At 37.2% G+C, this 1,153,433-nt stretch overlaps 28 protein-coding genes, 1 long non-coding RNA gene and 2 pseudogenes across 89 annotated transcripts in view; 18 read left to right on the top strand and 13 right to left on the bottom strand.

Moving 5' to 3' along the window:
- Positions 1-99,078, top strand: part of megf6b (multiple EGF-like-domains 6b) — a 161,057-nt gene extending 61,979 nt beyond the window's left edge. For all 4 annotated transcript variants that reach the window (XM_067431036.1, XM_067431034.1, XM_067431035.1 and 1 more), the window contains 28 exons: positions 1,695-1,832; positions 1,915-2,037; positions 2,980-3,102; positions 4,934-5,098; positions 5,194-5,325; positions 75,721-75,849; positions 75,920-76,048; positions 76,146-76,280; positions 77,093-77,227; positions 77,335-77,460; positions 78,624-78,755; positions 78,826-78,954; positions 79,050-79,181; positions 80,287-80,415; positions 80,523-80,651; positions 80,891-81,019; positions 82,546-82,674; positions 85,811-85,939; positions 87,331-87,459; positions 88,171-88,299; positions 88,544-88,675; positions 90,335-90,463; positions 90,930-91,241; positions 94,617-94,745; positions 94,826-94,954; positions 96,556-96,684; positions 96,762-96,890; positions 97,631-99,078. In XM_067431036.1, coding sequence (XP_067287137.1) covers positions 1,695-1,832; positions 1,915-2,037; positions 2,980-3,102; positions 4,934-5,098; positions 5,194-5,325; positions 75,721-75,849; positions 75,920-76,048; positions 76,146-76,280; positions 77,093-77,227; positions 77,335-77,460; positions 78,624-78,755; positions 78,826-78,954; positions 79,050-79,181; positions 80,287-80,415; positions 80,523-80,651; positions 80,891-81,019; positions 82,546-82,674; positions 85,811-85,939; positions 87,331-87,459; positions 88,171-88,299; positions 88,544-88,675; positions 90,335-90,463; positions 90,930-91,241; positions 94,617-94,745; positions 94,826-94,954; positions 96,556-96,684; positions 96,762-96,890; positions 97,631-97,695 — 3,785 coding nt within the window. In that variant the 3' untranslated portion in view covers positions 97,696-99,078. The remainder of the gene's footprint in view (positions 1-1,694; positions 1,833-1,914; positions 2,038-2,979; positions 3,103-4,933; positions 5,099-5,193; positions 5,326-75,720; positions 75,850-75,919; positions 76,049-76,145; positions 76,281-77,092; positions 77,228-77,334; positions 77,461-78,623; positions 78,756-78,825; positions 78,955-79,049; positions 79,182-80,286; positions 80,416-80,522; positions 80,652-80,890; positions 81,020-82,545; positions 82,675-85,810; positions 85,940-87,330; positions 87,460-88,170; positions 88,300-88,543; positions 88,676-90,334; positions 90,464-90,929; positions 91,242-94,616; positions 94,746-94,825; positions 94,955-96,555; positions 96,685-96,761; positions 96,891-97,630) is intronic.
- Positions 99,079-108,258: 9,180 nt separating this feature from the next.
- On the bottom strand, positions 108,259-229,961 carry kcnab2a (potassium voltage-gated channel subfamily A regulatory beta subunit 2a). Of its 6 annotated transcripts, none has more exons than XM_067430907.1 (17): positions 229,803-229,961; positions 214,477-214,640; positions 177,856-178,025; positions 174,974-175,015; positions 128,137-128,180; positions 127,789-127,826; positions 126,214-126,293; positions 121,981-122,025; positions 120,678-120,722; positions 120,132-120,175; positions 119,954-120,040; positions 118,892-118,977; positions 117,091-117,211; positions 116,904-116,998; positions 114,684-114,804; positions 111,080-111,168; positions 108,259-108,527 (listed from the first exon to the last, which is right to left on the bottom strand). In XM_067430907.1, the coding sequence occupies exons 3-17, from the start codon at positions 177,930-177,932 to the stop codon at positions 108,438-108,440; spliced, it is 1,104 nt and encodes a 367-aa protein (XP_067287008.1). In that variant the 5' UTR covers positions 177,933-178,025; positions 214,477-214,640; positions 229,803-229,961; the 3' UTR covers positions 108,259-108,437. The 6 variants fall into 6 exon arrangements, with proteins under 6 accessions (XP_067287008.1, XP_067287010.1, XP_067287011.1 ...); XM_067430909.1 differs by having other exon boundaries at positions 214,545-214,640; XM_067430910.1 differs by lacking the exon at positions 214,477-214,640 and having other exon boundaries at positions 229,803-229,954.
- Positions 229,962-230,837: 876 nt separating this feature from the next.
- On the bottom strand, positions 230,838-237,985 carry park7 (parkinson protein 7). Its single transcript, XM_067430977.1, has 6 exons — positions 237,803-237,985; positions 234,752-234,853; positions 234,328-234,387; positions 234,012-234,081; positions 231,765-231,851; positions 230,838-231,279 (listed from the first exon to the last, which is right to left on the bottom strand). The coding sequence occupies exons 1-6, from the start codon at positions 237,890-237,892 to the stop codon at positions 231,119-231,121; spliced, it is 570 nt and encodes a 189-aa protein (XP_067287078.1). The 5' UTR covers positions 237,893-237,985; the 3' UTR covers positions 230,838-231,118.
- A 53,213-nt stretch (positions 237,986-291,198) lies between these two features.
- On the bottom strand, positions 291,199-366,981 carry pax7a (paired box 7a). Of its 5 annotated transcripts, none has more exons than XM_067431280.1 (9): positions 366,508-366,979; positions 365,252-365,547; positions 364,946-365,075; positions 364,581-364,709; positions 341,456-341,655; positions 329,304-329,469; positions 325,872-326,068; positions 296,573-296,822; positions 291,199-293,792 (listed from the first exon to the last, which is right to left on the bottom strand). In XM_067431280.1, the coding sequence occupies exons 1-9, from the start codon at positions 366,590-366,592 to the stop codon at positions 293,677-293,679; spliced, it is 1,569 nt and encodes a 522-aa protein (XP_067287381.1). In that variant the 5' UTR covers positions 366,593-366,979; the 3' UTR covers positions 291,199-293,676. The 5 variants fall into 5 exon arrangements, with proteins under 5 accessions (XP_067287381.1, XP_067287380.1, XP_067287383.1 ...); XM_067431279.1 differs by having other exon boundaries at positions 364,931-365,075; positions 366,508-366,977; XM_067431282.1 differs by having other exon boundaries at positions 365,252-365,487; positions 366,508-366,975.
- Positions 366,982-378,292: 11,311 nt separating this feature from the next.
- mrps16 (mitochondrial ribosomal protein S16) lies at positions 378,293-380,124 on the top strand. Its single transcript, XM_067431061.1, has 4 exons — positions 378,293-378,464; positions 378,621-378,645; positions 379,158-379,418; positions 379,537-380,124. The coding sequence occupies exons 2-4, from the start codon at positions 378,633-378,635 to the stop codon at positions 379,650-379,652; spliced, it is 390 nt and encodes a 129-aa protein (XP_067287162.1). The 5' UTR covers positions 378,293-378,464; positions 378,621-378,632; the 3' UTR covers positions 379,653-380,124.
- A 59,833-nt stretch (positions 380,125-439,957) lies between these two features.
- Positions 439,958-451,993, top strand: LOC137058407 (uncharacterized). The gene is made up of 9 exons (XM_067431662.1): positions 439,958-442,134; positions 447,162-447,283; positions 447,624-447,688; positions 447,776-447,975; positions 448,141-448,300; positions 450,664-450,822; positions 450,910-450,971; positions 451,082-451,175; positions 451,325-451,993. Coding segments are annotated over exons 1-9 (2,895 nt in total). The 5' UTR covers positions 439,958-440,102; the 3' UTR covers positions 451,326-451,993.
- Positions 451,994-456,138: 4,145 nt separating this feature from the next.
- errfi1a (ERBB receptor feedback inhibitor 1a) lies at positions 456,139-463,963 on the bottom strand. 2 transcript variants are annotated; one of them, XM_067430938.1, is made up of 4 exons: positions 463,807-463,963; positions 459,930-460,128; positions 459,673-459,755; positions 456,139-458,998 (listed from the first exon to the last, which is right to left on the bottom strand). In XM_067430938.1, exons 2-4 carry the CDS (start codon positions 460,076-460,078, stop codon positions 457,884-457,886), a joined length of 1,347 nt encoding a protein of 448 aa, XP_067287039.1. In that variant the 5' UTR covers positions 460,079-460,128; positions 463,807-463,963; the 3' UTR covers positions 456,139-457,883. The 2 variants fall into 2 exon arrangements, with proteins under 2 accessions (XP_067287039.1, XP_067287040.1); XM_067430939.1 differs by having other exon boundaries at positions 459,673-459,728.
- Positions 463,964-475,851: 11,888 nt separating this feature from the next.
- On the bottom strand, positions 475,852-549,325 carry LOC137058515 (uncharacterized). Of its 2 annotated transcripts, none has more exons than XR_010900713.1 (3): positions 549,185-549,325; positions 548,814-548,960; positions 475,852-476,058 (listed from the first exon to the last, which is right to left on the bottom strand). It is a non-coding gene; the product is annotated as an uncharacterized lncRNA (long non-coding RNA). The 2 variants fall into 2 exon arrangements; XR_010900714.1 differs by lacking the exon at positions 475,852-476,058 and adding an exon at positions 485,273-485,436.
- On the top strand, positions 540,177-549,788 carry tas1r3 (taste receptor, type 1, member 3). Its single transcript, XM_067431805.1, has 8 exons — positions 540,177-540,376; positions 540,466-540,766; positions 542,060-542,416; positions 545,032-545,448; positions 545,548-545,748; positions 546,573-546,693; positions 548,585-548,955; positions 549,188-549,788. Exons 1-8 carry the CDS (start codon positions 540,177-540,179, stop codon positions 549,779-549,781), a joined length of 2,562 nt encoding a protein of 853 aa, XP_067287906.1. The 3' UTR covers positions 549,782-549,788.
- A 1,466-nt stretch (positions 549,789-551,254) lies between these two features.
- Positions 551,255-563,801, top strand: odad1 (outer dynein arm docking complex subunit 1). Of its 3 annotated transcripts, none has more exons than XM_067431465.1 (15): positions 551,255-551,358; positions 552,984-553,089; positions 553,176-553,275; positions 553,570-553,750; positions 553,831-553,956; positions 554,656-554,769; positions 554,860-554,927; positions 555,627-555,814; positions 559,462-559,590; positions 559,682-559,764; positions 560,215-560,383; positions 560,533-560,696; positions 562,749-562,852; positions 562,954-563,044; positions 563,139-563,801. In XM_067431465.1, the coding sequence occupies exons 2-15, from the start codon at positions 553,023-553,025 to the stop codon at positions 563,214-563,216; spliced, it is 1,662 nt and encodes a 553-aa protein (XP_067287566.1). In that variant the 5' UTR covers positions 551,255-551,358; positions 552,984-553,022; the 3' UTR covers positions 563,217-563,801. The 3 variants fall into 3 exon arrangements, with proteins under 3 accessions (XP_067287566.1, XP_067287565.1, XP_067287564.1); XM_067431464.1 differs by having other exon boundaries at positions 551,294-551,358; positions 553,000-553,089; XM_067431463.1 differs by having other exon boundaries at positions 551,308-551,358; positions 552,979-553,089.
- Positions 563,802-579,285: 15,484 nt separating this feature from the next.
- Positions 579,286-582,120, top strand: si:ch211-222l21.1 (prothymosin alpha). 2 transcript variants are annotated; one of them, XM_067431691.1, is made up of 5 exons: positions 579,286-579,478; positions 580,559-580,651; positions 580,931-581,000; positions 581,088-581,167; positions 581,244-582,120. In XM_067431691.1, the coding sequence occupies exons 1-5, from the start codon at positions 579,428-579,430 to the stop codon at positions 581,313-581,315; spliced, it is 366 nt and encodes a 121-aa protein (XP_067287792.1). In that variant the 5' UTR covers positions 579,286-579,427; the 3' UTR covers positions 581,316-582,120. The 2 variants fall into 2 exon arrangements, with proteins under 2 accessions (XP_067287792.1, XP_067287791.1); XM_067431690.1 differs by having other exon boundaries at positions 579,288-579,478; positions 581,085-581,167.
- A 2,485-nt stretch (positions 582,121-584,605) lies between these two features.
- On the bottom strand, positions 584,606-603,164 carry slc45a1 (solute carrier family 45 member 1). 2 transcript variants are annotated; one of them, XM_067431560.1, is made up of 10 exons: positions 602,927-603,164; positions 601,930-602,363; positions 600,276-600,368; positions 599,899-600,123; positions 596,937-597,817; positions 595,208-595,361; positions 592,835-593,011; positions 592,536-592,741; positions 587,900-588,125; positions 584,606-585,237 (listed from the first exon to the last, which is right to left on the bottom strand). In XM_067431560.1, exons 2-10 carry the CDS (start codon positions 602,351-602,353, stop codon positions 585,209-585,211), a joined length of 2,415 nt encoding a protein of 804 aa, XP_067287661.1. In that variant the 5' UTR covers positions 602,354-602,363; positions 602,927-603,164; the 3' UTR covers positions 584,606-585,208. The 2 variants fall into 2 exon arrangements, with proteins under 2 accessions (XP_067287661.1, XP_067287660.1); XM_067431559.1 differs by lacking the exon at positions 584,606-585,237 and having other exon boundaries at positions 587,086-588,125.
- A 2,587-nt stretch (positions 603,165-605,751) lies between these two features.
- Positions 605,752-621,684, top strand: prxl2b (peroxiredoxin like 2B). The gene is made up of 7 exons (XM_067431272.1): positions 605,752-605,942; positions 607,469-607,673; positions 610,075-610,126; positions 610,517-610,580; positions 610,794-610,869; positions 611,410-611,528; positions 621,223-621,684. The coding sequence occupies exons 1-7, from the start codon at positions 605,880-605,882 to the stop codon at positions 621,247-621,249; spliced, it is 606 nt and encodes a 201-aa protein (XP_067287373.1). The 5' UTR covers positions 605,752-605,879; the 3' UTR covers positions 621,250-621,684.
- Positions 621,685-626,828: 5,144 nt separating this feature from the next.
- On the bottom strand, positions 626,829-660,329 carry mmel1 (membrane metallo-endopeptidase-like 1). The gene is made up of 24 exons (XM_067431387.1): positions 660,179-660,329; positions 658,136-658,300; positions 657,418-657,447; positions 656,972-657,034; positions 656,719-656,880; positions 656,554-656,634; positions 651,733-651,828; positions 648,710-648,828; positions 646,687-646,752; positions 646,460-646,594; positions 646,288-646,377; positions 643,530-643,666; positions 641,217-641,310; positions 639,119-639,247; positions 637,477-637,575; positions 636,779-636,862; positions 636,553-636,656; positions 636,383-636,441; positions 632,582-632,701; positions 632,223-632,356; positions 630,963-631,028; positions 630,664-630,759; positions 629,218-629,294; positions 626,829-628,376 (listed from the first exon to the last, which is right to left on the bottom strand). The coding sequence occupies exons 2-24, from the start codon at positions 658,290-658,292 to the stop codon at positions 628,277-628,279; spliced, it is 2,298 nt and encodes a 765-aa protein (XP_067287488.1). The 5' UTR covers positions 658,293-658,300; positions 660,179-660,329; the 3' UTR covers positions 626,829-628,276.
- Positions 649,885-650,001, top strand: LOC137059037 (5S ribosomal RNA; annotated as a pseudogene).
- Positions 660,330-676,652: 16,323 nt separating the features above from the next.
- Positions 676,653-683,635, top strand: miip (migration and invasion inhibitory protein). 2 transcript variants are annotated; one of them, XM_067431150.1, is made up of 10 exons: positions 676,653-677,018; positions 677,540-677,730; positions 679,676-679,763; positions 679,863-679,974; positions 680,198-680,274; positions 680,373-680,499; positions 681,209-681,305; positions 682,171-682,290; positions 682,977-683,057; positions 683,311-683,635. In XM_067431150.1, exons 1-10 carry the CDS (start codon positions 676,784-676,786, stop codon positions 683,434-683,436), a joined length of 1,254 nt encoding a protein of 417 aa, XP_067287251.1. In that variant the 5' UTR covers positions 676,653-676,783; the 3' UTR covers positions 683,437-683,635. The 2 variants fall into 2 exon arrangements, with proteins under 2 accessions (XP_067287251.1, XP_067287252.1); XM_067431151.1 differs by lacking the exon at positions 682,977-683,057.
- Positions 683,636-684,331: 696 nt separating this feature from the next.
- si:dkeyp-61b2.1 (tumor necrosis factor receptor superfamily member 8) lies at positions 684,332-705,367 on the top strand. 3 transcript variants are annotated; one of them, XM_067431105.1, is made up of 11 exons: positions 684,332-684,442; positions 686,169-686,211; positions 688,219-688,314; positions 693,842-694,031; positions 694,774-694,919; positions 695,015-695,152; positions 695,343-695,459; positions 696,633-696,779; positions 697,238-697,257; positions 698,403-698,625; positions 704,263-705,367. In XM_067431105.1, exons 1-11 carry the CDS (start codon positions 684,392-684,394, stop codon positions 704,481-704,483), a joined length of 1,392 nt encoding a protein of 463 aa, XP_067287206.1. In that variant the 5' UTR covers positions 684,332-684,391; the 3' UTR covers positions 704,484-705,367. The 3 variants fall into 3 exon arrangements, with proteins under 3 accessions (XP_067287206.1, XP_067287205.1, XP_067287207.1); XM_067431104.1 differs by having other exon boundaries at positions 696,630-696,779; XM_067431106.1 differs by lacking the exons at positions 697,238-697,257; positions 698,403-698,625 and having other exon boundaries at positions 696,630-696,779.
- Positions 705,368-707,582: 2,215 nt separating this feature from the next.
- On the top strand, positions 707,583-725,786 carry tnfrsf1b (tumor necrosis factor receptor superfamily, member 1B). The gene is made up of 9 exons (XM_067431189.1): positions 707,583-707,747; positions 715,479-715,578; positions 715,678-715,803; positions 716,121-716,279; positions 718,061-718,151; positions 718,230-718,495; positions 721,519-721,587; positions 721,745-721,782; positions 723,398-725,786. Exons 1-9 carry the CDS (start codon positions 707,685-707,687, stop codon positions 723,773-723,775), a joined length of 1,290 nt encoding a protein of 429 aa, XP_067287290.1. The 5' UTR covers positions 707,583-707,684; the 3' UTR covers positions 723,776-725,786.
- Positions 714,200-714,316, top strand: LOC137058920 (5S ribosomal RNA; annotated as a pseudogene).
- A 5,887-nt stretch (positions 725,787-731,673) lies between the features above and the next one.
- LOC137058402 (E3 ubiquitin-protein ligase TRIM62-like) lies at positions 731,674-788,488 on the top strand. Of its 2 annotated transcripts, XM_067431656.1 has the most exons (7): positions 731,674-731,835; positions 733,161-733,708; positions 768,447-768,542; positions 781,399-781,655; positions 781,779-781,823; positions 782,290-782,405; positions 786,191-788,488. In XM_067431656.1, the coding sequence occupies exons 2-7, from the start codon at positions 733,301-733,303 to the stop codon at positions 786,739-786,741; spliced, it is 1,473 nt and encodes a 490-aa protein (XP_067287757.1). In that variant the 5' UTR covers positions 731,674-731,835; positions 733,161-733,300; the 3' UTR covers positions 786,742-788,488. The 2 variants fall into 2 exon arrangements, with proteins under 2 accessions (XP_067287757.1, XP_067287758.1); XM_067431657.1 differs by lacking the exon at positions 781,779-781,823 and having other exon boundaries at positions 731,676-731,835.
- Positions 788,489-791,290: 2,802 nt separating this feature from the next.
- Positions 791,291-796,682, bottom strand: LOC137058134 (uncharacterized). Of its 3 annotated transcripts, none has more exons than XM_067431320.1 (4): positions 794,994-796,682; positions 794,710-794,825; positions 794,001-794,158; positions 791,291-793,277 (listed from the first exon to the last, which is right to left on the bottom strand). In XM_067431320.1, the coding sequence occupies exons 1-4, from the start codon at positions 795,130-795,132 to the stop codon at positions 793,064-793,066; spliced, it is 627 nt and encodes a 208-aa protein (XP_067287421.1). In that variant the 5' UTR covers positions 795,133-796,682; the 3' UTR covers positions 791,291-793,063. The 3 variants fall into 3 exon arrangements, with proteins under 3 accessions (XP_067287421.1, XP_067287422.1, XP_067287420.1); XM_067431321.1 differs by having other exon boundaries at positions 794,710-794,813; XM_067431319.1 differs by having other exon boundaries at positions 794,710-796,682.
- A 3,153-nt stretch (positions 796,683-799,835) lies between these two features.
- Positions 799,836-817,712, top strand: znf362a (zinc finger protein 362a). Of its 5 annotated transcripts, none has more exons than XM_067431640.1 (10): positions 799,979-800,088; positions 802,180-802,258; positions 803,589-803,652; positions 805,714-805,960; positions 806,039-806,164; positions 808,546-808,891; positions 809,820-810,044; positions 810,172-810,250; positions 812,864-813,022; positions 814,506-817,712. In XM_067431640.1, the coding sequence occupies exons 2-10, from the start codon at positions 802,233-802,235 to the stop codon at positions 814,620-814,622; spliced, it is 1,389 nt and encodes a 462-aa protein (XP_067287741.1). In that variant the 5' UTR covers positions 799,979-800,088; positions 802,180-802,232; the 3' UTR covers positions 814,623-817,712. The 5 variants fall into 5 exon arrangements, with proteins under 5 accessions (XP_067287739.1, XP_067287741.1, XP_067287740.1 ...); XM_067431641.1 differs by lacking the exon at positions 799,979-800,088 and adding an exon at positions 800,778-800,795; XM_067431638.1 differs by lacking the exon at positions 802,180-802,258 and having other exon boundaries at positions 799,836-800,088.
- Positions 817,713-818,690: 978 nt separating this feature from the next.
- si:dkey-264d12.5 (coiled-coil domain-containing protein 30) lies at positions 818,691-828,831 on the bottom strand. 3 transcript variants are annotated; one of them, XM_067431376.1, is made up of 18 exons: positions 828,590-828,831; positions 827,977-828,159; positions 826,564-826,684; positions 826,273-826,487; positions 825,834-825,917; positions 824,725-824,893; positions 824,564-824,635; positions 824,332-824,447; positions 823,790-823,860; positions 823,331-823,565; positions 823,175-823,252; positions 822,982-823,056; positions 822,122-822,292; positions 821,560-821,672; positions 820,018-820,159; positions 819,808-819,944; positions 818,912-819,014; positions 818,691-818,829 (listed from the first exon to the last, which is right to left on the bottom strand). In XM_067431376.1, exons 1-18 carry the CDS (start codon positions 828,602-828,604, stop codon positions 818,770-818,772), a joined length of 2,160 nt encoding a protein of 719 aa, XP_067287477.1. In that variant the 5' UTR covers positions 828,605-828,831; the 3' UTR covers positions 818,691-818,769. The 3 variants fall into 3 exon arrangements, with proteins under 3 accessions (XP_067287477.1, XP_067287475.1, XP_067287476.1); XM_067431374.1 differs by having other exon boundaries at positions 822,982-823,104; positions 828,590-828,830; XM_067431375.1 differs by having other exon boundaries at positions 822,982-823,104; positions 824,725-824,890; positions 828,590-828,830.
- Positions 828,832-830,069: 1,238 nt separating this feature from the next.
- On the top strand, positions 830,070-879,566 carry emp3a (epithelial membrane protein 3a (MAM blood group)). Its single transcript, XM_067431556.1, has 5 exons — positions 830,070-830,385; positions 832,967-833,055; positions 833,644-833,746; positions 878,501-878,641; positions 878,762-879,566. The coding sequence occupies exons 2-5, from the start codon at positions 832,978-832,980 to the stop codon at positions 878,935-878,937; spliced, it is 498 nt and encodes a 165-aa protein (XP_067287657.1). The 5' UTR covers positions 830,070-830,385; positions 832,967-832,977; the 3' UTR covers positions 878,938-879,566.
- Positions 879,567-879,943: 377 nt separating this feature from the next.
- On the top strand, positions 879,944-894,764 carry fam83e (family with sequence similarity 83 member E). 2 transcript variants are annotated; one of them, XM_067431868.1, is made up of 10 exons: positions 879,944-880,794; positions 881,575-882,311; positions 884,924-885,070; positions 885,584-885,708; positions 887,273-887,695; positions 889,239-889,292; positions 889,406-889,453; positions 889,551-889,761; positions 891,597-891,773; positions 893,992-894,764. In XM_067431868.1, the coding sequence occupies exons 2-10, from the start codon at positions 881,844-881,846 to the stop codon at positions 894,151-894,153; spliced, it is 1,815 nt and encodes a 604-aa protein (XP_067287969.1). In that variant the 5' UTR covers positions 879,944-880,794; positions 881,575-881,843; the 3' UTR covers positions 894,154-894,764. The 2 variants fall into 2 exon arrangements, with proteins under 2 accessions (XP_067287969.1, XP_067287970.1); XM_067431869.1 differs by having other exon boundaries at positions 881,435-882,311.
- A 442-nt stretch (positions 894,765-895,206) lies between these two features.
- tnfrsf9b (tumor necrosis factor receptor superfamily, member 9b) lies at positions 895,207-905,413 on the top strand. Of its 7 annotated transcripts, none has more exons than XM_067431873.1 (9): positions 895,207-895,396; positions 895,683-895,777; positions 898,039-898,192; positions 902,597-902,743; positions 903,594-903,731; positions 903,820-903,889; positions 904,004-904,116; positions 904,459-904,575; positions 904,668-905,413. In XM_067431873.1, exons 3-9 carry the CDS (start codon positions 898,057-898,059, stop codon positions 904,814-904,816), a joined length of 870 nt encoding a protein of 289 aa, XP_067287974.1. In that variant the 5' UTR covers positions 895,207-895,396; positions 895,683-895,777; positions 898,039-898,056; the 3' UTR covers positions 904,817-905,413. The 7 variants fall into 7 exon arrangements, with proteins under 7 accessions (XP_067287974.1, XP_067287973.1, XP_067287972.1 ...); XM_067431872.1 differs by having other exon boundaries at positions 898,008-898,192; XM_067431871.1 differs by having other exon boundaries at positions 895,676-895,777.
- A 3,389-nt stretch (positions 905,414-908,802) lies between these two features.
- ccdc50b (coiled-coil domain containing 50b) lies at positions 908,803-931,805 on the bottom strand. 6 transcript variants are annotated; one of them, XM_067431264.1, is made up of 13 exons: positions 931,558-931,805; positions 930,524-930,618; positions 925,356-925,418; positions 925,136-925,259; positions 924,129-924,219; positions 916,195-916,297; positions 914,407-914,492; positions 914,002-914,037; positions 912,975-913,034; positions 912,699-912,818; positions 911,619-911,728; positions 911,423-911,517; positions 908,803-911,342 (listed from the first exon to the last, which is right to left on the bottom strand). In XM_067431264.1, the coding sequence occupies exons 2-13, from the start codon at positions 930,570-930,572 to the stop codon at positions 911,194-911,196; spliced, it is 1,086 nt and encodes a 361-aa protein (XP_067287365.1). In that variant the 5' UTR covers positions 930,573-930,618; positions 931,558-931,805; the 3' UTR covers positions 908,803-911,193. The 6 variants fall into 6 exon arrangements, with proteins under 6 accessions (XP_067287365.1, XP_067287367.1, XP_067287368.1 ...); XM_067431266.1 differs by lacking the exon at positions 914,002-914,037 and having other exon boundaries at positions 931,558-931,776; XM_067431267.1 differs by lacking the exon at positions 914,002-914,037 and having other exon boundaries at positions 908,803-911,339; positions 931,558-931,774.
- Positions 931,806-933,011: 1,206 nt separating this feature from the next.
- Positions 933,012-936,603, top strand: uts2b (urotensin 2, beta). 3 transcript variants are annotated; one of them, XM_067431270.1, is made up of 4 exons: positions 933,012-933,776; positions 934,664-934,789; positions 936,220-936,263; positions 936,361-936,603. In XM_067431270.1, exons 1-4 carry the CDS (start codon positions 933,671-933,673, stop codon positions 936,469-936,471), a joined length of 387 nt encoding a protein of 128 aa, XP_067287371.1. In that variant the 5' UTR covers positions 933,012-933,670; the 3' UTR covers positions 936,472-936,603. The 3 variants fall into 3 exon arrangements, with proteins under 3 accessions (XP_067287371.1, XP_067287370.1, XP_067287369.1); XM_067431269.1 differs by having other exon boundaries at positions 933,027-933,776; positions 934,652-934,789; XM_067431268.1 differs by lacking the exon at positions 933,012-933,776 and having other exon boundaries at positions 934,428-934,789.
- A 194-nt stretch (positions 936,604-936,797) lies between these two features.
- per3 (period circadian clock 3) lies at positions 936,798-967,847 on the bottom strand. 6 transcript variants are annotated; one of them, XM_067432086.1, is made up of 24 exons: positions 967,624-967,829; positions 967,169-967,221; positions 961,222-961,646; positions 960,098-960,160; positions 959,018-959,175; positions 956,172-956,290; positions 954,288-954,489; positions 953,812-953,863; positions 953,102-953,241; positions 952,909-952,987; positions 951,450-951,556; positions 947,937-948,093; positions 947,739-947,847; positions 946,581-946,709; positions 946,399-946,498; positions 946,018-946,156; positions 944,852-944,988; positions 944,595-944,780; positions 944,218-944,478; positions 942,542-943,251; positions 941,379-941,571; positions 940,586-940,772; positions 940,014-940,164; positions 936,798-938,682 (listed from the first exon to the last, which is right to left on the bottom strand). In XM_067432086.1, the coding sequence occupies exons 3-24, from the start codon at positions 961,491-961,493 to the stop codon at positions 938,563-938,565; spliced, it is 3,771 nt and encodes a 1,256-aa protein (XP_067288187.1). In that variant the 5' UTR covers positions 961,494-961,646; positions 967,169-967,221; positions 967,624-967,829; the 3' UTR covers positions 936,798-938,562. The 6 variants fall into 6 exon arrangements, with proteins under 6 accessions (XP_067288187.1, XP_067288188.1, XP_067288190.1 ...); XM_067432087.1 differs by lacking the exon at positions 967,169-967,221 and having other exon boundaries at positions 967,756-967,847; XM_067432089.1 differs by lacking the exon at positions 967,169-967,221 and having other exon boundaries at positions 944,218-944,475; positions 967,624-967,830.
- A 1,421-nt stretch (positions 967,848-969,268) lies between these two features.
- vamp3 (vesicle-associated membrane protein 3 (cellubrevin)) lies at positions 969,269-981,474 on the bottom strand. Its single transcript, XM_067431808.1, has 5 exons — positions 981,371-981,474; positions 976,070-976,148; positions 971,975-972,133; positions 970,446-970,497; positions 969,269-970,271 (listed from the first exon to the last, which is right to left on the bottom strand). Coding segments are annotated over exons 1-5 (312 nt in total). The 5' UTR covers positions 981,373-981,474; the 3' UTR covers positions 969,269-970,251.
- A 1,615-nt stretch (positions 981,475-983,089) lies between these two features.
- camta1b (calmodulin binding transcription activator 1b) overlaps positions 983,090-1,153,433 on the bottom strand; it is a 391,981-nt gene continuing 221,637 nt past the window's right edge. For 5 of the 12 annotated variants that reach the window (XM_067431861.1, XM_067431859.1, XM_067431856.1 and 2 more), the window contains 20 exons: positions 1,133,928-1,134,063; positions 1,060,333-1,060,404; positions 1,032,671-1,032,824; positions 1,025,583-1,025,723; positions 1,021,441-1,023,677; positions 1,018,130-1,018,256; positions 1,008,106-1,008,240; positions 996,440-996,609; positions 996,133-996,347; positions 995,961-996,039; positions 995,528-995,855; positions 994,895-995,319; positions 993,568-993,722; positions 993,229-993,475; positions 992,575-992,646; positions 992,453-992,473; positions 991,029-991,228; positions 990,332-990,406; positions 989,985-990,015; positions 983,090-988,492 (listed from right to left, as the gene is read on the bottom strand). In XM_067431861.1, the coding sequence (XP_067287962.1) occupies positions 988,460-988,492; positions 989,985-990,015; positions 990,332-990,406; positions 991,029-991,228; positions 992,453-992,473; positions 992,575-992,646; positions 993,229-993,475; positions 993,568-993,722; positions 994,895-995,319; positions 995,528-995,855; positions 995,961-996,039; positions 996,133-996,347; positions 996,440-996,609; positions 1,008,106-1,008,240; positions 1,018,130-1,018,256; positions 1,021,441-1,023,677; positions 1,025,583-1,025,723; positions 1,032,671-1,032,824; positions 1,060,333-1,060,404; positions 1,133,928-1,134,047 (5,037 nt within the window). In that variant the 5' untranslated portion in view covers positions 1,134,048-1,134,063 and the 3' untranslated portion in view covers positions 983,090-988,459. The remainder of the gene's footprint in view (positions 988,493-989,984; positions 990,016-990,331; positions 990,407-991,028; positions 991,229-992,452; positions 992,474-992,574; positions 992,647-993,228; positions 993,476-993,567; positions 993,723-994,894; positions 995,320-995,527; positions 995,856-995,960; positions 996,040-996,132; positions 996,348-996,439; positions 996,610-1,008,105; positions 1,008,241-1,018,129; positions 1,018,257-1,021,440; positions 1,023,678-1,025,582; positions 1,025,724-1,032,670; positions 1,032,825-1,060,332; positions 1,060,405-1,133,927; positions 1,134,064-1,153,433) is intronic. The other 7 variants (XM_067431854.1, XM_067431853.1, XM_067431855.1 and 4 more) reach the window with 7 other exon arrangements.

The following is a 1,153,433-nucleotide window of genomic DNA, read 5'->3' as shown; positions in this document are numbered from 1 at the left end:
ACTGGTGGTCAAAATTGTTGGCACCCCTGGCAAATATGGCTGTAAAAAATAAAATAAATATATAATATATAAACACATTTTCAGAAGAATACAGCCTTTCATTGAAGTAAAAGAATTGAAAGTGTGGGGTAAATCACATTAAGAAATAAATGCTTTTCTCCAAAACACGTTGGCCACAATTGTTGGCACCCTTTTATTAAATACACACACACACACACACACACACACACACACACACACACACACACACACACACACACACACACACACACACACACACACACACACACACACACACACACAGAACAGAATTCGTCAGTAAAATGAAACCAAGTCTTTCTTGAACCTGGTGTTCAGTCTAGTGTTCAGATTTCTATGCTGGAAATGTATGCATATTTAATTAGATAATACCTCATTATTTAACCATAACATTTAAAAAAAAATTGTTATATAAAAAAATATGTGAAATTCTTGATGTAATTTTTTCTAATGAAGATTTGCAACATGTGAGGTGAGAACAGAATAAAATAGAATTAAAAATGAACATCAAATAAAATTATGAAACAAAAAGAAAATAATAATCCTGAAATAAAAAAATTAAATAGAATGACTCAACAATTCCCAAAGAATAGAATGGGTATGAAATATATGTAATAGGATACAATTAAATAACAATCCTCAAACAAACAAACAAACAAACAAACAAACAAACAAATAAATAAATACAATAACAATTCAATTTAAAAATAAAATAGAATGGCTCAAAAATGCATCAAGAATAGAATGGGTATGAAATATATGTATTAATATAAAACTTTTTTTAAATAATAAAATAAAATGATAAAAGTAAAATAAAATGATGAAATAAAATAATGAACCTAAAATATATATTTAAAATAAAATAAAATAGAATGACTCAATAACGCATATAGAATAGAATGGGTATGAAATATATGAAATAGGGTAAAAAAAAATAAAAAATAAATATAATAAAATAATGAACATAAAATAAAATAATAAACCTAAAATAAAATAAAATAAAATAGAATGACTCAAAAATTAATAGAGAATGGAATGTTTATGAAATATATGTAATAGGATTTAAAAACAAAAAATAGAATGGCTCAAAAATGCATAGAGAATAAATGGGTATAAAATACTGTAAAATAGAATGGTATAATGTTCCTGTAGCTAACTATACATTTACATATTTACTGTATATATATGTAAATTTAAATGTGTACATTTGTAATAGGAAAGAAAAAAAAAAATACTACACTACAGTGGGGCAAAAAAGTATTTAGTCAGCCACCAATTGTGCAAGTTCTCCCTCTTAAAAAGATAAGAGAGGCCTGTATTTCTCATCATAAGTACACTTCAACTATGAAATCCAGAAACTATGAAATTCAACTAAAAATCCAGCAAATCACATTGCCTGATTTTAAAGAATTTATTTGCATATGATGGTGGAAAATAAGTATTTGGCCACCTACAAAAAGACAACTTCTTCAAGAGGCTCCTCTGTCCTCCACTCGTTACCTGTATTAATGACACCTGTTCAAACTCGTTATCAGTATAAAACTCACCTGTCCAGAACTATATATTAAGTACATTTTAGGTTATATATTTAATCATTTTAACTGTCACATGAGATGGGGCTGGGGCACTTTTCAACATGTTTTTTTCTCTCTTAGGTATTGAGATGGAGATCATAAACAGCTGTGATCATAATAACGGCGGTTGTTCTCATCACTGTGAACATTCAACCAATGGACCCGTGTGCATCTGTAACCAAGGATACCAGCTGGACGACGACCACAAGACCTGTATCGGTACAGGAAGCTAGATATGACCATTTCCTGTTTTACAAGCATGGTAGCAGTGTAAGGTAAAGGTGTGTGTTCTGTGTATCAGATATAAACGAGTGTTCGGACGGCAGCTCGTGTTGTGAGCATGACTGCACAAACTATCCTGGAGGTTACGAGTGTTACTGTACAGCCGGATATCGTCTGAGCGCTGATGGATGCAGCTGTGACGGTAGGACGCTTCCAGAGGTTTCAGTCAGAGGTGGACAAAGTACACAACTTCATTACTTGAGTAAAAGTACTACTGGTCAAATATTACTCCGTTACAAATGAAAGTTGTAAAAACAGATTTTTACCTAAGTAAAAGTACAGAAGTATTTGTTTTCAAAAGTACTTAAGTATCAAAAGTAAATTTCCTTTTTAATGTCAACGCATTATTTTATTATTGTTGTATAAATGCAAACTATGCCATCATGATTATTTAAGCCAGTCAGTGATGCTCCATCACACATGCTAGCATACGACTAACTTAAACTCATTTAAATACTTGTATAAAAGTTACAAAGCTCTTTATAAAGCTGCTGTCACTTTAAGGCCGAATGCACGGATCCAATACACTGATACACATCTGATATTCTCACACTTTTCACCTTCACTTAAGACATAATCAACTTTGTTTATGTGAATACTCAACAAAATGAGCATTTTGACATCCGTCGTCTTCAATTTTGCTATAAACTATAAATCATTGTTCAAAAAATGCTGGGAAATCACTGAACTTCACGTGACTTTACAAGAGTGATTCCTGATTGGCTTTCTGCAAAAACCCAAACACCTTTTAAAGAAGAAAAAAAATAATCATCCGCTGACTTTCAAAGCTGCTACAGAAACGACTTTCGACTTTGAGGACCTTGCTAGAATAGTAGTGGAGTAAAAAGTATGATATTTGTCTTTTAAATGTAGTGAAGTTAAAGTCATAAGTTTCCTGAAAAAATAATACTCAAGAAAAGTACAGATACTGAAAAAGTGTACTTAAGTACGGTACTCAAGTAAATGTACTTAGTTACTGTCCACCTCTGGTTTCAGTTTGTATAAACATACTTTACACACATCTGCTGGAGTGCCTAAAGTGTGTAAATATGAGAAATATGCTCAGTGAAGTGTCTGATCACAGATATAGATGAGTGTTTGGCGGCCAGCGGAGGATGTGATCACACGTGTCAGAACAGCGCTGGCTCCTTCCAGTGCTCCTGTAGACGCGGGTATCGCCTCCATGAAGACAGACACTCCTGTATATGTGAGTTTTCAGTGTCCTTTTCATAATCATTTCCAATACAGAACCATAAATGAATGCTGAGGTAATTGACCAAAACATAACCTACTGCACAGATAACTGGGCTACAATTATTTGTAATACTTTTATTTTAAAGCTCCACTGTGTGATATTTTCCCCCATCTAGCGGTGTAAAGGTATATGACCATCCAGTGAATAAATAGTTTCTGTTCCTCTCAATTCCGATTTCGTTGGGAATTGGGAAACTCCTACGGTGGCCGCTTTAGTCCAAGATTAACATTGATTCCAGTTCGACCTCATTCATGAGAGCCATCAAGTGTTAAAACGCGAAAAGCGAAGCTTGAATTTACGGGTATGTCCCTCTTTGGCTAATGTACTTTCAAGATGGAGGGGCAACATGGCGACCGGCATTCGAACCCCTCACCCGTATGTATTTTCAATGGCATATTATAAACTTACTTGAAAGAAGTAAATATACATTATTGAGCACATATATTTTTGAAAGAACAAAGTGTTTTTAGCTAAGAATAAACTAAAAAAGTTACACAGTGTAGCTTTAGGGGTTCAGTTATTAACTATTAACTAGTTGCTTATTAGCATGCATATTACTAGGATATTGGCTGTTTATTAGTACTTATAAAGCACATATCAATGCCTTATTCTGGATGACCTTATTCTACATCCCTTAATCCGACCCAACACCTAAACTTAAATGCTAAAAAAACTACCTTACTAACTATTAATAAGCAGTAAATTAGGAGTTTATTGAGGCAAAAGTTGTAGTTAATAGTGAATATGTGTTCGCCATACTAAAGTGTTACCGAATTATTTTAAAGAATTCATTCTAGTTTTAAAAGACAATTAATTATTTATTATTTTATAGATTTATATTTCTCAGAACCCATATTATAGGATCTGTACTATTACTATGACTCCTAATTACTGCTTAATAATAGTTAGTAAGGTAGTTGTTAAGTTTAGGTATTGGGTCAGATTAAGGGATGTAGAATAAGGTCATGCAGAATAAGGCATTAATATGTGCGTAATATGTACTAATACACAGCCAATATCCTAGTAATATGCATGCTAATAAGTAAATAGTTAATAGTATTAGAAAAAGGGCTGTCGATATTGCAATTTAATTTGGTGCAATTATTATGTAAAAAATAATGCGTTAAAATTAATAAAGGCCCAGACCTGTACGCCATATATATTATATTGTATTATATTATATTATATTATATTATATTATATTATATTATATTATATTATATTATATTATATTATATTATATTATATTATATTATATTATATTATATTATATTATATTAATTATATTATATTACTAATATAATTAATATATTTTATATGAATTATATTATACTTATTGTAGACTTATTTTTAAATAGTTTTGCATTACTTTTACCCGATTCATTTAGTGTGTTTCTAAAAAATCCTTTCTAACTTCTTTAGTATGTTTAGTAAAGGTGTGTCCCAGTAATGTGTAAACCGACTCATTGTGTTACTGATTTCATGTAAAAACATAATTTAGTGCAATCAAGAATATTCTGTGATGGTTATGGCATGTTGCAGTGACTTAAAGGTTGATCAAGGCCATGATGAGATCTTTATTCCTGGACATCTGTTAGGCATTTCAACATAGATGACAGTTTGATGGCAATATTCAGGATTTTAAGTCAAAAATTTAAATTTTCCACCAAGTATAGTTTATGCAATGCAATGTATGATAATGTAATTTAGGTCCATGGAGCATTTAATTGATTTAATGTTTAATTAAACTAAGTGTGTGTTTGTGTGTGTGTGTGTGTGTCAGTACTGAAGGAGTCGGTGGAGGCGTTGAGCAGCGGTCAGAAGGTGGAGAAACCTCGACCTCAGCTCACCATCCTGCAGGACTATGAGCCGATCCTGGAGCGATACGACGACTATGAGGACGACACCGGAGAACTGCGCGCAGAGAGCACCCTAACTGAGAAATTTAGTGAGAAACCTCCTGACTGGGTTCTGTACCACTGCTGGGGTTTTACATAGTGTTGGATAATATTTATCATAATGCAATATTCCTTTTTGATGCAGTATGTCTGAACGGCTCGTTCGGCTTGGACTGCAGTCTGTCGTGTGAGGACTGTGCAAACGGAGGAGTGTGTAACAAACACACCAACGGATGTGACTGTCCTGACGGATGGACGGGAATCGTTTGTAATGAGAGTGAGTTTCTCCGAAAGAGCCACAACTTGCGCCGATAGTGTTGCCGGTAGTCAGACTCCACAGTGGTAACATCACTTGCCCACCACCCCACTGTCCATTAGATTTTTTTTTTTTTTTTTTATAATTTAGGAACAGACACTACATATAAAAACTGAACGTGTCTGCTTAATAAAGCATGATCCGCAGCAGGAGTCGGATCTCATTCATCAGAGAGTGAGGAGCTGACTGAGGTGATTGCAGAAGATTTGGAAATGTAATGTAAAAGCGCCTTTTTAAGTGAGTTTGTCGTTGTACTGTGTTGTTGTTGTGTTTTTCATCTTAGTGTGTGCAAGTTAGATTGATAGAGAGATAGAGAGATAGAGAGATAGAGAGATAGAGAGATAGATAGATAGATAGATAGATAGATAGATAGATAGATAGATAGATAGATAGATAGATAGATAGATAGATAGATAGATAGATAGATAGATAGATAGATAGATAGAATGTAATTTTGTGGCAAAAACATGGAAATTAGTCATTTTTATCATGTTGTTTACTATATTGATTAGTTTGTTCAGTGTGGTTTAGGGCTGTACTAGAATAATCGAATATTCGAATATTCGTTCGGTGAGGTGGCATTCGATTTTCAGTTTTGAGATTCGAATATTCTTTTTTTTTTTTTTTTACACGTGACTTCCGTCGCGGACTCATTCTCACTCATGCTTGAACCACCCGTTGAAAAACGTAGTGATTTATTTCATCTCATACTGAATAGGTACAAAATGCCCAAGACCTCAGCTGTTTGGGAGCACTTTAAATTAAGTGAGGATGACAAGACAAAGGTAGTGTGTCAAATATGCGATTTGAAACTGGCCTACCACAAGTTTGAAAAATCACCTGAGTTCTGTAAGTAGCACGCGGCAAAAAAAAAAAAAAAACTGCTTTTATGCGCTTAATTTGCTATGATAAATAGGCTAATTGCAAATACGACACTATTTAAAAACATACAGCAGCACAGGCTAATAATAATTTGTTTATAGGTACATCCACCGGTATCGCAGCCATCAACATGCTCAACAAAACCCAAACCTTCACAGCAGATTCTGGAATTCCGAAAACCGTTAACAGAGAAAAGAAAGAGAGAGATAACAGATGCCATAGTAGAGTTTGTCGCTATGGATATGAGGCCCGTTAATGTAGTTGAAGGCGAAGGCTTCAGAAAATTAATGAAGATAATGGAGCCAGACTACTACACTGTGTTTTGTATCACTTGTGCACTGTCCGTTTTCGGAGCATAAACCTGCCCGTGTAATGCGTACCGGAAACTGTTCTATTTAAAAGATTATTAAAATTTAAAGAATGTGTGCCACCTGATCATATTGCACCAAATGCAACACTGCACTCCACTGGGTCTGCCGCAACACATTTACGATGCCGAAGAGTGAAACGTGAAGTCGTGAAAGATGATACAAATGCAAACCGACACTATTATTATATATTTAGCCCCACCCACCGAAGCTTCGAATATTCGATATTGATTGCCACCTAAGCTTTGAAGCTCAAAAAATGGCATTCGAAACAGCCCTAGTGTGGTTGTACGTTTGGCTCTTCTGCTGTTGTCAGCTAGCCTGACAAGCCAGACCCACATAAAGATGTTTGGTCTGGAAACTCACCATTGACAGCTCAATCCGAGGGGCGGATAAACGGTTGTCTTTCAAATTCCCTCTGCACGCGATAGGATAGCGCTACAACCAACCAGAGCAACGAAGGTGAAGCAGAGCTTGTTGAAAGATTAAACATTCACCGTATCCGGTCGGCTAAACTCCGAACACATCTTCCCTTTTTAAGAATGACTTCAGTGCCGTTCTTTTCTCAGAGAAAAGCTTAATCAATCAATCAATCAATCAATCAATCAACTTTATTTATATAGCGCTTTTACAATCACGATTGTGTCAAAGCAGCTTCACAGTGTCAAACAGGATAATATTGTGACAAAATTAGATTTGGCTGTACAGTCGTACTGGAGAAAACAGTGATGTTATCAGCTTATTTTAATTTATCATATAGCGACAATGTTGGCAGATCAGTATTATAGTTTATAGAATTAAATAAGACCTAATTCATACATTTTATTTGTATAATAAGTTGAATAACTTAGATCATAATTTTAGTGTCCCCAACTGAGCAAGCCAAGCCAAAGGCGACAGTGGCAAGGAACCAAAACTCCATCGGGGCATGATGGAGAAAAATAAACCTTGGGAGAAACCAGACTCAGTCGGGGTGCCAGTTCTCCTCTGGCCTATTAACACACCGTGTAAGATTATTATTCTGGCAACCTTACAGGTCGGAAATCATATTACATTGGAATATATTACATTGGAATATTCAAAATTTCATGGTATCACGGAAGAGACAGATTTATTTAGGATGGGGCGTCGATTACACAAGAGTATGAATACATGAAAGATCGGAATTATAGCGCCGAAGACGGGTTTTGAGCATGTCGTGCCAGTGAGGAAAATTCGGAGGAGACACCATTTGACACGGCTCAGCAGACACTCCAGTATGCGTTGGTCATGTCCAGGCAGGTCCACCATCCGATCCGGACAGGGCCCAGATCCGGGATAAACCTCGGGATAAAAAGAGAGACTAACATTAGCGTAGATGCCACTCTTTTTATGATGTAACGAGTACATCAGGTGTTATGGGAAGTGTTCCCGGTTCCGGCTGACCTAGTTAATGCAGCCTAACAATCAGTCAATTGATCTGAATAATGAAAGGTAAAAATGTTCTATGTGTATGCCATAGTAAAGAGATGTGTTTTTAGTCTAGATTTAAACTGACAGAGTGTGTCTGCTTCCCGAACAATGCTAGGAAGACTATTCCAGAGTTTAGGAGCTAAATAGGAAAAAGATCGACCGCCTGCAGTTGATTTAGATATTCTAAGTATTATCAACTGGCCAGAGTTTTGAGACCGCAATAGACGATAACTCCAAGTCTTCCAGAGTCGCGGTCAGAGCTGATTCGAAAGACCGCCGTTCGCCAGTTTCTGTGTTTACTAGAAGCACGCAAACGCAACTCGGCTGTCGTCATTATGGCCCCACCCACCGACTCTATACACGATGTGATTGGCCCGTCCAGAGTGAGGCGATTACAGCTCAGAAGGGTATTGAGAGTTCCTAGACGACACTTGCAGGCAGATTAAATTTGCTGCCGCTAGGGTGCGTCTAGATTTCTAGGCTAGTTGCTGACAGTGTATACTATGACATAAAAGTGCAAATTATTCAATTATCACATGAAGTCAAAATGGACAAAAATTCAAAATTACGACAGTGTATACTATGACATAAAAGTGCAAATTATTCAATTATCACATGAAGTCAAAATGGACAAAAATTCAAAATTACGACAGTGTATACTGACACAAAAGTGCAAATTATTCAATTATCACATGAAGTCAAAATGGACAAAAATTCAAAATTACGACAGTGTTTATTTTGACACAAAAGTGCAAATTATTCAATTATCACATGAAGTCAAAATGGACAAAAATTCAAAATTACAACAGTGTTTACTATGACACAAAAGTGCAAATTATTCAATTATCACATGAAGTCAAAATGGACAAAAATTCAAAATTACAACAGTGTTTACTATGACACAAAAGTGCAAATTATTCAATTATCACATGCATTCAAAATGGACAAAAATTCAAAATTACGACAGTGTATACTATGACACAAAAGTGCAATTTATTAAATTATCACGAAGTCAAAATGGACAAAAAATTCAAAATTACGACAGTGTATACTATGACATAAAAGTGCAACTTATTCAATTATCACATGAAGTCAAAATGGACAAAAAATTCAAAATTACGACAGTGTATACTATGACACAAAAGTGCAAATTATTCAATAATCACATGAAGTCAAAATGGACAAAAAATTCAAAGTTACCACAGTGTATACTATGACACAAAAGTGCAAATTATTCAATTATCACATGAAGTCAAAATGGACAAAAATTCAAAATTACGACAGTGTATACTATGACACAAAAGTGCAAATTATTCAATTATCACATGAAGTCAAAATGGACAAAAATTCAAAATTACGACAGTGTATACTATGACACAAAAGTGCAAATTATTCAATTATCACATGAAGTCAAAATGGACAAAAATTCAAAATTACGACAGTGTATACTATGACACAAAAGTGCAAATTATTCAATTATCACATGAAGTCAAAATGGACAAAAATTCAAAATTACGACAGTGTATACTATGACACAAAAGTGCAAATTATTCAATTATCACAAAGTCAAAATGGACAAAAATTCAAAATTACGACAGTGTATACTATGACACAAAAGTGCAAATTATTCAATTATCATATGAAGTCAAAATGGACAAAAATTCAAAATTACAACAGTGTTTACTATGACACTAAAGTGCAAATTATTCAATTATCACATGAATTCAAAAGGGACAAAAATTCTAAATGAATTTTTCTTTGAACTCTTTGAACTGTCACCTTATCGTGGTGGAGGGGTTTGAGTACCTGAATGATCCTAGGAGCTATGTTGTCCGGGGCTTTATGCCCCTGGTAGGGCCTCCCAAGGCAAACAGGTCCTTGGTGACGGGTCAGACTAAGAGCAGTTCAGCCCATTATGGTATTATAGGTTAAAAACAAGGGCCGAGACGTCGCCCGGCATGGCGCAGCCGGGGCCCCACTCTGGAGCCAGGCCTGGGGTTGGGGCTCGTATGCGAGCGCTTGGTGGCCGGGCCTTCCCCCATGGGGCCCGGCCGGGCTCAGCCCGAAAGAGCGACGTGGGGCCGCCCTCCTGTGGGCTCACCACCTGCAGGAGGGATCATAAGGGGCCGGTGCATAGTGGATCGGGCGACAGTCGAAGGCGAGGCCCCCGACGACCCGATCTCTGGACACGGAAACTGGCTCTAGGGACGTGGAATGTCACCTCATTGGCGGGGAAGGAACGTACTGTGAGGGTCTGTTGGGAACGTTTGGCTGAACCCCCCGTCAGAGAGATCTTCAACTCCCACCTCCGGCAGAGCTTCGACCAGATCCCGAGGGAGTCTGGAGATATTGAGTCCGAATGGACCATGTTCTCCACCTCCATTGTCGACACGGCAGCTCGGAGCTGTGGCCGTACGGTCTCCGGTGCCTGTCGAGGCGGTAATCCCCGAACCCGGTGGTGGACACCGGAAGTAAGGAATGCCGTCAAGCTGAAGAAGGAGTCCTATCAGGCCTGGCTGGCTTGTGGGGCTCCTGAGGCAGCGGACAGGTACCGGCAGGCCAAGCGGACAGCAGCCCGGGTTGTGGTGGAGGCAAAAACTCGGGCCTGGGAGGAGTTCGGTGAGGCCATGGAGAAAGACTATCGGTTGGCCTCGAAGAGATTCTGGCAAACCGTTCGACGCCTCAGGAGGGGGAAGCGGTGCCCTACCAACACTGTCTACAGTGGAGATGGGCAGCTGCTGACCTCAACTGGGGATATTGTTGGACGGTGGAAGGAATACTTCGAGGATCTCCTCAATCCCACCGACACGTCTTCTTTTGAGGAAGCAGAGGCTGAGGGCTCGGAGGGGGACTCGTCCATCACCCGGGCTGAAGTCATCGAGGTAGTAAATAAGCTCCTTGGTGGCAAGGTGCCGGGGGTGGATGAGATTCGCCCTGAGTACCTTAAGTCTCTGGATGTTGTGGGGCTGTCTTGGCTGACGCGCCTCTGCAGCATCGCGTGGCGGTTGGGGACAGTGCCTATGGACTGGCAGACCGGGGTGGTGGTCCCTCTTTTCAAGAAGGGGGACCGGAGAGTGTGTTCCAACTACAGGGCGATCACACTTCTCAGCCTCCCTGGGAAAGTCTATGCCAGGGTACTGGAGAGGAGAATTCGGCCGATAGTGGAACCTCGGATTCAAGAGGAGCAGTGTGGTTTTCGTCCCGGTCGTGGAACGCTGGACCAGCTCTATATCCTTCACAGGGTGCTGGAGGGTTCATGGGAGTTTGCCCAACCAGTCCACATGTGCTTTGTGGATTTGGAGAAGGCTTTCGACCGTGTTCCTCGTGGCACCCTGTGGGGGGTGCTCTGGGAGTATGGGGTCCAGGGCCCCTTGTTTAGGGCAGTACGGTCCCTTTACCACCAGAGCAGGAGCTTGGTTCGCATTGCCGGCAGTAGGTCAAATTTGTTCCCGGTGCATGTTGGTCTCCGGCAGGGCTGCCCTTTGTCACCGGTTCTGTTCATAATTTTTATGGACAGAATTTCTAGACGCAGCCAAGGGCCGGAGAGTGTCCGGTTTGGGGACCACGCGATTTCATCACTGCTCTTTGCAGATGATGTTGTCGTGTTGGCAACCTCAGACCGGGACCTTCAACATGCACTGGGACGGTTTGCAGCCGAGTGTGAAGCGGCTGGGATGAGAATCAGCACCTCCAAGTCCGAGGCCATGGTTCTCAGTCGGAAAAGGGTAGCTTGCTCACTTCAGGTTGGTGGAGAGTTCTTGCCTCAAGTGGAGGAGTTTAAGTATCTTGGGGTCTTGTTCACGAGTGAGGGAAGGATGGAACGGGAGATTGACAGATGGATCGGTGCAGCATCTGCAGTAATGCGGGCGTTGAACCGGTCTGTCGTGGTGAAGAAGGAGCTGAGCCGTAAGGCGAAGCTCTCGATTTCCCGGTCAATCTACGTTCCTACTCTCACCTATGGTCATGAGCTGTGGGTCATGACCGAAAGGACAAGATCCCGGATACAGGCGGCTGAAATGAGCTTTCTCCACAGGGTGGCTGGGCGCTCCCTTAGAGATAGGGTGAGAAGCTCGGTCACTCGGGCAGAGCTCAGAGTAGAGCCATTGTTCCTTCACATCGAGAGGAGCCAGCTGAGGTGGCTCGGGCATCTATTTCGGATGCCACCTGGACGCCTTCCCAGGGAGGTGTTCTGGGCATGTCCCACCGGGAGGAGGCCCCGGGGAAGACCCAGGACACGCTGGAGGGATTATGTCTCCAGGCTGGCCTGGGAACGCCTCGGGGTACCCCCGGAGGAGCTGGAGGAAGTGGCCAGAGAGAAGGAAGTCTGGGCGTCTCTGCTTAGACTGTTGCCCCCGCGACCCGGCCCCGGATAAGCGGAAGATGATGGATGGATGGAATTCAAAATTACGACAGTGTATACTATGACACAAAAGTGCAAATTATTCAATTATCACAAAGTCAAAATGGACAAAAATTCAAAATTATGACAGTGTATACTATGACACAAAAGTGCAAATTATTCAATTATCACATGAAGTCAAAATGGACAAATTCAAAATTACGACAGTGTATACTATGACACAAAAGTGCAATTTATTCAATTATCACATGAAGTCAAAATGGACAAAAATTCAAAATAACAACAGTGTATACTATGACACAAAAGTGCAAATTATTCAATTTTCACATGAAGTCAAAATGGACAAAAAATTCAAAATTACGACAGTGTATACTATGACATAAAAGTGCAAATTATTCAATTATCACATGAAGTCAAAATGGACAAAAATTCAAAATTACGACAGTGTATACTATGACACAAAAGTGCAAATTATTAAATTATCACATGAAGTCAAAATGGACAAAAAATTCAAAATTACGACAGTGTATACTATGACACAAAAGTGCAAATTATTCAATTATCACAAAGTCAAAATGGACAAAAAATTCAAAATTACGACAGTGTATACTATGACACAAAAGTGCAAATTATTAAATTATCACATGAAGTCAAAATGGACAAAAAATTCAAAATTACGACAGTGTATACTATGACACAAAAGTGCAAATTATTCAATTATCACAAAGTCAAAATGGACAAAAATTCAAAATAACGACAGTGTATACTATGACACAAAAGTGCAAATTATTAAATTATCACATGAAGTCAAAATGGACAAAAAATTCAAAATTACGACAGTGTATACTATGACACAAAAGTGCAAATTATTCAATTATCACGAAGTGAAAATGGACAAAAAATTCAAAATTACGACAGTGTATACTATGACACAAAAGTGCAAAGTATTCAATTATCACGAAGTCAAAATGGACAAAAATTCAAAATTACGACAGTGTATACTATGACACAAAAGTGCAAATTATTCAATTATCACATGAAGTCAAAATGGACAAATTCAAAATTACGACAGTGTATACTATGACACAAAAGTGCAATTTATTCAATTATCACATGAAGTCAAAATGGACAAAAATTCAAAATTACGACAGTGTACACTGACACAAAAGTGCAATTTATTAAATTATCACATGGAATTAAAATGGACAAAAATTCAAAATTACGACAGTGTATACTATGACATAAAAGTGCAAATTATTTAATTATCACATGAAGGCAAAATGGACAAAAATTCAAAATTACGACAGTGTATACTATGACATAAAAGTGCAAATTATTCAATTATCACATGAAGTCAAAATGGACAAAAATTCAAAATAACAACAGTGTATACTATGACACAAAAGTGCAAATTATTCAATTTTCACATGAAGTCAAAATGGACAAAAATTCTAAATTACGACAGTGTATACTATGACACAAAAGTGCAAATTATTAAATTATCACATGAAGTCAAAATGGACAAATTCAAAATTACGACAGTGTATACTATGACACAAAAGTGCAAATTATTAAATTATCACATGAAGTCAAAATGGACAAATTCAAAATTACGACAGTGTATACTATGACACAAAAGTGCAATTTATTCAATTATCACATGAAGTCAAAATGGACAAAAATTCAAAATAACGACAGTGTATACTATGACATAAAAGTGCAAATTATTCAATTATCACGAAGTCAAAATGGACAAAAATTCAAAATTACGACAGTGTATACTATGACACAAAAGTGCAATTTATTCACTTATCACATGAAGTCAAAATGGACAAAAATTCAAAATAACGGTAGTGTACACTGACACAAAAGTGCAGTTTATTAAATTATCACATGGAGTCAAAATGGACAAAAATTCAAAATTACGACAGTGACACAAAAGTGCAATTTATTCAATTATCACATGAAGTCAAAATGGACAAAAATTCAAAATTACGACAGTGTATACTATGACAAAAATGCAAATTATTCAATTATCACATGAAGTCAAAATGGACAAAAATTCAAAATTACGACAGTGTATACTATGACACAAAAGTGCAAATTATTCAATTATCACGAAGTCAAAATGGACAAAAATTCAAAATTACGACAGTGTATACTATGACACAAAAGTGCAATTTATTCAATTATCACATGAAGTCAAAATGGACAAAAATTCAAAATTACGACAGTGTATACTATGACACAAAAGTGCAAATTATTCAATTATCACGAAGTCAAAATGGACAAAAATTCAAAATTACGACAGTGTATACTATGACACAAAAGTGCAATTTATTCAATTATCACATGAAGTCAAAATGGACAAAAATTCAAAATAACGGCAGTGTACACTGACACAAAAGTTCAATTTATTAAATTATCACATGGAGTCAAAATGGACAAAAATTCAAAATTACGACAGTGACACAAAAGTGCAAATTATTCAATTATCACATGAAGTCAAAATGGACAAAAATTCAAAATTACGACAGTGTATACTATGACACAAAAGTGCAATTTATTCAATTATCACAAAGTCAAAATGGACAAAAAATTCAAAATTACGACAGTGTATACTATGACACAAAAGTGCAAATTATTCAATTATCACGAAGTCAAAATGGACAAAAATTCAAAATTATGACAGCGTATACTATGAAACAAAAGTGCAAATTATTCAATTATCACATGAAGTCAAAATGGACAAAAATTCAAAATTATGACAGCGTATACTATGAAACAAAAGTGCAAATTATTCAATTATCACATGAAGTCAAAATTGACAAAAATTCAAAATTATGACAGCGTATACTATGAAACAAAAGTGCAAATTATTCAATTATCACGAAGTCAAAATGGACAAAAATTCAAATTTACGACAGTGTATACTATGACACAAAAGTCCAAATTATTCAGTTATCACGAAGTCAAAATGGACAAAAAATTCAAAATTACGACAGTGTTTACTATGACACAAAAGTGCAAATTATTCAATTATCACGAAGTCAAAATGGACAAATTCAAAATTACGACAGTGTATACTATGACACAAAAGTGTAATTTATTCAATTATCACATGAAGTCAAAATGGACAAAAATTCAAAATAACGACAGTGTATACTATGACACAAAAGTGCAAATTATTCAATTTTCACATGAAGTCAAAATGGACAAAAAATTCAAAATTACGACAGTGTATACTATGACATAAAAGTGCAAATTATTCAATTATCACATGAAGTCAAAATGGACAAAAATTCAAAATTACGACAGTGTATACAATGACATAAAAGTGCAAATTATTCAATTATCACATGAAGTCAAAATGGACAAAAATTCAAAATTACGACAATGTATACTATGACACAAAAGTGCAAATTATTCAATTATCACGATGTCAAAATGGACAAAAATTCAAAATTATGACAGCGTATACTATGAAACAAAAGTGCAAATTATTCAATTATCACATGAAGTCAAAATGGACAAAAATTCAAAATTATGACAGCGTATACTATGAAACAAAAGTGCAAATTATTCAATTATCACAAAGTCAAAATGGACAAAAATTCAAAATTATGACAGCGTATACTATGAAACAAAAGTCCAAATTATTCAGTTATCACGAAGTCAAAATGGACAAAAAATTCAAAATTACGACAGTGTTTACTATGACACAAAAGTGCAAATTATTCAATTATCACGAAGTCAAAATGGACAAAAAATTCAAAATTACGACAGTGTATACTATGACATAAAAGTGCAAATTATTCAATTATCACATGAAGTCAAAATGGACAAAAATTCAAAATTACGACAGTGTATACTATGACATAAAAGTGCAAATTATTCAATTATCACATGAAATCAAAATGGACAAAAATTCTAAATTACGACAGTGTATACTATGACACAAAAGTGCAAATTATTCAATTATCACATGAAGTCAAAATGGACAAATTCAAAATTACGACAGTGTATACTATGACACAAAAGTGCAAATTATTCAATTATCACATGAAGTCAAAATGGACAAATTCAAAATTACGACAGTGTATACTATGACACAAAAGTGCAATTTATTCAATTATCACATGAAGTCAAAATGGACAAAAATTCAAAATAACAACAGTGTATACTATGACACAAAAGTGCAAATTATTCAATTTTCACATGAAGTCAAAATGGACAAAAAATTCAAAATTACGACAGTGTATACTATGACATAAAAGTGCAAATTATTCAATTATCACATGAAGTCAAAATGGACAAAAATTCAAAATTACGACAGTGTATACTATGACACAAAAGTGCAAATTATTCAATTATCACATGAAGTCAAAATGGACAAATTCAAAATTACGACAGTGTATACTATGACACAAAAGTGCAAATTATTCAATTATCACAAAGTCAAAATGGACAAAAAATTCAAAATTACGACAGTGTATACTATGACACAAAAGTGCAAATTATTCAATTATCACAAAGTCAAAATGGACAAATATTCAAAATAACGACAGTGTATACTATGACACAAAAGTGCAAATTATTAAATTATCACATGAAGTCAAAATGGACAAAAAATTCAAAATTACGACAGTGTATACTATGACACAAAAGTGCAAATTATTCAATTATCACGATGTCAAAATGGACAAAAATTCAAAATTATGACAGCGTATACTATGAAACAAAAGTGCAAATTGTTCAATTATCACATGAAGTCAAAATGGACAAAAATTCAAAATTATGACAGCGTATACTATGAAACAAAAGTGCAAATTATTCAATTATCACAAAGTCAAAATGGACAAAAATTCAAAATTATGACAGCGTATACTATGAAACAAAAGTCCAAATTATTCAGTTATCACGAAGTCAAAATGGACAAAAAATTCAAAATTACGACAGTGTTTACTATGACACAAAAGTGCAAATTATTCAATTATCACGAAGTCAAAATGGACAAAAAATTCAAAATTACGACAGTGTATACTATGACATAAAAGTGCAAATTATTCAATTATCACATGAAGTCAAAATGGACAAAAATTCAAAATTACGACAGTGTATACTATGACATAAAAGTGCAAATTATTCAATTATCACATGAAGTCAAAATGGACAAAAATTCTAAATTACGACAGTGTATACTATGACACAAAAGTGCAAATTATTCAATTATCACATGAAGTCAAAATGGACAAATTCAAAATTACGACAGTGTATACTATGACACAAAAGTGCAAATTATTCAATTATCACATGAAGTCAAAATGGACAAATTCAAAATTACGACAGTGTATACTATGACACAAAAGTGCAATTTATTCAATTATCACATGAAGTCAAAATGGACAAAAATTCAAAATAACAACAGTGTATACTATGACACAAAAGTGCAAATTATTCAATTTTCACATGAAGTCAAAATGGACAAAAAATTCAAAATTACGACAGTGTATACTATGACATAAAAGTGCAAATTATTCAATTATCACATGAAGTCAAAATGGACAAAAATTCAAAATTACGACAGTGTATACTATGACACAAAAGTGCAAATTATTCAATTATCACATGAAGTCAAAATGGACAAATTCAAAATTACGACAGTGTATACTATGACACAAAAGTGCAAATTATTCAATTATCACAAAGTCAAAATGGACAAAAAATTCAAAATTACGACAGTGTATACTATGACACAAAAGTGCAAATTATTCAATTATCACAAAGTCAAAATGGACAAATATTCAAAATAACGACAGTGTATACTATGACACAAAAGTGCAAATTATTCAATTATCACATGAAGTCAAAATGGACAAAAAATTCAAAATTACGACAGTGTATACTATGACATAAAAGTGCAAATTATTCAATTATCACATGAAGTCAAAATGGACAAAAATTCTAAATTACGACAGTGTATACTATGACACAAAATTGCAAATTATTCAATTATCACATGAAGTCAAAATGGACAAAAATTCAAAATTACGACAGTGTATAGTATGACACAAAAGTGCAAATTATTCAATTATCACATGAAGTCAAAATGGACAAAAATTCAAAATTCCGACAGTGTATACTATGACACAAAAGTGCAAATTATTCAATTATCACATGAAGTCAAAATGGACAAAAATTCAAAATAACGACAGTGTATACCATGACACAAAAGTGCAATTTATTCAATTATCACATGAAGTCAAAATGGACAAAAATTCAAAATAACGACAGTGTATACTATGACACAAAAGTGCAATTTATTCAATTATCACATGAAGTCAAAATGGACAAAAATTCAAAATAACGACAGTGTATACTATGACACAAAAGTGCAAATTATTCAATTATCACATGAAGTCAAAATGGACAAAAATTCAAAATTACGACAGTGTATACTATGACACAAAAGTGCAAATTATTCAATTATCACATGAAGTCAAAATGGACAAAAATTCAAAATTACGACAGTGTATACTATGACACAAAAGTGCAAATTATTCAATTATCACATGAAGTCAAAATGGAAAAAAATTCAAAATTACGACAGTGTATACTATGACACAAAAGTGCAAATTATTCAATTATCACATGAAGTCAAAATGGACAAAAATTCAAAATTACGACAGTGTATACTATGACACAAAAGTGCAAATTATTCAATTATCACGAAGTCAAAATGGACAAAAATTCAAAATTATGACAGCGTATACTATGACACAAAAGTGCAAATTATTCAATTATCACGAAGTCAAAATGGACAAAAAATTCAAAATTACGACAGTGTTTACTATGACACAAAAGTGCAAATTATTCAATTATCACATGAAGTCAAAATGGACAAAAAATTCAAAATTACGACAGTGTATACTATGACATAAATGTGCAAATTATTCAATTATCACATGAAGTCAAAATGGACAAATTCAAAATTACGACAGTGTATAGTATGACATAAAAGTGCAAATTATTCAATTATCACATGAAGTCAAAATGGACAAAAATTCAAAATTACGACAGTGTATACTATGACACAAAAGTGCAAATTATTGAATTATCACATGAAGTCAAAATGGACAAAAAATTCAAAATTACGAAAGTGTATACTATGACATAAAAGTGCAAATTATTCAATTATCACATGAAGTCAAAATGGACAAAAATTCAAAATTACGACAATTGAATAATTTGCACTTTTGTGTCATAGTATACACTGTCGTAATTTTGAATTTTTGTCCATTTTGACTTCATGTGATAATTGAATAATTTGCACTTTTATGTCATAGTATACACTGTCGTAATTTTGAATTTGTCCATTTTGACTTCATGTGATAATTGAATAATTTGCACTTTTGTGTCATAGTATACACTGTTGTAATTTTGAATTTTTGTCCATTTTGACTTCATGTGATAATTGAATAAATTGCACTTTTGTGTCATAGTATACACTGTCGTAATTTTGAATTTTTGTCCATTTTGACTTCGTGATAATTGAATAATTTGCACTTTTGTGTCATAGTATACACTATCACATGAAGTCAAAATGGACAAAAATTCAAAATTACAACAGTGTATACTATGACACAAAAGTGCAATTTATTCAATTATCACATGAAGTCAAAATGGACAAAAAATTCAAAATTACGACAGTGTATACTATGACATAAAAGTGCAAATTATTCAATTATCACATGAAGTCAAAATGGACAAAAATTCAAAATTAAGACAGTGTATACTATGACACAAAAGTGCAAATTATTCAATTATCACATGAAGTCAAAATGGACAAATTCAAAATTACGACAGTGTATACTATGACACAAAAGTGCAAATTATTCAATTATCACATGAAGACAAAATGGACAAATTCAAAATTACGACAGTGTATACTATGACACAAAAGTGCAAATTATTCAATTATCACATGAAGTCAAAATGGACAATTTCAAAATTACGACAGTGTATACTATGACATAAAAGTGCAATTTATTCAATTATCACGAAGTCAAAATGGACAAAAATTCAAAATTACGACAGTGTATACTATGACACAAAAGTGCAAATTATTCAATTATCACATGAAGTCAAAATGGACAAAAATTCAAAATTACAACAGTGTATACTATGACACAAAAGTGCAATTTATTCAATTATCACATGAAGTCAAAATGGACAAAAAATTCAAAATTACGACAGTGTATACTATGACATAAAAGTGCAAATTATTCAATTATCACATGAAGTCAAAATGGACAAAAATTCAAAATTACGACAGTGTATACTATGACACAAAAGTCAAATTATTCAATTATCACATGAAGTCAAAATGGACAAATTCAAAATTACGACAGTGTATACTATGACACAAAAGTGCAAATTATTCAATTATCACATGAAGACAAAATGGACAAATTCAAAATTACGACAGTGTATACTATGACACAAAAGTGCAAATTATTCAATTATCACATGAAGTCAAAATGGACAAATTCAAAATTACGACAGTGTATACTATGACATAAAAGTGCAATTTATTCAATTATCACAAAGTCAAAATGGACAAAAATTCAAAATTACGACAGTGTATACTATGACACAAAAGTGCAAATTATTCAATTATCACGAAGTCAAAATGGACAAAAAATTCAAAATTACAACAGTGTATACTATGACATAAAAGTGCAAATTATTCAATTATCACGAAGTCAAAATGGACAAAAATTCAAAATTACGACAGTGTATACTATGACACAAAAGTGCAAATTATTCAATTATCACATGAAGTCAAAATGGACAAATTCAAAATTACGACAGTGTATACTATGACACAAAAGTGCAATTTATTCAATTATCACATGAAGTCAAAATGGACAAAAATTCAAAATTACGACAGTGTATACTATGACACAAAAGTGCAAATTATTCAATTATCACATGAAGTCAAAATGGACAAAAATTCAAAATTACGACAGTGTATACTATGACACAAAAGTGCAAATTATTCAATTATCACATGAAGTCAAAATGGACAAAAATTCAAAATTACAACAGTGTATACTATGACACAAAAGTGCAAATTATTCAATTATCACATGAAGTCAAAATGGACAAATTCAAAATTACGACAGTGTATACTATGACACAAAAGTGCAAATTATTCAATTATCACATGAAGTCAAAATGGACAAATTCAAAATTACGACAGTGTATACTATGACACAAAAGTGCAAATTATTCAATTATCACAAAGTCAAAATGGACAAAAAATTCAAAATTACGACAGTGTATACTATGACACAAAAGTGCAAATTATTCAATTATCACAAAGTCAAAATGGACAAATATTCAAAATAACGACAGTGTATACTATGACACAAAAGTGCAAATTATTCAATTATCACATGAAGTCAAAATGGACAAAAAATTCAAAATTACGACAGTGTATACTATGACATAAAAGTGCAAATTATTCAATTATCACATGAAGTCAAAATGGACAAAAATTCTAAATTACGACAGTGTATACTATGACACAAAATTGCAAATTATTCAATTATCACATGAAGTCAAAATGGACAAAAATTCAAAATTACGACAGTGTATAGTATGACACAAAAGTGCAAATTATTCAATTATCACATGAAGTCAAAATGGACAAAAATTCAAAATTCCGACAGTGTATACTATGACACAAAAGTGCATATTATTAAATTATCACATGAAGTCAAAATGGACAAAAATTCAAAATAACGACAGTGTATACCATGACACAAAAGTGCAATTTATTCAATTATCACATGAAGTCAAAATGGACAAAAATTCAAAATAACGACAGTGTATACTATGACACAAAAGTGCAATTTATTCAATTATCACATGAAGTCAAAATGGACAAAAATTCAAAATAACGACAGTGTATACTATGACACAAAAGTGCAAATTATTCAATTATCACATGAAGTCAAAATGGACAAAAATTCAAAATTACGACAGTGTATACTATGACACAAAAGTGCAAATTATTCAATTATCACATGAAGTCAAAATGGACAAAAATTCAAAATTACGACAGTGTATACTATGACACAAAAGTGCAAATTATTCAATTATCACATGAAGTCAAAATGGAAAAAAATTCAAAATTACGACAGTGTATACTATGACACAAAAGTGCAAATTATTCAATTATCACATGAAGTCAAAATGGACAAAAATTCAAAATTACGACAGTGTACACTATGACACAAAAGTGCAAATTATTCAATTATCACATGAAGTCAAAATGGACAAAAATTCAAAATTATGACAGCGTATACTATGACACAAAAGTGCAAATTATTCAATTATCACGAAGTCAAAATGGACAAAAAATTCAAAATTACGACAGTGTTTACTATGACACAAAAGTGCAAATTATTCAATTATCACATGAAGTCAAAATGGACAAAAAATTCAAAATTACGACAGTGTATACTATGACATAAATGTGCAAATTATTCAATTATCACATGAAGTCAAAATGGACAAATTCAAAATTACGACAGTGTATAGTATGACATAAAAGTGCAAATTATTCAATTATCACATGAAGTCAAAATGGACAAAAATTCAAAATTACGACAGTGTATACTATGACACAAAAGTGCAAATTATTGAATTATCACATGAAGTCAAAATGGACAAAAAATTCAAAATTACGAAAGTGTATACTATGACATAAAAGTGCAAATTATTCAATTATCACATGAAGTCAAAATGGACAAAAATTCAAAATTACGACAGTGTATACTATGACACAAAAGTGCAAATTATTCAATTATCACATGAAGACAAAATGGACAAATTCAAAATTACGACAGTGTATACTATGACACAAAAGTGCAAATTATTCAATTATCAAATGAAGTCAAAATGGACAATTTCAAAATTACGACAGTGTATACTATGACATAAAAGTGCAATTTATTCAATTATCACGAAGTCAAAATGGACAAAAATTCAAAATTACGACAGTGTATACTATGACACAAAAGTGCAAATTATTCAATTATCACATGAAGTCAAAATGGACAAATTCAAAATTACGACAGTGTATACTATGACACAAAAGTGCAAATTATTCAATTATCACATGAAGTCAAAATGGACAAATTCAAAATTACGACAGTGTATACTATGACATAAAAGTGCAATTTATTCAATTATCACAAAGTCAAAATGGACAAAAATTCAAAATTACGACAGTGTATACTATGACACAAAAGTGCAAATTATTCAATTATCACATGAAGTCAAAATGGACAAATTCAAAATTACGACAGTGTATACTATGACACAAAAGTGCAAATTATTCAATTATCACATGAAGTCAAAATGGACAAATTCAAAATTACGACAGTGTATACTATGACACAAAAGTGCAATTTATTCAATTATCACATGAAGTCAAAATGGACAAAAATTCAAAATAACAACAGTGTATACTATGACACAAAAGTGCAAATTATTCAATTTTCACATGAAGTCAAAATGGACAAAAAATTCAAAATTACGACAGTGTATACTATGACATAAAAGTGCAAATTATTCAATTATCACATGAAGTCAAAATGGACAAAAATTCAAAATTACGACAGTGTATACTATGACACAAAAGTGCAAATTATTCAATTATCACATGAAGTCAAAATGGACAAATTCAAAATTACGACAGTGTATACTATGACACAAAAGTGCAAATTATTCAATTATCACAAAGTCAAAATGGACAAAAAATTCAAAATTACGACAGTGTATACTATGACACAAAAGTGCAAATTATTCAATTATCACAAAGTCAAAATGGACAAATATTCAAAATAACGACAGTGTATACTATGACACAAAAGTGCAAATTATTCAATTATCACATGAAGTCAAAATGGACAAAAAATTCAAAATTACGACAGTGTATACTATGACATAAAAGTGCAAATTATTCAATTATCACATGAAGTCAAAATGGACAAAAATTCTAAATTACGACAGTGTATACTATGACACAAAATTGCAAATTATTCAATTATCACATGAAGTCAAAATGGACAAAAATTCAAAATTACGACAGTGTATAGTATGACACAAAAGTGCAAATTATTCAATTATCACATGAAGTCAAAATGGACAAAAATTCAAAATTCCGACAGTGTATACTATGACACAAAAGTGCAAATTATTCAATTATCACATGAAGTCAAAATGGACAAAAATTCAAAATAACGACAGTGTATACCATGACACAAAAGTGCAATTTATTCAATTATCACATGAAGTCAAAATGGACAAAAATTCAAAATTACGACAGTGTATACTATGACACAAAAGTGCAAATTATTCAATTATCACATGAAGTCAAAATGGAAAAAAATTCAAAATTACGACAGTGTATACTATGACACAAAAGTGCAAATTATTCAATTATCACATGAAGTCAAAATGGACAAAAATTCAAAATTACGACAGTGTATACTATGACACAAAAGTGCAAATTATTCAATTATCACATGAAGTCAAAATGGACAAAAATTCAAAATTATGACAGCGTATACTATGACACAAAAGTGCAAATTATTCAATTATCACGAAGTCAAAATGGACAAAAAATTCAAAATTACGACAGTGTTTACTATGACACAAAAGTGCAAATTATTCAATTATCACATGAAGTCAAAATGGACAAAAAATTCAAAATTACGACAGTGTATACTATGACATAAATGTGCAAATTATTCAATTATCACATGAAGTCAAAATGGACAAATTCAAAATTACGACAGTGTATAGTATGACATAAAAGTGCAAATTATTCAATTATCACATGAAGTCAAAATGGACAAAAATTCAAAATTACGACAGTGTATACTATGACACAAAAGTGCAAATTATTGAATTATCACATGAAGTCAAAATGGACAAAAAATTCAAAATTACGAAAGTGTATACTATGACATAAAAGTGCAAATTATTCAATTATCACATGAAGTCAAAATGGACAAAAATTCAAAATTACGACAATTGAATAATTTGCACTTTTGTGTCATAGTATACACTGTCGTAATTTTGAATTTTTGTCCATTTTGACTTCATGTGATAATTGAATAATTTGCACTTTTATGTCATAGTATACACTGTCGTAATTTTGAATTTGTCCATTTTGACTTCATGTGATAATTGAATAATTTGCACTTTTGTGTCATAGTATACACTGTTGTAATTTTGAATTTTTGTCCATTTTGACTTCATGTGATAATTGAATAAATTGCACTTTTGTGTCATAGTATACACTGTCGTAATTTTGAATTTTTGTCCATTTTGACTTCATGTGATAATTGAATAATTTGCACTTTTGTGTCATAGTATACACTATCACATGAAGTCAAAATGGACAAAAATTCAAAATTACAACAGTGTATACTATGACACAAAAGTGCAATTTATTCAATTATCACATGAAGTCAAAATGGACAAAAAATTCAAAATTACGACAGTGTATACTATGACATAAAAGTGCAAATTATTCAATTATCACATGAAGTCAAAATGGACAAAAATTCAAAATTAAGACAGTGTATACTATGACACAAAAGTGCAAATTATTCAATTATCACATGAAGTCAAAATGGACAAATTCAAAATTACGACAGTGTATACTATGACACAAAAGTGCAAATTATTCAATTATCACATGAAGACAAAATGGACAAATTCAAAATTACGACAGTGTATACTATGACACAAAAGTGCAAATTATTCAATTATCACATGAAGTCAAAATGGACAATTTCAAAATTACGACAGTGTATACTATGACATAAAAGTGCAATTTATTCAATTATCACGAAGTCAAAATGGACAAAAATTCAAAATTACGACAGTGTATACTATGACACAAAAGTGCAAATTATTCAATTATCACATGAAGTCAAAATGGACAAAAATTCAAAATTACAACAGTGTATACTATGACACAAAAGTGCAATTTATTCAATTATCACATGAAGTCAAAATGGACAAAAAATTCAAAATTACGACAGTGTATACTATGACATAAAAGTGCAATTTATTCAATTATCACAAAGTCAAAATGGACAAAAATTCAAAATTACGACAGTGTATACTATGACACAAAAGTGCAAATTATTCAATTATCACGAAGTCAAAATGGACAAAAAATTCAAAATTACAACAGTGTATACTATGACATAAAAGTGCAAATTATTCAATTATCACGAAGTCAAAATGGACAAAAATTCAAAATTACGACAGTGTATACTATGACACAAAAGTGCAAATTATTCAATTATCACATGAAGTCAAAATGGACAAATTCAAAATTACGACAGTGTATACTATGACACAAAAGTGCAATTTATTCAATTATCACATGAAGTCAAAATGGACAAAAATTCAAAATTACGACAGTGTATACTATGACACAAAAGTGCAAATTATTCAATTATCACATGAAGTCAAAATGGACAAAAATTCAAAATTACGACAGTGTATACTATGACACAAAAGTGCAAATTATTCAATTATCACATGAAGTCAAAATGGACAAAAATTCAAAATTACAACAGTGTATACTATGACACAAAAGTGCAAATTATTCAATTATCACATGAAGTCAAAATGGACAAATTCAAAATTACGACAGTGTATACTATGACACAAAAGTGCAAATTATTCAATTATCACAAAGTCAAAATGGACAAAAAATTCAAAATTACGACAGTGTATACTATGACACAAAAGTGCAAATTATTCAATTATCACAAAGTCAAAATGGACAAATATTCAAAATAACGACAGTGTATACTATGACACAAAAGTGCAAATTATTCAATTATCACATGAAGTCAAAATGGACAAAAAATTCAAAATTACGACAGTGTATACTATGACATAAAAGTGCAAATTATTCAATTATCACATGAAGTCAAAATGGACAAAAATTCTAAATTACGACAGTGTATACTATGACACAAAATTGCAAATTATTCAATTATCACATGAAGTCAAAATGGACAAAAATTCAAAATTACGACAGTGTATAGTATGACACAAAAGTGCAAATTATTCAATTATCACATGAAGTCAAAATGGACAAAAATTCAAAATTCCGACAGTGTATACTATGACACAAAAGTGCAAATTATTCAATTATCACATGAAGTCAAAATGGACAAAAATTCAAAATAACGACAGTGTATACCATGACACAAAAGTGCAATTTATTCAATTATCACATGAAGTCAAAATGGACAAAAATTCAAAATAACGACAGTGTATACTATGACACAAAAGTGCAATTTATTCAATTATCACATGAAGTCAAAATGGACAAAAATTCAAAATAACGACAGTGTATACTATGACACAAAAGTGCAAATTATTCAATTATCACATGAAGTCAAAATGGACAAAAATTCAAAATTACGACAGTGTATACTATGACACAAAAGTGCAAATTATTCAATTATCACATGAAGTCAAAATGGACAAAAATTCAAAATTACGACAGTGTATACTATGACACAAAAGTGCAAATTATTCAATTATCACATGAAGTCAAAATGGAAAAAAATTCAAAATTACGACAGTGTATACTATGACACAAAAGTGCAAATTATTCAATTATCACATGAAGTCAAAATGGACAAAAATTCAAAATTACGACAGTGTACACTATGACACAAAAGGGCAAATTATTCAATTATCACATGAAGTCAAAATGGACAAAAATTCAAAATTATGACAGCGTATACTATGACACAAAAGTGCAAATTATTCAATTATCACGAAGTCAAAATGGACAAAAAATTCAAAATTACGACAGTGTTTACTATGACACAAAAGTGCAAATTATTCAATTATCACATGAAGTCAAAATGGACAAAAAATTCAAAATTACGACAGTGTATACTATGACATAAATGTGCAAATTATTCAATTATCACATGAAGTCAAAATGGACAAATTCAAAATTACGACAGTGTATAGTATGACATAAAAGTGCAAGTTATTCAATTATCACATGAAGTCAAAATGGACAAAAATTCAAAATTACGACAGTGTATACTATGACACAAAAGTGCAAATTATTGAATTATCACATGAAGTCAAAATGGACAAAAAATTCAAAATTACGAAAGTGTATACTATGACATAAAAGTGCAAATTATTCAATTATCACATGAAGTCAAAATGGACAAAAATTCAAAATTACGACAGTATACTATGACACAAAAGTGCAAATTATTCAATTATCACATGAAGACAAAATGGACAAATTCAAAATTACGACAGTGTATACTATGACACAAAAGTGCAAATTATTCAATTATCACATGAAGTCAAAATGGACAATTTCAAAATTACGACAGTGTATACTATGACATAAAAGTGCAAATTATTCAATTATCACATGAAGTCAAAATGGACAAAAATTCTAAATTACGACAGTGTATACTATGACACAAAATTGCAAATTATTCAATTATCACATGAAGTCAAAATGGACAAAAATTCAAAATTACGACAGTGTATAGTATGACACAAAAGTGCAAATTATTCAATTATCACATGAAGTCAAAATGGACAAAAATTCAAAATTCCGACAGTGTATACTATGACACAAAAGTGCAAATTATTCAATTATCACATGAAGTCAAAATGGACAAAAATTCAAAATAACGACAGTGTATACCATGACACAAAAGTGCAATTTATTCAATTATCACATGAAGTCAAAATGGACAAAAATTCAAAATAACGACAGTGTATACTATGACACAAAAGTGCAATTTATTCAATTATCACATGAAGTCAAAATGGACAAAAATTCAAAATAACGACAGTGTATACTATGACACAAAAGTGCAAATTATTCAATTATCACATGAAGTCAAAATGGACAAAAATTCAAAATTACGACAGTGTATACTATGACACAAAAGTGCAAATTATTCAATTATCACATGAAGTCAAAATGGACAAAAATTCAAAATTACGACAGTGTATACTATGACACAAAAGTGCAAATTATTCAATTATCACATGAAGTCAAAATGGAAAAAAATTCAAAATTACGACAGTGTATACTATGACACAAAAGTGCAAATTATTCAATTATCACATGAAGTCAAAATGGACAAAAATTCAAAATTACGACAGTGTATACTATGACACAAAAGTGCAAATTATTCAATTATCACATGAAGTCAAAATGGACAAAAATTCAAAATTATGACAGCGTATACTATGACACAAAAGTGCAAATTATTCAATTATCACGAAGTCAAAATGGACAAAAAATTCAAAATTACGACAGTGTTTACTATGACACAAAAGTGCAAATTATTCAATTATCACATGAAGTCAAAATGGACAAAAAATTCAAAATTACGACAGTGTATACTATGACATAAATGTGCAAATTATTCAATTATCACATGAAGTCAAAATGGACAAATTCAAAATTACGACAGTGTATAGTATGACATAAAAGTGCAAATTATTCAATTATCACATGAAGTCAAAATGGACAAAAATTCAAAATTACGACAGTGTATACTATGACACAAAAGTGCAAATTATTGAATTATCACATGAAGTCAAAATGGACAAAAAATTCAAAATTACGAAAGTGTATACTATGACATAAAAGTGCAAATTATTCAATTATCACATGAAGTCAAAATGGACAAAAATTCAAAATTACGACAATTGAATAATTTGCACTTTTGTGTCATAGTATACACTGTCGTAATTTTGAATTTTTGTCCATTTTGACTTCATGTGATAATTGAATAATTTGCACTTTTATGTCATAGTATACACTGTCGTAATTTTGAATTTGTCCATTTTGACTTCATGTGATAATTGAATAATTTGCACTTTTGTGTCATAGTATACACTGTTGTAATTTTGAATTTTTGTCCATTTTGACTTCATGTGATAATTGAATAAATTGCACTTTTGTGTCATAGTATACACTGTCGTAATTTTGAATTTTTGTCCATTTTGACTTCATGTGATAATTGAATAATTTGCACTTTTGTGTCATAGTATACACTATCACATGAAGTCAAAATGGACAAAAATTCAAAATTACAACAGTGTATACTATGACACAAAAGTGCAATTTATTCAATTATCACATGAAGTCAAAATGGACAAAAAATTCAAAATTACGACAGTGTATACTATGACATAAAAGTGCAAATTATTCAATTATCACATGAAGTCAAAATGGACAAAAATTCAAAATTAAGACAGTGTATACTATGACACAAAAGTGCAAATTATTCAATTATCACATGAAGTCAAAATGGACAAATTCAAAATTACGACAGTGTATACTATGACACAAAAGTGCAAATTATTCAATTATCACATGAAGACAAAATGGACAAATTCAAAATTACGACAGTGTATACTATGACACAAAAGTGCAAATTATTCAATTATCACATGAAGTCAAAATGGACAATTTCAAAATTACGACAGTGTATACTATGACATAAAAGTGCAATTTATTCAATTATCACGAAGTCAAAATGGACAAAAATTCAAAATTACGACAGTGTATACTATGACACAAAAGTGCAAATTATTCAATTATCACATGAAGTCAAAATGGACAAAAATTCAAAATTACAACAGTGTATACTATGACACAAAAGTGCAATTTATTCAATTATCACATGAAGTCAAAATGGACAAAAAATTCAAAATTACGACAGTGTATACTATGACATAAAAGTGCAAATTATTCGATTATCACATGAAGTCAAAATGGACAAAAATTCAAAATTACGACAGTGTATACTATGACACAAAAGTGCAAATTATTCAATTATCACATGAAGTCAAAATGGACAAATTCAAAATTACGACAGTGTATACTATGACACAAAAGTGCAAATTATTCAATTATCACATGAAGACAAAATGGACAAATTCAAAATTACGACAGTGTATACTATGACACAAAAGTGCAAATTATTCAATTATCACATGAAGTCAAAATGGACAATTTCAAAATTACGACAGTGTATACTATGACATAAAAGTGCAATTTATTCAATTATCACGAAGTCAAAATGGACAAAAATTCAAAATTACGACAGTGTATACTATGACACAAAAGTGCAAATTATTCAATTATCACATGAAGTCAAAATGGACAAAAATTCAAAATTACAACAGTGTATACTATGACACAAAAGTGCAATTTATTCAATTATCACATGAAGTCAAAATGGACAAAAAATTCAAAATTACGACAGTGTATACTATGACATAAAAGTGCAAATTATTCAATTATCACATGAAGTCAAAATGGACAAAAATTCAAAATTACGACAGTGTATACTATGACACAAAAGTCAAATTATTCAATTATCACATGAAGTCAAAATGGACAAATTCAAAATTACGACAGTGTATACTATGACACAAAAGTGCAAATTATTCAATTATCACATGAAGACAAAATGGACAAATTCAAAATTACGACAGTGTATACTATGACACAAAAGTGCAAATTATTCAATTATCACATGAAGTCAAAATGGACAAATTCAAAATTACGACAGTGTATACTATGACATAAAAGTGCAATTTATTCAATTATCACAAAGTCAAAATGGACAAAAATTCAAAATTACGACAGTGTATACTATGACACAAAAGTGCAAATTATTCAATTATCACGAAGTCAAAATGGACAAAAAATTCAAAATTACAACAGTGTATACTATGACATAAAAGTGCAAATTATTCAATTATCACGAAGTCAAAATGGACAAAAATTCAAAATTACGACAGTGTATACTATGACACAAAAGTGCAAATTATTCAATTATCACATGAAGTCAAAATGGACAAATTCAAAATTACGACAGTGTATACTATGACACAAAAGTGCAATTTATTCAATTATCACATGAAGTCAAAATGGACAAAAATTCAAAATTACGACAGTGTATACTATGACACAAAAGTGCAAATTATTCAATTATCACATGAAGTCAAAATGGACAAAAATTCAAAATTACGACAGTGTATACTATGACACAAAAGTGCAAATTATTCAATTATCACATGAAGTCAAAATGGACAAAAATTCAAAATTACAACAGTGTATACTATGACACAAAAGTGCAAATTATTCAATTATCACATGAAGTCAAAATGGACAAATTCAAAATTACGACAGTGTATACTATGACACAAAAGTGCAAATTATTCAATTATCACAAAGTCAAAATGGACAAAAAATTCAAAATTACGACAGTGTATACTATGACACAAAAGTGCAAATTATTCAATTATCACAAAGTCAAAATGGACAAATATTCAAAATAACGACAGTGTATACTATGACACAAAAGTGCAAATTATTCAATTATCACATGAAGTCAAAATGGACAAAAAATTCAAAATTACGACAGTGTATACTATGACATAAAAGTGCAAATTATTCAATTATCACATGAAGTCAAAATGGACAAAAATTCTAAATTACGACAGTGTATACTATGACACAAAATTGCAAATTATTCAATTATCACATGAAGTCAAAATGGACAAAAATTCAAAATTACGACAGTGTATAGTATGACACAAAAGTGCAAATTATTCAATTATCACATGAAGTCAAAATGGACAAAAATTCAAAATTCCGACAGTGTATACTATGACACAAAAGTGCAAATTATTCAATTATCACATGAAGTCAAAATGGACAAAAATTCAAAATAACGACAGTGTATACCATGACACAAAAGTGCAATTTATTCAATTATCACATGAAGTCAAAATGGACAAAAATTCAAAATAACGACAGTGTATACTATGACACAAAAGTGCAATTTATTCAATTATCACATGAAGTCAAAATGGACAAAAATTCAAAATAACGACAGTGTATACTATGACACAAAAGTGCAAATTATTCAATTATCACATGAAGTCAAAATGGACAAAAATTCAAAATTACGACAGTGTATACTATGACACAAAAGTGCAAATTATTCAATTATCACATGAAGTCAAAATGGACAAAAATTCAAAATTACGACAGTGTATACTATGACACAAAAGTGCAAATTATTCAATTATCACATGAAGTCAAAATGGAAAAAAATTCAAAATTACGACAGTGTATACTATGACACAAAAGTGCAAATTATTCAATTATCACATGAAGTCAAAATGGACAAAAATTCAAAATTACGACAGTGTACACTATGACACAAAAGTGCAAATTATTCAATTATCACATGAAGTCAAAATGGACAAAAATTCAAAATTATGACAGCGTATACTATGACACAAAAGTGCAAATTATTCAATTATCACGAAGTCAAAATGGACAAAAAATTCAAAATTACGACAGTGTTTACTATGACACAAAAGTGCAAATTATTCAATTATCACATGAAGTCAAAATGGACAAAAAATTCAAAATTACGACAGTGTATACTATGACATAAATGTGCAAATTATTCAATTATCACATGAAGTCAAAATGGACAAATTCAAAATTACGACAGTGTATAGTATGACATAAAAGTGCAAATTATTCAATTATCACATGAAGTCAAAATGGACAAAAATTCAAAATTACGACAGTGTATACTATGACACAAAAGTGCAAATTATTGAATTATCACATGAAGTCAAAATGGACAAAAAATTCAAAATTACGAAAGTGTATACTATGACATAAAAGTGCAAATTATTCAATTATCACATGAAGTCAAAATGGACAAAAATTCAAAATTACGACAGTGTATACTATGACACAAAAGTGCAAATTATTCAATTATCACATGAAGACAAAATGGACAAATTCAAAATTACGACAGTGTATACTATGACACAAAAGTGCAAATTATTCAATTATCACATGAAGTCAAAATGGACAATTTCAAAATTACGACAGTGTATACTATGACATAAAAGTGCAATTTATTCAATTATCACGAAGTCAAAATGGACAAAAATTCAAAATTACGACAGTGTATACTATGACACAAAAGTGCAAATTATTCAATTATCACATGAAGTCAAAATGGACAAAAATTCAAAATTACAACAGTGTATACTATGACACAAAAGTGCAATTTATTCAATTATCACATGAAGTCAAAATGGACAAAAAATTCAAAATTACGACAGTGTATACTATGACATAAAAGTGCAAATTATTCAATTATCACATGAAGTCAAAATGGACAAAAATTCAAAATTACGACAGTGTATACTATGACACAAAAGTGCAAATTATTCAATTATCACATGAAGTCAAAATGGAAAAAAATTCAAAATTACGACAGTGTATACTATGACACAAAAGTGCAAATTATTCAATTATCACATGAAGTCAAAATGGACAAAAATTCAAAATTACGACAGTGTATACTATGACACAAAAGTGCAAATTATTCAATTATCACATGAAGTCAAAATGGACAAAAATTCAAAATTATGACAGCGTATACTATGACACAAAAGTGCAAATTATTCAATTATCACGAAGTCAAAATGGACAAAAAATTCAAAATTACGACAGTGTTTACTATGACACAAAAGTGCAAATTATTCAATTATCACATGAAGTCAAAATGGACAAAAAATTCAAAATTACGACAGTGTATACTATGACATAAATGTGCAAATTATTCAATTATCACATGAAGTCAAAATGGACAAATTCAAAATTACGACAGTGTATAGTATGACATAAAAGTGCAAATTATTCAATTATCACATGAAGTCAAAATGGACAAATATTCAAAATTACGACAGTGTATACTATGACACAAAAGTGCAAATTATTCAATTATCACATGAAGTCAAAATGGACAAAAATTCAAAATTATGACAGCGTATACTATGACACAAAAGTGCAAATTATTCAATTATCACGAAGTCAAAATGGACAAAAAATTCAAAATTACGACAGTGTTTACTATGACACAAAAGTGCAAATTATTCAATTATCACATGAAGTCAAAATGGACAAAAAATTCAAAATTACGACAGTGTATACTATGACATAAATGTGCAAATTATTCAATTATCACATGAAGTCAAAATGGACAAATTCAAAATTACGACAGTGTATAGTATGACATAAAAGTGCAAATTATTCAATTATCACATGAAGTCAAAATGGACAAAAATTCAAAATTACGACAGTGTATACTATGACACAAAAGTGCAAATTATTGAATTATCACATGAAGTCAAAATGGACAAAAAATTCAAAATTACGAAAGTGTATACTATGACATAAAAGTGCAAATTATTCAATTATCACATGAAGTCAAAATGGACAAAAATTCAAAATTACGACAGTGTATACTATGACACAAAAGTGCAAATTATTCAATTATCACATGAAGTCAAAATGGACAAAAATTCAAAATTACAACAGTGTATACTATGACACAAAAGTGCAATTTATTCAATTATCACATGAAGTCAAAATGGACAAAAAATTCAAAATTACGACAGTGTATACTATGACATAAAAGTGCAAATTATTCAATTATCACATGAAGTCAAAATGGACAAAAATTCAAAATTAAGACAGTGTATACTATGACACAAAAGTGCAAATTATTCAATTATCACATGAAGTCAAAATGGACAAATTCAAAATTACGACAGTGTATACTATGACACAAAAGTGCAAATTATTCAATTATCACATGAAGACAAAATGGACAAATTCAAAATTACGACAGTGTATACTATGACACAAAAGTGCAAATTATTCAATTATCACATGAAGTCAAAATGGACAATTTCAAAATTACGACAGTGTATACTATGACATAAAAGTGCAATTTATTCAATTATCACGAAGTCAAAATGGACAAAAATTCAAAATTACGACAGTGTATACTATGACACAAAAGTGCAAATTATTCAATTATCACATGAAGTCAAAATGGACAAAAATTCAAAATTACAACAGTGTATACTATGACACAAAAGTGCAATTTATTCAATTATCACATGAAGTCAAAATGGACAAAAAATTCAAAATTACGACAGTGTATACTATGACATAAAAGTGCAAATTATTCAATTATCACATGAAGTCAAAATGGACAAAAATTCAAAATTACGACAGTGTATACTATGACACAAAAGTCAAATTATTCAATTATCACATGAAGTCAAAATGGACAAATTCAAAATTACGACAGTGTATACTATGACACAAAAGTGCAAATTATTCAATTATCACATGAAGACAAAATGGACAAATTCAAAATTACGACAGTGTATACTATGACACAAAAGTGCAAATTATTCAATTATCACATGAAGTCAAAATGGACAAATTCAAAATTACGACAGTGTATACTATGACATAAAAGTGCAATTTATTCAATTATCACAAAGTCAAAATGGACAAAAATTCAAAATTACGACAGTGTATACTATGACACAAAAGTGCAAATTATTCAATTATCACGAAGTCAAAATGGACAAAAAATTCAAAATTACAACAGTGTATACTATGACATAAAAGTGCAAATTATTCAATTATCACGAAGTCAAAATGGACAAAAATTCAAAATTACGACAGTGTATACTATGACACAAAAGTGCAAATTATTCAATTATCACATGAAGTCAAAATGGACAAATTCAAAATTACGACAGTGTATACTATGACACAAAAGTGCAATTTATTCAATTATCACATGAAGTCAAAATGGACAAAAATTCAAAATTACGACAGTGTATACTATGACACAAAAGTGCAAATTATTCAATTATCACATGAAGTCAAAATGGACAAAAATTCAAAATTACGACAGTGTATACTATGACACAAAAGTGCAAATTATTCAATTATCACATGAAGTCAAAATGGACAAAAATTCAAAATTACAACAGTGTATACTATGACACAAAAGTGCAATTTATTCAATATCACATGAAGTCAAAATGGACAAAAAATTCAAAATTACGACAGTGTATTCTATGACATAAAAGTGCAAATTATTCAATTATCACATGAAGTCAAAATGGACAAAAATTCTAAATTACGACAGTGTATACTATGACACAAAAGTGCAAACTTTTCAATTATCACATGAAGTCAAAATGGACAAATTCAAAATTACGACAGTGTATACTATGACACAAAAGTGCAAATTATTCAATTATCACATGAAGTCAAAATGGACAAATTCAAAATTACAACAGTGTATACTATGACACAAAAGTGCAATTTATTCAATTATCACATGAAGTCAAAATGGACAAAAATTCAAAATTACAACAGTGTATACTATGACACAAAAGTGCAATTTATTCAATTATCACATGAAGTCAAAATGGACAAAAAATTCAAAATTACGACAGTGTATACTATGACATAAAAGTGCAAATTATTCAATTATCACATGAAGTCAAAATGGACAAAAAATTCAAAATTACGACAGTGTATACTATGACACAAAAGTGCAAATTATTCAATTATCACATGAAGTCAAAATGGACAAAAAATTCAAAATTACAACAGTGTATACTATGACACAAAAGTGCAATTTATTCAATTATCACATGAAGTCAAAATGGACAAAAATTCAAAATTACGACAGTGTATACTATGACACAAAAGTGCAAATTATTGAATTATCACATGAAGTCAAAATGGACAAAAAATTCAAAATTACGAAAGTGTATACTATGACATAAAAGTGCAAATTATTCAATTATCACATGAAGTCAAAATGGACAAAAATTCAAAATTACGACAGTGTATACCAGGGCTATTCAAATCTTACCCTGGAGGGCCAATGCAGTGCAGAGTTTAGCACCAACCTTAATCAAGCACACCTGAACATGCTAATCAATGTCTCCAGGATCATTAGAAAATCACAGGTGGGTGTGTTTGATCAGGGTTGGAGCTAAATTCTGCAGTGCATTGGCCCTCCAGGGTAAGATTTGAATAGCCCTGGTGTATACTATGACACAAAAGTGCAATTTATTCAATTATCACATGAAGTCAAAATGGACAAAAAATTCAAAATTACGACAGTGTATACTATGACATAAAAGTGCAAATTATTCAAGTATCACATGAAGTCAAAATGGACAAAAATTCAAAATTACGACAGTGTATACTATGACACAAAAGTGCAAATTATTCAATTATCACATGAAGTCAAAATGGACAAATTCAAAATTACGACAGTGTATACTATGACACAAAAGTGCAAATTATTCAATTATCACATGAAGACAAAATGGACAAATTCAAAATTACGACAGTGTATACTATGACACAAAAGTGCAATTTATTCAATTATCACGAAGTCAAAATGGACAATTTCAAAATTACGACAGTGTATACTATGACATAAAAGTGCAATTTATTCAATTATCACGAAGTCAAAATGGACAAAAATTCAAAATTACGACAGTGTATACTATGACACAAAAGTGCAAATTATTCAATTATCACATGAAGTCAAAATGGACAAAAATTCAAAATTACAACAGTGTATACTATGACACAAAAGTGCAATTTATTCAATTATCACATGAAGTCAAAATGGACAAAAAATTCAAAATTACGACAGTGTATACTATGACATAAAAGTGCAAATTATTCAATTATCACATGAAGTCAAAATGGACAAAAATTCAAAATTACGACAGTGTATACTATGACACAAAAGTGCAAACTATTCAATTATCACATGAAGTCAAAATGGACAAATTCAAAATTACGACAGTGTATACTATGACACAAAAGTGCAAATTATTCAATTATCACATGAAGTCAAAATGGACAAATTCAAAATTACGACAGTGTATACTATGACACAAAAGTGCAATTTATTCAATTATCACATGAAGTCAAAATGGACAAAAATTCAAAATTACGACAGTGTATACTATGACACAAAAGTGCAAATTATTCAATTATCACATGAAGTCAAAATGGACAAAAATTCAAAATTACAACAGTGTATACTATGACACAAAAGTGCAATTTATTCAATTATCACATGAAGTCAAAATGGACAAAAAATTCAAAATTACGACAGTGTATACTATGACATAAAAGTGCAAATTATTCAATTATCACATGAAGTCAAAATGGACAAAAATTCAAAATAACGACAGTGTATACTATGATACAAAAGTGCAAATTATTCAATTATCACATGAAGTCAAAATGGACAAAAAATTCAAAATTACGACAGTGTATACTATGACATAAAAGTGCAAATTATTCAATTATCACATGAAGTCAAAATGGACAAATTCAAAATTACGACAGTGTATACTATGACATAAAAGTGCAAATTATTCAATTATCACGAAGTCAAAATGGACAAAAATTCAAAATTACGACAATGTATACTATGACACAAAAGTGCAAATTATTCAATTATCACATGAAGTCAAAATGGAAAAAAATTCAAAATTACGACAGTGTATACTATGACACAAAAGTGCAAATTATTCAATTTTCACATGAAGTCAAAATGGACAAAAATTCAAAATGACGACAGTGTATACTATGACACAAAAGTGCAAATTATTCAATTATCACATGAAGTCAAAATGGACAAATTCAAAATTACGACAGTGTATACTATGACATAAAAGTGCAAATTATTCAATTATCACGAAGTCAAAATGGACAAAAATTCAAAATTACGACAATGTATACTATGACACAAAAGTGCAAATTATTCAATTATCACATGAAGTCAAAATGGACAAAAATTCAAAATTACAACAGTGTATACTATGACACAAAAGTGCAATTTATTCAATTATCACATGAAGTCAAAATGGACAAAAAATTCAAAATTACGACAGTGTATACTATGACACAAAAGTGCAAATTATTCAATTATCACATGAAGTCAAAATGGACAAAAATTCAAAATTACGACAGTGTATACTATGACACAAAAGTGCAAATTATTCAATTATCACATGAAGTCAAAATGGACAAAAATTCAAAATTATGACAGCGTATACTATGACACAAAAGTGCAAATTATTCAATTATCACGAAGTCAAAATGGACAAAAAATTCAAAATTACGACAGTGTTTACTATGACACAAAAGTGCAAATTATTCAATTATCACATGAAGTCAAAATGGACAAAAAATTCAAAATTACGACAGTGTATACTATGACATAAATGTGCAAATTATTCAATTATCACATGAAGTCAAAATGGACAAATTCAAAATTACGACAGTGTATAGTATGACATAAAAGTGCAAATTATTCAATTATCACATGAAGTCAAAATGGACAAAAATTCAAAATTACGACAGTGTATACTATGACACAAAAGTGCAAATTATTGAATTATCACATGAAGTCAAAATGGACAAAAAATTCAAAATTACGAAAGTGTATACTATGACATAAAAGTGCAAATTATTCAATTATCACATGAAGTCAAAATGGACAAAAATTCAAAATTACGACAATTGAATAATTTGCACTTTTGTGTCATAGTATACACTGTCGTAATTTTGAATTTTTGTCCATTTTGACTTCATGTGATAATTGAATAATTTGCACTTTTATGTCATAGTATACACTGTCGTAATTTTGAATTTGTCCATTTTGACTTCATGTGATAATTGAATAATTTGCACTTTTGTGTCATAGTATACACTGTTGTAATTTTGAATTTTTGTCCATTTTGACTTCATGTGATAATTGAATAAATTGCACTTTTGTGTCATAGTATACACTGTCGTAATTTTGAATTTTTGTCCATTTTGACTTCATGTGATAATTGAATAATTTGCACTTTTGTGTCATAGTATACACTATCACATGAAGTCAAAATGGACAAAAATTCAAAATTACAACAGTGTATACTATGACACAAAAGTGCAATTTATTCAATTATCACATGAAGTCAAAATGGACAAAAAATTCAAAATTACGACAGTGTATACTATGACATAAAAGTGCAAATTATTCAATTATCACATGAAGTCAAAATGGACAAAAATTCAAAATTAAGACAGTGTATACTATGACACAAAAGTGCAAATTATTCAATTATCACATGAAGTCAAAATGGACAAATTCAAAATTACGACAGTGTATACTATGACACAAAAGTGCAAATTATTCAATTATCACATGAAGACAAAATGGACAAATTCAAAATTACGACAGTGTATACTATGACACAAAAGTGCAAATTATTCAATTATCACATGAAGTCAAAATGGACAATTTCAAAATTACGACAGTGTATACTATGACATAAAAGTGCAATTTATTCAATTATCACGAAGTCAAAATGGACAAAAATTCAAAATTACGACAGTGTATACTATGACACAAAAGTGCAAATTATTCAATTATCACATGAAGTCAAAATGGACAAAAATTCAAAATTACAACAGTGTATACTATGACACAAAAGTGCAATTTATTCAATTATCACATGAAGTCAAAATGGACAAAAAATTCAAAATTACGACAGTGTATACTATGACATAAAAGTGCAAATTATTCAGTTATCACATGAAGTCAAAATGGACAAAAATTCAAAATTACGACAGTGTATACTATGACACAAAAGTCAAATTATTCAATTATCACATGAAGTCAAAATGGACAAATTCAAAATTACGACAGTGTATACTATGACACAAAAGTGCAAATTATTCAATTATCACATGAAGACAAAATGGACAAATTCAAAATTACGACAGTGTATACTATGACACAAAAGTGCAAATTATTCAATTATCACATGAAGTCAAAATGGACAAATTCAAAATTACGACAGTGTATACTATGACATAAAAGTGCAATTTATTCAATTATCACAAAGTCAAAATGGACAAAAATTCAAAATTACGACAGTGTATACTATGACACAAAAGTGCAAATTATTCAATTATCACGAAGTCAAAATGGACAAAAAATTCAAAATTACAACAGTGTATACTATGACATAAAAGTGCAAATTATTCAATTATCACGAAGTCAAAATGGACAAAAATTCAAAATTACGACAGTGTATACTATGACACAAAAGTGCAAATTATTCAATTATCACATGAAGTCAAAATGGACAAATTCAAAATTACGACAGTGTATACTATGACACAAAAGTGCAATTTATTCAATTATCACATGAAGTCAAAATGGACAAAAATTCAAAATTACGACAGTGTATACTATGACACAAAAGTGCAAATTATTCAATTATCACATGAAGTCAAAATGGACAAAAATTCAAAATTACGACAGTGTATACTATGACACAAAAGTGCAAATTATTCAATTATCACATGAAGTCAAAATGGACAAAAATTCAAAATTACAACAGTGTATACTATGACACAAAAGTGCAAATTATTCAATTATCACATGAAGTCAAAATGGACAAATTCAAAATTACGACAGTGTATACTATGACACAAAAGTGCAAATTATTCAATTATCACAAAGTCAAAATGGACAAAAAATTCAAAATTACGACAGTGTATACTATGACACAAAAGTGCAAATTATTCAATTATCACAAAGTCAAAATGGACAAATATTCAATATAACGACAGTGTATACTATGACACAAAAGTGCAAATTATTCAATTATCACATGAAGTCAAAATGGACAAAAAATTCAAAATTACGACAGTGTATACTATGACATAAAAGTGCAAATTATTCAATTATCACATGAAGTCAAAATGGACAAAAATTCTAAATTACGACAGTGTATACTATGACACAAAATTGCAAATTATTCAATTATCACATGAAGTCAAAATGGACAAAAATTCAAAATTACGACAGTGTATAGTATGACACAAAAGTGCAAATTATTCAATTATCACATGAAGTCAAAATGGACAAAAATTCAAAATTCCGACAGTGTATACTATGACACAAAAGTGCAAATTATTCAATTATCACATGAAGTCAAAATGGACAAAAATTCAAAATAACGACAGTGTATACCATGACACAAAAGTGCAATTTATTCAATTATCACATGAAGTCAAAATGGACAAAAATTCAAAATAACGACAGTGTATACTATGACACAAAAGTGCAATTTATTCAATTATCACATGAAGTCAAAATGGACAAAAATTCAAAATAACGACAGTGTATACTATGACACAAAAGTGCAAATTATTCAATTATCACATGAAGTCAAAATGGACAAAAATTCAAAATTACGACAGTGTATACTATGACACAAAAGTGCAAATTATTCAATTATCACATGAAGTCAAAATGGACAAAAATTCAAAATTACGACAGTGTATACTATGACACAAAAGTGCAAATTATTCAATTATCACATGAAGTCAAAATGGAAAAAAATTCAAAATTACGACAGTGTATACTATGACACAAAAGTGCAAATTATTCAATTATCACATGAAGTCAAAATGGACAAAAATTCAAAATTACGACAGTGTATACTATGACACAAAAGTGCAAATTATTCAATTATCACATGAAGTCAAAATGGACAAAAATTCAAAATTATGACAGCGTATACTATGACACAAAAGTGCAAATTATTCAATTATCACGAAGTCAAAATGGACAAAAAATTCAAAATTACGACAGTGTTTACTATGACACAAAAGTGCAAATTATTCAATTATCACATGAAGTCAAAATGGACAAAAAATTCAAAATTACGACAGTGTATACTATGACATAAATGTGCAAATTATTCAATTATCACATGAAGTCAAAATGGACAAATTCAAAATTACGACAGTGTATAGTATGACATAAAAGTGCAAATTATTCAATTATCACATGAAGTCAAAATGGACAAAAATTCAAAATTACGACAGTGTATACTATGACACAAAAGTGCAAATTATTGAATTATCACATGAAGTCAAAATGGACAAAAAATTCAAAATTACGAAAGTGTATACTATGACATAAAAGTGCAAATTATTCAATTATCACATGAAGTCAAAATGGACAAAAATTCAAAATTACGACAGTGTATACTATGACACAAAAGTGCAAATTATTCAATTATCACATGAAGTCAAAATGGACAAAAATTCAAAATTACAACAGTGTATACTATGACACAAAAGTGCAATTTATTCAATTATCACATGAAGTCAAAATGGACAAAAAATTCAAAATTACGACAGTGTATACTATGACATAAAAGTGCAAATTATTCAATTATCACATGAAGTCAAAATGGACAAAAATTCAAAATTAAGACAGTGTATACTATGACACAAAAGTGCAAATTATTCAATTATCACATGAAGTCAAAATGGACAAATTCAAAATTACGACAGTGTATACTATGACACAAAAGTGCAAATTATTCAATTATCACATGAAGACAAAATGGACAAATTCAAAATTACGACAGTGTATACTATGACACAAAAGTGCAAATTATTCAATTATCACATGAAGTCAAAATGGACAATTTCAAAATTACGACAGTGTATACTATGACATAAAAGTGCAATTTATTCAATTATCACGAAGTCAAAATGGACAAAAATTCAAAATTACGACAGTGTATACTATGACACAAAAGTGCAAATTATTCAATTATCACATGAAGTCAAAATGGACAAAAATTCAAAATTACAACAGTGTATACTATGACACAAAAGTGCAATTTATTCAATTATCACATGAAGTCAAAATGGACAAAAAATTCAAAATTACGACAGTGTATACTATGACATAAAAGTGCAAATTATTCAATTATCACATGAAGTCAAAATGGACAAAAATTCAAAATAACGACAGTGTATACTATGATACAAAAGTGCAAATTATTCAATTATCACATGAAGTCAAAATGGACAAAAAATTCAAAATTACGACAGTGTATACTATGACATAAAAGTGCAAATTATTCAATTATCACATGAAGTCAAAATGGACAAATTCAAAATTACGACAGTGTATACTATGACATAAAAGTGCAAATTATTCAATTATCACGAAGTCAAAATGGACAAAAATTCAAAATTACGACAATGTATACTATGACACAAAAGTGCAAATTATTCAATTATCACATGAAGTCAAAATGGACAAAAATTCAAAATTACGACAGTGTATACTATGACACAAAAGTGCAAATTATTCAATTATCACATGAAGTCAAAATGGACAAAAAATTCAAAATTACAACAGTGTATACTATGACACAAAAGTGCAATTTATTCAATTATCACATGAAGTCAAAATGGACAAAAATTCAAAATTACGACAGTGTATACTATGACACAAAAGTGCAAATTATTGAATTATCACATGAAGTCAAAATGGACAAAAAATTCAAAATTACGAAAGTGTATACTATGACATAAAAGTGCAAATTATTCAATTATCACATGAAGTCAAAATGGACAAAAATTCAAAATTACGACAGTGTATACCAGGGCTATTCAAATCTTACCCTGGAGGGCCAATGCAGTGCAGAGTTTAGCACCAACCTTAATCAAGCACACCTGAACATGCTAATCAATGTCTCCAGGATCATTAGAAAATCACAGGTGGGTGTGTTTGATCAGGGTTGGAGCTAAATTCTGCAGTGCATTGGCCCTCCAGGGTAAGATTTGAATAGCCCTGGTGTATACTATGACACAAAAGTGCAATTTATTCAATTATCACATGAAGTCAAAATGGACAAAAAATTCAAAATTACGACAGTGTATACTATGACATAAAAGTGCAAATTATTCAATTATCACATGAAGTCAAAATGGACAAAAATTCAAAATTACGACAGTGTATACTATGACACAAAAGTGCAAATTATTCAATTATCACATGAAGTCAAAATGGACAAATTCAAAATTACGACAGTGTATACTATGACACAAAAGTGCAAATTATTCAATTATCACATGAAGACAAAATGGACAAATTCAAAATTACGACAGTGTATACTATGACACAAAAGTGCAAATTATTCAATTATCACATGAAGTCAAAATGGACAATTTCAAAATTACGACAGTGTATACTATGACATAAAAGTGCAATTTATTCAATTATCACGAAGTCAAAATGGACAAAAATTCAAAATTACGACAGTGTATACTATGACACAAAAGTGCAAATTATTCAATTATCACATGAAGTCAAAATGGACAAAAATTCAAAATTACAACAGTGTATACTATGACACAAAAGTGCAATTTATTCAATTATCACATGAAGTCAAAATGGACAAAAAATTCAAAATTACGACAGTGTATACTATGACATAAAAGTGCAAATTATTCAATTATCACATGAAGTCAAAATGGACAAAAATTCAAAATTACGACAGTGTATACTATGACACAAAAGTGCAAACTATTCAATTATCACATGAAGTCAAAATGGACAAATTCAAAATTACGACAGTGTATACTATGACACAAAAGTGCAAATTATTCAATTATCACATGAAGTCAAAATGGACAAATTCAAAATTACGACAGTGTATACTATGACACAAAAGTGCAATTTATTCAATTATCACATGAAGTCAAAGTGGACAAAAATTCAAAATTACGACAGTGTATACTATGACACAAAAGTGCAAATTATTCAATTATCACATGAAGTCAAAATGGACAAAAATTCAAAATTACAACAGTGTATACTATGACACAAAAGTGCAATTTATTCAATTATCACATGAAGTCAAAATGGACAAAAAATTCAAAATTACGACAGTGTATACTATGACATAAAAGTGCAAATTATTCAATTATCACATGAAGTCAAAATGGACAAAAATTCAAAATAACGACAGTGTATACTATGATACAAAAGTGCAAATTATTCAATTATCACATGAAGTCAAAATGGACAAAAAATTCAAAATTACGACAGTGTATACTATGACATAAAAGTGCAAATTATTCAATTATCACATGAAGTCAAAATGGACAAATTCAAAATTACGACAGTGTATACTATGACATAAAAGTGCAAATTATTCAATTATCACGAAGTCAAAATGGACAAAAATTCAAAATTACGACAATGTATACTATGACACAAAAGTGCAAATTATTCAATTATCACATGAAGTCAAAATGGAAAAAAATTCAAAATTACGACAGTGTATACTATGACACAAAAGTGCAAATTATTCAATTTTCACATGAAGTCAAAATGGACAAAAATTCAAAATGACGACAGTGTATACTATGACACAAAAGTGCAAATTATTCAATTATCACATGAAGTCAAAATGGACAAATTCAAAATTACGACAGTGTATACTATGACATAAAAGTGCAAATTATTCAATTATCACGAAGTCAAAATGGACAAAAATTCAAAATTACGACAATGTATACTATGACACAAAAGTGCAAATTATTCAATTATCACATGAAGTCAAAATGGACAAAAATTCAAAATTACAACAGTGTATACTATGACACAAAAGTGCAATTTATTCAATTATAACATGAAGTCAAAATGGACAAAAAATTCAAAATTACGACAGTGTATACTATGACATAAAAGTGCAAATTATTCAATTATCACATGAAGTCAAAATGGACAAAAATTCAAAATTACGACAGTGTATACTATGACACAAAAGTGCAAACTATTCAATTATCACATGAAGTCAAAATGGACAAATTCAAAATTATGACAGTGTATACTATGACACAAAAGTGCAAATTATTCAATTATCACATGAAGTCAAAATGGACAAAAATTCAAAATTACGACAGTGTATACTATGACACAAAAGTGCAAATTATTCAATTATCACATGAAGTCAAAATGGACAAAAAATTCAAAATTACGACAGTGTATACTATGACATAAAAGTGCAAATTATTCAATTATCACATGAAGTCAAAATGGACAAAAAATTCAAAATTACGACAGTGTATACTATGACATAAAAGTGCAAATTATTCAATTATCACATGAAGTCAAAATGGACAAAAATTCAAAATTACGACAGTGTATACTATGACACAAAAGTGCAAATTATTCAATTATCACATGAAGTCAAAATGGACAAATTCAAAATTACGACAGTGTATACTATGACACAAAAGTGCAAATTATTCAATTATCACATGAAGACAAAATGGACAAATTCAAAATTACGACAGTGTATACTATGACACAAAAGTGCAAATTATTCAATTATCACATGAAGTCAAAATGGACAAATTCAAAATTACGACAGTGTATACTATGACGTAAAAGTGCAAATTATTCAATTATCACGAAGTCAAAATGGACAAAAATTCAAAATTACGACAATGTATACTATGACATAAATGTGCAAATTATTCAATTATCACATGAAGTCAAAATGGACAAATTCAAAATTACGACAGTGTATAGTATGACATAAAAGTGCAAATTATTCAATTATCACATGAAGTCAAAATGGACAAAAATTCAAAATTACGACAGTGTATACTATGACACAAAAGTGCAAATTATTGAATTATCACATGAAGTCAAAATGGACAAAAAATTCAAAATTACGAAAGTGTATACTATGACATAAAAGTGCAAATTATTCAATTATCACATGAAGTCAAAATGGACAAAAATTCAAAATTACGACAGTGTATACTATGACACAAAAGTGCAAATTATTCAATTATCACATGAAGTCAAAATGGACAAAAATTCAAAATTACAACAGTGTATACTATGACACAAAAGTGCAATTTATTCAATTATCACATGAAGTCAAAATGGACAAAAAATTCAAAATTACGACAGTGTATACTATGACATAAAAGTGCAAATTATTCAATTATCACATGAAGTCAAAATGGACAAAAATTCAAAATTAAGACAGTGTATACTATGACACAAAAGTGCAAATTATTCAATTATCACATGAAGTCAAAATGGACAAATTCAAAATTACGACAGTGTATACTATGACACAAAAGTGCAAATTATTCAATTATCACATGAAGTCAAAATGGACAATTTCAAAATTACGACAGTGTATACTATGACATAAAAGTGCAATTTATTCAATTATCACGAAGTCAAAATGGACAAAAATTCAAAATTACGACAGTGTATACTATGACACAAAAGTGCAAATTATTCAATTATCACATGAAGTCAAAATGGACAAAAATTCAAAATTACAACAGTGTATACTATGACACAAAAGTGCAATTTATTCAATTATCACATGAAGTCAAAATGGACAAAAAATTCAAAATTACGACAGTGTATACTATGACATAAAAGTGCAAATTATTCAATTATCACATGAAGTCAAAATGGACAAAAATTCAAAATTACGACAGTGTATACTATGACACAAAAGTGCAAATTATTCAATTATCACATGAAGACAAAATGGACAAATTCAAAATTACGACAGTGTATACTATGACACAAAAGTGCAAATTATTCAATTATCACATGAAGTCAAAATGGACAAAAAAATCAAAATTACGACAGTGTATACTATGACATAAAAGTGCAAATTATTCAATTATCACATGAAGTCAAAATGGACAAAAATTCAAAATTACGACAGTGTATACTATGACACAAAAGTGCAAATTATTCAATTATCACATGAAGACAAAATGGACAAATTCAAAATTACGACAGTGTATACTATGACACAAAAGTGCAAATTATTCAATTATCACATGAAGTCAAAATGGACAAATTCAAAATTACGACAGTGTATACTATGACATAAAAGTGCAATTTATTCAATTATCACAAAGTCAAAATGGACAAAAATTCAAAATTACGACAGTGTATACTATGACACAAAAGTGCAAATTATTCAATTATCAAGAAGTCAAAATGGACAAAAAATTCAAAATTACAACAGTGTATACTATGACATAAAAGTGCAAATTATTCAATTATCACGAAGTCAAAATGGACAAAAATTCAAAATTACGACAGTGTATACTATGACACAAAAGTGCAAATTATTCAATTATCACATGAAGTCAAAATGGACAAATTCAAAATTACGACAGTGTATACTATGACACAAAAGTGCAATTTATTCAATTATCACGAAGTCAAAATGGACAAAAATTCAAAATTACGACAGTGTATACTATGACACAAAAGTGCAAATTATTCAATTATCACATGAAGTCAAAATGGACAAAAATTCAAAATTACGACAGTGTATACTATGACACAAAAGTGCAAATTATTCAATTATCACATGAAGTCAAAATGGACAAAAATTCAAAATTACAACAGTGTATACTATGACACAAAAGTGCAATTTATTCAATATCACATGAAGTCAAAATGGACAAAAAATTCAAAATTACGACAGTGTATTCTATGACATAAAAGTGCAAATTATTCAATTATCACATGAAGTCAAAATGGACAAAAATTCTAAATTACGACAGTGTATACTATGACACAAAAGTGCAAACTTTTCAATTATCACATGAAGTCAAAATGGACAAATTCAAAATTACGACAGTGTATACTATGACACAAAAGTGCAAATTATTCAATTATCACATGAAGTCAAAATGGACAAATTCAAAATTACAACAGTGTATACTATGACACAAAAGTGCAATTTATTCAATTATCACATGAAGTCAAAATGGACAAAAATTCAAAATTACAACAGTGTATACTATGACACAAAAGTGCAATTTATTCAATTATCACATGAAGTCAAAATGGACAAAAAATTCAAAATTACGACAGTGTATACTATGACATAAAAGTGCAAATTATTCAATTATCACATGAAGTCAAAATGGACAAAAAATTCAAAATTACGACAGTGTATACTATGACACAAAAGTGCAAATTATTCAATTATCACATGAAGTCAAAATGGACAAAAAATTCAAAATTACAACAGTGTATACTATGACACAAAAGTGCAATTTATTCAATTATCACATGAAGTCAAAATGGACAAAAATTCAAAATTACGACAGTGTATACTATGACACAAAAGTGCAAATTATTGAATTATCACATGAAGTCAAAATGGACAAAAAATTCAAAATTACGAAAGTGTATACTATGACATAAAAGTGCAAATTATTCAATTATCACATGAAGTCAAAATGGACAAAAATTCAAAATTACGACAGTGTATACCAGGGCTATTCAAATCTTACCCTGGAGGGCCAATGCAGTGCAGAGTTTAGCACCAACCTTAATCAAGCACACCTGAACATGCTAATCAATGTCTCCAGGATCATTAGAAAATCACAGGTGGGTGTGTTTGATCAGGGTTGGAGCTAAATTCTGCAGTGCATTGGCCCTCCAGGGTAAGATTTGAATAGCCCTGGTGTATACTATGACACAAAAGTGCAATTTATTCAATTATCACATGAAGTCAAAATGGACAAAAAATTCAAAATTACGACAGTGTATACTATGACATAAAAGTGCAAATTATTCAATTATCACATGAAGTCAAAATGGACAAAAATTCAAAATTACGACAGTGTATACTATGACACAAAAGTGCAAATTATTCAATTATCACATGAAGTCAAAATGGACAAATTCAAAATTACGACAGTGTATACTATGACACAAAAGTGCAAATTATTCAATTATCACATGAAGACAAAATGGACAAATTCAAAATTACGACAGTGTATACTATGACACAAAAGTGCAAATTATTCAATTATCACATGAAGTCAAAATGGACAATTTCAAAATTACGACAGTGTATACTATGACATAAAAGTGCAATTTATTCAATTATCACGAAGTCAAAATGGACAAAAATTCAAAATTACGACAGTGTATACTATGACACAAAAGTGCAAATTATTCAATTATCACATGAAGTCAAAATGGACAAAAATTCAAAATTACAACAGTGTATACTATGACACAAAAGTGCAATTTATTCAATTATCACATGAAGTCAAAATGGACAAAAAATTCAAAATTACGACAGTGTATACTATGACATAAAAGTGCAAATTATTCAATTATCACATGAAGTCAAAATGGACAAAAATTCAAAATTACGACAGTGTATACTATGACACAAAAGTGCAAACTATTCAATTATCACATGAAGTCAAAATGGACAAATTCAAAATTACGACAGTGTATACTATGACACAAAAGTGCAAATTATTCAATTATCACATGAAGTCAAAATGGACAAATTCAAAATTACGACAGTGTATACTATGACACAAAAGTGCAATTTATTCAATTATCACATGAAGTCAAAATGGACAAAAATTCAAAATTACGACAGTGTATACTATGACACAAAAGTGCAAATTATTCAATTATCACATGAAGTCAAAATGGACAAAAATTCAAAATTACAACAGTGTATACTATGACACAAAAGTGCAATTTATTCAATTATCACATGAAGTCAAAATGGACAAAAAATTCAAAATTACGACAGTGTATACTATGACATAAAAGTGCAAATTATTCAATTATCACATGAAGTCAAAATGGACAAAAATTCAAAATAACGACAGTGTATACTATGATACAAAAGTGCAAATTATTCAATTATCACATGAAGTCAAAATGGACAAAAAATTCAAAATTACGACAGTGTATACTATGACATAAAAGTGCAAATTATTCAATTATCACATGAAGTCAAAATGGACAAATTCAAAATTACGACAGTGTATACTATGACATAAAAGTGCAAATTATTCAATTATCACGAAGTCAAAATGGACAAAAATTCAAAATTACGACAATGTATACTATGACACAAAAGTGCAAATTATTCAATTATCACATGAAGTCAAAATGGAAAAAAATTCAAAATTACGACAGTGTATACTATGACACAAAAGTGCAAATTATTCAATTTTCACATGAAGTCAAAATGGACAAAAATTCAAAATGACGACAGTGTATACTATGACACAAAAGTGCAAATTATTCAATTATCACATGAAGTCAAAATGGACAAATTCAAAATTACGACAGTGTATACTATGACATAAAAGTGCAAATTATTCAATTATCACGAAGTCAAAATGGACAAAAATTCAAAATTACGACAATGTATACTATGACACAAAAGTGCAAATTATTCAATTATCACATGAAGTCAAAATGGACAAAAATTCAAAATTACAACAGTGTATACTATGACACAAAAGTGCAATTTATTCAATTATCACATGAAGTCAAAATGGACAAAAAATTCAAAATTACGACAGTGTATACTATGACATAAAAGTGCAAATTATTCAATTATCACATGAAGTCAAAATGGACAAAAATTCAAAATTACGACAGTGTATACTATGACACAAAAGTGCAAACTATTCAATTATCACATGAAGTCAAAATGGACAAATTCAAAATTATGACAGTGTATACTATGACACAAAAGTGCAAATTATTCAATTATCACATGAAGTCAAAATGGACAAAAATTCAAAATTACGACAGTGTATACTATGACACAAAAGTGCAAATTATTCAATTATCACATGAAGTCAAAATGGACAAAAAATTCAAAATTACGACAGTGTATACTATGACATAAAAGTGCAAATTATTCAATTATCACATGAAGTCAAAATGGACAAAAAATTCAAAATTACGACAGTGTATACTATGACATAAAAGTGCAAATTATTCAATTATCACATGAAGTCAAAATGGACAAAAATTCAAAATTACGACAGTGTATACTATGACACAAAAGTGCAAATTATTCAATTATCACATGAAGTCAAAATGGACAAATTCAAAATTACGACAGTGTATACTATGACACAAAAGTGCAAATTATTCAATTATCACATGAAGTCAAAATGGACAAATTCAAAATTACGACAGTGTATACTATGACACAAAAGTGCAAATTATTCAATTATCACATGAAGTCAAAATGGACAAATTCAAAATTACGACAGTGTATACTATGACACAAAAGTGCAATTTATTCAATTATCACATGAAGTCAAAATGGACAAAAATTCAAAATTACGACAGTGTATACTATGACACAAAAGTGCAAATTATTCAATTATCACATGAAGTCAAAATGGACAAAAATTCAAAATTACAACAGTGTATACTATGACACAAAAGTGCAATTTATTCAATTATCACATGAAGTCAAAATGGACAAAAAATTCAAAATTACGACAGTGTATACTATGACATAAAAGTGCAAATTATTCAATTATCACATGAAGTCAAAATGGACAAAAATTCAAAATAACGACAGTGTATACTATGATACAAAAGTGCAAATTATTCAATTATCACATGAAGTCAAAATGGACAAAAAATTCAAAATTACGACAGTGTATACTATGACATAAAAGTGCAAATTATTCAATTATCACATGAAGTCAAAATGGACAAATTCAAAATTACGACAGTGTATACTATGACATAAAAGTGCAAATTATTCAATTATCACGAAGTCAAAATGGACAAAAATTCAAAATTACGACAATGTATACTATGACACAAAAGTGCAAATTATTCAATTATCACATGAAGTCAAAATGGAAAAAAATTCAAAATTACGACAGTGTATACTATGACACAAAAGTGCAAATTATTCAATTTTCACATGAAGTCAAAATGGACAAAAATTCAAAATGACGACAGTGTATACTATGACACAAAAGTGCAAATTATTCAATTATCACATGAAGTCAAAATGGACAAATTCAAAATTACGACAGTGTATACTATGACATAAAAGTGCAAATTATTCAATTATCACGAAGTCAAAATGGACAAAAATTCAAAATTACGACAATGTATACTATGACACAAAAGTGCAAATTATTCAATTATCACATGAAGTCAAAATGGACAAAAATTCAAAATTACAACAGTGTATACTATGACACAAAAGTGCAATTTATTCAATTATAACATGAAGTCAAAATGGACAAAAAATTCAAAATTACGACAGTGTATACTATGACATAAAAGTGCAAATTATTCAATTATCACATGAAGTCAAAATGGACAAAAATTCAAAATTACGACAGTGTATACTATGACACAAAAGTGCAAACTATTCAATTATCACATGAAGTCAAAATGGACAAATTCAAAATTATGACAGTGTATACTATGACACAAAAGTGCAAATTATTCAATTATCACATGAAGTCAAAATGGACAAAAATTCAAAATTACGACAGTGTATACTATGACACAAAAGTGCAAATTATTCAATTATCACATGAAGTCAAAATGGACAAAAAATTCAAAATTACGACAGTGTATACTATGACATAAAAGTGCAAATTATTCAATTATCACATGAAGTCAAAATGGACAAAAAATTCAAAATTACGACAGTGTATACTATGACATAAAAGTGCAAATTATTCAATTATCACATGAAGTCAAAATGGACAAAAATTCAAAATTACGACAGTGTATACTATGACACAAAAGTGCAAATTATTCAATTATCACATGAAGTCAAAATGGACAAATTCAAAATTACGACAGTGTATACTATGACACAAAAGTGCAAATTATTCAATTATCACATGAAGTCAAAATGGACAAATTCAAAATTACGACAGTGTATACTATGACACAAAAGTGCAAATTATTCAATTATCACATGAAGTCAAAATGGACAAATTCAAAATTACGACAGTGTATACTATGACGTAAAAGTGCAAATTATTCAATTATCACGAAGTCAAAATGGACAAAAATTCAAAATTACGACAATGTATACTATGACATAAATGTGCAAATTATTCAATTATCACATGAAGTCAAAATGGACAAATTCAAAATTACGACAGTGTATAGTATGACATAAAAGTGCAAATTATTCAATTATCACATGAAGTCAAAATGGACAAAAATTCAAAATTACGACAGTGTATACTATGACATAAAAGTGCAAATTATTCAATTATCACATGAAGTCAAAATGGACAAATTCAAAATTACGACAGTGTATACTATGACATAAAAGTGCAAATTATTCAATTATCACGAAGTCAAAATGGACAAAAATTCAAAATTACGACAATGTATACTATGACACAAAAGTGCAAATTATTCAATTATCACATGAAGTCAAAATGGAAAAAAATTCAAAATTACGACAGTGTATACTATGACACAAAAGTGCAAATTATTCAATTTTCACATGAAGTCAAAATGGACAAAAATTCAAAATGACGACAGTGTATACTATGACACAAAAGTGCAAATTATTCAATTATCACATGAAGTCAAAATGGACAAATTCAAAATTACGACAGTGTATACTATGACATAAAAGTGCAAATTATTCAATTATCACGAAGTCAAAATGGACAAAAATTCAAAATTACGACAATGTATACTATGACACAAAAGTGCAAATTATTCAATTATCACATGAAGTCAAAATGGACAAAAATTCAAAATTACAACAGTGTATACTATGACACAAAAGTGCAATTTATTCAATTATCACATGAAGTCAAAATGGACAAAAAATTCAAAATTACGACAGTGTATACTATGACATAAAAGTGCAAATTATTCAATTATCACATGAAGTCAAAATGGACAAAAATTCAAAATTACGACAGTGTATACTATGACACAAAAGTGCAAACTATTCAATTATCACATGAAGTCAAAATGGACAAATTCAAAATTATGACAGTGTATACTATGACACAAAAGTGCAAATTATTCAATTATCACATGAAGTCAAAATGGACAAAAATTCAAAATTACGACAGTGTATACTATGACACAAAAGTGCAAATTATTCAATTATCACATGAAGTCAAAATGGACAAAAAATTCAAAATTACGACAGTGTATACTATGACATAAAAGTGCAAATTATTCAATTATCACATGAAGTCAAAATGGACAAAAAATTCAAAATTACGACAGTGTATACTATGACATAAAAGTGCAAATTATTCAATTATCACATGAAGTCAAAATGGACAAAAATTCAAAATTACGACAGTGTATACTATGACACAAAAGTGCAAATTATTCAATTATCACATGAAGTCAAAATGGACAAATTCAAAATTACGACAGTGTATACTATGACACAAAAGTGCAAATTATTCAATTATCACATGAAGACAAAATGGACAAATTCAAAATTACGACAGTGTATACTATGACACAAAAGTGCAAATTATTCAATTATCACATGAAGTCAAAATGGACAATTTCAAAATTACGACTGTATACTATGACATAAAAGTGCAATTTATTCAATTATCACGAAGTCAAAATGGACAAAAATTCAAAATTACGACAGTGTATACTATGACACAAAAGTGCAAATTATTCAATTATCACATGAAGTCAAAATGGACAAAAATTCAAAATTACAACAGTGTATACTATGACACAAAAGTGCAATTTATTCAATTATCACATGAAGTCAAAATGGACAAAAAATTCAAAATTACGACAGTGTATACTATGACATAAAAGTGCAAATTATTCAATTATCACATGAAGTCAAAATGGACAAAAATTCAAAATTACGACAGTGTATACTATGACACAAAAGTGCAAACTATTCAATTATCACATGAAGTCAAAATGGACAAATTCAAAATTACGACAGTGTATACTATGACACAAAAGTGCAAATTATTCAATTATCACATGAAGTCAAAATGGACAAATTCAAAATTACGACAGTGTATACTATGACACAAAAGTGCAATTTATTCAATTATCACATGAAGTCAAAATGGACAAAAATTCAAAATTACGACAGTGTATACTATGACACAAAAGTGCAAATTATTCAATTATCACATGAAGTCAAAATGGACAAAAATTCAAAATTACAACAGTGTATACTATGACACAAAAGTGCAATTTATTCAATTATCACATGAAGTCAAAATGGACAAAAAATTCAAAATTACGACAGTGTATACTATGACATAAAAGTGCAAATTATTCAATTATCACATGAAGTCAAAATGGACAAAAATTCAAAATAACGACAGTGTATACTATGATACAAAAGTGCAAATTATTCAATTATCACATGAAGTCAAAATGGACAAAAAATTCAAAATTACGACAGTGTATACTATGACATAAAAGTGCAAATTATTCAATTATCACATGAAGTCAAAATGGACAAATTCAAAATTACGACAGTGTATACTATGACATAAAAGTGCAAATTATTCAATTATCACGAAGTCAAAATGGACAAAAATTCAAAATTACGACAGTGTATACTATGACACAAAAGTGCAAATTATTCAATTATCACATGAAGTCAAAATGGACAAAAATTCAAAATTACAACAGTGTATACTATGACACAAAAGTGCAATTTATTCAATTATCACATGAAGTCAAAATGGACAAAAAATTCAAAATTACGACAGTGTATACTATGACATAAAAGTGCAAATTATTCAATTATCACATGAAGTCAAAATGGACAAAAATTCAAAATTACGACAGTGTATACTATGACACAAAAGTGCAAATTATTCAATTATCACATGAAGACAAAATGGACAAATTCAAAATTACGACAGTGTATACTATGACACAAAAGTGCAAATTATTCAATTATCACATGAAGTCAAAATGGACAAAAAATTCAAAATTACGACAGTGTATACTATGACATAAAAGTGCAAATTATTCAATTATCACATGAAGTCAAAATGGACAAAAAATTCAAAATTACAACAGTGTATACTATGACATAAAAGTGCAAATTATTCAATTATCACGAAGTCAAAATGGACAAAAATTCAAAATTACGACAGTGTATACTATGACACAAAAGTGCAAATTATTCAATTATCACATGAAGTCAAAATGGACAAATTCAAAATTACGACAGTGTATACTATGACACAAAAGTGCAATTTATTCAATTATCACATGAAGTCAAAATGGACAAAAATTCAAAATTACGACAGTGTATACTATGACACAAAAGTGCAAATTATTCAATTATCACATGAAGTCAAAATGGACAAAAATTCAAAATTACGACAGTGTATACTATGACACAAAAGTGCAAATTATTCAATTATCACATGAAGTCAAAATGGACAAAAATTCAAAATTACAACAGTGTATACTATGACACAAAAGTGCAATTTATTCAATATCACATGAAGTCAAAATGGACAAAAAATTCAAAATTATGACAGTGTATTCTATGACATAAAAGTGCAAATTATTCAATTATCACATGAAGTCAAAATGGACAAAAATTCTAAATTACGACAGTGTATACTATGACACAAAAGTGCAAACTTTTCAATTATCACATGAAGTCAAAATGGACAAATTCAAAATTACGACAGTGTATACTATGACACAAAAGTGCAAATTATTCAATTATCACATGAAGTCAAAATGGACAAATTCAAAATTACAACAGTGTATACTATGACACAAAAGTGCAATTTATTCAATTATCACATGAAGTCAAAATGGACAAAAATTCAAAATTACAACAGTGTATACTATGACACAAAAGTGCAATTTATTCAATTATCACATGAAGTCAAAATGGACAAAAAATTCAAAATTACGACAGTGTATACTATGACATAAAAGTGCAAATTATTCAATTATCACATGAAGTCAAAATGGACAAAAAATTCAAAATTACGACAGTGTATACTATGACACAAAAGTGCAAATTATTCAATTATCACATGAAGTCAAAATGGACAAAAAATTCAAAATTACAACAGTGTATACTATGACACAAAAGTGCAATTTATTCAATTATCACATGAAGTCAAAATGGACAAAAATTCAAAATTACGACAGTGTATACTATGACACAAAAGTGCAAATTATTGAATTATCACATGAAGTCAAAATGGACAAAAAATTCAAAATTACGAAAGTGTATACTATGACATAAAAGTGCAAATTATTCAATTATCACATGAAGTCAAAATGGACAAAAATTCAAAATTACGACAGTGTATACCAGGGCTATTCAAATCTTACCCTGGAGGGCCAATGCAGTGCAGAGTTTAGCACCAACCTTAATCAAGCACACCTGAACATGCTAATCAATGTCTCCAGGATCATTAGAAAATCACAGGTGGGTGTGTTTGATCAGGGTTGGAGCTAAATTCTGCAGTGCATTGGCCCTCCAGGGTAAGATTTGAATAGCCCTGGTGTATACTATGACACAAAAGTGCAATTTATTCAATTATCACATGAAGTCAAAATGGACAAAAAATTCAAAATTACGACAGTGTATACTATGACATAAAAGTGCAAATTATTCAATTATCACATGAAGTCAAAATGGACAAAAATTCAAAATAACGACAGTGTATACTATGATACAAAAGTGCAAATTATTCAATTATCACATGAAGTCAAAATGGACAAAAAATTCAAAATTACGACAGTGTATACTATGACATAAAAGTGCAAATTATTCAATTATCACATGAAGTCAAAATGGACAAATTCAAAATTACGACAGTGTATACTATGACATAAAAGTGCAAATTATTCAATTATCACGAAGTCAAAATGGACAAAAATTCAAAATTACGACAATGTATACTATGACACAAAAGTGCAAATTATTCAATTATCACATGAAGTCAAAATGGAAAAAAATTCAAAATTACGACAGTGTATACTATGACACAAAAGTGCAAATTATTCAATTTTCACATGAAGTCAAAATGGACAAAAATTCAAAATGACGACAGTGTATACTATGACACAAAAGTGCAAATTATTCAATTATCACATGAAGTCAAAATGGACAAATTCAAAATTACGACAGTGTATACTATGACATAAAAGTGCAAATTATTCAATTATCACGAAGTCAAAATGGACAAAAATTCAAAATTACGACAATGTATACTATGACACAAAAGTGCAAATTATTCAATTATCACATGAAGTCAAAATGGACAAAAATTCAAAATTACAACAGTGTATACTATGACACAAAAGTGCAATTTATTCAATTATCACATGAAGTCAAAATGGACAAAAAATTCAAAATTACGACAGTGTATACTATGACATAAAAGTGCAAATTATTCAATTATCACATGAAGTCAAAATGGACAAAAATTCAAAATTACGACAGTGTATACTATGACACAAAAGTGCAAACTATTCAATTATCACATGAAGTCAAAATGGACAAATTCAAAATTATGACAGTGTATACTATGACACAAAAGTGCAAATTATTCAATTATCACATGAAGTCAAAATGGACAAAAATTCAAAATTACGACAGTGTATACTATGACACAAAAGTGCAAATTATTCAATTATCACATGAAGTCAAAATGGACAAAAAATTCAAAATTACGACAGTGTATACTATGACATAAAAGTGCAAATTATTCAATTATCACATGAAGTCAAAATGGACAAAAAATTCAAAATTACGACAGTGTATACTATGACATAAAAGTGCAAATTATTCAATTATCACATGAAGTCAAAATGGACAAAAATTCAAAATTACGACAGTGTATACTATGACACAAAAGTGCAAATTATTCAATTATCACATGAAGTCAAAATGGACAAATTCAAAATTACGACAGTGTATACTATGACACAAAAGTGCAAATTATTCAATTATCACATGAAGTCAAAATGGACAAATTCAAAATTACGACAGTGTATACTATGACACAAAAGTGCAAATTATTCAATTATCACATGAAGTCAAAATGGACAAATTCAAAATTACGACAGTGTATACTATGACGTAAAAGTGCAAATTATTCAATTATCACGAAGTCAAAATGGACAAAAATTCAAAATTACGACAATGTATACTATGACACAAAAGTGCAAATTATTCAATTATCACATGAAGTCAAAATGGACAAAAATTCAAAATTACAACAGTGTATACTATGACACAAAAGTGCAATTTATTCAATTATCACATGAAGTCAAAATGGACAAAAAAATCAAAATTACGACAGTGTATACTATGATACAAAAGTGCAAATTATTCAATTATCACATGAAGTCAAAATGGACAAATTCAAAATTACGACAGTGTATACTATGACACAAAAGTGCAATTTATTCAATTATCACATGAAGTCAAAATGGACAAAAAATTCAAAATTACGACAGTGTATACTATGACATAAAAGTGCAAATTATTCAATTATCACGAAGTCAAAATGGACAAAAATTCTAAATAACGACAGTGTATACTATGACACAAAAGTGCAAATTATTCAATTATCACATGAAGTCAAAATGGACAAAAATTCAAAATTACGACAGTGTATACTATGACACAAAAGTCCAAATTATTCAATTATGACAAAATCTAAATTGACAAAAATTCAAAATTACGACAGTGTATACTATGACACAAAAGTGCAAATTATTCAATTATCACATGAAGTCAAAATGGACAAAAATTCAAAATTACGACAGTGTATACTATGACACAAAAGTGCAAATTATTCAATTATCACAAAGTCAAAATGGACAAAAATTCAAAATTACCACCGTGTATACTATGACACAAAAGTGCAAATTATTCAATTACCACAAAGTCAAAATGGACAAAAATTCAAAATTACCACCATGTATACTATGACACAAAAGTGCAAATTATTCAATTATCACATGAAGTCAAAATGGACAAAAAATTCAAAATTACGACAGTGTATACTATGACACAAAAGTGCAAATTATTCAATTACCACGAAGTCAAAATGGACAAAAAATTCAAAATTACGACAGTGTATACTATGACACAAAAGTGCAAATTAATCAATTATCACATGAAGTCAAAATGGACAAAAATTCAAAATTACGACAGTGTATACTATGACACAAAAGTGCAAATTAATCAATTATCACATGAAGTCAAAATGGACAAAAATTCAAAATTACGACAGTGTATACTATGACACAAAAGTGCAAATTATTCAATTATCACATGAAGTAAAAATGGACAAAAAATTCAAAATTACGACAGTGTATACTATGACATAAATGTGCAAATTATTCAATTATCACATGAAGTCAAAATGGACAAAAATTCAAAATTACGACAGTGTATACTATGACACAAAAGTGCAAATTATTCAATTATCACATGAAGTAAAAATGGACAAAAAATTCAAAATTACGACAGTGTATACTATGACATAAAAGTGCAAATTATTCAATTATCACATGAAGTCAAAATGGACAAAAAATTCAAAATTACGACAGTGTATACTATGACACAAAAGTGCAAATTATTCAATTATCACATGAAGTCAAAATGGACAAAAATTCAAAATTACGACAGTGTATACTATGACACAAAAGTGCAAATTATTCAATTATCACATGAAGTCAAAATGGACAAAAAATTCAAAATTACGACAGTGTATACTATGACATAAAAGTGCAAATTATTCAATTATCACATGAAGTCAAAATGGACAAATTCAAAATTACGACAGTGTATACTATGACATAAAAGTGCAAATTATTCAATTATCACATGAAGTCAAAATGGACAAAAATTCAAAATTACGACAGTGTATACTATGACACAAAAGTGCAAATTATTCAATTATCACATGAAGTCAAAATGGACAAATTCAAAATTACGACAGTGTATACTATGACACAAAAGTGCAAATTATTCAATTATCACATGAAGTCAAAATGGACAAATTCAAAACTACGACAGTGTATACTATGACACAAAAGTGCAAATTATTCAATTATCACATGAAGTCAAAATGGACAAATTCAAAATTACGACAGTGTATACTATGACATAAAAGTGCAAATTATTCAATTATCACGAAGTCAAAATGGACAAAAATTCAAAATTACGACAATGTATACTATGACACAAAAGTGCAAATTATTCAATTATCACATGAAGTCAAAATGGACAAAAATTCAAAATTACAACAGTGTATACTATGACACAAAAGTGCAATTTATTCAATTATCACATGAAGTCAAAATGGACAAAAAATTCAAAATTACGACAGTGTATACTATGACATAAAAGTGCAAATTATTCAATTATCACATGAAGTCAAAATGGACAAAAATTCAAAATTACGACAGTGTATACTATGACACAAAAGTGCAAACTATTCAATTATCACATGAAGTCAAAATGGACAAATTCAAAATTATGACAGTGTATACTATGACACAAAAGTGCAAATTATTCAATTATCACATGAAGTCAAAATGGACAAAAATTCAAAATTACGACAGTGTATACTATGACACAAAAGTGCAAATTATTCAATTATCACATGAAGTCAAAATGGACAAAAAATTCAAAATTACGACAGTGTATACTATGACATAAAAGTGCAAATTATTCAATTATCACATGAAGTCAAAATGGACAAAAAATTCAAAATTACGACAGTGTATACTATGACATAAAAGTGCAAATTATTCAATTATCACATGAAGTCAAAATGGACAAAAATTCAAAATTACGACAGTGTATACTATGACACAAAAGTGCAAATTATTCAATTATCACATGAAGTCAAAATGGACAAATTCAAAATTACGACAGTGTATACTATGACACAAAAGTGCAAATTATTCAATTATCACATGAAGTCAAAATGGACAAATTCAAAATTACGACAGTGTATACTATGACACAAAAGTGCAAATTATTCAATTATCACATGAAGTCAAAATGGACAAATTCAAAATTACGACAGTGTATACTATGACACAAAAGTGCAAATTATTCAATTATCACATGAAGTCAAAATGGACAAAAATTCAAAATTACGACAGTGTATACTATGACACAAAAGTGCAAATTATTCAATTATCACATGAAGTCAAAATGGACAAATTCAAAATTACGACAGTGTATACTATGACACAAAAGTGCAATTTATTCAATTATCACATGAAGTCAAAATGGACAAAAATTCAAAATTACAACAGTGTATACTATGACACAAAAGTGCAATTTATTCAATTATCACATGAAGTCAAAATGGACAAAAATTCAAAATTACGACAGTGTATACTATGATACAAAAGTGCAAATTATTCAATTATCACATGAAGTCAAAATGGACAAATTCAAAATTACGACAGTGTATACTATGACACAAAAGTGCAATTTATTCAATTATCACATGAAGTCAAAATGGACAAAAAATTCAAAATTACGACAGTGTATACTATGACATAAAAGTGCAAATTATTCAATTATCACATGAAGTCAAAATGGACAAAAATTCTAAATAACGACAGTGTATACTATGACACAAAAGTGCAAATTATTCAATTATCACATGAAGTCAAAATGGACAAAAATTCAAAATTACGACAGTGTATACTATGACACAAAAGTGCAAATTATTCAATTATCACAAAGTCAAAATGGACAAAAATTCAAAATTACCACCGTGTATACTATGACACAAAAGTGCAAATTATTCAATTACCACAAAGTCAAAATGGACAAAAATTCAAAATTACCACCATGTATACTATGACACAAAAGTGCAAATTATTCAATTATCACATGAAGTCAAAATGGACAAAAAATTCAAAATTACGACAGTGTATACTATGACACAAAAGTGCAAATTATTCAATTACCACGAAGTCAAAATGGACAAAAAATTCAAAATTACGACAGTGTATACTATGACACAAAAGTGCAAATTAATCAATTATCACATGAAGTCAAAATGGACAAAAATTCAAAATTACGACAGTGTATACTATGACACAAAAGTGCAAATTAATCAATTACACATGAAGTCAAAATGGACAAAAATTCAAAATTACGACAGTGTATACTATGACACAAAAGTGCAAATTATTCAATTATCACATGAAGTAAAAATGGACAAAAAATTCAAAATTACGACAGTGTATACTATGACATAAATGTGCAAATTATTCAATTATCACATGAAGTCAAAATGGACAAAAATTCAAAATTACGACAGTGTATACTATGACACAAAAGTGCAAATTATTCAATTATCACATGAAGTAAAAATGGACAAAAAATTCAAAATTACGACAGTGTATACTATGACACAAAAGTGCAAATTATTCAATTATCACATGAAGTCAAAATGGACAAAAATTCAAAATTACAACAGTGTATACTATGACACAAAAGTGCAATTTATTCAATTATCACATGAAGTCAAAATGGACAAAAAAATCAAAATTACGACAGTGTATACTATGATACAAAAGTGCAAATTATTCAATTATCACATGAAGTCAAAATGGACAAATTCAAAATTACGACAGTGTATACTATGACACAAAAGTGCAATTTATTCAATTATCACATGAAGTCAAAATGGACAAAAAATTCAAAATTACGACAGTGTATACTATGACATAAAAGTGCAAATTATTCAATTATCACGAAGTCAAAATGGACAAAAATTCTAAATAACGACAGTGTATACTATGACACAAAAGTGCAAATTATTCAATTATCACATGAAGTCAAAATGGACAAAAATTCAAAATTACGACAGTGTATACTATGACACAAAAGTCCAAATTATTCAATTATGACAAAATCTAAATTGACAAAAATTCAAAATTACGACAGTGTATACTATGACACAAAAGTGCAAATTATTCAATTATCACATGAAGTCAAAATGGACAAAAATTCAAAATTACGACAGTGTATACTATGACACAAAAGTGCAAATTGTTCAATTATCACAAAGTCAAAATGGACAAAAATTCAAAATTACCACCGTGTATACTATGACACAAAAGTGCAAATTATTCAATTACCACAAAGTCAAAATGGACAAAAATTCAAAATTACCACCATGTATACTATGACACAAAAGTGCAAATTATTCAATTATCACATGAAGTCAAAATGGACAAAAAATTCAAAATTACGACAGTGTATACTATGACACAAAAGTGCAAATTATTCAATTACCACGAAGTCAAAATGGACAAAAAATTCAAAATTACGACAGTGTATACTATGACACAAAAGTGCAAATTAATCAATTATCACATGAAGTCAAAATGGACAAAAATTCAAAATTACGACAGTGTATACTATGACACAAAAGTGCAAATTAATCAATTACACATGAAGTCAAAATGGACAAAAATTCAAAATTACGACAGTGTATACTATGACACAAAAGTGCAAATTATTCAATTATCACATGAAGTAAAAATGGACAAAAAATTCAAAATTACGACAGTGTATACTATGACATAAATGTGCAAATTATTCAATTATCACATGAAGTCAAAATGGACAAAAATTCAAAATTACGACAGTGTATACTATGACACAAAAGTGCAAATTATTCAATTATCACATGAAGTAAAAATGGACAAAAAATTCAAAATTACGACAGTGTATACTATGACACAAAAGTGCAAATTATTCAATTATCACATGAAGTCAAAATGGACAAAAATTCAAAATTACAACAGTGTATACTATGACACAAAAGTGCAATTTATTCAATTATCACATGAAGTCAAAATGGACAAAAAAATCAAAATTACGACAGTGTATACTATGATACAAAAGTGCAAATTATTCAATTATCACATGAAGTCAAAATGGACAAATTCAAAATTACGACAGTGTATACTATGACACAAAAGTGCAATTTATTCAATTATCACATGAAGTCAAAATGGACAAAAAATTCAAAATTACGACAGTGTATACTATGACATAAAAGTGCAAATTATTCAATTATCACGAAGTCAAAATGGACAAAAATTCTAAATAACGACAGTGTATACTATGACACAAAAGTGCAAATTATTCAATTATCACATGAAGTCAAAATGGACAAAAATTCAAAATTACGACAGTGTATACTATGACACAAAAGTCCAAATTATTCAATTATGACAAAATCTAAATTGACAAAAATTCAAAATTACCACCGTGTATACTATGACACAAAAGTGCAAATTATTCAATTACCACAAAGTCAAAATGGACAAAAATTCAAAATTACCACCATGTATACTATGACACAAAAGTGCAAATTATTCAATTATCACATGAAGTCAAAATGGACAAAAAATTCAAAATTACGACAGTGTATACTATGACACAAAAGTGCAAATTATTCAATTACCACGAAGTCAAAATGGACAAAAAATTCAAAATTACGACAGTGTATACTATGACACAAAAGTGCAAATTAATCAATTATCACATGAAGTCAAAATGGACAAAAATTCAAAATTACGACAGTGTATACTATGACACAAAAGTGCAAATTAATCAATTATCACATGAAGTCAAAATGGACAAAAATTCAAAATTACGACAGTGTATACTATGACACAAAAGTGCAAATTATTCAATTATCACATGAAGTAAAAATGGACAAAAAATTCAAAATTACGACAGTGTATACTATGACATAAATGTGCAAATTATTCAATTATCACATGAAGTCAAAATGGACAAAAATTCAAAATTACGACAGTGTATACTATGACACAAAAGTGCAAATTATTCAATTATCACATGAAGTAAAAATGGACAAAAAATTCAAAATTACGACAGTGTATACTATGACATAAAAGTGCAAATTATTCAATTATCACATGAAGTCAAAATGGACAAAAATTCAAAATTGCGACAGTGTATACTATGACACAAAAGTGCAAATTATTCAATTATCACATGAAGTCAAAATGGACAAAAAATTCAAAATTACGACAGTGTATACTATGACACAAAAGTGCAAATTATTCAATTATCACATGAAGTCAAAATGGGCAAAAAATTCAAAATTACGACAGTGTATACTATGACATAAAAGTGCAAATTATTCAATTATCACATGAAGTCAAAATGGACAAAAAATTCAAAATTACGACAGTGTATACTATGACATAAAAGTGCAAATTATTCAATTATCACATGAAGTCAAAATGGACAAAAATTCAAAATTACGACAGTGTATACTATGACACAAAAGTGCAAATTATTCAATTATCACATGAAGTCAAAATGGACAAATTCAAAATTACGACAGTGTATACTATGACACAAAAGTGCAAATTATTCAATTATCACATGAAGTCAAAATGGACAAATTCAAAACTACGACAGTGTATACTATGACACAAAAGTGCAAATTATTCAATTATCACATGAAGTCAAAATGGACAAATTCAAAATTACGACAGTGTATACTATGACATAAAAGTGCAAATTATTCAATTATCACGAAGTCAAAATGGACAAAAATTCAAAATTACGACAATGTATACTATGACACAAAAGTGCAAATTATTCAATTATCACATGAAGTCAAAATGGACAAAAATTCAAAATTACAACAGTGTATACTATGACACAAAAGTGCAATTTATTCAATTATCACATGAAGTCAAAATGGACAAAAAATTCAAAATTACGACAGTGTATACTATGACATAAAAGTGCAAATTATTCAATTATCACATGAAGTCAAAATGGACAAAAATTCAAAATTACGACAGTGTATACTATGACACAAAAGTGCAAACTATTCAATTATCACATGAAGTCAAAATGGACAAATTCAAAATTATGACAGTGTATACTATGACACAAAAGTGCAAATTATTCAATTATCACATGAAGTCAAAATGGACAAAAATTCAAAATTACGACAGTGTATACTATGACACAAAAGTGCAAATTATTCAATTATCACATGAAGTCAAAATGGACAAAAAATTCAAAATTACGACAGTGTATACTATGACATAAAAGTGCAAATTATTCAATTATCACATGAAGTCAAAATGGACAAAAAATTCAAAATTACGACAGTGTATACTATGACATAAAAGTGCAAATTATTCAATTATCACATGAAGTCAAAATGGACAAAAATTCAAAATTACGACAGTGTATACTATGACACAAAAGTGCAAATTATTCAATTATCACATGAAGTCAAAATGGACAAATTCAAAATTACGACAGTGTATACTATGACACAAAAGTGCAAATTATTCAATTATCACATGAAGTCAAAATGGACAAATTCAAAATTACGACAGTGTATACTATGACACAAAAGTGCAAATTATTCAATTATCACATGAAGTCAAAATGGACAAATTCAAAATTACGACAGTGTATACTATGACACAAAAGTGCAAATTATTCAATTATCACATGAAGTCAAAATGGACAAAAATTCAAAATTACGACAGTGTATACTATGACACAAAAGTGCAAATTATTCAATTATCACATGAAGTCAAAATGGACAAATTCAAAATTACGACAGTGTATACTATGACACAAAAGTGCAATTTATTCAATTATCACATGAAGTCAAAATGGACAAAAATTCAAAATTACGACAGTGTATACTATGACACAAAAGTGCAAATTATTCAATTATCACATGAAGTCAAAATGGACAAAAATTCAAAATTACAACAGTGTATACTATGACACAAAAGTGCAATTTATTCAATTATCACATGAAGTCAAAATGGACAAAAATTCAAAATTACGACAGTGTATACTATGATACAAAAGTGCAAATTATTCAATTATCACATGAAGTCAAAATGGACAAATTCAAAATTACGACAGTGTATACTATGACACAAAAGTGCAATTTATTCAATTATCACATGAAGTCAAAATGGACAAAAAATTCAAAATTACGACAGTGTATACTATGACATAAAAGTGCAAATTATTCAATTATCACATGAAGTCAAAATGGACAAAAATTCTAAATAACGACAGTGTATACTATGACACAAAAGTGCAAATTATTCAATTATCACATGAAGTCAAAATGGACAAAAATTCAAAATTACGACAGTGTATACTATGACACAAAAGTGCAAATTATTCAATTATCACAAAGTCAAAATGGACAAAAATTCAAAATTACCACCGTGTATACTATGACACAAAAGTGCAAATTATTCAATTACCACAAAGTCAAAATGGACAAAAATTCAAAATTACCACCATGTATACTATGACACAAAAGTGCAAATTATTCAATTATCACATGAAGTCAAAATGGACAAAAAATTCAAAATTACGACAGTGTATACTATGACACAAAAGTGCAAATTATTCAATTACCACGAAGTCAAAATGGACAAAAAATTCAAAATTACGACAGTGTATACTATGACACAAAAGTGCAAATTAATCAATTATCACATGAAGTCAAAATGGACAAAAATTCAAAATTACGACAGTGTATACTATGACACAAAAGTGCAAATTAATCAATTATCACATGAAGTCAAAATGGACAAAAATTCAAAATTACGACAGTGTATACTATGACACAAAAGTGCAAATTATTCAATTATCACATGAAGTAAAAATGGACAAAAAATTCAAAATTACGACAGTGTATACTATGACATAAATGTGCAAATTATTCAATTATCACATGAAGTCAAAATGGACAAAAATTCAAAATTACGACAGTGTATACTATGACACAAAAGTGCAAATTATTCAATTATCACATGAAGTAAAAATGGACAAAAAATTCAAAATTACGACAGTGTATACTATGACATAAAAGTGCAAATTATTCAATTATCACATGAAGTCAAAATGGACAAAAATTCAAAATTGCGACAGTGTATACTATGACACAAAAGTGCAAATTATTCAATTATCACATGAAGTCAAAATGGGCAAAAAATTCAAAATTACGACAGTGTATACTATGACATAAAAGTGCAAATTATTCAATTATCACATGAAGTCAAAATGGACAAAAAATTCAAAATTACGACAGTGTATACTATGACATAAAAGTGCAAATTATTCAATTATCACATGAAGTCAAAATGGACAAAAATTCAAAATTACGACAGTGTATACTATGACACAAAAGTGCAAATTATTCAATTATCACATGAAGTCAAAATGGACAAATTCAAAATTACGACAGTGTATACTATGACACAAAAGTGCAAATTATTCAATTATCACATGAAGTCAAAATGGACAAATTCAAAACTACGACAGTGTATACTATGACACAAAAGTGCAAATTATTCAATTATCACATGAAGTCAAAATGGACAAATTCAAAATTACGACAGTGTATACTATGACATAAAAGTGCAAATTATTCAATTATCACGAAGTCAAAATGGACAAAAATTCAAAATTACGACAATGTATACTATGACACAAAAGTGCAAATTATTCAATTATCACATGAAGTCAAAATGGACAAAAATTCAAAATTACAACAGTGTATACTATGACACAAAAGTGCAATTTATTCAATTATCACATGAAGTCAAAATGGACAAAAAATTCAAAATTACGACAGTGTATACTATGACATAAAAGTGCAAATTATTCAATTATCACATGAAGTCAAAATGGACAAAAATTCAAAATTACGACAGTGTATACTATGACACAAAAGTGCAAACTATTCAATTATCACATGAAGTCAAAATGGACAAATTCAAAATTATGACAGTGTATACTATGACACAAAAGTGCAAATTATTCAATTATCACATGAAGTCAAAATGGACAAAAATTCAAAATTACGACAGTGTATACTATGACACAAAAGTGCAAATTATTCAATTATCACATGAAGTCAAAATGGACAAAAAATTCAAAATTACGACAGTGTATACTATGACATAAAAGTGCAAATTATTCAATTATCACATGAAGTCAAAATGGACAAAAAATTCAAAATTACGACAGTGTATACTATGACATAAAAGTGCAAATTATTCAATTATCACATGAAGTCAAAATGGACAAAAATTCAAAATTACGACAGTGTATACTATGACACAAAAGTGCAAATTATTCAATTATCACATGAAGTCAAAATGGACAAATTCAAAATTACGACAGTGTATACTATGACACAAAAGTGCAAATTATTCAATTATCACATGAAGTCAAAATGGACAAATTCAAAATTACGACAGTGTATACTATGACACAAAAGTGCAAATTATTCAATTATCACATGAAGTCAAAATGGACAAATTCAAAATTACGACAGTGTATACTATGACATAAAAGTGCAAATTATTCAATTATCACATGAAGTCAAAATGGACAAAAATTCAAAATTACGACAGTGTATACTATGACACAAAAGTGCAAACTATTCAATTATCACATGAAGTCAAAATGGACAAATTCAAAATTATGACAGTGCATACTATGACACAAAAGTGCAAATTATTCAATTATCACATGAAGTCAAAATGGACAAATTCAAAATTACGACAGTGTATACTATGACACAAAAGTGCAATTTATTCAATTATCACATGAAGTCAAAATGGACAAAAATTCAAAATTACGACAGTGTATACTATGACACAAAAGTGCAAATTATTCAATTATCACATGAAGTCAAAATGGACAAAAATTCAAAATTACAACAGTGTATACTATGACACAAAAGTGCAATTTATTCAATTATCACATGAAGTCAAAATGGACAAAAAATTCAAAATTACGACAGTGTATACTATGATACAAAAGTGCAAATTATTCAATTATCACATGAAGTCAAAATGGACAAATTCAAAATTACGACAGTGTATACTATGACACAAAAGTGCAATTTATTCAATTATCACATGAAGTCAAAATGGACAAAAAATTCAAAATTACGACAGTGTATACTATGACATAAAAGTGCAAATTATTCAATTATCACATGAAGTCAAAATGGACAAAAATTCTAAATAACGACAGTGTATACTATGACACAAAAGTGCAAATTATTCAATTATCACATGAAGTCAAAATGGACAAAAATTCAAAATTACGACAGTGTATACTATGACACAAAAGTGCAAATTATTCAATTATCACAAAGTCAAAATGGACAAAAATTCAAAATTACCACCGTGTATACTATGACACAAAAGTGCAAATTATTCAATTACCACAAAGTCAAAATGGACAAAAATTCAAAATTACCACCATGTATACTATGACACAAAAGTGCAAATTATTCAATTATCACATGAAGTCAAAATGGACAAAAAATTCAAAATTACGACAGTGTATACTATGACACAAAAGTGCAAATTATTCAATTACCACAAAGTCAAAATGGACAAAAAATTCAAAATTACGACAGTGTATACTATGACACAAAAGTGCAAATTAATCAATTATCACATGAAGTCAAAATGGACAAAAATTCAAAATTACGACAGTGTATACTATGACACAAAAGTGCAAATTATTCAATTATCAAGAAATCAGCTGTAAAGACCTTTGAAATAACTGAAATCATCTGGTGAAGTGATGTGGACGTAATGCGGTCAAAACCTGCCTGGAACTACTTTAGTCCACTAAATTGCACACTTTAGAGCGTTCGTCAGCCAATCAGATTCAAGCATTTAACAGCCCTGTATTATAAACATGATATATCTAGAATTTAATGCTTAATTTAATGCTAGATGTTTTTCAGAGGATGCTTCACACTAGTAAGATTATTTGCCTCAAAATTGCAGTTTTGTTTTTGTTATTACAGTATTTATAAAGCTAGAGTAACGGCAGAAATACAACAAAAGGGAAGATACATTTATATAAATGTAAATAAATACAGTAAATAATAATTGAGGGAAAATTAAAAGGAACAATCAAACAAACCATGGCAGCAAATGATCATATAAAATTTCACTTGTAATTATTTTAAAGCTCTGGCTATATCTCTCCGATAGGTAACGATATCTGTATTCATCACGGTTTTGATTTTGCATGTTTCCAGTTGTACTCTCAACATAAACTGCTCTATTACTGTTGCTGAAGCATGTCTATCACAAAACAGAGACCTTGTTTTTGATGCTAAATAAAACACATATGAGCTAAATGGAAACTTCCATGGATTTAATGTGGGCTTTAACAGAAAAGCCGTTTCACAAGCACATATTTTTATCAGATGATGAAAACAGATTGAGACATGAAACATTGATTAAAAGCATTTTAATTCCATGTTCTGCACATCTTTAAAAGCTCATGACCTCTGTCTTTGTGTGTGTGTGTGTGTGTGTGTGTGTGTGTGTGTGTGTGTGTGTGTGTGTGTGTGTGTGTGTGTGTGTGTGTGTGTGTGTGTGTGTGTGTGTGTGTGTGTGTGTGTGTGTGTGTGTGTGTGTGTGTGTGTGTGTTGTCCAGCATGTCCGGAGGGCTGGTTCGGCAGGAACTGTTCGTTGAGCTGTAAGTGTAAGAACGGCGGTGTGTGTGATCCAGTCGCTGGGAGCTGCCGTTGTCCACCAGGGGTCAGTGGAGAGCTGTGTCAGGACGGTCAGTTCACTCCTTCACTGGATGGAGAGATTTATCAAATACAGCAGAATTTAACATTGTTTAATTGCAGGTTGTCCTAAGGGTCTCTATGGGAAGTTCTGTAACAAGAAGTGTAACTGTGCGAATAACGGACGGTGCCATCGCGTTTATGGGGCGTGTCTGTGTGATCCGGGACTGTACGGAAGGTTCTGCCACCTGTGTGAGTCCTAACTTACCGTTTTACCAAGACTTTGCTTTTCAAACCTCTTTCATCGTTATAAGAACTTGTGCTGTTTGTTTCTTCCGTGTCGATGCAGCGTGTCCAAAGTGGATGTTCGGTCCAGGCTGTTCTGAAGAGTGTCAGTGTGTCCAGCAGAACACTGTCGAGTGTAACCGTCGCCATGGCGCCTGCGTCTGCAAGCCCGGTTACCAGGGCGACAGATGCGAAGACGGTCCGTCTCACGAGCATCTGAAGTGTTGATGATGCAAGATTGCATTGCATTGAAAAATTTGCATCTAAATGCTTTAATGAATTACCAGGAAAATAACTACAAAACATGCAAAAAACTAAGTTAAATACAATTCAATACAAATAAATAAATATATATTTCAAGGAATTATTTTCCTTTTATTTTTTTACGCTTTGAAGCATTTCAATGCAAATGAAAAAAAAGAAGGAAAAAATATATACTGTATATATTTATTTTCTCCCTTTTTTATTTGCATTGAAATGCTTTAAAGCGTAAAAAAGGAAAAGAATTGGAAAACATGCAATCCAAAAAAAAAAATGTTTATGTTAAAACATAAAGCATAAAGCATTTATATATTTTTTATTATATATATATATATATATATATATATATATATATATATATATATATATATATATATATATATATATATATATATATATATATATATATATATATATAATTTTTGCATTAAAATGCATTATAGAAATGCAAGGAAAAAATTGGAAAACAATCCAAAGAAAAGAAAATTAATATTTTAAGATAGAATTAAATGTTTAATTAGGATTGAAATAATATAGAGACTTGGAAAACTTGCTATTCAAAAATATAATTAAAAATAATAGATATGTTAATTTTAAAACATAGTATTTTAATATTTATTATATTTTAATTTGCATTTGAAAGGCTTTAATGAAATGAAAGCAAAAGAAATGGAAAAATAATCAAATGATGTATAGTTGAAGATGTCTGTATGAAATGCTCTGATCATCATTGATTGCTTTTCCCTGTAGAGTGTGAGTCCGGCTTCTCTGGCTCGGGCTGTGAGAGGAAGTGCTCCTGTCCGGATGGAGTGACCTGTGATCATGTGACTGGAGCCTGTCGACCGCAGTGTCCAGCTGGAAAGAGAGGAGACCGATGTGACCAAGGTATTATTATAGCTATAGAATATAAATGTCTGTAAGGTGTTAAATCATACACTGCAGTTAAACTGCATCTGGAAAGACTTTTTATTAGTGTGTCATTTCTGCAATAGACTGCGTTGATGGAAGATTTGGGATTGGCTGCTCTCAGTCATGTGACTGTTCAGGGGCACCATGTGACCGAATCACTGGCCAATGCATGTGTCCCGCTGGAACGTTTGGAAAGCGCTGTGAAAAAGGTGAAATTGTCATTCTGACGTGCTTATACTGAGCCTTTAAGCCATAAGCCTTTAGCTTATGATAAAAATGAACACACTATTTAAAAACACAAATGAGACAACAGTGATCCTTTAAGAAAACGGCATGTCCACATGATATTGTTTAGCTCTTGTATTGTAAAATTCTGGGTAACTGTACGATGATGGTTTCAGTACGATAACCAAAAATCACGAAAACGGTAAACATTAATTAATTAACATAACTCACACGATACCAAAAAGTAAACATGAGAATATATGATTTTTAAAACTATACTTCACAATTATTGTTTGTTTTTTGCACAAAATGTGAATATTATAAATTGTATTTAATTTTTTTGTGTATGTATTTTATTTTAAATATAATATTATGATTTTTAATTTATTTTTAAATGGGTTATATTTAAATAATATTTAAATGTAGTAATTTTTATTTTTTTTAAGCTCAAACATTAATGCATGGCTCCGGTGACCCCAGGATCACGAGCTCGACTCCGTTAATAATGAACTGATGAACACAACACCATCAGTGTATTAGGATACAAACGTCTGCCAAAAGGAAATCAATCGGAAAACGTGCAATCCAAAAATAAAATCATTATTTACATTTTTTAATTTGCATTGAAATGCGTTAAAGGAATACAAGGTTAACAACTGGAAAAAACTCCAAAAGAAAAAGGAAAGAAAGAGGAAAAAGATTAGAAAAAAAAATGAAATGTTATTTATGTTAAAACATAACTAAAAAATATATATATTAAAATGCTTCAATGAAAAAAAATAAAAAGAATGGGAAACCATGCAATTCAAAAATAATTCATTTAATAATTTTATTTTATAAACATATATAATGTATGCAAAGTATAATCAATATTTAGATTAATAATATTTAAATATATTATATTTATAATACTTTCCTAAAGCTCAAACCGTAATGAAATTACATCCACACATCCCACAACCGCTCACACTGCAGGCCTGTCATGAGCCTCAGTGAGAAACGATTTCAGGATTCAACATTATTACCGATAACTCTGATAAATGTGCAGAGGGTCAAACTGACCACATAACATAAGGCTCAAATGATATCATTCTCTTCATTCTGAATGAATATGTTCATGAATATAGACACTGTGCTTGTGCATCAGAGTGTGTGGAGGGTCGCTGGGGTGTGGAGTGTGTGGAAAAGTGTCCGGTGTGTGAGAACGGAGGCAGCTGTGACCGCAGTAATGGCTCGTGTGTTTGCGCTCCCGGATTCATCGGCCGATTGTGCCAGAATAGTGAGTAAAGCCATCAGTGATCCCTGCGCTTCCTCCCGTATCCCGTGTTTCTGAAGCTGTGTGTGTTTAGTGTGTCCCGCGGGCCGCTTCGGTGTGGGCTGTCAGCTCAGATGTGTGTGTGAGAATGGAGGACGCTGTCATCCTGTAACCGGACGCTGCTCGTGTCCTCCCGGCTGGACCGGCCACAGCTGCAGGAGGGGTTCGTGTTATGCTTCTGTATTATGTGATTCTAAAAGAATACATAAGATGGTTATTTGTCATTATTTTGATGGTGAGATAATGTGTGTGTTGTAGTCTGTGACACAGGCCGCTGGGGTCTGGACTGTGCGAGTGTGTGTGACTGTCAAAACGGTGACGGAGGGTGTGACGCTCGGACCGGACGCTGTCAGTGTGAGGCGGGTTTCACTGGAGCGCGATGTGACCAGAGTCAGTGACACACACACACAGTGTGCTAAAGAAATGTGTGATCATTTGTGGATGCAGTTTACAATGTCTTATCACTATAATATTATTGCATTATATTGTGTATTTATTATTTGATTATGGTTTAACGTTGAATATGTGGTCGTTTCTTGTTTTATTTTAGATTTAACAGTCCCCTTATATTTCATGTTACCTAATATCTGTTATAAATGTTACAATGCATGCAATTTAAAAATAAATAAGTAAATATTGTAATATTTATTATTTAATTAAAGTATTTAGATTTAACAGTCCTTTTATATTCCAAGTATACCTAATAGCTGTTATAATAAGGCATTAATTGGAAAAAATGCACTGTAAATATAAAATAAAAAATAAATAATTACACAAATAAATTAAATATTACATTTTCATCAACATAATTTTAGGTTAAAATAATAGATTTAACAGTCCTTTTTTATATTCCATGTGTACCTAATAGTTGTTATAATAGAAACATCTAAACATCTAAAAAAATAATAATAAAAATATTATTATTTTTTTAAATATTATTTTTAAATCTTCGGAAAACATACAATCTAGAAATAAGTAAATAAATAAATATTTTAATATTTATTATTTAATTTTAAATTTAGATTTAACATAAAGTCCTTTTATATATCCAAGTCTACCCAATGTTATAATAATAAAAAAAAAAATTGAAAATCATGCAATCTAAATATATATATATATATATATATATATATATATATATATATATATATATATATATATATATATTTTTTTTTTTATATTATATATTTTTTTATCAACATCATTTTAGGTTCAAATATAAGTTCTTGTAACTGTAACATTTTTAAAACCTTTTTTGACCACATTTTTTATCGTTATGCATTTTGACAAATTAATTTATAAATGTACAGTATGTGAATTCCATGCAGTCATCATGTAAATAGATGAGATATGATATATAGGATGATAATTATGAATTATTTATCTTTGTAGAGTGGAACTAGATTTGACAGTCCTTCTATATTCCATGGTCATCTATATCTGTAATAAATGTTACAGTATTTATCATGTGATCTATGTTGTAAATCTGTCCCAGAATGCCCTGCTGGTTCATTTGGACCGGGCTGTAAGCGTCGCTGCCAGTGTGAAAACCAGGCATCATGTGACCATGTGGGCGGAGCTTGTACCTGTAAGATTGGCTGGACCGGGACGTACTGTGAAAAACGTACAGTATGATTGTTCCACTTCTCATATATTAACATCAGTCATATTATCGGACACTGATGAGCAGGTTTTTTGACTGTATGCTTGTGTGTGTGTGTGTGTGTTCAGCTTGTCCGCAGGGTTTCTATGGTCTGGATTGTCAACAGAAGTGTGTGTGTATGAACGGAGGTCTCTGTGATCATGTCGATGGTGAATGTTCCTGTCAGCCTGGCTGGATCGGTCCCCACTGTAACCAAAGTGAGCTTTAACAAAAACAACAAAAACGTGTTGTAGCATTTTATCATCACTTCTATCTTCATGCGTTGCTACTGTACCTTTAAGACTTCTGTGTGTAAAAGATGTGTGATGATTGGCTGCCTTTATATTTTGCTCATCTGTGCAAAACCTTGCATCCATTTTTTCTTTGATGAGCACATCTGTCTGTCTGTCTGTCCTAGTTTTCCCGTGAGTAATGTTTGTGTCGGTGTCGTCCGTAGCGTGTCCTGCTGGATTGTATGGAGCGAGCTGTTCTCAGACCTGTGTTTGTCACAGTAACAGCAGCTGTGATGCTGTTAGCGGTCAGTGCGAGTGCAGCGCCGGCTGGACGGGAGACTCCTGCTCACAGCGTAAGACTCGGACCCTTCAGTCATTAAACAGCTCTGCCAGCTGACTTTACACATGCACAATGCTGAAATATATATAGTTCATTCATGAAACACTTCCAAGCAGCTGATTGGTTCTCTTAAAGGGATACTCTACCGCTTTTTCATATTAAACTGTTATTCCCTTAACTAAGATGAGTTGACACACACCTCTCTCATCTGAGTGCGTGGACTTAATCGCTCTGATACGCGGTGACGATCTGATAGCATTAGCTTAGCTCCACTTATCATTCACTATGGTACCAAACAGAGATCAAGTTAGAAGCGACCAAACACCTCCACGTTTCCCCTTTTTAAATACAGTTACACGAAGAGTTGAACGATCAAGTATGGTGACATAAAATAAAACGTGGCGCTTTTCTAAGCGGATTAAAAAGGGGAACTATAATGTATGTTGGAATAGCACTTCTGAGAGTACTTCGACTCGGCGCAGTAAAAAGTCCCGCCTGAAAAATCCACTTTTTACTGCGCCGAGTCAAAGTACTCTCAGAAGTGCTATTCCGCCATACATTATAGTTCCCCTTTTAATTTTATGTCACCATACTTGATCGTTCAACTCTTCGTGTAACTGTATTTAAATAGTGGAAACGTGGAGGTGTTTGGTACTTCTAACTTGATCTCTGTTTGGTACCATAGTGAATGATAAGTGGGCTAAGCTAATGCTATCAGATCGTCACCGTGCGCCAGAGATTAAGAGCACACACTCAGAAGAGAGAGGTGTGTATCAACTTGTCTTAGTTAAGGGAATAACAGTTTAATATGAAGGCATGGTGGATCCCTTTAAAGCCGAATTTTCCTTGCCCACCAACTTCTCCAGCATGAATTCTGTTTACCGTATTCATATGCATGTGCATGTCCTTCATTCATGCATCAGTGTAGCAGATCTAGTCTATTACTAAACAGGGCAAATTAGCATGAGAGCGAAACCCCCAAAAAATCACCGATGGGAGTGGAAAGTTCTGTGCGTGATCTACTGACAACACTCAACTGAATGAACACAGGCGCAGCCGGATCATTTCCAACACTACCAAGAGCAGCGCAAATTAGCGTCTGGTTTAAGATCTGCTTTTATCGGGGCGATAAATAATGGAGCAAACTCCAGAATATTGACAAGCGCAAACCTTGCGTGCTTCATCTTAATACTCTCCTGCCATAAATGCTGCGTCTGAAAGGGAAACTCCTACAGATGCATATGCAGTAAGGTCAGCCGCAAAAATAACTCCATGCCCTTTCAGCGTTAATTTTTCACTGTGTCTAGTAAATCCTGACGGTATTTTTTTAACGCCAAAAGAGGGTTTGTGCTTTGCATTGCTTCTCATAAAACATTTATTATTAAAAAAACATACAAGGCCAAGGTACTTGAGAATTTAGAAAAAAATAAATATACAAAACACTTTATTCAAGGCTATAATATTTTTAAAACATTCACGTTTTAAATGTTGTGTATGCAATGATGTGTGTGAATTATGGGATGGTGGTGTGTTTTTCAGGATGTCCTCCAGGTTTGTTCGGGCTGGGCTGTGCTCAGAGCTGTGTGTGTGAGAACGGGGGCCGGTGTGACCCTGTGAGCGGCCGCTGCTTCTGTCCCGACGGCTGGACCGGATCGGCCTGTCAGCAGGGTGAGCGGCTGCCATCTTTACATCTTATTTCTTTATTGACTTCGAGCGAAACACTTGGAGTATTGAGCCGGTCTGTGATTTAATATCCTCTATGTCAGGGGTTTTCACACTGTGGTCCGGGGACCCCCAGGGGTCCTCCAGAAGGTTCTAAGGGGTCCCCAGTAAATTTCAGAGAAAAAAGACCTATTCGGACGGGATTAGATTAGATTGGGGACGTGGCGGTAAAGTAATTTTACCTCAGGACGTCTGTAATATTAATGGCCAATTAGCACGGGATAAGACATCTCAGTAAAACTAGCAGACGTGAGGAGTAACTCGCTTTACGCACCACGGTATCCTCCGTGTCGTCGTGTGTATGACGTTGCCGTTATCATGTAGGCAAACACAACATGAGCGCCAGTCTGAACTCCATCTCCTATATAATATGTGTGTTTTAATAAACTGTTAGGTCCAGTCTAACGATTCTGATTGGATTGTGTTGGTAATAGACACTTTCCTAGAGCTAAAATAAGTGCTTTTGATCTTCTTTTTGCTTTAAATGATATGCGGAAAATACTGGACGTTTGCTACAGATTTGTACCTACAACGCAACCGAATGCTTCAAGCACCTCCATGCTCGCAAAATGCGCTTTTAAAAAAAAAACAAACAAGAAAGGACAGAATTTTACCATACATTTTTTACAGCGGGTCTATTCGAACAGGATTAGTATTACCCGAGGTCATTTTTACGGACCTTTTTACAGAAGGTAAAAGTCTCTGTAATTTTTACTGACATTGTCCGTAATGATAACCGAGATGGCACATTCGGTCGGGACTAAAATCACAGAGAACCTCTGGTAATGATTACTTTACCCCCATGTCCCCATGTTAATCTAATCCAGTCCAAATAGGGCTTCAAAAGACTAAGCAAAAATGGATAAAGTCTACCGAATATTCAAATTGTTTCATTTTTTCTAAATGTTTCTCTCCTTTCTTGCCATATAAATTCCAGAATTGTATATGTTTGCTTTGTCTTTAGTCAGTTTTTCTCACTATAATCCCCTTTCTCACTGGGGTTGTAAGGCAGTTTTCGTTGCTTGCATACATTTATTGTGAAAGGTGTTTAAAAATAATTTTAATACAAAAATTTCTTCTTCAGTTTTATACGTCCAACATTAATAGCTAATTTAAGATGGGAAACAATATATTGTATTTATAATGTCACACCTGCTATTTATCTAACGTGTAAATGTTTTTTCGTACATAAAAATAGATGGATTTTAAGAAGGGGGTCCCTCATAAAGGTTCATCATATTTGGGGTCCTTGGCATCATAAAGTTTGAAAACCCCTGCTCTATGCAATATGTAATGAACTTTACTGTAACTGAAGGAAGTGCTGACCGCAGGATACAGAAACCTTTCTCGCCAGCGTGGAAACTCTGGGTTTGTTTTTATGGCGTTGAGAAAGAGGACTGGACATGTCACACTCCAGATCTCTGCGACAGCACTAAAGCTCGACCTGTCGAAGGATCGTTGTAGTTGATGTGTAAAATGTTTTTGCCATTGAGTTTTGATCAATTGAGCAGCTCTGAGATGTTCAGCTCCAGGAATGGACAGCACTGGTCAGTGTAAGTCGAAAAGGAAAAGAGCTGCCGATTTCCAGGCATTACATCATGTGTTTAGTGTCGTGTTAACTGACGTCACCACAGACACGTTCGTCACGTCTCGTGGAAGATCTTGGTTTCTTCTCCTCGCACCTCATCATAATTCTGGCATGAGTTTCAGGAGAGCAAATGAACACAGTGAACTCTTCTAGACGTGACAAATTACATTCAGGTTCATGAAGCCTCAACGCTAATGTTCAGAATAAAGCAAAACCTTCAAATCTTTTACCACAAGTCAAAAAAAAGCATCAATAGCAATATATATAAAAAAATGTTTAATAAAATATACCGGTATACAGTACTGGTCAAAAGATTAGAAGCATTACTATATTTAATGTTTTTCAAAGAAGTCTCAATCGTCTTCAAAGAATTTATTTAATCAAAAATACAGAAAAAAATTAAATATTGTGAAATATTACAATTTAAAATAATGCTTTTTTACTTTAAAGGTCCGTTCTTCGCGTGTTTTCGAAGCTTTGATTATGTTCACAGTGTGCAATATAACATGAGTTCATGTTTCGCGTGTAAAAAAACACAGTATTTTTCACACAATTGACTTATCTGTACAGCGCTGTTTCCTCTGTCCTAAAAACGGCCTGATGATTTCCTTGTTCTATGAAGTCCCTCCTTCAGAAACACGTAACGAGTTCTGATTGGGCCAGCGCTTCCCGTGTTGTGATTGGACAGCAGCTTAGCGCACTTTGCCCGGAAAGGTCGCGCCTCTTACCATAACGGGCGATGCAAGCGCTGAATGTGTGCTCTTCTCCACGTGGGAGAGCAACAAGATCACGCATTGAACTTTGAGCTTTATCATTTTACAGGTATTATTTATGCTCTAACAGCAACATTACACACTAACTAAAGTTTGAAAGATGGAATCGCGAAGAACGGGACCTTTAATATATTGTTTAGTACACAGTTACCATCGCACACCTGTTGCTAATAGATCGGTGCGTTGGACGAAGGATACCCAGATCCAAAAATCTCAATGAACAAACAATATTCACGCACACAATCAATACTATATATAGTGTGTGGGATTCCCTTTTGTTTGTTTATTGTGACTTTAATATATTGTAAAATATAATTTATTCCTGTGATCAAAGCTGAATTTCCAGCATCCCTCCAGTCTTCAGTGTCACGTGATCCTTCAGAAATCATTCTCATATGATTTATTATCATTAACCAATATTTATTACATCACCTCTTCTTAATTTGATGCATCCTTGCTGAATAAAATTATTAATTTATATTTGTGATGAAATAAATGCAGGTTTGATGAGCATAAGACTTCTTTCAAATACATAAAAAATCGTAATGTTTCCCAACCCTATATGGAAAACATCATATATACTGTTATTACTTGAATACAGTTATTTTACTTGAATATGAATTTACTTGAATTTGAATATAGATTATCTAATCAGATTTTAGAGCCAGTCAGTATGTGTTCTATATATATGTTTCATGTGTGTGTGTGTTTGTGGTCTCAGAGTGCCCAGCGGGTCGCTTCGGGTCTGACTGTCAGGACAGATGTGTGTGTCAGAACGGCGGTCAGTGTGACGGACAGACGGGGCGATGTGTGTGTCAGCCGGGCTGGACGGGAGAGCGCTGTGAGAATGGTAAGGTCATCTACAGCTCTGCTGAAATCTGTGTGAGAACACCAAACGTGATTGGACAGTTAGCCCTTCAGTGTGTCCCATATAAACTCACTGATCCAATAGGAAATACATCAACACAGGACAGGACCTGAGCTTGTCCAGACACACTGGCCATCAAATGTTTCAAATAATTACTTCTCTTAAGGGGAAATTCGCATGCGAAATTTTTGCACGTCAAAAAATAAATTCAACCTCACGTCAATTACGCTCGCACACTGCCTCAAACTTTTCTCCGTCTAAAAAAAATTCGGAACAGGTTTGATTTTCTGCGTTTTCGCCTCCGTAAAAACACATTTTGAGAGACATTTTGATAACTCAGAGCCACCATACATATTATTGTATCAAAAATAATACAAATATTATAATGCAGCTATAATTATATCACCCAAAGTCCTCGTAAAACGCATGTGTGTATCCATACCTTACTGCCAGTTTTTGTTCAGGATCAATTAATTCACAGAAATTGGTGGTCTTCTTTTTAATATGTGGCTCCAGTATCGTTAGCAAAGCATCAAACTGAGCCACTGACACTAAAGTCACCTTTGGATCGGTCTGGATAATCCCGCTGGATAATGAGGCTGAAATCTCTCTTCTCTACACGATCGCAGGAGTGCATGGACCCTATATTTCCTTTTTTTTTCTTTTCGTTTTTTAGAAGTGAGAGGACAAAAAAATCATCCTCACTATGTCATTTTGTATTGTTTTGCGTTCGTAACGCATTCATCAATACGCATCAGACTCAGTGTGCATGACGAAGATGCATTAAAAACAGTCCTATTGTGAGAAATCCTTCAGAAATCACTGATAATAGAGCAGCAGATCATCATGGGAGAATGATTTCTGAAGGATCATGTGACTGGAGTAATGAGGATATATCAGCTTTGATCACAGGAATAAATTACATTTTACAATATATTCATATAGAAAATGGTTATTCTAAATTGTAATATTTTACTATTTGTTAATATTTTAGCCTTGTTGAGCAGAAGAGTCTCTAAAATACATTAAAAATATTATTCCAAACTTTTGTACTGTAGTACACAGAGGGTTTGGATATAAATGTTTTCTGATGGATTTAAATAAAGACTGACTGTCAGGATATTAGAGTATAATCCTGACCTGAATTAAAGAGTCATATTCACACTGAGAGAATGACTGCACATGCCTATAAAGCCAGCCTGTGTGTGTGTGTGTGTGTGTGTGTTTTGTATTTGTCTATCCATGCGGGCCCCAAATGTCCTTTTAAAAATCCTGAATAAAGGACCTAAATAATGTCTTATTTCACAAGAGCAGAAGGTGTAAGGACGGAAAAGGTTGTAATGATCACGTGTGTGTGTGTGTGTGTGTGTCAGCGTGTGTGTCCGGGCGGTTTGGGGTCGGCTGTGAGGGCCGCTGTCAGTGTGACCACAGCGCCCCCTGTCATCATGTGAGCGGTCAGTGCATCTGTCCTGCAGGCTGGAGAGGAAGACGCTGTGAGAGAGGTCAGTTCATCTTCACTTCATGTTCATCCATGAATTACACTTCACACCTCAGACTGAACACGTTACACACGTGTTTTTGTAGTTTACACGGAGATGATACTGGTATTGGTTTCTAAAATTTTGGCTTTTAAACCGTTTTCAAGAGTTTGTGTTTTTATCCCGCTGACGTGTGAACAGCCAAACACAGAACACCGCTCTCAACTAAAAACATAATTATTACTTATTAAATGTTTATTTAATAATGATTGATTATTTAGTACTTATTAATGTAATATATATATATATTAATTTGATAATTATTAAATCATATATTACATATATTACTATTTAATATTATTTATTTAAAGAAATGTTTATCTAATAATTTTATAATTGTTAAACGATTATTCAATATAAAATTATTAATTTATTATTATAATAAAATAATGTTATCTAATGGTTTAATTAACATGAACAATACTTCTACAGCATTTATTAATCTAAGAACATTCTGTGTTAACATTAGTTTATGGACTGTGTGAACTAACTGTGAACAATTACATTTTTATTTCCTAACATTAACACAGAAGTATGAATACAATCACGAACTGCTCACTGTTAGTTAATGCATAACTAATGTTCACAAATGAGACATTACTGTAAAGTGTTACCATTACATATGTAATGTATATGAAACCGTAGCTTGCTCTGAAGTGTGTGTGTGTGTGTCAGCGTGTCTGCCGGGCTCTTATGGTCAGGACTGTCTCCAGCGCTGCTCCTGTCCAGTGGGATCGTCCTGTCATCATGTGACTGGAGACTGCGGCTGTCCTCCAGGACACACAGGCAACGGCTGCGAGAACAGTGAGTCGGACCCCAAAATCATTTCTTTAAAAGCATAAAAAATCCTACCCACCCCAACCGACCTTTTTGAACAGTGGTAGTGTATACATAAAAAAAAAGCTCACAACATGCATTGAGAAAATGAACGGGGTCTAGCGTCTCTGCTAATTGATTGAGGGCTGCGTTTTGATCCGAGTATCACGTGATGTTTTTCTGATGAATAATGTACATCATCATCATCATCAATCGGTGTGTGTCCCAACAGTCTGTCTGCCCGGCACCTTCGGCATCAACTGTAACCAGGTGTGTCAGTGTTCGGAGAGAAACCAGCTGTGCCACCCGGTGTCTGGAGTGTGTTACTGCGCCCCCGGATTCACCGGACACAAGTGTGAACTGAGTGAGTGATGCATTAACGCACGGGCGCACGTTAATATAATAGATAATTAATATAATCATAAACATTAAACATATACAATCGTATAATTTAAAATAATTTTAGAAATATACACATTTAAAAATATTTTTATGTTCAAAAGATTTTATGATTAACCATGTTAGTGCTTCATTTTTTAAAAGTGCATTTTAATTTGAAACTATGATTTTATAAATGTTTAGTGTTTTAATTTTTATTTAAAAACATTTATTTAAATTGTATATGTTTATTAAATTATGTTTTATATTATATAAAGTGTTTTAGATGTTTAGAGTATGTATTCATTTTAAATTACATTTGATGATTTTTATCAATAACATGAAATGCTTAGTTAAATCAATTAATATTTTTTGAGGAAAAAAAAAATCTAAAATAATTAATTTATACATGAAGTAAAAGATTTGGTTTTAGGGTTAGGGGTTCAATTTGGTTTTTATTTTTGTCATTTTGATGTCTAAAAATGTTAGTGTATTAAAATTATGATTTTAATTAATTTTCATTAAATACAAATGAGGTAATAACAAAAAAATAAAATTTAAATTATTTAAGATTTTTTCCAAGATATTTATTAACTTTACTGATCAATCTCATCAAATGTAAACAACAACAATTTACATAACACATAATAAACATACAATTTAAATAAATTAAAATACACTAACATTGTTTTGTTTCACATTGCTCAAAATGTATTTATTTAAATTGTATGATTATAATATTATAAATTCTAAATAAGTTTAAGATTATTTTAAATTATGTACATGTTAGCTTTATTTTTTAAATATTTGTTGTTAAAATGTACAGACATTTTAAAACGTGTATTAAAATTATAATACATTTTAAAATAAAAACTAAAATTATAACACTTAGAAAATTGAAAAATAAATCAGTAAATTTTAGAATTTAACCATTTTTTACAGTTTTAATTTAAAGTTTTAATAATAGCTTATTCATAAAGTTTTTATTAATTTGAAGTTTTAGTACTAAGAGTAGCTAAATGAAAAGAGAAATATTGTCTTATCAAGAAGTGTGTATGTGTGTGTGTATATATATATATATATATATATATATATATATACAGGCTAAAAGTTTGGACATATTACTATTTGTAATGTTTTTGAAAAAGTTTCTTCTGCTCATCAAGCCTGCATTTATTTGATCAAAAATAACGATTTTTTGATATTTTACAATTAAAAATTATTGGTTTTTAATTTATTATACTTTAAATGATAATTTATTGCTGTGATAAAAGCTGAATGTTCAGGATCATTCCTCCAGTCTTCAGTGATCATGATCCTTCAGAAATCATTCTCATATGAGGATTTAATATGAGTGTTGGAAACAGTTCTGCTGCCTAATATATTTGATGAATAAAAGGTTCATAAAAACATTTATGTGAAGTATGGTTATTGTAGTTATTATAAAAAAAATATAAATATATATATTTTTTATTTATTTATAATAGCTACAATAACCATACTTCACATAAATATTTGAGGTATAAGGGTTTTGTGAGTCTGCTCCACTGTATATGAAAGGTTATTCCACTATAACAGGCAAGGCCGAGCTCTTTGTATTGCGATGACAATGTAAAGTTTTAATCGTGCGTGTCTGCTGTTGTAGCGTGTGCTGATGGACTGTACGGCCCCGGCTGTGAGCGTCAGTGTGAGTGTCTGAACGCTGCCGTTTGTCTGACCGTCTCCGGCACCTGCGAGTGTTCGGCCGGATTCATCGGGGCTCGCTGCAACCTCAGTGAGTCTCTGCACAGCAAACACCAGAGGTGGACAAACTACACACAACTTCATTACTTGAGTAAAAGTAAAAGTACTACTGATCAAATATTACTCCGTTACAAGTGAAAGTTGTAAAAACTAATTTTTACAGAAGTATTTGTTTTCAAAAGTACATGTCCTTTTTTATGTCAATGCATTATCTTATTATTGTTGTATAAATACAAACTATGCCATCATGGTTTAAGCCAGTCAGTGATGCTCCATCACACATGCTAGCATATGACTAACATTTAAACTAAACTCATTTAAATACATAGCCCCTTTAAGGACAAATGCATGGATCCTACTGTTTATGTAAATATTCGCCAAAATGAACAAATAAAGGTCAAAGTTTCCAGACCAAAAATAATACTCAAGTAAAGTGTCCACCTCACCTCACAAAGGGGCAAACACACCATCTCACAGCTCAGTCCTCTCCTCTTCAGCGTGTCCCGCCGGACGCTACGGCCTGGACTGTGTCCACGTGGCCGTCTGCGGAAAGGGGGCGAGAAACGACCCAATCACAGGCAGATGTGTGGGAGATGAGCGTGAACGAGGTGAGCTGGGGTTTGGTCTAATGTGTGTCATGTTTGAGGGTTTCTCTGATGGGTGTGTGTGTGTGTGTGTAGTCTGTCCTGCAGGCTGGTTTGGATCCGGTTGTTCCCGGCGCTGTGACTGCAGGAACAGAGGACTGTGTGACGCCGTCTCTGGAAACTGCTCATGTGGCCTCGGCTGGACCGGCTCACACTGTGAGAAAGGTGACGTGTGTGTGTGTGTGTGTGTTTATTAGGGCTGTGCAATATATCAAAATTTCGCAAATGTACATATTGCAATATGCACATCGCAACAGCACACAATATCTGAACGATTTTAATAGAGTACTTTAACATTGTGAAAAGTGTACGTTTTAGGTCGGCATATAGAAGAGGATAGACTGGGCATACGACTGTTACTTATGTGACTTGCTTGATGTTAAAAAGTTATATGTAATAACTTGCAAAAAACATCTTGCAGTCTCGTGCTGTCTGACACACCAAAGCGTATCCACAAGCCACCGCACAATATTGCATTATTTAACAAGGTATTGCATATCGCATTTTTCTTCAATATCGCACAGCCCTAGTGTTTATCATTCTCTGTTAGGGTTGCAACTTAAAGGGTCACCACTTTTTCATATTAAACTGTTATTCCCTTAACTAAAACGAGTTGATACATACCTCTCTCGTCTCAGTGCGTGCACTTAATCTCTCTGACGCGCGGTGACGATCTGATAGCATTTAGCTTAGCTCCCTAAGCTCAGTTCATTCACTATGGAACCAAACAGAGATCAAGTCAAGGGGGTCGCACACCGGACGCGGAGCTCGGCGGTGCGCCGCGCAGCGTCTCAGGTATCGCACACCAGACGCGCACATTTTAAAAGGCTACGTTTATTATACATTTCCCCAAAATATGTTTAGACTTTATTCAAGCTGTTGAACTCAGAATGTAAAACAAATGTGTCTTGTAGCAAAGGTTGAAATCAGTATACCTTAACGATAATATACTTTTAATATAAAGCCTTGAAATGGCGCTCTGTGGCGCGGCAGGATTAAGAACAACTTCCTGAGTCGCCGCGGACAGGCGCCGAATGCAGCCACCGGTTTGCGTACACTCATTGAAAACAATGTGTTCGAATTTTAAAGACGTGGCGCGCCGCCGAGCTCCGCGTCCACTGTGCGACCCCCTTTAGAAGTACCAAACACCTCCATCTTTTCCCTATTTAAATACAGTTACACGAATAGTTAAACGATCAAGTACTTGATCGTTTAACTATTCGTGTAACTGTATTTAAATAGGGAAAAGATGGAGGTGTTTGGTACTTCTAACTTGATCTCTGTTTGGTTCCATAGTGAATGAACTGGGCTTAGGGAGCTAAGCTAAATGCTATCAGATCGTCACCGCGTGTCAGAGAGATTAAGTGCACGCACTGAGACGAGGGAGGTATGTATCAACTTGTTTAAGTTAAGGGAATAACATAGTTTAATATGAAAAGGCAGTGAAGTATCCCTTTAATAGTTGATGATAAGAGGCTTGGTCGACCAAATGTGAATTCGTTGGTTAATTGCTGAAAAACAAACTTCACAGGAAGCGGGAAAGTCACGCAGTCTGTGATGGACAGATTAACACAACTTCATGTTGATGAATTTGGACATCTGTCATTACATTTAACCGTTATTTACACATCATTTCAGTAATCATTAATTAATAACTTGGTGCGTTCACACTTATGTTTGGTTGGATTAAAATGAACCCTCGTGCGATTGCTCTGTTAGTGAGGTTCATTTGAGTAAGTGAACGCTGCCATCTGAACCCTCACGCACACTAAACAACTGAACCGAGACCACTGAAAAGATGTCTCGATTCGCTTCCAAACAAACCCTGGTGCGGTTTGATTGATATATGAACGCAACACGGACCATAGACATGTAAACTAACCAAAAACAGGACGTGATGCGACGCTAAAGGTCAGCTGATTTGGCGACGTGGAAAGATCAATCGGTATATCCAAAATGAGTAGAGGGCAAACGTGGAGGTAAGTGCCTCATCAATATGTGGTCCGATGAACAGGTTTAGAAAATGCTAGAAAAAAAAAACAAAAATTATCCCTAGTTCTTCTCATCAAAGGACCTGTGTTCCCATTAGTTAGTACAGACGACGGAACTGCCGTCTCTCTCGCTGCAGATCTTCTACAACAGAGGCAATCCTACAGCTGTTTTGAATATTTTATGAGCTTGCATAAAATTATTGCGTTTAATCCAGCACACAGCATTGTTTTAAATGTTCGGTAAGGACGCTCCGCCACGAAATATACGTCATAAAAGCCGACCAATCAGGTTGTTCCGTTTCCTATCCCTTTAGTTTGTTAACTTTAGGTTTGCTGTTAAAAATGCCAGTGTGAACGCCAAGCGGATCAGGACTGTGTTTAGGATTTTGGTCCAGACCAAACGAACCGAACTACAAGTCTGAACACACCCTTGAGACAGCCCATGGAGACAGCTATTCATGCATTTATAACATCTCGCTTGGATTACTGTAATTCATTGTACTGTGGTATCTCAAAGTCCCAGCTTGTTCATCTACAATTGGTCCAAAATGCTGCGGCCAAATGTGTAAAAAAAAAGACGAAAAATTGACCATGTCACTCCCCTCCTACAAGCTCTCCATTGGCTACCAGTCAAATTTAGAATTGACTATAAAATTATCTTCGTCGTTTACAAATGTCTTCATCATCTTGCTCCAAGTTACCTGACTGAACTTCTACATTCCTATAATCTTAGGTCGCGGGTTGGATTATAGGAATGTAGAAGTTCAGTCAGGTAACTTGGAGCAAGATGATGAAGACATTTGTAAACGACTTGAGATCTAGAAATCTAATTTTACTCACGGTTGCTTGTGCTAGGCTCAAACGTCGAGGCGACAGAGCTTTTCCGTGGTGGGGCCTAGATTGTGGAACAGCTTGCCGATACAAATTACAGCAGCTTCCTCTTTGGCAGTTTTTAAATCACTGCCGAAAACCCATTTGTTTTCCTAAGTTTTTAATGTGTGCTAATGTCTCCGCCCTGTATGTTGTAAACACTTATTTTTTATTTATTTTGACTCTTTTGTTTAGTATTTCTTCTTAAATTAGTGCTTGTAGACAGTGAGGTGCTGATGTAGCTTGTACAGCACTTTGGTCAGTCTGGTGACTGTTTTTAAATGTGCTTTATAAATAAATAAACTGAAACTTAACTTTACTTAAATTATTTTCAGTTTTCATTTTGATTTGAGTTTGTTTAATTTTTTTTTTTTGTTTGCTTTAAAAAATTATTGGATTATTTTGTAAAATTTTATTTAGCTTCAATTTATGTTTAATTAAATTTAGTCATTTTAGTTTATCAACTTACTTTAAATCATGTTATTTGTTTTTTTCATCTAATATTGATATTTTATTTCAGTTAATAGATTTAGTTTTTAATTAATAAAGATGATCATGATGTGTCGAGACTTTCGAGATGTGTCGTCAGATTTCTGTTACCGTTGGCAACATCATCTCTACGTGTGGCTGTGTTTAAGTGGTGTAACCGCCTGTAATCGGTGTGTGTGTGTGATGACAGAATGTCCCGAGGGTCGGTATGGTCCTGATTGTGCGCTTCAGTGTTTGTGTCTGAACAACAGCACGTGTGACCGAGTGACAGGAACCTGCCAGTGTGAAGCAGGATATTACGGACATCTGTGTGAACATGGTGAGACCCAGAAAAACACACTCTCGCTTAAAGCTTTTACAGCACAGGTGGAATGCTTTCTGACAGTGAGTGTATTTCAGTGTGTCCTGCTGGTCTGTACGGGTCTCGCTGTCAGCAGCAGTGTGACTGTATGAACGGGGCGTCCTGCCATCCGAAAACCGGACAGTGTCTCTGTCCCGCGGGATCTACCGGCTCTCGATGCCAGAGAGGTGAGACATTCATCCTGTACATCAGTCAGATTATTCAGCAGGAGTACGCCCATCTAATCTTCTAATTAAAGGAACACTCCACTTTTTTTTGAAAATAGGCTTATTTTACAACTCTCCTAGAGTAAATTGAGTTTTACCGTTTTCTAATCCATTCAGCCGATCTCTTAGCCTAGAAATCTAGACGCACCCTAGCGGCAGCAAATTTAATCTGCCCGCAAGTGTCGTCTAGGAACTCTCAATACCCTTCTGAGCTGTATTCTTCTCACTCTGGACGGGCCAATCACATCGTGTATAGAGTCGGTGGGCGGGGCCATAATGACAACAGCCGAGTTGCGTTTGCGTGCTTCAGGTAAACACAGAAACTGGCGAACGGCGGTCTTTCGAATCAGCTTTGACCGTGACTCTGGAAGATTTGGAGTTAAGCTTTTCTCTGAGAAAAGAACAAAGAACGGCACTGAAGTCATTCTTAAAAAGGGAAGATGTGTTCAGGGTTTTGCTGAATGTTTAATCTATCAACAAGCTCTGTTTCACCTTCGTTGCTCTGGTTGGTTGTAGCGCTATCCTATCGCGTGCAGAGGGAGTTTGAAAGACAACCGTTTATCCGCCCCTCGGCTTGAGCTGTCAATGGTGAGTTTCCAAACATTTTGATGTGGGTCTGGCTTGTCAGGCTAGTGATCTCTGGATCTAGCGTTACACTTTTAGCATAGATCATTAAATCTTATTAGACCGTTAGCATCTCACAAAAAAAAAAAAAAAAAGACCAAAGACTTTTGATATTCTTAAAACTCGACTCTTCTGTAGTGGGGCTAAGACCGACAGAAAATGAAAAGTAGTGATTTTCTAGACCGATATGGCTAGGAACTATACTGTCATTCCTGCGTAATAATCCAGAAACTTTGGTGCCATACCATTGGTGCAGAGGTGCAATGATTTTACGCAGTGCCTTAAAATAGTCACCAGCTTCCAATGAGACCGCCACTAAGTTTGTGTAATTGCAGAGTTGCTGGTATCTGCACCAAAGTAAATATTCTGAATCGTCTCTCTCGAATGTATGCATTGTTACAAGGCACGCTCTCTGTGCAGATAGTGTCATTGGTTATGTTGATGTAACTACAGAAAAGTCAAGTTTTAAATAGGAAGAATATTGTAAGTCTTGGGTTATTTGAGCGAGATGCTAAAGGTCTAATCAGATTCAATGATCTATGCTACGCTATGCCAAAAGTGTTACCTGGAGATCGGCTTAATGGAAACAGTAAAACTCAATTTAACTCTAGGGGAGTTTAAAAAATGAGCTTATTTAAAAAAAAAAAAAAAAAGTTAAATATATTAACTCTTTCCAGACCATTGATGGAGTTTTCCAGCTTTGTGTTTTCACCGTTTTTATGGTAGGGGGTGCTATTACGCAACTTCTGAATGAGTGCAAAAGCTTCAGATAAAAACGTAGGGGAAAAAAAGGAACACAAACAAGAGATGAAAGCATTGCTTATGCATGTTGTAGAAAGAGTTATTAGAAAAACTATTAAAACTTTAAATGAAAACAGAAATATGAACAAAAACTATAATGGCATGTCATTGATACTAAAACTAATTTTTTTCCTCAGAATGCGAGCAGGGCACGTTTGGTCTGAACTGCTCTCAGTCATGTGACTGTGCTGAGGGGACAGCATGTGACCCGGTGAGCGGCAGGTGTATCTGTCCCTCAGGAAAGACAGGAGTCAGGTGTGACAGCGGTGAGTCTGTGAAACTGCACTATGATTATTATACTGTATATGAATATGCTTTGATATTATGTACTGTGTTGAAACAGACTGCAGTATGAACCGGTACGGGCCTGACTGTGCGCTCACCTGCGAGTGTGAAAACGGCGCTCAGTGCGACAGCAGAAACGGACGCTGCATGTGTCTAAACGGCTGGATTGGTCTCACATGTTCAGAACGTAAAGTAGTGTTTATTTTTGCTGCAGTACATAGGATACTATTATATAATGTGACCCAAAACCAGTCCTGCGTCTCATGTATATTTGTGGCAATAGCCAACAGTTCATTGTATAGGTCAAAATTATCCATTTTTCTTTTATGCCAAAAATCATTAGGATATTAAGTAAATATGTTCCATGAAGATATTTTGTACATTTCATACTGTAAATGTATCAAATGTATTAGTAGTTGCTAAGGAATTTGAACCAATTTAAAAGGTGATTTTTCTCTATTTAGACTTTTTTTTACACCCTTAGATTCCAGATTTTCATTGTTGCATCTCAGCCAAATATTGTCCCATCCTAACATACCATACATCAAGCATATTTATTCAGCTTTCAGATGTTTAAATCTCAATTTAAAAAAAATGTTCCCTTATAACTGGTTTTGTGGTCCAAGGTCACACACATAATCAGGGTTTAATATGAGCTTTTTTACTCACAAGTCAATTTAGCTGCTACATTTTTAAGTTTCTGGTTACTGAGAATAAAAGAAAAACTAAGTTTTTGTTTTTTTGTTTTGGCTAGTAGTTCTATTTAATTAAATTAAATATATATAAAGTTTTTGGTATTTTAATTAACGTTTACTTTATTTCAAGTAAGAATAAGTTGTTTTATAAGTTGTAGTTAACTATAATAACCCTGATATAATATACTAAGTAATGCAATATCTTTGAATGGTTGTAATTGTGTTTTTGTAGGTGACGCTCCACAGCTCAACTCCAGAAGTGTAGAAGAGAGTCAGTCTCAACTCAACTCATCATAGCACTAAGACACACACACAATAAAGACTACATAGAAAACGCAGGAGTGTGTTTAAGAACTGTGTGAGCAAACAGCGCAGGAGGACGTGTTGGCCATTTTGTTTTCACAAGAGCTGTGGACCGACTGCTTGATGTCACGAGCAGCAATCATGTTCAAACATACAGATGCACTTTATTCACCGCAAGCACGTTCATACTTGAGCGTTCATCATTCGTTCAGGGTATTTTAATATTATCTGAGTTGAAGTACTGTTATATAGGATTCACATTGAACAGTAATTGGGAGACAAGTGCCTTTTTGATTTAGATCGTAGCCATTGCATTTTCCAAAACAGTCCCGTATTATGGCACTCGTTTACTGTAACATTTGAGTAAAAAAACCATCTGTGTGGATGTCAAGATATTGAACTGTACATGAAGTGACGTTTCATTATGATAGAACTGGTGCTATGATGGCCCTTTAATAAAGGAGGGCCTGTATGTGAAACATGTTTATATTAGAAAACATCGGGATTTGTTTCATTGCTTCATTATTTTGTATAAAGTTTTGAGTTATTTATATATTTTGTACAATATACCATTGTAAATGTTATGCAAACTTTTTAATGTGTGACCCTCAAAGTTTTTGATCCTGCCCAAAAAGTTAATTCTGGAATTTTGTTTTTTTTAAAGAAACGTGTATTAATTGTTTCAAAGAGTTATGCACTCTATTTTTAATTCAGCAAGTGGACTTTTTTAATCCATTGCCAGACTTGTGAAACATTTTTCAGAATAAAACTTTTCTACTTTTATTTGATCTTTTTTAAAGAACAATAAAGGACGTGCCAAATATACTTGACTTAACATTCTCATGAAAATTTGATAAGACAAAAATCAAACAATTTTCCACTCCAAGATTGCTTGTAAATTTCACAAATAATTGCAAAGAAACAGCAAGTAAAGGGTGGCTGTGTACAGTTAAAACACGGTAATAACGTAAAATTTTTCTTCGCACATGGATGGTAGTGTCCGCTTTAATTGGGAAAAGTTGAAAGGTTGTACGGTTGCAAGATATCGAACAAAGTCTATATTTAGGCGTAAAATCTTTACCACCGCTCGTCAACATACACTGTCCTTTTATCACCGTAAACTGAACGTTGATGTTTGTGTTCGGACTGTCTATATTTCATAAAATGGTGCTGTTTGGTGTTATTTAAGAAATGTTTTTAGTGTGTTACAGATGAAACACTCATGGAATTTTCTGGCTTTTCATGATTTAATTGTTATACAATAGGGGGCGCTATTACACATCTGAAAGAGTAAAGACTGTCCTGATCAAAACATAGGCGAAGAAGCAGCAGAAACGAGCGATATCATATCTAAGCATATGTAAAAACACGATCATCAACATTAATAATAATAATAATAATTTTATTTGTAAAGCCCTTTTCATAGTTAAAAACAATCCCAAAGTGCTAAGTATTAAGTAGCATATCAAAACGCCCTAATGTTAATGAATGGAATGTCGACCCGGGACAATCTACAGGAGTGTGAAGCTTTGAGAGTGTTGGACTCGACCTACTCCATCTGTTTTTGATCATCGTTCTGAAACACAAAAACGTTCTGAAAAACACTTTCTCAGCTTTTAGCTCAATTTTAATTCTTTCAACCCACATTCAAATGTTGATTAAAAAACGAACTAGAATAAAATGTTTTTTTTTGTTGTTAAAATGCTGAGGCTGTGTTCTTTCTTTTGACATATAGCATGTTCAAATATTCATACAACACAATTTTCTGGGGGACATACATTTTTTGGGAAAATGATCAAAAGTTAAGTGTCAAGTTAAGAGCTAGACATTTGGGATCTGAAAGCATCATTAGTTTCTGAATAAGAGTAAATTGATTAAAGGGTATGCGAGTGAGTTACTTCCTTACTGTGAGGTAGGGGTTGGTTGTGCAGTTGTACAAGCGTTTTTTCAATTTTTCAATTTTCTTGTTATTTAAAGGTGCACTATGCAACTTTCCGTCCACTAGAGGGCGCCTATTTAAAACAAATACGTAGTTTGATGACACAAAGTTTGAGCGTAGTATTTTGAGATGTGGTCTTCTCATCACAGCCGGTGGAAAATAGGACTTGGGCAGAAATCACGTTCATGCATGCGTTTATTAACATTACTGTAGTGTAAAGCAGAGCAGGAGCGAGTGTTGTGGAGCTGAGCACAGCCGCTGGAGCGATTGTTAAACAAACACCACGTTTTTGAGATGAACTATTCCTAACTTTAACTAATTGTTCAGTGATTTACTGATGAACATTTTCCCAGTTTCACAGAAAGGGCCTACACTAAGTTGCATTTAAGACATTTAAGTAGCTTTTATAAACATGTCTTAGAAAAAACATTACTGGTTCTCTGTGACATTTTTTGTACGTTTACAGTATCATAAGAAAAATATAAGAAATTAAATTGTATAGCCAATATGTTATTGTAAAGCCAACATTTTAAATGCGTTATCCCAGTCACTTTTTATAAGGGAAATTTAAAGTGATTATTATACTAGGCATATAACAGGATCGGTCGGGTCAGGAAGAAAATCCTTCTAAACAGTAAGTGGGTGAACACAGAATAGAACCTTGAACTCTACCACGGAGCAATGGAAGAAGAATAACGTTTTCTTTTTTACATCACTTGGATGGCCTGGTGCGTGTGTATCGCTTACCTGGGGAACACATGGCACCAGGATGCACTATGGGATGAGACAGGTCGGTGCAGGCAGGATTAGCATTAATGGTATGTATCTTGAGACAAAACAATGGCACATTTTAAGATGTCTCAGTGTAAGATTCTTTCAGTTTAAACAGCTCAAACATGCATTTTAGTCTGAGACTACCTTAAAGGGCTAGTTCACCAGAAAAAAAAAAAATCTGCCATCATTTACTCACCCCTAAGTTGTTCCAAACCTGTATGAGTTTCTTTGTTCTGCTGAACACAGGAAGATCTTTGGATGGATGTTTGTAACCAAGCAGATCCAAGCAACCATTGACTACCATAGTAGGGTCCAGCTCGTCCTGGGTCAACATTTCACTCTGTAACTTTAGGCAGTTTTGATTTATATGCTGTTTAATAGAATTAAACAATACAATTCTGTAAACTATTTATAGCCTATAGGCTACATTAGCCAACTATAATATTGAAGGTTACAATTGAATGATTTGTATACAAAATCATACAAAATGTATTTTGTTTACTTTTTTTGATATAATATTAACTTTACAATAACAATCATATTTCTACTCCAATTCATTTTTTTAAATATAAATATTTAAATGCTGTCTGTCATAAAAACTTGCCAGATTTATGCATTACATGCTTAACATGCATTAAACAGAAAAACAGAGTTTTTTTTTTTAAATAATGAATATGTAATATGGAGCCTATATTTAGGAAAACGCTCCTCTATAGAGTAAATTTTTCTACGAGTTTATGAACACTGGAATTTTTTTTTCTGAGGTAAATGTGACGTTACAATCTGTCTTTCCGTGATTCGAACACAGAGTGAAAATTTCCTTGTCAATAGCAGGGAAAGAGTAACAGACTTTTTTGTAAGGCACCAGTTTTATAAACCGTTAGCTTTTGGCAGTAATATTTTCTCATTTAACAGAAGCCTTCCACACCAAGAAGACAAATACACAAACAGGCTGTTTTTCATCGTCATCATTTTATAGTTGTCATTTCATAGATACTGGCGCTGTACATGTCTAAATTCAGATTCAAGCACAATGCAGTCAGCAAATGCCTTTCGATGAAAATAAAAGAACCAAAGGCTGGAGTGATCAGGACCATGAATACTCTTATGTATATATATGTACAAAGGTCAAACTATATACAGATATCTGACTCGACATACAGTATTTTCTCCACAAAGCGTGGAAATGTAGCTTGCCATTGTATACATTTCACAGAATTCTCCAAAATGCATATTCAGTGCAAATAATTGCTCTTTGTATTCTCTGTCATCATCATCATTGTCGTTGTCATCTTCAGGTCAGTACCACCGAAGGGCAACAAAGAATGGTAAAAAAATAAAATCATATTTTTGTCTTTATCTTAAATCTTAAATATTAAACATGAAAAATAATTTCCTTGGGAACTAAAGTGTGGTATTTGAAAATAATACTTCTACACACATATCCATCACCTCTGGCCTGTAAAATAGGGAGTGTAGATGTGGGTTCACCCATATGGCTGGACTGATAATTACAGATTTAGTAGCAATTACACTTTCCCCTTGCTTTTCCAACCACTCCACTCTTAAACTTAAAATGTCTCTAGTAAAAATTCTGCCAGTTTCACAAACTACTTGGAGGCATGGAAACAATTCTGTCAATGACATTTACGCCTTCTTGATGAAATCACCAGATGCTATCAGACGGCAAACAACATAAGTGCCTTTAAAGTCAGTTAACAAACAACACTGCTCGGCACATTAGAGCAGAAACAGCCAGACATGGTACAACACTGAGAAACCGAAAACATCAGACACAAGCCTTCAGTCTCACAAAACATGACGAGTCCATTCAAAGCCACTGTGATTCTGGCCACCGTTACGCCAGCTCTAGCATCTAAAACACGGTGATGAATCTTATTAATGAGAACACATCAACAACAAACATGTCTGAAACTAAACTAACAACCAACTGCCTTTATTCACAAATCTACTGCTCATTAGATAAGCCTCTCACACACACTTTAAGTGATGGAATTCAATTTTGATATTTCAGTGTACTAATATTTTAGTGACAATACACAATGAAATCTAAAGGAATGTTTCAGGTTCAGTGCAACTGATGCTCCAGGGACAGAGTCTGCGGCATTACAAACAGAAACATTGGTTTCACTTTATTTTGATGGTCCCTTTAACATATGTTGACTGTAAGTAACATTGCACCTACATGCCAACTTATTCTCACCCTATTAGGCGACTAATACTTGTCTATTAACTCTCATTAGTGTGTTAGTAGACAAGTATTAGTAGACTGATAGGGTTAGAAGAAGCTGATTGTACTTGCAAAGTTACTTATAGGCAATATAATGTTCAAAAAGGACCATCAAAAAAAAAAATTAAATAAAAAAATAAGAAGTGTTGCCGAAAAATTACATTTGCACTTGTTCCTTAGTTTGGAAAAATGGTATTGACAGTAATGAGCTTGCAATGAAAGTCTGAGGAAAGAAAACATTAAAATACACCATATCACTTGCTTAACATGTCAATCAATTATAACCATTTGGCTACACTATTATATTAGTACTTAATTTCTATTTGACCCAAAAATGTATTATATTTCGCAAAAAAAGATGCCTACTTTGGGATGATTTATGGAGTGACAGTATATCCATGAAAATTAATTTTCTCCCTAAATCCTTATTACTTTAATGCAAAAAAGACATAAAATACTCGGTTTGTAAAACGTCACCATAAGACCTCAACATTACACTAGCATGATAAGTGACAAAACTGCTTACAATCATGTCTGTGTCCCTTATTTATAAGCATTAGGCTACCACCGCCCCATTTTGCAAATTTTGTTTTTTAAATTATCAATTAATTTATTTTATTTATTTGCCTTAGTCTGTGAATTTAACTGAAAAATAAATAAAAATAAATCCAGATAATCTTTGACCCTAAAATCAATCATATTTTTAGGATGCTTAAAGGCAATTTTCATGGATTGATGGGATTTGTCGTCTTCCCCTCCACAGCCCGTGTAAAGTAATCCGACGGACTCGGTCAGAAATCATGTTCATATATGAGCTAATGTATTGAAGTTTTATTAACGCTACTATGGTACGAAGCACCCTGTGGGAGTGGAACGAGTCCACCAGAGCTTTTATTATGCTTATGTTGCAGTCCCCACTTCCGCTCTTTTCGTTGCGCATACGGGGTAACCTGGTGCTGTTGAAAGTTAAAGCTGTGCATTCGCTCGTCAGAGACTTAGTAATCTAGATCGATATTCCATAATTAATAAAAACAGGATGACTTGTATTGCTAAATGACATGCAATTATTTTTAAAAATATATTGTATGATGAAGAAAGCTCTCTCTGATTATGCTATATTAGCCACTGGACAAAAGTGTCGTCTCGGAGGCATGGTAAAAGCATGATAAATCAAGTAAACATGTGATTTAAACAATAAGACTAAACATGTTGGGCTCTATAACAATGATTAGCTTTGTGTCAAAAAACGTGTTGTGTTTTTTTGCTCACCTGTCAAATAAAACAAAATATATTAAAGTGTATTTGGCGTTTGTATGGTTAAAACTGAAAATCGAGGGTAACGCAGATATGACGACATTGACAAGCAACGAAATTACCTGATTTAAACATTGCTAGAAACGTTTGAATAATAAGTACACAAGTCAACAAAACATATAACATTGTTCTAGTGGGTTTTGGCTATTTTAATCTAAAACTTAGTACACAGTGTGCCTTTAATTGTGACATTATTCCATGAAAATTAAGCACATTTTCTTCCCATATTCTCATTACTGTAAACTATAAATTTCACCCAATATGCACCAGGAAACCTACAGAAAAATCTACCTACAGAAATAAACACAACTGCCCATTTTAAACACAATACTGTAAAAATAGTTGTTTGTTTGAAATGATCATCTGTGGTAATCGACATGATCCACGCATCAGCTGAACTTCTGAAACATTCCTTTAAAGGGGTAAAAGACAGACATTAACACTATAAATGTAAACCATCTCCAATTAAAATAAGTGCCTAAGGAATAAAGTGCAAATCTTAGGAATAACTGCACTGTTATTATCACACAGTAAGTGTACGTGGCTCCAAGCGCTCAGTTTAATATTCTTCAGAGACACACGCAAACGCACAGATGAGATGGACGAACACCAACTTCAACATTCAATTGTTTTTAAAGCTGATCTAAGTCATGAATGGAGCTTTTAATCAATCTGATACATGAAGACACATTTAATTCCCATAAGCACACAGCCCACAAGTTTTAAAATTTGATTCTGATTTTAAAGTAGTTTAATCACTATCATGAAGAACAGCAAGCTCATATTTTCAGATTTGCACAAATAAAAAATTATCACATTATTTCCAATACTATCTGTGCAAATGGGATATGAAAGTAGCACTAAAATAGCAGCGAGCGCATCGATTCGGGGATACGGCATGCTTTCCAAATGAACCTCATGCATTTCCCTTGTGCTTGATCAGGGACAGTTTGATTAAACGCTGCACGCGGAGAAGGCTCGAATTCTGTAATATATTATTGATCAATGTTTGGTGACCAACCTCCATAAAAAAAAGGTCTAAAGACTGCTTATTCATACTGTGTGCACTATGTATACTTGCACTAAGTATGTATATATGTACTTATATTTATAGAGCGCTGCTAAGAGTGAATACAAAGTGAAGATTAAAGACCAGATACATGCTGCTAAATGACCGATCATCTCTCCGTCGGAAAGAGGACACGGGAGTCAAGTTACTGACGGGATGTGGGATTAATCTTTGGCTTCAGCCACATGTATCATCACCGGTACATACAAGAAATGCCCAGTGTCCAGAAATGAGATGAAGAAACAGTGACTTCTGCTTCTATCCAATGTAAGATGATGTAAATCTCTCTCACACACACACACACACACACACACACACACACACACACACACACACACACACACACTCTACTGCAGTCCCTGAGCTGCTGACACAAACAGGCCTTTGCTCTATTGGGCAGGTGAGATAATGCAATTTAAACAGTCTGCTTTTCTATTGGCTAAAAACATCTGCCAAATCACTGTGCTGTGGAAAGCCACAAGTGACCCCAGCTAAATATTATCAAATTGCTTTTTTTTTTTTTTGTTGGTGCTAATTAGAGACGTCCAATTGCAGGGATGGTAAAGCAGAACCGAGTTTTAACTTTATATAGGATTGAACCTGCAACTTGTGTTAACAGTCCATTTTTTATAACCGTTAGGCCTCCACCACCCCAAGTTTCTGCTTGTTTTGAATTTGCCTTACAAATGTCATGAAAATTTCCATATTTCACCCTAAAATCAATGTATTATATTTTTAGGATTTTACCTTATTTTGTGACATTATTTACATGACAATTGAGCACATTTCCTTTTTAAATAGGGTGTGTCATGGTAGGGACGTCACGGTTTGGTGCATACAGTCAGACTACGAATACAGACAGTTCCCAAGCGCATTAATGCAACGCTGTTTGCAAGTCGCCGCAACAGGAAAAAGAGCAGAAAAACATTTGAGCGATTGAAAACATCCTCCAAGATGTGCACGTGTCAAATGCGTCTTTCTGCGCTTACGGAAAAAGGAGTAAACTTTGAAAGGCTCGCAGAACGCAGAAAATTAAGTATAGGAGGGTTGGGCTTAAGCTCTGAATAATTTAAGTGGAGAAAATTGTAACACTAGTAATGCACAAACTTTAATTTTCAATCTATTTATTTTGTACTTTTATTCCATTAGATGCTTTTCAGTTTTGTAGCTGATTGTGACCAAATACCTTTTGTTTTTTATTAACCCTGCAACAAAATATGACCTATCCATAAGTGCTTTCTGTTTAATACATATATTATATAAGGCCGTAGTGTACTAACTAAATGCGACTAAATGCCGCTAGGTGGAACAAACTTTGATTTGCATACTGTGTTCAAAAGAAAAGAAAAGAAACCTAGCATTGGAGATTTATTGCTTTTTCTGGTAACATTTCAGTTTAGGGTCCAACTCTCACTATTAACTAGTTGCTTATTAGCATGCATATTATTAGGATATTGGCTGTTTATTAATACCTATAAAGGACATATTAATGCCTTCTGCATGATCATATTCTACATTACTCGATCTACCCAATACCTAAACTTAACAACTACCTTACCAACTAATAAGCAGCGATTAGGGGGTTATTGGAGCAAAAGTAATCATCAAAAACAGTGAGAATTGAAGCCTAAACTAAAGTGTGACTATTTTTCCTATTGTACCGAACTCATATTAAACCATGACGCAGAAACCAAGGTACGTACTGAAACGTGACTTCTGTGTACCGTTACACCCCTAAAATAAATATATGTGGCCCTTGAGCACACAACCAGTCAAAAGTCTCAAGTATATTTGTGTCAATAGCCAACAATACATTGTATGGGTCAAAATGATCGATGAAGATATTCTGTAGATTTTCTACCATAAATATATATATATATAGTTGCTATATATATATATATATATAATTTTGACAACTTTAAAAGGAGATTTTTCTCAATATTTAGACTAGATTAGAATATTTATCTTAATTTTTTGCACCCTCAGATTCCAGATTTTTCAAATAGTTGCATCTCTGCCAAATATTGCCTTATCCTAATAAGCAATACATCAATGGAAAGCTTATTTATAAATTTATTTATATTGCCTTATGACTGTTTTGTGGTCCTGGGTCTCACACACATACACACTTATGAAAAAAAGTAACAATTTGCAGGGGAAATGTGTATAGTTGTCATAAAAATGGTCACAAAGCAAGAAATTAATTTGTAATGGTTCTAAATTAATAAGTAAAAAAATTGTCATATCTTATATTGACATTGATTCTGAGGTGAAATATGACCAAAACATATTCTTGACATGTTTCCTAACATTCACTCTCAGTAATCACATTAAATATTTTTGAAGCATGCTTATCCCATTAGTACTTCAGATCATTCAATCTACACTTAAAATCTAATAAATCAGAAATTGTAATATCAGTACACTAAAGGTGTGTGCTAGGAGCAGGTTACTGTGGAAGGAAGACCTCCGAGGCTCATCGCTGTCAGTTTCCAGCGCTCTTCAACAACCAAACAGACAGCTGCCCTCCAAAAGCACATCTGATGGAGTGATCTGACATCAGAAGGTCTCTTGCAGAACTGTTAGCAAAGAAATGACATATGAGAAGCCAGGGCCGCGTTTTGAGGCTAAACAGAGAAGAGTGGCCACTGAGACGATACAATGCCCTGTGCAGAATACGGAAAAGCGATTGATTTTTGCCCCATTTCACACTAGAGAGGAGTCGCGTTTAAATCAGTTTTCACAAAGCCACTCCCTCTGATGTTCCCTTAAAGTGCTTATTGGTTTGCCTGCGAAGGGGTGGGGGGCGTGTGCATACGTAACGCAGACGACACAGTGATGAGTTCAGGGCAGAGACACCTCAATGATGTGAACGACGTGCGCAAACCCAAATGGATCACATGAGTGGCTATGGGTCATGTGCAACTGATTACCTATTTCAGCTTGAGCTCCATTTTTGTTATGCATTCAATAAAAATAAATAAAAAAACAAACAGAAAAAATTGAATATTTCCAGCAACCAAGCAAGCATGTTATTTTTTAAATGTTTTAAGCATATCTTTTTTTAAATTTTGTTCTTAATTACCCTAGTGATCTCATTTTAAAGTACCTTTTCTGTAGAGTAACACGGATAAATCTGCAAGCACATATCTTCAATGCATCGCTCTCTATCCTGCATTTCAACCCCTCTGTCAGTGAATGTGTCCTGTTTTTGTTTGTTTTGTGTATTTTTCACGTGTTTCTTGCCATTGTGTTCTAAAAGTCTTGCTCTCCAGGGTTTGTGGGTGCTTGCCCGTCTCATGCGGCCGGTACTCATTCAGTAAAAGCTGAAGCTAACGGAGGATCAGGCAAAGGTGGGTGCGGAGCATCCGGTCCCGTCTGGTTCCACACTAGGAGCGGTAGTCCTTTTTACTGTAGGGTTTATTTCCCAGGATACTGTCCACCTCGTGCACGATGGAGGAGGATAGCTTTGGAAGAACCTGCAAAAAAGAACTGCAAAATGAGTCTGGTTTCCATGTATATATGAAGAGTGAGGTCAAAAAATTATTAATCCTTTGGCTGACAGACATACATACATATACTGAAAAAAAAGCTTTTCTTACTTAGTATTTTTGTCTTTTTTCTAGTCCAAACATCTAAAACATTGTTAAAACAAGAAGTGTTTACTAGACAAGCAAAAGCAATAGTCTTGTTTTGGGAAAAAATAACTAAATTGAGTTTTTGCTTAAAATAAGCAAAATAATCTGCCAACGGGGTAAGCAAAATAATGTTAATTTAAACAGAAAACAAGAAATATTTTGCTTACCCCATTATTTTAAGCAAAAACTTAATTTTGGAGTTATTTTTCCCAAAAAACAAAACTATAATGTTTCTTAATGTAAGCATTTTTAGATATTTTGACCAGAAACAAGACAAAAATACTAAGTAAGAAAAGCATTTTTTGCAGTGTGTGTATATATATATATACACACACACACACACACACATATACATATATATATATATATATACACATATATATACACACATATATATATATATACATACATGCATACATACATACATACATAGACATATCAGACATACAGACAAACAAGCCAAAACGAATAATCAAATCTAACATAAAAGTGTGTATTTATATAGTGTGTGTATGTTCATTTAGGATTTTTAAAAATCATTTTATTGAGAACTGGTCCTTTAAAAAGACCATTTTTTTCTCTCCAGGTTTTCCATAAATGTGAGAACCCTGATTATTTGAGTTTACAGAAATAACATTTCATAACCAGCAACTCAGTCGTTGCTAAGCTCCGCCCACCCAGATTCCAGTTGCTCGCATTCGTTTTACAGAGTGTCCCATAGGAATGAACCGGAGATTTCTGTGAGCAGCATGATTTGCTGTAAAATGGGCTCATAAAGTGATTAAAATCGAACTGATTATTCTTATGTGATTGGAAAGCACTCTGTTATATTATTAAATTGCACAGTAACATGAATACAATTGCAGAGTTTGAATCAGAATGGATGCAAAAGCTTCTCACATCCAAATGAAAAGAGAAAAGTGCTTTTCCAATGTTTTATGAATACAAAACACAGAAGTTTAAATGTAATCAGCAGATGTAAAAAGCTAAATGTAGGCTGTGAATGAACTATAAACTATTGCATTTTTTTGCAATAACTAAAAATATCTAATAACCGAGTGCTGCAGGGATGATGCAGTTTTGTAGGCCAAAACCCAGAAACAAGTTAACATTTTATCACTTGGGCTCCATCGTCCTGAAGTCAGTGGGTTTTTGAATGTGGTTTTTGATTAAATGCCTGAAATAATGTGTGTGGTTAACACAGAACCAAGATATTTTTATGTTTTATTCTACAAGAAAATACGTCAGTAATACCCCCTTTTGACTTTTTAAAAAGTTATTTGTCTTGAAAAAGGTGATTGCTAACAAGTGTCTAAAAGGGACTACAGGTTGTCATTAAACGTCATCATCCAAACAGGAAAACTCATCTACTCGCTACATCCTCATTGTGTTTAGGATCACTTGTGAAAACTATTCCTGCACAAACTTTCAGCTGAATTGAAAAAAGAAAGAAAGAAAGAAAGAAAATGTTTTCAAAATCTAAGGCCCTGTTTACACATTTTGGACGACACTAAATACAGGTGTATTTTGGACAAGCTTGTCCACGTTTGACCACTTCCAGAGGTAGTGGAAAACATTTGACCGAATTGCTTTCATAATGTAAATGCTCATGTGGTCGAATGTGTTTAAACAGCCACAAGAGCCCCTTTCTCTTCACTGATCTTACTGACCTAATGCGCAAACATTATGGAAAGTGCGCAAACCAGACGGATTTAAACTTTGTCGGCTGAAGATAAAACGCACTAAGCACAATGTTCTCAAAAGTTCTGAAAAAGCCCATCCATTACCCGCCCATAGGCCCTCTCCTTGAAGAAATCAGGATAGAAGTGGTTTAAAGTGGACAAAAAGAGATGGATTAAAACACAGGAATGTCTCCAACATCTACTTATGATGCGATTGACCAAAACCCATCTTAATACAAGTATAAACAGGGCCTACATTTTGGTGACATTGAAGTCATGTGACCATGTTGTAGTTCGTTTATAGCATATAGTTTATACATTTAGCTTTTTACATATACAGACTGTATTTACGCTTCAAAACTGATAAAAGTTAATTTGTGAATTATTATGATAAACAAAACTCTTTTATTGTAATGGCAATTTTGGCATTTTTCTCTCATCTGACCAAGGTCTCAATCTTCTGGGAAAGTAACAGAAATGATATTGTGGATTTGCTATTGAGGCAAAGGGAACGCAAAATAATTTGTCAACGCTTCCATACAGCACAATAAATGTTTGGCTAACTATGACGAATTCTGGTTCTGGGAACCCGAGAAATATGAATAGTCCACATGGCTGCAAGTTGCAGGAAACTAAAATTGGTCAATAATGCTTTTGAGGCGGAGCTTAGCATTTGATTGACACGTGCCACACACAAATTTCCATTCTCACCTGTATTGCTCCTATATTCTCCATGAGCTGGTCCGTGTTGGAGGCTCCGAGGAGCACAGAGCTTACTCCTTCATTTCTCAGGCACCACGCTGGAGATGAGCAGCAAATATGTTGAACATATAGCATAAATAATATCATTCACAACATATGACACACATACCCCACCCTTAAAGCAAAACCTACCCATCACGAAGAGATAAATGTTATATTTAAAAGAAAACATGAATATATATATACACATGTATACACAAATTAAGCCATTTCCAAAATTAAAGCAGCTACTTCTCCCACTCCTACACACATTGAAGCATCTCACAAAACACACAGCAGTTGCCAGACCACTCTGTTACCATGGCTCCCAGCACCAGGACACACTGAGCGCTCAAAATCAGAGCTGCGTGATCTTTTTTTCCCAGGAAGAGGAGTGATATCTGCAGGAGCGCAGAGGAGGTGAAGAGGAGCCATGCTGACCGCTGCCGTTCCCTAAACACAGTCCATGCAACACCGCCGCCACACACAGACAGGAAGGAAACTCTGTGGGGATTTTAAACCCTCCTGGGAGTTTATTTGTGTGTGTGTGTATGAGTGTGTGCCATCTGTTGCACTGGCATTCTGTGTGTTGGCACTGCAGTGTGTGTGTGTGTGTGTGTGTGTGTGTGTGTGTGTGTGTGTGTGTGTGTGTGTGTCTGTGTGTGTAACAACAGCCATTTGGAAGCGCGGTCTTATTTTTCAAGGCTACACTGTGTCAGCTCTGATGTGTCGGGTAAATCAAACTAAAGTGGATTTTAATGCATTTTAGCACTTTAGCCTTACCAGATTGCTTTGTCTACACACACACACACACACACACACACACAAACACACTACACTACAATACAATAACGCTGACACTGTATTAATTGCATAAACTTGGGGATTATTTAACTAAACGCGTTTAACTAAAACAGTTTTTTTATGTTTGTATGTTATTATAGTGGTGTAATCTGACAAAATACTACAGCTGCTTTTTGAGTGTCAAAATGCATAGTAGTGAGCTGAGGAAAGCAGTTTTGGGAAATATGATTAATTTCAGTGAATCAATTTGTTCAGATGGTAAATTTTTAAGGAACTTGCTTTCAATTCAATTCAATCAATCAATTCATAACAAAATTGACCCCGTGCATAATTTTCACTGGCACTTTATTACAACAAAATAATGTAACTTTATAGTAGTAGTAGTAGTAGTAGTAGTAGTAGTAGTAGTGTGTGTAAACTATGAAAAGTTCATAAAAAATAAATAAAATAACAACGTCATGTTTAAAACTAACTCACGGCTGTCAGTTAATTTTTCTCCACATATAGCACATTCTGAACCCTAAACACATTTTGTCACAAAAGCCTGTATTGTTGACTGTCAAGGCATTACAAGTTCACGTTTTACTGCAGAAACTGAAAAGCACCCTTGCTGTTTGTGAACACAAGCCGATAAGTCAATTTTAGCGAACCAGCATGTAGTATTAAAATCAGGTGACAAGGCTGCTAGTCACTTAGAAAAGATGCGCTAGCTGAGGTGAGTATTGTCTAAGCTAACCAAAAGTGGTCAAGAATTTATAATTTGCTTATTTATAAAGACCTAATGCCAAAACTAAACGCAACATTTATGTATGTGAGTGCGCTTGCATCTATGTGCACATCTGTGCGTGCGTCAATTTTTTAAAATCACTGCGTGTTTTAAATGCAATTACAAAGCAATTACAAAACACACACACACATATATATATATAGTTACTGTTAATTTTGTTACTGTTTTTTAGTTTAATCAAAACAACTCAACTGTAGTTTGATTGATATTACTTGGAATGCATAATGTATATAGTGCAATAACGTTCATTGATGTTTGCTACTTTAACTTTATCTAACAACTTTATCAAAAGGGGAAATGTAGTTCACTGTAGTTTAGCTACTTTAGCTTCTTAAGCTACAAGCTATTCATGATTTACAGTCTAAAATCTGCCTCCTTAACATTGTCAATAACAGACCATGATATCATCCCTCAAAATCATCTGCCCATTTATATCCCTGTGCAGTTCATTAACCCTCACAGCAGATCTGACCCGCAGCACTATTTTTAAATACACTGGAGGTTGTTTAAATGAGCAGCGGTGACTGTAAACCGGCTGTGAATCGATTGGACACGCTTGTGCGGGGGAGAGGAATCTGCAGTGTTTGGGAGGGGCTGGCAATCCAGTAATGAGGTGCGAAATGTAATGTACGACTGCATTAAAGGCCAGGTGAGAGAAGGGGGACATGATTCTATCGGCCGCTGCTTTAGGGATTGAGGTCCTGTCAAGATTTTTATTCCCCTGCGTCCCGCAGTCGATGAATCATGGAGGGTGTGCTGTCACACACCAGTGCCAATTTACAACTTTTGTGAGGACGGGAAGATGAGGGACTTCCTGAAACTTTATGGATTTGAGTTATGAAGGGTATCAGACCAGGGTAGGCGGTATGACGGAGGTATGGACGTATGACGATAGAAATGCGTTTTGCTAAACCATTTATACTGCATAAGATATCTTGGTGGAAACACAAGTAATGTGAAAAAAATAGGATGAGTGGGACGTGGGAGAATTTGAACCAGGAGTATAATACAAGTTTTACTGCTTTATAATGTGAAGCAGTTTTTGCACTTATGGCAGACGACTATGTTATAAATAATTATGTTGATGAAATAATTACTATATAAAATAACTAATTAAAAATAAAATATGAAATGCTTTTTTTAAACATTTGTTATATTATTCTGATAAAATATTTACTAATAAAACTAAAATATTTACGATTAAAATTTAATACAATAAGAAATATTAAAAATAAAATGTATTTAAAATAAAAGTAAATGAGATGAAGTACCTGACATTTCAAATAATTACTAAATTCACTAAATTGACTTATTGTGAGTTATTTGATATATGAATGATAGTTTTTGTTTAATTTCCACCAACAAGAACTAATATATTGTGTTACATACCGTTACAGTGATATAAAATTGCTTCGTGATAAGATTTCTGTCCTACCGCCCACCCCTAGTATCGGCACACACATTTTGAGTGGTTGAATCTGATGGTTTTGCCTTCAACTGGACTATGTGCAGCAGACCGTGATCACAAGCTCTCAAGATTAGATTACTGTACTTTGAGAGGAGGTACTTAAATCAAACCGTCGCAGTCCTTATAAAAGCCTTCGTTCTAGATCCTACAGCAGATATTTCTTCAAAACGTTACACTCTATCCTCTCTTTAAAGCATTACACAACACTTTCCATCTCAGATACCATACTGAACATCATAAAACACTATACTTAATCGATTTGAAACTATTATATTTATCACAACACTTAAGCAAGAATACCATGCTGTGAGTAACAATCTTCCATTAACAGTTCCCTAAAAGCCACAAACTAATCGCATTTGCTTATGAACTTGTCCGCAGACAGACAGACGCTTCCGCTCCGGTGGTCTGAGGAAGGGGAGGATGAGAGGGGGAAAGGATGAGCGAGGTACAGGACGGACGGACAGACAGACAGAAAGAGAGAGAGCGGCAGTGTGTCTTTGGGTTAGGCGTACCGATGGCTAGCTGTGGCAGCGTGCAGCCCAGCCGCTCAGCGATTGCCTGCAGCTCTTTCAGCTTCGCCTGCTGGCGTCGGCCCTCCTCGCTCAAGATCTTGTCCTTCAACCACTGGTAGCCCTGTTAACAACACAGCACACCTGCTCAAAAACAGGGGCCCACGCCTACAGCGGTGCACTGACATACACACACAACTAGGGCTGTGCAATATATCGAAATTGTCAAGCTATTGCAAATGTACATATCGCAATATGCATATCGCAAGGGCAGGCAATATCTGAATGATTTTAATAGGCTACTTAGGCTGATGCATAGAGGAGAGAATAGACTGGACAAACGACTGTGACTTATGATACTTGCTTGACGTTAAAAAGAGTTATTAAATGCAATAATTTGCAAAAACTTGCAGTCTCGTGCTATCTGACACACACGAAACGTGAACGATTTGTGACAAATGTTTGCTAAAAAACTGCTGGTCACTTTCAGAAGTTGTAGCGATGCTTTCTTTTCCCAGAAAGAATGTGAAACAAATTGTTTCATTCTCAGTTTTTAAATAAGAATTTTTTTTATATAATTTAAATATATTTTATACATTAATAGCAATATTGTATCGCATATCGAATATCGCATTATTTAACAAGATATTGCATATCGCACTTTTCTTCAATATCGCACAGCCCTACACACAAAACATAAACACATACGCTCTCGGAGACGTAACACCAGCACCTGTGTGGGCGAGGGCCTGTTTTTAAACACGTGACTCTGTAAACCCAAAAGCTCAAACGAGCAGAGATGAACTTGCTCAGAGAACTTTCGGGGGTAAAGAGATCTTACACACACACACAAACATAACATAACATTTTAGAAAGTGTTTTTTTTTTTTTTATAGCTTGTATAAATGATTTTGAGGTTTATAATATATCAAAACTCTTCTACAAATCTGACTTAATTTGGCATACATAAAAACATTTCTATAAATTTAAAGTCAACATGAAACATTTGCAACGCATTGAATTTGGAAATATGGTATATTTCTAAGTGATTTAATATGAATATTAAACATGAATGAATTATTTGCTATTTTTGTTGTATCTTCATTGAATTAGTGTGCATTAAATTGCAATGTTTAGTCGTTAAATGCCGTTAAGAGACAAACATACCAGTGTTGTTATTGTTAACTATAACGATTAAAAATGTTTTTGTTCATTGAAAAAAAGCTTAAATAAAACTAAATGTAAATATTAGATGAAAAACTTTGTTGCAGTACCTCATAAAGAAAATTAAATACAAATTAAAAACAATAAAAGCTCATTCAAAATAAATATTAAAGAATGTACATAAATACTATTATATTAAATAATGCTAAAATGACACTGAAAAATACTAAATAGCTATTTATTAACCAATAGTCCATCTGGACTAGGTTATGTCAGCCATATAGGAATGTTATTTTAGAGACAAAGCAAGTTCCTGGTGATACAAAAAACAATGTAAATGTCTAAAACTAGTAAATTTCCCCTTCATGTTGACTTTAAAATACTAATTAGAGGATCATTTATACCGAATAACAAAAAGCGAATGTTTGTGCGTGTGCTAGACCAGGATAAATAATCCAGTTTCAGGTCCATCATTAGTAAATATTAATTAACAGTGGAAAAGGACCAGTGTGGTCTAGTGATCTAAACACTCATGGGTCTCTGAATCAAACGGACCCATCACTGTTCAGACCACCAGCACGGTTCTGTTATAGTCAAGTGTCAATCCACATGTACGTTACACAGAGGTAACAATAAATCAGGGATGATTAACAGTGTGACACAAGACTACAGGAGGAAGATGATGGGTCACAAAAACACCAAAACATGCGACTACGCCAACATACAGCTCGGGAAACGGGTGCTTTTAGTGTGCACTTGTGTGTGTGGTTTAGTGCGCTTGAAAGCGATGGATACACGGATAAAACAAGTGACAATCCTCCTCAGAGTTACCATAGAAACTCATTCACATAAAGAAAAATATGTTGAAGATCAGGCGTGTGGAATCATGCCATCAACAACAAACACATCTACAGGAAAACACCCAACTACAGAACCTGGAAGACACGGAACACATCCACATTAGAACACCAAACACAAAGGAATCACATATGAGGTCACTAATGTTTCCAGACGACCAGGAAGAGGAGACGACAGAGAGACTCATGGGATATGAAGTACCTTCAGTGAGGCACGGGAGTATGCTGGTACCCCGCTGTCGTATTTCCCTGAGATTATCCCACAGGCCAGTGGAGACCATGTCATCGCACCCACACCTGAGAAGACAGGTGGAAACCGATTGAAACGATACATTTGTTGAGGTCTGTGCGCGGTTTCTCTGGGCTTCACATACAGTAGCATCACTCACCAATCTTATGGAAGAGTTCAGGGAGCTGCACCTCCACTTTCTCCCTCTGGAACATGTGATATTCTGACTGTTCGCAGATTGGTGGAATCTGGTTGAACTGTCGGGCCACAGAATACGCTTCCTACAAAACATCAAGAGTCAAATGCTAAGGTTCGTTTTTTTGAAAGTACGAATGTAGAGCAACTAACCTGAGAAACGTCAATTTCAAAAAGGTCATATAACCGAAAAATAAAATAGGGCCCTAAGGCTCTCAAAAATCTAAGGACCTGAGCAAATGTTCTGAGGCGCATGGCGCAGGTGCACTTAGGGCATGTCCGAATCCACTTTTGCTAGTTTAACGACAGGAAAAAAAAAAAAAAAACGTCTGCGCGCCATTTTTTATATTTAAAAATGTTTGTTGCTGCTGCACATCCCTGTGTGTGTAATAAGCAGTGTAGACGCATTATGTACCCGCCTAGACCCATTTGGAGCAAACGCCAGTTACATCAATTTCAGCTGTTCGTGCATAGTGGCTGCACATATTAGCGTAAGTAGAGGAAAATGGACACAAAGACACAACAAAAAATTATCTTATTTTGCGGATTTTATGTCAAAATCAGAATGCAAAAAATAAAGCCTTCAATTTTATAGAATTCTGTCACTGAAGACACAGTTTGAAGCTAAACGCAGACGTTTATGTTGCAAGTCACAGACTGGACTGATGAATCCTGCAAGGATTAGTCTACTATTAAAGCATGGATTTAATAAAAACAGCAAGTCTACATAAATATCAGTTACAGCATGAAATGATATTTAAACCTATAGCATTTTACATAGATAACTTTTAAACATAGCCTTTAACATTTTTCTCTCACAATTCTGGACTATTTTTCTTGCATTTGCATGTTTATATCACAATTCTGAGGGGAAAGAGTCAGAATTGCGGGATATAACCTCTGAGAAACTGAATAATGTGTATCTCTCACAATTCAGTTTATCCTTCTGAAAATGTATATTTATTAGAGAAATAATACCTAGACAACAAATAGACATGTATTTAGTCTGATTCACAAACAACTGACTCTTAATGGGAATTATATGAACCTCATTTAAAGTGATAGTTTATTCAAAAATGAAAATGTGATGTTTATCTGCCCAGTGCGTCCAACATGTAGGTGTGTTTATTCTTCAGTAGAACACAAATGAAGATTTTTAACTACAACCGTTGCGGTGTGCCAGTCATATAATGGTGTGAATGGGTAACAATTCTAAGAGAGCAAAAAAAAACATGCTAAGACACCATGCACAAAGAGCCCTGAGGCTCATGACGACTGTGCATGGTGTCTTAGCATGTTTCTTTTGTGCTCTCATAGAATTGTTACCCATTCACACCATTATATGACTGGCACTCCGCAACGGTTGGAGTTAAAAATCTTCATTTGTGTTCTACTGAAGAATAAAGACACCTACATGTTGGACGCATTGGGCAGATAAACATAACATTTTCATTTTTGGGTGAACTATCCCGTTAAGCAAAAATGACTTTCTTTACTTCTAATCACTATTAGCATCCTCTTGTGTCACTGGCTTTTGTCAGGCGTCCCTGAACATTCAGTCACTGTGAAACTGTCTGTCTGACTCCATGCAGTGCTGTTTTAAGTCTCCGGTCCACCCTGTATGCAAGTTTAGACTACCTCACTGACAGCACCTATTTAAACAGAAGCATCTTTAGATTCTTCAAGAGATCTTGAAAGGCTCTCGAGGAACAAAAGCAGTCGGTGGTGATGTTGATTACAGGGGTGTGAACAGGGGTGTGACTCACCATGATTTCCATTGGACTCCAGCGTGACGTGCCCCAGTACATCGCCATTCCCTGATTGATCACATGGGTCATCGCCCTCACCGTTTCTGCCAATCAGACAGCAGATTCTCAGAGATTTACAACACAATACATCATATCGTGTCATTAGAATGTGCCACTTTGGATGAACGTGTGAAATATTAACAAGAAAAAGAAAAGAAACTCGATTAATGCGAGGGAGGGGAGTTTAAATGATGAATCGCTTTCTGGATTGAGCCTGGAGAATTGAATCAATATATGTGAGGCAAAATAAACAACTCGTGTTTCAGGTCAATATGAATCTCGGCTCAAAGAAACAAAGCTTCAGATGAGGGCTGGGTACCTGATAACACACACCAGCAATGTTAAAACATCAGTCTTATGAGCTCGAGAGTCATTTACTGCTCTCACTTGACTATATGAGATCTGTCTAAAAAGCAAGCGAGAAACTGACTACTGAAGTGTCAAGCTCTTTAATGACAGGAAGAGCAGATGTCTGCAGACCCCCGAGCTGTTTGTGTTTCAACAATTGAACCGCGTGAACTTTCTAAAGGGCAGCTAGGCTAATAAAAGAAGATCAAATAACATCTTCGTCTTGGTTTTTAAAGAGCAGCAACCTCTTCACCTGAAAGCATTGGTTGAGATTTAATTCAGGCTGGCGACTTGCAAAAGGACAACAGGGCAATTTGAAAAGATCCTCTTACTTGCATTTTAAAAGTAAATACCACAAAGCAACATCTAATTTTGTATAAACTAGCTAACAAAGTTAAAAATAAAGGTTCCAAAAGGGTTTTTTTCACAGACACAGAAGAACCATTTTTTAGTTTGCCAAAGTGTTTCAGTGAACAGTTTTGTGGAATGTAAAGGTTTCATGGATGTTGGTGGTTCTCAATGGAACCATAGATGTCAATAAATAAACCTTTATTTTGAATAGTGTAATCACCTCTTCTCAAAAAGACACAATTTGAGGAATAAACTATATCTGGAGCACAAACATAATGGGATGAGTTACAGTAGAATAAATTAATTGAGATCGAGATGTACCTTCCATGGGTGTGTTGGGATCTGGTCTGTTTGCAAACACTACATCCACATATTCTAATTGCAATCTCTCCAATGATGCCTTTAAACCTACAGAGGAACAACAAATCAATTCAGCACACAGCTAAACCAGTTCTGTCAACTACTGCTCTATAATGTGTATGATTTGTGGTCTACTCACCTTCTATAATGTGTTTTCTTGACAGTCCTCTCTCCGTCTCTGCTCTAGAAAACGACAGGATTTGTACTGTTATGCAATTTTCATTTGGGCCATCTTTAGTAAATTATATTGCAAAGACATTACTTGGCTTGATACTAAAATTGAGGCCGTGATATTTTATTCAATGCAAAATATAGCACTTTATTGCAAAGATTAAGACCCATTTAATCTTAATTCTTAAGTGACACTTATACCTCCTGAACTTCAAAGTTTCAAAAGTATTATTTGTATAATACTAGAGCTGCACGATTAATAATTGAAAAGATCTTGATTCAAACACCCACTGATTACTGTGAAAGCGATCAGAGCAAATTCCCCTTTGAAAGTAACCTGAATCTGGTAAATTACATGTTACTTTGCTTGGTTGTGTATAGTATCGTAATTTCTATTTGAAAAAAATAAAAATAATTCTTCATTCTATTTTAACCTGAATTGTGCAGTTCTATATCATACCATTATTCATTTTATAATACATAAAACAATATATATATATATATATATACATACTTTCCACCCCAAAATATTTTGGTTGTAATGACTAAACTGGAGCGCCTGCAAAAAAGAAAAGGAAAATCATTTAAAATTAGGTCAGACTTTTTGAAAGGCTTTTAGAAAGTAAGAAGTTGCAAATAATTACAACAGCTGAACAGCTTGAGGTAACCATTTTAATTTCAAAGGAATGCATGTACACACACACACACACACACACACACACACACACACACACACACACGTTTACTTGGCTGTCTAAATGAGGATATACAAGACACATCTACTGGGTTTATGTAAAGCTGCATTAATTTATGCAAATGGACAGTCTAACTGGTCTCCGGCTATGCCGCCCCATACGTAACCAACTGAGATGCTCTGTGTATTCTGACACCTTTCTATCAGAACCAGCATTAACTTCTTGAGCAGTTTGAGCTCCAGTAGCTCGTCTGTTTGATCGGACCACATGGGCCAGCCTTCGCTCCACACGTGCATCAATGAGCCTTGGCCGCCCATTACCCTTTGGCCGGTTCTCCACTGTTCCTTCCTTGGAGCACTTTTGATAGATACTGACCACCACAGACCGGGAACAGCCCACAAGAGCTGCAGTTTTGGAGATGCTCTGACCGTCACTCTGATGCTCTTTGTCATCTAGCCATCACAATTTGGCCCTTGTCAAACTTGGTCAAATCCGTACACTTGCCCATTTTTCCTGCTTCTAACAGATCAACTTGTCAACAACAGGACAAAATGTTCATATAAATATATAAGTAAATAAATAAATATCACCCATATACACACACAGGACATAAATAAGCTATGTCTCTGCAGAGGTGAGGGGTTGTGTGCCCTGATATTGATGCGCACTGACTAGCAGGATGACTAAGCAGCACAACCACACACACACACACACACACACACACACACACACACACACACACACACACACACACACGTGCAGATCCTGTCCAGCAGGGAGCTCAGTTATGCTTTATCTCATTATGCAGAAACAGTGAGAGCCCACCCTGCTTTAAATTATAATATCTTAACAAGGGCTTTTATTAACCATGAACTTCCTTTAACCTGTGTTACATTACCCAAACATATATCAGGACATCAACTGCACAACAAACACACACAACCTCTCTATAATTCAATATCTAGATGGGACATCTACGTGGTTAGCGGGGCTTTAATAATTTATATTTTTGCCTGTCTTGGGTTGCGGTGGCACAATCTCTGAGGCACTGGGCCGAGTTATCAGCACAAGATAAGAGACGGCCTAAGGAAATGAAAAGCTGTATGCTGTTAATGAACATACCTCCATCCTTTCTTCTTTATGATGTTGCCCAGCACCATCTCCGCCCTGCAACAGAAAACCAGATGGTTATCGGACTAATCCGTCATCTTATTGACATCTACAGACAACAAAACAGGCCACTGAAGGGATATCGCAAAGTGTAGTAAATCACCTCTTTTAAAGACAGCAATATGAACAATACATTCATATAAATAAAAAAAACACAAATGACCGGCAAAAGACTGCAATACTTTTTATGAAAACATACCAAGTGTATTTTAATATTCAGGACGGTTTCATATAAAAGCAATAAAAACTAGGGTTGGGTATTGACACAAATTTCATAATTGAATTATATTCTATATTGGATTCATTTGGATATATATCATGTACAGTACATGTACATGTTTTAAGCATCTCTTTCAACTAATGCACCTCTCTAGAGATTTTTTTTTAGCTATCCTGATGCAAACAGCTGTATATTAAATGTCTAATATATTCCACCTGGCTTTGATTGGTCATGTCATGCAGCAGTTTGCATTCAGCATGGACATTACAATGCTCCTGCTTAGGATACGCTGTAAACCTCAGAAAGAACATTCATGGATTATTCATGGACTATGATCATTATCACGAAACCCCCCCCCCATAAACTGCACCCCATAAACTGCATGTTTTTTTTTTTAAACCAAGGGTTTTTTTAATACAGCAAGTGTGGCTGGCTTTACACAATTTCTGAAATTCTGGATGCTCAAAGACTTTTGGTTCCTTTGTAACATGCGTTAGTTAAAACTGGGGCTACACAAGACTAACATCTCCAGTAACAGTTGGAGTGTGTGCAAACATTTAAAGAGATGTGAATGAGTAATTAACAAAGGCTGGGTGCTAAAAGCATCTTTAACTCCCTGAAAAGTGTGCCTCCTTTATATATTCGCAGACAGGGAGGAGTGTCGGTAACAGCCTGGAGACTAAAAGGCTCTCTGGCAGCCATTAGTGCTGCTGAAGGTGCTAATTGGGCCCAATGAGGATACAGTTCGGGCTGTGATTTTCCCAGTGATTGAGATCTCCCCCAGGCCGTACACCAGTCAATTCAATGAACCGTTGTGCTTTAATTCAGTCGACACTCCTGGACACCACAAATCCCACCCCTGCTTTACCATTAATCTCTCTTAAAAATCCTTCTGGAATCTTTATTCTTTCATATGTGGCATGTTATGGGAAGACAGGGAATATTAAAGAACTGTTTACTAAGAAAATCCAGCAATTTTGCACCACCTCTTTAGTGCCGTATTTAGTTTGCCGTATATAGTGAAAGTGAATGAAGTAAGATGCTGCCACACTTCAAAAACAACAAATGCTACAACATCTATGCTCATTCACTTTCATCAAATGGAAAAGAGCAGTTTGAAAGTCCTTTGTATTTGCACAAAATATATTTTTTATTTATTTGGATAATAAATAATTCAGTTAATTTTCCTTGTTGGGTGAACAACTGACCCTTAAACTGAAGTTAGTGGGAAATGTTTTCATTAATAAATCTGAAGTAAAATAAAATGAATGTCAAATGAAAAACTATTTAAATTACCTTGGCAACTAATTAAATAAAGGTTAAAGTACTAAAATGAATAAAACTGAAATAGAACTAAAACAAAAAAACAATTTTACAAACATACTAAATAATAATAAACTAATATCCATCCGGTGAACCAACATTTCCATTTATTTTCTTATGGAGGAACAGGTCCAAATGTAAATATATAATATGCAAGTTTTTCATAGCACTCAAGGAATGATCATCATTATGATCAAATAAACCCAAGCAAATCCAACAAAGCAAACCTGCTCACTGTTAATAATCTGTCTTCTACTGTATATGTATGGCTGTGTGCATATAATGAAATTATGCAATATTATAAAAATATTTGATTTCAGAAAAGATGTGATTGACCAGTCAGAAACAAGTATTCCAGCGTTGTGTAATCAATCGCTCAAAAAGAAGGATGAACAATGATAGTGTTATTTAAAACTGATCCAGGCTTTACAAGAAAACAGAAAGCTGTTGTGCTTTGATTTGGTAGTTATTAGCTGAAAAGAGTGGTTCATTAATCCACATGAATGTACGGCCCAGTGCTACACCGCACTTTCTAAAAAAACTTCAAACGAGATTCCATGAGATGGGAGTTGTTCATCTTCATGAGGATATCTGAATATGCATGCTAGTGTGCTTGTGTTAGCATGCCGAACCGAGACGGAGATGGACACAGATGTGCGAGGGGGCGGCTCAGCCTGTGTTTTTGTTTGCTTGTGTGAGGGAGAGAAAGGTGACATAAGCTGATGTGCACATGCAAGGGCAGATGCACGAGTGTATGTGCCAGCACATATGTGTGTGTATTTGCTGATGCAAGCATTTTGTTGATATATATTTAAGCAGATGTGTTTGTACCGTTACGGCACGTGGTTTAAACACACTGCATTGACCGCAGCTGTATGGTAAATGCTGCCAGATCAGGGTTTATTCCAAACGGGTAAATAAAACAGACCTTCCCACTCTCATGTCTTCCCACTCCTCTCCCCCATCAGCGCCGCCCACGCCCAGTGCCTATCTAATGACAGAGCTTGCTATCCTCAGCTAATTTACACAGTTTATTTAGGAAACATCATGTGTCAACTTTCCTTGTTTAGAGGAAGGAAAACGTGTCTAATATGGATTCACAGCACTGTAGGGAATAACAGCTGAAAATAACCCATCGATTTACATGCACGTTACTGTCAGGATACAAATTGCTCAAATTGAAAATACACTGCATCTCAGCAGCAGGGTCAAAAATTAAGACAAACATGACCTTAAGATGTTTACCTAGGATCCCTAACATACTTATATCAGTATTTGATATATAGTAGATTTAATAAAAAATAATATTACAATGTAATATTATTCTGTTCAATATAATTCAAATATATTATATTTATGAGATTGCACATTTTGCTAGACCTACACAAAAATGAAAAATAAATGGTATTTTTGGGTCACTACAACTGTTATTTCCTCGTTCTCGATTGAAACATGGACATATATGATGCTCATGGCATCAGTTTATGTCAAGTAATTATATTCATTAAGAGCGTATATTCCTTATTGCACGCACCTGCAATGCGATTATAACGGGATTTTGGCAATATTGAGATTATTGTCGGTTCTACACAGATGCCTTATGTTGTTCACACACAACTTCATGAATGAACTAGTTAATAGATTAACTAATGTTAACTAATGAGCATTATTCTAAAAGTGTTACCTGTGAACTTATTCTGAAGTGGTCTCTTATCCAAATCCCTTAACTCTGTCAACATAACTCCGCGCAGTCTCCGCTCCATATCTTCATCCAGACAATGTGAAGAACAGCGCCAAATATCCAGCAAATCCAAAAACTGATTGCCGAGCTTCATCTTGCTCAAAGCTGATAAACCTCACTTGTTTGAAACATTAAGAGATCCTATAATTTCCAGATTCAACTATAAGTAATATTCAGTCAGTCTGAAAACTGTGATATTTGGCATAAAAGTTAATGCACATGACAGTTTAGAGCTCTTTTTTTGATCTGGCAGCTTTGCACTGAGTCTTTATGACAAGTTCAACACAAACTCCCACGCAAGACACAGACGAGGAACACCATTTCCAATGAAGCCCTGGGTCAGCTGCCATTTAAATGTGCATTCACCTTTTGAAATGACCCATAGTTTTAAAGAAAACTTGAGGAAAGTTAATGCTAAAAGAATCAAATGAACTTGAAAACTGACAACTAGATTTGACATTTTATAAAGAGAATCACCAGCACCAAAATGCTACAGTGCTGTGAATAGTTGCTTTTTTTGTGCCTAGGTTACTAGGGTGTTCCTGATAGTTACTAGGGTGTTCCTGAAAGTTACTAGGGTGTTGTTAGGGTGATTTTTATTGCCTAAAGTGGTACGGCTTGAAGTATCATTCATGTCTGTAGCAAAAACATTTCAAGTTTAATAGTTATTTGAGTAAACCCCTGACACAAACTAATACTAATATGAACAAACGTTACCAATATCTGAAATAAAAATAACACAAAAGTGGTCTGTAAATGTGTATCCTATGTACCCTTCTTCAAATATTAAATTACATTACTTAACTATACAAGATAAACAAAAGAACATATTTCAGCACATGGCAATACTGCAGTCTTTATTTTGATGGGGTGAGCTGTGTGTTCATTTTGGCGCACTCACTTTCCAGCAGCGTAGACCTCTGCCGTGTCGAACAGATTTATCCCGTTCTCATACGCCAGAGTCATCAGCTGCTCTGCCATCTGTCAGGAGGATGGAAGGGAGAGGAGGGAATCCAGCATTCAAGGTGTTGCAGTCTATTCAATTATTAAAAGCTGTTTTCTGCATTGTGCCATTCTAAGTCATCTTTAATGTGTTAAAGTACATTTATAGTGCATGCTGGTAATGAAACACTACTGCATGCTAAATAGTGCATAAGCAGACAAGAATTACATCCATCTTTGAATATTTAATATCAAAACACACAAAAAAAAACAGTGATACATCCACCAAAGAGTGGTGTTAAAAACTATGTTCAGTTGAACTGTGGTTCATGGAAGAATACCATATAATCACATTGGTTTTTCTTAGTAAATTTACACTGAAAAACACAGATTCTAGGAATATACACCAAGAAATTGTACATTAAATAACGTTTTTTGTAAAACTGTGTTTTTAAAGAAATCTGAGGATTTTTTTTTCAGCCTTCAATTTAAAAAAGTAAATTTAGGATGTTTTATACATTTTAAGGATCCACAGACACAGTTTAAGCAAGGATTAATTTACCCGAAAAAGAAAATATTTTCATAATTTTACCAACCATCATTATTTCTGATTCTAAACCAGTTTTCTTTCATGATATTTAATTCAAAACATTCATGTGTTTTGCTGCAGCTGAGAGAGCATTTACTGTTGACATCACTTGGGTGCACAGCGCCTTGGGGTGCCACAGGTTTGAATGACCACGAGTAAATGAGACTTAAAAGCTGATTTTCACTGAAAGTCACACTGTATAAAATTGTCATTTTAATTGTAAAAGACTGTAAACACTTGACAGTAAAAACCTGTTAATAGATTAACAGTAAATTCCCGTACAGTATAATGGAAAAAACTATATTACTTCTAACCTTACAATTTGTAATTTTACAGTAAAATAATGTTAAAAGTACTATTTTTGGAAGTTAAAAGAACAAATCATCTTGTAATTTACAGTGGAAAATGGTAAACTGACAGTCTCAGTATTCCCTGTATGATACTTCACATTTGATGGGTTTTAATTTGAACTCTTTCCCCACAAACATTTTTTTTAAAAGTTATCCCGCCAGTGTTTTCGGCCATTTTCTCAAAAATGTGATTTCCCCCAGAATAATATCTGAATATGCTATATATATATATATATATATATATATATATATATATATATATATATATATATATATATATATATATATATATATATATATATTTTATATACTTTGTTTTATTCTAGCTTCATGCATTCAAAATTTTGAGACTGTCAAAGACAAGAGTAAAATCTCATCAATGGCAGGGAAGCTTTTTCCCATTATAGACAAAATAGCGCGCCAATGGCGAGGAAAGAGGTAAATAATTGATTTCGCGTATCAGTTTTGTAAATCAGTTTTAGTTACATCTAGTCATTAAAATGAATGTTTTTTTTGCATTATTTTAGTTTGTTACAATAATAGTGTTGTCTGTAAGTGCTCACAAGAATTTCAAATTTCACATCAGGACTCATACCTCATCTGTGATCTGTCCTCCAAACGTCACCCATGTTCCTGTAAAGAGATCTAGAATCAGTCACTGCTTTTCACAAGATAAACCAGGTTTAAATGATGATCAGTGATCCACCAATGACACTAAAGAGTAAAGCCGTAAGATGAAGCTACAGATAAAATAGATAATCTTTAATGCCCTGCTGAAGAGAAAAGAACAACACTGACAGGATGGTGGTGACTTCAGTGTCTAGCACTAATAGCATCTGGTAGTTTGAGGAATAATCATCTTGTGAAAACGAAACTACAAAAGCTTGTATTGTTTGCTACAGTTCTTTGTCTACTTTATAACAGACCTTGATCAAGAACTCACCTAATCCAAGACATGAGACTCTCAGACCAGACTTCCCCAAGTTTCTGGAAAAAAGGAAATAAAGACAATGTTTAACGGGTTTTGCCCTGCTTTCTTTATCATTTTGTTCAATCTAGAAGTCAGCGTGAGATCATTGCATTACAAAATTAGATTTTTCAGCTTCGGCTATCCCAACCTAATTTCTCAGCAAAAAAAAAAAAAAAAAAAAATCTGTTCCAAAACCTAGCGATATGCTTATCTTGACTGCATTTTAATGGGAAAAGTTTTGTTCCCAAAGCCAGACTTTTAAGAAATCGTCTTTTGTACAAAATCAAATTAAGCAATTCATATTATTAATTATAAATATATTTATAATTTAATTAATTAATTATAAATATTAAATAATTGGTTTAAAAAATATAAACAATTTGATAAATATATTTATATTAAATCCATTATGAAATAAGTTATGTATAAATTAAAATAACAAAAATAGGCTAAATAGTTTACAATATTTAACGCCAAATTTGAGCTCAGATTTTCACACCAATAGCTTAGCAACATTATAAACTCAAACGATGGTTGAGATTGCAAGGCAGCTCACTGGGTTTGAGAACAGAGCTACAGTCTTCATCACACCAGAAAAGCAATGAGAAGGATTTCAGTTCCTCTATGGCCACAGCCTGAGCCCTGTAGATGCCACTGGGGCAGCTAGAGGTGCATGTGGAGTTTGTAAGTCATCCTGCTGATTGGTACATCATGGGGAAAATGACACTTAGCAGTGCCTGAGGGCAGATTACTGACCCCCAGGGGCTTCTGGGAGCGAGGAAGAGTGTGGAGCGAGCAGCTATAATGAAGAGAACCAGCACAGAGTCACATGAGAGAGGTTTACCATCCTCTGAAAGAGAGCACACAGCATCTCAGAGGACAGAAGTGCTCACACTGCAGGAATTTCAACCCAACTTTCTTTTGTTTACTTTTTATTTAAGCCTTCATTTTTTTCATTTTAATGCCAAGAAAACTGGTGCGCAAGTTTTGGTAAGATGAGCACAAAATTTGTAAACGTTCACAGTTAAAAAAAACTAAAGATTAGAACATATAAACAATGGATGTGTGCCACAGATTTTTCAAATGACAAAAACAGCAGAACGGCATTAACTTTTCTCCATGTTTGTGCGTATTAGGGCTAGAGGATTTCAAAAAAAATTTTTTTTTTAAACATTCAAAGTTCTTCTTTAGTGCCTTAAAATGTTCACTGTCTCCATGTGGCATTACAGACAAGAAAACTTGGCTATGGAATGTTAATTTGATGCATTACTATATTACTATATTCAACAATATGAAAAATATTTGTGTACTGAAATACACTTATAAATATTTATTGGAAAAAGTATTGAAATATTTTGAATGTACCGTACTTGGCAACAAATGGCAAATTGAGAGATACAACCCAGCCCTAGTTTATGGTGTGTGCATACTCAAGCATGTACATGAATAAAGAAGTGTAACTGGGATTAGGGATGATATATGAAGCTGTCTGTGTGTGTAGGAGTGCAAGGCATGTATGTGCGTGTTTCTGCAAGAGTGTGTAGGTTTGTGTGTGTGTGTGTGTTTGTGTAGGGGTGTCTATGTTGGTTTAGAAACTTGTAGGTGTCCTGTGGCAGAATGCAATGAAAGACAGACCACAGTGCGCCACACACTGCATTGGATCAAAAAAGTAACCTGCAGAACGGACATTTCATGAGATCCTATTGATAGAAGCATTTGCTGGGAAGTTTAATACGGCTAGCAAATTTCCAGGCACCTCAGCACAAAGGTTCAAACAGAAATGTTTAGTGAATTTTTAACCACGGTCTCCTGTAGACATTTGGGATTCTTAAAGTTAATAAGCAAATGTCTTTATCTGCCAGGCATAATTCACAAGGGGGGAAAGAATGCGCATCTGCTCAAATTTATTTTGCAATTAACAGTAAAAAAGTGAAGAGCATGTGGTTAATCAACAATGGGCAGGTCCGTGTCAAAAAGTTAGTAACTCTTTAATTAGACCTCGCAGTGAGACAGATAATATGCAATACGGTTCAGTTAATTCAGTGTGAATATTTAATTTTGCCACAGTATAGCACAGTCAAACCATCTTAAATATGAAGCGTGTAATTTCTGCACCATACAGTTATCAGATTATGTTGCCCCCAAACCTGGTTGAGCCAATGTTGCTGCGTGATGTTAGGATGCTCAGAAAAATCATGTTTCATGAACATTATGAAATGAAATCATGTTTTGGAGGCAAAAAAAAATCTCAGGTGTGCTAATAATTTTGGCCACCACTACTGTATATACGCATGTGTTGTACATGACAGAAGGGAATGTTAGAATACATTATATTTATTTCCAAGAACTTTATAAGCTGGAAAATTGCTAACTTTATGGGATTTGAAATCAAGATTAAATCACAGGATGTACTCCATAATAAAAAAAAGGCCCTCAAAAGTTATTAAAAATGCAAAAGCAAATGTATGGCATTTATTTGTGCACTGAAATACAGACACTAAATGTTTTGTGTGCATTTGTGTAATGCACAGTAAGCAAATAAAATGTGCAATTACACATTGCAGAGGGATTTCGTAAACATCTGATACATTGTTAACACCTTTATAGCTAAAATAAAACTGAACCGATCATAGTTGTTTTCTCTCCACAGCTTTCAAATCATTCACGAGAAATAAAATTGCCATGAAATCTTACAAGACTTTTTGTATGTAATAACAAAGTGAAGCATAATAACAGTAATTTAACAGTACAACATAATAGTATTTTTTGTCAGTGCACTGTATTGTTCAATACTGATCTTAATGGAAATGACTCTGTTGCTATGGTTACCTTCTAAAGCGAACTAGACTTCAGGTCGAGAACATCTATTGGTAAATATATGCATTTTGACTAACTTGTAATCAAACCTTTGGGGTTTACAAAAAAACGCAGCTGAAACTGACATTGAAAACTGATTTGAATATACAAATATGCACATTTTAAGACCCTCCAAACTTTAACTTTCTTCCAAACTCCCTATAATTCACACCCTGTAGAGGTTTTAGCCCACACTAAGAAAACAAAAAACTAAAACCACTGTGTTTTTGCATGATAGCCATTCAATACAGTATTACACTGTTCGGCGTGACATCGTTCACATGTCAAAGCAGTCTCATCTCAGGCTGCCAATAATGAGTCTGAAGAGTTTATTCTCCTCATTATATGCAGCAATTACCACCCCGTAGGAAACAAACAATACGCCACTGATAAATTCCAAGGCTGTTTATGATTCATTCATTGGTTGTGCCTTTGCTGATAATATGTACAGTGAATAAGATCTGAGATATGGAGATCAGATGAGGGCTCCTTTCGTGGTTTGATGTTTGTGACATCAAAAAGTATCCCTAACATGATTAGTACAGATTAAACCGGAACTCTACTGCTGCCTACACCAATAAACGCATGACTGAAGCTGTGTAACTGTGTCACGGCAGCTCATATAATAACCCGATCCAGTTAAAAGAGTGCTGGACTGAAGGTACGAGTAAATTAAAAGACAATTTGGTGGAACATTTTCAGGGCCAGTAAACTTTGGAATATGCTACAGTGTTACTGCTTCCTTGTTGTCAGTGTTGTGTTGAATATTTCACAGGCTGGATCTGAATACTGCATGATGGACGGTGGCCCAGTCACAACTCGAGCCAGGTGCAGCACTGGAGATTGGGTTTGCCAGGAGTCAGCAGAGATCAAGCCAGAGGTCAATAAATGTTACCTTTGCCTTTTAGTCGGGTTAACGATATGCAGAGAACACGGACGGTCAGGTTTGTTTACGAAGCAAAAGGAGTTCAACTTTTCAGAGTTCGGATGACTTCGGTCTCTGTAGGATTGTGCCTGCCACCACCTGCTTCAGTCAGTTTCTGAACTCAAAAGATCAGGACATCTCACTCTAAAAGTAGAACATTATTGGTCAAAATACACATTTGTAAAGAAAACCAATTCCTGCAGTACATTTGAGTACATCTTTCCACTTCAAAAATTTCACATTTTTGTAATTATTTGTAAACTTCCTGAAGGAAAATGGGTTCTACACCAATTTTTCTTCTCAGCACACATTTGTTAGGCATTAAAGGAATAGTTCACCCCAAAATGTCAATTCTGTCATCATTTACTCATATCTTTCTAAATGGTAGATCTTCTACACAATAGGGTTTTACATAAATGACATCAAATGCTATTGGTTCCAATGCTATAATTTGCCATATTTGAAGTAAATACAAAGACATTGCATGACTTCAAGAGACTTGGAATATAGTGAACAAGTCAAATTCCCTGCTTTTTGATGCTTAAGGGTGAATAAATGATGACAAAATGTCAATTTTTAGGTGAACTACTCCTTTAAGTCAAATGCATCTTACATGACCAAATGGTAACCAACTGGCCCCTTTGAAATAGTGTACAAGCCTTGCTGTTACTGTATGAGTTATTATTGGCAGGTTAAAAGGTCATGGAAGACTATTTTTTTAAGGAATCTGCAGAGGGTAATGTGATGAATTATATGTACAACATTCTTTCATCCGTGCACAATACTCTGATGGCTGCCTCGTGCAGATTTGTTCTATGAAATTTGTGTTTATGTAAGAGCAATTCAGACTGTGAGCATGCCTCCTACACCCTGTTCTAAAAGCAGTTGCTCTACCTGAGAACGGCTTCAGCTCGAGTCAAAAATAAGTTCCATCTCAAATCCCACATCTTTTCCTCTTCTCCACCAACACCACCCCTTTTCCCACAGCCTCCACACACACTTTGTGAATAAGAGGTCATGTTACCATTATCAGGGTTATGAAGCGGCCCACACAGAACCTGCACATGCACAATTTCACTGAAAGCTCCCTAGATCTTAAGAACTGGAACGCCCATGGTTCAAAGTTCAACAATTCCCTCCAATTCAGGATAAACAGGATGGATACACCCATATATTTAAAAAAGGCTTTATGTATGTTGCTGCCTTGACATTAACAACTCTCACAAATGTGATTCATTTATTTAATGTAACGACAATGTTCAAAATTTTGAGGTCAGTAAGATTTTTTTATATTTTTTTAGTCTTGTGTTCCCAAAGGCTCCATTTAGTAGGTTAGGTAGGTTATAGTAGGTTTATATGTATAGTACATGATATTTACTGGTAGTAGTGTATGTATATAGAGTATATAATACTCTCTGAAATTAGCTTTCAGAAAAAACACTGAAATAAAGAACATAACATTTAGGAGCTGTATGTTGTGCTTTAATGGGTAACTAAACCCTAAACCAACTTTTTTTAGTTAATGGTCTGCAAGACTGGGGCTTTATTAATGCTGTTTATTGATTCGAGTAAATGTTTTGGCATTTGGGTATAAAGTGTTTTAATTCTATAATATATGGTGTAAAAACGTCTTAGTGCTGCCCTCTTAAGGTTGAACGGTGGCTACTGCAGGCGAATTTTCCTATTGGACGTTGTGGTGCTTCGTGACGTAGGATGGTACTTCCAACGGCTCACTACCACGCCCCTGGCACGAGCTCACCACGCCCTAAGAAATGTTTTCCGTGATCACATGATGAGAACGGCTTCAGTCCAGTATGAGCGCTCATGTTACATGAAGTAAAAACATTATGAATGAAACTCTCGTCACTTGCTTTCAACATCCTAATGAAGAAAATACAGATAAATAATGCAGTTGTAAGTACATGTTAAGCTTTTCTTCTGATATTTTTGCCACCCGTCATGTCTACAGATAATTTTCATACTCAGACGCTTTCAGACAAACCCTGACACGCAAATGGTTGCCGTGGTAACGAACAACAAATCCGTAACGTGCTAGACTGCTGGCGTATGTAGTCTAACTTTTATTTGAGGAAATCTGTTGTAATAGGCTATTAGGTTTGAACTTATTGGTCCTGCGCTTTTTTAGTGACATTCAGTATAAGGATATGACTGTTCAGTGTTCATAGATTAGTTAGTGATCTCATTCTCTCTTGCGCTGCTGCTTTGCTGGCATGAATGAATGAATGGAGGAGCATCGTCAGCATCGGGAGTTAACGCAGTTTGAGCCAGCGGCTCGATTGATAAGGCTCTGTGTCTACAGACATTTCGCCCTCCTCCACTTCAGGTGAAGGTGGTGGAGAAAAGTCCTCTACTTAGTTCACCGCTCTGTTGCAAAGCTACTGTCCTCACTCCAGTCACTTTGCATCTTTGCGAGTCTGACATCTGTCAAACAAGTTGTCACTACGGGTCTCAGGTGCACGCCCCCCCGCTCAGCCCCGCCCTAGTCTCGTCCCCGCTGGGCTTTGCCCAATTTTGCAGCATTTTTCAAATATTGCCAGTGGGCGGAGTTAGGCTGTGAACAGTTTATATACCCTTGTCTATTTAACATACCCTTGTATGTTTAATATACCCTTGTCATATTAAAGGGTAACATGGTTACCCTTTAATTTGACAAGGGTATATTAAGTTCATTTTAAGGAACAACACCCTTTATGGAGGCTTTAAATAACACCCACAAAAGGTCATAAATAGTCATTCAGTCGAACAGTATCATTTTTAACAGTTAATCTCAGTAGCTTCTTGCATGCAAAATGCCCAACACAGATAACAGAGCCACCATGAATCTGTTTGCAGTCCATTGTACTTCTGTAATGTGAAGTATTGATTAATCCCTGTCTGCAACACTGCTGGAACCCACTGACTGAAACTCAAGCTCCTGTCGTGACGTCAGCTAAAACCCAAATCATTTCAGCAGAGTTTTGATGAGAGATTATGAAAACTTTTAGAAATGTGTGAGAACTAATGAATTGTGTTCAATAACACCAGAAACGTGGATTAAATAGAGCCAATTTTGACTGCACGGTATTCAAATTATTCAGATTTTGTTCTCTGAACAGGAGCATTACTCAACGAAAAGTACACAATTAAATGGTTCAATCTTTTTTGAAGGCAAAAACGTAGTCCACCACATCAACCCAACAAATTAGCAGGGAGATGAATAAAAGCGTTATTTCTGGTAGAGCCCTGTCGGGATTAATAAATCTATTCCTAGAACGCGATGATAACGACAAAGACATTGTGCCGCCAGTGAAAATCAACACGTTCTTAAAGCGCAAACATGCAAACCTTAATTAAAAGCTATCAGCACTGCACAGAGAGCAGAACATACAGCCATCCATCCTTAGTTCAGAGGCATTACAAAGCATCCGCTATCAGATTGAAGGATTACACATACACACTCCTCAAGCCTTAAATAGAAATGCACATGTGAGACGTTTATAGCATTTATAGTGGTATTGTGTGGCTTTGTAAAAGCAAATGCTGTGGTTTGTTCCTCACAAACATTCATCAGGTATTATTTCATGTGGGAGTGAGTCTGAACTAAAGGTAGTATCAGTTAAAGTGAAATCCAGAAGTGCAATAAAATCTCTACACACGCCTACTCTTTAACGCCTTAACACTCTAACACTCAATGCGCCGTCTTATATTTCTCAACACTTCATCTCAGAACCTCCAATTATGCTTTGCACATGCTATCATGCTATTTAAGTGTGTTAGGTGCATCTCAGTTATACAAGTCATCTTATAAACACTGAAGACATTGAATGTTTCCACAGGAAACCTTTTACATTAATTATTATGAATAATAATAATATATAAAAAAAGCATATGATCACGGTCTCATTGTTAGAATTAGCTTAGAAATTATACAGTAGACTGAATGAAAATATTTTGTTTGTACAGTATATGACCTTCTATGGGACCATAAGTATAAATATTTATTTAATACATTTGGGGTCTGTAAGACATACATATATACTTTTATTTATTTTTATTAACTAAATACTTTATTCAGCAACAATGCATTCAATTGTGTTGAAATCTATTTGCATTAAATCAAGAGACACTAAAAATTATGTGTTCATTTTTTTTTAACAAATACACAAGTGTTTTTTTTTAGGTGAACACACGGTTGAGTGTGTGGTGTGGCTGGCTCAAACACTTTCCTTTAGCTGAAGTACTTGACACAGAGTTCAATCAGAATCAAAGAAACCAGTTCAGTTCAAAGTTCAGATAAATCCCAAAAAGAGTTCAGAGTCCAATTTGTTATAATCCCAGCAGTATATTCAAACAACCATTAGAAAAACAAATCAATTCAAACGTGATAATATAATATTCCCCACTTTCAGATGATACATTTTCGGGGTTCAAGCCCCACGTTGGGCGCCATTGAGAAAAAAAAAACACTCCCCAGACCAATTGTATTTCCTTTTCTGGAAAATAAAATTAACATTAAAAATAACATTGTAGTTTCTTCAATTTCTGGGGCACCAAAAAAAACTAACTACAATGAGGTTACAATTTCATTTTCCAGAAAAGGAAATACAATTGGTCTGGGGAGTGTTTTTTTTTCTCAATGGCGCCCAACGTGGGGCTTGAACCCCGAAAATGTATCATCTGAAAGTGGGGAATATTATATTAATATAATATTAGTTTGTAAACCTTCTATTCAAAGAATCCTGAAATGCTTTTCACAGATTCCACAAAAAAGCTGGACAAACGTTATCAACAAACATTAACAATTCATTTTTATAAAAATAGTATGTACAATATATCCAGTATGTTGTACTAGCCAAAAAAATCTTCAAATTTAAGAGAGAAATCTTTGAAATCAAGCTGCACCCAGTCAGTTAAAACCAAATGTAATAAAGCATGATTCATCAGTGAACATTATTTCATTTTAATAAATAGTTTTTCTTTGCAATATTTAAATAAAAATATAGCTTGCTTCACCTCCTTTTCATCTGATGTTACCAAGGCTACATTTTATATCCTGTTTTATTCATGGAAGTAAACTTGGTTGAAAAACACATTGTGTTGAATTAAATCCATTCATATGTTTCATGTAAACAGATCCATTTAGCAGAATATAAATAAAGAGGTTTGCAGCCTATTCTGCAACAACTAGCGTAATAGGATCTCCTCCACAAAATCATAAGCCTGTTTAACCTAAATCATTAATTGAATCCTGACCGGAGTCATTTAATTAGTTAATTCATCTAAACTGAAGCATCTCCATTCTCCACACAGAGCGAGGATAAGAGAACGCAGCCATGTCAAGCTACTTCAATCTACAATATGGCAGCTTTCCCACTTCTACACCCACCTGTACAATGCCTTTGTCTAACCAACGGTGGAGAGAGACCAGAGTAATACTGCACGAGCTGGATGGGGGAAAGATGCTGGTTAATTGAAAGCCCCCGTCCACTCTTCTCTCTTTACAATGGCCCTGTCTGATTCAATTCATCTGGGCAGAATGAGATTGTGATTGGAACTGACTAAAGAAAATTACACTAGGTGAGACAAAGGTGCCGGTCTGACAGAGTGAATCCCGGAAAACAGAAGTGGAAGGACTTTTATCCCTTTGAGAGTACAGAGTTAAAAGCTAATCATACTGAAACACATTTATTTTCCAGAGTCTCTATTTACACCGAGTGCAGAAAGCCTGTGATGTTGGCAAAGTCTATTTACACAAACTCCGCCCACTAATGTCTTGTAGACACTGGATTTGTCAACAGTAACGATAGTGTAGGGGTACAGCGCATGGCAGAAAGTTTTGCTGCAAATCAACCCGTGTTGGAATCCGCGTTTTGCCGAACTCTGTCTGCCCATTACATATCAAGTCGGAAGTGCTTTTATCGGAAATGTATACTGCTATTATTATTTAAATCTCTAACAACACTGAAGTACTAATAGTATTTGCCATTATTTATAAGTATCAAACTATCATCCTCGGTCCTGACTCTGCGGTCATTAAAAATCCCAGGATGTCCTTCAGAAAAAGAGTAGGGGTGTAACCCCGGCATCCTGGCCAAATTTGGCAATTGGCCTCTGTCCATCATGGCCTCCTAAACATAACCCTGTCCTGATTGGCTTGATCCCTCTGTCTCCTCTCCACCAATCAGCTGGTGTGTGGTGAGCGTTCTGGCACAATATGGCTGCCGTCGCATCATCCAGGTGATGCTGCACATTAGTGGTGGTTGAGGAGATTCCCCCCCTTCACGTAAAGTGCTTTGAGGACCTAGCCTGACGTGGTCATACTCAATTCTCGTCAGAATACGAGTCTGATACCGCTCCATTGGGCTGTGATTATGGGGCGCGTTTCAACCGAACCAGGAAAGACCCCAATTGGACAGACCTACAACCAATCAGAGCAACGAAGCGACGTCAACAGAGCTCAACTGCACTGTTTTGCCAAGTCTGCGTTTTTTTTACCCCGCAAATTGTTTTCTATGTCTGCGGGTTGAAGCGACTAATATGTGATATATAGACCCATGAGTGCGAATTTTAGCAGGCAACCTTGCCAAAATAACACACATTTTACCCCCAAACACCAATTTTTTTCCGGAGAACCCCCCGAGAAGCTATTGTTTAGAGCTAGCAGTTGGAGGATTTTTTTGTAAAAACTTGGCAACCCTGACTGAACGCGCGCTGAAATAAATGATCTTTGCCGGTGTTGTAAAAAATTAGAAGAATTTAATGATACACAGAGTACTTACCCAACATGATCATCATTTCTGAGAGAAATTGTGAAGGTGAATGCATATACAAACAAGCTCTCCATTTAAGATTTGAACAAATATAATCCAAGCCCCTTTGATGACGTGCATGATTACGTTACTGTTTATCATCTGTCCGTCATCGTCTAAAGCCCGCCCTGATGATCTCATTGGTCAGAACAGTTTCTGTTTGGGGATAATTACTCCTCTATGGAGCAATGCCAGAACGAACTGCCCGACCTAAAAATGTTGTGGGTGGGGCTAAGTTCGGGTGGCATCCAGGCTATTGAGGACCCAGAAAAGCGCTTTATAAATGTAACAAATTATTATTATTACTATTTAGACTATGTAAAAACAGCATTATTTTTATTTGCAATGAGTAAATAGAATCTATTGCAATTTAAACTTAGTGTAAATGGCGTCAATCGCCAAAAATTGAATTGAATTGAACAGAAATCACGCCATTTCCAAGGAATGCGGCATGAACATCCTTTACCTGTAGTTCTAGTAGTGGGCAGCTTGTTTTCCCTACATAGCACATTCATTATATCGCATTAAAAGCGGTCTGTGATGTAACTTCCTGTGCTTAAGTTTCAGAATCTAGAACTTGTGCAATGGCCCACTTCTGCTACCGACAGCTCTAGGGACTTAATATGGCACGTCATTGAAACTCACCCTGACAAGAGAGCAGTGTGTCCCGGGCTTTCTTCATCTGGGCATTTGGGCACAGTTCTCAAGCACATAAACAAACACTCAAAGAAACTCCAAGGCACTGCTCACAGTGTTTTATCGCATATACATGTACTCACAAAGAACATGTTCACAGTAGCGTCTGGCATGGCTCAATTCGGTCGCTCTGAGCTTCATTACAGAAGATCGGCTCAAAGCGATGCTCTAGTTTATCCACCGACACACATCCTCTGGCAGAAGATCAGATGCTGACCTTGCAGTCAATATGGGGGGCTTCTAAGAGCCGGAAGGATCTTTGACTCTTGGCATCGGGGGAATCACTCTGTGATCTTAATCTCAAGACAACAGAAGGCGCTGGAAACAAATAATACTTGCCACAGAGAATGTAGAACAATAAAATGCAAGCAAGAGAAGTCACCTCACACTTAAAAGGCATAGCTCACCCCCAAATATTTTTTTTTCTTAAATCATTCCAAACCTGTAGGTTGTACATAGATATTTTACAAGAATTGTGGTATCCACTTCCATATACAAAGACTATCAGAGGACTATCAATGAACGACAACTTGAATTTCAAATGATCCTCAAAGAGAGTTACTGTATCCCTGTAGAACACCTATGCGTCCTATATACAACTTGTGAGATATTTATTCTATTTACAATATTTTTATGGTGTTTATTTACTTTTTTTGGAGTGTGCAAGATGTGGCCACTGTTGTTGTGCAAAGAGCTTACTTTATTTTTAATGCGTTCCATAGAAAACCGTCATATGGGTTTTCAAACAACAAGAGGATTTATTTAAAAAGGGAAGATGAAGCTTCAAGACAGTGACATTGCATGAAGTAACTCATAATGAATGCATAAATGAATAAATGAAACTAACAAGGTCTAGCTAACTCTCTCGCTTTACAGGAGAGAATATTAAGCCTGACATAAATTGGAGCCTCTGACAACAAAATGGCTTTGCAATCCTGATTTAAAATAGGATGGAAAGATCACACGCCTTCTATTAAGAGCTGTTATTAGGATTCTTTTTTTTTTGGTGCAAATGAACATGACAGCTGAAAGCAATCTGGCAGTTTTTCTAGCAGTCATTATGTAAATTAACAAATACTTGCAGGTTTGTAGCTAATGAATGTAGAAAACGTTTAATTTCAATTTGCTTTGCATTTCATGAAACGGAAGGATGAACTCATGGAAAAACACAAATTATATAATGAAATTATATAATACTATTATATATAATTAACACCTAATATAATGTTTATAACACACATATGTGAGCAGTTGTGCAGTAAATCTATGAGGACAAAAAGCTCTGGAAATGTAATGGAAAAGCTGATAGCAGCAATGCAGATATGAATCTATTTGGCCAAAGGCTCAATTGGGTTAAAATGACTTGAGAAAAATAGTAGCCATTATTCTCCAACAGTTAAAGCTGCATTTGCAGAATGATTTGAAGAGTAATAGACCAATTAAAGGGGCTGATTTCATTATATGCAATTAAAGTACTTATTTATACAGGTACCAGCATAAGCCAATTATTACGCTACTGAACCTGATAGACCCATTCAGCATTTTCTTTTAACTAAATATTCTGTCAAAAGGATGCAAATGTTTTTATTTTTTATTTTAACTTCATTGTGTACATACATAATATTTGCATTTAATTGTATTACATAAAATAATATTTAAAAATCATAACATTTTCTGCAAATTGCATCATTGGACAGGCACAGTTACAACACAGGCTCTTTCAATATTTTAGTTTTCCTACCTATATTTCATGCCAGTTCTCATGCTCTGGTCACTTGAGGAGGGCACGCTCTGGACGGACAGCTGCCCAAGACTCCTGGCCACCATGGCCACAGCTTTGAACTTGCTTCGGGTACCACTGCTCGGACTGTTAGCATTTTGTCGATTGAGCCTGTCATCCGTGCTACGGCTCATAGACCGGTGGTCCGTGCAAACAAATGACACCTGCATCCCGTCTCAGAGGATGCACGGTTATCACAGAGAAAATTCAATGGGAGAGTCTCCAAAAAATAGAGAGAAGTCAGCCAGATTCAGATCCTCTGGAGAGCAAACTTAAAAGTTTCTCAGTGTGTATGACTCCTGCTTGGAGACCTGACTATAACAGCAGAGCTGATCCAACTGACGCCTGACTTGCACAACTAGGCTGGCAAAGACCTGATAAAGCCGTCTTCAGTGATGCCCGCAAATCCCATTTCACTGCTTCCCCGACCGGCACATAAACTTCCCAGCGCGATTATCAAATGGGCTGCAGCTCAAGACGATCTGCACGGCTCCCATGTCACATACAGTCTCACATAAGAGGCTTTAATAGAGTACTATGTCCACAGTCCTAGACTTAATTTCCTTTTTCAGTTTCAACGTTTTTTCTTTGCATTCAAATCCTGGTTTCAGCCCTGATCAAAGACAGCGCATATCCAAACTCACAATCTGGTTTCATTGTAATCTCAGCTCAGATCACTTGGCATTGGCAGCACACACACAAAAAATGGCCAAACAGACATCAAATATAAAGCAACAAATTGATGTATCAATGGATGAGATGTCTTCTCATGCCTCCCCCTGTGAGCACTGTATCTGTCAGCTACTGAGATACCGAACATGCATTGGTGCTCCTCCTCCTCAGCGGAGATTAAACTTACAAGTGCATTCAGAGCACAAGACACAAAGAGGCAGAGCATGAGAGAACGAGTACGAGAGGGTGGGAGGAGCAAACGGGGAGCTGAAAGAGTACAGAAACACAGAATGTGACAGAGAAAGAGAGAAGGTGGGAGGGTTTGCTCTACACTGATATTTTTGTTCATTTTTGTACTAATATTTGCACTAATATTTGCTCTACTTTCAACATTATTTTAATTAATTTTTTATTTTGCACTATTTTTATTGCATGTGGCTAGGTTGCAAATGCTTTGCAACAGAAGTTTTACTTTCAAAGTAAAAAAAAAAAAAACATTAACCAATAACGTACACTACATTTCAAAAGTTTGTCGTCGGCAAAGTCATTTTGTTTTTGTAAGAATGCTCACCTACAAAAAATACAGTAAAAGTAGCAATATTGTAAAATATTTTAAAATAGTCGTTTCCTACAATGACCCTTTTTACAAGATGTCCCCAGAGTGTGAAGTTTTAGCTCGAAATACTCTATCGATAATTTGTTATAGCATGTTAAAATGGCCACTTTTTGAGGGCGAGCAAAAACACGCCTTTTTGTGCCCCTTTAAATGTAAATGAGCTGCTGCTCCCAGCCCCCTTTCTGGAAGAGGGCGGAGCTTCAAGAGCTCGTGTTAGCAGCTCTGTTCACCTCACGCAAACACACACTGAAAATGTCCCGAAACTGTTCAGCCTTTTATGTGCAAACGTGAGTTAGATAATGATGGAGACACTCAAGAAGTGACAATTTGGTGAAAGAGACAGGACATTTCTGAATGGTTAGTTGATGAATTTATGTAGTTGATGTGGAGTGGAACTACCTTCAAGTCATCGAATAGCATATTCTGTCATAATAATCTATAAACGCTGGTGTGGGAACTGTTGTAAGATGCACAGAGCCAGAGAATATCTGGAATATCTGCTGCATGAAGAGAGAACAAGCAAAGTTAAGTTTAATTACAGTCATAACTTTTGTCATCTTGCTTTTATGACATGCTATTGCATTTGAGTTACATAGTGTAATAAATGTGAAAAGATTCCCTACCAGTCGTTTAAAGGTCCTTAAATAGTGATTTATTTTCTTTATTGATTTGGTTTGAATATTATAACTTTGCAGATGTTGTTTATGCTCAAACAGCAACATTACACACTAAGTAAAAAAAATGAAATCAAGGACCTCTTTAAGAATGCCAATTATAGTTATATATACTCTATATAAATGTAGTTTGTCATGTCAACCGACCTCACTAAATTGAAACTGAAAAAAAAATGAACTGTAGAAAGATAAGAGAATAAGATTGAAAGCAAGAACATCAGGTTTGTTTGCACAGTGTGCAGCTGATGCCACCGTAGAGGCGCGAGTGTTATTAGGTGTCCACTCTGACTTCAAGCTGTTGACAATTAACAAGAGAATAAAGGAGCAGAGTCCTGGTGAAGGCAAAAACAATTTCGCCCTGTGCACAGCAGGATCTTTCATACATGCATGCAGTGCAGGCATGTGTAAAATATTCATTATGCAACTTGATCTGTCTGAATGTGTATCAAAGCCAAGGGAAGCTGGAGCACATTATAGTGCAACCGCTAAATCATTATAGTTTACCTGCCTGCCTTCCTGTCAGACGTTTGATTCACACTATTACCTTCAAATCAGGACAGCTATCTTAACCCTTTAAAATGTGGGGAAAATTTAATGCATCTCGAAACTTTTAAAAGTGTGGTTTAGTTGTCCAATTACGCCAGTATCAGCCGAGTATGTGATGTGGTAAAGACAGGAAGGACACAACAGCAACCAATTAGCTGTGTTATGGAAATCAATGTGTACAGGAACGACACAGGATGCTGGAAAATAATATTGGCAGAGCAAGGAAATTTAGTGGTAATTGTGAGTAGGCACAGGAATGGATAAAGTGTATGCTGATAGTGCACACTTTTATAGTAATAAAATAATTAAGCATATCCAGCGAAGAAGAACTACTAAGTCTGCCAGACCTGCCAAAAGTGACTGAATTGAGAAAAATTACCAAACATAAATAGTTCTAAACCACCATGAAAATGTATTTTGCATTATGTTTATACAAATATGTGTCATTAAAATGTAGTATTTTTTTTTTAAATCACGTATGTATGAAAACCAGGTAGTTTTGTAAATATGAGATGATTCAGTATGGCCTTACAGTAAAACTCTATCAAAAACACACTGTTCCACATATTTCCATTTTGGTGGCTTAATGCCAGGAATTGTGTACCACCATATGGAGGGATAGTTCACCCAAAAAGAAAAATCTGCCATCATTTACCCTCATGTGGTTCCAAATATGTAGAACACAAACAGATATTCTGAAGGATGATTTGCTCATATAAGTGAAGGTCATGTGGTCAAAAAAAGGGTTGAACAAGCACAGATATTTTGACATCAAATCGATATCAAAATGCGAATTCTAATATATTACATTTAATCATTTAGCAGACGCTTTTATCCAAAGCGACTTACAAAAAAGGGGAGAGCAATAGAAGCAACGAAACAGATAAGGCCAACAACCTGTAAGAGCTGTAAGAAGTCTCAGTTAATTAAGCACAGTACACAAACATTTTTTTTAATAGAAAAAAAATCGTCAATATTAGAAATCATTTGCATGACTCATTTAAAAGGAAAGTTATCCCAAAACTGAAAATTGTGTCATTTATTTACCCCTATATATCTACTAACTGTAAGACTTACTTTCTTCGGTAAAGCATAAGATATTTTGAGAAATGTTTTCTTGACCATACACTGGACATCAATGGGCGATGATGATGATTGGTTCCCAATGTTTTTTGAAATATTTAAATTCTCTCAACACATAAATATACTGTTTTGGAAGAGCAAACGATGACAATTGTCATTGTTGGATGAAATATCCCTTTAATTCTCAGATCTTTCTTACAATTTGACACAATCGAGTAATGCTGCAGATCCCCAAAAAAGTTCAGCCAACTGGAGAGTACTTCCTATTCAGCCAATTTATCTCACTTCTTAGCGAATGGACTTATTAATGGAATTTTAATTATAATCAAGTACATATGTAGATAGGCAAGTGGTGGTAGACATGTGTCTATCAGTAGACCACCAAACTGTCCATCTTTGTGTAATACAACTATTCCAGGTTCTTGAATAAAAACAAAAGGGAAAAAGTGGCTAATGCAAACATCTAGATCGTTAGGAGGAGTCTTTTTAAATATTGCTCTGTATCCATGGCTCCAGTTAAACGGTGATGGATTGGGGCAAGCGGGCAGTGGGAGGCAAACATGCCACACTTGCTCAAACTCAGCCGGCAATTTTGTCACCCGTATGCAACCCTGGACGATGCAGAACTCGTCAAGTGGAGCGAGAGGCTGTGTCTATGTCAGCTCATCTCACAATCAAACAGCAGGGTCAACAAACTTTGTACGAAACATTTGTATCCGCAAGCACATGCACAGTGATTTTATAACATAGTATACCATTTATTTACAAGGGTTGATGATTTAAAAAGTGGCTTACATCCAGAATACACACACACGTGACCGTGTTAGAAAGCCGATGTCTGCTTCGGCACGTCAGGAGCTGTGACAATATGACACGAAGCATAACAGGTCGAACGAACCCAAGGGCCTGGTTTAATCATATTGTGTATCTGCACGTAGAGTATCAAAGTGAAACCCACACCACTGTCACACAACCCTCCGCAGATTAGCGGAGCCATCTGGGAAGCGGCTCGCTTTAAGTACTTGTATTTTGACCTGTGTGTGGGTTCTAGTTGCCAAGTAACAAACGATTCATAACTATCATGCCTCAGTAAGCACATCGATTCATCGGGCTGGCTGATATTGGTTCATGATTTGGTAAAATGTGATGATGGGAGATCGATAAAAGGCTGTGACGTGCAAGACGCCAATGAAATGAGGCAGAGAGCTTGATCAATACAACATGGAAATGATGTATAGTGCCATTTTGCTGATTTAGAAACCTATAAGTCTTCTTCCCACACTGACTGGTCACAGTCCTTGTGAATTTGAGAAGGCGGATGTGCAATCTCTATGGCAACTGAAGTTTTTTATCCACACAATGTCCAAGGATGACTTTCTGGGCCAAATTCAATGGATATTTTCAAACTAGGTGTGTGAAAAGGCCATAACTCAAACACAACAATTTGGTCGTGCTGCAAGTTTAGCTTGTTTTCCAGAATAAATATCTTCACATCCTTAAAACAAGATACATTTATTGAGATAAAGAATATTATGCTGTTTGAGATAAATACGAACCTGACTATTCTTCAAAAATGGACTTCTTTCAAAAACTTAAAGGGGGGGGTGAAATGCTGTTTCATGCATACTGAGCTTTTTACACTGTTAAAGACTTGGATTCCCATCAGAAACAGACAAAGTTTCAAAAACTAATGTTGGACGTTTGGAGTATTTCTGTGTTAAAAATACTCCTTCCGGTTTCTCACAAGTTTGGGAGAGTTTTTTTCGAGTATGGGTCGGCTTGACGTTAATAGAGCGGAAGGTCCTTGTATGGGCCGTACGGGCTCTTCTCCCGGGGTAAGGTGCGCGCGCGTGACTAGAGGGAGAGAGAGGAAATGCACGCCCATAAACACTTGCTCAGGTGCAGATCCACTCGTCGTTATAGTCCGCGCCGCGCTCCACTTTATTCCTATGAGTGACATCAAGCGACTTCAACGCTTCAGCACAGCATTCTGGGAAGGCAGCGCCGCATTTGAACCGATTTGAACGAAGAAATGAAGGGAAGCTTCACAACATCGCTTCAGTCGCGACGCAAAGTGGATCTCCACCGTTCACTGCTGTCAGGACTTTACCAAATCATACCAAAGAAGTGCATTTTTGAAGGAGCGGTCCCAGCGATAAAGGTTCGGTCCTGCTTTGGAAGCAGCCGGTGAGTAAAACTGCTTCAAATGTCTGAGCTGTTGGCTATCGTCGCGTGGGTAAACATCAGTAAACCGACATGATCGCGTGCTTCGTCATTCAAATATGCTAATGGTTACTCCATTGCTGTTCTATGTATAACGTTACACTAAGGTTTAGTCGCATACAATAGTCCATAAACCGAATCATGTCCTCATAAACTGCGAGTAAAGACACACAAATGTTGACAGGCCACTAAACACAGAGACGGACGTCCTGATGTTGCTGTTTCTCCTGTTACATTTTTTTCAGCCTCTGAATGATTCTGGATCATATATCTATTAGCTGAGGTTTCTCGCGCTTGAGGACGTCATCGCTTTGCGCGCTCGTCATTCTTTAGCTCCGCCCACACGATACGCCTCCAGCCGCTCGTTTTTTTCCGGAAAGACTCGGTACAGCCTATATTTCTTTTATAAATATAATAAAACTAAAGACTTTTCGGAGATATGAAGGATGCAATACTACTCTATAGGTCCTCAAGATTGACATGAGATTGACTGAAACTGAGTGTTTCACCCCCCCCCCCCCTAAAAAAAACCATTTGAATGGCAGTGTATTTTAAAATGTAATTTTTGCTGTAAATTTTCTGAAACATGTTTTACAAATCTCATAATAAAAATGTTATGTAATATGATGTATATATGAAACACTCACTTAAAAAACAAAAGACTCTAGTTCTGACTAGATTTTGGAAGGGTGAACCACAATGTTATTTAATGTCTGGCAAATGCATAAATTTCCCATCCACACCAAGTGGCAACCTCCTGCGGTCTCTCTTGAAGCCAATACGGAAGTAATGTAAACTGTAATTCCTCAACTGGCCACTAGAGACAGGCTCCAGAAGGGAGCAGAATCTCATTAAGCACCATGTTAAAATTCCCAACTTTACAGCAGAAAAAAAAAACATGTTTACAGCCTGGTACAAATTGTGGTTTTGGTTTATATGGCTAATTTTGCCCTTCATGACAACTGTGAGGGGGGTGATTTTTTTTAAATAACTCGTTTGTTTACATTATATAAAGCCTTACAGTTCTACATAATTCAGGGCGTGGCCACTGAGTGACAGGTGGATTCTCAGATATGCTCAATTGAGTGACGCACTGACACGCTAGCAAGATGGCAACGGCTAGCACGTCACTACTTTACGCTTCAGAACGGCTTATTGGAATCCTATGGGTGACGTCACAGACAATACGTCCATATTTTTTTTTACAGACTATGATCCAGACCAACTGCCAATCAATCCTTTCAATATTACCCCTTCTTGGACCAATCGGTATATGCGAGCTGAGGATAAACATTAAAGCACAAAGACATCAAACATGCAATTAACGTTGTGAAGATGAGCAGGTACAATATACTGTTTATGCTGCTTTATATGGAAGCAAAAATGACACTGAAGGTTTTCCATCATTATTCCACGGCTAAACAGTCTCCTGTGGAATGCAGAATTGCTTTCTGATTAGGGCTGAACCAAAGCAGCTGAGTAAAAGAGAAATTTCAAGAAAAACCACAAAGCCCATTAAAAAAAAAAATGTTGAAATCAAGGATCTATGTGTCATTTTGTTGAACCTTGCAGTAATTGGATGCTTTGGTGTGACACTGAAGTATTCCCTGATGGCGTATTCCAATATCCAACAAACACTTGATTCTCCAGAGAGACCTGGAGATGGAGGCTTGCCAGTTGTTGGCAAGCAAAACCACATATCAAAACACACTAACGAACACACACGCTGACTCTTGTGAAGTGAAAACGCCATTATGCAAATCATGCTAATCATGCTTAACTAACCGCTGCTGCATGCACAGCTGTGCTACACACCCCTGTGATGGAGAGAACACATTAAAGCAGCTTATCTGAGCAAAGAAAGACCAAGGCTCAAAAATAAGGATAGCAACCCATGTGTGGTTTGTTTCAGCCCAGTTGACAGAACAGCGTTACAGATGAAGATCATATGCCTTAAAATCATCATGTAAACCAAAACATTTGGATTTCTGTCATATTACTGAACACTGCTGCTATGAATTCGGCTCATGTCACCATGGTAACATTATCGAGCTGTTAACAGGTAATGATTTATCTTCTCAGTTAGAAGTTAAAAACTATTTTGATATTGTATCATTTTTATATATTTTTCCCAGCAAAAGTGAATTTACATATTAAATTATATATTAGATTATAACAATCTGCAAATATTTTTTCTAATAAAAACACTAATTAATTATATACATTTTTCTATATGAAAAATATTAAATATTTATTTAAATCCATTAAAAAATCCTTATTGTTGAGTTCTGGAGAAAAGACTGAGGTCAGGGTATATACAGCAATCCTTAAGTTAAATTTACTACTTTTTAATACCTTTTTTACTACCTTCATAATATTTTTTAAAACCATCACGACACTGAATTGCAAGTGTTAATCAGCGACCTTTCTATTATTTACACAGATTTTGACATATATAACATACAAAAAAAAGAATAGATTTAGAATCGACGAAGTGAATGTCAGATACAGATCGGAAATCTGTTATAAGTTATCATTCAGACACAGTAAAATACATCTCAACATTCACAAAGGTTGGTTAAGGAGAAGCATTACTGCATACACATTTGATTTCAATTAATAATTGGTAATGTAACATTATTTAGTGTTTTTTAAAATTATTAAAATTATTTTTTTGTCCAACAACAAAACCTGAGCCAAATATTACAATTATATAGCTGTGATAAGTTGTTGAATTTAACAAAATACTAAAAACTAGTGTTGTCAATTGATTAAAAACGTTAACTAGATTAATCACACATTTTTTCTGTGATTAATTGCAATAAAAAAAAGAAATGTTTTTGTACGTTTTTAATATATTTTTTAATATAATAATTTCACAGTTAATCAAATTAATGTAGAAACAACATAAAGACCGTATATTTTAAATACTTGTTTAAATGGCATCTTTTTATGAATGAAGGCCAGTATTACTGATATTAATACAGCTACTGATTTATTTATTTTTACATTTATTATTGGGCTTCAAAAATATAAGTTTGTAATTTAAGTAAACTTAAAACAATGCTAACATAAACCCATAATAAATGTCATGTTTACTCCTGCCCTTCCTGTCTTAACAGTTAGGAAATATACAGAAATGTAATAAAGTTATCAAAGTTATATGCAGTCTGCACTGCATAAACTATAAATTAAATAGTTAATCCTTATTAAAGCTACAAAAGTTATTTAGTCAAGAGCAGCGAGTCATTTTCTGTTCCCTTTGTTCTTTAACTTTACTGACAGGAAGCTTTATTGGCTGCTGTCCCTTTAAGAGCAGACAGACACGCGGATCTCACTGTCTATGGATCGGGCCTCATTCTCTCACAACTCTTTTTGTTCATTTTAGACTTTATATAAATCATTTAAGATTGCTCTTATGAGGATAGATGTTGAAGATATGCCTTGAAGCAAGTCTAAAATAAAACGTAAGCCAGCCCCTTCTGTTGAGCGCGCAGTGTTCGGAGATGATGCCGAACGGCCGCTGAATATGACGTCAGCATCAAACATGCGTTGAGCCGGAGACGAAAGATCTTTGATTATGTGCCCCGATATGCTAAAGCCCATATCTAAACGAACTAACGCGAACGCAGGTAGAATTTCAATCAGAATAGGACACCTTATAGTCTGAAAAAATAATACCTAATTTGGAAAAAAATAATACCTCTGAGACCACATTTAACACTTTTAATGGCCTTAAATTTGACAATTTTGATTTATCACTTTTTAAATATTTTTTAAAACCCCGCGGACACCCTGGAGGTGTATGACAAAAAAGGGACATTATATATGCATAAGTTTACTGTGGTGGACAAACAGATCACTGGATTGGGAACAGGGAATATTAAATGGTTGGAAGACCATTAAGAAGTGGACTAAGCTACAAAATTAAAATAACTTAAACTGGACATTTTCTTCAACGGCTTCTTGTGCTGGACTCAATAAACCCAACAGTGATATAAGGCAACAATAAAACACTTTTGACATAAAAAAGACTGTCCATTGAATTCTTGGGCACATGAAATAAAAGGCACTGCTGAAGATCAACCAAATGCTATACTTACACACCCCACCTCCCTTCACAAACTCAGGTACAGAGTGCAGTTTAGGTCAGACGCAAACACACTTAACATGACAACTGTCACTTCAGATTCACTTCCATGTCTGTGCTTCACTCAAGAAAACACTTTGACATGCATCTGTTACTGTCATGACCTCTATATAACCCTATATATAATTTCAGGCTTCCTAAAAATAACCAGCTGACACTCAAACTCAAGCAACTCATTCTTTTTCAGAGACGTTTTAAACAGGCGAAGACTGAGATTTACACTACATACTATGGTTGTCAAGTTTTACACTACTATCATTTTTGAGCATGTTTTGTGCATATTTTCTGTATGCAAATAATACCTGGAAGATCTACTACTTTCTCATATTCAAGCAAGAGATACAGTGTTTGATTATGCAGTGAGTGCATCAAATCAAGTTGATGGTCAACTGTGATTTTTGACATTTTTCTTAACTAGATTTTCATATATTTTCTAAAAAATATATATTCAAAATTCATGAATTAAAAAGGTTTTATTTTCAAAACGATAACAGGGTTTTCTTAGTAATACCGTTTTTATTCATATATTAAATTAGACTTATTTATACATTTTAATATTAGTTAAAGTTTGGTCACACTTTAGTTCAGTAAAGTGTACTGAACTAAACTATTAACAATGACTTTTGCCTAATTACTGTGTATTAATAGTTAGAAAGGTAGTTGTTAAGTTAAGGTGTTGAGTAGATTAAGGGATGTAAAATATATTCATGCAGAATAAGGCATTAATATGTACGTAATAAGTAATAATAAACAGCCAATATCCTAGTAATAGTGATAATCAACTATTTAATAGTGAGAATTGGACCCTAAACCAAAGTGTTACCTACCTTTAATTTTTTATATGTCTATATATGTTTTGGTTTTATATATAGGTTTAATGACAATAACCATGCTAGGAATGCACGTATATTACAACTAGGTTACACAGTTTACTGCTATGCAAAATACCACGCAACTGCAATAAACTTTTGAAACTGCACTATGCTACAGTGTTGTCAGATGCACTTTTTATATTGCATGTTAATTGCAGGGAGTGGCATTCAGATTCCTAATATAGATGACAGTCTTCCTGGTTACAGAAAAGCCCTACTCCCTCTTCTCTTTAATTTGATAAAATTGCAAACTCTTGTCTCAGCGGTTTTTTGCTTTAATTAAGAGCTCAGCTCCATCTTATCCTAAAAATCTACGGAGCTTCCTCAAACACTTTGCTGACAACACAATATCCTGGCGAGAAAGAGACCATTACGGTTATTATTGCTGGTGAAAATCACATCCTAAGAGCTCACATTCAGTGATCAAGATGATATGACTCCAAACTCGCACTTGAGCAGTGAAGACGTGATTAACAACCTCACATAAGAAACTACAGGGACAGGCATTAACATCCACAAATTAAGTGACAATTTCACAGGTGGCCCATAATGGCTCACTGACAGACCTGATCCATCATTATTAAACCCACTGACATTGTTAGACTGACATGTCCAGGATGTGTATATGATGATTGAAAGATGGCAATGAAGAGCTGCCTCACCTGCACAACACTATTTGTGTTTCTCTGGAGAGGCAGAGTTTCACAATTTTGCCCGAAGGCTTCACTAAATCACACAAAAACACATGCTATCACCTAACAGGAGGAGAGCCTGACAGCAGCCAGTCGAATCCTGCCCACATTTCTGGACTCTTCAACTCTAAAAATGACACCCAAAAATCTGTGCTCAGCAAAAGCTGCCTGAAAAAAAAAACACACCTCAAAACTGATGATGCATCTATAATATAGTTTGTTGAAAATAATATGTGAAACCGACAGAAACATACATTAGCCTGACTCTGTCTATGTATACACACTGACTTCCCAATACATTACAACAGCGATGATCAAAATGCGTGGACAAAACTGTCACTTGTATGCGAGTGACGTCTGACATGACCCTGTCATTTTCTCCGTCCTCACCAGGTGTCGATAGCGAGAGAGCGTAGGTGAGACCTGAACACCACACGTTGATATTTGTGTTTAAAGGGTAACTAAACCCTAAAACAATTTTTGTTAAGGATCTGCAAGACTGGGGCGGTTCATTGATTTGAGTAAATGTTTTGCCATTTGGGTATAAAGTGTTTTAATTCTACAATATATGGTGTAAAAACATCTGAGTGCGGCCCTCTTAACGCTGAAAGGTGGCTATTGCAGTTGAATGTTTCTATTGGAGGTTGTTTGCCATTGTAACGTATGCAGGCTCTTCCAACGGTTCACGACCAACGCATGAGCTCACCACACCCTTGGCATATAGGCACAGCCCCTGGTATAAAAACATCTTGTTCTGTCAGAACCACTGTAGCGAGTCGGGAGTTCCCAGATTGCAAGCACAGCTGGGCTGATTCCTGAAACGCACCACTACTGGCTCACTGTCGGCATCGTTGAAAATATAAATGGGCCAGATCCATGCCGAGTCTGCTTAACACATCTGGCTGACTGATGTTTTTCTGTAGGGGTCAGCATCGGCTAAACGCAGTTGTCAGGTCCATACTCTGTGTAGTAGTGTTTACCATAGGCCCAAGTTCATTTTGTCACAGACGGGACGCTGCTGAAACTCTGCTAAATGAAATAGTGGTTAAATTTTAGTGGTTAAATCCTGTAAGTTATGTCTTAAGTAAACCGTAAACAGTCGAGAAAGACAAGTGTTCGTGTGTAACAGTATGTACTGAATCTGAGCATTGTGCCTTAAAGGGAAAGAAGCCTTTTCCTGCTGTCTGTATTTTTAATGTTAATCAAACAAATGACAAAGAAATCACTCACTGCTCTTGACTGTAACTTAAATAATGATCAGTGAATATTCAATTTCTGTACCTGTAAAACCCAAAAAGCACTGTTTATTTGATGTGCATCTTTGCTCTATTGTATGTATTTGTGCTGTTGCTTGTAGTTTGAGTATTTCTTCTCATTTTTATTTGACAGTTGTCCTAATTTCCCTGATCATAGCGCATACCAAACCGTGACCATAAAAACCAAACCATGAGTAATTTGAACCATTGCATCCCTAACATGGTGCGCGCTCTCACACACACAAAAAATCTCATACTTTTATTCTATTTAAATGGAGAATTGAGCGCTTTGCAAATCGATTGTTTTTGTGTATTATAACAAGGCACAGAGGGATCACCGCAGCGAGCAATGCTGCGAAGAGACAATCAGTGCTCAATCTCAAGATCTACTAAAGCACGCATGAGGAAAATTGGAGATCAGAAGTATAGTTAGACTGAATTCCCTCTGGGTTTGTTAGAGAATGCTTAGCCACTGAAACAGTGTTACATCATTGGGCTTGTTTTATTCAGTACAATGGTTTCTCAAAATCTGAAAACATTAAATCTTAGGAAGGGAAATCACTACTAGCTTTTCATCACTACTACTATCATCCATACACAAGGTTTAGGATCCAAAGACACCCTTAAACCCCGGGTTAAAGGGATAATTCACTCATTTTGAACAATTGTTAGAAAATTGTTCAGTGACATGGAATCTGACTCGGGTTAACACTGAAGTGCCAGGTTGCTAAAAGTATAAACCTACTGTAAGACAGTCTAGACAAGAAAGCATCTGCTAAATGAAGGATATAACGTAATCAGATAAATTACAAGAATATGAGCAATGTATCAGTCCCTCTGGGCCCCAGTGAGCTCTTCGGTAGAACTCAAAACCTGTCTACTGATGTTCCCCTTGATAAGCAAGATGTCAGGTTATCTCAGGATCATAATAGTGATAAAAGATCTGGGGGAAGCCCTCTTACGTAATGCTGGCATATTCACGTGGACCGAGGAAGTGACTTGAAGAGCCCTGACACGGACTGCTGTCCTCACAGGCTGTGTAGAAGCGGTGTTATTTCTCTCAGTAACAACTTCTATTGCTAATCTAATGTCTTGAGAGGGAGGAAAACAAAAAAAGGAGTGAACAGTTTTAAGAAATATCTTTGCTGGCCACGCTACATAATTTATATTGTCAATTAATATTACATATATTATATTGCCAGTGGCGATCTCGGGAAAAACATAACTCGCAAATGAATAATTTTGACGGCCGTTTTAGTCGCAGTCTGGAGCCCTGTATAGGCTGGGAATTCAGTGCAACACAATCTCTATCATTTATTTTTTATGAAGTGAGGTTCTTCAAAGAATAGAAGCCCTGGCAGCTATTGCATTTAACATTGAAATTTAAAGAAAACTGAGAAAACAGCCCTTATCTACTGAAAACAGTCAATTGGGCTCATTGAGCAATGTTTAGAAGAGAAACACAAGCAAATGGAGCCATTTCCACAGACTGAAGAAAGCTACACTAATGAGGTACACAGAATAAGGCACAATTCAGGGCTCATTAATTACGGTTTGATTATTTTGCTGGCTCAGATATTACAGATTAATTCATTTCTCAGTAAGTAAAAAACAGCTTGTGTGCATAATGATCAATAAAGCTACTAACCACCATCACAAACTGCAAATATAGCATTTCTGACTAATATCCACACAGCAACTGCAGAAAAATACAATTATATAAATCTGAACACATGTGGTCCTCACACAGCTGTTCCCAAACCTGATTTTAAGACAATTTGTGAGTCCTGTACACACACCACCACCTGCTGGCTGACAAAAGAAATGCACAACACACCACAAAACTATTTTTAATTTATAGCATTTTACGCAGTTGATAAACTACAAGCTGTTCCAATAAACCATATGCATCCCTGGAATTACAGGGCTACTAAAGAGCATGTGATAGATTGATTTATGTAATTTATCAAAACACTACATCAGAATTCAATTGTTCTTTTTGTTTGTATTTTTTTTATTTTTTTTTTATTCATCACACTGAGAAATTTGACCTGCTCTCCTTCACAGACGTCACACTAACATCAAATGGCATGCATCAATGTCTTGAACTGATGGGTGGGAGAAAGCTGATCTTTGTCTGAGTCTGACATCATGCCTTCACAGAACTGGAACTCCACCTAGTGTTCAAATCTGGTAAGAACCATCCAATGCTACAGTGCTGTCAAATCAAAGCTCATTTCATTTAGTAAATGATTTCAGAAGGTCATCACTTGGGGTCATAATGGAAAAGTGAATGGCTGGGAAACCATTAAGCACTGACCACAAGACTGTATCTGGCTATGTCCAGTTATTCACTATGATCAATGTGGAACTGAAACTTAGAAAATACCAATATGAGCATAGGAATGGTGTTACGTTGCACAAATTGGATATTGCCATGTTGAAATGTCAATTAGATACTCATTTCGTGAAGGAAACCTGACCTGACACCTGACGAGTAAAAGAACAGTGCTTGGGTAATTAAGTGTCCTATGATAACATCTTTCCAGTGCAAATGTTTAAACAGAAGCAACAAAGAAAAGACCAATTACAATTCAGCATGCAATTATTACAATAGCGTTATTAATATTCTAGTAATGCAACGTTTTCGTAATGCAAATCAAAATTGCTCATCTAAGCGGAAAATTATCTTGGAGAAAAAAAGAAAAAGAGACATTTTTTTAAATGAAGATTTAAAAGAATAAGTAATAAAAGGAAATTAAAAAAAAAATTGGAGCTTGAAATGCAACAGCCGATGGTTGATGCTTTTTAGCAGGTGTAAGGAAATCGTGTTTGTGGTCAAAGGTAATTCTAGCGAGTGCATGTCATGGAGAGGAGCGTGTGCACTACGTATCACCTTAAACATTCAGGTTGCATAGCTTCAACTCCAACACCACAACAAGTACTGTAGGAAAACAAAGCTAAAAGTACTTGCTTAGAATTGACAAAATAGAGAAGAAAGGGTGATTTTCAATAAGCATGTGACCCTCATTATCATGTCATTAGTCGCACGGATATATCTGTGGCAGTGTATGGGTCAAAATTATCAATTTTGCTTTCATGGCAAAAATCATTAGGACATTAAGTAAATATGTTCCTTGAAGATATTTTATAAATTTCCTATCATACATATATATATATATATATAAATTTATTATTAGTCAAAATATGCATTGCTAAGGACCTCATTTGGACAACTTTAAAGGCAATTTTCTGATTATCTTCACCCTTAAATATCCAGGGCCCTCATTTATCAAGGGTGCGTACGCACAGTTCTGTGCGTAGAGTGCATAAGAACAGTTTCACGCAAAGTGTGGGATTTACCAACTTGTACTTATACGTAGAAATGTGTGTAAATATAAGCACACCTCTGAGCATGCTTACGAAGAGAAACTAGTGGTAGAACAGCGATACTATACATAAAACAGCATGTAAAGGGTTACTTCAGCAATTAACATATGGCTTTGTATCAGTAGAAACCTGGGAGTATATTCGAATGATCGTGCTAAATTTATTTGACACTAAATGTATATATAACATTATGCATTGTCTTTAAAATTACTATATATCTATCTATAGATGGATGGATGGATGGATATATAGATATAAAGTCATTTTAAACACAATGCGTAATTGGTTTCTAACCCTAAAAAAAGACCGTTGTGACAAATGTAAATGTTGGATGCAATTATTTACTTGGACCCAACCCACAGTTCCCTTACTGAAATCCTCAACAAGCCAAAATAAAATGGGGCTTGCATGCTATCGCCAGATTTCCAAACAGAATTGGAGCCACAGACTGCACCCACATCGCCATAAAAGCACCATCATAAACCAACAAATGTAATTATTTAAATAGAAAAGTGTCTCATTTCGTTCTCTGCTAGACAAATAATCATATGTGTTGCAAATTTGTTGTTGTTGTTAAACATCAGTCGTCATTATCATTGCCGTCAACGTCAAAATGATTGACTCATTTAGTGTGTGTAAAGTACTCTTTTTGCCATAATTGCGGTAACAGAAAAAAAAAACAATCTTGTGATTTTTAAAGGGGTTTGGTTGTCACCATATATGGTTCTTTAGAGGCGTTTCTGAATGCTAATGACTGTGAACGTGAACGAGCATGGCACTTAAGCACGTGGGATTTATCAACAACGATTGCTTACTCATGTGCGTAAGAACTGTGTACGCACGTTTGATAAATACGGATTTTCTTGTACTTAGACACATTCTAAATTTCAGTCATACGACGAAATATAGAACATGTTCTACGCACTGTTGATTAATGAGGGCCCAGATTTTCAAATAGTTGCATCTCAGCCAAATATTGTCCAATCATAACTAACCATACATCAATGGAAAGCTTATTTCAATATTTAAAAAACAACAACAACCGGTAGTGGTGGATGATATGACCAAAATCTTATATTCCACAAAAAAGATATACATCACTAGCGATAATTTTGCTTTAAATGAGGTTATGATACAAAACATTTATGCCATTGGAATTTCATAATTTGTCACCATTTTAAATATCACAAACTACTAGCCGACTTTCAAGCTTACTGGAAACAAAAAAACTAATAACAAGCATGTAGGAAAACAAACTACAACAGTACGGATGAAGCTATGAAATAGACCTAACCTGAAAAACGTAAAGCCCTAGATTGTATAATGTTCAACTCAAATGTATAAAAAAACAGTGAGCAGTGAAATTGAGAATTTTGTCTCTTGTTGTTTGATTAACATTAATGACAGACAGCAGCAGGTTTATTTGGCTGCTGTCACTTTAAGACAGACTACATGTATCAACTGTTTACATTAACTTGAGACATAAATTGCTGTTTACGAGGATACTAGCGAAACTGGCATTTTGTGTAGTGCGTGTATTTAACCGTTTAAGCCCAATTAGGCTGCAAAAAGAACTGTTTAGTATCCGTGCGCTCTACGAGCAGCGGCTTCATGTGCGAAATGAGTTCTTTTTCGCTGCTTACTGTGCTTCAACCCTTTAAAATCAATTGTTTTTAAACAGTAATGCTTAAAAATGGATGCAAATGTTAAGATGGCTAATACACACACTGAATCAGTCTTTTGTTTTACAGAGTGTCTATTACCACAGTGCAAATAGTGTGCCTCTGGTTTTGGCAAGTCCAATTCACACTAGCTCTGCCTAACAATGCCTGGTTGGGCTAAACGATTAAACAAGAAGCATGAATTTCATTATCATCAGTGGCGTATTAGCCATCTTAGCAGTAAGTAGAGCGCAAGGCTCGTGGTGGTTAAGGTTTTGACATGATCGACCCAGGTTCGAATCTGCCTTTTGCCAAGCTTGATATTCTCCCTTTTCCCATCACATATCACATCAGAAAAGCATTTACTTTCAATGAAAATTTAAGTAATTTGAAATTACTTAAAAGAAGTTACGGACAGCAGCTTTAGTGTTCAAGATATACAAAAATTATATAATGAGAATGTACAACATGAATCCATTTTCCAAACCGTGTTTTTGTCTGACCCTGAATCATCATGGTACATTTATAATAAGTATTTATATTGGGACTATTTCAGGCCAGACTGGTAGGTACCGCTGCGGAGGAGCACAGTCCCTGCGTGATCCGCCATAGACATAAACAGAGAGAAGTTGCTCCGGCTCCAATGTTCTTCCGCAAGATGCACACAGTTCTGTTTATTAACCACTAGTGCAAAAAGTTAGGGACAAAAAGTTATTGAAGCAAATGTTCTAAAAGCGGAAATAAATTGCCTAACAAAATGTTTAATAAAAATCGCCTCAATGTTCAAACTGGCATGCCCTAAAACAAATACAATTGTAAAAAAAAACTGTATAAACTGTATAGACTGTATAAACAAAGATAACTACTCCTGAATCTTTCCGTGCACCTGCAAACTGCGCTTGATGTGACTGACAGGCAGAGTCACGTGACTAAAGCCTAAATAACTGTCATGGGAAAATTATGTCAGTTAGAGGTTCTGAATCTCGGCTTCGATTACTTTTCGATTCATCGTCCAGCCCTAATTTACACCATGTTATTATTGCATCCTGTAGTGTTGTCAAAAATATCGATATTTCGATATGTATCGATACTGGAATATCTGAAACGATAAGATTCTCAGTTTTTACAGTATCGATATCAGCTGCGCTCTCCTCTCTGACCGTCAGCGAGTTGACACACACCGGCATATTCTCACTCAGCCCGGTTAACCTCTGAGCACGGCGAACGCGCGTTCTGCTGGACTTTTTCCTCATGACAGTGTGTTAGTGTTAGTGTGTGATCGGTCTGGATTTCGCGCGGGATTGCACATAAATTAATTCTACTAAGCCCCGCAGATTTCGTGCTCACATCTGAAGCGCACACACACATAGCCTACCGTAATAAAGCCGCCTCTGACATGATACAAGTGCAAACATTTGCTTCCTTTTCCAGCTTATTATTGGTCAAATACACTCAAAGAATTATCAGTGCACATCTGGAAGAGTATTAACGTAAACACAGTCGCAAACAGTTCAGGAAGAACGAGTAACAGGAACAGAGTTTAGGATCCATGCGTCTGTTAGTCTTAAAGGGACCGCAGTCATGCTATTCAAACTACAAAAAGACAAACGATCTACTGCTCTTGACTGATCAACTTGTGTAACTTTAAAAGTTTCATCTGTACGCTATTGATTTTTTTACAAAGAACATTATCCAATGTTGTTTTAAATGTAATTACTATGCATTTTTTTATTCAGTTTCTTATCTGAATGTTAGACCTACCTGAAAAAATAAAGCAGTCTATTTAATTTGTATCTTCTATTCTATTGCATTTATTTGTGCTATTGTTTGTAATCTGTTTATTTGTTCTTATTTTATTACTGTTTACTCGTCTTTTTAAATTCAATTTACTATTCGAAATCAAGCTTCCTTGTGCTGTGTGTAAGCTATTGCAACAATTACCCCATTGTAAAAAAATACATTGAGATAGCAAAAATTTGTGAGATAATTTTAATAGTAATTGATCACTTGATCAATAATTGTTAAAATCAAAATGATGCCCAACCCTAAGGAACACGCTGGCCACATGAATTTGTAGTAAAAAATAACAATGAATAATAACAAGTTCTGTTGTCATATTAAGCATCTTATCTTTTTTTTTTTACTGTGGTATCGATTTAGTATCGATATATCGATATTTTAGTCTGGCATCGTATCGAAGTCATAATTTTTGTATCGTGACAACACTAGCATCCTGTTAGTGTAAAACATTACTGAGGTGCAAATATCTGTCAAAATAAAGTATAAATAGCATCTAAATACTATTTACATACCGGTATATTCCAAAGAACTGCTACTATTATATGGTGTAAAAAGAATATATCACTATTTCACTTAGTATGCTATTTCACTTAGTAAAGAGCATCTACAGCTATTTTCACTTAGTGTAAAAATAATCTAATTGCTATTTAAACTTAGTGGAAATAGACACTGATTTTGTTTTAAGGCAAATAAATAAAGCAGATTTGGCATGCATGGGAAACTAACTCTAACCCTACTGTCAAACTTAAGTGCGCTGCAATCAAAGCCCAATCTTGTGCACACTGATAAGAGATCTGCCCGTGTTAACCTAGTAAGTACTAATGTTACACAAGTACCATATTGTCTGGCTTAAGGAGACACACAGTAAGGCATGAGAGGCATTCTCTTTCGCAGCTTCAGTGTCTATGTATCCCTCCATCCTTGAATTAGTGATGAGTGTGATCGGAAATGCATGTTTCTGCCTGATCCGGATGCAGCTTGTATTGAAGAAACAAGGGAATATGGAAGATATAGGTTATAGCAACAACAGGGCATCTACTAAAATCATTTAAATCTTGGGTTTCTTAAAGGACAACATGGATTTAAGAGAAGATTTGCAAATCCTGACTTGTCAGTCAATTAAGCCACTAGTGTTAGGCGATCCTCAATCAAACTGTCCTATCGGCAGCCTGTGAGTTCACCAATACATTATATATTTTCTTCAGGGTAAGGGATGTTGACGGATTGCTGCAGCATTACAAATTGAATATATAATTGTAGTTTCAGCCTTATCAATGCAAATATTCAAGGGCTGAAATTCGTTATACGTGCCATGTTGAAATTTAAACATCTGAATGAGTTAAAAATCTGAACGCCGCGTCTCAGACAGCCCATGAAGTTGAGCTCTCTTCACAAAATTCACTCAGAATTATCTCTGTGAGTCCTAGTAAACGTGGTCGGTAACACTTTAGTATGAGGAACACAGTCACAATTAACTACGACTTAACTCAATAAACTCCTAATTTACTGCTTATTAATAGTTAGTAAGCTAGTTTTTGTAGCATTTAAGTTTAGGTACTGGGTATGATTAAGGGATGTAGAATAAGGTCATGCAGAATAAGGCATTAATATGTGCTTTATAAGTACTAATAAACAGCCAATATCCTAGTAATATGCATACTAATAAGCAACTAGTTAATAGTTAATAACTGAACCCTAAAATAAAGTGTTACCACATGATCGGTTATGTCTCCAGTGAACGCAAACACAAAACGATCTGTGCGTGCAATCGGTCTTAAAGTGATTGCATCCTAATAATCCTGCTACTTTCTGCTTTTTTAATGTTAATCAAACAACAAAGGAGAAAGAAAAAACTTTAAAAATTATATTTAGACTATGCAGTGTTATTTATTTAAATAACCTAATTTATTAAATTTCAATACATGAAAACTATTAGACCTGCACTACTCATTTAATTTGTATCTTTGCTGCACTGTATTTATTGTGCTATTCTTGTTCTTATTTTATTACTGACTGTTTACTCGTCTTTAAAAATGTAGGCTTTTAAATTTATATTAGTTCCTGTACATTCACATCACCGCCAGCCAGTGTGTCAAAATCAGCCCTGACTGCCCTGCCAATGACGCTGTAGAAAGATTTGTGAAAATGCTGACCACAAGTTAACCTCATGAAATAATCTAAATGTAAAAACAACACACAAAAAACTGATTGATTGAAATAACTTTTCTGCTAATAAAACAAACCAATTAAAGCCATTTGTGTGGTGTGGCTTTTGTGTTCATGGTTAAGTACTAATCTAATTTCAACATGCAGTTTATAGGAGACGTTCACTAGTCTTGGTCTTTAATTAAAACGAACATTTAATCGTGTGCCATTACATTAACGTCCTGGTTGAGGTGCAGCATTAATGCATTTGGTCAAATCGCTGTTCTTTTGAGGAAATGTATTGCATTCCCACTGACAAACAAGCATTGAGTAAAAATGTTGCCTATAAATTGTTGCACGTCTTATTAAACCCGCCAAAGTAATGATCAACCTCTCCTCCATTTTGCTTGGGAACTATGTGGTCGTAAAGTTTACAGGACTGCGTTCTCTGGGAGCACCTCTATATTCCGATTGGTTGCCACCAAACCGCGTCATTGCTCATTACCAAAAAGTTGACCTGATTTCAACTCTCAGCCGCCGGCTACCATTGAAAACGAATGACTTCTGGCCAATTCAAAGCTCTCTCGGGCAGCTATGTGAATGCAGGTAAGCTAATAGTTTTAGCTTTGGTATCAAAATTAAAAGATGATTGTGAATTTCACTATCTAAAATGTTGGTGTTTTGGTGTCATGGCTGTTGAAAAAAACGAAAAGGTACAGCAAAAGGTTAGTTTTAGGCCTTGCTTACGCATTTTTGCACATTTACTGGATCATTAATTTACTTGTTTATTTATTCATGTGTGTGCTCTCTAGAAAAAGGCGTTTAGAAAACAGCTAGAAAGTGTGCAGGTACTACTTAATACTTTAAAATCACTTGAAAGAAATTGACACAATCACATATACCCATAGGTGTGTCATACATTTAGTAATGTGGCAACACTGGCCAATTAGGTGAAAGTTGTGTCGCAGCATGCAGCTCGCTTGTACAGACGATGTGAAGCCATGTGTCCATTGAGAGACAAGGTAGAGCTGTTTGTGAAATTTCATCCCGTATAAAGATTTTAAATAGCAGATTTGATCTAATAATCTGTGTGGATTAATGTGCCAAAACAACCAACAAGCCAATTGTGAAAATGTTTGCAGGAATTTCCCACCTTTTAAGTGTGAAACCTGTGGGAATGAGTAAAGTTATGCACTGAAAATCCGGCCCAGCAGCCAAAAATTTCAGCCAAAAGGCACTGAGGTGCAATAAAGATAATAGTGAATTTTATCAATGGCACTAATTTTCATCATGTATAGGTGCTCTATGATCCATTGTTTTTAATATGATTGGAGAACCACCATATGCCTTGTAATGCGAGCCCCGCTCTCAGAACTGACACCAGATCAGTTGTTAACGGTCGGCTGAGCGAGCGTTACAGTAAAGCACAATAGACACGCTGACCGACTGCTGTCCCTGATACACAACACCTGACAGCTAAACACCAGCACATGAAAACACTATCCATTGCAAAACAACTCAAGATATCATGCCAAAAACACACACACTTCAAACAGGTCTGTTTTTGCCTGATGCACACCGCATTTGATCACACAATGAGTTTTTCATGAGTAAAAACTTGAAACCCCAAATTTTTTCTGCAACAGGGAGCTGACACAGATCCATATAAATTTCCTAACCCGGAGCAAGGATGCTGAGAATCCATCAATCCCGTAATACGGAAGACATTCTTGCCATATGCTGAGATGCTCTCTTTGGGCACTATTTCCTCCACCTCGCCTTAGAGATTGATATGCCCTTCCCTCATTGTTGGGCAAATATGCCAGCGACCTAGTTGATGAAAATAAACCATGGCTGCTCACATGGAGGTGAGCAAATGGACCACAGTCACCAAAGTCACACTGCTGCTGATTTCTGCTTTGGACTTATTGAACGCTTGGACAATTTGGACAGTGAAGTATTAGGCAGTATGGACAAAATCTACTAAGTAACTGTATACATATATGATAACTATATCAATTTAGCCAAAAAAAAAAAAATATATATATATATTAGAAAGTTAATTAGACGAAAATGTTCTGACCCATTTTCAAGCAGCTATAAAATCCCAAATATACCTGTGACCACACTTCAAACTTTTTCATGAAAAAACCTAACTGAAATAAGTTTGTTGAAGTACTAGAATTATTAAAAGCAAAACAAGTTATAATAAGTTAAACTAAAATAAGCTAAATAGAAAATTATGTTTTATATGTAAAACCTTTATTAGAAACAAAAACTCCACAATTGTAATGCATTACAAATATGTTCCAAACCATTTTAAGGCTGTTGTAAGCTTGTGAATGTACCTGTGACCACACATATATACTGTACCAAGTTACAAAGTTGCTGGGCAACCATAAACAACCTACAGCTTACACCGGACACAAGCATCACAACTTCCTGAAAACTAAATCGAGTCAAGTGCCAGACAAACTGAATCAGAAATATAGCTCGATATGAAACTACGCTGTCCGAATGACCACAAAACCACATCGAGTGGACTCAACCACTTGCATCTTTTCTTTCTTACCTGTACTTCATGCCTGTCTGGTACGATACACATTCCTCCAGCGCCAGGCCATTCATCTTGAGGAAGTCTTCCATGTTCTTGATCTGGGCAGCGACCCTTTGCTCCCTGAGCCGCTGGAGTTCGGCATGGTCAGTCTGCCTCGGTGGCTGGTTCAGACCTTGGTCCGAGTGGTAGCGGCTTATGCCGCTCCGTATACTCTCGCTGTAGGACATGGACAGCATTTTGCCTCCGCTGCTGCAACTACTGCTCTTACGCACGCCGCTCACCCCAGCCGGTTTGGGGATCTGCAGGTTTTCGGAGGGGAGAGTGGATTTCCGGCGCCCAACGGTCCCCCCCGCATACCCACCCGCAAACATGATTATGCCCCGTCCCCCACCACCCCGCTCTCACACACTTTTCACAGACGCTCTCGCACCTGTCTGATTCCGGAACGAGTCATATACACTCATGCACACACGCACCAAGCACAAGCAGGCTTGGGAAACTGGGACCAGGACTGGGTTGAGGCATCGCCTTAAATAGCACAGGTGAGGAGGGAACAAAACAGGTCTCTGCTATCAGTGGCAGAGAACTCTGGCCATGCGTCTTGTAATCAGAGACGGTCCCGCCTCCTTCCTGACCGATACAATGGCACAGGAGCAAGACTCAGGTGGGTTCAGGCAGGTGCTATGAGCCTCAGGTAAGAAACACCAGAGGGCATACAAAACACACACACACACACACACACACACACACACACACACACACACATGCAAGATACCAATCAGTCTAGACTGCACATGCAATGTACAGACATGCATTGCAGGTCATCTGGGAGGAAACTGACACCAATCATGTTTCCAGGGAAAGTGCTTCACTTAAAATCCGTTACACTGCCAGGATACAACAGCTTATAATTATGTTTTATTGTTCTATATTTTCAAGACTAGATCAATTATTCAAAGCAACTGTTTGTTTATACGTCTAACAATTAATAATAATAATAAAATTGTAATAAAAATAGTTTCAAGCTTTTGTTGCTGTTTCGATTTATACATTTGTACTGACAGCACTTTGAAGGCATCATGAGCAGCAAAGTTGCATTAAGTTACAGTAAGTAAGTAAGAAATTTATGCAAATTAATATGCAGCAACTACTAATAGGAGTAAAGACAGGGACGCTCATGTGACCAATCACCTGATTAGGTGTTGTTACTCTTAAAACTTAAACTATTAAAAAACTTTTCTGTTCATTGAAATAAAGGTGAAATAAAATTAAATATAAATATTAGATGAAAAACTGAATGAACATTAGCAATGTTGCCTCAATAAAACAAAAATAAAAACACATTTAAACCAAAAAGGAATATAAAAAACACAAATCATAAAATTACTAAAACTTAAACTTTTTTTAAAATTAAAATGATTACTGAAAAATACACAAAAAACTAATTAAAATGTAATTAATCAAAAATGTATATTATAATATCAAGAAAAATAACACCTACTACAGGTCAAAAGTACAGCTACTTAAAAAAAAGCTGTAAAATCCAGAGATTTAATTGCTGTCAGTGTGAACACAACTTGAGCTGGGATATGAAATAATTCACAAACTATAATAAATAAATAAAATAATGCATTACAGTTGAAATATAAAACTAATTCATAACGTAATATAAAGTATATAAGTCAGAACTCAGCTTTGCCCCTTTGCAAACTGTCTGCAACCAAAAACCTGCTAACATCTCTATAGCACCCTGTACAGGAGGTTCTTTATCATAAGCCTGTATTGATCCCATCAATCTTGACTGAATGATGTACAGTACTGCAAAAACCACTCAACTACTGCAGAGTACCGATCCTCCATACGCAAACTCAAACAAACTGCAACTAAAAAAAACATCCCCTAAAAGACTACATCTCAAAAGTACAACTATTGCATTTACAACTTGTAGTGCTACAATAACAGGTGTAGCCGTTTGAAGCATAATGCAAAAGAAGGTAAGGGACGAAAATTAAAGTGGCATACCCATGCAGTCCCAGTTATTATACATGACACCATGCAGAATAACACCTTAAAACAAACGGACACATGCACACAGGTGAGCAGTCGCACCAGACACACAGTCAGCGCAAAAACTTACCCGTGGTCCTGGAGGTCGGCTCATGTACAAGACTTATGAATGTCATCTCCCCTTATAAACTCAGCTGCCAGCAATCCACCCAAACTGGGAGTGTCTTACATGCCAGCATCTAAACCAATTAGTGAAGAAGAGAGCATCGCCCTCATCCTCCAACCCCCCATCCCGCCTTCAACTCCAACCATCGGCTCGACTCCATGAAGGAAATCCATTTATGTCATTCGAGGGGGGAGCAATTTGTTTCTGCTAACCGCAGCAAATAATATCTCGTCTAAATTATTCACCGAAGCTTTTGCACTAAAAGCTTTTGATTGTTGTTCCACACGAGATAATAGATAAAGGCATTTTAGTGCACTAATAAGGCTTGTGTAAGCTTGCGGATCTCCAGAAAAACACAGAGACCGCTGTATCAGTGTCAAAATCAACACATTTGGGCAAAAACAAATATGCCAAGTATAAATATTCAACATTACATTTTCCAGAAAAAAAAACGAATATAAGGGTGTAACGGTGCACGTATTCGTGCCGAACCGTTTTTTAAGTACAGGACTTCTGGTACAGTCGGCTTGTTTTACGTGTGGAAAATCCTTCAAATTAGCATTCCCACACAAACATCGAGTATTCTGTCGAAATGCAAACGATAAATGCAGTTTTGACACTCTTTAATGTGACTTGACTAATCCCTGTATAGGCATCAGTTCAAGTAAGTGAATGCAATTATCTCTCCCCAAGTCAAAGAATAAACATGAATTAATATCTGAAGGTATGATGAGGATACATTACAACCTACTGAAATGTGTCATATGTTGTGCTCAATCAGTGTTTCAATGGTGGAAAGACGTCAATAAAACTAGGGTTGCACCGAAATTTCACCGGCTGATAATGTTTGGCCGAAAATGGCATTATCGGTTACGGGCCGAACAACAAATAAACCAGCCGAAAACGTAAACCGAGAATGTCACCCCGGCCCTCCCGTCCGTACACAAGCACTTAGGTTTCACTTACGGTCGAGCTGTTATCATGCGACTGCTTATCAAAGATTAAAAGCATGTCAGTGGTATGGAAGTATTTTATATACAAAGCTAAATTATGTCACTATAATGTTTATAGATATATACGTCTTTAAAAGAAGCCATTCTCTGCTTCAGCTTTCGCCCAAGTGCATCCGAAATTTTCAGTTTCGGCCCAGAATTATAATTTTGGTTCATCACTAACAAAAACGGCTTGTAAACAATGTCACGTAGCATCACATTTACCTCAGAAGTCATTCAGTGTCCACAGCCCTTATTTCACTAGAGAAACTTTTTCACTAAATATATGCGCTATATTAGCCGATATATTCATTATATTGTATTTAACCTGGTAGTGTCGTCTTGATTAATGTATGTTTAAATAAATCTGTCTGACAATAATAGACACTGTGTTTAAATGATCATATTTCAACAACAAATTGGAGTAAAACTATTGTATCATTAGATTTAGAAGTTCTGCAAAAACTGCCTAATGTGAAGTTTACATGTTTGCATACAATGTGTTATTTGAGTGTAGATTATTATATCTAAAAATAAATAGCAACTGAATTTAGGCTAATAGTTTGGGCTCTGTTGTTAACCTTTAATATTACAGTAATGTGCAAGTAAAGGCTCCCTATAAAGTTTACAACATTAGCAGAGCTATTTTTAGTTAGTATATAACTTTTAGTTATAATTGAATTCATTTAAGGACAAACGATTTGTTCAGTAAATTGCTCAATGTTTAATTTAAAAAAAGCAATTTTATATCTAGTTTCATCTCCCTTGCTGTGCCCGTGACTCAAGGTACGTACCGAACCGTCAGTTTTGTGTACCATTACACCCCTATAATAAACATAAAAAACATCAATGTCTAAATGGCTCTCCAGTGACTCATTTGAAAGATGAAATTGATGTCAAAAATAGTGTCAAGATACCCAATCTCTTAAGTTTAACACACAGTAGCACAATAGCAGACAAATAAAAATTGTTCTACAAAAAGTAAAACAACCATCAAACCACACATATGAAAGCCTTTAGACACTTAAACTCTGACCCCTACACATGAAACGATACTTGCACATCCATCTTTAATGGCCTAAATGAAAGTAAAGGAGAAGTTCAACAACCAATGTTAAAAAATTCATCCTGAAAATCAATGACGCTCCCTTACCGGAAATCACCGGATTCAATACTCATAAAGAGCTAGAATATCGACTCTTCCACATTATACGCAGATATATGCCAACGTACATCTTTTACTAGAAATGCAGCATTGTCTTTGCATTGGCTTACATGTACTTTATGTTTTGGTTTCTCTCAATGTTTCCAGAGATGTAGAGCTCTCTAAAAAAAGAACTCTTTAAAATAAAAAGGTTTTAAAGGCCTTGTAGAAAGTTTATATATGTTAACATAACATTTAGCTAACTAAAAACAAATACTGTTTAGTTAGTTTGGACATTAATTAGGACTGTCAAGTGATTAAAATGTTTAATTATATAATGTGGAGATTAATCTAATTAAATTGCAAGTTAATCACATCAAATTTGGCTGAGAATGTACTCAAAAGATTATTTTAAGTCATTATTGTGTAAAAACAAAAAACAAATAGACATTACAAAAAGCTTCAGAAAGAAATACTTTTGGGTAAACTATACCTTTAATGTTAGTTTTTATTAATATGCATCACTGGCCTCACTGTTTTAATTGTTCCAGCTATCCAGCCACTAAACACTTCCACAATAAACTCCATGAAGGTGCATTTTATGAAGTTTAATCATGACAAGTACCCATGTGGAGTTGATCACAACATGATCAATAACAACAGTGAGGCCAGTGACAATATAAAATATTTTTTTCAGTCATTCATTCATTCGATTCGTTCGTTCAAGAGTGAAATAAATGGTTCTCTTTATGAAAATGGTAAATGTAGCCTAAATGGCTCTCTTTATGGTCCACTGAATCATTGGTTCACCCAATTCGTTCAAAACCTGGATTCAGAAATGAAACTGTGTTTATTGCTTGGAATCAGAGATGAACAGTTCTGTTTTGTCTTTATATTTTCTTGGAAACAAAGACTAAAACCAACACAATGTCATCTATAACAACACAAATATGAACTTTATTTATTAAAAAGTATTGCATTATTAAGATCAGTATCGCATTTGCACTGGTCATGCTATTCTGGAGAGAAAAACAAAACAGAAAACAGAACTAAATGTGATATTGCTTATAGGCCTACTGTATATCATGGTGTAAATGTGAGGGCGTTTTCATACTTGGAGGTTGGTTTGAAATGGGGCAACCGTTCACATGAAAAAAATTGATAATGTGAAAGCTGTCATGTGGACCCAGGTGAGTAGCCTGACGTGGTCATACTCAATTCTAGTCAGAATATGAGTCTGATGCTCCATTGGGCTGTGATTATGGGGTGTTTCAACCGAACCAGGAAAGACATCAATTGGATAGACCTACAACCAATCAGAGCAACGAAGCGACGCATTGTCAAATGTCAACATAGTTCAACTGCACTGTGTTGCCAAGTTCGGTTTTTTTCCCCGCGGGTTGTTTTCTATGTTCGCGGGTTGAAGTGACTAATATGTGATATATAGACCCATGAGTGCGAATTTTAGCAGGCAACCTTGCCAAAATAACACACATTTTACCCCCAAACACCATTTTTCCCGGAGAACCCCCTGAGAAGCTATTGTTTAGGGCTAGTAGTTGGCGGGTTTTGTTCTAAAAACTTGGCAACCCTGTCTGCACGCGCGCTGAACTCATGCTGGAATAAACGATCTTTGCCGGTGTTGTAAAAAATAAAATAATTTAATGATACACAGAGTACTTACCCAACATGATGATCATTTTTGAGAGAAATTGTGAAGGTGAATGCAGATACAAACAAGCTTTTCGTTTAGGATTAGAACAAATATAATCCAAGCCCCTTTGATGACGTGCATGATAACGTTACTGTTTATTATCTGTCCGTCATCGTCTAAAGCCCGCCCTGATGATTTCATTGGTCCGAACAGTTTCTGTTCCGACCTAAAAAAAATGTGGGCGGGGCTAAGTTCAGCTGGCATCCAGGCTACCAGGTGAGCCGAGCGGGTTACTGAATTCGAGATTGCCTGAAGGAGGTGGTATGAGTTCGGTTGCGCAACTTGCACTCAAAATGTGCCACTATTCACGTGAACGTGAAAGCAACAGACTCATCGCGCAAGCATCTTATTAGATGACGATGCATTTTGTTCCATAAAACACATGTAAGGGATAATAGTGTAGATGATTTACCTGGGATACGAGTGAGAATGAGTCTGCAGTGTATTCACGCATAGCACCAGTGGGAACGATCACACTCTGACGCGGACCACAACAACTGTCACAAGTGTAAAAACAGCCTGAGACTAAACTCAAACAGGGGCATTTTGCCTCATATCTTGAATATTATGGACATCCTAACGGCATTCTATAGGCTTCATCACACAGTGACTGGTTGCACCACATCATTCTTCATCAATCAACTGTGTGAAATCTCAGATGAGCAAAGCAGGTCTGGGGCGGGGCATGTGCGTTAAATGCCTTAATTTGAACGTGCTATTTTTCATCGTAACTATATTAATCTGTTTAAGGTGTTAAATCGACACCCCTAACATTAAATGTACGTTTTAACATTTCAAGGTATATAAATGAACATCAACTAATAATGAATTATAATTAAAAATTAACATAAACCTAGATTAATAAATGCTGTTAGAAATTGCTCCTTAGTTTAAGATCCCTCATATGTAGTGTACCTTTAAAGTGGTATATGTCAGACCTCAAAACACTGCATTGAAGTCACTGCATTATTCCAGTGTGTGCTGCAATGAGGGGTGTGCCATTTAAAAGGGAGGACTGCAGTAAATCCCACAGAGCACTCGGTTACAGCCAGTTTACTTACTGAATCTGTTATGCAATCTCAGTTCTCAGATAAGAACTGAAACGTAAGATCACAACACAATTAAAACCTACAAACAAATAACCATTAACACACTACAATAATGATTAAAATGAGGTAATCTTCCTTTACCATCTGTGTGTTAGGGTGAAACATGGTGATCGATTCCTGTCAAGCGCATCTGGGAGATGCGACGTTAAAAGACTTTGCGCTAAAAGGACAAAAATGTGCTGTGAAATCAAAATTCAATAGAGTGCTCATTAGCCTTAGAGCTACAGAGTCAGGGGTTTTAAGAACCCATCAGCATCAACTCCTTTTTTCAACCAATAAAAATATGATCCCTCACTAAAACAGGAAGAAAAGTGCACTGCAGATGAGGGTAAAAGGGATGCGTTCAATCTGACAGCTAAAGCAGCTGCTGCATAAAACCGTTGCTTTCAAGTGAGCTTGTGCCATCAGCAGGGAGGATGTTGCATATCCAACAATAATTTTTTTTTATATTCAACTCCATTGTCGTGATCATACAGCATGTTCAGATGTCAAAGGCTTTGACAGTATGTATGCATGCTCCTACCTATGTGGTTTTGCAATCATTTGCTTTTCTAGCATCCAAACTAATTTAGTGAATTAGTGTAAAATGAATGAGGAAGCAACAAATTATAGACAGGACAAGTATTATAGTATAAAAGGCTCCAATATATAGCTGTGCAAAGAGTATGCGCATCCAGGTTTATTGAGTTTATTAAATGTTCTCTACTCCAGTGTTGTGATCTAACAGACACCCATTAGAAAGTAACATGATTTATAAGCAGCAATAAACTCTAGCAAAGTCCTTTTATGCAAAATCATAGACCTTTATCTATTGAAGCCCAAAAATTAAGTTAAAAGACTCAGTTCAGTGGCCTCTTTGTGCACAGCCTACAATGGGGCAATCTGTGTGTGTGGGCGCTTCTCTTTAGCGTTATATTTGCAAGCCTTTAAATACGAGCAACTGATAATGATCCAGCACCCAAACAGACGGTGACAGCAGTGACTGCTACTGTCCCGACTCCAGAGCGAGAATCCATCTGTGAGAATTACTAGGAAGAATTCATTAAAATTGGTTGGAGTGCATGGCCCCAATTTATATTAGGTGGCCTTAAGTACTATGTACTTACATCAAAAAATGAGTACAATGTACTTACTGTGTTCAAATTGTATTGCAAATCACCTTTCGCTGATATTGAGGTGAGATACGGGTAGAGTTAGGGTCAGGTGTGGTGGTGTGGGTCAGTTTAAGGGTAGAGTTAGGTATATTTTTAAATGTAAGTACAATGTAAAAATATGTATGTGTACACAATAAGTGCGTTGTATCAAATGATTAATTACAATGTTAGTACATAGTAGTTAAGGCCACCTAATATAAAGTGAATCCAAGTGCATGAATTAATAGCCTTTATGGAAAGCTGAATGATTTCCAGCTGTTATTTTATAATAATAATAATAATAATAATAATAATAATAATAAATATAAACTAATAATTATTTATTTTAACCAGTTTTCTTTTTTTGTGCAAAAAAAGAGAACATTTTTAATGTTATTATCAATATAATTCACAGAACAAAAAAAATCTTATTTTTGCACCTAAGAATTGATTAACCAAATAACACTCCCTGTGATGTGCACAGAATAAATTACTATTTTTTTTAAGATTTAAAAACACGCACCAGCATAAATATCCAACCAAGTGTGAATTTGGGAAGAAATACGATTCCTCATATGAGATTACTGAACATTCACTGCGCATGCTTCTCTGGGCTCATGTTTGTCATGCTTTGAGTTTCAGAAGTGTTCCCCAGCCAAGGAAACCTGAACTCCATGACTTACCTGCAACACTGTTTTAATTCTACATGGAGTGAAATGAAATCTAAGAGCTTAGTGTAAGGGACTATTCTGACACACACCACTGTACTGTAGACCGGTATACAACATGCACAGATTACAAGTGAGATTAGATGTTCCCAGTGTTGTAAACTAGCCCTTTTTACAAGTTATACAACAACATTAAGCACCAGTTAATCTCAATTCATCTCATTGTAATTCTACAATACATGTTGCATTTATTATTTATCCGCTGTTAACCAATACAAGCAAATAACATCGTAATCACGTGTACTATGAATATAATATTCCTTTACGCTTTCAGAAATATAATGACAATCACACCAGCATCAGAAGCAGCTAAACTAAGAATGAACCCATGACTTGAAAGTGCTTTCCAAAACAGATGAAAACGAATGCAGTATCAGATGGCCATGGCTAATTAATCAGCAAACAAAGAGGTACCTGTAAAACTGCAGCTGCCGTTTTGGGCTCCCATATCTCGCACTGAGGGCAGCATGAAAGAGAGAGAGAGAGAGAGATAGACAAGACCGAAAAGAAAGCTTAGTCTTACAGGCAAAAGGGGAAAGAACAGTGAGAGGCCATTAAACAAACACACGCACGTGCACATCTACGCAAGTGCAGTATCAGCTTTAGCAGTGACCTATGAACATGAGCTCAGAAAAATGGATTCAACACTGAGGACTGAAGTGAATAACGAAAGAAATAATAGAGAAGAACAGTCAAAGAAAACAATAAAATGAAAGAACTACAAGACCAGACATCAAAATAAGAACACCACAACATTAAAACAATGCTATTTTTTTGTAATTTAGCAAAAAGCGGACATAAATCCATTATTGAATTTCCCCCCAAATTTAAGAATAAAAAGTAAAAAAAAATTTAGTCTGAAATTTAGGGGGAAATTCAATAATCTATTGGTGCAACATGAGTAATAAATATATTCCCTCCATTTTCAAAAAGTGGATTGTATGATTATGAGTATGTTTGCATACAGATGGCCTTGAAGTTAACACATACACAAACATCCTATTTCTGTTTCTGAATTATCACGTTTAACATGTTCACAAATCATATAGATGTGTTTTTATGCCTTGGAAATGTAAGCATTTCTTGTAAGCATGCAACACATTCTGCAGATTTTACAATATTTTTTTTTAAAGCTAGTAAACATTAGGTTTGTGACATTTCTAAGACTTATTGAGAATAATTATTTAAAACTGGAAAGTTGAATGATCATTGCAAAGTAAAAACTATTAAAACTGCTAAACCGTTAAAAAGACTGCAGCTTTAAAGTTTAATGAATGCTTGAAATTACACTTGAGGTGGAAATAAACTTGCAGCGCCACCTGCTGTTCAAAACCAGAACAGCAGGCAAAACCTGAGGGGAATGAAAACACTATAAAGTCACAGAAGATCAGAGCAAATTCATCAGGAACGTTCCAGCAAAAGTGAAATTAAGTCAGGGCTCTGATTAAGTGGGCTGCTGGGCATTATGCAAAGCACTTGACCACTCTCGCCCTTTCTCTTGGGAAGCTCAACAGAACTGCAGCCTAAATCACTCAGTATGCTAGACGAACATAATTAATTGCATATACACAGACCCTGCAGCAGGGATAAAGCAGATTTTGAATGGTGAAAATGCAACTTTCTTAAGAATTATCACTGTGATACAACTAATGTGGCTGGTGACGCAAGATTATCAGTACAGCGGCAACATAAGAAGTGACTTGGTAGTTAACATGATAATTGTTAAAGGGATACTTCACCCAAAATTGAAAATTATCCAATGATTTACTCACCCCCAAGTCATCCTAGGTGTATATGACATTCTTCTTCCAGATAAATATGTCCTAGCTCATCCAAGCTTTTTAATGGCAGTTAATGGCGGTGTCTGTTTTGAAGTCCATAAAAGTGCATCCATCCATTATAAACGTAATTCACACGGTTCCGGGGGGTTAATAAAAACCTTCTAAAGTGATTGTGTAAGAAAAATTTCCCGTTCATACGCTGGAATGCCAGTCTCTCGTGAACGCAGTAGTTAGAGATTACAGTTTGTTAAGTTTTAAATATGGAATTATCTCACACAAATGCATGGTTTCACTTCAGAAGGCCTTTATTAACCCCCAGAGCCATATGGAGCCCCTTAATGATGGATAGATACACAAGAAGAATGTCTTGTACACCTAGGATGACTTGAGGAAATGTAAATCATGAGCTAATTTTCATTTTTGGGTGAACTTTCCCTTAAAACCTGTTATTTAAAATTAGTGGTGATTTTGCATTGTGGCTCTTTTAGACTCTCACTCTCTGCTCTCTAAAACATAGAGCAGAGTGTCACATTTATGCATGTGTGAGTCTACATTGTGTATATCTGTGACACTTCTTGTAGAGCATCCTACACAGTTACAATACACAGTTTGCTACAGGAAGTTTGTTAAATATCATCTAAAACAGGGATACTTATTAGGCTAATTTAAGACAACTCCAACTGTCCTGCTTTACAGCCATGAAATTTACATTGTTCAAAAGTATGGGGTCAGAAAGATTTTTTTGTTATAAAAAGAAAATGCTTTTATTCAGTAAAGACGCACACGATTTCTTAAAAGTGACAGTAAAGAAATGTATAATGTCACAGATCATTTTAATTTCAAACAAATGCTGTTGTTTCGAACTTTCTATTTACTATCTTAAATGATTTTAAAAATATATATTAAACAGCAACTGTTTTCAACATTGATAAAAAATAAATGTTTCTTGAGCAGCAAATCTGAATATTTCTGAAGGCTCATGTGACATTGAAGACTGGAGTAATGATGCTGAAAATTCAGCTTTGATCACAGGAATAAATTACAATAAAAAATATATTAAAATAAAAATAAGTTTTTATTTATATTACACAATATTTTTACTGCATTTACAATCAAATAAATGCAGCATTGGTGAGCACAAGAGACATCTTTTAAAAAAAATTTTTTTAAATCATACCAACCCCAAACCTTTGAACAGTGGTGTAATTTAACAAAATATTGTTGGTGTAATTTAACAAAATATTGTTGTTGAAAAAATATAAAAAGTGCTAATATACTTTCATTCATCAAACAGTTTTTGCACATTTTCCAGACCTTGAGTTTATGACTTATGCAGCGAGGATGGAGTAAAAAAACAAACAAAAAAACCTCAATTGATGCAGCAGCAACGTCTGAGGTTCATAACATTACTTCAGAGCAGCAGCTGTTTAGGTGTGAATGCGTGTGTGTGTGTGTGTGTGTGTGAGAGAATGCGTGTGTGTGTGTGTGTGAGTGAGAGAGAGAGAGCATACACACCTGTAGACCATGCCCGGGGAGCCTGTCTGTCTGAGAGAGAGGCGGGCAGGAGAGTCTGTGGTCGATTCTGGATACATGGGGAGCGGGAGAGTGGGGGGTGTGGCCAGGCTGCCAAGGGGTCTCTCTCTCTCCTGTCAACCGACACGTCTGTCTCTCACCTTACAGGACCTCTGAAAAACACAGACACAATAACATAAGTCTCAGCAAATTCTAGATTAATATACAACACAAATCTAAGCACTGCAGTGCAATTGCACTGTAAGAATGCATTAACACCACTAGAGGGCCATTCTGCACAACGGTAAATGATGATGAAGAGAAGAACGTGGGCAATACACCAAAACAGATTGTAACAAAGAAATTGGTTTGTGCAGCTGATCAATAATATAAAGAAAAGACAGTGTCACACAATGCTGAGCAGCTGAATTTACTGCGCCAGAGCATATAAATAATTCTGAGGTTGAAGTCTGTATTAATTGTAATGAGGGGAAAGTAAACTTTCTATTGTGTATCACACACACACACTTTTTTTTAAGTGGTGTCAAAAAGATTAATGAACTCCCAAGTTATCAATTTGAATCATTCTAACAAATCTGTCACTGAATCCACTAAATCGGTTATTGAATTAACAACCGCCTCAGATATGTTCAATAGAGAGAAATGTTTATCAAGCATGGTCACCTTGTCTGCAGAACATGCAAAAATAAAGTCAAATCTGCTGAGGTGTCTTTGTGACCATCACCTACTGTTGTATAGCAAACACAAGGGAAGTTAACTTCGTCTTTGACCTCAATACCAAAACTACGTCTGGGAAATAATCGGACTCAAAATGTTGTTTTGATTTGAATATTTGATCTCGCTCACTTGAAATTAATGTGAAGTTTCCACAAAGAAAAGTTCACAGCAAGCCAAAGACGAACAAACAACAAGTTCAAAGACATATTAAGGGTGAGATTTAAAGGATAATAATGTCTACTCATTGTATACAGGTTCTTTTAAAAAAAATCAGCATATTGTGATAAAGTTCATTATTTTCCATAATGTAATGATACAAATTAAACTTTTATATATTTTAGATTCATTGCACACCAACTGAAATATTTCAGGTCTTTTATTGTTTTAATACTGATGATTTTGGCACACAGCTCATGAAAACCCAAAATTCCTCTCTCAAAAAATTAGCATATTTAACCCGACCAATAAAAGAAAAGTGTTTTTAATACAAAAAAAGTCAACCTTCAAATAATTATGTTCAGTTATGCACTCAATACTTTGTGGGGAATCCTTTTGCAGAAATGACTGCTTCAATGTGGCGTGGCATGGAGGCGATCAGCCTGTGGCACTGCTGAGGTGTTCTGGAGGCCCAGGATGCTTCGATAGCGGCCTTAAGCTCATCCAGAGTGTTGGGTCTTGCGTCTCTCAACTTTCTCTTCACAATATCCCACAGATTCTCTATGGGGTTCAGGTCAGGAGAGTTGGCAGGCCAATTGAGCACAGTAGTACCATGGTCAGTAAACCATTGACCAGTGGTTTTGGCACTGTGAGCAGGTGCCAGGTCGTGCTGAAAAACCAAATCTTCATCTCCATAAAGCTTTTCAGCAGATGGAAGCATGAAGTGCTCCAAAATCTCCTGATAGCGAGCTGCATTGACCCTGCCCTTGATAAAACACAGTGGACCAACACCAGCAGCTGACATGGCACCCCAGACCATCACTGAATGTGGGTACCTGACACTGGACTTCAGGCATTTTAGCATTTCCTTCTCCCCAGTCTTCCTCCAAACTCTGGCACCTTGATTTCCAAATGACATGCAACATTTGCTTTCATCCGAAAAAATTACTTTGGACCACTGAGCAACAGTCCAGTGCTGCTTCTCTGTAGCCCAAAAGTGTCTTGACCTGGGGAGTGCGGCACCTGTAGCCCATTTCCTGCACACACCTGTGCACGGTGGCTCTGGATGTTTCTACTCCAGACTCAGTCCACAGCTTCCGCAGGTCCCCCAAGGTCTGGAATCGGCCCTTCTCCACAATCTTCCTCAGGGTCCGCTCACCTCTTCTCGTTGTGCAGTGTTTTTTGCCACACTTTTTCCTTCCCACTGAGGTGCCTTGATACAGCACTCTGGGAACAGCCTATTTGTTCAGAAGTTTCTTTCTGTGTCTTACCCTCTCGCTTGAGGGTGTCAATGATGGCCTTCTGGACAGCAGTCAGGTCGGCAGTCTTACCCACAATTGCAGTTGAGTAATGAACCAGGCTGGGAGTTTTTCAAAAGCCTCAGGAATCTTTTGCCGGTGTTTAGAGTTAATTAGTTGATTCAGATTATTAGGTTAATAGCAAAATAGGAATTTTGTGTTTTCATGAGCTGTATGCCAAAATCATCAGCATTAAAACAATAAAAGACCTGAAATATTTCAGTTGCTGTGCAATGAATTAAAATATATGAAAGTTTAATATTTATCATTACATTATGGAAAAAAATGAACTTTATCACAATATGCTAATTTTTTGAGAAGGACCTGTACTTATTACACACATTTTCTTTTACAACATAAATAATTACAGGGCACTTTGAATTGTGATTAATGTTTATAAATCCATTGTACAGCATCAAGTGTACAGCAAAATGTTGCAAAACATTCATCCAGACAAGATCACAAAAATATTGTGGTATTAATAGCAAAGTCCTCTAATTTCATTTTCAATACAATCAAAAACAGAGACGCAAGACAGCAAGTTGCATTTGAATGAAACGAGAGAGTGCGTCTGTTATGATGCATGGATGCGCACTGTTATAACGCATTGCTATTGACAACGGTCATTTTAAGGAAGGAAATGCCACAGAATAGAATATTGGTTACAAAAAAGTGCAGAGCTGCTTGTTTTATTTGTTGTTTGTCAAATATAAAACGTGAAGGTCTTGAAATGTTTTCAGTGTGTGCATCAGCTCTATTTAAACATCTCATTTTAACAAAACTGTTCATATTGATAATCGTGATAATTTTGGTAATTATAATCATTATATGAATTTTTCATACCGTCCCATCCCTAATTAACAGACACACGAGACACACACACAGAGCGTACAGAAAGTGTGAAAGACAGGCTGTTTTCTGTCCTGCCCTTTCTAGGGCGCATTTAAAAGGCACTGTGTACCTATTGCATTATACAAGAGTATGTACCCATAGTGCAAGGCAGAAAGAGAGAGGGGAAGAAAGGAAGATAATGGTTTTAAGTAGTAGGGTTGGTACCGGTCACATTTTAACCAGCGCTGGTACCATAATTCTGTGCATTTTTCTGTACTTTAGGAATGTTTACCTCAATAACTAAAGAAACTAAGTCATTTATAGAAGAGTTACAGACATTAGCCAGAGTTGCCTTGGTCGCTGTCTGCCATTGTCTGTGATGTTTGTGCTGTAATATTGTTAGTATTATTATTACATTGAGACTAGGGATGCTCATGATGATCGTTTTACCATTAACCGATGGTAAGAATTTTGACCGATTAATTCGACTGATTTTGACCGATTAATCAGTTGAATGGTTAACTGTTTTTTTTTTTTACGCTTTTGTTTGTTTGTTTGCTGCATGGTTAAATAGAAATATGCTGTATTTGTTAACTCACGTGCCAACACGGACAGATTTTGCTAAATAAATTTATGGGAAAGAAGAAGCCTTCTTAGTACATATAGTAATAGTACAAGCTCTTGACTGTTGGAAAGCTAATGAAAGGCATTTCCCGAGGCTGGCCGCTCTAGCAAGGCGTTATTGTTTAGGCCCAGTTTAAGATGTTTCATAGTGTGGTTTTGATCAACTTTTGGTTTTGTGTGGTTTTGATCGACTGTCACGTATGTTCTTCTCGCCACTGTTTCTTGATGGTTTATAGAACAATTACTCCGAGTAGCCCTCTGTCATTTCAATCAACAGCACAACGGCGAGCGTGTCGAGTATTAACACTCCCAACAGCCATCAGAGGCTAGCGCTGTGGAGACAGACGAATGTATAAACAAGGCTTTCTGCCGCGGGTCTAACAGTCAACAGGCTGTGCTCCAGACTAACCCACATAATGTAGACATGTTACTTTTTACTAAATAAATACCAGTCAAGATGTGGATTGAGGTAGGCCATCTATTTTTATTTGACAAAAAAACTATTCTGGTTGTTCAAAGCTTAAAAACGGATTCAGTGTATTTTCGCTTTGTCATTTTAATTGGATAATTATTTAAGTAGAAATATTTAATGTAGGCATATTAATTTTATGCTTTTTATTTAAATGATTTTATTCCGTTTTTCTCTGTTGTCAGAAACGCTGCAGGTGCGTGATTATTTGATAATGTGAATTGAGGTTTTGTTGGAGATCATGTTCTGCTGTTTGCACAGTAAAATAAACCTGTGAAAAAAGTATTTTTAACGGGTCAGACACTCGTCAATCATATTTTTATTTAATGTTAATTCATTATAAAAATCTTATCAGTTAACCGTTAATAAAGGATTAATGAGCATCGGTTGTCGGTCGGGAAAATTAACTGAAATGAGCATCCCTAATTGAGTCATATCTAAATTCTACGGTACAACAGTATAATACATATATTTGTCAAGTTAAGCCAAACTTTTATTTTGAGGGGTTGCTGTGAAGATTTTTTTAGTGTCTGTTTTTATATGATTTTAGTTTTTCCTCAAATGTTGAAGTGACTATCAGAGCAGCTCTGGATATGACGTTCATGCATTAATGTCTTCATACGAGATGAAAACACTCAGTTCATTGTGTGTGAGGTAAATACCATGCGTCTGCGCCATTCATTCACAGAGACATGCAGGATTTATGTTTAAATGGTCTTTTTGTGGATTAATATTTAGAGACACTAATGTGGTAACCAGATGTGGTTCTCAGGAAAATCAGCACTGATTGATTTAAACATGATTCTGTACTGACGTAATTCAGTCGGTGCCCTAAAAAGTTCGGTACCCAACTCTGGTTATAAGATAGAGACAGAAAGGGAACAAGGGCTGTATAAGGTCAGACGAGAAAAGGGAAAGTAATACAGGGGGAAAAAAGAGAGCTGACATTTATGTCAGAAGAGCAACTGTTTAGTAAATATTCAGTCTCCTACAATTATTATTATTTGTATTAATAAAAGACGAGGCATAAATAAAAATACGCAGTCGTATGAAGTACACCCCATGTAAACATACACATAGTACTGTGATTCAAAAATCTCTAACACACTTGCAATACGATCTAGTGTTGCACGATATACCGGAACTAGAAAAGCATTGCGATATCCTGCGATTAAAAACTACAATATTGTTTACATGCAGTGTAAAAAAAAAAATAGCACAAAAAAAAAAAAATAGCACCTTTCTCAATTTATAGCCTACTTTATTGAAATATTAATACACAGCAAATACTTTTGGTTTTATAGAGCAGTCATATGCAAAGTTTGTACTTCGCTCATGTTTCCACTGACCATTTCAGTGCATCAAGCAGCTTCCTCCGCACAGGGCCAGGCAGGTAGGAGGGTGAAACACAGTTTCCAAACTGGAGGAGTTTATAGGCCCTCATGAGGTTCTAACAAACACCTTTGCATTGAACACACACAGCCACATATCCGCATTCTTTACGGCCACGTCTCATTTCAGCACTCATTACTCTCACACGAGTGCTGCTAAAGGACACGGTAAAGAACACATTACTGTGTGCTTCTGTACTGCTTATCAAGGTGACTGTCCCTCCCATCGATCACCACATACCAGCGGTCTGACACTGGGAATAAGGTCTTTCCATTTCCCAAAGACTCATTTTACGCTGTCTGCCCCCCTCTTTCCATCATGTTAAGTGAGAAACGCTGGATGGATGTCCCGTGAGAGAAGGGCACTGTACGCAGTGTGGTAAAGAGAAGGCGAGGTCACACATCAGTGGAGTAACTGCGAGGACGGGTCATCAGGAGAAGCACAAGGTGACCGTAAATGTTAGTCCTCATTAGCCCAGGTTGCCAAAGTGCTCATGTTGCAAATAATGTCGTTCTGATGGGCTATAAATAGACCACCTTCAATGTAATACTAGCTTTGGCGGAAGGCGCAGTGAAAGAAACAGTGGGTGTGCAGTTTATTAACATGGGTTGGTCCAGGTAAAGAAGGCAGGGTGCCCTCTCTGGTCGGCGGTGCAGGGACGGTGCCTTCTCCAGTGGATCAATCTCAGCCTGGTGGTTGTGACATTTGTATCATGTATCCCATGCACTGGCATACGGGTCCGGAGACTCATAGGGCCCTATGATTTCCGCAATGCTAAAAACGTGGATGGAACCGCAGAATCGAGTCATTAAAACGGAATTTACTATACAAGATGGAATGTGACGGGATTGGTCATTTCATCATGAATAAATTGTACACTTAAATGAAAATCACAATATAGACGTGTCTTTGAATATTAAACCACAAAAATACTAATTATGAATCCTGCATGTTTGCGTGAATGAATGGCGCAGTAAAGCGGTTCCACTTACCACCACCACACATACACACTGCAGCAGACTTGTGGTTTTTCTCTCTCTCTCTCTCTCACACACACACACACACACACACACACTGTATTTTCAGCCGCTGTAGCCTTACTATTAAGACATGAACTTCATCTTCAAGCCACTTCATGAGCATTTCACTGTTTCATTTGAGAAAACGTAAAATCCGTCAAAAAAGTTTAAAATAACTTGACAGACATATTGTCGCTGTCCAATGAAAACCACGTATGTCCTTTTTGCTGATTTTGAGATTTTTCGACGGATTGAATGTCTAGGTTCATTTCCATATACAGTATGCTTCACATATCTAAATGACCAATGAGAAGTTGTGAAATCATGTCATCTGATTTTCACGTATCTCCATTTGGTGTCAAAGCTGTCAATCACGCCGCATATCTCCCACTCTGTGGAAGCATCTCGCCGGTCTCGTGAAGTTTCAACGTATTGTATAGATGTTAACACACGGATTTCTGAAGTGAAGTGAAAATGTTGACTGTAGGGCTGCCCCCGACTAAAGATATTCCTAGTCGACTAACACTCCTGCATTTTAGCGATTAGTCGAATAATCATTCATTTATGATATTATAAAAACTTGCATATATACAAGGAAAGGCATAGTCCAAGTTTAAGTTTAACACTTCCTTATGACAGAAAATGCTAAAGCATGATATTAGCGTGCTCAAAATAAAAATGAAGTGCTTAAAACAGAATAGTAAAGCGTTTAAAGTATAGCCTACAGCGCTTACGGACACAAAAATCAGTGGCCGGAACGTTATAGGCTAAAAATAACATTAAAAACAGCAATCAGACTGCCTGTGCATTTTAATAATTTATTATCAAAAATGCAAACTGTAACAGTTACATTTCCAAAAAAAAAAAAAAAAAAATATGAAACGCGACTTGGCCATTCTAATTAATGATCGGAAGAACGCGTATCGACTACCGTTACTATAAAATATGCACGCATGTCCATTTAAACTCAATTTTGGTCAAATGTGGATTATATCATTACACTGGCAAGAATATGGTTACATGTAAAGATGCCGTACCAAGTATGACAACACTACATTCAACTGCTTTTGAAATACGGTGGGTTTTTTTACTTCCTGAAAAGTAACCGTTTTGGACATACGCAAGTTTCATCGGGCAGCGACAATATATTACTGTTGTACAATAGAATTTAGACAAGTTTCGATGTAATAATAATACTAACACTAATAGTAATAAAATGCTTTCAAAACTTGTTTCTAATTTCATGATTAAAAGTTAAATTAAATTAATATTGCATGTCTGAATTTGATTACCAGAAATACACAACACAGAATTTGTGGGGAATTATTGTTTACTTTATGGAGTTTATTTATTATAAATTCCATAAAAACTTAATTCAGAAAATGTAAAACACAAAACACAATTTCATAAAAATAAAACTGATTGGATGGGGGACAAATTTCAAACAAAATTTCATTGGGCCCTAAAGATGTAATTTTTGTTAAACATTTGATATATTTTTTTTAATTGTATAAGTCTCATTATTTTAATTAATTAGACATGCTTTTTGATAACTAAAAAGTTTATATAACCATTAAAATGGAGTCAAAAAAAAAAAAAAGTAATCCAGAAAAATTAAAATGGAAAAAATGGAATTAAGAAAAAAATAAAATGGAATTTGGAAAAAAATTATACGGATTTTGTAGGGCCCTAGACTAGCACGGGAATCCCTACCCGGTCGAGCTAGGACACCAGCATCCATGCACAGGGAAAAGAGAAAAGCCCTGGTCACTCTCTCTCACACCCACTCCTGACGAATGAGGTGCCTTGAAACAAACAGCATTATTCAATGTACTGACATCATTTCCACTGAAACAAAGACAGGTTGGGACATATCGATCAGCTCCTCCCCTTTTTTAAAACAGCCGTTGAGCTTGGTAAAGACCTCCTCTAACCATTTCTATATCATCTCCTCCATATCGCTTTAAAATACAGCATTCTGTGCAGAATTCAAACGGGTCCAATACATTTTTTCTGGTCCTGGCCGACTCGCATGATGCGCTCTGTACTATCGTGTCTCTGGTTCACATGACACGAACGTTTAACCAGACTTCATTCACCCCAATGGAAAGCATATTAACACTGTCGGAATCGTTCCCTATCCCCTATACAGTGCACTGTGCCATTCACCATGTAGAAAATAGTACATCTGTGAACAAGTGACTGACTTCAGCCACAGCTTCAGATTCATAAAGTAGGGGGCAGGGCTTTAGATTCTAGAGAGCGTTTGATTAGACAGAAAATCTAATGTGAAGCTGAAGTGCAGAGCGATGTCATCAAAATCATTTATCCATATTGCCAGCGGTGAGAGACTAAGTTTTGAACACTAAATGTAAACTGTCATTGTTTTGGAGCACACCATCTTTAGATAAGAGTAAGACCAACATATTCATACTAAAAGCCCAAAAAACGTCATGACTTAAAGACTAGGGACTTTAAGTGACGGGGTAAGGCCAAGAAATTTAATTTCAGTGCATCCCTCATATTTAATCACTCATAAAAGCAGCTTAAAGTGGCAAAAAGCTTTACATTTAAAGTGAAAATGCAACATTTATTTTAAAGTGAAAAAAAAAAAATGCTGCTTTATGGCACCCCGTGGATTATGCAAGTAATTTATGTGAAATACGAGCGCAAACTAGGTGACATACAATAGCCTGTCTCCCAATATCAAAGATGGGCTGTGTAGTCAAAATGTGTCAAAAATGAACTATTCGAACATCTGGGCGCGCATTTTGTCCATGCATTACGTCAATAATAGGACAAATTAATACAAAGAGACATTAACTACTTGTATAGTTTGTCTATTTAAGTGTATACATATTAGACAACGTATTACTTACACAAAAACAAGTAGGTTGTTATTATAAATTATATAATTATGTAGGGCTGTGTTGAAAAACTGTTGTGTTGAAAATTCACCAATTCTGAATCGATTTTCATATTAATTTCTAAAGATCGATCCGTAACTCAGAGGATCGATTTAATAATAGGCCTACATTGAATTTTAATTTGCCGCGTCATTGAATTCACATTGAGGTGGAAGGATATTAACACAACGAACATGGCAGCTTTGAAAACTCCAGAAACGCCGCTGACAGAGAATACTGGCGGGCGTTTTCAATTGTTTTCAATGAGAGCGCCGGTTTTTAGAACGCCTGGAGCGCACCGAGGCGCTGAGCGAGTATTTCACGATCACGCGCTGAGCGCTCAGCGTTTTTTACTGGTCCCCGAGAGTTGAAGCATGTTCAACTTTGAGTAAAACGCAGCGCTCATTACTGTCACTTTTCACCCAGCCGTCCAATCACAGTGGAGGAGGGGCGGGACAAATACAACACAGACCAACTTCCACATTCTGCGTGTCGTCATCAGATGACAACAAGCAAAAATAACGATACAAAATGATTCGAAACAAATGCCAGAGCAAATACTTTACATTGTATCTGCAATTTTATATAGAATCAATACAGGAACAAACTACCTGTGAAATTAGAAAGACCTCCGCGGATTTTCCGTATCATAACAACAAGCAAGTCTCAACTGAGGAGAAAAAACGCTGCCTGCCAAAACGCTCTCAAGCGCTCACAGCGAGGAGTTTTCAGCTGGCTAAAAACGCTTTGGTGGACACACGGCCTAACGTTATACCGCCGTCACCGTGCTGAAGAACACAGCCGTTCTCACTGCAGCGCGCTCTTACTGCCAAGGAAGTTGTAATGGCTGCGTTGTCATGACGGCGAGCAACAGCACAGCTCCACAGTGCGCGTTCGCTGACTAGAACAGGCTGGAAGGGGGATTGTTCTTTACAACCATATATACTCCATTAATTTGCAGTTGAATGTCTATAATAATAATAGTATCAATATGTTGCATAACTACAGTCCTGTAATTCAGGTAACAGCTGGAAAAAAAATGCTTTTCAAAAACACTTATCTAAATCTTGAAGATCGGATCGGATCAAATGAAATAATGATAATCGATTCAAGATCTTGAGAATCGGAAACGAATCGATTCTTGAAATTTGAATCGAAACCCAGCTCTATAATTATATATAAATTAACTAATGGCCAAGATCGCAGATCTCTCTCTCGCTCATTATCACTACAGATAATGGTTTAAATGAACAAACTTTAAGTGCTGTTCATTAGTTGTGCAAGCAATTTAAGGTCACGAGACTCGCGACTTCTCCCAAATATAGCAGGATTCATTCAGCGATTGAAACAAATATTATTAATATTAACTGAAGTTTTACAGCATATTGAGCGCTCCGAGCGAGCTGTGCTAAACATGGAGCTTTTCCTTGACATGGTAAATAATCAAACCAGTGAAAGCAGTGCATTTATCCTTTATAAATGCAATATCTCTTCAGTCAGTACAGTAGCCTACATTTTAGTAATGTTTCTGTTTAACGTTAAATAAAATGAGGCATGGTATGCTCACTTTATCTTACATAGCTTGCATATAACTCTCGCGGCTCAACAATTTTACCTCCTACCGACCAAAATCCAACGTACTTCCAGACATGGCTTTTTAGATTCTGGAGTTAAAATCTCTCTCTGCTGTGGTCGAGTTGGGCTCTGCACTTTCTGCCATCTTCCCTGAAAGACGCGTCCACTTTCAGCAGTGCCAGTGCGACTCCTGTGACCTGTCCCTGAACCCTAATGTGCACGCTCACTCGCACAGCAGACAACCACGCCTCTACTACCACGGCGTGGGATTTTTTTCAACTTTTTTTTTTTTAATATTAATTTTCACCTTCGAAATTCTTTTTTTTTTAAACTATTCAAATATATATTCGAATTTAAAATATTCGTTGACAGCCCTACTCTGATCTCCGTTTGCACTTTGAATATTGAGAGAGTAATCGCATTATGGTTGAACTTTTTGTTTGCACCAAAGAATTGTTTTTATTTTTGTTATAGATACTGCTTTTATTTCTATGTTCAACTTGTAGAAAGGAGTTCAATTAGGAGGTCACAGTCTCATTTAGAAGTTCTGGAAGCTCCTAATTCAGGTACAGGAAGGTCTGAAGAGACTCATAGAGGAGAGAAGCAGTCAGTTGAGTTTGTGGCAAACCCTGCATTAGATTATTCGTTACAGGAAAAAAGTAGTCAGATTAGAGTAACGCGTTACTGTCATCACTGGTTAAAACATTTCAAAATGCACCTACAGACTATTTTCCAGTGATGAATTTTTTTTATCCTTGATTTCCTTAAAAATACTGAAAATTAGAACATTTTTGTCTTGTGAACCCAATCTCGTGTCTCGTCTGGTCTCGTGAGCCAAGCATCTCATCACACCCCTACAAACTATGCTCTGATATTTCATGTCTTATAATCCAGAATTGCATTTTACAAAAACAAAAAAAATCTTACTATAAAGCATTACTTCTAACATATTTTGTTCTTTGAATCAATACAGTGTTGAAGCCCTGATCAAACCTTTTATGTAAGAATGCGAAAAAAATGCTAGCTACTGTTGGCCGCTCATATTGCTAAAGTGATACAGTAAGCTGGCTGCTGCTATCGTGAGAGCTGGAATACTGCAGTGCTGCGGAAAGAGAGCAGACTCAGGCTTTGAAAGTTGCAGCAAGGCTTGTGTTCAGATTTACTGTTCTAATGGCCAAACCAAAGCAAGGTGCACTCAGCAGATTACAGCAACTGTGAGTTTTACACAGGGGCAACACAAAGTGACAGAAAGACAGAGAGAATGAGAGAAATGTTTGGAAGTTATTTAGTGCAAGGGAAGTAAAGTACTTGACAGAGAACAGGGGTACAATAAGGACATGCTAAATTCTGAGAATGAAGGACACTTTTGACTATGGATGAGGTATTTGGTGCTCTTGACCTAGTGAAATGGACATTAATGTTCGTTTGATTAGATTTTGGACACATGTTGCTCAAAGTCAATAGAGTGCTGAAGTAGTGTTTTCTGCATTAAACAGAACCAGCACAGCACATGAGTGTAAAGGTCAGCTGACTCAGCATGCCTGATTGCTGTTCTCCATGTTGAGAAACACAAAGGGTGTGCCAGACGAAAGAAAGGTCACCAGCAGAACTCCTGCCTTGATGGAGAAGTGGTCCCAGCTGTATGGATGACACAATCACCAAAGGGACTCGTTCCGTATTTACAGGGAAAAGGAATTGTTTGAGCATAACAGTGTGACGGTTGTCACCATAGAAGTGCCAAACAAACCGAGTACTGGTGTCACCTACACAACTTCCCTGCGAGGTCTGGGAAAATGTCCAAAAATGTCATTCTACCATGTAGACACTACAGGGGAAAATGTTTATAAAAAGAAATAGAAAAATTATTTTAACATAAAAAGTAAACAAATAAAGAAAATCCAGAACCAAAACCGCCAAAATCCTTACGAGTCCCATTACTATGTAAATTAATGAATACATAGAAAATGGAGTAAAAAAAATGGAACAGGAACAACTTGGGCTGTGCAATTCAACATGTTTTTGTTGGAAGTTATTAAAAGCATGAAAACGGTACACTGTTTGGCTTTGTGTGCGCACTCAGAGACATAGCTAAATAAATGGGATTACAATATTGACCAAAATAATTGTGATTATGATTTGTTTTATAATCGAGCAGGCCTAGGAAGAAGTAGTGTTGTCACGATACAAAAATTATGACTTCGATACGATACCAGACTAAAAATACCTCGATACCACAGGCAAAAAACCCAGTAAAAGTAATTTAATAATATGACAGAACTTTATTCATCATTTTATTTTTCAACGATTAATATGTCCTGCACCCCACTTTATTTTATGCGCTTATCTGTTGCTTTCTTTGTCATGCGCTGCGCGTATATATTTAGGGCCCTATAATTTCCGCGATCACGGAATCGCGGACGGAATCGCGGAATTGGCATATTAACGCGGAATCTGGAATTTTACCTATTTGTAATGAAATTCTGTGTCTTGTGGATGGAGAACGCATGTCTGAGGAAAGTGCAGTCCGGGGGAAGCAAATCTTCGCGACAACCCCTCCCGTCATTTCAGCTCGCCCTTCAAAACAATGAAAGCATGGCGAAGTTGGTCTCCACGGCTCTGCTTTCGGCAGCGAAAAAGTTAAGAAACTCGACGCTAACGGCGGTTTCACACTGCACGCGCAGGCGGCGCGGAAGCTTTGCGTATGGAGAGCGGGAGCCGCGCGCTCGTTGTGCTCAGGCAGCATTGGTCGCGCGCGCACCAGAACCGCGGCTTGTGTATTGCACATACGGACAATGTTTGTCCATTCTGTCAGATTTTCCGGTGTTCTGCTCGACCCCTGTCATCTCGTGCTTTGATTTATAATGGGCACATTAGGCAGCAATGCATATCTGCTGCATATGCGACCGTTTTCCCCTCTGTTCCAAACATATGCATTTAACATGCTGTATATGGGTATTTTACATGACTGAAGTAACCTTAAAGTTAAGATAAGCATCTTGTTTTAATAATTTAAAGGGGCATTTGAAGTTGGGGGACTTCTGGCAGTGTTGTGTTTTCGTGTATTTTTTTCTTTTCTTTCACAGCTCTGGATATCATAATGGTGATTGTTAAACACACAGAACATTTCACTACATGATTTCATGGTGAAATGTTATTTTTTTCATGTTAATTTTCAGCTTTAAATGTTTTACTTAATAGTACTGTATGTAAAAGATGATTCTTATGATTTTTAGTTCTTTTTTTTTTTTAAATTTACTTGAAAGAAAAAGCTAATGGAGCACTTTCATTTTAACTTATATAAACTAGCCTACTATAATGTATTTTACCAGAAAGTTTAAAGCTAATAACCATTAATATTTGAAGTACTTGAAGTGCAGTGTTATGTTGCATCATATTTTTTCTAAAAAGTAAATGTGATGTTTGTTACCTCAAAAATTTAAGGTCATTCCTATTTTTTGTTTTATGTTCTATTATATTAACATTAAAAGCACACTTTTTTCACCAAAATAACAGTAAAGGGTAAAAAAAAAAAAATTGAATTGCCAAACATTTTAACGGAAAAAAAGGAATCTGCAAAAATTAAAACGGAAAAAACGGAATTTGGAAAAAATAAAACGGAATTTGGGAAAAAATAAAACGGATTTTATAGGGCCCTATATATTCAACTCTTCTACTTCCAATGTTTAGTGAATGGAGGAAGCAGAGCTCTGCACACACATCGACGCAAATAAATACAGCTCTTATTAACGTGCTGTCCTCCTTAAAGTACTGGTACTAATACAATTCCATATTTTACCGTTTGTAATAGCAGGAAATACTTTTCTAGTACCGGTATATCAACACTAGGAAGAAGTAAATCTACAGAAACAGAGACTGCTTACATGATTTACATTACACTTATGCAGGGCTCGCCTTATGAATTGCCACACGCCACATCTGGCCAGTGCTGCATCATCAATCAATCAATCAACTTTATTTATATAGCGCTTTTACAATCACGATTGTGTCAAAGCAGCTTCACAATGTCAAACAGGATAATATTGCAACAAAATTAAATTTGGCTGTACAGTCGTACTGGAGAAAACAGTGATGTTATCAGCTTATTTTAATTTATCATATAGCGACAATGTTGGCATATCAGTATTATAGTTTATAGAATTAAATAAAACCTAATTCATAAATTTTATTTGTATAATTAGCTGAATAACTTTAATCATATTTTTAGTGTCCCCCAACTGAGCAAGCCAAGCCAAAGGCGACAGTGGCAAGGAACCAAAACTCCCATCAGGGCGTGATGGAGAAAAATAAACCTTGGGAGAAACCAGACTCAGTCGGGGTGTCAGTTCTCCTCTGGCCTATTAACACACTGTGTAAGATTACTATTCTGGCAACCTTACAGGTCAGAGATCATATTAGATTGGAATATTCAAAATTTCAGGGTATGACGTAAGAGACGGATTGATTTAGGATGGGGCGTCGATTACACAAGAGTATGAATACATGAAAGATCGCAATTATTGCGCCGGAGACAGGTTTTGAGCATGTCGTGCATCGTCACGAAAGTTTATCACTTGCACATGCTTTTACTATGGTCAATTTAAACATTCAAGTGATTTTTAACCATTCAGGTTCAAGCACAAGAAAATGTGAAAGAACTCTCTCTTACACAGACACACGCGTCTGTGAGACCACTTGCACGTAGAAAACAGCTTGCGAGGACTGAACTAAGTTCTCTTCTTGCACTTGAACAGAAAAATACACACAACAAAGCATGTCAAAATGCCCGTCTTGGTGAGTATTCACGTAAACTCTGTTGATTATATTAGAATACAATGTTACACTAGTCACTAGCGATTATTCAGTCCTTGTCTGTGTACACCTCCCACACACAATACAAAAAAGAAAAACAGGATAAAGTCAAGCACGGGCATCTGGAGCCCTTGATGATAGGAACAGCACAGGTCTGCAGCACTGCAGCACAGACAAATACCTGGGAAGGACAACACTCAGAAACATTTAGGCATATATAAATGGAAAGACGCTACAAAATATAACTGTTCGTTCTTTTGAACACTATAGCCTTCATATATACACATATCAGAAGATGCATTTATGCATTAGCCTACTCTAACAGAATTGCCCATAATCACTGTAAAGTTATATCTAATCTATTTCATTGGGTAAAGTGCATCTACCTAGAACAGTAGCTCAAATGACACTATTGTAGGGAATTGTATGTGCTTCACTAGAAATACAAACTTCACATTTCTGCTTTGAAATTCTCAGAAATGCCTTGGATCATAGACTTCCACTGTAAATGCATTACGGTAAACATTTTTTTTTTTTACAAACGGAAGGACGAGTCACAATTCTGTTCTACGTTAACTGACACAGAAAACACATTTAATAAAGTGTACTTTTACGTCCTTGAACATAAACCATTGTTAATGCATTCTTCGACTCAAGACATGTCCCATAGTGCCCTTGAATCACTTCAATGAAAGGACTGTGTGACAAACATCTAATCTATGTTGATTCCATCCTGCAGCAGACACAGTGACGGCTGGCCTCCAAACAGATGTCCAGATACTGGTCCCTAAAGGCGATGCCGTATAAAGCTCTCCTAATCCATAAATAGCCCTTTTTATGGTCTCAGTCTATCTTATCTGACTCTGCTGAAGACAGAGGTGACCTCGCAATTGGCTCTGACTTCCATCTTGGGACAGTGATACGAGCAAGTTAGCATCTTCCAATGAGCAAGGTTGGTAACTAAGAATCAGTTTTATTTGTTATAAAAAGAACAGTTTTTGATCATCATCATTCCTCTGCAAATATAAATGATTGTGATGATGGAGAAAAACTGGGAACAAAACACCACATCTCTCTATTACATTGTCCCTGCAGATTACATACAACTAGGCATGTGCCAATATCAATTTTTCATGCTGCGATTAATTGATGACATTTTATCACGATATTTAAATAAGTTGCAAAAAAAAAAAGTGTTGCCATAGCATAACAGCTTTAAGAACTATTTTTGTAAGAACAAAAATAACTGAATGTTTAAATACAATAATGCACCAAAAATATATACAGCTCTGGAAAAAATTAAGAGACCCCTCATTGAGAAATCAATGTTATGTGGTCTCTTGATTTTTTTTCAGAGCTGTAAAAGTAAAATTTTCAAACAGATTAAAGTGTAAAAGAATTAGGCTATAAAGAATAACAGGTAGGCTTAGAAATTACAATAAGGTCTCATTAGTTAATGCATTAACTAAGATTGAGCAATAGCTACATTTGGTACAGAAAGTATAATGTTTTTGTTAATGTTAGTTAAGAAATACTGATCATTGTTAGTTTTATCTTAGGTCCATTAAAAGTTATTTTGATTTTGATTTTAATGTTATTAAAAAGTAACTAAGAAATTAACATAGAATGATTAATTCTTTATAAGTATTTTTCATTGTCAGTTTGGTAATAATGAATTAACATGTTAACTAATGAAGTCGTATCTCAAAGTTATACTGAACAATAACAAATAATTAGAACAGTTCTAATTATTAGGGTTGTAGTCCAGATTAAAACATAAAAATGTTTAAATTTGAAAATAAATAGCCTATTAAGTCTTTAAGTATTAAGTATTTGGTGCTGTGATGAACATTGAGATTACAAAAACGAATGGCTGTTTTAAAAACTACACGAGTTTTTTTGTTTGTTTGCGGGGTTTCCGGGGTAACCGGCTGCATTCTGCAGTTCATCAGCGCCCTCTGCTGTCACTGAGCGGCACTTCAGCAGCGCGTCTCCTTCACCGGTTCAGTCATGTGCAAACGCACGTTGGGCTTGTTTATATCTGAGCGCGTGTCCCTTTGACGCAGAATACAGCGGTGTTGAGCATTTATACGGTTGATGGGCAAAGTATTCTTGAGTGCATTATAAAAAAAATATAAATTGTTAATAAATTATTATTTACAATATTTTAAAGTGCCCACGATAACAATATTGTGCATATTCATTATCGTGATAAATCGTATTATCGAAAATCGGCACATGTCTACATACAACACACATAAAGCCTGTAGTACCAACTTGCAAACAAATGATAGTTATGAACCAATTTTTGTAGTAATCAAATCTGCCTCAAACTCATTGATTCAAACTGACAATTAGTCTAATGTCTCACTCTTGACTTATTCACTGGTCTGCAAATGATTATTTTCAGGTGAAACAAACTGTTAATGCTTTAGGTTACATTTGAAAGACAAACTCAAATAACTGACCAGTTCATTCACACGTCATAACTGGTTATCATAATAAATGACAGTTTATGTATATGATTCAATCCTTTTACATTTCAACCACAGAAATTCAATCTCTAAGTTCCCATTACTACAAATGGATGAATAAATAGATGATTGAGTAAAAAATGGATATAGAATTGAAACTTCAACTGCTTGCTCAATTTACACAATTATTTACATACATTAAAAATGTTCTTGGAGCACATTTGCTTCTCACATCTTAATGTACAAATAATATGAAGATGGCAAAGAGCTGATTATCGATCAAAACTACTCTGAAAATACTCTACTCGGCTTAGACTACAATATGTTTTCTATTCAGTAATGTGGAGCTGCGGCAGTAAGGTTGGGGAAGCCCGCTCTGGCTCTCACCCTGGTTTTTATTTCCATCTCACCAAAAACACTCGTACTGTGCCAGCTTTACTCCCCTGCATTTGGCACAGCCGACGTCAGAGCTGTGCTCTTGTAAACCCGCTGGCCTTGCAGAGAGCCATAGTGCTAACGGCACTGCTGCAAAGGTGAGCTATTCAGATGAATCTAGGCTACACCATGACAGCTACTTCACAAAGTTGACTGCCTTCCTTTGTTGGTTATCTAGGAGATGGTTGAAATCAGCCCAGCATGATGTATTGTGTCAGGCTGATTGTCCACTTGAGCGTGTAGCTCTCTGAAAGGTCACAGATCTTCAATGTGCTTTGCGGTGCTTCATGAAGGGTGAAGGGAAATGCAGATATGCGGGGATCACTGATACAAAGGGAAGGCGGGGATTAGGTTCCGCATAGGTGTGCATTTGAAGAGGCGGGGAAAGATTAAAAATAACTCTGTGCAGTGTGGCACACTCAATGATGTAAAGAATAGCCCTGAGATCAATATCTTTCTGTCTGGAGAGGAGAAAGGCATGAGAAGTCAGGTCTATGAAGGACAGTTAAGCAAGTTGCAATCAGAGGCCTAGTAGCCAACTAATATGTATTGTCAAAACTCAAAATATTCTTTACTTGCAATTATCACACACACACTCATTATGTAACATTACACACAATAAACATGCACAAATGATATTAAACTTTAGTTGATATTATATATCGGTATCAGCCAATATATGCTCATTTTAATGCTATCATTATCGACACTGACGAGCAGGATAAGTGAGAGCCGTGAGTGATTTGATTATGAGCGCCAGACACGTCACACCGGTCTCGGATCGCTCACGGAGAAGAGACGACAGTGAAGGATGAGAAAACCTACAATCCAGGTCCTATGATTTGCTAACGTTTTATTACGTGTCAGCACGGCAGCCGTCCGTGAGGGGCCGCCTGCATTTTACTTTCAGTTTATTTTGGATTAAAGTCTTTTAAATGTTCGCCAGTTGCCGCCTCCTTCTTTCCTGAACTAAGAACTGTGTTACAGACACGTTAAGAAAATTAGACCGATATATTAAAGCTGATAAATAAAGGATTAATTCCTCCAGGTATGACACTTTAGCTGTTCACGCACGCTGTTTCGCCGTGATAGTTTTGAATTGCTTGAAATATAACTGGAATCAATACAGGTAAGTCCAATATGTGCAGCGCAAATATGTCGAATAGGTTACATAAATTGTAATAATGATCACTACTGTAAAAGAATGTTTTGACCTCTTTGAACACAGATTTCGATGCCTCATTTTGGTGCCTGAGCTGTCGAATGCAATATTCAGTGAAACACGTGATCAACTGCTAAATTCAAATGTGATTGTGCCGAGTCATATATATAACAACTATTCAGTGTTTTCAACCACAAAGTTTATTTTAGGTTTCAGAAATTTAAATGTACGTAAGTATAAGCAAAAACTACATAGCAGGGCTTTTCCTAGTCCTACATTTACATTTTTTTGGGCGGCCGACAAAAATTTGTCCCACCAAAGCCTTATTTGATGATTTGTTGTGATTTATAAATTGATGCAAATGACTAACGCGCGTATCGGTCTTCAAAACCATCACCATCTGAGCTAGCTCTTTCTCACTCGCACATATCAAGAAAAATCAACTGAACTGACACAATGGTTAAAGATCGGAAGACCGAATCCATGTTCCACGTGGCATGGTCGCACAATATTTTCCCTGAATTACTGCTGGATGTGAATTGTGCTCAAAAAACACCCCTTTTTTGACAGACGTTTTGCACACGCAGCTGACAAACCATACTTTTAAATAAACGGAAAAATATCCTTATGAAGTGTTTTCTGTGATGACAAATCTGGCCCTGCGTCCCAATTCGCATACTATCCATTCTAAATAGCTTTTGAAAATAGAATTAGTATGTCCCTAATGTGTGTGTGTGTGTGTGTGTGTGGATGACCATGTCTGGTCAGCCACCACCGAAGACCATTTCTGACCCAGGAGAAACCCTGGCTAGTTTTTCAAATACACACTGATGTCTATGGAAGCGGCAATAATAATCATTTTGAGGACTAATTATTTTGAAGACATTTTGTTTATACAAGATACACATTGTATAGTACACAAACTATAGTTTACTCTATTTTTCTCCCAGTTTACTGGTCACTCACTTTCATGAATTTCGGGAGACTAAGATGAATTTATTTGATGTAAATACAACAAATGCGCTTCGGACTTAAATTGCGACTAACATGGCAGTGCCCATCACGCATTAAAATATAACATGACAACTAACTGGATCATTATAAAGGGTTTTAAATGACAAAACGCGTTCATTTACACACATTTGAAAATCGGAATTCAGATTATTTATGACGTGAATATTTTGAATAAAAAAGGAAAAACTACAGAACTATTGTGGCTGCGGTTTAGGTTTTATTAAGTATACTTCAAAGTTTTAATAAAAATGTTCAACTTGAAGATTTTTTTCCCCCTAATAAAAATCTATTCTTTAAATGATCCCCAACAAATACAGTACAGTAACTGACGTAAATCCTAACTGGTGAGAGAAAAGTCACCTGTTCTGATGGGGAAAGGCCAGTGTGTCAGTATAAATGTGTGTGTAAGAGAGAACTCATCACTGCTTTGTGCATCTGCACACCTGAAAACACCTGCGGCTATGTCAAAACAACACGGGCTGTCCAAACATTTAGGTCGTCATATCACCAGGAGGCTTTACATTGGTGCAGCTAAACTGCTGAGTCTCTCTTAGAGCACCCACTGACAAATCAGCAGTCATCCAAACAACCTCTACATGATAATGCACTTATAAACAGAAACATGGAGTGAAGCCAGATAAGTGTAGTGATGTCAAGTAACCTTGGTGAAGGGCTGGTGGAGAAAGTCAGGGTGTATTAAAGCCTATTTGTACAATTACATGTCAGTCTCTCTCAAATGCAGCACTGCTAAATAATTCAGAATTGCCCAGTCATGTTTTGTTTTGGTGTTCTTTTGGTTGTTCCAGTTGGTAGCTGTAGTGTGAGCAGGAACTGACTGAATCTTCCCCTCAGGATGCTGAAATACCATTCTGACGAATGCCACTGCTAACTGAGGGGGAAAATGCTGCGAGAATGGTCCAGAATTACTAATGAAACGTGGTGCAAATGCAGCACGCCATGCTGAGTGCTGTAAGCAGACTGAAAAACACGCCCCCAGAAAAAGGCTGCCTGCAGCAGCTGTCCTGCACACGCACACACACACACTGAGGAAGAAGAGGGAAGAAAACTGCAGTTGAAGAGAGATTAGAGGAAAGAGCTGACTAGGCACAGCAATTCAAACAATGATGAAGGTAGAAGAGACGTGAGGCAGCTTTCTCCACAGCTGGAGAGCAATAGAGAAATGCATGCCACTGGGACGGCACCTACAAAGACACTAAACTAGCTCATCATTAGGAGTAAAAACAAAAACAAAAAAACACTTATGCATCTCTCAATGCAATCATCATTATACATCACCAGACATTCATTGCACTTAGGTTTATTTTGCAATACACCAAGCATTCTGACATAATTAATGTGCTTTATATGATTGCATAAACATGTTTGTTACGTCACCTGAGAACTGCCTAAGAGCTTGCGCTTTCCTTTAGGGCAGTAAAGTCTAATGCAAACGATAAATTCAAAGTTCATGGGACCGTAGCTCCATAAGCTTTAAAAGCAATGCATTTGGAAATGAACATTCATAAATAATATTCAGCTCATTTGTATATATATTTAGTTCAATATGACGAGATGTTGAGAACACTTAGAAACTTTAGATCTAGAAGATCTAGAATTCTTTACTATTGTTAACCCTTTATCTGTCTGAGGGTTTAGCAAATTTTTAACCAATGAAACGTCTTTTTTTTTTTTGAGCACGTGATCGCCATTAGAACATTGTGAATGAAGTGCCGCATGCAGTTCAGACTGTCTCTCCTTGTTTGCAATACAAGGGCAAATAAAAAAAACTGGTTGAATAAGCACAACTGTTTTCTTGTTTTACTCAAACACTATGGTTCCTCCATTTTACATTATTCTGCAATCGCTGAATACAACACAAAAAAAAAATCAACTAAATGTTTTTTTTCTAGCCTAGAAATCTAGACACACCCTAGCGGCAGCAAATTTAATTTGCCCGCAAGTGTCGTCTAGGCACTCTCAATACCCTTCTGAGCTGTATTCCTCAGAATCTGGACGGCCCAATCACATCGTGTATAGAGTCGGCGGACGGGGCCATAATGACGACGGCAGAGTTGCGTTTGCGTGCTTCTAGTAAACACAGAAACTGGCGAATGGCGGCGGTCTTTCGAATCAGCTCTGACCGCGACTCTGGAAGACTTGGAGTTAAGCTTTTCTCTGAGAAAAGAACAAAGAACGGCACTGAAGTAATTCTTAAAAAGGGAAGATGTGTTCGGAGTTTAGCCGACTGGATACGGCGAATGTTTAATCAGTCAGTGAGCTCTGCTTCACCTTCATTGCTATGGTTGGTGTAGCGCTATCCTATCGCGTGCAGAGGGAGTCTGAAAGACAACCGTTTATCCGCCCCTCGGATTGAGCTCTGTCTATGGTGAGTTTCCAGACCAAACATCTTGATGTGGGTCTGGCTTGTCAGGCTAGCATAATTCACCATTTTACCGCAAAATAAAAAGGTCTTACACTTAATACATTTGAATTATTTAACTGAATTAGCTCTAATTTAATTTAAGTTGTAATGTGTCATTTTCACGAGGATAGAGGTCACGCAATTTATTTGGTCTGTTTAAAACAAAATGAAAGCAAACATTTTTCACCTGCCGTAAGTGGCAAGGACCAGGCGAGGCTTCGGTGGTAATCAAGAAAAATGTACGAATGACCAAAATAAAAAGTATAATAAGCTTGACAGAACTTAAAAGGGTTATTAAAAAGTGCTGTATACTACAAAAGTGAACTTAATTCGATACTGACATCATGAACAATGTCAGACTGGTTGCGGATTTCTATGTGCGTTTTGGATCCACATACATACCTGAAAAACAAAAAATGGTTTATTTAATTTGCACCTTTGTTATATTGTATTTGCCTATGCTTGCAGGTTGTTTATTATTTTCTATGCAGATGCACTCGCCACAAAAATCACCCCAATAATTCTAGAATGATTCGTTCTTTTCAAATAGAGCTATTCAAGTAATTTGGTGAATATTTTTTACATAAATCACAGAAAACCTAAATATAGAAAATGTCTAACATAATGCAGGCCTATTATCATCTAAAAGGTTCCCCTTAACAAACCTGGAAACATCTGCTACTAAGACACTGAACAGTCAGTTAGAAATAGGCTAACAAAACAAAACTAAATTATACATTATAAACACGTTAAAAAATTTACACTCAACCCTAACCAAAGCGTCAAAATGTGTTGGCCTCTTCGCCTGAAGGACCCTCCCTACATCTATATATAACATCCATAAACACATGAACAAAAACACGGCTCATCTGTCTAATTACATACATGTCCACACATGTGACTCAGATCCGTGCTGTTTTCAATGCATTTGCCCGAAGGACATTAGTCTCCTGACTGCTCTTTAAAAAAAAAAAAAAAAAGGCCAATCTTTACACTTAATCAGCATCTTGCAATATGCTTCATAAAAAATAAATAAATATAAAACAATGTACAAGCATTACAGTATACAGTGGTGGTCAAAATTGTTGGTACCCCTAGTAAATATGATCAAATATGGCTGTAAAAAATAAATCTGCATTGATTATCCTTTTGATCTTTTATTAAAAAATTCACAAAAATCTAACCTTTCATTGAAGTAAAATAATTGAAAGTGTGGGGTAAATCACATTATGAAATAAATGCTTTTCTCCAAAACACGTTGGCCACAATTGTTGGTACCCTTTTATTAAATACTTTTTGAAACCTTTTCCCAAGATAACTTCTTCTATAATGCCTGATGAGTTTGGAGAACACCTGACCAGAGATCAGAGACCGTTCCTCCATTCAGAATCTCTCCAGATCCTTCAGATTCCCAGATCATCTCTTCAGTTCAGCCACACATCTTCAATAGGGTTCAGGGACGGTCAAGCAGAAGCTTCATTTTGTGCTCAGTGACACATTTCTGTGTTGATTTTGCTGTTTGTTTTGGATCGTTGTCCTGATGGGAGATCCAACCACTGCACATTATAAGATTTCTAGCAGAATCCATCAGGTTTTGATTTTTCATCTTTTGGTATTTGCTAGAATCCATGATACCATGTATCTGAACAAGATGTCCAGGACCTCCAGCAAAAAAATAGGCCCACAACATTAAAGATCCAGTGGTATTTTTAGCCGTGGGCATGGGGTACTTGCCAGATTTCTGTTTGCACCAAACCCATCTGGTAGATTTGCTGCCAAAAAGCTATTTTACAGTTTCATCTGTCCACAGAACCAGGTCCCTTTTGACTTTCCAGTCGTGTCTGACAACTGAATATGCTGGAGTTTACTTCTGGATGAGTGAGGAGGATTTTTCTTGAAACCCTCCCAAACAACATGTGGTGATGTAGGGGTTGTTTGATTATTATTTTTTTACGCTTTCTGACCCCAAGACTCAACTAATCTCTGCAATTCTCCATCTGTGATCCTTGACGAGTGTGCACTCAAACGTTCCTCCTCACCGTGCATTAGGACGATTTACAAACACGTCCTCTTTCAGGCAGATTTGTATCATCTTTAGTTAAATGAAGCTTCTTAATTATTGCCCTGATGGTGGAAATGGGGATTTTCAATGCTTTAGCTATTTTCCTACATTTTTCCTACTCATTTAAAAGTCCCGTTCTTCGCGATTCCATCTTTCAAACTTTAGTGTGAAATGTTGCTGTTGGAGCATAGAAAATACCTGTAAAATTATAAAGCTCAAAGTTCAATGCCAAGAGAGATATTTTAATTAACAGAAGTTCCCTTTCAAAGCCTACAGCAAACGGCCGGTTTGGACTACAGCAGGAAGTGCAGGGATGTAATGACGTCACTAGAACCGTTTGTTGACTAACCCTCCGCCCAAAAGAACACGCAAAATAGGGGGCGTGGTCTTGTTGCTCTCCCACGTCGAGAAGAGCGCGCATTCAGCGCTTGCATCTCCCCGTTATGGTAAGAGGCGGGACCTTTCCGGACAAAGTGCACCAAGCTGCTGTCCAATCACAACACGGGAAGCGCTGGCCCAATCAGAACTCATTACGTGTTTCTGAAGGAGGGACTTCAAAGAACAAGGAAATCATCAGGCCGTTTTTAGGACAGAGGAAACAGCGCTGTACAGATAAGTAAATTGTGTGTTTTTTTACACGCGAAACGAACTCATGTTATATTGCACACTGTAAACATAATCAATGCTTCGAAGGAACGGGACCTTTAAAATTCTAGGAGGAGTACCAACAATTGTGGCCAACGTGTTTTAGAGAAAATTTATTTCATAATGTGATTTACCTGCCATTTTCAATTATTTTACTTAAATGAAAGGTTGGATTTTTGTGATTTTTTTTAATAAAAGATCAAAAGGATAATCAATGCAGAATATTTTTTTACAGCCATATTTGATCATATTTACCAGAAGTACCAACAATTTTGACCATGACTGTAGATATGAAACCAGCACAGAACAGGAGCTTCAGGTTCAGGAGCAATAAGCAACAACAACAACAAAAAGTTATGTTCCAGTATACAGTTCAGCGAATTAACACGAGGACTTCGTGTTTTAGGTTTGCTGTGTATGCTGAGGTTTTGTACAGACACCTATGAATGAATGTGCTAGCCTTTGTAACGGACGTCAGCTGCAGTTGCACATATGGCAGCAGTGCCGATAGTGTGGGCTGAAGCAAACTAATGAAAAGCTCTGCACGGCATGTGTGCATACTAATGCCACAACAAAATAATGCAATTCTTATTTGTGCCATTAAAAAGTGTGCACTTATGGTTTAACAAGTTTTTTCAATGATCAATATCTAGAAAGCAGGGTGGCTGATTGCCATTTTAATGCAGATACTATAATTTAATAAATGCACGAGATAACGGCAGAAATGTACTTAATATTTACACTTTTAAAAGTGTAATCAGTCAAGCAAGGCACAGCTGTTTGCCAATTCTTATATGATTAGCATCAGATACATCAGCTCATCACTAGCATGCATTCATTTAAAAAAAAATCTGAAAGAGGTGCAATTTTTTGCTCACATGGCACAATTCTCTAGTGTGAATCAGCATTCTGTCGAAAATTATCCCAGTCTAATATTTCTGTCAATAGACTGCAGTGTTTCAGTGTGAGTTTTGATTGAGTAAAAGTGCCTCATCATAAACTGCTATGGCAAAACCATGAAAAGCATTACTGATAACAATTTTTGCTCACCTCCTTTACAGGATATACTGGAGCAAAGGTGCCAGCACACACACACACAGAACATAAACAGATGCTGATCCAATTGGTGAGTTCAGTCACGCAGCAAAGCTGCGATTGGTTAGAGACCGACTGCATAGCAGAGAAGCAGCTTTACTCAGCAATAGTCATCCAGACTTGTGCCTCTCCAGTGCTCCCTTCTGAATAACATTCTTCTCAGTCCTTATGTGTATGCGTCCTATTCTCTTTTCTCTACCTCCTGCATTCTCACTCTTTCCCTTTCCCGCCTCAGGCTCACCCTGCAGCACACACACATGTGATTGTCCAACGAGAGACCTGACTGATGGAATGTGGCCTCTTCATCTTTGACTGAAACAGATACAGGACAACATTTAGTCACGGCATAGGCCCACTGGACAGCCTCTGGTAAGAGATTCATTAAAAATATGATGAATATATATGACAAATTCAAATACACGTGGTAGTAAAACACTGTAGCATCTGTACATTAAACCACAAAGTAAAAAAAAAAAAAAAAACATTTTAGAAAGGTGCACATGAAGATGAATTAACCTCAATGGACGCTGCAGACAACGATCGTTGTCCCTATAATTTAGGTGATGCTCTTCATACTCTTCGCATATGCATCTAAACAAAACATCCAATGATGCCGTAATGCATGTACACTACCATTCAAGTTATATGTTCAAAAATACAATAAAAACTGTAATATTGTTTGTGTTGTCCCAATGCATCAGTGCAGTAGCTTAAGACAATGATACACATCCGACAGTCTTAGGGTGCATTCACACTTGTAGTTCGGTTAGTTTGGTTCGGACCAAAAAACAAAAACAAAACGTATAGTCCTGGTCCTTTAGCGTTCACACTGGCATTTTTAACAGCGAACCTAAAGTTACCGAACCAAAGGCATAGGGAGACGCTCACAACCTGATTGGTCGGGCTTATATGATGTAGGAGCTTACCGAACATTCAAAACAATGCTGCGTGCTGGATTACACGCGGCCATTTTATGCGTATACATATGGCATTATTTTTACCAGCTGAGAACTGGTGAAATGTTCAAAACATTCAAAACAACGCTGTGTGCTGGATTAAACGTGATCATTTTATGCGTGTACATATGGCATTATTTTTACCCGCTGAGAACTCATAAAGAGCTCATGAAATGTTCAAAACAGCAGCATTTCCTCCCGTTGTGCAGAAGAGACGGCCGTTCTGTCGTCTGTACCTGCCCATTATTAGCAACACGGGTCCTTTGATGAGAAGAACCAGGTATGCTTTTTGTGTGTTTTTTCTAGCATTTTCGAAACATGCTCGTCTGACCAAATATTGATTAGGCACTTCCTCGTTGCTCCACGTTTGCCCTCTAACGTTAAAGTTACTCATTTTGGATACACCGATCTTTCAGCGTCGTCAAATCAGCTGACTATGCGTCGCATCTTGTGACATTACGTCCTGTTTTTGGTCCGTTTACATGTCTTTGGTCCGTGTTGCGTTCATATATCAAACGAACCGCACCAGAGTTCGTTTGGAAGCGGACCGAGACTCATCTTTTTAGCGCTCTCGGTCCGCTTGTTTGGTGCGCACCAGAGTTCAGATGGCAGCGTTCACATATGTTCAAATTAACCGCACTAAACGAGCAATCGCACCAGGGTTTGTTTTAATCGAACCAAACATGACAAGTGTGAACGCACCCTAAAATAGCTTGAATCTTAAAACACATACAAATGACAAAGATTACTGAAGAGAAAGTGATCTGGCTTCAGGGCTCACCCGTTGTCAGTCACGATGTAGATCGGCTCTGTATCTGAAAACTGAACAGCCATGTTTTCTATATAGATGTTATCAAAAGGTTTAAAAATCACTTGAAATGTTCAAACTGGCAAGCCTTTAAACATACAACTGACAGACTTTAGTAAGGACGCTGTCTGCGTGTGTTGACTGTGTTTGAGTTTGCCTCCGTGCTCCTTCCATGTCCCTGAATGGACAGGGATACCGCGCACGGTAGTCTGTTTAAAAGGGGAAAGTATTAGCATTAAAAACAAAATTTTGGTTAAATGGAAAAATTACATCAGTTAGAGGTTCTGAAATTACGAGATTACTTGTCTAGCCCTTCGTCAGGTGCTAAACATAAACCAGAGTAAACATTAGAGCAGGATTTTGCCCACATCACTCCATATAACAGACTCACAAAGAGTAAATCATTTAATCTCATTCATCACAACTTATCGTTACTGTTACTTATCGTTCATCACAACTTATTATTGGATGAATCAGCTTTTGTGTATAAATCTTTTAAATGAATGTACTTATAAAGAAATATACGTACCTATTAATTGATTGAACTTCCACAAAATGTACTAAATCGTGATATATATTGTTATCGGGATAGGAGATTTTGGTCATATATTTTATTTTGGCTGGGCAATATTTTTTTAAAGATTATTTTGAAAGTCTTAACCATCACTTTTGATCCAATTTAATGCATCTTTGCTAAATAAAAGTATAATGACCCCAAACTTTTGAACAGGAGTCCATATTATAGGTTTGTAATCATGTAATGCTACAGATTAGACCATCTGTTTTACAGTAAGCTATTTATAACATTTCAAAAACATTTTTAAATCCCATTATCCTAATACCTCACAATACCTAATGTCAGACTGGTGATTTTCTGAATTTCCCAAGTGACTTATAACACTAATCCAAAACATGTTGTCATGGAAAATGCTACAAGTAATATAAACATCAGAACTATTTTTGTCCATTAGTTTTGCAATCTCTGACTAAGAAATTTCAACACTGTCCTCATAACATTAATCACCCGGCCAACCCACACTTCACCCGGCTGCCTTCTGGTAAGCGCTTCCGTAGCCTGATGGCCAAAACTGAGAGACTCAGCCATCAGACTCCTGAACGCTGTCACTTAACAACATGTGACTTCACCTCACTTCACCACGTATTAACAAACTCACATACTGATATTGCACTGCACTTTATTCTTGTGTTCATGTAACTACTCATTATAATGCTGTTTGCACATTACACTCCTGCACTTCTGTTATCCACGTATTTATTTTTATAGTCTCCAGTTTACTTTATCTCACTTATTTTATTCCACATCTCATTTCTTTTACTTGATTTATCCATAATTCTACATATGTATATATATAGCACCTTATCCTATCCTATTCCTATTTTATAATTTATTGTGCTTTTTTGTTAATTGTTATTTGCTGTCCATGGAGCGGACCTGTTTACATTTCACTGCCGGTTGTATTCTGTATAACTGTGTATGTGACAAATAAAACTCTTGAACTTGAACTAACTCCTTCACTGATTACATAAATTACGTAACATTTTACGATAAAGCTTTTGCAATTGAGTTTGAAGGAAAGCAAAATTAGAAACAGCCAGAATCCCCATCAGTTCTTGCAAAATCGATTTTACTTATTATATAACGCATTAAATTCACGCTTATGTTTCAAGAAAATGCTTCAATGAAATGACCTTGATTCACGAGGAAAAATGTCCTACAAAATACTTGACTTATGAAGGCACCAGAACAGGGAGAAAAGGGACAACTCAGCCATCTAACAAAAATCTGTTCATGAAATAGAACCAATTTAGTGCTTTATCAGAACCAGCACTTCCATTATTGAAAGGTCACTCTTAGAGGCACACAATATATATTGGCAACGATGATACAGTGCTGATTAGTGAAAAAAAAAAAAACACCTGATAGCGATGCTTGGCTTCAACAGCACAATCGAGATGGTCAAGATGTTTGCCTCGACAGTAAGAAAAGGGCAAACGGTTGTGCTCTGGTTAAACAATAATGAGGAGAGAAACGAGTCGTGCCTAATTAGTATATTCAGCTGTTTGCATGATTGTCTTTTTTGGCAATTAGGCATTGTAGAAACAATCAAGTCAACTGAAGTTAGCCATCTGCAAGCTTTGGTTGTAATAAGACAAGTTATCATTTCCTTTTTTAAATTAGATGTTAACTCTACTGTGATTTCTGCTGAAACATTGCTCTAGGCAAATGAGGCTGGACATAATTAACGTGCTAGTTAGGATGGAAATAAACATCCAAATGTAGGTCAGTGAAAAATTTACAAGATCTCAAACTCTAATGCATCTGTTCATATGCTTTAATGAATTGCAAATGGTTCAGTGTTTATCAGTCGATGCTAAAAGTACTGCTATAGTCCTTAATATAACCAGGGAACAGGTGGAGGGACGGTCTGCATCCTGTACCCCTGGAGAGAAAGGTCTGTCTCACACTCACTCCATTAGGCCTTAACACGGAGCACATAGTCCCAGGGTCCAAAATTCACCCAAACAAAAGTAGTTGAAATTGAGAAAATGTACAGACCATGAACGTTTTTGCATGATTTCAAACAGTTTTGGAAAATAGTTCAGAAGACAGGAACTCCTACCTTAACACTCATGTCATTGATTGAGCCAATGTTACGTCAACAATTTTATAAATTATATAAAGTAATTACTTTAAGTACATTTTGCAACCAACTAGTATTAGAAAGTATAAAATCATTAAAAGAAATGGACAACAGTCAGACAAACCCCTTGAGTTCATAAATAATTAGTGATCATTGGTTTTTATTATAACCTAAATTATACAACTTCTTATCTTAAGGGGTTTGTTGTAACCAGTCCTTCAATATGTCCTGCCTGAACTTCCTGTTTAGTTAGAAAAGACATGTTATCAGAAATAAGGTGCCACAATTTAAAACAAACATTCTGGCTTCCTAAATGATTTAAAGACATGCATCAGTGACTGTTTTTAAGGCAGCCTGTTTTTTTTTTGTGTGTGTTCATATTAGGGCTGCACAATATTGGAAAAACTGACAATGCAATATATATATTTTTTCTGCAATATATATATATAGGCCTCTGTATATTGCGATATGACAATTTCACCAGATGACTTGAATAGTCCCATTTGTAAAGAACAATGTTGGGAACGTTACTTTAAAAAAGTAATTCGTTATAGTTACTCACTAGTTGTTCCAAAAAGTAACTGAGTTAGTAACTGAATTACTCTATAATAAAAGTAACTCGTTACAAGGGAAAGTAACTATTTGCGTTACTGCAAAAAAAAAAACAAAGTTGCTATAAGTCATATAATTTTGATTTTTTTTTTAAAGGGATAGTTCACTTTAAAATGAAAATTCTGTCATCCTTTACTCACCCTCAAGTTGTTTCAAACCTGTATGAATTTCTATCTTCAGCGGAACACAAGGGAAGATATTTTGAAGAATGTCAGTAACCAAACAGACCAAAAGGAAAAAAAAAAAAAATACTATGGAAGTCAATGGCTCCAGTTAACTGTTTGGTTACTGAAATTCTTCAAAATATCTTCCCTTGTGTTCAGCTGAAGAAAGAAATTCATGTATTGTATGGCGGGCTTATCCATTTTCTCGCGAGAAAAACCTAGTTTTGGTTGATTTAATGTCGTGGGTCTGTAGTGGAGCTCACGTTATCAATTGCGTTCACCGACGTGGAGAGAGACTTCCGGGGCAAGATGCACATTACATAAACATTCTTACCTTTCACCTCAACGAGGGAAAAGTAGCGCTTATACTTCCAGTGTGCGAAAGCTACCTTAGAAGTAATTGGACATGACGTCGCTCTGCCTCTGACTCCTGATCACTGTTCGCATGCACGCGTGCGTGTCTCTCACACACACACACACACACACACACACTCCGCTGACAGAGCGTGCCTGTTTGGATGAAAACTGCTTCAGTGAGCTCAATTATAGTAACACCGCATTTTATTCTCAGTAACAGTAACGGCACTGTAACGGGGGAAACAGTGCATTAGTGTCAATAAATACTTCAATATAGAGCGATACATCAATTAAATGTGTAACTATGATGTAGATACCATTTATAAATTTAAGATCTCTGCATTTTCACACAATGCATATTCATGCATTATTGCCAATGTATGCAGTCTCGTTTAAACTACCTTTCAGAGCTCATGAAAGACACTCAGGGAGTCGGCAGAGTTGTTCTCACTGTCCAATTGGGTCGTCATTTAAGTTTCAGTTACTCGTATCTAAAGCCTTGCAAAAATAACACGAAAGAAGCGCGCATGCTAAATATGCTCAAATATGTCAATGAACTATTTAAAACTGTAAAAGGGAAAGGCTAAATGAACGGTTGCATAGATATAATACACCACGCATCAATATCTTTTCCCTTTGTGTTTTGAACTTTCCAACGAGAAGCACAACGGCACGTGCTGTGACCCCATGTTGTTCAAACGCATCAATATTGATGCTAAAATGATAAATCGTGCAGCCCTAGATCACATTCAGTCAAAAAAAAATGCAGTGTTCTGTTTTGCCATTTCTAAAAAAACATTATTGTCACCTGGCCAAGTTTTTTACTCACATTTGGCACTATAGCGAGTTTATTTTTTAATCTATACTTACAAATGCTTTGAAAACATGACTGGGTGGTCTAAATGAGAAAGAAAAAAAAAGCACACACAGACCCACACATATTAGCACACACCTGCGATCAAGACAGGTGTGATAAATGCCGTAGGTTACACAGATCTGCAAGTGCACACCTTCTCCCTGGTGGGACTCCCAAACATGACTAATGCAGCAAGACAGCAGCTCTGCGTCTGCACCACAGGATGATTAGAGAGAACTGTTTAAGGCGTTCTCTCCGAGGAGAACCTTGAATCTACATGCAGAGCTTCCTTCATGTTAGCTTCAAAAACAGTCCGGCAACTATTAAAGGGTCAGTTCACCCAAAAATGAAAATTATTTAATTAATTACACACCCTCATGTCGTTGGACACCTGTAACACCTTCGTTTATCTTCAGAACACAAATGAAGATCATTTTGTTGAAAGCTGATGGCTGAGAAAGGCTTCAGAAAGGCCTCCATTGGCATTCAGTACATTTCAACTGACCCACTCACAAGACCCATAAAAGGCACTAAAGACGTCGTTACAAAGTCCATCTCACTACAGTGGCTGTACAATAATTTTACCAAGAGACGAGAATAGTTTGTGCGGAAAAAAAAAGAAGGACTTAATCCGCCAAGATATTGTCTTCAGTGTAGGTCTCGGACGTGAACTCACGCGATAGCGGCGCTCCTCCTCTTCCGGGTCATGTATTGAACGGCGGATCTGCGACATTCTCGCGCATGCGTCGAGTTCACGTCAATATCTTAGTAGATAAAGTCATTAATTTGATTTTTTTTTGCGCACAAACTTCTCGTCGCTTGGTAAAATTATTGTACAGCCACTGTAGTGAGATGGACTTTGTAACGACGTCTTTAGTGCCTTTTATGGGTCTTGTGAGTGGGTCAGTCGAAATGTACTGAATGCCAATGGAGGCCTTTCTGAAGCCTTTCTCAGCCATCAGCTTTCAACAAAATGATCTTCATTTGTTTTCCGAAGATGAACAAAGGTGTTACGGGTGTCCAACGACATGAGGGTGGGATTGATGAAATAATTTTCATTTTTGGGTGAACTAACCCTTTAAGACAAATCTGCTGAAAAACAACGCCATGAAATGAATTAATGATTTATATCATATGACTAGGTAGCATTTCTCAGCCACATCCATCTTTGGACAGTATCTCAGGATCAAACAAAATACCTCCATCCTGTATATTTTTCAATTATTCTCAATGCTGTGGGTCATATTAAGTAGCAAAGAGAATGACAAAAACTTTTTAAGGCATTGTAATGGTGTTGTAGTCTGAAGAATAGCACTTCCTTCACTTCTTAAATGCATTATAGTGATTATGTGCCTACAAATTTTGTATTGCATCTTTTGAAGTAGTGAAATTCTAAACTCCATACAGTTAGTAAATATTTTATGCATAAATCATTATGATATTACATTTTTAGGAATGTGAATCATAAGGAACGGAATGATTTTAACACTTCGACTAAGAATTTTATATTCCAATAAAAAAAGAACTTGTTCATGGGAGTTATTTCGTTCAGGAATTTCATTAATCGTTAAAAGAACGCAATCTCATTTCTATTAAATGACATCGACTATTAAACCTTTTGGGGGGAAAAATCCCACCGGAACATTCAAATCTGTGTCCTCGGTGCAGCAGACCCAGAGAGAGCAGTTATTATCATAAGTAGTTATGAAACAGCTTAACAAACAAGCAAACAAAGTCTTTTCAGCCACACTGTATCGTTATTTCTGTGTTACAAATATTCATATCCAAGTAGTACTGGAATAAAAGTTCATAGTTCGTATAAAAATGGTAGCAGTCGAAATGGAGCAAATCACCTTTTAAAAAAGTAACATGGCGCTTTAAATACTGATTAAAACAATTCCATCTTTACACCACCAGTTGGTGACATGTGGCTGTATGTATTTGTCATTGAATCATTAATTTAAGATAATTATTTAAAAATGTTGATTCATCCAGTAATGAAAGTATTTATGAGTCATTTAATCAATTAAACAGTTTTTTATAAATAATTCAGATTAATAAATATTGGAAATAGACTGCAGCAATTAAAACGGTGTCAGAACTTCCAGGGGAATTACATTATTTTGTTTAGAATCGTGGGAGAATTGTGATCTCGGACCAATTTATCATGCAGCTGTACTGCATAAATGAATATAAGACAAGCATACTTGCAATATGCACCATTATACGACTGCAGTTCATTTTGCTTATTACCAAAGAAATAACAGCCCATGCTTTATGAAAATGATGAGCTATCTGTGCATTATACAGTTCAATCACTGATGCAGGTTAACACAGCAAAGTTCCAAAAATATCATATCCCTTTTGACCAGAAAGGTCTTGTAAACATTGTTCACTTGGCCAAAAATCATTTGCCCCCCCAAAAAGGCAAAAAAGCAAGCTCCAAACGAGAGACCTGGCACCTTTTTTCTTTAATGATGTAGCTGCTGTTGAAAACTTACTGCACCAAATTCCTGCGACTCACTCCTTCCTCACATTTACCAGTATCGGCCCTGTGCCCAAAAGCAGAGCGACACCATCTACACACAGCCTAACAGGAAAAGCCACTTCCTCTCCAGCAGACGGTACTCGTTATGTCATGACATCTCAGAAACCATAACACATCTTTGCGATATTATCTAGCACCAATTATAATTGAAGCCGCAACAAACCCGTATTATCAATGTCGGACTGCGTAGCGTAAAGCCAGCGATTGTGGGCAACAGATGGGTACTGCAGCAGGTGAGAGCATGATGCTCATATTCAGCCATCAAACAATTACTCTTCAATGCATTTCACAGATATCTCACTCCTTTCAAAACAATTTTTGAATGTCATGATGCCTAATGGTCATTTAAGCAGAGACAGCATGCAGTAATCATTGAGCACAATGGGAAAAAGACAGACGGAATAACTCCGTGCAATATGGTCATGCCTCTCAAACGCAGCAAGCAGATGCAGAGACAAGGAGACGAAAAGACAGGATTCCCTTTCGCCCGCACAGTACATGCACACACACACACACACACACACATAGACTCACGCTTAGGTGGGGAGCAGGAGGAGATGGAGAGGAAAGCAGAGAGCTCGTCTTGTTGCTTGACTACCCACCTCTGCCGATGCCTGATGCAGTGTTTCCTGCTCGGCGAGGCTGAAGAAGTGTTGGGTGGGTGCAGCCAGATTGCCTCCGCCGAGCGTCAGGAACGGCTGCGAGAGAGAGAGGGAGGGAGGGGGAGATGAGACGGGAATGGTGAGTGGGTTTATCCTCCACGCTACCCTGTCAATGTGTGTGCCTGTATGCCTGAGTGCATGAGTGTGCGCGTGAGAGGGGGCGGATGGGAAGGAGAGAGAGCAGCGTGTATGTGTGAGCGAGTCTCCCGAGACAATGCCAGTGAATAGAGACCGAGGAACTCAGTAGATGCGTTAAATGCAGGGTCCCTCCCTCTTACATCACACTAACACAGCACTCTGCACAGTCAGCGCAACATCTAAACATATGGAGGAACAACGGGTGCAAGGAGGAACAGAGAGAGAAAGGCACAAGAAAGGAGACAAACATATTTAGCATGTTTATAATGTCTTCATAAAAAAATTAAAAAACACTGCAAAAATGCTTTAGGACATTAATAAATGGCTCTACACTCATTTCTTCAGCATTATGTTGGACTTGATATATTTGCTGAGTCGAAGGACACATCACAGGTGTGTGGTGAAACACACCAGGCCTCTCTCACAGGATATACTTTCAAAGATAACATTACGCAGCATTTACAATGCGTGTAGAAATGTATCGTAGTTTAGTGGGAGCAAAAAATCAAAGTGGGACATCAGGATTTGATTAGCTTATTAGCCTGTTATATTATTGGTTAATATTGATTATAGGTTATAATCTATTCCCACTCACGCAGCTAGTTATGAGCAAAAAATGTTGTTTAAGAGCCATTTTAATATTATTGTTTACTGCATATATTTGCAATATGGAATATAAAAAGTGCACAAAATGTACTAGTTGGTCAGTTAAGAAAAAAGGAGAGAAAGTTTTTAAACCATCCAATGGTAATGCCTTTCTTTTATTTCAGTTTCTGCACTATAGATCATCTCATTTTTCACACAGATTGTATTAGCACATGCTTTAGTACGAGATGCTAGCCTGGAGCTTTGGGGACTGCAGCAAACCTAGCATTGCATAGTGTCGTTAGTCCTTGGCTCATGTCCAGTCCAGCCACACTACAGTAGATCTCTTTGCCACCTTTCTAATCCCATCTTTGCAGCATGGAGACCATAAGAAAAAGACCTTTAGATTTAGCCTAAGCACAATGAGTGTTGCATAGGATACAGAACAGTGTAAGAATAGATGCATTCTTGAAGACCACAGTAGTCTATTAAACAGTCACAAATGTTTTTTATCAAACACAGGCGAAGAAGAAAGCTGAAACGAGCGATCTCATAAGCAGATGCATTTGAAAAATAATACAATCAACATTTAACAGTAGTAAAATCAAAATGGCTGGTGTTACAGAATGAAAAGTTGACAAACGAACAAGCTATAGGACTATGAAGCTTTGGGGATGTTGATGGAATCGATCTACAACATCTGTGTTCTGATCATCATCGTTCTGAATCTGATCTGGATGTAGTCTTTTTTTCTCAGCTTTCTTCCTCAAAATGTTGCTTTTACTCATGAAACTTACATTCATGTGTGAATAAAAAACAAAAAAAAACACACGAAGCCAAAATAAAACATATCTCTTTTGACACATTGCATGTTATTTACACAAGATATTCATGTGGGCCATGAAACTTGTGAAAATGACTAAAAACACTGGCGGTGACTAACAAATTTCATGTTTACGTTCCTCTAAGACATGAACAAATAGATTTACGATGATACTCGACAAGACAGGCATTTTAACATCCTTTTGTATGTATATTTACACGAGGCGAGACACGTGGCCGTCCTTGGATGCGTGTTGCTGTGCCGTGCGAGTACCGCACTGAGAGATGCAGGCACCTTCTCATCCATTTGCGCTTGAATATTAAAATTTTCAAGGTTTACAAATGCACATATTAACTTACAAAAATAAGCAGCAGTGGCCCATCAACTGGACCAAGTGTCTTTCACGCTGGCCCTGAGCCATTTGGCAGTCCTTATTGTCAAGCCCTGCTGTCCCTAGATATTTATATTCTTTAATATTTATATATTTACTACTTCAATGCACACTCACACACACACACACACACACACACACACCTACAAATAACTGTCAATGGTGAATCTCTTGTTCTGAAGTTTTCCTGGTGTTTAACTGAAGAAAACTGGATTGGGATGCTGTCTGGAAAATTCTCTACTGAATCTATAAATTAATTTGAAGGTAGGCAAATGCAGCAGTGGTTGACGGGCAATTAATAACAATCAAATCAAGTCTCCCTTTAAATTTGAATCTACAGGTGTACAAATAAAGCAGATCAAGAGGTTGTCTTCAAATAATTAAATTTTTTGTTTAACATTTTCCAGAGAAAATTTTAAAACAGGGTTCCCTGAAACCTATATCTGTTAAACCTGTGATGGAAACTTCCTTTGCCAAAAATTACAACGCAGGACAAGAACAAAGCTCACACATGAAAAGGCCCTGGAGCATTTGTCAATACATTTCTCATACAATAGCACGTTCAATAACACTGTTCTTTCCATGACTCTAAGATTAAAGAGCACTTAGGAAAGACAATACATTTTCACAGCACCAAGCAACATCCACAGCCTTCTCACTGGGATGTGCATTGGCATTTTCATGAAAACAGAGGGGTTTTTCGATTCCTGCCGGACTGCGTCCTTTTCTCAGCTGGAAAACAACAGTTTGAGAAAGGAATGGAGTAGGTGAGCTCATTTTTAGCAAACTGATCAAATTGTAAGAAAGATATAACAGCTTTGACCTTGAAAAGATACAATAGTAAAAGCACACGCTGGGAAGGACCAAGTAATTTTTGCCCATTATGGCTAGAGTGTTTCACATCCCTCTAGCAATGGAAATTTAGGAATTACATTTGCAAAGCTAATTACATAACCACAAGGATAAAGTAACTATGATGATCATCGTACCATCTGACAGGTTTCTAATTAACCCCTGCAATTGAAAATGTCACGGAGATAAAATATGACAAATTACAGCAATCAACCATCCATAATATTTCAGAAAATCACATCAATCCAGTAAGCTCTAAGGACGTTAAGGGCATCCCAAGGACAGGTGAGAGACTCTCAATGTCCCTTACTCTAAAAAAAAAAATTCTCTTTTGCTCATGGTTGGCAGTCAAATAACCATTAAACTGGATAAGTGTGTCTTAATTACCATTTCATTTCTGAAAAGAGAGTTTTATTTTTCTGAGACAGAACAGTCAAACTATTAAACCTGTAATATAAACCTATGCTGAAACCTAAAGTTTTCCTTCCATTCAGAATTCTAAAAGGCCCATTCACAACAAAAACGATAACTATGGGTGCGTTCACACTTGTAGTTCGGTTAGTTTGGTTAATTTGGTCCGGACCAAAAAACAAAAACAAAACATATAGTCCTGGTCCTTTAGCGTTCACATTGGCATTTTTAACAGCGAACCTAAAGTTACCGAACCAAAGGCATAGGGAGACGCTCACAGCCTGATTGGTCGGCTTATATGACGTAGGAGCTTACCGAACATTCAAAACAACGCTGTGTGCTGGATTAAACGCCATTTTATGCGTCTACATATGGCATTATTTTTACCAGCTGAGAACTCATGAAGAGCTCATGAAATGTTCAAAACATTCAAAACAGCAGCAGGATTTCCTCCATTGTATGCAGAAAAGAGACGGGCGTCTCTAATGCAAAAGAGACGGCCGTTCTGTCGTCTGTACCTGCTAATAATGGGCAACACGGGTCCTTTGATGAGAAGAACCAGGTATGCTTTTTGTGCGTTTTTCTAGTATTTTCGAAACATGCTCGTCTGACCAAATATTGATGAGGCACCTCCTCGTTGCTCCACATTTGCCCTCTAACGTTAACGTTATTCATTTTGTATACACCGATCTTTCCGCGTCGTATCTTGTGACATTACGCCCGGTTTTTGGTCCGTGTTGCGTTCATATATCAATCGAACCGCACCAGAATTCGTTTGGAAGCGGACCGAGACCCTTTTAGATCTTTTTAGCGCTCTCGGTCCGCTTGTTTGGTGCGCACCAGGGTTCGGATGGCAGTGTTCACATAGGTTCAAATGAACCGCACTAAACGAGCAATCACACCAGGATTCGTTTTAATCGAACCAAACATGACAAGTGTGAACGCACCCTATAAGAATAAGTATAACAATAATTATGAAAGCATCATCCATACAGCGTTGGAGTTTTGTCATCCACCGTTTTAAATGCTAAAGCTCTTTAATGTTTAGTAACTAATTGGCTGTCAGTGTTTTTATCGTTCATCAGGTGAAAAAAAAAATCTTTTGAAAGTGATTTCAATGTTATTTTTTATCTGTAGTGTGTTGTTAACGTGTGAAAATATATTTAAACTTCTCATAATAACATAATAACAATAACAAAGGTCTTTAATGTAGTGTTGCATTTGGGAACGTAGTAGGCACCAGTTACACATTACACCTGCATAGTTGACGATTATGCGTTTTACTAGATTTGAAATGAGACGTGTTTGTAAACAAGTTTACCGTCAAAATAAAAGCTCATGTTTATCTGTTTCAAGTATAGAAATTAGGACAAAACTAATTATGAAAGTTTCATTTATTTTTCAGTGCATTTATTTTACAATATATGGCCATCACTGTCATAATGATAATAATAGTTATAATATTGATCCTATGTAGTGTAATGTAGAATAAGACACTACGGGTGCGTTCACACTTATCATGTTTGGTTAGATTAAAACGAACCCTGGTGCGATTGCTCGGTTAGTGCGGTTCATTTGAACATATGTGAACACTGCCATCCGAACCCTGGTGCGCAGCAAAAAAGCGGACCGAGAGCGCTAAAAAGATCTAAAAGGGGTCTCGGTCCGCTTCCAAACGAATTCTGGTGCGGTTCGATTGATATATGAACGCAAGACGGACCAAAGACATGTAAACGGACCAAAAACAGGACGTAATGTCACAAGATGCGACACTAAAGGTCAGCTGATTTGACGACGCGGAAAGATCGATCGGTGTATCCAAAATGAGAAACGTTAGCCTGACAAGCCAGACCCACATAGAGATGTTTGGTCTGGAAACTCACCATTGACAGCTCAATCCGAGGGGCGGGATAAACGGTTGCCTTTCAAACCCCCTCTGCACGGCTTGCCCACAATTGGATAGCGCTACAACCAACCAGAGCAACGAAGGTGAAGCAGAGCTTGTTGACAGATTAAACTTTCGCCGTATCCGGTCAGCAAAACTCCGAACACATCTTCCCTTCTTAAGAATGACTTCAGTGCCGTTCTTTGTTCTTTTCTCAGAGAAAAGCTTAACTCCAGGTTAGGGATGTCAACGATTAATCGATGATCGATTAATTGTCGATAAGACTTATCGATCATCGATTAAGCAGGGTCATGCACATGCACGGCTCAAACGCGAAACGGGAGGGGAAATGAAGCGAGCGTGCCCGAGTACTATTTGGGACCATTTTACAGCAGGAGTTACACCTTCATCATCATGACTGCAAGTTTGCATGTGCATTCGCAGCCTTTTGTTTTGTGCAAATGCAAGTTGTAATATTGTGTTTATCTTGTGCAGGCCTATCTTTAGCTGATTTATCTCATAAAGGATGCATTTGGTAAATAATTAACGTTAGAGGCGAGCGGTAGTAAAACCGTGGCGGTGATCAGCTTCAGCGTGCAGCTCCAACAGCGATGCACAACTAATAATGATTATGATTGGGACTGTCATATTACACAACATTAATGAGAACTAGGGCTGGGCGATATGACGAAATATATCGTCTGGACGATAGAAAATGTCTATCGTTTTATATAAGGCTCTATCGCTTACGCCACGATAAGGCGTTTACGGCAGAACTTTACGTCAAGATGCTCCTCACGCCACGGCATGCCCATGCACGCTGCAATACATAAACAAACATGGAGAAAGACGGTAACGTTAGGTTCAGACCAGGGTAATTCTCAGAGTAATTATGCCAGAGTGGTGGCATAGTGCTCAAAACAAACTTCAGACACAGACGCTGCAACGGGCTTTTACGCGTGGCACACCATAGCCATATATTGAAATATTTTAATGGCAGGTGTAGGGATGGCGAATTTGAAATAACAGCCGCGAGCCGCACTCCAGCTCTCTCTCTATCTCTCTCTCTCTCACACACACACATACACACGCACTGTCCTCCTAGCGCTCCCGTCCACTCACGTCACTTTTTTAAAATCCCCCACAGCGCGAAACACGAGTCCCGCAAACGCTTTTCCGAGGAGCCGTTTGTAATCTGAGGACAATGGCTCCTTAGTTTCGAAATGGTTTGGTCAAGGTGATGGCGTTTGAAAATAAAGGCGTTTGTCTAACTTAAGAAGCTCATTTGAAACAATGCCGCAGCTCATTTAAGAAAATGACAGCTCCGAAGAGACGTCGCGGCTTTAGTTCGAGGTAGTGCTAACAATAATAAAAAAAAAGACGATCAACACCTTATGTATTACCACTGAAATGTAGATATTTCCAAATGTAAGCCCATCTTAAGCGAAATGCACGCTTCATACTGTCGTCTGCTTTGGCTCTAACCTCGAGTGTTTAGTTTACTTTTTGCAAACCTTGTGAGCGCACAAACCCAAACGCTGTGACCTCGCGTCAAATGTTTTTATTGGTTTATTAAGTACAAACAGGCGAGTTATGGAAAATTGAGTGTGAGGAATATGTTCACTTCACACAAAAAGATTTTGGAATGAGATGGCTAGTAGCGTTTAGTCCACTGTATAATAGCCTAATTTAGAGATCACTTTTATTTTATTTTAACCGACAAATTTGATCGATTAACGTTGATACGGTCAACCATCGGTCAAACGGTCATCGGTTAACATCACTAGGCAGGTGTTAACTTTACCAACTGTCTTGCTTGAAAAAAAAGGATCTAAATAAAATAAAAATGTAGTCCATACTACCTTTATTTGTTTTGTATATCATTTCAAACTGCATTTCCACATTGCAATTTTGTATAGACTATTCATAAACTGAATAAACAGAAAAATTGCTATATCGTTATGTATATCGTTATCGGGATATCAAATGAGCTATATCGGGATATGAATTTTTGGCCATATCGCCCAGCCCTAATGAGAACACTATTGTAATAAAACATTGTGATTGTTAATTATTTGGGTTTATTTGCCGTGTTTCATTGCGTTGATCCAGGAGGAGCGCATGCACAACATGAGTCACACACTCTGACTCGCGCATGTAACTTAGTTCAAGTGCACTTGTGCATTCGCATCAGATTGTGCTGAAGTAATTTGTAATATTACATTTATTTTGTAACGTTATATATGTGATCAATCATATAGGATGCGTTTCTTTTAGCGAAATAAAACGCACTAGCAAATGGCTTCAGTCAGTGATGGCTACCGGTTTTTATTCAGTGCTTCGGCTTTAGTGCATACAGAGCAATGCATAATAACGATGATTGGGACTGTCATATTATACAACAGAAATGAGAACACTATTTTAATAATTGTTGTAAAGTCATTGGGTTTAGGTGCCGTGTTCAGAGCGTTGTTCCAGGAAGAGCGCGTCTCCCATTCTGAATAGGGGTGTAAGAAAATATCAACACACGTGAATATCGCGATATTATGTTTGCCGATACTGTATCGATTCTCAAAAACGCTGTATCGATATTTATATATTTATTTATTTACATCCAAGATTCGTGGCTTTGTGTTCGGTTTAAACCACAGACTGTATAACACCCAACCGCTAGATGGCAATGTTATCTCAGAACGTATAACTGACGCGGAGCCGGAGAAGCGCAGGGTAAAAGTGCGTGCATCACTAGTTTACATTAGCAAACCCAGCTCTCAAGACGATAGAATTATTCCGCTCTTGCAGTATACAGAGCTGAAGTGTGGACTCATGTTGGCTTCATCTAAAAAGAAGCCACTAAGGAAATCGACAAGAATCATTTTGTTTGCAAAATAGGCCAAGTTATAATCTAATACTCGGTAAACACATTGAAACAGAGAGCTCGCTTACCATCCTGACGTCACCCGCGCTGCTGAGAAGCATTTCGATAGAATGTACTGCACGTTTTCCTCTCAGTAACAAAATAAACACACTCCAAAACTGACAGCGGTGGCAGGAGAACGAAAGATAATTGCAATGTGGATATGGATGCACCAGCTTTGCAGTTCAGTAACGTTACTTGAAATAGCCCTTTATACAATAGACTGCTTTATAGAAAACAGCTTTAGGCCCCGATCACACAGAACACGTTTTTCAGGTTCGAAAACGCGAGGCGCACTGCACTCCCTTTTTTGGTCGGCGTTTTCTCATTCAAAAATGAGCAGTGCGCTTTAATGTTTCTAGGCAACCCCCGAATCACCTGTACTGTCAGTCAAATCAATGTAACGGTCAACACAACGGAAGGCCCGCCGCTTCATTCATTCGATTGGACAACAGAACATAAGCGCGATGATGTTGCATGCTTTTCCGCTCAGAGCTGACTTTTTTTCAACTTCATGCGCTCGGAGCGCTCCTTCAAAAACGCGAGGTGCAGCAATCGGTTTAAACGCGAGGCGCCCAGGGCGCATAACGCTCTCTGCCAAACGAATCCATTCAAAAAAGGCGCCTCTCGCTGCAAAAACGCGTTCTGTGTGATCGGAGCGGCTGTGTTAAATATAAAACAAACAGTCATTCAGTCATGGAATGGACTGCACTTTCTGTTGTTAAATAGCCACTGCTATACTGTGAACCTTTAAAACATTTACACATAAAAAAATACTGAACTTTCACACATGGGCTGAAAAGGGTATCACTCATATTAACCATATTTTCAAATCCAACACATTAACAACATTTCCGCATTTGGCCCAGGAGTTTGGCATCAGGAGCAATGAATTTTTAAAATACCTGCAACTCAAATCTTCTGTTCTGGCAAAAATAAACATCCGAGCCACAAATTTAGAACTTCCACCAGCAATATCAGACTTGGTTAACATTTCATCTCCAAAGAAACTTCTCTCCAAAATATACAAAATCATTTCAAATCAATTTCAGACCATATACTTACCAACAATAAAATGGGAAAACGATCTCTCAATAGCTCCTGATGCCAACTTCTGGACCCAAATCTGTAAAAACATCTATTTCATGTCCAAAAATGCTAATCTTCAATTGATACAATACAAAACACTTCACAGAACACACTACACGGCCAATAGATTAGCTAAAATGGGTTTCACATCAGAAATTTGCACACATTGCAGTCAGAAATCTACAGATACATACATCCATGCAACCTGGCACTGCACTCCAATCAAACACTTCTGGGAAGAGGTCACACAGTCACTATCCACTATAGTGGGCTGCCACATCCCACTATCGCCCTCTCTTTGCTTGCTTGGGGACCTCACAATAATTACAGATAAAACTATAAACTTTAAAACTCTCCTCATAGCCCTAACCATTGCCAAGAAAACTATCCTCATGAACTGGAAAACTCGTAACAAAATACACATTAACCACTGGAAAAATCTTCTCACCGACTTTATTACAATGGAATACACATCTCTCCCCTATAATCCCTCATCTGAAAGCGACCTCTGCCATCCAACACTTTCTGACCTCTTACAACTCTGAATCCTCTCTCTCTCCGTAACTCCGTCTCCTCCCATCTCTTAATCAATCCACAGGCATTACTGCATAATTCCAATTATTGTCAATATTGTTTCATTGTTTCATTATTGTTATTGTTATGATTGCTATTATTTATTATTATTATTTTTATTATTGTTGCTGTTTCCATTGTTGTCTTTGCTTTCATCATTGTCGTCATCATCATCATCATCATCATCATTATCATCATTATCATCAACTATTATTATTGCTGTTTTGGAATTTCAAACCTGGTTTTCATTGTCACCACTACTACTATAGTAAAATCGATTGATTATTTCTAATTTTCCCCCTAATCTTTTCATGTGTTTTTAATGCACCACAATGTAGAAGAGAAATGTGTGTTTGTATGTATATTTAAATTGGAAAACCTCATAAACACTAAGGCAGGTAGGACAGGCGAGAAATGGTTTCTCTAGGACAGCATCTCTGTCCTAAGTTGAGACACTCGCACAATGTCCCCCTTCTTTTAATGCACCTTAGACACTACACACAACATAAAAATAAAACAAAAAATAAAATAAAAAGTATAGGGACTGAAAAGATGTGGGGGGAGGATTATCTTATATTATTATTATACTATGTGAAACTTATTGACCCATTGAAAGTGGTGACAATGATAAATATTACATAGGAAAATAAAAAATAAAATAAAAAAGGGACACTGATTATTACAATGATGATGATGATGGTATGATGATGATAAGTGGTAGTGATAATATAATAAATAATAAATGTGTAATTTTGCTTTTGAATACACACCCACACCTACACTCACCCACACACACCTTATACATTAACACACTTTTATTTCACTTCTAGAATTATGTAATTACTTGATTGTCAATTACTGCACTATTGTGGTTTGTATGTCTGTATGTCAATAAAAAAAAATAAATAAAAAAAAAACATTTACACAAAGAATCCTGCAGTAACTTTACATTTCCCTCAACTTAGATTGCACATTGCATATGATTAGTGATACAAATTATACTGTATTAATCAAAGAAAATACTTTGTCTCGTGTTTTAGGCTTATGGTTGTGTTCTTTATTCTTTTAAATTATAAAAAACAAAAACACAAAAAAGAAATATCCCAATATATTGCCTCTCTTACAATATCGCAATATATCGTATCGTAACCCCTGTATCGTGATACGTATTGTTTCGCCAGAGTCTTGGCAATACACAGCCCTAATTCTGAATATGAATATCAGCAACTCAATTCAAGTTCACTTGTGCATTCGCATCATTTTGTGAAGATATATAATTTGTAATATTTTGTTAACTTTATATAAATCTGATTAATCTCATATAGGAAGCTTTTTGTTGTTAAATAATGCGCTAGCAAAGAGCTTCAGTATAGTGTTGATTCAGCGCATCCGCTTCAGCTCGCGCAGTGCAAACAGCAACGCATGACTAATAATAACTATGATTGGGACGGCCACATTACATAACGTTGATGAAAACAATATTTTAAAAATCGTTTTGAATTAATTGGGTTACGGTGACGTTTCAGCACGTTGTTCTTGGAAGAGCGTCCACACATTCTGAATAACAGATCTGAGGCGACATTCGTGTTGTTTTACAGGTTATTTGGTTATTAAATAAGTCATTTAATTAAATTATAAACAACATCGACTTATTTTACAATCCCTTAGCTCTTTGTTTAGATAAAAAAAAAAATCTCTCTCATTCATTTGGTACATAGAACATAGCGTTTTGAGCAGCATTGCACATCCTGTCGGCTATAAGCCACTGCTGTAGACGCATATTTCAGTATTATGGTTAACGATTAATCGATTAATTGATCGTTAATTTAAACGACGATCGATCATGGGAATTTGTGAAAATTGACACCCCTACTCCAAGTCTTCAAGAGTCGCGGTCAAAGCTGATTTTTAAAGACCGCCATTCGGTTCGCCAGTTTCTGTGTTTTCTAGAAGCACGCAAGTGCAACTCAGCCGTCATTATGTTAAGCCCCGCCCACCGACTCTATACACGATGTGATTGGCCCGACCAGAGTTTGCCGTTTACAGCTCAGAAGTGTATTGAGAGTTGCTAGACGACACTCGCAGCAGATTTGATTTGCTGCCGCTAGGGTGCGTCTAGATTTCTAGGCTAGAGTAACGTTAATGCTAAAGGGCAAACGTGGAGCAACAAGGAGGTAAGTGCCTCATCAATATTTGGTCGAACAAGCATGTTTCAAAAATGCTAGAAAAAAACCTCACAAAAAGCAAACCTGGTTCTTCTCATCAAAGGACCTGAGTTGCCCATTAGTCGGTACAGACGACAGAACTGCCGTCTCTTTTGCATCAGTTTCTGCATACAACAGAGGAAATCCTGGTGCTGTTTTCAATGTTTTGAACATTTTATGAGCTCTTCATAAGCTCTCAGCTGTTAAAAATAATGCCATATGTACACGCATAAAATGATTGCGTTTAAAAAAAAAAAAAAATCAATTAACTGCAATTCAACAGTAGTGTGTAATAGGGAGGATAAATTTAGGATAAATCCAGTTGGACTCAGGCCGAGAATTTTGATAAGCCGGACACGGGCCGGGCCGGAGTGTCTCGGGCATGGGCCTAGATTTGAGGCCTGTGCAGGGCTTTCATAAGAAGGTTGAGTCCCCTTTAAAGGTCAGGTACAAGTTAATGCACAGACTTTTTTCTTTGTTCAATTTGCACACTGAATATGGGTTGGAGGAGAGCTCTCCATTTTTTAACTCTCAAAGTGCACCAGATTGATGAATTTAACATTAAAATGCACAACATTTTGTGTGTGTGTGTGTGTGTGGGGGGGGGGGGGTTCTTTGGGTGAACTATGCCTTTAAGTGCTGGCCTCATCCTAACCAACAGATATGGTTAAGAGGGAAGAACCAATCAGGGAAGTCAGTGAAGAGTCCCATAATTGCATCATTGAACCAATGAATGACTCAGTCTGGCTAATAGCGCCACTCTTTGCCAGAGTCTAGCCGCCAGCTTTCTACTGTACAGCTACTCAAGCAGGAAAATGTGCCGCAAAATATGCTAATATTCCAGAAATATCTTTGAGGAAGAGAGGAGGAATTCAGTCACTTTTCTAGATGAATTCATATTATTACAATATCTCCAAGTTGTGTGTTCTCTTAGGGGTATCCTCAACTATGCAGACTATTATATATCACAAGCACTGTACCAGCAATACTCTTTGTGCTGCATTTGTGTGCAGTGTTACTCTTTTGTTTGGATGACTCCTGGCAGCACTCTAGTCCCAAATGCAGCTTGTTAAAAGATGAGTAAGACAGCGGTTTCTATTTATACACTGGTTTGCAGCGCTGCAGCGGAATGGAGCAAAGGCCAGCAAAAAAAGAAAGAAAAAAGATGCACTTGCATGCAGGCTGTGAGGAGAACTCTTGCGTCTTTACTTCACCTTCCTGTCCCTGCACTTGAGTTGAGAAAAGCACATTCACATGTGGCTTGAGGGGCGGTCTCAAAAAACTGCAGCCCAGCTGAAGTGTGAAAGCAGGGGAAGCCAGTTTTAAATATTTCTTGACAAAGCAAGTCCATTTCTCCGAATGCCAACAGACTGATTGCTGTATACATTTGCCCACTAAAAAAAAACCTGAAAATATTCTACCTTTACACAGCATTCTGTCACCTAGTGTAGCAACTAAAAAAAGGTTAAATTATCAATTATATTCATCCACCCAGTGTAAAGACCATTTTCACACTACACTGTCATTCAGATCACATTATGGATTGCAGACAGGATGTAGCCATATCCGAAAAGTATTTTTAATGCAAAATGCAAACTGATGCAGCAACAACTACCAATGTAAGAAGACATCCTTGCGGTGGGTCATTGTTTGCACTCCCATTGATAGTCACCACATTATTTCGCTGCATATTTGCATAAAGTTTAGAGCTGCTGTCCATAACATTTTTTGTTTAAAAATTATCCAAAATCAATTTGAGCAAGTACATATCCAACCAGTGTTCAAAACCATCTCATTACCTTAGCCCGATTCACAACGGTAAGCTTGTAATAACGTATTATAATTTGAATGGCTGGTGGATTTCCACAGGAAATATGAGCATGTCTTTGTGTCATTACATCACGTCTGTCTGTGTACATAAAGGAGGGGTCCGGCTAGTTAATTAAATTAAAATTTTATTACATTTATAATTTTGATGGCGGATTGTAATCCAGAAAGATCCAAACGACAATCATCAGTAACAACAGGAGATTCACCCATAATCAAAAGCAAAAGATTAGCATACAGAAATTGAGATGTAATGCAAATACAAAGACAATAATAATAATAATAATTTGTTGTGCTATGAGCCAAGCAATCGTTAGATGTAATCACCGTTGGTAGCACGATTTTGTCTTACTATTACCAGACCAAGCTCAATTTATAATTGAACATTGGTCTGGGGAGTCCGCTAAGCTTTATTTACTGCACAAGAGGCGTGATAAACAAGCATTGTTCAAGTGACTCAGTACAGAATTGCATAGATGTCGACAACGAGAAAAACAAAACAAAAAAAACTTACAGACTGCAGCTTTAACTTATTATGTCTCCAGAACCCCTAATGCAAATGTTTTATTTTTACTGAAAATGATTGATGTCAACTCTGCTGTGGCAACAATCAGTCAGTGTTCATCCCTCTTCAGAAGTATTTCAGAGAGATTCATTCAAGTCAAAAATACATATCACGTCAGCAAATGTGCAAAACTCTCAATATCCTTAAAATGCATTCCTATAGTAAAAACAATAGACACAAGGTCATGGGCTCGATTCCCAGGGAAGACATGGACAGCCTTGAATGTACTCTAAACCACTTTGTATAGAAGCTGGAAAATGTATAAAAGTAATGTAAATGAATAATTTGTCCCACATTTGTTTTCTAAAGCAGTTCCCTCACACACACACACACACACGCACACACGCACACACAATGTACAACACTACCATGATTGATAACCATAATTTTTTCCACCAAAACACCATACCACAGTTTATTTTAATTAAACTTAATTGGTATTAGGTATTAGCTAATGTCATCAAACATACAAACAAACACACAAAAATAAATAAGTAAGCTTTATCGTGTTTTGTTGTAGTAAAACAGGTGTTTTGGTGTAAACTATAGAAACTCTGGTAAATACTATAAACCATTTAAAAGATAGTGAACAAAAAGCTGCCATGTTTTTAGCATTATTATTATTATTATATGGGAGCAGCTGCTGTTCATCCAGAAATTAGTTCAAGTTCACATCAAAACTCAAAATCAAACATCAGAGACGACAAACTAGCTAACACAGAAGGCGAATACAGAAATTAGTTGATTAATTCCGGACTTTATAAGCTGTAGCCTGACATGAAGTCCTCATATACGGAGATAACGGCAGTTCAACCTCACTAGCTTAACTTAACTTGTATGAAATACTGCAGCGATTTCAATCAGCAAAATAAGTCTCTAGTCGTGATTGATTTCTTGCATAACCGTAGTTAAACAGCGATATAACATCTTATTCTTACCTTGCAGAGAGATAGGAGTTCTTTAAATATCACGTTCGTCGATTTTCACCTTTAAAAACTGTTAATTGTGTGAAGTCGCGCGCTCGTTCAGTCAGAGCGACGTTGGTCAAGCTGCAAGCTGAGCGAATGACTTTTTTGCCGCTTTCAGAATCTCGCCACGCGCTACAAAAGACATACACGCGCTGCGTAGGGACACTCCTATTGGTTTGTTGAGAAGCACCGCGACAACACAGTGGCGGGTGATTGGTTGGCCTTGCAGTACGTCACTGGAAATATGTTACAAGCGACCAATAGGTATGGAGGCCTTTTCAATACACTATCCTCAAACCAGAGCCATAGAGACCCTTTCTCTATGTCTCTGCCTCAAACTATGCGCTGCATTAAAGATGATTTGATTAAATATTTATTAAATGTAAATAAATAATAAATAAGTTTATATAGGCCTATATATAAACCTAAACGTATTTATACACCTTAATTTTCTCACATTGTCATAGTTTATTCGCTATAGTTTAGAAAATGGTAATACAATATGACAAGTACTCAGAGTTTAACTGTCAGAACAAATTAATCTTGATAAAGTCAGATAATTGTGATAAAAAGGGATGTAATGGATAACAATCAGCTGTTAAATTTAAGTACACAATTATAATAACCAATGCTTCATTTTGTTCAGTCTGTGGTGTCAAAGGTCACATTAGCCATTAAAGAAAAAACACTTGAGCAAAACATGCTCAGGTCAAAGTGTCTGAATCATTTTGGTCCTACATTTTGATCAATTTTACTGGAAGTCACTGTACGAATATTTTTTTTAAATATATCACAGTTTACTTTTTGCGCTCCTAACTTACATAAATTAACTATAGTGTCCGGCACACACTAGTGAAAAAATACATCTGGTGTCTGAATAATTTTTGGACATATATATTGATCCTCCTTGCTGTTGTCGTGGCATTAAAGTCCTTAAGATTTGATTTGAACAAGCAACACAGACATTTATCTGTTAATGTTAAATACAGAAGTTAGGAGACTTCATGAGTTTAATGCACTGTATTTTTATTCTGGTACAGAAGTTTCTTAAGTGCAAAGGAAGAAAACTATGAATCTGACAGAAAGCTGTAAAAGGCTATTCAACGTTTATTGCCATTTAGATCATCTATGGCCAGTCTGCATTACTCTCTTCAAAGTAATTAAATATTCACATTTCTACACATCAGAAAATCACAGGCCAATTAAATGAATAAACTCCCTTTCATATTGGCAGAGCATTACAAGCGCCACTTTAAACAGTGCAGATCTTCTCAGTGTGATGATGATTAGTCTTTCAGGACGAGTGGGGCTTTGACTTGGGCAGCGACTTCTGCACCCATGAGCTCCTCCACTATAGTCAAGGCAAACTCAAAGCTGGTTCCTGGCCCTCTGCTGGTGATCACGTTACCATCCTTCTGAACTCGAGCCTCTGAATATTTATAATGATCTAGAAGAAGAATACAAAATAATTCATATGGCTAAATATATCACCAGTCTACAAGTACAAAAACTTTGTTCTCCTGCTGCCAAATGAATATAAACCCAAAGTAAAACACTTGACAACATTGTGTTCAGAATACCACACTATTTATGTAAACTGTGCGCTGTTTTAAGTATGCACAGAAATCCCAGATGACCTACAACATTTTTAGATACATGCAGTAGCCTACATAATAGCTCTCACACTGCAATTAACCGTTTTCCCTTACATAAGAACAGAGAATAGCATGCATTATGACGTATGGTATAGATTCCTGTCCAAACATTGGCATTGCTACATGACTTATTAATTTCCCAACACTTGTCACTGTGCTGTAACCTACAGCACCCTCTGTTGGATTTTTGTCGTGTGTTCTTTTCCATGACAAGCAAGTTTCCATCATCAACATCAGTGCTTGTGAGAAAACGACTAGGTATACATAGAGACATTACCACCAGCCATCATCTTGTCCTTGGCACCTGGATGGGTGGTAACTGTGCTGCCAAATGCAATACCGTGGGCCAAAAGTGCCGTCGGACCTGCAACAGGTCAGAAAATGATATAAAGTTAGACAACCTGTTAAAAGTAGGAAATAATGAGGAAAATAATTACGGCATTATTATTTGTGGAGTTGCTGAAGTCTGAAACTCGCTGAAGTCTAAGTGTTCAGTGCCCAAAGTGACTTCAACATGATGTACGTCATATCACTGTCAGCTAAACGTCAATATATTGTCATCCAAAATAAACCAGGTATAAAATTTCCATCTAATTCTGCAATCCACGTTGGGAGAACGAACGGAAGGAAGTAAAAGTAGGGTCTAAAAATAACAGGCGATTTCACTGCATTATCATTGGCAGTGCCCTGGCGGTGCACTAAGCTCATCTGAACATTAATGAAAAGAGAGCTCTTAACTATTGATCGTGCACTTTGGCAGACGTCCAGTGCGGTCTAGTGATTACACTTTCTCTGGCAGGACGTCTGCGGACCGATCTGATCCTTGCATCTAATGTTACGCGTCTTGCTTGTGAGAAGCTCAGTTCACAAAGGGAAATAAAAGACAGGCAGGTATAATGGACCTTTATGTCCCAATCACAGTCTCAAAGCCTTGCTACATGTAACATACTGTATTTGAAGAGTCAAGCTCGCACAATATCACGACCAGGCGCATTCAGGGTTATTATCATTAACTATAACCATTAACTAAAACAAAATTCAATAAATTAAAAATTATTTTAATTCAGCTAGGTATCAATATATTTAGGCAATATACAGAACTTGAAGTAGCTACTACAATATACTTAAAAATTAAAACTTAGAATAACCATATAAAAAAAATAAAAAAAAATAAAAAAAACATAAAATGATAAATCACCAAAACTTTAAATGTAAAATTAAATCAGATTTTTTTTAAATAAACAAAAAAATTATGTTTATTAACAATATTAAAATAACACAGGGCATATAATGGCATTGCAACAATCAATATTTTCTGTTCTTAGAACATATAACAATTTATATTGATTTTATGTATACTGTAAATAGGGCTGTCAAATTATTAATTGCATCAAAAAAATTAAAAATAAAAGTTTGTGTTTACATATATGTGTGTGCTGTGTATAATTATGTATATTTGAACACACATGCATACATTTAAGAAAAATGTGTTAGATTTATATATAAAATATTAATATTTTTATGTGATAAAAATAATAGAAATATAATATATATATATATATATATATATATATATATATATATATATATATATATATATATATATATATATACAGTAAATACATGCTTTTTTAATCAAATATATACACATGTATGTGTATTAAAATATATATATAGACAGCACACATCTATATTTAACATATATATTGAATTTACATATATATTTATATATGTAAATTCAAACTTTTATTTTAGATTTTGATTAATAGCGAATAATCAAGTGATAACACAATTATATATATATATATATCCGACACAGATTGAAGCTAAAACTTGGATGCAGATCTGCAGATTTCAGATTAGGCAGTGTAGTAACCAGAAATTGTGTCTGCTAATTTCTTCTTGACTATGTAATCATGTGTTCTGGATTCACAGATACGGACTCAGTTTTAAAGGTATTCCACGGCACTAAAAGAAGCCGTTTCCCGTTCAGCACAGATCCCTGTGGGGACATCTGCCGTTTTCTGGGACGCCTTCCTCTGCTCTCTACGACCACATGGGCTCACTGTCCTCATTCACCACGTCCTTCATGAGCCCTTGAACGGCAAAGCTGATAGCACACATCTCAGTGTTCAATACGCTTCCAAATGAAGATGGACGTGCTTAATATTGGCAATTATTACAACTCATTATCTTCATAATTTGTATTTGAGATTTTTAGTTTTACAGTTCGGCAGTCATAATTATAATCCACTGAGCTGTGAGCATCATATTGACATAGATATGTGGCACAGAAATCTTCCAGAAATTATCCACACGGTTCAGGTGTACAACGGGGGCAAAGACCCTATGGGAAAAAAATTACCAAAGGCCCTCCGGGAAATTCATACTGGAGGAAAAAGGTAATATAGGACTTCTCTTGCTGACATTTTGCATAATGGAGCAGCACTGAAACAGTTGAAATAAATTATGTTTATTCAGAGAAAGGTTAATGTGTGCACGGAGGTCACGATATGAAGATTACCTGCACAGATTGCAGCGATCAGACCCTTCCTGCCCTCCTGGTCCTTCAACACCTCTTTCACAGCGGGAGACTATAACACACACACATATAATATGCATTACTGAAATCACTGGCACAAAACCTCTTAAATTTACATAATTATGCAATGTTTGCATTTCACAATACAACCGCATTTCTAACCTCAGCAGATGACTCAAAGATGTTTTCTATTTATTTGAGGGACACGGCATAATGTTATGCAAGATGTGCATGGCGTGAAACTCTCCTATGGAATCCGTTCAACTGTTAAACACGCCTAATTAAAATGTATTTGTACCTCAGAAAGGTTTTGAGCTCCAAGCAAACCTCCAGGCAGAAGCACGACATCATATGGACCCTGTCCGAAAAATGACACGCATCTGCGATAAGCAGCAAACCAGGAATGTTTTCATTATCAAGATTACTTCTTTACTATAGCTGATGTGGATATGTACATATGAACGGTAAACTGAATATATTTAAAGTTTACTTATAGCAATTTTAAATGAATTTGAAAGGTAACCAATGGTGTGGTTTTATTGGCAATGCATAATGTAGGCAGTAGATGGAGACAACACTCCATTCACCTTCATCTTCATTCAGCCCAAATCAGTTCGCAGAAGAACTGAGATTCAGCCTGATATTGAATTCAGAAGAACAGCAGCTACTTATGACGATCTCTAGTCAACTTTGAACTTATGGGGACCGAGTTAAAGCCAAACCTGTTTGCGGGCGTCCTCCAGACTGGAGTCTGGGCAGATCATGACGTCACGGCTGCATTGCACTGGCTCTTTACCCGCCAGGCCAGCCACAGTAACAGCGATCTGTGAGAGAGAGGAACAGGAAAGAAATATCTGTGTAATACTTTTTGTTGCAATTTTAACAAACAAGATATAACCACACACAAACAATCTTTTAGACAATAAACAAATTACAGCTCGAGGGAAATTATATAAAAGAAGTCCAGTCCAAAAAGAAAAGGAAAAGGGGGAGGACAGGACACAAAATAAATAAATCATATTACAAAAGAATATTACACACATAGTGCAAATTCTGCATGTTTTACAGCCTTCTTATTTACAGACAATGAAATTGTATTTAGGCAGATTGCACACGCATTTAATTATTTGGCAGGATTTAATAGGGTTGTAACTCGTGGCGAGAGAATCCCTAAAAACTGTGCATGCAGTAAAAAAAAAAAAAGTTTACTTCTCAAGGCTGTGTGTTTAACTGTGCACATACACTCCCATAACATGCATACTTTCGGCTTTACACCATGTCCAGCATCATACGTCACGCTTTTTGACACAAGTTTAATACGGAAGGATATTTGATTTTATTACATGTTAAATATGGATATTTTTCTTATAAAACCCATTGATTTACTTCAGGCCTTTATTAACCCCCAGAGCCGTGTGGAGTACGTTTATAATGGATGGATGCACTTTTTCTGGCTTCAAACTTATGAGCTCCATTCGCTGCCATTATAAAGCTTAGAAACATCAGGATATTTATTAATATAACTCCAAATGTGTTCATCAGAAAGAAGAAAGTCGTGTAAATTCATGGAATAATTTTCATTTTAAAGTGAACTTATCTTTAAAGTACAAATTCAGTTATTGTTTAAAGATGTTAAAGCAGGGTTTAATTGTTTGTATATTTACATTTATGGATATAAAACTTTCCAATAAATAAAAGGATGTTTATACAAAAACTTGCTTTGATTAGATTCTTATCATTAATATAAACCCCAAAAATAATGTGTCTATAAGATAATGAGAAAAATTACAATATACATGGACAATCAATGCATTAACACTCCTCCAAAAAGGGCACTCCCAAAACAGATGGCCGACAGTTTCAGAAGAACAGTATGGATCAATGTTGCCTTTACATTCTACAGAAAAAGAATAAAATCTATAAATTATTTTGTAAGATACTTCTTTGTCTTTATTTAGAAGTGGCCAGAAAAAAACCCAATCACTTAATATTAAACACTGTTCCAATAAGAGATGATGGACGGAAATGAGGTAACAGATTTTGCAACTGGACTTATGTCAAGAGAAACTGATAACACCAATGACAGTGGATTCAGGGCTGAGGGAACAGAAATCACTGAGCCACTGTTAATTCTGAAGAGCATACACATCTTCAAAGAGATGGCCATAAAAACTAGATTACATTTTTTCCTACACTGTAAAAACATTTTTTTGGTTTTTGTTGATTTTACTTTAAAAAGTAAGTAACCTGGTTGCCTTAAAATTTTGAGTTTATTGAAATTAAAAATTTGAGTTGATACAATGAAGGAAATTTGTTTAATAAATAGAAACTCAAAATATTATTGTATCTGAACCACATAAAACATTTGATAAATCATGAAAATAGCACTATTTGGCATGTTTCACTGCGTCATCAGAAATAAAACACACAATTACCCAATATGCTTACAAAATCATTTAATAATATTTTAATAAAGGTTGTCGAATCTCCAAAAATTAACGCAAAATTAGGGCAACCATGTAACTTTTTTTCTAAATATTTTTTTTACAGTATAGATACTGAAAATTAGTATTTCGAAATAAAGTCAGAGTCTGTGTAATAGTTGTAATTTGATAAAATTATACATTTAAAGCCAAATCTAATTGTATGGAAGCTTGTTTCCACCACAGAATAAAACATTTTAAAAGATAATTGAGACTTTTCCTCACAATTCTGAGTTTACATCTCGCAACTCTGACTTCCTTTCTCAGAATTATGAGATATAAACTTGCAATATTGAGTTATAAAGTCAGAATTGTGAGTTATAAAGTCCAACTCTGAGGAGAAAAAAAAGACAATTCTGACTTTATATCTTGCAGTTGCACATTTATATCATACAATTCTGACTTTATAACTCGATATTGTGAGTTATTACAATTTTGACTTTATATCAGGCAAAAGTCTGATTTGTGAAATAATTACCTTTTTATTTTTTATTCTGTGGTGGAAACAAGCTTCCATATAACTGAGATATTCTTTTAAGATTGAATGATATATAAATAAGAGATTTTATGATCGTAATCAGTATATTTTTGTAGATTTCAAACTAATGTGAAACTTTCTTTTTTTCACTTCATTTTAGAAGCTATAGGCCTATTATTAATATATTTACATGCACATGCATATATAATATGTAATAATGTTTAAAATATAAAAGCTGAATTTTCATCATCATTACTCCAGTCTTCAGTGTCACATGATCCTTCAGAAATCATTCTCATATGATGATTTGCTTCAAAAAAAAAAAAAAAAACTTCTTTATGAATAGTTTAGTCAAAAGAACAGCATTTCTTAGAAAATATAAATCTTTTCTGACATTATAAATGTCTTTACAGTCACTTTTAATCAATGCAATGCATCCTTGCTGAATAAAAGTATCACTTTCTTCCAAAATGTACTTACAAAATCTGATTATGTAATAATGTCACAGTCCAGTTTACTCTAGCAAACTTTGGCATTTATACACACTGGCAGCTCAGAGTCTGGCAGCAGTTTGTGACCATACACAGCTGTAGCACATGACATGAGCAATATCTATGCAAAAGAAACGCCTAATCGCTGCATGCACTTAACAAAGAACACTGCAAAAATAATGAGCATGCATAATAGATAACTAGTTGGCTACGGACATGCATGCATCGTGACACTCAATATAACGGTGTGTGTGTGTGTGTGTGTGTGTGTGTGTGTGTGTGTGTGTGTGTGTGTGTGTGTGTGTGTGTGTGTGTACAGACCCCCGCTCTGCGCATGACATCCACCGGGATCACCGTCTCCATCTCCTCCGCTCCCTTCGCCAGAATCACTAGAGCTCTTTTACCGGCCATAACTGTGAGTCCGAGGGCCTGTGTCTGTCTGCAGTGCAATATAACCCCTCTCACGGACGACACATTTATTATAAAAAGTTCCGGGTCTAGCTACTGTTGGGAACTACTACCAGGCAAAATAAAAGTCTTCTTCTATACTTCTTAAAAGTGCATTCATTTATTATATTCTTATGGGTTATCCTGTAATTTGTTTTATTGTCAAAATATAATAATGCGTATTAAATCACAAATATTTTTTTTAATTTTACAATAAAATATATTATTTTACAAATAAATAATCATTACAATAATTTTACATACTTTATCACTATCAGAGGTGTGAATGTTTTTTTGTTGTTGTTGTTGAAAAAGACACCATAAACTCTTTTGATGATGCTCAGTGACTGATATCCTTTTAATTTTTGGTCTATAAAATGTCCTCGTTTTTTATTTACTCAGATATGCCCCGTTTATTATTATTTCTATTTTGTTATAATTGTATATGCATATGTATGTACATGCATATCTAGGGATTGTAAGCTCTAATTTGTCTTTATTATTTTGCCTTTTTTTGTTTGTTTGTTTTTTTGTTTATTTGGTTATTTTTAAATAATCAATTTAAAAGGCAATGAAGAGATGAATGAAAATGTAGGCCTATTCACCTGAAAATCTTCTAATGCATGACTACTACAGATTAATAAAATAAGACCTGAACAAAAGGGTTCTATATCTCATTCTTTTTGAAAAGAGAAAATATGTATCTGTTTTGATCTCCTGGAAAAAAAATATAGAGTTTGATATTCTTAGCTTTTAAACAACAAAGGACTAGATCCACATTATTAATAATGTTACATTTGAAAGGGATAGTTTACTCAAAAATACCAAATCTGTCATTAATTACTCACCCTCAAGTTTTTCCAAACCTGTGTGTTTCTCTCTTCAGTTGAACACAAAAGATGATATTTTAAAGAATGTTGGTAACCAGAGAGCTGACGATAGTAATTGACATCCATAGAGGGAAAAAATACAATGGAAGTCAATGGGTGCCATCAACTGGTCTGGTTACCAATATTCTTTAAAAACAGTAATATTTAACACTTAAAATAATCTATAAGTAAATGCTATTTTGCTTTTAAAATGGTTCAACATCACTGTAAAAAGCAAGTGCAGTGCATCTCTTGAGCCACTAGAGGACGCTATAGAACATTGAATTGCAGATTCAGGCAAAGTCTTTGTAACTGGCTTGTTGGTGGGCCTAAAACAGCATTCAGTCTCATCACCTATAAGCAACAGAAATGCAAATTTCCAATAAGAATTGCATCATGAAAGTGTTGATTTTGATGATATGTAGGCTAGATGAAAGTTGGACTGATTTGATCCACCACCCAGTGCAAAATAATCTAAATCCTGCACCCTAAAAAAGACCTGAAGGAAGTACAAGTCTTAAGCAGTTACAGAAAAAGCATCTGGAGTGTATATATTTGGACACTTCTCCCAGGTTTGCAATGAGACCCTGATATATAATGCATCAGTCAGGATGTAATGCAGCAGCGGACGACACAATGCAGGGTCCTGGCCTGTTTGTAAATATACTCGTACTCTCAGAAAAAAGGTACAGTGCTGTCACTGGGGCGGTACCCTAAGGTACAAAAGTGTAAAGGTACATCTTTGTACCTTTCTCACCACTAAATGGTACATATTAGTACCTTAAAAGGTACGTATCAGTACTTTAAGAGTGCAAATTAGTACCTTAAAGGTACATATTACACCTTTTCAGTTTTGTACCTTATACCGCCCCAGTGACAGCAATGTACCTTTTTTCTAACAGTGTAGGCCTATGAGTGGACTATTCAAACTCTTCTAACTGGCGTGTTTGTTGCGTGCCTGTGTGCAAATCCAGCTGGCAGAGGTGATTACCAGCATATGCAGCAGGGATCAACTGAGCTCATAGTAGCACTAGCTTCTTTTTCCCTAAGCAAGACTATTTATATAATTATTTCCTCAACTCTTTACCCAGGAATCTTAGTGCCTGTGCTGTAAATACAAAATGGCAATTAAAGTTGTGTGTAAAACAGGTGACCCTGGTAAGATTGAGGGATTAGGCTTTGAAACACTGGCGATGTGGAGTTGCCGCTGAACCATCTGTGCACAAAATCCTCAACATACTCGCGGTTGGCAGTCACTCGCGCTGGTTAAGATGCACTGACACATTCTCAAGACAAAGGAAAACATCATCCCTGAGTTTGGACTCAACACAGCTTTTTCCGTCGCCTTGTAAAACAGGCCGACAAGTTATGTGTGCTTATGCTGGGTTTGTCCTCTGGAGTTTTTGTATTCTCCTTGAAATGAAGGTTTATTGCACCAAATCAGTTGTAATTTTGGATTTATATATCAGAACTTTTGTTTTTATTCTCCTCAGAGATCACTGTGAGATCCAGCTGTTACTCTAAAAAAACGGTGCTATAGTACTAAAAGTGGTTATTTGGCTTGTAATCATAGGGGGAACCACTTTAAGTGCTATATAGCACCAAATCTTGGTGATTCAGTGGTTCTTCAGCGGTTCTTCACCAGTTCTTTGGGATGACTGAAGTGCTATATAGCACCGTTACCATATACAGAACCTGTTAAGCCCCTGTATGGTTCTTCAGCGGTTCTTTGGGGTGATAAAGGGGATATATAGCACCACTGCCGTACAAAGAACCTTTCAAGCCCCTTTAAAGGTTCTTTACACACCAAAGAGCTCCTTTTGGTGCCGTTTAGCACCATTATTGAGGAAGAAATAAAATGCGATATGGCACCTCTTAAGGGTTCTACATAGCACCATTTTGACAAAGGTACTATAGAGCACCTTTAAAGATATGGTGCTATTTGGCACCAGAAGTGGTTCCCCAATGATTACAAGCCAAGAACCACTTTTTTTTTGAGTGTACATGTCCTGAAACCTTGCTTGAAAATAAAAGGAGACAGGTCTTTTTCAGTCTATGCACCAAAACTTTGGAACACACTACCTTAACAGAATAGAGCTTCTCCTACATTAAGCATCTTTAAAGCATCAATTAAAACCTACCTTTTTTTCTCAGGTGTTCTCGTAACTCATCTCGTACCAGGCTCTGATTATTTTTGGGGAAAAATAAATAAATGGAATCCAACTTTTTGGATTGAATACTTGTCATGTTCTTTTTTACTATGTGTGTATTTTGCTCTGCGTGTGAAACACTTTGATCAACATTCGTGTTGTTTTAAAACTTTGACCTTGACTTTGACCTTGACAATAAAATACAATTAGCATCAATTAAACATCTAATCTGCATACTTTGCTCTAGCCTGACAAGCCAGAGCCACATCAAGATGTTTGGTCTGGAAACTCACCATTGACAGCTCAATCTGAGGGGCGGGATAAACGGTTGTCTTTCAAACTCCCTCTGCACGCGATAGGATAGCGCTACACCAACCAGAGCAACGAAGGTGAAGCAGAGCTCGTTGATAGATTAAACATTCACCGTATCCGGTCGGCTAAACTCCGAACACATCTTCCCTTTTTAAGAATGACTTCAGTGCCGTTCTTTGTTCTTTTCTCAGAGAAAAGCTTAACTCCAAGTCTTCCAGAGTCGCGGCCAAAGCTGATTCGAAAGACCGCCGCCGTTCGCCAGTTTCTGTGTTTACTAGAAGCACGCAAACGCAACTCGGCCGTCGTCATTATGGCCCCGCCCACCGACTCTATACACGATGTGATTGGTCCGTCCAGAGTTAGGGGAATACAGCTCAGAAGGGAGTGTTAAGAGTTGCTAGACGACACCCGCGGGCAGTTTAAATTTGCTGCTGCTAGGGTCCGTCTAGATTTCTAGGCTAACTTTGCTCTTCATTTGGTGGCACTGATGGTGAAAAACCTTGGTGTTGGGCAGCAAGTGAAAAAGAATGAACCAAATGTAAAATTACCCAGGAGAGAGGTCATGGTGACGTGGGCAGAAAAGGAAAGTTGCTTCCGTTTTTCCATGGCATAACATGCACATGTGAATTATGCACAGTAACTATAAGAATGCAAATGGGGCCAGTTTCATGTTGACTAGTTTACCGCCACTAATCAGTTAAAACAACTCTGCATTTCTCTGATTTACAACTCAACCAGCATGACATCAGGGCTGCAAAGAGACGCAACTTTTCACTTGAGGTTCAGTCATTGAGCGAAAAGGAAATGTGAGCAGATTGAAACTTCCACGTACAGTCTGTTTCCAGTTAACCGTGTGTGTGGACTTCAGGAAGAAGTCGAGGAAGCTCAAAATGGTGGGTCGCTGGCACTCTCGGAGCAAATTAGGAGGCCTCCCAGAGTCCTGTCCCACAAACACAGAGCTTAAGAGGAGTAATGCAAAGCAGATTTACTGCTGAAAATCTGCACAGAACAAATGTAGAACAAGGCTTGAGAACAAGTGTACCGGGCCTTTCATCTGGGTTTGGCAGCAAATGCTGCTCTCCTTTCTGACATTCCTTATTTCTTACTGATTTAGCGGCCTCATATGTTCAGACTCATCTGCGATGTGATCGTCTGACTAATGCAGGAGCATTAGAGCCCTTAGTGCAATTAAAGGAACATGTTTTATTATCTGCCGCCCTCCACCGCATGCAGCCGCGCCGCTGCCAGACCCTCTGCAGACTGCAGCTTTATCTAACGCTGCGCAGAGGTTCCCTCTCAAACCTCAGGGGCTTCTGGAATGTTACCACTGGGGATTCTTTAATACTGAGGATTTTTTCTTCCTTTAAAGAAGGCAACCAACAGATGCAAGAAGTCAGGGAATTCCACAAATTCTTGTTTGTCACTGAGTAATCCTGTTACCAGCCCTGTGAATATGAAACGGTGTAAACATGAAAATAAACACTTTCTTTTAACTTGCTTTCTTATTTATTTATTTTTTCCAGAGGGGTGAGCATGCACAAGAAGGCCGTGCTTTTGGGAGACAGACCTGTTGTGACATCTGCATCAGATAGCGGAGGAATCTCCACAATGCTTGCTTTACAACATCGGATTTGAATGTTGTACTGCTTCTCAGGCTGCGAAAGTACACAAGATAAGAACATATTTCACATTTACAGGTCAAAATAGTCCACTCATATGACATTTTCAGATTTTATTTTACCCTTATGTTTGGAGATTTCAATGCACATTCTAAATAGTTGCTAGGGTGTTCTGGCTGGTTGCTAGGGTGGTTACGTAGTGGCCCAGGTTAGAATAGTCCACTCATACACTCTCAGAAAAAAGGTACAGTGCTGTCACTGGTGTGGTACCCAAAGGTACAAAACTGAAAACGTACTAACATGTACCTTTAAGGTACTAATTTGCACTCTTAAAGTACTGATATTTACCATTTAGGTAGCATTTACAAAGATGTACCTATTCACTTTTGTACCTTAGGGTACCGCCCTAGTGACAGCACTGTACCTTTTTTTCTGAGTACGAGTACATATTTATATTTTCTAAACGTTTTTACTCGTTGCTACCATAAGGATTGGGTGGTCAGGGTGGTTACCATAGGCATTTTTATGTATATTAAAAATGGTTATTATTACTATGAATATTTAGTAGCCAAGGTCAAAATAGCCCAATCATATAAGTACATATTTACATTTTTGTACATTTACTCATTGCAACCATGTGATTGTGTGTACTGGGTGCTTACCAGGGTATTTCTATGCTCAAATGGTTGCTAGGGTGTTCTGGCTTGTTGCTAGGGTGCTTACTTAAAGGGATAGTAAAAATCTTAATTTGTGTTCTACTGAAGAAACAAGCACACCTACATCTTGGATGTCCTGGGGGTAAGCAGATAAACATCAAATTTTCATTTATCCCTTTAATAGTACAGTTCAGAATGGTCCACTCACTCATTTTCTGAACATATTCTCATTGCCCCAATAATGCTAGAGTGTTCTTGGTGGTTACTAGGGCATTTCTATGCACATTCTATGGTTGCTAGGGTGTTCTGGATGTGAGGTTGCTAGGGTGTTCTAGAATTAGTGGCCTAGGCCAAAATAGTCCAATCATAAGTACATATTTATGTTTGTGGTGTGGCAAGCAGCGGGGCGAGGGACCGCGAGAGCGGGCCGGTGACGAGGGGGATCGCGCTGCCCGAGCTCCTCAGCACCGCGATCCCCCTCAGCAGCGAGGGCTCTCCGACAGCGCGTCCCTCCTTCCTCCCGGGTTTCGGCACCAATGTAATAAAGTTCGTAGACGGGAACCGGCGAACGTTTAACAACTTTTAACAACTTTTCAAAATAAACAAAACGAAAGTAAACCGCGGGCCGCCCCTCACGGACGACTGCCCACACAAACATAACTAAACATTAACAAAACTCAACATAAAGTCCAGGCCTGGTCCTCTTTCGTCTTCCGCTGCCTTCGCTCCTCCTTTTATGCTCCCGTCCCTTGGCCTCGAGACGAGACCGGTGTGTCACGCAGCTGGTTATCACGGATTTCTATGCACAAATGGTTGCTAGGGTGTTCTTGCTCGTTGCTAGGTCAAAATAGCCCACTCTCAGGTTCTATTTAAGGAATCATTCATATTCATAACACAAATGCTTCAGGATAAGTTACAGACCAAAGTTTAATACTCAGAATAATAACCAATATCAATCCTATAGGCTTTTTCATTGAAGGATGTTGAGGTCTGCACAGACACCAGACAGTAAAAAGTGCTTTTGTAACATAATTCATGTAACATTTTTGTAAGTACATTACTACTTAAGGGTGCTTGATTGAATTTTTTTTATCAGTGATGATGAATTTTTTTTATCAGTGATGATTGACTTACAAACACTGCTAACTATATTACCAACATGTCTGTCATATCTAGTGTGATTTGCAGTACATTGATCATAACAGACAATCCAGATGTTGTCAGTCTAAAAGCACCTGTAGTAACTCACAATAATTTGTGGCACTATGACATTCATTGCTTTGAGGACGGGCATTTTTCTTTATAGTAGTCAAAATCGGCTCAGATTAAGTGCATTGCCTTAAAATATGGTATTGCACTTTTCTGTCCTTCCCATGCATATGTTAATATGCCTTTTGAACACACACACACACACAACACACACACACACACACACACACACACACACACACACACACACACACACACACACACACACACACACACACACACACACACACACACACACACACACACACACACACACACACACACACACACACACACACACACACGACATGATTTCAAATGCATGTGCTGCTCACAGGCCATTTGTGTGCGCGGAGATACGTGCGCGGCCTGTAGACTGTAATACTCCCGGTGGGATTTGAAGGTTCCACTCTCCTTTTGCTTTCATTAGATCATAATAACACACAGGGCCTATCTTCAAACACAGCATGCTGATGACATGCAGACCTGAAGCAGGGCCCTATGGGGGCCAGCGCTCCGAGGTGGGTGTAACAAATACGGGCGGATTATTAGAGTGTAGTGCGGCTGACGCTGGGGCCCACCAGCTGGGCCGATCCTCTCGGCTTATCTTCAGAAACGTGGCCCCTCCGGTTCAGCCAGCTTGAGGTGGAGAATATGCCAGGGCTTCTGCTTGAGCACCTATTTAACTCTTTAATGATTTTCTATTGATTTTTAGGGGCAAGAGAGAGTGGGATAATCCACAGCTACAGGGAGAACATGTCACTAATTGCACATATCTATAAGTTGCCAGGAACATTTATGTGATTTGTCACTTTAAAAAAAAAAAATATTGAAAAAATCACTGAAGAAGGAAATGCAAATGAGATCTCTTTAATATCGTAATCGTTTCTCTTGTGAAATTAAATAAGAGTAAAGATGGAGAATGTGGCTTGAGTTTCCTGCTTCTCAGGTGTTTCTCCTGTGAAAAACATCTCACATCACCTCTGGAGTCTCAAAAAGTGCTCAACATGAAAAGAGATCTCTATACAAACTCAAGGCATTTCTCAGCAAGTTCTTGATAACTAAATCATCTGAGCTTTTCTAACCACATCTATCAGTTGTGTTTGCTAATAAAATGTGCATCGCCGTTTCTCACACTCTAGAGTATTGTTGAGCATCATATTTGATAAATGAGGTTTTTGTGGATCATATAGTATGATGAAGCTCAAACTCGAGGAGGGAAAATCAGTTTTATTCAGAGGCCTAAACTGAGCAAAAGTATGTAATTTGGTGCAGTTGTTATTTATATTCATATGGCCAAAAAGTAAGATAAAATTCTGATTTAAAGCAGTATAACAGACTACTAACATAAAATGCATATTATAAAAGCAGGTATTACATTTCCCCCTGGTTTCACAGACATGGTTTAAGTCTCGTCCCAGACTAAAATGCATGTTTGAGCTGTTTTAAGAGGTCATTTACACTGCATATTTTTTTGTAATTCCTACAATAAATACATTTATCATATATTTTTCAGATATGTCAAAGTTGCTTTGGGGTCTGTAATTTGTATTGTGGGGGTAAAATATAGAATGCGATTCAAAACCATGATAATTAAGTTCACTTGGTATTAAGATGTGTTTTGGTCGATCAGATAGAAGTATATGTTGGAGACACATTCCTGTCCTGTCTCTTTTGTCCAATTTCAACCACTTCTGTCCTGATTTCTTCGAGGGGAGGGTCTATGGGAGGGTAAATGAATGGGCCTTTTCATATCTTTCGATGAAATTGACAAAAAAAAAGCTCACGCACCGACAGGGGCGTCAGACTGAGGGGATAAAGGGTACCGAGTACCCAGGGCAGGGGGGGGCCCTTAGAAGTCAGTTTTCTATACATACACATTAATCAGAGTATGGCTTATTTTGTTTAAGTTTTAAGTGTTTATTATGATACAAATGCAATACCCCACCCATTGGTATCACTATGGTATTTGGTACGGGGGCCCAGCAAGATGATTTGTACCCAGGGCCCAAAATTTGCCGCTGCGCACCGAAGATGGAGTGAAAACACTCAGAGAGCAGCAGCGTTTGTTTCTGCTCTGATATCCGTGAGAACACATCAAACGCTGTGAGTGTGTGTTAGAAATCAGGAACATTGAGCTTGATATGTTTTCCATCTTTAAACCAAACTTTGGGTCTCCATATAGTACGTTTCCACTACGAAAGTAATCCGGTCGAATGCGTTCTCCACTACCTCTGCACTGTAAAAATATATTCAGGCCCCAATTGAAGATTTTTCTAGTGACTGATCACATCTTACTTTTTTAGTTGGCCAAATTGAATTTATGTGATTTAAATTGCATAAATTTACAGATATTCAATTTGGCCATCAGTCATATTCAACTGATCAGTCACTAGAAAATGTTCAATTGGGGCCTGAATTTTTTTTGCAGTATGGTCGAAAGTGGACAGGATCAAAATGTTTTAGACCCCGTTTACACCCGTATGTAGCCTCGTCCGTGATCTGATCGACCAAAATGCATCTTAATACCAGGTGTAAACATGGCCTCAAAGCAAAAAGACCTGAACGGGGACATTTTTACAGTTATATACCAAAAGGCCTCTTTCTGCCGTGTCATGTTGTGCTGTGGTGCTCATGTGGGAGATGCAGGTTCGAGTCTGGTGTGCGCTGTTTTCCGATCCGGAATTTCCTGATCGTTTCTTCCCACCGATCCATTCTCTGAACAATAAAACTGGCATAAGGTCAAAAATAAACAGGGCCGACTTTGATGTGCCGTCTGAGACAGCTGTGTACGGGATGTGGCAGGTGAGGCGAGCAGCTGCCGCCCCCATTGTCCTGAAACGAAGTGTGTGACGGATCATGACATCAGCCTCCCACACACAGACGCCCATCACACAGGAGCTGTCTTCAGCCATGTAACGCGCTGGCTCCTCTTGCTTTATGTTGTGCTAAGACTAATATAATTTGCTGTAAAACTCCCAACTTAAACACATATGGTGTGTATCAGCGGCCGCCCTCAACATGGCACTTCTTTCAGACTAAAATCTCTTGCTGTTTTCTTTCAGTCATGCTATGCTGATCTGATGGAGCGAGAGACGAGAGGATGGACAGAAATCTTTTTGTTAATACTTGGCTACATTTACATGTTCATTCACAGCTGATGATCCACTTGGTTATATTAAAATATAACCGTTGCTCTGGTTTAAGGCCTTTATGTACAGTCAAGTACAAATAAATTGAATATGTAAAATAGGTTAAAAAAAAAACTTTATTTCTAGATCAATTGTTCTCATTCTTTTTGACTCAAAGGCCACTCTTCATATCTCTCCAGTATTTCTGCTATAATTATGACAAAGCTGCTTGTTTTCAAACTTGCTTGTTGATATACCGAATTGATTAGAAGTTATTTTTCGTATTCCAGAACTGTATGTTCTTCAATAAAAACAGCATTTTAATAAATAACTTTTTTAATATTTATTTTTTTAGAAATTAAATTATTAATGTAAGAATTTAAATGGACGATTTAAATTCTAAAAATATTCATATTATATTCACACACACACACACACACACACACACACACACACACACAAACACACACACACACACACACACACACACACACACACACACACACACACACACACACACACACACACACACACACACACACACACACACACACACACACACACGTTGGTCTATGTGGTTTACAGGGACTCTCCATAGGCGTAATGGTTTTTATACTGTACAAACCGTATTTTCTATCCCCTTACACTGCCCCTGCCCCTAAACCTACCCATCACAGGAAACATTCTGCATTTTTACTTTCTCCAAAAAACATCATTTAGTATGCTTTTAAAGCTATTTGAATTATGAGAACATTTGATATGTCCTCATAAACCACATTTATAGTGTAATACCAGTGTACTACCCATGTAGTTATATATACAAATTTGTGTCCTCATAAACCACATAAACAGGCTCACACACACACACACACACACACACACACACACACACACACACACACACACACACACACACACACACACACACACACACACTTTATTAAATTATTTATTTAAACAGTGGAGGCCCACTTTAACAAAATCTTTTTTTTGATCACCATAGTTTTCTTGTCATTTAAAAGTCATGGTATAAATAGTACTTTTTTGTTAAGTTAAAAATTTCAATTCAGTGCAAGAAGATACACTATATTTCTACCAAAAAGGCCATATGCACAGATTCTAAAATCCTCATCTATTATCTTCTAATTCTGTAACGTGTGTAAGTCCATAATTAACACTTATGGGGTAAAAAAAAACCTAACTTTAGGCCTGGGGTATTAAATATTCCCTCGATCACATACATATGCACACACAATATTGCTGATATCTTAATTATGTCTTCAAAAAGTCAAGAAGTAGAAAGAAAAACGACTCTATATTTGGATTTCCACTTTAAAGACGTGGACGATACAAGTCTCCGATTGGAAATGTTCAATGCGGTGACAGAAGCGGCTCACTGTCTTGAGCAGATAAGAGCCAAACCGTCAGAACTGAGAAAAATAAACTCAGATGATCAGTGTCCTCCTCAAGCACACAGTGGGAGTGGATCAGAAACAAATGGAAGTCTTTGAATCCGGCTCTCTTTAATATCTCCCGCTCTGTAACATCAGTAAGGTGACATTTCAGCGGCGCCATCAAGATCCAACAACGGCCTCGGCGCTTCAGCAATCAATTTTCCATGCATAATAGCCTGCTAGTGTGTACGACATGAATCAGGCCAGACCAGCCACTTCTCCACCCTCCTTTAAAAAAAGGAGGACATCATTTATTCTGAAAAAAGGAAAGGTCTGATAAGGCAGAAAGGAGGGAACTTAGAGGACAGATATCAAGCCTCTTACTATCACAGACAAACATACTACTCAAAATCTTGGTCATGAAGATTCGTGTTTGTTTAAAGAAATTAACAGTTATTCATCAAGGATTCATTAAATTGTTCAAAAATACATTAACAAATACATTTATAATGTTACAAAATATTTCAATAATTGCTGGTAATAATCAGAAATATCTCTTGAGCAGCAAATCAGCATTAATGATTTCAGAAGGATCACGGGACACTGGAGTAATGATGCTGAAATAGTTTTTCTATGTAAATAGTTTTTGTGTTACTAGTGACTAGTGTTTGGGTAGTTTTAGTGTTACCCAGATCCTGGGTCAGGCGTAATAACCCAGTGTTTGGGTAGTTTTAGTGTTACCCAGATCCTGGGTCAGGCGTAATAACCCAGTGTTTGGGTAGTTTTTGTGTTACCCAGATCCTGGGTCAGGCGTAATAGCCCAGTGTTTGGGTAGTTTTTGTGTTACCCAGATCCTGGGTCAGGCGTAATAACCCAGTGTTTGGGTAGTTTTTGTGTTACCCAGATCCTGGGTCAGGCGTAATAGCCCAGTGTTTGGGTAGTTTTTGTGTTACCCAGATCCTGGGTCAGGCGTAATAGCCCAGTGTTTGGGTAGTTTTTGTGTTACCCAGATCCTGGGTCAGGCGTAATAGCCCAGTGTTTGGGTAGTTTTTGTGTTACCCAGATCCTGGGTCAGACGTAATAACCCAGTGTTTGGGTAGTTTTAGTGTTACCCAGATCCCGGGTCATGCGTAATAACCCAGTGTTTGGGTAGTTTTTGTGTTACCCAGATACCGGGACATGCGTAATAACCCAGTGTTTGGGTAGTTTTTGTGTTACCCAGATCCTGGGTCATGCGTAATAACCCAGTGTTTGGGTAGTTTTTGTGTTACCCAGATCCTGGGTCAGGCGTAATAACCCAGGTGTTGAGTTATTCATCTCAGGCCTTTTGTGACCTCTTCAGGAGAGATCAGTGCAGCTCCTTCAGATTAGTGCATGTCTTAATTAAAATACAGATTTGTGTACATTTTATTTCATCTATAAATGCGTTATTGATCTGTATATTGTTTAATTCTATGCAGAGCAACATTCAGTGAGTCACCTAAACAAATGCTGTGTCTGTCTTTTCACGTGATGGGAACGCCTGTTGCTTTTGATTTACTTAAATGCTTAATTTTTACTTCAAATTTTTGTTAAACAAGCTTAAATGCTAACAATATGAATTAATAAAGGAATTATCAAGAGGATTAAAGTTAATCCGTAGACATTAATTCATGTACAGTATTGTTCAAAATAATAGCAGTACAATGTGACTAACCAGAATAATCAAGGTTTTTAGTATATTTTTTATTGCTACGTGGCAAACAAGTTACCAGTAGGTTCAGTAGATTGTCAGAAAACAAACGAGACCCAGCATTCATGATATGCACGCTCTTAAGGCTGTGCAATTGGGCAATTAGTTGAAAGGGGTGTGTTCAAAAAAATAGCAGTGTCTACCTTTGACTGTACAAACTCAAAACTATTTTGTACAAACATTTTTTTCTTCTGGGATTTAGCAATCCTGTGTATCACTAAACTAATATTTAGTTGTATGACCACAGTTTTTTAAAACTGCTTGACATCTGTGTGGCATGGAGTCAACCAACTTGTGGCACCTCTCAGCTGTTATTCCACTCCATGATTCTTTAACAACATTCCACAATTCATTCACATTTCTTGGTTTTGCTTCAGAAACAGAATTTTTGATATCACCCCACAAGTTCTCAATTGGATTAAGGTCTGGAGATTGGGCTGGCCACTCCATAACATTAATTTTGTTGGTTTGGAACCAAGACTTTGCCCGTTTACTAGTGTGTTTTGGGTCATTGTCTTGTTGAAACAACCGTTTCAAGGGCATGTCCTCTTCAGCATAGGGCAACATGACCTCTTCAAGTATTTTAACATATGCAAACTGATCCATGATCCCTGGTATGCGATAAATAGGCCCAACACCATAGTAGGAGAAACATGCCCATATCATGATGCTTGCACCTCCATGCTTCACTGTCTTCACTGTGTACTGTGGCTTGAATTCAGAGTTTGGGGGTCGTCTCACAAACTGCCTGTGGCCCTTGGACCCAAAAAGAACAATTTTACTCTCATCAGTCCACAAAATGTTCCTCCATTTCTCTTTAGGCCAGTTGATGTGTTCTTTGGCAAATTGTAACCTCTTCTGCACATGCCTTTTTTTTAACAGAGGGACTTTGCGGGGGATTCTTGAAAATAGATTAGCTTCACACAGACGTCTTCTCACTGTCACAGTACTTACAGGTAACTCCAGACTGTCTTTGATCATCCTGGAGGTGATCATTGGCTGAGCCTTTGCCATTCTGGTTATTCTTCTATCCATTTTGATGGTTGTCTTCCGTTTTCTTCCACGTCTCTCTGGTTTTGCTCTCCATTTTAAGGCATTGGAGATAATTTTAGCTGAACAGCCTATCATTTTTTGCACCTCTTTATAGGTTTTCCCCTCTCTAATCAACTTTTTAATCAAAGTACGCTGTTCTTCTGAACAATGTCTTGAACGACCCATTTTCCTCAGCTTTCAAATGCATGTTCAACAAGTGTTGGCTTCATCCTTAAATAGGGGCCACCTGATTCACACCTGTTTCTTCACAAAATTGATGACCTCAGTGATTGAATGCCACACTGCTATTTTTTTGAACACACCCCTTTCAACTAATTCAACTAATTGCCCAATTGCACAGCCTTAAGAGCGTGCATATCATGAATGCTGGGTCTCATTTGTTTTCTGACAATCTACTGAACCTACTGGTAACTTGTTGAAAAACCTTGATTATTCTGGTTATTCACATTGTACTGCTATTATTTTGAACAATACTGTATGAAGTAAAAAGAAAAAAGTTAGTAGTATGAATGTATGCTAGGCTAAATCAACCCATTATGCTGGGTAAAACTATTCCAACATGTGTTCTGTCCTGTTTACCCAGCCCTAAACCCAATGCTTATAACTATGGTATATAGATCTAATTGCGGAACAGGACAAATTATCAGTTTATTTTGATCAGCCACTTTTAGACATCCTAGTAACTTTTCAACTACATGTCAATTTATTATATTCCCAATAACCAGAGATCTACTACTCTAAGTTAGTTAGAGTTAGTTGACATTGTGAAATTACTCATAGTTAGTAGAATGTCTAAAGTGACCATCAAAATAAAGCGGAACCAAAGTTTTTCATCAATATTTGATCAGATCCTTAAACTGTGCTTTCTAAATGCGTTCTCATTCGTCATATGTTTGGATTTTTACACGCTTGACCTGCTGGTCAGGTGAATTATGTCAAGGAGCGACGAATACCAACCATCTATCAGCGGCATGTTTAACAAACAGAGCCACTCTTTCTCCTTATTTCCATCTGTATACTATCACAGGGCTGTCAGCACACGGATTGGCCTGCGGTTCAGCGGATGAAAGGGGAAAGATCCTGTTGAGTGAATAATCTCAGCAGTTTACAGTGAGAGGAGCTGGTGTCAGCTTGACAGAGTCTGGGTTGCACACAGGTTTGAGGATTCACACACAATCCCGTCGTCTCTTTAAGTTTGGACGGGTGAATGTGAAATCAATGGTACATCCATGTCAGAGATTGTTTGTGTGGGACTCACTGGCTCAGAAATGGAATAAAACTCACATTTTTCGCCCTGAAGAAAACAGAATGTGAAAAAGAAGGATTGAACTTGCTTTTTTTAGTACAAAACTGCATGGATCTCTGTATCGATTTGACATTTCTGAAGTTTAACAGCTCCTGGTGTCAAAGAACGGAAGGTTTACTAAAGGAATACAGTGAAGAATGCAAAACAACACATTAATAGTATTTTAGGTGAATTTTCAACACTTTTCAGAAAACATTTAGTTTTTGGAAATCAGATAATTTTAAAATATATGAATCTAAAGTCTTAAATCAAATTCCTACCTGCAAGTATAAGTAACATCATTATTAGACAAACTAATTAGAGTGAGATTCATTGATTGACCTGCAGGTGGCACTATAACAAAACGTCACATTTAAAACTTATCACAGTAATCTTAGGTAAGAGAGAATTACGGGGGTAACATTTTAAGATGGCATTTGTGCTAACTAACACTTCAAGACAACAATTAAAAACACGTTTTGTTAAGCTAACAAAATACACAGCATTATGGCAAGCCATTTTGACTTTTATTCATTCCCATATGAGTTCTTGATAACAATAACTACATTTTCACTAGTTAAAATGCTAACTCTTAATATCAGGAATAACTAGTCAAAATGGGAATTTCTTATATCAACAATTCAATTTCAACCAGTAAAAACTCTAATTCTTGATATCAGTAATTTGTACTTTTACTAGTGAAATGTCACCATAGGCTGCCATTCAAATTATATTGTTGATATCAGGAATTGAATTGCTACTAGTCAAAATTTTCATTTTTGATGTCAACAATTCAAGACAATATTAATTTCTGATATCATGAATGTGATTGTTATTAGTAAGAAAGCCATTTTAGATTTCTGAAACAATTAAATTATTGATATCAGAAATGATAATTGTTGATATCAATAATTGAATTTCAATGGAAGCCTATGGTGACATTTCACTAGTAAGAGTACAAATGACTGATATCAAGAATATGATTAAAGTTATTCAACTTATTATACAAATAAAATGTATGAATTAGGTCTTATTTAATTCTATAAACTTAAATACTGATCTGTCAACATTGTTGCTATATGATAAATTAAACTAAGCTGATAACATCACTGTTTTCTCCAGTACGACTGTACAGCCAAATCTAATTTTGTCGCAATATTATCCTGTTTAACACTGTGAAGCTGCTTTGACATAATCGTGATTGTAAAAGCGCTATATAAATAAAGTTGATTGATTGATTGATTGAAGAATTAGAGTTTTTACTTGAAATTGAATTGTTGATATCAAAAATTTATATCCCGTGAATTAATAAAAGTCAAAACATCTTGCCATACCAGTGACAATTTAATTATTAATATGAAAATGACCATATATGGCACAGTAATTTGTACTTTAATCATAAAAGTACAGTAATTTGTACTTTTACTAGTGAAATGTCACCATAGGCTGCCATTCAAATTCAATTATTGATATCCACAATTAGCATTTCTGATATCAATAATTTAATTGTTTCCGAAATCTAAAATGGCTTTCTTACTAATTATAATCACATTCATGATATCAGAAATTTATATTGTCTTGAATTGTTGACATCAAAAATGAAAATGTTAACTAGTAGCAATTCAATTCCTGATATCAACAATAGTAAGTACAATAGAAAGAATTGGATTTTTGATATTGGATTTTTTATCAAGTAAGAAATAAATTTTTTGATATCAAATTGAATTTGAATGGCAGCCTATGGTGACATTTTACTAGTAAAAATACAATTACAGATATCAATAATTACAGCTTTTACTAGTTGAAATAGAAATTTCAACATTTTAATGAGTGAAAACATAATTGCTGATATCAAGAATTCATATTGTGCAAATGGCTTGCCATACATTTGCGCTAGTAGCTATAATTATTGATATCAAAAAATAGTTTTTTTTACTAGTAAGAATTGTATTTCTGCACGTAAATGTTTCTGAATAAAAAGGTTTTCTAACAATAGCTATCATAAAAATTACAGTCCAAGGGAATGTTTTGTTGATATCAAGAATAGAGTGCGGATCGGGCTGCATTTTTCTGTCCGAGCCCGACCCGCGTCCGACAGAGCAGTAACCGAACCCGACCCGAGCCCGACAGTTAAAATCAATTTTTTCCCCTCATATACTAATGACACGTACGTTTGTTTGTGTGGAAACCCCGCTTTTATTAAGCAACTGTAGGAAGGCATTCTGAAATGTTTGACGAGCGCATCAGCGCGCACACGGGGCATTAAACGTTACACAGAGCCCTATCAAATAGCCAACTGAAATTAAATGAACAAAGCTCTGCTAAAAATGGCCCAAGCTAACAGAACAAAACATTAACGTAACACAATTGAAATGCTTATTGAAATGTAAGTCATCTTACCAATTTTCTCAAACTGTATGGTTCCTAAACTGCAACATGGGATCTATTTACATAATCTATCCATCAAAGTTTAGGCTAATCAAGGTTTTATGCAGAAAAAGGATTGCATCAACTGCGGATGGCTTCAAGGCTGTCCTGCCGCCAGCAGCGCTGAAGTTGCGCTCACTGGAATGACGAGGATGCCGCGGGCAATATGCACGCACGTGTTGCGCGTTGTTGTCACGGCGACATAAACAAATTTCCGCATGCAGGAAGACGGATGTTACGGTAATATTTTACATGTATTTTAATCACAAAAACAAACCATTGCATTAAGTCAAACAGGCCCATTGGCTACTTGCATAATAAGCCGTTTTAAATTTAAAAGGTTCAATGCCCATCGCGCTGACGTGACCGAGCCCGAACGTCATTTCTAAATATCTGTCCGAACCCGGCCCGACCCGTCGGGTACAGTCGGAACCCGTCGGGCTCGGGTCGGGTATCCATCCTCTAATCAAGAATTCATATCCTGCGAAAGTAAAAGTAAAAACGGCTTGCCATACTGCACCCACAAACATTGTCCATTTTAGTTAGACTAAATAAATATGAATACAATTTTAAAATATAAATAAATGACATTAGATCGATTATTTTAAGAATTATTCCTAAAAACCTGTAGCAGCACCACCTCAAACGTCCTCTATTTAGCTATAATGAAACTTCTGAGTTAGACACGCCTGTCACAGTATTGCACAATGGTCTCGCCAGCGTTTTGCTGCGTGTTGTAAGTCTATTGACACCCTGGTGTGTGAAAGCAAACTTCTAGAAGAGCTCAGAGCATCTCCCTCTCTCTCAGTAGGATAGCAGTTTAAGCTTGGCTTCTCTCTAGCCTGCCTCCACTTCATATGCAAAGGAGAGAGAAAAGCGCTACAGTCTTTGGCTAAAGCACTTTCCTCTTCAAATAACCTAAAGTGACAACAGCGGCAGGATCATGGCCAAGTGCGTGGTGCCACTCGGTGATGTATAATGCATTTAGCCTCCTCTGTGGCCTTGATTGTGCGCATTACGCAGGGAATCGAACAGGCGGCAAAACAAATGTTACTTTTCATTCTGTTTTACATAGTGGGAAAACACAAGTCTTTTAAGTTCTCTCTCTCTCTCTCTCTCTCTCTCTCTCTCTCTCTCTCTCTCTCTCTCTCTCTCTCTCTCTCTCTCTCTCTGGGTGTCTGTCTATCTGTTCACAGAGAGGTGAATGAGAGGAGATTAAAACCTGGTAAACATAGACAAACTGAGCTGAATATAGTGGCCCCAAATTGTGAACTAAGCTAAAAAAACGCACACTTTAGACAGTCTAAAGGCACGGTCATGCTTTAGATTAGGGTCCAATTCTCACTATTAACTACCACTTATGCCACAATAAACTCTTAATTACTATTTATTAGTAGTTAGTAAGGTAGTTGTTAAGTTTAGGTGTTGGGTTAAAGGAATAGTTTACCCAAAAATGAATATTATCCCATGATTTACTCACCATCAAGCTATCCTGGGTGTATATGACATTCTTCTTTCAGACGAATACAATCATAGTTATATTAATAAATATATCCTGGCTAATCTAAACATTTTAATGGCAGCCCAAAATCTGAAGCCTAGAAAAGTGCATCCGTCCATTATAAATGTGCTCCACACGGCTCTGGGGGTTAATAAAGGCCTTCTGAAGCGATTCTATGGGGTTTTGTAAGAAAAAATATCCACATTTAATACGTTATAAAGTAAAATATCTAGCTTCCGGCAGACCGCCTTTCGTATTATGGAAAAAAAAAGTATGACTGGGCGACGTATGATGTCAGACACAGCGTAAGCGTTTAGAGGCATTACACTTTCTTTATAAGTCGAATACGGAAGACAGTCCGCCAGAAGCTAGATATTTTATTTTATCATGTGTTAAATGTGGATATTTTTTTACAAAAACCCATCGATTCGCTTCATTAACCTCCAAATCATGAAGCTTCTGAAATGAGGAGAAATGTGGGGCGGGGCTTGATTTCGTCCTTGGGGAATTGATTGGATGGTCGGTGTCTACTATTGGTGGATCTGGTATGAGTGACAGGTTGCCCCACCCTCATGCCAGTAAATGCAGAAGAGAAGAGAAGAGAAGAGAAGAGAAGAGAAGAGAAGAGAAGAGAAGAGAAGAGAAGAGAAGAGAAGAGAAGAGAAGAGAAGAGAAGAGAAGAATGAAGGGAAGTTCTTTTGATTAAAGATTATGAGGGCACATATAAAAAAGATAAATCATTTATAATAAATTTTGAACTGATTCTACACTGTAAATGTGCCCCCCCCCCCCCCGTTATTTTATTTGTGGTTTTAGCATTATGCAAGTTCAAATTTATGGTTGTGATTTTCTCTCTTATGTGTATTGTATGGTCTGTTGTGTGAATTGGATTGGAAAACTTTATTAATCCCGTTAGGGAAACTGATTTGCCACAAACTTTGACAATACAACCATCAAACTCAACACACAGTTAACACATACAAAATAAGAAATTATTAATACCTAATTAAGATGACATGATACAATATCACAATTCAAAAGTAAAAAAAAAAAAATATATATATATATATATACACAATAAAAAAATCTATACACATATATACATACATTAATGGTGTTCATTGAAATATCTAACAGCTGCAGGGACAAAAGACCTTCTCATTCGTTCACTTGAGCACCGAGGCATTAGAAGTTCGTTCAGTGAATGACTGGTAAGGCATTTAAATATATTGTGGAGTGGATGGCCTTCAAAAAGCAAAACTATTTTTAGTTTTGACCTTATCCTCTTCTCCACGGTGACCTCCAGAAAGTCTGGACTAAGACCACTAATCTAACTAGCCCATTAGGGCATTTGAAAGTGCTCAATAAATAAATAAACAAACTAACAATATTCCATAAAAACATAAAGACATTTGATTTGCTTTTTTTATTTTTATTTAATGCAATGAAAATCAGATAATTTTAGGTCTGACTTAAATGGCAAAATACCATTTGGGCCACTATATACTGTATGTACAGTATCTTTGAACTAATGTGATGAATCATTCCTCATATTAACCCCTCTCCAGGGGTATTCTGCATGAAGTGTCCCGCCCTCGGCAGTGTCTCTTATTAAATAAGCGGCGCTGAAGGCCTGCAGGTAGCTCCCAGGACCACAGCAATTTAGGGACTGTTTGGTTTGAGTCTTTTTTATTAGAGTGGATCGAGACTTAAGCTCCATAACGGTGCCGCAGTGATTGTCCCAGACAGAGGCCCCTCTCCCCTGCAGGAAGAGCCCATATCAAAACACTGGCCCCTTTCAGTCCTACAGCAAGACCGCTCTGTCTTTATCACACTACGCTGTAAAAAAAAAAATCATTTCTTCAATTAAAATTTTCTAGTGACTGATCACATCTAAATTTTTCAGTTGGCCAAATTGAATTTCTGTGAATTGATGCAATTCAATTCCAATAAATTACATTTGGCCAACTGAAAAATGTAGATGTGATCAGTCACTAGAAAATGTTCAGTTGGGGTCTGAATATTTTTTTTATAGTGTATAGGAATAAAATATCATGGTCATTTCCTTTATTAATAAGTGCGTTTAGCCCTTTTCATGACTGATGAACCAATAGATATGTATTTTCTGAATTAAATGTGTGTGTTTGCCTAAAGGTTGTTGGGTGGTTTCAAGATGCTTATTATATTCCCTCCTGTATATGCACGTTTTTTTCACACTTTTGTTATTTGTGGGAGAAAAACAACTTTTCATCATTCATTTAGTCTAAGTTTAGGGTTGGTAAGATTGATTATTGTTTATGAAAGAAGTCTTTTCTGCTTACAATAAGAAATGTTTCTTGAGCAGCAAATCATCATATCAGAATGATTTCTGAAGGATCATACGACACAAAAAAATCTTATCAAATTTTGTTGCAATATTGTCCTGTTTAACACTGTGAAGCTGCTTATAAATAAGCTATATAAGCTATAAAGTTGATTGATTGATTGACTAAAGACTGTAGTAATGATGCTGAAAATTCAGGAATAAATTATATTTTAAAATATATCCAAATAGAAATAAAGATTCACAATATTGCTTTATTTATGATCAAATAAAAGCCTTCACTGTAAAAAAAAAAATGGTTGGTTTTTGTTGGTTTAACTTAAAAGAGTAAGTAACCTGGTTGCCTTAACATTTTAAGTTTATTGAAATTAAAAATTTGAGTTGATACAATGAAGGAAATTTGTTTGATAAATAGAAACTCAAAATATTATTGTATCTGAACAACATAAAAATGTTGATAAATCATAAAAATAGCACTATTTGGCATGTTTCACTGCGTCATCAGAACAATTACCCAATATGCTTACAAAATCTTTTAATAATATTTTAATAAAGGTTGTCGAAGCTCAAAAAAATGTTCATTGTATTAACTAAAAATTTTAATTTCAATGAACTCAAAATTACGCCAACCAGGAAACTTTTTTTAAAAATATTTTTTTTTTTACAGTGTAGCAAATTGAACAGTCTGTAGCACAAACTCTCTCACAAAAATAAATAAATAAATAGCTCATCTATTTATGAGAAATAATAACAGTGATGCTTGATTTAACACTAATAATTATTACTCTACACACACATGCACGCATGTACGCACACACACACACACACCTGTTTCACTATCTTTGTGGGGACTCTCCACAGACGTAATGGTTTTTATACTGTACAAACTGATTTTCTATCCCCTACACTGCCCCTGCCCCTAAACCTACCCATCACACACACACTGCCCCTAAACCTACCCATCACACACACACACACTGCCCCTAAACCTACCCATCACAGGAAACATTCTGCATTTTTACTTTCTCAAAAAAACTCATCCTGTATGATTTATAAGCCTTTTGAAAAGTGGGGACCGCTGGCTGGTGATCTCAGGTTTTACTATCCTTATGGGGACATTTGGTCCCCACAATGTAATATAAACAACACACACACACACACACACACACACACACACACACCTATGATTCGGGCCATGGGAGCTCATTGGGAACGGGCGGCGTTCCAGAAAGATCTTTTGTGGCCGCCCACTTCTTACATCACCGTGCCATTCTTATCACACTCACTAATGCTCTCAGCTGCCCCTCTGACATCATTTCCTGCCCCAGCTGGGGCTGTATGGTGACATAAACCTACAGCAAAACTTCCCCTCTCTCGTATAGCTCTGGATCAGGCTTTTATTGCAGAAATGGCGGACATGCACAAGGGTTGTGGGAAAACACAACATGCTGGCATTGGAGAAAGTAGAAAACTGAAGGATCCAGCTGTTCGATTTAAAACATCATGGGGAAATGCTGGTTCTCTCCGCCTCTCATGCCAATGTAATTTTACAGATTGCGAACAAAAATAAATTTCAGATTAATATCATTAGTTCCTGTTTCTTTATCATGAGCTGGGGAGTCAAAAGTTCACATACTCCAAAACATATAGGGCATTGGTAACAAATCAACAATATCATATTTTTATGATGTTTATGCATCTAAAATGTACTTTGCTGCACAGAATTTTCCCGAGATTTTTTAAATGTTTTTGAAAGGCTTAATTTATTTGATGAAAAATACTTTTTTAATTTGTTTTAAAAAGTAACTCATCCCTGATGCAGAAACGGAAATCTTATGAAACTTTAAAAATGTCTTTACTGTCACTTTTGATCAATTGAATGCATCCTTGGTGAATAAAAGTATTAATTTCATACCCCATAACTGAACAGCCAAATCTTGACCCTTGATGTTTCTGATACAAAGAGACTTTAGGATTACATTTCATGAAGGGAATCATATAGTCTCCCCTTTCCTTTCAAAACTAATATTTATCTTTTGAATTTAAGTCACTTTAATTTGAGACCCAGCTATAACACACTCTCATCTCAAGCGTGTTATGCAGCTCAGATAAACTAGTTGCCTCTTGATAGAACACAATTACCATCCAAGACAGACAAGTCGGCCACTTCACCCGAAGTTAGTAAACTTCACAATTTCCTTATTGTTCCACGGCATGAAAATAACTCTCTAACAGCCATACGTTTTCATTCTCCTGCCTCTGCAGAGGACTCGAAAATGAGACTTTATGTTTCATACACGCCGCATCTCAGTGGCTTCAATAATCCTGCAAATGAAATCGATTCTCCCTCTCCCTCTCACCAATTCAGATCCCAGCTGGGTTTCCCATATGTGGCCGTAATGAGGAACGGCAAAGTCAATCCCTTATATCGGCATACCTGCTAAAGCTCGGCCTCAGCAGAACATCCAATCCTTCTGTAATTACCCATAATGCAAACAGACGCACTGTGTCAGCCCCATATATTTTTTTCTTGAATAATGTCGTCTGTATTTCCATAAATATTGACGCATGGATTTAATGCAGTTCATTACATGCTTCTCAGAGGTGTGCGGTGTTATTCTGAGAAGAGAAGAAGAAAGTAGTGAATCCAAACAGTGTAGAAAGTAAACGAATAAACATGCGCAAATGATTTGTTTCATCTCAAAATTCTAAGTGTAAATCTCAAGATATAGTCAATAATGATTTTCCCAGAATGCCAACGACATTTCAAATTGTTAATGGTGGTCTGTGAATTGGAAAAGAAACTGATTTTCTTCTCAATTATGTGCGAGGTGTGCTGTGCTTTCCCCAGAAAGGGCTCGTTTCATGTGTGTTCTGCCAGCTGTGAACAACTGTGTCATATCTTTGGCTGCTCCGGCCACCTGGCCAACCCACACTATATCATCTACACAGGTTTACAGATATCTGCATGAAAAGCCCTTCCCACTCCTTCATGTTCTCAGTTCCTGTGCCTTCAGCAGGTGGAAGAAGTGGTCAAACTCTCAAACACGACTGCTGTCTTTTGTTTATATAGATCTGATCATCAGTATTTAGTGTAATAATGTGACTATTACCCTGAAAAGTGTATTATGTGTTGCTGATGATTAAAATATCATCTTAAAAGACAAAATCACCTCATTTAATTTTTAAATTTTCGTTTGAGCTTCCTCAAGAACCAATGAGGTTCATTCTCATGTTACGCAACACGTTTGAGCTCTTTAAGATCCAATGAGGTTCATGAACTTCAGCGAGAACCAATGAGGTTAATTCTTGTTACACAACACGTTTGAGCTTCAGTAAGAACCAATGAGGTTCATTCTCATGTTACGCAACATGTTTGAGCTTCAGCAAGAACCAATGAGGTTCATGAACTTCAGCAAGAACCAATGAGGTTCATGAACTTCAGCGAGAACCAATGAGGTTAATTCTCATGTTACGCAACATGTTTGAGCTTCAGCAAGAACCAATGAGGTTCATGAACTTCAGCAAGAACCAATGAGGTTCATGAACTTCAGCAAGAACCAATGAGGTTCATGAACTTCAGCAAGAACCAATGAGGTTCATGAACTTCAGCGAGAACCAATGAGGTTAATTCTTGTGTTAACCAACACATTTGAGCTCTTTTAGAACCAATGAGGTTCATGAACTTCACAACATTTTTACTAAACCACTCAATTCATATAGATTAGTTTTACAATCTCTTTATGTTCTGGAAATGTATGCAAATGAGTGCATGTTTAATCAGATAATGCAACTTTTGCATATTCAAACCAAAGATATCAGAAAACTTGTAATACAAAACACTTAAAGTCTTAACGTGCTTTTTTTAATTTAGTGGGTGGTATTTAAGGTAAAAATGTACTCTATTCACCTGTAGTGTCTTGCCTTTTCAATTCCTTGTATCGTTTTTAATGAAAGCTGAGCTCTTTAGTAAAAATGCATGGAAGGTGTGTGTGTGTGTGTGTGGGGGCATGTTTTTGTGAAATATGTGTATAATGACATGGGTATGACAGGTATTACAAGGAGAGGCTGAAATATGAGGACATTACCCATGACCCCACTTTTCAAAATGCTTAAATCACACAGGATTAGTTTTTTTTTTTGTGAAAGTAAAAATGCAGAATGTTTCCTGTCATGGGTAGGTTTAGCGGCAGGGGCAGTGTGTGTGTGTGTGTGTGTGATGGGTAGGTTTAGGGGCAGTGTAGGGGGATAGACAATACGGTTTGTAAAGTATAAAAAACATTACGTCTATGGAATGTCCCCACATTTCACAAAAACAATGTGTGTGTGTGTGTGTGTGTGTGTGTGTGTCAGTCACCTCAGGTGTTTGTTAGCTCTGTGATCGTCCTCCACTCATCTGGTGCTGGGTTCGCTTAACGGCCCGGTGCTGGATTCTGCTTTGAGAGGGCAAATCGATTATTCGACCCCCTGTACATGTCACAGCACATTTCAAACATGATCGGGTCAATTAAAGCCTGCCAGTGAAGAACACACTCTTTCCCACGATGACCGGCATCGTACTGCAACACTAACTGGCACTTTTTCCCTTTCCAGCGCTAAAGACGCTGCTAATGTGTTTCTCGGTGACAGGGTGAAGATTCCCTGTCCACTGCAGCCGGCGTCCTGACAGCACGGATGTGACAGCCCTAATGGAAGCTGATTACCGGGAGGCATCTATTAATTTACCCCTAATCACAACAAAGAGAGAGGCAGCACTTAACAGCTGTGAAATGGCAGCCGCTGTTCGGAAATGAAGCCCGGGGAAAAGGCAGAGGACAGGGGTTAGCACTGGTGCCGTTATTACCTGCTGCTATTGTGCTGATCGCCAGCCCGGCTTAGCCGCCGGTAACTCTATAGGTTACGTTTGCCATCCACTTTAACAGGGAGCTCTCTCTAAGCTCAGGGACGGTGGGAAAAAAGAACATAAAGGCGATTGGTTTGCACGCGGAGTGCCGAAGAGATTGTGATCCAGGTGAAAAGCTGACAGTAACAGGTTTAAGCTCTCCGGCTTTATTTGTGGAGGAGAAGGGATTGTCGCTCTGACCCGATTGCGAGTGGTCGACTTCCTATCCGTTTTGTTTGAGAACAAAGTATCCAGATGACCTTTGCCTTGCGAGGATGAAGACAAGAAAATACTTTTAACAAGCACATGCCAAGCCACCTCTTTACATGACCAACTTAAAGTTCACCTGCAAATTAACATTCTGTCCTCATGTTGTTTAAAACGACACTTCTTCCGTTTTTTGTTGCTCTTTAGTTACACGAATGCAGTGATGGAAAAGAACAACAAAACACAATAAATCTTCAGTACTGCATACAACTTGTGATCAATTTCCAAATCTTCAAATGATAGCTTTGCACATGGAAACAGTTTGAAATTTAAGTCGGTTTACAAATATCATTACACGTACATTTTAAATACTGTTGCCGTTGCCAAGATGCATTGCACGTCTTACATCAATACTGGATAATGATGGTTAATTATTATGACTACACTCTCAGAAAAAAGGTACAGTGCTGTCACTGGGGCACACGAAACATGAACTCATGTTATATTGCACACTGTAAACATAATCAAAGCTTCGAAAACACGCGAAGAACGGGACCTTTAAAGAAATAGTTCATTCAAACACGACAATTTTGTTCATTTCAGAATTCAAAATACACAGTCAGAAAAATAAGTACATTTCTGTCACTGGGGCGGTACCCTAAGGTACAAAAGTGAAAAGGTACATCTTTGTACCTTACTCACCCCTAAATGGTACACTTTAGTACATTCAAAGGTACACATAAGTACTTTAAGAGTGCACATTAGTACCTTAAAGGCACATATTACCTTTTCGGTTTTGTACCTTAGGGTACCGCCCCAGTGACAGAAATGTACTTATTTTTCTGACTGTGTATTTTGAATTCTGAAATGAACAAAATTGTCGTGTTTGAATGAACTATTTCTTTAAAGGTCCCGTTCTTCGCGTGTTTTCGAAGCTTTGATTATGTTTACAGTGTTCAATATAACATGAGTTCATGTTTCGTGTGTAAAAAAAACAGTATTTTTCACACAATTGACTTATCTGTACAGCGCTGTTTCCTCTGTCCTAAAAACGGCCTGATGATTTCCTTGTTCTATGAAGTCCCTCCTTCAGAAACACGTAATGAGTTCTGATTGGGCCAGCGCTTCCCGTGTTGTGATTGGACAGCAGCTTAGCGCACTTTGCCCGGAAAGGTCCCGCCTCTTACCATAACGGGGCGATGCAAGCGCTGAATGCGCGCTCTTCTCCACGTGGGAGAGCAACAAGACCACGCCCCCTATTTTGCGTGTTCTTGTGGGCGGAGGGTTAGTCAACAAACGGTTCTAGTGACGTCATTACATCCTGCACTTCCTGCTGTAGTCCAAACCGGCCGTTCGCTGTAGGCTTTGAAAGGGAACTTCTGTTAAATAAAATATCTCGCTTGGCATTGAACTTTGAGCTTTATAATTTGACAGGTATTATTTATGCTCTAACAGCAACATTACACACTAACTAAAGTTTAAAAGATGGAATCGCGAAGAACCTTTAAATTCCAAGATTATGGATCCATTCAAAAGTTTTTGAAACGTTCTTGAAGTCTCACCAAGGCTGGATTTATTTGGTCAAAAATACAGTAAGATCAGTAATATTGTGAAATATTATCACAATTCAAAATAACTGTTTTCTATGTCAATATATTTAAAAATGTAATTTATTCCTGTGATCAAAGCTGAATATTCAGCATCATTACTCCAGTCTTCAGTGTCACATGATCCTTCAGAAATTATTCTAATATGATTTACTGCTCAAGAAACATTTATGATTATTATCAGCATGTTTTAAAATGATTATAAATGTCTATACTGTGTAACATTTTTGTAGAAACCATTATTGTTTTTCAAGATTCTTCGATGAACAGAATACTGCAACTTTCAATAAATTGAATGCGTCCTTATAGAAATATTTTCTTTCAAACTTTTGGACAGTACTGACCAGCGAAAACCAGAATGGAAGCTTATTAAATAACTAGCAATATCATGTTATTTAATAGTTTGTTTGAGTCTCACACACTAAAATAAAGCTTCCAAAGAGGTTATTTTTCAGCGATATACCATAGAAAGAATGTTTTTCTTAGTGTGAACACTTTATTTAAATGTTTTTTTTTTATTTGATTAACCTTTTGTGGTGTGGAAAGGTTCCATGGATGTTATCAAACCATCGATGCTAATAAATAAACTTTATGAGGAGAATCGAGCCAAGGTTGAGGTTATTAGCATGGTGCGACGTTTGTAACCACTGTCGTCTGTACTCCAGCCCTTCCTAAAGGACATTTACACAATTACGGATCACAGGACATCTCCACCGCTGTGTTTGTAGCATGCTGACTCTGTTATACAGTGGCTAATAGGTTTTATGGGGCCTTTGGGAACCCTCTTGTGCCAGCTATTGTGGAAGTCATGACTTGTATGATCTTACAATTATAAAAATACACTAAACCAGCACAAGGCGGATTTCCCTTTCTCCTAATTATCTTCCTATTGTGTGTCGCTTGGCCAAGGAGGGGCACTGATGCCATAAGCTGGAGAAAGAGAGAGAGAGAGAGACAGAGAGAGAGAGAGACATCCATAGCCAGATTTGGCTGGTTGGCAGCGGCTTCCAGCCAGAGCACAGTTACCTTTTATTACAGTCATAATTAGAAACTCACGCTGCCAGCATCATGAAAAGAGGCTTTTGAAGTCATGTGCTCGCAGGGTGTCGGCTGGAACCAACCGGAGGCCCACAAAGTGTTCAATTACAGAGAGAGCCAGAGCTCTGGCAGCAATAATATGACAAACAAGCCAGAACATTCCGTTTGGCGTCATATGAATTAATCAGTCAAACAGCGGTGGACATGTGGGCTTACAGACGTTTGATTCATTCCTGGGGACTGATGAGGCTCGTGATTAAATTAGGGAGCTCCTAAGCAGCCCGTCTGAGGGGGCAACAGAGAGGTGTTTATAAGAGTTCAATACAGGCTGACAGGCAGATCGACTGGAAGGGTTCAGACCCCACTCAGCACCAAACTAATTACCTAATTACTGACACACAGAACAGCTGCATCTGCTTGACCACACACACACACACACGCACTCGCGCACACACACACGCATGCAAGCACACACACACACACGCACACATACACACTCACGTGCACATTATAATACAACTAATATAAATATTAGATGAAAACTAAATGAAAAATGAAATAAGTTTAAGTTGAAGCACTAAAATTACTAATAGGAAATAAATACAACTGAATTAATCTAAAACTGATGTATAAAAACCTTTGTATTATTATATGATATGATATGTTTTCTTCATATTTTTATTCTAAGAATTTTTTATTACCGTGTTGTATTGTATTGTTTATGTGCACTGGAAGCTTCAGCACCAAAAAAATTCCTTGTGTGTGAAAGCACACTTGGCAATAAAGCTCTTTCTGATTCTGATTCTGATGATATGATTGATATGATATGATATGATATGATATGATATGATATGATATGATATGATATGATATGATATGATATGATTGATATGATATGATTGATATGATATGATATGATATGATATGATATGATATGATATGATTGATATGATATGATTGATATGATATGATATGATATGATATGATATGATATGATTGATATGATATGATATGATATGATATGATATGATATATGATATGATATGATATTATATTATAATCCTAAATAGTACTATTTTACAATAACAAAAATAAATAAAGTAATAAAAACACATAATAAAAATATAAAAAAATGTAACGAAATTAATGAAAAAAGCTAATAAAAGAGTTAATTAAAAACAAAAGAATACTAAAATAACGTTGTGTGATTCTAGGGGGAAAGCCTGTGAATGATCTGAAGATCCCTTGGGAACTCCTCCCTCCTGAAAATCACTGACCCTGATGTAAATGCCAGTAATATATTTCGTTACCCAACATAAATCAATAAATGAGGAAAAGTGATCTTGGTTTATATATCAGCTCCTCTCAGTCCAAAGGGCAAGTTCATTATTCAGCTCATTTGTATGAATTATGCCGGTTTCATTCATGGGCTCAATTATGATTTAAAACATCATTAGTGTCATTTTGGAATAATTTCACCTGACCATATCTAATTTCCAACATCTGAGATCAATATTAACCAAAAAGATGAATTTCAATTATTAACAATATGGAATGTGTCAGTAGATTTACTGTATATTTCTAATGCATGATTTGTCCCAATGCTTTATTAATTTGTCTCAGTATGTCATTAAAAAGTGACTAAGATCAAATACCAGTATGATCCAAAATGAAATTACAGACCTTATAATACCTTTAGAAATGACTTTTAATATATTATGGACTGTTTATTTCAGCCCTTAATCTGCATATATTCACAATGTAAATATTTATATTAATATTTAGATATGACGTAATAATGGAGTACAATGGACTAAACGTCTGGTGTAGTAAATCTTGTGTACACACTATCTATTTACAATGCCATTCTTGCAGATCCTGCATGCAAACACACTTTTGCCATCTATAATTGAACACAGGCAAATTTAAATAATAATTAATGTGACGATTTTTTGCAGTTCGATGGTCTTTTGCTACCACACACACACACACACACACACACAAACACACACACACACACACACACACACACACACACACACACACACACACACACACACACACACACACACACACACACATGTTGGTCTATGTGGTTTACAGGGACTCTCCATAGGCGTAATGGTTTATACTGTACAAACCGTATTTTCTATCCCCTTACACTGCCCCCACACACACACACACACACACACACACACACACACACACACACACACACACACACACACACACAGTGATTTATCTTCATGTGATGCTCCAAGCTCACTTGAGCAACCAATAAGCCACTTAAGCCTGGTTTCCATGGCAACCGCACACAGGCTTTTAACAGGCTGTTGCTTCACCATCCGTGTCTACTGTATTAATGAGATAATTACACGAGCATACATCCCGACTGCTGTTTAGAAACACTGGAAAACGATGCCTATTTACATAAGTTAATTACGACAAACTGAGAAGTCAATGACTCAGTTAGTTTGTGCCTTTGTGAAGCGCTCAACCTGAGTGAAGCCGAGAGTCTTGAATATTGATGCATTTTAATGCACCTCTGATAAAGGAGTGTTAAGCATCTAAATGGGAAATTTGCCCTTTAGAATCGTCATTTAAATGTTGCTTTTTTTAGAATGATAAAAGTGTTCCAGCTCTAAACTCTGATTGGACGAAGCACGTTTAAAGGTGTTTTAAAACAACAAATAAATATAGCCTACATACACTCGGGATCAGTCATGAAAAAACATTCCACAGACGTTCACTACTGGTCAAAAGTTTGGATTTATTAACATATTGAATATTTAGTCAAATGTAATTTATTCCTTTGATGCAAAGCTGCGTTTTCAGCATTACTCCAGTCTTTAGTGTCACGTGATCCTTCAGAAATCATTCTCATATGAGGATTTCAATCACATCAGACTGGGCCATCTGACCAACCAGAGCAGAACATTATTATCAATGTGGAAAATTGTGCTGCTTCATATTTTTGTTGATAGATTTGGGGGTAATTAATCACTCACAATTAATCAAATGATTGATATAAAAGCAATAAGCTGCTGTGTAGCTTAGCTTTCTGTGTGTTAATGCATTATTAGGTTGTGCTTTTCTAAATGCAGATTTAAAAAAATAAAAACATTACAATCCAATCAAAAAAGAAGGGATCTATACCTTCTATATCAGAAACAGGCACCTCTCCAGAGCAGGGGGTCGAGGAACCTTCCCATGATGCCCCATGCTGAGCACCCAAGCACTGCATCTACAGCGGGGAGAGGCGCTCCCCCGCTACGTTTGAAAAGACCAATTTTCGGCTAATATGGAGGTCGTGACAGCGGCATAAAGGGCCTGGTAGGACATTATAGCGGCGGAATTGTAAATATTGGTTAGAGACAGACACAAATGGAAGAGCAGGCTGGGAAATTTCCATAAAGCACCACTGGTGGCCCACCGCGGCGGAATAGATTTTCCATTCTAGTGTGTCACATTAGATTTTCGGAGGTGCTGGGTGGCAGGTACATATCATTAGTAACACTTTAGCGTGGTAATGAACCTTTTTATTTATCCTCCACTCTCCTCATGAATGCATAAGGAGTCTCTCTGCTGCTGCCCCCCAGAGAGAGAGAGAGAGAGAGAGAGAGAGAGAGAGAGAGAGAGAGAGAGAGAGAGAGAGAGAGAGAGAGAGAGAGAGAGAGAGAGAGAGAGAGAGAGAGAGAGAGAGAGAGAGAGAGAGAGACTCATGGCCTTTTGAATGACTTCTTATAGTGAGCCAGTTTGGAAAACACTGCTAAAACTAATATACATGCCATCACACGCATCTCGGCCTTTATGCATATAGCACAAACACTGCACGATGACGATTTACACACAAAATTTTAAGTGCCCCAATTATGCTTTTTCGAATATTACCTTTTCTGCAGTGTGTTATTCAGCTGTTTGTGAATGTAAAAGGTCTGAAAAAGTTTAAAGATCAAAGCGCAATATAAATAAAGTTATTGTCTCCTAAAAGAAAGAACCAAACGATACATATGTGACAATGTAACATTTTCATAATGTACTTCATTGGCTCCCCGCGAATGATGTCAACTTAGTACTTTGAGCAAGCGGCAACCTCGCCCAGTTTCTGTTGAAGCCAATATGGAAGTGACTTAAACTGCAATTCCTCGACTGGCCACTAGAGGCAGGCTCCAGAAGGGAGTAGAATCTCACTGAGCTCCATGTTAAAATGGCCAACTTTATAGCAGAAAAAAAAACATGATTACAGCCTGTTACAAATTGTGGTTTTGGTCTAAACAGCTAATTTTGCCCTTCATGACGACTGTGAGGGGGGTGAATTTTTTTTATAACTCATTCGTTTACATTATATAAAGCCTTAAAGTTCTGCAGAAAAAATATTACCACTTACATTTACATTTTACATTTATGCATTTGGCAGACGCTATCCAAAGCGACTTACATTGCATTCTAGGTACACATTTTTACATTATTGTCAGTTCTTGCTTTCCCTGGGAATCAAACCCATGACCTTGGCGTTGCTAGCGCCATGCTCTACTGGTTGAGCTACAGGAAAGCACACTTAGCGCCTCCGGTGGATGTTTCACCCAAAAAGTGCAGGTAAACGTACCTGGAGGTACATAATTAGGGTGTTGCAAAAATGTAGGCAGAGTCACGTATTTCCAATGAGCCTGGGTTGCATTAATGACTCACCCTAATGTCGTTCCACACCCATAAGACCTCCGTTCATCTTCAGAACACAGTTTAAGATATTTTATATTTTGTCCCAGAGGATATACAGTCTATGCACACTTTACTGTCCATGTCCAGAAAAGGAATAAAAACATTATCAAAGTAGTCCATATGAGACATCAGTTAGTTCATTAGAATCTCTTGAAGCATCGAAAATACATTTTGGTCCAAAAATAACAATCACGACGACTTTATTCAGCATTTTCTTCTTTTCCGCGTTCCTACAAAAAGATTCAAACGGTTCATAAATCAGTGAATCGATCAATGATTCGGGTCGCCAATGTCACGTGATTTCAGCAGTTTGGCAGTTTGACGCAATCCGAACTGCTGAAATCACGTGACATTGGCGATCCCGAATCATTGATCATTGAAATATAAAATATCTTAAACTGTGTTCTGATGATGAACGGAGGTCTTACGGGTGAGGAACAACATTAGGGGGAGTCATTAATGACATCAATTTTATTTTTGGGTGAACTAACCCTTTAAGGGCGATAGCCATTTATCCACTGTCTGGTAGTCATTGAGTCACCTAAGCTCCGCCCACGTCCCGCCTCTTTTCCCATTTTCTGTTATCTGAGCGTGACGCACAATAACACAGCGTCCAGCTCGTCTCTACTTTACGCTTCAGAACAGCTCTTCAGAATCCTATGGGTGACTTCACGTCACACTACGTCCAATTTTTTTTTTTTACAGTCTATGACTTCGACCTATAAACACTGTAGCTGTAGCTTTGGCCTGGAAGAGTTTGGTTTGTGTTGTCAACAAATTGAGAAGACGCTTTTTTCAGCACTGTGTATCCACATTGCATGCATTTCAAAAGGATGATGACTTGCACAGGAGTTGATACGGAAAGAGTGACGCAATAGTTACCTCACTGTGGTTGACCAATCACAACAGACTGGGCCCTCTGACCAATCAGAGCAGAGTACACCAATCACTACAGACTGGGCCCTCTGACCAATCAGAGCAGAGTACACCAATCACTACAGACTGGGCCCTCTGACCAATCAGAGCAGAGTAGGCTTGTGGAAACAGGTTTAGAGAGACTGAATCTTTGAACGACTCTTTGAGAAATGGGATGATGTGCAACATATATTATTAAAAAAATTAATGTGTTTTTTGACCTTGAATACTTATAACCCTATTGTATGAGACTCCACAAAATTAAGAACCTATAAAATAGCATAACAGGAGCACTTTAATAATTATAATGCAAATAAAGGATTTTTTTAAGGAAATGTTTTACAAGTAAATAGCAATTTTGAAGCAATGCAATAGAAGAACAATTATGGGTCTCAAAAAGATCCTTCCAGTCAACAGTTCTTAAAAGAACCATTGCTTTTATTTTGTAAATAACATTTTAATAATCTAAAGAACTGATTTGCACTATAAAGAATATTTTGTATAATGAAAAGTTTCCATGAATGTTAAAGTTTCTGCATGAAACCATAGATTAAAAATATTGTTCATTATTGGCCTCTATGGTTCCATGAATAAACTTGAACTTTTACACTTCACAAAAGATTTTAACACCTTTATCTTTAATAGTGTAGGGTCATTTTTGATTTCTGATTTTTGTTCTGATGTGGACTTAAGAGTTCCTTGGTAAGCTATAATTGTAAAGTAGCTCCTCAACACTGTTAACAACCACTGAAGCAATTTCACAAGCTTCAGATCCAGTAAAAATACCCCAAAACAACCCAGCCACAAGCAATCAACTGACCTCATTGTTGTGGGCAGATCACTGGCTAAATGCCCCCTGACAGCACTCAGGAGGGCTGATGACCCCCTCCGTGTGAGTTTAAACGGGTGAGTAGATCCCCTGCCTCAGCATCTCTGGAGAATCAGGCATATCACAGCCGTTACATGAGAGTCTGTCGGCCAGCATCCACACACACACACACACACACACACACACACACACACACACACACACACACACACACACACACACACACACACACACACACACACACACACACACACACACACACGCACACACACACACGCACACACACACACGCAAATTTTAAGGTCATTTAAAAAAATATGTATTATAAAATTTGTAACAAGAAAGGATATATCCATAATTTAAGTGCATTTCTGTTTTGGTCAGAACAAGATCATATAATCTTAAAATAAAATAAAAATGAGGAGGGGGGGGTCTTCATAATCTACATGATATATACTACAGAGACAATCTACTAATCTAGTAGTTCGTTTTATAATCTAGTAGTTAGTTTTTATAGTAGTATTTATAAAGTAGTTTCTGCTTTATAAATTATAATTTATAGTGTTTAGGCAACTGGATTGAAGGCATAGTGATAAACACTCGTTTGTTCATTGTTAATTTGTTTTTATTTATGGGACTATGCGTGGAAAACCTGCATGGTCATCCATATTTGTCAGATTGTGCAGTAGATAAACAAAGCTCCCTGATGAGATGCTGTATCCCACAATGCTATGCAGCAGTCAACTTTTCATTTCTAGTGTTAATTACAAATGAACTAGAAATACTGTAATATCAGCAGTTTTATTTCTCTTGAACTGCTAAGCACATATGTAATCAAAACTTTCATATCATTTAAGTCTTAACTATGAAAACTTGGCTAAAACTAACAACTGACAGCATGCAATGCAAACGTTATTAGAAATCCAGTCAAAGTGATATCTGTCATTTTATCAAGCAGATACAAACTAACTAGTGCTACAAAACAGAAACAAAATACATCATATCTAATGCTGATACTTACTGATTTTTTGTGTTAATGTGTTCCTCCAATATGATGTCACTTCCTGGATAATGATGTCATTAAGGGACGATCTTTTGTTAAAGAAAGACTACCAAAAACTAAAAGGATGACAGTTGATACTGAAAATATATCTTATTTCAGGAATTTTATATTATATGAAATACATTTATAAGCAATTTAATATTTTATGTTTTAAATAATTTGAAGAAACACCTGAAATACAGTATTTCTTAAAGGGACACTATGTAACTTTTTTTCTCCAATACTTACACCAACACTTGTTTTTGTCTTACTCGGATTCACTACGGTAAGCCAATTATAAGTGTTTATATTTGAGAGCTGTTGGGATGGTTTTGGCAGGAAATTGCTTACATGAATCACTCGCCAGTGTGTGTCTCGTCATTTCTGTAAGGATAAAGTTGCTCCGGCTCTGACATGTGTCTGGTGTGTGAGGGTGTAAGAGGTTAGTTGAGTGTGTGTGTGTGTGTGTGCAGGTGTGTGTGCAGGTGTGTGTCTGGTGTGAGAGTAGTAAAGGTTAATGAATGTGTGTGTGTGTGTGTGTGTGTGTGTGTGTGTGTGTGTGTGTGTGTGTGTGTGTGTGTGTGTTTGTATCTGGTGTGTGAGTGGCAAAGTTTAGTTTAGTTGAGTGTGTGTGTGTGTGTGTGTGTGTGTCTGGTGTGTGAGAGTGGCAGAGGTTAGTTGAATGTGAGTGTGTGTGTGTGTGTGTGTGTGTGTGTGTGTGTGTGGTGTGTGAGAGTGGCAGAGGTTAGTTGAATGTGTGTGTGTGTGTGTGTGCAAGGGCGTAGGTTTGGTCTCAGCTTTGGTGGGGACATCCCACTAGGTTTGCCCAGATTATATAGTCTATTATTTATTACTGAGTATGGAAATGCAACATAGTTTAGGAATGAATACGATTATTAATTTATGAGGCTTTTCGGCCCAATCCAGTACCATAATAATAATGAAAGACAAAATACTCTTTAATTGTCAAGTTCATAAATGATTTTCAAAACTGATTTGGAAAAAAACACAACATGCACACAAAATTACTTATTTTCAATATAAAAAAAATGATTGTGGACTGGATTTATTATCACATCTTATCAGATTATTGAGCATGTCAAAGATTAGTAACAACTTTAGATTTGATGCATTGTTAGTTTTTGTACAGGATCAGTTTTTGTTTCTCCCTCATTTACTGTTCGTGGCTGTTTTTGCCCCATTGACTTCCATTATAACCACATCTTTTGATTTTAAAGCCATAATGCTACATAATAATGCACAATCACTTTTTATATTGAAAATAAGTTATTTTGTTTGTACGTTTTTTTTTTCCAAACCAGTTTTGAATCAGTTTTTGAAAATCATTTATGAACTTGGCATTTAAAGAGTGATAGTAGTGATAAGAGTGACAATTAATCAAGGACAACAGCTCAACAATAAACATGGGCTCAAGTAGGATTACGCAAGCTTGCAACAGAACACATTTTATATTATTTTACATTTGATTATTTTATTTATTTCTAAAGAACTCTTTAGTAGCCTATATTGGTGCACTTTAAAGGGATAGCTCACCCAAAAATAAAAATGCTGTCATCATTTACTCTCCATCATGATGTCCCAAACCTGTACGAGTTTCTTTGTTCTGCTGAACACAAAAGAAGATATTTTGAAGAAATTGTGTAACCAGGCTGCTTTGGGGGCACCATTTCCTTCCATGGTAGGAATTCAACATAACAGAAATGGACATACAGGTTTGGAACAACTTGAGGGTGAGGAAAATGACAGATTTTTAGTTTTTTGGTGCACTGTCTCTTTAAGCAGTCATTTTGAACCAGTAACCACTTTACTGACAAAAATGTTCTGAAATTCAAAAATTAAATTACATTTTCTTTATTAATTTACCCTTATGACTATATTATTATGCAATTATTTGTCACATTTTTATCTAAATATTTTTTAAATGTCAAACTTTATATGACAGGATTATTTATTATTAATATAGCCTATAGCTAAATGATAAATTAATAACATTAATTAGGCTATAATCTATTAATTAACCGGTCTAATGTCTAGAAAAATAAGCCTGCCAAGCTTTGATAATGTATGGAATATTATATTAATATATTATCCATTAAATGGCCTACCTAGAAGCACGGATGTGTCCGTCATCAGTCAGACAGTCTGAGACACTGAAATGCTTCTCTGCAGAGGGGACAGGCCCACTGGTACCTTTTCTTCTATTCAGCCCTATATCTGGAAATCCTCTTGCGTCTAAACGTTGGACGCGAGCTCGACATGTTTTTAAAAAAGCGCGCAAGTTTACAGCGCATGTTCTCGAGACTCCGTCGCTATGGCAGCAAAGCCGCTAAAACCCAATCTTGTGCATCGCGTCCCGTATTGGTTTGATACGGCGAGACGCGTCATTTTGCTTGTAAATACGATCGATCCATATCAGCCAGCAGCACGAAGGAGTTTGCTAAAATATGGGTGGGGACAATTTTGCCATCTTAAAATATTGATTGGGACTAGTACCTAGCGTCCCCCCCTAAACCTACGCCCATGTGTGTGTGTGTGTGTGTGTGTGTGTGTGTGTGGCTGGTGTGTGAGAGTGGCAGAGGTTAGTTGAATGTGTGTGTGTGTGTGTGTGTGTGTGTGTGTGTGTGTGTGTGTGTGTGTGTGTGTGTGTGTGTGTGTGTGTGTGTGTGTGTGTGTGTGTGTGTGAGAGAGAGAGAGAGAGAGAGAGAGTGGCAGAGGTTGGTTGAATGTATGTGTGTGTGTGTGTGTCTGGTGTGTGAGAGTGGCAGAGGTTAGTTGAGTGTGTGTGTGTGTGTGTGTGTGTGTGTGTGTGTGTGTGTGTGTGTGTGTGTGAGTCGAAGTACTCTCAGAAGTGCTATTCCACCATACATTATAGTTCTCCTTTTTAATTTTTAATTTTATGTCACCATACTTGATCGTTCAACTCTTCGTGTAACTGTATTTAAATAGGGGAAACGTGGAGGTGTTTGGTCGCTTCTAACTTGATCTCTGTTTGGTACCATAGTGAATGATAATTGGGCTAAGCTAATGCTATCAGATCGTCAGCGTGCGCCAGAGATTAAGAGCACGCACTCAGACGAGAGAGGTGTGTATCAATTCATCTTAGTTAAGGGAATAATAATATGAAAAAGCGGTAGAGTATCCCTTTAAGCCTAGCAGTTAATGTTTTATGAGCAGTATGATAATCATATTCATCTGCAGTCACGTTGAACCACACGACCAAAACAGTGTTCTTCTGTTAAATGCGTGCAGTTTTGTTTTTTTAACCTCTAGGGTGCAGCACTTGGTAACATGACAACATTTACAAACCAATCATATAAAAGATGCCAATTCACCTTTACGTTCACATCATTGTGATATTATTTTATTTTTTATTTTTTACATTTGAAAGAGTTTACCCAATGTATTAAGGCACATGACTTGGACTTGAAAATGCACTTAGTTACTCCGCACCACAGGTTGTTTCCAGTTTCAGTTCAGCAGTCACGCTCTTTCTCTGCACACTGAGGTTTGTTCCCCTGCTGTGGTACTCAAAGGGCTATCAGTTGCTCTGTCCTGTCCTGAGGTCAGCACCCCTCGCCCCTCCGTCCTCAGCTCTGAGTGCACTGGAGCGGCTCGGACTGCACTTCTCCGCCCGGTCAGGGCCTCTCCCTCACCCCGCCGTCCTGCCTGTTCATTTCCCTTTCATCTTCAGTGTGAAATTGCTGCCGGTGCGGCGCTGACCCCGGGCATTAAGAGGTCAGCCATTAAAATCTGATGTTCACCTCTGGACGACAGAATCTCCTTCATGAGGAGAGGAGAAGAGGGAGGGAGCAGAGCGGGATTTAATGGGCCCACTGTCCACATCACTGTCGGAGATTTAGTCCACTTTGTCCAAGCATGTGATAAAGGAAGAGGGGGAGACGGAAACTCAGGAATAACTGAGCAATCTACTTCAATGGTTTACTTCTGCATTTAAAAAAATATAAAAATCTATAAAATCACTAAAGAATATTATAATCTTATTCACAGCCGTATTGTTTCAAACTGGAGGAACACAAAGATGATTTTGGGTAGAATGTTTTATACCACAGAAAATACAAAAAGAGGTGTGTCATTTGTATTTAAATACAATCATTACAATCATTTGTATTTCTGCATTGTTGAACGTGTGACGTGATTAGTTAGAAGTCCTGAGAGCTCAAGGGTCAAGGTTCGGCTGGTTCGCCCCAGCTGGTAGATTCTTGAAACTACATCATCTGGCTGTGCATTCAAAAATATCTGACTATTTATTTTTGTAGTCATATTTCAGTACTCATCATAATTTCTTATATAATGTAAGAGGTCACTTTTATTTTTATTTTATTTTATTTTATTTTATTTTATTTTATTTTATATTTTATTTTATTTTATTTTATTTTATTTTATTTTATTTTATTTTATTTTATTTTATTTTATTTTATTTTATGCATATTGCAATATAGTGCACATGGGTGTTTCTATAATTGCAGGTTCATTGGTGTCCAAAGTCATTTTTTTCTGCTTTTTTCAAATGGTTATAATTTGTATTATTTTAATAATTTATTACTCATTGTCATGGGTCACAAGGTGTTACAGGCCAAAAAAATATATTATTTTCAGAAAGTGTCATGTAGATTAAAATCATGATTTCTTGCTAGTCAGTATTTTTCCCCATCATGTATCGTTGTGTAATCCAAATATTTTATTTTACTTTTGTTAATATATTATTAAATTTTATTTTAAAAAGCCCTAAATAGTAATTGTCCTTATTCTACCATAAATTGTTTAAAAATAACTTTCATAAAAACTCATAAAAATGTGTCCATAAATCCGGCATCCATTCTTTTACCACACACTTTGCCTTTCAATCGATGGAATTATCTCCCACAACTTTTCCTCACTGATAAGATCTGAAGCACTGAAAGGTGTGTGTGCTCTCTCTGAGAAAATATTTGAATCTAAAAAGTTCTTACACCCACAGTTATATTGTAAAACGTCAAAATTATTACCACAATACCAAAAGGAGAATTTATCACTGCAACACTTTTTAGTTAACTTTACTTAGTGTCTTAACGTAACTGTAAAAGTCTAGTCATCTGTACTATTCACATAGCCTACTATCCCTCAGAAAACCCAAGTTAAGATGAATTGATTGGTTTAAGTGCCATTTTGTCAAGAACATTTATATTATTATATAACTTATGTTCCTATTAATGCAGCGATGCAACAATCAATCAGTTATTTGGTCTCAAAGGAAGAGAAGTAACAAATAGGTTGCTTTGAAAAGTTGACATAGCTTCGTAATGAATAATTACCTATAGTTAACTAACTAAGCGCGTTTGTTAGCACAACATACTATTCCTACTTGACTTGTTTTTTTTTTAGGAAATCAGATTGCATGCTTTTTCAAGCACGTCTAACTAATTCGATTTTACAGTGTGATCACGGAGTAGGTTGTCTTTTAATCATTATTTCATTAGTGCCATGTGCTCTTAACATTTATTTAGCAAGTGGAGTTTTTGGCTAAAAAGTTTAAAATGGTCAATTATGTTATACAGTCAAACTCTGTTATCAAAGTAGATTATAGAATCACTCATACTTTTATTACGTTTTTGTTGTTGTCACGATTAACTTTATATGGACAAGAGCAACTTGAACATTCTTTCTAACTAAAAACCTCATGGGTTTGAAATGACATGAGGGTTAATAAATGATGACAAAATGTTTTTGAGTAACTCTATAAACCAGGATGATGATGATGATGATGATGATGAGGAGGAGGAGGAGGAGGAGAAGGATGATGATGATGAGGAGGAGGAGGAGGAGGAGAAGGATGATGATGAAGATGAGGAGGAGAAGGGTGATGATGATGATGATGATGATGAGGAGGAGGAGGAGGAGGAGGAGGAGGAGGAGGATGATGATGAAGATGAGGAGGAGAAGGATGATGATGATGATGATGATGAGGAGGAGGAGAAGGATGATGATGATGATGATGAGGAGGAGGAGGAGGAGGAGGAGGAGAAGGATGATGATGAAGATGAGGAGGAGAAGGATGATGATGAAGATGAGGAGGAGAAGGATGATGATGATGATGATGAGGAGGAGGGGGAGGAGGAGGAGAAGGATGATGATGAAGATGAGGAGGAGAAGGATGATGATGATGATGATGATGATGAGGAGGAGAAGGATGATGATGAAGATGAGGAGGAGAAGGATGATGATGATGATGAGGAGGAGGAGAAGGATGATGATGAAGATGAGGAGGAGAAGGATGACGATGATGATGATGAGGAGGAGGAGGAGGAGAAGGATGATGATGAAGATGAGGAGGAGAAGGATGATGATGAAGATGAGGAGGAGAAGGATGATGATGATGATGAGGAGGAGGGGGAGGAGGAGGAGAAGGATGATGATGAAGATGAGGAGGAGAAGGATGATGATGATGATGAGGAGGAGGAGAAGGATGATGATGAAGATGAGGAGGAGAAGGATGATGATGATGAGGAGGAGGAGAAGGAGAAGGATGATGATGATGAGGAGGAGGAGGAGGATGATGATGATGATGATGATGAGGATGTGTGCCTTCCTGTATACGGTTCTCTACACAATTTCATAAAACATGTTTGAAATTCTGAAAGGGGTTAAAAAATGAACCGAAGATTTTAGATAGTGAATAAACATGAAGCACACACTAACAAATAAAAGAAAATGAGAGAAAGAAAACGAGGCAGCAAGAAAGACTGGAGATCTTGCGATTTTGGCCCTGTTACAGATCCGCCTGGAGCGTACAGAAACTTATCTGCCGTCATCTGAAAGAACCTCTAAAGTTCAAAATCCAGAGAAAAGTCTGTCTCTCCTCCACAATTATTTATTTTCCAAAGGCTGCCCCTAATCACAAATAAATAAGTGCTGAGACAGAAACGTTGAGAGAGAATGAGATATCGGGAGGAGAGGGTGTCTATCATAGCGGCAGATAACTGCTAGATATGATTGCCTTGATAAGAAACCATAATTTGGCTTTTAGAGATAGCCACAGGGGTTGTGTGTGTGTGTGTGTGTGTGTGTGTGTTTGCCTTCCGCCACTTCTACACATTTTATCTTCCCCGTTGAAGAGCTTTTTATCTCTGATGATTTTCTCTCCTTTTTTATGTGTTTTTTTTCTCCGCCAGAAGGTAAGATCACATACCCACAGAAGCCAAGAGTGGCATGTTTTAAAGCGATGGACAAAATACAAATATTTGAAAATGTATTTCATGGCAATTATGTCAAGTTTCATGGCCCTGGCGCTGCACTGAGCCACAGCCTGGATGCCTTAATTTGTATAGAAATTGTAATCATTTGTTCATTTCAAGGTGAAAATTGCATTTTTTAATTTAAATTGTATCCTGCGTGATAGGCTATTATCTAGAAAAATTGTCTCTGTGTATTGCGCTCTATGCCCAGGCGTTACGGCTGTTAGCAGCCCTCTTACGTTCAGAAGAGGCTTATGTGTGAATCCCCAACAAAACCCTGGTTTGTTCTTCCGTAAGGGCCTCCTCTGTCTGCGCTCATTTGCATTTTAGTTATTAATATTAATTAGTCTGCGAGCCAAGCTCACAGATTTTTATATGTAAATCGAAACGCCGCTGTGAAGCCAGGTATCTCAGAGAACCATCTCTCAGATTGCCAACTTCAGTGGCCCTTTATTCTGGCGCTAACCGCTTATCTACAGAGGAGAGAGGTGTGTGAGCGCGTGTGCTCGTGTGATGCCGTCCGTCTGAAGAACAGAATGGGAAAAACAAACAATTCCGACGTGCATATGCGATACGTTTCGTGTTGAACTCGAGGTGAGAGAAGTGGAGAACTTCTTCAAGCTCTGCTTTAGAAGTTGAAGATGCACTCGAGGGGACAAAGTAAGACAGCGGCTGGTCTCCTGAAGACTTATCCCAATCCGGCCCGAGATGACAATGACACATTCAAAACGAATCGACTTGAAATATCTTAATTCGACTTGCTTTTGCAAATTTAAGGCCTTACTTAAAAAGGCAATATTGGAAGATGTTCTCTCCGAGATCTCCCGCTGCCAAAGATGAGACTGAAATCCCAGCTTACAGAGGCCTCTGTCTGCGCAAAGCTGGAGTCAAAGTAGGACGTCAGAGAGGCCGCGGCGCAGGTACATTATGTATCGCGGAATAATTACGGGATTTAGAGAATTACGGGTCTCCGTAAGTGCTTTCACTGTGACAGCCATGACAGTCGGAAACAGCGCAGCTCTCTTAAGACACATAAGCCTCAGAGAAGAACACCTTCAGTGTAATCTGACTGGATCAGCTCCTCTGTGGCTCTTTAAACCCTCATTTTCTTACATATATATGTAGATATAAAGAAGGCTCTCAGCCAAGATGTGTTCAAATGAAATCATGCTGATTTGTTGTTTTGTTTGCATCCATAGGCCTAGGTTAAAAAAATCACATGAGATCTATTTAGTATCCTAATTGTTTCAGTGGTAATGAGATTAAATGCACAGCATATGAGAGTTTCAGAAAAGATCTCCACAAGGTCTCAAAGGCCGTATTTACACTGCAGGTTTTGGTGGCAATTTGTTGACTATCCAATTTCTTTTTAAAATGACCCATATTTATACAAGGAAGAATAACACAAAGACATACTGACCTTGAAAATCGTTAGACGAAATGTAAAAATGTAAAATGACGTGATTTCCTGTGGACTAGGGTGAAAAGATATTACAAGGGTTTGCTTTCTTTATCTTTAAAGGTCAGACGAGAAGAGTCCATGTTTCAGCCTGGGTCAATGGGTGAATGTCCATGTGCTTTTGTTCTTTTTCTTATTTACATGTTTGTGGGTCATTTCCGATCTGTGCTGGGAGGAAAAACTCATAATTGGTCACTTGAACCATGGAGTGTAAATGCGACCTTAACTGTGCTGAGATTTGACCAGATACTGACCTGAACTATGACTTGCAATTTGTTTGGCCAGTTTTACTTTACCTGTTTTTGACATGCTTCTTTAAGTAAAGCAACCACAACTTACCATTTAAACACTCCAAATACTCAAAAACTCAATTGAACAAGCTCCAATTAATGTGTCAAAAAACAGTTAGAGTTACAGTAAAATTTTGACTGCACTAAACAAATCAAACCACAACACACTCTAAAACATATTGGGTTATTTTTTTCTACCCAAATGCTCAGTTGAGCCTTGTTTGAATTTTATGCAAAGCAACATACAGGGCAGGGGCGCGATCACGACGTGAGTCACCTAAACGAGTGTCGCGTCAGTCTTTTCGTGTGATAGAAACGGCAGATGACTTGCATACATTTTTATGATTACAGGTTATGGAGTCAGTCACTGCATATTTTGGCTTAGAAGTTCCCCCGCTGAACATGATACAAGCTCCGGCATGAGATCCAACACCGTTACGTTACGTTACAACTATTCGATTACATTTGAATTACTTCAAAATGAGAAATTTTTCCTTCTAATATTTGTTAAACGAGCTTAAATGTAGGCAATATGAAAAAAAAAATAATACTCAAAGTGGGTTGTTTTTAACCCAGTGTTTTTTTTTTAGAGTGCAGATGTAATACTTCCACAACTATTGCTCATCAAATATTATGCCATGCAAATTACTACCTGTCCTCAATCTAAGCAGAAGCTCAACTCTTCAACTTAGCTGTCACCCGAAAACTCCAACAAACTCTTCAAACTCCAACTTAACTGTGAAAAGAAAAAAGTTCATACTTAAATTATATGTAAAGATAAATCAAGTCATCGTGACATTTTGGAAAATCTGTAATCAAAAGTCAGAGATTTTATTAAGAACTCAAATTTATCAAATTCTTCCGAGACTAACAGTTTTTATATTAATCTGAGAGAAATTTACTTAAATGAAAGTCTATGAGCTACATGAGCAACCTTTGAAATGTTTCGCTGTTGTTTGGCTCGTTCTTCTCCAGAACTCTGAAAGTGGGGCAATAATGGCTTCATTAAACTGTCCTTCACTCAGTTTGTTGGCTCTCGCCGGGCCAGGTCCATCAACCTCCTCATTCTCCATGCCTGTCCAGTCCAGCTTTCCTGAGCCCTCGCTCTCTTAAATGAGATCCGAATCTATCAGCCCTCCTCTGGAGCGTCCAGCTCAGTCTATGCAGATGCCTCTCGCTGTGGGGCCTGCGTCCTGGGAGATAGGAGTCCACCGGCATCCTCCTCTCCGCGGCTCAAGAGTTTCATTTCCATCCCTCTGATCTAAACAAGCCCATTACCGGCAGGACACAAGCCCAGGCCCCTGGAGAAAGCTTGCGGCTAAGCCACCGTAGCTCATAGCCACCTTCAATGGCCATACGTCTGGTGTAGGGACCACATATACGGGCCGGCACTTTATCAGAACCTCTCCAGAGAAGCGAGGGGAATTGGCTCTTGTGGGTCTCGTTGAATCCTCCTCCTGTAGTCAATCAATTACAGGATCAAAAGGGGAGAGAGGAAAGGGTAACAAAGACGAGGACTGGGCGGTGCCTCGTGGAGGAAGAGAATCGAAGAAAGAGCAGCGACGGAAGGGCCTGAGCTGACGCGACAGCCAGAACACATGCTTTAGCTTAATCCAGAGGAGACTTGAAACATCTCACACATGCATCCGAGGGAGGATGACGACCAAAACACAAAGGATGTAGGATAAAGAGCACAATCATATGTGGCTGTCAAGAGGTTAAAACACCAGCTCAACCTATAGATTTATGCTCTGCAAGGCCATTGAAAGGAATCATGGCACTAGCGACGAAAAGGTCATAGGTTGGATTAGGCCTGAACTGATCAAATATGCATAAAATGTCAAATAAAGCACAGAGGTATGATGTTCTAGAAGGTACTTTGGAGATTAATATGGCAATAAATACTGTAAATATGGGTTTGCAACAAGGATAGCAAGTACAGGTTTTGCGCAGTTAATTATTGGTTGCACTTTTTTTATAGAATGCACTTCCCTAAGAATGTACTGGGTTATATTAAGGTTAGGTTTAGGGGTAGGTTCAGGGTTAGTTAGTTATTACCCAGTTATTGTAATTACTACAATAAGTACATAGCATGTGGAACAGGATTGTAAAATAAAGCGCTAACGAATCGGTTACCAAGAATATGAAACTATCAAAATGCCTCGTCATATGTCATGTTAATACGTTTTCTATGTTGTTTTGCCTACACTCTAAAAAATGCTGGGTTAAAAACAACCCAAGTTGGGTTGAAAATGGACAAACCCAGAAATTAATTGTTTGAACCCAGTGAATGGACCTATTCAAACAACCCAATTTCTTGGTTTGTCCATTTTTAAACCAGTTTATGCATTATAATACTAATATATCTTGAAAATGATTTATTTTGACATTTTGTTTTGATTTTGTCTGATTTATATTTAAATAAAAAACCTCATCATTGTGCACAAGCATCATCTGTCTACACTGAATTTTTTTTTACCAGTAATTTTTTTTAACCAGTAATCACAAAGAAATACTGAATTAAACATGACATTTTGAAATAGAAAGGCTGAAATAGCCTTTCTATTTCCCATAGCCAAAATAGCCAAATAGCCAAAAACAAATAGTCTTTGTTTTTGACATTTTTTATTTACAGTGTATTTGCCAACTTTGTATGTTTACAGAGAAAAACTTGTGCTCAGTTTTTCTGATGCCCATACACTAAACATCTGAGAATCACACACTACCAGACTTTTCAAGTCGTTCCGAAAACAACAAACTCATCCATAAACTTGCGCCTTGCTACTAGAGGATGCATGAAAATAAAATAAAAATCTTCTAAAATCAGTTCAAAATATCAAGCATGTTTGACATCCTCTGACGGGATGGAATCATAGTCTGAAGCAAAACATTGAATTCTGTGCCCATACACTGGTATTAACGGTGAAAAAGCTGACTGCCTATAAATCCTCAGACTGGTTTGAACTTTCTGCAATGACGACTTGTCCTGGAGTGCATTTCCCAAAGGCATCGCTTTAGCTGACTCTGCTAGCGAGTTCCGTTGAATTGTGTTTGTAATGACGGAACTTGTGACCATAGTTAGCTTTGGGAAACCACCAGAATCGGGTCAAAAATCTGTGCAGAAGTCATGAAGTGTATTTGAGCTCTTACTTGGAAAGGACCAAGTTTGGCTTCAGCTTAACGGTTTGAGTGGAATGCATACTTGCATTTTGTTAAATACTAAAAATATATATATATTTTAAATAAACGATTATATACAATATTTGGGAATGCAATACATTTTATGCATTTTTTTTTTTTGCTAACATAACAGCAAACATCGCTGGAATCAACTATGAGCACTTGAGTCTCGTGTAGACCACAAAAGGAGAATTTGTGCTTTTGTTGAGTATTATGAATCTGTCACTTATGAATACATTTATTGTAGATATTTCCAGATATTTCAGATATGATACTGCCCTTGAAATTATCAGCTTGTCAAAGTTTTGGAAATGAGCTTTATGCTTTAAATGTGCACTATGTAGTATTTTTGCAGCAAAATATCCAAAAACCACTGGCCAGTGTTATATATTTTGTTCAGTTGAGTACCTACAATATCCCAAATGTTTCCAACTATTTGTAAATTGTGAGAAAATTGCTATTTTAACTAAGGACCGGGACGTTTCATCATAGCGGTTGAGCGAGTCGCCTGTCAATCGCGTCATATCTGCGTTACCCTCGGTTTCGGCTTTTATTTGGCAGGAGCGCTTTACTCTTAGCAGTGTGAACAAGTGAACGCACGGAGGAACGTCATAACATCGTTTTAAACACACTTAAATGTATCTAATATGATAAACAAAACTGCATTACCTCATAATCATAACCGGAAGAGCGGAAATAGTGCAGGCAGTGGCACCCGGCGAGTGTGTCCCGTCCCTTCATAATAAAAGTCCCAGTGTTCGCGAGCCGTGTGTTTGAATCGCTCCAGCGGCCGTGCTCAGGTCAACAACACCAACAACAACAACACTCGCTCCAACAACCCAAGTTGGGTTGGAAATGGACAAAACCAGAAATTGGGTTGTTTGAATGGGTATATTTACTCGGGTTCAAACAACCCAATTTCTGGGTTTGTCCATTTCCAACCCAACTTGGGTTGTTTTTAACGGTCTTTAAAAATGACTGACATTGACCAAATGATCACGTTTAAAAAATATGTTTTAGAAATTATATCTATATGAAATATGAGATATTCTTATAAAAATGTTGTCATTGTCAGAGGTGGAAAGAGTAACAAAATATTCTACTCAAGTAAAAGTACTGTTACTTCAATGAAATTTTACTTAAGTACAAGTAAAATTACTGGTCTAAAAATTTACTCAAGTAAAAGTAAAAAGTAGCTCATTTAAAATGTACTCAGAGTAAAAGTTACTTAGTTACTTTTTTTACAGAGGGGGTGGGGGACTGTCCCCTGTAGGGTTGTGATAGGATGAGATTTTCACGATATGACAACTATCTCAGAAAACATCAATTAAACATTTACTGTACCTATTATTAAATGATGGTTATTATAACTAGTTAAAATTATGTTAAATGAATGAAGAAGATTGGTCTTTTTTTATTTGGTTGAACAAATGCTTTATTATAACAAACTTAAAACCATTTGTTTATTTTGTTTATCAAAATTTCAATAAAACATGTCTAATAAACTAAATTCAATAAATTATTATGAATTAGATTAACAACTTTTTATCATTAATTCGTTAATGTTTAAGAATAACAGAGTCCATATGTAGTAGACGGAGCAGCTCATTCACAAGCAGAGAGAGAACAAGCAGATCATATATTCATTTAGCATTCAATGTGTAACGAGCAGAAATATAGTGTGGCCCCTTTAAGAGCTGCGCGCGCTCCCTGAAAACGAGTTCTGCATCTTGTGTGTGTGCGCACTGAGTTTTGAACTCCCATGTGTGGGGATTATTCTCTGTATTTTCTGTTGCTAACAGTCAGTTATTTTGTTTTATTAAGTAATGCTGTGGACGGAAATGGAGTTTGTGATCAGAGTTCAGCGGGAAATAAAGCGCGATCTGTTTGACGTCAATCGCCTCCGTGTTTGCATCCACTCCAGATAAGTGAGCTATCCGCATTTTTCACCCGGACACAAGCGTTACAAATGTTGTGCTTTAATGTTCACAGACCATGTCGCGATTTGATTTATTTCTACATTCGAGTTTTTCGTTCATCCACCAGTTTGCGTGTATTACACCAAATCTACGTTATAATGTAAAGTTAATGTTCATGACTGGATTCCGGGATTCCCTCTGCGTCACAGAAATCAATCGGCCTAAGTTATAAACATAACGTTACCTTTATTTGCACAAAGGGATGTGTGCCCGAACATGTTCTATGTGTTTCTTCATTTGCATCCACCTTTTGTGCAAATTTGATATCCTCCAGGAAAACACCATGTTATTTTTTTTCTATATCCAAAGTATTTCCACACTAGCCAGGAGTTCACGACGGCGTTTTGCTTTCACCTGAGTCTGCGTCACTGACGTCTGTCTTGTTCGTCTCCATCTGATATTTGCGCGCATGTTCTCTCCCGCGTCCCGCGCCCTCTATTCAATAGTCATTTCCGGATCGCGGTCTTTTTCCTCCTCTCTTTGCATTAATGATTTATTTTTACTCAGTAACGGATGTGGTTTAAAATGTAGCGAAGTACAATACTTTAATCAAAATGTACTTAAGTAAAAGTAAAATTACAGATTTTTAAAACTACTTAAAAAAGTAGAAGTACACAGAAAAACTACTCAATTACAGTAACGCGAGTAAATGTAATTCGTTACTTTCCACCTCTGGTCATTGTTACTGTGTAATTATATATTTAAGTAGTGTCTGTGTAATATTAATTAACAACATGAACTTATAGGGTTTGGTTAAGAGTTGCATGTCATTAATGTACTGTTATTACTATGGTAAGTACATGTAACAGGGTCACTGTAAAATAAAGTGTTAACAAATGGTATTGCACTTCTTTTTTCATTAGATTGCCTCAAGAGCACATTAATATGCGAATGTAAAATATTTCAACTGTTCGTGCTGCCTTAAAATGTTAAATATAATCAAATTAAAAAGTGGATGAACAACTTGGATATTTAAGTTGACTAAACTTAGCATTTTAATGCAGCACGAATTATTTATTTAAAAAAAAAAAGTAGAAACCATTTTTTATAGGACTACCCATGTATGCCCATGTTTATACACATATTGTATAAAATAAAATTGTACATCATATAATTTTGTTATATCTTTCATAACATAGTAGAGAATCATCTTCATAAGTAGCCTACAACCTGAAAAACTGACTGGTGAATGAAAAGAAAATGTTTTTTTCCTATACATGTCTTTTTATTTTTTTTAATAACTGACTTTTAGTGACTGAAATACAGAAGCAGGTGAATCGCAATTACCACTAACTAGAAAGTACAATTCCTGAAGAAATTGTGAGTGGTGCTTGCCGTGGCAAAACTCAGGGCCCGGTGGCTACCACGAGGCAAAAAAGCCAAGCAACATGTCTGTACGATGTTATGGAGCTGAGATATGGCTTATTAATGTGTCTGTACGGTTGCTAGGGTGGTCTAATTGGTTGCTAGGGTGTGGCCATACAGTTTAAGGGGTGATATTCATAGAGTAGTTGTCAGTCTGAGTCAAAAGAGCCCAACTCTGTATGTGTACAATGGTCTGGTACTGAGATATGGCTTATTAATGTTGAAATACGGTTGCTAGGGTGGTTAAAATGGTTGCTAGGGAGTGGCTATGAAGTTGTGATGTCACTACTGATTGTCTGCTTGATAGGCCGAGTCAAAAGAGCCCACCCTCAAGTCTCTATGACCTTCTGAGGTGACCAAATCGACCGACTTATTGAGGAGAGGTGTGCTATGTCTTTTCTAAGAGATCGGGCGAACGATGTTCGTTTTGCCAGGGGAAAAAAACGTCTGAAAAAAGTCCCATAGACTAGATGAATCAAAAGTGCCCAAAAGGTGCATTTTTTTTTTTTTTTTTTAGATGAATATTCTCTTAAATATTCCTGGCTTGAAACGGGTGGAAATGGAGTCATGTGACTAAAAACTATGATTACTTCCTATCTCGGTATCAAAGTTGATCATTATTACATTCATACCTGGATAAAACGAAGAACCTTAGCATATAAATACACAATGTTTAAAGTTACATTGTGCATAGACAATTTCAAAGGCAAAATATAATCTCAAAATATAATTTAGCACACTTTCATAATCAAAATGTTGTACTTTGAAATAAAAGAAACTCTGGAAAGGGAATGTTTGATCCTTATGTCAGTTTTAGATCTTTAATTGATAACATTTACGCCAGTGTTACAGTAAAGACACCAACAGGCTGAAGGTAGTAAATACCAAATACAAGGTTCCCACTAAAGCTACTACTTCATACAGCAGAATAAATTATACCATGGTAACGTACACACATGCTGAAAGGAAATGGGAGGAAAGCATAAACACAAATGCTAACGAAAGCAGGTCCCCAGTTTGACGTCCCAGAGGGGCATGATGGATCATAGTTTTAATATCCAAATGTTGATTAACGAAGGTGTTAGCCGTGGATGCTCTACACTAGAAGTCATTTCATTTTCATTGCTCATTTGATGAAGATATCGACAGCTGGACGTGAAGGGGGCGGGTTTGGGTCAGGTGGTTTCATTGAGAGTTCTGGTTGGCTCATTGAGGGATTCATTGAGTCAGTTAGCACCAAACACTGCTGTGTTTCCCACAGTCTGTTAAACGAGCCATCAGTCACTTCCATTGCAAACTTTCAGCTTCCAAACGGTTCATTGTCAATATTTCATCTTCACTATGGATCCACAAATGTGCTCAAATCTGAAGCAGAGAAGCAATACGATTTCCGTTCCATTCAGGTTTAAGCGTGAATGTCTTTTATCGAGAGCTTCTCACATACACTTTGAATCCTAAGAAAAATGATACATAATAACTATAGAAAGCAAAGAAAAAAAGCAGTAAATATAAACACAAAATTACAATATAAGACGTACAGATATCCCCTGCTTCATCTACCACACAACACCTTTTCTGTTTTAGTATAAAACATATTCTTTATAAACAAACAATAAACGATCTGCTTCATCTACTGTACAATTCCATTTATGTGTCAAAATGTCACCTGCGAGTGCTACACAAATGTCGAAAATTTCACAACTTTTTTTTGTACAAACTTGTGAATGCAAGAGATCTTAATAACAGGAGCCCTGGTGTGTTTTTGTGCCAGTTTGTAATGTAAAAAAAGAGAAATAGAGAAAGAGGTGGAGGAATGTTGTCAATATTACACACTACCAATCAGAGCTTTGGGGACAGTTAGATTGATTTCTTGTTTTTTGGAAGATATATTTTTATTCAGCAAAGATGCACTAACTGATCAAAAGTGACATTTATAATGTTACAATTTTTTTTATGAGCTTTCTGTTCATCAAAGAATCCTGAAAACAAAATGTATAATGGTTTCCATAAAAATATTAAGTAGCAAAAACGGTTTTCAACAGTGATATAATGATAAATCATCATATTAGAATGATTTCTGAAGGATCATGTGACACTGAAGACTGGAGTAATGATGCTGAAAATTCAGCTTTACATCATGGGAATAAATACAAATTTAAAATATATTCAAATAGAAAACAGATTTGAGATTGTAATAATATTTACTGTATTTTTGATCACATAAATGCATCTTTGGTGAGCAGAAGAGCCCAGAAGAAGAAGAACTTTTGAACGGTAGTGTACTTGGTCTAAAAACCACTTCACTATTTTTCATAGTTAATAAAAAGTTTGCATTGCTTAACTCAAACCAAGACAGCAACAGTGTCGGCCCGGATATGGCCCACATCTGGTGTGTGTGGAATCCACGTGTGCCAGATGTGGGCCGGATCTGGGCCGATGCTTTGTTGCTGTCTAGGAAATTATAATATGTGTGTTTGATACAGTGTCTCTTGCATTGATTTTTTTGTCTTCTGTAGTTCGAGGGCAAAGTGTTGCTTCTCTCTAGAAAATTACAAAATAAAATTCACAACTGTATTCCCAAACAATGCTGTTTTCTCCCCCGTAGATGATCGCTAAATGGACAAAACGGGCATTTGAGTGAAAGAAAAACGCCTGGTCCTCTGAAAAAACACTGCTATTTCCCAGCGGAATGCCTAAAGTCAGACTTCCCACAGAGTGGCCAGGTTTGCATGGAATGTCAAGTGAAAAATAAAGGCGGAGAAGGTCAAACCGCTCGGGAACGTTACGGCTCTTGGGGTGATGGGAACCTGGAAAGCGGAAAACCAGCAGTCACACTTTCAACACACACACACTAGCCCACTGCTAGGTTCAAATTAGTAAAAAATGCTACGTGTGGATCTTGAAACAACGAAACGAAACAATAGTTACAATAATCATAATTACACCAACTGTAAGGGCAATCGTAATAACAATACCGATAGAAAACAAGCGAGATTATCCGTTGTAATGACACTGAGATTCATACACGACTATGCACAGCAAGGTGAAAGTACGTTTTGGAAATGGCTCGGAATGCGTTCTTGCTGTCCGCGGCGTCCGTCGACGTGGTCCTCTTGTCCGATTAGAGGTTCATGACGAGCCCAGAAATGGAATGGCAAGAGTTTTGTCTTGAAAATCAGAGGAAAGCCTCTCGCACGCTTGTGCCGGCCGATGCTGTAAAGAGCTCCACCTGGTCGAAGGAGGTGTGTGTGTGCATCTGAGAGCATGGGAAGGTGTGTTTGACTCAGTAGGCCTGTCCCGTCTCCACCTGCAGAAGTCCCAGCACCGCCGAATGATCGCCCAGCTTCATCCTTCTCTGAGTTGACAGACTCACATTCTTGGCCAGATAGTCCACAGCGGCTGTAGGAAACAGAACACAGACACACTCGCATGAGCAGGAAGTTCACCATAAAAGCAATCTCACACCAATTTACGCATTAGGAAAACACCAGAGCATACGGAAGGCCTTCATTCTGGATTGTTTAAATGGTTTGCTTCAATGAACCGGTCAAAAAAATGATTCAAATGTCCATAGTAAAACAATATGTACTGTTGTTTCATAAAATGGACAGACAAAAATCACACAAACGTATTAAAAAATCACAATGATTTCATTTTTTTGTTATATATTGGTTGTTGTTTTGTTTTGTTTTTTTACCGTAAAAAGCTAATTATGCTCTTAAAATGAATCAATGTTTTAATCCTAAACAGACATTTTTCCCATTATTTTTTTACTATTATAGCTTTTATTTTTATATTTTAGTTTAAATTTTAGTAATTTTGTCATGCATTGTTTTTTTTATTTCTATTTAGCTTTATTTTTATTTGTTTTAGTTTTACTTATTTTAATTAGTCAAAGTGCATGTTTTTTTAAGTTTAAGTTTTTCATTTAATATGTAAATTTAATTTTATTTTGTTTCAGCTTTTTTCCATAATTTTTAATAGTTTTAGTTAATAGCAAGAAGTTCAACTGACTCATTCAAAAGAATCGATTCACTGTATGAATGAATCTTCTGTGATTCAAACATCATCACCGACACAGTCCACTACATATGTAGTACAACATTACATGTTTAATACATTCACCGGCAGGGTTGCCAGGTTTTCAAAACAAAACCCACCAAACTGCTACTCAAAACTAGCCCAAAACAAGTCCAGTCGTGTTCAGAGGGGTAAAATCTGCATTTTTTGGCTGGGATTTTCCTGTTAAAATTTGCATTCCAGAGGCTAAATATCACATTATTGGGGTCGCTTCAACCTGCGGACATGAAAAACAGCCTGCAGCAAAAGTGTTAAAGTTGACCAATTCCACTGGAAAATTGCAGACTTGGCAACACTTGGTCACTTTTTTAAACTACTGACCAGAGAGAGTGTTTACGCCAAAAATAGTACTGAAAGATAGTACTGCCAGAGAGACAGAGAACGCCTGGTGTCATTCATTCAGCTGTCTCTCTCTCTCTCTCTGTGTGTGTGTGTGTGTGTGTGTGTGTGTGTCAGTCTTTATTACACTAAGCGTTTGAGATTTCATGCTTCATACTCGCCTCATTTTCAGCAGCTCTCTCGTCTAACTCATTAAACAGATCAGTCCTCTCAATCTCACTCATAATTAACCTGACATTCGCTCGTCAGATCTCTTCAATCAAGCCTCCTGCACCTTCTGACGGACCTGACACTACTTCACACACCCACACGTTTACGCACTGCAGGCAAACATCTCTATTGTTTGTATATAAAGCTCATTGACTACAGACTAACCCAAACTAGCAAACTACACCTAAAAACATTATGAACCATTTTTTTATCCTCAAATAGTTTTTTGTTAGATTTAGATAACCTCCAGACTACCATTGAAAAGTTTTTGCTCGAGTTTAAGTTAGACATAAACTTAACGAAACACACTACCACACATGGCGGTAGATAAAGCCAGTGACTTCTGTGACAACATCAGCCTCTGATTATGTTAATTTAATCAATCAATTCTTTCCTGTCCTGAAGCTTGTGTGTGTGTGTGTGTGTGTGTGTGTGTGTGTGTGTGTGTGTGTGTGTGTGTGTGTGTGTGTGTGTGTGTGTGTGTGTGTGTGTGTGTGTGTGTGTGTATGAGGTGACTAAAAGGACATTAAGACCCTAGGGGTGTAAAGTGGACTTTGAAGTGGCCGTTTCCCAGTCAAGGGAAGAGCACTGTGACTAACAGAGGAGCCCGGGGCCGAATCTGGGGTCTTTATCAGGAGCATATGTGTGCCCCGCTCTGATGGGCAGAGGGGTCAGAGTGTCCTGAGATGGTCAGCGACGGGCACTGTAAACCCTCAGCGGAAGAGAGGAAATGGACTTCAACTCAGATGGGCAATAATGGCTTCCCTTCTTAAAAATATCAGCATGTGATGTGCTCCAAAATAAACAGTAATACTGTAAGATTTAATTACCTGTTTTCTATATGAATATATTGTAAAATATAATTTATTCCTGTGATCAAAGCTGAATTTCCAGCATCATTACTCCAGTCTTGTGTCACATGATCCTTCAGAAATCATTCTAATATGATGATTTGCTGTTAAAGTAATGATGCTGAAAATTCAGCTTTAATCACAGAAATAAATTACAGTACATTTTAAAATTCAGAATAGATGACAATGGGAGCTTGTTTCTCCCACGGAACAAAACAAATATAAAGGGTAATTGCAACTTTATATCTTGCAATTGCAAAAAAGTTGCATTTACCCTTTTCCTTTTTTTATTCAGTAGAGGAAGCACGCTTCCATCGAAGACGGTTGATTTAAATGTTAATAATATTTCACAACATTACTGTGTTTTTGATCAAATAAATGCAGCCTTAGTGAGCAGAAGAGACATTTAAAAAAAAAAAAAACATATCCTTTCAGTCCTACACTCTTAGAAGAAAAGGTTCTATATAGAACCTTAAAAGGGTTTTATCAGGCGCTACACATTTGGAACCCCTAAAAGGTTCTATATAGATCCCTTTTTAAGTGCCAAAAGGGTTCTTTCTTGTAAATAAATGTTTCTCATCTAAATAAAAGGTTCTTTAGAGTTAAGTAAATAACTCTATGGTTCTATATAGATCCCCAATTAACTCTTTTTTTCTAAGAGTGCATGTAGAGAGTGTTTGATGGCGGGACAGTACGTACTCTGGCCGTACTGGCTGTACTGGTATCCTGCGGTGACGGGGTCCACGCTGTAGCTGGTGGCGCTGTATGTGGGGGGACAGTAGGACTGAGAGGACGCCAGGCTGTCCACACTCTTGATGGGGTCTGAACGCTGGCTACAGCTCGCTGAGATGGGGTTAGACGCCTCCAGACTGCCGTGGAGAGGAGAGATGGAGAAATCGTGCTGAGGCTGGGACGGGACAGCACTGGGGTTACTCAAAATACTCATCACCTAAAGAGACACAGAGACAGAGGCAGGTGTTCAGAGACGGAGCCACAGGTTTGGTCCACTTTGCATTCTGCCCAACATTGTCATTGATGGTTCCATTAGATTATTAATATTCTGTTGGGCCATTTACATGTATTCATTTAGCAGACACTTTTATCCACAGCACCTTACAACTGAGGAATACAGGAAGTGATCCATCATGAAGAGATGAAATACTAAGTCAGGGATCCCCAATCTTGGTCCTGGAGGGCCGCTGTCCTGCAGAGTTTAGCTCCAACCAAAGCCCTATAACATTGATTAGCTGGTTCAGGTGTGTTTGATTTGGGTTGGAGCTAAACTCTGCAGGACAGCGGCCCTCCAGGACCCCTGTACTAAGTTATGGACAATACTTAGAGTAGCATAGGGAGAAAATATAATTTTGCCATTTTTTTAAGATATGTATATATATATTTTTTTAAATTTACCATTACCCTGGTTGCATTCAAAATTTACCATTACCCTGGTAAGGCTGCCGATAGCTACGTCATTTAAGCAAAACATTCAATCACATCAATGTCGTGGCATCTAACGCTGTTTTCCATGTTTGTTGAGTTAGTTTGTGAAGTAAGTATTTGTAAACTGTCTTTACACATTTTTTTTTAAAATGGCGGGTGCCAGTGTTTCGGCGAATCAACGCAGACTTAGGTCCCTGGTTAGACTCTAAGAGCTAATGTAGTCCCCCAAAAGGTGCCAAAGAGCGGGTCCATCTTTCAGTAGTCACGGGAGCTTTAAAAACGTTCCCCCTCATGTAAAATGACCAAATAAACCGCAGTTAGCTTTTCTGCAAACATTATTGGACACCAGAATAAAAATGCAGCGGAGGGAAGGGACAGAGAATGAACTCGTGCCAAGCACAGAGCACAGCCAGCGTCCCATAGTGATTCGAAACGGCCAGAGAGAGTGATACAGCAAAAGAAAGGGGCAGAGGAGCGAGGCCAGACCCATCAGACTCCACCGGCAGTGCCAAACAGACCCCTGTACTGAGGCCTCCAGCACAACAAGCACTGAGGGAGGAGATAATCCCGCCCCCAGGCTCCAGAAACACCCCCACGCTCATGAATAATAATGAGCAGCGGCCTGAACAGAGCCAAGTACGTGATCTCCCATCCCAACACACAGGCCCGGGCCCGTAAACTAACATTAATGTGAGCTCAAGTCGCTTGTTTATTTGTGAATTGAAAAAAACAATACATATACATTCACAGTTAGACTCTGATGGGTTGTTTTAAACCATGTTTGGGTCAAATATGGATAAACCAAACTATTCGTTTAAATTTTTTTAATTCAATTTTAAACCCAACAGTTAGGTTTGTCCACGTTTGACCCAAACATGGATTGAAAAAACCCAAGTGTATTATTCATTGGCAAACACTAGTTTGAATGCTACCATACTACTTAAATACATTGCACAATCTGCTAATTTTCAGTATGCACTGGAAGACTTACTAAACTCATCAAAATGTTCAATCAGTTTCAATCTTCCATAAACCCATTGGTGAATAACTTGCTGCATTAAACATAACTTAACGATTTACACAGGAATGATTTTATGACCAATTATCACATAACATTATATATAATTTGTTTTATATTTTAGGTTTTTATGAATAATTATCAAATAATATCCATTTAAAATAACTATAATATATATTTAAAAGAATGTTATAATATATACACACCCTGTTTTTAATAAGATTACAAAATTATATATATATATATATATATATATATATATATATACACACACACACACACACACACACACACACACACACACACACACACACACACACACACACACACACACACACACACACACACACACACACACACACACACACACACACACATTTCAATTACATACAATATACACACTCTAAAAAATGCTGGGTTAAAAACAACCCAAGTTGGGTTAAAAATGGACAAACCCAGAAATTCGGTTGTTTGACCCCAGTGAATGGATCCATTTAAACAACCTAATTTCTGGGTTTGTCCATTTTCAACCCAACTTGGGTTGTTTTTAACCTAACATTTTTTTAGAGTGGAGTAAACTAGTATTCCATTGCAGAGCGGTCAGTTTTGTCAACTATATTCCAGCTATGTTGCTCCACAACATAGAGAAAAAAACTGGTCAAAAGGTCATGCAAGAAAATGTATCATGAAAAAAAAAAAAAAGGCATGAGAGAAAGATAAAATAGTGTTTGGGGCTGGAGAAGTGTTTTCCAGGAAGCCCCACACATGGTCTTCCCTCTCAGGCGACAGAAAGCATCCTTCCCAGCATCAGGTTCACGTTGCGTCTCGATACGCTACGCTGCCCTTTGACTCCCTTTGGCTGCTAAACCAATTAGACCATCACGGAGCTGGTTAAACACACACAGACACGACACACACAAACCCATACCCGTGTGAGTTTAAACGCAGTTCACATAAGCACACCACAAAAAAAAATCAACCTGCAGAACAACGACTTGTGCTCGGTGACGACGCGGCGCAAGCCAGCGAACGGGCAAAATTAATCATATTATGATAAACGTCCCCTAAACGTCTCGCAGGAAATATGGAACACTTGAGGCACATCGGACGCATAACTCTGGTTAGTGGTTTCCTCATGCTAATTCTATCAGTATGGAAGCCCCTTCCACGCACATGTGACATGCATCCACATAAGTGGGAGATTCATTGCCGTGTCTTTATAAGAGACACATGAGATGCGGCCATATGGCTGGAAGATTCATACGTTTCCTGATTATAGCAGATTAGTGAATGGAAAGCACAAGTAGCCCTTGTTGGTGGCCACACGAGGGGGCCGTGACGGCAGCTGCAGGGGTGGGAGAGATTTAGTCATCGGTTAATTGAAGCTTGATTACACTGCTTCCTTCTTTATATGCACATTAAATTAAAGCGGCAGACAATCAGGACTGACTCCTCTATCAGCGCTTCTAATTATAAAGCACGAAATTCCAGCAGCGCTTCCTCAACAGAGCCGCATTGACCTCCTTTGGAGAGGGAATGAAGGGAAATCTCCAGACCTTTGCTGGAAAGATAGAGCTGTTATTTTTATCACATTTTGCAGTGTTACACTCCTCATTTTCTTGAAATAAAATAATGGCATAGTGCTTCATTCACATCACGTTGCAGAAACCATCCTAAATGGCTCATCATATAATGAGGGATGCATTTCACATCTACAAAAGTATGCTTTCTCAATTACATTAGGCCTACAATTGGTTTCAGATTATATATTTGTAGAAACCGTTTGCCACCACACACTCTGATTAAGCTGTGTATCAGTCATCAATTTCACCATTTTGAAGTGTGCTTAGTTGTATTGAAAGCGCACCTGCAGTGTACAAATCTATGTATATGTTTTTTTAAAAATCTAGAGTTTAAATATTAGTCCAACGGCAACATCATGTCCCTGGCCAAAAATAATAGTGGGGTGGCATAAATGTAAAAATATGTAACACAGAACATTTCCAACTTTCATTTTGAAACATTTTTTCAACCATAACAGGATGTGTCGGAAGGACATCTTTTCAACAGTCATTAAACATCCAAATGTTTGCTGGGTAATATTAATGAAATAAAAGGCCATTAAGAGAGCACATCATGACTTAAGAACACTTATAGTTTACAATAATACTGCTTGTCAGTACATACTTGAACCATATTTCAAAGAGAATAGAAGGATTGAGACTGTTAGTAACGTAGTTGACAACTTTTAGAGTTATAGGGACAGATTTACTAACAGCTTGCACCAGCAAAAACCCTCTATTGAAATTAAAAAACTACTGTTGTTTCAGTTTTTTTTTTGTCTGATACTGCTCCATTGGGCTGTGATTATGGGGTGTTTCAACCGAATCAGTAGAAGACATCAGGTGGATAGACCTACAACCATCAGAGCGACGCATTGCGCTAGTTGTCAAATGTCAACAGAGCTCAACTGCACCGTGTTACCAAGTCCGCGTTTTTTCCCCCGCGGGTTGAAGCGACTATTATGTGATATATAGACCCATGAGTGCGAATTTTATCAGGCAACCTTGCCAAAATAACACTTTTGTAAAAACTTGGCAACCCTGTCTGCATGCGAACTGGAATACACGATCTTAGCCGGTGTTGTAAAAAAATAAAAGACTTGAATGATACACAGAGTACTTACCCAACATGATCATCATTTCTGAGAGAAATAGTGAAGGTGAATGCAGTTACAAACAAGCTTTTCGTTTAGGATTTGAACAAATATAATCCAAGCCCCTATGATGACGTGATGATTACGTTACTGTTGATCATCTGTCCGTCATCGTCTAAAGCCCGCCCTGATGATCTCATTGGTCCGAACAGTTTCTGTTCAGAGATAATCACTCCTCTATGAATCGAGTCCAGACCGAACTGCCCGACCTAAAAATGTTGTTCATGTAGTTCGGCTGGCATCCAGGTTAAGTATTTATGGCAGGAGAGTATTAAAATCAAGCATGCAAGGTTTGCGCTTGTCAATATTCTGGGGTTTGCTCCATTTTTTTCCGCCCCAATAAAAGCACATCTTAAACCAGACGCTAATTTGCGCTGCTCTTGGTAGTGTTGGAAATGATCCGGCTGTGCCTGTGTTCATTCAGTTGAGTGTTGTCAGTAGGTCACGTGCAGAACTTTCCACTCCCATCGGTGATTTTTTGGGGGTTCGCTCTCGTGCTAATTTGTCCTGTTTAGTAAATCTGGCCCCTACAGTCTACAATTGTAGAATGACTCAATTACAAGTAAACTGAACTTATTTTCTACGTTTGGAATGTTACACAGAAACATTGTGCAAAAGGCAAGCTACACAAAATACTACACTATAAAAAATATTTGTTGGTTTTTGTTGGTTTAACTTAAAAAAGTAAGTAACCTGGTTGCCTTAAAATTTTGAGTTTATTGAAATTAAAAATTTGAGTTGATACAATGAAGGAAATTTGCTTAATAAATAGAAACTCAAAATATTATTGTATCTGAACCACATAAAAAATGTGATAAATCATAAAAATAGCACTATTTGGCATGCTTCACTGCGTCTTCAGAAATAAAACACACACAATTACCCAATATGCTTACAAAATCTTTGAATAATATTTGAATAAAGATTGTCGAATCTCAAAAAATGTTCATTGTATTAACTCAAAATTTTAATTTCAACGAACTCAAAATCTTAAAGCAACCAGGTAACTTTTTTTCTAAATATTTTTTTACAGTGTAGAAAAATGGCTTAGCATATAATTAGCATATTGCTAATCTAACAGCACAATACTTTGAATTGATCAATATCTTAGAAGGCAGAATAGCATGACTATACTTAACTTTTAGAATAGTCTTCTCAACTATAATGACTGACAATGCCATCTAGGTTTAGGACTGTCTAGCTGTCTATCATTTTGTTATGACATGTTATACTAAAAACTGCAAAAAGTAACATTTTGGTAGGCCTATTACCTTTACACATAGGCTGTGTGTTTATTGCACTTAGAGCCTTCAATGGCAAAACATTTAGTATAACAATGAAATATAACAGTTTATATTTAGATACTTTTGAGTGGACATCAATGAGGAAAGGCCTAGTTATGGCATCTACACCGGGACCAAACCTTGACCTCTATGGGATTCATACAAGGGCCAGTTAAGGCACATTGGATGCATTTATTAACTGTCCAATAACATTTCCGCAGCTTTTCTAACTGTTATAGCTACACATGACCTTGACGCACCTTGACCAGAAGAGGCGTAACCGCTGAACTTCGCTGCAGGGGGAAGATTAAGCTCAGCTGAGATTGTATTACAAATCTACTCAACCCAGAACATTAACGCAGCTAAATAAACAAAAATCAATATCATTCAGACTATTAATCTGATACGGGAGTGTGTGACATATCAGACTCCATGGCAAAACAAGCACCTCCGGCAAACGCAGCCTGTAGTTCACCAACTAAATAAACCCTCCCCTCACTCAAGCAGACTATACATTTCTTTCCTTTGTTTCGACTATATCTTGCGCTGTGCTTTTCTTGCTTGTTGTGCGTGGTGTGTGCAGTAGATAATGGAAGTCAGGGCTCCAGTGTTTAAAGGACACAGCCCACAGGCAATGCCTTCCTCTTTCCAAATAGATTACTCCATAAATAATAATAAAAAACTAATTAATTCTCCAACTTCTGAGACCCTCCAGCCTGAGGCGGCGCAAACCCAGAATTGTAAATTGATACAATGTGCATCCTTTCAGATAAACAAATAGTGCATGTGCAACACACTAAAAGGGATTCTTTCATACCACTCTAATTTCCTTAACAGTCAAATTATACTTTTTTTTTTGTCTGCTTAAATGTACGACGAGCCCTTTCGTGTTTAGTCAAGCTCTGGAGAAATGGCTCGACAACTGCGGAGCTAAAAGGAATCTGTCTGGTGCAGATGACAATGTTTCAAGAGGCAATTTTCCCAAAAGCCAAACATTAAGCCGGCGCTACAACTGCACATGCACTCAATTTTACGTGTTCGCCAGAAGAAAAGAAATAGTACTGGAAACAAATTTGTATTGGAAAACGTGACTCTTACTTCCTCTATATTAAGTATGAAAAATAACAGAAGCTTTTTGGCACGAAGTGTTCTTTAAAACTCTAGTCTAGAACCCTACACACATTTGCACTTCCACATCCAACAATAACTCAAAGAATTTGTCATGTTTAAAATATAACGTATGGTTAAGCATCTCGTTCCGACCTCTGTTGAGTCATTTAAAGTTATTCTTTATTACAAATATGCTCTTTCAAGAGCTGTATGAATGAAAAGGTATAGTATATTTAATGCATTTTAAATGTTGGGTTAAATATGGACTAACCCAGCGATTGGGTTGTTTTAATCCTGTGGTTGGGCTAAATATTTGCTTAAGACAACCCAATCGCTGGGTTAATACCACCCAATTGCTGGGTTAGTCCATATTTGACCCAACATTGGGTTGTTTTTTACACAGAATTTTTTAGAGTGTGGTACGTATTTTTCACCTGGGGTCAAATGAAATATGACGTCTGAACACGGAGCTAAAAACAGATACGAGATTTCAAAATAAAACATACTAAACATACTAAAGATCAATGAAGCAGCAGATCCAAAGAGAGAAATGCAGGGATGGCAGACAGACAGACAGACAGACAGACAGACAGACAGAGAGGATTTGAGGAGGGGGTTCGGGTGCAGAGAGTGCGAGAGACAGGGGTTTTTAAGAGTACAAAGACTCCAGTAGGACTGAGTTTGCCTTAGGGCCAGCCTGCCAACAGAGCAGATAGCACAGGCCTCTGCACCCTCGCCAGGCTCTCGGCCAACACACACACACACACACACACACACACACTACTCTTAATCTAGCCCAGAGTGGATTAGAGAGTTCCTCTCACCACTAACTTCCCCCCTACCCTAATGCCCTCCAGAGGTACCTTCAAGTTTAGTGCAGGTCAGGAGGGCAGACGGAGGGGAATAAGCCCACTCAGTGTGTGTAAGTTATCTGAGACTGACAGAATATCATCTCATCCCTTCACAGATCTGTGCGCCTGATAGTCGCCTGCACTGGAAATTGTGAGCGGTTTTTCACACTCCTGCTGTCGATTGTTTGTCTGTGTTTCAAAGGACAGTCCTGGGGCCAAGATTATGGCAAATAACGCTTTCTGCAATTTATCAACCCCTCGACTGACACCCATTCAGGATTACTGCAGCGCAATGTAAAATAGAGACTCATGGGAAATAATTCAGCAATCAATTTAGTACAATTATGAAAAATATTTCAGGGACACCAAATGTCAATATTTAGTTTAATACAGCAATTGTTTTAGACCTGTTCATTGACCAATATTTGGCATTTTGGATATTTCAGTCATTGGCCATTTAACAGAAATGTTCATTCTTAATCGTGTCAAATTCACCAAGAGCTGTATCAAATAATATTTAAAACATTTTTTTAAATATTTTTGAGATGCTTAAATAAAAATTGAGTAATAAATATATATTTTTACATCCTACATTTTATATTTTAATATTATTTTTGATGTATGTTTTTATATTTAATATTTTATTATTGTAAATAAATACTGATAAACATGTATTTAAAATAATAAATACTGAGAAATAAATAATACTTTTATTGAATTAAAAGACAGTACCATGTTTAAATAAATAATATATATATATATATATATATATATATATATATATATATATATATATATATATATATATATATATATATATATATATATATATATATATATTCTAAATATTAAATGTTAAATTTTTTAAATATTTACCAAATTATTATTATTACCTTATTATTATAATTAACTATTGAGTTACATGTATTTAAAATAATAAATAGTGAGAAATAAATAATACTTTTATTGAGTAAAAATACATTAAAATGTTTAAATAAATATTGAGTAATAGTTATTGCCAATAAATATATATTTTAATATTCTAAATATTACATTTTTATATTATTTTTTATTATTTTGTATATGTAATACTTTATTATAGTACATATTTAATACTTTATTATTGTAAATAAATATTGAGAAACATGTATTAAAAATAATAAATACTGAGAAATAAATAATACTTAATTATATTAATAATTAATTAATAATACTTAGTTAAAAGACATAAAAAATGGCTAACAATGTTAACAAAACATTTGTTAATATAAAATGAAAAATTACTTTTTTATTAAATATTTTTATTGGCCAGTCTGCTAAACACATTCCACATTGACCATTTTTAACCCAATTAAAGTCATATAAATTATTTGGGGGAAAATATATATAATCCACACGGATTGGCTGGTATAATCAGATGCTTTTCAAACAAGACTATGGCTTAACCGCTTTCCTACACTTCCCATAGTGGCGCTCATCTGAGACAAAATGACTATTTAAAAATAACAGTGGTTGCATAAATTCAATTAGAGGCTTTTGGTCACGGTGGAAGGGGAGCGAGGGCCAATTAACCAGCCTGGGAGCCCTGAGCCAGCCTGACTGCTGACACAGAACAGATGACGGGGCCGCTCGCTGTGTCACAGCCCTAATTGGCCAAAGCACATTAATCAAAACTGAAAAGAGGCTTCCGCATAGAGAAGAGAAGGAGAGAGACGAGGAAGAGAAAGGGATGACAGAAATGGGGGAGTGGGGGTGGAAGTGAAATGAGGAAGATGGACAGAGAGAGGTGAGAAAATGAAGGAGTAGAATACAGACATGCAATATGACATAACTACGCTCCTGTTACAAGCATTCTGGGTTTTGCATCGGAAACACAACTCTGTTACAAAATATAGCAGTCGCCTAAATAATCAGTAGCCTCTGAAATGGAACATAAGTGACTGATTAGGAAACACCCTAAAATTGGTTTTCAATGGAGTTATAAGCTAATGGATGGATAGATTGTAGAAAAACAGCAAGAAGGTCCCTGGTTTGAGTCCCGACTGAGCCAGTTCACTTCCGGGTGCTCCGATTTCCCCCACAATCCAAAAACATGCAGTCTAGGTGAAGTTTAGACAATAAATTGTCCATTGGTGTGAATGTGTGTGTGTGTGTGTGTGTGTGTGTGTGTGTGTGTGTGTGTGTGTGTGTGTGTGTGTGTGTGTCTCTGAGTGGGCATGTTTTTGTGAAATATGAGGACACAAATGTGTATAATGACATGGGTATGACATGGGTATTACAAGGAGAGGGTGAAATATGAGGACATCGGACATGTCCCCCCTTTTCAAAAGGCTTATAAATCATACAGGATGAGTAAAAAAAAAAAAAAAAAAAATTGCCGAATTTTTCCTGTGATGGGTAGGTTTAGGGGCAGAGGCAGTGTAAGGGGATAGAAAATATGGTTTGTACAGTATAAAAACTATTACACCTATGGAATGTCCCCACATTTCACATGTGTGTGTGTGTGTTTGTGTGTGTGTGAGTCCCAAGCCATTTAATGGGGAGGGGTGGGGAAACACCTGGCAACCTACCCCAAAAAAATCATTTCCAGGAATATTCATGGATGGCTCAGAATCGGATGCGACTGAAATGGTTAATGAATGATGATGAATATGATACCACTTTGGATGACTGTTTCAATACTGCATCCTGGGATCGCTGCCGTTGAATCTTTAGGAAGTTAGTGTGCTCATAATTCCTTCAAATGCTGTCTAGGTAGGCATCTCACCAGGTTGGAACAGAGCTGGTTTGTGAAGCAGGGCTGGAGGTGCTCTGGAGGAGAAGGGAGCGTGTGATAATCGTGCTCAATTAGATTCTGATTGACACTGACAGAATCTGGGCACTGACATACAGGACACAGATGAAAGCCATTATCAGCCGCTGAAACAAGCTGTCACTCCTCAGAGGATGTTTACTGTACTAAATGGTGTGCATATGCTCCCTACCTCTCTCCTCTGGTCAGTCACACCTCCCGTCAGCAAACACACTGACAGCCGCAGACAAACGCTTCTCAAAACGGCATCTAATGTAGGCATGATGTTCTGGAGATCACATCATATCGGCCAGGATTAGGCTTTTAAAATTAGCACTTGATTAGGCCGACATTCGAAGCACACAAAATCAGGAATTATTTCAATATTATTTTCAATATATTTCTCTGCATTTTATCCACATGCAAGAGATATATAAGAATAAGAGATGTTTTACACATATATCACCCAGTCTGTTTTTTATATTGGGGAGCTTTTGATCACAATAATAACTGATAGAAGGTCATATTGGGACACATTCTGTCTGTTTGCTGGCGAAGTTCACATTAGCGATTACTTTATCCTTTTAAATATTCCCACAGATCACGGCTGCAGTCTGAAGGTTAATATGCTTTCTGTTTGGTTGCACTGCAACACGTGGAGTCACAATCGTCTTCTCCACTGATCTGCTTGAGTGAGTATGGGATGGATTCAGCCACCAGGAGCAAGCAAAACCACACTCGCGCACGCACGCACGCACACACACACACACACACAGGATCACGCACCAAAGCTCCTCTCACTTTGCACTGTGCCTCAACTGAGAGAGAGAGCGAGAGCGAGAGAGAGAGAGAGAGAGAGAGAGAGAGAGAGAGAGAGAGAGAGAGAGAGAGAGAGAGAGAGAGAGAGAGAGAGAGAGAGAGTGGAGGTTTGTTTGCTAAAATCAGCAGGGGATCAGCACAGTGAAAAATGTCAGGTCAAATTGTTCTTGACAGTGTTAATATCTGCACCTCACAGCAATAATTACATGTAAATAAATAGCGAAATAGTGCTCAGCTGGAGTCTAAGAGGAAAGAACTGCTCGTGTGAGATAGCCAGCTGAGACTGCGACCGCTTACACAGGCTCATCTTACAGCAGTGAACGAACAGCAGAGGAAAGATAGACAAACTCAACTCAACTTGGTGTTTGCTAAGACAGGCATGACTTTAATTAATTAATCTGAACAAACCCTAAATATGAAATATTAACCCTATAAAGCTCATGTGTGATTTCTAATTTCGGAGGCCTCTAATTTATCAACGGTGATCAAAATATTGCAAAACCTGTTGCACACAATCTTCTGTATGCCTTCTGATATACATTTTTTGCAAGTAAAGGCCTTTAATTGTAAAAAACACAGGCCTTCGGTTTGTGGTTCATGTGTCTTGTTCATACTTGGAATACACGATCTTTGCCGGTGTTGTAAAAAAATAAAAGACTTGAATGATACACAGAGTACTTACCCAACATGATCATCATTTCTGAGAGAAATAGTGAAGGTGAATGCATATACAAACAAGCTCTTCGTTTAGGATTTGAACAAATATAATCCAAGCCCCTTTGATGACGTGATGATTACGTTACTGTTGATCATCTGTCCGTCATCGTCTAAAGCCCGCCCTGATGATCTCATTGGTCAGAACAGTTTCTGTTCAGAGATAATCACTCCTCTATGGAGCGAGGCCAGACCGAACTGCCCGACCTAAAAATGTTGTGGGTGGGGCTGAGTTCAGCTGGCATCCAGGCTAATATTTACATGCATTTTTTTTAAGTTTGTTGTAAAGATCTCACTGATTAACAATACAAATTTCATCTTACTTTTTGGCCTTAAAAATAGCAATATCTGCACCAAATTTCATATGGTATTTCTGCCATATTTTCCTCCCCCACTATTAATCTCAATATTCTCACTATCACTCTAAAAAGTAGGAATATGTTAAAAGAACTTAAATAAATTAATTCTAATGAATTGTTTTAAACCTTTTAAGTTGCAAACATTATTTTGTAGAGTTCTGTTGACATAATAATGTTGATCATTACATAAACTTCTAATTGGCTTTTTTTAAAATGAGTTTGTAGTAAATTGAAGTAACTAGAGTAATCAACTTAAAAACTTGTGTTTATGCGACAAATTATTAAGTTCCTCTAACTCAATGTACCTTGTAAGCTGAACATAAATTCACTCAGTTATCATAACTAAAAAAATAAATAATGCAAACTGTTGCGTTACATTTTTTTGTTGAGCCAACACATTTTTTTAGACTGAAAAGTATTATGTATCAAACATGATTGGCAACATATGCAAACTTTTTTTTTTTTTAATAATTCAATAAACTGTTCAATTAAAAAAACAATCACTATTATTTCACGTTTTTAGAGGGGTAAACTTTGTGCGTAACTGTTTGTTCTATACACACATGATTATAGTTCACTTTAAACGATCACACACACCCCTCATCAAGCGGATGATAAAATGGATGAAAAACAACTTGCACTGAATGAGTGGGAGCAGAAGCACATGAGATGAAGACGACAGCTGTCCCATGATGCTGCACGTATCCAGCTCGGCCAGCGAGGGTCAGTTCGAAGGCAACCCGAGACCTCAGACAGCAGGCTGCCGGTGTTTGGGTGTTGGCATGGCGGGGTGGATGGGGTTTGAGCTGGGTAAAGTTAGAGCAGCACTGCTCATTGGAGTATTAATCACATCGGCGCACCTGTCAGAGCGGCATGTGGAACTAACAGGACGCACATTTCACAAAGACGACATCCAAAAAGCCAAGGGATACCGAGGGAGGCTTATCTATGTCTGTTTAACCCCACGGTGACCCTGCAAAACCTCTCCGGGCAAAGGTTACCTGGCAAAAAACACCTTCACCTGCTAATAGGTGTTAAAATCCACTTTTACAACCATGGCAATAAATTGTAGCGGCAGCATCCAAAAAGATACCGATCATGCCTCTGAACTCGATACGCCTATGCATCGTTAATCGTCTTTTACTTGTATCTACAAAACTTTTTGGACACTTAAGTCACACTTAAATAGGCAAGCTTGTTTCTGCCACAGAATAAAACATTTTAAAACATATTTGCGACTTTTTATCTCACAAATGTGAGTTAACATCTCGCAATTCTTACTTTTTTTCTCAGAATTGCATGATATAAAGTCAGAATTGAGAGATATAAAGTCAGAATTGAGAGATATAAAGTCAGAATTGTGAGATATAAAGTCAGAATTGAGAGATATAAAGTCAGAATTGAGAGATATAAAGTCAGAATTGAGAGATATAAAGTCAGAATTGTGAGATATAAAGTCAGAATTGAGAGATATAAAGTCAGAATTGTGTGATATAAAGTCAGAATTGAGAGATATAAAGTCAGAATTGAGAGATATAAAGTCAGAATTGAGAGATATAAAGTCAGAATTGAGAGATATAAAGTCAGAATTGAGAGATATAAAGTCAGAATTGTGAGATATAAAGTCAGAATTGAGAGATATAAAGTCAGAATTGTGAGATATAAAGTCAGAATTGAGAGATATAAAGTCAGAATTGTGTGATATAAAGTCAGAATTGTGTGATATAAAGTCAGAATTGAGAGATATAAAGTCAGAATTTATTTATTTATTTATTTATGCATTCTCTTTTTCATGGTAATGCAACATGAAATGCCACAACAACAATCCTCAAAAACAACAAAAATGCATTCCATGACAAAAAGAACAGAGAGATTATATTGAGAGATATAAAGTCAGAATTGAGAGATATAAAGTCAGAATTGAGAGATATAAAGTCAGAATTGAGTGATATAAAGTCAGAATTGAGAGATATAGTCAGAATTGAGAGATATAAAGTCAGAATTGAGAGATATAAAGTCAGAATTGAGAGATATAGTCAGAATTGAGAGATATAAAGTCAGAATTGAGTGATATAAAGTCAGAATTGAGAGATATAGTCAGAATTGAGAGATATAAAGTCAGAATTGAGTGATATAAAGTCAGAATTGAGAGATATAGTCAGAATTGAGAGATATAAAGTCAGAATTGAGAGATATAAAGTCAGAATTGAGAGATATAGTCAGAATTGAGAGATATAAAGTCAGAATTGAGAGATATAGTCAGAATTGAGAGATATAAAGTCAGAATTGAGAGATATAAAGTCAGAATTGAGAGATATAGTCAGAATTGAGAGATATAAAGTCAGAATTGAGAGATATAAAGTCAGAATTGAGAGATATAAAGTCAGAATTGTGTGATATAAAGTCAGAATTGAGAGATATAGTCAGAATTGAGAGATATAAAGTCAGAATTGAGAGATATAAAGTCAGAATTGCATGATATAAAGTCAGAATTGTGAGATATAAAGTCAGAATTGAGAGATATAAAGTCAGAATTGAGAGATATAAAGTCAGAATTGTGAGATATAAAGTCAGAATTGAGAGATATAAAGTCAGAATTGAGAGATATAAAGTCAGAATTGTGAGATATAAAGTCAGAATTGAGAGATATAAAGTCAGAATTGTGAGATATAAAGTCAGAATTGAGAGATATAAAGTCAGAATTGAGAGATATAAAGTCAGAATTGAGAGATATAAAGTCAGAATTGAGAGATATAAAGTCAGAATTGAGAAGATATAAAGTCAGAATTGTGAGATATAAAGTCAGAATTGAGAGATATAAAGTCAGAATTGAGAGATATAAAGTCAGAATTGAGAGATATAAAGTCAGAATTGAGAAGATATAAAGTCAGAATTGTGAGATATAAAGTCAGAATTGAGAGATATAAAGTCAGAATTGAGAGATAAAAAAGTCAGAATTGAGAGATATAAAGTCAGAATTGAGAGATATAAAGTCAGAATTGTGTGATATAAAGTCAGAATTGTGTGATATAAAGTCAGAATTGAGAGATATAGTCAGAATTGAGAGATATAAAGTCAGAATTGAGAGATATAAAGTCAGAATTGCATGATATAAAGTCAGAATTGTGAGATATAAAGTCAGAATTGAGAGATATAAAGTCAGAATTGTGAGATATAAAGTCAGAATTGAGAGATATAAAGTCAGAATTGTGAGATATAAAGTCAGAATTGAGAGATATAAAGTCAGAATTGTGAGATATAAAGTCAGAATTGTGAGATATAAAGTCAGAATCGAGAGATATAAAGTCAGAATTGAGAGATATAAAGTCAGAATTGTGAGATATAAAGTCAGAATTGAGAGATATAAAGTCAGAATTGTGAGATATAAAGTCAGAACTGAGAGATATAAAGTCAGAATTGAGAGATATAAAGTCAGAATTGTGAGATATAAAGTCAGAATCGAGAGATATAAAGTCAGAATTGAGAGATATAAAGTCAGAATTGTGTGATATAAAGTCAGAATTGAGAGATATAAAGTCAGAATTGTGAGATATAAAGTCAGAATTGTGTGATATAAAGTCAGAATTGTGAGATATAAAGTCAGAATTGAGAGATATAAAGTCAGAATTGTGAGATATAAAGTCAGAATTGAGAGATATAAAGTCAGAATTGAGAGATAAAAAAGTCAGAATTGAGAGATATAAAGTCAGAATCGAGAGATATAAAGTCAGAATTGAGAGATATAAAGTCAGAATTGTGTGATATAAAGTCAGAATTGAGAGATATAAAGTCAGAATTGTGTGATATAAAGTCAGAATTGTGAGATATAAAGTCAGAATTGAGAGATATAAAGTCAGAATCGAGAGATATAAAGTCAGAATTGTGAGATATAAAGTCAGAATTGAGAGATATAAAGTCAGAATTGTGAGATATAAAGTCAGAATTGAGAGATATAAAGTCAGAATTGTGTGATATAAAGTCAGAATTGTGAGATATAAAGTCAGAATTGTGAGATATAAAGTCAGAATTGAGAGATATAAAGTCAGAATTGAGAGATATAAAGTCAGAATTGAGAGATATAAAGTCAGAATTGAGAGATATAAAGTCAGAATTGTGTGATATAAAGTCAGAATTGAGAGATATAAAGTCAGAATTGTGAGATATAAAGTCAGAATTGAGAGATATAAAGTCAGAATTGAGAGATATAAAGTCAGAATTGTGTGATATAAAGTCAGAATTGAGAGATATAAAGTCAGAATTGAGAGATATAAAGTCAGAATTGTGAGATATAAAGTCAGAATTGTGAGATATAAAGTCAGAATTGAGAGATATAAAGTCAGAATTGAGAGATATAAAGTCAGAATTGTGAGATATAAAGTCAGAATTGTGAGATATAAAGTCAGAATTGAGAGATATAAAGTCAGAATTGAGAGATATAAAGTCAGAATTGAGAGATATAAAGTCAGAATTGAGAGATATAAAGTCAGAATTGAGAGATATAAAGTCAGAATTGAGAGATATAAAGTCAGAATTGTGAGATATAAAGTCAGAATTGTGAGATATAAAGTCAGAATTGAGAGATATAAAGTCAGAATTGTGAGATATAAAGTCAGAATTGTGAGATATAAAGTCAGAATTGTGAGATATAAAGTCAGAATTGAGAGATATAAAGTCAGAATTGAGAGATATAAAGTCAGAATTGTGAGATATAAAGTCAGAATTGAGAGATATAAAGTCAGAATTGTGAGATATAAAGTCAGAATTGAGAGATATAAAGTCAGAATTGAGAGATATAAAGTCAGAATTGAGAGATATAAAGTCAGAATTGTGAGATATAAAGTCAGAATTGAGAGATATAAAGTCAGAATTGTGAGATATAAAGTCAGAATTGAGAGATATAAAGTCAGAATTGAGAGATATAAAGTCAGAATCGAGAGATATAAAGTCAGAATTGTGAGATATAAAGTCAGAATTGAGAGATATAAAGTCAGAATTGAGAGATATAAAGTCAGAATTGAGAGATATAAAGTCAGAATTGTGAGATATAAAGTCAGAATTGAGAGATATAAAGTCAGAATTGTGTGATATAAAGTCAGAATTGAGAGATATAAAGTCAGAATTGAGAGATATAAAGTCAGAATTGAGAGATATAAAGTCAGAATCGAGAGATATAAAGTCAGAATTGTGAGATATAAAGTCAGAATTGTGAGATATAAAGTCAGAATTGAGAGATATAAAGTCAGAATTGAGAGATATAAAGTCAGAATTGAGAGATATAAAGTCAGAATTGAGAGATATAAAGTCAGAATTGTGAGATATAAAGTCAGAATTGAGAGATATAAAGTCAGAATTGAGAGATATAAAGTCAGAATTGTGAGATATAAAGTCAGAATTGAGAGGAAACAAGCTTCCATATTTAAAAAGGTCTGAATGTCATTCCATAATGTCTGAATCATCTGGAGTTTTGATGATTTTTAGTGCTTGTATGCAGTCAGTTCTCCTCAAGTTCATCACAATATGATCCACTAACCAACACAATACTGACCGTCTTCATTTTCAACACTACATCGACTGTTTTAGCATTTCAGATCAAGACCATTTTAAAATAAACGGCTTGCTCCCGGTTCCACAGACAAGGCTTAATTCTATAGTCCCAGATTAAAATGCATGCTTAAATGAAAGCAACTTTCTTAAAATGTCAGTGCCATTTTGTCTCAAGATGCACACCAGTAATGTTTTTTTCTTCCCAAATGCATATTGATAAAAGCTACTTAAATGTCCAAATTAAACTAAGGCCTAATCCTGACTTAATCTAAGCCCTGTCTGAGAAACCAAGCCTTGATATTTGATGTAATGCAATGACATTCACACACTGACAGAGTGATTTAGGTGTTCAAAAGCTACAACTAACAAATCTGTTTAAATAGAAAACTTCAATTACGCTATATGAAATATAACAGATTTGGCCTGCGCTAAAACAATAAGCCGTTCAGCATGTTGTGGTCTCTAAGTAATTGACATATAAGATCCGATCGGTGTGTGTGTATGTGTGTGTGTGTGAGAGTATATGTGGCTATACGCTCTCCATTCTTCATATTATGGGCATTTCCAGTTGCGTGGGACACACGGCATATGAATTGGTCTCAGTCGTTCCCTCCTTTAAATCCCTATCTCCTAGGATTTGCTGAAATTTATATTGGCTGCCTCTGCAAGATAAATGTAAATCGCATTCCCTTATATTTGCTATTTATCAGGATGCGGCAGCTCACTTTCGGCAGGGGAAAATATCTCTCACCCGCATACAAACAGCCTTGCATTTAAATAGCATTTTTATTGTCCGCCGTAGCCTTTCATCTGAACGGCGGGAAAAGCATCTTCCTCTCCAGGGGAAGGAGAGGGAGGGAAAAAGAGAGACCAACACAGAGTCATCCTGAGCAGCCTTAAAGGAAGCGGTCGGGGAGGAAAAAGTGCAGCAAAATAAATAAATAAATAAATAAAGCGCAGCGCTCTTTTTCTTTGAGATGAGAGAGCGTGTCAGTATTGGACTGCTGGGAAGCCAAAGATGGAGGTTAAAGAACACAGACAGGCGTGGAGCATCATGACCTGAACTCATGAGAATGAGCACCTCAGAAAACACCTGACAGTCTCTGGTGTGTGTTACATCATACAAAGCCATATTTTCTCAACTAGAATCTTGAATTAGACATCTAAACCTTTATACTCTTTTTTTGCAGTAAATGTTGCATTCTATATTTAGTAAAGAGTTTTTTGGGCGGATTTCTTTCTGGTCCAACTCAAAAGTCAATCCTCGAGTCTCTGTGACATTCAGGTCCATCCTTCAATGTGAATCTAATGGGGTTTATATCATCCACCAAGCAGAAATTGTACGCCTGAATGATTTGAGCATCTTTTATATTCAAAGGTTTGGGATGGGTAAGAATGTTTTATGTTTTATGTTTTGTTTTTTAATGCTCACCAAAGCTGCATTTATTTGATCAAAAATACAGTAAAAACTGTGAAATGTTTTTGTATAATTTAACATAACTGTTTTCTATTTGAATAGAATTTAAACAATAATTTATTCCTGTGATCAAAGCAGAATTTATCATTATTACTCCAGTCTTCAGTGTCACATAATCCTTCAGAAATCATTCTAATATGACGATTTGCTGCTTAAGAAACATTTATGATTATTGTCAGTGATGAAACCAGTTGTTAATTTCTTTAAATATATAAATAACTGGTAACACATTTGTTTAGCTTATTACGTTGCAGGTTACGATATTGGCTGATAACGCACAAATTAATGCCTTATTCTGCATTATCATATCTACATCCATTAATCCGACCCAATACCTAAACTTAACGATTAATAAGCAGTAATTAGGAGTTTATTGAGGCAAAAGTCGTTGTTAATAGTGAGAATTGGACCTGTGACCCAAACCTTTGATAGTGCTAAAGTTTAATACTTAGAATTATTGATCTGAACAAATCAGTGCTAAGTTTGAGAAACAGAAAGTTATCCTAATCGTAGAAAAGAACGCTTAAAATTCCATTTGGAACCTAAACTCCACTGAAGAACCTTTGTAGATTCCACAAAGAACTTTTGGTTTCAAGTTATTTTAAGGTGTCTGTGTTACAGTGTAATTATATATTTAGGCACTAATTAACTACACGTACTTACTACAGGTTTAGTATTAGGAATAGGGTTTGGTTGAGGGTTAGTAATTATGGTTACACTTTATTTTACGGTGTCATTGTTACAGTGTAATTACATATTGAAGTACTTAGTAATATTAATGAACTACATGAACTTACTATAGGGTTTGGTTAAGGGTAAGTTGCATGTAATTATGCATAATTTTTTGTTATTACTATGGTAAGTCCATGTAACATATGTAACAAGGACAGTGTAAAATTAAGTGTTACCGTTATTACTACAGTAACTACATGTAACGTGTAACAAGGACACTGTAAAAAAGTGCTACCAAACTTGTTAGTACTTTATAGAGAACAATATACAGGTGCTTTGAAGAACCCATAAACCATCAGTCCTACCTGAAGAACTTACAGTATAATAAAACATTCATTTTTTTATTACTAAAGAAACATAGGTGTAAGTGCCCTCAAACTAGTGTCCAAGAAAAGCTTTAGAACAGAAATTAGGCTTCAATCAGGTAGTGACATTGGCACAATCACTTTCATTGTCATCAGGCCGAAGACTATACTTACACACTCACTGAACCCATGAGCTTTACAACCAAAAATACAGTTGTTGGGTTTTTTTTTTTTATTGCCCATGGCGACGATTTTGGCTGTCTGATGTTCTTGGCAGCTGCCAAACATGTCTTGTTTTTTTTGGAAAGCCTCTTATAGGTCTTTTCCATTACTGCCAAATATAAACAGTATCTGTTTTAATATGGTTTCTAATTATTAAGTATCAATTCCCCCCTCTCGCAGCGAGCGCGCGCGGGGTGCGGATGAATGCCGCGCGCTCATCCGCTTTGATTCGTTCGTCGGGAGAGCGTGCCAGCTGACACGGTGCCCAGTCTGCGGCTTAATGCACAAGTTTTTAATAATGTGTGGGACTACATGCGTCTCCGCGGCTCATTGATATTCACGTGCCTAATGTCTTGTCAAAACCGCGAGGCGAGGGAGACGGCAAGAGAAGCGAGCACTTTAAATTTCTGAGGTAGGTTTCCTTTCCTTTTTAGTCAACGCCAGCACAGGGTTCTTAAACGTAATTCATCCCCTTTTTTCCGAGAAGGACTAATGGAAGAGGGAGAGGGTTGAAGCTTCTCCGCGCTTATCTCTGTCTGACAGTCGCGAGCAGCGGTTGGCGAGGGCTGGTGTTAGTGCGCGATGCTGTGCGGTACGGTGCAGGCGAGCAGGCCCGGGGACAGGGATCAAAGGGAGGCTCGGGTGAGCGCCGTTTTTCTCTCTGATCCCTCCGGTGGCGAGACTCAACCCCGCTCGTGCGCTGCCGTACGCACTCACTCACTCACTCACTCACCCACCCATCCGTCCGTCCGTGAGCAGAACCTCATTCCACAGCACAAACACACTCCCACGGCTCTCATTCACACACACACACACACACACACACACACACACACACACACACACACACACACACACACACACACACACATACACACACACACACACACACACACACACACACACACACACACACACACACACACACACACACACACACACACACGTTGGGTTTTCCTACCCAAAAAATGTCCCAACAAGGACAAGGATTCTTGATATTGCCATGAATCTCTCTCTCTCTCTCTCTCTCTCTCTCTCTCTCTCTCTCTCTCTCTCTCACACACACACACACACACACACACACACACACACACACACACACACACACACACACACACACACACACACACACACACACACACACAGTCCCTCTATACACTAAACCTACCCATCAAAAAAAAAAAAAAAAGGTTTCTTAAGCCATTTGACTTACACGAAAACAGGAAGTGTCCTCATAAACCATGTTTACATTGTAATACCCATGTCATTAAACACATTTCTGTCCTCATGAACCACATATAAACATATATAAGCGGTTTTCCTCACGGGGACCAAAACAAATTCCCCACAAGGACAAGGATTCTGGATGTTGCTATCATTGTGGGGATTTTTTTTCTCATAACATAGGGTATAAAATCATTCACACACACATACACACTCCTTCTTAAGTATGTGGTTTACGGGAACCATATATCTATCCCTCTACACTAACCCTACCCATCACACAAAATTATGCCATTTTTTAATAATAATAAAAAAAGTTTTTTAAGCAATTTGGTTTCACAGAAAGTGTCCTCATAAACTATAAAACCCATTTCATTATACATATTTTGTTTTGAAACACACACCCACACCCACACCCACACACACACACACACACACACACACACACACACACACACACACACACACACACACACACACACACACACACACACACACACACACACACACACACTTTATGGAGAAGTAATGATTTTATACTGTACAAACTATATTTTCTCTACACTAACCCTACCCATCACAGAAAACCTTTTTTACATTTTCAAAATACTACATTAAGTATGATTTATAAGCTGCTTTCCTCATAGGGACCAAAAAACACACACACAACACACACACCTCTGCTTTCTACTGTTGATACACACACCAAAAAATATTATACTTATGATTTGCTCGCATTCTCTTTAAACACAATGCACTTCTAAAAGTAATACCATTTATTTTGAACTAGTATTATGATAATGCCATGGTGTTTTATTGGATATGAATACCATTCTATGAATATTGTTATTCTGTAATTCTGGGTGAAATTTACCATGGCACATTTTTATTTTGTAAGCTTATCTTAGCTTAGGCTTTCTTTGAAATAAGGCTGCTCCTTTACTCCTTTGCAAAATAATAACAAGACAGCAAAGTGGTGTTAGATCCATCACCCATTCAGTGTCAAAAGGCAATCGCAGCAGTCCGTTCCGTAGACCATTGTTTGCCTAAACTGCCTTTCAGTAAAAGGAACAAAATTAGAGAATTCTCTGCCAGACCGCTTAAAACGTATGCCAACATTACCATAAAAAAAAAAAAAAAAAAAAAAAAAATTATATATATATATTGTGGTTACTTCAAAAACAATACTGTGCCCGTGTAGTTTATATAACTAAATAAAACAAAATTCAATATATATATATATTGTATTTAGTTTTATTTAACTAAATACAATACTTTTTAATTATATATACACATTAATTATATATACACTCAAAAAAATTCTGGGTAGAAATCAACTCAATGTTGGGTCAAATATGGACTAACCCACCAATTGGGTTGTTTTAACCCATCTATTGGGTTGTTTTAACCCATTGATTGGGTTATCTTTAGCAAATATTTAACCCAACCGCAGGATTAAAACAACCCAATCGCTGGGTTAAAACAACCCAACTGCTGGGTTAGTCCATATTTGACCCACCATTTTTTAGAGTGTGTATGTATATATATATATATATATATATATATATATATATATATATATATATATATATATATATATATATATATATATATATATATATATATATATATATATATATATATATATATATATATATATTGTATTTAGTGTTATTTTTTTTTAGCTCTTTTTAATTATGTTAGTCTATATTTTTTTTTATACTCTGCATACAGCAGAGGAATGTTCACGTTAATCAATGTTTTTTGTATCTGTCCCTATCCAAATAAACTTAAATAATCTTAGCAAACCCAAAGAAATATCGAAATTCAATGTAATTTTCATAGGGAAACAATTACTTCCCAGCTGGTCTGCAGGGCTGTTTTCCTCTCTCTCCCAACAGGTGTCCCTGTCAGGCAGAGCAGTGCAATCCACCTCAAACCTCTCTGCCAAGGAACACAATTCCCAGGACCGCACTTAAAAACCCATTTAGAGAGGCATTATAGCCAGCGTGAGCACCTGACATGACGTCCAGCTCGAGGCCGATCTCTGGCGCTACTGTTCTCTGTTTATTCCCGGTCTGCAGAGAAACAGGAAACTCCTGCCTTATTTTCTCCAGATAACATCAATTAGAGATTTTCTGCTTGGTTATGGGACAATTGAGGCATATTAGCTACATCACTATGGATATGGAAGGGTCATCGGGACAAAATATAAAATTATTAAATTTGTTTGTAAAATAAACACAGCTGGAGATTTCTTTTCCCAAGCATCTTCACATACTCCAAAGGAAGAACAGGTAAAAGAGTGTGTTCATGTACCCAGAGTACATGTTCTTATCCATCGCCTGCTGTGCGACAAAATGAAATGGAGCGATACGGCTCACCTCAACCCAAAAGCCTACCTGTGGACCAGCCAACTAATGCCTAATAGACCCCGTCTGACACCACATCACTCCCAGAGCAGCCTAAACTTCTAATCAAGGACTACGACAACAACAACCGCTGGTGGATGGCTTTTCCACTGGCCTGTAATGGGAAAATGTGCGCTGTCTGGATGGGTTACACCAAGACCTGTGCTGAGATCAGCAGGGGTCCATTACCGGCCGCCACTTGGCCACCACAACCCATTTACAGCCAATCGCTACATTTTGGTCAATCTGTACTAGCAACCAGTAGCCCATCAAAAGCAGACGTTAGGAGAAATGGGTCTTTGGTCTGAGCACATGCGCCTATCTCCGCCAGACAGGTGTTGTCTGCAAACTTCCAATATAAGGGAGTTATCTTTCATCGAAAAAATAAATGCGTTGACATTGTCACAGGAGGCAAGGTGACATCTGATGTCTTGGAAAGGGAAAAGGTTACCGGGAGTAACAGATCCACTTTCTTTTTATTGAAAAAACAGCTTTATTTTACAAAAACAACTACTGACATTCAACCTCAAGTGCCTTAGTGCTTTAAAAACGGGTTGGCAAGAACTATATATACAGTCGAACCAAAAAGGATTCAGACACCAGATATTATTTTTTTACTAGTGTGTGCAGGACACTATAATTCATTTATGTAAGTGAGGAGAACAAAATAAAGTAGACTGTGATATATTATTATACCCAAGAATTCTTCATACAGTGACTACCGGTAAAATTGATCAAAATGAAGGTCCAAAAGGATTCAGACACTTTGACCTAAGCATGTTTTGCTGAAGTGTGACCTTTGACACCACAGACTGAACAGAATGAGAGATCGCTTGCTCATTGGTTGACCGGAATCGCTATTATCTAATTGTGTACTTCAGCTGAACAGCTGACTGGTTGTTTGTAATCCATTATCTATCAAAGTTATCTGATATTATCGAGGTAAATTGGTTCTGACGCAGTTTAACTCTAAGTTCTCGACATATTATCACCATTTTCTAAACTATAGCGAATGAACTGTGATGATTTGAGAAAATGTTGAAGGTGTCTAATTTGGTTTGACTGTATTGATATCACTTCATACATATCAAATGTATTGCTTATTGTTAGTTATTGCATTAACCAGTGTTAACTAATGGGACCTTATAAAGTGTTCCCTATAATCCGAAGTGAGAATGAATGAAGGTTAGGGTGAGGTTAAGTGATGTCTGATATGACCACAGCAGATGCTCCTGCCCCTTGTGAAACAGAGATGAGGGTTTTCCATGTGAAAGCTGCCATGACGGTTTGAGTTGTGCCTGAACTCTGTCTCTCCTGTCAGAAACTGCATTTATCTCCTCACAATGAGAGCCTGATGACTCTCCCATATGGACGAAAGACACACACACAGAGAAAGAGGGGTGCTCGATCAGAAAAATTATGAAATTTAAAGTGAATAATTAAATAAAAAAATAGTTAAAATTCACTTTGTTTTGTCAATGATTCAAATACTTGATAAGAATGAGGACCACTGACATCTACGAATGAGGCATCCTTAAAAATATTATGATATACACTACTATTAAAAAAATTGAAGTTTGAACACATCAACTAATTCATTTTACATTAAAATAATGAAAATTATATTAAAACAACATTATTGTTATTCTTATTAATAAAAATAATTATAACAATATAGCTATAATACATTTACAAAATCTCATTATTAATAAATATAATAATAGTTAGTAAAACTAAGAAAGCTAACTGGCTGTAGAAATATAAATTGCACCTATATCAGATTTTTTTTGTTTTAAAAATGTAAAAATTCATGAAGGGCATCTTTAAAAATATTGCAATATACACTACTATTCAAGCGTTTAAAGTTAACACATCAAATCATTCTTAATTATTTTACATAAAAAATGGGAATAATATTAAAAACATTATTATTATTATTAACAATATATAATATATCTACAAAATATCATTATTATTAGATAAAATAATATGTATTAAAACTAAGAAAGCTAATTGGTATAAATATAAATTGCACTATATGATTTTTTTTTTTTTTCGTTTTAAAAAGAATTTATGAAGGGCATCCTTAAAAATACACTACTATTCAAACTTTTGTTTGAACACATTAACTATTTTTGTATTATTTTACATTAATATAAGGGAAATTATATAAAACAAACATTATTATTATTATTATTAATAATAATAATATATTTACAAAATGGCATTATTATTAGTAGTATATCAAATTATATAAAACAACTAAGAAAGCTATATATATATATATATATATATATATATATATATATATATATATATATATATATATATATTGCACATATATATGATTTTTTTTGTGTGAAAATGTATGAATTTTAATAGATCGTAATGGTCTCCTTATGAATCCTATATAGGTCCAATTTATATGAATCTATAAAACTATCAGTAACACTTTACAATAAGGTCTAACTGTTTAACATTAGTTAATGCATTAACCAATTAGCAATATATTTTTTTACAGCATTTACTAATGTTAGATAATAAAAAGGTTCTTGTTCATGTTAGTTCACAGTTCACATTAAGTAACAGATCCTAGATTAACATTAGCTAAGATCAGTAAATGTTGTAGAAGTATTATTCATGTTTACTAGTGTTAATAAAAGAAACCTTAATGAGAAGTGTTACCAAACTATCAAACTTTTGAGTGTAAGCATACAGAAATATAGTGTTAAAAATTCAAAACATGGCCATTGTAGAAAATTGAAATCATTTTTTTCCTCCATTTAAATCCTGCCGCCCCGGTCCCCAGCATTAGACAAGAAACATTTACTATTTAGGGCAAGTGTTAAAGCGCAGCTGAGAAGGAAGAGAGGCAAGCGTCTGTGTTAAACGCTCCCATTAATAGAAAAAGACCTCCATGTCTGCTGGTATTTACGGAGGTTTGGAGCGAAGGCATTAGTGCTCAAAGCCCCAGTGCCACGATTAACAATCTCTCTCACTGTAAGACGCCCATGTTATCCTTCCGACGTTGTAGTTACGAGGGGAAAAGCTCTTTTTTGTCACCAAATCCTTAATTCTTTCTTCTCTGGAAAAAAGAGGGTAATACAGAGAATGTTTCTCAATCTGCTTTGAGAGAGCAGGGAAGAGAAAAGGAAACCCCCAATAAAACATGTGTGAATGAAAGGGTAATTGTGGACAAATGCAGCATTGAAATTCATTTTCAACTCTTTACACACCATTTCAATCTTATTTTATGCTTGTTAGCCACATCTTGTTGGTGAGGGTCGGCAAGACTGCCCAGTATTGATGGGTAATTGTGTATAATTCACTTCTTACATGCGATTTGCATCAATACGCATTATTTTTTTAATGCTGGATATTTAAAGCAGAACCATTTGTGGAAAAAAAGTCACCCAAAATGCTCGCTAATGGGAACCAAAGAGGATAAAACTAGGAAATTCTTACAAAAACCACAATCCAGACATGACACAACAAGAGATCCGCAAAACCACAAAAACACACTCATATTCTCCAATGCTTTACAGGAAGAACAACAGCTGTGACATTAATGCATTTCACCCAGAAAACATCTTTAGATTTAAATACACACAGTCGATCTCAGGGGTTTGCAAACCTAATGGTGCCAAGGACCCATGACAAACCCTTTATGAGGGACCCCCTTCCCAAAATCAACCTATATATTTTTATGAATGAAAAAACATTTAAACTTTTAGATAAATAGTGTGACATTATAAATACGATATATTGTTTCCAAACTTAAATTGGCTATACTTATGGGTTTATTGGCTGTATAAACCTTAAGAAGAACATTTTCAATGAAAATCATTTGTATAAATCCTCTTAACTTGCCTCTCTATTTTTGGGAATTTTCTGAAAATGACATACCTAAATAAAAATGCCTGCAGCTGTTAAACCTTATGGTATATTCATAAATCGGGTCTTATTTTAAACAGGATACTTGAAATGTTGTTACCCAAGAGTCATAGTAACTCAAAAACAAGGTAAAATATACATGTAAGTGATTTTTTATTGAAATTCACTTAGGGAAAAAAAAAATGATGAGACGTTAAATGTTAAGGGCTTAAAATGACCTAAATATAAAGCTGAACGTCTGATCATGTTTAGATTCAAATTTGAGTATGATACGCTCAAAAATGAAGCTTTTGTAAGCTTTTATGTCAAGAAAAGTCTAGGCGTCCTTTCAAAAAGACAGTTTATTTCAGAACATTTGTAATTGTAAAGAGTAGTTAAACTTTTTCACAATAAATGTATGTAAGCAGCTTACGGACTGTGTTAAGAATACTGCCTTAAAACCCCAGAGAGCCAGATAAAGGGGACTATAGTGAGGAAAACTCACTAGAAAGACACAAAGCAAACATATGCAAATCTAGAAAGTATGTACGGCAAGAAAGGAGAGAAACTTTTAGAGAAGAAAACAGAATGTTTGGTAGATTTGAACCATTTTTTGCTTTGTCTTTTGATTCTCTTCTGGAGGACCCCAGGTGGTCCCCGGAGCCCAGTTTGAAAAGCCCTGATCTTAAAGTCAACATGGACATGACTGTATTTACTTGCTTTTTCTCACATAAGCAGCACAGGGATAAAAGTGCTATTTAGACATTGTTTAGGCACACTTTTGATGATTCCCATCACCCATAACGAAAGTAAAAAGTCATTTCATGCTGACTTTGAAGACTGATATAAAGATTTGGGAATGATTATAATAACGTTTTCATGCATGAAGCAGGTGCGCTCTATTTAAAAGCTGACTTTAAACTCAATTAAGTTTAAGTGCCTGAGAGAGAAACTAAGCATGCTTTCGTTTCTCCCTATCAGTGCAAAAAAGGATCAGTTTCCACAAGAAGCTGACGCTAGTTTAATTCTACAAGGTTCTTGATCATTCTGTGAACCGTGCTAGTGTGCCTTTCATCATTCTCACACAGGACAGAGGCGTCTGCACTAACCTGTGGCGAAAGGCCGTTGCTCACGGGATTCATGTGGTTGCTTGAAGCTGACGGACTCATGAACGTTTCTGAGTAGCTGGAGAAGGTGTGGCGGTTGGATGAGAGGCCGTAGGCTGAGCTGGTGTCGGCCGAGAGCCCGCCCTGATGCATGGAGGAGGGCGGCAGAGGCTGCGGCCGGTGCAACGTACTGCTGCCATCTGACACACACACACACACACACACACACACACACACACACACACACAATGAGGCAGGAATAGCTATTTGAGTTGCACTATATTTAACGGAACATGTACTAAGTGTGTAGCTACTTACCTGAGAAAGTACAGGGTAATATAAGGTTACCTCCTGAGTTAAGGTTAGGTGGTTACACTTTATTTGGATCCACTTTATATTAGGTGGCCTTAACTACTATGTACTAACATTGCAATTAATCATTTGATGCATGCATCAAATTGTGTACATACATATTTTTACATTTTTCATTGTACTTACATTTTTAAAAATAACTGCATGTAATTACGTCTGTAATTAATTTCTGTAGTTACATTTGTAATTACACAGTTGGCACTTCCCTTACACCTAACCCTACCCTTAAACTGACCCACACCACCACACCTGACCCTAACCCTATCCTTAAACTGACCCACACCACCACACCTGACCCTAACTTTACCCTTAAACTGACCCACACCACCACACCTGACCTTAACTCTACCCTTAAACTGACCCACACCACCACACCTGACCCTAACTCTACCCTTAAACTGACCCACACCACCACACCTGACCCTAACTCTACCCTTAAACTGACCCACACCACCACACCTGACCCTAACTCTACCCTTAAACTGACCCACACCACCACACCTGACCCTAACTCTACCCTTAAACTGACCCACACCACCACCCCTGTCCCTAACTCTACCCTTAAACTGACCCACACCACCACACCTGACCCTAACTCTACCCTTAAACTGACCCACACCACCACACCTGACCCTAACTCTACCCTTAAACTGACCCACACCACCACACCTGACCCTAACTCTACCCTTAAACTGACCCACACCACCACCCCTGTCCCTAACTCTACCCTTAAACTGACCCACACCTGACCCTAAATCTACCCTTAAACTGACCCACACCTGACCCTAACTCTACCCTTAAACTGACCCACACCACCACACCTGACCCTAACTCTACCCTTAAACTGACCCACACCACCACACCTGACCCTAACTCTACCCTTAAACTGACCCACACCATCTCCCCTGTCCTTAACTCTACCCTTAAACTGACCCACACCACCACACCTGTCCCTAACTCTACCCTTAAACTGACCCACACCACCACACCTGTCCCTAACTCTACCCTTAAACTGACCCACACCACCACACCTGACCCTAACTTTACCCTTAAACTGACCCACACCACCACACCTGACCCTAACTCTACCCTTAAACAGACCCTCACCACCACACCTGTCCCTAACTCTACTCTTAAACTGACCCACACCACCACACCTGACCCTAACTCTACCCTTAAACTGACCCTCACCACCACACCTGTCCCTAACTCTACTCTTAAACTGACCCTCACCACCACACCTGACCCTAACTCTACCCTTAAACAGACCCTCACCACCACACCTGTCCCTAACTCTACTCTTAAACTGACCCACACCACCACACCTGACCCTAACTCTACCCTTAAACTGACCCACACCACTACACCTGTCCCTAACCCTACCCTTAAACTGACCCACACCACCACACCTGTCTCTAACTCTACCCTTAAACTGACCCACACCACCACACCTGACCCTAACCCTATCCTTAAACTGACCCACACCACCACACCTGACCCTAACTTTACCCTTAAACTGACCCACACCACCACACCTGACCCTAACTCTACCCTTAAACTGACCCACACCACCACACCTGTCCCTAACTCTACCCTTAAACTGACCCACACCACCACACCTGTCCCTAACCCTACCCTTAAACTGACCCACACCACCACACCTGACCTTAACTCTACCCTTAAACTGACCCACACCACCACACCTGACCCTAACCCTATCCTTAAACTGACCCACACCACCACACCTGACCCTAACCCTACCCTTAAACTGACCCACACCACCACACCTGACCTTAACTCTACCCTTAAACTGACCCACACCACCACACCTGACCCTAACCCTATCCTTAAACTGACCCACACCACCACACCTGACCCTAACCCTACCCTTAAACTGACCCACACCACCACACCTGACCTTAACTCTACCCTTAAACTGACCCACACCACCACACCTGACCCTAACCCTACCCTTAAACTGACCCACACCACCACACCTGTCCCTAACTCTACCCTTAAACTGACCCACACCACCACACCTGACCCTAACCCTACCCTTAAACTGACCCACACCACCACACCTGACCTTAACTCTACCCTTAAACTGACCCACACCACCACACCTGACCCTAACCCTATCCTTAAACTGACCCACACCACCACACCTGACCCTAACCCTACCCTTAAACTGAACCACACCACCACACCACACCTGACCCTAACCCTACCCTTAAACTGACCCACACCACCACACCTGACCCTAACCCTATCCTTAAACTGACCCACACCACCACACCTGACCCTAACTTTACCCTTAAACTGACCCACACCACCACACCTGACCCTAACTCTACCCTTAAACTGACCCACACCACCACACCTGACCCTAACTCTACCCTTAAACTGACCCACACCACCACACCTGACCCTAACTCTACCCTTAAACTGACCCACACCACCACACCTGACCCTAACTCTACCCTTAAACTGACCCACACCACCACACCTGTCCCTAACTCTACCCTTAAACTGACCCACACCACCACACCACACCTGACCCTAACCCTACCCTTAAACTGACCCACACCACCACACCTGACCTTAACTCTACCCTTAAACTGACCCACACCACCACACCTGACCCTAACTGTAATTTTAACATTTAGTAATACATTATTAAAATCAAAAGTTTAAAATGGGTAAAGGCAAAGATTAATTAATACCGTTATATTTATTATATTATATTATATAATGCCATCATTACTGCAGTCTACAGTGTCACATGATCCATCAGAAATCATTCTAATACAAGGTTTTGCTGCTCAAGAAACATTTTTCAATATGTGGAAACAATGATACATTATTTTTAGGATTTACTGCTGATTTGAAAGTTTAAAAAAAACAGGACTAATTGGAATACAAAATATTTTTGGAACAATTTCTTTGCTCTCACTTTTTGATCAATTGAATGCATCTTTGTAGAAAATAGCCGATAAATACAAATCTTACAGATGTTTTGAACGGTGGTGTCTCTCTATAGCAGTTATGATTATTGTGTATTACCTTGCGAGAGAGCGGTGCCGGTATACGATGACTCTGGAAGCTGATAGGTGGGTAAGGTTGGCATGCCAGTCGGCGGAAACCCTCCGGGCAACAAGTGGTTAAACGCTGCCAGCTGATTTGCTCCTGCTTGTTTGCGCCACCTTGCTCTTCGGTTACTAAACCAGACCTAATAAAAGAAAATGGAAGCAAATTTTAGAAAAATAAATAAGGTGGATAACTGGGCAAAGACAAATACTCATTTAAACTAGATTTCATCCAGTCTTTCAGACAGGTTGATGGGCGTGTGTGTGGCAGAGAGCGCGTCCTCATGGGAAACCGTCTCTTAGCTCATGGCGAGGTCCCTGTTGTTCTAGTTAAGTGGCTAAAGCTGTGATCTGTATAAACAGGCCGCTCTGAGCTGCCATCAGAGACGAGAGGTCGTAAACGGGTCAGAGGTAGCCCACACATCTCCTCCACAGACATCTTGAGTGTGTTTATCTACCTGTCGGACACTTTAAAGTCTTTTCTAGCAGCACACACACACACACACATACACACACACACACACACACACGCACACACACACACACACACACACACACACACACACACACACACACACACACACACACACACACACACACACACACACACACACACACACACACGTCTGTTTCACTATCTTTGTGGGCACTCTCCATAGGCGTAATGGTTTTTATACTGTACAAACCGTATTTTCTATCCCCCTTACACTGCCCCTGCCCCTAAACCTACCCATCACACACACACACACACACACATACACACACACACACACACACACACACACACTGCCCCTAAACCTACCCATCACAGGAAACATTCTGCATTTTTACTTTCTCAAAAAAACTCATCCTGTATGATTTATAAGCCTTTTGAAAAGGGGGGACCGCTGGCTGGTGATCTCAGGTTTTACCATCCTTATGGGGACATTTGGTCCCCACAATATAATATAAACAAGGGCACACACACACACACACACACACACACACACACACACACACACACACACACACACACACACACACTTACCAAGTACTGCTTTTGGCTTTACTGAATTAATGTAGATAAAGTAAATGAACAACTGATAAAAATCAAGTGGTTTTGAGCTTCCCTAAAACACATTTTATGGACAAACTTCCTATTGTGTTTGGGGTCCATTTGACCCTTACCAAAACAGGTTCAACTATTTATTTGGCGTTGAAAGGATGAGACTTTCAACACCAAAGTTTCGACACATCAGTGTGTTTTGGAAAAGCCCATTTTCTGCCTATGATGGCGTCAAATTGGTTTCCGTGAAATTTGCAAAAAATCAACACTTCATAAAGTTGGATATATTATATCTATAGTATATTAACTATATATATCATCCAGCTCTTTATGGATATGTAAATATGTCTAACTTTATCATACGTACACTATATTTGTGATAGGTAGGCTATATACAATATTGCATATCTCAACTGCTTGATTGCTTGTGTTATCAGCCAGATTTGTCACTAAATCAGATTTTATAAACATTAACATAATGATTTTCCATAAAGCTTTGAAACAATGTGTATTGTGAAAAGCGATATATAAATTAGGGGACTACCAATGAAAAATAGCTTCTGGGCTAATTCTGGCTTTTTTACTCATGTTTGTTCATGTGTTTTTATAAAATTGCATTGTCCCCTTACAAATAAATTAATCTAATTTGACTTGATTAACGTGACTTTATTACAGCTTGTCAAATATGAAATCTATATTTTATCATTTGCATTCAATTTGAACACAAACGTAGGATATATTTTATGCCCAGAGGCCATTCAGAAGAAAATGTGAGTGGTGCTACTGGATTTGCTGATCCAAACAAATGTTTCTAAAGCACCAGGAGTCACAGTGTTTCAGGAAGTCAGCCTTCAAATGGTTTACTACAATATATTATTTTAACATTGAAAATATGGCACACATTACCATCAAGCCAGACCAAAATAAACATCCATTCAAACCAGACTGACTTCAGACAGTTGTCTTGAAACAAGGACAATTTGCACATTTTAAAGAGCTTCTCCTCCATCAAAACATGAATATAATTAGCGTCTCTGAAAGCAGCCCGCTCTATTTCACAGGAACAAGACCGCGGCCCTGCGTATGTGAAAGGTTGGAGGACATTGATCTACGCCATGCACTGGCAATTCATCCGCGTTTAATACACTGTCAGGGCAGTTCATCTACCGTTGTGTTTAAAACCGGCCGGTCCATTGTGCGTCCAGATGAAAGGTGGGGACAAAGGCCTCTCAATACACCAGGCTGAAAAGTGTGCACAAAGAGTGGGCGTCCCTTTTTAAACGTGCCTTTAAGAGCTCCACTTTCATGGTACGCACACAAGGACACACTCTATTCTGATGCAACGACACTGTAGACACACTCTACAAAACACACTGGCTCTTTCTTACAAAGCGTTGCTTACATTGTCCATGTGCAAAACTGTCAGGCCAGTAACAGCTAGCATCTCATTCAGATGACTTCAATGGCTCGCCAACGTTTGATGCGACTAAAGATGACTCTTACCCATCTGTCATGCGTCGGATTCGAATCTTTCTTTTTTACGCTCTCAGAAAGTGAAACCCCCACCCGACTGTCATCCTCTCAAAGGGTTTAGGAGGAGACTCTTTACCCCCGTCTGTCTGTCCTGAGCCTAAACCTGGTGTTCCAGACAGATAAAGTACGGGCGAGTCCTGAAGAAATTTGGGAAATGCATGTGCTGGGATTCGAACGGCTCTTCTACTGGGTTTACGAAGAATGGAAGAAGGCCGTGTCCTTCCCCCACAAGTGTCCCGCTCGGCTGTGCCTCCTGACCCATGACCTCTGAACCCCACACTCCAGCCCTCCGTCCTTCTTTCTTCAGCCGCAAAGTGCAGACACTTTCTTTTTTGACTTCAGCGAGGAACATTTTATTGTGTTTTTTTCACGCGCTAGTCAATTTTAGGCTATCAGACTAGAGGAACGAAAATATCCAAATGTACATTTTATGGGTTTACTTTATTACACTATCTATTTGCATTCGTAGATTAAAATTATATAACATTATATATCTTTCAAGGCTGTTTTCTCAAAATGAGCCACTTTTTTACAGACTGATTTATACAAGACATTTTATTCCTATAAAAACATGATTTTTCTAGCAAGAATTACTATCCAATGATCAGATTTCTGTTCTGGAAAGGTATGAAAATTCAATAATGCCTCATTTGTACATATTTAAACGTTCCATTTAAATAAATAAAAACGTGTATTATATATTTTTTAATATAAACTTAAACTCAGTCACACTTTAGAATAGGGCCCTGTTCTCAATATTAACTAAGTATTCACTACAAATTTCCTCAATAAACTCCTAATTACTGCTTATTAATATTTAGTAAGGTAGTTGTTTAAGTGTTCACTGTAAAAAAAAAAAGAGAGAACAAAAAGTACAATCAACTTGGATGTTTAAGTCATTTCAACTTAAATTACATTAAACTGACTGATTTGAATCTCGTATATGTTAAAACAATGTGAAAACATATGTTGTCAAAACTTATTGATCATATCATTTTTTACAATGTAGGATTAAGGGATTTTGAATGTGATCATGCAGAATAAATGCTTTATAAATAAAAATCTGCAAATATCGTAGTAATATGCATGCTAATAAGCAACTAGTTAATAGTGAAAAGTGGACCCCTAAACTACAGTTGTTACCAAAATCTCATATTTAACCATGAAAAAGGTTTGGCTGTTTTGCCTTGAATCTTTCTTAAGCAGATTTTCATGAATCCAGCCTTAGGAACATCGACACTACCAAGACAGTCAATTCAATCATGTTGACTTTGAGCAAAAGGTCATTTAATCTCATCAAAGTCTGAGAGGTTTTGTTTTCTGCAGGGATATCTAAAAGCAAACTTAAATAGTGGCTTGCTTCTTTCTCAGGCTTTATGTTCATCCTCACACATAAACTAATCTCTGCACATGCAAGACCACACAATCTGTAAGATGCATAATGCTTTGACAATTCATAACAAGATTTGTGACGCGAGCTGCCTGCATCCCAGTGGTCAGCCAGCAGATCTTGTGGCTTTACCATGTGCTCGTCAAAGACTCCCGTCTGCCTTAATCACACCAGCAGCCTGTCAAGCATATCCGTCTAAGTGAATTTGCTGCTTTAGAAAGCAACGTGGCGTCACAGAGGTACACAAGTTATCTCTTATCAAGTTAAACACTGAGCCAAATATGCCTAAATAAATACAGTTCTGTTTTATAGCCCGGAGAGATGCGTCACCATGCATCGTGCCTGACCCGAGATTATGTGCGAGTGTGTTTTCTGGGTCGCTCCAGTTGTACCCTCTGAGCTGGATTTGGAACCCAATCACAAAGTCACCTTGAACAGTCCCAGATTCCCCCTCTCGCTGTCTGCAATCCAGCCTAATTCCTCCACTGAGACGGTTCTCATCCAGCCCACACCAAAACCACATGAGGAAGAACTTCAGCCGCGTCCACCGACAGAGATTCTTAGCATGTGATGAAGGGTGAGAGAGGGGGCTGATACAGGATAAACCGTTTAAAGAAACGATAAATAAATGAACAAGTTTGGTTTGTGCAGGGTAGATCTGATTTAAAAGGATAATTCACCAAAAATGCTCTTTTATTCATACTTATTTAATTCTAATGAATAGTGACTTTTTTTCTGTGAACATAAAAGAATATTTGGAAATAATGCCTCATATTTATATAGCGCTTTATACAATACAGATCATTTCAAATCAGCTTCATGTGAATAAACAGGAAAATAATGTAGTAAAATTCACCAATAAACAAATTCAATTTCAGCTGTAAAGCAGCTCAATATTCTCAATATTCTGCTCAATTTAGGAAGTGTTGTTTCAGTTCAATAACAGTATCCGTGTTGCAAAGTTTGTTAATTATGAAACAAGTTCAATTCAGTATGTTCATTAGTTACAGAAAATATGAAACAAATTCAATTTCAGCTCAAGTCAGTTCAATGTTGATTCAGTTCAGTTATTAACTATTATCAAAGTTATTGTCATTATCCAGTTCAATCCAGTTTTGTTCTCATCTAAAAGCATTAATGCAGTTATAATATTACTGTATATTAAGGGCCAGACTTACTAACAGTTTGCAGAAGCGCAAACCCTCTTTTGGCATTAAAAACTACTGTCAGGAAGGATTTACTAAAGACAGATATTTTTTCGGCTGAACTTATTGCATATGGATTTGTAGGGTTTCCCTTTCAGACGCAGTATTTATCAGAGGAGAGTATTTAAATGAATTTACTAAGGTCTGTGCTCGTCAATTTATTGGTATTTGTGCCATTACATACCACCCAAAAGATCATGTCATAAACCAGATGCTAATTGGTAGATTGTGCTGGTCATTATTGAAATAATCTCGCTGCGTCTGTGTTCTTTTAAGGGTTAGTTTACCCAAAAATGCATCCAACATGTAGGCGTGTTTGTTTCTTCAGTCGAACACAAATGAAGATTTTTAACTCCAGCCGTTGCTGTGTGTCAGTCATATAATGGGGTGAATAGGTAACAGTTCTTTGAGAGGAAAACATACAAACAAAAATACATGCTTAGGCAGCGTGCACAAAAACCCTGCTGCTCCTCACGACACATTGATGTGTTAAGACACGAACCGATCGGTTTCTGTGATAAACACAACAGTATTTATTTTATTTTTTTACCTCATATCCCGACGAGTCTCATCAAGTTTTCCCATCGTAAGTAACTTCCGTCTGATGAGGTCAAACGGACGCGATCATAGAAATATACCATACAGATTCCTCATTCGATCGATCTGCACAGGCACAACTTAGGATACATATATCTATGATCGCGTCCGTTTGACCTCATCAGACAGAAGTTACTCCAGATGGAAAAACTTGATGAGACTCGTCGGGATATGAGGTAAAAAAAACATAAATACTGTTCGGTTTCCCACAGAAACGATCGGTTCAAGTCTTAACACATCAATGTGTCGTCAGGAGCAGCAGGGTTTTTGTGCACGCTGCCTAAGCGTGTTTTTTTGTTTGTATGTTTTCCTCTCATAGAATTGTTACCTATTCACCCCATTATATTTACATTTACATGTATGCATTTGGCAGACGCTTTTATCCAAAGCGACTTTCATTGCATTTTTTAAGGTACACATTTTTTGTCAATTCTTGCTTTCCCTGGGAATCGAACCCATGACCTTGGCGTTGCTAGCGCCACACTCTACTGGTTGAGCTACAGGAAAGCTACATTATATGACTGGCAACAGTTGGAGTTAAAAATCTTCATTTGTGTTCGACTGAAGAAACAAACACATGTTGGATGCCCTGGGGGTAAGCAGATAAACATCTAATTTTAATTTTTGGGTGAACTAACCCTTTAATTCGTTCGTTGTCAGTAGATCACGCTCAGAACTTTCCACTCCCATCTGCACTTTTTTGAAATTGCTCTCTAATGCTTATTTGCCCTGTTTAGTAAATCTGGCCCTAACTGTCATTTAAACCCCATGTCAATGAAAGTCAATATCAGCAAGTAAGTAATAAAGGTTTGAAATGACGTGTGTGAGACAGAATTTATATTTTTGAGTGCACTACCCCTTTAATCAGTCAATCCACCTCAAATCGTGAAGTGTGTGAGAAGCTAAAGTATGTGTCTGGCTGATCATGCGTACATTTGTTTCAATCATTCCAGTCTATAAACCCAAAGACAGAGCAGCGTCTGGGCTCAACACGGTCCCTGTGTCCAATGAGGGTGTCTGTGGAGATTTGTGTTTACTGCACACACCTGTCACGGATAAACGGGATCAACCTGTGTGCACACGCACAATGTTTCTTATTCCTGTCTTTTACAGGATGTTTCCCTTGTTTGTCCACCAAAACACACAAACACCTGTGCGTTCAATAAGTCACTGCAAACAGTCGCCCGTAAATCCAGGACAGACTTGGAAACAACAACAGTCTCCTCTGAAATTTCTTCTTTATAGGAAAATGTTGTTAAGAGATACTTTCAAAAGGTTTCAGGCCGCTCACCTCGTGTTTCAAAGGAAGAAACATTAAACAAGGGCGACATCTGTTTTTATACCAACAAATGCGATTGAGTCTAACAAGCAATGTGTTGACTACATCAAACAATCACTTTTTTTATCTTTCTTCTGTGGCCTGTTTGAATTCTCTCACTCTCTTTCTCTCTGTCTGGCGCTATGCTAATTAACATTACTGGGAACGAGAATTGCAAAAAGGAGACTGGGATTACTTAGATAAGAATCAACGAACACAAAGCGGCTATAAGAAAGTCATTTAAATTCTAATAATGCGAAACTGTTAGAACATTCTTATTGATGCATTGCAACAATTTTCCTCTCTACAGTCTTCATAAATCCTATTTATTCTTTTATGGTGCACAAGCTAAGACTCTCAGGAACAGAGTTGCCTGTTGGGCGGGATGGGATTTTATTGCTCGCTTATTCCTGGTCTTAGGGTGCAAGGAATTGCTGGAATAACATATGGAATATTGCCACAAGTTGCATGCAGTATGTATAAAAAAATGCCTTTACAAACTGTATTAATCCCCATCTTTTTATTTTTGATAAATTCATTCTATGCACTTTACTATGCTATATCCAACACAGCCTTCTAGCAGTTAGCATTAAAACACTAGCATAAAAATCGACAACTCCCAGCTAGAGAACGGCTAACTTCCTGCCAAATTGATTTCTACGCTTCATAAAAGGAATGCTTACACCTTATTAGATTCTACTAACTATAATGGCTGGATGGAAAATGTGCACTGCTTGTGAAAGGGGATCTATGTCAGAAAGCAGGAGCCAGCAGCGCGGCTCTATTATGACTGCTAACTCTTAAAAACTTCAGACTGAATTAGAAAAGAATGCAATTCACTTAATCGTAGATGATTTATCAGAATCTTTCTGCCTCTTTTCCCTTTGTTTTTATTGATGGTTGAAAATTCTCCCTTTGTTTCTGCCTATACTCTCAGATAAAAGGTACAGTGCTGTCACTGAGGCGGTACCCTTAGGTACAAAACCAAAAAGGTACATCTTTGTACCTTACTCACCCCTAAATGGTACCTTAAATTAGTACCTTAAAAGGTACATATCAGTACTTTAAGAGTGCATATTAGTACCTTAAAGGTACATGTTAGTACCTTTTTGGTTTTGTACCTTAGGGTACCGCCCCAGTGACAGCACTTCACCTTTTATCTGAGAGTATAGACAGAAACAAAGGGAGAATTTTCAACCATCAATAAAAACAAAGGGAAGAGAGGCAGAAAGATTCTGATAAATCATCTATGATTAAGTTTTTCTGATAGTGTAGCTTAGAATGGCCTGACAAAAAATAGTCTCCTTCTGCTAATGGGCAATGGGCTTAAGCAGTGGCTTGGCTTCCTCAGATGTCACATGGCATTTATGTGGTGTTCATTCACCTCATGGGAAGTAAAGCAGCAGGAATGAGAAGCCACAGGGAGAAAAACTCTGCTCGGCTACATAACCCTGTCACAACCCTTTAACATCCCCACACACAACTGAAACGGACCCGGGTGAGATATGGTTTGGTTGACCAGATTTGTCAGATAAAACCACAGATGATCTAAGGAAGGTTTGGGTAGCTAAGGTCTTGATGAAGACGGACAGGGTGGAGATGTTCTAATATCCCAGAGTTAACTATCTGATTATTTATTGTCTGCTTTTTAGAACAATTTAAGAATAACATCATAACATTCACCAATACAACAAACACGTTAGCTAAAACTAAACAGATGAACAAACATGATCAATTTATATACTTTATTCTCTTTAAAGAGTTAACAAGCTTTAAAAAGCAAAATTGGGAACTGAAGAATTGGCTTCCTTTAAATTCATGAGTGTGCATTTGAATTAAATTGGGCACATCCCACAGGAAGTTGGAATGACAAACTTTAAGGGATTTTAACCTTTTTCAAAACTTTCAAATCACGGCTTTGCAAAGCAAATGTTTAAAGTCTAGTTACTTCCTTACATTCAAATTTAAATAGGAGTTTTGCATCCTGTTTGCTGCCTAAAATTCAAATTTAACAAAAACTTTGGAATTTAAAAGCATGCTTAAGGCCTGTTAACACCAACAATAATAACTATAAAGACAACTGAAAGACGCAAACTATATTAGCATCCACACAGCGGATTATATCGTTTGTTTAATCTAAGCGTATGCTTGTCTGCTGCTTCATTACAGCAGGGTGGATTTATGTTTTTATCATTCATCAGCTGGATAAAATTGTTCTGAAAGTGATTCCAACGATATTTTTCACTAAATCGTTATTATTAGCTGTGGTGTTAACTCTGCTATTCAATAATATTGAGAACGATTTTTAGAATTATATCTTAATTGTTATCGTTATATTTTTTGTCCTTGGTGTGAACGGCATTGAGTTCATTCTGAATGGTAGACAAACTCTAAAAATGCTAGGTTGTTTCAACCCATGTTTGGGTCAACCGGTTTAAAAATGTAATTCAAAAATTAAACCAACAGTTGGGTTTGTCCATATTTAAGCCAAATATGGGTTGAAACAACCAAGCAACCAAGCCCTTCATGGCCCCACTTTATATTACGTGGCCTTAAGTACTATATACTTACATCAAAAATAAGTGCAGTGTACTTACTGTGTTCACATTGTAATGCAAAACACCTTTGCTGATATTGAGGAGGGATATGGGTAGGGTTAGGGACAGGTGTGGCAGTATGGTTAAGTTTAAGGGTAGGGTTTGGTGTAAATTACATGCAGGTATTTTTAAAATATAAGTACAATGTAAAAACATGTATGTACACAATAAGTGCATTGTATCAAAAGATTAATTAAAATGTTAGTACATAGTAGTTAAGGCCGCCATGCATATCGTTGCCCCAAGACTGCAGAAGGAGGGCTTTCTGACACGCTGTGGAGTTGATGATCCAGGGGTGGAGAGGCCCCTCTTTTGGCCCCTGTCTCACCCCAGTGCCCTCTTCTCCACTCCCCACTACACTGACATCTGCCGGATGGGTCTGCACAGCTGTGGCGGAGCAGGTCACCAGCCGGGCCAAAGGTCTGATCTCGCTTTGGCCTGGGAGGAATCTCTACACAGAAACCTGCCGACATATCCGAAGCCAAAACAGTGGGAACTTCTGTGAAACGCCCCTAATGGTAACTGCATGAAGAAGACTGCATTCTTACTATGAAATAGCATGTAATATTTTATAAGAACACTTGAAAAAGTATCTGCCAATGCAGCTGCCATAACTTGGCATGTACGATTCGTGGAATGTCTTGTTGGGTCTCGTGCCAAACTCGCACACCTCGCTGAATTAGTGTTTTGGGTGGGTTAAACGCATCAAGCGCCCTTCAATGTCAGTCCAATGGGAGGTCAAAGTGAGCAATGATGAACTGCACATTTATGAGTAAATCTACATGAGTACTCCACCAGACTGTCTAACAGATAAACGTCAATGGCAAAACCACATGAAATCCTCATTTGGGACAGATTTGGGGAGGGGGGAGAACTTTCACAATAGACTCCACAGAAAAATGGCACAATCCCCCCTCAACACTGGACCAAGCACTGCACAACATTGAAGACCTATGGCCTTTATTTACTGTGCTTAACCAGAGTCACTTTCTTAGGGTGACCTTTTTGGAAGATTCAGTTTGAGTTGACCTTTGGAGATTTTCAAAGTGTTCCAGAATTAGATTATGAGAAAAATTGCATTAACAAATTATATCCATGACTGGAATACCTCAGCTTTTCACATGATATCCCTTTAGCCCTATTATGTGAGAGGGAGGAGATGTGTCCTTTTCGTTATTTGGTCTTGTTCAAGGTTTTCTTCTGGTCCTATCTCGTCATCTACATCAGTTACCATAAATACACCAAGCACCCCCAGGGATTTTTGCGGGCCAAGAAATGCACAATTGACCTACAAATATGGCTCATTCTTTGCCATAACATGCTGGAACAGAAGATGCCTGTCTTTGACAACCATGTGGCTTTTCATTGACCAATTAGAGGTGTTTTTTCACACTGTTAATCTTACACTCATTTTCAATCATTGATAATATGGATCGACCAAGAGTTCTAGTTTTTTAACTCGGGACTTTCCCTTTCAGCCTTTCAAAATCCCCAAGACGCAAATATCTTTTGCAATGCTGTTTAAGTAATAATGAATGCTTTTACATACACCAGAGCTTAGCAGACATAAACCTACAATCAATGCAAATCGCTCCTCTAAATACATCATGTGTGAAATACTGCAAGAAAACAGGCATAGCATAAATCTTTCAACATTCTCCCAAGAGTGTGGAAGCAACCATTTAGACACATATGTCTCCTTCCTTGAATGCGAAGAGACAGACAAAGACATATGTTGAATCAGTTAACCAGCCTATGTGTACATTCTGGTGAGGAACCTAAGTATAGATTGTCGAGATCTACGGAGGACGACATGAGGACGAGAGTTTGGAGAAACCTAGACTCCCTCCCCCCACCTTGCCGAGTCTTTTACAAGTGCTTGATTGATTAATGTTGTTGTCAGGGAACAGAGTCCCCAGAGAGAACAAGAGGGATCCTTTCTGATATGTAGAGGGATTTACAAGTAGCGGCCAGCTTTCAAGTGCTGGGAAGCGATCGCCAGCCAAGGGAAGAGATGAGAAATCCATCAGGAATGCATTTTGTCTGTTCTTCTTTCTTCCCTTCTCTTTTTCCCCCATCCCTCTTTTTGTCTCCCACTAGCTCAGAGTGCAGCTGCTGCTATAATTCTACTGTATTTGCTTTGCGATGTTACATAAAACTGCAGGGTTCAGAAACTGTCAGGAAGCGTCCCAAAGCATTGGGGTGAAAGTAATAGGGCTCCAACTGACATCTGACCAAGAGTGATGTACTCCCGGAGGTTAAACAATTAGTCTCTGCTGAATAAATAAATATAACAAACACCGGCAATAAACAGAGGCGTCTGGATGACAAGAGAAGAAACGACTCCAACAGGAGGTCAATCAGATGTGTACTCAAACATTCAAGGTCAAGTGCAAAACCGTCCAGGGGAAATACAACTATCTGTGGAAGTGGACTCATCTCACCTGTACGCGAGCCTCGGTCAGTTTGGTCCTCTGTGCGAGCTCCTCTCTGGTGTAGATGTCTGGGTAGTGTGTCCTCTCGAAGGCCTTTTCGAGCTCCTCCAGCTGCTCCGCTGTGAAGGTGGTACGGCTGCGTCTCTGTTTCCTCTTCAGGGGCAGGTCTGGCTCCGACTCCACATCTGAACCTTCATCCGTACGGTTACCTGCATGCACAGATTGGAAATAAGTCTTTGAGTGGCTTCGAACATCAGCACCCAGTTTCAGAGGGTTTTAAAAAAAATATATCACGTTTTAAAAAATACATTTGATACATACAGCAATTGAAAATCTCAGCTGTCATCGTTAAGCGGCAGTATAGCGGCATACCCCAAATTTGTCAACGGAAAACGTTCCTGAAAGCTGAAGACCAGCTATCGCGACGATATTAATGCTTCCGTTATCTCGACGTGTCAATGGAGTGCTAGATACCGTTTTATTGGGTCTTATTCATATGTGAGAAGTCTTCAGACACATAATCCTGCCACTGAGCCCTGGAGAGGCCTGGGGGACGTAACTGTGAGGGTTAGGGTAATCTACACCAGACACCTTGCTCTTGCACGTCCGCCTTATTCTCTCTGTAGCGGCCTGGGGCTAGCTCCTAAGAGCAAGTGTTTGAAATAAGAATGTATGAGACTTCTGGCCCATTGAATCCCTCCCTTTGTGTTTCAAGCTAGTGTTCAAAATATATTACAACATATTTTACATTACTTTTTTTCCAGGCATGCAGTCAAAGACAAGTGCAGATCGCAGTTGGCAGTTTGCATTTTAGCCAGAGGAGTATTTCCCCGGCACAAAGACGAACACTACTACGACCGAGCCAAGAGAAGCGTTTGTAAGGAGAGATATGGAGTGTGTTAAGATATATTACTGAAATACATTACCATGATAATTGATTCTAAAATTGCATCATACTTTATTTGTGAGCCACCTCTGTATATCTATTCACGGCAGCAGAAAGCTTGTGAAAGGTCCTGTCACAAAAATCACACTTCTACATTTGCTTTCTTAAAAGGCATGAGTGCTAACAAGCAGCGTAGCGTGAGTCTTGCTCCAGGCCCTTTGGTCTTGCATCATCCACGGGGGAAAAACAGAAAGAAGGGCTCCGAGCTCCTTCCCCCGCAACGCCACAGCTGCCACGGCGGAGACAAATCTCCTTTGAGCCATCGTGCGCGCTCTCTGCCCACTGCTGATCAGCAGGTTCCTGCACCCTGGACCACTTCACACGAGTTCTCCTGCATCTCCGTTTCCTTCTGCCAGACCAGAGCCTGATCATCTCTCTCAAACCCCCATCTGCCAGGCCTCTCTATGGCTGATAGGCTGCCAGAAAAAGAGGTTACAAAAAGGCCTGTGGGAGTGCGAAAGTGTGTGTATATTAGTATGTGCATGGGCGTGCGAGTGTGTCCGTGCGTATCGACGAATGCATTCTTCTCGGTGCATGTGCAAGTATTGGGTGCACTTGAAACTGACAATAGAGGAAAAACAACCCCCTAATGCAATGCAACATAACAATAAAAAGAACCAAACTACAGGCGTACGACCCATTCTGTGCATGCTTGCGCATCCATGCATTCTTTTTGGTGCATGCCAGTCTCCACTCTAAAAAAATGCTGGGTTAAAAACAACCAAAGTTGGGTTGAAAATGGACAAAATGGACAGCAGTTGGGTTGTTTTGACCCAGTGAGTGGGTTGTTTTTACCCATCAGTTGGGTTAAATGTTTGCTTAAGACAGCCTATTTGCTGGGTTAAAACAACCCAACTGCTGGATCAAAAAAACAAACAATTGCTGGGTTTGTCCATATTCAACCCAACTTGGGTAGTTTTTAACCTAGCATTTTAGAGTGTAGGTACACCAAATACTTGCACAATAGAAGAACCAGTACTGTATGTTAGTGCATACTTGTGTATCAAGAAATGCATTCTTCCTGGTACATGTGGATGTACATGGAAATTATAAATATAAAAAGTTTAAAAACACAAAACTAACTAGGATTTTGTGTATTTACACATGCATTATTCTTGGTGCATGTGCAAGTATTTGGTGCACTTGAACCTGAAAGTAGAGGCAATGCAACCATGACAATAAAAAGAACCAAACTGCAGGCGTACAAGTAATTCTGTGCATGCTTGCGTATTGGTCCTGGTACATGTACGTTTAGGTACACCAAATACTTGCAGAGCAAAATAGCTAATTATCAATGTCAATGAATATTATAAATATAAAAGTCAAAACAAACTAGGGTTTTGTGTATTTACACATGCATTCTTCTTGGTGCATGTGCAAGTATTTGGTGCAGCTACACTAACAATAGAAGAAAAAAAACCTTCCGCAATACAACCGGCTTCAAGACGAACCAAACTGCTGCAGTCTCCAGACCGGCTCTGGAGTTTAATTAAACAAGGAATTAGCGGATTATATGGAGACTATCATTACAGACCACTCGAGCAGTCTTCACAGAATGTCTTTTTGTCTCCCCAAGCTCTGGCTCAATGATTCTCAATGGATTACATGCGACCGCAGGACATGAGTCCGCATTCATTAAATCAATTCCTCCATCTTCCCCCATTTAATAAAGATTGATTTTTTACAACGCTGCCTGGCACTCCAGCGCATAAAAAAAAAAAAAAAAATCTTGAATATACAAAGTTGGATATGTACATATCCTGGATATCCCTTTGTTGGTTTTCATGAGGATGCGCCAGAGCGATTTGTTGCTAACACACCATGACAACACTTGAGACTGGCGCAGTGGTCTACGGATCACTTTCCAAAGTCACCTCGGCATCCTGAGGGGGAGGGAGAGACGTGCCGCTGTGATTTTTGTTTCATTGCAGAGTTTCGCCACATGATTCATGAGGCAAGATTCTGTCAGCGCACCCTGCCCTCGCGTCTCTTTGTTTTCTTTCTGTCCACACGTTGGACACATCAAAGACTTTTTGCTTTTCCTCACAAACATACTGTAACCGTATCAAATCCCACCGCACGTCTTTTGTACTGAAATGTTTTTGCAAAACACATGTAATCAATGGGCAAAACTCTGAAACAAAACTCAGGTTGTTGTTGCCGTCTCACAAGCTCCAGCTCAGCCGTCTTACGAGCCCAAGACTGAAGGTCAACAGGCCCCCTGACAACAGCAAAGGATTATGGTAATGAAACAGATGCTGGCAGAGATAGAGCAGTAAGAGGGGCATGATACAGGCCTCATCTCTGTCCCGAAGAGATCCACTGATTGGGATGCTAGCTTTTATCAAGGGAACAGAAGCCCCAAATGAGTTCAGATAGGTTATGGCAGTCATGTAATGTACTACAAGCATATGGTCGGTGCTAGCTGCTCATGTGAATGTGGAGGCTGACTTGATTTTAAAAGGAGATGGCTGAGAGTATATGAAAGTTAACTAAATTATCGCCATTAATTCATAATATATATATACATACGTCTTCATTCCTTTAAAATGCACTACATTTAACCACCGTAATCTGGGGACAAAAAAAAGCAGCAGTTAATTTGCACTTTAAACACAATTAAGCCCAAGAAGATGTGAGGTCAATTCACAAGAACTCTTCCCTGTTTTAAAACAATAAGGTACATCCTGACTAATCCGCCACACAATAACCGAGCTGTAATTCTATTTGAGGGTTCTGGGGATATTGATAAAGTCCTCTGCTCATTTATCAGCCAATTAAAGCCTAATTATGCTCCATTCATTCTGTGCTACAGCCTGAATGTTTTTCCTCCAGGGCCCAACGTGATCTTTAACGAAATGTTGACTTTGTGCCGAGTATTTAATTTGCAACAAAATCAGGTGCGTACAGATTGCTCTGGTGAATTTTAGATCATATTTCATTTAAAAACCAACCCCTTATGGAGCAGAGGGCTAGAAGCAGATAAACCGTTACGAGAAGGTTCTCTGCCTCTTGGATAGATGACTCACTAAAGCCAAATCTTATCCATTTAGGGCCCATTATCTGCAACAGTTAAGCCAACATACACATTTAGCTCAATCGTTTACGTTAGCTTGCATTGGCTTAAAGGGATAGTTCACCCAAAAAAGAAAATACAGTCATTTACTAAACCCTCATGTTCCACTTCTTTCTTCTGAGGAATGCAGAATATATTTGAAAGAATATTGGGTTTTAAACAAGATTTGACCTTTCATTGTATTGGAAAAACAGAAATGTGGAAAAGTCACAAAAGTCCTGTTTATTTAACTGTTGAATTACAGACTACTCTATGAAACTGTCTTGTGAAACCTCAAGTGTAATAAGAGGAAAAGATCTGGGATAGTGGATGAGGAGACTCCTCAACGTTTGTTTATTTATTCATTTATTTGTAATTTTTAATAATTATTTTGTTACTCCCTCCATAAACCCTTAGACGAAGGTTGGGACGTAACAATTATTTTTCCCATTAAAAAAATAAACTGCAAAAGTCATCAATGCATTAAAAGAACCATTTTGGGTTCCTCAAATAATCTTTCAGTGATCAGTTCTAAAAGAAACCTTTTCCAACCCGTTTTTGTGGAAAGCTTTCATGAATATTAAAGGTTCATCATGGAACCATCGATGCCAATAAAGAAGCTCAGTGTTAAATAGCCATAAGACACTCCTTCTCTCATAAGGGCTTTTAAAGAAGGGATCAGTGAGTTAAAGGGGTAGTACACAAGATATTTTAAGGAATGTTGGTAATCAAACCGTTGACAGTAGCCATTGACTTAAATACACTCAAAAAGATGCTGGGTTAAAATTGGACAAATCTAGCCACTGGGTTGTTTTAACCCAGTGAATGTTTTTTTTAACCAGCGATTGGATTGTTTTAACCCAGTGAACGGGTTGTTTTAACCCAGCAATTGGGTTGTTTTAAGCAAACATTTAACTTAAACGTTGGGTTAAAACAGGACAATCATTGGGTTAAAACAACCCAATTTCTGGGTTTGTCCATTTTCAACCCAACTTGGGTTGTTTTTAACCCAGCATTTTTTTAAAGTGCAGTAAAGGATTAAAAATACTATGGAGGTCAAGGGCGCCAATTAACTGTTCAATTACCAACATTCTTTTAAATTTTCTTATTTTAGTGTTCAAAGAAACTCATACAGGTTTGGAACAATATAAGGTAAATTAACCTTTATAAGGTAAAGGTGAGTAAATTACGACAAAATTCAAATTTTTGGGTGAACTATCCCTTTAATAGAGACCTGACCAACAGTGAGGTTGCAAAGAGAAAACAGTTCATATGGTCAAATGGCTACAAAAATATATTTGTCCTAATAAAAAGAGACTAACAAAAAAGCCCCATGTCAAGCATGGTCCGATACATCGCCACAGTACTTTTGGTACTGCGAAACACATTCATGGATAACTAAGTCTCAGCTAAAAACAGTCTCTTTGTCCTCATGATCTATCTATATCGTTTTAATTATATCACCCAACAGCATCAAAAGTGATTTGCGCAGCTCATCTGAAAATAGAGTACGATATATCATTACCAAACCTAAGATCCTAAAAGGATGTCAAAGATCCTTATAGGGGAAAAAAAAGACAATTGAAAAGCACGAATGAGCCCGAATTCAAAGTGCAGCTTTTGACATCATCAGAATCCCAGGAATTAGTCAGGGATGGCGGATAATAAAAAGCCTCCATGACACAGTGAGAAGGAGGTAGAGGCGTCTCCAACCTCATCTGCTAAGATTGCCTTTGAATCAGTATTAGCTCAACATTACGGCAAATTTCTATGCAGCATTTTTTTTTTTATACCGTAACCAATGTCCTCAATATCAGCTGTACCTTGCAAACTACCCAAGACAGAGTGACAAAAACAGACAGGGCTTTTTGCAGTGCGGCATTAGCTCATAATGGCTCATTTTGAAAAGCATATTAGTTCCAGCATAATTACAATCAAGTCTTACGCTTGCTATTTTACAGGCATTCAATAGGACCAGCCTCGGAGCTGCAAATGACACCAGTTGAGTGTAACTGACAACACATCTTCCCCCCTTTTTTCCTTCAGCATCTTCCTAAACCCCCCACATTCCCACAGGACAAAAATAACAGCGTCCCAGCTTAATTTTTTGTTTACATGTTTATTTTGTACATGCCTTTGTGAGAGCCACTGGAGCAATTATACTTTTGTCACTCCAGGAGGAGGAGAGGGGAGTCGTAACGCCGAGCAGCACGTAATGAGCCGAGTTTTCGCCGTGCGATCTGATTTGATATCTCTGACATCCATCTGCCTCTCTTTGCAATCTCTCTGGCTGGCGGGCTGAATATAAAACTCTGCGTGTTTCCTCAGGTCTGTTTAGGGATTGAACCTTTGATACTGGTGTGCCTACGGTGGGAGAGGGAGGTGGAGAAGCAGCCAGATCAAATAACTGACAGAAAAATTTGCATTGTTGAAGACGGAGCTTGAACGTACTTTTCCGGTCCTGCCCCCACAGGGTTAAGGGAATCTGACGAAATGTTCAAACGGCAAGATTTTCAAAAAAGTCCATGAAAAGATTAACAAATACATATCCTTTTACAATATGATGCAATATCGCATGCTCACAATAAAAAGAGAATCCCTAAAGGAAGGTTGCTCATTCTTAGTTCAGTTATCAATCACCTCAAGTTTCTCCCAAAATGCATGTCTCAAAAAAAATCTATGCATATAAGAGAATTGTTGAGATGCATTGAGAGTAAATGTGGATAGCAGCTCAGAGGATCATTCGGCCTTGGAAAAATGAATGAAAAATGCTCATATTGAGCTCTCTGACCTTGACTGCAGGCTTTGCATCTTGTAAAATTCAAACAGCATTTTTGAGATTTCTTCTAAAACGGCAATTACAAGAGACTTTTCTCCGGGAGAACTGTCTACATTTGCATCTTTTCAACAATTCAGATACTAAAGACATATGTGAGTTTGCTTTCCTACAGACGATACTGGAAAGAAACCATGCCAGTGTCATCAAGGGTGTTTACATGCATATTTAGTTGGAATAAAACAATAAAGTATTTTAAAATGTCATGATTGACTGACCTGGATAATGTTGGTATACTTGCACATTGTGCACTTGCTTTTAACATATAACTTTGACTACTCAAAAAAAGTGCAATATACTGAGTTGCTCTATTGCATTATTAAGCCAAATAAATATAAGCCTGCAACCCAAATTCTCTTTTTAACAATCCCATTTTTAGTTACGCACCCTGTTCTGAAGACTAAAGTCAATTTAAACTTTTTCAGGCAGTCGAAAGTTGCATCAAACTTCTGCAATCACAGTTAAAAGTTCATATTTATGCAAGGTACAGCCTATGAAAGTCAAAGATTCCACTTTGAGCTTTAGCTGAACAGTGTCTTGTGTCTCATTGCCATTGTCAAAAGCGGTCTCACAGGAACGTTCCTCTTTTGCTTCCCTTTTCACAACATTCGGGATAAAAATCACATCCTTTAGAAATGACGAGAGCGGCGGAGAGAAAGACGAGTCCAAAGAAAAAGAGCAAAAGGAGGGGAGGGTCTATAATCTTTGGCTCCCACAACAAACAATTAGACCTTTTTTTCTTTCAGAGAGGTTGAAAAAAGAGGTTTAAGAGAGGCGCAGAAGAAGCAGCTAAGGCGTTGGTCTTTTATAGCAATTGTCATGTGGGTGAAGGCGCAGGGCGGCCATAGGAACACACGCCTAACGTCCAACAACAGGCTGGGCCCCGGGCCCCTTTGCGCTTTCAGCCTGCATAGACGCTGCACCTCAGGGGGCCATTAGAGACTGAATAGGGCCCTGACAACCCCGCGTAGCTCAGCGGGGTATCGATAAATGCTGACATATTGACTCCCTATGCCCCAGTGCCAGGGGACAGGCGTGCCGAAATATGAGCGTGAAGGACTTGAATGGTGGGATTTTATACATAAACATGGATACAAATATACAGTGGGGTCCGAAAGTACGTTTTTACACTGCAACATCAGCATAATGATTTCAGTGTGGAGTCACATCATCTGTTTTACGAATGAACTTTGACTATTTGATTAGTGACTTGGGTTTAAGCAATGATTAGTAGAGTATTTTTTTACAATGAAATAAGTCTTTCTAATCTTAAAAATGTCACATTTAAAGCAACGGCAGTTTCTTTGTAATTATTTGTGAAAATGACTAACAATTTCTAAAGTTTCAAAGCTCATCCTACACCATTATTTGTTCACTGTAGTGCAGAATTTCTTCTTTGAAACAACTTTTCTTAGTTTTAGAAACGTTCCTAAAACTACCTAAATACTTTTGGTAAGTATTTAGGTAGTTTTGTAGTATATAGGGTAGTATATATTAGGTAGTATATATTTTTTCCCCTATTGAAAAAAAGTGATAGTTTATAGCGGTTGACGTCGTAATCACATTTTGATTCACTTTAACTGTGGGGAGAAAAATTCAATGCCATTTCTCATTTAAAGAAAACAACTAGATATTTTCCCATAGAATTCCCCTAAATGTTGTCCCAGATAGGCAAACTAAAGATTAAGTTAAATCAAATGTTAAGAGTTTGTGAGATCCCGGCATTCTTCGCAGCATGAATAAATATATTAGTTATGAATAATTTAAGATTATTGTTTTGCTGACTTTTAAAAAATGTAATCTGTATTCTCCTTGATGAATGTACTGGCTGAATGAGGCATTTTTGCATTTAGCGAATGAACAAAATACTTTACTTCGAACAATGTTTTAAGACAATAGTCGAGAGAACCCAATAATCCGAGGCTGCATAGAATTTTTAGGGTTTCTGGACCAATCCTTTTTCTTAGTGCACATGCACAGTCCGAGCAGGAATATTTCCTTTTGAATTCCCGTCACCACAGGGAGCGAGAGAAATGAGAAATGGAGGATGCTTTGCCGAGCCGCTTTTCTTGAGGGTCACCCTACCTACCTCTGTTCCGAGGGAGCGAGGCTTAGTTTTCTCTACATCCTTCCTTTTTGCCAAAATGGGATTTTGTTTCCTGGGGTTAGGTCCCTGCTAATTAAGGTCACAGCTAAAGTAATGAAATTAAGAAGGACCACAAAGCGAAAAAGGGAACCCAAGGGGTGCGTGCCAATAGACCAGAAGCCCCTTCAGAGGGCTGTGAAAGGAAAAAGCAATGCAGGAAATCAAATACTAACTCTGAGCTCTGAGAAGCGCCTGTTTATTTTATCCAGAATGTAAAAGGATGGAGTTTATAGGAGACAGAATGCACTCAAGGACTGAGATATGTGCCTGAAGGACGGCTTCGGAGTCAAGGCATATAATTCTTTCATCATAAAGTGGTTATATAGTACAGTCAAAACTCAGTGTGAGTTCACTCTGGAGGAGGATATCGCCATACTTCTCCCCCCAAGAGATATTATGAAAAAAAAAAACTAATTTCCAAACCAATTGTTAATCTATCCTTATCAAAAAATGCTATTCCTGGAAGGTACAAAACTGGCATGGATGACCCATAGGTTGCTCTTTGAAAGCTCAAGAGATATACTGGAGATCTCTGTTACGCATGCTAAAATGTTAACTATATTTTTCAAAAATAAAATGGGTCACACTTTTGATTAGGGTCCAATTCTTACTATTAGACATTAACTTTTGTCCCAATAAACTCCTAAATACTGCGTATACATACTTAGTAAGGTAGTTGTTAAATGTGGGTCAGATTAAGGGATGTAGAATATGATCATAAAGAATAAGGCATTAATATGTGCTTTACAAGTATTAATAAACAGCCAATGTAATATGCATGCTAATAAGCAACTAGTTAATAATGAGATTTGGGCCCTAAACTAAAATGTTACCATAACAGCGTTACATGAACCAATCACTTCAGAATGTAGATAGGGATAAAACTAAGGTTTGGTGCTTGTAAATTGAAGTGGAGGTTTCTGAAGCCTTTACAGATATGTTTTGTATTTTAAATCTACTGACACAAATAAACACTTAAAGGGATAGTGCACCCAAAATGTACTCACCCTCAAGTTGTATGAACCCCAAACCTATGAGTTTCAGTTGATGGACCCCCAATTTTAAGTTGTTTGGGTGAACTATCGCTTTAAGTGTTTATTTTGGATGTTTTCTTTCCAGCAGCCTGAAATAAGACGTGTTATGGAAGCCTAAAATCTTAAATTTGACCAGTGCATGAAAAAAAACAGTAATTTTGCCTGTGGTGTCTCGTGCATAGCAGACGAATGTAATGAGAAATGTTCATATTGAGATCTTTCGCATTTGATTTCATACTTAAAACATCTGAGAAGCAGGAGACTACAGCAAAGGTCTCACATTTTTCTCACTCCTGTCCAATACTAATGATGAAAAACTTTGGGGGGGGGGGGGGGGGGAAGAAAGATATGGAATATGCCTTCAAACATCAATCCCTCGCTATAAAGTTATTTTTCCGCTTTGATTCAGCGGATATACTACATGAAATTCCCAAGACATTCTTCAGGACATAAGGAGGTCTTTAATGTTTCCTGTTTTTTGAGTTTACATCAGCGAGAAGTCGCAGCAGCTGATGGTAAAGTCAGAGATCAGCGCTCCATATTGTGTCTTTAGACGGTAAGGGCATTTCAAAATGAGAGTGTACATTCCCCTAGGGAGGGTCCGACAGGGGACGCCTTAAATAAACCCATTAGTTAAAAATGGAAGGCTTGGCTTTTTCCTTTGAAGTTACAGGGATTGCTCCTCTTCGCCGCTCTCCGTCTCTAAGCTCACAGGTCGACGCTTGCGTATTTTTTAACTTGGTGGAAAGAAGAAACACATTTCTGATTTGCAACACTCTAGGAACGTGTTTATTGTCTTTCTGCACAGCCTTAAAAACGAGCGGCCACACGTTACAGGAAAATAATGAAGGATCCATTTGCAAAGCAGGTCAAAAGCATAAAATGGGCGATGTTATGGCCATAAGTAGCATGGGCTAATGGTGATTTTAAAGCAGTCGAGCATGGTGTGAATGGCTCTAATTCATCAGCTCTGCGACTGGGCACACGGCTCCAAACTTAATTAGTGTTGCACATTATGTGGGGCATTTTCTCCATTGTAATAAAATTAGAGAGAATGCTTGCTGTACTTTCTAACACGCCTTGCTGTAACGGGGGATGACAATAATCCGCCGGTGTCCGTGCCAACTGTCAAAAACTTTGACATCTATGGCAGACGTGGAGAAACACGGGGGGGGGGGGGGGGGGGATTTAGACATTTTTTTAGACATTTAGCTATTATGATCCTGTGTTTTCTTCTAACATGGGTAGTGAAGAAAACAGAAACTCTTTAACACAGAATGCCCCCACCCAATGTTATGTCTGTCACTGAACATGGCATGCATTTCAAGCCAATCCCCTCCGATATATCAGTCAAAAAAAACAACGTGCCGAGTGTTTTCACAAGCAGTGGTTGAATATAAATATACCACAAATATAATAGACCACACAGATCTTAAGAGACACCAGATCCAATCAAAACAAAGCCAAATATTTAAATACGCTGCTGTGTTTATAAGGTTAAAAACGATCTGACGTTAACAGATGGAGGATGGGTGAAAAGATCTTTAGATGCTCTAGTTTCATAGGACAGTGATAATAACACTGATACCTTTATATTTTATTAACAACTCTAATTCTGCTATTTACCATGAGTAAAATGGACCACTGGTTTTAACAACACACCAAAACTCAAGACTTTTAGTGCACTGAATCTTTAAAGTATAAGGTCTATAATGTGCATGAAGTCTAGTTTTGAAAATGAAGCAAAATTACAAAAAAGATCTGTGTTATCTGTGTTGTGATGAATATTTATACGGCAGCTCTCCGTTCAGTATCATTATATCCAACAAGAAGCATTTTTTAAGCCAGACAATTCGATCAAAATCCTAACGTTGTGCTTCACATAAAACCCTGGAGAAAACAAGAGACACTTTTCCTTTCTATTTGTTTTTGGAGAGCTATCCTGACAAGAAAGGAGTCTAAAACAACCAATTAAAGCAAAATTGCCTTCTCTCTAGGAATAACACTGAGTGAAAACCCCATGGGAACTACTGTAGAGCGCTGAGCACTCTTGTCCTTTCCAATGGCACGGTCAAGATCGACCAGACGAGCACGGATAGATAGAAAGATAGATAAATGGCTTTTGGAAACCTTGTCAACACAAGCACTTACATGAGAATGCAACCCTGATGTCAACTCATTCCTGTACCAATATCTCCTCTCGCCTTTGAGTAAAACCTCGGTAAAATGAAAGAACACTTTCTTGACACCGACCGAGACCGATTACCTCTGTGATTACAGAATTTGTACAACCTTAAAGTTTTCAAAAAGTCCTGCACTGTACAAAAAGCCATCGCAGTGGGTGAATACACGATAGGAATAAGAAAAAATATATGAGATCTCTTTTAATATGTCAGTTGTTTTTCACACTTGTGATTAGGGTCCATATCTCACTATTAACTATGATTTTTGGCTCAATAAACTCATAATTACTGCTTATCAATTAGGAAGGTAGTTGTTAAGTTTTTAAATATGAATAATGCATTAATATGTGCTTTATAAGTGCTAATAAATAGCCAATATCCTAGTCATATGCTAATGAGCAACGATTTGGACCCTAAACTAAAGTGCTACCAAAATTTCAGCATGAACTAATTTCTCTTCATGTTTTTTCTCAAGAATGATTTACATTTATTTTATAGCTCTCTTACTCTATGTCAACAATGAACTTCTTTGTGTATATTTAAAGGAAACAAAGTTTCTGAGCTATGAAAGAGCAAAATCTAAAAAATACATGTATTCGGCCTACAAGCGTCAATCAGCTGAATATATCAAATATGATTTGTGCCCAAATTGGATTGCCGATATATATAATAACGGCAAGAACAGCATCTCTTAAAAAGAATGAAAAAATAATATTAATATTAATAAAAGAGAAAAATGGGTACTTGAGATCTATAATGGCTTAGCCTAGAAAACTAACACACTATTGATCTTTTCTCGGGTTTCTTTCTCTCCGCTGTTTGTTTAGAAAAGCCTCATCCCCACTAATAGCTGTCTCGAAGCATAATCTCCCTCCTCCCCTCCGTAACCTCTTCACGGTCCTCTTTTCATGGCATCTCACACAGTTAAAGTTAGCCGCCTCTCTGCGGTGAGGCTCCGAGAGCCAATTGTGTTGCTAATGTTGACACCTGCCAGAGCGGAGCCGAGCGAGGGCCGTTTGTGCTTCACTGCAGCCTGATGCAGATCATCTCTAAACTGGGGTCTCTTCTGGAAGATTACCACTGCCTCATGGTCAACAACCACACACTTTAGTTTACAGTCGGGGAGAGAAAGAAGACAGGGGATGAAAAGTTGGATGGACTATCAGATTGCGGGCAAACCTGACGATATCACTAAACGTGACTAAAAAGTTATTTGACATCAATATATAGATTTAAACCTGGAAATGCAGGGAGGATTTTGAGGGGGGTGACCTGAAAAAGTACATTTAACATCATGCGCTATTTATATGTCTTTAATCAAGCATATGAGACTGTATACGGTCACATTTTCTTGGTTCTAATAAAGCACAACACACTCTTGGGAACATCTCTCAACTGTAAAAAATATATATATGATCAATAAGTTGACAACCTCTTTTTTTAAATTGCTTTAACTCATCAAAATAAGTTAAGTAATTTTCATTTTCAGTCAGTTTAATGTAATTTAATTTGAAATTACTTGTGATTGTACTTAAAATTTTAAGGCAGCAACTTTTTGTTTACAGATCGGAGAACATGATCACCGGGGTTTCTAAAGCTGTGAATGCTGTCATGGAAAATATTAATTATAACTTGAAAAAATAGTGTGCATGTTAATAGTCTCAGACGTTTGTAACCCACCTCATATATGGATAACTTTCTTTGTATTGTCATCATGACATAAACATTTATGCATCATAAGACTGTAAACACTAACGCTTCAAATAATTCAGTGGTTTGAGTAGAGCCAACTCAAATTAAACAAGTTAGTTCAGTCAACTTAACTTTTAGGAGTATTTAGAACTTTCTTTTTCTCAAAACTGACACATTTTAAGTAATCTGATTTGTTTCATTGTTTTTAATTTTATGAACTTCTTTCTTTTAATTTGGACAAACTTAAATTGAACTGAAACTGGGCTGGGATTTCTATTTCCCAGCATGCTTTGCCATGACAATCAAAAGGGAGTGTAAATGCTAGAATTAAGTGTTAAATAAAGTTTTTGCTGCTAGATGAATGTTAAATGAGAGATTTGGTCTCGTTTAATGGTTTTTATGCTAGTTTAGAGGAGTTTCTGTTCACTGTAAACCCTAATGCTCAAAATAATTAATTTGTTTGAGTAGAGCCAACTCAAAATAAACAAATTAGTTCCATCAACTTAAGTTTTGTGAGTATTTAGAAATTTATTTCTCTTTTGAGTTCACAAAACTGACACATTTTAAGTAATCTGAACTGTCATTGTTTCACCTTTTATGAACTTGTTTCATTTAATTTCGAAAAACCTTACATATAACTGAAACTGGGCAGGGATTTCTATTTCCCAGCATGCTTTGCCACGACACTCAAAAGGGAGAATAAAGCTAAAATTAAGTGTCAAATCAAGTTTTTGGTGGGCGTTAATGTTATTGGGAGATTAAGTTTGTTATGCTATAGTTTAGAAGAGTTTCTGTTAGGGTTTCCATCATGGTGATGAGTGAACAATGAGTGAGATTTAAGGTAGCATTTACTGAATTAGCTAAAGCAAGCCAAAATACTCAAATCAAGGTTACGTGGTAATTTTAAGTTAAATATATGAATTAGCTTACTCAAATAATTAAGAGCAATTAAAATGCATTAGTACAAAATGCAACTTCTGTAACTTATTACCTCAATTTTTTGTTTGTTTGCCAACTTATTTGGGTTTACGGTGATTGTTCATTTAAAAAATTGAACTTGAACCAAAATTGATCAGTACAACAAATGTAAGAAAACATCTCACACTGAAATAATCTTCACATGCAGCAAAACATTGAAAAACAGCTCTTCCATCATCTCCATCTCCGCGTGTTGGAGCAGGGATTCACCCCCAGTCCCTACAGATGTACATTAATGCAGACAACACACTGAGCCCGTCTCTTCCACAAGCCCTCTTCTCCAAACAGGCTGCTGTCCAGCCCCATCGTGTCAGTTTGAAGCCTCCATTCAAAAGTATTCATGCATCTGCCTTCGAGGCACAATGGCCGCTAGTTTATAAACTGTCTGCCCGCGAGCCCAAAAGCTTTAGTCCGCATTGTTTTCATACCCTTAATAAACTTTTTGAAGGAGTTCATCAACTGGCCTGAATAGCCTGTGCACTGAATCTCAAGACCGAAAATAACAGAGATCTTTTTTCTTCTGCTCTTTTCTTTCTTTCTTTCCTTTTTAGGAGCAGTTTCTCTGACAATGGAGAGAGAAGGCTGTTAGACTTCAGAGGAGTCTTAGGCCCAACACAAGGAAAAAAAGGCAGCATTCAATTAAAAGAACAAAATGCTTTCCATAAAGGGGAAGGAGACAATTGATTTCTCCTCCATTCAAAAGTGAGAGGATGATCCGAGCATCACTTCATATCTTATTCCAAAGGAGAAAAACACACATTCAAATGCACACAAAGTGTGAGAATACAAACAGAGAGTAGGCCTAAGTATGTTCACAATGCACAAAAAAAGAGATCATTTCAAATTTCATTATGCTATAAAAAATATATAAAAAGGATGCATAAACCATCACCTGTTTGATTTCATTCTACGCTTGAGGAATCTGTATTTATTTGTTCATTTTTATAAGTGCTTCCTCTGACACCCGTTAGACAGGCAGGACAAATTTCAAAGAGGCAATAAATTTCAGTATTGGCTATAAGCCATTAATCCATTCTCATACCTTTAAAATGTGTGGAAAACTTAAAGGTCTTAAATGGGTGTCTTCTCTAATGAATTTCATCCCCAATTAGAACGGATCGCCAGAGTCCAAGTTGCGTCTCGCCTTTTCGCCTGTGGGGTCCGGAACGACTCCAAAAAATTCACAAACTTGCTAAATGAACAGGGCGCACACCCATGAAATATGAGGCACATCGCCTGCCGTGCTCCGGTAGTAAAATAAGCGATTATATTTATTCATAATTAATATTCATATAAAATATACAAATACTAAAAATGTATATGATATAAATAAATTATATTAGTATTAAAAATGTATATTTTTTTTATAAAATGCCGTTAAAGTAGTATAACAATAAATAATTATAATACATAAACAATAATTATAATAATAATAATAATAATAATAATAATAATAATAATAATAATAATAATAATAATAATAATAATGCAGGATAGAAAAAAAAAATACTCATTCATAATCGTTCGTGTGTGTTTGTGAAGGAAGCGTTTAATCCGATTGGACAAGTTCAACGCGTTTGTCTCGGTCTCTGAAAGCCTGGTCAAGTTTTGAGTTCCGAGTCAAACAGAGTGCCGACCTCAGTTTATCAAATAATAATAACAATAGCCTAATAATAATAACAACTCAATATATTAATAATGAACATGAAAAAAATTCTATGCAATCAATAAAATAATTTCATTGCAATAGTTACAATTAATCATAGCTAATCTTCCTATTTTATTATTGTGTTTTTTTTTCTGTTTACTTTATTTTCGTTTGATTAATATTTCTTATTTGGGTGTATATGTTGCCGCGGCTTCATTTAAAGCTAGCTGTTATTCAATAATCGTTCTGCAATATTAATCTGTATCAGTCGAGCGCATCACTTGTTGCTGAGATGACTTTCTCAGAGGTGATTCTGATCTCTATGAGCTGCGCGCACTCAAGCGCGATGAGCTGCCCAAGTGTGAGAGAGGTTACCGGTCACTGCCATTTACCGCATCCCGGGATCCTCTATTGTTCCTAAAAGCCACTTGAACGGATCTCTAGAACACCGACCAACGGGACTGAAACGCTCCATTAGTTAAATCCACACGCGCGCGCTGGAAAAGAGTGCGTAAATGATTGCTAAAACAAATGCGTAAAACACAATCCTGCCGTATTGACTATTAATCCAGACTACTGAACAATTATCGCGCTATTGTATATTCTCGAATGCATACACACAAATATAATAAATGTGTTGATGATAATCCTAAAACTAACATATATTTTATCAATGTGGGCATTATATTATAAAAAAAATTTTTTATCACATAATTAAGATTTTTTACACTGCACATATAAGAATGTTGCGCTCTGACTCTGGAACACAAAACTATTGTGTGATCCGCAGCACGATCCATATAATATCCACGTGCTTTTGACTACAATGCAAATATATCTGTGAAATATTTGAGTTAAAAATCTTAATGGTTCTTTTGTTCAAAACGACAGCAAAATTACCAGGATTGCGCGCTATGTGTTTTGGATGAATTTTCAGACCCCCTGCTCAAATACACACACTTACACACACACACTTACACACACACACTTACACACACACACACACACACACACACACACACACACACACACACACACACACACACACACACACACACACACACACACACACACACACACACACACACACACACACACTTTAATGAGGCCTGTGCTCATCCGTATCGCAGCTTGTGTGTGTCAAGTGTGACCCGCCCTCGCAAATCAAATGGCTAAAACGGAAATGACAATTTACATGTCAGAATCAATTGTGTATTTAAGCCCCCATTACAAACATTAACCAGATACGAACGCACCAAATACAATATCCATTAGAATTGCTCGAACGGAGAGGGAATTACGCACAAAGACCCAAGCAGATAAATAGTTTTATGTGTGATTCATGTAGACCTATTACATTTGGGGTTCAAAGCACTTCCAAAGTTGAAAAATGAAATCCTCTCTGGTTATTAGCACGAGCAGATAATGCGCGTAAAAGTCTTCTGCGCGCTCCAGAACTGTGTGAAAACCGCACCATTACAAGAATTCTCTCAGATATAAGAGAGTGATATTCTCCATAACATCTGTGCAGAGATTTGCACCGTCCCAGATGGCAACCCGCTTTTAATGAAGAGTCAGGCAGACTTGTCAAGCACTAATATGAAGTCGCTTTGTACTGCGGTAGTCTCAAGTGTTTCTGATAAGCAAAAGACATCCACGGATCAAAGATCATAAGCTCCTCAATTTCCCTTAACCGCCTGAGCCCTCTTCACATCATCTTTACCCCTTTTGGTTAATTTTAAACATCTCTCCAACACATCAAAACTCACAGTTGAACAAATTCAAGCCCTGTCTGGAGTTCACAGGTCACCGGCAGCCATTGTTAACTGGACTATAATCCCCGTAGAGAGTCAATAAAATCATCATTAAATACCAGGCATGTTTGCGATTTATCCATTCAACAGAAGGCTGGATCACTAACGGGAATTATTAAGTATTGAATATTGTTAATTTCCTCACATATCTTTACATTTATAGTCGTGCCATGGAGTGATAATGTCATTGTTCTGATTGGGCTTGTAAATGTTCCCAAATACTGTCCAAATCAAGCCAAAGCGTCACGTTTCAAATAAAAATCAATTATACTACAAATAATAGGAACACTTTATTTTAGAGTGTCCTTGTAATATATGTTACATGAACTTAGTAATAACAGTAAATGATGCATAATTACATGCAACTAACCATCAACCAAACCCTAAACATATAAATAACCATATAGTAAGTACATGTAGTTAAACAAATTTTGTAACAATGGCACCTTAAAATAAATAATATATTAAGAAATAATAGGCTATACAATAATCATATTATTTACCAGAATATTTATTATTATTATTATTATTATTATTATTATTATTATTATTATTTTTTTTTTTTATTATTATCATCATCATCAGTAATAGTAGTAGTAGTGGTCATTAAACATCTAATGCCCTTGAGAAAACACCTTATAGCAAGTTGTTCTGGCTTTTTTTGTTTAATGTCACCATCACCAATGTTTGAATCCAAATCATGGTCAATTGCATCTGGTTCGGTAAATTTGATTGGTTCTAGGAATTAGAACAGCCTTTATCTGGGTTTTTAGTAATGAGCACTGTAACGGCGAAACGGACTCAAGCGTCGATAATCAGGAACTGTAGTGTAATATTATTATGAGCTTATATCTGTTCTTATTAATACGCCTGTGAACAAAAAAAGGACTAATAGTAACAGGGAGGAAAAAAAGACAAAACATACACACATACACACATACATACATACTTACATACTTACATACATACGTACATACATACATGCATAAATACATACATACATATACATATACATATAAAGTACACACACACACACATACACACACACACACACACACACACACACACACACACACACACACACACACACACAGTGCTACTTTATACACACTAAAGAAAATCCCTCGCCAGTCAAATTGTAGAGCTGTGTTGAGACAGGGTGACGGGAGAGAAGAGGTTAATCCGTGTTTAATGCAGTGATGGTCCACACTCTGATGGTTATGTTATCTCTGCCCAACATTTGGGTCTCCTACAATTTCAGCCCAGCCAAAATAGCTGCAAGAAAGTGCAGATGGAGTCACCCTCGACGCCCGAGGAGAAAAATATATTAATAGCTAAATAACTTCCCCTTACTTTCACTTAATCTTCCTCTCTCTCTCTGTGTCGCGGTAACATATTCTATTCCAGATGGATTTGTTTAAAATGTCTCCCTATGCTTCTCTTTCAGTGCGGCTTTAGGCTCGAAAGCATCTCCTTTATTTTCATATAAATGTGAAGCTAGAGTGAAAATGCCCTGCTGGTGCGCGTCTAGGGCGCACGAATGAATCCGCTATTTTCCAGAATATTCTCTTCGTGCTATATCATAGGAAAATATTGCATTTAAAAAATATGTATTTCTGTTTTCTTCTAAATATCGCTGAGTTCGCGAACACTGCCGCGCAACACTCGCAGCCATCTCGCCTACAGGTTTTGATCACCATTATCCCATAACAACACTCCTAAACCCCTGACTGAAGTCTGTTTGATTAGTCTGAAAACCTCAGGTAATCCACAGATTTGCTGAAGTGTCCAGTGCCACTCTCACGAATGGACGCGCGCTCGCGTTGAACTGACGCTCCTCCAGACAAAAAGAGCACCAGGTGACTGTCAGACGCGGGGCTGGAACCCATTAAAGACTAATTAAGCTTGGCAGGTTTGTGCTAACTCTGCTGTCGCTCATCATATTTTTTTATTTCCGTAACGAGGATGGCAGGTGCACAAGATTATTATTATTGTAATGGCCACTAAACCAAATGTGGAAGTCATAGTTAAGGCTATTAAGGTTAGGCACTTGGAGATCTGCTCAAGGTGGAGGCGATATAGACAACGTGTATGTAGTTTGTTTGTTTGTTTTAAAAAAGGTTTATGTCGCGTGCCAATTTTAACTAGCCTATGCTGACTAAATATATATATATATATATATATATATATATATATATATATATATATATATATATATATATATTTATATATATATATATATAAAAAGTGAGATCTGTTTTTTTTTAATTAACTAGATTGTCCAATGTGTAATTAATTTAAGACCTTATAAACACATGAAATACAAAATAATATTGTACATTGTATACACCAACACGTTTTACGAGATTCCATCAATGTAATAAATAAATAATGTTTGCATGTATTTGTATTCTGCATGTGAAAAATGTCAAAACATGTAATAAATGTATAGGAATAATTTAGTCTACTGTGTAATCAATTGAACACATTATGCAATAAATAAATAAATAAATAAATAAATAAATAAATAAATAAATAAATAAATAAATAAATAAATAAATAAATAAATAAATAAATAAATAGATAAATAAATGTTGTATACCCAAACTTGTTTACAAGAACCTATCAATGTAAACATGAAATTAAACATACATTTAAAAAAATTGTTTTGCATGTATTTTGTAAAAATAAAAAAAGTGAGGTCTATCTTTTTTATTTAGACTATGTAATCAATTTAACATCTTATAAACACATGCAATAAATACATAAATAAATAGTGCATTTTATACACCCCAAAAGTTAACAAGAATCTACCAATGTAAACATAAATAAATAAAATAAACAAACAAATAAATAAATAAATGTTTGCATGTATTTTGTATGCCAAAAATGTCAACACATATTAAAAAGGTGAGGTCTGACTTTTTTATTTAGTCTGCCACCTTATAAGCACATGCAATAAATAAATTATGTATTCTGTATACCCAAAAAAGTATAAATAAATCAAAAAATATATAAATAACATATAAAATAAACACCAAATCTCATGAATTTACGCCCTGGGCGAGTCACTGTGAGCCGTTTAGAGATGAAAGTGAAAAGAAATAAAGGGGCTCAGTTTAATCAGGGCTTAAAAGCTCTTCTACATTAGGTTTGTGCGCGAAGAGCTGCTGGAGGATCAGTGTGTTTCTCACCGCTGCCTCCGAGCTGTTACACTCCTCGGCGACACAGACGCCCATTCAACACACCGCAGCTCTAATAAGTCTTAACATTATTAAATGTTATCCGGATGGTAAACTTAAAGAATCCCTTCAAAGAATTTAACAGTGAATTCAGTGTTTGTGCCGAAGATGAAACACAGAAAATGACAGATTTATGGAATCATTAACCCAGAGGTGACGCACTTATAACATTCCCAACAAATTAACAACCACAACCAGTGGACAGCAACAGAAAGATCGGAGTTCGTTTCCATGCATTTGTTTGATAACTTATATCACTTTTGCCCCGCGTATACATGCATATTTATTTATGAATGAGGTAATCTTCGCGTAACTGTGGCAATTCAGGACAAGCAATTAAGAGAAAACAGAAATAATAGGCTACTACAGATATTTTATTTAACGATTTAATTAATGTATCAATATCATTTTATAGCAATTAAAGAAACTCAATCCGTCAGAGATGCGCAAACGCAGACGCTTTACTTTGTCTTAAACCAACTGCGCAGTTACGCGCAACTAAACCCGCACAAAAGACGCCGTTTTGCACCATGAAATGTTGAGCTTACAATTCTAAACGCTCCTTCATATTACAAAACTATCTAGCAGCAGGGAGCACTGAATAATTTATCTGCCTTTCTTTTCTTACTGCCCTTTGTACAAAGTTTTCCCCTCTTTGAATGGGGGGTCACCGGTCCAGTTACTCTTTTTGCTGCCCGGCTCCAGTGCTTTTTCTCTTTTTGTATCTCAGTCTAAAGGTTACAAAGGCTTAAAACGAGATTGTTCATAACCACATTTAGAAAAAAAAGGCAAACACGTATTGTGACCTGTTATAAATATAAAATAAAACGAATTATAATATTAGATTTCGAATTAAAATAGTAGGCTTAAAATGGGTACATAATACATATATTAAATATGTGACCTAAAAATTAAACATAAATATAAATGTAATAAATTAAAAATTTGCCTTAATATATAAAGCCTTTTTTCAGGTTGCTATTGTTCCGCAATTCAATTAAAATATTTTTAAATAATGATTTTAATTCATAATGAAATATAATAGTCTACGTATACATGCAAAATATTGCCAAAACAAGTGAGTCCACCGGGTCCACATGCCTCGCGTAATGTAGTTGCTTAAACTGACATCGATTCTCAAATGGGTCAAACTGTCAGTTGTCGTTTAGGGGGTCGTTAAAACGCGAGGGAAATGGAATGTGCCACACAAATTAATTTACCAGGCTAAATACCTGACGTCAGGGCTCACATAAATAATTGAGTAAGTACCGAACAGCTAGCAGCATGAATAATGAGAGCTATTTGTGCCATTTTTTTCCAAGGGGGCGCACAGATTCCCCCCGGCGAGAATGAAGGACTGCAGCATCTGTCCTTTTCAAATAACTACTTAATGAAATATCAATTGCAACAACAGCAGCAATTATAGCACCAGTCCATCATGATCTGTCAGCACAACTGACCCACACCTCAAGAAGCAGTTAGAGTTTTAACACACAACTTTTACGCACCACGTTTCCTCGCATCTGTTCGCACACAATGAGAAATTTAAAGGCCTCTGACCTTTGTCCCCGAGAATCCCATCGATGCTGTGCTTGGTTTTCTTTTCTCCGTCTTCATCTTTTTTATCACAGTCGTCATCGTCATCTTTCTTGCCAAAACGAGCTCTCAAAACCCGACTAATGGAGCTAACTATAAAGAGAGATAATAATCACTGTAACGCCCAGCAACAATCAGAACACTAATAATGTGATTGTGAATCAGAGATTTTTCATGTATATAAATCAAAGCGCACTAAAATTCGAAATCCAAAATTCCAAATGCAATTAGAACCGAGAATGTTCCATTTTTTTAAAAAACAGATGCAGTGCAGAACGTCTTCTTAATGTCAGTAAGAAAGAAATGCTGCTTACCGGAAGAGGCCTCACCTGAAGGAACCGTGCCTCTGTCACACACCCCGTCCTTCAGCAGCTTATCCCGGATCTCCCAGCTGAACATCCCGGGATTCTCGCGTTTGTATTCCTCGATTCTCTTTTCAACGTCGGGTGTTGCAACTTGCTTTAGTATAGAACAAAAAATGGAGGGGGGAGAAAACACAGGGGAAAGAAAGAAACGCGCATTTTGTTTAATATAAAACATTCAAATTCCAAACAAATGTAAGAACTTTTTAAAACACTCTTCTCATTGCGAAGTGTTCGAGAGACGCGTGTGTTTTGGTGAAATCGTTCACTCACCCGGGGTTTGCTTCCACCTATTGCTCCCGGGCGAATGGAACCGGTCTCCTGGTACCGGCAGAGGATTTTGGACACGCAGCCGTGCGAGACCCGCAGCTGTCTGGAGATCACGCAGGGGCGGATGCCGTGATGGGCCATTTCTACTATTTTGTGTCGGATATGATTTGGCAGTGGCCTTCCGTTGATGAAAACTCCACCGAGCTGGTTCACGCGACCTTGACCCAGAGGCGTCGAGACTGCGGGAAAACATTCAGGCCCAAAAAAAGGAGATTGAAAAAAGGAAGCAACATCATACTCTGCAAGATAAAGAAAGTGACACTTTAAAATAATCATGTCAACTGTGCAATTCAATTTGTGATATTAATGACCTAAATATACATTTCGTTGAACAGCTTGCAATTACGCGCTAGTTGTGCAATAGCACTTTACTTTTATTTATCTGAGTTTTGAGGGGTATATTCTGTGAGTCCTCCAGGCACAGAAATTATCACAAAAATATCTACATGCTGTCATTCTGATTAATCATATCATATCAGCTAATATCATTTATCACGTATGCATGCCTTGTGTATATTGGAAGATGCGAATAATGATAAATCAAAGCCTGCAGGATCAACCCCCCAAAAAAACGATTTTTTTTTCTTTCCTGAAAGAATCCTTCTATACTATCCGCCTATCTGGTGTGTTGGAAGAGGATGTAACACTTGAGGACACTAATTGCCATTCAAGAGGCACTAAAGATGCGCCACTTTAAACCTCGATTATTCCCAGTCATGCAACACAAATATTAGTGTGATGCTTTGAGCCAATTTTATTTCCCTTCACTGCTGCGAGATACTTCTGCAAATCCCATAGATTGCAGGAATCGTGGGTTGGAAGGCTTTCGTCAAATTGCTCTTAAGCACGAATTCACTCGATCAAGGAAGACGTTCCCGTCACACGCGAGCCGCGTATGGAAATAATACGTCAGACGGAAACAGTTTAGGCTACTCATAATGCTGCCAAAAAACTCTTTGGTGTCAATTATTAAATCACTGATTTTATTACTATGAGCTGTGCTTTTTTAAAATTATTATTACTAATTGAATTCGATTTAAGTCGAGAATTTCGTTCTTTTCTAACTATCGCGTAAAAGAGTGTTTGACTAATGACTTGACTTAATTAACTTATAAATACAAACTCAGTATTTTAAAATTGCAATTACAAATATGTGATTTAAAAATAATGTTTGTAATAATAATAAAAAGTTTTCGTACCTTCTAAAGGGAATCCGGTTCTAGGGTAATTCTGGCCTGGAGCTGGCCGCATCATTCGAGGAACTGTTCCTGGTAAAGTAGCCATTCCAGCTACTCCCAAACTATTAAAACTCTCACTAATAAATGAAAGAAATCAATCACACAGAAAGCTCCAGTGTTGTTTGCGCCGTGGAAACTGTAACGGATCCAAAGAATTCAAAAAGAATTCCAAACACACACTCTCTCGCACACACACACCAGTGGACAATGCCCAGTGTGCAGAAGAAAAAGTCAGATTTGCTCTTACAGTGAATACCCAAAAACAAGAGCAGAGCAAAGCATGAAATGTGCTCTGAAGCAACTGTGAGTAAATATTAGTGAGAGGATCTGCTAGTTTTGATTACAGCTGCTGTTTGCTGCCTGAGAGGAGTTTAAGTGGCCAACTTTGGCGCACATAGTGGGAGGAGGAAGCGCGCGCTGCGATAGGCTCTTCAGCACTCTTTTATTCAGCATGGAGAGGAAGGGTAATGCCCAAGACATGCCGTCCAATCGGGAGGAACTTTGCAGAAAACACACACACACACACACACACACACACACACACACACACACACACACACACACACACACACACACACACACACACACACACACACACACACACACACACACACACACACACACACACACACACACACACAACCCTCCCACTCTCTCTAAATCAACACAGGAAATGTTACAATGAGTTTTCATTCATCTCTCATTTGAACTGAAACGTCGGTTTAATGCGGTGGGCTCTCTGCGCGCACGCGCACGCACACACACACGTTATATAGACAAGGCTACTCTAGAAATAAAAAAAACAACAGATGTGTATGCCATCGTTGGGAAAATCTGTGTGAAAACGATTGCAATTGTGTATATTTCTGCATATATCATAACATACATATTTTTTTATTAATAATGTAGCAATGTGACGTTTATTATCATTATTAAATAAGAGAAAGTAATTTTGAGTAGGCCTATAGAAACACGACGGATATTCATAAATTTGTAGTTTTGCATGAAGAATCTGCTATTTTTCAGTAAATAAATAGCAGACAAATAAATAAAAGTGCATTGAAAACTTCAGCATCCTTACCTGAGGTGATGATGATGCTCAAGAACTGATGGAGATAAAGAGGCTTGACATATTTAATATAGATAATGGAACAATTAATAATAATAATGCATCTGATAAACAAGGTTTTTGAATTTTTAAAACATGTAACAGTTATAACTTTTACCTGGATCGACTAGAAATGTTCATTATTATGACTCTAGCTGAAACTTCATTTTAAGAGTGTAAGTCGCTCCACCTGTTTTCCCGCGAGATCTGGGAGTCGTATAACGGCACATATGATGAAAATCCTGCAGAATCTTTAGGTTGAATGGCTGTACGCGTGTTCAGCTCTGTGGGACCGCCGCGCGCTGAGATTGTGTGGAAATTGCCGTGGCGAACACTCCTGGTGGAAAGCAATTTCACAAATAATTTTTACAACAATTAGGGAGTGTGGCGGGGTGAAATGGCGATTTCACATGCAGATGTTCCGGTAGGGAAGGACCTGGTGCCCGGCAGCGGAGCTCTAACCCTCATTGTCCGGGGCTGTGAGCTGCGCGTGAGGGGTCAGAGACGCACCGGTGATTAGGTGCAGCATATCGATAACTATTAAAACAGAACTTTAGGATTTACTCAGAAAATATAGCAATTTTTACAAAACCACACAACTACACACCATATAGCTCCCTGCATCATTTTGTTACAACATTATAGGACACTTGACTCTCCAAAGTGCACGTCTTGTTTTGACATCATATAAGGATATATGATCATGAAATAATTATTATTGTGTGTGTTCTCAAATTTTGCTTTACGCTTTAGATCTTTAGTTCGTTCTGCAATCCAGTTAGAATAAGTAAAAGCAACGAAATGCAGGTTCAAGATTTCTTTCCAGAGACATTCAAAAGTGATGTCATGGATAATGTTATAAAAACATGAAACTTTAAAGTTAATATCCGGTTGACTCGAGCGTGGATAATTTATAGGTTACATATATTTATAGAGAATACATTTCAGCTTTATATGTGTGTTTTTATTTAAACATATTTGTCTATCAACCATCCTGGAATATTGTCAAAAATTGTTCGGTTAAAAATGTGCTAAAAATATTTTTGTCTCGTTATGGAAAGAGTGTATAAACTGGCTTAACATGATTAAAAATATTATTAAAACTGGAAACATCATTGCAGATAAGTCCAAAGAATCTTAATGTAGCCTAATAAAAAAAAAAAAAAAAAAAACAATGCATGAAAAATGAAATAATATCCAACACATCTCCTTAATCGCATGGAGAGTATCGCCACTAGAACTAAGCCTAAAGAATATGGATTATTTGTGCATTAATTATTTAAGTATTCAAAAACACCTGGACAATATTCTTACCGCCTTTGACAATATTGGACTGAAGTCACTTCATGATGTGTAAATGAATGTGTGTCCACTAGCAGGCGATATAGGTTAAATATGTCACATAAGATGTTGCACATGTTTTTTTTTTTAACTCATTCTTGCAATGGAAACATTTGATAAGAACAACACTATACTATCTGTTCACCGGTTACTGGGGTATTAGATGTTCCTTGACCATGAAGCATCTTTCTAAAGGGATAGTTCACCCAAAAATGTTTTGTCATCATTTACTCTCCCTCATGTTGTTCCAAACAAACTATTACAGGTTTGAAAGGACTTGAGGATGAGTACGTAAAGTGTCAAAATTGTCATCTTTGGATGAACTATCCCTTTGAAGGCAAAAGCAATGGGGGGAAGAAATGCGTCCTCCTACTTGATATTTATTTTCTTCCACTTGCATGTCTGAGTCCTAAAATCAAACCAGAACATTTCTTTACTTCGGGTGTAAAATGTTTTGTGGTCAGTTTCTCAATTCCAAGAATCTTTGGTTTTAAAGTTGGGTAACCTGTGCTGGATCTGTTGTGTGTGTGTGTGTGTGTGTAGCCACTGGACGAGCTCCAGACGTTGCTGGCAGGTTTGAGAAACGCTGGGGAACCCAGTACACAAACCGCAGCCTGGTAGGCCTCTTCCTCTCTCCTTCACGCTGTCCACACTCCCCACGGACTCTTGTTAACTTGCTAAGGCATGCTCACATCTGCTGAGAATTATCACAATGTGTTATTGCTTCCCAAGCAGAATTATTTTATCAGACGAAGAGAGTGAAAGTGTGTTGAGTTGTGTGTGAACAGGGTCCCCGATGTCTCTCCCTATGAGAAATGACACGTGACATGCACAGAGATCACACACAAGGAAATATTCAAAACTTACAGAGAAAACTATATAAAAAAAACTAAATTTAAATTCAACTTTTGATAGCCACCCAACTCAAATGATTCAAAAACAGCTATTTCTACTGGTTATACCTTAGATTTAATTGGGTAACACTTTAGTTTGGGGTCCAATTCTTACAATTAACTATAGTTGCATGCAGGAGTAGTCTACTTTAGAAAGCACATATTAATGCCTTATTCATATTTCACATCCTTTAACCCGACCCAATAACAGCTTAACAACTACCTTACCTAATAAGCAGTAAATATGAGTTTATTGAGGCAAAAGGTCTAGTTTTTGTTAATAGTGATAACCCTAATCTAAAGTGTGACCCAATGGTGATTTAAAAAAAAAAAAAAAACTCAGAGAGTGGACCAAAAAGTTGTTCCAACCACAATTTAAACACTAAACGTTTGCTTTAGTTGATGAGTAATGAGTAGATTAATGAGTAGGTTTTTCAAAATACAATTTAATTTTCTGTAAAAACGAGTGCTTGTCAATGCAAGACCATGTTAATTTATGGCCGAGTCCGAAATCACATATTCAATCAATTTATGTGTCCGAAATCACATATTCTCTTGAGTTTGCGCTTATTTTGAATAAGTAATTACTTCACTGCTAAAAAAGTGTGTTTGATATGAATGTGTGTTAGTATTATTGTAATCTGGAGCCTTGCCATGTGACTCTTCCGGCGTCACTTCACTGGCTGCGTCCAAAATTGCATACATTGGGTTTTTATGTGGCTACTTATTTTTGAATGAGTCATTACTTCATGACCACTATAAAATATGTTTTATATAGTATGAATGTGTGTATGAATGTAATCTGGACGTACTGGTGCCCTAGCAGTGTCCCATCGCTTCACCTCCATTAACAAATCCTCTCCGTGTCCTCATGGGACACTTCAGAATCTCACCAGAAGTAGTAGGTCATTCAGGTGCTTTTATCCTGCTCTTTAATGAGAACTGTGAATTTGGACAAACTCTTGTCACATACTGTTTTTCGCCTACTATATACTAGTATATATGCGATTTCGAGTGCAGCCACTGCTTTAAACCCTCTCCCGTGGCCTCATGGGATAGTAAAGTGTCCATTGTATGCCCATTCAGAATCTTTCCAGAAGTCGTAGGTCATCCGGCTACTTTTTGCCTATACTGTACTTTTATGAGTTTTGTGAATCGGACATACTCTTGACACACTTTTTTTTGCCAAATAGGGAAGTATGCAGTATTTCGGATGCAGCCATTGTCTCTTGATAAGTCCCTCCTTCAATGTATGTCAATCAGATTTTTTATGTTTTCATCCACCATAAGTTTATAAAAAAACAAAACCGAAAAAAGCAAAGCCATTTGTGTTGCAACATGCATTAAGCACCCCATCTCATGTTCACATCGTTTTGGAGTTTCACTTTTCCCCAAGTGCAGGTTTGGAAAGTAGATGTTGCAATTTCTAAGCAAACCGAGTTTATATGGCAGGCACTAGTATATACTCACATGCCTGGAAGCACATGCGGCTCGCTGGAGACTCCCCCCTCTGACAGGCTTTAGAGAGGCGCAGTAGGAGGCCTGCTGGATCGGAGAGATGGATTGGAGTAGAGGAGAAGAACCCCTCGTGTTTGAGGGGACTCCTTAAGGAACACAGGAATGTGGGGGCCGATCAAGGCGAGCTGCAGACGTCTTACACACTTATTGGTAAACAGCAGTTGAAAAGATAGTCCTCTGCATTGCCAAAACGCCTTATCATCTGAAAGCAGACGCGTCACCTGTCTTTGTCATTTAAATACAAAGATATTTCAAACGAATCTTGCTTTAATATGTATACATCTGAATTGAATGTCAGGGTGTTTCTTTAGACCATGATTAGAGTGAGCAATGAAAAAGTAGCATATATTTAACTAAAAGTGATTGTAGCAATTCACCCACAGAATCCAATATAGCTTTAAAAAGTCAATGCCCTGCACTAATAATCCTCAAAATGTGCAGACATGAAGCGCAGATATTGACCTATTGGCCCATGGCAACATTAAACACTATTAAAAGCAACTTGCATTACCAGAAGTGCCCAACAGAAGAACAATTTAGCTTTGTTTGGTAGCTTCTTTTCGTTTTTAGTAATATCTTTCATCAGGTTTTTTTTTTTTAAAGTAATGTTTATTCCAATTAAAATGACCTGAGATCACTCCAAGTACATGTTTCCATTTCAACATGCTCATGAATATTTTAATTACATTTTATCTTGCAAATGAAGTGCCAATTATGAATTCTATCAAACACATGCAACAATATGAGAAGCATTAAACATTTGGTTCAGTTTTATTCATTAATTAACTCTTTCAGTTGCATCCGACTCTATAGGCCGTCCATGATTTTCTGGGTGGCGACTTTTCCTGACTCTCTCCATTACTTGGGACTCACACACACGCATTCATATATACGGACAATTTAGCATCTCCAATTCACCTATATAGCGTGTCTTTGGACCGGAGGAGACCCATGCCGAGACAGGGAGAATATGCAAACTTCACACAGAAAGGGCTCCTGGCTCAGCCGGGACTCGAACCCGGGTCCTTCTTGCAGTGAGGCAAGTTGATGCAAATTGTCTCTGAATACAGCAATCGAAATCTATCCAAAGTTGGTCTTTAGGGTTGCAAAATATCGTCACCCCCCTAAAGTAATTGCCCAAGTCTTTTGACTTGTCAAAAGTATCATATATAAGTCATTTGAGATATTTTAGGAAGGTGACGATATATACCATATTGCAGCAGACAAATCCTCTGAAAAGGAGTCGTTCCTCTGCCCAGAACACCATGGAAATTAAACTGATATCAAGATCTATTGACCCAAATTAAGACCCTGCTGTGTTCCTGATTACCCCTTTTGACATCCTTGTGGTGGGATAAAATTGCAATTTTCTTAAAAATGAACCCATTCTATTCAGTTTCTATCTTTTTTAACAAACAAACAAAACAAAAAAAGTCTGATAAGAACACCATTGTGTCAGATATATAAAAACCTAAGATTCAAAATCTAATGTAACAATTAGGTTTTATGATCTATAAATAAAACTGTTATAGTATTAAAATTAAATAAGTAAGGAATTTTGAAAGAAAAAAACATAATGTATTTCTAAGTTACTAATAAACAAAGAAGAAAAATATAAGCATTTTCACAAGCAGAATGAGACTTCTGAATAAATACCCGTATACACTCTCAAAAATAAAGGTTATCAATTTTGATAGTTCATCTTTTTGGATTTTTGGAATTTTAGAACCATTTTTGGTTCCTCAAAGAACAGTTCTAAAAATCTAAAGAGTCTTTTGTGGAATGGAAAGGTTCCATGGATGTTGAAGGTTCATCAATGGCGATAAAGAACCTTTTTTTTAAGAGATGCTCTTTTCAGCTTTTTATCATGGCCGTTTATTTGTCATTTAAATGTGAAGAATGCCTCAGATGTATTTCACTCCATTCGCCAGATTTATGTATGTTTTTGAAGAATACGACCTTGGTTTTCTACAAAACTGTCTTTGTGGTCTCATGGAAACTTCAGACGAACAGACAGGCTATAGGGCCATAAGTCTGACCTCTTGAACTTGCGCTCACAAACAGGGTCTGGACACTCCAGAGTGTGATCAGGTCGCGACCCAGCAGGGAGGTCACAGTGAGTTAAGTATCCTTCTTAAACGTATGGGTGAGAGCTCTTATCTTTAATGAAGTGTGACTATCCTGTGCTGCCACTGTCTGGCCTGACCGCCCCCTCAGCTAAAGGCACGTTATGAAGAGGAGTGGAGAGCTCATCCAATCTGCCTAACAAAAAAAAAAAAAAAAGGCTTTTACATCCATAGTCAATGGGAATTATTTGTTTCCATCATCCTTCAGGACAAATCTACGGATATAAGGCCACTCAGACGGATCTGATAGTCGTCTCTGAGATCGTTTTCTTCTTTTTTCATAATTGTAACATTTACTGATGTCACATTCACATGCAAATTGCTTGATATAGGCCATTTGCTAAATTTTATATTAAGATAAATATAAGATTACATTAAAAAAAATGGTTGCAATGCGACTCTTGTTGCCATTATTATGATTGAATGATTTTAGATTAACCTAGATTATAGAATTAGAGTAACCCAATGTTTTACTTAAAATTGTAATAAATGTATTAAATGGTTTGTTAAATAAACTTGCCATGCTTTAAAATGTAATATCGTGAGCATGGTTTGGTCGATGCCAATGATTTACATGCATTTAGGGTTCAGTTATTAACTATTAACTAGTTGCTTATTAGCATGCATATTACTAGGATATTGGCTGTTTATTAGTACTTATAAAGCACATATCAATGCCTTATTCTGCATGACCTTATTCTACATCCCTTAATCCTGCCCAATACCTAAACTTAAATGCTGCAAAAACCACCTTACTAACTATTAATAAGCAGTAAATTATGAGTTTGTTTGAGGCAAAAGTCGTAGTTAATAGTGAATATGTGTTCGCCATACTAAAGTGTTACCATGCATTTTTAATCTTTACTTACCCAATAAGAGTTATTTCCAGTGTGAAAAATTCTGTTTCTGTTTGCACCTGATAAAGAACAAAAAGAAAAAGGTTATAAACATTAAATGTATTTGCTTGTGTTTTGCTCTCAAACAAAAGAGTCATGAGACTCTCACAAACCTTAATAACATGTGATAAACATACCGACATGTCTCAATCAGTTAAGACATCCCTCTTTTCAGCAGAATAAAGGAAACTCTCTGTTTGCCCATGATGAAAGTGGCAGGATCCATTTTGCATGCAGTCTGAATTAGTTTCAGTGAATCCGTCCACAAGCCCATGACAGATAAAACAGATCATTTGATCCATGACACGTGAATCCAAACTCTCTTCACCCAATAAGATAACAAATCACATGTTCACACACTTAAAACAGATGAATCAGTAAAACAGACAGTGAATGCAGGTATAGAATATCAGTTATATTTCCGAGGAGTGCCACAAAAGTTCCCATAACTGGATATTATTATTCCAGGTTTGAATCGTCAAAGCAAAGGTTTAAAGAGGCCCTCAAAAGAAGCGACACTATCAAGCTACTGAACATGTTGCTCCGTTTGTGACAACTTGCCCCAATGAAATCTTGTGTAGAATCCACATTAAATCAGAACACAATTATGAAACATGAAAACAAAAAGAAAAGAAAAAAACAATCCATTGTTTTGGACAACAGATTGACAACCTATTGTATAACATTACAAGAAAAACACGTGACAATTTACAACCTGACCTTTTTAGTTGAATCATGTTTATATACTGTTATATACAGTTCATTGATTTAATGTACATCACTGTGGATTTACTAAATTCACTTGCTTAACTAAACTATAACATGGTTATACTAGTTTAAAACAGTTTTGAACTAGGTTTTTGAATCCAACACACAAAACCACTACTAAAACAACAAAACATTTGTGCATTTAGACGCTTGAGTTACCAAAATATAATCCATAACCCGCTTCTGTCTCCACTACACTGTAAAATAATAACTTAAAAAAGTAAGTTACCTGGTTGCCTTAAAATGTTGAGTTTATTGAAATTAAAAATTTGAGTTGATACAATGAAGGAAATTTGTTTAATAAATAGAAACTCAAAATATTATTGTATCTGAACCACATAAAACATTTGATAAAACTATTTGGCATGTTTCAACGCGTCATCAGAAATAAAACACACATAATTACCCAATATGCTTACAAAATCTTTTAATAATATTTTAATAAAGGTTGTCGAATCTCAAAAAAAATGTTCATTGTATTAACTCAAAATTTTAATTTCAATGAACTCAAAATTAAGGCAACCAGGTAACTTTTTTCTAAATCATTTTTAACAGTGTACGCCATAATATTAGAAAAGCAGATTAAAATCATTAAGGTAAAATTGTGGCATAAAATAAGTCAATCTTCTTCAGTTTGGATTGTATTAGTGATGATGGGTCTAATAAATTAGGTGGATTTGGGCATCATTCTTTAATATTTAAAATCTTAAATAAATCTTAAATTGACATTTGGTACAGAAACAGTGGATTCAAATTGTAGTTCTAAGTTGACTTGAAAACTAAAACTGATTTATTCATTCAATATCAGCCGATAGGGTCTTTATATCTCTGATAGGGTCTCACCATCCAATACCTAAGAATATGATCTTAAACAAATCATTGCAAAACATCTAAATGATTTGACACTGGCTCAACCACTTATACCCATGCCATGAATAAACACACTAGAGTAGTAGAGGGAATATCAAAATCTTGTTTCCTGCTTGTTGTTTTAAACAGACCTTGTCCTTAAGTGAGGAATCCTCTTTTTCCTGGTGCGTTATCTGGTCATCCGAACAAGCTAGAAAGGACAGTCACGGATGATTACGGCCTTAAAAGCTCGTCTTATGGTCCACAGGAGCATGAGATCTTCACAAGAGCATCAGCCACAAGTGAAAAGAATGAGAGTTTTCAGCTCAACTTTCTCTGCTGATCCACCATAGAAGATGCATTTGGTTTGCCCTGCATCTGAATCTGTTCATTCATTATAAATATACTCATTTAAATACTTGCTTCAACTTCCCTGGGAAAGTTTAATAATGATAAACTTTACAAAACAGTGGTGTGCAGGACTTCATTAATCCTTTATGGTGTGGAGTTGCCATTTAGCAATAATTAATTTCTACTTCTCCTTGTTATTCTGAAAAATATACAATAACTGTGGGAATTAAAAGAGCAGGCCTTAAGGTAGCCAATGATGTGCTGATTCTAAGTCAAATGACATTTGAATGTCCCTCTAAAACTCTCGTTCCCACTGTCACACACAGAAGACACCTGTTGAAGTGCTCCAGGAATTGCTCTAAACTCATTTCTAAACATATCACCTCGAGGGGGATTTTTGCAGCATCTTGGCACTATATATAAAAAAAATTTAAAAGTTGAGAAAACTTAAACGTTTAAGTCAACCAGCTGCGCTCACCACACACCAGCGATAGGTGGAGAGGAGAGAGGGTGATAGAGCCAATTCAGTGGATGGGGATTATTAGGAGGCCATGATTGGTAAGGGCCAATCAAGGGAATTTGGCCAGGACACCGGGGTTACACCCCTACTCTTTTACGAGAAGTGCCATGGGATTTTTAATGACCACAGAGAGTCAAGACCTCGGTTTAACGTCTCATCCGAAAGACGGTGCTCTTTGTCAGTATAGTGTCCCCATCACTATACTGGGGCGTTATGACCCACACAGACCACAGGGTGAGCGCCCCCTGCTGGCCTCACTAACACCTCTACCAGCAGCTCCTGATTTTCCCAGTTGGTCTCCCATCCAGAAAGTAAATTAGCTAATTGTATTCACAAATCAACTTTGACAATAACATATTTTGGTAACACTTTAGAATAATGGTCAATATGGTTAATGTATTAACATGAACTAACCATGAGCAGTACATTTGTCATCTTTGTTAACAATACAAATCCCGCTGTATGTTAGTTCACAGTGCATTAACTAATATTAACAAGATGCATTGGTAAATGTTGAAATTAGCATTACCAAAGATAAATAAATGCTTTGATAAAGTGCAGTTCATTATAGTTCATGTTAAATAATGTAGTTAACTAATTTTAACTAATGACAATTATTGTAAAGTGTTACTCATATTTTACTGTAAATTGAGAAAATATCAATGTTTCCATAAGGCAATGCTGTACCAAAATAAGTGTTGCCATGTGGGAATGCTGTACCACAGGAAAGGTAGTACTGTATTTCCCCATTGGGATTTTTTTTTTTTTTTAATGGATTGTAGCATCAATAATATTATTGCAGTTATTTATTTATTTGAAGTTTTTTGTAATATGTAGTTATGTATAAATAACCATCTTCTTTTCAGAAAATGTAGCTAATATGTAAAGGGCAATAGGAAGAATGCATCGTTAGCTCTTCCATGTGATGAGAGTGAGGATTGGTTGGACATTTTGAAGGTTAAATGATAGGGATTTTTGTTTTTGTTAGCATGAGTTCCAAGTATATAAATCCATCAATTTCTGAACAGAGCTTGTGTATTTAAACAGAGGATAAAATCATAATTATATAGAAAAACCACAACTTTTTTCAGCATTTTCCATTGTGGTACAGGCTGTACAGCATATAGGCTAACTACATTTTCCTAAGTAGCCTAAATAGTCTGAATAAGTAAACTATTTGTTAATTCGTGTTTTCAAAAAGCAAAACAGGTCTTCGTAGAACAAAACTGCCACCTAGTGTTAGAACTTATGATATTACACCTGCGAGGCGTGGGAACATGAATATTAATCACGTTACGCTGCGGTTGCGTTACATCCCTAAACGTACTGACGTAACGTCCTTAATATTCATGAGCAGCAAACCCTTCGCCATAGTAGGTTCGAAAAACACGCTTCCGGTCCGGTAGAAAAACATGTCGGCGCCCTTGCGAATGTCATGTTGTTGACTGTCTGTATATAATATGCGTGTTCGAGCGATATCACAAACACTTTAAGCTTATATTTCATAATATTACAGACGTTCCTGCATGTAGTTAGCGGATTTATAAGGTATGTGGTTTTTACGCAAAATTAGTTCATATAACGTACACTCTCAATTATTGTAATGCAAGACCTTATTTTGTATGGCAAGTGTGTCCTGTCTGGTATTATACAGCGCTTTATAAGTATATTCTGTTTACTTACTAGCTTTTTTTTTGTCTACAGAATCTAACAACCATGGTCCATTTATGTAAGTACTCTTAATGCTATGGCTCTCTGACTATTTTGGTCCTGGAGACTAAAAGTAATGCTCATAAATCGGGACGTTTCCCTGATCTAACACACAAGATTTAACTCATCTGAAGCTGACACTCCATATTATGAAATGTGTGTCAAATAAAAAAGATGCATTAAAGGTGGCTTCCAGGAGTCATACTGCTCTATTTAAAGGGATATTTCATCCAAAAATGAAAATTGTCATTTACTCACACTCAAGTCATCCCAAACTTGTACACATTTTTTGTTCTGTTGAACACAAAAGATTATATTTTTAAGAAAGTTGTTTAGTTCCCAATATTATACAAAATATATTCTGTGTTCAGCAGAAGAAAGAAATTCATACACAGTTGGAATGACTTGAGGGTGAGTAAATGATGCAGAATTTGTATTTTTGGGTGAACTACCACTTTAAGAATCAAAGCCTCATGTTTGTGAAATAAAACACTGCCCACAGTATGTTCATGCGTTATGTCTTTGTCATAGCATCTTTCCTGCTCAAGAAATATCACGGTGGGCATGTGGTCATCAGACTTGCATTAGGAGGCGTCACCAACAGACCCTTCTACCGCATTGTGGCTGCTTATAATAAACGAGCGAGAGATGGTAAATATATCGAGCAGCTGGGCTCATATGACCCTCTCCCGAACATTCACAATGAAAAACTTGTCGCCTTCAATTATGAAAGAATCAAGTACTGGATTGGATGTGGCGCTCATACGACACAACCAGTTGCCAAACTTCTAGGTAAGGTGAATTCTTACTCATTTCATTTAAAACAATGCTTAGTGTTCACAGCAAAATTCAAGTCACCTGTTAATCACATTCCTTACTTTCACTGAATTTTTTTTCCTCCTCTGAGTAGGATTGGCTGGATTTTTCCCACTGCATCCAATGACAATAACAGAAGCAGAGCGGAGACGGAAAGCCGCTTCAACAGAAGAAGTTAAAACAGACAGTCAAGACCTCGTGGAGCAGTAAAACCAAAAGAGGCAGTGAAAAGGCAAAATAACATGTTAATGATTTGTTTGCATCTTGATATGATATCTTGCACTGAGCTTGTTTCATATTTTAAGTTTTTGACAGCAAGCTTCAGTACAGGTTTAAGCTCCAGACAAGATTTAAACATTGTTATCTAATAAAATACAAAACCGTTTGGGAGATAAGATGGACTGAAAGTGAATTCTGTAATCATTAAACTATTGTAAACTCTCTCTCGTCACTGAGAACTAATGATCAGCTAACAAAAGAAATAAGTGAATGATCCGGCCTGGGAAACCTACACTGAAAGCTGAAAGTAACATTCTTCCTTGTTTAATTTCAGATCGACTGATTTCAACCTAGAAATGTCTACACCCATATTGTGTAACTCCTTTATAGCAAAGCAGTGTATTGATGCATCTTACTGCATACACCCATGTACTGGTAATAAATCATTTTTATAATTTGTCAATAGGGTCAAATTCTTTCTGAGGTCAGCAAATATGCATTGTAAGTGTTTTTAAACAAGTCATCTGAAGTGGCAAGCTAAGCTTATTTTGTCATACTGTGTTGGTGAAAATGATTGATTTGGCTTGTCTCTGAAGTTGCTGCTGCTGTATTTATAAATGGCATTCCACTGACTTTAAATATGTAAATGTTTTAGGAGAACATACCGTTGAAACTATGACGTTTCAATGTAGTGAATCTGATAGCAGTTGCAATAACGTTTGAGTATGCAAGCATTGTGAAATCTTTTATGATGGTTGTAAAGTGGATGTATAGCCTAATTCAATTTGCCAATGGTGTGCCAGGGGTTTTATTGGTGTGCCAATGGCTGTATTCTGGCTTTCCAGCATGAGTAGATCAGATGAAATAAAATAGTGTTTCATAGAGTCTGAAATACAATAGCTTTATATAAGACTATAAAACACTATTGTTTCAGCTGCTCTACTCGTGATGGCAAACCAGAAAAAGCCAGAATACACGCATATGTAACACAAGTAAATCAGAATGTTCTCTTTACAAAATCATAATTTTAAATACAAAGCAAAAATATATACACTTTAATAGTATACAAGTCATTTTAAAACAACCCTGGTATTGGCCAATCATGCAAAGTGATGAGAACCCCATTAAAGCTATACTTGAGAGCTGGGGCCTGTTCTTCGTACGTCGCTAACTCAGTTAGCTGGATTTGGTTGTTGACGGTTTGGCTTGATCTCGGATTGTTTGGTTCTTCGAAGCTCATCCTGGACTTGCTGTCATAGCAACAGGTCCGTCAGCTTAAACCTGCTCGAGATCTTATTTCATGTAAACAGGATTAGATCGCATCTTGAGGTGATACTTAAAATCTGTCCCAGCCACTGCTACTTTATTACAAGACTTCTTTACTGAACCAGGGGCAATAATAATTTAAAATAATAATAAATATAAAAGTTTATTTGAAAATAATATTTTAATGTTGTGTAAAATTTGTGTTTAATACTATAGACACAGTCACTTGATTGAGAAATGTATTTGTGAATTGTGATGGAGTAATTACTTTATAGATGTATTGGAGGTTTACACACATTGTGCAGTTAATCTTTGTTTTTTTGTTTTTTTCTTGCCAGAAAAAAAACATGTAAAATACAGCAAAGAAAATATATTAATACACATATACAACAAAATAAAATACAAATAAATAAAAAAACGAACAATGATACAAAAAAAATAAATAATCCAGAGTATACAAACCTTGATAAATTAATTAAAAAAATATATTCTTTAAGAATATTACAAGTCTTTCTTGCTTTTTTATTCATAATATTCTTTAAACTGGTGCAATAGTCCTAAGTCTCTTGAAGAAAATGAATAAAATGTGGCTTGGATCCTGATCAGTTCTTCTTGTGTATATGACATTTTCCCAAAATAATAAAAAGTTGTATAATAAAGGTGAAATTATTATTATGTTCAATGGAATAATATATACATGTATCAAAATTATTTAATTTAAATATAACATTTGTTTTTCTTCTAATGACAATGTCCACCCAAAAAATCGTTGTGTATATACAATCACAAAATAGATGAATAATAGATTATTTTTCTATTGAACAAAAATCACATGAATAATCAATATCTAAATTAAACCTCTCTAATACATTTTTAACTGGATATATACCATATAACATTTTAAATGTAACTTCTTTTACTTTATTATTTAAGCAGTATGCTTCACAAATACACCAAGCTTTATTCCAGTTTATATTCCTAAATACACCGTTCCACAATAAACTTTTATGAGTATAGCCATTTGACCTGTTATAATATCCCTAATATGTTTATTAGTACAACTGTGTTTCAGAATGTCAATGTCTCCTAATAACATGCTGTCTTGAACTTATACTGCCTCAGAAGACTCACTTCCACACGCTCTTCCAAACTGTGTAACTTGTTGAGGTACGGCACCAAATACAACATCATACTCTTTTGGTGTAACTGGAAACTCAAATGTATCAAAAAATTATCTATAAGATAATAAAAAACAGTTTGAATTTAAAAGTTGTTTAACACAATGTTGTTTTCATACCAATTATTATAGAAGAGAGATCTGTTTTTATATTGAATGCATCTATTATTCCAAATGTGCAGTTAATCTCCATCGTGCATTAATGTGAGTGATGACGGATATTATGGGATGGCTTAATGCAGCACAAAAGATGCAGATAATTTGATCTTGACTGTTGAAACTTTAATTAATATTCTCACATAACAAATCTGCTTCAAATTGAATTAAAAATGAAATTACAACATTAAAATAAAAATGTGTGTACAAATATTATAAAATCGTGAATATAAATAATTAGGAATCATGTTAATCAAAACAGTGCACATTTAATTTATCTAACTTTTATATTGGTTAGTTCGTTTGTCTGTTTCCTTATGAAGGTCCTTATAAAGGTTCTTTTTTTTTCTTTGACAAGTTTTTTGCCAGGTGGTTTTTTTAAATTATATGATGTCATTACGTTGTCTTGATGCCAGCCAATCGCTGCATTGCTGATCGTGGTTTCGATGCATCTGCCCTCTTCAGGGAACACAGGCACGAGCAGTGATCTCAGATAATTTAATCCAGATATATTCATCCACTCCGCAAATTCGTTTGAAGAACCAAATTAGCCAGAGATCAGATATCAGGATTAAAAGATCTGGGATCTGTCAAATCATCTCGGATGTAATAATTATTTTACATTATTATTATTTTAATTATGTAATAAAAATTTTCTGCAACTTAATTCAGATAAAACTGAATTTTTAATTATTGGACAGAAAAGCTCCACAAGTAGTAACCGAGAATACTGTCTAACACTCGATGACTGCTCTGTCAAGCCCTCGTCGTCAGTGAGGAACCTGGGTGTGCTCTTTGATACCAATCTTTCATTTGAAAGCCACGTTTCTAGCATCTGTAAAACCGCATTCTATCATCTTAAAAATATATCTAAATTACGGCACATGCTTTCAATGCAAAATGCTGAACAGTTAGTACATGCGTTCATGAGCTCAAGGCTAGATTATTGTAATGCTCTACTGGGTGGTTGCCCTGCTCGCTTAATAAACAAACTCCAGCTAGTCCAAAATGCAGCAGCTAGAGTTCTTACTAGAACCAGGAAGTATGATCATATTAGTCCAGTTCTGTCAACACTGCACTGGCTCCCTATTAAACATCGCATACATTTTAAAATCTTGCTTATTACTTACAAAGCACTAAATAGTTTAGCTCCCCGGTACTTAAGCGACCTGCCTGGACATGACCAACGCATCCTGGAGTGTCTGCTGAGCCGTGTCAAATGGTGTCTCCTCCGAATTTGCCTCACTGGCATGACATGCTCAAAACCCGTCTTCGGCGCAATAATTCCGATCTTTCATGTATTCATACTCTTCTGTAATTGACGCCCCATCCTAAATAAATCTGTCTCTTCCGTGATACCCTGAAATTTTGAATAATCCGATCTAATATGATTTCCGACCTGTAAGGTTTCCAGAATAATAATCTTACACAGTGTGTTAATAGGCCAGAGGAGAACTGACACCCCGACTGAGTCTGGTTTCTCCCAAGGTTTATTTTTCTCCATCACGCCCTGATGGAGTTTTGGTTCCTTGCCACTGTCGCCTTTGGCTTGGCTTGCTCAGTTGGGGACACTAAAAATATGATTAAAGTTATTCAACTTATTATACAAATAAAATATATGAATTAGGTCTTATTTAATTCTATAAACTATAATACTAATCTGCCAACATTGTCGCTATATGATAAATTAAAATAAGCTGATAACATCACTGTTTTCTCCAGTACGACTGTACAGCCAAATCTAACTTTGTCGCAATATTATCCTGTTTGACACTGTGAAGCTGCTTTGACACAATCGTTATTGTAAAAGCGCGATATTAATAAAGTTGATTGATTGATTGATTGATGTAATAAGCGAGGTACAAAGAACAGGCCCCTGGTCTTCAAAAAGAAAGAAACATTAAGGTCAATCCACACCCTACACTAGACCACACAACATATCTTCATGGAACGAGGAAACATGAGTCAGATTTACCTATGACAACTTGCTGTTTTTTTGCAGCTCTTGATGTCAGCTTGTATTGCTCAATATTTTTACACAATTTGTCACTTATTGCTGCAGACTTAAATATAAATCTCGTAAATGACACTTGAAAGTCATAACAGTTCTCTGTCAGCGACACAGAAAAATTTAATTAATTGCACTACAAAAAAAACCTAAAAACTTAAGAAAAATATGTTTGGGAATTATTGGAAGATAAAGTCTAAGCAAGAGTAATACAATACTAATACTTAATACTAGTGTATCAAACTATTAATTTGTATAATCATTAACTAGAGGTAAAACGAGGAAACCTATGCTGTGTTCGAAATCACCTCCTATGCCCTCATTCACTATTCGACTAATAAAGTCCACTTGAAGGAGTGAATGGAAACAAGAGACCCTTTTCACAGGCTGGTGACGCATTTTCTGTGGCTGTGACACAGGCTGTGACGTCTTTTTTTATGTCACCAAGAAACCTTAAACCAAGCATTAGCTAGTTTCTCAGACTGGTCTGTTGGCAGGTTATACTGGGAACAAGTTAAATGCTCAGCTAAACACCAGTAAACACCAGTTTAGCTGAGGAGAACATCTTAAGAGGGGTCCTATTATGGCCCTTATTCCAAGTTGTAAAATAAGTCTGATGTCCCCAGAGTGTGTACGTGAAGTTTAAGCTCAAAATACCCCACCAATATTTTTTTTAGCATTTTAAAATGGTCCCTTTTTGAGGGTGAGCCAAAACGAGCTGTTTTTGTGTGTCCCTTTAAATTCAAATTAACTTCTGCTCCCAGGAAGAGGGCGGAGCTTCAAGAGCTTGTGTTAGCAGCTCTGATTACCTCACACAGACACACACTGAAAATGTCAGAAACTGTTCAGCCATTTATGATTAAACCAGACAATGACACACTGTAAAAAAAATCCAGGTCTCTAATTGAAAATTTTGTAGTGACTGATCACATCTGGCCAAATTGAATTTCTGAGAAATAAACTGCATCAATAGAAAGAAATTAAATTTGTCCAACTGAAAAATGTAGATGTGATCAGTCACTAGAAAAATTTCAATTGGAGGCCTGAATATTTGTTTTTATTTTTTACAGCGCAGCAAGACTCATGGGGCCGGTTCTTCGTACCTCGCTTAATACATCTGAGATAATTTGACAGATCCCAGATCTTTTAATCCTGATAACTGATCTCTGGCTAATTTGGTTCTTCAAACGAATTTGCGGAGTGGATGAATATATCTGGATTAAATTATCTGAGATCACTGCTCGTGCCTGTGTTCCCTGAAGAGGACAGATGCATCGATACTCGAAACCACGATCAGCAATGCAGCGATTGGCTGGCGTCAAGACAACGTAATGACATCATATAATTTAAAAAAACCACCTGGCAAAAAACTTGTCAAAGAAAAAAAAAGAACCTTTATAAGGACCTTCATAAGGAAACAGACAAACAAACTAACCAATATAAAAGTTAGATAAATTAAATGTGCACTGTTTTGATTAACATGATTCCTAATTATTTATATTCACGATTTTATAATATTTGCACACTTTACATTTTTATTTTAATGTTTTAATTTCAGTTTTAATTCAATTTGAAGCAGATTTGTTATGTGAGAATATTAATTAAAGTTTCTCAACAGTCAAGATTATCAAATTATCTGCATCTCTTGTACTGCATTAAGCCATCCCATAATATCCGTCATCACTCACATTAATGCACGATGGAGATTAACTGCACATTTGGAATAATAGATGCATTCAATATAAAAACAGATCTCTCTTCTATAATAATTGGTATGAAAACAACATTGTGTTAAACAACTTTTAAATTCAAACTGTTTTTTATTATCTTATAGTGAATTTTTGGATACATTTGAGTTTCCAGTTACACCAAAAGAGTATGATGTTGTATTTGGTGCCGTACCTCAACAAGTTACACAGTTTGGAAGAGCGTGTGGAAGTGATTCTTCTGAGGCAGTATAAGTTCAAGACAGCATGTTATTAGGAGACATTGACATTCTGAAACACAGTTGTACTAATAAACATATTAGGGATATTATAACAGGTCAAACGGCTACTCATAAAAGTTTATTGTGGAACGGTGTATTTAGGAATATAAACTGGAATAAAGCTTGGTGTATTTGTGAAGCATACTGCTTAAATAATAAAGTAAAAGAAGTTACATTTAAAATGTTATATGGTATATATCCAGCTAAAAATGTATTAGAAAGGTTTAATTTAGATATTGATTATTCATGTGATTTTTGTTCAATAGAAAAATAATCTATTATTCATCTCTTTTATGATTTATATACACAACGATTTTTTTGGGGTGGACATTGTCATTAGAAGAAAAACAAATGTTATATTTAAATTAAATAATTTTGATACACATTATTCCAATGAACGTGATATTATTTTCACCTTTATTATACAACTTTTTATTATTTTTGGAAAGTGTCATATACACAAGAAGAACTGATCAGGATCCAAGCCACATTTTATTCATTTTCTTCCGGAGACTTAGGACTATTGCACCAGTTTAAAGAATATTATGAATAAAAAAGCAAGAAATATTCTTAAAGAATATAATTTTTTTGATTAGTTTACCAAGGTTTGTACTCTTTTTGTTTTTATTTGTACATTTTTTTGTTTCATTGTTCTTTTTTTATGTATTTTATTTTTGTTGTATATGTGTATTAATATATTTTCTTTGCTGTATTTTACATGTTTTTTTCTGGCAATAAAAAAACACGAAAAAACAAGATTAACTGCACAATGTGTGTAAACCTCCAATACATCTATAAAGTAATCTTTCCATCACAATTAACAAATAAATCTCTCAATCAAGTGACTGTGTCTATAGTATTAAACACAAATTTTACACAACATTAAAATATTATTTTCAAATAAACTTTTATATTTATTATTATTTTAAATTATTATTGCCCCTGGTTCAGTAAAGAAGTCTTGTAATAAAGTAGCAGTGGCTGGGACAGATTTTAAGTATCACCTCAAGATGCGATCTAATCCTGTTTACATGAAATAAGATCTCGAGCAGGTTTAAGCTGACGGACCTGTTGCTATGACAGCAAGTCCAGGATGAGCCTCGAAGAACCAAAAAAACCGAGATCAAGCCAAATCGTCAACAACCAAATCCAGCTAACTGAGTTAGCGACGTACGAAGAACAGGCCCATGTAGAATGCAACAGGATGTTTCTAAATGGTTAGTTGATACATTTATGTAGCTGATGTGGAGTTAACTTTCTTCTTGTCATCGATTAACATATTCTGTCATGATAAATGCTGGCCAAAAAGTTGTTTTTTCTTTTCCTTGTCGTTAGTGGCATTTACAGCATGTCATTAACATGCTCATGCTTTATGGTTTTGCAAACCATAAAATACTGATCATATTAATATATCATCCTCCTAAGTCTATGTCAGATTTCTTCTCGTAACTGAATTAACTAAATCACTCTGGTCTATGTTGTATCCTCTAATGTTATGTTGCTTGGTGATTTCAATATCCATTCGGCACTCTCTGTTCTAATACCGGCGATTTTAGTCTTGTACAACATGTTGATTTTCCTACTCACTGCATTGGTCACGCACTTGATCTTGTTTGCACATCAGGAATTAATAACTGCTCTGCCTCTTGATCACAAACTGGTATCTCATATGTCATAAACTGATAACAGTTATATTTGACTTTCCATTTCCTGAACCTTGTCTCAAAACTACTGTTAATTATCGCAATGTTAAATCTGATGATCCTCTGTCATTCTCAGACTCCATTAATGCATTGTCTCTTCTTACTCTGATTTCTCTTGTCCTTCTGCTCTTCCCTCTACCAACAACTCTTCTATCTCTGAAGCCTTGGACAATCACGCCCCTATAATAACTAAGCTGGTACCTTCGTCTCATGTGTACCTTGGCAGACATCTTGAGCGGCGATATAAGAAAAGTGGCCTGGAGGTGCATTATCAAGATTTCTGTGCTAACCAGCTGGGGCCGTATTCACAAAACATCTTTAGGCTAAAAGTAGCTCCTGACTTGCCGATTAGGAGAAACTCTTAAAAATAATGGGTGTGTCAGTCCTAATTTTAGGACTCCTAATTTTTTGCTCTAAGAGTATTTCACAAAGCATTTTAGCACTAAAACTAGCTCCTAAATCCATGAAACGCTCGGAGTAGTCAAGAGCAGAGGTCCCCAAACCCTAGTCCTGGAGGGCTACTGTCCTGCAGAGTTTAGCTCCAACCCCAATCAAACACACCTGAGCCAGCTAATCAATGTCTCACTAGTGCTGCATCCCAATTCGCCTACTTATACTACGTCCTAAAAGTATGTACTCTTTTTGAGAAGAAAAGATATATACTTTTGAGTGTGTAGCAGAAAAGTATGCAAGCTTCGGGACATACTACTTTGCCATCTTTAACGGACTCTGTTGCTTAGTTACGTGCATTCCCTCACTGCTTATCTGCCCTGTCAATCATCGTCAGATTCGCCAGAGTTCAAATCCTCCACATTCAGTTTAATGTCCTACCGTATCGGAGAGAAATGTAGCCACTCGTTGATCTGCCATGTGTGGGTCAGAGACTCTCCTCATGTGTTTGCAGTTTAAATATAATAATGCATTTAAAAGTTAATGGCCAAACGTGTCATTAAAAAAGTTCACAATTCTGCTGCAGGTGTCATATAATGTGGACACCACTGAATAAATATTGATAGTTGGTCACTCAAACTCCTTTATCTAAACTTCTCTATTTAACCGTCTGACTCGCACATCCATCATGTTTGTAGTTTTTTAACGCTTTTTATCTGCGTTTGTAGTTCTAATCGAATCCTCGTCCTACTCGCAATGGGTTGTGGGCAATATCAGCTGTTACAGTGCCCATCGATCCATACTGCGAATTCGGACCGGAAATAGTAAACTATCCGGGAATCTTTGGAATACTCTTTTCAACATACTACGATTTGGGACATACTAATTCTATTTTCGAATACTATTTAGGATGGATAGTATGCGAATTGGGACGCAGGGTAGGTCCTATAAAGGCATTGATTAGCTGTTTCAGGTGTGTTTGATTGGGGTTGGAGCTAAACTCTGCAGGACAGCGGCCCTCCAGGACTGAGTTTAGGGACTCCTAAGTTATTAAGGCCAAATCACAAACAATCCTAATGGCTGTTGCTGCAATCCGACCAAAGACACTATACAACACAGAGGCAATTGTGATAAATAATCTTTAATAAATAAAAAATATTTTCAGATTACCTGGTAGTTGTTTTTACGAGTTCACACTTACAAATGATTGAATAAAGTAAAACAATATAAGCGTATTAGACATGCTATCCGAAGCGATCGAGGGCTCTGAGCTGGGAATTTAGCCCAAACCCAGAGTTCTGCCCCGTATCGCAGACCGAGAGTGAGGAAAGGGGTGGTGGAGGGATGCAGAAAACGTTAGGTGAGTCGGCTTTCAGCTGTGTATATACCTCCTCTTGTGCTGATTAGATAGACAGTTTGAACGTGCTCCTTACAAACTTTGGTTATACATTTTTTTTTTTGCTTGAATTCTGCAATCTCTCGAGATGCAGACGTAAGCGACAGACAATTAGCTGAACGTATACTAGTTGAATTAGTGACACTTGGCCGAATATAGCAACATGAACACAAAATACTTCTTTAGATGTTTATATAACTATATTTAAATCGCTGACAGACAGGGTATCTGCAGGTTTCACCAAGTCAAATTTAAGACTTTTTAAGACCTTTTTAAGACCATTATGAATAAAATTTAAGACCTATATCACGCAATAAAAAAAAAAACATACATAGGAAATGCAGAATCACTCAATTATGCTACTTAAACTTATGTTATTTAATTTATTTAAATTGAACCAAGTATTAGTAAACTTATTATTCATAGCACAATCCCACCACGATTAGCATATATATATAGGATGCAACATTAACCATATTAGATGCACAATAGTCACACATGGCAATAAAACTGACAAAATGCATGAATCTTGTTTGGTATTACAAAAAAAAAAAAAAAAAAAAAGGCTGGTTCAGTGGTGTGCTATCTATCTTTCATAACACGATCGCTTGGGGTGGGAAATATGACCAACATCTTAAAAGTAAACCTCAGCAATCATTGCTTAATATAAGTAAAAAGTTTTCAAAGTAATTACGTAATCAAGTAATCGGTCAGTAATAAAATGTATACTTATAAACAAATGACAATAGGACAAATAAATATAACATAAAGATGCATATCTACAAAGAGGAACACCCACCCGTTTTTAGAAATAGGGCTTATTCAACTTCTTTAGACATTTAGATATGTGGGCAAATGCATTTGTCTCAGTGCATGCATTGTTTTAGTTTGGCAGGGTCGCCGCTAGCTTAATTAGTTTCGTTTCACTTTGAGAACTTACTAATAAACAGATCCAGTGCTTACTGACACGTCCCAAACTTTTTAACTCAAATCAGGATATAGACATATGCATAATGTGTATATTTGATCGTTCAAGAGTAACGTTAAGCTAATGAGCCTAGAAATAACACATCCAATACACTCGCGCGAGCACTGACAGGCAGCAAACACACCCAGCCTGACATCGGAGTTCGGAGTTTACATCACTGTTATTAAATATTTTAGTGCAATCGGGTATATTATACTTTTATTTGGTCATCAAGCAAGATGGTGAGAAAGATTCGCCTTCGCGTTCACGGAACTGCAAGAACCGTCAGACTCAGCTGAAGAATAAAATCCGTTTTATGCGTCTGTGGGGTACGATCAGAAAGATCTCGTGCCAATAACACGAAAGCTGATTGGCTGCAATATAAGTGGTATGCTTGTCTAATTTGTAGTTGTAATAGAGCGAACAAAAGTTGGTCTAGCGAAAGAAAGAACAACAAACACAACGGAACATACACACACACATGCTCGCGTGCTGCGCGAGGCGAGAGCGTTTCAATGAGGTAGCATTACGGACGTAGGAAAATTAAGACCTGTTTAACATTATATATGACCTAGAACGCAATGCTTCCGCGAATTTAAGACTTTTTAAGGCCTTATATTTTGATTTTGAAATTTAATACTTTTAAGACTTTTTAAGACTCCGCGGGGACCCTGGACAGAGAGAGCCCTCCCCTATCAGCCAATCACTGTGTTCATAGTTAGTAAGCGTAATGACATCTTCAATAGCAATGAGGTCAACCCTGCCCTTACTCTTAGCTTCAGACTTCCCTTTATTCCTTAGTAAAAGTTGCTCTCAGCAGCTTAGTGAATAGGTTATTTATTAATAAAATTATTTATTAATAGGCCATTTAGGAGAACTCTCAGTGGTGAGATAAAATGTTTTGTGAGTATGGCCCCTAAAATACAAGTCAGCTCTTAATGCCACATGTACAGAATATTACTCCAACATAATTAACTCTGTTAAAAGACAACCTAAGACATTATTTTCAACTGTTAACAACCTTTTAACCTATGAATCATCGCAACTTCTTACTGGCTCAGCTGACCTCTGCAACTCCTTCCTCCATTTTTTTGTAAATAAGATAAAATATATCACTTAAACCTTTTCCTCAAACTCATCAGGTGTCATCTAAAGCCGAGTTCACACTGCCCGATTTTAGCCCCGATTTTGACTCGCCGACAAATGCCCGAGATCATAGGCAAATCGGAGTGACAATCGCGCAGTGTGAATGATCAAAGATGCGATCAGACAGAATTGCAGATGAGTCGCCGACGGCCATGAGATATTTGGCAGCTAAATACCTGAAGCTGTCTACGATTCAAACTCCTGCTGTGTGAAATGTGTTCTGACTGAAAATCACATCAGCGATGACCAACAGCCAATGAGAGTGTGAGATATAGGGGAGCGGGAGGTTCAGAGAGGAGATATAGACAGAATGTCAGTATTTTAATAGATATATTTACAATTCTATCAAACAGAAACAAAGCCAGAACATTTGCACGTCCAACCGCGGCAGCAGCACATTAAAAAAATATTTATTTACCTCAAACTGTCTTTGCAGAACACAATCCTGGCTCCCTCTGTCTCTCCAACAATTTTCTCCACAGTATATTTTTTTCTTTTTCTCCACAAATCAGCACACAGACAATTTGGAGCAAACTTTGTGCAGTTTATTTATTTTTAATAGCAATTCCAAGTCTCGCGTGAGAACTCCGGTCTGACGCACGTGATATTGCGTTGTTTACTTGTCACATCGCACGTGTGTTTTGTTGGGAATGTTGGGAAATGTAGTTTGCGCACTGGAGAGAGAGAGTTGTCGGTGATTCTTCCTCTTGTATATATATATATGCAGTGTGAACCTCTTTGTTATCGATCCATTGTGCAGTGTGAACACAGCAGTGGCTGAAAGCTGACCCAGATAGTCATGCAGTGTGAAAAGAGCAGTGACCCGACGAGTTAAAAAAATCATGCAGTCTGAACTAGGCTTAACTGGTCCTCACCTCAGCCCATAAAATACACCCTCTCTAACTTTACTCCCACCAGTCCATCGTCTGTTAACGACCCAACTAACTCATCTACTTGTCAGTTAGATCCAGTGCCTATCTCACTTCTTAAAAACTGCCTATCTGTAATCTTATCTCCTATGGATTGTCCTGCTATCATTAAAAACAGCGGCAGTTACTCCTATTTTAAAGAAACCTCGGCTGAATTCTTCAGTTATAAATAATTTCAGACCTATCCTTTCAAATTGGCTTCCGGTGAGGCCACAGCACTGAAACAGTGTTGGTAAAAAAGGACTAATGACCTGGGGTAATGTCTGCTGATTGTGGTTGTCTTACTTTTCTCATCATGCTTGACTTAACAGTTGCCTTTGACACTGCCTTTGATTCCCTATCGGAAATCAGTTGTCGACATCACGACGAGTGCGTTATCTTGGTTTATATCATATCTCACTGATAAACTTTTTTATTACTAATCATAACTTTACATCTTCTCCATGTTCCTTCTCCCAGGGTGTTCCACAAGGCTCTGTTATTGGACCACTTTTGTTCAATATTTATCTGTTACCTCTTGTTCACATTATCCGTAGTCATGGTCTCAACTATTTTCATGACTTATGCAAATGTACATATCAGCCCGCTCAGTCTCTGCTCTTCCCCTGCTCATTGAATACCTCTATTGCTGACATCAAAATCTGGTTACATAGAAACTTCCTTAAATTTAATAATAATAAAACTGAGGTTAATGGGGTTTTTGGTCCACCATCCCTTTTAAAAAAGTCTGAATTGAGTCTACCTACTGATGGGGCCACATTAATTCCATCTCACACTGTTAAAAATCTGGGTGTAACATTTGACTCTTCACTTACATTTCATGCTCATATAAGTTCTATTACCAAGACTGCATTCTACCACCTTTGTAATATTGCCTGACTGCGACCTACTCTCAGCACTAAAGAAAGAGACAGAAACTCTAACTAATGCTTTAATAATCTCTCGTCTCTGTAATTCACTTCTTATTGGGCTTCCCGTTAGAACAATCACTAGACTTCAATATGTACAAAAATCTGCTGCCAGAGTCATCAATCAATTTCACATTACCCCTTTGCTTTTTAATCTACATTGGCTACCAATTTCTGTCCGCATCTATTGTTAACTTTTAAAGGTCTTCATGGACTTGCTCCCCATTATTTATCTGAACTTCTGCATTGTTATTCTTCGTCTCTCATCAATGGGTGGTAGATCATTCAGTGCTGCGGTCTTCGAAACTCTGGAATTCTCTCCCTCTTACTCGGCATGACACTGCAACACTCTCAGAAAAAAAGGTACAGTGCTGTCATCTTTGTACCTTACTCACCCCTAAATGGTACATATTAGTACCTTAAAAGATACATATCAGTACTTTACGAGTGCAAATTAGTACCTTAAAGGTACATAGCAATACCTTAAAGGTACATATTAGTACCTTTTCAGTTGTACATTAGGGTACCGCCCCAGTGACATAAATGTACCTTTTATACTATATCCTCATTCAAATCTCAAAAAAAAACAAAACTTTTCTTACAGTATTTCCAACCCTCCTTTGTTTAGTGTTCTGCTGTTTGTTTGTTTTTGCTCTCAATGTATATATTTGTATATCTATGTTCTATATTGATGCTTTGTATGTGTTATTTTCTTTTATAATTCTGGCAATGTCTGTTTGTTCGTCGGCCAGATGAGAACTGGCACCTCGACTGAGCCTGGTTTCTCCCAAAGTTTTTTCTCCATTCTGGCCCTGAAGGAGTTGTGGTTCCTTATCATGGTTGCCTTTGGCTTTTGGCCTGCTCAATTGGGGACACCTACATTTATATATACAACTATATATTACCAATCTGCCTGCATTGACACTATATGATAATTGAAATTGGCCGGATAACAACATCGTTTTCACCAGAGCGGCTGTACAGCCGAATTGTTATGGACATTTTAATGCATGCCTTAACATTCATTTCAGTAACCAATGTCTTATTAAGTAAAGCTTCAAAAAAATAAAAAAAATAAAGTTCTGCTTGGTTTGACGCATTATTAAAATAAGTTTCAGAGAATATTGAGTTCTACTTGATTTCGCCGTTTATGTGTTTATGATACGTGAATTTTGTAAATCCCCTGTGTACAGGCTGCAAAAGCCAATAAAGAGGAAGTTAAGGGCGGCAGCTTGTGCGTGCGAGAGTGAGGGTATAAAATATTTAGACACAGAGTTATGAACGCCTTTCTTGGAAGAAATAAACAATTGTTAAACCTTTTAATACTTCTCTGACACCTAATTACTTTGATATAAAATAATTTCCACGCCAGAATCAAATTCTGTTGCATTATCTTCCTGTTAACACTGTGAAGCTGCTTTGAAGCAATTGGATTTGTAAAAAGTGCTATATAAATAAAGGGGATTTGATTTGATTTGTACAGCAACTTCAAGCTTGGGAAAGCCGCTATATAAATATTTTTTTATTATTATTATAATCTATAAATCACTTTTGTGGGAACTATTGTAATATGCCTAAAGAGCCAGAGAATATCTGATGCATGAAAAGAGAACAGGTATAGGCACAAATTTTAGGGTTCATGATGTAACCAACCCGTGAAGAAGCTTGTTGTAGTCCCTACAAGCCTTTTCTTAAAGAAGTGATTTCTGTAAACCTGAATATCTCCCTTTGCACTGAACTTTGCAGATGTTGTTCATGCTCAAACAGAAACATTACATGCTAAATAAAGTTAAAAAAGTGAAATCAAATCAAGGACATCTTTAAACCGGTCCAGCAATCCAGCTTAGACTGGTATGTTCTTAAAAATGTTTAATGTTAAAATTGACTGAGAATAGAGGGTTTTGATCCATTGTTTGAGCTCACCTCCCGTGTGATGTACAAACAATGCAATCTTTAAAACCGCAATTACACAACCCAACAATTAAAGGCGTTTCCCCCACTGTCTATGCTTGAGATTTCAGAGGTAATGCCCTTTGGTTTTATGCAGTACATATCACTAAGGATGTTCTCCATGACTCAAAAACATTTTAGATAGCAAATAGGTGTGGAAGACATGAGCATAGGTCAAGAACATACACCTCCTGTAGAGTCATTGTTTTCCTGCATGTGGTTGCCATATGAAATTGATTAACACAAAGTGAATGTTGCTATTTATAGAATGTCACAAGGAAGAAGCAACCAATGTTACTAACATCAAGTATTGCATTTCACACATAACCCGTCCTTGATTTCTGGTGTAATAAATATGATATCACACCAAAATATAGATAATGATATCTCAATTCATGTGGCTGTTGAGGATAGATGTTACCGTTTTATGACTTTTGTTTCTCTCCTGGCCGACAATAAAACGGGTGAAAAAAACTAGCCCTACACTTGAAGGTGTGACGCAAGTCATATTTTTTACATAGCCTAGCAACCCCATAATCAACCTCAACTTCACAAGTTAACTGTTGAACTGAAGAGTTTCCGAAGAGTGTAACATGATAGTGTCAAAGTGTCATTTAACACTCTGTCGCCTATTAGACTATAACAAAAATTGTTGAAATGTAAAACAAAGCATCAACTGAAAACAAAGCTTCCAGTCCACTATATCTCCTGTCTGTTTAGTTTTGCGAAAAACACGTTATTTTGGATCTAAGAAGGTCGATGTTTCAGGTAATCTTTGACTTTTTTTAGAGTGATAAACTACATATTATATTCACTTTATTATTATTTATTTATTAATCTCCTCCTAAAAGGATTTATCATGACAGACAAAATATTAAACAAAGTTTTTATTTATTTATTAAATTGCAATGAATAGCTAATGAACTTGAAACTATAACTATACTTCATCTTACCATCTTATGGCTGCATTAATACTATTTCTGAATTCAAATCCCAAATTTATTTTCTGAAAGTTACCATTCTTTTGTTTGTACATGATTCTTTGCTGCTGTGTGCTAATGCCCTCTTGTATTATCTTCTATTTTGTAAATATTTTTTTGTACTATCGTCTGTCATTATTATCAATTGTCTGTTATCTTTTTCTTATTGTATCTACTTTGTAAAGCATACTTGGATCAATGAAAAGGCACTATATAAATAAAATGTATTATTATTATTATTATTATTATTATTATTATTATTATTATTATTACAACCAGATATCTGTTTTAATAGTTTCCCTTGTATTTAAATACCTAATAAAAGGGAAAAAAATAAAATTTAGAACAAAACATAATATGTAAAAAGATACACAAATGAAAAGGAGTAAGTTTCGTTTTTCCTCTCTTAGTTTTATTGCAATAAGTCTTACTGAGAATTTCTTGGAAAGGGATTACCAGGCGAAGGTCATATGGCTCTTCGTGCATTTCAAAAGCACACGTGTTCCCAATCAGTGCGGTTTACATAAGGCGTGAACTTACCTTTTTTAACACAAAAGTGCCCATACCTGATGACATTTATTGCTTACAGGAAACACGCACACATGATCTTCATCAGATTGATGTTGAACTTTAACTGAAGAGACTGATGGCAGGTGCATCCAGCTGACTATTTACACATGAATTTTGCTGGATAAAGCAAACCTCAAAGCAGAGATTTTATAAATATTTATTCATTTTAAACAAACAACCATCTCAACATGTATTTCTGGAAAAAAAACTTCTTTATTGCCCCAATCCTGCTGATGTTTTTGATCCTTGGAACAACACCAGGTATGTTTCAAAAGCCTCTCTCATCATCATCATTATTTATTTATTTATTTATTTATTTATTTAATTTGTGTACTAAATTGATTAATTAAAACCAAAATGTTGTCATTTTAGTGGGGAAAAAAATAATAGTCAATAGATGGTGGAAAACTTTTAGGTTTTTTATTTAGCAATTCTGACGTTATATCCCAACATTCTGCATATCCCAGTTTATATCATTCATTCTTAAAAAAGTCAGAATTGTGTGTGATTTTTAATTTTTTTATTCAGAGGCAGAAACAAACTTCCATAAAGCTTCCATTGTTGATTCAATAACAATTATCTTGTGAATTTGTATTATATACAATTAACAAAAATACAGTTTTTAGAAGTAGTAGTTCACAACAAATTCCCCCATGTCTCCAAATGAACACCGTAAAAACAATTATATGATCAATAAGACATGACAACATTAGTCAACTTGTTTTGTTTGTTCCAAAAGAAAAAAAGAAAAAACAAGATTATACAAGATATACAAGATTCAACTTTTTAAGTCAGTTTAATATAAAAAGAAAAATGAAGGCAGCAGGCTGATGTTGGGTCATTCTCACAAAACCATTAAAACGCCACAGCACTAATGATTTCAAATATTAAACATTTGGTGATATAAGAAAAACATCATAATGAAGACTAAAGTGTTCTCTACATTGAAAAAATTGTAATTCCAATTACTAGAAATTAATTAATTTTATATTTAACTGCAAATTCTCATTACCGCAATGCGTCCAGGAATGTAAAACTCTAGAATACCTTGTTGTTTTCTTTTGTGTGTGTGTAAAAATGTACTTAATTAATGTCCAATTATGTACAGTGAGTAAAAAATTGGCTAAATCATTAAGGCTTTTCTATTGTTTGCAAAATATGCCAAGGTACCTCTTCCTCTGCAATATCATTCTCATTACCGCTACAATTTAAGGTCAGTTGCGGAGAGAACTTCTGTTTCGGTAGAAAGAGAATTTAATCATACAGGTTATTTTTAAATATATATTATGAGTTATTCAAATAAATATTTATTAACTGTTGGAAAGCTTTAACAAAAGCTAGGAGGACAAATTTCAGAGAAAGGTTTTTTCTTAACTTAAAAGTGTTGGGAAATCAACACAAATGTGGATGCTCATGCACACACACCCGTTGACACATCTATCATTATGAATACTTTCATAGGCATCATTTTTTATACTGAGCTAATATTTTCTGTCCACTTTTTATGGAAAAATATTTGGTTGTAAAAGCGGCAAGTGTTGCTCTAATGCGAAAAATCAGTCAAAATGAAATAAAAATGTTAATTTAAAAATATACAGTGGTTACGGAAAGAATTCAGACCCCTTTAAATTTTTCACACTTTGTTGTATTGCAGCCATTTGCTAAAATCATTTAAGTTATTTTTTTTCATTAATGTACACACAGCACCCCATACTGAACGAAAAACACAGAATTGTTGACATTTTTGCAGATTTATTAAAAAAGAAAGTATTCAGCCCCTTTGCTGTGACTCATATATTTAACTCAGGTGCGGTCTATTTCTTCTGATCATCCTTGAGATGGCTCCTTCATTTGAGTCCAGCTGTGTTTGATTATACTGATTGGACTTGATTGGGAAAGCCACACACCTGTCTATATAAGACCTTACGGCTCACAGTGCATGTCAGAGCAAATGAGAATCATGAGCTCAAAGGAACTGCCTGAAGAGCTCAGAGACAGAATTGTGGCAAGGCACAGATCGGGCCAAGGTTATAAAAACATTTCTGCTGCACTAAAGATTCCAAAGAGCACAGTGGCCTCCATAATTATTAAAGGGAAGATTTTTGGACGACCAGAACACTTTCTAGAGCTGGCCATCCGGGCAAACTGAGCTATCGGGGGAGAAGAGCCTTGGTGAGAGAGGTAAAGAAGAACCCAAAGATCACTGTGGATGAGCTCCAGAGATGCAGTCAGGAGATGGGAGAAAGTTGTAGAAAGTCAACATTCACTGAAGCCCTACGCCAGTCGGGGCTTTATGGCAAAGTGGCCAGACGGAAGCCTCTTTTCAGTGCAAGACACATGAAAGTTTGCTAAATAAACACATGAAGGACTCCAATATGGTGAGAAATAAGATTCTCTGGTCTGATAAGGCTAGGATATAACTTTTTGTCCTTAATTCAGGAGAAAAATATCTCCTGTCCAATACAGTCCCAACAGTGAAGCATGGTGGTGGCAGCATCATGCTGTGGGGGTGTTTTTCAGCTGCAGGGACAGGATGACTGGTTGCAATCGAGGGAAAGATGAATGCGGCCAAGGACAGGGATATCCTGGATGAAAACCTTCTCCAGAGTGCTCAAGACCTCAGAGTCGGCCAAAGGTTCACCTTCCAACAAGACAATGACCCTAAACACACAGCTAAAATAATGAAGGAGTGGCTTCACAACAACTCCGTAACTGTTCTTGAATGGTCCAGCCAGAACCCTGACTTAAACCCAATTGAGCATCTCTGTAGAGAGCTAGAGACCTAAAAAAGGGCTGTCCACCAACGTTTACCATCCAACCTGACAGAACTGGAGATGATCTGCAAGGAGGAATGGCAGAGGATCCCTAAATCCAGCTGTGAAAAACTTGTTGCAGCTTTCATAAAAGAACTCATGGCTGTATAAGATCAAAAGGGTGCTTCTACTAAATACTGAGCAAAGGGTCTGAATACTTAGGACCATGTGACATTTTAATTTTTCTTTTTTAATAAATCTGCAAAAATGTTAACAATTCTGTATTTTTCTGTCAATATGGGTTGCTGTGTGTACATTAATGAGAATAAAATTAACTTTGATTGATTTTGAATGATTATAGCAAATTTCTGCAATATAACGGAGTGAAAAATATAAGGGGGTCTGAATACTTTCCGTACCCTATATTATAATAGTAACTGTGCAGGACTGCTAATAATCAATGTTTAAAAATGTGAAAATCTATTAGCTTACCTATTGGTATTGATATTTTCAGACTGTTGCGGTAATAAGATTGGTATGGACTTTTCTTGGTAAATATGTTCAAAAAGGTGTGAAACTGACAGTGAACCCTTTAAAAGGAAAAGGCAATTTGTTGATTCAACTTAAAAAAAAAATTTTTCTCATGTTTGAAATCTTGAAATCTTTGAAACTAAGATTATATGAGAATCACCTTGTTAATGTATATTCATAGCACACATGCAATATTCTAACAGTGGAATGTAAAGAATGTATTCATTGACAAAGCTCTATAATGTGAATTTAATAGTGCTAGGGAAAAAATATTTGTGATTAATTGCATCGAAAATAAAAGTTTGCGTTTACATAATATGTGTGTACTATTTACTATTAGTATGTATATATTTAAGAAAAATATGTTATATAAAAAATAGATATTTATATAGGCCTATAAGATTAATCATGATTCAATTTTCCCCAGCACTAGAATTCATTTTAAAAGCATATTATGGTAATGTTCGGATATTACAAAAAAACATCTTGAAACACTAAGATTATAAAAGTCAATAGTTACAAACTATGAATACTGAATTGAAATATTAAAAGACCCCTTAAAATATTAACATTTAAATGCACTTACTATCTAATTCCCATTTTAGTATTTATATTACAAATAGGCATGTGCCGATATTAATTTTTCATGTTGTGATTATTTGCTGAAGTTTTATCACGATATACGATATTATCACGATATTGAAATAAGATGCAAAAAAAAGTGTTGCCATGGCATAACAGCTTTAATAACTATTTTTGCAATAACAAAAATAACTGAATGTTTAAATACAATAATGCACCAAAAATATATACAGCTCTGGAAAAAAAATTAAGAGAATACTTAACATTGAGAAATCAATGAGAAATCAATCTTAAGTGGTCTCTGAAAATAAAATTTTCAAACAGATTAAAGTGCAAAAGAATTAGGCTATAAAGAACAAAAGGTAGGCTTACAAATTACAATAAAGTGTCATTATTTAATGCATTAACTAAGATTGAGCAATAGCTACATTTGGTACAGAAAGTATAATGTTTTTGTTAATCTTAGTAGAAATACTGATCATTGTTAGTTTTATCTTAGGTCCGATAAAAAAGTTATTTTGAGTTTGATTTTAATGTTATTAAAAAGTAACTAAAGAAATTAACATTACTTAGAATAATTCATTCTTTATAAGTTTTTTTCATTGTCAGTTTGGTAATAATGAATTAACATGTTAACTAATGAAGTCGTATGTCTCAAAGTTTACTGAACAATAACAAATAATTAGAACAGTTCTAATCATTAGGGCATGTTGTAGTCCAGATTAAAACATAATAATGTTTAAGTTTGAAAATAAATAGCCTATTAAGTCTTTAAGTATTAAGAATTTAGTGCTGTAATGAACAACATTGAGATTACAAAAAATGAATGGCTGTTTTAAAAACTACAGAAGGTTTCTTTTGTTTGCGGGGTTTCCGGGGTAGACGCAGCATTCTGCAGGTCATCAGCGCCCTCTGCTGTCATTGAGCGGCACTTCAGCAGCGCGTCTCCTTCATGTGCTTCTCAATTACACCTGAGCGCGTGTCCCTTTGATGCAGAATACAGCGGTGTTGAGCATTTATACGGTTGATGGGCAAAGTATTCTTGAGTGCATTATAATTTTTTTTATTAATTGTTAATAAATTATTATTTACGATATTTTAAAGTGCCCACGATAACAATATTGTGCATATTCATTATCGTGATAAATCGCATTATCGAAAATCGGCACATGTCTAATTACAAATAACAAATTAAAGATTATATATATATTTTTATGAATGCAGCCTTCATACAACTACTTTCAACTAAAAGCTGTTTAAAGTCTAGTTCAAATAAAATCCCAATAATTATCTTGAATACATGTTTTCTACAATTTTACATTAAAAAAATGCATTCATTCTACAATGACAGAAATATAATTCACAACAGGTACCTCTCCAACTTCATCATTTACTACAATAGAGAGCATATCAGAATTGACTTCACCTATAACAGAACTATCTTCAGCTACTGTAGAACAAACAAACCAACAGTCAGCTCAATCAACAGTTACAACAGATATGTCCCCTATGAGCACGACCACATTAGAAACCTCTACAAGTGAAAGAGTTTCAACAATGGAAACTACTTTATTTACAACAGGTACATTTCCATCTTCATCCTTTTCTACGATAGAAAGTACATCAGAAGTGACTTTGCCAACAACAGATGTCTCTTCAACAAGTGTAGAACAAACAACAAGCCAGCAAACACAAACCACTCCAGTTCCTTCTAGCACCGAACCAGAATCTACAATGACAGCTCACTCAACATTTACATCAGCTATGTCCCCTATGAGCACAAGCACATTAGAATCATCTACAAGTGAAAGTGGTTCAACACTGGAAACTACAATATTCACAACAGGAAACTCTCCTTCTTCATCGTTTACTACGATAAAGAGTACATCAGAATTTACTTCACCAACAACAGAACAAACAAGCCAGCAGTCAGCTCAATCAACAGTTACAACAGATAGATCTTCTATGAGCACAACCACAACTGAATCATCTACAAGTGAAAGTGGTTCAACAATGGAGACTACATTATTCACAACAGGTACCTCTCCAACTGCATCACTGTCTACGATAGAGAGCACATCAGAATTGACTTTGCCAACAACAGATGTCTCTTCAACAAGTGTAGAACAAACAACAAGCAAGCAAACACAAACCACTCCAGTTACGTCTAGCACAGAAACAGAATCAACAATGACAGCTCACTCAACATTTACATCAGCTATGTCTCCTATGAGCACAACCACATTAGAATCATCTACAAGTGAAAGTGGTTCAACAAGAGAAACTACATTATTCACAACAGGTACCTCTCCAACTGCATCATTGTCTACAATAGAGAGCACAGCAGAATTGACTTCACCTACAACAGAACTGTCTTCAGCTACCGTAGAACAGAGAAGCCAGCAGTCAGCTCAATCGACAGTTACAACAGATATGTCCCCTATGAGCACAACCACATTAGAATCATCTACAAGTGAAAGTGGTTCAACTCTGGAAACTACATTATTCACAACAGGTACCTCTCCAACTGCATCATTTTCTACGATAGAGAGTACATCAGGAATGACTTCACCTACAACAGAACAATCATCAGCTACCGTAGAACAGACAACAAGCCAGCAAACACAAACCACTCCAGTTACTTCTAGCACAGAAACAGAATCTACATTGACAGCTCACTCAACATTTACATCAGCTATGTCCCCTATGAGCACGGCCACAACTGAATCATCTACAAGTGAAAGTGGTTCAACACTGGAAACTACATTATTCACAAAAGGTATCTCTTCAACGGCATCATTTTCTACGATAGAGAGCACATCAGAATTGACTTCACCTACAACAGAACTATCTACAGCTACCGTAGAACAGACAAGCCAGCAGTCAGCTCAATCGACACTTACAACAGATATGTCCCCTATGAGCACGGCCACATTAGAATCATCTACAAGTGAAAGTGGTTCAACACTGGAAACTACACTATTCACAACAGGTACCTCTCAAACTGCATCATTTTCTACGATAGAGAGTACACCAGAAATGACTTCACCTACAACAGAACTATCTTCAGCTACCGTAGAACAGACAAGCCAGCAGTCAGCTCAATCGACAGTTACAACAAATATGTCTCCTATGAGCACGACCACAATTGAATCATCTACAAGTGAAAGTGGTTCAACTCTGGAAACTACATTATTCACAACAGGTACCTCTCCAACTGCATCATTTTCTACGATAGAGAGCACATCAGAATTGACTTCACCTACAACAGAACTATCTTCAGCTACCGTAGAACAAACAAGCCAGCAGTCAGCTCAATCGACAGTTACAACAGATATGTCCCCTATGAGCACGACCACAATTGAATCATCTACAAGTGAAAGTGGTTCAACACTGGAAACTACATTATTTACAACAGGTACCTCTCCAACTGCATCATTTTCTACGATAGAGAGCACATCAGAATTGACTTCACCTACAACAGAACTATCTTCAGCTACCGTAGAACAGACAACAAGCCAGCAAACACAAACCACTCCAGTTACTTCTAGCACAGAAACAGAATTTACAATGACAGCTCACTCAACATTTACATCAGCTATGTCCCCTATGAGCACGACCACAATCGAATCATCTACAAGTGAAAGTGGTTCAACACTGGAAACTACATTATTCACAACAGGTACCTCTCCAACTGCATCATTTTCTACGATAGAGAGTACATCAGAAATGACTTCACCTACAACAGAACTATCTTCAGCTACCGTAGAACAGACAAGCCAGCAGTCAGCTCAATCGACAGTTACAACAGATATGTCCCCAATGAGCACGGCCACAATTGAATCATCTACAAGTGAAAGTGGTTCAACATTGGAAACTACATTATTCACAACAGGTATCTCTCCAACTGCATCATTTTCTACGATAGAGAGCACATCAGAATTGACTTCACCTAACACAGAACTATCTTCAGCTACCGTAGAACAGACAAGCCAGCAGTCAGCTCAATCGACAGTTACAACAGATATGTCCCCTATGAGCACGGCCACATTAGAATCATCTACAAGTGAAAGTGGTTCAACACTGGAAACTACACTATTCACAACAGGTACCTCTCAAACTGCATCATTTTCTACGATAGAGAGTACATCAGAAATGACTTCACCTACAACAGAACTATCTTCAGCTACCGTAGAACAGACAAGCCAGCAGTCAGCTCAATCGACAGTTACAACAGATATGTCCCCTATGAGCACGGCCACATTAGAATCATCTACAAGTGAAAGTGGTTCAACACTGGAAACTACACTATTCACAACAGGTACCTCTCCAACTGCATCATTTTCTACGATAGAGAGCACATCAGAATTGACTTCACCTACAACAGAACTATCTTCAGCTACCATAGAACAAACAAGCCAGCAGTCAGCTCAATCAACAGTTACAACAGATATGTCCCCTATGAGCACGGCCACAATTGAATCATCTACAAGTGAAAGTGGTTCAACACTGGAAACTACATTATTCACAACAGGTACCTCTCCAACTGCATCATTTTCTACGAAAGAGAGCACATCAGAATTGACTTCACCTACAACAGAACTATCTTCAGCTACCGTAGAACAAACAAGCCAGCAGTCAGCTCAATCAACAGTTACAACAGATATGTCCCCTATGAGCACGACCGCAATTGAATCATCTACAAGTGAAAGTGGTTCAACACTGGAAACTACATTATTCAAAACAGGTACCTCTCCAATTGCATCATTTTCTACAATAGAGAGTACATCAGAAATGACTTCACCTACAACAGAACTATCTTCAGCTACCGTAGAACAAACAAGCCAGCAGTCCGCTCAATCAACAGTTACAACAGATATGTCTCCTATGAGCACGACCACAACTGAATCATCTACAAGTGAAAGTGGTTCAACACTGGAAACTACACTATTCAAAACAGGTACCTCTCAAACTGCATCATTTTCTACAATAGAGAGTACATCAGAAATTACTTCACCTACAACAGAACTACCTTCAGCTACCGTAGAACAAACAAGCCAGCAGTCAGCTCAATCGACACTTACAACAGATATGTCCCCTATGAGCACGGCCACATTAGAATCATCTACAAGTGAAAGTGGTTCAACACTGGAAACTACACTATTCACAACAGGTACCTCTCAAACTGCATCATTTTCTACGATAGAGAGTACATCAGAAATGACTTCACCTACAACAGAACTATCTTCAGCTACCGTAGAACAGACAAGCCAGCAGTCAGCTCAATCGACAGTTACAACAGATATGTCCCCTATGAGCACGGCCACAATTGAATCATCTACAAGTGAAAGTGGTTCAACTCTGGAAACTACATTATTTACAACAGGTACCTCTCCAACTGCATCATTTTCTACGATAGAGAGTACATCAGAAATTACTTCACCTACAACAGAACTATCTTCAGCTACCGTAGAACAGACAAGCCAGCAGTCAGCTCAATCGACAGTTACAACAGATATGTCCCCTATGAGCACGGCCACATTAGAATCATCTACAAGTGAAAGTGGTTCAACACTGGAAACTACATTATTCACAACAGGTACCTCTCCAACTGCATCATTTTCTACGATAGAGAGCACATCAGAATTGACTTCACCTACAACAGAACTATCTTCAGCTACCGTAGAACAGACAAGCCAGCAGTCAGCTCAATCGACACTTACAACAGATATAACCCCTATGAGCACGGCCACATTAGAATCATCTACAAGTGAAAGTGTTTCAACACTGGAAACTACACTATTCACAACAGGTACTTCTCAAACTGCATCATTTTCTACGATAGAGAGTACATCAGAAATGACTTCACCTACAACAGAACTATCTTCAGCTACCGTAGAACAGACAAGCCAGCAGTCAGCTCAATCGACAGTTACAACAGATATGTCCCCTATGAGCACGGCCACAATTGAATCATCTACAAGTGAAAGTGGTTCAACTCTGGAAACTACATTATTCACAACAGGTACCTCTCCAACTGCATCATTTTCTACGATAGAGAGCACATCTGAATTGACTTCACCTACAACAGAACTATCTTCAGCTACCGTAGAACAAACAAGCCAGCAGTCAGCTCAATCAACAGTTACAACAAATATATCCCCTATGAGCACGACCACAACTGAATCATCTACAAGTGAAAGTGGTTCAACACTGGAAACTACATTATTCACAACAGGTACCTCTCCAACTGCATCATTTTCTACGATAGAGGGCACATCAGAATTGACTTCACCTACAACAGAAGTCTCTTCAACAAGTGTAGAACAAACAACAAGCCAGCAAACACAAACCACTCCAGTTACTTCTAGCACAGAAACAGAATCTACAATGACAGCTCACTCAACATTTACATCAGCTATGTCCCCTATGAGCATGAGCACATTAGAATCATCTACAAGTGAAAGTGGTTCAACACTGGAAACTACATTATTCACTACAGGTACCTTTCCAACTGCATCATTTTCTACGATAGAGAGCACATCAGAATTGACTTCACCTACAACAGAATTATCTTCAGCTACCATAGAACAAACAAGCCAGCAGTCAGCTCAATCAACAGTTACAACAGATATGTCCCCTATGAGCACGACCACAATTGAATCATCTACAAGTGAAAGTGGTTCAACACTGGAAACTACATTATTCACAACAGGTACCTCTCCAACTGCATCATTTTCTACGATAGAGAGCACATCAGAATTGACTTCACCTACAAAAGAACTATCTTCCGCTACCGTAGAACAAACAAGCCAGCAGTCAGCTCAATCAACAGTTACAACAGATATGTCCCCTATGAGCACGACCACAATTGAATCATCTACAAGTGAAAGTGGTTCAACACTGGAAACTACATTATTCACAACAGGTACCTCTCCAACTGCATCCTTTTCTACGATAGAGAGCACATCAGAATTGACTTCACCTACAACAGAACAATCTTCAGCTACCGTAGAACAGACAAGCCAGCAGTCAGCTCAATCGACAGTTACAACAGATATGTCCCCTATGAGCACGGCCACAATTGAATCATCTACAAGTGAAAGTGGTTCAACTCTGGGAACTACATTATTAACAACAGGTACCTCTCCAACTGCATCATTTTCTACGAAAGAGAGCACATCAGAATTGACTTCACCTACAATAGAACTATCTTCAGCTACCATAGAACAGACAAGCCAGCAGTCAGCTCAATCGACACTTACAACAGATATGTCCCCTATGAGCACGGCCACATTAGAATCATCTACAAGTGAAAGTGGTTCAACACTGGAAACTACACTATTCACAACAGGTACCTCTCAAACTGCATCATTTTCTACGATAGAGAGTACATCAGAAATGACTTCACCTACAACAGAACTATCTTCAGCTACCGTAGAACAAACAAGCCAGCAGTCAGCTCAATCAACAGTTACAACAGATATGTCCCCTATGAGCACGACCACATTTGAATCATCTACAAGTGAAATTGGTTCAACACTGGAAACTACATTATTTACAACAGGCACCTCTCCAACTGCATCATTCTCTACAATAGAAATTACATCAGAATTGACTTTGCCAACAACAGAAGTCTCTTCAACAAGTGTAGAACAAACAACAAGCCAGCAAACACAAACCACTCCAGTTACTTCTAGCACAGAAACAGAATCTACAATGACAGCTCACTCAACATTTACATCAGCTATGTCCCCTATGAGCATGACCACATTAGAATCATCTGCAATTGAAAGTGGTTCAACACTGGAAACTACATTATTCACAACAGGTACCTCTCCAACTGCATCATTTTCTACGATAGAGAGTACATCAGAAATGACTTCACCTACAACAGAACTATCTTCAGCTACCGTAGAACAAACAAGCCAGCAGTCAGCTCAATCAACAGTTACAACAGATATGTCCCCTATGAGCACGACCACAACTGAATCATCTACAAGTGAAAGTGGTTCAACACTGGAAACTACACTATTCACAACAGGTACCTCTCCAACTGCATCATTTTCTACGATAGAGAGCACATCAGAATTGACTTCACCTACAACAGAACTATCTTCAGCTACCGTAGAACAGACAAGCAAGCAGTCAGCTCAATCGACAGTTACAACAGATATGTCCCCTATGACAACAACCACATTTGAATCATCTACAAGTGAAAGTGGTTCAACACTGGAAACTACATTATTTACAACAGGCACCTCTCCAACTGCATCATTCTCTACAATAGAAATTACATCAGAATTGACTTTGCCAACAACAGAAGTCTCTTCAACAAGTGTAGAACAAACAACAAGCCAGCAAACACAAACCACTCCAGTTACTTCTAGCACAGAAACAGAATCTACAATGACAGCTCACTCAACATTTACATCAGCTATGTCCCCTATGAGCATGACCACATTAGAATCATCTGCAATTGAAAGTGGTTCAACACTGGAAACTACATTATTCACAACAGGTACCTCTCCAACTGCATCATTTTCTACGATAGAGAGTACATCAGAAATGACTTCACCTACAACAGAACTATCTTCAGCTACCGTAGAACAGACAAGCCAGCAGTCAGCTCAATCGACAGTTACAACAGATATGTCCCCTATGAGCACGGCCACAATTGCATCATCTACAAGTGAAAGTGGTTCAACACTGGAAACTACATTATTCACAACAGGTACCTCTCCAACTGCATCATTTTCTACGATAGAGAGCACATCAGAATTGACTTCACCTACAACAGAACTATCTTCAGCTACCGTAGAACAGACAAGCCAGCAGTCAGCTCAATCGACACTTACAACAGATATGTCCCCTATGAGCACGGCCACATTAGAATCATCTACAAGTGAAATTGGTTCAACACTGGAAACTACACTATTCACAACAGGTACCTCTCAAACTGCATCATTTTCTACGATAGAGAGTACATCAGAAATGACTTCACCTACAACAGAACTATCTTCAGCTACCGTAGAACAGACAAGCCAGCAGTCAGCTCAATCGACAGTTACAACAGATATGTCCCCTATGAGCACGGCCACGATTGAATCATCTACAAGTGAAAGTGGTTCAACTCTGGAAACTACATTATTCACAACAGGTACCTCTCCAACTGCATCATTTTCTACGATAGAGAGTAAATCAGAAATTACTTCACCTACAACTGAACTATCTTCAGCTACCGTAGAACAGACAAGCCAGCAGTCAGCTCAATCGACAGTTACAACAGATATGTCCCCTATGAGCACGGCCACATTAGAATCATCTACAAGTGAAAGTGGTTCAACACTGGAAACTACATTATTCACAACAGGTACCTCTCCAACTGCATCATTTTCTACGATAGAGAGCACATCAGAATTGACTTCACCTACAACAGAACTATCTTCAGCTACCGTAGAACAGACAAGCCAGCAGTCAGCTCAATCGACACTTACAACAGATATGTCCCCTATGAGCACGGCCACATTAGAATCATCTACAAGTGAAAGTGTTTCAACACTGGAAACTACACTATTCACAACCGGTACCTCTCAAACTGCATCATTTTCTACTATAGAGAGTACATCAGAAATGACTTCACCTACAACAGAACTATCTTCAGCTACCGTAGAACAGACAAGCCAGCAGTCAGCTCAATCAACAGTTACAACAGATATGTCCCCTATGAGCACGGCCACAATTGAATCATCTACAAGTGAAAGTGGTTCAACTCTGGAAACTACATTATTCACAACAGGTACCTCTCCAACTGCATCATTTTCTACGATAGAGAGTACATCAGAAATTACTTCACCTACAACAGAACTATCTTCAGCTACCGTAGAACAGACAAGCCAGCAGTCAGCTCAATCGACAGTTACAACAGATATGTCCCCTATGAGCACGGCCACATTAGAATCATCTACAAGTGAAAGTGGTTCAACACTGGAAACTACATTATTCACAACAGGTACCTCTCCAACTGCATCATTTTCTACGATAGAGAGCACATCAGAATTGACTTCACCTACAACAGAACTATCTTCAGCTACCGTAGAACAGACAAGCCAGCAGTCAGCTCAATCGACACTTACAACAGATATGTCCCCTATGAGCACGGCCACATTAGAATCATCTACAAGTGGAAGTGTTTCAACACTGGAAACTACACTATTCACAACAGGTACCTCTCCAACTGCATCATTTTCTACGATAGAGAGTACATCAGAAATTACTTCACCTACAACAGAACTATCTTCAGCTACCGTAGAACAGACAAGCCAGCAGTCAGCTCAATCGACACTTACAACAGATATAACCCCTATGAGCACGGCCACATTAGAATCATCTACAAGTGAAAGTGTTTCAACACTGGAAACTACACTATTCACAACAGGTACTTCTCAAACTGCATCATTTTCTACGATAGAGAGTACATCAGAAATGACTTCACCTACAACAGAACTATCTTCAGCTACCGTAGAACAGACAAGCCAGCAGTCAGCTCAATCGACAGTTACAACAGATATGTCCCCTATGAGCACGGCCACAATTGAATCATCTACAAGTGAAAGTGGTTCAACTCTGGAAACTACATTATTCACAACAGGTACCTCTCCAACTGCATCATTTTCTACGATAGAGAGCACATCTGAATTGACTTCACCTACAACAGAACTATCTTCAGCTACCGTAGAACAAACAAGCCAGCAGTCAGCTCAATCAACAGTTACAACAAATATATCCCCTATGAGCACGACCACAACTGAATCATCTACAAGTGAAAGTGGTTCAACACTGGAAACTACATTATTCACAACAGGTACCTCTCCAACTGCATCATTTTCTACGATAGAGGGCACATCAGAATTGACTTCACCTACAACAGAAGTCTCTTCAACAAGTGTAGAACAAACAACAAGCCAGCAAACACAAACCACTCCAGTTACTTCTAGCACAGAAACAGAATCTACAATGACAGCTCACTCAACATTTACATCAGCTATGTCCCCTATGAGCATGAGCACATTAGAATCATCTACAAGTGAAAGTGGTTCAACACTGGAAACTACATTATTCACTACAGGTACCTTTCCAACTGCATCATTTTCTACGATAGAGAGCACATCAGAATTGACTTCACCTACAACAGAATTATCTTCAGCTACCATAGAACAAACAAGCCAGCAGTCAGCTCAATCAACAGTTACAACAGATATGTCCCCTATGAGCACGACCACAATTGAATCATCTACAAGTGAAAGTGGTTCAACACTGGAAACTACATTATTCACAACAGGTACCTCTCCAACTGCATCATTTTCTACGATAGAGAGCACATCAGAATTGACTTCACCTACAACAGAACTATCTTCAGCTACCGTAGAACAGACAAGCAAGCAGTCAGCTCAATCGACAGTTACAACAGATATGTCCCCTATGACAACAACCACATTTGAATCATCTACAAGTGAAAGTGGTTCAACACTGGAAACTACATTATTTACAACAGGCACCTCTCCAACTGCATCATTCTCTACAATAGAAATTACATCAGAATTGACTTTGCCAACAACAGAAGTCTCTTCAACAAGTGTAGAACAAACAACAAGCCAGCAAACACAAACCACTCCAGTTACTTCTAGCACAGAAACAGAATCTACAATGACAGCTCACTCAACATTTACATCAGCTATGTCCCCTATGAGCATGACCACATTAGAATCATCTGCAATTGAAAGTGGTTCAACACTGGAAACTACATTATTCACAACAGGTACCTCTCCAACTGCATCATTTTCTACGATAGAGAGTACATCAGAAATGACTTCACCTACAACAGAACTATCTTCAGCTACCGTAGAACAGACAAGCCAGCAGTCAGCTCAATCGACAGTTACAACAGATATGTCCCCTATGAGCACGGCCACAATTGCATCATCTACAAGTGAAAGTGGTTCAACACTGGAAACTACATTATTCACAACAGGTACCTCTCCAACTGCATCATTTTCTACGATAGAGAGCACATCAGAATTGACTTCACCTACAACAGAACTATCTTCAGCTACCGTAGAACAGACAAGCCAGCAGTCAGCTCAATCGACACTTACAACAGATATGTCCCCTATGAGCACGGCCACATTAGAATCATCTACAAGTGAAATTGGTTCAACACTGGAAACTACACTATTCACAACAGGTACCTCTCAAACTGCATCATTTTCTACGATAGAGAGTACATCAGAAATGACTTCACCTACAACAGAACTATCTTCAGCTACCGTAGAACAGACAAGCCAGCAGTCAGCTCAATCGACAGTTACAACAGATATGTCCCCTATGAGCACGGCCACGATTGAATCATCTACAAGTGAAAGTGGTTCAACTCTGGAAACTACATTATTCACAACAGGTACCTCTCCAACTGCATCATTTTCTACGATAGAGAGTAAATCAGAAATTACTTCACCTACAACTGAACTATCTTCAGCTACCGTAGAACAGACAAGCCAGCAGTCAGCTCAATCGACAGTTACAACAGATATGTCCCCTATGAGCACGGCCACATTAGAATCATCTACAAGTGAAAGTGGTTCAACACTGGAAACTACATTATTCACAACAGGTACCTCTCCAACTGCATCATTTTCTACGATAGAGAGCACATCAGAATTGACTTCACCTACAACAGAACTATCTTCAGCTACCGTAGAACAGACAAGCCAGCAGTCAGCTCAATCGACACTTACAACAGATATGTCCCCTATGAGCACGGCCACATTAGAATCATCTACAAGTGAAAGTGTTTCAACACTGGAAACTACACTATTCACAACCGGTACCTCTCAAACTGCATCATTTTCTACTATAGAGAGTACATCAGAAATGACTTCACCTACAACAGAACTATCTTCAGCTACCGTAGAACAGACAAGCCAGCAGTCAGCTCAATCGACAGTTACAACAGATATGTCCCCTATGAGCACGGCCACAATTGAATCATCTACAAGTGAAAGTGGTTCAACTCTGGAAACTACATTATTCACAACAGGTACCTCTCCAACTGCATCATTTTCTACGATAGAGAGTACATCAGAAATTACTTCACCTACAACAGAACTATCTTCAGCTACCGTAGAACAGACAAGCCAGCAGTCAGCTCAATCGACAGTTACAACAGATATGTCCCCTATGAGCACGGCCACATTAGAATCATCTACAAGTGAAAGTGGTTCAACACTGGAAACTACACTATTCACAACAGGTACCTCTCAAACTGCATCATTTTCTACGATAGAGAGTACATCAGAAATGACTTCACCTACAACAGAACTATCTTCAGCTACCGTAGAACAGACCAGCCAGCAGTCAGCTCAATCGACAGTTACAACAGATATGTCCCCTATGAGCACGGCCACGATTGAATCATCTACAAGTGAAAGTGGTTCAACACTGGAAACTACATTATTCACAACCGGTACCTCTCCAACTGCATCATTTTCTACGATAGAGAGTACATCAGAAATTACTTCACCTACAACAGAACTATCTTCAGCTACCGTAGAACAGACAAGCCAGCAGTCAGCTCAATCGACAGTTACAACAGATATGTCCCCTATGAGCACGGCCACATTAGAATCATCTACAAGTGAAAGTGGTTCAACACTGGAAACTACATTATTCACAACCGGTACCTCTCAAACTGCATCATTTTCTACTATAGAGAGTACATCAGAAATGACTTCACCTACAACAGAACTATCTTCAGCTACCGTAGAACAGACAAGCCAGCAGTCAGCTCAATCGACAGTTACAACAGATATGTCCCCTATGAGCACGGCCACAATTGAATCATCTACAAGTGAAAGTGGTTCAACTCTGGAAACTACATTATTCACAACAGGTACCTCTCCAACTGCATCATTTTCTACGATAGAGAGTACATCAGAAATTACTTCACCTACAACAGAACTATCTTCAGCTACCGTAGAACAGACAAGCCAGCAGTCAGCTCAATCGACAGTTACAACAGATATTTCCCCTATGAGCATGGCCACAATTGAATCATCTACAAGTGAAAGTGGTTCAACTCTGGAAACTACACTATTCACAACAGGTACCTCTCCAACTGCATCATTTTCTACGATAGAGAGCACATCAGAATTGACTTCACCTACAACAGAACTATCTTCAGCTACCGTAGAACAGACAAGCAAGCAGTCAGCTCAATCGACAGTTACAACAGATATGTCCCCTATGAGCACGGCCACATTAGAATCATCTACAAGTGGAAGTGTTTCAACACTGGAAACTACACTATTCACAACCGGTACCTCTCAAACTGCATCATTTTCTACGATAGAGAGTACATCAGAAATTACTTCACCTACAACAGAACTATCTTCAGCTACCGTAGAACAGACAAGCCAGCAGTCAGCTCAATCGACAGTTACAACAGATATGTCCCCTATGAGCACGGCCACCATTGAATCATCTACAAGTGAAAGTGGTTCAACTCTGGAAACTACATTATTCACAACAGGTACCTCTCCAACTGCATCATTTTCTACGATAGAGAGTACATCAGAAATTACTTCACCTACAACAGAACTATCTTCAGCTACCGTAGAACAGACAAGCCAGCAGTCAGCTCAATCGACAGTTACAACAGATATGTCCCCTATGAGCACGGCCACAATTGAATCATCTACAAGTGAAAGTGGTTCAACTCTGGAAACTACATTATTCACAACAGGTACCTCTCCAACTGCATCATTTTCTACGATAGAGAGCACATCTGAATTGACTTCACCTACAACAGAACTATCTTCAGCTACCGTAGAACAAACAAGCCAGCAGTCAGCTCAATCAACAGTTACAACAGATATGCCCCCTATGAGCACAACCACAACTGAATCATCTACAAGTGAAAGTGGTTCAACACTGGAAACTACACTATTCACAACAGGTACCTCTCCAACTGCATCATTTTCTACGATAGAGAGCACATCAGAATTGACTTCACCTACAACAGAACTATCTTCAGCTACCGTAGAACAGACAAGCAAGCAGTCAGCTCAATCGACAGTTACAACAGATATGTCCCCTATGAGCACGGCCACATTAGAATCATCTACAAGTGGAAGTGTTTCAACACTGGAAACTACACTATTCACAACCGGTACCTCTCAAACTGCATCATTTTCTACGATAGAGAGTACATCAGAAATTACTTCACCTACAACAGAACTATCTTCAGCTACCGTAGAACAGACAAGCCAGCAGTCAGCTCAATCGACAGTTACAACAGATATGTCCCCTATGAGCACGGCCACCATTGAATCATCTACAAGTGAAAGTGGTTCAACTCTGGAAACTACATTATTCACAACAGGTACCTCTCCAACTGCATCATTTTCTACGATAGAGAGTACATCAGAAATTACTTCACCTACAACAGAACTATCTTCAGCTACCGTAGAACAGACAAGCCAGCAGTCAGCTCAATCGACAGTTACAACAGATATGTCCCCTATGAGCACGGCCACAATTGAATCATCTACAAGTGAAAGTGGTTCAACTCTGGAAACTACATTATTCACAACAGGTACCTCTCCAACTGCATCATTTTCTACGATAGAGAGCACATCTGAATTGACTTCACCTACAACAGAACTATCTTCAGCTACCGTAGAACAAACAAGCCAGCAGTCAGCTCAATCAACAGTTACAACAGATATGCCCCCTATGAGCAAAACCACAACTGAATCATCTACAAGTGAAAGTGGTTCAACACTGGAAACTACACTATTCACAACAGGTACCTCTCCAACTGCATCATTTTCTACGATAGAGAGCACATCAGAATTGACTTCACCTACAACAGAACTATCTTCAGCTACCGTAGAACAGACAAGCAAGCAGTCAGCTCAATCGACAGTTACAACAGATATGTCCCCTATGACAACAACCACATTTGAATCATCTACAAGTGAAAGTGGTTCAACACTGGAAACTACACTATTCACAACCGGTACCCCTCAAACTGCATCATTTTCTACGATAGAGAGTACATCAGAAATTACTTCACCTACAACAGAACTATCTTCAGCTACCGTAGAACAGACAAGCCAGCAGTCAGCTCAATCGACAGTTACAACAGATATGTCCCCTATGAGCACGGCCACATTAGAATCATCTACAAGTGAAAGTGGTTCAACACTGGAAACTACATTATTCACAACAGGTACCTCTCCAACTGCATCATTTTCTACGATAGAGAGCACATCAGAATTGACTTCACCTACAACAGAACTATCTTCAGCTACCGTAGAACAGACAAGCCAGCAGTCAGCTCAATCGACACTTACAACAGATATGTCCCCTATGAGCACGGCCACATTAGAATCATCTACAAGTGAAAGTGGTTCAACACTGGAAACTACACTATTCACAACAGGTACCTCTCAAACTGCATCATTTTCTACGATAGAGAGTACATCAGAAATGACTTCACCTACAACAGAACTATCTTCAGCTACCGTAGAACAGACAAGCCAGCAGTCAGCTCAATCGACACTTACAACAGATATGTCCCCTATGAGCACGGCCACAATTGAATCATCTACAAGTGAAAGTGGTTCAACTCTGGAAACTACATTATTCACAACAGGTACCTCTCCAACTGCATCATTTTCTACGATAGAGAGTACATCAGAAATTACTTCACCTACAACAGAACTATCTTCAGCTACCGTAGAACAGACAAGCCAGCAGTCAGCTCAATCGACAGTTACAACAGATATTTCCCCTATGAGCATGGCCACAATTGAATCATCTACAAGTGAAAGTGGTTCAACTCTGGAAACTACATTATTCACAACAGGTACCTCTCCAACTGCATCATTTTCTACGATAGAGAGCACATCTGAATTGACGTCACCTACAACAGAACTATCTTCAGCTACCGTAGAACAAACAAGCCAGCAGTCAGCTCAATCAACAGTTACAACAGATATGTCCCCTATGAGCACGACCACAACTGAATCATCTACAAGTGAAAGTGGTTCAACACTGGAAACTACACTATTCACAACAGGTACCTCTCCAACTGCATCATTTTCTACGATAGAGAGCACATCAGAATTGACTTCACCTACAACAGAACTATCTTCAGCTACCGTAGAACAGACAAGCAAGCAGTCAGCTCAATCGACAGTTACAACAGATATGTCCCCTATGAGCACGGCCACATTAGAATCATCTACAAGTGGAAGTGTTTCAACACTGGAAACTACACTATTCACAACCGGTACCTCTCAAACTGCATCATTTTCTACGATAGAGAGTACATCAGAAATTACTTCACCTACAACAGAACTATCTTCAGCTACCGTAGAACAGACAAGCCAGCAGTCAGCTCAATCGACAGTTACAACAGATATGTCCCCTATGAGCACGGCCACCATTGAATCATCTACAAGTGAAAGTGGTTCAACTCTGGAAACTACATTATTCACAACAGGTACCTCTCCAACTGCATCATTTTCTACGATAGAGAGTACATCAGAAATTACTTCACCTACAACAGAACTATCTTCAGCTACCGTAGAACAGACAAGCCAGCAGTCAGCTCAATCGACAGTTACAACAGATATGTCCCCTATGAGCACGGCCACAATTGAATCATCTACAAGTGAAAGTGGTTCAACTCTGGAAACTACATTATTCACAACAGGTACCTCTCCAACTGCATCATTTTCTACGATAGAGAGCACATCTGAATTGACTTCACCTACAACAGAACTATCTTCAGCTACCGTAGAACAAACAAGCCAGCAGTCAGCTCAATCAACAGTTACAACAGATATGCCCCCTATGAGCACAACCACAACTGAATCATCTACAAGTGAAAGTGGTTCAACACTGGAAACTACACTATTCACAACAGGTACCTCTCCAACTGCATCATTTTCTACGATAGAGAGCACATCAGAATTGACTTCACCTACAACAGAACTATCTTCAGCTACCGTAGAACAGACAAGCAAGCAGTCAGCTCAATCGACAGTTACAACAGATATGTCCCCTATGACAACAACCACATTTGAATCATCTACAAGTGAAAGTGGTTCAACACTGGAAACTACACTATTCACAACCGGTACCCCTCAAACTGCATCATTTTCTACGATAAAGAGTACATCAGAAATTACTTCACCTACAACAGAACTATCTTCAGCTACCGTAGAACAGACAAGCCAGCAGTCAGCTCAATCGACAGTTACAACAGATATGTCCCCTATGAGCACGGCCACATTAGAATCATCTACAAGTGAAAGTGGTTCAACACTGGAAACTACATTATTCACAACAGGTACCTCTCCAACTGCATCATTTTCTACGATAGAGAGCACATCAGAATTGACTTCACCTACAACAGAACTATCTTCAGCTACCGTAGAACAGACAAGCCAGCAGTCAGCTCAATCGACACTTACAACAGATATGTCCCCTATGAGCACGGCCACATTAGAATCATCTACAAGTGAAAGTGGTTCAACACTGGAAACTACACTATTCACAACAGGTACCTCTCAAACTGCATCATTTTCTACTATAGAGAGTACATCAGAAATGACTTCACCTACAACAGAACTATCTTCAGCTACCGTAGAACAGACAAGCCAGCAGTCAGCTCAATCGACAGTTACAACAGATATGTCCCCTATGAGCACGGCCACAATTGAATCATCTACAAGTGAAAGTGGTTCAACTCTGGAAACTACATTATTCACAACAGGTACCTCTCCAACTGCATCATTTTCTACGATAGAGAGTACATCAGAAATTACTTCACCTACAACAGAACTATCTTCAGCTACCGTAGAACAGACAAGCCAGCAGTCAGCTCAATCGACAGTTACAACAGATATTTCCCCTATGAGCATGGCCACAATTGAATCATCTACAAGTGAAAGTGGTTCAACTCTGGAAACTACATTATTCACAACAGGTACCTCTCCAACTGCATCATTTTCTACGATAGAGAGCACATCTGAATTGACTTCACCTACAACAGAACTATCTTCAGCTACCGTAGAACAAACAAGCCAGCAGTCAGCTCAATCAACAGTTACAACAGATATGTCCCCTATGAGCACGACCACAACTGAATCATCTACAAGTGAAAGTGGTTCAACACTGGAAACTACACTATTCACAACAGGTACCTCTCCAACTGCATCATTTTCTACGATAGAGAGCACATCAGAATTGACTTCACCTACAACAGAACTATCTTCAGCTACCGTAGAACAGACAAGCAAGCAGTCAGCTCAATCGACAGTTACAGCAGATATGTCCCCTATGACAACAACCACATTTGAATCATCTACAAGTGAAAGTGGTTCAACACTGGAAACTACACTATTCTCAACCGGTACCCCTCAAACTGCATCATTTTCTACGAAAGAGAGTACATCAGAAATTACCTCACCCACAACAGAACTATCTTCAGCTACGGTAGAACAGACAAGCCAGCAGTCAGCTCAATCGACAGTTACAACAGATATGTCCCCTATGAGCATGGCCACATTAGAATCATCTACAAGTGAAAGTGGTTCAACACTGGAAACTACATTATTCACAACAGGTACCTCTCCAACTGCATCATTTTCTACGATAGAGAGCACATCAGAATTGACTTCACCTACAATAGAACTATCTTCAGCTACCGTAGAACAGACAAGCCAGCAGTCAGCTCAATCGACACTTACAACAGATATGTCCCCTATGAGCACGGCCACATTAGAATCATCTACAAGTGAAAGTGGTTCAACACTGGAAACTACACTATTCACAACAGGTACCTCTCAAACTGCATCATTTTCTACGATAGAGAGTACATCAGAAATTACTTCACCTACAACAGAACTATCTTCAGCTACCGTAGAACAGACAAGCCAGCAGTCAGCTCAATCAACAGTTACAACAGATATGTCCCCTATGAGCACGGCCACAATTGAATCATCTACAAGTGAAAGTGGTTCAACTCTGGAAACTACATTATTCACAACAGGTACCTCTCCAACTGCATCATTTTCTACGATAGAGAGTACATCAGAAATTACTTCACCTACAACAGAACTATCTTTAGCTACCGTAGAACAGACAAGCCAGCAGTCAGCTCAATCGACAGTTACAACAGATATGTCCCCTATGAGCACGGCCACAATTGAATCATCTACAAGTGAAAGTGGTTCAACTCTGGAAACTACATTATTCACAACAGGTACCTCTCCAACTGCATCATTTTCTACGATAGAGAGCACATCTGAATTGACTTCACCTACAACAGAACTATCTTCAGCTACCGTAGAACAAACAAGCCAGCAGTCAGCTCAATCAACAGTTACAACAGATATGTCCCCTATGAGCACGACCACAACTGAATCATCTACAAGTGAAAGTGGTTCAACACTGGAAACTACACTATTCACAACAGGTACCCCTCCAACTGCATCATTTTCTACGATAGAGAGCACATCAGAATTGACTTCACCTACAACAGAACTATCTTCAGCTACCGTAGAACAGACAAGCCAGCAGTCAGCTCAATCGACACTTACAACAGATATGTCCCCTATGAGCACGGCCACATTAGAATCATCTACAAGTGAAAGTGTTTCAACACTGGAAACTACATTATTTACAACAGGCACCTCTCCAACTGCATCATTCTCTACAATAGAAATTACATCAGAATTGACTTTGCCAACAACAGAAGTCTCTTCAACAAGTGTAGAACAAACAACAAGCCAGCAAACACAAACCACTCCAGTTACTTCTAGCACAGAAACAGAATCTACAATGACAGCTCACTCAACATTTACATCAGCTATGTCCCCTATGAGCATGACCACATTAGAATCATCTGCAATTGAAAGTGGTTCAACACTGGAAACTACATTATTTACAACAGGTACCTCTCCAACTGCATCATTTTCTACGATAGAGAGCACATCTGAATTGACTTCACCTACAACAGAACTATCTTCAGCTACCGTAGAACAAACAAGCCAGCAGTCAGCTCAATCAACAGTTACAACAGATATGCCCCCTATGAGCACAACCACAACTGAATCATCTACAAGTGAAAGTGGTTCAACACTGGAAACTACACTATTCACAACAGGTACCTCTCCAACTGCATCATTTTCTACGATAGAGAGCACATCAGAATTGACTTCACCTACAACAGAACTATCTTCAGCTACCGTAGAACAGACAAGCAAGCAGTCAGCTCAATCGACAGTTACAACAGATATGTCCCCTATGACAACAACCACATTTGAATCATCTACAAGTGAAAGTGGTTCAACACTGGAAACTACACTATTCACAACCGGTACCCCTCAAACTGCATCATTTTCTACGATAAAGAGTACATCAGAAATTACTTCACCTACAACAGAACTATCTTCAGCTACCGTAGAACAGACAAGCCAGCAGTCAGCTCAATCGACAGTTACAACAGATATGTCCCCTATGAGCACGGCCACATTAGAATCATCTACAAGTGAAAGTGGTTCAACACTGGAAACTACATTATTCACAACAGGTACCTCTCCAACTGCATCATTTTCTACGATAGAGAGCACATCAGAATTGACTTCACCTACAACAGAACTATCTTCAGCTACCGTAGAACAGACAAGCCAGCAGTCAGCTCAATCGACACTTACAACAGATATGTCCCCTATGAGCACGGCCACATTAGAATCATCTACAAGTGAAAGTGGTTCAACACTGGAAACTACACTATTCACAACAGGTACCTCTCAAACTGCATCATTTTCTACTATAGAGAGTACATCAGAAATGACTTCACCTACAACAGAACTATCTTCAGCTACCGTAGAACAGACAAGCCAGCAGTCAGCTCAATCGACAGTTACAACAGATATGTCCCCTATGAGCACGGCCACAATTGAATCATCTACAAGTGAAAGTGGTTCAACTCTGGAAACTACATTATTCACAACAGGTACCTCTCCAACTGCATCATTTTCTACGATAGAGAGTACATCAGAAATTACTTCACCTACAACAGAACTATCTTCAGCTACCGTAGAACAGACAAGCCAGCAGTCAGCTCAATCGACAGTTACAACAGATATTTCCCCTATGAGCATGGCCACAATTGAATCATCTACAAGTGAAAGTGGTTCAACTCTGGAAACTACATTATTCACAACAGGTACCTCTCCAACTGCATCATTTTCTACGATAGAGAGCACATCTGAATTGACTTCACCTACAACAGAACTATCTTCAGCTACCGTAGAACAAACAAGCCAGCAGTCAGCTCAATCAACAGTTACAACAGATATGTCCCCTATGAGCACGACCACAACTGAATCATCTACAAGTGAAAGTGGTTCAACACTGGAAACTACACTATTCACAACAGGTACCTCTCCAACTGCATCATTTTCTACGATAGAGAGCACATCAGAATTGACTTCACCTACAACAGAACTATCTTCAGCTACCGTAGAACAGACAAGCAAGCAGTCAGCTCAATCGACAGTTACAGCAGATATGTCCCCTATGACAACAACCACATTTGAATCATCTACAAGTGAAAGTGGTTCAACACTGGAAACTACACTATTCTCAACCGGTACCCCTCAAACTGCATCATTTTCTACGAAAGAGAGTACATCAGAAATTACCTCACCCACAACAGAACTATCTTCAGCTACGGTAGAACAGACAAGCCAGCAGTCAGCTCAATCGACAGTTACAACAGATATGTCCCCTATGAGCATGGCCACATTAGAATCATCTACAAGTGAAAGTGGTTCAACACTGGAAACTACATTATTCACAACAGGTACCTCTCCAACTGCATCATTTTCTACGATAGAGAGCACATCAGAATTGACTTCACCTACAATAGAACTATCTTCAGCTACCGTAGAACAGACAAGCCAGCAGTCAGCTCAATCGACACTTACAACAGATATGTCCCCTATGAGCACGGCCACATTAGAATCATCTACAAGTGAAAGTGGTTCAACACTGGAAACTACACTATTCACAACAGGTACCTCTCAAACTGCATCATTTTCTACGATAGAGAGTACATCAGAAATTACTTCACCTACAACAGAACTATCTTCAGCTACCGTAGAACAGACAAGCCAGCAGTCAGCTCAATCAACAGTTACAACAGATATGTCCCCTATGAGCACGGCCACAATTGAATCATCTACAAGTGAAAGTGGTTCAACTCTGGAAACTACATTATTCACAACAGGTACCTCTCCAACTGCATCATTTTCTACGATAGAGAGTACATCAGAAATTACTTCACCTACAACAGAACTATCTTTAGCTACCGTAGAACAGACAAGCCAGCAGTCAGCTCAATCGACAGTTACAACAGATATGTCCCCTATGAGCACGGCCACAATTGAATCATCTACAAGTGAAAGTGGTTCAACTCTGGAAACTACATTATTCACAACAGGTACCTCTCCAACTGCATCATTTTCTACGATAGAGAGCACATCTGAATTGACTTCACCTACAACAGAACTATCTTCAGCTACCGTAGAACAAACAAGCCAGCAGTCAGCTCAATCAACAGTTACAACAGATATGTCCCCTATGAGCACGACCACAACTGAATCATCTACAAGTGAAAGTGGTTCAACACTGGAAACTACACTATTCACAACAGGTACCTCTCCAACTGCATCATTTTCTACGATAGAGAGCACATCAGAATTGACTTCACCTACAACAGAACTATCTTCAGCTACCGTAGAACAGACAAGCCAGCAGTCAGCTCAATCGACACTTACAACAGATATGTCCCCTATGAGCACGGCCACATTAGAATCATCTACAAGTGAAAGTGTTTCAACACTGGAAACTACATTATTTACAACAGGCACCTCTCCAACTGCATCATTCTCTACAATAGAAATTACATCAGAATTGACTTTGCCAACAACAGAAGTCTCTTCAACAAGTGTAGAACAAACAACAAGCCAGCAAACACAAACCACTCCAGTTACTTCTAGCACAGAAACAGAATCTACAATGACAGCTCACTCAACATTTACATCAGCTATGTCCCCTATGAGCATGACCACATTAGAATCATCTGCAATTGAAAGTGGTTCAACACTGGAAACTACATTATTCACAACAGGTACCTCTCCAACTGCATCATTTTCTACGATAGAGAGCACATCAGAATTGACTTCACCTAAAACAGAACTATCTTCATCTACCGTAGAACAGACAAGCAAGCAGTCAGCTCAATCGACACTTACAACAGATATGTCCCCTATGAGCACGGCCACATTAGAATCATCTACAAGTGAAAGTGGTTCAACACTGGAAACTACACTATTCACAACAGGTACCTCTCAAACGGCATCATATTCTACGATAGAGAGTACATCAGAAATGACTTCACCTACAACAGAACTATCTTCAGCTACCGTAGAACAGACAAGCCAGCAGTCAGCTCAATCGACAGTTACAACAGATATGTCCCCTATGAGCACGGCCACGATTGAATCATCTACAAGTGAAAGTGGTTCAACTCTGGAAACTACATTATTCACAACAGGTACCTCTCCAACTGCATCATTTTCTACGATAGAGAGAACATCAGAAATTACTTCACCTACAACAGAACTATCTTCAGCTACCGTAGAACAGACAAGCAAGCAGTCAGCTCAATCGACACTTACAACAGATATGTCCCCTATGAGCACGGCCACATTAGAATCATCTACAAGTGAAAGTGGTTCAACACTGGAAACTACACTATTCACAACAGGTACCTCTCAAACGGCATCATTTTCTACGATAGAGAGTACATCAGAAATGACTTCACCTACAACAGAACTATCTTCAGCTACCGTAGAACAGACAAGCCAGCAGTCAGCTCAATCGACAGTTACAACAGATATGTCCCCTATGAGCACGGCCACGATTGAATCATCTACAAGTGAAAGTGGTTCAACTCTGGAAACTACATTATTCACAACAGGTACCTCTCCAACTGCATCATTTTCTACGATAGAGAGAACATCAGAAATTACTTCACCTACAACAGAACTATCTTCAGCTACCGTAGAACAGACAAGCCAGCAGTCAGCTCAATCGACACTTACAACAGATATGTCCCCTATGAGCACGGCCACATTAGAATCATCTACAAGTGAAAGTGGTTCAACACTGGAAACTACATTATTCACAACAGGTACCTCTCCAACTGCATCATTTTCTACGATAGAGAGCACATCAGAAATGACTTCACCTACAACAGAACTATCTTCAGCTACCGTAGAACAGACAAGCCAGCAGTCAGCTCAATCGACACTTACAACAGATATGTCCCCTATGAGCACGGCCACGATTGAATCATCTACAAGTGAAAGTGGTTCAACTCTGAAAACTACATTATTCACAACAGGTACCTCTCCAACTGCATCATTTTCTACGATAGAGAGCACATCAGAAATTACTTCACCTACAACAGAACTATCTTCAGCTACCATAGAACAGACAAGCCAGCAGTCAGCTCAATCGACACTTACAACAGATATGTCCCCTATGAGCACGGCCACATTAGAATCATCTACAAGTGAAAGTGGTTCAACTCTGGAAACTACATTATTCACAACAGGTACCTCTCCAACTGCATCATTTTCTACGATAGAGAGAACATCAGAAATTACTTCACCTACAACAGAACTATCTTCAGCTACCGTAGAACAGACAAGCCAGCAGTCAGCTCAATCGACACTTACAACAGACATGTCCCCTATGAGCACGGCCACATTAGAATCATCTACAAGTGAAAGTGGTTCAACACTGGAAACTACATTATTCACAACAGGTACCTCTCCAACTGCATCATTTTCTACGATAGAGAGCACATCAGAAATGACTTCACCTACAACAGAACTATCTTCAGCTACCGTAGAACAGACAAGCCAGCAGTCAGCTCAATCGACACTTACAACAGATATGTCCCTTATGAGCACGGCCACATTAGAATCATCTACAAGTGAAAGTGGTTCAACTCTGAAAACTACATTATTCACAACAGGTACCTCTCCAACTGCATCATTTTCTACGATAGAGAGCACATCTGAATTGACTTCACCTACAACAGAACTATCTTCAGCTACCGTAGAACAAACAAGCCAGCAGTCAGCTCAATCAACAGTTACAACAGATATGTCCCCTATGAGCACGACCACAATTGAATCATCTACAAGTGAAAGTGGTTCAACTCTGGAAACTACATTATTCACAACAGGTACCTCTCCAACTGCATCATTTTCTACGATAGAGAGCACATCTGAATTGACTTCACCTACAACAGAACTATCTTCAGCTACCGTAGAACAAACAAGCCAGCAGTCAGCTCAATCAACAGTTACAACAGATATGTCCCCTATGAGCACGACCACAACTGAATCATCTACAAGTGAAAGTGGTTCAACACTGGAAACTACACTATTCACAACAGGTACCTCTCCAACTGCATCATTTTCTACGATAGAGAGCACATCAGAATTGACTTCACCTACAACAGAACTATCTTCAGCTACCGTAGAACAGACAAGCCAGCAGTCAGCTCAATCGACACTTACAACAGATATGTCCCCTATGAGCACGGCCACATTAGAATCATCTACAAGTGAAAGTGTTTCAACACTGGAAACTACATTATTTACAACAGGCACCTCTCCAACTGCATCATTCTCTACAATAGAAATTACATCAGAATTGACTTTGCCAACAACAGAAGTCTCTTCAACAAGTGTAGAACAAACAACAAGCCAGCAAACACAAACCACTCCAGTTACTTCTAGCACAGAAACAGAATCCACAATGACAGCTCACTCAACATTTACATCAGCTATGTCCCCTATGAGCATGACCACATTAGAATCATCTGCAATTGAAAGTGGTTCAACACTGGAAACTACATTATTCACAACAGGTACCTCTCCAACTGCATCATTTTCTACGATAGAGAGCACATCAGAATTGACTTCACCTAAAACAGAACTATCTTCAGCTACCGTAGAACAGACAAGCAAGCAGTCAGCTCAATCGACACTTACAACAGATATGTCCCCTATGAGCACGGCCACATTAGAATCATCTACAAGTGAAAGTGGTTCAACACTGGAAACTACACTATTCACAACAGGTACCTCTCAAACGGCATCATTTTCTACGATAGAGAGTACATCAGAAATGACTTCACCTACAACAGAACTATCTTCAGCTACCGTAGAACAGACAAGCCAGCAGTCAGCTCAATCGACAGTTACAACAGATATGTCCCCTATGAGCACGGCCACGATTGAATCATCTACAAGTGAAAGTGGTTCAACTCTGGAAACTACATTATTCACAACAGGTACCTCTCCAACTGCATCATTTTCTACGATAGAGAGAACATCAGAAATTACTTCACCTACAACAGAACTATCTTCAGCTACCGTAGAACAGACAAGCCAGCAGTCAGCTCAATCGACACTTACAACAGATATGTCCCCTATGAGCACGGCCACATTAGAATCATCTACAAGTGAAAGTGGTTCAACTCTGGAAACTACATTATTCACAACAGGTACCTCTCCAACTGCATCATTTTCTACGATAGAGAGAACATCAGAAATTACTTCACCTACAACAGAACTATCTTCAGCTACCGTAGAACAGACAAGCCAGCAGTCAGCTCAATCGACACTTACAACAGATATGTCCCCTATGAGCACGGCCACATTAGAATCATCTACAAGTGAAAGTGGTTCAACACTGGAAACTACATTATTCACAACAGGTACCTCTCCAACTGCATCATTTTCTACGATACAGAGCACATCAGAAATGACTTCACCTACAACAGAACTATCATCAGCTACCGTAGAACAGACAAGCCAGCAGTCAGCTCAATCGACACTTACAACAGATATGTCCCTTATGAGCACGGCCACATTAGAATCATCTACAAGTGAAAGTGTTTCAACACTGGAAACTACACTATTCACAACCGGTACCTCTCAAACTGCATCATTTTCTACGATAGAGAGTACATCAGAAATGACTTCACCTACAACAGAACTATCTTCAGCTACCGTAGAACAGACAAGCCAGCAGTCAGCTCAATCGACAGTTACAACAGATATGTCCCCTATGAGCACGGCCACAATTGAATCATCTACAAGTGAAAGTGGTTCAACTCTGGAAACTACATTATTCACAACAGGTACCTCTCCAACTCCATCATTTTCTACGATAGAGAGTACATCAGAAATTACTTCACCTACAACAGAACTATCTTCAGCTACCGTAGAACAGACAAGCCAGCAGTCAGCTCAACCTACACTTACAACAGATATGTCCCCTATGAGCACGGCCACATTAGAATCATCTACAAGTGAAAGTGGTTCAACTCTGGAAACTACATTATTCACAACAGGTACCTCTCCAACTGCATCATTTTCTACGATAGAGAGTACATCAGAAATGACTTCACCTACAACAGAACTATCTTCAGCTACCGTAGAACAGACAAGCCAGCAGTCAGCTCAATCGACAGTTACAACAGATATGTCCCCTATGAGCACGGCCACGATTGAATCATCTACAAGTGAAAGTGGTTCAACTCTGGAAACTACATTATTCACAACAGGTACCTCTCCAACTGCATCATTTTCTACGATAGAGAGAACATCAGAAATTACTTCACCTACAACAGAACTATCTTCAGCTACCGTAGAACAGACAAGCCAGCAGTCAGCTCAATCGACACTTACAACAGATATGTCCCCTATGAGCACGGCCACATTAGAATCATCTACAAGTGAAAGTGGTTCAACACTGGAAACTACATTATTCACAACAGGTACCTCTCCAACTGCATCATTTTCTACGATACAGAGCACATCAGAAATGACTTCACCTACAACAGAACTATCTTCAGCTACCGTAGAACAGACAAGCCAGCAGTCAGCTCAATCGACACTTACAACAGATATGTCCCTTATGAGCACGGCCACATTAGAATCATCTACAAGTGAAAGTGTTTCAACACTGGAAACTACACTATTCACAACCGGTACCTCTCAAACTGCATCATTTTCTACGATAGAGAGTACATCAGAAATGACTTCACCTACAACAGAACTATCTTCAGCTACCGTAGAACAGACAAGCCAGCAGTCAGCTCAATCGACAGTTACAACAGATATGTCCCCTATGAGCACGGCCACAATTGAATCATCTACAAGTGAAAGTGGTTCAACTCTGGAAACTACATTATTCACAACAGGTACCTCTCCAACTGCATCATTTTCTACGATAGAGAGTACATCAGAAATTACTTCACCTACAACAGAACTATCTTCAGCTACCGTAGAACAGACAAGCCAGCAATCAGCTCAATCGACAGTTACAACAGATATGTCCCCTATGAGCACGGCCACGATTGAATCATCTACAAGTGAAAGTGGTTCAACACTGGAAACTACATTATTCACAACAGGTACCTCTCCAACTGTATCATTTTCTACGATAGAGAGCACATCAGAATTGACTTCACCTACAACAGAACTATCTTCAGCTACCGTAGAACAGACAAGCCAGCAGTCAGCTCAATCGACACTTACAACAGATATGTCCCCTATGAGCACGGCCACATTAGAATCATCTACAAGTGAAAGTGTTTCAACACTGGAAACTACACTATTCACAACCGGTACCTCTCAAACTGCATCATTTTCTACGATAGAGAGTACATCAGAAATTACTTCACCTACAACAGAACTATCTTCAGCTACCATAGAACAGACAAGCCAGCAGTCAGCTCAATCGACAGTTACAACAGATATGTCCCCTATGAGCACGGCCACAATTGAATCATCTACAAGTGAAAGTGGTTCAACTCTGGAAACTACATTATTCACAACAGGTACCTCTCCAACTGCATCATTTTCTACGATAGAGAGTACATCAGAAATTACTTCACCTACAACAGAACTATCTTCAGCTACCGTAGAACAGACAAGCCAGCAATCAGCTCAATCGACAGTTACAACAGATATGTCCCCTATGAGCACGGCCACGATTGAATCATCTACAAGTGAAAGTGGTTCAACACTGGAAACTACATTATTCACAACAGGTACCTCTCCAACTGCATCATTTTCTACGATAGAGAGCACATCAGAATTGACTTCACCTACAACAGAACTATCTTCAGCTACCGTAGAACAGACAAGCCAGCAGTCAGCTCAATCGACACTTACAACAGATATGTCCCCTATGAGCACGGCCACATTAGAATCATCTACAAGTGAAAGTGTTTCAACACTGGAAACTACACTATTCACAACCGGTACCTCTCAAACTGCATCATTTTCTACGATAGAGAGTACATCAGAAATTACTTCACCTACAACAGAACTATCTTCAGCTACCATAGAACAGACAAGCCAGCAGTCAGCTCAATCGACAGTTACAACAGATATGTCCCCTATGAGCACGGCCACAATTGAATCATCTACAAGTGAAAGTGGTTCAACTCTGGAAACTACATTATTCACAACAGGTACCTCTCCAACTGCATCATTTTCTACGATAGAGAGTACATCAGAAATTACTTCACCTACAACAGAACTATCTTCAGCTACCGTAGAACAGACAAGCCAGCAGTCAGCTCAATCGACAGTTACAACAGATATGTCCCCTATGAGCACGGCCACATTAGAATCATCTACAAGTGAAAGTGGTTCAACACTGGAAACTACATTATTCACAACAGGTACCTCTCCAACTGCATCATTTTCTACGATAGAGAGCACATCAGAATTGACTTCACCTACAACAGAACTATCTTCAGCTACCGTAGAACAGACAAGCAAGCAGTCAGCTCAATCGACACTTACAACAGATATGTCCCCTATGAGCATGGCCACATTAGAATCATCTACAAGTGAAAGTGGTTCAACACTGGAAACTACACTATTCACAACAGGTACCTCTCAAACTGCATCATTTTCTACGATAGAGAGTACATCAGAAATGACTTCACCTACAACAGAACTATCTTCAGCTACCGTAGAACAGACAAGCCAGCAGTCAGCTCAATCGACAGTTACAACAGATATGTCCCCTATGAGCACGGCCACGATTGAATCATCTACAAGTGAAAGTGGTTCAACTCTGGAAACTACATTATTCACAACAGGTACCTCTCCAACTGCATCATTTTCTACGATAGAGAGTACATCAGAAATTACTTCACCTACAACAGAACTATCTTCAGCTACCGTAGAACAGACAAGCCAGCAGTCAGCTCAATCGACAGTTACAACAGATATGTCCCCTATGAGCACGGCCACATTAGAATCATCTACAAGTGAAAGTGGTTCAACACTGGAAACTACATTATTCACAACTGGTACCTCTCCAACTGCATCATTTTCTACGATAGAGAGTACATCAGAATTGACTTCACCTACAACAGAACTATCTTCAGCTACCGTAGAACAGACAAGCCAGCAGTCAGCTCAATCGACACTTACAACAGATATGTCCCTTATGAGCACGGCCACATTAGAATCATCTACAAGTGAAAGTGTTTCAACACTGGAAACTACACTATTCACAACCGGTACCTCTCAAACTGCATCATTTTCTACGATAGAGAGTACATCAGAAATGACTTCACCTACAACAGAACTATCTTCAGCTACCGTAGAACAGACAAGCCAGCAGTCAGCTCAATCGACAGTTACAACAGATATGTCCCCTATGAGCACGGCCACAATTGAATCATCTACAAGTGAAAGTGGTTCAACTCTGGAAACTACATTATTCACAACAGGTACCTCTCCAACTCCATCATTTTCTACGATAGAGAGTACATCAGAATTGACTTCACCTACAACAGAACTATCTTCAGCTACCGTAGAACAGACAAGCAAGCAGTCAGCTCAATCGACAGTTACAACAGATATGTCCCCTATGACAACAACCACATTTGAATCATCTACAAGTGAAAGTGGTTCAACACTGGAAACTACATTATTTACAACAGGCACCTCTCCAACTGCATCATTCTCTACAGTAGAAATTACATCAGAATTTACTTTGCCAACAACAGAAGTCTCTTCAACAAGTGTAGAACAAACAACAAGCCAGCAAACACAAACCACTCCAGTTACTTCTAGCACAGAAACAGAATCTACAATGACAGCTCACTCAACATTTACATCAGCTATGTCCCCTATGAGCATGACCACATTAGAATCATCTGCAATTGAAAGTGGTTCAACACTGGAAACTACATTATTCACAACAGGTACCTCTCCAACTGCATCATTTTCTACGATAGAGAGTACATCAGAAATGACTTCACCTACAACAGAACTATCTTCAGCTACCGTAGAACAGACAAGCCAGCAGTCAGCTCAATCGACAGTTACAACAGATATGTCCCCTATGAGCACGGCCACAATTGCATCATCTACAAGTGAAAGTGGTTCAACTCTGGAAACTACATTATTCACAACAGGTACCTCTCCAACTGCATCATTTTCTACGATAGAGAGCACATCAGAAATTACTTCACCTACAACAGAACTATCTTCAGCTACCGTAGAACAGACAAGCCAGCAGTCAGCTCAATCGACAGTTACAACAGATATGTCCCCTATGAGCACGGCCACATTAGAATCATCTACAAGTGAAAGTGGTTCAACACTGGAAACTACATTATTCACAACAGGTACCTCTCCAACTGCATCATTTTCTACGATAGAGAGCACATCAGAATTGACTTCACCTACAACAGAACTATCTTCAGCTACCGTAGAACAGACAAGCAAGCAGTCAGCTCAATCGACACTTACAACAGATATGTCCCCTATGAGCACGGCCACATTAGAATCATCTACAAGTGAACGTGGTTCAACACTGGAAACTACACTATTCACAACAGGTACCTCTCAAACTGCATCATTTTCTACGATAGAGAATACATCAGAAATGACTTCACCTACAACAGAACTATCTTCAGCTACCGTAGAACAGACAAGCCAGCAGTCAGCTCAATCGACAGTTACAACAGATATGTCCCCTATGAGCACGGCCACGATTGAATCATCTACAAGTGAAAGTGGTTCAACTCTGGAAACTACATTATTCACAACAGGTACCTCTCCAACTGCATCATTTTCTACGATAGAGAGTACATCAGAAATTACTTCACCTACAACAGAACTATCTTCAGCTACCGTAGAACAGACAAGCCAGCAGTCAGCTCAATCGACAGTTACAACAGATATGTCCCCTATGAGCACGGCCACATTAGAATCATCTACAAGTGAAAGTGGTTCAACACTGGAAACTACATTATTCACAACTGGTACCTCTCCAACTGCATCATTTTCTACGATAGAGAGTACATCAGAATTGACTTCACCTACAACAGAACTATCTTCAGCTACCGTAGAACAGACAAGCCAGCAGTCAGCTCAATCAACACTTACAACAGATATGTCCCTTATGAGCACGGCCACATTAGAATCATCTACAAGTGAAAGTGTTTCAACACTGGTAACTACACTATTCACAACCGGTACCTCTCAAACTGCATCATTTTCTACGATAGAGAGTACATCAGAAATGACTTCACCTACAACAGAACTATCTTCAGCTACCGTAGCACAGACAAGCCAGCAGTCAGCTCAATCGACAGTTACAACAGATATGTCCCCTATGAGCACGGCCACAATTGAATCATCTACAAGTGAAAGTGGTTCAACTCTGGAAACTACATTATTCACAACAGGTACCTCTCCAACTCCATCATTTTCTACGATAGAGAGTACATCAGAATTGACTTCACCTACAACAGAACTATCTTCAGCTACCGTAGAACAGACAAGCAAGCAGTCAGCTCAATCGACAGTTACAACAGATATGTCCCCTATGACAACAACCACATTTGAATCATCTACAAGTGAAAGTGGTTCAACACTGGAAACTACTTTATTTACAACAGGCACCTCTCCAACTGCATCATTCTCTACAATAGAAATTACATCAGAATTGACTTTGCCAACAACAGAAGTCTCTTCAACAAGTGTAGAACAAACAACAAGCCAGCAAACACAAACCACTCCAGTTACTTCTAGCACAGAAACAGAATCTACAATGACAGCTCACTCAACATTTACATCAGCTATGTCCCCTATGAGCATGACCACATTAGAATCATCTGCAATTGAAAGTGGTTCAACACTGGAAACTACATTATTCACAACAGGTACCTCTCCAACTGCATCATTTTCTACGATAGAGAGTACATCAGAAATGACTTCACCTACAACAGAACTATCTTCAGCTACCGTAGAACAGACAAGCCAGCAGTCAGCTCAATCGACAGTTACAACAGATATGTCCCCTATGAGCACGGCCACATTAGAATCATCTACAAGTGAAAGTGGTTCAACACTGGAAACTACATTATTCACAACAGGTACCTCTCCAACTGCATCATTTTCTACGATAGAGAGCACATCAGAATTGACTTCACCTACAACAGAACTATCTTCAGCTACCGTAGAACAGACAAGCCAGCAGTCAGCTCAATCGACACTTACAACAGATATGTCCCCTATGAGCACGGCCACATTAGAATCATCTACAAGTGAAAGTGGTTCAACACTGGAAACTACACTATTCACAACAGGTACCTCTCAAACTGCATCATTTTCTACGATAGAGAGTACATCAGAAATGACTTCACCTACAACAGAACTATCTTCAGCTACCGTAGAACAGACAAGCCAGCAGTCAGCTCAATCGACACTTACAACAGATATGTCCCCTATGAGCACGGCCACAATTGAATCATCTACAAGTGAAAGTGGTTCAACTCTGGAAACTACATTATTCACAACAGGTACCTCTCCAACTGCATCATTTTCTACGATAGAGAGTACATCAGAAATGACTTCACCTACAACAGAACTATCTTCAGCTACCGTAGAACAGACAAGCCAGCAGTCAGCTCAATCGACAGTTACAACAGATATGTCCCCTATGAGCACGGCCACAATTGAATCATCTACAAGTGAAAGTGGTTCAACTCTGGAAACTACATTATTCACAACAGGTACCTCTCCAACTGCATCATTTTCTACGATAGAGAGCACATCTGAATTGACTTCACCTACAACAGAACTATCTTCAGCTACCGTAGAACAAACAAGCCAGCAGTCAGCTCAATCAACAGTTACAACAGATATGTCCCCTATGAGCACGGCCACAATTGAATCATCTACAAGTGAAAGTGGTTCAACTCTGGGAACTACATTATTCACAACAGGTACCTCTCCAACTGCATCATTTTCTACGATAGAGAGTACATTAGAAATGACTTCACCTACAACAGAACTATCTTCAGCTACCGTAGAAAAGACAAGCCAGCAGTCAGCTCAATCGACAGTTACAACAGATATGTCCCCTATGAGCACGGCCACAATTGAATCATCTACAAGTGAAAGTGGTTCAACTCTGGAAATTACATTATTCACAACAGGTACCTCTCCAACTGCATCATTTTCTACGATAGAGAGCACATCTGAATTGACTTCACCTACAACAGAACTATCTTCAGCTACCGTAGAACAAACAAGCCAGCAGTCAGCTCAATCAACAGTTACAACAGATATGTCCCCTATGAGCACGACCACACCTGAATCATCTACAAGTGAAAGTGGTTCAACAATGGAAACTACATTATTCACAACAGGTACCTCTCCAACTGCATCATTTTCTACGATAGAGAGCACATCAGAATTGACTTCACCTACAACAGAACTATCTTCAGCTACCGTAGAACAGACAAGCAAGCAGTCAGCTCAATCAACAGTTACAACAGATATGTCCCCTATTAGCACGACCACAATTGAATCATCTACAAGTGAAAGTGGTTCAACACTGGAAACTACTTTATTCACAACAAGTACCTCTCCAACTGCATCATTTTCTACGATCGAAAGTACATCAGAATTGACTTCACCAACAACAGAAGTCTCTTCAACAAGTGGAGAACAAACAACAAGCCAGCAAACACAAACCACTCCAATTACTTTTAGCACAGAAACAGAATCTACAATGACAGCTCACTCAACATTTACATCAGCTATGTCCCCTATGAGCACAACCACATTAGAATCATCTCCAAGTGAAAGTGGTTCAACACTGGAAACTACATTATTCACTACAGGTACCGCTCCAACTGCATCATTTTCTACGATAGAGAGTACGTCAGAATTGACTTCCCCTACAACAGAACTATCTTCAGCTACCGTAGAACAGACAAGCCAGCAGTCAGCTCAATCGACAGTTACAACAGATATGTCGCCTATGAGCACGACCACAATTGAATCATCTACAAGTGAAAGTGGTTCAACACTGGAAACTACTTTATTCACAATAGGTACCTCTCCATCTTCATCCTTTTCTACGATAGAAAGTACATCAAAATTGACTTTGCCAACAACAGATGTCTCTTCAACGAGTGTAGAACAAACAACAAGCCAGCAAACACAAACCACTCCAGTTACTTCTAGCACAGAAACAGAATCTACAATGACAGCTCACTCAACATTTACAACAGATATGTCCCCTATGAGCACGACCACAATTGAATCATCTACAAGTGAAAGTGGTTCAACACTGGAAACTACTTTATTCACAACAGGTACCTCTCCAACTGCATCATTTTCTACGATAGAAAGTACATCAGAATTGACTTTGCCAACAACAGATGTCTCTTCAACGAGTGTAGAACAAACACCAAGCCAGCAAACACAAACCACTCCAGTTACATCTAGCACAGAAACAGAATCTACAATGACAGCTCACTCAACAGTTACAACAGATATGTCCTCTATGAGCACGACCACAATTGAATCATCTACAAGTGAAAGTGGTTCAACACTGGAAACTACATTATTCACAACAAGTACCTCTCCAACTGCATCATTTTCTACGATAGAAAGTACATCAGAATTGACTTTGCCAACAACAGAAGTCTCTTCAACAAGTGGAGAACAAACAACAAGCCAGCAAACACAAACCACTCCAATTACTTCTAGCACAGAAACAGAATCTACAATGACAGCTCACTCAACATTTACATCAGCTATGTCCCCTATGAGCACAACCACATTAGAATCATCTCCAAGTGAAAGTGGTTCAACACTGGAAACTACATTATTCACTACAGGTACCGCTCCAACTGCATCATTTTCTACGATAGAGAGTACGTCAGAATTGACTTCCCCTACAACAGAACTATCTTCAGCTACCGTAGAACAGACAAGCCAGCAGTCAGCTCAATCAACAGTTACAACAGATATGTCCCCTATGAGCACAACCACATTAGAATCCTCTACAAGTGAAAGTGTTTCATCACTGGAAACTACACTATTCACAACAGGTACCTCTCCAACTGCATCATTTTCTACGATAGAGAGCACATCAGAAATGACTTCACCTACAACAGAACTATCTTCAGCTACCGTAGAACAGACAAGCCAGCAGTCAGCTCAATCGACAGTTACAACAGATATGTCCCCTATGAGCACGACCACAATTGAATCATCTACAAATGAAAGTGGTTCAACACTGGAAACTACTTTATTCACAACAGGTACCTCTCCATCTTCATCCTTTTCTACGATAGAAAGTACATCAGAATTGACTTTGCCAACAACAGATGTCTCTTCAATGAGTGTAGAACAAACAACAAGCCAGCAAACACAAACCACTCCAGTTACTTCTACCACAGAAATAGATTCTACAATGACAGCTCACTCAACATTTACATCAGCTATGTCCCCTATGAGCACAACCACATTAGAATCATCTACAAGTGAAAGTGGTTCAACACTGGAAACTACATTATTCACAACAGGTACCTCTCCTTCTTCATCCTTTTCTACGATAGAAAGTACATCAGAAGTGACTTTGCCAAAAACAGAAGTCTCTTCGACAAGTGTAGAACAAACAACAAGCCAGCAAACACAAACCACTCCACTTACATCTAGCACAGAAACAGAATCTACAATGACAGCTCACTCAACAGTTACAACAGATATGCCCCCTATGAGCACGACCACAATTGAATCATCTACAAGTGAAAGTGGTTCAACACTGGAAACTACATTATTCACAACAAGTACCTCTCCAACTGCATCATTTTCTACGATAGAAAGTACATCAGAATTGACTTTGCCAACAACAGAAGTCTCTTCAACAAGTGGAGAACAAACAACAAACCAGCAAACACAAACCACTCCAGTTACTTCTACCACAGAAATAGATTCTACAATGACAGCTCACTCAACATTTACATCAGCTATGTCCCCTATGAGCACAACCACATTAGAATCATCTACAAGTGAAAGTGGTTCAACACTGGAAACTACTTTATTCACAACAGGTACCTCTCCACCTTCATCATTTTCTACGATCGAAAGTACATCAGAATTGACTTTACCAACAACAGACATCTCTTCAACAAGTGTAGAACAAACAACAAGCCAGCAAACACAAACCACTCCAGTTACTTCTAGCACAGAAACAGAATCTACAATGACAGCTCACTCAACATTTACATCAGCTATGTCCCCTATGAGCACGGCCACAACTGAATCATCTACAAGTGAAAGTGGTTCAACACTGGAAACTACATTATTCACAACAGGTACCTCTCCAACCGCATCTTTTTCTACGATAGAGAGTACATCAGAATTAACTTCACCTACAACAGAACTATTTTCAGCTCCCGTAGAACAAACAAGCCAGCAAACACAAACCATTCCAGTTACTTCTAGCAAAGAAACAGAATCTACAATGACAGCTCACTCAACATTTACATCAGCTATCTCCCTTATGAGCACAACCACATTAGAATCATCTGCAATTGAAAGTGGTTCAACACTGGAAACTACATTATTCACAACAGGTACTTCTCCACCTTCATCATTTTCTACGATAGAAAGTACATCAGAATTGACGTTGCCAACAACAGAAGTTTCTTCAACAAGTGTAGAACAAACAGCAAGCCAGCAAACACAAACCACTCCAGTTACGTCTAGCACAGAAACAGAATCGACAATGACAGCTCAATCAACATTTACATCAGCTATCTCCCCTATGAGCACAACCACATTAGAATCATCTACAAGTGAAAGTGGTTCAACACTGGAAACTACATTATTTACAACAGGTACCTCTCCAACTGCATCATTTTCTACGATAGAGAGTACATCAGAATTGACTTCACCTACAACAGAACTATCGTCAGCGACTGTAGAACAAACAATAAGCTTGCAAACACAAACCACTCTAGTTACTTCTAGCAAAGAAACAGGATCTACAATGACAGCTTATTCAAAATTTACATCATCAATGTCCCCTATGAGCACAACAACATTAGAATCATCTACAAGTGAAAGTGGTTCAACAATGGAAACTACATTATTCACAACAGGTACCTCTCCATCTTCACAATTTTCTACAAAAGATAGTACATCAGAATGGACTAATTCTACAACAAAAATGTCTTCAGCTGGTATACAAGAATCAGAATCTACAGCATCAATTCAATCAACAAATATGTCTCCTACGAGCACGACTGTATTAGAATCATCTACAAATGAAAGTGGTTCAACACTGGAAACTACATTATCAATCACAGGTACCTCTCCATCTTCTCCATCTTTCAAGACAGAAGGACAGAGTACTTCAGAATTCACTTTCTCTACAACAGAACTATCTTCCACTAGTGTCGAACAAACAAGCAAGCAGACACAAACCACTCCAGTTACATCTACCACAGATTCACAATCTACAACATCAATTCAATCTGCATTTACAACAGATATGTCCCCTATCAGCACGACCATATTAGAATCATCTACAAATGAAAATGTCTCAACAATGGAAACATTATTCACGACAGGTCCCTCTCCATCTTCACCATCCTCTACAACAGAAGTCGCTTTAACAAGTGTAGAACAAACAATAAGCCAGCAAACACAAACTTCTCCAGTTTCTTTTAGCACGGAAACAGGATCTAAAATGACAACTCACTCAACATTTACATCAGCTATGTCCCCTATGAGCATGACCACATTGGAGTCATCTACAAGTGAAATTGGTTCAACAATGGAAACTACATTATTTTCAACTGAAAATGGCCCAATAGTGACAAATATGATATCAAGTACATTTACCTCTCCATCTTTCACATCTTCTTCCACAGAAGGTCTGAGTGCTTCAGTATTCACCCTGCCAATTCAATCTTCAAGCACTGCAGAAGAAACAAGCCACCAGTCACAAACCACTATTTTAACTTCAAGCACAGAAATACATTCAACGGTTACAGCCCAAACGTTTAGTATTTCTACCTCATCTCAGTCAAGCCCAACACTTGAAACGCTTTCCTCTGCTCAAACGAGTACCCAGAAAACTTCAACATCAACAAAACCTTCTTCATCCACAACAAATTTTAGTTCAGCTTCAACAAAACCTCCTTCATCCACAACAAATTTTACTTCAGCTTCAACAAAACCTCCTTCATCCACAACACATTTTAGTTCAGCTTCAACAAAACCTCCTTCATCCACAACTAATTTTACTTCAGCTTCAACAAAACCTCCTTCATCCACAACACATTTTAGTTCAGCTTCAACAAAACCTCCTTCATCATCCTCAACAACTTTAAGTTCAGCTCCAACAACTCCAAGCTGTCTGCCATGTGATTGTAATGGATCCCCATGCTTCTTCAGTACAACACTTGGGAAATGTCAATGTCAATGTATTCCTCCCACTTCTGGAGATACTTGCAATCGCTTACCTGACTCTTCCAAAGTTAATTTGAGTAAGTATTCATCATGTTATCTTTATAGGCTATGATAATTATTACACTTGGTGTTGTTTAATTCCTTTCTTATTCTCCACATTTGTAATCTATATAAAATCAGCCCCTACTTGTAGTCAATAAGTATTGACAGTAAAGTTAGTTCCTGCATACATTTTTAGAGCTAAAATGTCCACAACCCACAGGCATACTTGATGTCCTGAAAGTTCTTTTACTACAAAAGACTTAGCACAAACAGAGCCCTGCATTTCAGCCCGAGCCCGATGGGCACCGACTTCTTTACGCCTCCTAGAGCCAGGCTTTGAGCCAATTTTCACGTCATAACTCACGCGAGGGCCGGGCTTCAGGCCTCTTTTAGGCTTCTCCTTTGTTTTATATTTTAGACATTCATTAATTGAAATAAATTAATTCATGAGATGTGCTGCGCTTTTGGAAACAACACGAGACAATGTTCCCGCAACTCTCGAGACATGCCAGCAGCTGTGAATGCTCCTTCAGCACAGCTGCAAGAGTTATGGCCTTTTTACAACAGGTCACTTGTGAATTACATTTTTTTTCTCTGATCAGATATCCATTAAATTGTGAAGAGACCAGGGCCTTAATTAATCAACGGTGCGTCTGCACAGATGTGCTTTCCTGTAGCTCAACCAGTAGAGCGTGGCGCTAGCAACGCCACGGTCATGGGTTTGATTCCCAGGGAAAGCAAGAACTGATAATAATGTAAAATGTGTACCTTGAATGCAATGTAAGTCGCTTAGGATAAAAGCGTCTGCTAAATGCGTAAATGTAATGAGTGTATTAGAAAAGTTTCACGCAACTTGCACTTTTACGTAGAAATGTAAATATACACAGTGATAGAATAGCGACACACACATAAAAAGCATTTAAGACAGTATTGCATTAAAGGTCCCATGGCATTGATTTTTTATTTTATTTTTTAATGTTTCCTGAGGTGTACTTATATTATTTGTATGATTTTTACTTAAAAAAATGTCATAATTTAGAAATAAAAGGCATTTTTTCTATAGTGATATTAGCTCTCTGACTTGAATGCTCTGTTTTCTGCTGCTGTGAGACTTCAGTGAAAACACCCACTGTTGTGATTGGCTGACATCTTTGCATTTGAAATGAGATTATGTGGTGGAGGGGGCGTGTTTAACTCAGGCACAAGCAGCAGTTGCAGCGTTGCCAGTTGAGAAAGACGGGGAAAGATTGCTGAGAAACTATTAGTGTACCGAGTTGTTGCGAACGCAAGTTTATTTTGTTTGTATCTGAGAGCTCTGAATAAACACAAGTGAACTTTGCAACGTTACTTCTCTCACAAAATGCTTTCACCACAACTAACAATAAACACGACATCGACATGAATACAGTAAGAGCTTCTGTTGTGAAGCTTAACGGCGTCATTCATTTAACGGCAGTTTGTGCACTGCAGATATAAGTGTAATTAACAAATCCGAACATTATAAAGAGTCTTTTTTGATCACTGTCTGTAGTTTAATCATTGAAATAACATTTGTTTCATGCTAGTAACAGAAATGACGTGAAGTTGATGGTTTTAGTGACTGGCTTGATTCACTGATGCATCAAGACGGCAAGCAGCAGGACTGACAGTATTAAATGATTAAGAAAGAAAGTCTGTGTGAACTTGAATGATTAGCTACACTTCACTGATCCCAGATCAGGCATTAATGAACACTGTTTCCATGAACTCACTGTTTGTGTCCGTGCTGTTGAATCCGTATGGTAAAGCCTGTGCTGACATTGCAACTGATAAACTGAATCTATTCTCTACTATTTCTCTGGGTGGGCAGAGCAGAGGAAGGGGAGGTAACCTTTCCTGTGGACGTCATAACAGGAGAATTCAAGATCAGCTTGTCTGGGCTCTCATTTTCTCAAAGGCAGAGAAAGACAGACAGAACTCTGTTTACACTGATCAAAATTTCTAGCCACTTGGGGACAATAATCAGGCTAGGGGAACACATTATTGTTGAAAAACCTCATAAAATGAAAATGTCATGCCATGGGACCTTTAAAATCATGTCTTTTATTAGCCTGACAAGCCAGACCCACATCAAGATGTTTGGTCTGGAAACTCAACATTGACAGGGCCCAATCCGAGGGGCGGGATAAACGGTTGTCTTTCAAATTCCCTCTGCACGTGATTGGATAGCGCTACAACCAACCAGAGCAATGTGAAGCAGAGCTAGTTAACAGATTAAATATTTCGCCGTATCCGGTTGGCAAAACTCTGAACACATCTTCCCCTTTTAAGAATGCCTTCAGTGCCGGTCTTTGTTTTTTTTCTTTTTAGAGAAAAGCTTAACTCCAAGTCTTCCAGAGTTGCGGTCAAAGCCGATTCGAAAGACCGCCGTTCGCCAGCTTCTGTGTCTACTAGTGGCACGCAAGCGCAACTCGGGCGTCATTATGTTAAGCCCCGCCCATCGACACTGTACACGATGTGATTGGCCTGACCAGAGTTTAGTTTTTCCAGCTCAGAACTATATTGAGAGTTGCTAGACAATACTCACGGCAGATTAGGTTTGCTGCCGCTAGGGTGCGTCTAGATTTCTAGGCTAGTCTTTCATAGGGTTTGACACCAATTACGCATCGTGTTTAACACTACAAAAATTTAAAATGTAGTGGTTTATAATGAAAGGAAACACAGACCATACATTATGTTGATTGCCATGACATGTCAAGTGTTGATTTCAGTGGCTAAATTGGTTAACTCACTGTCAGCAGCTGGCCACTTGGTCATCAATTTAAAAAAACAAAAACTCTAATTTAATTTAAAGGACAACGGTAAAAAACGAACCTAGGAATAATTAACAGATGGTTACTGAGTAAATCGTTCTGTGGGATGCGTTTTCATGAAAATCGAATGTAAATAGTTTTATCCCTTAAAACAGATTAGCTTGTAAAGCTAGTAATGGGGCATGAAATAAGTGAAATTAAATCGCTAGTTAATACCACTAACAAGGCTCAAAATAGCCTCACACTAACACGGTAGCATAATGAGGGTCCCTACATGCAAACCGAAGTATTGAGAACTTTGTAAGAGTACAAACATTTTAATAAGAAGATACTTTATAAAGATGCGTATACCGATAGCAGCCATCTTGGAAATAGTCTCGACAAGTCCAGCCACGAATGCTGTCCTAAGTGTGCTGGTCGATAGGAATTAAGTTTGTGAAATCTAATAACATGGACATGCATGACTTATATCTGTTTATTAAATATATATGGTTGACTAACTACAAGGGAAGAATGTGTTCCATATGAGATTCCAAGCCACAGTTCATCACTTAGCAAATCGTTCGTGGCTCGACTTGTCGAGACTGTTTTCCAAGAACTTTTTTAATAGCTGCAACATTAGTGTGTAATAGGGAGGATTAAAAAAAAGGGCTTGTCGGACACGGGCCGGGCTAGGCCCTGAGCATCTCGGGCCAGGGCCAGGCTATAGGGCTTAGATTTAAGGCTTGTGCAGGGCTTTCATAACAATTTGCAGCTCACTCATGTCTCTTAAAGGGGGGGTGAAATGCTGTTTCATGCATACTGATCTTTTTACACTGTTAAAGACTTGGAGTCCCATACTAAACATAGACAAAGTTTCAAAAGTTAAGGTGGACGTTTGATGGGAGTATTTCTTTGTCAAAAATACTACTTCCGGTTAGTCATAAGTTTCGGCAAGTTTTTTGAGATCATGCGTCCCCTTTGACGTTAATGGGGGCGGAATTTCCTTGTATGGGCCTTACGGACAATTCTACCGGAAGCGCGTGAGAGAGAGAGAGGGAGAGAGCGAAAGTAACAGGCTATGCCCATCAAAGCGCTGGCTTGTAGGATGCTGGACAGGTGATGTGCACATAACAATGTCACCAAAAAAGTGCGTTTTTGGTTGCCAGACCAAGACAGTCCTGCACAGATTCCCCCAAAACCCCGCGTTAAGGCAACAGTGGATGTAATTTGCTTTTCCGGATCAGCAACTGAGTTGCGCGAATGTTTATTTCTGTTCGCTGCATTTCGGTGCCGACTGTTTCATAAACAAGGCCCAGCTCGACACAGGATTTTCCGATCGCCTAATGCTGAAGGATGGAGCAGTCCCAACGTTAGAACCGCAGGCTGTGAGTGAGACTGCTTCAAATGTCTGTGTTTTTGTCTGTGTTAGCCCAAACATGATCACGTATAGTTAATTGATCAATGGAGCATGCGATGTGTAGTGCGTGTACATTTGTTTAGCTGGCCACTATATGTGTAACTTTATGTTTGTGTATTGTAAAAGCACTCCAAACAACAATACACAAAGAGTGGGGAAATATGTTGAACTAAAAAAGCGCGCTTCTTCATTCAAATGCGCTACTATTCCGTGTCTTTCTATGTAAACACTAACTTAACCTGCCGTGCAAAACCAGTCCGCTTACTGTCTACACAAACCACGCGTAAACACACAAACACACGTGCACAACTGCACTTCCCACATGTACACCTTCAAAGACAAAAATACGACGATATAATTCAAGTATAAATATGTAAATAACACAAGCCGCTAAGCATATTATATAGTTAGTGTATAACTTGTACCACATAGAGACGTCCTGCTCTAGTCGTTTTTGCTGCTGCTCCTGTTCAACTGCAGCCTCTGGGTCTGATTCCGGATCATAGATGTATGGCTGTATCTGATTAAAAGCCATATATTTATTTTGAATAAAGTTTTTTTCCCGCTGTTAGGGATGACAGCTTTACGACGCACTCGACTCAACACACAGCGCGCTGCTGCACACGTCATTATTTAGCTCCGCTCACACGATACGCCCCCACCCACTCGGCTTTTTTCGGAAAGACTCGGAACAGCGCATCTTTCTTATATAATTATTTAAAAAATAAAGACTTTTCGGAGATATGCAGGATGCAATGCTACTCTATAGGTACTCAAGATTGACATGACACTGACTGAAACTGAGTGTTTCACCCCCCCCTTTAAATATTTAAGTCTTTCTTATCTTTCTCAATCTATTATTTTTTTGCAGCTGGAACAATACCCACAAGGAAGGCAAACATCCCTCTTAGAATTATGAGGGACTTTGTTGAAGAGTATAAAGATTTGAACTCTTCCGAATCAAAAATTCTCATTTCCATCTTAAGACGTGAGGTACATCTTCTAGTTCCTTTTCCTTGAAGTACTTTAAAGCGCACAAATTTTGCTCAGAGTTGTTTCACACTGTGTATACTTTGGACCTAAAAGTATTGAGACTCTTAAGCCAAACTTTAAAAAAAAAAAATATATATATATATAAATATTTTATTTATTTGCATTAGAATTTTTCATTTTTTTATTTAACGGGTCTAAAATCAAATGAGATAAATGTATTTTTTTTCTCTTTTTTTGCAATACTGCAATACATTGTCAACAATTTAATTTAATTGCAAAAAGTTATTATTTACATATATGCAAAATATTTATTTTTATTGTTATTTTGTTTTATTGACAGCTTGTAAGCCTTTGTATGAGAGCAGATGCACAAAACTTCAAAGATGTAAACATTCTTAGGCTAAGGTAAGTTGATTTATGTTGAATTTCATACATTTACAAATATTTGCTAAGAAAACTCATATTAATATGTGACGTACTTCTTCCATCTAGAAATGGAAGTGTCATTGCTGACAGTCTTGCAGAATATAACTATCCCAACAACGAATCACAAATAACGTTTCTAAATGAGCACCTGGAAGACGAACTGAAAACTATTTTTAATAGCACAGATTCATTGAAAGATCTCAGCACAGCTCTTAATGCTTCCATCGAAGTTATCCCAATTACCATGGAGAAAATTGAAGTAGCGAGTAAGTAACTTTTTTATTTTGAAAACAGTTATATATATATATAAAAGTATGCATAATTTAAGAGACATGGATTACTGTTCTTTCGGTATGGTTCCAAATGTCCCTTTCATCACTGCTTGCAGCTTTAATTTAAAGTTCACATTTTTTAATTTTTGTCATGTGTAGATATTTCACAACTACAACCATATGTGGACTGCTCTTTGAATTTTGCAAACTTCACGGAGGAAATTGAAAATGGATCATGGGTATGTGTGGGACCATGCAAAAAAATCTCCTGCAATCAGCACGGTGAATGCGAAAATTTGTTAACTGGACCAAAGTGCAAGTAAGTACAAACTGCTTTCTCTTCAGTTAATCAAAGGATTTACCCGTTTTTGTCTTGAATCACTACAATATGCCTATAATAAGTGTTTATATCCAGACAATTTTAAAACCGATACCAGTACCTGCGTGACATAAACAGAGAGAAGTACCTCCCGTTACAGTGTTCTTCCACAAGACGCATGCAGTTTTGTTTAACTGCAAAGTTTAAAATTTTTTTTTTAAAATATTAGTAGTCCTGAGATTAAATATAAAAGTACATATTATTTTTAATATGCAATAAGCAATATATATAAAAATCTTACACATTTGAATTTGATGGGCAAAAAAAAAAAGTCTACAAAAGACAATGTCTTCAGGAACTATTTTTTATGTGATTTGACCTTTCTTTTACACGATAACAGCGTTTGCGGAGCCTGACAACGCAAACTTTTGAAGTACGTTTCAAATTGCAGTTTTTTTGAAAACAATACCATTATAGTTTCTGTGTAAACTACAAAAATGTGGATGTGTGAAAACAGTGAGGTCATGCGAATGCACGTTATGTGTTCAGCCTATAGGCGCATAGTGTTTCTTTACGAAGTAACATCGCCAACTACTGGCCTGCTAACAGAATACAGTGCTTTTAGTTGTTTCCGCGGATCCAACGTTGTCGTCTGTATGCAAAACTTTTCAAAAACACAAAGGTGAAATTTGTCCATTTTAGAGTACGTTTACACATGTACTTAGAAATGGAAATGTTTTTTAAAACTGCATATAGACGACAAAGTTTTCAAAACAATCCCTGTTCACATGGAAATGCGAAAATAACTAAAAATGCTGTATCCTGCATGCCAAGGCCAGCAGCGAATGAGGTTGGAATAAAAATCAATTGGCGATGTTATAATTTGTCGTATTTAAATAATGTGTCTCCATTTGTTTTGGTAATGGGGCAGTAAATCTACATTGGAGAAGCGTTAATAAACTTTATCAAGTACTTGCTTACAGTTATAGACTGGGCATGTAATACACCTGCACATGATGCCACTGTCACGAAATTACATTTTTATACTTCACACAGAGATTTAAAATAAATGGGGTTGTTTTCAAAAACATGCACTTTGAAACCCATTATCAAAAGTTAGCATTTTCAGGTTCCCAAAACACCATTGTTGTGTAAATGAATGGCCATGGAGTATTTTTTTGTTTTTAGCTGAAAAGGTGTTTTTGTGTGTGTGTCATGCCCCCCAAGTTCACCACTGTTGTGTAAACATACCTTAAGGGGCCGTTTACTAGACACCATTTCCAACTAGAAATAGAACAGTTTTAAAGTGCAAGTCTTTGAAAAATAAACAAAAACACAAATTTGTGTAAATGGCAACGTTGTGCATGTGTGTTCAGTCTATAGGCCTGCGTGTATTTTACAAAGTAATATCGCCAACTGCTGGCCTGGCATGAATAATACAGCCTTTTGTCATTTTCACAGTTCCGTGTGAATGTTGTTGTCTGTTTTAAGTCAAGTCCAGTCAACTTTATTTATATAGCACTTTTTACAATGCCAATTGTTTCAAAGCAGCTTCACAGTGTTAAAGGGATAGTTCACTTTAAAATGAAAATTCTGTCATCCTTTACTCACCCTCAAGTTGTTTCAAACCTGAATTAATTTCTTTCTTCAGCTGAACACAAGGGAAGATATTCAGAAGAATGTCAGTAACCAAAAAGTTAACTGGAGCCATTGACTTCCATAGTAGGGAAAAAAAATACTATGGAAGTCAATGGCTCCAGTTAACTGTTTGGAAGATAGAAATTCATACAGGTTTGAAACAACTTGAGGGTGAGTAAAGGATGACAGAATTTTTATTTTAAAGTGAACTATCCCTTTAACAGGAAAATAATGCAACAGAATTTGATTCGGCTGTAGAGTCGTTCTGGAGAAAACGGGGAGGTCATCCATCTCATTTCAATTATCATATAGCGACAATGTAGGCAGATCAGTAATATAGTTGATATAGTTCAATTAGTTTAGTAATTCAATTTATTTGGATATTTAGTTGTAATTTTAGGTGTCCCCAACTGAGCAAGCCAAGCCAAAGTGACAAGGGACAATAACTCCATCAGGGCATAATGGAGAAAAAATAACTGGGAATTTTGGCTTAGGCTTAGTCGGGGTGCCAGTTCTCCTCTGACCTATTAACAAACAGTGTATGATTATTATTCTGGCAACCTTACAGGTCAGAAATCATATTAGATCTGAATATTTGAAAGATTGGAGGAATCACGCCGGAGACGGGTTTATTGATTGTATTATTTTAGTACATCGTTGTCATGTAAACACACCCTGAGAAATCATTTCTTAATGACTCTCCTACTCATTTTGCTTATTTCCAGTTGTTACCGCTCTTCCTTTGAGGAGTACTATGGAGAACAGTGTGAGCTTTACAGAAGAGGGGCTGGTTTCTACGGCGTTCTCTTCGGCAGTTTAGCAGCTTTTGCTCTACTCATCGTTGTTTCAGCTGTGATGGGTGTGGTGCTCTACAGGGCCAAAAGGTCTGTATAAGTGGTTCTGTGACTTAACATTTAATATCGAGAATCGAATAAATCCAAACAAATAACTCAATGATCTAATTTCAACAGAACATCAAGAAAAAAGAGGTTATCGTTATTTGATGATGTCTTCTTTGACTTTACATCAAGTGGTATGTCAAGTTGTTGCTATATCCACATACTCCAGAAGAAGTACAACGTCTCAAGTGTTATAAATGATGCGACAATATGATAATTGAACATATTAACTATATTATTGCAGAGTCCATGGAGAGATATGGACATCAAAACTTTGCAGCCACAGAAGACTCCGACTCAGGGTCTTTCGGACTGAACAATGATAATTCATCTGCATGGTAGGATGAGCAATTGTGCAATCTATAAATATAGAAACAGCAAATCCTAAAATCAGCTGTCAGAATGGACTAGGACATGATAAGATCATTAGTTAGTTAGATTGATTATTTAATCACAATATTCTAATATTTTTTCCTTTCTCCAACAGATAAAGATCAGAGCGACTGAAGTGATGGATGTCTGATTAAAAGAGATGACAGATATAGTTTTTTTTATATGGCACAAGAACAATTTACAGCACCTTTTGTCAAACGCATGGGCACATAAACACTTTGTATGGCATATGCCTAAATCAACAAATGAAACTGGCGGTGGTGGTTTGTAAAATGTAGTTCATATTTGACAACAGTGGTACGCGGACACGCCACATGTACGCTAACACAATCAATCAAATGACATGGCCAATCAGAACAACCCTCTCTGTTTGCTCAAAAAAAGTAAGCACACATACCTTGTATGTTTATATGACTTCTGGGATGCTTCACTAGAGGGCATGCTTTTTATGCTTTGTATGGTTTGTCATGTAGTATATCCTTTTGCAAACTGTACGCATCCACTCTCCACATTTGGTCATTAATATGCATTAGGATCTGCACATCGGTCCAATGAGCTGTGATGTGGGCGGGACTTCCTGCTCAAATTTCATACAAACTAAATTGCTCGTCGATTGTTGCTGATGTTTAAACAGTATACTATATTTATGCTCTTTTATCCAAAGGAATAATTAAAACGTAGATTAGAAAACGAGTGAGAGCTGAGAAAAGCAGAGGAGAAGAAAAAAATCTTCCAGGTATGAGAGGGTGAATAAAAAAAATACTACTACTACTACTAATAATAATCATCATGGATAAACATTATCCTAATCATAGTTGGATGTAATGCATTACTGTAATTTAATTACTTTTACCATGAAAAATTATTTAAGGGATTATTATTTTTTATTTTTATTTTTACTCATGTTTTCTGTACTTCTGATGTAATTCCATTAAATACTGTATAGACTATAGAATAGTACTGTATAAAACGTCTATTGGTTGAGCTGATAGTGGATTTAAAATGTTGCCTATTATATTTTTTTATGTAACCTTCTTCTCTCTTTAAATACATTAGTAAGCTCATTAATATTTTATAAAATTTTATATTATTTATTTAAAACAGTTAAACGTGTATTTTCATATCTATAATTGTATTGTTTACCTGGTCGAGGCTGATATAGGCTTTAGAAACTACTTAGTAATAATAAGTAATGCAATACTTTTTAGAGTAGTACATTGTGTAATCAGTAGCTAGTAATATTAATTAGTTATGTCGATGTTTTTTAATGATTGTTTTTGTTGTATATTTACATATATAACTATGCACTTTGACATGAAAGCACTAATATTGCTTATGTTTACATTGAGAAGCACATTAATAGATTGTTAAATTAATATTTTGAAAGAAAATAACTGTGTTGAATACATGTTTGAAACAGAAAATCTTAAAATAAAGTATATTTGCAACATTAAACGTGGTCCTTTATGTTAACTTTTGGACATTGTAGAAAAATGAAAAGTTATTGCAATATCGTCTAAAGGCCGCTAGGAGGCGCTGCAGTCTTAATCACACGGCAGCTAGTCGTTTGGCTGCTGCTGCTCATCAAAAGCGTCTTTTTCTTGTAATACTTTAATTTAGCCCATTCGCTTAAACCTAAATAATCAATGTTCCTCATTATGCTTACAGTCCCGGTGTACTGTCTGGATTTTATCCAAAGTTACTCTTATTTCAGGGACAACCGCCTTGGTGAGGTGTGTTTTTCCAGGAAACAATGGTGGTAGTTCATAGATTTTGCTGTTTGAGCCTTCAACCTTTCAGTGGCTAGCCCAGATATTTAACCACTTGGCCGTGTCACCTCTGTAGGCTGCATGCAAATGGACAATTCATTGTCAGTAGGCCACACCTGCATGATTACAGAAGACAATAAAGACATGAATGAAAGTACTGTATATGACATCATGCTCAGAGCACTCTAAAAAAATCTTGAGTGATTTTGTCTACCCAAATCCAAAGCCTTTTGGGTTATTTTTTCAGTATTTGGGTAGTTTTTGTGTTACAAAGCTCCTGGGTCAGATGACACAACCCAGTGTTTGGGTAGTTTTAGTGTTACCCAGATCCTGGGTCAGGCGTAATAACCCAGTGTTTGCGTAGTTTTTGTTTAACTCATATCCTGGGTCAGATGTAATAACCCAGTGTTTGGGTAGTTTTTGTGTTACCCAGATCCTGGGTCAGATGTAATAACCCAGTGTTTGGGTAGTTTTAGTGTTACCCAGATCCTGGGTCAGGCGTAATAACCCAGTGTTTGGGTAGTTTTTGTTTAACTCATATCCTGGGTCAGATGTAATAACCCAGTGTTTGGGTAGTTTTTGTGTTACCCAGATCCTGGGTCAGATGTAATAACCCAGTGTTTGGGTAGTTTTAGTGTTACCCAGATCCTGGGTCAGGCGTAATAACCCAGTGTTTGGGTAGTTTTAGTGTTACCCAGATCCTGGGTCAGACGTAATAACCCAGTGTTTGGGTAGTTTTTGTTTAACTCATATCCTGGGTCAGATGTAATAACCCAGTGTTTGGGTAGTTTTTGTGTTACCCAGATCCTGGGTCAGATGTAATAACCCAGTGTTTGGGTAGTTTTAGTGTTACCCAGATCCTGGGTCAGGCGTAATAACCCAGTGTTTGGGTAGTTTTAGTGTTACCCAGATCCTGGGTCAGATGTAATAACCCAGTGTTTGGGTAGTTTTAGTGTTACCCAGATCCTGGGTCAGATGTAATAACCCAGTGTTTGGGTAGTTTTTGTTTAACTCATATCCTGGGTCAGATGTAATAACCCAGTGTTTGGGTAGTTTTTGTTTAACTCATATCCTGGGTCAGATGTAATAACCCAGTGTTTGGGTAGTTTTTGTTTAACTCATATCCTGGGTCAGATGTAATAACCCAGTGTTTGGGTAGTTTTTGTTTAACTCATATCCTGAGTCAGATGTAATAAGCCAGTGTTTGGGTAGTTTTAGTGTTACCCAGATCCTGGGTCAGGCGTAATAACCCAGTGTTTGGGTAGTTTTAGTGTTAGCCAGATCCTGGGTCAGATGTAATAACCCAGTGTTTGGGTAGTTTTTGTTTAACTCATATCCTGGGTCAGATGTAATAACCCAGTGTTTGGGTAGTTTTTGTGTAACCCAAACCCAGTTTAGAGGATTCATGTTAACCCATACACATTAATTCATAAATGAATTAAAAAAAGAAGAAGTTAGTATTATAGTCAAATTAAATAAACTATGCTGGGTTAAATAAACAACCTAATTTGCTGGTTAAAATTAACCCAACATGTGTTCTGTCCTATATTTACCCAGCCCTTGGGTTGAAAACAACCCAAATTGGGTTGTTTTTAACCCTGTGTCTTTTAGAGTGAAATTAAAAGAATTCACATTTAGTCCATTTGTTTTTCTCAGCACTGACCAGGAAGTTAATCATTCTTGCAAAACCAAACATTAACTTTGTGATGATTACCCCAATCAATTATTTCAATAACAAGCACAACTTATATAAACTATAATCTCAAGAGTTTGAGCGTCCGGGTCACTGGCTATAGATTTGTAAGGTGTGCTCTGTTAAAAATGGGTGTAACTGATCATCAATTACATTTTTTAACCGCAGGAAGGAAGTTTCACATTTTGTTTTACCTAGAAAGGAAATGCATCGGTTTATATGACAAGTAAATGTGTTTCTAAATTCTAAAAATGTAAACCATTTTCTTTTAGGGACAGGTTAAGGGTGTGGGCTTGGGTTAGTCTTTAATAATTATAATTATCTTTATATAAAACAATAGAAGTCTATGGTATGTCCTCCTTTAGATAGCCATGTAACCATGCATGTTTCTGTGTGTAAGTGTGTGTGAGTAAGTGAATGTTTTATAGGGTTGACAGATAATGGATTTGAGCCACCAGGCCATCCAAACTAGTTGGTTGCTTTTTTTTTTTTGGACCTTAATGTATGTGGTTCAACCATCTTCAGTTCCTCCCTCTTGTCTGCTTTTGATCAGGCTGTGATTAATCAGGAAGCTTATCTTTCTTTAAGAGTTGAATTACTGGTTTGCAGTCATTTCCATTTCACATGTAAGGTGAATCAACATCACTGAAGTGGCTATTCTGTGTCATCACTTTTTTTAGGGCATATTTCATAAATGTCACAAGACAAAGTGTAAATTAGAAAAAACACATCCTATTCATTGTTAGTTATATAATTTTGTAAAGCCAAGAAAGATTTCACACTGTCCAATATTCCTCAGAAGTCCTCAAAAGTGTAAAAGAAACAACATTTGGTTAGAAATAAGATATTTTACCTTGAAAACTAACTGAAATAAGTTCATTAAAACTACTAAAGATACTACAATTATAACTAATAAAATACTAAAAATGACAAGAGCACGATACAATTTCTAAAACTTGAACATTGAAATAAAAAAGGGTAAATGCAGCAGAAGGAGAAAAGCATGACTTCATTTCCTGTTATCCAAGCCAAATTTGTCCATTTGTTAAATGGGTTGGTATTGGACATGCATTGAAATGCAGCTGCTTATCATTTCATCCAAGGCTTTTACGCCAAAAAAAGACCAGCGAAACAGCATTTTCTCCAATCAGCAAGGCAGAAAATACCAGTCTACGTGAGTAATTCCCACGTTTGCTAGATAGTGCCCTGTAAAGCAGCTCCAACACACGCATCCCTTCAAACCAAACCGAACTGATCCGAGATCATTTTTAAAGTGCAAAAGTGCAGTTCACCTTCCTCCTGTCTGGAGCCAGGCCAGTAGTAATGAGGCAGAGCGCAGGGGCGTGGATGTGATAAAACAGGCAAAACGGCTATATCTCTGTGTTCCTCAAAGATACGACATAATTCAGAGAAAGAAATACAACAGAATATCAGATAAAGACCAACTTGATTCATAAATAAGTATTTATTTCTATTACTTTAAAGGATACAATACACTAAGAACTATTCAGTTTGGGTAAGAGGACAATGTTAAATACTTTTACACATCACAACATACTGTTTTATCAGTGCACTTTGCTTTATATATATTTATATATATATATATATATACACACACACATACACACACAACACAGCAGAGATGTCTATTTCTTCTTGAACTTGCCTTCATTTTAAGGTAAGACTGGAAAGGAAAATAAAACAATGTAAACATTTTTTGATACACAAACTGGTAAAATAAAGTGTAAAAAACAAAAGCATCAAATGAGTTCAAATCCCTTTGCGAGGTGGAAAGCTGTACTTGACCTCAGAGCTTCCACACACAATGTTTTTATAGTCTTCCTTTCCTCGTTTTTTTTTTTTCCAAATTGCATGGCACTTGCTACATTTACTGAGTTATCAGGATGGTTCTGGAAACAATATAGAATAATAAAACATCTCATTCACCAGCTGCCAGCAGCCAAAGTCTCTGGTGCCCACACCCATTGTAATCACGTCTAACAGGAATGCACGTACAGTAACAGGAAGATCAGTATGTGTGAGCTCGGCCAAACGCAACACGTATGGACTTTAACTCCACATAGCTCTTAAAAATTGGTCGAAGATGCGTTTTCATTGAGGAAGTGTTAATGACTGACTGTTTCGAATGGGTAAAACATGAAGCAGCGCAGATCCGGGGCAATTGTTTCCTCGTAGACTTGCGTGCGTCAAGAGAGTTTGTGTTCGTAATCCGTAGTTGGGTATTTAAGAACTAAAACTATAATGGGAGGTAGTACTTGAGAAAATCCTATTCCAGACAATGGCTCACAGCTTCACGTGGAGACAGCACTTTAAAAGAGAAGATAAACACATTCACAGGTTTTACAAGTATTGCTTTTTGTGCAACAAAAGAACACACTATGCCTTAGCGAGAAGCCAGGGATCGGAAATACTCCGTTCATTCAGAGGGCAACATTTCAGCTGCCGTTTTAAGCAGCTTATAAAAAGCAGTGCCAAAATTGGGCAAATGTAACACATTCAGCTCTCGTATCACTCACACACTCAACTCACAACAGAAAAGCAATACTTAGCCTGCACCTATGTAACACACACTCAAGAAAGACTACAAGTTGCACAGACAGGCCACATAAAAACAGCACACAAAAGAGTGTCCTGACAAAGGCTAAGAGCAATAGTCCAACAGAAGAACTGCGAAAATAGTGTGCATGTGTCATGCAGTATGCAATGCAAAAAGATGGAATAACCTTCATTTAAAATGTCGGCCGCAAAAAGGCGGGCCGTTTTTATACTTCATACACCTTACACAAACGTACAGAAGCGTTACTGACCCTATGTCCCTACGATCAGATCGTGCTCAATGTTCCAAGACATAAAGATAATCATTAATGCAATATAAAATGAGACTACGAAAATTTACAACACTGAAGTATGGAGGTACCAGACCGGCTAGTACCAAACAACTGCACCATGTTATCATTTCAACACTTACATTTCACATGACAATGAAATAAAAATAAAAAAACATAATTTCCGAGCTCGCTCTAAGAGAACTGTTAGAACGGTTTCCAGGTTGAGAGCAAAACAAGAGAAATCCCAGTAACTGCAATTCATACGTAACTCGCTCGAATTTACGAGCACTACAGCAAAACTGCAACAAAGCAGCGAAAAAGTCAAGTGAGAGCTCGCTCATTTCATACCAAGTCTATTTGGTGCGTCGTTTTCCTTTTGCTTTGACAGTCCCAGTCCGAACTCGAATCGGAGGCATCCGAGCCTCGACTCGCCGTGCTGTCCGTTAAATACTTCTCATGTTTGTCCAGGTATGACGGGCGTTGTGGCAAAAGGAAGTAGTGCGTGTTGCTGGCTTTCCTTCCGTTCTCCATGACGGGCAGAATGCATGGGGAACCTTCGCTATTCTGGCGTTGCAGACCGCGACTGACGTATTTGGGATCTGGGGCGAAGCTCTGCGTAGGGGGCATGATCCCGTTGAGGTACATTGGGAGGCTCTTTGGGCTCGGGGTGCGGGAACTACTGGCGGATAAAGGTTCTCTAGGAGGTACTTTCGGAGGTCGGTCATCGTCGCTGTTGGCTCCCGATGAGACTTCGGCTGACCAGCGGCGGTAGTCTTCCGTTTTGATTGGTCGTGGGGGGATCGGAACTCTCGGAGGAACTTCCGGTTTATCCAGGCCTTGTGTATTCCAGTGGTGACTGGACAATCGGAAGGATGTGGGTTTATTGAAGCATCCAGCAGGGCCAGAATGCGAGCGCCGCAGCTTCCTTTGCGTACGTTCCTGCTGTCTGAGACAGTTCTGCTGCTGTTGTTGGTGGTGGTCGCGGAGCTCCTGTTCCCTCTGCTGGGTTTCCCGCTCCTGCCTCAGCTTCTGTGGCTGTGGCTGCTGCTTCTGCTGGGATGCTGGACCTTCAAAGTAGGCATAGTTTATCTGTCCACAGCCCCTGAAACTCCTCCTACTGGGCATCCCGTAGCGGAAAGGAGTGTGTTTGGAAGGTTCGGAAACCAGGCAGCGATTGTCATCTCCGTTGAAGAACTCTACTTCACTGTCCACAGCCTGATCTGGGGAAAGCTCAGCTGAACCGGGAATTGGGGGAAGGGGTTTAGTGACCCGGCTGGGCGTCTGGGGAGGACTGACGCGGTCAGATACGGTTAGACGTTGAAAGCAGGGAACCACTTGGTCGTCTTTGGCAGGGCTAGAAGAGTCTGTGTGCAAGGTGAGCTGGGAAGGTTTGGGCTTCTTGGGGGGCAAGGGCTGGCCTCCTGGGCTTTTTGGTGATTGAAGATGAGTACGCTGTTCTGTTTGAAAGGGAAGATGGCAGAGAATGAGAATATAGCCATTTGAAATTAAGTTGTTCTTTTATGAAAACTGCAAGATGTTAACAGTGTTAAAAATGTAGCTGCAAGTGGAACAAGAACTACACTCCCCATAAAGTTTATGATTTTCTCCAACCATATTACATTTTTAAATTATTTTATATTTGGCAGAATTTCCCTGGGACTCAAACCCATGAACTTGGTGTTGCTAGCATACTCTAGTCCACAAGTTTAATTAATAGATCACCAAAAAAATTCAAATACAACCATTATTTGCTTCAAGTCGTTGCAAACCCATAAGCTAAAGGATAATTTTGAAGCCCCCACTTATGTCCATCTCCAAAAAAGACAAAATTTGACAAAGAAGCATAAAAGTGCCATACCTTTTTGAAGATCATATAATAGCTTTATGCAAGTAACAGACTTATTAAATTAATTTGTTGTTCATTCATTCTTATATCAAATATGGCTCCTTAGATTATAGTGCAATATAGTCTACTTTTAAAGTGTTTTTGGTGCTTTAGTTCTTCTTGGAGCTTGACATAATTGGTTATTATCAATTGTCATTTCATGTATTAAAAAAAAGTTGGATGAAATACACCATACAGGTTTGAGGGAGAGTAATGTTTAATAATGATGAGACTTATGTTACTTACTGTCCGCTCCTGAAAATGACTGAAGCACCTGTTGCTGGGATTGATGGTTATAATCCCTAGAAGAATCAATGGTGAAGCATAAGCTGCAAATTGAGAACAGGGAAGCTAATCAGATAGATGCACAAATCCAAGGTTCATTACCATCGTGTAAACCAGACCGTTTCCTGTTTTTCTGTTCAGTCATGCAGTGCATGTCCAGGGTCTCATAAAACTAATCCATTTTCAAATCTGAAAACATGTGAAAAATTTGCACTCACTTGTGTAGATCATGGTATTTCCAAGAGTGCTTAGCTCCGGCCATGCTATGCCAATGGCTGCCCCGCAGGAAAAGGCTTTGCGCGGGTAAACAGATCTCCTGGGCAGTCAAGCCTGCAGTGGACATGCTCCAGCTGCAGTCGGTTCGCATTCAGGCCAGGAAATGTTCCTCCTGCCAAGCTGGCAGCTGCTGGCCTGTACCTGAAACACAGCCATGAGAGGACAAGAGCATGAATCTCTGGAATACCTCAAGTGTTTCTCCAACACAGGAAGAACATTAAATGTCTGATTTTCTTTCTTGCAGAGAAAAGGGCCAACATTTTAATGCATCTTATCTAGAGTTTCACAAGAGATCTTACACTGAGCTCAAGATTCAAATAGGACAAAACTCAAATGAGATATTTCTAAATTCTCGATTGTTTCTCCTACACAGCAATGAGCTTTAATGGAGATAAAATCGAGACTTTCTGGAGGAGAAAATGTCACACGTTGAGATTTCTTCTGAAACTCTTGAGGAGACACGATGGTTTAAACTCTGGTGGTCTGCAAATCAAAAGATCTCAATATTTACTCAAACATTTCTAAATCAAACTAATCCACATTAATTATATAACTATCTACTCTTACTGTATATCAGCTATTCCGTCTATTTTCATCTCATAAGAGAATCATCCAAGATTTACATTTACAATAATGCATTTGACAGACACTTGAAAAAAGGTAGACATTTTGCACAAGTTCTTGATTTCCCTGGGAATCGAACCCATGACCTTAATGTTGCTAGTGCCTTGCTCTACTGATTTAGTTTCAAAAAGATACTTTAAAAAGAACATACATCCAAGATCTCCCATTCAGTCACCCAAGCTATGAAAGAAGAAGTGAAGCACGACTTTTGTCTCAAACTCCTAATTAATGCTTATTAATAGTTAGTAAGGTAGTTGTTAAGTTTAGGTATTGGAAGGATTAAGGGATATAGAATATGATCATGCAGAATAAGGCATTAATATGTGCTTTATAAGTACTAATAAACAGCCAATATCCCAGTAATATGCACGCTAATAAGTAACTAGTTAATCGTGAGAACTGGACCCTAAACTAAAGTATTACTGAATATTTTAACCTAACTGAGATCACCTCAGGATCATTGTAATGTTTTTATTTTTGTTGTGGAAGAACTGACACATTTTGTCTAGTTGTTGATGGAGCCCAGGGCTATCGGCACACCATTCAATGCACCTCCTCCTCTCTTTGCAATGCAGTCAGCCATGTGCACGGGACTCCAGTCGCGCTCTTTCAGAAAAGAACATTGAGCAACATTCTGCTGAGCTTCACAGCCTGTGGTATGAGCACTAAACGGCATGTATGCCCCAAAAGCCTTGGGGATAGTGGCACAGTGAATGCTCTCTTAGATGTCACACACACAAAAAGCACAAATTTCACTGTAAGACTTGTGCATGATGCACTGCCAGTGGACAATTTATCACTTTGCTGTGTTAGATGAATTTTTTTTTTTCTGCAAGCACAATGACATTCCTCACAGAGGAAGTCTAATATCAAATTATATATGCAAATAAGTCTCATATTTCCTGCCTTGGGAACACATCTTATGTTTAGAGGACATTGCATCTACTGTCACTATTTAGTGTAACACTAGAGATGGTCTAAAGCAGTTGCTTCTAGAGTAGAATCCAATAAAACATTTTTCACTCTTTGAGAAACCAGCTTTACACCCTTGAGAACGTGAAGAGTGATGGACCTGGAGGCAAGGTTCATCCTGGTTTTAGCTTACAAACACATATCACGCTCACTCACAAGCTATCAAATCACCAACATTACGACAGCCTTCCAGAGATAAAACAACTCATGTACCCTATTACAGAGCAATTAGCATTTTTATAGAACAATTTATTGTAGGGCTGTTTTACAAGGCAATGGTGCAATGCATTTGTGCAGAAATTAATGTGACGTGCAACAGGTGCATTAACAGAATCTTGCGATTTAATCAAGATTACACATTTCAAGAATAACAATACAGATTTGCACATGATGCATAGAGTAACAGCTATGAATAGTCAAAGAAAGCAAAGCAATGTCGTGATTTCACAAACGGGGTCAGTTGGTTTAACAGGGACGTGCATTTCTGTTGACCGTCCCTGATCCGCTGCATAAATGGCAAGCAGTTATGCATCCTGAAAGTTTTGGACCTTGGATACGGTCACTATGAGCACACAATGCAACCTGATCCTTGATAAAGAAACCCACGGGACAAGCGCTTCCTCTCACAACAGGTGCAAGACGGACAGACTTCCTAGTGTCCGGCACAGACATTTCTCAATGCTTCTGGGAAGACAATGCCAATGTGTTGCAAGTAAACAAAGCGTGCCAAATGTGTTCACTGTGGTGTAAGCCCACTGAAACTTCCTTCAGACCACTTAAAGACACTCATTTACTAATTATTCCCTCTGTTGCATTTAAATCTTAGATTATGGAGACATTTGCTAAAAAAACTGCAATAGCATTACACTCATAAAAACAGACAACCGCTTATTTTAGTGCTACTTAGATATTTAAAATAAAATGTAGCACATTTTTAATGATTTTTTTTATTAAATCAGCATTTGGGCTAGATACATCATTTACTGCTGCAATGATGAAATAAATATTTATTGCATTTTTTTATTGCAGTATACATTAAAGAGAATAAGATGTTTTTGCATTTGAATGACTTGATTATTGTGAAAATCATGTCAGAATGAAAATAAAACACACCATTTGTTAACATGAACTAACAATGAATAATCGCTTTGCAATTGTTTGTTAATTCCAAGATTTGCAACAACATTAAAATCAAAACTTGTATCTGTTCTTACAAGAATATAAATGAACGGCTGTATTTTTTTATTAACTTACAGTAATGATTAAATACTTTGCACATTGTTAGTCACTATAACATTTACTAATGAGACCTTACTAAAAGTGTTAGTTCTCAAAACAGGCTTCATTCCCGTCGTGCAATTTATAATTTCATATTTTGCAGTGAAATGTGGTCTTGTTCTTGACAGACTACACAATGGATCTGATGGAAATACCTGAAATACTGCTTATGAAAACACGGCACTTCAAAAGTGGCTCTAATGCATAACTACTGTAATGTGTGCGTTTTCAGAATACAAACACCCACTCGGTCCACTAACAATGACAGAAAATATTTCAAAGAGACGTCCATTAATAAAGTGTTAAGTCAATGTACATGGCCACAAATTACGAAATAGGCTATCTGCGTCCGGACGAGCCACTTATAAGACATTGTAAGAAAAAGAGACAGTCGTGCGCGCGTTCACACCCCGCCGCGGTTTCCAGGCAACCATACTCGATCTACCTGTCCGCTTCCGCGAACTGGCGGGATGAGTCACTTAAACTCTATCACACCTGACGAAACACACCTCATACATTTCTTTTAGAAAAAAAGTCTGATGTTCCACGAGATGAAGCAACATATATGTCAACGTCACATATTATGATACTGTCATGCCTATTTTGTCAGCTGATAATCACCAGTAGTGTTGTTGTTTTTCTAACAACAGCCTAAATATCATTCAAAAATAGCAAATTGATGCATTAAATTGTGTTTTGGAACTATTTGTGGGCTTCCATCCTAATTGAACACACACACACACACACACACACACACACACACACACACACACACACACACACACACACACACACACACACACACACACACCTTATCGGATGTCCTGTCACAGAATCTGATAATATCGCTACACACGTCACTGTCGTCATCAGCACGCACGCACACACATAGCAAGACAGACAGACCACAAACAGAGACAATGTGACAAACACATAAAAATTCACCTTAATCTCCTGATAGATTCTAGGGGTCCGGTGTTAAAAGCTCATTATGCCGTAATGATCCCGTTCGGTCCGTTTGAAAGCGTTCCTGCTTCGCTATAGATGCGCGAGGACACTCATTACAGCGGTCGAGAGGTTCGTTAAACGGGTCCTCAGTGTGCGCGTTGCTTTAAATGCTTAGTGCAGTCAGAGAACACGCAAGCCCCGCCCCTTCAGACAGGATTTAAAGACACAGTGCGCACTGTTGTTATACATGAAAATGTCTCTGCATTATTGTTACCCTTTCTGTTAAGTATATGATATCTCTAAATGTTGAATATGTAAACGGATATGACATTTGAATTGAAAAAAAAGAAAAGAAATCACACAAAGACAAATGTTTTCACTATGTGCTCTTTTTATGGGACACAATGTTTTTTTTTTTTTTTTTACATTAACTTTCCTTAACCCTAACCCTAGACCACCCTGCTGATTTCAGTATATTGATCATTAGTGAGGAGAACTCAAAATGCCAGTTTCACGATATTTCAAGGACATTCTCTTAAAATGAAACATTTGGCCCTCATGAAAATACTAATAAAATATCCCATCATGTTTGCATTTTAATGTGGAATTGTCCTCCAGACGCAGCAAATAAGATTTTCAAATGGCAAAAAAATAATAATAATAATAACAATAAATAACTCCTATGTGTGATGATTTATTGCATATATTATTTTGTACGCATTGCAAAAAAAAGTATGATAAATTCTTATATATACAGTAGGATATTTATAATATTACAATAGCTTCATATATATATATATATATATATATATATATATATATATATATATATATATATATATATATATATATATATATATATAGCTTTTGTGACATTGTAAATGTCTATACTGTCACTTTTGATCAAAATAATGCATCCTTGGAAAATAAAAGTATTATTTTCTTAAAAAAAATTTTTTTAATTCAGATAAATGATGTTCTTTTAAACTGTCTATATTTATCAAAGAATCCTAAAAAGGTACATAACTATTTGATTACATTAAATATTGATTATATTAAAATGTTTCTTGAGCTGCAAATATATAACAATAGGCTATGTTTATATATTATGTGTATTATCATATATGAGAATATATAGTACATATACAGTATCATTGACATACATTATATTTTAGTATAGTAGATAATACAATATGCTAAATAAATGCATTAAAATATTGAAATTATTTTTGTTTTTTTCAATAAACAGCAGACATCCACTAATGCGCGATTAACAAAAATGCATTTCCATGAAGCTCTAGAGTTTAGTTTATTAGCCCCAACAAATTCTGTTTTTCCCTAAATAGAACTGAAATCCCCCTTTTCCTTTTTATTAAAACAGTCCAAAAACTGATTATTATTTAGAGTTTGTTTTAGAGTTATAGTTTAAACAAACCTTTACAAAGCTTCTGCATCTGAAATATTAAAATTTGAAAAGTATTAAAAATGTGTCTTTGAGGCAGACATGACAGCAAATAAACATTAGATACCTGAAGCCAGACAGACTGCTAACTTGACATGACAGTCCAGAGTCCGTAGAGTCAAGAAGACTTATTTGAACAGACCATACAAGGCTAAATAACCTCAGCGAGACGTGCAAAGAGAGACATTTAATGCCCAGAATGAAGAAAATAAGGGATCATGGACCCGGTGAATCCACACAGACAATGAGACAGACATAAAGGTGGCTCCATTCCTGATAAGAAAGCAAACACAGCAAACACTGAGATGTTTTACTGCAACATTATATTTACCTGCCTGTCGAAATGGAGCCTGTATTGTCTGCAGGCTAGATGCATATTGGTGATGTCTCTTCATTATGGGCTGTGGTGTAGATAAAAGCTGCTGTATATCATCTGATTCAGTCTTACTCTTATCCAGATGCCCATGTGGACGTGAGATGAATAGATCTCATCCCAGTGTTTATGTATGTTTACAGAGGACTTCAGTCAGGTCACAGGTCTGTTGTGCATAGTAGGAAGCTAAATGCAAATAATAAAATGCAACTAACTAATCATAAAATCATGGATAATTATGATAAAACATCTTTACAGTCTTCTCAACTTAAACAAAACAGTTCTAATGCCCTTTGTTGTTGATGTCAAAGGCTGTGTGCAATAAAAGAAAAAACTTAGTTTGGTGCAAATCAGTCTTATATTCTTATATTACTTTTGTTATATATATATATATATATATATATATATATATATATATATATATATATATATATATATATATATATATATATATATATATATATATATATATATATTGCTATTTATTATTTCCCACAGTTAGATTTAATCTAAAAGTTTTTCCTTTGCGTTTTTCGTGTACAGAAGATAACGTTATCCTGAGATTAACGTTAAAACAAACTGTATTCTGCTATGCCAGTTGGTATGGAAGCTTGTTTCTAAGAAACAATCCAATTGTGAGTTTACATCTTGCAATTCTGACTGTTTAAGAAATAGCAAAACTGTGTGATATAAAGTCAGAATTGAGAGATATAAAGTCAGAATTGAGAGATATAAAGTCAGAATTGTGAGATATAAAGTCAGAATTGTGAGATATAAAGTCAGAATTGTGAGATATAAAGTCAGAATTGAGAGATATAAAGTCAGAATTGAGAGATATAAAGTCAGAATTGAGAGATATAAAGTCAGAATTGAGAGATATAAAGTCAGAATTGAGAGATATAAAGTCAGAATTGAGTGATATAAAGTCAGAATTGAGTGATATAAAGTCAGAATTGAGAGATATAAAGTCAGAATTGAGAGATATAAAGTCAGAATTGTGAGATATAAAGTCAGAATTGAGTGATATAAAGTCAGAATTGAGAGATATAAAGTCAGAATTGAGAGATATAAAGTCAGAATTGAGAGATATAAAGTCAGAATTGAGAGATATAAAGTCAGAATTGAGAGATATAAAGTCAGAATTGAGAGATAAAAAGTCAGAATTGAGTGATATAAAGTCAGAATTGAGAGATATAAAGTCAGAATTGAGAGATATAAAGTCAGAATTGAGAGATATAAAGTCAGAATTGAGTGATATAAAGTCAGAATTGAGAGATATAAAGTCAGAATTGAGAGATATAAAGTCAGAATTGAGAGATATAAAGTCAGAATTGTGAGATATAAAGTCAGAATTGTGTGATATAAAGTCAGAATTGTGAGATATAAAGTCAGAATTGAGAGATATAAAGTCAGAATTGTGAGATATAAAGTCAGAATTGAGAGATATAAAGTCAGAATTGTGAGATATAAAGTCAGAATTGTGTGATATAAAGTCAGAATTGTGTGATGTAAAGTCAGAATTGTGAGATATAAAGTCAGAATTGAGAGATATAAAGTCAGAATTGTGAGATATAAAGTCAGAATTGTGAGATATAAAGTCAGAATTGTGTGATATAAAGTCAGAATTGTGTGATGTAAAGTCAGAATTGTGAGATATAAAGTCAGAATTGTGAGATATAAAGTCAGAATTGTGAGATATAAACTCAGAATTGAGAGATATAAAGTCAGAATTGAGAGATATAAAGTCAGAATTGTGAGATATAAAGTCAGAATTGTGAGATATAAAGTCAGAATTGAGAGATATAAAGTCAGAATTGAGTGATATAAAGTCAGAATTGTGAGATATAAAGTCAGAATTGTGAGATATAAAGTCAGAATTGAGAGATATAAAGTCAGAATTGAGAGATATAAAGTCAGAATTGTCTGATGTAAAGTCAGAATTGTGAGATTTGTAAAGAAGTCAATGTGAGGAAAGACACTTTTTATCTCACAAATCTGACTTTACAGTGCATCCGGAAAGTATTTACAGCACTTCACTTTTTCCACATTTTGTTATTTTACAGCCTTATTCCTAAATGGATTAAATTCACATTTTTCCCTTCAACTCTACAAACAATACCCCCTAATGACAACATGAAAGAAATTTGTTTGAAATCTTTGCAAATTTATAAAAAAATTAAAAAAATTAGAAGAATCATATGTACATAAGTATTCACAGCCTTTGCCATGCCACTCAAAAATGAGCTCAGGTTCTTCCTGTTTCCACTGATCATGCTTGAGATGTTTCTACAACTTGATTGGAGGCCACCTGTGGTAAATTCAGTTGATTGGACATGATTTGGAGAGGCACACACATGTCTATATAAGGTCCTACTGTTGGAGCATGTCAAAGCACAGACCAAACCATGAAGTCCAAGCAATTGTGGAGACAGGATTGTATCAAAACACAGATCTGGGGAAGGGTACAGAAACATTTATGCAGTCATTTATACATTTAGAAATCTCTGGTCTGATGAAACAAAGATTGAACTCTTTAGCCTAAATGGTAAGCGTCATGTCTGGAGGAAACCAGACACCACTCCTCACCTGGCCAATAACATCACTACAGTAAAGCATGGGGGTGGCAGCATCATGCTGTGGGGATGTTTTTCACTGGCAGGAACTGGGCGACTAGTCAGGATCGCGGGAAAGATGAATGCAGCAATGTACAGAGAAATCCTTGAAGAAAACCTGCTCCAGAGTGCTCTGGACCTCAGACTGGGGCGAAGGTTCATCTTCCAACTGGTCAACGACCCTAAGCACACAGCCAAGATAACAAAGGAGTGGCTATGGGACATGAATGTGACTTTCCTTGAGTGGCCCAGCCAGAGCCCAGATTTGAACCCAATTGAACATCTCTGGAGAGATCTGAAAATGGCTGTGCACCGATGCTCCCCATCCAGCCTGATGGAGCTTGAGAGGTCCTGCAAAGAAGAATGGGAGAAACTGCCCAAAAATAGGTGTGCCAACCTTGTAGCATCAAACTCGAAAAGACTCAACGCTGTAATTGGTGCCAAAGGTGCTTCAACAAAGTATCAAGCAAAGGCTGTGAATACTGTAATATGTAAATTTCAAACAAACTTCTTTCACATTGTCATTAGGGGGTATTGTTTGTAGAATTTAGGGAAAAAATATGAATTTAATCCATTTTGGAATAAGGTTGTAACAACAAAATGAGGAAAAAGTGAAGTGCTGTGAATACTTTCTGGATGCACTGTATATCTACACTGTAAAAAATGTAGGTTGTTTTTTTGTTGGTTTAACTTAAAAAAGTAAGTAACCTGGTTGCCTTAAAATTTTGAGTTTATTGAAATTAAAAATTTGAGTTGATACAAAGAAGGAAATTTGTTTAATAAATAAAATCTCAAAATATTTTTGTATCTGAACCACATAAAAAATTGATAAATCATGAAAATAGCACTATTTGGCATGTTTCACTGCGTCATCAGAAATAAAACACACACAATTACCCAATATGGTTACAAAATCTTTTAATGATATTTTAATAAAGGTTGTCGAATCTCAAAAAATGTTCATTGTATTAACTCAAAATTTCAATTTCAATGAACTCAAAATTTTAAGGCAACCAGGCAACTTTTTTCTAAATATTTTTTTATAGTGTAGCAATTGTGAGAAAGAGAAAAAAAAAAGTCAGAATTGTGAGATAAAAAGTCGCAGTTAACGTTTTTATTTTTTTTATTCTGAGGCGGAAACAAGCTTCCATAAGTTGGTGATGCCAAAGAATCACAGTTTTTACAAAATGCCATGTAACTGAACAAATGTAAAAATTCCAAAACCAGTGGGGATTAGCGGTGTAACGATTCATCTATTACATCGATTTATCGATATATCGTTACTCAGTCTGCCTATATGTGACGTCAGCCACACGCACCAGCAGCAGCAAGCTAAAAGAAAAGAAAGCATAGGACAGGATTTGCCAACGAGCGAGAAATAATCAAGCAGCATTGTGGTCCAGTGTGTGAAAACACTTTAGTAAAGACAGAGATGTTCTAAATAAGTCACTCGCTGTTTGTAGTAGTAGCAGGTTTAGCTACTGCTCATTCAACCTGAAATGTTGGTTGCACTTTATTTTTGATTAATATTATATTTTTATTATTTTTATTTTGAAAAACAAAAGCAAAAGTAGTAGGTAAACCTACTGTTAATTAAACCTGAAGAGATGTTAGTTTCACTTTATTTTTGATATTAATTTTGTAATATTTTTATTTTGAAAAACAAGCAGAAGTAGCAGTAATAGTTGATGAACCAATATCGTCCTTGAATCGTATCGACAACCTCAAATCGTGATACGAATCGAATCGTTGTTAAAACGAATCGTTACACTCCTAGTGGGGATGTATGATATTGCGGCCACCATATCGGTATCTACAGATATATGTTCATTTTTAATGTTAGCGTTATTGGTTCGATAAGAAAATTGGGCTGATATATTAAAGCTGATAAATAATGGATTATTTCAATCAGCTGAGACACTGTAGATGCGCACTGTTCGCCATGATGGTTTTGAATTGCTTGAAATACGATTGGAATCACTTCAGAAAAGGAAAATAGGCTACATAATATTATAAGAACATTTTAATTGTGTGCTTGGGATGTGGCTTTTAATGATGAGACTTTTTTGTATTCAAGCTCTCAAAAATTATATAAAAATTTGGGAATTTAGGTTTATCAGCCAACATATCAGTTATCAGTTATTCGGCTTTTTTAAATATAAAGAATTATCGGTATTGGCCAAAATTTTCATATCGGCGCATCCCTAGAAAACAGTCAAGTAAACGGCCCCTTAGTTATAGTTATTTTTTTTCCAGTTAGTAATTTTAGTGGTTAAATTTATTTCAGTTTATTGCCAATGCAATGTTATACTTATTTTCATTTAGCTTAAGTTTATTTCAGCCTAATTTGAACTAACAGGAATGTTTTGAATAGTTTTATTTAACGATAATAAACCTGGTACAAGTTAAAATAGACAGGCCGACTTGGACAAGTTGAGTGGCATTCCCTTATCTTCAAAACAATGAAGAAAACTTCTTGAGATAAAAGAGCATGCAATCCAGACTACATTAAATACAAGCTAAAAAATGAGGGCAATCATGGTTTATGTAAAACGTTTATGTTTTTAATGTTATTTCCTTCTTTTGTCCAATAAGCTGCATTGGTTTAGTCGTATGACACCACTGAATATTTTGTTCAGTGTTAAATAAAATCTGGCAGCTCACTCCATGCCACGCAAGGCTACTTTAACTTCCATACTAAGAGTGAAGCTTTACATACGGTCAAACACAATGCCACACAAAAAACCTCAAAGTGCTAAACAAACAGAGCCGAGAGGCAGGAATGCAGCAGGAACAAAATGTGCTTGTGTTACAGTGTTGCAAATCTCCGTGTCTGGCCTTGGCCCCCCAAACCCAACAGGCTTATCATCCGATATTTGGCCGTGGATGAGCCGACTCGCTTTAATCCCCTTATAATTTCAAGAACATTCCACACATTCCAGCGGACCAGTTGTGGCCAGCAGGAGAGTGAATAAACTGTCGATTTTTGACATTGTGCTAGTGGTGTTTCGCAGAAAGGTGCATGCATGTGCTATGCACTTGTGCACAATGGCTGTGCACTTGTGAAGTTCGTGATTGTTCAGTTGAGCATTTGTGTAAATGTGCATTCAATGCAAATGTTCATGCGACAGCATGCATATATGCATTTGTAAAAGATTAGAAGCTGTTCAAGTACTATTTGCATTTGTCTATACATTAACCCAGCTAAGTTGTAGTTTCTCCATCTGAAATAACTTTCTTACAGGATGCATCGTCTCTCAAATAAAAGTCTAACTTTTCTGTGACACACAATGCACCTCACTTTGCGATCAGGTGTGGAGACAGAACTGAGAACTGATCTGAGCGCAGATTGCCTCGTGTTGATAGAAACACGGCCATGAACTTTCCTCTGTTGCCAGATCCCTCCCAACTCATGCTTCTCGTACCCACACACACACACACACACACACACACACACACACACACACACACACACACACACACACACACACACACACACACACACACACACACACACACACACACCACTGTTGATATGATGTCATCGTATGCACACATAGGAAGTGCCTTATAAAGTCAGGCAGTTATGCACCTTTGGAGCAGAAAGGGTCAGTTAACCAGGCTTGAAGGAACACCTGCTTGAAATGTTTAAACAATAACAACCAGAGTAAGGTTGGCTATCAGATGCATACAAAATACTGATCTGGATTAAAAGTGATTTATAAATGCAAACATGGCTTTAATGTAACTTTAAATGGATAAAGCCTGATTTAATTTTAAAGGCTGTTTTCATCTTAAACGTACACTATTTAACTTTTTTTTTTTTTTCATGCCAAAACATGTTTTAGGCTTGCACTGATTAACTATGTTAAACCTATTAGAAGTGTTTATATTTTAGGCCGGTCAGAGTGGTTTGTGCAGGAAACTATCCAGATGAATGCCTGGTGTGTGAGAGTGCCATAGTTTAGTTCTCACAACAAGCAAGAAAGGTTGACATGGACTCACTGAATCTCCAACCTCCAGAAAATAACCTGTGTAAACAAACGTCGAACAGAGGAGAGTCTGCTGGAGAAAAGACAACACGACAGTTCATAATAAAACAAGAATCAACATCGGCTTGGCTTTTTAGAGATGGAGAGAACTGAGGGATTTGAAATGGTGTAAAAGCAACACGGAGGTGATGGTGTTTTTTTTTTATTACTAAACAAGGTAGATTTTATTGAAAAGATAAATAAGAGTTAATTGTAAAGCATTATCTATTGTAAAGGCTCATATTCATCCGCACAGTCATGCAGAGCCAAAGCACAACCAAAACAATGTTCTTCTGCTGAAACAAGGTTAAGCTGAACTCTACTCCAGCCTTCGATGGAAAATTTCATTATAATAACATTTCAAGTTATTTGGTAGGGGCAGGGGCGTAGCCATCTTTTCAGAAGTGAGGGGGACAGAAATGTCGTAATACCCCCCCCCCCCCCCCTTTTTTTTTGGACCAATATAATTTATCACATCTCTTGCTTTTAATTGGGCAAGATATCAAATACACTGCTGAACAATAACCACTAATTAATATCTATAATATTATTCTCCTATTTTTTATGCCAATTTTATGATTGGTTTATATACTACAAACAATTGTGCATTAAGATTCCATAGATTTTATGCAATGTAAAAAAATATAGATATATTCTGATGTAAACCATGCTGTTCTCCATGTGAAGATATAGTAAAGTGTCATTTATTCCTGTGATCAAAGCTGAATTTATCATCATTACTCCAGTCTTCAGTGTCACATGATCCTTCACTAATCATTCTCAGATGAGGATCTGATGATCAACACACATTTATGATTATTATCAGTTTTGCTGCTCAAGGTGCTGCTTAATTTTTGTGGAAACCATCTAAACATTTGTGGTAAAATTAAAAAAGAGAGAAATTAATACTTTTATTGATCAGGCATGCATTAAATTGATCACAAGTGATATTTTTAATATTAAAAAAGATAATGTATTTAATAAATGCAAATAAATGCTGTCCATTGAACTTTCTATTCATTAAAGAATCCTGAAAAATAACATGTAGGCTATCGTGGTTTCCACAACATTTTTAAGCAGCACAATGTTTTCAACACAGATAATAATTATAAATGTTTCTTGATTATAAAATTATTTTTTATATCTTATATCTTGATTATATCTTGATTATTATATCTTGATTATAACGATTAGTGAAGGATCTTGTGACACTGAAGACTGGAGTAATGATTATAAATTCAGCTTTGATCAAAGAAATAAATTACTATATATATTCACATAGAAAAAAAGCTGTTTTAATTTGTAATAATATTTCAAAATTGTACTGTTTTAACTATTTTTGATTACATAAATGCAGCCCTGGTGAGCAGAAGATACTAAACATTAAAAGCTGCATTATTCATATAGCCTACTTTATTGTCAATAAATAGCCTACATTGAGATGACTTGAAAAACACACATAAAGCATATATTGTCGCAATCGTCTGATTGTCGTCGTCACATTTCATCACTCATAACGATTGTTTTCCTTCAGCTCAGCTACAGCTCCAGAGGTATTACCTCTACGAATCCGCTTTTGGACTTTCTGTGAGAACGCCCTCCTCATATTTAGATTCGAATAAAATTACAGGTCCTGCATAGATAATTTTTTGTCTCTGAATTTAAATCTTGATGTATTCACTTTGGTTTCTATGTAAATACATTTGCCCGTGACCTCAAGAAGCGCGCTCTCAACCGAGATTAGAGAAAGCTGTTTTTTAGCGTCCCTGTTAACTTGCCCGCCCTCGCGCAGGTTCGAATCCCGCTCGAAGCGGGTCGACTAGGATCGGTGAGACCCAGTAAAAGTGCGGGGGACGAAAATACATTTTATTAAAAGTGAGGGGGACACGTCCCCCGCGTAATCTACGCCCATGGGTAGGGGGCTATTAAACATCTTCTGAAAGAGAACTAAATCTCCTGATCAAAACACAGGAGAAGAAAAAGCACAAACAAACAATATCATAGTAAGCAGATGCATATGTAAAATATTGTGTGATCATCAACATTAAACAACATATAAACCGTAACTGCCTTATGTTACTAAGTGAAATGTTGACCCAGGATGAGCTATAGGACTGTGAAGCTTTGGGGGAGTTGATGGACTGTTGATGGACATCTACCTTTTGATCATCCTTCTATATCTGATCTAGACTTAGTCTAAAATGTGAATTTCTCAGATGTTTGCTCAAAATGTTTTTTATGAAACTTACCCAGATTCAAGTGTTGTTGTTTTTTAAAAGCAAAGGCTGTGGGCCATGAAACCTTTGTGAAAATGATAAAAAAATGTTGGCAAGGAAAGAGTTGAAAACAAAATTTTTTTGCTCTCATAATGCAACCGATTGCTGAGCGAAACAGAATAGATTTTGAAAAAAATATGCAAGGAAGTTGGAATTGGAGCAGCAGAGAAAACCATTACATTCTGACAAAAGATAACAATCGTGGTTTTCTTGCGAATAACATGCAATGACAAAGACTCACAAAAAGATTAGAAGAGTGTGTTAATAAAGTAAAGAGAGTCGATGCCATGCTGTGGTTTGATGCTATAAGCTTCTGTTTGATGTTTTTTTGGCTTTTAGTATGAATATGTTAGCATTACTGTTAGCTATAAGTTAGTGTTGCTCCAAAACAATGACAAAATTCATATTTAGAAGATATAAGCGTAATGCTCTCTAGAATCTGAAGCCCCTACATTATAAAACAGGCATTGAAGCTGCATCTGAAGTCAGTCACTTGTTCACAAGACTTTCTACATGGTGAATGGCACAGTGCACATAGTAGGGATAGGGAATGATTCACACAGTGTAAATATGCTTTCCATTGGGGTAAATGAAGTCTGGTTTTACGTCAGTCTCACATGAACCGCTGCAACTCCAGTCCAGACAGAGATACAATAGCACAGAGCGAATCGAGACGGCGCAGACCACCAAAAAATCAGATTTGAATTCTGCACAGAATGCTGTATTTTTAATGGAGGAGGAGGAGGATTTAATTAGGAGGAAAAAAGAAACTGCAGGCTTAACTCGACTCTGTCCGAGCTGTGATATAAACTAAACGCTATTGGCTATTTTTGAAAAGGGGAGGAGCTGATCGATATGTCCCGCCCTGTCTTCCTGTTTCAGTGGAAATCATGTCAACACATTGAATAATGTTGCATGTTTCAAGGCACTTCAGTGGAACTTCAAAGAAAAATCACAAATTAGATCTCTTTAAAATTCTTGACAGCAATGAGCTAAAAATGGAGAGCAGATTTCTCACATTTTTTTAATCTCAAGTGTCGCCTCTAGAGTTTCGAAAGAGATCAATGTGTCAAAGTCTTCTCAGATTTAACAAGTCTTAAATCGAAGTCAGAGATCTCAATTTTGCTCTCATGAAACAATCTGAGATGTTATCCATGTTAATTTTATAGCTCTTTCCTCTTACTGTTTGACTTAAATAAATGGTTTAAAGAGAATCCAATTCTCTTGAGATTTGAAAAAGCAACACATTCATCTCCACATCTACAAAAGAATTTCACACCTGTTGATTAAATCCAGCGGAGATGGGCCCTCTTTACAAAACCGCATGTGTGACATGCTGGCATATTGTCATGGAGTTCCACAGGGAAAGGGTGTGCCGCCTCCGGTTATTAGGGAAAGGGGTGAATCATCATTCCTGAGGTTACCAGGTTAAGGACCTGCACCTGTTGATGTAATCTCACTTTGCACATTCCTAAAGACAGGATCAAAGTTCAACCTGGAGATAAGGAGAGAAACCAAAGAATTGAGCTCCTCATGTGAGATGGATACAAATCTTGCCATCTGTTTTAGAGGTTAATATACAAAAAATAATAATAATAATAATTCAGGTCAGTGACCTTTAACAGCTCCAGCGACCCTAAGTATTAAACGTTTGTTACATGTATGCTACACACGTGAATGCTACTTCAAATCATGTGGGCAGGATGAGGTGAGATAAGTAATCAGACTTACGATTTTCAGCTGCTGGATGATAAAATAATTCCATATACTAACGCCAAATGAGGACTTGAGCTAGTTTCTGGATGTTTAATGGCAAACAACACCTAGTAACCACCCAGAACACGCTACAATTAAATGACTGTCATTTTAATGGTAAAAGACTGTAAAAATACTATGGTAAAAACCTGTTAATTGGTCAACGTAAACTCCCATATACGGTCTACATCTAAAGGCATCTAATTCTACAGTTAAATGCACAGTTTTTGAGAGTACCTCTATTTGTCACATGCCTGTCCTGTCTTGTGTGCACATGTGGGTTTTGTGATGTCCAGCATGTGCTCCTGTCATTGTCTGATCCCTCCCCCTTGTTATCTGATTAGTGTTGATTTCTCCCACCTGTTCCCTCTTGATTTCTTCCCCTTATAAGCTCCTTGTGTTTGTCAGTCTGTGTTGGATCCTTGTGTAATGTCTGCGTCTTCCGTTTCACCGCTGGTATGTTTTTGAGTTAATGTTTTGATTATGTATTTTTGCCCCCTTGTGGGGTTTGTTTTGTATTTATGTTTCTTTTTATAATAAATTATCTAGTGATGGCGAAGTGAAGCTTTCTGAACCAGTGAAGCTTTCAGCACAGTTGTGTCAGAAAAAGGTTCATTACTCGAAGCTTTTCAAGTCAGAGCTCAACGAGGACCTCTGCCAGTGAAAGTGAGGGAAAGCGTTGTGTTGCAAAATGTTTTGCAACCGACGCATTATCTAGAAGCAAAAAGTGAATTAATGGATTGATAAATAAATTAATCAATATATTATATATGACATTATATGACACAATCTGTTCCATTGCATACTCCTAGTAACTTAAACCAATAAAGATATGGTTTTGTATTGTGAATGTGAAAATTTTTCCTGTTTGTATACAAATAAAACTCACGAATAAAGGAAGTATGCTAAATAAATGCATGCACACAAGGAAAAACACACACACGTTCACATGATTATAGAAGAATAAGCCTATACTTGTCTCTAATGTATGAAGTCATAGGCTAGTGCGGATTAAATAAATAAATAAATAAATAAATATATGCGGCAGAACAAAAGCCAAATAAATGATCAACCTTATTGGGCGAAATCAAATGAAAGTGTTCCCACATTTCAGAACGCCCTCTCTTTGCAACAGGGTCCATAACAAACTCGCGCAATACAAAAAACCCGCTCAATGCAACGCAATACACCTCACAGGCACGCCCTGTGTCGCGCATTTTTAAACCTTTCTGAATCAGTCACGTGGGTGTTTGTGAAACGAAGCTTCGGATGTCATTGGTCACGTGGTTTTGATAGAACGAATCAAGCATCGATACAAAGCTTCACAGAAAATAGTTTCATTTTTTTGACACACGCTTCGGAGCTTTGGTGTCACTGTTAACATCACTAAAATTATCACTTCCTCACACCATTTTCCCTTGTCTGTGACGTGACACTATTATGATATTTTTATGGTTCCTAATTTTGTTTTGGAGTCTCCTACAACAGGTTTACATGTTCTCGTAATACATTGCACATCACCACAGTGTTCAATGAACCGGTCTCTCTAAATACCTCCTTTCCGCAAGTTACTCTCATCTGATTGGCCAGACAGCGCAAGCTAATGTGATTGGTCGACTGCTTACAGCGCACATCAGAAACAAATGCCCATCACAGCACTGTTCTTCAGCAACGGAAGCTTCCAAAATCTCAGTGATTGTACACACTGTAAAGACAGTAACAATGACGTCGATATAACCATATCAATCCGAGTCCGAACCAGTTATTCAACCTGAACCTCCATCACTAAGGACAACTTGAGCAGGACGTTTCTCAGTGATGTGCTACTCAGTTTGAGGTGCATTATGAGATGTTGCAGCTGTAATTCCTTACCATCAGCATTAACAAATGTACGGCCATCAACAAACCCTTGTGATTATTTCTCATTTATTGTGGTGCACATGCAGGAACTGTACCAATAACAGCACATATGTTAGCCATGCACAAACGTAAGTGAGGAAATTTGCAAATAAAATCTTGCTCCATCTTTTAACATCCATTAGACTATATGTCTATCTAATAATAGTGGCTCTATTAACAGTAAGACAGTTATAACGTGAGTTAGCCAGAAACACAAAAGAACGTATTTTGAACCGCCTCAGAGATTTGAGAAGCAGTTGTCAGTAAAATTACGTGTTTGAGGACAGGTAGGAGGGCATAATGCAAATGTCATTTCTAGTGGCATAGAACCGTCACGCAATGGGATTCGACTCCCCATACAGACGACTCGTATAGGCGCTCAGAGTCGATTGTTTATTTTGGGAGACAATGGGCCCTATCATACACCCGGCACAAATGACGTCAAGTATTTTTACTAGTTTCAGCCTTATGCAGCCTTATATCAGCCTTATGCATTTTCACATCCAAAGTCACGTTGTTTAAATAGCAAATGCACTTGCCCCCATCTGTTTGCCCATGGCCTTGCTTGTCTAAAAACCAGGTGTGTTCAGGCGCATTGTTGGTGTGTTACTATTTGAGAAACAAGAAAACAAATTATTTTTTGTGTTATTTAAAGGGTGTGTTAGTAAAATGCACCTATATGCAGTGCACAACGCGTGTACACTCTGCTTATTACACACACACGCAGCAGCACACAAACATCTTTAAATATTAAAAATAAAAGGATTCCTTTCTTGAGAAGCGTTTAGTCTTTCCAATCACATGTAATTAACGAATCCGCCATGGTGCGAGCCCAACTGGCTTTTAAAAGGAATGAGACTCTGATTGGTTCAATGCATGTTACGCCCAAAACACACCGATGACTCAATAGGAGACTAGGGACAACATTTTTGGACCATGTGCCTGGCACGCCGACCGTTTTCTTTCCGTTGTTAAACTAGCAAAAATGGATCCAGACATGCCCTAAGTGCACCTGCGCCATGTGCTCCAGACCATTAAAATAGGGCCCAGTAACTTTATTTATCATGCACCTTTGACTTTACATTCACAAACAGCTGTATTACACACTGCATGAAAGGGAATATTTACAAATATATATATATATATAGAGAGAGAGAGAGACAGAGAGAGATGGAGCATAAACCATAATGTACCTAACTGATTAACTTTTAGATTAAATATATATATATATTTATATTACACACTGCATGAAAGGGAATATTTACAAATATATATATATATATATATATATATTAGGGCCGGGACTCGATTAAAAAAATTAATCTAATTAATTAGAGGCTTTGTAATTAATTAATCGAAATTAATCGCATTTTAATCGCATATAAATATTTTACCTGAGAACAATGAGAAGTAATTTTTTACATGTATTTTTAGTATACCATTGAATAATGACTGAATACATAAGCTTAATCAACAAAATATTGTTTATTTATTTCAGTCCAGCAGACCAGTGCAATGTTTGCCATTAAGTGTAGCAAAAGCATATTTGTGATATTTGAGGCTCGATGTGCTGCGGTGATACGCTAATTCCTTGTTGTATAGCAGGGGTGTCCAATCCTGCTCCTGGAGGGCCACTGTTCTGCTGAGTTTAGCTCTAACCCCAATTAAACACACCTGTACTAGCTCATTAAGGTCTTATTAGGCATACTAGAAACTTTAGCAGTGTATTGAGGCAAGCTGGAGCTAAAATCTGCAGGACGTCAGTGGCCCTCCAGGACCGACTTTGGATACCCCTGTTGTATAGCTTGCACACAACCATGCTCTTGTCGACGCTTCCATCATTTCGTTTTTTAAAACTAAATTTCCCATCCACGGGGCCAAGCAAAGCGGTCTCATCAGCTTCTTCAGAGCCGGCCCTAGACCTTTGGGGGCCCTAAGCAAAATTTGGTTGGAGGCCCTTGACCGATTTAAGTAAGGCCTAAAGAAAAGCAATGACTACCTTATAACTATACTGTACATATATCTACTATGTTACTTTAAAATGTTGTAGTCTATTAAATTATGTTTTAATTATTCTATGTAGCCTACTGTATGATAATTATCTTTTTTTACGCTGCTGGTCCTGAGTACGTATTTCGTTCTTATGTGGCAACATAAGATACAGAACGTCAATAAAAGACCTTGAGTTCTTGAGTTGAGTTCCATGTTTGATGTCTAACAGGAAAATTATGATACCACTGAGCTGAATGGCAGTGCAGTGCAATGAACACACACGGATGAACTTGCTGAATAAAGACTGATAAAGTGATTTTCACTGACCATCAAAGAAACATTTTTAATTGACACCAGAGTTTAAAAGGCAAAAACAGCACACGATAACAAAGTTTGCTGGACAAGAAATTGGTCAAGAAATTATTGCGATAAATGATAAGATTTTTCGTTCATTTTCATCTAAAAGAATGATAATGGCATAATAATGCAGGTACACCTTTTTTAAAGATCAATAAACTTTTATCTCTAAAGACTCTGATACGGAAAATTTTTTAAATATCCACAATAAATTAACAAAACAACCAAAAACAAGAAAAGCAATGGACTCTCAGTCTGTTAACAAAAAATACACTTGAATAAATACCAAAAGCAATAAATAAAATTGATGAAAACTGCTTTAGGTACACATTAGGGGTGGCACGGTTCACAAAAGCCACGGTTCGGTTCGTATCACGGATTTAGGGTCACGGTTTTTAAGTTCTGTACGGTTGTTGTTGTTGTTTTTGCTTTTACTTGTTAAGACTCCAGAAATTTACTTCAGCATAATATGATATATAGCTTACTTATCCACAATTCAGGATACAGTATTAACACAATTGTTAGATCATGTAATCATGCACAAACTGAACTTGACCATCTCTGAGGAAAGCTAGGTGAGATTTTGATACAGCAAGAGAAAGACATTGATGACATGCTTTCATTTATTTGGCACAAAAAAAAGGACAATGTGTATTGCTATCTCTACAGGAACTTATGTGCCTTTTTTAGACACAAATATTGAACTGAAGAATTAACTTGCATTTATCACACGGCCAACTTCAGTGTAGCTTTAAGCCTTGTTTATACTTGACGCGTCCGCACGAGCGCGGCAAAAATTGCGTCAACGAGGAGTGCGCGAGACCCAATTTCGCTTGGCGGTGTGCACGTCAAATTTTGTAACTTTGCGTGCGGCTCCGCAACCGAAGAAGCTCGAGGCGAATCTGGCCGAGCATGACGTCTCATCACGCCTGCACCCAGTCTGCGCTTCGAGTATAATAAACCAAGGGCGTAGGTTTGGTCTCAGCTTTGGTGGGAACATCCCACCAGGTTTGCCCAGATTATATAGTCTATTATTTATTACTGAGTATGGAAATGCACCATAGTTTGGTAATGAACGATTATTAATTTATGAGGCTTTTCAGCCCAATCCAGTACCATAATAATAATAAAAGACAAAATACTCTTTAATTGTCAAGTTCATAAATGATTTTCAAAACTGATTTGGAAAAAAAAACACAACATGCACACAAAATTACTTATTTTCAATATAAAAAATGATTTTGGACTGGATTTTTTTTTTTTTTTTTACCTCTTATCACATTATTGAGCATGTCAAAGATTAGTAACAACTTTAGATTTGATGCATTGTTAGTTTTTGTACAGGATCAGTTTTTGTTTCTCCCTCATTTACTGTTCGTGGCTGTTTTTGCCCCATTGACTTCCATTATAACCACATTTTTTGATTTTAAAGCCATAATGCTATATAATCATGCACAATCACTTTTTATATTGAAAATAATAAGTTATTTTGTTTGTAAGTTTTTTTTTTTCCAAACCAGTTTTGAATCAGTTTTTGAAAATCATTTATGAACTTGGCATTTAAAGAGTGATAGTAGTGATAAGAGTGACAATTAATCAAGTACAACAGCTCAACAATAAACATGGAATCAAGTATGCAAACTTGCAGCAGAACACATTTTATATTATTTTACATTTGATTATTTTATTTATTTCTAAAGAACTCTTTAATAGCCTATATTGGTGCACTTTAAAGGGATGGCTCACCCAAGAATAAAAATCCTGTCATCATTTACTCGCCCTCATGATGTTCCAAACCTGTATGAGTTTATTTGTTCTGCTGAACACAAAAGAAGATTTTAAAGGAAGTTTGTAACCAGGCTGCTTTGGGGGCACCATTGACTTCCATGGTAGGAATTCAACATAACAAAGAAATTTATACAGGTTTAAAAAGGAAATTGACAGATTTTTCATTTTTGGGTGCACTGTCTCTTTAAGCAGTCATTTTGAACCAGTAACCACTTTACTGAAAAAAATGTTCTGAAATTCAAACATTAAATTACATTTTCTTTATTAATTTACTATTATGACTATATTATTATGCAATTATTTGTCACATTTTTATCTAAATATTTTTTAAATGTCAAACTTTATATGACAGGATTATTTATTATTAATATAGCCTATAGCTAAATTATAAATTAATAACATTAATTAGGCTATAATCTATTAATTAACCGGTCTAATGTCTAGAAAAATAAGTCTGCCAAGCTTTGATAATGTATGGAATATTATATTAATATATTATCCATTAAATGGCCTACCTAGAAGCACGGATGTGTCCGTCATCGCTGCTGCTTTCAGTCAGACAGTCTGAGACACTGAAATGCTTCTCTGCAAAGGCTGCAGTTTGTCTTGGGGTCATCGTAAGTTACTGGACAGACTCACTGATACCTTTGTTTCTATTCAGCCCTATATCTGGAAATCCTCTTGCGTTTAAACGGTGGACGCGAGCTCGACATGTTTTTAAAAAAGCGCGCAAGTTTACAGCGCATGTTCTCGAGACTCCGTCGCTATGGCAGCAGCAAAGCTGCTAAAACCCAATCTTGTGTATCGCGTCCCGTATTGGTTTGATACGGCGGGACGCGTCATTTTGCTTGTAAATACGGGAAGATACGGAATCGATCCATATAGCAGCACGAAGGAGTTTGCTAAAATATTGGTGGGGACAATTTAGCCATCTTAAAATATTGATTGGGACTAGTACCTAGCGTCCCCCCCTAAACCTACGCCCATGTAATAAACACCTCCCCAAACAGATGAGGCGAGGTGCGTGCGCTCTCTAGGGGGCCCTCTGCAGGCCACGGGGCCCTTTGCAATTGCAAAGGTCGCTTAGTGGCTGGGCCGGCTCTGAGCTTCTTCGTTCATGTTCACTATGGTTTGTTGTTTTCATGGTTGTTGTCGTAACTCATGAGCGCTAGTTGGTGTTCCAGTATAATCGGTCCGTCAAAACTCATTCATTGAAAAACGTTCCGCGGGGCAAAAATAAGTGCGATTAATTTTTTTTTTTTTTTTTTTTTGCGTAATTAATTAACGCGTTAAAGTCCCGTAGTTAATTAATCTTAATTAACGCGTTAAAGTCCCGGCCCTAATATATATATGAATGAGATGGAGCATAAACCATAATGTACCTAACTGATTAACTTTTAGATTAAATATATATATATATATATATTTATATTTAATCTAAAAGTTAATCAGTTAGGTACATTATGGTTTATGCTCCATCTCATGTTGTCAAATGTATGTTTATTTCATTATTTTACCGTGGTGTGTTACCATGATGGTGTTTTGTATTTGTGTGTACTACACATTTTATACATTAGTTACCTCAGCTTGTGAAAAAATTACTTGATTTATCATGTGGCTTTCTCTTCACCACCAGTGTTTTTAAGGAGGTTCTCAGTATAAAGAAGAACTGATTTGGGTGATTGAGTATATTTATAATTATTTCAGTTAATGAAATAGACACTTTTTACAGTAAATTTAAGGTCAATCCATAAACGTACAATGTTGCGTGTTTTTTTTTTTACAGTGCAGTTCAGTCAACCACAGTTATCAGATTTAAAGATAAACTCCACTAATTTATTTTACAGTGTAGCAACCATAGAGTAACATAGTAAATATCACTCAGAACACCTTAGCAAGAATTAGCAATTATCTGGCAACCAAAAACACCAGCCTACTATAGGGACAATGAGTTTCACACAAGCATACACCACTTTTCAGGAGCATTTTCTCTAAAAAATGACAAAAAATGAAGTATTTTCCCTAACACTGACTAAAAGCTAGAACTAACTGAAGCTGGAAAACTTTGTTTTATGTGAGTCAGAGCAAACATCTGATATGTGTAAATGAATGCATAAACTTAACATGTTGGACAAGCTCTGCCTCTAACATGTGGCTTGGTTTACACTAGTATAACAAATGTTTGATTACGATGATGAGGATAGCGCCAGGCGGTCTGATTCAAATTTGTTTAGTCAAAATATTGTAAGGACGTTAGCCTGGCAGACATGCTTTTGCACAACTCACACACACTCAAGTGCCTCTCTATTTTCATATTACAATACCGACAATGATTACAGCAACCTTACTCAACCTTTTCTTCCACCCACGGGAAAAATTAATAATTTTCTCACATGCAGTTAATAGGGTCGCTTCCTGGAAATGATCTTTAAGACACATCAATGTCTAGTGGTAAAGCGTGGGAGTTTTGTTTAATTCCGTCTGTTTGCTTTTTCTTTTAAGACGAGTGCTGCACTCGTTCAAGCAAAGGTCAGGAATCAAAAGTAAATGGGCGGGGCTGTGATTGTTCATGCGAGGGTGTGTTTGGTCAGTTCAGAAAATACTGCTTTCTGACTTGCTGGCAGCAGCATCATGTGTTATGACATAAAGAGAGACTCGCAGACTCATTTATCTTACTCTTTTTCTTTCTTTGCTCTAGCTCTGTCACTTTGACAGGCTTTTACTGATCGTGTGCATCATGTTGGCAACTTACAAGTAGTTTTACATTAGTTGAAGAACATCTAAGGGGTGCAAAACTCATCTAGGGTGGATGCTAGGCATCTTTAGTGAGTCTGTGGCAATGTTAAAAACCTAAAGACGTTCTTCATGTTAATGACACACTGGCAGGATCATCTGTCTCGCATGTGGCTCACCTCCCACGTCTCCTCACATCTCTTCTTCTGTCTGTCTCTCTTAGACGGTTTGTAGGATGGAAATGCCTGTTGGCGTCTCCACATCAGACAGTCATAGAGAAGAAGACTATAAAATCCAGTCCCTGCGGTCTGATCAGGAATGTCCCGACACAAGTCATCCTCCTTTATCCCTGTTTTATGGTCAAATAAAAGCAAAGAAAAAACACTATTAAGCTTTTAATTAGTGATGCTTGCTAAGACGAAATTTAATTCTGAGAATGCAGTTTTCGGATGGTGGATCGAGGGCTTAAATCCCATTGTTACATATTTCTATATTTAATTCAGGTCTAAATATATTTTATAAACTATCATTGTGCTTTTATGCTCACAAAGGCTGTATTTATTCAATTAAAAACATTATACTGTTAAATATTATCACAATATAACATTTTTCATTTTAATCTATTTTAAGATTTTCAGCATCATTACTGCAGTCTTCAGTGTCACATGATCCTTCAGAAATCATTTTAATATAATGATTTGCTGTTCAAGAAACAGCATATATATGAAAACAGTTGTGCTGCTTCATATTTATGTGCAAACCGTAATCCCCACCCGATAAACAGAAAGTTCAAAATAACAGCATTTACTTGAAGTGTAAATCTTTTGTAAGATTATAAATGTCTTTACAATCACTTTTGATCAATTTAATCAATAAAATACAAATATTAATTTCTTTAAAAATAAATCTTATTGACCATAACATTTTTAATTGTACACATAAATCACACACACACACACACACACACACACACACACACACACACACACACACACACACACACACACACACACACACACACACACACACACACACACACACACACACACACACACACACACACACACACACGTTGGTCTATGTGGTTTACAGGGACTCTCCATAGGCGTAATGGTTTTTATACTGTATAAACCGTATTTTCTATCCCCTTACATTGCCCCTGCCCCTAAACCTACCCATCACAGGAAACATTCTGCATTTTTACATTCTCAAAAAAACATAATTTAGTATGTTTTTAAGGCCATTTGAATAATGAGGACATTTGATATGTCCTCATAAACCACATTTATAGTGTAATACCAGTGTAATACCCATGTAGTTATACAAATTTGTGTCCTCATAAACCACATAAACAGGCTCACACACACACACACACACACACACACACACACACACACACACATCGATACTGAAATATAATTTTCTGCATAATAGATAGATGATACCATCTGCGCTTTCTCATCTCTCCGAAAGCAAGTGATGAATATTGTTGGTGTTACCGGGCTTGAATTTCAGTGTGGGATTGTGCATATTGGGCATAATTTTGTGCTCACACTCAAAGTGTTTGCATAAAAAGCCACCTCTCAGTACTAAATTAATTTCTTTTTCGTTGCTTATTGCACTTAGGGTGTACTCACACTAGCCAGTTTGAACCGTGCCCGAGTGCGTTTGACTACCAAAGCGCGGTTCGTTTGACTAGTGTGAGTGCTCTGAACCGTGCCCGGCTCGATTAGCCGGCCCTGGCCCGCTTGGAAGAGGTGGGCCAGAGCACGGTTCAGTTGGACTCGGGCGCGGTTCACATGCAGTGTGAGCGCTAACCGTGCTGGAGTCCGTAATCAAAGCTGCAAAGTCCTTGCTGCACTTCAGCTGGTACCTTGCAAACCTCATAATACGAGCAGCACGATTACGTGAACATTTTCGCGCCACCAAGGCGACAAATCTGTTTAACAACAGGCTGTGAGAGTTATCCACAAAGAAAACAGAGCGATGGACTCCATTGTGTTCAGAGAGCGCCGCTCTTCCTGTTTATCCCGAAACCGTCGCACCATAATGACGTAAGCATGCTCCGACACGAATGCTGAAACCCGAAACCGTCGCACCATAATGACGTAAGCGTGCTCCGACACGAATGCTGAAACCCGAAACCGTCGCACAATAATGACGTAAGTGTGCTCCGGCACGAATGCTGAAACCCGAAACCGTCGCACCATAATGGCGTAAGCGTGCTCCGGCACGAATGCTGAAACCCTCCTATGTGAGTGCAGGCCAGCGGGGGAGTGGGGAGGGGGGACAATCGTACTCGGGCCCGGTTCATGGCAACCGTGCCTAGTGTGAGTACACCCTTAAACAGTCAAATACACAAAAATAATGTAAAAATGCCATTATTGGCAAAGAAAAAGAAAGAAAGAAAACGCATGCGTAATGGATCTGTGCGTCAGGTCTTAAAGTGACAGCAGCCTAATGTACCTGCTGCCAAATTATGAGATAATATTGGTATCAATATCAAAATTGTGGCCAGTGAAAATGAGTGACAAGTAACTTTGGAAAACCACTAGCCACAGTGGCTGGTGAGCAACAAAAAAAAAGTCAATGTGTCAGAACATGAGTCCGAATACTGGAGAGATTTTGCTTTCATTTATCTGAAAACCACAGGCTCGTGTTGAAACGGTTAACATCCAGCATCCTGGCATGGGGGCGATGAAGATTCCAGGTTTTTGCTGTGTTTCCGGCAGTCGTCTTTAGAAGTCAAGGTCACGCTTCATTAATCCAGCAATCAGTTTGAGTAACGTGAGAGTTGACAGATGAGGGAGTCACTCCTGCTCTCCTGGTTTCCTGTTCCGGAGGGCCTCAGGGATACACTGGAGAAACATAAAGACCCATACATACCGGCTGCTAATAAAGATTTCAGATGTGTTGCCCAGAGGGAAATGACCGGGGTTTGGTTGTGTACTAACTACTATGAAATGCGAGGCGAGTTTTCACAATAAGGGCACCTACGGCTGTGATTCACTGGGTGTACATCATAACACCATTGTACCATTGACAGCTCTTGGAAATGTGTCTCCTGAAATGTAACCTTATAAGGAATTCGGCAAATACACAAAATACAGGTGTGACTTGGTGATGCAATCATCTTTCACAAAAGTGAAACTCACCGATATAGCATCATTGTGAACATTTAAAAGGGTTCAAGAGAATTTAATAAACTCACTGGCTGATTCATGAGGAATGGACACCATGGAAGTGCACTGCAAACATTTTTTTTCGATAAATAAAATCAAGAAAAATTCTTAAATCGAGAAAGGTTTGACGAAAAATACTTAAGCTATTAAGGGCCACATTTACTAACAGCGCAAACCCTCTTTTGGTGTTAAAAAACTACTTGATTTACTAAAGATGCTGAAAAGGTGTCAACTGCTATTTTTGCTGACCATGCAAATGCAATTGTAAGAGTTTCCCTTTCGGACAAAACATTTATGGAAGGAGAGTATATAAAGCAGCAGTCTGTACGTTTTCCCTCTTTGTCGCCATCTCTGTTTGAAACCTGCAATTGCAGTTATTTACAGAATTCGGTAACACTTTATTTTAAGGTTCAGTTATTAACTGTTGCTTATTAGCATGCATATTACTAGGATATTGGCTGTTTATTATTACTAATAAAGCACATATTAATGCCTTATTCTGCATGATCTTATTCTACATCCCTTAATCCTGCCCAATACCTAAACTTATAGGCTAAAGAAATACTTTACTAAGCAGTAAATTATGAGTTTATTAAGGCAAAAGTCGTAGTTAATAGTGAATGTGTTCCCCATAAGTGTTACCCAGAATTCTTTTCTACTTGGGTTGTGCATTGCCAATTGTCTGGCTATCACCAGACCAAGCTTAATTTAAAATTGAATATTAGTCTGGGGAGTCTGCTCTGTATTTTCTACTGCACACGAGGGATGATCAACGGACATTATTTGAATGACTCTGTGTGCAATTGGATAGTCCTTTAACCAATCAGACCACAAGAGGCGTGATCAACGGGTAACGACCCATCACTTCTCTATCCGTCATCGTGTTAAACCCGCCAATAGCACACCAGGTGGATAAGCCAGTCAGAGATTGGTTCCCACAAAAGTGTAACAGAAGCAGTAGAAATGAAGGTACAGGTTTCCAGACTGAGTTGCCAGGCGAAATTAAATCGCCGGCAGATCAGGCTGGGTTTACCCAGTCTACATCGGCACGGCTCCTCAGCGCGGATAAATCTAATATTTTGAGGAGTTTTTGTGACTGTCATTTATTCACCGCACCGGTGTGGATAATGTACTTAAGAATTCTACATCTTTTTTGAAGTGTGACCAAAATAAAAATTCTCACTGGAAAATGTCATCTGAACAAGCAAGTAACTGACACTTTTGTTCTGACCAACTGAGAAATAAAGCATTACAATAAATCATGATACCAACTGTGATTAAATCTAACGATTGCTTAGCTCATATCACATCAAACCGTGCAAATTATTATTATACTCTCTTCTGAAACTGTTAGTTAACAACATCAGCATGGTGTGATTATGTGTATATTTAGTGTATACGGGTTACCCGGATCTTTCTGGATTTTCAATCTGCCATCAAAATGATACGTTTAATTATTCCAGCTGCTGTGAGAAAAGGCTATAAATGATCCACCACCTGCAGCATCCTCACATGCGATAGCCTACTTTATGTATATAGATGTGACATAATGACAGACAAATGAAGACATGCTCGATTTTCCCACGGAAAGCGACCAATACCACTCAAATTATAATACGTTATTACAAGTTTACCGTTGTGAATCGAGCTAAGATAATGAGATGGTTTTGAACACTGGTTGGTTATGTCCTTGCTCAAATTGATTGATTTGTAGTCCATTGATTATGGACTACAACTTTAAATAAATCATGCAAAGTTGCGCTGCTCTTGATAGATTGTGTTGGTTATTATGAAAATGATCTGACTGCGTCTGTGTTTATTCATTTGTGTGTCGTAAGTAGATCACACGCAGAACTTTTCACACTGCACTTTTTTGGAATTAAGCTAATTAATGCTTCAAATTCAAAGTCAAAATTAAGTGAGTTTATGCTTAAAACAAGAAAAATATGTGCCAACAGGGTAAGAATTATTTAGATTTCTCCTCAAAATAAGTTCATTTTTTCTGACCCCACTGGCAAATAATTGTTCTCGTATTAAGCATAATTTTTTCACAAAAAAAACAAGACTTAAAGAGACTCATGATGTTTCAAACCTGTATGAGTTCATAAATCAAGATGTTCCCCCAAAAATGAGATATTTCAAAGAATATAGGTAATCAGACAGTCAACGGCAAATGACTTCCATAGCAGAACAAAAAATACTAAGGAAGTCAATGGTGCCCATAAACTTTTTGGTTACCAACATTCTTCGAAATATCTTCTAATTTTTGGGTGAACATCTTGATTTAAGAATATTAATATATTTGTAATAGAAACAAGAAAAAAAGAAAAGAAAATACTTTTTTTTTTGCTGTGTGGTAACTGTTTCTTCAACCTAATAGTCATAAAACCCCATCTCTTACAAAACCATAGCCAGCAACATACATTAATTTCTGACAACACAGCCACCCACACATGAGCACAGGACCATTTAATGAGGCCCTGTACCAGCCCTCAGGGCTCACAGACATCACTTTTTCCATCTTCCAACACAAAGTGTCCATGTGAACGCATCTGATCTGGGCTAAATTATATGCATATAGGGGAGTTTAAATGCACAGTCTCGAATGAAGCCTTATCATGAGGACAAATTGAACTAAAAGTCAAACTAAATGTACTGAACAAGCAGCCACAATAGAGTTTGCGTTTATTTAGTTTAAAGTATGCTTGAGTCATCACACCCAACTTCAGAAGATTAGTCAAAAACAGCAGTTTGAGCTTGGCTTCAGTAAAATGCAAAGATTAAAAAAAGAAAATGTTTGTAAAACTGCATTTTTAAATACTTCTAAGAAAGCATGTATGCTAACGCCTATTGCCATTCATAGTTAATGACATGATAGAATGGTCTTGCAAAAATACAATGCAGTTCTTTTGACTCAAAAGAGAAACTGAAGCAATGCAGCAACTATTTAAGCAACTCATTAAAAAGCTATGGTGTAGTGAATGCATTCTGGGTTAGAGGGGAAAACAGTCTATAGTCCTAAATCGGTCATATTCTGGTATTATGTAACACTGACCTTAATGAGATGTGTTATAAAAGAGCATACAGAACTACCAAATGCCTGCATCAAAAAAATGGTACTCTTACCAAACAAAGTCTGACTGGTGAGTCATTTGAATTTAATTGTTTAATGCACTAGCTAAGCAACGCTGATTGTGATAATGTATGTTTTGCTGCTAAGCAGAGATAATGGTGTCATAAAAGTGTGCTGTCACTGAGGATGGATGTTTTACTGGCTCTTGCAGGACTAATAAATTACAGAGAGACCTGAGAGGGTCTTCTATGCATGCTTTCCAGCCTCCTGCACACCAGGGAGGCTTTAGCCTCCAAAGGGCCGGTAGTCCGAAGCAGGACGTAAAGGTCAGGAATGGAGCTCATATAATGGGCTTTGGGTGTTCGAAGGTGTGTTTAAATGCTTACATGCTAAAGCTCATCTAACCAACACACACACACGCACACACTTTACAGCCTTGCCACGTGGCACAAAATGACTAGGAGCTGCTTTTGTAAATACATGCTGTGATGTTTTTCCATCAAAAGGTGCATCAAATTTTGGTCAAGATCTTCTATTGACAATGCAAGAGTCCAGCACTGTGTAAAATCTCCTCCAGCATATCCCAAAGACTTTCGGGATATTAAGTTTAAAAGTACGATTAAAAACGATACAGACCCCATCAAGCTAAGGCAGACGTGTCATTCAACCTATTGTAAGTCGATGTATCATCACAAGAGTCTTGAAAATATATTATGAAGATTGAAAAGTTACCTAGTGCTGTTTTAAGAACGTGCATGTAAACGCAATTACTGCTATTTGTGTTTAAATTAAACTCATTAAGGCCTTGCCAGTTTAAACATTAAAGAGCAAGATGGGAAAGAGAATTCGTGCACGCTGATTGAAGATTTGTGTGTCACTCATCTGAAGCACACATGCTAATATTAGAGTTTCCTACTGTCTGTGTTTTCAATTTTAATCAAACAAATGACAAAGAAATCACTCACTGCTCTTGACTGTAAGCTTTCTAAATTATAACAATAATGATCATTTCATTTATACAGTGAAGATTTAATTTCTGTACCTGTAAAACCTGAAAAGCACTGTTTATTTGATATGCATCTTTGCTCTATTGTATGTATTTGTGCTGTTGCTTGTAGCTTGATTATTTGTTCAAATTTTCATTAATTTTATTTGACAGTTGTCCTAATTTCCCTGGTCATAAGACATACCGAACAGTACTGAAACCGTGACCCTAAAACCATGATACAAACTGAACCGTGAGCAATTTGAACCTTTACACATCTGCTTCCTACATGGTTGTCTAAGAAATTAAATCAATTAGAGTTAAAAGAACTGTTGCCAAACATGCTAGAAACATAATTCAATCATAGACTGTTTAAACAACCCGATCACACATAAATGCGTATAAATAGTACGAGTGTGCAATGTCGTGGAATGTATACGCCAAAACTCATTTTGGCGTGCATATGATACGCTGTTTTTCGCGTGCATATGATACGCTCTTTATGGCGTATATATGACACGCTCTTGGGTAGGTTTAGGGTGGTGGGGTGGGGGGTTCGTATGTATAATACGCCATAAAATGCGTATCATATGCACGCGAAAAACAGCATGCCATAGACACGCCAAAATGAGTTTTGGCGTATACATTCCACGACATTGCACACTCGTACTATTTATACGCATTTTTGTGAGAATACCCTGGTTTAAACATACAAATAATATTTACACTTACAATACCTTAATAAGTGTAGTAATAGTACACTTGTCTTCGTCATCCACAGGTTGCAGACAACTAATTCTATGTTTTCTGAATAAAATGAGCGATTATCCATGTTATGCATGTTACTATGCAGTTCCATCCTCCATACTGTATCTCTATAATATTCTGGTATCTCACTTGATATGACTCAAGTTTCTTTCCTTCAATGTAAGTTTAATGGTTCCTGGCTGATGGGTTAGAAAAGAAACAGCATGCTTCGACGAGAGAGACAACATGAAGAATCATTCACGTCTGCAGGGCACATGGTGCAGGATGTGTTACATTCGCTTTAAAAAACATATGGTCGGGGTATGTTAGGCAAACATGAGCAATAGTAAGAGTCAGACATGACTTAGCAGACAACACTTATTAGAAACACACAAACATATACACTACCATTAAAAAGTTTGGGGGCAACTTATTCAGAAAATAATGCATTAAATTGATCATAAGTGATAGTCACACTTATAGAAGTCCAAAGATTAAGAAGTCAAAAGATTCTGATATGAGGGTATTTAATAATAAATCAAACTCAGATAATCAAGAAGGCATGGCAGAGTGCACGTAACACAAACAAAAACCGACAATGGAACTTACGGTAAGTATACAATGATAACGAACTCAAACAGGAACAGCTGTGATGATTAAATGAATATCCGTGGAAACAAACAAGTGGCGGGAAACAACAGGAAACAATGACAAGCAGACCAAAAGTCCATGAAAATGAACACTAAACTGGATTTGTGACAGAGAGTAAAAGACAATTATAATATGACAAAATAGTTTTATTTTAAATAAATGCTGTTCTTTTCAGCTTTCTAAAAAATATAACGGTTTCCACAAAAATATTAATCAGCATGGAACAGAAATGAGCAGAAAATGTTGGAATGATTTCTGAAGGATCATGTGTTTACTGTATTTTTTGATCAAATAAATGCAGACTGAGCAGAAAATATTTTATTTGTATCTATAATAAAAAATTAAAAAAATCTACAGACTTCAAACTATCATATTTAGTCTACTATCTGTGGAGAAATTACAAAATAATGCTAACATCATCAAGCCCTGATACCAGAAGCCTCCAGCTATAGTTGTGTTCATCCACCTTAAACAGGAGGAGGCCGCTCTGACCTCACACTTTCCATTGATTTGGCAGAGCAAACCATGAGCATGCAGCAGTGATTTCATGGGATGGTGGCATTAGTGCATGTACACACTCCACATGCAGCACACACACTGACCTCTAACTCACATTCCCCACTGCACACATTTATTTATCAAATGACTGCATATCATAGACTTCTACTGTTTATATATAAAGCTAATTATAAATACAGCAGACTAAACCACTTACAAAAAGACATTTTTGCATCTCATACCTCATGATTTACTCACCCTCAAGGCATCCAAGGTGTATTTGACTTTCTTCTTTCTGATGAACACAATTGGAGTTATATTAATAAATATTGCAAAGTTTTCAAGCTTTATAATGGCAGTGAATGGGGCTCATGAGTTTGAAGCTCAAAAACCTGCATCCATGCATTTTAAAAATACTCTACATGGCTCTGAGGGCGTTAATAAAGGGCTTCTGAAGCAGATCGATGGGGTTTTGTAAGTAAAATACATCGCTTCCACCAGACCATCGTCTGTATTCAACTTACGAAGAAAAGTATTTCAAACACTTTTTCCGTAAGTTGAATACAGAAGGCAGTCTGGGAAAAGCTAGATATTTTACTTTATAAAGTTTTAAATATGGATATTTTTCTAACATAAACCCAAGGATTTGCTTCAGAAGCCTTTTATTAACCCTTTGGAGCTGTGTGGAGTATTTTTATTATGGATTGATGCACTTTTCTGAGCTTGAGCCCCATTCACTGCCATTATAATTCTTGGAAACATCGGGATATTTATTAATACAATTCTAGGTGTGTTCATCAGAAAGAAGAAAGTCATATACACCTATTGCTTGAGGGTGATTAAATCATGGGATAATTTTCATTTTGAATGTAAACTAATCCTTTAAATACGTTATTTCTATTCTTGTAACCTATTTTTTTTTTTTTATTATTTAAGGGATCGGTCACCCAAAAATGAACATTTACTCACCTCAATGCCGTTCAAAACCTGTTTGACTTTTTATTTTCTGTGGAACACTAAAGTGTTGAGATCTAAACCGTATTGGACCTATTGACTTCTAAGTCAAGTTACTCTTATTTATATAGCAGTTTATACAATACAGATATTGAAATTCTGCTGTAAAGCAGCTCTAAAAAGACAATCGTGTCATTATTCAGCTAAGTGCTGATTCAGTTCAGTTCAATAAGTTCAGCCATCATGAAACCAGTTCACTTCAGCTATAAGCAGCTCTGCAGAAGACAATAGTGTCATTATTCAACTTGAGTCAGTTCAGTTTTGATTCAATTCAGTTCAATAATGGTGTTGATGTTGCAAAATTTATAAATTATGAAAAATTAAATACATTCAACTTTCAGTGAATAAACAAACTAAAAAAAACTCAAGACATTTGTATAGTTGTAAGTATAAATGATTGCATTTTTATGTATGGTGAACTATCCCTTTAAGGACATCCCCTCAGATTTATCTTGCTTATAGAAACAATTCTCCCCCAAACTATATAAGAAAACCCACACACACCACCCTCCGGATATCTTAAAGTTATTAAGGTGCAGCTTCTGAACTCTGTGCCCTGGAGACTTTAAGCTACATAATGACTTATCCATCCAAGGCATATTTCATTTTAAGTTAAATGTCACTATATGCTTTTTCAAGACTGCGTTTGCGATTTTGCATCACCTCTTATATAGCTTATTTCTCTTGTCGGCTGGTGTATTTTTAAGATTAAACACAACAGCCTCTGGAAAAACATTTGCTTCGAATGCTGTCTGAACTCCGAGACAAACTCTGCATGCTAATTACCTCTCCACCTAATTATGGACAGGGCAATGTCTGATAAAGCGTACTAGAGCGAATGAATATCTGAGGATATTCACACAGAGAGACATATGTGTTCTTGCTGTTAAAATTATGTATGTGTGTAAATGTGCGAGGACACACGTCTAAAGACATAAATGTCTTTGACACTTGGAGTGGGTGGATTGTGGGTTGTGAGAGCCCATGTGGCAAAGTCCCAATGCACAAGTTAAAAGTGCCATGTGTGCCTCCTTGACATTGACATTTCAACATAAACACTGACACCTCATCAATCCAAATAACAGAGGGCCGGATGTGAGCACCAGAACATGTGTGCATGAGTCACAGCCTTACGAACCCTCCCTGGACCCACATATGGACATCAAGCATCTGTCTGACGCTTCATTTTGGGACAGAAAATAAGCTAGCGTAGAACTGGCCGGTATAACAGTGCTCCCTGAAAGTTTGTGAATCCCTTGCATTTTGTCTGTAAAAATGTGAATTATTGTTAACAAAATAAGAGAGATCATACAAAATGCATGTTATTTTTTACGTAGTGCTGTCCTGAATAAGATATTTTACATAAAAGACATCCACAAGCTGAATTTATAAAAATTACCAGTTCAAAGGTTTGTGAACCCTTGATTCTTAATACTGTGTCATTATGATCCACAGCTGTTTTTATAGTTTTTCCCTTGTTTGTCCTGAGCAGTTAAACTGCCCAATGTTTTACAGAAAAATCTTCTAGATCCCGAAAAATCTTCAGTTTTCCACAATCTTTTGCATATTTGAACCCTCTCTAGCAGTGAATGTGTGATTTTCCAGCATCTTTTGCATATTTGGACCCTTTTCAGCAGTCAGTTTATGAATTTGAGATCCATCTTTTCACACTGAGAACGACTGAGGGACTCAAACATAACAATTAAAAAAGTTTTAACTGATGCTCCAGAAGAAAACACGATGCATTTAGAGCCGGGGGTGAAAATGTTTCAAATGAATGAAGATCAAGGTAAACTGTACTTAATTTGTCTTCCACGAAACATGTACGTACCTTCTGTTGCTTCCCAAGGGCAATACTAAACGTACAAAATAAGAAAAATCTTCATCCTGTTCAAAAGTTTTGAATTAAAGTACTTCAATCGTCCTCAGTGTGAAAAGAAGAATTTGCAGGTCCTTGAGGATTTTTCTGAAGAACATTGGGCAGGGGTCATTTTTATAAATTCAGCAATATTGCCAAAAGTATTGGGACACCCATCCAAATAATTGAGTTCAAGTGTTCACAGGTGTATAAATCAAGCACTAGGCATGCAGACGCTTCTACACACATTAGTGAAAGAATGGGTCGCTCTCAGCAGCTCAGTGAACTCAAGCGTGGGGCCGTGATAGGTTGCCACCTGTGCAATAAGTGCATTTGGGAAATTTCCTTGCTCCTAAATATTTCTGTTAGTGGGATTAAAACAAATTGGAAGCAATTGGAAACAACAGCAACTCATTGTGGCCACGTAAAATGACAGAGCGGGGTCAGCGCATGCTAAGGCACACACAGAAGTCACCAACTTTCTGCAGAGTCAATAGCTACAGACCTCCAAACTTCTGTGGCCTTCAGATTAGCTCAAGAACAGTGTAGAGAGCTTCATGGAATGGGTTTACATGGCCGAGCAGCTCATCCAAGCCTTACATCACCAAGTGCACAGAGTCCTGAGCTCAACCCGATAGATCACCTTTGGGATGAATAAGAGTGGAGACTGAGAGCCAGGCCTTCTCGTCCACCATCAGTGCCTGACCTGAAAAATGCCCTTCTAGAAGAAAGGTCAAAAATTCCCATTAACACACTCCTAAACCATGTGGAAAGCCTTCCCAGAAGAGTTGAAGCTGTTATAAGCTGCAAAGGGTGGGTCAACTCCATATTAAACCCTATGGATTAAATATGGGATGTCATTAAAGTTCATGCGCATGTAGAGACAGGCATCCCAAAACCTTTGGCAATATAGTGTATATGTATATTAACAATATCATGATACTTTTTTGTAAGTGACAGAAGCATCAGTAGTCACCAGTATAAGACCACAGACTTGTTCCCCACACAAAGTCAAACATTTTTTCCAAAAGACCAATCTCAATTTTATCCCATTAAGAGCGCCAATGTTGCTTCAGGTCTCTGCTGTCATACGTATACAAAATGACGCTTTGTTTATAGCAAGACTGCAAATCATGATAAAAACATCTGTGTTTTACCTCACTTAACAAGAACAAGAGCAGTCCTATTTATCAGAAATAAGCAGGGGGGCCGGACTGACAGAGGAAGTGGCCGACACTGTTTACATTTCTGTCTCTCTGAGACACAGAGCCAAAGTTTCCCACGCACCAGAGACATCTTTCACCAACATACATTACGATCCTAAACTTATCTTAATTAAAGGTATAGAATGTAAAACTGCAAGTGAAAACAAGCTTCTCTTCAATCAAAATGATAAAACTGAGATTTTAATACTATTATTTGCCCAACACCATTTGCAAGACCTTTTAAACAGCATTGATTATTTGACTTTTTCTGATCACAATTCTTAAACTAAACGTGCTATTCTGAGGGCACTAATATTTCTCCTCAGTAAACTTTGAAATAAGCAGGCAGACTGTGTGTTTCATTATATGTCAGTCTATGGTTCACCAAAGGAGTGACTATGTGGCCAAGAACAACATGTGTGGGAAGCCATGTATGAAAGTATAAAAAGAGATGATTTCAGGCAGAGCGTCTAGACATTGTGAGGGAGGAGAACACTAGTGATACTAAAAGTAGACGTACGCACGAGTAATAATTAAATTGTCCTAAGTCCTACAAACCCTCTTGGCTTCCACTGTTTTGTTCCTATTCTCTTTCCATCACAGTTCAATGAGTTCTTCCCATTTGAATCACCTTGTGGGTACAGATCGTCCTAGTAGAACATGGCACAAAAGACTCACAATTTTTTTTTAAAGGAATCCTAGGCCATTATGTCCTGCAAATACGCTGGGACAACTTAAAGGACAAAGATCTAATAAGGCAAAGAGAAAATGCACAAGATTAAAATGCACAAACCCGTCCGAGTGGCAAATGAGATAAGAAAACTATAACAATAAGGGCAATTTCACACTATAGTTGTTGTGTAAATCTAAAATGCTCATCCAGCAAGCAAAGACTGATTCATTTAAAATAAGGAGAAAGGGAGCTTGATTAATATGTGTCATAATTTCTGTTTAATCAATTTATATTGCAACCTTATTGTGTTTTGTGTCAATATTATCAGCTGTGTGTACTCTTAATGAGTTGCTCTTAAATTTGATGGTAGCCTACTTTTGCGAGTTGTGTAAGCAGGAGGGCCATCGGTTGAAGATTTTTTGAAGAATATTGGTAACCAAACAGTTTCTGTTCCCCATTAACTTCCATAGTATTTTTCCTGGTAATAACACTTAATTTGACACACACCAAGTCAAAACCAAATATCTATAGGAAAATATATATTAAAATTTATTTCCCATGATACGACAATTGTTTGATTAATGAAACAGACTATATATATACTGTATTTACATCTAATGTGCCGCACAGATATAATATAATGTTACACATCTGATGTTTTTCCCCAACAGTTAACCAAACATTCCCTTAAGACATAACAGATAATGTTTGCATGACTACTTGCCATGACAGATATTTAGATATACTATAATTCTGTGTATATCAGGATTGCGCTGTCTGAACCGTCTTTGTGCGCATGCTTCGGATCTGTCAGTCGGTGCGAATGAGATCGTTTTCATGGACAAAGGAAAGGTACTCCTTTCAGAAAACGTACACATAAAGATATTTTTAGATGTTTAATGGCTATTTGGAGCACTGGGATCGCAAGAGTAGGGCTTTTAACTCATTTTTGTGAAATTGACTCGAGTGAATGTGAGTTTTGAGTGTAGCTCGAAATTATCCTGCTCACATTCTGACTCATTTTGCCAGAACGGGTCACAAATTCTTCAAAATATCTTCTTTTGTGTTCAACAGAAGAAAGAAAGTCATACAGGTTTGGAATGACTTGAGGGCGAGTAAAGGATGACAGAATATTATTTTTTGGTGAACTATCCCTTGAACTGTTGACCAGTGTTGCCAAGACTACTTTAAATTTGTTTCCACGGGTATTTTCCACCTCCGTGCATATGATTTCAGCACTTCAACACTCCCAAAACACCCATTCCCAATGGGGTTCCCAGTTTCGTTTCACACATTCTGCTGTATCCCAGCGGACACATTCCAAACACTGGCCAGATAAGATTGAGAGTCAGTGCCAGAACTGCCCATTACCTAAACTATCCCGCCCAGTGTAGAGCAATCCTTACAGGGCTATCGTCCCAGTTCCTGAATCAGCACAGGAAGCACCCTACAAGATGGCCCTTCAGTTCCCAGGATGCCCGGAAATCTGGTGACAGCAAATGCGTCAAAGGGAAGAGAGAGGACCTCTGCTTCATATTAGGTCAATGTGCGTGAGAAAATGAGAGATTGGTGAGAAAGGGAGGAATGGAAAGAGATATACAGAGAAAGTAGATCTCGTGAGTGTTGATGGACATGGACAGTCAATCTAAGAGCATTGTTTTTATAGTGACTTACAAGCATGTGACGTTGAACAGGTTTTGAACGTTTTGCCAGTTCATCAGCCATCGTGCACAGCTTCAACTTATTGAGCAATCAAGTTAACCCTGACCACAGTCAAGCATGTAAAGCGCAACAGTCAGGTTCAGGAAGAAATAAATTCAATCTCCTTACAGAAATGATTTTGATAGATACTATATAAACATTCAAGACAGTTCAGTGTGATTTCAACTCTATTATAAAGGTTTATTAGCCAAATTTCCAGTAAGGAAACAAATCTTGAGAACAGTTCAACCAATCAGAGAAGTCACCATTACTCCAAAGCAGTCTCATACACTTAAAATATATTGTATTTAAGATTCAAAAATAAACTATGAGACATAGCTATTAAACAATGCTTCTTATTCAATTACATAATTTGCAATGCTTTATTTTCCCTGAATGAGAAAAATACTCACTTTTGCACTCTTACATCTAATTGCTTTAAACATATAAAAAAACAGGTATGCTATCAGTGTCAAATAATCATCTGTTGCACATTAAAAGTCTTTGACAGTATTTACAGACTTATGTTTATTCTTTTGAAAAAGTGGCGCCATCTACATTGGTGATTCACACGGGACAGTCTAGTGTGAAGGGAACCCACGGTTGCTGTAGAGACAGAGGGTAAAGAGACACCTACACTGACCACGGCACAGTCAGTGAGTCATGAGAATGAGGCTAGTTCACAGGAAACGCATCCCACACAAGTCCTGTGGGCTGAGCGCTTTGGGTCAATCAGCTGTGCCAACATGAATGAAGTAGGCACATCATTAGACATGTTGGCTCTAGGTGGGAAATAAAAGGAATGGACATTTTGTGTTTGTTCAATTTTCTGTAACACGCATGTTTGTATAAAGTCAGTTTTAATAATCTAAATGTCACTCATGCAGTGTGACGTAATATGTGCAACTGGGCGTTTTGACGACATGCTGTCAACCCCCCAAAATGACCTAACTGTGTTTATGTTATACCTGGGAGAACTCTAATTTGCACACTCGGTTAGAAATGCACAACTTTTTCAGAATTGGTCAATGGAAGTGGGAAAGTCTTAACATTTACACTGTAGAAACTTCAACATTGGCAATTAAGGCCTAGTCCACACGTACACGGGTATTTTTATTACCGGAGTTTTCCTCCTCCGTTTTAAAAAACAATCGCGTCCATGCGAGCACGGTTTTAAAAAAAATATCTGTCCACATGAGAACGCAAAACTATGCTATGATTGGCTGCCTGATTTCCACATGGGTCCCATCCAAGGCACCGATGCACATTGCACTGACTGAGGGATGCCATGAGCTCAAGTGAAACCCTTCTACAAGTTCCTTTACTTTGGACTTAGTGACAGGTAACTGTATATACACAGGTGCAGGGCCGAAGTGGACTGTAATAGCTTCACACACTTGCTTTACTATTTTGTATTTTTGCATTCTGGCGACTTTTTTCTGCAATACAATTAAATAACTGTATCTGTAGGCTATAGCTACATGTGATAAGCACTGTTAGAATCCACCGCATAGACTCGACACACGTAAATCAAAAGGAGATAATGTGGAAAATCTGACGTCAAACATAGGAGAGAACGGGGCGCACTTCGACTTCAAAAGCCAAAATCTTCGGTTTCACCATCTACACGACAACGCTGTAACCGGAGTTTCTAAAAATCTTCACCCTGGCCGGAGTTTTCAAAAAAGTCCGGTTTCAGTAACCGGATACAGTGTTTGCGTGTGGCAGCCAAACCGCGTAGAAAAATCTGCGGTTTTGAAAATACCCGTGTTCGTGTGGACAGGGCCTAAATCTAACTCTTTTCCAGCCATCACTGTTATACAGATTGGACTATTGAATTGCTCTTCTAGCTGGCCTTTCAGCATGCACTATCACACAAATGCAACTGATCCAGAATCCAGCGGCGAGAGTGGTCTCTAAAGTCCCTGTAAAGTCAAAATTAAGTATGTGTTCTGAGTTTGTCACACCACAGACAAATATTTTAGTAACCACCCGACCAAATTTGAATGATCAAAAAAGTCGCCACGTAAATAAAATAAGAGATCAAAATCTTGCAAAAATGAGCAGTATTCTCTGCTCTCAAACGCTGGGGGCGTGTTCGCTGGCTGCGATGAAACCTGAGATCTGTTTTGTAAGTGATCACATCCAGGTAACATGCATTTCCACGACAAAGGCATAGCTAGCTGGTAAAATGTAGACTGTAGGCTGTAGTAAGGGAGGGGTGGGGGAGGGCGGGGCGCGCAGGGCGGGGCAGGGCGGGGCATGGCGGGGCGGGCAGGGCGGGGCAGGGCGGGGCAGGGCGGGGCAGGGCGGGGCGGGCAGGGCGGGCAGGGCGGGGCAGGGCGGGGCAGGGCGGGGCAGGGCAGGGCGGGGCAGGGCGGGGCGGGGCGGAGCGGGGCTCAGAGGCTCCAGTGCTCCCCGCCTAGAAAATCCAAAGAGCACAGCAATGGTGAAAAACTGTTTAACGGTCTAACTCCACAATTTAGTACTACACAGTTCACAGTCTTTGCAATGTGTTTTAGCAATACATTTCTAACATTTATAATGTGTTTAGAATTTTTTTTAGAGTTGCCTTTACAGGGTCTTTAACAAGCCGAAGAGAGCACACGTCACGTCAATCAGTCTGCACTGGCTGCCAATAGCCGCTCTCATTAAATTCAAGGCACTGGTGCTCGCCTACAAAACAACCATCAGCTGTGCACCAATAAATCTAAACTTGCTTGTTCAGACTTACATACCCTCCACATACTTGCGTTCTGCAAGTGAATGTTGTCTCGTGGTGCCATCCCAAAGAGACATTAATTTACTCTCATGGGCCTTTTCCTGGGCCGTTCACACCTGGTGGAATGACCTGCCTATATCCATTCGAGCAGCCGAGTCTGTAGCCATTTTCAAAAAACAATCAAAAAAACAACCATCTTTTCCAGCAGCACCTGACCAGTAAAGACTAGCATTTAACTATCCAATTCAAATTTCTGTTTGTTTGTTTACTGTATATAAAATTTTAAAAAATTATAATAAAAAGTGTATGTGTACTGCGCTCGAATAACTGAGACTTGTTACAGCACTTGCAGGCTGTTTGCCTTGTTTGTTTAGTTGCTTCTATTGCTCTCCTTATTTGTAAGTCGCTTTGAATAAAAGTGTCTGCTAAATAATCAAATGTAAATGTATACGGTAGGGGGTGGTATTACACATCTTTTGAAAGAGTACAGAATCTCCTGATCAAAACAGAAGAAGCAGAAACAAGTGATATCACATGCTAGCAGATGCATATGTAAAATGAACCAAATGCTATCTTAGGACATTCCTCAGCCAACCAACATCCTGGGATGTTTTAAACAATATTGAAGAGGTTCACCTTTACATGTAATTTCAAGTATCTAAGCAAAAGCATTTAGATCATTTAGATTATTACAACATAAATTTAATCACTCATAGCTAGACTTTTGACTGGCAGTGTGAAATTTAACAGAGACATCCCATGGACATTTAACTTGAAGGCAAAGGTCCTGTTGTTAACTTTTTCACCGTTTTGCAGCCATACAGTAGCTCTGTTTAGGACTGGCTGATAAACTAGTGTGTCATACACTGAACTGAGCGAGTGGGATTTGAACAATGGCCGTATTATTGGCAGTGTCCTGGGTTATATGCTGGCAGGCTTAACAGCATCTGACACAATGTGCGTTTGTTACGAAGGTTCCGTCTCATGCACCACTCATATTATATAACAGTCTGTTCGGTTCTCAGAAAGATGCAAACAGTATGTGCACCCTGGATTCAGTTAATTCAGCTTCGCATCTTCCTGAAATCTTTTCTGTAACATTCTTTGACCAGGTACATGTGGTAATGGGTTTAAAGCAAAAGTCCTTCCTTTCTCAAGTCTTTGTCTTTGAGGTCCAAGTCAAGTCAAGTTTCAAGCCTTTGAGGTCCAAGTCCAAGTCATGTCTCAAGTCTTTGAGGTCCAAGTCAAGTCAAGTCTCAAGTCTTTGAGGTCCAAGTCTAGTCAAGTTTCAAGCCTTTGAGGTCCAAGTCAAGTCATGTCTCAAGTCTTTGAGGTCCAAGTCCAAGTCATGTCTCAAGTCTCTGAGGTCCAAGTCAAGGCAAGTCTCAAGTCTTTGAGGTCCAAGTTAAGTCATGTCTCAAGTCTTTGAGGTCCAAGTAAAGGCAAGTCTCAAGTCTTTGAGGTCCAAGTCAAGTCATGTCTCAAGTCTTTGAGGTCCAAGTCAAGGCAAGTCTCAAATCTTTGAGGTCCAAGTCAAGGTAAGTCTCAAGTCTTTGAGGTCCAAGTCCAAGTCATGTCTCAAGTCTTTGAGGTCCAAGTCAAGGCATTTCTCAAGTCTTTGAGGTCCAAGTCAAGTCAAGTTTCAAGCCTTTGAGGTCCAAGTCCAAGTCATGTCTCAAGTTTTTGAGGTCCAAGTCAAGTCATGTCTCAAGTCTTTGAGGTCCAAGTCAAGTCAAGTTTCAAGCCTTTGAGGTCCAAGTCCAAGTCATGTCTCAAGTCTCTGAGGTCCAAGTCAAGGCAAGTCTCAAGTCTTTGAGGTCCAAGTCAAGTCATGTCTCAAGTCTTTGAGGTCCAAGTCAAGGCAAGTCTCAAGTCTTTGAGGTCCAAGTCAAGTCATGTCTCAAGTCTTTGAGGTCCAAGTAAAGGCAAGTCTCAAGTCTTTGAGGTCCAAGTCAAGTCATGTCTCAAGTCTTTGAGGTCCAAGTAAAGGCAAGTCTCAAGTCTTTGAGGTCCAAGTAAAGGCAAGTCTCAAGTCTTTGAGGTCCAAGTCAAGTCATGTCTCAAGTCTTTGAGGTCCAAGTCAAGGCAAGTCTCAAGTCTTTGAGGTCCAAGTCAAGGCAAGTCTCAAGTCTTTGAGGTCCAAGTCAAGTCATGTCTCAAGTCTTTGAGGTCCAAGTCAAGGCAAGTCTCAAGTCTTTGAGGTCCAAGTCCAAGTCATGTCTCAAGTTTTTGAGGTCCAAGTCAAGGCAAGTCTCAAGTCTTTAGGGTCAAAGTCAAGTCTCAAGTCAAGTCTTTGTTCTATTTTTAGCAATATTTTTTGTTGTTATAATTTATATACTTTATTTTTTTATTTAGTGTATTGAACTATCAAAACAGATTACCTTTACTTTAAAATGGCCTAATAAAGCACACAAAATACTACATAGATAATTACTATTACTTTCCAACTTTGTACAAAATGATACAATTCAGAACCACCCCTTGAGAGGAAAAAGTGCTGTGTATTTTGAGCTGTTTAAGTTGCCATAGTTTGCTGTATATCTCAAGCAATGCTGGATAATGTAGTCTTCCAGTTTGCACCGGCAGTAACAAAACCTGTGTATAGAAGCGTTACAGTAAAGACACAAAGAACAACATTTCCATCTGCGTGTCTCGTTTGTGGAAATTAGTTGGACAGGGTCATAGATTGCGTATTAAAGTGTTCGTGCAATCCAGATGCAAGCAAATAGCCTACTTTGGGGGAAAAAACATGAAAAGGACATAGAAATATGTACTTCTTAAAAATGGGCCACAAGCAAGCTTCTGCTGCTGTGAACACCATAGCTTTCCTTCAGATTAATTGTTTGCTTTTCAAATTAAATGACAAAGTTTTCTAAGGTAAGGCTTGACTATATTGCTACTATGTGTTGCTAATTTATTTAACAGCAGTTTTCTAATGGGTGATGAATTTGTGTTCCTTCAGATACATCATGCGCTCGCTGGCTTGGTGTGTTTAGAAATGTGTTTTGTGATATTTGGGAATTAATGAATAGTAAAAGGTGGTGTTTCCTGCTGTCATGTGGGGTAGTAAACAGATGGACAAAGACTTGCATTTTTTTCCACAAGTCTCATTCTTCAAGTCAAAGTATAAGTCTCAGGTAAGTTGTTTGCAAGTCCAAGTCAAGTCGCAAGTAATTTTTTTTGCAATTTAATTGCGAATCGAGTCCAAGCTGCAGACTCGAGTTTCCGTCAAATATATAAACTAACTACAAATTTCTGATATTTGCACATCATTTTCTCAGACTATAAGACCTAAAAAAGGTTTAGTCAAGCCAACATTCAACATTTTGTCATGACAAATTGCAGCTTTTCTATTTAAAACTTACATAAACATTTTTTTAAATTAATATTTGTATTTAAAATAATGTCTTTACTTGGAAAGTATTTCACATTCTTCAGGGTTCTCATGTATGTAGAGTCTGACTGGTGAATGCGAGTTAATCAAGTAGTGCTGCATGATATCAAGTTCCTCCTCTCCGCCTGTCTTATGAACATGTACTATTTTTTCTTTTTTTTAACAGAATCTGTTTTTCCTTACTATCCCGGTTGTGTTTACCTTTCTCCCTGGTGCTGAGTGTTCCCAGGACATCCATGTTAGCTTCCCTCTACCTACACCTCTGATAAAACCCAGTGTTATGCACACTGAGATAAGGCTCACTACCCAAATATCCTCTTTAGACGAAAACATTCTCCATATCTTTACACAATAAAATCTTCTGTTTTGGAATGGAATGGATATGGGAGTAACTGAAGTAATAGTGAATGAATGAATGAGGCATTTATAAAAAAAAATTGTGTAGTGACACTACTAACTTTTTTAGTAAGTGTTGTTAAGATAAAATAGTTAATTCGATTAATTTATTCATTCAGTTTGGAAGGTAGTTTCAAAGCATTCCTCTAGCTCACACCCAAGGACATGGGTTTGAGTCCTTAAAATCTGATCAAATGTATACTTAAATGCAATGCATGTCACTTTGGATAAAAGAGTGTGCCAAATGCATAAAATCTAAAGTCTTTTCCCAAACACTGCTGCATTAATACAAATGCTTGCACACACGCGTCTGTTTTTCTGTTTGCCGGAGGGTCAGCCGTGCACTGCTTGACCGAGCTAACAGACAAATAACAGGCGCACTTCTATGAATGATAGTGAACTGCTTATTGTGATGATGAGGGGAGTTTCTCCAGAAAACCACTGCTAATTGGTTGGGCTGTCAGATGTGGAATTTGTCAAACATTGCGGTTGGTCTAGCCTGCAGCCAAAAAAGTGACTGGTGTCCCTCTAAGGAAACCAAACATTTGATTTAATTGAAAAATGGCTTGCCAAATGAGACATTTGTGCCTCATGTTGAATGTGTAGGGTCAAAAAAACACACACATTCATAAGCATTAATGTCATAGCGTGGCAGTGAATACATCTGTCTGCCTATAGATTAATGTCTACAAACAAGTGATTTATTCAGCTGCAAATGATCTATTGACATTCATTATGTAAACGTTTCAAAAAATTGTTTCTTTGGAATTGGAGCAGCCATTGCCAAACAACAATACCTGCAAATTTCCTAAAAGATTACTGGTTTTGTTTAGACGTGTGCTATCCGTTCTTAAGGAAGCTGCTATTTTGATCAACCCAACTGTGAATGGCAAATGTGGGTCTACTGTTTCATCTACATGCAAAACCCACGCACTGTTTGTTTTACTCGTTTCCATAGTGATGTTGTCATCCATTAGAAGCTGAACTCAATAGCTCAGGCTGAGCTAAGATAATAGTCCTGGAAGTGTTTGTGTCTGTCAGATTCCTCGCATCGTTTACATTGTTCAGCCACTCGATGAGACCAGTGTTACTCACTGACCCCTTTTCTGGTGTATTAGAGGAAACGGCATGACTCAGATGGTTTGCCTAACACCCCTCCCGCCCGATTCGCCCAGCTTGGTCAGGGAAATACAGCTGCATGCAATGTGCAGATGTTGCTTATTTTCAGCTGCTTTCAAGGAAACGTCTCTTGAAAAGTGATATATCTGGTCAAATATTGCCTTAGGAGAGACATCCTAATAATGCTTTTCTTGTGCATTTAGAAAGTACTTGACTTGTCAACTTCAGAAGTTTTATTTTAGTCTGGTGGGATAAGATCCATCAGACTACAACAAGTAAGTATAACCGTAAATACAAGTAGCTGTTAGCATATATTTGCCAACATGAGCTACCATGTAAATCTAGCACATCAAAAGGGGGACATGTCCCAGCCATAACCCATATCTAAACTATTGTAAATATTTTATCCTATCAGAAAGATATGTTTTATGGCTCATTGGCACTTGCCTGTCTGTCCCAGATACAATCATTACCTGTAGCTTTAATCTGCAAATCTCACCACAGGAGATAATCCTGGCCACATGGGTCAAGTATTTTCTCCTTTCTGCAAACTTAAACATTTCAAACTTCATGGAATTGAGCACTCAACGTCAAGTTTTTCATATAAAACAGCGCAATAGGCTGAACTCCCGTCAAGCCAGCTGTGATTTGAAAATAGTGGCCCGCACTTATTAAGATCATTACAGTAATATTATTTCATTACACTTTCTGAGCATTTCTGCAGGTTGGCCAGTAAATGTTCACATAATGACAAAACATGATGCCTTATAATTTAACATGAATGTGCAAGATGGAGGGGCAAACAGCAAGATGCAATACAAGGGTAAAAAGATGTCTGTGATGCATGTCTGACCTTTTTTCTTCTGAATCTAAATTTGAGAAGAAAGTTCTAAAATGCTTATTTCTAAACAAAAATAAAGAGACAATTCTGACTTTATCTCTCAATTCTGACTTTATCTCTCTATTCTGACTTTATATCTCTCAATTCTTATTGTTTATTGTTTATTGACTTTATCAGCTTCATTACAGGTACCCAAAGACGTTTGTCGTAGGGGAACACTGAATTATTTTGCTGTTACAGTGAATTGTCAAAGCATATTTACTCAAGTTAAAATACAAGATTAAAAGAAAAAGGAGAATAAAATACTTAATAAAAGTATGCGAAGTCCATTTAAAATCCATAATCATTTAAAAGACGAAATCATTTGAAAGCGAAAAGCTTTCTATTATCTGAGGACAACATGTGGTCCACTTGTCCGTCCCATTTTAAGTCACTCTGAATGGTTACTCCTAAGATCTTAACAGAGTCACAGATGTTTAGGATATTCTGATCTATAGAAAGTTGTGGCCAAGTTGGCAAGTGTTTCATACGGGAGACATGTAAAACATGACATTTTTTTGTTTCATTTTATGGTCCTCAACCCAAATGCCAAGGTTATTTAATGTAAGCTGGAGAGTACAGGGCTGTTGAACTGTCCACCTTTGGGCCATAGTCATGTCATCCACGTATTTCCAGTGATTTATTTGATCTTGAAGAGCATTGTTAATCAGTGCTAGGAAGATTATGGGTCCCAATATGGTTCCTTGGGCAACTCCACATGAAGGATACTCCCAATCAGATAAATATCCATGGTAACGCACTCTTTGACGGCGATTAGACATAAAATTACTGATCCATGGTATTAGACTAGGTCTTGCTCCTAGATCCAGGAGGCACTTTATTGCTACTGTGTGATCGACAGCATCAAAAGCTTTTGCAAAATCTGTTGTAACTAATGTGCACACTGAACCTGGTTCATCACAAGCTTTATACACAAAGTCCATCAGGCTAACTAAATGATGTGTTGTGGAATGATTATGTCGACTACCGAACTGCCAGGGATCTAGGTTTGGTGTGATATCATTCACGATCCATTGCTCAATACATTTTTCACAGAATTTTGACAATTGGGATGTCAGTAAGATCGGTCTTAGTTCCTCAATATTCGGGGGAGAAGATTTTGGTATGGGAACGACAATGGCCTCTTTCCATTATATGGGACCTACGCCTTCTACAAGGGAGCTGTTAATAATGTCACAAATAGGATTGCTGATTTCACATGCAAACTCCTTCAATATTCTTGGGGGAATCATGTCAGGGCCAGGGGATTTGTGACAATTTAGGGAAGATAATTTTCTGTACACTTCCCATTCTGGAATGGTGGGCAATGGAGGAGCTGGAAGATAAGACGGTAGGTCTGCATACTTGAGAGGCGGGAGGGATTGAGACACCTTGACCAACTTTGTGTTAATCACAATTCTGACTTTATATCTCACAATTCTGACTTTATATCTCACAATTCTGACTTTATATCTCACAATTCTGACATTATATTAATGTAAACTCACAATTGTGAGATAAAAATGTGCAATTATCTTTTAAAATGTTTTATTACTTATGCAAGCAGATGCATAATGTGCAAAGAAAAGTCGAACTGTAGCACATTTATCATCTGCATGACAAGTACATGTAGACTTGCTTATGCTACTCGGCAGGAATGTTGTCCACAAAAAGCTGCACTTTTAACATGTTCATGTACATGCAACACACACACTCTGCTGTACACACATAGAGCATATCCCCGTGGAAGAATGCTAAGAGCTTCCAGGAATGTGACCTCTTGACCTTTGAAGCCTGTCTGGAGACGTCCACACTGAGGCCGGACAGTAGGGAGACGAGACGTATAATAGTGCATGGCATGGCAACAGGAAACTTTTAATAATAGTTATATAATATACTGTTACCTTCTTGAAGAGTGACACAAATTTTAGTTTTAGGTTGCAGGAAGCGTACATCTTGTACGTCTCTCATCAGATCCTTGCAGTCGCACATTTTTTTCTTGCTTTCATAAATCCTGACTTTCCAGTTTGACCATTTCTTTTTGTTATTTTTTTCCCTCTGTCTCTCTCTCTTTCTTTCTATCTATCCATCCATCTATCTCTCACTCTCTTTTAGCAGCACTTAAGCACAATCGCATGACCTTGATTCTGACATATGGAGAGGAATGATCTGGATAAGAAGGGATTAATCCATTCAAATAAGAGTGGATTATAGCATATAAACACATACACACATTTGCAGTCACAAACAATGATACAAGCTGCCTCTTAAATTCGTAAACCTACAACAAACATATACAGCACAGAAGACATGCAAACACAACCAACCAAGGGGACACACATGTACACAAATACACTGAACATGTTTGGAGGTTAACACACTTTTCAGAAAAGAGTAAGCACTTGCAAGGTGTAGCTGGGTACATGCAAAGCTAAATATTAACTGCTCCACAAATATTACAGGGAGAAAACTCATTGAAGCACAGACTTAATCAGGAACATTAAGTTTTTACGCCAATAAACTTGGTGATGAATTAGCCACGATCAGAGCATGATGATTTATGTATATTACAGACAGTTTTGTCATGAATGTACGGTACTGAAGATATGGGCTGCATTTGGAAAGTCTGAAGGGTCACAGAGATGGTATTAGCTATGTAAAGCAACCATGGTACTTGAATTATAATTGATGGCAATCTGGCTGTGAAAAACCATTTTTCAGCAACAACAGCCAAGGTTCATTCAAACCTCACCCACAGCGACAAGGGAAAGGACACTGACATATCCGACAGAGCTGGTTTTGCAAGTGCACAAGGACAGGCCTCTAGAATTGCCCTTAGCCTCCGAGGCTTAAGATTTACGCACCTTTTTACTGTGCGGTTGGATTTCCAAGGAACACATTTATTGCAGAAGTGCAACATCCTGTACTTTTTAGCAATTTTGTCACCATGTTAGGATCAGTAGATTATGCAAGCTTGTTTCTGCCACAGAATTGTGTGATATAAAGTCAGAATTGAGAGATATAAAGTCAGAATTGAGAGATATAAAGTCAGAATTGTGTGATGTCAAGTCAGAATTGTGAGATATAAAGTCAGAATTGAGAGATATAAAGTCAGAATTGAGAGATATAAAGTCAGAATTGAGAGATATAAAGTCAGAATTGTGACTGTTTTCCACCGCTTCTCTAATGTTTATGTTTGAATTTCTGCGGTTGGTTCTGGTTTGAAGGACATTTGATGTTTCTCGCCACGACTGCTCACTGGGGGTCTCCTTTGGGCTTAAGCTGCATGGTGGCTGAAGTTTGCACCGGGCTAGCGTCATCCGGGCCATCGTCATCGGCGTCCGGCATGATGTTGGGATGTTCCGCTTTTCGGCTGCGCCGCTGTTCCGTCCTGCATTGCGGCCGTGGAGCCGTGGAACGGCTTGGACTTCTGCGCCGACCCCGGTGTGTCCACAAAAGTGCCCGGAAAAATGTTCTGCCTCCTGCATGGTGCTGCGGCGATCCCCACCGTCTGAATCGTCATGAAGACCCATCATCTGGTCTTCAGCTGTCATTCCTCGACGACATCATCAGGACACACTGCCGCTGGGAGAAATTTAAAACATGGAGTGGACCACAGTGTGCTGCGGAGCTAACAGAGACTTCCACCATCAGCTCTGTTTCTGTTCCCTATCTCGAGGGAACTTCGAGCTGCGTCGAAACGCTAGGGGACGCCTCTGCGTGCCATGTCATGAAGCACTTGTGTAATCAGTCCAATAGCGGGACGATACGTCACGGGCGGGTGACGTCATCGACCAGGAAGCTATAAAGCATGCCCAGACCAAACAGTCACTAGCTTCTGTGTCTTCACAAGCGCTCTGTGTGAATTGTATGTCCATTTATTGTGTGTGTGTTCAAAAAAGAAAGAAAGAAAGAAATATGGCAAGTCAGTATAGGTGTTGTGTTCCTCCCTGTGGGGATACACACGTCCTAATGTGTGATGTGTTTGGGGCTCGAGCATGCCCAGTCAGCTCTCGAGGGGGTCGGCTGCGAGCATTGCGAGAGACTCCCAATGCGCATATTAAGATCACGCCGGGCACTCTTCGAGGAGAGTGCTTTGGCTCGCGGTCCTCAGGGCTCGGGTCCCGCTGTTGCCGAGGCGCAGCGAAGGCTCGCGTCCTGGGGATCGCAGTTGGATCTAGTGGCGGGGTTAGAGACGGGTGATCCCCTATCTCTGCCTTTACCCGCTGGATCTCATGCCTCAGTTAGCGAGCTGGAAGCACGCTCTGCGGTTTTCTTCCGCTCGCGCTGAGGCACAAGCGCAGCAGCACTCCAGCTCCGAGGAACTGGATGTTGTTAGCGCTGATGATGATCTGCCAAAAGAAAACGACACACACACACTCATAAAAAGAGGTGCTATTGGTGTAACTCGCGCTGTGTCCAGGTTAAGTTTAGACTGGCCGGCCGAGTGTCAAGAAGTTCGCCAAAAAATAAATAAATATATAAATAAAATAAGAAAGAGAAAGAACAATATAATGGCGAGCAGACAGTATGTTTGAGATTACGAGGGGCTGAATCTAGTGGCTCGGATCTCGCGTTTGCCGAGGCAGCGTGTAGATCACGGGTCTACAATATAGATTCTATGACTCGATCGCGGATCTCGCGCTTGCCGAGGCAGCGTGTAGATTACGGGGTTGAGTTTAGTGGCTCAGATCGCGTGTTTGCCGAGGCATCGCGTATTATGGGTCTGCATCTATCATTCAGAAAGGGCGACGATGTCTCGCGGGGAAGAGACGCTTGCGAGCTATCTCTCCCCCGAGTCCACATCGTCACACAGCCCCACAGCTGCCCACAACAAGCCGGTAAAAAAAAAAAAAAAAAAAAAAAAAAAAAAAAAAAAGTCGGCTTTGGGGGTAGGGCATATTCGGCAGCAGATCAGGCGGCCGCCGGTTTGTATACGGCGGTTGCCCTGCAAGCATATAAAACAAGCAGACCTGCTGGGGGATATTGATATTGAGATGTGAAATATAAAAATATATATATATAATAAATAAATAAATAAATCAAAATGTCCCTCTGGGGCTGTCGGGCGGGGCAGCCTCAGCCGAGTACATCCTTTCTCAAACCTACACCGAGCAAAACAAAGAGAGAGCGTGGCCGCTCGGGCCCCCCCCCCCCCGCAGAGGGATCGGGGATCCGGGCGACGCGCTCAGCCGGGACCTTCCCGTGGTAGGGCGGATCTGAGGGCCGTCCTTACTGCTAGGAAGGCCTCGGCTAAGAAGTCCTGACGTCAGAGGCGCAGGACTTCCGATGGCAGTCCCCTCCGGGAGAGTGCGGCTCGCCGAGGCGCCCGCTCTTTCCCGGTGCCATCGGGGGGGGCCGGTCTGCCAACCCTGCCACCGTTGGTGCTTCAGGGCGCGGCGGTCCCCGGCGAACATATATCTCCTTGTCCGCCCGGAAACGTAGCGGCTTGGGGATGTTCGCGCCCTCTTGTGAGGGCCCCGGGGCGGTCAGTTCGGTTGCTACCTGCCGGTTATCCGTTACAGGACACCGGGCTGACCACCCAGGAAAATCCAGAGACCAGCCTTGAGAGGCTGGTTCCCTTAGTAGATTTTCTGGCAGCGTGGAAACTTCTGCCGAATATCTCAGAATGGGTCCTGCTCACATTATAAAAAGGGTTCGGGTCACACCCACCCGTGTTCAGCAGGGTTACTCCTACGGTAGTAACCCCCGAGCAGCCTCTGGTCATGGAACGAGAGGTACAGACTCTTCTGCGAAAAGAGGCTATACACGGGTCCCTCCCCTCTGCAGAGAGTCGGGCTTTTACAGCCGGTACTTCATAGTTCCAAAGAAGGATGGAGGGTTAAGGCCTATTTTTAGATCTGCATCAGCTAAACAAAATGCTCACGATAAAACAGATCGTGTGTCACGTCAGGTCCGAGGACTGGTGTGTCACAATAGACCTAAAAAATGTATACTTCCACATCTCCATCCTTCCGCAGCACAGACAGGTCTTCAGGTTTGCTTTTGGGGGCGAAGCTTACCAGTATTGAGTGCTGCCATTCGGCCTAGCTTAATCACCCCACACTTTCACCAAGTGCGTGAATGCAGCTCTGGCTCAGGTGCGACTCCAGGGCATTCGCGTGCTCAACTATATCGACGATTGGCTGATGTTAGCATAGTCGAAACAGTGGGCGTTCAGCATTGAGATGCTGTTCTCGCCCATATGAGAGTGTTGGGGCTAAGGTTGAACGGAAAGAAATGTGTGCTGGCACCTATAAGCTGCAGAGTACTACTTTTCTGGCGGTAGTCTGGGACACGAAAATAATGTTGGCTCGGCTATCCCCTCCCAGGATAAAAACGATCCTGGATACCGTGAACCAGATAAAGCTAGGTCAGTCACTCACTGTGAAACACTTTCAGAGAGTGTTAGGGCTGATGACAGCAGCGTCCAACGGGGTACCTTTTGGCCTGCGGTACATGAGACCCTTACAGTGGTGGCTCAGGACCAAGGGGTTCTCCCTGAGGGGAAACCCTTTTTCGCTTGATCAAGGTCACGCGGCGCTGCCTACGTGCCTTAGTGAAGTGAAAAGATCCTTGGTTCCTGTCCCAAGGTCCAGTTCTGGGGGCTCCTTGTCGTCGCGTAACGCTAACGACGGATGCCTCCCTAACTGGCTGGGGAGCGGTCATGAGTGGCCGCTCGGCCCAAGGTCTGAGCGGCCGTCAGCTCTCCTGGCACATAAACCAGCTGGAGCTGATGGCTGTGTTTCAATCATATAAAATCAAACACTTCCTCTCAGACCTGCGGGGCCGCCATGTGTTAGTTCGGTCAGACAACACTTCGGTGGTCTCGTATATAAATCACCAGGGGGGGGTTGAGATTGCGTCGGGTGTGGAAGCTGACGCGTCATATGCTAACATGGGCCCACGGCAAGATGCTCTCGCTCAGGGCGATGTACATCCCGGGGGTCCTGTATGTAGCGGGAGACTCCCTGTCGAGGCAGGGAGTGATGCCGGGAGAATGGAGACTCCACCCGAGGTGGTGGAGGAGCTGTGGATCCGCTTTGGGCGAGCCCAGGTGGATCTGTTTGCGTCTCGAGAGACGACACACTGTCCAGCATATTTCTCCCTCACGCATCCAGCCCTGCTGGGGCTGGACGCAATGGTACAGACGTGGCCGAGGCTGCGTCTGTACGCCTTCCCCCCTCTGGCATTGCTCCCAGGAGTGCTGGAGAGCGTCCGCCGGGACGGGGTTCAGCTTTTATTGGTAGCCCCGCTCTGGCCGGGCCAAGTATGGCTCGCCGACATTATGTCTCTCCTAGAAGGTCCTCCCTGGAAAATCCCAGTCAGGAGAGATCTTCTTTCGCAGGCCGGGGGGGTCAGTACTGCACCCGCGCCCGGAACTGTGGAAACGGTGGGCTTGGCCCCTGAGGGGGCCCAGTTCATAAACACGGGTCTATCTACTGAGGTGATAGAGACCATGTTGCACTCCAGAGCACCATCCACAAGGAGACTTTACGCACTCAAATGGAGAGTTTTTGTCGCCTGGTGTACGCACCAGGCTTTGGACCCTGTTAACTGCCCGTTCGGTTCAGTTCTTGAGTTCCTACAAGAAAAATTCTCCGCAGGGTTATCTCCGTCAACACTGAAAGTATATGTGTCGGCGATATCTGCTTATCATATTCCATTAGATAATGCATCATTGGGGAAACACCCTTGGGTCATGCGTTTCCTTCGTGGTACTTTGAGGCGCAGACCTGCGGCACGCTCGAGGGTGCCTACTTAGGCAGTGGCACCCTCTTGTCTGGAGTTTGCACCAGGAATGGTAAAAGCATTTCTCTTCCCGAGGGAAGGATATGCTCCCAAGGTCCCGACTAATGTGCCGGGACCACTAATGCTGCAGGCTTTCTGTCCGCCTCCGTTCACTAGTCAAGACCAAGAGAAGCTAAATCTGCTATGTCCGGTCAGGGCCCTAGATGCATATGTCCACAGGGCTGCCCTGTGGCGAAACTCAGAACAGTTGTTTGTGTGTTTTTGGGTCCCCGAGCAAGGGAAAACCGGCTTCAAAGCAGATGCTTAGCAAGTGAATAGTCGAGGCTATTTCGCTCGCTTATGAGTCGGCCGGACATCCTTCACCAATGAGGGTCCGCGCCCACTCCACTAGGAGTATGGCTGCCTCTATGGCTCTTATTTCGGGAGTTTCATTGTCAGAGGTATGTGATGCGGCTGGGTGGTCCTCTCCGCATACATTTGTGAGGTTTTACAATCTAGATGTAGCCTCTACACCGGGGTCCCGGGTGTTTCTGGGTTGATTCACACATACAGACATTTGGGACTCTGGCGGCGTGGGTATTGAGGTCCCCTAGCGTTTCGACGCAGCTCGAAGTTCCCTCGAGATAGGGAACGTCTCAGGTTACGTATGTAACCATGGTTCCCTGAGAGGGAACGAGACGCTGCGTCGAGATGCCATACTCCCGGCATGCCTGTGATCGATTTGTTCGACTTTTCCAGAAGCTAGTGACTGTTTGGTCTGGGCATGCTTTATAGCTTCCTGGTCGATGACGTCACCCGCCCGTGACGTATCGTCCCGCTATTGGACTGATTACACAAGTGCTTCATGACATGGCACGCAGAGGCGTCCCCTAGCGTTTCGACGCAGCGTCTCGTTCCCTCTCAGGGAACCATGGTTACATACGTAACCTGAGACGTTCACCATCAGCTCTGTTTCTGTTCACCATCAGCTCTGTTTCTGTTCACCATCAGCTCTGTTTCTGTTCTGTTTTCTGTGTTGGTTAATTGTTTGGGACATGTAAATTGGGACAGTTTGTAGTATTCTATATTTTTACTTGTTATTCTTTTTTTGTTGTTGTTATCCAAACCCCTGTTGCACTTTGAGATTCTTCGGAATGAAAAGTGCATTATAAATAAAATCTATTATATATATATATATATATATATATATATATATATATATATATATATATATATATATATATATTATAGTCACAAACAAAAAGGGACGATTTATCTGCCCAATTAAATCACATTTTAAATGAGCATGGTGACTATAGCCTGACAAGCCACATCAACATGTCTGCAAACTCACCATTGGTAGGCCCTCAATCCAAGGGGCAGGATAAATGGTTGTCTTTTAAACTGCCTCTGCATGCAATAGAATAGCGCTTCAACCAACCAGAGCAACAAAAAAGGTGAAGCGGAGCTAGTTGATAGATTAAACTTTTGCCGTACCCGTTCGGCAAAACTCAGAACACATCTTCCTTTTTAAAGAAATATTTCAGTGCCTTTCTTTTCTCAAAGAAAAGCTTAACTCCAAGTCTTCCAGAGTCGCAGCCAAAGCCGATTTGAAAGTCATTATGTTAAGCCCGCCCACCGACTCTATACACGATGTGATTGGCCTGACCAGAGTTTGGTTTTTTTCCAGCTTGCAAGCCAACGGAGAGTTGCTAGACTTTTTATATTTGTAATTATAAATTGTATTTGCTGCTGATAGGGTGCTTCTAGATATCTAGGCTACATTCTGACATCATTGATTAAGCATTGACGTATGGATTTCCAGTATTTGCTCTGTCATTCTGACGTCCACAAATAACCGTATAGATCAATATGTTTGTATTAGTCATATCTTTGCCATTTATCACTAAGGTGTAACCCTGCCGGGGTGGCTCCATCATATTTTTCAGCAGTGCAATCACGACTTACAATGTGAGAAGGATGAGCTCCCTAATGGATCTGATGCAGAGGACATGACGAAGGGTTTGTCAAAGTTTGCGAAAGTCAAAAGCCCCGGCCAGCCAGGAGGGAGAAGGCCGACTGTCAGTGCTTTTGTGCACGGCTGTTTGTTTTGACAGCACGCTAAGAGACAAGAGGCCTGGCTAGCCCAGGTAATCCACACACAAACACATGCAAGAACACACGATACGAGCACGCTTGCAAGTGCTATGGATGCCGCTTTAGACACGCAAGGGTGTGGTGCTTTAGTACAGCTTGTCTCTCGCTCGCTCTCTTTGAATGGGCCACTTGGGCACTGCTTATGTCATCATTTCCAGCCTTTGCCACCCTAGAACACAAAATAAACAATGACAAGAAAAGACGGCTCATTTTAAGATAAACATGATGGGGAGGGTGCAAGACCTTACATACTACTTCCTCGCAATGACTCAATGTTTAGACTGATGCTCTAATTTAGTGTTTGGCGGCACTAAACAGGACACTGTTGAGAAATCTCAAAACAGTTACCGGAAATCTGACATCAGACAATAAGTGACCCCTATTAAGAGGAGGAGTGTGTGTGTTAATCTACACATACTGACAGACACTTTGAACCAGCAGTCACATTCCACTGGAGTCAAGCAGCAATTTAGCCCACTATCCTGAAACATACACTCTTGACTATTAGTGCTGTTTGATAGAGCAAGCATCACTATTACTGTTAGTCATACTTAGGGTTCTGAACAAAACCCCTCCACATATTAAACGAGCGTATATATCGGTCTTAAATCCTTTTAAGGAGAGTGTGCTTTTCACTCAAACTTGGGAGTTCTATCAGCCAAAATATCTCAAATTGAATGTATTTAAAGGGGGGGGGGGGTGAAATGCTGTTTCATGCATACTGAGCTTTGTACACTGTTAAAGACTTGGATTCCAATCCTAAACATAGTCAAAGTTTCAAAAACTAATGTTGGACGTTTGAGGGAGTATTTCTGTGTTAAAAATACTCCTTCCGGTTTCTCACAAGCTTCGGAGAGATTTTTCAAGTATGGGTCGGCTTGACGTCGATAGAGCAGAAGGTCCTTGTATGGGCCGTACGGGCTCTTCTCCCGGTAGGGTGCGCGCGCGCGTGACTAGAGCGAGAGAGGAAATGCACGCCCATAAACACTCTCAGCTGCAGATCCAGTCGTCCGTGAACACTTATGTCGTTATAGTCCGCGCCGCGCTCCACTTTATTCCTATGGGTGACATCAAGCGACTTCAACGCTTCAGCACAGCATTCCGGGAAGGCAGCGCTGCATTTGAACCGATTTGAACGCAGAAATGACGGGAAGCTTCACAACATCGCTTCAGTCGCGTCTCAAAGTGGATTTACACGCCACTGCTGTCACAGGACTTCACCAAATCATACCAAAGAAGTGTGTTTTTGACGGAGCGGTCCCAGCGATAAAGGTTCGGTCCTGCTTTGGAAGCAGCCGGTGAGTAAAACGGCTTCAAATGTCTCTGCTATTGGCTATCGTCGCGTGAGTAAACATCAGTAAACGACACGATCGCGTGCTTCGTCATTCAAATGCACTAATGGACTCCATTATTGTTCTATGTATAACCTTACACTGACGTGCAAAACCGTTTTGCTTGCTACTGCTAAGGTTTAGTCGCATACAATAGTCCATAAACCGAATCATGTCCTCATAAACTGTGAGTAAAGACACACAAATGTTGACAGGCCACTAAATACAGTCCATACCACAGAGACGGACGTCCTGCTGTTGCTGTTTCTCCTGTTCAATTTATTTCAGCCTGATTCTGGATCATGTATTAGCTGAATCCGATCGATACCCATGGGTTTCTCCACGCTTGAGGACGTCACCGCTTTGCGATCGTCATTCTTTAGCTCCGCCCACTCGATACGCCTCCAGGCGCTCGGTTTTTTCCGGAAAGACTCGGTACAGCCCATATTTCTTTTATAAATATAATAAAACTAAAGACTTTTTGGAGATATGAAGGATGCAATACTACTCTATAGGTACTCAAGATTGACATGAGACTGACTGAAACTGAGTGTTTCACCCCCCCCCCCCCTTAATTTATTTAAGTATGGGGAACACATATTCACTATTAACTACGACTTTTGCCTCAATGAACTCCTGATTTACTGTTTATTAAAAGTTATTATGGTAGTTTTTGTAGTAATTAAGTTTAGGTATTGGGTATGATTAAGGGATTTAGAATAAGGTCATGCAGAATAAGGCATTAATATGTGCTTTATAAATACTAATAAACTAGTAATATGCATGCTAATAAGCAACTAGTTAATAATTAATAACTGAACCTTAAAATAAAGTGTTACCATACATTTTTGATCAATTCATAAAATGTCCCAAAAATCAAGTCTAGGGGAAAATAAAATAAAAAGAAAACCTTATGTTAGAGCAATTAGCATTGGCCTTCTTCGGTTCTGTTAAAGCCACAATATGTAATTTTTCACCACTAGAGTTCACTTATTCAAAACAAAGCCGTAGCCTGATGACGCTTTGAATTGCCTGAGCTTTTATTCTGCCCCAGACGAGCGCTTCGGCTTCTTCTGCTCATGTGTATGTGTGGTAACGCTGCGCTGTTTTATCATATTAGATACATCTGAGTGTGTTGAAAGTTATGTTATAATGCTAATCTGTGCGTTCGCTTGGTGGCGACTATGAGACGCAGTAAGCTAGATTATATTAGGCATGGTAAAACATGGTACTCGCTGTAAATCAAGAAAACCAGATTTAAACAAGACTAACTGTTGAGCTGTATAACAATGATTAGTTTCTGTCGATGAATGTATCCAAATAGTTGCTCACCTGTCTAATAAAACATATAATATATTAAACTGTCTTTGGTGTTTCCATGGTTTCTACAAAATAAAATCGAGGGTGACGTCATTGATAGGCGACACATGGCCAATGCCCTGCTTATTTCTCTGGATTAAAAAATTCTTGGAAACATTTGGCATAATGTAAGAACACAAGAAAACAAAATATATAACATTGTTCTGGTGTTATTTTTATATTGTAATGCCTTTAAAAGGTTAGTTCACCAAAAAAAGAAAATTGTCATAATTTACTCACCCTCATGACATTTTCACTGTATGGTAATTTTGTCAAAATATCTTCTTTTTTTTTCAAAGAAAAATGCCATAGAGGTTTGGAACGGCATGAGAGTGAGTAAATAATGACAGAATATAATTTTTTGGGAGCGAACTATCCCTTCAGAGTTGCCAAATCCATATCATTGCCACTGTCTCAGAGGAAGTGTACGTAACCAACACGGCACATCATAATTTCTGCTAGGAAAGCCCACCATTGGGACTGTCTCATCCAACCACCTTCAAGCCCAGATTAGGGGGAGCCAATGGTTGCACACTAAAGCCAATGGAATCCACATGAGTCATATCCAGAGTCAGGATGTGTGAGAAGTGACGTATAAAATGGAGGAATACTATTGCTAATGTGCAACAGAAAAGAGGTCTGAAGTGCATCTCGGGACAAGTGGTTTCCTGTAAGTTTTCCACCATGATTACTATCAACAGAGAAGGTGGCTGAATACCAAGGGCCGTAATTTTAAACATATGTGCCCAGAAACATGTTTCTAATTCCGTTTAGCAGCATCGTTAAAATAAAATCTGCTTTCAAACTGATGGAGATGAACGTTTCATCGCTCAGAGTCTGCTTTTTCATAGCTCAAGAGACTGGTGGAGCTCTCAGTTATGTTTGGGTGAAGTATCAACATGTTTTTCCCAATGTTTCTCCCAAAAAATAAAAGAAGAAACGGCAACACTTTATTTTAAGGTTCAGTTATTAACTATTAACTAGTTGCTTATTAGCATAGATATTAATAGGATGTTGGCTATTTTATTAGTACTTACACTCTAAAAAATGCTGGGTTAAAAACAACCCAAGTTGGGTTGAAAATGCACCAACCCAACAATTGGGTTGTTTTTACCCAATGGTTGAGTTGTTCTTACCCAGCAATTGGGTTGTCTTAAGCAACATTTAACCCAACCACTGGGTTAAAACAACTCAACCACTGGGTTAAAACAACTCAACCATTGGGTTAAAACAACTCAATTGTTGGGTTGGTGCATTTTCAACCCAACTTGGGTTGTTTTTAACCCAGCATTTTTTAGAGTGTATAAAGCACATATTAATGCCTTATTCTGCATGACCTTATTCTACATCACTTAATCATACCCAATACCTAAACTTAAATGCTACAAAAACTACCTTACTAACTATTAATAAACAGTAAATTATGAGTTTATTGAGGCAAAAGTCGTAGTTAATAGTGAATGTGTGTTCCCCACACTAAAGTGTTACCGAAGAAACAAAATCACAAATGAGAGTATAGAGCTAATGGATAGCAGTCTGGATCATTTATAGATTTTTATAGATGACAAGCTTTCTGGGCATGCAATGAATCAGACTGTCCCTTTGCAACACATTTCAAAGACACAAACTGTGGATTCATTGACTCCGAGATGTAATATTACCTAGAAAGGTTTCTCCAGGATAGTTTTGTCATGTCGAGTTCAGAGATTCAGGCAGTTTAACAAACTGGGTTTATTAATCACAAATGCATGCCGAAATATTGGCACACACTACAGTCTAAAACTAATTCAACAGACTGGATCTTAATTAGATCTGTGTTGAACCTTAAGTGACCTTATTGTGATTTCTCGCTAACCCTTTCTCTTCAGGATTACATATTTCAAGGATTACATTTCCTGTCTTCTACAAACATAACTCATTTTCCTTTTTGTGTGCCCTCTGCATGTATGTGTGTGCGTTTGAAGTCTGTCTCCTGTCTCCTTGTAGTTGCTCGGAGCGGTGGGCGTGGCTTTGGCAGAGGTGTGATTAACTCTGACTGACTCAGGTACAGGTGTTTTGAAAGTAGAGGGACGCACCTGTAACATCCTCCTGCTTATTTTAGTTTCAGACTGACAGTCAGCTCAGTCCTTCACACGCAAACCTCTGCTATGACCTAAACACACACACATGCACAAATTGGTGCCATGACCAAACATCACGGCATTAATAATATTACATTACGGTAACAATAAATAATACAATTTAGTTGTTCGGCTGGAAATGCAACTAAAAATATGGTTTATATATTAATATTTAATATTCACAAATGCAAACCAAAAGATCAGGTTGTTCTTAAAAATAAAAAATGTAACAGAAATTCTGCCATCAAATTATGCAATACGAGTTTAAAAAAAAAAAGCCTCCAAAAATAAATATATTAAAAAACAGATGGTACCACTCTAAATACTGCATTTTGATTGGACGAGCCTCTTCTCAGCCTATTCTCACATACCTCTGAGATTTGTAACTGCACGAGTTGTATATTGTGTCATGAATGTTCTTCCTTGTCATACTTTGAGACACGTTATGCTTTGTATTTTCGCACTAGTCCATGTTTCTTTTTTGCTCATGCATAAATAACATGAAAAAGTCCTGCCCACTGCCATATAAAGGGTAAAATGTACCAAAACCTTGGTTCTTTCTTTTCTAACCTTGCATGATATACACAAGTTCGAATACACATACACATCTGCTCTGATACTGTTCATCAACATAAGTGCAGCTGCTGGGAAATCTTAGCTTTCACGGTTCAAACTGAGGCTACAGCCATTGATTCTTTGCCTTATAAGACCAAATGACACTTGTATCGTTTTGGCACAATCCATCTGTGAAGTGACATTGAGTGCTATTGTGATCAGCACTCAAGTCATGTGGAATTTCCTGTAAGATGGCCATTGTGACGTAAACCACCTCGAGAGTCAAAAGAACTGATTGAGTCATCAAGCACTACAAAGTGAAGGGAGGTATACTAGAGATGGACTATTGTTTGAGAAGCGTGCACAGCTAGTTTGTGTGAAATGTTAGATGATATCATCCCCACCTGACATTAACCTGATCATTCATTCTAATTTTTACATATAAGCACTCGTGTGCTATAGATTTACCAATACAGGAAAACAGACCAGTTACAATTTGATAAAGATCTTGCATGACCGCAGGCAAATCTGATTCTTGTCACCACCTCCACCTTTTCAAATGACAGTATTTCATGTTATAATGCCAAAAGGCATCAGGCTACAAAGCCCATTCTGGAACTGTTTTTCTTGTCATATTCTCAAGCTACTCTTGCATGCTTCTTTCACCTTCTGTGTCCTTTCCTTGACTGCTCTGAGCTGGTCCTAAAAATAATTAAAAGCAAGGGGAGATGTCCCTCCTGCTGCCATTAGGCTCTTATAATGGGGTAAAGGGTGAATTAAAGTGATCTAGGTGTTCTTTACCTCTGTCTGACTACAGTGTGACTGGGAACTTTTAAAGGGGACCTATTCTGCAAAATTCACTTTTTTGAACACAGATGTGTAAACAACCAGCCTATAATGGTAAAAATCAAGCCAATACTCTCAAAAATCACATCAATCTCTCATAACACGGTGTTTCATATTTCCCCCTACTCCTACGTAAGAATAAGGAAACCCCACCATGACTGTTCATGATCTGCCCTTATGGCATAGATGTACCCCTGAGTGAGAAGCACAGAGACCACCATTTCTGTTTACTCACTGTATCAGCTAATGTCTGCGCCACAAACATTACAAATGTTCTGCACACATTACAAACCAACGCACACATGAGTCTCCATAGACTCTCTGCATCCGAGCCACTGAGGACACTGTGGATGAATTTAATTTGTTAAGCAAATGTACCGAAGAATGCCTGTAAAATGTTATATATTTGCGCATATATTTTATTTTACACATATATTTGACTGCTTCACCAACGAGGATCAGTACAACGCAGTACAAAAAGTTGTTTCTGAAGGATGGGTAAATACGCTTCATGCTCTACCTTCATATCCAGAACAAGTTAGGATGGCACTTTATATTTTGTGAATGTTTTGGAAATTTCCTTTCTGAATGAGCTATTTAGAAAGCTATATGGCTAATATGGCTAGAGTTACCGTAGTGTTTTAATGTAGTCACAAAGACTACAGCTATGTTTTATCCCGAAAACATTCACCGTCTGTGTAATTCATAAATGCACATTTATTATGCATTTTATAGTCAGGTGACAGACTTTTTTCCCCTGACACAAGAGCAGCTATACAAAAGTTTATAGATTAGAATGACGTTACATGCTAGTCGATGAGTTGAAACAATGTAACTCCACAACAACTAACGTTACATAAATGTATCCACTAACCAGAATAAAAGTTGCAACCTCTTCCTGAGTCTCTCCATCAGTGTCCGACTATGGTTCAAACATGCAAAGTTGCATTCCACAACTGGGTATTTCTGACATTTTGGCTGAGTGAGATTCGCCCGTTTTGTTGTTGTTCAGATTGATTTCATGAAATGGCGTATGTATGACACGCCAATTCGTATGCCATTTTGGCGTGCTATCAAGATGCATAATTGCTTTTTAGCGTCTTTATCAACGCCGTTTCATTCTACCCCCTACACTGCCCCTACCTCTAAACCTACCCATCACACACACACACACACACAGCCCCTAAACCTACCCATCACACACACACAGCCCCTAAACCTACCCATCACACACACACAGCCCCTAAACCTACCCATCCCAAGAAACATTCTGCATTTTTACATTTTCAAAAAAACATAATTTAGTATGTTTATAAATCCATTTACCTTGTGGACACACACACACACACATGTTGGTCTATGTGGTTTACAGGGACTCTCCATAGGCGTAATGGTTTTTATACTGTACAAACCGTATTTTCTATCCCCTTACACTGCCCCTGCCCCTAAACCTACCCATCACAGGAAACATTCTGCATTTTTACTTTCTCAAAAAAAACTTTACTTTCTTAGTATGTTTTTAAGGCCATTTGAATTATTTGACATTTGAATTATTTGACACACACACACACACACACACACACACACACACACACACACACACACACACATATATATTCAGACACATTTTGAACGCGTAACTCAATCCCTTCCCTAAACCTACCCATTTGTGTATGATAAAAAACAGGATATAACAGGCAGATACGACTGCAGGCACAATTTATTCAGAAAGTACAAATATCCCAAGTGTTCTGAGGCCAAACGATTGATTTGTGTGAAGAAAATCCCCGAAAGCGATCAGAACGTCGAGTCCATCCGCCAAAGATTATTACATTTCAAATATTGCCGCCGGAAGAAACGTCAGGTCAGGTTTGACAGCATTGGCTGTCGTATGTCTCGTGAGCAGTTGCGTCATTACGTCAGCTTTGATTGTAAAATGCCATTGGCTCTCTTGTGTCATGTGACCGATCGCGTCATTCAACTTCTGTGTATGTGCATTCTGTTCACAAAGGGGCGCGATCATCATTTCAACGACTAAAACATTAAGAACTCTGTTCTTCACATAAAGATATCGTATGACTCCAGAAGACTTGGAAAGCAACATGAGTTAATACTTTTATGCAGTTTTTTTGGTCCGTTTTTGCAATAAATACATGTGACTGTAGATTTATTTGCCTGTTACATGTTTATATTGTTGAGAGTGGGTAGGTTTATGGTAGGAGTGGAGTTAGTTGCTCCAAAATATAAAATTAGGCTATAAATATTAATTGTGTGAGATCAGGTTGGCGGAATCACATGATGGTTCGTTTAGGCGTAGACATACACGCGGAATCACACGGCATACACATACAGTCCCTGACAAAAGTCTTGTCGCTTATCTATTTTCTAGAAATACCTGATATTAACCTGATTTTTTATTAATTAATTGGTGTTAGAAATAGCTCATATGAAAAGCTAAAACCCTCCCAAATGATGTTTAATGCACTGAAATAAATAATTTTCACAGAAAAAAATATTTATCATTTAATCAAGACAGAAAGGTCAAATTTTGGCAAGACAAAAGTTTTGTCGCCTATACAGAAATGGAACAAATTTACTGCAAATACAAAAATATGTCAGCAAATTAAGTTGTGGTGCTGTGAGATCCAAATGTAATATCTTGTATGACTTCCATGAGCTTGAAGGACTGCATCCATGCGGTTTGGCAAGGATTCATACAATTTATTGATGAAGTCATCAGGAATCGCTAAGAAAGCAGTCTTGCATGCCTCCCAGGGTTCATCAATATTCTTTGGTTTCGTCTTCCATGCGTCCTCTTTCATCCTACCCCACATATGCTCAATGATGTTCATGTCTGGTGACTGGGCTGGCCAATCCTGGAGCATCTTGATCTTCTTCGCCTTGAGGAACTTTGATGTGGAGATGGAAGTATGCGATGGAGCACCGTCCTGCTGCAGAATTTGGCCTCTTTTATGGTTGGGAATAAGAGGTAGCTAAGATTTCTTGGTATTTTAGACTATTGATGTTGCCTTCCACCCTGCAGATCTCTCGCACACCCCCATACTGGATGTAACCCCAGACCATGAATTTTCCGCCACCAAACTTCACTGTTTTCTGGGTGAATCTCGGATCCATTCTGGCTCCAGTAGGTCTCCTACAATATTTGCGGTGACTGTGGTGTAATTCAACAGAAATTCATCTGAAAAATCCACCTTCTGCCACTTTTCCAGTGTCCATCCTTTTAGCAGGCTGTGGGCCTTGGCAAATGCCACACGGTTTTTCAATTGTCTTTTGTTTAGTGCTGGCTTCTGGGCACTGATTCGACCATGGAGGCCATTTCGAGACAGAATCCGACAAACTGTTCTGGTTGACACAGGGACTTCAGGTGACCAGGTCTCGTGGAGCTCTGCTGCAGTGGAAAATGAGCTGGCCTTGGATTTTCGAGCCAACAAACGGTCCTCTCGAGCAGTTGTCTTGCGGGGTCTGCCTGACCTGGGCTTGTCAAAAACGTCTCCAGTCTCTTCAAATCTTTTTTTATCCTCTGTACTTGACGCTGAGACACATTGAAGGTGTCTGCCACATCAGCAGTGGATCTGGTCTTCAGCCTCTTGATAATCAAAACTTTAGTCTCAGGGTGAATCTTAGGCATGCTTGCAGAGGTCTAGTTGCAGTTGATGTGAAGGTCTAGCGTACTGGGGTTCTTTTTATACACACTTGAGACCTAATTGATCCATTATTAGTCACAGGTGAAGCTCATATGACAAGGTGACAACACTTATGTCTTTGCAAAAATTGACTCAATGGGCTTTACCAAGCTGTGAATATTAGAATACTTTTTGAAAGTTTATTTTTTCACTGAAACATTATCACAAAAGCTGGTGGGATTAAAATGAGCCATTTCTTGTAAAAATATCTTGATTAGAAATATATTTCAGCTGCACTTTAGGTCAATTTGTACACAAGCGACAAGACTTTTGTCAGGGACTGTACACGCGGATGTAGCTCAAAATGTGTACAGATAACACACCACTAGGCTTTAGAAAGTGGCGTGTATGTTTACGCAAAGTCATGATTTCATGTTGTGTTGTTGGAGTATCCGAAGCTCATGTAAAGGATCCAACCTCTACTAGAAGGGGGCGGGAAGCAACAGCTAATTTGCATTTAAAGGGACACGGCCTACAGCCAAATGAGGCAAATTTGAAAAGCTATAATAAATGACCTAAGGAGTATTTTGATCTGAAACTTCACAAACACATTTTGGGGACACCTGAGACTTATATGACATCTTGTTAAAAGGGGCATAATACAGTATGTCCCCTTTAATGGCAGCCCAGAGGAAGATGCTCAATTGCTCAGTTCTTGCTCAGTTCTTAGTGGTTTCATTGAAGTATCAATTTGTTCTTCTAAACTAACTTATGGCGAATGAAAATAGACACAAACGAGACAGTTGTTGATGCACAGCTCATATACTGAAATCTTGACAAATCTGATTATAGTTTGTGGGGGTTGTTCTGAAACTTTTGAAGATTGCTTCTGTAAAATGTATTTTTCATAAGAGAAAATCTGAGAAACAATAAACTTCATTTAGTCATTGCTGTCTAACAATTACAACTGATGTATTAAAAACATCGCATTGGGTATTTAGCTTATTATAAGGGGGTATATGTAAAATCCCCAAAATTAAGTGTATTTAAAGGAATAGTCCAAGCAAAACATTTCATTATAAATCTGTTTACATTTTTTCTTTTGTAAAACAGAAAAGATGATATTTTAAACAATGTTAGAAACCAAACAACATAGGAGCCTGTAGATTTCCATGGTATGGACAACAAAAATAGTATGATCTTTTATTTTCCACAGAAGAAAGAATGTCATACAGGTTTGGAAACTACATTGGGGTGAGTAAATTATGACAAATTTTCATTTCTAGATGAACTAATCATTTAAGTGTACACACTATACATTGTTCATCCTTCTTCTAACATTCTTCCTCCATTATAATTTCCACCCCAGGCTATCTCTGCACTCAAATTAGCCCTGTAATAAAATCACACATCTAATGAATGTTCTGTTTCTAAATTGGCATAGCGTGATCTCATGGCAGGAGATTTAGAGTCTCATAAAGTCAGACGGTAGCACAAAACGCCCACTCTTGTGCTACAATTATGTTTTTCTTTTAAAAATGAGAATATTATTCTCCGATCTGTCATACAGGATGCGCCTACACATCTGACAGATGACTAACTGCTCACCTGGAGTATAATTAAAATCCCTGCTTCTATTGAAGGCTTGTGAGAATGTATGAGGCATAGAGGGTCTTGTGACTCACAACCAGTCAGGTAATATCAGCCTGCCTTGAATGAACAGGACAGTGGCGAAATTAAACCAGATCTGTGCCAAGAAGCTAAAAAAGCCTGGGGGGAATAGAGCAACTAAAAAAAGCATATCATTTCCAGACTGCAGGTGTGGAACCGGGAAAAGTGGTTACATGAGTCACAGGGGGTCGAGAATGAGTCCCAACAGGTGGGATTTTCGAAATTGGGATTATTCAATACGTAGAAAGATGAAAAGAGGATGGAAAAACATGAAGAACGTGTTATATATTGTGTAACTGTGCGGTGAAGCAACCAAAAATAGCTGCACCGAAGGCCACATCGCATTATTTTAAATTATGAGTCCCTTGTAGACTGAAAAGATCCCCAACACTCACCAAATTAAATCTATGCTTTAATGTCCCGTATGGACCACTGATCTAGAAAAGGACAGAGAAACACTTGCATGCCTGACTGCTCCTGGGCCACTTTTACTCTTACATAAGACTGATAATTGCACTTACACATGCACACACATGCTCCTTTTGGCTTCAGCCTTTGGCTACAACACAGGGGTTCGTACAGTTCTCAATTAACCTAGAATATTTTCACCCCTGTTTACCCATAGGCTGCTCCAGATTAGCTGTGCTTTAAATGACAGGGTTTTGTGCTACAAATTTCCAAGAATAACTACCTGTGGAGGTCTATGCAATTATGTTGAACACTAACCATGCAGAGGCCATTCTTACTGCTTGTTTTTACTGGGTTTTGGGAACTCCTTTGAACTAGTGATTTGATTGCACAAGTTTTAAAGGGATAGCTCACCTAAAAATGAAATTTAGCCCATTATTTACTCACCCTCAAGCCATTCTAGCTGTATACGACATTCTTATTTCAGACGAATACAGTCAGAGTTATATAAAAAATGTCCTAGCTAGTCCAAGCTTCATAATGGCAGCTCAAAATTTGAAGCCCAATAAAGTGCATCCATCCATTATAAAAGTACTCCACACAGCTCCTGAGGGTTAATAAAGGCCTTCTAAAGTGAAGTGATGCATTTGTGTAAGAAAAATATCCATATTTAAAACTTTAAAATAAAGTAAAATCTGTGTAAGTTGAATATGAAAGACTAAATCTAGATATTTTTCTTTATAAAGTTTTAAATATGGATATATTTCTTACACAAACACATTGAAGACCTTTATTAACCCCCCAGAATCGTGTGGAGCACTTTTATAATGGATTGATGCACTTTTTGGGCTTCAAATTTTGGGCTGCCTTTCACTGCCATTATAAAGCTGGCAGAGCCAGGACATTTATTAATATAACTCCTATTGTATTCGCCTGAAAGAAGTCATATACATCTGGAATGGCTTGAGGGCGAGTAAATCATGGTGTAATTTTCATTTTTGGGTGAGCTAACCCTTTAAACACGTGGTGTGAAATCTTTCTGTGGGTTTTGGTTGCTTTCACTAAAGACATTTAATTGCAAGTATCCCTTTTATTATTATTGTAGTAAACTCTTAAACCCAAACATTGGTTGAGCTACAGACATGAAACAAACCACCTCAACTCTTGTTAAGGCGAGGTGAGCAATTACTATTGTAAGAGACTGGATTTATGATGATTGCATGGCAGATGTTAAAACAAATGGGGGAAAAAAATTATTTACACTGAAGGAAGGAGCCAAGCCATATCTGGAGACCAAAACATCATAAGGGATGGACCATTTGGGTCACTAAATAATAACCTAGAAACCACCAATCAACGTCTTAGAAACCCACCAGAATTCCTAGCAACCACATATCAACATCCTGACAACCATCCACAAAACTCGTCATCATGATGCAAAACGTTAGCCTGACAAGCCAGACCCACATCAAGATGTTTGGTCTGGAAACTCACCATTGACAGCTCGATCCGAGGGGCGGATAAACAGTTGTCTTTCAAACTCCCTCTGCACGCGATAGGATAGCGCTACACCAACCAGAACAACGAAGGTGAAGCAGAGCTCGTTGACAGATTAAACATTCACCGTATCCAGTCGGCTAAACTCCGAACACATCTTCCCTTTTTAAGAATGACTTCAGTGCCGCTCTTTGTTCTTTTCTCAGAGAAAAGCTTAACTCCAAGTCTTCCAGAGTCGCGGTCAAAGCTGATTCGAAAGACCGCCGCCGTTTGCCAGTTTCTGTGTTTACTAGAAGCACGCAACCGCAACTCGGCCGTCGTCATTATGGCCCCGCCCACCGACTCTATACATGATGTGATTGGCCCGTCCATATAGTGAGGAATACAGCTCAGAAGGGTATTGAGAGTTTCTAGACGACACTTGCGGGCAGATTAAATTTGCTGCCGTTAGGGTGCGTCTAGATTTCTAGGCTAGCAAAACTACTCTTTTTAACTAGAAGGGTTAGTAACTAGCAGCCTCAGTAACTAGCAGCAAAACACTTACATTTGCGTTTGGCAAACACTTTTATCCAAAAACGACATTGCATTTAATTTGATCAGTTCTTCTGATGCGAGCACCTAGGCTGGATGCCAGCAGAACTTACCTCGCCTAAAACATTTGAGGTTGGGAAGTTCGGTCTGGCCTTGATTCGTCGTGGAAAAACTATGCTTGGACCAATCAAATTGTCAGAGCGGGCTTTATACAATGATGGACAGATGATCAACAGTAACGTAATCGTTTACGTCACCAAAGAGCGCTTGGGTCGAATTTTTTCTAATCCTAAATGGAGTCGTATATGCATTCAACCTTTAGAATTTCTCTTAAAAATTATGATCGTGTTGTTAGGTACGCCATGTAGCCTGAAATTCTTTTAACAACACCGGCAAAGATCGTTTACTCTCATCTTCTTCTTCTGCTTCTTCCAGCATGTGTGTTGACAACTATGCATCGCTCAAGTCAACATCCGTCACTTACTCCGTTGCTCTGATTGGTTGTAGGTCTATCCAACTGAGTACAGAGGCATTTTCTTTCCTGGTTCGGTTGAAACTTAACATGCCCCATAATCACAGCCGAATGGAGCAGTATTAGACATTATTAGGCTACCATGTCTACTGTTTGAGCTACAGGAATGCCCAAAGATTGGCACTTTTTGGAAAAACTGCTCTTAAACTTTTGCTATACACAAGCACAAGATTAAAGGCAGCTCCTTCAATATAAACAGCTACAGAAATCACAGATTCAAATATAATTCAAGAGCAATACCTGCAGAAGATTGCAGTCTGTAACTATAATGGAGGTTGCTGGAGCTCCCTAATGGTCGTGGAGGAGCCTAATGATTTACTATTTTACAGTAGGGAGCAGTTGAATTACATTACGACAGCTCATAATTTATGCTTCATTACATCTAAAAAACTAAATTAAATGAGCAGTGCTGAATGCATTCAAGTGTGCGTGCCAAACGGGAAGCTTAGAGCATATTATATGTGTGACGTAAGAAGCACCTATTCTTGTAGCAGGGTTAAAATGCTCATCGCAGCTTCTATATTTGTAGGTGAAAATTGGGAGCTCATCTCGAAGTATAATTATAACAGAGCGGGAACACGGTTCAGTCCTCTGGCTCTCTCTCTCTCTCTCTCTCTCTCTCTCTCTCTCTCTCTCTCTCTCTCTCTCTCTCTCTCTCTCTTCAAAAACACTTTATAAGTAAAAACTGTGGTTACTTTTGAAGATACACTCCTCTAACAGACAACATAGCACACTTAACACTCTCGTTAGCACATTTCCAACACACTTATCTCTAAATCAACTTAATGTATGCTATTTCGAACCCATATTGCATGTCAAATTGCATTACTAAAAGATTTGTGTAATGTTGGAGTACACAGATTTGTGTGGTGCAATACGCAACCAAAAAAATGACTGTATAAGATATGTATAAGTGTTCCTATCTGATAGATATCAGTGAAATCGGTGTCCTGAGAAATCTGTGACAGCGTTAGACTCTGTAAACACTCATTCTGTTTGCAACTCTGTTTGGTCTGATGAAGAAATTGTTTCTTATCTTGAACAGGTAGGAAGGTTGACCATGGTGTGGAAGGAGCCGCTCACAATTGACCAACCTGGAAGTTACAAATTTACATACAAATCCAGTATACAATTTTTTTTTCCTGCACTTTGGGTTTATGATGTACATTTTTAGGCCTTTATTAACCCCCCAGAGCCGTGTGGATATCTTATATGATGGATAGATGCACTTTTATAGACTTTAAAACAGATCAGCGCAGATTATAAAACCATTATAAAGTTTAGAAGAGACGTGACATTTTTTAATATAACTCTATAAAGTATTTGTCTGAAATACAAATGTCATATACATCTAGGATGACTTGAGGGTGAGTAAACCATGGGCTAATTTTAATTTTTGTGTGAACTAGCCCTTTAAGTGTGTTAATGTTTAGTTATGTTTTTGCCCATGACTGTGCACGTGTGTGTGCGTGTGTGTGCGTGTGTGTGTGTGTGTGTGTGTGTGTGTGTGTGTGTGTGTGTGTGTGTGTGTAAAGTGCATACAGTAACACACAGCCCATGTGAACCAGAAGAACAGGTCAAACAACTGTAGATAAAGGGGGTCAACAGGAAACAAGGATGAGTCTTATGTGTTTAACTACGGGTGGTAGACTTAGCCAACACACAAAACCATCACTAAAACACTTATTTTTATTTTATTACAGGTTAGAATACCAAATGTCCTGATGCATACATAATAAGTGTCTTTAGATAAAATCAGACTTGCATAAAAACAGACATCATTCAATTTCATATAAAACAAAGTAGCAGGCCAACTAGTACAATTTAGACGGTCAAAATAAACCTTATCATCTGAATAAACTAGCATTTCTTTCATGCTACTAAACAGTCCTAGAATCAGGTTAACACTATGTTCTTATTTGCACTGTGCAATCTTATCTGAAACACTGCAGGTGATGCAATTTCTGCAGTTGCAATCATGCTGGTACTTTTCCTTAAAGGCGTTGTGTGGAAATTTCACTAAATCGTAAATACTACTGTATTATCAAACATAAAACATACTCATTCTACTCATGCTAAAGCACTTATGTGCATGCAAACATTTTACAAGGCATTCTTTTTGTCCTATAAGACATATATGAAGACAAATGAACATGATGAAGGATTTTCAGAGCAAGTGAGAAAAAGAGCAAAGTAAGGATTAAGTGAGGCAGAGAACGAGAGTCTAGTTAATAATTTGTCAGCGACTGTGGTGGATCTAGCCAGCGTTTTGACAACGGGCCCAGTGTTCTCAATGTCCGCTGATGGAGATTAGAGCTGGACTCATCCAACCATTCACGGAGGGGGGAGAGAAAGAGAGAGCAAGACGAACATGAGGGGTCTAGTGGGAGCAGGGGGGGTTTGGATGCAACACAAATGGAAGTTCAACAGAACAAGGCAGTGAGTCCACAGAGAATCAGGCTAGAACAGCATTCTGGGAGATCTCAGCACTATCTTTCAACACTCCCCGAAACACTCACACACTCTATACCGCTTCCAAATGCAACTATTTCTAACGCTGGTAAACTGATGCTTTTTGGAACAGTTTCATCATGCATCCGTTGTTTACTGAAAATACAATCCTTCACAACACATCAAGCAGTAAACCTGAGCAATAGCAGCAGCAGAGCATTCTTACGCAAGCTGTAAAATCTCAGAGGTAAAACTAGACACCAGGGAACAAACCAAACACACATATTGTTGACAGAGTAATCATCTGATAGGACAAGCAGACTCATAACCGGTCACATCTCCGTTCTCTGAAAGCAGGTACATTCAACCCATGATATCAGCTGTCCAAACACGCTCTGGCTACAGAGTGTACCCTTGTACGGCCCCGAGGCCTTCGCCGTCCACCCACACATGTCTTTTTTGCCCTCTCTAGATTCACATGCCTCAATCACTCCTTAATCAGATTAGATGGGTATATTCAGCTGATAAATGTGCATTAACCTTCTTTACCTTGTGTATATGTGTTTGTGTCGCAACAAACAGTAACAGCATGCAGTTGATAACCCCTTCTATAATGAGCAGTACTCTTGAATATTGTGCAAACAGGGCACATCAGGACGCATGCTAAGATGCATCCTCAACCCATGTTCACTGCATGCTGTTTGCACTGTTCTGCCACCTAGTGGCTTCCTGTGGTGAAAAAAGTGTGTGGCACCAGATTATACGTGAAAGTATGACTGTGTTAAAAGATTTTTATGCAAAATAGACATAATCTTTCAAAGAACATACACTGTAAAAAATTATTGTTGTTTTTTGTTGGTTTAACTTAAAAAAGTAAGTAACCTGGTTGCCTTCAAATTTTGAGTTTATTGAAATAAAAAATTTGAGTTGATAACATGAAGGAAATTTGTTGAATAAATAGAAACTCAAAATATTTTTGTATCTGAACCACATGAAAAATTTGATAAATCATGAAAATAGCACTATTTGGCATGTTTCACTGCGTCATCAGAAATAAAACACACACAATTCCCCAATATGCTTACAAAATCTTTTGATAATATTTTAATAAAGGTTGTTGAATCTAAAAAAAAAATCATTGTATTAACTCAAAATTTTAATTTCAATGAACTCAATTTTTTAAGTTTTTTTACAGTGTACTAAAGTAAATGCTAAAGCTAATGGATGTAATAAAGTCTGCCTAAAGTGAGTGTAAGAGTATTTACAACAATAAGTGTTTAGAAACTTGGTGTGTGCAATGCAGCCTATAGTTATTAAGGACCTGGGTTGATAACTAAAAGTTTATGTGTAAATCCTACAAAGGGTTATACCATTATGCTGTTGAGAAAGCCACTGGCAAATATTTTGACTAACTAAATTTACTTTCCTACTGTAAGTCAACACTTCCTTTTGAAAAACATTCTGGGGCCAGAGACATGTTTTATCTACCCCTAAATGAAGCAATTTCTAGTATTAGAATGCACATTTTAGTTGTATATAGGGTACAAAAGTACCTTTCAAATTACTACCACAGTAACAATCTGTTGTAACACAAATGGTACGATTTTTGCTGAGAGTGTGATGGACACTACCTACGGGTACAATAAAAGTAACCTTACCTAACCTAACTATCCAATTTACAGTATGCTACACTGTGGGGGAAAAAGTCTGTAAAAATAGGGCACAATTTACTGTATAAATATGAGGGAATTTTCCATATTGTATATATGTGTGTGTGTGTGTGTGTGTGTGTGTGTGTGTGTGTGTGTGTGTGTGTGTGTGTGTGTGTGTGTGTGTGTGTGTGTGTGTGTGTGTGTGTGTGTGTGTGTATATATATGTACTGGCAGAAACCAGTACAGTACCAGTACAATTTCAGGTTTTTTTTGTTGTTGTTTTTTATAGTGTATAAGTCCAATATGGTGTAGCAACTGTAGATGCCAATATACTGTGCTGTTTGAGTATGTAGCTTGTAAAGGGGAAAAAAGAAATGTATCTGCCAGTTTTAAAGACTCAACTATAAACCTCCATGTTTAATGCAGCCTCAGAGCATAAAAAAGACTGCAAATGTGCAGCTTCATAACAACTCACCCAAACCCCCACCTACGCACACACCAGCTCATCAACACCTACGCATGCAGGAAGGGGGAAGGTGGAAGATCCACCTACACACGTTTAAAACACACCCAAGGAAAGCCGTCCAAACACGCAGCTTCCTACAACTGGGCTACATACAAATACCCCTATATGCTGACATCTACATCTGAACATCAAACACATCTGAGCATGTTTTATATCACGTCTCAGTCAGCATCCTTCTTTTCTTTAAAAAAGAAAGCATATATATCCAAACTAAGAGAGAAAGCAAAAGTAAAGGATCAAAGGTAGCAAAAAGCTTTGAAGCAGATTAAAAAAGGGATAGATGTCTGTGTTCCTTCATTGGTTGATGTCAAGATCGCCAGGGAGATGAATACGTTTTTTTCCACTTAGAGATTACCTTGATTACTTATCTTCATTTAAAACTGCTGGTTAGTGACATAAATGATATAATGATTAAAGTCGGCAGAAGAGAGATACTAGAAATCTATTTTACCTACATATTTTAAAAGAAATATGTCTCTATCAAAGGATCTTTCAAATGTGTCCCATTCACAGTGAGCTATTCATACTTGACAGATGAACTCCTCCTCGTGTATTTACACTGGGCCAATAATAAAGATTAATCTGTTCATCCTCTGGATTCAATCTATTCAACTACAGTAATCCTGTGTGAGATTAAAAAATAAGATATAAACAATGAGTAACACCAATGAAAATGTAAGAGAAAAATGCTACGCGCCCCACTTCAAATGTATGCAAAGCACTTGTAAACATGTGGCTGAGACTGGAATTCAATGTAAGTTCATTTTAACAACAGTCAAAATTGCATGCAAATATCTGACCAATAGTTTTGACAATATACGTCTGATGTTACACTTATGCAAACAAATTTAATGCCCACAGTATTCAGTGGAGTATTTACGTGACTTCACATAAGTTACAAATACAATTCCACCTGACCAAGTGTCAAGGTGTCCATGAGCAAGACACCTAACCCTAAACTGCTCCTGACGAGCTGGATGGCGCCTTGCATGGCAGACACCGCCGTCGGTGTATGAATGAGTTTATTGATGGGTGAATGAGAGGCAACATGTAAAGCGCTTTGGATGGCCATGGGGTCTGTTGAAAGCGCTATATAAAAAGCAGTCCATTTACCATTTACCATTTACAATAGAGACATAATAGAAATCCGTATTGTAATATTTAATAATATCCTGATGAGTTTAAGGTCACAAAAGAATTTCTATCAAATCACTGATAGGTATGTTTAAATTAAATCTTAAAAAATTAAGTTATTTTAAATATTATATAAATACTTCCTTAGTTCTTGCTGTCTTTCAATGTGTCTTCTGTATTCTGTCGCTGTTTCTGTACACACAAGTACTGCGACTGGGAAATTACACCCCGTTTGATAACCAAAAAATCTACTTCATTTTAAGTACACAAACGATAACTTTCTGCCCAATGCATAAGAAACTCCTCTGACCTTTAAAAGTAGCTTTAGTAGCTTTTGCACTAAAAAGCAGCAAGACAGCAAACAAAACAAAAACAAGGGGTTTTCTTTTAAGTTCAACTTGATGGCGATAGCGTCTTTAAAATCACAGTTCTGAAAAAACAAAACAATGAGATGACATTTAACTGGAAAGGACCAGCTACTAACAAAAGACGTCAAAGCTTTATTCTGTGAATTATCAATGTCATTTAAAACGTGCTTGAACGTTGAGGTGAGACCAGAACATTTCCATGTCAAGCCGGAATGAAACTTGATGTAGACCCTTAATTTACATGCCGATCACAGAAGTATGGGGTGGGGCATATTACTCACATACTCACGGATGTTTTGTCGGTTGACCATCTAACCATCATAATCACTCGCTACTGAGAGGATCACAACACATCAAAACAAGAAGAGCCTTGGCAATACTTCCACTGAGGTCAGTCCAGCTATTTCACTTTCATTCATTAATTTCCATGATATGGGGCGCTTCTTCTTCATGCTTCCTGGATTGTTTACCCTCTAGAATGGCCAAGGAGTGGACACTTTTGGTGCTCTGTGGCATTCTGGGGTCTGGACTCAGCCAGAATCCATGGTGGTTTGAGAACATCACAACAGATATTTTCAAATCCCCTGGAGATATTCTGATAGGGGGACTTTTCCCTATTAACGAACTCACCAGTGTACTGAGCGAACGGGTGAAGCCTGACGATCTTGAGTGCAACAGGTAAAATCTTTGAGGAAGCCATTTTGACCACCATAATTTCTAAAAGCTTCTACTCCCTGAAATCACCTCTAATTCTTCTGTTTTGGCAGAATAAACACATATGGTCTGTCTCTCTCATTGGTGATGAAGTTTTCTGTGGATGAGATTAACTCTAAAAAGGATCTTCTACCTGGAATCGTACTAGGATTTGAGACTTACGACACCTGCATGCAACCAGCCGTTGTCATGAAGCCCGTCCTCCAGTTTCTCACAAAGGAATCAACAGAGGAGTTGTATGTTAACTGTAACTACACCAACTACAAGGCTCGTGTTATAGCTATCGTAGGCCCAAACAACTCTGAGTTGGTCCCAGTCATTGGGAAGCTGATCGGGTTTTTTCTGATGCCACTGGTGAGTTGCCATTAAAAGCGTTAGAGAATAAAACATAACATTTCATAAAAGTGCAAAAAATTGTTTAAATAGAAAAGGTATCACTTGACAAAAAGGTTTCATTTGTTAACATTAGTTAACATGAACTAACAATTGACATTACTTCTACCACATTTATTCATTTTAGTCAATAAATATTTCAACATTCACTAATTTATTTTTTAAATCCAAAGTTGTATTTGTTAACAATACTTGATGCACTGTGAACTAACATGAATAAACAATGAACAATTAAATTCATATTAACATTAACAAAATGAATAAATTATTTAAAATATATATTGCTATAGCTAATGCATTTAAGGGTTAGTTCACCCAAAAATTTTAATTAGACCATGATTTAGTCATCCTAGGTGTATATGACATTCTTATATTAAATAAAGAGTTATAGAGTTATATTTAAAAAGTCCTGGCTCTTCCAAGCTTTATAATGGCAGTGACTTGTTGAGTCATTTTTGGAGTCCATAAAAGTGCACCTATCCATCATATAACTGCTCCACGCGGCTCCGGGGGGCATGTTTGTGTAAAAAAAATATTCATATTTCAAATAGGGCTGGGCAACAAACACAAGCCCCTCTTCTCTTATATCGAAATCCTCCAACATTTCTCTTTAAAAATTCTCGATTAGAATTTATGACCAGTGTTTTGTTTTGCTTTATCCTCTGTGCTTCTGCGTTCATCAATACGCATGCGGTCATGGGTTACTCTTTCGCCGTAAGTCGACTAGCGTACTGCGGACCGCCGGAAGCTAGTTATGTCTATAAAGTTTTAAATATAGATATTTTTCTTACACAAACGTGCCCCCCGGAGCCGTGTGGAGCAGTTATATGATGGATATATGCACTTTCATGGACTTCAAAAATGAGCTAACAAGTCACTGTCATTACAAAGCTTGGAAGAGCCAGGACTTTTTTAATATAGCTCTGATTTTATTCGTCTGAAAGAAGAATGTCATATACACTTAGGATGACTTGAGGGTGAGAGAATCATGGTCTAATTTTCATTTTTGGGTAAACCATCCCTTTAACTAATGTTAACAAACGAGACCTTGTTGTAAAGCGTTATCGCAAAAAATAATTTTGGAAGAAAAAAAATATAAGTAACAAATATAATGCATGTACTTTTACCTAATATATTGTTGGAATTGTTTTTGTAAGTAGAATACTTTAAATTTGAAATCATAATTAGCAATATCACAATTAATCTGGGATGCTCTTCCTGTTTTTGAATTTATCTCTAATTGCCCAATCTTAGATAAGCTATGGTGCCACCAGCGACATGTTCAGTGACAAAGAAACCTTCCCGTCCTTCATGCGCACAGTTCCCAGTGATCGCTGGCAGGTTATAGCCATACTGCAGCTTCTGAAAGAGTTTGGGTGGAACTGGGTGTCAGTAGTAGGTAGTGACGATGAATACGGACAGAAAGGTCAGCAGCAGTTTTCCAGCATGGCCAATGAGGCGTCCATCTGTGTGGCATATCAGGGTTTGATTCCTGTATACAGTGATCCAGAGCCAACGATAAAAGAGATGCTCAATCGGATTGTGGACGCCAAAGTGGGAGTGGTGGTGGTCTTTTCTGTACCCAAGGCAGCCAGAGACTTCTTCATACAGGTGAACAACGTTTTGCAACTTTAAATGAGCCATAGTGTGAAAAAAATATTAAGAGTTTGCAATAAAATTAAACTGTAGGTTAGGGATAGCTAACCCCTACAATTTAATAGAGGTTTTTCATTGTTATCCCGTCACAAATAAGCACAAAGCTGCTATTCCTCTTTGGTAAAACAAGCTTCCATCCTCACATCACAACTAACTTTCAAGACGAATCATAACAGCTAAAGACACCGCTTACCAAATCTACAACCATAAACAATGCACTGTAAAAATTTTGTTTGTTTTTTGTTGGTTTAACTTAAAAAAGTAAGTAACTTGGTTGCCATAAAATAGAGTTTATTGAAATTAAACATTTGAGTTGATACAATGAAGGAAATTTGTTTAATAAATAGAAACTTAAAATATTATTGTATCTGAACCACATAAAAAATGTGATAAATCATGAAAATAGCACTATTTGGCTATTTGGTTTCACTGCGTCATCACAAATAAAACACACACAATTACCCAATATGCTTACAAAATATTTTAATAATCTTTTAATAAAGGTTGTCGAATCTCAAAAAATGTTCATTGTATTAACTCAAAATGTTAATTTCAATGAACTCAAAATTTTAAGGCAACCAGGTAACTTTTTTTCTAAATAATCTTTTACAGTGTGGCTCTTACTTTAAAAATGGCACTTTGTACTACAAATGTTGTTCACTTATTACAAATTGCTTATGTTCCTCATTTGTAAGTCCTTTAGCATAAAAGCATCTGCTAAATGAATAAATGTATATTAAAGGGTTAGTTCACCCAAAAATGAAAATTACACCATGATTTGCTCACCCTCAAGTTATCATGGGTGTATATGACTTTCTTCTTTCAGACAAATATAATCAGCATTATATTAAAACATGCCCAGGCTAATCAAAGCTTTATAATGGCAGTGAATGGCAGCCCAAAATTTGAAGCCCAAAAAAGTGCATTCATCCATTATAAAAGTGCTCCACATGTTGACTACAGAAGGTGGTCTGGCAGAAGCTAGATAATTCACTTATAAAGTTATAAATATGGATATTTTTCTTACACAACGCATCACTGCGCTTCAGAAGGCCTTAATAAACCCCATTTTCTTCTGTGCCAGTGTCCTACGCAATTTACTTAAGCACCACAATGCATGCATGTGATCATGGGATCGTCCTTGGCCAATAGCGAGCCGGCGTTTTGCCGTAAAACCTGGAAGCGCTGTATTTTGTGAATAGCTGTTTGTTTGTTCTTGTCTACAAAAGTATTTTCGTCACTTCATAACATTAAGGTTGAACGACTGGAGTCACATGGACTATTTTAACGATGTCTTTACTACCTTTCTGGGACTTGGGAAAAGTTGAAATTAGTCTATGCAGGGGTGGGAGCTCTCGGATTTCATCAAAAATATCCTTGAGTACCGAAGATGAAAGAAGGTCTTATGGGTTTGGAACAACATAAGTGTGAGTAAATTATGACAGAATGCAGAATTACATTTTTGAGAGAACTAAACCTTTAAAGTCAAAGTAGCAAAAACAGCCTGTTTAAATTCAGGGCGATCTCACGGAAAATGCGTATAAATAGTACGAGTTTGCAATGTCGTGGAATGTATACGCCAAAACTCATTTGGCGTGCATATGATACGCTGTTTTTTGCATGCATATGATACGCATTTTATGGCGTATTACACATACGAACCCCCAACCCCACTACCCTAAACCTACCCAAGAGAGCGTGTCATATATACGCCATAAAGTGCATATCATATGCACGTGAAAAACAGCGTATCATATGCACGCCAAAATGAGTTTTGCTCATTGCACACTCGTACTATTTATACATATTTATCAAGCGGCAACCTCCCGCGATCTCTCTTGAAGCCAATACGGAAGTAATGTAAACTGTAATTCCTTAACTGGCCACTAGAGGCAGGCTCCAGAAGGGAGCAGAATCTCATTGAGCCCCATGTTAAAATTCTCAACTTTAAAGCAGAAAAAAACATGTTTACAGCCTGGTAATTTACATGGTAAATTGTGGTTTTGGCTTATAAGGCTAATTTTGATCTTCATGACAACTCTGAGGGGGGTGAATTTTTTTATAACTCATTCGTTTCCGTTATATTAAGCCTTAAGTTTCTGCATAATTAAGGGCGTGGTTACAAGTGGATAGCCATTTATCCGCCGTCTATAGTTATTGCGTCACCTCAGCTCCGCGCACATCCCGCCTTTTTGCCCATTTTCTGTTATCCGGGAGTGACACGCGGTGACTCGCTCACAAGATGGCGACGCCCAGCTCGCCCCTACTTTAAGCTTCAGAACGGCTTATCAGAATCCTATGGGTGACGTCACGGACACTACAGCCATATTTTTTTACAGTCTATGGTATTTATGTGTGATCGGGTTGTTAAATTCAAGGCTCAAAAAGTTAGTATAAAATGGTCACAAAACAAATTATATGAAACTATATTAGTGCAGGAAATATGTAGGCTTTAAACTAAAATATTAATATGCAAATCTTGTCCTCTTGATCATTCATTTCTTAATATTCTTAATAAGTCTACAGGTTTTTGTGATTTCTAAACGTTCTTGTCATCTCTACCTGACCAGGTAATCAAACGAAACATGACAGCTGTTTGGGTGGCAACCACAGCATGGGCTCTGAATGATGGCGTATCTACTTTGCCCGGCATCAATACAGTTGGCACAATACTGGCGTTTGCAGACACCACCAGACCTCTTGAACTACTCACTCCCTATATCCGTGAGCTCTTCAAAAGAATGGAGGTGGCTCAAATCCCTCAGCAGTCTGCCACAAAAATCTCCCCTCTGGACAACCCTTGCCCAAGCTGCAGCTTCCTAAGCCAAGCCAACATGAGCATGATAGAGTTAAAACTTGTGCAGTGGTCAGCTTTCAGAGTGTATACTGCCGTCTACTGTGTTGCATCCGCACTGCATGACTTGCTTGGATGCAATACCACCAAATGTCTTCTAAATCCCAAGACTCACAACATCTATCCATGGCAGGTAATCACACACAAACATTTCTTTCTGTAAATCTGCTTGTTTAACCTACAAGATTAAGACTGGACTAAGAGAACACTAATAGTATGATCTTTCCTACAGCTTTTACAGAAAATACAAAAGGTTTCTGTAGATCTAGAGGGAATCAAGTTTAAGTTCGATAAAGAGGGTAATCCAAACTTTGGCTACGAAGTTATGCAATGGACCTTAAATGACACAGTTGTGGGCTATAACGGAATTGGATACTTTTTTCAGAACCTCACAATAAATAAAGACATAAAATGGCACACGGAAAACAAAAAGGTACAAATGGGACAAATGTCATATCACTTGTTTAACTGCCAGCCAAAAGTAGACACATTTTCTCATAATCATAAAAAAGCCTTTTAAGGGATAGTTCACCCAAAAATGAAAATTTGATGTTTATCTGCTTAACCCCAGGGCATCCAATGTATGGCTGTCTTTGTTTTTTCAGTAGAACACAAATGAAGATTTTTAACTCCAACCGTTGCAGTCTATCAGTCGTATAATCATGTGAATGGTAAAAAAAACATGCACAAACAAATCCATATTAAACCCTGCGGCTTGTGACGACACAACTATGTCTTAAGACACGAAACAATCGATTTGTGCATAAACCAAACAGTATTTATGTATTTTTTTATTATATAATTTGTAATTTTCTCGCACAAACCGATCGTTTCCTGTCTTAAGACATCAATGTGTTGTCACGAGCCACAGGGTTTAATATGGATTTGTTTGTGCATGTTTTTTTTTACCATTCACATCACATGCATTATACGACTGATAGACTGCAACGTATGGAGTTAAAAATCTTCATTTGTGTTCGACTGAAGAAACAAAGAGCCCTGGGGGTAAGCAGATAAACATCAACATTTCATTGTTGGGTGAACTATCCCTTTAATTTAAAGGCTTACAATTACTTCTGTAGATTAATCATATAATGCTTATATATGAATTTCTTTAAAATGTTTTACTGTTGTTTAAACAATTATTCTAAAATATGTAAAATTGTAATAGAGGATGAGTTGTTGTGTTCAAACTTGTGACTGGTTCTAGTGTACGTCACAGAGCCTGCACCTCTTGACAAATTATCTCTGTAACAGGTGCCATTGTCCACTTGCTCCTCAAACTGTGGGATAGGACAAGTGCGCAGAGTTAAAGGCTTCCACTCCTGCTGTTTCGACTGCATTGACTGCAAGGAGGGAACATACCTAAACAGCACAGGTGCGCGACTACTAGGGTCTGAAACAGAATTTCGTTTTTATAGGAGGAACACTTTTTTATGATCTGAGAAACAGACATTCACCAACATCCCATATTTAGCCTAAAATAACCGGAAGGAAATATATATATATATATAAAACAACACCAAAAAAATCTGATCATAGTATAAACAATACCATGAGGATATGTGCTTCTCCTTTTTGATTCCTTTGAAATAGTTTCAAGTTACGTGTCACCACACAACATCAAAACATCCTAGCATAAATGATAGATATTAGTTTATTGTTATTAAAGAGTCTAATAGAGTCACAAACCACAGTTAATTTTAACAGAAAAGCTAAAAATAAACCTGATGCATAATGAATCTCTTACATAAATGTTTATTATAACAAAAGGATTTTGCGAGCGTGTAAATCCGCTTAAAACACAGGAGTTCACCAATATTCTTTAACTATGGAAAAAACTGATCCTACGCCAGCAAGTTTTGGACAGCTTTTCCCTCTTAAGGCAATCAGAAGCATATGAAAGCTTGTTCCGGCCACGGAATAAAAAATATAAAAGATAATTGATATAAAATGTAATAAACTTTTTTTCTCAGAAATGTGAGTTTATCTCACAATTCTGAAAATTCTGACTTTAAAATGCCTTTGCAACTATATCACGCAATTCTGACTTTATAGCTCACAATTTTGAGTTTATATCACGAAATTCAGACTTTATAGCTCGCAATTGTGAGTTTATATCACGCAATACTGAGAAACAAAGTCAATTACCTTTATTCAGGGGTGGAAAAAAGCTTTCATAGTAGCATGCAACTGAATGAGAAAATTCAACACTATAAATCCATGCCCAGTGGAAGTTAAGCCTTGGCCAGCCTTACACGCACTCTGACTAATTTATGAATAATATGTATATATATATTTTATATTTATATTTATATATTTATATTTATATTTATATATATTTATATTTATATATATTTATATTTTATATATATATATATATATATATATATATATATATATATATATATATATATATATATATATTTATTTATTTTTATTTATTTTTTAATAACACCACACAACTACTTTACAAAGTGAGAGACAAGGCACATAAATTTACACATAGTTTGGGGGAGAAAAATAAATAAATAAATAAATAAATAGATAGATAGATAGATAGATAGATAGATAGATAGATAGATAGATAGATAGATAGATAGATAGATAGATAGATAGATAGATAGATAGATAGATAGATAGATAGATAGATAGATAGATAGATAGATAGATAGATAGATAAATAAATAAATAAATAAATAAATAAATAAATAAATAAATAAATATTGTATATACATATAAGTTTAGGCAGTAGGTAAATGATTCATATTTCTGAAGATAATGTGTTATTTAAAGTTACCGTTGTAGAGATTGGTGTTCCTGTGAGCTAAGTGCTGCTGAAGATGTTTTGCACGATTAGGGGCGACGGGCCTGGTCTCAAATTTACTTTTCCATCGATTTCCAAGAAACGTTTTAAGAATGTCTAATGATGCTTTATTCTGTTCAAAGGTGGAATAATTCCACAATGTTATAATTATTACGACATTATTAGTGCAATTTTAAATATCCTACATAAAGTAAACAAATTATTCAATTAAAAATCAGGAATTAAATGTAATTCTCTAAATGCATTTTTGTCCCAAGGCCATACACCAACCAAGATTTTCAAGTCATTCTAAACCATCCTAATAGGGATTAATATTAATATTTGCTCTGAACATACTTGCCTCATCTAATATGCTTATAGCAAATAGAAAATGCATGCATTTATGAGCTCTTTGCTATTTGATGTTGATTGATTATAATCTGCTTCCTCTTTTGATTGGAAGATGACATCCAGTGTAGCTCATGTCCCACTGGCCAGTGGTCCACCCCACGAAGCACAAGCTGTGTCTATCCCATCTATACTTACCTGTACTGGAGCAGCTATGAGTCAATCGGACTCATTCTGGGAGGACTTTTGGTTCTAGCTTCACATGTATTGGTAGGGGCTCTATTTTTCAAGCACAGAGGAACTCCACTGGTGAAAACTGCAGGTGGACCGTTGAGTGGCCTTACCTTGTTGTGTCTAGCTGGAGAATGCATAAGCCTGGTGCTGTTCCTGGGTCAGCCGGGAGACATCGTGTGCCGTCTGCAGGAGCCACTAAGCGCCTTTTTTCCAACTGTGGCCCTCTCTGTGATTCTGACCATTTCTCTCCAGGTGAGCTTTAAAAAAAGAAAATGCATCAATGCATATTAAAAGGCATTTTAATTTGATAAATAAAAAAATAAAAATGCAATCAAATTTAATTGCATTTTAAATCTACTTGATTATTCACAATAAACTATTTTGGTAATGTGATGAGTCGCCACTTGAGGTTAAGTGTAAATAAAACCAACCACTGTATTAAAGCAAAAAATAAAACTATGTACTGCCATCTTTTACTTACCAGATTGTGAGCATCACAGAGTTTCCTGAAAAGTCTCCCGATCACCTGGAGCACCTACAAGGACGAGTAGGCTGGTTTGTGGTCCTGGGATGTTGCGGGCTCCAAGCGGGACTGTGCGGTTGGTTCGCCCGTGAAGGTCCCTCCCTGACACAATATGTGGCCAGTCTGGAGGTGAACTATGTGAAAACTTTTCTGCGTTGCCCAGTGGAGCCCATATTAAACTTAGGCTTGATGCTCGGTTTCAATGTTCTTCTGGCACTGGTATCATTCATGTCCACCTTCATGGCTCTAAAGCCACCTGGACAGTACAACCTGGCCAGAGATATCACCATCTCCACCTTGATTTACTGTGTAAGCTGGGTGATGTTCATCCCCATCTACACAAGTCTAGATGATAAAGATAAGTCTATTGCTCAAGTAGGAGTTAGTTTACTTAGTAACATGGGGCTAGTGGCGGCTTATTTCTTCCCTAAATGCCACCTGTTGGTCAAACAACCTGAACTCAACACAGATGATCATTTTCGTACATTTTTAGAAGGGGTCCCACCACCACCACCACCTGAAGAAGAAACAAACACCACAACAAACACCACCTGAAGAAGAAACAAACACCACAACAAACACCACCTGAAGCTAGAAACAATTGGTGAATTATTTCACCATTATAATTGTTATTATAAGGCTCTTTGGTATACCTGATTGCGATTGGTCAATCGATGTAGTTTGTGGTCAAATATTTTCATATAATGATCCCTTTCTTTCTAGTTCTAACATTAAACATTTCGATGTCAAACGATTTTTTAATTTATCTGGTAAGCAGTACGCAGCCATCTGCTATAATAATAGCATTATGTATATATATATATATATATATATATATATATATATATATATATATATATATATATATATATATATATATATATAGTTGGTACACTTGCAGAATCTGTGAAAATTAGAATAATTTTAACAAAATAAGAGAGATCATACATAATGCATATTATTTTTATTTAGTGCTGTCCTGAATAAGATATCTAACATAAATGTTTACATATAGACCACAAGCCAAAAAAAAAAAAAACCTGAATTTATTAAAATTACCCTGTTCAAATGTTTACCTACTGTTGATTCTTAATACGGATGACCCAAGGCTGCGTTTTTTTGTTTTTGTTCTCAAGTCCCTTGTCTGTCCTGATCAGTTAAACTGCCCAACGTTCCTCAGAAAAATCCTCCAGGTCCTGCACATTCTTCAGTTTCCCCACATCTTTTGCATATTGGATATTTGACTGTATGATTTTGAGATCATCTTTCCACTCAGAGGACGATTGAGGGACTCAAACACAACTATTACAAAGGTTCAAACATTCACTGATGCTCCAGAAGGAAACACGATGCATCAAGAGAACGATGCAAATTTTTAATTTCAAGATCAAGGTAAATTGTGCTTAATTTGTCTTCTGGGAAACATGTAAGTATTTTCTGTTGCTTCCAAAGTGCAGTAATACATTTTTTTAATTATTATTATTTAAACAAAATAAGAAAAAATTGGACATCTTCTTCCTGTTCTAAAGTTTTCCATCCCGGCTCTTAATGCATCGTGTTTTCTTCTGGAGCATCAGTGAATGTTTGAACCTTTTTAATAGTTTTGTTTGAGTCCCTAAAGCGTCCTCAGTGTGAAAAGATGATCTGAAAATCATACAGTCACTGCTTGAGAGGGTTCAAATAAGCAAACGTAAAATATCTTATTCAGGACAGGACTATAAAAAAACACATTTTGTATGATCTCTCTTATTTAGTTTATATATATATATATATATATATATATATATATATATATATATATATATATATATATATATATATATATATATATATATATATATATATATTAGTAGGTTAGTTATATAAAAGATATGGACATTACTTAATAATTATTGAAATAATTTTTGTCAGATAGTTCAGATTATTTGTGAATTATTGTATGATTACTGATTAAATGTTTAATTTTAAATAAAATTAAAAAAAAATAATAATCCGAAAGTCTCTTCCTTTCACTGGTCTCGTGTTTGTGAGAAACAGCGCCCGCTGTAGATCGTTTATTTTCCTTAGAGACAGTTGCTAACAACTGTCCAAGAGGAAGACACATGAAATAAACAACCTGAAGAGTGATAACAGTAAGATATGAAAGTCTTTATTTACCTCAAAATAGGTTAATGTTTTCAGAGGAAGCGATCATTGATACAATAAAGCTCTATGTTAAAACTATGTAACGTGAACTTACGTTAGCGTCATTTAAAAATTATTTTTGATCATAGCTTGACTATGCAACGTTCACGTTTTGATTATATAGCATTGTCATTGTGTTAAATTAATATAACGTTAGGTGTAATTCATAAACATTTTTGTTATGGCGCGCGAAACATTTTATGGTCTCTTTAGAAAAATATAGTAAATAATATAATGTTGTGATACTACCATGGTTTAGGGAACGTAGCCTAAATAATTGAGATAACATGTCACTTGAATATATAACGTTACATTCTGGAACTTTCTGGAATTTATCTGCTAACTTAACGTTACTCCAAAATAAGTAATTGGTAAGTTACCGTGGCGTAGGCCACAACTACAAGCCCAAAAAGATGGTGATACCATGGTAATTTCAGTTAGTGAACACAACACAGTATAAATAAAGTATTACTTTATACACGTATAACTTTTATACGTTACAATATTTATACTGCTTCTGTGTGTTGTATTAGAAACGATGCATTTTAGTCACAAGTCTTGAGGGGAAATCTGACGTCGAATATTTAAGTTACCTTCTTCCTTCTACCTTCTTGCTTCATCTTTGTTCAGATATTCATCCATAAACTCTAAATTAAAATAGTTACTTTATCATATTTCCATAATTAATTTCCTGAAAGCATTCTGGATTTTTGTATTTGAGGAATCGATTGCTACCATAGACTGTAAAAATAATAATATTGCGATTGCCATTGCGCCGTAGAGGCAGTGCGCATGTCCTGATTCTCAATTAATCAAATGTTTAATTTACCATACTTGATGATAAATCTTTTACTTGTTCTTTTAACATATAATGTGCATATTATTTTATATTCGCTGCATAATAAATAATTATATACATCGAATTATTTTCTATTTAAACAATGATTTCTATGCACCCACTGTTATACATATTATATACTGTTATTTAGCTCAACACAGTTAGTCTTATTATTCAAATCTTGTTTTCAGTCGGTGGCTACTAAGACACTTGTTGCACACTGCAGCGAGCTCGATCGCTATTAGGCATGTTATAACATGGTACTATAATGGTCTATAACATGGTTATAACATGGTAACCATGACCATGTTATAACATACCTAATGTTGCAACAAATGTCATAGTAGCCACCGACTGAACACACAGAGTAGCATTTTGACATGACTTTAAACACACTCAAATAATGTGTCAAATATGATAAAACAGCGGTATATTACCCTACATCCGCATGAGCAAAAGAAGCAAAAGCGCTCGTCTGTGGCATAATATAAGCTCAGCGAAATCAAATCGTTATCAATCTACACCGTTTTTTTTGAATAGGCAAAAAATTACAGATTGTGGTTTTTAAGAGTTTTGGAGAGTTTTAGTTGCTGGCCAAAAATAAATCAGTCTTTTTTTCTTTTCTTTTTCAAATCATCTAAGAAATCGATGACCTTTGAGTTTTTGCTACTTATAATATTCTTTATTATTTATAATTTAAAGCTTTGTTTTTGTGTGCACCTGTTGTTAGACCAGTCTTTTGTGATTATAGTCATCATCTTCATCATTAGCATAATGCCTCGTGGAAGATCAGCCGCCAGCGTCCTCTCTGACAGCAGTGACTTGGACTTTGAAGGAACTGGTATGCAAATGAAACATTGTAACTGATAAATAAGAATGATTATCATGCAAATTAATGTTCTAATGCAACCAGCTGTTTGTGTCCAGCTGAGACAGAGTTGGAAAAACTGCAGAGACAATTTCGTATATTGGAGGGGGATCGGCAGGCCTACAGCATCCAGTCACAGGAAAAAATTCGCAAACAGCGGTCAGTCCCACCATCAATGCCATAAAAGGAGTTTTTTGTTTCTAAAGTCTATTGGGTTAATTGAAAATGACAAAACTGAACATATATAAAATAAATATATTTATTCTAAAAATGCTTTTAGCATTAGGATTAGGGTTAGAATTTATATATAAATATAAAAATATATAAATATATAATTATAAAAATCCTCATAATGTTTTGCACAGAAATGTTGCATTATGTACATGTTGCATTGTGTCTTGTACGGAATATGTGTGTTTGAGCATATTTTGTTTGGTGTGTGTGTGTCTGCAGGCAGGAGATTTCTAAGCTGCGCGAGGAACAGGAGGAGTTGCAGCGTGTGCTCGCGTGCCATTCACATAGCAAGAATGACAATCAGGACACTGAGAGTATCCAAACTCTACTGGAGCAACGAAACATGTTGGATGATCAACTAGAGAATGAGAGACAGACCCAAACACAGCTGGAACAGGAGGTACATATGTGCCTAATTACTTTGTCACATAACACACTGTTGGTGCTACGGATGTTTATTTGCATGCATTCTGTTAACAGATTATAAATATGGAGAAAAAGCTGGTGGAAGCGAGAAGAGGAGAGATCACGGCTTCCCAGAGTCACACGTCTCAGGCCCGCCACACTCAGAAGGCCATACGCACCCTGGAGAACAAACTGGACCGGGTAAAAAAAATTAAACAAACATTTCACAGCATGCAGTTTTACTGACCACATAATTGTGGGCACTTTGCATCTAAGTCAGTGTAGATTTAAGTTGCTGTTTTTTGGCCAAAATATACTACAGACTGGACCCGACTATGGCAAAACATTTGGCAATACAAACCTAAATGTTGAACTGGGTAGATAATATTTATGTTTATATAAACCCAGATAATACCTTAGTAACAGGATTGATAACTCGAACTGAAAAGCATTAAATTAAATTAATCACCTCACTCGATGCATTTAAAATTTCAGTTGGATTGGAAGGGGTGGTGAAGACCTGAAATAATGAGTTCATGTTGACAACATTGCACGACATGAATGAAGAAATAAAGACATTTTTAGAGAAAAAAGTCAAATATGTTTTGCATTTGACCTAAGTAGATTAAAACAGTATGGTTTTAATACTGTATGTATAAAAATATCACCTTGTATGGTTAATTTAAATACTCTCCTTCCATACAGTTTGGATCTGAAAGGGAAACTCAAATGCAATATATGTAATAAGATCAGCCGCAAAAATAACTGCCCATGCCTTTTCAGCACTAATATTTCACTGCGTGTCTTTAGTAAATCCTAAAAGTAGTTAGTAGTCTTGGCACAAGCTGTTAGTAAATCTGACCATTAGTTTGTGCATGAACATAATTTTTTCCCCTGCAGGCTCTTATTCGCTTTAACGAACAGATGGCGAAGAACAGCCAGCTTAGAGAAGAGATCGAGACACTCCGCATTCAACGCGTCCGATTCCAGCAGCTCCATCACAAACTGGATAAGGTTGGGAATTCTGAGCAGCTCCGGGGTTTATAACGAGTTTGAGGGATGCCGTGATCACATTTAAAACAAGTGCTGTTGTCTTTCTCTCAGGTATTGCAAGATGTTCATAAGGATATTGGTGAAGTTATCAACATGTCAACCACAGCTTATGATGCCAGGTGAGAAAGATACTTTGAGATATTAAGTTGATTCGCTTCAAAATCATGAAAACCCTGAAAAGGAATAAAATCTGATGAAGTCATGGAAATTCCTATAATAAATGAATTTTTTTTTTTAGCTCAGTGCTAATATATATCATTAGCTGATTTTTTATTTTTAAACATCTGTAAATTATATTTTGGACAACATTACATTTAACTTCCATGCACTTCCGTGTTATTCTACTATTGTTTATATACTCTAATAGTTTTTATAAATACTTTAAATTCATATTTGATTTTAGTTAGTAGCCAAGAAGACATTTCTAATTATTTCAGCATTAAAAAATATTTTTTTAATAGTTTTCGTTTTCAATCAACAATAATAACCTTGCCTCCAATATAAGCATAAAGTCTTCAATGAAATATTATTGATTAATATTATTCTCCCCCTTCCACGTCAGTCTTGATTAAATTGAATGGGTATAATTTCAATTCAACTGAATGCACAATGGCTGCACATCTAGCATCACCAATCTGGAATGCAAAAGGTTTCCCAACCACTTTTAACTTTTTTTGCACACCTCACTTTTAATAGAGCATTCTCGTTTCGTATGGGTTTTTTTCAAAGATTTTTTTTAATGGACATATTGCTCCACCCTAATAAGTGTTTTAGACATTTGTAGCCGTTTCTGATTATAGCTTATGTGTGTATTTAAGAGAGGAGGCTCAGACTAAAATGACCATTATGAAGGAGAAGGCGATAAAGGATTTTGCGCAGTACTCAGCTGAGATGAAGGAGCTGGAGAGAGTCATCGCTCATGAGCGCCGACTCAAAGAGTTCATGACCACCAAGAGTAACGAGAGAACCGCCATGGATGATGGACAGGAAATAAGACGCAGACAAGGTCAGAGAGCAATAATTGTAACCAAGAATTGCTGTTGGTTAAATTGTGTGCACTACTGTTCAGAAGTTTGGGATCAGTAAGATCAAAAATAAATACAAAGTTCTGTCATGAAACTCAGCGCAAGCTGATAGGTCCTTAACTCAATTTACTTAAAATCACATCATTCTCCATAGGGCACAGTTTATTCCTGTTCCTGCTGTATCAGTAGCCAATAAGCTCGGTGGTCAACCTTCAAATACTTGGTCAGCATCAGAAACCCTCCACCTTCCACAGCTCCACCTGTATAGATCTGCTATGGCTAATTAATATATATGGTATTGCACAGCAGTGTAATACCATACATAGTAGCTCTGTAACGCTGGCAGGGTAAAATTTTAATACAATATAGTGCAATATAGTAACTGAGCATAGACTATTCAAATCAATTTATGCAGCTAAACACAGGTATATGTTAATTTGTACTCTTTCCTCTATAATTATATACACAAAGAATATTTTGTGTGTTTGGTCACTTAACATTACCTGTGTCGGCAGTGTGCAGTAGACACACCCATATCAATGATTTCAATATATGACCTATCCTCTCTGAAAAGACCATAAACATTACAGATAACATCTGAAGTAAATATTAATTTCCATACATATATCGTAAAACTAATCTTGTGGGACTAAGACTCTGCAAATCGAGTGATTTTAGGTCAACGTTTTGGCTGCAAGTCAATGATGCCCTCCTTTGGTGGGGAATAGTGAGATGGCTGCTTGAACACTACATTAACACTACATGGCAATAATCGCAGCAGCAGTAGCAGTACCAGCAGCATTAATAACAGCAGCAGCATTAATAACAGCAGCATTAATAACAGCAGCAGCAGCAGTACCAGCAGCATTAATAACAGCATTGGCAATAACAGCAGCAGTACCAGCAGCATTAATAACAGCATTAGCAATAACAGCAGCAGTACCAGCAGCATTAATAACAGCAGCAGCAATAACAGCAGCGGTACCAGCAGCATTAATAACAGCAGCAGTACCAGCAGCATTAATAACAGCATCAGCAATAACAGCAGCAGTACCAGCAGCATTAATAACAGCAGCAGTACCAGCAGCATTAATAACAGCAGCAGCAATAACAGCAGCAGTACCAGCAGCATTAATAACAGCATCAGCAATAACAGCAGCAGTACCAGCAGCATTAATAACAGCAGCAGCAATAACAGCAGCAGTACCAGCAGCATTAATAACAGCAGCAGCAATAACAGCAGCAGTACCAGCAGCATTAATAACAGCAGCAGCAATAACAGCAGCAGTACCAGCAGCATTAATAACAGCATCAGCAATAACAGCAGCAGTACCAGCAGCATTAATAACAGCAGCAGCAATAACAGCAGCAGTACCAGCAGCATTAATAACAGCAGCAGCAATAACAGCAGCAGTACCAGCAGCATTAATAACAGCAGCAGCAATAACAGCAGCAGTACCAGCAGCATTAATAACAGCATCAGCAATAACAGCAGCAGTACCAGCAGCATTAATAACAGCAGCAGCAATAACAGCAGCATTAATAACAACAGCAGCAGCGGTACCAACAGCACTAATAACAGCAGCAGCAGCAGTACCAGCAGCATTAATAACAGCAGCAGCAGCGGTACCAGCAGCATTAATAACAGCAGCAGCAGCAGTACCAGCAGCATTAATAACAGCATCATTAATAACAGCAGCAGCAGCGGTACCAGCAGCATTAATAACAGCAGCAGCAGCAGTACCAACAGCATTAATAACAGCATCATTAATAACAGCAGCAGCAGCGGTACCAGCAGCATTTTACACACAATAACAATTCTGTAACTATTGTTAATTTTTGCTTAAAAAATGAAATGATAAAGTGTGTGTGTGAAATAAATAAATAAACAATAAACAAACAATAAAACAACAATTAATAACAGCATCATTAATAACAGCAGCAGGAGCAGTACCAGCAGCATTAATAACAGCATCATTAATAACAGCAGCAGCAGCAGTACCAGCAGCATTAATAACAGCATCATTAATAACAGCAGCAGCAGCGGTACCAGCAGCATTAATAACAGCAGCAGCAGCAGTACCAGCAGCATTAATAACAGCAGCAGCAGCAGTACCAGCAGCATTAATAACAGCATCATTAATAACAGCAGCAGCAGCAGTACCAGCAGCATTAATAACAGCATCATTAATAACAGCAGCAGCAGCGGTACCAGCAGCATAAATAATAGCAGCAGCAGCAGTACCAGCAGCATTAATAACAGCAGCAGCAGCAGTACCAGCAGCATTAATAACAGCAGCAGCAGCGGTACCAGCAGCATTAATAACAGCAGCAGCAGTACCAGCAGCATTAATAACAGCATCATTAATAACAGCAGCAGCAGCGGTACCAGCAGCATTAATAATAGCAGCAGCAGCGGTACCAGCAGCATTAATAACAGCAGCAGCAGCAGTACCAGCAGCATTAATAACAGCAGCAGTACCAGCAGCATTAATAACAGCAGCAGCAGCAGTACCAGCAGCATTAATAACAGCAGCAGTACCAGCAGCATTAATAACAGCAGCAGCAGCAGCAGCAGCAGCAGCAGCAGCGGTACCAGCAGCATTAATAACAGCAGCAGCAGCAGTACCAGCAGCATTAATATAAGCAGCAGTACCAGCAGCATTAATAACAGCAGCAGCAGCAGCGGTACCAGCAGCATTAATAACAGCAGCAGTACCAGCAGCATTAATAACAGCATCAGCAATAACAGCAGCATTAATAACAGCAGCAGTACCAGCAGCATTAATAACAGCAGCAGTACCAGCTACATTAATAACAGCAGCAGCAGCAGTACCAGCAGCATTAATAACAGCAGCAGTACCAGCAGCATTAATAACAGCAGCAGTACCAGCAGCATTAATAACAGTAGCAGTAACAGCAACATTAATAACAGCAGCAGCAGCAGTACCAGCAGCATTAATAACAGCAGCATTAATAACAGCAGCAGATCTACTCCGCCAAGACCAAATATCCGCTTGTTAAGTCGTGACGTAAGGAACGCTGTTTCCGGGTCCAAGCCTCAACTCGTTTCACTTGAGAATGCCATTGACGCCCGTTTATGAGCGCGATTTATTCATATTAAACATCAAACGTTTAAAAAAGGATAACATTTTAAATACTTACAGTCTACACAACAGTCTCTGTGCTCACAGCATCACATACATTAATATTTTAACGATTTAAAAAAGATGAATCACTGTCTGGCCATCTAGAATTTTGGTATGGAGAAAAAGGTTATGATTATAGCTTTTTTTGTAGTATTACACCACATTGTGTGTGTATATTAGCACCGTTTGTAGTTTTTCTTGTGGTATATAAATAGAGCGTTTGGACCCGGAAGCGCTGCCGCGTGACGTCAGCCTTAACAACCGGATAGCAACACTGTCATATCCTTTTTCATGCCAAACACTCTTGAGAGTTGTCGTGACAGAATTTAATTGAATGCATCTTTGCTGCAAAACATTAATTAGCCTTTAAAAAGTCTCACTGAGTCTAAACTTTGGTATATTTGAATAGACTGATTGATAGATTAATTGATTACAAACCCAACTATTTTACGGTTGTTGACAATGTGTGCTGATGGCAGAGATGAAGGAGCAGAGGAGGGCAGAAGCCGGAGAGGAGACGTTTGACACTCTGGAGGAGGTTTTCCAGCGGATCAAGACATTGACTGGAGAAGATAATTTGGAGATTTTGGTTACAAAATTCATTGAGGGTGAGCTTTGGGTTTTCTGTTTTGTGCTATCAAGTTGCGATTGCAATGTGTTACGCTGTTATAAGTCTATAACTCTTTGTTTTTTAAACAGTGGAGGACAGGAACTTTGCTCTTTTTAACTTTGTGAATGAACAGAACATAGAAGCTGAGAAACTAAGAGAGGAAATCCATCAGGTCAGTGTGTGAATCACAGAACGAATAAAATAAAGACCCTAACATACACATTTATTGCAAGTTTGCATGATAATTTAATATAAATACATGATGAGGAAGGACAGTTTGTCCCCCTCCACTTTTTGTAAGGTAATGATTTAAGTTTCATAAGGTTTCTTTCTCTAAGCAGCAATGCAGAAATAGGTAGTTTTGTAACATTACTTTTATTTTTGTATTTATTTTCTCTTATAGTATTTGTACATTTTTTGGTCTAATATTTATTTAAATTGCAGCGTATTTAACTTAACGAAAACAATTTTAGTAGTTTTAGTTAATAAGAACAACACTGAAAGCAAAGGTCTGTGCCAGCATTGGCTAAATGAACATGCAACATGCATAGTGTTATTCATATTCCCATTTCAATACAGACACATCAGCAAAAAAAACTTTTATGTGTTAATTTTGTTCCAGATTGGAGAAGAGATAAAGCAGTTGAACATAAAAGGTGTCCAAAAGGAACAGGAAAATCAGGTGGCGTTAAAAGAAGTGATGGATCAACTGCAAGAGTGTAAGACACAAACTCAACAGTATGAAGCCCAGGCTGAAGACATCAGCAAAATCCTTGATCAGATCAAAACAGGTACTAGTAAAATCACCCAAACATGCATTAACATAACCACATGCATAAATACAAGAAGAATCAAGAGGATAACATCGTCACAATATCATCTTAGAAGAAGATGAATACTTAACATTTTTATACAAAAGCATATTTGGATGTCATTCTAGGGATAGAGAGTGTGTTCACTAAGATTGACTGTGACCCAACACTGGTGCTAGACATGCTGGGCTCTTCCTCTGGGATCACAAACAGTAACTTAATGACGTACATCAGCCTAGTGGAGCAGAGGACCAGTGAAATGCTCACCATTCAAGCCTTCATTAAATCTAAGGTACACAAAAGATGGGACACATGTACAAGTACAGTAGGTACCGACTGGTTATTTCATAGGCTGTGTCTGAAATCGTCCCCCTATACAGGCACTATTTGAGGGGACAGCCATTTGCAGTGGTGTGCGAAACCATAATGGACGTTATCGAGTGCACTCATTTAATAGTTTGCTAAGTTTCAAATGATTATTAAACAGCAAGAACAAACTATGTAAAGCGATTAACTCGCCTGTTTTCATTCACTCCTTCAAGTAAACTATATTAGAGGACTAATGAGGGGAATGGTGTTTTCGTACACAGCCATAGTGTTGTTAAAGCAATTTTTCAATTTTCAAAAAACAACTCGATTACCACCACAAAAATTGACTTGTACCTGAGTTTGTTAAAATAGTGGAAACATTTTAGAATACTGTTCCATCATTAATGAATAACTAGACAGGAAAAAAATTAGTAATGGAGTATTAAAACTCATATTAACTAACAAGAAGCTCTGATTAAGTCGAATGTGGTAGTACACTATTAGCTAATCAAAAACTAAAAATGTTTCACACCTCACAGAGGACTACTAAGAGCTATATAGGTTCATAATTAATGTGAATAATGCATAATGTATAATTATTTCTAAAATGAAGGTCATAGTAATCCACTAGTAATGACTAAAGTGTTACTACATCCTTCAGAAGGAATCTACCGTAATTATTTGGATCAGTATTATAAAGTGAAAAGCATGATAACTCTAGTAATTACTGAAGTCATTGTAATGTTATGAAGTTTTTGTAAAGTTTTGGATAGTATTGACTCAGATGTTACTACATACTTCTATAGAAATTACTAGTTATTTGGGTCAGTATTCTAAAGTGATTACCATGATAGCTGTCACAATTCACCAGTGTGAGTTCCCGTGATCACCACCAGAGGGCACTCCACCCCGGACTCCACCCGGGCACTCACACTGGTGAATTGTGACAATAACCCACTAGTAATTACCTAAGTGTTACTATCCACACCCTAAAGAAAAACAAAAGCTTACAATGATTTCAGTCATTACTACAGAGTTATGTTTTTCACTTTACTGCTCCAAATAATTAGTAATTCCTTCTGAAGGATGTAGTAACACTTGAGTAATTACTAGTGGGTTACCATTACCTTCACTTTAGAATTAATTATATAGTATGCATTGTTCACAATAATTATGAACCTGTATATATAGTCCTTAGTAGTCTTCTGGGAGGTGCAAAATACATAGTAGTTATTGATTAGCCACATTCAACTGAGCACAGTTGCTTACTTAATTTGTTAATCAGAGTTTATGTTTAGTTAATAGTAGTTACTAGAGTCTTAATAATGGGTTACTCATTTGTTCCAGTGTAGTAATTCATTAATTGAATTTGAAAAGAATTTAAACTCTTAACTTGTATTTATCCCAGAGTGTTATTATCAGTCATTATTGGTGCTTAAAAGCTATTAATACTGGTTCTTATTATTATTATTATTATTATTATTATTATTATTATAAATAATCGTTTTTGATAAATGGTAGAAACCATGATACATGGATTATTTGATTAATAGAAGGATCATTGAACAGCATTAATTTGAGTTTGAATCTTTTGTAAAATTATAAATCTATTTACTGTCGCTTTTGATCAATTTAATGCATCCTTGCGGAATAGAAGTATTAATTAAAAAAAATATTACTTAAGCACAAAACTTTGAATGGTAGTAATCATGGTTTCCACAAAAATATTAAGCAATAAAAACATTGTCAACTTTGATAACGATCAGAAATTAGTTTTTGAGCATTAAAACAGCAAATTAGAATGATTTCTGAAGGATCATGTGACACTGAAGTCTGGGGTAATGATGCTGAAAAATCAGCTTTGATCACCGGAATAAATTAAATGTAAAAAATGCATTAAAATAGAAAACAGTGCTTTTAAATTGTAATAATATTTCACTACTTTTACTGTATTTTTGATCAAATAAATGCAGTCTGATGAGTATATTACTTGTTCCGAACTGTTGACCAGTAGTGTAACTAATGTGAATAACAGGACCTGGAGAAGAGTTACGACCTGAAAGAGGTCACTCAGTTCCTGCTGGGTCAGAAACCAGACCTGCAGAGACACGACGTGATCGTTCAGCCCCCCATTACCAAGTGAGAGCAGCTTCTCATGTTGAGACATATATGCAGTCTATGGAGATGAAACAACTTTACATAATATGTGGAAAAAATGGCTCCTATTTTGCTCGATTCAGGCCTGATTATGAGGCGGAGGACTCTTCTGTCACAGATGAGGAGGATCGACCTTTGACCCACAAAGAACTTCGTCAACGCATTATGAGCAGTGTAAGGAACACAGAATTGCTCTGTCCCATTCTGATTTATTCATTAACTAATGTTGCATTACAGTTATTGGGTGTTTGTTGGTTATCTGTCACAGGTTGTAAGTAAAGACGAGTCTCTGCGTACAGGAGGAAGCAAAGATGTGAAAACCCCTAAGAGCAAACATCATGTCTAGCAGCAGACAGCGTTCACTGGAGTCTTAACACACACTCTGGTCTTCTAATGAAAAAGTTGAATATGATACGTGGGCTATAATTCTTTTTCAGCTCAGTTCACCTCGCCTGCCTAGGTAGTTTATTCTGTCATTTACTCATCTATGCTGTTCTATGGAACAAATGTTACAAGTTTGGGATGACATGAAGGTGAGTAAATAATGACAGAATTGTCATTTGATGAACAGTTCCCATCAACAAACAGAAGAGGGCAGAATTTAGCCATGTTAGCGAGTCAGTCAGATCAGACTTGAACTCCCACAATGCCCTCATGTCTGTCATGTTTATAGTATGTCTGATAAATCAAAAAAGAAAAATCCCAGTTCCCAGCTTTGTTTTGTTAAATAAAGGGGTCACATGCTTTTGTGTTTCCTAAGTTTCTATTTAGGACAGTTATGCTTCACAGTGACGGCAATAAAAGTTTGGCAAAGCAACCATTTCCAGGTATTGTGTTTTAAACTTTTATCACACATCAGATCATTTTAGCAAATCTATTTTGGAGACTATTTATCTCAATTAGTATATTTTGACAGAAGGGGCACTTTAGCAATTAGGCACTTGAGGTCATGTTATATTATAAATATAGCCAAGTTTGTAACCCTTTACATTTTTAAACCATACGTTTATATTGTATATAAGCTATACGTGCTGAAAGTAATGCTACTGACCAATCAGCATCAAACAATATCAGATTTATAGTGTTTAATTAAATGTGAATTATTCTAATTCTTTCATTTTAATCGTTATTTTTAGAAGCACATAATACTGCAGGGTATAATGATTTCCCTGGCCACCTACACACTCTCATATTATTTTATTATGCATATGTTTCTGCTCATTCTCTACCAAACATTATGTTTGTAGTAGTAATTCGATGGGGGAATAAAATGAAATCTTAAAGTAGGCCTATGTTTTGATGCCAGTGTGTCGTTACATACGCTTTCTCTCCTTCATTCAGTGAAAACAAACTCGCACAGATAGTGCTTCAGACGCATCTCAAGATGGAAGTTTAGAGGCTTTGAAATTCGACCCCTTTTTAACCCCCTCCATTTGCTGCAAAATGTTTTGTGCGCACGGCCCACCGGGTTACCATGGCAACGCAGCCAAGGCTCGTTTCCTCATACTCTCGCCCACTCACAAGCACCGCCCACACGGCAAAACAAGCAGCCAATCAGAGATCACGCCGACACAAAGGGAAACTGACTACTACAGAGGTTGCCAAGTTCTCTGTTTTCCCACGAATTTGAGCTACTTACAAACTGTCCAAAGGTTTCTTGACTGAAATGTTTATATTTAAATATTTTATATCAATAATAAAACTGTGCCAGATGTTAAGACAATAGAAAGCATCTGTATTCATGTATTGGGATGGCCTATTTTGATATTTGAGATGTGATCATTGGGCTGTTTTTGATTGACATTTGAGCTAATTTTGTTTTTTAACGAAGACCTGGCAACCCTGGCTACTACAACTTTTACTATCACTTCTTATCTCATCCTTCCTCTGCTTTTTTTTTCTCTTCACATGATGCATTCAAGTTCCTTCATGTCTATCTTCGGTTTTGTTTTTTGAACTAGTATCTTGGCTTCATTTATTATTATTTTTAATCCATTAGTAATAGTTAATAGTTTTTCTATTAAACTTTGTTAACTGGTCCCACAATGCTTGTTTTACAGACATAAATTCTCAAATTGAGGCTTTCTGAGGAAAGATTTCCTAGGTAATCAGACTAGAGATGGGAAACATAAATTGTAGTTTAAACAGCATGTATATGTTTTGAACGTTCATATGTGATTTCTGACAGTGAATTTTCTTATTGGCTTATTGCTTTCAAACTTTGTGCACTTTTATGGACATACAAAAAGTTGCACTCAATCACATTCATTCCCCGTTATCTTCTACACCACCCAAACCTGCCCATATCCTGTTCATTTTTCTTTGTCTATCTTGACTCTCCAGCCCTCGTAAACACATCCTGTTTAGTCATTCACACGCTCCTTTTTTATCAAGTTTTTCATTCTTTTCTGTCTCTGGTTTTTGATATCTGCACATGTGTTTTCTACCAAACAACTAGAGTTGTTTGAAAGGTGGTGGCTAGTGCTTTGTGTGCTGTTGCTATGGTGTTGCTATGCTGATAAGTTGTTTTTAGTGCTAAGCCACTGCTAGGGGGTTCTATGTGGTTGCTAGGGTGTTTCTATGCATATTTCAAGCTCTTTTCAGTGGTTTCTATTCCGTTCTAAGTGGCTAACAGTGTATTGCTAACCAGATTCTATGTTTTTCTGAGTTGTTTTTAGTGCTAAGCCATTGCTCTGGGGTTCTAGGTGGTTGCTATGGTGTTTCTATGCATATGCCAATCTCTTCTGAGGGGTTTTTATTCTGTTCCAAGTGGCTAATAGTGTATTGCTAAGTGGATTCTATATTTTTCTGAGTTGTTTTTTGTGCTAAGCCACTGCTAGGGTGTTCTATGTGGTTGCTAGGGTGTTTCTATGCATATGCCAAGCTCTTCTCAGTGGTTTTTATTCCATTCTAAGTGGCTAATAGTGTATTGCTAAGCAGATTCAATTTTTTTCTGTGTTGTTTTTAGTGCTAAGCCATTGGTATGTGGTTCTAGGTGGTTGCTAGGGTGTTTCTATGAAGATGCTAAGCTCTTCTGAGTGGCTTTTAATTTCTATGCCATTGCTATGTGTTGCTATGCAAATGCCAATTGGTTTTAAGTGTGTTGCTATTCTGTTGTTAGTAGGTTCTAAATGGTTTCTCATGTGTTGTTATACAGATGCTGAGCTCTTCTGGGTGGTTTTTAGTATGTTGCTTTGTTGTTGCTAGGGGGTTGCTATGTAGTTGCTAATCTCTTCCAAGTGGTTTTTGTCTCGCTGCTATGTTATTGTCTCCTAAGTGGTTACTAGTGTATTGCTAAGTTCTTCGGAATGTTTTTAGTGCTAAGCCATTGCTAGGTGGTTCTTGAGTGGTTGCTAGGGTGTTGTTATGCACATGCCAAGTTCTGCTGAGAGGTTTTTAATGCTAAATAATTGCTAGGGGGGTTCTAGGTGGATTCTCGAGTGTTGCGGATGCAGATGCGATAAGTTCTTCTGGGTTTTTTTTAGCATGTTGCTATGTTGTTGCTAGGGGAGTTGCTGTGTAGTTGCTAATCTCTTCCAAGTGGTTTTTATTGCGTTGCTATGCTATTGTGTTCTAAGTGGTTACTAGTGTATTGCTAAGTTCGTCTAAATGTTTTTTTTATTTTTTATTGGTAAGCCATTGTTAGGGGGGGTTCTTGTGTGGTTGCTAGGGTGTTGCTATGCAGATGTTAATCTCTTCTGGGTGTTTTTAGTTACTCTGCTATTGCTATGCATATGTTAAGCTCTTCTGAGATTTTGTATTGCATTGCTATGCCGTTGCTAGGGAATATTGAGTGGTTGCTATGATGTTGCTATGCATATTCAAAGTGATTTTAATGCATTGCTTTATTGTTGCTAGGGAGTTTTGAGTGGTTGCTAAGGCGTTGTTTTGCAGAAGAAAAGTTGTTTACTGGCCCAAAGGGGAAAAAATCAACCTGCAAGTTTTCAAACTATGTTCACTTTTATGGACATAAAGAAAAATGTTTGAATAAAGTTTAACATTTGAAATCTAGATATGAATAATAATACTGATAATTAATTATTAAACACCACAAGACCCCAGGTTTCTAAAACTGAAACAATATTGACTGCATACACTAAAGTTTTTATGAGGGTTTAATAATTATAGGTTACTTCCTTGTGGTATGTTCCTGAAGGCTGCCTTCTTTGCCGCCAGATCTTATGACTGATAATGTACTGTACACTCTTCACACCTTTATAAGGTCTCCCCTCTCTCTCTCTCTCTCTCTCTCTCTCTCTCTCTCTCTCTCTCTCTCTCTCTCTCTCTCTCTCTCTCTCTCTCTCTCTCTCTCTCTCTCTCCTTGTTTATTTTTCTTGGCAGAATTCCAAGTATTTTCTTCCTTCTCTATCCACAAAATGTGTTCCCAGAGGCCCTCCCCCGATTCTGATTGTGTTGTTAGGCAACCTGAGATCTTGCGCTGGCCTGACCAATCAGGAGCTTTGTTTATTTTTAAATGTGAGTGTTTTTTTTAAATTCTAGTTCTAAAAAACGTTTGCCTTTGCACCTATTTTTAGAACCTTTAGAACTGTGATGAAACATCACATGCCCTCTTACAATGTGATTAAGGCAGTGCTGTGAATATGTTAATGTGGTTATTCTCATAATTAGAGTAAATATAATCACAGTATCGCATTTTACACGCATAGATAAGGTGTAATCACATTTTTCCCACTCTGACCAAAGTACACTAATGATGGATGACATGTTACAGGTTTGAAAACATGGAACAGACGAAGTCTCACAAATCTAATTTTTGTTGCCTGTTTGAACAAAACCTAATGGGTTCCAGCTGTCACCATACATGAATGTTCTGTTGTTAGCTTTATTTGCATGATCCCATATGTATGTACGGTCCTATAAAGTGAAACATGCACTGAACGGTTCCTTTAAGTTCTCAAGGAACATTTGTTTAGTTGTGAATGTGCCTCTAGTTTATTCTCAATCAAATCACATCCATGTGATGACAGTGAAGAGTGTGGCCAGAATGAAGGCTGCTGTTGCTAGGTGATCCATCTGTACCTGTTTCATGGCTCTTCATATCCGTTAATCTAGTAAATCACCACTATTATTCGACAGTAATATTTGTACTAAGCTTTTGTGCTAGTTTATATTATTTAAGTGTCTAGCTGTGATATGATTCCAAGACGTATAAAGTACAGCAGCATGTATTTTATATGATTATCCATGTTATGTCTTATATACATTTTTGGCTAAAACACAAATAAGCTAAAACCGACAAGGACTTAAAATCAAGAAAATTACTAATACACAAAGAAATTATGGGTTGTTTCAACCCATATTTGGGTTGAAAATGGAGAAACCCAACCCTTGGGTTTAAAATTTTAATAAAAAAAACGTAAACAAAATGTAAAACAATGGTTGGGTTTGTCCATTTTTGATGCAAATATTTACATTAACGTATTTGGCACACTTTTATCCAAAGCGACTTGCATTCAAGGTACACATTTTTACATCTTGCTCTCCCTGGGAAACGAACCCATAACCTTTGCGTTGCTAGCGCAATGCTCTACTGTTTGAGCTATAGGACAGCTTATATGGGTTGAAACAACCCAGAGTATTTATTTATATATTTATTTTTAATCAATGGCGGTAAAATATTTATAAGTTATTTTAGGATCACTTATTTTTGTGACAATTAAAGACATTCTCTCATAGCTATATAATTAGTCAAATCAATGTGTTAATGGTGAGAATCCACTAAAACTTATGTGAAAGCTTTACAATAATGAAAATTATCGAACAAAAATTATTTTATGAATCATAAAAATAGGCTTAATTTTCTTTATAAAGCATAAATCCTCTTGAAATAAAGTTTTGAAGTTCTGGCCTCTTTCTTTCTGTTAAAATGGCATCAATTGTTGTTTAGACCTTTAAAACAGATAACAGCATGCATCTCGACTTCTCACTCTTCTGCTTTGCATTGCAAATCTATATACAGGAGCAGTTGTTAAAGGTTTTATAGGTACAGTTACAAGCTTGTGAGCTTCTCAGATTTTGGAGGATCCTGCATGTCTGCAAAACTGGTCGTGAAATGGTTAACCCGAACCCAGCCCCCGAGAGCCCTAATTACTTTCATCCAGCCCTGTAAGGAAGTATGTTTGCGAAAGATTACAGGAGTCCTTCTTGACCGTGCATGTGCAGGTTTTGTTCTGCGCCCTCACTCGAGAAGTTGGGTTATCCATCACCATGAAATCCACGTTCTCTGCAGAAGCTGCCCACCGATCCTGTTCCTCACTTTCTCATCTGTCTTTGTTCTGCTTCGTCCATGTTTCTACATCTTTTTCGAGCTGCTGTCCCTCCCCCAGTCAGTCCTCCATGTTTCCGTCTCTTGTCTCAGCTCCGCTTGCCATGCAGATGGTTCTTTGTTGAAGCCTCACAAAGGGGCTGAGGTCAGTGTGGCCTAAAACAGACGCATAAACCCCATCACATCAACTTTAGCGGGCTATGGCTCTCTTCTTACATTTGATGTTTGCTAAAGCAAGCATCAGGTTTAAGCAACCCCATAACTAAACTTTGATGTAGCTCTAGCGTTTGTGAGGTGTTCAAAATGCCCTATCAACCCATAAAGCCTCCAAACGATTGTCATAATCAAAACTTTGCTGAATTGTGCACAATCTACATGCCTTCTGTCAACTGATTGATAGTTTTTACTTTTTAAGCAAGTGAAAAGCCTTTATGATTTCACAAAACGATGTGAAATCTTTATTGATTTTTTGTAAACGTAATAATAGCTGTTTGTAAGATTTCAAGATTGCTATAGATTTACTTGATTATCAATACTTTCTTGGAAAAATTAGATTATGAGTATCAATGTGATCCGTCAGGTTTTTGAGGCACGTTTATTTGTTCATCGTTATATTGCACTGCATTATATGTTTTTTGGTTTTCAAAACAATGAAAACTCAGTTTTGAGAATGGCACAAGCATTAAGGTTTCAACTCAAATATGAGGGTCAAATATGGAAAAACCCAACCGTTTGGTTTCAAAAATGTAATTTAAACATTTAAACCACATTGCATGTGTCCATATTTGACCCGACCATGTATTTTTCAGATTGAAGTTTTAAGTTCATCTGTCCCTATAGGCACATTTATATGATTTACATAAGACTTAAAACGGTTCTTACATTCAAACTCTGATTGAAAGAGTACTATGGGGGGAGACTGACTATATTTAACTCAATACGCTTTCTTAAAAACAGTGTTTATTGCTGGAAGCTCAAAAAACAATGATGTCCGACGAAATTTAAAAGAGGATTTTATAACATTATACCAACAATGGCACAACTGACTGTGGTAAGAACAGGCAAAAATGTAAACATCTGTGTAACTGTTAACCTTGCACCTTGTCTTGTAGAATAGATTGATGAAATTATTTGATATTGTATGTGAGGGTTGCACACTGGGCAATAACTTCTGAGCAGCTCTGGCTGTGTATAAAGACGTCTTTGTCCTCTAAAAACGAATGTGTACATGGCAGCTCTTGCAGGTTGCATTTAGGATTAGCTCAACACTGCATCTGCCAGTGTTTCTCTGGAAAACTGCATGTCTCAATGAGCAAATCTTGCAGTTTGCAGATAATTTAATGGGTAAAGTATGACTAAGTCTTTGTGTTTTTGAACTTGCATCCGTCCCAAATCAAATCCAATGGGAAAAATGTCAGCTGCAGCTTGAAGAAGGAAATGCTAATTTGCCATCTGGATTACTGGGCATTTGTTTAATTCCCATGTGCAAGATCATCTGCTGCAAACAAACCAGATCTGCAAGGATGAAACCTCTCAAACTGTTCAAATGACACTGAAGGATGCGAAAACTGGATAACTGTACCACACTAAGCGTTTAACATACACGGAACATGGTCTCAGACCGCCTTCATTTTGACTGCGACCTGCTAAGACCTGCAGAACGTAGAAAAACTGTCTACCGAGGAGTGGCTTCGCTGGTGAGATCATCCTCCTGAATGTGGGTGAAGCACAGCATCTAGAGATCATCACAGGTAAGGAGGAATTAGATGGGAGGGAACTGCTTAGAAGACCCTCCCTGTGGTGAAAGAATGGAAATTTCCACTAGAAACTCGAGTAATTAAGTCTCTTAGACCATACACTCTTAGAAGAAAAGGTTCTGTATACAACCTTGAAAGGTTCTATCAGAGCTATGTATTTGGAACCTTCTATTTAGAACCCTTTTTAAGTGCCAAAAGGTTTCTTTTCTTTTTTGTCATTATAAACTTTTTAGCATAAAAGGTTCTTTGGAGTTGACTCCTAAAGTTTTTTTTTTACATTTTGACGCAACTCCAAAGAACCTTTTATGCTAAAAAGGTTCTATAGTGACAAGAAAGAACCCCTTTGGCACTTAAAAATGGTTCTCTATAACTATAAACTATAAATGGTTCTGTAACCCTTTAGGGGTTCCAAATACGTAGCGCTGATAGAACCTTTTATGGTTCTATATAGAACCTTTTCTTCTAAGAGTGTTGATGATGTTATTTCCAGCAGCATTGGTAAAAATGCATCTTTATATTTCCTTCAGGTAGAGCTTTGGTCTACTGAAAAGCAATTATACTATTGGGCAAAAGTTTGGAATAATGTTAATGTTTTTGAAATAATTCTATTTTGCTCACTAACATTTAGTTGATTAATAATACAGTAAAAACAGAAATATTGTGAAATATTATTACCATTTAAAATAACTGTTTTCTATTTGAATTGCTTTTCAAATGTAATTTATTTCTGAGATGCAAAGTTGAATTTTCAGCATCATTCCTTCAGTCTTTAGTGTCTCGTGATCCTTCACAAATCATACAAATATGCGGCTCAAAAAAACGTTTCTGATTATTTTGCTGCTTCATATTTTTGTAGAAACCATGATACTTTTTTTTTTAGGATTCTTTGACGACTAGAAAGTTTAAAAGCATTCATTTGAAATTGAAATTATTATATTTTATCTTTTTATTATATATTTTTATTGTATTTTTATAATGCTTTTGAGGCATTATAAATGTCTTTAGTGTCACTGCATTCTTGTTAAATAATCTTTCGTATACCCCAGATCAAAGTTTGCACAAAAATATTGAGCAGAAAAAAATTCATTAGTAAATTTGAACAGCAAATCATCATATTAGAATGATTTCTGAAAGATCATTTGACTGATGTTAGAAATTCAGTTTTGATCACAGAGATAAATTTCATTTTAAAATATATTATTTTTTGAGTTACTTGTGCTATTGTATTTTTGATCAAATGCATCCTTGATGAGTGGAAGAGTCTTCTTTCATAAACATCAGAAATGTAATGTATCCAATTTGAATGTAATCTGAACAACACCAAACCCAAAATATTAAACTTTAACATAACTCATATTGTGCACTGGACATGAATGAGTCTATGTAGGTTGTTGAGGAGAGGTGTGCTATTATATTCATGATTTTTGCACATGAGGCAATAAAATGTGCACACACAAAAACCCCATTACTTGAACAGCCCTTGCTCTGTAATTCATTCATCTACATCTTGTAGTCTTTGTTATGTTAACTGCCAGTCCAGTGGACACACTTACTGGAGTACCCAGCATGCCTCATTGAGCGTCACCATTCAGGATGGGGGGCAAATTGGCCACATTCCACAGAATCATGCCCTATTAGAAAGTCAGTGCTTGGTTAGAGGACACAAAGGACTGACCCTGGAGTTTTACAGTGTGCACACAGTGGCTGAACGAGAGACGCAGATAAAATGTGATGGGGCAAAAGTGCAGGTTATGTGACCATGCTGATTGTAATTGACTTTTGCAGATTATTTGATCCATACACTCTAAAAAAAAGGTTGTTTTAACCCAGTTTTGGGTTTAAACTCAACTGTTGGGTTAAAAAATAATTAACCCGACTGGGTTTGTCCCAAATTTGGGTTTAAAAAACCCACAGTGTATATGTAAACTAAAAATTAATGTTTCAATGTTTAAATGTCCATACATATTTAAAAAATGTTGTTTTATATGAATAGGCATTTGGGGTTTGCTGATTGTCACCAGGTACACACTCAGCCATGAAAAAGCATTTCAGAGTGTTAAGGGTTTCTGCTGTTCAAGACAAAAGCGCACAGTTGGACCACGAGCCCTCCCTCTGATTTGTCCAATTACGGTGACCTTTTCTTCCCTAATCCTGACCCCTGATCTTTGACAAACCCCTCCTCAAACTTCCCCACAGCCCTGAAATTCCAAGGGTCAGGTTGCAGCCTTTTGTCTCAAAAATGCAGGTACATCTGCAAACTACTTCCCTCACTGGCCAAGGGGGAAGTCACAGGCTCAGCTTTTAAAGACAGGAAGCACAGACAGATATGGGGTTTTCTGAGGTTTCTGTGTTTGATCATGTGCAACTGTCATTTCTGACTCGATAAAAATGTATGATTTGCAGCTACTTAAAGGAGAGTAAGCGATTTCTGAGAAATGCTGTTGATATTTGAAATCACCAAAACAAACACATCTACCCAAAGGGTCACACCTCTCTTGATAGCTCCGCCCCCAAATGCACGCTACACTTTCAGAAAAAAAGGTACAAAAGCTGTCACTGGGAAACATTTTCCAGCGTATTGATTCATGATTCGGATCGCCAATGTCAGCAGTTTGACACACGATCCTAATCATGAATCAATCCGCTGATTAATAACCAATCGAATGTTTGTTTGTGGATTGAAAACAAACCTGGAAGAGAAGACAATGCTGAATAAAGTCGTAGTTTTTGTTACTTTTGGACCAAAATGTATTTTCGATGCTTCAAGAGATTCTAATGAACTAACTGATGTCTCATATGGACTACTCTGATGATGCTTTTATTACCTTTCTTGACATGGACAGTATACACTTTAAAAATGCTGGGTTTTTTTAACCCAATGTTGGGTCAAATATGGACTAACCCAGCAATTGGGTTGTTTTAACCCAGCGATTGGGTTGTCTTAAGCAATTTTTGGCGTATACATTTCACGACATTGCACACTCGCACTATTGATACGCATTCTCATGTGATCGTTAAATACGGGGTCTTTATATCGCAGCTCTTTCCTGCACAGACTTGGGTCCCACATTTACTTTTGCGCAGGCACATGGGTCCCAAATCAGCGCCAGATGTCAGCGCCATATTCGGACACTGGCGGATTCACTTTTCTTCAGTGGAAGTATTTCACTATACATTTTTGGTAACACTTTGGAATAATGGTCATTAGTTAACTACATTAGTTAACATGAACTAATAATGAACTGCACTTATAAAGCATTTATTAATCTTTGTTAATGTTAATTTTAACATTTACTAATGCATTATTAAAATCTTGTTAACATTAGTTAATGCACTGTGAACTAACATGAACAAACCATGAACAGCTGGATTTTTATGAACTAATGTTAGGAAGATGAACTAATAACAAATGTACTGCTCATGGTTAGTTTATGTTAGTTAATGCATTAACTAATGTTAACTAATAACCATTATTCTAAAGTGTTGCCCTTTTTTAACGCTCTATGGTACCAGTATGCACCTTTTAGGTACAAAAGTGTACCTTTTGAAAAGAGAGACTTTCTGAGAGTGTCCACCACACAAGCACCTCCCCCATCATGAGTGGACACGCCCCTTACTGCTGATTGGCTACAAGTGTGTTTTGGTGCTCGGTCTGATCCACTCTCAATAGTGTTTCTCAGAATTCACTTACAGCACCTTTAAGAAACAGCTTTGAATATTAGAGAATAGTAGTGCATCAGCTGTAATAAAATACCATTTGCAAATCATTTTATTTTTATAATCTGACATAAAGAAAATATATTTTGTGGGCGGGGCTTGATAATACTCATCAGGAATTAATTGTGAGGTGAAAAGTGGGCTATGCTAGCCTGACAAGCCAGACCCACATCAAGATGTTTGGTCTGGAAACTGAGGGGCGGGATAAATGATTGTCTTTCAAACTCCCTCTGCACGCGATTGGATAGCGCTACAACCAACCAGAGCAAAGAAGGTGAAGCAAAGCTCTTTGACAGATTAAACATTCGCTGTATCCGGTTGGCAAATCTTTGAACACATCTTACCTTTTTAAGAATGACTTCAGTGCCGTTCTTTTTTCACAGAAAAGTTTTGTGTCTTCCAGAGTGGCGGTCAAAGCTAATTCGAAAGACCGCCGGCGTTCGCCAGTTTCTGTGTTTACTAGAAGCACACAAACGCAACTCGGCCGTCGTCATTACGGTCCCGCCCACCGACTCTATACACGATGTGATTGGCCCAGCAAGAGTTTGGCGTTTACAGCTCAGAAGGGTATTAAGAGTTGCTAGACGACACTTGCGGACAGATTAGATTTGCTGCCGATAGGGTGCGTCTAGATTTCTAAGGCTAGGGCTATGGCAGAGCGTTTCAGTTGAGATGTAGGAGAGATTTGTGATGTAATCTAAAGGAAGAGGCGGACCAAAGTTATTTTGTTTTTATATGGAATGACAAACACTGATAAAATGTGCACAATAAGATCAGAAACATGCATTAAGATACTAGATTTTGAGAAAGAAAGAAAGAAAGAAAGAAAGAAAGAAAGAAAGAAAGAAAGAAAGAAAGAAAGAAAGAAAGAAAGAAAGAGTAACTATTCACACTGCATGAAAGAAAATGGGAGGATTAGAGGAACATGTTGGCTCTTTTCTTCTTCTTCCTATCTCTGGTTATTCCGAGGCTTTCCTTCATCAAAGAGCGCACTAAAAACCAGCAGGCAATCATTGGAATTGTTCCAGTATCCATGGAAACAAATCTAGCTCGTGGGTAGGCTGTGGGTATACTAGAAGGGCGGGGGGGGGGGGGGGGGGGGGGGACTACAGGAAATGACCTAACAAAGACTCTCTCCTCTCCGATTGCTCCCATTTTCCAGTTGCAGGGAATGAGTAATGCTTGGACGAGAAGTGTTTTCTTTTTCTTTCTTTTTTTTTTTTGTTGCAGTCGTCTGTAACTTGTCTGGATTTGTACGGCAGACACATCGTGGGTTTCCAGCAGCAGACGGCTGTTTTGGTGTGTGCTATACATATGGTCTTCATTTCCCCAATGAAAGAGCCTCTATGTGCATGTGTTCCACTGAGTTTACGTCCAAGCGCAAACAAGGGCTTTATGAGATTGAATTAATTTTCTGTCCGTCTTACAAATCTCCACCCACTCTGACAAACTGCCAAACTCCATGTCAATCCAAACACAAGCCCTTAAGACCTCTTCAGATTAAGAAGGCATATAACACTTTCATCTCTTGGATTAATTACATCCACCTTTCAATGTGAAGACTTTGGATGCTTGTGTTTTTCTTTCTTTGAGCACTGATTTGACAGGACACATTTTCTGAGCAGCATTGCGGTTATTATAAAAATGTTCATTACATCTATGCATGCAGATGGGATTATGATCTGGGATTAGTGCTTGGATACAGATGGATGTGTACATTTATTTAATGTAATGTTTTCTTCTTGTTAAAAAATGCAACATGGTACGACATTCCAATCAACCAATCGGATTTAGGGGACTCTTGTCCCTTAAATCTGATTGATTGATTGCAATGTTGCATGTTCCATCAGTTTTTAATAACATGTTGTTACAAGTTTATGTAAATTTTAGGCATACAACCATGGTTATAGGTGCTTCCACGTCAGTGTAATTCACCATTTCCCTTTGATTTTAGATTATGTTTAGGGGTATAGGGAAGGTTAATGTTGTTCTGGGATCAACAAAGTTCAAAATACGTGATATGCTGCGATATATCTGGCTCGCCCATATCTAAATATGTGCGCACAGTTATCAGTACTCAACAAAAATGAGAAAACAGCAAGTATTTTTTTGTAAAGCAAAAGAAAAGCATCTGATTATGATAAAATGTGGATGTTTGGACAAGTTCTGCAGTTCGGCTCTCTAGTAAAGTCACATTTATTTATATCACTTTATACAATAGATAGCTTAAAATCAAGCAGTTTTACCGTATTAAACATGAAAAACAGTGTCAGTGTATCGTTTTATCAGAATTACAACTTTTTCTACTATAAGGCAGCTCTCGAGTGTGTTCATGTTTTACCTCATGGATGTCTGACCTCAACCGACTGAACAGGGAAAAATTAAGCGAAAAAGATTTTCACGTGAAAGAAGGCGTGAAACCTATATTACGCAATCGTCACGGACCAATGGGACTACACGTTTACCACATGCAGAGTGAAAGTTCACTTTGGCAATCTGTTTCAAACTCCCAAAACAAACTGGACATGAAGTTCGTTTGGCATTATTTTGTTCGAAATGACATCACATCAGTTCATTCTTCAATTTCACTTGAAGTATATCAGGGCAAAATCATGGTGACAGTGGTTTCAGAACATTGCTTTGCTTGCACCAACATCTTCTCAAACAATGGCATGAGTTTGTGGCAGGACTATCAGTTTTTCTGACCAGGGAGAGTAGTGAATTAAAAGAGTGATTGCAAAAAGGCCTAAATTTATGCAGTCAGAAGATCTGCACACAACATAAAAATAAGTGTTAAACAAAGGTCAACATAAATTAGACGTAGCATATGTTATATCAGCAAAATGTTATAGGTTAGATTGCAAATACTCTAATCAAATCTAACCCATAACAGTAAAAAAGTAAGTTACCTTAGCCTTAAAATTTTGAGTTAAGACACCAAACTCAAAAAAATGGTGTTATCTGAAATGTTTTATAGTGTGAAAAGCAGTGTGCTTTGTCTCATATTTTGTTTTCGCCAAAGTTGTACAAAAAATGACACTTTCGGATAAAAGTAAAATCACAAAGTACTTCTGCAAAAACAAATTTTGTCCCACTTTATATTACTTAACTACTATGAACAAACATTTATATGATACAATGCACTTATTGTGTCCATGCATGTTTTTACATTGTACTTATATTTTTAAAAATACCTGCATGTTATTACATCTGTAATTACTTTCTATTATGACCCTTCCCTTACCCCTTAACCCAACCTTAAACCTACACCACCAAATATGTCCCTAACCTTACATTCCAAACCCAATACAATACGAACAAAATGAGTACATTGTATTTATTTGTTGATGTAAGTGCAGAGTAGTTAAAGACACCTAATATAACCTCACAGTCTCCAATTAAATCACTGTTTTCAGTTTCCAATTTACACTGGAGCCAAAGCTAAGGTTTAACTCAATGATCTAGTACTGCACAATACTCCATCTGATAAAACAAAGACTACATGCTGACCCCTCACACACACACACACACACACACACCATAGGCTCGCACCATCTGTGACCACCAAGTGGGCTTTGTTACCACAGTACGGCAGATCTGATGAGATTCAAACGGGAGGGGGTATTCATCTCGGTGCGTTCAAGAGAAAACCCAGAGAAAAGTTCCACCTCTATGAACATTTTCAACTCAAATTGTCTGGAGAACTAAGATGTGTTGTTTACTGAGAGTATACTTGCAGATGAATTACAGATGTGAGGCTTGTTTGACCCCTTGAAAGGGGAACGTTACTGACCACAACCGTAATCTGTTCCTCGTGCAACAGGTACTTAAGCCAGATGTCTGTGTGTCTTATCTTTTAACATCAGTTGGTTATCAATGCCGAGATGTTTTATGGTGTGGAATAGTCATGTTAGCATCTTAGTGTGACTTCTCATTATGAATGAAACAGCTGCCTGGTGCGTCTCCATCTGGGACACAATGGCCTCTGAATACGACATGCTAATGAAACTGTGGCTGTAAACAAAGCCCCCAAAGAAGCTTGAATTCATCTGGAGGCAGGTTCCAACCACACAAAACCACTATCAAGAAGAGATGACGTCAAAAGGTCAAGGAAAATAGATTTGCAAAGAGAATAGGAAATAATGACAACCAACACAAAATATAGCATAATACTACACCAGTTCTTTCTCAAAAACAAAATATAGCATAATACTACACCAGTTCTTTCTCAAAAACAAAATATAGCATAATACTACACCAGTTCTTTCTCAAAAACAAAATATAGTTACCTTATAAATGTATCAGGCCTATATTATTGATAAACTTTTTCAGTTTTTTATTTGGTACTGCAAGAACAGTTTGGACTCTGTTCAAATTTACATAGAAAAGGAGGAACCAAAACAACGAATGGTGCCAAAAATTTCGATTGGCGTCACCATGGCTTGAATTGATCACTCAAAACAGTATTTTTAAAAGACCGGCTAAAGGGTAAAATTAAATATTCCACCAATAAGACAAGACGGGAGCATTACGAGACGAACGAGCGAAGGGGCGGGACTTTACGAAACAATTGACAGTGGCTTCTCCAATCAAATCGAAGAAAGGATGTACGTTGCTACGCTTCTGTCCAATCAGCTGTCAGTGAGGTTGCCGCTGAGCTCGACGCGCCTTTCAGTTCTCAGGTTCAGGCAGTTTTGATTCACTCTTCCTCCTCACGTCCGACCGTCTCCTACCTCATCCCACCACTTCTAAAGCTTTTTTCGGACATTTTTCTTTAAAACACCTCTATAAACCACCATGGCTGATACCGCAGTTGACACGACCACCACCCCCGAGGTCACCGCAAAGGTAAGTTCGCTTCAAAATGATGTATTTGAGGAAAATGGGTTGGTGTGGAAAACAAAACGGAGAAAATACTTAAATCTGGAGGCTTTTTGTCTGAGGTTAAATGTTATTCTAAAGTATAAAAGGGTTTAGTTAGTATTCTTCGAACATAAGCATCATAGTTTCCGTTAATTCGTGTGACGCGCGGAGTCGTTTTTAAATTAACGGTTGAAAGAAGAACCATAACGGACATTTCATTGAAGAATAAGCCGTTGGAAAATAAGGCAGAGGACAGAATTCGACACATATTCCCATATGTAATCATATCCAATTAACGTTAAGTATGGGGTGTCGGTGGGGGGGAGTGAATTGGTGAACCATCTGCCAGATTTTTTTTCCTTTCTTTGAAATGTGTGTGTGTGTGTGTGTGTTTGTACAAAGTCAAGGCTCTTGATCTCTGCCGCTCGAATAGGCGGGAATATCGCCGCCGCGTGCTGTAAATCGTTCGCGCCTCCCGCCCCCAGTCTCTCGAGCACGTTGTCTAGGCGCGCGCTCTGCCTCCTTTTGTTTCCAGCTCGGCGCGTGTGCGCGCATGCGCGTGCACGATCCCTACCGGTGAATAAAAGGGGCAATGGGTAAGCCGCCGCCGCGAAATAACCTCATGTGACCTCGACATGTGTGTCCGAACAATAGATGCAATTCACGAAGGCGTGAATTTAAAGTGATCGTCTGTATAATAGATCTATTGTGGTGCCGTTTTCAGAGGAAAAACCCGTAACATAAAAAATATATATTTTCCCACGTTCAGTAGTTCCCTTAGTTAATTTATATATATGACGCCATAGTTTCTAAAAGTGTTTTTCAACCTGAGGTGGTTTTCATGACCCTGGTGTCGGTTTGCCATTTAATGTTTTTTAACAGGCAGCTGGTGTGTGTGTGTGTGTGTGGCTCATCTGTGTGTGTGTGTGTGTGTGTGTGTGGGTGGGGAAGTAACTCACAGAAACAAACTTTCCCCTTTACTACCATGAAATAAGCACAAGCTGCATTGTTTATATAGTCTAAGTTGGGGTTATTTATTAACGATAAACTTCTGCTTTATTTCAGGACCTGAAAGAAAAGAAAGAGGTGGTTGAAGAGGCGGCGGAGGCTGTGAAGGAAAACGGCAGCGAAGACGCACCTGCCAATGGAAATGGAACAGTAAGCGTTGAGTATTTCCCAGCAGGCCTTGTGGCTTTTGTCCCCGCTCGCCGTGCAGGTGTTGGAGGGCCCCCTCCCCCTCCTCCATCACACTGCTCTTTGTTTAGGGTTTGAGAACTGATGCATCTCATGACAAGACAGCTTTAAGGCTGTGCACATAGTTTCTCTGACCTTCCCACAAACTTATCGTAATGATACTTAATCGCTGACTTTTCATAAATCCCCTGTGGTGACAACAGACTCAGTATCGGTTTCACTCATGGTGTTTTCTCTTTTTAGACTACCAATGGTGCCAAACATGAAAAAGAGGAAACCAATGAGGAAGAAGAGGGTGGGGATGATGAGGAGGGTGAGTTTGACTGTGTCTCATAAACCTTTTTTTTCCCACCGTTACTAGTGCAAGAACTGATTAATGACACTTGCTTGTCAACAGCAGGAGAGGCAGAGGAGGAGGAGGAGAACGGTGCTGGAGAAGAGGCAGATGGACATCCCGTGAAACGTCCGGCTGAAGAGGAGGTGAGTTCGGGTTTTAGTCTCCACATGGACACGAATCCTAATGTTTCCAGCACGACTAATCATGTCTGCTTTTTAGGAGGCGGTGGAAACAAAGAAACAGAAGACGGAGGAGAATGGCGACTCCACAGAGGCTGAAGTCAAAGCTTGAAGTCCTTCGGTAGCTCTGTCTGTATGGTCAGTTGGACCTAGTAGAGTTTGTGCTTTTCTGTATATTTCACAGACATTCCTTTTGCCGCTACAAGATCTTTTTTTTTTTATTGCACTGAGGCCCATAACATCATCATGACCCTGTCCCCTTTTGTAAGACCTTATTTATTGGTGTAGGACCAACATTAGGACCTGTATTAAACGAACCGTTTATTTTAGCACTCGTTTAACAAGCACACATTCTACTCTGTTATTTGACCAGCGGATGCACGCGCAAGCAACTGAAAGCCTGAGGTTCTGTCATTTTCATGGATGACATCTTTCTGATCCACTAAAGACCAAAGATGAGTTTTAAGCAGGGGCTAATAGACAATGTTTAACCTGGTTGTGCTGCTAGAAGTTAATCCCTCGCTTTGGCAGATCAGTTAACATAACAGATGGCTCATATGAATGAGAGGGTTTCCTTAGTCATCGCATCGCCCGCCCCCTTTTCTGAACGGCCTCTAACATGTTAATTAACCCCTTTTTAAAATCTTGAAGGTCTTTTGTTCCATATGCATTTAAAAGGATTATATCTTTCTATCCTTATGTACAGTTTTGGGGTTTTTTTGTTTTATCATTGTGTTTTATATGGGAAGTGCAGAATGAAAACAATCTATAACAGAACTGTATGCTGGTACTGGTGTTCTTTCAGTCCTTCAAGCGAAACCTTTTTTTATTGTGTTTTGGTTGCTTTTTGACCACTGCTTTGTATAGTTTGGTTCAGGATTATAAATAAAAAAAACAACAGTCTTGTCTTTTTAAAACGAGTGCCTCTTGGGTCTTTTTTTAACGTTGCGTTGGGGGGTTGCAAAACATTTCGCGAGCCGTTTAAAACAAGATTGAACATGCGGCAAGAATTTGACTTGTAACTGGTGCTGAAATGGACTCTTGCTACATTTAGTAGCTTCTCTACTAGTTCATAGGACTATCTTTGGTTAATAGGGCCAGTTTAAACGCCATTTGTGATCCTACTGCGCCCCCTGCTGGTTAAAAGGATAGTTCACACACACACACACAAAAAAAGATTCTGTCATCTATTAATGTCATCTATACTATTCTGTCTACTATTCATCTATACTAAGATTCTGTCATCTATACTAACATCTATTATTTTTGCAAACCAGTATGAGTTTTTTCTTCTGTTGACAGTAGCCATTGACTTCTATAGTAGGGAAGAAAAAAAAAGGAAGTCAATGGCTACCATCAACTGGTTACCAATATTGTTTAACAGAGAGACACTCAGGGTGAATTCAGGAAGTCGTCTCAATGGCAAAAAGTGTCCCCCTGAATTCACCCACAGCATGAGGGAGGGTAAATAATGACATTTTTATTTTTAGGTGAACTATCCCTTTCTCATTCTCTCGCTATCTGTAACTAATCATTCCCTTGTGGGTCAAAATGACTAAACCCCTAAATAAAAAACTTTTTTTTTCGGTCTAGAAAGATATTAAGTTAGTTTCTCTCTTCCGTTTGCATTCAGATTCACATGTAGACATTATAAAATCATTATTTTAGTAAAGTTTTAGCGTTTTTAGTTTTAATTTTGAGCATTTTGTAGGTTTACTATGTGTATTGAAGCATTCCAATAATTTTGACTCTTTTTTTTTTTTTGTCATAATTTTGACTTGTCAATTTAGATTTTTTTATCATGGTTTAGTATGACAATTTAGAATTATTTGATCATTTTAATGTAATGATTTCGATTGTCATTATTTTGACTTTTTAAGTATGTCAATTTCGACTTCTCTTTTTTTGTCATTATTTTAACTGTCAATTTCAAATTTGTTTCTCATAATTATGACAATTCTTCTGGTTTCACAGACAGGGCTTCGATTAAGCGAGGATTAGGCCTTAGTTCATTTAGGGCATTTAAGTCGTTTTTATAAACATTCCTTAGATAAAAAAAAATAAGAAAAACCTTACTGCTTGCATCATGAGACAAAATGGCACTGACATATTTTAAGATTTGTCTGTGCAAGTTGCGTTCTTGTTAAAACAACTCAGACATGCAGTTTTTGGGACTAGCTTAAGCCCTGTCTGTGAAACATAATTTTGATTTTTCCATCTCATTTCATTGTCACAATTTAAATTTAGTATGTCATTTTTTCGACTTGGTATGTCATAATTTAGATTTTTCACCTCATAGTTATGACCTAGTGTGTCATAATTTCGTGGGTGTGACCAGAAAGCTTATATTATTTAATTTTTAATATTTTTTATTACTTTTAATGCATTTTTTTTTGGATATTTTTTTAAAATTTTATTTATCTTTAAATTACTAGATATTATCAAACACATTTAAGCACATGCTTTCAAATTAAATAAAAATCTCTGGTCTCTGCTGACCTCTTGTGGGGAAAAAAATATGGCACAGCACTTGATGGCCTTATAGCTCCTGTATATATATATATATATATATATATATATATATATATATATATATATATATATATATATATATATATATAGTGCTAAAGAGCTGTTCTGCTGGGTCCTAAAGTCAGTTATTGCTTCAGTATGCATTCAGATCATAGACTGTAAACAAATACACATGTACACAAAGTATAAAATAATTATTTTGGTAGTTTTAGATTTATTCGTTTTAATTTTGTAGGTTTTACTGTGTACTGAAGCATTTCATAATATAAGTCGTAATTTCGACCCATATTTGTTACTTTTTGTCATAATTTTTATCTGATAATTATGATTTAGTATGTCATAAATTTTATTAAACATAAATTTTTTAGACCAGAATTATTTGATAATTTTGATTATTTTAATGTAATAATTTTAATAAAACTTATTACATCATAATTATGATTTACCAGAGCATAACTTTAAATCCATATGATATAAACAGCACCAGATGATCATGTTTTTCAGAATGATTTGAAAATGGCATAATTTACTGTAATACAATTACCGCATTTATTTACATCTAGACATCAGAAATGTCTTCTACGGGTTATTTTTACATTGAAACATTTTTTTCATGTAAATATTAAACAGAAAGTTTAATATTTAAGATTTGTATTTAATATTTAAGATAGCTATATATGTGCATGTTTATGAAAAAAAATGTCTGAAATAAAAACATTCAACGTGGTTAAAGACCCTAATGTAATTTTTGGCAAAGATTTAGCTTTTTTATTTTGTAGGTTTTGCGGCATCCTTCATTCCCAAGGGGGTCACATTGACCCGTGAGGGAAGGATTTATTACTTTTTTTATTTCTCCATGAACTCCTAGAATCCAGTCCATTTTATGTGTGTGTATTCGTGGTTCAAGTGTGACAGAAGTCCTAAGGTCTTGGACCACTCCAATGAACACTCAATTTTTAATTGAGTTAGAAAATGAGTCTCGGGTCAAAATGACCCGAGGGAAGGATGAGGGTCTTAAAGTCTTAAACATGGGTTCACTAGAAACTACACCAGTCAATCAGAACGACAAAACTTTCGTCCTGTGACAGCCGTTTAATTCTCAGAGCATTTACCGGTACAATGCCACGTATTTACATCATTCTCCTCAGTGGAAGATACCATATCTGTACATACTTGTGAAGATTAGGCAAAGAATGTGATGAGTTTAGTCTCATTCAGTTCTTTATTCGTCGCTTCTTGATTTGCTTGTTACTTGGTGAACATGAGTGTTTTTTTTTTTAAGTAGGCTATGAAGTGTCGCATGTATTGCAAAGCAAAACAGACAAAACAAGAAAAGATGCTTCGCAATACAGGCGCACGATTTCCGAGCGCTCTGGTGGAGAGTCCATATTTGTTGTCCAGATTTGTTGTCGTCACCAAACAATACATTTGGCTTGTTCTTCCGCACAGGGCCCGTTTCCGTATTGCGGTCACTCACGCCCCAGCCTCAACGTCCGCTCTGCCTGATAATGACAAGAACGACGGTCATTACAACGATCACGCCAGACCACAGGAAAGCAGGCTTGAGAGCGTGCGTTCCATGACATGGCTCAGTAGGGAACCATAAATACGTCATTTATGTTTTTCTTATGAATATGTCATTGGAGCGTCCACCAGTGTCAAGCTACGAGCCATGTTACAGTATGGCAAACATGCGAAATTCATAAAACGTGTGTAAGGAATGAGTGTACTAGGCATCTAGTATTCGTGTAAATCTTTTTAAAATCGTATATGCAAACCGAAGAACCAATAGACACACACACATTCTCTGTTTTACTGTGGTGCAGTTTGAAACAGAGGCCTACAGTAAGGCATCAATGCGGCTTTACATGCAAACAAACCGACAGGTGACATCTTCAAACAGTTCAGTTGACAGGATACATTTGCTTTGGACATGTGAGAGGGGTTTACTTTTATTAATTAGCTGACCAAAAACAATATAAAGAGAGCTATAAACAAAGTTTTGGCTTCCTCTTCTACGAGGAATTGACGGTAAAAAAAACATTTGACATACAGTCTGTAGAAGCCAGAAGTAGTCAGGCATCACATGTTCACAAACACGCTTTCTCTCTCTCTTACACACACACACACACTACACAAGCTCGCCGTCATGCAGTCACTGTTGCAGCATGCTTACGTTAAGAGATCTGAGTGAGATGCATAGTGTTTTACCCTCTCTCACATCTCCAGCGCTGCGTTCGTGTGGCGTAACGCGAGGAAGGTGAATCTGAAGCAAGCGCTAAGAGTCTGAGCGGTTTGTTTGTGTGGACGGGGTCCAAAATTAACCCGGCACCATTTCTGCACAATTTATATACAACAGTGGGTCCAAAAGTCTGGGTTAGTTTTGCACTCTTTATTAATGTAAAACAACTAGCTAAATTTGAGAGATTTATTTGACTTGGAAGTATTTGGTTTGTCTGTTTGCATGACAACAGCACAAGATTATTTTATGGAAGCTCATTTCTGCCACTTGAGAAAAAAAAAAAAAAAATCATGCTTTGGTAAATCATAACAATGAGGAAAAGTCGAAATTATGATTTAAAATATAAAAATTTGACTTTTTAAGTTTAAGTTTTAAGTAATTTTTGACAATTAGTTGGCTTTTTTTTCTCATAATTATGACTTTTAAGTACTTTTTGTTAGAATTTTGACTTTTCATCTCATAATTTTGACTGTCATAATTTAAACTATTAATATGTTACATTTGACATACATTTAAATCATAATTTCGACTCTTGATTTGTCATAATTTTGGCAGTAAATTTCGACTTTATCTCATAATTATGACTTATTTAATAATTTCAAAATTGAATGTCATAATTTCAACTATTAGTACGTTACATTTTCAACCTTTCGTCATTATTTTGATTGTCATAATCTCGAATTAGTATGTCAGATTTTAAATTTATTGTCATAATTTCAACTGTTTGTCAATTTCGAATTTAAGTCATAATTCCGACTGTCAAAAATGTTAAACTTTTTGTCATAATTTTGACAATTTATTTTACTTTTTATCACATAATTATGACAAGTCATAATTTCGACTGTCATTTTTAAAAACTTTTTTAAATAGTTTTGTCTTTTTAACTGTCAATTTCAGTTTATCTCATAATTACGACTTAGTATGTCATAATTTCCTATTTATTTTTATCATTTTGATTAAGTATGTCATAATTTCTGACTTTATGTCCTAATTTCGATTTAGTATTTTCAAATTTGTCATTATTTAGATTTTTTTAAGTCCTAATTTAAATTTAGTATGTCAAATAAAAAATAAAAATGTCATAATTTCGACGTTTTATTTCATAATTTTTGTCATCCCATAATTATAAGTGTCATAATTTTGACTACTAATGTCATAATTATGATTTACCAGAGCATGACTTTTTTCTTCTTATGTGGCAGAAATGGTCTTTCGATATGATATAAACAGCACCAGATGATCATGTTTTACAGAATGATTTGAAAATTGCATAATTTACTTTAATACAATAACCTCATTTATTTAGACCTAGAAATCAGAAATATTCACAAAACATTTTTTTTTTACATTGAAACAGATTTTTTTCCATGTAGATATTAAACAAAGTTATTCTGTACATATGTTTGTGTGCCCTAAAAACTAAAACTGTTTATTAAAAAAGTCAGCGTGGTCTCAGACTTGAGGACCCTAATGTATGTATATTTTTTGTACGTTTGAAAAAAATCACTTTACCCCTTACATAATTGTGTCATATAGGAAAACGGTTACAAAAACATCATGGTTGTGTTCCTCAGCATTTATTTAGGTGAAATGTGTCAGTAGTTTTGTCTATTGTGTACTGAAGTAATAATAAAATAACACATTCGGCTTCCTATAAACAAAAGTTTTCCTAAAGTGGTTTGAAGATGCACAACAGTCATTGATTTTAGACTGTTGTAATTTCTTAGCTTTGATTCTTTGGATATCAAAGAGCGATCTCTCGTTATGATTTACCTAATGTTGTAAATTAAAGAAAGCCACCAAACAGCTGTCTGGCAACGGATGCTGATGGTGCTGATGGAGTGTTAATTTTGGACCCGGTGTGAGAGAACAGATCTAAATGTGCACCAGAAGTGGCTGGGTCTCACTCTGGGCAGGCTCACCCTCGGGTGGTGGCAGATGGTACACCACACACAGTGAGGAGTACAGGCACCCCACAAATGACATCAGACTCGCAAAATACATCACGCCCTGTGCCCCGCCCACCAGTGATGTCAGCGGGCCCATCGCCACGGAAACCAGGATTTGTGCCAGGAAGTACTGGCAGCTGAGCAGGGAGATGTCCACTCCCATCCCTCGCCTCGTCCCATCCTCTGACGAGCCGCAGAACTGCAACAACATTCATCAAACAGATGAAAACATGCAGTAATGCAGCTTTGAGAAGTTCATCATCAGCATGCTGTCGATTACCATCGGCTCCCTCGAATGCATGTTCTTTATTGTACTTACAATGCAGTCTATGGGGCAAAATACTACACAGGGTTATATATACTGTTGTTAAAGCACATACAGTAATCCTTCCATGAACTGTAAAGTTGTATACAACCATATCTATTAGTGCAAATGTTATAGGTAACGCTTTAGTATGGGGAACACATTTTCACTATTAACTACGACTTTTGCCTCAATAAACTCCTAATTTACTGCTTATTAATAGTCAGTGAGGTCGTTTTAGTAGCATTTAACTTTAGGGATTGGGTATGATTAAAGGGGGTTGCACACCGGACGCGGAGCTCGGCGGCGCGCCGCGCAGCATCTCAGGTATCGCACACCAGACGCGCACATTTTAAAAGGCTACGTTTATTATACATTTCCCCAAAATATGTTTAGACTTTATTCACGCTGTTGAACTCAGAATGTAAAACAAATGTGTCTTGTAGCAAAGGTTGAAATCAGTATACCTTAACGATAATATATTTTTATAGGGCTGTAACGATACACCAAACCCACGATTCGGTTCGTATCACGATTTTTGACCCAGGGTACGATACAAACCTCGATATGGGGGGGACAAAACAGTTTTATTCTGTACAGTATTCTGTAGCCTATTTTGCCGGCAATACCATATATCTGTGTGGTCAATAGGCTACTGCCGACGTTTTCTTTGCTGTACCAATAGGCAATATATATTTAACATGAAGTATAGGGCCTCCTGTACATCAATACCAGCAGAAGCGCCGCGTCAGACACGCTTCTGGTGTGCAAAGAAAGAGAAAACGCCACGCACCCGCCCCGCGGATGACACGCAACAGAAGCGCCACGCTCACACCACGTTGCCAGCCGGTTGGGGAAGCTTCTTGAAACACTTACGGCAAATTGTGTGGGTCTTGTCAACTACACGATTGCCATCCTTGTTCTCCACCGGGTAGCTGAAATGTTGCCATACTGCTGACTTAAAAGTTGGACCTGGACAGGAAGGATAATTCTGGGAGTTGGAAGGGGTGTGTCGCGATTCTGCCTCCTCACATCGCAATACAGGTTCGTGGACCTGCGTATTGCGATTTCGATTTCATATCGCATATCGTTACAGCCCTATATTTTTAATATAAAGCCTTGAAATGGCGCTCTGTGGCACGGCAGGATTTAGAACAACTTCCTGAGTCGTCGCGGACAGGCGCCGAATGCCGCCACCGGTGTGCGTACACTCATTGAAAACAATGTGTTGGAATTTTAAAGACATGGCGCGCCGCCGAGCGCCGCGTCCGGTGTGCGACCCCCTTAAGGGATGTAGAATAAGGTCATGCAGAATAAGGCATTAATATGTGCTTTATAAGTACTAATAAACAGCCAATATTCTTGTAATATGCAAGCTAATAAGCAACTAGTTAATAGTTAATAACTGAACCTTAAAATAGAGTGTTACCATGTTAGATTGCTATTTTCTCTATTATATCCCTATCTAGAATCCACCTTTAGTTATCAGGAATTTAAATATTCTATAAAATTTTGCACTAAGTAAGCAATTTTGTCACAAATAATGTTTCATTCATGCTATACTTTTGAAATAGTGTGTATTTTGACATCGATACTGATATAATGCTTTCTTCCATGTGTGGTTTGTCTTGTAAAAATTGGAAAAAAGTTAATTATATCCCTATTTTCACTATTATATCCCTATTTTTTCCACTATTATATCCCTATCTGGTATCCTAAAAGTTACAGACAGATTATTGATTATTTTATGGAAGTCCATTTCCGCCACTTAAAAAAAAAGGTCATGCTTTGGTGAATTATAACAATGAGATGAAAAGTCCAAATTATGACATACTAAATGATAAAAAGTTGAAATTGACATACTTGCTAGAAATTATGACATAAAAAGTCAAAATTGTGGCATGTAATAATTTCGATTTTCAAAATGTTACATTTTTTGTCATAGTTTCGACGATCACAATTTGAACTTTTTAAGTCAATTTTGAGTAAATATGTGAGTTTCAACTTTTTATCATGCCATCATTTCGACTCAATTTCGACTTTTAATCTCCTAATTGACTTTTAAAGACATCATTTTGATTTGGTATGTAATTTTTGACTTTTTTTGTATATAATTTTCACTATTATTTCCCTATTTGGTATCCTTGTACATATTGTCTAAAAGTTATAGACAGATTATTGATGACTATATGGCAGTCCATTTCTTTGGTGAATCATAATTATGAGATGAAAAGTCACAATTGTGGCATGTAATAATGCCATAATTGTCATCATTTTGACTTTTTATCACATTTTAAATGTTTATTTTGTCATTATATAAGTGTCATTTTCGACTTTTTATCATAATGTCAGGATTTTGTCTGTCGATTTTGATAATTATGACTTTTTAAGCCAAAATTTCGACTTGGTATGTCATTTTTTACTATTATCTCCTATTTGTTATCCTTGTGCGTATTGTCTTAAAGTTAAAGTTCACTATAGTTATGAAAGGAATGTAAAGATTCTATACTTTCTCAATGCTATACTTTTATATTTTACTGATAAGGCACTAATGTTTCTTATATCTGCAGTTTGAGCAGTAACGTATCATTGTATAAAATTTTCCTTTTATATGTTGCCAAAATATTATTGCAAATAGTTAGGTTATATCCCTATTTTCCATATTATATCCCTATTTGGTGTCCCTGTGCGTATTATCTAAAAGTTATTGTTCACTGTAATCGTGAAAGAAATGTAAAGATTCTGTATAATTTTGCACAGACAGCAATTTTGTCACTAGCCTCATGAACATGCTTAATGTTAATGCTATAGTTTCAAAATAATGTGTATTTCAAAATTAAACTGATAGTGCTCCTTAGACTTCAATAGCAAATGCTTAAACACAATTTTGCCCAGTTTCACAAACAAGGCTTAAATGAACACTTCACCGTTTTTAGAAATAGGGCTTATTCAACTTCTTTCCTATATTTAGATATGTGGACAAATGCATTTTTGTCTCAGTGCATGCATTGTTTTAGTTTAGCAGGGTCGCTTAGCATAATGAATGGAATCCTATGTTGCCAGCTAGCATGTATTCACAACGAGCGAATACATGCTAGCGCTAGCTTAGCTTAGCATAATGAATGGAATCCTATGTTGCCAGCTAGCATGTATTCACAACGAGTCCAAATAGCGATGCAGATTTAAACTAGGCGATTTCCTAGGCAGATATTGACTATTATGGGGAAGCACATGCGAAGCAGAGATATCACGGCTCTCATCCTCACGTCCTCCGGCTGTTGAGCGATCGCAATGTGTTGTGATATCTCTGCGCCCAAGTTGCAGTGCTTCGCCTGTGCTTCCCCTTAATATAGTCCCATGTCAATATCTGCCTAGGAAATCGCCTAGTCTTAATCTGCATCGCTATTTGTACTCGTTGTGAATACGCAGCCCACAAGAAGTAATTAGGTGGGGGTTTTATTTTTGGATCACTTTTACTTGGGACATGCTAGCTGGCAACATAGGATTCCATTCATTATGCTAAGCTAAGCTAGCGGCGACCCTGACAAACTAAAACAATGCATTCACTGAGACAAAAATGCATTTGTCCACATATCTAAATGTAGGAAAGAAATTGAATAAGCCCAGAGTTCCTTTAAAGCTACACTGTGTAACTTTTTTAGTTTATTCTTAGCTAAAAACACTTTATATATGTGCTCGCTCATTAATGTATATTTACTTATTTTAAGTTATAAAGTATTCTCGTAAGTTTATAATATGCCATTGAAAATACATACGGGTGAGGGGTTCGGATGCCGGTCGCCATGTTGCCCCTCCATCTTGAAAGTACATTAGCCAAAGAGGGACATACCCGTAAATTCAAGCTTCGCCTTTCACGTTTTAACACTCGATGGCACTGTGTCGAATGTGAAGAGGGGGATTGCCATGTTAATCTTGGAATAAATAGGCCACCGTAGGAGTTAAAACTAAATCAGAATTGAGAGGAACAGAAACTATTATTCACTGGATGGTCATATACCTTTACACCGCTAGATGGGGGAAAATATCACACTGTGTAGCTTTAAGCCCAGACTAAAATGCATGTTTGAGCAGTTTTTACTGAAAGCATGGACAGATCTTGAAATATGTCAGTGCGAAAGTTTTTTTACAAGATGCACAAAAGAAAGGCACCTGTATAAAAGCTACTCAAATGCCCTAACTGAACTAAGGCCAAATCCAGGTTTAATCTAAACCCTGTCTGTGAAACCAGGCCTTTGTGTTTTTAACTATAGTCTGTTTCTGTTCTGCAGATGATCTTCCTCTCACCTGCGGGCTCTGGTAATATTCACAGAGCAGAGAGTACGGCAGCGTACAGAGGGAGGAGAAGAGGACTCCGTAGGTGACGCAGAGAGACAGCAGCACATACAGGTTGGTGGAGAGAGTGGCCAGCCCTGTGCCCAACCCAAAGGCCAGATAGGCAAAAAAATACAGAGAACGCAACGAGAAGCGCTCCTCCAGCTTCTCAAGAATGGCTGCCGGAGTAAGAGACAAGAGAAAGAAACGCTAACACACAATAGTCTTTGTGCACGCTCATGTTGTACAGCATGACTTACACTTTCACCAACCTGAATAAAAAGCAGCACTGAATGCATAGATGCACATCCCCCAGCAGCCCATGGTGACGCCGGAGTTGTAGCGCTTGTACTCCTCCGAATCGTGGTGAGCCTTCGGGTCTCCTCCAAACACAACCTCGCCCATGAAGTCAGTGTAGAAGAGCAGCATGCCCTCAAACGACAGCCAACCTGAGGATCACGGTTTAATCAACACCGGTCATGGAAGATCTAATAGTCGGACATAAACACTTAAAAACACTCAAAAAAATTACATTTAGAGAGAATTTTAGAGTAGCAAAAAAACCTCATGCTTATCATTCACAAAGTTGTAAACACCCGGGGGCCTTTTATTGGTAAAAAAAAAAGAAAGAAAAGTTTTTTACCAATAAATGAATTGCAGTCCCTGATCCATTTAATGCATCAGGGGCCGTATTCACAAAACATTTGAACAGCAAAAGCTTTCTCTTAAAACCTTTTCCCAAAGCTGCGGAGAGCAACTTTTACTAAGGAACAGAGAGACGTCTTAAAGGGGTGGTTGGATGTGATTTGACTTTTTTAAACTTTAGTTAGTGTGTAATGTCGCTGCTTGAGCATAAACAGTATCTGCAAAGTTACAGCGCTGAAAGCTCAATGCAAACGGAGATTTTGTCTTTTAAAGTTACGGCAGTTTATCGCCTACAAAAACGGCCGGTTTGGACTACAACCAGCTTCTTCCTGGGTTGGTGACATCATAAACCCTCGCTAGTCTCTGCAGATGGGACTTCTGCCCGTAATGGGAAGGGGCGTGGCGTTTCCAGACAACCTGTGCTTGGCACTTCAGCCAATAAAAATACAGGAAACTGCATTTGGCCATCTAACCAATCGAAGACCATTGCGTTTTTCGGAGGGATGGGCTTCATAGAAGCAGGAAGCAGATGAGCCGTTCAAAGGGCAGTGGAGACAGCGGTGTGGAATAAAGGGAGAATAGAAGAAAAATACGGCTAAAAAAAAAAAAAGACATGTTATACTGCGCCCCATAAACACAACCAAGCCTAGAAAAAAAACACAGAACCACCCCTTTAAACTAACAACAAGGGAAGGGTTAAATTCTGAGCTCCAAGCACTCGATCCCTTGGACAGCAAGCCTATTTTACTCTTTTACTCTATCCAATCATTTCTAAGTGTGAACTTGTAACAACTGCCACAGGTAATCCGACACTATTTCCTTTTTTTGTTTATTTTATTTATTATTTGGGGACACTAAAATTATGATCCAAGTTATTCAACTAAATACACAAATAAAATTAACTTATTAGGTCTTATTTAATTCTATAATACTGATCTGCCAACATTGTCGCTATATGATAAATTAAAATAAGCTGATAACATCACTGTTTTCTCCAGAACGACTGTACAGCCAAATCTAATTTTGTTGCAATATTGTCCTGTTTAGCACTGTGAAGCTGCTTTGAAACAATCGGCATTGGAAAGGCGCTTGATAAATAAAGTTGATAGATTGAATGATTGATTGATTGATTATTAATTAAATAAATAGTATTATTAATTATTATTATTAATATTTTTTAATATTTTGTTTTATATTTCATCTTTTTATTATGATAGGACAGTGAGTAGACAGGAAGCGATGTGGAAGAGAGAAAGGGGAGAAAGGTCAGCAGCAGCCATCAGGATTGTTAATGATTTGGTCTTAGTAACTACTCCGAGCGTTTCACAGATTTAGGAGCTAAAGTGCTTTGTGAAATACTCTTAGAGCAAAAATTTAGGAGTCCTAAAATTATGACTGACATGCCCATTATTTTAAAGAGTTTCCCCTTAAGATATTTTGGGAATACGGCCCCTGATCTCACCATATTTAAATACATTCCAGTGTTATTTTAGTATAATTTATCCACTATAATAATATTGATTAATATTTTGATTAATATTGATTAATATTTGTATCATTATAAACATATTTATATAGTTATAATTTATTTTAAATTTATTGAATTAATTAATTTATTTATTTATTTATTATTACTCCATTTTGTTAGTTTTTTGTTTAAATATTTCTATTTGACTTTAATACATTTTTACTTCAGTTTGAGAACTTTCACTTAAACTTGTTTTTTTCAGTTAGTTGTCAAGGAAATATTGCTAATTTGTTAGTTTTAGTTTAGTTTTTCCTCTAATATTTAAATTTTATTTTATTTTATTTCAGCTTTATTTCAATAAACTTTGATTGAACAATAACTAAACAAAATGCCAAATTCAGCAGATTTTCCTTGCTATTTTTTTATATTTGCTAATACTTCCATATTTTATTCATTTGCAGTTAAGAAATTTAATAAAACAAGAGCCTCAGACATTTTGTAAATGGCTAATGAAATTCAAAACCTTTATTACCCAGGAAATGGTTGGTGCACAGGCTTCGTAAACATGGAGGCATCCTGCAGATGGCGGTACAGAGCAGCAGGATTGACATCTGAGAGTCTGCTCCTTCATGGCTGCCACTGAGGTCACTGTCATAGCGCATACCATTCAGCAATATATTTGCCACCTTGGGAAAAGATAATGACGCTAAAGTTCAGTGCCAAGTTGTATACATACCAGGGCCATAACCACCATAAACACTGAGGGGGACAAGTCAGAAAGTTATAAATGGCCAAACTGTCCCCCCAATGTTTGAAATTCTTGCACTGCCCTGCTGCACTTTATTACACAGTGCTATATGATGTTGTTAGGATGACAAAAAAGGTTTAAAAGTCCATTTTTTTCTGGTCTGCCAGATGACCAAATCCAATCAAATTAGGTGGAGTTTAACGGTCACAAAAGCAGAGCGTCAGTTTAACATTGAAAGAAAGTGAGGTTATCAGTTTTGACTTTTATTCATAATGTCATAATTTCGACTGTCAAATTCAACATTTTATCTCATAATTATGATTTTTTTTAAGCCATACTTGGTATGATTTGGTAAGTCATTTCCACTATTATATCCCAATTTGGTATCATTGTGTGTATTATACAAGTGAACTGCTTTGCGACAGAAGCATTAAACGACTGACAGTAACATCCAGTGATGTAAACTACTGGACTTTTTTTCTCAAATACGGCCACTTTTTATTGAAAATATGCAAATATTCAAGTCATTCCTGAGTGTGAAGAGACCAAAAAAACTTTCATGTTTTTGATATTTTAAGCATTAAAAAAAAAGTAAATATGTGGATATTTTAATGCAAATTAATACAAATATTATTTGCAAATAGTTCAAAATGATTATTTCCCAACTAGAATTAGACCAATAATTTCCTTCACTGTTCTGTTTTTATAGGCTTTATAAAAAAATTGGTCCCCCCAATGTTCAAGACACGGTAATGGCCTTGATACATACAATGTACATGGTTAACCTACAGCAGGGGTCCCCAAACTCGGTCCTAGAGAGCCGCTGTCCTGCAGAGTTCAGCTCCAACCCCAATCAAACACACCTGAAACAGCTAATCAATGCCTTTATAGGACCTAGTAAGACATTGGCTGCGTCCGAAAACCTCGGCCGCTGACCCATTTGCCTCACTGCCTTATCAGGCAATGGCTTGTAAGGCAGTGTTTGTGCACGAAGGCACCTCACAAAACTCATTTCGGACAGACTTCTAAGCCAGTGTAACAGTTTAATGATCTACAGCTAAATATAGAGAGCTTTGGTGAGAACTAAACACATATTTAATTAGTCATTTCTCGCTAGAAATGACATCAGAAGTGGAAAATAGTTACACACAAACTGACCAACAAACGCTACTATCGGATGTTATTTTTTTCCCCCACCTCAACTCTCACAGGATGAAAAGCACAGGATTGTGGGATATCAAAGGCAGCGAAGGACACATGTATGCTGCCTTCAAAAATCGATCAGATGAAGGTATCTCAGGAGACAGGAAGTGAAGCTAACTTTTGATTCGGATGCTGCTTGATGCCTTTCTGCCTTCAAATGTGTACTCCGAAGGCAGCATTTTACAGGTTTCGGACGCAGCCGTTGATTAGCTGGTTCAGGTGTGTTTGATTGGGGTTGTAGCTAAACTCTGCAGGACAGTGGCCCTCCAGGACCGAGTCTGGGGACCCCTGACCTACAGTGTGCACTGACCTGTTGACTGAAAGTGACTGTGCGTCTACGACCATTGTCCAAGCCACCGCTTGGAGTGATTAGAGGATCCTCCATTAAGGCCAGACTCTGGGGGCGCTTCAGTATCCCTGAGGTACTGCCTCGATGTGACCCCGCCGCGGCCTCATTAGGCTGGTCGGCGGGTACAATGGCTTGCTTTTGCTCATTAGCTTGCAACGCTTCAGTCGCCAGCAGCTCTCCGTTAGGCTGCGAGAGTTTATTTTGCTGTGCAACTTCATTGGCACCAGGCGTTTCACTTTGCCCTTGAGGAGGGGGCGTGTCTCCTGGTGGTGGAGGCGGAGCCACAGCCTCCGGTTCTAATGGCTGAGGAGTCTGCTGTCCGGTGTAGCATTCAATCAATACTCTGTCTATGTAAGAGGTGCCTAAGGAGGAAGCAAACTCATTAATGCCCGTGAGCGAGTTATCTCGACTGATGAAGCTGCCGTATTTGGGCGTCAAAGGACTGAGAGGGGAGATGGGGCTGGTGAGGCCCGCGTAGAGACGTGCGTTGGCGCTGCTCGAGCGGCCCAGTGGATCCTGGTAGCGGCAATTGGAGAACTGGCTGTTGTATAAGGCTTCCTCATCGTCCTCATCGTCCTGGTCCGCAGCAGCTCCAGGAGGCGGCGGTGGGGAGGGCGGCAGAGGGAGATTGGGGCTCTTGAGGTTTTGGCCGCTTCTGGTTTGAGGCTGGGATTGGGGAAGAGTTCGCTCAGGAATACTGGTGAGGGTCATGGCCGTGGTGGCGGCGAGAGTGATGCTGGTGAACAGGTATATGACCCGGAGCTGGCCACCCATTGACCTTCCGAACTCAGTTTTGTCCCAGTTTATGCCACCCACAATGTAACCAAACCCACCTCCAAGGCCTGAGTTAAACAAAAGATGCAATAGTTAAATGAAAGAATAGAAATTAAATGAAAGGTGCAATTGTAATTTGACTTCAGAATTATTATTGTTAAATTGTTGAGTTCATTGAAATTAAAATTTTTAGTTAATACAATGAACATTTTTGAGAATTGACATCACCCTTTATTCAAATAGTATTAAAAGATTTTGTAAGCATATTGTGTAATTGTGTTTTATTTATAATAATGCAGTGAAACATGGCAAAAAAAATTGTTTTTTTTAAATGTATCTGGTTCAGATAAAATAATATTTTTAGTTTCTATTTATTAAAGGTGCACTATGTAGTATTTTTGCAGTAAAATATCCAAAAACCACTAGGCCAGTGTTATATATTTTGTTCAGTTGAGTTCTTACAATATCCCAAATGTGTCCAACTATTTGTAAATTGTGAGAAAATTGCTATTTTAACTAAGGACCGGAACGTTTCAGCATAGCGTTTGAGCGAGTCGCCTGTCAATCGCGTCATATCTGCGCTACCCTCGGTTTTATTCTGCAGAAGCGATTTACTCTTAGCAGTGTGAACATGTCACAGCAGCACCGAGCGAACACACAGAGTAACGTCATAACATCATTTTAAACACACTTAAATGTATCTAATATGATAAACATAGCTGCTTTACCTTATAATCATGACCGGAAGAGCTGAAATACTGCAGGCGCCCGGCGACTGTGTCCCATCATAACAAACGTGTGTTTGTGTATCAATCGCTCCAGCGGCCATGCTCAGGTCAACAACACTCGGTCCTGCTCTGCTTTACACTACAGTAACGTTAATAACCGCATCCATGAACGTGATTTCTGCCCGAGTCCTATTTTCCACCGGCTGTGAGGTGAAGACCACATGTCCCAAGATACTGCGCTCACACTTGGTCGTCATCAAACTACGCATTTGTTTTGAATAGGCGCCCTCCAGTGGACGGAAAGTTGCATAGTGCACCTTTAACCCAATTTCCTTTTTTGTATTAACTCAAATTTTTTATTTCAATGAACTCAACATTTTAAGGCAACCAGGTTACTTACTCTTTAAGTTAAACCAAACAATATATTTTTTACAGTGTAAATAAAATAAAAATTAAATAAAACATATATGTTTAATATTAGAAGAAACACTTTAACTTAAAAAAAACTTAAACACAAATTAGAAATGTTCCCTTCACAACTGAAATAAGTCCTAAAATTACTACAACAAGCTTAAATAAAAATACATTTAAGCTAAATGGAAATATTAAAATACAATGATAAAAGCACATAACAAAATTACAACTTAAACTCAATTTTTTAAAATATAAAAATTAAAACTAATCCACAATATTAATAAATACTATAATAGTATATACTGTAAATAATACTAAAATAACAGATTTTTCAATTAATGAATTTAAATATGGTCAATTAAAATGTGTTAAATGGGTCTAGGAGCAAAATACTTTTATAAGTAACTGAAAAAATTGTAAAATTAGCCAAAATAATTTGAAGTTTTCCTTCACAACTAACTGAAATAAATAAGTTAATAAAGGAATTTAAGTTCTAAAAACTAAAATTGACATAAAAAATAAATTACAGCTAAATAGAAGTATTTAGAAAAACTAATAAAAGCACATAAAATGTCTAAAAATTAAAAATAAAAGCTAAAAATACGATTTTAATATAAACATAATATTACAAAAACACATTTTCAATAAAGTTATTTAAATATGGGACAGTGTGGACTTGGGAGTATAATAGTTTTATAGGTGAAAACGTAAATAATTAATAATAATAAAAACTTTGTTAAAAATGGCAAAGATCACATAATATTGTTTCTTCAGTAGAACACAAATGAAGATTTTTAACTCCAACCGTTGCTCGTATTATGCATGTCAATGAGGCATGATTAGAATTAGACCCCATTGACATGCATTATACGAGCAACGGTTGGAGTTAAAAATCTTCATGAAGAAACAAACACACCTACATCTTGGATGCCCTGGAGGTCAGCAGATAAACATCACATTTTCATTTTTGGGTGAACTATCCCTTTAATCTTAAATTTGACTCTGACCTGCCAGAAGAGCATGTATATTCAGGCCTCGGTCTTGGTCCTCTGGGCTACACACATCCATCATGTACGCGTGGCTGGGGTTGTCAGCTGAGTCCGCGCTGAAGTCCATCAGAACCACGCCGCACACCGTCAGCACGATGCCCCACTTGTGATCGAGGGTTGTGTCTGCCAGAGCTGAGCCAATGTCCCGTCCATTCAGCACCAGAGTTAGACCCAGAAGAGCCCCTACAAACACAAACACAGTACAACATCACGGCCAGTTTCTCAAAATAAGAATACTAAAACTGAAGTTTCAATGTCACATTAAACAGCAAAGAGTAAGCAGAAAAATTAAGCTATTAGTGAAGTTTGCAGTAACTGAATTCAGTACTGCTTACCTATCGCCAGAGCAAAAATAAAAGGTCTCCTGCGGCCAAAGCGAGACGTGCATCGGTCACTCCACGCCCCAAGAATTGGTTGCAATAGGAATCCTGACAATCATAAAAGAAGAGATCAAAATGTAATTGCAGGCACTCTCACTGGTGAACCGTGACGGTTAGACTTCTTTTCAGTTAAAAAAAATGCTGGGTTAAAAACAACCCAAGTTGGGTTGAAAATGGACAAGCCCAGCGGTCAGGTTAAATGTTTGCCCAACGTGCTGTGCAGGGCAGTTTTATTTAACCCAACATTTGTTTAAAAATTACTATATGGCCGGCTTAAAATGAACCAAACCCTAAAATGGGTTGGAAATTAAAAATCTGACACATAATTATAGAGGCAACAATAATAATCAAAAAAATGAATAAGCACCTTTTGATTATAAGGTGCTAAGCAAAAGATAGTAAGCAACTTAATAAATGTTTATTGTTTTATTATTCATTAACTATAACTAATGTTCATTTATTAAACATATTAATTCATTTTAATTTCCGACATACTCTGGGTTTAAGCAAGCAATAGAGTACTTTTTATATAATAGTTTAGTTAAAATAAACCTACCTACCCACCAGGGCGGGCAAACATTTAACCCAACCGCTTGATTTAAACAATCAAATTGCTGGGTTTGTCCATTTTCAACCCTACTTGGGTTGTTTTTAACCCAACATTTTTTTCGAGTGTGAATTTATGCAATTAGCAGATGCCTTTTCATCCAAAGCAAATTACATTACATTTAAAGTGACTCATTTATGCATTTATGGGAATCGAACCCATGACCCTGTTGATGTTGAACCATGATCTACTGTTTGATCAACACAAACATTTATCATTTGCCTCATTTTTCAAGCTTTACAGTCGAAAGTCCTAATTCACTTTACATACAGGATAGGGTTGGGGTTAGCAGGACATCTCCCTACACTCTAAAAATGCCCAATGTTGGGTCAAATATGGACTAACCCAGCAACTGGGTTGTTTTAACCCTGTAGTTGGGTTAAATATTTGCTTAAGACAACCCAATCGCTGGGTTAAATCAACCCAATTGCTGGGTTAGTCCATATTTGACCCAACATTGAGTTGTTTTTTACCCAGAATTTTTTAGAGTGTACTTATGATCTAAGTTGTTCAACTAAATATACAAATAAAAGAAATTAATTAGGTCTTATTTAATTCTATAAACTATAAAACTGATCTGCCAACATTGTCGCTATATGACAAATTAAAACGAGCTGATAACAATCACCTTGTTTCTGCAGAACGACTATACACACTCTAAAAAATACTGGGTTAAAAACAACCCAAGTTGGGTTGAAAATGCACCGACCCAACAATTGGGTTGTTTTAACCCAGTGGTTGGGTTAAATGTTGCTTAGGACAACCCAATTGCTGGGTAAGAACAACTCAACCATTGGGTTAAAACAACCCAAATGTTGGGTCGGTGCATTTTCAACCCAACTTGGGTTGTTTTTAACCCAGCCTTTTTTAGAGTGCAGCCAAATCTAATTTTGTATCAATATTGTGAAGCTGCTTTGAAACAATCGTCATTGTAAAAGCGCTATATAAATAAAGTTTATTGATTGATTGATTGATTGATTGATTGATTGATAGGCTACTTGCCTAAAATGGGACTGATGAACCACACCAGACTGTAGAACTGGTCGGGCAGCCCCATCTGAAGTAACACAGGAGTAACGTACGCCGTTTCCATCGCGTAGCTGAACTCGATGCCAAACAGAATGCAGCCATTGAAGAGAAGCTCTGGGAAAGTGCGTCTCGGTGGAAGTTCGCTCAGGTCGAGCTGCTCCAGGGGACAGGGAGTGTTCGGCGGCGGCGGCGGGGACGGTCGGATCAGTTTCCGTCGCTTCGGGTGCCTCTGGAAGTTGTTGGCTCTGTGACTGAGGTGTCGTGTGGTGGACGCTGGGAAACTGGACGTCTTGGACAGAGTGGGTCTCCAAGCGGCATCCTGGGCAGTCCCGAACTTCCCCCCGACAGGACTGGACAACAGGGGGTCGCTCGAGGTGCCCATTCCAGGAGATGACATTCTGCTCACACTGCAAGGGGGAAAAAACTGTTGATGCTAATTTCATAAGACATGGAAAAGCAATCTGTCCCATTGTCAGCTGCACAGAGCGCTCTTAGGTCAGGGTGACATTGAGGTAGGACAAGATAAACAATGCAATTGCATAAAGCCATGGCGCAAAGCACCACAACGGGGTTTGTGCTTAAAATTAGCAGAAAAGTATCGTGATGAAGCACCATTGCTTCAAGGAGGTCAGTGATGACACTTCCCTCGTGCACACGACGCACTGCAACCAATGCGCAGCTCTAGAGTCAAGATGCGCAGTGCACATGTGGTCTCATAGCTGAGGAAGCATAATGCATAAACGTGCCTCGTTCCGGCACACTTCCGAGAAATGCGTAAATAAAACGCGCACATGATCTTTGCTTCGTATATTTTTTTAATAGGCTAATGGATGACAGGATGCTTAAACAGCTGGACCAAACCAGCGGTGTGATAATCACGCCAATCATTTACTTTCAAGGTAGAGATTAGGCTAAACAATCGACTCCACACGCTTGCTCTTTGTGAGAGGCGTGTGGATGGAAATATTACCTTTATCCGGGATGCTCTTCATGCATTACTGGGTTGTAAACAGCTGACGGAATGGCACATCATGTTGACGCTGCTGTTTAACGTTTCGTCCTTTTTCGTCCTTTCTGGCGCAGTCATTTCTCAGCCTTTATCGTGCTCCTCCGGTCTTCCCCTGTTCTCTCATCTCTCCTCGGTTGTCCCTCGTGACGTCACGGCCTCGCCCCTCCCGCCCCGATCTGCAGCATCAGCATCAATTGAAAACTGACACTTGTCTAAAAGACTTCAAAAGACCTTCAAGATGTCAACATTGACATCATAATCACAGTTGGGTGAACTTCTATAGCCGTGAATAAGAGACTATTTATCTGTATGTCTATCTATCTATCTATCTATCTATCTATCTATCTATCTATCTATCTATCTATCTATCTATCTATCTATCTATCTATCTATCTATCTATCTATCTATCTATCTATCTATCTATCTATCTATCTATCTGTCTGTCTGTCTGTCTGTCTGTCTGTCTGTCTGTCAGGGTGAGGGTGTTAAAGTCATTAGATTTCCAACACTAGTGTTCCCACTTGCTCAAATAGCAAAATAACTGTTTTCACAACTTTCTAAAAGAGGGGAAAAGTATCAGCAGCGTTAAAGGTGCGATATGTATGATTGACAGCTAGTGGTCGAAATAGGTACTGCAGTCCAAATTCAAAATAAAGCCCTCTGTGTTACGCAATATCATTTCAATGAGGGAAAAAATATGTTTTCCTGCTTAATAAAGGACACTATATATATATGTATAAAGGCCGTATTTATTTATTTATTTATTTATTTATTTATTTAGGTTTGTTGCCTCAAGGCATCATTGTACATTGTAAAAAAAAAAAAATCAGGTTTTCAATTGAATATTTTCTAGTGACTGATCACATCTAAATTTTTTAGTTGTCCAAACTGAATTTCTGTGAATTAGATTGCATCAATTAACAGAAATTAAATTTGGCCAACTGAAAAGTTTAGATGTGATCAGTCACTAGAACATTATCAATTGGAGAGGCTGAATTGTTTTTTTACAGTGTACCACAACAGACAAATTGAAACATTTACATGAAGAAAAAAGCAATCGAACTCTGGTTCAGTCCAGGCAATCGAACCAAGTGTGAAAGCACCCATAAACACCTGTGATTGGCCATTGCGTTCAACAAATCAACAAACATGTCTGTGAGTGGCTACATTTCTCACCAAAGTGGAAAAAATTGATTTTGGAAATTGAATCGTTTGACGAGTGCAAATACAAATACGCACTGGATTTTTTGCCAACTCCTTCTTGCTAATAATATACTATCATTACAAAGAAAACTTATCCTAGACCAGTAGTTATGGGCAGCTTTTCCCTCTAAAAGCAATCAGCAGCAGAAGCAGCAGCGCCAGTGGTTTGAATGAGAAAGTTACACACGATTGTCAAGTCCTTATCTCTCGATCCGGAGTGGGGCAACAGGGATGTCCATGGGGTCCATGGTCGAGCTACTCAGCACTCAGTGGGCGAAACCGGACTCACTCTGGTATACGTGAGTTGCCAACTTGAGATCATGCAACAGCAGCAAGTGCAATTGACAATAAAATAGGTAATTTATCCACGTTTTAATAGGTTTTTCTAGATGGATGCAGAAGCTTTTTAGGTTGGGTAGAATCTGCGATCTCCGACCCAGTTTGCTGGCTTCCATGGCTGCTGTGTTTACTTGTAACTTGTAACCTGTGGTGGTGAAATTTGGGTAAACTGGCAGCATGCCTTATATCACAGACCAAAACAAAAACAGACTTTCTGACACAGAATGCACATTTCAGAGTGAAATAACTGGCTGTAGCATTGTTTTTCAGAGAAATAAGTAGGTGATTTTAGTATGTTTCCTAAATATCTGCAAGTATTTTTATGCTTTTGTAAACTGAAAAACGTGCTTTCTGCATAAAGGGATAGTTCCCTAAATTATCCATATTTTTTTTCCAAATTTTGGGCTGCAATTCACTGCCGTTATAAAGCTTGGAAGAGCCATGACAAAACTCTGATTGTATTCGTCAGAAAGAAGAATGTAATTTACACCTAGGATTGTTTGTGTACTGCGCTCGATTAACTGAGACTTCTTACAGCTCTTACAGGTTGTTGGCCTTGTTTGTTTCGTTGCTTCTTTTGCTCTTCCCTTTTTGTAAGTCGCTTTGGATAAAAGCGTCTGCTAAATGATTAGATGTAAATGTAATGGCTTGGGAGTGAGTAAATCATGGGTTAATTTTCATTTTTGTGCCTTTCTTAAGTTAATTATTTATACACCGACATAGAGTACAACATGTATTTTTCTCTTGGTCTGTATTAATTACTGAATGTAAATCATTACAACATTCAAACTGAGGGAGACGGACTGAAATTACTGACCTTTGATGTACTTAACCACACCCTTATCACCCTGATCCCACCTTATAGAATATGTTAACCTTGATCTTGGGCTCAAAACACACACACACACACACACACACACACACACACACACACACACACACACACACACACACACACACACACACACATATTAAGCGTGGTCTTAAAACCCACCTTTTTAGCAGAGCTTTTATTTGACTTGTAACTTATATATATATATATATATATATATACTATAGGCTAGAGTGATTTATAACATCCATTTACAAATAAATGAATACATTTTTTTTTCGGGAAGTTGATTAAATAACTATCATATAATAGTTGCTATTGTCATATTTATGTAATATGGCCCGCCCCTCGACCGCATGGTTTGAATTCCCGAAGCTGTGATTGGCCGACACGCGTGTCACTCACGTCATGTCTTACACAAGTGGGCGTGTGTATATAACAGCGGCGCGTTTGTTTGTGTCTGCTTGTGTAAAGTGTAAAGAACCGCTGTTGGAACAGGGGCGAGTTTCACACCTGAAAGCGACAAATAAACTACGAAAATGTCATCCGTGAATTTGACCACCCTAGGAGCCAACCTACTAAAAAACACTACGTCTGGAGAGGTAATAATTCAACTATGTTACAATGTTAGTTAGCCTATTACTAGCAGACTACAGTGATGTTCAGATGCAAACTGAATCATTTCAAAAGCTTGAATGAGTAACGTTAAGGTTATTAAAGAAACCTGGTTATTGAAATCAAGTAATACTATCACCTAATGAAATCATTTAAAGTAAAATTTCAAAGTGTTGTCATGAATTGAAAATCACTTCCTGTTCGGATTTTTCACGTAACAACTCATTCATTGCTTGCATGTGTCAAATGAAAACACATTATTTCATAACATAGTCTTTTTATACTGTAATGCAACAAAACAAAACTGCTTCTAACTGGCTGTATTTCTAGGTACCTGTACTGCAGTGTCAAAATAACTTTTTTAAAATTTTATTTTTATATTATAGATGTAGTTATTTGCCTCCTAAGTTATATATTCAATTTTTATTGTTTTTGTTTTGTTTTACAGTTTAAAGGCAAATGTTTCAAACCATATAAACGTGCATGTGGCTCAATTTATTGTAGATACTTAAAGGCACAATATTTGGATTCATATATCCGAAAACCACTAGAACAGTGTTATATGTTTTGTTGTCTTGTGTACTTTACATTATCCAAATGTTTCCAAGAACGCTTAAATCCAGAGAAATAAGCAATTTTGACCAGGAAACAGACCGTGTCACCTATCAATGACTTTATACCCGTGTTACCCCTTAGTTTCTGATTTTATAGAACCATGAAAACATCAAGACACTTTAATATATGATGTGTTTTATTAGACAGGTGAGCAACTGTTTGGAAACGTTCATGGACAGAAAACTTGTAATTGTCATACAACTCAACACAGTTAGTCTTATTGTTTAAGTCTTGTTTTCTTGATTTACTGCGAGTTTTAATGTCGATCTAGCTCACTGCAGTGCGTCTCATAGTAGCCACCGAGTAACATTATAACAACTATCACATGACTATAACAACTATGACACAAACAACGTCCATGAGCATGAGTTCTTTTCAGAATCAGAAATTCAGGTTTTTGTGAAAATGTTAAATACGGTATGTAGTCTCAATTCTGAGCTCATAAAAAACGGCATGCGTAATAATTTTAAATTAATAATAAAATGAATGTTATAACTTCATATGTAATCAACTACCCCAAAATGTAAATAAAGTTGTATTCATCCATATGCGTGTTATTCTATATGATCTGGAACTAATGAATGAAACCCTAATCAGAGATTTGCTTTGAATGCAATCTACATTTACATTTTGCATTTAATCATTTAGCAGACGCTTTTATCCAAAGCGACTTACAAAAAAGGGGAGAGTAATAGAAGCAACGGAACAGACAAGGCCAAAAACCTGTAAGAGCTGTAAGAAATCTCAATTAATTAGCACAATACACAACAATTTTTTTTTTTTTTTTTTTTTTTTTTTTTTTTAAGACAGACATCTACAACAAAAACTCACGCCCGCAAAGTGCCGAACACTGGATTTTGATAGCTATGATAATCTATCTGTTCATCTTGTTTATTAGATGGTGGAGGTTGGTTCTCTGTGGCGGGAGCAGGCGGTCGTCCTCTTCTTCTTGCGGAGGTTTGGTTGTCAGGTGTGCCGGTGGATGGCAGGGGAGGTCAGTAAACTGGACAAAGACCTGAAAGCAAACGGTGTCGCTCTGATTGGCATCGGACCTGAAGAAGTAGGAGTGAAGGAGTTCAAAGATGGGGGATTCTTCAAGGGCGGTGAGGATTTGGCACTTGTAGCTTGGCTTTATATTGTTCAATAATGTTCCTAATTACTTAGTTTTACACTTATGTTCCCATAGTGAAAGATCTTGTAGTTACCGTATAAAGGTCTCTTCAGACAAAAGACAATAACTATACCTATAACGATGAAGAGTCGTTTTTAAAAATCATTCTAAATAAAGAAGAATAGCAGAGTCCGCACCACTACTGTAACAATAATGGCACAGAGAAATTATATCATTGGAATCACTTTTAGGGCCAGATTTACTAAACAGGGCAAATTAACGTGAGAGCGCAATTCCAAGCAAGCATCAATGTGGGAGTGGAAAGTTCAGCGTGTGATCTACTGACGAGACGCAAATGAGAGAACACAGACTTAGCCGGGTCACGTCCAAAATGACCAACGCAATTTACCAATTAGCATCTGGTTGATGGTAAATAATGGAGCAAATACCAGTAAATTGACTAGTGCAAACCTAGGTAAATCCCCTTGCATGATTCATTGTAATACTCTCCTCCCATACACTTTGCGCCTTAAAAGGAAACTACTAAAAATGCATGCAATAAGATCAGCCACTAAAATGACTGTCCATGTCCTTTTAGTGCTAATTTGTCACTACGTGTCTTTAGTAAATCCAGTAGTTAAGTAGTAGGTTTGTGCAGTTAGTAAATCTGGCCCTTGGAATGATTTTTTCCCAGCTGATGAATAATAAAAACACTGAGTGCGAATCAGACTCCATCCTTTAAAGGTGAACTATGTAGTATTTTTGCAGTAAAATATCCAAAAACCACTAGGCCGGTGTTATATATTTTGTTCAGTTGAGTACCTAGAATATCCCAGAAGTTTCCAACTATTTGTAAATTGTGAGAAAATTGCTATTTTAACTAAGGACAGGGACGTTTCAGCATAGCGGTTGAGCGAGTCGCCTGTCAATTGCGTCATATCTGCGTTACCCTCGGTTTCGGCTTTTATTTGGCAGGAGCGCTTTACTCTTAGCAGTGTGAACAAGTGAACGCACGGAATAAAGTCATAACATCGTTTTAAACACACTTAAATGTATCTAATATTATAAACAGAGCTGCATTACCTCAAAATCATAACCGGAAGAGCGGATATGTGCAGGCGCCCGGCGAATGTGTCCCGTCCAGTCATAATAAAAGTCCCGGTATTTGCGAGGCGGGTATTTGTTTAACAATCGCTCCAGCAGCCGTGCTCAGCTCCACAACACTCGGTCCTGCTCTGCTTTAGACTACAGTAACGTTAATAACCGCATGCATGAACGTGATTTCTGCCCGAGTCCTATTTTCCACCGGCTGTGATGAGAAGACCACATCTCCCAAGATGCTGCGATCACACTTTGCGTCATCAAACTACGATTTGTTTTGAATAGGCGCCCTCCAGGGGACGAAAGCTGCATAGTGCACCTTTAAAGAGTTGAGCATTTAAAGCAACAGACTGCAGAACTGCAGCGCACGCTTATAATAAACGGAACAAAATCCTCCGTTGGTTTGGACGCTAGTATTGTTCTTGGTGTGAAGGGCGCTGTAGTTTTATCATCTTTGCTTTATATGCTCAAGCTTTTAAAAACGGGATGGATTCTGATTGGCTGTCAATGTTTTGTTTATCAGCTGGGGGGGGGGGGGGAAATCATTCTGAAAGTGATTCCAATGATCTTGTTTTTCTGTGCTGTTACAGTTACAGCTTACAGTGTGGTGTGGACTGCTATTCTTTCATATTTCATTTTTATGTTATTTTATGATATCTTTATCATTATAGTTATCGTCCTTGGTGTGAACGTGCCTTTTGAATAAACAGAATGATATTGTCCATTGGTGTGGGCGCTAATAGTTATTGTTATCTTTACAGTTATCTTTCTTGGTGTGAATGGGCCTCAATAAAAATGCATCGTTTTTAGTATGGGAACCAAACCTAGGAAATGAGTCAAGACTATGAAAAACATATTTATTTTTAGTTTTAAGAAAAATAAATATTTAAACCTGAAAAATAACGCATAACATAAAACACAAAGTGTCTAATTAAATTCATGTAACTGAGTGACATTGATTAATTTCTTGCTTCCATTAAAGCACAAGATGCTCAAATTCAGGTTTTGTTTGAGTGTCTCAAAAGCAGGAAATACAAAAATGCATTTCACAAGTGCACTTGGACCCCAAGAATGATTTCAATACTGCATTTCTTCTGAAATAAGTGATAACCTCAGGTTAAGCTCATTGTGTGGGTTTCAGTTTGGTTTAGTGATTGAATTCCTGTCTTTTACTGTGATTTGTACATGTTACTATGCTTGCCATGCCTGTGTTTACCTTGGGTTTGTCACTGATAAAAGGAGAATAAGCATCTTCCTGATCCTGTTAATATTTAACTTTTTCTTTGTTTTAGACATCTACATTGACGAGAAGAAACAGTGTTACAAAGATTTAGGATTTAAAAGGTATGAGGCATGCTTCAACCTAAGCATATTCATGAGTATTTTTACTTGTGGTACTGAATTCTTCATTTTAAAAGGCTTAAAGGGATAGTTCAGCTGAAAAAACAAAAAAAATCTCTCAACATTTCCTCTCCCTCAAGTTGAAGAATATGGTTAACCATACATTGACTTCTATACTATGAAAAAATAAATAAAAATACAATACAAGTCAATGGGGTTTGTGTACCAACAATATCCAGAATATGATCTTTTGTGCTCAACAAAGAAACTCGTACAGGTTTCGAACCTCTTGAGGGTGGGTAAATGATGGCACAATTTTTATTTTTGGGTGAACGTATGCATGATGTTGGACCTTAACACAAGCATAATTAACAAATATCTTTTCAAACTCAGGTACAATGCTGTGAATGTGGTTCCTGCTGCCATGGGAAAGCAAGTGCGAGAAATTGCCTCTAAGGTATTTATAATGCATTACACATTACCTTTAATAGTTGTTTTCGAATGCAAATTATAACTGTGGTCCAATGATAATTAGTGATTAAATGACTAATATGACGTCTTATTTCTAAACAGTATTTATAATGACCAAATTTAAGGTGTTAAATTAATAATAGCTTATTTCCCTTTTAGATAAAGCTTTTGATTAATAATTTTTCACCCTGTCTTAAAGGCGAGTGCAGAAGGAATTCATGGGAACTTTAGTGGAGATCTTCTGCAGAGTGGAGGCCTACTCATCGTCGCAAAAGGTAAAAAAAAGTTTGAGTTTTCATAATTTTCTCAAGGAAAATAAATTGGTCTGAATTAGACTGAAAATAAAGCAGTCTGCATTATTTTCACTAGAGGGCAGCATGACTTCACATGTAAAAATTGTTGCCCATGAAAATCTGTTCTGTGCTCAACCATGAGAAATAATGTGAAGAAATCTGCCTGAAGCAGAGATTAACATTTTAGAATAATAACTCGATGTGTGTGGATTTGATGAGTCTGTGAACTGCTTCTGGGTATGGCTGGCATTAATTTAGCAACACAACTAAACATGTTTTCCCACAATTACTCATTACTTAAATGCAGTTGGATGTTGAGGTTTGTTTGTAATTCTCATTAATCTCATGATGATTCTCATTACTATAACAGAGTTATGAGAACATTTGTCCAGACGCAATTGTTTTTCTAATTAAAATAGATTAATTTAATATTTAAACCATGCATGTGTCATGAAATGTGTTAAATATGTTTAGCTGTCATGAAAACAATATCACAATGCAAGAATGTGTCCCTCTGTTCAGGTGGAGAGAAGGTTTTGCTGCATTTTGTCCAGAAAACACCTGGAGACAACGCGTCTCTTGAGGACATCACCAAAGCCCTCGGGATCTCTGCGAACGTCCAGTCTGGTGAAAAGCCACAGGTAAAACAGGAAGCATTTGTAAAGTCAAACATTTCTGTTCACACCTGGAATTAAGATGCATTTTGATTGATCGGATCACAAGTGGATGAGGGAGACACATTCCCGTTTATACCTGGTGTTTTAATCCTGGTGTTTTAATCCACTATTAACCACTTCCTGATTTCTTCAAGGAGAGGGTCTATGGGTGGGTAAATGTATGGATTTTTTCAGATCTTTCCATCTAAAGGTCGAAATAAGCTTGCTCAATTTAAATATGAATGCAACCAGAGACAGAGGAAAAACACATGAAGAGGAGCAGCTTTTGTGTCGGCTCTTACAGCCTCAAGACCAGCCAACTCCTGTGAGTGTGTTAGATATCAGGAATAGTGAGAGAACATTGAGCTTGGTATGTTTTTCATCTTCAAACTAAACTTGGGTCTTAATGCCGACCAAATTTAAATCCCATCTGGCAAGTGCGCTTCCCATAATGTTTGCACATTAGGTCTGTAGGGTGGAGCGAAGACAGTCTTTTGTGGCTATTTGAACACATTCGACCACATGAGCGTCTACACAACGAACGCAATCCGGTCAAATGCGTTTTTCACTGCCTCTGGAAGTGGTCGAAAGTGGACAAGCTCAAAACATTTTAGACCCGGTTTACATCTGTATTTAGCATTGTCCACTGAGATCCCATTGACCAAAACGCATCTTAATGCCAGGTGTAAGCAGGGCCTTTTATACTGGAGTATTAGTCAAATTACGGATGAAAAGTTAGTGGTTGTGGACCAGTCTGGAGTTCTTCCTCTAAGTTGTTTCTGGGTATTTTATAGTAGCAAAATTGCAATAAATAAGGAAATCCATTAGGACTGGATATAAATGCATCAAGTCAAGTCAAGATGACTTAAAACTATTTAAAAATGACACAAAACAAGCAATAAAATTGGTTAAAACAAACAAAAATCCCTATTTCTTATTTTATTCACTCCCCTCATCAACAGGTTTTTTTTTTTTTTGAAGAACAACCAAGGTTCCCAAAACTTGGATATATAATAAGCCTAATTTTCAAAGTGTTTTAAGGTTTTTGAGGAAAACTTTCCAGGATTTTTCTCATAATAGTGGACTTCAATGGGGTCCCAATGTCCAAATTGCAGTTTCAATGCAGCATCAAAGGGCTCCACACAATCCCAGGCGAGGAATAAGGGTCTTATATAGCGAAGCAATCTGTCATTTTCTAAATAAAAAAATTATTAAATAAACTCTGTATATACTTTTTAACCTCAAACGCTTGTCTTGAACTAGCATCCATGACTTTACATTAATTAATTGTGGCATTACAGAGTTCATCAAGTAATGAAACAAGTAAAGTCTTTATGAGTGAGTCATTAAATCATTCATTCAAAATTATAAATAGAAAAAACATTTATTAATTCAAATTACATTAAAAAAATTACATGAACTGCAGCAATTAACATTTTTTATCTGAACCACATGTTGTCTATTCATAATTGTGATCTCTATCTCTAAACAAAACTCTTTTTTTTAATAATTTGTCCAGAATCATGCAGCTCTAATGTGTGCATATATTATCTTAAAACAACTTTAAATGCAACTAATACAGAATAATAGGCATTAACATACTGTGTGTTTTTATAAAAATCCATTTTATAATTGATTTTTGTTTTAGAGATCTTTTTAGGAAAATTAATTTCTTATGATATTAGTCATATAAATTACATTTGGTACAAATTAACCTGATGTTTTTTAACAAGTGGTTTGATGCATGATATTATATTACTTCTGAACAAATGATTCTTCTCCACAAACTGTCTAACATTACCCAGTATTATATGTTTACTTTAACTGACTCAAAAATGTGACCACACTATTACATTAAGGTATTTTTGAGGCCAGTCTAAATAATGTACAAGGAGCGTATCACTGTGGTTTTTACTGCAGTAAAGAGTTTATAGAGTGCAAGATTTTGGGTTGCATTGATCCATGCAACCACACAAGAACGTTTAATTACATCCATGGTGAAACCAGGACACCATTAGACAACCTTACCTTGTTTTGCTCAATTTCGCTGGAATAATATCTTGCTTCTCAGCGGCTTAAATAGACCAGAATATGAGGAAAAGCACGATTACACCCTTCAAGGCCTCCACAAGACATGCTAAAAAATCTGTGTTCTGCCGCAGCGTGAACTAATTCATGTCAACGAGCAGCTTCACCAATCGCTGTTTTATAAAGAAAGGCATGAATCTGTCTGATGTTGGCGCACAGATGCTTTGGCTTATGTAAGTGGATGTTGGAACAAGTGAAGTGATTGTGGGTTAGAACAGAGTCTTGTTGTGAGACCGATCTCCTGGTTTAGTGTGATCTTAACCGCCCCGAGGGCCCATGATGCACCTGGGTGTGAGATTACTCTGGAGCTCATCTAACAACAAAACCCACAAAAATGAGCAGATGCCATTTTTTTCCCCCCTGGTGGTTATTAAAGGGGGTTTTAACATAGACGTGCAACTCCTAACGTCACACATGGTCTGAATTAAGAGCTTTACCGTGGTATCCTGCAGGAAATGGCACTTTTGGCCTCTCTTTTCCTTGTCAAGCTCAAGATGAGGTGAAGTAGACAAAATGACCATGTTCAAATGGTGGACACAGTTCATCTGGTTACATTTTCGTAAATTTCATCAGGTTTCCCTGGGCAAATTAAAGTCACACACCTTATTTTTAGAATGTAAGATTGTGGTCTCATTTATCATTTTTCATGCGGAAGTCAAAAGTCTAGCCACACTAGAAGGATCCATTGTCGTACCACACCCTTAGATCTACCAGAAGAACTTTAGTCCATCCGATGAATAAACATGGTGTCATTCAGCAGCATATCTCAGAGCAGATCGGCCCCAAAGGTCTTCTCAGGAAGGAAAGGGCCCAACAGACAGTCAAGAGCTCAAACCCAGTGTCGTCAATGGATCACATGGGAGAGTCTCAAGGGAAATCAGATGGACCATTAAATTGATGTAACTGATCGGTCAAGGGCATTATGGTTTTGATAGCGCCTCACAAAAGACTTTAATAACCTTCACATAACTTTCTCACAATCCAGTTTGTTGTCTTCAACCATTAGATGAAGCTCTGAATGAACATTTAAAGGGATAGTTCACCTAAAAAACTAGACGTTCCAAACCTGTACGACATTCGTTCATCTTCTGAACACAAATAAAGATCTTTTTGATGAAATCTGAGTGATTTCTGTCCATTTGTTGACAGTCTAAGCAACTACCTCTTTGATGCTTCAAAAAGTTCATAAAGAAATCGTAAAACTAATCCATTGTGCGCTTTAGTCAAAATTTTCTGAAGAGACTCGATCACTTTATATGATGAACAGATTAAATTTAGGCTTTTATTCACATAAACATTGATCAATGAACATAAACAGAAGCTCAACCAAACCTGCTTAATGTTCAAGGACAAACCAAATGTGCCTCGTAACATGAAAATGAACCTCATTGGTTCTCGCTGAAGCTCAAACGTGCTCCGTAACACGAGAATGAACCTCATTGGTTCTCGCTGAAGCTCAAACTTGCTCCGTAACACGAGAATTAACCCCATTGGTTCTCGCTGAAGCTCAAACGTGCTGCGTAACACGAGAATGAACCCCATTGGTTCTCGCTGAAGCTCAAACTTGCTCCGTAACACGAGAATGAACCTCATTGGTTCTTGCTGAAGCTCAAACGTGCTGCGTAACACGAGAATGAACCCCATTGGTTCTTGCTGAAGCTCAAACGTGCTGCGTAACACGAGAATGAACCCCATTGGTTCTTGCTGAAGCTCAAACGTGCTGCGTAACACGAGAATGAACCCCATTGGTTCTCGCTGAAGCTCAAACGTGATGCGTAACACGAGAATGAACCCCATTGGTTCTCGCTGAGTCTCAAACGTGCTGCGTAACACGAGAATGAACCCCATTGGTTCTTGCTGAAGCTCAAACGTGCTGCGTAACACGAGAATGAACCTCACTGGTTCTCGCTGAGTCTCAAACTTGCTCCGTAACACGAGAATGAACCCCATTGGTTCTTGCTGAAGCTCAAACGTGCTGCGTAACACGAGAATGAACCCCATTGGTTCTTGCTGAAGCTCAAATGTGCTGCGTAACACGAGAATGAACCCCATTGGTTCTTGCTGAAGCTCAAACGTGCTGCGTAACACGAGAATGAACCCCATTGGTTCTCGCTGAAGCTCAAACTTGCTCCGTAACACGAGAATGAACCCCATTGGTTCTCGCTGAGTCTCAAACGTGCTGCGTAACACGAGAATGAACCCCATTGGTTCTTGCTGAAGCTCAAACGTGCTGCGTAACACGAGAATGAACCCCATTGGTTCTCGCTGAAGCTCAAACTTGCTCCGTAACACGAGAATGAACCTCATTGGTTCTCGCTGAAGCTCAAACTTGCTGCGTAACACGAGAATGAACCTCATTGGTTCTCGCTGAGTCTCAAACGTGATGCGTAACACGAGAATGAACCCCATTGGTTCTCGCTGAAGCTCAAACTTGCTCCGTAACACGAGAATGAACCTCATTGGTTCTCGCTGAAGCTCAAACTTGCTCCGTAACACGAGAATGAACCCCATTGGTTCTTGCTGAAGCTCAAACGTGCTGCGTAACACGAGAATGAACCCCATTGGTTCTCGCTGAAGCTCAAACGTGATGCGTAACACGAGAATGAACCCCATTGGTTCTCGCTGAAGCTCAAACTTGCTGCGTAACACGAGAATGAACCCCATTGGTTCTCGCTGAGTCTCAAACGTGCTGCGTAACACGACAATGAACCCCATTGGTTCTCGCTGAGTCTCAAACGTGCTGCGTAACACGAGAATGAACCCCATTGGTTCTCGCTGAAGCTCAAACTTGCTCCGTAACACGAGAATGAACCTCATTGGTTCTCGCTGAGTCTCAAACGTGCTGCGTAACACGAGAATGAACCTCATTGGTTCTCGCTGAGTCTCAAACGTGATGCGTAACACGAGAATGAACCCCATTGGTTCTCGCTGAGTCTCAAACTTGCTGCGTAACACGAGAATGAACCCCATTGGTTCTCGCTGAAGCTCAAATGTGCTCCGTAACACGAGAATGAACCTCATTGGTTCTCGCTGAAGCTCAAACGTGCTGCGTAACACGAGAATGAACCTCATTGGTTCTCGCTGAAGCTCAAACTTGCTCCGTAACACGAGAATGAACCTCATTGGTTCTCGCTGAGTCTCAAACTTGCTCCGTAACACGAGAATGAACCTCATTGGTTCTCGCTGAGTCTCAAACGTGCTGCGTAACACGAGAATGAACCTCATTGGTTCTCGCTGAAGCTCAAACTTGCTGCGTAACACGAGAATGAACCTCATTGGTTCTCGCTGAGTCTCAAACGTGCTGCGTAACACGAGAATGAACCCCATTGGTTCTCGCTGAGTCTCAAACGTGCTGCGTAACACGAGAATGAACCTCATTGGTTCTCGCTGAGTCTCAAACGTGATGCGTAACACGAGAATGAACCCCATTGGTTCTCGCTGAGTCTCAAACTTGCTGCGTAACACGAGAATGAACCCCATTGGTTCTCGCTGAAGCTCAAATGTGCTGCGTAACACGAGAATGAACCCCATTGGTTCTCGCTGAAGCTCAAATGTGCTCCGTAACACGAGAATGAACCTCATTGGTTCTCGCTGAAGCTCAAATGTGCTGCGTAACACGAGAATGAACCTCATTGGTTCTCGCTGAAGCTCAAACTTGCTGCGTAACACGAGAATGAACCTCATTGGTTCTCGCTGAGTCTCAAACGTGCTGCGTAACACGAGAATGAACCTCATTGGTTCTCGCTGAGTCTCAAATGTGCTGCGTAACACGAGAATGAACCTCATTGGTTCTCGCTGAGTCTCAAACATGCTGCGTAACACGAGAATGAAACCCATTGGTTCTCGCTGGAGCTCAAACGTGATGCGTAACACGAGAATGAACCTCATTGGTTCTCGCAGAAGCTCAAACGTGCTGCGTAACACGAGAATGAACCTCATTGGTTCTCGCTGAGTCTCAAACGTGCTGCGTAACACGAGAATGAACCTCATTGGTTCTCGCTGAGTCTCAAACGTGCTGCGTAACATGAGAATGAACCTCATTGGTTCTCGCTGAAGCTCAAACGTGCTGCGTAACACGAGAATGAACCTCATTGGTTCTCGCTGAGTCTCAAACGTGATGCGTAACACGAGAATGAACCTCATTGGTTCTCGCAGAAGCTCAAACGTGCTGCGTAACACGAGAATGAACCTCATTGGTTCGCGCTGAGTCTCAAACGTGCTGCGTAACACGAGAATGAACCTCATTGGTTCTCGCTGAGTCTCAAACGTGCTGCATAACACGAGAATGAACCTCATTGGTTCTCGCTGGAGCTCAAACGTGCTGCATAACACGAGAATGAACCTCATTGGTTCTCGCTGAAGCTCAAGCCTGCTGCGTAACACGAGAAGAACCTCATTTTTATATTTGGGTGAACTAATCCTTTATCACTGATATGCATGAGCTGGACCTGCATGCACAGTGGCGACTGTGAAATATTTCTATTAATATAACTACGCACCACAGCTGCTCTATATTAAAACGGTTACTTTTGGAATAGCCTGCGTTGCTTTGAAGTTCAATAACAGGACGTGTCGCAGGTCTTGTTTACCCATTAAAGACTACCGGCGTCTGTTTTGTTGTTATTGAGCCACCAATGCCATTTCCTCTGGGAGTGTGTGGTGCAATGGTTACTTTCACACGGCCGTAAACGCAATGCCAGACTGACCTCTGCATCCCAGTTCACCTTTGATTGTAGCTTGAAAGATTTCCTTTATTACAATGATAGTTCACCCTAAAAAATTCTATTCTGTTTAATGTTTAATGTATGTTTACTTAATTTTAAAGTGTCATTGTTACAATTTAATTACATATTTAAGTACTGATTAATATTAGGGAACCCTATAGTAACCCTAATATGTGATGACACTTTAAAATAAAGTAAACATTCTTTAAAGTAAACAGAATTGATTTTTTTTTTTAGGGTGAACTATCATTGTAATAAAGGAAATATTTTAAAGGGTTAGTTCACCCATAAATGAAATGTATGTCATTATCTCCTCACCCTAATGTCGTTCCACACCCGTAAGACCTCCGTTCATCTTCAGAACACAGTTTAAGATATTTTATATTTAGTCTGAGAGCGTATCTAAGTGTATGCACACTATACTGTCCATGTCCAGAAAGGGAATAAAAACATAATCAGAGTAGTCCATATGAGACATCAGTTAGTTCATTAGAATCTCTTGAAGCATCCAAAATACATTTTGGGCCAAAAATAACAAAAACTACGACTTTATTCAGCATTGTCTTCTCTTCCGGTTTTGTTTTCAAGCCTCAAATAAAGATCAAACGGTTATGAATCAGCGTATTGATTCATGATTCGGATCGCGTGTCAAACTGCTGAAATCACATGACACTGGTGATCCATGAATCAATCCGCTGATTCATAACCGTTTGAATATTTATTTGAGGCTTGAAAACAAACGCGGAAGAGAAGACAATGCTGAATAGAGCCCTGCACGGGCCTCAAATCTAGGCCCTAGCCCGGCCCTGGCCCGAGACGCTGAGGCCCTAGCCCGGCCCGTGTCCGACAGCTTATCAAAAATCTCGGCCCGAGTCCGACTGGAGCCCGTTTTTATTTTATTTTTTTATTTATTTATTTTTTTACATTGTTGCAGCCATTAAAATAGTTCGGTTTTGTTTTTAATGTCAAAGTAGTTATTTTTCGTTTCGTTCCTTTATTATGTTAATTTAGAAAAATGTTTAGAGCATTTTTTTGTTTGTTAAATTAAAGTTTTAATTTTTTTAAGTGACGACCAAAAGCGGCCAGCGGCCGACAGTGAGTTAACCGCATATTTAATTAATTTAGTCTCTCAAATCAACTCTTGACTTGTCTTGCCTATAATAAAATCCATAAAACACTTCAAGCATCACAATGTTAGTTAATTTCGCCAACTATTACCACCAGTAGCCTAAAAGGCATTTTTGACGAACTGAGGCAGGCTGATTCTGCTCGCGGCTCTCGCAAACGGAGCTAAACAAATAAAATAAAAAAAGCACATGCAGGTTGTCTTATAGCCTACCTTACACCTACGCAAATGAATATAAATCCCATCTTCAATTCCCGGGGTATATGCTCATTTAACGGAGTTTACAGCAACGGAAGCAAAAGATTAAGATGCATTTTATTCAGCAGCTTATTTCAGATTCAAATACCACATAAGAGAGCGCGACGCACTGGTAAGATAATGATCTCATTCATCTCATTCATTTTTATTGAAGATGATGGTGTTTTTGACTATCTTAGACTTATTTTAAGTTTCATTTACGGCCATTTGCGTTGGCTTGCATTAGTCATTTGCGGCGATGCGTGTTGCAGCCCCATCATATCTATCTGACTACAACATATAGCCCATAACACATTGTGACACATAATGACATTTTCATGTTTGAAAGTCTGTAGGTTAACATAAATGCAGATAGGCCTAATTGTAATAATAAAAAACAACATAGCCTAATTATCGATTTTGAAATATTAAACCAGTCAATACAGAACGAATTATTCTTTTGCCGTCAAAACCATGGATATGGCATGGGCCGGCTACTGCCGAAGTTGTCTTTGCTGTATCAATAGGCAATATATTTATATTTAACATGAAGTATAGGGCTTCCCTGTACATTAATAGCACCAGACGCCCCGCAGATGACACGCAACAGAAACGCCACGCTCACACCACGCTTGCAGTGTGTCTCCGCGCTGAAGAAACGCAAGCTGCTGCTGCTGGCGCAGACTCTGAACCTATGCTCTGAACACTGTGCGAGCCATCTTGACAGTCGCGTTAGCTATTATGGTCTCGTGTTGTTTCCACCAGCGCACTGAGCGCAGAACTCATTGTTCCTTTTAATTGATAAAATAAATATAAAACGAAGGAGAAGCCTATAAAAAGGCCCGAAGCCCGGCCCGCGTTTTAGGTATGACGTGAAAATTGGCCCGAAGCCCGGCCCGAGGGGCGTAAAAAAGTCGGGGCCCGTCGGGCTCGGGCATAAATGCAGGGCTTTAATGCTGAATAAAGTCGTAGTTTTTGTTATTTTTGGCCCAAAATGTATTTTCGATGCTTCAAGAGATTCTAATGAACTAACTGATGTCTCATATGGACTACTGTGATGATGTTTTTATTCCCTTTCTGGACATGGACAGTATAGTGTGCATACACTTAGATACGCTCTCGGACTAAATATAAAATATCTTAAACTGTGTGTGAACGGAGGTCTTACGGGTGAGGAACGACATTAGGGGGAGTCATTAACGACATCAGTTTCATTTTTGGGTGAATTAACCCTTTAAGGATTAGGGTTTGTTTGAGGGTTAGGTGCATGTAATTATGCAACATTTACTGTGATTATTATGGTGAGTACATGGACATTGTGTATCAAGGACACTGAAATAGTGCTACCGTCATTTGTCTTTTACTCACCTTCATGTTGTTCCAAACCTGTATCAAACTCAAAGATGTATAAAAAATGTGTACGTGTTCAAAGTATGCCCAAATTTTAATTAATAATTTTCACACAATCAATCAAATTATTTTTTTATTTGTGTGTCTTTTACAGTGCAATGAAGATGTTTGCACAAGATAGAGGCTTCGATGTTCTTCAGGGATGAATGGACCGTGTGATTCCTGGTTATCCAGTGTTAAATTCCCCCTAATCTGCCTCAAATCCTCTTTTACATGTGTGTGTGATACTTTGGTTTAGATGCTCAAATATGCAATGATCATACAATCACAATAAGCATTTTCTTATGCATTATCCTGTTTCTTTTGTTGAAGAGTAATTACGCTCTCACAGTAAACGTGGTCTTAAACACTAATGCTGCATTAATCCTCAAATCCTCAAAGTTTGAATTTTGTCGAAAGCGTTGTACTAGAGAAGATAATTCTTTTAATGAGATTCTTTTATAAACATGCGTTGATCCATTGATGGGTAAAACACATCTGACCAAATGTGACTTGTTAATTTAAGAATGTGAATGACATTTTTTAAGATGTACATATTAAAACTCTTACCAAAGAATGTGTTTTTTTATGCATAAATGTGAAAACAAAAAAAGATGCATAAAATATATTTGTTGCTTTATATAAGTTTATTTTGATGCTTACATATTTTCTCTTGTATATCATACAATATCTAAATAAGTTTAAGGTAGCTAAATAACATTTTTAAGCCATATTTTTTTGCTTGAACAGTCAATATAGGCAGAAGAACAATATAATTACAAAGCATTCACTTGGAAAGTTGTTAAAACATATATGGTCTCAATTAAACATGGACCCTCATATAATATCAAGAGCATTTCTGTCAGTAAATATAAGCTTGAGATCTTTCACTGAACAAGACCAGCCCCAGAGACATATTCATATAGCAGCATCTGTGGTCATGTGGCATATCTCAACATGAGGGTGAATCTCACAAAACCTGCTAATATGATGTCCAGGTCATATTTCAACTATATATATATATATATATATATATATATATATATATATATATATATATACACACACACACAATTATGGGTTGTTTCAAATATGGGCATAAAATGGTTGGGTTTGTCCATATTTGACCCAACCATAGATGGGAACAATCCAAAATGTATATATATATATATATATATATACACATTTTGGGTTGTTCCCATCTATGGTTATATTTATATAAATAATGGAAAGGGAACTATTTTTATCACATGCCTAATGTCATAAAAATCTTTAAACTATATTTATGAAATAACGTGTGTGTATACAATTCGATATGTATGTATATACATATACATATAATGGTTGTTTTAAATGCAATCTAAAAATGCTGGGTTGTTTTAAACCCAAATGTGGTGAAACAACCCAGAACATGGTATGCTGTGTTTGGGACAGGTTTTCATGAGATTCATCTGTGAACTGATTCATACAGGGAGCGCAGAATTATTAGACAAATTAGTATTTTGACCACATCATCCTCGTTATGCATGTTGTCTTACTCCAAGCTGTATAGGCTGGAAAGCCTACTACCAATTAAGCATATTAGGTGATGTGCATCTCTGTAATGAGAAGGGGTGTGGTCTAATGACATCAGCACCCTATATCAGGTGTGCATAATTATTAGGCAACTTCCTTTCCTTTGGCAAAATGGGTCAAAAGAAGGACTTGACAGGCTCAGAAAAGTCAAAAATAGTGAGATATATCGCAGAGGGATGCAGCAGTTTTAAAATAGCCAAGCTTCTGAAGCGTGATCATCGAACAATCAAGCGTTTCATTCAAAATAGTCAACAGGGTCGCAAGAAGCGTGTGGAAAAACCAAGGCGCAAAATAACTGCCCGTGAACTGAGAAAAGTCAAGCGTGCAGCTGCCAAGATGCCACTTTCCACCAGTTTGGCTATATTTCAGAGCTGCAACATCACTGGAGTGCCCAAAAGCACAAGGTGTGCAATACTCAGAGACATGGCCAAGGTAAGAAAGGCAGAAAGTCGACCACCACTGAACAAGACACACAAGCTGAAACGTCAAGACTGGGCCAAGAAATATCTCAAGACTGATTTTTCTAAGGTTTTATGGACTGATGAAATGAGAGTGAGTCTTGATGGGCCAGATGGATGGGCCCGTGGCTGGATTGGTAAAGGGCAGAGAGCTCCAGTCCGACTCAGACGCCAGCAAGGTGGAGGTGGAGTACTGGTTTGGGCTGATATCATCAAAGATGAGCTTGTGGGGCCTTTTCGGGTTGAGGATGGAGTCAAGCTCAACTCCCAGTCCTACTGCCAGTTTCTGGAAGACACCTTCTTCAAGCAGTGGTACAGGAAGAAGTCTGCATCCTTCAAGAAAAACATGATTTTCATGCAGGGCAATGCTCCATCACACGCGTCCAAATACTCCACAGCGTGGCTGGCAAGAAAGGGTATAAAAGAAGAAAATCTAATGATATGGCCTCCTTGTTCACCTGATCTGAACCCCATTGAGAACCTGTGGTCCATCATCAAATGTGCGATTTACAAGGAGGGAAAACAGTACACCTCTCTGAACAGTGTCTGGGAGGCTGTGGCTGCTGCTGCACGCAATGTTGATGGTGAACAGATCAAAACACTGACAGAATCCATGGATGGCAGGCTTTTGAGTGTCCTTGCAAAGAAAGGTGGCTATATTGGTCACTGATTTGTTTTTGAATGTCAGAAATGTATATTTGTGAATGTTGAGATGTTATATTGGTTTCACTGGTAAAAATAAATAATTGAAATGGGTATAAATTAGTTTTTTGTTAAGTTGCCTAATAATTATGCACCGTAATAGTCACCTGCACACACAGATATCCCCCTAAAATAGCTAAAACTTCCAAAAATATTCCAAAAAGAGTTTTTTGTGTTCATTGAGAACATGGTTGTTGTTCAATAATAAAATTAATCCTCAAAAATACAACTTGCCTAATAATTCTGCACTCCCTGTATATGTTTGTATGTATATAAACCAACATAATCTGTTTTAAAGGAATTGTGAATCATTCTTGTGTTTGACAAGTTCGTGGCATTGTCCCCATATAATGCATCGGGGAAAAAAGAACAGAACATTTCCTGACTTTATATTTAATCATCAAAAGCTTAATTAAACACCTCCAGAACTAACGACACTGAAGACACTAAAATGCACACAAATGATATTTTACAATGCACACTTGGCAAGTATTTTATAGATAATATGTAGTTATATTTCCCTCAGTTCAGATTTCTTCAAGGCAGTCGTATAAACAATCACAGAGGGTGATTTTTGTATTTCACAAGATACAAAATAGCTATTATTTTAAAATGCGATTTTCTCAAAAGCACATCAGCAATCCTTGGCACAGAGATGTCGCTGTTTAATGCGGTATAAAGAACAGGTAGTTCACATCACACCTCATTTGATTTGTTCTCAATAGCCATAATATTAAAAGCCTCAAGGCCAGAACAAAAAAAATGCACAAATAGGCATCTGGGAATATGGAAATACGCGTAGGCTACTATTAGGGAATTGGTAATGTTGTGAATATATGCCTATGTAACATATTTTGCCATAATGCACATTGAAAGCATTGACGTGATTGGCAGTCAACCCAAACATTGTTAAATACTGTAGGCTACATTTACAAATATGCACATTTTCTTCCCTGACCATATTAAAACAATCCTGCACATTTCTCTTTGTACTTTATATAGATATAGTGTATGTGCATAATTGTTTCTAAACCACATCGGATTCTGTCCAGCACTTCTAAAATCCCATTTCGATGTTGTATTAAAATATTAAAAGGCAGAGAGCTGCATTTCTTTTCTGTCAGGTCTTGCATTGGAAAATGCATGCACTAATAATTCAGGGATTATGTTTTATTTGGCATTTCATCACTGTAAAACTCTTTCCACCACTAACAGAATCCGAAGTTTTAACATTTAATTAGTTGTAAAGTTGCTTGCGTTCAATATATCGCTCGTCTCCCGTGCATCAAACAGTACATGCCATTACAGTGGTGTCGAGGTTTAGATTGGCTAGCAATGAAGGCAGATATGAACATTCAAATGATCAAAGTCTCTGTCATGAGAGATAACAGTCATAATCAATAACCCAAAGCAACCCAATATCGACTCCGCTAAGCTTGACAATATTTCCTTCTGACGTCCGTTTGATCTTTTCCATTCTATCATTTTCCCTGCGTCCCGTTCGGCTCTTTAGTTCTGCTGTCATTACGGCTTAATCAAGACGGAAAATAACAGTCACCGGCCTTGACCCGATCTGTAATGAGAGGCCGCCTCCCGAAAGTGTCCATTTGAGAGACGACTGCTGCTTCACTCCAGCTAACACACGAACCCCTTAGCCTACGTCTCAGATCAATGTGTGAAATCAAGAGACATAACTTTGCCTACTTCCTTAAAATCACAAACCCACTAGCTTACAGAGTGAGACTTTTGCTTAACGATTCCTCCTGTCTGTTAACGGTGAACTGCTTGGTGTTGCATGGCACATTTTATGTATTCCCTGCTGGAAAAATCAAGGTTTATGAGATTTTATACTTTAGTTTAGATGCTTCATCTTCCAGAATCTGACCTTGAGCCAGTTGCATAAACATAGCCATTACAGTAAGACTGTCATACAAACAACTAGCAGTTAGTTAGGGGTAATCTCTTACTTTTCAGTCTCAAATTAGATGTTTTTATGTAACTGGTTTAGGGGTAATGGACTGAGAATTCAATTTTCATTGATCTTTTGACAGTTAAAGGAATAGTACACCCCAAAATAAAAATTAGCCCATAATTTGCTCACCCTCAAGTCATCCAAGACATTCTTCTTTCAGACAAATACAATCTGAGTTAGATTGGAGTTAAATGCCCTGGCTAATCTAAGCTTTATAATGGCAGTGAATCCCGTTTATGAAGTCCATAAAAGTGCATCTTTCCATCATATAACTGCTCCGGGGGGTTAATAAAGCCCTTCTGAAGTGGAGCGTTTGTGTAATATATCCATATTTAAAACTTTATAGACTAAAATAACTAATTTCCAGCGGATTACTAGGTGCATATTACTATTACATATTACTGCATATTATGCGCCCTTTAAAAAACACAAAAAATACTGCACTATTGACTTTAGAGCAGGTTTGTGTTGGTCAATGGCTCAGTTGTTTACACTTCCTCAAAATAGGAACATGCCAACAATGGGCCTGAACACGCATGGTTTTCAGACCAGCACGCCCATGGGCGAACAGATGGACGCGAGTGCATTTGGCTATTTAAACAATGTGGCACTGGACATGAAAAATGATTACTGCGTCGAGCTGAAACTAGCAACAACAAAAAAACATGCCTGGCGTTGAATTGTGCCGGGTGTATGATAGGGCCCTATAAGTGCACCCCAGGAAACCAGTCCAATTCATGGCCTTTTTAAAAAAGCCTTAAAGAAAAAAAATAATGATTGACTTGTAGGACTAGTCTTAGCAGTTTATGCAACTGACCCCTGGTAGACCAAGCTGGTTAGAGTTGGTCAACCAGCAACTAACCAGCTGCACTGTTAAAAATATATTTCAATGTTGTAAATAAAACAAACATTATTAGCGTATATGCTCTATTTCTATACTATTTCAATCTTTTTACTTTAAAATGTAATGTTTAATTTAATGTGTTTCTTGCTGTTTCTTGAAACATATCACGGTTTCCACAACAACATTAAAAAATGAAAGTTGATAATCAGAAATGTTTCTCGAGCAGCAAATCACCATATTACAATGATTTCTGAAGGATCATGTGACTCTGAAAACCGGAGGAATTTGATCACAGGAATAACTTTACTAGGAATTTCAAACTACATTTTTGTCATGTGGCATGAACATCTCCACCAAAGATAAAATGCTTGTAAAGTATTGAAACTAAACTAATTCATGATCAAAGTATTGGTTGCAAAATATGCAGCTTAAGTAAATAATCTTGATTTCTCTGTTTATTTGCAGAAGTTAATGCAGCGAAGATGATTTTACCAAGAAAACCGAATGAAACCCACACAGGAGGACTGAACTGTTGAAGACCCCTCAACACAGATCTGATTCTCATCCTTAAACATGCCAAGACATCCATAGGTATGTGTTAACACTAGCGACGTACAGAAGCGCTCCCTGGCAGAACAAACAGCTTGTATGATACAAATATCCAGTCTGAGTTCTCGTTGACCTGCTGTAACTATTTTGTTCCCGTATTGCAGTGGCTTCCTGCCATTATCTGCTGCCTTTAACAGAAGTCTGTAGCGTAATTGCAAGGCAAGGCCATGAATAGGATCTATTTATGGACAAAAACACACGAAGCTTGAAGCGATATGGTTTTAACAGTCTTAAGGTTGTCAGGTAATTGTCAACACGGGCCCCGTTTACGTAACACTAAGCCCTCGCTTTCAAAGAAATACATATTCTTCTGTGAAACGTACATTACATTAGGATTTTTGGGGAAAACAGAGCTGCCTCTTACCACTGCATGCTTTAGAAAAAAGATGTCTTATACCATATTCAAAATATTTCAAGGCTGCTTATTATGAGACAAAACATGATGCCTTCACTGGGTTCTATTCAAACCGCAATCTCGTCCGGCTTCCAAGCCTCCAGTTGTTGGCTGATTTTGGGATCGCTCAAGCACAAACGGATATCTTCTTGGAGAGCCGACAGAATCGAAAGCCAAGTGAGGGATTTATCCGTTTACATAATCTGGAAAAATAATCTGATGTCAATAAACCCTATCGTTACAATGAAACTATTTCGTTTACATGTATTTTCCGGTGCCAAAACTAATAGTGTCAAAAGAAACAGGCAAACAGACAAAATCTTGCTTAGAAGTCAATGAAAAAGCATGCCTCTTTTTCAGAAAAACAACACCCTCACTGTGCACGTTCACGACGCCTGCACTTGTTGGTTATATGTGCGCTTTTGAAAGTTCACAGTAGACATCTATGCAGTCACACATGTAGGTGTCTAACACCTTGGTCGTGTCTGTCGGATCAGACTAACAGATAGGCAGCTGCCACTGCAGAATAACAGCACAACATAATATTCTCCAAGATCTCCTAACCGCTGCCTTGTTCGTAAAATATACACAGACTCCAGTAACTCCGACGGCAGGTTACCACACTCGGCATTTCTCCTCGGGGTTCATGGGAGTTCCTCGTGCACAATGAAAGGCTTCGGAAAAAGCCTCGAAGTTCTGAAGGGAACCTAGAACCCTGTTAAAAACAAAAAAATACTTTCTAAAACACTTACAGTGTCCCGATAAAAAATATTTCATTCACACTTAAAAATGTCTGAATGCTGTTGTATTAAACAACAAAATACAAATACAAGTTCACACAGGACCTTCTTTATTATTTACATATCTATAATATAGCAAACTGAGGTAAGGAATAATAAAATTGTGTCATATATATATATATATAATATACACTACTATTGAAAAAATGTGGGGTCAGTAAGATTTTTTATAAAACTTTTATTCAGCAAAGACACATTCAAATTATAAGAAGAAGAACTGGACATTCATTATGTCACAAAAGATTTCCATTTATAATACATGCTGTTCTTTTATTTATTTAAAGAATACTGAACATTTTTATCATGGTTTTCACAGGAATAATTATGGATAATAATAATAATAAATGTTTCTTGAGCAGCAAATCATCATATTATAATGATTTTAAAAATGATCATGTGACAGTGAAGACTGGAGTACTTAAATAAATAAAATGCATTTTATATACATGTTCAAATAGAAAACAGTTATTTTAAATTGTAATAATATTTTACAATATTACTTTAAATATAAAGCATAAGAAACTTATTTCAAAAACATCTTACCGACGCCGAACTTTTGAACGGAAGTGTATAATGTTTGTAAAAACTTTGATTGTTAAGAGCCATTCAAATTTACCAAGAATTCTTGCCAACAAATGTTTGCTTATTCTTTTTGCTTGTGTTTATTAGCCTGTGCCTATCTGTAACCTAACCAAATTACATTTTTAATTGTGATGTTTTTATTTTTGATTCAAAAATCTTGGAGAAAGATCTTACCTGTATTCCAGAGGGCTGTGTGGGTCTGTTTTGATCGACTGAATGGCGTACTCAGGGCGACAGGCACCACACCAGACCTACAGAAAGAACGAGAGAAAAGACTGGTATCAAAGAGCACGTCCTTACTGACGACAAAAAAATCAGTTTTAATTAAAATCCGTTTTTTCAGGATTAAGTAATATGAAATTACAAAAAAATATGGAGGCGAGTATCATCAGTGTAACAGTGAAAAGTAACCACATGCTGTAATGATATCTCCCAAGGGTAGCATGTACAGGGCAAAAAGCAATGGTCCTAGTACTGAGCCTTGAGGTACTTCATACTGTACTTATCATCAATATATGACACCTCTTCATTTACTGCTACAACCTGGTAACTGATTAGTATGATTTAAACCATGCCAATGCAATGGCATGCTAATGCATGGTTATAATTTTCTCTGTAATAGCATCAATCTATTAAAAAGAAATTCACAAAGTCACTACTGCTATGCTGTTTGGAAGCATAGAAGTTACAGCTTTATTTATTTTTAATTTAGCCACTGTATCAAATAAATTCCTAGGGTTGTGTTTTGTCTCTTCTAAAAGAGTCAAAAAGTAAGCAGATCTAGCAGTTTTCAAGACCCTTCTGTATGCAATAATACTTCCCTTCCAGGAAATGCGAAATACCGTTTTTCAGGCTGCTCTCTTGAGGGCAGAGTGTGCTTGTTATACCATGGGTCAGACTATTTTCTTTAATCTTTTCAAATCCCATTCCTTTAAAGCAGTACTTATCCCATTGGATGACATGATTCAGCCATTGATTTCATGCCTTAAACGAACAGTTAACCCAAACAATTTACTCACCCTAAAGACATCCTAGGTGTATATGACTTTCTTCTTTCAGCTGAACACAGTTAAATAATATCCAGGCTCTGGGTTAGCAGCTATGTAATGCATTGAATAGAGTTTTTGAAGCTTCAAAAAGCGCATCCATCCATCATAAATGTAATCCATACGAGTGGGTTTGTAAATTCCTTCTGAAGCAATGTTTTTTGTAAGAAAAATATCCATATTTAAAACTTTATAAACGATAATCAATGGCTGTACGCGCTTTTATGAGCTTTTTTTTAGAGTCAAGTTCATGTGGAATGGTGACCTCTGACCTGACGCATGCTGGGAAGAGCCAGGATCATTTTTAATATAACTCAGATTGTGTTTGAAATGCATACACACCTCGGATGGCGTGAGGGTGAGTAAAATATAGGATGATTTTCATTTTTGGTTGAACTATTCCTTTAAACACATATTAGACAGCCTATAGTCATTTATTTTCTAGAGGTTAAGCAGCACCTGTACCTTTTAAATAATGTCAGTTTAATTTGATGCAGTCACCTTGCATGACCTTGCATGGGCATCAAGGTGAACACAAGGCGTTTTAAAGTGTATGTAATTCATGGTCACATACCTGGGCAAAGTTCAGAAAGAAGAGTTGTTTGTGGTCCATATCCAATCCGGGAAGATGGGGCTCCTCGCCCTCCCTCTCCACCCACTTTATATACGCCTAATATCACACACAAAGATAAACACAAAGAAATTGTGAATAGTGCTTCCCATGATGCGAAAGTGTGTTTACATGTACTCATTTAGCAGATGCTTTTCTCCAAAGCCACTTACAAACAAGGAATACAACTGTGTGTGCTAAGGTGCTGAGAGGTTTTTATCAGGTTACTAATTGGTTGTTAAAAGGGAATGAATTATACAAACCTTGTATGCTTGGCGAACACCACCATTATCAGCAATATTCTCTCCTAATGTTGTGATGCCACTGACCTAAGACAACATGAATGTAACATTGTTTAGTGTTATTTAATAATTACATGTGCTATTGTTGTAATTATTAACATTTTGAATTAGTTTTTACTTTTACAATTCTGGTGTTTTGGTGTACTTTTTTATGTACTTTTGTAATTTTTATTAGTTTTTTATATTTAAATGTAGCTTATTTTATTTCAATAGTAATTTGCAACATTATTTTTTTTTAAGTTGAAGTGTTTCATCTAGTATATATATTTTCTTTTATGTCAGCTTTGTTTGGATTATTTGATTGTTTTGATCTCATTCCTAAATGACAATTATTCGGTTGTGTCTATTAAACCTTTGAAAAATACAATCAGACAAGGATCTGGCGGTAGCACATTTAGCATAGATCACTGAATCTGATTAAACGTTGGCGTCTTGCTCAAAAATTACCAAAGAGCTTCAATATTTTTTGTTTTCTATTTAAAACTTGACTTTTGATTAAAAAATTAGCCTGTTTTCAAAAATAGTGGTGTGTTCCTTTAAATAGACTGCATCAGTTAACATTTGATCAAAACCTGTAATCTCAAATCTTTTCAAATCTTTTCTGTAGTTTCAAATCTTTTTTTGAAATTGAAAATATAGAAATGTATTTTCTCAGTTTATTCAGAAGTGTCCAGCTCTAATGGTTGGCATCTTCTGAAAGAGTCAGACAATATTTAAAATAAGTCTTAAAAGAATCAAAATGTCCTTTTGGTAGACTTGTTTTCAGAGGATGCACTGAATACAGTGTCTTATGTATCTTACTGTAAATAAAATCTTGCAAATGAATGCCCCTCTTAAAACAAAACTCAAATAAAAATGGTAAAAATGCAAATGGGATAACCAAAAACGACTTGGTAACCGTAAACAAGTACACTAAATCTTCATTAGACATTTTCAATGTCTGTAAAAAGTTATTTTTTAAGTACTTATTTCCGTCTAGTTTTATGATCTTTTCATTTTTAGTGGCTTGATATTTATTTCACTTGCCTAACCGGCAGATTTTTTTCTATATTTAAGTGTGTAGACATTTTTACGTCACCAAAAGTTGTATTTTCTCTGCATATAATTTTATTGCTGCCTTGGGCAGTGGAAATGCCTCAAAGCAAGCACATTCTACAAGTACTGTAACACATAGTTTTATTTGTTTTCTGAAGTTCATATGCAGATTCTTTCCATACTTACATTTTGGCCTCCTGCAAGTTTCCAGCTGAATTTGCCGTATTGTTCCACCATGCATTTAGATTGATCCTCAAACTGCTCGGCGGAGTAGTTGCTCCACCAGTTGTTCATGTTCCCGTCCTTGTCGAAATTCCGGCCTATGAAAATAAATATTTAATTTTCTGGAACACAGCCGTATTTTAAACAGACAAGCGTTGTAGTTGCTCTTTCAAGTGCTGGTTTGGTCCAATGGAGAACAATTTATCTGTGATATTTAAAACCCTTACACTAGCACAGAGTTTGATAAACAACAAATCCATATAGTTTATTCATCCACAGCTAACTGATAATTAGTACAATCCATCAGATGAGACCCATATTACCGTGATCATCAAATCCATGAGTGATTTCATGTCCTATAACCATCCCGATTCCACCGAAGTTTAGAGCTTGCAGCTGTTTTTCACTGAAGAACGGAGGCTGGAGGATGCCAGCAGGAAACACTGAAGGAAAGAAAGATGAATGCATAAGAGATAGAATTCAGCATAATGCATGGATAATTGACCAGGAAATGTGTTTTTGAGATACTAATTGAGCCACATGAGAAAACAACTCATTTTAATAGTAGTAGAGTGTTAACTTTGGACACTTTTATGTCCCAGAGGTTGATTTTTTTTCAGTAAAACTAATAGATTTCAGCTTCTTTCTAAACCTTTTTTTTTTTAAAGTCAAATTAAAACACTAGTTTTATTGACAAAATATTTGATATTTAAAAAATGTAACTATATGTACATTTCATGTTCTAAAGTATACTAATTTCGCATATTTATATTATTTTTAAAATAAGATATTTGAGGACAGCTTGAGTACATTCTGAAAGTCATTAAACATCTAAACATTTTAAATGCCTTAAAAGAAGCAAAATGTCCATCATTTAGACTTATTTTTAGAGAATACATTGAAAATAATATCTTATTTCATGTCAAATGTATCTTTTAAACTAAGTATGATAATCTAATATGATATATTAGAATTATTTATTATACTTAATCTTTGATATATTTATATGTTGTATATACATATTTCAATATTAAATGTGTACAAATTATTTATATGATGCCACAGTGCTTAGTTGTTACATTAATCAACAATCTTCTTGGTAATACTTTACAATAAGGTTGTATTAGTTAACATTAGTTAATGTATAAACTAACATGAACTAACCATGAGCAGTACATTTGTTACTGTATTTGTTCATCTTTGTTAGTTAATAAAAATCCAGCTGTTCATGGTTTGTTCATGTTAGTTCACAGTGCATTAACTAATGTTAACAAGATTTTAATAATGCATTAGTAAATGTTGAAATTAACATTAACAACGATTAATAAATGCTTTATAAGTGCAGTTCATTATTAGTTAACTAATGTTAGCTAATGAACCGTATTGTAAAGTGTTATCATTTTCCCTATAATAATATATGTTCAAATGTAAAATGTTAGCATTTATATTTACCCGAGAAAACAACGTCTGTGAAATATGAGGCATGTAATGTTTAAAGAAAATCAAGGTACATGTCACTAAATATGTTTATTGTTGTAACGCTGTGGATGTAGTGATGCACACGACCCGAAAACAAACTAGGGAACGCAGACAAACTCAGGTAGACGGGAACAGAGAAAAAAGAAACAAAACATTAATTTCCAATCAAGCTGTGTAATTGTTCAGTCCTATTATGCAAAGCATGTTGTAATATCATATAATTGTGTGCATTTAAGATGCATTTTAGCAATGAAATTAGCCTTAACAAGACAAAGGAGTCCATTATTCCACAAATGTTTAAAATGTCATTTCCATCACAGCGTGCATGGGGTGCAATTTGACATTTGTTGGTTCAGAAGAAATGTCAAAAGTTGGAGGACATCGTGTTAGTGGACAAATTAGATAAATGGGAGCGTGGAAAGTGCTTTTTAAGAGACTCTAAAAGTGCTCATATTGAAAGAATGTGATGTTAACGGTATACACTGGATAGCAGAAACAATATCAGAAGGACAGACAGATCTCCGCAGTGCATTGTCCTCCAGCTATAGAATATAGGGCTCGAAATGCCAGTTACAGCTGCCGCTCTTGTCTCTCAAAATGGCAATTCAGCTTGAAGTGTTTCCCAGATTGTCCAGGAACATTAAAATGTGCAATCTAAGAGTAATTATGTGGAAATTTCTCCTGCTGAAAATCTGCATAATCACTTGGCTTTTGTAATCTCTGTATTAACGCAGCGCTTGGCGTCCGCAGCCCATCTCTGGAAGCACAAGCTTTGTGGGCACTGGAGCCTGAAACTAGCTTTGTTTAATCTACAAGAGAAAAGCACTACAGGCATTAGGGCCATTATGACAATGGGCTGAGAAAGCATTTATATTGAGAGCCCTCAGCAGCTTAGCAGAAATCTGACCAGAACATATACTTCACAAACGTTTGGACAATGCTGCTTTTTTTAGTTTGTGGTCTTAGCATTCTAGTGGGAAGATCTGGGGTGCCTCATGTTTACCTCATGTAAACGCAATACTACAACCAAATTGATGCAATTGAGCTCATAATCATAGTTACCATAATCAGAGTAAAACGTGACGTAAGGTGATTTTAATCACAATAAACGGGCATGTTAACATTTTAATCATATCTATTCAACTGCTTAAATCCGTTATGATAGCATTAAAGAACATAAATGTTGTGTGACATGAATATAATGCAGTGGTCAAAAACAGAAATTAAGATATTTTAGATGATAACAGAAAAAAATCCAATACATCCGTTGAAATGTGTTTTGCATTTGACTCAAGCAGATTGAGTCTTCTCTGATTGCTCAGACGGCCCAGTCTGTAGTGATTGGTCTACTCTGCTCTGATTGGTACCGGTAGTGCCGACTCCTGAGTATATTCGGTACTCGAATGTCAGTCGCTTCCGTGTTTATCTACGCGCAGGGCTCCAGACTGTAGCCGAATATATACTAGTGTCTAAGAATATTAAACTGCAAAATACAATTTCAATATTACTCCAGCATGTTCTGCGTCTCTATGTGAATGATGCACAAATGCGCAGTTACGTTTGCAGCTCACACACACAAACACACACACACACACACACACACACACACACACACACGTTGGTCTATGTGGTTTACAGGGACACTCCATAGGCGTAATGGTTTTTATACTGTACAAACCGTATTTTCTATCCCCTTACACTGCCCCTGCCCCTAAACCTACCCATCACAGGAAACATTCTGCATTTTTACTTTCTCAAAAAAACATAATTTAGTATGTTTTTAAGGCCATTTGAATTATGGGGACATTTGATATGTCCTCATAAACCACATTTATAGGGTAATACCAGTGTAATACCCATGTAGTTATACAAATTTGTGTCCTCATAAACCACATAAACAGGCTCACACACACACACACACACACACACACACACACACACACACACACACACACACACACACACACACACACACACACACACACACAGATAGATATATGCCCACACATGCGGGACACTCACTGTCTTTTAGCCTCTGCTGTGTCACTTTATAATGAGGATATGAACGCATAAACCGTCACTTCATGAGAATTTACCATTTAATTTGAGAAAACATGATATTGTCATACCATGCAACGGCAACCCGTCAAAATAAAAGTTTGGTTTAATTTAAAGAAACGGACAGAAATATATTAGGCTTCTGTTGTACAGTAGATTTAGCTACATCTCTATGTAATAATAATAGGCTACTACTGATATTAAAAATAATTATGCCTTGCTTATTTTTTGCTTGATCTTTTTTATAAATAATGTTCACTTTTGAACAGCATGCACCCTTTAAATGCTTATGTATTTTTTACGTAAAATGATTATCATTATAAATAATAAACTTATTGAATTATATATTTTTTTAAATAGTTAAATACAATTTTTAATAAAAAAACATTTAGCCGTGGTACCAAAAATACCACCCTAAAATTTGTATGGTATCAGTACTGACTAATAATAAATGCTGTAGAAATATTATTTCTTGTTAGGTCATGTTAAATAATACAGTTAACTAATATTAACTTATATTATAGAACATAGGATATAATAATATACTGTATATAATATTCTCTATATTTCTAACTACATGAATTTACCAATCTGGTTTCTGTTGTGCGAGTAGAATGCGTTGACCAAAGCTGCACCAATAATCCACCTACAACATTCATAGAGACAAAGAGAAAAAAAGCAATGACTTTTTTAAATGAAAGTAATGGGTCAAGAAAATATAAAACATGTCTTTCAAGCATATATTGATGTTTCCTACATGTCAGGATCCACGGGCTCCCTCAGCTTTTTATGGCCTTTCTGGGCTGATGCTGCCAGGTTTTCCAGAATGTTCTCAAAGTAGTTCTCCTCACTGAAATTAAGCTGTGAGCAGAAACATAACACCACATATCATAGATGTATTTCTGTCACCATTCTTGTAATTATGTGAATGAGATACAAGCTTGGTTTGAATGGTAATTTATTTCGAGCTCAAGGTTCCATACATGTGTGTATTCCTCGTCCAGTTTTTTATTTTCCTCCTCAAGGATGTGGTCGGGATAACCAATCTGTTCCGATATCGCCATGGCCTGCAAAACAGGAGGTTGGAAAGAGATAATAACTCAGACTGTAGGGTAGTAAGAGTATATATTATGATAAAACCTTATTTGCAGCACATTTACATACAAGAAGTGCAGCTCAAAGTGTTTTACTCTTATTAAAAAAGCATTATAGTACACACCAAAAGCAAATAAAAATACCATACTTAATATACCATAAGATTAAAGTTCAGATTATAACAGAAATTAAAGTTAATATACATAAAATGCATAACAAAAATTTAAATTAAAACCAAATAATGTTGATATACAGGAAATTGTGCTTAAAAATTAGTTGGAATATGTCATTAATTTGATTAAAATGTTAAATTTATTAACAAAGCTAATTGTGTACCATAGAATAAAGCAGGGTTGAAACTACAAAGGGTTTGTAAGTTAATGAAAAGCTAATAATTAATTAAATCATAAAAATATAACATTTAAATAATTAATAAATCAATCAATCAATAAAATTCAATGCGTTTACCTGCATGTCATGTGACCATTAACTGACATCAGAGAACCGTAAACATGTGAATATGTAAATATTTTAGCTCAAAGCGGTTTTGCTGACAAAAAAACTGTGGTCATTAAAACCATCTTACCTTCTCTCTGGCCTTCTCCTTGGATTGTTCATCCATCCAGCTCAATTCTTCCAATGTTTCCACATAAGCTTCCTGGATCTTTTTGATCAGTTCACCCACCTGAACAACAGCGGGGAGACACATTTTTTAAAGGGGGGGTCTAATGCTATTTCATGGATTCTGACTTATTTACACTGATAAAGAGTATGATTCTCATGCTAAACAACGGGTGATGGAATATTTCTATGCCAAATACACTCCTTCCATGTTCTAACAAGTTTCTAATATATTTATGTATGACGTCACGAAGAACGAAATCCAGGATGAGTGCGTGCGCACATCCTCCAGAGCGAGAGCAAGAGCGCGTCCATCCCCCAACGAACTTCGTTTGGGTTGCAGGAGGCGTCGGCAGCGCTGTCATTTAGTTTTGTTCCATGAAATCAACAATGTCACTAAAGAAGTGTGTTTCTGGTTGTGAGGGAAAGATAACCTTGTTCAGCTTCCCAAAGAACTCAGCGTTAAGGAAACCGTAGATGCAGTTTGTTTTTCTCGAGTCCTGCAAGTGTGTGTGTTTGTTTGTTCCCGGTCATGTGTGGAAACCACAGGCGATGAGTAAAACTGCATATAATGTCTGTTTTGTTGGCAATTGGCGTGTAAGCGCATATAATGTCAACGACACTAATGTAAAGTGAATTGAAAGTTATCCAGGGAAAGTGTGTGTGTGTGTGTGTGTGTGTGTGTGTGTGTGTGTGTGTTTGTGTGTGTGTGTGTGTGTGTGTGTGTGTGTGTGTGTGTGTGTGTGTGTGTGTGTGTGTGTGTGTGTGTGTGTGTGTGTGTGTGTGTGTGTGTGAGACCTGGTAATCCCTACGTTATGGGGACAAAATGTCCCCACAAAGATGGCAATATCCAAAATCCTTGTCCTTGTGGGGACATTTTTAGGTCCCCATGAGGAAAACATCTTATAAATCACACAGAAGGAGTTTTTTTGAGAAAGTAAAAACGCAGAATGTTTCCTGTGATGGGTAGGTTTAGGGGCAGTGTGTGTGTGTGTGATGGGTAGGTTTAGGGGCAGGGGCAGTGTAGGGGGATAGGATGTACGGTTTGTACAGTATGAAATCCATTACGCATATGGAAAGTCCCCATAAAACATGGAAACACGACATGTGTGTGTGTGTGTGTGTGTGTGTGTCTGTGTGGGTGCATGTAACTTTAGCTCCGCCCACTGCACACCTGCACAAGGTTTACCATTTTCAGAAAGAATCGGTACAGCGAATCTGTCTTTTATAAATATGATAAAACAAAATACTATTCAGATATATGAAGAATTCAATGCTACTCTATAGGTATTCGAGATTAACATGAGATTGGCAGGAACTGTGTGTATGTACCCTTTAAGTAAACTTGAGATGGCCCTTTTTTAAATAGCTCAACTGTCCTAGAAATACTATATAAAGCCACATACATCTCTGTATTCAATGCAGATTTGCATAAAATCATCCAAGATTAAAAAATCAACTGAGATGGCTTACAGTCAAATCACTGAAATCATTTTCAGAACAGTCTAAACAATCCATGTCAATCTGATTGCGTAATGCATTGAAGGAGGATGTTCCTGTTATGTCTAGCGGGTGTTTTTAGGGCTAAGTTGGTGTTTTGTTCTTACCATACGTTTGCTGTTTCCAGAGAAGGTTTCCCGGACGTATAGTGCCCCGACGGCGTTCTCCATGTTGCCCTGAACGTAACGGACACAGTCTCTCCACCTCGCCTCCTCTACTGTAGTGCCATGCAAAGCCTGAGTGAGTGAACACACACACACACACACGCATTATGCAATGAAGAACAATGGGACAAAAACAATGTTGAGAACACCCTGTGTTAAAGGGTTAGATCACCCAAAAATGAAATTAATGTCATTAACTCCTCTCCCTAATGTCGTTCCTCACCCATAAGACCTCCGTTCATCTTCACACACATTTTAAGATATTTTATATTTAGTCTGAGAGCGTATCTAAGTGTATGCAAACTATACTGTCCATGACCAGAAAAAGAATAAAAACATCATCAAAGTAGTCCATATGAGACATCAGTTAGTTCATTAGAATCTCTTGAAGCATCGAAAATATATTTTGGTCCAAAAATAACAAAAACTACGACTTTATTCAGCATTGTCTTCTCTTCCGGGTTTGTTTTCAAACCTCAAATAAAGATTCAAACGGGGCTGTTCCACTGTGAGGAATTTGTCACGTCAGGCTGCTGGCGTCTGGTGTGCACGTGGTGTAAGTAAATAACTGGACACAAAAACTTGACTCTTCTGTAGTTACATCGTGTAACAAGACCGATGGAAAATTAAAAGTTGTGATTTTCTAGACCGATATGGATAGAAACTATTCTCTCATTCCTGCGTAATAATCCTGAAACGAGAGAATAGTTCCTAGCCATATCGGTCTAGAAAATCGCAACTTTTAATTTTCCATCAGTCTTGGTACACGATGTAACTACAGAAGAGTCAAGTTTTAGATTTTTGTTGAAATATTTAATCAGCTCACTAAATGCAATGCTTCCGTGAAGAAAACCATTGCTAGCAGGTGGTATTCAAACCAAGACGACTGAACAAGTTCAGACCAGATGAACATTTAAAGTATAAAGTACACTGTCATACCACTTATTACACAGCTTAACCACATACATAATTATGGGGACAAGATATATTGATTTGAGATCAAATATTATAATCCATTGCAGTGTACAAAACAACCCTCAAAATAATTAATTGGGTTGAGTAGAGTAAACTTTTAAAATAAAACCAATTAGTTCACAATCAAATTAACTTTAATAAGTATTTAGCACCTTCTTTTTCTTTTATGTTCACAAAACTGACACATTTTAAGTAGTCCGAATTGTTTCATTGTTTTAATTTATATGAACTTCTTTTAATTTAGACTAATTTAATTTAACTGGGCTTGGATTTCTATTTCCCAGCATGCTTTGCTCACACCTCGGAATGTTGTGACTGACCAATCATAATCCATAAGTATTCCACAGAGCCGTGCAAAACCCAAAAAACCCTATTGGACTGGAACAAGAAATGCAGCTCACTGTGTTTTGCAATAAAAAAGTATTATCGTATAGCCTGACAAGCCAGACCCACATCAAGATGTTTGGTCTGGAAACTCACCATTGACAGCTCAATCTGAGGGGCGGGATAAACGGTTGTCTTTCAAACTCCCTCTGCACGGCGTGCACGCAATTGGATATCGCTACAACCAACCAGAGCTAGTTGAAGGATTAAACTTTCGCAGTATCCGGTCGGCAAAACTCAGAACACATCTTCCCTTTTTAAGCTTGATTTCTTTTCTCAGAGAAAGGCTTAACTCTTCCTTAAGTCTTCCGGAGTCACGATCAAAGCTGATTCGAAAGACCGCCGTTCGCCAGTTTTTGTGTTTACTAGAAGCTTATGTTAAGCCCCGCCCACCGACTCTATACACGATGTGATTGGCCCGACCAGAGTTAGGCAATTACAGCTCAGAAGTGTATTGAGAGTTGCTAGACGACACTCGTGGCAGATTAGATTTGCTGCCGCTAGGGTGTGTCTAGATTTCTAGGCTAATTATAGTAAACATCAAAAGCAAATAAAATTTATATAATAGAAGATAATAACAGAAGATACAGTAGCGCATATCACCAAAACTGAGTTTTAAAGGCAGGCAGAGTTAAATGCCATGAGAGCTCTCTTCTGTTTGTTTGTTCAGAGTGCGACTGACCTTTCTGTAGTGCGCTCTCACGTCTTTGAAGCGGCGGCTCATACTGCTGACCCTCTCCATGATGAGCATCCATGCCAGATAGTTCTGCAGAGTCCTGCGGAGATCACAAATGTGCAGATCATTTAATGCCGTGCAGCACAACTTGAATTCTATGCTATCCACAATCATGACTCTCATCGGGCCTCATTCATGAAACGCGAGCAGAATTTTTTTCTCTCTTTCGAAAAAAAGTGTTTTGATGAACATTTTGGGATTCATGAGTGTTAGCTGATACTAAAAAAATGTACACCTGCTCCCTACCACGTGTAAATGGTGCCTAAAACATTTGAACGGTCTGTCATAATTTAGGCAAACATGACATTGCATTTTGATGCACTATGTACCATATTTCACGAGTTGAATGCCCAGTTTTTTTTTTTTTTTTTACTTCAACTTTGTGTAATAGCAATAGTCACTCACTTTTTACCCAGCCGTCCAATCACAATTGAGGAGGGGCGGGACAAATACAATACCGACCAATCATCCTACTTGTGCAACGACTGAACAACAAAAGAGAAGTTAAAGAGAATACTCCACTTTTTTTTTTTTAAATAGAATCATTTTCCAACTCCCCTAGAATTAAACATTTGAGTTTTTACCATTTTAGAATCCATTCAGCTAATCTCCAGATCTGGCGGTAGAACTTTTAGCATAGATTAGCATAGATCATTGAATCTGATTAGACCGTTAGCTTCTGATATTACGCAGCGCCTGGAATTAGGCTAACCGTCAACATAACCAACGTGACAATCTGCTTGCACAGAGAGTGAGCTGGGGACTATTTTCAGGCGCTGCGTAATATAATTGTGCCGCTGCACCCATGGTACGGCAGCAAAGTTCCTGAATTATAATGCAGGAATGAGAGTATAGTTCCTAGCCATATCAGCCAAGAAAATCGCAAGTTTTCATTTTCTTGGTACGGTCTTGGTACATGATGTAACTCTTTAGCATATATGCAGTATACTGGAGACAAACCTGAGAAGGAGGTCCAGATCATTCCACAGCATTCCTCCTGGGCACGTAGCCTAATTTGTGTAGTTCTAACTCATGGGCGGGGATTATGCTAATTATGAATGAGCACGTATGCGCACAATATTTACGAATGCTTGGAATTCATTAACTTGTTCCACACGTTTAACTACTGAACCCGTGGTAGCTTATACAAAGTGTTTGTGAATCCAGAGAAGAGTTTTCGTTAAGGTCCATTTTACGTGCAAATTACTCAGAATTTGCTCATATATTTACGAAAGATTCATGAATGAGGCCCATTGTGTGACAATGATTGTCTCATTTTATTTCTTCTTTTTAGAAGAAGCACGGGTGACAACGTTGATACTTCAGTGAAAAACAACTTTCACCTTTAAAGTTTTCTCATCTCCGAAACCACTGAACCTCTGAGCAATATTTATTTCTTCTAGATGACCACATTAACTCACTTTTGTCAGTACCACTATCGTCAAAGATGACTGAGAGTTAGCATACAGTTTAGATTGGCGGTATGGTTCTGTTCTGGGCAAGATCTTCCAGGAATAGAAACAGAACAGACCAATCTCCAAGACCGATGTCCAGAAATCAATTTAATGGGTCATTTATTAATATAGACCTCATGTTTAATTTATGCATCTAAACCGAATATCATCAGTGGTTCTATATCTATATCAAGAGCAGGGACAGTTTTTGTGCATTTTGTTTCGTGATTTCACCGGAACAAATAGACAGTCTCTGCAACGGCGTTAAGCGATGGATTAAACCGCTCGTCTGTGTGAGGACTGCACGAGCAAGCAACAAGCGAAATCCGCACCACTGATATTGGCGGCAACAAGCCCCAGATCGTCTCTTATTTAACAAAGGAATGAAATAATGCTCTTTCAGTTAACCAGAGATGTTTTGTTTGTATTAGTTAGGTTCATCTGTGCATCAAAAAGTGGTGGGGACATGTCCCACCCGCAAACTACGCCAATGATTGCAGATATCATTAATGTCGATATTAAATGTACAAAATTGAAAAAAAAGTATTTTTTAGTCGGATTCAAGGGGAATCAGAATACCAAAACCAAACTGGACGAGAGGAGGAGCTGGGGATGGAGGAGGGTAAATGAGCTCTGGAGAACGCGATAGCTCCTGATAGTAGAGCTTATATATGTATGCTGTGATGTGATAGACGTCGTGTCCCTATAGGGAGATGTGATGCAAGCTTGACTAACACAACCTGCCAGAACTGACGCTACACTTAATGTTTTTCATGTGTCAGACAGCTGCACCTACAAACATCACCTGGGACTGTGCTTGGAAAGAACATCACGCAGCTTCTCCAGGTAAGGTGAGCAGTACACAACAATGGGCTCTTCTGGTTGCACCGAAACTGACACGCTGGACATGATACCCTGGATGTAGCGCGTCCAGTTAAATCCCTGACATTTCATAAAGAGAAACAAGAGAAGCATGTGTCCTCTATTGAGAAAACACTTATATCAACAATCAGTGAGCATCATTTGGAGATATGGATGTGTTCCTGGATCAGGGGTTAGTGAATTTGACATTATTACATTTATATTCTGGCTTCTAAATGATGACATTAAAGGCTTGGTTCACCCAAAGTCATTAATTACTCCAAACCCGTAAGACTTTCGTTCATCTTTGGATCACAAATGAAGATATTTTTAATGCAATCTGAGAGCTTTCTGTCCCTCTATTGACAGCTATGACACTTAGACTTTCAGGCCCCAGAACGGTAGTAAAGACATCATTAAAGTAATCCCTGTGACTCCAGGGGTTTAACATCAATTTTATGAAGTGGTAAAGTGTGTTTTTTTGCACAAACAAAGCACTTGTATCACCTCATAAAATTTAGTTTAAACCACTGGAGTCACAGGGATTACTTTAATGATGTAATTACTACCTTTCTGGGCTTGAAAGTGTCAGGTGCGTAGCTGTCAATAGAGGGACAGAAAGCTCTCAGATTGCATTAAATATATCTTCATTTGTGTTACAAAGATGAACAAAAGTCTTAAAGTTTGGAACAACAGGGTGAGGAATTAATGACAGAATATACATTTCTGGGTGAACAATCCCTTTCATCACAAAACCATTTTCTCTTCAAGTTTATACTTTTTAAAAGTTTAGGGTCATTACGATTTTTTTTCATAATATTTTTTTTTATTGCATCAAATTAATCTCAAGTGAAGACATTTATATAATGATAAAAGTACAAAATGATTTAGGCAGCAAAGCAGGATATTAGAATGATTTCTGAAGGATCATGTGACACGCTGAGAGAAGATTTGTGTGTTTTTGTTTGTGTGTGCGTGTGTGTGCGTGCGTGTGTGTGCACTCATGTGAAGATAAATATTGATAAATAGCGCGAAAATATTGAGCTCTGTTTCAAGTCTTGTGCTTAAACGGACAAATTCACACAAAAATTATGTCAATGCGACAAACATAGTAAGTTATGTCTTAAAGCTACACTGTGTAACTTTTTTAGTTTATTCTTAGCTAAAAACACTTAGTTCCTTCAAGAATATATGTGCTCATTAATGTATATTTACTTCTTTCACATAATAAAGTATTCTCGTAAGTTTATAATATGCCATTGAAAATCCATACGGGTGAGGGGTTTGAATGCCCGTCGCCATGTTGCTCCTCCATCTTGAAAGTACATTAGCCAAAGAGGGACATACTCGTAAATTCAAGCTTCGCTTTTCGCGGTTTAACACTCGATGGCACCGTGTCGAATGTGAAGAGGGGGATTGCCATGTTAATCTTGGACTAAATCAGCCACCGTAGGAGTTAAAACTAAATCAGAATTTAGAGGAACAGAAACTATTATTCACTGGATGGTGATATACCTTTACACCGCTAGATGGGGGAAAATATCACACAGTGTAGCTTTAAGTAAACCGTAAACAGTCGAGAAAGACACGTGTTCATGTGTAACAGTATGTACTGAATCTGAGCATTATGCCTTAAAGGGAAAGAAGCCTTTTTTCTGCTGTCTGTGTTTTTAATGTTAACTAAACAAATGACAAAGAACACTCTAAAAAATGCTGGGTTAAAAGCAACCCAAGTTGGGTTGGAAATGGACAAACCCAGAAATTGGTTTGTTTGAATGGTTCCTTTCACTGGGTTCAAACAACCCAATTCCTGGGTTTGTCCATTTCCAACCCAACTTGGGTTGTTTTTAACCCAGCATTTTTTAGAGTGAAATCACTCACTGCTCTTGACTGTAAGCTTTAATAATGATCATTTAATTTATACAGTGAAGATTATAATATGCAGCATTATTTTATATTTGATTACTTTATTAAATGTCTGTACCTAAAAAGCACCTTTATTTGATATGCTTACATAGTTATGCTTACATGTTACATAGTTATCATAACTATCAAGATCCAGGGTTCTGTATTTTGCGTACGTGAGTTTTTGTTGTAGATGGCTATTGCTGCGCGTTTAGCTAGAATGCCATACAAAACCAACCCATTGGGCCACTGAATCTGCATTAACGACAACAGCTGGGGCAACAGCCTTAGTCCTAATGGGTTGTTATCATAGCTATCAAAATCCAGAGTTCTGTATTTTGCGTACGTGAGTTTTTGTTGTAGATGTGTACTGTGCTAATTAATTGAGATTTCTTACAGCTCTTACAGGTTGTTGGCCTTGTCTGTTTCTTTGCTTCTATTACTCTCCCCTTTTTTGTAAGTCGCTTTGGATAAAAGCGTCTGCTAAATGATTAAATGTAAATGTAAATATGCATCTTTGCTCTATTGTATGTGTTTGTGCTGTTGCTTGTAGTTTGATTTTTTGTTATTTTCTTTCAATAATATAATTCTATTTGACAAATGTCCTAATTACCCTGAACATAGCACACACTGAACCGTACCGAAACCGTGATAAAAACCAAACCGTGAATAATTTGACCCGTTCCATCCCTCATATATTTGAACTGCAGATTTCATTGAATACACTAAACGACCTGAGGAGAACCAGGTGTAAAAGTCCCCTTCCATTACAAAAACCCATGCTTGTCTGCACTTACATTGAGGTTGAACGCTTGTTGCACTTCTCTCAGTGTCATTTTGTTGTAAAGCACGGTGATGTCATTGCGCTCTTCTGCAGGTGAGGTAGCCTGTTGAAGCACAGGGCAGAATTCACAGTTATTTTGCATGTTATTTTTTTGGTTGATTTGTTTTAACATCAGTTAAACTCACGTTAGCGATGTCTGTCTCCAGCTCCAACACTTGAGTCATGTCCTCCCACACGCGCTCTTCATCTTGGGTCAAGTTCCTGTCTTCTCGTGCGATCCTCGCCACAGAAACCATGAACTCCAGGTAGGACTCACGCACCTAGATATATGCGACGGGGGAGCTGCTGATTCATGTAATTATAACAAAAGCATTGAGGGAGAGAATGCCTCTCACAAAATGACACAACGTACCTTCTTATAATTCCCATCGCTGAGGTAATAATCTCTTGAAGGCATTCCTAGTGCAGGCTGGTCAACCTGTGGAATCAGAAAGATGTAGTTAAATGATAAAATCGCTTGTTATGGAAAACAATCTTCTATTCGTTATCTGCATCGCTCTTGCAGGGTGCGGTGTGCATGATAACACCAAATAGTGCCCTGTTCATAATTAAACCAACATAAAATCACTCATGCTTCAGGGGGTATTATGTTAAAATAAATTGCAATTAGCCACAGTGTGTTTTCAAAGGTGATAACTAAAACAAACTCCATGGCCTCATATAGCAATACCATGCTACTTTGATATACACCATGATGCTGGATGCTTACCATATTATATATCAGTGGTTTTCAAACCTGCCCTGGAGGCAGCCCAGCACTGCACATCTTGTGTGTCTACATCATTTATTACACCTGATTCAACTTATCATAGAGACTGCAAGAATTAAATTGCGTGTCTGATAAGGGAGATGTCCAAAATGTGCAGGGCTGTGGTACCTCCAGGACAGGTTTGAAAACCACTGGTATATACTACTCTTTAAATATGTCCAAAATCATGGTATTGCATATAGGTACTTATTCAGAAAAACTATAGAAGCACCATCATACATGTCCAAAAGACTGTGGTAGTACCATGATAAACATGGTATTTTTGTACACACATCCAAAAATATATGGTATTACCATATACACAGGGCCACACCTGCCAATGGCCGATGACAGACAAATACAATATAGCGAGGACTTAAATAAAACAAACAGTGATTTTCAGGTTTTTCAGTAGTTTTCAGGTTCAGAAAGGTAATAAGGTAAGCTATCGAATTTACATAAGGTAAGCAAATGCAAATTGCAAAATAAAATTGCACTGTTGTCACTGTTAAAAGTAAGCATCCTTATTTATTAATTCTTATTAAAGTTACACATTTTATCCAGTTAAGAGCAGAGAGTGATATTTTCTTCATTCTTGTGTGATTAACATTAAAGACACAGACAGCAGCAGGAATATTAGTTTGCTGTCACTTTAAGAGCGAATGCACGGATCCGACTATGTTTACTAGGATGCTCACTTTTTTTTAACATCATTTTTGTGTGAATTTGTCCACTCAAGTGCAAGAAGACGTGAAAGAGAGCTCAGTTTATTATTTGCGCTCTTTCTGAGATGTGACTTTCTGAGTGCGCACTTTGCAAATAACAAACTGAGCTCCCTTTCGCTAGCCTAGAAATCTAGACGCACCCTAGCGGCAGCAAATTTAATTTGCCCGCAAGTGTGGTCTAGCAACTCTCAATTCCTATCTGAGCTGTATTCCTCAGAATCTGGACGGCCCAATCACATCGTGTAGGTAGGCTAAAGAGTCGGCGGGCGGGGCCATAATGACGACGGCCGAGTTGCGTTTGCGTGCTTCTAGTAACAATTACAAACTACAAAGTCTTCTAGTAAACACAGAAACTGGCGAACGGCGGCGGTCTTTCGAATCAGCTCTGCCCGCGCCTCCGGAAGACTTGGAGTTAAGCTTTCCTCTGAGAAAAGAACAAAGAGCGGCACTGAAGTCATTCTTAAAAAGGGAAGATGTGTTCGGAGTTTAGCCGACCGGATACGGCGAATGTTTAATCAGTCAGAGAGCTCCCCTTCACCGTCGTTGCTCCGGTTGGTGTACCGCTATCCTATCGCGTGCAGAGGGAGTTTGAAAGACAACCGTTTATCCCGCCCCTCGGATTGAGCCCTGTCTATGGTGAGTTTCCAGACCAAACATCTTGATGTGGGTCTGGCTTGTCAGGCTACCCTTTCGCATCTTCCTGTCGAGACTTACACTTTCGTGACTGTGACCATATACATGTCTGAAATCTGTATTACTTTAAGGAATACAACGGTACTACCATCGTACCATGTCTAGAAAATATGGACGTACCATCATGCATGTCCAAAACCATGGTAGTAGTCCTATGGTATTTTTGCTAGTCATACATAAATGTAAACACAGTATGTTCAAAACCTTACATGGATAATGTAGCGGCTGGAGTCGCGATCATCTGGCCACACAAACATCTCAAGCACGGCCTTCTTATTGTAACGAGCGTTCAGAACAGCCAGTGTGTCCTCCAGGCTCCACGCTTGCTCTGTAAGATCAAAGTTTGGTGGCTTTTAGTCCATGTCTGTTTGCTTTGAAGCAATCTATATGCTTTACAACACTGCTGGGTTAAAAACAACCCAAGTTGGGTTGAAAATGGACAAACCCAGAAATTGGGTTGTTTGAACCCAGTGAATGGACCCATTCAAACAACCCAATTTCTGGGTTTGTCCATTTTCAACCCAACTTGGATTGTTCTTAACCCAGCGGTTTTTAGAGTGAACTACATAAGCGTGCCCCCAAAATAAATTTTGCTCAGATACACGTTTATTATGTTTAGTTCCTACTCTATTATCGGCGGTTTTCAAAATGTGAGAACGGTGCTGTGTTTGTGACATTTCAGAAATATGGAAAAATATAGGTTCTCAAATGCAATCAACAAGTTCATTGGTGCGCATAACTTGTATTTGATATTTTTGTGCATTGCAGTTCATGCACAGCTTTGTTTTGCACAGCGTTCTGATCCAGATTTTCCCGCACCTCATTGAATCTGCTACCTGATTGTTTGCATTCCTTTAGACCACACCCACCTCCACAACCTAAGATTATAATGGGGAATTCAGTGTAAAAGCTAGTGCTGGCAAACATACAGCATAATCTGCGTTCACAATGTGTCCGATTTGATTCAACGAGTCGATTCTTATGAATCATCCAAAAACAGTTGTTGCCAGTCCTAAATCCGTCAATATAGCAACTGGATCAAGAAATGACTCACTTGTCAATGCATTATTACTTCAATATAGTTGAATGCATTTTGAACTTTATTGCTTTTTAATAGTTTTTTTTCCTCCTACATGTACAGTATAAGCACTAGAGCTGCATCTCAAAGCTTGTCCAGAGTATCGCACATAAACACTGAATTTCAAGAGGCATGTCAAGTTAAAAAAGCCCATTCTTTTCCATGCTGCATTGTTTTATATTAAATTTATAGCCTCATAAGTCTTTTGATAATGCAGTGAAATTAATTGTTGATGTAATACTTGGACAAGCAAAATAAATGCTAAGATCAAATGCATATTTGTCTAAAAAACATAACATAAACATAACCAGCAGCCATATCACCCTGCAGCCCAAGACTGGTTTCCCACTGAAGCTAAGCAGGGCTGAGCCTGGCCAGTACCTGGATGGGAGACCAACTGGGAAAACCAGGTAGCTGCTGGTAGAGGTGTTAGTGAGGCCAGCAGGGGGCGCTCACCCTGTGGTCTGTGTGGGTCCTAACACCCCAGTATAGTGATGGGGACACTATACTGACAAAGAGCACCGTCTTTCGGATGAGACGTTAAACTGAGGTCCTGACTCTCTGTCGTCATAAAAAATCCCAGGATATCTTTCGGAAAAAGAGTAGGGGTGTAACCCCGGCATCCTGATCAAATTTGCCCATTGGCCCCTGTCCATCATGGCCTCCTAATAATCCCCATATCCTGATTGGCTTAATCACGCGGTCTCCTCTCCACCATAAGCTGGTGTGTGGTGAGCGTTCTGGTGCAATATGGCTGCCGTCGCATCATCCAGGTGGATGCGGCACATTGGTGGTGGTTGAGGAGATTCCCCCTTCTATGTAAAGCGCTTTGAGTGCCTTGAAAAGCGCTATATAAATCGAACGCATTATTATTATCATTATTAAAAAGAACAATCCACTCGATATGTCCTGCCTCGAATTTCGTTTTCAGTAGGAAATAAATCAAAACAGGAAACAAAACTGCATTTGTAAAAGCATTTTAAGGGACCTTGCAACATGAAATCATATTTCTAAAAACATGTTTCTTGCATGTGCTTGATCAGTGCATGTTTTCCAGAAGAAAAAAACTGGTTACTAGTATAGGGTTCAATTCTCACTATTAACTAGTTACTTATTAGCATGCATATGACTAGGATATTGGCGATTATAAAGAACATATTTATACTTTATACTGCATGATCATATTCTACATCCCTTAAACGACCCAATACCTAAACTTAACAACTACCTTACTAACTATTAATAAGCAGTAAATAGCAGTTAATTGAGGCAAAAAGTCATAGTTAATAATAGTTTGTTAATAGTGAGAATTGGACCCTAATCTAAAATGTTACCAAAAATTAATTTTACTCTGAAATGACGTTACTTTTCAGCCAGCTTTCTCATTTGTGACTCCATTCTCCATTTCACAATCCACTTTATTCCCAATCAGGTCCTATATATTTTTTTGTTTCACCTAGAAATGCATCACAAAATTCAAGTAAAAATAGGTTGCGAAAGCTGTTCCAATGACATTAACCACAAATGATACTCTATGGGTGCATCGCACATCATCACTGGTCAATTTCTGTTCTATTCACAATTCTAGGAAGAAACTATTTTAAAAATGACCCATAAAACCCAGTGTACCAAATTGCCCTTTATTTGCACAATCAGACGCATACTAGTAGATGCAATAAAACATAATTACAGGCTGGTTTTCCAAAGGCCAGTTATGGTTAAATGTCTCCAATGGCATTAAAACTAGCATTAATTACCTGCCCGTTGCTTTAAAGACACATAATAAATCTGTCAGAATAGGCCAGAGTGTGTGTTTGGGTTGATGTCTGCATATGTCGATTCTATTCCAGCGATTTTCTTCTATTACGTTTAATTATTCTGCCCTCTCTCAAGGTCAGTAATGAGCCTGAGTGCCAATCATCACGACGGGTCACTGTCTCATCCTCTCACCTCTTCATCTCTCACTACACACGACAGATGAGCAGGATGGACACTGCTCTGTGAAACCACTGGACTTTTCCATCAGTCTAGCTCCTTATCAACACCCAGCGACAGGACTGCTAGAGTGGTTGCATTTATCCCATTTAGATAAGCCCAAGATGCTGGCATTCTCTGCGAGAGTGAATTAGAGACAGCCTGCGCTATCTCCAGTACCTGATGTGCCGTTCCAGACCTCGGAGGCCACGGGCCAGTCGCCAATACTGTCAATGAGCCTGAGAAGAGGCTGCGAGTCGCGCTGCTCTATCAGAACTGCAGGGGGAAGCAGAGAGATGAGACAAACTTGGTTAAGATTTATATTTTATTCCAACTTTATTTCAATCAGTGGCGTAACTTTGTTTTAAAAAGTGGGTGGGACATAAATTGCGTATCATATGCATGCGAAAAACTGCGTATGCACGCCAAAGCTCATTTTGACGTATGAGGGGCGCACGTCAAAATGAGCTTTGGCGTGCATACGCAGTTTTTCGCGTGCATATGATATGCACCATATGGCGTATTAAGGAGGGTTGCATTGCTGATACAATGTTATATCAGATGTAAAATATGTACAATAACAATTGCAGAAAAATTTGTATTAAGATGTCCGGAAATCAATTAAATTGTTCATTTATTGATATAGATCTCGTTTAATTATTGCATCTAAACAATAAGGTTCATCCGTGAAGCGAGATGTTTTAAAAAAAGGGGTGGGGACATGTCCCACCCGTCCCACCCGTAAATTACACCTATGATTTCAATTAACAAAAAATAATATTATAGTAGTTGTACTATAATAACCCTGAGAGTAACCAGCTTTGAGATCAAATATAACATTACAATGATTCATACAAAGCCATTTGAACTGAACATAAAGCTGTGTTTCTCAACTGGGTCAAAGAAACAAAATCAAGCGCAGTTGACCCTTTTCACATTTCCGGGTTCACAAGTCGTCATAGTTGGGTAAACTTTTATAGCGGTGAAGTAGAGAGACTACATAAAGAAAGTCAAAAGTGCGTGTTCAAATTTGCTCAAATAGCACAAAATTAAATTCCACAACTTTCAAAAAGAGGAAAAAAAGAGAGAGATTGATAACAGCAGTGAGAAGATGTAATTTTTACCATCACTCCAATAGATGATATTAGAAACATATGGAAGCTTGTTTCCACCACAGAATGAAAACATTTTAAAATATTGACTTTTTATCTCACAATTGTGTTTAAATCTTTACATTGCGAGATATAAACATACAATTGCTAGTTATGAAATCAGACTTGCATGATATAAAGTCAGAATAAAAGTCAGAGATAAAAATTCGCTATTTCCTTTTTGAAAATAAGCTTCCATAGAAACACCCTCACAGCAACATTGAAGAGATAGTTCAACCAAAAGTGTACCCCATGATTTACTCGCCCTCAAGTCATTCCAGGTGTATGTGACTTATTAAAAATTTAAAAATGTCCTGGCCCTTCCAAGCTTTATAATGGCAGTGAATTGTTGTCTCATTTATGAAGTCCATAAAAGTGCATCTATCTATCATATAACTGCTCCACACGGCTCCGGGGTTTAATAAAGGCCTTCTGAAGCGAAGTGGCACATTTGTGTAAAAAAATATATCCATATTTAAAACTTTATGGACTAAAATAACTAACTTCTAGCGGATTGCTTTACGCAAGTAACCCTTGACCAGAGGTGGACAAAGTACACAACTCTATTACTTGAGTAAAAGTACTACTGGTCAAATATTACTCCGTTACAAGTGAAAGTTGTAAAAACAGATTTTTACTCAAGTAAAAGTACAGAAGTATTTGTTTTCAAAAGTACTTAAGTATCAAAAGTAAATATCCTTTTTTATGCCAATGCATTATTTTATTATTGTTGTATAAATTCACACTGTCATCATGGTTTAAGCCATTCAGTGATGCTCCATCCGACATACTAGCATACGACTAACTTAAACTCATTTAAATACTTGTATATAAGTTACAAAGCTCTTTACAAAGCTGCTGTCACTTTAAGGCCGAATGCACGGATCCAATACACTGATACACATCTGATATTCTCCCAACTCTTCTCTTTCTCCCAGATGTTTATATTGTTAATATTTTATAAGACATTTACCAAGTGTATGCCAATTAAACTAATCTTGATTTTTTTAAAAAACTGAAACATACTTTCAAAGCATGGCTATGGGTGCACACACTTGTGCCTAAGAACCGTCTTCTTCCATTTTGCTATGAACTGATCAGTGTTCAAAAAAAGTTGGGAAAATGTATATGACCCTATAAGAGTGATTCCTGACAGACTGTCTGAAACAACAACAACAAAAAACCTTTTAAAGAAGGAAAAAATCATCCTCCTGCTACAGAAACGACTTTCGACCTAGATAGAAAAGTAGTGGAGTAAAAAGTACGATATTTGTCTTTCAAATGTAGTGAAGTAAAAGTCATAAGTTTCCAGAAAAAATTATACTCCAGTAAAGTACAGATACTCAAAAAGTGTACTTAAGTACAGTACTCAAGTAAATGTACTTAGTTACTGTCCACCTCTGCCCTTGACCACTTGACACATGCGTATTGACGAACGTGATTAATCGATTGCCCAGCACTAGAAATTACCAAATGTGTTAAAAGTGATTTTATAATTCTTACGCCTGTTTCACACCGCAAGCGTGAGCGGCGCGTGAGCAGCGCGTATTTTTTTCGGCGCCCATGTTAATCAATGAGTGCATTCACACCGGGAGCAGGAGCAGCGCGTGAGCGTCAAGCAGGAGCGTCGCGTGAGCAGCAGTGAAGCGGGGGTTTCGGCTGCGAGCCTATTTTTGCTGCGCTGCTGACGCTCCTGACGCTCAATTAAAGTGAAAGCACACTTTTAAAGGAGAAAATAAATGTGATTTCACACAAAAAGTGCCTAAAATGCACACAGGAAGCACGTGTAGTGTATTTGAACAATAACCGGAGTATGTCAGAGAAGAAAACGAAGAATAAAAAATATCTGTGGAAGATTTTAGCAATTTAAACTTGTTTTGATCATTCAGTTTGGGTGAAAGTATGGTTATGATTATAAAAAATACAGTAAACTAGCCAGAAAATATAACACACTTTCGTTTAGTTTAGTATTTAGCCTAATATTCAGACAGGTAAAGGCTCTCGGTCTGCAGCTGCAGTCACGGTGTAAAGCGAAAGCACACTTCTGATGGACAAAATAAATATAATATCACAAAAGCGCTCAAAATGCACACAAGAAGCACATGTGGTGTGTTTTAACAATAACTGGAGTACGTCATTAAAGAAAACGAAGAATAAAAATCATCTGTAGAAGATTTACCCATTTAAACTTGTTTTAATTATTCAGTTTGGGTGAAAGTATTATAAAAAGTAAAGTAAACTAGCCAGAAAATATAATAATTTATTTTAGTTTAGTATTTAATACTCAGACAGGAATAGGCTCTATCATTGTGGGAGCCGCTGCTGTGACGCTTCCAGTGTGAATACTCTCGCGCGTCTGCAGCTGCAGTCACGGTGTAGTTACGCTGAAGTGCTGCTCACGCGCTGCTCACGCTTGTGGTGTGAAACAGGCGTAATCTGTGTGTTGGCTCGGTGGCTGCTATGAGACACTTGTTGCACTGTAGTGAGCTCGATCCTATTAGGCATGGTACTCGATACTCGCGGTAAATCAAGAAAACCAGGTTAAACAACAAGACTAACTGTGTTGAGTTGTAGAACAATGATTCGTTTCTGTCGATGAATGATCCAAACAGTTGCTCGCCGTCTAATAAAACACATCGTATATTAAAGCGTCTTTGGTGTTTCATTGGTTTCTACTAAATAAAAAAATATAAAATCAAGGATAAAGCAGGTATGATGTCATTGATAGGCGACACACAGACACTGCTGGTTAAAATAGCTTATTTCTCTGGATTGAAACATTCTTGGAGTACACACGTCAATAAAATATATAACATTGTTCTCATGTTTTTTGGAATATTTTAATTCAAAAATCGTACATATTGTGCCTTTAACAAGTCATGTTAGTGTTGTGTTTTTACCGTTTATGGTAACTTGTTTCCGTAAGTTTTTTTGGACGTTGTGTTATTTTGTATATTTTTAAATGACTGCGTTGGCTCATTAACCGACTAACTTTATTGTATAACAAAAACTAGTTTGGGACTGCTATTTATACTTATAATTATGCCTTTATACCATTTATTCATCAGTATTAGTCAATTTATTTGCATGTTTAGTGAAGTAGGACGGTACACATGTCATTTTTATGAAATAAATTTGATTCGTTTTTTTATAAACACATTTATTATAATTTTCGGTAACACTTTTGTTTAGGGTCCAATTCTCAATATTAAGTTGCTTATTAGCGTGCATATTAATATGATTTATAATTATCACTAATAAAGCACATATGAATGCCTTATTCTGCAGGATTATATTCTACATCCATTAATCCTACCCAATACCTAAACTTAACAACTACCTTACTAACTATTAATAAGCAGTTAATTGAGGCAAAATTTGTAGTTAATAGTGAGAATTAGACCCTAATCTAAAGTGTGACCATATTTTTTATGGCTATATATATATGAATTAGGTCAGATTCCTAAAAAATTGGGTCACAGCTTAATGACCATGGAAAAATGTGGTTTTTTGCCAAACCAGTAGAAAACCTCTGACATGAAGCATTGCTAAAAGTGTAGAAGGATCAAAACTGGCAATGCAATGTAAAGGACATTGATTTAAAGTATAAAATAAGATCATTAAGTTTATTGGAAAATATACAAACGCATACAAATGAGAATGTCGTGAAACTCCATTGTGTCATTTGCAATGCTTTATGCGATTGCATGCATGTAAAAATGAGTTTATTGGAGCATGTTTTGTGTTGCACTTCATTTCTCAATGATTATTTGTGAAATCCTATTTTTATGTGCAGTGGTAAATCATATAGAGTATGCGCGGATCATGTGTTTTAATGTTGTGTACTCACTCTCGTTCATGCATGAGCTGTAGAGCGTTTTGGCTTTCTTGAAGGCCTCTCTGTCATCCTTACTCTCCATCTCCAGAACTCCTGTGAGATAATGAAGACGAAACTGTTTAAAAGAAATCTACGCGCACCTGTAACACTCATGGTGGTTGTGTGAAGTTGACAGACCCTTGAGCACAATCTCCAGCTCGTCTCTCAGGATGTTAAATACGCTGTGGAGAGTGCTGGTCTCAGGAATGACGTGCCGCTCGATCCAGCCTCCGCATGCGTACTGATAGAAGTTCTGGCACGGCTCCACGCTGGGGTCCATGTTCTGGAGCAGTCGGGCCGCTGTATCATAGACATGAGCCAAGAAATCATATCAGATCTAGAATATATACGTTTGGAGATGGTATGCAAAGGGAGAGCTTTCAGACATTACCGGCCGTGACACACTGTGGGGTTGTACAGACTTTGCTGTCAGCTTTTGATCGGTATTTCAGCCCTGTTGTGTTGGGATTTGACAAACAACACGATTGAGGTTAATGTCTGACTGAGAACACATAACATAATCCACTCAAAAGTCCAGCTTATTACTGAATGCTTAAGCTTAACACTGCATGCTAGGAATAATATAATGCAATTTATTGAAATAAATCTATCGTTCGCTCACTAACCAAAAGTTTGCCATGAGAAATACATTTTGTAAACCTGACACTGTGCATATGTGTAGTATATACACCATAGCATGTATACTATGTGCAATAATATTATAAGGAGTGATTATACAGATTTTATGGCAGGGCAAAACTAAAATTAATACTGTAACGGTATGGATAAAATCTGCCAAACTGTAATATTTATGATAAACTTAACAGCATACTTTACCTTTTGAAGACTCATTTATGTTAAAACGCTCTGAAATATAAAAAGAAAATGCAAGATCTTATTTTGAGACTTTAGCAAGAAAATGTATGAGACATCCTTATAAGACAACACTATAGACTTTATATTATTTGTTATCTATTATTATATATTTATATTAAAGTTCAAATTGTTTTAATAAATTCATATATAATGTTATTTTATTTATTATTATTTGTATATATTTTATTTAATATTATTTGTATGTTTATACAATTTAATGCTGTCAAGCGATTAATCCTGATTAATTGCATCCAAAATAAAAGTGTGTATGTATATATATATATATATACATGCATAGTTGTGCATTTAAATATACATTATAATTATATACAGTACACACATATTTTATGTAAATACTTTTATTTTGAAAGCGATTAATCGTTTGACTAATTTTCATTGTGGTCATTGTAACATGTTATAAAATAAGTAAAATAAGTTATATTTGTTTTAATAAACGTGTATATTTTGTGTAAAATATAAATATTCATTAATATTAATTTTCAACTTTCAATTTTCATTGTGGTTTTCTAGAAAGTTCTTCAAAATAAAGGTTGCAGAGTTGCTCCACGTGGGCTAAAAATAAACGGATGCGGGATATATCTAACTATATTACAAAGACCGTGAACATGTTTGCTGTCTTTCTCGGGTGTTTTGAGTAGCATTATTAAATGTTTCCCACCTCTCAGAGCTGAAGTGTAGAGCACTATGAGTCCGGCCAGAGCGCAGCTCATCAGAAGAACAATGACAGACAGCCCGATCTCCACCACAGTCCAGCGATGTTTCCTCGGTTTAGTGCTTTTCTCCATGATATCCATTTGGCTCTCTGATTTTCCCATTCTTGGAGCTGTGGAATAGAGCATTGAAGTGTCTGTGGAGAGGGCCGAGTGCGCGCGTAATTGCGCATGAACGCGCGTCTGAGCGCAGAGAGGGACAGCCACAGGTGGAGCATCAGTGCATCCTGTTTTCGACTTTTTCCTCCAAAGAAACAACGATTTTAATGTGGAAGCTGTGTAGCTACTGAATAAGAGGCTCACTGAGAATTAGGACTACATGGGATTTATAAACAATGAACAGAAATACACATTTTGACCCATGAATTTCAATGATTTTTCCAGTCTTTCTTATCACGATTACATGCATTTACACGATACATTCAGTACAAAGATTGTGAGGCGGTTGATTTAATGCATCGATTGATTAGATTGTGAAAAGTGTGCCTTACACATCAGAATGATGCAATTATGAATGCGCGCGCATTTGCCACAACAGATGTTCTGCGCGCACTGACATCAGCTAAAACAGAGGTGCATGTTTTTTCTTTTCTTTTAAATAACCTGCAGTCATACTCGTCAGCAAGAGGACCAAGAATGCATATTAAGAAAGTAAATTGACTTGAAGACATTAGGCAAGCAAAACACAGGCAGTTAATGTAGCTGATAAAAAGTTAATGTAGTTGATCTATTAATCGTTATATAATTGTCATAATGCACTCAGAAAGAGCAACAGCTTTGTTCATGGTTAATTTTTAATGATGGCTAGATCCAAACTAGGGTAAATGTGAACCGTTCCTGGGGTGTCTTCAACCCCATCATAAAATGTATGTTTTTAGAAATGAGTTTTTGCTTCATGTCAGCGTCAGCACTTATTCAGTGTCTTGGAAGCTGGAAAGTGCTGATAAATTTCCTACAAAAATTTTAATTTCCTGACTCATTTTGATGTCTGAAGGCGAAGCAACAATCATAGAAAACTGTCTCATTGCTTTTCTATTGTGTTTTAAAGCTCTCAGCTAGTATGCACAAAGCAAACATGGTATGTGTGCTTTTGAATTTTTAATAATCCATACTGATAAATGCACATATACATATCTCCTGACAGTGTGTGTATGTACACACTATAGAAACTATTTGCATGAAACTACTATATGTGATAAATAATTAGAATTCAAATTTTTTTGTTCATTTTTTGCATATTTTTGATGTATATATTTATATAATATTACACTTTGTGTATATTGCCTTTCCTAAACATCTGCCCATATCAATAAATTGGGTTGCCTACATATGCCAAACAATAGCTTTTCTGCAGGTCAAAGGTCAAGTGACTTTGTTACATATGTACTAACCATAATAATAACAGTAAATATGTGTAATTACATGCAACTAACCCTCAACCAAACCCTATATTAAGAACATGTTCTTAAATATATATTTACACTGTAACAATGACACCTTAAAATAAAGAGTAACCATTTTTAAAGTGCAAATATTCCATTCCAAAATTAAAACTGAAAAACTGAAAATGTAGTATAGATACACTCGGTCTAAAATAGTTTTAAATGAAGTATAGCATGTCACACTTACTTCCTTTTAACTGTCATGCATGCAATTTGCATTTTTCATGGGAAGCACTTGTGAGTGCAGCTCATCTTAGGAAAATGAGCTGTGTGAGTAAAGGATTGGCTTAGCAATGGAGTCACATGCAGCAATGCCTTTAATCAAACAATCTAGTCAAGAAAAAACGGAAAGAAGCACAGAAAAGAAAAGAATCTGCGTTACTCTAAACAATGACTCAATTATTGATATGCTAAATCAGTGAAGCATTAATAAAGTCCTTTTACAAACAGCATCATCTCGGCACATATCTCCACCTGTAAACTACAGAAAAACTCTTCCGTTCAGTTCCAACACAAAACACCCTCATGTAGAATGTGAAGCGTCCGTACCTCTCTGATGATGGAGTCCTTGTTGGCCCTGTTAGGACGCCTTTCAATTTCCCAAACACCCCTTCTGAGTTTGCACCCAGAGCTGGTGTGTGGTGAAATGAAGCAGCGTCCGACAGCTGGGTGTCGGAGAAGCTGTCTGTTCTGATGTTCCTCTGACTGAGTGACTGAGTAAGTGAGGAAAACGCAGAACAGAGGAAGAGAGAGGGAGGGATGTAAAGGAGGAGGGGCGATCCAGAGACTCTATTTCTTTCTATATGATGGTGTTTTTTAGAAGAAATCAAGAGGAGCTTTTAGAGGTGGGGCATTTAGATGGTATGAGTAGAAATATATATTTTTTAAATTATATATATATATATATATATATATATATAATAGCTCTCAAATCAATTAATCATGATTAATCGCATCTAACATAAAAGTTTGTGTTTACATAATATAAAACATAACATATTACATATATATTGTAATTATGTCTATATATTGTATCACAGCACCTGTTAGTGGGTGGCATATATTTGGCAGAGAACATTTTGTCCTCAAAGTTGATGTGTCAGAAGGAGGAAAAATGGGCAAGTGATTTGAGTGAGTTTGACAAGGATCAAATTGTTCCCGGTCTGCAGTGGTCAATATCTTTTAAAAGTGCTCTAAGGAAGGAACAGTGGAGAACCGGCCACAGGGTCATGAGCGGCCAAGGCTCATTGATGCACGTGTGGAGCGAAGGCTGGCCCGTGTGATCCGATCAAACAGACGAGCTACTGGAGCTCAAACTGCTCAAGAAGTTAATGCTGGTTCTGATAGAAAGGTGTCAAAATACACAGTCACGTGTAACAACAGTTGCAGGTGAGCATCAGAACTGGACCACGGAGCAATGGAAGAAGGTGGCCTGGTCTGATGAATCACGTTTTCTTTTACATCACGTGGATGGCCAGGTGCGTGTGCGTTGCTTACTTGGAGAATACATGGCACCAGGATGCACTATGGGAAGAAGGAAAGCCGGCGGAGGCAGTGTGATGCTTTGGGCAATGTTCTGATGGGAAACCTTGGGTCCTCCATCCATGTGGATGTTACTTTGACACGTACCACCTACCTAAGCATTGTTATAGACCATGTAGACTCTTTAATGGAAACAATATTCCCTGTCGGCTGTGGCTCTTCCAGCAGGATAATATCCCCTGGCACAAAGCAAAAATGGTCCAGGAATGGTTTGAGGAGCACAACAATGAGTTTGAGGTGTTGACTTGGCCTCCAAATTCTCCAGATCTCAATCCAATCAAGCATCTGTGGGATTGTAACCTACCTTGCAACTTACAGGACTTAAGTGATCTGCTGCTAACATCTTGGTGCCAGATACCACAGTACACCTTCAGGGGTCTAGTGGAGTCCATGCCTCGATGGGTCAAAGCTGTTTTGGCAGCAAAAGGGGGACCAACACAATATTAGGTCATAATGTTATGCCTGATCGGTGTATTTAGTTTAGTGCCACCAGCTTAAGTGGATATAGCTTGAGGTTAGCAATATGAACAAACCCCAAAACTAATAAAAGCAATAAAAATGATGCTTGCCTGTGTCATTTGCATTTCAGGACAGAAATATGGTGCAGAATTTACACAATTTGTTTCTACATACGCCTAAACCTGAGTCGAGAGTAGAGATGCAGAAGTTCATCATCTTTAATGGACGGCTGTAATTAGCAGCTATTCACCCATGTTCCCTATTGTGAGCTAAAGGTTGTTCTCATTCTATTCTGGTCTCTAGCATTTATCCCTCGACTTGTGTTATGATGGGCTAACTGATATGGACAGCTGGGCAGTTCTGCACCAGTGCTGATCGCCGCCACCGGTGGCTCTCGCTTTCTCTAATATCAGCTAATTACAGTGGTTAATCAGGCTGGTAATGAGTATGGGCACCATGCCATTTCAATCTGACACCGGTGGGAGTGAAGCTCACTTCCCTGCCAAGCTGATGTCAGTTCCTGCCAGCTCCCCGACTGCGCTGCGATCTTCAGTCCACCTGGCCCATGAATAATGAGAGGCCAGCGGACATTAACCTGCGTGCTGCTCTTCCAGATTTGGACTACCTCTGTTTAACAGGCGCTGTGAGGTGAAATAAAGACTGCTGATAAATAAGAGCCTTGGGGGTGTTTTTATATTCTGCTTTACCTCATCTCTCCCCAGCAACCTGTAACAAATCCTTCCCTTATCGGGTCAAAATGACCCGAAGCACTAAAATCATACTTTTTTTGGTCTAGAAAGCTTATACAATTTAAATTAATAGGTTACACTTTTATTTTTCTGTGTCCATGCTACACTGTATTTATGCATTTAAGTACTGAGTAATAATAATTACCAAATGTATTATAGAGTAACTTACAATATAGGGTTAGGATTTGGGGTTTTGTTATGGGTTAGTTACACACATGTTACATGTTATGCATCATTTATAGTTATTTCTGCAGTAACTATATGTAATGTTTAACAATGACACTTTAAAATAAAGTTTTAACAAATTATGTTTCATGACTCTTGCCATTACATGGCCTTATAGCTCTAACTACAGCAAATGAGTTGTTCCGCTGGGTCCTAAAGTTTATCTCAGTAATTTTTTGGTAAAGTTTTAGCGTTTTTAGTTTTAATTTTCGAGCATTTGTTAGGTTTTCTATCTTTGCTAAAACATTTTTTGCATTCCAATCATTCATAATTGGGTCAAATTGACCCACAAGGGAAGGATCTGTCATTTTTGTTTTTATTTTTTTGTTACAACCACATAAACTCCTCGAATCCAGTCTATTTGTGTGTGTGTGTATTCAGGGTTCAAGTGCAACATAAATCCTAGGTCTTGGACCACTCCAATGAACACTCAATTTAAATGTAAAAGTTCAGTTATGGTAATGGTTCTGTTTCTGACACACACTATACGTGGTAGACCAATCACAACAGATTAGGTCGTCTGGCCAATCAGAGCAAAGAAGCTTGCGGAAAGGAGGATTTAAGGGTATGTTTACATGACAACTATATTCTTAAAACGAATACGTTTTCCGCATACAGACCACACCGTTATCAAAAAGGTCCCCATTCACAAGGATTCTGCTAGCCTGGATGCCAGCCGAACTTAGCCCCGCCCACAAAATGTTTAGGTCGGGCAGTTCGGTCTGGCCTTGCTCCATAGAGGAGTGATTATCTCTGAACAGAAACTGTTCGGACCAATGAAATCATCAGGGCGGGCTTTAGACGATGACGGACAGATGATCAACAGTAACGTAATCATCACGTCATCAAAGGATATATTGGATTATATTTGTTCAAATCCTAAACGGAGAGCTTGTTTGTATCTGCATTCACCTTCACTATTTCTCTCAGAAATGATGATCATGTTGGGTAAGTACTCCGTGTATCATTAAATTATGTTTTTTTTTTTTTACAACACCAGCAAAGAATTTATTCTAGCGCGCGTGCAGACAGGGTTGCCAAGTTTTTACAACAAAACCCGCCAACTACTAGCCCTAAACAATAGCTTCTCGGGGGGTTCTCCAAGGAAAAAAAGGCGTTTGGGGGGTAAAATGTGTGTTATTTTGTCAAGGTTGCCTGATAATATTCGCACTCATGGGACTATATATCACATAATAGTCACTTCAACACGCGGAAAAAACGCGGACTTGGCAACACAGTGCAGTTGAGCTCTGTCTGTTGATATTTGACAATGCGTCGCTTCGTTGCTCTGATTGGTTGTAGGTCTATCCAATTGATGTCTTTCCTGGTTCGGTTGAAACACCCCATAATCACAGCCCAATGGAGCATCAGACTCATATTCTGACTAGAATTGAGTATGACCACATCAGGCTAGGATTCTGCAAAAATGACTATAAAACTGTATTCTTCTGCCAGGCCAGTAGATGACGATGAAACACTATAGACTGAACATGTAATGCACATGTGCAGGACGTCATCATTTTCATAGATTAGTGTTTTTGTTCTTTACATGGAGAACATTTTTACATCCTTGCTCTTTGAAACAAAGCGGCAACCTCCCCCAGTTTCTCTTGAAGCCAATACGGAAGTGACTAAAACTGCAATTCATTGACTGGCCACTAGAGACAGGCTCCAGAAGTGAGTCAATCATGGACCACAGAGCCGTTAAAAATGCTTCAAAGTATGGCATATATGATCCTGTACAGTATTGAAAAGCGTCAGTATTTCAACATGATTTAACAGTATATTTGAACAATAATCCACAAGATTAAAGGTGTGCATCACAGGGTTTGATAATGTAAGTAATTCCTATCAAATGCTATTGAAGTTAGAAATGTGTATACCAATGTCGTATGTAGCTTTAGAGACGATCCCTAAAATTGCGAATATCGAATGTCCAATGTCAAACCAACTTGATGCCAGTGAAACACTGACTAGGGCTTCGGTTTAAAAACGTTTTTTAAAAGTTTGCGTTTTCAGGCACCCAAAACGGCATTGTTATGTAATTGAATGGGCAAAACGCATAAAAAGTTTTTACATTTTTAGTTGAAAACGGTGTTGTGTGAACATCCCCTCGAGAGACTGAATCGTCTGACGAGTCGTTTGAGAATCATTCAAAAAAATGTGGCGATGTGCAATGTATATTATGAGAAAATGTAAGTGGTTTTTGACCTTTTATACATGTAAACCTGTTGTTAGGAGACTTCGCAAACAAAATGTGGAACCTTAAAAATAGCATAATAGGGGCAATTTAAACTTATTTCCAGGGAAAATTACACATTTAATTGGAAAAACACAATGTGGGGCGGGATTTTATGCATCGATTGATTGGATTGATTGAAAAGTGGGCATTATATAGCAGAATCGTGAATCTGAACACAAGTTTGCTACAATAACTCCTTAAAAGACATAAAACCCATCAAATTATAAATTTTTAAACAATTCAAATCAATGTCACAGTAAAAAAAAAGGTAACACTTTAGAATAATGGTCATTAGTTAACATTAGTTAATTTATTAACTAACATGAACTAACCATGAGCAGTTCATTTGTTACTGTATTTGTTCATCTTTCTTATGTTAGTTAAGGAATATCCAGCTGCTCATGGTTTGTTCATGTTAGTTCACAGTGCATTAACTAATGTTAACAAGATTATAATAATTAGGGATGTCCCGATCACGTGATTTAAGACTCGATCGGAATCGGACGTTACATCCCGATCAGGACTCGGATATAATGTATATTCTGGGGTGAGCTGAGCATGATGACGCATCAATAATATGGGTTGTAACTTGAAAATAATGCTTTATGTATGTTTCTGTAGATGGATACACGTGCTGGCTCCTCGGTGATACATTACAACAGCGCTAATATCACCCGTGTATATTCGCCAGAAGACGCGAATGAGAGCGCGCGCGCTGATCTGTCTCTGTGCATCATCCGAAAGCGCGCACTCGTCTCACAGCGCGCAAATATTGAGTTCTCTTTCAAGACTTGCGCTTAAACGGACCGACTCACACAAGAAGTATGTCAGCATGTCCATCTTGATGAGTATCCAAGCAGACATAGTCTGAATAAGCCTTAAGAGGACTTTATACAGTCGAGAAAGACGACGCAGAGCCTTCCATTAGGTCTTAAAGGGGCAGTAACCTTTACTGCTGTCTGTTTAATGTCAAACAAAAGATAAGGAATCACTCACTGCTCTTGATTAAATAGCTTTTGTAAGGATTATTCTTTAATTTAAACAGTTAAATATGCAGCTATTTTACATTTCATTAGGCTACTTTATTAAATTTCTCTACCTAAAAACTAATGTTAGACCTATAAAAACCTGAAAAGCATTGTTAATTACACTTCAGTCAAATTACACCTCAAATATTTTTTCCCCAAAGTTGATTTATGTCATTGTAGGCAGTTATCATCACAATGATTTCATTTAAAGTGTTTGTTTTTTAAATAAGTTTAGTTTTAGTTAGTTATTTGATGCTATAAAAACGGCTGTGTGATGTCATGATTGAAAGCTGAGATCGACGTCTTCTCTGACTGAAGTTGTCACTGAGGCACTAACAGATTTTTTCAGGATTTTTGGGAGCAGATTATTTAATTTAATTTAATTTCCATAACTGTTTATTTCACACCAACATAATTAATTGTTCTGCATCTATGAGAGTATGGGTGTGCTTTTGATATCGCCGTTGTACTTCCTGCTCTGCGCAACTCCGGTCCCGGACTTTTTTATATTTACTGTAGCACTAAAATCCAAAAGTGAAGAATTTGTTATTTATTACTTGATTGTTCAATCTACCTCACAGAAGTGCTCTGTTTGTTAGAGTTGTTGAATGTTAAAATAAGGTGAATAAAATAAAAAATAAGGAAACTCCTGGTTCGTTTTTTCGCTCTTCTTTATTCTTTTTTTATGTATTATAGAAGTATCAGATCGGGACTCGGTATCGGCAGATACTCAAAATCAAATGACTCGGACTCGAGGGCAAAAAAACCTGATCGGGACATCCCTAATAATAATGCATTAGTAAATGTTGAAATCAACATTAACAAAGATAAATAAAATATTTATAAGTGCAGTTCATTATTAGTTCATGTTAATGTAGTTAACTAATGACCATTATTCTAAAGTGTTACAAAAAACTTTTATATGTAGGCCCATTATTGTAATATTTAACAACAAGACTCATAAAAGAACAAGTATTATTCAGAGAACCAAATATCATTGCAATAAATATTAGTTCATCAGCAGAAACCTCATTTAAATAATGAGCTTTTAGCAAATATCAGCTAAGCTGCTCTTTTAAGATACGAGTTCCGCCTTAACAGCTTAATTAAAAAGCTTTCAAAGCTTGTTTTTCACTGTCTTCCTAATCATTGAGACAGTGAAGTATTTACCTGAGCGAACTCAATCCCCGGTCTTACACAGCATGGCAAATAAATCTCTAATGACTGAATTTGTTCTCGCTGCACTGGTACACAATTAGACACGTTTTGCCAAGAAGAGCCGAGTCCTCAGTCTGCCTCCATGCAGGTGCCCGAGCATTCAAATGAATGCTCGACGCCGTGAAGCCAGTAATAAGTGCAAGCCGACATCTGAGACCAGGAGCATTCATCTTTGCTTCGTGTCACATTAGAGGCCGCAGGTTCACGATTCAGCGAGAACTCGGAGGTAGAAGCACGACTTCACATTAAAGCCTGTATGCAGGAGAGCTTTTATTTCAATAGGAGAGTTCTACATAAGATTAAAGTGCAAAGGCGGAAAAAAAACTCTTTGAAATCTACATTTAATAAGCATGCATCTTGATTCCAGGAAATCAGTGTTGTGCCGCAGCATGTAATGTCAACACTCAGGGAAATGCTCTTTAAATGGCGACAATCAAACTGAATTTTAACATTTTTCAGAGAAACTGTGAGTCGTGTGTGCTTGTAAAACTCATGAGCATCTAGAATATTACGGGTGGTTCATTGCTATGTGGTTGCTAGGGTGTTGTGGAGGGTTGCTAGGTGATTATGTATGATGGTTTCACTTTAACTTCAAGGAGTTTTCTTGAATTTGTAGTGTCCACCAGATGAAAAAAAAAGTATCATTGCTTAGAAAAGGAAACGTACGGCTCTTGTCATGACTTGAGATATCATTCATGTGGCACAAATGATGCATGGCGAGTTATGCAAGTTTAATAGGTTAGTGAGTCGATCATACTAGCACACAACTTGTCTGAATGAATGTTATATCAAACCGTTTGCCTGTAATTTTGCACATTATGGTATTTTAACTCAACAAACCTTGAGTTTGTGTGTGCATGCGTGTGTGCGTGCGTGCGTGTGTGTGTGTGTGTGTGTGTGTGTGTATGTGTGTGTGTCCTTGTTTATATTACATTGTGGGGACCAAATGTCCCCATAAGGATAGTAAAACCTGAGATTACCTATATTGTGTGGACCAGCCAGCGGTCCCCACTTTTCAAAAGGCTTATAAATCATACAGGATGAGTTTTCTAGAGAAAGTAACAATGCAGAATGTTTCCTGTGATGGGTAGGTTTAGGGGCAGGGGCAGTGTAGGGGGATAGAAAATACGGTTTGTACAGTATGAAATCCATTACATCTATGGAAAGTCCCCATAAAACATGGAAACATGCGTGTGTGTGTGCGTGTGTGAGTTCTTTCTTCTGTTGAACACAAACTATGATATTTTAAAGAATTTTGGTAACCAGACAGTTGACCATTGCCTTCCAGTTGACTTCCATAGTAGGAATAAAATTTTCATTTTTGGGTGAAATATCCCTTTAAGAAAATGTAATGGCCATAAATATTTTTTACCAGCTATGAAACATAAATAAATCCTAATTAAAGTTCCAAAAGTTATTCAGTCCAGAGCAGTGAATATTTTTTCTTCTGTCTTTTGTTGTTTGATTAATATAAAAAAAAAAAAAAGAATATTATTATTATTATTACAATACAATGCAGGCTGCTGTCCATTTAAAGGTCCTGTTCTTCGCAATTCCATCTTTCAAACTTTAGTTAGTGTGTAATATTGCTGTTGGATCATAAATAATATCTGTAAAATTATAAAGCTCAAAGTTCAATGTCAAGCGAGATATTTTATTTAACAGAAGTTCCCTTTCAGAGCCTACAGCGAACGGCCGGTTTGGACTACAGCAGGAAGTGCAGGGATGTAATGACGTCACTAGAACCGTTTGTTGACTAAAGCTCCGCCCACAAGAACACGCAAAATAGGGGGCGTGGTCTTGTTGCTCTCCCACGTGGAGAAGAGCGCGCATTCAGCGCTTGCATCTCCCCGTTATGGTAAGAGGCAGGACCTTTCCGGGCAAAGTGCGCTAAGCTGCTGTCCAATCACAACACGGGAAGCGCTGGCCCAATCAGAACTCGTTACGTGTTTCTGAAGGAGGGACTTCATAGAACAAGGAAATCATCAGGCCGTTTTTAGGACAGAGGAAACAGCGCTGTACAGATAAGTCAATTGTGTGAAAAATACTGTTTTTTTACACGCGAAACATGAACTCATGTTATATTGCACGCTGTAAACATAATCAAAGCTTCGAAAACACGCGAAAAATGGGACCTTTAAGACATAATGCACGCATCCAATACATTGAGGATATTTGTTTGAATATGTCTGTTCAAGAAGATATGAAAGAGAATTCAATTCAGTATTCGCATGCTGTCTGCGATGCAGATTTCTGGCCGTTCACTTCAGATGTTTGCTTACAGAAAACCCCACACAGTGCACAAGTTATTGAGTTTTCACGTCTTCTTGCACTTAAACTTTCATGGCGATGTAACACTGGCCCATCAATTGTCCCGAGCGTTGATCACGTTTGTTCATGTTCATGTTCATGTTCTTACAATATTGCATTGTTAGGAGAGTACCTAATACAGCTAAGTGCAAATTGCCCACCTTGTTGGCAAAGGCTATTAACACTGACTCCACCCACTGACGTCTATTGGGCCAGACAAAACTACGGAAGATGCTGGGTTTTTAACAGTAGCAATAGTGTAGGGTTATGGTGCATGGCAAAAAGATGACGCAAATCGAGTTAGAATCCACCTTTGCCGAATCGCTCTACTCCCTCAAATATCAGATTGAAAAGATATTTATTTTAAATAAAAATTAAGAAAATATTCAAAAAGTGTTAATTAGATGTCTAATGTGTTTTTAATAATAACATTTTTAATAATAGTGTTTATTGGTTAGGGTAATGCTAATGCTATTTAAACTCACTATTTGTAAATAATGTAAATGGCATCTATCACTAAGAAAATATGCTCTTAAAGGGATAGTTCACTTTGAAATGCGTTGTACACCACAGGAAACACCAACGAGTTAAAATACTCAACAGATGTTTACTTCATCCCAATTACAAGCTATATAAACAGCATATATCGTTAATATTTTCTCTTTACCTTTGTTAGATCACATTTAAGAATTGCAACCTCGTGTGGGAACGGAAGGGGTAGAAACAAAACTCACTCTTGTAGCTACTCTCTCACTTACACACAATCTCTCTCTCTCTCACACACACACACACTCATGCGCACACATACACATACACACAACCATAACACACACACACACACACACACGCACGCAACCCCCCCACCACACACACACACACACACACATGCATGCACACTTGGATATGCGGTGTATGGTTACTCTCCATAGGCATACTGGTTTTTCTAATGTGCAAACTGTATAATCTATCCCCCTACTAACCATACCCATAAAACTGCCCATCACAGAAAACATTTGACACTTTTTGAATTTCAAAAACAACCATTTAGTATGTTTTAGTGTGAGGACACAGATGTCGTCATATACCATGTTTACGTTGTAATATCCATGTCATTACACATATTTGTGTCCTCATAAACCATATACATGAACACACACAGACTAGCCGCAGGCCCTGACAGGAGGAGGACAGAGTAAAGGTACACAGGACCTACAATTCCCACACTTTTATTAGCCCCGGGTCCAGTGGACCCGAACATCCTGTGTGTAATATAAATGTGTAGGGGGGGTGTACAGTGTGTGGTCATCGAAAATATGTTCTGATATATATTCCTCACAGAAAATGAGCCAAGGCCAATGAGTCTCAGTTTGAAAAAATAATTATTCTTTCGATAAAAAATGAAAACGGGTCCAACAGACCCGAACACCATACAAGGGTTAATGTGGACTTCTCTGTGTATGCTCTTTGAGGTGGTGACCATAGACCTGCATTATGTGAGGCACAGACAAGAACGGTTTGACCTAAAATTATCAAAATTGAAACTACTGGGGAAACAAATACTCCTACATCTCGGATGCCCACGAGGTAAGCTAAAACATATCAAAATTTAACTTCAAAGTGAACTATCCCTTTAAATAAAAATGAATACATGTAGGCTACTGATAAATATACATTGGCAAACAAATTAGCAATAAAACAGAAAGAAACCATAAACTGGATTTACAAAAATTGTTATGAAAAGGTGCAAAATTTCACACAGCAAATCTTGAGTTTGCTTGCACTTAAACGTATTGACATATTACACTATATAGGCTACTACATGAATTGCTTCAAATTTATGTTCAAATGAGCCAGTTTCACATAACCAAATGCATGTCTATATTAGCTGAATATATGCACAAAATTGTCAAATTAACATAAATCAATGCGACTTACTATGATGGCTTGAGTTAAAGAAAAGGGATTGCATGCTGGAGGTGAACAACACGAATGCTGAAGACGTCCATCTTTTGTGCAAGCAGCTCTTGGCAGATTCATGAGCCTTGGTCATGGTGTGGTGACCTGCCCTCCATCACACACTCTTTCCAATCCTGATTGACTGCTGTGTTCCCTTCAGGAGATTTACAGCTCGAATTTAACCCATCAGACAAGGTGCAAAAGGAGACGGCGAGAGGCCATCAGTCACCGTACACCCTAATCACTGTTCGGACAATAAGCTCATGAATAACCTAATCCTACATCTAATTCTATTGGTTAAACTCTGTAAGCTAAGAGGTCAAAATACCGTGAAGAACAAGAATCAAATCAAATGGACCTTTACTTTCCTTAATATTCTTGGTCAGGTTGTAAATATTTTTAGTAGACCTAGTGCAAATAATTTAAGTGAAAAATTGTTGTGTTTTTTTTTTTGGCTGACATCAAACCCTCTTATTTTTCAGCCCGTTCAACCACCTGTTATATAAAAACAATCAAAATAAACGAATTAATTCATTATTACGTTTACTGCTGTCGCTTATAGAACATTTTAGGGATTCATTTTATGGGTTTAGTTTTGATTTTTAATTTACTTTAATTTTAATTCAATTTTATGAATTAAACAGCATAGCCTACTTTATCCGTGGAATTTTTTTATAGCTTGTTAAACGTGAAATTATTACTAATGCTGTCAAAATTAGCACATTAAGGCAAGTGATAAATTTAAGTTTAACGTGTTAAAAATATTTCTATACATATTTAAATATTCCAAAATATTTCAGCATCCTGGCAGCGGCAGATCTTATTCATGCAAATGTCCTGACACACACACACACACACACACACACACACACAGAGACGGTGCTCAAAAAGAGCAAGTTCTCTTTTGTGCTTGAACAAATTGCACACACAGCCATGCCAAAATGCCCATTTTGTCGAGTATCCCCATAAGAGCAGTCTTAAATTAGTTAAATAACACCTTAAATTACCTTAAAGAGTTGTGAGAAAACGAGATGTGCGTAACAGATCTTAAAGGGGCAGTAGCCTAATAAACCATACTGTGTCTGTCACTACAGTTATTTAAAGAATAAAGGTAACAGAAAAAAAGTTTCAATAAGGATTAATTTCATCTTTAATTGATTATTTATGCAGTGCAGACTGTTTGATAACTTTATTCAATTTATTTGCCTGTTAGAAAGGTAGGAAGGCCACAAGTAAATAACAAAAAAAGCCTAATACATTTTTTAAATGAAATTGATAGCTTTCAATATTGTAATGTTGAATATCTATAATATTTCTTTTAAATCAATTTCATAGAGACATCAGTACCAGTATTAATATCAGTAATACTGGCCTCCACTCATAATATTATATATATATATATATATATATATATATATATATATATATATATATATATATATATATATATATATATATATATATATATATATATATATACTTGCTTTAAGTTGGGAGAGTTACTGTGAAATTATTAATTATAAAAATATTAAGAACTATGTTTTTAATTACGATTAATTACATAATAAGTGTGAAATAATTAAAAAAAAATTATTGACTGACATCACTTAGCAATCATTTAAAGGTGCAGTGTGTAGTGTGAGTTTGAGCAGCATCTAGAGGTGAGGTTGTCAACCAGCCACTGCTCACCCCTCCCTATCGAAGCACATTGAGAAGCTACGGTGGCTGACACAGGACAAAGATGTCGTCTGAGACAGCAGAGAGTGACTAGCGCTCTGTAGAGAAGTTTGTCCGTTAAGGGCCGTATGTATAATATGCCATAAAGTGCGTATCATATCCACGCGAAAAACAGCGTGGCATAGACACGCCAAAATGAGTTTTGGCGTGTATGCCACGACATTGCACACTCTATTTCACGCATTTTCTGAATACAGTTATGCATATTAAATTGCATTTCTGGAAATAGATCCTCATAAATATTACACACTGCACCTTTAAGACATTTCTCCTAATATAAAACCTTTATGGCATAAATGGTTCGTTAAATCAAGAATCATAGGGTTCTATATATAACTTTTTGTTGCACAGAAAATTCCTCTCAGAAGTTATAGTGACTCTGATTCTCCCAGTACAACAAAGTGCTTTGCTCAAGGTCTCAGGGTCTAAACCCTCAACACTCGGGTTATTAGCCAAGATCTTTAACCACTAAGCTGCACTTCCCAAAAGTGCCTTGCAGTTGCACTTTTAATCACATGCACAACAAAATAATTATGCTGTACTTCAGGCGTCCGCTAACCTGTTATTACTGCCCATGTTTCCAAGGCAATGCGAGGAAGTGCATGAATTCCCTTGTGTAGAGGTTGACCCCTCTTCAGAAAATGCACATTGTGGGTATTTTTTTAGAATCATTACAGCCACTTTATTGTTGTTTTATACTGCAGTGAAATGATTTTGATAATGCCAAAACAGCGGTTCAGAAAGTGAACCGTTAGACCTTGTTGCCCTGTTCTGTTCTTGGTATATTCAACAGCACTTGGCTCGAGTCTTTTCATCTACCCGACTAATCCGTCTTATCTTAATAACATCCACCCTCTATCTGACACATTGCAGAAACAATCGACCCAAAAGTGCTCTTTTATCAGAGCATTCACAGCCTGTTCAATATCAGGATACCTGTTCTATACAGCAACCGCCTCTGCTGATCTTATCGGATTGACTCACTTTTCACTATGACAAGTCCACATTTTCATAATCTTATTCTGATAAAATGCCTTTAAATTCACACACATATATATATATATATATATATATATATATATATATATATATATATATATATATATATATATATATATATATATATATGTGTGTATATATATATATATATATATATATATATATATATATATATATATATATATATATATATATATATATATATATATATATATATATAAGCATGCACTATACAACATAAATAAATAAATAAATAAATAAATTGAAAAATAAATAAATGTGGAAAAATACAATTATACATAAATAAGGAAATAAACGTATAAATATACAAAGAAAGGTAAATAAATAAATGAGTATTTATACTGTATACAAAGAAATGTAGAAATAAATAAATGTGAAAATAAATAAATGCAGACATAATAATAATAATAATGTTTAATTTATATAGCACCTTTCCCAGGCTCAAGGACACTTTACAAGCAGCAACATAAATAACATAAATACATACGTACAAAAATAAATGTGAGAATAAATAAATGCAGACATAAATACATATTTACACAAATAAATGTGAAAATAAATAAATGAAATAAATAAATAAATGTTAAAAAATACAATTATACATAATTTACATTTACATGAATGCATTTAGCAGACGCTTTTGTCCAAAGTGCATCACAACTGAGGAGTACAGGAAACTTAATAAACACAATAATAAACTTAATATTAAAACACACACACACACACACACACACATATATATATATATATATATATATATATATATATATATATATATATATATATATATATATATATATATATATATATATATATATATATATATATATATATATATATATATATATATATATATATATATATATATATATATATATATTATACTTTGTATATTTAGTTATCCATTTTATGTATTTATTTATTATTTTGGCAGCTTTGGAATTCCACAGATTTCAGCCTGTCATGCACACACGATATAGGCCTACAGAAATCCATGACATTTACTTCCTTGTTGTCTAATTTGCCAAATACTGCCCTCTGTTGGAATATCTCAAATACACATGCAAATAACGTGAATCTAATTAGTTTAACTGATGTTTTCTTAGGCCCAAAATGCTCTGTTCGTCACTGCATGCAACCTATTTTGTACTATCCCTTTATTTCCATCCACATGTTTGTTTTTCTTCCTGTAGCCGTGATGAATGATCCCTCATTAATGAGCTATGAAGTATTCAAGCAGCATGCATTCAATGTCCACAGCACAAACTGTGAAGAGAGGAATTATAGGGATGGTTAGAGGTGAGCTGACTCCATGACCAGCACAGTTTAGAGTTAATGGGATGCAACACAACAGTGCAGTGGTCAGTCTAATGACATTGCACTTGCCTGGACACATTAGATACGTGCTCTGAATATGGAGAGCTAATGCGCCTACACTGCAGTCCATATCATTACTGCCCTCACTCGCTGTCACACGCTGTGCTTTGATTACGGCCATTATATCTGAACAGCACGAAGAGCGAAGCTGAACACTTAAGAACAAAACACAAGACCGATGAACTAATGTACAAATAAATATGAAGTAATATATGAGAGATTTTAACCTTACTGGGCAAAAATTTGTGTATTGCCAATGTTGTGGTGTGTAGACTCAAAAAAAAAAAAAAAATTCATAGCGGCGTATAAAATACATTTGTATTTGAATTCATCTTAATATAACACCATGTACTGTCTAATGTTGAAATTTCCCCCCAACATGCATTGCTTTGGTTTTTGAAAACAGATAGTAGTTAAAAAATAATTGAATATGTATATACTTTTGTATTTCTTCTCTGTTTTCTTTCTGTGGCACTTACAAAATAACATGAGCAGGAAATAATGTTACACATTTTGTTGTTACATTTTAATATATTTTTTAGACAGATATAGACGGATGGGTAAATGGACAGACGGACAGATGGATGGACGCATGGATGGATGGATGGATGGATGGATGGACAAATGGATGGATGGATGGATGGATGGATGGATGGATGGATGGATGGATGGATGGACGGACGGACGCATGGATGGTTGGACAGACGGATAGACAGATGGATGGACAGACAGATGGAGAGATAAACAGATGGATGGATGGATGGATGGATAGACTGGTGGATGGATAGACAGACAGACAGACAGATGGATAAATGGATATACATACAGACAGACGGATAGATGATGGACAGACGGATGGATGGATAAATGGATGGATGGATGTACGAATAGATAGACAGACAGACAGACGGACAGATGGACAGATAGATAGATAGATAGATAGATAGATAGATAGATAGATAGATAGATAGATAGATAGATAGATAGATAGATAGATATGCTTGTCCCTTTAAATAAGCCCAGTGGTCACACAGATGCATTGTGGGATATGTCCGGAGCCAATCACTGTTGTTCACCATTTACTGTTTGAGTTTGACCGTTTTATGGTTTTACGTTTGTTGTCGCGGAAGTTTGGAATCTCTTCTTTTATGTAAGCATATTTCACACAACATGTTAAAATAAACTAACATTGAGCTACCAATGACTTACAGTACCCGATGTTGTGTGTTTAATTTGTTCCACGTCTGATTCGCGTCCTGGTTTTTTTTTAACTCGTTGCTATGGAGACGGAATGGCCGCGGTCGAGCAAATCGACTCTTTGCGAAAGCGGAACAAAGATTTACTGAGAAAACTCAAGAAACAAACTGAAAAACTGCACCAGTTGACTCTCTCATGGCCGAAAGATGAGTATGAAGCGTTTACCGCCGGGAGCCTCCCGCCTCGATCGCCTTTAACGGAGATTAACGGAGCGCGTGCGACGCGAGCTTTACCTTCACCAATAGCAGAGCAAACCATCAAAACATCCGGTCAGAATACTAAACTTATCAAGTTGAACAATGAGGTCTTTAAGTGTTCAACACACGGCGAGGTGTTGTTTACAATTTATGGGCTCAGTTTAAAGTGTGCATCTGTCAATATTATATAAATTTAAATAATTTGGCAATATTTTCAATTTACCATGAACGTTAGTCTTTACATATATCATGTTCATGTCTTTTAAATATTGTATTGTTTATTTATTATATATATCCTGATCCTAACTATTGTTTTTGATGTTTTAAAGTCTCCTATGCTCATCAAGCCTGCATTTATTAGATCAAAAGTACAGACGAAAACTATAATTTTGTGAAAATTATTGCAATTTGGTTTGATGGTTTTCTATTTTAATATACTTTAATATATAATTTATTTCTGCGATGCAAAGCTGAATTTTTAGCATCATTACTTCAGTCAGAAATCATTGTAATATGCTGATTTATTGTGTTTGTGTGTGTGTGTGTGTGTGTGTGTGTGTGTTACTGCTGATAAAATGTCTTTGTATCTTTAGATAAACAACTTTCTGACCATTGTGAAGACAACGCACCGGACCAACATAAACCCAAACACAAGCAAAGTTCAGAAGTGACCACATACAGCACACTTCTGCAGGACACGGACAACAGTCGCTGGAAGGGAAAGAGTAGATCTGTGAGACTGATGCTGCCCAAATCTGCACCTCCCACAGCGGATAGTCAACAGGTTTGTGTCGACAACATTGATACTGCTGGGCTACACAATATGGCAAGGGTGTAGGTTTGATTTTTGCCCACAATTTTGTTATCATCATCTTATAAATATGGTAGGTAAGCCAACTGACTCATAACTAATAACATAATTTTGATTGTTACCCAACAACATTAACTATAGTTTTGTGTACTTAACAATATATCTAAACAGTTAAAGTCCCACTGAAGTGCCTTGAAACGCTCAACATTATTCAGTGTGTTGACATAATTTCCACTCAAACAGGAAGACAGGGCAGGACATATTAAGTAGCTCCTCCCATTTTTTAAATAGTTAATAGCGTTTAGTTTATATCACAGCTCGGCCAGAGCCGTTGAGCTCGGTAAAGCCACATTTCCTCCTAATCTGTAACCGTTTCCCCTCCTAATCTCCTCCGTATAGCTTTAAAATACAGCATTCTGTCCAGATCGCAAACAGGTCCGATACGTTTTGTGGCCTGCGCGACTCGATCACATGATCGGCTCTGTGCTATCAGCAGTTCAAGTGACACTGACGTGAAACCAGACTTCATTCCCCACAAAGGAAAGCATATTTACACTGTCCCCCTATAGAGTGCACTATGTGCCATTCACCATGTAGAAAATAGTAATGTGTGAAGCCATTTCAGCCGCAGCTTCAGCGTCTATTTATAATGTAGAGGGCGGGGCTTCAGATTCCAGAGGGCTTTTGATTGGACAGAAAATCTGATGAGACGCTGAAATGCTGAGTAATGTTACCCAAATCATTGATCCATATTGGCAGAAGTGTGTCATACAAAAAATGTAGATAAAGGTACTGACAATAATAAGAATAAGTTTATCAGAACTTTAACTGCACATTTTCTCTGTCCAAAGTGCAGTTTGCGGTTGTCAACATCTCTCATCAGCATCAGAGTACATATACATTATTTATATTGAGCACTTACTAAAAATTACATTACATTTTTTGGGTCAGAGTGATCTTGTACATTTGCTGTTTTAATAGCACAAATGATCTGAATTACTGTTGCTGAACACAGCTTTCTCACACATGTGATAAACCGCATGCTCTTATTTCAGTGGTGTTTTTTTTTTTTTTTTTACTTCTGCTTATATTTCAGAGAGCAGTTTGCTTTGTACATTCAAAACTATATTAAAGGGATAGTTCACCAAAAGATGAAAGCGCTGTCATCATTTACTCACCCTCATGTTGTTCCAAACCTGTATGAGTTTCTTTCTTCTGTTGAACACAAAAGTAGACATTTTGAAGAATCTTGGTAACCAGACAGTGGACAGTAGCCATTCACTTCCATAGCAGGAAAAAAATACCATGCAAGTGTTATTGAGGTAAAAATCCTCCATAGGATCTAGAAAAAAACCTGATCATTATTAAACAAGAGAATCTTAAAATAAATGAACAAAAACATTCTCTATAATGAGGTCTCCTTAACATTAAGTCGCACACACCTAAAGCAGATACTGTAAGTGAAATGATCACAGATAATAGCTTTGATGTACTCTGTCTGACTGAATCCTGGCTTAAACCTAATGATTATTTCAGTCTAAATGAGTGTACTCCACCAGGCTACTGTTATACGCACAAGCCCCATCTGACTGGTCGTGGTGGGTGTTGCAACTATCTAAAGAGAGATTATTACTATTACTGGCTGGATATTGGCAGGGACATGTCTCCTGACTTAATTCTACACCCTTTAAACGTGGTCAGCTGATGAAGCCCAGGACATGCTAGATGGCGCCAGGTAACCAGCCTACAGCAGAGAGGAAAAAACGCTGTACGTAATCTAATCTGGTGGTTTTATGATTTCTAGTGAAAAAGCACCTAGAAAGAAAAGAAATCCCCACCTGCGACAGCTTGGAGTGTTTTCATTTCAAGAGTAACATATGTGTATTTTCTCTTTCCTTTCCTTTTTTTGGGACCGTAGCGAGAGAATGTCAGCGCAACGACCGCTGGGCTGGATACTGTATCTGAGAGACACATACAGCCTTTACTGGGCTATGATTGGATAGCAGGTAAGTTATTTGAATAACGTATTAATAATTGGTTTCAGTTTTCCGTGCAGGTGCTGTATGGAAACCAGTGAAAGTAATAACCGTTTCACTTGTTTGCAGGCCTGCTGGACGCTGAGAGCTCTCTTGTCGATCGCTCTGAGCAGTTCTTCAGCGAGCTCCGCAGCTTCCGTCAGGTCAACCGTGATGAGTGTGTCCACAACTTGCTATCAGGGTCTGTCTCTCTCTATGAAACTTTAGATTCGGTCATCTGTTAGACAATGAAACCTAACAGTGATTTATTGTATAATCCAAAGAAAGTTAGAAGTCTAGAACCCCCTTAACAATGGTTAAAAATGACTGTAGCACAGGCGTTTGTTTCATAATTCTGAGACATCACAAGTCCTCCATGTCAAAAAAGATGTTTTGATCATGTAAATGCATTTTTTTTTCTTCAGACTTCCATCTGTTGCTGATCTTGCATCTTCCACACTTGATGGGGAGGAGCCGCAGCCGCCTGCAGATACGCATCAGTGTAAGAAATTGGCTGATTTTGTTTGCATAACATCACTTTGGGACGTCATGAAGGTACCAGAAAATTGATATTTCCATTTGGCCTTCGGTCCATCACAGGCACGTTCTGCTACAGAATAAACAGTCGACTGTTTGCGGCTCCGCTGGATGATCAGGCCGCCTGTCCAGTGTGCAAGATGCCCAAATCTGAACACCCTCATACTGAAACAGAGCCTGCTTTAATCAGGTGAACACAGCAAAGTTCTTGTTATGCAGAAAAAAATTACACACATAAACTTATTCATACACTGTCGTTAAACAGTTTGGGGTCAGTAGCAAGGATGCTGATCAAAAGTGACAGTAAAGACGCTCATAATGTTACAAAAGATTTCAACAACAGATAAATGCTGTCCTTTTGAACTTACAAGTCATCAAATAATCCGGTTTCCACAAAAATGTGACAACAGAACTGTTTTCAACATTGATAATCATCAGAAACATTTCTTGAGCAGCAAAATCATCATATTAGAATGATTTCTGATGGTTCATGTGACACTGAAGACTGGAGTAATTATGCTTTGCATCACAGAAATAAATTAGATTTTTTTTAAAAATCAAATTGCTGATAATATTTCGCAATATCATTGTTTTTTCGATCACATAAATGCAACCGTAGTGATATAAGAGACTTCTTTCAAATGGATAAATGCATCTTCTTTCCAAACCAAATGTTTACTTTAGTGATTAAAATTTGAATGTTTTTTTTTCCTTTTTTCAAATTATTGAATCTGAATTCAAGACAAAGACAAAGACCCCCCCCCATTAAAAAACACACACAAAAAAAGATGATAGACATAATTTAATGTGCAGTTGAATATAAAAGTTGAATATATGAATATTCATATTACTCTGTGAATGAGTATCAGTGTCTGACTGTCTCTCTGCGTTTGTTTCAGGGTCAGTATTCCTCGCTCAACTCTGCTGCCAGCACACCAATACAAAGCCCATCGCCGCTGCAGTTTTGATTCCTCTGACAGTCTGAGTTTGCCCTCGGTGAGTTTTATTTTGGGAAATCGGCATTAACTGATTGGGAAATAGTATTAAAAGTTAAAAGAACTGTTTTCTATATTGTAAAATGTAATTTATTTTTGTGATCAAAGCTGAATTTTCAGCATCATTACTCCAGTCTTTAGTAACATGGTCCTTTAGAAATCATTCTAATATGACGATTTGCTGCTCAAGAAACCTTTTTTGATTTTTATTATCAATGTAGGAAACAGTTGTGCTGTGTCATATTTATTTGGAAATGGTAATATATTTTTCAGGATTCTTTGAATAGAAAGTTCAATAAATAGTATAGCATGTTACATTTATTTATTATATTTATTAAAGCATATATATAAAATAAATCTTTTGAAAAATGTTATGCAGCAAAAACTTGTTTTCAACATTGATAATAATAGTAATCAGAAATGTTTCTTGAGCATCAAATCAGCATATTAAAATGATTCCTGAAGGATCATGTGACTAAAGACTGGAGTAATAATGATGCTGAAAATTTACAGGAATAAATTACATTTGTCAATGTATTAAAATAGCTAACGATTTTAAACTGTAATTATATTTTTTACAATATTTCTGTTTTTATTGTATTTTTGTTTAAATAAATTCAGCCTTGGTGAGCAGAAGAGACTTCTTTCAAAAACATAAAATGTGTAATTTTTCCAAACTTTCGCCAGTTAGATACCGACCAAAGCTATTTTATGGTTGATATTTGGTTGATATAATGTACCCTTCAGCTTTGGTAATGGATAATTCATATTTTTTTAGTGTTTGATCATTTTTGTATCCCAATGACTAAATCGTGATGATGATTATGAATATCTGAAATTTATTCTCTTGCACATGAATTTTACAGCACTGTTTGTCCGGCTGGTCCAATCCCACCCTTAACTCTGGCTCTCAGATGAACAGTCTGGATCTTCGGGACTCAATGGCAAAACCAGCGGCCACGAGAGACTGGTTTGACAATAAACTGGTGAGACATTATAGGGGAGGAGCGCAGTCCAGATGTTGAACTGTTAAGCAACCATTGTGACCACATATTTATAGTAGTGAAATTGTTAATTGTGTTGATAATATATCTTCCTTTTAATGTCTGTTTCATAATGCAGTGGCTTTAAAGGGGACCTATTATGCCCTTTTTCACAAGATGTAGTATAATCTAGTACAAGATGTAGTATACTGTGTCTGTTAAGTTTCAGCCTAAAATACCCCACAGATCATTTATTATAGCTTATAAAATTTGCACTTTTGGGTGTGTGCATGCCTTTTTGTGTGTGTGTCCCTTTAAATGCAAATTATCTGCTGCTCCGGGCCCCCTTTCCAGAAGAGGGCGGAGCTTCAAGAGCTTGCGCTTCATATACTCTGACGCAGTCAAAATGTCTGTAGCGTCTGTAAAAAATGTTTTACACATTTCTTTTGCACATTTCTTTCAAAAATTAAATTCAGCTACGGTGTCCTCAGTGGCTCAGATACAGAGAGTCTATGGAGACTCATGTTATTTACACACCGTCGACACGCATCTGTGTTCAAACACCTTATTAATGTGAATTTTGCATAATAGGTCCCCTGTAATGGCTACAACTGTTTTTTATCAATCTGCAATTTTCATGTTTCAGGCATTATGCAAATCAGATAATCTATAAAAGGTTTACTTTACAGTCAGTCAACAAAGAGAAAAGCAAATGCCATTTCCTGGGAAACCCTGAAAGAAAGAAAAAACCCATCTCATCTTATTTAGAAGTCAGTTTTTCTTTGAATGTCCAGTGACTAAAATGTTTGTGCAAAAACGTGTGGTCACATTTGTTTTGCAAATACATCGGAAATTTAGTATGTCAAATCTGTAATGTTTGTTTTCTTACAAACTTTTAATATCACATCCTCGTACACATACTAGTGTAAAACGAACTGGAAGCAAGTTATTTGTAGATTAAGAATATATAAGGATAATTTGTGTCAGCTTAATATTTTTGACAACTTTTAATCATTTTTTTAGGATTCATCCCCGCCCAACGCATCAAGACACTGGCTTCAAAATGTGTCTCGTTTGCCACGGTATACCTTTCAGCATTTAGACACAAAGAGGCCAGAACCCCACAGCCGCTCTTACACACTTCACTGACATCCCTGCCGAAGGGATGGAGCAACCCATGGATGTGTCTGCGTCCAGTGGATTTGCTGAGATGAGTGCTTGTGTAAAAGTTGATTTTTTTGTATGTGTAATAATGAACAAACTTGAATAATTTGTGTGAATCACTTCTAACATGGTGATGAAGTTTGCTTGCTTTGTTATACATTTCAAATAAAGAAATGAACTGGAACGTGTCAGTAAGTTCTGTTTTTACCTGTAGCTTAAAGCATGGGTTTCACTTTGTGTAAGCAAGACTGGTGGGGCTCGGAATAAGTTGGCATGTAGTCGCAAAGTTACTTATATTCAACAGAGTGTTCAAAGAAGACCTTAAAAATAAAGTGGTACCAAAGCATCATCTGGCGACGCTTTTTAATGTTCTCTGAACAGTAAAACTTCAACTTAAGTCCTTTATGTGCTCTTGTAAGCTATAAATAATGTTGTAAATACTTGCAAATGTGTTATGGTCAGTTATGCACATATGTTTCATTCATTCACTTTATATTCATTAAACTGCACATTTCCCAAAGCAACAATATTTGCTAAATGTGGCTATTGTGCAGAATTTGACTGCATGTATTACATTTAATGTGTATACAATTAATGCAGTTAATGCAATAATATAAGATATTAAGGTTGCACTTTATTTTAAAGTGCATGCACCACGTTACTTTCCTAAAAAAAGAAAAGAAAAAAGCACTGGGTTAAGCTTAGGGGTAGGTTCAGGGTTAGTGCCTAGTTATAACCCAGTTATTGCAATTACTATAATAAATTATAGGTATACACATAATCAAATAATTGTAAGATGTGTAAATGCTGACTTACTATGCTTAGGCATACAAGAGGTGTGACACCTCCTCTGATCACCCCACGCGCTCACTCATCATCTCCACTATAAAGGCACTAGACTGAATGACAGTCCTGCTGCGTTCAGACACTGCTTTTGATCATGACGCTATCTACCTCAAACAGAAGCACGTTTATTCTGCTGTTTTATCTGGTGAGTTTGGCTTTCTTTTCGATTTTCGACTAGTCGTTTTTTAATAATATTAGTTTATTATAGTTGGGACTTTTATTACCGTTTTAGAATCCTCTGTAAGACGTGAGCTTCAAAATAAAGGTTCCAATTAGCGCCAAAATGTTACAATTCGATTCCACTTCTCTTTTTTTTTTTAAATTCCACGGAGTTCTTAATTCTTTAGTTCTTCGGAAAACAACTTTTTATAACTTTAAACAAACAGTCTTTATGGTTCCTGCTAAGACGAGGGAGTTTTATAGTCCTGATAAAATGCCATCTGTAAATGCAGCTCACTAGGTTTCAAGACAGACAATCTTGGTCTGTTATGACATTTGATAATTACTTCAAAGTTTTGTATTAATAAATATTCAGACTAAATATGCATGAATGTTTAATTAGTCAACATAATGAAAGAGCTGAAACACTGCTTCTCAGTTTCAGCACGCTGACCCTTTGGGAGGACTTAACCACTTAACATTTTAGTCACAAAAGAATTTCCAGTCATTCTAGTAAGAGGACAACAAAACATGTCAATTACTGGCAATCTTCATCTGTATAGGCTACCTACTCATTTAACACTTTGAGTTGAGGTAGTTCTACCACGATATGATACGATAAAATAACCAATCTGTATGAGGATCTTTCAGAACAGATCAGTAATGAACCCTGGGTAGAATGGGCATTCGGTTTGTTTTGTTTGATGATACTCAGGGATCCCCAATGCAGAACCAACCCACTCACAGCTGGCGGGAATTGAACTGTCTTTTGTTGCCCTGTACATTTTATGTGGTTTTCCGTGTAGTGACCAGGTCACACAAACCTGATAAGAATATCTCTGTGGGTGTTTCTCAGGTTGAGAAATTTCCATTTTGTGACCTGTCCCTTATCTGTTTGTTCTCAGGCAGTTTGATAAAAACATTACGTCTATTTGTGAATTTGTAAGTTCTTCTGGTGTGTGAGTGGCATGAAAAACATCCATCGATTGTCCTTGAGTGACATTTTCCCATGAACCAGTGGCATTTTCCTAGAATTTTCCTAGAACAACAGGTGGACTGCTCACACAATTTTAGTTTGTTTTCAATTTGATTAAATCATCAATCTCCACTTCCACAGATCATTTGCTTTCATCTGATGATAGGTTTTAACTTTAAAACACTCTAAAGCATCCAAAGGTTGTCAGGTCGGCAAACCTCCAAAACAAACAGTTTGTCATATTACTCTTTAAAACTGCACATCCTTCCTAGTAAACAAAATAGTTCATTCACTTTTTTCTTTTGGGGTCAAACTTACTATGATGTTACCTGTTTTTGAACTGATTGTGCAAGCCTAAAACTAGTCGAAACAAAACAACCCTCTGTTGGTTGCAACAAATGTTTTAAAGGTGTTTTTTTAACCTTTACTTTTTAAAAATGACATTTAGATTAAGAGCTTGTCATTCACCATGTATGCAGTGCTAATGCGTATCTAAGGGTGTGTTTTTTTTGTGCTTTTTTTGTCTGATGTGTTCATAGAGGCTTGTTTGTTGTCATCAATTCCTTGGAAACAACTGCACATTTACACTCAAGTTTAAGCCCTGTAGTAAGCCTAGTTTACTACATCTAAAGGACAAAGAACTGCAGATTTGGGACACCTGATAAAAGTACACAATATTTATGATTAGCATTCATTATCCATGTATAAATCAGTTTTATTTGTTTTTCTTTTACAGCTTTTTCCATGTATACACGGCAGCTGTCCTAAATGTGACAAAAGTAAGTTTATACCACTCCCTGCTAAGCATCTTTCATGTGCCACACACTCAGTGTCGAATTTCTGAAGTACGATCCACAATCTGTCATAGTATGCTCATAGTATTCTATGTAACTTGGACCATTATCACACCAATGACTAATCTCAGTCCATTACTCACTCTTGATATATCTTTAGGCTAATATCCTGAAATAACTGCAAGACAAAAAGCCATGATAAAGAGTGTGGGAAACAAAAGTACACGGTCTTTGAAGGATGAGACTGATGTAAATAACATTTAAACAGATCGTATGTTTTTTTAAATCAAGATTGACGAAGTTCGAGTCTTAAAAGAGCTTCGTTTTTTGTTGTTTTTGGCTTTTAGTATGAATGTGTTAGCCTTACTGTTATCTATAAGCTAGTGTGCTCCAAAACAATGACAACATTTGCATTTAGGAGATATAAGCACTCACAGTCTTTCACTTTCACCAATACGGATCAATGGTTTTGATGACATCACTCTGCACTTCAGCTTCTTATCAGATTTTTGGTCCAATCAAACGCTCCCTAGAATCTGAAGCCCCGCCCTCTACATTATAAATAGACGCTGAAGCTGCGGCTGAAATGGCTTCACACATTACTATTTTCTACATGGCAAATGGCACATAGTGCACTCTATAGGGGACAGTGTAAATATGCTTTCCTTTGTGGCGAATGAAGTCTGGTTTCACGTCAGTGTGACTTGAACCGCTGATAGCACAGAGCAGATCATGTGATCGAGTCGCGCAGGCCACAAAACGTATCGGACCTGTTTGCGATCTGGACAGAATGCTGTATTTTAAAGCGATACGGAGGAGATTAGGAGGAGAAACGGTTACAGATTAGGAAGAAATTTGGTTTTACCGAGCTCAATGGCTCTGGCCGAGCTGTGATATAAACGAAATGCTATTGGCTATCTTAAAAGGGGGAGGAGCTATTTTATATGTCCCGCCCTGTCTTCCATGTTTGATTGGAAGTTACATCAACGCATTGAATAATGCTGCCTGTTTCAAGGCACTTCAGTGGGACTTTAAAAGAATAATACTCTGACTATTACCTTCGAAAGGGATTTTCAAGGTTCTTCACCATCAATGCCAGGAAATAACCTTTATTTTAAAGAGTGTATGAACAACTTTTTAATGATTAACATACTAACTAGTAGCCAGTGAGCTATATGAGCTATATATCTCGCCTCAAAATTAGTACCACACCTTTCTATAACCATTACCTTTAATGTGTAATGTCTAAAGAAAACTACACTCTAGACAACATCCATATAGCAAAAATATCTCCTTTATAGTGAGAACCGTGGTTACTTGCTCGTCGTTTCCATTTAGCTTCATGTCATTTTGTATTGCATAAGTCTAATGCTAGAGGTAGTGGCATATTTGGCATGCATAACTAGAGGAGAAGTGTGCTCTTAATTTAAGTGGCCAGACATTTTTTTTGCGTGCCTACTGCATACTAAAGACTAGAATATATATATATATATATAGCCAACTCTTGACTCTTTTGACTTGGGTAGTAAAATCTAGTAACTATTCCCAACACCTTAGAAATAACTATTTGAACAGTCAAAACTTGTGTTTCCTTGTGAAATTGAAAAATCTAGTGTCATGCAGTAGGTTTAAAGTAATAGATGTGTGGTTTAAAACTGTCCCTTACTGGCATTAAAAAGCATCAGCAGATCATCTCCCATGTTTTTTGATTGGCCAGAAGCTTGCACTCTCTGTCACAATAAACATGTGTGAATTGACTATAGGGAGTTTACTCAGCCTTGAACTGAATGCTTTTTCCCTTAAGTTTCAGAATGTCTCTAACTGTAATTTGTGTATGAGTGTGTGCTTAGAAACTCGCCGCAAGTCACTTCAAAACTCTTGTAGGCTAATCATGCTGCATAATGTGCTTTTACTCTTGCACTTCCAGCAGAGTTGTATCACATCAAGATTACTTTTGATGTCTGTGTTGTTTGTGTTCTGTTTCTTATGTAGGTTCTAACAAACACCAATGTGACTGTGAAAGTAATTGTTACTGGAATCCCAAACAGGGAATACCGACATGTGAACGGTGCACTACAATTTGTTCTGGTTAGTGATTTCATGACATCTCCCAGCATTTAAATGCTAAGCTTTAATATGATTAACAAAGGGCCATTTGTCCTTTATCCTTTATTTACTCGCGTCATACATGTCCCTGCGTGTTATTACATAGGAAAAGGTAATCTTTCAGCAATGTGTAATAACTTCCTCTGCATCACATTTTATTTTGGATGATGTCCCTAAGGAAGTTTTTAGGAGGGGATTAGTCTGGATTTTAGAATGAATGAAAGCTTGTTTATGCCACAGAATTAAACAGAATTGTGAGATATAAGGTCAGAATAGCAAGATTTGAAGACAGATTTTGAGAGATTGAGAGATATAAAGTCAGAATTGTGGGATATAAAGTCAGAATTGTGATATAAAGTCAGAATTGAGTGATATAAAGTCAGAATTGTGATATAAAGTCAGAATTGTGAAATATAAAGTCAGAATTGCGAGATATAAAGTCAGAATTGTGAGATATAAAGTCAGAATTGTGGGATATAAAGTCAGAATTGTGATATAAAGTCAGAATTGTGATATAAAGTCAGAATTGAGTGATATAAAGTCAGAATTGTGATATAAAGTCAGAATTGTGAGATATAAAGTCAGAATTGTGAGATATAAAGTCAGAATTGTGATATAAAGTCAGAATTGTGAGATATAAAGTCAGAATTGTGAGATATAAAGTCAGAATTGTGAGATATAAAGTCAGAATTGAGAGATATAAAGTCAGAATTGAGTGATATAAAGTCAGAATTGTGAGATATAAAGTCAGAATTGTGAGATATAAAGTCAGAATTGTGAGATATAAAGTCAGAATTGTGATATAAAGTCAGAATTGTGAGATATAAAGTCAGAATTGAGAGAAATAAAGTCAGAATTGAGTGATATAAAGTCAGAATTGTGAGATATAAAGTCAGAATTGTGAGATATAAAGTCAGAATTGAGAGATATAAAGTCAGAATTGTGAGATATAAAGTCAGAATTGAGAGATATAAAGTCAGAATTGAGTGATATAAAGTCAGAATTGAGAGATATAAAGTCAGAATTGTGAGATATAAAGTCAGAATTGTGAGATATAAAGTCAGAATTGAGAGATATAAAGTCAGAATTGTGAGATATAAAGTCAGAATTGTGAGATATAAAGTCAGAATTGAGAGATATAAAGTCAGAATTGTGAGATATAAAGTCAGAATTGTGAGATATAAAGTCAGAATTGAGTGATATAAAGTCAGAATTGAGAGATATAAAGTCAGAATTGAGAGATATAAAGTCAGAATTGAGAGATATAAAGTCAGAATTGTGAGATATAAAGTCAGAATTGAGTGATATAAAGTCAGAATTGAGAGATATAAAGTCAGAATTGTGAGATATAAAGTCAGAATTGTGAGATATAAAGTCAGAATTGAGAGATATAAAGTCAGAATTGAGTGATATAAAGTCAGAATTGAGAGATATAAAGTCAGAATTGAGAGATATAAAGTCAGAATTGTGAGATATAAAGTCAGAATTGAGTGATATAAAGTCAGAATTGTGAGATATAAAGTCAGAATTGTGAGATATAAAGTCAGAATTGTGAGATATAAAGTCAGAATTGAGAGATATAAAGTCAGAATTGTGAGATATAAAGTCAGAATTGTGAGATATAAAGTCAGAATTGTGAGATATAAAGTCAGAATTGAGAGATATAAAGTCAGAATTGAGTGATATAAAGTCAGAATTGTGAGATATAAAGTCAGAATTGTGAGATATAAAGTCAGAATTGTGAGATATAAAGTCAGAATTGTGAGATATAAAGTCAGAATTGTGAGATATAAAGTCAGAATTGAGAGATATAAAGTCAGAATTGAGAGATATAAAGTCAGAATTGTGAGATATAAAGTCAGAATTGTGAGATATAAAGTCAGAATTGTGAGATATAAAGTCAGAATTGAGAGATATAAAGTCAGAATTGAGAGATATAAAGTCAGAATTGAGAGATATAAAGTCAGAATTGAGTGATATAAAGTCAGAATTGTGAGATATAAAGTCAGAATTGTGAGATATAAAGTCAGAATTGTGAGATATAAAGTCAGAATTGAGTGATATAAAGTCAGAATTGTGAGATATAAAGTCAGAATTGAGAGATATAAAGTCAGAATTGTGAGATATAAAGTCAGAATTGTGAGATATAAAGTCAGAATTGTGAGATATAAAGTCAGAATTGTGAGATATAAAGTCAGAATTGAGTGATATAAAGTCAGAATTGTGAGATATAAAGTCAGAATTGAGAGATATAAAGTCAGAATTGTGTGATATAAAGTCAGAATTGTGAGATATAAAGTCAGAATTGTGAGATATAAAGTCAGAATTGTGAGATATTAAGTCAGAATTGAGAGATATAAAGTCAGAATTGAGAGATATAAAGTCAGAATTGAGTGATATAAAGTCAGAATTGTGAGATATAATGTCAGAATTGTGAGATATAAAGTCAGAATTGAGTGATATAAAGTCAGAATTGTGTGATATAAAGTCAGAATTGAGAGATATAAAGTCAGAATTGTGTGATATAAAGTCAGAATTGTGAGATATAAAGTCAGAATTGTGAGATATAAAGTCAGAATTGAGTGATATAAAGTCAGAATTGCGTGATATTAAGTCAGAATTGAGAGATATAAAGTCAGAATTGAGTGATATAAAGTCAGAATTGTGAGATATAAAGTCAGAATTGTGAGATATAAAGTCAGAATTGTGAGATATAAAGTCAGAATTGTGAGATATAAAGTCAGAATTGAGTGATATAAAGTCAGAATTGTGAGATATAAAGTCAGAATTGTGAGATATAAAGTCAGAATTGTGAGATATAAAGTCAGAATTGTGAGATATAAAGTCAGAATTGTGAGATATAAAGTCAGAATTGAGTGATATAAAGTCAGAATTGTGAGATATAAAGTCAGAATTGAGAGATATAAAGTCAGAATTGTGAGATATAAAGTCAGAATTGAGAGATATAAAGTCAGAATTGTGAGATATAAAGTCAGAATTGAGAGATATAAAGTCAGAATTGTGAGATATAAAGTCAGAATTGTGAGATATAAAGTCAGAATTGTGAGATATAAAGTCAGAATTGAGAGATATAAAGTCAGAATTGAGATATAAAGTCAGAATTGAGTGATATAAAGTCAGAATTGAGAGATATAAAGTCAGAATTGAGAGATATAAAGTCAGAATTGTGTGATATAAAGTCAGAATTGAGAGATATAAAGTCAGAATTGTGTGATATAAAGTCAGAATTGAGAGATATAAAGTCAGAATTGTGTGATATAAAGTCAGAATTGTGTGATATTAAGTCAGAATTGAGAGATATAAAGTCAGAATTGTGAGATATAAAGTCAGAATTGAGAGATATAAAGTCAGAATTGAGAGATATAAAGTCAGAATTGAGAGATATAAAGTCAGAATTGTGAGATATAAAGTCGGAATTGTGAGATATAAAGTCAGAATTGAGAGATATAAAGTCAGAATTGAGAGATATAAAGTCAGAATTGAGAGATATAAAGTCAGAATTGAGAGATATAAAGTCAGAATTGAGAGATATAAAGTCAGAATTGAGAGATATAAAGTCAGAATTGAGAGATATAAAGTCAGAATTGAGAGATATAAAGTCAGAATTGAGAGATATAAAGTCAGAATTGAGAGATATAAAGTCAGAATTGAGAGATATAAAGTCAGAATTGTGTGATATAAAGTCAGAATTGAGAGATATAAAGTCAGAATTGTGTGATATAAAGTCAGAATTGTGTGATATTAAGTCAGAATTGAGAGATATAAAGTCAGAATTGTGTGATATAAAGTCAGAATTGAGAGATATAAAGTCAGAATTGTGTGATATAAAGTCAGAATTGTGTGATATTAAGTCAGAATTGAGAGATATAAAGTCAGAATTGTGAGATATAAAGTCAGAATTGAGAGATATAAAGTCAGAATTGTGAGATATAAAGTCAGAATTGAGAGATATAAAGTCAGAATTGTGTGATATAAAGTCAGAATTGTGTGATATAAAGTCAGAATTGAGAGATATAAAGTCAGAATTGTGTGATATAAAGTCAGAATTGTGTGATATAAAGTCAGAATTGTGTGATATAAAGTCAGAATTGAGAGATATAAAGTCAGAATTGTGTGATATAAAGTCAGAATTGTGTGATATTAAGTCAGAATTGAGAGATATAAAGTCAGAATTGTGAGATATAAAGTCAGAATTGAGAGATATAAAGTCAGAATTGTGAGATATAAAGTCAGAATTGAGAGATATAAAGTCAGAATTGAGAGATATAAAGTCAGAATTGAGAGATATAAAGTCAGAATTGTGAGATATAAAGTCAGAATTGAGAGATATAAAGTCAGAATTGAGAGATATAAAGTCAGAATTGAGAGATATAAAGTCAGAATTGTGAGATATAAAGTCAGAATTGTGAGATATAAAGTCAGAATTGAGAGATATAAAGTCAGAATTGAGAGATATAAAGTCAGAATTGAGAAATATAAAGTCAGAATTGTGAGATATAAAGTCAGAATTGAGAAATATAAAGTCAGAATCGTGAGATATAAAGTCAGAATTGTGAGATATAAAGTCAGAATTGTGAGATATAAAGTCAGAATTGAGAGATATAAAGTCAGAATTGAGAGATATAAAGTCAGAATTGAGAAATATAAAGTCAGAATTGTGAGATATAAAGTCAGAATTGTGATATAAAGTCAGAATTGTGAGATATAAAGTCAGAATTGAGAGATATAAAGTCAGAATTGAGAGATATAAAGTCAGAATTGAGAGATATAAAGTCAGAATTGAGAGATATTGTGTGTATTTTGTACAATTTTAGCATTATATTATTTTAAAAAATGATGTGGGGTATTTTGAGCTAAAACTTCACACACTCTGGGGACATCAGAAACTTATTTCACACACACAGACACACTGAAAATGTCAGAAACTGTTCAGCCTTTTATGTTCAAACCTGAGTCAGACAATGATGGAGAGACTCAAGGAAAAGTGACAACATGTAGAAAGAGACAGGAGATTTCTGAATGGTTAGTTGATGAATTTGTGTAGCTGATGTGGAGTTAACCATCTTCAAGTCATTGATTAGCATATTCTATCATGATAATCTATAATTTCTGGTGTGGGAACTGTTGTAAAATGCACTGAACCAGGGAATATCTGCGGCATGAAGAGAGAACAGATATAGTTTAGTTTAATTACAGTTACAGTTATGTTTTCATCTTGCTTTTATTGTGTTCGTACTGTATTGCAATAAATGTTTGAACGCAGGAATATGTCTATGCATGTTTGCCACGATGATGCACGTTTACATAGAAAAACATTAGAAAAGCAGGACAAAAGTGCTTTCTGTGTGAATTGTCCCCAGCCTGGGTCAAGTGTAATGTGAGAAGTACAAAGATTGTCATAGCTACTAATTTAATTTAAAAAAAGATGTTTGTATGTTTTAGTAAAATTATTGTCTCTGTATGTCTTTGTATATTTGGTTGGAAACAGAATATAAAAATCAGGTGGAAGTTACTCCATGCACTCAGGAAAGCAATCGGGTGTGCCACTGCAAACCAGGTTTCTACTGTAAGAAAGGCAACAATTATAACACACACTGCCATAAAAAATGTCTTCCCTGTGAGACGGGCACATTCTCCAGCAAACCCTCTCTGGACCCATCCTGCAAGCCTCATAAAGAGTGAGTAATACTCATACATATCAGAACATTCATGTGGTGTCATCCATATAGGGGCCAAAATATCCTGGTGATGGACCTTCATTAAACTAGCACAGTGACGAGTATTTTAGAGGACCGAAACACTCAAACAGTTTAATAGGCATGCTTTGTAAAAATGTGTGATTGGACTATTTGAAGAGAATGAACGCAGCAAAAAGTCATTTGAAAGTAAGATGTCACCTAGTTTCACTCTCTTTCAGTTTTCTTTCTATCTATCTATGTCTCTGTTTTTTTTCTCACTCACTTTCTCTCACACATCTCTCTCACACATTTGATATCTTTGAGGTTTCTGTTTTGCTTAAACTTCTTTTCACAATGCAACTTCAGCATTCGGTCTGTCATACTACAGTGCATTTTAACTGTAAAGTACCCCATGAGAAAAGTGTACAGACAGCTGTAAATGGATAATGTGTATGCAAGGACGATAAGACCAATCACAATTCAGTATGCAAATTACAGTGATATCAGCTCTGGTTACATTTAGAATTATGGAATACGTGTTTTGAATGTGGTTCCATTTTGAATTCTGAACATTCCATCTGTGAAGGTTAAGGTTAACAAAAGCACGCACTTATTTGCATTATATTTACTGGATATCTGGGATGTTAAACCAGTGGTGCCTTACAAGCACACAGTATTAAATCAACATGAAAAGACTGACTTGCTCTTGTCTCATGCATTCTCTCTGTGCCCTTTTCCACAGTTGTGCTCAGCTGGGAATGATAACACTCATAGAGGGCACAGCGACACAGGACAGAAAGTGTGTGTATGCCACAACAAGCATGTCCGCATCATCTACACCCTCCATTACTACCATCGCTTACAGGACAGATCCCACCCAGAAGAGAGGTACTACTAGGATGTGTTTACCTTATTTAGATATACAATCATGTCTTTTTGGAATGGAATGTATAATATATTTAATCTTGAATTGAAAAAAATAGTACCTCGAGAGACCTTGGTCAAAGAGGGCACAGTGACACAGGACGGAGAGTCTGTGAATGCCACAACAAGCATGTCCGCATCATCTACACCCTCCATTACTACCATCTCTTACAGGACAGCTCCCACCCAGAACACAGGTACTACTAGGATGTGTTTTAACTTGTTTAGATATACATTCATGTCTTTTTGGAATATATATATATATATATATATATATATATATATATATATATATATATATATATATATATATATATATATATATATATATATATATATACATGTAAACATATGTAATGTATAATATATTATATACCTTGGTCAAAGAGGGCACAGAGACAGAGGACAGAGAGTCTGTGAATGCCAAAACAAAGATGGCAGCATCGTCTACCTCCTCCAGTTTCATTACCATCTCTTCCAGTTCATCTCCCCCCCTGAGGACAGGTACTGTTGGGATCTGTTGTTTGGATATACAATCATGTTTTTTTGCAATGTAATGTATAACATAATTAATCTTAAATTGAAAAAAAAAAAATAGTAAACCGTAGGAGCTTAGTCAAAGAGGTATGGATATATCGGCCACCATATCGGTATCAGCCGATATATGCTCATTCATTTTTAATGTTATCATTATAGGCCTGAAAATGTTGGTATCGGCCAAAATTTTCATATTAGTGAATCCCTATGATATATTATATTTATTAGATATTAACTCGCAAATTGCAATGACCTTTTTATTTATTTATTTTTTTTTTTTCAATCTAGTAACCAGAATTATTTCAAGAAACCTGTAAAGAATATAGCAGAGTCATACGTATATCTAAAATTTAAAATCAATCATCAATTTTGCATTACGGAAATAAAGCCTATTTTAGGACCATTACGTTTTTTGTAGCATTATTTTCATTAAAATTATGCAAATTTTCCCTTCAAACTGTAATAGCATCCCTTCCTAATGGAAAAAAAGTTTATTTTGTATGCATAATATGGTAGTATTTTTGTGCTTATTTAAAATAATAATAAAAAATCTTTATATCACAGTAATGAAAATCAACATGATAATCATGGACTCAACGATAAAAAAGAAATGATGATCCTTGTGGGGATAAGTGTACTTAACTGTGTTTAAAATAATGTCAAAATAAAAAAGACAATTTAAAAAAAGCTAAACCTTTTTTTTCTTTTAAGTTTAGGGTAAAATGTGACATTTTTTTGTGAAAATTTAGGATTAAAAAGTCATTACATTCTGTTAGAATAACCATAAAACGAATCAAGTCAAGTTACCTTATATAGTGCTTTATACAATACTGACACAGATATTTCAAAGCAGCTTTACAGTAATAACAGGAAAATGATAAAATGATGGAAACAGTATTTCGGCTATCCAGTAACTCTGAAAGAAAATAGTTTTGTTGTTCAGTGTTAATTCAGTTCCTTGTAAAGATCAACAGTAGTTAAATGAATTCATTTCATCCTAAAGCAGTTCTGCAGAAAAACAGTGATGCCATTGTCCAGCTCATTTCAGTTCTCATCCACCAGTGTCAGTGCAGTCAGATCAATAATGCTGTTGAAGATAATACATAGTGTTGACATTGTTTTACTCTTTGTCATCAGCAGAGGTCGCTCCACAACAAGACGGCAAGCCAGAAGAGAACCAGTCCCTTTGGATGCTGACATTAATCTTCATGTTGATGTTCTTGTTCATGGCTGGAGTTTGTATGCTGATGAAATGCAACGCCCCGAAAACCCTTTCAAAATGCTTCGGTATGGTATGAAGATATAATGCATTGCATCTTATGAATACTTCAGCATGCAGTAGACTGCAAAGCAATACAAATAACACAACCCTGCTATGATACTTTATTTATCAGCAGTAATTATTTAGGGAATTTTCTAATTTAAACCTGAGAAACTTTTTGGCCATTCTATTGTCATGTCTAAAGTGCAGTATTGTGGCTATAAGTGGCCTGGAATCCACCCAGATCACTTCTTACTGTAAAGCGAATTGCTTTGCGTCTCACGTGCTTTAATTCCCATAAGGTCAAACTCAACATAAACATTCACAGTGTTTCAGAATGACGTGCGTTTAACACATCCGTGGCAACCTGAGAAACCACAGAACGCCTATATGCACGAAACATACATTTCATATCGTGCACCGACTCACTGTCTGACTGTCTGACATATGCAGCATATTTACTTATTTCTTGTTTTCATTTTAGGTTTAATAAATGGAAAATATGTAAGTACTTTTTGAGATTGCATATCACAATGAATTAAATTAACTTGGTTTTGTTCAAGAGGACCTATTATGCCTTTTTGTCTTGATTTTGTTTTAGAACAGGTTTTTAGTAGCCTAGAAATCTAGACGCACCCTAGCGGCAGCAAATTTAATCTGCCCGCAAGTGTCGTCTAGAAACTCTCAATACCCTTCTGAGCTGTATTCCCCTAACTCTTGCTGGACCAACCACATCGTGTATAGAGTGGGTGGGCGGGGCCATAATGACGACGGCCGAGTTGCGCTTGCGTGCTTCTAGTAAACACAGAAACTGGCGAACGGCGGTCTTTCGAATCAGCTTTGACCGTGACTCTGGAAGACTCGGAGTTAAGCTTTTCTCTGAGAAAAGAACAAAGAACTGAAGTCATTCTTAAAAAGGGAAGATGTGTTCAGAGTTTAACCGACTGGATACGGCGAATGTTTAATCTGTCAACAAGCTCTGCTTCACCTTCGTTGCTCTGGTTGGTGTAGCGCTATCCTATCGCGTGCAGAGGGAGTTTGAAAGACAACCGTTTATCCACCCCTCGGATTGAGCTGTCAATGGTGAGTTTCCAGACCAAACATCTAGATGTGTGTCTGGCTTGTAAGGCTAGGTTTTTAGGCTTGAATGTTCATTATATTCCCCATATTCTTCATTGTTGCAGCTCGTCTCTTCCCAGTCTGTCAGTAACGCTCTGTTTAGTTCCTGTCTCTATGAAGCCCCTCCTTCTGAAAAGCGCATTTTGTGCTGATTGGTCGGCTGGACCAGTGTGTTGTGATTGGTCAAGCGCCTTGAGTGTGTTTGGGAAATAACCTTGACTTTCAACACACTAACTAACTCAACCAGGCCCACCCCTTTATTTTGCATATGCATCCAGCGGTAATTATTCAAATGAGGAGGGTTGAGATGTGTTCATTCCCAAAAGAAAACTCAAGACTATGGAGGCATTTCAGGGAATTCAGAAACCGTGACACTGATATAGAAAATAACTGCCTTTGGAGGGTAACTTTGCAGACCTCAAACAGTAACATTACACACTGAAGAAAGTTAAATATGTAAAAAGAAAAGGCATAAAAGGTCCTCTTTAAAGTGAATATTCCCCTTTAATTTTGTTTTATGGCCACTGTAGGAAGTGCAGCAGCACTGGAGACAGGTATCAGGTGACACCCAAATTTTGTCCAATGCCCAATCCAACGCCTCAACAAATCACAACATGGAGACTGAGATACCGCTTGGCAGTGATGTCAGAGGGGTCAAAGGTCAAAGTATGGGGATGACACCTCAATCTGGGGGTGTGCAGCAGGTCACAGTGGAGCATAATGGGAAGGGTGAGAACGTCAGCAATACTGTAGGTGAGTCTTGGAAGCCTTCCTTGAGCTCAGATATACTCGTGGCTCTATAAACCGATCAGGCATAACATAATGACCACTGACAGGTTAAGTGAATATCACTGATTATCTCTTCATCACGGCACCTGTTGGTGGGTGGGATATGTTAGGCAGCGAGTGAACATTTTGTCCTTAAAGTTGATGTGTTAGAAGCAGGAAAAATGGGCAAGTGTAAGGATATGAGCAAGTTTGACAAAGGCCAAATTGTGATGGCTAGACGACTGGGTCAGAGCATCTCCAAAACTGCAGCTCTTGTGGGCTGTTCCCGGTCTGCAGTGGTCAGTATCTATCAAAAGTGCTCCAAGGAAGGAACAGTGGAGAACCGGCCACAGGGTCATGGGCGGCCAAGGCTCATTGATGCACGTGGGGAGCGAAGGCTGGCCCGTGTGATCTGATCAAATAGACGAGCTACTGGAGCTCAAATTACTCAAGAAGTTAATGCTGGTTCTGACAGAAAGGTGTCAGAATACACAGTGCATCGCAGTTTGTTGTGTATGGGGCTGCATATCCGCAGAAAAGTCAGGATGCCCATGCTGACCCCTGACCCCGCCGAAAGTGCAAACAGTGGCACGTGAGCATCAGAACTGGACCACGGAGCAATGGAAGAAGGTGGCCTGGTCTGAGGAATCATGTTTTCTTTTAGATCACGTGGATGGCCGGGTGTGCGTGCGTTGCTTACCTGGGAAACACATGGCCCCAGGATGCACTATGGGAAGAAGGCAAGCCGGCGGAGGCAGTGTGATGCTTTGGGCAATGTTCTGATTGGAAACCTTGGGTCCTCCATCCATGTGGATGTTACTTTGACACGTACCACCTACCTAAGCATTGTTGCAGACCATGTACACTCTTTCATGGGAATGGTATTCCCTGTCGGCTGGGAATGGAGTCTTAGTGGAGTCCATGCCTTGATATGTCAGGGCTGTTTTGGCAGCAAAAGGGGGACAAACATACTATTATAAAGGGGATCATAATGTTATGCCTGATTGCTGTATATACAGGTCTGAAAAAAATTAAGAGACCACTGCAGAAATATCAGTTTCTTTGGTTTTACTATTTATAGATATGTGTTTGGGTAAAATTTTAAATAAAAAATGATTCTATAAACTACTGACAAAATTTTTCCCAAATTCCAAATAAAATAATGTGGAGCATTTATTTGCCGAAAGCAACTGGTCAAAATAACAAAAAAGATGCAGTGTTGTCAGACCTCGAATAATGGAAAGAAGATAAGTTCATATTCATTTTTAAACAACACAATACTAATGTTTTAACTTAATCAGTATTTGGTGGAATAACCCTGATTTTGAATCACAGCTTTCATGCTTCTTGGCATGCTCTCCACTAGTCTTTCACATTGATGTTAGGTGACTTTATGCCACTCTTGGTGCAAAAATTCATGCAGCTCGGATTTGTTTGATGGCTCGTGACCATCCATCTTCCTCTTCCACATTCCAGAGGTTTTCAATGGGGTTCAGGTTTGGAGATTGGGCTGGCCATGACAGAGTCTTGATCTGGTGGTCCTCCATCCACACCTTGATCGACCTGGCTGTGTGGCATGGAGCATTGTCCTGCTGGAAAAACCAGTCCTCGGAGTTGGGGAACATTGTCAGAGCAGAATGAAGCAAGTTTTCCTTCAGGACAACCTTGTACTTGGTTTGATTCATGCGTCCTTCACAAAGACAAATCTGCCCGATTCCAGCCTGGCTGAAGCACCCCCAGATCATCACCGATCCTCCACCAAATTTCACAGTGGGTGCGAGACAATGTGGCTTGTAGGCCTCTCCCGGTCTCCGTCTAACCATTAGACGACCAGGTGTCGGACAAAGCTGAAAATTGGACTCATCAGAGAAGATGACCTTACTCCAGTCCTCTACAGTCCAATCCTTATGGTCTCTTCCAACCCTCAGCCTGGCTCTTCTTTGCTTCTCATTGGGTGCATTTACATCATAGACTGTAAAAAAATAGGTTTACATGCATGTACTTACACCGATTATGCCCAATAAGCCGACAATGAACATGGTCATGTAAACGTGGTTACCCGTTTTCTTTTATCGGAGTAAGATCATAAACAGTGTAAGCATAAACCGGTCGGCACAGGTAGTTTTTTGCCTCTTACCTCGATTACAGTCTATGATGTAAACGCATTAACCTGCTTTCTGTCGACCTACTGAAGTGCTCATGTGCGATAGGTGACAAAACTGCAAATTTAGAGCAGATTTAAATGCATCCAGGCAGAGCGAGCTAGCGTTAAACAGGACATATATCACAAACGCAGACTTTTAAGACCTAGAAAGATGTGTTCTCTTCTCATACAGCAGAAGTAGAAAGAGGTTCAGTCAAAACGCTGCATCTGTAACTTCATGAGGGATAATATGAGCCGTAATCTCGGTGCATGCTTTATTTAACATCACAACTGACGTAACATTTGAAAAACTCAAGTCAGAGTCAGATACGGACATTATTATTTTTGACGTCACTACATGGAAATAACCCGGTTTATTAATAAAGTCAAGTAAACGCGGTTTACTTGAGTTGTCAGTTCACTGGTTTGCATGTAAACGGGGAAAACTGATTATTTCAATAAGCTGATTTTTTGAGTTATCAGGTTACTGGTGTGCATGTAAACGCACCCATTGGCGAAGGGCTTTCTTCTAGCTTTGCACGACTTCAGCCCTGCCCCTCAAACACAAACACATAATACTGTATGTATTTATATACATATAGTATTATGTGTTTGTGATTGTGTAAACAAATACACATACAGCTCTTCGAAACCGGCTCCTAGGGGCAGGGCTGAAGTTATATACACACACACACAACTGTGTGTATATATATATTATATAAACACAACTTTTATGTTAGATGTGATTAATTGCGATTCATCTATTTGACAGCACTAATATATTTAAAACAGGAAAAAAGTATCTGCCAGTGTGGTGAAAAAAATAAACTTTTGGATGATGTTTATTGTTCTGAGCCCACTGGCCATGTTTTTAGAAAGGTATGAGCGAGACGCTGCAAAAGATGCACGCGCAACAGTTAAAGACGCCTGTCTTACACATTAACATAGAAAAAGAATGGAAAGAAGCGCAGTAGAATAGATTATCACTTTTGCTGTGTTCTTCTTTCATGGTGCTTTTTGTCTGACAGTATAAAACACCACCCTTTTTTGTTATTGGCAAAAGAGCATCTATTGTGTTTTATAAGTGATGAGACAATGTCTGAGGAAGAAATAATGACAAATCACTTTTGAGGAACTACTTATGAGCCAGAAATGCCAAAGAGTATTTCTTTTTTTGTTAGAACTGGAAAGTCACTTAAGCAGGTTGGAGCTTGAATGTTTTTTAGCTGCTTACGTGACGGAAATGTGTGATTAACTTATTCTGTCATTTAACCTCTAGGGCAGACACACCTTGTGTTTCCTTGCACTTTATCTTCAAGTTCACTATTGTCTAAATGCCCCTTTTTGCTTCCTGTTATGTGGGGGCTTTTTTCTTTTACATCATAGTTGTTTCTGGTCTCTTTTGCTTGTTTTGGATTTCCTTTTAATGTAAGTTTCCAGGACTAACAGTCTGTAATAACAAAAACGGCCCAAAATGGATGTAAGCTACAGCAAAATGAACCAGAAAAAAAAAGGGGAAAAAAATCCAAGAGGCTTTGAAAAACAAGCTGTGCAAAGTTTGTTTTTTATTGCCTTATCTTTCCCTTTTCATGCCATACGTAAATGCTGTATACATACATACACACACACACACACACACACACACACACACACACACACACACACACACACACACACACACACACACACACACACACACACACACACACACATACATACATACATACACATACATACACGCACACACGCACACATGCATACATACACAAAAAGACACACACACACACACACACATGCATTCCATACACACAAACACACACAAATGCATACATATACATACATACATACATACATACATACACATAAAAACACACATACATACAAAACCAATTCCAAAAAAGTTGGGACACTGTACAAATTGTGAATAAAAAAAGAATGTAATAATTTACAAATCTCATAAACTTATATTTTATGCACAATAGAATATAGATAACATATCAAATGTTGAACATAAGACATTTTAAAATGTCATGCCAAATAAGGGCTAATTTTTTATTTCATGAGAGCTACACATTCCCAAAAAAGTTGGGACAAGTAAATGTACATATAAGGAATAACTGGAGGACCAATTTGCAACTTATTAGGTCAACATGATTGGGTATAAAAATCTCTATGGGTCAAGGCCGGAAAACCCTACTGGATGCCTGTGATCTTCAGCCCTTAGACGGCACTGCAGCACATACAGGAATACTACTGTAATGGAAATCACAACATGGGCTCAGGAAAACTTCCAGAACACATTGTCGGTAAACACAATCCACCATGCCATTCGCCGTTGCCAGCTAAACCTCTATAGGTAAAATAAGAAGGCATAACTAAACATGATCCAGAAGCGCAGGCGTTTTCTCTGGGCCAAGGCTAATTTAAAATGGACTGTGGCAAAGTGGAAAACTGTTCTGTGGTCAGACGAATCAAAATTTGAAGTTCTTTTTGGAAAACTGGGACGCCATGTCATCCGGACTAAAGAGGAAAAGGACAACCCAAGTTGTTATCAGCGCTCAGTTCAGAAGCTGCATCTCTGATGGGATGGGGTTGCATGAGTGTGTGTGGCATGGGCAGCTTACACATCTGGAAAGGCACCATCAGTGCTGAAAGGCTTTTCCCAGTTCAACATATGCTTCCATCTAGACATCGTCTCTTTCAGGGAAGACCTTGCATTTTTCAACATGACAATGACAGACCAAATACTGCATCAATTACAACATCATGGCTGCGTAGAAGAAGGATCCGGGCCCTGAAATGGCCAGCCTGCAGTCCAGATCTTTCACCTATAGAAAACATTTGGCACATCATAAAGAGGAAGATGCGACAAAGAAGACCTAAGACAGTTGAGCAACTAGAAGCCTGTTTTAGACAAGAATGGTAAAACATTCCTATTCCTAAACTTGAGCAACTCGTCTCCTCAGTCCCCAGACGTTTGCAGACTGTTATAAAAAGAAGAGGGGATGCCACAGTGGTAAACATGGCCTTGTCCCAACTTTTTTGAGATGTGTTGATGCCATGAAATTTAAAATCAACTTATTTTTCCCTTAAACTTATACATTTACTCAGTTTAAATATTTGGTATGTCATCTATGTTATATTCTGAATAAAATATTGAAATTTGTGTCCCAACTTTTTTGGAATCGGGTTTGTACATATTACACAAACATATTTACATACACACATACATGCATACATACACACTCACACACACACACCCACACACAAAGAAACAAACACACATCCATACATACACACACATATATCCATGCACACACATAAACACACATACATACACATGCACACACATAAACACACATACATACATATTTATGATGATACCTTAGATGTGGGCTACAGAATGGTTTGGCCAATAGAAGTTTGCTGCATAATTTTTGCATTGAGAGGGCATTAATTAAGCCTGTTTTCTGTTTTAGGGTCCATCTACATCTACTCTCCTGGAATGGTGATTTTAGGCTCCAACTCAAGCGATAAAAAGGAAGAGGCGGGAGTTTGCGAAGAAGCCCATCCCCTCATCGGCTCACCACAGCAAGAGTCAAATCCACCCTCACAGGAGGTCAGAATACGAATGAGTGCACAGGAAGAGGCCGAGAAGGAACTGAGCTTGAGTTTTCCTGTGCCAGCAACTGGAAAGTGAGAACTTGAACATGTGGTTTGTTGCATGAACTTCAGAACAGCCTTACACAAGGCCCCGAGTTGAATCACATGGCTGAAAATCACAAACGGCTAGATGTGTGATTCCCAGTTGATCGTGGCATGATTTTGAATGACAAGGTCATGGTTTCGCTTCCCGAGGAACACACATGCTGACATGATGTATAGGTTAAGTTACCTTGAATGAACTGTGAGTCGAATACCGTATGCAAGTGTTCCAGATGGAAGAGCGTCAAGTGATGAGTTTTGCTTTTTTGCACATGAAAATGATTTATGCTTAATTTACATTGCACATCTGAATTGCTGTTTTTTTCTTTTCTTAAAATGTGCTTTTCCTCGTAGAGACACTGCACAGGAGGTTAAGACAGAAGGCTGAGAAAACGCCTTCAAAGGTGTCTTGAGTTTCCACAATGTGGATCCTATAAGACAGAGCAGATGATCCTAAAAAGCAGATGATGTGCATGAATTGTTTTATTGCTTAAGTGAATGGTAGAGAACCAAGAGACTTAGTCTGTATATTTCAGGCTTTTGTTCTATCATGTGGGTGTTTAATATGCATGTCTAAAAATACCCGACCTCACCTTTGGAAAGAAGGTGTCTGATTTGACTTCTGTAGGAGGTCTAAGCAGACTGCGCTTACACGGCAAACTTTAAATGACAACCTCAAAAATGTCCTCTCTAGCACGGCAATAGAGTGCCTTAAGAAGACGCTTCACACACCTCACATCCTCTCTTTACTTCAGCTTGTGTGTTTGTCTTGTTCATCTTTATTTTGATTTGTTTTGTTGGCTGTGTACATAAGAGATTCTGTAAATGAATGTGTTCTGATTTTTTAATATAAAGTAATAAAGTATATTTCTTCAACAATTACAGAAATAATTTATTTTCTCTTTATCTATCTATCTATCTATCTATCTATCTATCTATCTATCTATCTATCTATCTATCTATCTATCTATCTATCTATCTATCTATCTATCTATCTATCTATCTATCTATCTATCTATCTATCTATCTATCTATCCATCCAGCTTATATCCATCCAATTAACTTTCTCCATCCATCCACCTATCCATCCATCAAATTAACTGTCTGTCTATCCAACTGTCTGTCCATCCAACTAACTGTCTGTCTGTCTATCCATCCATCCAACTTTCTGACTGTCTATCCACCTGTCTGTCTGTCTGTCTGTCTGTCTATCAAACTGTCTGTCTATTCAAATGTCTGTCCATCCGCAACTAACTGTCTGTCTGTCTGTCTGTCTATCCAACTGTCTGTCTGTCTTTCTATCCAACTGTCTGTCTATCCAATTGTCTGTCTGTCTGTCTATACAACTGTCTGTCTGTCTGTCTATCCAATTGTCTGTCTGTCCGTCTATCCACCTGTCTGTCTGTCTGTCTATCCAATTGTCTGTCTGTCCGTCTATCCACCTGTCTGTCTGTCTGTCTATCCAACTGTCTGTCTGTCTATTCAAATGTCTGTCCATCCAACTAACTGTGTCTGTCTATCTATCCATCCAACTTTCTGTCTGTCTATCCACCTGTCTGTCTGTCTGTCCGTCTATCCACCTGTCTGTCTGTCTGTCTGTCTGTCTGTCTATCCAACTGTCTGTCTGTCTATTCAAATGTCTGTCCATCCAACTAACTGTGTCTGTCTATCTATCCATCCAACTTTCTGTCTGTCTATCCACCTGTCTGTCTGTCTGTCTGTCTATCCATCTATCTGTCTGTCTGTCTATTCAAATGTCTGTCCATCCAACTAACTGTCTGTCTGTCTATCTATCCATCCAACTTTCTGTCTTTCTATCCAACTGTCTGTCCGTCTATCCAAATGTCTGTCTGTCTGTCTAGCTAACTATCTATCCATCCATACAACTGTCTGTCTGTCTATCCAACTGTCTGTCTGTCTATCCAACTGTCTGTTTATCTGTCTGTCTAGCCAATTGTCTGTCTGTCTGCCTATCTAACTGTCTGTCTGTCTATCCAACTGTGTCTGTCTGTCCAACTGTCTGTCTGTCTGTCTATCCAACTGTCTGTCTCTGTCTGTCTATCCAACTGTCTGTCTGTCTGTCTGTCTGTCTGTCTATCCAACTGTCTGTCTGTCTTTCTATCCAACTGTCTGTCTATCCAATTGTCTGTCTGTCTATCCAACTGTCTGTCTGTCTGTCTATCCAATTGTCTGTCTGTCCGTCTATCCACTGGTCTGTCTGTCTGTCTATCCACCTGTCTGTCTGTCTGTCTGTCTGTCTGTCTATGCACCTGTCTGTCTGTCTGTTTGTCCAACTGTCTGTCTGTCTGTTTATCCAATTGTCTGTCTGTCTATCCAACTGTCTTTCTGTCTATGCAACTGTCTGTCTGTCTGTCTATCCACCTGTCTGTCTGTCTTTCTATCCAGCTGTCTGTCTGTCTATCCAGCGATATGTCTGTCTATCCAATTGTCTGTCTGTCTATCCACCTGTCTGTCTGTCTGTCCACCTGTCTCTCTGTCTGTCTGTCCAACTGTCTGTCTGTCTGTTTATCTAATTGTCTGTCTGTCTATCCACCTGTCTGTCTGTCTTTCTATCCAACTGTCTGTCTGTCTATCCACCTGTCTGTCTGTCCACCTGTTTGTCTGTCTGTTTATCCACCTGTCTGTCTGTCCACCTGTTTGTCTGTCTGTTTATCCACCTGTCTGTCTGTCTGTCTATCCAACTGTCTGTCTATCGGTCCATCAATCTAGTTTAAACAGTACACCTGAGGGATTTGTACACTACAGAAATGTTCATGAGGCTAGTACAATGTTTTTTCTGTAGCGTTTGTCTAATTTAATATAAAACATTTAAGTGGAAAAAATCATTTTAATTTTTTTTTGCAATTAACAAATTTGCTTAGTGACTTAAATATTGCTCTGAAGCGGCTGTTGTTTATTTCCTCTTCATTTACGTATATATTTTTTCTTCAACTCCTTATTTGCAGGTTTAAACATGTTTTGACTGTAGAGTTCAGGAGGAGCTCATGTGTAGCCTATGCGGGGACTTCAGACAGAGAGGTCTGTGTTTGTGTGTCACACACACACACACACACACACACACACACACACATGCCGTCGCTTCCTGCAGGGGTTTGTCGTGCAACATTTCCGGTACGCAGAGCGCGTGAGTGATGGTCAGTAGTCGGCATTGAGTCGCGCGGGTCGCTGAAGGATCATGTTGATTCTCCTCGCACGGTTATTATTTATGACGGCGGTGTGGCGCGTGGCGGAGGGGAAGGTAACGAGCAGATTTATTTGTGGCTAACACACAATGTAATGATTCATTCTTATAGTTACTTTCATAAGTCTGTTTTGATGAAAAGATACCGCTGGAAAACACTAAGCAAAAGCTATTCTCGGATTCTAAATGTGTATCGTAAATGAAGTATATATTTAATTTCAGTTATGTTTTAAGTGTTTAAAACAGAGATTAAGTGTTTGGTTATGTCTCTAATGGTGAGCTGGCTACTGTTTTGGCTATCACGTGCATTGCATAACGTTAGCTGTCTACCTGGGCTGCATATGGACATACGCAAAATACTGTGCGACCTACCTACGTAAACAACTGTGTGGGTGTCATAGTGAGCTACATGAGCATCATAGGCATCCAAAACGTTGTGTTCTGCCTATTTAGACAACATTTTGGGAATCTTGGGCAGCAATCTATTTAGACTGTATTTTTTGGTCATCATAAAAGCCCAGTAAGCTGCTTACATAGGTGTGTGTGTAAGTGTGAAAGATGGACATGAGAAAGAACCCTACCTACCTAGATAGCACATGTTGGTGTCATAAAGTATAATATACTGCCTACATAGACTGCATTGGGTGGGAGTGTCTTTGGGCAAAACAAAGTGACCTGTACATCAAAAGTTACTCACATGTGTGCCAAGAAAGCATTGGCAAAGCTAGTGAACTACCTAGCCAAACTGCATAGGTATCTGAAATACATAGTGTGCTGCCTATTTAGACTGAATTTTTGGTTATTATAATGGGCATACTCAAGACTCAAGCTACTAAGATTGATGGTATTTTTTGAAAACGATGGTCATGGGAAAAACCTAGTGATCTGCCTACATAGATGACTCATTTGAGCATAATAAAACATAATGTACTGTCTGCGTAGATTGCAATTTTGGGTGTCTTTGCCAAAACAAACTGCTGAGCATCTCAACTAGTTTTTTGGGGTATAAAACCGGTTAACCAGAGGTGGACAGCAACTAATTACTTGAGTACTGTACTTTAGTACACTTTTTGAGTATCTGTACTTTACTTGAGTATTATTGGAAACTTTGACTTTGACTTCACTACATTTGAAAGACAAATATCATACTTTTTACTCCACTACTTTTCTATCAAGGTCCTCAAAGTCAAAAGTCGTTTGTAGCCACTTTGAAAGTCAGTGGATGATTTTTTTCTTCTTCTTTAAAAGGTGTTTGGGTTTTTCCAGAAAGCCAATCAAGAATCACTCTTGTACAGTTACACGAAGTTCAATGATTTCACAGCATTTTTTGAACACTGATTTATAGTTTATTGCAAAATGGAAGAATGTCAAAATGTTCATTTTGGCGAATATTTACATAAACAGTGTATAGGATCCATGCATTTGTCCTTAAATGAGCTTTGTAACTTTTATACAAGTATTTAAATGAGTTAAGTTTAGTTTAAATGTAGTTAGTCGTATGCTATTATGTCGGATGGAGCATCACTGAATGGCTTAAACCATGATGACAGTGTGCATTTATACAACAATAATAAAGTAATGCATTGGCATAAAAAAGGAAATTTACTTTTGATACTTAAGTACTTTTGAAAACAAATACTTTTGTACTTTTACTTGAGTAAAAATCAGTTTTTACAACTTTCACTTGTAACGGAGTAATATTTGACCAGTAGTACTTTTACTCAAGTAATGAAGTTGTGTACTTTGTCCACCTCTGTGGTGAACTACCTGAAGTACTTTCTTGAGCACCATAATTATCTAAAATATTTTGTGCATCATAGGCATAGGCGAAACAGTATTTTTAAACATGACAAATGAGAGAACCCTAATGAAGAACTAGGAAAAATAAAAGTGTGAACAGCAGTTTTATACATTATAAGTATCTCAAAGCCTAGGTGCAGCATTTTGGGCATCACCGGATGGTAAGCTGCCTACCGCAAGTGCTGTCTAGATAGGCAGTGCGTCAGATTGCAAGATACAGACATTCAGTGCAATGTCAAATAGTTCTCGCCCTTGTGGTCTAGATTGAGAGGGTGGGGGAGTTCACGTATACATCGCACTTTAACTAGAACACATCCGCGTACTTTACCATGTAACAAGACAAGTGAGCATGCTAATGAAGTTAATCAGCCTTTGTGTCTCTAACACTCAAGGCAACCTTTAAAAAAAGCTGCATTACAGGTTCTGCTTGCTGTATTTGTTGTAATTCCACTTACAGGATCACTAGTTCATGGAAAATAAAGTGCTTTGAGAAATGTGCCCTGGCCAAAGAGCATGCTTAAAAAAATAAACAGAGATAATGATTTGTGAATGATGTTACATACACAATTTTAGCCTTTTTAACAAACAAAAAATGTGTGTGCTTAGCTGATAACCGCGGTCACAGATTTGTAAACATGGCATGCAATGTGTTAATCTGTGACCGCTGTATCAGCTAAGAGAACAGCTTTTGCTTTTTTGGCTGACTGTTCAATCAAGGACATTGATAGCGTAAAGATAAGCGCTCATCTCAGGCCTGTTCTTCAGTTCAGCTCGGAGGAAGCTGCTGGTCTGTATATGTGGGTCGTTTCCCAGTAACACACCTCAGCAATTTCCTCTCAACGTCTTGAACGTTTGTCTTTTGCTTGAGAGGACGTCAGCAGTTTTGGAGATGATGCAGTCATTTTTCGTAATGTCTAATCTGCATGGTTATCTCAGAATGTGCATTTCCTGCTAAAAGCTTGAGTTTTCATTTAGAAGTTGACCTTAATTGGTAGAACTTTCATCTCAGATAGTTTCTTGGGCCAGTTTTTTTGTTTTGTTATAAATGAGTCATTGAAGCCACCACATGAATAGTGTAATGCTCGATTGCTAAAAACTCTGAGATCATTCTGTGCATTTCGGTCTGTGGCAGAAAGCAACTTCCTTTTTTAGGTGCACAAATCAGCAACAGTGCCGATAAAGTCTGTACAAATGTGGTCAGGGTTGTATTTTCAGATATGAGGGATTGTGCAGAATGCACCTTTAACTGGGAAATACCTTGACCTTTGAATGTGAAATGTGTGTTGTAATGAATTCATGTCAAACTTGTTCCTTGTTCCTATAGGACAGGGGAATCCAGTGTCCAAACTTGCTCCTTCCTGGAAGTTTCTAGTATGCCTAGATGCCTAATAAGACCTTTGCTGCATCCTCGTTTGCTTACTTTTAATATGCCCTAAAAGTATGTATTCACTTTGTGAAGAAAAAGTACAAACTTTTGAGCGGAAGAGGATGCAGCTTTTTTGGGATAGCTCTATCTTTATCGGATAGCTCTATCGCTTATTTACGTGCATCCTGTTCATCATCTGCATTCATTTCCTACCGAATCAGAGAAAAATGCAGCAACACATTGATCTGCCAGTCGTTGGTCTTCATATGTTTTTGCATAATGATGCATGTAAACGTTATTGACCACACGTATCTTTATAAAAGTTCACAATGCTGTTGCAGATAAAATATTATGTGGATAACATTGAGTGTTATTTGTGGGATAACATTGAGTGATATTTTTGTTATGTTAGATACAGATCATTAATCACCTTTTTATCTAAACCTCTACTTAACTGTTGGTCTCGCACATCCGCCATATCTGACCCTCGAGGAGCCGGATTGGACACCCCTGCTATATGAGCTCAATGCAAACATATTTACTCTTGACTGGTGCATCATTTTCTTTAGGCATAAAATAATAATGAAAAAAAATATATAGTGGTTCAAGCATGTAGCGCTGAAACCTTGTTGTAATTGTTAAAATTTCCAAGGATCAGCATTCTTCCTTAAAAGTGATCGGACAGACTAAACCGTACGTCTTAGACTTGAAATTTTGAGGGATGGTAGCTATAAAATGGGGGGAGGGGGGTGGGCTATAGTTATTGCCTGTAACTATGCAACCCTAAGTCCATTTGACTTGAAAATCGGCATTTGGTGTCTTTGTCCAAGGTGTAGCTAAGACTGCCTTTGAGGACATTTGCGTATCTCGAAAAACATGGCCGACGACCAATGAAGTTTGAGCAGGTATCAGACAAGGTTAACGACGGCCGATTGCAATGAAACTTGCTGGGCCAACATCCCTTGAGTCCTATGAGAAATTCAAAAGGAATCGGCCACCCGAGGGGCGACTTGGTGTTTTTCACATGCGTAAAGGATTGTATAACCCCACATTTTTCCGCACACATCCACGGCCTTCATTCCACATGCTAGAGCTCCTCATTCTGAGAAACTTTGCCTCTAGGAAAGCTGATGTCAATCAAATCATTTGTTAAATATTGGAGAATATTTCAAACAAATTTCACGACTAATCCTTGGTTTTTGGCTCAGCCTCAATAAAATTTATGTGTGGCGGCACAATTCTCAGGACAATAATTATAAAAAAAATTAACTTTGGTCTTTAGATAGATTTAGATGGGTCCTTTTGAAAACAGGTGTGGCCAAGTCTACCTAAAAACCTATCATTCCTAAGCAAAAACTTGATTCACTAGATGAGCACATGCAGCACTTAATTCTAAAGAAGCATAAATGGAGCTATAACTTTTAAAAAGCTTTAAAACCATATGTTTTTATAGTAATGTGGCTGTAAACCGTCTTTTCCATCTATGATAAAGTGGTTAAATACTTGCTAAATAAAACATAATATCTTTGTGCACATGTGCTTAAAGGTCTGGACCCCATTATTGCTGCTTGCAGCTATATTTTACAATTATATGCTGTGTAATATTCATCCTTGTGGATATCAAGAAATATTCTACATTTCATTTAATATTATAAATCACCTCTTGGAATATGTTATGTGTGGTGGGTTTTGAAAACACAAATTCAAGCTTGACTATTAAATCAGTCAAAAAATCCCAGATGATTTACAAAAGTCCCTTGCTTTTTTCCTCTGAATAGTTTATTTGGTTTCCCGATCTGAGTTTCCCGGTCATTATTGTTTATCTCTTGCTAATTTGCATATGATTCTTTAGCTAGTTCACAGTCATTTCCCTCTGATTTCACTTCTACTTTTGTTCTCCTCTTCAATCCCGTCATCAATGTTTATCGTGTATGTTCATTTTGGAAACCGCTGGAGATTCTGTAATGCATGCAAAGCTCTCAGGATATCAATCAATTGGTCAGAAGATTGTTAGAGGACAGAAAACGGCAAGTTCTTTATCACTGTCCATTGCCCTTGGCCCAAATTGTCCATTCACCTTTTCACTGCGCAGGTGAAGGGAGAGTAGTGTGTGTGTGTGTGTGTGTGTGTGTGTATACAGTCATGCTCAAAAGTTTACATAGTATACACCTGCAGAATCTTCAAAATGTTAATTATTTGAACAAAATAAGAGGTATCATACAAAAGCATGTTATTTTTTATTTAGTGCTGTCTTCAATAAGATATTTTACATACAAAATGTTTACCTATAGTCCACAAGACAAAAAAAGCCCCGTCAAATGAACCCTTGATTCTTATACTGTGTGTCGTTCCCTGGATGACCCAAAGCTGTTTTGTTTTGGGATGGTTTTTCATGAGTCCCTTGTTTGTCCTGAGCAGTTAAACTGACCAACGTTCTTCAGAAAAATCTTCAGGTTTCCAGCATCTTTTGCATATTTTAACCCTCTAAAGCAGTGACTGTATGTTTGGCGGCAGTAGCTCAGTGTAGGTTGGCCACAAACCGGAAGGTTGTTCCCTGGTTCCACCTGACCAAATGTCGAGGTGTCCATGAGCGAGACACCAAACCCCATCTGCTCCAGGCGAGCTGGATGAGGATGCCTTGAATGGCTGACACTCCTGTCAGTGTATGAATGAGTGAATGAATGAGTGAATGTGAGGCAAGATGTAAAGTGCTTTGGTGGTCATGGGTCTGTTGAAATATAAATGCAGTCCATCCATTTATCAGTTGTATGATTTTGAGATCATCTTTTCACACTGAGGGACGCAAACATAATTAAAAAGGTCCGAACATTCACTGATGCTCCAGAAGGAAACAATGCATTAGGACTTTTGCACAGGATGAAGTTGTCCAACTGTTTATTTTTGTGCATAAATGTATAGATCTTTTTCACATTTTGTACTACCCTTCGCAAGCAACAGAAGATAGTTACGTGTTTCCTGGAAGACAAATTAAGTACAATTTACCTTGATCTTCGAAATTCAAAAAGTTTTCACCCCCAGCTGTTAATGCATCGTGTTTCCTTCTGCAGCATCAGTGAATGTTTAAAGCTTTTTAATAGTTGTGTTTGAGTCCCTCAATTGTTCTGGACAAACAAGGGATTCAACAACAAACATCACAAAACAAAAAAATTATCCAGTTAACGAGAGAGTATTAGGAATCAAGGGTATGTAAACTTTTAAACTGGTCATTTTTATGAATTCAGCTTTTTTTTTTTTTTGTCTTGTGGACTGCATATAAACATATTTTATGTAAAATATCTTATTCATGACCATACTAAATTAAAAGTAACATTAATTTTATATAGCCAGCAGCCATATCACCCTGTAGCCCAAGACTGGTTTCCCACTGAAGCTAAGCAGGGCTGAGCCTGGTCAGTACCTGGATGGGAGACCAACTGGGAAAACCAGGTAGCTGCTGGTAGAGGTGTTAGTGAGGCCAGCAGGGGTGTTAGCAGAGGCCAGACCAAAGGGTGAGGGGGGACTCACCCTTTGGTCTGTGTGGGTCCTAACACCCCAGTATAGTGATGGGGACACTATACTGTCACAAGAGCACCGTCTTTCAGATGAGACGTTAAAACGAGGTCTGGACTCTGTTCGTTAAAAATCTCAGGATGTCCTTCAGAAAAAGAGTAGGGGTGTAACCCCGGCATCCTGATCAAATTTGCCCACTGGCCCCTGTCCATCATGGCCTCCTAATAATCCCCCTCTCCTGATTGGCTTCATCACTCGGTCTCCTCTCCACCAATCAGCTGGTGTGTGGTGGGCGTTCTGGCGCAATATGGCTGCCGTCGCATCATCCAGGTAGGTGCTGCACATTGGTGGTGGTTGAGGAGATTCCCCCTTCTATGTAAAGTGCTTTGAGTACCTAAAAAAACACTTTATAAATGTAACAAATTATTATTATTATTTTGTATAATCCTCTTATTTTGTTAAAATAATGAACATTTTTGCAGATTCTGCAATGGGAATATAAACTTGTGAGCATTACTGTAGATCCCTTTTACTTTCAATAAATGGTATTGTATTTATCATATTTACATATTGGCAACCAGCCGCACTGAAAAACTATCAAAACATCTAGATAGTAGATTTATGTGTGCCAGATTAGTGGTTGACCATGTGAGTTTGTTTAATAAAAATGTTAAAAATTAAATTAACAAATTAATATTTTAGCTCAAATAAAACAATTTTTCATTCATCAATGGATTTGTCAATATTGGTAGACTAAATATGAGCTAGTGAATTGGCTCGGCTATTTCTTAAACACTTTTTTTTGTAGTTTTTGACTAGCTTTATAACTGAAAAGTGCAGATTTGAGACCATCATATCAGCATTGTCAGTATCCGTCCATTTAAAGTGACCGTTTTCAACATGTCATGTCAGTGAACCAGTACAAAAGTTACTGTCCTAAATACACTTGAAGCAGAATTGGCGTCATTAAGAAAAGACTCAAAGATTTATATTGTTACCATGAGGAAACAATACTAGCATAAACTGCATGACATGTCTAAGTATCAGTTCCTGATAATCCAAGGAAAATGTCACTGACTGATATTTTTGGCTATGTCACTTTGTGTTCATAGGCATCACTTCCATATAGCCCAATTGGACAGACATGTGACAACTCAACCTCTGAATATTACCTCAAAAATCTGAAAATATGCTGCAGTAAATGCAAACCAGGTAGGTTGTAAAATAAGATTACAAATTTTTCTATGTTTTTACAGTATTAGTTTTGTTCAGAAACGACTGCAAGTTCTGACATATTTCTATTTATTCTAGGAACCCATCTGGAAGTGCAGTGCAATGAGAATGCAGACACCATCTGTGCACCCTGTGAAGACGGACAGTACTCAGATCTCTTCACCTATTTTCAGAATTGTTTCTCCTGTCCCAGTTGTAAAGAGGGTGAGTCGACTATTTTAATAAAACATTACACAATCAAAACAGAGGGCTTGTTTTGGTATTGATTGGAATATGACTTAGAAATAGTTAATCATAAAATTATTCTATCATAATTTTCTCACCCTCTTGTCTTTCCATATCCATACCTTTATGCATGTTTCATATGGATTACATAATATGAGAATGTTTTCCAATTGAATTGGTCCATTTAAAAGTAGACATTTCCTGTTTGCATTGATCGTATCTGTATGACTGTATGACCATTGATTATTTTCACTGAATTTCTTACTGAATTGTTGCTGTTCAATTCTTCTTGTTAGATAGAGGACTGATTTATGGGAAGAAGTGCTCCGCTGATACCAAACCTGTTTGTGTTTGCAAGCCTGGAATGTTCTGTTATAACTATGATTTCTCTAATGAATGTGAGAGATGTAGAAAATATAAGTCCTGCAAACCTGGTGAACACATCACCAGTAGAGGTAAGAGGCAAACATAATCTATCTACTGTACATAAACACTAATAAGAGCCTGGGAAGCCAGAATTGGAGATTTGCAGCATTTAATCCAGGTCTGTTGACCAAATACATTTTCATCTAAAGGTTACAAGTTTTCTTTTGGGAAAAGTCATTCAGCTTTTATCAAATAAAATGCTCTCTAGATTATGAATGCTTCTCCACGTAAAGAGGTATTTCACCCAAATATGAAATTCTGTAATTAATTACTCAACCTCATGTCATTTCATCTTTCGTTCATCTTCAGAACTGATTAAATTCGTCCCTCCATAGACAGCTACGCAACTAACACTTTGATGCTTCAAAAAGTTCATAAAGAGATCATAAAACTATTCCCTATGAATTGAGAGGTTTAGTCCAGATTTTCTGAAGAGACTATCGCTTTATGTGTTACACGTTACACGTATCAGATCAGTTAATAAAAGCCTAAATTCAATCTGTTCATCATATAAAGCTATTGAGTCTCTTCAGAAAATCTGGAATAAACTGCTCAATTCGTAGGGAATAGTTTTATGATCTCTTTATGCAGGGCCGGCGTTTGCTAAACATAATGTTTATTAAACATGATCATCATAGGGCGCCCCCTCAGCCACACGTTTAATTACTTATCAACCTGATTATTAGATTGAATTGATGTTGATTATTGATTATTAGTTTAGGCGTTAGGTCAGGCAAGTGCTCATCTTGCGCGTTCATCAAAAATGAGGCGTCTAAACCAGCGGATGCACAGGGACGGAAAAAGGAAGAAAATCGAAAGAAAGTCCAATATAGAGGTTAGTCTTCTTATCTCAACCAATATGTTGTCAAACAAAATAAAATTACTTAGTATTATCAATCTTATCAACTAATATTTATTTTATAAATACATTTAAACATCAAAAGGCCATTTCGCTATAAATATGGATAACTTTTGCATGTTATTTATGAAAAGTACAAACGCTCTCTGCGTGGACGTCGGAAGGAAATAAATACGGCCTCTCGTTTTTTTTGTTGTTTTTTTTTACTGGAGTAACGATAGATGCCATATTATTTACATTAAACACAAATATGCTGTGTTCACCATATTCCTTACAGCTAGTGGCTGTGGTGTAGTGGTAAGACGCATGGCATCAAGATTTGATGCAAATCAATCAGAGGTTCGATCTCGCCTTTTGCCACACTCGCTCTATTCCCTTTTCCCATCACATACCAGATCGGAAAGGCATTTATTTTCAATAAAAAGTGAGAAAATGTTTGAAACGTGGAAATAAAGTGTCGAACGTGTTTAATAATAAGTGCTTCTCGGTTAGGGGTAGGCCTAGGAAAACAGACATGCTGAATTAGAATAGAGACGATAAAAGTGAGTGGGTGGGGTGAAGGGGTGGGGGGCGCAAAACTCCATCTCGCCTAGGGCAACCAAAGAGCTAGAGCCGGCCCTGTCTTTATGAACTTTTTGAAGCGTCAAAGTGTAATTGTATAGCTGTCTATGGAGGGACAGAAGTCTCAGATTTCATCAAAAGGATCTTCACTTCTTAGTTTGTAGCGACACAAGGGCGAGTATTTAATTACAGAATTAATGTCAGAACTAACTCTTTAGTATCTATAACCACTAAAACTTGTAGCAAACGATTGCTGGTTACTTGCTATGTAAAAGCTGTCTTTTTCAATGTGAAGTACATAATTTGCCATAAAGTCTTTTGATGCAGATGTGAATATTTGTTTGATTAGGTCAGTTATATGTGGCATCATCATTGTGTTTGTACATGTAGGATCACCTAAAGCTGATGTCAAGTGTGAACCGTGTCCGTCTGGAACATTTTCAAACCACATTAATGCTGAGTCCTGCCAACCACACACAAAGTAAGATGTCAATGGAAAGAAACACTCACTTATAAATGCACACAAATGCTTACGGCTCTTTTTTTTTCTCTATGTAAGATGCGGTTCAGTTTTAAGACTCGGCAACTCTACAGCTGATACGCAGTGTGATAGGACGGCACTCCCATCAATAACAACAGAGGTTTCTCTACAAGTTTCATCCAGGCATCCTCAGCCAAGCAATATTAATAGTTTACAGAGACAGACGGAGGAAGTGAACGTGGCCACCACAACATCTCTGCTTCCATCGAGCAGCGTAAGCACAGCAGCGAGTCGAGCCACAACCAGCTCTAACCCAGATACCCTGACTCTAATCTCCTGCACTGGTAAATATGACGCCATTTCAGTAGAAAATGCTGTAAATGTAACATGTTGTTATCATGGTATCAGAATGCAATGCAGGAAATTGGTTGCCTGGTACAACAAAACAGTTGTGCAGTCATTATGCAAAAATGTTTGACTGCAGAATGCTGCGATCGATCAGAATCAAGTATTCCAGAGCGCCACTAATTGTGCTTTTGTTGCAAAAGCTTTTTTCCGATTTATTTTTCACATGGGGATTTAGATGTTTTTGTTTAAAGACTTATAAGCCATAAACCAAACCGGCCCGCTACATGGGGATTCATAGCAACAACAACAAAAATAAAAATCAGACAAGACACACTGTTGAAAAGTATGAGGGAAAGAACTACAATCCCATGAAGCATTGCGCATTAAATGAACAATGGATAAATATAAAACGAACGATTTCTGTATACACAGATCAGGGATAACATCATGACCACTGACATGCAGTGTTGGGAATATTGGCGTTATAGATAAATGACGTTACTAACAGCGTTAATTTTTTCAGCAATGAGTATTTAAACGAATTACTGTTTCCCCCGTTACAACGCCGTTACCGTTACTGAGAATAAAATGTGGCGTTACTATAACTCAGCTCGCTGAAGCGTATTCATCTGAACAGGCGCGCTCTTTGTCAGTGGACCTGCAGCTGTGTGTGTGTGTGCGTGCATGCATGTTGGGAGGTGGGTGTTGTACACATAACTAACTACGATAGGTGGGTGGGAGACAACAACATGATAATTCATTATTGGCTTAGGTAGTCACACACGCACAGTTCTAAACAATCTATTTTGTTCTATTGTTCCACTATATTACTAGCCTGACGTGCTCATACTCAATTCTAGTCAGAATATGAGTCTGAAACTGCTCCATTGGGCTGTGATTATGGGGCGTTTCAACCGAACCAGGAAAGACATCAATTGGATAGACCTACAACCAATCAGAGCAACGAAGGGATGCATTGTCAAATGTTAACAGACAGAGCTCAACTGCACTGTGTTACCAAGTCCGCATTTTTTTCCGCGGGTTGTTTTCTATGTCCGCGGGTTGAAGCGACTATTATGTGATATATAGACCAATGAATGCGAATTTTAGCAGGCAACCATGCCAAAATAACACACATTTGACCCCCCAAACGCCATTTTTCCCCCGGAGAACCCCCCAAGAAGCTATTGTTTAGGGCTAGTAGTTGGCAGGTTTTGTTATAAAAACTTGGCAACCCTGTCTGCACGCGCTGGAATACAACAATCTTTGCCGGTGTTGTAAAAAATTAATATAATTTAATGATACACAGAGTACTGACCCAACATGATCATCATTTAAGAGAGAAATTGTGAAGGTGAATGCATACAAACAAGCTCTCTGTTTCGGATTTGAACAAATATAATCCAAGCCACTTTGATGACGTGATGATTACGTTACTGTTGGTCATCTGTCCGTCATCGTCTAAAGCCCGCCCTGATGATTTCATTGGTCCGAACAGTTTCTGTTCGGGGATAATTACTCCTCTATGGATCGAGGCCAGACCGAACTTCCCGACCTAAAAAAATTGTGGGCGGGGCTAAGTTCGGCTGGCATCCAGGCTACTATATTACTAGTATTTACAATAATGTATTGAATTTGATAGGTGTCTCACATTATCCCACAGCAACATTAAAATAGTGTAGATTAGTGTACAATGTTTTATAATAATAATTTATTCTATTTAGTGTCCATTTAACATTTAATATTGGGAGCATCTAAGTTATATTTACAAATAGTTACTTTCCCTGGTAACGAGTTACTTTTATTATGGAGTAATTCAGTTTCTGACTCAGTTACTTTTTGGAACAAGTAGAGAGTAGCCATAACTTATTACTTTTTTAAAGTAACGTTCCCAACACTGCTGACAAGTCTAGTGAACAACACTGATTATCTCTTCATCACGGCACCTGTTAGTGGGTGGGATATCAGCTATCAAAAGTGTTCCAAGAAAGGAACAGTTGTGAACCGGCGACAGGGTCATGGGCGGCCAAGGCTCATTGATGCACGTGGGGAGCGAAGGCTTGCAACTGTGGTTCGATCAAACAGACGAGCTACTGGTGCTCAAATTGCTCAAAAAGTTAATGCTGGTTTTGATTGAAAGGTGTCAGAATACACAAATCATCGCTGTTTGTTGCGTATGAGCCTGAATAGCCCCAGACCAGTCAGGGTGCCCATGCTGACCCCTGTCCACCACCGAAAACACCAACGTGAGCATCAGAACTGGACCACGGAGCAATGGAAGAAGGTGGCCTGGTCTAATGAATCAAGATTTCTTTTACATCACGTGGATGGCCGGGTGCGTGTGCATGGAGGCCCTACCTTGCAATTTACAGGAATTAAATTATCTGCTGCTAACATCTTGGTGCCAGATACCACAGCACACCTTCAGGGGTCTAGTGGAGTCCATGCCCCGACGGGTCAGGGCTGCAAAAGGGGGACCAACACAATGTTAGGTCATAATGTTATTTCTGATCAGTGTATATAAACAATACATTTTATATGCAAATATGCATTGTTTGAAAGAGTTATTTTGACGTGATTTGCATATCACGATTCGCTGAATGGTGTAGACTTCTTTGCAGATTTATGGGTAATGTCGTTTTTCACCTGGAATGGCACAGTTTGGGCTGATGGCTTTAACAGAAGCATATACCATCAATTAACAACTTCATTAGAGCATTTATTAAGTTATTTTTTTAAAATCAATTCCCCTGTTGAGCAAATAAATGGAATTCATTTTACTTCCAGAACCTAACCCTTATCTGCCATGATATTAATGTGTTGTAAGAATAATCGAGGATTACCATTCAAACATATTTGTTAAAACCTGGTACTTTTTGTAAGTGAACAGTTAATGAACTTGTGTTTACACTAGCCTCGCTTGTGACAATGATTTTTTCATTCTCCCTCTGTCATGTATTTCCTTCCTGACCTTTCATTGTTTCTGTGGTCTGTCTTTATCTCTCTCTGTACTCTCCAGTCATTCTTTGTGTTCTGGTTTTACTGACGGCAGTGATGGTGATTACTTGCAAGTTGCGAAAGAGAAAAGGTATAGTGGGTTTTTTCATATGAATTATGACGAGATCAGAGAAGCGATTTAAATGTTATCAGCTTATGCAGATTCTGTACTTTTTAAAATGTTTTAATCATGATCAGCTATTGTTTTTAGTTTTGGTGACATCTTTTTTTTAATTAACTTTCTCCAGCAGGTTTACAAAAGGTTCCGATCACAGGGGCCAACAAGGTACGTTTTTAAGTGCATACCGCACAGTATGTACTATATGTACAGCATACTTAAAAAAAGAAAAAAAGAAAAAAGAAAATTATTTTGGTAAAGCTTTACCCTCAAAAAAAGTAGTAAAACACGTAAACTTCCAGCACAATAATAATTTAAAGTTTAAGTTCTCTAATCAGCAAGCATAAATTAGGAATAGCATTCCATCATAATGCTATTTTTCTAATGTTATTTCTTACATATAAAAGATAATTATACTTACTATTCCTGCCAATTAGATATATAATAAGGCTGTGAATTCACCCATGTACCTTTAAATAGGGCACTATTTGCCGTGGTGTCAGAAACCATAGTGGATGTTATCGAGTGCACTCATTTAATCCCACAATGCACCGCAATGAGTCCACGACTGCAAAAGCAGCAGCACTTCCACATGAGGAGACACAGCCTAAGACTCTGTGTGTGTGTGTGTGTATATATATATATACTATAAATATGTGTATGTATGTATGTATGTATGTGTATATATGTGTTTATATTATATATACACATACATACATAGACAGACACACATATATATACACACACACACACATACATACACATATTTATAGTGTATATATATACACACACACACACACACACATATATATATATATATATATATATATATATATATATATATGTGTGTGTGTGTGTGTGTATATATATATATATATATATATATATACATATACATACATACATACATACATATATATATATATATATATATATATATATATATATATATATATATATATATATATATACAGTGAGGAAAATAAGACTTTATTTTCACACGTTTTGTGGAATTATGACCAAAAAGTTCTATTTTGGTCTCATCTGGCACATGACTTTCTCCCATGACTCCTCTGGATCATCCAAATGGTCACTGGCAAACTTAAGACGGGCCTGGACATGTGCTGGTTTAAGCAGGGGAACCTTCCATGCCATGCATGATTTCAAACCATGACATCTTAGTGTATTACCAACAGTAACCTTGGAGACGGTGGTCCCAGTGGTCCAGCAGTAACCTTGGAAACGGTGGTTTACACACACACACGTATGTATATGTGTGTGTGTGTATTGCAGTTTATATAAATTAAATGACTGCACTCGATAACATCCACTATGGTTTCTGGCACCACTGCAAATAGCTGTCCCCTCAAATAGTGCCCTATTTAAAGGTATAATGGTGATTTCACAGTCGTATTATATCTAATTATAATTGGCAGGATACTCTCACATACTGTTTTCTGTGGCAGAGGTTCATGTAGGTTGTACACAAACTGGAAGGTTGGTGGTTCAATCCCTGGTTCTGCCTGACCAATTGTCGAGGTGTCCATGAGCGAGACACCAAACCCCATTTGCTCCCGACGAGCTGGATGATGACGCCTTGATTGGCTGACACCGCCGTCGGTGTATGAATGAGTGAATGAATGAGTGAATGTGAGGCAAGATGTAAAGCGCTTTGTTGGCCATGGGTCTGTTGAAAGGGCTATATAAATGCAGTCCATTTACCATTTTACTATATAGTAGGAAAGTATGCAAATTCCTCATTTCACTTTTCTAATCTCTTCAGCTAGAGCAGGTTACTTCAGAGAGCGGCATAGCTGAATGTCAGCATCTATTACCCACGGACAAATTGCAGAAGGAGCCCTCCATGACTTCATCGGACAGCCAGAGTCAGCCAGACTCCAGCCAGAGTCACAGCAGCGGCGACTGGCTGGAGCGCACCAGCCAGGAGGAGTCCCTACCAGAGCTGCCATCCGTCTCCAGCCCGTTGGTCAATCTCAACATCACGGCCACCTTCAAATGCCAGCTGAACTCATCTGCACTGACTCCTCATGTTGAAGCTCCACTGCCGCTCTCTCAAGAGGAGGTGTGCATATCCTGCCAGCAAGAGGACGGCAAGGAAGCTCTGCAGTCAGTGCAGGAGAGCGGCCTGTGTGCCTTCTGATCAGACGAACTCATAAAATGTATATGTTTAGATAAATCTATTTGCCAAACGCCCGAGTGCAATGTAATGTTAAACAGAGATTTAAAAAATTATATTATTTAAAAAAGGTTCAAATATAAGGCTGATATGCAGGCGACTGTTACGTAAGCGTGCTAATTAGGGATTTCATTATATCTATGCATACGATTCTCATATCTAGGGTGATTTAATTTCACAGTTTGATGATAAATGACATGCATATACTGATAAAATGTGTGTTTAGAAAAATGCACTTTGCAATGGATAAAAAAAACACATAAGTTGATTAATAAGCTCACATTACTACTTTAGCACTAATTAGTGTTTTTCAGTGATATCTGAAGAGCAGGGTGGCTGAACGCTGATTTAATTTCACATAATTTGATGATAGCAACTTGCACATAAACATAATGGCTGGCCCAGTTAGAAAAAATTGCATCATACTTCCTGCCACCAAAACTCTATCTGTCAAAACTAATTCACCAAACGGATAAAGTCGACCAATGATCATTTAAAATGCCAAATATTGGCCTTGCTGACATATTGGCTGACCTCTGTGGTGCAGATTCTTTACATCCATGATGTTTCGTTGCTTTAAAGCTTTATGATGACTTATTTAGTAATTGTCTTTAACTCATAAAATACTCCCTATATTGAGGCTTAAAGGGACAGTCCACCCAAAAATGTATATTCTGCCATCATTTGTTCACCGTCAAGTTTCTTTGTTCTGTGGAAATTAAGTGTCAAATCATCAAACCTTTTTTAGTTTTTTTAGGATTATACTGATCCCAGCAGAACAAAAATGTCATTTAACTTTAAAACTGGTCAGAATGCAACATTTGTATCATGTAATATATACACACACGTTTGTATTTTTCTCTTGATTAGTTAATAAATTAAAAGTAGAAATGATTAGGCTACCTAATACTTTTGGTAGCCTACAATAAAGCAAACAGATTTCAGCACTATTAAATAATCCCCAAACAAGTATCAAATATTGTTAATATCAAACAAAAGTATTATATTTACTTATAAGTGTTTTTGCTTTAACTGTTTGTAAACTATACAATAAGAGATGAACCAGTTAAAAGTGAACGCAGTTTTTTGCTATGCAAAACTTTTCTAAGAGATTGTAAAAGCATTGAGATGTTTTTTTTCCCATCTCATATTTTGTCCATGTCCCTTTAGGGCAGGGGTGTCCAATCCTGATTCTGGAGGGCCACTGTCCTGCAAAGATGAACTCCAACCCCAATTAAACACAGCTGAACCAGCTAATCTAAGTCTTACTTAGGAAACTTGAAACTTCCAGGAAGATGTGTTGAGGCAAGTTGGAGCTAAACTCTTCAGGACAGTGACCCTCTGAGTTTGGACACTCCTGCTTTAGGGGCTCCGTAAAGCGCTTGTTATCCAGATTTGAATCTGGATCAGGGTGATCCAATCCAATTTGGCTTTGAAAAACATGCTCAAATGTAAGATGGATTACCTGGCCCTAGGTGGAAAAACATAGGATTTCCAAAACCAGATCATTCTAAGATTAAACTGGTCCCTATAGTATTTTCTTTCAGACTATGGAAGTCAGTGGGGACCAGCAACAGTTTGAACTCACATTGATATTGATCAAATACTCACATTCTTCAAAATATCTTCTTTTCTGTTCAGAAAAACTTGAGGTTCAGTAAAAGATAAGAGTTTTTACTTTTGGGTGAACTATCCCTTTAATGAGTAATAAATTAAGCAATACAATTTTTGCAAAATGAAGCCAGCGCCACCCAGTGGTTATTTTCTCTACTTCCTTTGCAAAGTGTTTTACTGTTACACCACAGGTTGTCCAAAATGTTGTATAAGTCAACATACTGTAAATATATTGCACTTCCAAGTATATTGCCAAAGATGACAGATATGTATATAATTGTTTTTACATGCTTTTTAAACTTTGTAAATGATTTTGTCTTTGTAAAAATTTTGTATATACTTTTATAAAACACGGTATTGTTCAAAATTGTTTCTCTATATTATTTTTTCTATTAGGTAAGCTGTTTCTTTTGCTTAGTTACACATGACGTACCTCGTAGACAATAAATCAGTGATACATTTTTTGTATTTGAGCGATCTAGCAATGCCTTGGTAATATGCCATGGAGTTTTGCACAGGAGTTTATCTACCACAAGTCTAAAGCCTGGTGATATTTTATTCAGTGTGAATTGCTTTGATTAAGATATTTCATCATAGCCCAACAACTGTGGAAAGTACAGTGTAGTCAAGACCAAACTGTGGAAACTCCTCACCAGAACATCCATTATATAGACGCTACTGGAAGACCACCAGCACAAAAAGCGGTTTAAGATGAGGCCGGAGGACAGCCTCCAGCGGTGGATCAATGCAGCTGTTAACAGACTTGAGGAATCCCGGAGAAGTATCTCTTTAGGAGCTGATTAAATATTGATCATGGTTTGATGGTAGCTGTACTCCCACGTCGATTGAGCTGCTTGCTCTTTCTGAGCGTGGAACAAAGTCTTCAGTTTAAGCCACAGCGTGTTTGTTGTGGGACTGCTTCAGGAAATCTGGTTTTCATTTGTAGCTCATTTTGTGAATCACTTCTTCAGAACTGGAGCAGATGATGTAAGTATTTTACACGTGCTCTTTTGGACACAAACCATTAAAATCCTGTTGGGGAACATTGGGGTGTGAACACTTATGACAGATAGACTTTTATTATGGTCATCGAATGATTTCAATGTTTGATTCCTGTAGCTAAAAAAATAACCATTTATTTGTATTATATATATCCTCTCCACCAATCAGCTGGTGTGTGGTGAGCGTTCTGGCGCAATATGGCTGCCGTCGCATCATCCAGGTGGTGCTGCACATTGGTGGTGGTTGAGGAGATTCCCTCCTTCAATGTACAGCGCTTTGAGTGCCTTGAAAAGCGCTATATAAATCAAACAAATTATCTATATATATATTTTAAAAATATATATTTCCCCTTTGATTTTATTTTTTTCATTTCTTTCTGTTTTATTTTCAAATTAATAGATTTTGTTTTACCCACAGACTCAGACTTTCAATATGAAAATCCATCATTAAATAAAGTGAAAGGTAGAAGTCAAATAATTATCCAATAAAAAATACAAACAAAAATATAATCATCTATAAAAAATAATTTCACGATAATTTAATATAACACAATAATTTAATATAATAAAATAAGATAATATATAATTTATTTTCATGATATATATTTACAAACATTTGCCATTTATTTTCTTTAAAAAAAAATTCACCAACATCTTTATTTAGGAATAATAATATTTCTTAAATCAAGTTTAAATAATTATCCAATAATTAATTTTTTTAATTTATATGAATGATTTTATATATATATATATATATATATATATATATATAATTTTACATTTGTTTTTTTTTAAAGTATTTTTATGTATAGATTTTGTTTTACCCTCATCACAGACCCAGACTTTTTTTTTACTTTTTTGCAATATGAAAATGGAAAGTCCATCATTAAATATATGAATATATATAATTATTTTAATATTTTTTATAATTACTATACCTCTTTAAAAAAAAAATCCTTTTATTTTCTTTTTCATTTATTTATTTTTTTATTTTCAACGTCTTTTTTAGGTATAGATTTTGTTTTACCCTTGTCAAAGAACCAGACTGAAAAGACATAAAATATTATTTTTAAATAACATTAAAATAAGTAGGCTATACAAAAATGAAATGGTCATAAATATTAACTATTTAAATATTTATTGTGATTCGGTAGTTAAAAAAGTAACTTAAAATGTATTTTATATATATATATATATATATATATATATATATATATATATATATATATATATATATATATATATATATATATATATATATAAAATTATGCATAGTTTTACATTTTTATACATCTTGTTTTACCATTCATCACAAACCCAGACTTACAGTTTTGCACAATGAAAATGAGCTTCTGCTGAGAACTGCAAGGGTTCCATTCCCAGGCAATGCATGCTCAAATCAATTTAAATCTATAACTAAAGCAATGTATGTCACTTTCAATAAATTTTGTACAAATTTACATTTATTTTGTGTAGACTAAATCCATTTTTACACAGATTACATGTCTCAGTTTAAGGCATCAGTTCTATCACAGAATAATGGAAATTAAATGATATCATGGTTTCAGAAGCAAAAAAAAAAAAAAGTGTGATAGACGAATGGCCACTGTTGGACAAATGAAATAGTGCGCAAGTTTGTTTTCTAAAAGTTGACATTCAGAAAGCCCGGGTGCTTGAGGTGAGTCATTTTAGCAAACTGTTCTCCATTCTAATCCATCCCTGTGGTCAAACCACAGCAATGTGTTAAAGGCACAGGTGTTATGATTATGAGTAAGCAGACAACAGACAAATCGCTCAGTTTGTGGGAAATGGCTTGTTTACGCTGTACACTGTGACAGGAAATCCTGACATCAACTTGAGGCAGGGAAGCAAACGGATGACCTGCCCATTAACAGCACGCCGTTTCTCCAATGCAAAGTATGCAAGCTATGAATGAATTCTGATAGTATCTTGTTGCACACTTTCATAATGAACACACAGTATGTTGCACTGCAGATAGGGATTGCGCTGCAGGTTGCAAACAATGAATGTAAACCACAGGACCTCATATTTTCACACCGAAACTACAGAGATAAACAATGTTAGCAGTGAGGTCTGACACCTTCATAAACTGCTGATTCATATATTTCTATGCTCTTCTTGTAAAGTGGGGACAGGTGAGGAAGGCATCCTTATTTTTTAGTGATACAGTAAGTGTTGTCACTGTTATTAAAAGTGGCACAAGTCAAACCACGAGCACCAGAATAACTCAGCGAGAGTGTTGGTGCTCAGAGGTCAGCGTCTGAAGTGAGACGAGAGGCCAGTGTCGGGAAATGTGGGTGCATGAAGTAAAGGTGAAAAAAACACTGTGTGCTAATTACATGGGCATTTTTTGGAAAGAGCTTTGACAATAATTCAGTCAGGCAGTTGACCTGTAGTTCTGCGGCCTACAATAATGTTATACAACATGTTGGACCAGCTAACAACATTGACTTCTGTAATAAAAAAACCCTCCATATTTGGAAGTAAATCGGGCCCATAAACTCTTTGGTAACCTGTATTCCTCAAAATATCTTCTTTTGTGTTCATCCGAAGAAAGAAATTCTATGAATTCTGTGCCTTGATACAGGTTTGAAACAACATTAGCGAGTAAATGATGACTGAATTTAAATGTTGGGGTGAACTATCTCTTTAAATGCTTGAGCTCTTTAGAGTAGGATGGATTCTGATTGGATGTTTTTATCCATCATCAGCTGAAAAAAATCATTTATGTTGTTTCTCCGTGCCGTTGTCATAATAGTTTGACTAGACGACTGGGTCAGAGCATCTACAAAACTGCAGCTCTTGTGGGCGTTTCCCAGTCTGCAGTGGTCAGTATCTATCAAAAGTGCTCCAAGGACAGTTGTGAACCGGCCACAGGGTCATGGGCGGCCAAGGCTCATTGATGCACGTGGGGGGTGAAAGCTGGGGCTGGCCTGTGTGGTCCGATCAAACAGACGAGTTACTGGAGCTCAGATCGCTCAAGAAGTTAATGCTGGTTCTGACAGAAAGATGTCAGAATACACAGAGCATCTCAGTTTGTTGTGTATGGGGCTGCACAGCCACAGATCACTCAGCGTACCCATGCTGACCCCTGTCCACCACCAAAATAAATCGCCAACAATGACGTGAGCATCAGAACTGGACCACGGAGCAATGGAAGAAATGTGGCTTGGTCTGATGAATCATAATTTCTTTTACATCACATGGATGGCGGGGTGCGTGTGCTTCGCTTACCTGGGGAACACATGGCACCAGGATGTACTATGGGAAGAAGGCAAGCTGGCCGAAGCAGTGTGATGCTGTGGGAAATGTTCTGCTTTGACACGTACCACTAAACATTGTTGCCGACCATGTACACCCTTCATGGAAACGGTATTCCCTGGTGGCTGTGGCCTTAAATGAGGCCTTCAGGACTTAAAGGATATGCTACTAACATCTTAGTGCCAGATACACTGCACACCTACAGCGGTCTAGTGGAGTCCACGCTTCAACGCACTAGAGATAGACAAATAAAAATATATAGATACATATAATAATATTTTTATCCTGTACATGTTTAAACAGGCTTCATGAGGATATAATGCACTTTTACCAAGTTGCACTGAGGTCTATGGCAATTTCCACTGGAGATTAAAAAATAATGAACTAAGCTTGCATTAATACTGATCATTTTTGATGACATAAAATGTTCATTTAATACATTTAAATAACTGAATATTAATGAATCTAAATCATGTCTCTCTCATGTATATACAGGTCCTTCTCAAAAAATTTGCATATTGTGATACAGTTAATTATTTTTCATAATGTAATGATACAAATTAAACTTTCATATATTTTAGATTCATTGCACACCAACTGAAATATTTCAGGTCTTTTATTGTTTTAATACTGATGATTTGGGCATACCCTGCCGTTGATAAAACACAGTGGACCAACACCAGCAGCTGACATGGCACCCCAGACCATCACTGACTGTGGGTACCTGACACTGGACTTCAGGCATTTTGGCATTTCCTTCTCCCCAGTCTTCCTCCAGACTCTGGCACCTTGATTTCCGAATGACATGCAAAATTTGCTTCCATCCAAAAAAAGTACTTTGGAGTGTCTTGACCTGGGGAATGCGGCAGCTGTAGCCCATTTCCTGCACACGCCTGTGCACGGTGGCTCTGGATGTTTCTACTCCAGACTCAGTCCACAGCTTCCGCAGGTCCCCCAAGGTCTGGAATCGGTCCTTCTCCACAATCTTCCTCAGCGTCCGCTCACCTCTTCTCGTTGTGCAGCATTTTTTTGCCTAACTTTTTCCTTCCCACAGACTTCCCACTGAGGTGCCTTGATACAGCACTCTGGGAACAGCCTATTCGTTCAGAAATGTCTTTCTGTGTCTTAACCTCTCGCTTGAGGGTGCCAATGATGGCCTTCTGGACAGCAGTCAGGTCGGTAGTCTTACCCAGGATTGCGGTTTTGAGTAATGAACCAGGCTGAGAGTTTTTAAAAGCCTCAGGAATCTTTTGCAGGTGTTTAGAGTTAATTAGTTGATTCAGATGATCAGGTTAATAGCTCGTTTAGAGAACCTTTTCATGATATGCTAATTTTTTCAGAGGGTTTTCATGAGCTGTATGCCAAAATCAGTATTAAAACAATAAAAGACCTGAAATATTTTAGTTGGTGTGCAATAAATCTAAAATATATAAAAGTTAAATTTTTATCATTACATTATGGAAAAATAATGAACTTTATCACAATATGCTAATTTTTGAGAAGGACCTGTATATATATATATATATATATATATATATATATATATATATATATATATATATATATATATATATATATATATATATATATATATATATATATATATATATATATATATATATATATAAACATTTGTGTTTGTGTTTTGTGTCGACCTACTATACAAATACACGCCAGCAGAGTGCGAGCAATCACCCTCATATTATCATATGCCTGTGATGAGGAAGCCGGAGCTGTACCATCACAGCAGCGGGAGGGATTCACCGTTCATTCATGTAGAAATGTCTTATATTACTCACGAATCCAGTCCAGATGATGAACACAAAATAAAATTACATACTGTACTTAATTTCCTTATAGCACGAATAAAAGTCCTGAGAGAGCTTTATAAGCTTGTCATCTATTTGCGTGTCCCCCACTGTGAGGACTTGGTTTGTTCCGTTGCTGTGCGCCTCTGGATCGAGTTTAGAGCAGTGGGATTGTGAGGAGCTGAGCGTGCGGTCGGTCGGTCGCTTCAGCTTTGATGAATCTGATGGGATGAAAATGTCTTTTTAAAACAACGACCCGCTCTTCCAATAATGTGACAGTCGTCTGTTTCCAGTGTATAACGCGTCAGGACCGTTTAGGGTAAGTGAATGGAGTGATAATGTCATTTTTTTCAGAGGATTGAATACATGGGAAACCTGTTTACACATCCTGCTAGCTGGCTAATTATTTAGCAGCCGGCTTTGATAAACAACAAGAAGAAAATTATGGAAAAGCAGAGGAGAAATGGTTTAAAAAGCTGTTCTTTGAAACAAAGCAGTGATGCTCGTAACTTTTGTGCAATTGTCATGGTATACAAGAGCTTTCTGATTTGTAAACCGCTGATTTAAATGGACGTGAAAAGATCCAATTAACTTCAGGTCAAGTCTATGGTGGCTGTATAAGTTAACCTGAATAACCTTATGAAGATAAGCAGATAAAAATGTATTTTGATCGTGTCAGATGTCGATATATTACATTCTATAAAGTGATTTGAAAAGATCTTATTGAAAAGTCTCATTTTATACATGTACTTTAAGCACAATTTTTTTTTATATAATGTTTGTTTTTATTAAATTGTATTAATGAAATGTTGTTAAATGTTTAAAATGTATCTGCCATAATTACCAGTGACGCTTATATGGCAATACACTTATATACTACTACTACTATTACATATTAAAAAGTGTTTGAGTGACAGCTTGTATAAAACAACTCCTGTTTTATTTATTAATTAATGTCTTTAATTAGCCTATAGCAATATCTTTTTTAATAATTTTAAAATTTGGAATGCAATATTCGTAAATATTTTATATGTTCTTTAAATGCATTTGACAATATTATGGAATAATAACCTGTGGGAATAAAAATAAATACATATAATGATAATAATAGGGAAATAAATAAAAAGAATAACAGTAAAGGTAAATTAAATGTGTAGTAAAATAAAGCTAATTAAATACAGATAATAGTAAAGAAAAAAGTCAAGCAGTTTATTGCTTCATTTTCTTTTTATTCACTTGGTTATTAATTTTATTTTATTTAAAATTTCTGCAGGTTTGGGCCTCATGCAAGATTCCTTTAAATCCTGAAGTGACACTCTGCAAAAAATGAATGAATGCCTTTAATTAGCCAGGGAATATCGTTTCCAATTATTAAATGAAAATGCAATTATGTTTTTAATGGTCGTGATAAGGCCCTATTGAATCCTGCAGAATGAGGGTAGTAAATAATCAGATTTTCACACACATCTCCTTTAATTAAGAAATATCAAGATTGTTTTGTCTGCTTTCAGATTTATCTGCATTCGCTCCTCAATACATGACAATTTGGGGGAAAGTCCATGTCTAAAGCATTTATAACCTTAGTGTACCTGTTGCAGTGCCATCTTGCTTATCCTCTCTTTTGCATGCTTTCCCTTTTTTTAGAACATTTCATCTAATTCAGGAGAGGACCGCGTTTTCAAGACTCACAAAGCACATTTGGGAAGCCCAGCTGGTTAAGAGACTCAGGGTTTGTGCATCCTGCCGCCTTGCACAGTGCATGACCGACCCCTCCGTAGATTCAAATGGCTTGCTGTCTGAAGGACGAGCTCTTGTGTTCCATTTGTCTGAGCATTTATCAAGACCCGGTCAGTTTCGGCTGCGAGCACTACTTCTGCCGTAAGTGCATCACTGAGCACTGGAGCAGACAGGAGCATCACGGCACGCGAGACTGCCCGGAGTGCAGGAGGACCTTCGCCGATCCCCTTTTATCCCCGAGCCTGAAGCTCTCCAACATCGTGGAGAGGTACGCCGCTTTCCCTCTGGATGCCATCCTCAATGCCCAGAGGAACTCGTACCCATGCAAGGACCATGAAAAGGTCAAGCTCTTCTGCTTAAGTGACAAGAGCTTGGTGTGTTTCTTCTGCGATGAGCCCGCCTTACATGAACAGCACCAAGTCACCACCGTCGACGAGGCCTATGAGGAAATACAGGTCTGTTTTATACAGGTTTTGCATGCCTCCTTTGCATCATATATCCCAAATGCATTAGAGTATGTTTTTTAGTACAATACAAATATACTATAATACATTTAGTATGTCTTTTTCACCCGGGATGTCATCATAAAAGCTCTTCTTGTTTCCATTGGTGTATTATGTGACGATGATCCTACGTGTTTTCTTACAGGTTGTAAAGAGTCAATTAAAATGTTATAAAATAAACAAGGTGCCATGCCTTGAGGAAGGTCAGTTCTTAGGCTAATTACATTAGCATCATTGCCAGACAAATCATCTATTTATTCTTTTGACAGTTAGGCGGTAACAGTATTTATCACTTCACAAGCTGAAGGTGACATCATTTGAAGTGCTTAGGATCTGAAATCTTGTTGTCATTGGGAGGGTTTGTGAGTACTGTGATCAAGAATGAGGTGTGGAATTAGTGTCCAAACCCCACATTGCATTTCTTTAAGATTGTCGTAGCTCTTTGGTACGTCAGTGATTAAGTCTTTTGTCTATGAGTCTCGTAAATAGTTTCTAAACCTTCGAAATTCCAGCGGTAAACATTGTTTCCTTTTTTATCCGAACAGTTGGTGTATGTTCAGAGCATATGTAGTTTCTCTTTCTCCATCTTTGTTTGAAGATGAAAAGGAAAATTAGTGCAGAACGATGTGTGCAAGAGATCTTAATTATAGATCTGTTTAGGTGATAAATTTAACTTTTATTATTACCATTTGAATAGAAGCCAGTGATATCTGTTTGTTTAATCCAAACAGCTGTTCCGGAGCGATATTAATGAAGCATGTCCCATTTATTTACTCAGCGAGCTTTTGAAAATGTTCTTTTCCTCCTCACTGTACCACGTTTGTGCTAAATGAACTAATGATTCAGTTTTAGTTTGAGGTTGTTTCTAGTCTCGAATGCATTTCATATTACTTTGGCCGACGGAGACCTCTTTGTTCTCTTTATACTTCCTGGTCTTTACAACCAATCATCGCCTCCATGTATATTGTAAACACTGCTCTCTAAAGTACCATGCCTTTGAAAGACTGCAATATCTTTCCTATAGTTTTTCCTTTTGTGTGCATATGCATGCTCAGCCCCTTTGGAGCTTTTGTTCACAAATGTGCGTTTTTGTTTATTCTTGTGTATACTGTGCCAAAGCTGGACATTTTAATTTAATAAGTCAATATTACACGAGCATCATGAGCTGTGCCTCTCATTGAGGAGATTTGCTCAATGCATTGCATGACCTTTTTCTATTTGTGAGTATTTTTCATGGTCATTTTAGTCTGCATGCTGAATTATTAGTCTGAATTTAAGTACCAAGAATAATTTTATGTACTTGAGTTTATTAACTGGCTGTTAATATGTTGTATCGGTAAAGCTGGACATTTGCCTTTTGTTGTATTCAGTGTTTTTTTTTTTCCTTTCTTTTTTCTTTTTTATCGATCTGAGCACATGATCTGAAGCACACGACGCAGCTGCACTTAGGGCCCGTCCAATATCCACTTTTGCTAATTTAACGACGGAAAAAACGTTCAGTGTGCCAGACACATGGTCCAAAAGGGTTGTACCTCTTCATGAGTCATCATGAGTGTGTTTTGGGTGTAATGTGCAATTAACCAATAAGAGTCTCATCTCCCATTCCCTTTAAAAGCCAGTTGTGCTTGCACCATGGCGGATTCGCTGTTTACATGTGAGCAGATTTTGTGAGCAGAAAGACCAGAGAGGATCCTTTTATATTTTTTTATATTTAAGTATGTGTGTGTTCTGCTGCGCGCCCATGTGTGTGTGTGTGTGTGTGTGTGTGTGTAATAAGTATTGCACATTTTGCACCACCTATAGGTGCATATTACTAACACGCCCTTTAAATAACAAAAAAAATACTGTGCTATTTGACTTTAGAGCAGGTTTTTGTTGGTCAGTGGCACAGTCGTTTTCAATTCCTCAAAACAGCAACACATCAACAATGTGCCTGAACGCACCTGGTTTCCATGGGTGAACAGAGTGCGAGTTTGGTATTTAAACAACATGGAGAAGGGCGTGAAAATGATAACTGCGTCAGACTGAAACTAACAAAAAAACACTCGCGTCGCGCCTGGGGCCTGTACCATTATGGTAGTTTAACAAACTCAGGGTTAAAGGATTAGTTTCGAGTTGACAAAACCAAACCATTGTATTCGGGCTTTGTTGGTCCCATGATGCTGATCATCAGCTTTCTTTGTCAACTCAGGCTTTGATCCTGAGTTCAGGAGTTTAGCTGTGACATCAGCAGTGAACAGCCAATCACACGCTGTGGAACTGAGATTCACTTCTTGCGAGACAATCAGTGAGATTAATTTCTCTCTTCTGCAGAATATTGCATGATTGAAAAATATTAAGAATTAAAAATAAAAAAAATACACTGCAAGAAGAAAAGCTGTCTATGAAAGAGGACAACTTAAAGAAAAAATAGTATATGTCAATGCAAGTAAAAGTTATGAAGTTAGTTTAGTTGATATAGAGAACATTGAACATTTAAGCTCAGTAAGCTTCTTTTTTTAATAGACTAGTTTTATTTATTGATTTTAAAGCTTATTCATATGACTTCATGCAGGTGATGTTATTTATATGACCGATTGATTAACTAAAATGATAAATGTGTAATTGATTAAAGGTATAATAATTACATATATTATATCTAAATCATTCAAAATTATTATTTTTTATAAATAAGCATTTTTAAAAGCGAGACGCTTTAGTCTTTAAAAACCATTTGCTATGCAGTGACCTTTAATTTGGAGTAGAAACAGGGGGAGTGGCTTTATTGCATCCGAGGTGTGTCACTTTACTCACAGCTGATTGGTCCAATTTCAGATTGAAATCTCTAATCCAGAACAGGTTAGCTGTGGAGCGTAAGTTACTATGGCGATGAACACAGCTAAAAGCCAAAACACTTTAATGGTACCTAAAACCCAGGATTGGCACAAACTAAGCTTAAACAAATCTGACTAGCCAGCTAAACCAGCTTCATGGTTCCTGGTGTCACATTGTGCTGGGTGTTTTTTGTTTTAGTTTTTTGGGTATGATTAGGTGTATCATTTTATATTGATAATTATTGAAAGGTCCTAATTCACATTACTGTGAGCTGCTTTACTGTGAGTTAGTAATTGCAGTGCTTGTTGCCTGACAAAAATAGACCGGCTCTTTATCTCAACTCCCTCTATAGTTTTTGACGTATTGGTCATTCAACACTTACTCCTATGGTCTGATAAACACACATCAGAGGTGGCTCAAAGTGACACTTGCTTGTAGTGCAACTAGGCCTTATCTGTATAGGACTGTTTTATTGTCTGAAAGTGAGAAAGCACTTGAGAAACAGATAGTTTTGATGATAATGTATAGACTCTTTTAGTCCAAAATATTGCCATTGGCTGAACTCTTTGGCTAATGACATCATTATTACATTGTATGATGATATGTATAGATCTTGTTTGATTTTCTTGCTCTCGCCCCCTTTATACTTCCCCCATACTTCATCAGTCTCCCTCTCTCTCATTGTCTTGGCCTATCTTTTGCACTGGTTTTTTTTTTGTGCTCTTCTTATTCATGCCCAATCTCTTCTGTTGTAATGACACCTTTAGAGTTCAAGCACCTGTGTTTCAGCCAGAGATTGAATGGAGGCTGAGGGAAATAGGCTGCTGGGTTGGGAAATAAAAATTCTGTGCGGGTGTTCCATCAGCTCCACGGACCCGTGCCAGACAAGGAACGGTTATTTAGGAGGAATGACCGTGCAGGTTTTTCGTTTTATGTCATGCAATTTTGCATTGATGCACGATGCTGCTTCTCATTGCATGTTAACTTAGCGTTAACACAGGTATAGGAAGACTTTACAATTAGGTCCCATTTGTTGTTGTTGTTGTTGTTGTTATTATTATTATTATTATTATTATTATGGATGAATGGATGGATGAATTAATTAATGAATGAATGAATGAATGGATGGATGGATGGCTGGATGGATGGCTGGATGGATGGATGGATGGATGGACGGATAGACAGACAGACAGACAGACAGTTGGATAGACAGACAGACAGACAGACAGACAGACAGTTGGACAGACAGACAGTTGGACAGACAGACAGTTGGATAGACAGACAGACAGACAGACAGACAGTTGGACAGACAGAGTTGGATAGACAGACAGACAGACAGTTGGATAGACAGACAGACAGACAGACAGTTGGACATACACAGTTGGATAGACAGACAGACAGACAGTTGGATAGACAGACAGACAGACAGTTGGATAGACAGACAGACAGACAGAGTTGGATAGACAGACAGACAGACAGTTGGATAGACAGACAGACAGACAGACAGACAGTTGGACAGACAGAGTTGGATAGACAGACAGACAGTTGGATAGACAGACAGACAGACAGACAGTTGGACATACACAGTTGGATAGACAGACAGACAGACAGTTGGATAGACAGACAGACAGACAGTTGGACAGACACAGTTGGATAGACAGACAGACAGACAGACAGTTGGATAGACAGACAGACAGACAGTTGGATAGACGGACAGACAGACAGTTAGATAGACAGACAATTGGCTAGACAGACAGACAGTTGGATGGATGGATGGATAGACAGTTATCTAGACAGACAGACAGACATTTGGATAGACGGACAGACCGTTGGATAGACAGTCAGAAAGTTGGATGGATGGATGGATGGATAGACAGACAGACAGTTAGTTGGATGGACAGACAGTTGGATAGACAGAAAGACAGTTGGGTAGACAGACAGTTAATTTGATGAATGGATAGGCGGATGGATGGAGAGAGTTAATTGGATGGATGGATGGATGGATGTAGGGTGGGCAATTTCATTGAGGCTTGCAATAGCAAGCTAGCTTTGAAATCATAAGATCCCACCCTCCCTTCAGATCGTTCTCTCTCTCTAAAGCTACGCCTCCTCCAAAAGACATGACAAGTCAAAGACTGCAAATAACATTACAATAATAATAAACTTGAACAACTTACAGCGTTAATGCGTTGTCGGGGTGTAATGATGCACTCATGTCATGACAATTCGATAGTAATATTTGTTATGCTGATCTGAAGAGGTTTTATTATTATTAAAATAATATTGTTATTAGTTATTATCAGGACCTACAAAAAGTCCCCTATTGTACTATTATACATTATATATAGTCGTTTAATGTGGTAATGTCACTGAAACTCATGCATTACTGGTGCTTTTAATACATGCAGCATTCTCTCCCGGTGCTCGCTACGTCATGCCTCTCCCTCTATTAATGCACTATACATCTGTGAATAAACCATCTAAAATGCTTTAAATGATCATGCAACTAAAGCTAAATGTGATCTGGTAATTTTAAATATCTCTGGTTTCATAAAGAATATCTTCATTTGTGTTAGGAAGTTAAACGAAACAACATGAGGGTGAGTACATGATGACAGATTTTACACTTTTGGGTGAATTATATCCAAAATGTATAAATACAGCAGAAAGGGGGCTGGGAGCCGTAGCTCATTTGCATTTAAAGGGACACACAAAAATTGTGTTTTTGCTCAACTTCAAAAAGTTGACAATTTTAACAAGCTATGAAAATTATTTTTGGGGTATTTTGAGCTAAAACATCACATACACATTCTGGGGACATTAGAGACTTATTTTACATCTTGTAAAAAGGTGCATTATAGGACCCCTATAAACTAGCACAAATCATTTTGCTTCCATTAACGCCTCTAAATGATGGTGAAAATGATGGCCATGGTGAAATAATTATCTTGTAAAACTTTTGCATTCCCCCAAGAAACTCGTTCTTTGCAAGCAAACGCAAACCTTTTGCAAGGGAATGCAAAAGCATAAATATTTTTTGTTCCCATATCATATTTTTCCTTTACCACGTACCGTAAAGGGCAGCACACTGTACTGAAAATACTGTACTAAAATTTGTTGCTTCCCTGCTTCTGAATCTACAGAAAGTTTTAGCTGAGTTTAGCTAAATATAGATTTATTTATCTACAGCGGATGAGAACGTTTTAGCTGATTTGTAAGTGAAGTTGAGAAATATTAAACTGAAAAAAGATAATAATTAGACAACTTCTAACTATTGCAATGTGCTCGTTTGTTGTAGGCAGTGTTCATAAAGTGTGACCCGTCCAGGCTGACTCATGAACAAATGGTTAAATCAAGTGCAAAATAAAAAAAAGGAGTTAGAATTGTTAGTGGAATCATTAAATAACTGGAACAGCTATGTTAAATTGTTTATGATTTCCATCCTTGTTTCTCCTCATTTGTAGTACATGCAGTCTCAACAGATTTATTCATGCTGCTTACGTGATGTTTTTATGCCAGTGAGCTTTCCAGAAAGTACGTAATCAAGGATTCTGATGCAGGCAGGTCTAATTGGAGCGGTTTTTAGCTGCCCGGCAAGCTCGTGTTGAGCGATAAACATATGTCGGCTCTCTCTGCTGGGCCACACAACGCTGTGAGATTTAGATTTTGCCTGTTGCAGTATATGCTTGCCGTAGACCGTTTGTGTAATCTACTTAACTTAGCATGTCTCACCCGTTTGACCCATCAGACACAGCAACAGCATCTGCTGATGGACGTTAGCTCAAGCCACTCTTCTCCATCCTTTCATCTCCCTTCCAGGTGCTAATATTACATTGCTAATGCACTTGAACATTGACCATCCCCACAGCATGTAGGCATGCACTCTCTTCAACGTGCTCTGTGTGTTTTAATGTAGATGTTGTATAGAGGATAGGAATGGATTTGTTTAGAGCTCTAGTGTTTGCCTCAGGGGGAAGTGGCATTTCACTGCAAACTAATGCACTCTTAACCCTGAGGGACAAGGCTTTTCTTAATGTCCTTGATGCGGGCTGCCAAACAATCGCCAGCACTTGCATTCTCTCGTTTGTTTTGTGCCTTTTCCTTTTTACTGGTGAAAGCTTAGATAATAGAGTTTTGACCATTGCAAATGTTTTAAAGGTGTCATGAACTGGCTTTAAAAAAATGTATACTGTTGTCTGAGGTCAACTAATCACATTCGTGCGGTTTTTACATTCAAAAACATCATAACTAATAAGTAATAGTCTATTTTCTACACTGGTTTTGAGGCTCTCTCCGGTACGCTGGGTTTTGATGGGCGTGTCACTGGAGACTTGGAAGTTAACGCCCACGGCTAGGATTGGGTAAGATTTGCATATTTAATGAGCTTAAGCTCCGCTGTCGTTCAGTTCACATGAGGGAGGAGAGATTGAAGGAGAAGCGGCAACCGGAATGATTTTCTCGATCACAGGGCTCGTAAATGTCTTTTATCAAACAAACACAATGATTTATATGTTTTTCATCCACCCGCGATTAATTGGACTGTTATTTTTATATTACACATAACCCGCAAGAACGGACGATATAAGCGCGAAACCGCGCGCACGCACATATACGTGACCGTGAGCGCTGCCCTTCAGATGTCAGAGAGAGAGAGAGAGAGAGAGAGAGAGAGAGAGAGAATAGCAGATCAAGAACAGAATATAATGAGATTGATCGGTCTGCCGGGCTTTACGAGTCCTGGTCCATACGTGTCTGCGTCCAGCGTGCTAAAGGTATGCTCTGTTAGACACGCACACATAAGCAAAACGATCTAACAATGCAATACGATTACATATAAAAACACGTTTTACTCACTAAGTGTGTTCCACCAATCCTGTCGAATCCAAATCCAGCATCGACTGGAGATTTGTTGACAAACGATCCCGCAGTGAACTGAAGTGAACATGTCTGTGAGCTGGAACTTCATTAAAAATAAAGTTCAGCCACTCATTCCTAATATTAGGATCCGAAGGAAGCTTATGCAGCGACTGTGCTCTTCCACAACCAGGAATAGCTCAATATCTTAATCTTCCTCAGCATGTTTATTGTTGTTGACCAGCTAGCACGAGCCCTCCATGAGTCGGTGGGCGGGGCTACTAGATTAGAGGCTGGAGAGGGGGCGTTTTGTCGCGCAGTGAAAAAAAGCGATATTATGAAATATTATTATAATTAAAAAATGTTATCCTGTAAGGGCGATGCTGAATTTTCAAAGAGGAATTATACGCACATTCAAAAAACTTTTGGCTGGTGCTTAATCAATTAAAGTGCTTAACTAACAAGAATCGGCACAGTGTCACTGCTGCTCCCAATAATGTATTCAAATGAACATCGTTTCGACCCAATGGATCTTCATCAGGCAAACAAGCACAGAAAGGTACAATTTACACCAGTGTGAACCATCACATCTGACCTCATTAGTGAACTAATTACCCAATCATCCAATGCATAAACTTCAAAATACATCACAGATGTATACACAGAGTATCAATAAACAGAAAAATAAACAACAACAAAATGGTGACCAATATTACAAATAAGAAGGATTTCTACAAAATGTTATGTTTTGTTTTAATTTTAAAATATGGAGTTTGATTTAGAAAACTTTTTTGTGGAAAAAAACAACAATTGTAATTTCATTTGTTAGTTCGTGCAAATTTATTTATATTTTTTCCCCCCCATTTCATTAATATTGGTTACTTTTTTTGTAGTTCACTTTTCTGTTTATTGATCATTTGTGTATACATTTGTGATTTATTTTGAAGTTTATGGATTTGGATTATTGGGTAATTAGTTCACTAATGAGGTCAGATGTGATGGTTCACACTGATATAAATTGTACCTTTCTGTGCTGGTTTGCCTGACGAAGACCCTTTTTGAATTTTCAGCATCATTACTCCAGTATTCAGTGTCACATGATCTTTCAGAAATCATTCTAATATAGCTGCTCAAGATACATTTCTGATTATTATCAATGTTGAAAGCGGATTAATTTTGGTGGAAACCATTTTCTTTCATGATTCTCTGATGAATAGAATGTTCAAAGCATTTATATGGTGTAGAATACTTTTGTAGCATTATAAATGCCTTTACTGTCACTTTTGATTTGTTTAAAGCTACACTGTGTGATATTTTCTCCCATCTAGTGGTGAAAAGGTATATGACCATCCAGTGATTAATAGTTTCTGCTCCTCTCAATTTCGATTTCGTTTCAACTCCTACGGTGGCCGATTTAGTCATGGCTTTCAGTTCGACCTCTTCGGTGAGTGTTGCTTCAACTCAAGTGATGAGGTAATTTTTGAAAACTATTATAATTTGCAGTTATTTAATTTACCAAATGATCTATGATCAAATTAATCTATGTAAAATGAATAATAGTTTTACATTTTCGTTATTTTTAACCAGTTCATTGCTAACATCAGCTATCAGGTTCCCAGACGAATGCAAGCTCTTAGTAAAGGAACTTTTATCAGTGCTATCGTTATTCTGTATATTGTACGACATCACTAGCGTAAGGCAAACAAATTATAATGCAATTAAAATATTAATCTCATGTTATCCGTCATAGAACACAGATTTATGTTATAAGGTAAACAATACTTTTTCATCATTGACGCGAGGAAAACTATCCTAGACGTCGTTCTAGTGTTATGCACAGCACACCATGATATAATTAGCCAAGCAACAATAAAACTTCCAATATACACAAATAGGCTGAATTAATATTACCTGTCGAGAAGAAAGCAGGAAACGTCGGCGTTCTTTTTAAAATCGTTGCTCCTCATGAGCTCTTTCCATCTTGGAAAGGCCACTCCAGTATTTACTTTTGTCTTGTTGATTTGCCCGTTGCGTTGCCGTCTTAATTCTCTTTTCCGCTTCCTTGGCGACTCTGATACATATTCCGCAATGTTACTAGGTCCCCGACCCGGGTTCAATTCGATAATCAATGCCGGGATGTGGTTGCTTTTACACAGAAGGCGACCCGGCAATGTTCCGGGAATATTGCGGGTCTGACGTGCAGTGTGAAAGGGGCTTAAGAGTGATCCTCCATCATCATATAGCAGCCTCAAGCAATCCTCCTCTTCACATTCGACACGGTGCCATCGAGTGTAAAAACGCGAAAAGCGAAGCTTGAATTTACGGGTATGTCCCTCTTTGGCAAATGTACTTTCAAGATGGAGGAGCAACATGGCGACCGCCATCCGAACCCCTAACACTTATGAATTTTCAATGGTATATTATAAAATTACAAGAATGCATTATTACTTGAAAGAAGTAAATATACATTAATGAGCACATATATTTTTGAAAGAACTAAGTGATTTTAGCTAAGAATAAACTAAAAAAGTTACACAGTGTAGCTTTAATGTGTCCCTGTACATTATGATTTAGTGAATTCAGTGAACAGGCAAAACTACATATCAAAGTAACTGGCATATATTCTAAATAAGTCTTCTAAATTGTCCGTTTGAGGTGAGGCTGTAGTGTTGAATTTCTGTAGACACAAGTCATTGTTTTGCTGATGGTTATGCCGTGTTTCCTGCACCGCTATTCTAAAAACAGAATTCTGTAGAACACACCGATGTCACATAACTGTCACTTCCTGCTATCCTCAGGCTGACACCATACGGATATAACCTAACTTTTATAGCTGGTCTCAACATGAATTGAAAAATTAAATTTTTATTGTCACACTCTAAAAAATTCTGAGTATTAAACAACCCAATGTTGGGTCAAATATGGACTAACCCAGCAGTTGGGTTGTTTTAACCCAGCGATTGGGTTGTATTAAGCAAATATTTAACCCAACCGCAGGATAAAAACAACCCAACATTGGGTTAAAACAACCCAGCATTTTTTAGAGTGTATGTATTTGAAATACAAATACTGGTTATACACATACTATGGGCTCTAGACTATCCAAAATGGTTGCAAACGCGATCATTTTTTGATAATGTGCGAGTTAAAAATTTCACTTGGTGCGAGTTCATAATGTGGAGGTTGTTTTTGGTCCCTGCTAAACTGCTAAATTCAAATGTGCTTTCACGCTTTGGCTGGCACTGACCCAGAGACGGATGCGCTCGGCGCTTCACTTTGGACAACTATTCAGTATTTTCAACCACATATTGTTTATTTTAGGTTTCAGACATTTAAATACACATAAGTACTAACAAAACAATAGATTTATAGTTTGTAAAATGCACAGTGATGTCTATGGAAGCAGCAATAGCAATCCATTCAAATATAAATTGACTAGGTGTTTTATTCATATCAGATACACATTGTTTAAGTAATTATAAAGTTTACTCTATTCTTCTCCCACTTCACCGGACACCTACTTTAATCTATTTCAGGAGATGTGGATGAACTGACGTGTTGTAATCCGATTCTAACTAACTGCAAACTAACATGGAGCCGCCCATCACACATTATAGATCAAATAATATGATCATTATCAGGAAGTTGATGACATAGTCAACAAGTTTGTGAATATTTTGAATAAAAAAGGAACAACTCAATAAAAGCAACACATCTGCCATACATCTGGCAGATCTGCTATTTGGCTGCGGTGTGTCACACGTCACTCACGTGACAAATAATACTTTAATAAAATAACACCCATGGCAATAATACTTCTTTGACCCTGAGGATGTTTCGCTGAAGTGTTTTTTCTTTAATCGCTTGTGACCGTTGACACCACAGACTGAACAAAATGAAGCATTGCTTGCTCATTGGTTGACATAAATTGGTATTATCTAATTGTGTACTTAAAATGAACAGCTGATTGGTTGATTGCAATCCATTACACCGCTTTCTTTCAAAGTTATCTGACATTAAGATTATTTTGTTCTGACAGAGTTTAACTCTGAGTTCTTGTCATATTTTATTACCACTTTCTAATCTATAGCTTATAAACTGTGATAATGTGAGAAGGTGTTGAAGATGTCTGAATAAATTTTGGTATGACTATATAGATTAGATATTTCCATGCATATTTTTTTTGCACAAAAAAAACAAATGTTTTGGTGGTAATTGATTTTGGTTAATATTATTATTCTGAATAGTCATTTGTCATACAGGCCCCTAAAGAACAGCTTTTTGAATGCTTCATTTTCTTTTTTCTGCATTGGATGATCTAGTCTTTAATTGTGATCTAAGCTTTGAAATGTGTGGGTTGAAACCGTTGTAAGGGAGCTGACTGCCTTACAAAGTTGGCTTTTACTTGTTCCTAAGGGCTTAATAAGTGAACCCTAGAGAGCCTGTTGGGGGTGGGTTAATTTGAGATGCCTATGGCAGGTCTGTTTGTTCTTTGTTTTCTTCAACCCTGAGGTCCTTTTTACTTGATACACTGTGTGATTTGTAGGTGTGTGCGTGGTGCTAGCAGGCGAATGAGTCTTAAAGGAGTAATAGTGAGTCATCTTATGGAAATTGGCTTGAAACGTCAGCTTGAGGCAGTTAGTTTGTAATCAAAATATGCTGTCAACAAGCACTAAATTCAGGAATTTTAGATATTCTGATCGATTTTCACATGCCCCTGTCCAAAAAAAGGCTTTGTTGTCATACCTAAGTTGTGTGCTGGAAGGGCTAGATCATTTTGAACATTCACCACCATAATAGGCTATGTTGGTCAATTTTTACTTCTTGCGTTATACATTTTGTATCAGTTTGACAATAATGGCTGCCGTGCAGTTTTAAGATAACCTGTAATCAACTTCCAATACCTTTGCTTTTTTACTCTCATCACCATTTTTTCTCTGCTTCAATGCTATCTCTTAACTTCCTTTTGAGAAATACCAGCTCTTTTAGTTGGTTAGGGATTTTTAGGGGCTTTTGAGATTACCAGGTGATTTATTTCCCCTCAGGTATGCTAACAAATGAAAAGGCAGCGGGTGGTCGGTGAGGAGTTGTCACACTCACACAGAATCACAGCCATAGGAAATGGCAGAACGGTCATGTTGCATTAGACGCATTACAGGCTTTACATGTTTGGCAGAAGGGCTAATACACAGTGACAAAGCATACAGCATAACATTCTCTCACGCTGGCTGCTTTGCACGACGACAGTAGGAGAGATTGTGACCTGATGCAACCTTGAACAAAGAACATGCTGGTTAGTATTTAGTTATACATTTTGCCAATATTATTGGATATAACCACAATGGCCCTCTATTAAAGTAAAACTTCACCTAAAAAATATCTCATCAATTCAAACCCATATTACACTGTGAAAAAATGCTGGATTAAAAACAATTATTTCTGGGTTATTTGGCAACCCAACGCTGGGTAAATATTTGGAGGAACACATGCTGGGTTATTTTTACCCAGCTTGTTGGGTTTTATACATTAACTCATTTGTTGGGTTGTTTTAAAAAATATATATATTTTAAATAATGTACTCTAAAATCACTGTTGTAAGGACGGGAACCATTCATAATACAATATTTTTTATTCAATGCCAAGTCAGTCTTTTTACAGTCATTAAATGCTCAAAAACATCTGGTAAATGTTTCAGGACATAACAGACGCAGCAACATCAGCCAATGGGAATTTGTGGGAAGAAAACTGGTATCAGCAGGCTGTTCCAGTTCATTAAATGACTCTTTTATATATATATATATATATATATATATATATATATATATATATATATATATATATATATATATATATATTCATTTTTTGAAAAGTTACATCAAAACAACTTTACTTTGTGCCATCTCATCTGTCAGGCACCCACAGCCTCGACGCTAGCACACTAGATCAACGGCGGACCTATTAAAGGGATAGTTTACCCAAAAATGAAAATTCTGTCATCATTTACTCACCCTCAAGTTGTTCCAAACCTGTATGAGTTTCTTTGTTCTGCTGAACAAAAAATAATATATTTTGAAGAATGTTTGTAAGTAGATAAAGCAACCATTGACAACCATAGTAGGAAAAACAATACTATGGTAGTCAATGGTTTGTTACAAACATTCTTCATAAAATCTTCTTTTTTTTTCAGCAGAACAAAGAAACACATACAGGTTTGAAACAACTTGAGGGTGAGTAAATGATGACAGAATTTTGATTTTTGGGTGAACTATCTCTTTAAATTCAGTGAAACGATGTCGCGTTGGGTTTCAGCCCTGGTTGCCAATTCGTTTGGCAAGAGGTGAAACTTCTTAATGCAGTTTGGCTGTCGTTCCCAGCAGATGTTTGCTGTGACCGTACATGTAAACGAAAAAAGTAAAATGTGAGACTACAATAATTTTTTTGTACAGTAATAATTTGGTAGGAAAACAATGTAATACAAACCTTCATTTCATTCAGGAATTTCCCCTCAGAAAGTTTTCTCTCCGAACAGAACACATAAAATGATCGTTGACAAATGTATGCACTTTTAACCAGATTGGCACAGACTACACTAACTGGATTACACTGACCCAGCACAGAGTAGGTGCTGGGTCAGTGATGGGGGTGGCTGACTATGGGTGATGACCCAGCAGCTGAGTTACAGAAAAACTACCCAGCACTGGGTAAAAATATTAAAAAAATAACCCAATAATATTACCCAACAGGCTGAACCCAGCATTTGGGTTATAAAAGAAACCCAGCATTTTTTTGATTGTAGGAATGATGTGACATGAGGATGAATAATTCCCCTTTATCTAATATTTGACTTTTACCTTTTAATTTACTCATAATTATTGGGTATTTATTGATCTATTTGACTACCTTTACTGTTTTGTATTTGCTTAAAGATGGTCCCCTACTATACCTTTACCTTCGTTCTGCATTGCGCCATCTTACATTACATCATATTTGTATGCTAATAAAATTGATAAATGATTGAATGTTTAAAGTCAAGTGCATGCTTTTATTTGAGCTTCATGTTCACTAACCGCCTGTTCTGGTTTAGGAAATGTCTTTGTTTGGAGATTCCCTTCCTACGTTTCCTGAAAGTAGCGGATTTGTATGTCATCTGAGAGAAGTGGAAGTGAAAGTGGCCCGCTAAACCTTTAAACCTTCTGAAGTCTTTAAACACGTTCTTATGCTGATCCTCAGATATGGGATTGGTTCATGAGGAAAACGATTACAACCTGCCACTAGTTCAGCTCAGATAAGACCTGGATGTTGTCACACTTTTCACATAGTAATCTTTTTGTAGGTTTGTCAGAATTAATGTTATCTCTTAATGTAAAAATGATCTGCCTACATAAGAAATGTACTGTCTTTTACCTGCAAATTGAATAAGTGCCCTTTAACTAGAATACAGTCTGATGCTTGTGCAGTTTGTGCCCTCCATTTTATTATAAATTTTTATTATTATTACATTTTTGAAATGGCCAGTTTGGCACAGAAACTCAGGTTTTTACATGCTCTGTAAACCATTTCTTTCCTTTTAGAAACACATTTTAACAACCTATTCTTAAAAAGCAAATTTTTTTAATTTGGTATGTATTCTGTTCATTTTCTCTTTTAATTTTTTTTTTTTTAGGTGTTTCATTTGCTATAATGGCTGTTAATTATATAAACTTGCAACTTTTTATTGTGTATGGTTATTTATCCTCTTTTTTGTCATTATATTTATCCTTTTTGATCGCCGCCAACTCAGATTTTTACATGTTTTTCCTGCACATGGAGTTCTGGCCGTTGTTTATGACAGACAGACGCAGGCCCGCTCCTAAACCCGGATCTGTCGAGCTCCTCGCCCCTGATTGGGTTTGGGAATTAGCAGGGATTACTGACCATTGTTCCGAGGCCAGTGCTAGACTAGGATGTAATCTCTTCTAATTCCTGCCCGTGATTAGCTCCAAATGACTCAATTAGATGGCCTGGTGATGGACGTTCATTAGCACTGTACATCAGAGCATCTCCGTGCAGCCATATGTCTATCTTTCCTGGACTCTTCCAGGCAGATGGTCCTGGAATGAAGCGATGTGCTTTGCCCTCAGTAAAGGACCCCTCTTACTTTGCTGTTTGGGTTCGGTGAAGTGTTTTCCGGCCATGGGGAAATCATGCCAGACCGCCTGCGGCAAGCTACAGGCTCTGGTTCACTTCTGTGTGTTTCATCTGTGCCCCAGCTGCCCCCTTCATCGCTCCGCACTGTGCTTTGGCATCTATTTGGTCCATGAGGAGCCAGAGCTTGTTTTCAACTTAAGATTGAGGTGTTCTGTTCAATAGCTGAAAGTACCCCGCTGAGTCTCTAGAGAAATATGTCCCACCATTCAAAAAGCATGACCCTAGTAGGAGGAAAAGGGTTGAATCACACACCTTGCGCTTTTTGCAGATGTTTACAGCATATGAGAATCTTTTCTTCTTTTGATAAGATGGTATTGTCGAATGCTAATCTAAGATATCTAAAGGTTTTCATGCTCATTTTCAGGGGTCGAATTCATGAAAGAAGGTCGGTAGAAAGCAATTATTGAGAAATTACTCTTAAGAAGTTCTTTTATTAAAATATGACCGGTTTTGATGTTATCTGATGCAATGGGTGTTCTTGCCGAAGACTTGCTTAATAACTCGACCAAAGATGCCTCAAAGGCTGTTTTATTGTGCTCTCTGGAGATTTCTGTAATAATCATTACACACTGTTATACACTCATTGTGAATAACTTGATGGGAGTTCAGCTTTGCATTTTTTTAAAGGGGGGGATATCATGGTATTTCAGGCATTCTGAGGTTTTTGTACACTGAGTTAGATTCCCATGCAAGATTTAGATTCCCATGCTAAACATGGCCAAAAAAAAAAGGAAAAAGAAAAAAGTTTGACGTATGACCAAGTATATCTGCACCAAAAATACTCCTTAAGCAAGGCATGTTGGATTTGCAGATCATTGCCGTGGTGAGTATAATGCATCAAATGTCTGGGTTTTGTTCTTCACGCAAGTGCATACATTGTAAACAACATGAACACTGAATCAAAAGTTATCCATGCATAGTGGCGTAACTTTGTTTTAAAAAGTGGGTGAGTGGGGGAAGCCATGAGAAGCCATGTTTAATGTAATGTTTCATGCCTAACGTTACATCTTCTAACTGTAGCATAATACAATTGTCAGTCCCGGGATTTTACAGATAGATTCGCGATGAACATGTCTGAGGTTCACTGCTGGGTTCGAATCCATCATCATATAGTTTTTTTTCTTATTAGTAATTCTGTATCAAGAGCTGGGACACGCTTTTTTAAAGGGGGGGGTGAAATGCTGTTTCATGCATACTGATCTTTTTACACTGTTAAAGACATGGAATCCCATACTAAACATGGACAAAGTTTCAAAAGTTAAGGTGGACGTTTGATGAGAGTATTTCTTTGTCAAAAATACTACTTCCGGTTAGTCATAAGTTTCGGCAAGTTTTTTGCGATCATGCGTCCCCTTTGACGTTAATGGGGGCGGAATTTCCTTGTATGGGCCTTACGGACAATTCTACCAGAAGAGCGTGAGAGAGAGAGAGAGAGAGGGAGAGAGAGAGAGAGAGAGAGCGAAAGCAACAGGCTACGCCCATCAAAGCGCTCGTAGGCTGCGCTGCACAGGTAATGTGCACAATTAACAATGACATCAAAAAGTGCGTTTTTGGTTGCCAGACCAAGACAGTCCTGCACAGATTCCCCCAAAACCCCGCGTTAAGGCAACAGTGGATGTAATTTGCTTTTCCGGATCAGCAACTGAGTTGCGCGAATGTTTATATCTGTTCGCTGCATTTCGGTGCCGACTGTTTCATAAACAAGGCCCAGCTCGACGCCGGATTTTCCAATCGCCTAATGCTGAAGGATGGAGCAGTCCCAACGATAAAGGTCCCAACGTTAGAACCGCGGGCGGTGAGTTAGACTGCTTCAAATGTCTGTGTCTATGCTCATCAAGTAGCCCAAACATGATCACGTATAGTTACTATATATATTACTATATATAGAAATTGATCAATGGAGCATGCGATGTGTAGTGCGTGTACATTTGTTTAGCTGGCCACTATATGTGTAACTTTATGTTTGTGTATTGTAAAAGCACTCAACAATACACAAAGAGGGGGGAAATATGTTGAACTAAATAAGCGCACTTCTTCATTCAAATGCGCTACTATTCCGTGTCTTTCTATGTAAACACTAACTTAACCTGTCTACACAAACCACGCGTAAACACACAAACACACGTGCACAACTGCACTTCCCACATGTACACCTTCAAAGACAAAAATACGACGATATAATTCAAGTATAAATATGTAAATAACACAAGCCGCTAAGCATATTATATAGTTAGTGTATAACTTGTACCACATAGAGACGTCCTGCTCTAGTCGTTTTTGCTGCTGCTCCTGTTCAACTGCAGCCTCTGGGTCTGATTCCGGATCATAGATGTATGGCTGTATCTGATTAAAAGCCATATTTTTATTTTGAATAAAGTTTTTTTCCCGCTGTTAGGGATGACACAGCTTTACGACGCACTCGACTCAACACAATAGCAGCGCGCTGCTGCACACGTCATTATTTAGCTCCGCTCACACGACACGCCCCCACCAGCTCAGCTTTTTTCGGAAAGACTCGGAACAGCGCATCTTTCTTATATAATTATAAAAAAAATAAAGACTTTTCGGAGATATGCAGGATGCAATGCTACTCTATAGGTACTCAAGATTGACATGACACTGACTGAAACTGAGTGTTTCACCCCCCCTTTAAACATTTTATCTTGCGATTTCAACTGAACGAATAGAGTCTGATGCGATGACGTGTTGTTTGTGTTTGTGCACTCATGAATCTTTAGCTCGGCACGCCTCCTGGAGCTCGCCTTTTTTCGGAAAGAGTCGGTACAGCGTATCTGTCTTTTATTAATCTAGACTTTTTTGAGATGATAAGGATGCAATGCTACTAAAAATTAACATGAGATTGGCAGTAAATGTGTTACGCCTCCTTTAAATGTGTCGTATTAAATTTTGTATTCCCAAAAAACATTTAAAATGTTCCTACATGTTTTAATAAGTAAATTTAACTGTTTAAAACCACTTTTAAAAAAACATTTAAACCTTAATTAGTAGGGTAGAACAGAAGAAAAAAGCATTTACATTTTTTTTATTTTTAAGTATGTTTTGTGAATCTGACCCAGAGTTGATCACAGCAGATATTTCTCTCTATATTCTTGGTTTGTCAAGTATGTAAAGCTTTTGTCTTAGTTCACTTTCTTCCCTTATAGATTTGTATCAAAACTGAAGTATTTTTGATGTGGTGTCTTGATACGTGATTCTCCACGTTTTCAGCTCAACATCCGATGTGGGACAGATAAAACCCAATGATCACAAAGGCTATGTGAACACCAAGTTTTGCTGGGAATTAGGCTTGCCACAGTTTTTGGTGTTAAACAGAGTTTGGTCGTACACCGATTACATTACTTGCCCACCGCGGCTCATTGTGGCACTTACCCATCATTTAGCTTTTTTTTTATTGGAATAAAACCCATTTAGTTCAGTTATTTTCACTTATAATCTGAAGAAGATAACGAGAGATGATCAGATCCTGAGCATCATTAGCTGTTTCCATCCAAAGTTGCGAGTTGCGCAAAATTGGAATATTATATAAAATATTTGCAAATAAAGCACCGTTTCCATCCAGTGAGCCAAGGAGAACAAAATCAAGACTTGATAAACTGGTGTTAAATATGACTATATATAATAATTTCATATACTAAAATACTTGTGCCTGAGAGCACGCAGACAAAACACAATAAAGTTATCTTGCTTTCTGAGGCAGATACCTCTTGTTTGGGGACGCAGTTGTGTAAAACAGTTCTGGAAGGTAATATATTGAACTTGTCTAGCTCAATCTTTTAAGACTGACCATTGGTCTGGGGAGTCTGCTCTGTATTTTCTCCTGCACAAGAGGCATGATCAACCGGCATAGTTTAAATGACTCTGTATGCAATTGTATAGTCTTTCATCTAGTGTTGTCAAAAGTACTGACCGTGATATCAAATTGGTACTGAAATTAAAAAATGTAAAAATGTAACTCTTCGAGCGCTATTGAGCTGTAATCGTAAACACCTCTGACTGGCCATTGTGCTCATGCGCTCATCGGATGTGCCTGTGATTGGCTACTATGATCAACACACAGGAGCGTTTGAATGCACACGGAAGTGTTTGAAAGTGTTTTCGAAAGCACGAGCAGGTGCCAGCCAGTGGACGGGTAGGCTGTTAGACCCCTGCATTTAAACGCTCTGTTTGTGTCTGTAAGCGCTCTGTGAAAAGCGTCATTGATGTATATTTTCACCATGTTTGTGAAGCGCTGATCGTTGTAGCCAATCACAGATATATTTGATGAGCGTGTGAGCACAGTGGCCAGTCAGAGGTGTTTACGATTCTGCTCAACAGTGCTCAAAGCGTCACATTTTTAAAATTTCAGTACCGATTTGGTATCACGGTCAGAACTTTTAACAACACTACCTTCAACCAATCAGACCAACGATCCATCGCTTCTCTAGCCGTCATTGTGTTAAACCCGGCAATAGCTTGCCAGGTGATTAAGTTGGTTTGTGATTGGTTCCCGCAAATTTGTAACAGAAGCAGGATAAAACTATATACAGGCTTCCAGCCTGAGCTGCAGGGAGAAATCAAATCACTGGCAGATCGGGCTGGGTTTACCCAGTCTAATACTGAACCACTTTGACAAGAGACTTTGCCTCATGCATTTCAGAATGACCAAAATAGCATCTCAGATGCTCGAGATCGGTCCACTAGCTGGTCCTCTTACGTCGCAAAGTTTTTGATGTGAATCAATGAATTTTTTCCGTAAATATGTTTCCATTGTAGTTTATGCATGTTTTCTTATCCGATAAAACTTTTTCCAAGTCAACTGAGTGCATACTTTTTCATGCTCATTTTTAAAAATGTAAGCACATTTTGGCATTTCCATCCCGTATTTTCCCAAAATGTGCAAAAATGAGTGGTTGGAAATGGCTATTGACAAATATCTTGTAAATTGTGTTGTCCGTACCACCGCTCCCTATACACAGAGAAGTGAAAAACGAACGTGCATTCAAAAGTGATGTCAATAGTACACCACATAAAGCGGCTGATGCCTGCAAATTATATATATAACTTTCCCACCCCGGTGTCATCGTAATACCAGTGTTGACGCAAGTTTATTTACCGGTTTGAGAATTTCCTCACCATGGCACCCCTACTGGGAAATGGAATCGCAGCTAAAACATTTCAAAGGCTGTTTTGATTTCAACACAGCGTGATGTTAATCCATGATGCTTGACGTTAATAACTGTCCTCAAGGGTGAAGGATGTCATTTTGTTTGGTGCCGCTACTGGTGAAATTACATGGTTCACCTTGAAGAGCCAATTTAGGGATTTTCTTCATTCTACAACCAGCCTTAGATGGAGCTGTTAGTGACCGCTGCAAGGCTCATTGGACACATTAGACTCTTTCAGCGGCTCAGTAAATGGAAGCTGCTCGTCCATTTTGATGTTTGTGTTTGAGTGCTGTGTTCAGCTCTGTTCAAGCACCTTTGACATCCAATGCCTGAAGCCATTTATTTTCAAACAGTTGTCGCTTTGTCCACTGTAGGACCAGAATGAGATGACCCCGCTGGGAGCTGGAAGGAGGACACTTGAAAACAGAGGCCATTTAAGATTGTTGAATCATTGGGTTTATATGTTAATGGGTCTGGTTCTACTTATAGCCATGATTTAATGCTTTCTAAATGCAAAAAGTTAGATTTAGAGGGTCAAAGTGTTTGTCAAGTACGAAAGGGCTCTTGAAGTAAAAATCCAGCTCACTTTCTCCATAGTTAATCTGATCATAATCAACTGTTGACAACAATGGGCAAAATGTTCTCTTATTACATCAGAAATGAGTCGCTAATCATCTATCTTGAAGAATATTGGCAGTACTAAATTTATACATGCCATAAAGTTCAAGTCAGTGTGTTTTCATATTTATTTAAAAATAAATGGTCATAAAATGACCAGCCAATCTGCAAAATGGAAATAGGAACTGTCCAAAGAGCTCAGCGGTGACTGCCCAATCCCATGAAGCATTGCAAATTGCACCATCAAATGTTTTGCAATAAACGTAAAACATATATTACATTGTACACTAATAAATAACAATAACTGTAAGTCGTTTTTTTGTGTGTAAAATTAAAACATTTCATGCGATTACATCATTTGCAATACTTGATGGGATGCTTAGTTCAGTGCCTCATTAAAGACATTAAGAACCATCTTGAACTATTTGTGTTTTGTCTAATTTAAGTACATATAAATTAATATCATTGCATTGCTGCTTTTTAAATAAGCAACAAGCCGAATACCAGAGGTTTTATTTAATCCTAAGAAGCTTTTTTAAGATGACATGGTTATATATTGGGCTTTGCTATAATCTCCCCAGTAAAAGATATTTTTAGTTTCAGTTTCATGCCGGCCTGTGTTGCTTTAAAACAAATTACTAGAGAGACAATCTAATGTATTTTGGCTAAAGTTCCATCAGTCTGAGCCAAAATAAAGAAAATCTTCTTTTTCTAAGCAAATACTTGTAGACCGTTCACATCCTCCTCAGCCAGTGTTTTCCAATTCATCTCATCAGGTGACCTCCCCCCTCTATCCTTACACTTCCTGCCAACTGGATTGTGATGGAAGCCTCCCTGTCTCTGGTGTGCTGGGATGCATCTGTCGTAGAGAGGGCATGTTTGAGCAGACTACTCTAGATGATCTAATATAGATGGTATCTAATCTCGATGGCTTGAACACTGTTTGACATCAAACCATGCAAGGCTGCTTTAGGATGGTACATGTCGTCATGTGGGTTCTTCCAAACCCCTATTGCTTTTGAATGAAGTGCCCGACTGATGTGTCAGTTCTGCCTAATTTTCTGTTTTATTCCTTGTTCCCTGCACAGCAAGTTCAAGCCGCGTGGAGCTCTGTCTTTTTCTCACTCTTAAAGGCCTTCATGGCTTCAACAAGTCCTTTTGGCAGCTTTCAGCAGAAGCAGCAGGCAATACACGCAGAGCCTGCCAGGAACCAGGATTCTGACTAATGTGGCAAATCAACAAGACTCCCCTCATTCCCACCATATTCAGTACTTTTTATTATTGATGGATAAATGCGGGTGGCGTGGCTTTTTTATAGGAATGGTATGCGTTATAGTTTTTTTTGGCAGGAAATTCAACCTTAAAATGTTTTCTATATATTGCATAACATTTTAGTGACTTGATTAATATTTCTTAAATAAAAAAAATAAAGAAAATCTTTAAAATAACTATATTGTGGTATATACACAATAAAGTTATTGTTTGACAGGAAATTCAACCTTAAAATGTTTTCTATATTGTAATGCATAGCATTTTAGTGACTTGATAATATTCTTTAAAAAAGCGTAATTATTACTTAATATTTTTTATTAAATTTTATACGTTGTATATCATTTTTTATAAAACATTTAAAATATTATACACTAGCCATCTACTATTTACATTATTGATATTTATTAAAACATTTAAAAACATTTTAATATATGTTTTAATTAGTGCCGGGAATTGATAAAAAAAATTAATCTAATTAATTAGAGGCTTTGTAATTAATGAATCTAAATTAATCGCATTTTAATTGCATATAAATATTTGACCTGAGAACAGTGAGAAGTAATTCTTCACATGGATTTTAGTATACCATTGAATAATGACTGAATACATAAGCTTAATCAACAAAATATTGTTTATTTATTTCAGTCCAGCAGACCAGCGCAATGTTTGCCATTAAGTGTAGCAAAAGCATATTTGTGATATTTGAGGCTCGATGTGCTGCGGTGATACGCAAATTCCTTGTTGTATAGCTTGCACACAACCATGCTCTTGTCGACGCCTCCATCCTTTCGTTTTTTAAAACTAAATTTCCCATCCACGGGGCCAAGCAAAGCGGTCTCATCAGCTTCTTAGTTCATGTTCACTATGGTTTGTTGTTGTCGTGACTTGTGAACGCTAGTTCGCGTTCCAGTATAATCGGTCCGTCGAAACTCATTCATTGAAAAACGTTCCGCGGTTCAAAAATGTGTGTGGTTAAAATTATTTATTTTTTGCGTAATTAATCTTAATTAAAGCGTTAAAGTCCCGTAATTAATTAATCTTAATTAACGCGTTAAAGTCCCGGCCCTAGTTTTAATTTACATTTTATGTACATTAAAATGATTATACACCAGCTATATACATATTCAAATTAATACTTTTTATATAATGACACAATTTTTTATTCTTTCTAAATAGTATTTATTTTTTATCCATTGCTATCGACATATTACTACATATTTTTTTTCAAATAATTACATTTTATATAGTAAATATATTTTATTTAGTATAGTTTTTAAAAATGTTTATTTATTTATTATACATTGCCCATCTCAGTTTTGTATCATGCACTGGTGCAATTTAAAATATACAGGATAATGCAGAAAAAGCCACTGGAAGAGTCCATCGGTGAAAGTTTGACGGGCAGACTATAATGTTCTCCTTTAGCCGATATGACCACAAAGCGATTAAATAATTGCCAAGTCTTAAATCCAGGTCTCAGTCCTGCAAGGGCAAATCTCTGAAGGGCTACCTTGATCCTGGAATGCTATTGCATATCCATTTTTTCATCGACCAGATGGAGGGAGGGAGAGGGTTTGCAATCACTGTGTTTAAATCTATGTCCTGCTAGAAGAGCATTCATCATTTACACGACTTGTCCTACATTCTCTAACCTCTAGAGGAAACTCTACTCGATACAACCCACTTCCCTCATTTGCAATTACCTAAGCGTCATATTTTGCTGAAGCCGGTTTCTTCAACGCAGTTCATTCTCAACTATCATGACAGGATTCTTTTTTAAAGCCCACGGTTTACTCAACTCTGAGTCACTCGATAACCCGCAAGGGAAATTTATGAGGTAAATCTAAAACAGCTTTCGGTGAGCCAGCCTCCATCGAGGTGACAGTGACAGCTTGCCGATTTCTTCTGCACTGCCTGACTTTCTTCACGATTATGTTTGGTCCCAATTCAACTGATTTATTCCAATTATTGTGCAATTTCTGCACCGTTTTTTAGAGGCAAAGCAATAATCCAAAACCACTTTGTGCTGTCAAATTTTCCTGGTGGCCACTTCTTTGATCCACAGAGCTGACATCCATCAAACCTGCAGGCATTCATTTTCCTCAATGCACTGGACTGAATGGGAGGGCTGGATCAGCAGGAAAAAGGTCAGATTTGTCAGTTGTAAGCTGTAGCTTTGTTTGTTATCGGCATCTAACGTGTTGCACAAACCTTCTCAGGCTGGAAGTCATGACAGTGATAGACACCGTACTGTCAACGGTTTGTGCGATTGCTGCTTGTTTGTTTACGAAGTCAGCCTTTGTGCTTCACTGTATTTGTTGGCGCTTTTGCATTGACGTTATAACACAAAAGCATTTGGGGCAAGTCTTTTCATGGCAGCACCAGGTGCAACCACACAGCCTGTACTTGCAATTGGTGGCTTCAACGCTGTTTTGAGAAACCAGTTGAATGCATGCAAATCACACAGACACATTTATTTGTGTCCAGACCTGAGTTATCGCCCTGTTTTCTGTATGAAAGATACGATGCATCCACTATTTCTGCGTTTCAGCTGCATTGTCATGCTGCTGCAAGCTGTGTCAGTGTGCTGTGGCAAAGATGACGTGCTTAGACTGCAGGGTGCCGGCCCTCCCTCCCCTCACACAGGCTGTAACCGGGAGAAAAGCAGTCATAAGCATTTGTGGCACAGTTTGAGCACATTTTCATATGTAGAAAAGAGGATGAGAAGCTGAGAGATCTCTTTGGCTTGACTCTTCATATCTGCTTTTTTCTTCATATTTCCTTTTTTTTAATGTAGGTTGTGTTTAATAAATAATATACAAGGGTACTCGTATCCGCTGGTCCATTTTATTCCCCAGGTGAGCACAGCAGGGATGATCTTCCCACCATTACCGCAGTAATGAACAGCATAGAGGGCAAGTGCAGCTGAATCACCCGCTAGCTGCATAAAAAACGCAACTTAGTTTGCAAAATGATACAGCAGTTTTACAAACAACAGAATAATTTATTGAAGTGCCTCCTCGAGTATCTCAGTTATGAGTCAGAATCCTCTAAAATGCATCAGAAAGAATAATTATGGATCCTTTTCATAGACCAATGATGCTTTTCCTGTTTAATTAAAGCACAATATGTAAGATTTTTGGATTCAAATATTCAAAAACCACTAGGACAGTGTTATATATTGTTGACTTGTATACTTGCATTATCCCAAATGTTTCCAAGAAGGTTGCAATTTTAACCAGGACACAGACCGTTTTTTATTTTGTAGAAACCATGGAAACACAAAAGACACTTTAATATATGATGTGTTTTATTAGACGGTGAGCAACTGTTTGGAAACGTTCATGGACAGGAAACTAATAATTGTTATACAGCTCAACACAGTTAGTCTTGTTGTTTAAATCTGGTTTTCTTGATTTACCGTGAGTACCATGATTTACGTATATGGTGCATGGTATGCTTACTGTGCAGGGCCGGCTCTAGCTCTTTGGTTGCCCTAAGCGAGATGGAGTTTTGCGCCCCCCACCCCTCCACCCCACTTACTTTTATCGTCTCTATTCTAATTCAGCATGTCTGTTTTCCTAGGCCTACCCCTAACCGAGAAGCACTTATTATTAAACACGTTCGACGCTTTATTTCCACTTTTCAAACATTTTCTCACTTTTTATTGAAAATAAATGCCTTTCCGATCTGGTATGTGATGGGAAAAGGGAATAGAGCGAGTGTGGCAAAAGACGAGATCGAACCTCCTCTGATTGATTTGCATCAAATCTTGATGCCATGCGTCTTACCACTACACCACAGCCACTAGCTGTAAGGAATATGGTGAACACAGCATATTTGTGTTTAATGTAAATAATATGGCATCTATCGGTACTCTCCAGTAAAAAAAACAAAAAAATTATTTATTTATGGCATCATTTATTTACTTCCGAAGCCCACGCAGAGAGCGTTTGTACTTTTCATAAATAACATGCATATGTTATCCATATTTATAACGAACTGGACTTTTGATATTTAAATGACATCCACTACAGGTTATTGTAGATTATTGTCAGTGAAGTTATGTTTGCAATACGTATAGTAATATGTAGAAAACTAGCAAGTGATAGCTTAGTGACAATATTAATAATATTTATAAAATAAATATTAGTTGATAAGATTGATAATACTACGTAATTTTATTTTGTTTGACAACTTCTTGGCTGAGATAAGAAGACTAGCCTCTATACTGGACTTTCTTTTGATTTTCTTCCTTTCTTTTTTTCTCTTTTTCCGTCCCTATGCATCCGCGGGTTTAGACGCCTCATTTTTGATGAACAAGCAAGATGAGCACTTGCCTGACCTAACGCCTAAACTAATAATCAATAATCACCATCAATTCAACCTAATAATCAGGTTGATAAGTAATAAAACGTGTGGCTGAGGGGGCGCCCTATGATGATCATGTTTAATAAACATTATGTTGTATTTCGCTTGTTCCGATTCTAAGCTTAATGGGAAGTAATGGGCGGCACTAGAGCGCGCTCGCGCCCCCAGCACAATTGTCGCCCTAGGCAACCGCCTAGCTCACCTATAGCAAACGCCGGCCCTGTTACTGTGTCTCATAGTCGCCACAGAGCGAACGCACAGAGTAGCATTATAACATAACTTTCAACACACTCAGATGTATCTAATATGATAAAACAGCGCAGCGTTACCCCACATACACATGAGCAGAAGAAGCAGAAGCACTCGTCTGCTGCAGAATAAAAGCTCTGCCAAATCAAGCAGTCGTCAAGCTATGCTTTTGTTTTGAATATGTGAGATCTAGAAAAATATAAAACACATTGTGGCTTTAACATTGTAAATCTAGCAGTTTTTTTTTAAATGTACATTTAATAAGACTGTATGTTATGCTATATTACCTTGGCATTACATTTCAGAAAACAAGTTAATGAGTGTTTCTAACACAAGGCTAAGGAAGCAAGAAATTTGAAATCTTTTTTTGTTTTGACCACTGCAATCAAGCTCTCAGCATTTTTCCCTTATTTGGGAAGACATAGAAGCACTATTATAAATGTTATCTTTTTGCTATTGGATCAAATGTGAACGCAAAAACTATATTTGTTTTCAATTCACTATAGAAGTTTACCCAACTCTGAAGACTTCTGCTGAGAACTCTGGAAAAGTTGTTCTTCCTCTCTTTTCTTTTTATATTTGAATGGTTTTATTTGGATAGAACATGATCTAAAGATTGTGTTTGGCTTTTGAGCTCATTGGTTTGGATCTTAAAGCCACTTACAGACGGTTTCATTGGATGCACTGGTGTTGCCTCAGTTCTCTCTGTGTTTATTTGTCGGTCTGGCTAATGGATAGTATGGTGCACCTCTCAGTAGAATCTTTTTTTTTTCACGTACTATTCTCGGATAACATGATATAAATATTAATCATCAAGCAGAGAGAATATGACATCAATGTAAAAACAGTATGTGTGACTCACCAAAAAGCCTTGAATGCTTCATAAATATCCATTTATACGAGAGCTTCTTCTGTCTAATGTAATTAATATTAATAAATTACTTTTGTAAAGTTGATAATCTACTTTAGAGGATCTTCTGGCTTACACTTGGTTATGTTACAGTGCAAGCACCTACATCTGTTATAAGAACACGTTTTAAGTAGTATAAGATTTCATGTTGATAGGTGTTTTTCAGATATCTTATGTTTACATCAGAAACAACTCGTAGTGATGTCTAGCAAACAAGACATGTTTTGTCCTTGCAAGTGATTCATGGCGATGGCCAAATGACTCACATGTGGCCACTATCCTTATGATTCATGTTTGTTGTATGTGGTTGAGTTGGTTTGATTGGACCCTGTTAAAGAAGGAGTGCAGATGACACATTTGCTGTCCTCTTCAGATGTGATTTACACAAGAGTCATAAAGAGGGATGGCAGAACCGGCCTTGTGCACCCAGGCTGTTTATTACTTCAGATTCTGCTGCCTTGCAGAATTATGACACCGGCACATACAAGGTTATGTCAAAAGTGTCCTTGATTGTCTACCCTTCGGGCTGATGAGTACTGTGTTGTTGGATTATTTGGTGAGTGACTGAGTGAGTGATTGAGCAAGTGAGTAAGCGATAGAGTGAGTAATCGATCGACAGAGAGAGCGTGTGAGAGATAGAATGAGCAAGTGAGTGAGCGAGTGTGTAAATGATTGAGCGAGAGTTTGTGAACAATAGAGTGAGAGAGTGAGAGAATGAATGATTTGAGCGAGAGAGTGTGTGAGCGAGAGAGTGAGCGATAGAGTGAGTGATCGGGCGAGCGAGAGACCGTGTGAGTGATTGAGCGAGAGTTTGTGAACGATACAGTGAGAGAGAGAGAGAGAGAGAGATTTAGTGAGTGTGAATGAGTGAGTGAGCGAGAGACCGTGTGAGCGAGAGCGTGTGTGAGTGAGGGTTTGAGAGGGCGTGCGAGCGATTTAGCATGTGACTGAGTGAGTGATCGAGAGACTGTGTGTGCAATTGAGCATGTGAGTGTGTGAGTGAGTGAACGAGTGAGTGAAGAGACCGTATGCGGATTGAGCGAGAGAGTTTGTGAACGATAGAGTGAGAGAGTGAGAGAATAAACGATTTAGTGAGTGTGACTGAGTGTGTGAGCGAGAGAGTGAGTGAGCGATAGAGTGAGTGTGTGAGCGATTGAGCGAGTGAGTGTGTGAGCGATAAAGTGAACAAATAAGTGTGACTAAGTGAGTGAGCGAGAAACCGTTTGAGTGTGTGAGCGAGTGAGTGTGCGAGCGAGTGAGTGTGCGAGCGAGAGAGTGTGCGAGCGAGAGAGTGTGCGAGCGAGAGAGTGTGCGAGCGAGAGAGTGTGCGAGCGAGAGAGTGTGCGAGCGAGAGAGTGTGAGAGCGAGAGAGCGTGTAAGCGATTGAGCGAGAGTTTATGAACGATAGAGTGAGAGAGTGAGAGAATAAACGATTTAGTGTGTGTGACTGAGTGAGCGAGAAACCGTGTGAGCGATTGAGCGAGAGAGCGTGTGAGCGATCGAGCATGTGACTGAGTGATCGAGAGACCGTGTGTGATTGAGCGAGTGTGTGTTAGCGATAGAGTGAACGAGTGAGTGTGACTGTGAGTGTGTGACTGTGAGTGTGTGAGCGAGTGAGTGAGACTGAGCGAGTATGCGATTGTTTTTGCATTTTGTGTGATCTGAGTGATAGAGGTTTTTCAGGAATTAAAAAATGCTCATATCTGACGATTCTTTGAAAGTTTCCTGGTTTGGACTCAATAATGACGTCAAACTGCTCCTCTTAGAATGCATTTGTTCTCTGGGTTTGAATGGGTCGGTGAAGTATCTTGAGCACGCCTGGTGCTTTTCATTATTTATGCACCCTTGATTATCTCCTTCACTCTCATCAGTGGCAGCAGTTAGAACGGATCTTTAGCTCATAGGCAGGTGGTGGCTTAATGAACCTTCGAGGAAGTTTATAGAATGTACAATGGAGCTCAACAGTTCTTGAAGCAAAAACGCAATTCAAATCTACATTGAGAAAGTTTCTTAGCAATAACAGCTAAACTTTAGAAGATATAGCTACTATTATATACTGCCACAAAAGTCTGTTTGTTTGCTTGCCAGATTTCCAGTGCAGAACTACAAGATACTGACGCAAAAACCACCAGTCAGAGAGGGTGCTGTTGCGCTTACAATAGAAATCAGAAGCTTTGCTATTAGGTTTGTGGTGAGTTTTTGCAGGGTAACGTAGACTGGCTACTAGATAACATAGTCGGATTTAGGGGATGAGTAGTTAATTTATTCTTTCTGGGACAGAACATCCAAAAATCATAGTGGATAGGAACCAACAACAGTCATGGTTAGTGGTCACCTTTCATTACATTGAAAAGAGCAGCGTGATCATTTTCTGTTCCAAGCCATAAAGGTCTGGAACAACATGAGAGCAAGTGAATGATAGGAAATTAATCGTTGCATCGCGACGTGGGCGATTGTGCATCGATGCAGTAATAGACCATAATCGATTATAGCCTACTGATGTTTTTTTCTAACTTCATTTCGCAAATGCACTTCTCGTGCTAAAATAGCGGTAGCCTGGATGCCAGCCGAACTCAGCTCCGCCCACAACATTTGAGGACGGGCAGTTCGGTCTGGACTAAATCCATAAAGGAGTGCTTATGCCCAAACAGAAAGTGTTCGGACCAATGAAATCATCAGGGCGGGCTTTAGACGATGAAGGACAGATGATCAACAGTAACGTAATCATCACGTCATCAAAAGGGGCTGGATTATATTTGTTCAAATCCTAAACGGAGAGCTTGTTTGTATATGCATCACCTTCACAATTTCTCTCAGAAATGATGATCATGTTGGGTAAGTAACTGTGTATCCTTAAATACTTTTCTTTTTTTACAACACCGGCAAAGATCGTTTATTTCAGCGCGCGTGCAGACAGAGTTGCGAAGTTTTACAACAAAACTCGCCAACTACTAGCCCAAAACAATAGCTTCTCGGGGGGTTCTCCGGGAAAAGGGGCATTTGGGGGGTAAAATGTGTGTTATTTTGGCATGTTTGCCTGCTAAAATTCGCATTCATGCATCTTTATATCACATAATTGAGGTCGCTTCAATCCGCGGAACTTGGCAACACAGTGCAGTTGAGTTCTGTTGACATTTGACAACTAACGTAATGCATCGCTTCGTTGCTCTGATTGGTTGTAGGTCTGTCCAAATGATGTCTTTCCTAGTTCGGTTGAAACGCGTCCCATAATCAGACTCATATTCTACTATAATTAAGTATGACCACATCAGGCAAAAATAGCAGAGGAATTTATCTATTATTTTAACATTAATAGTAGTGTGCAAGCATGTGTGTGCCTATTAGGATTTGGTACCTTTTTAAAGGTTTTTTTTTTTTTAGTCTTGTTCTGAATTTCAAATATTTGGCTTTGAATCATATGTAATCAATTCAGAGTTGTTGGATTGGTGTGTCTGTATATGTTGCTTAAATGCAAACTCAAAGATGAGTAAAGCCAGAGTGAAATAAGTTTAAGTCTTGCAGTTTGCCTTCAATGACCTTCTTCTCTGCTGTGTGGGATCCTGGGGAAATGTCATGTCAGACTTCCTCTCGCCAGCTTAGATTGATATAAACGTGGGCCGCCTCTGACCTCCAGTGCTCTGTGCTCTCCATGCAGCCAAAACCAGCACACTCGATCCTTTGTTCAGACATTTCGAGCGTGCTAACTTGATTTGCTACAAAAAATATTAATTTCCAGACTCTGTGCTGAAACATTACAGGCACATTTTGGTGTTAAGAAGTTGCTAGTTCTCTGAATAAACTTTTGAAAGGCAGAGGTAAATGGCACATAGAAAATGTATGGCCTATAATGATCCAATAACCATTTGCGTTTTATTCCCGAAGTGCACCGGCTGGTTATGTTGCTTTAAATTGACACATTAAAGACGGCTCTCATCTATCAGGTATGCATACTGAAACCAGGCGGTTTGGATGCCGGGAAGGGCATTTAGATACTAGTAGAGCGCAGGCAGTATTTCCCTGAAGTAATGAGCTTTATTAAGAAAGTAATTGTTTCTCTGCTCCTTGCCCTGGATACAATAGAGAACTATGTTCCCATGTATTTGAGTCTCATAGCTGTCAGATAATACAGCTGGAAATATTGTGTTTCACTTTTTAAGTGTTAGTAAACCGGGTCGTTAAAAATGGATTCCAACCGCATTTCATAGTCATTTTCAATGAATCACCTCTATCAAAACGACATGATGCTGAAATGTCAGAAGAATATGTTTTTCAGGATAATCTTGTTTCATAAAATATGTGACCTGTTCTCATTGGTGTTCATTTCCATCTGGAACAAAAAGAGCATGAGTTAGTGTTTCCTGAGGCTAGCGTCAAGTATTGCTCACACACTTCAGCATTAGAGGTTTAAGTATTAAACTTAATTGCGTAACTCATCCCTCGCTATTTGTGCTACAGCCATGAATGAAACCTGACAACATGCTGTTTGGTCTTGAGAAGTGTGCTGTTATTTAGATTGCACATAAGACATTTTTATAACGAATTGAAAACACAATTCTTTCAACAGTTGTTAGAGTTAAATGTATTTCTTTATTTTCTAGCTAACTAATGAGTTTATGGACAATTTGAATGGCTTTCTTGAGATAAATGTAATATTAAGTGACATTTTATATCCTACAAGCTGTTTTATTGATGTCTTTCCCTGGTTGAAACAGTGATTGAGTGATTACATGAGACAGGATACATTTTTTTAGGAAGCTGTAATGTATATTTCAACATACGTTCTGGAACCCATATTTATTTAACTAGTATTAAAGATGTGCTTTTGATCTGCACTGCCACTTGAACTTTTATTGTTTGAAGTTCGTAAGAAAACTGACAGAATTTTGCTATTACACGCTTCTCCAAAGAGGAATCCTTTTATTTATAATATTAAAAAAAATTGGTGTGCTGCTGCACGTCTGTGTGTGTGTGTATTAAGCAGAGTGTACGCTCGTTGTTATTAATGCGCCTTTTTAATACTACACTATTGCCTTTTTAGAGCAGGTTTGTGTTGGTCAATGGCGCAGTCGTTTTCAGTTCCCCAAAATAGCAACACGCCAACAATGCTCCTGAACACGCATGGTTTTCAGACCAGGCAGCCAATGGGAGAACAATGGGCGCGAGTGCATTTGCTATTTAAACAACGTGGAGCAGGACGTGAAAATGATAACTGCGTCTGAATAAAACTAGCAAAAAATGGCCCCTAGTGTCCACACACTGACATGTTTAACTATTGTGTACGAAGCAGACTCTGAACACAGTCAAAACATGCCATTAGAAAATGTGTGTTTTGGCCTTCCAAAACCATTTCGGCTTGAAACAGAAAAAAAGCTTCATTTTTTTTTTGCAGATAATATTTGGTAGCTGAAATATCAGTGCATCCCTAATTATTATTGTTTTATAGCCATATTGGCTATATAATCACAACTTTTAGGCCAAATTATGCAGCCCTACAAACAAGCTTAGCAAACTTGAATTTTCTTTTAAAAATTGTATTTTAAATATGATTTTCCCCTCAGATTGTGCAGCCCTTTATGATATATTAATATGTATATTATACAACTGAGCTCTGGTGCATTGTAAAGGGTCTGGTGGTTTTTGGCTGTTCTTATTCTGCCTCCAGGCGAGCAAACGTGGCCCCGTCGTCCCAATTCTGCCATGTCCACTGCAGCAGAGACCCACTTTCCCTGACACAGACCTCTCTGGAGACTCACTGTTTATTTATTAATTTCTGTTTTTTTTCCTGTAGTCATAAAGCCACCATTCTCTGTACCTTTCTTACAATTTAAAACGTTCAATCTAGATCAAAACCATGCATGAAATGATTGAATTATAGTAATATAGACCATTTCAGTTATACACTTTTTCTTCTTCAGATATCAGCATTTGAGGAGCTACTTGAAGTTAAAGACATAGTCAAAGTTAAAGCAAGTCATTGTCATTGTTAAGGTCTTAATGGGGTTATTTCCATTCTGACACACCAGTTTTGCCCTGTGTATGGAAGATAAGGACCCCAGTGCATAAGAAAAGTGTAATCATGCAGCGAAGGATTGTGTGTCATGTCAGTAGTATCACATTCATTGCTCTCAGAGTTGTGGTATCTCGCTTAGGAAGGCTTTGGAAGTGGTTCAGACTAATTACTTTGGGTTAGAGGTTACCAGATTAATGGGCAATAAATGACGTGATGTGTTGCGCTGTGGTTTTCTTTCAGAGGGAGATGAAGGAGCAGCTGGTGACTCTACAAGACAGTGAGAAGGGTCATACAGAGGCTTTACAGCTACTGCAGAGGCAGCTCACCGAAACCAAGGTAAACTTCTACACATTCTGCCATTCATCAGTGTATATTATTCTGAAAACATGAATGTGATTGATCCTGGAGCTCCATTAATCAGTTTTCCCTTGGACTTCCTTTAAAAGAGGCATCCCAAGCCATATAAAACGATTAAATTAGCTGCTGTCACTTTGAATGCTCCTCCACTCCCTTGTGATCAGACACACATTATGATGTGTTAGTTATAGAAGTATTTATTGCTGAATGTTTTAAGCTGGAGGGTCAATCCTAGATTGATGGACCAACAGTGATTTATCGGGAAGGCATCCACACATTTTCCACACATCCACACGTTTGGCAGCTTGATTTAAATCACCATATTGATGTTTCACCTCTGATGGGACTGTATTAAAACCACATCTGGAAACAAGGCCGCATAAAAATAGAAATGTCACTGACAAACAGCTCATACAGCCCACCGTGCCCGTTACGGATTCATGACTGGCCTCTCACTCTGTCCATTGCTCATTTCTCTCTCATTTCTTCTCTCATTTTCTTTCTCGTTCTCTCTGTCACTCTCTCTTTCTCTCTTTCTGTTTCTCTTTATTTATTCTGTTGACCAGAGGTGCTAGAGTGCACCCTCACCCTCAAACGTAAGCAAAAGCACCCTCAGATTTGGCAGATTTTTGTTCCGCTCTGGAGAGTCAAATGCATCTATTTACAGCGTGTTTTTGCAGCAGTGAGTAATGCAGCCAATCACAGATATCGTTGTGATCTCTCAAACTCGATGTCCAATCAGAGGTGTTTAAATTAGTCAGAATTAGTCAGGTATTTAAATTAGTTTACCGCTCAGTTTTTATTCAGTGCCGAGTTGATGCAGGCTTGCAAAACCTCTCATTAACAAACAAGTGTAGACACGATGTAAGTAAGGGATGTATTGTGCATTGTTGACAGCTCCTCTGTGGAGGACATTATATTTTAGCAAATTTCTCTGACAACTTACACCGTTTTAAGTCTGGATATTCTTATTAAATATGAACTTGGTGAAATATCCCCTTTTTTACTCCCATTATTACATCACAAAATGCAATATGGTTAAGTCTTTTTACATTACATATTGTCCCAAAAACACATTAATATGCATTACATTACAGCCTATAGTTGGATTCATAGGCATAATTTGCGGGAGGGACAGGTGGGACATGTCCTCACCACTTTTTTAAAACATATTGCTTCACGGATGAACCTAACTAATACAAACAAAACATCTCTAGTTAACTAGAAGAGTATCATTTTGTTCGTTTGTTAAATAAGAGGCGATCTGGCGCTCGTTGCCGCTGTTATCAGTGCTGCAGATTTCTCTCGCGGCTCCTGCAGTCTCCACACAGACGAGCGCTTTAATTGAACGCTTAATGCCGTTGCAGAGACTTTCTATTTGTTTTGGTCAGATCACGAAACAAAATGCACAAAAACTGTCCCTGCTCTTGATGTACAACCACTGATGATATTCGGTTTTGATGAGAGAAAATAGGCTACGAGGGCAGATTAGAATCGAGAACTTCTGAAAAGTTTAACAGACTAGACCAGGGATTATAAGCAAAGTGTGCAAATCTATATGCCTTTATTCACGTGAAAAATCTTGACACAACGCTATATTGTGTTTAGATGCAATAATTAAACAAGATCTATATCAATAAATGAACTCTTTAATTGATTTCCGGACATCTTAATACAAAATTTTCTGCAAGTGTTATTGTACATATTTTACATCTGATATAACATTGTATCAGCAACGCAACCCTCCTTAATACGCCATATGGTGCATATCATTTGCACGTGAAAAACTGCGTACCATATGCCCCTCATACGTCAAAATGAGCTTTGGCGTGCATATGATACGCAGTTTTTCACATGCATATGATATGCAATTTATGTCCCACCCACTTTTTAAAACAAAGTTACGCCACTGGTTGGATTGCATAAAATGGGAATGGTATTTATGACCATGTTAACACACAATGCATGGTAAAGTGGTATATCAAATTATTCTGTTATATCTTTCATAACATATTTGTGAATCAAAAGAATCATCAAATTATCCAATTGTTTTTGCCAATGGGTTCTGGTGTCCTCTTAATAGCAGAGGATATATCAATTTGTCAAACAATGTATAAATGTATTGTATTGCCAGAAGCCATATCACCCTGCAGCCCAAGACTGGTTTCCCACTGAAGCTAAGCAGGGCTGAGCCTGGTCAGTATCTGGATGGGAGACCAAATGGGAAAACCAGGTAGCTGCTGGTAGAGGTGTTAGTGAGGCCAGCAGGGGGCGCTCACCCTGTGGTGTGTGTGGGTCATAATGCCCCAGTATAGTGATGGGGACACTGTACTGTCAAAGAGCACCGTCCTTCGGATGAGACGTTAAACCAAGGTCCCAACTCTCTGTGGTCGTTAAAAATCCCAGGATGTCCTTCGATAAAGAGTAAGGGTGTAACCCCGGCATCCTGGCCAAATTTGCCCATTGGCCTCTGTCCATCATGGCCTCCTAATAATCCCCATATCCTGATTGGCTTCATCACTCTGTCTCCTCTCCACCAGTCAGCTGGTGTGCGGTGAGCGTTCTGGCGCAAAATGCCGTCGCATCATCCAGGTGGGTGCTGCACATTGGTGGTGGTTGAGGAGATTCCCCCCTTCTATATGTAAAGCGCTTTGGGTGTCTAGAAAAGCGCTATATAAATGTAATGAATTATTATTTTTATTATTATTATAAAAAATAAATAAAAATAAATATTTTTAAAAATGTAAAAAAAAAGTTTGTTCTGGTTCTCAGGAAGATTACGTAATGCAATAAAGGCGGACTAATAGACTATTAGACAAACATTTGTAGTGAAATTTTTTGAAAGTACAATTATTGGTAAAGTGATGACTAAATAATGTGCACTTTACTTAAAGCACCCTTAGTCATTTCAGAAGCACCCTCAGTGATTTGATTCTGGAACTGGGCCTGCTGTTGACATTGAATTCCCAACAAGCAAATTGGTTTATTGAGCAGCTCTTTAATCTTGACAGCTTGTTTTAATCAGCGGAGAGAGACTCCACAGTCAATAATGCAACTTTGTCCATCTCCTTGCGTTCTTCACCTCCTTTTTTAATTATCCCTGTGTTTGGGCTTGGGGGCTATTGTAGAGGAAGAGCTTCGTGACACTGTGTGGATCTCTGGTGTCTGTCTTATTTTATTTGCGAAGTTAATCTTCAGCATACATTATATATGTGTGTGTTTGTGTGTTTGGTCACATTAGTTGGCAGATAACAAGGACATGAATATGAAATGTATATTATGCTATTTTTGTAATGGTTTTTGTTTTATTTGTGGTTATACTAATTAGTATTTTTTATTGTAGTTATGTTTTATTTATTCAGCTTATTGTTATATTATATTGCTCATCAGTATACTATTCCAGAGAGAAAAATAAGTTTGTAATCTTTCATCAAAATGTAAAAACTTGCTTCATGTTTGAAAGTACTGATGTCTTTATTTTATTTTGTTATTATTGTATTGTAATTTTTTAATATTATTTGTATTTCTTTCAACTACTCCTCTTGTCTGATTGTATAGACCTAGGGCCCTATTTTAAGGATCTGCACACATGGTTTGAAGCCCATGGCCCAGGTGCTATGTGTGGTGTTCATATTTTTGTTACTCAGCCAGTGTTCGTGGGTCTGGTGGACCCGCTGCATTTTGGGTTTTTTAATTCAACTCAATCAAAAATGTTATGTTAAAATACTCAACAGATGTTTACTTCATCCCAATTACAGAAAGAATTGCAACCTTGTGTGGGAACGGCAGGGGTAGAAACAAAACTCACTCTTGTAGCTACTCTCTCACACTTACACACAATCTCTCTCCTACACGCACACACACACACACACACACACACACACACACACACACACACACACACACACACACACACACCCATAACACACGCACACTTGGATATGTGGTGTATGGTTACTCTCCAGGCATACTGTTTTTTCTAATGTGCAAACTGTATAATCTATCACGCTACACTAACCATACCCATAAACCTGCCCATCACAGAAAACATTTGACACTTTTTGAATTTCAAAAAACACCATTTAGTATGTTTTAGTGTGAGGACACAGATATCGTCATAAACCATGTTTACGTTGTAATATCCACACATTTGTGTCCTCATAAACCATACACATGAACACACACAGACTAACAGCAGGCCCTGACAGGAGGAGGACAGAGTAAAGGTACACAGGACCTACAATTCCCACACTTTTATTAGCCCCGGGTCCAGTGGACCCGAACATCCTATGTGTAACATAAATGTGTAGGGGGGGTGTACAGTGTGTGGTCATTAAAAAAGTGTTCTGATATATATTCCTCACAGAAAATGAGCCAAGGCCAATGAGTCTCAGTTTGAAAAAATAATTAATCGTATCATTTTCTTTTGATAAAAAATGAAAACGGGTCCAACAGACCCGAACACCATACAAGGGTTAAACCGTGGCGCTGGACGTGAAAATTATAACTTCGTAGGGGTGAAACTAGCAAGAAAAACTTGCTTCGCGTCACATTGTGCCGTGTGTATGATAGGGCCCCTACTCTTCATAGTCTACTCTATTCCTAATGCACAAAAATCAAGTATTGTTTCTGTTGAATATCCTGTTTCAGCGGATTTGTATTACAAAGTTCAAATGGATTGCAGACCCTGTTACATGCTGAATTTTCAAAGAACAAATTCCTTGAAGTTGATTTAAATTACTTGTATCCCCGTGATTGCATTTTTTGGAAGCAGACCATGTTTTTGTCTCATTGATCTTACAGATTGAATATTTATCTTGAAAGCATCTTTCAGTTCTTTCCCAGGAAAATGTAAATATTAAATTGACCAGCCAGTGGTATCCTGTCAGGATTTACTGATGCAGTGATTCATGATGCTTACAAAGAGCCAGACGCTTGACATTGACATTCAGGACCATCAATGCAAGATGCCTCCTGCAGCCCAGACTCTCCTGTAGAGATAAGAAGACGGCAGGTTATTTAACATTCACTGTCTCCAGAGAGCTGCCACAGCACAACCTTTTGAGAAGTAGATTTATGTAGTAAACTGAATACAGTAATAAAGTGGTCTCATGGCTTCTAAATGATAATAAACTGGCCTTACGTTTAACTCCTAAACACCTGGCTAGTTCCATGCTGAGTTAGATCTAGTTTTACAAGTATCTTTATCATATCATTGGTACTAAGGCAAGCATCACTATTATTATAATTCTTGCTCATACACTACTGGTCAAACATTTGAGGTTGAGGCTAACCAAGTCTATTATTTGATCAAAAATACTTTAAAAGCAGTACTTTTGTGAAATATAACAATTTAAAATAACCATTTTCTATGTCAATATATTTCAAATTATATTACCTGTGATGAAAGCTGAATTTTCAGCATCCATGATCCTTCAAAAATGATCAATGTTAAACAAATATTTTTGGGGAACCGCGTTTATTTGATTTTTTTTTTTTAAATACCATTATAAATGTCTTTACTGTCACCTTTTGATCAATTGACAGGGGTCATGAACTGAGAAATCACATTTTCCTTTTGACAATAAGAGGTCATCATACTATAAGAATATCCTGTAAGTTTCATAACTGAAACTTCCTTGTTAGTCCAAAAACAGCTTTTATTGTAACCAAGCCCAGATAATGACTTGTTGTGGAATGTGCCTATTTATGATACCATAGATCGGTGAAAGACCGCCTCTGCAGAAAGAAACCAACACCTGCTTCATCATTGCAACTTTGGGCCCGCACGCTGGCATTAGTGAGATGACGAGGAGAAGAGCGATAGGGGTTCACTGAACTAAAATTACCTTACCATCTAAAGGATTCTAATGCTAGTAATGTGCTTATTTATCTTCAACAATGTGAATGTCTCAGTTGAGTATTATTTAGGCTTTGCAAAGACTTACGATATGGACTCGACAATAATGTGACAAAATGCAAGTAACCGTGTTAATTCTGATGTCTGATCTGGGAACAGTGATTTCTGATATGATTCATTTATAGTCAGATGTTCTTTGTCTATGTGTCAGTAAATCAAACCAGTGACTAAACACTCAACTTTACATTGTTTCTCTCAGTACGATGACAATAATCTGTTATTTAAACTGATTAAATTATATATAGAAAGTGATCTGTCAATCAAAGAATGCAAGTTTATCAGTGACGCCATAATTCCTGTTATTACAATGTTCCTTTTGTCTTTGGTTATAATCAACAAATCTCTTATTTACATCGTGTTTGCACTGTTAGTTATGATGAAAGCATTCGTTAGTGTGCCAAAATCGAGTTGCAGTGACGATCGCTGCATTCATACGCTCAGCATGTCTGTGATTGGCTACAATGCTTATCACGGCAACCTTTCATGCCACGATCTAAATATAATGCTATAATCAACACTTATCATTATTAGTTAACCTTAAGAGCTGTAATAGTAAAAATGTGCTAAAAGTTTTCGAGAGAGTTCCACATATAATACTCAGCTGTTTCAAATGGAAAGATATCAGCCAGTCACAGCAGTGGGCGTTTACACTGAAGTCTCACAGCAGCCAATCACAGCAGTGGGCGTTTACACTGAAGTCTCACAGCAGCCGATCACAGCAGTGGGCGTTTACACTGAATTCTCACAGCAGCCGATCACAGCAGTGGGCGTTTACACTGAAGTCTCACAGCAGCCGATCACAGCAGTGGGCGTTTACACTGAAGTCTCACAGCAGCCGATCACAGCAGTGGGCGTTTACACTGAAGTCTCACAGCAGCCGATCACAGCAGTGGGCGTTTACACTGAAGTCTCACAGCAGCCGATCACAGCAGTGGGCGTTTACACTGAAGTCTCACAGCAGCCGATCACAGCAGTGGGCGTTTACACTGAAGTCTCACAGCAGTGGGCGTTTACACTGAAGTCTCACAGCAGCCGATCACAGCAGTGGGCGTTTACACTGAAGTCTCACAGCAGTGGGCGTTTACACTGAAGTCTCACAGCAGCCGATCACAGCAGTGGGCGTTTACACTGAAGTCTCACAGCAGCCGATCACAGCAGTGGGCGTTTACACTGAAGTCTCACAGCAGCCGATCACAGCAGTGGGCGTTTACACTAAAGTCTCACAGCAGCCAATCACAGCAGTGGGCGTTTACACTGAAGTCTCACAGCAGCCAATCACAGCAGTGGGCGTTTACACTGAAGTCTCACAGCAGCCAATCACAGCAGTGGGCGTTTACACTGAAGTCTCACAGCAGCCGACCACAGCAGTGGGCGTTTACACTGAAGTCTCACAGCAGTGGGCGTTTACACTGAAGTCTCACAGCAGCCGATCACAGCAGTGGGCGTTTACACTGAAGTCTCACAGCAGTGGGCGTTTACACTGAAGTCTCACAGCAGCCAATCACAGCAGTGGGCGTTTACACTGAAGTCTCACAGCAGCCGATCACAGCAGTGGGCGTTAACACTGAAGTCTCACAGCAGCCAACCACAGCAGTGGGCGTTTACACTGAAGTCTCACAGCAGCCGATCACAGCAGTGGGCGTTTACACTGAATTCTCACAGCAGCCGATCACAGCAGTGGGCGTTTACACTGAAGTCTCACAGCAGCCAATCACAGCAGTGGGCGTTTACACTGAAGTCTCACAGCAGCCGATCACAGCAGTGGGCGTTTACACTGAAGTCTCACAGCAGTGGGCGTTTACACTGAAGTCTCACAGCAGCCAATCACAGCAGTGGGCGTTTACACTGAAGTCTCACAGCAGCCGATCACAGCAGTGGGCGTTTACACTGAAGTCTCACAGCAGCCGATCACAGCAGTGGGCATTTACACTGAAGTCTCACAGCAGCCGACCACAGCAGTGGGCATTTACACTGAAGTCTCACAGCAGCCAATCACAGCAGTGGGCGTTTACACTGAAGTCTCACAGCAGCCAATCACAGCAGTGGGCGTTTACACTGAAGTCTCACAGCAGTGGGCGTTTACACTGAAGTCTCACAGCAGCCGATCACAGCAGTGGGCGTTTACACTGAAATCTCACAGCAGCCGATCACAGCAGTGGGCGTTTACACTGAAGTCTCACAGCAGTGGGCGTTTACACTGAAGTCTCACAGCAGCCGATCACAGCAGTGGGCGTTTACACTGAAATCTCACAGCAGCCGATCACAGCAGTGGGCGTTTACACTGAAGTCTCACAGCAGTGGGCGTTTACACTGAAGTCTCACAGCAGCCGATCACAGCAGTGGGCGTTTACACTGAAGTCTCACAGCAGCCGATCACAGCAGTAGACGTTTACACTGAAGTCTCACAGCAGCCGATCACAGCAGTAGACGTTTACACTGAAGTCTCACAGCAGCCGATCACAGCAGTGGGCGTTTACACTGAAGTCTCACAGCAGCCGATCACAGCAGTGGGCGTTTACACTGAAGTCTCACAGCAGCCGATCACAGCAGTGGGCGTTTACACTGAAGTCTCACAGCAGCCGATCACAGCAGTAGACGTTTACACTGAAGTCTCACAGCAGCCGATCACAGCAGTGGGCGTTTACACTGAAGTCTCACAGCAGCCGATCACAGCAGTGGGCGTTTACACTGAAGTCTCACAGCAGACACGCCCCTTCAAACCGAGTGTTCAGAATGCCTTTTATTTCTAAATTATGCAAATGTTTTGATGTTAAAATCATACTAACAAAAGTGCACCACAGGAAACGTTATAAAACAACTAAACAATGCAGTTCCTGACCCCTTGCTTAATAAAAGCATTCATTTCTTACAAAAAAAATCTTACTGGCCCTAAACTTTTGAACATTCAAACCTCTTACCCTAAAAATGTAACTGCAGCATACTCGTGTCAGTGATACCTCCTAGTTCGTTTTTAACTTGTTGCCACCTCCCCGCTAGCATGCTCTAGATTTATCTTAGCAGCAGGCTTGCTGACAGACCCTCTTGTCTGAAGTGGCGATGTTGAATCTGAATGGAAGACCCGAAGGAAAGATGTGTCTGATTACCAGATGTCGTAGCGAGCAGGCTGCTCGGAGGCCGAGGCGCGCTAGGCTCAAGGGACATGTTTACTGGCTTTAAATAGAGCCCATCCGAGACAGCGCAGCCCATGGGGAGAAGGGTTTCAAGAGACCAACACCACTTCAGCATCACTAAGTCCCATCATCCATCAGGCGACACCAGGTGGGCTGACTCAGCCGATGCAAATGACGCCAGAGCCAGACGTGATCCTAATAGGATTTCATCTTCCCATTGGCAAGGAAATCACATTTCCCTTTGGAAAAACATAAATGGAACAAGTCTTTTATTTTATTTGTTAGTAGGAGTAATCTTGTAATCGGTAAAGTCAGTTTTTTTTCCCGTTCTTATTATAGGTGAAGAAAGAAATGGAAATATAGTACGTTTCAGAGCTTACCTTGTTTGTATGGACGGGCATCAGGGGAACAGCTTCTGTCCTGCATCGATTCGACCTTGAGGTTTTAGATCTTTGATTCCTCAACAGTACCTTATGTTCTTTACGCCTTAATGGAGATGACCGGCATTCCTCAAAAATATCTCCCCCTCGTTTTATCTCTTTTTGACTTTTTTTCCTTCTCCACAGTCAATGACAAGGTTTATTACCTAATTTTACAATTCTCTTTTACGTTGTGCATCGACCCTTCTGTTTTTAGATCCTTGCTCGTCTAAAAGTGTAATCATGTAGGCTGTCCTACAATAACCCTGGAGATTGAAGAGCAACCTAATGCCATTTCCAGTGACTATTAGACCGTGTGCCCTCTCTAGTAATGCAATCTTATTAGGCAGTTTCCACTTTCTTTATAATCTATTACGTCTCACTGAGCCTCTGAAGAAATAGTGATTATGATAATATATAAAAATATAGCTGCAAGCAGCAATTTATGGGGGCAAACACAAAGCAGCAAACAAGCAAGCTAGCAGCAGACCAACTGCACAAATTACATTTGGAGAAAATTTTAAGTGAAAAGGTCGAAACTCATCATTAATACATTGAGATGTATAGAGCCAATTTTATATTTTGTTTAATTATAGCGCCACCAAGTGGCGTAGTTCCACCATTTTTTTAATGTGTGTGTTCTCAGAGTGCTCCCATACACAAGCGTGTGAAATTTGGTGAAAATATCTAATTTCGTAAAGTAGTTATAGACATTTATATTTATGAACCTACATCTGACTTTGATTGCATTTTTTTGCCACTTACAATCAAAATTTGGACATTTGGCCCATGACATCATGTCAATCTGCTATCATTCCAATTTTCCTATGGTGGTTTCGTCTCGATCAGACTAACAGTTTTAAAGATATTCACAAAAGTTGTTTAAGCGCTATATTACAACGTTTCACATATATAAAACATAAAGCGAAACCTAGCGTGTTTGTTTGGACTCGACAAGGATTCCAAAGTTATAAGCTTGTAAAAAAAAAAATCATATTAATTCACCACTAGGGGACGCTGGTAAGAAACTTCTCATACTCTTTCAGGGCATCGTGCCAATGATCCCATACCAAGTTTTGCTACGATACGTTCATGTGTTCATAAAATATACCTTTTTTTAAACAAAATTCTAAAAGGCAGACGGCCATTTATTCGAAAGCTCTTTGATGAATCGACTTGAATTCCATAACTTTCCGTTGACATTATCTGAAGATGATCTGGTTACATTTTTGTGCAAATCGGATAAACCGTCTTTTTAACCCTTACGGTTCAAAAGTTATTAGCATAAACTTGCGTGCATCTTTGGACAGTTGGTGGCGCTAGAGGGATTGCGTTAGAGACTCCAAATTTAATAATAATAATAATAATAATTCATTACATTTATATAGCGCTTTTCTAGACACGCAAAGCGCTTTACACATAAGTGCAGCATCACCACCACCAAAGTGCAGCATCTACCTGGATGATTCGACGGCAGCCATATTGCGCCAGAACGCTCACCACACACCAGCTGATTGGTGGAGAGGAGACCGAGTGATGAAGCCAATCAGGAGAGGGGGATTATTAGGAGGCCATGATGGACAGGGGCCAGTGGGCAAATTTGGCCAGAATGCCGGGGTTACACCCCTACTCTTTTTCGAAGGACATCCTGGGATTTTTAACGACCACAGAGAGTCGGGACCTCGGTTTAACGTCTCATCCGAAAGACTAAGTCGAATAATTACAACAATAATACTAAGTCGAAGGATTACAACAGGTGCCTACGCACCTTAGGTGCGTGGCCCCTAATAAATACATGAATAAATGATCAAATAATTTCAATATAATATTGTCCATTTTATTTTTGTATACAAATAAAAAGTATATAGATTTATTATGAATAGTGGGACATTATATACAAGTATGGTTATTGAAACAACATGCTTTTTGCTGTGTTCTAACCAGAAAAGTCTCTTACATCTCTTCTGTGTTTTTATCTTAACTTCGACATTTTTTTCAGGTCACTACATTTTCTTTTTCCTCGTCAGTTCTGTAGTTTCAGTTCCCACTCGAGATTAAACATCAGATAGGTTGTTTGTCTGTGGTTTTGTCACTTTTATTTCTAGACACAAAATAATGGATGCTTGAAAATTGTCATGTCATGCCTTGTGTTTATTTTTACTTTTTTTAAAGCATCTTTTCCTAGTGTAGGTTGTCATTAGACCCGTTTCCACCGAAATTACCCAGAACAGTTTGTCCCAGGAACTTTTTTTCCCCATCTGTTGCTGTCTGCTTTTCCATCATGGTCTAAAGTACCTTTACTTTATATTTAACTTGATGCAATTTACTTCATCTAGACACATTACTAAATAAATGATTAAAAATATTTGCCTTTAATGCTTGCATGAAGTTGCTTAAAATGATTTAATAAAAGCAGATAACTCCGAATGTACACTACTGTAGGTAAGTTAACTGTCAGCTTGTTTCAGTTTTGTAAATATTTTTTTGTAATCATGATTGAGCAGAGAAACACTGTTGTATTCTGTCAGTTAAAAGTTTGTGGTCAGTAAGATTTTTTTTTGAAGTATAGATATGGATACTTTAATTCACCAAGGATGAATTTATTTGATCAAAAATATCAAACTTATAGGGTAAATTCAGAGTGATTGGGACTCTTTTTTCCAAGTCATCTCATCGGCAAAAAGTGTCCTAATCAACCTGAATTCACCCTAATATATTGATGAATGTCAATGATATATTGATGAATGTCAATGATATATTGATGAATGTCAATGTTTTTATAAGGATTCTTTGATGAACAGAAAGTTCAAAGGAACAAAAATAATGTTTTTGGAACATTATAAATGTCTTGACCGTCACTTTTGAGTAATCTCATGCATCCTTGCTAAATAAAATTACTAATTTCTTTAAAACTTTTTCGAACAGTAATGTATATATCTTCAGGTAAATTTATGAGAGAAACTTTTGGCCATTTATAAGGATTTTCAGTTACACTTTATTTAAGGTGACATTGTTACAGTGAGTAATATTAATACTAAGTAATATTAATTAACATCATGTACGTATACTATAGGGTTAGGGTAGGATTAGGATTTGGTAAGTTGCATGTAATTATGCATAATTTACTGTTAATACTATGGTAAATACATGTAACATATGTAACCAGGACAGTGTAAAATAACGTCTTACTGGATTTTCTTATGTACACATTTGCCCTAGAGTAAAGACTTGTTTAAAACAAACATGCTTGATTGACATCTCAATTGGTGTCTGCACAGTGGGTAGTGAAGGGTTGTTATTTGAGACTGTGTGTACTATTTAACTGAACAAAGTCTTCCCTAACAAAAGTGTTCTCTACTTTATAGTCATCAGCGAAGAGCCTTCGAGCCACAATCGGAGATGCGTTTGAGCGACTGCATCGCTTCCTACGCGAGCGGCAGAAGAGCATGCTGGAGGAACTGGAGGCGGATACGGCACGCACACTCTCTGATATCGAGCACAAGATCCAACGCTACAGCCAGCAGCTCCGTGACGTCAAGGAAGGGATCCAGATCCTTCAGGAGAGACTCAGCGAGACCAGCCGGCACGAATTCTTGGAAGGAATAGCCCTGACGTCAGACAGGTACTAAGGATGCGGTGTGACTCGGAGATGAGTGGATGAGCGCATGTTGAGGGTGTTTTATATGGTAGTTTGCGATTCTCTGGTCTAAAACGTTTTGTCTTTTTTCTTGTAACCGCTGGTCAGGGAGCAAGTGATTCGTGGAGGGTATTGCTGGTGGAAGCTACCAAGGCAAGTCAGGTTATTTGACTTATGTATGTGACCATTGCCCTTTGCTGTATGTCACAGAAGAGAGACTAGTCTGCAGAACAGACTAGGTAACGGTTAGTTAGGGTGTTTAGAGATAATCGAATATACGCAAGCCATTCTGAGAGAAGCGCATTTATAAATGGGTGTGTAGCAGTTGTTGTTCATGGTAATGAGTTAGCCATATGGGAAAGGAATAGGATGATTAATGTTGGGGTTGAACTAATGAAAGTGATCTGCAGTGTTGCCCAGATTGACCTCATTCCCAACGGAAAATCTGAGCTGTTTGACTTTGCAGGGGTGGCACAGCTATGTAGAAAACACGGTACGATTGGAAAATGAGTGTTTGGAAACAGGATCTAGCCATTGAGGAAGAATCGGTTTCTTGGGTTTTGGTGGGTTGCCAGTGTTGAATTTGAGTAATGCAGTTTGTTGTCCTGTGTCTCCACAGAATAAAGGGAAAGATCCATGAAACGAACCTCACCTATGAAGACTTTCCGACATCCAAATACATGGGGCCCCTGCAATATACAATCTGGAAGTCTCTTTTTCTGGATATATCACCAGGTAATACTCCATAACTAAAGTTTTAAATGGTAGTATTGTACATAATACATGTCATTATTGACTGTAAATTCAGTAAATACAATTTTTCACTGTTCTGAATGCTTATACCTGGAATTTAAACACATGAGCATTCAATAATCTGCACCATAATACCAGATCAAGGTTAACCAAACAGGGTTTATGAAGGACCTCACAGGGGTTTATGAGATTCCCTTGTGAATCCTGTTTGGTAAACCTTGATCTAGTATGTTTGTTTGTGTGTAGCAAATTCTTCCCAGCATCTCAAGCTGAATGCTAACATTATCAAGTGCTTATATTTCCATTTTGCGGCATTTGCCTAAGGCCTGCGTCACCATTCCTGTAACGTATTCGAGGTTCAGCCAAGCGCACACTACAGGACTGCAGCGGTGCCCTTTCTATTGAGTTCAGACACTAATTTCAATCTTATTTGCTGTCATGTTGGAGCTCATTTTACATCACTAATTGTAGACTATGGGTCAAGATTATCGCTTGATTTCATACAAGAAACTTTTCAATTTACACAGGGCAATTAGCTTCTGTCTTGAATGCACTAATTTAAACAAACCCAGCACTGTTTGTGCTACAGACATGATGAATAACTGTGTAGCTTATCAAAGAGAGGTTTATTAGATCAGACCAGTGTTATATTTATATACTATTTATTATAGTTTTTTTTAAAGTATTTTGAATTAACTTTTATATTTTCAACTTTAATTTGATTTTGTGATTTTTAGTTGTTTTTCTTATTATTTAAAATGTTTTATTTTATATTAATTCTTTCATTTTATTCGCTTAGTTTTTATTTCTAGTTAGTAATATCTGTGATTCAACTATTTGCCAAAGCAAAATTTCTATTTTTCCATTTAATATTTATATTTAATTTTATATACACACACATATATATATATATACATATAATATGTGGGTTTTTTTTTTTTTTGGCCTGATGGCACAGACAGATCAAAAAAATCCCTTCGACATGCATTGCAGGAAGAGTCTGAATCTCGTGACCAGAAAATCATTGAAACTTTTGACCAGAGATTGAAGTAACCACCTAGGATCTACCAATAAACACTTTAGCAACCTAATAGCAACAACCTAGCATATTGTCCGTGAGTGTCAAGCACTCCTCTCATTTTGTTTACAATGAAATTGCATCCAATTATCATCGAATAGTCTGTTGTTATTTGTGCATCTATCGTACATTAATATAGTAATCATGTCCAATGATCTAATACTTATCATTGTGTATTTGTTAGTGCATCCAATTAGAGATGATCTAATCAACATAAACACAACCTGCATGTTTACAGCCCTGTGAATGAGATAATGTGCATTTGATTGAGCTCCGTACGAGTGGCCCATTTTAATATCTGCGATGAGAAGCGCTGAAGGCCTCCTCCATCTGGATTCCCCTTCAGTACCCACCTGAGGCAGAGCATTATTTAAAATAACACAGCAGGGAATATCTCGCTCTCTCAATCAACTGTCCAACGTCTTTTACACCGACAGAAATAGGCAAGGGCCGACGCTCAACCTGTCACATGAAACAAATTCAGATCCTTCCTTCCACACTGCTACACTCGCCGCCTTTTAATCTGTACTGGCGTGCCGTTTTTACATTTTCCAATATCCTTATTTGTTTTCCCTCCACACTTGAACGGCAATATTTTGCCCCTTTCTGAATCCGAAGCCTGTTACTGGTGCTTGTTTTGTTTGCGTGACTCAGAGATAGAGTGAGAGAGGCAGAGACGGATCGAAAGCAAGGCGACAGAGGTTAAATTATTTATAGGTTACCTGAAGCGCAAACTGCCAATGTCAAAGAGTGGAAAGTCGACATTCTATCCTCTGGACTGGCTTCTGGCTCTGCCGTTTGTGGTGAAGGTTTTAAATAGCCAAGATGAAAATATTTAGCAAATTTTACTCTTCCTCTCTGGCAGGCATGCCTATCTATGGACCGGAGGAAAACAAGCCAGCAGAAGTTTCCAACTTAATTTCATATCAATCCTAAAATGAGTCTTTTCAGTGGTGTGTGCAATGCAGAAGAATGCACAACATGCCTGATAAGTGATTGCTTCAGATAAACATTCTTTACCCAAGATTCTCAGCTTATTTTTCTCCCCATTTTTCATTATTATGTTTTATAATCTTGATGTATAGTTCATCATAGCGTGACTTTCCAGAATTATATCTTGGAGAGTCCCGCATATCGTAATGTGTTGCAACCGCTTGGCTCGGGTTTCTTGTTCAGGTCCAAGTTAGTTTGGACTCTTTTCACTAAGTGGCATGTGTCCATTGTTTTTGTTTGTATGCAGGAAGCTTGTTCTTTTTCCAGGGTTTGCTCTTCTCTCAGTCCATTCCATTGGCACACTTGCCCGCCATTGAACCCACAGCAAGTTGGCACCATAATGGGCACTGCAGACTGTCTGCTGCAGGCATTACTTGCCAGGCAGCGGTTGATGGATGGCGGTTTATTTATCCTTCTTCAACAAAGTACTCAGTGTCTGGCAGAAGCGCTAAAACAATGGCCAGTACTGCAAAACTCTCGTTTTGCTCCTGCCCTGTACGCTTATTCTGATTGCTGGATGTATCGGAAAGTGTTTGCACACAAAGGAGCGTACACTTGAAATGGCCTGACCATAATGAATTAGAGGGAGTGTGTTTGTGTTTCAGATGAGTATTATTCCACCAGCTCAGGTAGTGATTGTGTCAGCGCTTTTTTATTGACAAGAATGACCTCCCATATCACCCATAACCAGCTGCTCATTTAGCCTTTTTAAACCTCTTTGATAAGTGTGGAAGAGAGAGAAAAAAAAGGTTGACAGGATGCTTGAGTAACAGCACACAAAGTGTGACGTGAGCACATGCGCAAACGAATGGATGCCCAAAGGCAAAGTCTTGCACATCTTTCTGGACTCCTAGGAAAGCCTCTTTAGGAAAACGGTACAATACATAAAAGACAAAGAACACAGTGATTTGATATGTTAAGGAACAATGGATGACTTTATGATGACTGTTGAATTACTGAAAACTTCATTCACACTCAAACTAGGCATGATAGTGGAGCGCATCCTTTCCGTATGTATTAAAGGCATATAAATATATAATATTGACATCTAATATGAAAAGTGTGTGCATGCGTGCCTATATATATATATATATATATATATATATATATATATATATATATATACATATATTTATTATTATTATTATATAATATATTATTATTATTATTATTATATAATATATTTATTTATGTGCTATTTGTTTGTTTTTAATTTTATTGATTTTTATTTTTTATTTACTTTTTCCTTTTTTGATGGATTTATCCTTTATATTTTCTATTCATTCATTCATTCATTTATTTATTTAATCATTCATTTATTTATATATTTTTATCTTTTATTTATTTTTATGGCTAACACTACAATAATGGTCATTAGTTAACATTAGTTAATGTATTAACTAACATGAACTAACCATGAGCAGTTCATTTGTTACTGTATTGTTCATGTTAGTTCACAGTGCATTAACTAATGTTAACAAGATTATAACAATGCATTAGTAAATGTTGAAGTTAACATTAACAAAGATTAATAAACGATTTATAAGTGTAGTTAATTATTAGTTCATGTTAACTAATGATCATTATTCTAAAAAACCTTTTGCCTTTTATTGATTTACTTTGATGCATATTTATTTTTATATTTACAAGCTATTGTATGCAGTGATTTTCATTTCCTCTATCCTTATGTTTACAGTGCCTGCTGCTTTAACGATGGACCCCATCACTGCTCACCAGCGGCTCATATTATCGGACGACTGCACCATCGTCGCATACGGGAATCTGCACCCACAGCCCCTTCAGGATTCACCGCGCCGCTTTGACGTGGAGGTGTCAGTCTTGGGCGCAGAGGGCTTTTCAGGGGGTGTCCATTATTGGGAAGTGATGGTGTCTGAGAAAACCCAGTGGATGATCGGTGTGGCCAATGAGACGGTGAACCGCAAGGGCAGCATTCAGATCCAACCCAGCCGAGGCTTCTACTGCATCGTCATGCATGACGGTAACCAATACAGCGCTTGCACCGAGCCCTGGACGCGCCTCAACGTTAAGAGCAAACTCGAGAAAGTGGGCGTCTACTTGGACTACCCCAAAGGTTTGCTGGTTTTCTACAACGCCGACGACATGTCCTGGCTCTACACCTACCGAGAGAAGTTTCTCGCCAAACTTTTTCCATACTTCAGCCCCGGTCAAAGTCACGCTAATGGAAAAAATGTGCAGCCCTTGCGAATTAACACAGTGCGTTTATAGATACTGAGTCAGCAGAGAAGTTTTTTGGGATAGAAAGAAGAAACTGAAAAAAAAAACTAGTGTGTATTTAAAAAAAAAAGTCTTTCTTTCTTTCAGCTTACCTTAGGGCACTCGGTGGGTAGCCGACATGTACTGTACTGAATGAAGCGATCTGACTGATGGATTGTGATGTAAGGCTCTGTGAACGCCTCGAGTTGGTAAATAAATGGAGAGCCTTGCACTTTTCTGAGAGGTGCCTATGGGCGCTTTTTTGTACATTTTACTGTTGCTGGTCATTTGTAATCTTGCCGTGGCCGGCCTGCTTGCCCAAGATTTCCCAGCTGCTCGTTCACAATACCCTGACTTATGTTCCCACAGCCCCTGCAGGGTCCAAACGCTCCTTTCATGGCTCTAGTCTGGAAAAAAGAGCTTACCTGTTGTGCAGACAGAAATAAGAAATGTGTTGCCTGTTTCGTTTTGTGCAATTGGCTTTGGCGTGTTTGTGGAGTGTGTCCAGCGTCAGACACTGAGGTAGTGCTGTACGAACGTCTGTCTTTGTTTTTAATTTTTTTTTCAATAACTGCATGAACGGTGATTGGAATATCGTGAGGTCATGCTTATTGACGACGGTGATGGTGTTTGACCCCCAGCCGTGTCCTGTATGCGTGAATGATTGTGTATGTGTTCTTATTCCCTTTGAGTGGAGATTCAGGGCAGAGGAGCTCAAATGACGCTAACGCATCTGCTGCTATCAAAAAAAGGGACTTTGCGCATTTGTACATATCGCAGGACAGCTTTAGCTTTGCTATATCAGTGAAAAGTGCGTCCCCTGCGCCTTCCTTTTCCCTTTGGCTTGCATTGCTTTTATTTATTCATCCTGTGCTTACTTTCTAGAACATTCCAGTGTTTGGTGTCCCAGGACGTCTCGTTAGGATGGCCGGAGTGTGCTAAAGAGGACGCTGGGTCATCTGTCAGGTTTATCACATCAGATCAGATGATAATCATGCGAGATGGTGAAAGACATTTATGTTTTCCGTTGATCTTTAGAAAAGTGTTGAGTCTAATGTATGTGTCTAAATGTATTTTTCCTAATGAGTCAATGGCTTTTTAAAGTGTATATATATATACACATACATACAGCATTTTTACAGTGCATATATAAGTTTAAATGGAAACACTAAACCCTCTCAGAATGCGCTCGTTATTTTCCTTGATCGTTCAGATGTTGCCACTGTTACAGTTTGGTGCATTGATGTTCTCCGAGGCTCGGTTTTATATTCTGATCCCTGAGGTTTAATACTCAGTAATTATAGCTTGTTTCTCCATGAATTCTTGCCAATGGAGCAACAGGTTGAAATAAATTCCTCCGATTCTTCCGGGAATGCCGGACAGGTTCGGAATCCATTCCGTGTTTTATTCTGTACTTCTGTTTGGTTATGATGTCGCCTGTGTGTTGTTATTTTTGCTGTTAAAGGATGAAGACGTTGGACATTTATGAACGAGACCTCGATGGGGTCAGTGTTACGCAAGGTTGTTGCTTGTGTCATATGAGGCAGTCTGATGATTATTATTATTATTAGGTGATGGGTATCTTTAGATATATAGTTCTATATTGCTGAGGATTGTTGGTGTTGATGATGATTTGTGTGTTTGGATGAAAGCTGCTTTACACCCATCATTGTCTAAATGCACTCTGCTGTGCTCTTGAAGCTGGAGGCTCATGGAAAAATGTTTTAATGTTCAATTAAAAAAAATGGTAAAACCAAAAGCATTTCTGACTCTTCATTATGTTTGAATGACTTCATTAATAATAGTCCAACACAGGGTCCAAAACGAACACTCGACAGGTGCCAAATGAGACTATCGGGAGATCCAGTGTCGTATCAATGACTTATCAATCAATTAAATGAATCAATGAATTATTTAGCCTTCAGCGTTTAACCAGTAGGGAACTATTCTTTTTTTTTCTTTTTTCTTTTTAGTTTTGTGTTGTTTAGTTTGTTAGTCTGTCCTATTCTATTCTATATGGAGACACATTTTGGCTGTAAAACCACACAGACATAAATATGTGAACTGGAGCAGGGTTATTTTTAGTGTGTGTGTGTGTGTGTGTGTGTGTGTGTGTGTGTGTGTGTGTGTGTGTGTGTGTGTGTGTATATATATATATAATGCTGTATTAATATTTAAAATACTTTTTTATATTTGTTGTTTTGTTAAGTGTCATTTTTATTAGTTTTTTATGTTTCTATTTAGTTTTAATTTATTAATATTTATCATTTATTTAATCTATAATTTATCATATTAATTAGCACATATATGTGTGTATATGTATGTATTTGTCTGTGTACATGTATGTATGTATGTATGTATGTATGTGTGTGTATGTGTGTGTATATATATATATATATATAGTTTTAGTTAACAGTAACAGCTATGGAGGGCCAAATTACTCCAAATTAAATCATGAAATAAATGTTGCAATATTTAAATAAATGAACAGCACCAATGTGGAGCAAAATGGTTGATTTGAATGATGTTTCACAGAAATACTGTCTAGTGTATCGAATGTCATTTACCATTGGCAAGTAAGTTGATCCAATAATGGCCAGTATTGAAATGATTTGCATTATGACTGTTGAGTTTTTTTTAGTTCAAGTAACAAAATGTTTTTATGGTTTTTGTTTCAGTTAACTTTACAACTCAATGTAATACTGTGAAATTCTCAAAACTTCCCAACTTCCTGTTCCTACACATTCTTCTCTTTTCCAAACAGCTGCTGAAGATGCATCCCAATAAATCGCTCATGCCGTCTGTAAACGATGTATTGCAATTTGGCACAGCAGAAAAATGGCTTGTGTGCGAGGAGAATTGATTTTTCTTGCATTTTTAATGAAATCATTGCATCAACCTGTGTCTAACAAGACACATTGAAACTCTGGAGACTTGGGACATTGTTTATGGATCTTACATTGCACAAGCTTTTTGTGTTATTACAGGATAGCTGCTATTACACAGTCGCCTGCATCGCTGCTGGATTCCAAGCAAAGAGTGTAATTGTGTAAGTATCCCTCAGGACAAGTGTCCTGTCAAACCTATAGACTTCTTATTCAATGCATCAAGACAAGAATAGATGCCGTCATACCAATATAACTAGGTGTGGGCGGTGTAAGGTTTCAGATGGGATACAAGCTTTAAAATGAGACAAAAGTCTGAAAGAATGCTGTCACACTGTCTTCAAGACACCTCGCCATCGTTTTAATGAAACGTTCACTTTCTCACACACTTGATACGTGAGAGGATATCACTGCAATGCTTCCGCTTCAGGGAAGTCATTACACTTTGTGGCTGTGACTCAAAACCTAGTGACCTACCTAGATAGCATCTTTGGACTCATGCTGGCTTAAATCATACCTAGATTTGATGGGTTAAAGTGTTCGAAAATAAATACTTAAATTTAATACTCAAGTTTTGTATAAATGAGCAGCTTAATATAGTTCTGTATCTGATTATCTGAGTTGCTCTTGCTCGCTGTCCTTGACATTCAATCTTTTTTTTGATCACATGACCAATGCAAACTCATAATGAATTGTTCATCCTATCCCCACACAGCTATTGTGAACCTGTGTTATTTAGTGTAAATGAGATTCTGTTATACCTTTTATTAATATTTTGAATTAGTTCAAATTTGTCATTTTTATTTAAAAAGCTTAGTACTTTAGGTTAGTTTGCTTGTCGTTTTTCAAGTTTAGTTTGTCATATTAGCACATAATTAAACCAAATAAATATAAGAAATGCCATCTTGGCAACTAGCTGAAATAAGTTATGGGCAACACTTTAGAATAATGGTGATTAGTTAACTTTAGTTAGTGTATTAACTAACATTAACTAACCATGAGCAGTTCATTTGTTACTGTATTTGTTCATCTTTCTTAACATTAGTTCATAAAAATCCAGCTGTTCATGGTTTTTTCATGTTAGTTCACAGTGCATTAACTAATGCTAACAAGATTTTAATAATGCATTAGTTTGAAATTAACATTAACAAAGATTAATAAACGCTTTATAAGTGCAGTTCATTATTAGTTAACTAATGTTAGCTAATGAGCATTATTCTAAAGTGTTACCAAGTTGGGTTATATTATATTAGTTCAGCATCTAGCTCAAGTAAAAGCTTTTTTTAAATGTAGTTATAGACATTTTTGTTACTTGAAATAAACATTAACATAAGAAATGCTGCCTTGGCAACTAGGAAAATTAAAACATAATTATAATGTAAGAAATAATAAGTGTTTTATGATGTTTTTTTCCCAGTTAGTTTATTTAAAGTTTAAAAAAAAAAGTTTAATGTATATATTTTATTTTGTAATATTTTTATATTATATTTATATTATTTTGGCATTATTTTATAGCTTGTTTCAGTTAGCTATAATAACCCCCTAATGCTAACCATTGTTTTTATTAATAACTAAAAGTAATAAAAAATATTTTTTTAACTAAAGCTGAAATAAAATATTAGATGTTAATATTAGAACAAAAGTAAAATTATTAATTTTGTTCAAAATGTGTCCTTGGCAACATGTTTACATACTAAAAAATTAAAATTAAAGCTAAATGGGAATATTAAAAATCAACAAAAGCACAAAGTTACTAAAAGAAACTAAATTGAAATCTGAAAATACTGGATTCAAATACTACTACAATAACACCGTTTCTAATGCATTTATTGTCACCCAGCCAGCACTGATGTTGAAGGTCTGATCAGAGTTGTTTGCTCTCCTGTGTTTGCAGAGATTCACCTTCATGTGTCTGTGCAAGTGTAAGCGCTTCGGCAGGAGGCGTTCATGTGCCGTCAGATGGAGCGTTTGCCCTCTGGTGCTTTTCCAAAGAGCTCAACTAGAGCTACAGAAGGGCAAAAGAGGAAGATGGGCCGATTTTTTTTAAAAAAGCTTCTTCGGTTTCAGCATACGGTTTCAAACGCAGATTTCCTCAAGACAGTGCAGGGAGACCTCTGGTGTTGAAATGTATACTTCACAAGCTGCAAGCCCATCCAAGAGGTTTGCTTTTCCCTTGAACAGTTCTTATTTTTACTTGTTTGTCATGAAAGTGCCCGATTCAAACTCTAAGACAAGTTTGTGGGGAACTTCAGAGCTTGATGAATGTGCTCTTGACAAATTACCAGTGCCTCCAAGCACGTCTCTACACATAAATACTTTATTGCACATTTTGATTTTTTTTTATGTTAACTCTAAATGCCACTGCTCATATGTCACTATTGTTCTGTGAAGCACAGCACCCCTCGGGCCCGATTCCTTTTTTAGGGAACCGTAAACTGGTTTTGGGTTTAAAAATAACGTAACTATCTCACATGAAACCAGCTGGTGCTCTCAAAATAAACAGTTTATTTACTTTGCCATGAAAATGCACCTCATAAACTCATGAAATCCTGTTTCTGCAGCCTTAATTTAATTTGCTGTGCATAGACGATCCATCAAATGCACTTGCAAGGACATTGACAGGTCGGCCATTTCCTTTTGCAGTTTTCAGCTTCACAAATCTCATCTTTTGGAGAGTTCATGCATTTGCGATCACATTTTTTACACCGTCACTTACAGATCTGGGAGTCTGTGGACTGAATGAGATAAGTTTTAAGCTGTTCGCCACCAAGTTCTCCAGGTTAAAGATTAGGAGGATATTACCGCTGACGACTGTGGGGAAAACGCAAACTAGAACCATGCATACCAACCCAGTGAACGTTTCTCGCCACAAGCAGGGACTTTCCCTTTCAGTAAGCCAACCGCGTTTGTCTGGAGACCTGTTAAAATCACATTGCTCTGATGTGACCTCCAGCTGAAGAACGGTTGGTGCAAATGTTGATTGCTTTTGTTTCTGGACATAATTGTCTGCCAAACCGGTTTGGTGAGAGCACAGGACATCGTTCCCAGGACAGGACCATCGTTGCTCACTGTAAACACACCCAGTCCTGTGAACGCCACAGCTGTTGGGTGTTTTTTCTGAGTCAGTCAGACTTCGTGACATATGCAATTGCCCGAGGAAAGCATAGTCCTTTTTCTCACCCATCTGTGTGTTTTCATATGAGTCAGTTTGACTCCGGGACCTGAGCCGACCCAAACTCCCTGTCAAACTCAACAGGACCACCATTGCAGGAACAACCCAAGATAGCTCATCCATGTTGGGAATGCATGTAACAAGGCACCCGCCTCTATTCAAACAGGCTTCGACTGAGAACCGCTCCAGCGTCCAGTCATGGCTGCAGTAGATTCCGCCCACAAACCACACTAGAAGACATCCAAAACAGCCGATTGTCCTAGAGAGACAGTCAGATTCAGTCACATTTTGCTCCGAGTGTCCCTTGGTCCGCCTGTCTTGAGGACGCAGCAGATGTACCAAAAACTCCACCGCAATCAGAGGCGGCGTCAGCAGCAGCACAACTCCATAGGCCTGGCAAAGAAAGAGCAGGAATCGAAGAGCGATGACATCCGAAGAGACGTAAAAAGGAGTCAACCAGGAGTCCATGAGCCAGACGTAGAGCAGAAACACTGGAGGAACAGAAAAGAAGCGTTAAACTATGGAAGCTTGTTTCCGCCACAGAATAGAAAAAATAAAGGTAATTGCTAATTACCCGCATAATTTTTTCCCTCAGAATTTGCAATATAAAATGAGAATTGTGAGATATATAGTCAGAATTCTGACTCTCGCAATTCTGACTTTTTTCCCCTCAGAACTGCATGTTTCTTAGCCTGACAAGCCAGACCCACATCAAGATGTTTGGTCTGGAAACTCACCATTGACAGCTCAATCTGAGGGGCGGGATAAACGGTTGTCTTTCAAACTCCCTCTGCACGCGATAGGATAGCGTTACAACCAACCAGAGCAACGAAGGTGAAGCGGAGCTCGTTGAAAGATAAAACTTTCGCTGCTTCCGGTCGGCTAAACTCAGAACACACCCCGCCCACCGACTCTATACACAATGTGATTGGCCCGACCAGAGTTTGCCGTTTACTGCTCAGAAGGGTATTGAGAGTTGCTAGACGACACTCACGGCAGATTGGCGGATTTGCTGCCGCTAGGGTGCGTCTAGATTTCTAGGCTACATTTCTCAAAATTTTGAGAAAAGAAAGGAATTGCGAGATACAATGTCAGAATTGTGAGAGAGAAAAATTATGCAATTATCTTTTAAAATGTTTTCATCAGTGGCGGAAACAAACTTTCAAATTAAACTGATGAATTAAAGAAAAATGACAATGTTTGGTCCGACTTACGGGTGACGGCGAGGTCTGTGAAGAACAGCAGACAACAGCAGCAAAGACTGACCACAGTGATGGTGTGTGTGACTACACACGGACACAACAGCATGCCACTCATCAGTCTGCACACACACAGGCGGAGCACAGCATCCAGAACGCCCTTCATCTTTACACTTAATGACAGACATTAAACATACAGTGTCAGTCAATATAAAATCAAATTAGTTTTCCTGATACATGACGGTACTGGACTGGTCTTATTATGGAGCATTCAGAACAGCATCTTATCATCCCCCCCCCCCCCACCCCCATATATATAGATCCCATGTGTTTTTGTACATATGGTTTACACTCATCGTAAACCAAATGGCTAAAAAAACATTCTATGGTGTGTGTGTGTGCACTCGTACTTTATCTTTGTGAGGGCTGGTTTAAACATTTTTATACATGCATACATATGTGTATGTATGTGTAATGTTGTATATAGCCCTGGAAAAATAAAGAGACCACTTAACATTCATTTTTTCAGTGTATATATATATATATATATATATATATATATATATATATATATATATATAAAATAGTGAGAGAGAGAGAAAGAGAAAGGAACTGTATAAAAACATGCATATCTGAATAATGAAGTAAAATCAACAGCATTTAGTTAAGTGCATGCCGCAATGTCATAATTACAGGCCCATTCCAGGCTGATTGCCTCACTTACCAGAAGCCAGAGATGAAAAATTATGCAGCAAAGTCTCTGACATCTGAGGTGCTTGAAGTGATGCAGGGCTGAAAGCTGCAGGTCCACACACTCACAGAGAAGCTCTAGGAAAGAAGCTGGCTGAACATTAGTCAAGGCCGTTAGGAGATACTGATCCCTACCTGAACACTTCAGCAGTCAGTCATTCTTTGTGTGGTTTTCAAAGTGTGTGTGTGCGCGCATTTATCTCTACCCTCCCCCCAGTGGGACGTGTCTAAACATTGGAGCTCTTTTTCTGCTCTCACCTGGACTCAAACGCACGTGTCCGTGCAGAGGGAGTGTCAATGTTTGGCTAGGTCTCACAGAAACCAGTCCATCTGCTTCCTCTTTAAACACAAGTGTGCAGATGTTTGCATGTCTCTGACAGCACACTTCACGGTTCATTGAGCTGGATGACTGACAGCGGGACTAACTCATCATTGAAGGATGTTTGTGGATCCATACACTCGACCCGTTTAAAAAAACCTTGAATCCTGGACCGAGCAGACTGTGCGCGTGCTGCCATCTCTTGTTCAGTTAAGAGAATTACAACCAAATAAGAGGCTGCTAAAGAAAGGGAATTATCAGAAAAAATGTTACATTTAAAATGTGAATGTTGCCAGATGTGTGAAAAGTATTCGCATTCATTACTCAAGTAGAAGTATAGATACTAGGGTTTAAAAAATACTTCCGTAGAAGTTGAAGTATCAACTCAAGCTTTTTACAAAAAGTAAAAGTGTAAAAGGACTGGTTTCAAAACTACTTAAAGTATAAAAGTAAAAGTAATGTAAGGAAAAAATGCCAAGAGACAAGCTTAGGCCACACCACAGGGGTCTATAGTGCACTACCCCATCTCCTCAAAAAACATTTTTCTAAAGGCCATAATGACTATAATGTTATATTAAAATGTTAATGTTGAAAAATTTGGGACGCACTGGCTACCTGCTTCAGCTGCATATATACCCATTGAAAATGAATGCATTTTAGTACAATGGAAATATACCATATGTGTACTGCTGAGCATTAACATGTTTCCTGAAGCGGAAGATATGATGACTAGTTGCCTATTGAATTTTTGTACCATTAATGGTACAAAAATTCAAACTTCAGAGGCATGTTATCAATAACCTTTATTGGAATGTAAATGTAGGCTACATGTGTGATCAGTGTTGCCAGATTGGGTAGACGATTTAGATCCCTACATTTCAGGCCGAACCCGACGGACCCTGACTTTTTTACGCCCCTAGGGCCCATTTTCACCTCATACCCATTGTCGGCCGCTGACTGCTTGATTGTCACTTTAAAAAAATAAAAACTTTAATTTAAAAAACAAAACAAAAATTATCCAAACGTTTTTCTAAATTAACTTATTAAAGAAACTAAACGAAATATAACTACTTGGACTGTACATTAAAAACATGACTGTAAATTAATGTCCAAGTAGTTATACCCATAATATAAGAGATCAGAAAAAGCACATAATTAACAGGCATTTCACACGTTAATAACACACCACTGCCAAAATGCGTAATTCATTGATACTGTACAATAATCCGCCAACAAAAAAATAACAACAATGCACTTAGCTTTGCTCTGACAAAACTACAGTACCCTTGTGAAGTTCATAGAACATGCACTTAGCCCAGTCAAAACTGATTCATCATTGATTCAAACCTCTTTCAGCAGCTGTTGGGGTTGCAAGTTGCAGATGTCCTGAGTGTGTATATTTTGATGGACAGGAATCATGATTATATTTATAAAGAGTCTTCGAGTCACAGGTGTAATCCACGTTTGAGAGTTTGTTCACTCTACCACTCCTTACTGTAGAAGCGGCTTGTATATACTGTATGTATGCCACTTTAGCATAGTGATCACTTGAATATACAGCTACGAGTTATCTTATCACGCTAAAAACCTGGCTCTCATGAAAGGGCGCGTCTGCCTGCTGATCGCTGACTGACTGAAAGTGCGTGCTCGTGCGCTGGAACCCGCCCAATCTGGCAACACCGTGTGTGATTTGTGCTTTGACTCATGTGCAAGCGCGACGGATCGTCTAGTAACCAATAGGGTGTTGGAATGGAATATGTTTACACTTCTCATCCAACCATAATCAAATTCACACTATCCGGATGACGCGATTTATCTGCATTTTTTTAAACAAGATTAAATAAAAGAGGAGTAACGAGGCTTTTTTTTTAAAAGTAAGGAGTAGAAAGCACAGATAATTACGTGAAAATGTAAGGAGTAGAAGTATAAAGTAGGCTGAAAAATAATTACCCCAGTAACGTATAGATACCAAAATTTCTACTTAAGTAAGGTAACGAAGTATTTGTACTTCGTTACTTGACACCTCTGAATATTGCACATAATAAAAAAAAAAACGTTTAATTCAATGCCTTGTGCTTCTTAAATGCTAGAAATGTGTTTTGTATATGATTACAGATTGAGGTCACTCTAAACAGCATATTTTTTAAATGGATGAGTTGGAACAGATGAACATAAGAGGATGTATATACCCATCCTTGGTGTAAATTACTTTTTTGATTCGGTTGCTCCCTTTTAAAGTAACTAATTTGTTAGTTTGTAACCCAAAATGTTACTTTGTTACTTTTTAAGAAAATGTATGCGTTGTGTTACTTTTGCATCACTTTTTCTCACCAGGGTCCTATTGCACAAAACTAGGATAAGGGATTAAGCCGGGATATCTTGGTGATCTTGTTATCTGTATGCAAAATGTAGCTGTCGTGTAAACCTACCAATCAATCAATCAATCAATCAATCAATCAATCAATCAATCAATCAACTTTATTTATATTGCGCTTTTACAATGACGATTGTTTCAAAGCAGCTTCACAGTGTTAAACAGGACAACATTGCAACTAAATTTGATTTGTCTAGTTTAATTTGGATAGTTTATAGAATGAAATATGACCAAATGAATACATTTTATTTGTATATTTAGTTGAATAACTTGGATCATAATTTTAGTGTCCCCAACTGAGCAAGCCAAGCCAAAGGCGACAGTGTGCAATAACTGTATATTAGTGGATAAATTGAGCCAGGATCACCAAGATATCCCGGCTTAATCCCTTATCCTAGTTTTGTGCAACAGGCCCCTGCCCTGGTTGGGTTTGTTTGCCTGTTTTTAATTACAAAAAACATATTTTCATCGAAAGTCAGCAGCAAGTAAATTGGTCAATAAAGTAAGTTAAATGCATTCAAATATTTGTTTTATTCAACACATTCAATTATTGGAGGTTTGCCTAGTCTGATTTTGCATTTCACAGATTTTATTAATTTTGAAGAATGTGAGTGAAATAAGGAAATGCACGCGCACATTTAGTCTAGACCTACAATAACCATCATGTTTACACACATGCCTCTGCACTTCCTTTTTTTCCTCAATTGGGAGAACAAAGTAACTTGTGTTACTTATTTGAAAAAAAGCAACTGTAACTTGTACATTTTAGAAGTAATGCATTACTTCACTAGTTACTTGAAAAAAGTCGTCTGATTACGTAACTCAACATTTCTCTTTAAAAATTCTCATTTTAGACTTCTGATTCATGACCAGTGTTTTACTCATGCGTCTGGTCAGAGGTCACTCTTCTGCCGGATCTAGACTCACGAACGGCCGTTACCGGAAGCCAGTGATTATAGTTTAGAAATGTATAAATATGGATACACAAATGCATGGCTTCACTTCCAAAGGCCTTTATTAACCCATTAGAGGCATATGAATTACTTTTATGATGGATGGATATGACTTTTTTTGGCTTCAAAATTTAAGGTACCATTCACTGCCATAGAAGAAAAGGTTCTATCGGCGCTACGTAGTTGGAACCCCTAAAAAGTTCACTGCAAAAAATGCTTTTCTTACTTAGTATTTTTGTCTTGTTTCAAACATCTAAACATTCTTAAAACAAGAAGTCTTTTCTGAACAAGCAAAAGTAATTGTCTTATTTTGGGAACAAATAACTCAAAATTAAGAGTTTTTGCTAAGATAAGAAATGCAGTTGCAGAAGAAATTGCAGTGTTTTATATAGAACCATTTTTAAGTGCCAAATGGGTTCTTTCTTGTCATTATAGAACCTTTTAGCATAAAAGGGTCTTTGGAGTATACTCAACTATGCTTCTATATCTATATCTATCTATATATCTATCTATATATCTATTTCTATCTATATCTATATCTATATCTATCTATATCTCTCTCTCTCTCTCTCTCTCTCTCTCTCTCTCTCTCTCTCTCTCTCTCTCTCTCTATATATATATATATATATATATATATATATATATATATATATATATATATATATATATATATATATATATATATATATATATATATATATATTAAAGTTTAAGGGTTCCAAATACGTATAGCGCCGATAGAACCCTTTCTTCTAAGAGTATATATAGTAGAGCTTGGAAGAAACCAGGATTTTTTTTTTTAAATATAATTGATTGTGTGTGGCTGGAAGAAGAAAGCCATATACATGGCTTGAGGGTGAGTAAATTATGGGATATTTTTCATTTTTGGGTGAACTAACCCTTTAAGATAGACCAGAAATAGGTTACTGCATAATTCTCGTAATTCCATTTGTGTTATTTCATAGTTTTGATGACTTTATTTACAATGTTGAAAATTGTAGCCTAAATAATAACTAGTAGATGTGTTCAAACTTTCAGCTGTTAGTGTAAGTGTATATTGTGTTTTTTGTACATCACATCACATCACTTTTATTCTATTCTATTCTATTCCAACCTAAATATGGGGTTATGTTTGCGCATCATATCTCTATTCTATTCCAAAATTATGGAGTTGTTTATATTTTCACATCATATCTCTATTATATTCTAACCTAAATACTGTGTTGTTTATGTTTGCACATCGTATCTCTTTTCTAATCTGTTCTGTTCTATTCTATTCCAACCTAAGTCTACTGTGTTTGCATTCTGTGAGACAGATGTATAAATGGATGCAATTCATCAATGTTGCTACAAAAACAGTTTTTCATAGAGTATTAATAGAAATGCATATTAGGCTATATGTTGGTCGTGACTGGCTGTGATCTGTTAGTGGGTCCATATCTCACTGTCTTCTTTTTCACTAGTTAGCCTGCCAATCCCTTCCCTGAGCTCTCAGAGGAATTAAAGTAATACTAAATGGAGCGAGTCATGATTTTGAATGATTTTATGTTTGATCATATATGGTTTCGCTATTCTAGCTCTGTGCCTGCAGCACCCAGAAGTGAACGGCAGGCGACCCGGAAGGTCTGAACTCCCTCTGAAGGCAAAGCCGAAAGAACATCTCAACCTTTCATTAAATCTAATAAATCCGCCGTCGAGGTCTGTAAGGTATGTCTGTCGCTCTCTTTACACCTTCACGAATGCATATCATTTTTTTGACATGTGCACGATGCAGTGAAACGATGCTAGTTATCATAGTCGTTCGAGTGAGCAAAAAAGTTCAAATAAAAGAAAAAAAAATCAAAAACAGACGCGTGTTGCAACAACATTCCATCTGCACTCTTGTGCATAATTGCGTCATGATAGAAATGTTACATTTTCGCGGGAGGGATGCGCGTCTGTTTCCATTTGCGTGGTTTGTTCGCATCGCATGATTGTTGTAGGAAGTCTCTCGTTTTTTTTTCTCCTCTCTTTTTTTTCCTCCACCAGCCGGGCTATTCAAACCTGCAGATCTAAGTAAACAATCATCCGCGCCGTTAATGCAAATAATGCGGCGTTTTACACGTCTCTCCTTTGATCTGAATTCACGCGCTTTATTTTTGTCGCTAAAAAATCGGGATCTGCAGAATATGGCGCCCTGTCCTTATAAAAATAAGACAGGCTGCCATTTTTGTTTTCCTTTTGTCTGAAATTTTTAATAAAACTGTCTGAGAATGTGGGAGAGGCAGACACCGGGGACCTGCACTTTCTGAAGACACGACCCGCGTCCGGTCGCGCGATTTTCCGACTCTTTTTAATTTGATGTTTGATCAAAGACGACGCGCTTTAATTGGGGATGATTTCAAGAATGCCAATAGAATAAAAGAAAAAGTTGAGTAAGTTTTATCTCAGTTTATATCTAACACTCAGAGACGTGTCATTCCTCTCCAAAATGTTTATTTGATATTTACATGTTGTTTAAAGGTGCTTATTTGCGTATTAAATTGTTTAAAATCTTATAGGCAGCATGTGACTTCTTCACCTCAGCGTCATTTAAATGGGAAGATTCTCAGGGATATAGGTAGACGTCTTTGTATGCAAGATTTGATTCTAAAATGAATCTTTAGACTTTATATTTGTAATGCACCTCCGATTAATGTCAGTCTTGAGTACACTTACATGTGCTTCCATGTTTTTTAGTTTTTTTTGAGGAACATTTACATGGCAGTACCATGATATTCTTGGAAATACTTTCCAAATACTACCAGTTTACATGAATTTCAGTGCCACATTAGTAGAGCCCCTGCAGTGTTTACGTTTAGCAGACATTTTGTGTCTGTAAGGTTTTGCAAAACAATGAGTTTTAATTGTCTTCACACTAGTATTCATAGAACTAAACAATCCAGAATTATATATATATATATATATATATATAATATAGCCTATGTGTGTGTTGAAGTTGTTGCATTGAACAATGGCACTCATCCTTCCGCCTTCTGATCTTTACCTGCTTGGTTTTGCCCATTGGGAACTCTAGACCTTTAGAAATGTTTCCATACGGTGTGATTGCTTTAGGCGTATAATTTTCATACATTATGTCTATGACACCGTGCTATGAATGTTTTGGCAGTGCTTATGGGTCTTGAGAGTGTTTGACTAAGGGGCCTTTCGGAGAAATTCATTTACCGGAGCCAAAAATAATAAAGGCGATATGTCCAAATATATGAGGCCAGACCCTGCTGAATATTTCCTTAATGATGCTGAAAGAGTGTCTGTTTCACTTCCTGCTAAAACTGAGGGGTAGAGTTTGCACTTTTCCAATGGAATCTGACTCTTTAACATACGCTGCTGACATTTATAGGTTTTAACATTCAAACACTCAAATATTGTCATTTCTTTTTCTCTTTGTGATTTTGCAGTTGATGTCGTTTTCAGATTGTGCTTTCTGTTTATAAGCTTTCACTTAAAAAAGAAGATATGATCAATATGTTAAGGCAACATGTTTTTACATTAACAGAAACCCTTCTGAAGAATTAAAAAACAAAAACAAATATAGTTTTGGAGTTGTTAGCAAAAATAAATTGGCAAACCCTGATATAGTATTTAGGGATGCACCAATATTACAATTTTGGCCGATACCGATAAATAATTCTTTATATTTGAAAGCTGATAATCAATAGGTGTTTTAAAGGTGCTGTATGTAAGAATTACAGCTAGAGGTTGAAATGGGTACTGCAGTCCAAATTCAAAATATTGTTTGCCCCGCCCCCTCCTCCTCAGACTCAACGCTTTGCCAGTTTGAGGACACACAACAGGAACGATCACAATTGAAAATGGAAGGCGAGGAGATTTACACACTGTAAGTTGATTTTTCCGTGTTTTAATGTGCTTCCGTTCATAGAGATGTTTAGATGGATGCCGAGGCTTTTTAGTTCGGGTAGAATCTGCGTCTCTGACCCAGTTTGATTACTGGCAGCAATAGGCTGTGATTTTTCCACCATCTGGCAACCTGTGGTGTTGAAATACTATTGGGTAAACTGGCAACGTGTGTTATCACAGACAACAACAAAAACAGACATTCCGACCCGTAACTAAAATAACTGGCTGTAGCACTGTTTTTCAGAGAGACGAGTATGTGAACCCATCATGTTTCCTAAATATCTCTAAACATGTTAGGGCATTTTACAGTCAAAAACGTACATACAGCACCTTTAGTATATAATAATACAAATTGTCTTATCTGCCCGATAACGATAACATTAAAAATGAACAAATACCGTCAGATACTGATATGGTGGCCGATTTTAAGCAATTTACTTATGCTTAACTTAAACTTGATTTCTAGATCAGTTTAATATTATTAAACTTAAAATGACTTGTACAGCCTTTTTGATTACTTAAACATTTAAGGCAGTAAAAGATCTTAAGGTTTTAATATGGCTTTTTTAAATAGCTTTTTATATAATTATTAGAAGGAAAAAAAATCGCATTGGGATGATAACGATATAACGTTAAAAAATGATCATACATCGGCTGATACCGATATGGTGGGCGATATATTGTGCATCCCTAGTTTTTAAGTTGAAATAATTGTTGTGATAAAACCAACATAATCTGAAGAAGTTTGCACCATCACAGCATAGCATATTTACTAAAAAATGTTTAATGCATTTGCATTTTGCCACAGCAATGCAGCGTGCAATACTCAGTGTCTCGCATTAGAAGTTATTTGTTTGATTTTCCCAACGGGCGTCATCTGATCATAATCTGCTGTAGGTGTGTGAACTGTGTGATCAAACAGTGTGAGGGCTCGAAATACTTGTTCTGTGTTGTAGCATATTCATACCACTGTGTCATGACTCATGACTAATACAGTTTAATGTGCCAATGCATTTAAAGGCACAGTCCGCAATTAATAAGTATTAGTGCAAGTCTTAAGCCAACATCAAAATCTTCCGAACAATGGCAGTGATTCCCTGTCACTGTGATGAAGCTTTACTGTAACTGTACCTGAAGCCAGATCCCAGTGTTTGAGCCGTTTGATTAAATCAGAATTACACCCTTTAAAGTGGAAATGAATTATCCATTTGTTTGGTTATCATTCTAGGACTGGCCAAGTAATAGTCACTAAACAGTGAATGACCTGAAAATAAAGCATCATTAATCAAGCATGACTGTGTGTGTTTCAGAATGGCAGAGCCTAGATTTAATAATCCATACTTCTGGCCTCCTCCACCTTCTATTCCTGGTCAGGTAAGGAAAGTGAATGTGCATCAATGGACAGACATAATTACCCCTTGTGTTTTGTTTAAAAATAATCTTTATAGTAACATAATCATTTTCTTTAGTTCTAGACGACCAGTCTTCAAAATCATTGTTTACTAGTTGTCTTAAGTAACAGATAAGGGCTCAAATACTCTAAAGATTAGAGTTTATCAAACAGATCTCACTCTCTCTCTAAGAATCTGAAAAAAATAAAAGTCTGAAAAAAAATCGAATTGTTTAGATTTTTTTGTAACAGAATGGTTTATTGAATCATATAGCAAAATGTAATTTTTTTTTGTTGTTGAGTATCATACTTAATATGTGTTTTATTTCTCATTTAGTATAATATAGGAGAACATGTAGTTCATAGGAGGAAAACACCTAAATTTGATTAAAAAGGGCCCGAAAAAATGCAATTGCAGCTATTTATATATCCAAAAAGAAAGATATTACAGATTACGTATTTAAAATGAATATAAATACTCTATATCTCCCAATAGTCTGTCCTCAGTAAGATTTGGTCTATTCTGGTTTGATTTAGTTTATTCACACAAATATAAAATATATATACAATTAAAACATGAAAATACAATCCAAATACTGTGCAGGGAGAGGCAGAAAATCCAAAAGAGCTTATTTAAAACAACACAGGAAAAAAAGACACTATGAAATGAAAAAAAGAGCTAAATTACAATAACAAATATATAAATGTATATGACTGAGTCGAGTTAATTATAACATTATCAAAAAAACACAAAATAATGTACTCTAGAATCAAACATTTAATGCAAGGCAATACAATAATGATTAAGAGGTGCACATAAACTCACATTGACTCAAAATTCACATGAATTTTCAAAACAATGATCTGCTGAAAGTCAACTAAACCTAAGCTGCTTGAGTCCAGAGGTGGACAAAGTACACAACTCTATTACTTGAGTAAAAGTAAAAGTACTACTGGTCAAATATTACTCCGTTACAAGTGAAAGTTGTAAAAATAGATTTTTACTCAAGTAAAAGTACAGAAGTATTTGTATCAAAGTAAATTTCCTTTTTTATGCCAATGCATTATTTTATTATTGTTGTATAAATGCACACTGTCATCATGGTTTAAGCCAGTCAGTGATGCTCCATCCGACATACTAGTATACGACTAACTTAAACTCATTTAAATACTTGTATAAAAGTTACAAAGCTCTTTACAAAGCTGCTGTCACTTTAAGGCCGAATGCACGGATCCAATACACTGATACACATCTGATATTCTCCCAACTCTTCTCTTTCTCCCAGATGTTTATATTGTTAATATTTTATAAGACATGTACCAAGTGTATGCCAATTAAACTAATCTTGATTTTTTTTAAAAACTGAAACATACTTTCAAAGCATGGCTATGGGTGCACACACTTGTGCCTAAGAACCGTCTTCTTCCATTTTGCTATGAACTGATCAGTGTTCAAAAAAAGTTGGGAAAATGTATATGACCCTATAAGAGTGATTCCTGACAGACTGTTTGAAACAACAACACCAAAAAAACTTTTAAAGATGGAAAAATTCATCCTCCGACTTTCAGAGCTGCAACAGAAACGACTTTCGACCTAGGTAGAAATGTAGTGGAGTAAAAAGTACGATATTTGTCTTTCAAATGTAGTGAAGTAAAAGTATCCAGAAAAAATTATACTCCAGTAAAGTACAGATACTCAAAAAGTGTACTTAAGTACAGTACTCAAGTAAATGTACTTAGTTACTGTCCACCTCTGCTTGAGTCCAGTAAGTGTTCATCTTGAAATATTACTAACAGTATAAAAGTCATTTTTATGTTCACTTCATTAAAAATCTGTACATATTTCACAGAAAACCCTTTTAGAATGAGACCGAAAGGTGTTGAAAAAGTCAATTAGACGAGTGAAGGCATGTAGTAGATTTTTCAGCAAAATTTTAATCCTGTTGATAATTTAAAGGCTTTAACTTGCGTATCAAACATAATGCATAGACTTTATAGGGTTAAACACGAGTTCTGCTCATCTGATTGATCTCACTTTTCTCCAGTTGGATAACCTCGTGCTGATCAACAAGATCAAAGAGCAGCTCATGGCGGAGAAAATCCGACCTCCACATCTGCCGCCGACTTCTGTCCCTTCCCAGCAGCCCTTGCTGGTTCCGCCCACATCCACAGAAGGCGGGCAGCACAATATATCGACGCCCAAGCTGCAGCAGATGCCGGGGCTTCACGTACACAGCGCCTCCCAGCCCGACATTGCCCTACACGCCCGACCCGCCTCCAGCACCGTCGCAGGTAAATCCTCCGCTGCATGGAACAAATCTGCTCACTGAGACACATTCAGGCTGTTAACTGTGCACATTACTCGGGCAGGTCGTATTCTGGGTGATGTGAACTTAAATCTGGACGATAAGACTGCCATTAAGGCAAGGGGATTGTGGGAAGACTGGCATCTGCGGCAAATCATAGACCAGCCATCCAGAGCGAATCATCTGTCAGGTATGTGCATGTAAATTGTTATTGTATAATGCAATTATGTTTTTGCCATGATATGCTTCTGTACATGTTTAACTTCCTTTAGTGTGTTATGTTGTTGTTTGACGTCGCCCCAAAGGCAGTTATTCTCTATATCATCTGTTTCTGAACTCCCTGAAACGCCTCTTGAGTTTTCTTTCAGGAATGAACACGTCACAATATTCCTCATTTAAATAATTCCTGCTGAGGCATATGCAAAATAAAGGGGTGTGGTCTGGTTGAGTTAGTTAGTAGCAGTGTGTTGAAACTTAAGGTTATAGTAAGGTAAGGTGACCATATTTTGATTACCGAAAAACAGGACACTTTGCCCGGAAATAAGATACTCAAATGATACTCGAAGTTTACTCAAAGATTCCTTATTCATTTCAATACATTTAAAGTATGCCTCCTTTGTATGGATAGAAAATTGTTATATTAGGACAAGCACATGACTTGAAAACAGGACATGTCCTGGGAAAAAGGTCACCCTACTTGGGTCACCTTAAGTAAGGGGCGGCACATTTCCCAAACATGCTCAGTCGTTGATCAATCACAACACTTGTTCAGCTGACCAATCAAAGCACACTGGCCCTCATTTATCAAAAGTGCGTACACCAAATTTCCAGCGTACACCTTGCGTACACCCAAACCCACGGTGACTTTGAGATTTATCAATATGGACGTTGGCGTACGGCACGCTCAAATCCTACGCCAGCTCCGGAGGTGGTGTACGCACGTTTGAGTTAGTGGGAAAATGCGCAGAAAAGCAATTCCTAACACCACAAAACGCACTGACAAGATATGCTATATGACCCACTGTTAAAAACCACAACAACAACATTTAGTGTTTATTTTTGTGCAACATGAACGTCAATGTTTAATTTGTGTGACTTTACCAAAGCGTTTGATTTGTAGGCATATGTATTCCTCCAGTCGCGAGCCTGTGCGCTTTACCGGCCCGCCTGGCCCGGCAGCTGCGCACGGACTGGGACTAAAATAATTCAGACTGACAAAATAATAAAAATGACCTTCTTCTTTTAAATAATAATAAAATCAATAAAAACAACATTCTTCTTCTAAATAACAAGTGTCATTAAGAATAATAATAAGAAGAAGAAGAAGAAGAAGAATCTTACAAATTGTCATGTAATTATTAATGTGAATGAATGGTACTCCACATCACATCATCATCATCACTGTCGTACACCCCAATACACATGCCGTGATACGAAATTAAATGCTAATTGTTTCAAAACGTGCTGTGAAATAATGCAGTGATGGTAATTTATCATCCAAACAGCTTTAAACTGCTGGAGTGCGCTTCTCAACCCCCACACTATTAACAGTACTCGTAATTTGGGTCCATATTTTGTTTTTGTAGGTGCCTTTATTCCCACTCTTTATACTCTTAAATAAAACAATTTCGTTTTTTTTTTCCACTTCCCTGGTGATGGTCTCGATGGTGCGCGTCTCAATCATCTCATTAGTTCAGTAGTCAGGGCACTGATCAGGGAGTCAGCCCATTGACTTATGCCCTAATCAGTGCCCTGACTAGTGGACTAGTGAGATGATTGAGCGCGCCCGATCTCCACGTCGGAGAAGTTTCGCTTCTTTGCCGTCTTCCGTGTGTCCATGGCGTAAAATGAGGGCGTGCGGGAGGCGGAGACTTGAATATATAGGGGCGTGTTATTCTAATGACGATCGTTTTCAGCCGCCGCATTTATCAAGGGCAGGTATTGCGTACACCTGGATTGCAGAGGTGCGCACAGTTTCATAAATCAGGCGGTGAGAGAAGTGTAAGCATAATCTTACGCCAACATATACACCCGTTTCTACGCAAGATTGATAAATGAGGGCCAATGTGCTTTTCAAAAGGAGGGGCTTCATAGAGACAGGGATTAAACAGAGCGTTACTTTTTTTTGAATTTATTTTTATTGACATACAGACATACAAACCACAATAGTGCAGTAATTGACAATAGAGTAATTACATAATTCTAGAAGTGAAATAAAAGTGGGTGAGTGTGGGTGTGTGTGTGTGTATTCACAAGCAAAATTGCCCATTTACTATTTATTATATTATCACTACCATCACTTCTTCTTACCATCATACCGTCATCATTGTAATAATCAGTGTCCCTTTTTCCCCCCCTATGTAATATTGATCATTGTCACCACTTTCAATGGATCAATTAATTTCACATAGTATGATAATAATATAAGATAACCCTCCAGAGCGTTACTGACAGACTGGGAAAGAGACGAGCTGCAACAATGAAGAATATGGGAAAATAATGAACATCCAAGCATGAAAACCTGCCCAAATAGTGCATAATATGGCTTCTTTAATTAAGGTATATTTTCAGGACTGTCACTGACGTCTTCTCGAACTGCCAACCATAACACGTCTGAAAGTGTGACGCCGACCACCCCGACCACTCCAACCACCAGCAGTCAGACGCGTCAGGGCGGAGCTCCTTCCCCAAACCTCATCTCAGGACTGGCCGGCGGGCCGGGGATGGAGGCTTTCAAAAACAGCGGAGGGCTGGCAGGACTGCTGGGTCCCCCTCCCAAGAGCATAGGACGAGGGCGCAAAAAGATCAAAGCTGAAAACCCCTCTGGGCCGCTCTTAGTCGTTCCCTACCCAATCCTGGCCTCTGGAGCCGACCAATCATCTGTCAGCATCACTGCCAAAGAGGGCAAAACATACAGGTAGGAGTTCCAAAAAATGATATGTTTAAAGGAACACTTCGTCCCAAAATTAATTATTCTCTTCTAGTATTGATCTCATATTTCAGGACTATTATTGCATGCATATCATTTGCATGCAAATATGGTGCGTCATGACAGTAGAGGTGCAACGTCATGGGTTTGATTCCCAGGGAATGCATGAACTGATCAATTGTATACTTTGAATAAGATAAAATAAAACATAAAGGCATTTGCCACATGCATTGTTTTCTACTAAAATAACAATTTAAAATGTCTTTTTGCACGAATCTGCTCAATTTTTGGTCATATATTAATTTGATAATATTAATAATAATAATAATTATTTTTCTTTTTAATATAAATTTTAACAAAGTAAGAAATATTAATGGTAACTGTAAATAAAAAATGGACTATTTTATAATAATAATTCTATTGCACTATACAACTGTAAAATTACAGATCTAATTTGAAATGGCTGTCTTAATATATTTATTTTCAAAAGTTAATCCGTCAAGCTTTTATCTTGGCAGAACAACATTAAAGCTTCTCTTTTGTTGAGAACGGTTGTTTTGTAAGTGATTCTCATTACAAGCTTGGGAAAGATAAGCATTTACTGTGAACACGCAAGCATATATTTATCTGATTTGATAATCAGCCATGACGTGGTTTTCGTTTGAATCGTACAGCCCTAGATGTAAATATTGCAACATCAAACACCACCGGTTTTCTTGCGTCTCATCTTGGTTTGCTCTCCAAATTGAATTCCTTCCCCTGCTGTCTTTTCACTGTTATATTTGGCTCCAAACTGCATTATATGTCACCTGTAGAGGTTCGCTTCCATAAATCGCTTTTATACCACTTACAAACAGTACTAACCACATAAACCATATCCAGAGTCCCAACCCCTAAGATTTTTTTCATTTTGCAGATGTAAAGTGTGTCCGCTGACATTCTTCTCCAAGTCGGACATGCAGATACACTCCAAGTCCCACACGGAAGCAAAGCCACACAAGTGCCCTCACTGCACCAAGTCCTTCGCCAACGCGTCCTACCTGTCGCAGCACCTGCGCATTCACCTGGGAGTGAAGCCGTATCACTGCTCCTACTGCGAGAAATCCTTCCGCCAGCTCTCCCACTTACAGCAGCACACCAGGTACTCCTTCAGCCTCAGTTTTCATTTTAAGAGCTCATGTTGGCGATGGCGTGGTGTTACCAGAATGAACTAGGATATTTTGAGATTTTGAGATTTTCTATCACCTTTCGTTTTTCGCATTCTACAGAATCCACACAGGTGACCGGCCGTATAAATGTCTCCATCCAAGCTGTGAAAAGGCCTTCACACAGCTCTCCAATCTGCAGGTTAGACCCAAATAACTCTTCTTTTGTAATCGTTCATATGCTTCACTAATGGGATAGTTTACCCAAACATTTTTATTCTGTCATTAATTACTCACCCTCATGTTCCAAACCCATAAGACCTTTGTTCATTTTTGGAACACAAATGAAGATCTTTTTGATGAAATCTGATAATGATGTAAAGGGTGTCTTTGTGCCTCTTAACAGACACAAAATGCAATTAAAATGTCTGTCCAACATGAACAGGTCCCTTACATGACAACGAGATTATTTTAAATTACTGCACATCTTTCCTCAAGCCGAGTGTGCCCAAATGGAAGGATAAATAAAGTTGACATTACCTCCACAGTGGCTGCACCCGTCTTTAACCACAGAATGGCATTTTTCTTCAACCGGCCCAGCTGTGTTGTGTCTGTGTAAGTTAGTCAAATACTAACTTCAAGTGTTCGCTGCAAATTTATACAATTCGGAAAGGCACAAACGCGAACAATTTCTTCTTCACTCGTGAGCCCGATCGGATCATTACTCTAGTGATGTCCGGTCACGAACGAATCGTTCTTTTAAACCGGTTCTTTTTAGTGAACCGGGCGAACCAGTTCACCAAATCGGACTGAATCGTTCTAAACGGTTCGCATCTCAAATCAGCGCTGATCGCACATGTTACTTTAGTTAATAATAATAAATAATAATAAATTTTATTTGTAAAGCCCTTTTCATAGTTAACAATCCCAAAGTGCTACACATAAAAAAAAAAAAAAAAAAATGAATTAGCAAAAAGTAAAAAATGCTTGTTTAAAAAGAAAGGTTTTTAGTTCTTTCTTAAAAGAGTCTATGGCTTGAGGAGCCCTTAGGTTTTCTGGAAGTGAATTCCAAAGACGCGGTGCGGCTGAGCAGAAGGCTCGATCCCCCATAGTGCGGAGCTTAGTTGTGGATGGTTGAAGAAGGGCTTTATTTCCAGAACGGAGGTTGCGTGAAGAGTTTTGTGTTGCGACCAGTAATTCCTTTAAGTAGGGGGGTGCGTTTCCGTGGATGCATTGATGGGTAAGTAAGATGATTTTATAATTAATCCTGTATGAAACAGGGAGCCAGTGGAGCGAGTGAAGGATGGGTGTGATATGGTCAAATTTTCTTATCCTCATTAGGATCCTGGCAGCACTGTTCTGAATGTATTGTAATATTTGTAGACTTTTGCCAGGAATCCCAAAAAAGAGAGCGTTGCTGTAGTCCAGCCTGGATGAAATAAAAGCATGGACAAGTTTTTCAGCATCTGACAGACCAAGTGTGGGACGGAGTTTAGCAATGTTCCTGAGATGATAGAAGGAGATCTTACACAGATGTTGTATGTGGGCTTCAAATGTGAGTTACTCACTTTCTGACATGAGCGACAGTCCCTGAATTATATTTTGTAACTCCAACCGTTCACTGAACTGAGTCATGTTTTGCTGAGAGATCTGATGAGCTCACGGGCCGCTGATACTGAGCATGCGTGAGTGACTGAACGAGCAGCGGTCCTCATGATCAGCAGTACAGAATCGAAAACTGTTTCTCTCGGACACGTTCAATTCTGAGAACTGTCGAGCCGATGAGCAGAGCCTCTTCATACACACGATACTCCTCCCCACTGGACTGTTTTTCCGGCTACCGCAGGACTTCAGGGCGAGACACAGCTAGCCGCCTAAAACAGGTGAATTTAAACAATGGCTAAGTGGCTAAACGCATCTCATTGTCGTGTGAGGGACCTGTTCATGTTGGACAGACATTTTAATTGCATTTTGTGTCTGTTAAGAGGCACAAAGACACCCTTTACGTGCATGCCCCCAAAGCTGCTGTTTTAGCTAAGGGGGGCTATGGGCATTAACTGTAATATCTCTGTGTTGCAAGCACCAATCCAGTGCGTTTTTTTTTCTATAGACTGTACTCACAAAGATATAACGATCAAGATAAACTAAAAAATTCGCCAGAGTTGTCCTTTAAAAATTGTCATAAAGAGATCATAAACTAATGCATATGAATTGAGCGGTGTAGTCCAAATTTTCTGAAGAGACTTGATCACTTTAAATGATGAACAGATTTCATTTAGGCTTTTAGTCACATATAAACATTCATTAATCCACACATCTGTTGTGGTAAATGGACGCTCAAGCATGTTCACTTGGCAAGAACCAATGAGGTTTTCTTGTCACGCATTACATTTGAGCTTCAGCTTGTGTTGGGCATCACATTTGAGTTCCCTCAAGAACCAATGAGGTTCACTCTCATGTTATGCAGAACGTTTGAGCTTCAGCATAATCCAACAAGGTTCATTCTCGTGTCACACAGCAGGTTTGAGAGTTTGGAGCAACATGAGTGTGAGTAATTTATGACAGAATTATATTTTTAGGTGAACTTACCTTTTAACTCTTGGTTTTAGTTCTAGTGAACTATAATAACCCTGATCTCAATCCACCTGGGTGCCATTTGAATATTTCTAACATAATTAGGTCCAGGCTTCATCAGGTCACCTCGTCTGTGAACTGTACTTTATTAGAGTCATGATAAAGCAGTCAGTCAGTGGTGCTGTCATCTGTCTGAGGTGAGTGTGTGTTGGTGTATAATGAGAGCTTTGTGTTTCTGCAGTCTCACCAGAGATCACATAATAAAGACAAGCCTTATAAGTGCTCCAACTGTTACCGCGCTTACTCTGACTCCGCCTCCCTCCAAATCCACTTGTCGGCTCACGCAATCAAAAACGCCAAGGCGTACTGCTGCAGCATGTGCGGTCGAGCCTACACTTCTGTAAGTACCAGAGCTTTCATCTTCATGCAGTGGAATATGGTGGCAGTTCTCAAAGGGGTGGTTGCATGTGATTTGATTTTTTTAACTTTAGTTAGTGTGTAATGTCGCTGCTTGAGCATAAACAGTATCTGCGAAGTTACAGCGCTGAACGTTCAATGCAAACGGAGATTTTGTCTTTTAAAGTTACGGCAGTTTATTGCCTACAAAAATGGCCGGTTTGGACTACAACGAGCTTCTTCCTGGGTTGGTGACATCATAAACCCTCGCTAGTCTCCGCAGATGGGACTTCTGCCCCTAATGGGAAGGGGCGTGGCGTTTCCATGACAACCTGTGCTTGGCACTTCAGCCAATAAAAATATAGGAAACTACATTTGGCCATCTAACCAATCGAAGACCATTGTGATTTCCGGAGGGATGGGCTTCATAGAAGCAGGAAGCAATTGAGCCGTTTAGAAAAAAAACACAGAACCACCCCTTTAAACGTTCAGACCAAGAATGAGGTGTGACAGAGTATGCATAAGTATTTTTTAACCATTGTAAAATAGATCCATAATTAGAAATGTCAAAAAATGTAACTGTCTAAATTTAATTTGACACTTGGTATTTTAAAGTCCCCCTGTGTTTTTAATGTTGTCTATATGTCTATGTGCTGTTTTTAATATGCTTTAAGACAAACCATGTACAAATGTAAAAAAGTCAAAACCATTAAGTATATTCTCCTTAAAACTGCAGTGAACCAAAGACACGGTTTGAAATCGCTTTGTTTCTGACATCACAAACTACCTTTTAACCAATCACATCAACGTGTGGGCGGGCTTTAGCATATCATTAACTAATCTCTGAAGCTGTTTTAAGAGAAGCCAGGTTGTCCCACTATATTTTTATATGACAAGTTACATTTGAATTATGTATATGATGTATATTATGACGTTGTGTTGTCCCTTTCTCCACTGAAGTTCTGAGTTGTTCAAACGTTTCTAAGGTTGCCGATTTTTAGGCGGCAGATTGAGATGGCGAATGAGAATATTGTTTGTGGAGCATTAGCAACAAATTATTAGCTGTTTGATAAACTAGCCAAGCAAAAGGCTAATTATATAAATCACCGTCATTTGCGTCTGAAGTTGTTAATAGCGATACCATTGTGCAGTGTTTATTGCTTGATCTCTGAGCGGAGGCGTGGCTCATTTGCATATTCATGTCTCCACGTATACTAATTAAGGAAGGGTGTAGAGTTACATTCAAGCTATTTGGAGGCATCAAGAAATTTTTATCACAGAAAAAATCATTAATAAATATGCCAAGGATTAAATAATTGACTAGAGGGGGACTTTAAATATCAAAATGTACATTTGCCACAGTTTGAGAACCAATGAGATGTGACATTTCCAATTAAATGTTCCAACTGTTTTAGGAATCAGTATAGTCTTTTAGCAATATATGCAATCATGGTTTTTCATGAATATCTTTAATCTTGTCATCCCAGGAGACCTACCTTATGAAGCACATGTCTAAGCACACGGTGGTAGAACATCTGGTGAGTCAACACTCGCCGCAAAGGACCGATTCCCCCAACGTCCCCGTTCGCATTTCCCTCATCTGAGCACCCGGTCCCGCGGTCAGTCTTTCCCAATCTTGGCAAACGAAATCGCCTGTTCTTGGTGGTTTGACATTATTATTTTGTGTGTGTGTGAGTGTGAGTGTTTGTTAGTTTGCTTTATTTTTGAGAACATTCCAGAAGGTATTAGACTGTGTGAATAGAGGCTCAAAACACAGCCGTGATTTCGGAAGGTTCTGTTACACGCGTTCCTCCTCTTGAACTCTTGTTGAGTTGAGAAGGGATAATCGGGAAATCCAAAGATGGTTTCACAGCACTTTCAGGCCACACAGGTTTGGCTTTAAACGTTTCTGGTCTGTTATGACAATAAAGGCATTGCTCTTGGCAGCTAAACGTTTGGGACTGTAGGTATTATGCATTATGAAATCAGAAGACATACGTTGTATGTATTACGCTTGGACCAAGTCCAGTACCTCCTCTCATATTTTTCTATGCTGTCTGGGAAAAATCCCCTTCCTTTGGGCAACTCAAAGTTGGTTTGGAGACCAATGGTCTTGTGTTTTGATGATGTCAATCGTAAAATGTTTTCATTTCCTTGCTTCTAGGGAAATTATACTACAAATAGCTTTAGCATTAAAGTCAACTTCTCAAGAGGACTGTTATAAATCTGCAGAGGACTAATCAGCACATTTAGATGTTTTTGGTGCTTTACCAATTAGTTTTGTGGTCTGGTGCCAAAAATGGAATATGAAAATGGCAGAAGATTCAGAATGTGCAGCGTTTAGAATTTACACTTTAAAAAAGTGTAAACCTGCGAAGACTCAAACGTTGTGTTACGGATGTCAGCATGCATTTGACATTCTAAATGGGTGAAAAAAAACTCTCAAGAAATGTCCACAATCTTATATTTTGCATTAAGCAAATACAGGTAAAAGCCGTTATTTTACATCTGTAAGTATAATAGAATTTGACCTCATTTGTTGTAATGGTAACACAATAAGCTCTCATTGGTTAACATATATTAACTGACTTCAACTAACAGTGAGCAATGCATTTCTTACATCATCTAATAATCTTTGAACATGTCACAGCAGCACCGAGCGAACGCACAGAGTAACGTCATAACATCATTTTAAACGCACTTAAATGTATCTAATATGATAAACAGAGCTGCTTTACCTTATAATCATGACCGGAAAAAGCGGAAGTGCGCGACTGTGTCCCGTCCCGTCATAATAAAAGTCCCGGTGCTCGCGAGCCGTGTGTTTGTATAACAATCACTCCAGCGGCCGTGCTCAGCTCCACAACACTCGGTCCTGCTGTGCTTTACACTACAGTAACGTAAATAACCGCATCCATGAACGTGATCTGCCGAGTCCTATTTTCCACCGGCTGTGAGGTGAAGACCACATGTCCCAAGATACTGCGCTCACACTTGGCCTCATCAAACTACGCCTTTGTTTTGAATAGACGCCCTCCAGTGGACGGAAAGTTGCATAGTGCACCTTTAAAGAGCATATTGCAGGTAAAACATTTTTTGAGATCAATACATAATTTATAATTTTTTCACAAAAACGAATCAAAAAACCTTATTAGTGTATTTACAAGTATATTTTAAAGAAAATCTAGGTCCTACATTATTTTTCCATACACTGACTCACTGGAGTCTCTAACCTGCAAAATGCTCTTGAAGCGAGGAGAATTCTTGTGCGCAAAAACAAAACGAAAACGACGACTTTTTCAACATTTTCTTGTCTTTGTCAGATAAAACAGCTCAGCGATTCTGGCGAGTGACGGTTGATTTCGAATCACTGCTTCATGAAGCTCAATCTTTTCAGTCGAATCAGTGGTTCGGACTGTGTATTAAACTGCCAAAGTCACGCGATTTCATTAAACGAGGCTTCATTACTTCATAACTGTTTCAAAATTTCAATGGTTCACCGTTAGGGGCGATTTCTGGGAATCCTCTCTGGAGATTGCCCCTTTAGTGACCAACCATTATAGGTTTATAGATGCTCTCTGATCAGTTTTATACATTTGCAGACATTATATTGAGATATTTGCCCATTTATTTTCGGTTATCTGTGGCCAAGATGGTGACAGCCAGCCCACTTTTGGCTTCAAAAATGCTCTTCGGAAACCTACGGGTGACGTCACTGACACTACGTCCATTATTATAGACTGGTACAATTGATTCGAAGCTTTGATAAGCTTTGGTTTTTCCCATCGGTCCTTCCGGATTCTGTCAGAGCGCCGGCGTTAATAATGAGCCGGCGTTAAAACCCTTATATACAACTTTTGCTAACATTAGCGCAGATTATTAAATGCTCTAGAAGTGTTATTCATTGTTAGTTTGTGTAGTGTACTAATGTTAACAAATGAAATCTTATTGTAAAGTGTTACCATTATACTAAATTATTTTATGCTTTTATTTTAAAATTAAATATTAATATTGGAGATAAAAAATGATGTTCAGACAGATTTTATTACTCTATTACAGTAAATAGATTTTATTTTCACTTTTTTTTTCTTGTTTGGATATTCTTAATTGTCATAAAAATGAATAAAATCCCAACGTTCCTACTTTGTTTTGATTTCGGGATAAAATATAATGTGGACATGTTCTTGAAATTCAGTGCCATTCTAAATTTCAACATTAGGTGGAAAAAGAGCTGGATTACAATGTGGAGTTGCCCATGAGATTTGTGTAGCCGTATCGATGTCTAGAATACCTCCTTGGCTTATTATACATGTTTATACTTATTATCATCTTTAAATATTAACAACTAACATGTTAATTTTACACATTTTAAGCCTTAACCATTGTATCATTAGTTGTTTACCATCACATTTTATATATTTTATACCATATTGGTGTTTACTTGTGTATTCAGTACTTTTATGTAATTTTATTTCCCTAGCATGAACATGCTGTAAATAAACTATACAGTTACTTAAGTGTTAACCCGTTTATATAAAATGACTACATGTCTAGTTATTATAAAATATACCTTTTTAATTGTCTTGAATTGTGGTACTCTATAAGATTTGCCTTGGCTGCTACATGCAAAGTCAAGACACAGCGAGGGAACGGACTTTGTAAAAGTAAGCAAATAAATATATGAGAGAATTCTGTATCGGTGTGTGTCTATGCATGCTAGGTTATCACAAATACATTAAGCTTTTGGTTATTAAGTAAATGCACTGATGTTGTTGAGACTTGCAAATAGTTTTTCTGCTGAAAACAAGTGGACAGGATGTCAATGTTGAAAATGTAACTTTGGATAAGGCCATCTTCATTATGACAAACAGGCAAAGAGGAGAAGCTTCAGTCCACACTTCCTGTTTGTGAAACACTGCTGACATACTCTCAGGTAAGCCAAGAACTGATTTTCCCCCTTTTTGTTTAAAAGTGACTAATAATATAAGTAATAATTTTTAATGAATTATAGTTACACATTTGTGTTGGTTTCAGTGAAAGGGAATTTAAAACATAGACAAAGTTTGAGACCCTTTCACACAAAAGACGATAGCTACTATGAAAAAGACTTTTTTTTTCAGATGATAAACACAGAAATACATTGACAGCCAATCAGAAACCATCCTGCTTTAAAGTGCTCGAGCATGGTATTGTTAATTTGTGAGTCACACTTGGGTGTGTGTGTGTGTGTGAGTGGGTGTGTCTGTTTTGCACTATTGATGTTTTAGAGTGTAAGCCTTTCCTTGCTGTCCATTTTTTGACTGCATTGTGGCTGAATTATTGGTTTTATTTCATGCATTTGCAAAAACTTGCTTTGTGTTAAAGTCACGCCAGTTCATGTGTGAGGGGTGGAGTCTTACCACAAAAGTCACCCAAAAAAAACCTTTCTGGCCTAAAATGACCAAACAACCCTAGGGGGTTAAAGCGGCAGACGACATAACACGACAGCGTGCGTTTAGAATAAACAGAAGAAAATAAACGAATACAGTTATCATTCTTAATGTGAACGGGCCTTAAAGGAGCAGATATTGGAGCATTTTCAGACTTCTTATTGGCTCGCTGCCCTGTCATTGTCAATTATGTTCTCACATGAGGGAAAGGGAAGGTTTTTTTGAGATAATAAAGAACTAAAAGTTGTTGAGATCTTTATTTAAAAATATGTATGTTTAAAAAAATAATTTGAACAATTTATACTGTAAAGAAAAGTGAAGTTTATGTAGGAAGAGTGGTTTGGTCCTCGCCCTCTATGACACGACTCTCAGCAGTGACTTCCTGCAGTACAATATGAACAGATCGATTGTTACTTTATAAACTTTTAATTAGATTGAAATGAATGTATTTCGAATGTACTCACATCGCAATTTGTCTCAGCCAGTATCGTCAGGCATTCGATGTGCTCGGACATTTGTGCTGTAGTCTGGTGTAGCTGACCGTTTTCTTCTTCAAGCAAATTTATCCTAAAGAAGTTAAACAAGATATGATGGATGGATGCATAGATGTGTGGGTGGATTGGTGGATGGATGGAGAGATAGATGATGGATGGATGCATAGATGTGTGGGTGGGGTTGATGGATGGATGGATGGATGGATGCATAGATGTGTGGGTTGATGGTTGGATGGATGGATAGATAGATGATGATGATAGATGGATGGATGGATGTATAGATGTGTGGGTGGGGTGGATAGATGGATGGATGGATGGATGGATAGATAGATGATGGATGGATGCATAGATGTGTGTGTGGGTGGATAGATGGATGGATGCATGGATGGATGCATAGATGTGTGGGTGGGTGGATGGATGGATGGATGGATGGATAGATAGATGATGGATGGATGCATAGATGTGTGTGTGGGTGGATAGATGGATGGATGGATGGATGCATAGATGTGTGGGTGGGTGGATAGATGGATGGATGCATGGATGGATGGATGGATGGATGGATGCATAGATGTGTGGGTGGGTGGATGGATGGATGGATGGATGGATGGATGGGAAAAATTGAACTACGCTACCCTTCAAAAGTTTAAGGTTGGTAAGATTTTTTTGGAAAGAAGTCTCTTATTCTCACCAAGGCTGCATTTACTCAGAAATACAGTAAAACAGTAATATTTTAAAATGTTATTAAAATGTAAAATAACTGATTTTTTTCAGAAAGGTGTTTTATTTGTGATATTTTAAATGTCTGTACTGTCACTTTAATTTCTTGACCCCAAACTTTCGAGCAGTAGTGTACACATTAAAAGTACCTCATTTGCATGGAGGAAACCGTATCCTGGGCATTTTTCTGTGCCTCTTGGAAGTCGTGCAGCTGTAACAGAAGCTCTCTCTTCTTCTGAAGCAGACTCTCGTTTTCAGACGTCACCATCGTCATCATGTGTGACGTCTGATGAGGAGCAGATATCGTCATTTAAAATTCACTCACAATATCTGAATATTTGATCATTCTGCCATGTTACCTTTTCCTCGTGTTTCCTCAGAATGAAAATCTCTTTCTCCAGCTCTTTTATTTTTTCGTCACGCCACCCCGTCTCTCTCAGGTAAAGCCCTCTGGCCCGGCTCAGCTTGTTCTTGTAGTGGATTCGCTTGTCGTTGTATTTACTGGAAATATAAAGCAAATAATAAAATCTCTTAGAAATGCTTTACTTTAAGTCACTCAACAAAAAAGCATTTTATAATAATCTTTAATGTTTGGAGCTTTTGAGATTTTTTATTAATATATAAATTTCTGAGTTTTTTTATTCATATATATATTTTTGTGTTAAAATTGTAGTAATTTTGCTGGGTTTTCCCCCGTTTTTTTTCTTCCATTTTTAGTGAACATGAACATTTTTATCAAGTTAAACTAAATGAAAATGACAAATCTTTCATTAGTAACTACCTAAAATAAAATAAGTCGTTTTTTATTTTATTTCAGTTCATTTTTTTTTTTTCAAGTAACTTTTTTTTAAAAATGGTTTTCATATTACTTGGTCACCATGAAATCTAAATGGAACATTCTTGTTTGATTTTTTTGGAATGCAGTATTTATTGTAAATGATTTATCTGAGCACATCATTATTTATATGTGCCCTCATAATCTTTAAACAAAGTAAGTTCCCCTCTTTTAGCATCTCTTCTCTGATGACGTGTTTACTGGCACGAGGGCGGAGCAACCTGTCACTCTCTAAGGGTGGATCGCATACAGTGGTTGCAACTCACACCAATGACGGAAATAAGCGCAGTTACAATAGCAAAATATGTGGGAGAGCGTTGCTTTAATGTGACTATATTGAATTGCAATAGGGAGCACTTCAAAGTCAATACCAGGTCAAAACTAGTTAGTGAATAATTTATAATTGAAAGAATTTAATGACAAAATCCGGTTATGGTTGCACTTAAAATAGTTACAAAATCGATGAATGGGATGATAAAAACGTATACCATTAATCGTACCCAGCATGTATAGAATGTTACCTGAGAGATAGGGAGAGATAGAAAGAGAGAGAAAAAGAGAGAGCAAAGAGAAGAGCCAAAGAAGGCCCCTAGCAGCTACAGCCAGAGCAAAAGAGAGACCGTCCGAGACAAAGCCCCCAGCAACAGTTGCAATCTTCTTTTATCTATCCCTTGACCATGTGACTGAAACCCTGAGACATTCAAACTGACCAATCAGACCAAACTTCCCCCACTGTACTACAGGTGTGGTACCCATTTGGCCTACAGGCCCTCAACATCTCTTTGTCTTTAGGAATCCCAAATGGCCCCACTGATCAGAGAGAGGGGGGTGGAAAACAGTAAAACAAATGTCTTTATATCTTTGATTATTTTGGATTCTTACAATCACTAGATCCACCAATAGCAAACCAGAACCATCCAATCCATTCCCCATAAGCAAAATCAAGTCCCGCCCTAAATGTGTTCTCGTTCGAGAGGCTGTTTCTCTCGTATATACGTCACAAAAGGGAAGACTATCGCGTCTTCTGTTTCATGTTAACTGTCACTATAACCCTAGCTCTCTGTACCTCCTCTCAGCGTCCAGGGTGACTAGAGCTAGCTGAAGTTCGGTCCTCAGAGAGTCCGTCTCCTGTTGACGGCTGGTTAGTCTGTTCCTCAAGTCGTTGATGTCTTGCTGGAGCTGCTCGTACAGCAAACAAAATGATTTAGTACACAAGTTAATATTAGTGTATATATTGCTTAAACCATTGTAATCTAGTGACTAAAGCACATTTAAAGGGATAGTTCACCCCAAAATTTAAATTCTATTAATGACTCGCCCTCATGTCGTACGTGGAGATTCATATTTTGTTAATAAAGGGGTAACATTTTTTTTGCACAAACAAATTACTTACTTTGCATCCTAAATTTGAGGTTAAACCACTGGAGACACATGGATTACTTTAATGATGTCTTAACAAGCTTTCTGGGGCTTGAAAGTGTCACCTGTCAATGAGCTTAAAAAATATGAACTAAAGTCCTCCAGGTTTGGAACGACATGAGGGTGAGTAATTAATGACTTTTTTATTTTTGGGTGAACTATCCCTTTAAGATTCCTCAGCAACACAAATGTCAGATCTGATCAGGTACCCTGAGGTTTTCCTGCCCCGCGTCACTGATGCTGTTTTGGAGTTGTGTGTTGTTTCTCCTCTGGGACAGCAGCTCTTGTTTGGTGGTGCTGAGGATGTTCTGGATGCACTGGAGCTCCTTTAACATACTCTTCTGCTCCTCTGCATCCTGCTGAAGCTGGACTTCCTGTGACTGATGTTAAAGTGTGAAGACCTGAAGTGTGTGTTCAGTGTCACTTATGAGGTCATAACAGACCAAACTTTCTTTTTTTTTATCAGTGTATCTCATAAAATGTTTACTTGAAGTACTTCCTTAGAGTTTAAGTTGATATTTAAATAATTTAGCAACATATTCACGGTAGGTTAATGGTCAAATGACATTATATATATAAAAATGTATACATATATGTATACATTTTATACATATATATATATATATATATATATATATATATATATATATATATATATATATATATAAAACAAATCTAAAATAAAAACTATTTTATGTTTACCTTCATGTCATTTGACCATGTATATAGCAATTATTTTGTCATGTATAGTGATTTTAACAATATGACATTTCATCTCCTATTGCTGATACTGAAACCAACTAAGCCCTCTTCCAGAGTCTTTATTATAATAAATAATAGCTATTAAATTTAACAAAAATTATAAAAAAAGAAAACATAAATATATTACTATTGTAAACTACAACAAATTCAAATACAACATGTGATTCACCTCGTTGCTGCTAGGCTTGGTTCATGGCTGAATGCTTAAAGACTTGAACAAAGAAAAATGAATGGAAAAAACACTTCCAGGACCAGCGCTGCTGACAAAGTGGACGGGTACTGATGGACTCTATAGGGGTTCCTTTACCTGGACCAAAGCTCTGGCCTGATCGATTTCCATCTGCGTGGTCTTTGTCAGCTGCCTGGTCTTCTGCTGCTCCTCCTGCAGGACAAACTTCAGCCGGTGAACTTCAGCATCCAGAGATGACAACTAAAAAAGTCAGTGATTTAGTCCCTTAGCATAACTAGCATCCATATCAAAGTCAAATCGCTCTGGTTACCTGCTTCAGGTGTTTGTCACACTGTCTTTCCACATCCTGCACCCCTAGCTCTTGTACTTTAGACACTAAATCTGTGATCTGTGAATGCACAAAACACAGGCGTGAATGCATTTGCTGTATTAAACTCGAGTATTTAATTTCCTTCTCAGTCCTCACCTCCACCTGAAGGCTGCCGACGGTGGTCCTGTAATCTTCTGCCTGCTTCTCGCAGAGGTTCTGGAAGTCTCGCGCTAACTGCTCTGCCTCCGTCCTCTTCCTCTTCTGCTCTTCACATTCGTCCACCGCCCTCCTCCGCAGGTCCGCCTCCATCTCAAACTCCATCCGTAGCTTCAGTGTGACCTGCGTCAGATCTTGCAGCATGATCAACCTCTCCTGCATCTCATCAAGACACCTGTAAAAACACGAGACTTCTCCTTTCACAACATGAGCTTTCCAGAGCTTTGATGGCCAGGTGCACAACAACTGTCTTCATCGTCATATATATATATATATATATATATATATATATATATATATATATATATATATATATATATATATATATATATATATATATAAGGTCCTTCCATTAGCATGAGTAAGTTTATCGAATATATAGTCAAACCGTGGCCGAACCGTTTATGAATATCCTCTTCCTGCGGCTTCTTTTCTTTTAATGGAGCAAAAGTGCTGTCAGGTGCTTCTGCCTGTTAAGTAAAATAAGATGAATGGTGTTTTGATCATTTTTATGGCGGGATGAAGTAATATGTGTGTGTGTGCAAACGTTTTATTACTCTATATATAATGTTTTTACTCTCTCTATATATATATAGTTATATTAACAATATTATTGTATATATTAATTGTTTTTGATTCTGATTCTCACCAAGAATGCGTTTATTTGATCAAAAATACAGTCAAAAGTTATTATATTTTTATGTGAATATATTGTAAAATGCAGTTCAAAACAACAGTGTTTATTTGAAATCTAATCTTTTGTAACATAAATGTTATTACTGTCACTTTTGATCAATTTAATGCATCCTCTCTTAACAGTTTCTTTCAATTTCTTAAAATTGAACCCCCAATTTTTGAACAGTAATATATATTAATGTGTGTGTTATGTATATGTTTCTGGAAGGTTTCTCGAAGTATCTTTAAATAGATGATTATCTTACCATTTCATGCAAATTCACACGCTCTTCCTGTAGTCTTTTCACAGTCACTCTAAGGTGACACAACTCTTCTTCCTGTTTCTCATTTATCTCTTTTATTTTTCGCAGTTCAGCAACTTCTAAAAAGACACAAAAAATACTCTTGACTAAAAGAAAGTCAGACTATAGGTGAGTTCAGCTGAGAGGCTGATACTAGTAAGATCCACAAGAAAGACAAATGGGGCATAAATTATACCACAGCGTTTCACTTTCTCCACTTCATGTCGGAGGTGCTCAACTTCCATTTGTGCTTCTTGCAGCTCTGGTTCTGAAACAAACACATTGTTTTCATTGTAAAACAAATTTTAATGTTCATGAGTGTTTACCTTCTAGTGTGAGACCAGTGAAGTTATTTACCATAAGCCTTCTGTGTCAAGTGAGCAGACTCGAGCTCATCCGTGAGTCTTCGGATCTCCTTGTGGGCCATGGCGAGCCGGGCAGATGCCTCTTCTACATCTCGCTCCAGTTCTTGCAACGTCCGTCCCTCCAGCTTGTCATCCCCACTGCACTGCAGGTCAACCGCCTGCTACAAACACTCACATATGACCATTGCAGCAGTGGGCATGTTGTGTATTTCATTATCCAATGCATGCTTTGTAGGCCCTGAGTACGACAGGAGCTAAGATGCTGCTTCAAGAAATCCTCAACTCGCATGCTTGGGGGGAAAAAACATTCACAAGAAAATGAATCAAAGGTTAGTAAAAGTGGTGTTTGTGTGAATTAAAAACATAGTATACTGTAAAGGTTAGAAAAAGCGTACAGTAAAAGTGTCAAGTAAATTGTAAAGATTAAAAAGTGTAATGTAAAAGAAACCAGAAGTCAGTAAATGTGGTCCTTGTGTAAATTAAACACATTATACTGTAAAGGTTAGTAAACCTTTGTAAAGTCAAAGTGTAAAGTAAGTATCAAGTTACTTTAAATACTCCATTGGTCAGTAATCATGTTAAGTAAAGTGTTAAGATAGTAAAAGTGAAATTAAAAGGAATCAAAGGTTAGTAAAAGTGTAAAGTAATTGTCAAGTTAGTAAAACTGTAAAGCAAATTGTAAATTTTGTCAAAGAAATCAAAGGTTAGTAAAAATATAAAGTAAAAGTGTAAAGTAAACTGTAAAGATGGTAAAAGTGTAAAAAAAACAACGGTTAGTAAAAATATAAAGAAAAAGTGCAAAGTAAACGGAGTAAAGTTAAATGTACAGATGGTAAAAGTAAAAGGAATCAACAGTCTGATTGTAAAGGTAACAAGTGTAAGTAAAAAGAAAGTGTAAAGTAAATTTCAACGTTAGTAAAAGTGTAAAGAAAGTAAGTGTCAAGGTAGTAAAAGTGGTCCTTGTGTAAATTAAACACAGTATACTGTAAGGTTTGTTGATTCCACCTGAAAACAAGAATATTATAGCCTCTAAAATCTCCCCTCTAGTTTTTTTGTTGTGCATTTCAATTACATGCATCAGGTTAATTGTTATAAACATACAGGCATTAATTTCTGTTTACTCTGAGCTGCCTTTCTGAGTCCTAGGAGCCGCTTCCAGGGGCTCTGAACGTGTAGTGCTGACACCTTGTGGAAAGACGAGGAGGTTTATTTATTAAGTCTCTAATCAGACATTTAACACTTTCATAAAAAACAGAAAACAAAAATTAGGTCAGGAACATGATGTTGTATTGTTGGAAAATGTAAACTATATTAAACAGTATACTCACATGAAGCAATATATACCAATATCAAATCTTAACTGCTCGATTGGTTGTATCATTGCAAAATGTAAACTATTATCGTCCAGCTCTTCTAAATATGACTATAAGGATATTATACTATAATATTATTATAAACACTAACATGAATTTCTGTAAAGCTGCTTTAGAAAAACGTATGAATACATTTGACCTGACAACCTGAGAAATGATTCTCTTACTTTGACCACATTGTCTTCACGACGCTGCGACGTTTGCTCCTTATGGGCATCAGGAACACATTCAGTCTTCACATCCACATCCTGGCTTTGTATTTTTTCCAGAAGGGAGGCTCTGTCTGCGAGGAGGTAGGCCACCTGTTCGCTCAAGTTGATGGGAATAATATCAGCAAGACCTTCCTGAAGTAACATCTCGGAGACCTCGCTCTTCTGTGCCTCTGTACATATAGATTCAAATGTCATATGAGTGGAGGAGAGCGAGCCTGATGGAGGAGAAAACGGACGGAAACGCACCTTGCTGCAGGTGGATGTCATCCAGAGTAGCACGGAGCGTTATGTTTTCTTGCTCGAGATGTAAAGCCACAGAGTCTCGGGTCTTAGTGAGACTCTTAATGTGATTGATGTATTGCTGAACCTGGGAAAGCACACATTATTTATTGTTTTCTCTCTACTTAAATGTTTCATTTTGTGTTCCACAGACACTCTTATGGACCTGAAACAAAATACAAGTTGAGGGGGGGTAAGATGAGCCATTTTTTACTTAAGTGGTCTTTAGGATAAGAGAAAATTAGGCAGAAGTACAATGTTTCCCATCAGGTTAAAGGGATAGGTCACCCAAAATATATATTTTTTGTCATCTTTTACCTCAAGTTGCTCCAAACCTGTATGAGTTTCTTTGTTCTGCTGAACACAAAAGAAGATATTTTGAATAATTTTTGTAACAAAGCAGATAGAGCAACCATTGACTACCATAGTATTTTTTACCTACTATCATGGTCTATGGTTGCTCTCTCTGCTTGGTTACAAACATTCTTCAAAATATCTTCTTTTGTGTTCAGCAGAACAAAGAAACACATACAGGTTTGGAACAACCTGAGGGTGAGTAAATGATGACAGAATTTAATTTTTTGGGTGAACTATCTCTCTAAATTATAAAAAAAAAATATATATATATGGCTTCTTATAAAACAAAGTGTTCCTGTGGCTCAATTTACCCCAGGTTAGGGGTAAGTTGATCCGAGTCAGTGGGTAAGTTGCACCATCTGGGTTTAAACTGACCATCTAACTGAATCTGAGTCAAACCCATGTGAAATTTTAAAGATAATTTACCTCTTTTAAAAAACTACTTTGATAATGAAATTTCCTTTCATAATAGTCATATTTCTTTTCTTAAAACTATATGTTGAACACCAAAGTTGTAACCTTCTTACAGAAGTTTGTTGACTAAAATTAAATTAAAAAAAAAAATCAAAAAAAGTCACTGAAACTATTCAGAAATATTTTAGTCAAAAGGTTCTTGGCATGGTAGTTTTCTGCAATGTTAATTATAGGCTGATATTTTGCTAAACTAATTGCATGGTTTTATACATTGTTAAATAACCAATATGTATCATAAATAATTTTAGACCTGGACAAATTTTCCTAGGTGTAACAGCTTGTTTTGCTTAAATTTTACTTTAACAAGTCAAAAACAATTTTTAGAGTAAATGGGTGCCTTCCACTCCTCCCATGTGTTTCTCATTTCCACAGTCTTGGCAGAAATTATGGTTGGCTCCAAAATATATCTTCGGATGACAATAAAACTGTAAAAAAAATATTTAAGGTTGCCAAGAAAAATGGGACGGGTCAACTTACCCACTGGCTTATCTTACCCCACTCTCCCCCACGATGCGCCTCCAGGATTTTCTTTTCTTTAGCCCAACTCACCTTTTCAATCTCAGCGACACGTTCCTTCTGAAGATCTTGTATCTGTTGGTTGAGGGACTTCACAGTACTTTCACTGCTCTTGTAAAGCTGCCACAGCAGAGACAGGCGCTCATTAATGGAGGCCGAGGGGTCCAAACCTTCCTCCTCCAGTCGCTGCACCATGTCCTGCAACATCTTTCCATCCTAAACAGACATAGAGATGCATGTTATGTCTGTCTTTCTATGTATCTAACTATGTATCGATCTTTGATCTAACCATAAACTGATTCAAGATCAGTATTTAATGTGTACATCAAACACATGATCTGCTCATGTTGTTTAAACATCCTTTGACAGCTGTTGTTGCAGAGCGGAGGCAGCGCGCATGCGCACAAAAGTTTTTTCTTTCAGACGACTTTGCGGTTTTCTAGCATGAAAACGTTAATACTTTCAGTTATATTTGTTTTTATGCGAAAAGAATGAAGCGAAAGCACCAGATAGTACGAGTTATACTTATAAAACTTACAACAAACTGATATTTACAATTACAACAAAGCCAGATGGTGTTGCCCTTTAAAAAAAATCTGTAAAATGAGCGATTCTCCACGGAAAGGTTTATCAAAACAGAGCTTACCTGTGCTGTGCACATCTTCTCCCGTTATTCAAAACCATTTAAGTTATTGTTAAAAGTGATATAACCCGCGAAACACGCACACGTCTCAAGTAAACACTGCCTCAGTCACTGAACTGCTTTTCTTTATGTAACTGTTGCGGTTCTAACACAACTAATTAAAAACGTTCACGGTCGCCTAGAAACGGATGTTAATGTATTACCTTTTTCAGGATTTACTTGGAATGTTCGTTCATCATATTCAGCAGTGTGTGTGTGTGTGTGTGTGTGTGTGTGTGTGTGTGTGTGTGTGTGTGTGTGTGTGTGTGTGTGTGTGTGTGTGTGTGTGTGTGGGACGTCCTGCAAAAGAACCCCACAAACTCCGTAGTAAGAAACGCGGTTCCCAAACAAGTATATGGTTCACTCGCGATACATGGTGCCTTTTCCACTTCAAATGGGCAATTTAAATAATATATTCTATGGGTTGTTGAGGTGATACAAGATAAAAATGTATATAATTAGTATTGTCATCATTTAAAATACAGTAAATTGTTAAACATTTCTTTCTTTACGTGGACCTAATCATATAAAAAATAGATTTAGGTTTTTTGTTGTTGTTGTTCTTTTGTTTTTTAGCCAAATCATCAAATTTTAAGTCTTGTGGTGTCACTGTCTCAAGCATGGTTCAATAAATTACAACTTTAAGAAATGAAAAAGAAAAGCAGTTTAATTTGGTAAAGGACCACATTCAAAGTCATGTAACTGAAGCCAAATGTGAAGCTCATGACATGATGTGCACATGGTAAAATTGTGTCTCAGAATTTTTCAAATATTTAACCACTATTAAAGTGTTAATTTCTGTTGTCACCCATATTTTCGTAATAATTTATGTCACACCATATGACACATTTCAGTAAAATTGATTAAAAAAAATAATAATGAAAAAACACAGTGAAAGACTTCACACTTGGAAGGATTTGTCAACTACCAACATCAGTTTTTCATTGTTTTTAAAATATTCATTTTTTTATTAGGGATGCAAAATGACAAACAAAAACCCATCATTTTAATGGAATGACCCAGATATTAAGAGTGACAGTATTGGATTAAGTTTCCTTTCCTCAAGTAGACAATTTAGCCTATTTATACCAACTCCAAATAAAACCATGCAGGAGAACTAGATAAAAATAGTCCTTTTGGTTGAGCGGAAAGATTGAAACACTTCACAGGGGATTTATGAGTGTGAACTGATGTCTCTCTGGGTGGTCTGTGTTTCCTCCAACAGGAAATAATTGTCCAGATTGCTTTTTAATTGCTTTGTAAACAGCACATGACCATCAATGAATTGAACAAGGCGTGATAATCATTAATAATCATATTATACATTGCATCACATTTATATAGCTGAATCTATACCATATCAGAGCATCACTGGGCTGATTGTTGTGTAATTATGTAACAGACTCTCTCTGGGTTTGGGCGGACACAAACTCATTTTTAGGTTGCAGAAACGAACCGGGGTTTTTTCTGGAGCTGTGAAGGAAACTCCTCCTCTAACCGAGCCTGCATTCCTTCTTGGACCGTTTTTCTCAAACGTGGGAGGCTGTGGAGAGAGTGAGTGTGTGTGTGTGCGTGTGTGTGCGTGTGTGTGTGTGTGTGTGTGTGTGTGTGTGTGTGTGTGTGTGTGTGTGTGTGTGTGTGTGGAGGAGATGAGAGGGGAGGAGAGCAACCAAGAAACAACACAGGACTTCTTGGGGCGAAAGCTTTCAGACGATTTGTTGGTACGAGCACACCAGGCAAGCTGAATTTCTTCAACAACAGTAAGTATTTCCACTCTTAAAAATAATACTTCCAGACTTTTTAGAGACTGATGTTCTATGCATGTTTTGGTGCATAAACAACCTAGAAGATCATCACGTTTAGGCTACTTTAATGCATGACAACCAGTACGCTCACCTTAAGAGCTAAATGTCGCATCAAGAACATTTCAGAAGAACCCTGAAAAACAGTTGTCCAGAACATAGTACCTGCTGAAGATCCTAAGAGTTAAACTATTCGTTCTCTGAGACATTCTTCTGTTTGTTTGTTCGTATATAGAACAATTCTTACAAATCTTAATGTAGAAATAAGATGCAACCAAATGCACTAGATGTTTATGTAATTATTCGTACAAAACAATCCAATATTTGTCCGTTCTGGTTTGTCGGAGCGTCCTGTGTGATGTTTTCATGATTGTAGTTAATGAGCATCTTAGTAAAGTCTTTCATGGCAGACAGAGCGACTAAAGAGAAGAAACTATCCAAATCTTTGGCAGGAACGTATAACGAGCAGCTCCTGGATGTAAACATGGAGAGGTGGGGGCTGGTTTAATGAAAACCATGAGTTAGTTAGAGAATGTTGACTAAATACGTAATCTTACGGCCGCCACAAAGGGCCTCTTGGTCTCTGTTTTTTTGGAAAGTTATTTTCACTGCACAGTGACATAGAAAGTGTGGAATCTTGGGATCTGTTTATGTCGTTCCCAGTCTTCCTAAGCCATCCCAATCCGTCACACAGTCCTTAGTTATGAATGGAAGTTTTGTTCCTCTTATGGATGGAAAAGTCATGGACCGTTTGTGGTATAGCCATGTTTTGCGTCTTGGAAACATTATGATGCAAAAGCGTCTAGCAGTGAGGTGAAAGTTCATTTATAGGTATGATGCTGTCATTACAGCGCATGAATCAAAGTTCACACGCAAGTCCTACATTTTCCCCTGGAAAGATGCTGTCAGCAAATGGCTTCATTTTGATCAAGTAAACTTCCTCATAGCCTCTCCATGAGCCAAGATGAGCTTTCCAGAGAGCCTCTATTTGGCATCATACACAATACCCTTCGAAATATAGCAGTAAGATTTGTTTTTAACATCAATACTGAATGCTCTTCTTTTGAACTTTCTATTCATCAAAGAATTTGGGAAAACCAAATGGTCCCAAACCGATGATAATCAGAAATGCTTCTTGAGCAGCAAATCGTCATATTAGAATGATTTCTGAAGGATTATGTGACACTGAAGACTGGAGTAATGATGATAAATTCAGCTTTGATCACCGGTTGTTTCGCCACAGAATAAAACAATTTAAAAGATAATTGCGACTTTGTATCTTATAATTCTGACCTTTTTTTTCTCGCAATTCAGACTTTATAACATGGAATTGCGACTATATATGCAATTCCAACTTTTTAACTTGCAATTACGATTATATATATATATATATATATATATATATCATATATCACAATTGATTCTGACTTCATAACTCCCAATTGCAAACAAATATTATGCAATTATAATTTTATAACTTGCAAATGCAACTATCTTACAATTCTGACTTAACAACTCACAATTGCAACTGTATGTCTTTTATTTCTGACTTTATATCTTGCAAATGCGATTATAAATCTTTTAATTCTGACTTTATAAATTGCAATTGCGACTATATATTTTGCAATAACTTTATAACTTGCAAATGCAACTATACATCTTGCAATTCCAACTTTATATATAAACTTTGCGACTATATATCTTTTAATTCTGACTTTATAACTTGTAATTGCCACTATATATTATGCAATTATAACTTTACAACTCACAAATGCAACTATATCTCACAAATCTGACTTTATATCTCGCAATTGCAACTATATATCTTTTAATTCTGACTTTATATATCGCAAATGTGATTATCTTTTAATTCTGACTATATCTCGCAATTTCGACTATATCTCACAATTCTGACTTTATAACTCACAATTGCGTCTATATATTATGCAATTATAACTTTATAACTTGCAAATGCAACTATATATCTCACAATTCCAACTTTATAACTCGTAATTGTGACTATATTATGCAATTATAATTGTACTTATTGCAAATGCAACTATATATCTCACAAATCTGACTTTATAACTTGCAATTGCAACTACATATCTTTTAATTCTTACGTTATAACTGGTAATTGTGACTATATATTACGCAATTTTAACTTTATAACTTGAAAATGCAACTACATATCTTGCAATTCCAACTTTTCTAATTTTGTAATTCAGTGGTGTAAACAAGCTTCCATAGAAAACAGTTATTTTCATTAGTAATATTTTTACACAGTGTTACTAACTTTTGCACATGGGATGCATATTCACATCAGATAGAACAGGAGAAAATGCATCTTTCCGTTTTGTTTAATCACATTTAAAGCTGGAGATCAGACACAGACTGTGTTTACATAGAGCTGTCGGCCACATCAGAGGCCTTTTAGACACACTGATAAACGCCCAAATGATTCCTCATTTTCCTTTGTGAGTAAATGAGACTGAGATGGAAGTTCTCAAACAGAACTTTTTTTCCCTTCTACCAACAGGATCCACCAAAATGGCTTTCCTGTTGATGTTTGTGACCGTCCTGCATTTGGTCACCCTGGCCATGCTTTTCATTGCCACCATGGAGAAGGTTAGTCAGAATTCACTTTGACAAACGTTAATACTGCCATAAAGAAACACATCTGCCCTACTGTATGAGCAAATGCATAGTTCAGAGGCCATGTGTGTACTGTTTGTCTTTTTAAATTGTAGTCTGAAGTCTTCTGATGCATATTTGAATGTATATATTATAATGTAAATAATTGGAGATCAAGTGAAGCTCGTTTCCCTAAGGTTATGAAATATTTTAACAAATAAAATTTGAGAAATGCTCATTTTTAAATTGCATCTTCACCTCATTACATCTTTTCAAAAATCAGAATTCTGAGATAAAAAGTAGCAATTATTATTTTTATTTTTTAATTTGTGGTGGAAACAGGCTTCCATATGTTTTTTGACGTCTATGCACACAAAAAACCCTAAATGTTATTTAACATGCAATTTTTAAATATAATTTACTAAATTAAATATACACTTGTATTATTGTCTTGTGTGTTTTATTGTTGTTTTTAGACTTTCTTTCGCATTGTTATTATACTAACCTTTTGTATACCTATACAAATAAAATGTAGTTCTTGTTTTTATTTTTTATTTTTATTTATGTATTATTCTTTTTTAGTCCTGGTGGTCTTGGGGAGACATCGAGAACACGGATCTCTGGTATAAGTGCACTTATGACAACGCCTCAGAAACCTGGTTATGTGCATCTGTCAGCGAGAACGGTGGGTAACTAACACTCATACATGCTGCATGCTCATAATTGAATTAGCTCTTTATATATATATATATACAGTCCCTGACAAAAGTCTTGTCGCAAAAAAAAAAAGTGACAAAAGTGGCAGAAGGTGAATTTTTCAGATGAATCTTCTGTTGAATTACACCACAGTCGCCGCAAATATTGCAGGAGACCTACTGGTGCCCGAATGGATCTGAGATTCACCCAGAAAACAGTGAAGTTTGGTGGCGGAAAAATCATGGTCTGGGGTTACATCCAGTATGGGGGTGTGCGAGAGATCTGCAGGGTGGAAGGCAACATCAATAGTCTAAAATACCAAGAAATCTTAGCTACCTCTTATATTCCCAACCATAAAAGAGGCCAAATTCTGCAGCAGGACGGTGCTCCATCGCATACTTCCATCTCCACATCAAAGTTCCTCAAGGCGAAGAAGATCAAGATGCTCTAGGATTGGCCAGCCCAGTCACCAGACATGAACATCATTGAGCATATGTGGGGTAGGATGAAAGAGGACGCATGGAAGACGAAACCAAAGAATACTGATGAACTCTGGGAGGCATGCAAGACTGCTTTCTTAGCTATTCCTGATGACTTCATCAATAAATTGTATGAATCCTTGCCAAACCGCATGGATGCAGTCCTTCAAGCTCATGGAAGTCATACAAGATATTACATTTGGATCTCACAGCACCACAACTTAATTTGCTGACATATTTTTGTATTTGCAGTAAATTTGTTCAATTTCTGTATAGGCGACAAAACTTTTGTCTTGCCAAAATTTGACCTTTCTGTCTTGATTAAATGATAAATATTTTTTCTGTGAAAACTATTTATTTCAGTGCATTAAACATCATTTGGGAGGGTTTTAGCTTTTCATATGAGCTATTTCTAACACCAATGAATTAATTAAAAGTCAGGTTAATATCAGGTATTTCTAGAAAATAGATAAGCGACAAGACTTTTGTCAGGGACTGTATATATATATATATATATATATATATGTGTGTGTGTGTGTGTATGTGTGTGTGTGTGTGTGTGTGTGTGTGTGTGTGTGTGTGTGTGTGTGTGTGTGTGTGTGTGTGTGTGTGTGTGTGTGTGTGTGTGTGTGTGTGTGTGTGTGTGTGTGTGTGTGTGTGTGTGTGTATGTATGTATGTATGTATGTATATATACACAAAAATGCAAATTATTCAATTATCACAAAGTCAAAATGGACAAAAATTCAAAATTACGACAGTGTTTACTATGACACAAAAGTGCAAATTATTCAATTATCATATGAAGTCAAAATGGACAAAAATTCAAAATTACGACAGTGTATACCAGGGGTCTCTAACCTTTTTTCATTTGAGAGCTACTTTTTAAAAAATGAAAGTCGCCAAGAGCTACTCATGTACTACAATACTTAAAACTCTTAAATAATGCATCATAATTCTCATATTAACAACAATCCAACTGTTTTACAACTGAAAGAGTGTAGTAGATGTTCCAGTAGTCGGTACCAATACCATAAACATTTTACAGTAGTCAGTACCAATTTTGGTACCACAGCAAAATGTTTTTTTTTTTCTTCTTCTTTTTTTTACTATTTAAAAAAAATCAATAAAATTTTAAATGTTTATTATTTATGATGATAATTATTATAAGTAAATCATACATTTAAAGGCCGTATGCTATTTAAAAAGTGATAATTGTTTATGCATAAAATATCAAGTGAAAAATAAGGAACCATCTAGGCATAATTATTATTATTAGTAGAGACGTATTATTATTACGGTCACAATTCACCAGTGTGAGTGCCCGTGATCACCACCAGAGGGCACTCCACCCCGGACTGTCACTCCATCACAAACTACATTACCCATAATCCTTGGAATCATTAGCACTCACTGTTTACACCTGTGTCTCATCACCTCATTACCTCTGCCTATATATACCTTGTTCACTCTGTCATTCATTGTGAAGACTTGTCATGGAGGAGGATCGTGACATTTCCACTGCACCTGCCGTGCCTGTGTCCTCAGGCAAGATGGCCGCCGAGCCAGTGTCCTCTGACAAAATGGCCACCGAACCTGTATCTTTGGACAGGATGGCTGCTGAGCCAGTGTCCTCTGACAACATGGCCGCCGAGCCAGTGTCCTCTGACAAAATGGCAGCCGAAGCTGTGTCTTTGGACAAGATGGAAACCACTCCAGAACCTTCAGCCATCATGAACATCAATGCAGAGTTCCGGGTTGTCATAAACGGCACACATGAGTGCGTCCAAGTGGCATCCCTAGATCAGCGCCATCCATCCCACAGGCCTCTGCGCTCTCAGACCTTCCAGAGCCTGGTGTCTTCTCAGCAGACCTTCCAGAGCCTGGTGTCGTCTCAGCAGACCTTCCAGAGCCTGGTGTCGTCTCAGCGGACCTTCCAGAGCCTGGTGTCGTCTCAGAGGACCTTCCAGAGCCTGGTGTCGTCTCAGCGGACCTTCCAGAGCCTGGTGTCGTCTCAGCGGACCTTCCAGAGCCTGGTGTCGTCTCAGAGGACCTTTCAGAGCCTGGTGTCGTCTCAGCGGACCTTTCAGAGCCTGGTGTCGTCTCAGCAGACCTTCCAGAGCCTCGTTTCATCTCAGCAGAACCTCCAGCCACTGATCAAAGGCCAGAGAGGGCTCCGGCCCGTGTCCCGAGTCCAGAGAGGGCTCCGCCTCCTGCCCCGAGTCCAGAGAGGGCTCCGCCTCCTGCTCCGAGTCCAGAGGGGACTCTGGCTGGACCACCTGCTCTGCCTGCCCCGCCGTGGGGGTCCTCAACCTCACCTGCGCTGCTGTGGTGGTCATCTGCTCCACCGTGGGGGTCTTCAAGACCGTCTGCCTTGCTGTGGTGGTAGTCTGCTCCACCGTGGGGGGTCTTCAAGACCGCCGGCTCCGTTCCGGTCGCCTGCACCACCCTGGTTATCTGTGTGGTCTGCGCCACCCTGGTCATCTGCCCGGTCTGCGCCACCCTGGTCATCTCCCCGGCCAGCTCCATTCTGGCCTCCTGCTCTGCCTGAATCTCCAGGCTGTCTTCCACTACATGGGCCTGGCCCTCCATCCCGCACCCGGGTCCGCCTCCACTCCACCTCCCTCCTGGACAATTTTAGGAGCGTCTGGAAGCCGCTCTTTTGAGGGGGGGCTATGTCACAATTCACCAGTGTGAGTGCCCGTGATCACCACCAGAGGGCACTCCACCCCGGACTGTCACTCCATCACAAACTAAAAAAATTACCCATAATCCTTGGATTCATTAGCAGCACACACTGTTTACACCTGTGTCTCATCACCTCATTACCTCTGCCTATATATACCTTGTTCACTCTGTCATTCATTGCGACGTCTTGTTTAGTGTCACAACTGCATTTCTGAGCGTTTCCCTGGTTTCATGTATCTTGGTCTTTGATTTCTTGCCTTCTCCGTGGATTACCCTTTTGCCTGTTCCTTCTGTTTTGTTTGCCTTTTCGGACTGATTTCCTGTTATGACCTTTTGCCTGTTCTATGGACTACGACTTTGGATTACCCTTTAACAGAGGTGGTAAAAGTACTCAAAAGTTATACTCGAGTGAAAGTATACCTAAATAAAAAAATACTCCAGTAAAAGTAGAAAGTCCTACTTTTTACAAAAGTGCAAATTATTCAATTATCACGAAGTCAAAATGGACAAAAATTCAAAATTACGACAGTGTATACTATGACACAAAAGTGCAAATTATTCAATTATCACATTAAGTCAAAATGGAAAAAAATTCAAAATTACGACAGTGTATACTATGACACAAAAGTGCAAATTATTCAATTATCACGAAGTCAAAATGGACAAAAATTCAAAATTACAACAGTGTATACTATGACATAAAAGTGCAAATTATTCAATTATCACATGAAGTCAAAATGGACAAAAATTCAAAATTACGACAGTGTATACTATGACATAAAAGTGCACATTATTCAATTATCACATGAAGTCAAAATGGACAAAAATTCAAAATTACGACAGTGTATACTATGACATAAAAGTGCAAATTATTCAATTATTACATGAAGTCAAAATGGACAAAAATTCAAAATTACGACAGTGTATACTATAACACTAAAGTGCAAATTTATTCAATTATCACATGAAGTCAAAATGGACAAAAATTCAAAATTACAACAGTGTATACTATGACACAAAAGTGCAAATTATTCAATTATCACATGAAGTCAAAATGGACAAAAATTCTAAATGACGACAGTGTATACTATGACATAAAAGTGCAAATTTATTCAATTATCACATGAAGTCAAAATGGACAAAAATTCAAAATTACGACAGTGTATACTATGACACTAAAGTGCAAATTTATTCAATTATCACATGAAGTCAAAATGGACAAAAATTCAAAATGACAACAGTGTATACTATGACATAAAAGTGCAAATTATTCAATTATCACATGAAGTCAAAATGGACAAAAATTCAAAATTACGACAGTGTATACTATGACATAAAAGTGCAAATTATTCAATTATCACATGAAGTCAAAATGGACAAAAATTCAAAATTACGACAGTGTATACTATGACACAAAAGTGCAAATTTATTCAATTATCACATGAAGTCAAAATGGACAAAAATTCAAAATTACAACAGTGTTTACTATGACACAAAAGTGCAAATTATTCAATTATCACATGAAGTCAAAATGGACAAAAATTCAAAATTACAACAGTGTATACTATGACATAAAAGTGCAAATTATTCAATTATCACATGAAGTCAAAATGGACAAAAATTCAAAATTACGACAGTGTATACTATGACACAAAAGTGCAAATTATTCAATTATCACATGAAGTCAAAATGGACAAAAATTCAAAATTACAACAGTATATACTATGACACAAAAGTGCAAATTATTCAATTATCACATGAAGTCAAAATGGACAAAAATTCAAAATTACGACAGTGTATACTATGACACAAAAGTGCAAATTATTTAATTATCACATGAAGTCAAAATGGACAAAAATTCAAAATTACGACAGTGTATACTATGACACAAAAGTGCAAATTTATTCAATTATCACATGAAGTCAAAATGGACAAAAATTCAAAATTACGACAGTGTATACTATGACACAAAAGTGCAAATTTATTCAATTATCACATGAAGTCAAAATGGACAAAAATTCAAAATTACGACAGTGTATACTATGACATAAGTGCAAATTATTCAATTATCACATGAAGTCAAAATGGACAAAAATTCAAAATTACGACAGTGTATACTATGCCATAAAAGTGCAAATTATTCAATTATCACATGAAGTCAAAATGGACAAAAATTCAAAATGACGACAGTGTATACTATGACACAAAAGTGCAAATTTATTCAATTATCACATGAAGTCAAAATGGACAAAAATTCAAAATGACGACAGTGTATACTATGACACAAAAGTGCAAATTATTCAATTATCACATGAAGTCAAAATGGACAAAAATTCAAAATGACGACAGTGTATACTATGCCATAAAAGTGCAAATTATTCAATTATCACATGAAGTCAAAATGGACAAAAATTCAAAATGACGACAGTGTATACTATGACACAAAAGTGCAAATTTATTCAATTATCACATGAAGTCAAAATGGACAAAAATTCAAAATGACGACAGTGTATACTATGACACAAAAGTGCAAATTATTCAATTATCACATGAAGTCAAAATGGACAAAAATTCAAAATTACGACAGTGTATACTATGACACAAAAGTGCAAATTATTCAATTATCACATGAAGTCAAAATGGACAAAAATTCAAAATGACGACTGTATACTATGACACAAAAGTGCAAATTTATTCAATTATCACATGAAGTCAAAATGGACAAAAATTCAAAATTACGACAGTGTATACTATGACACAAAAGTGCAAATTTATTCAATTATCACATGAAGTCAAAATGGACAAAAATTCAAAATGACGACTGTATACTATGACACAAAAGTGCAAATTTATTCAATTATCACATGAAGTCAAAATGGACAAAAATTCAAAATGACGACAGTGTATACTATGACACAAAAGTGCAAATTATTCAATTATCACATGAAGTCAAAATGGACAAAAATTCAAAATTACGACAGTGTATACTATGACACAAAAGTGCAAATTATTCAATTATCACATGAAGTCAAAATGGACAAAAATTCAAAATGACGACTGTATACTATGACACAAAAGTGCAAATTTATTCAATTATCACATGAAGTAAAAATGGACAAAAATTCAAAATTACGACAGTGTATACTATGACACAAAAGTGCAAATTTATTCAATTATCACATGAAGTCAAAATGGACAAAAATTCAAAATTACGACAGTGTATACTATGACACAAAAGTGCAAATTTATTCAATTATCACATGAAGTCAAAATGGACAAAAATTCAAAATTACGACAGTGTATACTATGACATAAAAGTGCACATTATTCAATTATCACATGAAGTCAAAATGGACAAAAATTCAAAATTACAACAGTGTATACTATGACACAAAAGTGCAAATTATTCAATTATCACATGAAGTCAAAATGGACAAAAATTCAAAATTACAACAGTGTATACTATGACATAAAAGTGCAAATTATTCAATTATCACATGAAGTCAAAATGGACAAAAATTCTAAATTACAACAGTGTATACTATGACACAAAAGTGCAAATTATTTAATTATCACATGAAGTCAAAATGGACAAAAATTCAAAATTACGACAGTGTATACTTTGACACAAAAGTGCAAATTATTTAATTATCACATGAAGTCAAAATGGACAAAAATTCAAAATTACGACAGTGTATACTATGACACAAAAGTGCAAATTTATTCAATTATCACATGAAGTCAAAATGGACAAAAATTCAAAATTACGACAGTGTATACTATGACATAAAAGTGCACATTATTCAATTATCACATGAAGTCAAAATGGACAAAAATTCAAAATTACAACAGTGTATACTATGACACAAAAGTGCAAATTATTCAATTATCACATGAAGTCAAAATGGACAAAAATTCAAAATTACGACAGTGTATACTATGACATAAAAGTGCAAATTATTCAATTATCACATGAAGTCAAAATGGACAAAAATTCAAAATTACAACAGTGTATACTATGACACAAAAGTGCAAATTATTCAATTATCACATGAAGTCAAAATGGACAAAAATTCAAAATTACGACAGTGTATACTATGACATAAAAGTGCAAATTATTCAATTATCACATGAAGTCACAATGGACAAAAATTCAAAATTACGACAGTGTATACTATGACATAAGTGCAAATTATTCAATTATCACATGAAGTCAAAATGGACAAAAATTCAAAATTACGACAGTGTATACTATGACATAAAAGTGCAAATTATTCAATTATCACATGAAGTCAAAATGGACAAAAATTCAAAATTACAACAGTGTATACTATGACACAAAAGTGCAAATTTATTCAATTATCACATGAAGTCAAAATGGACAAAAATTCAAAATTACAACAGTGTACACTATGACACAAAAGTGCAAATTATTCAATTATCACGAAGTCAAAATGGACAAAAATTCAAAATTACAACAGTGTATACTATGACACAAAAGTGCAAATTATTCAATTATCACGAAGTCAAAATGGACAAAAATTCAAAATTACGACAGTGTATACTATGACATAAAAGTGCAAATTATTCAATTATCACGAAGTCAAAATGGACAAAAATTCAAAATTACGACAGTGTATACTATGACATAAAAGTGCAAATTATTCAATTATCACATGAAGTCAAAATGGACAAAAATTCAAAATTACAACAGTGTATACTATGACACAAAAGTGCAAATTATTCAATTATCACATGAAGTCAAAAAGGACAAAAATTCAAAATTACAACAGTGTATACTATGACATAAAAGTGCAAATTATTCAATTATCACATGAAGTCAAAATGGATAAAAATTCAAAATTACAACAGTGTATACTATGACATAAAAGTGCAAATTATTCAATTATCACATGAAGTCAAAATGGACAAAAATTCAAAATTACGACAGTGTATACTATGACATAAAAGTGCACATTATTCAATTATCACATGAAGTCAAAATGGACAAAAATTCAAAATTACAACAGTGTATACTATGACACAAAAGTGCAAATTATTCAATTATCACATGAAGTCAAAATGGACAAAAATTCAAAATTACGACAGTGTATACTATGACATAAAAGTGCAAATTATTCAATTATCACATGAAGTCAAAATGGACAAATTCAAAATGACGACAGTGTATACTATGACATAAGTGCAAATTATTCAATTATCACATGAAGTCAAAATGGACAAAAATTCAAAATTACGACAGTGTATACTATGACATAAAAGTGCAAATTATTCAATTATCACATGAAGTCAAAATGGACAAAAATTCAAAATGACGACAGTGTATACTATGACACAAAAGTGCAAATTTATTCAATTATCACATGAAGTCAAAATGGACAAAAATTCAAAATGACGACAGTGTATACTATGACACAAAAGTGCAAATTATTCAATTATCACATGAAGTCAAAATGGACAAAAATTCAAAATTACGACAGTGTATACTATGACACAAAAGTGCAAATTATTCAATTATCACATGAAGTCAAAATGGACAAAAATTCAAAATGACGACAGTGTATACTATGACACAAAAGTGCAAATTTATTCAATTATCACATGAAGTCAAAATGGACAAAAATTCAAAATTACGACAGTGTATACTATGACACAAAAGTGCAAATTATTCAATTATCACATGAAGTCAAAATGGACAAAAATTCAAAATTATGACAGTGTATACTATGACACAAAAGTGCAAATTTATTCAATTATCACATGAAGTCAAAATGGACAAAAATTCAAAATTACAACAGTGTATACTATGACACAAAAGTGCAAATTATTCAATTATCACGAAGTCAAAATGGACAAAAATTCAAAATTACGACAGTGTATACTATGACATAAAAGTGCAAATTATTAAATTATCACGAAGTCAAAATGGACAAAAATTCAAAATTACGACAGTGTATACTATGACATAAAAGTGCAAATTATTCAATTATCACATGAAGTCAAAATGGACAAAAATTCAAAATTACGACAGTGTATACTATGACATAAAAGTGCAAATTATTCAATTATCACATGAAGTCAAAATGGACAAAAATTCAAAATTACGAAAGTGTATACTATGACACAAAAGTGCAAATTTATTCAATTATCACATGAAGTCAAAATGGACAAAAATTCAAAATTACAACAGTGTATACTATGACACAAAAGTGCAAATTATTCAATTATCACATGAAGTCAAAATGGACAAAAATTCAAAATTACGACAGTGTATACTATGACACAAAATGTGCAAATTTATTCAATTATCACATGAAGTCAAAATGGACAAAAATTCAAAATTACAACAGTGTATACTATGACACAAAAGTGCAAATTATTCAACTATCACATGAAGTCAAAATGGACAAAAATTCAAAATGACGACAGTGTATACTATGACATAAAAGTGCAAATTATTCAATTATCACATGAAGTCAAAATGGACAAAAATTCAAAATTACGACAGTGTATACTATGACACAAAAGTGCAAATTTATTCAATTATCACATGAAGTCAAAATGGACAAAAATTCAAAATTACGACAGTGTATACTATGACACAAAAGTGCAAATTATTCAATTATCACGAAGTCAAAATGGACAAAAATTCAAAATTACGACAGTGTATACTATGACATAAGTGCAAATTATTCAATTATCACATGAAGTCAAAATGGACAAAAATTCAAAAGTACGACAGTGTATACTATGACATAAAAGTGCAAATTATTCAATTATCACATGAAGTCAAAATGGACAAAAATTCAAAATGACGACAGTGTATACTATGACACAAAAGTGCAAATTATTCAATTATCACATGAAGTCAAAATGGACAAAAATTCAAAATGACGACAGTGTATACTATGCCATAAAAGTGCAAATTATTCAATTATCACATGAAGTCAAAATGGACAAAAATTCAAAATGACGACAGTGTATACTATGACACAAAAGTGCAAATTTATTCAATTATCACATGAAGTCAAAATGGACAAAAATTCAAAATGACGACAGTGTATACTATGACACAAAAGTGCAAATTATTCAATTATCACATGAAGTCAAAATGGACAAAAATTCAAAATTACGACAGTGTATACTATGACACAAAAGTGCAAATTATTCAATTATCACATGAAGTCAAAATGGACAAAAATTCAAAATGACGACTGTATACTATGACACAAAAGTGCAAATTTATTCAATTATCACATGAAGTCAAAATGGACAAAAATTCAAAATTACGACAGTGTATACTATGACACAAAAGTGCAAATTTATTCAATTATCACATGAAGTCAAAATGGACAAAAATTCAAAATTACGACAGTGTATACTATGACACAAAAGTGCAAATTTATTCAATTATCACATGAAGTCAAAATGGACAAAAATTCAAAATGACGACAGTGTATACTATGACACAAAAGTGCAAATTATTCAATTATCACATGAAGTCAAAATGGACAAAAATTCAAAATTACGACAGTGTATACTATGACACAAAAGTGCAAATTATTCAATTATCACATGAAGTCAAAATGGACAAAAATTCAAAATGACGACTGTATACTATGACACAAAAGTGCAAATTTATTCAATTATCACATGAAGTAAAAATGGACAAAAATTCAAAATTACGACAGTGTATACTATGACACAAAAGTGCAAATTTATTCAATTATCACATGAAGTCAAAATGGACAAAAATTCAAAATTACGACAGTGTATACTATGACACAAAAGTGCAAATTTATTCAATTATCACATGAAGTCAAAATGGACAAAAATTCAAAATTACGACAGTGTATACTATGACATAAAAGTGCACATTATTCAATTATCACATGAAGTCAAAATGGACAAAAATTCAAAATTACAACAGTGTATACTATGACACAAAAGTGCAAATTATTCAATTATCACATGAAGTCAAAATGGACAAAAATTCAAAATTACAACAGTGTATACTATGACACAAAAGTGCAAATTATTTAATTATCACATGAAGTCAAAATGGACAAAAATTCAAAATTACGACAGTGTATACTTTGACACAAAAGTGCAAATTATTTAATTATCACATGAAGTCAAAATGGACAAAAATTCAAAATTACGACAGTGTATACTATGACACAAAAGTGCAAATTTATTCAATTATCACATGAAGTCAAAATGGACAAAAATTCAAAATTACGACAGTGTATACTATGACATAAAAGTGCACATTATTCAATTATCACATGAAGTCAAAATGGACAAAAATTCAAAATTACAACAGTGTATACTATGACACAAAAGTGCAAATTATTCAATTATCACATGAAGTCAAAATGGACAAAAATTCAAAATTACGACAGTGTATACTATGACATAAAAGTGCAAATTATTCAATTATCACATGAAGTCAAAATGGACAAAAATTCAAAATTACAACAGTGTATACTATGACACAAAAGTGCAAATTATTCAATTATCACATGAAGTCAAAATGGACAAAAATTCAAAATTACGACAGTGTATACTATGACATAAAAGTGCAAATTATTCAATTATCACATGAAGTCACAATGGACAAAAATTCAAAATTACGACAGTGTATACTATGACATAAGTGCAAATTATTCAATTATCACATGAAGTCAAAATGGACAAAAATTCAAAATTACGACAGTGTATACTATGACATAAAAGTGCAAATTATTCAATTATCACATGAAGTCAAAATGGACAAAAATTCAAAATTACAACAGTGTATACTATGACACAAAAGTGCAAATTTATTCAATTATCACATGAAGTCAAAATGGACAAAAATTCAAAATTACAACAGTGTACACTATGACACAAAAGTGCAAATTATTCAATTATCACGAAGTCAAAATGGACAAAAATTCAAAATTACAACAGTGTATACTATGACACAAAAGTGCAAATTATTCAATTATCACGAAGTCAAAATGGACAAAAATTCAAAATTACGACAGTGTATACTATGACATAAAAGTGCAAATTATTCAATTATCACGAAGTCAAAATGGACAAAAATTCAAAATTACGACAGTGTATACTATGACATAAAAGTGCAAATTATTCAATTATCACATGAAGTCAAAATGGACAAAAATTCAAAATTACAACAGTGTATACTATGACACAAAAGTGCAAATTATTCAATTATCACATGAAGTCAAAAAGGACAAAAATTCAAAATTACAACAGTGTATACTATGACATAAAAGTGCAAATTATTCAATTATCACATGAAGTCAAAATGGATAAAAATTCAAAATTACAACAGTGTATACTATGACATAAAAGTGCAAATTATTCAATTATCACATGAAGTCAAAATGGACAAAAATTCAAAATTACGACAGTGTATACTATGACATAAAAGTGCACATTATTCAATTATCACATGAAGTCAAAATGGACAAAAAATCAAAATTACAACAGTGTATACTATGACACAAAAGTGCAAATTATTCAATTATCACATGAAGTCAAAATGGACAAAAATTCAAAATTACGACAGTGTATACTATGACATAAAAGTGCAAATTATTCAATTATCACATGAAGTCAAAATGGACAAATTCAAAATGACGACAGTGTATACTATGACATAAGTGCAAATTATTCAATTATCACATGAAGTCAAAATGGACAAAAATTCAAAATTACGACAGTGTATACTATGACATAAAAGTGCAAATTATTCAATTATCACATGAAGTCAAAATGGACAAAAATTCAAAATGACGACAGTGTATACTATGACATAAAAGTGCACATTATTCAATTATCACATGAAGTCAAAATGGACAAAAATTCAAAATTACAACAGTGTATACTATGACACAAAAGTGCAAATTATTCAATTATCACATGAAGTCAAAATGGACAAAAATTCAAAATTACGACAGTGTATACTATGACATAAAAGTGCAAATTATTCAATTATCACATGAAGTCAAAATGGACAAATTCAAAATGACGACAGTGTATACTATGACATAAGTGCAAATTATTCAATTATCACATGAAGTCAAAATGGACAAAAATTCAAAATTACGACAGTGTATACTATGACATAAAAGTGCAAATTATTCAATTATCACATGAAGTCAAAATGGACAAAAATTCAAAATGACGACAGTGTATACTATGACACAAAAGTGCAAATTTATTCAATTATCACATGAAGTCAAAATGGACAAAAATTCAAAATTACGACAGTGTATACTATGACATAAAAGTGCAAATTATTCAATTATCACATGAAGTCAAAATGGACAAAAATTCAAAATTACAACAGTGTATACTATGACACAAAAGTGCAAATTTATTCAATTATCACATGAAGTCAAAATGGACAAAAATTCAAAATTACAACAGTGTACACTATGACACAAAAGTGCAAATTATTCAATTATCACGAAGTCAAAATGGACAAAAATTCAAAATTACAACAGTGTATACTATGACACAAAAGTGCAAATTATTCAATTATCACGAAGTCAAAATGGACAAAAATTCAAAATTACGACAGTGTATACTATGACATAAAAGTGCAAATTATTCAATTATCACGAAGTCAAAATGGACAAAAATTCAAAATTACGACAGTGTATACTATGACATAAAAGTGCAAATTATTCAATTATCACATGAAGTCAAAATGGACAAAAATTCAAAATTACAACAGTGTATACTATGACACAAAAGTGCAAATTATTCAATTATCACATGAAGTCAAAATGGACAAAAATTCAAAATTACAACAGTGTATACTATGACACAAAAGTGCAAATTATTCAATTATCACATGAAGTCAAAAAGGACAAAAATTCAAAATTACAACAGTGTATACTATGACATAAAAGTGCAAATTATTCAATTATCACATGAAGTCAAAATGGATAAAAATTCAAAATTACAACAGTGTATACTATGACATAAAAGTGCAAATTATTCAATTATCACATGAAGTCAAAATGGACAAAAATTCAAAATTACGACAGTGTATACTATGACATAAAAGTGCACATTATTCAATTATCACATGAAGTCAAAATGGACAAAAATTCAAAATTACAACAGTGTATACTATGACACAAAAGTGCAAATTATTCAATTATCACATGAAGTCAAAATGGACAAAAATTCAAAATTACGACAGTGTATACTATGACATAAAAGTGCAAATTATTCAATTATCACATGAAGTCAAAATGGACAAATTCAAAATGACGACAGTGTATACTATGACATAAGTGCAAATTATTCAATTATCACATGAAGTCAAAATGGACAAAAATTCAAAATTACGACAGTGTATACTATGACATAAAAGTGCAAATTATTCAATTATCACATGAAGTCAAAATGGACAAAAATTCAAAATGACGACAGTGTATACTATGACACAAAAGTGCAAATTTATTCAATTATCACATGAAGTCAAAATGGACAAAAATTCAAAATGACGACAGTGTATACTATGACACAAAAGTGCAAATTATTCAATTATCACATGAAGTCAAAATGGACAAAAATTCAAAATTACGACAGTGTATACTATGACACAAAAGTGCAAATTATTCAATTATCACATGAAGTCAAAATGGACAAAAATTCAAAATGACGACAGTGTATACTATGACACAAAAGTGCAAATTTATTCAATTATCACATGAAGTCAAAATGGACAAAAATTCAAAATTACGACAGTGTATACTATGACACAAAAGTGCAAATTATTCAATTATCACATGAAGTCAAAATGGACAAAAATTCAAAATTATGACAGTGTATACTATGACACAAAAGTGCAAATTTATTCAATTATCACATGAAGTCAAAATGGACAAAAATTCAAAATTACAACAGTGTATACTATGACACAAAAGTGCAAATTATTCAATTATCACGAAGTCAAAATGGACAAAAATTCAAAATTACGACAGTGTATACTATGACATAAAAGTGCAAATTATTCAATTATCACATGAAGTCAAAATGGACAAAAATTCAAAATTACGAAAGTGTATACTATGACACAAAAGTGCAAATTTATTCAATTATCACATGAAGTCAAAATGGACAAAAATTCAAAATTACAACAGTGTATACTATGACACAAAAGTGCAAATTATTCAATTATCACATGAAGTCAAAATGGACAAAAATTCAAAATTACGACAGTGTATACTATGACACAAAATGTGCAAATTTATTCAATTATCACATGAAGTCAAAATGGACAAAAATTCAAAATTACAACAGTGTATACTATGACACAAAAGTGCAAATTATTCAACTATCACATGAAGTCAAAATGGACAAAAATTCAAAATTACGACAGTGTATACTATGACATAAAAGTGCAAATTATTCAATTATCACATGAAGTCAAAATGGACAAAAATTCAAAATTACGAAAGTGTATACTATGACACAAAAGTGCAAATTTATTCAATTATCACATGAAGTCAAAATGGACAAAAATTCAAAATTACAACAGTGTATACTATGACACAAAAGTGCAAATTATTCAATTATCACATGAAGTCAAAATGGACAAAAATTCAAAATTACGACAGTGTATACTATGACACAAAATGTGCAAATTTATTCAATTATCACATGAAGTCAAAATGGACAAAAATTCAAAATTACAACAGTGTATACTATGACACAAAAGTGCAAATTATTCAACTATCACATGAAGTCAAAATGGACAAAAATTCAAAATTACGACAGTGTATACTATGACATAAAAGTGCAAATTATTCAATTATCACATGAAGTCAAAATGGACAAAAATTCAAAATTACGACAGTGTATACTATGACACAAAAGTGCAAATTTATTCAATTATCACATGAAGTCAAAATGGACAAAAATTCAAAATTACGACAGTGTATACTATGACACAAAAGTGCAAATTATTCAATTATCACGAAGTCAAAATGGACAAAAATTCAAAATTACGACAGTGTATACTATGACATAAGTGCAAATTATTCAATTATCACATGAAGTCAAAATGGACAAAAATTCAAAAGTACGACAGTGTATACTATGACATAAAAGTGCAAATTATTCAATTATCACATGAAGTCAAAATGGACAAAAATTCAAAATTACGACAGTGTATACTATGACATAAAAGTGCAAATTATTCAATTATCACATGAAGTCAAAATGGACAAAAATTCAAAATTACGACAGTGTATACTATGACATAAAAGTGCAAATTATTCAATTATCACATGAAGTCAAAATGGACAAAAATTCAAAATTACGACAGTGTATACTATGACACAAAAGTGCAAATTATTCAATTATCACATGAAGTCAAAATGGACAAAAATTCAAAATTACGACAGTGTATACTATGACATAAAAGTGCAAATTATTCAATTATCACATGAAGTCAAAATGGACAAAAATTCAAAATGACGACAGTGTATACTATGACACAAAAGTGCAAATTTATTCAATTATCACATGAAGTCAAAATGGACAAAAATTCAAAATTACGACAGTGTATACTATGACATAAAAGTGCAAATTATTCAATTATCACATGAAGTCAAAATGGACAAAAATTCAAAATTACGACAGTGTATACTATGACATAAAAGTGCAAATTATTCAATTATCACATGAAGTCAAAATGGACAAAAATTCAAAATTACGACAGTGTATACTATGACATAAGTGCAAATTATTCAATTATCACATGAAGTCACAATGGACAGAAATTCAAAATTACGACAGTGTATACTATGACATAAAAGTGCAAATTTATTCAATTATCACATGAAGTCAAAATGGACAAAAATTCAAAATTACGACAGTGTATACTATGACACAAAAGTGCAAATTTATTCAATTATCACATGAAGTCAAAATGGACAAAAATTCAAAATTACGACAGTGTATACTATGACACAAAAGTGCAAATTATTCAATTATCACATGAAGTCAAAATGGACAAAAATTCAAAATTACAACAGTGTATACTATGACACAAAAGTGCAAATTATTCAATTATCACATGAAGTCAAAATGGACAAAAATTCAAAATTACAACAGTGTATACTATGACACAAAAGTGCAAATTATTCAATTATCACATGAAGTCAAAATGGACAAAAATTCAAAATTACGACAGTGTATACTATGACATAAGTGCAAATTATTCAATTATCACATGAAGTCAAAATGGACAAAAATTCAAAATTACGACAGTGTATACTATGACATAAAAGTGCAAATTATTCAATTATCACATGAAGTCAAAATGGACAAAAATTCAAAATTACGACAGTGTATACTATGACACAAAAGTGCAAATTATTCAATTATCACATGAAGTCAAAATGGACAAAAATTCAAAATTACGACAGTGTATACTATGACACAAAAGTGCAAATTATTCAATTATCACATGAAGTCAAAATGGACAAAAATTCAAAATGACGACAGTGTATACTATGACACAAAAGTGCAAATTTATTCAATTATCACATGAAGTCAAAATGGACAAAAATTCAAAATGACGACAGTGTATACTATGACACAAAAGTGCAAATTATTCAATTATCACATGAAGTCAAAATGGACAAAAATTCAAAATTACGACAGTGTATACTATGACACAAAAGTGCAAATTATTCAATTATCACATGAAGTCAAAATGGACAAAAATTCAAAATTACGACAGTGTATACTATGACATAAAAGTGCAAATTATTCAATTATCACATGAAGTCAAAATGGACAAAAATTCAAAATTACGACAGTGTATACTATGACATAAAAGTGCAAATTATTCAATTATCACACGAAGTCAAAATGGACAAAAATTCAAAATGACGACAGTTTATACTATGACACAAAAGTGCAAATTTATTCAATTATCACACGAAGTCAAAATGGACAAAAATTCAAAATGACGACAGTGTATACTATGACACAAAAGTGCAAATTATTCAATTATCACATGAAGTCAAAATGGACAAAAATTCAAAATTACGACAGTGTATACTATGACATAAAAGTGCAAATTATTCAATTATCACATGAAGTCAAAATGGACAAAAATTCAAAATGACGACAGTGTATACTATGACACAAAAGTGCAAATTTATTCAATTATCACATGAAGTCAAAATGGACAAAAATTCAAAATTACGACAGTGTATACTATGACATAAAAGTGCAAATTATTCAATCATCACATGAAGTCAAAATGGACAAAAATTCAAAATTACGACAGTGTATACTATGACATAAAAGTGCAAATTATTCAATTATCACATGAAGTCAAAATGGACAAAAATTCAAAATTACGACAGTGTATACTATGACATAAGTGCAAATTATTCAATTATCACATGAAGTCACAATGGACAGAAATTCAAAATTACGACAGTGTATACTATGACATAAAAGTGCAAATTTATTCAATTATCACATGAAGTCAAAATGGACAAAAATTCAAAATTACGACAGTGTATACTATGACACAAAAGTGCAAATTTATTCAATTATCACATGAAGTCAAAATGGACAAAAATTCAAAATTACGACAGTGTATACTATGACACAAAAGTGCAAATTATTCAATTATCACATGAAGTCAAAATGGACAAAAATTCAAAATTACAACAGTGTATACTATGACACAAAAGTGCAAATTATTCAATTATCACATGAAGTCAAAATGGACAAAAATTCAAAATTACAACAGTGTATACTATGACACAAAAGTGCAAATTATTCAATTATCACATGAAGTCAAAATGGACAAAAATTCAAAATTACGACAGTGTATACTATGACATAAGTGCAAATTATTCAATTATCACATGAAGTCAAAATGGACAAAAATTCAAAATTACGACAGTGTATACTATGACATAAAAGTGCAAATTATTCAATTATCACATGAAGTCAAAATGGACAAAAATTCAAAATTACGACAGTGTATACTATGACACAAAAGTGCAAATTATTCAATTATCACATGAAGTCAAAATGGACAAAAATTCAAAATTACGACAGTGTATACTATGACACAAAAGTGCAAATTATTCAATTATCACATGAAGTCAAAATGGACAAAAATTCAAAATGACGACAGTGTATACTATGACACAAAAGTGCAAATTATTCAATTATCACATGAAGTCAAAATGGACAAAAATTCAAAATTACGACAGTGTATACTATGACACAAAAGTGCAAATTATTCAATTATCACATGAAGTCAAAATGGACAAAAATTCAAAATGACGACTGTATACTATGACACAAAAGTGCAAATTTATTCAATTATCACATGAAGTCAAAATGGACAAAAATTCAAAATTACGACAGTGTATACTATGACACAAAAGTGCAAATTTATTCAATTATCACATGAAGTCAAAATGGACAAAAATTCAAAATTACGACAGTGTATACTATGACACAAAAGTGCAAATTTATTCAATTATCACATGAAGTCAAAATGGACAAAAATTCAAAATGACGACAGTGTATACTATGACACAAAAGTGCAAATTATTCAATTATCACATGAAGTCAAAATGGACAAAAATTCAAAATTACGACAGTGTATACTATGACACAAAAGTGCAAATTATTCAATTATCACATGAAGTCAAAATGGACAAAAATTCAAAATGACGACTGTATACTATGACACAAAAGTGCAAATTTATTCAATTATCACATGAAGTAAAAATGGACAAAAATTCAAAATTACGACAGTGTATACTATGACACAAAAGTGCAAATTTATTCAATAAATTTATTCAATTATCACATGAAGTCAAAATGGACAAAAATTCAAAATTACGACAGTGTATACTATGACACAAAAGTGCAAATTTATTCAATTATCACATGAAGTCAAAATGGACAAAAATTCAAAATTACGACAGTGTATACTATGACATAAAAGTGCACATTATTCAATTATCACATGAAGTCAAAATGGACAAAAATTCAAAATTACAACAGTGTATACTATGACACAAAAGTGCAAATTATTCAATTATCACATGAAGTCAAAATGGACAAAAATTCAAAATTACGACAGTGTATACTATGACATAAAAGTGCAAATTATTCAATTATCACATGAAGTCAAAATGGACAAAAATTCAAAATTACAACAGTGTATACTATGACACAAAAGTGCAAATTATTCAATTATCACATGAAGTCAAAATGGACAAAAATTCAAAATTACGACAGTGTATACTATGACATAAAAGTGCAAATTATTCAATTATCACATGAAGTCACAATGGACAAAAATTCAAAATTACGACAGTGTATACTATGACATAAGTGCAAATTATTCAATTATCACATGAAGTCAAAATGGACAAAAATTCAAAATTACGACAGTGTATACTATGACATAAGTGCAAATTATTCAATTATCACATGAAGTCAAAATGGACAAAAATTCAAAATTACGACAGTGTATACTATGACATAAAAGTGCAAATTATTCAATTATCACATGAAGTCAAAATGGACAAAAATTCAAAATTACAACAGTGTATACTATGACACAAAAGTGCAAATTTATTCAATTATCACATGAAGTCAAAATGGACAAAAATTCAAAATTACAACAGTGTACACTATGACACAAAAGTGCAAATTATTCAATTATCACGAAGTCAAAATGGACAAAAATTCAAAATTACAACAGTGTATACTATGACACAAAAGTGCAAATTATTCAATTATCACATGAAGTCAAAATGGACAAAAATTCAAAATTACGACAGTGTATACTATGACATAAAAGTGCAAATTATTCAATTATCACATGAAGTCAAAATGGACAAAAATTCAAAATTACGACAGTGTATACTATGACATAAAAGTGCAAATTATTCAATTATCACACGAAGTCAAAATGGACAAAAATTCAAAATGACGACAGTTTATACTATGACACAAAAGTGCAAATTTATTCAATTATCACACGAAGTCAAAATGGACAAAAATTCAAAATGACGACAGTGTATACTATGACACAAAAGTGCAAATTATTCAATTATCACATGAAGTCAAAATGGACAAAAATTCAAAATGGCGACAGTGTATACTATGACACAAAAGTGCAAATTATTCAATTATCACATGAAGTCAAAATGGACAAAAATTCAAAATTACGACAGTGTATACTATGACATAAGTGCAAATTATTCAATTATCACATGAAGTCAAAATGGACAAAAATTCAAAATTACGACAGTGTATACTATGACATAAAAGTGCAAATTATTCAATTATCACATGAAGTCCAAATGGACAAAAATTCAAAATTACGACAGTGTATACTATGACACAAAAGTGCAAATTATTCAATTATCACATGATGTCAAAATGGACAAAAATTCAAAATTACGACAGTGTATACTATGACACAAAAGTGCAAATTATTCAATTATCACATGAAGTCAAAATGGACAAAAATTCTAAATTACGACAGTGTATACTATGACATAAAAGTGCAAATTATTCAATTATCACATGAAGTCAAAATGGACAAAAATTCAAAATTACGACAGTGTATACTATGACACAAAAGTGCAAATTATTCAATTATCACATGAAGTCAAAATGGACAAAAATTCAAAATGACGACAGTGTATACTATGACACAAAAGTGCAAATTTATTCAATTATCACATGAAGTCAAAATGGACAAAAATTCAAAATGACGACAGTGTATACTATGACACAAAAGTGCAAATTATTCAATTATCACATGAAGTCAAAATGGACAAAAATTCAAAATTACGACAGTGTATACTATGACATAAGTGCAAATTATTCAATTATCACATGAAGTCAAAATGGACAAAAATTCAAAATTACGACAGTGTATACTATGACATAAAAGGGCAAATTATTCAATTATCACATGAAGTCCAAATGGACAAAAATTCAAAATTACGACAGTGTATACTATGACACAAAAGTGCAAATTATTCAATTATCACATGATGTCAAAATGGACAAAAATTCAAAATTACGACAGTGTATACTATGACACAAAAGTGCAAATTATTCAATTATCACATGAAGTCAAAATGGACAAAAATTCTAAATTACGACAGTGTATACTATGACATAAAAGTGCAAATTATTCAATTATCACGAAGTCAAAATGGACAAAAATTCAAAATTACGACAGTGTATACTATGACACAAAAGTTCAAATTATTCAATTATCACATGAAGTCAAAATGGACAAAAATTCAAAATGACGACAGTGTATACTATGACACAAAAGTGCAAATTTATTCAATTATCACATGAAGTCAAAATGGACAAAAATTCAAAATGACGACAGTGTATACTATGACACAAAAGTGCAAATTATTAAATTATCACATGAAGTCAAAATGGACAAAAATTCAAAATTACGACAGTGTATACTATGACACAAAAGTGCAAATTATTCAATTATCACATGAATTCAAAATGGACAAAAATTCAAAATGACGACAGTGTATACTATGACATAAAAGTGCAAATGTATTCAATTATCACATGAAGTCACAATGGACAAAAATTCTAAATTACGACAGTGTATACTATGACACAAAAGTGCAAATTTATTCAATTATCACATGAAGTCAAAATGGACAAAAATTCTAAATTACGACAGTGTATACTATGACACAAAAGTGCAAATTATTCAATTATCACATGAAGTCAAAATGGACAAAAATTCAAAATTACGACAGTGTATACTATGACAGAAAAGTGCAAATTATTCAATTATCACATGAAGTCAAAATGGACAAAAATTCAAAATGACGACAGTGTATACTATGACATAAAAGTGCAAATGTATTCAATTATCACGAAGTCAAAATGGACAAAAATTCAAAATTACGACAGTGTATACTATGACACAAAAGTGCAAATTATTCAATTATCACATGAAGTCAAAATGGACAAAAATTCTAAATTACAACAGTGTATACTATGACATAAAAGTGCAAATTATTCAATTATCACATGAAGTCAAAATGGACAAAAATTCAAAATTACGACAGTGTATACTATGACACAAAAGTGCAAATTTATTCAATTATCACATGAAGTCAAAATGGACAAAAATTCAAAATTACGACAGTGTATACTATGACACAAAAGTGCAAATTATTCAATTATCACATGAAGTCAAAATGGACAAAAATTCAAAATTACAACAGTGTATACTATGACACAAAAGTGCAAATTATTCAATTATCACATGAAGTCAAAATGGACAAAAATTCAAAATTACAACAGTGTATACTATGACACAAAAGTGCAAATTATTCAATTATCACATGAAGTCAAAATGGACAAAAATTCAAAATTACGACAGTGTATACTATGACATAAGTGCAAATTATTCAATTATCACATGAAGTCAAAATGGACAAAAATTCAAAATTACGACAGTGTATACTATGACATAAAAGTGCAAATTATTCAATTATCACATGAAGTCAAAATGGACAAAAATTCAAAATTACGACAGTGTATACTATGACACAAAAGTGCAAATTATTCAATTATCACATGAAGTCAAAATGGACAAAAATTCAAAATTACGACAGTGTATACTATGACACAAAAGTGCAAATTATTCAATTATCACATGAAGTCAAAATGGACAAAAATTCAAAATGACGACAGTGTATACTATGACACAAAAGTGCAAATTTATTCAATTATCACATGAAGTCAAAATGGACAAAAATTCAAAATGACGACAGTGTATACTATGACACAAAAGTGCAAATTATTCAATTATCACATGAAGTCAAAATGGACAAAAATTCAAAATTACGACAGTGTATACTATGACACAAAAGTGCAAATTATTCAATTATCACATGAAGTCAAAATGGACAAAAATTCAAAATTACGACAGTGTATACTATGACATAAAAGTGCAAATTATTCAATTATCACATGAAGTCAAAATGGACAAAAATTCAAAATTACGACAGTGTATACTATGACATAAAAGTGCAAATTATTCAATTATCACACGAAGTCAAAATGGACAAAAATTCAAAATGACGACAGTTTATACTATGACACAAAAGTGCAAATTTATTCAATTATCACACGAAGTCAAAATGGACAAAAATTCAAAATGACGACAGTGTATACTATGACACAAAAGTGCAAATTATTCAATTATCACATGAAGTCAAAATGGACAAAAATTCAAAATGGCGACAGTGTATACTATGACACAAAAGTGCAAATTATTCAATTATCACATGAAGTCAAAATGGACAAAAATTCAAAATTACGACAGTGTATACTATGACATAAGTGCAAATTATTCAATTATCACATGAAGTCAAAATGGACAAAAATTCAAAATTACGACAGTGTATACTATGACATAAAAGTGCAAATTATTCAATTATCACATGAAGTCCAAATGGACAAAAATTCAAAATTACGACAGTGTATACTATGACACAAAAGTGCAAATTATTCAATTATCACATGATGTCAAAATGGACAAAAATTCAAAATTACGACAGTGTATACTATGACACAAAAGTGCAAATTATTCAATTATCACATGAAGTCAAAATGGACAAAAATTCTAAATTACGACAGTGTATACTATGACACAAAAGTGCAAATTATTCAATTATCACATGAAGTCAAAATGGACAAAAATTCTAAATTACGACAGTGTATACTATGACATAAAAGTGCAAATTATTCAATTATCACGAAGTCAAAATGGACAAAAATTCAAAATTACGACAGTGTATACTATGACATAAGTGCAAATTATTCAATTATCACATGAAGTCAAAATGGACAAAAATTCAAAATGACGACAGTGTATACTATGACACAAAAGTGCAAATTTATTCAATTATCACATGAAGTCAAAATGGACAAAAATTCAAAATGACGACAGTGTATACTATGACACAAAAGTGCAAATTATTAAATTATCACATGAAGTCAAAATGGACAAAAATTCAAAATTACGACAGTGTATACTATGACACAAAAGTGCAAATTATTCAATTATCACATGAATTCAAAATGGACAAAAATTCAAAATGACGACAGTGTATACTATGACATAAAAGTGCAAATGTATTCAATTATCACATGAAGTCACAATGGACAAAAATTCTAAATTACGACAGTGTATACTATGACACAAAAGTGCAAATTTATTCAATTATCACATGAAGTCAAAATGGACAAAAATTCTAAATTACGACAGTGTATACTATGACACAAAAGTGCAAATTATTCAATTATCACATGAAGTCAAAATGGACAAAAATTCAAAATTACGACAGTGTATACTATGACAGAAAAGTGCAAATTATTCAATTATCACATGAAGTCAAAATGGACAAAAATTCAAAATGACGACAGTGTATACTATGACATAAAAGTGCAAATGTATTCAATTATCACGAAGTCAAAATGGACAAAAATTCAAAATTACGACAGTGTATACTATGACACAAAAGTGCAAATTATTCAATTATCACATGAAGTCAAAATGGACAAAAATTCAAAATTACAACAGTGTATACTATGACATAAAAGTGCAAATTTATTCAATTATCACATGAAGTCAAAATGGACAAAAATTCAAAATTACGACAGTGTATACTATGACACAAAAGTGCAAATTTATTCAATTATCACATGAAGTCAAAATGGACAAAAATTCAAAATTACGACAGTGTATACTATGACACAAAAGTGCAAATTATTCAATTATCACATGAAGTCAAAATGGACAAAAATTCTAAATTACAACAGTGTATACTATGACATAAAAGTGCAAATTATTCAATTATCACATGAAGTCAAAATGGACAAAAATTCAAAATTACGACAGTGTATACTATGACACAAAAGTGCAAATTATTCAATTATCACATGAAGTCAAAATGGACAAAAATTCAAAATTACGACAGTGTATACTATGACATAAGTGCAAATTATTCAATTATCACATGAAGTCAAAATGGACAAAAATTCAAAATTACGACAGTGTATACTATGACATAAAAGTGCAAATTATTCAATTATCACATGAAGTCAAAATGGACAAAAATTCAAAATTACGACAGTGTATACTATGACAGAAAAGTGCAAATTATTCAATTATCACATGAAGTCAAAATGGACAAAAATTCAAAATTACGACAGTGTATACTATGACATAAGTGCAAATTATTCAATTATCACATGAAGTCAAAATGGACAAAAATTCAAAATTACGACAGTGTATACTATGACATAAAAGTGCAAATTATTCAATTATCACATGAAGTCCAAATGGACAAAAATTCAAAATTACGACAGTGTATACTATGACATAAAAGTGCAAATTATTCAATTATCACATGAAGTCAAAATGGACAAAAAATTCAAAATTACGACAGTGTATACTATGACACAAAAGTGCAAATTATTCAATTATCACATGAAGTCAAAATGGACAAAAATTCAAAATTACGACAGTGTATACTATGACATAAAAGTGCAAATTATTCAATTATCACATGAAGTCAAAATGGACAAAAATTCAAAATTACGACAGTGTATACTATGACATAAAAGTGCACATTATTCAATTATCACATGAAGTCAAAATGGACAAAAATTCAAAATTACGACAGTGTATACTATGACACAAAAGTGCAAATTTATTCAATTATCACATGAAGTCAAAATGGACAAAAATTCAAAATTACAACAGTGTTTACTATGACACAAAAGTGCAAATTATTCAATTATCACATGAAGTCAAAATGGACAAAAATTCAAAATTACAACAGTGTATACTATGACATAAAAGTGCAAATTATTCAATTATCACATGAAGTCAAAATGGACAAAAATTCAAAATTTCGACAGTGTATACTATGACATAAAAGTGCAAATTATTCAATTATCACATGAAGTCAAAATGGACAAAAATTCAAAATTACGACAGTGTATACTATGACATAAGTGCAAATTATTCAATTATCACATGAAGTCACAATGGACAAAAATTCAAAATTACGACAGTGTATACTATGACATAAAAGTGCAAATTATTCAATTATCACATGAAGTCAAAATGGACAAAAGTTCAAAATTACGACAGTGTATACTATGACATAAGTGCAAATTATTCAATTATCACATGAAGTCACAATGGACAAAAATTCAAAATTACGACAGTGTATACTATGACACAAAAGTGCAAATTATTCAATTATCACATGAAGTCAAAATGGACAAAAATTCAAAATGACGACAGTGTATACTATGACATAAAAGTGCAAATTATTCAATTATCACATGAAGTCAAAATGGAAAAAAATTCAAAATTACGACAGTGTATACTATGACACAAAAGTGCAAATTATTCAATTATCACATGAAGTCAAAATGGACAAAAATTCAAAATGACGACAGTGTATACTATGACACAAAAGTGCAAATTTATTCAATTATCACATGAAGTCAAAATGGACAAAAATTTAAAATGACGACAGTGTATACTATGACACAAAAGTGCAAATTATTCAATTATCAAATGAAGTCAAAATGGACAAAAATTCAAAATTACGACAGTGTATACTATGACACAAAAGTGCAAATTATTCAATTATCACATGAAGTCAAAATGGACAAAAATTCAAAATTACGACAGTGTATACTATGACACAAAAGTGCAAATTATTCAATTATCACATGAAGTCAAAATGGACAAAAATTCAAAATGACGACAGTGTATACTATGACATAAAAGTGCAAATTATTCAATTATCACATGAAGTCAAAATGGACAAAAATTCTAAATTACGACAGTGTATACTATGACACAAAAGTGCAAATTTATTCAATTATCACATGAAGTCAAAATGGACAAAAATTCTAAATTACGACAGTGTATACTATGACACAAAAGTGCAAATTATTCAATTATCACATGAAGTCAAAATGGACAAAAATTCTAAATTACGACAGTGTATACTATGACATAAAAGTGCAAATTATTCAATTATCACATGAAGTCAAAATGGACAAAAATTCAAAATTACGACAGTGTATACTATGACATAAGTGCAAATTATTCAATTATCACATGAAGTCAAAATGGACAAAAATTCAAAATTACGATAGTGTATACTATGACATAAAAGTGCAAATTATTCAATTATCACATGAAGTCAAAATGGACAAATTCAAAATTACGACAGTGTATACTATGACACAAAAGTGCAAATTATTCAATTATCACATGAAGTCAAAATGGACAAAATTCAAAATTACGACAGTGTATACTATGACAGAAAAGTGCAAATTATTCAATTATCACATGAAGTCAAAATGGACAAAAATTCAAAATGACGACAGTGTATACTATGACATAAAAGTGCAAATGTATTCAATTATCACGAAGTCAAAATGGACAAAAATTCAAAATTACGACAGTGTATACTATGACACAAAAGTGCAAATTATTCAATTATCACATGAAGTCAAAATGGACAAAAATTCAAAATTACAACAGTGTATACTATGACACAAAAGTGCAAATTATTCAATTATCACATGAAGTCAAAATGGACAAAAATTCAAAATGACGACAGTGTATACTATGACATAAAAGTGCAAATTTATTCAATTATCACATGAAGTCAAAATGGACAAAAATTCAAAATTACGACAGTGTATACTATGACACAAAAGTGCAAATTTATTCAATTATCACATGAAGTCAAAATGGACAAAAATTCAAAATTACGACAGTGTATACTATGACACAAAAGTGCAAATTATTCAATTATCACATGAAGTCAAAATGGACAAAAATTCTAAATTACAACAGTGTATACTATGACATAAAAGTGCAAATTATTCAATTATCACATGAAGTCAAAATGGACAAAAATTCAAAATTACGACAGTGTATACTATGACACAAAAGTGCAAATTATTCAATTATCACATGAAGTCAAAATGGACAAAAATTCAAAATTACGACAGTGTATACTATGACATAAGTGCAAATTATTCAATTATCACATGAAGTCAAAATGGACAAAAATTCAAAATTACGACAGTGTATACTATGACATAAAAGTGCAAATTATTCAATTATCACATGAAGTCCAAATGGACAAAAATTCAAAATTACGACAGTGTATACTATGACATAAAAGTGCAAATTATTCAATTATCACATGAAGTCAAAATGGACAAAAAATTCAAAATTACGACAGTGTATACTATGACACAAAAGTGCAAATTATTCAATTATCACATGAAGTCAAAATGGACAAAAATTCAAAATTACGACAGTGTATACTATGACATAAAAGTGCAAATTATTCAATTATCACATGAAGTCAAAATGGACAAAAATTCAAAATTACGACAGTGTATACTATGACACAAAAGTGCAAATTATTCAATTATCACATGAAGTCAAAATGGACAAAAATTCAAAATTACAACAGTGTATACTATGACACAAAAGTGCAAATTATTCAATTATCACATGAAGTCAAAATGGACAAAAATTCAAAATGACGACAGTGTATACTATGACATAAAAGTGCAAATTTATTCAATTATCACATGAAGTCAAAATGGACAAAAATTCTAAATTACGACAGTGTATACTATGACACAAAAGTGCAAATTTATTCAATTATCCCATGAAGTCAAAATGGACAAAAATTCTAAATTACGACAGTGTATACTATGACACAAAAGTGCAAATTATTCAATTATCACATGAAGTCAAAATGGACAAAAATTCTAAATTACGACAGTGTATACTATGACATAAAAGTGCAAATTATTCAATTATCACATGAAGTCAAAATGGACAAAAATTCAAAATTACGACAGTGTATACTATGACATAAGTGCAAATTATTCAATTATCACATGAAGTCAAAATGGACAAAAATTCAAAATTACGATAGTGTATACTATGACATAAAAGTGCAAATTATTCAATTATCACATGAAGTCAAAATGGACAAATTCAAAATTACGACAGTGTATACTATGACACAAAAGTGCAAATTATTCAATTATCACATGAAGTCAAAATGGACAAAAATTCAAAATTACGACAGTGTATACTATGACAGAAAAGTGCAAATTATTCAATTATCACATGAAGTCAAAATGGACAAAAATTCTAAATGACGACAGTGTATACTATGACATAAAAGTGCAAATGTATTCAATTATCACGAAGTCAAAATGGACAAAAATTCAAAATTACGACAGTGTATACTATGACACAAAAGTGCAAATGTATTCAATTATCACGAAGTCAAAATGGACAAAAATTCAAAATTACGACAGTGTATACTATGACACAAAAGTGCAAATTATTCAATTATCACATGAAGTCAAAATGGACAAAAATTCAAAATTACAACAGTGTATACTATGACACAAAAGTGCAAATTATTCAATTATCACATGAAGTCAAAATGGACAAAAATTCAAAATGACGACAGTGTATACTATGACATAAAAGTGCAAATTTATTCAATTATCACATGAAGTCAAAATGGACAAAAATTCAAAATTACGACAGTGTATACTATGACACAAAAGTGCAAATTTATTCAATTATCACATGAAGTCAAAATGGACAAAAATTCAAAATTACGACAGTGTATACTATGACATAAAAGTGCAAATTATTCAATTATCACATGAAGTCAAAATGGACAAAAATTCTAAATTACGACAGTGTATACTATGACATAAAAGTGCAAATGTATTCAATTATCACGAAGTCAAAATGGACAAAAATTCAAAATTACGACAGTGTATACTATGACACAAAAGTGCAAATTATTCAATTATCACATGAAGTCAAAATGGACAAATTCAAAATTACGACAGTGTATACTATGACACAAAAGTGCAAATTATTCAATTATCACATGAAGTCAAAATGGACAAAAATTCAAAATTACGACAGTGTATACTATGACAGAAAAGTGCAAATTATTCAATTTTCACATGAAGTCAAAATGGACAAAAATTCAAAATGACGACAGTGTATACTATGACATAAAAGTGCAAATGTATTCAATTATCACGAAGTCAAAATGGACAAAAATTCAAAATTACGACAGTGTATACTATGACACAAAAGTGCAAATTATTCAATTATCACATGAAGTCAAAATGGACAAAAATTCAAAATTACGACAGTGTATACTATGACACAAAAGTGCAAATTATTCAATTATCACATGAAGTCAAAATGGACAAAAATTCAAAATGACGACAGTGTATACTATCACAAAAGTGCAAATTTATTCAATTATCACATGAAGTCAAAATGGACAAAAATTCAAAATTACGACAGTGTATACTATGACACAAAAGTGCAAATTTATTCAATTATCACATGAAGTCAAAATGGACAAAAATTCAAAATGACGACAGTGTTTACTATGACACAAAAGTGCAAATTATTCAATTATCACATGAAGTCAAAATGGACAAAAATTCAAAATTACGACAGTGTATACTATGACATAAGTGCAAATTATTCAATTATCACATGAAGTCAAAATGGACAAAAATTCAAAATTACGACAGTGTATACTATGACATAAAAGTGCAAATTATTCAATTATCACATGAAGTCAAAATGGACAAAAATTCAAAATTACGACAGTGTATACTATGACACAAAAGTGCAAATTATTCAATTATCACATGAAGTCAAAATGGACAAACATTCAAAATTACGACAGTGTATACTATGACACAAAAGTGCAAATTATTCAATTATCACATGAAGTCAAAATGGACAAAAATTCAAAATGATGACAGTGTATACTATGACACAAAAGTGCAAATTTATTCAATTATCACATGAAGTCAAAATGGACAAAAATTCAAAATGACGACAGTGTATACTATGACACAAAAGTGCAAATTATTCAATTATCACATGAAGTCAAAATGGACAAAAATTCAAAATGACGACAGTGTATACTATGACACAAAAGTGCAAATTATTCAATAATCACATGAAGTCAAAATGGACAAAAATTCAAAATTACAACAGTGTTTACTATGACACAAAAGTGCAAATTATTCAATTATCACATGAAGTCAAAATGGACAAAAATTCTAAATTACGACAGTGTATACTATGACATAAAAGTGCAAATTATTCAATTATCACATGAAGTCAAAATGGACAAAAATTCAAAATTACGACAGTGTATACTATGACATAAGTGCAAATTATTCAATTATCACATGAAGTCAAAATGGACAAAAATTCAAAATTACGATAGTGTATACTATGACATAAAAGTGCAAATTATTCAATTATCACATGAAGTCAAAATGGACAAATTCAAAATTACGACAGTGTATACTATGACACAAAAGTGCAAATTATTCAATTATCACATGAAGTCAAAATGGACAAAAATTCAAAATTACGACAGTGTATACTATGACAGAAAAGTGCAAATTATTCAATTATCACGAAGTCAAAATGGACAAAAATTCTAAATTACGACAGTGTATACTATGACATAAAAGTGCAAATTATTCAATTATCACATGAAGTCAAAATGGACAAAAATTCAAAATTACGACAGTGTATACTATGACATAAGTGCAAATTATTCAATTATCACATGAAGTCAAAATGGACAAAAATTCAAAATTACGATAGTGTATACTATGACATAAAAGTGCAAATTATTCAATTATCACATGAAGTCAAAATGGACAAATTCAAAATTACGACAGTGTATACTATGACACAAAAGTGCAAATTATTCAATTATCACATGAAGTCAAAATGGACAAAAATTCAAAATTACGACAGTGTATACTATGACAGAAAAGTGCAAATTATTCAATTATCACGAAGTCAAAATGGACAAAAATTCTAAATGACGACAGTGTATACTATGACATAAAAGTGCAAATGTATTCAATTATCACGAAGTCAAAATGGACAAAAATTCAAAATTACGACAGTGTATACTATGACACAAAAGTGCAAATTATTCAATTATCACATGAAGTCAAAATGGACAAAAATTCAAAATGACGACAGTGTATACTATCACAAAAGTGCAAATTTATTCAATTATCACATGAAGTCAAAATGGACAAAAATTCAAAATTACGACAGTGTATACTATGACACAAAAGTGCAAATTTATTCAATTATCACATGAAGTCAAAATGGACAAAAATTCAAAATGACGACAGTGTTTACTATGACACAAAAGTGCAAATTATTCAATTATCACATGAAGTCAAAATGGACAAAAATTCAAAATTACGACAGTGTATACTATGACATAAGTGCAAATTATTCAATTATCACATGAAGTCAAAATGGACAAAAATTCAAAATTACGACAGTGTATACTATGACATAAAAGTGCAAATTATTCAATTATCACATGAAGTCAAAATGGACAAAAATTCAAAATTACGACAGTGTATACTATGACACAAAAGTGCAAATTATTCAGTTATCACATGAAGTCAAAATGGACAAACATTCAAAATTACGACAGTGTATACTATGACACAAAAGTGCAAATTATTCAATTATCACATGAAGTCAAAATGGACAAAAATTCAAAATGATGACAGTGTATACTATGACACAAAAGTGCAAATTTATTCAATTATCACATGAAGTCAAAATGGACAAAAATTCAAAATGACGACAGTGTATACTATGACACAAAAGTGCAAATTATTCAATTATCACATGAAGTCAAAATGGACAAAAATTCAAAATTACGACAGTGTATACTATGACACAAAAGTGCAAATTATTCAATAATCACATGAAGTCAAAATGGACAAAAATTCAAAATTACAACAGTGTTTACTATGACACAAAAGTGCAAATTATTCAATTATCACATGAAGTCAAAATGGACAAAAATTCTAAATTACGACAGTGTATACTATGACATAAAAGTGCAAATTATTCAATTATCACATGAAGTCAAAATGGACAAAAATTCAAAATTACGACAGTGTATACTATGACATAAGTGCAAATTATTCAATTATCACATGAAGTCAAAATGGACAAAAATTCAAAATTACGATAGTGTATACTATGACATAAAAGTGCAAATTATTCAATTATCACATGAAGTCAAAATGGACAAATTCAAAATTACGACAGTGTATACTATGACACAAAAGTGCAAATTATTCAATTATCACATGAAGTCAAAATGGACAAAAATTCAAAATTACGACAGTGTATACTATGACAGAAAAGTGCAAATTATTCAATTATCACGAAGTCAAAATGGACAAAAATTCTAAATGACGACAGTGTATACTATGACATAAAAGTGCAAATGTATTCAATTATCACGAAGTCAAAATGGACAAAAATTCAAAATTACGACAGTGTATACTATGACACAAAAGTGCAAATTATTCAATTATCACATGAAGTCAAAATGGACAAAAATTCAAAATTACAACAGTGTATACTATGACACAAAAGTGCAAATTATTCAATTATCACATGAAGTCAAAATGGACAAAAATTCAAAATGACGACAGTGTATACTATGACATAAAAGTGCAAATTTATTCAATTATCACATGAAGTCAAAATGGACAAAAATTCAAAATTACGACAGTGTATACTATGACACAAAAGTGCAAATTTATTCAATTATCACATGAAGTCAAAATGGACAAAAATTCAAAATTACGACAGTGTATACTATGACACAAAAGTGCAAATTATTCAATTATCACATGAAGTCAAAATGGACAAAAATTCTAAATTACGACAGTGTATACTATGACATAAAAGTGCAAATGTATTCAATTATCACGAAGTCAAAATGGACAAAAATTCAAAATTACGACAGTGTATACTATGACACAAAAGTGCAAATTATTCAATTATCACATGAAGTCAAAATGGACAAAAATTCAAAATTACGACAGTGTATACTATGACATAAGTGCAAATTATTCAATTATCACATGAAGTCAAAATGGACAAAAATTCAAAATTACGACAGTGTATACTATGACATAAGTGCAAATTATTCAATTATCACATGAAGTCAAAATGGACAAAAATTCAAAATTACGACAGTGTATACTATGACATAAAAGTGCAAATTATTCAATTATCACATGAAGTCAAAATGGACAAAAATTCAAAATTACGACAGTGTATACTATGACTCAAAAGTGCAAATTATTCAATTATCACATGAAGTCAAAATGGACAAAAATTCAAAATTACGACAGTGTATACTATGACACAAAAGTGCAAATTATTCAATTATCACATGAAGTCAAAATGGACAAAAATTCAAAATTACGACAGTGTATACTATGACATAAAAGTGCAAATTATTCAATTATCACATGAAGTCAAAATGGACAAAAATTCAAAATTACGACAGTGTATACTATGACATAAGTGCAAATTATTCAATTATCACATGAAGTCAAAATGGACAAAAATTCAAAATTACGACAGTGTATACTATGACATAAAAGTGCAAATTATTCAATTATCACATGAAGTCAAAATGGACAAATTCAAAATTACGACAGTGTATACTATGACACAAAAGTGCAAATTATTCAATTATCACATGAAGTCAAAATGGACAAAAATTCAAAATTACGACAGTGTATACTATGACAGAAAAGTGCAAATTATTCAATTATCACATGAAGTCAAAATGGACAAAAATTCAAAATGACGACAGTGTATACTATGACATAAAAGTGCAAATGTATTCAATTATCACGAAGTCAAAATGGACAAAAATTCAAAATTACGACAGTGTATACTATGACACAAAAGTGCAAATTATTCAATTATCACATGAAGTCAAAATGGACAAAAATTCAAAATTACGACAGTGTATACTATGACACAAAAGTGCAAATTATTCAATTATCACATGAAGTCAAAATGGACAAAAATTCAAAATGACGACAGTGTATACTATCACAAAAGTGCAAATTTATTCAATTATCACATGAAGTCAAAATGGACAAAAATTCAAAATTACGACAGTGTATACTATGACACAAAAGTGCAAATTTATTCAATTATCACATGAAGTCAAAATGGACAAAAATTCAAAATGACGACAGTGTTTACTATGACACAAAAGTGCAAATTATTCAATTATCACATGAAGTCAAAATGGACAAAAATTCAAAATTACGACAGTGTATACTATGACATAAGTGCAAATTATTCAATTATCACATGAAGTCAAAATGGACAAAAATTCAAAATTACGACAGTGTATACTATGACATAAAAGTGCAAATTATTCAATTATCACATGAAGTCAAAATGGACAAAAATTCAAAATTACGACAGTGTATACTATGACACAAAAGTGCAAATTATTCAATTATCACATGAAGTCAAAATGGACAAACATTCAAAATTACGACAGTGTATACTATGACACAAAAGTGCAAATTATTCAATTATCACATGAAGTCAAAATGGACAAAAATTCAAAATGATGACAGTGTATACTATGACACAAAAGTGCAAATTTATTCAATTATCACATGAAGTCAAAATGGACAAAAATTCAAAATGACGACAGTGTATACTATGACACAAAAGTGCAAATTATTCAATTATCACATGAAGTCAAAATGGACAAAAATTCAAAATTACGACAGTGTATACTATGACACAAAAGTGCAAATTATTCAATAATCACATGAAGTCAAAATGGACAAAAATTCAAAATTACAACAGTGTTTACTATGACACAAAAGTGCAAATTATTCAATTATCACATGAAGTCAAAATGGACAAAAATTCAAAATTACAACAGTGTATACTATGACATAAAAGTGCAAATTATTCAATTATCACATGAAGTCAAAAAGTATACACTGTCGTCATTTTGAATTTTTGTCCATTTTGACTTCATGTGATAATTGAATAATTTGCACTTTTATGTCATAGTATACACTGTCGTCATTTTGAATTTTTGTCCAATGACATAAAAGTGCAAATTATTCAATTATCACATGAAGTCAAAATGGACAAAAATTCAAAATTACGACAGTGTATACTATGACACAAAAGTGCAAATTTATTCAATTATCACATGAAGTCAAAATGGACAAAAATTCAAAATTACGACAGTGTATACTATGACATAAAAGTGCAAATTATTCAATTATCACATGAAGTCAAAATGGACAAAAATTCAAAATGACGACAGTGTATACTATGACACAAAAGTGCAAATTTATTCAATTATCACATGAAGTCAAAATGGACAAAAATTCAAAATTACGACAGTGTATACTATGACACAAAAGTGCAAATTTATTCAATTATCACATGAAGTCAAAATGGACAAAAATTCAAAATTACGACAGTGTATACTATGACACAAAAGTGCAAATTATTCAATTATCACATGAAGTCAAAATGGACAAAAATTCTAAATTACGACAGTGTATACTATGACATAAAAGTGCAAATGTATTCAATTATCACGAAGTCAAAATGGACAAAAATTCAAAATTACGACAGTGTATACTATGACACAAAAGTGCAAATTATTCAATTATCACATGAAGTCAAAATGGACAAAAATTCTAAATTACGACAGTGTATACTATGACATAAAAGTGCAAATGTATTCAATTATCACGAAGTCAAAATGGACAAAAATTCAAAATTACGACAGTGTATACTATGACACAAAAGTGCAAATTATTCAATTATCACATGAAGTCAAAATGGACAAAAATTCAAAATTACGACAGTGTATACTATGACATAAGTGCAAATTATTCAATTATCACATGAAGTCAAAATGGACAAAAATTCAAAATTACGACAGTGTATACTATGACATAAGTGCAAATTATTCAATTATCACATGAAGTCAAAATGGACAAAAATTCAAAATTACGACAGTGTATACTATGACAAAAAAGTGCAAATTATTCAATTATCACATGAAGTCAAAATGGACAAAAATTCAAAATTACGACAGTGTATACTATGACTCAAAAGTGCAAATTATTCAATTATCACATGAAGTCAAAATGGACAAAAATTCAAAATTACGACAGTGTATACTATGACACAAAAGTGCAAATTATTCAATTATCACATGAAGTCAAAATGGACAAAAATTCAAAATTACGACAGTGTATACTATGACATAAAAGTGCAAATTATTCAATTATCACATGAAGTCAAAATGGACAAAAATTCAAAATTACGACAGTGTATACTATGACATAAGTGCAAATTATTCAATTATCACATGAAGTCAAAATGGACAAAAATTCAAAATTACGACAGTGTATACTATGACATAAAAGTGCAAATTATTCAATTATCACATGAAGTCAAAATGGACAAATTCAAAATTACGACAGTGTATACTATGACACAAAAGTGCAAATTATTCAATTATCACATGAAGTCAAAATGGACAAAAATTCAAAATTACGACAGTGTATACTATGACAGAAAAGTGCAAATTATTCAATTATCACATGAAGTCAAAATGGACAAAAATTCAAAATGACGACAGTGTATACTATGACATAAAAGTGCAAATGTATTCAATTATCACGAAGTCAAAATGGACAAAAATTCAAAATTACGACAGTGTATACTATGACACAAAAGTGCAAATTATTCAATTATCACATGAAGTCAAAATGGACAAAAATTCAAAATTACGACAGTGTATACTATGACACAAAAGTGCAAATTATTCAATTATCACATGAAGTCAAAATGGACAAAAATTCAAAATGACGACAGTGTATACTATCACAAAAGTGCAAATTTATTCAATTATCACATGAAGTCAAAATGGACAAAAATTCAAAATTACGACAGTGTATACTATGACACAAAAGTGCAAATTTATTCAATTATCACATGAAGTCAAAATGGACAAAAATTCAAAATGACGACAGTGTTTACTATGACACAAAAGTGCAAATTATTCAATTATCACATGAAGTCAAAATGGACAAAAATTCAAAATTACGACAGTGTATACTATGACATAAGTGCAAATTATTCAATTATCACATGAAGTCAAAATGGACAAAAATTCAAAATTACGACAGTGTATACTATGACATAAAAGTGCAAATTATTCAATTATCACATGAAGTCAAAATGGACAAAAATTCAAAATTACGACAGTGTATACTATGACACAAAAGTGCAAATTATTCAATTATCACATGAAGTCAAAATGGACAAACATTCAAAATTACGACAGTGTATACTATGACACAAAAGTGCAAATTATTCAATTATCACATGAAGTCAAAATGGACAAAAATTCAAAATGATGACAGTGTATACTATGACACAAAAGTGCAAATTTATTCAATTATCACATGAAGTCAAAATGGACAAAAATTCAAAATGACGACAGTGTATACTATGACACAAAAGTGCAAATTATTCAATTATCACATGAAGTCAAAATGGACAAAAATTCAAAATTACGACAGTGTATACTATGACACAAAAGTGCAAATTATTCAATAATCACATGAAGTCAAAATGGACAAAAATTCAAAATTACAACAGTGTTTACTATGACACAAAAGTGCAAATTATTCAATTATCACATGAAGTCAAAATGGACAAAAATTCAAAATTACAACAGTGTATACTATGACATAAAAGTGCAAATTATTCAATTATCACATGAAGTCAAAAAGTATACACTGTCGTCATTTTGAATTTTTGTCCATTTTGTCTTCATGTGATAATTGAATAATTTGCACTTTTATGTCATAGTATACACTGTCGTCATTTTGAATTTTTGTCCAATGACATAAAAGTGCAAATTATTCAATTATCACATGAAGTCAAAATGGACAAAAATTCAAAATTACGACAGTGTATACTATGACACAAAAGTGCAAATTTATTCAATTATCACATGAAGTCAAAATGGACAAAAATTCAAAATTACGACAGTGTATACTATGACATAAAAGTGCAAATTATTCAATTATCACATGAAGTCAAAATGGACAAAAATTCAAAATGACGACAGTGTATACTATGACACAAAAGTGCAAATTTATTCAATTATCACATGAAGTCAAAATGGACAAAAATTCAAAATTACGACAGTGTATACTATGACATAAAAGTGCAAATTATTCAATTATCACATGAAGTCAAAATGGACAAAAATTCAAAATTACGACAGTGTATACTATGACATAAGTGCAAATTATTCAATTATCACATGAAGTCAAAATGGACAAAAATTCAAAATTACGACAGTGTATACTATGACACAAAAGTGCAAATTATTCAATTATCACATGAAGTCAAAATGGACAAAAATTCAAAATTACGACAGTGTATACTATGACACAAAAGTGCAAATTATTCAATAATCACATGAAGTCAAAATGGACAAAAATTCAAAATTACAACAGTGTTTACTATGACACAAAAGTGCAAATTATTCAATTATCACATGAAGTCAAAATGGACAAAAATTCAAAATTACAACAGTGTATACTATGACATAAAAGTGCAAATTATTCAATTATCACATGAAGTCAAAAAGTATACACTGTCGTCATTTTGAATTTTTGTCCATTTTGACTTCATGTGATAATTGAATAATTTGCACTTTTATGTCATAGTATACACTGTCGTCATTTTGAATTTTTGTCCAATGACATAAAAGTGCAAATTATTCAATTATCACATGAAGTCAAAATGGACAAAAATTCAAAATTACGACAGTGTATACTATGACACAAAAGTGCAAATTTATTCAATTATCACATGAAGTCAAAATGGACAAAAATTCAAAATTACGACAGTGTATACTATGACATAAAAGTGCAAATTATTCAATTATCACATGAAGTCAAAATGGACAAAAATTCAAAATGACGACAGTGTATACTATGACACAAAAGTGCAAATTTATTCAATTATCACATGAAGTCAAAATGGACAAAAATTCAAAATTACGACAGTGTATACTATGACATAAAAGTGCAAATTATTCAATTATCACATGAAGTCAAAATGGACAAAAATTCAAAATTACGACAGTGTATACTATGACATAAGTGCAAATTATTCAATTATCACATGAAGTCAAAATGGACAAAAATTCAAAATTACGACAGTGTATACTATGACACAAAAGTGCAAATTATTCAATTATCACATGAAGTCAAAATGGACAAAAATTCAAAATTACGACAGTGTATACTATGACACAAAAGTGCAAATTATTCAATTATCACATGAAGTCAAAATGGACAAAAATTCAAAATTACGACAGTGTATACTATGACACAAAAGTGCAAATTATTCAATTATCACATGAAGTCAAAATGGACAAAAATTCAAAATTACGACAGTGTATACTATGACATAAAAGTGCAAATTTATTCAATTATCACATGAAGTCAAAATGGACAAATTCAAAATTACGACAGTGTATACTATGACATAAAAGTGCAAATTATTCAATTATCACATGAAGTCAAAAAGTATACACTGTCGTCATTTTGAATTTTTGTCCATTTTGACTTCATGTGATAATTGAATAATTTGCACTTTTATGTCATAGTATACACTGTCGTCATTTTGAATTTTTGTCTAATGACATAAAAGTGCAAATTATTCAATTATCACATGAAGTCAAAATGGACAAAAATTCAAAATTACGACAGTGTATACTATGACACAAAAGTGCAAATTTATTCAATTATCACATGAAGTCAAAATGGACAAAAATTCAAAATTACGACAGTGTATACTATGATACAAAAGTGCAAATTATTCAATTATCACATGAAGTCAAAATTGACAAAAAATCAAAATTACGACAGTGTATACTATGACACAAAACTGCAAATTATTCAATTATCACATGAAGTCAAAATGCACAAAAATTCAAAATTACGACAGTGTATACTATGACACAAAAGTGCAAATTATTCAATTATCACGAAGTCAAAATGGACAAAAATTCAAAATTACGACAGTGTTTACTATGACAAAAAATTGCAAATTATTCAATTATCACATGAAATCAAAATGGACAACAATTCAAAATGACAGTGTATACCAAGGGTCTCCTACCAGTAGCTTGTGGCCTGATTGGAGGTAGCTCGCCAAGACGTAGGCTACTTTGCATCTAATCAGAGTGAGCTAATTTAGACTGACTTAGAATTTTTTAGTCATGAACAAATGTCAATGTAAACATGCAAATGTAGGGTTGTCACAGGTACAGGTAGGCTACTTTAGTACGATGTTGGTAGTGAAATTTAAAAAAGAAAATGATGATACCAGCATTTCTGTATTACCGGTACGGACCCTCGAGTATATTCGGTACACGCAGCTTTCGTGTTAATCCAAGCGCAGGGCTCCAAAATGTAGCCGAATATATACTAGTGTCTGTGAATATTAAACTGCAAATTACTATTTAAATATTACTCCTGCAAATTCTGCGTCTCTGCGTGAATTACAGGCGCGGATGCGAGGGCGCGGCAGCGCGCGCCAGAACGTGCACACACACACACTCGCGTGTCTCTGCGGTGTGCCACTATGAGGACACACGGACGCATAAACTGTCACTTCATGAGAATTTAACGTTTCATTAAGTAAGCTGTCATATGAACACAGACACTCAAAGGTCTTCACGGCAACCCATCATAATAAAAGTTTGGTTTAACGTTGATAAATTGACAGACTATATTTGGCTATACTGTTGCAGCCTATACAGTAGATGTAACTACATCTTTATGTAATTGTTACGAACTGCTCTGAGACAGAAGGGTTGGAGATCCAAACGCAGTATTTATTAAAGGGCAGGGGTGGTAAGTAATCAAGTAAAAATACTTTGATACTTAAGTATTTTTTTCAGGGATCTGTACTTTACTTGAGTATATTTTATTTGCATCTACTTTTACTCTTACTCCACTACAATATTAAAGGCAAAGTTTACTTTTTACTCCAATACATTTCCCCATGCCCGCTCCAAGTATTAATTTTACACTTGATTTCCAAACCGGTGTGGTTATGGATGATCCAGTCGGGTATAGACATGGAAAAGCTGACAAGTCAGGTTTGCCACACTAACGTTAGCTCAGGGTTTCCCCAGCTTTTTTATTTTGCAGCACACAATTTACTATGAAAACCTCAGTAACATTTTACAATACGGGTGCACTATTATAATTCATGCCTAACTAATGCACAGATAATCATGAGTTAATGTATTACTAATGAAGAACTAAACCATATTAATGATTTCTGCATCAGCAACTAATGAACATTCTCTATGATTAATAGATTAAGTAATATATGAATTGCTATTAATTAAATATGACCTCATTAATTCCCTAATAACATATTACATGAACTAATAATGTACATTCATGTATTCAAAGCCATGCCTTCGGACTCAGTTGTCTGTTTAATTAATCATTAATCATAACAATTGGCAAAATTATATTATGACTTTACTTGTTGAGGCACATGACTGTTAACTAATTGTTACGTAATATGTCATTGTGGTTATGGCTTTTGAATTAATTTTGAATTAGTTAATAGTATCTTGCTCCTCATCTGTTTTATGGAGCTAATGTTATGGAACATGTCTATTTTAAGTTTAACCCCTATACTGCGTTAAGGTGCTTCATTGTCTCCTATTAATTGCAAATCTAACAAATTCTTAAATGCAGTATCTAATCTTATCATTTGTTCAATTAAAGCATTGCATATCAGTCCCAAAAGATTTTATCTGCTTAATTATTGATATTTAAAGTTAATTTGAATATTTACTTTTTACTTTCGGTACTTGAGTACGTTTTAAATCTGGTACTTTTGTACTTTTCCTCAAGTGATGTTTGAATGGAGGATTTCTACTTTTTCTACTTTTACTGGAGGATTTTTTTATTTAGGTATATATACTTTCACTCGAGTATAACTTTTGAGTACTTTTACCACCTCTGCGTGTAATAAGCGGGATAATACACCCAGCCGGTTGTTATCGCAGAATAAACCCCTTCAGAGTGATGCTTCGCTTCGCGTCGGGGTCCTGATCACTCTGTCGGGGTTTAACCGGCTGGGTGTACATTATCCCTTACTTAAGTACCCCTAGGGAAATTTTTTCACTAGAGTTGTCCTTTAATGACAGAATTAATGACACATGCATGTCTTTCAAAATAAAAGTCTCCCATCAGAAAAACATTTAGAATCATGTTTTTTTGTTGTTTCTTTGACTGTACACTCACCAGTTGAGAAACACTGCTCTACTGAGGTTAACTAAAAATCGTTTTAAATAAATGTCTATTTGTGACTATTTTTCTCTCTCAGAATGGCTGCAGTCAGTCCAGGCCCTCATGATATTATCTGTAGTGCTCTCGTCCATCTCCTTCATGGTGTTCCTCGGACAGCTCTTTACCATGTCCAAAGGAGGGCTATTCTACTTCACTGGTCTGTGCCAGATTTTTGCAGGTAAGCAGACTTCAATTAAGTCGTAGGTAGGCAGAACATTGATGTCAAGATAGGACCATATGTGCTGCCCCCTTGTGGCCACTCCCTATTCTCACTCCATTCACCCCTCCACACTCACAGGTTTTGCAGCTTTTGCAGCTGTTCTTATCTACACCTTTCAAAGGAGCGAGATTCTTCAAGATGTTCGGGAACTGAAAATGGGTCATTTCGGCTACTGTTATATTGTAGCCTGGGTCTGTGTGCCACTTTTACTTATTAGCGGTGCACTTTATGTGCATCTGCGCAAACGGGCCTGATTTTCTGTTGAAAGGGATAGTTCACCCCTTACACCATAATTTACTCACCCTCATGTTGTTCCAAACCTGTATGAGTTTCTTTGTTCTGTTGAACACAAAAGGAGATATTTTGAAGAATGTTGGTAACCAGACAGTTGACACCAGCAATTGATTTCCATAGTATTTTTTTTCCTATGGAAGTCAATGGGTGCCATCAACTGTCTGGTTACCAACATTCTTCCTTTCAATCCCTTTAATATCATGCATGTACAGTTTAGTCTGCTATGAGGTGATATATGCTCATGGCTGTTTTTTAGGTGAACCAGTTTATGATACATGGCTTTATGATTGTTATTTGTAATTTATTACTAGTTTGAAGGACCAAACTCCCAACACCTACTTTGCTGCTTTTACGAAGTTGCATCAAAATGTTCTGTATTTTCCCATAGTGAGAAAAAAAGCTTTAATGCGGATAGTGGGATTTAAATACCAATGCTTTTTATAATCATGCGTTAAGAAAACTGGAGTCATTCAGATCAGTTAGCTGGAAACGCAAAATGTCAACTGGAAACCTTGCTTTTTTCCCCGAACACTGAATATGTGTCTTTGCATTATGTTTTTATGTATGTAAACTTTATAAATAAAATATTTTTAAAAAATCTCAACAGTAGTTGTTCACTGTAAAAAAAAAAAAGAAGGTTAAATGCTGCCTTTAATTTTTTGGTACAATCAGCTTGGATGTTTAAGTCTTTTCAACTTACTGACTTTAAAAAATGAGTTGAATCTTGTATAACAAGAAAGTTGAAAACTGCTTAACTTATTTTGAAAACCATGTTGTCAACTGGTTAGATAGGACCAGTTTTCATCATATCATTATTTACAGTGTAGGTTGGTGTAAACAACACTTAGTGTTGTTAAAATATTCAGCACAAATAAACAGAAAAGAAGAGCAGTGCCACAAAAAGGCTGCATTTCATGTAGGATCAACAAATGTCAAACAGAAACTTGAGTCACAATACTGTGGTTTACATGAGCTTAAATCAATCTGCACTGCTAATTTAAACACTGAAATATTCCATTCGAGCTGCTCTAATAAATGAATGTCATTGTATTTGGTTGTTGTGTACATGACTGATCAGCATGTCACATACCATCGTACCACATTCTCTGCTTTTGAAAGATGAACTGTTGATTCTGTCTAAGGGACAAAATAAACACTGGCATTAGACGTGACACCTACGGAGAGAAAAGATTAAAGAGGAATGTGTGCATTAATGAGTTGCATGGAATTCATGCAGAGCCCACAGGTGAGCAAAGGTGAGGATCATTAGATTTAAGCACATGTAGCTTCTCCGCTTGTTTTCAAGCATCGAGCATACAGATGCTTGAAGTGCATGATGTGAAAAGAGACCACTCGGCAGGTGTTGAGTTCCAGCCTCGCCCCCTTTTGACTGTAGCTGGGAGGGAGGGAAGGTCTCAATCTCTGCTCCCTGGAGAAGACTTGCTCGGCTGGTAAAACCAGTCACAATAGCGGGCCGGCGACAGAGAGGCACTCTATGTGTTTACTAAAGACACAGCAAAGACAGAAATCAGGCTTACGAGAGAGGACGAGGGCTGAAGGGTGACCAGAGTGTTTTTCAGAACATGCTTTGGGGATGGTAGATGATTTGCTGACTCAAGACATGGATATGCACGAAAGCTAAAAATGGGCAGATCGCAGTGATGACTTGTTGCTCGCATTGGCTGGTGACGGGGAGTAATTTAACACCAGACAGAGAGAGGCCATTTAGAATGGGAGGAGATAGCAGAGATATGTCAGAACTTGACGGAAAGAGTCGATGGACTGAGGGTGTGTGTGAGTGAAACAGGCACAGACGGGTAAGTCTCGACTTTTAGTATATAATTTGTTATTGTGAAGTATAACCATAAAATAGATACGTGGAAATGCATAGCCCTTGTGAAAAAGAATTACACTTTAGAATACTTTATAAAGAAAGCGAGCTGAACGTAATGTTTTCTGACACTTAATTGCATTTTAATTGTGATTGCAAAAAAATTTTATGGTTTAAATTTATATTAAAACCATTTAGCTGAACTTAAGGGTGACTTTTTGACCTTATTTATTTGTAAGTACATCTTTATATGTAATTTCATAACTACTTCTATAATGCTTAAAGTGTACTGCCGTATGTCAAGCATTTATGGTAAACTAAAATGTACTAATTTCTATTGAAAATTGTATGTCATACATTTAATTATACATTTTGTAGTGATGGTGTTGCAGTTTATTTTAAATGTACTGTTACACACCACAGTTACTGTAAAAGTATAATCATGTACTTTACAAAAGCTTTAGTATGTTAGTCAACACATCAAAATAAGTGTGCTTTAAAACATGTTAAAAATGATTTTAATAATGTCGATCATTAACATGATTGACATTATTACAAAAAGTGTTTTTTAAAGCTCTCTTTAAGTACACTCAAGTGTCCTTTTATTTATGTATTTGTTTATTAAGATTTGATGAACACTACAAGTGCACATTCAATACAATGAAGTGCACTTCTTTTACACAAGAGTGCTCCTCAGACCAAACTGAAGCGGTCTGGAAAAAGCTGTGAATGTTCTTAAACTCTGATGTTCCTATTCTCCCTCAAGACTGTGTCTTCCAGGACACTCTTTAAGTTCTCCAAAAGCTTCCAGGAACAACAGCAACGATTCCCCCATGGAGTATCCTACTTTTCTCTTGACTTTTGGTGGCTAAAAAGAGTTAAAAAATTTCAACGCATGAAGACGAACCTCAACTATTTGAATAATTCACCAAGTAACTTGTAGCAGCTGCTAGTTATTCTCTCCACATCAGCATGCCGTCTTCCACAGTCATTTTATTGTAGAGGGATATCTCCATTCATCACCGGGTTCCAATCATGTCAAACTCTCAAGAGCAGAGCCTCAATGAGAACGTCGTCTTCGCTCCATTGACGCAGTCCAATCCGGACTTCTTGCACTGCGAGGAGGAACGCTATTGTGTGGAAAGTCTGGTGAGCTCCGGTCCTGAGGATTTCTACACCAAACTCAACCAAGAACAAATCGGATCGTTCTTGTCCACGGGCGAGGTGAACCAGATCTCCGGCTGGGTTGAGGACTGTCACCAAAGCGATGCGGTCCTGGAGGATGGGAACGGCGAGGTGGAGGTCAATTCTGAGGGGGACGACCTCTCCGGACATTATTTTCCCACAGAGTCTGACACTCCGGCACCATGCTTGGAACTAGGATGGCCAGAAAGGTACTCCTGGATGGACATGGGACGAGTTGAAGTGTTCACCAATCCTCCTGTAGAACAGGAGCCCTCCATACGGGCAGTGCTCAGGAGACTCTTACAAGGAGCCAATAAGGTCAGCTTTATTTCTATAGCACTTTTATTTCTACAGCTTCACAGCAATAAACGGGAAAATTAAAATGCATACTTAATAAATTATATATTTGACAAATTCTGCTCTAAAGCAGTTCTGAAAAGACCAGAGTGACTGTCTGTTGATTCAGATCAGTTCAATAACTGTAAAGTTCAGCAGTTCTGAAAAGACCAGAGTGACTGTCTGTTGATTCAGATCAGTTCAATAACTGTAAAGTTCAGCAATTCTGAAATGGTTTCAACCTCTACACAAGCCAATTTTAGATCGAGTGTTCAATGTTGATTCAGTTCAGTTCAATAAATGTGTAGATGTTGCAAAAAGCATCAATTATGAAACGATGTCGATTCAGCAATAAAAGGGCTCTAAAGGAGACAGTAGTTAAGCCTAGGGGCCTCATCTATAAAAACACATCTTACATCAAAAGGGCAGAATCGCATTTAGTCTATAAGTGCAGACACATGCTGTGAAGATGTTATGCATGCATCAACATGCATCACCTTTGGCCTCTCATACCAAACATTTCAACATTGGTTATGAAAACACATCACAATATGCATGAATATAATTAATTATAATGTTTTAACTGTTTTTTAATAATTGCATCACTGAAATGAATTGATTTATTTGACTTATTTCCTGAAATTAATAATAACATTAACATAACCGGGCCATGTGCTCATTCGTTTTCTGATCTCCTTGCCTAATGATGATGAATGCCGCACTTATCATAAAGAGATATTTGTAGGTGTTGATGCGCTTGATTTTAAAGTCAGAAGTTGAGGTCCATATTTTGGTGTATCTCCGAATGTAATTGCTTTTCAAACAAGAAAAAATGTAGGGCGAGGCTTGATTTTTTTCCATGGAAATTTAATTGTATAGTTGTGGTATTGGTGGATCTCATGTGAGTGACAGGTAGGGGTTGAACATAACTTATTTTTATCAGTTCTTTTGTCTTTGGGTCATTATATTTCTCACAGGTTTCTGCTTGTTCTAAATTATATACGGATAAAGTAGCACAGTCAAGATTGCATTCATATGAATGCATTAGTGAGAGCAATTGCGTGTGAATTAACTCCATCTGGCAGCGTCTCTTTACTAAATGAAAATTAGTCCACGATTTACTCACCCTCAAGCCATCCTAAGGGTGAGTTTCTTCTTTTAGACGAATGCAATAGGAGTTATATTACAAAATGTCCTGGCTCTTCCAAGCTTTATAATGGTTCAATAACTGTAAAGTTCAGCGGTTCTGAAATAGGTTCAACTGCTACACAAGCAGATGACAATAATTGTAGCTTGAGTCAGTCAATATTGAATCAGTTGATTCAGGGGTGGAGATTTTGAAGGCCAAAACAGGGCATCTATCCATTATAAAAGTAATCCACGCAGCTCTGGGGGGTTAATAATGGCCCTCTATGGGTTTGTGTAAGAAACAAAGTGTATGATGTAGGACCATGGGTGTCAGAACATTGTATGTGGGCTGGACAAGACCCACCCACTATTTAAGACCAATGATATTGGACTCACTCACTTTTACCGTCTCTAAATCAGCGCATATCTGTTCCCCTACCTCTAAACGATAAAAAACATTATTAGTATACACACGTTAGATGCTTTATTTCCACGTCCCCCAAATTTTTACCTCCTTTTTATTGAAAGTAAATGCCTTTCCGATCTGATGTGTGATGGGAAAAAGGAGTAGAGCGATTTCGGCAGAAGGTTGTTCCGAATGTTTGGTTGATTTGCATCAACGTTCTACACTAAGACGTGTGTCTTACCCCTACACTATAACTAGTGTAAATAATTTGTCTTCCATAATTTTGTCTGGCCCAACCAGACGTTTAGTAAACAAGGCAGGCTTAATGTAAATAGCATCTACTCCAGTAAAATTTTACTGGGGGAGGACCCACCCACAAAAAGGCATTGCTTTGCTTCAGAAGGCTTTTATTAACTCCCCGGAGCCTTGTGGAGCAATTTTATAATGGATGGATGAACTTTTTTTGGCCTTCAAAATCTCCACCCATGTCAACTCAGATTGAATTCGTAACAAGAATGTCATATACACTTGGGATGGTTTGAGGGTGAGTAAATCATAGTAATATTTATTTTGGGTAAAATAACCCTTTAAAGCATCATGGCAGAGCATTAAAGTCGATATTAAAGTCTGTACAACCTCTGTGACAGGATGTCCTGTCCTTGTGCCAGTAAACGTCATCGGAGAAAAAAAGAGATGTGATTAAAGATTATGAAGACACATGAATGAAAAAAATCATGTGCACAAATAAATCATTTAGAATAAATCCTGCAATATTCCATTTGTGGCTCCAGGATGAGCTGTGGTTTATAAAGAGAGATGTGTTTAAGAACATTTTTGTGCATACGGAGGTATTATACAACTTTTGAAAAATAAAGTTGGAAACTGTGATGTGTTTACATTTGGGTTAGGGTTAGGGGATCTTAGGGTTAAAGGATCTTTATAAATGAGGCCCCAGATCATTAAAGCTAAAAAAAAAAAAACCTTAGTTGGTTAAATGCACAAAAAAAAAAAAACTATCTGGAGGAAGTCCACTAGATTTTTTTGGATTTGTTTTGGGCAGGTGATCGCCGTGGTCACAGATAAATTGTCGGACAATGCGGTGATTGGTGACCTCCGAAACGCTGCGTCCCGGGGGGTTCCGGTGTACATCATCCTCAACAGAAGATCCGCGGAGGAGAACTGCTCCATGCACCAGCTTCAACATCCGGTGAGTGGATGGAATGGATAAAGAGATCAATGACTAAAGCATGAGTTTGTCCTGGATTTCATTATAAAATGCAGTTGTTCTGTTGAGTAAGTTGTGTAACCTTTAAGCCACAAAACCTCCATGCACGCCTTAACAGACTGAACTTTAGGCTGTTCTTCTAAACAAAAGACCTAGACACACCTTAGTGGATAACTCTGTGATGAAGAGTAACATTTGCTGAAAGATGCAGAGTTTCCCTTTCTGTCTCTCTAAGCATGAATGAGAAGAACTCTCAAAGCCACGGTGAACAGGTTCAACTACATTCATCTGGTTGGGATGAATGCCGTGTGGTTGTGGAATGTTTAAGGTTCATATCACTCCGCATCTCTGAAACTTAACTGGAACTGACCTTTAGTTGAAAGCTGAAAGTTTCAAATTTTGCGGAAATAAACAGAACAAACAAGTTATGCATTGCAGATTAAAGATTCTGAAACATGTAGTTCAAAGGAAATCTTCCTTGATGACATTTTCCAGAATATCATGGTGCGCATTCTTGGAGGTAAAACGTTCCTGGCGCGTGACACGAAGATGGTTGTTGGAGAGCTGAAGAACAATTTTGTGTTGGTGGATCTGGAGACGGTGATGTTGGGGAGCTACAGGTAAAGGACGATTTTGTAACAGAGCTCATAAATCAGTCTTTTAATAGAGCTGAGAAACACATTACCTGCAGTTGAAAGACTTGCTCTAGGGAATAAGGGTGGGAACCTTCTGGGATTTGAACCAACTTTTGGGTTGCCAGCTCATACCTTTAAAGACTATAAGCCACACCACCCCTACATTTATACAGACAATTAGTGAAATGAACACTGTGTGGGAACAAACTCTGGTCTTATCTCTTTCACAGTTGTTTAAAGTAAGATTTAAAATTGTTTTTTTTAAAGAAGTCTCTTCTGCTCACCAAGACTGCTTTTATTTCATCAAAAGAGAAAAAGAAAAGAAAGAAATATTATTACAGTTTATAGAACTGTTTAATATATTTAAAAATGTAATTTATTACTGTAATAAAAGCTGAATTTTCAGCATCATTACTCCAGTCTTCAGTGTCACATGATCCTTCAGAAATCATTGAGATATAATGATCTGCGGCTCAAGAGATATTTATGATTATTATCAGTGTTTACAACAGTTGTGCTGTTTATTAATTTTTGTGGAAACATGATATTTTTTTTAGATTTGAAAAAATCTGACCAAAAAAGATTGAGAACCACTGATAGTCCATATAACTCATGCGTGATATTCCAAGTCCTCTGAAGCCATTTGATCACTTTATATGAGGAACAAATGTTTTTCTTTGATAGCAAATGGATATATTACAAATATAAAACTCAAAAAATATACTGCATTCAAATGCAGGTCACTATTGTTCACAGGACATGTGCATGAATGTTTGAATTATGTGCAAGAATGAGATATTTCTTTAATAACAATGCACTGTAAAAATAAAAACGGAAAATGTGCTGGTCATTTTCTGCCAGTACACTATCCAGTAATTTTACGGAAATTTCCGTTGATCCTTAAAAAACAAACTAATGCAATGGCTAATTCAAAATACAGGTAAAACACCCGTAAGAAAACAATATGGAAAATTCCTTCATATTTTACACACTGTAAAAATGTTTGATTGTTTTTTGTTGGTTTAACTTAAAAAATCAAGTAACCTGGTTGCCTTAAAATTTTGAGTTTATTGAAATTAAACATTTGAGTTGATTCAATGAAGGAAATTTGTTTAATAAATAGAAACTCAAAATATTTTTGTATCTGAACCACATAAAAAAAATGATAAATCATTTGGCATGTTTCACTGCATCATCAGAAATAAAACACACAATTTCCCAATATGCTTAAAAAATCTTTTAATAATATTTTATTAAAGGTTGTCGAATGTCGAATGTTCCTTGTATTAACTCAACATTTACATTTCAATGAACTCAAAATGTTAAGGCAACCAGGTAACTTTTTTTCTAAATAATTTTTTACAGTGCAGTACATTGTGCTCTTTTTTCACAGTGTGTCTTTCATTCTGTACTTCATGTGAAGCAATCAAATGGTATCAGAAGACTTGGAAATTTGAGCATGAGTCATATTGACTATTTTGTTATAGTTTTATGGTGCTACTTTGCTGGTGCTAAATCTCTTGCTTTTGTTTTTAATTGTCTTGGTCAGTCTTACCTGGAGCGATGCTCACCTGCACCGTCAGCTCGTCACCGTTATGAGTGGCCCGGTCGTGGAATCATTCGATCGAGAGTTTCGGATCCTCTATGCTGCCTCGCTTCCAATCCCGGATGCATGGAAAACTGGAAAACCAGCTACTGAACCCAAAATATATAATAAACTACTGCCCCATAATATAAAAAGCAACAAAATTGAAATTACCGAGTTCATCGGCAATCCGCCACCACCTCCTACCGACAGGATTTTGGACTGGGAGGAAATGGGAGTCATCCAGAGATTCCCGGACAACTCTCTTAATGATGATGCAGAGTTGCTCCATCATCTGCCCCTCATGCACAGACATCCGGGAGGATGGGAGCCCTCCTACAATGACTTTAACAGCAGACTTCTGCCTGGGCATCAAGAGGAGGGCAAGTGAGTATAAGGAAAATGGCTTTACATTATAAAATATATTAAAGGTACAATAGCCCTCTAGCGATTAAAAAATAAAACCGCATGCATTTAGTGGAAGAACATCGTTTTGGTTGTGCTTCAGATCTACTTGAAAATGATTATCCTACTGCTCATAAGGCTAAAAGGGATAGTTCACCCAAAAATGAAAACTTGATGTTTATCTGCTTACCTCCAGGGCAAACGAGATGTAGGTGTGTTTGTTTCTTCAGTAGAACACAAATGAAGATTTTGAACTCCAACCATTGCTCCTATAATGCATGTCAATGGGGTCTAATGTATGCCCTGTGGGGTAAGCAAATAAACATAACATTTTAATTTTTGGGTGAACTATCCCTTTATGAGATATAACCAGTTTAGATAAGGATTTCAAGCTGACTCATTAAAGACGCTGCTGTAGCTTTACCCATTAATAGACACGTTACTTCCTTGAAAATAAATTCCAGCACAGCTACAACAGCCGTAATGAAATGAGCCTAAGTGAGTTATTAAATGAACTCACTCAATACATATGGTAATTTGTCTGATCAATAAAATACCTTACTGACCTGTTGAGTAATAAAAAAAAATCAATGTCACTTTTTTATCATTTCAAATATGATAAGACAAGCACAGGCGAGTGACGTATGTACACATTTCCCCGCAAAAACCGTCCCGACAGGTCTAAGAGCACTTGGTGGCTAACCACAGGGAATCAGAATAAGACAACAGCAACAACAAAAAAACATGTTTTGGATGATATATTGACTGATTATTTAAGATGTTATATAGTGTACCTTTAAAACAGATAATGGTTAATTGTTTTTGTAAATTGTAATGTTTCACCATACAATTTTTACTGTATTTTTGATCAGATAAATGCAGGCTCTGGGAGCATAAAAGGATTCAAACTAAAATCTTACTAAACCCAAACTTTTTAATTGTAGTGCATGTAAAATATATTCTCAATTTAAAAATGACAACTTTAAACATAATTTGAAAATTTAATTTTGCATACTATAAATAAACAGAAACCACCATAATTTCATATACAATCATATATAATTGAATTTAATCATATACAATACATAAAAGGCACAATTTGACTAAATATTATTTTATTTTGCGATATTAGCCAACTTATATTTCCATAAAGAAAAATATAAAATGGAGTAGAGATATCATGTTAGCTTTGTGTAACAAAAATGTAAAATATATAATATATTATTATAAAAGCCATTATTCAAGTTCATAATCCCATTTTAATGTGCAGACGCGTATATGACATGATCATACCATGACTGAATGAGTAGATGATAACATTTTGTATTTTCATGAACCGCTTGTAATTGAATGAACAGTTTTTGATATGTAATGATGGCTAAACCCTGACTCATTTCATATACAGTATATAATATTCTGATATAATATTCTGAAGCTGCTGCATGTTGTATTTCAGAATGAGCTACAATATTTGCCCTAAAAGACAGTTTTTTGTAAAAACTTCTCTGTATTATCTGCATTTCAGGTTCAGTTCAATGTTTCTGTCAGACTTTAGGCATCCGGAATATCATAGACAAAGGTCAGCATTTCTCAAAAAGGCTTTTTTTGTGAGTCATGGATATATTGTTAGAGATGTTTGCTCTTAACATACATGTGCTTTTTCTGTTTTTTGGTTTTGTTTTGTTTTTCTAGGCGACATTACTCTCCAGGAGAAATGCATTGCAATGATGTGGTGAACAGGTAAATATTACAACTAGTCCAAAAGAGAGAGAGAGACAGGTACGCAAATATTTGAGTAGATGTTAGCAAACCTCTTGCTCATCTCTTCAATCCAAAGGCATCTGCACATACCTGACAGAATCACATATCCTCGGCTGAATCCTGAAAATGAGGAACGGTATCCTGTGTACACATCCCGTACATTTAGAAACGACATGACCTCAGATGAAGAGATGGGACCCGGTCTGCGACGAGAGCCTTACATGAGGAGGGACCGACTTTTAGGAGATCCGATAAACCCGGAAGGAACCACACAAGCCGATCTAAAGGTATAGGCTACAATTGGTAGGGAAGATTGGTGGAAAACGCCAAACCCCGTTTTTCCCAAAATAAATGCTAGATAAAATTTAAGATATGTTTTTGTTGCTATGAACTACGTTGTCCAGTGATGTGGAAATTTTCACCGCAAAGCTTACACTAGTGACGTACCTGAGAGAAAAGGGATTTCACGTTAAGTGATATAATCTTTAAAGGGGTGATGAATTGAGAAATCAACTTTCCCTTGAGATTTTGATATATAAAGGTTCATGGTAATATAAGAATATCCTGTAAGTTTCAGAGCTGAAAACTTCCTTGTTAGTCAAAGAAAAGCTTTAATAGACACCAGGCCCAGAAATCGATAGTGTTGCATCTTGTCGTCATCGACTGACGAAACGCCTCAACAGAATAATAAGCACGTGTAGTTCAGAAGAATATTAGGAATGTGTGGTTGAACTTTAAAAAAAGTGTTTAAAGGGAAACTTCACTGCTTTTTTAAAAATCAAACTGTTATTTCCTTAACTAAGACAAGTTGATACATACCTTTTTCGTCTCAGTGCGTGCACTTAATCTCTCTGACGCGCGGTGATGATCTGATAGCATTTAGCTTAGCTCCCTAAGCCCAGTTCATTCACTATGGAACCAAACAGAGATCAAGTTAGAAGCGACCAAACACCTCCACGGTTTCCCTATTTAAATACAGTTATACCAATAGTTGAACGATCAAGTATGGTGACATATTTTTTTTTTTTAAATCCAATAAAAAAAGTTACACAGTCTTTAATGGGGGTGTTTTCCCCACTCTACCCTATACAGGAATAAGGTTATGACACCGTGATTTATTGTGAATACAGTCACGTCTGAAGGTATACACTACCTTATTGGTTTTATAAAACGGATACAACACAGTATAAATATTGATGCTGAAAACGTAGCCTATGTATTAATGTTACTTCCTTTAAGTAAAATCACTGAATTCCACCCATCCGCCAGAAAAAAATAATAGTCCCTGACAATTATACTGTAGTAAATGGCAAGAAAATGTTCCTAGTTGTAATATGCCTCATCTGATGGAGCTCAAAACAAAAAAGAGAGACTAGAACTGGAAAAAAACATACTGTAGTCTATCTTATATAGCATGGCATGGCTTTTAGTTTAAACCACAGCGTGAGTTCACACGATAAGTGTAAGATGAACGTACAGTAATAGGCTATAGCCTTCTTGAAACTGAAAACTTTTAAATAATCCCTCTGCTCTTTTGAAAATTTGGGCACACACATGCATACCATCATCCACCCGCATTGACAGATGGAGGTGTGTGGCCTCAAAATTAAAGGTAGGCTTAATGACGCAGACAAAAAGCCAGGGGTCACTATACTTCCTTAAATAGTTAAAGCTGCACTAAGTTACTCATCCAAAAAAAAAAAAAAAAATAAATAAAAAAAAAAAAATTATTTGAGCACAAAAACTACTTAGTTTTACTACAAAAACGAACTTACTTAGTCTAAGTAAGTTTGTTTTTGTAGTAAAACTAAGTAGTTTTTGTACCTAAATTTTTATTTTATTTATGGGTACACCATGAATCCATTTTCCAATACCTTTTTGGTCTTATTCTGAATCACTGTACACTTATAGTAAGTGTTTATATTGGAATTATTTTAGTCCGGTTCTGGTAGACACAATGATTATTGAACCTTGGTATTCATTCAATAGGACAATACCAAAAATATTGCTAGCAAAGCCACATCTCTTGTATAGTTAAGGTAGGCTATTTTTTTTTTTTTTTTCCATTTAGACTTAATTTTAATTCTTTATGTTTTCATTTCTGTTTTGTTGTCTTTCACAGAAGCCGTCAGATCTTTCCCGGAGCAAGACTTTTAGCACTTTGAGCGACATTCTTAAACGAGTCAATGCACGTCGCAGTTCCCCAGGACAGACTGGGATGGAAAACCCAGCGCCAGGCATCAGCAAATCCACACTGGAGCTCCAGCGTTCAGACATGGCATCGAGCGCTCAAACCACCGTAAGAGAGATTGAGATTTATTTATCATTTCACTTGGCAGCTGTTGGGACAAAAGATAAACATACAATTAGCCCTAAAAGAGCCATAAAAACAATGCCTATATTTCCACTGATATTTCAGGTCAGGTGATGGAACCTGATTATTTTGAATTTAATTTCTATGAACCACATTTGTGGCATGTTGTCAATTATGACACAACTCGTTCCTTGACAACACAACACACGTTTTGCAGTAAATCAATGTACTACAGAACAGAAGCCTAGAAGAAATGTACTTTAGATTTAAGCCTTTAAAATGTCTCAAAAGTACACGCCAACAAAAATATAAATGCTGTTCTATTGAAGTTTCTATTCATCAAATAATCCTGCAAAAAATGCATCACAAAAATACAAAGCAGCACAAAATAATAATAATAAAAAGTTTTAAACATAATAATAATAGGGAATGTTTCTTAAGCAGGAAATAATCATATTAGAATGATTTCTGAAGGATCATGTGACACTGAAGACTGGAGTAAGAATGCTGAAATTTCAGCTTAGATCACAGGGATAAATTACCTTAATTACATTAAAGTGGCATATTCATATAGAAGTTATTTTAAATTTTCACATTACTGATTTTATTTTATTTTTGATCAAATAAATGCAGCCTTAGCGAGCCCAAAATATTTTTAAAAAAGAAAAAAAGTGCACTATGCAACTTTTCCGTCCACTAGAGGGCACCTATTGGAAAGTTTGAGCTTAGAATCTTGGGACATGTTGTTTTCACCTCACAGCCGGAAAAGTATCGGGATAGGACTCGGGCAGAAATCATGTTTATGGATGCGATTATTAGCGTTAGTTTAGTATGAAGCAAAACAGGACCGAGTATTGTGGAGCTGAGCAAGGCTGCTGGAGTGATTGTTAAAGGGTTAGTTCACCCAAAAATGAAATTTCATTCATTAATGACTCCCCCCAATGTCGTTCCACAGCTGTAATACCTCCGTTATCCTCGGAGCACAGTTTAAGATATTTTACATTTAGTCCGAGGCCTTTCTGCCCTTTGATTGTAAGTGTATGTCCACTTGCTGTCCACATCCAGAAGGGAATGAAAACATCATCAAAGTAGTCCGTATGTGACATCAGTTGGTTAGTCAGACTCTTTTGAAGCATTGTCTTCTCTTCCACGTTTGTTTTCAAACCTCAAATAAAGAATCAAGCGGTCGTAAATCAGCAGATTGATTCGTGATTCATATCGCCAATGTCACGTGATTTCAGCAGTTTGCCAGTTTGACACGCGATTCGAATCTTGAATCACGAACGTTTGATTCTTTATTTGAGGAACACGGAAGAGAAGACAATGCTGAATAAATTCGTATTTTTTGTTATTTTTGGACCAAAATGTATTGTCTATGCTTCAAAAGAGTCTAACTTACCCACTGATGTCACATATGGACTACTTTGATTATGTTTTCATTCCCTTCTGGACGTGGACAGTATAGTGTGCATACACTTACATTCAAAGGACAGAAAGCCCTCGGACTAAATCTAAAATATCTTAAACTGTGCTCCGAGGATGAACAGAGGTCTTACGGGTGTGGAACGACATTGGGTTGAGTCATTAATGAAAGAAATGTCATTTTTGGGTGAACTAACCCTTTAATAAGATGAGCGCAACATGCGCCTCGTGAGCAGCGGGACTTTTATTATGCTACAGTCGCCGGTGCCATTTCGGTCATGAGTATGAGGTAATGCAACTCTGTTTATCATATTAGATACATTTGAGTTTGTTGAAAATTGTTATGACGCAACTCGCTGCACTTGTTTGCACACTGCAGTAAGAGTAAAGTGTTTCTGCAAAATAAACCCGGAAACCGAGGGTAACGGAGATATGACTCCATTGACAGGCAACTCTCTCACATGTCCCAGTTCATTGGTTAAAATAGCAGTTCTCACGATTTACAAATAGTTGGAACTATTTGGGATATTATAAGTATTCAACTGAACAACATACACTGGCCTAGTGGTTTTTGGATAGTTACATAGTGCACCTTTAATGCATAATCAGAAGTTCATTGTCCACCCAGTTTTACTGAGGCATTGTAACCTCTGACACACCTTTATTTTCTACTTTGAAGTGCATTTGCTGATGCATTGCAATATATTTATGCACACCAAAATTGGAAATTGAACAAGTGTATACTCAAAGCTAAGAAATGACCCACACTATTGTCTTTCAGAACTGTGATAATCTGCCTCTGACCCCAGCTCTGGCACTTATGAAAAAGAGAAACGATGATGTTAAATCGGGACTGTTGAGGAACATGACCAGTGTGTTTACGCCAGGATTAAGAGCTTCCAACTATGGCCTGCAGAGGGAGTCATGGAGGTCTTCTAAGTGAGGAGGAGGAGGAGGAGCACTGAAGTTAAGCAGGAAACCCCAGACAATGTCATCACCAGTATTACAATAATTCCCACATATTTAAATATGTAAAAGTTACTGTAATAAGCAGGGCTGCAGGTACAAGGGGAGTTTCCTGCTTAATGAGAATAAATATTCATCAGCAATGATGTCACACTTGAAAAATAATATATGCCTGATTTACATGATGGACTCATGATGTATAAACTGTCATATTTTCTCAATGAAAAGATCAAATGATTATGCTGCCTAAGATTAAATTGAATAGCCTACTACAAACAACATAAGAGACTGGCTCTTTCTATTTAAGCATGCTCATCGTGAAATTTTGCATCCTGTTTTACTTCAGTTCATCCATCATTCTGCAAAAGAGGAGCAGGTTTACGATTACAGTAGCCTATAAAGAAAGACCTTTTTATCCTTTGGAATAATGTGCACCACTGAGTCATTCAAAATAAGACCAGGAAAGTGTATTAAAAAGTAAGATCTAATTAATTTCATGTTGATTTTAAATAATTTGACCTGTCTGGCTGCTAAGAACAAAAGTCCACAAGTATAAAAACATTGTTTATGTGACATAATAAAAAATGGTAAATAAACAGAATTTAAGTCAATACATAATTGATTCTACTTCCAAAACGTGTTTTTGTCCTACCCTAATTCACTATTATACGTTTTAAAATATATATATATATATATATTTTGGACCAGTCAGGATCGGTTTCGCGGGAAATTGCGCACATAGGCTACGTCACACGCACGTGCGTGTCTGTCTCGTTCGGTCTCGTTATATCCGTAAATAGAGCTCAGGCTACTTTGATATTTGTCAAAAATATTGCAATGAACGAGAAATAATGAAGAACTTATAAAGATAGGAGTGGAAGAACTAAAGTTTATAAATATACTAACTTTATACAGCTGATTAAGATAATATATATTTTTTTTACCCATATCCGGGGGACACGCCACACAGTAACGTTAGGTGGCGATAATGTACCTTACAGTTAAACCAAACTAAAACCGAAGGAAACGCGGTGTGAGAAAGGTTGACATTAACCTCCGGAGAATCACCTGTTTTAAATAAACGGCGAACAGAGGAGCTTGGGAAAGGAACGCGACAGAGCCCGTAAATGAAAAAAGAATCAGCATTAGCTTGGCGTTACGGAAATGGCGAAATGTTGTAAAAGTGACGCAGAGATAATGCTGTTTTTATTACTCAAAAGGTAAGTACGGTCAAAGACTGCAACGGACAACCCGCCTTCTAAAGTAAAAGAGCCAATGATGATTAGTAAAGTCATTGCTCACTGCAGCTGCTGTTAGAAATTCCGGTTCCCATAGAAACCTAAAAGTCCCGTTTAGGACCAAGTATATGCGAATGTATCTAGCCTAAAAAAAAAAAAGCTCTTTAATGCTGTTTGATAACATGAAACAACATTTGTGAGATTTTGTTTCTGATTCTGAAATATGTTATTGAATTGTGAGTTTGGCAAACATTTTTTGAGATTTCAGGATTCCCCCATTCAAATAGACAGGACCTGGTTTTGTAAATACCCGGATGCTTCGCAAATATGACAGCCGAGTGAGCAAGCTTGAAACGAGCTTTGGTAAGGTATTTTATTATATTTATGTTACAGAAACATTGCCATGTGTAGCTCTCTAACAGAGTTCATTGTAAAGCAATATCTAGTATTAAGGGTCTTTTTTTATTATGTGCTGGAATTTATTTTCAAGGAATTACCACAGGTTTAACTACAGGTAGGTCTTCAGTTATGTTTTATGAGCGGTAGGATAACCTTATTCATCCACAAAGTCAAGTAGAGCCGAAGTACAACCAAAACAATATAAAACCATTCTTTTTTCTTTTTTACCGCTAGTGGGCCGAAAGTTAAAGGAACATACCACTTAAAAAAAAGAAAGAAAATAGGCTTATTTTCCAAGTCCCTTAGAGTTAAGCAGTTGCGTCTTACCCTTTTTTAATTCATTCAGCCGATCTCTGTATCTGGCGGTACCTCTTTTAGCATAGCTTAGCATACATCATTGAATCGGATTAGACCAGTAGCATCGCGCTCAAATAACCAAAGACTTAATTTTTTCAAAGATATTTTTTTCCCCTATTTAAAACTTGACAATTCTGTAGTTACATCGTGTACTAAGACCAACGGAAAATTAGTTGGGATTTTTAGAACGAACTAGATAGGAACTATTTTCTCATTCCTGTGTAATAATCATGAAACTTTGCGGCCATTCCATGTGTGCAGCGGCGCAATGATATTACACAGCGCCTGAAAGTACTCCTCAGATAGGCAACTTCCAATGCGACCGGTACTAAGGCTACGTCTACACTAATCCGGATAAATTTAAAAACTGAGTTTTCGTCTAAAAAGGCTCCGCATCCACACTATCATTTTCAATCGTTTTCCAAAAAATGTTCATCTACACTGAAACCTCTCAAAACGCTTACATCCCCGTACTGCGCATGAGCAAATCCAAGATGCTTCGACTTGCGTCATTTCCGCTACTTGTTTATTTACTCTATTTATTTTTGCGGCAATGTCGAGAAAAGGCAATGAGTTTTTAAAATGGGTCGACAGTGAGGTGGAGTTGTTGCTGCGAGTAACACATGAATATAAAGTGTGAATTGGTCATATGACTGCATCACATGGCTAAAAGAGAGAGAGTGTTCGTATACAAAATAAACTAAAATTAAACAAGCAGAAATGTGCGCAAACTGGACACAAGTCGAGACCACGGAGCTCCTTACTATCCGCGCTGAAGCTGAGATCGCTCGCCATTATACGTCACATCCGGATGTCACGTGTCAACTCGACCCGGGACCATTACGGGTTGTGTGTGAAAGCGCACACATATTACGGTATTTCGCTGGCAGTGAGAATGGACCAAATCTAGCGGCCCGCGAACAAATGCCGTGTCGCATTATCCGTGTATTTGCCGGAATCGCAGTGTGAAAGGGGCTTAAGGGACTTGGAAAATAAGCCTATTTTCCAAAAAAGTGGAGTGTTTCTTTAAAATACAATGGATTGTAATTGTAAATGTGTAATCATTGTATTATTATGAAATATATTATTTGTCCCCTAACAAAATCTTCCCCAAAAAGCAAAAAAAAATGAGATATCAAGCTCAAATTTGAAACAGAACTTGTTTAGCTTCATGGCTTTTTTTTCTTGCAGTTTTAGAGGTAAACATTTTAAAAAAAGTATATATTTCATATAAAAATGTAAAATAGTAATTTTGTGCATTTTTCACAACAAAATATGTAAAATTCTGCATTTTTTAAGGTCCCTTTTTAACTTTTTTCACTTCAGCAATAATTTGCCAAGTGTTTTCTTTTAAAAGAGATCAAACTAAGATTTAGAACAGTTTAAGTTGGAAATTTCATTTTCAGGTCTATGCTAAGTGAATAAATGGATTATATGTACAGCATAAATCTAATTTAGTACCATAAAATCCATTAAAATACAAAATATTAAATACAAAACATTATTAAACTAAATTATAATACATTAATTTCATTGGGGGTGAGAGAATAACAGCACAAGAAGGTTAAAAATAATTGGCATAATGTACACTCTACATGTTCAATGGTTGTGCTTCCCCTTTAAAGACAGGAAGGACCCTTCACTTTTGAACTGAACGAAGAAAAAGAAAAAAACACTGACAAAAGCTGACGATTCACTGTCAGTCACTGCGTCTGTGTGTGAGCGTGAGTGTGGGTGTTGCTACTTGTGACGTTTTGGAAATTACAAATGTGGTTTCTCATGTGAGGGTTTCAGACTTTGTAAAGACGCAGCGTTCTTAAGATCTTTATTCTATAAGGTCTTTCAGAGAACAGTGTGTGTGTGAACAGACGGACGTGTTGTGGAGGATGAAGCTGCTCCATGGACTAATCCTGGCTGTGGCCGTCCTGGTTCTGGCTGCAGGGCACAGCGTGGAACCTGGATGTCAGAATTGGGATATCGATAGCAACCGCAAACACACTTGCTGTACGAAGTGTAAACCAGGTGAGTTTTGTAAAGGACTTAGCTCTGGGATATAAATGATTGATAAAACCCTGAATATATAGCCTCTGTATTGTCTGCATCAGTGTTTCTCAAACTCAAGAGAATTGTGTGTGACACAAAAACAACAAAGCAAACAAATATGGCAAGCAATATTCTAGATACGTGATAAACTACAGATCTCGAGTAAAATTATCAAGATGAGTTTATAGTTAAATATACAGTGCTCGGTGTAATTGTGCAAGATTCCTGTTTCCATAGCAAGGATTAAGATAATGTAATGAATTTGGAAGAAACAAAAATTAATCACTTACATTAAAAATGTTGGGGCTAAAAGGGGTTGCTGTTTTGATAAACAATGATCTCTGCTTATTGTTCATTGTTTTGTGAAGTGAAAACCTGAAAGAAAAGAAGGAATGTAAAATTTTAGTCAAATTAATTAAATCAATCAAAAGAAGTTTAATTACACAAGAAAACAGAAGTTTTGTCTCGATGAAAAGTTACTTCATTTTAGTACTATACTAATAATATTTTTTAAACTATGTGTAATCAAAAATCACACCACAAATATCAATGCAAATGGGGAAATACATGCATATATTTGTCTATGCACAAATGGCTTGTTAAAGTCATTTAAATAAATAAATAAAGGATTATTTTAACACTTCAAAATGAAAATGTCCTGATAATTTACTAAACGCCATGCCATCAAAGATGTTCATCTCTTTCTTTCTTCAGTGGAATTTTTTTGTTTAGTTTGGACTTCAGTGGCAACCAAAATGTTGAAGGTCCAAATCAATGCAGTTTCAAAAGGAATAGGGTCTTATCTAGCCAAACAAACGGTCATTTTCTTAAATTTAATGTATATACTTTTTAACCTAAAATGCTTATCTTGCGTTGCTCTGAGTCACTCCACGAATTGCGCAATCACGTGGGAAAGGTCACACTAGACGTAGGCAGAAGTACCGCCCCATGTTTCAGTGTTCATTTTGACTGCAAATTTTATTTTTTGTCTTTTGACTAAAATGCCATTTAGTTTTAGTCATATTTTAGTCACATGAATTGTTTTTAGTTTTAGACAAGGCTTTAAGCATTACATAACCGACTGGTACTTGAACTGACATTTTGACATTATTGTGTTGTCATTAAACATATACACGAGAGCTCACTTCACTGTTTGTCTGTTTGATAAAAACATCTATATATAGTTTGATAACTTTGTATTTCTTTTTTAGTAAGTCTGCTATAACAGGTTAAGCTAAAGCTTTGAATAAGTTTATTCATTTTTTATTATTTTTATTTTAGTTAGCATTTATTTAATTGCAAGTAATGAAGTTTTTTAATGGTTTCAGTTAACTATTATAACCCTGATACTTTATTGAATATGCGTAAAATGCTGGTCTTTCCTCCTGACTATGAATTAAATGGGAATGAAATGAATACAGTGTATCGTGTAAATAAAAACGAATATATAATGTGTGACTTTTAATTATAAACAAGCTGGAAATATACATTGACTGTAATTTTGAAATGAATGCGCGTTATTTTTGCAAATCAGATGAGGGAGATAAAATATACATTGTTACAACCGTCTAAAACATATAAACATCGTAAAGTAAACATTGCCATTATTCACAGCATTAGTTCATAAACATTCCCTGCCATAAATGTGTTATTTATTGACTGACCCCTTTTAAAGCGCTGTATTTGAGATGAGTGAACCTGTAGGACGTGCAACAGTGCTGCGTTTCACCCCAGTGGTATGGTTGGATCTATTCCCTAATATTTTCCTCTAGTTTTAATTCATTGACACAAATGACAGTAGATTTCCGTAATAGTTTTTGCCATCCAACACTACATTTACATTTATGCATTTAGCAGACGCTTTTATCCAAAGTGACTTACAACTCAGGAGTACAGGAAGCGATCCGTCAAGAAGAGGCAAAGAAACGTAAAAAGTGCCCCAAATACCAAGATTTGTACACAGAAAGTAGCAAAAACCATAAAAGGGAAGAAGAAAAGAGAAATAGAGGGGAGATTTTTTTATTAAAAAAATATAAAAAAAATAATGTAAGATTAGTTTTAATAATGTAAGATTAGTCAACACTAGTTTTTATTTAGTAATCTTGTTTTTGTCTGTGAAAAAACGGTTTTTGACAAATTGACAAATTATTTGTTAACGAAGTAGGCTTTAGTTTTTTTTTTTTAAGGAAAAGTGTGTTTTTGTAAAGGCTGTTTGTATGACTATCATAGACAGTAAAAGAAAGGTTTGTATTAGCGTTCTCTTGGGGTGGTACTTCTGCCTACGTCTAGCGTGACCTTTCCGATGTGATTGCGAAATCCATGACACGTCGCAGAGCTGCGCAAGATGAGCAATTTGGGTTACAAAGTATACATTAGTTTTTTCTTGCAAATGACCGATGGTTTGGCTAGCTAAGACCATATTCCTCATTCCTCGTCTGGAATCGCGCAGAGCCTCTGAAGCCCTTCCTTTGAAACGGCATTGATATGGACCTTCAACATTTTGGTTGCCATTTAAGTCCATTATGTGGAGAGAAATCCTTGAATGTTTTTCTCAAAAATGTATTTTCGACCAAGGGGGTAATCTAGCACTCGGAAAGCGTTCCACCCATAGGGGCGGCCATTGCTAACCAAGCCATCACCTGCTGTTAGCATCCCATTGACTCTCATTCATTTTTGAGTCACTTTGACAGTGAATAACTTTACATCTGAGGTGTTTAAAGACTCCATTTGTCCATTGTTTATTTCTAAAGAAACATGACAGTGTATAAAAGGCTCCATTACCTTGTATCTTACACTATCGCCCCGTAGAAGCTGTTTTTGTAAAAATAGGCTAACGATTGCGTCATAACCAACGCAACTCTGTCGCACAGTAGAGAAATTACCGTATAGACAGGAGGAGACGCTCAGAAGCAGTCTTATACTCTCTATGAGACAGTCGGGGGACGTGGAGACATAAAGTCTGATAAAGTCAAGGGAGAAGAATGGGGAGAAGCCCATAGTGAGCCAAAAGCAACGGGACAAAACATTTAAACAACGTAATTTAGATTTCACTTTCCACAACTACTAGAAGGCCTACAGCTGTCAGACAGGAGGCTCACGTCACATCTACGTCGTCACGCTCAGTCTGAGCCTGCGCAGTTCGCTCAGCCATCAGGAAGTGAGTGCTTCTAATTTACCTCACTTTCCGCCGTTGAAGTCTATGGGGTCGCTGTGTCCATTTCTTTTACTGTCTATGGTTTCAACTGAAGAAAGAAAGACGTAAACATGGATGAGATGGGGGGTGAGTAAATTCATTTTAAAGTGAACTAATCCTAGAAGCTTAGATGTAAGAATTGAATACACAGATATAGATTTGTGATGTATAAATGACTAAAGGCCCAAACTGGTATTACTATAATAGCTATTAATTAAAAATGTAATGAAGCAACAGCACAAATATCAGTGGGAACACAGCACACTGATATAACGTGTCCTGTTTCCTCTCATGATGAAGTGTGATCCTGATTAAAACACCACAGAAAACAGCTGCTTCCATCATCGCTGAGCATTGCTTTCAATTTGATTATCGTGCACGAGAGGATGTGTTATCTTCAACGGAAGGAAACCCACTCGGATGTGGGACAGTTATTTCATTTATTATAGTCAACATTTGAGAAATAAACTTAAAAACGTATGACTTTTGTGTCTACCGTTTGAGTTAATGAGTGATGACAGCATAATTAAGAGCGTCTGCGCTTCATTACACAGGGTTCATCCGTTCACATGATCGTGTGACTGAACAGATGAAGCGCAGATGCACTTATGCTGTCAGCAGTCATACTGATGACCCACTTATTTATTTGATTAGTCACATAAATATTTCTCCTTCATTTGACATCTTTTCATTGTTTTTTACATTTACTTTGTCAGGGTGAACATATTGTGCTTTTTCAAAAAAGCTGTCTATGCGTTATTTAATGGATTTATGTTAACATGAGAAATATATTAGTATATATAAAAATTAACAATAACTTCTATTAATACATTTACAAAAGAAGTATTTTTTTATTCTTAGTTTATGATACCAAATGCATTATCTAATGTTAATGGCCATTATTGCTAAGTGTTTGGTTAATTTAGCTCAGAAACTCACTCCCTTAGCTTAGTTCAGTTAATTTTAATTCTGACATTTACTCACCTTTAAGTCGTCTCTTCTTGCCTAAAGTTCTTTCTTCTTTTGAACTTAATTTTTTTTGAAGAATGTTGGTAATCAAACCATTTTGACTTTCATAGTATTTTCCCCCCATTGAAGTCAATAGAGACTAACAACAGTTTTGTTACCGACATAAAAATATTATCTTTTGTCTCATACTTCTAATCCCACTGTGTGTGTGTTTGTTGCAGGAAACCGTCTAGTCATTAGATGTGGTCCAAACCCAAAAGATTTGTGTACTCCCTGTGAAAATGACTACTTCATCCCTGAAACAGACTCTGAAGCAGACTCTGAAGCAGACCCATGGATCTGTAAGAAGTGTGATCGGTGTACAGGAGGTACAGCACACTGTATACAATCTTTTCATTTTAACAGACTTCTTCATTATGATTTTATTTTAAGTACTCAGACCATCACCATACAAATGCCAAAAGTGCCCATTGCTGACGACAGGGTTGCCAGGTCTGTGTAACAAGACAATGGACAGGAAAAAACTAGCCCAATAATGACCCAAGGCCAAATAACAAAATATTTCACTGCCATACCTAAAATACATATTTTGCAGTAACTGTTTATGCACAATTTCAACTTGAAAATCACAATACACAACACAAGCTCAAATGCTTTTTACCAGTGTCCTCCCTCACAACACCTATATTTCAGTCCAATATAATTCATGCAGTATATCAAAACATAATCCTGCAGGGGAAAAGCAACCTGCTGCAAGTTAAAAAAATGTCCCCATTGCACAGGAAAAAGTTAAACTGCAGACTTTGCAACCATGACTGACCCTAGTATGCTTCGAGGTGTGTGTGGGAAAGGTACCAATCAGGTAACAGCCTCAATCAGGTGACTTTAAAGTGTTTGTTCACCCGAAAACTCACACTTATGGCATTCCAAACAGTAATAAAATCTGAGAGCTTTCTCCCCCTTCATTGACAGCAAATGTGCTGCGTAACACGAGAATGGACCTTATTGGTTCTCGCACTTCCAGTTACCAGAACTGATATGTGCGTTGATGACATGGAAAGTTTCTTGTTTTGAATTATAATTTTATCATCATGACATACATTTGGGTATGAATTTTAATGTTAATTTGGACAAGCTTCAAAGCTTTGACTGCTGGAGCTGTGTTGTAACTGTAGCGGTGTGTGTGTGTTGATAACGTCTCTCTCTTCTCTCCTCCAGTTGGCCGGCAGGTGAAGGAGAAATGCACCGCCAGCAGAGACACAGTTTGTGGGTGTTCCCAAGGATATCGATGTGGAAATGTCAAATGCTCTTACTGCCTTAAAGAGTGTGGCAAGGGAGAGCAACCAGCTGGAGAAGGTACATCTGGATAAATATAATTGATCAGTCTTTTAATATTAATTGCTAATATGCATTTGACTGCAAGGACTTTCTTGTATCAATTCAGGCAAGTGTGAGCCATGTCCTCCAGGGATGTACAATGACAAGATCCATCAATACTGCATGAACTGGACCAAGTAGGATGCACTTGGTCATTGTTTCTAATATAGATATGTCTGTTAACAAGAGTTAAGAGCAGATGAAACTACATTTTACCAGCCATTTCAAAAGATTTATCTCTCAACCCACAGATGTACACCTGATCATCAAATAACGGTTCCTGGAGATTCAGCTAACAATGTAATCTGTGGCCCCAAACCAGATACCAAACCAGCAGTGTTGCCGACAAATGATGCAGACAGCAGTATGTATGACAGAAATATAAACCAGAGAAATATGTGGGCATGATAGCGGCCAAAATGTATTTTAAAGAATGTTTGTAACTAAACAGTTGATGGATCCCATTCACTTCCATTTAATTTTTTTCCGTAACAGACATTATTTAAAATCATATTTTGTGTTCAGCAGAAATAAGAAATACAGGTTTTGGACTAGTTGAGAGAGAGAGAGAGCGTAAATTAATTCGACATTTTTCATTTTAAAGTAAACCATCCCTTTAACTTTGTTAAACCTCAAATTGTGTTTCCAATGGCATTTTTAAAGCTCATTTTCAAGTGATTGACTCATGGTTTGCTCTTTGCTACAGAGGTCACCGCTATTCTCATCATATTTGGGTTCATCTGCATAGCAATACCTGTTGCTACAATCCTCTTCCTGGAGTGGAGACGAAGAAAGGCCACCCATAAAGAAAAAAAGCAACCGGGTAAACTTCATCACCCATTTTCTTCAGTCATGCACATTTCTCCAGCCAGAGAGAGTTCCCGTATCTTCACGCAGACATGTTTTTCTGATCAGCAGGAGGACCAACTCAGACGAATCTTCCCGAAGAGGTCTCAGACGGATCTTCCTTCTGTTTTCCTCAGCAGGAACGCGGCGGCAGCAGCAGCAGTCAGAGTTTGATAGAGTCGCTGGGCTCGCAGAGCATCGGGCCTTTGGAAGCGTGAACGTGTGTTGTGATCACTAATGATCCTTCATTTGTAATTATCTATGTATAATGTGTACTGTATAATTTATTTTTTTAGGCGAGGATTTATGAATGGCAGTGAAGTGCTGCAACAGAGGTCACATGACAAACGTACTAAATCTGGATTACGTTCACCTACACATTTCCATACTATATAGAACGTACCTGTTTAGCGCTTGCAAATTATTTATTTATTCAAATAATTACCTACTTGAGAAAGTGACTTTGGACAGCCTTTTGCCATCCATGTTCTGAGAGAAATGCTGTTGCTCCAGGAACACATCCAATAACATTTACATTGTTTGTTTTTACTTTTTGGTCAACTGAACCCCTTTGTTGTAAAAATATTGTATATAATTAACAATACATTTGCATGTTGTTTAATTGCCATATAACATGCATGTAAACATGTCGTAATTTATTAGCAAATTTTACTTTATCAACTAACAAAATCCAAGTTTGTGAAATCCTGGTTTATAACATTGGTGCAACTCAATAAATTGCTATGCAGGTTGTAAGTTGTGTAAATTATAATTTCCAAAAAGAAAGTGTTACAATTGTTTTGTTTGTTAATAAATCAGCCTCTAACAAAACAAGTACATTTACGCATTTAGCAGATGCTTTTATCCAAAGCGACTTACCAGTCTGAGCCTCACAACTCTGAGTCTACAGTTGCTCTCAGAGTTGTAAGTCCAAACAGTCTTAGCTTGTGGTGGATTACGTTCACCTACACATTTTCATACTATACAGAATGTACTTGTTTAGCTTTAACTTGATGTGAGTGGTAGCCAGTGCAGAGATAAAGACGGGCTCATTGAAGCCAATTATAAGCGTTTGGATCACACACCAGCAGCAATCAACTCTAGAAACGACCAGGGCCTGGATGAAAAGCTTGTTTCAAGTGTTGCATACTCTGTTAGGAACGGTCTGATGTTGTGCAGTGCGAGTCTGCCTTGTAGTTTTTGAAGCACAATTGGTCATCAAAGGGTTACTTACTGACTTTGAAGGGAAATTGAGGATGAACCTAGCTGAATGGTGAAGTTGTGTTAGAGTTGGATTGGAAGGGAAGAGTAGAAGTCTTTCTCAGTCTTTGCCAGGTTGAGCTGCAGAAGTTCTTTCTTAAGCAGTGGGGTTACCTGAGCCTGTGGTTGGGAAAATGCCAGTGCAGGGAGAGGGGATGGACTCTAGAGGACAGGTGGTAGGATGGCTAGAGAGGAAGGGCCTCATTTGCAAAACGTGAGCGATCGCATAACGCTGAAACCCACGTCAAAGGTCATATTTTTAAAAATGTAAATTTGGACGTTGAATAGCCCTCTTTTAAATGCTAAAGATATTAATTAGGGGGTGTTTAGAAGGCAGAGATCTGAAACCCCTCAATTGCGCACATTTTCGATTTATAGATTTCACATGCAAAAGAGTGGCGTTTTCGCCGTGGAAACTGTCCATCATTAGCCTAGAAATCTAGACGCACCCTAGCGGCAGCAAATCTTATCTGCCCGCGAGTGTCGTCTAGCAACTCTCAATACACTTCTGAGCTGTAAACGCCAAACTCTGGTCGGGCCAATCACATCGTGTATAAAGTCGGTGGGTGGGGCTTAACAATATGACGGCCGAGTTGCGTTTGCGTGCTTCTAGTAAACACAGAAACTGGTGAACGGCGGCGGTCTTTCGAATCAGCTTTGACCTCGACTCGAAGATTTGGAGTTAAGCTTTTCTCTGAGAAAAGAACGACACAAGTCATTCTTAAGAAGGGAAGATTTGTTCAGAGTTTTTCCGACCGGACACAGCGAAAGTTTAATCTTTCAACTAGCTCTGGTTGGTGTACCGCTATCCTATCACGTGCAGAGGGAGTTTGAAAGACAACCGTTTATCCCGCCCTGCGGATTGAGCTGTCTATGGTCAGGCTAGTCCATCATTTGATCTAAGATCATTTTCTTAATTGCATGTGATTCAGAAAAATGAGCATACGCACGCTTTTTTGGTCAAACCTTCATTTTTCTGAATCACACGCAAATTACACACATTTCAGAAATGATTTTAGATCAAACGTAGGGCAGTTTAATGCAACAATTTATAAATGAGGCCCGAGAAGTACATTTCTGCCTCTGTGAGTGTAGAGAATGAGGAGAGATGACGTTCGGCTGTGCGTGGAGGTGAGTAGTGATGGAGTAGCTAATGGAGGTTGTGTTTTGAAGAAATGGGCAATATTGCTGCAGATAGAGAGGTGGTGGAGGTATAGGAAATATGAGCATTTAGCTGCATGGACATCATCTGAGAAGGATGAGAGCATAGACAGGGACTTACCCAGGACAGACGGTTGGTTTGATGATGGCCATGTTCTCTCTGCTGCCCTGAGTTTGGTCTGGTCTTCACGAAGAACAGATAACCAAGGGTTAGAGGAAGTAGCATGTGCTGGCCTAGAAGTTACAAGTAACAAGAAGTTAAAAGTAGAACAAAGAGCAGTTTGTTGCAGTGTTTACATCCATAGATGAGAATTGCGTGGATGAGGGAAGAGACAAAATAGAGGAAAGATGAGAAGGAGAAAGTGAGTGCAGGTGTTGGCTGTGAGTATTTGCAACTGCTAGTAACGAGAAGAGCCGTGCCTCCTTCCCTCCAAGTGTGGCGAGGGGTGTGAGAGGAAGAGAGCAGCAGGGGTTGCTGAGTCTTCTGGACGGATCCAGGTCTCAGTGAAGGCCAAGATATTGAGAGTGGATTGAGTGGAAAAGGGTGGAATGAAGTGAGCATTGTTGACAGCAGACTTGACAATTCTGTAGACCCACAGGAAAAGAAGGAAAAGGGAATAGGACGCAGAGTAGAAGCTGGGGTCGCGTGTGACAGTGGAGTGTTGTGAGAGATATCGGGACTGTAGTGAAAGCACATGGCAAGAGGGAAAGGCAGGGAAAGAAGATTAAGTGGTGCATTACCGGTGTTGTTCCTCTGTGGAGTCTCGCAGGTTGAGTCGAAGGTCTTTACACCGGCCAAATTTGTCCAATGGCCCCTGTCCATCATGGCCTCCTAATAATCCCCATATCCTGATTGGCTTCATCACTCTGTCTCCTCTCCACCAATCAGCTGGTGTGTGGTGAGCGTTCTGGCACAACATGGCTGCCGTCGCATCATCCAAGTGGATGCTGCACATTGGTGGTGGCTGAGGAGATTCCCCCTTCAATGTAAAGCGCTTTAGGTGTCTAGAAAAGCGCTATATAAATGTAATGAATTATTATTATTATTTTTACCCGAGCCGGTCTTCACACGAGGCGACTGAAGGCTCCTGCTGACGAACGCTTCTTAAATACATGCCTTTCGCTACAACAACAGCTGTGGCCGCTTCTCTGATTAGCCCAAACCATCAAGGCAAACACCTGTCAATGGCTCAAATACAACCCATGCCTAAAGGTGCAGATCCACTTGTCCGTGCAACACTTCTGACCACTTTATTCCTATGGGTGACGTCAAGCGATTAACGAGCCCGCATAGCATTCCAGGAAGGCAGTGCTGCATTTGACCCGATTTTAATGCACAAATGAGGGAAAGCGTCACATCACGCTTCAGTCGTGTCGCAAAAGTGGATCTCCATGGTCAGAACCACGCTAAAAGCAACCAATAACAATTGAGTGCAGCACAACAGGCCCGTTGTATAATTAAACAGCCATGGTTATAATTCACATTCAATTTACTACCGCCTACAATTCGGCTATATATAAATAAGTACTACATCTAAATGTATCCTCCTACTAGCACAATACAAAGTTCCTGTAAAGTCAAAATAAAGTACGTGTTCTGAGTTTGTCACACCACAGAAAAATGTTATTAACCACCCAGCCAAATTTGAATTATAAAAAATGTCGCCAAGTAAATTAAATAAGATCTCAAAATCTTGAAAAAATGTGTTTAGATTAGTTTTTTATAGAATTGCCTTCACAGGGTCTTTAAGACTCGTGCTTGTTCACTACACGCAAAGACATGTTTTGCTCAAAATGTGACGTTTATTATGAAAACACAAGGCGTTAATACATATTACAGAAAAAAGATCAACTCCTCAAATGACACCGTTAAACACTTTGGCCCTGTAGTCTTTGCCAACTCAGAGGCGTTCATGTGGGTGACGTCATCATGCACAAAAGGTTACAGTGTGTGTGTGTGTGGTGGGGGGAACAGAGACCTCTGCACTGAAATACTGTAGGCTGTCAGGATGTGAGGCGTTTCATGCTTTCATTCAGCACCATCAGAATTCCCCTGCATTTTTTCAAATCCACTGAATTTCCACATACAAAACCCCTGAATCTTCACATTCTGGTAAGACTTTTCATGGTCTTTTCTGACGTCAGTTTTGCAAAACCATTACACACAGAGCCACAGCTCTTTTTTAAGAAGTGAAAATGAGGAACACATTTACACAACAAATGTGGACTAAAATACTGTGGAAGTAAAGCAACTGTGTAGCACCAACACAGCAGAAATAAGGCATTATATCCCTTATACAAACATAAAAACAAAGGCATATTCTCTTTCAGTTAACGTTTTTTGTATATTTACCTGTTTTAGTTAACAAAGATGTTATTCTAAAAAAAGATTACAACTTATATATTCATTCTTGAATGACATTTTCACAATGAGTCATGTTATGCCGCGTTCTATCTAAAATTAGATGTCATTTACTCTTGATATTTCCTTCTTCTGACCATAAATACGATCTATTTCCCAACACGTGGAGAGTGTTATCTTAACAGGTGTTTGATTGTCAACATATATTAATCAAATCATGATGCATAACTAATAGGGTGCTGCAGTGATGACGTATTTTTGTTGGACAAACCCTAAATTTCTAATTCCAATAGGATGTCTACCATTGCATTTTGGATTATTTCAGTGACAACCATGCCTAAATACAGTGAAAAGCAAAACGTAGTCTATAATACTACATTATATGCTATAAATACACCAAGGTCACATGACTTCAACGTTACATGGGGTGCATTCACACCATGTCGTAATTACTATCATTTCAACATGATGTTCTATTTAGAGCTGTTCTTGTATGTTCAATTATGTTTGCATTAAAAAAAAAATCAGTGTCCTTCTTACATATTACATGTACTTACCATAGTAAATGCTGCATAATTAAATGCGACTAACCCTCAAAGTAACCCTAATCCTACCACAACCCTATAGTAAGTATATGAAGTTAATTCATATTAATACTGAGTACTTTAATATATACTTAGAGTGTAACAATGACACCTTAAAATAAAGTGTAACTGTTTCTATGGCAAAACTATCACGATCACATAGTACAAGCAAGGTACTAATCACGGTAATTACGACATTGGCTGTATGGACTTTCTATTAAAAAAATTCTCCCTAATTGATTAGCTTTCTGTCAATAAATGCATCCAAACAGTTGCTCACCTGTCTAATAAAACACATCGTATATTAAAGTGTCTTTGGCATTTCCATTGTCGAGGATAAAGGGGGTATGATGTCACTGATAGGAGACACAAACATGGGTCGTGTCCTGGTTAATATTGCTTATTGCTCTACATTTAAACATTCTTGGAAACATTTGGGATAATGTCAGTACACAAGTCAACCATATATATAACACTGTTCTAGTGGTTTTTCAATATTTTAATCCAAAAATCTTACATATTGTGCCTTTACTGATGTATTTTATATCACAGACTTGCTAACTTGTCTCTGGGTTTTGACCTACTAAAATACATTATCACAGCAGCCCAATGAGTAGGTGTACAATTAACAAGAGATAAAAAAAACGTGTTGTACTCACCTGTCACTGCAAGCGTTTGCAAAACAGGTTAACTTTGACTTAATCTATCAAAATTAATTGTGTGTTTATCATTTATTTCCCTGGGTGCCACCATGTTTGTGTGATGACTTTACAGTCAAAGTTGGAGGACCAACTTCAAATGTTGTTCCATTGACACTTTTAGAAGAAAAGGTTCCATATACAAACTTAAAGGAGTCTGTCAGGCGCTTTATATATAGAACCTTCCAGGGGTTTCCATCATGGGATCATTTTATGGATTAACTTATTTTCTTTTGATTCATTTTGAATACATTTTATGAATTAAACAGCTCTTAAAAAAAATTAAATAACCTATTCAACGTCATAAAACATATCTCCTTATATAGAACCTTTCTGGCATAAAGACTTTAAAACTGAGTAAAGAACCATAGAGTTCTATTTAGAACCCCACTGAAACCTTTTTTCTAAAAGTGCATGAATGGAACATCAGAGAATCACCAGTTATATACCATAGTGTCCATAAAATTGAATATACGATACTTGCACTTTAAAAGTCAAAACTGAGAGGCACCGGTGAATGGGTCATCCGTTCACTGCTGTTTACAGTTCTCTTTCTTGTCTTTGGCTTTGAGACGTCCCGTTTTGTCGCTCTGACGTTTAGTTGGTGGTATGAAGGTGGGTTCTGGTAAATACTCATAAAAGATACTGTGCGGGTTACGAGGGGCCAAGCACAGACCTGCTGAGGAAACAGGAAATGTCTGCTGATGTGGCAAAAATATACTTATTGAACGTTCCTATTATATAACCATGCAGTTATACCTGAGGGGGGGCTGGTGGAAATGTGGCTCTCACGCTTTCTAGCCTTGAACGTCGGGTCCAGTTCCTCTGCAATATTGCGTATGTGTTGGTTTCGGCTGAAAAGTGATAAACAAGGTGCAAAGATAAATTAACTGTTGAAAGGGGTTCTTGAGAAATGGCAGATTGTGTGAATGTGTGTGATGAATATGTGACCTACAGAGCAGTGCATGATGGGCTTGCTAGATGGTTTTCAATGGTGTAGTCTTCCTCTTCCACTGGCGAATGCAGTCCGTCTGAGTTCAGCCTCTCTCGCAACATCTGAAGAGCCTGAAATTCAAGACAACATGGTCAGAAAAATGTCCATTTACACTAAAACCAAAATGTGAAAAATTAAAGGCCTATCCACAGCATGAATTAAAAGGGTCCTGTTATGCTTTTTTACGTTTTTTTTTTTAGTATGTATTGTTGTTGTTTGAGGTCCCTCCAAACAGAGTTCTGCTCTATATATCAGTGTCCCTGAAACCATAGACAGTAAAAAAAATGGACACAGCGACCCCATAGACTTCAACGGCGGAAAGTGAGGTAAATTAGAAGCACTCACTTCCTGATGGCCGAGCGAACTGCGCAGGCTCAGACTGAGCGTGACGACGTAGATGTGACGTGAGCCTCCTATCTGACAGCTGTAGGCCTTCTAGTAGTTGTGGAAAGTTAAATCTAAATTACGTTGTTTAAATGTTTTGTCCCGTTGCTTTTGGCTCACTATGGGCTTCTCCCCATTCTTCCCCCTTGACTTCTTCAGACTTTGTCTCCACGTCCCCCTAACTGTCTCAGAGACAGTAAAAGACTGCCTGTGAGCGTCTCCTCCTGTCTATACGGTAATTTCTCTACTGTGCGACAGATTCGCGTTGGTTACTGGCTACTGTCGCGTTGGTTATGACGCAATCGTTAGCATATTTTTACAAAAACAGCTTCTACGGGGCGATAGTGTAAGATACAAGGTAATGGAGCCTTTTATGCATTGTCGTGTTTCTTTATAAATAAACAATGGACAAATGGAGTCTTTAAACGCCTCAGATGTAGTTATTCACTGTCAAAGTTACGCAAAAATGAATGGGAGTAAATGGGATGCTAACAGCAGGTGATGGCTTGGTTAGCAATGGCCGCCCTTATGGGTAGTACGCTTTCCGAGTGCTAGATTACCCCCTTGCCTGAAACGCCTCCATTGTAGTCTTGAGTTGGCATGAATACCATCAGGCCTCATTTATGTATTCATTAAGCGGAGGAGTTGAATTCAGACCTTCCTGGTTGAGGTGTTTCCTTCCTCTCTTGGTTCGGCAGGTCTGGTCTGGATCTCTAGGTCTCGTGGCCTGTCGTTGACTCTTCGCTGATGGCGCTGCTGCATGTATTGTGCGATCTCCTGAAGAGCGTTTATACAGCAGTGTTAGAAAGTTTGGGGAAGACATCACAGGTGGTATTTCTTTAGATGTTTGAGAGTCAAGAAGTAGCATGTCATTTGATGCACTTAAGTTAATCTCCAGTCCAAGAATCTTTTTACAGTGTAAGATTTGTCTACCTCATCTTGGGCTACTTGAGCCGCAATGAAGTCCACCTCTGACCCAGAGCTGCGAGGAAACTGCCAATCAAAAGACGTAATAAATACTATGTGTGTTGGGTTAGCAGCAAACATAATTTAGTGTTAGTAATTATTAAATACAATTACAATATTTATTCATATTTTGAAGCTTTTTTTTAGGTTTCATTTTTAAATTTTAAATTTATTTTAAGTTTTAGTCAATGTCTGATGTGCTTTTTTATTTTTTCATACACTTTGTTATTTTTTTATTTAGCGTTAATTCCTTTATTTTAACGTCCAAACATCTTTTCAGTTTCACTTAAAGACAGCACATATATAGCTAGTGCTCTGTAAAGCAGTTTGGCCCTTTAGGGCTTCTGTAGAAACATGACGGCACTAAATGGCTGTAAGAGGACCCGCGGCGTGTGTAGTTAGAAACGCCTCATTCTAAGGTAATAAAAACATAACGGTTCATTATGTAAGGTCCGTTGCATATACACCATTGAAAACATAGTTATGAATATTATATTGCATTTCTGTCAATAGATCCTCATAAATACTACACACTGCACCTTTAAGTAACTAAAGACAAAAAATGAATACTATGCATGTTGTATTATTTATATACTATAATATTATAGTATTTATTCATATTTTAAATAAGCTTTTATTTTAATATTTTCATTTTAAATGTTAGACATTTTGTTACATGATTTTATAATTTTTCTTAAAATAAGTTGAAGTATTAAAATGACTAAAAATAAATTTATTTCAGTTGATAGGCAAAAAAAATAAACTTAAAAAAACTTGACCTTAAAAAAAGTGTGACTTTTTTAGCTAATGGTTGTATTTATTTTATTTAAATTACCGAATAAATAGATAAATTGGTGTGAGTTAGAGTACTGCATTAGCATTACATTTCAATTACATTTTAATTTAAAATGAAATTTTCATTCAGATACTGTCAAATTCAAAGATCGAATCCAACCCAAACCCAACGTCGCCCATGCACTTTCCTTTAATTTACCTCTAAAGCAGTTGACACGGGCACACTACGGAGCACCTAAAGGGACATGGTTAAAAAGAAAAAAATATGAGATGGGAGGAAAAATTATTCGGCAATGCTTTTACGTCCTTTTAAAGAACACAAAAGGTTTGCGAACAAACTTAGTGCTTCAACCCCAAATGTTTTGCCCAGAGAAACTGACTTATTTTTCATCTAATCAAGAACTTTTTTTCCCACCACCATGGTCTCTTAGGGGGCTCCGCAGGCACACAGAAACTCACACTCTCTAAAAACAAAGACACACTGATCCTGAACCCTATGCAAACACTAAGTTATTCATGAAAAACTAACTGAATTCAGGCTAGGTTGAAGTAGCAGGCCTCAAGTGTGTGTGTAAGCTAATAAAACACATTCAATGTAACGTACATCTCTGCGAGGCAACGTATCCTCTTCTTCCTGAAGTCTTCGGGCCAGCTCAGCGTCCTGAAGCACCTGCTCCCAGATTTCCAACCCTGACGGAAGGAGAGCAGCTTTTTAAGACCAAAGCCTACCATAGTTGCATATGGATGTACATTTTATGAGTATTTAACATATGCATGTAGGGGTGGGCGATATCTTGATTTTTAAAATATATCGGGAATCGAGATATTTTTTAAACTCGATACGGTATTGACATATCGTATATAGCATCCACAACCAGGTTAGGATTAGTTATCATGTTGACAAGCGTGTGCGTTGTTTAAGACTTAGTTTAGAGACCACCATTTTCCTTCTAACACAACTGCTTGCTAAAATTCATAAAGAAATATTAATGTTCATCATAGTTCAAATCGTGTCACCCACAGTCAGGTGATAGAGAAAATTGGTGTGAGACGCACTCGCAGTCGCAATCATGTCAGTTTATGGTTTGTGACTAACTGGTCGCATGGTTTTCGGTTAAAATGTCAAAATGATCGCATATTTGAAAACATTTTTAAAAAATTGCAATATCATTATTATTATTTTGTCAGCTTTATCACAGGACTATGATGAATAGGTCTATTCACGTTTTAACCAAGAGGGAAAACCGCGACATCCTGAGCATAGAACGTAAAAAAAAATGGACGACTCGACATCATCCGTTTCCGCTTGCCAGATTTGAAGCTTTCAGGCGGCCTGCACGGCGCTGACATCTTGGGACAGAGTCTGCGCAGTAGAGATTGAGACCAGAGTTGCACAGTAAAGAGCAGGAAGTACAGTCGCGATATCAAAAGCCCACCCACACTCTCGCAGATGCAGAACAATGAATTATGTTGGTGTGAAATAAACAGTTATGGAAATGTAGAAATTAAAGCTAAAGCTCCAATCTGCTCCCAAACATCCCGAAAAAAGTCTGTTAGTGCCTCAGTGACAACTTCACTCAGAGATCTCAGCTGTCAATCATGACGTCACACCCCCACGGTTTTATGCATCAAATAACTAACTAAAACTAAACTTATTTTAAAATCGAACACTTGAAATGAAATCATCGTGATGATAACTGCCTTCAGTGACATAAACTAACTTTGGGGAAAAAATATTTGAAGTGTAATTGTATTGTTTAGTTTGCCTCGCGTCCATTAGAAAACACAGAGGGGCGGCTATACTGGGACCGGTCACCGGGGGGCGATCGAGGCGGGAAAGCTTCAGTTTCTGAGAGGGGTGCTGCAGGCTCGGTCCTGAGACACAGTGCTCTTCTGTAAGTTGTACTGTATCATATAGCCTACCTTCTGATGTTCATATTTCATTCTGTAACTGGAAAAGAAGGAAAGCTTGCCTCATGTGTAGCCTAATGATCCTCATGATGAGGCGCTCAGTCAAAAGACAAACTTTTTTACAGTTAAAGTAAACAGTAAGCATTTCTGCAAAATGCTTACTGTTTACTTTAACTGTAAAAAAGTTTGTCTTTTGAAAGCATGAAATGAATGAAAAGAAGGCTATATGTATTATTTCTGTTATTTTGCAGTTTATTATTATTTATTTAATCAGGGATTTTTTTTTAATGTCAAAAGCACTTTGTTCCTACATGAACTGACTACCTCTTTGCACTTATTTGGCATATTTGTTTTTGCTGTTTTTAGGGGGTTATTTTTCCTGTAGAGATATCGATATATATATCGTATATCGAGATATATTTTTTGCTCCATATCGTCCAGCCCTATATGCATGTATCTTCATTAACAAAAACACATTTACCTTCACAAAGTGGAGAAATACAGTCATTTTCATGGTGACCAGAATCAGCCTTCTGTCGTCTCATCTCTATTTCTTCTTCTTCCTGTAGCCGTTTAGCGATTTCCTGTTCAGGAAACAATTCACACACACAAATTCCATTATAAAAACAGCTGATGCATGATGTGTTTTAACAAACAAAAGTCAAGTCATATTTATTTACATACTGCTTTATACAATACAGATCATTTTAAACCAGATAGTGTAACTGTTGTTCAATAGTCACTTTATATTAGGGTCCAATTCTCACTTAACTCAGATTACTGCTTATGAATAGTTAATAAGGTAGTGGTTAAGTTTAGGTATTGGGTAGATTAAGGGATGTAGAATATGGTGGTGCAGAATAAGGCATTAATACATGCTTTAAAAGTACTAATAAACATTCAATATTCTAGTAATATGCATGATAAGCAAATAGTTAATAATGAGAATTGGACCCTAAACTAAAGTGTTACCAATTTAATTTTAGCAGTAAAGCATCTCTACAGAAGACAATAATGTTATTATTCAGCTCAATAACGGTGTCAGTATTGCAAAGTCATTATCATCCAAAAGTGTCAGTGCGGTTAAACCGCTAACTACTCTTTTAAACCCTTTTGAAAAAGAAAATAAAACATGCGTCATGAACCCATGTGTGACATATTTCCAAGTGAAACCGTACATATTCGAAGTAAATATGAGATCATATTCCCCCCCCCCCCCCAATATATTTGGATTCACAAGTTCACAAATAAGACCAGGGACTTCATTTTAATGATAAAACTTTAATTAGTTTTAGTCGTTTAAAAAATAAAATTTTATTAAGCTTTCATTTTTAACATGCATAAATAAAGTAAACAGTGTTTATTATGATTTCACATTGAATTTTGGCTTAATTGAAAGACCTGAAGCAGCTTAACAGCCAAACTGAATATAGCTCTAATGCATTCTTAATTCAGAATAAGACCTCAGACCACACACACACACACACACACCCTTTGGTCTGAGTTTAAGATCACAGAGCAGAGGTGTCAGAGTAGGCCCGTAAAGTTCCATCACAGAGTCACTCGAAAAAAAGCGCATCACCTTTCAACTCGAGAAACCATAGTGACACCCACCAGAGCACATGCAGACCAGACCCGTGGAAAGTACAGCTCACACACACACACACACACCCCTACACACACTCTATATGCGTGTGCAAGACGCCCACAGATGCGCTTCTCAGGACAGACACCTCGCCTGAGATGTGCTGAGCACTTCAGTGGCCTCGGGCCTTGTTTACACACTGACGTCACGGAAGAAAAGCTCACGACACGCAGAAGCATGATTCATTATAAAGGTGTCACACTGCGCAGCAGTCGTTTGGAGATTAACCGACTGACTTTATCACTTGATCCTAAAACAGTGTCTGCCAAAATACCACATTAACCACAGCTATTGTGACCACAGCAATATAATAATACAGCTCTTACAGGTTGGCCTTGTTTGTTTCATTGCTTCTATTGCTCTCCCCTTTTTTGTAAGTCACTTTGGATAAAAGCGTCTGCTAAATGATTAAATGTAAATAATAAACAGTTTTCTGAAGTTGACATGAAATCTAAACTGGAGGAAAATTGACTAGTATTTTGGCAGAAGCCGTGCTCAGTGCTTATCATGGTACATTTTGGTTTAGCATTATTACACAGGTCTGATGTGATGTTGCTTTGATCCTTTATTAATTAAATATAATTTTTAATTGTATACACAAACTGCTTAAATAACAGGAAATGGGTGGCAAAATTAAAGGAAATAATGACAGGAAGTGAGTTCACATTAAAAATAACATTTCAAATCCTGACTATGCTACTTTTACTTTTAAATGTAAGTTACTTTTTTTAGTTTAGTTCATTTGATGAGGTTTTTCTTAACCGAACAATGTTAAGGAAGAAAAAGACACCAAAAAAGAGAAAAGCATACACTATTAAGTATATACTTCAGATGTCCACTAGAGGACAGTAATGTAAAAAGCTGGTTTGTGTTTTCTGATCATACTATTAAAGGGCCAGTTCACCCAGAAAAATATAATATTTAATCAGCATCAACATCGCCCTCTTTGGGTCTTAAAAAACATGAACCATAACAATGAGGCCAGAATAAAAATCACTAGAGCACCTTAAAAATAGTAAAAACTATAAATTCACTATATTACAAGTCTATTAAAGCCAACGTTTTGAGAGTGAAGTTTAAGGTCATTTCAATTTTTGGTAATCATTTGTCTGTGTTTGCTGATCGTCCATCATGACAGTCCCTATATTTAAATCAAGTGGATTTTTAGATGTTCCCTAAAGGTTTTTTTTAACACATTCTTATAAACGAACAGAGAATTCCCCATGGGAAAGTCAATGCAATGGCTAGACAAATAAACACACAACCTCAGAGGATGCAGTTGTGTGGGCTCATGGGTATTCCAGTCTTGAAGCTGTTGTTTGGGCACTTAAGACTGAGGGTTTTATACAGTCATACAGACTGAAGAGTTAAAGTATGTGTAGTTAAGCTATAACAATCGACATGCTCTCTCAGCACCACGGTGAGGCATTTCTCATTGTGTGGCACCATGGTGAAAGAGTTTCCATTCTGATGCCCACCCTCGACGACACAGGCCTGAAGAACTCAAGTGGGAATGTGTGTGTCTAACACGCTCTTCAGCAATCACACACACGTAGTATGAGGGCCTCTCTTGCCATTCAAACAAATTTAACACAAATATTAGAGGAAATCAAACACAAAAATGTAAATAAACACTATTAAAATATATATGTATATGCCATGGAGCAGTCGTGGCCTAATAATTAGATAGTCAGACTTGTAACCCGAAGTATGAGGAAAAATCAGACTCATTCTGTTCACTGTGTGTCCCTTGTTTGGCAATACTTGTGAGACACAAATGTCCTCACTTATATAGTAAAATATGAAAATGAATGAATGAATGAATGAGGCATTTATATAGCGCTTTCAAATGTACTACTGTACACCCAAAGCGCTTCACACTCATGTCAGGGGTCTCTCCTCAACCACCACCAGTGTGCAGCATCCACTTGGATGATGCGACGGCAGCCACAGTACAACGGCGCCAGTGCGCTCACCGCACACCAGCGATAGGTGGAGAGGAGAGAGGGTGATAGAGCCAATTCAGTGGATGGGGATTATTAGGAGGCCATGATTGGTAAGGGCCAATCGAGGGAATTTGGACAGGACACCGGGGTTACACCCCAACTCTTTTACGAGAAGTGCCATGGGATTTTTAATGACCACAGAGAGTCAGGACCTCGGTTTAACGTCTCATCCGAAGGACGGAAATGACTCATTAGTGAGGACATTGGACTGGTCCTCACTAGTTGGCTTATAAATCGGCCAAAACATGTTTTTATTTAAATCTGTTGTTTTGCACGTGTTTCTGAGATGAGTAGGTTTAGGGATAGGGTTATGGGATAGAAAGTATCATTAACCTGATATAAAATCAATGGAAGTCTATGTAATGTCCTCACTCCTCCTCACTAATATAGTGAAACAAACCTGTGTGTATGTGTGTGGTCAATACTATGTGTGTGCACCTCAGTGTTGCCAAGTACGCGGTTTTCCCGCGGAATTGGGCTACTTTTTACCACTTGCCGCGGGTTGATTTTTTATTCCGCGGGTTAAAGGTTTAACTAATTGTATCAGTTATTTTTAGCTGAAATGGTTCTGTTGAAATAAATATTTTACTTTAGCCAATTCATATTCCACCAATGATAACAAGGATTCTAGGATGATGACAAAAGCAATATCGTATCAGCATAACTGTGCTGATAAGCGCACACTTTGTGAGGTACGGTGGCACTGCTGGGCTTGTCCGCTAATGTGTGTGTGCTGCGGCGCGCACCGGCTGTTTTCGTTTCCATGGTAACCGAATGCGTGCTCTCCAGGGTTGTTGCTGGTAAAGAATAATTTAAAAAATAAATGTCATACACAGAAGAATTTTCTGAAAATTCTTCTGTGTATGACAAGTCTTTAACAGTGTATTTCCAAGTCTTTAACAGTGTAAAAAGCTCAGTATGCATGAAACAGCATTTCACCCCCCCTTTAATGAGGAATATCTTGCAATGTTTATTTTACATTATTTTTAATTTGAAATGAATTTCACAAGTTTGTGGTTCTCTTCCACTGGAGTTGTAATTCTGCATTTTCCCGCCCGCATCCATTACGTTTTTAAGCTCATCAGCTCATCATTACGTTCATCAGCTGTCAATCTTAAGGTAAGATGATTTTATTTATGAAAATAGACTGTTTACAATTACTTATTCAGTTACTTACTTATACTTATACAATTATCTTTTAGTATAAATGGTGTGTAGTGCATAACACTACCATAAAATGTGTATTGGAGTGCTTTATATTGATTTTTTTGGTATTGGGCTAGTTGGATTGGCCATTGGGCTACTTTTGGGCTATTTTTGATTGGCCATTGGGCTGGTTTTGTTGCGAAAACCTGGCAACCCTGGTGCACCTGGATGGGTTAAATCAATGCATGGCGCAAATTCCAAGTATGGGTCACCAGCCACACGTCACTTAACTTTTATATATGATGAAGCTCTTATTATTGCAAATGCTTTTTAGCCATTAAAGCATGGTAACACAAAAGAGAACTGTTTGTGAATGTCCTGTCAATTGTAACACACAAGACGCTCAGAAAGACAGAATCAAGTTCTCTTTCATGCTTAAACAAAAAACAATAACACACATAATTATCCCAAAACGCCAGTTTTGTCAAATATCTTCATAAGAGCAAACCGAACAGAGTAACGTCATAATTTTCAACACACTTAAAATGTATCTAATACGATAAACAGAGCTGTTACCTCATACTCGTGATCATAGACGCTCGTGATCGGAAAAGGCGCTGGCGACTGTGGCATAATATAAGTCCCGTTGCTCGCGAGGCCTGTGTTGCGCTCATCTTATTCGGCCTTGGTCAGCTCTACAAAACTTGGTCCGGTTCTGCTTCATACTAAACTAACGCAAATAAAAACGCTAATCACATTCATGAACATGATTTCTGCCCGAGTCATATCCCGATTCTTTTCCACCGACTGTGAGGTGACGACCACATGTCCTTAGAAATCTGCGCACAAACTTGGCGTCATCAAACTACGCCTTTGTTTTGAATAGGCGCCCTCTGGTGGACGGGAAAGTAAAGAGTTGTGCGAAAATGAGGGGTGCGTCTCATCAGGGCACTGATCAGGGTGTCTGTCAGCCCATATAGCTTATGTCAGTAATCAGTGCCCAGACTACTGAACTAGAGAACTGATTGAATTTGTCTTTAATAAGGATTAATCTGTATTTAATTTATTATTTAACCAGTGCTGACTGTTTGATCACTAATTTCTTTATATTTCCTAAAAGTTGGTCAGGAAGGCCACAAGTAAATACCAATACCAAGTTTATGTTAAACTGTAATGTTGAATGGCTATAATTAATGTTTAAATTTGAGAAAAAATTTGAGAAAAAATAAATAAATACATTTCATAGTGACATATTCATTCATAAAAAGATGCCATTAAGAAACATTTTACAAAATATACAGTCTTTAAGTTGTTAATATTCTACATTTGGAGAGTAACTGTGAAATGATTACAACATAAACATTTTTTAACATGTTTAAACATTGTATAACATGTAAACATTAACATTTTTGATTAATTAGTTATTTTAGTCGAATGACGGCACTAATATACATGCCTTGGCAATAGTGTGAGATTTCTTACTTGTAAGGTGACACAATTTTGAAATAGCTGACATAGTGTTAGCAGGGTCACTCAGATAAAGATGTCATTCTAGGAAAATATCGCCAGCAGTTATGAGAACAACATGACACTGCCAAGATACAGATGGATACATTTAGCCATTATTGGAAATCTGATTTTACACCCAGGCCAGAATGTGAAAAGGCTCCAGTGGACCTTCACACAGCTAGACTCTCTTCACATGCTTGCAGAAATACAGTACAAAACCCTTCTACCCCACTGAACTGCTCTGTCTGCAGTCGAGACAGAAAGGACAGTCAACAGCAGGTGTTCATGCCGAACGACTACAGCCCGAGTTAACAAACAGAGCAGGCGCTGATGGACCACGTCCTCTTCTGCAGAATCATAGAGACTGCACACCAAAACACACAACACTGACATTTTCTGGGAGCCTGATGTCCTGTCCCTGGAAAGTCCCTGCTAAAAATACACAACCAACAAACCCTGCTGGTTACCAGAGCAATCATTAAAAATAATAATATTAAATAAGTAAAAGTTAAAATAAATAAAAAAAATATAATATGTTTTTTATTTTAACTTTAACTTTTTTCTTTTTATTTTTTTATTGACATTTCTGTTTTTTTATTGATTTTTTATTTTTCTATTGTGGTTTGTATGACTATGTCAATAAAAAAATAAAAAACTTTTACTTATTTAATATTATTATTATTAATTATTCATTTTTTAAATAAACTTTAAATCTGGGCACACTCATTCATTTTTCATTGCATTAAATACAAAATATTAAAGCCAACTACATTTCGGTCACCGTTTCCATTTACTTACTTTTATGCAAATTTCAGGATGTTGCATAAAAGTGATCGATGGAAATATGTGCATAAATTCTAAAAATAGGCACACAAAAAAAAAAAAAATGTATCCGATAAGACGACGTGCATGACCTACGATGGAAGCACATTTGCGAATAAATCCCTTAATGTGCAACAAAAAAGCTGATTGGATATCTGGACAAACCAGGGGACCAATCACATTGCACATCATCTCAAATGTTGTTTTGGTCATTCTGAAATGCCAAAAGTCTGTCATCAAAATGGTTGGGAATAATGACCTCCCAGAACTCACAAGTTTCAAATGATATACAAAAAAAAAAAAGAAGAGAGCTGCAGTTTTTTCCCCAATTACAACAATTACCATTTTTTATTATAGATATATTTTGCGCCAATTTCCCAGCAAGTGATGATTTTGTTCTCTTGAAAACATTACGGAAACAGTGCTTCATTCGCAAATGTTTTATGCCATGTTCCAATTGTGAGTATGAGTTTTTAGCAAATTTGGATGAAAGCTAATGCCTCTTTAAAAGAGTCCAATTACTATAGGCCATTACTCAAGACATTTTTCCAAAAGGCTCCAGACAGACGGCCTCAGAAAGCCTCTTGTAAATAGTCTTTCCACAAATACAGAACCTCACTGTTCATCCAGCGGGACGTGGCCTTCCAGATGAGCGGTCCACCTCCTCAGAGACAAACCACTCGTCACCCCGGAAACACCGCAGACATCGCCATGGGAACACTTTCAAAAACCACTCCTGACAACAATCATGACAAAGCTGCTCCTTTAGGCGACAGAAATGTCGCCCAACAGCTAAATAAAGGACATAAAAGAATACTTGAAGCCAATGGATATCTGAGTGCAAGATCCGCCTCGGGCCTCAGTCTCTTCTCTTTTATGTTCTTTCTGTCCTTTATTGCTCTCTGCAAAAGCATCTCTACACAACGGCCACCTCACACAGGTGTTTTAATCAGCTTAGCATGAGTGGACTGATCATTAACAACAGAGCAATGAACAAAAACACTTGTCATTTGCATAGAAATGAATAGAAAAAAATCTGTTATATTGTGGTTCAATATGGTGAAAATAATCAAGGCTACATAAATGCAATTCAATGCCACTATTTACAGTGAGCAACCACTTGGTTAGAAAAACCAAGCAATCATACCTTAGCAATCGCATAGGAACCTCCTGGAAACCAACCAAAACACCCTAGCATCATGTCAGTGGGATTTGCATGGGCATCTTTCAGATAATAAAATAATCTAGTTTTATAGTTTATCTTTGTCATGTTTTGATGAAACACACCTCATCCTCTTCCTCTCGCCTCCTGACCTCCTCAGCACACCTCTGGAGCTCTTCCTGAATCATCTGTGCATATCTGCAGTCCTCTTCCTCCCTGCAAATCAGACAGAAAAAGAAAGTTTAAGAAAAGGTTTATCATTTATGCTTTTTGCCGGTTGCAATATTATGTACACTAACGTTCAAAAGTTTGCAGTCAGTAATACTTAAAGGAACTGTATGTAAGAAATGTATTTCGATTAATCATAAAATGGCCCTGATATGTCACTAGATATTAAGAAATCATGATAATTTCAAATACTTCTATCATATCACTGACAACAGCAGTCCGGCCAGGATATTGTCATTATAAAGTTGTTGTTGCAGCCCTCAACTCATGTTGATGTTGTGTTTTGGCCTGAAGCGCCGCCCTCCACCTATCGGCCAATCACGAAGTCAGTAGTGTTTCGGGTTGCCAGATCTGCTCTAGTTACCACAGCTGGAGATCTACAAAAGTTCCTGCTGATCCTGCAGCCAATCTGGCAACCTCGAATCAGATACACCGCTCTACAGTCATTTGAAAGTGATTGCAGTACCAGTTTTGACCACAGTCTTACATACACTTCCTTTAATAATTTTATTCAGCAAATAATGCATTAGATTGATCACACGTGACAGTAATAGCATTTATCATGATAGCAGGCTTACATTTCAAATAAATGCTGTTCTTTTGAACTTTCTTTTAATCCAATAATCCTGAAATATTGGATGATCCATACACCATACAAGCGCAAAAAAGCAAACTCTAATGAGTCCTGTCAGGATGATTTTACTCTCAAGCCAAACATACTTTCCTGTGTTTTTTTTTTACATACACCTCACAATATACAAACTAATTAAGTTATGCAACACAAATAAGTCAAGGCATCTGTTTCCCACAAAGTCATTTGAATATCCTAAATGTCAGTGGTTTTGTGATTGCTGACTGAGTAATTGAGGACACGTGTCGAGGCCTGACGAGTGACGACGCTTACAGCTGCCTCAGGTCTCGGCTGAGATTCGCTCGCTGCTCCTCTTCCTCCTGCAGCCTCCGGGCCAAACGAACATCATTCTGCACCGCCTGGTTCTTCTGGATGTTGGTGCTGTAAAACTGCTCAACTGAGAAGCAAAAGTTGAATCAGGTCCAGGCCTATTTTAACCCAGTTAAATAAGGAAGGACGAGCAAGATTACAGGAAGTAGATGCTTATACTCACTTTCCTGCTCTTGAAGACTGTGAGCCAGAGCGCCGTCCTCTAACACAGAGAAACATTGGCACACTGCGAGGGGGAAACACACAATTAAGGTCATTAAAGGATACATTATAGTGATTTTACCACAGTTAAATATCTGTAATCTCTGTAACACGGAAAAAGAGCAATGTTACGGATACTAATGTTAGATACATTTATTTGAATAATAATCACAACACAAATTCTCTCATCAAGTAAAAAGGTTGAAATGTAGTCTAATTCATACATTTTACAGTTTAATAAATGGCTCATCAAATCAAAAAAATTTTGCGCAATAAATATCCAGTTTATAAACATTGAGGTGTAAAGTCATTATTCTACATTTTCATAATCTACCAGCAATTTAACTTCGCCAGCAATTTAAAGTCACTGTCGTTCTTTTCAGCGCAAAACGTAACTTTATTTAAGATAAATCTACTTTATTTTCATGGCAAAAATATAGTTAAAAAAATTACAAAAATATAATAAAATATAAATATTAGATGAAAAGTTGTTAAACGTAAAAAACTAAAACGAAAATTAGACGATGAAAAAAAAATGATAAAAAAAAAGGATTACAACTAAATGGAAATGTAAAGGGGAAAAAAACCTATTGCTGACAAACTAAACATAACTTAAATAATATCATAAAAAATAATTATAAGAAAAACCTGTTAAACTGAAATGAAAATTAGAAATGTTGCCTTTGACAACTAACTGCATTAAAATAAGTCTAAGCAGTACAATTACTAAAACTGGAAATGGATTGTTGACGAACTAAAACAAATTGTATTTGATAATTAATGCAGAAATATCATAAAATATAAATATTAAATGAAAACCTTGCTAAACCTAAAAAACCCAGCTAAATAGAAATGTTTAAAGCATTTTTTTAAATCATAAAATAACAAAATTGCTAAACTTAAACTAAAATTAGCATATAAAAACTAAAGTTATAATGTACTTAAATAATAGCAAAGTAAGCCTGATTGTGGCGGGAGCAATGAATAAAATGATCAAATGATGAAGAAGAGCATTACAACCAGGCATAAAGCTTTCGCTATAATGCCAACACTAACGTGTGGAAATGTAAAACACTTTGGCCATTTTAATAAAGCTGATTCAGGTGTCAAATCTATCTTGGTAATCTGCTGCATCCTTTAATAATTTAGCACTCAGAACTACAAGATATTGTGTAAATCAAGTCTTACTTTTGAGTGGCGTATTTGTGCAATTACTTAGCAGTTTGAGCCAATAAACGTTATCAGTGCATGCAATTCATTCTCTATGAGGGGTTTATGTCTCGGCCCATCTCGGTCTCCGCTCTGCTAATAACGCCACACTGGGGCCCAAACAGGAAAACTACTGCCAAGCCAACTGGGTCAACAACTTCAACACAATGGCTCGGAGGAAAAGCGCACAATGCCCAATAAGCTTACAGAGGTGTGTCAATGTGATCGGCCAAAACAGCTCGACTCAAAGCCATTTCTGACAGGAGCCCACTCAACGACTATTAAACAACTGCAACCTGAAGACAGACATCCAAGCAAACACAGGGTCAAAAAAGCCCTGCACATTAAACACACATAAAACATCAACCCTCCGTCTCGCTGTCTCACGCTCTCTTTAAGCAAGTGTGGAAAAATCAGCGAGCTAATAAAAGCTCATGAACGATCACACAAGCATGTTAAACATCAGAGCCATAAAAGCTGACACTCTATTATTATTAAAGACAGCGCGTCTAATTACAGATCTGTCAGTGCTGGCAAGATATATTAAACGCTCACAAAGAAGCGTATGACAATATAACAGGTATGTAATGCAACTAACAATCAGACACTGTATGCAAGATGCTATAGACAACAGTTATAAAATGTGTTAATCATATGTACATTTACCGTTTTTAAAGAGACGCCTGCGTCCATATGTCAAACTCTGCCTGTCATGAAGCACATACACACACGAGTGTGAGCTCATCCTTTATGTGCTGATGGTCTGTCCGTCATGCGCTTGTGTTAGTAAACAGCACTGGTGCTCAAGCAGATGGATTAAAAAAAAAGTTAGGAAAAACCCCTGCTGGTTCTGCAGGCACCTCCACCCTGATCTGGGATGGAAAAGCTGACACGGGCACTCTCAGGACAGAAACTCGTTTCATAAAGGTTGGCATACTCACAGTTAAACTAAGGGCCATGAAAAGGGGTTTTGTGCATAACAAGAGTGAATGTTCTGCAAGTTAAAATTAGAACTGGTTTTAAACCATAGTGACGTGCAGTTCCTGAAACAAACAGCTTTGATGGCTTTGAATGCAGACGTAGGAATGTGAAAGATTGATTTAAACACTGAATAGCATCAGATTTTATCACAGATGTGAGGAAAAAGTAACAATAGTTAAAAAAATGTACTCTGTGACTTAATCCTAAATGACTTGAATCTTAAAAAAGCGGCAAGGATGCCAAAAAATGTGAATTATTATTAAAGTTGTCTAACACAGTTTGGGGTCTGTGAAATTTCTCTTATACTCACTAACGCTGCATTTATTTGCTTTATTTAAAAAACATTAAGTATTATTGCAATTTAAAATAGCAGTTTTCTATTTGAATATATGTTTAAGTGTAATCTGTAAAATGTCAGCTCTTAAATCGAGTGAGGACGATGTGTGGTTAAGGGTGCATTTGCTGGGATAAGACAGCGGTCGTTTGACCCCCCTCAGCTGAGCGGAGGCCCCCGGGACAAACAGATGGTGCTATTCAGAGTCTCAGAAACAAAGAAAAGAGAGAAAAGACAGTAATCGGGACCCCTGCATGAAACTATCACACGTTTGTCCCGTCTTTTCCTGTATGCTGCTCTCCTCTTCAAATCACTCACTTTCTCCTGCAGTTCTTTGTCTATATTTGGCACGAGAAGCAGAAGCAGAAGCTATAAATATCCGGCAGCGAAGTTAAGGGAGGTTCGCAGCACACACGAACTCAAAAAAACAGGTCAGAAGCTCAGCTCAAAAACCCAGTGAGTTCCAGGAGCGCGCATATAAGGCCCTAAAACGCAATATGGGAAGGCGTCTCACTGGGTAGGTGTTTATATAGTGTCCCGTTTCATGCGCACAGTCTGTCTGCTTTTTTGGTACAACTACAGCAGTGCATACGTTTATATGAACAACCAAACAGCACTTTCCCTGTTCCCCCTGCGTCCTTCTTGTTTAGATTTTTGATGTAAACTGACTTTGTAGGTCTGTATTTGTGTAAAGTCCATCTGAATTCTCCTGCACTTGAACTCCTCACTCCAGCTTTAGGCCAAACCGGGAGAAGATTGGAATCTCGACCCAAATCCTGTTTAAGAAACAGGAACGCAGGGAAACTCTTGAGCTCATCCAGGGCAGATAAGAGCAAGAGTGTGCGGACGGATGCTCTCCAGCTCTTATCAGCACCACACAACTCTCGCTCGCTCTGTCCTGGTCTGACATCACATTCCTGAACGCTGATCTCATCTCCTACAACACACAACAGAAGCCCTGCCAAACAACATCTAAGACAACAGCAAACCTGCACAGGAATACATTTACAGCGAATCATTTAGCAGACGCTTTTATCCAAAGCGACTTACAAAAAGGGGAGAGCAATAGAAGCAACGAAACAAATAAGGCCAACAACCTGTAAGTGCTGTAAGAAGTCTCAGTTAATTACAGATCTGTCAGTCTAATTATCTATTAACCAGTCATAACTAATGATCTATTAACCAATTATCTATTAACCGGAATATTAACCAGATGCTGATTAAGCAATCAGTTTTTCCCTTCTTTTTTGAAAACCATTTGAATACTTTTCCTTTCACATAATTAAAAGATTATGGATAAATGAAAGATTATTGTTAGTTAAAAGGTTTTTGCAAGAGCATTTTCTTCCTGCATGCAGTAGCTGAGATGAAGAACAGTTTAAAAATGCATCTTTTTCTCTCCGTTTTGGCCCTCCATGCACATTGAGAACGTTTGCCCAATTGTATACATTTGAAAACAACGATACATGTTTAGTCATGTGACTCATATTGTACTGATATTCATGCTTATACCAATATTGTGCCTGTTATGTGCTATTCACTTTCCCTGAAATATGTTACTGTGTACACTCTTCATATCACAGTCCTGCAAAGATGACTGAAAATGTACTCACATTTGCGGTCCTGCAGCAAAACTCACATGCGAACAATTGCGTTTTTGACCCAACATAATGGTGACTGAATGTGACCTGATGCTTCAGTGCATGCGGAGATATTTTGCTAAATATAATGATCCTGCCTGAAAAATGTGCATGTTGTAAGCATTAAGTTGTTTCCGTGAATCCGTGTGAACGGACATTATTTTGACAATGTTGTCGCCTTAACACAAAAAAGCAATGGGATGTTTCCGTTTTTAGTATATCATTGTCGTACCTTTACTCAATAACAACCCTGCTCACACCACACTACACGTACACAAGATTTTCCAGATCAAATGTGCCATGGTAGCTCATTTCCAGTATGAGTCCTTTTGGTTTTTAAACCTAAAACCTAATGACAGATTATGATTTTTGATTGTTAGCTCTTTCATCGCCAGCGTTTTTTAACTTGCCGCAGCATTTTTGATCAGTGGAATATTTTGGTGTATGAATATCTGAACTATATCAAAAGAAAGAACAAGAAATTCAGCTTTAAAAAAGCTTTATGCATTATTTTTTTATCAACACTTGAATGTGAGTAAGCTGATAAAATCAAGTTGTCAAAGACTTCTTCAGGATTGGATAAAGAATGATGCTTAAAACATAGTCAGAAAAGCTTGAGACCATCAAAAACCCCAAAGCTTGCATAGCCCAATTCCTGGGTCGATTTTTAATTCACTAACATAAAATTTTGATTTACATGCTGCTGTTTAATGTTTGAGAACTACATTATTAATATGCATAAGCAATGCTTCGATCACTTGCTTCTGCGTCTTTTTCGATTGCTTTTGGATCTGGAGATTCTCTGCTCTTTCAGAAGATGCGTAATAGCGTCTGTCAATGGTGGGGAAAAAATTAACAAGTTAAAAAACTTTTTATGGTTCCCTGTTCAAATAAACTCACACAGACGACTTTAACATGTATGCCTGACGCAGCAGAACTAAAGGGGCAGAACCAAAAAACACATACCGTCATAAACACCGGGCAGGTGAGATTTGTCGATGTCGGTTTCCGCCATAACTGATCCACGCTGAGCTCACAGTCTCATGATGTTGTGAAGAAGCCTGTAGCATCAAACGTACATAACAAACATCTTTAAAAAAGGTTTTGCAGGTTACTAGTATCACTACTAGTAGTACTACTATTTCTTATAACTGTAAAATACTGGAACCGATCGACATGATTTTTATAACATGCCGGCAGCCGTAATCTAATCTCCATAAATCCTGTCTTAAACAATAACACCCATTGTGTTAAGGATAAAGACTTTGGCAAAGTTTGTGAGCCATTAATCTTATTTTTTTTAGAACCTTAGGGGTTTATTTGAGTATCAATAACATGAAAGTACAAATATAATCCACTCAACTCACCAGAGGTAACATCAAATTTAATAATGACTTACGTTTAGGGTTGACATTTAGGGTTTTAGCAGTCACGACAGAATGACCTTGCAAGGAATATATTAATGCAAACTGCTGCCAACACCTTAACCAATGCAATACAATATAGAGCAACTTTGCAGTACTGTAATGTCTTGTACAGTGTGTACAGTGTCAAGACATTACAGTAGTAAAATAACTGTAATATCTGGGAAATCTCAAAGGGATAGTTAACCCAAAAATGAAAATTGTGTCATCATTAAATCACCCTCATGTTGTTCCAAACCGGTCATGCTGAACACACCAACATTTAAAAAAAAAAAACTTCTTTCAGAAGAAAGAAACTCACACAGGTTTGGAACAACTTGTGGGTGAGTAAGCAATGAGACATTTTTCATTTTTGGGCGAACTATCCCTTTAATGTTTCTTTATTCACTAAGGGTAGCCTACTAATGAACTACACACCGTGAAATTTGTATATAAACAGTTATGTGCATGTTCATTTTCTACTTTTGTGGAGTTGCACTTACTTTATAATACATATACATGCACTGTGAGCCGCATAAACACTAATACAAATGTGAATCAGAAAAATAATGAAAACATGATTAAAACCAAACTTACCCTTTTCTGTCACTCCAAACACGCGCAGATCCGTGAAAAGTCGCGTCTCTCTCACTCACACACACGCTTAAATCCGACGTTACACACACTTTTACACAAACACTCATGTGCAGTCTCTCACAGGAGCACCTTCTCTCCAGAACGAGCACTGTGTCCTCTGTTCTTCATGTTTAGGTTGTTTTCCCTGACACACAATGACAGTTTGAGTTCGGCTGCTACTTTTGTTCTCAGTCAAAACAAAGAGAATCATGTGGAGTTTCACACGCGCCTTTCGCGCCACCTGCTGGTCTGTTTGAGGAATTGTTTAACATGCAACCCCGTTAAAATATTTATTTGGGACATGATCGATCATGCATAACATTATGACCACTGACAGGTGAAGTGAATGACACAGATTATCTCTTCATCACGGCACCTGTTAGTGGGTGGGATATATTTTAGGCAGCAAGTGAACATTTTGTCCTAAAGATGTGTTAGAAGCAGGAAAAATGGGTGAGCATAAGGATTTGAGTGAGTTTGACAAGGGCCAAATTGTGATGGCTAGACGACTGGGTCAGAGCATCTCCAAAACTGCAGCTCTTGTGGGCTGTTCCCAGTCTGCAGTGGTCAGGATTTATCAAAAGTGCTCTAAGGAAGGAACTGGAGAACCGGCGACAGGGTCATGGGCAACCAAGGCTCATTGATGCACGTGGGGAGCGAAGGCTGGCCTCCTGTGTTGTCCGATCAAACAGACGAGCTATTGGAGCTCAAATTGCTCAAAAAGTTAATGCTGGTTCTGATAGAAAGGTGTCAGACTACACAGAGCATCGCAGTTTGTTGCGTATGGGGCTGCATAGCCGCAGACCAGTTGATGTTACTTTGACATATATCACCTACCCAAGCATTGTTGCAGACTATGTCCACCCTTTCATGGAAACGGTATTCCCTGGTGGCTGTGGCTCTTTCAGCAGGATAATGTGCCCTGCCACAAAGCAAAAATAGTTCAGGAAGGGTTTGAGGAGCACGAGTTTGAGGTGTTGACTTGGCCTCCAAATTCCCCAGATCTCAATCCAATCGAGCATCTGTGGGATGTGCTGAACAAACAAGTCCGATCCATGAAGGCCTCACCTCGCAATGTGCAGGACTTAAAGGATCTGCTGCTAACATCTTGGTCCCAAATACCACATCACACCTTCAGGGGGTCTAATGGAGTCCATGCCTCGACGGGTCAAAGCTGTTTTGGCAGCAAAAGCGAGACCGACATTAGGAAGGTAGTCATAATGTTATAGCGCAAAGTAAAGTTCATGTTATGTGTGACAATATTAGGCCTAAATGTGAATGGTTATTTTACTCCATGTTTTGTAGCATTCCTTTAATGCTGTATTAAACAGTTTTATAACATTAGGCCTATATACTATGCCTACTCAACTGGTCATTTGTAGAAAGTACATTTAAATAGGTAGAATTGGACATTTCATTTACACAGTGGCTCTAAAAATATTTCGATACTTCAGTCATAGTGCAGCCAGACAGACCGATAGATAGATGAGTGTCTATCACTCAGACTAATAAATTAGATTGACATGATATGCAGCTCTGAGGCCAGAATAACTCCCACATTTTTTTATTTACACCATTAAGAATATTGGTCACTCTTTCTGTCTACCATTTCCAATCTGTCCCGTTTCAGTCTCTAAAAATACACTTGAGTGACCGCACTGGGCATCATATGAAATAAATCTCAGCAGCCTCTTAAATAAATGAATTAAACGGGCATCTTGCCTGGCCGACTCCATCCAGCAAACTCTAACACAAAGTAGCGTTTCCCACCTGCGTTCGGCTGGGATTTATGAACTCGTCTGGATTACATCCCGCGCTGCTAAAATAGAGCGGCCTATCCCTGACGCACAGACCCGCATCTGTCTTTCAGTTTTATTGATCCATTAATTTATCCTCTGTGAATTTACAAGCACAGAATATGCAAAAGGTGGGGACGAGGACAGTGATGAGATGGAGATGACACGGCCCGTGGAGGGTATAAAAGTCCAGGACAGGAACAGACGGACACGTTGAGACGAGATCTCCTGGCTGAAGTCGCACAAGGAAGAGTGTGTGTGTGTGTCTACGAGACATCATGATGTGTAAACTGTTGCTGTCTTTTGCTTTGCTTCTCATCGTCCTCGAGCCTCTGCTGGGGCATCCGGTGGTCCATCCGGCGGAGATGACCTACGCCAGGCCCGGTGAGTCTCTCAGCTCTCCTTCAACAGCCTCAAAAAAACTCTCAGGTCTCAGACTTGACAACTCTCATTGTCTTGGCAACTTGTGCCTACTGAAAGTCAGTTGGGATAAAAGCATCTATTAAATGACAATTCATTTGGAAAGATCAAAAAAAGGGCTCCATATGCTAAAATATAAATTAACACTGAAGACTGGAGTAATGATGCTGAAAATTTAGCTTTGATCAAAGGAATAATATAATTTAAAAAAAGTTATTTTAAAATGTTTATGTTCATCTATATTATATATATATATATATATAATATATAATATAATATATACATACATACATACACATATACATACACACATGAACATAAACATTTTAAAATAACATTTTTTTTAATTCTATTATTCCTTTGATCAAAGCTGAATTTTCAAAAGGTTTTAAAAAAACGTTCAAATATATATATATATTTACTTTTTTCAAAATCGTACAAACAAACTTTAGAACAATGTAATAATTAATATAATAAATAATATGATTATATTTAATTAATGAAATTTTAGATTGTCAAATGTTTTCATATTATGTAAATAATAGAATAAAATGATAACGTGAAAATCTAAAATCTTTCATTTAAACCTAAAGAAAAACTAAATATTCGGAGTAGATTAAATACATTGTTTAATAAGACTATGAATAAGTTATTAACAAAAAAATACATCAATAAAATTAACATTAATGTTTGTCTAAATGGAAATGTCTTACAGTGTTCCCTGTCTTATGTTCAGCAACCTGTTTTAGTAGTCTGGGCATACAAGATACCAAAAGTTGCTTTTTCACAAGAGCTCATAAACGTTCCTCAAGACTCAAGTGTGTGTTATCTGTCTGGAGTTTCTTCTGCAGTTCTTGTAGAAGAGGAGCAGGCGCTCAGTCCAGAAGACCTGAGTTACTCTGAACAAGCGTATCTGTCCCAGAGTGCCGCAGGATTCGGTTACCCGTCCCTCGTCACCGGAGACATCAGCAGTGATGGTGAGCCGTCGGTTACTTATACAGACAACCCACAGGACCACCTCGTCGCTTAGATCTGGCTTTTCACAGATTAGATCAGTGGTTAAGAGTTAGTTGGCATACAGTAATCTCAGATCATATATGATCTCAGGAGACTTTGATAAGAAAAGATGGAGTCAGTATCAGTATCTTGGCAATCTCAGTGCAAATTGAGGCATTCTGAAACTGGAATAGAGATGCATGTGAGGTTACTGGGGTCTCTTTCATCAAGAGAATCATTCGAGTCGAATAGTGTTTCATGCCTGAACTATTCATTTAAATACATTAAGTTAATATAACAATGAACAATACTTCAGCATTTATTTATCTGAGATAATGTTAACCTTCACTAATAACATTTTTAAGATCACAACATTAGTTAACGCACCATGAACTAACATGAACATTTTTACTAACAGGGTGTTCTGCAGCTTTTCTGAAGGTAAATCTAAGACTTTTAAAGACTAAGTATTGTAAAATCATAAATTGAAGGGAACAAAAAATATTAATATGTTCTCTAAATCTAGGGAGGAACACAATGAGTTATTAGCAACACTGCAGTGTTTGAATATATAACTTCCAAAATATATCCATTACTTATTAATAATTTTACAAAGCAGCAGCTTGAATTGCTCTGCTCCCAGTAGAATATGTGGAAATCCCTTTAACTGTCTTCTTATCGCAGCGCTTTTTTTGTCTCACAGTTCAGACAAATTTTCTCAAAATTGTGAGATATAAACTTGCAATTTTAAGTAATATTCTTTTTTCCTCAGAGCTGGACTTTATAACTCACATTGCAAGTTTATATCACAATTTTGAGAAATTTTTCAAGACTTTTTAGACGTTTTACATTTGCATTTCAAGTAAATGTATTACGATTTAAAGATGTTTAGATATTTGTATTGGTAAACAGGACAAAAATACTGAGGGTGATATACATTTTTTTTATGCAACATTTAGTGCCATGACTTTATGAATTTAAGACGTTCTGCTCTGATTTTTATGTAAGGGTGACAGACTTTTAAAGACCCAAAATTCTTCAAAAGTGATGTTAATAAATACTGTCAAATCATATTGCTCATTGTTAGTTCATGCATTAACTGCAATTTGAGATTGCAGAAAACAGCAAATCTGTTAAGGGTTACACTTTACTTTAAGGTGTCCGTGTTAGTGTAATTATACATTTAAGTACCGTGTAATAACAATTAACTACATGTACTAATATAGGGTTAGGAGGACTAGGGGTTGGTTGCATGTAATTATGCATAATATATAGTTATTACTATGTAACCAGGACACTGTAAAATAAAGTGTCACCCCTTTTTCTTACACTGATCCAGCAACAGTGACTTAAACACACAGATGGGACTGTAACTCACTCTCTTGTGCTCTTATATTCTTCTGTCTCACAGGCCTCAGAACAGCTGGATTTGTGCCGAGTCAAGCTGTAAAAGAAGTGAGTCGTTTACTAATTAATCCATGACATCATGCAACATTATATCAAAAGACAAGTTTTATTTAATTAAATGAATTTACGTACGTCTGTGGTTCAGGTCTTGCTGGAAAAGCCGCTGTTGAATCCTCTGAGTCGTTTCCTGGGTGGCAGAAAGCAGTACCGGAAGCGCGGAAGCAACACCGAATGTTTCTGGAAATACTGCGTCTGAATCAGCCAGTGGAAAACACATGCACTCATCTCATCTCACACACTTCTTCTCCCGCAGAGCTGTGTGTTCTCATGCGCTTTACCTGTAATTTAAACACATTGTGCACAAACTTTGTGGGCCTGATGCACTAAATTTGCACACAAAAAATATTTATGTTTGTAGGAAAAATTGCTGATGATTTATTTGTACATACCTGCTCTTCAGCTTTGATGTAAATAAAGTAAATACGTTTAAGAAACAAGGTTTTGGATGTTGTCGTGTCCACATGAAACTTTAGACCATTAAAAGTGACAATACAAAAGTAGATAAATACTGAGAAATAGGGATAAGTCATTGTGGGTTTTTTATTCATAGTTATCACGGCGTGTCAAAATATTTCCCTGAATTTGAAACAAATGTTTTTTTCTCTCCAAACATTTCATTGTATTTTGCACATTTCTTACGTAAAATACATTGTAGTGATATTTACATTTGTTTTCTTACTAAAACTGTACAAAATATATCTTTGATCACAAAACTGTACATCAGGAGTTTCCTGTCGGGTACAGACTGACGGGTCAATAATCAGGTCTCTCTGTTTCTGCAACAACCTACAAACCATAAAGAAACTACGTCTAATGTGACATCACGACACGTCAATAATAGAGAGCAATAAATAATAAGACAAGAACGAGGTTTGCTGAAAATCGTACGGTACGCTGCAATGAGTTGGTCTTTCAGGATGCTTTATGATGGATTTAATATTAAATATAGACGGGTTCTCTCCTCATTAAACATGTTCAATTCGCAAGAACAAAATATCTCAATTAAGACATTTAAAACCATTTTAGAGCCATCCAGGTTACACTGCTATTTTTGCATTACAACGGGTAAGTGGTTGTAGAGTTTTCTCTGAAACATGAAAATGTCACTAGGCCAACAATCATAATGGTCATACTTTTCACCCCCCAAAAAAACATTCTATATACACATTAATAATAAAAAATTATATAAAATGTATACATTTTTATATTTTTAATTATTAATGTGTGTATATATATATATATAAAACATTTTCATTATGATTCGTAATAAAATCATGTGATATGATTTATGATTATTAATTCGTTTTTTATATATTTTCTGGACACCCTTTGTTAGATTTCCTGTGCGCACCGGTACACGTTCAACCATCCACCCAACAGACAGAGAACAATGTCTATCTTTAGATTAGTCATTACACCATAACTTAAGAGTTTTATACTATAGTAAAACATTGCTTGACATCTTTCAGTCTCAAGTATGGTGGAAAATATATGATTCGAAATTGAGAACAGAGACAATGAATAAACACACGGGGCGTAACAACACTGATAGAGAAATTGATTTAAGGCCTCATTCAAATGATCCGTTTGGATTGGATGAATTCGATAAGGACAGAATATCATCCCAGCTCGATGCGAAAACTAAACAGAAAACTCGCTCGAGATGAAGTGCAGTAAAGTAAAGCTCTGGACAGAAAAACCCGGTCCAAATATCATTCATAGACGCTTTATAGATTTTGGTGGTAAGTGCTAATGTTCTTCAGCAACTGAACAGGATGCTGCGACACTGTGGGACATTTACATTTGCACAAGTGGTTAGAAACTGATTACAGGGACTTCTGGGAGATCATAAAACCTCATGAGCCTGCAAGATTCAGTAGAGGACACATTGACAAAAACATTTTGAAAAAACGCCTAAAAAAATACAAACTACACCGGTGAATTTGACATCACTACCAATTTAGAGTCCAATGTTCATAGTTGTTTGGGTCCATGGACTGTGTAATAGAGAACCGCAGAGAGAAATGCATGGTCATGTGATGACCGCTGTTTACACGTGGAACGGTCCATCTCCTGCGAGAGTGCAAACTCACTCTGACGTGGTTCGTTTGAGTGCAGAGGCCTCGCCTCGTTTGGTGCCTTCGTGCCGGATTATGAGAGAGTGGCACACAGACGTCTCTCCCGTCCTAGGATGCCCATCTGAAAACAGAGGCATCACGGAGTCCCAGAAAGCCGGCGGTCCAGCAGGGCCTGCGGTCGCACTGATTGTTCATGCAGCGGAGCGCTGTCAGGTGTCTGTGGTGGGTCTGGCGTCCTGCGGCAGACAGGAGCTGTCAGGGGTCGGAGGGTTTGGGGAGTCAGTCTGAAGATTCTCACCCGATCCTATGGTGTTACAGCTCACACAGCCCTGAAAGAAGATGTCTTTTAATGTCTTTTAAATAAATCTGAGATCATGATGATGCACAATGAACAGAAATAACAATAAATAGAAATGTTTCTTGAGCATCAAATAACCATATTAGACTGATTTCTGAAGGATCATGTGACACTGAAGACTGGAGTAATGATGCTGAAAACTCAGCTTTATCACAGGAATAAGAAAGCATATTTAAATAGATTCAAATAGAAAACAGTTATTTTAAATTGTTTACATATTTTGGTAATAACACCTTTGATATTTTGATGAACTTCTATTAAAATTAATTATAGGAAAACTACGTATTAAAACATAGTCCTCAACAACTTTTTGTAGAGAGAAAGAGAGAGAAAAAACAGAATCAAGTGGTATTTTCTACCATATTCCTGGAAAGTGTTACATATGGAAAAAAAAGAGAAAAAAGAGATTTCATATGATGCTAAGCATTTAAATATTTTAAAAATATATTAAAAAAATTATTTTTTTGAATATTTGAATAATTTACAAAACAATGATTGTAAAATTGAAAAAACTTTCAATTTTTTATTATTATTATTATTTTTTAACAAATATATTAATATTTTGGTAACACTTTACAATAAGGATTAATCTATTAATATTAGTTAACTAAGAATTAACAATACTTCAACAGATCTTAAATGTTAATATCAACATTTACTAATACATCATTAAAATCCAAAGTTGTATATGTTAACTTTAGTTAATGCACTGTGAACTAACATGAACAAACTATGAACAGGTATATTTTTAATAACTAATGTTAAAAAAGATAAATCAATACTGACAAATATATTACTCATTGCAAGTTAATGTTAGTTAATACATAAACTGATGTAAAAAAAAGAGAGACCTTATTGTAAAGTGTTATAGTACAATATTTTAAATACATATTTCAAAAATATTACCAAGAATTTTAATACATATTTCTTAAATATTTTAATAATTAATATAGTAACATAAATTGTCTCTTTAGGCCCTGATACACACACACACACACACACACACACACACACACACACACACACACACACACACACACACACACACACACACATTTTTACACTAATTTTAACATATATTATTTATATTTTCCCATTTCACTTTAATTTTTTTAACCATATTCCCAGAAAGTGCTATATAAGGATAAAAATTCAACCGGAAACATTTGACACTTAGAGTTGACACAAGGAGAAACTCCCTCTTCTGTTAAGGCAGCCCGTTATCTCAAAATGAATATGGCCAATATACAGATCTGTAACGGAACATATGTTTGATGCCGACGTAGATGATAATTTCCTGACCTGTGTGTCGATCTCCTGTGGGAATGTGTGCTGATGGATCCAGGGATGAACCTCCGCGAGCTCCTTCTTCTGGTCCTGGGTGAACCAGGGCTGCATGGGCTGCATCAGAAGCAGCTTCTCTCGGTCTTCTTGCAGAACCTGGGCCTGATCCCTGCATGGACAAAATAAAACTCACTTACACTGCCTAAGCACATTGCTAGATGACTCTCAACAGCACACCGCTTTGATGTGAATACTGTTAAAACATCCTGGACTGGCGTATTCGCCATCTTCTCCTTCCATAACAGGTGCTTTTTAAAACGAGCCACCTTGTCAAGCTGCTTAACACGGGTCTCATTGTGTACCGTCACCTAGAGAGTCACCTACCTCAGGGCTGACGGCGCAATGAGACATTTAGCTTGATCAGAACTACCTCAGCGAGAGAGCCTGGCAGCGCTATCTCTTTCTCCTGTGGAAAGAGATGCTCAGAATGTCACGTTTCCCACAGGTTTCTCAGAAGAATGAGCGGGAACCCGGGATTCAGAGGAAGAGGGAGAGAAGGGTTTAGGGAGAAGTTTCTCCGGGTCTGTTACCTGGGGCTGATCTGATAGGTCATCATGACGGGCTCCGGCGTCTGCTTGATCATGCTCCACAGCGGGTTGTCCACATGCTTCTTGAAGGTGGTCCGCTCCCTTTCCTGGGCCTCCGCGGATTTGCGCGCCTTCCGCGACGTGTCCGACGAATCGTTGCTTGCGAAGTACTTGCTGCTGTTGCTGCTGCCTGTGAACGTGACATTTCACGGGTCAGTTTAATGACATTTTCTCTTTCACATAAAAAGGGAAGTCATACAAAACTGTGTAAGGTGACTTTTCAAACAACGATTATTGAAAATACAATTTCAGTTTAGATGCCATTGTGTAACCATTTGTGAAATTTACATGCAATTTCCGGAGAGAATTTCAGCACAAGTTTGGAACAAAATGAGGGCTAGTAAATGATGCATTTTTGCATTGAATTTTCATTAAAATAATCTTCTGGAAGACGTTTACATAGTTGAAACTAGAAAACTAATCCAAAGACTCTCAACACCATCTACAGAAAGATGCTATTTTGTGGTGGAAGTGCATCACTCCCCACACAAATGGTTTACAGGGCTTAGATTAAAGAAGGATTCGTTCAAATAGGACATCGAAGTAGCTTTTATGGCATAAAACATTACTGGTGTGCCTTTGAGATAAAACAATGGCAGTGACATATTTTAAAATACGTCAGTAAAAGTTGCTGTCAGTTAAAAGAGCTCAAACATGCATTTCAGTCTGAGACTAGGCTTAAGCCTTGCTGTGAAACCGGGGGTAAGTGTCATGGACGAGTGATTTTGAACAGCACCGGTATGGCTGGTGGATGTTCCGTTAGATCCCAGTCCGGATCCGGAGCCCAGCGAGCCTCCCGACTCTCCGGAGCCACTGCCCGAGGCGTTGGAGCCGGTTCCCGAGCGCGCGTCCTCCTGTAGCAGTTGGTCAAGCATTTCGCTGGAGGTAGAATGACCGTCCTGGTTACCTGACTCGCCAGGAGCTTCTTCCTGTGATCAGACAAAACAGATTCAACTTCATTTCCACTTCAGCTTCTCAAGAAAACTTCTTAACAAAAATACACAATAATCATGGCCCTTTTACAAGTATTTCAATATTTGAAATCTATATTTAATTTAGATTTTAAATGTATGTTACTTAAATTGTACTAAATATATGTATATATATATATATATATATATATATATATATATATATATATATATATATATATATATATATATATAAATATATATATATATTATTATTATATATTTTTTAAAATTATGTTATAATAGTTCATGTAAGAGAAATCTGAAATATTTTATGTCATCAACAATATGTTATTTCTCTTATGGAACTGTTTGTTGCAATATTGTCCTGTTTAACACTGTGAAGCTGCTTTGAAACAAACGTCATTGTAAACGCGCTATATAAATAAAGTTGATTGATTGAAGGAACTGCCACATTATTTTTTTTTACCTTTTTACATTAAAGTATTACCTTTTACCTGGATTTTAAATATATTTTACCTAATATTGTAAAGCATTTTATTTTTAATAATAATTAATGAAACAACACTTTGGTTGCTGAAGGTCTTTTTATATATATATATATATATATATATATATATATATATATATATATATATATATATATATATATATATATATATATATATATATATATATATATATATATATATATATATATATATATATATATATATATATATATATATATATATAAATATCTTAAAGATATTTAAATATTCAAATATATATATTCAAATACAAAAGTATTTCAAAACACACAATATTATGTCATTATCCTTTAATAACAATGACATAACTTACTATGAGGTCGTAAGAAATATGACCAAATTACTTTATAATATAGTTTCAGATGGATGAAACCATTATGTCACTCTGTGGGGTATCCACACCAACCCAGTTCTCAATGGTTCTCTCACTTGCTCACCGTTTTGGCGTGGCACTCGTGGAGACTCTCTGGAGCAGAACTGTTCTGGGGCTCTGCCGGTTTGGTCAGCTCCTCCTGGAGTAAGTTCAGCTGGATGGGTGAGCTGGAGCGAGAGCTGGAGAAGAGCGCGGTGGGCTGTGCTGCATCCAGGTCTTCCCCAAACCATGGGGTAGGAATGGAGTCGACCTCTGAGGAGGCACCTGCTGGCATACCAGCACCCGTGACGGAGGGCCCTGGAGGGTGTCCCTGCAATGGAGACCCATGTGGCATGTGGGCACCAGGCGGGACAAAGCCATTCATATTGAAGGGAGGCTGGGGAACAACTGCAGGCGCTGCAACGGGCATCCCCTGGAGGTACATGCCATTGTTGCCGGGGTACATGGGGTAGCTAGGAAGTAGGACAACCATCATGGGAGTCATGGGCTGCATGGTTTGGAGGTTTTGGAGACCTTGGTCAGGCTGGACCACCATGGGCTGCTGATCCGCACCAACGGTGAAATAAGGGGCCGTTTGCATGGGCACTGCCATGGGTGGCACAAAGCCGATGTTGGATGGCGGGAGCTGAGAGGACTCTGACGAAGGCCAGGAGGAATGGGGCGCTCCTGTGGGCCTGGGAAGCGACCAGTAGTTGCCTGGCTGGGAGCCGTAGCTGTCGGATGAGTCCTCTGGTTTCGGACGCTTGTGTTTGTTCGGAGGCCGCACAACATCACCTGAGAGCAGATGGGAAAGAGTGTTTCATTTGATAGTGACTTTTAATGGATCTCAACACAATATTATACTACAGTTTATTGGATTAGATTAATTTATTTGTACGGGGAAAATGCAATTTCATAAAAACACGAACAAACATGAGTAAAAAAGCCAGAATTAGCCAAGAGGCTATTTTTCCTCTGCAGACCCATATGATATAGTTATTTCTGTGAAACATGCCAGTTAGTTTCCAATATTGCACAGAATAGCTTATTTTTTTTAAACTCAAAAAGTTGTAGTTTAAACTAATGCACAACCAAATGAGCTTTTCCAACTGCTGATGCCAAAGCCAATCTACTGGTAAGACAAATAAATAAATAAAAACAGATTGTGCTTCCACTAAATGTTATAGGCAGGGTTTGTATGTCTTTAGCATCAGCCACACACAGAATATTTTATGTATTTTTCTAAATACTAGGGCTGCCGTTAACTAAAGATTGTTCTAGTCGACTAAGTCGTTCATTTAAGCCATTAGTCGGTTACTCACATTTATAATAATAATCCATAAATCATAATAGTGAACCTTTATTTGCCTATATTTAATTCAGTTGAGCAGTTTGCATTACTCTTACATGCATGACCAAAAGTGACGGAGAATTAAGTTAATGCAAGTGATCGCGCCGGCGCCTGTATGCCATGCAGTAAGCGAGCTCTCAACAAAAACACAGACATGCGTCTATATAACAGCGCACATTTATCTAGGTTAACATTAGTGCGAGTGGACTTGTAAAATTGCTACTACACGCATGTTTCAACTGATACGCCATATTTGAAGAATGAACGTTTTTGAATTAAAATTTTCTGCCGTGACTAAAAGAATATTTCTCTTCTTCTAGGGGGCATAAAAGGGTCCTACTAAATACAAATAAAAAAATAATAACTACACAAGTTTTTTTTTGAGCTCCCCCCCTGGTTACCATACACACCTCTGTGATGAGAATGGGCCATGCTGCTGTTGTCCTGCTGGAGGTAGGAGCTGTATGGACTCTGCAGGATACGATGTCGAAAACGGTCGACAAACTGCTGCTCCTCCTTCTGGGTGTGAGCTGACAGCATCTCTTTGGTGAGTCCCACCAGGAGTAACTCCTCCTGATCCGATGAGGAGGTGTTGGGGGCAGGGCGTGCAGGGGTGGGGGCGGAGTCTGCGGGCTCGCTACCCATTGGAGCATCTTCTAAAGCAGTGACTTCTGGAGGATGAGAAACAGGAGTTCAATGGTGTGGCTAACGTGCTTCTGGACTATGTCATCTGCCTAAAAAAGTAACACCTCTTGTGTCATTGTATGTGTCGTTCGTGTAAACTCACCCGACTCGGGCTGCGGTACATGGACTATGGTGCTGCTGTAGCTGCATTGACTGGTGACGGACACCACGCTCATGGCTTCTGTGGAGATTGTGAGGTCTGTGAGCGGCGCTCCCACTACAGCTGCAGTCGTGACCGAACCCGCAGACACCTGGCTGTCCAAAACGCCAGCGCCCTCCAGCGCAGCTTCTGCAGGGGAAAGACGGTAAGTCACTGCCAGGGTTAAGGAGAATACAGAAAGGGTTTGAATGGACTCGTACCATCTGTGTTCACAGTGTCTTCATGAGCGGTGGCTGCTGGTTTATCTTCCTCAGACATAGAAGAGGAGGAAGAAGTAACTATAGACAAAGACTCGCTCTTTCGTTTCAGAGCAGATGTCGCACAGCTCTCTAGATATCTAGGAAAGGAAAAACATAAACCATCATTAATATATCATTAAAAAAAATGAATGTAAAAAAAGAAAGAAAGTATTGTTTATAACTTTTTGGGTTTTCATTTGCTAGATTATCCAATAATAGATCCAAAACGTATCCAAAATGTAAACTTCTTTCTTTAAACTGCAAGACATTATAAAATGATTATGAATGCATTATTTATAATTTGATCAAAAATACTGGAAAAAAACCCCACTAATATTGTTTAATGCTATAACCATTTAAAATAAAGGTTTCCATTTTAAAATACTTTAAAATATAATTTATTTCTGTGATCAAAGCTGAATTTTTAGCATCATTACTCCAGTCTTCAGTGTCACATGATCCTTCACAAATCATTGACTGGCTAGACTGGAGTAAAGGCTGATGAAAATTCAGCTTTGATTACAGAAAAACATTACATTTTAAAGTATATTAAAATAGAAAACCACTATATTCAATTGTAAATATTTGACAATATTACTGTTTTATTCCGATCAAATGAATGCAGGTTTAATGAGCATAAGAGACTCATTTCAAAAACATGTTTCTAAAATCTAGTCTCACACATTTCAGTTTTTTTTTACATATATAAAACACTATTAATTACATATTTACATTTTTTTTATTATAAAAAATAAATAATAAGGTTTACATTTCCAGAAAAAAATTACTATATAAAATATATTGCCATTTATATATTTATATATATATATATATATATATATATATATATATATATATATATATATATATATATATATATATATATATATATATATATATATATATATATTCAATTTCAATCAAATCTAATCTAAAATGGAACATTATGGACTGCAAATTATTAAAGTTATTAAATTAAATTAATTATTAAAGCAAATTAGAAAGAAATATATAAAAAATAACAATAAAATAGCTATTTTTATGATATGATTAGTATGATAAGACACATGACATGATAGCACAGTACAACACGACATGATACAAGTTTTGGCGCCCGTATGGCTCACCTGATGATGCTGTCCACACAGTTGATCTGCTGGTATGATGGAATGTGTGCTTGTTTCCGGGCTTCTTGCAGAGACTGCTTCAGATGATCTCTAATTCCCAAACCCTGACTGCAGTTAGGATGAATGCCTGCGCCCACCACTGATGGGAACAAATCAAATACAGCTCAAATACGACTACACCGTGACGAATTCACTCGCTTTATATCTTGTGCTCCAAAATTATACCTAAAATTAAATTACATGTATTAATTCACCATGTTTTCTGATCAAGTGGCTGCATATGGTATATTTTGTTATACATCCATAAAGCGCTTCTATTTATGCTCTAACAAACAGAGATGATTGAGGGCCGACGTAGAAAAGAACATATTGGGTCCAGACCTGCAGTGGCTTTTCCTGAGGCTGTGAGCTTCCTCCGGTGCCCCGGCTGGCCCCAGTTTTTCACTTTATTGACATCAGCACAAAACTGCTGCAATGTCATCTACAAGAGAAAAAGATCCATCATAAGCTTCTGCGAAACCAATGTTGATTTGTCAATATTTCAAGCACTTTTTCAGACGTACCGGTTCTCTGTGCGAGTCCTCCCAGAGGTTTCCGTTACTGTCGCTGGACGACGCCACACTGATGTAGTGCTCATGAGAGCCGTTACTACCCAGACTGCCATAGCCACTCGATCCATTATTATGAACAGGCTGAGAGAAAGACAGATGCGATCAAAACGCAAACCAGCAGCTCAGATGTGCAACTAGACTCATGACACGTATGTACCTTTTTTAAACTCGTTGGCAACACTTTAGAATAATGGTCATTAGTTAACATTAGTTAATTTATTAACTAACAGGAACTAACCATGAGCAGTTCATTTGTTTCTGTATTTGTTCATCTTTGTTAACATTAGTTAATAAAAATACAACTGCTCATGTTACTTCACAGTGCATTAACTAATGTTAACAATATTATAATAATGCATTAGCAAATGTTGAAATTAAAGATAAATAAATGCTTTATAAGTGCAGTTCATTATTAGTTAATGTTATCTAACGTTGTTAACTAATGACCCTTATTCTAAAGTGTTTAGTTTTCATTGTAAGCATTTTTCTATGTGCATTTGTCATTTAATTAGTTTCTGTTTATGACTATTTTTATATTTTTATATATTGTATATGCTCTAATTTACATTGATGGCAGTACATATGACAAGGATCGAACTCTTTAAGAGCACTTTTTTTTAAAGACTGCCATCATTTAACTGCTTTGACAGTAACAGACTGATTTTAGGCTTTAGTGGGTTCATTTTAACAGTTATGCCATTTATGTAATCTGTTCCTCGCAAGTAATCCATTAAAAACCTTTCAGAAATGTTTAAACGTTTGGGGTCAGTGAGGTTTACAAAGAAAAGATTTCTGCTTCAAATAAATGCTTCTTCTGAACTATTATCATGGTTTCCTCAAAAACAGGAAACAGCACAACTGCTTTCAACATTGATCATAATCTTGAGTATCATATCATCATATCAGAATGATTTCTGAAGGATCATGTGACACTGAAGACTTGAGTAATGATGCTGAAAACTCAGCTTTGATCACAGGAATAAATTACATTTTAAAATAGATTAAAATAGAAAACATATTAATATACTGTATTTCACATCAAATAAATGGAGCATTTTGAGCTGTTAAAATGTTGTGTCTGCGTCTCTTGTGGATTTCGTGATCTCTCACCTGCAGGAAGAGCTTGTAGATCATGGCTTGCAGCTCTTTAACTTCCTCACACATGATTGGCTGCTCGGTGTTACTCCGTGCAGCAAAAACATCCTCATTCAGAGGTCCACTACACACACAAACAAGAGATGACGTATGTGCGAATGGGAATGCTTGGATTAAAAAAAACAACTGGCACATTCATGAGCCGGCACTTACGTGCAAACTTTGTGCCTGCCGATGATGAAGGCCACCTTCCGGCTCCAAGGATTAATGAAGCTGGACCAGCTGGAGTCCAGGGTGACGTAGTCGCCATTCTGGCACCGGAACCGGATGGGCGAGTGTTCAAACGGAGGCTGGCCTGCGTACTTCAGAACTGAGGGGACCATGACAATTTTTATTAGGACCATATAACGAGATTCAAATCTTACAAAAGCACTAAACGGTTTAGCTCCTCAGTACTTGAGCGAGACCTGAACGCACTATAGTCCTCCACGTCTACTGTGATCTCAAAATTCTGGCCAGTTGAGGACACCTAGAATATCAAAATCAACTGCAGGTGGGAGATCCTTTTCCTATTTAGCACCCAAACTCTGGAACAGTCTTCCTAGCCTAGTTCGGGAAGCAGACACTAAATGTGTAAACTAAATCTAGATTAAATCTCTTTAACCTGGCATACACATAACATGATCAATTTTTATTATTCAAATCAGTTAAAGGGTTAGTTCACCCAAAAATGAAAATCCTGTCATTAGTTACCTTCGTTCATCTTCGGAACACAAATAAAGATATTTTTGGTTCAATCAGCGATTCAACCTTAAGTTTATGAAGCGACGAGAATACTTTTTATACACAAACCAAGACTTTATTCAACAATTTCTTCTAGCTTGCGTTGACGAAGTGTAAACAGTGCAGCGCTTCCAGAACGGTGGCTTACCATTGGCCGACGCTGTTTAGGTGAGCACAACGACGCATGCGCACAAGTCGTTTCAGAAATAGGAAGTGTTGCACTATTTACACCACGCCAACAGCATAAGAGTCTGACTTTTGAATTGTTGAATAAAGTCATTATTTTTGATTGTTTACAAAAAGTACTCATCGCTTCATAAAATTACGGTTGAACCGCTGGAGTCACTATGAGACTATTTTAACAATGTCTTTAATACCTTTCTGGGTCTTGAAAGTGGTAATTAAAGGGATAGTTAATGAGGAAAACAATAAATAAATTGGTTACACTTTATTTAGATAGTCCACTTTAAACATTGTACTAACTATAAGCAACTTTGCAACTACATGTCAACGAACTCTCATTAGAGTATTAGTAGATTGTCAGTAGACTGGTAGGTTATGTTTAGGTGTTAGGGTGCGGGTAAGTAGAATAAGTTGAATTGTAGTTGCCAAGTTACTTATAGTCAGTAGAATGTCTGATGGAGGACCAACAAAATAAAGCTTTAGTAAATATTAATCAGACAGTCTACAAATACTCTAATGACAGATAGTTGACATGAAGTTGCAAAGTTACTTATAGTTAGTAGAATGTCTAAGTGGACTAACAAAATAAAGTGTTACCAAAAAATTACCCTAAGATTTAATTCAAGCCATCCTAGGCGTATAAGAAATTCTTCTTTCAGACGAATACAATCAGAGTTATATAAAAAAAAGTCCTGGCACTTCCAAGCATTATAATGGCAGCCCAGAGTTTGAAGACCACAAAAGTGTATCCATTCATTATAAAAGTACTCCACACGGCTCCGGGGTGTTAATAAAAGTCTGGAATCATAAAAGCCGATGTAGAAAAAGTGAATTGATGGGTTTGTGTAAGAAAAATAAACATATTTAACATGTTATAAAGTAAAATATCTAGCTTCTGGCAGACTGCCTTATGAATTCAACTTATGACAAAAAGCATAACTGGCATGCCGATGACGTTGAACTGCGAGAGGTGTTACACTTTCTTCGTAAGCTGAATACAGAAGCTGGTCCGCCGGAAGCAAAATCCAACAAAAAAAAACATTGATTCACATCAGAAGGCCTTTTATCAACCCCCCGTATGGATTACTTTTATAATGGATGGATGCACTTTTTTGGGGCTTCAAATTTTGGGCCCCCATTCACTGCCATTATAAAGCTTGGAAGAGCCAGGACATTCTGATTGTATGCGTCTGAAAGAAGAATGTCATATATACCTAGGATGACTTGAGTAAACCATGGGCTAATTTTCACTATCCCTTTAAATTGCTGTCTATGGAGGGGTCTGAGAGCTCGCAAAGTTCATCAAAATATCTTCATTTGTGTTCTGAAGATGAACGAAGGACTTACGAGTTTGGAACGACATGAGGACGATATGTAGCCTGACAAGCCAGACCCACATCAAGATGTTTGGTCTGGAAACTCACCATTGACAGCTCAATCTGAGGGGCGGGATAAACGGTTGTCTTTCAAACTCCCTCTGCACGCGATAGGATAGCGCTACACCAACCGGAGTAACGAAGGTGAAGGGGAGCTCGCTGACTGATTAAACATTCGCCGTATCCGGTCGGCTAAACTCTGAACACATCTTCCCTTTTTAAGAATGACTTCAGTGCCGCTCTTTGTTCTTTTCTCAGAGAAAAGCTTAACTCCAAGTCTTCCGGAGGCGCGGGCAGAGCTGACTCGAAAGACCGCCGCCGTTCGCCAGTTTCTGTGTTTACTAGAAGCACGCAAACGCAACTCGGCCGTCGTCATTATGGCCCCGCCCGCCGACTCTATAGCCTACACGATGTGATTGGGCCGTCCAGATTCTGAGGAATACAGCTCAGAAGGGTATTGAGAGTGCCTAGACGACACTTGCGGGCAAATTAAATTTGCTGCCGCTAGGGTGTGTCTAGATTTCTAGGCTAGACGATATGAGTAATTAATGACGGAATTTTTATTTTTGGATGAACTAACCCTTTAAATGATTGTATAAATTAGGTCAACCAGAACTGGGAACACTTCCTATAAGAAGAATGGCATCTACGCTAACATTAGTCTGTCTGTCCCATCCTTATCCTAAGGTTACCGTAGTCAGCCGAATCCGGTCCGTATCCAGATCAGATGGTGGACCTGCACCTAGACACGACCAAAACGCAGCCCTGAATGCCATCAGAGGCCGTGTGTACTAGACAATCCCCTGTGAAGGCCTCGTCGGCACGACAGCCATCTGTCCCTACGGCCAGCTTCAGCTCCAAACCGGCATGAGGTATCGATCTTCAAGCAAAAGGAACTGGATGAATATGTGAATGCTACCGATCCTGATCTGAATTCTGACTTGTGATGCAGCCTCAATCATAATCACACCGTGTTCGTTCATGGCCAGAAGAGAACGGAGCGACTGAGCCTGGTTTCTCACAAGGTTTTTTTCTCCATTCTGTCACCTGATGGAGTTTGGGTTCCTCGCCTCTGGCTTGTTTAGTTAGGGACAATATTATTGATCTGACTGCACTGACGCTGCTGTGTGAGAACTCAACTGAGCCGGACAATGACATCCCTGCTTTATAGATAAAATTAACTAATATAATAATTAATGATCTTTACAGCAGAACTAAATCAACTGACTTCAACTGAACAACAGCCGAAATGCATCATTTTCCAAAATTATCCCTTTAAAGCTTCTTTGAAACAATGTGTATTGTATAAAGTGCCGTATGAATAAAGGTGACGTGACAAGACTCATAAAGGCTTTAAAATGTAAAAAAGTCCTGATGAACATACTTTTGCGGTGCATGGCCAGCATGAGCAGGCGATCGTCTGGATGTAGGCAGGTCAGAACGGAGGTACCGATCAGGTCCTGAGGGAGGTATCCCAGCAAAGGCACAGCACTGCGCACACACACACACATGCACACACAATGAACAAGGATTCATATTACAGCAACAAATTTGCAACAAGAAATTGCATTTATTTCAAGACTTTGCTTCTAAAATGCTTTTTCTATGCAACTGAGGAAGTCTCACGCTTAAAAACAATCCAAGCCTTCCTTTTTTGTACAAAAGGACTTTAATTCCAGCAGCACACAGAGAAACAGGAAACTGAACTAATTGGGTCAGCAAAAGCTGGAGATACTTCACAGCAGTGCTGTTATATAAGGGCTAACAGCACCTGATCATCACTGCAATAAGCCCTAATGTGAAGCTGCTGACTCAACATGATCTGTTTCTGTGGTAAAGCAGCCGTTTAACAAGTTGGAAATTTACCACAACTTACCAAACAAACAAATACATGGACAGAGGTTGATTAAAGCCTCAATTATTATTATTAAATTATTAACTTAAAGCTTCTACCAAGAAAAAAAGGCCATTGCAACAAAGCAAACTATACATTATAAACAAGACAAGCAATGCAATAATTGTTCAATATTATTATTAATATGTATTAATATGTATAATAAAAATAATAATTATAATTACACAAATTAATAAAAAGTAAAAATATGCAGCTCCGCTTTTATCCATGTAGCATATCATCATCTAATAACAATATAATAAATTATCAACAAGAAAAACATTATTATTATTAATAATATTATTAATATGTATAATAACAATTACTCAAATAATAATAAAAGTAAAAATATGCAGCTCCACTTTTCTCTATGCAGTACATTATCATTAAATTACAATAATATTATAAATTATCAACAAGAAAAACACTGCAATAAATGTACAACATTATTATTAATATGTATTAGTATGTATAATAATAATTACTCAAAATAATAATAAAAATACGCTGCTCCGCTTTTCTCCATGCAGCATATTATCATCAAATAAAAATAATAAACTTACAGAGCCTATTATTTTCAAATACTACCATTACTACTAATAATAATCATAATGTCTCCACATAGCATATATTTTTTCAAATAATAATAATATTGTGCTCCGCTTTACTCAACATATTTTCAACTATAATAATAATAATATTATTATAATATCACAATAATAATAATATTATTACACAACATATTTTTTCAAACAACAATACAAATAATAATTACTATTATTAGCATTATTATTTAAAAAATAATACACAGTGTAATACTATTTATTATAAATCACTACATTTATTATTGTTATATTAATATAATATTATTATTTGAACACATAATCATTCATCACTGCTGCAGATTCCTTTAGTTTAGTATTTTGATTGAGTGGTCCAAATCACTCACCGGTCATCCACTTCTAAAAACACACAGCCTGGAGAATGAGTGGTGCTGAATATGCGCTTTTCCATGGGAATGCGAGGGGCTGGAGACAAACAAACTCGCATTGGGATTACTAGAGCAGAATTAAACTGGCAACATATTGAGGTCATGTGACAACCAAGCAGTATACAATAGTTTAAAAATGTGCGGCCCGTACCCTCATATCCTGAGATGACGCGTTCAGCGAGGGCCAGGCAGCACGGCTCTTCCTCTCCACTCAATCCCTGAACCTTCAGCAGGTACGGAGTGATCCGGAAAGGACAGTAACGCATATCTCCATCTCTATCTTTCCCTCCTCTGATGGCAGACGCACAAACACGTATTAAAACACTTAATATCCAGTAATATTAGCAATTTGACAGCACTGACTGGAACAGAACTAGCTGAACTATTGTCTTTAGAGCTACTGTACAGCTGAAACTTATATTTCATCTTTGAAATATAATTGCATTTGTATTTGATTAATAATTGAAGAACTGTGAAACATTAATAAGGTTATTTTCTTGTTATTAAAGTGAAGGTGCTTTGAAACGATCAGTATCATATAACTAAATGAGACTTGACATTATGAGTAAGGGTGTAACGATTCGTTTTAACAAAGATTCGATTGGACTGAAATAAAACAGTCACACTGATTTAAATTTTTGGCTAAAAAGTAACTGAATCGATTTCAAGTCACTGAATCGTTTCGGATCATATTGTTCTTAATGAACCAATATTGTCCGTAAATCGTATCGACAACCTCAAATCGTGATACGAATCAAAGTTAAAACGAATCGTTACACCCCTAATAATGAGACATACCCGATGAGTAATAATGCTGTATATGGCACAATTAAAATGTCACCAGGAAGCCAAAAGACTGACCTGATCCGACAGAAGAAGGACTTGACCTGGGCACATTCAAACAGAAGTGCCGCTACAGAAAGACAAAAAGGATTATATTAACATTTTTATCATTTGTATGATGAAAGACATGCTTCAAAGGATCGCTCCCCCAAAAATTCAAATTCTGTCATTTACTCATCCTCAAGTTGTCCCAAACCTGTATGAATTTCTTTTCTGCTAACACTAAGGATTGTATTTTTTGAAGAATATGGGTAAACAAACAGCTTATGGACCCCATTGACTTTCTGTTGAAATACTATGGAAGTCAACGAGGCACATAAACTGTCTGGTCACCAACATACTTCAAAATATCTTATTTTGTGTTCGACAGATGAAAGAAACTCCTACAGGTTTGGGGCAATTTGATGGTGAGTAAATGGCAGAATTTTCATTTTTTGGGTGAGCTATCGCTTTAAACTGAAAGTGTGACACCATGGCGTTCTAGAGCATCTCACCGCTGTCCGTGCCCACATTCCAGGCCGGCAGTCGCGGCTGCGCCGTGTGTGAATAAAACACGTTGACATCCTGATGGTACAGCAGCTCCACGAACTGGGCAGATTCCAGAAACTTCCTCTTACAGTGAAGGACGCTGGAGGCCTGTTCAGACGCGTAAACCACCTTTCCAGAGGCCAGAGAGAAGACCGCCACAAACGTGTCCTGAGAACAGCACAGAACTGTCTGTGAACTCAGAGCTCATTAAAGGGTTAGTTCACCCAAAAATGAAATTTTTGTCACTCACCCTAATGTCGTTCCACACCTGTAAGACCTCCAACTGCGTATCTAAGTGTATGCACACTATACTGTCCATGTCCAGAAAGGGAATAAAAACGTTATCACAGTAGTCCATATGAGACATCAGTTAGTTCATTAGAATCTCTTGAAGCATCGAAAATACATTTTGGTCCATAAAATAACAAAAACTACGACTTTATTCAGCATCAGTCTTCTCTTCCGCGTTTGTTTTCAAGCCTCAAATAAAGATTCAAACGGTTATGAATCAGCGGATTGATTCATGATTCGGATTGCGTGTCAAACTGCTGAAATCACGTGACACTGGTGATCCGAATCATGAATCAATACGCTGATTCATTACCGTTTGAATCTTTATTTGAGGTTTGAAAACACACCTGGAGGAGAAGACAATGCTGAATAAAGTCGTAGTTTTTGTTATTTTATGGACCAAAATGTATTTTCGAAGCTTCCGAGAGATTCTAATGAACTAACTGATTTTATTCCGTTTTTATTCCCTTTCTGGACATGGACAGTATAGTGTGCATACACTATACGCTCTCGGACTAAATATAAAATATCTTAAACTGTGTCCTGAAGATGAACGGAGGTCTTACGGGTGTGGAACGACATTAGGGTGAGGAGTTAATGACATCAATTTCATTTTTGGGTGAACTAACCCTTTAAGGCATAATGACAGATTTCACCAAACTTCCCCAGTTGAGTGATTACATTAAGTGCAAACATTTTTAGTATCGGAAAATAATACTATTATCTAATAAAATAAACACTCATTTGCATACATTTCCAGAACAGAAATCTGAACAAAAAAGCAAAAATCTATTGACAGAAATATTAGAGTGAGAATTTTAGACATATCTTATTAATCACATCTTATTCATCAGAAAATACTGTCAACAGCCAGAAAATATATTTTTACAACTAGGCAAATCATGAATAAACCTGTCTGTAAAATCATTCAGAATAGAGAAAGGAATAAAACTGTAAAGTTTGGTGTATGTAAAGCTGCAGAATAAGTGACAATTTATGACTTCTGACTAAATTATTTTGAGAAAATGGCCTTTAAATAAATGTACTGTCAATTACATTTACAAATGCTAATTGATAGTGCATAATAAACAGGCGTATTTAGGAGGGTCTCTCTCCACTAATCTGTAAGTATGCTATAAAAGCCCAAAATCTCAAAATTGACCTAAGCATTAAAAAACAGTTTTTGCCTTTAATATCTTGCCTTAAAGTCTATTCTTTATAGAATATTGCAGTATTATTATAATTAATCTATCGGTGCATTTTTTAATTCACGTGTCCTTGTAATCTTGAATTAAAATAACTCTTGCAGCATCTCTCCTCTGATGAAGTGTTTACTGGCACGAGGGGCGGAGCAACCTGTCACTCACATGAGATCCACCAATAGCAAACCAGAAACGTCCAATCAGTCCCCATGAGCAAAATCGAGCTTCATTCTACACTATTTCTTGTTCAAGAAGCTGTTTCACTGATATATGTAAAAATAGGGAAGAAAATACTATCATAACTTCCATTTCAATGCAGCTTTAAGTGGTGTCAGAGGAAATGCCGGAGGGACGTACCGTGTTTTTCAGTGTGTGTTCTGACGTGATTCTCTCCAGCTCCTCCAGCGTGCACACAGTAGCTTCCCGTCTCTCCTCCAGACCGCTGCTCATCAGTAAGGTGTAGTACTCGCTGTTTGCTGCAGGGGGTGGCAGAGGAAATGCCAAATGAGCTGAGCCACATTCCAGTTAATCAGCGATTGGCTTAAACAACACACCGCAGGTGGCCATAAGACTAACGCCAGACAGACAGATGTACAACTGGGACATTAACAGAGCATTACACCATAGACTGATTGATTACAGACATTTATTTCAAGTGATGACAGAGAGAAATGAGAAACAGAAATCCATATATGCACAGACGAAAGATATCATTAATATTAATACGATTTAAAATGAATGATTTAATCTCTTAAAATGTTACTTAAAACTATTGTTTCTACCAAAATATAATACAACAGATATAATTACTACATAAACTCTTTATTTACTTGCCATTCACGTATGGCAAAATTGAAGTAAACACAATACATTTTGCAAAGCTAAAGTTTGCAGAAATCGTGTAAATATCCAAACATCCAATAAAAACATTTTGTCTGCACATATGAAAATATGAACCTGCTGCAAATTTGTGGAAACATTTTGTATATTTTTGTATTTAAAAAAAAAAGATATTTCAGTATATGTTTGTAATGGTAATCATAAATGTTATATAAAAAAAGAAAATAAATAATATGGCAAATTTGATGAAACCTTCTTTACACTGTTTTAAATTATATATAGTCACTTTTACAGTAGTAACAATCACTAGGTGGTGTTGTGATGGAAAGATTTCCTTGCACAAGTGACATTAAAGACTGGCATTTTCAAATCAAACTTTTCTAAGCGCAAAACAGGATCTGTTTGACAATGAGTGCTCATAAAACATCAGCCGTAAATAATTCAGCAGAAAATGTGTTTCCTGTGTTTTGGTGACTGGATCGTCTCTATAGCAACAGCGTCATCAGATCATCTGGAGCGGCTCAATGAAAGCAACCTTGAAGATTTGAAATCATTTGTTTTAGAGATTTTATTTTTATTAGATGCTCATATTTAGATATCTTTATTTTTATACATTTATCTTTATGTGATCAAATAAAATAAATTGCTTTTGGACTTATTGTACATTGACAAAGTTAAAATATATCAAAATAAAATTATAAAAAATAATTGTATTTGGTCTTTGACTTATTTAACTTCAAGAAAGTTAAATTTAAGTAAAATAAATACATTAAATTAAAAAAATAGCTTTTGGTCATCATCTTATTTGACTTTGACCAAGTTGAAATAAAATTAAAATATTTGTATTAATAATAATAATAATAATAATAATAATAATAAATAACAATAGTTGTATTAATAATAATAAATAAATAACTGAATAACTGAATGAATGAATGAATGAATGAATGAATGAATGAATGAATAAATAAATAAAGTTTTTGGCATTTTTCGACTTAAAGTTTACTAAAATATTCGGTTTCTGCTACGAGGATCCATTCCTCAAAGAACAGGAAATACATCGCAGCTGTTTTCTGTCAGGTTGAGTTCCACCATTTCTTAACCACATGATGAGCTCATGCAGAAACTATCAGCATCAGCCACATCATCTTAACACGGGTTTTATACTTTAAAACACAGCGATGAACAGAACAAGAGCACAGGAGGAAGTGCTGAAGACTGTGGACAGATTTAGCAGAGCGGTTCGGACCTGGACGCGCCCTTCCTGACGGGCTGTTACATAACCACAGACGAGTGCTGCCGTTCACTATACTGACGATTTGATCTCGCCCTGCAACGCAGTCTGGAAACCTGTACATTCATTTATCCCGTGTCTGTCACACCTTAGCGGGAACCAATCACAGACTGGCTTATCCACCTGGTGCTATTTATGCTATTGGCGGGTTTAACACGATGATGGATTGAGAAATGATGGGTCGTTGTTGATCACGCCTCTTGTGGTTGAAGGACTACTCAATTGCGTACAGAGTTATGTGAACTATGCCCGTTTATGACGCCTCTTGTGCAGTAGAAAATACAGAGCAGACTCCACGGAGCAATGTTCAACTTTAGGGTGCTTTCACACTCGCACTTTTAGTGCGCACACGGGTTCGATTGACGTCAGAGTTCGGTTCGTTTGAATGACGTGAACGCGGTCTTACAAGCTCGGGTGCGCACCCGTGAACCGTAGCTGAGTCCGCTTTAAACGGTGGTGAACTCTGGTACGGTGCGTAGCTGATGTAAATGCGATCGTACTAAATTGCGGAAGTGAACCGCTATTAATGACGTATGATTTGATAAAAATGTGTGTTTTGGTTGTGTTTCACTCATTTTCCTGACAAGCGTCGCTGACATACTGCAAACAGAGAGCTGAAGATCTAATTTCTGCTCGTCTTCGGCGTTCTTTAGAGGATTTGCAGTGCATTCGCGGCAGATAGACACAAGAGCCATTACACACCGAAGCTTTGGTAACAAAACCAACGGTTCAAAAACAAAACTATAAAAGTGACGGGAGCAACGCCATGCATTTCACCGCCTTCACACTGACTGTCGTTACTAAGCAACTGGTAAACAGCTGCTGCTTTGATGACACAAACAAACCCAAATAATAGAATATGATCACCGTCCAGCGGTGACTGGGGGAGGGGGGAGCCATTGAATTCGGGTTCGGTCCAGGCAATCGAACCAAGTGTGAAAGAATCCTTAAATTGAGCTTGGTCTGGTGATAACAGTAACAGCAGTCGCTCCAGTGGCTTTATGCTTGAAGTCCCTCACCAAAAATACAGCGTATCTGTGTGTGTGTGTGTTTGTGTGTGTGTGTTTACCTTGCACTTGTTTGACACAGTTCAGTGCATAGTTCAGAGCCTCCACAGTGCTGGCTTTACTGCGCATTCTCTTCTCCGACGGCAGGCGTTTCTTCATCTCCTGCACCGTCTGCATCATCTCTCGGTGCGTCTGCTCGCGCCCCTGCCCCGTCTGCTCACTGCACACACAGCACACATTTGTTTTCAGATATTTATCAAGAATTCACATTCATTCTCATTTTAATGTAATGCATAAGAATCATACATGGAAGCTCATTTCCACCACATAAGAAAAAATGCTTTGGGAAATCATAATACAAGAAGTCATAATTAAAGTCAAAATCCTGACGCTCTTAATTTATAGATAAAATGTTGAAATTGACAGACTGTAATTACAAGATAAAAAGTGATAAGCATAACAAAAAGATAAAATTGCTATAATTATGCCTTTAGCTCAATGTTGATTGTCAATTTATTTCATAATTATGACAAAAATAATACTTTTTTGTAATTAAGTTAATTTTGTCATTTTTATGAGATAAATTGAAATGGAGACATACTAAGTTATACTTATGAGAACGTTTAAATAAAATAAACATGTATAAAATAAAATAAATCAATAAATAAAATGAGAAAGTGATGAGAAAGGAATGATCATACATTTTTTAAAACAATTTAGCTCATAATCTTGACAATTAATTTATTTCATAATTGTGACAAAAATAAAAAAAAGTGTTATGAAGTTAATTTTGTGTAACTTTTAATGATATTTTTTTTTTAAATGAAGACGTGCCAACACATAATTATGAGAAACTGACAAAAAGTGACTTATCTCATAAGTAAAAAACCATGATCTTGTTTTGTTATGTGGCGGAAATCAGCTTCTATAATTATATAACTATAACGGTATAGACAATAACACTATCTCACTTTATCAATCTTTATCAAAGACATGTTTAAGCGTCCAAATAGTTAAGACCACTGCATGATCCTTGATATTAATGCATATCTGTAAATACAAATACAATATCATTTGCATATGCCGAGTTGTGTTACTGTACACTAATTCAGATTTGTGTCTGTTTGGGAGGGTTCATTCACCTGCACTCAGTGTGATGAGAGCTGTGAAAGCTGGAGGACGTGGAGACAGCGGCAGACTTTGAGCTGAAGACACAAAGAGAGAGAAACAGCTTGATTTAAACAGAGTCTAATGTTGCACACAAAAGAACCTGATAGGACAGGACTTAAAGCAGTGGTTCTCAAAGTGTGGGCGTCCAATTCGCTGTGGACGTGCGAGTGGATTCAAAATGTTCAAGCATCCAATAGACGAAAATGTGACGCTCTATTCGCATTCGTGAACGCAGCCTCTCCTACTCGCCAACCACATTAACACTGAGAAGAAGATAGATTTGAGAAGAAGATTTGACAGGAAGCTTCACAACATCGCTTCAGTCGTGTCGCAAAGTGGATCTCCACCATTCACTGCTGTCAGGACTTTACCAAATCATACCAAAGAAGTGTGTTTTTGACGGAGCGGTCCCAGCGATAAGGGTTCGGTCCTGCTTTGGAAGCAGCCGGTGAGTATAACTGCTTCAAATGTCTGTGCTGTTGGCTATCGTCGCGTGAGTAAACATCAGTAAACGACACGATCGCGTGCTTCGTCATTCAGATGCGCTAACGGACTCCATTGCTGTTCTGTATAACGTTACACTAGTCTGACGTGCAAAACCATTTTGCTTGCTACTGCTAAGGTTTAGTCGCATACAATAGTCCATAAACCGAATCATGTCCTCATAAACTGCGAGTAAACACACACAAATGTTGACAGGCCACTAAATACAGTCCATACCACAGAGACGGACGTCCTGATGTTGCTGTTTCTCCTGATCAATTTATTTCAGCCTCCGAATGATTCTGGATCACGTATTAGCTGAGATCGATTAGCTGAGAAGGGTTTCTCCACGCTTGAGGACGTCACCGCTGCGATCGTCATTCTTTAGCTCCGCCCACACGATACGCCTCCAGGTGCTCGGTTTTTTCCGGAAAGACTCGGTACAGCCCATATTTCTTTTATAAATATAATAAAACTAAAGACTTTTATTGACATATCAGGGCCATTTTATGAATTATTGAAATACATTTCTTACACAGAGTTCCTTTAACCTATACACATTATACCTCCTCATGTTTTGTTTTTTTTCCATGGTTAGGAGGGATTGTTGTACCTCTTAGTGCTCCCTGATCCCGAGGAGCGATGATGCCGTGATCCGGCGATGCTGTCGTTGCCGCTGCTGGACTCATGGCCGCTGTTCATGTCTACATCCTCGTGCCTCTTCTCTCCTCCGCTCTCCCTTCCTCGTTGCTCCTCCGCTTCCTCGTCCTCTCCCGAGCCAGATCCGGACCCCGTTCCGTTGGTCCCGGTTTGGGCCGCCTGCATGCAGGATCCCGGAGAAGGGTTCTCCTCTTCTCCGTCAGGAAAGCCGTCTCCTCCCGGCATTCCCTCCGACCGCTGCCCACCTCTACTGAAGCTCTGATCCCGAATCTAGACGCTCCGCTGCTTTTGTCCACATTAACAATGAACGTCTCTAGAGAAATCCATGATGATTTACTAGGATAATTGATGTTTACGTAGAGTCTTCCATTGAATGAACTGCAAGAAAAAACACAAATAATCACTAAACCCATGAAAGAGTAGTTTGGTGATATCCTGGTTCAGTAATTCTATACAGAATAAAAATTTGAATAAATAAATAAAAAATCTGTAAACAAAAAAGTATGTAAATATATTTTAAAATATACACATTTACATTAGCACATAAGTATTTTTTTATATATTTTTGTGTCTATACATTTATATACACATGCACGAAAGAAAGAAGTCTCTTATGCTCATCAAGCCTGCATTATTTGATCAAAAATTCAGAAAAAAAACAACTGTTTCCATCAATAAAAATTAATGAACATATTAGAATGATTTCAGAAGGATCATGTGACAATGAAAACTGGAGTAATGATGCTGAAAATTCAGCTTTAATCACAGGAATAAATTACATTTTAAAGTATATTAAAATAGAAAACCCTTATTTTAAATTGTAGTCATATTTTACAATATTACTGTTTTTTCTGTATTTTTGATCAAATAAATGCAGTCTAGGTGAACATGAGATTTCTTTTCGAAAACATTAAATATAGTAATGTTTCCAAACTTTTGACCAGTACTGTATATATAGTGTCTAATTATATATTATGCATACTGTAATATATTAAATAAATATATTTTCAATAAATTTTTAAGGAATATATTTCAATCTAAAGACTTTACATTGCCCAAGATATGTATAAAAATACACTTTAGATACACCCAAAAGCCAATTTTATATATAAAAAATATATTTTAGCATTTGAAGCTCAACAGTTAAATGTGGAAAATGAGTTTTCTTGATGCGTGCTGTTTACAACGTACATTTAGGATATATTTTAAACATGTTACGTCATGACATATGCTTTTCAGAGATGTGGGTGTGTAAAGCGGGAGCTTCATTTGGTCTCGCCTACAGTCCAGGATAAAATAACTGAGAAAATGACACTGACTTCACCAGATTACATCCCATTAACTGATAAACTTGGCACTCTCGTATTATGAAGACAAAATGTTGTTTTGCACATATACAGCACAAGATGGCCCGGGTGTCATATCAGCTTTCACGCTCAAAAACAACACGACAGACACATACTGGACGCTTCACAACGCATATTATATAACATGATGTATCGATTACACACTCGTTCCTAACAGTTAGTCCAACAATAGATACTTCAGTTGAAAGGTGCGTCCTTGTCTTAAAAGGCTCGCAGTAATCTTTGAATGTTTTTATATTTCATGCATTAAAGTGCGAGTGGCGTCTGCTCATGCACAACACATCAGCATGATGTGATCGACATACAGGTGGTTGCCAGAGTGTTGCTATATCTGATTTAAGTCTTTAAGTCTGATTACTTATAAGTATGCATCAGCCTATAATACCTTAAGGCTTGTTCTTAGTTCTGATTTAGCGAACAACTCTAAACTCCAGCCCAGAAGATTTACATCAAATTATGTTCCCTACATATTTGTTACTCTTGTCTGCACTGCACTGTACATTTTTTTTAATTGGCAATAAAACAAAGATTACTAAATGAGTTGTTACTTGCCGCTTATTCTTAATTGGATTTATCTCTGAGCGAAACTGGTTTCAAACTTATTTCTAAACCAGTTTTTTTTAGTGACAGCTCACGGTTCTGACGTCTCACTTTCTGTATTGAGTCATGACCCGTCTGTGTCTGTGCACTGACTCTGACGCAGTTATTCTCGAAATAGGCCGTGTCAGAGTACAACCAGGTCAGGTTTTTAAAAAATACTCTTTAAAAAAAAAACACACACAATCGGAGAGGTCACTCTGACTTGTTTTAAGACACACAGGCTGTGCTGGTATTGGTCTTACGGAAGCTATAGGGGAAGTAAAAATGGCCTGCATGATTTGCTGAAAACGTGTATATTATAAACTGTATGAAATCTGCTAATTTAGGACATTTACAATAAGCTAAAACAGAGAACACAAATAGGGAAGCAGTCGGTGCTTTTCATAAACATGCACGAGCACATGTGATTATGTAATACTGGACACGTACAGACATTTCTTTGGCATTTGCATTTATGCACAGCACGTGCTTTATCATATCTCATCACATATACAGTAAATGGTATTGGATCTTTTGCAACAGGTTATCATCTATACGGATACTGCATACTACTGTAAACCATAAAGCGCTACATGTATCTTTATGAGTTATTGACTTTAGTACATTTCCACACAAGATAAACTAAATTAGTGTCCTTAAGTTACGCAGAGAAGACAACTGTATTCTGTCTGTAGCTAATCATTTGTCACATGATTTTTAGTGTGTTTCTAATTATTGTTATCAACTGTGCTTATAAAGAGTTTCATCTAACTCCACAAGGGTGCCTGATGAAGACCTGACGCTCGACGTTGCATTAAATGGGTAGTTTTTAACCCCCATGCCGTTTCAAATATGTAATGTTCATCTTTGAAATACAAAAATATGTTTCTGTCCCTCCATTAACAACTACGCAACTACCAGTTTGACGCTTCAAAAAGTTCATAAAGAGATCATTAAACTAATCCATATGAATTGTGCGCTTTAGTCCAGATTTTCTGAAGAGACTCGATCACTTTATATGATGAACAGATTGAATTTAGGCTTTTATTCACATAAATATTGATCAGTGAACATAAACAGAAGCTCAACCAAACCTGCTTAATGCGCAAGAACAAACCTCATTGGTTCTCGCTGAAGCTCAAACGTGCTGCGTAACACGAGAATGAACCTCATTGGTTCTCGCTGAAGCTCAAACGTGATGCGTAACACGAGAATGAACCTCATTGGTTCTCGCTGAAGCTCAAATGTGCTGCGTAACACGAGAATGAACCTCATTGGTTCTCGCTGAAGCTCAAACGTGATGCGTAACACGAGAATGAACCTCATTGGTTCTCGCTGAAGCTCAAATGTGCTGCGTAACACGAGAATGAACCTCATTGGTTCTCGCTGAAGCTCAAATGTGCTGCGTAACACGAGAATGAACCTCACTGTTTCTTGAGGAAGCTCAAACGTGCTGCGTAACACGAGAATGAACCTCATTGGTTCTTGCTGAAGCTCAAATGTGCTGAGTAACACGAGAATGAACCTCACTGGTTCTCGCTGAAGCTCAAACGTGCTGCGTAACACGAGAATGAACCTCATTGGTTCTCGCTGAAGCTCAAATGTGCTGAGTAACACGAGAATGAACCTCATTGGTTCTCGATGAAGCTCAAATGTGCTGCGTAACACGAGAATGAACCTCACTGGTTCTCGCTGAAGCTCAAATGTGCTGAGTAACACGAGAATGAACCTCACTGGTTCTAGCTGAAGCTCAAACGTGCTGCGTAACACGAGAATGAACCTCATTGGTTCTCGCTGAAGCTCAAATGTGATGCGTAACACGAGAATGAACCTCACTGGTTCTCGCTGAGTCTCAAACGTGCTGCGTAACACGAGAATGAACCTCACTGGTTCTCGCTGAGTCTCAAACGTGCTGCGTAACACGAGAATGAACCTCACTGGTTCTCGCTGAAGCTCAAATGTGCTGCGTAACACGAGAATGAACCTCATTGGTTCTCGCTGAAGCTCAGACGTGATGCGTAACACGAGAATGAACCTCACTGGTTCTCGCTGAAGCTCAGACGTGATGCGTAACACGAGAATGAACCTCACTGGTTCTCGCTGAAGCTCAAACGTGATGCGTAACACGAGAATGAACCTCACTGGTTCTCGCTGAAGCTCAAACGTGATGCGTAACACGAGAATGAACCTCATTGGTTCTCGCTGAAGCTCAAACGTGCTGCATAACATGAGAATGAACCTCATTGGTTCTTGAGGAAGCTCAAACATGCTGCGTAACGCGAAAATGAACCTCATTGGTTCTCGCTGCAGCTCAAAAGTGATGCGTAACATGAGAATGAACCTCATTGGTTCTTGAGGAAGCTCAAACATGCTGCGTAACGCGAGAATGAACCTCATTGGTTCTCGCTGCAGCTCAAACGTGATGCGTAACATGAGAATGAACCTCATTGGTTCTTGAGGAAGCTCAAACATGCTGCGTAACACGAGAATGAACCTCATTGGTTCTCGCTGAAGCTCAAACGTGATGCGTAACACGAGAATGAACCTCATTGGTTCTCGCTGAAGCTCAAACGTGATGCGTAACATGAGAATGAACCTCATTGGTTCTCGCTGAGTCTCAAACGTGATGCGTAACATGAGAATGAACCTCATTGGTTCTCGCTGAGTCTCAAACGTGATGCGTAACATGAGAATGAACCTCATTGGTTCTCGCTGAGTCTCAAACGTGATGCGTAACACGAGAATAAACCCCATTGGTTCTCGCACGTCAAGTGAACATGCTTGAGCTTCTGTTTCCCACAACCGATGTGTGCGTTGATGAATGTTTATATGTGAATAAAAGCCCAAATTAAATCTATTCATTATATAAAGCGATCATGACTCTTTAGAAAATTGACTAAAGCACTCAATTAATTTGGATTAGTTTACGATCCTTTTATGAACTTTTTGAAGCGTTAGTGGTAGTTGAGTGGCTGTCAATGAAGAGACAGAAATCTCTCAGATTTCATCAACATGTCAAAGATCTTCATTTGAATTTTGAAGATGAACAAAAGTTTTATAGGTTTAGGAACGAAGACTTTTTTAATAAAGGTTTTTGGTGCAGTACATTCAGTGTGCAGATAATACTCAAAAAGGAGAAGACAGATAAATAGACAGATTAGTAGGAAAACTTTTTTTGAAAAAAAAAAAAAACGTTTTTGAGGTTACCCGAATCTGCTCCAAACTCGAGTCAGTGTTGTGGTAATGGGGTTTTTAAGGTGCTCAAACAATCTTAAAGACAAAGTACTTTTTTCAGTGAATTTAACCCACGAAAAGTTTGGACACAACCATTTTACCATTTAAAACCCCAAATAAACACACCTTTAAATGATTATAATTAGTTTACAAATGTCTCTCATACTCAGATCCTACCTGATTAAATATTTCAGACCTAAGTAATGTTATTTATTATACTTATAGAAGTTTCCATTACTTTTCCAGACTTGACATTTCAATTTCAAATATGCCTGATATTAACACCAGGAACAGTCTTGTGTCTGCATGATCAGCATTGGCCGACAACCAAATATGAAATTTCTGTAAATATTGCACTAAATATATGTTGCATTAGCCCATCTCTGCACCACTGCTTTCTAATTATTGGCACCATCCATAATATATCCCTTCATCATCCATAATTATAGGCAAAATATATCCATAACTGTTGACTGCACATTTCCATGACTGTAAAACCCTGATTCATTAAATCCTATCATGAATCTTACTGTACCTCAAGCTGAAATAGGAATGGGTGGTTATTCACAAACAACATCAAATGTTCACCAATAAACAACAATAACATACTTTGTTGGTTCATTCATAAAACTCGTAAGTTTTTATGAACTACTTAAAGAAATGAGACGCTTATTTTAGCTCATGCAGCATTTAAAATATAAAGCAACAAACGTTACAGACCCCTGCTATCCACACCATCACTCTTGGCCGATCCAAACATCCTTTGAGATGCACTGGAAGAACAAGCATATAGTTCCCACATTCATAACTCATGTAACGAAAGCAATAAACAAAATATTACTTTGTGATACTTATGCGCGCCTCCGCCATGCACATGCACGGCCACGAGTCTGCAGAGAGAAAGACGTTCCGCCAAAAGCCTCAACCTGAGCCGTGTAACTCACACATTCCCAGCAGCACCACACAAACACAAGCATTTAAAAGAGACAGAAATCGTGCAATTTAAAATTTAACAAGTCGGATATGCAGTGCGCATGCGCAAAGCTACATGCACAAGCCAACGTGATGTTTCCCGAAAAAACACACACAGCTTATTACATATTTAATGTATCAGAAGTAAGTGCTGATGATTGTGTGATATAGTTCTTTAATAATGTAATTTTAACGTGATATACCTGATATCGTTGAAGATAATAGTAGAAGACTGCGTTTCTTGACGTTTTAAACTCCCCTGAACATCACCGCAGAATTATATCTGTATATCTCTTTCGTGAGCTTGAGATCAGTAAAACAAAACGACAACTTACTAGATGTTTATTTCAATTATCGCTTGCTCTAGTTTCTCGTGTGTCCCTCCATTACTCCTCCGGAAAGCAACACAACACCCACGTGAGTTTGGCCACGCCTACTCGACTCCCGTTGGTGGGAAAGTTTCCCTACGACTGTGATTGGTCGAGGGGCGTGGACATGACGTCAGCCTGGGCTCCGAGGATGCGGCTGGACTCACGTGTACCACCATGTTACACAACAGATGAAAACAATGGCGTAGCAGTGGAGAGCTCGCGTAGGAAACGAACCGCCCTCGGGTTAAAGGGACAGTCGTTCAGCCAAAAATGAAAATTAGCCCATGATTTACTAACCCTCTAGTCATTATATAGTATATTAACTTCTCTCAGACGAATACAATTAGTTATATTAAAACTGCCCTGGCTTTTCCAAGCTTTATAATGTTAGTGAATGGCTGTTTCTGTTCATAAAACAAGAGCATCTATCCATCATATAACTGCTCCACTCAACTCCAGGGGGTTAATAAAGGCCTTCTGAAGCAAAGCGATGCGTTTGTGTGAGAAAAATATACATATTTAAAACTTTACAAACTGTAATCTCTAACTTACAAACTGTCATATGAGCGTTCACGAGAGACTGGCGTTCCAGTGTATAAATTAGGAAGCTCTGGTGAGAATATGCTTGTTCTTGCGCGAACCAAGTTTTGTTTTGCTCTATCCTTTGCGCATCCACATTCTTCACTGGAAATTTGGCTACGCCTGCGTCCTACACTGGAACACAAATCTCCTGTGAACACGCATTCAACAGTTAGCTGGAGATTTCAATTTGTAAAGTTTTAAATATGGATATTTTTCTTACACAAAGGCATCGATTCTCATCAGGCCTTTATTAACCCCCTTGGGGCTGTGTGGAGCACTTTAAAACAGTAACAGCCATTCACTGCCATTATAAAGCTTTGAAGAGCCAGGACATATTTTAGTATAACTCAGATTGTATTCGTCTGAAAGAAGAATGTCATACACACCAAGGATGACTTTAGGGCGAGTAAACCATGAGCTAATTTACATTTTTGGGTGAACCATCCCTTTAAATCATCTCGCACAGGTGCAATTATGATTATGACTCATACTTTTGTTTAAAAACTTATGTCACTGCATTGAGGCGTGATATTTTTATATCTAAAGTTCAAATTTGATTTAAAAACAGCTAAAAATAAACAGCCTTCAGTCGAAACCCCTCAGACTATTGTTGTCTAGAGAGATTAATGCTGTTCCACAGGGACGTGATCTCACATTCATCTTGAATGAAGACTGCAAACTGAATTTAACCATCACAAATGCAGTAGTGGACAATCCAGCTGGACAAAGGCAGGAGAACATCTCTTCTCCTTGATGAACACGTTTGAATACATTATTTGAAATAAAGAGATTTGTAGCATAATCTAAAGTAATCTGATCCATTATCCTTTGAGTAACAGCAATAAAAAGCTATTTTAATGCCGACGTGCACTGAATTAAGGCTTCGGGTGAGAACTAGAGGATGTTAAATCCGTGTTTTATTGAGCCAACATGGGCAATTCAATGCACTTAAATTTATAAGGCCACAGAATAGAATTGCACTTGTTTACAATTTATACACATGTGAGACATACAGAGATGCATACAAAAAAAAAAAAAAAAAGCTCAGATAAACAAACTAAATGTTTTGGCACCATGAGCAAGAGGTGAAGAAAACAGCTGATTAAGCAAAGATATTTCCTAGCAAACTATTTCTACACAAGGAAATACAAATGATGCAGTTAAATTATTAGTGAAAAATCACTTTCAATAATATCTCAAACTTATTTATAGCATTTCTGTGCAGATATTCTGAGTAAAATCAGAGTAAAGTTCTGTTGTTACAGGATGGCAGTGGAGTTTGTCCGCAGGCACTGATGGCACAGCTGTGGTTGTTCAGGAAAGGCTCGTGTGTCTTGTTGGCACAGAAAAACTTTTGACACGGCCAAAACTAGTGTCTGATTACGGCTGTCCACTAAAAGAGTCCATGAGGGATTTAATGACAGGAGATGTTGGCAAATGGCTTTCACAACAAGTTTGGCCTGGTTTTTGGTCAACATGTTTTTGGCCTCTAAATTATACTGAAATGTTTCTCATATTAACATACAACGAGGACTTTTGGATCATTTTGTAACGTGTACACTGTCTAGAGTCCTTGTTCTGTGGTTTCCACAGAGGAGTGTGTTAGATGTATTTGGAAATCATTAGATATTTTGGAACTTATTCAAATCCTATTCATTAAAAACCAAACCTAAAAAAACAACAAAAAAAACATTGAGGATAGTTTACAAAATATGCTTTTGAAAATCAGCAGGTTAGAACTTATTGGAAGAGCATTCATTCATTCATTAATTCATTCATCCTCTCTCCCCCTCCCTCACTTCTTTCTGAAGTTGATACTCCGTCATAACCTAATCTTTTCCTCCAATCATAACCAGTTTTCTCCTCTTTATTCTGAGCTTATGATGACTGCGTCCAGACTGAAAGAGAGGGAAAAAAGAACAGGGATTAATTTAAAATGGTTAAAGTATACTTTGATTACTACACCATTAATGAGCACAGAAATAGCTTAAAACACTTTGATGACACATGATCCGTCATCATTTTGCACAATTGCTGCCCAGGGGTAAAAGAGCCTGTACTGAGATACTCACTAATAATGACGATAATGATGACCACAACCACGGCTATCAAAATGGCCCACATCTGCAAACACAAAACAAGTATAAACTGTCATTTGGTGCCTATGATGGTGCTCTCAGGACACTTTTCCGGTTTTTATTTAATAGATTATTTGCTACCTGCTTTGGTTTAATATTGTCTTTTTTTTAACTTTAAAAGGCACAATATGACAGATTATCCCAAATGTTCTAAGAAGGTTTAAATCCAGAGAAATAAGCTATTTTAACCAGGACACAGACCTATCAATGACATCATACTTCGGTTTTTATTTTGTAGAAACCTTAGAAACGCCAAAGATGCTTTAACCCTAAAACAGGCAACATAACCCACAGGTTTAATAATCTTTAGTGTCTTGTTTGGGGCATTAGAAAGTTGTTTTCATCAAATCCTTTTACCACTTATTATAGCCTGGTCTGTCTTGCACGTGCTGGTTTTCTGTGATCAATTAGTCAGCCTGACCTAAACCCAACATGGTGCCATTAGTGCAGGACATTCAGATTTTGTGATAAGTAAACATATATTCATCCTATTTTTTTAATAGAAAAAATGCAGAACAACTGCTAGTATTATTTGTGAACATTGTTTTAAGATGTTGAAAAAGAAATTTAAGTTATATGTTGCTCATGCTGAAAAGTATGTAACTTCCAGTTCACGTTGCCCTTTTAGGGTATAAAAAAAGATCATCCACAGTATTGACAACTAATGGTGTTTCAAGGTAACCTGGGCTCCCTGTACTGGTCATTGTGGGTGGTGGGAGGGCCAGCAGAAATCTCGTTCCTGTACTGGGGCCCTTAGGGAAGACCCTTATAGGCCTTCCAGGCCTCTGGGCCGACTGTACACAGTCCCCCTTCTAATGTAGTTTGAGTTTTTTTTGTGTGTGTGCAAATGTTAATATTCAAATGTAAAACTGATATTATTACTTTTTGTTGACTACAGCTTTGCATTTTTAACTAGATATGTTCTTGCAGTTTCACACACTCATTTTAGGGTAGAGCATGGGTGTCCAAACCTGGTCCTGGAGGGCTACCTAGAAAATTCTCTAAGTAATTAAAAAATGCAAAAAGTAATATCAGTTTTACATGTAAATATTAACATTTGCACATTTATTTTAACTTAATATACATAGATTGAGAAGAGGGACTGTGTACAGTAAAAACAACATTGAGCCTTTAATTGTAATGACCTTTTGGAAGAACCAAAACTAACCTCATTGTATTTTTACAATAAGATGTAAAATGAAATGATCTGTTGCATATGAGTTTTTTTTAGTTTTTAAGCATGAGCTTGTTATTTTCTGGTCATTTTATTATTAACAATTATTTATTAGATGTATTTATTTATATTTATGCATTAATTCATTATATATTATTAACATCCATTCATTACAGATGCATGAAAAACAAAACTTCCAATCATCTGTAGTCTTAATAGTACTTATAAAAAGCATCTAAACTAAACGAGTGTATGATATTAGCGCTAAACTCTTGTCTCCGTGTTTTACCTTGCAGTTCTTCCACCAGTACTTCCTCTTGAGTTTGGCGGCGCTGGTCTCAAACTGGGACGCACCGGCCTGGAGGGCATCGGCACGATCGTCCAGGTCAGAGAGCTTCTGGTCTCGTTCCAGGACCTTATCGACATTCACCCTCATGATGTCCACAACCTGGAGGAGAGAGAACACGGTTAGAGGAGTTTGAACTCTACTAAAGTGATGTTAAGGCCTGGAAAAGCAATCAAGGTCAAGGACTCTGGCCAGAGATGTAGCTGTCTAAACATCAGAGGAGATTTATTAATTTAATGATTTGAGACTTTTGGCAGGATGGTTGGAGAATTCTCAAAGCCAGGCAAGCAACAGGAGGATGTAATTCAGCGGTCAGCGTTTCACACTAACAGCACTGAAAGAAACGGACAGAACGTGAAGTTTCCAGCGGCATTTGTCTGTTCACGCTGAAAACAAAAATGCTGCAGTGCAGGATATAAGAGCCAACCAAAACATATTTGATGTTTAATACACATAGAGCAGGATTTCAGACTCATGAGATCTTACCATGAGAGGAACTCAATGTGAAATGACAAAGTTTTGTTGCTGGTTATGAAAAAAAAAAAAAAAAACAGCTGAAAACTAATTACTCTTATCTTCAAGGCAAGATTTGTCCAACTAGGTCAAGGCTAGATAAACATTTTCTCAGGATTATCCAACATTTGGGGAACCAGTCTTAACTGGTATTAATATATACTGTACATTACATAATATCAACTGACATTAATTTCCGCATTAACTGTTCTAAGAAAATGGACCAGGAATGATGGCAATGACTCATCTTGTCTGGTGGGGAATTTTTCTACTGTTCCAGTTAAACACCTATTAAAATGAAACGCACTTTAACAGTGTGACTGTGTTTTGAAGAGTCAATATAAACTCTTAACTTCTCTTGACTTCATGAGATTCTATGTTTTTCTATTAGAAAGAACAGGATTTAGATTAATTTACAGTATTACTACACGGTTACACTTTGATCCATTCATAATGCAGTTAAAGGCATGTTTTAATTTTATTATTATCTATATGTGACTTATTATTTATCAAAAATAAACATTCCTAGAGCATGACATAATATCCTATTGCTCATATTTGGTCTGGACAATTTTTACATCTTCAGCAGAACAAATGGAAAGCATTAAAACACCCTGTTACATAACAGTCAATGGCAACAGCGCACAAACATCTCAGCCTCCTCATATATGCTCTACTGCTCCACAAACCCTGTTGCAGGATGAGCTAGCTCCGCCCTGTTTAAGAGAGATCAGTGTGGGAGGGGGGCTAGCGTGTGCAGATCCATGTTTCTCTTGCATAACCATAGTGACGGGGCGTTACATAACCGGCAGGCAGCCAGCCTATGAGCTCGACCCAGACTGAGCGAAGATGTCGGGAGAGGTTAAGAGTCGTTGAGTGCACGGAGACCTGCATGTGCCCCGATATGAACTTCCTCAAACTGAAAGCATGAATGTGACTGTGGTGAGCTGCAGAAAAGAAGTGGAAATACTGCTTGCGTATTACACGTATTACAGTGCTTAAGGGTGTAGTCACACCGAAAAAGAGGTCCACAGCGTGAATAAAGTAGCACTTTTTGTATCATTTAAATGTCATATAACTTACTAGAAATCTAATTTTGAAATCATATTTTACACATATGATTATGAGTGTGTGTGTGTATTGGTATCTACTATTGAGAACCTTGAGTACAAATGCCAGCTGATTGTGCTAGTGTTTGGTAGTCTAGGTCATGTGCACAGGCTGGCGATCTGTGGACTCTGCGTTGGGGGGATTTCTAAAACAGGGGCCAAACAGTTGGCCAAGTACTACTCAATCTCAGCTACTATAAGAAGCATGTTTATCTGGAAAAGGCAATATTTCCTGTACCCTTAGAACTGCATAATCCATAACAATGTGCTGTTTTGTTTTAATCTGTACATTTTGATTCCTAATGAAATTGACTTGTAATGGGAAGTCAAATCAAGAATATAAAATGTACGTATATATGCACATGTATATATTATACATATACATACACACACACAGTCACAACTAATCATTCTTTAAACAGAATCTGAACCAGTGTCACAGACCATAATAATGTCAGCATCACTTGGCCAATGAGTAGTTTGGTGAAAGGCAGATAAATAGTTTGATAAATTAGGTGAAAGGCAGCTCTTCAAATGTAATTATATGGGTGGCGTTTCATTTCATTTTTAGCTCATTCCATTACTTCTTATGTAGACAACAGTTATTAGTGAATATAGTACATAAATCATGATATAGTGATATGCAGTGCATATATCTAGCAAAATGCTCTTTTCTATAGCTATTTTTCTAACTCACTAACGAATTTAAAAACATTGAATGTATATTTACATTTACGCATTTGGCAGATACTTTTATCCAAAGCGACTTACATTGCATTCAAGGTACACATTTTTACATTTTTTTTGTCAATTATTGCTTTCCCTGGGAATCGAACCCATGACCTTGGCGTTGCTAGCGCCATGCTCTACTGATTCAGCTACAGGAAAGCTATTTCCTGTATATTCACTGTATATTGAATATACAGTGAGGAAAATAAGTATTTGAACACCCTGCTATTTTGCAGGTACTCCCACTTGGAAATCATGGAAGGGTCTGAAATTGTCATCGTAGGTGCATGTCCACTGTAAAAGACATAATCTATTAAAAAAACCTAGTAACATTGCGGGATATGTATCAGAGTCGCCAAGGAAGCGGAAAAGAGAATTAAGACGGCAACGCAACGGGCAAATCAACAAGACAAAAGTAAATACTGGAGTGGCCTTTCCAAGATGGAAAGAGCTCATGAGGAGCAACGATTTTAAAAAGAACGCCGACGTTGCCTGCTTTCTTCTCGACAGGTAATATTAATTCAGCCTATTTGTGTATATTGGAAGTTTTATTGTTGCTTGGCTAATTATATCATGGTGTGCTGTGCATAACACTAGAACGACGTCTAGGATAGTTTTCCTCGCGTCAATGATGAAAAAGTATTGTTTACCTTATAACATAAATCCGTGTTCTATGACGGAAAACATGAGATTAATATTTTAATTGCATTATAATTTGTTTGCCTTACGCTAGTGATGTCGTACAATATACAGAATAACGATAGCACTGATAAAAGTTCCTTTACCAAGATTTGCTTGCATTCATCTGGGAACCTGATAGCTGATGTTCGCAATGAAATGGTAAAAAATAACGAAAACGTAAAACTATTATTCATTTTACATAGATTAATTTGATCATAGATCATTTGGCAAATTAAATAACTGCAAATTATAATAGTTTTCAAAAGTAACGTAACTCATCACTTGAAGCAACACTCACTCGAAATTGAGAGGAACAGAAACTATTATTCACTCGATGGTCTTATATCTTTTCACCACTAGATGGGGGAAAATATCACACAGTGTAGCTTTAATGTGCTTATTATTTTTATTTTAAGGTGTATATTGCACCCACCTGAGACACAACTTAAGATTTATGCTTGAACCATTTGATTCAATAGATTGTCAATGAATGTCAATGTGCATGTCTGATCAGGTGTTTATCAGCAGATTTCATTAAAACAAACATACAAGGAGCTCTCACATTTTCTTCAGGTTTCTTTGGTCACAGTGCATTCCCAATATTTTTGCCTTACATTGCCGTAGAGGGGGTATATACATTTAAATCAGAAAACAATCTGAGTTTCAAGAAAAATTGGAAATTTAGCAGCAGGCAAAACAGTTTGTGTCACTATAGCCTGTATTCAATGGTGGTGCCTAAAAACAGAAGAGTGCAAACTTGCGTTGTATATAATTGTAATATTGTACTCATGTCTCCACAGGGTGAAGTCTCATGGTTCAATTAAATGTCCAACAAGCATATTAATCACTGTACTTTCATTAGCTATCCTGAAATTATGTGAAACACTTTACATCACAAAGGAACCATCCCTGAGAAGATCGCGTCACACAGAGAGACGGAAAGGAAGTGGACTATTTCTAGCCGTCCATGAAGAATATTGGGGAACGGTGTCAGGTGTCTTCTTACCTCATCCACCTGTGCCTGCGTCTGCTGCAGCCTGCGGTTACTCCCTGCAGAACCAGAGCCATCTGCACCCGGGGCGGACCTATGACACAGAGAGAGGAGACACTATTACATTACATTACAAAAAAACCTTTTGTCAGGACAGCTGGAAAAGTCCAGGAAAACAACTGGAAAATCTACTTGAGCAGTCAGTATCAATTTTTTTAAGTGAATAAAGCTTAGCATAACGTATTCATTACTCCCACTAATGTGATTTGAGCTGTGTGCTCTAGTCAGAAAGCATCTGTTAAGCACATAAAAGTCCTGTTATGTCATTCTAATAGGAATCTAGTGTGACAAACAGCGTGATATTCTACTGCCACCTAGGGGCTGAATGACTGCATGAATTGAGAACAGGTTGATTCAAAAGGGAGAGCTGCTATACTAGACATGATGTTAACAAACATAAAAAGCCTGAAGTGCTGTTTGCAGACAAACACACCATACAGATGATTTTACAAGACGAAGTACAGATGAGCTCATATTTAAAGTGGTGTGAAACTACAAAACAGGAACACACACGAAGAAGCATTTGACTAAAAACGAAAACGGGAGGTATAACACACTCAAGCTCAAACGAGTTCATTAGAGGATTATTATGAAGGATTTGGATGTGTTAAGCGCTCTGTAAATATCCGAAGACACACTGTGTAAACCAGTTCATAAAGAAAAGTCCAGTAAAACGACACCTACGCATACAGCATAAACCAATTCCCACAACTTTTTATTTACAGTAGTCCCAAAAATGGAAGTCATCATTGTGTTAAATCTCAAAATCATAATTTCTCACAATTAATGGAGCCATTTTTGCACAATGACTTTTAATCTGGTGTCAAAGTGTCTGTAAACCACCAGAGCTTATTTCAGAGAGAGACATTTGTAAAGGTAAACCCTGCTGCAGAAAAAGTGATTGTCTTACTGCTCTTTCCAGCAGCCATATCACCCTGTAGCCCAAGACTGGTTTCCCACTGAAGCTGAAGCTCAAACCTGGTCAGTACCTGGATGGGAGACCTGGAAAACTAGTGTTAGTGAGGCCAGCAGGGGGCGCTCACCCTGTGCGGGTCCTAACGTACTGATGGGAACAATATTACTGTAACAAGCACCTTCGGAGTCCTTCGGATGAAAGTCCTTCGGATGAAAACGTTAAACTGAGGTCCTGACTTTTTGTGGTCATTACAAATCCCAGGATGTCCTTCAGAAAAAGAGTAGGGGTATAACCCCCGGCATCCTGGACAAATTTGCCCATCGGCCTCTGTCCATCATGGCCTCCTTATAATCCCCATATACTAATTGTAGGGCTGGGCGGTATATTGAATTTTGTATTAAACATGACATTCTTTACGGGCTTCGAAATAAATAACTGGTAAGATATAGTTATAGCGCTCTAACAGGCACCATTGAGTACCACAATAAACCGCAATAAACTCCAGTCCAGCTAGATAAAGTCATTTTTTGCAAATCCACAACCGTGGATTTTTTTTTACCGTGCTGACTGTCATAACCGGAAGAGGCGTGCTGTTTGAATGCTGAAGGGAGAATGATTGACAGCCGCAGTGAAGGAAGACGAGTTTCCTGAAACGTTAATTTAACACATGGAATTACTTCAGATGACTTTAAACCAGCAAATCATTACGTTCAAAGGAATTCTCAAGAATCATGTGACACTGAAATATATTTTTCTGATTATTGGCACAGGCCTAATCTGAGCATGTGACTGTCTTGTCTTGAGTCCTGACACAAAATTTGACACAGGCGGCCACCTCATAATACTCTATGCAGGAAAAACCCTGAATATAGGCCTACACAGTACCGTTCAAAAGTCTGGTGTCAATAATTATTTAATACTTTAAATAAATTAATACTTTTATCCTGCAAGGATGTGTTAAATTGAAAAAATGTGATAGTAAACACTTAAATTGTTAGAAAACATCTCTATTTCGAATAAATGCTGTTCTTTTTAACTTTTTCCTTATCAATGAATCCGCAAAAAAGCATCACGTTATAAAATATATTAAGCAGCACAACTGTTTCCATCACAGATAATCAGCCATTTAGAATGATTTCTAAAGGATCATGTGACACTAAAATAAACACATTTACAGCAATTGCAGCAGTAAAAATAAATTTATTTGACATATTTACTAAATTAAAAGCAATTAACTGGAAAAATATATCAATATGCAAATAAATATCCCCCTCAAAAAATCCCCCAGATTAAGTTCCGTAGAAAATTGCCAGAAATGTTCCGCTGCTTTACAACCATAGCGGTCATTAAGTTGTAAATGAAATAAAATGCCTTATTAGTATCTCCATACAGCAGAGTCATGCACTGTGAAAAAGAAATGTGCACAACTGCCGCCTTTAGGGGTACAACAGCTTGTCACAAGGTCCTTTAAACTGCAACTCCTAAAAAGTGCCTTTCAGTACCTATAGGCCCCGTTCACACTGCAAGTCTTAGTGCTCAATTCTGATTTTTTTTGTTTGGCTGTTCACATTACCTTTTAACATGTGGCCTATATCTGATTCCAGTGTGGACTGTTTGAGATTTCAAACTAACCCGCATGTGCAAAAGAACAATATCAATGACATCAGACGCAGCGCGCTGTTGCACTAAAGTTCGGGAGGTTATGGAGGAAGTAAGCATTTTCGCTTTTATTTAAACATGTTTGTGTAATGGAAGCCATAACAGTAATGAGCAGGTGCTGAAGAGGAGAAGAACGAAAAGAAAGAGAGCAAAATTGGTTATTTTGGCCTTTTGTCTCCTTCCTTTGGCACTGAAGGAAGCCACGTTCTTCTGTCCCCGTTCTTTCATTTTGTGCGATATTTTTTTTTTTTAATGGAGCGGTTACGGTAGGATCGTTCTAGTTTAGCTTGAATTGAAGTATCTCCCCATGTACTAATTAGGTCTAACACCTCACTCTCCCTCCATTGACTCGCTTTTAATGTTACTGTCTGTGTCTGTTATGTGTAGGGCTAACTCGCTGGTGCATAATTGTGACAAATGTCGACATAGATTGACGTAAAAGTCGCATCAAATCCGCCTTAGTTGTTCACACTGCAGCCGCATTGGAAAAAAACAGATCTGGGGCTGATTCAGGACCACATATGTATGTGGTCTAAATCTGACTTGGGCTAGATTTGAGTGTTCACACTACCACTGAAAAAGTCTGACCTGGTCACTTGACCCCCCAAAAAATCTGATTTGGGCAGCTTCTGCCTGCAGTATGAATGGGGCCTTAGAGTAGTGATATGTACACTTACTTAACTTTGATCTTTAATGGGTAAATTAGGTAACAAAGATGTCCCCAGTGACAAACTGTTTTTCCTGAGTGTGAAGGGTCTCAAGCCAGGCTTTATTTCCAGTCTAATGCTGCGGATAAAGAGCGGCGACAGGAGACTGAAAGAGAAACATCAGGAGCAAAGAAAAACACACACATTCCACACCCTGACGTGAAAGGCACCGTAAGCCTCCAGAATCAGATCATGTGACTGGCAGAAATCTCACCGCCGAGATCCTCCAGTGTAAGACAACACATGGTGCTTTCTAAATGTAAATTATACAATGCTGAACTCTATTTATTAGGGGTGTAAATCAGATTTTATCATCACAATACAATCGGAGAGATCTTAACCACAGACACAGTATTTGCAATGACAAAAACAAATGCCTCAATATGATAAGATAAGATTCAGGAACAAATGATATGATATTATGTGTCTATTTTAGAAAAACTGGTTACATTTCTATCAAAGCATAATACAACTCAGTATAGACAAATCCTGTCTCCCAACTGGGACGTCCAAAACAAAAAAAATACACTTCAGTTTTTTTGTTTATTTATAAATAATGGAAATTATTCCGAAGAACATTTTTTTATGCGTTGCATTGATACATATCATTATTCATTTGATTTATGCATCGATGTATCAGTACACACCGCTGATATTTATAGAAGTCATGTGTGCTGCTGTTGCTATAAAACTTAAATGTATTTAAACAGAGGTTTATTGTTTAATTTTAGCTCTCAAACATGATTTTACAATCTGAGAACTATTCCACTTCTATGTTATTTCCTCATAATCATAATTAATCAAAAATTCATCAAAAATGTCCATCTGATCTTTGATCCCTGCAATTATGAAAACATTTAGAGTGACCTAAATAAAGATCAGTTTCAAATGATGTCACACACACACACACACACACACACACACACACACACACACACACACACACACACACACACACACACACACACACAAACAATGAGTTTCCTCCCTAGAACACTAAAAGGTGAATACTTTGTTCAATAATAAATCAACATAAACCATTAATCATAACAAACCAATAGTTAAAGTGCATTTAATATGACCATAACTTTACAAGTTTAGTTTCTGATTCATTTAATGCACATACTGACCTGTTAAATCATATAAATATGATAAAGTTGATTAGAGCTAAACTAGAATGTTTAAATTATGTGGGCAACGAAATTATTTTAAAAGTTAAAATCTTGTATTAATCAAGAGGTTAAAATATACCATTAAATACATATAAATATATTTTTAATAATAAGTATTTAAAAAGTACTTAAAAATACGTTTATATACACTGTTTATAGCACGTCACCAAACATACAAATCTACAATTTTCGATCAAAGATATTAACTGAACTGAAATTATGCTTTTGAAATAATGCGAAATCATTCTAGATGAGGATAATTAAACTGTTTATTTTATTAATCGTTTTTATATTCAATCCACACCTTTTCGCCGCAAACTTCCTAAGCATCCGCGTTAAAGAGTCATAAGACATACATTTATGTAATATGCAAACAACGAAGACAAAGCAAATATGGTATTATAATAATAAACATCTGTTAGTTTAACGTTTGAAAATGTCACAAACTGTCACAAAAAAACGGTTAGCCGTTAGCATGTAGCGGATATACGCACATATAAAGTAAAGAAAAACTCTATATTTAACAATTAAGTTTACAGTTGGCGTCATTTGCGCCTATTCCAGCTAAAATAGACTTAAATTTAACTCCGAAAGTGAATAAAAGTTGAATAAAGTCAGGAAGCTAACCTGCTAAGCTAACCTGTTGCTTTAGCAGCATTCACACCCATTAGCACAACACAAACTTTCCAAACACACCCAAAAAGACTGACATTCACGAAAACGTAAAACACGGCATTACATATAGGCACTGTAAATGAACTCAATGAGCTCGTGAGAGAGATGTTAGTGTAATTTTACTTACATTGTTGTTGAGTTAATGTGTGATGTGTGAAGGCCCCGATAATACTTCAGCTGCTACTGCGAGCGCGTGAGTGTGTGTATGTGTGAGCGTGCGCGTGCACAGACATTCCACAAACAAGTTGAACGTGGATTTTTTTTATTTTATTTATATTAATGAGATAAAAACCGCAGTACACTGTATAATGCAGTGCATATTACTATTATTTAATATAATATATAAATAAATATAGATTATATCATCATAGTTGTAATGTAATATATAAATGAACATATGTACTATATAATATGCTGGGATTATACAAAATAAAAGTTTGTGTTTACATAATATATGTGTAGGCCTACTGTGTATAATTATTATGTTTATACACACACACTATATATATATATATATATATATATATATATATATATATATACATAATAATTATATACAGTGCATACACATGTATTATGTAAACAAACTTTTATTTTGGATATTTATATATAAAGAGAGTTGTAAGAAAAAGTATGTGAACCGCTTACAGAATCTGTGAAAATGTGAATAATTTTAACAAAATAAATGAGATCATATAAAATGAATGTTGTTTATTTTTTATTTAGTGATGTCCTAAATAAGATATTTTACATAAAAGATAGTCCACAAGACCAAAAAAAAAAAAAAAGCAGAATTTATTAAAATGACCCCGTTCAAAATGATTCTTAATACTGTGTGTCGTTTCCTGGATGATCCATGGCTGGGTTTTTGAGTCCCTCGTTTGTCCTGATCAGTTAAACTGCCCAACGTTCTTCAGAAAAATCCTTCAGATCCTGCAAATTCTTCAGGTTTCCAGCATCCTCTGCATATTTGAACCCTCTCAAGCAGTGACTGTATTATTTTGAGATCATCTTTTCACACTGAGGACGACTGAGGGACTCAAACACAACTATTACAAAGTTTCAAACATTCACTGATGCATTAAGAGGCAGGGGTGAAAACTTGTGCACGGGATGAAGATGTCCAATTTTTTCTTTTTTGTATAAATGTATAGATCTTTTTCAAATTTTTTATTGCCCTTCAGAAGCAAAAGAAGATAGTTATATGTTTCCCAGAAGAAAAAAATAAGTACAATTTACCTTGATCTTTAAAATCTTTCCTTTTGGAGCATCAGTGAATGTTTGCAGTTTTTTTTAGAGTTGTGTTTGAGTCCCTCAGTCGTCCTCAGTGTGAAAAGATGATCTCAAAATCATTGCTTGAGAGGGTTCAAATATGCAAAAGATGCTGGAAAACTGAAGAATTTGCAGGACCTGGAGGATTTTTCTGAAGAACGTTGGGCAGTTTAACTGATCAGGACAAACATGGGACTCAAAAACAACCATCACAAGATGACAAAACAACATCCATGGAACGACACACAGTATTAGGAATCAATAGTTCATAAACTTTTGAACAGGCCATTGTCAAAATTTTGTCTTGTGGACTACATGTAAACATTTTTATGTAAAATATCTTATTCATTACAGCACTTAATAAAAAATAACACGCATTTTATATGATCTCATTTATTTAGTTAAAATTATGCAAGCGGTTCACATACTTTTTCTTGCAACATATAAATATTACTTACTATATAGAAAAAAATGTAAGTGTATTTGTAATGTTTCATAGCAGAGGGAGTTCATGAATGTTACATCTTAAAAACAAAGAAAAGTTGCAGAAAAAAAGGGACAGTATAAGCGACACTTCTCTTTTAAGATTTTATTTTACAGCAGAAATTATATAAAGCATTCAGAAAACATTTTCCATATTTTTAGGGCAATTCAAAATGTTTTGCATGGCTTCAGCAGCTGAATATTTATTTTATATATTTTTTTTAAAACATATCCAACAATTCAGTGATGCTCTCACATGCACAGTTACAAAACCAAAAATAAAATAAATAAATAAATCAAAGTAAATAAATAAAACGCACAAGAAGGACAGAAGGAGGGAGACAGCCGAGAAAACAGAACATGAGGCGAAACTCATCGGAGGAGGAAGAGGAGGAGGATACGAAGGGCACAAAGCAGGTATGAAAGAGAAAGAGAGAGGGACTGAGATTGAGGGGAAAACAGAGGTCTAATAGGCTACTAGCTTCACATGCAGAGTGTTGAAAGCCCACTGCCCTGTAAGAAATATGGGCTCATATTTTATCTTTTTTTTATTATCTTCATTTTAAAATGATGAAAACGTGCATTAGGGCTGGGAAATATGAAATCAATATCCACAGACCACTGAACACCTCTCTCTGTGTACCTGTAATTGCATAAGAGGAAGTGAACTAAGCATGTCCCAATGTTTTTTTTTCTTTCTCTTTTTTTAATTTTTTAGTTTTTTTTTTTGACTTATCCATATTCTTTCAACCTAAGAGCTCAGCTAAAATCAAAATGTTTATTGCTCTGTACTTGTAAGTGAAAAGCTTATAATCGAGTGGTTTTTCGGTTCAGTTTAAGCCTAACCTGCATTTCCGGAGTTCCAAAGAGAGGATTTAGGACATCGTACAAACTTCCAACTGCACCATTAATGTTTCCCCGCGTTCAGCTAAAACCTTCACGTGTGCTCATGTGGTCGTCCGTCGAGATACAGCACACGCACACACACACACACACACACGCAACGCTTAACGTACCAGGGCTCGGAGAGGGAATGGTGAGCTGTACAAAGTGCATATTTCTCTTATCTGATGCAAAAATACTGAAAGCATGATCCGGTCGACGTATAGGATGCACGTGTACTGAGCTGTTTCATAAGAGGACGGGATCTCCCACCTTATTCTGAAGGTATTTGGCGCTGAGGTATACTTATCATGCATTCCCAATCCCATGGGGATGTGGCAATGCTAAATGAGCGATGATACCTGCACGGACGACGATGATACCTGCTCAGTTTTGGAAAAATGGTCTAAAAACTCTATAAACACACACGGCCTGTCCTGTTGCCCATGGTTTGTAACAAAGCGAACGCTGTAGTAATGTACAAACGGAAGTGGTTTCTCCTGTTGGTTCTGAGCTGAACCTGGAGACGTAACCTAACCTAATCTAGTCTCCATGCTAAACACCCTCTCCCTGTTTTAGCACCCTGAGTAAAACTACAAAAGGGAGGCAGATTTTTCCGTTCCCCAAGATGAACGACCCAAACGGAAAGTTACTGAGATACATATACCCGGTGATCCATAAACAGCTTTTCCTGGTGAATTCTGACTCTTTTGCTTTATAATTTCCTGAAGTATAATGTCGGGTGAATATGTAAAGGACCGACTCTGCACTCTGAAATCTAGCAATGGTTTCCGGTTGAAGTTATTCTATAATGCACCAACTTCACTGAGCACGTCCTACTTTCCTGAACCAGTTTAGATCCGACATGGAAAAGAGAAAGAAAAGTACACAGAATGAAAGACATGATGAAAGCATGCATAGTGTGTTACTGGGTCACTCAGATTCGCTTCAGGACACCAAAGAGAATGAGCGGGGGACCAAATGACAGATGCCTACTCTGCATCCGTGTTTGAGGAGTGAAAAGGGTGTGAGAGGAGGAAACAGACCTGGGCTCCTGTTTGGACAGTAAAACCAGCCTTTAGCGTTGCATCGACTTCTTTAGGAACACACTCCTGATATCGGTTGAATGTTTAGGCACTTTCTATAATAATACTGATACTCTGAGATCATGAGGAAACTTCGAAAAACAATGGATCTGCATGTGGGGAATTGAGATACAACTATAGATAAGCACCACATTCGTTCTTTTCCTTTTTTTCTAACAGGCAAAATGTGCTGGTGTGAGTTAAAATGGAGCCTCTCGTCAGCTGAAATCGCTTTGGAAATTTAGGAGGGGGTCGGTTAGTCTCAAATTCCCTTCAGGGAAATTTGTGAACGCTGTCGCACTTCAGTCCGTACAGCTGACGTGAGCATAAAATAACAAAAAGTACAAATGAAATCGATATGATTTTGCATGGGGTTTTTGAATGTTGGTAGCAGCCCCCCAAGAAATGAAGAAAAAAAAATAGTGCTGTCAAAAATCGATCAATCGCGGTTAATCACATTCAAAATAAAAGCTTGTGTTTACATGATAAATGTGTGTGCTGCGTATAATTATTATGTATATACACTATGAATACACACTCAATCATGTATATAGTTAAGAAATGACATTTTAATATACACACCTAGTGTGCCTTTTTACAGTCAAACCTAAATTTATTGAGACACCTTCAACATTTTCTCACAATATCACAATTTATTCTCTATATGGTAATAAAATGACAAGAACTCAAGATTTAAACTGTGTAACTTTTATAGAAAGGGATGTAATGGATTACAACCAACCAATCAGCTGTTCTATTTAAGTACAGTTAGATAATAACCAATGACCAAGCAATGCTTAATTGTGTTTAGTCTCTGGTGTCAAAGGTCACATTAGCAATTAAAGAAAAAACACTTCAGCGAAACATGCTCAGGTCAAAGTGTCTGAATCATTTTGGTCAATTTTACTGGTAGTCACTGTATAAGGAATTTTTGGGTATAATATGTCACAGTTTACTTTATTTTGCTATCCTCACTTGCATAACTGAACTATAGTGTCCTGCACACACCCGTAAAAAAAACCTACCGGATTCATTTTTGGTTTTACTGTATACATAACAATTATACACAGCACACACACACGCATATTACACAGACTTTTATTTTGGATGCGATTAACTGATTTGACAGCTCTAAAAAAGGTAAAGCTATGAATAAGAGCAATATGAACACATGGCAGTTCTGGCGACAGTCGAAACGTACGTGTTTTGAGCTACATTCACGACCGTTTTTTATGCACTCGATTCCTGTTGGAATGTGACATAAGCAATGTGAGCACGTGTGTGGGAATCGCCTGCTTGAAATAACCATTCACAACCCTCAAATCAATATGGTTTTTAATTGCATGACCTACTTTTAAACCTGCTAACTCCATCCAATACCATTGTTCATGTTGAGTTAAAGTAGATGATAAAATGTGAGAACACTTTCTAGTCATGTTATACAAGACAAAAACCGTGGAGACATTTCATCCTCTGTTTCTGTAACCGTTGGGTGCATGAGTGAAGTTCGGTCATTCAATACTAGTTCTTCCAATACTGTGATAATCTGCTTCTCAGATAAATAGCTTATTTATGTCCTGTAGTACTGGATTCTGGTCACCAATAGTACAAAAAAACAAAAACAAAAAAACACTATTTAATTCTCACTAACCCTGAAAAAGAAAGATCCAGTTGTATCTGACGGATTTGTTTGGCTCTTCCGCTAAATCTACGGTTTTATCGTGAATCATGTCATGCTTCGGAGAATGTTCTGTGGAAGAACATTTCCAACAAAGTCTTATAGTTAAGTTGCTCAAATCGTATTACAGACCATTGCCACTACATTTTATCTTTACATTATGTTCAATGTCTTAAAGTTTCATGCACATGGCTCCTTCTTCGCAACCAATATTTACAATATTTACATACAATACAACCGTACATCTTGGGTGTTCAAAGAAAACTATACAATAGATTTTTTTGTTTGTCTCTTAACGTGTTATAATCCAATTTATGAATAAAATACTATATATTCTTAAATACAATCCTCTTCGGAAAAAGTTTCTGGCTATCAATGTTCCTTCACCCATCTTTGATATGTACAGGGGATCACTCAATAGTCAAAAATAAGGATTCTTTTAAGCTTCTGTATAGGGACCCTTCAAAAAGTCAAGAAGTCAAGGCAATGTTCAGTGAAACTCCTTTGGGAAAGCTTGTGGCGGCTTTCTGGAGCTCTTTGAAATCAGTAACAATGAAGAAACGTATATCACAACACACACACACACACACACACAAATGGAAGATAACTTTGCAAATATACGCCTGGCGCTGTGGCACAATTGATAGTACAATTCACATTTTTTTAAAAAAGGTCCGGAGATTATTTAAAACCTTTCAAAAGGTTTTAAGGTTTTAAACCCACACAATAAAAAAAGAGCAATATTGCTAAAGGCAAAAAAACAAACAAAAAACAATAATGCAAATAAAATAAATTATTGAACTATATAAAAATAATGGTCTTTATAACAATATATTTGGAAGCAAACAGGCAACATAGGGCTAGGCTAGTTTGATGGTGCCACAATATCACCAATATGAATGAATGAAAATAAAACACAAAACATTTACGTCAGCATGCAGGAGCGTTTCGCTCAAACACATGCACTGTATCCAGATTCAATTCAACAAACACGGGACACACAAAGTCAGGCCAGCAAAAATGACATTAAGAAAAGGACCCATAAGAAAGTCGAAAACAGTGCACACGAAACAGGTTACCCAGAGGGCTTTGCTTCAGTTCCCCCAAGTTGTTGTCAGAAGTCCCCTAACCCTCATAAAGACAAAGGTAAGACACTGATATTTCAAACCCAGCGTTTTTGCCCTGACCCCATCTACATTCATATGAAGGCTTTCCCTTTGAATGAACGGACAGCATTTGCAAAAACAAAGATTCGTGGAGATTTCAAATACTCTGCATGCATATGGTCACTGAAATGAGGCCTTTTTTTGGTTTACATTTTCTAGGTTTTGATCTTTTTTTTTCCAAACTGATTGTTGTATTTTTTTTCCTTTCAAAATATAAAAATGTAATCTGAAGCGGTTTCCAGCATGACGTTTTTCTGCCTTCTGTCTGTTCATGTCGCGTGATATTTTACAAGCGTCGTCGGAATAAAAAGCCTTTGCTCCTTGGTCTTCGTCCGTTTTTTTTCCTTTTTTGTAATCTAAAGAAAAAAATATATGAAGAGTGCAAAAATGCCATGAAGATAATGTCATATTTCCCCAATAGTCTTGATTTCGAGTCATCCGTAGCGAGAAAATACACAATGCAGGAGCTGAATCAGTCACAAACGCTGCTAGAGTTCGACCGTCGCGTGTCCGATGATCTTCCGTGTTCCGCTTCTTGGATAATTTTAGCTTTTTCCTAAATTGTTCGTCTCTTGTAAAAACGCAGTGAAGAGGAAGTGAAAGAGTCCGCTCGGAGATGTTACATTGCGACGGGGCTCTTTGCGGCGCTCTCATGTTCCTTGGCCTTTTTCAATTCTTTCGCCCTGAAAATAGACCAAAAAAACAGAGTATTGCACGGTTAGCCTGATAGTTCACAAGCATTCTGGGCCCTCAGAGGAATCACAGATCATTAGCTAATACACCTGCCAGTTTCATTAGTGTTTCCTCAATGGAATTGGCAAAGAACAACAAATATACCCCGCTATTAATGACAAAGACCTTTAAAGCCTCAGGGAACAAAGGACACAGATACAGCGGCTTAAAAAAGCATTTAGACACTTAAGGCACAATTAATGTCTGAATGTCATTGCATTAGATAACAATAAATCAAAGCAAGTGTCATTTATTGGAAAGAAAGCTAGCACAAGCACACTTTTCAAGAAGAACAGAAGGTTTAAATAATAAAATAGCAAGTCTGTCAAACGTTCCACGGTCCAGAAAAACGGCTCTGAAAACGAGTTCAGCATTTGAGCACACATGATGCTCGTTTTGATTTTTGCATCTAATCCAATGACATTCACACATTTTTAAGTGTGATTTTTAAGCGTCCAAATACTTTTTTGGCTGCTGTACAGAACAAATGTCTTTATGGCATATTATAAATAATTTCCTTTGATATCTAATTTTTACATTTAAGAGTCTACAATCAGCAAGCACATATTATTATTGTTATTATTATAAATTGATAAAAACCTGGTATTTAAATCCAAAGAAGTAAACCATCCATCTTAACACTAATATTATAGGATCATAACCTAGAAAGCGTGACAATACATAACTCTAAAATTCATGCACAGTACATCACAGAAATTACATCAAATTCTTAATGAAATATTTATATTTGTCATCATGTTATATGTCTACAGTCCCCAACATTTTAAACCCCCAAACACATCTTTAGCTCACAGTTTGACCCCCATCCCACCCTCAGCCCCCAAATCAAGCTTATAAAAGCTAAAAGAGATGTATAAAACAGGCAGCCAGGCATTCAAGACATTTCCTCTTCCACAGAGAAAGGGATGTTATTTCAAGCATGCCCTGATAGAAGCAAGGCCTCCATATCTTTAGCATCATGCAATTGCCAAATGCACTACCCAGCAGTCCTTAGTGTTGTCATAAGCATCCTCATTACAAGAGAGATGGAGGAGACTTTTGGGAAGATAGAGGGATCGAAGGAGAGACTGAGAGAAAAAGAGACAGAGAGAGAGAGAGAGAGAGAGTGCTTTGTTAGTTTTGCCATTGATGCTTCATCTATATTTATTTGTTAGTTGGATCCATAGTCCTCTCTCTCTCATATAAGGCTCAGTCAACTCGGGCTCCAGTCAGCCGTCATGCATGCAGGCATAAAGCAATAGAGAAAATAAGATCAAAGAAAACAGGGAAAGAAAGGACAGATAGAGTCATAGGGAACAGTAGAGTCCGAAATCAAGGTACATAGACATAGAAAACGGAGAACTAGATGAAAGAAAAGGGAGAGACAGAGATAAAAGAAGAGAAATCGAGGGGTACGAACTGATTTACTGAGGCTGCACTCACCCGTTTGAATAGTCTATGGTCCATCAAGGGGCTTTGCATAAACAGCAAAACAACACCAGACAGCTATTAGTACACACTGAGGTACGGTTGGGTTGGGGAAATGGGACCAAACACAATAGCGCTTTCTAACAGAGCCATGAAAACACCAAGGTTTGTCTGTTGCTATCCTATGACTCCTGGCAGTCGTGTTGGTGTGACTGAGAGAAATGTGCCCCTAACCTTTTTAAACAGCAGGCTATTAAAGAAACTGAGCAAGTATGCTTTGGTGTGAGTTGTGTGCAAGCTAGAAGAACATCAGGGCTGTAGGAACACAATGCGCCTGGTGGACGTTCTCGCCTTTGGCCTACCTGTGACGGCACCGCAGCAGAAACCGCATGATTTTTCTGGCAGCCTGGTCTTGTCTCTTGGTCAGTAAACTGCTTCTAAAACAAAACGAACAGCATGAAGCAAAACCAGACATTTCTAGAAGAACAGTGCATGTACAAAAATATCTGCTATAATACTTAGGATTAGGGGTTTGTTTCAAATCCTACTCCAAGTATACGGAAAAGGATCAAACTGCAATTGCTGCAACAGGTTGTGTGACAACAAATGGCATATAAAAATAATGATGCTTCTATGTGTACTTGGACTCAAAATGTTAGTGAAGTAAATCCTTTCCTGGGGTCCGACTGGCGCGGTTTCAACGACAGATTGTCTCAAAGTAAACAGGAGGGTTTTGAATGCTGGCATTCTTCAGAAAGTTGACTTGGCAATGCGTCACATTTGAAGTGCTGGGATGTACTTAGTGATTAATCCAAAAACACAGTGCACTTTAGAGGAACAGCCCCTTTATAGTAAGTTGGAGCGCAATGACACTAAATAAATGTATGTATAACCTCTTGTCCTTTATTTACTATGCAGGTTTTGAATCATTATTCAGTTGATGACTACTGGAGGTGCCAAATTTGTTACACCAAGTTCCTTTTATAAATTCTGATTTGTTATACACAAGGCCATATATTATATAACCACATAGGTTTGCCCTGTATGAATGCTTTGTACCTGAGTTTGTGCTGCACCAGTACAGCTGCAGTGGCTCGGCTGGGCGGGTTCGGCCGGCCGAGCTCTTTGTAGCTGCGGTAATATTGCTGGATCAGCACGGCTGCCCTGCGACTCTGCTGGAACTTCTTCTGTTCGTGGTAACTGCGGAATTTACTCTGGATAAGGATGGCGGCCAGCGTCATCTTCTTATAAAGTGCATACTGCCAAGAGGACAGAGAAGGAAACTTGTGTCACGTGAGAGTGAGAGACAGGAAGATCTGTAGCAAACTACACCATTAGCCACTAGGCTAATGCCAAATAAATTATATTTTTTTCCTCAAACTAGTCAACATTATATTAGAGGTCATTGCTAGGTGGTTGCTTACTGCCTCAGAAGTTTCGAGACATGAATTGAGTCCCTCTTTCAGTGCAAGATTGTTTTTTTTTCTGTTGCTTGAAGGCAAGGATGCTTGAAAAAGTAGGTAAACAGCTAATCTATTGCAAGCTTCACCATTTGAGCCAGCATTCATCTTTATAGCACTACAAGTTTTGTTAAAATCCGTAATGTTAAAGCTGGAGTCCGTAAGTTTTGCTTCTTTGTCGCTATCTCTGTTTGAAACCTGGGATTGCAGTTATTTGTGGAATTATCATCTGTATGTGGGTTGTGCTTCGGCACGGCTCCTCAGCGCAGATTAATCGAATGTTTTGAGTAGTTTGTGTGGCTGTCAGTCACCGCACCGGTGTGAATACTGTACTTCAGAATCACAGACTCTACATCTTGGAAGTATGACCAAACTAACAGGTAAATGTCTACCTTTTGTTCTGACAAACAGAAAAAAAAAGCATTACAACAAATCGCGCTACCAATGGTGATTAAATCTAACGATCGCTTAGCTCATATCACATTAAACTTTGCAAATCATTCTTATTGTTGTATTATTATTGTCCTATGTGTATTTAGTGTGTATTAGCATTACCTGTAGATATACATTTCTGTACAGTCTAATCTTTTGCTTTTGACTACGGGTGAATCTCCAGTTGTCACTGATGGTCGTTTGGATCTTTCTGGATTACAATCCGCCATCAAAATAATAAGTTTAACTATTCCAGCGGCTGTGAGAAAAGGCTATAAATGATCTGCCACCTGCAGCATCCTCACATGCGATACAGATGTGACATAATGACGCAACGCCTTGCTCAAATTTCCAACGGAACGCTACAAGTACCACTCAAATTATAACACGTTATTACAAGTTTACCGTTATAAATTGTGAACAGGTAAGGAGATGGTTTTGAACACTGGCTGGTTATGTACTCATTTTTAACCAAAAAAAGTTAGAGACTGCAGCTTTAAGTATAGACAATAGTAATAGTGATAAAAAAGCACCACTAACAAAACTACCAGTTCAAATATTAAAAGTTGTAGATAAAGCAGAAAGTGTTACCTTCAAGGCTATCCATGTCAGCTTGAGGAAGAGAGAGGAAGGAATTGAAGGCATTTTTGTAAAGCCTTTAATAATTGAGCACTCAAAAGTGTACAGAGAGGTTTCTGAGAGTCTCAGCCTACCTGTTTGTACCTCTTATAACAGCGCTGAATGACAGCAGCTGCCAGTTCCTGCTGCTCCCGAAGTGGACGACCCTGCAGGATGGGAGAGGGGGATAAGGTAGGGTGGAGAGGACAGGAGAGAGATTAGTGTTCACAAGGAGGCCTGCAAGGCCACAGAGATGATGCCATCTGATTCCTTTTGTGCCTGGCCAAGGTGTCCTCTTAGACTGGCAAAGTTGCGTCGATATGCTCTGAAACCTGGGAGAAGGTTATTCTTCAGAGCATGGCGCGCCAGCAGAACACTGGGAGAAATCTGCCCTGAACAACCAATGTGGTGTGGACTCAGGGATACCCGCGCATCCCGTTAAGACAGACAGATAGAGGGAACAATGCAATCATTCCTTATAGCAAGGCCATGCTAAGCTCAAGCAAATTTCCCCATGCTTGTCAACAACACAGACCCTATCTATGCCTTTTGAGCGCACACCACAACAATCATGTCACCTTTAACGTCACAGGACTGTAAAGATCGGATTAATATACCTTAAGTTCTGGAACACCATACAACACAACACAATACACCAAGACCCTTGAAACCGGACCATCACGAACACTGGCAACACACCACCAATAACCTACATAGGTGACTGGCACCTGGGTGAAGCCCTGCCCTACCTTGTACTTGCGGAAGGTGTTCTGGACCTGGCGGGCTGCCTCGTAAAGTTCTCTCTGTTCAGGATCAGACAGGGCCAGCTGGGTCAGGTCACGCTCCTCCTTGTTGTGGGAGGCATTTAGAAGCGCAGTCCATTCAGCGGGGGACTGAAAGCCAAGCTTCCCAAGAGGACCGTCGAGTTCCGGCTGTCCTCCACCGTGGACTGAGGCCAGGCCAGGAGAGTGAGTTAAGGGCTTGTTAAACAGGAACCTGGAAATGATTGGGGAAACCAATTACATACAAGAACCCAAAGAGATTGGAATTATCATTCTTGAGAATGGATGGACTTTATGATGAATCACCTCTCTGCATCTCCAAGGTAACTGGCCAACCAGCTCATAGTGCTGCTGACTCCAACACCATCTAGTGTAGTGTCTGATGCAACAAAGTTTTCCCTCTTGATGCGGTCAGACGTCGCTTCAATGACTTCCTCCGCTAAAGTCATCATGTTCATGTTCTGAAACAAATTGTTTTGCACTTTTAAAATTGCACCAGTAAATGTACATGTTCATGAGCTCCAAAAAATGGTTTACAGGACAGGACCCAGTTGCATGAAAGCCCTTAAGTTAAGAAAACCCTTAGATATAGAGTTAAAGATACCCACAGTGAAACATGGATTGCAATAAAAAAACTTAAGGGTCCACTTAAGGAACTTTGAGGCTGTCATTAAGTATTTTCCCTTAATTACTTGAGAGTTCCCTTAAGTTCTGTTATCCGTTACAACAAAGTCCTAAGTAACCATTTAGCAATAAAAAATGAAGGGATAAAAACAAATCATCTGCTGAACTCAACTTCACAAATGCTTTGCTGCATACCTCGGTTGTAACGAGTGGTTATTTCAGTCAACTCAACACAATGGATCATATCCAGTTAAGTGATGAAGAAGTAGCGTACGAATGTACATTTTTACCAATCAAAATACGCCTGTTGAAAGTTAAATTAAATAAATATTAAGCACCAAGATTTTCCATATTTTTTTCATTACTTGAATGAATGATCTCACGCCAGGCTTTCATCTTGTGCGCAGGAGTGACTGATTATAAATGGCAGGCAAAGTGGCTTTGGTATGTATAGATGCATATATCTATATAATGTAATCTAATGAAAAACTAGGTGAGTGGCACGGCAGGATTTTGAGCATCCTCCAGGGTCGTAGCTGGACTCGTAGAAACAATGTGAAAGAAATTTAGGACGCTCTGTGTCGTCCATCAGACTGATTTAATATTCTCCATAACTCAAATATTGTTGTATAGCTGTATAGTTTAGTAAATGTCAAGCTTGTCTAAAAGCCAGTGGTCCATTATGTTCTGTTTATTGCATGAGATTTCATAATAGCTCCATTACGGTGTTTTCCCAGAAACTATCGTAAAATGCTTAGTATAAACACTTAGGTAAGAGTGCCGGTTAAGACATTTGTTGCAACGCTCTTAAAGAAATTCTCCCCCCCCAGTGATACCCTTACTTATATGTACTATGATATATGCAACCGGGCCCAGGTACATAAGATTGCTAACAACATTGCCACTGAGACGCAAGACGCAAGAAGCCAGTACAAATGTATCTTCTAGCACTACAAAAGAAGCAGTTTTGGAAGTCTACACATGCCAAAGTACCTTCTCTATGCCTCACCTGCAGGTCTCCTGTGTTCTCGAGATTCTCTTGGCTTGTACGCAGATCAGAGATCGTTCCCGCGCTAGCGATTTCTCTTAATCTCAGTCTGTTCGCGAGCCTTTCCTTGCCAAGTCCCACAGCTGGCACTCTGCGTCCTGCAGCCTGTCTGGAACCCCAACGCCCACCTCCACAAGTTGAGCCGAGCTTAGTCTGAGACTGCTCACCATCTCCCTGCTCCTTCTCCACAGTACTTTCCCTTGGTTTGGAAGGGCACGTTTTAGGCTTGTGGGCCTGTTCTTCTAGTCCGAGAGGGGCAGAGCAGGATTTGCTGGGCCGAGTTTGAAGGGTCTCTGGGTTGGGTTTGTGTTTCTTGCTCAATGGGGCATCCCCGTGACTAACACTGCTATAGAAACTAGATGGTTCCGACCTGGGTCTCCTTAAGTCTGCAAAGGTACGAAAAAAGCGTCTAAGAGGAAGAACGCTTGACCTAATTGAGTCACTCAACCTGACCCATCTCCTTACAAGGTACTGTTCATGCAAGGTCTTGCATAGGTTATTTTTAACTTTATGGAAGTAGAACCAACTCAACATGCACATGAAAGACTTTTGAAGACAGAAAGTCCAGACAGAATGAAAGATTTCAGTTCTCACCTGAGCTGGAGCTGGAAGCAGAACTAGTGATGCTGCTTTCTTTCAGCCCAACGGAAGATGTCTCCGTACCCCATACATTCATCCATCCCTCTGCAGCTGAGGCTTCAGTAGATGGTGAGAAAGGCATGCTGGCAGATGAAGTCAGTGCTCCTGACTGCTGCTCCTCCCTCTGAAGACTTTCCAGACACTCGGCCAGCTTAGTGTGGCCACGGGAGCGGGCTATAGCCAGCGGTAAGCGACCCAAAGAATCTGGGATGGCCAATGCTCGCCGATCCCATTTATACAAAACCACAGCTGCTTCCATATGACCCAACGCGCAAGCCCACATCTAAAGAGAGAAGAAAAGTGAGTTGCATTCAATTTGGACAGCGCCTTCTGTATGTAACAACTCATCCAAACAGCATTGTGATTAAAGTCTAGTGTCAATACTCACTAGTGGGGTACAAGAAAAATGATCCACGTTTAGAGGATCGACCTCAAGTTCCAGGTCAATACTGTCTGCATGCTTAGTGCTGTGAAAACAAACAGAGAACAATGCAGAACATATGAATGATGTATATGCAATATATGGGCATTTAGTGCCAGTACTCAATCCGTTTACTCACCGCCACTTGATTAGTGTTTGAATAAGGGTGGTGTAGCCCTGGGCGGCTGCCAGATGAAGAAGAGTCATGCCCCGGAAGGTTTTGGAGTGGATCAGGTGCTTGGACTTGGCCCAGCAGGCGCGGTTCATCATCTTTTCACAAACTACCACCACACGGCTCTCAAAGGAGCTGCCAGCCGGTCCTTGACCCTGGCTCTGACTCTGACCTGGTGAGAACTAAAGCAAACAATAAAGAACCAAGTCAATTCTAAGAATCTAATGGTGATATCCATTAGTTTGGACCAAGACAGTGTAGCTCAAAATGATACCTGTGCCTGTTCCGAATTGCTTCTTCCTCCTTCTCCTCCTCCTGTACCGCTTCCTCCGCTCTCAGATGGTCCTCCACCGCCCTGTTGTTGCTGCTGTTGACCGGCCATCTCTGCCATCCTTCGCTCCATCTGCTCTAGGCGTTCCAGGATGGACATTCTGAACTGGTTATCTGCATAAAACACAATGGGAATTTAGACTACTATGCATACATATCAAACACCTAATTTTTCTTATATTTTATTTTTTAAACACAGTAGAACTTTGAAATAAACATGAAATTATAATTTACTTTCTTAATACACATTCCTGGTCTTATTGTGCATGATTCATCAGTGCAAGTAATTCCAAAGGAAAAAGTCATAATCATTCCTTTTTGGCTGATATCACCAATGGCTTTTATAGGGTGTACACATATTGTAACCATAGAGTATTGGTTCTACAAGGAATTTCAACTGCAGTACTTTGATGTAGCAGGAGGAAAATCACTGGTATGAATACAAAAACATTAGGCCCAGCCTATAGTTTTTTCTGTTTATCCTTTTTTACTAATGCTGTTTAAAATGTCACGTCACAGATGTAAAATGTGTTTACAAAATTTGATACCCTATATGGGAAAAGACATTGTAGTCAGGAAGACGGTGCATGTGATTGATTACTTATGGGAGAAAGTCCAACGCCCAATATAGTGAATAAGCCCCGCCTTCTAAATGAAAGAGCCAATTGTTGATTAGTAAACTCACGCATCACTGCAGATGCTGTTAGAAGCTCCGGTTGCTATAGAAACAGGCAGTGTTATGAAATGCGCCTTTAGGCCGTGTGTCCACCAAAGCGTTTTTTCACGCTGCTGGCTGGCGTTTTCAATTGTTTTCAATGAGAGCGCCGCGTTTTTAGAACGCCTGGAGCGCAACGAGGCGCTGAGCTAGTATTTCACGCTCAAGCGCTGGTTTACTGGTCGCCGAGAGTTGAAGAATGTTCAACTTTGAGTAAAACGCAGCGCTCATCACTGTCACTCTTCACTCAGCCGTCCAATCACAGTGGAGGAGGGGCAGGACTAATACTACAAAGACCAACTGCCACATTCTGCGTGTCGTCATCAGATGAAAACAAGCAATAATAACGCAACAAAATGATTTAAAACAAAAGCCAGAGCAAATACTTTACATTGGATCTGCAGTTTTATATAGAATCAATACAGAAACAAACTACCTGTGAAATTAGTAAGACTTCCTCGGATTTTCCGTATCATAACAAGCAAAGAGTCGATGCTCTCAAGCGCTCACAGCGAGGCGTTTTCAGCAGAGCGCCTAGCGTTTTCTGCTGGCTAAAAACGCTTTGGTGGACACACAGCCTTAGGATTGCTTTGTCTATGCCAAAAAAATTTTTTTTGTCATGATTTAAACATTTAGAAACAACATTTATGAGACGTTTGTTGTCATAATTCAGTTGTGATTTCAAATATGAAGTTTAAACGTAAGCTGGCCTAACAGTTTTGGAGAATTTGATGTTCCCCATTTAAAGAGATGCACTTGCATGCCCAAGAGGCATTTCAAAGATGGCTCCCGAATGAAATGACTTGTCTTAAAGGCACTTTGATATGGGTCAGTTATCTGATGCTCATTTTAATGTTTGAATCTAGAGTATTAAGCTAGTCAAAAATACATAAAAAAATGAAAATAGGCTAGTACAAATAGGCTGAAATTTTTAAAAGCAGTCTAAGTTTTTTGGTTTTAATTTACAAAACCAACATAAATACAAAGATGACATACACTCACCTAAAGAATTATTAGGAACACCTGTTCAATTTCAAATTAATGGAATTATCTAATCAACCAATCACATGGCAGTTGCTTCAATGCATTTAGGGGTGTGGTCCTGGTCAAGACAATCTCCTGAACTCCAAACTGAATGTCAGAATGGGAAAGAAAGGTGATTTAAGCAATTTTGAGCGTGGCATGGTTGTTGGTACCAGACGGGCCGGCCTGATTATTCCACAATCTGCTCAGTTACTGGGATTTTCACGCACAACCATTTCTAGGGTTTACAAAGAATGGTGTGAAAAGTGAAAAACATCCAGTATGCGGCAGTCCTGTGGGCAAAAAGGCCTTGTTGATGCAAGAGGTCAGAGGAGAATGGGCCGACTAATTCAAGCTGATAGAAGAGCAACTTTGACTGAAATAACCACTTGTTACAACCCGAGGTATGCAGCAAAGCATTTGTGAAGCCACAACACGCACAACCTTGAGGCGGATGGGCTACAACAGCAGAAGACCCCACCGGGGACCACTCATCTCCACTACAAATAGGAAAAAGAGGCGACAATTTGCACAAGCTCACCAAAATCGGACAGTTGAAGACTAGAAAAATGTTGCCTGGTCTGATGAGTCTCGATTTCTGTTGAGACATTCAGATGGTAGAGTCAGAATTTGGCATAACCAGAATGAGAACATGGATCCATCATGCCTTGTTCCCACTGTGCAGTCTGGTAGTGGTGGTGGTGTAATGGTGTGGGGGATGTTTTCTTGGCACACTTTAGGCCCCTAAGTGCCAATTGGGCATCATTTAAATGCCACGGCCTACCTGAGCATTGTTTCTAATCATTTCCATCCCTTTATGACCACCATGTACCCATCCTCTGATGGCTACTTCTGATGGCACATCTGTCTTGTCTGGTTATCACCAGACCAAGCTCAATTTAAAATTGAACACTGGTCTGGGGAGTCTGCCCTGTATTTTCTACTGCAGAAGAGGCGTGTTCAACTGGCATAATTCAAATGACTCTGTACGCAATTGGATAGTCCTTCAACTAATCAGACCACAAGAGGCGTGATCAACAGACATTGATCCATCGCTTCTCTATTCGTCATTGTGTTAAATCCGCCAATAGCGTGTCATGTTCCCGCAAAAGTGTGGCAGCAGTAGAAATGAATGTACAGGTTTCCAGACTGAACTGCAGGGCGAAATCAAATTGTCGGCAGATCAGGCTGGGTTTAATCTGTCCATAGTCAAATAGTACTTTCACATCCTTTGTACACTTAAAAAAAAAATTGTTTCCAGCAACTTGCAGGTTCTTGTACGCAGGGCTCTGAACTGGTTCAAGGAACAACACACAACAACCGGATATGAACAAAATTGTAACTGGAACATAAATAACAAAATCAGGTTTAAATGTTCTGAACTGAAAAACGTATTTAAAAAATGACTATTAACCGGTTGATGACATTATTTTATCATTCTGTGTAAGATTTTAATTTGGCAGTTAAACAATCATGAATTCAAATAGTACAGCCTATGCAAATGTGACGGCATCCTATGTTAACCGCAAGGCAATGTGCAGGCATTATCTTTAGGACCGCAGGAGTTTATCCCAGGATATGTTGTTACCATGGCAGGTTTTATCCAGCGTTGTGTTTTTACACTAGCGAAAACTGCAGGTTAGTGTATAACTGAAACAGATTTTATTATTATTATTAAAATTAAATGTAAAATGTCAAAGTTAGTATTGTGGCTTTATGTATGGTCAGACACTTGAGTGTGTTGCTATATTATAAACATTTTTCCAAAATCAAGCTTAAATGGATTTAAGGTTTTTCACCAGCAAATGTCAGAGATTTGTGTTTTGTCCACATCTGATGCAGTAAGTGCGTTGGCATTAAGTTATCAACTTACAGGTTACAAAGGTTATTGTAGCTATGTGGGCACTCAGTTTTTACTGTTGTTAATATATTTGGCAAAAAGCTTGTTATGAGACTAGACGGCAAATACCAGATTAAGACACGTTTCTCCGTTCCTCGAATATATAAAACATTAGTCTTAACACGCGTCGTGTTTTGAATGATGAAAACGCTGTGCTTATTTAGAGAAACACTTTTTTATTTGCCCTTGCTCTGCATATCAGCAGAGACGGTCTCCAAAATGCGTCACGATTGAGACCGGTGGATTAACTGACAAATTCACTCCAGTTACGAGGTTTAGTCACACGCTCTTAATATTAAGCTCTGAATTATAAATTATAATATGGCAGTTATTAAAATGTTTTCGGAACAATAATGTTAAAGAAAGGAACGCATGGTCAGAAACGTTAAAGCGCTGTTTCTGCTCGGATTGACCCGTTTGAATTTTTCCATTGTTTTGCTACGGCGACAGCTAACATCAAGACACATGTCTTGCATGTAACATATTGACACCAGTTCTGTTTCACACACAGTGAATGAAAGTGAATAAAATTCTAATGAATGGACGTACACAAATGCACGGTTTCTGTGTTTTTCCTCCACAAACATCCACCCTTGTAGACAAAAAGAGCAGGTCTGAGTGGAGCTCCAGTGCAGCTTTGTTCAAACACTACTGCAGTGTTGGTGCAGTGCAGATGATGTCATTTCCACCTGCTGCTGGCTGGCTGGCTGGCTGGCTGGCTGGCTGGCTCTCTCTCTCTCTCTCTCTCTCTCTCTCTCTCTCTCTCTCTCTCTCTCTCTCTCTCCACTCAGAATGCGGCACACGTACGCTCATGTAGGTTGGGGGAGGGGAAAGGGGAGGAGGGACCAAATTGCTCTACAACGGGGCTGTGACATAATCAACGCTCTACTACACCTCCAGCAGCCTGGAGACGACCAATCAGATGCCAGCAGACCAGCCAGGCAACAGAACACTTGAAAGCTTTGTGTCAAACCTAAAACTGTTGAGGGGCAGCATTTCAAAACAGTCAGACCTAACTCATGTTTATTAACGCTTATGCTTACGGAAAATCGACGCGGCGAGATCATTTGCATTGGCTGGATTCAGGTGAACATATAAGGTGAATTCAAGGTAATTGGACCACTTTTCACAGTCGTTTCAATTTGACAAAAAGTGTCCCAATTTATCAGAATTCCTAAACAAAAATCAGCTCATAGACATGCCATAAAAAATCCAACATCACACAGCCTTATCAGTTCCAACAGAGTTAAATTTAACTTTTAATATGAACTTTTTTAAAAGCTGTAAATACACACAAAGCTGTCTTTTGCACAGATATTAAAAATACATCTTGTGTTTTGTGTCCATAAATCAGACATCACAAGCACCACAACCTTTAACAACACAGACCAATGATGAAGCTCATGCATTAACTAGCCCAAATGAGTCACAAAAAAAAAAAAAAAACCTGTCAACAATAGTACTGAACAGACTATGCCAATGTGTTACCGTTTTTCAGGAGATGTTACATCAGCCTTGGTGCTGCTCCTTTGGCCTGGGTATCTCTCTCCTGGTCAAGCGGACCTCGTGTGGTTCAGCACAAGCCTTGAGTGAAAGGACTGAACTCTCTACTCGCTGGATGTTTGAGTATCTCAAGGTAATATCCTAATGCAGAGAGCCCAAGCCGGTTTCTCTATTTCATCACAGTTGCATCATGCTCTTGAGAGTGGGGGCTTCTGCACCACTTTACAGCTACAAGAGCAACAGGGGCTCAAAATCACTCACTTGTTGAAGATCTGTTGCGGTTTATTGTGCCTGAGATTGGTAATAAAGAGACCACGGGCTTTACAGTCATCAGACATTAAACAAGCATTTGACAACGCATCCATATGCTAAGGAAGGACTAGAGCACATTAAACTGCACCTGCTGACAGACCTGTTTTGCATATTAGGTTAAAGTGCACGATTAGTACAAGTTAGAGCGCTGATTTGGACGAAGCCGTGATTTGGCGTACTGTGTTGACTGTACAACATCGCTTCAACAATGCAATCCAAACATCTTTAAAAGTGCATGAATCTACATACATACACTCATTTGATAAAAAACAGCCGCCATCTCTCTTAAAAAAATGTCATTTACAGCCTGTAGATTAATGACAGTTATATATAGCACTACATAATAAATAAATCAAAAGACAGAACAAAATAAGATGTTTAAAGATTTCATGGTGGTCTTGATTACTTATTGAATTCTGTATGATTGCTATATAATTTCCCCTCTGAGCATATCCAATATTTGGTCCATCTGAGCTCAGAGAGCATATTGACTCTTTCTTTTTATTTTTAGGGTTTAAAATAGACAGAGCTCATGCTCTGCTGAGGATTTGCTTTAAATCTTTAACAGACTGATATCCTGTTTAAGCCCATCACTATAAATGCATCGAACAGAAATGGAAAAAATAAATCACACAAATCTCCCTTTCGAAAAGATTTATCTGATAATGTGCAATGATTTTGTCTTAAAGGGATTTAGCTGAGCATGGACTCAAAGCTGGGATAACAGCTCTTAATGCCGTGGACATTGGTGGATCTGGTAGATCATGAACCTGGAACAGGTGCTTGTTTTGGATCGAATTAGACAGAGGCGAGGCTGCTATGATAATGCCATTATTATTCTGTCAGTCATAATCCCAGCACTGATTATTTGTATGAACTTTCCTCGTTTAACCCTAAACATCCCTTCTGCTTGTCAAACATGTCATCTTAACAATCTGAACTCACGTTCAAGGTCTCTGATCGAGATTTGTAAGATATGTGCAACTTTGAAGAACTCAAAGAAAAGTTTCACCTACAAAGACTTTCAATGTTGGAATCGGAAGGGCTCATATTGTTCATGTGAATGATTTATGCCGTTATTTTAACTAAATTTAGGTATTTATGCATATAAGCATCTGCAAGTAATGGGATTTCAACAACAATTGGTTTCAAAAAGTTTCACTACACTGTACTTGCAAAATGTGAAAGATATTCCTGACAATGGAACTGATGGAAAAATGGGAAAAATTTTACAGAGAAAAAAAAGCCTCGTAGATCAGCATCCGCTTTGACACACACACACACACACACACACACACACACACACACACACACACACACACACACACACACACACACACACACACACACACACACACACACACAGAGTTGTGTACTCTATTTACACATGAAGCTAAAAGCCAGCACTGTACTTGCTCAGATTATCCAATTTGGTTCAGACTGCTTGGAGAGTAGACACACAAACAAAAAACAGTTTAATCTCAACCGAGAGCAAAAACAGCACGGACGGGGACAGATCTGTGTGGGCGATCCATTAGCGGACTCATGACCGTAATATTCCTAGAATTCCACAGGAAATCTCATCAAAGCAGAACAAGGAACTCTGAACTGCAGATTTAGGGTTGATTATAGTGACCTAGTTACAAGTTTCCTTGTAAGGGCATGTAGGCAGGCCAGCTAAACAAGAATACAGAAGTTACTCAGTTGGGTTGAAATCCTCTTATATGATGTGATTTCAGTAAGATGTGCCAAGTATTGCAGATTGTAATTTAACACACAGAGATGAGACAAAAGCCATAAGTTGTCAACAGGTTGGTAGAACCATTCTAATAGGTCTGCCAGCAAAACAACACTACATCTTACTATTACATTGCAGATTTCAGAATAATTCCATAAAAAAGGTCAACTCCATGGCACGGTATGCTTGTCCTCTCCCTCTGGACCGCTCATCAGAAGAAGGGCAACAGTCTGATCGGCTCAGCATCACTGTCGCTGGCCACTGCCTGTGGTGCTGAAGACAGACGCACTACACCTGACTGACTCACTGCAACCACATGCTTTAGGAGATCCGGAGGTCTCTGAGAACACTGGCTGCTTAAAGTTCACAAGCCTCTACGTGCAGTCCTACCTGGTTGTAAAACATGCACAACATGACGATTTTATGAGCATTCATTTTAAGAAACTTCCATGAGTCTATGTAGTAAGTATTTTCCACCATTCACCCACGAGATCTCTGAAACACTGCCATCAGGACAATGAAATATCTTTCCAGAAGAGAAAATGCTCATAATGTTGTTGGGAAACAATCATAAACAAGGGGAAGAATTTAACAGGACACACGACAAAGACGCTGACAGCTGGAGTGCAAAACTAGAACCTGTATATTTATCTTTAAATAGCCTGTGCGTGTGGATCAAGTTCATGTCAGCACGAAAATAATAATGCATACTAACCCGAATCAGCCAACGTGTTGTCTGTCACTCACACATGTTCTCCCATCCAGCGTCAAACTAACCGCAGGAGCCGCTTGGCACCGGAGCCAACAACAATAGAACAAAGTGTAAGTGCGGAGAGTGTAGGGAGAGAGATAAAGACCCCTCGTCCCCCTCCTCTACACCTCCTCCTGTTCCCTCCCCATCCCTGCTGCCGATGCTTTATCTTCTCCGCTCGCTCATGGAGACGCGGGGCTTCATCCGCCGCAGGTACGCGCTTTACGCACTGCTTTACGCGCAGTCGTGCGCCACCGGCTGGCTCTACAAACACTCGCGTGCACGACAGTCCTCCTTTTCTAACGGAAAACATTTGACTGCATTTAAAAATATATATATATATATATATATATATTTTTTTTTTTGTCTCGTCGTATGTTTTACATTGCGGATGCTCTGCGCGCACCAGTCATGCGTCTCCCAACCGCGATCTGGTTTTGCGTATCGCATTTTTTTAATTTATTTTTTAAACGTGCTTCAATCCCATAGCGATTTACGACAGCATCTGGACTCGAAGCATTTCGCTTTTGATGTTTGACTAAAACCGCCCGTTTTGGCGCGAATCTGAAGTCGTGTGGTGGTTGGATACGGACGTGTTTTCTTTTGGGAGTGGCAGCGAAACACAATGGAGCCGTTGTGATCACTCATATAAGCGCTTGGAACAATGTGACGGTCGCTCACACGGATGTTTTGCGACAAATCTGTGTCAACAGGAGGCATGCTTACTGCTCTTGCCCCTCTCAGCCTCTGTCCTGTGGTTCAGCACCTGCAGTGCTGCAGATAAACTGTTTTTCTCCTCTCTGCATTATGACAAATCAGGCCAGGCGGTGTGTCGTTCAGCGCCACGCACATAACGCGCTGGATGCACACACACAGCATGCTGGGCTCAGAACTCAAGCTCGATTACACGAATCTAATCTTATAATCTCTGATCACTGTTTTCGTTTTTATATTCTCAAAGTTCCCTTAACAATATAACTATAATATACTTTGCTTTGGGATGGCCTCAAATACCCCTAGAGTGTAATGCAGGGCCGAATGTCACAAAGAAAAACGCTTTTTTTTTAGGATCTTCACGATATGTTTACATTATATGGACAAATATACACATCTCCCCTATACAATAAAACACTTAAAATCCTCATTACAGTAATGAACAATTATATCTTTAAATGGTTAAAAGTTTATGCTGAGTTTACAGTGAATTATTGTGTCCAGACTGGATGGTTTTAATTACTCCATTACAGTAATGGCGATCTAATGAGGAATATCTTTGAGAGTAATGAGAATTAAAATCACAGACACACTATGAAAATTATAATTAGGTTTTAGGGGTTTTTTTCACATTAAAATTGAGGACATGGGGGAAAATGTGCAAAATATAAATTTTAAATCTCTTGATTCTGTGTGAATTTAAGCCACTCCTGGCGCTCATTGTTTTGCAGGAGATTTAGTAAACGTACTATAAATATCAATCGTTTTAATATTAAATATGACCTAGATATTTCTCTGTGAGATTCACCCTCAGAAAGTCAACAACAAAACTTGATTTCGTCACAGAAAAAATACACACACACACACACACACACACACACACACACACACACACACACACACACACACACACACACACACACACACACACACACACACACACCCCCACACCCACACACACACAGTTGTTGTCAGAATTATTGGCACCCCTGATAAATATGATCAAAGATGGCTGTAAAAAATAAATCTGCAATGTTTATCCTTTTAAACTCTATCATTATTTTTTTTTTTTTAAACCTAACCTTTCGTTGAAGTAAAAGAATTAGTTTTGGGGAGAAAGTTTGGGGGAATCACATTATGAAATAAATGCTTTTCTCCAAAACACGGTGGCCACAATTATTGGCACTCCTAGAATTTTTTATGAGTAAAATATCTCTGAAGTATGGTCCCATTAATATTTCCATTTTTTGCACACCAGGGAGACTAGGAACATGAAAATGCCCAGACTTCTTGTTTTACAGGAGTATAAATATGAGGAAACACAGAGTGTTAAGGCTACATTTCTTTAATCATCATCACAATGAGTAAAACCAAAGAATGTAGCTGTGATGTGCAACAAAAGATTGTTGAGCCTCACAAAAGAGAGAGTGGCTGTGGCCATTTCCACCATCAGGGCAATAATTAAGACGGAAGTAAAGATGTTATGAATCTTCCTGGAAGAGGACGTGTATATCGTCCTAATGCATGGCGAGTGGACAAAGACTCTCCAAGGATCACAGATGGAGAATCGCAGAGATTAGTTGAGTCTTGGGCTCGGAAAGCCTTTAAAATAAATCAAACGACCCCTACATCACCACATGTTGTTTGGGAGGGATTCAAGAAAAATCCTCCTCGCTCATCCAGAAACAAACTCCAGCATATTCAGTGGTCAGACACGACTTGAAAGTCAAAAAGGATCTGGTTCTGTGGTCAGATAAAAAAAAGAGAGCAGCAAAGCCACCAGATGTGTTTGGTGCAAACAGGTATAAAAACACAGCTGGATCTTTAATGTTGTGGGCTTATTTTTTTGCTGGAGGTCCTGGACATCTTGTTCAGATACATGGAGTCATGTATTCTAGCAAATACCAACCGATGAAAAATCTAAACCTAATGGATTCTGCTAGAAATCTAATAATGGGCCGTGGTTGGATCGTCAATCAGGACAATGATCCAAAACACATATCAAAATCAACACACAAATGTGTCACTGAGCACAAAAAGAAGCTTCTGCCATGGCCGTCCAAGACCCCCTGACCTGAACCCTATAGATAATGTGAGAGTGGCTGAACTGAAGAGAAGATCTGTGAATCTGAAGGATCTGGAGAGATTCTGTGTGTTCTCCAAACTCAGGCATTATAGGAGAAGACTCAGAGATTTTATCTTGGCAATAGGAGGTTGCAAAAAGTATAATTATGGCCAACATGTTTTGGAGAAAAGCATTTATTTCATAACGTGATTAACCCCCCATTCTTTTGCTTCAATGAAAGGTTAGATTTTTGTGAATTTCTTTGAACAAAAGATCAAAAAGATAAACAGATTTATTTTTACAGTCATATATATATAAATAAACAGAAACATACACCATGAGCGCAAAAAACAGGAAAATTATATTATCAGCCTAGTTTTTTTTAACCCAAACATAGCCTGATTATACAGGTCAGAAGGATTCTCCACGGACTAACCCAGCCGATGTGAATGCAGACATCTTTGTAGACCTTAAGGTGTTAGAGAAGTATCTAGCCAAGGTCTGGCTGCTCAGTTTAACCAACTACATATTCAGGAATTGCTCATTCAAACCACAGGCCAAAAAAAGTTATAAAGTTATTTTTATTTTCCTTTTAGACTAGACACACACTACCTGGCAACCCCATTCAAAATGCAGACAAAACCCAATAGTTTAACAGCAGCCAAGTCATCCATAATGCACCTGCTAGTCATTTGAAACACAGCTTTAAGAAGTATCTGCCATCAGCCATCCAGAGAGTTTTCAGACAAACATAAGCAATATGCAAAATAAACATTTAGTATTCATAATGCATGAAATAGCATGAATTCATATTAAAGTTCGGCTGAAGATAAACAATGCAAAACCCCACAAAAAAAGCCATACGATGCAAGATAAATGTGAAACGTACCGTCCAGAGAGAGCCAGTCGTGTTGAGAGGAGGGCAGGGCGGGCAGGGCACGGGCTTTATACTCGAACACCACAGAGTTGGAGATGATCTGACTGCTGGCCGCCACCTGCAGGGTCACCAGGCCCGTGTCATGAGCTACCAAAGGAAATCAGACACAGATTGAGACTCTTTTTTTCTATGTAGGAAGTAACAGCTTACAGTAAACCATTTACAATGTTAAGAGCGATGGCTCAGGGTATTTTTGTTTTTATTTATATATTTAGTTATGTAACACTGGAATTTTAATGAGTTCTCCATGACAGCTGTTAAAACAGTTCTTTGTTCACAAAAGACCACATTATATATTTATGGACTACAGTAGAGACGTAACATGAAGGTCAAAATATTTTTCTATTTTTTCAGCATGGAAAATCAGATGTTGGTTTGGTGCTTTTATAACTTTATTTGATGCTTTTGGGATGCTTACACATGGCTGTTTTTAGGTGCATATCTGTATCTAGATTTTTGTGAGTAAAAAGTATCACGACCACCTTAAAATGTTATTGCCACACACACTAGTTTCCCCACATCACTATCTGACAATTCCTATATGCCATTGGATCAGAGTACTGTCAATTACTGTCAAAAAAGTTTGTGTTGAGCGCTCAACAACACCAGATCAAAGAGCTCAGTCAATGCTTTGGCAAAGTAAAGCTTTTTTAAATTATACAATAAAGCTAAATTCAAACTTAAGGCCAATTAAAAAAAAACAGGTACAGTAAACAGGTACAGTAAACCGTGCACAAATCTGTGTTTTGTTGGGGCAGTGTTTGTGACAGTTAAGAAATCACGCTGTGAAACGGGCAGATAGCATTATTAGGTGTGTGTTAGAGGCAAAATATAGCCTGGATGCCAGCCGAACTTAGCCACGCCCACAATTTTTTTTTTGTCGGGCAGTTCGGTCTGGCCTCGATCCATAGAGGAGTAATAATCCACGAACAGAAACTGTTCGGACCAATGAAATCACCAGGGCGGGCTTTAGACGATGACGGACAGATGATCAACAGTAACGTAATCATGCACGTCATCAAAGGGGCTTGAATTATATTTGTTCAAATCCTAAACGGAGAGCTTGTTTGTATCTGCATTCACCTTCATAATTTCTCTCAGAAATGATGATCATGTTGGGTAAGTACTCTGTGTATCATTATTATTTTTTTTTTTTTTACAACACCGGCAAAGTTCGTGTATTCCAGTGCATGCAGACAGGGTTGCCAAGTATTTACAACAAAACCCGCCAACTACTAGCCCAAAACAATAGCTTCTCGGGGGTTCTCCGGGGGAAAAATGGCGTTTGGGGGGTAAAATGTGTGTTATTTTGGCAAGGTTGCCTGCTAAAATTCGCACTCATAGGTCTATATATCACATAATAGTCGCTTCAACCCGCGGACATAGAAAACAACCCGCGGGGAAAAACATGCGGACTTGGCAACACAGTGCAGTTGAGCTCTGTTGACATTTAACAATGCGTCGCTTCGTTGCTCTGATTGGTTGTAGGTCTACCCAATTGATGTCTCTCCTGGTTCGGTTGAAACACGCCTCATAATCACAGCCCAATGGAGCAGTTTCAGACTCATATTCTGACTAGAATTGACCACATCAGGCTAGGCAAAATATGCAATAAAATAAAAACTGCATTGCATGATGAAGTGAGTGTGTTATATTTTGACGCTATAAAGCTTTCTTCTCTTACTTGCACCTCCAAAAGGTGTTTGTGCCACTGCATTGTTAAAAGAATCAGTGTGTTTTGTAATTGTCACATATAAAAAAAACTTTAACGGACAATTTCAAAATGCTATAGTAAAATGTGCTAATTCACAACATTAATAGGTCCTTTATTAAATCACTTTTTTGAATTTAACGCATCTTTACGGATGGTGTTGAATGCTGAATCGATTCATTCAGTTGTAATAGTGCTAAATGTGAGCAGCGTCGCACACAGAGGGCATAGCGTCGCATTATTTAAAGGGGAAGTTCAAGCATCAAAGAGTAACAAAAAGCGCAATGAATCAGTATTTATTCTTATTACTTTCATGTAAAATGTAATAATAACACGTAATAATTATGTAGTTCCCTTTCGGGGAACTCGAGCTGCGTCGAAACGCTGTGAGAACGCCTCTGCATTAATGCGTCGTGAAGCGCCTGTAGAACCATTCCATCGGAAAAAAGATCGATCGTCGGCGTGATGACGTCATCGACCGGAAGCTATAAAACGTCCGTGAAAACAAACAGGAACTAGCTTCTGAGCCTTCAGCAAGCGATCTGTGTGAACCTGTCTGTCTATTTGGTGTTTTTGTCTGTCTATTTGAAAGAGTTTTTCCACCCTTTGTTAAATATTCCTATATATTTACAAAAAAGAGAAAATAAATAGATAGAAAAATGGCGAGTGAAAGCAGTCAGTTCAAGAGGTGTGTACATCCCTGCCCACGCTACATCACGAGTGGGGATACACACTCTCTTTGTGTTGCCTGCTTGGGAGCGCAGCATGCCCAGGCAGCCCTCGAGGGGGCTGCTTGCGAGCACTGTGAGTGTATGCCACTGAGAACGCTGCGCTCCCGCCGGGCACTCTTCGAGGAGGGTGCCTCGGCTCGTGTTCCCCGCGGCACTGGTCCCGCTGCTGCCGAGGCAGAGCGGAGGCTGCAGTCGTGGGGTTCACAATTGGATGTTGCAGAGGGGTTTGAGACGGGCGCTGCCTTATCTCTGCCCTCACCTGCTCCATCCAGCGGCTCTTCTCGGGGCTTGGAAGCACGCATTGCGGTTTCTTCCCCCCCGAGAGAGTCGCCGGTGCTCCAACTATCCAGCTCCGAGGAGGTGGACGTTGAGAGCATCGCGACTGAAGATTCGCCACTTCAGTCCCCTGCGAGTGAGGAGCTCGTTGAGGTTCTAACGCGAGCTGTGGCCAGACTAAATATTGACTGGCCCATAGAAAGATCTGAGGCAGGAAGAAAGAGATCTAGTAAATTAGATGAAAGATTCCTGCCCGCTCGCGCTTCAGAACCTCAGCGGCGGGGCCTGCCATTCTTCCATGATTTGCACACCGAGGTGGCAAAGTCATGGAGGAGACCGGCATCATACCGTGTGTTCAGCCCTCAGACTTCGGTCTACAGCAACATCATGGGGCTGAAGCACTACGGTTATGGGGCGATGCCAAAGGTAGAAGAGACGCTTGCGAGCCATCTCTCGCCTTCCTCGGCATCGTCCCTGAAGGCCCCGACTTTGCCCACCAGACCATTAAAAACAACGTCGGCACTGGTGGGCAAAGCGTACTCGGCGGCAGGTCAGGCTGCTGCATGCCTGCATACTATGGCTATAATGCAGGCTTATCAGGCTGACCTGCTCAGGGACTTAGATGGACGTGATGAAGTGGGGGGTGATGTCATAAATGAGCTAAGAACATCAGCTGATCTTGCTCTCCGGGCCACCAAAGAGACGGCCAGATGTGTTGGCCGCTCTATGGCAGCATTGGTGGCTACGGAGAGGCATTTATGGCTCAACCCCACTGAAATCAAGGAGAGGGAGAAAAGCTTCCTGCTCGACGCGCCCCTGTCTCCTGGTGGCCTCTTCGGTGACGCAGTACACACTGTCACCGAGAGGTTCCAGGAGTCAAAGAAGCAAGCTGCGGCGCTAAAGCAGTTTCTCCCTCTCCGGGTCCAGGTCCCTGGGGCTGCCGCTGACATCAGGCAGCCTAAGCCGAGTACGAGCTTCGCTCACAGGGCGCAACAAAAGCAGAGCGTCGCCGCTCGAGCTCCCCCTCAGCGCGGGGACGAGGGGCGGCGCTCTCAGGCGAGGCCTTCGAGGGGCAGGGCTGATCTGCGGACAGTCCTGATCGCCAAGAAGGCCTCGTCGAAGCGTTCCTGCCGCCAGAAGCGCCAGGACGCTGAGGGTGGTTCCCCCCGTAGGGAAGCGGTGTTTACCCCTGCCAACGGTACCCGCTTCCCTACGGCACCCTCGGGGGGCCGCGCTGCCAACCCCGCCGCAATGCCGGGGCGCAGTCGGTCTCCGCGAGCCACCCGAGGGTGGTCCGCACCCCCTCCGGGGGGTCCCCGAGCAGTCAAGTCAGTTGTTCCCTGCCGGTCCGCCGCTTCAGGGCACTGCGCTTGTTGCTCAAAATACACCAGAGGCCAGCCTCGAGAGGCTGGTTCCCTTAGTAGATTTTCTAGACGAATGGAAACGTCTATCAAATATATCTCGTTGGGTCCTGCAGATAGTAGAAAAGGGGTACGCCATTCAATTCAAAAGTCGGCCACCTCCTTTCTGCGGTGTCCTACCTACAGAGGTGGGCCCGGAGCAGGCTCTGGTAATGGCACAGGAAGTAGAGACACTCCTGCAAAAAGGGGCTATAGAGAGGGTTCCCCCTCCCAGCAGGGAGTCAGGCTTTTACAGCCGTTACTTCATCGTGCCGAAGAAGGATGGGGGCTTACGCCCGATATTAGATCTGCGGCTATTGAATCGCTCGGTGGCCAAGCTCAAATTCAAGATGCTTACACTCAGACAGATTGTAGCGCAGGTCAAATCGGAGGATTGGTTTGTCACCATAGACCTCAAAGATGCGTATTTTCATGTCTCCATCCTTCCACATCACAGGAAGTTCCTGAGGTTTGCCTTCGGGGGAGAGGCATACCAATATCGGGTACTTCCCTTCGGTCTAGCACTGTCACCCCGCACGTTCACCAAGTGTGTGGATGCAGCTCTGGCGCCGCTGCGTCTACAGGGCATCCGCATACTGAACTATATCGACGACTGGCTGATTCTAGCGAATACAGAACAGATGGCGGTTCAGCATCGAGATGCTGTTCTCGCCCACATGTCGAAGCTGGGGTTGAGGCTGAACGCCAAGAAGAGTGTGCTTTCTCCGGCTCAGAGAACCACTTTTCTGGGTGTGAACTGGGATTCGGTAATTATGCGGGCGCAATTATCGCCAACACGCATAGCATCGGTCCTGGCAGCCGCCAAAGAACAGAAGCTAGGCCGAGCCGTCACTGTGAAACAGTTCCAGAAACTGTTAGGTCTCATGGCAGCAGCGTCCAACGTGATACCTTTTGGCCTACTGTACATGAGGCCACTGCAGTGGTGGCTCAAAACAAAAGGGTTCTCCCCGAGGGGAAATCCGCTCCGCACGATCAAAGTCACGCGGCGATGCCTACGTGCTCTGGTCATGTGGAAAAACCCGGGGTTTTTATCTCAGGGTCCCGTGTTGGGGGCTCATGTTCGTCGCGTAACGCTAACGACAGATGCCTCTCTCACGGGCTGGGGGGCGACCATGAGTGGTCGCTCATCCCAGGGTCTATGGCAGGAACATCAGCGGCACTGGCACATAAATCGGCTAGAGATGCTCGCAGTGTTTCTTGCATTGAAACAGTTCCTGCCAGACCTCAGGGGCCACCACGTACTAGTCAGAACAGACAACACGTCCGTGGTGGCCTATATAAATCACCAGGGGGGTCTGAGGTCTCGTCCGTTGGACAAATTGGCACATCGGATCCTCCTGTGGGCCCAAGGGAAATTGCTGTCAATCAGGGCAGTATATATCCCGGGGGCCCTGAATCAGGAAGCAGACAGCCTGTCGAGACAGGGGCCGAGGCCCGGGGAATGGAGACTCCACCCAGAGGTGGTGGAGCTCCTTTGGAAGGTTTATGGGAAAGCAGAGATAGACCTGTTCGCTTCGGCGGAGAATTCTCACTGCCCGCAGTGGTTTTCTCTGACCCATCCGGCCCCGCTGGGGCTGGATGCCATGGTACAGGAGTGGCCGAGGCTGCCTCTGTACGCCTTCCCCCCGATTGTCTTGCTTCCAGGAGTTCTGGAGAGGGTACGCCGGGACGGGGCCCAGGTACTTCTAGTGGCTCCGAACTGGCCGACCCGAGTATGGTTTTCGGACCTGATATCTCTCCTGGAAGGCTCTCCGATGGAGATTCCGACCAGGAGGGATCTACTCTCTCAGGCGGGCGGGAGATTCCTGCACCCACGCCCGGAGATGTGGAAACTGTGGGCCTGGCCTCTGAGGGGGCTAGGCTCATAGAGGAAGGTCTCTCAGCCGAGGTCAGAGACCATCCTACACTCCAGAGCTCCGTCCACAAGGAAGCTGTACGCTTTGAAATGGAGACTTTTCTCAGCATGGTGCAGAGAACGCCAGTGGGACCCAGTTAACTGCCCGGTTGGTACAGTGCTGGAGTTCCTGCAGGCAAGGTTCTCGGCAGGGTTGACCCCCTCCACACTTAAGGTGTACGTGGCGGCCTTGGGTGCCTTCCACGTCCCTTGCAGTGGAGTGTCTTTGGGAAGACACCCTCTAATTACACGCTTCCTTCGTGGCACTTTAAGGTTGAGGCCAGTTATGCACTCGAGGGTCCCAGCATGGGACTTGGCCATTGTTTTGAGGGGCTTGTCCGGACCTCCGTTCGAACCTCTGGAGGAGGTTTCGGATAAGTTCCTCACCTTAAAAACCAAAAAAAAAAAAAAAAAAAAGGAAGATCTTCCTTTTGGCCATCTCATCTCTTAAAAGAATAGGAGATATTCAGTCCCTGTCAGTAGGGCCCTCATGTTTAGAGTTTGCGCCAGGGATGGTGAAAGCATTTCTGCATCCCAGGCCGGGTTATGTCCCCAAGGTTCCTACGAGCCCACGGGGCCCCATCACTCTACAAGCCTTCTGTCCTCCTCCGTTTATGACGTCAGACCAGGAAAGGTTTAATCTGCTGTGTCCTGTGAGGGCACTGGATACTTATGTCCACAGAGCTGCCCTGTGGAGGAAATCTGAACAATTGTTTGTTTGCTTTGGACCCCCTAAGAAGGGGGCCCCAGTATCCAAGCAGAGGATGAGCAAGTGGGTGGTCGAGGCCATCTCACTTGCTTATGAAGCTACCGGGCAGCCATCTCCACTGGCTGTCCGGGCGCACTCAACCAGGGGTATGGCTGCTTCTAAAGCACTCTTGTCGGGGGCTTCCCTCCACGATATCTGCAACGCGGCCGGTTGGTCGTCTCCTTCTACCTTCGTCAGGTTCTACGAACTAGACCTGGCATCTACAGTAGGGGCACAGGTACTCTCGTAACCGTGTGCGCTTCGGCTTCACACATACGAGACACTTGGTCCTATGGCGATGTGGGTATAAGCGTTCTCACAGCGTTTCGACGCAGCTCGAGTTCCCCGAAAGGGAACGTCTCAGGTTACGTATGTAACCCTAGTTCCCTGAGGGAACGAGACGCTGCGTCGCTCTGCCATACTCCCGGCGTGTCCGTGATCACTTACTTCAGGCTTTATCAGAAGTTAGTTCCTGTTTGTTTTCACGGACGTTTTATAGCTTCCGGTCGATGATGTCATCACGCCGACGATCGATCTTTTTTCCGATGGAATGGTTCTACAGGCGCTTCACGACGCATTAACGCAGAGGCGTTCTCACAGCGTTTCGACGCAGCGTCTCGTTCCCTCAGGGAACTAGGGTTACATACGTAACCTGAGACGTTATGTCTGAGAACAATTAACAATTACTTAGCAAGTAGGGATTGCCAATATATATATATATATATATATATATATATATATATATATATATATATATATATATAATACACAGGTGGACAAGGTACACGACTGTGAAAGTAGTAAAAACTGATTTTTACTTAAAGGTCCACTGAAATCAAAATTTAAGTTTTTTAGCTTTTAGTATGACTGTGTCAGCCTTAAAGTTATGAATGAGCTGGTATGTTCCATACACCGTAAAAAAATATGGACGACTCGACATCATCCGTTTCCGCTTGGTAGATTTGAAGCTTTCAGGCGGCCTGCACGGCGTGGACATCTTGGGACCGAGTCTGCGCAGTAGCGATTTCGGGACTGGAGTTGCGCAGTAGAGCGCAGGAAGTAGAGCAGGAAGTACAGCCGCGATATCAAAAGCCCGCCCACACTCTCACAGATGCAGAACAATTAATTATGTTGGTGTGAAATAAACAGTTATGGAAATGTAGAAATTAAAGCTAAAGCTCCAATCTGCACCCAAAAATTTCGAAAAAAGTCCGTTAGTGCCTCAGTGACAACTTCACTCAGAGAAGCCGTCAGTCTCAGCTGTCAGTCATGACGTCACCCCCCCCCCCCCCCCGTTTTTATAGCATCAAATAACTAACTCAAACTAAACTTATTTTAAAAACGAACACTTGAAATGAAATCATCGTGATGATAACTGCCTTCAATGACATAAACTAACTTTGGGGAAAAAATATTTGAAGTGTAATTTTATTATTTAGTTTGCCTCGCGTCCATTAGAAAACACAGAGGGGCGGCTATACTGGGACCGGTCACCGGGGGGCAATCGAGGCGCGAAAGCTTCAGTAAATGAGAGGGAGACTGCAGGCTTGGTATGTTCCAAAACAAAATTTGCATTTAGGAGATATAAGCGTTCAAAATGTACAGTCTCTCACTTCCGTTAAAACGAATCTCAGATTTTGGTGACATCATCGCAGACTTTACTTTCTCGTCAAATCTTCTGTCCAATCAAGATGCTCTCTAGAATCTAAAGCCCACCCCCTACACTGCCGAAGCTAAGGCTGAAATCGGTCAGGAGTTGTTAACACACATTTACTAATTTCTACATGGTGAAAGGCACATAACACACTATATATGTGATAGGAAACAATTCAGTGTAAATATGCTTTCATTTGAGGTGAATAAAGTTTCACGCACCGCAGCAGAGCACACACACCAACGGCTCTGGTCTAAATTTAGACTACAGACACGAGAGCGCAGCGCGGATCATATGCGCGAGTCCGCGCAGACAACAAACATATCGACCCATTTGAATTCTGCACAGAATGCTGCATTTCAAAGCGATATGGAGGAGATTATGATGATAAACAGTGTTAGAGGAAACTGGCTTTACCAAACAGAAAGGTCCGCTCTAGCGCTCTAGTCAAACTGTATATTAACGAAACGCTATTGGCTGTTTCAAAAAAGGGGAGGAGCTGCTAACAGCTGGAGCCGTTTCAGAGGAAATTACGTCAACACATTGAATAATACGGTGCGTTTCGAGGCACTTCAGTGGGCCTTTAAGTAAAAGTTTTTTTTTTTTTTTAAGTACTTAAGTGTCAAAAGTAAATTTCCTTTATTATGTCAACGCATTACTTTATTATTGTTGTATAAATGCACACTATACCATCATAGTTTAAGCCAGTTAGTGGTGCTCCATCCGACATACTAGCATATTACTACCTTAAACTAATTTAAATAATTGTATAAAAGTTACAAAGCCCTTTACAAAGCTGCTGTCACTTTAAGTCAGAATTCATGGATCCTATACACTGATACACATCTGATATTCTCCCAACTGTTTATGTCAACTTAAGACCTAATCAAACTTTATGTGAATACTCGCCAAAATGACAATTTTGACATCTGTTTTCTTCCATGTTGCTATAACCTGATCAGTGTTCAAAAAATGCTGTGAAATCACTGAACTTCACATGACTCTACAAGAGTGATTCCTGAAAGGCTTTCTGCAAAAACCCAAACACCTTTTAAAGAAGAAAAAAATCATCCACAGACTTTCAAAGCTGCTACAGAAACAAGTAAAAGGTATGATATTTGTCTTTCAAATGTAGTGAAGATAAATCATACTTTTCCAGAAAAAATTATACTCAAGTAAAGTACAGATACTCAAAAAGTGTACAGTACTCAAGTAAATTTGTCCACCTCTGATATTATAGCCAACAGGCCTAGGGCTATAAATGCAACAGGCTACACAATGCCATCACTGGTATTCATTTTAATCCTTATGAACAAATATACACAAATATAATGTGGAATGTATGTATTAGTTAATAAATAGCAGTAATACCAATGTTGCTTTTTAAAATGTGACTGGGGGCACCAATAAGAATTTGGCCTAGGGCGGCGTCAGAATGACTAGAAGCGGCCCTGTGCTGACATGTAGCGGTATCACACTTTCCCTCCAGAGGACCATTTTAAATGTGTATGCAGTCTGCATATGTGACTGTGATGAAATACCTGGGCAGTAGCAGCGTAGCACCCCGGGCTGGATGAGGGAGGCTGGAACTGTTATCTGATCAAACAGGCAGGTATATTCACTGCTGGCCTCCTGCCATGGCCCGGTGATCAGAACCTTCACCCCACCCTGAGAAACATACCAATATTATATATCATTTTATTTTACTTTTATTAAACCTATTGAAGCTTGCAAAGGCAACATCATCTCTGAGATTGGTTATTTGCATTTACTGAATGCTTATTCTGTCTTATCCTTTTTTTTTTTATCTGTATTTTTTGGCCTAAACATGTATTTATTTGAATGTCAGTACACCACATGAAACAATAACAGCCCGTTTTCACAGCCTAGTCCCAGACTCAGAATTTCTGCAGGTTTTATGGAGGTAAATTTAAGACCTTTTTAAAACCACTTAAAGAAAAATTGAGGAATAAATCGAAGGGAACATAACGCGTCAATATGTTCTCTAAATGTCTAACACATGAGTTGTACTAGTGACACTTTGAAGTTTGAAAATACAATATCTAACAGATCTCCATAACTTTTTAATTAATTTTACAAAACATAGCTTAAAAGTGTGATAAGAAATCTTGTGAAAGTAATTTTAAGATTAAAACAAGAACAAATATCTGCCAATGGGTTCATTAAAATCAACTCTGTTTAAAGTAAAATTCATACTCAATGACAGATACTTGTTCTTGGTTTAAGCAAAAAACTCTTCTAAGAAAACAAGACTTCATTTGTTCATTTAGCATGTCAAGTAAACGTAACTTCATTTAAGGATGTTTTGAATTTGTACTGGAAAACTAAAATCCTGAGGAAGAACATCATTTTTTGCAGTGCATGCAATTTAATATTGAAAATGAAATGTAGGGCCCTATGAAATCTGTTTTATATATATTTTTTGGTTTATAGTTTATTCTGTTATTGACTTTAATGCTTTAATGGTTAAATAAAATTTTGCTGACTTTCGTTCATCTTCTGAACACATTTCTGTCCCTCCACAGTCTAAGCAACTACCACTCTTACACTTCAGTTCATAAAGAGATCGTAAACTAATAAATATGAATCAAATGGTTGATTCCAAATCTTCTGAAGAAACTTGATCACTTAATATGATGAACGAAAGTCTTACAGGTTTTAAACTAAATTAAGGTGAGTAAAAGCATTTTCATTTTAGGGTGAAATATCCCTTCAAGTGTACTGTCCTACTTTTGATCTATTCATCCAAAATTGGACAAATTCTTAACATTCTGCCTTATACAGTAAATTAGCTTTTTATAAATGGATTCAGCAATTCCGTCCCCGTTTTCTGGATTGCAGAAATCATAGGGCCCTAATTTAATGCCATGATATTTAATTTAAGACTTTTTGCTCCAGTTTAAGACTTTACGGCCTTAAATTGAGGAAGGTCAAATTAAGACTTTTTAAGACCCGCAGAAACCCCGCAGACTACAATGCATTTACATACTTTAAAACATGTCACTGCCATTGTTTTGTCTCAAAATGCACACCAGTAATGTTTATAAAAACGACTTAAAAGCTCTAATTGAACTAAAGCCTGATCCTGGCTTAATCTAAACCCCGTCTGTGAAACTGAGCTTAAATAAAAAAGCATCTCTAATGATCTCTCTTTCCAACAAGGAAAAATTCACAGAATTCACAGAAAAAAAAGAAAAAAAAAAACATGGTTTGTGAGAGCTGAAGTGTTGTTGTGGTGAGGTCTGACATCCCTCTGTCTATATTTGTCCGACTGCTTCCTTGCCAATGGGCATGTTAATGACAGGCTGAGCATGTGTCTCATGTGGCCCAGGGGCTTCTGGGACAAATAAATGCGTCACTTGTTGTAGAGAAGACCTTGAGCTTTACATTCAGAGCTCACAAGACTCTAAGCAGATTTTCACTGATTTCCATATGAATTGTGCTTTCAGAACACCAAGGGATTCCACAGAATTAAAAAAAACATTCATTCACAAATCCCTATATGTCCCTTGCCCCTTGTTTGTTTATTATTAGCTACTAATAATATAGTATTAATCTTTTTAGTATCTTTAATTCCTCTCCACAAAATTCTGAAGATTTTATTACCAAATCTGATCCTGTACATTTGCCTGCATCTCTGCTGCCACCTGGTGGCTATTCTATGACACATCTACACTCTTAAAAATAAAGGTTCTTAAATGGTTCTTTCTTATCCAAAGAACCTTACCATTGCACAAAAGGTTGTCTGTAGTCTAAAGGTTCTTTAGACCAGGGGTTTTCAAACTTTATGATGCCAAGGACCGCCAAATATGATGAACCTTTATGGGGGACCCCCTTCCTCTATCATCGATATAATTTTTATGTATGGAAATACATTGATAAATAGTAAGTGTGACATTATAAATACAACATATTGTTTCCAAATTTAAAACGGCTACACCTAATGTTGGATGTATAAACCTGAATTAGAAAGTTTACAATGAAAAATGAATTGTATACCGGTATGCAACTTTCACAATAAGCAGCTTATGTACCACGGTAAGACTACTGCTCTACAAGCCCAGTGAGTGAGATAAAGGAGACTATAGTGAGAAAAACTCACTAGAAACATACAAAGCAAACATACAATTCTGGAAAGTATGTATATGGAAAACAATGAGAGAAAAAGGTTATTCTTTTAGTTCTTTTAGTTATTCGAATAGGTTGTCAAAGAAGCTAAGCAACACGTCTAAGAGTGGTCTGCCAAATCCATTTTTGCTTTGTCTTATAATCCTCTGAAATTTTCTGGGGACCCCTTCGAATCTTTGATTTGAAACAGATTGAAAACCCCTGCTTTAGACTATAAAATGGTTAGGAAAAAAATGATTCTTTGGGGAACCAAAAATGGTTCTTCTATGGCATCATTGTGAAAACCCATTTTTGGTTCTTTCTGGCACCTTTATTTTTAAATTAACTTTATGTAAGAAATGTATTTCGATTAATCATAAAATGGCCCTGATATGTCACTAGACATTAAGAAATCATGATCATTTCAAATACTTCTATCACTGACAACAGTAGTCCGGCCAGGATATTGTCATTATAAAGTTGTTGTTGCAGCCCTCAACTCATGTTGATGTTGTGTTTTGGCCTGAAGCGCCGCCCTCCACCTATCGACCAATCACGAAGTCAGTAGTGTTTAGGGTGGCCAGATCTAATCTAGTTACCACAGCTGCAGATCTACAAACGTTCCTGCTGACCCTGCAGCCAATCTGGCAACCTCAAATCTGGCGGAGGGGGATACACCGCTCTACAGTCATTTGAAAGTATTTTTTTTTCTTTGTCAACTCACCTCAGGATAAGACCACTCTGGAGAATAGTCCGTCACCACAAATAGCCGTCCGGTTGCCTGTAACATTGCCATGTTCCCGTGCGCCACAGCTGCCGACACGGCCTCGGCCACCTGCATGTACGACAGTCCTGCCTCACCCGCCACCGCCCCAGCCTGCGTGGACTGAGGACTGCAACAGGGCTGCAGGCAGAGGTCCGAAGAATTGTACCCTCGCGCCCCATGAGCTCCTTCATCTGCACCTTGTTGCGCAGCGGTTCCAGAAGAGACCTGCCCCTCTGTTCCTGAATGGGCCATCAGTGGATGACCGTAGAGAGCGCTGCCACCCGACACTACCGCCGCACCACTTCCGCCCTCCACCGAAATGAAATCATTGATGAGATCTGAGAACTGGTTCCCGAAGGAAACATCAAAATGGTCCAGGTTGATCTCCATGGAGCCTCCTCCATTGGTTCCACCGCTGCCCAGGCTCTGGTGGGCCCCTACGGTGCTGAATAGCCCCTGTACCAAACCGGCCCCTTGCAGGAGCGGCTGGAGCTGTTGATGGGGGCTGTTGGTGGCTCCATTTCCCTCGGTGTCGTTGCACAAAGTTCCACTTTCCGCCCTCGTTCCTCCAGATCCCTGTCCGACTCCACCAGCTTCTGTTGGCTGCTGAAGGTAGTGCTCTGCCCCCCCTACACCCTCGGTTTCTCCTCCACCAGGCTGCAAGTGTTCCCCTGGTGTCATCAAACAATCCGAGTCCTTCTCTTGAACGCCGCCGCCTGCTTGTTCTGCCCCTGCCGGCTGTTCCAAACCACCCACATCTTCATGCTCCTGGCCTGGGTTCGGAAAGCGGTTCTGGTACTGCAGAAGCTGAAGCGACCCAGCCTGTCCGTTCCGTTCATTTGGAGAGCCACCGTTGCAGTTAGAGGCAGTGTGCTGGCTGGGGTGGGTACGGTGATGGAGATGTCCGTTGGTTCCCGTCGAGTAGGCATTGGAGTCGTGGGAGTTCTGGGTCGAACCGGAGTTATTCTGGTGGGTCTGGGACTGTGGAGAACCTTGCAGAAAGAAACTGGGGGAGTGCCCCTGGTGGGCCAGGTGAGAGCCGGAGATAGCTTGTCCATAGCCTGCTGCTGACATAACACCAGATGGGTAATCTTGCTTGGCGTCAATGGCACTGAAATCCATCTGCTCGAGTGTGGTGCTGGGGCTGAGTCCACCTCCAGAAGGCAGGAGTGAACCGGTAGGCGTCAGAGCCAGAGAGTTTTGGCCAGAACCGCCGCTTGAAGGACCAGAGATACCGACAGCATCGCTCACAACTTCTCCAACCTGATAGCCAGCTTCTTTAGCCAACTGCTGTTCAAATGACGTGTCCTCCGTTTTGATATTCTTCACCAGAGAGGGGTTAAAGCCGTAGCCGTTGTCGTTGAGCGGCGGAGAACACCGCAGCCCTCCATTACTGCAGCTGCTCCCGTTGCTCTCCTCAGTTTTCAGCCCGTTTCCTCCATAGGTCTGACCTTGCTTGGGGTTGTTGAGAAAGCAGTCGGGATCAAAGTTCATATTAGTCTCAGGCAGCTTGATACTCCCAGCTTCCAGGTTACTAGACAGCACCAGTTCTTCAGACACGCCGGCTGTAGACAGCATAGCAAGTCCGTCTGTGGACCCTGCATCTGCCAACCCCACCGCTCCAGCAAAGGCAAACTTGTGACTGTCGGCGGTCACCGCTAATACTAAACTGCCGGAGGCTGTGTCGGCACCCAGGAGGTGAGCGTTGGGGTCTACAGTGGGAGACATGCTATAGACGGGGTCTCCGGAGACTTCTGACATGAATACAGTGGCGGACTGAGACAGGCTGTTCATTACCGAGGCTACGTGGCCCATTCCTGTCACCACGGGACTGTCGGCCATATCGGGGTCAGAGTTGAGCCCGCTGCTGATGGAGACGGGTGAGCTCTGGGTGGTGTCTGGCACTTCCACCTGGTTGGTTGAGGACACCTCCATGCTGTTCTGGTGGAGCAGCGCCGGCTTGTGCACCTTGCCGTTCCTTTTCTCCCGGCCGCCCGTTCCACCGGCTCCGTCACCCCCCGCCCTGCCGTTTTTGCTCCCACCGTGGCTGTGCTCGGTCTTTCCCTCGGACACATCGTTGTTCTGAACCTCGGAGTGGGTGCTGCTGTAGGCGCCTCCGGTGCGAGGGTCAACTTTCGGGGAGATGATCCGGTGTTTGGCACTGTTGCATTTGTGATGCAGGCTGCTCCCAGCACCTACAGAGAGCAGACACATTTTAAGTTATGTTATAACATATAATGTAACCATAAATACACTGAAAAACCATGCATTTTAAAATATATTTTTTTGACTTATGATTCATGGAAAGAGCAGAAATCCTAAATGCTGATGTTTGTTCTATAAAGTGTTGCTTTAAATCAAAGCAAAACAACGTAATAAACAAATACAAATAAACATTACACGAAACAGAAAAATGTAATAAATATTACATAATATACATGGATACATAGAGATAAATAAATAATACATTTTACTCATCAAATAAACAATACAGATAACAGTAAAAAGAAATTATAATATTCAGTCTAATGATAGAGAACAATACACTATGCCTGACAGTTTTTGTGAAATGTGGTGGAGAAAAAAAAAAAAAAAAACACTTCTTTAACACTTTATTAGGTTTTAATTCTCGCTATTAACTAGTTGCTTATTAATGCCTTATTCTTCATGACCATATTCTACATCCCTATATATAAACCTAAATGCTATAAAAACTACCCACTAACTATTAATAAGCAGTAGATTAGGAGTTTATTGAGGCAAAAGTCGTAGTTAATAGTGAATATGTGCTCACCATACTAAAATGTTACCATCACTTCTATTATTATGATTTCAGAGAAAACGAATGTATTGGTTTTATAATATTTACATATTTATGGTTTAATGTAAATTACTTTACTGTGTACTGGGTGTGTAATATTTGGTGGGGAAAGTTTGTACTTGACTTAGATTTACTTGACTCAATAGTGCCATCTACTGGACATAATCTATACTGAACCTGAAATGATGGTGGAAAGGGTTCTCTAGCACAGTGGTTCACAAACCTGTCCTGGAGGACCCCCAGCACTGCACATTTTGTATGTCTCCCTAATCAGACACACCCACTTCAGGTCTTGCTATCTCTACTAATGAGCTGATGAGTTGGATCAGGTGTGTCTGATGAGGGAAACATGCAAAATGTGCAGTGCTGGGGGTCCTCCAGGACAGGTTTGGGAACCACTGCTCTAGCACAGGGGGTTTCAAACTAGGGTCCGGGGACCCTCATGGGGCCGCAAGAGAGTTATATGTAATAATAATAATAATAATAATAATAATACTAATAATAATACTACTACTACTAATAATAATAATTATTTGATTAAAATAAATGAGTAAACCAATAAATTAGATCTAAATAAATAAATATAATTTGATTAAATTATTTATTATTTATCTACTGAATCAATTAAAATTGATTTAAATAAATTAAATAGAAAAATTATTCAAATAAATGAATACAAATTTGATTAAAATTAAATAAATAAACAAACAATAAATACATATAACAATACATTACTACATCGAGTAGAACAAAATATAATGTAACTGAAATAAATTTTAGATTTATAATACTAATTCTGTTTGTTAAAGACAGATGCCCTATTAATTTTAGGATGTGCGTTCCTCACACAGAGATTATCATATCTGGGGGTCCTTGGCATCTAAAAGATTGAAAACCCCTGATCTAGCATGTCAACAGCAATGTCCACATATAAATAACACATCAGCAGATTTATATTTTGGGGTAAAATAATAATCATACAGTAAAATCACTTAGATAAATCAGTTTGTTATACTGTTTAATGACTCCTAATGCATGACTCTTTAGAAGGAGAACCGTACAGAATATAGTGAAGAAGAGAAGTTTCATATTGAGATTGCTGACTTTTGGTTACAGAGTTATAAGATCTGTTCATGACTGTTGAGACATTTTACTAGGGTCTTTTTTTTTTAACAGGAGACAAACCTGTAAGGCAGGAGGCTCTTCGTTGAATCTCATTACTATGTAGAAGCAGCAACTGAGATATGATAGAGATTTAATTTCAGGCCCGTTCCCTTACCCAGGTTTCCCGTGCAGAGGCAGTTGTGAGTCCGAGGAGGTGGTTTGGTCTGGTGGCTGTCCAGAATTTGCTGCACGAGCTGCTCTGCTGAGAAGCCAGTGCTGCTATTCCCATTGCTGCAAGTCCACTTGATGCCATGAACTGCCAGGAGAGAGGACACACAGACGTCAGCCAGACAGCCACACAGACCAGCACCTCGCCAGCACTTCCCTACTGACACTGCAGGGGAGAGACAGCCTAACTGCCCCAACCACTGACACATGGGCCGAGTCCATCAAATGCACCCTTTCCTCTCCGGGGTTGAAGCACCCACGACATGCTGTGATTACCACTGATATAAATCTGACTCGACTCTCAGGGGCGGTTTACATGACTCTGTATGCATTTTATTGTATGCATTTTAATCATTAATTTCCAAGACAGTGGTGTTTTGGGGGCCTGAAAGCACAACTTTTCAAAACGGGTTTTAAAGGGTAAGTTCACCCAAAAATGAAAATTATTTCATTAATTACTCACCCTCATGTCGTTGGACACCCGTAACACCTTCATTCATCTTCAGAACACAAATGAAGATCATTTTGTTGAAAGCTGACGACTGAGAAAGGCTTCAGAAAGGCCTCCATTGGCATTCAGTACATCTCCACTGACCCACTCACAAGACCCATAAAGGCACTAAAGACTTCATTACAAAGTCCATCTCACTACAGTGGCTGTACAATCATTTTACAATGCGATGAAAATAGGTATTGTATGCACAAAAATGAAAATAACAACTTTATCCTCTAAGTTATTGACGTGAACTCGACGCATGCGCGAGAATATGACTGCTCTGGCGTTTGGATACATGACCCGGAAGAGGAGGAGCGCTGCTATCGCCTGAGATCACATCCGAGACCTACACGGAAGACAATACCTTGGCGGATAAAGTCATTATTTAGATTTTTTTGTGCACAAAAACTGTTCTTGTCGCTTCGTCAAATTATTTTACTGCCACTGTAGTGAGATGGACTTTGTAATGACACCTTTAGTGCCTTTATGGGTCTTGTGAGTGGGTCAGTGGAAATGTACTGAATGCCAATGAAGGCCTTTCTGAAGCCTTTCTCAGCCGTCAGCTTTCAACAAAAATATCTTCATTTGTGTTCTGAAGATGAATGAAGGTGTTACAGGTGTCCAATGACATGAGGGTGAGTAATTAAAGAAATCATTTTCATTTTTGGGTGAACTAACCCTTTAAGGGTACGTTTACATGACAAAGATGTGGTAAAAACTGAAACGTTTTTCCTTTGTTTTTTATGTTTGTTTTTTTGCATACAGAGTAGAACCATTGTCAAAACTATCCCTGTTCACATGGGTCTGCGAAAAGGACTAAAAACATGTATTTGTCCTGCCAGGCCAGTAGATGGCGATGACTGGCGTCATTAGACTGAACATGTAATAAGCATGTCCTCGACTCATAGACTGTAAAAAAAAATATGGACGTAGTGTCCGTGACGTCACCCATAGGATTCTGAAGAGTAAAGTAGAGACGAGCAGGCCGTCGCCATCTTGGCAGCGTATCATCACGCGTCTCGCCCGAATAACAGAAAATGAGCAAAGAGGCGGGAGGTGGGAGGAGCTTAGGTGACGCGATGACTAATAGACAGCAGACAAACGGCTATCCACCTGTCACTTAATTATTCAGAACTTTAAGGCTTTATATTATGTAAACGAGTTAGTTATAAAAAAATTCATCCCCCTCACAGTTGTCATCAAGGGCAAAATAAGCTACATAGACCAAAACCACAATTTGTACCAGGCTGTAAACATGTTTTTTTCTGCTGTAAAGTTGGAAATTTTAACATGGAGCTCAGTGAGATTCCTTTTAGAGCCTGCCTCTAGTGGCCAGTTGAGGAATTGCAGTTTAAGTCACTTTACAGTCCCTGACAAAAGTCTTGTCGCTTGTGTACAAATTGACCTTAAGTGCCGCTGAAATATATTTCTAATCAAGATTTTTTTACAAGAAATGGCTCATTTTAATCCCACCAGCTTTTGTGATAATGTTTCAGTGAAAAACTAAACTTTCAAAAAGTATTCTAATATTCACAGCTTGGTAAAGCCCATTGAGTCAATTTTCGCAAAGACATAAGTGTTGTCACCTTGTCATATGAGCTTCATCTGTGGCTAATTATGGATCAATTAGGTCTCAAGTGTGTATAAAAAGAACCCCAGTACGCTAGACCTTCACATCAACTGCAACTAGACCTCTGCAAACATGCCTAAGATTCACCCTGAGACTAAAGTTTTGATTATCAAGAGGCTGAAGACCAGATCCACTGCTGATGTGGCAGACACCTTCAATGTGTCTCAGCGTCAAGTACAGAGGATAAAAAAAAGATTTGAAGAGACTGGAGACGTTTTTGACAAGCCCAGGTCAGACAGACCCCGCAAGACAACTGCTCGAGAGGACCGTTTGTTGGCTCGAAAATCCAAGGCCAGCCCATTTTCCACTGCAGCAGAGCTCCAGGAGACCTGGTCACCTGAAGTCCCTGTGTCAACCAGAACAGTTTGTCGGATTCTGTCTCGAAATGGCCTCCATGGTCGAATCAGTGCCCAGAAGCCAGCACTAAACAAAAGACAATTGAAAAACCGTGTGGCATTTGTCAAGGCCCACAGCCTGCTAAAAGGATGGACGCAGGAAAAGTGGCAGAAGGTGGATTTTTCAGATGAATCTTCTGTTGAATTACACCACAGTCGCCGCAAATATTGCAGGAGACCTACTGGTGCCCGAATGGATCCGAGATTCACCCAGAAAACAGGGAAGTTTGGTGGCGGAAAAATCATGGTCTGGGGTTACATCCAGTATGGGGGTGTGCGAGAGATCTGCAGGGTGGAAGGCAACATCAATAGTCTAAAATACCAAGAAATCTTAGCTACCTCTTATTCCCAACCATAAAAGAGGCCAAATTCTGCAGCAGGACGGTGCTCCATCGCATACTTCCATCTCCACATCAAAGTTCCTCAAGGTGAAGAAGATCAAGATGCTCCAGGATTGGCCAGCCCAGTCACCAGACATGAACATCATTGAGCATATGTGGGGTAGGATGAAAGAGGACGCATGGAAGACGAAACCAAAGAATATTGATGAACTCTGGGAGGCATGCAAGACTGCTTTCTTAGCTATTCCTGATGACTTCATCAATAAATTGTATGAATCCTTGCCAAACCGCATGGATGCAGTCCTTCAAGCTCATGGAAGTTATACAAGATATTACATTTGGATCTCACAGCACCACAACTTAATTTGCTGACATATTTTTGTATTTGAAGTAAATTTGTTCAATTTCTGTACAGGCGACAAAACTTTTGTCTTGCCAAAATTTGACCTTTCTGTCTTGATTAAATGATAAATATTTTTTCTGTGAAAATTATTTATTTCAGTGCATTAAACATCATTTGGGGGGGGGGGGGGTAGCTTTTCATATGAGCTATTTCTAACACCAATTTATTAATTAAAAGTCAGGTTAATATCAGCTATTCCTAGAAAATAGATAAGCGACAAGACTTTTGTCAGGGACTGTATATTGGCTTTAACAGAAACTGGGGGAGGTTGCCGCTCGGCTCGTCTTCAACGCGTTCACAAATTAGCATTTTTGATGTATCGTTTTCAAAAACTTACACTTTGAAACCTGTTTTCAAAACCTTGCATTTTCAGACCCCCGAAACACCTTTGTCGTGTAAATGAACGGTCGAAACACATGAAACGTTTTCAGTTTTAGCTGAAAATGGTGTCGCGTAAAAGAGAGTTTTTGAGAACGATACCATTATAGTCTCTGTTTAAAGATAAAAAATGTCAATTTGTGAAAGCGGTGACGTTGTGCATATGCACTGTAAAAAAAATAAAAATAAAAAAAAAAACTGGTTGCCTTCAAATTTTGAGTTCATTGAAATTAAAATTTTGAGTTAATACAATTAACTCATTTTTGAGAATTGACAACCTTTATTAAAATATTATTAAAAGATTTTGTAAGCATTTTGGATAATTGTGTGTTTTATTTGTGATGAGGCAGCGAAACTTGTGAAATGAAAATGAACCCACCCTATTTTCATAATTTATCAATTTGTTTATGTGGTTCAGATACAATATTATTTTGAGTTTATATTTATTAAACCAATTTCCTTCATTGTATCAACTCAAAATTTTAATTTCAATAAACTCAAAATTAAGGCAGCCAGCAATAAATTTAAACCAACAATATTTTTTTTTTACAGTGTGCATGTTACGTGTTCAGTCTGGAGGCGTGTAGTTTCTTCTCAGTGACATCGCCATCTACTGGTCTGACGGCAGAATACAGCATTTTTTATCCTTTTCGTGGATCTGTTACACTGAGGATGACTTTCCGTTTCCGCTTTTACAACTTGTTGTTGTGTAAACGTACCCTCAGTTACTGGAGGTCCACTGTCCTGCAGAGTTTAGAGCCAACCCTAATAAAACACACCTGAATCTGCTAATCAAGATCTTCAGGATTACTAGAAACGTTCATGCAGGCGCTTTAGAGTTGATTGGGGATACACTCTCCAGGAGCGGAGTTTGACAGGTGCTTTAGAGCATAACACTTGTAGGCTATTGAATCCAGAACATTCCCAAAGTATCACCAAAAACCGCTTTGCTTGCCTTCCTTATGAGACAACTGTATTTGACTGTAGATAAAGAGGTGCAGTTTCACCCAAAACAACAATAAAGCAAAACAGAGCAACACTGACATCTGCTGGACATTTTCAGGTACTACAGCCAACATTACACACACGATCAATGAATGTCTTATCATGGCTTATCTTACACGCCAGAACCAGACAAATACCTTTTGACTCTGTGTGCTGTTTCATGTACAGTATGTTTTAGTAATGAGGCCCTGGATGCTGGTTTAATGAGATGAAAGCATCACAGATCTATACGAGCAGAGCGACAGTTACTAAAGCCATCTTGTTTGCTTCTTCTAATGTTGATAGAAAACACAGCATGGAACCGTGCACTTCATCTACTGAGAGCATCATTTTTCATCTTTCAGTCCAGAAATAAACATCACAGTCATCTGACACAATCCAATTAAAGACACTCAGAGAAGAACTTCATGATTTCAGTCAATACAAATCAGTTTGTCTCAGGGAGAGAGAGAGAGAGAAAGAGAGAGAGAGAGAGAGAGAGAGAGAGAGAGAGAGAGAGAGAGAGAGAGAGAGAGAGAGAGAGGGAGGGAGAGAGAGAGAGAGAGAGAGAGAGAGAGAGAGAGAGGGGGGTTACATATAAAAACATCCTTGATTATATATATATATATATATATATATATATATATATAATATTTATTAATATATATACATAATAACAGTATATTATGTAAGCACAAACTTTTGTGTGTACTGTGTAAAACTGATATATGTATATACATACAGACTCATTCATGTATATATTTAAGAAGTATATCGTATATATATTTAATTTGAATTATATTTAAATATAACACATTTTTTCTTAAATATATACATGCATGTGTGCACTGTAAAAATATTTTCATTATTTGTTATCACACTTATTTATCTTTTGTCGAATCAACTTAGATAATTAATGTGATTCAGATAACAATTTTTTGAGTTTCTATTTATTATACCAATCTCATTTCTTGTATTAACTGTAAAATTTAAATTTAAATGAACTCAGAATGGCAACAAGGTAACTTACTTTTTTTAAGTTAACCCAACAATATTTTTTTATAGTGTGTGTATTTATATATACATAATAATTATACACAGTAAACACACGCATCTGAAAAAATATGTGACACACACACACACACACACACACACACACACACACACACACACACACACACACACACACACACACACACACACACACACACACACACACACACACACACACACACACACACACACACACACGTCACATATTTAATTAGATGCAATTTTGTGTTTTTGGAGTTTGTGTTTACATAATATATGTGTTTACTGTGTATAATTATGTGTGTGTGTGTATATATATATATAAACTATAATACTACTACTACTACTACTACTAAATAACTTTTGCATTGTGACTATTTTTAATGATTATTAAGCACGTGTTCCCCATAAATTCTCATTATGTTATTAAAATAAATAAATAAATAATAAGTAAACCAACAAATAGTTTATAATATTGTAATAATTTTTAGGGTAAATGCGCTTAACTGACATAAAATAAAATAAGCTCAATGTTCTTATGGGATATATAAATGATGCTGAAAATCTTCTGCTGACCAGTTCAGATAGTTTTACCTGAATCACACACATCTAACCAGAATGCCCTTTTATGCTCCAGTACACATATGGGCCACATCTTATCCGAACAGCTTGCATCATCCAAAATACATGACTGGTGGTGAGAGCAGTCAGCCACCGCGGATATGTGAGTTCCCTGCGATGTCCAGCTGTCACCAGTAGGTGGCAGAACCGCACCGTCATTGAGCTTCGCTGGCGGAAGGTCATCCGAAGAGATGATGATGATGTGAGAAGCGTTCTCCTGCCCTTTCAGCACTGCGCTACCACATCATGAAGTTAATGACTCATTGATGTGTGCTCACATTTAAAAGTCACTCTAACATTACATTGCTGTGAATGTACAGAGAGAGTGGTAATGTGTGAACACGGACGCTGTTTTAAACTGGTTTTGTCAAGTTAAAAGCACAGGAGACCAGAGGATGGGTGTCAAAATGATTCGGATCTTTTCCTGACATGCATCTGTAGTACAGACGCACCCCTCTGAGAACTAAAACGTATTTTAGACACTTTAAAATGTCTGAATGTCATACAAAATATGAAAGCAAATGCCACTTGTTTTGATATTTTATTATCTAATCATGCAATGACATTCAGATATTTCAAGTGTGACTTAAGTGCCCAAATACCACTGTAGATACAGATTAATCTTCTCTGAAATAACCATGAATATATAGCCGTTAAATAAACAGATAGAACACCGTGTGTTTAATTGACTCAGCTGTAACTAAACACGCTCAAACAAACTTATAAACAGTCTGGAGATGTGGTTTGACACTCACACATGGGTTTGAGCTGCCCGATGAGCTCTTCCTTAGTCCATTTGGCCCACTCTTTCTTATCCGTGTTGATGGAGCACAGGATGGGCCCACAAGGTTTCCCACAATCCTCTATGGCGGGCACGTTCAGGTAGTGGACCAGCACAATGTCAGGGTTCTAAAGAGAGAAAAAGAAAGATGAGATGAGATGAAAGACTGCGTATAATGAGGGAAGAATGAAGTGAAGACAAAAGCGAGTTGAAACTGACACAAAAGGAGAACGACAGAACCAAGTTTCTGCTCAAAAGAAAGTCAGATTTTTTTTCCCCTGGAGAAGATTTAGGAAACATGTCTTGAATAGAACATGGTAAACCACGGTAACCGAATGCATTTGCAGTGGTTCTCTCACACACTGATGGGTTTACAACGTCTGGAACTGATTTTTTATATCTAACAGATTTTAGCTTTCCCTCCCAAACTCAGATTTGTTAACTTAAACTATAAAAATGTATCATGAAATATAAAAAATATCACACATGCACACACACACGCACGAACACACGTGCACACGCACACACACACACGCACACACGCACACACACACACGCGCGCACACACACACACATAAATGCGGTTACACTTTGCTTTAAAGTGTCCGTGTTACAGTGTAATTCTGCATTTAAGTGCTGTGTAATAATAATAAACTAACTACATTTACTTAATATAGGTTTAGGGTTTGGCTGAGGGTTAGATGCATGTTATTATACATCATTTATAGTTATTACTATAATAACTACATGTAACGTGTAACACGGACACTGTAAAATAAAGTGTTACCAAAAACGCATATATAAACAGAGTGAAAATTATATAATTTTAATGTAAATTATGACTGTCAATAAGTTGTGACCTCACTTCCCCAACATCCAAGAGTTTTATAGAGTTTAGTGGAGTTGTTAATGAGATGATTTTCTCAAATAGACTGACATTAATTTATGTTTCATGACATGATACCAGACACTTTCTGCGTCTCAAATCCAATGCTTCACTACTATTTAGTATGCAAAAAAAATATGCCAAATATGCACAGTCAGCGTATAATGTATGCACCTTCAGAATCTCACAGGAACCATAGGTCATCCGGGTACTTTTTGCCTACTGTTAAAGGGTTAGTTCACCCACCCCAATTTTTTTTTAGGTCATTAAAGACCCTGTAAAGTCAAAATTAAGTGTGTGTTCTGAGTTTGTCACACCACAGAAAAATATGTTATTAACCACCCAGCCAAATTTGAATGATAAAAACACATTTGTTTTCAATCCTCAAATAAAGATTTAAACGGATTCAAAGATTCAAATTCCGATCACCAGTGTCACGTGATTTCAGCAGTTTGACACTGGCGATCCGAATCATGAATCAATCCGCTGATCCATAACCGTTTGAATCTTTATTTGAGTTTTGAAAACAAACGCGGAAGAGAAGACAATGCTGAATAAAGTCGTAGTTTTTGTTATTTTTGGACCAAAATGTATTTTCGATGCTTCAAGAGATTCTACTTAACTAATTGATGTCTCATATGGACTACTCTGATGATGTTTTTATTCCCTTTCTGGTCATGGACAGTATAGTGTGCATACACTTAGATACGCTCTCAGACTAAATATAAAATATCTTAAACTGTGTCCTGAAGATGAACGGAGGTCTTACGGGTGAGGAACGACATTAGGGAGAGGAGTTAATGACATCAATTTCATTTTTGGGTGAACTAACCCTTTAATTCTGACATAGGCCTACGTCTTTTGTCGCATACTGATTTTTTTTACCTACCATATAGTGGGGGAAGTAGGCCCTATGTGATTTTGGATGCAGCCATAGTATTTGAAAAACAGTAGGAGAAAAGTACCCAGAAGTAGCAGAGCCGTTGAGCTCAGTAAAGCCACAGTTTCCTCCTAATCTCTAACCGTTTCTCCCCTAATCTCCTCCATATTGCTTTATAATATAGCATTCTGTGCAGAATTCAAATGGGTCTGATACATTTTTGATATGATGTGATCTGCTCTGTGCCATCGTGTCTCTAGACGGGAGCTGCGGTGGTTCACATCACACTGACGTGAAACCAGACTTCAGTCACCCCAATGGAAAGCATATTTACACTGAATCTTATATAGATCCCTATCCCCTATATAGTGCACTATGTGCCATTCACCATGTAGAAAACAGTAAATGTGTGAACAAGAGCCTGATTTCAGCCACAGCTTCAGCATTTATTTATAATGTAGGGGGCGGGGCTTCAGATTCTAGAGAGCGTTTGATTGGACAGAACATCTAATGAGAAGCTGAAGTGCAGAGTGATGTCATCAAAATCATTGCTCTATATTGTCGGAAGTGAGACGATGTTTTAAAGGGGTGATTCTGTGTTTTTTAGGCTTGGTTGTGTTTATAGGGTGCAGTATAAACTTCTATTAAAAAACAACAACAAAAAAAAACAATTATATTATATTTGACCTTTATTCCACACTGCTGTCTGCACTGTCCTTTGAACGGCTCGTCTGCTTCCTGCTTCTATGAAGCCCATCCATCTGATCAAAGTGGCCACGCCCTTAATTATTCAGAACTTTAAGGCTTTATATTATGTAAACGAATGAGTTATAAAAAAATTCACCCCCCTCGCAGTTGTCATGAAGGTAAAATTAGCCGTATAGACCAAAACAACAATTTGAACCAGGCTGTAAACATGTTTTTTTCTGCTGTAAAGTTGGGAATTTGAACATAGGGCTCAATGAGATTTTGCTTCCTTCTGGAGCCTGTCCCTAGTGGCCAGTCGAGGGATTGCAGTTCAAGTCACTTCCATATTGGCTTAAAAAGAAACTGCGGGAGGTTGCCGGCGGCACAAAATGGCGGCTTCACTCTAAGGGCACCCGCGGTGTATGAAGATAGAAATTGTTTATTCTAAGGTAATAAAAAAATAACGGTTCATTATGTAAGATTTTTATACACCACTGAAAACAGTTATGTATATTATATTGCATTTCTGTAAATCCTCATAAATATTTCACACTGCACCTTTAGATGCTTTAAAAAAAAAATGTGTGTATGAAAGTGTGTTTCACAGATGTCCACAGGGCGAAAAGAGCATACAGTTAAAGAAACACCCACAGAGGAAATGAAATTAACCCGTGTAGTTACAACTCCATCTAAACACACACACACCCCAGAGAATCTCAGCTGCGGCGGAGGAGCCAAACGCGCTAAACGTCGGGTCTGCGAGTTGTTTTGCGTTCGGTGGCATGGAGGTGGGAGTCGTTAATTGGCAAGCACGCGTGAAAACACAACAGTCTCCCATTCTTCGCCCGAACTCCCCGGAGCAGATGCCCCCAATTAACTTCTAAGTATTTACCAACATCAAAACACCGCAATTCATGCCGGCTCAGAATTACGGCCATAAATTATCCTAATTGACAGCGTAAGAGTAATAGGTGTTGTTTAAAACTCAGCTGCTATAAGCATGAGTCGTGGGTGTGAAGGGGATACGTGGAGCTTTGGGGGCAGAAATCCAGCGGCTTCGAATGACTAATCAAAGTGTAGCTCATAGATACACTCAAAGGACACGGCTGATACATGTAGATACAGACTTAAACGAACAACAGAAACAGCCAGGAGTGTTGGCATTTTATGTTCATTTACAGCCAGGAAAGAGAGCGAGATAGACAGACTGAGTCAGGGTTTGTTATAACTGGGGTTGAGCAAAAGCACATCTGCATGAAGGGAAAGGATGGTGTGGGTTCTCCGACAGAGAGAAATGTGGCAGCGGCAGCAGCTTGAGCCATTTTTGAAGCTTTGTCAATGTTAAACTGTCAATAAATTTCCACCGCTGCCACTTACTTACCTTCTCTATCAATTTACCTCCACGCGTTCCCTCCCTAAACTCTACAGCGAGTCCCGCGATCTGAGCCAATCGATGAGATACAGGCCAGCATGCCTTTAAAACCAGTTCCTTTTGTCTTTGCATCACCTTTGGCTTTGTAAATAGAGCCAATCATTCAGCGTTCTTCCCCGAAAGAGTTAGTACGTCTCTCTCTCTCAGGCTCCGTGAAAGATGGAATCAACTTCTCCTTTCTCAGCGTCTGTCCGGCAGCCCCATTAGCATTTTAATATTGCAGCGTTAGCGACCAGATGGGAGACGGAAAAGAGCTAACACATTCAGGGATGCATATTTTAAGGTGTTTGCACAATACCTTTGGTAGATTTAAGGAAAGAGAAAAAAGATTGGCTGATTTCATCACAGTCTCAAACAAGAGAGAAATTGGATTGAATTATTTGTTTGCTCTTTGAAGGCACGATTTGACTGTTTTGTGCTAAAACTTCCACGCCAGCATATTCGCCACCCCTCAATGTTTTTATGAGGAAGAACGCTCTGGAAAGGGGATGTAGTGCTCGGAGGTGTCAGACGTAATATGTGCAACAGAAGGGTCTCGTGTAGTTTCAGTCACAGACCACCTGATGCAAAAATGCCAATTTGATTGTCTGGTTTTATGCAATTTCAGGGAGTCATATAAGCCCTTTTTTGTTTGATCTGTACTCAACACTAGACCTGAAATCAAATGAATTTCTTTCTTTGTTTTCTTTTTTCGTGTGGCAGCGGCTATAGTGAAATGAGCTTATTTTTTAGTGATAGTTGCTATTTACACCGAGCTTAAATATATTTACACTATGTAAAATTGGCAGTATTTTCTCTGCAATAAGTGTAAATATTAGTTAAATGCTTATAAATAGTGGCAGAGGCTATTTATGCCTTAATGTTGTTGTACATTAAACACTATGCAAAAATAACAGAGAGTAAATTATTATATTTATTAGAATAATTAAAGTAATGCCTCCTGATTGGGCCAATAAAGCCCTCCATACACCTACTCCTAACCGATAAACACTTTATTATTAAACACGTGAGATACTTGATTTACACTTTTTAAACATTTTCTTGAAAATAAATAATATGTGATGGCAAAAACATGCTTAAAAAAAGGTATATTTACTTAAAGGTGCACTATGCAACTTTTCCGTCCGCTAGAGAACGCTTATTCAAAACAAAGGTGTAGTTTGATGACGCCAAGTTTGAGCTCAGCATCTTAGGACATGTGGTCTTCTCCTCACAGCCGGTGGGAAAGAATAAGGATAGGACTCTGGCAGAAATCACGTTGATGGATGCGGTTATTAACGTTACTGTAGTATGAAGCAGAGCAGGAGCGAGTGTTGAGGAGCTGAGCAAGGCCGCTGGAGCGATTGTTACGCAAACACAAGCCTCGAAACAGCGGGACTTTTATTATGAAGGGACACAGTCGCCGGCGCCATTTCCGCTTTTCGGGTCATGAGGTATGAGGTAACGCAGCTCTGTTTATCATATTAGATACATTTAAGTGTGTTTAAAATGATGTTCTGACGTTACTCTGTGCGTTCGCTCAGCGGCTGCTGTGACACTTGTTCACACTGCTAAGAGTAAAGCGTTTCTGTAGAATAAAACCGGAAATATGACGCCATTGACAGGCGACTCCCTCAGACGGCCTGGCTCCTTGGTTAAAATAGCAATTTTCTCACAATTTACAAATAGTTGGAAACATTTGGGGTATTGTAAGAACTCAACTGAACAAAATATATAAAACTGGCCTAGTGGTTTTTGGATATTTTACTGCAAAAATACTACATAGTGCACCTTTAAGAAGCAACATTACAGTCTTACAAAATATTTAAGCTTTTCGCAAGTCAAAAAGAAAGTATTGAATAATTTTTTTTGCAGAGTTTCCTCTTCTTCTATCTGTACATCCTTCACAGAAACTGTTGCACTCTCTCTTGAGCTGCCACTCTGTTGCACATTCATCTATTCTTGTTGTAATGTTGATTTCAGTTTCACCTGCACCTATTAAGTCATATAAAAATCAAGTTGGTTGTATAATGTCAGTCAAACTTCTTCCTGTAGTAGGCGGTTCTAAGTGCATGTCATCTAGATGTGTACTTTATTTGGATGTTTGAGATGGTTTTAGTCTGTCAAAAGATACAATTTCTGTTGCTGACTCACCCCAAAAGTTTCCTTGTTTTAGAACTGAATTTTTGTGAGCGATTCTAACTCCATTTCTCACCGGTTCACTTCCCAATGGTGCAATATGTGCTGTTGCTTATGGCAGTTTCAACACATGGCTGTAACCTGGCAACAAGCCTTGATAGATATACACACTCTCACACACATGCACACAAATACGCATGTTTGCACTTGTGGCCAGTGTAGCTCAACCATAAACTGCTCCCCATCTCATCAAAGCTAATGAAGGTAATAAATTAAGTGTATAAATACTCCTCCAACCGCTCTCTCTCTCTCTCTCTCTCTCTCTCTCTCTCTCTCTCTCTCTCTCTCTCTCTCTCTCTCTCTCTCTCTCTCTCTCTCTCTCTCTCTCTCTCTATCACACACACACACACACACAGGTGGATCTTGCATTACAGGCACGTCTGTGTCAGTTTGTAAATGTCTGGAGTCGTCTCACACCTGCTGTACTTCAGCTGTGTGTCTCGTCCAAACTGCAGCACAACAAACACACATTTAAAAACACACACAAATGCAATATGAATAAGAAGTAGAAAACAGGGATCTGTGTGAGGAAAAGACTGACATTTATGGGGGGGGGGGGGGGGGGGGGGGGGGGTTCAGCCGCAGTCCTGTACCACTTTCTCTATGTGGAAAAAATGATAACAGACTATTAAAGTCGGCATGAGACGGAATTTGTCATCTTATTCCGACCCTATTGTGGTGTGTATTCGACTCGTGTGTATTCGACTGAAGTTTCTTTCCAAACAAGAACAAATAGGGCAGGACTTGATTTTACCCATTGGGAATTGATTGGATGGTTGTGGTTTGCTATTGGTTAGCTATTGGTCGATCTCATGTGAGTGACATGTAGCCCTGCCCTCATCAGAGAAGACAAGAGATGCCTCTGCAAGAGGGAGGGGAAGTTATTTCGATTGGAGATTATGACATATGAAAGAACTCTTAAAAAAATGATGACGTGCACAGATAAATAATTTAAAATAAATACTGCAATATTTCACCGTGAGTTTAACTTTTGGCTGAACTATGCCTGTGCTGCTTGCTTTTAAATATGAACCAGACGTGTTCAGATACAGCGTCCACATCATGCAGTCTGTGTGTCATTGGTATATTGTCTAAACTGAAAGAATGCATGTGTGTGTGTGTGTGTGTGTGTGTGTGTGTGTGTGTGTGTGTGTGCGACTCGTATGCATTGCATATTATGTCAGTGTAAATGCATTGAGTGTGTGTGTGTTGGACTCTGGGCTGTGTTTAATAGCTGCCCTGGACGCAGTGAACATGATGATGAATGTTCCAGTGTGTCCATCATTAAGCTGCTCTCTGCCCAGGGCGCGCGCACACACACACACACACACACACTTCATTTCAAGGGCAATTTCCCCTCATATGTGAAGGGTTTTACGTGTGGACACAGAAGTGTGTTTTGTATCCCATTAGGTTTTTCTGCATTTAAAGCGTGAGTGCGGCCGTCTTCACTGACCTGCCCAGAGGCTCCTGACACTGATATCTGCACTTCATAGTCTCTGGAATCACTTCATCTACAAGCTGTTTGCTGTGGCTTTCTTTAGGGTTATCTAAAGTGTTCATCGCATTGATGCTATAAGTTAGGACATTAAAACACATTAAAACATGAATACACAAGTTAACAGGGATTTTGATAGAAAAAAAAGAGCCTGCAGTGCTGTATTAAAGGGGTGGTTGATTATGATTTCACTTTTTTAAACTTTATTTAGTATGTAATGTTGCTGTTTGAGGATAAACAACATCTACAAAGTTACGACGCTTTTAAGGCCTACAACAATTGGCTGGTAGGGACTACAACAAGCTTCTTCAAGTTTAATTTAAATTATAAAGTACATTTACATAAACCCCGCCCCCAGGAACATGCAACAAAGGCCATGTTGAGAAGAGGAAGAGTTGTTGTAGTTGAGCACATTTGGGAGTCTGCTCAAGCACATTGTCTTTTATCATTTATTGCAGTACACGTACAACATAAGAAAACAAAAGTTATTACCGTAATTAAACTAAACTGCTCTCTCTTCATGCAGTAAATATTCTCTGGCTCTGGGCATCTTAAAATACTTCCCACACGAGCGTTTATAGATTATCATGATAGAACATGCTAGTCGATGACTTGAAGATGGTTAACTCCACATTGGCTACATAAATTCATCAACTAACCATTCAGAAATGTCCTGTCTCTTTCTACGTCATCCCTTCTTCTCGAGTCTCTCCATCATTGTCCGACTCTGGTTTGAACATAAAAGGCTGAACAGTTTCTGACACTTTTAGAGTGTCTGCGTGAGGCAATCGGAGCATGAGCTTAATAACATGAGCTTTTGAAGCCCCGCCCTCTTCTAGAAAGGGGGCGGAGAGTAGCAGCTCATTTGCATTTAAGGGACACACACAAAAACGGCATTGTGGTGTGGCAAGCAGCGGGGCGGGGGACGGTGACGGGAGCATAAAAGGAGGAGCCAAGGCAGCGCGAGACGAGACCGGTGCGTCCCGCGGTCCCCCGCCCCGCTGCTTGCCACACCACAGGCATATTTTTGCTCACCCTCAAAAAGTGACAATTTTAACATGTTATAAAAAAGGATCTGTGGGGTATTTTGAGCTAAAACATCATATATACACTCATCAGAGACTTACTTTGCATCTAGTAAAAAGGGGCATTATAGGACCCCGTTAATTCAAGTCCTTTCACCTTCTTTTATATAGCGCTTTTTACAATACTCGTTTTAACTCGTTCAATTACAATAATTCGTTTTAAAGCAGATTTACAGTTATAATAGGAATTGAATGCAACAAAACATAATTATATATAGCTGCTTTAGTCCAGCTTAATTTTGACACGTTCTGACCTGAGAACACAAACCCTAAAATAGGTTTCAAAGTGCAAGTTTTTGAAAATGCATAATCCCTTTGTTTTTAATGAATTATTAGACTGAGAAGAAAGTAATGTTTCTGTCTACTTCGATCCAGTAATGTAATAATTCCAATTTATGTATTATTATATAATATTTATTACATTCGTTAATGGAAAATACACGACAATGACATAAAGAATTATAGGTAAAGGCCCATTCTCACCAAGAACGATAATTCACCAATAACTATATTAACATCCACACCAGCGGATGATATCATTCTGTTCATTCTAAGCACGTGCTTGTTTTTCACTTTAAATTCTCGAGCTCTTTGAAGCAGGATGGATTCTGATTGGCTGTCAGTGTTTTTATCATTCATCAGCTGGATGAAATCATTCTGAAAGTGAAACTGTCTCGTTTCTCTGTGCCATTATCATTACGGCTGTGGTGTGAACTCTGCTATTCTTTAATACTGAGAATGATTTTTATCTTTATAGTTATCGCCCTTCCTTGGTGTGAACGGTCCTTAAGGGTCAAAGCCCATCACTCATTGTGGTTTGATTGTATTACATCCTGAACAGTTAAAATGGCTTTTTAAAGATGACTGTTAGCGGACACCAGCATCAGAGGGTTAATCATTTTTTTGTCATTTTTATTTATATGCACAAACCCACATGAATACAAATGAACACACATGCAGCGTTACTGACAGGCATCTGCCACAGGGAATAGAGACGTCTCTTAAGCAAATGGAGATGTGCAAGAGAGTTGAGAAGATCTACTGTGGCATAACAGGAAATTAATTGAGGACATCAATACAGCATTAATCATTAAAACACGGATGCAGAAAAAGCAGACAAGACGCTTATTCAAATACATGTGACATGAATGTGAGCGAGAGAAAAAGAAAGTGAGACGTGATTTGTGTTTAAGGGACTACAAAAAAAGAGGTATAAAAGTATAATTTAAAGTATAATATAAAAAAAGTGATTTTTATTTTAATTATACAGTACTGTATATAAACCAAGCAGGATAACTTTCATTATTGTACACCGTAAAATAAATATAAATAAAATATATTTTAAAAGCGCAGAAGTGTCTGCGTTTGATGACATCACTCACCTCTGGACAACACAGAGAAAAACTGATGCATGATGGACTCAAAGCAACAAAAATAATGAAAAGGCTGCAGAGCGAGCATCAATCCTTGAGCGCGATTTGAGCGTGTGTGGCCAAAGTGTCCATTTATAACTGTCTATAGTCTAGTTTGTGTACGTCAATGAAACACACTAAGGTAAAGAGGGGAAAGAATGGCATTTTATCACTTGTTTTATCACACTTCTCCGCAATAATCACATTCTTAATGAGTAAGAAAAAGCCTTGAGAAAAAGATAAACTGTGTGCATGCTTTCAAAGAATATGATTATAAGCAGGGCCTAAAACCAACTTTTCTGTCAATGTCTTGAGACTTAACAGCCATGGATATATTTTTTATACCAACCATGGTACCATGTTTCTTTTGCAAAAAACAGGCAGTTATGACACCATAATTTTAGATACCAGTAAAAATTGACATTTGTCAGGTGCAAAAATGAAATAAAGTAATCAAATATAAAATAACAAGGTCTTCACTGTATACATAAAACAGATGAATTTTTATTAAAGTTTCAAAAGTTATTCAGTCAAGAGCAGTGAGTGTTTTTTCTTTGTATTTTGTTGTTTGATTAACATTAAAGGCCAATTTACACCGCACAGACAGAGGCCAACAAACACGTCTGTCTGAGATTGCTGGATCAGTGTGTGGAGCTAGGGTTAGGGTTTGTTTTTTTACCCGACTGAACATGTTCAATCGGTGTTTGTTGGGTCGTGAATGTCTGAGCAGTGTGGTATGACTTTCCAACAAACTCTGACGTAATCTGACCTGGACACGAACCGTTGCCATGACGATGAGGCAAGTCCCTTGCAGAGACTGCGTTTAGGTGCTGGGTGTGCTTAGTAAATTATCTTTGTACTGGAAATGGCAGGTTTCTGGACAAACCAGAAGACAATTCTAGAAAAAGAGCAAGGAGATATTGACAAGGGCACAAAGTTTGAGGGCATATGCGTAAGATCGGATTCGTTACATGGATGCACTCTCCCTTTTGGCGCTCTTAACATTTAACGCCATAGAAACAGCCTCAAATGAACTATAAAATGAGAAGAAAGTCATGTCTGAAAGTTTCCGTCCACTGGAGGTCGCCTATTCTAAACAAAGGCGTAATTTGATGACGCCAAGTGTTAGCGTAGTATCTTGGGACATGTGGTCTTCACCTCACAGCCGATGGAAAATAGGACTCGGGCAGAAATCATGTTCATGGATGCGGTTCTTAAAGTTACTGTAATGTAAAGCAGAGCAGGAGCTCTAGTTGTGGAGCTGAAGTTATACAAACACACGGCTCGCGAGTACCAGACTTTTATTATGACTGGACGGGACACAGTCGCCGGGCACGCACATCCGCTTTTTCTAGTCAGGTAAAGCAGCTCTGTTTATCATATCAGATAAATTTAAGTGTGTTTAAAATGATGTTACGACGTTCCTCTGTGCGTTCGCTCGGCGCTGCTGTGACATGTTCACACTGCTAAGAGTAAAGCGCTTCTGCAGAAGAAAACCGAAGGTAACGCAGATATGACGCGATTGACAGGCGACTCGCTCAAACACTATGCTAAAACGCCCCGGTCCTTAGTTAAAATAGCAATTTTCTCACAATTTACAAGTAGTTGGAAACTACTTAACTGAACAAAATATATAACACTGGCCTAGTGGTTTTTGGATATTTTACTGCAAAAATACTACATAGTGCACCTTTAAAATGAATGAAGAATATCTTGTTTGAGTTTGTTGGGGCAGTGTGAACATGACATTTATTTTGCATAAAATTATAAATCCAACGGTTGTTGTGTTTGTCTGTGCTGTGTGAATTGGCCTGAAGGCCACAGACAGCATCAGGAATATAAGGCTGCTGTCACTTTAAGAGCTGCCCGGATCTAATCTACTTTTTTCTTTCTCAACTGTTTACGTTCACTTAAGACTGACTATGTTTACGAGGATGCGTGTCTAATATGGGCATATTTAGGAAGACAAAAAGAGAGTTAAATTCAGTATTTGCGGATTTCTGGATGTGCACAGAACACACACCAGTGAGTAGCAAACTGAGTTCCCTTTCACGTCTTCTTGCGGTTAAATATTTAAATTGCCGAGGCTTATCCTTTTGTGACAATGCACACTGGCTAGTCAAATGTCTCGAGCATCGTTCACGTTTGTTCATGTTCTCATGATATTGCGTTGTTAGAATTCATAAAATGTTACTGGCCATCTGGTGATTAACACTGTTTCACACCCACACCCAACACTGATTTTTACTGGCACTTGGCTAGTGTTGGTTTTAGGCCCTGATTGTTAGTTTTAGGCCCTGATTATAAGTGTTTGTTGTTTGTCGATGCTTGAAGACGATTATGTATACTGTTTATCATGATGTGACCTCTGCTTGATCTTCTGTTTTACTCTACTGGGGAAAATATCCTATTTCAACTCATTTCTTATCATTTGTGTTTGTGTTCAACTAGATTAAAAGCGTGTAAATGAAGGAGAAGAAAGAGAGGGACGAGGAGAAGCTGTTCTGCAGTCTTCCCGCACACGGACACCGGGGGAATGCTTGAGAAACAAAATGCTTACCGGCCTAAAAGAGAGGCTTGGTTGCGTGACAGCGCTTTAATTGCTTCATTACCGTAATTAATTTGCTCTCTTTTCAATTAGCAGCTGGGCCTTTGTGATGTTTTTCAGCTGTTATTTTCTCTCCTCTCTTGCTCTTCTGTGTTCTTTCATTTGCTCTCTCTCTTTCTCTTTCTCTCCCTGGTCTCGTGGGATAGACCTGAAGTCGCACCGCTCCGAAGTGAAAGTCCAGAGAACCTTCCAGAGCAGTGACTGTTCAGTAATGTACGGCTCTCATCCTTCAACACATCTACCTCTCTCCTTTCTCTCTCTCTCTCTCTCTCTCTCTCTCTCTCTCTCTCTCTCTCTCTCTCTCTCTCTCTCTCTCTCTCTCCCTCTCTCTCTGGGTTTTATTGCGTTTTATTGGCATAACCAGAGATGAATCTGTGCCTGCACATAAAGCTCCGCAGTTTTTCACATAATTTCAGTGCCTAACAAATCATACACATCGCTCACACCTCACATGTTTATTTATTGGTGAAGGTGAACGTCTTTGTTGATCCTGGAACAACACTCCAATCAACCAATCAGATTTGATAGACAAGTTTACAGTTTATGTAAATTTCAGGCTAACAACCAAGGTTAGGTGCTTCTCCATCAGTGTAAATCACCAATCAATTCCCTCTGATACGGTTACAGATGGAAATGTTGCCAGGATCAACAAAATATGTAGATCCAGGAATCTATTTTGGTTGGAAAAATCAGTGACCTTATTTATAAGTGTTTTCCTTATTATAACCACACTGTTACAGGTCCTGTTCCTCGCGATTCCATCTTTCAAACTTTAGTTAGTGTGAAATGTTGCTGTTGGAGCAAAAATAATACCTGTAAAATTATAAAGCTCAAAGTTCAATGCCAAGCGAGATATTTTATTTAACAGAAGTTCCCTTTCAAAACCTACAGGGAACGGCCAGTTTGGACTACAGCAGGAAGTGCAGGGATGTAATGACGTCACTAGAACCGTTTGTTGACTAAAGCTCCGCCCACAAGAACACGCAAAATAGGGGGCGTGGTCTCGTTGCTCTCCCACGTGGAGAAGAGCGCGCATTCAGCTCTTGCATCTCCCCGTTATGGTAAGAGGCGGGACCTTTCCGGGCAAAGTGCGCTAAGCTGCTGTCCAATCACAACACGGGAAGCGCTGGCCCAATCAGAACTCGTTACGTGTTTCTGAAGGAGGGACTTCATAGAACGAGGAAATCATCAGGCCGTTTTTAGGACAGAGAAAACAGCGCTGTACAGATAAGTCAATTGTGTGAAAAATACTGTGTTTTTTTACTCGCAAAACATGAACTCATGTTATATTGCACACTGTAAACATAATCAAAGCTTTGAAAACACGCGAAGAACGGGACCTTTAAAGAGCTTGGTATAAATGAAGTTCAATAAATTGATTTTTTTGTTGTTAATTTGATTATACTTTAAGATACAAATAAGACTCATTTTACAATATTTACCATATTTAAATCCACTCCACACAATTGCCAAGCTTAGCTGTCGACAATATGAATTATATCAATAAGTATATTAATTAAATAAATTCATTGACAAAAGTAGATAAATTAACTAAAGTCAAATATTTTAATTATATATTATATAGATATTATTTTTTATAATTATCTGATATATAACAGATTATTTCTATACAAATAAAAATATAATTTATAAATAACTAAACTGTATATATATAAATAATTGTATAATATAATTGTATACAATATATAATTGTATAATATTAATAACTAAATTCTATAAAATATATAATATTATATAATAACAAATTATACATTCATTTTAGTGCAGTCAAATCGATTAATCGCAATTAATTGCATCTAATAGAAAAGTTTGTGTATATGTTACACACACGCATGCACGCACGCACGCACGCACGCACGCACACACACACACACACACACACACAGTTACATGCAATTAATGATTTTGACAGCCCTATTTTATTTAGATAATATATAATGTTATTTGAGTTATAATTATTATTTGATATTTAAATACTGGCTAAAAGAATACAATACGAAGTGAATGAAAGGTATAAGGTCAAAATAAAATAACTCCGGAACAAAAGCAGTGAGCAGACAAGTCTCGTTTCCGCCACGTGTGGAGTGTTCGTGCTCCCTGACACTGTTCTGGAGCGTTCATGTTTAGTCACACGCTGAAATCTGGATATATCGCCTTGGTTTTGTTGAAGATGTTTTCAGCTTTTATGTAGCTTGCATTGTAGGCACAAGCGCTATCTGGCGTCCGGCGTGTCTTATAGCCGGCGTGTGGGTCAGAGGCTGACAGCCTGTAATCACGCAGCTCCAGACCCGTTCGGCTTCAGCACTACCTTAAGGCCTTTCAGGAAGGATGTATTATTTAATGGGCTGTGAGTTCTTGCTCCTTGACTTATGCTGTTCTTTCTCTGACGGTCTGTCTCTCAAACACACACACACATATACAGAAGATTCTCAGAAACGACCTCTCCAGCGCTACTTCCAGACGAAACCTGCCGGGCTTTGAAACACTGAACACACCTTGAGGTTTTTGTTCGAACAACACCATAATGGCCGTTCCTGTCTGAGAGGTCAAGGGGAAAACAGCGCTAATGGCTCACTGGCTCCACAACACGCCACATTTGTCTCAGGACCTCCTGTGAGTGGAGGTCACAATCATCTCCCGAGGATCTGTGGATTTCAACAAATGCACGTGTGTGTGTGTGTGTGTATGTGTGTGTGCTTTTCACTGCTCTCAGGTTGGCGGGCACAGGAAGTCTCAGTTCTCCTCAAGGACTTGACAAAAAGGCTTCCATGTGTCACGTAGTGTTCAGACGGAGGGCTTAAGGGCGGTAAAGTCACGGCTTTCACTTTTCAAGTTAGTCTTTTTGGGGAAAGAACGGTGCTGAACTTCAAAAGGAAACAAATAATGCCTGAAGTTTCATTGCGCAATGTGAACTTTTGATATGAAATACTTATTTTGAAGCATGTTTGACTGTTAAAAGCATCCTAATTTGATTGCAATTTTCGGTAACACTTTAGTTTAGGTTCCAATTTTCATTATTAACTTGCTTATTAGCATGCTATGATACTGGCTGTTAATCAGCACTTATAAAGAACATATTAATGCCTTATTCTGTATGATCATATTCTACATCTCTTAATCTGACCCAATACCTAAACGTAACCACTTCATTACTAATTAAAGATGCAAGCAGCGATGAAAGGGCCCTCGCACCCGGGGCCACCGTCAACCGGAGGCTTTAGGAAAACAGTGAATAGTGGACGACATGCATTTAAAGGGTTAGTTCATTTCTTTCATTAATGACTCACCCCAATGTCGTTCCACACCAGTAAGACCTCCGTTCATCCTCGGAGCACAGTTTAAGATATTTTAGATTTAGTCCGAGGTCTTTCTGCCCTTTGAATGTAAGTGTATGCCAACTTGCTGTCCTCGTCCAGAAGGGAATGAAAACATCCTCAAAGTAGTCCATATGTGACATCAGTTGGTTAGTTAGACTCTTCTGAAGCAACGACAATACATTTTGGTCCAAAAATAATAAAAAATAAGACTTTATTCAGCATTGTCGAGGATGAATGGAGGTCTTACGGCTGAGGAACGACATTAGGGTGAGTCATTAATGAAGGAAATTTCATTTTTGGGTGAACTAACCCTTTAAAGGGATCCCATGGTGTTGAGACTTGTATGGCTTAATATAACATAAATGATGTCTCTTACTGAATTATGTGATAGAAAACCCATGAAAGATCTACGTTATTTTAAAAATCGATTTTATATTTGGACCATGGGCGGCGCCATTTTGTTTGCGTTCTAGGTTGATGACGTAGAGTGGTTGAACTCCTCAATCAGCTGGCGTTACCCGTAGCTATTTTTATCACAATGCAACTCGAAAATTGTTTCAGAGTTAAACAAAACCAATTAATTGCTTTGTAATTGTACTTAAAACACTCTCAAACATACATGTGCACACAAACTCACCTACACAAGTCACAAACAGATCGGCGGGCGCGCACACACACACCTGACAGACTGCTCTGTCTCAATCGCATGCATCATCACCAAAACATCCTGCCTCTCTTCCTCACGTTACTTTATCCCATCGTCCTACCTAGATATTTCCCTCTGCTGGTCACATTAGGCATTACAGTTAATCTACTATCAACAGTCTATCTAGGATATCAACACAGGGAATAGATTGAGGGTTATGTATGCGCGCACGCAGTGCGTGCGTGTGTGTGTGTGTGTTCGCGCCGATCTGTTGGGGTGTGTGTGTGTTCGCGCCGATCTGTTGGGGTGTGTGTGTGTGTGTGTGTGTGTGTGTGTGTGTGTGTGTGTGTGTGTGTGTTCGCGCCGATCTGTTGGGGTGTGTGTGTGTGTGTGTGTGTGTGTTCGCGCCGATCTGTTGGGGTGTGTGTGAGTCTGTGTGAGAGAGAGAGTTTGTGTGCACATGTGTGTTTGAGTGCGTGAAGTCGGACAGCTGTTGTGTGTAAATCGGCTGTACACTGCGGTGCAACGTGAGACTGACTGCACTCGAACATGTCCACTATGGTGTCGGACAACACTACAAATGGCCGTCCCTTCAAATAATGCCCTATTTAAGGGTATAGGGTCGATTTCAGATTCAGCCCCTGTCGTGGAGACTGAGCAGCCCAACATCTCGACAGAGCCTGTCGTGTGCGCGCCCGCCGATCTGTTTGTGACTTGTGTAGGTGAGTTTGTGTGCACATGTATGTTTGAGTGTGTTTTAAGTACAATTACAAAGCAATTCATTGGTTTTGTTTAACTCTGAAACAATTTTCGAGTTGCGTTGTGGTAAAAATAGCTACGGGTAACGCCAGCTGATTGAGGAGTTCAACCACTCTACGTCATCAACCTAGAACGCAAACAAAATGCCGCCGCCCATGGTCCAAATATAAAATCGATTTTTAAAATAACGTAGATCTTTCATGGGTTTTCTACTACATAATTCAGTAAGAGACATCATTTATGTTATATTAAGCCATACAAGTCTCAACACCAGGGGATCCCTTTAAGTGGGTAAATATATGAAAAATAAGTCACTTTGATGTGCTACACTTCCTGCTGCCAGCAGGTGGCGCTTTGACTATGACTGATCATGGCATGTGTCTTCAGGTCAGGACTGTTAGCAAACGAGTGAACAAAAAATTCCTGTTTCATTGCGAAACATCGAATTTTGTCAGGCCGCCACAGACACGTCCTTCAGAGAAAAGTCAAGATCTTCGCTCTTTAACATCGCAAAGGCCTTTAGACTAGACTGACCAAATATCATGTTGATCCAAGTAAATCTCCAACGGGAGTTTGATAAAGTACAATGTCTGATAATGGCAAAAACGTTTACAGAGAAAATTCTAAATTTCTCCCTTCCTGTTGGGCGGCCAGATTTTGGTTCCAGAGGCTTTTTTGTTGCTGCTACATGTGTCTACCGAATGCCATACTTGTTCGTGAAATGCTACGTGAACAGCACTTAAATTGAAATTTTGTAGGTGACGCTATCGAGGCATTTCGTCACACCTAATTCTGAAACCCATATCAGACGTAAATGATCACCAATTCTGACGCATGTGCAAAGGTTCATGAGTTTTCGAGCACGTTTAGGCCCTCAAAAATGCTAATTTCAGAGAAGAAAAATAATAGACTGAGCAATTCCAATAGAGTCCTCAAAGCATCGCTGCTCAGCACAAATTAGGAGTTTATTGAGGCAAAAGTCGTACTTAATAGTGAGAATCGGACCCTAATCTAAAGTGTGACCCAATTTTCTTTCTTGTATTTCCTAATGAAACAGGACGTTTAGAGCAGGATATATTCAAGTGCTTGAAATAGCTGATTTCCTTTAGTTAACTTGCCACTTCTTTTGCAGGTGCTATCAGTTTGTCATACATTCTCATGCTACATAGCCTCTGCAAAAATTTGCATACTGTACGTCCTCTGTCATCAATATTTTGGCCCATTTTCCCAAAAGGGACATACAGTAAAGTTTAGCCCAGGAACATTTATTAGGAAAGTAAACTGGGTCCCTGTTGACTTCAGGTGCTGTAATGGAGACGTGTGCTCTGAATGAAGCGGCGTGTGTGTTTGCACTGGAGCTGAAGGTGAATGTTAACGCTGTATTAAGTGCAGTTGTGCCGTGTGTCCAACCGAGCCTCCGCAACGCTCCCTAATGCCCGGCGGAAAGAGCAAATGGCTCCGCTTTACTCAGCGTGAAATGGAAGTGAATGAACGGGTCAACTGCAATACAAGAATGTGGTCACAGTTTCAACAGGCTGTCAAAAGACATGAAATCAAAAAAAAGTTGTTAAAAAGAAAGAGCGAGTATGAAAGAGAATGCAGGGACTTTGTGTGTGATTTGCATTTTTCAACCCTTAACGCTTCATAAAGATGTTCAAAACATTCTCGCTCATAAAGATTCAGATGAGACACATGGTGAACAGCAATCATGTCACCCGCCGTACGGGCTTTCAGACGCCTCTGCAGACCGCTGGCAAAATGAATAAATAAAAGGCTCTTTAGGGGCCGTCTGTAGCCTCCAGTTCTGAGAGATGAAGGGTAACTCGAGGCTTTGGACTGGTCAACACTGCAGCTTATTCTGCTCATAAACTTCCCATTTAGATATGAAGTGACCAGCGCTGACTGGAAGGTATTTGAACAAAAATAAGTCATTATATTTAAAAAATGTTTTCACATATTTTAACAATGAAAGATATTTAGTTTGAACACCAGAACAGATTTATTTATTTATTTTTCTTTTATTTAATTGTATTTTGACATTTAAACAATACTTTATTTTTATTATTTATTTTAACTTTTTAAAACAGATTTTTTAAAAATGCATTTTTAACAACAGAAAATGCTTTGTTTAATTGGTTATTTTAATTTTTTAAAAACAGAAAAAATACTTTTATTTTATGTTTAATGTATTTTTAACAACAGAAAATATTTCTTTCTTTTTCTGATTTATTGTATTACTGTAACTTTTTACCAACAGAAAAAACGCACTTTCTGCTTTTATTTATTTTTCTGCTTTTTATTTCAATATATAGTTTAAATTTGCCAATGGAACATTTGTTTTATTTAATTAATTATTTAAATTATTTTTAACAACAAAAAATCTTACCTTTTCAGCCTTTTTATTTCACTATTTATTTTAACATTGTTAACAACATTTATTAAAACAAATATTTTTTACACCAGATCTCTCCCCGATTGCTTATTTTTAAACATGTATTTACTTATTTTATTTAATATACTATAGGTTAAACTATCTATATTATAATTGTGGGTTACACTTTGTTTTTCAATGGTCCACTTTAGACTCTAACTTTAACTAACTAACTTTTTCTACTGACCTGAACCCAAACAGTGTAATACTCTAAAGAGAGTTAGTTAACATGTAGAAGCCAAGTTAGTTATAACGTCTAAGGTGGACCATCAAAATAAAGTGTAACCTAATAGTGGGCTTTCAACTTTCTAAAACCTTAAGTGACAAATATGACCATACAAAGACTGACCTTGAAGGGTGTGATTGACAGTCCCGAATGGCGCGCACGCACGTGTGTGTGTATGTGTGTGTGTGCGTTTAATCCATCTGAGAGCTCGTGTGGTCTTCTACACGCCGTGACGGTACCAATCACTGCTGTGTAACCTTGTGAGTCAGTTTGCTCTGCTGGAGCATAAATCAATGAGCATCTCTGAGCGCTAACACACTCTCGGATCACAGGCTCCTCAGCTTCCTCTTTACATGTGCAGCACAGCACGACACTTCCTGTGTGTGTTTTATGATTTCACAAACATATGTTGTGTATCGTGGCCTGTCCTGATCAACATTGTGTTGTCAATTATGCCACTCTCCCGCTCTTTTGCCATGGTAACAGTGGCTTCTTTCTGATTGGTGGAGCTCGTCACACCTCTTAACCATTAAATATGATTGTTAGAAGTCTACAGAAGTTTAGACCATCACTTAACAATCTCAGAGCTCACAGCAGGTCTGCGCTGAAGGGTTTATACATTATCACAAAAAATCTATTTCTCTATGGAGTAAATGAATGAGATTTTTACCTCAGGATCCCACTGTTGAGCTCTATTTGTATGCAGACACCATCCTGTGATATAACATTAATATGTAGCAAGCGCTGCTTCATAAATCAAACGCTGCCGATGATGATCTGCTTGTGATTGGGCAGGTGTGCCAGTGTAAAGATGAAAGTTTTAAGTGTTGTGAATGTGTATGGTTAGGTTTCTCTCTCTCTCTCTCTCTCTCTCTCTCTCTCTCTCTCTCTCTCTCTCTCTCTCTCTAATGTGGGTGGACTCGCTCTCTCTGTAATCAATCATTCTTACCTGCCCAGCTGAGCTCAAGCCTCTGTAACTGTGAGAAATCCGACAGCTTAGATTCGCTTTATCACCGCTGAGTTCTTCTCACATGAGCTCTTTCTCTTTTCTCCTTTTTCTTCTTTTGTGGTTCAACATTATGTTTATAGCCCACAATGACCCCCATTCAGACTAGAACACTCACACTCACACACACACACTCACAAACACATGCACGCACACATCTGAAAGCACATGTGAAAGCACACACACTTTCTGTATTTTTCATTTTTCAAAGATCATTTTGTATGATTTATAAGCGGTTTCATGCGGACATTTTGAAGTTCATCTCACGCACACAAAATGTCTTTTAGCCGTCAATCTTAAAAAAAGAATAATTCTGATATACTTGTGTTTGTCACGGGTCTGCGCAGGCAGGACGACGAGGACAAGCTAATACCGTTAACAAACGTAGTTTAATTATAAATACCCCAAAGACCGGCAGTAACACAACTTAGCTAACGGTGACCGGACAAAGACAGAAAATAATAGCAGAAATAAGATGAACTATAACTAACGAGAGTAACAAAGGAAACAGAAAAGTGAACATGTGACAAGAAGTAAACTGACAGACAAACTGACAGTCATGTGACAGCATTATGCAATATACGTATATGATAAATAAATCATATTTTTTTATTAATATAACATCCGATACTGATCCTAGCACACCTTTAGACTTGCTTTAAATATAACATGTTATTAAAGCGTAAATGATACATTCCTGATATAACAGAATTAAAAGACTTTAGTAAAAGTACTTTAAGATCTCTCAAGCGAGATATGAGAGCTGCTGCGGATGGCGAGTGATTTCCAGCGGCCCGTTGTTGAGTATGTGTACATCAGTGACGTTCGCAAAGTTTGCACTTCTTGTCTTGTGCGAGTGTTTCACATGCAGGGAATTATTCCCGTCAGCTTTGATTGATGGAGTTTGTATGCGGCATTAATTTTGCTTCTTCGCGTCTCTCGGGGCTAGAAAGACTGCGGAGAGACTCAATGAGATCAGTGTTTTCTGTCCTGTGTCTCTCTCACTGTCAGAGAAGAGTTAACCTCTGTGAGTCTGAGGAGAACAACAGTGATATTTCATTTCTCAATGAAGCAGTTTTTTGAATAACTCACTCATATAGTCAGCCGCAGCGTCCGAAATCGAAATCAAATCAAGTTCTATGTCACATTTGAGAAAAAGTAGGCAACCAGTACCCCAATGACCGGTGAGATCCTGAAGTGTGCATTCAATGGACAGTTCACTATCCCATGAGGCCACAGGAGAGGTGAACGGCAGTGACAGTTACAAAATGGCAGATATGTCCGAATACCTATGTTTATTGATACTATACAGTCCCTGACAAAAGTCTTGTCGCTTCTGTACAAATTGACCTAAAGTGCCGCTGAAATATATTTCTAATCAAGATTTTTTTACAAGAAATGGCTCATTTTAATCCCACCAGCTTTTGTGATAATGTTTCAGTGAAAAACTAAACTTTCAAAAAGTATTCTAATATTCACAGCTTGGTAAAGCCCATTGAGTCAATTTTTGCAAAGACATAAGTGTTTTCACCTTGTCATATGAGCTTCACCTGTGACTAATAATGGATAAAATTAGGTCTCAAGTGTGTATAAAAAGAACCCCAGTACGCTAGACCTTCACATCGACTGCAACTAGACCTCTGCAAACATGCCTAAGATTCACCCTGAGACTAAAGTTTTGATTATCATGAGGCTGAAGACCAGATCCACTGCTGATGTGGCAGACACCTTCAATGTGTCTCAGCATCAAGTACAGAGGAAAAAAAAAAAAAGATTTGAAGAGACTGGAGCTGTTTTGACAAGCCCAGGTCAGGCAGACCCCACAAGACAACTGCTCGAGAAGACCGTTTGCTGGCTTGAAAATCCAAGGCCAGCCCATTTTCCACTGCAGCAGAGCTCCACGAGACCTGGTCACCTGAAGTCCCTGTGTCAACCAGAACAGTTTGTCGGATTCTGTCTCGAAATGGCCTCCATGGTCGAATCAGTGCCTGGAAGCCAGCACTACACAAAAGACAATTGAAAAACCGTGTGGCATTTGCCAAGGCCCACAGCCTGCTAAAAGGATGGACGCTGGAAAAGTGGCAGAAGGTGGATTTTTCAGATGAATCTTCTGTTGAATTACACCACAGTCGCCGCAAATATTGCAGAAGACCTACTGGTGCCCGAATGGATCCGAGATTCACCCAGAAAACAGTGAAGTTTGGTGGCGGAAAAATCATGGTCTGGGGTTACATCCAGTATGGGGGTGTGCGAGAGATCTGCAGGGTGGAAGGCAAGATCAATAGTCTAAAATACCAAGAAATCTTAGCTACCTCTTTTATTCCCAACCATAAAAGAGGCCAAATTCTGCAGCAGGACGGTGCTCCATCGCATACTTCCATCTCCGCATCAAAGTTCCTCAAGGCGAAGAAGATCAAGATGCTCCAGGATTGGCCAGCCCAGTCACCAGACATGAACATCATTGAGCATATGTGGGGTAGGATGAAAGAGGACGCATGGAAGATGAAACCAAAGAATATTGATGAACTCTGGGAGGCATGCAAGACTGCTTTCTTAGCTATTCCTGATGGCTTCATCAATAAATTGTATGAATCCTTGCCAAACCGCATGGATGCAGTCCTTCAAGCTCATGGAAGTCATACAAGATATTACATTTGGATCTCACAGCACCACAACTTAATTTGCTGACATATTTTTGTATTTGCAGTAAATTTGTTCAATTTCTGTACAGGCGACAAAACTTTTGTCTTGCCAAAATTTGACCTTTCTGTCTTGATTAAATGATAAATATTTTTTCTGTGAAAATTATTTATTTCAGTGCATTAAACATCATTTGGGAGGGTTTTAGCTTTTCATATGAGCTATTTCTAACACCAATGAATTAATTAAAAGTCAGGTTAATATCAGGTATTTCTAGAAAATAGATAAGCAACAAGACTTTTGTCAGGGACTGTACAGAACATACTATTTTACCAGTTGCAAAGTAAGTTCAAATAATAAAAAAAAGTGATTTTTTCATGCTCTGAGCCACTTGATTCGCTGCTGAATAAATAAGTGAATAGGCATGAAAATTCACTATTTGAAATACATTTATTTATGCCAAGTATGTTACAAATACATTTACATATTTATGTACTAAATATACTGTAAATACCCTGCAATTGTACTGTTGATATACTAAATTGATATACTTAAAGTCTGTTAAATTGGAACAACTAATTTTGTACTTAATATACCCTTTAGTTATGGCAAAATAGTGCTGAGGTCCAACTAAAGACATTAAGTATATTTGAAAGTGTAACTATTGCGAGTATACTTAAGGTACACTTTAAATATCTTGCATTTAAAGGCTGATATTATACAGAGATCATACACAAAAATGCTGGACTAAAAACAACCCAAGTTGGGTTGAAAATGGACTAACCCAGCAATTGGGTTGCCTTAAGCAAAACTTTAACCCAACTGCTGGGTTAAAAAAAACCCAATTGCAAGGTAAAAACTACTCAACCGTTGGGTTAAAACCAGAGGTGTAGTGGTAAAAAAAGAGGTGGGTAAACTATAAATCTGGGTGACCGCATCGTGGTCACGGTAAGGTGGGTCACTGCCTACCGGTGTATGCAGCCCGATCTCACGGCAATTCGTACTAATTTTACGAGGTGGCTAATATGAGCACATATGAGAGAACACACTAGAACATATTCACATTAAAGAAGTTGGAATCAAAGAATGTTACTTTTGTCTTAAAAAATTACTCAAGCCGACTAATCGATTATCAAAATAGTTGTCGATTACAGTTTTTGCCAATTGCTAATGAGGCAGGTGCAGATTAACAACAGAAGGATGAATTTGGTGCCACATATTTTAATTTAAAGAAAACTCAGTTTCTGTAATTAAGAGAAGATAGACAATGTAAGTTGCACTGTAGTTTCCACAAGTGTTTAGCCTAATTGCTGCCGACATTAACAGACGATTTTGCTAAACTAAAAAAAACAATAATACCAACATTTTTCCATTTGAACACAAAATACACTGCATCATTACAGCTTTTTTTTTTTTTACAGGGTTTCGACATGCTCTCTACAATAAACCAGCTGCCTGTGATTAATTAATATCACAACAATGTCCAGAGTGCCTCTTTGTCCACTTGAAAAGTGATTGAAAAGTGTCACAAGCTGATTAAATGTACTACAAATGGATAATTATATCATTTTGAAAATTGCCGGATCCTTTTTTGAATCTTGGTTGCGTGTCGTTTATGAATGATTTGTTCATTTTGAACGAATCTTTAATATGACTCGGGACTACCGAGTTGTCTCAGAGAGTGATTCGTTCATTTTGTGTTGACCGCGCATGCATTACGCAACATATGGCTTCTGATCGTTCTGATTCTGAATCGACAGGTGAGATCCGAGTCTTTTGTTCTTCCTGTTTGTCCCATAGAGACGGAAAGAGAAAAGATTGGCTCATTTTGCTGAACGAGACTCAAAGATCCGAGTCAGTAAAATGATCCGAACTTCCCACTACTCTCACTGACAGTTGCAGCGCAATATGAAAGACTTCGTCTAACTGTACAACAAACAACCAATGAAAATGAACAATATGAAACTAAAAAGACATAAGCTTAATTTAAAATGGCTTAGGAACTGTAGGCTATTTAGAGGTGGATAAACTCAATTTAGAGGTGGATAAATGCACTTTGGAGGTGGATAAACGCTATTTCCAAATTTTGGGAGGTGCGTAAACGGCGTTTACGGCCGTTTAGCCTCCACTACATCCCTGGTTAAAACAACCCAATTGCTGGGTTAGTCCATTTTCAACCCAACATAGGTTGTTTTTAACCCAGCATTTTTTAGAGTGTAGTATACTAACAGTGATATTAAAACACATTTTAGGATTAATATTAAGAAATGTGCATTGTGCAATAAAGAATACTCTACATAAAGTTTAATTCTAATATTTATTTCAGAAAGTCTCGTATTTGGTTTCTTCACTAGGGCAGGCACTTGTTTTATTAGTGTTTTTGAAAAAAAAGGAAGGATTCAGCCTACTCACTCATGAAGACACTCGTTTGTTTAATTCTGAAATAAAACAGTAATGTTGAATGAATCAGATGAGCAGATGATTCACTCAGATTTCACACAGTTTGTCGCCGCTGTTAGCTTAATGTGTAAATCTGCAGAAAGAGTCACTGAAAATCCCCAGTACGAACAGTGAAAAGCCCCAGTGTTACATCAGCACTATTGGAAGGACTAAATGATGGCAAAAAGCACACTTTCTGCATTTTTAAAATAATAATAAAAAAAGCTTTATATATGAACCGTTTCCCTCTTAAAGTCCCAAAAGTGCGGTTTTGCCAGATTTAGCTCACTTCTGGAGGCAACCGTGTTCCCTAAAGTATAAACCCACACACTTACACTTGCTTTTCTATCATGGTGGGGATTTTCCATTGATTGTTTTTATACTGCACTAATAATATTTTCTATCCCCTGCTCCTAAAGCGAACTCTTTGCATTTTTATATTTCCATGAAGACATTATTTAGTATGTTTATTAAGTCGTTTCCTCACGGGCGCCGTTTGCTGCTCCACACAGTGTAGATGATTTCAGGTTTTACTATCCTTGAGGGGCATTTGGTCTCGAGGCAAAACCTGACACACACACACACACACACATTTGTTTTTGCAAAATGTGGGGACATTCCATAGGCGTAATGGCTTTTATACTGTACAAACGTATTTTCTATCCCCTTACACTGCCCCTTAACCTACCCATCACACACACACACACACACACACACACACACACACACCACCCCTAAACCTACCCATCACAGGTCACATTCTGCATTTTTACTTTCTAAAAAAAACTCCTCCTGTATGATTTATAAGCCTTTTGAAAAGTGGGGACATGGCCAATGACCTCATATTTCACTGTCTTCTTGTAATACCTATGTCATGTGTCCTGATATTTCACAAAAGCAAGCACACACACACGTCACATGCGTGCTACGGGCTTCACGACTAGTAATCTAACCAGTGAGGTCTGCTGGCCAGCGAGTCCCCGTTCAGCTGATGTAAATGCCTCGGCCGGCTGAAGACCGATTCCAGCACCGCTGAGATGATGTGTGTGAGAAATGAAAGCTTGCACATCTCCGCCGATGCTGCTTGCAGTGCAAAAACCCTCACGTCCCGCTCGCTTATGGTTTCTGTCAGTCTCCAGACAACACTTGGGTAGTTTCACGGGTCTCCGAGCGGTTCACATCGATTTAGGCGTGTGTGTGAACACCCCAAATGAACTGTGTAGTTCACTTATAAAGTGCCAAATAGAACAAGGACATCTGATCTGTGATGTGACAACAGGCTCAAAGCATCATCTAGAACTGATCGACTAGTCCGTAGGATGACCTCTGGCTGCTAATATACTTCCATAAAAGTGTTTATGACTCTCAATGACTGCCATCGCTGTCAGACTGTTCATGCATTTAACAGAGAGAGACGGAGAGCTCGAGACAACAGGACGGGATGGGGGTGTTTTTTGGCTTAGTGTTAAAGAGCTGGACTCTTACCTGCAGCAGCCAGTAACAGCGGCGGTGGAACGTGGGAATGATGGAGGAGTGGACATAGCAGCCGTACAGACACTGAAATAAAACACAGAGCACACGTCAGTTAAACACTCACACATCAGACAAACAGCACTCTTAAAAATAAGAAAAATTAATGTTCATGGAACATCCTTTCAGAACTTTTATTTTTAGGAGTGTGGAGTTAATAAACACAAACCATCAGCACAATAACTCTATAAACCCGAGTGCACAGCTCTGTACTGCCACAAATCTGAACAATGAGGACAATAAAGGTTATTAATCATAATATTATACACACACAGTCATATATACACCCGCTTTCTTGTTCCCTTATTCTGTAATATAAAAACGACACAATCATTTCTCCTATGATTCTGTTTATAACCAGATAAAAATATCCAGTGGGACGTGATCTTCAGACACTCAGTGTGTGTGTGTGTGTGTGTGTGTGTGTGTGTATGTGTGCGTGTGTGTGTGTGTAAGGTGTCCTTCATATCGGGTCAATAGCAGGAGGACTGTAAGTCTATTTACAGCACTGGATTACGAGACCTGTCTCAGATCTTATTGTATAGTCGGCTGGGTGAATTTTACAGGAATGAAGCTCATCTCAGCATATCATTACCACACACACACACACACACACACGTTTGTTTTTGTGACATATGGAGACATTCCATAGGCGTAATGGTTTTTATACTGTACAAACCGTACTTTCTATCCCCTTACACTGCCCTTACCCCTAAACCTACCCATCACACACACACACACACACACACACAACACACACACACACACACACACACACACACACACACACACACACACACACACACACACACACACACACACACACACACACACACACACACACACACACACACACACACACACACACACAACACCCCTTAACCTACCCAATCACAGGAAACATTCTGCATTTTTACTTTCTAAAAAAACTCCTCCTGTATGATTTATAAGCATTTTGAAAAGTGGGGACATGGCCAATGTCCTCATATTTCACCCTATCCTTGTAATACCTGTGTCATACCCATGTCATTATACACGGGTATACATTTGTGTCCTCATATGTCACAAAAACATGCCCACACACACCCACCCACACACACACCCACCCACACACACAACGTTAGGGAAGCTATAAGGTACTCAGTTGAATTTACAGTTAAGCTATTTTTTTATGTGACACTATAAGAAAAGAGTAGCAAACTATATTGAAGCGAATGAGGGATAAAAGAGTCCCTTTATTAATGTATAGCAATCAGAGGATATTTCAATTTAATTTGTGCCAATACTTTCTGACACAATAAGTATCTAAATTAATGTGACAGAATTATTTTACATTAAATAAAACACCAATTTTCATTACAGAAAAAAGGAGAAAATAGAAACAAAATCCCTTTCAATTGTTCCACTGTAAAATTATTATTTTTTTATGCTGGTAATTGGTATATAATAATATATATATTTTAAAATAATATTTAATGAATTCAAAGACCATTACTTATTTTTTGCATCAAAGAACAAAATTTGCAAGCATAAAGACAATAAAAATAAAATATAAAATTTGGCTACACTTTATTTTAAGGTGACGTAATTAAATTGAGCTAAGTACTGAGTAATATTATTAATACTTAATATAGAGTTACGTTTAGAGTCAAGGCTTAGTTTAGGGTTAGATGCTTGTAATATGCTTGTAATTACGCATAATTTACTGTTATTACTAAAGTAGCCTGTAACTACATCACCTTAACATAAAGTGTTACAAAAAATGATAAATAAATACTATTGAAGTGCATTTTACAAGAAAATACTATTACAGTCTTTCTGCTTAATTTGCTACTTATCATTTCTTTGTAAAAATTTATTCAAAGTAAATCATACACTTTTTTGTTGTCATTGTACCAAACAAACTTTGATAATGACATCACTTCCCGTGCTGACTGCAGCCAGATCCTGGACCGACAAAAGGTACAGATGTGTATTTTGCCAAAAGTACATGAATGCATACACACTGCAGATGCATGTTTCAGTAAATCATCTGTGGCTGATTCCATGTTATTACTTCAAAGCTCATTAGCACACTTATTATCAACACAACTTCCTTATAGTTCACTCTAACCAGTTAGCATGGGGAACAGAGGCACCATATGAACGCTTATTTAAGGGTTACTTCAGCGATTAGCATATGGCTTTGTATCAGTAAAAACCCTGGAGTATATTCGAATGATCGTGAGTGTAATCTTACTCCTGCTGCGTTTGTGACACTCACTCAGCTAAATCAAAATACATTGAACGACACGTTCAGTTTTTAATAGTGTCTGTTCTCTAACGGGACTGATTTTATGAAGATGAACGCGGTGGTGGGAAAGTGAGAGTGATTCAGTAGCGGTGGCTTTGGGAGTGCCCTCACCAAGCCTGCAGTATCACTCTCAGGAACTGAAGCTTTCGCGCCTCGATCGCCCCCCGGTGACCGGTCCCAGTATAGCCGCCCCTCTGTGTTTTCTAATGGACGCGAGGCAAACTAAACAATACAATTACACTTCAAATATTTTCTCCCCAAAGTTAGTTTATGTCATTGAAGGCAGTTATCATCACTATCTGATGAAAAACGGAGGTTGTGACGTCATGATTGACAGCTGAGATCGACGTCTTCTCTGAGTGAAGTTGTCACTGAGGCACTAACAGACTTTTTTCTGGATTTTTGGGAGCAGATTAGAGCTTTAGCTTTAATTTCTACATTTCCATAACTGTTTATTTCACACCAACATAATTAATTGTTCTGCATCTGCGAGAGTGTGGGCGGGCTTTTGATATTGCGACTGTACTTCCTGATCTCTACTGCGCAGACTCGGTCCCAAGATGTCAGCGCCGTGCAGGCCGCCTGAAAGCTTCAACTCTGGCAAGCGGAAAACAGATGATGCTCTCGGAATTAAAGTAAATACGAGTTTCCTAAGTAAAAACTGCACATGAACGCCCTCCAATTTCAAAATATGAATGGGATGAGCTCGTAATCACGACTTTAGAAGTGGAAATTATCACATTTCCGATAGCACGTGAAGGAGGAATATGGCCCTCACAGGGCAGCAAAGCATTCTGGGAATTGTAGTCTTTCATCCCCATGAGACAAAAATACAATTTGTCTTTTCTCAGTCAGTCTAGAAGGCACCAAATTCAAAAATAATTTCACATTTCTACTACATTAATGACCCAGTTATTTGGGTAATAATAATATTATTTCATCTTCCCAGCGCTGAAGCACCCCTTTAGTTCCGTCCCAGCACCGATTATGATGCACGACGCGAATCAGGTACAGTGTAAGTGTGTCGTCATCCTCCCGTCAGCGGCACGGAGCGGAGGTGTCTGCTTTCAGTGGGAGCTGCGCTGAGGTGTTTGGTAACAGTGAGATTAGGAGATGACAGCATCAGAGGGCATTATTTGCCGTCTGGGTCCCAGACAGATGCCATAGGCCCACACGCTGAGCAATTAAAGCCTAATTACATTCACACGATTAGATCAGCGCCACCGTCGTGTCTGAGACACGCTCCCACGCACAGTAACGTGCTCACACACACACACAAACACACACGCACAGGCGCCAAGGTGCCTTTCGGTTGGGTATTTCGCTGCTGAATTGGATGCCAATATCGAAATATCTCCTACAGGGGAAACATGAGTCTGTCCCTCATTCTGCCGTACATGGTTTTCTCGGGACACTGATATGTTGTTTGCATAAGATAAGACAATGAACCCTGGGGAGAGGCTTGCTGCTCATTTTTTTACATTTTCAAATGATGACAAGGACGCTATTTTAGTATCATTGAGGTACTTATTTTTTATGTTTTCATTTGAAATCTTTAGTTTCGTACACCGAGTCAAAATGAATGTTTTCTTGGCAGCGTGCTGAAATAAAATAAGTTTAGGTTTTTGTAGCCTAGTTCATTTATTTCAAGTAACACAAATGTTTTTTTATTAATGGTTTTAGTTTTATATGACTATAATAACCCTGGTTCTACAACCCTGTTTTAATCTCCAAAGTCATTTTCACTGCATGAACTTTTAATAATTATGAACCTCAAACCTCTAAAAACGTTCAAATATCATACTGACATTTTCAGTGATGCTGTATGTCAAGGACACCGAGGTCACATTAAAACTAAAATGGACTCTTCTCACACCAAGCTCATTATGGACAGGATATTTTATGTACTATCTAGACAAACTACATCACAAACCTTCCTCTCCAGAGCATTTATTGAATCTAAGCTTAAAAAAAAAAAGCATGATAATGATATCAGAATCATGAGCACATTTACATATGACCGGCTACATTTACATATTAACGGCTATTTAGCATTCAGTAGCTCGGCGTGGGCGTCGTTAGTTTCCCATTACACATGTGAAGAGGTTAGCCAATCACAGCAGAGGTCATTTACAGTCGTAAAGACAGCAGCAACAACAGCCTGTTTCATTCTCAGGTCGCAGAGGGTGGAAAACAACCAGGAAACACTACATTACCACTATATGGAGAAAGAAAAGTTGACTAACATTATGAGTGGAGTTTAGGGGAAAAATCAAATGCTGCAAAAGTGTTTAATACGAGCCCTTTAAATGCCTTTGATACTCATCTTCCTCATGCTGGGTTAAACAGACCTCAAACGGTAAACTCAGACTGAATCTGTAGCAGAGCACAGGAGCCATGGTGAGAAAGAAAGTCAGAGAAGACCAGAACTATCTCTGGCAAAACATGTTTGGGTTTAACTTCCTTCCTTCCTTCCTTCCTTCCTTCCTTCCTTCCTTCCTTCCTTCCTTCCTTCCTTCCTTCCTTCCTTCCTTCCTTCCTTCCTTCCTTCCTTCCTTCCTTCCTTCCTTCCTTCCTTCCTTGATCTATCTATCTATCTATCTATCTATCTATCTATCTATCTATCTATCTATCTATCTATCTATCTATCTATCTATCTATCTATCTATCTATCTATCTATCTATCTATCTATCATCCATCCATCCATCCACCCACCCACCCACCCACCCACCCACCCATCCATCCATCCATCCATCCATCCATCCATCCATCCATCCATCCATCCATCCATCCATCCATCCATCCATCCATCCATCCATCCATCCATCAGCTTAGAAAATATGCACTGAATTTGCCTACAGGCTCATATAGTTCTTGTCTAAATCAGATGACAGAGTTTTCAAATGTTTTGCGCAGGAGCGGGTAAACAGGTCAGTGTGTTTGAGAATATAAGTGTTTATCTACAACCAGCTTTATCGCTCTGAACTTTAACCCAAAGCCCCACTGAAATAAAGCATCAAACTGTCCTCATATCAGCATCGAATGACCACGAGCCTGGACAGATAGCCACAGGACAGAGGATGCTGCGTCTGCAGGAACAGGAGGAGAGCGGTGTGCTAGCCGGCACGGGCGGCTCGCAGGAAATACCAATGCTGCGGTTTGATGCTGATCAACAGAGACAGATCAGAATGAAACTGATGGGGACAGGCCGCGGCGGACACACACATGTGCGTTAGAGTGTGTGCTGGTCACGTCTCCGCCTGAGTGAAGACATGCTGTCCGTTGATGTTAATGGCGATCCGTCGTCAGGGCTGGGCGGAGGGCCAAAGGCATTAAGCGGAATCGAATTCCTCCAAACTAGCTTTAATCAGCAGGTTTTTAAGGTTAGAATTACTCGCTCTCTCTCTGAGCCAAGGTTAAAGCACACAAGAGTCAGTGGCTGGAAAAAGAGATGACGTCATGGTCGTGTGTGTGTGTGTGTGTGTGTGTGTGTTGTAGGGTTGTGCACCATTTAGAGCTGAACTGAGAATGTCTTTCAATTCCAATTCAAATCCAGATTTTTGAAGCGAGGTAGCAAACAGGATTCTGAATTACAACACATACACTTACTTAAAGAAAAAAAAAGTAATTTTCTAGATAAATAGAAAGTAAAATACATATAAAAAGTAACACTACTTAAAGCCTTTATAATGTTTAAAAAATATTTCTATGCATAAATTATGCCGTGTAATGCACCTTATAATTAATTATATGGTCTCATGAATAATTATAACCACAGTTATAATATATTATAATACTTTTGTTATACTTATGTTTGTAAAGTATATATATATATATATATATATATATATATATATATATATATATATATATATATATATATATATATATATATATCATATTATAATGAATTTGAACTTGTTACAATTATTTATGAAAAGATATAATGCATTATAACGTACATTATGAAGACCTTTATAATGCATTATACATAAAAGGTGATACCGTTTAATTTCTTATAGATATTGTATATTAAAATACCCCCCCTAGAATGCATTAGTGTGTTTCATTACAATTCAACCTCCAATTCTGCTTCAATTCAAATTCCAACTCCAGCAATTCCAGCGTTATATTATTATTATTTGGTATGCGTAATCGACCAAAAACAAAAGACTTTGAGTATGACATCATATCCAGGAAGTTTTTGCATGAGATTTTGAATGCAAGTCTAGTGTGAGCACCAGTAATGCCATTTCTGCACCCCTATAGTAGCACGCTAAAATAAAGACCATGTTCTGCTTCTGTGTGGTACACAGGTTGCCCCGCTCACACTCATGCCATGAAGTTGAGTCAATAGAGTGGTGCAGGTATGACATCACTTTGTAGGCCAAAATGTGGAAGCATGCTAGCATTTTAGCACTTCCGGTCCCCTCGTCCCATGTCAATGTTTTATTTTTTTTAATGTAATTTTGATTAAATGGCTGAAGTAAGGCCTAAGGAGAACACAAGCTCAAGACACTTTCACGTTATTCTACGACATAATATGCATCAGTATTACCCCACGCGTGATTTTTATACCTCTTTGCTAAAAGGCGGTTGCTAACAAGTGGCTAATGGGACTGCAGAGGCTGTCGAGGAGATTAAACGCTATCACGCCGAAAAAGGTAAACTCAGGCCTCTTTTACAGCCACATTATGCTCATAATTGTGCTCTTATGAACTAGTCTATCTCAGAAAGACTATCTCATTTTCTCTTTCTGAGAAAATGTTTTGAGATAAAAACTGGAAGAGATGTTTGAGGATTAGTGATGGTGACAATGAAAGGCTTCAGAATTCATAATTTGAATTCAGTTTTTCTCAAGGGAACCAGTGTCATGCGAACTGCCCGTTGAGTGACGTCAAACCTGCACCTCTATATTGTATTTTTAAGCGCAACTCAAAGAAAAAGATCAATTCCATTTTATAGGGTAATTATACAATTTACCTTTAAATCCATTCATAATTCTGTAGATTTCCCATTAAAATCAGCATAGATAAAACATGCTCAGATCTGCAGACACCGTCCAGGTGCATGAGTTACCGAAGCATATTGACATATTTGTGCTTTTGGATCGCCGGACCTTTCATGCACCCTGCGTGGACACCCAAAGGACTAAACTCTCCAAAAGCATCGCCCGGAGAAAGACGGAACAGAGAGAACACTGGAAAGAGAGAAAGCCAGAGGCGCTGTACTCATGTAAACACTTCTGTGATTAGAAAGGGAACTGTCCATTTCCTAAGGACGGCAGTCAGAAAAAACGCGGCTTACAACAATCATTTCATCCTGGGGAAATTGCATTGGAGCCTCGAGCGCTGAATACTCGCATTCAAAACATCCTCTGGCTAAAAATCCTTCAGTCTGTCAAGAGCGCCTCTCCTTTATCTAATCGTACAGATGCACTCTTCTCTTCCTTTTCCTCCCTTTTTCTCTTATCTCCCCGCCGAGGGTGGATTTTTATCGGCCGGCGATAAGGGTCATCCTGAGGCGGGTGTGATTGGAGGCAGTGGAATGGGCGAGGCAGAGGCATTGAGAGTCTGAAGAGCCACCAAACCAAAGCCCTGCTGATTGTGCTGACATACAGTTAGCACCTGAGGGGTCGCGTCTCAGAGGAGACTACTGATGAAGGAGGACAGATACACCCTTCTTTCTCTACTCTTTTCATGGCCACTAACGATTCAAACGTCCTCAGGACAGTTAGCCACAGCTCAGGCTTTGTAAAGCAATGTGCGAATCTCCTCTCGGGACACATGGGTCATTTCAAGGGTCTGGATGGACCATTAACCTTTGGTAAGAATGACGATGTGCTAAAAGCATATACACGAGAGCCACAATAGTTTGTTTACCAAACAAGATTAAAGTCCCCATGAAATCAAAAAGGACATTTTATGGCTTTTAGTTTGAATATGTTAATGTTATCTATAAGATAGTGTTTTATAATGAAGACACACTTAGCTTTTAGAAGATATAAGCATTCAAAATGTTCAGTCTCTCACTTCTGCCAATATGGATCAATGATGATGACATCACTCTGCACTTCAGCTTCTCATTAGATTTTCTGTCCAATCAAATGCTCTCTAGAATCTGAAGCCCCGCCCTCTACATTATAAATAGACGCTGAAATCGGTCACTTGTTCACACATTTACTATATTCTACATGGTGATTATCACATATAGTGCAGTGTATAGGGGATAGGGAATGATTGAGACAGTGTAAATATGCTTTCCATTGGGGCGAATTAATTCATGCGAACCGCATCGTTTCAGACCTATTTGAGTTCTGCACAGAATGCTGTATTTTAAAGCGTCATGGAGGAGATTAGAAGGAGAAACTTTAGAGATTAGGAGGAAACTGCAGCTTTGCAGAGCTCAATGGCTCTGGCTGAGCTGTGACATAAACTAAACGCTATTGGCTATTTTTTAAAAATGGGAGGAGTTGTTCGATATGCCCCACCCTGTCTCCCTGTCTCAGTGGAAATTACATCAACACATTGAATAATGCTGTGTGTTTCAAGGCACTTCAGTGAGACAAAAGGATTATTTCATTCCCATTTCCTCCCTGTGAAACACAAAAGCAAAACATTCACTCTGCTTATTTCCATTGAACAAAAACATTACTACAGGCTGTACTAAAACAAACATTATTTTTCATTATTCACTGAGAAGCCATTAAATCTCACCATGCATAAGCATATTCAAACTTGTTGCATTATTTTATGGAACGATAACCAGTTATTTGGCGAAGCTGGCTTTGCAATAGTCAGACATTATTTAAAAAACTGGTGAAGCCAATATAATATAATATAATATAGGATATAATTTAGGATATAATATAATATAATATAATATAATATAATATAATATAATATAATATATAGTAATATAATATAGTAATATTATATAATATAATATCCATCCATCCTATGACATGATTGTTTTTGGGTTTATGTACAGTGCAATGCAAAATTCCCCCCACGAGTCCTCACAAATCCGTTTGGTGTGTTTATAAAGCCACCCAGCTTCACTCCTGACCCCACACGTCCCGGCAGCCATTAATAATGTAGACGCACCTAGATGAGGACGTCGTCAGCGGTGTAGGAGCATTACTTATAGATGGACATTAGCACAGGAAATAGAGCATAGTACGAGGAAGAATCATCTTTACGGTAAAGGTCAGTGGTCTTCCTCATTCTGTCACTTCCTGTGAGAGCGTGCCCTGCTCACCTCACAGACCTTGCCCTCCAAGATCATAATCGACTGAATTGAATCTCGCCTCGTTTGCGCTAGATCTAATGTGCTTCATCCTAAAATTGCACGAGAATCTGGGGCTGACAGAACCCTTGAGAGCGCCGTACGCTGTTAAGGAGAAAGAAATGGTGAAAACTTTTTTTTTTTTTTTTCAGGGCCTCAGCTTCAGGTGGTCAATAAGGAAAAGCTCTTCCTAAATTCAGTTCAGCTATAAATCACAATTAACACATTCAGGGGTCTGACCCCTAAATGATCTGTCTGCTGGCTAATATTCCCACCGCTCCTGCTGAAGGAAGGGACGGGACAAAAGTGCGGCCCGGAAAAAGAACAACAGAGCAAGAAAAGTAGGACGAGGGAATGATGAAGGGTGGAAACGGATGAAAAGGGCAATAGAGAAAGAAAAAAAGAAAGAACAGGTGAAACAAACCAAGCAAGATAGTCTTGTATTGTATTGTGTGTCTTTCTGTTAATTCAGCATTGGTCTCGTGTGGTAGACACTAACACAGATCAAACAGCTGTACGCTAGACAAAAAGAATTAACCACGCTTTAAATAGACACGAGCCCGCTTATATAAATAATGTCAAAGTTATTTAAAAGCTAAAAATAAATACACATAAAAAGTCTAAGTTCAAAACAAAAATATTATAATAGTGTTTTTATAGATAATTCCTTTATTTGATCAATTTTATATTAATATTTTACAGTATAGCTCATTATTTATAGTTTTTAATACATATTGCCTACAGTTAAGCTCTTTTAACAAATATTATTAGTAAAGTTAAACATTTAGAAGTAATTCTAGTGTAGTCCACCAGTCTCTGTTATCTTGATTGTGTCGTGTTCAGCAGGGGAACTTCTAACTTTAGACCGCCGCCATTTATAGAGGAAATAAAATGTACACAAACCTGTGTTTTACCAAAGACATGCACCAATTGGACGGAGCTGCACTGCTCTCTCCTGAAGAGGTCGCAAATAGCCTGAGGTAAATAACTCAAGAGATGGGTTGTTACGTCTGACCCAGGATGTGGGTTACACAAAAACTACTCAAACACTGGGTTGTTACGTCTGACCCAGGATCTGGTGACACAAAAACTACTCAAACACTGGGTTGTTACATCTGACCCAGGATCTGTGTAACACAAAAACTACCCAAACACTGGGTTGTTACATCTGACCCAGGATCTGTGTAACACAAAAACTACCCAAACACTGGGTTGTTACATCTGACCCAGGATAGATAAAAAAAAGAGTCAATCCAGAATTAGGGTAGAAGAAATTAAGAAAAAAATTGGGTAGTATAAAATGTATATTGTCCTAAATTAATAAATGTAAATTTATTATATAATGATATACACACATAATAATATTATAATATCCTGGTCCTTTACTCAGTCTGCTGTCAATCACATCATTCTCTGTAGGGCACAGCTGATTGGTTCCTGCTGTATCAGTAGCCAATGAACTCCCTGCTCAACATTCAAACACTGGTCCACATTTGCAGAGTGCTTTCAGAAACCCTCCACCTCCCCAGCTCCACTTTTATAAATCTGATATGGGTAATGCATGCTTTATTGAACAGCAGCAGCAGATCTATTCCGCAAGACCAAACATATCAACATTATCATATCCATAACCATGCCAAACACTCAGACAGTTGTCATGACCAAAAAAAAGCACAGTTTATAGAGTAGCTCTGTTAAATGTCACAAAAAGACAAGGGTCGTCCTGATTAGACGGCTTCATTGATTATAACCGTAGTGTTCTGGTTTTGATGGACTGCGACATGTCACTCACATCTACTTTAGCGTGTGTATGTGTGTATGAGGGAGTGTAGGAGAACACTAACAGTTTCCTGCCAGATTTGGGATATATATATATAGAAAGAGAGAGGAAAATAAAGCTTCATATTTCATTGGCGTAAGAGGAAAGGATGGAAAACACAATTTCTTTGGGCAGGGGCTCAGGCTGATAAAAAAGCTATTTGTATTCCGCAGTCATTCGGAGGCTTTGGCCTGTTTGGCGGCTGCATATTTGTAAACACGGGCCCTTCGGAGCTACTTAATCTTTCAGTACACAAATGCCGAGCGCGGCATGAAAGAGAGAGCGAGAGAGAGACGCGTTGCACGGGTTTATACGTGTTGCGCAGTAAAACTGCTTATATTTTCTCTTCGTTTTTGATGCACGGCAGTGGAGGAGCACGCTGTGATGACCGCGCTCCAGACAAATACAAACACAACACGCTATGTGCCGGAATACAAAGCTGCGGGGTGATCTGTGTGACTGAAATGGTCTTTCATGAAGCGTCTGGGACCAGTAAACCTCACACACACACACAGACACACACACACTTGTTTTTGTGACATATGGGGACATTCCATAGCCGTAGTGGTTTTTACTGTTCAAACCGTATTTTCTATCCCCTTACACTGCCCCTGTTTCTAAACATACACATCACAGGAAACATTCTGCATTAAAAAAAAACTCATCCTGTATGATTTATAATCCTTTTGAAAAGTGGGGACATGGCCAATGTCCTCATATTTCACTCTCTTCTTGTAATACCTATGTCATACCCATTTCATTATACACATTTGTGTCCTCATATGTCACAAAAACATGCCCCCCCCACACGCAAACACACACGCACGCACACACACACGCAGGAATGATTGTATGCTGATTCCTACATGAATGCACAGACGCACGGACTGCAGAGGTCAGCGTGTGTGTGGGTAATGGCTTGCATGGTTAGTGGGGCGTGATCGAGCCAATCAGAGCTCCACCTGTCCGCGAGCCTCTCTTCGGCCCACGGGTACGGCCCCCAGATGCTCACTGCTCACAGACACACACTTACACACGGTTAAACCAGACACATAAACATACACAAGCCAGGCGATAGAACTGATATTTATGGAGCATTATGGAACATGATGAATGAACATGCTGGTGTTTTTTTTGTGTGTGTGTGTGTACAATGTGCATGTGGAAAATGGTTTCCTCTTGATACACCTGAATAATTAATACATTTTTGCTACAGCTGTACATAGAGGGAAATGTTATTGCTCAGATGTTGCTCTTTCATTGCTCAAAAGTCATAACAGGCTTTCATTTAAGTATCAACAATTATTATAATGTCCTATAATCCCTGAAGAGGAATAAAAAAATAACACAAACGTGACCCATGGAGTCATGGGTATGTTTGTGGAAATAGCCAACAATACATTGTACGGGTCAAAATGATTGATTTTCTCAAGATATTAAGTAAAGATCATGTCCCATGAAGGCATTTTGTAAATTTCATACATTAAATATATATATTTTTAATTATTAGTAGTAATATGCATTCCTAAGGACTTCATTTGGACAACTTTAAAGGCGATTTTTCACAATATTTAGATTTTTTTGCACCCTTAGATTCCAGATGTTAAAATAGTTATCTTGAATTACACTGACTCCGCACACCATTATCTGACTGAGCCAGAAGAAAAAAAAAACACAAGAAATCTGAATAACAGAATCAGGAGCATGGAGAGTAAGGTGAGTAGCCTTAACTTTTGTTCAAATTGGCTTTTTACCGAATTTATTCTTTTCACTTTCCCATCGCATTTCAGCTAGGAGTAGAACATATTTGAAAAGAGGAAACAAAGGGCCTAAAAGCGTTTAACAGTAATGTTAGGAGCAGGTGTAGGGGACGTTATGCCAAGAAACCTGCAAGTAATGTCCTAATAAAGCACCATCCATTTATGATTTTAATAAATGTAAATATATACATTGAATTTGTTCTTATTGCACGCGGTTTTATAACAGACTGGTGTTTCTATTTTTACTTAGTGTAAATAATATCTATTGACAAATAGCCACTGACTTATTGAAATAAAGCTGAAATAAATTATAAATATTAGATAAAAAACATAAAATTACAAAAATAACAAATAAAAACAAAAATAAAAATAAAAAAGCTTAAAATTAGAAAATTAGAAATATTGCTTTGGCAAGTAACTGAAATAAGTTTAATTTGAAGCATTTAAATTAGTAAAACAAAATTTGTTATACACTGTAAAAAAATGTGGCTGTTTTTTTGTTGGTTTAACTTAAAAAAGTAAGTAACCCGGTTGCCTTAAAATTTTGAGTTTATTGAAATAAAAAATTTGAGTTGATACAGTGAAGGAAATTTGTTTAAGAAATAGAAACTCAAAATATTATTGTATCTCAACCACATAAAAAAATTGATAAATCATGACAATAGCACTATTTGGCATGTTTCACTGCGTCATCAGGAATAAAACACACACAATTACCCAATATGCTTACAAAATATTTTAATAATATTTTAATAAAGGTTGTCGAATCTCAAAAAATGTTAATTGTATTAACTCAAAATTTCAATTTCAATGAACTCAAAATTTTAAGGCAACCAGGTAACTTTTTTTCTAAATAATTTTTTACAGTGTAGAATAAATTGTGATGTGAAATGAAGTGAAGTATAAAAAGAAAAGCTAACTCAAAATATTAATAAATACTGTATATTAATACACTGATAAGAATGATTCTGTGATTAAGTAAATGCAAGAGAAAAAACTTATGAAAAAGGTAGTTCAGGCACAAATAATAAAAGAAAGGTCAATTCTATATTAGTACTCAATTCTAGCTTGTACAAGTTAAAGTGTTAATATAAATGTTATAAAATGAAGTAAATCTACTCAACTTTTCTGATACTGGTGTTCCCATCATGCACTGGGGCTTGAAAAATGAATGAGGTTGATGTTTTCCTTTATCATTGCTTTTGTGTCATTTTCTACTCAAACCTGATCTATCGAATGTTATCGAGGTCTCTGTGTTCAGGTGTGTACTACATTATTTCTATTTTGGCGTTTATATGCATTAGATGTTACTAAGTAAAGCATACACTTTAAACACTTTACACTTGGTTTAATTCAGTGTTATATTGTAAAGCTAAGTAGAAATTACTCAACTTTTACCTTTTAAAGTTACTTAGTAGTAGAGTTTACTTAATTTCATCAGTGAAATTTACTTAAAAAATGGCATAGAACTTAAGTAGTATACAATTAATACTAAAATAACAGAGTTTGAGTCTTTAAAAACGTTGATGAGCTGAATGTGAGATTACTGGGGTCGTTTTATTAAAGCTCTTCATTTAATCTCACTGCTGTGCAGAAGAAGCAATCGAGATCTCATTTGTGATTGCTATTGGTTATTTTGCTTGCGGACAATCTAAAACCTTCATGGAATAAACCGCTTCAACAACAACAACAACAGAAAATGACATCAACGATGCAAACTTCACCATCAAACTTCACAACGAACACACTGCATATACCCGACTAAATCAAAGCGGACTCCACCAGCGTTGTTTTCTTGGACAATACGGGAAGAGAGTCTAATTAAAAACAAACACGAGTCTGATGGCGGACGACACGCGCGTGAATGGAGCCTCATCGATCTATGTTGACGCCAAGCTTCAGCGAGGCCGCTGGAACCAGACACCAGGAAATGTAAGAACCATAGTGAGAGAAAAGAAAAAAGAAAACGCGCTGAGAAAAAGTTCCGCTCGGTGGACACAAGGGATTACATCCAACCCCTTTCAGACGAGCCGCATAGGAAATTCTCTTGTATTCTCGGCTTCCTCTTGCTTTGCATGACAATGTGGCGGCTATCTAATCAAAACCAAACAGCGGCAGAGAGAGAGAGAGAGAGAGAGAGAGAGAGAGAGAGAGAGAGAGAGAGAGAGAGAGAGAGAGAGAGAGAGAGAGAGAGAGAGAGAGAGAGAGAGAGAGAGAGAGAGAGAGAGAGAGAGACCACTTTAGAAAGAAAGGCAGATGTGAGGAGGCAAAACTGAGGAGGAACAAAAAATAACAGGTATGAGAGGAAAACAAAAACGAAGAGGCATCGCTGGAGTCCTGTAGGACAAACACACACACACACACACACCACACACACACACACACACACACACACACACACACACACACACACACACACACACACACACACACACACACACACACACACACACACACACACACACACACCACACACACACACTCTAAGTGGATGTTGCTGGCAGCTCAATGAGCTCAGTTTGCAGCTGAAAACCCCAGTTAGCGCTTCACTGCTGTAGTTTCCTCAGGAGCGATTCTCTGTTGCCGTATCTAATTCTCCTCCAAAACACCTGAAACACCGTGTAGTTACCCATAATTCTACATGCTGGGCGTATTTCATTCTCCTCTGCCGTGTTTCAGCCTGGGGTTTGGGGAAAGCTGGCTCTATTCTTGCTTTTTTCCACCTCCAAAATGCTGATATGGGGGATTTTTCAGTGTTGAATTACTTTTTTTCACCATCTCTACCTTTCTAATGCTAACCTTCGACTCAATAAATTGTGTGCATTGGAGGCGGGGCTAATAGTTTGTCTGCAAAAGACAGGAAGTAGAATGGCCATGTTAATTTACTAATATTTGTTATCAAAATTACCCATTCGTGAATGTAAGTTTTAAAAAAAAGTAAATTTTTAATTACAATACACTTGGATGTTTAAGTAATTTCAACTTAAATTATTATTCATTTGACTTAAAATGAGTTAAATCTTATATACCTTATAAAAATGACTTAATTTTAAAACATATGTTGTCATAATTTATAGATCATATAATATTTATAAGACTTTTTTTATACCTGATTATACCCTTATTCTGCCCTCTCTTTTGCTCGATTTATTTTCTACTGTTGTATTATTTGTGCATAACTGTTTAATATTTAAACAAAAGTGCATGCATAATGTTAATGTTTATTCAATAATAACAAAAAGTGTTATGGTTTTTGCTTTTACAGTACTTTCTAATAAATAATGCTAAAGCAATGGCAATATATTGCTTTTAACAGTTCAATAAATGAGAAAAGATTCAGTGAAGATTCATAAAGATAGTCAATTTGTTTCTGAAAACTAATTTTTAAAGTGAAAGATTCAATGACTCACTCATAAAGGCAGTGGGCGGATTCAGATTAGCATACTAATTATACTATTTCTACCATATAAAATAGACATTTCTTACAGAAATTAGTATGCAATTCAGAATCCAGACAGTCACTTGTTATCTGAATGAACCAGTGTTTAAATGAACTCATAAAAAGTTTATTGTTGTGTTCTTTATGAATCAACGTTTTTGAATTCATCCACTCATAAAAATAAGTTGCAACCTACTGGTGTAACCTGCAGAAAGAGTTACTGAAAAACCCCATCACTAATGAACAGACTGACTCAATGATTGAATCACACTCATTTAATACCCTTTTTAACTTCACAATGCATCATGTTACGCGAGTGAAATTGGTTGCAAGTTTCACATTGAATTTAACGCCTACCCCACCCATTAAAGCCGCAATCTGTTTTAAGTGTAAAAGGCAGGCGGTTAATGGTACTGTGCCAACAAATGACAAAAAAACTGCTGTGTGCTTCTTCACTCATTCCACTCAGAAGAGCAAATTTGCTGAGATTTGAATTAGCTTCTGCTATTTCCTGAGGCAATGGTGCCGTTGTTTAAATAATTAAAGATAATAACGTTAAGATTGTGACTCGGTTAGCACGCGCTGCTCACTGCATTGATGACTTGATTTCGCCTTCAGCTCCACCTTATTCTGATTCTCTTAAAGACAAAATCCACTGATGTGGAACAAGTGTAGAGGAAAACCAAAGTCATTTTTATTTAAGAGTGATAGTCGCTGGATTCGCTAATACATCTGTCTTTGAGGCCGGTGGGCAGAGCTGCGCACGGTGTGCGCGTGTAATTACACCAAATGTGTTCATTTAGAGTGCCATAGGAATTAAAAAACGAACAAAAGCAGCTTTTGACCATTAACCTCACACGCGCGCCTCCTGACGGCACCTCAAGTCGGGCGTATGTGGGTCATATTTGAGCAGCTACACCTCTGCCAGAGCAAACAGATGGAGGGAGAAGGACAGCCAGAGGTGGAGAGCGACACGAGGGGTAAAAACACGTACAGACCGGGTAACTCGTAGAACAGACGGGAGAGAAAGACAGGACAGGTTGCTATTGGTCAGCAGACAGAGCTGTAATAATTAAATCTAATGGGAGAACTAATGAAGTTTCTCTCTCTCATCAGCTGCGAGATGATCCCGTGAGATAATCATGAGTGGAAATCTGTTCGTCTCACTTACAAATCCACTGAGGCTGATGCAAAGTGACAAATTGAGAAACAAGATTTATACACTTTTTGCGAGTGGTGCATGTCTGCGCAAAGCTCTTCTGAGTGGTTATTAGCAGGACGCTATGTGGTTGCTTACTGGACGAAAGTCACAAGATGCCACGCCCAGGTGGTTGCTAGGGTTCTCTGGATGGTTGCTAAGGTGTTGCTAGAGGGTTCTAGCAAGAACCAGATACAGGTTTGTGCAAAATCCTGAATATTTAATCATTTATTTGAAGTGGCCACGTAACAAGAATTTGAATCACAGGAAGAATTCTAGTTCATTTTGTTTGTTTGTTATAAAGTACAGTTGCATTGCATAACATAAATAAACCGATCAGTTAAAGTTATTTACTAAACATTATGTCCTTAATAGCGAAGTTCAAAGCTATTGCTGAACTGAAACGGTGATAACAAAACCGTCATACAAACCATATAATTAAAATCTGAAGTATTACGCTAGATTTTTGTTTTGTTTTCCATGTGATTTGACTTTACATTCAATTTCAAATTACATTCGAGTTTAAATTCATTATTATTAATTATGCCTTACACATAACACAACCCTGTTAATAATCAATCTTCAAATATCTGATATTCTGCTCTCAGGATAAGCCTCGAGTCACTCATTTAAAGCAAATCTATCAGGTTTTTTGTCCATTTAGAGCCATTAAGTCTGAAGAGCTAAGTAAACGTGTTCTATTAAGTGTGTGAATGTGCAAATAGCTCGTGTCCCACTCGCTAAACCTACAGTTTGGTGCGTGACCTTGAACAAAAGACACCCTCAGCACTCTCTCTTTATGCCAGCTTCTCCCGCTGGGTAACAAATGGACCAATTCCATAGGATTCAGCCGTCCGTCTCATGTCACCTAACGCCCGTCTCTACTTTGGCCTCCTGCCATCCGGCTCTTTTATTGCCCCCACAGGGAAAAGAAAAGAGTCGCTGAGAGTCACTCTGCTTTTGGGCCAGGCGGGACGACAGCCAGAGGCGATCCGACCACCCTCCGAGACACCTGTCAGAAAGATCCGCTCACAATCCAATCCCGAATGCAGCAGGATCCAGCCAGAGAGAGCGTTTTTAATGTTAGCTATACTAGGACATTACCCGTGCCGCAGGGATGAAATGCTTCTATACTAACCATATGGTTCAGCCACCATGATTCAGCTCGACCAAAGCAATTACGGTAATTCTTCTGTTCTTGTAACTTAAACAGTGGAACATGTTGCAAGCGACACCAAGGTCATCGGTTTGATTCCCAGGGAATGCACAAACTGAATTTCTATTTGCGCAACACCCCTAATGGTGAAATACAAAGCTATAGCTGAACTGAACCATGATACAAACCACAGCACATCGCCAGGCGTTTAAAATCTCCAGCTTCACTGAAACATCGTTTTAATGTTACGCTCTGGTGTAATGTTAATCAGCTGTATTAAGATATATATATATATATATATATATATATATATATATGATAAATGGTTGAGGTGATGGATGATTATTAGGGGGCTTGCTGGGCGGCCTGCATCCGAACTGTAAGTCTCTGGTTTATGAGAGGTCTTAGATGTGACACTTACAACTTGTTATATCACCATGAGGAATATTCCCTGCCCTACATTTCAATGCTGCAGACACTACGAGGACAAGCAAGGACATATTTACAAATACACAAACGTACAGCTGTCCTATATATGCCAAGAAAGCATGTAAAAAAAAGAGATAAACTATACACTCTAAAATGTCTGTACACACACACACACACACACACACACACACACCATTTTGAGTTTTATAAGCAGCAATTATGTAAGTCACACACACACACATTGTCAGTAGCAGGGGACAGGGACATTAATTGGACTGGGCCTGGTTGGTCCTCAGGCTGGTGTCCAGGGTCTCGGTCCGTCTTAGCACTGATCCGTAATGAGCCAATTATCCGGCTCTGGCCCGGCCCGGCCCCCTTTATAAACCATTGTTTACTCCAATTAATTATTAACACACCTGCAGTTCTGGTGTGAATCAAATCAGAATAGACTCCAGTTTAAGGGGTCCCTGAGGTGGGACCCTTATTAAAATGTTGTGCTCTGTTTTTCTTGTCAGGGGAAACTCGTTCTTCACAGGAGATAAAGAGGCCGGGCCAGATGTTTCTCCTTCTCCCTCTCTCAGTCTCTCGCTTTTCCTCACACCACACAGATATTCTGCAGTGCGCACACGACACTCATACACACACACACACACACACAAATTGTCTTTAAACTAGTGCTGTCAAACGATTCGTTTACATAATGTATGTGTGTATGTACCATGTATAATTATTACATACACACACACACACATATATATAATATATATATATATATATATATATATATATATATATATATATATATATATATATATATACAAAAATGTTTTATATTTATATATTATATAAATATATATACTGTATATACATGCAAATATTTCTTAAATATAGACATCAATTTGTGTGTATTGAAATATATATGATAATTATACCAGTACACACACATTACATAAATTATGTAAACGCAAACTTTTATTTTGGATGTTATTAATCATTTGACAGCACAATTTGAAAACAATTTTCACTCAGAAATAGCTAATAAACACATTGAGTTAAACACAACATTTTGAAGTAGAAAGAATGAAATGTATTTTCTTGTAAAACGTATTCTAATAATCTTTGTTGTATTTACAACTTCTGACATACAACAACTTTTTTTACACTGTCGCTTCTTGACTAACACTGAACGCATTTTTCAGAATGACTCATGAATGAATCATTTTGCGAACTGACTCAAAAGAGTCAAGGAGTTCAATCATCTGATTTGTTACCGTACACCTGTGTGTTTTGTGTATATGTGTCTGTGTGTGAGGCCGACAGAAAGTAGAAGTGATGACAGAGTAAACACAGGCGTTGTGCAAGCTAAGTTTTCATTTGGAGGGAAAGTGCTTGTGTTCGGAGAGCTGCAAACGCATTTCTGTCTGAGATAACGTCTCTTCCTGCTAGAAATCTACTTTTCTCTCTGTTTCCACACTCTTTATTTATCCTGCCTGCCTTTCGCTCCACAAACACACGTCTTCCTCTCTCCTTTATCTCTCTCTCTCTCTCTCTCTCTCTCTCTCTCTCTCTCTCTCCTCTCTCTCTCTCTCTCTCTCTCTCTCTCTCTCTCTCTCTCCACCTCAGGCTCTTGTTCTTTAATGGCAAATTGAGACTGAGTCTGTGGTAATTACTCTCACAACAGAGAAAAGGTGCAAAAGAGACGGAGAGAGAGAGAGAGAGAGAGAGAGAGAGAGAGAGAGAGAGAGGCAGAGCTGCTGTGGAATGCTGATATGACACACAATGTCACCTTGCCCCTCTTGAGCTGTACACTGAGCCAGCAAGACGGAGAATGAGCGGGAAAGATGGGAATGATGAGGAGAAAGTGGAAGGTAATGGGTTCTGAGAGTATGGAGGGTACCATGTGTGTGTGTTTCGGTGTTTTGATGCACATATGTGTGTGTGTTCTTGATGGGAGGGTTGTTTGTGGAGCTGTGTGTCACACTGGCTCCCATTTAAAGAATATGAACCTCCTGCTGAATCAGACAGACTGAGAAAAGAGAGAAGAGAGGATATATATATATATATATATATATATATATATATATATATATATATATATATATATATATATATATATATATATATATATATATATATATATATATATAATTATATATATATATATTATTTACAAAACTATACATTTTAAGGAACAATTAAAAAAAATATTTCTGTTGTCTTATTTTATATATATGCTACAAAAATATTTTTTAACATTGACATAAAATGAAGATATTATATGTATTCTTAAATATATAATGTAATTACTCACATATGACAAATGTTATCTTTATTTATAATATATAAATAAAGTATACAGTGTATATATAATTTAAAATATATATAATACATTAATATACTGTATATATTTTTACATGTGGTAATATTTGCAAGCATCAGGAAGCATCGAGTCTCTCAGCCGCTGATCTGAATCCAGTTTTGTGCTAATGCAAACACTTCAGTTTAATCCTCAAAACCTGGTCACAGATCAGCGCTGCCAACACTTCTGCTTAGATTTTCATCTCACCTTCTTCCTTCCTGTTCTCAAGGTCATAGCATATCGCAAGAATACAGCCAAAAAATACAAACAAAATAACGAAATAAATAAAACACAGATATTGTGTTGTCTTCGCTAAAACAAAGTGTGAGCAGTGGAGTCCAATTCATAAACATTATGAGCTCCTATAATGAATCTGTCAGAAATCTATTGAATTAGTCTGACAAATATTTGCTGAATGTGACATTTACTAATTGGATGTTGTAATGACAATGTGTAGTTAAAGATATAAGTATAAGCACAATAATAGTCTTTAGTGTTAAAGCCTGTTTCTGCCTCAGAGTAAAAAAGAATAATTGCGCCTGTTTATGTGACAAAATTATGCTTTTTTCTTATTTTTAAACATCTCACAATGTTATTTTCTACTCTGAGGCAGAAACAGGCTTCCATGGTTTAGTCAGGATTAATTATAGCGGGCTTCCCTAATGCAAAAACAGAGTTCTGGAAACACGGAAATGAAGCATGTAGCACATAAAACTAATGTCCTGTGTTACTGTGGGCCATTCCAGACCACTGTCACAGGACCCAAAGATGAAATGCATGGACCGATGTGTGTGTGTGTGTGTGTGTGTGTGTTATTGTGTGTGTGTGTGTTAGTGACCCGGTCAGGGTGTTTTATCTGTTGCCCTGGGTGATCTGTGACACATATGAGATGCTTTCAATTTTCTGCTTTGTGCCCCCCTGTTTTATGAGCCACTCTAAAGAACAGAAAGCCACCCCACCCTACATTCACACTTTCACGGAGACATTTCATAGACATGATTTTTAAACTGTACAAACTGTTTATTGTATCCCCTAAAACAAAACCTATCCATAACAGAAAGCTTTCTGCATTTTTAACATTTTCAAAAAAAAAACATACCTTAGTAGACATAAAATGTCCCCACAAGGACAATGACACACACACACACACACACACACACACACACACACACACACACACACACACACACACACACACACACACACACACACACACACACACACACACACACACACACACACACACACACACACACACACACACACACTTTTTGTGTTAAATATAACACAATATAATGGTTTGCACAGGTTTCTGTGTGTGTGTCTGTCTGTGTGAGAGAGAGATCAGGTCTTCATCCTTTCGTTTATTTCCTCACATAAATGTCAAGAGGGGAGTAACAGGGCACAGCTGTTTTATCTGTCCTATCGTTCAACACCAGAGATTTATCTCCCTTTTCTCTTCTTTCTGTGTGTGTGTGTGTGAGAGAGAGTGTGTGTGTGTGTATTGTTTGCAGAGGCTGGATGTTGAGATCAGGTCTTCATAATCCCTGTGTTTATCTCCTCACATAAATGTCAGGAAAATAGCAACAATGTTCTCGCTGCTCTTGATGTGAGGAGGTTTGTGTAAATGACACACTACATATAAAGCAGCATCACAGGGCTTGAGGAGCTCTCGTCAAATTGCCTCTTTTTCTCTTTGACCTACAAGCTTGGTCTGTCCTTGAACCACACAACACACAATACCTACACCCCATCCAGAGAGTATGATTATTTCTCAGAGGTTACTTGTTTATGCCTCTGGGAATTCTGTTATGCCTCATTTTATTACAGACTTTGCAATGTTTCACTTAAAATTCCTTAGGAGTGGTAAAAACAAACAAATTAGATTAGATAAGTTTACATAAAATTAAAGTACAGAGATATAAAATGAATGGACTGTGATGGGCTTTCATCTGAGCACAGTTTGAAAGATTACCGAGATATATTCTGAAACTGACATTACTCACATTTTTCTCAAGAGGAAAAAAAATCAAACGAAAAACAAAAGGCTCCATTTAATCTCACTGCTGTCTCAGAGGAACACTTGACAGGCTTGCTGTAAGCCTTTCATTCCCACATATAAACATAAATGCCATTTTATTATTTTATTTAATAAATCATTATTCAAATAATGCATAATAATTTACAAATATAAATGTATAAATAATAATAATAAAACTAGAAAATAATGATCTTTAACAATTGTAAACTATGGTATATTATATATTTATTTTGAAACTATACAAATATATTTAATGATTCACATAATGTTTGCATATTTAAAAAATGTAAACAATATTTATGTTATACTATATACATTTTATAAATAAAAATAATTATTTGACAATAAATAAAATAAATAATATTTACAATGAAATCATTAATGATATAAACAATTAAACTGAATTAATAATATAAATAATAGTTAAAAGTAAATAATTATTTATTAGGGGGTGTAACGATTCGGTTAACAACGATTCGATTTCGTATCACGATTTGAGGTTGTTGATATGATTTAAGGACGATATTGGTTCATTTAGAACGATATGATCCGAAACGATTCAGTGACTTGAAATCAATTCAGTAACTTTTTAGCCAAAAATTTAAATCAGTGTGAAAGTTTTATTTCAACCGAATCGAATCGTTGTTAACCGAATCGTTACACCCCTATTATTTATATAAATAATAATTATATTAATAAGTATGCACTATATAAATATTTTTTTAAATATATTTTTTAATGAAGAACGCATGCGCGTACGCACGCACGCACGCCAGCACGCACGCACGCACGCACGCACGCACGCACGCACACACACACTTGTGTGAAAATGTAGTTTCCATGTTTTTACATTGGCGTAATGGTTTTTATACTGTATAAACTGTATATTTGTTCCCCTTACACTACCCTGCCCCTAAACCTACCATCACAGGAAACATTCTGCATTTTTACATTTTTAAAAAACTTCACTTAGTATGATTTATAAAGATGTTTCCTCATGGGGACAACATTTTTTCCCACAAGGACAAGGATTTCAGATATTGCCATCTTTGTGGGGATATTTTGTCCCCATAACATAGTTTACCAGGTTTACCAGGCCACATACACACACACACACACACACACACACACACACACACACACACACACACACACACACACACACACACACACACACACACACACACACACACACACACACACACACACACACACACACACACACGATATCCTCAACCAAAGAGCCATAAATCCAGCCCCGCTGACAGACAGAGAAAGGGAATGAAATCAAGACGGTGAGTGAAAGAGGGAGATATATAAAAAGTGAAGGAAATAAAAGAGAATTAGAGGGCCATAAATCCTGCAGATGAAATAATAACTTGCGCACAAAAAGCCAAACTGCTCTCAGAGGAGAACAAGAACGAGGCCCGTGAGACCACGCTGTGCCCCAGCCATCTCTTCATTCCCGTTCATCCGTCCAGCCCCTCCGTTCGGCTAAAAGAGATCTGTGGTATAAAGGCAGGGGCAGATCTCCAGGTGTTGGCTGACTTTGGGTGGTTTATTAGCCCCTGAGGTGGCACCGGGCCTGTCTTTGGAGAGATAAGCCTCCTATTCTTTTCATTGTGCCTCTCAGGGGCGACTTCCACACATACCACCCCTGCTGAACTTAAACCAGCCTCTTCCTCATGCAGGTCCATCATTATCTAACTTAATGGCCCCCTTATCGGTGCTTGATTAATCATGCCTGGCAGCGGGCTGGAGAGGGACGGCTCTAGAGGTCTACAGGAGAGCAATGGAAGGGGCGGAGCCCGGCGGCCCACGGGCAGGTGCTGAGAGCCGAGCGAAGATAAATGCGGTTGAGAGGGAAGGCCAGAGTGGTCAGTGGGATACGGAGGCGCGATTGATGTCTGGACTGGGGAAGCACGAAGGGTTTAATGATGCTTGGAAGGGTCCAGGCTCAGAGAACACTGGCAGCGCCGCACACGCTTGGCAAGCTCAGGGGCATAAACAGCGCTAGCGCGTTGGTCACTAAATCTAAGCAAGCAGCTGCATCGGTGGGGCCAAGTAACACCTGTTTGGAGCCGCTCGGATCATTTGCTGTCCGGGCTGCATGTAAATTCAAGCGGCTGGAGTCAAAACGGGCTTCTTTGTGATTCTGTCTCCAGCAGGAAGCATCTGTGGAGAGCAGAGGTGCCGCGACCTCTCGCCGTTCCCTTGAAACCACGTTTACAAAACCATCACGTCGTCATCACATCATGGCAGCTTCCATCTTTCCTGATCTGAAAACCAAGGTTCTGCCTCTAACCAAAAACTTTGTTCTGCAAAGGTTCAACATAACGCTTTTAGGCTCAAACCCCCCTCAAAAACGAGTCTATAACCTAGTCTAGCCACGGACGTCTGATACACACTTTTCTCATCATCTGATGGCTGAATTCTACAGGATGTCTGCGAGACGTGTGTGTTGCGTTCTTTAGCGGTCCGCCTGAAAGCAAATGTGACGCCAAACGCTGTCGTGTTTACAACTGTGATGATGAGCGCTTACCAGGGTCAACTAAACGCTGGATTTTCAGAAGTATGTAAAGTTTGTGGTTCCTTTGTGGCAGTAAACTTTTACAAATGAATAATTTCACGTCAGTTGGTTATTGCAGGGAACATTGACTTTACATTTTCATGCCCCTAACCATGATAAAAAAATTCTCCCCCCTCACAGTCATCAAGGGCAAAATTAGCCTTATACACCAAAACCACAATTTGTCCCAGGCTGTAAACACGTTTTTTTCTGATGTAAAGTTGGGCACTTAATGGGATTGACTTCCTTTTAGAGCCTGTCTCTAGCAGCTAGTCGATGAATTGCAGTTTAAGTCGCATCCGTGTTGGATTCAAGAGAGAGACCGGAAGGTTGCCGTTTGGAATAAAGTCTCGTCCACATGGCAGCTTATTCTGTCCAAGAACCACATTAATACGGGGTTCAGACTGCACAATATTTTTTCTGTTATGATAGTCACGTGCCAGATTATGTGATTTTGACTCTTGCCCTGGACAACAAACATGTCAGTTTACCAGTTGTTTTCTGACCACTAATAGAGTGTGGTAATATGTATAAACCTGAAGAGAAAACCCCTGGACTAAATGACATTTGCTCCGTTGCTCCCATTACGTTTAGCTCTTACTTGCTACAGAATATTTGAAACTCTTGGATACAGATCCAGTGTCTTGTCTCACTGTATAGTATGCTGGTACCTTATAAACACAGGTTTGTTTCCAGGTAAAACTAATAAAAAAAACCTGCGAGTCCTGGAAATTGCATAGAAACCTGCCAGTAAAACTGCAAGCACTACTTCAAACCAGCTCTGGCCATTTTGAGCGCCGTATGCATCAGACGGCAAAAGTCTGTGGGCGTGACGTCTGAGATCGAGACAACTACTTCTCTTCTTACTGTCGCTTTCACGCATATTTTTTGTATGGATGACATGGCTGAGCATATCTATCCCGAGTCCTGTCCTTTCTTTTCGACACATGCTGTTCTGCAAAACTGTGATCTTCTTTAACAGATTCACCGGATGCTTCAGACTGAAACATGCTCATTCCCCCATAACAGTTGCCTTTCATTGCTCTGTGTCCAGAAACACTGACTGTATTAATTCCTAGCGTTTCCTTTTCAAAGGAAGTGTATTTAGAGGAGGGTGACTGACACGGTGTGTTTGGCTGTATGTGTGTGTGTAGGTTATGAACAAGGTGATGTTTTGCTTTCTGCGACCTCTTCTAATTAGAGTGATTATGCGCTTTACTGGGCCGACACACACTGCCTGCCTGCTAGAGGTCAGGAGAAGAGATATTTACTTAGAGAATGGCAGCATATAAACAGACTCGGGGTCTGTATTTACCGTTTAACCTCTATAAACCTCAGCACTCACTGACACAGACTCTCAGATATGATCAGTGTGTTTCAGACAAAACTACTAAATGTACTTGTGTAAGTGTGTGTGTGCTAAGGTTTATTTAGGAAACTATAATACTGGTCAAAGTTTGGAAACATTACTATTTTAATGTTGTTGAAAGAAGTCTAATTTGCTCACCAAGCTCGCATTTATTTAATCAAAAATCCTGAAAAAAACTGTAATACTGTAGACTGGGTAAAACCCAGCGTGATCTGCCGGCATTTTGATTTCACCCTGCAGCTCAGTCTGGAAACCTGTACATTAGTTTATCCTGTTTCTGTCACACTTTTGCGGGAACCAATCACAGACTGGTTTATCCACCGGGCACACTATTGGCAGGTTAACACGATGACGGATAGAAAAACGATGGGCCATTGCTCTTGTGGTCTGATTGGTTGAAGGACTATCCAATTGTGTAGAGTCATTTGACAATGCCCGTTGATCATGCCTCTTGTGCAGTAGAACATACAGAGCAGACTCCCCGGACCAATGTTCAATCTTAAATTGAGCTTGTCTGGTGATACCCAGACAAGTAATACTGTGGAATATTATTACAATTTAAAATAATGGTAAATATAATTTATTTCTGTAATGCAAAGCTGAAATTTCATCATCAATTCAGCCATTTCTCCAGTCTTCAGTGTCACATGATATTTAGGTACAATATTAAGCAGCATTGATAATAACCGAGTGTCAAATCATGTGACACTGAAGACTTGTATAATTATATAAGTTTATTATAATAGAAAACATTATTTTAAAATGTAATAATATTTTACAATATTTCAATTTGTTTTCTGTATTTTTTTAATCAAATAAATGCAGGCTTGACGAGAATAAGAGACATCTTAAAAACAAACAAACATTAAAAATACTTAAGTTTCCAAACCTTTGACCGGTACTGAATATAGCCTATATATAAACCAACCAGGCATCCCACAGATGCTCGATTGGATTGAGATCTGGGGAATTTGGAGGCCAAGTCAACACCTCAAGCTCGATGTTGTGCTCCTCAAACCATTCCTCAAACATTTTTGTTTTGTGAAAGTAACATCCACATGGATGGAGGACCCAAGGTTTCCCAGCAGAACATTGCCCAAAGCATCACACTGCCTCCGCCGGCTTGCCTTCTTCCCATAGTGCATCCTGGTGCCATGTGTTCTCCAGGTAGGCCACGTACACGCACCTGGCCATCCACGTGACGTAAAAGAAAACGTGATTCATCAGACCAGGCCAACTTCTTCCATTGCTCCACAGTCTTTCGGTGGGGTCAGGGGTCAGCATGGGCACCTGACTGATCTGTGGATATGCAACCCCATACGCAACAAACTGCGATGCACTGTGTATTCTGACACCTTTCTATCAGAACCAGCATTAACTTCTTGAGCAATTTGAGCTCCAGTAGCTCATTTGTTTGTTTGGACCACACGGGCCAGCCTTCGCTCCCCATGTGCATCAATGAGCCTTGGCCACCCATGACCCTGTGGCCGGTTCTCCACTGTTCCTTCCTTGGAGCACTTTTGATAGATACTGACCACTGCAGACCAGGATCTGGTCAAACTGACTTAAACATGCACTTTCAGGACAAAATGTTCACTTGCTGCTTAATATATCCCACCCACTAACAGGTGCTCATTTACTCCGCCTGTCAGTTGCCATAATGTTATGCCTGATCAGTGTATATATATATATATACACACACACACACACACTGATCAGGCAAAAAGATTGAAATGGGATAGGACCTAAACAGTATGACATAATGTAAAACTGTGTGTTTTCATTCACAAAAAAATAAATATGATTGGTTATCCCAAATAGAGAGAGAGAGAGAGAGAGAGAGAGAGAGAGAGAGAGAGAGAGAGAGAGAGAGAGAGAGAGAGAGAGAGAGAGAGAGAGAGAGAGAGAGAGAGAGAGAGAGAGAGAGAGCTGAAAGTACTGCTGGATCGTTCAAATGATAATATTGTCTGATAAAGTAGCAAAGCTCTCCAGAAAAACTAACATAGTGCTTCAGGGAGGCTAAATATATTCTCTTTCACTCTGTGCCTCTCTTCATCTCTCTCTCTCTCTCTCTCTCTCTCTCTCTCTCACACACACACAGGATGCGTCACAAATAATTAGTGGTGTTTGTTAAGACAAGCATCTCTATTAGCTCTGCTCATACTTGGGGACAGTGATCTGAACAAACTCCAAACCCTGAGTATTAAACTTCAGTGCCCAGAACACCCGATCTTGTGCAATCTAGTTCAGTAGAATATTGAATATTTTCAAGCGTTAATAAATATTGATTCAGTATAATTTGATTTTCAGTATAACATTATATTGATATTTCATTGGCCATTAACAACCACTAGTGTTCAGGTTTCTGTGCTGCACGATCACACCAAACGCTCATGTTCCCCCTTTACAGACATTGGCCTAAATCCTTTGTGAACCCCTAATGCCACTTCAAAGAGGCGCGCGGGCGAGAACAGCGCCTGCCACACGATACTGATGGGAAGATGAAGGATGAGAGAGGAACCGCGAGGAGAGAGGCGGTCCTTGTTTGATCTGCTCCTCTTCTTCTCTATTTCTGTCTGTTCCCAAACACTCCTCAGCCGGTCCCAGAGAGAGAAGGAAAAGAAGGGGAAACACAGACGTGCACATGCTGTACCCAACATCCCTTACAATATTAATGACACTATCCTGATGTGAACTCTACCTCTTAAAAGAAAAGATGGTGGAAGGTCACGACATCCCCACTCTGCCCTGATGTTTGTCTGAGTGGATCTGACATGCTCACACTGCACACTGAACTCAAGTGGCTTCAGCTGCTGCACTGAAAAAAGGGGCCAAGAACCTTCAAAATAATGACATTGGAAACGTTCACATCTTATATCCTCTGTATATCACTAACATAGACTCAGTTTTCAATTTACTTTGACCAATAACTGCCCACTTAGATTTGCACTATAGTTTCATATTCATGATTATTACCAAAAATATGCTGAATATGAAAACATAAGTGGAGAAACAATTTGCACAATATTCGAATAGCAACAAAATAATAAATCACGCTGGGGTGGGGGGTGGGGTGGGTCTAATGCTATTTCATGCATTATGACTTATTTACACTGTTAAAGGGTTTATTCTAATGCTAAACATCACCAAAATTTCAAAAAAAGGGTTGGACGTATGTCGAAACTGCAGACAGTGAGTGAAACTGCATCACATGTCTGTTTTGTTGGCAATCGGTGCATAAGTGCATATAATGTGAACAACACAAACGTTTAGTGAATTGAAAGTTATCCAGGGATAATGCAATGATGTTTTGTGTGTGTGTATGTGTGTGTTTATACGTTACCCTTTAGCTCCGCTCACTGCACGCCTGCATGAGTTTGGTAGCCTAGAAATCTAGACGCACCCTAGCGGCAGCAAATCTAATCTGCCGCGAGTGTCGTCTAGTAACTCTCAATACCCTTCTGAGCTGTTTTCGCCTAACTCTTGCCGGGCCAATCACATCGTGTATAGAGTCGGTGGGCGGGGCCATAATGACGACGGCCGAGTTGCGTTTTCCGTGCTTCTAGTAAACACAGAAACAGAAAACGGTGGTCTTTCAAATCAGCTCTGACCGCGACTCTGGAAGACTTGTGCTGCGTTCACACCGCACGCGAATGACGCGAATAAATCACGCTATTCGCGCGAAATTGGACGCGTGAACAATTTGAATCCATTCGCTTCATTCGCGCGTGACATTCACTACACAACAGACGCGAATTCGCGTCATGGGAGGGGGTTCTTCCAGGCAGCGGCAGTCAGCCGAAGGACTAGCCGAGTTAAGGCTGCTCTCACCGGGGTTGATGAGCGCTGAGCTCCAGTGATCGCCTGGGTCTCACACCCCGAAAACACCAGATCAAATTTTCAAATAGGAGCTCTCTTAATTAATAAATCACATATTTGAGCTTTAAAGAACTACATTCTCGCCTGAAAACTATAAAAAGTACATTTTGTGACACAATACAGTAGTATTTTTAAATTACTCTGGCCTCGGGGTTTCCCCTATGGGTTTCCCATCCATCACTTCACCACGTGACAGCAGTAAGCAGGCTCCTCATTGGTTAACGCGGCGCGAATATCAGCCAAAGTTCAGATTTTTCAACTTGAGCAATTTGCGTGTTTCGCGCGGTTCGCGCGAATCACGCGTTCAAAACGCTCAATTCGCGTGATCATTGCCGCGCGAATCGTGCCATCTCATTCGCGCGAATCGCGCCGCAGAATGCCTATTCGCGTCTCTGCATTGACTTAACATGTAAATCACTCGCGCGAATCGCGTCATTCGCGTGAGGTGTGAACGCAGCATTGGAGTTAAGCTTTTCTCTGAGAAAAGAACAAAGAACGGCACTGAAGTCATTCTTAAAAAGGGAAGATGTATTCGGAGTTTAGCCGACCGGATACAGTGAATGTTTAATCTATCAATAAGCTCCGTTTCACCTTCGTTGCTCTGGTTGGTGTAGCGCTATCCTATCGCGTGCAGAGGGAGTTTGAAAGACAACCGTTTATCCGCCCCTCGGATTGAGCTGTCAATGGTGAGTTTCCAGACCAAACATCTTGATGTGGGTCTGGCTTGTCAGGCTATGAATTCGGCAGTTTTCAGAAAGAATCGGTACAGTGTATTTGTCTTTTATGAATATGATAAAACGAAAGACTCTTCGGAGATATGAAGGATGCAGTACTACTCTATAGGTACTCGAGATTAACACGAGATTGGCAGAAACTGTGTGTATGTACCCTTTAAATTCACAGTCTGAAAAAAATAGTATATTTGATATTGAGCTAATGATAATATAATGTTGGCAAACCAACACAAACTGTGAGATTTGCATATCATGTGATGGAAGATTTCTTGGATAAATAATGAATATATCAATGAACAATAGAATAATGAACATCTTTATCTATATATCTTTATCTAATAATCATCTTTTTTAAGGTCACGTGATAATGTGATCCTATCATGTTGATTTGTTGCTCAAGAAACATTTCTTATTATTATCAATGTTAAAAAAGTTGTGCTGCTTTATACTTGTGGAAAATGTGATTTTTTTCCCTTTTGTTCTCTGATGAATAGAGAGTTCAAAAGAACAGCACGGCAAAAGTCTTTACAAAAGTAACTTAATCTTGCTTGAATTAAAATCTTAAAAAGCAACATTTGAATACTTGAATAGTAATTAAAAAAAATTGCACACAAATATGAAAACAATATAGTCATCATAATTGATAATCAAATAATGTAACCAATGCATTGAAATGTTATTAGATCAATGTATCACAATGCATGAATACATTTTTTGATCTCTAATAATAAGTCCTTAGGGTATATTCATAAAAGACGTGTTTAAAAAAGCTAGTCAGAGCAAGAACAAAAAACATGACATGCCATCTTAAACCACAAAGGTTCACTGTAAAAACAGATGCAGCTAAATGAAACATCCTTTTGACCCGTAGACAAGCAATTACAGTGCAGATGAAACACAGGTGGAGTTTAAAGGTCAACTAGATCTCAAGCGGTCACCTTCTTCCTCATCCCAGGGTTACTCAGAGCTCTGTCATTTCATCACCTGCTCAGACAGCGATCACCTGCGCATCTCATCCCTACAACACGTCACCTTTCACACTTCTTTTATTATCGTGTCCCTCTGGGGGGAATTTCTCTCGCATCGGTTTTCGTTTCCATTTTCCACCTCAAGTTAATTTAATCTGTTCCCTGAAACACAAGGTCTGTTTTCTGTGGAGCTCTTGTGGGCGTCAGACACTTACGGAGGAAAAGCCAGCCGAATCAACCGACTATCTGTATGACGCAGCCCGCGAGACGTGCTGTAAACCGCACGTTTAAATATAGCGTGACCCGAGGAACTAGAACGATGGGTAATTACCAACACATCAAATAAACAACCAGACTAGTGCGTTTGAGTCATTCAGTCAAAGTCCCATTCCAACCGCATATGACGCAGTTTGGCAAATCGAACTGAGCCAAGCGCCTCTCAAATGCATTTTTGGGAAACACCGTCTTCACACCCATGGGATGAAAATGTTCCCGTCTCTCACGCCTCCTTTTCTATTTTCTGTTGGAAAGAACAGGAAGAAAGCAGAGGGTACGGTTGGCGTGGATCTGTTATAATGTGAGCAGCTCCTCCTGATTCCTGAACCTTAGAGAATCGCAGTGTGTTTTATCTGGAGTCGGATTCACTTTCATCAATAATTTAAAGTTTTCATTATCCTGCTATGCCTCAAATCTTTTTCTGACACATTATGGAGCTACAGGTACCCATCCATGGACTTCAGTCCTGTTAGATGCCATATTTTGAAAATGAGGCTGTGAAGGATGGGAGTCTGTTCAGTGGGTTCAATGCACTTCAATGGAAATACATACTTCTAAAATAAATCACAGTGAATAATAAAAAATAAAAAAAGTCTATCCTTCACAGACCTCTTTCATTTATGTCAAATTAAATATGATATCTACCCTGACCAAAGTCAAGGGTAGAACAAATAAATAAAATAAAATATAAAATAAATAATACAAAAATAAAACAATAATGCAAATAATTCTCTTATTGGAGAACAAATTATGACATTTCTCCTGCCTCTCAAAATTTTCTCTAGATGAAATTAATTAAAACCTGGCCAAGGTCCATAGGGAAGAACAATGTCAAATCTAAATACAATGAAATGAAATAAAATAATAGATTAAATGAAGAATTTCTGATCTCAGAAGACGTCTCAACAAAGCCGCACACTGATGCAATCGTTCATTTTATATCGCTATATTCTCACCATATTTCAATAACAATTTGATTTGCTTTCATTAGTTCACCCAAAATTGAAAATTCTCTCATTAATTCCTCACCCTAATGTTGTTCGACACCTGTCAGACCTCCGTTCATCTTCGGAGCACAAATCGAGATATTTTTGTTAAAATCCGATGGCTCAGAAAGGCCTTCATTGACACCAATGTCATTTCCTCTCTCAAGACCCATAAAGGCACTAAAGACGTCGTTACAAAGTCCATCTCACTACAGCGGCTCTACAATCATTTTATGAAGAGACGAGAATAGTTTTTGTGCGCAAAAAATAAATAAAAATAACGACTTATATAGTGATGGGCCGATTTCAAAACAATGTTTAGAGCGGTTTTGAATCAGCGTATTGACATTGGTGTCAATAAAGGCTTGTCTGAGCCATCGGACATTCATTTGTGTACTAAAGATGAACGGGTCTTACGGGTGTCGAACGACATTAGGGTAAGTAATTAATGAGAGAATTTTCTTTTTTGGGTGAACTACGCCTTTAAGGAATTTTAGGAGATATATGTGAAACATTGACGTTATTACGTGAATGAAATGAGATAAAAAAAAAAAAACGTCATCTCAATGTCTCTGTCCCGCTGTAATCATAAGGTCCTGACCTTATGATCCAGTCTGATTAGAAACTAAACCACGCAGCCTGTTGAACGTTCATGGCGTCGGGCCAGAGCGGAGCGGCCCCATTCCCTCCTCGACAGGCCCCGGCCGGCACAGAGATGACAGCCGCCCAGTCAGGCCGACCGGACAACATGTGTCTTCATTAATTTAATTAGACTGCAGCGGCCGTCTGCTACCACCGTCCTATACTCTCTCTCAGTCCGTCTCTCTGTCTGTCTTAATGCCAAACCACATCATTTAACAAATCCCTCCACAGGCAAAAATAATCAAACTTCAAACTGTCTTCTGTTAGTAATGTCTCAATTATTAGCATATACATTATCCAGAGATCTTTTATAAGGACTATGATCATTTTGTGCAACAAACTCAGGTTAGTTTAGCATAATTAGTCATTTCAGATTTATCAGTTACTCCACACTGCAACCACACACACACGCACACGCACACACACACACACACACACACACACACACACACACACACACACACACACACACACACACACACACACACACACACACAAATGTATCAAATGTATTAATCACGATTAACCGCATCCAAAATGAAAGTTTGTGTTTGCATAATATATGTGTGTGTTTTGTGCATAATTATTATGTAAATTTGAATACAAGTATACACTCACCTAAAGGATTATTAGGAACACCACACTAATACTGTGTTTGACCCCCTTTCGCCTTCAGATCTGCCTTAATTCTCATGGCATTGATTCAACAAGGTGCTGAAAGCATTCTTTAGAAATGTTGGCCCATATTGATAGGATAGCATCTTGCAGTTGATGGAGATTTGTGGGATGCACATCCAGGGCACGAAGCTCTCGTTCCACCACATCCCAAAGATGCTCTATTGGGTTGAGATCTGGAGACTGTGGGGGCCATTTTACTACAGTGAACTCATTGTCATGTTCAAGAAACCAATTTGACATTATTTGAGCTTTGTGACATGGTGCATTATCCTGCTGGAAGTAGCCATCAGAGGATGGGTACATGGTGGTCATTAAGGGATGGACATGATCAGAAACAGTGCTCAGGTAGGCCGTGGCATTTAAACAATGCACAATTGGCACTAAGGGGCCTAAAGTGTGCTAAGAAAACATCCCCACACCATTACACCACCACCACCAGCCTGCACAGTGGTAACAAGGCATGATGGATCCATGTTCTCAATCTGTTTACGCCAAATTCTGACTGAATGTCTGAATGTCTCAACAGAAATCGAGACTCATCAGACCAGGCACATTTTTTTTGTCTTCAACTGTCCAATTTTGGTGAGCTACTTGTAGTGGAGATGAGTGGTACCCGGTGGGGTCTTCTGCTGTTGTAGCCCATCCGCCTCAAGGTTGTGCGTGTTGTGGCTTCACAAATGCTTTGCTGCATACCTCGGTTGTAACGAGTGGTTATTTCAGTCAAAGTTGCTCTTCTATCAGCTTGAATCAGTCGGCCCATTCTCCTCTGACCTCTAGCATCAACAAGGCATTTTCACCCACAGGACTGCTGCATACTGGATGTTTTTCTCTTTTCACACCATTCTTTGTAAACCATAGAAATGGTTGTGCGTGAAAATCCCAGTAACTGAGCAGATTGTGAAATACTCAGACCGGCCCGTCTGGCACCAACAACCATGCCATGCTTTTTCCCATTCTGACATTCATTTTGGAGTTCAGGAGATTGTCTTGACCAGGACCACACCCCTAAATGCATTGAAGCAACTGCCATGTGATTGGTTGATTAGATAATTGAACAGCTGTTCCTAATAATCCTTTAGCTGAGTGTTTATTTAAGAAATATTTGCATGCATATACTGTATATATATATAATTGATCTGAAACCTATTTATTCTTTAATATATACATGCATATGTGTGTGTGTGTGTTTATATATACATAATAATTATACACAGTACATACACATATATTATGTAAACACAAACTTTTTTTTGGATGCGATTAATCGATTGCCCAGTACAAAAATACTAATACTTTGTTTGAATTTTTGCCTCATTTCCAGTAAAATTTGATAAATTGCTGCTGTGAGACGGGTGGGTGTGCGTTCATATCGGTGGCATGTCTCTAGCATATATGCCGATTCTGATATATCTGAGACAGGCTTATAACGGCCGGTGAAAATGGCAGATGATAAATCTTTAATAAAAAAAAAAAAGTCTTTAATTAAAAAGCACAGTTTTTTAAGAGTGCACGTGTGTATGTGCTCTAGTACGTAAGAATGAGCCTGTGAGTACGTATGACTGAGTCTGAAAATGAAGCTAAATGTGAAAAATGAGAATTAGTCCTCAGATGCCATGTCCATAATTTATATAGCATTAATTTGACCTCAAACAGATTTATTAAAATAAGTTATTACTTCACCACCTGGGTGATATTATTAACCAACACGGTTGAATGACAAATTTGCCAGATGAATGACAGATTTTCCTCATTGATCACCCCTGATTGGTTGGAGAAGATGGGATCTGTAGACTTTGCATCTGCACTGATGTTTGGGGAAAATCTGCAGATTTAAATATGGCCAACTGACAGTATACTCTTACTAGTTTTGTGAAAACATTAATCAGATCCACCTAAATATTTAATAAACAAACATGCTGGAGGATGAGAAGAACACGGATTCAGTGTGGGCCTGCTGATGAGTGTCAGATACGAATTACACAGGACTTCTTTAGGTTCTGCGTATCCTTAATTTACACACAACCACAAATCCAGAGAGCATGGCATACACACACGCTCATCTCTCACACACAAACACAAACACATGAGGCGATATGTGTGTCCCAGCGCTCTCGAAGGGATTAGCACTAAGCGTCCGCTCTTTCCATCGGTCGTGCCCGTGAGCTGCAGGCTTGTTCTACGACCTGTTAGAGGGCCACAAAATCCCAGACATCACGTAAACTTATCAGAAAATAAGATCTGCACACTACCCTGCAGCCTTACACAGATCCGCAGAGCTGGGGAAACTTTTTAAAGGGCGTCACACAAACACACACGTAAACACAACCTCCAGCCACCTTCAGGTAACAATTCGTCCGAAAATCTGAAAAGACCTTCGCTGTGACTTCCTTCCATCACTCTTTCTGCAGGATCAAGGGCTCGGGGAGGAAGCAGGACAGCTGTGGAAGGATTGTTGAATAAAGCGAGGTCAATCAGTCTTGCTGGTGTAAAAGTTTCCAGTGGCGTTTGCTAAGGTAAGCATCATGGTTAATATTGCAGGGCCCTATGATAGCAATTTTATTTCCCCACAAATTCTGTGCTTTCTGGATTCCATTTGATTGTTTTATTGAAATTTAAATAATAAAAAAAGCATCAATTGAATGCCTTTTAAAATGTCTTTTATGTTTAATTATAATCAATTAATTATAATTGTTTTAATATTCTGTATTTTATGTTTTAAATGTATTATAAACAGTTGTGGTAATCAAATGAATGCATTAAAACATAATTGAATTAATCTTTTAAAATGTAATCAAATAAAATGTGAAGTGCAGTTAAAACATTAGACACAAATTTGTGTGATATGTGAAATATTCCTTTAAAAAATAGGGATTTATTAAACTGTATTATTATTATTATTATACTTTTAAGATGAACATTCTACTGTAAACATTTCTTCGAGTAAAACTTAAGTTTTTTCTTGACAGGTTATCATGAAGAACTTTGTAGTTTCTGTGTATATATGATTAATATTTAAAAAGCAGTCTTTTTGCTATTAGTCCTTATCACAATTTGATGTGTGTACAGCACTACTTTTGATTTATTCATCCAAAATTCTTTGACAATTTCCATTTTTATGTCTGGATTCGATTAATTCCATCTGCATTTTCTGCATCATGAAAATTATAGGACCCTATTGCATACTTTGGAATAGTTCACCATAAAAAAAGTCATTAATTACTCACCCTCATGCCGTTAAATCTGTAAGACTTTCGTTCATCTTTGAAACACAAGTCTTTTTAATGAAATCTGAGAGTTTTCTGTAACTCCATTGACAGCTACGCAACTACCACTTTAACAACCGATATCTCAAACAGGATTTGTAACACGAGAATGAACCTCATTGGTTCTTGCTGAAGATGAAACGTGTGAGAATGAACCTCATTGGTTCTTGCTGAAGATGAAACGTGTGAGAATGAACCTCATTGGTTCTTGATGAAGCTCAATTGTGCGAGAATGAACCTCATTGGTTCTTGCTGCAGCTCAGATGTGCGAGAATGAACCTCATTGGTTCTTGCTGAAGCTCAAATGTGAGAGAATGAACCTCATTGGTTCTTGCTGAAGCTCAAATGTGCGAGAATGAACCTCATTGGTTCTTGCTGAAGCTCAAATGTGCGAGAATGAACCTCATTGGTTCTTGCTGAAGCTCAAATGTGCGAGAATGAACCTCATTGGTTCTTGCTGAAGCTCAAATGTGAGAGAATGAACCTCATTGGTTCTTGCTGAAGCTCAAATGTGCGAGAATGAACCTCATTGGTTCTTGCTGAAGCTCAAATGTGCGAGAATGAACCTCATTGGTTCTTGCTGAAGATGAAACGTGTGAGAATGAACCTCATTGGTTCTTGCTGAAGATGAAACGTGTGAGAATGAACCTCATTGGTTCTTGATGAAGCTCAATTGTGCGAGAATGAACCTCATTGGTTCTTGCTGAAGCTCAAATGTGAGAGAATGAACCTCATTGGTTCTTGCTGAAGCTCAAATGTGCGAGAATGAACCTCATTGGTTCTTGCTGAAGCTCAAATGTGAGAGAATGAACCTCATTGGTTCTTGCTGAAGCTCAAATGTGCGAGAATGAACCTCATTGGTTCTTGCTGAAGCTCAAATGTGCGAGAATGAACCTCATTGGTTCTTGCTGAAGCTCAAATGTGCGAGAATGAACCTCATTGGTTCTTGATGAAGCTCAATTGTGCAAGAATGAACCTCATTGGTTCTTGCTGCAGCTCAAATGTGCGAGAATGAACCTCATTGGTTCTTGCTGAAGCTCAAATGTGAGAGAATGAACCTCATTGGTTCTTGCTGAAGCTCAAATGTGCGAGAATGAACCTCATTGGTTCTTGCTGAAGCTCAAATGTGCGAGAATGAACCTCATTGGTTCTTGCTGAAGCTCAAATGTGTGAGAATGAACCTCATTGGTTCTTGCTGAAGCTCAAATGTGAGAGAATCAACCTCATTGGTGCTTGTTGAAGCTCAAATGTGCGAGAATGAACCTCATTGGTTCCTGATGAAGCTCAAATGTGAGAGAATCAACCTCATTGGTGCTTGTTGAAGCTCAAATGTGCGAGAATGAACCTCATTGGTTCCTGATGAAGCTCAAATGTGCGAGAATGAACCTCATTGGTTCTTGCTGAAGCTCAAATGTGAAAGAATGAACCTCATTGGTTCTTGCTGAAGCTCAAATGTGCGAGAATGAACCTCATTGGTTCTTGATGAAGCTCAGATCAGTTCATCATTTAACGCGATCTTTGGGTGAACTATCCCTTTAAGGTTACAGAGTTGAAAAAAACCATAGACCCCAAGTATTAAAGGGGTGATGAATTGAGAAATCAACTTTCCCTTGAGCTTTTGATATGTAAAAGGTCATGGTAATATAAGAATATCCTGTAAGTTTCAGAGCTCAAACTTCCTTGTTAGTCAAAGAAAAGCTTTTATAGACACCAGGCTCAGCAAACGGTCCTGTGCTTCATACTGACGTCAGTGTGCGATGAAACGCCCCCTCTACAGCCTCTAATCCAGTAGCCCCGCCCACCGACTCATGGAGGGCTCGTGCTAGCTGGTCAACAACAATAAACATGCTGAGGAAGATTAAGATATTGAGCTATTCCTGGTTGTGGAAGAGCACAGTCGCTGCATAAGCTTCCTTCGGATCCTTATATTAGGAATGAGTGGCTGAACTTTATTTTTAATGAAGTTCCAGCTCACAGACATGTTCACTTCAGTTCACTGCGGGATCGTTTGTCAACAAATCTGGATTTGGATCCAACAGGATTGGTGGAACACACTCTGGACTCAGACACGTACGGGCCAGGACTCGCAAAGCCCGGCAGGCCGATCAATCTCATTATATTCTGTTCTTGATCTGCTATTCTCTCTCTCAAGTGGACATCTGAAGGGCAGCGCTCGCGGTCACGTATATGTGTGTGTGCGCGGTTCACGCTTATATCGTCCGATCTTGCGGGTTATGTGTAATATAAAAATAATAGTCCAATCAATCGCTGAAGGAGGAAAAATAAATAAATCATTGTGTTTGTTTGATAAAGACATTTACGAGCCCTGTGATCGAGAAAATCATTCCGGTTGCCGCTTCTCCCTCAATCTCTCCTCCCTCATGTGAACTGAACTGACAGGGGAGCTGGAGCTCATTAAATATGCAAATCTTATCCAATCCTAGCCGTGGGCGTTTACTTCCAAGTCTCCAGTGACACGCCCATCAAAACCCAGCGTTCAGGAGAGAGCCTCAAAACCAGTGTAGAAAATAGACTATTACTTATTAATTATGATGTTTTTGAATGTAAAAACCACACAAACATCATCAGTTGACCTCAGACAACAGTATAAAACATTTAAAAGCCAGTTCATGACACCTTTAAACAAACTCATATTGCCAACTAACCTTTATTATCGTTTTTAGAGAGCAGTATAGATGTTGAAACATGAATTAGATGGTTAAATGTGAGTTTAAAGCAAGCAAAATGTGGGCATCTAGAAATGTCCACGATTCTTTATGGCTGCTATCCATTTTATCTGTGACGGGAGAGGAAAGGTCACACAGTGGGCAGCAATTAGTTGGTCTACAGCCTGCGTCTGGGTGGTTGTTTGTATCTGAAGGCTAGAACATCCGTTGCCTGTAATTAGTTAGTCATTTTCCCTCTTCTCTCGAGAGTTTGTCTCCTTGAGAGTTTCTCGAGCGCTCCTGTCAGTCTGTCTGGCCTGTCTCTATGACGGACTCCTCTCCCACCTGTCTGTCTGTCAGCGATGAGTGAGTGAACATGCCGCTGATGAGCTCTCCGCGTCAGGGAGAGTGATGGGCAAAACTATATTGCAGAAGAAGTTTAGCGACCTTCATGAATATTCACAGAGAACGTACAATGAATATCACTGAATAAAACTTTTACACCCAAGCAAAGTTTTCCCTGAAGTCTACTTACAATATTACTCAAGGTTTCCAAGACTATTCTTTGACCCTGAGAATTACACTGGCTGCTTTCACAACTGTTCCTTTAAGACATTTGTACTGAAGGTAAATGATCTTTGCTATGATTGGATAAGCTCCTTGCATATGAAATGAGCAACAAAACTAAAACTGTGTCCACCCTGCAAGCAATCATCATAACCAACACAACCAAACATATAAGTACGCTTAGGAATTCCGAGTATGTATCTACAAATATTTGGGATCAGTTTGATTTTTTTTAAAAATGTATGAAAAATGAAAACTATAATTTACTCACCCCCAATTCATCTAAGATGTTTGTGTCTTTCTTTCTTAATTTAAAAACAAATTAATTTTTTGAGGAAAACATTCCAGGATTTTTCTCCACATAATGGACTTCAATGGCAACCAACAGTTGAAGGTCCAAATCAGTGAAGTTTCAAAGGAAGGGCTTCAGAGGATCTGCACGATCCCAGACGACAAATAGGGCCTTATCTAGTGAAACTATTTGTCATTTTCTAAAAAAACCTAACATTTTTGTTTACTTTTGAACCATGAAAGCTTGACTTCGGCGTTGCGGTCAGTACTCCCACAAACATCACGGATGTGACCTTTCCGACGTGAGGAAGCACAACACAGAAGTTGAGCGTTTGTAGTTAAAAAGTTTCAACATTTTTTGAAAATGGCTGATGGTCTCGCTAGATCCTGCTCCTCGACTGGGATTGTGCAGAGCCCTCTGAAGCCCTTTTGCAACATAATAATGTCACACTGTAAAACATTTTTTCAAAAATAAGTTACCTGGTTGCCTTAAAAGTTTGAGTTCATTGAAATAAAAATTTTGAGTTAATGAACATTTTAGAGAATCGACAACCTTTATTCAAATGTTATTAAAAAATGTTGTAAACAAATTGGATAATTGTGTGTGGTTTATTTGTGAATTTTTATATATATATATATATATATATATATATATATATATATATATATACTATATATAGTACAGGCCAACAGTTTGGACACATTACTATTTGTCATGTTTTTGAAAATTTTTGTTTCTTCTGCTCATCAAGCCAGTATTTATTTGATCCAAAATACAGATTTATAATTTTTTTTTATATTGTGATATATATTATTACAATTTAAAATATTTGGTTTTCAATTTATTATACGTTAAATGATCATTTATTCCTGTGATGCAAAGCTGAATTTTCAGGATTGTTATTCTAAACTTCAGTGATCATGATCCTTCAGAAATCATTCTCATATGAGGATTAATTATGAGTGTTGGAAACAGTTCTGCTGCCTAATATATTTGATGAATAAAAGGTTCAAAAGAACTGCATTTATTCAAAATAAAAACATTTTCAAATAATATAAATCTCCTATATATATATATTTTTTTTTTCATCAAAGTATTATAAAAAAGTATCACAGGTTATAAAAAAATATTAGGCAGCAGAACTGTTTCCAACTTTGAAAATGAATCCTCATATGAGAATGATTTCTGAAGGATCATGATCACTGAAGACTGGAGGAACGATCCGGAAAATTCAGCTTTGATCACAGAAATAAGTGATCATTTAAAATATAATACATAGAAAACCAATTATTTTAAATTGTAATAATATATCACAATATTAAAAAAGTTTCTGTATTTTTGATCAAATATATATATATTATATGTGTGTGTATGTATATATATATATATATATATATATATATATATATATATATATATATATATATATATATATATATATATATATATATATATATATAATATATATTATATGTGTGTGTGTATGTATATATATATATTATATGTGTGTGTGTATGTATATATATATATATATATATATATATATATATATATATATATATATATATATATATATATATATATACATACACACACACATATAATATATATATATATATATATACACACATGCATTTTTTTTTACAGTGCAATAACTGTGTTGCCTTTTGCAACTGCATTTATTTTTGAATAGCAAATAAATGTTTCTTGAGCATATTATCATCATATCAGGATCATGTGACACTGAAGACTGGAGCAATGATCCTAAAAATTAAGTTGAAAAATCTCAGGAATAAATTAGATTTTAAAATATAGTCAAATAGAAAGCAGTTATTTTTATTTCACAATATAACAGTTTTTCTTTTACTTAATTTTTTTTAATCAAATAAATGCAAACTTGGTGAGCATTTTAAAAACATTGTAAATTTTGAATGTAGGCTAGCACACTGAAGTATGATATTTACCACAACGACAAAACAAGTTTAAAGAAATAAACAAATTAAAAATGTCAATTAAGTCAAATCACGAGGGAGCCAATGAAATAAGATATTGCTGACATCAAACTTGAGCACAAATTAATTTTAAGATGATTTTAAGTATTCAAATATCACTATAAAAACTCACATAAAGCGATCATGTGTCTTCAGGAGATTTAGTTGCACGTTGCATTTTGAGTACACAGCAACACCTGACTTTATTCTTATTGAATATTCTGCATGATTTCATCCTTTTTTTTTGTTCAAAGTCATACAGGTGTAAGATGCGAGGGTAAGTAAATGATGAATTATTCCTTTAAATAAGTCGCTTCATTTCACAGTGCAGCAGACAGACTAATACAACTCGGACGATACAGTTTTGTAGGACTCGTCTGATAGTATGCTACAATAATCCATCTACGATGACCACATCCTGGCGTCCATAAGGACAATCTATCCCATGAGCTCTCGCTTCGAGTCCCAGCGCAGCAGAAGCGGACGCAGACGCACACACATCATGAGAGCAAAATGGGACAACAGAACTAAACTCCTGCACGCTGCCTTTCTGGGCCAGACGGCTAAGATTCAATTACAGCCAAGCCAATTGGATGGCTTTCAAGCGAGCGAGAGACAGAAGGGGGAGGGAGAGGAAGAAAAACTACACGCATTACATATTCCACCCTTTATGAGCTCTCCAAATGCCTTTTCAACTGCCATTTCTTCCGAAGGCGATAAAAAGCACTTTAGATCTGAATGCAAAACTTGTGCGTTCACTAAAACGGGGCCGACGCAAAACAAATGCCAACGTCAGAGCTAAAATAGACTGTGACAAGTGCATTAGCATAAAAAGGGACGCCGTAACATGACACGGTAAATGAATCGCACTGGAAATACAAACAGCGAGACACTCGCTCTTGTTTGGCGACCGGAGATACATCAAGTGCAGTTTCAATCGAAGCATGTTCAGAACGAGATTGAATTTCTACGGCGGGCGGGTGTGATGTTAGCAGAGCGAGAGAGAGAGAGAGAAAACACGAGAGAGAACGAGTACGAAAATGGAGAGAAAAGGGAAACAGGTATCGTCTTTCTGAAAGGTCAGGCACTCTCTCGTTCCTAACACAAATGTGCTGGCCTTTTTAAAATTTCCTCAGACGCAGCTGAAGTTCGCAGTCGGTCGGGCGGCCAGTGGCAGGAAGTCGTGGTCAAACCTGCAGGCAAACTGTGAGGGATTCTGGGTAAACACCATCCTTAATTCACTGATTAAGCAGCAAATTTTGGACAATGGACACGAATGTCCCTTTATCGTGAATTCAAATATAAATGAAATGTTTCAGCTGTTATGAAGGAGTATGCATGCATTCCCAATGGATATGCTATTGTAACCACCATTAATGACAATTAATGTTCTAGTCTTTAGTTTTATTATATTTATAAAAGAAATACGGCTGTACCGACTCTTTCCGGAAAAAACCGAGCACCTGGAGGCGTATCGAGTGGGCGGAGCTAAAGAATGACGAGAGCGCAAAACGGTGACGTCCTCAAGCGTGGAGAAGCCCATCGCTTTCGATCTCAGCTAATAGATATATGATCCAGAATCATTCGGAGGCTGAAATAAATTGAACAGGAGAAACAGCAACATCAGGACGTCCGTCTCTGTGGTATGGACTGTCTTTAGTGGCCTGTCAACATTTGTGTGTGTTTACTCGCAGTTTATGAGGACATGATTCGGTTTATGGACTATTGTATGCGACTAAACCTTAACAGTAGCAAGCAAAACGGTTTTGCACGTCAGACTAGTGTAACGTTATACAGAACAACAATAGAGTCCGTTAGCACATCTGAATGACGAAGCACGCGATCGTGTCGTTTACTGATGTTTACTCACGCAACGATAGCCAATAGCAGAGACATCTGAAGCAGATTTACTCACCGGCTGCTTCCAAAGCAGGACCAAACCTTTATCGCTGGGACCGCTCCGTCAAAAACACACTTCTTTGGTATGATTTGGTAAAGTCCTTTGTCTAAGTCCTTGTCTTTTAACTAAGACGAGTTGATACATAATTCTCTCGTCTCAGTGCGTGCTCTTAATCGCTCTGACGCGCGGTGACGATCTGATAGCATTTAGCTTAGCCCACTAAGCCCAGTTCATTCACTATGGTACCAAACAGAGATCAAATTAGAAGCGACCAAACACCTCCACGGTTTCCCTATTTAAATACAGTTACACAAAGAGTTGAACGATCAAGTATGATGACAAAATAAAACGTGCTGCTTTTCTAAGCGCATTAAAAAGGAGAACTATAATGTATGGCGGAATAGCACTTCGGAGAGTACTTCAACTTGGCACAGTAAAAAGTCCCGCATGTAAAAACCTCCTTCACATCTCCCCTCACCCCTATTGACAGAAATGAGAGATATGAAATATGAAAAAGCGGAAGAGTATCCCTTTAAAAATAAACACAGTGTTATTGACGTTATTATGCTAGCAAATGTGACCTGGTGCACAAAACCAGTCACTACTCACACATGTATATTTGTGTCAAAATTCTTATTGATTTTTTTTCTTTTATGCCAAAATTCATTAGGATATTAAAGATCATGTTCTTTAACATAAATATATATTTAAAAATATAATTATTAGTAATATGCATAGCTAAGGACTTTATTTGGACAACTTTAAAGACAATTTTCTCAATATTTAGACTTTTTTGCACCCTCAGATTCACGATTTTCAAATAGTTGTATTTCGGCCAAATATTGTTCTATCACAACAAACCATACATCAATGGAAAGCTTATTTATTCAGATGATGTATAAATCTTGACTGGTTTTGTGGTCCAGGCTCACATATAAGATTGAACAGTGGCTTATTTTTCTGTTTTAATGCAACAATAATAGTCGTGATCCCTCACAACAGACTTCTGAAGAACTGTCTCCCTCTCAATTCATAAGTGTGAATGTGAATTGAACTAACTCCATATGGAGCTACACTGGAATGACTAAAAAAAGAATTAACCCAGATGCAAATCAAAGAAATTCAACACAGATGATGCATTTGGGAAATTAGGTGTTCTTCCACCCCAAGTCCACAAAAATGTATTAAATATGTAGCCATTTCTGTAGGTGACATTTTAAACATGCACGAAGACCATCAAAACGTTCAAACAAGGCGTTCTTTACGAACTGTACTTTTCTACAGATTTTTTTATTTTACATTCAATTTCTGATTGCTGGAACAAAATTGGAATATAAAAGACAATCTAAATTAGGGGTGTGCTCGAAGTCTAAATCCGAATTTAGAAAGGCACAGAAATCGATGGAGCCCCTACAGGGACATGTTACGCTTGCTGCGTACTCATTACACTTAAAGCTACACTGTGTGATATTTTCCCCCATCTAGCGGTGTAAAGGTATATGACAATACAGTGAATATTAGTTTCTGTTCCTCTCAATTCCGATTTCGCTTGAACTCCTACGGTGGCGGATTTAGTCCAAGATTAACATGGCTTCCAGTTCGACCTCGTCCATGAGTGCCATCGAGTGTTAAAACGCGAAAAGCGAAGCTCGAATGTACGGGTATGTCCCTCTTTGGCTAATGTACTTTCAAGATGGAGGGGCAACATGGCGACCGGCATTCGAACCCCTCACCCGTATGTATTTTCAATGGCATATTATAAACTTACAAGAATACTTTATTACGTGAAAGAAGTAAATATACATTAATGAGCACATATATTTTTGAAAGAATGTTTTGTGTTTTTAGCTAAGAATAAACTAAAATAGTTACACAGTGTAGCTTTTAAAAAAAAATTCAGGTCTCCAATTTAACATTTTCTGACTGTTCAAATCAAAATTTTTCAGTTGGCCAAATTGAAAATGTAATTAAATTGCATCAATTCACAGAAATTCAATTTGGCCAACCGAAAAATGTAGATGTGATCAGTCACTAGAAAATGTTAAATTGGAGACATTAACTTTTTTTTTTACAGTGTACAGTACATTGGATTTTACTCATCACACGAAGATAGTAAGGAGAGATGACCAACAGCAAGATGGCGGAGGACTTGGCGCGCGAGTATGTGTGTATGTGTGATCGCGAATTGGAAAGTGAACGTAAAAAGCGAGAATGCACTCAAAATGCAATATGATGTCAGCAATATCTTTACCCAAGTGTATATTTGCAAGATAAAGCAAAAGCATCAACTAAAATAGATCTTTTTCCTCCCTTGTCATATTTTTTTTTTCCTGTAGAATACGTCATTTCCTTTCCCATCACAGTATTCGGTTTCAGGCACATCCCGACACACAGGCGTTTTGAAAATTTGTATCATGATTCCAACACAACTAAACCACAAAGGACCCTGAACTAAAATAAAGACAAACACGTTTGCAAATACAACAATATACCTTTAACCGATGCTTTACACCAATTTCCTCAGCTTGCATTTAATGATGCTTTCATTTTGGCTTGCCAGATAATCCCAACGCAGCCAAACTGCACCTCAAATAAACATAAATGTTTGCCCCAAGCTCAAAATCCTCACCTTTGCGTTCCACATGACAGCTCACTACCAGACATGCTGGCTGAGGCAGTTTTTCCCTATTCGTCTCAGCTTGGGAATCAATTCAGCAGGAGGATTTCCTCTCATTACCCCCGCAGGGCTCTGGGAGCGCAGCCGCCCTCCGCAAAACCCGGTCACGGCGGAACCGAGACGGTTAGCGAGGCGGATGAACCTCGGTAGACCCGCTGATGTGTGTGAATGTGTGGATGAACATTACATGTTAAAAGTAGAGCACTATATTTATGCTTGTGTGGAATCATGATGCAAAAACTGCCTGAGGGAATTCAAGCCTGTGCGTCTCTTTCACCAGCAGATGCTGCTGTGCCACAACCAGACATCAGCAATCCTCCAGACGCGAGAGCCCGTGTGTGTCCGTCGCCTCCTGCGTGCATCGGCGGGATGTAACGAGCAGCTGGGGAGATGTGGCTCTCTCAGATTACGCCTCACTCTATAATTCTGTCGGATGTTGCAAACGAATCAGCAGCAGTTAATGGGAGTAACGACCTTGACAGAGAATTCCTGCGTCCTTCGCTGCATCCCTGCCTATATGTGTGCCGTCCTATTAGTTTGGCCATAAAGCACATGTTTTGTGTAAATCTACTGAAGCGCAAGTCATGAATAAACGAAAGCTCGCTCGGTTATACAGCAGATGCTGCTCTGTAGGTTCTAAGAGTGAATACGCAGGTATCGCTTTGCAGTTTAATGCAACTTCTTGCCGTGTTGACGTGTGTGTCGAGGCTGCTGTGTAGGAGGCGTTGGTGTTGTTTTGCTCTGTAAATGTGACAAACACAAGGACAAGGCTCAAGGTGTCAGTCCATCTGGAGCGTTAAGAGTCATGAGAACACCATGATCCTTTAATGTCTTCCTCGTATCTCGTATTTTGTGAGCACCATTGTTGAAAAGTTAAGGGTCAGAATTTTTTTTTGCTATAACATTATAACAGTCTTTACTGTCACTTTTGATTTAATGCATCACTGAATATATATATATATATATATATATATATATATATATATATATATATATATATATATATATATATATATATATATATATATATATATATATATATATATTCAGTGATGAAGTGATGAAGATTCTTACATCATTTATTTGATGTAAAAATCTTTTATAACATTGTAAATGTCTCTACTGTCACTTTTGATTGATTTAATGCATCACTAAAAAACAATTATATATATATTATTTTTTAGTGATGCATTAAATCGATAAAAAGTGACAGTAGAGACATTTATAATGTTATAAAAGATTTTTACATCAAATAAATGCTGTTCCTTTGAACCTTTTCTATTCCTCAAAGAATCCGGAAAACAAAAAGTATGTTTACGGAGAAATATTAATCAGCACAACTTTTTTCAACATTGATAATAAAAGGAAATGTTTATTTAGCAGAAAATCAGCATATTAAAATGATTTCAGCTATCACAGCCATCAAAGAAAAAATATTTCACAGTATTTCTGTTTTTACTGCATTTTTGATCAAATAAATGCAGCCATGGTGAGTATACGATACTTTTGACCTACACCTAATAACGTTCTAAAAAACAGATTTGTTTTTTATTGTGTTTTATTATATTGTCTTATTGTGTTTTTGTTTTTCTTCACCCAGAAATATCATATTTGGACAGCAGCTATTTACAATAATAAGTGAAAATGTGAAAATGTTCATATCAAACTGCTATTAACACTATTTCTATTTACTCTATGTAAAAATAGCAGTATTTTATTTGCAATAAGCAGTTAGATGTTATTATAAATAGTGGCAGATACTATTTGTGCTTCAATGTTGCTGTACATGAAACAGTATGCAATAATAACAGTGTAAAATTATATAATGGGTGCCTTGCCTTGCCTTATTGGGACAATAAAGTCCTCCACCAACCACCCTAGCTGATAAACACTTTATTATTAAACACAACTTTTTTAATATTTTCTTAATTTTATTGAAAATAAATGCCTTTCCAATCTGATTGTAATGGAAAAAGGGAGTTGAGAAAGTTCAGCAAAAGGCCGATTAGACCTCGAGTTGATGTGCTTCAAAACTTTCTGCCAAGCGTCTTAAACCTATACTATTACTACTGTAGAAAATACAACGTCTTCTGTCATTTTGTCTGGCCCAACCAGACGCCAGTGGGTGGAGTTACTGTAAATAGCCTCTGTCAACAAAGTGAGATATGTGCACTTACTGTAAACAGACACTCCGTATTATTACAGTAAAATGACCGTGAACACTACTTCATGTTGAGTTTAAAGGAACAGTTCACCCTTAATGTCTTTCCCAAACCCACGCGACTTTCTTTCTTCGCTGAAACACGCTCCAGAATGTCTGCAGCTCTTTTTCATAATGAGGATTAGGCCTGTTGAGCTCTAAAATGTTACAAATAAAACCCCATAAATGTACAAGTATACATTTCCTGAGGCTATATGGAAACAGAAAAGTCATTACTCACTGAAAATCTTGCTTGCAAACCACATCAATAACGTCAAACGTCACTGGTTCTCGCTTTCGTGTTCCATGGAGGAAAGAAACAACACGAGGGGGAGTAAATGATGACAGAAACCTCATTTAGAGGTGCGCTGCCCCTTTAAGAAGAACAGGGATTCTCAACTAAGAAAGCCCAGTCTATTAAACAGAATGAATAATACACCAGGCTTTAACCAAATACTCTCTTCTTCTCCTCCTCCACAGCCTCACAGAGAGAGAGAGAGAGAGAGAGAGAGAGAGAGAGAGAGAGAGAGAGAGAGACAGGCTGACACCTCGTTTTCTCCCCTCGAGACACACATGATCTCTCTTCTCTCCTCACCCACTGCGCCTCAGTCACGCACTTCTTTCTGCCTTTTGTTTATTTACTTCTCCTTGGTTTCCTTTCCCTAATTCTTGTGCTATTTTCAACTTTTCCTTCCCTTTGCATTCCCAACGTCCTCTCCTTTCGTTCTTGTCTTTTTTTGGTTTGTGGGCAGGGTGCATTTTCATACATTTCCATTCATAACGAGAGGGTAACCATCCCTCGGGTAGACAACTTTCTACCCTCCTTCTTTCCAAAGTGTCTCTCTCTCTCTCTCTCTCTCTCTCTCTCTCTCTCTCTCTCTCTCTCTCTCTCTCTCTCTCTCTCTCTCTCTCTCTCTCTCTCTCTCTCTCTCTCTCTCTCTCTCTCTCTCTCTCTCTCTCTCTCTCTCTATCTCTCTCCTCACGCAGGTTTGATTCCAGCTGTTGATAAAACAATGCTGGCGCGTCTTGGGAGCAGGTGATGGTGCCAATTACTCCGCAATTACCTGGGTAATTATGCAAACTCGGAGCTCAAAAGGAGGGAAGTGTGTGGCGTCTGCGAGCTGTTCGAGGGAGCGCGATGCTCTGCCTGTCTGTCTGTGTGCCCGTCACCAGGACAGTGTCCTGCTAAAACTTGCTTAATTAGAGAAGAGAGAGACACTGCGTTACATTCAAACTCAGTTCAGATCAGCTGACAAACAGATGCTGAACTGGAGGAAGAAGAGGAGACCATTATGATCGGCAGTCAGAGACCGCGGTTATGGTCCAGCAACATTGGGAATTAACTTCACTGTCTGTGTCTTCAATATATATTTGAACATTCAGCTCAAAAACTCTGAAAACTAGCCCAACTACAAGACATCTATCACGTAAAGTACAAGTTATATTTCGTCCCTAAATAAAATATTATATTTCGTCCCCTCAGTTTTCATACTGATGTACTTTTTGTTTTGCCATATTTTTAGCACTATGAGCATAACAAACTTTTAATTTCTTAAATTTAAATAATTTGCATTTATTTATATTTACATTTACACAATTTTATAAATTTGTAAATATTTATATACATTTTATATATTTATCTTTCACATTATAGCAATGGGAATGACATTTAGCATTCTGGTTCTAAAAAGGTCTCTTATAAGCAAAATACATTTTTTATTTTAAAATATGTGGTAAAGTTATGATTGGTACAACTTGACAGATTTATATCTGATTTATATATATATAAATGATGGGTTGTTTTAACCAGATGTTGGGTCAAATATGGACTAACCCAGCAATTTGGTTATTTTCACCCAGCATTTGGGTTGTTTTAATCCTGTGGTTGGGTTAAATATTTGCTAAAAACAACCCAACTGCTGGGTTAGTCCATATTTGACCCAACATTGGGTTGTTTTTCACTGAGAATTTTTTAGAGTGTATATATATATATATATATATATATATATATATATATATATATATATATATATATATATATATAATTATTATTATTATTTTTATTTATTTATTTTTTCTGTCCATGTGTAGGTTATTTGTATGATACTGCATCCCTATTTAAAATCCATCTTAGTCTAGAGCACACTCTAAAAAATGCTGGGTTGTTTTAACCCAATGTTGGGTCAAATATGGACTCAGCAATTTGGTTATTTTAACCCAGCAATTGGGTTGTTTTAAACCTGCGGTTGGGTTAAATATTTGCTTAAGACAACCCAAACACTGGGTTAGTCCATATTTGACTCAACATTGGGTTGTTTTTTACTCAGAATTTTTTAGAGTGCAGGTACAATGATTGTACGTTAACCGTTTATAGATGCATCTAAACCAGACTCTGGTCCCTAAATGAGCATCCTGGGCTCTAAACTGAGGCAACATAAAAACAGCCCGCTGTCAGGATGACTGGACACTGACGAATAAAAGAACAACGGGTGATGACTCACTGGCCGCCAGTGAATCACTTGCCCATGCTCATCTCAGGACAATTTTCTCTTCCATATCATGTCAGAAGACAGTGGGAGTTCAGCAGAGAAAACCTGTTTGCAGATAATCACACATCTGCTCTACCTGGACCGGAGCGGTTACCATAACGACAGAGATTGACAAGAGGTCGTCGAGTGGGCTGCACTCAGCTGACCTGTTGACCCCTAAATCAGAGGACTAGCGGAGCAGCACAACCCAGTGACCCATTGAGCGGGACGGGTCAATGGATTAAGATTCCACATTGCTCCTCCTCCTCGTCCCCGGAGCCTTCAAACGCTGCAGGTTCGTCATTAGTCCTGCAGTCAATCAGGGAAAAATATATTTAAGCCGCAAAAACAATCTGTGACAAGCAGACACAGGAGCGCAGGGGACAAGGGAGGCTTGCATGCAAATGTGAACGCGTGCTTCCTGTTATGGCTTTTTGCGCGTCAACTTCTGTTGTCTGTGGATTTGAAGGATGCAAATGAACGTGTTTATGGCAGAGTACGAGAGAGCGGAGAAGTTTAGGGATGGATTCGCTATATGGATGCGCTATGTGGCTCTGTTCTGTGTGTTTGAATGGCTTTCCAAGATACTATATGAGGGAATTCATTAAAAACAGATACTGTCTGTCTGTGTGGTTTTTAGCACCCAATTAACTAAAGAAATTATACTCACTGGCTCTTTAACATGTCAAAAAATGCTCCTCGCTGCGGGTCTGGATCCATGCCCAGTTGTAACGCTCTTCTCTATCATTTGATTGTTTAGCGAATCCGCCCCCATGTGTTTTCAATGTGTGAAGTCCACAAGTATTCATAACAGAAGAGAATAAAAAAACAAATAGTGGCATGTAAACAGAACCGGAGCATAAAACAGAGAGAGAGAGACAATTCAGGAATAAAAGGCGGATGTAAAAGCCCTTTTCGCTGCACTCCACAGCCAATGTGAAGAAATTAATTGAGTGAAAGAGATCTGCTGTTTAAAGGTGAAATAGGTTACGGGAGGAAGTGAAACAATTGTTTTCTGTTCGCCTGAGGCTGTGTATCTTCCACTCGAGTTCTCTCACTCCGTTTCTCTCTCTTTCTTCCTGACTGCCCTCACATCATCTTTAAACACATAAAACGGATAGTTTCAGGTCCCGGATGCTGATTGGACAATACATTGGTGTTGAAAAACGAGAGCTCTGAATAAAGAGGCTTTAAAATCACTTTCTTCCACACAAACAGATATCTCTTTTGACCAGGTTTGTCTATGAATTATGGGATAATCTGACTCTGAACCAACATTCGACTCGCTTTCAGATCTATGACGTCCTTTTATATAAAACAAGTCAGTGGACTTAAAGACACATACCTGTAAAAGATATAATTACATACAATTATAATTATTTTATATAGAGAATACACAATTGTATATTTATGTGTTTATATAAAACTAATCGGCATCTGTAAAAAACATAATTAACTATACTACTGACCATTGCTTATTCTGAACTTTAATATGAATAAATAAAAAAACTAATTGCTGTCTTTTTTAAACAAATCAACATCAAAACATCTGCTTCTGCAATATCTATTTGCTTTATAATATAACATTTCAATGCAAATTTGTGTTGTTATTATTGATGTAATATTAAAGCCACAGTATGTAATTTTTCGCCGCTAGAGGTCGCTTATTCCAAATAAAAGCGCAGCTTGATGATGCCTTGATTTTCGCGGCGCTTTTATTCTGCTGTATTTTATTTCGGCCGGCAAATTTGATTGAAAGCCCATTTTTCCAGCGGTTAAGGCATCGCTGACATGCTCCCGTTGCGAAGGCGGATCCAAACCTGCGACAAGCTCATTCAAGATGGTTTTGGTGGAACAAAGAGAAATAGTGATAAAAATACATTCTTTTAATTTGTATCAATAAAACTGCATATCTTATCCAACATTTTTATGTGCCGTGTATCTTTATGCGTATTAAAGCATCCTACCATTTGCTTAGCTACATATTAAAAGTGTCATGAACTGGTTTTTAAAAATGTTTTATACTGTTGTCTGAGGTCAACTAATGACGTTCGTGTGGTTTTTACATTCAAAAACATCATAATTAATAAGTAATAGTCTATTTTCTACACTGGTTTTGAGGCTCTCTCCTGAACGGTGGGTTTTTATGGGCGTGTCACTGGAGACTTGAAAGTAAACGCCCACGGCTAGGATTGGATAAGATTTGCATATTTAATGAGCTCCAGCTCCCCTGTCAGTTCAGTTCACATGAGGGAGGGATTGCTTTAAATCGGCACCCGGAATGATTCTCTCGACCACAGGGCTCGTAAACGTCTTTATCAAACAAACACAATGATTTATTTCTCATCCACCAGTGATTGATTGGAATGTTATTTTTTTATTACTTGGCCTGCCCGATTGGTGGATATAAGCCCGAACCGCGCACACACACGCACACACGCACGCACGCACGCACGCACGCACGCACGCACGCACGCACGCACGCACGCACGCACGCACGCACGCACACACACACACACACACACACAAGATATCCAGCTCGACCTGGGATTTTTATTACAAATGATTCCGCAGTGAAATGAAGCGAACACACGTACGGTCTTCCCCACGTGAGCTGGATCTTCATTAAAAATAAATGAAGTATCAAACATTCCTAATATTATGATCCGAAGGAAGCTTATGCAGCGACTGTGTTCTTCCACAAACAGGAATAGCGCAATATCTTGTTATCTTCTTCCGCATGATTATTGCTGCTGGCTAGCGAACGATCAGCTGATGAGTCGGTGGGCGGGGCTACTGAACTACACGTGCTTATTATTCTGTAGAGGCGCCGTTTTGTCGCGTGATGACGTCAGGATGAAGCAAACGATCGTTTTCTGGGCCTGGTGTCTATAAAAGCTTTTCTTTGACTAACAAGGAAGTTTTCAGCTCTGAAACTTACAGGATATTCTTATATTACAATGACCTTTTCAAAAGCTCAAGGGAAAGTTGATTTCTCAATTCATCACCCCTTTAATACCAAACTCATGTGTGTCCTGCGTGTTCTGCATGTGACTCAAAAGTGACAGATTTAAACATTCTACAGACCCCAACTATCATGCAAATAGCAGTCCATTTGCATGATAGTTGCTGTCTGTAGAGTGTTTTAATCTTTCACATGTTCACAGTTAAGATGCTCCCTTAGAAGACAGCAGACAGCGAGGCAGCTCACTAGGTTTTGGATCACAGCTTAAATTCAGACTGCACAACCCTGAATGCCTTATTGCCTAATACCACTCCCTCGCTCTCTGTTGTCTTGTTCTGTCCTCTGGAGACTTCATTTCCCACACTTGCGTGAGCTGCACGTTTCTCCTCTGTGATTTACGCATTGAAAGCCCAATTTGGATTGAGAACGTAATTCTGTTTTTGTGTTTCACGTCAGATGTCTGGCTGAATGAGTCAGTGTGGCGTGTGTTTATGAGCGTTTAGTGTGTTTACTCGGACGGGTCTTCTGAGCTCCACGGATCAACCGTACATGTTCGGGAGGGTATTAGCGGCCGCATGCAAGCGTAACCTGCCTGTCATGCCACAAAAACACAAAGTGAAAAGGCTGAAAAGCGACTCAATTTGCCGCTCTGTAGGAAAGGCTTGTTAGATGCTCTAAATCAAAGAGTCACATGTTTGTCTGGAAGAAAAAAATCTAAAGTGACACATGCTGTGAAATAGTAGTTTTTAACTAGAATTTTACATATTTTTCTAAGAACATTGTGGTGCTTACCAAGCTAAAGTTGTGTGATGAGCATTGCTATGCAAAGTGTTGTACAATTCACCAACAAATGACATAAATTCAACTCTCAGACTCACAAATTACCAGTTTGAATCGGTCCGATGAATCATTCAAAGCAGTTACTGAACCAACATATGACTCACTTGCCGAGCTGTAATTTATCATTAGTTTAGTGATATACGTTAATTTGATTTTGCCGAAAACATGAATATAGATATAAATTAATATTTTTTATATATATTTTAAAACAAAATAAAACACACCTGTTACTTCAACCCCCACAAAGTATAAATGATGTCGATGATATGAGGAGAAACGTCTGTTTCAGTTGCTCTTTTAGAGGATATGGTGATAACCTATATGGGTTCTCTCTCCATTTCATACATTGAGTCATAGACACACACAACACTCACAACACACAGTACACAAACTCAATAAAACACAGACATGGCACACACCACAACATCAATACTGGAAGGCCACACACACACACACAGGATAAAAGAGCTTGTGGCCGCGAGCCAAGAATGATCTCAATGGCTCCTTCAGCCTTTGCAGGAAAGAGAAGCATATCGATTGAGTCTCAAGGCATCGCCTGTATCAGTTTTCGCGAGTACACGTATATTTACATATAGGTGAGTGTGCGTCTGTGTGCAGATTGTGCATGCATGTAAACCCAACCTCCGTCTGGCCCTAAAATGGATTATTCAGCAAGAATATTATATGTGGTCTGAAAAACATTGAAAATGGACTCCAGTCAAAGGAGAGCGGAAGAGCAAAACATGACGGGGAGATCACAACAGTCCATCACAGAAGACCGACCCTGATTGATTGAATAAAATATTATTTCCCCACCCTCGATTATCTCGGGTGAGTCTGGTGTGATTGCATCTTTTTGCTCGGGAAACCACGCTGGCTGCCGTCCGTCTTATCGGACTTACAGCCGGAGATAGGAGCAGAAAGCACACAAGACAACTTTATGCGTCTCCGACCTCCTTCACGGCCCGGACCAGAGCCCTGTGTCACGGCTGGGGATTGATGCTACGCTTATTGAACATAACGCCGGACCAAATTGCCTCTCTTGCTTTTACACTGTGAATAATGCAGGAGCCACGTAGTCCTTCGAGCACAGATAAATAATCTATGGAAGCTTCCTGTTGGGTTGAAGCTGGGAGGAACTCGGACGCCCAAACACACCTCCAATAGTCGGGCGATCTGTCTTCAGATCAATTGTTTTACATTCAAAATCAAAGTTTTACATAAATGAAATCATTATTTTGCACAATGTGTACTGAGGTGAAGTGATTGCAATTATTCATCATCAGTACAGTAAGTGCAGTCGCTCAGAGTAAGAGATTTACTTTAGTGCTTGATTATTTTTTACCTGGCAGACAATAAAATGTCTCATTAAAGTGGACCTATTATGCCAAAATTAACTTTTATATTGTTTTTGAACGTATTTATGCGGCTGCAGTGTGTGTACACAACCACCCTATTGTGGTAAAAATCCATCCATGCCGTTTTTTATTTTTCCCATAAATCAAAATGTGTCGTCAGTGTCTCAAAATGAGCCGTTCAGAATTGAATTTCAGTGTGATGTCACGTTGGAACAAGACACACTCTAAATGCTGGGTAAAAAACAAAAAAAACAAGTTGGGTTGAAAATGGACAAACCTAGAAATTGGGTTTCAATTCACTGAAAATGGGTCCATTCACTGGGTTCAAACAACCCAATTTCTGGGTTTGTCCATTTTTAACCCAACTTGGGTTGTTTTTAACCCAGCATTCTCTAGATTGCAGATTCCACTCTATTAGCATAGCTCCTCCCCTGAGTGAGCTGTACACAATCCGCCATGTTTATCTCCTCACCAGAGCATTTAATAGCTAGCCTAGAAATCTAGACGCACCCTAGCGGCAGCAAATTTAATCTGCCCGCAAGTGTCGTCTAGGAACTCTCAATACCCTTCTGAGCTGTATTCCTTACTATCTGGACGGGCCAATCACGTCGTGTATAGAGTCGGCGGGCGGGGCCATAATGACGACGGCCGAGTTGCGTTTGCGTGCTTCTAGTAAACACAGAAACTGGCGAACGGCGGCGGTCTTTCGAATCAGCTTTGACCGCGACTCTGGAAGACTTGGAGTTAAGCTTTTCTCTGAGAAAAGAACAAAGAACGGCACTGAAGTCATTCTTAAAAAGGGAAGATGTGTTCAGAGTTTTGCCGACCGGATACGGTGAATGTTTAATCTATCAACAAGCTCTGTTTCACCTTCGTTGCTCTGGTTGGTGTAGCGCTATCCTATCGCGTGCAGAGGGAGTTTGAAAGACAACCGTTTATCCCGCCCCTCAGATTGAGCTGTCAATGGTGAGTTTCCAGACCAAACATCTTGATGTGGGTCTGGCTTGTCAGGCTATTTAATAGCAGCATTTAAATAAGAAATGTATTTTTATTAAAGCTACTAAAGTTATTCAGTCAAGAGCAGCGAGTGATTTTCTGTTTTCCTTTTGTTGCTTGGTTCATATTAACAGCATATGCAACCGTATATTATGCTGCTGTCACTTTAATACACAGATCTAATAGACACATACAATTTGTTTATTTATTGTTTGTTGTTTATTTATTTATTTGTTAATTGTAATATACACATGCAATTTGTTTCCCTGTTGTTTATGTTCACAGACATAACAGACTGTTTGTAAACTTTGTTCACTGTACTTTTGAAATATCCTTGTGTGTATTTAATAGTTGAACCCTGCAAGGCCCACTGTTGTAATATTACAACATCAAGCTCTACTATAATAAACCTGCAGAAGTGTTTTTTTTTTCTTTCTAAGACTACATTTACACAACTAATGGGTCCTATTATTCAGCCTATTGGATGGAATATTTTGTGAATAGGCATTCTTTGAAATAGGCAGACTTTCATTTTACTGGACTCAATAAATCAGCATTCAAGTAGCCCCCCCCCCCATTTTTAAATATGTATTTAGATCATGCAGATTGCACGGTTGAATGCTTTACTCATATACAATTTTGAGCTTGCAATGTCAATGTTGTAATATTACAACACTGGGTGAAAGGGGTAGCAAACTTTGCCTACGCACCTTGCACATTACATAGAAGAATCTTACTTCTCACCTGTTCCATATGAAAGAAAAAACTAATAGAAACAAAGATTTTGATCATTCACAGGTTTTAAATTACTTTGTTACAATTTAGAGTTTTAATAAAAATTGTAGTATTATTAAATAAGTTCAAGTTGAATTTTTCTTTGAGAATTTGAAAGTATTTGTGTAGCAATCCGCATCTTATGAATTTATAAACCATACTTAACTGGTCCTGATTTCTTTTCTGGGTTTTGCTTGTTTGCCCAAATATCTGTTTGCAGCATGAGGGACAGGTGATAATGTTCTGGAAAATGGGGGCTATAAATTACACCACGTTATAGTGGAGGGCACAATAAGCTAGCCAGACAGTATTGTGTGATTTTGTGGAATGTGTGAATTCTTTAAATGTGTGTAATTGGAATATAGAAAATAACCAGTGATTTTCCATTTCAGAATGCCACCAGCCAGGAAAGACTGTATTATCTATGTGGCGAGGTGGACGAGCGAGAGACATGGGAGGAGCGAGCGAGACCGGGGACGTGATTGCGAAAGAGTGTCGGTCTCGAGTCCTCTCATGAGGGAGCTCGGAGGCATATAAGGAGAGCGACGCCATTAAAGGACGAGAGAGGACCATGCCTGGACTCTACGTTGAGTTTTGTTCATGTTTTATTATGTGTGTGCGGGCAGTCGTCCGTGAGGGGCTGCCCGCGTTACTTTCGTTTCGTTTATTTATTTTGAATTAAAGTGGTTAAACGTTCACCGGTTCCTGCCTCCTTCCTTCCCTTCTTCGAACTTACAAAGTGTATGATGTCATTGATAGCATCCAAAATGGGAACAGTGATTTTGAAATGGATTCTGATACAAGTTACGTTAATCATGCCAACAAAATCAAGTCACTCAAGAATACAGAGCATGCCCTGTGACGGGTATCTGGCTGATAAAGGATTTTATTAGTCCTAACACTAAAATTTCAGGTCATATCACTAATGATGCCATCTCCCTTCATACACCACTGCAGTATCCCCGAAAGTTGCTCGCTGCAGGCACTGTGGTAAAGGCTACACCAACACTGAATATGGCTATAAATATATCTAAATCACATACATGAGAACGTTTCAATCAGGTTTTGCAAATATAATAGAATTTTTTAAATAATAAATTATTGTTAATAAATGATTAATATTGTGTGATTATTAGTGTATACATATGCTACTAATAAAAGCATTACACCCTCCAAACGAACCCTTAGGTGTTCTCTACATCTCTTCAGATAGTGAGTGAGTTCACCGAAATTCTTACACAACAGGCCCAATGATGCAACATTACAACATTCCCCTAAAAACTTACTAAAGTGTCAAAAATGTAACAATCCATTTATTTCTGCATTAGAGGCCTCCTACAACAACATGTAAAAGGTGGGAAAAAAATTTGACAGTTTTTATTCTATATTTGTTCTTTCAAGGTTAAGTGCAATAAGACGTGAAAGAGAACTTGGTTTAATCCTCACAGGACACGCCGTCTGACAGCCAGCTTTCTGTGCAGTGCTTCGGGTGTGTGTGCTCAGAAAACCAGCAGAAGTTCAGACTGACATGGCGTTAAAATGCATGTAAATAAAAAACTTTCATGAAGAACTGCAACGTCACGTGAGGTGAGCGGGACCCTGATAGAGAGATGAAGACACGATCACTCGTTTCCACTGAAGCAAGTGAAGCCGCCAGCATCCAAATATGCTGCTGACATCTTAGGTCTCGAGTCTGCGCAGTTGTGAGTCCGAAATGCAGCTGTGATATCAAGGTCCTGCCCACACTTGACATGTACGCTTTTTGACAATCATCTCTATCGGAGCCCGATCTTACGAAAATGCGTATCAATAGTACGAGTGTGCAATCTCGTGGAATGTATATGGCAAAATGAGTTTTGGCGTGCATATGGTACGCAGTTTTTCGTGTGGATATGACACGCACTTTATGGCGTATTATACGCACAAACTACCCACCCCACCACCCTAATTCTACCCAAGAGCGTGTCATATACACGCCATAAAATGCGTAGCATATGCACAGCAAAACTCATTTTGGCGTATACATTCCACGAGATTGCACAGTTGTACTACACTGTAAAAAATGTGTTGGTTTAACTTGGTTTAAAAGTAAGTAACCTGGTTGCCTTAAAATTTTGAGTTTATTGAAATTAAAAATTTGAGTTGATACAATGAAAGAAATTTGTTTAATAAATAGAAACTCAAAATATTATTGTATCTGAACCACATAAAAAAATGATGAATCATAAAAATAGCTTCATAATTAAGCTATTAAGCTAATAATAGTTTCACTGCGTCATTGAAAATAAAACACACAATATGCTTACAAAATCTTTTATTAATATTTTAATAAAGGTTGTTGAATATCAAAAAATGTTCATTGTATTAACTCAAATGTTTCATTTCAATTTACTCAAAATTTGAAGGCAACCAGGTAACTTTTTTTCGTGTATTGTTTCGTGTAGTGTATTGATACGCATTCACATGTGATCGTGTTGTTCTATCGTGGTCTCGCTCACGTGACATTGCACTTCTTCGTCATCATAAAAGTTTTTTTATTTTCATGCATTTTAAAGCCATACCAGTCTGAACTTCTGATGGTTTTCTGAGCACACACACCCGAAGCACTGCACAGAAAGCTGGCTGTCAGACTAGTTAGTATTAAACAAAGTTCTCTTTCACTTCTTATTGCACTTAACCTTGAAAGACCAAAAATATTAAAAAAACCTGTAGATCTCCCCCCCCCCCCCCCCCACCACACACCTTTTACATGTTGTTGTAGGAGTTCTCTAATCAACAACTTTCTGTGAAATAAACAGTAATGGAAATGTAGACATTTTCAGTTGGTGCTTCAGTGACTACCGGTACTTAGCTCAGAGAAGCTGTCAATCAGAATGTCACACTCCCATTTTTTATGGCATCAAATAATTAACTAAAACAAAACTTAAACACTTGAACTTACATCAGCGTGATACAAACTGCCTAAAAATGCCTTTTAAAAAGAACATGCTGCATCCAGCCACCTGGGTGCGATAGAAACACATTGGCTTCACTTTCAGGACTCGTGTGGCACACTTGATCCAGACTGAGCTCTAGGCTCCGCCCTCTTCTGGAAAGCAGGGTGGGGCGCAGCAGTTCATTTGCATTTAAAGAAACAGCGTGTTTTCCCTTCCACTCAAAAATGGGCATTTAGAACATGGTATAATAAATGATCTGTGGGGTATTTTAAGCTGAAACTTCACAGACACATTCTGGGGACACCTGAGACTTATATTACATTGTGTTAAAAGGGACATAATAGGTAATCCTTTAAAGGATTGACATGAAGATGGGCTCTTATTACCTTGGCAACACCCAGTCAGAACCCACATAGCAACATTGTTTTAATTTGTTGTTAAGAAATAGTGTGGAGTAAGACAAGTCTAATCTTTTGAGAACTATTAACAGCTGTCTTACACGCACACACACTTTCGAGCTTTTGTCTTCAAAAAGAAACAGCAGTGTTTGTGAATTAATCATGTCTGTGCAATCGTTTCACGTTTATACAATTTATGTTTAAGTAGCAGAGAAACATTCCTCCAAATTAGTGTCTGCTTTTAGCACAATCAAATAAAAGATTGTACAGAATTGAATGTGTTTACGGCAGCGCTGCACTTACACCGCAAATAAAACAAGACATGAAGCAGCACATTAACCTGAGCTGATACCGGCTGGGATCATTTGGAGGAAACGGCTCCTCTGTTTAAGAAACTTTGGCTCCCTGAGCTGGATGAGATTAGCTTTGACAAATGTACAATATGCTGTTTCATGTCCACAAAAAGCATATGAAAGTCAGGGAGACAGACTTAGCGAGAGATGGAACTCGATGACAAACACAAGTTGACAGCATCCAGCACCATTGGCAGCCATCTTTTCTTTTCCCGCTCTGGGAATTCCCAGAAGCTCTAGCAATAATCCATACGCTTTTATTTTTCTGCTCTGTACCTCACAAGCTCTCTCAGTGTTCTCCTCAGAGGCTCACCCACGATCGTCTTACTCATTCACAAAGTTTCTTTATGGATTCCTGCCTCTATTTCTTCTACATCCTCCACACCAGGGACTCGGGGTTCGATACACCTACCTGCTGTGAGTTCCAAATTCATTTGAGCGGATCACGAGGAAGAGGAGAAGAGGTGTGGAGAGAATCATTGAGAGGAGAGATCAGTGCTATCACAAACACTCCTGCTGAGTCACTCCACTCAAAACTGCTGGAGTCTGGCTAGTCTAGACACGGCCTCTTTAAAAAATGCTTTAAAGTCATGCCGGAATGACCGGACTTAAGTCACGAGGGCAGGCAGACACACTCGCGATTTCTGACTCAATTAAACAATCGTAACAATAAATATATCGACCGGACAGTTTCGCTTCTGTGCATATGAGTACTGAAAAATAGCGATAAAACATGCTGGAAAACACTACTCATTTAGCTGGTTTATGAGGCGTCAGGCTAAACTACATTTCCCATCATTCTTTATGGCTGCACAACAATGATAAAATACAGATAAAGCACCTATTACACACCTAATGTACATCCTTTACTGTTTTTGTTGTTGCATTAGCACTAAAAAGCTTCCTGTCTTTGTCAGAAAGTAGAAAAGAGTCTAACCAAAATCATCATATAATTATGACTTCTGAACTTGTAAGTAGGACCTTCCCAGGGGGACTTCAGTCTGGGAGGTTTTAGTGCATGAATGCATTCAACAGATTTTGTCTTTAAAGGCCCACTGAAATCAAAACTGAAATTTTAGTATGACTGTGCTAGCCTTAAAGTTATGAATAAGCTGGTATGTTCCAAAACAAAATGACAAAATGCGCATTTAGGAGATATAAGCATTCAAAACTTACAGTCTCTCACTTCCGTTAAAACGAATTACAGATTTTGATTACATCATCGCAGACTTTGCCTTCTCATCAAGTCTTCTGTCCAATCAAAATGCTCTCTAGAATCTAAAGCCCGCCCCCTACACTGCTGAAGACGTTGCGGCTGAAATCGGTCAGTTGGTCACACATTTACTAATTTCTACACGGTGAAAAGCACATAGCACACTATATATGTGATATGAAACGATTCAGTGTAAATATGCTTTCAGTTGAGGCGAATTAAGTTTTCACGTTAGTTTTACGCACCGCAGCAGCGCACACACACCAACGGCTCTGGTCTGAGAGCGCAGCGCGGATCATATGCGCGAGTCCGCGTAAACAAACATATCGACCCATTTGAATTCTGCACAGAATGCTGCATTTCAATAGCCTAGAAATCTAGACGCACCATAGCGGCAGCAAATTTAATTTGCCCGCAAGTGTGGTCTAGCAACTCTCAATTCCTATCTGAGCTGTATTCCTCAGAATCTGGACGGCCCAATCACATCGTGTATAGAGTCGGTGGGCGGGGCCATAATGACGACGGCCGAGTTGCGTTTGCGTGCTTCTAGTAACACAGAAACTGGCGAACGGCGGCGGTCTTTCGAATCAGCTCTGCCCGCGCCTCCGGAAGACTTGGAGTTAAGCTTTCCTCTGAGAAAAGAACAAAGAGCGGCGCTGAAGTCATTCTTAAAAAGGGAAGATGTGTTCGGAGTTTAGCCGACCGGATACGGCGAATGTTTAATCAGTCAGCGAGCTCCCCTTCACCTTCGTTGCTCCGGTTGGTGTAGCGCTATCCTATCGCGTGCAGAGGGAGTTTGAAAGACAACCGTTTATCCCGCCCCTCGGACTGAGCCCTGTCTATGGTGAGTTTCCAGACCAAACATCTTGATGTGGGTCTGGCTTGTCAGGCTAGCATTTCAAAGCAATTTGGAGGAGATTATAATGATAAACGGTTAGAGGAAACTGGCTTTACCAAACAGAAAGGCTCTCAAACTTTATATTAACGAAACGCTATTGGCTGTTTCAAAAAAGGGGAGGAGCTGCTAAAAGCTGGAGCCGTTTCAGGGGAAATCACGTCAACACATTGAATAATACTTGTTGATCTTGTTGATTTGTTTTGCTGCATTATATTTCATATGAAAGCATTAGATTTGTGTTTATAAAACACAGGGTCACGGGGGGTCAGGACCCACCCTATATGATGGTTGCACAAAAAAAAGAAAAAAGAAAAAACACATAGTGTATTGTAAATAATATAATGATACATACTTAAAATAATGTGTAAGTCGTAAGACAATACAAACGAGTCCCCCCTCTCTTGTCTCACAGTGGTTTGGTCCACAACACACTTCACCTACACACACACACACACACACACAAGTACAAAGTTCTTCAGTAGTTGTTAAGGCTATTTTATTCACTTTAAACAGCGGATGAAGTGATTATTTTCTCTTTAATACAGATGATGCCAAGTTATTAATAAATTAGCCATGACAAAAAACGAAATATATCGAGTCCGATATGTTAGCGTTAATTGTTTGGTAGTTTGTTGTAAGTCACCCACTACAACTAACATGGCAATAAGCCTATGTGTGAACTGATTTAAGGCTAATATTGTAGATATACCATGTGTGGATTTTGCTTAATACTTTGTGGAAAATAATTTAATAATTATAATATTACCGTGTAATGAACCTATGATAACTTGTACTTAAACTATTGCTTTGTGTTGTTGGCCAGAAATGACAGACAAAAGAAAAAAAGGGACATAAGATCCTTTTCAGTGCACCAAAATGCCACACATATCCTCACAAGTACAATTTTGGCTGTATTATTTGTGTCACCTTAAAAAGTTGCCCTTGAAAACTGTAAGATTAAATGCTGCATATATTGCATAATGCTAACAAAAGGAAATCAGTCTTAACACGTCAATGGTTTCCGCATGAAGATCTCATTCACAGATTGTCCCACCAAATAAAATAAAATAAAATATGTGTGATTATTAGGTAATCATACTAGATTGGTTCTCTCTCTCCCCCTGCTGGCTCGGAGGTCAAAGAGACCCAAGCTGAGCCAGTTTTACTGACTGTTTCTTGGTCAGCCTCCCTCCCTTAATTAAGCAGCTTTGGCCTGTATGTTTCTCCACTTTTCTCTAGGCATTAGCAGCCATTCTAATAGCCTTGATTTATTCCTGTTGGTTTAATCTGCGAGTCTCCAGGCGAACGGAACAGCTCACACGACGGATGCACATCTGTTACATCTTCGGTCTTATGCTATTCGGGTGGGGGTGTATGTGTTTGTCTACGCACAACAGATGTGTGTGTACATTCAATCATAATGCGCACAACAGAGTCTTTATTTGCCAGACGACTTGGGCCAGCGGAATTGGTTTCCACGACAGTACACACACCACGGCACACGTGTCGCACGGAGCCTGTCAATGCAAGACAAACTAAACTAAACAAAATAATAGGCTTAAATATCACAACTGATGAAAAAACAAAAGCAAATGGCACAAAGCAAATCGGATTAAATAGAGCTATGGGTAGAAGGGTTTGCCTCACTGCAGGAAGATTCCTTGAGACTGTGATACTAAAATATTCTTTCCCTCTGCAAATAACCAAGACGGTCTGTTCCTCACGGGTGAATCTCACAAAAAACAAAAACAAGTCTGGGGCATATTTCAGCACAGAACAAAAATAAAGCAATAAATAAGTAATTATATAAAAAGAACCATTAAGATTTTCATTTGACATTTTTTATTTTGTTCTATGTAAATTCCTGTTCTAAAGGTGAACACTTTTCATTTTCATTACAATTTGAATATGTTTAAACTAATGAATTTGAACTGCATTATTGTAAAATTACCCTAAAATGCTGAAAAATAAACTTAAATTTCATTAAGCTATGAAAATGATATTTCTCGTTATCTTTAATTTTGTGATAAAATATGACCCAGACCTGTTCTTGAGATTTGGTGACACGCACGCACGCACGCACGCACGCACGCACGCACGCACGCACGCACACACACACACACACACACACACACGTTGTGCTTTTATGTTTGGGGACTTTACACATACATAATGGTTTTTATACTGTACAAACTATATTATATCCCCTTAGACTAACCCTACCCATTACAGAAGACTTTGTGTATTTGTATATTTTCAAAAAACATCACATAAAATGATTTATAAGCTTGTTTCCTCATTAAGACCAAAAATGTCCCCACAAGGACAAGGGTTGCGGATTTGCTATCTTTGTGGACACACACACACACACACACACACACACACACACACACACACACACACACACACACACACACACACACACACACACACACACACACACACACACACACACACACACACACACACACACACACACACACACACACGTTGGTCTATGTGGTTTACAGGGACTCTCCATAGGCGTAATGGTTTTTATACTGTACAAACCGTATTTTCTATCCCCTTACACTGCCCCTGCCCCTAAACCTACCCATCACAGGAAACATTCTGCATTTTTACTTTCTCAAAAAAACATCATTTAGTATGTTTTTAAGGCCATTTGAATTATGAGGACATTTGATATGTCCTCATAAACCACATTTATAGTGTAATACCAGTGTAATACCCATGCAGTTATACCAATTTGTGTCCTCATAAACCACATAACCAGGCTCACACACACACACACACACACACACACACACACACACACACACACACACACACACACACACACACACACACACACACACACACACACACACACACACACACACACACAATGTTTGTGAAATTTGGGGACATTCCATAGGCGTAATGGTTTTTACTGTACAAAAAGTATTTTACATTTACATTTATGCATTTGGTAGACGCTTTTATCCAAAGCGACTTACATTGCATTTTAAGGTACACATTTTTTGTCAATTCTTGCTTCCCCTGGGAATCGAACCCACAACCTTGGCATTGCTAGCACGTTCTACTGGTTGAGCTACAGGAAAGTGTAGTGGATTTTATATCTCCCCCCCCCAGCGGATTTTATATCCCCCTACACTGCCCCTAGCCCTGAATTACAGACAACTACTCACTTAAAATCACCTCAAACCATCATAAAACACATCCAAATTAACACGAAACAAATTGAAGTTATCACAGGAAACATTCTGCCTTGTTTAATTTTCAAAAAAACTAATCCTGGATGATTTATAAGCATTTTGAAAAGTGGGAACATGGGGAAATGTCCTCATATTTCACCATACCCATGTCATTATACAAATTTGGGTCCTGATATGTCACAAAAACAAGCACACACACACACACACACACACACACACGCACGCACGCACGCACGCACAGACACGCACACACACAGGTTTACTATCTTTGTGGGGACTCTCCATAGGCCAAACCCTACCCCTAAACCTTTCAGCATTTTTATGTCTTCAAAATACAAACAAACAAACACACAAATAAAAAAACTCATTCTGTATGACTTAGAAGCTTGTTTCCAAGCTCAATTCAGGTCCCCACCAGGATAGAAAAACATGCACACACACATACACAAACACACAGACCGCATCCCCACTGGCTTCAGTCGCAGCTCCATCATCTTAGTTTCTTTTAATAGTGAAACTACCTAACTACTGCAATTATCCTCCCTGTCGCTGTGACTACTGCTCCCATGGCTACTGCCACCATCGCTAGGTAACCAGGGACTCTGGTGGATGCTGGTAAATGGCTTAGTTCTTTATCAGAGCAAACAGAGCGAGTGGAGGGATCGAGAGAGTGTTTTAATGTGTGTTTGGTGTCTAGAGGGCAGGAATGGCTTATGATGGAGAGCTCAGGGGCAGGTTTGGGCTTGATTCCTGTGCCTTTATAAGTGCTCTGCTGAACCGTTTCCCAACACTGCTGTTCAAGTACCTACTGTATGTTGTGAGTTTGCAGTCTGAATTAAATGAGGTAAGATAAAAAAAGATGCAAATAATAAAAAGACAAAAGATCAATCAGTGTAAGTATGATTTACAAATAAATGATTTGAGATTATAATATGAGATGAGCTAATGAACTAGTGACTCATATGAGCCAGATATGCTTATATGAGTCAGTGAATCAAATTTTTCATTTAAAATAAACAGCTCATTCATTAAGAATAATTAGTTTGTACAAAAAATGGCTCTGGATCTTTGAATGAATCAGTGAATCGTTTTGAATGATTCGATGCAAGAACCAGCTCATAAGAGCAACTTGTTCATACACATGTTAAAAGAAATATCTCTTGTGAGCTGGTTCTATTCATGAACTTTTTGGGTAGCGCTTTATTTTACAGTCCTGTTCCCCATGTACATAATTAGTACTTATTATAGTAATTACAATAACTGGGTAATAACTAACTCTGAATCTACCCCTAAACCTAACCTTAGCCCATGTAGTTACCTAATATTACCCAGTCCTTTCTAAGGGAAGTACACAGTAATGTAGAATTCTGTAAGATACACGTCCTGATGGATGACAGTGTGAATCATGTGTGCAGAAGTTAGCCAATCATAAGGGTCATATAGTCTTGGACTGTTGTAAAAACTCTAAACCTAAGGGTCAAAAAACATGTAAATGAAGAAAAATGGACATACAAAGCTACATTATGTTATTTCTTTAAAGGAGGAAAACTTGCTACAAAATATAAATAATATTTCCTATATTTCTTTCGAGGGTCATTTAATTTGAACTCTTTTTTTAATCTCTCTCTCTCTCTCTCTCTCTCTCTCTCTCTCTTCTCTCTCTCTCTCTCTCTCTCTCTCTCTCTCTCTCTCTCCTTTATCTCTCTCTCTCTCTCTCCTTTCTCTCTCTCTCTCTCTCTCTCTCTCTCTCTCTCTCTCTCTCTCTCTCTCTCTCTCTCTCTCTCTCTCTCTCTCTCATTTGTTTCATTGTTACAACCCAAAATTCCCTTATAGCAACAAGACAAAATAAAACACATTTGAATCTGATTTAAGTCCTAATGTACGCTAATGTATCCTCCTTGCTTGATTGGATCCAGAAATAAGAAATGTGCTTATTAGTTGAACACACACACAATCGGTCTGAAAAATGTGTATCCCAATATAGTGTAAGGCATGAATCTCTGAAAATAGCTCTGTTCTAGGATTTTACATCTTAATATATATAATTATGCGGCCAGTAAACTGGAAAACAAAGCAAAAGACTTGCCCTTTCAGCCCAATGCAGGTGAAACGGTCATCAGTCAGAATGTCGTTGTTCATTCAGACCTGCCGTCCCTCCAGACAGAAACATCTTGTATGATTATTGATTCAACATCAGCTGTCCACCCATTTTCTACCCTGTTTTCAACATGTCAAACAAATTTGGAGGAATGATCCGCATTGAAAAATGGCCCGAGGGATGTTCTGAAGCAGAGTCTGCAATAATAATGCTTTTCACAGACGGACAAATACACATTTCATGCCTGTCATATTTCCTTAGCTTGCGTTGAATTGTGTTAAACGTTTAAAGAATTACATTTGCCTGGAAATTACGTTTACTGTAATCGTTTACTCATCTGCTTGACGACACGAGGGCATTTTCACGCTGCTCTTTTCAAAATATCAAAAGCATACAGTGACAAGGTCCTTTCAAACTAAAAGGTACTAAAAAAGGAGTCTGTACATTTTGTTCCGAATGATTCATTGTAAGAACCGGTTCATAAGAATCATTTGTTTGTAAAGGAATCGGTGACTCGTTCTGGATGATTCATGAAAAGAACGAGCTCATTTTAGCGTTACTTGTGCCTGGAAATGTCATTTTAAAGGGGATGTGCAATGATCATTCTGTCGTTGCAACACAGGGCATTCAAGCTACAATAGTCAATGACATTTTTAGAGATATACAGAAGTTATCCGGAACCGGCAAACATTTACACATAATCAAGCTCGGCATGTGAAGACAAACACCGATTCAGGATGACTTCAGAAGATTTGAATACATGGAGCTTTGCGATGTTTTAGTGGTCCTTTTCGTCATATTATTTTAGTTTGATAGCTAGCTACAGCTCTTAACTCTAGCTGTATAGAACAGAACAGATCAGACATTCAGCTAAACATGTCTTTTTGTGTTTCATAGGGTTAAAAATTAACGATAGAATTGAAAAGCCTTCTACACGTCTATCAGCAATGTTTTTGCGTTAAATGTTGCCTTCGTCTCATAAAGCTCAGTAAGATCGGGGCACGCGGCTCAGGTGAAGGACTCGTGCAGGTAGAGCATCAGAGGAGACCGAGCAGCAGCACTCATCCATAGGCTCGTTCTATCACGCCGCTAAATCGGCAATGTGCTGACATTTCTCTTCATTAGAGGCAGTGAGCGGGAACGCGAGGACCGGAGACATGCTTCATTACGGTTCTTCATTTAAAGGGGCCACGCCTGAGCTGACACATTAGAGTCATCCGCACAGGGACGCGTCGCGCCACGGCCAGCGGTGCGAGGGCTGTTTCAGGAGGGCTCCAGATCTTAGAAAGGTCATGTAAAATGGACAAACACACACACACACAAACACATCCTCACTCAAGCAAGCTCAACGATGAACATATGTAAGCCATAACATTAGCCAGACTGTTTGAAACATCCTATTTCCAATCCATTTGGTGACACAAAGTCCAGATGCACACAAATCCTCCAAATCTAACACACAAACAGTTTAGTCACATAGTATGACAAGGTTTGCTGCCGTGGAGAGATTGTATCACGTAATAGTAAACAGCTTCTTACCTCGACTCCCTGCACTTTGAGCTTCATGTGATCCTCCCGTGTGGTTTTCCCATCTTTCCTCTTCTTCCAGCAGTAGCCATCTTTTCTGTACTTCACCTTCTTCCTGTTGTAGAGGATCATAGACCCATTCTGCGGCCTGAGACGGAGAGAAAGAGAGAGTTTAGACGACACGGCCACAGTATAAGAAGAGGGATTTGTTTGAGTACGCACGTGAAAGGCTCGGAGGGAAAACACATACTTTAATGTTGACGAAAGTAAAACTAATTAGGAACGGCTGAGGAAGATAGTCAGAGCCAGATCTATAAATTAACACGAGAGTGCAATTCCAAAAAAAAAAAACTGTAGATGGGAGTGGAAATTTCAGCGCGATTTACTGACGACACGCAAATGAAAGAACACAGACGCAGCCGGATCATTTCCATAATGACAACACAATCGACACATTATCTGGTTTATGGAAAATAATGGAGCAAATTCCAGGAAATTGACGTGCGCAAACCTTAGTAAATCTCCTTGCATGATTCATTCAAACACTCTCCTCCCATAAATTTTGCGGCTGAAAGGGAAACTCCTACAAATGCACATGCAGTAAGATCAGCCACTAAAATAACCCTGTCCACGTCTTTTCAGCGCTAACTTATCACCGCACGTCTTTAGTAAATCCTGTCGTTTTTTTAATGGCAAAAGAGGGTTTGCACTGGCGCAAGCTGTTAGTAAATCTGGCACTAAATCTGCTGGAAATTATATGCATAAATATATATAATAATAAAATAATACTAAATATTTTCTAATAATTTATTTTGCTATATATATATATATATATATCATATACATAATATACAGTCAAACCAAAAATTATTCTGACACGAGATATATTTTTCCTAGTGTGTGCAGGACACTATAGTTCATTTATGTAAGTGAGGAGAGCAAAATAAAGTAAACTCTAAAATATATATATATAATTATTATTATACCCCCCCCCCATTCTTTTTTAATAAATATAATTGCTAATGTGACCTTTGACACCAGAGACTTAACAAAATGAAGCATTGCTGGTCATTGCTTATTATCTAATTGTGTACTTAATGTAGTATGTAGTATTTTTGCAGTAAAATATCCAAAAACCACTAGGCCAGTGTTATATATTTTGTTCAGTTGAGTACTTACAATATCCTAAATGTTTCCAAATATTTGTAAATTGTGAGAAAATTGCTATTTTAACTAAGGTCCCCGGGACGCTTCAGCATAGCGTTTGAGCGAGTCGCCTGTCAATCACGTCATATCTGCGTTACCCTCGGTTTTATTCCGCAGAAACGCTTTACTCTTAGCAGTGTGAGCAAGTGTCACAGCAGTGCCGAGCGAACACACTGAGTAACGTCATAACTCCATTTTAAACGCACTTAAATGTATCTAATATGATAAACAGAGCTGCTTTACCTTATAATCATGACCGAAAAATCGGAAGTGCGCGCGCCCGGCAACTGTGTCCCGTCCCGTCATAATAAAAGTCCCGGTGCTCGCGAGCCGTGTGTTTGTATAACAATCACTCCAGCGGCCGTGCTCAGCTCCACAACACTCGGTCCTGTTCTGCTTTACACTACAGTAACGTTAATAACCGCATCCATCAACATGATTTCTGCCCGAGTCCTATTTTCCACCGGCTGTGAGGTGAAGACCACATGTCCCAAGATACTGCGCTCACACTTGGCGTCATCAAACTACGCCTTTGTTTAGAATAGGCGCCCTCCAGTGGACGGAAAGTTGCATAGTGCACCTTTAATAGAACAGCTGATTGGTTGATTGTAATCTATTACATCCCTTTCTATCAAAGTTATCTGACATTATCAAGATGAATTTGTTCTGACAGAGTTTAACTCTGAGTTCTTGTCATATTTTATTCAATTTTCTAAACTATAGAAGATAAAGTGTGATAATGTGAGAAAATGTTGACTAAACTGAATTATCTTAAAACCTCTCTCTTTCTCTTTTGGCACAGGAAATATTATACGATCTGAAATAAAGGCACACAGCATTCAGAGTAAACCAACCTCCTTTAATTTATTCACTCATGGAAGGATTTCCCCCCAAAATAATTCATAATTCCACCAATAATAAAACACTTTAACACATCAATGACTTGAGCCTCTATCGCTCAGAGCTGATGTGTGGAACGAACAGCTCATTATTATCATAACCGTATCGGAGATGGAGTAAAACACGTTAGCTTGACGGAGTGCTTTCCAGACCGCAGCGGTGCACGATTAATATCACATCGAGGCCCTTTATGTGGCCCGTCCGTTCCCATTTATACTGGAGGTTTATTGCTAGCTCTGCATTTGTAGAGAATTCCTCTCTGCCCACTTCTTGGTTTGACACGGAAACAATCGGTCTTGGGACTGTATTTAAAGGGAATTGGTTTGATGACTGTTTACAGGATGTGTCTTGTGCTATGGCTGGTTGATGTTTCTTGGGTGCTGTTTGCCAAAACTAATGAAAAAGGCTGAAGTGCCATGTGTGTAGGCTGAAGCCAACTCAGAAACCAGTTATGGGAGAGATGCTTTTGATCTTTCTCAAGTTAGATTGGGGATTTTTCATTAAACAGTAACACATGAACAGGAAATCAGAACAAGTGCACGTACAAAACTGCATTTCCTGTACAAGCAGTGGCTCAGCGGATATGGAGCATTTGTGCTATATGGCATAAAAAAAAAAAATCTGAATCCCATGAAATCCCCCCCCCCCCCCCTAAAGAATTAGACTTAATTTAAGGTGACGTAGTTATTGTACTTACTCAAATATGTACTCAGTAATATTAATAAACTTCATGTACTTACTATAGAGTTACAGTTAAGGTTTGGTGTAGGGTTATTTACTTGTAATTATGCATAATTGTCTATTCTCACTGTAGTAAGTACATGTAGTAACATGTGACTACGTCACCTTCAAATAAAGTTACCGAAGACTTTTATGGTTATGCTTTATTTTAAGCTGACGTAGTTACATTGTACTTACTCAAAAAAGTACTGCCAGTAACTTTATGGTTACACTTTATTTTAATGTGTCATTGTTACAGTGTTATTAAATATTTAAGGACCGAGGGATATTAATTAATTACATGTTCTTACTATAGGGTTAGGGTAGGTTTAGGGTTAAGTTGAGGGTTAGTTATATAATTATCCATAATTTACTGTTATAACTATGCTGTAACATATGTAACACGGACACTAAAATAAAGTTACCCAGTGTCCGTGTTACATGATATTACTATAGTAATATCTAAATTATGCATAATTACATGCAACTAACCGTAAACCAATCTTACCCCTAAGTACATGTAATTACTTAATATAACTAAGGACTTAAATGTATAATTACACGGTCACAAAACACATTAAAATAAAGTGTAACTGTACTGACTGAGTAATAGGAGTGTAGTTAGTTACGGTTGGAGTCAGGATTTGGTTTAGGGTTAGTGTCTTCTAATCATGCATAATTTACTCTTTTTACTATACATATAGTATGTAATTAAGCGTAACTATGTCACCCTAAAATAAAGGGTTAAGATATATTTAAGGTGTCGTTGTTATATTGGAAGTATATATTTAAGCACTGCGTAATATTAAGTAACTACGGGTAGGATTAGGTTAGTTGCATGTAATTATGCATCATTTACTCTTATTACTATGGTAAGTGCATGCAACATATGTAACAATTTTCAAATAGGCTCTAATGAACTCCCAAACACACATTACCATGATAAATATACAATAAATATACAAAATAATCATCAAAATAATATAGCAAAAATGCAAAAAGTTCCTAAAAATAGGCATATTTTTCTTTAAGCAATATATAACTGCTTTTTTCCCCTTCTCCTTTTGCTTTTGTGTTGAAATATGAGCTGTACATGTTTTCATGAGATCCCCCTATACAGTGAGTGAGAATAATTCCTCTTAGAAGTGGAAATTCAAAGAGATATGTTTCCCCATTAAGACACAGGTGAGCATTTTGTATCGAACACTTCTCAGAACACTTAATATTTTAACAGGACTATTTATCGTGAGTGTGTTCAAGCCATTTGCTCGGCTCCTTTTCCTCGGGACCTTTGGGTAAGCCATTTTCTTTTTTAATTGAAGGCAGTTTGTTCCAGAAAAAAATGAAGCACTTTAGCGGGGGAATGCAAGGAGGCCCGGAGCAGATTTGCGAAAAGCAGCCGGAACAAGAGTCTCTCTCCTTCTCTGTGTGTACTTAGGCCATCCAATTAATCTTATCAGAATTATACATATTTATACATGGAGAGCAGGGCAAAAGCAACGCTAACTGTTCCGTTATCACACTTGGATGACAGGACGCCTCTTCTGTTTCAGAGACTTAATGCACCAGACAGAAATGGAAAATATGGGCAGGCAAGAAATGTTCTTAAAGGGATGTGGTCTTATTCAAAGGGCGGCGTGCGTTTGATTAAACATAGGCAGTCGTGTAGGACTTCAGCAGAGCTTTAGATATGTGTATAATGAATAATAAATGGGATTGTAATGCTTTAGAACGTATTCATAATACATCAAATCTGTAGTAGTCGTACTCGAGTGCCGACATGTTTTAGAAGGATATTATAATGCAATCGTGGGATAACTTTATGGGCCACCCTAATTTACAGCAGGTGTATTTTTTTTAATTATAATGCAATATCAAAGGGCGAAATTTCAAAGCTGCACATACAGACACCGTGCTCCGGCAATGTGTTAGATTTTCCTCATAGCAACCTGGGAAACGTTCAGGAAAGTTAGAAACTCTCTTCTCGCCACAGGTTTCTAAATTATTCATTTTTACTCAGTTCATTTTACACATAAATAAGGCATCTGTGCTGTGGTGGTGAGACAGCTTTCTGATGAAGCTCGCTTACACCAAAAGACGTTGTGGAGCTAGCGGCACAATTATAACGGAAAAAGAGAGAAGCAAGACACAACACTTCAGTTATGAATAAGCCAAATTTGGAATGCGCCCACATTTGCGCAAGTGATCTCCTGAGAAAACAAAGATAATATAGAGATGAAAACATGCAGTTTTGTGCTGGGATGCGGCAGAACGTCAGAGAAGATGTCTTAAAGGGATAGTTCCCCCAAATGAAAATTCAGTCATTGTTTACTCTCATTCATGTCGTTCTTCAGAACACAAATGAAGATATTTTTGATGAAATCGGAGAGATTTCTGTCCCTCCATTGACAGCTACGCAACTATCGCTTTGACGCTTCAGAAAGTTCATCAAGAGATTGTAAACGAATCGATATGAATTGAGCCGTTTAGTCCAGATTTTCTGAAGAGACACGATCACTTTATGTGATGAACAGATTGAATTTAGGCTTGCATTTCATTAAAAGCACCTTTATTTGTGTTTTGAAGATGAACAAAAGTCTTATAGGTTTGGAATGACATGAAGGTGAGATAATTACTTTTACATTTATGCATTTGGCAGATGCTTTTATCCAAAGCGACTTACATTGCTTTCAGGGTACACATTTTTACATCATTGTCAGTTTTTGCTTTCCCTGGGAATCGAACCCATGACCTTGGCTTTGCTAGTGCCACGCTCTACTGGTTGAGCTACAGGAAAACTTTTACAGAATTACAGAAGTTTGGATTTTGGGGTGAATTATCGATAAGTCTTGGCAACTCACAACACAACACCGTGGTACACTTTTTGAACATGATTATGCTTTATTGTATATTCCACATTTTGACATATCTAGTAGGTCCAAAAGAAACACATACTGCATATACTGCAGTATATTTGTGCTAGTATGAAAAGTACTATATTTGTTTTATTTATTGGACTTTTAACTATATTTGTCCATATGTAGAATGGCATACAATCATATGAACATGGCCAAATATAGTTCCATAAATAAAATAAACAAGAGCAAGGGTCTTTAACCGGAGTCCGCAGGGGTACTGCAGGTGGTCCGCAAATAAGTGTTTGATCACAAATCAATTTTGTTAAAAAACATGGGTAAAAAATATCACAAAGTCCAGTTTAAATATAAGCACCCTGAAATCTCTTGAAGGCAATGCCCAATCAGAGGTGTTTAAGTTAGAATCCACTCACCGCTCAAAAACGTCTCAATTTTTATTTCAGTCCTGAGTTCTGCTCGCTCTCGTGAATTCTCATCAACAAAGACACGATATAAGTAAGAGATCCATTATTCATGTAGACAACTTTACTGATTTTAATGGAACGTTGTGAGACCCTGAACTGAGATGAGTGACAGCTTGATTGTGATTGAAAAGTGAGCGCTCTTTCATGCTTTCAAGGCTATCTAGCTATAATCCATCGGATAAAAGTACTGTTTTTCATGCTGCTAAGAAGCCTGATGTCGTCATACTCAATTCTAATCAGAATATGAGTTTGATACTGCTTTATTGGGCTGTAATTACGGGGCGTGTTTCAACCATAGACTGTAAACAAATATGGACGTAGTGTCCGTGACGTCACCCATAGAATTCTGCACAGCAGTTTTGAAGCGTAAAGTAGAGACGAGCCGACCGTTGCCATCTTGAAATGGCAACATAATTGTCATCATAAATGGCTATCCACCTGTCAATCATCAAATCAATCAAAAGTGGACACGCCCTTAATTATGCAGAACTTTAAGGCTTTATATAATGTAAACGAATAAGTTATAAAAAATTCACCCCCCTCACAGTTGTCATGAAGGGCAAAATTAGCCGTATAGACCAAAACCACATTTTGCATTAGGCTGTAAACATGTTTTTTTCTGCTGTAAAGTTTTAATATGGGGCTCAATGAGATTTTGCTCCCTTCTGGAGTCTGTCCCTAGTGGCCAGTCGAGGAATTGCAGCTTATGTCACTTCCGTATCGGCTTCAAGAGAAACTGCGGGAGGTTGCCACTTGGTTTCAACCGAACCAGGAAAGACATAAATTAATTAGACCAATCAGAGTAACGGAGTGATGCATAACCTTAGTTGTCAAATGTCAACAGAACTCAACTGCACTGTGTTGCCAAGTCTGCAGTTTTCCCGCGTGTTGTTTTACATGTCATGTCCACGGGTTGAAGCGACCTCGATTATGTGATATACAGACCCAGGAATGCAAATTTTAGCAGGCAACCGAGCCAAAATAACACCTTTTACCCCCCAAACGCCATTTTTTTTCCTGAGAACCCCCCGAAAAGCTATTGGGCTTCTTGTGGGCTAGTAGTTAAAGGGTTTTGTTGTAAAAACTTGGCAACCTTGTCTGCAGCACGATGGGACAAGTAATGTTAGAACAAAAAGATGATGGTAAACGATCTTTGCCGGGGTTGTAAAAAAAAGAATTTAAGGATACACAGAGTTACCAACACGATCATCGTTTCTGAGAGAAATAGTGAAGGTGAACCCATATACAAGTTCTCCCAATTGCGCCTTTAATGACGTGATGATTACGTTACTGTTGATCATCTGTCCGTCATCGTCTAAAGCCCGCCCTTATGATTTCATTGGTCTGAACAGTTTCTGTTCGGGCATAATCACTCCTCTATGGATCGAGTCCAGACCGAACCGCCTGAGCTTAAATGTTGTGGGCGGGACTGAGTTCGGCTGGCATCCAGGCTAGCTGCTAAGAGGAACGTCAACCAATTACACGCAGCAATGTTTTGGAAATGACATCTACATATAAATGTGCGATTCACTCTCAAAATTGCAATTGACAGCGATAATTAGCCCGGGACAAAAATATATAACAAAATATGGCAATGTCAAAAACGCAGACTCATAGATTACCAGAAAAAAAAAAGTATCAATATGATTATAAAATTCGCTATATGATAAATCAAGCTGATAACATCACTGTTTTCTTCAGAACGACGGTACGGCCAAATCAAATTTTGTTGCAATATTGTCCTGTTTAACACTGTGAAGCTGCTTTGAAACAATCATCATTGTAAAAGCACTATATAAATAAAGTTGCAAATCCATTAAAGTCATCTACAACAACTGAAAACAACTAATAAATTGTGCATAAATTGTGTAATATACAGGCAGTGAAACATGCAACAACAATAATGTTCATAGTTCTGGTCGACTGTCTTGAAATAATATAACTTATTTTTAATCATTCTATTGATATCAAAGCTCGATTTGACAAATTTTGTATCGGGGGTCTCCGCTCCATGTCTCTATCGCCCAAGGGGTCCTCGCTCTAAAGACCCGTTGCATTAGACACACACATACACAAAAGAGACACAAACCAAGCCTTATCTTATCGCTGCACTTGACTCGACCACCAGGGTGTCTGATGCCTGTTAACAGACAGCAGCTCCTGGTGTGTGTACAGTCACGCTGGCATTTAGCCACCTAAAGGACTGCTATTCCATATGGCGCAGGAGCTGATCTGTTTATCCTTGCAGGAGTCCTGCCTCTCTCCGCCTGTTTTCATATCTCCTCACCTTGCCTGTTGATTTAATAAGCGATAACAGAAGTGGCAGGCGGTAACAAATCACCCCCCATGTATTTTTCCACCTGCCCACCCCTCAATGTCAGCAATCACACTCATCAATCAATCACCTCATTACCATGGTGACAGGACTGCGCCACACACGGATCCCGAAAACACACGTGGACGAGCACATGCGCTGGCGGCGAGCTGCTATCGGATGTGGTCTAATGTAATTGTGGGTCTTATTGAACAGAATTTGATTTCTGCTGTCTGACGGGGTGCTGAGGGTTTTTCTGGAGACACGATTCCATCAGTGTTCAAATGTCTTATCGAGATGCGGTGCTAATCGCCGCCTGTGATGGAAGAGGAGCAGGGTCTGCAGCGTTTGAAACTCAGCTGAGGATGCTTCCAAAAAACTATTTAACTGCTGAATTTGAATTCAATTTGAATTGAGCCAACAAACAAGATAAAATTCGAATTTTAATGTAAAGAGAATTACAATCTAAATGGCCAATCAGATAATCGAAATTGCATTTAGTGTATATATGTTTAATAAAAATCTATTTTTTGTACCGATGTAGAAGAACACAGATTTACTAACAAAGAGCAAAGCATTTTTTGGTGTTAAAAACTACTGTCAGGATTTACTAAAGACATGCAGAGATAAATTAGCGATGTAAAGACGTGGACTGTTAGCCTAGAAATCTAGACGCACCCGAGCGGCAGCAAATCTAATCTGCCCGCGAGTGTCGTCTAGCAGCTCTCAATACCCTTCTGAGCTGTAAATGCCAAACTCTGAAGGGGCCAATCACATTGTGTATAGAGTCGGTGGGCGGGGCCAAAATGACGACGGCCGAGTTGCGTTTGCGTGCTTCTAGTAAACACAGAAACTGGCGAACAGCGGTCTTTCGAATCAGCTTTGACCGTGACTCTGGAAGACTTGAGTTAAGCTTTTCTCTGAGAAAAGAACAAAGAACGGCACTGAAGTCATTCTTAAAAAGGGAAGATGTGTTCTGAGTTTAGCCGACCGGATACGGTGAATGTTTAATCTATCAGCGAGCTCTGCTTCACCTTCGTTGCTCTGGTTGGTGTAGCGCTATCCTATCGCATGCAGAGGGAGTTTGAAAGACAACCGTTTATCCGCCCCTCGGATTGAGCTGTCAATGGTGAGTTTCCAGAACAAACATCTTGATGTGGGTCTGGCTTGTCAGGCTAGTGGACGGATATTTTTGCGGGTGATCTTATTGCATGTGCATTTTTCCTTTCAGATGCAAATTTTATGGGAGGAAAGTATTTGAATGAATCATGCAAGCTGATTTACTAAGGTTTGCGCTTGTCAATTTACTGGTGTTTGCTCTATTATTTACCGGGCCAAAAATACAAAAAACAGATGCTAATGTGTAGATTGTGTTGGTCATTATGGAAATGACCCGGCTGCGTCTGTGTTCATTAATTTGAGTGTCGTCAGTAGATCACGCGCAGAACTTTCCACTCCCACTTTTTTTGGGAATTGCGCTCTCACGCTAATTTACCCTGTTTTAATGAACGAATGCACTTTTTTGGTCATCAGATTTTTGGCTGCCATTATAATGTTTGGATTAGCCAGAACATTTTTTAATATAATTCTGATTGTATTCGTCTGAAAGAAGAATGATGGTTTGAGAGTGAGTAAATTATGGGATCATTAAATTTTTTGGGTGAACTATCCCTTTAATTTCCCAGAAAACATTACCTGTGTTGAATTCCAGTTCAACTTCAAATTCAAATTGAAAATGCCACCGCAAGATTAAGAAAGAATTACTCAGATTTTAGCATCCCTTCATTGGTTACCAGTCTGATTTCGCATTGTTTTTTAAGGCCCTACTATTAATGTTTAACTGGTCTAGCCCCCTCACATCAGATCTTGTTATTCCACACAAGCCAGTAAAGAATTTGAGACTTGCTGATAAACTTTTGCTTCATGTATCAAAGTCCCAACTGAAGTGAAAAAGTGATTGTGCCTTTTCGATAGCCAGACCCAGGTTAATAACCTAGCGCTTACCATCCATTCTGTCCACACTCTGAATGCTTTTAAAGCAGCTTTGAAGAAGCACTTTTACATCTTGGATTTTGAGTCTGATCCAGGAGAGAACTTAAGTCATTTGTGTAGTCCTGTTTCATTGTGTTATGTTTGGTTTTACGATTGTATTGTACAGCATTGTATTGGGCTGGACTTGATGCAGCAGAAACATGCTTTAAATTCAAAATAAACACTCAATAAACACAAGTGAAAGTGAAAGTCAACATAAAATGATCTTCACATTCTACTTCCATAATGTGGTGTGATCTATCCTCATTTGCTGAAACGTTTACTAAATTAATTTGAACCAACAAAAATAAATACATACTGGTTTAAGCTATTGGCAAAGACTGCATAACATTAAACAGTAGTCATTATCAATTACTAAAGAGCTATTTGGCTATTAGCTAATATAACTAACCAAAAAACAAAACAAAACAAAAAACTAGATTATGCATTGCAATTATGAATTGTGCTCAATAAGACCAGGAATTAGAGAACACAAGGCCACTTTTAAATGCTATTCTTACATTTGGAACCAAGAAAAGTTTGTGGCATTACTGTAATCTCCACCATGTCCCATCGCACAGTATTGGACACGAGTTCGATCCCGTTTTCATGCTTAGCATTACAGAAGGCTGATCTCATCCACACTCACGTGAACCTTGGGCTTCATTCGGTCCGGCTGCTCTGTCTTCGTCTGGCTGAAACAGACGGGGGTCAGGACAGTGATGGGTGGAGGGTTTCGCCTACGTCAGATTGCCTCCAAACAAGAAAACTGATGTCCTTACACGGCTTATCGGAACGGCGGACCCGAGGACGGCTTGAAAGGATATAAATAAAGGCCTGTCTGTCTCCAGCAGCCCACAAGTGGATTAGAAATTGGGTGTTTGTTTGTAAGTCTGGCGGGGCCATTGGGATAAGGAGGGGGTCGAGTCTGTCGCCTTATCTCCAAAAAGCAGAGAGCACCAGGCTGCCCGGGATCAATAAGGCGACCACAGGCAACAAGCTCTAACCTTAAAATGCACAGCGCCCCCAGACTGAGCAACCCCAGCGTGCATTTGGTCAGGGTGAGTTTTCCAAAGGGCATGGAAAGGCCACAGCATTCATGGCTGAATAATTGCATACAGGAGTTGCGGCATAGGATGGGCTTCCCGATCGTCTCGTTTTCAGGCTTTCCCTCTGGGGGTTGGAGGTTATCAATGGTGGTGGCATTTGGAGCTGTGGTGTGAACAGTAATGGAAAGACGGCGCTGAGTTTCGGCCCTCGGGGAAAATCGCATTGAGGCTTCTGCATTGTGTTAACTGGATGAGTGTGAAAAGGGTAAAGCCACGGAAGCTATTAAACCTAATTAAATCATTACTAGATACATTACGGCACTTATGTTAGAGATGTTTTTAAACTGTTTTCTTTGCCCTCAGGTTCCAACATACTCTATTTATGACCCCCACCCCCTAAAAAAAAAAAAAAAAAAAAAAAAAACCCAGTGAAGTAAACAAGATTTGCATTTCCATTAGGAAACAGCAGCGCCTGCATGGCAGAAAAGTTAAAGCGGCATTAGAGCTGCTTTACTGTCGACACCAGAGTTGGGCAGAATTCTGAACTGCCATTGAATTTAAATTGGCCAAAACACACAGAAAGTAGAATTAGAATTTGAATGACAGGAAGAAGAATGTACACAGATATACAGACAAACAGATAGAAGAATAGAGCAATAGATGTATAGATATAATGATGAACAGAACAATAGATAAAACTAAAACAGTTGATATGTTAGAACGATAGATAGCACGATAGAAGGATAGAAGGAGAGAACGGTAGATATAACGATTAGATATAACGATAGATATAACGATAGATATAACGATAGATATAACGATAAAAAGAACGATAGAACGATAGATAGCACAATAGAAGGATAGAAGGAGAGAACGGTAGATATAACGATAGATATAACGATAGATATAACGCTATAACGATAGATATAACGATAGATAGAACGATAGAACGATAGATAGATAGATAGATAGATAGATAGATAGATAGATAGATAGATAGATAGATAGATAGATAGATAGATAGATAGAATGATAGAACGATAGATAGAACGATAGATAGATAGATAGATAGATAGATAGATAGATAGATAGATAGATAGATAGATAGATAGATAGATAGATAGATAGATAGATAGATAGATAGATAGATAGATAGATAGATAGATAGATAGATAGATAGGATGAGAAAGTGAGAAAGAAAGAAAGAAAGAAAGAAAGAAAGAAAGAAAGAAAGAAAGAAAGAAAGAAAGAAAGAAAGAAAGAAAGAAAGAAAGAAAGAAAGAAAGAAAGAAAGAATTGCAATTTAAAATGCAAATATTATAAATGATACCATTGTTGGTTAGATTTTGAACAATACATGTTTCTACATTGTGAATTGTCTTTATGTAAAGAATATAAATATGAAAAAAAAACTATATTGCATTAAAACACATGGATGGAACTGAAAATCTTTAATGTTACGTAAACTAATGTAATCTTCAATCTTTAATTCAAAATTTCTCCAAACAAAGGGGGCCAAAACCTGCCTGAAATTATCTCCAAAAGAAACATTCAAAATCTTGGTTCCATAAGTTCTATTAAGCTAAAAGTGTTTCTCAGAGTTGACACTGGCATTGTTGTGTGAAAAAAGAGCCCCAAGACACCTAGAACAGTGTCACAATCTCAGCACACATTCCTGCACAGGACCAAGAGATACGAGAGAGCCCGAGACACATGATCTGTTTCCTGCCGGGTCTCCTCGGTGTTATCTGCTGTGGAAGGGACAGAGTGCGGTGGGCTGCTACACCGGGTTAATTAAGTTATTGAGGTGCAGGGCTCCTCATGAATACATCAGCATGGAGGCGGTGGACTATCTGTGTTTGTCAGGGGCCGGGGCTGTTACCTGTCCATGATTCAACACACACAGGGCGCTTCACCCACTCCTCAATCTCTCGGAGAGCTCCACACCCACAGGGAATCAAATTAATTTTCTCCAGACCGCGGGTATTACAAAAAGGCAGCATGGGAAGCGCCTTAGAAAAGGAGCAGATCTCCGCTCTGTTGTTGTGTTGAGGCAGCTTCCTCGACGTGTCCTGACGGAGTTGTGTCCTTGCGCAACTAGAACGAAGACGACGAACGTGCCTTCAAAAATCAATCAAAATCAACACATGCTTCAAAGCAGCTCGATCAAGTGCTTCCCGCTGAACCACTGCGAGAGACAGTACACTGCCTGAAACAATAAGCAGTTTTCAATGATCGTTTCCATCACAGTTGGGCCAAATTATAGGAAATGGGCATTACAATCACGCGCTTTTGGAGAGGGGGAAAAACAACAACAACAAAAAAACACCTGACCATTCTCGAAAGCCTCATCTGCCTTAGTTACTGCTGCAAACTCTGTCAAACTTTCAGTTATTCTTTCACTGGTAAACAAAAGAGAGTAGCGGTCACAATTATCTTAGCAAGTTATTGATTAACAGTGCATTTATCTAGAATTGTCTAGTTTCTTTAAAGGTGTCAAATTTGCCATGTAATGCTACATTAAAACATTTAAATTAGAAAGAAATGCGTGGAGAAGTCTGCCTTAGATAAAATATAATAAAAATAAAATAAATAAATGTCTTCATGCTGACATCATGGTTTCCTTAAAGGGGTGATGCATTGAGAAATCAACTTTCCCTTGAGCTTTTGAAAAGGTCATTGTAATATAAGAATATCCTGTAAGTTTCAGAGCTGAAAACTTCCTTGTTAGTCAAAGAAAAGCTTTTATAGACACCAGGCCCAGAAAACGATCGTTTGCTTCATCCTTACGTCATCACGCGACAAAACGGCGCCTGTACAGAATAATAAGCACGTGTAGTTCAGTAGCCCCGCCCACCGACTCATCAGCTGATCGTTCGCTAGCCAGCAGCAATAATCATGCGGAAGAAGATAACAAGATATTGAGCTATTCCTGTTTGTGGAAGAACACAGTCGCTGCATAAGCTTTCTTCGGATCATAATATTAGGAATGTTTGATACTTCATTTATTTTTAATGACGTTCCAGCTCACGTGGGGAAGACCGTACGTGTGTTCGCTTCATTTCACTGCGGAATTTGCAGATATTTGAGATTAAAACACATAACTGTGCCTTCTATATTGGGTCCGACAGGAATGGTGCAGCACACTTAAGTGAGTAAAACATCTTTTTGATATGTAATAGTAGTCCTGAGACTATGTGTTTTCCAGACAGGCTACCTAAACCGAGTGATATTACCTAAACGTAAGCCCGTTGGGATGCCGGTGAATCTCAAATAGTGAAATAATATTCCTTTATTGATCTATGCGCACGTGTGTGTGTGGTTGTTTGTGTGTGCATGGTTCACGCAAATATCGACCGGTCGAGCAGGCCATGTAATACAAAAATAATATTCCAATCAATCGCGGGTGGATGAGAAATAAATCATTGTGCTTGATAAAGACGTTTACGAGCCCTGTGGTCGAGAGAGTCATTCCGGGTGCCGTTTTAAAGCAATCCCTCCCTCATGTGAACTGAACTGACAGGGGAGCTGGAGCTCATTAAATATGCAAATCTTATCCAATCCTAGCTGTGGGCGTTTACTTCCAAGTCTCCAGTGACACGCCCATCAAAACCCAGCGTTCAGGAGACAGCCTCAAAACCAGTGTAGAAAATAGACTATTACTTATTAGTTATGATGTTTTTGAATGTAAAAACCACACGAACGTCATCAGTTGACCTCAGACAACAGTATACATTTTTTAAAAAGCCAGTTCATAACACCTTTAAGTTTGTAGAGAGGAGAAAATGACATGCTATTCAGTGTCCTTAAACCTTAGAAACAATAAAATTGGAAAAAAAACACTTAACCCAACCAAAAGAGTTGCTTACAGTCTAGGCTTTTACAGAACATTAAGAATATTTTCAGTAGATTTTGAATCCCTTTTCTCTTTAAAAATTGTATATTACCAAGAATATATATATATATATATATACACATCAGTTGCTTATATGGCCCACATGTATACTGCCTTATCTGTCAAAACACTCCCCCAAATCATATCATTTATATGATGTTTCTCAAGACTATGCCAGTTGACACCAACACAGTATCAAGCTATCTATCTGGCTCTGGCCCTTTTTAAACCGGGTCTAAATAAAGTACAGTACACTCGCTCGCTGCTGGTTAGCATCCCTGTCTCATTTCACCTTGTCTCTGTCCATTCTCATTCCCGTCTCATCTCAGTCTCACACCTCTGTAATTTCATATCCATCATTAAAAGGCTGTGGGAGAGCAAGGCTCCGCCGGCGGGCCCGGCTATAAAAAGCATTCCACAGACGAGTACCTTGCCTTCCATTTCCATCTCTGTTGTAAATTGCCAATTTCTGTAGGCTTGACAACATTGTTCTCCCGACAAAGAGTGAGGTGAAGACAGCAGCTTATTAACCTAGACTCAGATGCGCCCACTGTTCAGGTTAATAACCGCAAAGCGAAGCGTCCGTGGCCTGTGGGGAGGGGATGGGAGCGTGCCGAGAGACCGCGGCTGACGATCATGCGAGAGACAGGCGCTAGAGCAAGAGAGCTGATTGCAGTGAGATTAGATTCATCTTTTGAAATGATATGAGAGGCGTTGGATGTATTTTTTTTAGGTTTCATCCCTCTCAGCTCTCAGCTCTCTCTCTCTCTCTCTCTCTCTCTCTCTCTCTCTCTCTCTCTCTCTCTCTCTCTCTCTCTCTCTCTCTCTCTCTCTCTCTCTCTCTCTCTCCACGGCTGTGTTTCAGTGCGCCTGTGTTGTGACACGCAGCTCGTACAGTGGCCTCAAAATGTATTTGGACACTTAAAATCAACACAAAACAGCATTCACAGACCATTTAACTTTCAATATGTGATGCGTTTCAGTGAAAGATAAGGTGGGATTTCATCTCATGCATCAGAAAGTGATTGAATTGTGAAAAATTGGGCATTATATACAAGAATGGAGCCAGACCAAGGCATTTATACCAGGAGAAATCTAAAGCAGTGACATTCAGACATTTTTAAGTGAGACTTAAGTGTCCAAATACTTTTGGGGCCTCTGTATGTATTTTCCACTCTTTTTCATAATACTCTTTTAATATTCTTTCTGTCCATCCTCTTGACACTGATGGTTCTCCACTGAGAGGAGCAGCAATAAAAAAGAAAAAGGAGAGAGGAGGGTGTGCGCTGTGGCTTTAGTCATTCTAGTGTCTCATATTGTTCGCATCGAGAAATTGGAATGGATCGGCTCTCATTTATCCATGTGGTGGGCAGGACTGTTCTGTCACTGCAGCCCATTGACCCATACTGTACATCCAACACTAGACACACACACACACACACACACACACACTCACACACACACACACACACACACACACACACACACACACACACACACACACACACACACACACACACACACACACACACACACACACACACACACACACACACACACACACACACACACACCTCAGATGACGCACACCAGCATCTGGGAACTGATGCTGACCCGACACGAACAGTCAAGGAGAAATACTCAAGAAAATAACAGACAGAAAGAAGCAAATCTAAAAAAAGCAGAGGAAAGGACAGAAATGACAAAGACTGAAAAAGGCAAAATGATTAGAGATCAACAAATATTAATAGGTTTTATAGAGGGAAATTTAAGACCTTTTTGAGACTAAGTAGAAATTGTAAGGAATAAAATGAAGGGAACACAATACGTCAATATATTCTCTAAATGTAAATGGAGAACACAATGAGTTAGAAATACGTCTTCCAACAGATTTCAATTACTTTTAATCCCAAAGTAGCTTGAATCGCTCTGCTCCCAACAAATAGAATACAGAAATAATGTTTATTGTATCTTCTGATCACATTGCAAAAAAAGTATGGAAGCTGGTTTCTGCAAAAAGGTTGTTTTTTTTGTCTCACAATTATACATTTTTTAATTTTACATCTCGCAATTCTGAATTACCTCCTCAGAACTGTGTGCTATAAACTCGCAAGTCTGAGAGAAAAATTGTGAGTTAAGTCAAAATGGCAAGATATGTCTAATATAAGATATTAATGGCAAGATATCGCGTTACTGAGTAATAAACACGACGAAGATAATCGTGTGTAAACAAGACTCAGGTCGACACTGGATTTGCAGACATATTGAGATTAAAACACAAAGCTGTGCCTTCTATATTGGATACGACAGGAATGGCGCAGCACACTTATGTAAGTAAAACATGTTTCTATATGTAATAATATTGCATTGTTACAGATCGCATTGATTATGTGTACGTGACGTGTCTAACAGAGCATACCAGCAGCTGTCACAGGCTGGAGAATCCCTTATTTGTTGGTTCATTGCGAGATCAGACTCCCAGGGCTCGAAAAGCTCAACGTCCCGGGTCTGTGTGTTTTCCAGACGGGCTACCAAAACGTGTCGGCATGCCGGTGAATCTTAAATAGTGAAATAACATTTATGGCTTGATCTCCGTTGTGTGCGTTTATATCCACCGATCGGACGGGCCAAGTAATAAAAAAATAGATCAATCACGGGTGGATGGGAGATAAATCATTCCGGCCGCAAAACAACCCCTCTCTCGCGGGAACTGACGGAAGCAGAAGCTTATTACATATGCAAATCTTATCCAATCCTAGCCGCGGATGTTTACTTCTAAGTCTCCAGTGCGGCACGCCCATCAACATCAAAAAAAAAAAGAAAGCCTCAAAACCATTGTAGAAAATAGACTATTACTTATTAGTTATGATGTTTTTGAATGTAAAAACCATGCAAACGTTATAAGTTGACCTCAGACAACAGTGTAACATTTAAAAAAAAAAAGCCAGTTCATGACACATTTAAGACCAAATTCATTTAAGACCTTAAAGGGTTACTTCAGCTATTAGCATATGGCTTTGTATCAGTAGAAACCCTGGAGTATATTCAAATGATTGTGCTTTCCCCCCTTATATCCCCCTGAGACAAGAGATTTATGCATTTTATTTCTGGAAAAATTCCTCCTATGATGGAAATTGACGATTTTTGCATCATAGGAGGAATGTTTGGAATAAGGCTAAAGACTACAGCCAACAGAGGGAGCCATTTCCACATGTTTTGAACTCGCGCATGGGGGATGGGAGATTACACTCAGCTCGCAGGGAGAGCTCAGCTCGCAGCTACAGGCACTCATTTAAACGGAGCTATGGTGAGCAATGTAAGTCTTTTAACTTCTCAAATTAATTTCTATGAAAGTTATGCTTGCAAAGGCATGAACTGAAAAGCGCCAGACTGAACTCGCGTTGTGAATGTATGCCGCGAGTGTAGTCGCGATTACCTCAGCTCTCATCATGAGCTCATTAGCTCATTTCTCTCACTCCTGCAATTAGTGCTCAGTGCTGTGATACTCACGCGGTGACTCACTTATTATATTTAACAGACACGTTCAGGTTTAGTGTCTTCAACTCAGTCACAGTAATCTAGTAGGTGGCTTTGGGAATGGCCTCACAGGGCAGCGAAGCATTCTGGGAATTGTAGTCTTTCATTCCCATGAGACAAAAAAACATTTTCTGTCTTTTCTCAGTCTAGAAGGCACCAAATTCAAAAATAATTTCACATTTCTACTACATTGATGACCCAGTTTAAATACAGATTCATCTTCCCAGCGCTGAAGTACCCCTTTAATTTGTGTAAGGGTGAATTAAGAGTTAAGACTTTTTAAGACCCGCAGAAACCCCGATTTATAATCCCACAAACTATACGATTTGAAACATTTCTATAATGTTAATAATGATTATAACACTAATAATCATTGGCATTATTATTATATTTATGCAAAGCTCCTTCACAATATAAATGATTGTTTTGTTTGGAGCTACTGTACATCTAATGGCTTAGCGTAAATTCTTGATTGAATGACTGCAACATAAAATGTTAATTTATGCAAACAATAGGTTAAATCTAA

The sequence above is a fragment of the Pseudorasbora parva genome, chromosome 22, assembly GCF_024679245.1.
Source record: "Pseudorasbora parva isolate DD20220531a chromosome 22, ASM2467924v1, whole genome shotgun sequence".
NCBI classification, from domain to species: domain Eukaryota; kingdom Metazoa; phylum Chordata; class Actinopteri; order Cypriniformes; family Gobionidae; genus Pseudorasbora; species Pseudorasbora parva.
The sequence above is the reverse complement of the archived record's forward strand: the minus strand, read 5'-3'. Positions and strand labels throughout refer to the sequence as shown.

Coding starts and splice junctions, on each gene's coding strand:
- LOC137058407 (XM_067431662.1), top strand. CDS start 440,103: ATGACAGCTCACTCAACATTTACATCAGCTATCTCCCTTATGAGCACA. Junction 447,284..447,623: donor TTTCCATCTTAAGACGTGAG/GTACATCTTCTA, acceptor TTTTATTGACAG/CTTGTAAGCCTTTGTATGAG. Junction 450,823..450,909: donor GTGCTCTACAGGGCCAAAAG/GTCTGTATAAGT, acceptor TAATTTCAACAG/AACATCAAGAAAAAAGAGGT.
- mmel1 (XM_067431387.1), bottom strand. CDS start 658,292: ATGGGAAAATCAGAGAGCCAAATGGATATCATGGAGAAAAGCACTAAA. Junction 657,448..658,135: donor CTACACTTCAGCTCTGAGAG/GTGGGAAACATT, acceptor TTTATATTTCAG/AGCGTTTTAACATAAATGAG. Junction 656,881..656,971: donor CCCACAGTGTGTCACGGCCG/GTAATGTCTGAA, acceptor TCTATGATACAG/CGGCCCGACTGCTCCAGAAC.
- pax7a (XM_067431279.1), bottom strand. CDS start 366,592: ATGGCTACTTTACCAGGAACAGTTCCTCGAATGATGCGGCCAGCTCCA. Junction 365,548..366,507: donor AACCGGATTCCCTTTAGAAG/GTACGAAAACTT, acceptor TTTATCTTGCAG/AGTATGATGTTGCTTCCTTT. Junction 341,656..364,580: donor TGGGATTCTCGGGGACAAAG/GTCAGAGGCCTT, acceptor CTGTGCATGCAG/GTAACCGTACGGATGAAGGT.
- slc45a1 (XM_067431559.1), bottom strand. CDS start 602,353: ATGTCATCTCCTGGAATGGGCACCTCGAGCGACCCCCTGTTGTCCAGT. Junction 597,818..599,898: donor TATACATGCTCTTCTGGCAG/GTCAGAGTCAAA, acceptor TGTTTAACTCAG/GCCTTGGAGGTGGGTTTGGT. Junction 588,126..592,535: donor AATATTACCAGAGCCCGCAG/GTGAGAGGAAGA, acceptor ATGTTGTTGCAG/TTCTGCGGCTCGTCAGAGGA.
- emp3a (XM_067431556.1), top strand. CDS start 832,978: ATGGCTTTCCTGTTGATGTTTGTGACCGTCCTGCATTTGGTCACCCTG. Junction 833,056..833,643: donor TCATTGCCACCATGGAGAAG/GTTAGTCAGAAT, acceptor ATTCTTTTTTAG/TCCTGGTGGTCTTGGGGAGA. Junction 833,747..878,500: donor TGCATCTGTCAGCGAGAACG/GTGGGTAACTAA, acceptor TTTCTCTCTCAG/AATGGCTGCAGTCAGTCCAG.
- uts2b (XM_067431268.1), top strand. CDS start 934,453: ATGAATAAGTTATTAACAAAAAAATACATCAATAAAATTAACATTAAT. Junction 934,790..936,219: donor CGGAGACATCAGCAGTGATG/GTGAGCCGTCGG, acceptor TCTGTCTCACAG/GCCTCAGAACAGCTGGATTT. Junction 936,264..936,360: donor CGAGTCAAGCTGTAAAAGAA/GTGAGTCGTTTA, acceptor TCTGTGGTTCAG/GTCTTGCTGGAAAAGCCGCT.
- znf362a (XM_067431638.1), top strand. CDS start 799,919: ATGATTTTATGTTTGATCATATATGGTTTCGCTATTCTAGCTCTGTGC. Junction 810,045..810,171: donor CACTTACAGCAGCACACCAG/GTACTCCTTCAG, acceptor CGCATTCTACAG/AATCCACACAGGTGACCGGC. Junction 810,251..812,863: donor CACAGCTCTCCAATCTGCAG/GTTAGACCCAAA, acceptor GTGTTTCTGCAG/TCTCACCAGAGATCACATAA.
- per3 (XM_067432087.1), bottom strand. CDS start 961,493: ATGCCGGGAGGAGACGGCTTTCCTGACGGAGAAGAGGAGAACCCTTCT. Junction 946,499..946,580: donor AGGACTCGCACAGAGAACCG/GTACGTCTGAAA, acceptor TTTCTCTTGTAG/ATGACATTGCAGCAGTTTTG. Junction 938,683..940,013: donor CACAGGAGATCGACACACAG/GTCAGGAAATTA, acceptor ATCTTCTTTCAG/GGCTGTGTGAGCTGTAACAC.
- miip (XM_067431150.1), top strand. CDS start 676,784: ATGGCCGCGGTCGAGCAAATCGACTCTTTGCGAAAGCGGAACAAAGAT. Junction 677,019..677,539: donor GCAAACCATCAAAACATCCG/GTCAGAATACTA, acceptor TTGTATCTTTAG/ATAAACAACTTTCTGACCAT. Junction 683,058..683,310: donor CCATCTCATCTTATTTAGAA/GTCAGTTTTTCT, acceptor TCATTTTTTTAG/GATTCATCCCCGCCCAACGC.
- park7 (XM_067430977.1), bottom strand. CDS start 237,892: ATGGCCGGTAAAAGAGCTCTAGTGATTCTGGCGAAGGGAGCGGAGGAG. Junction 234,854..237,802: donor ATGTCATGCGCAGAGCGGGG/GTCTGTACACAC, acceptor TCTCTCTCACAG/ATCGCTGTTACTGTGGCTGG. Junction 234,082..234,327: donor GAGCTCAAAACCTTTCTGAG/GTACAAATACAT, acceptor TGTGTGTTATAG/TCTCCCGCTGTGAAAGAGGT.
- si:ch211-222l21.1 (XM_067431690.1), top strand. CDS start 579,428: ATGGCTGATACCGCAGTTGACACGACCACCACCCCCGAGGTCACCGCA. Junction 579,479..580,558: donor CCCCCGAGGTCACCGCAAAG/GTAAGTTCGCTT, acceptor GCTTTATTTCAG/GACCTGAAAGAAAAGAAAGA. Junction 580,652..580,930: donor CTGCCAATGGAAATGGAACA/GTAAGCGTTGAG, acceptor TTCTCTTTTTAG/ACTACCAATGGTGCCAAACA.
- kcnab2a (XM_067430906.1), bottom strand. CDS start 141,399: ATGCAGGTGTCATTTGTTTGCACGGACCACCGGTCTATGAGCCGTAGC. Junction 117,212..118,891: donor GGAGTCCAATGGAAATCATG/GTGAGTCACACC, acceptor GATGTTTTGTAG/GAAGCGTATTCTGTGGCCCG. Junction 108,528..111,079: donor AGAATATAGGAGCAATACAG/GTGAGAATGGAA, acceptor TCTTTTTTGCAG/GTTCTTCCAAAGCTATCCTC.
- tnfrsf9b (XM_067431874.1), top strand. CDS start 898,057: ATGAAGCTGCTCCATGGACTAATCCTGGCTGTGGCCGTCCTGGTTCTG. Junction 903,732..903,819: donor AGAGCAACCAGCTGGAGAAG/GTACATCTGGAT, acceptor GTATCAATTCAG/GCAAGTGTGAGCCATGTCCT. Junction 903,890..904,003: donor TACTGCATGAACTGGACCAA/GTAGGATGCACT, acceptor CTCAACCCACAG/ATGTACACCTGATCATCAAA.
- tas1r3 (XM_067431805.1), top strand. CDS start 540,177: ATGGCCAAGGAGTGGACACTTTTGGTGCTCTGTGGCATTCTGGGGTCT. Junction 546,694..548,584: donor AACATACCTAAACAGCACAG/GTGCGCGACTAC, acceptor TTTGATTGGAAG/ATGACATCCAGTGTAGCTCA. Junction 548,956..549,187: donor TTCTGACCATTTCTCTCCAG/GTGAGCTTTAAA, acceptor TTTACTTACCAG/ATTGTGAGCATCACAGAGTT.
- vamp3 (XM_067431808.1), bottom strand. Junction 972,134..976,069: donor CGCAGGCACAGGTGGATGAG/GTAAGAAGACAC, acceptor TCTCTCCTCCAG/GTTGTGGACATCATGAGGGT. Junction 970,498..971,974: donor ACTGGTGGAAGAACTGCAAG/GTAAAACACGGA, acceptor TTGTGTTTGCAG/ATGTGGGCCATTTTGATAGC.
- ccdc50b (XM_067431262.1), bottom strand. CDS start 927,347: ATGAGCTCACACTCGTGTGTGTATGTGCTTCATGACAGGCAGAGTTTG. Junction 925,419..927,268: donor CAGGCGTCTCTTTAAAAACG/GTAAATGTACAT, acceptor TCCCCCTCGCAG/TGTGCCAATGTTTCTCTGTG. Junction 911,729..912,698: donor GAAACACCTCAACCAGGAAG/GTCTGAATTCAA, acceptor CTTGAATTTCAG/GCTCTTCAGATGTTGCGAGA.
- odad1 (XM_067431465.1), top strand. CDS start 553,023: ATGCCTCGTGGAAGATCAGCCGCCAGCGTCCTCTCTGACAGCAGTGAC. Junction 553,090..553,175: donor CTTGGACTTTGAAGGAACTG/GTATGCAAATGA, acceptor GTTTGTGTCCAG/CTGAGACAGAGTTGGAAAAA. Junction 560,697..562,748: donor AAGCCTTCATTAAATCTAAG/GTACACAAAAGA, acceptor TGTGAATAACAG/GACCTGGAGAAGAGTTACGA.
- LOC137058402 (XM_067431656.1), top strand. CDS start 733,301: ATGGCTTGCTGTCTGAAGGACGAGCTCTTGTGTTCCATTTGTCTGAGC. Junction 781,824..782,289: donor TGCTGGTGGAAGCTACCAAG/GCAAGTCAGGTT, acceptor GTGTCTCCACAG/AATAAAGGGAAAGATCCATG. Junction 782,406..786,190: donor TTTTCTGGATATATCACCAG/GTAATACTCCAT, acceptor TTATGTTTACAG/TGCCTGCTGCTTTAACGATG.
- tnfrsf1b (XM_067431189.1), top strand. CDS start 707,685: ATGTTGATTCTCCTCGCACGGTTATTATTTATGACGGCGGTGTGGCGC. Junction 715,579..715,677: donor CTGCAGTAAATGCAAACCAG/GTAGGTTGTAAA, acceptor TATTTATTCTAG/GAACCCATCTGGAAGTGCAG. Junction 721,588..721,744: donor CAAGTTGCGAAAGAGAAAAG/GTATAGTGGGTT, acceptor AACTTTCTCCAG/CAGGTTTACAAAAGGTTCCG.
- mrps16 (XM_067431061.1), top strand. Junction 379,419..379,536: donor ACCAGTTGCCAAACTTCTAG/GTAAGGTGAATT, acceptor TCCTCTGAGTAG/GATTGGCTGGATTTTTCCCA.
- fam83e (XM_067431868.1), top strand. CDS start 881,844: ATGTCAAACTCTCAAGAGCAGAGCCTCAATGAGAACGTCGTCTTCGCT. Junction 882,312..884,923: donor TCTTACAAGGAGCCAATAAG/GTCAGCTTTATT, acceptor TGTTTTGGGCAG/GTGATCGCCGTGGTCACAGA. Junction 885,071..885,583: donor TGCACCAGCTTCAACATCCG/GTGAGTGGATGG, acceptor GACATTTTCCAG/AATATCATGGTGCGCATTCT.
- prxl2b (XM_067431272.1), top strand. CDS start 605,880: ATGTCATCCGTGAATTTGACCACCCTAGGAGCCAACCTACTAAAAAAC. Junction 610,127..610,516: donor AAAGATTTAGGATTTAAAAG/GTATGAGGCATG, acceptor TTTCAAACTCAG/GTACAATGCTGTGAATGTGG. Junction 610,581..610,793: donor TGCGAGAAATTGCCTCTAAG/GTATTTATAATG, acceptor CCTGTCTTAAAG/GCGAGTGCAGAAGGAATTCA.
- errfi1a (XM_067430938.1), bottom strand. CDS start 460,078: ATGCGAACCGACTGCAGCTGGAGCATGTCCACTGCAGGCTTGACTGCC. Junction 459,756..459,929: donor AAATACCATGATCTACACAA/GTGAGTGCAAAT, acceptor CTCAATTTGCAG/CTTATGCTTCACCATTGATT. Junction 458,999..459,672: donor GTCATTTTCAGGAGCGGACA/GTAAGTAACATA, acceptor CCTTTCAAACAG/AACAGCGTACTCATCTTCAA.
- si:dkey-264d12.5 (XM_067431374.1), bottom strand. Junction 823,105..823,174: donor GTGACAAACACCTGAAGCAG/GTAACCAGAGCG, acceptor TGACTTTTTTAG/TTGTCATCTCTGGATGCTGA. Junction 822,293..822,981: donor AGGCCAGAGCTTTGGTCCAG/GTAAAGGAACCC, acceptor CTTTAACATCAG/TCACAGGAAGTCCAGCTTCA.
- si:dkeyp-61b2.1 (XM_067431104.1), top strand. CDS start 684,392: ATGACGCTATCTACCTCAAACAGAAGCACGTTTATTCTGCTGTTTTAT. Junction 694,920..695,014: donor AGATCCCACCCAGAAGAGAG/GTACTACTAGGA, acceptor TGAAAAAAATAG/TACCTCGAGAGACCTTGGTC. Junction 698,626..704,262: donor GAACGTCAGCAATACTGTAG/GTGAGTCTTGGA, acceptor TTTCTGTTTTAG/GGTCCATCTACATCTACTCT.
- LOC137058134 (XM_067431319.1), bottom strand. CDS start 794,151: ATGAAGGGCGTTCTGGATGCTGTGCTCCGCCTGTGTGTGTGCAGACTG. Junction 793,278..794,000: donor CACAGACCTCGCCGTCACCC/GTAAGTCGGACC, acceptor CTGTTCCTCCAG/TGTTTCTGCTCTACGTCTGG.